The sequence below is a fragment of the Ochotona princeps genome, chromosome 8 (assembly GCF_030435755.1).
Source record: "Ochotona princeps isolate mOchPri1 chromosome 8, mOchPri1.hap1, whole genome shotgun sequence".
Classification (NCBI taxonomy): Eukaryota; Metazoa; Chordata; class Mammalia; order Lagomorpha; family Ochotonidae; genus Ochotona; species Ochotona princeps.
In genome coordinates this window covers 48,991,011-50,022,496 of record NC_080839.1, presented here as the reverse complement: position 1 = coordinate 50,022,496, position 1,031,486 = coordinate 48,991,011, and the positions used below count along the sequence as shown (strand labels likewise).

The window sequence follows — 1,031,486 nt, the reverse complement described above, 5'->3', positions numbered from 1 at the left end:
AACTGAGGTACAAGTTTATTTGCTAATAAATAAAAAAAAATTAGGGGCTAGTGTCATAGATCAGTGGATTAAGCCATTATCTGCAATGCCGCCATCCCATGTGAGCACATGTTTGAGCTCCAACTGCTCCATGTCCAATCTAGCTTCCTGACGATGTGCCAAGGAAAGTGGCAGACAATGTTCCAAGTCCTTGAGCCCTTGCCAGCCCTGTGGGACTCTCAGGGTGTTCCAGTCTCCTGCCTTTGGCCTGGCCCAGCCCTAGCTGTTGTGGTTTTTGGGGAGTGGACCAGTAGATGGAAGCTCTCTCTCCTTCTCTCCCTATAGAGAGATAATAAGCAGACAAATCGTAAAAAACAAAAACAAACTTCCTTTGCTAAGGTCAGCCTACCTCTCTACCAACCCTAACCCTATCTACACAGCTGTTAGCAATTGGGAGCAGAAGGGAAGCCTGGAGGCACTGTCAGGCCTTGCAAGCCCAGGAAGATTCCAGAAGATGAACGCGTTGACAGAGGCTGTGTCATTTCCGCTGACCTCAGGGTTGCCTCTTACTGGGCTGACTGGGTTCCCAGACATGGCCTGGGAATTCAACAATGTCCAGGGGCCAGAATGGTGCAGGCCTAAGGCTCATGCATCCTGTCTGGGTGTCAACAACAAACAATTGGAATCAAAGGCAGCAAGCAGCCTGGGGTTCTCCTCACCAGCCTTCCCCTCCCCCACCAGGGCCTGCACTGTGGGCAGACAGGTGGAACTCCAGGCCACACCCAGGCCCAGATACTAATCACACCCCTCATGGCAAGCTCTGCTCTTGGTGGAGCCCAGAAGCACGTGTGGTCTCCCCTCTGTTGGGAACAAGCCCTCAGGTGTCAATGCCCTAGACCTTGGCACTTGACAAGGCTTTGGCAGGGTTGCTGCTGATTCAGGATCATCTGGCACCATTATGTGACTAAACGGCCATCCTGCAGCTTGGACAGGGATGACACAGAGGTGACCGATGAGGGCATCCTATGGGCTTCAGTTTGCCTCACATCAAGGAGATTCATTGCCTGGCTCATTTCTCTTGCCCTAAGTGCCAGTGTCTTGTCGATGGGTACTCTGCAGAAGCTGTCTGGAGCCCCTCAGTCTCTCCATCTAGGCCTTTCCTATTGCTATCGATATCAGACATGTGGTTTCTTACCTGATCCAGGAGGGTCTCAGTCTTACCATCATGATGACTTCTGAGGCTCTGGCTGACCCGGACTTGGCCAGCAGGAACTCCTGTTGCTTAGCTTCTGCATGCCTTGGACATGGGGCACCATCATCCTCTGAGGACAAGCTGATACCACTAAGCCTGTAGGGCTTATCTAGTACTTCGACACGTCAGCCCTGGAACCTGATGTTTGTCTAAAGAACCCTGGCTCCTTGGAGTGGAGGGTGGTGTTTAGAAGCCAGCAGCCGCGGTGTGGGTGGGTGTAATGCATGCCTTTGTATGTTTCCATGTAAATGAAGATGCATGCAAGCGTGTACACACAAACACAATACCAGTGTCATCTGGAAGCAATGCCCTGGCACACAGCTGTGTTCTCCCCTTTTTGTACATGCACTGACTTCCTCTCATGGTAGGAAGCTGGCCTCCAGCTAACCATTTGATTCTTCCCAAGAGCCTGTCCATGCCGCCACGCCTCGCCCTATGACATCTTCCTTAAGCTCAGAGGAGTCTCCCCATGTTCCTGGCATCCCTACACCTATGGCTCTCCTGCCCCATGCTGTGGTCATTGAATGGAGAAGTGGGAGGGAGGCTTTAACTGGCAGGCAATTCTGATGTGCAGAACCTGACAGTCCTCATCCCTCCCTAACCTTGAGTTCTGGCAGGGAGGAAGCCCTTCCAGAATGCAATGAGCCCTATTTGCCTGACTGCAGGGACGAGTTGGGGAGTTCAATGGCAGAGAAGAGGTAGAAACTCCCACAGTAGTTGTTTCCGGGTGCTTCCTGCAGCAGAGCTGCACCGTGGAGACCCACAGCAATGGGAAGCCCAGTGCGGATCCAACCCTGGGCATTTCTGAGTCCACAGGGCTGCCGACTTACACATACCCTCCCTGTGCATGGGAGGCTGGGGGAGAGAAACAGCGGGCTCTAGAGCAGCCGTGGCATTGCCGATGCCTGCCCTACTTTGCAACTGGGTGAGATGTGCTTAGGGAAAGCCCTGGCTGCTGGTAAGGAGCAGACGGCCATTGTTCAGGCTATTCACGCCAGTCTCTGAGCAGTGTGAAAGCAGCCACAGGCAGTTGTGAACCCTGGGAGGCACGGCTGTGTGCCAATGCAGCATTACTTACAGAAACGGCAGCCTGCTGGACTCGGCCTGGGCTTTAGTTTGCAGACCCTTGATCAAAAAGGCAGAGGTTTGGAAATATGTATTTTAAGCCCCCTCAATTTCAGGTTATGCTATTAAAGGCGGAGTTTTAATTAAGCCAAAAGATTCCTTGTATGCACTCCAGCACTTCCTGATGTGTTTTTTTTTTTTTTTAAGTGCTTTTTTTGTTCTTGGAAAGATGGTAGAAGACGGAATCTCACCTTGGGTTAAGCCTGTCCATGTCTCCCACTTTCCTTCAGTTCTTGTCTAGATCTTTGATCAAGGAAGCAGCAGCCAGCAGCAGATATTTTAAATCAACATCAAAGGCCCGTGCTCACACACATGGTTCTGCTGAGACCCTCCTGCAGCTTGCCTGTTAGGCTCCCAGAAAGTTTGCAAAGGGCAGGTGATAAAGCACTTAGCTCCTTGGCTCACACTTATTGAGAAAACAGAATCAGTGGTCATGCTGAAAGGCACCCGTCCTGATTTGCAAATGGTCAGAACTCAGCTCATTCTAGGCTCAACTCTGAGCTCTGTCATCAGGACTCAGTGAACAAGATGGAAAGTAGTAGCCTGAGTGAAGGGCACAGTTCTGTGTCCATCTCCCCTGGGCCCGAGGCAGCTCCAGCAGAGGCGGCGGCGGCAGTCCAATCCATTATCTGCTGGGGGATGTTATATCATGTCTAGGCATCAACATAGGTTTTTAGACACGAACCACCTCAGTAACACTTCTCCATCTTTGGGGAATAGCACTCACATTTGTGGGAGGCCTCCTCCTTGACAATGAACTTGAGAAGGTTTTTAGCTGGGCACTTAGGGATTTGTTTTTCTGCACTGTAAGTTTAATTTGATGGGCACACAGAGTGAGAGAGGTAGAGAAGGCAAATTCCAATCCACTGGGAACATTCCCATCAGGCAGCAAACATCCACAGCAGAGGTTGGGAACTGCCAACTCACTTTCTTTTTCTTTAAGACTTATTTTTATTGGAAAAGTAGATTTAGAGAGAAGGAGTGACAGAAAGATCTTTCATCCTCTGCTTCACTCCCCAGGTGGCTGCAACTGCTGAAGCTGAGCCATCTGAAGCCAGGGGCCAGGAGCTATGTTCTGGCTGCCCATGTATTTGCAGGGTCCCAAGGTCTTGAATCATCCTCTCCTGCTTTTGCATGCCACAAGCCAGGAGCTGAATGGGAAATGGAACAGTCAGAACACAAAGTAGCATTAATAAGGGATGCCGGTGCGTGTAGGTGGAGGGTTAGCCTCTCAATCAGGTCTTCCTGGGGGTGGCAGAGGCCCAGGCACGGGCCTGTCAACTGCACACTGACAGCAAGCAGGAACTGGAAGCATAACTGGAAGCCAGGCACCCTGAATGCCGCAACAAGTGTCTGCAGAAGCAGCTGGGTCTTGGAGATCTCTTTGGGCTTCCATCCCCAGCGTCCTAGGTCTGAGTTACACAATCGGTCACTAGAAAGTGACATCTTTGGCTGGACTCTATGTTTGGTATACGCTTGCAATGGGGGAATCTCAACTGAACTTGAGCTGTGGTTATGCAACAAGGTGGAGGAATCCACCATGGTGGGAGGGTTTGGGGAGGGGTGGGGAGAACCCAAGTATCTATGTAACCGTGTCACATAATACAATGTAATTACTGAAGTTAAATAATAAATAATTAAAAAAAAAAGAAAGTGACATCTTTGAATCTTGTAAGATGAGCATATGCACAAGGCTTACATAGACTTCTGGAAAAACATAAACAGAAAGGGGAAAGGCAGCAGCTATGTGCCTGCCCGTTGACTCATTCAGGGGTGCCTGCTGGGTGCCTGCTGGGTGCCTGCCCATGCCAGGCTCTGTGCTAACTGGGAGGGCTGGGAGGAGACACATAACCAATAATGGAAAGACTTGCACCAAGTGCACCCCCCACCCCAGGGAGCCAGGGTGGGGAAGACAACCCCCTGAGAACACATCTCGACAGCCAACTGTTGTCTAAACAAACGTGCAGGGCAGTGAATCCGCGGCTGATTAAATGCTTTGGCACTACCTGGACCTGATGATGTTTTTCTTCATGCAAAATAGGAAAAAAGGAAAAAAAAAGATAAGTGCCTATTTTGGATTTGCTAATGCCGGCATTTCCTTTATTTGCACGAAGTCTGCATAATGCATGCTTTGTAAAGTCCCCAAGTCTGAAAGCAGGATACATTTCTAATGGAAACATTCTCGCGCGTGATTGTACAACAGCAAAGCGATAAATTACCGCGATTTCGTACCCCCTGCAGCTGCTGTTAGTCCCACCATACTTCAGGAATGCTGCCTTCACTTGGAGGATTTCTACAAATATTGGTTTGCCAAAAAGGCAAATAGTCAATGAAAATTGTGTTTAAAGACATGAGGAAGTGTGCAGAGTACACATATTTCAGGTCTATGAAACAAATGGCCCCAGGAAGAGCAATTTGCAATCTAAAGCTTGCTCAGTAATTTACTGGAACTCATGAACTTGGTGATTATGCCAGACACTGGGGATTTGATTCAAGTGAAGAAAGTATCTTTGTGGTGTAATGTGTCCAGAAATGAGGGACACACATATAATGAAAAGGGATTTCAGGTTTTTTTGCAATAATATATTCTTAGATTATTTTATACTTGGAATTTTATCTGACATCAAAATGGAGTGCTTCAGTGAGCAAGTGATTGTGGCTGTGCAAATTCCCTTCTGAGAGTTTGCCTGCTCATGTCAGTGCTGGGCAGGACACCTGACACCTGGATAGAGGTGCCGTCAACCATGAGGCAGCCACAACACACACAGGAGTCGCTTCTCCCAGCTACCGAACTGGAGCCATCACCAGGCCAGGTCTGGGCAGACAACAGGAGCAACAGCCAGTCCCCATGGGAGTTCATTCTGCGGCGCATGCTCCGTTGGTCTGGTTGGGGAAGCCTCAAAGAGGCAGACAGATCAGATGGTGGCTTTGGGAAGTACTCAGAACAATGGGTGAATGGGCCAAAAATCCTCCACGCACAGGGAATGGGTCCCAGCAAACCATGGAGACACAAAACCACACACAATGGCTCTGACACCACATACAATGGAACTACATTCTCTTGGAAGTCAACTTCAACATGGTAATGTTACCGACTTTGTTCTTCAGGGACCGCAACACTTGCTCATCCTTCAGATTAAGCTGTGACTTCGCTGGTTCCCCACACAAACTATAAGCCACTGAACAAGGAAGTTTCGGCCACAACAGAGGTTACCACATACCACAAACTGGAGCATGCAAGGGCGGGTCTGGTGTTGCGGCCCTGAGGACTGATGCTGGGTATCGGGGTCCTTGTTGCTCTGCTTCTGATCCAGCTTCTTGCTAACGTTGGGAGATTTGTCACCTAAACAGGAAGCACTTGGTGCAGAAGGCTGACTGCCACGTGGAACGGTCACATCCCATATTGGAGTCCCAGTGCTGACGCCACATCTGATCAGACTCAGTTTCAAATAAAATAAAAGATGAAGTGATCAAGATGAAGTCTTTCTAGTGGCTTGAGGAAGGCACACAGATTTGCAGAAATAGAAATGAGGCAGGGACCACTGTTGTGGAGCAGCACGTTAAAGCTGCTACTGGCAACGCAGGCATCCCAGAAAGATATTGGTTTGTGTCCTGGCTGTTTCAGCTCTGATTCAGTTCCTGGGAGAAAATGTGGGAGGTGGCTCAAATGCTTGGGTCCCTGCCATCCACTCAGCCTAAGTTCCCGGCTCCATCATGCCTCAGGAAGCAGCCACTGCAGCCATAAGGAGTGAAGTGGATAAAAGATCTGTCTCTCCCTCTCAAAGCAAACAAATAAAACAAGCAGCCCACAGACAACTGAGGTATATTTTATTCAAAGCATTTCATAGGTAGGTCCAATTGCATTAACATACAATTACATATAAAATACTTTCAAAAGTTTACAATGGGAGATTCTTTTTTGAATTAGTGGTATGCTTATAATGAGCCTAGTAAATTGAACTGCATTATTTCATTCATATTTCTAATTATTTCAGTTTAGCTACTAGATATTAGATAGCACTGATAAGCCCACTTAGAATATACAGTTACACTTCAAACACATTCCCAATGTGAACCCATATAGTACTACAGATACTTGATAGACAGTCTCTTGTTAACAATCTGTTTAGAATATTAGGTGGGGGTTTTTAACCAATTTGTTATCTACTGTACTCAAGTTTTAGAGTTACGAGTGGTCTGCTTTTCCCAAAATGTCTGGCAAATTCAAGTTACAACCCAAGGTTGTGCCTCAGTTTACAGACCAAGTTTAAGAAAAGTCAGTAAAACTTAGCTGAACTACCTGGTGGTTAGCACGACTGCCAAACATAAGGCTGGCCTTAGTGAACTCATTAGCCAGAGGTGAACAAAAATGAAGCTCCCAGCCAATCAGATAGCAAAATCCCTACAGGTGCACCCAAGTTCCAGCATGCCCCCTAGGAAGGGCCTCAGCAGTGCCTCAGGACACCTGCCTCCACAAATCTATTTCCATACAACAGAGTGGAGGCAGAAGCTGAGCCACACCTATGATGACTTGAACATGTCATCTTGTCTTCCCTCCACTGACCCTTCACCTCATACCACCTGGGCAGGCACTGGGGACGATGGTTGGTTTACCTGCCAGGCAGTCTCCCCTGATGTGAACCGCACTGAAACCACAACAGAAGCTGGTCACTAGCTTGAAATGGACAAGAAACTCCCACAGCAGGAGTGATTCTCAAACAAAACATTTTCAGTATGTTTCATTATTATCTAATTCCAACTAGCTCAACATTCCTTATTAAGATATCTTTATAATACCTTTATAAATTGTGCTGATTAACCATCCTAAACCTTATTCATGTATTAAGATGCAGATATTAAAAGGCCTAAGAGCATACAGGAGGACAACTTTGCTAATACACCCAGGAAAGCAGAGGAAGGTGGCCAAGTGCATAGGTTCCTGCCACCCATGTTGGAAAACAGGATGAAGAGTTCCTGGATTTTAGCTTGTCTCAGCCCTGGACATTGCAACCATTTGGGGAGTGAGTCACTGGCTCTCACTCTGTTTATCTGCCTTTCAGGCAAATAAATATATAAATCCATAGTTTTAAAAAGCGAGGGTGGGCCTGACACAGCAGCCTAGGAACTAAAGTGCTTGTCTTGAGTGCGCTGGGATCCCATATGGGTGCCAGTTATAATCGTGGCAGCTCCACTTCCCACTTAGCTCCCTGCTTGTGACCTTGGAAAGCAGTCGAGGACAGCCCGAAGCCTTGGGACCCTGCACCTGCATGGCAGACCCAGAGGAGGCACTGGACTCCTGGCTTCCGATCAGCACAGCTCTGGCTGTTGTGGCCACTTGTGGGAGTGAATCAATGGATGGAAGATCTAGCTCTCTGTCTCTCCTCCTCTCTGTGTATCTGACTTTCCAATGAACAAAACAACAACAACAACAAAAAAGAAAGAAACAAAAGTGAGAGGGCCTGGAATGTTCTATTTTGAACTCACCAAGACTCAATTTGAAAGAATCTGTGGGTGCCCCTGGGGAGCGGGTGGAAGGCGCACATGCTGCATGTGCGCTTCTGGGAGATGATACACGGCACTCGGGCTGAGGGCAGGCCACATGCTCACTGGGAAACAGCACGCTGGGTTAAGCATCCCACATGCAAAGAACTGCTATCATTGGCTATCAAGCAGTGGAAGTTAAACATGGTGTGTCTAGTTCTAAAAATTTTCAGATAAGCATTAACAAGCAATTCTTAAAGGAATAATATTTTCATGAAAAAACAATAAATAGAGCAGGAAAACTGATGGTGACCACCAGAAGGACCCTGCAGAGTTATGGCTTCACACAGAGGAGCCTTGAAGAGAGCAACACAGGTTTACTACGAGCCAGTGCACACAGACTGGCAGTAAGACTCAGAATGTATCACAGTTCACAAAGTACTTAAAAAAAGTTATTTTTCACTTTATTTTTTTTTCAGGTATATTTTACAAATAACATTTAGATCATAATCACAGATACATGTACTGCACAGTGCCTCCTTGTCTCACGAGGGTTTTTCCCTTGATTCCTTTAGCTGGTTTGCATAGAATTTAAAAGTTTCCTGTTTATAAGGAGAAAAAGAAGGGGAAGTAGACAAAGAGGTCATGGCCAGAGGTAATGGCATAAAACTCAAATCATGAAGCAAAGCGGTCCCCGAGCTCAGTGCCACCCCTCCTGCTTCCTGAAATCGATAGTTCGGGGCCCCAGTGCGGAGTTCAGGTCAGGAGCACGAGCTTCTGCCGTGAACAGGCATGTATTTCAGTGGGTGTGCGAAGCCAAGATGACAGTCAATGCAGATGTGCCTTCTCTTACTGAACAGAGCAAACTCAGTTTCCTAGATGAAGAAATACTAAGCAAAAACCATTTCATTTGACATGAGTAAGTAATCAGCAGTGACATACACTTGGCTGCTGAAATCCAGGCCACTGAAGCCCGTTTCAAGCTGAAACAACAGGAGAACCGCCCCCAGGACATGGAATAATCTCCCACCTTGGGCGGCAGGTCTGCCACAGCCCAGTAAGGAATAACGTAAGTCACCCCAAGGGGCTCTGCCTCCCAAAGTCACGGACACGGTCTCCAAGCCCTGCCCCGAGGGTCCTGCACAAAGACCTAAACCTCAAGTAACTAAGTAGCCCACCTTTTTCTTATGTGTTACTATGGGGTACATATAAATCTATGGAGGCATTTCCTCCCCTTAACTAAGAAAAATACTCACAGGGGGCTCCGTGAAAGGGACAGGCTCTCCAGCATCCTTCAGCAAAACGGCATAACGCTTCAGAAACATATCATTCAATGGCACATTCTGCGCAGTCAAGTGCTCATATAGTGCTTTAGCAGATGCCACGTCTTTGTCCAGGGCTGGCCAAAGTTAAAAAGAAGAAGGTATTTAGCACAGGCAAACACAACCATTTCACCAAAGCTCTCAGCTGTTCAGGGACTCCTGCACCCATCTGTCCCGAGATACACGAAGAATTAACCTCCTTCAACAAGAAGTCACACTCAAGATCTACCCCACCCATTTGGCATCAGTCGCCAGAAACGTGAAGGGAAAGGACAGATGGCTACACTTAAGGGTCTTCGGAACAATACGAATGGCAGTGCCCACCTCACGGGCATCCGTGACTACACGGAGGCGCCCAGTTACACGGTAATAAGTACATACTCCAGCTTTCTGCTTAAAACCACTCTGAATCCAAGGAAATCTAGCCTGTAGTAGTGAGGGGCAGGGAAGCAATGTAAAAACCTGTGCATCTGCACGGATATCAAGAATAGCAGCACTCTTTCCTATTGTAAAATAAACAAATAAGAATTCACCACCATGACAAACAGAAGCTCTATGGGAAGACATTAACTAAGACTTACTCCATTTGAAGAGCACAGGGATCTAGTGGGTGAGATTAGCTGGCTCTTGCCTTGTGGCTACTTAGCTGTTTTAAAATATTTAGTCAAGAGGGAGAGAGAGGAAGGAAGAGAGAGAGAGACAGAGACAGAGAGAGACAGAGATAAGATCTTCCATCTGCTGGAAGATTTCCAAATGCCTACAACAATTGGGGCTGGGCCAGGCTGAAGCTCAGAACTCCATGTGAGTGGTAAGGACCCAAGCAAGCACTTGGGCCACCTTCTGCAGACTACATGGTGTAAATTAGCAGGAGGCTAGATCAGAAGCAGAGCAGCTGGAATATGAAGTGGTGCTCTAATATGGGCTGCTGTCACACGCTGCATGGTAAACCTGGCCCTACATCATTTAAAATTGTTAACATCCCAGGACCTACCAAACCCCTACAGGAAGGCAGGGTGAACCCGCAGGGTTGTGGTGAGCAGCTGAACAATCACTGCCTCTGTCCCCAAGTTAGATCACCCAGATAGTAGTCACATACGAGGATTTTGGGCCATTTGACATCATTTCATGCTATTAGTCACTGGAAATATGCTAAGGTTTTTGACTACAGTTCCATTTTGAGCAACAGTATGTTCCCCTCATAATGGAGACCCAATCTACCAGTATGATGGCTGAGCGTTTTATAGAGCCGAAACTAAAATCAGCCAAGCAACTCCTTCCATACACCAGGCCTCCAGTGAACCTGGCAAGTGGGACAATTAATTGCCCATCTGGCAGACTTCAGCCTGGCTCCCCTTTTGAATGCCACAGCCTGGCAATCAAGGAGCTGGCTTGTCAGGAGACTGGAAGTACAACTGTGACTTGAGGGTTTTATTATCTCAAAGGTGTAAACAGGAAGCAAAAAACTGAAGGAGCAGAAAGACAAATCATGTGAGTCTCTAACGTGAATCTATTTCAGGCTCCAGGCACAGGATCTTGGAGGACTGAATTGGTTTCTTTTTATTTTATTTTATTTAAAAGACAGAGTTACATAAAGAAAAAGAGAGACACAAAGGGAGATCTTCCATTCACATGTTCACTCTTCAAATGGTTCCAATGGCTGGGGCTGAGCCATCCCAAAGCCAGGAGCCTAGAACTCCATTCAGCTCCATGTGGTTTCCCAGGCTCATTAGCAGGGAGCTGGATGGGAAGCAGAGCAGCCAAGACTCAAACTGGTGCTAACATGAGATGCAAGTGTCCCAGACAGACAGACATACAGCATACCACCAAGGCGAATTGCCCAAATGGTTTCTAACATGTAAATCCAAGTGAAGTCCAGTTCATTCCTGGAGTCTGGGGTCCAACTCCACATATAATGTATATTTTGTAAATGTAGTTATAAAACATACATTCTAGGGGCTGGCACAATGGCACAATGGGTTAATCCTCCGTGTGAAAGTGCTAACATCCCATATCAGTGCCAGTTCATGTCCCAGCTGCTCCACTTCCCATCCAGCTCCCTGCTCGTGACCTGGGAAAGCAAGAGAATGGCTCAAACCCCTTATCAATCAGCTCTGGCCACTGCAGCCATTCTTTTTTATCTGTAAATCTGCCTTTCTAATAAAAATAAAAAAACCAAAAGTGTTTAAAACATATTTTCTAGAACTAAGTGAAGTGTTTATGTCAAAGTGGTTATCTGATATTTAGCACTACTCCTTTCAGCTGAAGAGTACCACTTAGTCAACCACACATTGACTTGAAATCACTTAAACAATAATACAGTCAGAATAAAATTATTACCATAGCTTTTCATGACAGAAGTGTATGCTTCTTCCTTGTCAATTAATTCAGGAATCAATTCTAACAAAGATTTCAGGACTGGTGCCTAGCAAGTTAAACAGAGATAATATTATCACTAATTCAAAACAGTGAAATAGAACTGGTGCACTAACATTATACAAGAAAATCTTGAAAATCATTGTAACAGAATTACATTTATTTAATTTAATGACCAACTTATTTTGCATATTTTAGTGCTGATTTCAACTACATTTATTGCCAAGACAAAAAAGTATTTTCCAAAGTTAATGCAATTTCACTTAAAATCCCATGAAGATCTTTCTGAAATACCTAAATTTGATAGGATTTATCTGGATACTATATTTTCCAATTAACAAAAGAAGCTTTTTTTACTCAGCTGGCAGCCTACTACAAAGAAATGACCAAATCCTGAGAGGATATGAGCTCAGGATTTTCAAGTGTCCGCATTTCTGATAAGATGAGAAGAATTCAAAAATTCTCAAAGTTCCCTTCCATGATATTTACAGAGCGTCTCCAGGATCTCACTTCTCACTGCCTCCACAGGTATGCAGATCTGCTCTGGTTTTCTTTCCTGTAGTCATGACGTTCAGAGCTGGCAAACCTAGCCCACAACTACTGAGTTGCCCCCTGGCCTGGCCCTCCTGCCTGGGAACCCACCAGCAGACTGTCAAACTACTTGTGGCCTGTTTCCATCTCCTCAGGAGATGCTTTATCTGACCTAACTGCTCTCTTGCAAAGAACAGGACACTTGTAACCGTCCTGGTAAAAACCATAAACCCCTTGTGAGTAGTCACTCAGTCGGGTCCTAGACCTGCATATTTCCTGGACATTTGGCATTTCCAAGTCTCCAAGCACATGGCTCCCTGTACATTCCTTGCCCCATTTCCTAAGACAAGTAGGCACAGCTCCACACCTGCTATGACAAACACCTTTAGATGGCCCACGACTTTTAATTATGGAAACTAAATAGTCTCTGAAAGCAAAACCAAAATAAACAGGTACTAAATATTTCCTAAAAGTTGTTTGTTGTGAGTTACCGATTTCTTTAAAAAAGCGCAAAATGAACTGATCAGGTTATTTTCAAAGATGTGGGGGGAAGAGGGAGGAGAATGTGGTATTAGGGGACATCAAATTCCCAGTACAGAAGCAACCTAAATGCTTCACAGCAAATAAACGTCATCATCAGAACTCAGCCAGGAACTTCAGAAAGTGTTCAAATAATGAATGTTGGGGTATCCAGGGTTCACTGCGTAAAACTATATCCCCTCAAAACGTTTTTAATATGCCTTTATCTTTGCTTTTTAAAAAAGATTTATTTATTTTTATTGCAAAGTCAGACATATATAGAGAGAAGGAGGGACAGAGAGGAAAATCCTCTGTCCATCGATTCACTCCTGAAGCTGCTGCAACAGCTGGAGCTGATCCAATCCGAAGCCAAGGAGCCCAGTCTCCCATGCATGTGCAGTGTCCCAAGGCTGGGAGCCATGCTCAACTCCTTTTCCAGGCCACAAGCAGGGAGCTGGATGGGAAGTGGGGCCGCTGGGATTAGAACCGGTGCCCATATGGGATCTTGTGTGTTAAAAGTGAGGACTTCAGCAGCAAGGCTATTGTGCTGGGCCCTGTGGTTTCTTTAAACATCAAAAACAGGACTTGGATTGTTACACTTACATGTGTTTCTTTTGCAGGAATAAATATTGCCACTGTATTAATGAGAACTGTAACGTGGGCCACCATACCCATTTTTCTTGACAGTACTACACCTGATAAATGGTCACAAGCCACCTGCCGGATGACACCTGCAGGGAAGGCACCCTCAGTAGCTCCCCCACACTAGCCAATGCACCGGAGTTACCTAAGCTAAAAGGTATTTAGTTTCCAGGGCCTTCTTTCAGGAATCTTAATGCACACCTATAGGAAGAGAGAATTCATGACAAGCATTTCTTTCTGTTTGTTTCTAGTCCAACTAAGGAGTTAGAACTCACTCCCTGCTACATTCTAAAAAAAAAAAAAAATCAGTATTGACAAGCAAAATCTTCAGTCTCAATAGTGTTTTCAGTAAGGTCCTAAACCAGCAAGCCCTCAAGTTAACCCCCAGCCTGAGAGTGGCTGACAACACCGCTCATTTGGTAACAAGTAAAGCGCGGTACCTTTCCTGGTTTCTGAGAGGTCCTGATACAGAACACCAACAGAACGGGGGTCTGCTCGGCAATCGCGCTGCATCTCTGAAAATGCAAACGTTGTTCAGTAAGTGAGCATTTCTGATAAACAAGCAGATTGAGGTGAATATTTTCAATTAGGAAGCTCATGACAATGCAGCAGTGGATCATTACCAACAAGAAGGCCTAACAGTCAACCTTTTTTTTTTTGAAGGGGCGGGAAAAAGGAAAACAAGTATAAGCTACGCCAAGCTCTGGTGAACGCTGACTCTGGCGCTACAAGAACAAAGTTTGTTTAAAAAGAAAAGGGAAAAAATTAAACTAATGCTTCTTCAACAATCACAGAATAAGGCTTAGGACTGCAAAGGAAGAGGAAAAAAAGAAACACGATTCCTCTCCAATTATACTGCCAAGCATTCACAAGTGAGTTGGGGATCATAAGGTTAATTATACATTTAATAAGGTGTCAGGGAGATAACTGCTCGTTTCTTTATAAAAATTAAAATGTACAAAGCAAGTTCTCTTTAAAGTATAATTACCTACACTTATGCATACAAAAGGACTGATTTCAATCTCTCTATTTTATAAAAGGCTTTCATTGCAACAGACAGCCAGTGCTTGAGAAAGAGACAAAAGTTAAACTAAAAAAAAAAAGTTTACATGACAGACCAGATAAATCAAGTGTCTACCCAACCTGCAATGCTATAGTAAAATCAAATATGGCAAGACAATATTTTAGTTTACACTCATCGCAGATGTCACTCTCTGAAGCTCCTTTAAGCACACTGCTCTTTCAAGGCCTTAAAACATTGTCAATTCTAAAACGAAGAGAACAAAAGCATTTTTGGGGACACACAGCACATTTACATTAGAAACTCATGTTCTTGACATCTGTGAAGAACGTATTCTTCACTCTGGCGAGAATCATCTTTACTGACGAGCAGGTGAAGCCCAGGCGTAGGGCCACTCATGGGCAAGAGAGACCGCTATATACACTTTGGCTTGGAGCTGCCATCAAGAGCCCTTGCACAGGGCAGCTATGGCCACTCCTCGCTGGCAGCCTGTGCTAGACAGTTCTGGAGACTGCAGAGGAGCACACACTAGTGGACGGACAAGTGCTGAGTTCATAGGAGTCGTGACCACTCCTCTGATGCACCGCCTCCCATTAGGCTGGACAGTGAGGGACCCACTCTCCTCATCGTAGCTGCTGAGAGATGCCAAGGGCCAGAGTTTCTTTTTCCCAATATATTCCTACAAGCCTTGCCCGCCATAAACTGCTTTCCTAAGAAAAAAAAATTTAAAAGGAGGGGGATGAAAAAAGCAGACAAAATCAAGCAGCCACAAACAAAAACCCACCAACCAACCAAACAGAAAAACTAATTAACTGCAGTCTCTCTGTTCAGAAACAAACGTAAAACCTCAGAAGCAGTGCCAATTTAGAGTTTTTATAAAACTCTGTCAAAACCAAAAAATTCTTCAGGAACTCCTTCTAAAAACGACATGGGATTCTTGTCCAACTTGATGGAACTTTAAGAATTAAAACAGGAGCTCCAATGAAAGGGTACAGTTTTACCTTCCCAATTGACTTAAGGTATTTCACAGCTGCTAGAAATGTGAGTGAATATAATACTATTTACCATCAGAAATTGGTCCCAAGCCTCAATTTGACAGAGGGAGTCTACACAAACACAGCCGCTGGAGGGATCAGGATGACTGTTTGACTGCCACCTGCTGGGAAGGGGCTCCCGGCAGTGCCTGTTTGTGTACACTGCCAGTGGCAGCTCAGATCACCCACCGTTCTGTCGCACTTGGCGCACGCAGCTTTATATTTAGCGCTGTTAAAATGGAATGAATGTGGTTGTCTCCCTCCCCGAAGATTGCTAATTTAACAGCGAGTAGGGCCACAAAGACCCGCATTTGTCATTTAATGTGTCTGTGACACACAAGTGAATAGAAAGCAAATTCAACTCTTAATAAATCTTGAATAAGGTGCTGAGAATGTTTGAGTATTCAAGTGAGAAGCTGCATTTGAAAAGCAAACATTTCCTACTTTTTGTTTGCAAACTGTGTTGCCATGGTGAGGCACAGTGTTTGGAACATTAGAGAAATTAAAGTAAGAAATCAAAGGAATTGGTATTTTGCATTACCTATCTGCACAGAAACATTTGTCTTGAAGTCACTTCAGTGCCACCCCTTCCTAATTAGGACATCTCTGGTCCTATCTGGGATCACGAAAACTGGCAGCCTACTAACTATAATCCAATCCTGGTCAGGCAACCTCAATTCACACTGAATTTAAATGTGCCAGCAGCAGCACCACGTTTTATTTCCAGTGTTCTGTCACACACTTTTGTCTAGAAATTTCTCAGGTTACTTTTCACAGGCTGCAAGCCCTCTTTGCTCCTTGAGGAGATGATCATACCTGTAGCAGGGCTCTGGCGTCCTCTGTCTTGCCTGTATTCACCAGCTGAAGGAAGAAATCGGTGACAGGTTTATAAACTGCAAACTGATTGGCCAATCTCTCTGCCATGATGCTCACTGGAACAAGAGGTAAGAAGACTCTTTGTTACAGCACAGATAATTACACACACGCCAAAGAAATTCGGTCTGGGCTCAGCTTTTTGTGTTCTTCAACTTACACTTTTCAGCTGCTGGATCCAGCTGCTCCTCTATTACTTTCCTGAACAAGTAAGACAAGCCAAAGAACTGGGGTTCCACGGTTGGAGTCCCTGAAGTAAGCATGTTTTCAATGTTTTCAACAGCAACATCTACTTTATTGCTATGACAGAAAGCAAAATATGTTATTAATGATGTTTGCTTTTACATTAATATTGCTGGCAATTTTACACTAAGAACTTACTCTTATATCTGTGGAAATATTTTAGCGGAAAAAAAAGTAACTGTGTTTACAATTAATTAAAAACATGATGCAACTTGAGTCCCACCACATTTAGGTAGCAGAGCCATCACTGGGTGGTTCATGCTGCAGTATCATCCATCACGCTCTCCTCTACTGCAGTAAAAACAGAGTGCTCTAGAGATGATATCAAACAACTGTTTGTAGAAGAATCAACAAAGGTAACCTAGAAATACTGTAACTTCAATACTTCACTTGATTTTGTGTTTCTCTGGCTATAAAGTAAATATTTCTTTGAATGTTGTAATTTTGACTTTATGGTTATTTCCCTATGAAGCAGACAATACTTATTAACCCTGAATATTCAGAGAGGCTGGTAATGTCTTCTCTTGTCAGGTACATTTAGAAAAAGTTCAAACCTAAAGTTTTCTGAAGCATTTTCATACTTTACGTTGTGAAAAGAAATCAGCTACAATGGCTTCATTTAACCAGTTATGCCAACAATTTATTCATGTATATGTCTACTTAAAGTAATCTGCAACTATTGATAGTATATATAGTATTCTAAATCTTAATAAATTTCATGTTGAAAATTATTACAGCAAACAAAATAATTCACTAACTAGTAAAGAATGCTCTATTACAACACATTTTACCTTTGTGCTTCATTTACACAATAAACAGTGAATAAAAACATATTCTCCAAATAATGTGAAACTGTGTTTAAGTGGTAACAGTTGAAATTCCATCTGTCTCTTATTTGGGTAATTTCGTTGATCAGGTAACTTAGAATAATCTCATCTTCTTAGGAAGGGAAAAGTTCTATTTGGGGAAATAGTTTAAAAGGTAAAACAGAACATAACCTCTGCTCAATGAAACAGGGACAGAATAAGCAAACAAAAATACTGCAACAGCAAACATATTTTAAAGTTACATGAGGTCATTAAATTTATATGTTAATTGTCAAAGAACATTTTTCCACAAAGACATCAAGAGTGTCAATTCCTGATTTTTTCCTATGAATGTTCAACTTGAACAAGGTGCTTTGCATGTGAGGTTACTAAATATCAAGGCTTTATTTACTCGTCCAGTGGTGTTAAGACAGTGTATTCCAAATACCTCCTCTTTTGTGGGTTAGCATCACGATGGGAACCAGGGGAAATGGAAATGCCTTTTTTTAAAAAAAAAAAAAAAAACTAAGCTTGCTCTGTCTCACCATATTCTACAAGGGTATCACTTTCAAGACCGTGGACAAACACAAGACATCGTAGCTTTTGTAATCAAATATTTAGTCAAGAAGTCTGGACAAGAAAAATCAGTAATTCTGGAGCACATTTTTAGCAATTTGACAAATGCTGTTTATTATACAATTTAAGAGATAGTGACTATAAAGAATTTCCTATGCACTTACCATGATTTCCAGATGCCTAAGAGTTCTTAAAGGTGTATTTGAGATACTGCTCATCCATGGAAACGAAGGAAAAGAAAACTAAAAAAATACTTACTTTTTTATTTGTGCCAAAGCAATGTTATTGATGAAAACCATATTTGAAAGTCCAATCGAGTCAAGCCCATGAACCATCTTCTGAATTGCTTCTATGCTTTGGACATCACCCTTCAAGGCCAGTGCCTGGATCAGGCGGGTCACTGCCAGCCTCGAGGGTACCTGCTCCTGATTCAAGGCAGTTTTCAGCACTGCCACAGCATCTGAGATAGAAAAGCACAAGACTGAGTTCTTGTAGGACTCATACTGACTAACACATTTTGAAAACCAGCTATTAAGAAAATACAAATGCTATCAACAGTGAGTTGAAAAGTTCAGAAAAATACACATAAAAATAATTTTAAAAATTAAAGTTTCAAAAAGGAACTTCATGCATTCCTATATTTGATTAACTCAGAGATTATGCATTTATACACATTTCCAATATCCCAAAGACTTGTTTCTTAAAAACAATGTCATTCACACAAAAGTGAAAGCAAACTGGAATACCCAATTTTTACACCCCTAGATTGAGACACCTCACAGGTATTTTATTGTGTTAAGGTTTCCAAGAAAATACAGCTTACTTGAATCCTCCAGCTAGAGCCAGTGGGCTTCTGTTCACACTTTTCAAATTGTTTGCTTACAGATGTTTGACACACCATTTCAACTTACAACTCACTGCAAATGCAACAAAACACTGAACTCATGGTAAACAAGGGACAGAGTATTACTGCATATGAGCTACAACCATGGATTTCTAACTATCAAGGCAATGCCAACGAGGCCAACCCAAGACTCTTAAAGCCACTTTCTAAGGAGGAACTACTTGTCTGACATACAAGATCAAGGTAAGGGTAGTAAATAAATAAGGGTAATGAGTCAATTAAAAACAATACAGTGAAAAACAGGATGAATTTACTATTCGTTATTGAATAAACAACTTACAGTTATTCCAAATCTACAAACAGTTGAAATCAGTGATTCCCAAGTGAGGATAAATAATTTGTGGAAAACAAAATAGGTGCTTAGATTTTGTTGCTAGCAGACCAAAGTAACAACAGCAAAATAGAACATGAGGTTAGCAACCAAAACTTGACTTTACTGAGCTTCAAGATAGGCATGGCACCTAGCCCCACAATCACAATTACCCTCTCAGAGCTCTCAGAGCTAAGAATCCATTTTACAAATAAGTCACAGGTACACAAGCATCGAGATCATATTGTGATCATCAACTGGAGTCTAACCAATCCAGAGCCTGCGTGGGAAGGTGGTATGTGTGCATGACACAGTGAGGGTGAAGAGAACGGATCATTTTATGTCTATCTAAAGGCAACACAAAAACCTGTAACCTACATCAAGTTCTCATACAAGACTAGCCTTCTGTACCGCTAGTATCTTCAACAGCGCCCTACCCCCACACCCGTGCCCTATCCCCTCCCCCATAAGTCTTTTTCAACCTTGTCACTCAATTCCAACACTGACTCAACCGCTCACTAGTGATACTGATGTAAAGGTGCCAGGTACCATATCAACTCTGCCACGGTATGGGGGATACAAAATTACATTAAGATTACACTTGCATTATTTTTTCTCCCTACTTTAAATGGGACTGAGAAAAAGAAACTTGAAAGAAATGACACACGAACCAAAGGGGATTTAAAAAATCCTGAGCTCTGGCTAGTTACGCAGCAATGTGAGGATGGGAATTGGGCCAACATTGTTCCCATCTTCACGAGAGATGGCTTTTCTCCATCGGCCTGTGAGCATGTGCTGAGCACAGGGAGGGGCAGCAGCGGGGGTCCCAGTTTCTGCTCTCGAACCACCTCACCCAAGATGAGCAGTAAGAAAAACTGGCAGCACACCACACCACACCACATGCCTCACATATACATAAGATAGCAGGTCAGAGTCGGCTCAAAAATGAACCCCTATTTCCGCATCGTCAGAAACATAAGCTCATTTACAAAAGGAACAGGCTGAACCTTTCAATGTCTTACACTGCTTTCTCATTTGTATGTAAAATTCAACCTGATGAACAACCTTTTCTATCGGAAGTAAAATGAAAGCTTTTAAAGTTTTAGCAGTAAGCTCTACACACCATTCAATGATGATTTACTACTGCCTAAAAGACTCTCTGGGTGGTTGTGCCTTGACTGTAGGATGCTGAAGTGCAAATGTTGCAAAGCAGAAATTACCACGCACACATGCAGTCCTGGTCACAGGAGGCAGGCCCATAGCTGCACACCAGACAGTAACTTTCTCTCCAGGAAGTAAATCTGTTTTATGCACAGGCAAGTGAGGATGAGGGCCATCATTACAGACCGAGAGAAAAAGCAGGCGATGTGTGCTTAGCTGATCAAGAACTTCAGCTGTTCTTACAGCTCTCCTTAAGTAAGCTCCGTTGTATTAGCAAATTCGTGGGGCTACGGCACTAAAATTCCAAGTAAAATGCAGCAGACCTACATTCAGGGAGTCACCATTGCTCCCCCCTCCTTGGCAGCTCATTCATCAGACTTCAGATCCAAGTCCACACCGTTGAGTACCCACAAATCAACAGCCTCTATCCCTATCCTCACCGAGGTCACTGCCACATCTTCCCATTTTGTTATCTTAATATACACTGTATTTTATTGCTTTTGGTACTATGAACTATTAAAAAAGTATTAGATTGTTTTAACAATCAATATTATAATCATTTGGTGCACAATCCCACACATTTAACACTCAATTTAACTCATTTGCTATCTCACACACAACCAACACAAAATGCAAGAAACAACTGCTGGCAATTGTTTCAGATGCTCTAAAGTATGTTAATTTCCAAAGCAAAATGACTTGTCCTGTGAATTTTAACGCACTTGAAAGCCTGTACTTTCTCTTGTTCTGGAACACAAATTTTGCATGTCTGAAGAGCTGTGATTCATCTTAAGAAAACCCATCTTGTGTTAAATGGAATGGAAACTGGACTAAGTGGTCAAATGACAAGTACATTCATATTCAAGCTGTATTATAAATGCATGTACAGTAATTTACGTCTCTCAGCTACCACAAAAGGCTCTTGATAAGCAGGTAATTTGCTAAATGGACTCCTTTATCCAAGTATTCGAAGGGCGTTACAAGAAAAATCTGCAGAGGCATTAATGTGACGTAAAGGTCAAGCATTGTGACATACCTTTCAAATAATCCCGCCTAACTTGCGCTGTGATGAGGAGGCTGTTGGCAGCATCGTTCAGTGTGAAGCCCTTGATGTGGGTCTCAGCGCTAAAAGAAGCAGACATTTAGAAAGGAATTACTGACATGCTTCTGATACGATAATAAATGGTTGAGCACCAAGGTGAAATTATAAAAACTACTGTTCGTATGTTAAAAATATTGCTGCAAAATATCGACCTGGAGACAGCTTTTGTGTTATCCTGTCAATGGTTATAGAAGGATAATTTTTTTTTGCATTCTGACAGATGACAAAGTTGGAAATGAGCAACAAAAGAAACAAAGTACAAGATTTTTTTTAAACAATCGGTTCAGATTCTTGAATGCTGACATATTAGATGACTAAAATAACTGCATGCCCTGCATTGTTCGGCTGCATCCTAAGCGGGATACTTTTCTCCTTTTTCTCCATTCACCATGATTATAAAATGCAAAACTATTCTTCCAGCAACAAAAACGAACATTTATTTTCAGTACTATATATTTAAAATATAAACCAAAGCATACTACCAACCAACACCATATCATTTGGTTGATTAATTTTCAAATTTCTGTCATGTAGATACATGCAGTTTTTAACACTTTTAAGCCTATCGTAGAACTAAAGCCGTTGTTATACAAAAATGAAATTTCAAACAATCTTGTCTCAGCCTTAAATCTGAAGCAAAACTCCTAGTTCTTAAAACTCAAAACCAAAAAAACTATTTTCTCTTACAACTAAAACCTAGAGGATTTTAAAATAGAGGAAGAAGAGAGAAAAAAAAAAAAAGAAAGAAAGAAAGCCCAAACAAAAAACTGAGCTGCAGCTGATTTCCGAGCGCTGTGCGGCTTGCACCCCTCGTGGGAGAAAATTTCAGCATCCCTGTTGTCCCTGGGGTCCACTTTCCCATTAACAAATCTACAAAGGTCAAAAAAAAAGCAAAAGCAAACATGAACATTTGTCTTATGGAGCTCAGGGATGCCCTTGGTCTGCCAAGGTCATCTACAAACTGAGCAGATTTCAGGGAAAGCAGAGTCAGTGCTAAATTATTCCCATCAATCCCAAGGAAATCCTCCAAAGACACCAGCCTGTGCCCGACCTCCCAGTCTCTTTCAGCCCTAGTTCACCCACACAGTCCCTGGTCATGGGATCTTCTTATTCTACCTACCAATCCTCTTAATCCCACAAAGTACCCCTTGCTCAGTTTGACTTTTTCCCCCCTTTGCCCCATCTGTCAAAGCTTTTAAGTCAACAATTCAGGCATGAGACTGTAAATTGTGTAAGGCAAAGGATTTACTTTTTCAGTCTCTAGCATGATTCAATAAAAATTAAACACTATTAAAAGCTTGTGTCTTCTTGCAGTACTACACAAAACGTCATATTTACTTAAAAATATTACCCAAAATCTTAAAACCATGAGATACCAACACTTGTTTTAAAAACAACATAAAGTATAATTTACAGAAGTTTCCAAAATTTCAAAACATATAACATTTTCTTTCAGTAACCTCTCCCCACTTCAAGAAGCAGCGTATGTATTACAAATACAGAAGTGAACACAAATATCAACAAGGGAAAAATCCACATTTATTGTACATCATTATTCATGTCATATATGTAAAACTTGACAACCAAGATACATTTCAAACTGGCTAAAGGTTGAAAACTAAAAACTCGCTGATAGAGGTCCCTGCACTAGAATCATTCATGTGCTACGGGGAAAGAAAATGCACCTAATTCTCATCTTTCCTGTTGGTAACAAGCTAGTCTAGAGCGGTCAAAGCAGACTTCCTGTGACGATCTGTGCTGTCCACTGGCCAGCACTAGCCACACATTCCACACGCGAAATGCAACAGGGGAACAGAAATGAACATAATCTTTATATGTAACTATAACCAATCCAAATTCAAATACTTTCCTGTCGCTACGGTACTGGACAGCACAGGAATTTAGACATTTTCTTTTTATCTGCATAACTCCCAAGATAAAAAGGGAAAAAAAATCACCCAGGAAAAGGATATTATCACTCTTCAAACATATCATCCATTGTAGAAAGCAATCTACTTCAATGAAGGAAAAACCATACTACAGGGAGCTTCACATTACATTAGCAATGAATGCTATGTATGGTTTGTATTTATGTAACACCCACAGGACACTGGTCAACGATTACAATTTGTATTAGTTTGGATGACAAAAACTGGCTAAAACAGCAAAAAACCATCAGCAATAGATTCCGCATTATTTCTAAAGGGAAGAAATACAGAGCTAATAGGGACAAGAGAAAACAGTGCTGGTTTCGGCAGCATATACAATAAAAGGCACAAGAGAAAATGAGGAAAGACAAAGCAAGGGCTGCTAGTATATGATTTTCAAAGCCCCTAAGAATCTAACTTCAGAAATTACAAGCAGTGTCTCTCCTTTGACAGAAGGAATTATAGGGACACTCTAACTTCAAAATTTGAAGCAGCTAAAGTCTCTAAATTTTTTCAAAGCCAGCTCTGTTATTTTTGAGGTTCTATTACTTATTGGAAAGGTAAAATGACCTTGACAAAGAAAACTAAATAAAACTCACTAGAGGTCAAGTACACCTGTAACACATTACAGACATGAATTGTATTACAAAAACAAAGCCGTTATTTATTTCAAAGGAAAACTACTGCTCCTGAGGCTGAATCAGTGACATCAAATATATAACTGTAACACTAGGTTGCTAGCTACAGGTTCAAAGTAAAGGTGCTAGAATAATACTAGGGGAACTCCCATTTGCTATAGGAACTCATTTGGTCACCATGTTACATAAAGTTATCCAAAGGCAAAAAACACTGCTGACTCTGATCACTGACCCAGAGAAGAAAAGGAAACAGACAACAAAGGAAGGAATGAAACTGCAGTAGTTATGTGACACAATCCCAGTATCATAATTGGTTGAGGAACTGGACTTGGAATTTCCTTTCAATAACTCCAAGGCTAATATATGTAACCAAAGACATAACCTGACATGGTTTGATACAACATTTTATATTTAGGACAAAGGGCATGCATCAAAACCCAGACTGACTGAAGGCTTCTGACTGGGTTTTGCTTAGGGCCAACGTAGCTACCCAGGAAGGTTGGTAAAGAACAATCTGTAGACAACAGAGCTCAGGTAACAGCGCCTCTGTCTGGGGCTGGATGGAGAAGGAAAGGGCGAGATGACACGTAAAGAGCATCACGTTTGGCATGCAGTAAGTTCCGCAGATCTCTATGTCATAATGTCTACAGCCAACAGCAGTGTATTATATGTTCAAAATCACTAAGTAAGACTTAAGTAGTACATGCAACAAAAAAAGAAAACAATAAAAATTAGTTAGACAGTAGTAGCAATAAAGGAAATGGGAAGAGATAAGAGAGATGATGCCACAGAAAGCATATACTCTGGGACAAGACAAGGGGAAACACTTAAGCCTGTATTTTAAAATCTCACCTTATGAACATTTTCTGTTGCTTTTTTAAAGTAACAGTTTTTATCTCCTCACTTAATCACATCAACTGTCAGCACAAAATGTTCCTATCTTCACTTCCCTTTCCTCCTAAGTTACAATCAAGACTGAAAAATCTCTATTATGAGCAGTGTTAGAACAAAGAGTTTCATAATGAGTTCCTGAAGAAACTTAAGCTTTAGAAGATCATCAACTCCCTGGACCACAGTGGCTACAGAACAGGACACTGTTCAATGGTACATTTTCCCAGTCATTTTTGAGGGCTGAGTATACATTAAATGGAAGAAACCCGGAGGGTCAGAGACAGCAATTAATTTTCCTAATGTTTAGAGATTTCAAGTAGGATTCAAACTCCAATCTAATCCAGTCTGGGGGAAGGTATTTGGCACAGCTGTTAAAACTGCCTGGCTTTGTAACATCCAAGTCCCATTCCACGGTGCCTGGTTGAATCCTGGCTCCTCTGCTCCAATCCAGCTTCTGGATAATGAACTCTAGCAGACAGCAATGATGACAAGTACTTGGGTCCTTTGCAGCCATGTCAGAAACCCAGATTGAATTACGAAACTCTGATTTTGGCCTGATCCAGCCTTGGCTGGTACAGGCATCTGAAGAAAGAGCCCATGGATAGTAGGTCTTTCTCCATCTGTCTCTCTGCCTTTCAAAAAAAAAAGAAAGCAAGCAAGCAAGCAAGCAAGAAACAAAAGGCGGCAAATTAAAATAATGAAGTTAAACTTCCTGGTATCATTATGTCAGGCTGTTCCCACCTATCACAAAAGGTACATGGATTCCATTTTACAAACAGAATAACAAAATTACTTTTCCATATGTGGATATGTTTGATGACTCTGGAGGGCATATAAAGGAAAGAGAATGGACTTTACCATACATGGCCAAAAAAGGGTAAAAAAAATTTTTATAGGTTAGAGTTCTCACAAAATTAGCTAACACTTTCATATGGTACTTACTAGCAGCTCAGACTCACCAAGCAACCATCACCAAGCAACATATCACAAAAATTTTAATAATAATAATCAATAGTGTTTTCAAATGAGGTTTAATATGTTAACAATACTTACAAATCTTTCACTTGCATTGCTTCCGTAAAACTGTCCTTTGACAACAGTAATTTTATAAGACTGATATAAGTTTCATTATTAAACACAATGTTTAGCCTTTGTGCTTTCAGGAAACTGTTATATGCATCTGCAAGAGAAAAAAAAAACAAAAAAGAGAGAGATGGTGTTATTCTACAATAGCTTACTACCCTGTACCAAGCACACTGAGGGATCTACTACCACTGTACCAAGCACATTGAGGGAACAAACATAGGAAGCCACTTGGAAATGTAACAAAGTTACAGTTTTCAAAATGATCACCGAATCCAACTGGGTAGTATTGAAAACAGTTCCTTAACATTATTCTGAATACTAGCTTTCTATAGTTGATTAATTATTTTCAGCTGAATAAAAATTTTTTTTGAATGTTTATCAGTCAAAATAAACTGCAAAAATGTGTCCATATAAACTAGCGCTATAACTTAAACTAAGGGGAGCAAAAGATTCACATTAAAGCCATCTTTAATCTATAAGTGGGTGGTTACAATGGTAACATTACAGCACAGCAGTATGAGTGAATATAGCCTATAATTCTAAAATTAGGAGATCAAATTATTTGGCTACGACAGGACTTATACAAAAACATACAATTTTCAAATATACAGATACCGAACAAGTAAACTAAGCAACATTTGTTTGACTGATTAACAGTTTTATTTCACTTGTTCACAATAACTGTCAGTGAATGAAAAGATGTTACTAAAGGAGAAGTAACTACACTTTTCAGTCACTTACTTTTCTGAAATAAAATTGCCAGGCTATAAACAGCCAACTGAAACTAGAATCCACTCTCGTGGGTATAAATAAATGATGATAAAGATGAGACATAAGTGAACATCTACCATATGTGGTCTATATATATAGTATACATAACTAGGAAAGGATGTGTCATAAAATAAGGTTTGGAAAGATAATCTGAGCTACATGAAAGGTCTCTAAAAACACAAAGATTGTTATGCTTTACATGGAAGTTAAGAATATTTGTACTAGCCCCTCCACTGAAGTGGCAATATCAAAAACTTATTTATTCCTTCAATTCTGAGAACATAAGAAAGTATGGCAACATTAATATTGTATCTTAGCTAAGGAAACTGGAGTAAATACGGCACAAGTAAATCCCACAGTGAATAAGCCTTCCTTGTTTTTTTTTTTTTTTTTAAAAGATTTATTTATTTTTATTGGAAAGTCAGATATACAGAGAGGAGGAGAGACAGAGAGGAAGATCTTCTGTCCAATGATTCACTCCCCAAGTGAGCCGCAATGGCTGGAGCTGAGCCGATCCGAAGCCAGGAGCCAGGAACTTCCTTCCAGGTCTCCCACACGAGTGCAGGGTCCCAAAGCTTTGGGCCGTCCTCGGCTGCTTTCCCAGGCCACAAGCAGGGAGCTGGATGGGAAGCAGGGCTGCCGGTATTAGAACCGGTGCCCATATGGGATCCTGGGTATGCAAGGCAAGGACCTTAACCACTATGCTATCATGCCAGGCCTTGAACAAGGCTTCCTAAGGACAACCCTGGTAGTCACTCAATTACCAGAAGTATTGCAGCAGAGCTTAAACATGTGAAGATCTGTACATTCCAGTGCACTGGTTACAATTACAGAATAAAAACACAAGCAAGCAAGAATCCCACTATTATAAATTGACTGCTCTAACAAGACTTCTAGTATAAACCTACTGTATTTATTTTCCGAAAAGGAGAGCATTTGTATCAACCCTTCAGAAATTTAAGAATAAAATTTCAATGACTAACTAAAGTCACAGAATAGCCTGGCAGATATTTTAAATCATGTCACACAATAACAGGATCACAACAGAACAAATGCATATATTTTCTTTCTAAGGAGGCTAAGTAGTAAATATCAACCAATGATTGTGTGTTTCGTAACAACCATGTGCAAACAGCACATTGGGTGGTTGGATGAGAATAAGTAATAAATACTATCTGAACACCTAAAATCAACAAAACAAACCTATACAGTTTTAACGTGATCTTCACATTAAATGTTGTTAAAAGTAATATGGTTAGTCCATTCTCAAAATGTGTTTCTGTGCGACAGTACACCTTTATGCAGACTGAATTATAAGTACTCATAGAAGCATTACATTTTAAAACATCCACATGTAGTAAACATTTGAACCCCAGACAAAAAGGGAGCAGATTCTCTGCAGAATCAGCAAGATAAGATCAACTAGATAAGTACATTAAAGTCATAATACAGACACAGTTTTACATTTATACTAAATACTACATTATGTTTAACAACAAATAAGTCAATTACAAAGGTCTGTAAATTTCTCCACTGATTTTTTTTTTCTTGAAGTGACCTCAAAGTTGTCAATACTAAAATGAAAAAAAGAAACCCCTGCTGTGGAAGGAATTAAAGCATTCGCTGAACACTGGAGAAAAAAAAAGTCTTCTCAGAAAAATAGACCTACAGAGAGGAGATAAGGAAAGAACTTTTGACCACAGGCTCATTCCTCAAGTAGCTGCAATGGCCAGAGCTAAGCCAGTCCGAAGCCAGGAGCCTCTTCTGGGTTTCCCACGTGGGTGCAGGATCCTAAGTTTGGGCCATCCTCTACTGCCTCCCCAGGCCTTAAGCAAGGAGCTGGATGGGAAGTGGAGCAGCCGGGACAAGAACTGGAACCCATATGGGATCCCAGCAGCTGCAAAGTGAGGACACAGTGACTGACACACAGTGGCTGGGCCTTTATTGAAAAATGGTGGGTAATTCCCTATTACTACCTACCAAACAATGATAAATACTCCTAAGTGTATAAAATGGTGTTGCTAATGTTACGTATGAAAGAAGTAAATACATAAAGCTCTGTCTCTCAAAGTTCTATCTCTTTTAAAAGCACTCTGAGCGTGTTGGTTTTAGTTCTCATGCTGCAATTAGAAAGTCGCACCCCTGGAGCCAGTGCAGTGGTATACCAAGTTAACTTGCCACCTATAGCATCAGCAAACCCATAAGGGTGCCTATTTGAGTTCCAGCAGCTCCACTTTCAACCAAGCTTCCTGTCAGTGCCCCTGGGAAACAGCACAAGAACGCTCCACTGCAGCCCCTGCTGCCCATGTGGGAGGAAACGATGAAACTTCTGGCTATGAGCTTCAGCCTCTTGGCCAGGACTATCATCCTGAGAAGACTGAAAACAGGAGAGGTCAACTCAGTAACAGGTAGTTACACAGACCAGTGGATGTTAAATCTCATTTTCTGTCTCACTACATTGTAAACATACCAATACATCATAAAAAGATGAAAGGAAGGAAAGAAAGGTGCCTCCATGGATATGCTTACCTTTGCTTTTCTTGATTTGGCAGGCTTTTAACACGTCTTTCTCAGTATTGGTTTCTGTAGGTGAGACTGGCATAGAACTCAGTGAATCTGCTGCTTCTTCATACCACAACTTTAAAACAAATTTGCTCAGTTAAAACAAGTGTTCTTTCTAGTGTAAAAATGGGCTAGTTAGGCCCCAATGAAATACTGCAAACAAAATCTGTTATGCATATGTGAAAAATACATTACCTCTGGGACATCAAATGGAACTTCCTGATTACTGTTCCTAAGGATTTGTGCTAGTAACTGCAATGTTTTCTCACGAGGAATAACATTTTCTTCTTGCATCTTATTCCAGACAGCATCAGCTTTCTGCCAGTCACCATTAATTTCTGTAGAATTCGATTAAAGCACAAGTTTATTAGTATGCTAAATAGAATTGGTGAGAATGTTTAGAAATTATTACTTAATGTTAAGAGAAGCATTATTTCAAATGCTGCTTTCAGGAAGATTTTTTTCTATTTAACTTTCTTTACTTTTAAAATTATAAACCATAGGGCCCAGTGTGATAGCGTAGTGGATAAAGTTCTCGCCTTGGAACGTGCCGGGACTCCATATGGGCACCCGTTCTAATTCAAGGAGCTCCCCTTCCCATCCAGGTCTCTGCTTGTAGCCTGGGAAAGCAGTTGAGAATGGTCCAAAGCCTTGGGACCCTGTACCCACATGGGAGACCTGGAAGAGGTTCTGGGTTCTGGTCATCACCATGTGAGCTATCTGAATTGAGTTCCTAGTTCCCCATTTCATTCATAGCCACGAACTGTTGCACGCATCTGGGGACAGAACCAATGGATGCAAACTTTCCCTCTCTAGTCTCTCAATTAAATCAACTTTCAAAAAGAATTTTCATTGCACTTATATAAAATTCAAGTACTTTGAGCAAATTAAGGCACAATAGTTACTTGAGTAAAGAAAGAATCCAAACTCCTAAATCTTTATTCTGTAGAGGAATAAAGTACAGCACTTTTCTGCTCACTACCAAAGTACGTGGGGACTACAGGGAAGGTTTCCAAGAACTGGCAACAGTCCTACACATGTACTTTTAAAAATGATCAATTTTAACGGAACAAAATTACTCTAAACAATGAAGGAAAAATGTGGGTGGACCCTCTACAAATCTTTGCCTTCAGAATGGAAGAACTCTAGAAGATATATATTTTTTGTCGTTAGAAGAAGCACAAAGTGACATAAAAGTTTCCACTTTGGGAGGACAAAGACTATAAAAAGATGCAACTAATAGAGGAGACTAGCACAATTTATGAAAATATTTCAAAATACAGAGGAAAATTCACACTATCTAGCATGAAACTGCTCAGTAGGTGTGTTTTCTTTAAAAGAAGAAAATTTCCTGGAAGTATATGTGCCTGGAAGCAAAACAAAAACCAAACAAATCTGAAGCACCTGACCCAGTGTGTCCAAATACATTCCTCACTACAATCTCTATGGACTTAAAAATCCATCCACAGGGACAATAGTGACTGGCCTTATCATGTAGCAGTCCCAACGCCCACAAAGCTAGGCTGGACGCTGGGACAGGACAGTTTCAGTCCATAACCACATCACTTTTCTTTTTTTTGTTTTGTTTTTAAAGATGTATTTTTATAATAAAGTCAGATATACAGAGAGGAGGAGACACAGAGAGGAAGATCTTCCATCTGTCACTACTTAAGTGACAGCAACGGCCGGTACTGTGCTAATTTGAAGTCAGGATCCAGGAACTTCTTCCAGGTCTCCCACACAGGTGCAGGGTCCCAAGGCTCTGGGCCGTCCTCGACTGCTTCCCCAGGCCACAAGCAGGGAGCTGGATGTGAAGCAGGGCTGCCGGGATTAGAACTGGAGCCCATATGGGATCCTGGCACTTTCAAGGCAGAACTTTAGCCTAGGCCACTGCTCTGGGCCCTTTTTTTTTTTTTTTAAAGATTTATATCACATCACTTCTCAGGAACTCACAGTTCCCTCACTAATGGACATGGTACAGAACTGTTTTAAATGATCTCCTGGGTCAGGAAAACAAGGGCTTTTGACACTGCTGATGTCAACAGGCCTAAGGGGATACTCCACAAAGCTCAAGGAAAATCAAATTATTAAGACATGTGAATTTTTCATGAACTTTTAAAAGCCCCAAATATAGTTGTGAGACTTTTATTTTCTAGCTATATGACCAGAGTATAAGAGGTAAATTTCTGTGGCTGACAGTTTCTATACTGCACTGTCTCATTATGTCTGAAAACTCAGAGCTGCAAATGACTATGTCAAACACCACTGGAGCCAATATGAATAGGTTTCCACTGCTCAAAGACTAGATAACTAGAACACCAGACAAAATAATGACTGAAAGAATAACACACTAACACACACAAAGTAGCCACCAATTCTGGAGGTTTCAAGTTCATCATCACATAAAACTGGTAATTAAGAGAAGACACGTATTTGCCTTTCCTCATGAACTTTTCACATTTTAAGTGAAAAAAAGCAAGTCTTAGAACACACTGTAGAACACATAATATGGAGAGAATGAAATAAACACAATACATTATAAAATGAGAGATGTTTAGGTTAAAAAAAAAGTATGGATGTGAGTGTTAGTGTTTGACTCAGTGGCTATCACTCTGCTTGGGATGCTGCTTCTCACAGCAGTCTGTGGGCTTGACAGCTCTGTGGCCAGTGCCAGCTTCTGACTAATGCACACACTGGAAATAGGGAAACAATGTCTGAAACACCTGGGTCCACATCATGTGTGGGAGACTGACTCTACTAGCTTTGTTGCTGGCCAGCCTTGGTAGTATATAGGCATCTGGGGAGTGAATCAACAGATGGAACATTTTTCTATTTCTTTCAAAGAATAAATTTTGAAATAAAATTAAAACTCATATTTTTACAAATATATAGAGAGAACTGGAAAAATGGCCAATTGATAAAGTTACCAGGCAGGGAGTCTGGGAAAGGGGGTGGATATGATGACATTTTCACATCTTGTTAGTGTCCTATTATACTGGTTGAGTTTTTAGTAATTATAATACATTCATTTTACTAGGGTAATAACAGAGGAAGGAAAAAACCATACCATACCAAAAAAAAATGATTACACAAACTTGTTTTTGTGTACTTTCCCAAGAATAAATTAATCTTTATTCCGTACATGTGAAGAACTGAGTCCTTAGAACATAAGAAAATGTTTCCTAAGATGAGAATATTGTCTTTTAAAAACAATAGGATATACTGTATGCAGACAAGCCAGTTATTTAATTAATGTAATGTTTGTTTAAGGTCCTAGAAGTGCATGGACTCCCAATGAAACTGTTTACTATATCCTGACAAAAGGATGCTGGATTCTCTGCCATTGTCCATGCCAGCATGATGGACATATGATTGTGTATAAAGATCTATACTATAGTAATGATATAGGGAAACTCAGTGAGTGGGAAGGGAATTGGGGAGAGCATAAGGGAAATCCCAGGCCCTATGCAATTGTATCATAAAATGATAATAATAAAAAGAAATTTTAAAAATATCATAAATGGGTATATGAGATACTCTTCTAAAATATACAACAAAAAAACTTTTCAGCAAATACTCTAAAACAAATAATCCAACACATTTCAAGGGCTAAAACCACATTATGAAAGAGAAGAACTTATAAAAAACTCCTTGGGTATGTGCTATGCCATAGAAAGTAAGACTACTATGATAAGAGCATTTCTTATAAGCACAATTTCAATTTCCAATCCAGCTCCCTATTAATGTGGCTGGCAAAGTAGCGGAAGATGGTCCAAGTACTCAGGTCCCTGTCACCAATGTCAGAGACGGTTTGGGCCTGGCCCTGTCCTGGTACCTTGGTGAGTCAATCAGAGAATGGAAGATCTCTTTCTCTCTGTCTGTACCTTCTCTCCATCATTCTTCTTTCAAATAAATGAAACAAAAATTTAAAAAAATCCTTGTATGTTAAATGATTCCCCCCCCCCCCCAAAATCGACAATATAAAATACAGAATTTTCAAGTATAAGATAAATTTCATACTCCATCCCATGTCACATTTTCCTTTTCAAATAAACCAGTACATAATATTATTTATGTGGTATCTCAAATTAGAGGCACAGGACAGCTTACAGATGGGATAGCTTACTTTTTCTGCAGTAAGGAAACAATCAGGACTACTGCAACCAGACCTCCCTGGACCACCACTGTGCCTTATATATTCTTTTACTTGTTTTCACACCCTGAATTTTAAGTTTCAGTTACAGATTTTTTCAGCAGAGTCCTACCACTCTATCTGCAGTGTCTAACATGATGTCTGCACTGTAGCACTCCACAGACTTTTTCACCTTTAATAAACGCTTACATAGGCTTCTGTAAGGACTGCTTTATTTGATCATTAGCTTTTTCTTTTCTTAATTCTAAATTTTTGTGGTGAGGAGTGCTTTAAATGCTAAGATATTTCTACAAAAAAAGTCCTGTGTTTTTGCAGTTTGCATAAAACTGTAACTTAAGCATGAAACAATTCTTTCAAAGTTATTTGAAAAACTAGATAGAGGTCTGAATGGATACTCAAATATGGCTTGTAATCCACAGTTTAGAAACCAAATGGCTAGAGCATCTGATTCTGTGCGTTCAGTAATCATCTTCAGGATGGTGCTCAAATGAAAGTTCTGACCATTACACTGTGAAGTGTTACGTTAATGCAACCAAAAATTGGGACATGTCACAAGATGTAAGATAAGGAATCTAACAATAATATTAAGTTCTAAAAGACAAATCCATCAACTTTACTTCCTTCTACATTTGGTGACGTAAATTTGCCGTGACAAAAAGATAACAGATTCAGAACAAGCATATATAAAGTACACAGGGAAAGCTTACTATTCTATGATTAGATGTTCTCTCCACCCAACAACCATAAAACAGACTAAAAGACCACAGCACTCCCAGAAGTGTGCACTGGTATAAATGGACTTCAGCACTACTTGTTAGCAGAGGTCAAGTTTCAGACACGTTAATCGCTTTTGACCTACACTACAAATATTATGAATTCAGGGTAAGGAAACAATTGAGAGTATAAGCAAAGATATTTACACATTCGCAACAGTCATTTGTGGGTAATAAAATAAAACGTAATTTGGTTAAAAATGGTAACATCCTCTTTAGAAAATATCTAATCATCAACCTGTATACATATATTCATAAAATCTACATACATGAATGTGTTGATGGCTATCAATTTGTATGTGATTGATCAATCTATTTGAGGGCTTAAATGCATAGAAGAAAGCACAGTCCTCCTCAAAGAAGCCCTACTGAACTCTGTGGCTCTGATAGATTTTCTTACCCTCTCTTTATTATAGTAAAATGTCAGAAATGATGAAGATTATACAGTATCTAATGACAAAAATGATCCTGTGATGAAGTTCAAGCTCACCTCTACCGTGCCTAGTTGAAGGCTCCAGATGTGACAATCTCTAACGTTTCCTAACAGTCTCATTTTCTCATTTCTTTCAAAAGACACAATACATGAAAACACCAGCAACAGCTCGATCACTTACTGTAGAGTTTTAGCAGACTGTAGTACATCTGGTCTCTGTCACATTCAAACAGCTTTTGTGTCAGCTCCACTAATTTTTCCAGAGTTTCAACCTGAACAAAACAAAACAAACAAAACCAAACCAGATGGATCTACACTTGACAAACAAAAAATGAATGATTCTTTACATTAGCTTCATGTGAAGGGCAGTTTAACTCCTCTTCAAAAGTTAAAGGGTAGAGCACAACAGTGTAAATGTGCTTACTGATGCAATGAAACTAATACTTCAAAATGACCAATTTTATGCTACATATAATTTTACACAATAAAAAAAATCATTTTGTAAATCTTAAGGACTAAGGCTTACAATGTGGCACAGGGCGTTAAACTGTTGTCAACTGCAGTGTCCTATCTCACATGGGTGCTGGTTCAAGAACCAATGCTTCATTTTCGATACAGCTTCCTGCTATTAAACAGTGGAGGATAGTTTAAATGTTTGGGACCCTGCATCCACATGAGAGACCCGGACGGAAGTTCTTGGCTCCTGCCTGGCCAAAGTCAGGACTTTTTCTGGGTTTCCAGTGCGGGTATAGGGATCCAAGCACTTGGGTCATGCTCCACTGCTTTCCCAGGTGCAACAGTGGGCAGCCTGATCAGGCAAGGCATTTGGGACTCAAACTGGTTGCCTATTATGGAATGTCAGCAATGCAGGCAGAGGCCCACCTGCTATTACCACAACAGTCCTGTACCTCTGCCTTACAAATAAATTTTTTTAAACAAAATAACAACAACAACAACAAAAATCACTTGCTACTCTGTTAGTGGCATAAAGCTACCAACTAGTGGCATAAAGGAAGTTCAAATCTCCAGCTCTCAGATGAGCATTTTCAGTTTCCGTTTTACCTCAGGAATAAGAACAAAGTAGAAACTGAAAATCTGAAGCCACTAAGATAACACTGCTTACACACTGTTTTGTGAGCTGCAATCTCCCAGGTTCCTAGAACATGTGGGACACCTGCACAACTGCTCACAGTTTCAGGAGCTGGAGGCATCACAAATGAAACACAAACCTGATTACTTGCAATACACCTCTCACAAAACCACTGAAGTCTTGTAGGCCGGGCTCTAATGCCAGGAGTCTGTAAGAGAGCCACAGAGCACACAAGGTAAGACACGAGATGAATAGTTCTTGTTCTAAAGTAACCTTGCAACTAACAAAGACCTTTAGGTATGGTTAGAACACAATATAAACTACAACCTATACTCAATTTGTTTCTGGAAGACTCAGATTATTTCAAATATTGTTGTGCAAATCAATAGCAACTCCATAATCTTTAATTAATAAAATGGTTGTATCTTCTTTAGATTTATGGATTAAATTCCAAATTACAAGAAATTAAAAATGAGTACACAGACGCATTCTCTCTCAAACACACACACACACAATTTCAGAGATGCAAACAGATTCGAGACAAAAATGTTCGATACAATAAGAATTACTGTAACAATAAGATGCTGGACTCTATGTTTGGTATATGCTTGCAATGGGGGAATCTCAACTGAACTTGAGCTGTGGTTATGCAACAAGGTGGAGGAATCCACCATGGTGGGAGGGTTTGGGGAGGGGTGGGAGAACCCAAGTATCTATGTAACTGTGTCACATAATACAATGTAATTAATGAAGTTAAATAATAAATAATTAAAAAAAAAGAATTACTGTAACATAAAAATAAACCAAGAGCTTTTATTTTGAAAGAAAATACTCATTGTATGATTTATATGGAGGGACAGTGCTGTGGACTAGCTCACTAAGCAACCACCTGTGATGATGCTAGTACAGCTGCGAAAGCCCAAGTGCTTTGGCCCTTCCACCCAAGTGGGAGACCCAGAAGCAGCTCTGGATTCCTAGCACTGGCCTGGCATAGCCCCGGCTACTGGTGACCATTTGTGGAGTAAATAAGTGGATAGATGATCTCTTCTGTAACCTTTCCACTCAAACAAAATAAATCTTTAAAAAAGATTGTGGCGATAATAATTATTCTAACAGTTACACAAATGTTCACTTGGCATGGAAAGCGAAATCTTTAAAGAGTAACACAAGTATTTAACACCTGTCCATCTTAGTCTCTCGCTGTTTTTTTCTTTTAGATTTTTATTTATTTATTTAAAGATTTATTTATTTTTATTCAAAAGACAGATTTACAGAGAGGAGAGACAGAGAGAAAGATCTTCCATCCCATCTGCTGGATTGCTCCCTAAGTAGCTGTAATGGTCAGAGCTGAGTTGATCCGAAGCCAGGAGCCTGGAGGTTCCTCCAGGTCTCCCACGCAAGCACAGGGTCCCACAGCTTTGGACTCTCTTTGACCACCCTCCCAGGCCACAGGCAGAGAGCTGGAAGGGCAGTGGAGGAGCCAGGACACGAACCAGTGCTAATATGGGATCCCAGCACATGCAAAATGAGGACTCTAGCAAATAGGTTGTTGTGCTGGGCCCTCTTTTTTTCTTTTTTGCTAAGATTTATAATTTTGGATCTGGCACAATGGCTCAATTGGCTGATCCTACTCTGTCAGCATATGGGTGCTGGTTTGTCTCCTGGCTGCTCTGCTTACCATCAAGCTGCATGTCTGAGATCTGGGAAAACAGCAGAGAAAGGCCTAAAGCCTTGGGACCCTCACTCATGGGAAAGACCTGCAAGAAGCGCGTGGCTTCAGACTGGCTCATAAAAACAAGTAAATCTTACAAAAAAAAAAAAAAGATTAAAGAAAAGTAAAATTTTAGAAATAACTTATTCATTCATTCATTCATTCATTTAGATTGGAAAGCCAGATCTACAGAGACAAAGATCTCCCATCCACTGGTTCACTGCCCAAATAAACGCAAAACGCAAAGGTGGGAGCTGAGGCCATTTGAGGTCAGGATCCAAGAGCTTCTGCCAGGTTTCCCATGTGAGTGTAGGGTCCCAAATCCTTGAGCCATCCTCTGCTGCTTTCTCGGGATATAAGTAGAGATTGATAAAAGGTAAAGCAGCCAGGATATGAACCAGTGCCCTATGGGATTCCGGAAACTGCAGGTGAAGATGAGCCTGTTGAGCCACCACACCAGCCCTTTATCTTAGTTTCTTTCAATAATTGAGAAACATGGTATATCCCTAATTAGAACTTGCTATGGTTTAGTCAATAACTGTGGCTTCAAGTGCTCATTTTACAATTTTTGAAACTGGAATAGAAGACAAACCATTTTCAATCTGATTCCGAGGAATTGTCATTCTAACTATAGTATTTTCATCATTTGTAAGAGGGCTTCACCATTAAATACCACATTTCAATCACAGCATTATGAAAAGAAAACTACACACTCATTAGCACTAGCTGCTCCAGGCTAGAGGAGGTACCTTTACTGCCTTCACCACTCAGCTCCTGACGAAACCAGCTATCCACTGAATTGGATCTCTTATTTATAAGCCCCCATGATTTTTAATTTTCAAAAATAACATTGCATACTGTTAAATTAAGAAACCAAGCAGAAACTAACATCTTGCAGCATTGGTAGAGTGACAGAAAAAAATAAGTAGAGCAGAAATTGTAGAGTGTTCTCATTCTCACCATGCCAGTACCCACATTTTGAGATATAAGAAGTCAAACGTTGAACAAATTGAAATGTTGACCATTGAAATTCACCATGGAAACATTAATATCTAACACGCATAACGCAATTTCTACTCGAAAGGATTTTCTCACATTATCTGCTTTGTCACACGCATCATGCTGTAAATGAAACCAACATCATCGTATGCAAAAAGCCCTTGAAAAACTAGCAAATAATCCTCTTTAGAACATGGTAAAATATAAAGGCTACATTCACTAACAACTTTCAATATTACTGCTGATCCAAATGCCACCAATCTAAATCACACAACTTTTAAGGCAAACTCTTCCCGTTTGTACCTGATTAATCTGTCTTTCCCTGGCAGGACAGCTTATTTATACAGCAGATCTTCCTAGGTTTCATTTTGAAATTGATAACTGTTTTCACATATAAATCTCAATCATCAAAAGAACATCTAGGTCAGATTAACTAAATCTCCTAGGCTGCTGTAGTAGCCAACATTGCTGGCTTATCTCCTAACATCTTATTGAATTTTAAACAATCCAAGTTGAAAGCAGAAACAGAAAATGTAATGAGAACATGCAGAAGAACAGAATTCTAATTGCGATGTTAAATGTAATATTAAAATGAGGTAATGTTAATTAAAACAACAAACTGATCTCTGGTTCTTTATGTTTGCTAAAATCCGTTTAATGAACAGTGAGGATAATATACTTACTTTAACAGCAAAACACATGCTTGTTTCTACCTGGGTCAAAGTGCTTCAAAACCACAAATTTCTAAAGTAACAATTCAATACTACAGTTACAAGCATGGAGGAGGGAGAGCACACAATATAATCCAAAACAAAGAATAAGTATCACTACCTGAATTGTACCACACTACTGCAATGTAGACTTGCTGGTATCAAAACAAGCTTCTATGCTGAATAGTAAAAACAGACATCAGGGGCCAGTGTTGTGATGCTAGGAGTCCCAGCTGCTCCAATTCTGAGCCAGCTCCCTTCTAATGGCCTGGGTGAGCAGAGGATGGCTCAAGCCTTTGGGTCGCCACACCCATATGGGAGACCCAGAATAAGCTCCTGACTCTGGACTTCATATTGGCCCAGTGCCTGCTGTTGGGGGTCATTTGGTGAGTGAATTAAAAGGATTACCTTTCTGTCTTTTCCCCCACACCCACCATAACTCTGCCTTTCAAATAAACACACACACACACTCACACAGGCAGATTCAGAGAGGAAAGACACAGAGAGAAAGAGCTTCCATTCACTGATTCACTCCCCAAATGACTGCAATGACTGGATCTGGATGGGAAGTGGAGCAGCCAGGACACAAACCACATGCCCATATGGGATTCAAGCGTTTGCACAAGAAGGACTAGCCTGTTGAGCCACGGTGCTATCCTAAATAAGTAAATCTTTAAAAAAAAGAAAAAAGACATAAAATAGTAGTATGTTTTAAGCGAAAGGAAAGATGTTTCCTGTTGTATTTTAAACTCTTTTTCAAAACAGATCATCTTAAATTTTACAGTGACAGAAATCTTTTACCTGTCTTTTGTTAACACTACTGCTGGTGGGTGTTGGGACTAAAACCTCCCACCAGAGCTTCATATCCTCTAATTATTACATGGTGTCACATTCACCAAGACATGAAGACTCACCAACAAAAGCAAGACCTCAATCCAACTGTTCATCTCCATTATTGGATATCAAGGGAGGAAAACAAAGAATCTGACAGCACTTCCTATACCTTTTAGCATTTGTTCCTTTCTCTAAAATTCTCAGATATGACTACTAGATCACAGCTAACAAAAGGAAGATACAGCTGAACCAATCAATCTAATAACCTAACCAGCACAAACTCACCATGGCTGCCCAACCAGGGATTACAAGATAGTTAGCTAACTCACAGAAGTGGGCAAGGGCTGGGGGTATCAGGCTGAACTGATGTGAGAATTGATATGTGCTGAAATTCTGAAGGCCAGAAAAACAAAAATCTAAACTCTATATTCTATATACATGTATAACATCTATCCTGGTTTTCAAGGTAGGAAAACTGGAATTAAAAAGCCTGAATTTGTTCTAACAAAAGGTAAGGGAAGAATAACAAAAACTGGGATTTTTGGAATGCAAGTTTTTGGTCCTAAGCCCAAAGGCACCAATTCTCCTTCTGTTAGAGCTTCAACAAGATGCCAGGGAAAAGATGACAGAAAAATAATACTTCAATTTCCACAGTGACTAATTAGTAGGTTCCACTGCCCACACTCTGACCTTAAACTCTTTGTCCCAGTTGATTTTTAAGGCTTCTTGGAAAGGTGTCTTTGAAGATGTGTATGAATGTATATGAAAACCATTTGAGTACGGAAGTTTGACCAGCAGGGCCTGGCGTGACTGCTCAATGGCTAAATCCTCACTTTGTACATGCCAGGATCCCATATGGGCACCAGTTCATGTCCCAGCTGCTCTACTTCCCATCCAGCTCCCTGCTTGTGTCCTAGGAAAGCAGTAGAGGATGTCCCAAAGGCATGGGACCCTTCATCCACCTGAGAGACCCAAAAGAAGCTCCTGTCTTCATACTGATTCAGCTCTGGCCATTGCAGACACTTGAGGCGTAAACCAGTCTTTTTCTCTGTACCTCTTTTCTCTGTATATCTACCTTTTCCAATAAGATAAATAAATCTTTGGGCAGGAAGGGAGGAAGGAAAAGTATGACCAGCACTGGTTGTACTTTGTAGCGGGAAATCTGGGTTTGATGCCCAGGGTAAGAGGTCAGAACAAGAGGTGCCAAGTTTGAAGCAGAACTACACTGTTTCCATGCTGGTGTTGAGAACATGATAATGCCTGGCACACAGCAAGCCCTCAGAGAGCACTGAACTGCTCAGATGCCTAAGGGCAAGACAGGCTATTTACTTACAGAAACCTTTAACAGGATTAACATTTCATACTACTATTTAACTTTTTTTGCTTCTATGCATCATCTCTTCCTAAATTAAACAATTAGTTTTGAAACACACAGTAAATCATTCAAAAGGTATTGGATCAGAACTCAGAAACTCCAATATCTACTACTATGACCTCTTAAGGAGGTCTCATATGGAAGGACATGACACTTCTGTTTTTATATATTAAGGACTTTATTAGAAATGGTAATGGTATTTGACCCACCTTTGAGAAATAACCCTAAGTAGTCTAAATACTAAACATGTCTATCGGTAAAGCAATGAAATATAGCACCTCAGTAACAGTGAAAATTCATTTCAAGGCTATGTAGATGCAATGATGACAGGTGAAGAGGATAAATAAGCCATGTAAGAGGCCTTCAAAATGCTGGCAGAAAATGGAAGTAAAAGATAATACACACTTTCCATCAACTTTTTGAAGCTCATTTGTATAAAAGAAATATACAATATATGATAGAGCAAAAAAAACTACAAAGGTAGCTAAAAGAGTAATGGTTTGACAGTGAATCATTGTATTTGACACATTTTAAACACAAAACTGTAAGGTTTATGTTGGGGGACATCAGATTGCTTGTCATTGCTGATAAGACACAGAATAGTATTTCTTTCACAAAGAGATTCTCCTTGATATAACAATGCAAGTTTGTTAAAATACTTTGTGAACATCTCCTTAGCTGTACCTTTCATTCCCAAATGTGTATCAAATTGAAGGAACCAGTGCTTGTTGGCCTGCAGAGAATGATACCTGTGCAAGAGTTAAGAAGGCTGGTCTTCAGCACAGGAAAGAATATCACTTAATGTTTAGTAATGGACCAGGTACTCCGTGTATCATCTTATTAGGGTTACCCATGATATTCCAAAGAGGAAGAACAAAATAGACTCAAAGTAGGCTCCAGCCTCACAGCCTTCCAGTTGGCCCATCCCTCTTTCTTTAATGCTTTTCTGTCTCCAATTCTTGGTGTAGCTGGCTGCCAATTTAACTTATGGTTCTCATCCCAAACATTGCTAGTCTGAAACAGGTCCTTCCCACAACACATTTTTATAGTAGGAATAACATTTTTCCAAGACACATTTTGTAAAGATTTATCTCTTTAACTAGACTATAAGATTTTATCAAAATTATTTGTTAAAAAGAGGAGAGAAAGGGAGAGGTAAAAAACAGATGAAAGGCAGCAGCAGAGAAAGTGATCAATCTTGGAAACCACTTAAATGCTATCAACAACCTTAGATAAATAGCTTCTTTATTCAGGAAGTGTCAAATGAAGACATCTGTCTGTCAGCTCTCAGGGTTCACACAGGGGAAGCAGTATTAGATCTATGTCAGGGCTTAGTTTATCTCATGCCTCTGTTAATTCGCTGTACATTCTATTAACCAAGGTTCCCTCCTTCAATTATTATGTATCATTCAAGATGAATGAATTGCAGCATCCTAAAATTTCCTATGATCACAGGCCTCATTCCCATTCATCTCATTGCCTCAGACCTGCTTTCATCTGCTGCCATCTCTCTGCCAAGATTAATTTCGTTTTAACACTGCTTGTAGTCCAGTCCTCTGAATTAACTCCAATTTCCCTATTCTGAGACTCAGGTTCTTAAAAATCTGGCAACAATCAACCATTCTGAATTTCTAAGAAATGTTCTGATTCAAGTTTCCCTTTTTCACTTCTCTTCTCTGACATTCCCTAACATGTTTCCCAACCTCATGAAGCTTGTGAACATGAAAGTGTTCTCACACCAATCACATCCCATCTCTTCCTAATTTCCTACAGTGGGAATAAATTCCACTGTGGAATGTGTCTCTTGCTTACAGCAGTCTTGAAGAGCAAATATTGTAACATACTCATTGCATGCTCAATGAGCTTCACATTAGCTCTTGAAAGTTAAGCTTGGTTTACTTGTTCTCTTATGTTCTGATTACAGAAAACTGTGAAAACATGGACAATATAAAAACTGTAGCCATAATCGAAGCCTCCTTCCTACAATAATCCTTCTATATAATTAATATATATTGAGAAAAATTAAAAGTATAAATGTATTATGAATAGCAAATGATATACATATCACACCAATTCATTTTTAAAACAAGTCATATTTATGAATATTTACTGAATTACATATTTACTGAATTCTGCCTGTTTTTTTTTCCATTTAATGTGACCATTTTCGGGCTGGTTTATCTTGTCTGCCACAGTGCTTCAGATACAGAGAAGCTTTGGAAATTTAACTGTAGTAACTACTAGTCACAAGGCACTACTGCTTTATGCGGAATGATAAAAATGCTACTCAACGCTTTCTTTTATATCCTGATAGAGTTAAGTTTATCAATTTTCAGTACTTCTTATATTTTCAATAAACCTTAGGAAACTAAAAGAGAGGAATTTATGTGAAAAAAAATAAAGTTACTACTTTATTTCATCCCCAATTAAGTATAAAAAAATTCTTGAAGCTAATGTGTTTCACTGTATTCTCACAAATTAGATATCTTGATATACTACACTAGGGCCCTACAGTGACTCTGCAAAGACAGTCTTTATGCTTTAAATAACTTTTAATATACCTACTATGACAAATTCAGTCATTAGCAGTCAATCCTTAAAGAGACTGTCACACATTGGCAAGGCTCTGAAGTAATTAAGAGGCAGTACTCTTGTGTCTGTTCAAGTGACAGCACACACCTTAGGAAAGCATCACACTGTGAAGTGTGTGGCATAAAAAAAAAGACAACACAGCCTTTATTTGTGAAGGGGAAAAAGAAAGTCACTGACTGTTTAGGAAATGTGCAAGCTGCTACACACACATTACATGATTGGGTCTTAAAGACAGACACTATATCTTCTTTTAAAGAGCAGGAAGCTCAGGAAGACTTAGTAACTTCTCTATTCTCGCCCAACTGGTGCCTTTGCTTCCATTATGTCCTGCTTAGTACAGAATTGAGACACACGCCTTTCTCCTGTGGGGCCCCTTTGCTTTTATTTGAAAGCCCAAGCTTCATATTGACTCTGATTAGCGACACCAGGTCCACAAAAGAAAAGAACTCAACAGGCAGCCAGCTCCCTTCATTCTGGGTGTCAGAAAATATAAAGCACATTCCAGAAAACACAAACGACACCTGAGTTACAGCAGCAACCACCCAGGATGTGTACATCCAGCCCTTCTTTCTCATACCTTACTTTTCTTTGAAAAATATGAGAAACAGTAACAGTTTTCTAGGTTGTGTGCCTACACTTTCAGTTTCCTAGCAAGCAGTCACTCATTCACAATACAGCCAAATAACAATTCTACGTCCATAGGCACTTTTTGGGGGGGGGGGGGAAACCCAGAGTACACATATGGTAAGATCCAACAGAATATGATTACTGAAATAAGACAGTGGTTTTAATTGCAAGAAATAAAATTTCCCAAGGTGTCTGGTCCATCTTTGATGAAATGTTTTGTTAGGGGACACAGAACTGTTTAACAGTGAAATTAATCATAATTTGGACAGACTTTGGGGTTGCCCTTTACCTTATCAATTCTAGTAAGGAAAATTTCAGTAAAGCCCTGATAAAAATATACTAATCCCAAATAGGCCAGGTTTGTCACCTACCATTTTCCATAAGCTGCTTACCATGGTTTAAAAAAAAAAAAGAAAGAAGAAGAAGAAGAAAATTTAAATTAAATGCCAAACAGTAGCAGACAGCACTTGTTTGGCTGATTAACTTGTAGACAAGCATTACAAATAAATCTGAGCATGGTTTGCAGCAAATTAAATTCCATTGCTTTTAAGAACAAAGAATTCTTTGGCAAAGAGGATTAGCAACTTTACACCCAGGAATGCCAGTTTAATTTAATTGTTCCACAATCCAAGATTTAATATGCAAATAGCATTTTGATATATAACAGTGAATTTAACAAAGTGAGGAAACAAATTGAATATACAACCAGACTGCCTTTTCTGAACTGTAATTATATACAATAAAGAAGCTGGCCGAGTTCTCCCCCAACCCCCATTATTGGGACAGAATTCTATTAACATGAAATCAGAACAAGTGTAATTAAAGGTTAAAAATTTAAATGTATTCTCATTAAGAGTATAAATAGCTGTAAAATTAGACGACAATACTTTAAAAAAAAAATCACACCTCAATGATCTTCTTGGCCTCTTTGTAATTTCCTGTTTGCAGGAAGGCAAAGAAGAGATCATACAGCATTGTCATTTCACCTTGTTCTTGGCTCACAAAGTCCATTGCTATGCAGAAAGAGAAAAAACATACATATTAGAAAAACAGAACCAGAAACATAGTATTATATATGTTCTAATCTAAGACAAGAAAACTTTATCTTACAGCTAAATACTAAGAATAATTCAAAGACTATAGTTACATCAACCAATTCTGTCAAATTCTTTATCTAATGGCATACATGCATGACATTAACAACCTAAGATGAGCTTCAGAGAGAGGGTAAAAAAAAAATTCACAAGCAAATCACAGAGAAGTCCAAAAAGACAGGCAACCTTTCAAAAGTAAACAGTCACTAAAAATCAATCAACACTGAAAAACTGCAGGATATTCTCTAATGCAGAAGTGTTTAACAAAGTTTCCCTTGATGGACTCATCTTCCATTGCACTTTCTCTTCTCCACAGCATATTGTCATTAAAATAAATAAGCAAAAAAAAAAAATTTTCCAGAGGCCAGCAATGGGGCCTAGTGTTACTTGCAATACAGGCGTCCCCCGTAAGAATACCAGTTTGATTCCTTGCTGCTCCATTTCCTAATCCAGCTTCCTGCTAAGGTGTACAGGAGAGCAACAGAAGATGGCTCCAAGTACTTGGGCTTCTGCCCCTACACGGGAGATCCGGAAGAAGCTCCTGGCTCCCAGCTTTGGTCTGGCCCATCCTTGGCTGTTGCAGTAAACCAGAAGATGGAAGAGCTCTGTCTGCCTTTGCAAGTCCTTCTCTGCCTTTCAAATAAGTAAACTTTAAAAACAAGTAAAGTCCAAGTACATTATAACTTTTTGGAAGGTTGACTAACCTTTCTGAATTAGGTCAGTCTCGCCTTTCTCTATTAGTTTACATAAGACATCATGAATCCTTGGGAGTATCTTGTACTTCACATAGCAGTCAATGGCAGCTTCCAGAGCAGCGGTCAGGTCACCCCTTGAAAACATAAAAAAACTCGCAATGATTACAATATACCTGGTTCAGGTTAGGCTCTCAATAACAGTTTAGGGATGCAAAATAACCAGCAAAAGTATAAACAACAGCCTTTACCTAAAGTTAAAACCCACAAAGACAAAATAGAAATAAAAAGAGAAAAAATCTTATAGAATCAATTGAGAATATGTACAGCATTAGCTATTCCTGTTATTTTTTTTCTGCTTCATCTTTCATTATTCTCATTGCTAAAAATGTTAATTGGAAAGAAATACTTGGAAAAAAAAGATTCTGATATGATTTTACAGTCAATCAGATTTTACGCCAGATATAAGTTACTATAAGAACACCAGATTATTTCTCAGCAAAAACAACTGTGAAATATTTTTCCAACTACTTAAGTCCCTTTAGGTCTCTCAACAACTTCAGCTTTAGGAATCTTCCTTAAACATCCACTGACATCTGTTCAAGTTCTTTACAACTTTATTTTATAACATTTTTCTTCCTGCCATCTTACTACATAAACAAGGAAATAAACTCAGCTTTTATATCAACAGGAACTCACTAGTGCTAAATGAAGATATTGTGCATCAGACGAATTCTGGGAAAACTAAACATTTTTCCCTAGAAGGCAAGATACTAAAAATTAGTTCCAGTTCTAAAATCAAGGTTTATTTTATATGATGATAAATGCAAATAAAGCATAAGTTAGTTTCTTTAAAAAAAAAAAAGTGAGAATATACTGTCATGGATATTCAAAAAGTACTTTTATTCCCTCCTGAGAGGTAAATGACAATACAGAAACAGTTAAGACCCTGAAAGAGTTATAGAGATTATGTGATCCAATTCTACTTTGGATCTCTAATTCTGAAGACATGAGGAAACTGAGGTGTCCAGAGAAGGACTGATTTGCCTAAAGCTACGAGGTGAGCTGAGGAAGGCCCTGACCTTCCCACTCTCTGAAGGGTACACCTAATTAAATGCTATGCTCTGGAAAGCACTGTTGTTTGAATAACTTAGTCAGATGGTAGAAGACTTTTCAAAGGCCAGTGTGAGACACATTTAAAAAGAAGCATGATCAGAGATGCAGGCCAAGGTACAACTAATGACAACCCTTGTAGAAAACAGATTTCTCGGGTATGTGGAACAGCTTCAAATCGAAGAAAGTCTTTCAAAATCTTCTCTTATGAACCTCAGCATTTTTGTCCATTATATAAATGTTATGTTGTTCCAGACGGAATTACTGTTTTATCTAGATTACAATTTTAAGCTGTACTAAAAAAGTAAAATACCAGGAAGAAGCGCTAATTTCACTGCAATAATACTGACACTGTGAAAACGAGCCTACCCTGAGGGAGCGCTACCTTATCCCCTGACTAAGCCCTGTTTACAGTGCATCTTCTGGCACCCCACCGAGTCATTTGAATTTTTGTCATTTGGGGTGAAGACTAAATTACAGGTTAATTTCAAAACGGCAAGTAGAAGTTGCAGGCTAGATTACTGTCATACAAGAGAAATGCTACAGTAGCTACCACATATGATATAAGACTTCATATAATCAGTATTTTCACTTAAACAGAAAAGTACTACAAAATTCTCAACAGCAAAAGCAAAACATAGATTTTTTTTAAAGCAGCTGATGAGTTTTTTCAAATCAATTCATAAACTAGAACTGTATTGTCTCATTTGTATTTCCCCTTCATTAAGTCAAAGTTATCAATAAATGAATATTTGTTCTGTCAATCAAAGCTACATGTTAACAGTCTTTGGCCTCTAAATACATGTTTCTAAAGAGTATACATGCTTAGAACAACAGGAAAGGCAAAAACAAAAACATAAGTAATTCACACTTAATAATTTGTTAGTAATTTTAGGTACCAATGCTACTGCTCTTAGGGTGCAACAACAGGAATTAAAATCCTGTAATGAAACACTTCATATAATGTGAACTCTTAAGATAGAAATGAACTAAATGATGATTGGGTTCTTTTTAATTTCCTGTTATTTCCATGGTGACTGATTTTTATAACCAGGGAGAAGGTGTTCTGGCACCACAGTTGAAGCTACTGTCTACAACACAAGCATTGCATAACGGCAACAGTTCAATTCCCACGTGTGCTCCATTGTGATTCTGCTCCCTGCTAATTAGCCTGGGAAAGCAGCAAAATATTGGCCAAGTACTTGGGAGACTTGGACGAAGCTCCTGGCTCTGACTTGCCCACTGTGCCCATCTGCATAGTGAACTAGAAGAATCTCTGTCTCTCTCTGTCATTCTTTCAACTGAGGTATGGCTTTTCAAAAAAAAAAAAAAAAAAAGATATTTACACTCTCATGTAATTTATGTCATCATTACTCCTTCCTATTAAAGTCTGATGACCAAGGTGACAGAAGTGAAAGACACGAGAAAAGTATCTGGAAATCACAACGCTATGAAGAGTTGCTTACTTACAATACTATGGAATTCAATCTCAACTGATATGTAGCATACACAGTTCAGCTGTAGCAATGTGATACATTTCCACAAAAGGTGATGAACAGCAGATTATCACACTGACTAAACTCAAGGACATTTGGGTTCTTTTCTACTTCTAATACTATACTTTCAGGTATCTGCTTACTGGATTCATCTACTACACGTTTTGCATCACCAAAAAAAAACAAAGCCATTTCCATTAGGTAAGATGAAGGAACCCACAAGAGCAACAAAATATCAAAAGGAAAAGGGTAGAAGACAAGAGAAATGTGAGACAACGCCTGACCCATCCCCTATGCGAATGCTCTGTGACGTCCTTTGTTCACTAGAAATGATTTAAAATACTACTTGGAAATAACAATAATCCTTTGAAGAAATCTTGTTGTTAATTCTGCATTCAAAACTTTGATTCCATACTGATTTCAGTAGACAGGACTGATTCCTATAACTTTGTACACATTTTTAAAGTCCTTTCCTGATAAAAAAAAAAATGCAGTTACTCATTTCCATAAATCTCAAATAAAAGTCAACTGGGTATCATCTTCAACATACGATGATATCTAAAATAACCCCTAACAGACGTGATGTTTTCAAAGACCAGATGTCCTCCTCGAAATAACAACACACCAGAAGGGCATTTTCATTGATAAAACTATGCTGACAAGAACATATTAAAAGAACATATTAAAACATATTAAAACGGTTGCATCTTAATTGGTAAAAAGTAGCGGCTCAAGCTTTACCAAAATCCTAACAGCTTACAAAATAGAGGAAGAACTGAGGAAGATTCTAAAATGTTACAAGCACACGTACCAATAGGGTGGATCTAGTAAGTAATTTGAAAACATAAACACAAATTTGAAGCGTACATGGTCAGTCTAAGGTTACCTCTTAGTGTGGTCCTTAGCATGCAATTAAACAATGTCATATCAACGACAGAAAACAAGCCCTGGGGAGAGGTGAGCTTGCTGGACTTTCATTCACATAAAGCAACCAGATCATAGAAACAACTATTTCAAGGCACCAGCAAACAAAGCAGTTTTAACAAATTTTCTAAACTTGTAACTGTAAAAAAATTATGGCATGTTTCAAACAATTTTGAATTAAGAAAACAGGAACAACTAGCGACAATTATCTGGCCACCTGGCCAGTGACAACTATTTGGCCACCTATCAGTGGCTTTAAACTTAGTCTCTCTTTTTTTTTTTTTTAGATTTATTCATTTTATTACAGCCAGATATACACAGAGGAGGAGAGACAGAGAGGAAGATCTTCCATCCGATGTTTCACTCCCCAAGTGAGCCGCAACGGGCCGGTGCGCGCCGATCTGATGCCGGGAACCAGGAACCTCTTAACCTCTTCAAGGTCTCCCACACAGGTGCAGGGTCCCAATGCATTGGGCCGTCCTCAACTGCTTTCCCAGGCCATAAGTAGGGAGCTGGATGGGAAGTGGAGCTGCCGGGATTAGAACCGGCGCCCAAATGGGATCCCGGGGCTTTCAAGGTGAGGACTTTAGCCGCTAGGCCACGCCGCCAGGCCCTAAACTTAGTCTCTTTACAGTAAATAACTTTTCAATGCAGGGAGTATAGTTAAGCAGTAATGAAATCACAAATATTGATTTTTAATTGGAAAGTGTTTCAACTTTAAGCATCAACTGCTAGTGAAGTGGTAATTTACCTAAAAGATTTCTGATTGAAAAGCTCTCAAATCTGAAATCACTAGGGAAAAAAGAAGAAAGTGGAGGGTGAAAGGAGCTTTAAAAAGGGAACACAAAAACCAAAAAACAAAGCCAACATTAAAAAAAAAGAAAAAGATCCGTAAATGTATGTTTGGTACGGTAAGAAATCATTTCAGGAGAAATCACAATCTTCACAAGAACTACTCTGCTAAGAGCATCAGGCTTGAAAAGAATTTTTTTTTTCTGTTCATCATCTATAAATGAAGAATCTTCAAGGAGACTGGTGTTGCAATTACAACTAATCCTCCCCAAAAAATTAACTGTGTTGAAGGCTTTGTAATTTCCCTAGGTACAATTTAGCTGTCACTTACTTTAAAATTTACTCAAACATGCGTTCCGAACAGCACTAACTTCACATGTCAAGTGCTTTCCAGCCAATTGAGTCTAAACTGGAAGTCGGTGTTAAACAACTGAATGATTAGACAAGATAGCTCATTTCCCTGCTCTTTTGTTCAGAATAAAATGCCACATTTACATTATCAGGCTCAACAGGATTTTCTGACAGAGGGAGAAAAACCCTACTGCACACTGTCCGTACTAAGCACATGAAGCCTGTCATTTACCAATCATCCTTCAAAAAGCAATAGCCATGAATGTAACTTAATTACGACCCAATGATCCTTGACGAAAAATCATCTTATCACTGTCCTGTCCCCCTAGGGCAAATGAACCACATTTTGTCCTTTGGCACTGATGATGGTAAATTCTTAATTGCAATAATGGAGTAAAAGAGCCAAACCTCCTTAATTTCCTTTCAGCATATAAAGAGTTTCACTCTAGAAGGCAAGCATTCCCATAAATAATAAAAGTATCCAGTACAAATGAAGATGCTAAAATTGAAGGGGACTGTGTATGACAGCATAACTATCATTTAAAAAACATTTATGTACCATATTATAGTAATACAGTGAGTTTCAAAACTTATACTGCCACAGGCTCATTTTTCAGAAAACTCTGACCTTGATGAAAAACCCAAGATTAATTTAACTAGAATTCGGGCAGGATTATACATATACAAAGTCCATGATGTCACTTAAGTGAAATGCATATGTGCATGCACAGATTTTAGCACAAATTAGTGCACACACACATATATCCTTAAAGGAAAACAGAAATTAAAGCTGCTTTGATCATTTTCACTAATATAATCCAGTTAAACAGCTTCAGTTATTTTTCACATTCAATAAGACCAAACTGGATTAGCTATATAATGAGCAAATTTGAAATGGCATATTTTTTTCTGCTTTTAAATGTAATGCCCTAGATCATGTTAATTTCATTTTATTTTCCATACATGAAGACTAATCAAAAGGTCTCTTAACTTATTCTAAAACATTTCTTTCTTCTCTAATATGAAGGAACCCTGTCATCTTTACAGGTTGAGCATGTTTTCAATACGAAACCTCACAGTTGCAAAAGAAAACGTTGAAAATAACATTCATTCAGAGTATCTGTAGACATTAGGCTACAGTGTCACAATGTATCACAAGTTACACATGAAACTGTCTCACTCCACCTATTTCCTTTCTGTTCAGGGCAAAAATTAGCTCTTTGAAAAAAAGAGACACAGGTTTGCTTACCAACTTCTTTAAAAATCTAACCTTTAAATATGTCCCTGTTTTAATTTTCCTTGGCAAATGAATCAGAAAAAAAAAAAAACGGAAATATTTCCACATTCCACAAAGCTCTTCTATAGTCTTTACTATGAACTGACATAGTAACACTCCTGTGTTTCACCCAATGGGTGCAAAGTTGATTCAAAATTAAAATCTGGAAGTCAATCTCACAGATCTGCTTAAGTACATTATGAAAGGGAGACCCTCTTTGCAGTTTTCAACAATGACATGACAACCCTTTGAATAAAAGAATGAAGACTTATGATGTTCCTCAGTATTTTTAAGTTACCCTAAATCTGAATAAATAGCTCAATCACCAGATGAGCTCAGACCTGCTGAGGACAATTATATGATATTACCAGAGCTTAAACGTACTTAATCAAATCAAATACATGTGGACTTTTCGGCAGGCTAGAATAGTTAATCCCCATACTTGTCCTAAGCCTGCATTAATTAGCTCTCTTCCATCAACAGAAGAACCACAACCTTAAAAAGTTTCAAAGCCAATGTTTTACTCTAGCAATTCCCCTGGCTAGAAGTAGTACTACTGCTGCTCCCAGCAATTTTATAAATATGAAACTTCCTTAATGTCCTTTATGCTAGATGTAACTGAGAAACCTTAAAGAGGCTGCATCTGTAACATGAAGATAGCAAACAGAAAAACCAAAACCCCACAGAAACAAAAATAACCAAATAAAATAGAAAGAAGTAATTCTTTCAAGTACGTGAAAACAGTGAGAAAACAATTCCAGAAAAGATAGCAAATGAAATTAAGGACAGCGTGAGCTGAGGTCTACCAACACCTGACTGCACACTGCACACACAGAAGCGCAGGGCTGCCTCCAGGTTAACCACTGAGGCCCAGGCTGTTTCCATTTCCCTGTGGCTAAGCTCTCCTGCTTCCTGAGCCCTATCTGCAGACCCTTTTCGAAAACTTGATGTCTCTCTGCCTTCAAAGTATTTCTATTTGTGTGATACTCCTCTACCAGACCTCATTTTCATTGTCAGTTATCTTACTTTTGCCCAATAGTGCAGGAGGGCCTAATTCTTCTGGGCACTGGGCCCACTTCTTTCAAATCCCTTTGCAGAGTTCCACATGCAATTTGCAAAGAAAGATGGTCCTTTAAACAATCAAAAAATTCTAGTAGAAAGCATATTAATTATAGGATTTCTATATAAAGTTGGCTGTGAATATGAGAACCCAGTAACTCAGTAATTGTTTGAATCACCAGTTCTTTAAAAGGATTGTGATGTCGAGATTGTGGAGGTTAACATTTGCCCAATTACCTAAGTTGGTAACTGTTCTTGACTGGAGGGCAAAGAATGTCCTCATGTGTACATGTTTATGTTCTTTGTATACACATATTTCTATGTAAAAGAGATGTGTTTTATTTTATTTTTAAATCTTAAATTATTCATTATATTCAATATAACCACTAGTAAATAAAGGAAAAGTACATAGTTTGGGGAAAAACATGAGAACTGTTAAAACATAAGTAGACTACAAACTGCATTTTACCATGGAAAAGATGACAAAGTGGTAAGATCTTAGAAACCAGAAAGCAAGCAAACAAACATACAAGGAAAATATAACAGTATTTAACCATCTTACTGAAATGTCTCATTCATTACAAAAGATTAAGTTGCGAGATTGTGTTATAAATAATAAACTGGGCATGTCAATGGAAAAACTTTCAAGCTAAACAAATCTGGCCAGATCAACAAATTTTATCTTTGCATAAAAAACATAATTTCTGCAGTATTTACTAAAATTAAAATAATTATATTTATAGATGTAATTAAAATACCACATAGAAAGAGGAACAGCAAGATGTTTCTATATTTAACACTTGCACAGGAGTCAAGCTATACCATCAAAAGACCTACAGGATTCTTCTTTCTTACATTAATAATCAGGTTGAAAACTAGGGGAAAAAATTTGATTCATTTGTATTAATATTATCACATTCTCCTACCAAAACTCAACAGAGACCATTTCTTTGAGAAGCTGGCCACAGAGCAGGTAACCTACTCCACATGATCCTCCTATACTGGGGCAAATAAATTCAAGGTTTTTGCTGTCAGACTAGTAACAAAATAAAATACACAAATATTTACATTCACTCATTCAACGCCAATATTTGAATTTACACATTAAATTAACTTACTTTTCCAAGTATACAGTGACCAATGGGGCGCTGATATTGGTGGATGGCTTTGCTAACCCTAGCGTTACGATGGCTTCATGCAACTGTTTTACTGTTTCAATTTCACCTCTTAGAGCTGCGCCATTAAGGATGTGGAAAAATGACAAGACTGTTGCATCTTTGATAAGAACATCCTTCTCTTTCATCTCCTTTAGAACGTTAATAGCATCTACAATGAAGTAACACAAAAGACCCTTAGGTAATTTCATGTAGGGAAAACAAACTGCTATTAAAACAGCATTTCAAGCCCAGCAGGAATGTAAATTCTAGTGTATAATGCCGATTTCAAGTTAATTACTACTTGCATTTCTAAACGAGACTACAATTATAAATCCACAATAGCATGGTTTTATCATTTCCCTGCAACTTTGACTACAAATTATAGATAGGGACTGTGTGCCCACTCTGCACCACATAACCCTGTACGGTCTGCCCTATAGCTGTAAGATCCTCCTAAATGGATGCTTTTATCGTTCAGAGCTAACATCTGCTAAATCACACCATTGTTTCTTCAGCAGATGGCTTGTCAGGAGGCCAGATAATAAAGATGTGTTTACACTGTATATACAGCCAGACTAATGGTCTGATACCGATAGGGTCTGTTTGCTATGTCGATACTAATTAGCCAAGCAGAGCCAATGAAAGCTTTCCAAAAGACTGCATGCTAATACATTACATTCATTAAGCTTCATTAGAAGGCAGAAACAAATATTTTAGGATTTGGAAGAAGTGCATTTTTATAATGATGTTCTTCATTATTACACAGACAAAATGTTTTGACCATTTTAGAAAAAGCAATTTTTAAAAAGCACATTAATCCTTAAAAATGATTTTTGTGTTAGAAAAGGGTTCCTAGGAAAATTTCAACGTTCACATACAATGTTTCCTCCTTATAACAAAATTAGCACAGTCTTTTCAAAATACAAATGAAGGCTTAAATTTTAAAAATGAAGCCAAATCAGAAAGTCGTGAAGTAACAAGCAGTAAGAATATATATTATCAAGTATAATTAGTTATGTCAAATTTAACAGTCTCAAAATTGAGACTATAGCATATGCAACTCAGCTATATAACTAATTTTTATATGATGCGTATACCAAATCCCTTTAAAAATCTAACAAAGGTGTTTATTTTGTCAATGTTACTAAAATGTGACAGAAACACTTCTGCAAAATTCAGATTCTTATAAATGAGATTATGTTTATAGATTTTATGTTCAGCATTCAGATCTTCAGCAAAAACGAAGCCATTAGTAAGGCATAAGCAAACCGTGCCATAAGTCATGATTTTCAAACTCAATCCAAACAGCAATGCTAATAAAAACTAGCTGTAGAAATGCAAAAAGCACTGAGCTGTGCAAATGTAAATGACAAGCTTGCCAATCCATTAAAACTAATGGCCTACACTGTCCATGCAGCTTTGGTTGGATTCACATGCAAATTTGTATGCAAAGCGTTCAAGCACTTTGCAGGACATGATACACCATTCATACCAATTCCCGAGTTAGTCCAGTGCCAAGATACCTGCATCAACAACCTCCTTATGTGCTCACCTTGCAGCTTGCCATGCTTTGCCAACACTTTCACAAGTCCTACATACTTGCTGGTATCAAGGACAGCAGAGGAATCCAAGCGGTCACTAAAAATTAAAACTTATGTTGAAAACCAAATCACACACAAACACAAAAAACCCTAAAAGTTTACCTTCTATTCATTTTAACATATCACAAAAGTTCATCAGAAGATCTGAAGTGTATTTAACATTGGCCTCTATACCTACACTTTATTTTTGAAGCCAAATAAATTTATATGAAAGTAATGTGATTAACAGAGGTAAAATCTAATACTACATAAGAACTACATCATCCCACTCACAATGAAGAACTCTTTGGCTTTACAGAAGTGATTCTAACTTCCATCAGTAACACTCAAACAGCTGAAAACACATATTTTTATGCTAAAACACCAGGATGGAAAGCCAAATACATCTGAGAAATGGACAGAACTTTGTTTACAGTATTGAAAGGAAAATGGTAGGAAAAAGTTATCACCACCACTCTTGTAACAATCGAACTGCCAAAAATCCTTGGCTGTATGAATCAGGGTGAGTCTTCTCATACTTAAAGATACCTTTGCTGAAAATAAGCCACAACTGGTCAAGAGCCTTTCATTATAATATCTCAGGAACACTAACAACAAAAGCATTCTATTAAAAATGCATTATGAAAGATTGGTACAAATGAGTGGAGGTGAACACCAAGGACTCCACATCTGCATAAATGCTGACGACCTGTTTCAGTGTCAGAGTACTCACAACTCCTGCTTCAAGTTCAAGGACTCCTCTGCATTATCATGTCGACAGCACAAATTTATTAAAGCAGCATAGCCACCAATAACCATGTCTGATTCGTATTTTTCCTTTAATTCAAGGGCTTTTTGCATATTCTGAAGTAAAGGACAGAAGAAATTAACAAAGGTAAATACGTCATATCTGTGGCTTTTAACATTCACAGTCTAGAAGAAGTTGATACTTCAAAAATGTTAAAAAAATAAAAATGGTTCCTTGCTATCAACCTGATCCTGCATCTCAGTAGTTTTATTCACCCTTCCAAATGCAAGCAAGTTATACTTTTGTGTGGTTTAAAAGACTTATTATTAATGATATAAAATTTCTAGATTAGAAGCAGATACTACTAAAAAGTTCTCTAGTCCAGCTTCACATCAAAGTAATGTGAAAAAATGTTTTAAAATTCTATAGTACTATTTTACAATCCTAAAATCAGTTATGATTTTTTTTCCTAAAACCATAGGCTTATGACCAAATCCTACTGAACAGAAATTGAAAGTCTTGTGATAGCCCACAAATTGCAAACATACTCTAAAATGCAGACAAAGTACAGCTGGATGCCTGCTGAAAAAAGGCAAGAGACCCTTTATCTCAGAAAGAGCTCTTTTCCAGCAGGAAAATGGAATTTCAATCCCTGCATTAACAACCTAATAATATTTGACTTGCAAATGACTACGGCATGTATCAGTTGCTTGACAATCTAGATATGAGAGACCGGAGCCATGGCTTGAAAGGACATTTGGCATGTATGATAAACCCATCACGGCTGCTACTATCATTCACTTTGCAGAGTATTGTAAACAAACTACAGAAACCCGAAAACATGCCATTCAAGGTGTAGCTGAAATTAGTTAACCTTTCATTTAATTGCATTCCTCACAAGCGTGATATATAATAAAAAATGCTAAGAATTATAAATATTATATTCTGCTTTGCTTTTAGCTATCTATAAAGATTCTTTTTTTTCTTTTTTTAACCTCCATAGCCTATTTGAAATATTTAAACATGTTTTACCTCTTCTGAGCAAAGCACCAATATGAGCTGCTTTAGGATGTCTCCTGCAGGCTGATTCTGGGCTTTCAGTCGTTCAAGTGTAGACTCCAAATCAGCTGATGTAGATTGCACAGTCTAAGGAATGCACAAGGAAGAAGAAAAACTTACTATGAAAATAAAATGCACACATCGTCACAGTTCCCTTTGAATTTACCATTCTAAATGTCCTAAATACTATCGGAGATATTAACCTGGATATTGATGGATGGACTCCAGGAATTAATGAACCTCTTAAGTGTAATTTCTCAGATGTGTTTCATGCAGAAGAATTGAAGATGATAAATGATAGAAATCATTGGGTTTATAAAGACATAATCTAAAACTTTCCCTGTGGTTGTTACAGACTGTGAATTCATTCAAAAACCTACTCACTTTTCGAGGGTCTATCTTCTCTCTTTCAACCAACAAATTAACATCCTAAAATTGAGATTTAAATTAGTACAGAATTATAAAAGAATCATGAAAAATATATTAGCAAATGTCAAAAGCTATTTGGAGGTTTCACCTCATTTTACGGCTTCTTTGCATCAGTCTACAGAAACTGTTCTTTAATAACCATACTATAATTAATGCTTTAAGAGTATACTTCAATATATAAACAGTATGTACTAACAATCAATGTTTTAACGATTGTCACTGTAATAAAGCTTTGTAGGCCTGAAGAATCATATTTAAATTTAACTTTAACATGTAACAGGCTTTTATTTGTACATCACTCACTACATAAAACTGCTTACTGTACCACACAAACAAACCTTAATCAATTCAGGAACATGGTAGCTATCCAGTAGATTACGGACGCCTTTGTAGATATTTTCAGGAATTTTTACATTCTGTGAGAAGATAAAGAAGAGGGGGTGAAAACAACCCTGGGTTTTAGACAACTAAACTGAGATTTGTCTAACAGAAATTATTTCAGAGATAATTTAAATCTCTAACACTTGCATGTCATTGAGAAGTGGTCTGGTTGTACTTAAAAGCAGCAATTTCAAATCTAATAGATACATGTCAGGCAGGACAGGCATTATATAGCAAAAAATGAAATGGTACCATCTCCTTCAGCTGATGGAAGTATTGTCTCAAACGCTCCTCCTTGGCCTGTACCTCTGAGTCACTCATGCTGTCAATCAAGTTATAAAGAAAATAGCCAACAGCTTCTGTGGAAAAAAAAAAAACAAGAGAAAGCATTCCACTAAAATTACCGAGACTGTCATGTTATCAAGATTAATTTATAAGAAATCATTTTGGTGTGAGATGTCACCCTGATGAGAGGCTCTGAAATGGCAACAATGATCACTGAGGCATAGAGATTATGTGGTTTGGAAGCACATATCTAACTGGTGAGTGAAAGGAATATTAATTATTTTCAGACCAAGTGACAGCTTTTCAGGACTGAATCTTACTTCAATCTATTTTTTTCCACCACTCTGTGACAGAAGTGGTCCTGCCAAAGGCCTGACTCTTTTCACCATCAAAATCACAAACAGTGAGAATACACAGATGCCGTCACACACTTCTACACTAATTCTGGGGGGATACTATTTAGGAAAACATGTAAAACTAGAAAAGATCATTGCGTTGAGTATAGAAAGTTATATAATTTTAACAGGCAGATACAGTGATCCTGTGGAGAGCTACCTATTAGCCAATGAAAAACGAGGATTAACAAAGATGTTTTCTAACAACAGTAATTTTCCTATGCATTCAAGCATAAAATGTATAGGGCCACAGGTTAATATCTAGGATAGGAAATTTGAACTTTCAAAATGGGTACCTACTTCTAGAAAACTATATATTCCAAGCTTCATTATGTGAAAAATGAAACTCATTAAGTGCCAAAATAATGAATACTGGGCCATGAATTCTATTTATGTGGGAAAAATCCACATGACCTTTATCTTGTTTCATATGTTTAAAAGCAAATGCCTCACAGATCTCAAAACACTGTGATTCTCAGCATAAAGATTTATAACCAAATGTTTTCAAAAATAAAATGTTTGCTGCTATAAATCCTCCTAACCCATCATTACCCAGAAGAATGGATTTGTGGATAAGTTACAATCATCGAAATGGAAACGCTACCCGTCGGTCCTGGAGGCTCCTGGCAATAACGTCCATCCTTGTACAGCAATTCTGTTATCTGGGAAGACAGGAAAGTCGCGCATTGCAACAAGAGACAGAAACAAGAACAAACACAACCTGAAATTGAAGGCTTGAAATGATAAAGCCTCTCCCCAGTAACGTATCAGTCTATATCACAAGAATTCAACTCCTCCACCCGCCAAGGAGAGTGTTTTAGTTTTTAAATAATAGGTCTGTCAGCTAAAAAAAATAACAATAAAAATAAACCCACGACGAAGGAAAACATGCATGTTCTCATGAAGCGTCACAAAGGAAGCCTCTAAACCAACTCACTTACATATGATTCGGAATAGGAATCACCAAACAGTATTATTTCTCATCAGTTTTTGGTCTTGTGGAAACTGGACCAGTTTCCTACAGCTATAAAGTTATTTTATTTATTTATTTATTTGAGAGGGAAATAATGCAATTTAGGGTTCGTTCCTTCCTTTTACATAAAGTTTTACAGAAATAATACAGTAAAATACACTGGACCAACAGCCTTTTTTTTTTTAAAGTTATTCAATGACATTTTTCTACTCATTCTATCGGTGTTGACACAAAACTAGACAAACTTTCCAACATGCATTCATGTGTGTTATAATGAAATTCACACACACTAAGGGAGAATTTTTATCTTTCAAGACTAGTTTTATAACCTTTTAAGAAAATGCAATATATACTTCATGGTTAAAATGATTACCCTAACCTATAATCCAAACACAGTATGTGACTATATATCCTCAGGCTGATGAGAACAAGAACAGAAACAGCAGTTGTCCAATGTGCTATTTGTTAGGAATTCTGAACTACTTTATGTACACACTACAATTCAGTTTCTGTTACTCTCACTGCTTGTCACATAATTTACTATAAGTGCCAATTCAAACTTGCAGGTGTTTCTATTACTTTCTTCCAGACTGGAAAATTAGGCAACGATGATCATATGCCACAATAAAAATCATCCTGTTATCATGGCAATTCAAAGGAAGGTTAAGGTCAAAAAAAGATCTATTGAAAAGAAAAGCAAAACAAATGAGTTCTTTAAAAAGTATAAAAAATGGCATTATGAAAAAACAAATTCAAGGATTTCAAAATTTTTTGTGCCAAAACCAGCTCACCTTTCAATTCCACTTCCTACAAACCTTTTGAAATACTCTAATAATCCTTACTACAAATGTTTTTAACAATACATATATAGTAAATTATTTAGTAAATTGTACACATGAATTAGATTTAAGAGTTTAATACTAAATTTTAGATAATATATTTAATGAATTAATCAGTGATAATCTCTACAAGCAAAGAATTATTTCTAAATATACACACATATACATATGCCAGCAATGTGTTATACTGACCACACAGTCTGATGACAGTTTGAGCAACACAAGCAGACCTGGGTGAAGTTTCGATTTTAAAACATGCTTAAATTGGAGATCCCAGCCAATAATGTACACTCTCAGGGTGGGTGTGGCAGGTTAAGCTGCCGTGTAGAATACCCACTTCCCAGTGACTGGTTTGTGTGCCTGCCACTCCACCTGCCCATCTAGCTTCCCTCCTGCTGACGCCTCTAGGAGGCAGCAGACAATGTCCAAGCAACTAGGCTCCTGACCTCCACCTGACAACCCAGATTCCTGAGCTTTTGGGAAGTGAATCAATGGATGAATTTCTCTGTGTCCCACCCTCTCTGTAACTCTGCCTCTCAAATACATACATGACTTTTAGAAACATATACTCTATAATTTAACCAAACATCTTTTGTGGGGCTTTCTGTAATCATAATTCTGACATAAAATCAGTTTACTTCTTTAAAGGGTAGCAGTGAAAAATTTCATTTATATGCATTTATATGAAGTACACACAAATATATACACAAATATTAAGAAAATTACTCAGACTATAAGGTCACACCTCATTATACTATCAGCAATACTCATTTGGAAAAGTTGAAAACCTTAAGAATGTAGGACTACATCAAAGAACACTTCCATAGTAAATTTCATGGTGTTTTAAAACTTCCATGTTTTACAACTCTGAATCTACTTAACTTATGATTATATATTATAAAAGTACAAAGCTATTAAAAATTTAGCTCTTAATGGCTTTGATACATCATCAAATGGTGATATTAAGAGTACTCACCTTGCTCCAAAGATTTATATCCATGGACCTGCAGAGGGCAGCAAAGGATTGAAAATAAATTCAAGGGCTTAAATATTTCATAGTAAAATGCACTAGCAGTTACTTCATGAAATATGTACAATAAGTAAGTATTGGCAAAAGCAAGCTGAACTACAAGGACAAGGTAACTTTGAAAGCGTGACTCACCATCATTTTGAATATCTAAAATAAACACAGATTTACACAATAAGATCAAAGTAACAGCCTTACGTCTTATGGACCATGTTCAATGGAGGATATTTGTACCATCTCAAAGTGTCTGCCACAGACTGCCCCTTCCTTGCAATGGGAAAAACAGTAACAACATAACAGAGAAATGAACACTTGACTGAGTGAGCAAGGTGCAACATCACAAAGGAGAAGCTGAGGACAGTGGAGTGCCATTCACTAAGTCCTTCTGAGAAGACAGTCGCTCCCGTGGTATTCCTGCTACAGATGAATACAGCATAAATCCCATCAGGAAGAGCCATCACTAGGAACAGCTAACTTGCAGTCTCAAACAAATGCTGGTGAACTGTTCCAGATTAGAGAGAATTAAAGAAAAAAAAATTTACGTCTATCCTTGGATTCTATACAGAAAGCAGGGGAAAAGAGGGATGTTGAAAAGCACAAAACTGACACAAATGGAACATGACAACATTGGACAATGAACTGACAAAAACGTAGTATTAAATTTCCCAAACATGCTAAACATTCTGTGTTGAAAAAAAAAACTAATTGTTTTGCGGAATTACTGACACACAAAAGGATAAGAGGGTACAACATATACAACCTAAGCTCGAATAATACAGAAAAATACATTTCTGTAGGTGTAAATTGACAGATATATGGAGGGAAAGAATCATGGTCAAGCAAGGAAAAAAATGTTAAAATTTGGTGAATGTGTTATACATGACTTCTATATACTATTCTTATAATCTGCAAATTTGTATTTCAAAGAAATTAAAAAAAAACAGCTGGTTCAAATGTTGCTTACTTAAATGAAAAACCATTTACACAACAGGACAACAAATGGATACTGGCCTTAAATTATTTCTAAGCTTTGTTCACTTGATGTCTATATATTGTACATGCTTAATTCAAACTTCACTATGAGAAGACCAATTTACGTGCTCTAACAACACACCCCACAGAAATTCCTAAGCCTTTTTAGAGTTACGATGAGGCAGTTTGGGATACACCAAGTTAATGTATAGTAAGCACATTCAGAATAAATCACTAATATTCTGTAACACCTTAGAAGGATTTCAGGGACATCAGGAATGAAGAGTCAGAAGATGACATCCAGGCCGGCGCGATAGTGTAGTGGTTAAAGTCCTCGCCTTGTATGCACTGGGATCCCATATGGGCACTGGTTTGTATCCCGGCAGCCCCACTTCCCATCCAGCTCCCTGCTTGTGGCATAGGAAAGCAGTCAAGGATGGCCTAAAGCCTTAGGACCCTGCACCCGTGTGGGAGACCTGGAAGAGCTCCTGGCTCCTGGCTTTTGATTGGCTCAGCTCCAGCCACTGCAGTCACTTGGAGAGTGAACCATCGAATGGAAGATCTTCCTCTCTGTCTCTCCTCCTCTCTGTATATCCGCCTTTCCAATAAAAATAAATAAAATCTTAAAAAAAAAATGACATTTCCTTTAAGGTCATTTGCAAAGTAACAAAGTTACAGAAACTTCTAACAAAGCACCGGTTAACCAGCACTTTGGGTTGCCACAGGTGTGGACTCCGTTATAGGGGCTGCAGCAACACCATGCGGCCTCTGTGGGGTGGCATAATTCAGTACCTTCACACAAATACATACAGGTGATAAAACAACAGAGCTACACATACATATTGTATCAGTGTTAAATTCCTTATTTTGATAATATACTACAGTTATATAAAGAAGTAACCAAGGGTGAGGGGAAATGAAGGAGGACACACAAACCCTCTATGCTATGTTTGGAGCTTCCTGTGATCTGTAATTACTTCAAACTCAAACACAATACAGGACAGGACAGGACAGGACAGGAAATAAGCAAAGCAAACCAAAAGATAGGAACAGGCAAAAGAGGAAACAAAATGGTCAAAATCTTTACCAAAAAAGCTGGGTGATGGGGCCATGAGAGCACTACTTTTGTGGATGCTTAAAAACTCCATTAAGAAACGGCAAGAAGATAAATTTTCAAAATTATGCCTGTATCCAAAATAGAAAACGACCAAAAGCCCTACTTCAAATCAATGGCAGAGGTCTGAAACAAAAACTCAGAGAATTTCAAACCCAAGCTTTCATAAAGGATGAATAACACTTCTCCAATACTCTCCCACCACTTAAATGACTGATGCTAAAATTACCAATTATCTTGATCCAAAATTCAGCTAGCCCTTTTTGGTCCTCTGTGACTAAACTTTGGGGTCTATGTGGCAGATCATTATATGCTAGGTGCTGCTCTTTCCCATGGGAACAGTTCAAACTTAAAAACTGACCCTTCCATCTGTGTCCAAAAACTGATCTTGTGCCCTAGCCTTAACACGTTTCCTTTTTAAAACAATTCTGCATGTATTACAAATTCTGTTATACACAGGAAAGAGACTTGGAAAAAATTAAACTTAAACTGCAACTCTGCAATGGAGCCCATAAAACATTAATTATCTCTTAATATTGTCTCACCTATATCCTTCACTCCCTACCCCCTGTTCTTTATCACGTAAACATTTCAATGGATCAAAGCCTTGACTCAAGGTTTAAACTTATGAATTGGGAATGAGATCATTCCTGAGAAATCCAGGCTTCTATCTGGGCCTTATTTCTTGCCATCATTTCATGGTTTCCTGAGCCACTCTTGGACCTACCCCGGGTCCTAGGATGCACTGTTAGCACAGCCTCAGTGCCCTGGCCTGAAACACCCTCCCTGCCTTTGGATTCTTATCCATTCCTCACGACTCATATCAGCATTTTTCCTGCACATCCTCCAGATCCAGCCCTTCTCCAATCTTGGCAGAAACAGAGAATACCTTTCCTCAAAGCACTTGTAATGTTAAACATAAGTTTGCGCTTGTACTCTTACTTTCTTGTCACTAACTGTGAACAACTTGGGGGGGGGCAAGAGATTTCCTATTGATCCATGAATTTACTATACAGTATTCCTAACCCATGGCACACACTTAATATTTTCTGAGCACTCACAAATGCATTTAGCATTCTTCTGAAGCATTTTATTTCACTTTTTGATGTTCACAATATTTCTACTTTAAGTACAATTATCAAAGCCATTATAAAGATGAAGAAACTGAGGTGCAAAGTATTTAAGCTTTAAAAGTTACCCAGGGGTTTTCTAAGTTAACTGTAGATGCTCTACTAACAATTTGCATCTAAATTTGCTCCTTTCCAGTAGTATTCCACTGCAATAAAAGCATTGTTGTTTTCAATGACACATAAAACGAATGGGTACTACAGATGACTGGGAATAAATATTACAAGTTAAAAGCAGGCAGACAAATGTTAATCGATTTAGCAGGAAAGAGAATATCAAATCCCAAGACACCAGTAAGGAAACCTGGGACCAAATCACAGTATACACAGGAATTGTCAAAGGACATAGGAGCTACGTTACCAGGATAGAGGGAGGGAGCTGGCATAAGCAGGCCCTGAGATGCCCTCCCCACAGCCGGGACACTGCCTCTCTCTGACTGCAGAGGAAGTCTGAAGGCCTCCTCTCAGTATGATGGAGAACCCAGGAACCTGTAACCTGATGCCCATTCCCCCAGCAATTACCCTGAGGATTCCTCCCTAGGGAAAGCCTAGCCCAGCCAGGAAGGAGTCACAAAGACAAAGCCACAGATCCTCTCAGGTGACACAGAGGAACACTCCAAAGACGCAAGGCCCACCAACAACCTAGAGCAGCTTTCAGTGGTTACACCACACTCAATCATATATTACCAGACACCTTGGAGACAAAAAGGCTGAAAGTTTGCAGGAAGTAGACAGTGAACAGGGGCAAAAGCATTCCAAAAAATTACTACTATCTTCTGAGGGAGAAATATTTGATACTTGTGAGATACTATCGTGCTATTTTATAAAAGAAATACCTAGAGAATCAAGTGATTCTAGAAATAAAAACAAGGAAGCAGGGAAGTGCAGCTGTACAGTAGGGCAAGCAGTAACGGGATATTTGCATTCATACTGGGGTGCCAGTTGAGTTCTGCCTACTCTACTTTTCATCTAGCCTCACTAGATCACAACAAGGAGGATATGAAAAATGGGCATTAAGTTTGTTAACTTCAGCAGGACTAATGTTTTGGTCCTACAAGCTTTACAATAGAAAACTTTTTACTTCCCCAACATACGGCAGGCTGGAATTGTGGTGCGGTGAATTAACTCACTGCCTGTGTGACCAAGATATCCCAATTAGGCGTGCCAACTCAAGTTCCAGCTACTGTGTTTTCCATGCAATTTCCTGCTTAACATGTCTTCTGGGAAGCAGAACATGGCCCAGTTACTTGGCCACTGACACCTATGTAACAATGCACAAAATACACCCAGGGTTTAGAGTAACTCACATTCTCAAAAGCCTCCAACTACACACGACAACAGGTACAATAGGTACTGGCCAATCGTGTCCACTCAGAAGCACACTGCCTTCAGGGTGGAGCTCTACCATGAAGTGGGAATAATTCTGGACTAAAGGTTGCTCTAGACCTCCCAAACAGTATGCAAAAGCAAGCAACAAAAGAAATGGCCCCAACAAACTGTAAGCGCTCAGAGAAATGTTCCCAACAAACTTAATTCCACCTCACCTCAGAACAAAGATCAACTAAAGAAATACAAGAAAATCCAGCATTCATCAGTGCAAAATTCACAGTATCTGGAAGCTTCCAAAAAACTCAGAAAAGTATGACCTATGACCCAGGAGGAAAATTAATCTGGAAACAGAAATGGTACAAGTGGCTAAAGACATCAAAGCATCTTCACAGGTTCTACAGGAAGAAAAACGCATTTAAAAAACCAAAGACAAATGGATTTCTAGATACAAAAAGAATAGTCCTGAAACTAAAATACATTTTTAAAACACTGCTACCTCAGCCAAGCATCCACACTTACATGTCAACCAACACTCTTCAGAAAAAAGGACAGTCAAAATACAGGACACATGATCAGCCACAGAATACAGCAAGGAGACATTCAGGTCCATTTTCACATCGTTTTTTTTATTCCACATTAAGATGATTTAGCATACTAAATTTCTCAGCCCATAAGGAGAAGCAGGAAACTACAATTGTGCACAGGCTGCTAATACTTACCAACAGTGACAGCAAAAAGATGACATGAACCATTAAAAAGCAGAAACAAGGAAAAGCAACCAAATACATTTATTGAGGAGCAAGTGGCTTTACCTGTTTTAATCAGTAGTCATTACAAATACAGACACAATAAAAAACCTAAAACTCCATTCTTCGTGATCCCTAATGTTCAACAAACTGATTCAAAAAGTTTTACCAATGACTACTAAATTCAAGATGGGAAAGAGTTTCAAAATAACTTATTGTGCATTTTTTAATTAATTCCAAAAGGGATAAGGTTGCTTTTTGCAAGGGAGAAGTATAAGCTTTACTTAATGAAGTATATATCAAGCTTGGTTTCTGACATCGATATTGGACACCTGACATTACGTCCCTTGATATGTCATCTATGCTGTATTCATGGTAAAAGGCGAAAGATTTATATGATCTGAAGAGAAACCAGAGTTTATGTTGTATTCATGGTACAATTTTAAGTCTCAGTGGAGGAAAAAAAATTAAATAGAAAATGTAGGAGGGAGACTGGCGCAATGGCTCAATAGTTAAATCCTTGCCTTTCAAGTGCTGGGACCCCAGGTGGGCATTGGTTCGTATCCTGTAGGCTCTACTTCCCATCCAGCTCCCTGCTTGTGGCCTGGGAGAGCAGTGGGGGACAGCCCAAATCCTTGGGACCTAGCACCTGCTTGGGAGACCCAGAAGAGACTCCTGTTCCTGGCTTTGGACTTGGCTTGGTTTTGGCTGTTGTGACCACTTGGGGAGCAAAAGAGCAGACAGATCTTTGTGTCTCTCTCTCTCTCTGAAATCTGCCTTTCCAACAAAAATCTCAGAAAAAAAAAAAGTAGGAGGAACAGTTTTAGTAAATAGCAGGGAACCAAGACTGCATTCTTTCCAAAAAAAAAAGTCAGTGTTATTTAAAAGCATAAACAAAAAATAGGGAGCTGGCATGGAGGTACATTGGCTTAAGTTACTGAGTGCAATACAAGCATCCCAACTGGGCACTGGCTGGAATCTCAGCTACTCCCATTCTGTTCCAGCTCCCTGGAAAAGCAGCAACAGAAGACCCAAGTACTTGAGCTCCTGTAACCCTCATGGTAGAGTCAGATGGGTTTCTGAGCTTCTGGATTCAGTCTCACCCAGCTCCAGCTGTTGAGGCCATTCAAGACGTACACAAATGAACGACTTCTCTGTCTCTCCCTTTCTCTTTGTGTAACTCTTTCCGTTTTTTTTTTTTTTTTTTTTTTTACTTTTATTTGAAAAGCAGATTATGCAGAGATACAAGGAGAAAGGAGAGGGATCTTGCTGGTTCACTCCCCAAACGGCAGTAACAGCTGGAGTTAAGCTGATTCAAAGCTGGAAGCCAGGATTGTCTCAAGTACTTGGGCCATCCTCCTTTGCTTTCTCAGGCCATAAACAGGAAGCTGGACTGGAAGTGGAAAAGACAGGAAACAAACCTGTGCCCATATGGGAGGCTGACACTGCAGGCTGGTGATTAGCATGTTGAGCCACTGTGTCAGCCTCATGATTTTTGAAATAAATAAAAATTTTAACAATTATCCAAGGCTGGGTCCGGCAGCGTGGCCTAGCGGCTAAAGTCCTCGCCTTGAACGCCCCGGGATCCCATATGGGCGCCGGTTCTAATCCTGGAAGCTCCACTTCCCATCCAGCTCCCTGCTTGTGGCCTGGGAAAGCAGTCGAGGATGGCCCAGAGCACTGGGACCCTGCACCCACGTGGGAGACCTAGAAGAGGTTCCTGATTCCCGGCTTCAGATCGGCGCAGCACCGGCCGTTGGGGAGTGAATCATCGGACAGAAGATCTTCCTCTCTGTCTCTCCTCCTCTCTGTATATCTGACTTTGTAATAAAAGTAAAATAAATCTTTAAAAAAAAAAAGAATTATCCAAGGTTAAGATAAAAGACACAAAATCAAATACAAGAATGTGACTGAATCCTGTCAAAAAGTAAGTTATACAAAAAATTTTCAAAACTGAAAAAAGATGAACACGATTTTTACACATTTGATGATATAACACTGCTTATTTTGAAAGAGTGATATTGTAATTGTTGTAATTTCTTAAAGTATATTAAGGAGACAATGCTGTGGCATGGTAGCTTAAGTCACTACTTGTAGTGCTAGCATCCTAATACGGTTACCAGTTCCAGTCCCAGCTGCTCTACTTCCAATCCAGCTCACTGCTAAAGTGCCTGGGAAAGCAGCAGAAGATGGCCCAATAACTTTGGCCCCTACACCAGGTGGAAGACCCAGAAGAAGCTCCTGGTTTCAGTCTGGCCTAACCTTAGCCACCGAGGTCACTTGGAAGAGTAAATCAGAGGAAAACATACTCTCTGTGTAACTCTGCCTTTCCAATAAATAATACATCTTCTTAAAAATGAACAGTAGTGCAGGCAGTGAAGAATCCAAATCAGGGTGCCAATTTCAGTGCTTTCTAAAGCACCTGGGAAACTCAGCAGAAAAGGGCCCAAATTCTGGGTCCCTGTGCCCCACGAGGGAGACCTGGCTGCAGTTCAAAGCTCCTGGCTTTGGCCTGGCCCAGGTCTGTACGTCCCTGCCATGTGGAGAGCAAGTTCGTGGATAAAAGACTTCTTTCTTTCTGTCTCTTCCTCTTTTTCACTGTTCTTTCCATAAAATAAAACAAACCTTATAACTAATTCCATCCAAAACTTCTAGTAAAAGCAAACCAGAAGAAAAAATGTATATGTGTGTGTACAAGCACAAAGGGATCTTCAAAAACTACTTGTGGAAAATGCATATTTTGGAAAAATGACGTGGATTTACTAAAATAAACTCTCATTTTATTTCTCCATGAATGTTTTTTGAAAGGCAGGGTAAAGAGGGGTGAGGGAGGAAAAGAGGGAAAAACAGACGAGATCCCTTCTGTCTGTTGGTTCATTCCACAAATGTCCATAACAGCTAAAGTGAAGAGCCATCTCCCATAGGGAAGGCAGGATGACTTGGGTGCCACCACCATCTGCTGCCTCCCTGGTTGGATCACCAGGAAGCAAGTCAGGAACTGAAGACAGGTAACAAAGGTAAACACTCTAACAGTAAGACACAGGCCTCTGAACTGACAGTCAACATCTACTTCTCCATGAAATGTTTAAAGTACTCTTAGACAAACTTTATTTACAGAAAGAGTGTACTAGAAAAATCATACAGCAAAATGCTGACAGTCGACAAATATAGACAGGGTGCACTACAGCAGCACTGCACTGGATAAAATATCCTGTGATGAGATGCTCAAAGAAGAAAGCAAATCTGCACCCCAAATTTGTCTACAACTTCAACTAGCTATTTCCAGTGCAAATTTCCTTGTGTTTTAAAAAATATGTTTAAGCTCAATTCAACCAGTTGCAAGAATAATACTGACTAGGTTACTTTGAGTAACTTGCATACGTGAGTGAAGAGCAGCTGTATCTTTCATCATGTTAAAGTCAAATGGAAAGCAGCTATCAGTCCAGATGCACATTTCATGTCTAGTATCTTACCTCTTAAAGCCCAAAATCAGACTGCCCCTCAAAGAACTCAATGGGAAAGGTGATTTATTAGATTCCACTGCAAAGGAAAATAAGTATCAATAAATGCTACATCAAGAGGCCCCACCACATCAACTTACTTGAATATACATTTATATCAATACCTTTTGCATTTCGAAAATTTTATTGTAAAATGTCTTCAAACAAAATTAGATGTTATATATATATTTATATATATGCTATATATATATATATATTTGCAACATAAAAATCTCTTAAAAATCTTTTCACTTCATTTTCCTGTATCTATACAACTAAATAACACATACTCTAAGTATTCTTTTATATAAATGGCAATTACTAAGATGCCAGCGTACGCCAGGGAGTCTGGCACACACCTCAGGCTGGGCGCTGTGGAGCTAGGGAGACACAGGACCTATGCTCCTTAACAACAGCAGACGGGCGAGAGGTTCCTTTGTGGGGATGGTGCTGGACTCTGTGGAACCATTTACACTTTCTCATCCCATTTTCCACCGGCATCAATGACCAGCATTCTCCTAAGAACGACACCCTAAAATCTTAACAAAAATCTTAATAAAATCTCTGTGATTTGATCAACTTATATTGACCTTTCATTTTCCTGAGCATTTCTTTGTTCTTCTACTTGCTTTGGCATTTAATCGCCCACATATTGTATATTTCAAAGCTGACATTGTAAGCCTGATCTGCCTAAGTGTTAATCCTAGGTCTTACAGAGGCTCCTCACCCTCACTAGAAAGGGCACTTCTCCAATATACTTTTCCACAATTGTATTAAAATGGCACCACATTGGGGCCAGCGCAGTAGCTTAGCCACTAATCCTCTGCCCGCTGGGCCAGCATCCCATGTGAGCACCAGATGATTACTCTCTGCTCCACTTCCAATTCAGTTCCCTGTCTATGGCCTGGGAAACCAGTGGAGGATGACTCAAGTCCCTGGACCCATGCTCCCATGTAGCAGACACAGTACTGTACGGGTACAAGGGGAGTACATAGAACAGGCAAATTCAGAAAACAATTAATTTAAGATATTTGATTTAATTTAAAAAGATAAACAAGAAAAAACCTCAGAGGATGAGTCATAGTCACTAAGACTTGCTCAACTCCCATAAAACCATCCCCAACAAACCAAAATCAAGATACTCCTTGAGATCAACACACCATCACACATCCTGAACAAGCGGCATCTCATTTAGTGCTTTTATCACATTTGAAGATCTAAAATCATTTTTAACCTGTTAAATGTTAAGTTTTCACTTCTTCAATAATGTATTGATGTCAAAGTTACCTAGGCTCATTTTCTTTAGCGCTCTGCTATAGACTGGACCACAGGCCACAGTGGGATAAAATGCTCTGCACTTAGTCACTCAAGGAATTTTAAAGTAGATATAAACGCAGGCCTCATTCAGTTACCTTTAATCTTGCTGTTTTTTTTTTTTTTTCAAAATGAATTTTCCATGCCTGGAAATGAAAGTGGGAAAATGTCTCCCACTGGCCCACCAACTTCATCTAAGTAATCCATCCCCCTTCTCTCCTTCCGGGTATTCTGTGTGATGTGGGGGCCAACAGTGCACACCTGAGGCAAATGTATCTATTATACAACTAACTGCTCTTCAAACATCTTTGCAGCAAAGTGGGCGGGCAGTAATTGACAGGAGTTAAGTTCAAATATTCTTTAGCCTTAAAGTTACTGGTATTTTTCCTTTTGCAAATACATAACATCTTAAACATTTATTTTTATTCTATTCAAAAACAGTATTCAGAGTACTGTCAGGTTGTTATTTATCTTAAAAAAAAAAAAGTGACCAGAAACATATCAGCATGCTGCTGACAAAAAGCATTCAGTTTCCTTAGCAACAACCACATCTTAAAAATGAAGAGCTTGAGCTGAAGTGGAATAGATGGTCTGATAAAAGCAAAAGGCAGCTCTTTCGTATGCACCTTACAAGCTCTCTACTAATGCTTCAGTTTCTCTCCTATCAGTATGGAAAATCTATATTTTATACACGGGAGAAGGCAAGAATCAATACACTCAGACAGCAGCCAGCATTAATATTCAACCCTTGACTCAAAGAGGATTAGTAACAATTTTTCTTACTGGACATTCTGTCTTTCTCTAACTTTACTTCAACTATTTCAAATGATAATACATACTCAAAGGAAATATATACCAATAATGAAGATTATGAAACTTCTACCTATGTAATTTTAATGTACAGTAATGAGACCTTAATTTTCAAAATTCTAGGAAGCCAAAACCTGCTGTTTGTATGTTTTTTCAATGACATGTATAACACTTAGACATGTTACAATATTAAAATTTTAAAATATTTAAAATTTTAAGAAATACTTCGCTTACTTCTTAGAAGTAAAATGTGGCCAGGTGAAAGGGGCAAAGTTAAGAGTAAGGAGATCTTGCCTCTGGTTCAAACCATCCTTAGGCAAATAGAAAAAAATCTCTCTGACTTTCTTCATCTATCTGTGGATGATTATCAAAATACCTCGGCACTGGTAAATGTTTAGTAAAGATATGGGCCCTTGCACAATGGCTCAGTGGCTAAATCCTCGCCTTGCATCCACCAGGATCCCATATGTGTGCTGATTTGTGTCCTGGCTGCTCCCATCCAGCTTCCTGCTTGTAGTCTGACAAACCAGTAGAGGATGGCCCAAAGCCTTGGGACCCTGCCCTGGCATGGAGGGACTCGGAAGAAGCTCATGGCTTGCCTCAGATCAGTTCAGCTCTGGCCACTGCAGCCACTGGGGAACGAAGCAGAGGATGGAAGATCTTTATCTCTTCTTCTCTCTGTAAACCTGACTTATCCAATAAAATAAATCAATCTTTGAAAAAAACAGTGGCTAGCTTTCTAAAAAAAAAATGCTTTACTTGTGTTAAGCAAAAAGATAACTTCATATAGCTTAGTTGTACTTAAAAAATCATTGTAAATTTTTGCTGATGGTATGTTGGAGCTTTCAATTGACTGGGATGATACTCTGCTAGCTCCGTCTTCAGACCAGAGAGGGTATACCTAAGAAGCCGTTGAACTTGACTGGACAATAAGATGCTGGACTCTATGTTTGGTATATGCTTGCAATGGGGGAATCTCAACTGAACTTGAGCTGTGGTTATGCAACAAGGTGGAGGAATCCACCATGGTGGGAGGGTTTGGGGAGGGGTGGGAGAACCCAAGTATCTATGTAACTGTGTCACATAATACAATGTAATTAATGAAGTTAAATAATAAATAATTTAAAAAAAAATCATTTTCAGTAACAGTTTCTTATTTGATATTTACATCGACCCCACAAGATCTGGACAATAGTGCTAGCCTTATTTAATGAACCTAAAGGAGACATAAAAGACAGGTTTCCAGGGCACACAACCAGTAACTAAATTAGAAACAGGATCCATGTCTGGTGTGTGTTTGGTAGGAAGTGGCAAGCATAGATCCACTTTAACACTATGTCTAAAAGATCACTTGTCAATTACCCACAAATTCAATTTACAAACTGTCTTATCCATTCAGGCTTTAACAAAACAAAGATTTCCTTGCATCACTATTCCATATGCCCAAGAGTTACTGAAATCAATACCTGGCAAGATTGTTGCTAAACCTGAATACTTACAAAATGACAAAATATAGTCTAGGTTCCCATTTACTGCTTCACTTCTCAATTCAGCTTCAGAAAATGTGTTACTTTCCGGTAGATATCCATTCTCCTGAGGATAAAGCACATATCAGTGATAATATGCTTAACCTGCCATGCCATAGCATCAACCCTATTCTATAAATGCTGTGCCTTTTAATAATTTTAAAACTGAGTCACTAAAAATATCAATATTTTTACAGAGGTTTAAAAACTATACAGGAACAGGGAGCTAGCATGGCAGTTAAGATGCCACCTGTAAGCCCATATTGTATCTGAAGGTTTGGGTTCCAGCCTCAGCTCTGTGCCTGATTCCCCCTTCCACTGAAGTGCACCCTGAGAGGCAGCAGGCGATGGTTCAGCTACGAGAGCTCCTGGCACCCCATGGGAGGCCTGGATTCAGTTTTGGGCTCCTGGTTATGGCCTGGCCCAGGTATATAAGGAGAGAACCATTAGGTGAAAAATGTTTTTCTCTGCTACACTTAATTAACTAATCAATTAATTAACAATTGGAGGAGAGAACTGCAGACTTTTTTGTGTGTGTGACCAGTGAACACTAGGGAGGAATGACACTCTCTTGAGTTATGAAGTCAAGCCACACCTGAACTCACCTGCAAAACAGCACGTACTGACTTCACACTATCAAAGGACGGAAACACGTAATTTATGTAAGTCTCCTGATCAGGATCTACTCCCAATTCTTGCATCCCTTTCAGGACTTTAACTATGCCTGTAAGATAAAATTCAGAAGTAGAGAAAGATCAAAAGTTCAATTTAATTACTTTCCAAATCACAATGCAGAAAATTTACTCAATATGTTTTCTGTCTAAAAGAGACTACAAAGGGGCCAGGGTTTTCGAACAGAAGGTTAAGCCATGGCTTACAAAACCTGCATACCATTATGACTGATAAAGTTGGGAGTCCCAGCTGGGCTACTTCTGATCTAGCTTCCCGATAATGTGACTGGAAAAGAAAAGGAAAATGGTCCAAGTACTTGGGCCTCTGTCATTCATGCAGTGGACCCAGATGCAGTTCCCGGCTCCTGTCTTCAGGCTGTTACAGTCATTTGGGAAGTGAAACAGTGAATGGAAGATCTGTCTCTCTCTCTCTCTGTCACTATCCTTTTCAGATAAATAAATCTTTTTAAGTAAGTCATTTCAGGGCTGGTATGGTAGCATTGCACGCTGGTTTCTGCCTGCACTGCTGTCATCTCATATGGGTGCTGGTTCGTGTGCTGACCACTCCACTTCTGATCTCCCTGTTAATGGCCTGAGAAAGTAGCAAAGCATGTCTCAAGTCCTTGGGTCCCTGCAGACCCGCAGAGGACCCGGAAGAAGCCCCTGGCTCCAGACTTCAAATGAGTCATTTCAGCCATTTGGGGAGTGAACCAGTGGACAGGTCTCTCTTCCCTGTAATCCTGCCTTTTAACAAAACAAGAAAAAAGTAATTGTATGTTTTCCAAAGCCACAGCTAGTTCCAAACAATACAAATTGAATTCTGAGAACCAATTAATTCTAAGAAACTGTCAAACGGTTCAAGCATAACCTCATTTGACAGAAGCTAAGGACATATGCCTTTCCCTTTCATTTTGTTAAATGTACTTATCTGAAGTTACAGTAACAAGAAAAGGAGAGACAAAACCAGAAAGAGAGACTCCACCCACTGCTTTACTCTCCACATGACAACAACGGTCAGGACTAAGCTGAGAGCCAGGAGCTCTCTTAGGTCTCTCATGTAGGTAGCAGGGTCCCAAACATTTCAGCCACCCTCCACCACTTTCCCAGGCCACAAACAGAAAGCTGGACAGAAAGTGGAGCAGCTGGGATGACAACCTGAGCCATATGGGATGCCAATGTTAATCACCTGTGTTGATTAGGATACTTTCAGCTATAAAAAACAAAAAAACTCTACTGAGAATGACATAACAATAAGGAACACATATCTTTTGAATATTTGAATGCTCAAAAATTCTTATTATTTTTATTATTTGAAAGGCAGAGTCACAGAGGAGACAGAGCAAGAAGCCTCCCATCTGCTGGTTCACTCCCCACGTGGCTAAAAATGCTCAGAGTTGGGCTGCTTTGTGGTTAAGAGTCAGGAACTTTTTCCAGGTCTCCCAAGCGGCAAGAGAGACCCAAGGAGTTGGGACGACCTCTGCTGCTTTCCGAGGTCATAAGCAGGGAACAGGACCAGAAGTGAAACAATCAAGACTCGAATCTCTACCCATATGAGACGCCAGCTCTGCAGGCAAAGATCAGGCTGCAACACCACTGCACTGGCCCCCTGACCATGTAGTCTTTTAAAAAGGCAAAAAGAGATGTATTTTTTTCAATAAGGAGCAAATCTTTGCATCTTTCTGGGTAAACCCTTCATTTATTAGAAAATTGTGCTTTTTTTAAAAATATACTTAATGCAAATTTCTAACAAGCAGCTAAGAATCTTTTTAGAAAGTATAGAGTAATATTTTAAAATCCTAATATGGAAGTATTATGGTATAAAAACAGTGCTTAAATAGGAAGATGAAAATCTGTTCAAATCCCAGCACTTTTGTCAGCTACATAGAGAACCTACGGTCAGTTACTGAATCTAAGGCTCTCAATTACTCCCTTAATGTAATAAGAGCTATCAACATGACACCCCTGAAATTTGAATTCTGAGATTCTAGAAGAGGTCATTTTAAACAAAGTCCACGTTGTTGTTCAATAGTGACCACTATGAAAGAAATCGTCTAAACTATTTTATCTTTACTATGTAGCAAAAATCTGGCAACCACTTCAAGTCGAGATACAGTAATATGATTGGAAAGGAAATTCACATAATAAACAACCATTACAACAGAGCGCCAAAACTATTTGTGGACCTGTATAAAGACAGACAAAGCAAACAAATCCCAAGATTTTGATGCAACAACAAACTTTTAGTGGCTCAAAAATATTGAGTTAACAGGTTATTTCTTGGAGCTTTCAGAAATGAAAGATATACAAAGAGTTAATCAACTAGCATATTGTTTTCACAAAGATTTTTCTAAAAAGGATTTAGAGACTTTTATAGCCAGAAACAATTAGGGAATACTTGTTTCACTATTACTTTTAAACCAGAAGACGACCATATATTTAAAATAAAATTGCAATATGAAAGTCTGCTAAAAGCACTTTTTTTTGTTGTTTGTGCATTTTGTTTGTCACCAACGTCACTCTAACAACTCTGCATCTCAATCCAAAGTACATTATACTGTGAGATAAAATGAAAAAGACCCTTTTTTGTTTCCCCCAGGGGGAAGTACTTCTGTTAAAAGCATCTTTTTTTATGAGAATACTCCTTCTGAATTACCAGTAATGCAAACCAAAGAATCAGATACTGTACTCTAAAATTTAATATTTGTTCAATTCTTATTCATATCGTATAGACATCCCATGTGTACAGGGAAAAGTAGGCTAAATGCTTAGCCGTCCTTAAGAACCTGAAAGCTGGGACATTTCTGTCCTTCAATCAGCAGGCTGTCAGGCCGTGAGCACTCACTTTGCAATCAAAGTTTTTTCTGCCTTTTCCATTATTGTAACTAAACTGTTGAGAATTAGACTGGTACACAAAGGAGATGGACATACTGCTTGCTGTGTTCATGAACCTGATCATACATTAACTTTATTAAAGATTGGCAAACTAATTTCAAACACTACTTGTAAAATGAAGTACTAAAGACAAGCTTTCTCAAGAACTTAAAAAGAGCAAACTGTTTAAAAACTACTATTGATAGTTCAAAGAAGATCACAGGTGAATTAAGAAATGAAATTAAGAAAAAAGATCCACTGTGTTTTGGTTTTTAAAGGCGTAATACTTTACAATTTCATTTTCTCACAAGATAGAATACTCACAACTAAGGACATTTCCCACCAAACCTAGGTAGACGTGTACACCAACTATTCGCCAGCATTCTAAACCATGAAAGATAAAATCTAACCTTGAATGTTTTTCTTCTGATGTCCGACTAGTAGTGGCCAAAAATAGTGAGTTCGAACAGGAAAACCTTCTTCTTTCAAAGCCTTCATGAGAGCCATGGCCAAATCTGAAAGAGACACCGTGACTTCTCACCAAGCCCCCTCACCCTTTTGCTTCTGTTGGTTTAAACCGAAAGGAGACAGTACCGGCTTTCTTGGCTGATAAAGCACAATGGAGCGTGAACTGCAGAGGTGACGTGTGCATCTGTGCTTCCTTCAACTTCTTACAATAGTCTATCAGCTTTTCCACCGGCTAGGAGCAGAGAATCACATTACACAGACTGGCAAACATCCTCCCTACAAATATGCTAGCACATTAGGGATGAAAAACAATTGAACTTCTCATCCCCTTTTTATCCCCAAAATAAAGAGTTTTACACTTTTACATATTTTTTTTAAAGAATCCTGCCATTTGTGTAATTGCAAAATAAAAACAGAAATAATACCATATCCATAGTCACACAGTGTTTAAGGAAGAAACTGCCAAAATTCGTCAGGTTGTCTTCCTTTGATATAGGACATGCTAATAAAATCTGCAATGCTGTATCTTCTAATTTTTCCGTGACTAAAAGCAAAATGAGGTTCATTGCATCTGTAAAAAAATAGACAATTTTTGTTGCTAAGCTGAATAATATTCTTAAACTGTGATCATGCTAAAGATACAATAAGGAACTACAAACACCAAACAGGTTTGTCTGCCTAAAGAAGACTAAAGCATTACCAATACCAAAACATCCTTATGTATTCATTTAAAACATTTCCTACCATGACTTTTAAGAAAAATTCTGTATGTTTATAGACCACAATTTCCTTTTGCTAGAGTATGATCTATTGTGTAAGATGACACTTAGAATTTTTGTAAAAATCGTGTGTAAAACTCAGAAAACTACCTGGAATATATCTTCTTTCATAAGTAATCTTTTCCAAAATTTCTGAAACATATTGAGGATATCCAGCTTTACTGAAGCTGAAGATAACTTGCAGTAAATCACGGTCCATAAGGTATAGGTCAGACTTTTCAACCTTCTCCAGAGTCTACAGACAGTTCCAGAAATCAGAAAAACAAGTTAGGAATCTGCATTTTTACTTAAACATTAAATTTTAAAAAGCTAAAAAAACATAGAGTCAAAAAATCAGGAACAGATATTATTGAAGGGCTTAGTTTCTAAAACATTCTAAAGATTTTGTTTCTAAAACACCACTTTCTTTTTCTTGGAGAGTGAATCAGCAGATGGAAGATCTTCCTCTCTGTCTCTTTTCTCTGTATATCTGACTTTCCAATAAAAAATAAGTCTTTTAAAAAATTAAAAAAACCACTAAAACATAAAACAAGTTTAAATACGTAACTTTAAAGTTCATTTACCTAGCCTACAAAGATCATACCTGCTTAACATGGTCAATGTCACCCTTTTCGGCATACGCATTCAATAACGCTAGGTATGTGTCTGGCCCAGGTTCAATGCCAGCCTCTTTCATCACTGTCAGAATATTTTCTGCATTCTCCATATCACTGTAAGTTAATTTACAAGAGTAAAACAGATTACTATACTACTGCCATTAGTAATATGAAGTTTGATTATGGTTACTAAATCAGTAACTTTCGGTTACCATTTGCAATTATGATGTCTAAAAAGGATAAACACATATGAAACTGATTATATGTTTGGGAAATAATAAAGATCAAAAACAACTGTAATTTTACAGTAACTTTCCCCAAAGCCCAAATTATATAATGCCATAGAGAATAAAGATGGCACCCTTTTCTACTATGTTAAGTACATTATAATTCAGAAAGCAAGAAAAATACTTAGTGAGTTACATTTGAAAAATAAACAGATTGACAAATTTGGCTACTTTGGATCGAACCCAGTTTTTAAATTTATTTCTAATAAAAGTTTTGTGGAACAAGCGTAAGAGGAAGTTACACAAATACTAACACATCATCTATACACTCCAGATCTATTTCTGAAGGTGCAGATACACATGCTTTCAGGATTTTCTGCAATAATTCCTGTAACATTTAAACCTTGCTTTTAAGAAGCAAAAGCCTAGGTTGGCCATTACCCAGCTCTTGCATGTCCTGTAACCAGAGCACTGAAAACAGCTTCCGTAACAGGAAGATCTTTGGTTTTCATAAATCCAAGAATCTTGCTGCAAAGAAAGAGAAATGAAGTATATATCAGACACTTTCTACAATATGCATAGAATTAGACCCCGAGTTATTTATTTTTAAAATATAAAATGCTTGTTATAAAAACAACAAAGTGAAAACTGATCTGCTTCCTCCAAGAAACCCACTCCCTGAAGTAACAACAGATTTTAAATACGCTTGTTAAAAACACAAAGTCACTTTTACAAATCTAGTGATTCAACTCACTAATTAATCGTTAAAAAACATGGAGTTCAGTAAGATTCATGAAGTGAAAAGCAAGAAAGATTGTACATTTCAATTTATCCCTTTTCTCCCAAATCTTTCATGTAAAAGTGGTAGTAAGGTTTATCTTGGCCCAGAATTGTTAAAATTGATTTTATATGAATCTGTGATTCCAAGGGAATACTCTCAGCTTTGTAAATGATCCAATTACATCATTAAAAAATTCCTGATGAAAATGTTTTGCTTTTTAAAAAGACCAAGTTTATACCTCAACGACATAATACCTCTGTTGTAGTAAATCAAGCTTTTAATTAAATTTTTATTTATCGTCCCCTCATATACAATTTATATTTTATCTGAGTCACATAACCCAAATTGCTACATTAAAATATTTGTGAATTTCCCTAAGAAGAATCTTTCAAATCAAGGCCTGAAAATATTCTAGATATACAACATTTATTAATGTTTGTTAAAGCATAGATTTCTATATCCATACCTGGCACCTTCAATATCTCCTACATTACAGTAAGCAGAAATCAATCTCTGGTATGTTACCTGTCAATGAAATGCAGTGATTAATATCTTTTCCATATTTTTGTGAGTTGAAAAGATATACAGAAAGTGGATGTGACCAATAAACATTTGTAATAGCGGACGACCTACTCGATTTGGTTGAACATTGGCTTCCTCCATTTTTGCCAGGAAGTCAGTCGGTGAGAATTTGTGTTCATTTTGAAGATAGACTTTGAGTAAAGCATTGTAGTGACTTACATCATACACAGTACCTACAAACAGAATTTAAACCAAAGTTTTAGAAATTTGTTTAACATCACAGCCTTCTCAAAACTGAAATCATGTACAACTAAATTCAGCGGTTATCTATCACCTTAGCATTTCACCCACCTACAATAACTCAGATCCACCTTTCAGACACACTGTCAGAACAGAGCAAGTGAAGTACACAAGACAGCAATTACTGAATTACTACACCGATACAAGTCACTGTCTAGTCAGACACTAAAAGGTCTCTTACTTATGAAGCATAATATTTTCTCCCTACGAGAAGATGCTGACAATACTACTGCATCTGAAAGCGGCTAAAAGACTTTTCTATACAAAACAGTCCCCGGCCCCATTACTGACACTCTGTGACAGACGGATTGCACCTGAAGCTCTTTTATGCAGGTGGAACAGTGTTGGCACTTTGCTTATTTACTTACCAAGCCACTCAAAGCCCTCTTTGAAGGACTCACTGTTTTCAGTTCTTAAACATCGTTTCTAATCTGTTACCCTCAGTTATCTGTGTTCCCAAGCCCTGAGCTTCCTTTCTGCATCCACACTGCCAAGGACCACTCCAAGAAAGCAACCATTCAGTCTCACCCATTCACGACATCATGGTCTGCCAACCGATCTTCATGCCGTGTGCTATGAAGTTCTCACAAATTTAATTTCAGATATTCATTTAATTTCCTGCGGCCACAGTCTGATGTCAGGTTACAACATCTCAGACAGCAAAGACTTCGTCTATTAACACTTGTTTTAGCTAAACAGACATGTTGAACACCGAAACCTGTGCTAATTATACCAGGAAAAGCAGAAGATGGCACAAGTCCTGGGGCCTCTGAATCTACTTGGAGACCCAGAAGAAGTTCCCAGTTTCAATCAGGTCCAGCCCCAGCCACTGCAGCCATCTGGGGAATGAATCAGCAGATGGAATAACTGTCTATCCTTCTCTCTAACTCTGCCTTTCAAATAAATTAATTTTAAAAAAAAGACTTCTGTTACAAGCAATAATGAAAAGAATCTATCTTCACAGCTTTATCAGTTTGTAAACAGGAGTTACACTGACAGTCTAATAAAAATCAACAGGTATGTTTCAAGGTTTTTTTTTATTTTTTGCTTCTTTATTTTTTCTTTTTTTTTACTTTGTTTGGTAGCAAGTGTTATTATAAACAAAGCATCACACTACTGGCAGAGGAAAAACAAGTTACCGATTCTGCTCTCATCAAGGATACAGCATGGAGGAAGACATATTGGTGGATAATTATAACTAAGTAATATGCTATCTTCCCATGGAGGTATTCATGTTGCTACTGCTGTGTAAAAGCTTTTCTTTTTTTAAAGATTTATTTTTATTACAAAGTTACATATACAGAGAGGAGGAGAGACAGAGAGGAAGATCTTCCATCCGATGATTCACTCCCCAAGTGAGCCCAACGGCCGGTGTGCACCGATCCGAAGCCGGGAACCTGGAACCTCTTCCAGGTCTCCCACGCGGGTGCAGGGTCCCAAAGGTTTGGGCCGTACTCGACTGCTTTCCCAGGCCACAAGCAGGGAGCTGGATGGGAAGTGGAGCTGCCGGGATTAGAACCGGCGCCCACATGGGATCCCGGCGCGTTGAAGGCGAGGACCTCAGCCGCTAGGCCACCGTGCCGGGCCCATGTGTAAAAGCTTTTTACTATTTTAGAATAAAATCTCTGGCTCTCAGGTCTTTACTGAGAGTCTACCTGGTCTGTCAGGTGTATTCTTTTCATTAATTAGGCTAGAATGTTTAATGTCACTGTTTCATGTCTGAAATTCTTGCACATGAGTAAGAACCTCTGATGCAACTGTCTCCTGTAACATATTTGGCAGGGCCATCCAGAAAAGTGAATGAACAGAAGCCATCCAGCTGGTCCAAATGCACCATGAGGCAGGGCTTCCAGCCTAACCACTGGACTAATGACAAACCTCCTGGACCAGGCAGGACACTTTCTCCAGGCCACCGCCAAGCATCATAGGACAGACAGCAAAGGAATGTCCACAATTACTCCTATGCCCATATGCCAGCTCCAAGAATACAAAAGTCAGATCTGCAGTCAATTTTACCCCCATAAGATTAGAATCACTTCTCTTGACACCAGAATATCAGGCAAGCAAAGTCAGACAACAACCTATGTGTATAATAGGGACTGTAGAACAAAAAATGAAAATTTTTCTAAGGACGAGTAAGGGAAGAAATGTGGGAGCAAGCCTACATTTACATAGCATTTACATTGCAAAAATCTTACACTTGTTTGAAAACTGTTAAGTTGGTCTCAACCTCACCATACCCATATAAGGAGGCTATCAGTTCTAATACTTGCTGATCAAGTCCTCGGAGGAAATCCAAAAAAGTCTTCAAGCCAACAATATCTCACAAACAAGGGAAGAAGAGAACTGACTATACCCATTCATAACTATGAAAATACCTGAGAGTACAATGGTTCCTCAATTCTGCACTGCAATACTTGTCTTGTCTGTTAGGTATATTCTTTTCATTAAATTTGGTTAGCTAATGTTTCAAATATTTTTTCCATAGTTGTGCATAATTACATGATTTACTAAACCTTGGAAAATTCTAATTTTGCATCCATGCTCTATCTTCACTTTATTGGTGCATTTAAATATATCTACAGTTTAAAAATTATTTAATGGGCCTGGCAGTGTGGCCTAGTGGCTAGTCATCGCCTTGAACGCCCCAGGATCCCATATGGGCGCCGGTTCTAATCCCGGCAGCTCCATTTCCCATCCAGCTCCTTGCTTGTGGCCTAGGAAAGCAGTCGAGGATGGCCCAGAGCATTGGGACCCTGCTCCCGCATGGGAGACCCAGAAGAGGTTCCCTGCACCCGCGTGGGAGACCCGGAAGAGGTTCCTGGTTCCCGGCTTCAGATCGGCGTAGCACCAGCCGTTGTGGTCACTTGGGGAGTGAATCATCGGACGGAAGATCTTCCTCTCTGTCTCTCCTCTCTGTATATCTGACTTTGTAATAAAAATAATAAATCTTTAAAAAAAATTATTTAAAACAGTGAATTTATTATCCAAAAAATTATAAATGGATTAAAAACGATCAGTTAAGGGTCAACTCTATAGCTTTTCTCATTATAGGTGATATACACTTTTCAAAGATATCCCTAAATATTTTTATATATTTAATTGTACCCTATTTTATTTTTTAACTCAGACATTTAATATTTCCAGCTAATTTTTATGAATACATTTTCCTGGAACTTTTCAGATAAGCAATCACACAAAATATAATAATTTCTAATACTGTTTGTTATCTTAGCTAACTGTATCTATGTGACAGTTGGCCTTGGACTTTAACAAGCTAAAGAAATATCCTTCAGTTAAGACTGTTCAAAAGACAGGAATAAACATTAAATTCTATCAATGGTCTTCTAAATATCTATTTTTTGTCTATACTACATTCATGTGACTCAAAATTGAAAAGCTATAAAAATTATATTCAATGTTTTTCGTTCAAGAAATATTTTACTAGAATATGCACATTCACAATTTTTTGCTTCAAAATGCTAGCATATTATACCCATCGTCCAGTAGTTTTATTTTTATTGATACTTAGACAACATCTTCCCCATGAGTATTTTTAAACTACTACCATACTCTACTCAAATTGTTCATTTATAACTTCAACAGCTCAAACATTTTTCTGTTCTGCTTTTTCTTTTTTAAATTACTACACTGGTAATATTTTTTATTTAGAAAAATATCCTTAATGCCCCTAGATGTCACTGTAACCCACTAAATAAATCATATTACCAAACATGAAACAAGTAGCCATAAAACAAAATGAACAGTATTTATGTAAGGAAACAGTCATTTACAAAGAGAAAACAAACCTCTCACACACACATTTTATATTCAAACAATCATACCCAATTTCTGAAGCTTTTCCCATATCCTATGAGCAAATTCTGTTCTCTCTGTGAGGTTCAGTTCAGGCAGGAGAGAACCACAGCTACGCAGTAGAAGCAAGGCTTGATTACTCCCTGGGCTTCCTGTGGAGAAGGGGTTACAGGACAATTGGAACACAGAACATATGACCACTTTGATGAATGTCTGTAAATATTCAAATATATTCAAAAATCTTGGCTCACCAAAGACAACACTGACAGTATCTGTCAATTAGAAAAAACTCCATCCTAATGTTCAAGGCTAAATTTTTAATATCACTCTGCTTGTTTAAGTAATCTAAGGCTATGAAATTCATGTAATCCGCCTAGCTTCACCCAATACAAAATACAAAGAACCCAATTTATAAGTGGTGCTTGCAGCAAGTTAGACTGTTTCTCAGTATCTCATGAAAATACAAAGATGTATAATTAAAACTCAGAAACATCAAACTTATATTTATAGCTAATTACAAAATGACATAAACTTCCTTCTCCCTATATCCATAACCATTATCTAATCTCCCTGGAAGGTGGCTTTAAAACAAAATACAGTAACTGTATAATTCAATTTATATGAAAAGTTGAAAACAGAGACTAACCTACAGGGGCAGAAAATAAACTACTAACTGCCCAGGTCTGGAGAGGACTTGGGAAGTTTGGGAGCAGATGCTGGATGTACAGGGTTTCCTTTTAGGATGAAAATAATTCTAAAAATGATCACAGTGAACACTGAAAAACTAAATTAGAGAAGCGATTTTAAAAAATCCTTAAATGCACATAATTAAGGGTGGACATTTGGTCTAGTGGTTAAAATGGTGTGGAGACCCATGTCCCATGATGTGTGAACTGGGCAGTACAGGCCCCCTGAGCTCAGCTTTCTGCTAATACAGTCCCAGAGCACAATGGAAACTGCAAATAACCGATTCCTACCCCCTCAGGGGACACCTGGGCTGCAGTCCTGATTCCTGATTCCAGTCATGACCCAGCCATAGCCACTATGGGAATTTGCAAAGTGAAACCCAAGATGAGAGATCTCTGTATTGTTTGTCTCTCAATAATAAAAGGAAAAAATTCAATGCACACAACTGTACTGATTTTTTGGTTTGTATTCCTTATCATCAGAGTTTATAACTACAGTTCTTAAAGTAACTAGAGTCTAGGTCTGATGCAGTGGCTCAGTGGTTAAATCCTCGCATTGTAAGCACTGGGATCCCATATGGGTGCCGGTTTCTGTCCTGACTGCTCTACTTCCCATTCAGCTTCCTGCCTGGGAAAACAGCAACAGAAGGCCCAAATGGAAATCCAGGAACAGGCTTTAGGGAGCTGGTGAATTCTCTATGACATGTGTGTTTGTAGGCTGGCTTTCTGCTTGGTGGGGAGGTGAAGGTGGCAGTGAGGATCTATTGCTTCCATCAAGCTAACAAAGGCATAAATGATCTGAACGGATTTTAGCAGCTCCGTGAAAACAAAAAGAGAAATGAAAATCAGTGTTTCTGGAAATCTGACATAGGTGATCGATCATCTTAGGAACAGCTGACAGTATACACTGGAAGTAAGAAAACTAGAGTCTTCCAAGACAATTTACCATTGAAACATAACTTTGAAATAAACATCAAGGAGCCATCATTACGGCACAGCACATGAAGCCACTGCCTTGGACACGATGGCATCTAATCTGGGTGCCAGTCGTGTCCTGCAATGGCACAGGAAAAGCATCTGAGGATGGCCCAAGGGCTAGGGCCCTGTCACCCACATGGGAAACTCAGGGGCAGCTCCTGGCTCCTGCCTTCAGACCAGTCCAACTCCAGGCATTAAGGCCATGTGGGAAGTGAACCAGCAGGTACAAGACCTCTCTATCTCTTCCTCGTTCTCTGTAACTGCAACTTTGAAATAAATACATCCTTAAAGAAATAGAGGGTGGGGGAGGGAAGAAGGCAGAAAGGAAAAAAAAAATGAAATGAATATCTAAAACAAAACATGTTAGTTACTCCAAAGGAAAAAAAAAGGGAGGGAGTAGGGAGAGGAGGAGGCAAGGAGCCAGGAAGGAAAAAAAGTATCTAAAACAAAACATGTTACTCCAAATTTTGTCTTAATGATTCAAAGATCGTTATAACTATAGCACAGAATCATGATATTCAATAGAATACAACAAAATTTAAAAGATCAAGCAACATCTGCTGCAGTAAGCTCCCCCAAACAAGTACTTATTTAATGTGAACTTTCTGAACAAAGAACGGTGGGATACCTGTGCGGCATGTGCTCTCAAAGACTTTCTGTAGCAGTGTCTTTGGAATGCGGCCAGTTCTTCTGACAGAATTATCTAGTCTCATTAGAGCCCAATCAAATTGACTGGCATTCCTCCTGGAAGCAAAAGGGGGCTCCTCTTGAAGCACATTCTTTTTTTCAGCAGCAATGGCATATAACCTGGTTTGGCTCAGTAGGACCCTAGAAAATGAAACGTAATTATACATAAACTAAGTCAAACATAACATAAGTCATCATTCTGAGCAGAATTTATAAAAAACTTTTATAAGCTACTATATATCTTAAAAATTACAGTACAATATGAAAAATGTTCAGAAAAATAGCGATAGCTTTCATTTCTGCCTTAGACAAAATCATACACTAACTCCTGAATAACTGAGAACACCTTGGCAAATTTCAACACTGAAATCATTTCAAACTAAAATGATAATAGGGTGTGTCTGTCATGTATTTTTTTTAATATCCCCTAATCAAAACCAGGCTAATAAAGGAAAATGAAGCTGTTTATGCTATAAAGCTCTTCCTGCCTCTATAAATAACAGCTCTAAAATACATCCAAAACTCTGAAACTACCTCCAAGTGTTCTTTGGGTATAAGCTTCCTTTTAATTAAAATAACATAGTAGTATAAAAAAACTAAACCAAAAAGACCAATGTCCAAGTTAAAGCTAAACATTTTTTCAGGATAATTTAGTTCATTTTTAAATCTGTTTAAATAAATCTGAAACACTTTCTAATAGTAATGTTTCACCTCTCAACTCTTACCTGCTTTCCATCTATTTAAGATAACTATCACCATCAAAAATAAAATTTAGGGGCCAGCTCCATGGTGTGGCAAGTTAATCCTTTGCCTGTGATGCAGGTAATCCCAAAGAACCCTGGTTTAGTCCCAACTTCCCCACATGCAGTTCACTGGCCTGCGAAGGCAGCAGACGATGGTCTAAGTGCCTGGGCTCTGTGCCCACAGGAGAGACCTAAGAAAAGCTCCTGGCTCCTGGTTCCTGCCTTCACACCGACCTGGCTCCAGCTGTTGTAGCCACTTGGGGAATGAATCATTACATGGAAGATCTCTCTCTAGTTCCCTTTGTTCCTCTGTTGTAATTCTGCTTTCCAAATAGATAAATAAATCTTAAAAATTAATAAAATTAGATTTCTGGTATTAAGCATCAGCTTGAGGTCAGATGGAAAACAAAAAATGTTCTTAAAAGTTCAGAGCAAGTATGTGTGTTTATAGAAACAATTGTTTACAAAGGACATCTTCAAACCACTTAATACTTTAATGATACAAAATTTAATATATAAGCCAACTGCTCAAAAACATGAATTCAGAGGTATTCCTCAGTGTAGAAATAAAGGGTATGCCTAAATTACTAGAAATACGAAGCTTAAGAAGTAATCTTTGTGGGGCCAGTGTTTAAAGCGCAGCAACTTTAAGCTACTGTCTACAAAACTGACACCTCATGAGCACCAAGTTCAGTCTGCAGCTACTCCACTTCTGGTCCAACAGTCTGGAAAAAAGCAGCAAATGGCACAAATACTTGGGCCCTGGCTGCCCCTGTGGGAGACAGATGCAGTTCCAGACGACCAGCCCAGGCCACTGTAACCATTTAGGGACTGGGCCAACAGATAAAAGATCTGTCTGCAACTCTACCTTTCAAATAAATACATCAATCTTTTAAAAAATAAATAAATAAATCTCTATGTGTGAAGAAATCTTTGAATGTTACATAAATCTTTGAAACTTAAGACATGCCCTCTTACTCAATTATCTTTTTAAACATAATATTTCTGAGATTTGCACTTTCACTCCAATTATCTTGATTGCAGCAGTCACTAAGCATAAATACCACATGTGAAGTATGCTAGTAAGTAAGCCATATGTAAAAGCACTTATCAGTCAAGACAATGATGCCAGGATGACCACATTCTTCTGACGTGTGAGTTTGAGCATAACACTAATGCTGAGTTTTTTTACGACTGGACAACCATCACAAACTAAATGATAACCTGTGTGATACTGCATAAAAGGGGCCCTATACTACATGTTTCACCATGAGGTTCCATAAAACACAGAGGCAGATATGGGTATTAGACTAGAAATTCTATCTCTGTAGGCCAAAGTCACAGCCACAGAGATCCTCAATGATCCCATCTGCGCAAACAGATCAGAAGTCATTAGCAACAATGACTTATCTCGGTAAACCTAACAATCAGATACGGTAGATTTACTTATAGAAAGTTTGTGAATGAGGTTACCTAAATGCTAGATTATCACCTACAAAAGATACACCTTTATAGGTATTCATTTAACTCTCATTCTGAAGGCTCCTACAACCATGTATCTGGCTACTGTACCAGTTACTACTACCACGAAGTGTCATTTTTTTAAACAACTCAGAATAATGTGTCAAAATCAGGTTAACAGATGTATAATAATTCTGCTCAATAACGAAAGTTGATTAACACAGAAATTTCAGAACTGTAGTGAAATCTGCTTATTTGCCACGTTTTTCATCTAACCCAAATCTGGCAAGTTGTTGGCCAAAAAATATATATATATATATTTTTTTCTAATATATAATTTAAAAATAAAAGATCAGACAAACATAAAGTTCAGGAATTTTATGTTCATAAAATAGTACATCATTCTGAGGCTGATTATTCTTACAAATAAGTCCTTAACGCAGCCACGTCTCCTTCACCTGAGGATGCTTGACTTTAATTAAGTAGAACTTTAAACTGAGAGAGGGCCCGGTTCAGTAGCCTAGTGGCTAAAGTCCTCGCCTTGAACGCGCCAGGATTCCTTATGAGTGCAAGTTCATACCCCGGCAGCTCCACTTCCCATCCAGCTCCCTGCTTGTGGCCTGGGAAAGCAAAGACAGCCCAAAGCCTTGGGACCCTGCACCTGGGATCCAGTTGTTGCGCCCACCTGGGGAGTAAACCAGCAGAAGATCTTCCTCTCTCTCTCTCTCTCTCCTTTCTGTTAAAAATCTGCCTTTCCAATAAAAAAGAAATAAATCTTTAAATAAATAAAGCTGAGACTGGAGATTTACCTTAAAATAAAGGATCCTCCAATGCCTTCTACACTACTAATATGGCCCAGAATTCATTATTGTTAAATTCACTTTCAGATACAAGCATTTGACACCTCTTCAGCTACCTGTATCTCACACAGGAGTTCCTGACTTGAGCCCCAGATCCCCTTGATTCTAGTTTGCTGTTAGTGCCGACACTGGGTGGCAGCAGATGACGGCTCCTGTACATGGGTCCCGGTCTCCAGGATGGAAACCTGGATTGAGATGCTGGCCCAGCCACACCTACTGGAGCCATCTGTGTGAACATGCAGATGGGAGGTTAATGGTCTATCTCTCTGCCTTTCAAACCAAATTGTGAAAAAACTATTCTCATATATCCTGAGCAGAACAAGAACTTCACAGCCTGAAGCAGTGAATGAATATTCTATCACAGTAAGGAAAATATCTCCAGCTATAGGCAACAGCTTCATCTGCCTTGTACCTAGGCAAGTGCTACATTGCTGGGAGAAAAGCAGCTAGTAGCTGACTGGCATCCTGTGCCTGGTTCATGCCAATGCCATAACTACTCCAGTATGCTAGGCATAGCTGCTTACTCCTTAACGTTAATACTGCAAGAGAAGGGGCAGAACAAAGAGCCTGCTGTCACCTGCAAGAAGCTGCAGGTGCAGCACATGGGGGCTTAGCCTAAGAAAGGCCAGCCACCTCCACCACCCACCCACTAGAGCATCCTTGTACCAGGACGGGGTCCACTGAAGGCTTTTGATGTGAGCAGAGCTGTAGCCATGGGCCTCCCAGGCCAGACCACTGCACGTGCTGTTGGCAGAGGCCCACTAATGGTATCTGGCATCAGCAAGCAGCTAATCCTTTCATCTCATGCCAGTCTCAGACATGTCAGGATCTAAGATCTCGGGGACCAGGTTGTACAATTAGGCCAACTACATTGCTGACCACTGTGCAAGGAACCCAACATCTCAGAGTAATGATGAAGATGTAAGGAACACAGCCCCAGTGGTACTGAATTCAAGTTCTCTGGCTTCTGAGACGGATCTGGTAGGTGAGCTAGAAAAAGTTGTGAACGGAGGACAGCCAAGTTCTACACCCCCAATCAGCAAGAAGCAACTCCAGGAGATGGGATGAATCTGCACCCTTCAACAGCCCCTAGATTAAGAGCCAGCAATCTGTGAATGAAATGGGACAGTTAGGTGGCTAGTTTAGGATCAAAGATTCCCAAGATCATGTGAAGACTGGCAATGCAGCGGGATGACCTCTCTCTTCCCATGGACACAGAATGAAAGAAACATTTCCTCTCTTCAATTTTTTCCCTCTCACTCCACTCCTGAACAAGCCTCACGTGTATTTGTGGTTTCCTCACTATTCAAAGTTAAAAAAATGTACATCAAATTAGTCAGAAACATTCTTAAATCTCTCTTCCCCCCTGGTTTTCTCATCTTCACTGATGACACAGCTTTACACCGCCCAGGAACAATCTGTTTAGAGACAGGGACCTGGAAGAGTTAACTGATGTTTATTACATGGGTAATAGGACCTCAAATTTATCTCATCTTGTCAATCTCTAGTTTAACTATTCCATTTGAGTTTTTGTTAGCCTATTGATACAGTGGGTTACATCGATCAATTTTCAATGTTGAAACAACCTCACACACCTGAAATAAACTTCACCTGGTTGTGGTATATAACTAATTTTGTAAGTGGCTCAATCCACTTGAGTTTAGCATGTCAAAAAATCCAAAAAGAAAATGACTCCCTCTCAAAGTGGTTAGTATTCCTTCCTAACTTCTCCACTGCTACCTACTCTACCCCTTCTATACCATTCCCTCCAATTTAAAATTTTAGGGTAATTATTTTATTCTTCAATCTTCTGTTACCCTTCAAGTTCCATCTGTTGAATTTCCAGATGTCTTTTTGTTATTGCAGAGGGCCTTGCTGAACCCAGGACTTGAAGTCCTGCAACAATCCAATAATTAGTTTCTAAGACTCCAGCATTTTTTCATATAATGGGCACATTAATCTCCCAAAATTAGCCTTCCTCAGACCATTCTCGCTTCAGGATACTGTTACTATTCTTTACTTTTGATCACAACAATCCTGAGTTCTTTGGTCTATCAGTTTTAAGGTATCCGAGCACTTTTCTATCTATAAGGTAACATGCTAGGATCTTTATATTTACCTAGTGAGTAAACCTGACAAACTTTAATACATGTATCAATTGTAGCATTGTAAGAAAATAAGAGATTATGATAAAGGAGTAAGAGCAGTACGAGACAGAATGATCAAGACATTTCTATTTGCGGCCACTTGGGGAGCAAGCTAGCAGATGGAAGATCGTTCTCCTTGTAAATCTGCCTTTCCAACAAATAAATCTTAAGAAATATCGAGAACCAGGACTCAGCATGCCAAGACCAATGCCGCGAGGCAGTGAGGGAGTCCCTATCTGTGGGCGGCCAGTGCACCAAATGGTGCCAGGCTCTGCCTGCTGGCCGCCCGGCGGCGAGCTACGGGGTTTTTACCATCAGAAATAGCTGTTTCGCTAGCAGCCTTGGAGACCATCTCAGAACTGGACTAAAGTCCGATCTCCACCCTGCTCCTATGCGTTGGGAACGGGCAAGTTGGAGCAACTCCAGTCCGAAAACAAAATCAGCCCAGGAACTGCACCTACAAACTGATTGTGGCGATGACCAGCTGGACTCAGAACGCTAGCCAAGATAAGACAGAGGATGGAACGGGTCAATCAACCATCCCGGATATATGTTGGCAGCGAAAACTGGGCGAATGAAGACTATATGATGGACAGTGACAACCAGTGAACTCTACAACGACCTCATCGAGCTGGGAGAGGCGAGACTGGCAGTGATTCATAACTTGAGAAATATTAAAACCAATAGGGGTTGTTCGCAGCTAAATAGTCTCCTCAAGAAGCTGATCAATCCATCTGGACAATGAGCAGCTGGAGTATATGCTTGGCATCTGTTTGCAGGGGAAGAATCTTGATTAAATTTGAACTGTAACGATGCAACGGGGTGGGGGGGTTCACCGTGGGGGAGGGGCATGGGGAGGGGTGAGGGGGAACCTCAGAGCCTATGAAACTGTCACAGAATGCAAAAAAAAAAAAAAAAAAAGAAATAGATAGCTGAAAGTGAGAGACATTAACTTTTAGATCTTGACATGCACTTACTTCTGATACTCTTTAATATCTAAATTTACAACCTATCAACATCTTTATATGCACAGGTAGTCACTTCAGCATCTAAAACACAACCTAAGTCACACATTCCAGAACCAAGAAATTATAGTATCTAAGCCTGAATCCCAACTAGAGATTCTGGGTACACTGCCCTTTGAAATCTCTGCTTCCTAATTCATGGTGTCATTCACAGAAGAGAAGCATGTTTGATGTACGCAGAGGAACATTCTAAACAGAGCCCCATGCTGTGGGCTCTACTGTTCTGTCGCCCCACACGTGTGCTCCTCAGAGTCCAGCAGAAAAGGCAGTGTTTTCTGTTCTGTCCCCGCCAGCAAGGCCCCTCTCCCTGGCCTGATCCTCACAGTCCACTCCCAGTCTGTTGTCTAGGTCAACTTCGCTGGACCAATACTTCTCCAAATCCCCCAGTGACTTCCTACCACCAAACCAACCAGGGCAGTGTCAAGGAATTAAGTGGTCTTTGAAGCACCAACCTCCTCCACTGCCACGTGGCAGAGGGCCAGCCGCCCAGTCCTCTCTGGGCTTCTACAGCCTTCAACACTCTGGATCCCATTACCACATGTCCTCCCCACAGAGAAGCCAATGTGACTGCTCCCCTCAACCTTCACAGCATCATACAGCATGTGTACAGGGTCGTGTCAGAGTCCTCTCGTTACCAATGAACGCAAGCACATAAAGAGCAGAAGCAGAATCAAACTTCTCTTAACAGCTCCTGAGATGACTATCCTACAATGAGAGGTTGGCACTAGTGTTATGGCACAGCACATTAAACCTCAGCCTACAATGGGGGGGGGGGGCAATGAGGTGGCATAACAGGCACATGCTCTGCTTGCAAGGCCAGCATTTCACATGGGCATCTCTTCGAGTCCCGGCTGCTCCATTCCCAACCCAGCTCCCTGCTTCTGATCTGGGAAAGCAGAGGAGGAGGGCACAAAGCCTTGGGACCCTGCACCCACATGGGAGACCTGGAAGAAGCTCCTGGCTTCAGGTCAGCTCAGCTGCAGCCCTTACGGCTATTTGGGAAGTGAGCCATTGTATGGAAGATGTGTCTCTCCTCCCTGTAAATCTGCCTTTCAAATTAAAGATAAATAAATCTTTAAAAAGTATTAAGATATGAAAATGAAGAGGAAAGCCAAAGAAAACAAGAAAAAAGTGTGCATCTTTTTTTCCCATCAGACATGAATTCTAGCAGTTTCACTCACAGACATGCACCTGTCCTTCTCAGACAGGGAATCCCAGGCCCTCAAGGCCAGGGGGCTGTGGGGGGACAGTGCAAAGCATCATGGGCCCAGACCTCTCTAACAGTCTGCAACTCACTGCCTTCCTCCCTTAGTTAATAGCAGAGGCTTTTCCTGATTTACTCAACAAATACTACTTTGTCTCACAAAGTGAGACACCACAGGAGTCCAGAGAACAAGCAGGGATAGTTGCTGTGGCACAGCCAGTTGGGTCACTACATGGGACACCAACAGCCCACATTGAACACCCACTGAGTCCCACTGCCACTTTCTACACAGCTTCCTGCCAACATATTCCCTTATCAGGCAATGGATGATGGGCCAAGTACACAGAGCCCCGGCCACTCATGTGCAGGAACTGGATGGAGTTGCTGGCTCCTGGCTATGACCTGGCCCAGTCCCTGGTGTTGCAAGTGTTTGAGGAACAAATCAGCAGGCAGGAGATGTCTCTACCACTGTCTTCCAAATGAACGTAGAAAGCAACAAGTAAATAAATAAGACACAGTCCCTAACTTTTTTTTCCTTTTTTTATTATATTTTTGACAATCTTTACATAGTTAATTAGGGTAAAAAGGTTCAAGGGCTACAGGAAAATTGGTAAGACTATTATTTCCACATTGTTTCCTTCTTGTATCTGAGGTAAAGGTGGGTATTAAGGGAGAAGCCCCACCCAGTTTCCCACCTATCCCAGGTCCCTGATGTGGGGCATGCTCCTAGGGTCTTGCTCAAGTGGTTTTGACAGTCCCTAACTTCTAAGGGCACTGTCGCCAGCTCTGGAATATTGCTGGTCATACATGTGGTGAAGGGTGCAATGGTTCAAGCGGGACAGCAAAGGCATACACCCAAGCAGCAGTCAGGAGACAGCATGCTGAACCACAGCTGGAACACCGGCACTCCACACGGCAGCACCAGCTCAACTCTCAGCTATCCCTGCTAACAGTTTAGGCGCAATAAGGAAACAGGCAGGCTGCAAATTACAGGCAGGCCACCTTGCAAGCATTAGGAAATCACAAAACATTTCCTCCAGGGCAGAAAAATCAGACTGCCACGGAGGTAGAGACAGTCACCACTACTACAGTGGCAGTAACCAAAAAAAGCAGTTACAATGTATCAGGTCTCCCATTAAGTGCTCCATAACAGGCCTAACACTACTATCACTTTCGTTGTACAGTAAGGAAACTGAGGCTGGAGGATGTCAAACGACTTGTCCACTGACCAAAGAACCCATACCGGTCACAGCGGCTACCATCCAGACCCTCAGCTTTTAAGCCTTGCCCTAGCTCCTAAATTAACTCCTTGTAAAAACCAGACTTCCAAATTCATTTTTCTCAAATGCCAAAACCTCCGCAGCAGCAGCTTCAGGTGACGCTTTGCTGGGCATTCTGGACTCCCCTTCACCCCGACCTTCCCAGATCCCTCAATCCAGGAGGGATTTAACTGGACAAAACAACTTCAGATCTCAATTTCGTTCACAGAATAACCCTGACAGTTAACCCCGTTGAAAGAAAACTCAAAAATCAAAAAGCCCTCCAGGCAGAAGCCCAAGCTGATCACCGGCCTAGGTCCAATTGTGAATTTATCCCTAACTCACCCCAAACTCCCAACTCACCCCCCCCAAAAAAAAGCACTGAGGTTTTTGAAACCTGAATGCTGATGGTTACTAACCACCGAGACGAATCCCGCCAAGTTCAAGGAGGAGGACATCGCCCAGCAGCCTCCCAGGCCCCGGCCAGCCGCTCCGACACGCGGTGGCCAAGGCAGCAGTCGGGCCGGAAGCAAGCCATGCCCGCAGCCGTGACCTTCCCCAGGCGCTCCCACACCAACGCCTGAAACCCCCGGGCGAGAGGAGCGACCTGGAGCCCCGGGACGCCGAGCAGCGCGGAGCCCACACGGCTGAGCCCCGGTCCCCCCAACCCCGGCCAGGCAGCGCCCACCACCCCGCGGGGACCCGGCTGCAGGGCGGCCGGGCGGGAAGGGCTCTGCACACTCACCCGGCTCTCGGCACGGCGCGCGGCCGGCGCGAGCAGCCTGCGAGCAGGCGCAGGGACAGCGGGAGGCGCGGGGCGGCCCCGGCGCGGAGAAGCCAGCCAGCGGGTCTCAGCAGGGCTGCCATGCTCGGCCGTCCCCACTGCGGCATGCACGCTCCTCCAGAAGGACAGGAGGAGCACGTGACTGCGGGGTCACCCGGCGCGCGGGACGGACCAAAGGCCGGCGCGCCGAGCGTAGGGGGAGGCCAGGATTCTTTTACATTGCAAAATGAGAAAAACGATCTATGTGAAGAAACGGAGCGGGCCCAGGCAGCACGCAGATGAATCTGATTTCCTGTTTTATCATAGGCGGAGCTTCTTCTGACATCTAGGTTCCCGCTGTCTGCATGGTCAGTAACTCTGTCCCTTCACTTTTCAGTTGGTACACTCCCCCAGAGGTCGACTCCGCCCCGGCTGACGCAGAGGCTTGCGGGGGGCCGACCGGCAGCAGCACCTGGGACGCCGGCGAGGAGCCGACTGGGAAGTTCCCGGGGTGTGGGACGAGTCTGTCGGCCGAGGGCGGAGTCGCGCCTGACAGAACTGTCCCACCCCGCGCTCCCTGACAGGAACCAGCGCCAGTTGTCAGCTGAGCGAGCCAGGGAAAACGTTAAGCACCTTTGCCCTCTGTCCTAGGTTTAAACACAGGAGATTGTCCTGTCGGGGCCTGGGGACCATGTCACGGCACACACGGTGCTTCACTTTAGGAAAGGAATTTCTCACAGAGGAGTCGTGTAATTGAAAACTGGCTTTAGATGACCGCCCTTCTCCCACTCTCCCCTCAGGAAATGCATCTGGCCGCGGACGTCCTGAAGAGACTGGGGAGAGAAGGGCAGGCGGGACTAGCAAGCTCGCTGGCCACGAGGACGCGCAAAGCACGCGGGGATCGGACTCCCGCTCTGCCCATCCCGGGGCAGCCTGGGGTCCGTCTGTGACCTGGAAGCCTCCCCGGGGCTGTTTATCCCACTGGACAGGCACACAGTAAGTCGTACTAAGCATTCCGTGAGATATGGTGTATGTTGACCAAGACGCCAGCTCACCTGTTCCTTGAGAATTGGGGAGAACTGAGTACCCCTCCGCGGAAGCCTCCATTCCACTCCCCGCACTCCCAAAAAAAAAAGGTTTCACGCAGGCCTTGGGAATGTGGTGTGTTACTCATCCAGCACTTACTGAACACATAGCCGGTGCCGGGCCATTACTTGAGATTCTAGGAATATAGCAGAGAACAACCCTGGACGCTGGTGAAGCTCCCCAACGCCGTCTTGGGTAGACAGCTAAGAAATGTGACAAGAAAATACGTAGAGGAGTAAGACCAGAGGGTGTTGGGTGGGGGGAGAGTGGCAATGAGTCGCTAATTTAGATAAGATGGTCAGAAAAAGAAAAACCAATATTCTTAAAGAGTTGCCATTTGAGGCAGGTGTTTGTAGAGAGCTTGGCTTTGAGTGGGGGCCCTGTTTCAGATTCCAGCTTCCTCCTGACCTGCACTCTGGGAGGCAGTGTCATGGCTGAGTCCTTGGGTCCCTGACATGTTACACCCACGTGGGAGGAGGCCGCCTCCATTGAGTTCTGAGCTCCTGACTTGGCCTGGCCCAGGCTTTGCCTCTGCTCTCGCTGGCATCTGGGAAGTGAACCAGTAGTTGGGATTCCTTCTCTCTCTCTCCCTCCCTCCCTCTCTGGCTCGCTTTCTCTGTGGGTATGTGAGTTTTGAATAACATTTTTTAAAAATTATATATTAAGTGAGTATTTAAACAAAACTGGGGGACTATTTTTTGTAACTATATATCTATATATTGCCCTAGGATTGGCAGCCAGCCAATACCAAAACCCTGAGACAGAGAAGCAGGTGTAACCCACTTGAGGCACAAGGAGTAGGGTGCTGAGAGGGAGGCCTGGTTGGAGGTGGAGGTCAGAGAGATGCTGGGAGCCAGATCGTGCAGGGTGTACCAAGATACCTTAGGGACATGAACCATTATTTCAGAATGAGACAGGAAACCATCGGGAACTTGGCTGTATTGCTGTGGAATGAATTTCGCTGTATTTTTAAAGGGTCATTCTGGTTGTTGTTTGGAGAGGTTTTAGGGGAAGACAGAGAGGAGGGACAGTAACTAAAAGCAGGGAGACCAGAGAGGAGACTCCTGCAGTTACCTCAGGCTTGGAATAGAGGCTGACAGCTGAGATGATGAGAAAGGCCCAGGTTCTTGCACACATGGCAGAACCAGAGGATGAGTTGATGGACAGGCTGTCGGGTATGGGTGAGGGAGGACTGTGGGCCGTGACTGGAACAGCTAGAGATATCCCTAGTTGAAATGGGAAAGGCTGAGGGAGAAGCAGATTTCCAAAGCGAAATTATAAAGTGCTCTTCTGGATTGTTATGCTTGTGTCTGTCTGCTGGGCATCCAGGTATCAGGTTTGGTTATTTGGGCTCGTCTGGAGTTCAGGGGCTTCTCTTGAGCCTCTGCTGAAGGCCTCATGGCCAACAACACCATAATGCTGGGCACATGTCACAGGGACCACGTGGGGAGTCAGGAAACCAAAGAGATGCAGGCCCTGCTTGCTCTTCACTCTCCTCTCTTAAGATACATTTATTTATCTGAAAACCAGAGTTATACAAAGAGGGAGCAACAGAGAGAGAGAGAAAGATCTTCTATTTGCTGGCTCATTCCCCAAATAGCCACAATGTCCGGGTCTCCCACAAGAGTGGCAGGTAGCAAAGCAGTTGGGCCATCTTCCGCTGCTTTCCCAGGCACATTAGCAGACAACTGAGTTGGAAGTGGAGCAGCTGGGACTTCAACAGGCACTCATATGGAATACCACTGTCACAGGCGTTGGTTTAACCCACCAAGCTACAGTGCCAACCCCACTGTTTGTATAGCAACTCATGTTCTCAAGAATGAACTCACTGCACAGGACTGGCGGTCATTTCAGGTGAGGGTGATGCATTAGGCCTGCCTTTTACAGCTTTCACTGTCTCAACATCACCCTACTGTGTACCAAGCATTCAATTCATGAGCCTTTGGGGGACTCACACAAACCAGAGCACATCTTAAATGCCTAATTCATGATTTAATGAAATAACTAGTATATGTAAAGCACATGATAGAATCCATTTTGTGATAAAGAAATTATGCAACTACCCTCACTGGGCTCAGTTTACAGAGAAGGATAAGACTTAGTACACACAGATAACCATTACAAAAGGCAGTGTGATGAGACCAACAAGAGGCAAACCAGGTGACAAAATGGTGGGACGGCAAAAGAAGTCCTTTGGTAGGAATGACATTTACCCATCGGAAGCTGGAGACAGTGCAAAATAATAATACAGATGGCAGCCAGCATTGTGGCATAGTAGATCAAGTTACCATCTGTGATACCAGCATCCCATGTGGACACGTATTCCACTCCACATCACTCCACTTCAAATCCAGTTAATGGCCTGGGAAAACTGGACGATGGCTCAGGTCTCAGGTCCCTACCCATGTGGAAGACCTGGAAGAAGGTCCTGGCTCTTGGCTTTAGCCTGGCCTAACTCTGGCCATTGCAGATGGAAGATCTCTGTCTCTCTGTAGCTCTACCTTTCAAATACATAAATAAATATTATTAAAAGGAGGATCCAGATGGTGGAGATGGTAATTCCAGGAACAGGAACAGCAGGAACAAGGTTACACGGTTTTCCCCCTTGCACCATCTATCACTCCTTCCGTGGCATATAGTGCAGTTTGGAAACAGAATCCCCAGAGACCAGACCTTATCAAGTGAAGGAGAGGATCACTAACCCAAGGAGCTGCAAGATTTCCATGCCTGTGAGAACTAGTAAAAAATAATCATATAGATGATACCAATACACACATACAACTACCGCACAAACAATAATTGGCCTTACTACATGTGTTGCCCTTGGATACATGCTAGTCGATTTGATTCTTTTTAGATTTTTTTTTAAGATTTATTCTCAGGGCCTGCACTGTATATAGCTGGTAAAACTGCCACCTGTTTTCATCAGGACCCAATATGGGTGCTGAGTTGGGTCCCAGCTCTTCCACTTCTGCTCCAGCTCCCTACTGATGTGCCTGGAAAAGCTGTGAAAGATGGCCCAAGTCCTTGGGCCCCTGCTCCCACATAGGAAACCCTGAAGAAGCTGCTGAGTTCTAGCTTCAGATCAGCTCAGCTGCAGCTGATACAGAAAACTGAGGAGTGAACCAAAGACAGACCTCTGTAACTCTGCCTTTCAATAAATAAATCTTTTTTTAAAAGAGGGGAGAGGAGGTCTTCCATCTCCTTTCATCTTTTTTAAGGCAGAGATTTATTGATGGATTGATTGTCTGATTGATCGATTGAAAGGCAGAGTTACAGAGATCCTTGCTCATCTGCTGTTTCACTGCCCAAGATGACTAAAGTTGGACCAGACTAAAGCTAGAAACCTGAAACTCCATCTGGTCATGTCAGATGACCAGATGTCATGTGAGTGGCAGGGGTATCAGTAGTTGTGCCATCTTCCACTGCTTCCGCAGGTGGGGTGGGAGGTAGAACAGCCAGGACCAGAACCAGTAACAATACATGATGCTGCCATTGTAGGAAGCAGCTTAATGTGCTACTGCAACCAGCCCCATCTTCTCTTTGATTTTTAAACTTGAGAGACAGCTACTTACTACTGTGTTCTGATTTACTCCCCAAATGCTCACAGTGATCAAGGCAGAGTCATAGTCAAAGCTAAAATGTAGGAACTTAACCCAAATCTCCAGTGTGTGTGTGGCAGGCACTCAGTCTTCCAGCCATCACCTCTACCTCCAAGGGTTCATCTTAACAGCAAGTTGGTCAAAAGCCAAAGCCAGGTATAGAACCCACATACTCTGATGTGCGATGCAGGCATCTTGACTGGCTTCGTGGCCAGAAGGCTTGATGCCTGCCTCTATTTCAATTGTTAAGTGTCAATTGATGCTAAATGAATAAACCAACTCTTAAAGACCTTTTTGGAGATACTATCTCAAAATTGTTCAATCTTGGTGATGAAGACAAGGGAAGTCATTTTATTACACTTTCTACTTTGTATGTGTTCAAAGATGTTCATAAAGAAAAAGAACTTATAGGGTGAGTGTTTTGATCTTGTGATTAAGATTGACTAGGTTTAAGCTATGACTTCCTGCTAGTGCAGACCACCCTAGGAGGCAACAGTGGTGACTCAAGTAACTGGGTTCCTGACACCCGTGAGGGAGACTTGAATGGAGTCCTACCCACTTGTTCAGCCCCAGCTGAGTTGCTTTTGGGGACTGTACCAGCAGAGGTGAGAACTTTGTGTTTTATCATCTCTGACTCTCAAATAATTAGACAGGTAATTGCTAGAAAAAGATTTTAGGGGCCTGTAAGGTAGCCTGGTGGCTAAAGTCCTCACCTTGCCTTGTATGCGCTGGGATCCCATATGGGCGCCGGTTCATGTCCTGGTGGTTCTGCTACCCATCCAGCTCCCTGCTTGTGGTGGGGGAAAGCAGTCAAGGATGGCCAAAGGCCTTGGGACTCTGCACCCATATAGGATACCCAGAAGAAGCTGCTGGCTCCTGCTTCAGATCAGCTCAGCTCCGGCCATTGTGGCCATTTGGGGAGTGAACCAGCAGACTGACACTCTTTCTGTCTCTCCTTCTCTCCGTAAATCTGCCTTTCCAAACAAGAAATAAAATATTAATTTTTTAAAAAAGTATGCAATTGTAATTATTAAAATCTAAGATGCAAATTTTTATTTAAGAGCAAAATCTAAAAATAGAGGAATGAGTATTTAGTCTAAAGTGGCTAAAATGTCAGAACATTTACCCATGTACCCATCAATGTACCTGAGTTCAAAACCAGCTCCTAACTCCATCTTGCTGCTAATCCACAGCCTGAGAGGCAGCAGGTGATAACTTAGTTGAGTTCCTGGCACCTGACTTCAGCCTGACTCAGCTGTAGACAATTTAGGCACCTGCTAAATAAGTCAGAGGAAGGAAGTTCTTTGTTTTCCCTTCGTGTCATTCTGCGTTTCAAATAAGTTTTGAAATTAGAAAATAAAAAGAGAAATGTTAATCTTCAAAATTCTGAGCTGAAAATTTGCTACTCAGCATCCTAAATTGGAAATTTATTTATTTATTATTTTTTAACGACTTATTTATTTTTAGTGGAAAGGCAGATACACAGAGAGGAGGAGAGACAGAAAGATCACTCCCCAAGCGGCTGCAACGGTTGGTTCTGAGCCAGTCCAAAGCCAGGAGCCAGGAGCCTCTTCCAGGTCTCCCACACAGGTGCAGGGTCCCAAGGCCCTGGGCCATCCTTGACTGCTTTCCCAGGCCACAAGTAGGGAGCTGGATGGGAAGCAGGCCTGCCAGAATTAGAACCGGTGCCCATATGGGATCCCAGCGCGTTCAAGGTGAGGACTTTAGCCACTAGGCCACGGTGCTGGGCCCCTAAATTGGAAATTTATATAGGCAGTGAATATTAGTCTTGTTTTTGATTGGTCAATGGATTTTTTTCTTTTTTGCTTTGTAACAATTTATAAAGTAGTACAAAGAATCAGAAAACAGAACTGGCCACTCATAACTGTTTATTGAACTTTTTGGAGTCTACTCTACTTTTCACACAAAAATTCAAAATAGTGCAACCATGCGACCAAGTGATTGCTTTGAATTTAAAAGCCTGTTTCGCTTAAAGGCCTTAGCATATTTTAAACAACAGATTCAATGCTTAGCAGCGATTGTGTTTTTTTCTTAAGGCAACTTGTCTGATGAATCAAGGGCTTCTCCCATCTGTGACTTCATTTTTCAAATCCAAATTTATTCATGTATGTAATTCCCAATTATTCAAAAGACATTGTGCCCAGACCTTCGTTTGCATTCAGCCCCAAGATGCCCATTACAAGTGGAGGTCTGATTTGCCATCATACCCTTCAGCAACACTTGTGTCAAGTGATGAGTCTTTCATCAGCACACAAACCGAGAAGACAGATGCTGGATCGTGTAGTAGGAGAAAGTAACCAACTCTGGCAAATGCGGGCTTGTTGCTGATAGTTTCCCCGTGTTACCATGTGTGAAGGCGGCAGTGTTTGTGCATTTCCCACAGGGCAGTTGGTGTCTGGATAAATCAATATGGAAAAGTAGTCAAACATACTGGGCTTTGCTATGAACTACATGACTGAGTCCTTTCAAGACCCAACATAGTTACAATCCTTATAACAGCTGAAAATAGACTTTTCAAAGTATTTATTAAACAATCATTGTTAATTCCTAAAATGCCACATGGGTCTCTTATTTTCTATTTAGGTTTTCTTTGTATATTTTGATTTTAAGGAGCTAGGAAATGTATTTTTTTCCCAAGCAATATGTAATGTGGAATTTATTTTAGCTTGTATATAAGGATTGAAAAATGATTTACCTTGGATAGTTTCAAGCAACTTGCCTTCTGATAGTTAAAAATTAAATAACAGAAGGGAAACAAATAGATTTTACTTGGGTATGACAAAAACATGTGGATTCCCCAGTGCATGAAGTTGCAAGACAGTGATAAGGCTCTTTTTCTTAGCTGTTCATCTTACTTTATTTTTTTGTCTAGTAGATTCTGGCTGCTAAACTGATATAGGCAAATAACCAGATCTAACTACTAAATCACCCTGGATAGAATGATGATTGTGTAATAATTCAAAAGATAAGATCCAGTCTAGCCTAATCAAAGCTTTTTCCTAAAGCAGTTGATATGGCAAGTTCTTTTGCATTTTTAGGTTATGGAGCTTGAGGAATAGGAAGCCTGCCTACTGATAGTCTCTTCTCCACCCTATGAAGACAGCTCATTTGCAATGGGGCATAACAAAGACAGCACACAGGAGGATGCACATGACAGAAAACATTCTGAGAATCTCTGAATCCCTGGAGCCGGTAGGATCTAAGTTCCCATAGTAGGACTTAAATTCTATTCTTTTTTTAAGATTTATTTTTATTGGAAAGGCAGATATACAGAGAGGAGGAGAGACAGAGAGGAAGATCTTCTATCCGTTGACTCACTCCCCAAACATCCGCACCGGCTGGAGCTGAGCCAATCCAAAGCCAAGAGCCTCTTCCAGGTCTCCAAGGCCCTGGGCCGTCCTTGACTGCTTTCCCAGGCCACAGGCAGGGAGCTGAATGGGAGGTGGAGCTGGTGGGATTAGATTCCATATGGGAATCCAGCATGTTCAAGGCAAGGACTTTCACTGCTACACTATAGTCACCCATGAAAGGAGTTGGTAATTCTTGTTCATTTACTCAACCAATTTGAGTACTATTTCTGTTATTGACACCTGAAAGAGTCCTGACTATTATAGGAATGTGGGATGAAGAAGTAGACTAATACCATGTACTTTCAAAGGCTACAGTTATATTCCTCAGATATATTGCCAAGATATTAAAGTTTGTTTTTGTCCTTTGTTAGCAAGTTCCATTCCATGGGAGTCATCTGAAAGCAGAAACAGACCAGCATCCAGCTTTCTCAAGCTCTAGTTTCCTCAGTTGATTTAATTTCTAGTCAGAAGATACAGAATTATCTTGGGGCTATATGTAAACAAGGGTCTAACACAATGTTGTTTTCTTGTGGTTTTTTTTTTTAAAGATCTGTTTTATTTTTATTGCAAATGTAAATAAACAGAGAGGAGAGGAGACAGAGAGGAAGAGCTTCCATCCAATGATTCACTCCCCACGTGACCATAATGGCCAGAGCTGTGCCAATCCAAAGCCAGGAGCCAGGAGCTTCTTCCAAGTCTCCCACGTGGGTGCAGGGTCCTAAGGTTTTGGGTCATCCTCAATTGCTTTCCCAGGCCACAAGCAGGGAGCTGGATGGCAAGCAGGGCTACCAGGATTGGAACAGGCATCCATATGGGATCCTGGCACATGCAAGACAAAGCTGCTAGCCTACCGTGCAGGGAACACAATGTTTTTGAATCATCTGTATCATTAGAGAATTGCCAAGACTGAAATATCTGTCTTGGCTCAAAATTGATATGAAGAAAGAGATGGAGGTCACAAGAGGAGATAATCGAGACCCAAGAGGAGTTGTAAACAAGTAAAGGGAAGCCTTAAGATTTTGGTTGCTCCCAACCCCTCCTTTTTCTGCACCCCTTCCTTGATAAAACACAATAATTTCCTTCCCTGTAACATACTGTTCTCTAGAAATCATTTTGTCTTACATGGCCATCTTGTCTTACATAAAAAACAGATTCTGAGACTCTAGTGTGAGCCCAAGATCTCTACTAGAGAGGGCTCTATGGAATTTCTATGAAGAGTGAGGGCAGCAGGAGGGGGGAGACACCATTACAATGCAGTTGCAACCAGGACTTCAGATACTACAAGGACCTTTTGGTCTGAGAAGATCTACAAAGTCACCCTGCCTTCAGCTAAGGCAACAGGGCCTTTATTCCCTTGTTGACCAGTCATTGCTGTACATTGTCCTCAGGAAGAAGCATGGTCTTGGATCAAGAGATGAGGAGGTAACTTCCAAAGAACTTGAGCTATAGCCATCGACTCTACCAACACTACCAGCAACTGAGGAAATAAATAGTTCAGTCACAGAGGAGGAAATCTGGGTGGTAAAAACCTTATCACCTTCCTACACCAGTCTTTTATGTCATTTAATTCAGAAGGAAAAGTTCTGTCAAAGTTGTTGAGATGAAACCAAGTGATGGAAATGGCAAGGATTGTCTTCAGATTCAGGGACTATGACTTAACAACATTTGGCACTGGATGCTAACTAACAGATATGGAAAAGAAAATGATCCCATCAGTTAGAATTGTAACAGCCATATTACAAACTATCCTTTAGAAAGGAGTCTTTATAGCCACCAACTCAGTAGGAAATGGTGTGTGCTGTTGATTCACTATAAACACTATGGGTTATTTTCCCCTCTTTCCATTCCTAAATGTGAATTTATGTTATGTTTATCTGGCTTATGTATTAAACATTGTTGGTGAAAGTAAGTTTATAAGTTAACAATATTTTACTGGATTTTGAAAGTGACATATCCATGGCTGAATGGGGGAAAGGTAAATCACTTGGAAATATGGTATGCAAAGCAGGGTGTAAAGACCACATGCATTTCTGGGTCATCTCTCACTGGAGAGTGAGTCATGTAGTTCAACTGAATTATGTTAGATGTTGTCACTTGTCATGTTGATGTAGTCCAGTTGAATTATGTTAGATGAAGACACTTTTTAAATCCCTAGGAAAGAAAGATGGATGTTTATTGCTGCATGTTCAAAGCCAAGGAGTAGGCTGTATCAGTGTTGTGTTGTTATTCTTCACATGTTGTCCTGCAAATAGTGTTATTTCTGATGTCCATGATCACCTCCCACATTTCTGCTCATCGGGAGCAGCACATGACATGGCCTAGGCTATAAGAAAATCCTGGGTTTCCAGGTCAGTTTGTTCAGAGGTGTGGATGTCTGAATCCCCAGCCACATGGCTGTGGCTAGGAGAACTTGTGCCAAGCCAGGCTTTCTGCTGGGGATCCTAGCTCCTTGTCCACTAATGCCAAGCGGTGGGTGAATCCTGGGCTTGTGGCCAGGATTGGGCTAGGCTGGGCTGGGCTAGGCTGTAGCTCCCATGAGCATGAGTTTGGACTGGGTGTGAACCAGGCCCAGCCAGGCTACAGCACCCACTGGCAAATGTCAAGCAGAGGCAGGCCATTCCAGACTAGGTTGCAGCATCCAACCAGCACACATGAGACCCGGAGGAGAGGGGACAAAGCTGGTAGGGGGAATGTGGAGGTCTTCCCTGCTGAACCATGACTCCCACTGGAGAACATGAGTTGGGATGGGGGCAGTCCAGGCTGGGCAGGGCTACAACACCTGTTGGCCTCATGTGAGCTGGATCAGGGGAAAGCCAGGCTGAGTTGACTATTCCTACTGGTGCATGCATAACTCAGAGTAGGTGTGGTTGTTTGGGCTTTGCCACAGCATCAGCTGTCAAAAGCTGGCAAGGGGGGGAAATTCTGTCAAGTTAAACTGCAGAACCACCTGGAAAGTGCAAGATCAGGGAGTAGGAATAGGCCCAGTCGGGAAACAGTGGGCAACTCCCTCTTGGGTTGCCACTCCAACTGGTAAGCATGAGAACCAGGACTGGGGTAGGCATGGCTAGACAGAGAGTGGCACACGCTGACACATGTGTGGGCTAGATAGTGGGGCTGGTTGGGCTGCACTAGACTTCAGTGCCCATTGACATGTATGGGATGTGGGACAGGCTGGACCAGTTTGATGTACATACTGGCAAGCACACAAACCAGAGTAGAGGGTGGGCCTGGTGGGGATTATTGCAGGTCGCTCTGACTTGGCTGCAGCTCCCACTGGTTTGCATGATGGCTGAGTGTGTGGTGGACATGATTGGGCTGGGCTGCAACACCCTTTGGTTTGTGTAAAAGACAGGGCTGGAGACAGAACTGACCCAGTGATTACAACCACCAGCAAATGCACAAGCTGATTGCAGCAACAGACTATGCCAGACCCTGTATTGGCAAGCACGCACAAGTGTCAGTTCTGGGATCACCTCAGATGACGTTTCTTTGTAGATGCCCCCAACTGAATTGCTGGACTCAGAACCCCAATCAGGGAGACAAAATTGCAGGTTCCATTGTTTGACCGTGTAGTGCAAGTGTCAGAGCTGGCATAGATGGCCTCCTCAGTGGCATAGATGAGGCAGCAGACAGCATATCCAGGTGCACATGGAGGATATGGCAGTACACTGGAGTCTGCAAAGCACAACTGGTTCCACCACAGAGGATGGAGGACAGAACAAATTGCTCAACTACCCCAGCCAAGTGCTGGCAATGAATATTGGGCAGAGGCTCTAAGTTGGACTATGTCAACCAGTGGATTCTGGAGAAATTCCATTGTGCTTAGATTGATGAGACTGGCAGTAATTTAGAACTGCTGAATTATCGAAACCACATGAGCAGGACCCTCAGAGCATGCCCCACATCAGGGACCCTGGGATGGTGTCAGGTGACTGCCCTCCATCCCAGGGTACAGAGGTGTTTGGGAGACTGGGAGTGGTTTCTCTCCTTGTCTCCTCTCCTTTCCCCAAATACACAAAGAAAAAACAGAATGTAGAAATGGTGATCTCACCCACCTTCCTGTAGCTTCCTGTAGCCCTTGACCCTAATCACCCTAATCATGAATATAAGAAACTCCCATCTTTTTGGCAAGAGTGATTATTTGGGGATCCCCTACTAAGCTAATCAGAATAATTCATTTGATTTACTAACTACAGCTATTAAGAAAAATGTCTGTTTTTTTCCTGAAGTCATAAAACATGAAAATATACATTAATAATTGCTGGTGCTCATTCTCCTTGATCCCCCACCCCCAAGGCCTAAGAAGACTGTGTGTAGTAGGGGATGAGGATAATATGAAGAGAAGCAGAACTGAGGAAATGCAGGAGGCTTTATGACTTCACTGGAGTTTCTGTATCTAATTATTCTTGAAGTCACACTTCTCACTGGACCTCCCAGTGATTTGAGCCAGGGAAATCGCCTATGCCCTCAATTAGTTTGAATGTGATTTATTTTTGCTTGCAATAGAAAAAGCCTTGACTTTAGATTGGTGATTTTTGCACAGGATCATCTTTCCTTCTAGTTTTAGATTCAAGTCTTTGAAACCATACTTCCTGTAATCATGAAAAAGCATTTATTATTATATTTAAATTAATTTCTATGTGCCAATTATTTTTATCATTTGCACACTATAATTTTATTACATTTTCACTGAAATTAGTGAAAAATTGGCATATCACCCAACTACAGTGTTTCAACAAAAGAAAACAATTCAAAGATAGGTGAACTTTAAAGCAGGATATATTTTTTTAATTGAAACTAATACTTCAAAAAATATTCCACAGCAAAGCAGTACAAGAGTTTTGGGAGGAGATATTCTAGAGCAAAGTGACCTGATGACAAAATGGCCTTGAAATGAGACTCTCAGATTCTGCATTACCCATTACCTCTGGCTTCTTAATATAATCAGATGCCTTTGAGGGCTTAGTGTCTCCACAAGCCCAGGACATATGTATTTCACATAAATTCCCAGGTGATTCTGTTGCACAAGAAATTACAAGTTGATTCTGCATATTCATAAATTCACTCATAAAACTTTTAGAAAGTGGAGCCCATTAATTGCATCTTACAAACGAGGAAGTCAAGGCACAGAAAAGGTAAGTGGCTGATGATCACAAAGCTAGTAAGTGGATCAGCCACATTGGAATGACTTCATTGGGATTTCTGTATCAGGCTGTGCCTGAAGCCGGCTTTGCCACCAGACTTCCCAGTTACATAAGCCAGAAGTTACCTTTACACTTAAGATAACTTGAGTGTGGCAGATAGGTTCCAAATTCAGTATAGGTAACTTCTATCCTGTACTATTTGAAAGCAATAGCTTTAATGTAAGGGCATGGCTGTAATGGTGACAATTGCAGGTAGGCCAAGAAAGACATATTTGGGTTCATTTGAGGCCTTTTCTTACTCTTCCTCCCAGGAATCCTTTCACAACAACCCCAAGTTCTCTCATTTCTAAATTCCTTATACTCAAAATCAGTGTTGTACAATTGAGCATTCCATCATTCCATTCAGTATTAGTTCTGTCTTCTCTATCATATCAGAACTTGCCCAGAACTTGGGCCCAGGGTTATTTGCCTGAGCACCTGCTGTAGTAGTGCACTGTTCTTGTTGATCAGACTGGGGGCACTAAATTGACTTTAGAAACCTAGTAACTAAATCCTTCCCATACATCCACTGGGATCCCATATGGGCAAGTCCCATATGGCTGCTGTGCTACCTTCCAGTTCCCTGCATGTGGCCTGGGAAAGCAGTGAAAGATGGCCCAAAGCCTTGGGACCCTGCACCAGCGTGAGAGACCTGGAAGAAACTCCTGGCTTCTGGCTTCAGATCAGCTCAGCTCAGCTCCGGCTGTTGTGACCACTTAGAGAGAGAACCAGCTGATAGAAGATCTTTGTTTCTCCTCTCTGGAAATCTGCCCTTCAATAAAAATAAATAAATCTTTAAGAGAAAAGAGAGAGAGAGATAGAACCCTGTTGCTTGTAAACTTGAGATTCACTTAGAACTAAGATGTTGACATTTACATGACATTTGATCAGTTCCTACCCTGTTGAAGTGTTAGATGTTTAACTAGATACTTGTTTCCTTCACTCCCATCAGATATCTTTTTGTTGATCTGCAATACTTATAATCCACATTTATTTTGCTTAATTGAATTAATGTGGGAACATTCCCTTTCTTGCAGTCCTTGAAAGATGTTCCTTTTGGGCCTGGCAGAATAGCATAGTGGTTAAAGTCCTCACCTTGGATCCCATATGGGTGCCAGTTCTAATCCTGGTGGCCCCACTTCCCATTCAGCTCCCTACTTATGGCCTGGGAAAGCAGTCGAGAATGGCCCAAAGCCTTGGCACCCTGCATCCGTGTGGTAGACCTGGAGGAAGAGTTCCTGGCTCCTGGCTTCGGATTGACTCAGCACCAGCCGTTGCAGTCACTTGGGGAGTGAATCATCAGACAGAAGCTCTTCCTCTCTGTCTCTCCTCTCTGTATATCTGACTTTGCAATAAAAAGTAAATAAATATTTAAAAAACAAAGAAAGGAATACCTATGCTGGGACAAAATTACTTTATCCTGATGCCAATATTGAAAAGACACCCTAATTATCTGTCAATAGTAAATCATAGAATTTGTTTGGAAACCCATTTGTTAGGCTAGTGAATGTTCCCGGGGGGAAAGGGTGGTTTACCTAGTATGTTAAAATATGCTTCCTCTTTGGAAATGCTGTAGACTTGATTGCCTTGAATCATAAATTGAATCACTCCTAACTTCACCTCTGGGAGGTTTTCTGTGATAGTTTGATTCAGCTTTACTGGCTCTCCTGCCGTTGCAACTCTGGCATTGATTCCCCTTGTGGTGCAAAGGAGCTACCCAGCCTTGCTGCAGAAATTCATGTGTCTGCATTTGCCTGCAGAGTCTGGAAAGATCTAAAGTCTTTGGAGACTGGAAATGTGTTTTTCCCTTGTCTTAACTGGCAGTATGAGCCTCTGGCATTTCAAAGTGCAAGTCATTAGTGGCCACCAGGGTGATGTTAATCTGTCTGTGTTTCAGTCTCAGGGACATTTTCCAGTTGCTTCTGCCACAACAATCTCTGCCATCCCAGTGCCTCTAAAACCCCTGGTGAATTCAGGAAGCACAGCAAACACTGGCCATTGACCACCCCCCCCCCTTGTTCTTTCATCTTTCAAAGATTTCCTTAAAGAAGCCCCCAAGCTTGTTTAAAACATGAAGCTTTTGTTTGGCATTTTCAAATTCAAGCTGGGAGAAATCTGCCGTTGTTATTGCTGTTGTTTAATTCTCAATACCAAAAGGGAGTCTCTTTTATTTTTGAATTAGCCTGGAGAGTTTAAGCTGGTGTCAGTCGCATTCAGGAGAAATTTCATACTTAGGGAGACTTGAGCCTGCCAGGAAGCCAACAAAATAAGGCTTTCCCATGGTTGGAAGGCACTCAGAAGAGCCAGAGAGACCAGCTGACACTTAAAAATGGGTACAAGGAGTGGGGACTGTCAGGACACGATTTCCTTCTGCTTCTTGAAGTGACCGAGCTGACCCTCCCTGTGTTGGAGCTATGGTCTGGTGAGAGAGCATACCGCCTTGGGGGAGTGTTCGTCTCCTTTCATCAGATCTTTCCAGACTCCCCAGTGTGCTAATAGGACATGAAGCCAAACTAAACTGAAGAGCTCCTTAGTGATTGTTGAAAGCCTCGGCCTTTTTTTAGTCATCAGAAAAACCAAGGCTCGTCGGTACTGGTAAAATGCCAGATCAATTATTCAGAAACAAATGCCTGAGTTTGGACCAATTATTGTCTCGTTAGCATGCAGTGTCCATGCTGAAGTCTAGTTAGAAAAGTCACAGGAACTACGGGAGGGGGTGATGGAAAGGGAACCAAAAGAAAAAGAAACCTTGCTCTAAACAGCTGTGAAATTGTCACAGCCACAGGATGTCCTCCATCACAATGCAGAGTAATCCCTACTAGTGTAGCCTTGCCCAGGCCCTGTGTTGGAGTTTGCAAGACATTTATTCTGCTCAACTCTCTGCATCTAAGACCATAAACTTGGCTTTCTTTCTTCTAATATTCCCCTGGATCTAGGATCAGTTCTCCCACTTACATTCAGATTTTACCTTATCCCCCTGCCTGCTCAAGGACTCACTTTTCTTCTGAAATCCTTTTTTTTCTTTCTCCTATACTGGTAAATTTCCTCTTTCTGCTCACTGATCCCCTCAGCAGGCATTCTCATACAAAAAGAAAAAAAAGCAAAACATTTCTAGTCTGTATTTCATCTTCCAGCAACTCCTTCTTCCCTCCCTTACAATGAATTTCGTCACAGGAGTTTTCTATGTTGATGTTTCCTTTATTTCCATTTCTATTTCCATTATGAACTTCTAAAATCAGATTTTTATTCCAGCCATTCCACTTACTGATAACTTAGTATAGCCAAATCCTGGGGTGAATCTTCTTGTTAAGTCTGTTTTCCTGGAGTTCTTAATTTTTTCATCCTTTCAACATGGCAGTGCCCTAGATTTCAATCTGGGGATTTCTTCTCTCTTTCTACTGCCTCCTTTACCAAATCACCAGTGGTTCTTTGTCTCTCCATTCCACCTCTATGATGTTGATACCAGACTTCCTGTCTTCTTTTCTGAGGTCCAGTCTTCATTTCCCACTTGGATGTTTAACACATGTCCTAAGTCTCTCATGTGCAAAGCAGGACTCTTCCTTCATTCCTCACTTACTCTGAACCTGATTGTTTCTCCCATAGTCTTCCTTGTCTCACTCAGTCCTCTTTCACCTAAAAAAGCATCTTTACCCTCAACACATTTGATCCTTGAGTTGTTCAACTCCCTGATCAAGACATTTTTCACTTCAACTCCCTTCTCCAGCTGCAACATCATCACCTACCACTGTTCTCACCTGGGCATTGGAATAGCCCCCTTTCTAGACAAATACAGTCTATTTGCTACATGGTAAACAAAGTATTTTATAAAAAGTAAATTGGGGGCCCGGCACTGTGGCCTAGTGGCTAAAGTCCTCACCTTGAATGCCCCGGGATCCCATATGGTGGCCGGTTCTAATCCCAGCAGCTCCACTTTCCATCCAGCTCCCTGCTTGTAGTCTGGGAAAGCAGTCGAGGACGGCCCAAAACTTTGGGACTCTACATCTGCGTGGGAGGCCCAGAAGAGCTCCTGGCTCCCGGCTTTGGATCAGCGCAGTACTGGCCATTGCAGTCACTTGGGGAGTGAATCATCGGACAGAAGATCTTCCTCTCTGTCTCTCCTCCTCTCTGTATATCCGGCTTTCTAATAAAAATAAATGAATCTTAAAAAAAGAAAAGCAAATTGGGCCTGGCACATTAGCCTAGCAGCTAAAGTCCTTGCCTTGCATGTGCTGGGATCCTATATGGGTGCTAGTTCTAGTCCCTGTGTCTTTGATTCCCATTCAGCTCCCTGCTCGTGGCCTGGGAAAGCAGTTGAGGACAGCCCAAAGCTTTGGGACCCTACACCCATGTGGGAGACCTGGTAGAGGCTCCTGGCTCCTAGCTTTGGATTGGCTCAGATCCAGCCATTGCAGCTGCTTCAGGAGTGAACCAACAGATAGAAGTTCTTCCTCTCTGTCTCTCCTTCTCTCTATGTATCTGATTGTCCAATAAAAATAAATCTTTAAAAAAAATTGAATCACTATATTCCCATAGTCAAAACTCTCTGGTTTTCCTATCACAAAGCAAACTTAAAATGTCCTTTCCTGGGCCCGGTGTGGTAGCCTAGTTCCTAAATCTTCGCCTTGCATTAGCCAAGATCCCATGTGGGAGCTGGTTTGTGTCCCAGCTGCTCCACTTTCCTTCCAGCTTCCTGTTGGTGACCTGAGAAAGCAGTAGAGGATGGCCCAAGGAAGCTCCTGGCTCATGACTTTGAATCAGCTCAGATCTGGCCTTTGCAGCCACTTGGGGAGTGTCCAGCAAATGGAAGATCTTTGTCTCTCCTTGTCTCTGTAAATCTTCCATTTCCATGACAATAAATACAACTTCTTAAAAAAATCTTTTACTGGCTGTGGGGGATCATTCATGGTATGGCCCTTACGTATTTTTTCATCCTCACCAACTTGTTAGCTGTTGGTTCCTCTTTCCACACACTTTCATTTTCCATGGGGCCTCTGACACTAACACTTTGTCTCTCAATGCCCTAAGTCCCAGTTTTCACTTCTTATAACAACATACTACTTATTGAGCTCCAACAATCTGCAAGACAGTACCTTGGGCACTTATTGAACAAACATAATTTTTGTTATTTTATTTTTAAATAATTAATTAAGCTATTTATTTGAAAGAGTTAAGAAGAAGGAAATGCACACAAAGAAAAAGGTCTTCTATCTGCCAGTTTGCTCCCCAAATGGCCACAAGGGCTGGAACTGGGCAGCTCCAAAGCTAGGAGCTTCCTATGAGTCTCCCATGTACAGAAGCCCAAGTACTTGGCCTGTCCTCCACTGATTTCACAGGTGGATTTGCAGGGAGCTGAGTCATAAGTGTAACAGACAGAACTCAAGCCAGTGTCCATACTGAATGCCAGCACTACAGGCAGCAGTTTCACGCACTATCCATAGCACCTGTCTCATATAATTTCTAATCCTATTCATGACCCTTCTTCCTAGATACTACTATCTTACCTTTTTTTACAAAAAGGGTTATTTTATTGGAAAAGCAGATCAGATTCACAGAGAAGAGATAAAAAGGAAGATCTTCCCTCAGCTGGTTCACTTCCCCAAATGGCCACAACAGCCAGACCTGAACTGATCTGAAGCCATGAGCTAGGAGCCACCTGAGAAGATCTGAAGCCAGGAGCCTGAACCTTCTTCCAGGTCTCCCATGTGGGTTCAGGGTCCCAAGGCTTTTGGGCTATCCTCTACTGCTTTCCCAGGCCATAAGCAGGGAGCTGGATGGGAAGTAAAGCAGTCAGTACACGAACTACTGTCCATATGGGATCCCAGTGCTTTCAAGGTAAAGATTTAGCCACTAGGCTATTGTGCCAGGTCCTATCTTTTCTTTACAAATGAGAAAACTGAAGCTCAGAGAGGTTAGGTGATTTGTACAAATGGAATCCATGGGCCAGTGCCAGGGCTCAGCTTGCTGCTCATAAACCCATATTAGTGGCAAGTGATGACATCCCTTATGGGCGTTTATACTCTGGCTGTTCCATTTCCCTTCCAACTCCCTGCTTGTGGCCTGGGAAAGCAGTGGAGGATAGCCCAATGTCTTGGGACCCTACACCCGCATGAGAAACCTGGAAGAAGTTCTTGGCTCCTGGCTTCGGATCTTCTCAGCTCCAGCCATTGCAGCCACTTGGGGAGTGATCAAAAAATGAAATAAATTTGAAAAAAGAAGTGGGCCTTACCATGAGACGTCTGTGGTTTGAAAGTGTGAATTCTTTCTCTTGACTGTGTTACTTCTTTGTGACCATGATACTTAACTGTTTCTTTAATGCTCTATCTAGTCTTTTCAAAGATGTAGAGGAGGTTGGACTGATGTCCTGATGTTCAGTGTAAAGGTAACCTATGGCTTGGCATGATTACAACCCGTATAGGAATGCTAATGTGCACCCTGCAGGTAGCAGGTATGTATTGGCTCTAGTACTTGGATCCGTGTCACTCATCTAGAAGACCCAGATTGAGTTGCAGGCTTCTGATCTCTGCCTGGCCCAGCATTGGCCCTCATGAGCATTTGAAATAGTGAACCAACAGATGGAGGATCTCTCTGGCTGACTTCTGCCATCCTCTCTCTCTGCTTTTTAAATAAAATGAAAATAAATATGAAGATTTCTAAAAGGTGACCTAGAAGCTTTTAAAATCTCTGTGCTTGTAAATTCCTTAGCTCACCTGAGTGATGGATCCCATGGAAAAAGAGGGGTGGCAGGGGGAGGGGCAGGCAGTCCCTGGGAAGCACTGCAGTGAAGGCTTCCTTTTGTCTCTGAACATTAATAGTTCTGGATTCAAACTCTTTTCTCTCTTTGACTGGACCCAGATCAAATAAAACAAAAAAATTTACAGCATATAATTTGGCATTTTACTGGTATGGTAAGCTCACAAAAATTTTGTTCTCTCTGACAAGGCTCAGCTCATACTATCAAAATAAATCTCAAAAGAAAAAAATACATTCTTTTAAAGTCAATGAGAAGTCTTTTCAAGAACAAAAATAACACTTGAAACCGATATTTTGTGTATCTTCTTTTTCTTCTCTTTTTCAGAAGAAAGTGCCCTTTCTTGATCATAGGAAATTTTACAATGTCAAAGTCTGGCATGCTGCAAAGAGTGGAAATTTCCTCCAAGGCTGCAATTGGAGTTTAGAGGGTTTTGAACACAGGTGGTCTAGGAGTCATTTTTCCATACCCACAATCCTCTTCACCAGTGTCCATAGTCATGAATGGCTTCCGTGATGGACACTCATCCATCAGATCTTGACTGAGAATAAAATCATCATAGGCATCAGATACTTGAACTTTCTCCAACTAGTCTCATTTGTATTGGCTCCTTCAAGCTTTTTGGACACATTTCTGTCAAAATTGTGTCTAATTGGAGATCTTTTTCTTGCAAGTAGATCAAATAGTAAGGTTAAGTTAGACAAGCTGATTTTTGTATGCAATTTAGAAAATTCACTTCATATGTGCTGGCTGGTGTAAAGGATACACATTTATCATGAGACACTTGTATGCCAAATAATGTATACTGTTTATGTAAAGTCATGATTGTAAGGTGGACATTATTTCTTTATCATGATTAGAGAAGAAATGAGGCACTTAAAAGTTAACTAATTTATTGGCAAGCTAGGAGGCATCATAATTGATGATACCAAAATAATTGCCCCTTCTATTGAATTTTACTGGCATTAAAGTTGAGTTGTTTTTTCTTCCAAATATACTTTGGCCCAAGAAAATGCAAAATCTTACAAATGCCACTAGTAAATTCCGGTGAAATTTGGAGAAATAAGGAACTAAATGTATATAGATTACGAAGGAAGGATTCATGGATGAGGCAGAGTAAGAACCAGGTCTCAAAAACAAGAGTGAGGTTTCAATGAGCAAGAAGCAGAATGAGGGTAACTACAGATTGGGAACTGGATTGAGCTAAGAAGTACAAGAATGCCCGTGGTGTAGGATGGATCAGAAGGGACTGGCTGCTGCTGAGGGTGTGTGCTGAAAGCAGTGAGAGAGAAGACTGCAGGTACAAAGACCAGATTGTGAGAGAAGCACTGCATGTGACCCCACAAAATTCATGCCTTGATATTTAGCTCCCTGTGTGATGGCTTTTGTAGGTAGAGCCCTTGGAAAATAAGTAAGTTATGAGGATAGATCCCAAAAGAACAGGTTAGTGTAATCTGCAGCCCGGAAGAACGGACTCACCATAACCTGGCCAGTCTGGCACTCCAATCTCAGAGCTTCAACCTCCAGAGCTGTAGGGAAATATATGTTGTTTGGAAGGCACTTTGTTACTGAATCCTGATGGATAGACCATGTGCCTTTCAGAAGGACTGTTTTGTAATTAATTGAAGCACGAAATGATTTTCAGTGGGTATAAAGCCTCTACAAACCTTGAGATATATAAATCAAAATTTTATTTCTTTCTGAAAGGTAGCCAGAAGTTACAGGTGACTGTTCAAATAGAAAATAAAATTTGCACAACTATGGCCATTTTAATAGAAACACATAATGGGCTATTCAAGAGAGAAACTACCATCTTTACTTAGTAGAAAATTATGTATCAGCACCACGGACAGCAATACAGTGGCATGTACTCAGTCTCCACACAGAAAAATGAAAAACTGCTGAAATGAAATCTTTCAGTGAATTTTTAAGAAAGATTTATTTATTTTTCAAAGGCAGATTTACAGAGAAAAGTAGAGAATCAGAGGGAGATCTTTAATCTGCTGGTTCACTTCCCAATTGGCCGCAGCAGCTGGATCTGAGCCAATCTAAAGCCAGAAACCAGGAACTTCTTCTGCGTCTCACACTTGGGTACAGACTAAGAGAGAGGTCTTCCGTCCAGTGATTCACCTCCCAAATGGACTCAATTAACAAATCTGAGCCAATCCAAAGTCAGTAGCAAAGAGTCTCTTCCAGGTCTTCCATATGGTTCCAGGGGCCCAAGGTCTTGGGCCATTCTCCACTGTTTTCCCAGGCTAGAAGTAGGGAGTTGGATCAGAAAGTGGGGCAGCCAGGACATGAACCAGCACCTATATGGTTTCATTATCCTATTGATAATGGCACTGGCCCCTAATATTGAACTTTTAATGGATAATGCAGCCTTATTTTCTAAGTATTTATGTCATTCAAAGGATATTTTTATTTTTCTCTGTACTGACTCACTGCCAATGAAAAGGCTAGACTGCCCTCATTTAGTACTTAGAACTTCATAAAAGTCATGAGAAAGCAGACAGAACCTGATTGAATTGCCACCAGTCCTTACCTTTCCTCCACCTTTTTTGAATGTCATTGTGGCAAAGGCTGTTCAATGTTAGCTTCCTTATTTAATCATCACTTTGGTTTTTGAGACTCTTAAAAAAATAACTTTACCCCAATGCTTTCCTAAAATGACACTTGACAGCAGTGTACAAGTATTCTACATAACTACTGTACACGGGGAATTGTCTTCAGTACAATGTAGTGATCAAAATCCAGATCCTAATTCTGTCCCATCACTGTTTCTGTTACAAGCTCCTCTCCGAAGAGTTGTTACTCATATGTTTTATTTGTTTCAGGCTTCAGGCTGACATACAAGTTCTCAGTCCTTTTAAGAATGTAAGGGATTTTTTTTCCCTCAAAACACACATTTTAATAAGGAGAGTAATTTTGTATATAGGAAACCATATTTTACTGCTGAAACCAACTCACTGACCCACAGTGGGTTCTCAGATTGTATCTTTGACCGTCTGGGGACAATTTTGATTATCAAGATTTTCGCACTGCTCGGGATTCCGTTTGAGCTGTCCAATGGATTGGGTGTTATTCCCAAACACAGGTGTCTCAAGGATTCTCGGGAACTTGAGCCACCAAAAGTAGTTCTCATCCAGAAAGCTGTAGTTAAAGTAGTTAAAGTGCTAAATACAAGGGAAGCTCCTGGTGTTCCCTAGGCACGTTGGGTGGCTTCTCATGGTTGCTGCTAACCTGGGCTGGCAGTAGATGCTGAGGGAACCCCTCCAGGGGAGTCACACCTTTTCCTTCCTCTGGTTTTCACCTGGCCTTTAGAGGCACCAGTTTGCTGTCCTTTCACTCCTCCTAGCCCTGACACTCTCATCCCCGCAGAGCTAGTGAGGAAAGAAAGTGTTTGTTTCTCATAGGTCTTCTTTGGGGAAGAGGCAATTTCCCATACCTGGTTTTGTTTGGTTCCCCAGTCTCTACTTCCTTGTCATACTCAATTTGGTTTTAGGCATCTGGCAAATTTTGTTTTATTTGCCTTTATGTTGAGTTTTTCTAGGTTACTTCAGTGATACAAGAAAGCAGAGATAGATGGGGACTGAAAGAAGAAAGTGAGAGGAAATTTGTGGAAACGATTCCCAAAACAGTTTCTGTTTAGAAACTTCCTGCTGTGAAAATGGTAACTGGAAGACTTGCCATGGAACACAGCCCAGTTACTTGTTTGCTCTGTTTCCTCAAATGTCATGGAGAGAATCCATTATTTCACATAATCAACAGACACCGAGCCAGAAAGGTAGATGCAGGCCCTGTCCTTATCCTGCTTCTCCAAGGGTAGCAAGCAGTTAGACAAGCTTGGATGACACAAAAAGGAAGCTCAGATTCAAAGGGAAATACACCAAGAATTGAACTTGGGAAAGATTTGAAAGTGGTTTCTCAGAAGAAATATCATTTCAGTGAAGGTTACTTGGAAAGAAAAAGGGAAGAAAGCACCCCAGCCCTGGCCATTACAACCACCTGGGAAGGAGCCAGCAGATGGAAGAAGCTTATCTGTCTCTATCTCTCTGTAACTGCCTTTCAAATAAATAAAATAACTTCTTTAAAAACTATATTTTATAATACATTTCGATAACTAGATTACTTTCTACCCTCAAATTGAGTTCTAGAGACTTTCAAACATTCTCACTTAGAGTGTGTGTGTGTGTTGTTTGCTTATTTAACATTTATTTTATTTTACTTGAAAGAGTTGCAGAGGGAGAGAAGGAGAGACAGAGAGAGATCTTCTACCTGCTGGTTCTGGTTGCAATGGCCAGAGCTGAGCTAGTTCAAAGCTAGGATCCAGGAGTTTCTTCTGGGTCTTCTGGTTCCTATATGGGTATCCCACTTAGATGCAAGGGCCCAAGGATTTGAGCCATCCTCTACTTCTTTCCCAGGCCAGCAGCAGGGAGTTGGATCAAAAGTGGAGCAACCAGGGAACCCATGTTCATATGGAATGCCAACATACGCAGGCAGAGCTAGTGAGGGAAGAAAGTGCTTGATGATTAACTTATTATGCCACCACACCAGCCCCTGACAATTTTGTGTTTAAAAGTTTGTTTCTGGGGCTGGCTCCATGGTGTAGTAAATTAAACCTCCACCTATGGTGCCAGCATCCCATAAAGGCACTTGTCATGTCCTGGCTATTTCATTTCTGATACAGCTCCCTGTTAATGTACCTGGGGAAACAGCGGAAGATGACCTTGTGTTCCTTGTGTTCCTATACCTATATGGAAGACCTGGAAGAAGCACCTGGCTTGTGGCTTTGGACCAGCCCAGCTCTGGCTATTGTAGCTATTTGGAGAGTAAACTGGTAGCTAGAAGTTCTCTGTTTCTGTTTCTCCTTCTGTCTGTCATATAGAGTATGATACTCATTAACTGAGTTAATTTGAAAATTACATATGGGGGAGGTCTTTAAAAATGCATATTCTGGGGGCCTGGCACGGTAGTCTAGTGGCTAAACTCTTTGCCTTGCATGCGCCAGGATCCTATATGGGCACTGGTTCCTATCCTGGCTGCTCCACTTCCCTTCCAGCTCCCTGCTTGTGGCTTGGGAAAGCAGTCAAGGATGGCCCAAAGCCTTGGTTCCCTACTCCCCTGTGGGAGACGTGAAAGAAGTTTCTGGTTCCTGGCTTCAGATCAGCTTAGCTCTGGCCACTGCATCCATTAGGGGAATGAACCAACAGATGGAAGATATTTCTTGCCAATTCTCCTTCTCTCCATAAATCTGATCTATCTTTCCAATAAAAATTTTTAAAAAGATTCTTATAGTTTTAATCTCATATCTAATCCATTTTGCTTCAGAGAGATTTTTCTAAAATACAAATCCTCACTTAAAACTTTTTGAGGGCATCACATCATTTCCCCTTTTTAAAGATTTATTTATTTTTATTTGAAAGATAGAGTTACAGAGAAAAGCAAAGACACAGAGAGAGATGTCTTCCACCCACTGGTTCACTCCCGAAATCACCACAAAGGCCAACCCTGAGTCAATTCAAACCCAGGAGCCAGGAGCTTCTTCCAGGTCTCCCAAAAGGATGCAGGGTCCCAAGGCTTTGGAAATTGGGGACATCTCAGGAACTGCTTATGCTGTTAGCCATTTCCTTGTCAGGAGCTCAGGTAACTTGGCAAGAAATAGTTCCTGTAGGGTAGATCGTGGGAGTGAACTCAACAAGCTTAGTTTGGAGAATGACTTCTACTTGCAAAACCAAGAAAGAACCCTACTTTATTGTTAAAAATAATTATATTTCAGCATTGCTCAGTTAGCCCCTCAGTTCTTTTTACATTACTAGAAAGGATTGTCAGTTCTCCAGGGAAAAAGTGAGGTGCCCCAACCACTAGTGTAACTAACATGTAATGGCTACCTAGAAGTAGATAGTTGGTGCTGTGGTTAAATTCTTCACTTAGGATGCCAGCAACCCATATCTGAGTGCCTTGTTCAAGTCCTGCCTGCAAAGCTACTTCCCATCTACCTGCCAGCTCCTATGCACCTGGAGCAGCAGCTGGGGACAGCACATGCATTTGAGTAACCGTCACCCACATGGGAGGCTTAGGTTGAGCTCTGGTTTCCTAGCTTTGGCCTGCTGCAGCCCTGGCTGTTGAAAGCATTTGGGAGTAAACTACTAGAAGAAAAATCTCTTTATGTCTCTGGCTTTCTACCTTTCAAACAAAATGAACATAAATGATTTTTTAAAAAATTTAACTCATGGGCACTTAACTGTTGAGACAGTTACTTAGAGGAAACTGAATGGTCTGAGGCTGGGTACTGCACAGCTTCACATCCCCGAAGCCTGAATGGAATCCCCAGACTACCCTTAGGATGAATGGAAACAATTAGAATAAAAGAAATGCAATGATTTTATTGGCACCTGAAAAACAGGGTGAGGAGAATGGAGGCTGTAGAAAAGGGATACATTCTTTTTTTAAAAAAAATTATTTATTTATTTGAGTTATGAGAGAAAGGGAGAGATAGAAACCCTCCATTTGCTGGTTCATTCTCTGGCTCTCTTTCCCCCAGGTGGCTACAATGGCCATCGTTGGGTCTGGCTAAAACTAGGAGCTTTACCAGGTCACCCAGGTGATTGGCAGGGCCTAAGCATTCAGGCCATCTTCCATTGCTTTTCCCAGGCCATTAACAGAGAGCTTGATTGGAAGTGGAGCCAAGACATGAATTAGTGTCCACATGGGATGCTGGCAGTGCCTTTACTCACTGTACTATAATGCTGGCTCCCAGGATAACTTTTTTATAAAAGATTTATTTATTTCTATTGAAAGCCAGATTTACAGAGAGAAGGAAAGACAGAGAAAAAGATCTTTCTTCCATCTGCTGGCTCACTCCCCAAGTGCGAACCAGCACCTATATGGGATCTGGCTGATGCAAGGCAAGGGTTTAGCTGCTAGACCATTGCTCCAGGCCCTCAGGATAAATTCTTAAACACCTATTAAGGGCTGGGTTTGAGATCAGGTGATTGAGAGCCTGAAGCCTTATCTGACTTCAAAAGTCAAGGATGGAAGATAGGAAAAACTTCTTAAAGTTACCAGCCTTTATGATAGCACTTACTTTCCTTTTTCTCCTTAATAAGGAGAGAGGGGAGGGGACCAGGGGAAAGAGGGATTTATTTGTTTATTTGAAAGGCAGAGTTACAGAGAAAAGACAGAAAGATCTTCTATCCGTTGGTTTGCTATCTAAATGGCCACAATGGCCAGAGCCAATCCATAACCAGCCAGGATCCTGGAGCTCCATCCAGGTCTCCCCTGTGGTCAGCAGGGCCCTAGCACTTAGCCCATCTTCTGCTTCTTTTCCACGTGAAATAGCAGGGAGCTGGAACAGAAGTAGAGCAGCTAGGACTCAACATGGCAGTCATGTAGGATGCCAGTGTTGAGGGCATAGCTTAACCTACTGTATCAAAATGCTGGCTCCTCCTTTGCCTTTTAATTTTTCCTCTTTATTTGTTTATCTTAAGATATTTATTTATTTTACTTGAAAGAGCTACAGAGAGAGAGGCAGACAGTAAGAGAGAAGGAGAGAGAGAGAGAGAAAGAGAGGGAGACAATGAGAGAGATATCTTCCATTTCGTGGATTACTCCCCAAATGATCACAACATCCAGAACTGGATCAGTCTGATGCTGGGAGACAGGAGCTTCTGAATTTCCCATATGGATAAAGGTGCCCAAGACCTTGGGCAATCCTTCTTTTCTTTCCCAGGCCATAAGCAGGGATTAGAAGCGGAGTAGCTGGGACTCAAGCTGGCACTCACATGGAGTGCCAGCACTGTTGGTGGAGGATGAGCCTAAAGAGCCACCACACCTGCCCCTAATTTTTTCTTCTTCAGAGACTGAATGGGAGACAGACAAACTCCCAACCTCTAACTCACTTCTAAAATGCCTCCGATTGCTAGGCTGGGCTGAGGCCAAATCCAGGAGCCAGGAACTTAACTTATATCTCCCAGTTAGCTGGCAGGAGCTCAACTGCTTGAGCCATCATCATTTCCTACCATGGTCTACATTAACAGGAAACTGGAGCCAGGAATTAAACCTCATGTACTCTAAAGTGAGATGCCTTTAGACTGCTAGACCTCTTCTGCATCATCCACTACCGACCCACCCCAACTTTTTAAATGACCCTTGATATTTGTCTTAGTATCTGCTGGCAAGTATACTTGCCATGGAGTGAGGAGGCAGCAGATGGTTTGTTTCACAGGGTAAGTAGGGAGGTTTGCTGACCTGTCTCTGCTCCCTGCTCTTGTGGAACCAAGTCATTAGAGAGCTCTACTCAGAAGTGAGTCCTCTTATGTCATATGTTGCCATCAGCAAACAACAGACTCTGAGATGTAGTTGACTCTGAGATTTCTGTTGGTGCATTACAGAAAGGGCCAGTATCTACAGAAGGGAGGTGAAGTGAGGATTGTGGAGAGGAAAAGTTGATACGTGATGCCATCCCAGTGAAAGTTTCTGCTGACCCCATAGGGAGCCGTAGCACCAGGATGACCCCACAAAGATATTTCAAGCTGGGCTATCTTAAATATATACATATTTGAAAGTAGACAGAAGGAGATAGATCTTCTATGTGCTGGTTCATTCTACAAATTGCTGCAACAGGGCTGTGTTGAGCCAGTGCCAAGTGCCTGGGACTCCATCCATGTCTCCAAAATAGGTGTCAGGGGCCCAAGCAGTAGAGCAATTTTCTGCTGCTTTCTGAGTCACATTAGCAGGGAGCTGTATTGGAAGTAGAGCAGTCAGGGCTAGAGCCAGTGCTCATATGGGCTGCTGGCATTGCAGATAAAGGCTGAATCCACCAAGCCATAGCACTAGTTTGCAGGTGCCTGTTCCCATACTGATTAGTGTTCAGACACCAGTGACGTTTGGAAGGAAATGTGATCTCAGATGAAGCAATTTTCTTCACTCAAGACAATCCCCCTAGAGGTTAGGAGCTAAGGACCATATCCCAGAAGCTGGGGGAACAAATCTTCATTCCTGAGGGGGGTCTGGATAGTACACCCTGCAGAATTCATTACCACCTCCCTGAAGAGTTGGAGTTTGGAGGCCTGATTCAGTTTAGAACCTTAGCCTGAAAGACTGTTGTTCCTTTCTGTTCATTACTCATAATTTGCCAATTTATGTTTATCCATCTCATTTTATTTCAGAATACAGCAAATCTTCCACAGTAATTGGAAAAAGCAAAGAGGAGAGATGTTATCTGGAAGAATTAATCATCTGACTGTAGAGAAGGGTGAGAATGAGAGGGACTTATGCAAGACTGACCGCATTCTGCTGGTTGATTGGTTTGCAGTATAGAGGACAGCCACAAGATGGATCCTCACACAGTTGCTGACAATGGCTGGTAAGCATAGTAATTCTAGCTTGGATGTAATGGGCCCACCTGGTTCCTCTAACAGTCATTGCATGGCTCTCTCAGATGTACAGGTGTTCCTTGACTTATGATGGGGTTATATACTAGTAAACCCCTTCTAAATTAAGAATACCTTAAATGAAAAATGTATTTAATATATCTCAGATAATAAATACCATAGCTTAGCTCTCTCTTAAAAAAATGTGTTTCTTTTATTGATTTGAAAGGCAGAGCTACAGAGAGAGACAAAGATCTTTCATCTCTTGGTTTGTACCCCAGATGGCCACAATGGCCAGGGCTGGGCCAAGCTGAAGCCAATCTGTCACCTGCCTGGGTCTCCCACATAGATGATAGTGACTAAGCACTTGAGCCATTCTCCAGTGCTTTCCCAGGCATATTAGCAGGAAGTTGAATCAGAGGCAGAGCAACCAGGATTTGAACCAGTATTTGGCTATGGGTTGTGGGGGTATTTCAAGTGGCAGTTTAATGCCAGCCACAAGCTCGTCTACCTTAAGCATGCTCAGAACATTCACATTAGGCTATGGTTGGGGTAGGATCATCTCACACAAAACCTGCTTTATAATACAGTGCTGTATTTCTCATGTAATGTGTCAAATCGTGTACTAAGGACAACAAAATGATCATATGGATACAGGAAGCATGCTGGGTGTTTTGTAGACATGATGTGATGTGAAAACTTGACCCACAATATCCAAGAAACACTGCCACACAGGACACTGTCAAGTCTCCATTGTTTCCCTTGGTGACCGTGGGGCTGACCAGCTCTCAACACTGACCAGCGTAAGACAGTGCTCTCTCTACTGCATATTGTTAACCTGGGAAAAGATCGAAAATCAAAGTGGTTTCTGCTGAATGGGTATCGCTTTCATACTATTGTGAAGTTGAAAACTCAGAAGTCCAATTATTCTAAGTGTGGGAATCCCTATGGAAGGGGAGGTACAGAATGTACCTTTGTCCTGATGAAGTCTCCTGACTTGTCCCCAGGGTCTACCTGCTCCAACCACAGGGCCTCCAGTGTAGGCCCAGAGATGAGACAGAAGAACATTTCCTTTTAAAATGGTGACAATATTCCCAATTTCTGCTCACCCTGGAGGCCTATTTTAAAGATCACAGCGATTTAACTTGTTAGTGGTTTAATTCACTTTTTAAAAAAGAATAACCAGACTAATTACTCATCAGATTTCACCATCTTTTGTCAGCCTCAATAAAGATCTTTTGTTACAGTGATTAATGTGTTTTAATTGTAGCTTCTCTCAGAGCGATAATTCGATCTCACAGTATTTGCCGAATCTATGGAAATCTTGGAAATGCTTTGACATCTGAGCTATTCTTGGGAAACGAAAGTAAGAGAATATATGTAACTAACAAAAGTGCTTTCTGGTCTATTGGATTTTTCCCTCTCTGTCAGAGCTTGTTCTGTTTGCCCTCCAGGAGTATCAGAAGGTAGAGATCAATTAATGCAGGTGACTGGACCTTCTGTCCTTGGTACCCTCCAGCATGTGCTGGTCATTGCCATAATCAAAGCTCATCTGTATGCATGATAGGAAAGATCAATCAACTGGCCAGTGTCCATAAATCATCATCCAATGGAAAGGATGGTTTCTGTATTCTAACCATCCTCTTTTCTGCCCAGTGCACCATCTTCATGTGATAGGTAACTGGTCTCCAAGTTAAGAATTTTTCCAACATCAGGTAGGCATTTGGGGGCAGATGTTATAGCAGTTAAGATGCCCCTTGGGATGCCTACATATCAGAGTGTTGGGGCTTGAGTCCTAGATCTGTTTCCAGTTGCAACTAAGACCCTGCTTGTATACAAACATCCCGGATCAGAGTGTCCAGTTTAAGTCCTGGCTCTGCTTCCAATTCCAGCGTCCTACTAATGCACACCCTGGGATGCATCTGATGATGGATCAGGTGATCGGGTCCCTAAAACCCACATGGGAGACCTAGGTCTGTGAGCCCCTGGCTTCAGCCTGGTCCAGCCTCAGCTCTTGCAGACATCTGTGAAGTGGACCAGTGAATGAAAGATCTTTGTGTTCCTCTGCCTTGCTTTCTTTCAAATAAAATAAAATAAATAAACATTTGTTGAAATATTTATTTCTACCTGAGATCCATATTTACAGAGAGAAAAGAAGAGACACATAGAGATCTTCCATCTTCTGGCTCACTCCCTGAATGGCTGCAACAGCCGGAGCTGTGCTAACCTGAAACCAGGAACCAGGGGCTTCTTCCAGGTCTTGCATGTGGGTGTAGGGGCCCAAGGATCTGAGCCATCCTCTGCTGTTTTCCTAGGCTGTACACAGGGAGCTAGACCAAAAGTGAAATTGCCAGGTCTTGAACCAGCACCTGTTAGTTTTTAGGCACACCTAAAATTCTTACGCACAGCCAAGTCCTCTTTTCATGATAAGTTTACTGCAAGCCTAAAAGCCAGACACAGCGAGGTGCTTAGGAGGTTCTTTATTCCAATAGGATAGGAACGAAAGCGGGGTTAGAGGTGGAGAGAACAAGAAGGGAAACATCTCCTGCCATGGTGGCAGCTTGGGGGGCTGCCAGGGCAGGGAAAGGGGGTTAAGATGAGGAGGACGGGGGAGAGCCAAGAAAGGGAAAGGCGGCACACATGGAAGCTCATTTTATACAACCCAGGTGAGCCTGAAAGGTGTGAGGAATTGGTTGGGAGGGGCTGCAGGTGGGCCCCAGGGATTGGTGACTGAGATGATCACAAGTGATTGGTAGGTGGGCGAGGATTAGGGGAGAAGCCATGAGAGATGCAGGATGGGGCCATGAGAGATTGCGGGATGGAATTCTGAGGTAAGACACCATGAGGTTACATCTCATTCATGGACGACCCAGATGGTGCAAATATTGGCCGCTGTGGAGAAGGGGGAAGCAGATACAAAATGTCTGAGGCCTTCAGGGCCAAAGTTTGTGTCACTCCTCACAGCACCCATATGGAACACCAGCGCTGCAGAGCATTAAGCTACTAAGCCACCACGCTGGCCTCAACCATTTGTTTTAAGATTTATTTTTATTGCAAAGGCAAATATATAGAGAGAGGAGGAGAGACAGAGAGGAAGATCTTCCGTCTGATGATTCACTTCCCAAGTGGCTGAAATGGCCAGAACTGAGTCGATTCAAAGCCAGAAGCCAGGAGTCTCATTCTGGTCTCCCACGTGGGTGCAGGGTCCCAAGGCTTTGAGCATTCCTCGACTGCTTTCCTAGGCCACAAGCAGAGCTGGTTGGGAAGCAGGGCCGCTAGGACACAAACCTGCGCCCACATGGGATCCTAGTGTGTGCAAGGCAAGGACTTTAGTGCTAGGCTACCATGCCAAAAATTCTTTTTTTAATGAGGAAAGAATCAATTGATCATGATCACTCATTGAAACAGAAAAATGTAACATATGGCTTGTTAGAATTATAAGCCTGTTTGGACTTTCCTAAAATTCACAAAGTTCAGTAAAAATCACGCTTGAATTCTATAAGCTGCTAAATATAAAAATGAAAATAGACACAAGACAGCTGAATAGTACCCTAAAACCATTTTTAGGTTTATAACAGCCGGTTGTGTATATACTAAAATTGAGATGTCAAGGAAGTAGTTACAGGAAGTAGTTACAGGATGGATAAGAACTTGCATTTTCTAACATATTGGTCACTCAATACCATGTCAATTTCCATGTTTCTTCCTATTGTTGAAGTTGTGTAGTGGTGTCTCATTGGAGAGGATGATATCCTGCCAGCTCTACTTTCAGACTTAGGATGGTCTCCCAGTGAAACTATTGAATTTATCTAGACAATAAGATGCTGGACTCTGTGCACGGTCCATGCCCACAATGAAGGAATCATGACTGGTCATAATTGATTATGATTATGACTGGTTATGATTATGAAGCAATCATGACTGGTTATACCATAACAATATGGAGGAATTTAACATGGGGGAAAAGCTTGGGGAGGCTCTGGGGGAATCCCAGAGCCTATGAAACTGTGTCATCAAATGAAATTAGAAAGAAAAAAAGAAATAAGTGAGTTGAAAAGGTAAAGTTGATTGTCCAGACCTAGGCTCTGAGATGATTTTAGAACTTTGTAGATACTGAAAAGTCAAAGAAAAGATAAGTATTGTGTGCTTGTTGAGGGGTTGGAGGGAAGACTTTGCCTAATAAAAATAGCCCACAGTAAAATGCTAAAAAAAAAAAAAAAAAAAGAAACAGGAAAATGATTTTTCTCAGGTAGGGCAAAAGGGATAAGAATTTTCTTCTGTCTTTGTTGCTTTTCCTTTGCTTTATCCAGGATTAAGTGGAGCAGGGGCTGCTGTGATGACAAAGTTTGGGACTCCCTCATTTAATTAAAGATCTTTTTTACCTAAAAGGACCAGTAAAAATACAATAACCAAAGGAGAAAAGCCCAAGGAAGCTTTCAAGAACCATGTTGCCACCTTCTTCTTCTGATCCCCTCTCCCCCTAGAGTGCCTTTTTTTTTTTAATAGCATACTTTTCCAAGTTGTTACGTTAACAAATTTGCTCTGGTTTATCTATCCTTGTCCTCTGAAGACCCCCCTTGTCAAGGGACCGTGAACTCTTCCCTTCATGCCAGGCCTGCTGCACTGTGTAATGTCACAAGTGTCTGCTCGCATTAGCTCCTGGAGCCTGCAGAAGGTTCTGCACCAGGCCTCTCCAGCAAGTGGATTTGACAGAATGAGTCCCCATGCTAGCTCATGGCACTTATCAGTTAGTCAGCCTTCCTCAGGGATGAGAATTCAGAGTGCACCATATTCAGTTTCCAAATCAACGGCTGTCCCCTCAGGAAGCTGGGCGTTGCATTATTTAAAAAGATGCCTTCAACTGTAGTACCTACTTAAACATTCATTCACATTTAAAAAATAATAATAATGATGGAAGGGCCAGCGGGGAACCACACAAAAGTGCCCCAAACCCTTTCTTGTGTTAACTCTTTCACCCCTGCATTGCGTGTCTCCCTCAAAAAACAGACCTGGAACTTCTGTTGGTGAGAACAAATATTTTGTCAATCTTACCTCTGTTCAAAACCAGGTGCTTTCACCTAATTTTGGATGGCTATGAATCATTACCTTAAATGGCTAAAATCTTGGAATGGAAATCCCCAAACTTTCTAACCTTTCCTTTTCACGGAGTTTTTTTAAAATTTGCACTGACTGCTAAAACCGACAATTTAGCTGTAAAAAAAAAAAAAAGCAATGTCTTTGATTATTTACCTGTCACTTACCTTTCCCAGGGGTTTATATGAAATGAATTAGTAGTTCTTCAGTGAAAATCAACAGATCTGAATCTCACATTTTAAGATTTAAACAACTTCAGGTTTCTCCAAGTTTTGAAAAATAACAATAAAGTAAAATAAAATAAAATACTTCCATCTGCCCAAACAAGAAATTGCCAAGATAGCCAGAGAAAAGGAGAGATCCTTTTTTTAAGACTGCATGTTGATATAAATATGAAAATGGCTTTAACTCTGCTTCCAATTTCCAAACACGTGTACTTCAATGAATATTAAATGGCAGGCCCCTATCACCATCATGATTTATTTAAGCACCAGAGTTTTCATCAAAAAGGGGACTGGAGCTGCCCATGGAGCGTGAAAGTCTCCTGTAATTGAGTTTAGAGTGGTAAATCCACTAAACAGGCCACGGCCCCAGAGACACCCCTGAAACCCACCTGTCAGCTGGTATTAGATCACAGCTCAAACAAGGCAGAGCTGCAGCTCCTGTTAAACACTGCTGTGGCCCAAAACCAAAAAGAAGAAAAAAAAATGGAGAAGTTGTTCCTTAGGGGGGTGAAGGAGGACTGGGGGCAAATGGTGGGGGTTGGGAGGGTAGGCTGAAAGCTCTCATCTAACAGCTGCCTGGTGTCAGCTGCAATCATGATCTGAAACTCAGCCCCGGGGCAAGGTGGTGAGGGCCCCGGTCGGCAAGGTGTCATTTCTTGACTTCGACATTGCTTACGTAGGAGCGTAATGGAGTGGACAAGCTCTTCCATTACGGTTGAGCCACAAAAATCAAAGCCCAGAATATCAGCGGATTAGGATACAGCAAGGTGCACATCTGAGGGAGGCTTCTAATGGAGACAGGCTGGGCCAGACCAGCTAGGGACTGAGGAGTCAATATTTTAAACCCAATAGCCGGCATGCATCCAATGAGCATCTGTTCAGCGTTCACTAAGGCTGATTACTGTATCAGTTGCTCAGTGTATGAAACAAATATGACCTAGGCTTTGCCCTGAAGGAACATAAAAGACACTTGGGGAAATATTCAGATTGGTCCATTCATATTACAGTGTCCAAGGCTGGGGGAACCAAAATATGTGCTCAATCAGTTAAGGGAGTCTCTCAGAGGAAGTGCTATTTGAACTGAGCTTTTTCTGAATGAGTAGTGTTTCGCCAGGCATAGGAGCAGAGCAGGGGACAAGGGTGATGGATCGGCACTGGATGATGGGTGTGCATGAGAGCCTGCGAGAGATGGCGCTAGAGAACAAGAAAGAGAAGCCAGCCAGATGGTCAAAAACTGCCTAAGCAACCTGAGGTTTAGTCTCATAGCCATGGGGAGCAGTAAAAGAGTTTTCAACAGGGGAATGATGTGGCCTGAGTTGCTTTGTAGAAAGGCCAGTTTACCTACTTCGTGCAACATGAATTAAAAAAGGTAAAAGCAGAGAGGCCAGTTGGGAGGCAGATAGAAACAGGAGTCATTGAGCAAAATGTTGTTGGCCTGAACCCTAGGGATGCAGAGAGAAATAAAAAGGAAAAGGACATCAGGACTTGGACAGCAATTGAAGATGGGGGAAAAGGGAGGAATCCAGGTTGGCTCCAAGCCTTCTGGCTTGGATGTAGGGTTACCAGCTTTAGCCAATAAAACTACACAGAATGTCTGGAACATATGGATGATAAAACATTACTCATTGTTTTCCTAGTATTCCAATTGAGCTAGGAATACTGCATTTACTCTGCCAACTCTACTCGGGTGATTGGGTAAATACACAGTGGATCACTGGTCAAGGTGGGGATTGTGGCAGGCACCACTGTGGGAGAAGTAGCCAAGAAGATGATTTTATTTATATTGTGTTTGAGAAGTCTGATGGATACAACAGACTTCTGATTCTCCCCAATACTTTCTTTTTTAATTTTTGTTCTTGAAATTTATCATACAATTCTGTATAGTCTGGGATTCCCCTCCCCCCATTTTCCACCCCCCAATTGATTTTTCCCATAATGTCACACTCTTCATAAGGAGTTACAATTCCATCTGTCTGCTATTTAAGTGTGCCCTGACATTGCTGGGACAGACAATGTCAGACAGTCCATCATCCCATTGTCTAGATATATCCAACACTTTCATTGGGAGTCCACCTTTTGTTCCCCCAATACTTTTCTGACCTTCTTCTGTAAGGATGATTTCATGTGACACATGGCTAGTCAGCTATTTTACTTTCCAGGCTCTGTTAATGAAAGTGTAGCTGTGTGTCCAAACTCTGGCTAATGAGATATGAGAGGAAGTAGTGTGTATTTTGTTCTTAGAAAGACTGCGAATAAATGCTCCTGACTCTCTTCTCCTTTCCACTGAATCAAAGGTAAACCACACAAAGCAGTCCCCTTTGGACCAGAGGCAAACAGCACAAATTGAAAATGGCATTTGTCTGCATCATTTATTCAGAGTCTGAAAGAAAAATAAGCTTAGCCTGTATCCTAACTATAATAAAACACCCAAATGGAAATGGCCAGCAGTCAGTTGGATGTGCTAGCACAGCAGGGAGCACATTAGGAGGGAGCCGTGCCATGAAAAGGACTGGGGAGCCAGGGAGTGTGGGGGTGATTCTTGTGCCAGCATGAAATGAAAATGTACAGGTTTAAATTTAGACAAAATCTTTTAAAGAGAATGTGCAGCGTGAGAAGAATTAAGGACAATAAAGTCAAGTGCTATCTTCTTGTAACATCTTTTCGGAAGACTCAACCTTGAAGTTTATCTTCAAGTTAACAGAAGTGTTCCAGGACTGCTAGCATGGAGTTTCCAAACATTGCTTCCATTTCCCCAACCTTTTCTTTTCTGTAGTCATGCCTTATTACTCAGTGCTGCTGAATCCAGTGGATTCTGTTTAGGTTGTGTCAGTACTGTCAGGGATGTGGGATGTTCTCATGTTCTACGGGTACTTTTGGACATGTCATGGTGGCGGGGTCATTTTACCTGCATGTAATTGTTTTTGTAATGCTTCTGTGAGCAATGTAGCACATATTTCACTCCAGACCCCAGCCCTTAGGTATGTGACCTGAGGGTGCCTTTATGTGGGTGTCTATGGGAGTCTGTAGCCACTTTGGCTTTGGCAGTTGCTAGTCCCCAGCTTTGCAAAGCACAGCCTTTGAGATCCCTCATGCAAAGTCTTGCGGTTCATCTTGGAGACAGAGTATTTTGAAAAGATTACTGCAGTTGTCTTTGAGGAAAGAGTATCTCCCAAACTTGCCGAGGACCATTCCGTGGGTCTTCTGTGTGAATCAACCTGCTCCCTGCAGACACCAGACTGAAGATGGAATTTTCCATGATATGATGTGAGCTGTGATCTGCTTGAGGGTCAAGAGGACCACAGTGTGTGTATGTGTAAATTTCTGCACATGCTCACAATCAGAAGAAAGAGAATCTCCTAGTATCTATCAACAATCTTGCTCTCATCTGCCCATCCCTTTTCTTCCTGCATGTGCATTTTTAAAAATATATTTATTTTTATTGGGAAAGCAGATATACAGAGAGGAGAGACAGACAGGAAGATCTTGCATCTGATGGTTCACTCCCAAAGTGGCTGCAATGGCTGGAGCTGAGCCAATCTGAAGCCAGGAGCCCGGAGCCTCTCTTGGGTCTCCCACGCAGGTGCAGGGTCCAAGGCTTTGGGTTGACCTCAACTACTTTCCTAGGCTACAAGCAAAGAGCTGGATGGGAAGCAGGGCAGCCAGGATAGGAACCAGTGCCCATATGGGATCCTGGTGCTTGCAAGGTGACGACATTAGTGCTAGGCTACCGCACCGGGCCCCCTATATGTGTATTTTAAGGCAGAAATTAGATAGCTTGTCTTTTATGCAAATCCTTCATTAGTATCTCTAATTAATAAAACTTTCCCCTTGTTCCACATCGTCAATATTTACCTAACAAAATGAACAGTTCCTCCACATTGTGTAACTGAAGCCATATTCATACCTGACTATCTCTGATGCCTTTTGTTTCTCTTCACTCCCTCTTATTCTAAGGAAGTCTGCGCTCACCATTGATTTGAGGAGGAATTAGAAATGTGTTCTGCATGGCATCCTACATTCTATTGTGTCTCATTTTTCCCTTGAGAAGTTGTTCAACATGTTCTACTATCTCCATGCCTCTTGGTTAGAATCAAGGTCAATGATTTCAGAAACCAATGCTCCGTAAGATGGTGTTAGTATAAAGCACAGGATGCCTACTTGCTTCACTTTTAATAATGTTCAAGAGATCAATCAGTGAAATAGAGTCAGCCCATACATTCCCTGTTCACTTTCTTTTTTTTTTAAAGGGTTATTTACTTTTTTTTTTTTTTTTAAAAAGGCAGATTTACAGACAAAAGGAGATACACAGAGAAAGATCTTCCTTCCACTGGTTCCCTCCCCAAGTGGCCACAATAGCTATAACTGGGCTGAATAGAAACCAGGAGCCAGGAGCTTCATCAGCTCTCCCACGTGGGTACAGGGTTCCAATGCTTTGGGCCATCCTCTACTACTTTCCCAGATCACAAGCAGGGAGCTGGATAGAAAGTGGAATAAGCTGGGACACAAACTGGTGCCCATATGGGATACTGACCATTTGCAAGGCAATGATTTAGCCATTGAGCCATTGTGCTTGGCCCTGCCTGTTACCTTTCTTTGTTTTTCTTTCTTCTTTCTTGTTTAATTCTTTTATTTTGGTAATCTTTACATAGTTGATTAGTGCACAAAGGGTCAAGGGCTACAGGAAAGTGGGTAAAACCATTGTTTCCACATTAATATTATTATTATTATTTTCTGTATCTGGGGTAAGAAAGAGACAAAGAGAAAAGCCTCACCCAGACTCCCAACCATCCCAGGTCCCTGACGTGGGGCATGCTCCGAGGGTCCTGCTCATGTAGTTTGATAGTTCAACAGTTCTAAATTGCTGCCAATCTTGCCGTTCCAAGCACGATTAAATCTCTTCAGAATCCACTGACTGACATAGTCTCTTCATAGTTGGAGTTCTGAGATCAGCAATTCAGTTGGGGGGATCCCCAGAGAATCTTCGTTTGAGGTGATCCCAGACCTGATTCTTGTGTGTTTACCTGCACAGGATCCGGCACAGTCTATCACCCCAATCAGCTTATGCATATGCTGGTGGTTGCAATTGCTTGGTCAGTTCTGTTTCCAGCCCTGTCTTCCATGTGAACCAATGGGTGTTGCAGTCCAGCCTGATCCTGCCTACATCATACTCAGCCCTCACACAAACTAGGGGAGCTGCAGCCTAGTCGGGGCAACTCCCCATAACCCCACTGACCTGCCCCCTATCCTGGTTCCCATGCTTGCCAGTATGTACTGCAGACTTGTTCAGTCTGTCCCACATCCCTTTTAGCTCTCCAATGGGCATTGAAGCCTAGTGCAACCCAACCTGCCCTATTATCCAGCCCGCACACATACTGGTGGATGCTGGTCTGTCTAGCCACCCCTGCCCCACCCCTAGTCAGATTTACAGAGAGGAGAGACAGAGAGGAAGATCTTCCATCTGCTGATTCACTCCCCAAGTGACTGCAAAAGCCAAAGCTGAGTCAATCTGAACCCAGGAGCCAGGAGCTTCTTCTGGGGCTCCCATGTGGGTACAGTATCCCAAGGCTTTGGGTTGTCCTCAGCTGCTTTCCCAGGTCACAAGTAGGGAGCTGGATGGAAAGTGGAGCAGCTGGGATCTAAACTGGCGCCAATATGGGATCCTCCATGTAATGTGAGGCTACAGCACTGGCCCCAGTACTAGTGATTTTTAAAAATGCCTTCCCCCAACATTTTTCAACTATAATCCTTCCATCTTCAGAATTTTGCTGATACTAGGGGAATAGGGGACTTACCAGGTCCTCAGAGCCAAATATGGGTCATGTTACCCTGGCCTCATTGTACATTAAAACATAAATCCACTTCTCCAAAGGCTCATTTCCATATATGTGATCTGCTGTCCTTGGACGCTGTAGAAGTGAGCAGGTGTGCTGAGAGAGAGGTCTACTTTTTGCTCCTAAATCAAGGGGCTCTAAGGATTACAGGGAAGGCCTTGGCCCAGGACCCAGGTAACGCAAGGCTGCTCAGACATCACAATCTGACCTCCAGAGACTGTTTCTGCCGATTTCGGGAGGATGCTGTTTGGCCTCTCCCATCCCCACCCCTCCCGGGCCAGACACTGGTCCTGCAGCTTTTCTCCCATTTAGGGCCCCTCCCCAGGACTCCACATCACTGTGCCTGGTAACCTGATGGCTTCCTCTATGTCCTCACTTGGGCTTCTGCCCTGTGTCACTGCTGGCCTGAGTCCTGGGATGCTGTCACCTGCAGCTGCTTCTGGGAGGCACACACACAAAACGGATCCCCACTGAGTGTCCCTCCAGAAGCTCCCTTCCAGATCCGAAAAAGCAGCACGATAATCAGTCCCACTGGAAGGGCCCTATTTCTAGATTTTGATTCTCAGCTCCGAGAGAGCAAGACTTGGGGGGACACTGGGTTGTGTAGCCAACTCTCCCTTCAGCAGCTGACTCATCCAATAGCATAGTCTTCATCTCTTATAATAAAAGGCTGGCATGGAAAAGGTGACATCGACACTAACGCGTAAAAGGAAATGTTGCTTAATTGCTGGGTAAACATGTCCTGTATGGGTCTGTGTGTTTGGCCCAGCAGTTTAGATGTAGCTTGGGGTACCTATACAACACACAAAATGCCTGGTTCAAGTCCCTACTCCTCCTCTTTTGGTCCATCCTGCCACAGTGCACCCTGGGAGGCAGCAGGTGATGGCAGAAGTACCTGGATTCCTGCCAGTCACATAGGAAACCCAGATTGGGTTCCAGGCTCCTAGCTCAATCTGATCCAGTCCTGGCTGTCTGGAGGCATCTACAAGTGAACTAGCAGATGGCAAATCAATCTGTGTCTCTTTGACTTTCAAATAAAATGAAAATAAATAGAAAAAATTTAATGTTCTTTAGTAAAGTTCCCTGTTATGTATTATTGGCATTAAAATAATGAGACTCTTAATCCTTCCTGGGGTGCTAATTATATGTATTTGGTCTTCAAAACAGCCACCTGCCTTTTGGATGGTTACAAGCTGCAGGGGAAAATGTGTGATTATTTCTGGATTATTTCTTTGTATTCCTCTCCCCCACCCCCGCTCCAAGAACTATTTGGCCCAGAATGACATTTAGCTATTACTAAAAATCGAACCCACTTGGAAAGCAGGATGGTTTCCTCTCCTAGGGAGCACCCAAAGAATACACCACCACGGGCTGAGTGAGACCTGCAGTGGGAGGAAGGCTCATTTGTCCCAGCAAAACATGGACTTGGTCGCTAGATGGCAGGCTAACCTTCCAGATAGAAGCTTTTGGCCCCTCTCAGATTCAAGCGGTGCTGGCAGTCCTGTCTTCGCTTTCAGAGTTCAAGTGCCCCCAACAGACCCCAAGGGCATCCAGTGGGCTTCCCAAGGTTTAAGCCTTCCTGTTGGTGGTATTACACTTTGGCAGTCCTAGGAAACTAATGTAAATATGGGATGACATACATTATAATGGACATGACATGTGACAGAAGGGAAAAGGAAGTCCTCCCAAGAAAAGAGAGATGTTTGCAGCGTCAGTGATGGCATGGGCTGCCTTGCCAGATCTTTTTCCAGCCAAGCAGGCTCAAGTGCAGAAGAATAGGTTGCCATGGCCTCTGGAGAGGGAGTTACCATGCATTGTGAAGCCAAGCTCCCCAAATAGGTCAGCTCAGCCTCAGCAGCCCAAAGGTAGATACATCGAAATAAATCAAATTTGTCAGAGAGAAAGCAGCAGAATAGGCTGCTTGTCAGAGATGAGGTTGGACCAGAGAAGACTGTGTCAAGATCACACAAGGTGGAGACTGAGGACATGGGATGTAAGCAGGGAGCCACGAACAGAGGCTGCAACCCCCAAAGAAAATTCGGCCAAGGGAACAAGACACCTTGACATCTCAGGGAGGTAAGGGACTCCCTGAAAGTGGAGGCCAAGGGGCTGTCCTTCTCAGCTCTGCAGGGCACAAGCCCAGGATGCTTCTGCAGTGCAGTCAGGTCCTGCCCCTGCCCCCATCTGGCTGGAGACCATTTCTCGCTTGCCATCGATGTCCTCATGAGGAGAGGCCATGAAGAAAAAAGAACTTCCCTGACAGGATGTCTCTTTCTCTCTCCCTTTCCCTGTAATTTTTGCAAATCAATACAGCTTTAAAAATTAGAAAGCAAAATTAAAAAAATAAACACAGTTCCAGGTAGAGGGAACAGCAAGTACAAAGTGTAGTATATGTTTTCTTTTCTTTTTATTTTTTTAAGATTTATTTTATTTTTATTACACAGTCAGATATACAGAGAGGAGAAGAGACAGAGAGGAAGATCTTCTGTCCGATGATTTGATTCACTCCCCAAGTGAGCGCAACGGCTGGTGCTGTGCCGATCCAGAGCCAGGAGCCAGGAGCCAGGAACTTCTTCCAAGTCTCCCACATGCTTTCAGGGTCCTAAGGCTTTGGGCCATCCTCGACTACTTTCCCAGGCCACAAGCAGGGAGCTGGATGGGAAGTGGAGCCTCCAGGATTAGAACTGGCACCCGCATGGCATGTTCAAAGCGAGGACTTTAACCACTAGACCACCGTGCCGGGCCCCTAGTGTATGTTTTTAAAAAGTACTTCAGCACCCCCATAACTATTTTATGTCAGATAAAATTCTAACATGCACATGACAATAGACAGAATCTGCTCCATTCTAACCACATCAGGATAAATGGGCCCTGGTTTTTATCAGGGATGCGCACATAGCAGATGAGGGACATGCTAACGTTGGTGGTGAGCATCTTAGAAACCAGATGATTCAAGGGCACAGAGGAGGGGGTGTTACACTGCTACAGGTTAAGTCACTGCTGAGGATTCCCCATCCCATATCAGAGTGGTGGTTGGAGTCCCAGCTACTCTGCTTCTGATCCATTTCCTTGTTTTCTTGGGAAGCAGCAAATAGTGTCTTAAGCATTCAATTTCCTGCCCATGTGAGAGATATGGATGGAGTTCCTGGTTGCTGGTGTAGCCTGGCCCTGTCGCAGCTGTTACAGCCATTTGGAATGTAATCAAGCAGTTGGAAGCCTCTCTTTCTCTCTCTTTCCTTTTCTCTGTCACTTTGCTTTTAAAAATTCTTTTTAAAAAATACTTTCATTTTTGATGATGTTTACATAGTTGATTAGGGTGGAAAGGGTTGAGGGTTAGGTGGAAGTGGATGAGACTGTTGCTCCAAATGTTACTTGCATGGGCTGGTCTGAGCCAAGCTGGGGGCCTGTGGCACCAAATCCCCTACATATTCTTTAAAAAATAATAAGATAAAATTTGAAAGTCGAATAGGCAATATGCTGGCACACTGGTATGGTTCATGCAAATTTGGCATTAACTAGGCCCAGGCTATCCACCAACTAATGGCTGCTTTTCTCCCAGCTGTGTAACACTTGCCTAGGTACAGGGCAACCTAGGCCATTGCCTATAGCTGGGGTAAAATAATTCTCACAAAATAGATACAAAGGGATTTTATGGGACCAGCACAGTGGCATATCAGGCTAATCATCTACTTCTGGCAGTGGCATCCATTTGTGAACTAGTTCAAGTCCCAGCTACTCCACTTTCAATTCAACTCCCTGCTAATGACCTAGGAAAGCCGTGGAGGATGGCCCAGGTTGAGGTGTTGGACTCACACAAGAGATCCAGAAGAAGATCCTGGCTCTTGGATTTGGACTGCCTAATTCTGGCCGATGCAGCCATTTGTGGAGTGAACTATTAAATGAATATCTCTTTGCCTCTCCTTACTCCTCTATATCTCTGCCTTTCAAATAAATCTTGAAGAGAGACGAGGAAAGGAGAGTAGAAAGGAGGGGAGGGGAGGGAAGTGAAGAGGAGAGGCGAGGAGAAAAGAGAAGAGGAAAGAAGAGGAGAGAGAAGAAAAAAGAAACTGTCAATCAAGACAGCATCACTGTTAGGAAAGAATCACTAAGCCTTTACAACCTCTCCTTTCCCTTTATCCATATACTTATATACATTCCCTGAAGCAGAGCTGCAGCATGTAGTTGTGTATGTTGGGCACCTTTCATAATCCATGCAACTCTGTCAGCACTACACAAAGGTGGAGTCCGTGGGGACCCAGAAGTCAATGCCAAATCACCATTCAATCTCTTTGCCTTGAAAAAGGCAACTGACCTTTTCCCATGAGATTGACATGATTATATCAACACAGCTGATTTTAAAAAAAGAGTGGTCATTGCACTTATTTCCCCAACAGGAGAGACCTTCAGGAAAACTGCAAAGTTAGTTGTTCTCAAGTTCTCACATTTGACCATATATGTTTCCTTTATATTGCTCAGGAGCAACTTAACCAGTAAAATAAATGGATGGTAAATGTTGGGCATTTGCATCCCAAAGTATAAGTTATAGGCCTAATTTTAGCCTAATGTGATTTGCAATGGGAAACCATAGTTGCATGTAGTCTATAATGTGATTAAATGCCAATGGGGGTTGGGAATAATGGAGACATGACAGACCCCCTCACAATAGCTCACTCCACACAGTAGGCTAATGAAATTATGTACCCAGCTCACAGCATATTTTCTGGGAACTGAAAATGCACTTAACATCTCACCAGTTGACATGCCAGTTACTTTTTTTTTTTTTTTACCTATGGAGAAGAACATTAATTTCTTAAAAATTATTCCTTGTATCTTTTTTAACTTTCCAGGAATAGCTCTGGGATCTGCCAGTATTGCTTACTAAAGAATATGTGATTCTTCTGAAGAAAAACCCCTTTTTCTTTACAAATTAATAAGAAAAATGTAGAAGGAAGGCTATAGATTTGTCATGACATTTAGAAGTTAAAGCTGCTATGCTCAAACTTTTGTTTGTTTGTTTGTTTGTTTTTTAATGATTTATTTGAAAGGAAGATGAGAGAGAGAGAGGCAAATCTTCCATCCAGGGCTTCTCCCTTAAAACCCCCTTTAGTTCAAATACCGGAAGGAAACAATCAATATGGAAATAATAGTCTTTTTTTAAAAGATTTATTTTATTTTTTTATTTTTATTGGAAAGGCGGATATACAGAGAGGAAAGACAAAAAGGCAGATCTTCTGTCCGATGTTTCACTCCCCAAGAGGCCGCAGTGGCTAGAGCTGAGCCAATCTGAAGCCAGGAGCTTCTTCTGGATCTTCCACGCGGGTGCAGGGTCCCAAGGCTTTGGGCCGTCCTCAACTGCTTTCCCAGGCCACAAGCAGGAAGCTGGATGGGAAGCAGGGCCGTCAGGATTAGAACCAGCGCCCATATGGGATCCCAGTGCGTGCAAGGCGAGGACCTTAACCACTATGCCATTGTGCCGGGCCCGGAAATAATAGTCTTACCCACTTTCCTACAGCCCTTGAACCCTTTTACCCTAACTAACTATGTAAATATTGTCAAAAATACCATTAAAAAAAAGAAGAAAAAGCACAAATCTTTCATCCACTGGTTAACTCAACAACTCCCAGGGCTGGGCTGGTATTAAGCCAGGACCAAGGACTTCCATCTGGGTCTCCCACATAAGTGGCAGGGGTCCAAATATAAGATGGGCCATCTTCCATTGCTTCCCTAGGTGCATTAGTAGTATTTGGAGAAGAATCAGGGCAGTCAGGACTCGAGCTGGTGCTCTGATCTAGGATACAGGGACTGCAGGTGGCCATTTACCCTTCAGCAACCACAGCATGGGCCCCAAGATTAAGGTTTAACTAAGGAACAGTTGACTTGGTTTTCATTAAACCTTGTGATGGAGATTCCTTCAGCTGCTGCAAACTCGACAGTAAAGTTCATTTGTGTAGAACTGTGACGTGTTCCTTGTCTCTGGGTATGAAGAATGGGAAGGAGTAGAAGTAGGCAAGTGTTTTTTGAAGACACTTTAAAAAGACCTTTGAAAAATCTGTTTGACTCTACTATCCAATTTTATTTTGCCTGCTTAGCTTTACTTTTTTATTTATTTGAAAAACAGAGACAGAGAAACATAGATTTCCCATCCACTGGTTCATTCCCCAAATGTGCTTAAAGCTGGGCCAAACTGAAGCCAGGAGCTGGAAATTCAATCCAGATCTCCTATATAGGTGAGAGAACTCAACTATTGGACCCATCATTTTGTAACTCCTAGGATCTACATTATCGGAAACTGCAATCAGGAGCAAAGTTGGGATTTGAACGTAGGCAGTCAATATGGTGTATAGGCACCCCAAATAGTGAGTGTCCTAACTAGTATGCCAAAAACCTGCCTCAATCTGCTTCTCTTTATTGCAAAACTGCTCAATATTTTGAAACCATTTCCTTCCAGATTTTAACTTCACTGCTTCACAAAAACTAAGCATGCCCAACTCACCAGTCATTCATGTAATGACTTACAGTGGTTAGTCTTCATCTTACTAGATCCATTGGAGTATTTCAAAATGTTCTTGGGGAAATGACATGCTACCAAAAAAAGCTTGAAACCTACATAGTTTTTTGGTGAGCTTCTAGAAGACCTTATCTCAGTTGCACTGGGTATAGCAGTTCATGTGTTCCTCCTTGAAAGACTTTATTCCAGGTCTCTGCTCTCTCCTCATCTTCTTCCATCTCAATAGGCCTTCTCTGTGTTCACATCTTTACTTGGGTACCTTCAGAGGGTCTAAAATAGACTCTTCCAAAAACAAAGTTTATTTATTTATTTGCAATTCAGGATTACAGATTGAGGAGGAGACAGAGGGAGAAAAAGAGACACAGAAAGAGAAAGAGAGAGAGAGAGAGAGAGAGAGAGAGAATCTTTCAACCACTGGTCCATTCTGCAGATGGCTGGCAACAACCAGAGTTGAGCCATATTGAAGCCAGAAGCCAAGAGATTCATCTGGGTCTCTCAAATGCATGGCAGGGGCCCAAACACTTGGGCCATCTTTCACTGCTTTCACAGGTCATTAATAGGGAGCTGGATTAAGCATCTGGTTTGGGAACCAGTGTGCATATAGAATGCTGGCATCATAGGCAGCAGCTTTACCTGCTAACACTATGACACCTGCCCTCCCAAATAGACTAAAACGCTCTCAGAAAACTTCTTTCTTTCTTTCTATCAGTTAATGCTCCAGCCAAATATCTTTAAAGAGCACTGCAACCCTAATGACTGTGGCTGCCCCCAACCTGCATTCTGCTCCATCCCCCTTTCACCCACTCTCTCAACCCAGCAACTGTAGTGATCTTGTATGATTCCAGGATGATCCAGCCTTGAGGTGTTTCTCTGATATTCTCCTACTTCCCTCCTGCTAAGGAAAGCATGATCACCTGAAGCTAGGGGTACACAGAAAGGCTGGTATACTTAGAATTAGGGCCAAGCCTTGGATAACAGGTAGGATTCCAATGGGCATGGGAGAGCACTGCTCCCTGGGGAATGCCACAGATCAAGACTCCAAACCAACAAATCTGATCATGTAGTCAGAGACTGGTGAAACATTCAGTGGGGTAGAGATTTGGCTTTCATGTTGAGGAGTATCTGGAAAGCTAAATTTGGGTCAGATGATGGAGGTCTTTCAGTGCCACACTTAGGAGTTTGGCCTTTCTCCTGCATTTTCCGATCAGCTTTGGAAGAAGGGGAGTGGGAGCAACTATGAAATTCACTTAGCATAGTTATCTCAGCTGCCTGCCAAGTAGTCTATTTAGTGCAATTCACAGGCAGAGCTTTGTTGAGCGTTGAGAAGTCACTTGCTCCATGTGAATCCAATCACCACGGCAGGCAAACCTCAAAGAGGGAACACACAGCCGCTCTGAAAAGCCTGCCCCACACTCTAGCAACTCAATTCATGAATATGCCTTTCCAATGTCTGACGCTGCTGCTTAGCAAAGATATTATGGGACAAATCCTTGATTTGACCTTTTGTATCTCTATCCATCCCACTGTGCTAAAAGCAATTATGTGCATCTTGTGTGTGGCTGTTGGAATAGGGAGTCACTTAGCGACGGGTCCTTTTCACACTCCAACTGTCCTCTCGCTCATTCCTTTTCCTCTCTCACAACGGCCTGCACAGCAGGTCTCCTCTGCTGCTTGGCAGAATCTAAAATGGCATTAGGGGGAGGCGAACAGGGATGTAAACAGGTGGAAACAGCTCCTGTCACGGCGATTAGCATTCCCCTTGGCCAGGCACAGCTATGGATGAAAGAATGGGGCTGCAAGAGGACAGAGAGGAGAAAGGTGACTGGTGAGCAGCAGGCAGAAGAGGCATGAACTCCTTGTCAAAGGCACAGGCAACTTTCTACAAAAACTTCTTACAAGACAAAGCCATGCCAGCATCAGGGTGGGGGATAATAGTCTCTGCTGGGGATAGAAGAGCCTGTCAAGAAGAAGATAGAAGAGCCTGTAATAGATTTTTATGTGCTTAAGTATGTGCAAGAATGGAAGCCTGTATATGTGACTTCATGCGCTTATGGCCCTGGTGTCTGAGTGATGGCAAGAGCATTACAGTGTCTGCAGGTTGTACATATATATGCCTCAGAAGACCCATACTGTGTGTGTCTAATGTGTGTCCTAAGTCAAGTATATGGAGATATGTGTGTCATTTCTGGAGCGTTTCTCTTTCTGGGTACATGTGTGTATACTCATGCATGTGTGTACGTCTCAACACGAGGGAAGATTGCATAGCAGACAGCTCATGTCTCCTCCACTTTGATGGAACCACTCCACATATCTATGGAGGCTGCTTCAATCCTGGCCAGAGACAGCCTGAAGGTCTGATCTTCAGGAGTCGTAGTCTTCATTCAGTTCCCTGTGTCCCCCACGCTCCAGGCCCAAGAGTTGTGCAAGACCCCTGAGCTAGAGATGATATATAGGAAGACGGGAGGGAGAGAGGTAGCTTGCTGATGGCAGGAGTCCATTGGATTTGGAAGGAGAGTTTTTCCCTGAGCTTTTGAGTCTAAATAATTTACAGTGGAAAAGTGAGCTGGACTCTTGGCAGGACGTAAATGCAATTAATGAAATAACAGTGAGTAAAGCGATCTGCTCCGAGGTTTACCCCTGCCTGAGGTGAGACACCAGTAGAGAAGGGGAAGAGACACAGCTGGCAGATGGGGCAGGATCGTCAGAATGGGGCCGGCTCTGCCATCTAGAAGAGCTGAGGACACGGTAGTCAGTCCCAGGATAAGGTACCTGCTGGGAACAATAGTGACTCTAGATAACGGAGAAAAAGGAGAAAATGAGGAATACCCGAATCAGAACTAAATCTTGTTACCCAGAGAGCCTTCTTGATACAGCAGATGTTTGCTCAGTCCAAAGCTTCCTGCCACCCCAACTTCCAACCAACAGCCTGAGACCTAGCCTAGTCTCCTCAGCCTTTGCAGGCCCACTTTCAGCCTTTGAGATTATTCTCAAGGGAGGGAGGCGGTATTGAAACCCCAGGGTCAGGCTGCTCACTTGTAAAATCATCTGAGACTCACTCAGACAGACCTTTTGTGATTACTCACTGATTGTGCATTGTATGTAAATTAAGACTAGAAGCAAAAAATAAAAACTGTGAGGGGAGAGCCTGGAAATAGCCAATGTTTAACACTTTGATCTGTGTCTTTCCAAGCAGTTCTTCTTCCCTTTCTCTGTTTTCTGTGCATGTAGCTATCCACATATACATCCATATCTGTAAACTTTTTTAGAGTTATTTTTCACATGCTTCTATATCTTAGATATCTTTTCATGCCAATAAAAACCCATATGATCATGTTAAATGTCTGCTAAATATTTTTATTGTATGGGCACATTGGTTTATTTGCCTAATCGTTGTTAGTTAGGTATTAGTCTTTTCCTCTTTTTTAGTCTAGATGTTTTTTAAGATATATATATTTCAAAGAGTTACAGAATGAATCTTGTTTTTGCTGACTCACTCCCTAGATGGACACCTCAGCCAGTGCTGGGCACAGAGCCAGGAGCTTTCTGCAGGTCTCACACGTAGATGGCAGGAACCTAAGTATTCCAGCCATTATCTGCTTCCTCCCAGGGTGTGCATTAGCAGGAAGCTGGATCAAAGCTGGAACTTGAACCCTGGCACTCCATTATGGGATGCTGGCATCCCCAACAACATCTTAACCACCACACCAGATGTCCAACCCCTTTTGAAAGTTTTAAGTAAGTTTTATGAGAATGTATTTTGTAATTGATCTGTTATTCTTGGTCATTGTTTATTTCTTATTGTGCATGATTTGTGATTTGTGATTTAAACCTTATCATGGCAGGTACTTATCTGTATAGGTTTTTCAACCTAGCATGTAGGAGGTTCCATGTGTAGTTTCAGACATGTGCCAGAGATATTATAAGATATCCCCACAGATAAGCAAAATCACTATGTACCCCTTTTGCTTTAGTCATCTCTGTGGCTTTTACTTTCTCAGTATCCTCATGTGTCCCTTGCTTTCCATTCATGTGGCTACCACCCCAGTCTTGCTTCTACCACAACTGTTGCGTTAGCTTCATGCTTAATAATAGGAACATATTGTGTGTGTATGTGTATGTACATATGTATGTATGTATAAAAGTGCCTTTTTTCTGACTTTCTTTACATGTGTTCTTCCTGTGTTTATCAAGAGCAACCACAGAGTCGCTAAAACAATAAAGCCATGAAAAAAGAAAAATGTAGGGACAAGCCTTTGGGATGCCAGTATCCCATATCAGAGTGACTTACAAATTCCGGCTTCCTACTAATTGCAGTCTTACCTCCCTGCCACTCAGGTGGGAGATCCAGATTGAATTCCTGGCTCCTAGGTTCAGCTGGACCCAGCCCTGGTTGTTCTGGGCATTTGAGAAGGGAACCAGTAGAAAGAAGATCTCTTCTCTGTCTGTGTCTTTCAAGTAAATACAAATGAATTAATTCCAAAAGGATTTATGATCAGATTTGGGCTTCCCTAATGGAATTCTTTTAAAGTTTGTGATTGACATTGTCCAGAAACTCTGTCCAGAGATTCCTGTACCCAGCTTCCATTTGGGGGAGGGAAGGTGACAGGAAAGAAGACACAAATCTGGTGGAGGGTACCCGGGAGATCAACCAACTTGCATTTAAAAAGCTAAGATACTTCTCAACAGAATCTGAGTCAACCACCTCCTTCTCGCTTAAAACAGACAGGCCTGCTCTGTCACTGCACTTCGCAGTTTCTCCTTCAAAGATTTACCTTTTGATTGGAGAGACAGAGTTACAGAGAAGTAAGGAGGAAAAGGAAAGATACATTATAAGCAATGAAGAAGCTGAATTTTTTCCCTCCTGAATCGCAGTAATTTTGATCATCTTCCTTCTTAATGGTCAGTACAACCTAGAGTGGGCTCATGCAGCAGAATTGTCTGCCATGATTGAAATGTTCCATCTGTGCTGTCAAATATGGCAGCCACTAGCCACATGAGCCCATTGAACACATGAGCCCATTTGACCAGTCTGAATTGTGATGTGCCTTAAGTGTAAATTACACACTGGCTTTTTAAAGCTTTAGTATGAAAAGTAGCATGTGAAATATCTCATTAGGTTTTTTTATAGTGACTGAGTATTGAAATGAGAATTATGTTGACTTTATTGGCTCAAATGAGACATTATCGAAATAAATCTCTCTTTTTTTACTTCTATTATTAAAAAAAAACAAACTTTTGTTACTTTATTCATTTGAAAGGCAGAGTTACAGAGAGAAAGAAAGAAATCCTCCATTCACCATTCACTCCTCAAATGGCTCCAATTGCCAGGGTTGAGCCAGACCAAAGCCAGGATCTGGGAGTCTCTTCTGAGTCTCCCATGTGAGTACAGAAGCCAAAGTACATGGCTCACATTCCACTGCTTTCCCAGGCACACTAGCGGGGAGCTGGATTAGAAGTGGAGTGGCCAGGACTCTAACTGGCAACCTGTATGGGATGCCAAAATCCAGGTGGTTGGCTTACTTGCTGCATCACAGTGCTTAATCTTTTAACGTGGCCACCAGAAAATTCAAAGTCCTATATGTGTGTTTCTACTGAACAGCATTGGGCTGAGTTTAAAAGCATGAAATTGGATATCAGACAAGTGAGTTTAACTCCCAGTCTGCATTGTTCTGACTAGGTGACCTTGAGCAAATTATGTAACCTGTCTTTTTTCAGGTATAAGGCAGGGAAAATTGCTATAGCTAAATCAAATAGTTATTGGGAGGATTACCTAGATTAGTTAACGTAAAGTTCCTGCTGTAAACGGTGCCTGCAAGAAGCTCCTGGCTCCTGGCTTTGGATTGGCTTAGCTCTGGCCGTTGTGGCCACTTCAGAAGTGAACCAGTGGATGAAAGATCTTTCTGTCTCTTTCTCTCTGTATATCTGCCTTTCCAACTGTTCAATAAGAACAGATGTTATTCTGATTTCTAAACTTTCTAAGGTATATTTGCATTTCTTATGCAACAAAACTCTACAAAGAAAGTTAAATTTAAAAATGAAAGCAATTTATTTTTGAGCGTAGCCTGCAGCTGAATGTTTATTTTGCTTGAAAGCTCTGTAATAATATTTACTTTGTTATGGTATGTGTCTGTATGTGAGTGTCTACCGGCAAACCTTGGGCAAGAGTGGAACTGGAGATCATGACAAGTGACCATTTGTTAATTCCATGCTTCCGGCCGTGACTCTCCTCTTTGCAGCAAGGGGAGGGGAGAATGGCATCATGCTTCTCTCTGGCATTCACAACACACTGAGTGTTCGCCTATATTTAGCCAACATGAAGTCACTGAAACTATGCCCACTAAGGGCTCTGTTGTTTGTTGCTCACATGACTGATATCCTGATCACCCTGTGTGGTTTTGTCCTTAGATGAATTGGAAATGTCTTGTAAACCTTCCATTGCTGGAAGCTACACTTGGGGAATAAGAACTAAAATCGCACATCAAGGAGCGTCCCCTGGAAGGACTCCTGGGAGATTCTACAAGCCAGAGGGACTTCACTCATCCTCTGCTTTGATGGAGCCTGAGCAGATGCACAGGCTGGGCGTAAGGGATTGTCTATGCTGTACTAAACTGGGAAGCATCTTCAGTTAGTTGCTCCCAATAGTTACCTTGTTATTCTAGCACTCAGAATTGACATGTGGACGTGGAAACAGGCAGTCCAGCAGAGTTAATGGCACAAGTGCCCCTGCATGTGCATTCAGAGGCTCAGCTGTTGGCTACTGCCTGAATTTTACCCTGGGGGTCACCTTCCTCTAGCTTGTGTGGGTGTTCAGATGGGTTTGGGAACATTCAAACATTGGGAACATCTCAGTCCACACTTCTTTTTTCTCCCTTTGGATGACAATTGTAGGAAAGACTCCCTGCTATCAGAGAATCTAGTTTTGTTCTATTGAATGAGCAAATTAACTTTAGGAGAGTGGGCAAAGAGATAAGGTAAAGCTGTTTAAAATAGCTTTGAAGTAGTGAGGTATTCGAAAAATGTTTTGCATGACAAAATTTCTGAGGCCAAGAATTCTATGAAAAACTTAGAGGTCAGGGGCCACTTCTTCATCCTTCATACTAACCTCTTATTCCCTATGCTTCATTTTGTTTCTTTTTATTTTTTTATTTTTTTTTAAAGATTTATTCATTTTATTACAGCCAGATATACACAGAGGAGGAGAGACAGAGAGGAAGATCTTCCGTCCGATGATTCACTCCCCAAGTGAGCCGCAACGGGCCGATGCGCGCCGATCCGAAGCCGGGAACCAGGAACCTCTTCCAGGTCTCCCACGAGGGTGCAGTGTCCCAAAGGTTTGGGCTGTCCTCGACTGCTTTCCCAGGCCACAAGCAGGGAGCTGGATGGGAAGTGGAGCTGCCGAGATTAGAACCGGCGCCCATATGGGATCCCGGGGCTTTCAAGGCGAGGACTTTAGCCGCTAGACCACGCCGCCGGGCCCCATTTTGTTTCTTATAATTTATGCGTGTGTTCCCCCAAATAGATATTTTTATGATGAAAAGAAAGATTAACTTTAAAATATTGAACTTTATTTTGAAAAAACCTTTAAATTTGTTTTATATTACAGATTATTATCTGAAGTTGAGTAAATCTTTCAGAAAAGCATAAAAATCTTATTTCATTTATTAACTAAAAAAAAGCATTTTACTTTTTAAAAAGATTTATTAATTTGAAAGACAGAATTGTAAGGGTGGTGGGGGGAGAAACAGAAATTTTTCATCTGCTGATTCACTCGCTAAATGACCTCTGTGACCTGTGCGGTCCAAAACCAGGAGCCAGGAGCTTCTTTTGGGTCTCCCACGTAGGTGCAGGAGCCATCTTCCTCTTCTTTCATAGGTACTTTAGCAAAGAGCTGGATCAGAAGTGGAGCAGCCGGGACTTGAACTGGCATAGTCTGTCTGTCTGCCTGTCTCACTGTAGATCTGCCTTTTAAAATAAATAAGTGAAACTTTAGGGGAAAAAAAGCAAATTATTTTCAAACCTCAGCTCTCTATTAGTAACAAGTTAATTTCCACATACCTCGCACTTTAATGAGTATAGCTGTGCTAGACAGTAACCAGTCATCAACACCTCAGTGTGAACAAAGATTAGAGAGTGGATTTTGAAAGAAAAAGAGAAGTAGAGGGAAGGAGAACAGGAACATAGGGTAGACAATAAGAAACCTGTGGAGATGTTTCTAGCTTGCCAATTTTACACAAGAACTCTGGTCCCTGCAATAACCCCCAGGTCCTACTCCAATTTATTGTAAAACAGCCATGAGTCAGGCGCAGGAATTTGGCACAGCAGTGAAGACATTGCTTGAACTACCTGCTGAGAGCCTGGGTTGAAGTCTCAGCTCTGCTTTTGAGCCCAGCTTCATGTTGATGTGTCCTAGAACGCAGCACATCATGACTCCCTTGGGTCCCTGCCACCCATATGGGAGCCTCCAAGGAGTTCCCAGCTCCTGGTTTCTGCCTGGTCCAGCCACAGCTCTAAGGCATATAGACAACGAATCAGCAAATAGAAGATCCCTTTGTGTCTCTCTCTTTTAAATAGAAACATTTTAACAATTATGATTTGTATTTTACTTCTAGTATTTGGTATGGTTACCAATTATACCATCATAGTAAAGAGAAGTCTGTTCTTTGTCAAGCTTTTTTCTTTAAAATTTATGTTTTTTTACTTGGAAGGAATAGTTACAGAGACAGAAAGAGAGACAGAGAGATGGATCTTCCATCTGTTGGCATATTCCCCAAATGGCTACAAGAACCATAGCTGGGCTGATCTCAACCCAGGATCCAGGAGCTTCTCTCTGGTTTCCCAAATGTGTACAAGGGCCCAGGCCATTAGCAGGGAGCTGGGCCATAAGTGGAGCACCTGGGACTTGAACCAGTGCCCATATGGGAAGTCAGTTCAGTAAGTGGACACTTTCTCTGCTACATCATGACACTGGCCCCTCTTCTGAAGCTTTCATACATTGAGACTCATTATAATGATTCTCTGTGAATTAAAATGATGGTAGTGAGGTTGGGGGTAAACCTTGTTGCTGTGGTTTTCAAATATAAATGCATAAAGCATTAATAGTATTTAGTACAGCTGTTTAAATGTGCATGGTGTAATACTGCTTACTACCACTGGCATATAATACAGTGATTCTTGAAAAGTTTTATAAGGATGATACATTTCAAATCTGTTTGAAAAAAAAATAGCTCTCATCAAATGGTGTGCCAACTTGCAACTGAAAAATTAAGTGATTCTCTATCTCTTCCCTCACCTAAAATATGTTTCAATCTATGATTTAAATATAAAATAAATGAATCTATTAAGTGTTTTTATAATCTTGAAGTAAGGAAGTACTGTTGAGTCAGAAATCTTCAAGAACTAGATTGTCAGGAACTTTTTCTAGTGGAAAGTTCTCCACAGCAAAAGATATAAGGCTGTATTGGTCATATTTGTGAAAAGGGTTAGGATGCAGCACACACAGAGCCTTGATGTGTAGGGCTGTAACAACCTATACACATGACAGCGAACGATCCTGATTTTTAAAATGGGCAAGGAATGTGAAAAGGAGTTTGAAGAGGAGGGAGGTTGGAGGTCCCAGAACTGCTCAGCACAGCGAGAGTCTGCAGCCTGAGATGCCACCAGAGCCTGACACCCCGCTGTCTCACCCAGGAGCTCCCTCAGACATCTTGAGAGTTGTGCCTCAAGTCATCCCAGTTTGGTACTGCAGAGCCAGCTCAATCTCACCTGGAAAACAGGCTACTCGCATCTTGACTCAGTAAATGCAAACCAGAAAGAGTCGGGTGGTATCCCCTCTATGTCCAGACATGCTGGGGTTGGGAAGCCCCTGGGAGGGGTGCCAGGGAAAACACTGCAGAAGGAATGGACATCCCTGCTATGGCCTTACTGGCACCTTGGGCTGCAGAACGCAAGGAAAATGGGCTCACCTGGCTGGCGCTGCTCTTGGTCACAGTCTCATAGGCTGAGATGTAAGACACTGAGTTAAAAAGACAATCCAGGTCAGCCCTCATCCATTTGAACAACGACCTCCAACTCAGCTATGCTGAAGGTCACTACCTGCAGGGCAAAACTTGGCTGCTGCTGAACGCAAAGGTCTGGCCTGCCATCCAGCACTGAACACTGATGCAATCTGAATGGGGGCAAAGATCACAAAAGCTCCGTAGGCCTAGAGGCTTAAGCTGTCATCCTGCTCAGAGCTGCCTGGAGTCTGTCCTGCATGCAAACAAAGGTATGAGAAATAAGGATTTAGGTAGCACACAGGCAAATGCAAATTTTAATGACTTTGTATTTATTTCAATATGTATAAACATATAACTGGTACAATAAAGTCATGATTTCATATATATACAGTGTGTCTTCAAAAAGTTTATGGATGGCATTGGTTTGTGGTGCAGCAGCTTGAGCTGCCAGTTTGAGTTCCAGCTGCTCCACTGCCAATCCAGCTCCCTGCTAATGAGCCTGGGAAAGCATCAGAAGATGGCCCAAATGCTTGGGTCCCTACTACCCGCATGGCAGATCTGGATGAAGTTCCTGACTACTGGCTTTGGCCTGGCCCAACACTGGCCATCACAACCATTTAGGAGGGGAACTAGTAGATGGAAGAACTCTCTCTGTTTCTCCTTCTCTCTGCGTAACTCTGCATTTCAAATAAAATAACAAATCTTAGAAACAAAATTCACAGAGTGATGAACATCGAAGCACAGAGGGTAAAGCCACCATCTATTGACAGTCGCATCCCAGTGCAGGCCAGTCTGAGTCCTAGTTGCTCTCTTCCCATTCAGCTACCTGCTAATGCACCTGAAAATGTAGTAGTTGGTAAATCTCAAGAAATTCCCAAAATGGAAAAGCAAAGAGAAAAAAGACTGAGAAAAAAAAGCTCATTAGATATATGTGAATTTTTTGGTAAGTTTGTTTCTCATTTGGAAGAAAGACAGAACTCCTATCTGCTATTCACTACCCTATTGCCTGCAATAACTAGGTTCAGTCAGGCAAAAGTCAGGAACCCAGAGCTCAATTCATGTCTCTCGCATAGGTGGCAGGGACCAAGGTAGGGACTCAAGCTCTTTTTTTTTAAATATCTTTCACCCGATGATTCACTTCCCAAGTGACCGCAATGGCCAGTGCTGCACTGATCTGAAGCCAGGAGCCTAGAGCTCTTCCAGGTATCTCCACGTGGGTACAGGGTCCCAAGACTTTGGGTCATCCTGGACTGCTTTCCCAAGCCACAAGCATGAAGCTGGATGGGAAGTGGATCTGCCGGGATTAGAACCAGCACCCATATGAGATCCTGGGGCGTGTTCAAAGCAAGGACTGTAGCTGCTAGGCCACCATGCCGGGCCCAAGACTCAAGCTCTTGACCTCTACGTTCCAGCATGTGCATCAGCAAGAAGCTGGACAACTTGAGGATTGGATCAAGGATTTAAACTCAGGTAATCGGACCTGGTATGCAACATCCTCAAGGGGCTTGCCCTGGGCATATTCTGCATGTTCTTTTATTTGCACTTTCCTGCTAACTTTTTGAAGTACTCCTAAAGGTTTCTTGTTTTCATTAAAGATAAGCCTGCAGCAGGCAGGTTTAGAAAGTGATTTTGAGGGTCCAGCATGGTAGCCTAATGGTTGGAGTCCTCACCTTGCACATGCCAGGATCCCATGTGGGCACCAGTTTGTATCCCAGATGCTCTACTTCCCTTCCAGTTCTCTGTTTGTGGCCTGGGAGGGCAGTGGAGGACGGCACAAAGCCTTGGGACCCTGCACCCATGGGGGAGACCCCAAAGAAGCTCCTGGCTCCTGGCTTCAGATGGGCTCAGCTCCAGTTGTTGCGGTCACTTGGGGAATGAACTAGCATATAGAGGATCTTTCTGTCTTACCTTCTGTCTTTAAACATCTCACTTTCCAATTAAAAATAAATAAATCTTTAGGAAAAGGTGACTTGGAGAAACAGCACAAGGTAATCGACAGTAATCTGAATATGGCAGAAATGATAAATTCTGCTTTTTCAGTTATGCAGATAATTTGTTTGGAACACACCAGGATAGCCCATTTTGCATGATTGGCTTTCACTGTCCCTGGAAGTGGACACATCTGATCATGCCACCACCCTCCCTGTGCCTTTCTGCAGCTGTGGTAAGGAGGTTGTGAAGCAATGCTGGCTTCTTGTGTGAGACACTCTGGACCCTACACTTAACCTCAATTCCTTCTTTCCCCTTCTCGTATTTGTCTCCAAAACTTTCCTGTCTGCTCTGGCTCTGAAGATGCTTTTTAAAATTTTACTTACTTTTTATTATTATCATTTTATGAAACAGTTCCATAGACCATGGGATTTCCCTTATCCCTCCCCAATTCCCTTCCCTCTCACTGAGTTCCCTTATATCATTACTAAAGCATAGTTGTTTATACACAGTCATATGTCCATCATATGGACAATGACAGAGAGTCCAGCATCCTATTGTCAAGATACAGTAAACAGTTTCACTGGGAGTTCATCTTTGTCTGGAAGTAGAGATGCATACTGCATTGTATCCTCACATCTGGATATGATAGTCTTCATTGCACAGTTACTATACATCCCCTTCAGTGAAAAGCCACAAAACGAAATCAACAACAGGAAGAAAAAAAAGAAATTAACAACACCATGAAGTTAAATAACATGCTACTGAATGACTAATGTGTCGCTAAAGAAATGAAAAAGAAAATCAAGAACCTTCTTGAAGAAAATGATGCTTCTGTATGATCTATGAGCCATTAAAGAATTTAATCAGAAAAAAAGTGTTTTGAAGAAATGAAATTAACAAAAAAATCAAAATCCATGAAATACAGTTTCTGCTGATCTTTGTTGGTGAGATACGTCTCCTATAGGCAACAAATAGATGGGTTTTGTTTTTTTAATCCAGTGTACTAATCTATGACGTTTGATTGATAAGTTTAAGTCATTTAAATTCAAAGTTAATACAAATAGATGGTAATCTGGTTTTTTCATGTTAGTAATGGGTTGTTCATTGTTTTAGTCTTCTATTGTTATTTTACTGGGATGTTCTTCACATTTGCCTTTGGTTTTGGTGGGCGCTATTTCTTTTCTCTGTCAGGAGAACATCTTTAAGTATTCTTTGTAGGGCAGGTTTGGAAGAGGCATATTCTTTTAACTTAATTTACTGTGGAAGAATTTTATTTCATTTTCAAAGACAAAGGAAAGTTTTGCTGGGTACGTTATCCTAGGCTGGCATTTTTTTTCTTTCAGAATCTGGAATATGTCACTCCATTCTCTTCTTGCCTGTAGAGTTTCCTGTGAGAGGTCTCCTGTGAATTTAATTGGCATTCCTTTATATGTCAGTTGATGTTTTTCATGTGCACATTTAAGGATCTTTTTCTTATGTTCGATTGAAGAGAACTTGATGATCATGTGTCTTGGTGAAGATCATTTTTGTTCTACCCTGTTGGAAGTTCTGTGCCCCTCCTGGATCTTGTTTCCCAATTCTTTCTCCAGATTAGGGAAATTTTGCCTTATTATTTCATTAAATACATTTGTAAACCCAGCTGTTCTTTCTGCACCTTCTGAGACTCCCATAACTCTTATATTTGGCCTCTTAATAGTGTCTTTCAATTCTTGAATACATTTTTTAGCTTGACCCAGCTCTGCTTCCAGCTTTTTGTTTGTTTTCGCTGGTGACAGGAAATATCTTCCAATTCTGAGATTCTTTCTTTTGCTTGCTTCATTCTATTTTGGAGACTCTCCACTGTACTTTTAATTTGCTCCACTGTATTCTTCATTTCTGATATATCAGCTTTCATTTGATTTATTTCCAGTGTGGCATATTTCTCGAATTCCTTGAATGCCTGCTTTACATGCTTCTCATTGTTGATAAGAAGTTTTATAACAAGTGTTTTGAATTCTGTATCCCCCATTTTCTCGATGTCTTCCTTAGTGAACTCTGAGGTCAGCAAGCAGTTTTGCTCCTTTGCAGGGGAGTCTTCAGTAATATTCATTATGTCTCTGTCTCTTCTTTTGCTTTTGGCCATTGTACTTCTGGTTATCAGATTCTTCTCCTTGGAGGCATGTTTCTAAGCTGTGTCACCCATAGGTCTACAGTTCGATTTTACTTATTGCAGTTGGCACATGGGTCTTTGTTTGCAGTGGCTTGTGCACTCCCTCCAGCGAGTTCCAGGTCTGGGTTTTTATGTTAGATTTCCAACATGATCTCCATAGCCCCAGCTCCTGGCTCACCACTCTTCACCTCCTGTGATTCTGTGCTGAGGCTGCACCGTTGTCCATACAACCTTTCTCCCACTTCCGGTTGGAGCAGGTCCAGGATTAGGGAGACACCAGGTGTCCTATATAGCTAGGTTGTTGGTGGTTTGTTGGTGGTGTTGATCTTGCTGGAACCTGTTGGCCATTAGGTTTGAGAGCCACATGGACCTATTTTGACCCATATGATGCCATAGTCGGTATACTTTCCTGTGGAACCAGTGCAATGCACTGAACTGAGTTCTTGCCAAGCTCAGCGCATATGCAGCTCACTGTTGTCCCTGCAGTCTTAAATTCTTTGCCACACTGTAAGAAATGGTGCCTGATGTGTCACTATTAGAGTTCTTGATCTACTGGTCACCAGGTTGAGGGCTATCTGGACCTGTCTTGGGTGGAACCTGTAGGACAACACATTGTTGCAGTTTACTGAGTCAGAAATGAGTTTACTCCCAGCTCAGTGCATGTGCAGTTCTGTCCATAGCCCTTGCCTGCCTAAACAAAATGGCACCTAATTTGGCTCTAGGAGGTGGACTGGGTAGTGAAATTCAGCCTCCCTTTCCAATCAGGTGTGGTTTTCTTCTTAAAGAAAAGAGAATTTTTCATGTTTATTTGAAAGGCAGAAAGAGAGAATCTTTTATCCATTGGTTCACCCCTAGATAGCTCCAAAACCAGGAGCTGGGATTCTATGATTCTATCCCAGTGTCCCATATGGGTAACAGGGACTCAAGTTTGGATCGAACTACCCATTAGTAGATGGGAAACTTAAACTGGCATCCCAGTATGATATGCTGTTGTCCCAAACAGCTGCTTAACCCACTGTCACAACACCTGCTGCTCCCCCTTCTGGAAATCCTTGTCCTCCCTACTTTTCCCAATTTCTGTTTCTCCAGACCCTTATCTGAATTACTCCTTCTTCAGAACCTACTCTGTGAGCTGCAGCATGTTTAAATGAAAATGACAGGGACAGGCCCAGTGTGATAGACCAGTGGCTAAAGTCTTCACCTTGCCCCTGCTGGTATTCCTTAAGGGCGCCAATTTGTATCCGGGCTGCTCCACTTCGCATCCAGCTCCCTTCCTGTGGCCTGGGAAGGCAGTTGAGGATGGCCCAAGGAATTGGGACCCCATACCCATGTGAGAGACCTGGAAAAAGCTCCTGGCTCCTGGCTTTGGATCGGCTCAGTTCTGACCATTACGGCCACTTGGGGAAGTAAATCAATGGGCAGAAGATCTTTCTTTTCTGTCTCTCCTCTGTGTAAATCTGACTTTCCAACAAAAATAAATAACTCTTTTAAAGACAGGGACAGGGGCCCGGCAGCGTGGCCTAGCGGTTAAAGTCCTTGCCTTGAACACCCCAGGATCCCATATGGGCGCCGGTTCTAATCCCGGCAGCTCCACTTCCCATCCAGCTCCCTGCTTGTGGCCTGGGAAAGCAGTCGAGTACGGCCCAAACCTTTAGGACCCTGCACCCTCGTGGGAGACCTGGAAGAGGTTCCAGGTTCCCGGCTTCGGATCAGCACGCACCGGCCGTTGCGGCTCACTTGGGGAGTGAATCATCGGATGGAAGATCTTCCTCTCTGTCTCTCCTCCTCTGTGTATATCTGCCTTTCCAATAAAATGAATCAATCTTTTAAAAAAAATGATTTTAAAGACAGGGACAGGATGGGATGTTGCTGGGCACCTTGCTTGCAATTAGTGTAGACATGAGGTGAAATGCACAAGGGAGCCTGAGCTCTGGGAGCTGGCTCACAGTGACATGGGCTTGGCAGGCAATTAGCTAGGGTACCCGCAAGCAACCCTCCCACCCCCTGCCCCATTTGAAACCCTATCCTCCTACTTGTCAATCAAAACATCCCCTTTCCTAGGATGCATCTGCTTTATCCTGGATCTGGGAGAAGGGGTGGAGGAAGATGCCTTGAAAATGGGGACACTGAGCTCCACGAGGAACTCAGAGAAGTGCCAGATAATTCCTGGATGGCTTCACACCCGGAAAGGTGTTGCCCTGAGCTGATCCAGGAGCCCTGTAGCTGGGAGGGCTCTCTGCTCCCCTGCACACCAAGGCTGCCAGGTGCCCTCCCTCTCTCTCCCTGCTCCTTTAGGGCAAATCTTCTGCCCCACTGCACTGCCCACCATGACGGGTAATTTCTCTGTGTGCGGCAACCCATGTTCATACGTGTGTGTGTTGGCTTTCTCACCTTTTGAACACAATTTACCTTACATATGTCAGCACTCAGAACTCATGTCTGTGCACAAGAGCCTGAGGTAAAAACTCCATGCCCCTACTCATCCACATTGACAGAGGGGCAGATACGTTGCTGAGAGGCCCTAGAACCACCAAGACTGAGTTTCTGGAGTTGTCATGGAATTTGGATTCAGGTAGTTTTTTTTAAACTTAAGCACTATTTTTTGTTTTTTAATTTTTCTTTTTTCCATGATATAGTTCCTTAGGCTCAGGTATTTCCCCTACCACCCTACCCCACCTCCCATATTTTAACAATGTAACAGGTGCAATTAAAAAAAAATGTCTCATATGTAGGAAGACCCAGACTGAGTTTCCAGTTCCAGGCTATGGCCAGACCCAGCCTTGGTAGTCCAAGGCATTTGGAGAATGAACCAGGAGATCGGAGTGTTTCTCTCTTTTTCAAGGACGTAAAACAAATGAAAAATTCAAATGTGTACCTACTATATATACTTTTCTCCTTACTCAAAAACTTCTCTAATTAATCCCCGAGTCAGAATTCCTAAGCAGGTACCTTCTTGGGCCAGAGGCTGTTTCTGAGACCATTGTATGTTCAGTGCCTGGCACTGGGCATCTCTGCTGAAAGCTGGGTCAGAGAACAAAAGACTACACATTTAACCTGGTGCAGCTTAAGAGGAGCTGCACCTTGAGAGACAGGTGGGAGAGGTAGTCCTTGTTAAAGAGGTTCCACTGTCCCGAGGACAGTATAAGTCACCCAAGGCTCTTGAGGAGGAAAATGAGCTTTTCGAAATATATCACCCCCCTCCCTCTTGGAATTCTTGTGCTTTGCCAAGTGGGATCTGCCAGTCAGAACTGGTGCCTTGACCCACAGGTGACTAGTCGAGGCTCCAGCCTTCATCTGTGACCTCTAAACTTGGCGAGAAAGGAGAGCAAAAGGAAAGAAACCACCCAGTCTACGCCCCTGAGGAACACAGCAGGTGAGGGAACTTCTACAAAGAGTGGCATTGAGAGTCCTTCCACCCCCACCCCACTCTTCACCACCACCACCATGCCATCCACTCGCTGCCCTTGCTGGATTGAGCTATCCTCCTCCCCCACCAGGAGCGGTGGTTCCGGGATGGCTGCTTTCCAACCAGGGAACCGTTCAGAGAAATCAGGATCCAGCCCAGCCCTGGAGCCCAGCCTCAGGCCGCCAGCCCCGCTGAGGTCGGACCCATTAGCCAGAAAAACAATTTGTTGTCCCAAGACACTCGGTAACGCTGTGAAAACGGACTTGCCCACAAGTAGAAGGGGTTTCTTTCTGCTTTTCTTGCATCAAATTAAAAGTCGACCTGTTGCTTTCCGTTTATGGGACATGCAATCGGGAGTAACAACGCGCTGCTGTGGCAGTCCCACGGGCCCGTACTGCAGAGCAAGAGGTCGGCCTCCGTGGAGGGCCTGGCACTCCGGAGGCTGGGATCAGAAATCACCAAGGCGCCTAGCTATGGGGATCTTGGCACCGCGGGGCTTTCCTTAAGCCTGGGTGCATGGTGCTGGCTTCTTGTCCCAAGGGGCCGCAGGCAGGGCCGACGGCACAATCGCCTCCCACTAGCAGAGGCCTTCCAGAGAGCTTGGTCTCGCTCCGCCGTCTTCCGTTGGTGTTTTCTTCCGCGTCCGCGCCGCTGCTCCGCGTGGTCCAGGAGGTCCCGGGGTCGCCCGGCCGCCGCCGAGAGAGCCGCGCGCCATTGCGCACGCTTGTCCTCCAGGTGGCGGTGGAGAGCCGCACCCTGCCCAGCCGCGCTGACGTCACCTTGTTTACCCGGCTCCTGGTCATTTTTAGAGCTCGGATCACAGGATGTGAATAAGGCCAATGATTTCCCATTCGTTTTTGGCAAAAGGCCCTCCCAGTGGGCGTCCGGACAAGTATGATGTCCTTCTGGACAAAGAGGTTTTGCTGCACGGGGAGTATTTATTTGTGAACACTTGAAACTTCATCTTGAGAAGGAGATGGGAAACCCTCTCTCTCTGCAGGCTATACCTGGGCTTTTCTGGGAAAACAGGGAGGGATCTCTGTGGTTCTCGGGCTATGATGAGAGTCACTAGGGAGAGGCCTTGGCGTCTGGGAGGCGTCGCATAGCCTGGCCCCTTACCCTTTATTTTTAAAGGACCAAGTAGGATAGCATTTGGACTTAGAAATTGGTTGTGGTGACCTAAGGTGTAGCTGAGGGGAGACCCCCTGCCTGGGGGGTGGTTCACCCAGGAATTGCATCTGAAAGTCTCAGGGCCAGAGACCACAGGATTCCTGTGCTGGGACTTGTCATGGTAACAGTGTGGAGTACCCACTCCTTTTTTTAGGACACTCCCAGCCAGGCAGGACTAGTGAGGACAGATGGAAGTCCTAAGAGGCTACCTACAGGGCTCAGCTCTCTGGGTCATCTTCATGTCCTGCCTTATTGGAGTAAAAGTAAAAACAGAAAAGAAGCACCAGGGCTTCTATTCATGTGGGAGATACAGGAGCTGGGGAGTTTGTCCGTAGATGTTCAAGAGGCAAAATAAACAACAGTCCCAAGCATCTCGTGCTAAGCAGAAGAAAAGCTTTAGGTTCATGTTAAAAAATGCATGAGCCCCAAGTCAGAGTTGAGATGCAGTTGGTTAAGCTACTGCCTGCTGCTACATGTGCATCCTGTACAAACTGGTATTCAAGCCCCAACTGTGCCACTCCATCCAGCTCCCTGATATTGTGCCTGGTAAAGTGGTCCAAGATAGTCCAACTTTTTGGGTCCCTGCCACCTTCATTGGAGATGAGAGTAGAATTCTATTTGGGGAATTGAACCAGTGGATGAAAGATAGCTCTCCCTGTTGCTCTCCCCAAATAAACAAATAAATCTTTAAAATTAAAAAAAAAAATGAGCTTCCAACTGCACAAAGTGCGTGTTCCTACATCTTCACAACTCTCTCCCATTTTCAGCCTGCATCAAAACCACTTGCCACAGAAAACCAAGTCCTCACATGCACACACACACACACACACACACACACCCCATTTGCCCCCTAGCCCTTAGCAACCCCTGAGGGATCCCAATAGCCATGGAGAGATAGGTGGTTGTCATGCAGGCAGGAAGACAGAAAAACGGAATTCAGTTCAACCCAATGACCATTGCCCTGAGCTCCTGCATCGTGGCCACTCAAGACGAGCAGCACAGCTCATCAAGCATGAAAAGGCATGGTGCCCGCAACTGTGGAAGTTGTGCCTTGGGAGTGGAGTAGAGTTCCACAGTCATTGGGAGGGTTTTATTTCCTTTCTCAAGTCCAGAAGGAAAGGAGGGTGTGGAGGCTTTACAGTACAATGGCTCACTGGCTGGAACAAGTGTCTCTTCACTGGGCTCTGGCATTTGCTCACCGACCAGTGCTGAGGATGGCCTAGAAACAGTGGCAGGGCTGCTAAGGGGAGGACAGGAGGCTGTGCCACCGGCTGCAGGAGAGAGAGGAGGAGCTGCTTACCAGAGGTCAGCCAGTGCACAAAGGGCAGGGGATTAAAGTCCATCAGTGAGAATCACACAGCTCCATCAAGCAGGGCCGAGGCCACAGCTAAAACCTTGAGATGCAAAGTTGAGTTTCTTGTAAGTGTGAGAAAAAACAGATTCATGAACTGGAAGAAATATGTGGCCCTAGATCCACCCAACATGAGAAAAACACCTTTGCAGGTATCTTTTGTATTGAACCTGGCAATAATTCCCAGCGAGCCTAAGAGCTGACGGTGAGAAAACCAGGAAAAGTTTCAATTTTTCATGGCCACATGAAGTATTAACGATTTTTAAAAACCGTATTAATTGCTAAAACAAGTACAACATTGAGCCAAAGTATGCCTTCATAAAGCATAAGGCAAGCACTCCAGTGACCTCCCAGCCACCCGTGAAGGGAGGTGGAATCATGTGCCCAAGACTAGCAAGCACTTTTTAAACCTCAGCACCTGCCACAGGCACCCAGGGCATCCTGAGTGGGTCACTCAGCAGATTCTGAGGCTGCTGACAAAGCAAAAAAGCATCCCGGGCACTAACCAACCAATATTCAGTGGACTTTGTGATGCAGCTGTGGGGGACACCTTCCTGGCCGAGTTCCTAGCAGCTTCCTGTCTCCACACTGAGTTCATGGAGGAGATGCAGGTAGAGGGAGAAGGAGAATGAGATTTTGTCTTTAAAAATTGTAATTCTTTTTACTTTTGATGATGTTTACATAGTTGAGAGGCGGTTAGGGTGGGGAGGGTTGAGGAATGGGGGAAAGTGGGTGAAGCAAATACTTCCAATCTCCTTTTTTCTTCCTGGGGAAAGTAGGAAGAGAAGGAGAAGGGCCACTCCCAGCAGCCCAACCACATCAGTACCTGGGAATGGGGAAAGGCTGCCCACCCAGTGTCATCCCATGGTCCCAGATGTGGAGCGTGTTCTGAGGATATGGTTTAAGTGGTTTTGATAGTTCTGAGATGCTGTTGAATACGTTGCTCCAAGGTTGAGGAAATCCTTCCAAGGTCCATTGGCTGACATAGTCCACCTTAGAGTCACAATTCGCCCAGATACTCACTGTCAAAGCTTGACTGGGAGAGCTGTCCGATCTGTTCTGCCCTCCGTAGTACAAGACATCCTCTGCAAGCCTAAGTAAACTGGTTGTCATGTCTGCCAAGAGCGTCTGGACATGCTATCCACTGTGCAGGCATCAGCAACTATGGAGAACCAGTTCTGACTCATGCACTTCATGGTCAGACCACAGATCCTGCGATTTTCACTGTGGTTGGAATGCTAAGTCCAGTGATCCAGTTGAGGGGTGGGGGTTTTCAGAGAAACCCCACCAGAGGTGACCCCAACCTGACTTCTGTATATGCCAGCCAATACAGGGGCCAGCCTAGTCCATCAGCCACATCAGCCTGCACACACGGCAGTGACTGCAGTCACCTCGTCAGTTCTGTCCTCAGCCCCGTCTCACATGCAACCCAATGGATGATGCAACCCAGCCCAACACTGCCCACCACACACTCAGCCGCATATACCAGTGGGAACTACAGCCTAGTCAGAGTGACCCCCAATGACTCCCACCAGGCCCACCCCTAGACCTGATTTCTGCTCATACAAGTATATGCAGCAAACTTCTCCAGTCTGTCCTGCATCCCATTTGGCGCTTGTACACATTAATGAGGATTTGAGTCTAGCTCAACCAAACAGACCCTGCTAACCAGCCCACACTCATACTGGCAGGTGCTACTGCCTGCCCAGCCAGGCCTACCCCCAGACCTGGTTCTCATGCTCACCAGTGAGAGTTGCCATATCACGGTGGAGGGAGGAGTATCCACAAGTTTCATACTAGTTCCACTCCCAGCCCTGGATCTTGCATTTTCCAAGTGATTCTATGGTCTAGCCTGACAGGACTTGCCCCAAGTCTCATCACCTGCTAGCCAAAGCTGGAGCAAAGCCCAAACAGCCTGCACTTACTCTGGCTCGTGCATGCACAGTGGATATGGTTATTTACCCCAGCCTGGTTCTCCTCCTAACCTAGCTCACACGCAGGCCAATGGGCTTTGTAGCCCTGCCCAGTCTGGTCTGCTCCCAGTCCCAGCCCCAGCTCTCATGCTTGACAGTGGGAGCAGTGGCCAAACAAGGGAGTCCTCACAGCTCTCCTATTGGGTTTGTCCCCCATCCTGGGTCTAATGTGTGCTGGTGGGAGCCATGGCCCTGACTGGTGTGGTTTGCCTCACCTTGGCATTCACCAGAGGGTGCTGCAGCCTGACTTGGCCCAGCTTGCCCCCAGTTCTAGATCCTGCTGGTAGGTGCTAACTATTCTAGCCCAACCAACCCCCAGTCTCTGCTCTAATGTGAACTGGTTGGTGTTGTTGCCCTACCAGACCTATCCTGCACTCCATCCTGGTTCTCACATCTGCCAGAGGGTGTTGTGAACTGTCCCAGCCTGCCTTCCCTCCCCGCTGTCCCCCTCCCCCGGCCCAGGCATGACCCACACATATGCTGGTGGGTACTGTAACCTGGCCTGGTCTGGGCTGCTCCCAATCTTGGTTCTTGAACTCACCTGCAGGGACTGCATTCTGACAGAAGTTCTGTGAGCTCCTCTATCAGGTTATCTCCTAGTCACAGATCTAGCACACACCAGTGGGTTCTTGGCCTAACCTGACTTGCTCCACCTCCTATTCTGGCAGGCACAGCAGTCTTACCTGACTGACCCACACCCATTCCAGCTCTTACTGTTGGGTGTTATAGCCCAGCCATGCATAGTCCCCCACTAGACCCAGCTCTTGCATGGTTCAGCAGATGCTGAGATATAGCCCAGCCTCTTCTAAACTCACTCTGGCTCTCAAGAACATCGGCAGATGCTGGAGCCTAGCCTAGACTGGCACAATCCAGACCCAGTCCACACCTATGACAAGGTATACTATAGCCATGTCCAGCCCCGTTTGCTGCTCCATTCCAGTTCTTGCTTTCCCCAGTGGGAACCAAAACCCAGCCAGGGCATCCGCTTAGCTCCCCAACAAGGCTCACTCTCAGCCACAAATATTGTGCATGCCAGCGGATGTTCCAGCCTGGCACAAGCCATCACCTACCTTATCTTTGCCATCAGATGCTGCAGCCTGATCTGGCTTGGCCTGACCTCCCCTCACCCAACTCTCACTGGTGGGAGCTGAAGCCTAGCCCTACCCAGTCAGCCCCCATCCCTGATTTTTTTTTGAAGATTTATTCAGTTTATTACAAAGTCAGATATATAGTGAGGAGGAGAGACAGAGAGGAAGATCTTCCATCCGATGATTCACTCCCCAAGTGAGCCGCAATGGTCGGTGCGCGCCGATCCGAAGCCTGGAATCTGGAACCTCTTCCGGGTCTCTCACGCGGGTGCAGTGTCCCAAGGCCTTGGGCCGTCCTCGACTGCTTTCCCAGGCCACAAGCAGGGAGCTGGATGGGAAGTGGAGCTGGCGGGATTAGAACTGGTGCCCATACGGGATCCTGGGACGTTCAAGGCAAGGACTTTAGCCGCTAGGCCACGCCGCCGGGCCCCCCATCCCTGATTTTTATGCAAACTGGTAGGTGTGCCATTTTTCGACTTGACCCTGCCTGGTTTGTCCCCCGAAGCCAACCCACACACCTGCCAACAGATAAAGCAGCCCCTCCTGGCTTGACCAACACTCAGTACTGACTAACGTTCTCACCAGTGGGAGTGATGACCTACCAGGGGAGTTCCTCATGTGCCCCCATCAGGCCCACTCCCAGACCCAGATCTCACATGTTCTGGTGGGTGCTACCCAGCACTTTCTGCCCTCCAAGTCTCAGCCTTTGTGCTTGCTGGTGTTCTTAGGTATATGTACTGATGTTATAGCCTGGACCAGGCTGACTGGCTCCCAACCCCAGTACCCATGAGCATTGGTGAATTCCATGGTCATGCCTAACCTGGCCTATCACCACCCCCAGTCCTTGAACATATGGCAGTTCCACCGGGATGAGCCCATGATTCCCCATAGAATCTGCTTCCAGAGCCAGTTCTCTCGCATGCCAGTTAGTGTCATGACCCAGCCTAATGATACTCACTGGCAGGTAGTATGGTCAGGCTCTGCCAGGCAGGCCCCCAGCCATGACTTTGGTATGCGTTGATAGGCGGTGGTCAAAAGCAGCTACCCCAGCTCAGGTCTGCCACAGTGGATGGATTGGTTTGGCCTCAAAAGGTCCTCCTCCAAACCACCAACTCTCAGCCCCTTCATTTACCTGCAAGTGTAGTAGCCTGGTTGGTGGAAGTCCCCAGAAGCCACTCCTCACCTGTCATATTCTCCCTCAGCAGTCCTCCCTCCCATACATCTCCAGCTCCACTTCCCTTTTAATCCACAGCACCCCATGCCCACAAGTGCACTGATCTCCAAGCCCGGTCTTCTGGCAGTGGTGAGCTGTGCCACCCTGAGGCCCTGACTGCCTACCTAGGGTCCACACATGCTTGAACAGGTCCCCAGACGCTGTCTGTGGCATACTGGCATCTGCCCACAGCATATCTTTTTAAAAAATGGAATAGGCAACTATGCTGGCACACTGGTGTAGTTAATACAAATTTGGCATTAACCAGGCCCAGGATACCCTCAAGCTATTAGCTGTTTTTCTCCCAGCTGTGTAATACTTGCCTAGGTACAATACAAAATTTTAGAAAATATTTGTATATTTATTTATTTACTTTGATGATTTTTACATAGTTAATTAGGGTGATTAGGGTCAAGGGCTATAGGTAGGTGGGTAAGACCATTATTTCCACATTCTCTTTTTTTCCTTCCTGTATCAGGGGGAAGCGGGGAGACAAGGGGAGAAACCACTCCCAGTCTCCCAAACTCCTCTATACCCTAGGATGGAGGGCAGCCACCTGACACCACCCCAGGGTCCCTGATGCGGCATGCTCCAAGGGCCCTGCTCATGAGATTTCCATAGTTCAACATTTCTGAATTACCGCTAATCTTGCCACTCCAAGCATGATGTAATCTCTCCACATTCCATTAGTTGACATAGTCCAACTTAGAATCTCCATTTGCCCAGATATTCACTGCCAGCACTTGGCTGGGGTAGTTGAGCAATTTGTTCTGTCCTCCATCCTCTGTTATGGTACCAGGTATCCTCTGCAGATGCCAGTGTACTGCCATATCCTCCATGTGCACGTGGATATGCTGTCCACTGCTCTGTCTAAGCCACTGAGGAGGCCCAGCTCTGACACATACACTCCATGGTCCATGGCACTTAAAATTGTCTCTGTGTTTGGGGTTTTGAGTCCAACAATTCTGTTGGGGGTATTCATATAGAAACTTCATCTGAGGTAACCCCAAACCTGATTCTTGTGTGTGCTTGCCAATACAGGGTCTGGCATAGTCTGTTGCTGCAATCAGCTTGTGCATTTGCTGGTGGTTGTAATCACTGGGTCAGTTCTGTCTACAGATCTATCTTTTACACAAACCAATGGGTGTTGCAGCCCAGCCCAATCATGTCCACCACACACTCAGCCATCATGCAAACCAGTGGGAGCTGCAGCCAAGTCAGAGCGACCTGCAATAATCCCCACCAGGCCCACCCTCTACTCTGGTTTGTGTGCTTGTCAGTATGTACATCAAACTGGTCCAGCCTGTCCCACATCCCATTCAGCTCTCATACATGTCAATGGGGATTGAAGTCTAGTGCAGCCCAACCGGCCCCACTATCTAGCCCACACATGTGCCACACATGTGCTAGCGTGTGCCACTCTCTGTCTAGCCATGCCTGCCCCAGTCTTGGTTATCATGCTTACCAGTTGGAGTGGCAACCCAAGAGGGAGTTGCCCACTGTTTCCTGACTGGGCCTACTCCTACTCCCTTATCTTGCACTTTCCAGGTGGTTCTGCAGTTTAACTTGACAGAATTACCACCACCCCCCCCCCCCACTGCCAGCTTTTGACAGCTGATGCTGTGGCAAAGCCCAAACAACCACACCTACTTTGAGTTATGCATGCACCAGTAGGAATAGTCAACTCAGCCTGGCTTTCCCCTGATCCAGCTCACATGAGGCCAACAGGTGTTGTAGCCCTGCCCAGCCTGGTCTGCCGCCATTCCAATTCTCACACTTACCAGTGGGAGTGGTGGTTCAGCAGGGGAGCTCCATGCAGGCCCCCTACCAGCTTTGTCCCTTCCCCACCTGGGGCTTACATGTGCTGGTTGGGTCCTGCGACCTAGTCTGGAATGGCCTGCCATGCCTTGGCATTTGTCAGTGGGTGCTGTAGCTGTGCAGGGCCTGGCCCACTCCCAGTTCCAGCTCCTACTGTTGAGGGCTACAGCCTAGCCCAGCCCAGCCTAGCCCAGCCCTGGCTATCATGTGAACTGGCTTGTGTTGTGACCCAACCCGGCCTGACTCATACTCCGTTCTGGTACTCAGATTCACCAGCGGGTGATATGAACTGGCCCAGCCTGGTTTGCCCCAACCTGCACCAAATGTATGCCAGTGGGTACTGTTCTCTGGCCTGGTCTGGTTGGGCTACTCCCTATCATGGTTCTTGTGCTACCTGCAATGACTGTGTCCTGACAGAGGAGTTACCCAAGCTCCTCCATCAGAATTGCTCCCAATGCCAGATCTTGTGCCCACTGGTGGGTCCATGGGCCAACCCTACTTAGTCCTCCTCCTGTCCTAGTAGAACAGTGACCTTTGCTGACCGACTTTCATCCATTCTGGTTTTTACTATTGGGTGTTACAACCCAGTCAAACCTGATCCACACTCAGACACAGCTCACACATGGCTCAGCAGGGGCAGAGACCTAGCCCAGCCCAACTTACACTTACCCTGGTTCTCATGATTACCAGTGGGTGCTAGAGTCTAGTCCAGTCTGGCGAATCCTAGATCTAGTCCATACTTGTGCCAAGGGAAACTGCAGCCATGTCCAGATTAGACATCAGTCCCCACTCTGGCCCTCGCATTCACCACTGAGAACCACAACCCAGCCAGGACATCTCCTTTGCTCCCCAGCCAGGCCTGTTCTCAGCCACAGATTTCATGCATGCCAATGGTTGCTCTGACCCAGCTTGGCATAGTCCCTCACCTGTCTTGGCCTTTACCTTTGGATACTATAGCCTGGCCTGACTCAGCCTGCCCCTAGTTCCAAATCTCACTGGTGGCTGCTGGAATCTGGTCCTGCTCAGTCTGCTCCCATCCCTGGCTCATGCAAACCAGTAGGTGTGACAGCCTTGTCCGGCATGACCTGTGTTCCAGCCTGGTTTCTGTACTTGCCCATGAGCTAGGTTTGCTGAGTCCTGCCCCATCTGCCACCTTCCAAAACCCACCCACACATTTGCCAACAGTTGGAACTATCTTGCTCAGACTTCCCGACTCCCAGGCCTGGAGCAGGAGCTATGACCCACTAGGGAGCTTCCCAAGATCCCCCCCAACTCGGCCCACTCCCAGATCCAGATCTCACACATGCCATCAGGTACTAGGCCCTTGCCTAGCGTAGTCTGTTCCTCCATCTTGGCCTAGTATGAGCTGGTGACTATTGTTGCCCAGCCCGGCTCACACATCCTGAATGCACATCCTGGTGCTGCTGCTGCTGGGACCTGCACAGACTATTCTTGCTGCCTGTACCCATGAGTGTTGGCAGGTTCCATGGTCACACCTAGATCAGCCGATCACCACCTCAATTCTTGAGCTAACCAGTTGGAATTGCATTTCCACAGGGTTTGGGCCACATATCCCCACAGAATATACCCCCGGACCTGGTTCTCTTATGTGCTGGTTAGTGTTATGGCCCTGCCTAATGTGACCCACCATCTGATGTTCAGTCAGGTACTAGGATCTAGTCATGCTAGACAGGTCCCCAGCCTTAGCTTTCACATGGACTGGCATGTGCTGGTCAACAATGTTCCATGCTAACAAGCCCAACTCCGGATTCCTGTGTGGGCTGGTGCATCAGTCTGACCCATACAGATCTTCTAGTCTTTCCCCTCTAAACCACCAGGTCTCAATCCCCTCACTTACCTGCAAGTACAGTGGCCCTGTCATTGAGTGTACCTTAGGATTCATTCCTCACCTGCATGTACTATGGCCTTATCCTTGGATGTCCCTAGGCAGTAATTCCAGACCCCCAAAACCCCAGAGATTGCTGCCAGGCAGCCAGCAGGCCCATAAGCTCACGACTTGCCCACTGCTTGGCAGTGGTGGATGGGGAGTTAGGATCGCCAGCAGGAATCCTGGTCCAGCACAGATTCTTCTAGCTACAATCACATGGCTGGGAGATTTAGACATCCACACCTCTGAGCCTATACAAACTTTGGGGTTTTTGAGGTAAAGGGAGAACACACACTAGGGAGGGCAGGCAACCTCATGAGCGAGAACTGCTATGAACAAAACCCAAGGTCCTCCTTAAAAAAAAAAAAAAAAGGAGCGCGGAAGTGGTGACTGGGGTAGTGCCTAATTGCGTATTCAAATGATATGGATTTTGGGGCGGGGCTGCAGTATACTTGGTGAGCTCTGGGAAAGTATCTTGGTGTGCAGTGCATGATGGGAAGTGGGTATGCCAAGCCTCCAGACATGTTGGATTAGCATGGAAGGGGGATGAGGTATGGGTGGTGTGCATGTGTCCTCAGGTGCTAGTGGTACTCAGTTGCTGTCTCTTCACCAGTTACCTGCCTACATCAGTATCACTTATGATTCACAGGATCCCACCTTCACATGTTTACCTGAAGGACATCTAGAAGGAAGAACGGGCAGGAAATTTATTGAGTACCTACCGTATACTAAATGATTTGCTTTTGTTATCTCTGGATGAACCCAATTGCCCAGAACAACTCTGAGATTGATGTTATCCCCACTTTGCAGATGGGAAAGCTGATGCAGAGAGAGGCTAAATGATTTGTCCAAGGACACAGAGCAAGTCCGAGGCAGAGCTGATTCTTGAGCTCAGGCAGGGAGGATCCAGCATCTGTCTTCCCTAGCTCCCTGCAGTTGTGTTGGTTCACGTGATGGACCCTGTTTGGCCTCTAGGCCCACTCTCCAGCCTTCACCCTGCCTGTATGCCACAACTTGTGTCAATAGTCTCCATTACCCTTTGGCTTGCTTTTTTTTTTTTTTTAAGATTTAAATGAATGTTGTGCCTCTTTTATTTTTTTAAATTTCTGTTTATTTATTTTATCTTATTTGAAAAGCAGAGATAGAGACAGAGACCTTCCATTTGCTAATTCACTACCTAAATGCTTGCAACAGCCAGGACTGGCATAGGCCAAAGCCAGGAGCCTGGATCTCCACCCCCATCTCCCATGTGCGTGGTTAGCACCTGAGTACTGGAGCCACCATCTGCTGCCTCCCGGAGTGTACATCCGCAGGAGCTGCATTGGCAGCTGAGAAGCTGAGGCTCAAACCAGGCACTTGTATATTATGTGAGCATCCCAATCAGCAGTTTAAGCCACGTGTTTGCCCTTCTGATTGGATGTGGTAGGCAGGAGCCAGAAGGAAGGAGAAGTATGAAGGTGACCTGAACCACCTGCCTTCTTTGACTTGTGGCTGCAGCATTTGTCAGGTGGCCCTAAACACACCAAACAGACTCTACAGGTTCTGGGGACAGCACCTCCCCTTGTCCCTACAGTGACCAAAGAGCTGCTATTTACTGCACTAGCCTTGTGGTCTCCTTACATCCTGCCCACACCTTTGTCAATGACCTCTTTATTCAGCGCTCCTCAGATTACCCAATTTCAGTGTGACATCTGTTTCTTGCTTGGATTTGGCTTGATATAAGAAAGCAAGAAAGCAGCAGCTTAGAGGCCTCACTCAGTGTTCCTCCAGGGTACAGGACCAGTTGCAGGCGACACAGGCCAATCTCTCAAGGGCTTCAGGTTGGTGTGTGTGTGTGTGTGTGTGTGTGTGTGTGTGTGTGTGTGTGTATGAGAGAGAGAGAGAGAAAGAGAGAGAGAGAGAGACTGCACAGTGAGGTTAGGACCTCCTGGGTTAAGACAGTTGCAACTGCCTCGGCAAGGATAAACAACCTTTTATTTTTTTCTGCCAAAAAAGGGCCATTTGGGTATTTATAACAAAATGATCAACCTAAAAATGAGTCTGGTGTAGATTTATTCAAAATGTAATCACCTTGGCTGGGACAGAACCAGTGATTTTTGAGCCTTATACATCCCATGGACTAGAGGTTCTGCATCCCTCAACAGGCTCCCAGGTCATCTCTGAGAAGAGCTAAAGAGAAGCAGGTGGACACAGGGAAGTCAAAGAAGTGGGCTGTGGAGCAACATTGTCTGCATTCAGTTTTTCCACTTAGTGTGTGTGACCTCTGATAGATCATGTAATATTTTCATGCACTGGGTTTCCTCATCTCTGAGCTGGGAGGGTGGCAATAAATGTATAAAATACATGCCTCCCAACAGGAATGGATGGATGGATGGATGGATGGATGGATACAAATGAGGGAGCTCAGACAGAGTTTTTGACCTTTGGGAAATGAAGGTCAGATGGCTCTTGGGGTATCAGGAAGTGCAACCAGAACAGAGTGCTGCAGCCTGGATTTTGGAGGCTGGGACCCGCCAATACCTCTCGGCCCATTCTGACTGAGGTCAGCCCCAAGGGGCACACCAAACAAGTGTGTCAGAAGCCCGGGGCAAAAAAGGTTGTGGGAAAAAGAGCTCACGTTGGGAGAACTAAGTAGCTCTCTCCTCTTCCCCTCCTGAGGTTTCCTTTCTCTTGCATTGTCAGTTTCTCTTTTTCTAATGGAAAATTCTCTACAGCATAGCAAGGTGATCTCCTGCATCTTATGCTATACTCTCACTTTACTGCTCATCCTCTTTTATTTTGCTGACCCCCTTTACAGCTAAAATACTTTAGTTCATTCATTTTGAAAGGGAGAGAAAGAGATGGGGTAATCAGTGTTGTGGTGCTGTGGGGTAAAGCTGCTGCCTGTGACGCCAGGATTTCTTAGGAGTACCACTTAGAGTCCCAACTGCTCCACTTCTTCTAATTCAGCTCCTTGTTAGTGCACCAGGGAAAGCAACAACAGACAGCCCAGATACTGGGGCAGTTGCTGCCCATGCGGGAAATCCAGATGAAGTTCTGGCTGCTGGCTTGAGCCTGGCCTGACCCTGTCTTTTGTAGCCATTTGGTGGGTACATCAGTGGATGGAAGAGCTCTGTTTCTATTTCTCTCTCACACTCTTTCAATTTTTTTTTTTTTTTAAGATACTGTGCTCCCTGTCTGCTGGTGCATTCCCTCAATTCCTACAATAGTCAAGATTGGACCAAGCCAAAGCCAAGAGCTAGAAACTCAACCCAAATCTCCCGCGTGACTCGAGTACTTGAGCTATTACCTACTGCCTCTCAGGACACTCATTAGTGAAAAGCTGGAATTGGGTGTGCAGCCAGGACTTAAATCCAGGCACTCTAAGCAGTGTCTTTTAGCCACTGTGCAAACACCATCCCACAGCTGATCTTGAGAGAGGTGTCTGCAGATGCTTCTTCCCTCCTATTCTCTGAACAATTATCATTTCAATGCCTGCCACTCCCCCAGACTCCTCTTCTAACAGTCAGCCATGCATTCCATGTTTCTTCATCTAATGCTAATGGCTGCCTTTTTATACTTTTCTCTCAGCTGCATTTGGTTGAATAGGGCACTTGTCATGTTCACACATCCTCCTTCTTTGAGTGTCTGGATCTTTTGGACATGAAATATCATGGTTTCTCAAGGACCTCTCTCCCGGATCTCTTCCCATTGTACCAGGTTTATTTATCTGCTTGCTATGCCAGTGGATTCTTGGGGATGTACGGTAGGTAGAAATGCATTCATTTATAGGTTCATCAGGGCATCTCAGGAACTTTTAAGATGCTTCCACCATTGCATGATGCACAGGGTTGATGGGAGCTGCAGATGGGAAGTTGGTCTCTAATCTGCCCTCCCCAGCAGCCCTGGGAACTCACCGAAATCCAATGCTAAGAACAAAATAATGGTCAGCTACTGCCCCCTCCACCTTGCCCCTTACTATTCTGTTTACCCGGGAAGGAACTAGAAGCAGGAAGCCGAACATATATGGGATTTGCTGATTTCTTTGGTTGGGGTCACATAAAGTGAGAAAGTGCCCTGATAAAGATGGAAGAGCCCCACCCTTCCCCACCTGTCCTGGGCAGGGTCTTCAGGGAATAAAACTCCAGCTTGTACTAGAACCAGTCGAGGCTCAGAACCAAACGAGGATCAGAAGGGGACTGGAACTGAGGCCCCAGAACTTCACATCACTCCACTTCTCTCTTGTCACAGACACCATGCATTTTTGTATTTTTTATTTTGGGGGGAAGTGGTTGGGGGTAGGGAGGGAACCGTGAAGGGAGAGGCCAACACAGGAAGCAGAGTTCTCTCTGATCTTGCCCACAAGACCATGTTCTGAGGTGAGAGACAGTATTTCCCTCCGTGAGAAGCACCTGAGAGGAGTTAGTGTTGAGTCTCACAGACTGTTGATGCCAGGGCAAGGTGCACAGGATCTGTCTGGTACCCACCTAGGAGAGTGCCCAAGGATGTGTACTGTTCCTCACTGCATAACTGCAGTGTTCAGGATACTGGCTTGTAGCAGGCCGTGCTTGCTCTGGGCAAAGGAGAGTGATTTCATACTTCACCCTGGCAGTTCCTGTGGATAGGATTTCTGTTCCTTTATTTCCCCCAGCAGCAAACCAACCCATCTTCCTCTGCACACTTTTCCTCATGTCTCCCACGGCATCTTTGGAAGGTGAATGAGAATAGGAATGCAAAGGAAAATATGGGGTGAGATTAGATCTAAGTTTTAATACACGTTCCAGAGTCATCAGATGATGAATGTACATGTTCTCTTGCTGTCAGAGCCTCAATTTACTCATTTACATGATGCAGAGAATACAAATACTTTTGTGGAGTAACATGAGGACTCGTGACTCTGGGACAGTAGGCAGTAATAGTCACAGTACTGTACTCTCTAAGTTGACTTTTCACCTAAATCCTTGTGCAAAAAGATCTAGCTAATCACTTTTGCTGATTAGGATGGCTTCAGTTATAAGAAATAGAATATCCAACTGATGGGCCTGGCGGCGTGGCCTAGTGGCTAAAAGTCCTCGCCTTGAACGCGCCCTGGGATCCCGTATGGGCGCCGGTTCTAATCCCGGCAGCTCCACTTCCCATCCAGCTCCCTGCTTGTGGCCTGGGAAAGCAGTCGAGGACGGCCCAAAGATTTGGGACCCTGCACCCATGTGGGAGACCCGGCGGAGGTTCCTGGTTTCCAGCTTCAGATCAGCGCAGCACCGGCCGTTGCAGCTCACTTGGGGAGTGAATCATCAGATGGAAGCTCTTCCTCTCTGTCTCTCCTTCTCTCTGTATATCCGACTTTGTAATAAAAATAAACAAATCTTTAAAAAAAAAAAGAAATAAAATATCCAACTGAGAATAGCTTAATGATAAGGAATACATATCAGCTCTTTTTTATTATTATTTTTATTTGAAAGGCCAAGTCCAAAAGAAGAGAGACAGGGAGAGGGAGAGCTTCCATTTGAGGTTCACTTCCAAATGGCCACAATGACCAGAGAGAGCTTAGCTGATCCAAAGCCAGGAGCCAGGAGCCCCCCTGGGTTTCCAACATGGGGCCTAAGAACTTGAACAATCCTCTTTTGTTTTCCCAGGCCATCAGCAGGGAGCTGGATAGGGAATTGGAGCAGTCAGAACATAAACCAACGTTCAACATATCAGTCATTTTTTTTAAAGATTATTTTTTTAATTGGAAAGAGAGATTTACAGACAGAAGAAGAGACAGAGAGAAAGATCTTCTATCTGCTGTTTCACTCCCTAAATGGCCACAATGACCAGAGCTGAGATGATCTGAAGCCAGGAGCCAGGAGCCTCTTCCAAGTCACTCATGTAGGTGCAGGGTCTCAAGACTTTGGGCCATCTTCTACTGCTTCTCAGGCATAAGCAGGGAACTGAATTGGAAGTGGATTAGCTTGACCATGAACTGGCACCTATATGGGATGGCACCTATATGTAGATGTCTGCCGCTTGAGGCTGGGAGATTAGCCAGTTGAGCCCCCAGTGTATCAACTCTAAAGCAAAACATTTGGAGTAACCACAAGTATTAGCTGACCCATAGCTTTGCGATGTCATTCTTCTGTCGCTCTGTTCTGTCTTTCAACCCTGTCTGCCTAGTCCTCAGGTGGTGTCCTGGTGGGCACAGTTCTAGGTGTCATGGAGACAGATCAACACACATTAGCAGAGGAAGGCTGCATCTTCCTGTCTGCCTGTGTAAGCAAGATCTTTCTGGAATTGCCCCACTCCCATCCCCAGAAACTTCCCATGTTATCTCACCTGCTTATGTTGGACCAAGGGAATTAGTATTACTACAGAAGGTTGTTTGAGTCAGTTTTCATTCCAAAGGCAGGGAGGATGATTGCAACCAACCAATGGTGAGCTCCACTACTTCACAATAACTTCTCAAAATATTTCTTTTCTTTTTTTTTTTTTTTCAAAATATTTCTTGAGCACCTGTTATGTGCTCAGGCTTTGGGAGTGCTGACATCACAGTTTTCCATCAACCTCTGCCAATTCAGCATCTACCTAACTGGAAGCCTTAACTCAAAGACTGGAGTGAAGGGGCAAGCCCAAGGGGCTTGGGCCAGCTTCATCAGCGTTTAGGGCTGAGAAGCACCCCAGCCAAAGGGAAGGAGTTCCTCGTGTTTCAAGCTGTCACTCGGCTCTCGGTTATGATTGCTGCGTTATTAGCTTTGATTCTGTGAGAAAAGAACACATCAAAGCCAGAATCCTATGAATTAAAACATTGACTAATCGAGCTAATTATAGTCCAGTCATCTGAGTTTTCACACAATGAACCGAGTTCTCATGAAAGCCTTCTTTTGGGCAGGAGACTTTGATGATGAAGCAGCTATTTCAGCTCCAGACCCCAGCCCTCCTCGCTCTGGCCAAGGACTCCTCACAGCAGAGCCTTTTGCCCACCCAAACCCCATATGGATAATTCTGTGTTTCTTGAGAGCTTGTGCAGACTCGGTCGAGGTGCAGTTTAGGAAGATATTGCGGAACAAGATGTCTCTCTCCCTGCAGACATATCTAACCCATGTGTCAGGATGTCACGATGGGATTCTTCTAATTTTCAATTTTATTCCAGATTTTAAAATACTAGAGCAATTTACATAGCCTAATTATACTTTAGGGAAACTGTCTCACTTAACGTGGCTCAGTTATCAGATGTGCAGTGGTATAATAAATTTTAATCACTGTTTAGATGTTCTTGGCTGTGGAGTTAATAATACAGACTAAGCCTAAATCCTAGCTGAGTTAGAACAGGTGAACTCTAGACAGAAAGCAGCTCATTCATGAGAGAATTCATTCATTTTGAGCACTATTTGGACTTCGGCAAAGCTGATGTATTAAGGACTGGCTCTCTTGGATCTGCTGTTTTGGTGTAAAGGGCAAGCCACAGACTACGATGCCTGTGTCCCATACTGGAATGTGGAATTGAGACTCAGCTGCTTCGCTTCCAGTGCAGCTCCCTGCTAATACACCTGGAAAAGCAGCAGAAGATGGCCCAGGGTTTGGGGCTCTACCTACTCCTGGGTGACCTGGGAGGAGTCCTGGCCTCTGACCTGTCCCAGACCTGATCTTGATGTTGAGGCCATTTATTGAGAGTGGACCAGTGGGTGAGATATCAGTCTTTCTATCTCTCTTCCTGTCTCTCTCACACTCTGCCTTTCAAGTAAATAAATAAAATAATCCTTGGGTGTTGGGGTGGGCAAGACTGGCTCTCAACTGGGGGGATGTCTCCTTTTCCCTCCAGGGATATTTGTGAAGATTTGCAGGCATCTTTTGTTGCCACAGCTGGAGAGGGCAGGGACTACTGGTTCTCATGAATAGGGGACCTGATGCTGCTAAACTAATTCAGCACCACAAGAAAGACTTGTCTGGCCCCAAAACTTGATAATAGTGGAGTTGAGAAGCCAAGTGATCAACGAGGAAGGTCTTCCACTCAACACTTGTCATGCATTCAAAGTGAGAGTATTTTTACTGAAATGGTGTTAAATGTTTCCAAAAAAAAAAAAAAAAGCATATTTGGGCAGACTCCTTTACATTCAGCATTTCAGAAAGAAAGCTGGGAGTAAAGATGGGGATTGGATACCTGACAATCATACTCTCAGGTCATATGGAAGATAATTAGTACCTTCACTTCAATATGCATGTTGTCCAGGTAGATGGTGATGGAAGAGTAACACCGATACTTACTGGTACCAGCACTGTGGCAAGCCGCTGCTTGTGATGCCAGCCTCCTGTATCTGAGCACTGGTTCTAGTCTAGCTGCTCTGATTCCTACCTAACCAGCTCCTTACTAAGGAGCAGCAGAAGATAGCCTACACACTAAAGCCCTTTCCATTATGTGGGAGACTCAGATGGACTTCCTGGCTCCTGCTTTTGGCCTGTCCCAACCCCAGACCTGTACTCACTACAGTCTTTTGGGGGGGTGAACCAGTAGATGGATGATCTCTTTCTCTTGGTCTCTTTTCCTCTCTCTGGCATTCTGCTCTTAAAATAAAGCATGGACCCGGCACGGAGGCCTAGCGGCTAAAGTCCTCGCCTTAAACGCCCTGGGATCCCATATGGGCACCGGTTCTAATCCCGGCAGCTCCACTTCCCATCCAGCTCCCTGCTTGTGGCCTGGGAAAGCAGTCGAGGACGGCCCAAAGATTTGGGACACTGCACCCGCGAGGGAGACCCGGAAGAGGTTCCAGGTTCCCGGCTTCAGATCGGCGCGTACCGGCCCGTTGCAGCTCACTTGGGGAGTGAATCATCAGATGGAAGATCTTCCTCTCTGTCTCTCCTCCTCTCTGTATATCTGGCTTTCCAATAATAATAAAATCTTTAAAAAAAAATCAGGAAGCCTAGCGTAATTTAAAAAATAGCTTTATTTATTTATTTATTTATTTATTTATTTATTTATTAAGATTTATTCATTTTTATTGGAAAGCCGGATATACAGAGAGGAGGAGAGACAGAGAGGAAGATCTTCCATCTGATAATTCACTCCCCAAGTGAGCTGCAATGGCCGATGCTGCACCGATCCGAAGCCGGGAACCTGGAACTTCTTCCAGGTCTCCCACACGGGTGCAGGGTCCCAAAGCTTTGGGCCATCCTCGACTGCTTTCCCAGGCCACAAGCAGGGAGCTGCATGGGAAGTGGAGCTGCTGGGATTAGAACCGTCGCCTATATGGGATCCCAGGGCGTTCAAGCTGAGGACTTTAGCTGCTAGGCCACGCCACCAGTCCCCCTAGGCTTCCTGTTTTAAAAAAAAAATTAATTTTTATTGCAAGTCAGATTTACAGAGAGGAGGAGATACAAAGAAAAGATCTTCAATCTGCCGGTTCACTTTACAGATGGCCACAGTGGCCAGAGCTAAGCTGACCTGAAGCCAGGAGCTTCTTCCAGGTCTCCCATGCAGGTGCAGGTCCCAAAAATTTGGCCCATCCTCTACTGGTTTCCCAGGCCACAAGCAGGGAGCTGGATGGAAAGTGAGCAGCTGGGACTCTAATTGGCGCCCATATGGGATCCTACTGCATGTAAGGTGAGGAGTTTAGCCACTAGGCTACCACACCAGGCCTAGGGTTCCTTCTTAATAATAATAATAATAATAATAATTCCAATTTACTGAAAGTAATAAAAATCAGCTGTTTTCTTCAATGATTCCTTCCCAGCCCGTAAGTCTTATTTCTGAAATTTACACACTGACATATTTTAAATAATATGCATGTACTACTCCCTGTTTTTTTCTCAAAAATTTATTTGTTTACTTGAAAGGCAGAGTTAAAAGACAAAGAGGGAAAGTGACAAGGAAAGAAAGAGCTTGCATCTACTGGGTCAATCCCCAAATAGCCACAATGGCTGGAAGGAGAGCAGGCCAAAGCCAGGAGCCTAGAATTCTAATTCTTTCATGTGGATGCAACGACCCAAGCATCCAGGCCATCTTCTGCTGATTTCCCAGGCATATATGAATGAGCTGTGTGAGCAACAGAGCAGCTGGACTCAAATCAACACCAACATGGATTGCCAATGGCACGGGTGGCAGCTAACTTGCTTTATCACAATATTAGTTCTACTACTCTTTTGTTTCTGCATTTCAGATAATTTGCCTATTCTGCTCAATAAAAATTTCCCCTTCTTTTCAGCCATTTCCTCTATATACTTATACTATTCATTTTGGTTATATCAGTACTTTGTGTCCATTTCATCCTATACCTCCAAGCAAGGATGGACATTTTATCAATTTGTTACTTTCGGTTTTTTTCCCCCTGAAGTTAATAATTGCTCATTTTTTCTTTAATGGCTTCTCTAAGTTTCTAGACCTTTGGCCTAGAGTGTGCATATGACCTAATTTTTCTCTGCAGAGATCAAATTTAGCTGACGTGTTGAGTTTTCAACCCCTGAATGCCATCTACTTTGTGATTTACTAAAAGGAGACCAACCAAAAGGTACAGCCCTTTTCCCATGATCAGTTTTGTTTTCCCAGAATCAGTTCTTTTACACTTCGAGATTTTAATTCCCACTTACAAGCCTAGTTCCAGCTAATCCTCTGTGGCTTCTTATTAGTTAAAAGTACTTGTACCCTCAACACTGCAGTTCACCCAGTCACATATCCGGCATGAGATCTTACACTCTCCACACTAGCTTCAGAAGGTCTCAGGGGCGATACTGGTTCCATTCCAGATAATCACAATCCAAGCAACTTTAGAAACTGTTAGTGGGTGTCATTCACAATCATCCGGCTACCGTATCTCTGCTTTCTGCTCTTTGACTTTATATGTTAGAAAAATGTTTGTTTTTTTTTTAACACATCTCACCTTTTCACTAAGATCAACTATAGAAGATGCTCTTTGGTTCCAAGACCCAGATTATCCTGGAGTTTGAACAATCCTGAGGTTTGTTTAGAAAAACAACCCTTTTCTGGCCTCTACCTTTACTGAGCATGGTTTTTCACATACCCAAGATATATTGCTCTATTCCTGGTCTGCTCTACAAGGATCTGGAATAGTATTTAGAACACTAGGTCAGTATTCAGCCGTCTATCTTGAGTGGATCTACTGATAAGAACTCCAGTGTTGATGAGAGCAAATCTCAGTAAAAACAAGCATGAGTGGGGTATGAAATGTGGCACATTGGGTTAAAACACCAGTGTGTTTTACCTCATCCTATATTAAAGTGCCAGTTTGAGCTCTGGCTACCCTACCTCCAAAGCATCTTTCTGTTAATCCATCCTTGGAGGGAGGCAGCAAATGATGGTCCAGTGAGTGGATTACTGACGCTCATGTGGGAAACCTGAATGGAGTTATAGGATCCTGGCTTTGACCTGGCCCCTGCCTGGTGGGTGCAGGCATTTGGAAAGTAAAGCATAAAATGAAATATCTTTTTCTTTAGTCTCTATGCCTCTCTGTTTCCCTTCTTTGCCTTTCTAGTAGAGGAAAAGAAATAAATGAACATTTTTAAACAGACACATGATTTGGGGGTATTTGGTGTAGCAGTTTAGACACTGCTTGAGATGCTCATATCCCATATTAGAGTGTCTGGGTTTGAGTCTCAGCTCTTGTAATTCCAGTATGTACACCCCAGGCACAGCAGGTGAAGGTTCAAATAATTGAATTTCTGATACCCACATTGGAGACTTGAATTGAGTTCTCCATTCTTGATTTCCAATTGGCCTAAACCTCTGCTGTTGTAGGTATTTAGGAAGTGAACCAGCAAATCGATCTTTATACGGGTGGTATAGCTACTACCCTGTACCTTTCAAACAAATAAAAAATGTATGTATGGTTCCATTCATCCAGAGAAATGGCCTCACTTGGCAGAACATCTCTGTCTAAAGACACCCCCTTCTCACCTCCCCACCAAGTATGCAGGTCTCTCAGGGTGCTGCTGATGGCTGCCTTCTGCCCTAACTGATCTAGCTTGAATTATCACCAGGCAGCTGGCAAGTTCTTGGAGGTTGCTTGATCATGTCAGCTTCCTGGTGATAGTTGACCCGTGTCTATTCCTTTAGCCTTTCTAGTAGAATTTTTCCCCCTTCCAAAACCGAGCTGTTAAGGAAGTCATATAGTCTATCCTATAACACCTTGAGGTATCAGTTATGTCCTCCTACTCAATAATACACACACGGACACTAAAGCACTGCCCAGTGTCTCTTCATCAAGGACACCCTGACTTCCTATTTCTAGGTCCCTGCTCACGCCACACATGGAGCTCAGGTATTTTCATGAGGACACACACATCCCACGTTTCTAGTTTATCAGGCTTATTTTTAGCCAGAACTGCCTTTAGAAATCTATGAGCAACTACAGGAGTCATAAATAGGAAGAAGAAGAGAAGGCAGCTATTTGGATTCATCTTCCTGGAGACATGTGGCTCAGGTTAATATTTAAAAGGGTCCTGAATTCTCTGAGCACACATGGTCTAATGGAGGGAGAGGAGGTGGTGAGGAAAGGGACAGGTGGCACAGGGAAAGCTGACCTAGGATTACAAATTAATTGTGCTTGATCTTCAAATTAGCTCTTTTATCGGCAGATGGCTATGAGTTTTAATGTGGTTTTTGCATTTAACTTTTAGGGGGGCGGGGAGAGGATTTCAACTGTATTATTCACCAACTAGGCGATTTATGAACTCACATTTCAGCTTTAATTCTACCTTATCACAAGTAGAATTACAGGGCTGGAAAAACTCCTCCAATCATCTTCTGGTGCACAGAACCACACCCAGAGCTAACCAAAGCAACAGGAATCCTAGCACATTTTTGAAGATTTCTAATTTAAGATATTCCATGGCCAGTCTCCCTTGGGAGCAAATTCTGGTGTTCCACTTTTCCACTCTGTCAGTCTCTGCTGTGTCTGCTCCTTCCCTGCTCCATGCAACTGGATAGTCACAGAAGCTGCCACCTCCCACTCCAGCCTTAGGATCCTCAAGGGACCTGCCATCCTGTCTTGTGAGCTGTGAAGCTAGGCTTGCTGGATCAGGCCCTACGCACCTAAGAGATGGGATTTGAAATGGAAGGAACAAACCCAATTCCAGAGGCTAACGCTAGATTATCATGGTCTATTCAAGATACACTTCCCAAAGAGAAAAGAAAGTCTGGCAGAGAGTGTGACTCCAGGGTGACCTGTCAGGACAGTGGTAGTGCTGGACAGAATGAGATTATAGTCAGTTCAAAAAATGCAGGAACTGGGTGTAGCAGCATTGTGGTTTGGAGAACTGACTGCTCCTGGGGAACACGAGCAAGTGGAGGAGGACCCAGAGAAGAGTTTTTTGTTTGTTTTTGTTTTTTACTTCTTTTTATTATTATCGCTTATGATACAGTTCCACAGGCCCTGGGATTTCCCTTATCCTCTCCCTAATTCCCTCCCCCTCACTGAGTTCCCCTATATCATTACTATAACATAGTTCTTCATACATAAGCATATGTCCATCATTGCGGGCATGTACAATGGCAGAGAGTCCAGCATCTTGTTGTCAAGATATAGTAAACAGAGTCCAGCGCAGTGGCCTAGTGGCTTAAAGTCCTGGTTTTGAGCATGCCGGGATCCCATAGGGGTGCCGGTTCTAATCCCGGCAGCTCCACTTCCCATCCAGCTCCCTGCTTGTGGCCTGGGAAAGCAGTTGAGGACGGCCCAAAGCCTTGGGACCCTGCACCCACATGGGAGACCTGGAGGAAGTTCCTGGCTCCTGGCTTTGGATCGGTGCAGCACCGGCCGTTGCAGCTCACTTGGGGAGTGAATTATAGGACAGAAGCTCTTCCTCTCTGTCTCTCCTCCTCTCTGTATATCTAACTTTGCAATAAAAAACCATAAAATAAGCCTTACAATAAAAAAAGATATAATAAACAGTTTCATTGGGAGTCCATCTTTGTCTGGAAGTAGAGATGCATACTGCATTGTATGGATATGATATCATATGGATATGATAGTCTCCATTACATAGTTACTATACATCCCCTTCAATGAAAAGTCACAAAACAAAATCAACAACAGGAAGGAAAATAGAAATTTATAATGCCATGAAGCTAAATAGCATGCTACTGAATGACTAATGTGTTGCTCATGAAAAAGAAACTCAAGAACCTTCTTGAAGAAAATGATGCTTCTGTATGATCTATGAATCATTGAAGTATTTAATCAGAAGAAAGTGTTTTGAAGAGATGAAACTAACAAAAAAATCAAAATTCATGAGATACAGGTTCTGCTGATCTGTGTTGGTGAACTGTGTCTCCTTGTTGCTGGTGGAGTTCTGACTGCTGGTGGAGTTCAGATCACCGTTCGCTGAATATCCCTGGGATATCAGTCACTGCAATACCACACCGTTGTGTCCACTGCTGTCCTGTGTCTGTCAGCCTCTGGGTACCCCTCTGCTGTTGTTTTGTCCTCTCCTATTTCCTGGAATGTGCCCTCTCTGCTTCACACTGGTTAACATTTCTCTGTCTGTTTAAATGTGTCCTTACCCTATTCTGTCATCTTGATTCTCCCGAGAGTGATTTTTTTTTAAAAAAAGGAAAGAAACTGGCAAGAACAAGGCGGGCTGTCAGGAACCTGAGTAGGTAAATTGGATGGGTTTTGAGGGGAGTCATGATGGCCTTCAGACTCTGGAGGGAAAGTGGGGTCTCTTCTAATGGCCATAGCATGTGCAGCTCTCCTCACCCACTTGTTTCTGAACACCTTTCTACACCTTGGAAGTCATGACCATCTTCATGACTTCCAGTTTAGAATTCCGGTCTAAGTCCCTTTCCTGGACTCCAGGCTTCACTTTCAGCTGTCTACTGGAACTTTCCATTTATTTGAGGGTACTTCAAAAAAAGGGATGGTGATGATATTTGAATTGTTGGATACACATAATATGAATGGGTGTCTCTGACTACACAACCCCAGCGATAGGTGCTCAGTTATTATTTATTGAACAGGACTGGCTCCCCATCTCATGCAGATAGTTAAACCCTGAAGTCAGGTGTTAGCAGTTGATGGATTAAAGGTGGAGACCTGATCTGGTTATGGCATCTTTGTGCCTCTTCAGGTGCTGGTGTTGTGGGGTGCAAGTGAGATTACACCAGACAAGCCTAGGATGTATTAAGGAATCTTTACTAACCAAACTTGGTAATAACAGGGCCCACTAAAGATAGTAAATCACAAGTCCATGTAATTGAAATGCCAAAAGGAACAAATTGGTCATGACCCTGAAGTTCATCTATTAAACTGAAGAGCTGTGTCCCAGCTTCCCCAGCAATAGAAGTTATCTTAAGAGACATGCTGGACACACTTACAAACCTGCAAACATCCATCTTTCCCTGGCTTCTCTACCTATATTCTGTTATTGCTAAGCCTCACCTCTCCTGGAACACTTGATAGTACATAAATTAGAAATACAAAGCCATCTTAGCATTGCTATCTTTACTATTCTGCCCAAGCAGTGAATAGAGGGTGAGAAATACAGACATACAGGAGCCATGCTTAGGGGCTACAGGTCCTCAGAGTCTGTCCTTTGGACACGAGAGAGCAAGCAGGGACTGGGGAGGCCAAGAGTCAGAGTGCCAGGGGGACAGAAGTAAGCAACCAAGAGAGTGAGCCCCTCCCTATCTTGGACCTTTATGGGAGCTTGTGAGGGGAGTGGTTACACAACAATGTAATACTGCCCCCTCTCAGGTTCCAGGTGATGATAGGTGAGCATCATCAGGTGGGCAGGAGGGAACACCTAGATGGTGGTGAGGGGAGTGGCTTCCAAGCCTGTGATCCTGAGCTAGCTGCCTACCTCACAACACAGGGAGCTTGCCCTCTGAAGGTGATTGTGAGGAGAAGTCTGGCTGTGCAAGCTAAGCTTGGCCTAGCTTCTCTCTCTACTTTCTAGTTTGCCATGGGATGGCTCCTCCTCACATGCTTTGCCATTGCCAGCCTCTACCAGCAGCAGGTCCCACCTGATCCTGACTGTGAATCTCCAAATGCTAAGCCAGACAAGTCTCTTTTCTCCCCAAGAAGCTGCTCTCAGGTCTTACAGAATAACAAAAAGCTGAATGATGCTGAGGTATCACATCCCATCCTTACCATCAAAGGCTTTATCTTTACTCAGCCACATAAACTTGTTTTTTAATTAAAATTTTCATGATTTTGTATATTGAAGGAATCTAATTAGTTTTCCTTAACCTGCTGCTCTGCCTAGGTTTTTTATTTCAAAGACAGTAATTATTCTTAGCTCTTCCTCCCAACCACAAATGAGTTGGAGGCCGACTCTTGGAAGCTCAGGAGTCTTAATTCACTGATTGGTGCCAATCAATGGATTGTCCCATTCTACCACCTGTGGAAGAGGGGAGAAGCCCCAATCATCTGTTTGCAGTGGTTCTTAGACAATCATCCAATCAACCAAGAGAACACTGGCACATGTTACAAATCATTCAATTAACCAAATTTACATCAGTGAACCAAAAAAAAATGATCCACTCATCTGTAGTAGTATGGAGCTCAGATACCCGGTTTAAGCATCATGCAGTTTAAACTATCCAATCAGTAATAGTTGCATCTCACCTAGTAGCGATCTGCAGAACCAAGCAAATGGGACCTTCCAATTCTGTTTACAGAAACCAATTTGGGTCAATCAGCAGCTTACTGCCTGAGCTGTAAAAGAAAAACAAGATCTCATCCTGAAATGAGATAAGCACTCTTGCTTCTCTTTCAGGACTTCCCAAGAACCCAAGGTTATCGCAAAGGTCAGGGTATGGATATGTCCCAGAAGTGTTTCAGGAGATCTAGCCAAATTGTAGTTATTTTCTGTTGTCTGGGTTGTTGTCCTTTCTTCCAAACTGCTCTCCCTCTCTGTTAATAGCTTAATAGCGCCCCCCTTTTTAAAAAGTTTTTTTTTATTATCGTTATTTATTTTTATTGGAAAGGTAGGTTAACAGAAAAAAGGAGATACAGAAAGATCTTCCATCTCCTGGTTAACTCCCCAAGTGGCTGCAATGGCCGGAGCTGAGCCTAATGGAAGCTAAGAGCCAGAAGCCTCTTCCAGGACTCCCAAGAGGATGCAGGGTCCTAAGGCTTTGGGCCTTTCTCTACTGCTTTCCCAGGCCACAGGCAGGGAGCTGGATGGGAAGTGGAGCAGCCGGGACTTGAACTGCTACTCATATAGAATAACAGCATGTGCAAGGTGAGGATTTAACTGCTGAGTCATCGTATCAGGCCCCCAAGAATTATTTTACCTAACTCACTTGAAAGGCAAAATGTCAGAAAGGAAGAGACAAAGAGAGAGAGAGAGAGAGAGAGAGAGAGACTGATATCCCATCCACTGGTACACTCTCCAAATGGCTGCAACAACCAGATTTGGGCCCCCTGTTAACAACCTTTTAACTTTTCTCATAGTCCTTTGTAGTTCCTTTCTCCTCTTTTACTTAAATTCCTTCACAGGTGCCCACTGGTATCCTGATAAAGAACTCATTAGCATGGCTTAGAGACTCCCTGTGCTGTCTTCCAGTCCCTTTTCACCTTCCCTTCACTTTCCCTTTTCTGTCATCCTGACACTTGGAACTTCCAGTAGGTCCTCAAGGAAGGTTTGTTTTCTCTGCATGCCACAGCTGAATCTGGGATTTTCTATCGCTTCAGCTGGGGGAACTTTTACACAGCCTGTGGGAAGCTGGCACTGCAGGCAGCAGCTTTACCCTCTGCACTACAGTACTGGCCACTTTGAGATTTATGTGAAGTGGAGCAACCAGGACTTAAAATGGTACTCATATGGAATGCTGGCATCCATCGCTCCATTATGCTGCACCATAATGCGGGCCCCCACTGGTAGCTTTTGAATAAAACACTTGTTAGTTATTTAAAACTGTTAAAGTTCTAGTTCATACGATATTACAATATTATTACACACAGCTAATTCCCGCAACCTGGTTCTTTACTGTAAACTGAAAACACCAGACGCAATGAAGTATCTTAGGAGGTTTATTCCAGCGGGACAGGAACAGGACAGGGAGAGCAGCAGGAATAGGGAAGGAAAAGGGAAAGGGAGGCCAGAAGGAGAAGAGAGAGAGAGCCATACCTGGGGCCTTTTTGTCATTCAGGTGAGCCTGCAGGGTGTGGGGGCGGAGATTGGGAGGGATTGAAGGCAGGCCCCAGGGGATTGGTGCCTGAGACTGTCACAGGTAATGCCTAAGAATGATTGGTAAGCGGGCAGAGTTGGGAATGGGGCTGGGAGATTGGGGGTGGGATTCTCAGGCGAAATGCCCAATTGGTGGATGGCTGGACTGGTGCGAATTTTGTGAGCTGTGAGGAAGAGGAAATGGCGCTGGGTCCAGGGTGGGATATTCAAATAACTCCTTACATTCCTCCCTTTTGTTATATATAAAGGAAATGGAGCATTGTTCTCTATGGCTTCTTGAAGCAGAGTTTTCTCTTGGCAGTGGTTGCAGCCTGGTGGGAGGAATGAGAGATTGAGGGACACTCCTAGTCCTGCAAAAGAAACTGGGTAATGGTTTGATTAGAAAAAAAATTAAATTTGAGTGGATGACACAGGAATGGAGGGAGGGGTTATTAAGAGTCCTTTGAAAAGCTGGCTTGAGTACTCTTTTTCTCTTAGCCAGGCCTTCTTGTACTTTGGTCATTGATTCTTCATTACTCCTGAATGGTCAACATAGACAACGTAGCTTCATCAGGAACCAGAAACCCTGACTTCCTATCATTCTAACTCCTCACATTTCCAAGCAGAGGAATGAACCCCAACTGTTCTTAGGGATAAAGGGACTGCAACTAGTCTTGCTGCTTCAAGCTGAAATGGGGTGTTATTGAGCAACAGCAGCAATAGGGGGTTCTAGAGGTTCCTGGTAGAAGGTAGAAGTCATCAGATGTCTGAAGTACTGCCTGGCACTTGAAAGCTTCTCTTAGCTGAAGTCTAGATAACAAAACATAACATAGTTATAATCTTTCCCAACCTAGCAGGTTGCGAGTTCAGTTAGAAACCCAGTTGAAATACTTGGGCTTTCAAGCTTAGATATAAAACAATTGTCAGGTTTCAACCTTTGTCAGAGTAAACATTACTTTAGTTTAAAACTGTAGACTACATTTATATCAGTTTAACTTAACTACTTCAAGTCCCAAATTTTGAAACATACCCAATGAATGCAATGGAACACATGAAACCTTTTGAGTTGTATGAAATTGTTATCTGAAACGATGGGAGGATTAGTATGTGCCATCATAATATAAACCCATCACAGTACAGGTGAATGCAAGCTGACTTCTTGACTAACGTTAACAATTTTTGCATTTTATGTTTGAAAATGCTATAGTGGTTTTGCATCTAGGTAGGGAATGGGCAGGCATTAGATTTAACAATTATACTTTACCAATCATTTCAAGCCCTAAAAGTTTCGGGAAGACATAGCCTAGAACAGCACTGAAAACATTGTTACAAGACTTACTAGTCACATTGTAGATGGCAAAAGATTTAAGCTAGTTTTCACTTAACCCAGCAGTTAATAGTATTCTAACAAGATTTTTAGAGAACTTTATATTCTTCAAGGCAGAGGCAAGCAATCTGCTAATTTATAGGCTAACAAGCCATGTACTGGCAACTGAAGAACACACGAATCTTAAGTAGGTGAGCTGAGAAATCCCAAATAACTTGCCAAATGAGGAATACATGAAGTCTGCCTTATGGCAGTGAGGGTATCCTACCTCTGTGAAGTCTAGCAAAAACTGAAGAAGGAGATGGCAAACATCTCTATTGGGAGACTGGTCATTGCTGCAGGCTGAACAGTCATAGGCTAACTAACTTTTTCCTGGAAAAGCTTCTTTTCTGAGCTTCTAGATTTCTGTTACCTGAGCTAATGTGGGGCTCCTGAGAGACCCTGATGGTCATTGTAAGAGAGGGAAGAAGACAAAGCTAGCTAGGACAGAGAAGGCAGTGTCCAGATGGAAACTTACACTTTTCCCTTCCACTGTGAGAATCACTGGGGCTCTTGGTTGCTGTTCCGGGGTGTCACTGAAGTCTGTGGATGGCCCTGAGCCTGTGGAGGTTCCTGGGTTGCTTCCATCCCATGTGGGAGATCCAATGGAAATGACTGACCTGAAGTACTTGGCCTTCCGGGGAAGTCATATCTCCAATGACCTCCTTGGTAGTTGGGACATGGTCCTGGATGTCCTTTCTGATGATCCTTAGTGATGTGTCCATTGTTTCTGCAATGAAGAGCACTTGGGAGGCCTCCGGGGATCTCACTGGAACCAGGAGCACACCTGATCCTCCTTTGCCATGGGATACCCTCCTGGTCTCTGAGGTAAAAGACCATAATGACTCCTTTAAGAGGGAATCAGGGTACTTTCAGGTCCCATTTGTAAGTTTCTAAAGCTCTTTCCTAATGTCCAGGAAAGTTAAGAATATGTTATCCATGCATCACCTATTCTTCTCTACATAGAATCTAATGGAATATACTCAGTCATTCCTCAAGCATTTTTTTAGATTTATTTTATTTTTATCGGAAAGTCAGATATATAGAGAGGAGGAGAAAAAGAGAGGAAGAGCTTCTGTCCAAGAAGTCACTCCCCAAGTGACTGCAATGGCTGGTGCTACGCCGATACAAAGCCAGGAGCCAGGAGCCAGGAGCCAGGAGCCTCCTCCAGGTCTCCCATGCGGGTGCAGGATCACAAGGCTTTGGGCCGTCCTTGACTGCTTTCCCAGGCCACAAGCAGGGAGCTGGATGGGAAGTGGAGCTGCCGGGATTAGAACCAGCGCCCATATGGGATCCTGGCATGTTCAGGGAAAGGACTTTAGCTGCTAGGCCACGCCGCTGGGCCCTCCTCAAGCATTTTAAGAATGCTGGGGGATTTCTCTGTGGCCCTACACTCAAGGATTTGTTTCAATCAAAATCGAAAGATTTAGCTTAACAGTTCTCATCTATGAACATTTTCATCTAGAAGTCAATTAGAATAGGCTACATTGCTTGCCACATAAACATCTACATGTATACCAGGTAACGTACATTATAAAACAAAACAGCTTTTGTATCAGCCTTTTTGAAAAAATAATTGTAAGTTTTAAAAATGTTTTAAAATTACCAGTTTAAAGTTACCAGTTATTTAGAATTACATCTTGCCCTTAGTAACCAGAATTAAAGATGCTTTCAGTTAGAACCTGTAGCCTGTTGTTTAACTTTAGCTCTATCTGCAATGGATGCAACAGTATCTATTGGAACCTAGAAGATGAAGCATTCATTGTTAGAATTATAAAGCTATCAATCAACAAGTATAAACATCTATTTACTTTACACAGCACACTGTGGAACCACCTGTAGGACTTTACAAACACTTGTACTGTTTGGGCCTCTAGGTCTTGTTCATTAGAGTAACAATTGTGACTAATAATGCCACATACTAATCCTTTCATTGTTTCAGATAACAATTTCATACAACTCAAAAGGTTTCATGTGTTCCATTGCATTCATTGGGTATGTTTCAAAATTTGGGACTTGAAGAACTGGTATAAATCTAGTCCATAGAGAATCCCACCCCTAATCTCCCAACCTCGTCCACTCACTAATCATCCCTAGGCATTCACCTGCAGGCACCAATCCCCTGGGGCCTGCTCTCAATCCCTCCCAATCCCATCCCCCACACCTTGCCGGCACACCTGAACATAAGGGGCCCCAGATGCTTCTATCTTCCCTCTACCCCCCCAGCCCTCTCCACCTCCCCCCCCCCCCATCTCCACCACCCTGCTTCTGCCCTGCTGGAATAAACCTCCTAAGATACCTCTTTGCTTCTGGTGTTTTTGGCTCACGGTAAGGGACCACTTGCAGGAATTAGCTGCGCATAATAATATTGTAACATCATATAAACTAGAACTCTGTTTTAAATAACTAACAACACCCTTGCCTGGTTCCCATCTCCAGAGATTTGGGTTGAGGTGCTGTATGTCAGTCAAGAATGGACATTTTATAAGCTCTTCAGGAATTCTGATACAGTGAGACTGAGATTTTCCACTCCAGAGGGCAGCCTGGTGCTGGGGCATAGGGTGGGGAAAACACATCATACCTCACAGGCCACTTGGGCACCCAGGCTGTTCTGACTGAGTATAATTGATGTGGGGGCTAGGGGAGGGTGGCACTACTTGCTTATGTGCCCTGGTGGCGACTTGGCTTGGGGAGGAGGTGGTATGCTGACCTATCTACAGATCAAGTGGCAAAGAAAATAAGAAGAGAACAATGAGGCTGGGGTAGACACATACTTCCTGATCTCAAAATCTCCCAGCTCAGAACTGCCTTGAGCTCAAGGCCATGCTAGGAATTTAAGGAATTTTTGGTAAAGAAAAGAAATGGATCTCCAGCTAACAGCAATGAGCTTTTAATTTGAAGAATGTCAGGACCAGCGCGATAGCTAGCGTAGCAATTGAAGTCCTTGCCTTGAACATGCCCCGGGATCCCATATGGGCGCCGGTTCTAATCCCGGCAGCTCCACTTCCCATCCAGCTCCCTGCTTGTGGCCTGGGAAAGCAATCCAGGACGGCCCAAGGACTTGGGACCCTGCACCCGCGTGGGAGACCCAGAAGAGGCTCCTGGCTCCTGACTTCGGATTGGCACAGCTCCAGCCATTGCAGACAGTTGGGGAGTGAACCATCGAAGGAAGATCTTCCTCTCTGCCTCTCCTCCTCTCTGTATATCTGCCTTTCCAATAATAGTAAATAAATCTAAAAAAAAAAGAAAAAAAGAATGTCATAAAATAAGAATGAGGGGGATGAAAAGGAAGTCTTGAGAATTAGTATCAGCTGACAATTACTTGAAGTATGCCTCTTCTCTGGATCTCTACCATATTTATCTTTATTTTTTAATTGTTTGTTTACTTGAAAAGCAGAGTTACAGAGAGAGAAGAGACAGAGAGATAACTTGTGTCTGCTGATTCACCTGAATGATCTCATCCAGCCAAAGCTGGAGCAGGCTGAAGCCAGGAACTTCTTACAGGAGCCCAGTCATTTGCATTGTTTCGTTGCTTTCCCAGGCAATTTAGTAGGGAATTGGATGAGAAACAGAAAAGCTGGGGCTCAACCCTTTAGGTTCCACAGCATCTACCCCCGTACTTATTCTTTAAAAAGATAGTCAGGCAGCTGGTATTTGGCACACTGATTAGGATGCTGCTTGGGACACTTCACATTCTATGCAAGTCTGCTTCCAATCCAGCTTCCTGCTGATGCATGCCCTGGGAGGCAGCAGTGATGGCTCAGGTCTTGAATCCCTGCTGCCCAAGTGGGCAGCCCACAGGAAGTTCCAATTTTCCCTCTTGATCCTAACTCAGTTTCTGGTCATTGTGGGCCTTGGAGAATAAGCCAACAGTTGAAACATATTTTAAAAGTCAGGATGATGATATCTATATTGTTTGCAAGGAACAGGTCCATCGTGAAGTGAAATCATGAGATGAATTTCCATGTTGTCTCCTTTTGTTTGTCATCTTGGTCCTTACTGTGTCCTGCAAATGTTTGGCCACACAAATGTGACCAGAAGGCATTGATCCTGAGTCTAAGCAATGCAAGCAGCCCCATTCTCAGCCCTGGCCTGGAAGAGGATAAAAATCAGGTGGTCAGGAAGGAGTACAAATAACATCTCCTTCCCTCCACTGACTATGCAGGCGCCAAGCCTGGGGAAGGACAGCAGACAAAATGAAAAACAAAACAAAACAAAGGCAAGAGGTCCACCTATTCATGACCTGTATGTGTTTTCCATTGCTGCCCCCCATACATATATGTACTTCTTGCCATTTCACACCATTGAACATGCCCATAGAGCATATACGCGCTTAGCCTCCCAAACCAGGACATTGTATAAAGTGGTTCTTGTTCTTCCTGGAACTCACCTAATGGTAAAGAAGACCCAAGATCCCAAGGGACTTAGGTTCTGTATGAGCAGAGAACATTGTGGACCATTTCTCTTCCATTATCTCATCCCTTTTGGAAAGGAGCAGCTCCAGTCTATTGATTTAATGGTCTGGGCCTCTGATTCACAGAGAGTTTGACACAAGCAAGAAGGACCACAATGATTTCACCCTCTGGGCCTTTGTTTATACGATGTTCTCAAAACCATAACTTCAATACATGGAAGAAACTGCTGCTGGGAGGAAGACCCACATTTAGCCTAATACTTTACATATATTGAAATGTCCTATAGCAACAAGGGCACGCACCTTGGTCTTGGTTTGTATCCTGGCACCAGGCTTGGGAACCACTGTTAAAGAGAAGAGCAGGCTCCACCATGCATGTGAGACAAAAAGCAAGCAACTGGGCGAGGATTGGAGGTAGGAATGAATCTACTCCTTAATATATTGTCTTGGGTGGCTGGCTCTTTGTCTTAAAGAAGTCAAGGGCTGTGCTTGCTTGTGATGGTATCAGCTTGCTGTAGGTAGCAATGATGACGGTGCCTAAATTAGGAACCATGACTTCAGTGTCGGAATAAGGAGGAGGAGGGAAGCAAGGAGGCCAGAGTTGCTGTTTAAAGTACAGTAAATAAAGTCACTGTCAGCCCCCATCAGTTGCTTCATGGAAAGTTGAATTGTTAGGGAAGATTCTTCCCTTTGTTCTAAGGAAGGAAGAGGTGCAATCCTTTATTTTTCTGAAGATTAAGGAGAAGTCTTTCAAATTAGGAAAGGGGGAAAAAGTTGAAAAAAAAAAAAAAAAAAACGGTTGTAACCCTCAAGTTACCTAGCACACCTCCTAAGTGCGCAGAAGCAAGGGCTGACAAAGCACAGAAGTCTTGTCCCTGCTGTGGATTCGGGAGTTGCCTGGGTGAAGTCACCATGTGTTGTGGTTTGATTAGGGTTTGTCCCCACCCAAACTTTTGTTGAAACTTGGTGTCCACTACGGCAATATCATGTGGTATGGGCCTGTGAGAAATAATGTGAGTCATGAAGGTTTTACCCTTATGAAGGGATCAATATACTTCTCCAAGAGTTGGTCATCACCAGAGCAAGCTATTGTAAGGCATCTTCATTCTCTCCTCCTGTCTTTCACATGCATTTGTTTGCCCTTCCAGTTCCCATCAGGCATTGAAGCAACGTGAGGCCCTCAGCAGAGGCACCTGCCCAGTCTTAGATCTCCAGAACCAAGGAGCCAAAGTAAGCCTGTTTTCTTTGTAAAATGCCCAGGCTGCAGTATTCTGTTGCAGCAGCAGAAAACAGGTTTAAATGCACCATGGCATCCCAGCTCAGACCCTGTTCTGGTCTCATGCTCTTTAAGCTTAGTAGAACCCATCTCCAGCACTCTTCTTCCCACTGTGACTCCTGTGTGGTTTTCTTTTTTTTTTTTTTTTAAGGTTTTATTATTATTGGAAAGCCGGATATACAGAGAGGAGGAGAGACAGAGAGGAAGATCTTCCATCCGATGATTCACTCCCCAAGTGAGCTGCAACGGGCAGGTACGCGCGGATCCGATGCCGGGACCAGGAACCTCTTTCGGGTCTCCCACGTGGGTGCAGGGTCCCAATGCATTGGGCCGTCCTCGACTGCCCTCCCAGGCCACAAGCAGGGAGCTGGATGGGAAGTGGAGCCGCCGGGATCAGAACCGGCGCCCATATGGGATCCCGGGGCGTTCAAGGCAAGGACTTTAGCCACTAGGCCACGCCGCCGGGCCCGACTCCCTGTGTGGTTTTCAACTTACGCTCTGCTGCCTTGCATGCAGCCTAGATTCTTCTCTTTCATTTTCTCCTCCTCTCAAGTCTATGTTCTTGGCTCCTTCTCTCACTTTAACTCTGAATGTGGTAATAGAAAGAACGCCAATCTGTACTCACGGACTCATTTAGGGACATTCTTTTTCTTTTCCCCCATAAGCAACAATAGCAGCACTGACATCATGTAAGTTAAATGAAATGATTGGTGTGCAATTCATCATACTTCATGTTCATTAGGGAGTAACTCACACCATCATTGTGTGAGACCCTCTGTGTATAAGATCCCATGTTATCTTTCGGCAGCCATCCCTTTTTTTTCTCTTTGAGGATTTATTTTATTGATTTGAAAGGCAGAGTAACAGGGAAAGTGGGTGGTCTTCCGTTCACTAGTTCATTTCCCAAATGGCCAGTCAGGTTGAAGCCAGGAACCTAGAACTCCATCCAGTTTTCCCTCATGGGTGATGACATCTCAAGCATTTGAGCTGTCATCTACTACTTCATAGATGTGTTCGCAGGAAGCTGGATTTAAAGCCAAGTAGCCCAGTAGCCAAGTAGCCCTGTCACTCTGATGTGAGATGTGGGTGTCCCAAGCAACAGATTAATCCTCTGAACCACAGTGCCCTCCCCAGCCATCCTTATCCCTGTATACAGTGAGGAAACTTTCTCAACCACATATCTAGTTTGTGGAGGTATTGGAACCTGAATCTGCTTTTGTCTTATTCTAAAGTTGGTGCTGGTAATTAGTACATTTCACTGCCTCTTTGAAGGACCCTATTAAACACTGTGTCAACAGAAGAGAATTTTATTGGGACCTCAGTGGACATGCAGTATCATTGATTATTGCACAGATATGAATGTTTCAAGGATCAAGTCATTTATAAGATATATATATATATAGGAGATATATATATATATGCAGGACAATTAATTACCATGAAACTACAGCTATCCCAGGTAAAAGGATTTGTGAGATGGATCTGACTTGTAATTTGTACAGGGTGCTTTTTGAGGACCCACACCAAGTTATGCTTTAATCTGGTTTGACATTTACTGTTCTCTCCGGTGGCACCTTGTCTGAAGTGTTCTGCAGCTTTCTCTTCTCATTTACTCACGATTATTCACAGCATCCCTTCTGCAGGTCACTCTCAGAAGCCTACAGAGGTAGGGACTCAAGGTTTCCCAACTTCTATCCAGTCCTGTCTTTCAGCACAGATTATCCAAAGCCATAAAGGATAGAGAATATTAAAAATGAATGCTTGAGAGAGATTTTTTTGAAAACCTGTCAAACAGTCCAACTTGATAAAAGCAAAAGACAATGGATGGAAGTCTAACCAATAGAAAATAAAGCGGTCCAGTAATAAAAATAGGAACTGAACACTGAGAAGGCTTAGAAAGGATGGAAAAGTGATAATGATTACGGTAAAGTTGACTTCTATGAGAGTAAACAGAGAAATAGCCCTAGAGGACCTTCAATGCATTCATTCAACCAATCAACCAGCTCTCCTCTATGAGACAGCTCCTGTATGCCAAGCTTTCTGCTAGGCAGGAGGACCACCAAGTGAATATGATGGGGTGCCTGCATTCTGGGGGCTCACACAGCTAGTGTGGGAGGCTACCAGGAGGCAGAGGTCTGGTGTAGTGGGAACAATAATATTGGTTTACAGAAGGAACTTTCTTACCCACCCTTCCTTCCTTCCTTCCTTCCTTCCTTCCTTCCTTCCTTCCTTTCTTTCTTGTTTCTTCTCTTTCCCCCGCCTTTCTTCCTTTCTAGAAACAGATAAGTATTCCAAGTTATCACTTGGAGAATCACGGCCTCCAGCTTCTCCATCAGTTCTTCCACTTCCACAGGACCCTTGATGTCTCTCTCCATCTGTTAGAGGAAGAGGGGAAGAAGGTGTAGACACGTGCCCCAAGTGCTGCACTTGCGCTGATGCGCACCATTTCCCTGCACATTGTGTTGGCCAAAATTAGTCATGTGGTCATGCAGGGGTTGCTGGGAAGTTTCATTCCACATTCCAGGCTGGACAGCTGTTCCCAGTCCCAATTCTCTTGCTATGGGTGAGAAAGACTTTGATGTTAGCTACTGTCTTCTTTGTGCCAACCAATTGAAAGATAATCACAGAAAATCTAAATCAGAAAGTTAGTGATAATCGGGGTGAACATTGTGGTATAGTGGGTTACACTACCACTTGCATCACTGGTATCTTCTATCAGAGAACAAGTTCAAGATCCAGTGGCTCCATTTCAGATCCTGCTCCCTGCTAATGTGTCTTGGAAGGCAGCTCAAGTGCTTGGGCCCCTGCCACCCACATAGGAGATCCTGACAGAGTTCCTGGCTCCTGGCTTAACCTTGACCTAATCTTAGGTGTTGCAAACATTTGGGAACTGAATAAGTGGATAGGTCTCTCTCTCTCACACACATACCCTTCCCCTCTTTCTTCCTCTGTCATGGTGTCTTTCAAATAAATGAACCTTAACTTTAAAAAAAAAAGTTAATAATAAGAGTATCTTTCAGCTGCAGAATGTTTTATAATTGTTTGGTTTAACATCAGTACTTGGGGCCCTGTATGGTAGCTTAGTGGCTAAAGTCCTTGCTTTGCATGTGCCAGGATCCCATATGGACACTGGTTCCTATTCCAACTCTTCCCCTTCCCTTCAAACTCCCTGCTTGTAGCCTGGGAAAACAGTTGAGGATGATCCAAAGCCTTGGGACCCTGCACTCACTTGGGAAACATGGAAAAGGCTCCTGGCTCCTGGCTTCGGATTGGCTCAGTTCCAGCCATTGTGGCCACTTGGATAGTGAATCAGCAAATGGAAGATCTTCCTCTCTGTCTCTCCTTCTCTCTGTAAATCTGACTTTCCAAGAAAAATAAATAAATAAATCTTTGTGTGTATATATGTGTGTGTGTGTGTGTGTGTGTGTGTTTGTATCAGTACTTGACAATTGCCCTTAAAAACTTCAGCCAGCTGCCTATTCATGAAAGGGCCACAACCAGGTCACTACATAAGGTTTGTTGAGTAGTGGATGTTGTAGTACAATGGGTTAAGCCATCTCCTAGGATACCTACATCCCACATCAGATTTCAAGTCCGATTCAAGTCTGGGCTATTGTCTTTGAGATCCAGATGTTACTAATGTACCCTGTAGGCAGCAGATAGCCACCAAGATGTCCCTACCACTCACGTAGGAGACCTGGTTTGGGTTCCAGGTTCCTGTGTTTGGTCTGGTCCAAATCCAAACATTGTGAACATTCAGGGAGTGAACCAGCAGATTGGAGCTGTCTGTCTGTCTTTCAAATAAATAAATATAAATACATCTAAAAAAGAAAATGTCTTAAAAATTAAATATTCTTGAGAAGGCAGATGAGCAAAATAATCATAGAATAGGCAGAATATTAAAGCTAGCCATTTTTTTTTCAACTGAATACTAATCTAGCAATGTTGTGAGTGAAGAGCTTTTGCAAAAATAATTAGCAGTTCCAAGGGAGTTGGTCTTAAACTGCGGAAAGGCCTTTCAAAGGCAGGAGTTTTTTCTGGCTGGAAACAAAAGAGGACATCAGAGAGATTAGAAGTGTGAGAAGGATTCGGTGGGGGCACTGCTGGCTTTGAAAGTGGAAGATGCGCATAAACTGGGAGGTGGGTGGCTTCCAGAGACAGGGCATGGTCTCCAGATGACAGCTAGGGAATGGGACCTCAGTCACAAGACCCGAGGTCCCACCAAGAATCTGAATGAAGCTGGAAGCAGATTCTTTTTTTTTTTTTAAGATTTATTTATTTTTATTACAAAGTCAGATATACAGAGAGGAGGAGAGACAGAGGAAGATCTTCCGTCCAATGATTCACTCCCCAAGTGAGCTGCAACGGCCGGCACTGCGCCGATCCGAAGCCGGGAACCAGGAACTTCCTTCCGGGTCTCCCACGCGGGTGCAGTGTCCCAATGCATTGGGCCATCCTTGACTGCTTTCCCAGGCCACAAGCAGGGAGCTGGATGGGAAGTGGAGCTGCCGGGATTAGAACCAGCGTCTATATGGGATCCTGGCGCGTTCAAGGCGAGGACTTTAGCCGCTAGGCTATGGCACCGGGCCCTGGAAGCAGATTCTTACTGAGAATTTCCAACAGGAGTCTAGTTTCACCATCACTTTGATTTTTGACCTGAGAAGAGTCTTCGTAGGAAGCCCGGTTTGGCCTGCTCAGACATGTGATCCACACAGAGCTAGGAGCTGACAAATACATGTTCTGAGCTGCTAAGCATGTGGTAATTTGTACTGTGATCGCAAACTAATGTGGACGATTCACAAGTTCAATTGTGTAATTCAAGACCCAGTTCTAGCCCATCATGCAAAGTTCTCTGAGCAGTCCCAAGATGTTGTTGCTGTTCTCTCTACTCCAGGAGAGTTTGGTGTTGCCACTCAGGAGTCATAACCTACGTATTACCTGGCACATTGTATATATGCATTGTTATACCCACTTGGATGATAAGCTCCTTGATGAAAAAATCCTCTTCAGTTCTCAGTGTGAGAGCATAGGAGGAAGTGGCATACAACCCTAACGTTCATGAATTTTCTCCCAATAAATGCAAATGAAGTGGTCTTGAAAAAGAGTATTTGGCCATTTTCGTCTCTCTATAAGGATCTGGGGCAGCATTTAGTTGCTAAGCTCAGAGTTAAGTATCTGTGAGTGAGGACCTGATCAGCGTGCTATCCCTAAATAATGGGTAGACCAGAATGACTGGTTTGACTCATCAAGGTACGCTTGTGGCCCTTCCAGTTCCAAGTCTGTTTTATTATTAGTGCTAGTTATTCCTCCACAGCCAACCTCTCTCCCAGTCCTTGTTGGCTGCTGAGGCTGTGACCACAGCAAAACAGTGAAAGCCTAGCCTACAAACTCCAATGTTCTTCCTGTAGATACTCACTGGCTTCTAGGTACAATAGCCTTTATTTTGGAGACACTCCTTAATGTACATTGATTTATGATAGGAGTAGAGTTGCTAAGGCCAATAATATAGATTTCAGGGCCTGATTCTGTGGTGTGGTGGATAAGCTGCTCCCTGTAGTACCAGCATCCCACATGGGCACCATTTGAGTTCTGGCTGCCCCATTTCCCATTCATCTTCCTGCCAAAGTGCCTGGGAATATACTGGAGGATGGCTCACGTCCATGGGCCCCTGCAGCCATGTTGGAGACCTAGGAGATGCTCACTGCTTCAGATTGGCCCAGTTCCTGCTGTTTTGACTATTTGGGGAATGAATGAACAAATGGAAGACCTCTCTCTCTGGCTTTCTCTCTCTCTCGCTCTCTCTATAACTCTTTTAAATAAATACATACTTGAAAAATAATTTAGATTTCACAAATGGCCAGTACTTGTAATATACTTGTAGACTGAGCATCCTGTGTTGGCAATGTGCTCCTATAGATCTGGGAGTAGGGCCTGGTATGATAGCTGAGTGGCTAAATCCTTGCCTTGCATGCGCCAGGATCCCATATGGAAGCCAATTTGTGCCCCAGCTGCTCCACTTCCCTTCCAGCTCCCTGCTTGTGACCCGGTAAAGCAACTGAGGATGGCTCAAAGCCTTGGGACACTGTACCCATGTGGGAGACCTGGAAAAAGCTCCTGGCTCCTGGCTTCGGTTTGGCTCAATTCCAGCCATTGTGGCCACTTGGGGAGTGTGCCAGTGGACGAAAAATCTTTCTGTCTCGCCTTCTCTCTGTAAATCTGACTTTCCAATAAGAATAATAAATAAAAGTCTTTAAAACAAAATAGATCTGGAAGAAGTCTGAGAACTTGCTGCAGTATCCATTTTTCCTTCCTTTGCCCATGGATAAGAAATAAAGAACCTCTCCCTTTTGAAACAGCCCACAGTTCTAGAAGGAGTGATCTGAAAACCCCTACTACAGAAGAATTTTGCTTAGGATCAATGCTTATTCTGAGGGTAGAATGCCTGGTTTTAAGAAACTTGATATGACATTGGAAGGTGACTTGGCGTGGTCAGCTTTGCAACATAAATGTGGTTTTCTGGGGACAGATTTGATGCAAGGATTGAAATGTTTGGAAGGCCCACAAGTCTGTATCTGAGTCCTAGTGTGACTTTAATTCCAGTTTCCTGCTAATGGGAACTCTGGGAAGCAGCCGGTGATGCTGACTCAAGGGCTTGAGTCCCTGTCACCCACCTGGAAGATCCCTCTGGAATTCTGGGCACATGGCTTTGATCTGGCCCAGCTCCGACTGTTGTGAGCATTTGGAACATGAACCAGCAGGCAAGAGATCTCATTCTAGCTGCCTGTGTCTCTGCCTCTCTGCCTTTCACATAAATTGAGTGAGTAAAAGAATTGTGGAGTTTTTTTTTTTTTGTCAGTTTTGAAATTTACAAGCAATATTTTTTACTGGATTTTTGTCAGTCTTATGTCTTTTTTTTTTTTTTTTACTTATCTATCCATTTCTTCTCCAGTTTTATAGTAATTCAGAAAGTATCCTCAACTACTCAGCCACCCCTCCACCTCTACCACGTTCAAGTATTAAACAATCTCAGCGTATTGTTACTGCAAAGCGTCTTTCAAAACCTTTCTCATATCTCCATTTTTATCCTCATTGCCTGGGTTAAGGTCTTCAATTTTTCTTTCTTTTTTTTTCCTAAGATTGACTGAGCAATTGATTGATGAGAGGCAGAGGGAAAACCAGAAATCTTCCATCTGCTGGTTCACCCTCCAAATGGCCACAACAGCCAGGTTTGGGCCAGGCCAAAGCCGGGCACATGGAACGTGATCCAGGTCTCCCACAAGAACAGCAGGGTCCCAAGCATTTGAGTTATCATCTCCTGCTTTCTCAACTGCATTAACAGGGAGCTGGATCAGAAGCAGAGTCGATGGGAATCAAACTGCTGCTCTGATAAGAGACACTGTTGTCACGAGTAGTGACTGAGCCAGCTGCACCAAAGCACTGACCCCAAGGTCTCTGACCTATTACCCTCTTAACAAAACCTGACCTGATTTTACAAAAACATCAGCTTAGTCATGCCTTTCACTGTTTTGCTTAAAACTCTTTATGTCATTGCCACGTGGTAGGGAGCATCCTCCAAACTGCTGAACCAGACTGGCCATGCCTTTGAATACTTCAGTAGCCCTGACTCCTGTCTTTGTCTACTTCTTTCATGAACTGTTACCTCAAGGATAGCCACTTATTAAAGTGATCCTTTCTTGGGCCCTGTCTGGTATCTCTAGAATTGGAACCCATGGCGGTAAGAACCAGAAATCTGCATCACTCACATTTGGAGTGGTTCTCAGGCAGCATGAAACTCTGACAGCTGCCTGTGGCCTTTCCAGATGAGTCTAATGTCCCTCATTTCCTCCATTACTTCACTGGAGGTTGGGACACGTGTTGCCAGAACACAGTACCTTGGCATTTGAGGAAAGAGTAGAAGTAAGCCAAGGAGACTGGAAAGCATCCCTTCACTTCAAATCCCCTGAAACCACAAGATCTACCTGAGCCCCCTGAGATAGCTCATGAGATCACAAGCTGGAAGGAATCTCCAGTCCTCTGGAAGAAGAGAAGTTGACTATCTACAGAGTCATAGAGGTACCAGGGAAAATCTGAACAAACAGGCGTGCTTAGTTACCCCCAGCTTTGGGCCGGCCTCTACTGCTTTCCCAGGCCACAAGCAGGGATTTAGATAGGAAGCAGAGCTGCCGGAATTAGAACAGACACTCATATGAAGGCAGGAGGCAGGAGCTTCTTCTAGATTTCCCATGCCAGTGCAGGGTCCCAAGACCTTGGGCCATCTTTGACTGCTTTCCCAGGCCACAAGCAGGAAGCTGGATGGGAAGCGGGACTGCCGGGATTAGAACCAGCACTCATATGAGATCCTGGTGCATTATAGGCGTGGACATTAACTGCTACACTATCGTGCTGGGCCTGCTAATTTCTTTTGTTATGAGGGTTTCAACCATGAACTGTGCTATTGGTGAGAAAACATCTCTTCTATACTTCCTTTTGCCACATGTTCTGTACACATACACTGCTTTGCCTGGGTTATATTGTGCTTCTTGAAAAATCTTCCTTTAAGGGATCTGCCTTGTGACACAGCAGATTAAGTCACCATTTGTTTTGCTTCTACCATATATTGGGTCTCAGGTACTCTTTAATTTCTGTTCAGCTCCCTGCTAATGCACCTGGAAAAGCAGCAGAGGACAGCCAATACTTTTTAGCTCCTGTTGCTCATATGGAAACCCAAACGGAGTTTCAGGCTCCTAACTACTGCCTGGTCCAAGCTTCAGCTGTTGCAGTCAGTTGAGGAGTGGACCTGTGATGGAAGATCGATCGATCTATCTATCTATCTATCTATCTATCTATCTATCTTTCTATATATCTATCTCCATCCTTCCTTCTTCCTGTCTCTTCATTTCTTTCCTTTCAAATACATAAATTGTTTTTAAAATCCTCCTTTTGAGTCCCTTGTGGCAAGCCAACCCTGCTTCCCATGGGCTGGGTAAGAAACTAGACTTTGCCTTGTTCTTGTGTTATTGTACCTATTTTGTTATTGTGACTTCAGCTTTTATTCATCTGTTCCCCCACTAGGTCAGCTGCCCATAAATAAGGGCTAGTTCTTTCATCACTGTCCCTAGAGAAAACCCTGGCAGAGGGTGGGGCATGTAGCAATAACTAATAAATATTTGCAGATATGTTCATAAATAAGCACAATTGTCAAATCATAATTAAACACGCACACACATTAAGGGGCTAGCATTGTGTTGCAGTAGGTTAAGCCACTGTCTGTCTCCCCAGCATCCCATATGGACTCTGGTTCTTGTCCAACTGAGCTCCCTGCTAATGTGCCTGAGTAAACAGCTGATGATCCAAGTGCTTGTACGCCTATCATCCACCTGGGAGACCCGGATGGAGGTTTCTAGCACCTGGCTTCAGTCTGGACCATCCATGGGCATTATAGCTATCTGAGGAGTGAACCAATCTAGATGTACAGTCCTTCTGTCTCTCTTCTCTATCACTCTGATTTTCAACTAAATAGTTTTAAAAAGAAAATGGTGATTTAGGAGCCAAAAAGAAGCTCAGAGAATTTTGCTTTGGTCACAAGCCATCCTGGCTTGCAGCTTATATAGGATCAATGACTCTAGAGCAATGTTGGGTAGATTTCGGTGCTGGGGACTAACACACCAGCTCCTCTGGATGCTTGTCTTTGTAGTAATGTCTTGATCATTGAAACAGTATTCTGGAGGAAGGAAGCATGGATGGGTCTGGCAGTTGGACAGTCCTGGGATCAAACTTGGACTCTATCAGATACTAGCAACAGCACACTTGTGAATCACAATGCTAAGAAAGTCAAAGATGGGCCCAGCACAGTAGCCTAGTGGCTAAGGTCCTTGCCGTGCATGCTCAGGGATCCCATATGGGTGCCAGTTCATATACCAGCTTTTCCACTTCCCATCTAGCTCCCTGCCTGTGGCCTGGGAAAGCAGTTGAGGATGGCCCAAAGCCTTAGGACCCTGCACCCCTGTGGAAGACCAGAAGAAGCTCCAGGCTCCTGGCTTTAGATTGGTCGTTTGGGGAATGAATCATTGGATGTGCAATCTCCCTCTCTGTTTCTCCCCCTCTCTGTATATCTGACTTTCTAATAAAAATAAATAAAAATCTTTTTTTAAAAAAAAGTATAATGTGACTCACGTTTAAGCCAGAATTGGAGGTGCTATACTCCCACAGTAATGCCAAGCTGCCAGAACCCCATCTTATTGTGTGGTCCCACTGGCCTTGCATGCTCACAGCAAGGGAATAGGTCAGAGAACTTCAATACCCCCAGCTGGAGTCCTGGGCAGAATTTCAGAATCGGGCAGCTGCATCATTTGAGTAAGATTTTTAATTTCTCTGAGTTAGAACAGGCTTTTTACACATGCACAGAAAGAATATTATGTACCCGTGGCTGGGGGCAAGCCATGGGGGAAGCATGGGGGAAGCCATGGGGCAAGCATGGGGGAAGGAGGATACGATGCAATAGTACAGTGTATAAGATCCAGCAGATAGCAAATAAAAAAAAAGAAAGAAAAACAACTGCTGTTCCCTTTTCATTATAATCATAAAGGAACTATCTAAGTTACTGTGTTGTATTTCAAATGTTTTATTAAATAGTGAAGGTGGGGGGTCAGCACTGTGGTATAGTGAGTTAAGCCAGAGCCTACAGTGGTGCCATCCAATATGGGTGCTGGTTCAAGTCTTGGATGGTCCACTTCTTTTTTTTAAGACTTTTATTTATTTTATTGAAAAGTCAGGTATACAAAGAGGAGGCGGAACAGAAGGGCTGATCTTTCATCCAATGATTCATTCCCCAAGTGACTGCAACAGAAGGAGCTGAACCGATCTGAAGGTAGGAACTGCAAACTTGTTCCAGTCGCCCACATGGGTGCGAGGTCCCAAGGCTTTGGGCCATCCTTAACTGCTTTCCCAGGCCAGAAGCAGGGAGCTGGATGGGAAGCAGGGCTGCAGGATTAAAACCAGCGCCCTTATGGGATCCCAGGGTGTTTAAGGCGAGGACATTAGCAACTAGAGTACCGCACTGGGCCCTGATGTTCCGTTTCTGACCCAACCCCCTGCTGGTGTTCCTGGGAAAGAAATGGAGAATGGCTCAAGTACTTGGGCATTTGCACCCACACTGGGACCTTAAGACAAGCTCCTGACTTTGAATTAGCCCAGCTCTAGCTGTTGAGGCTATTTGGGAAGTGAACCTTCAGAAGGAGTCTCTCTCTGTCTCTCACTCCTTCCTTCCCTATTTATAACTCTGCCTTTCTCTCTTTCTTTTTTTTTTTTTTTTAAGGTTTATTTGTTTTCGGGCCTGGTGGCGTGGCCTAGTGGTTAAAGTCCTCGCCTTGAACACACTGGGATCCCACATGGGCACCGGTTCTAATCCCGGCAGCTCCACTTCCCATCCAGCTCCTTGCTTGTGGCCTGGGAAAGCAGTCGAGGACAGCCCAAACCTTTGGGACCCTGCGCCCACGTGGGAGACCTGGAGGCGGTTCCTGGTTCCTGGCTACGGATCAGCACAGCACCGGCCGCTGCGCTCACTTGGGGAGTGAATCATTGGACGGAAGATCTTTCTCTCTGTCTCTCCTCTCTGTATATCTGACTTTGTAGTAAAAATAAATAAATCTTTAAAAAAAAAGTTTATTTGTTTTCATTGCAAAGTCAGATATATAGAGAGGAAGATTGACAGAGAGGAAGATCTTCCGTCTGCTGATTCACTCCCCAATCTGCTGCAAAGGCCAGAGCTGAGCCAATCCAAAGCCAGGAGTCAGGAGCCTCTTTCAGGTCTCCCACGTGGGTGTAGAGTCCCAAATCTTTGGGCTGTCCTCTACTGCTCTCCCAGGCCACAAGCAGGGGTCTGGATGTGAAGCAGAGCCACCAGGATTAGACCTGGTGGCCACATGGTATCCCGGCGTGTTCAAGGCAAAGACTTTAGCCGCTAGGTTACCACGCCGACTCCTCTAACTCTGCCTTTCAAATAAATAAGTTAAATCTTTTGAAATATATTGTGGATAGAAGAGGAACGCTAAAGCTATGGATATATTTTCTATTTCAAGATATAGTATTTTGAAAGAGCTTAGAAGTGTTTGAGTATTATATACAATCAAATACATCAACGTCATGAATTTTTGTGGAAAAACAAGAACCCAGCTACAAGGAGGCCACTGTAGTCCCCCCACCTCACCAGCCTGAGTCTGTGCTGCCCTTATGTAGTAGGACCCCTCACTTGAAGCCATTTCCTTGGCCATGTGGGGTAAAGATTGCATTTCCCAGGCTCCCTCCCAACTGCATGTGCCACTACAGCTTAGTTCTGGCTAAAGACATACAAATATAATGTGAAGAAACAAGAAGCCCCTTTAAAGAGAAAGATGGTCTTTGTGCGTTCTCTATTTTTTGGCCATTGGCACCAGAGAAGTCTCTTGGGGTCAGAGGGTAACAGCTGTGTGTTGTGGCTGGAGAAGCAGCCACATTCAAAGAACCTGGTCCCAACGTGGTTCCATGATACCATCACCACATCAGCCCAAAATGGCCTGTGTTATTTGAGGCTTTCCCTCATTCACGGCTGAAGTTGACACATGTCAACGAATGAACTAAAAGCTTAGTATTTAAGAGGGTAGAGGTTCATGTCAGTCGTAATGAGATGGGTGAGATCATTGTTAAAGGTCTCAAGCAGTAGTCTGAAGGGTTGGATTAGATACAAAAGGTGTTCTGGAATACACATGAATTTATAAAGTTTCATTTCTAATGTTCCCCTCAGGGTGATCAAGAGTTTATTTTTATAGATAATTAGATTTTAACCGAATATGAGGTAATACATGCCCAATGGTGAAAGCAAAACCACCATGAGCTCTCAAGAAGGCTGAAAGATACCACAAGCAGAGAAATCAGCATGGATCTTTGTAAACCGTGGAAATAATTTCCATTGCTATTAGTTGAATATGAGGAAAGTCCTGTTTTGAGGATAAGTAGCTCACTGTAGTAAGCGACAATCCCAACTAGGGGGATATTCCCTTATCTGCTCTAACTAGATTGAAAAATGAGTTAGTCTTGTGACAGAGATATTCCCAACATCCCTGTCTGCTACCCTGCAATGTTGTTGCATGAGAACCCTGTGGTCCTTCCAGGCTGACCAATCCACCAGGCCTGTGTGTATGTGTGTATGTGTGCATGCACTCTGGCTGACTGAGATTGAGTGGATGCCATGATCATGTGTTAAGGTGGTGGTGCCACAAAAGACGGGGTCTCAATTCCTGAATCAGAAGTGGAGGAGAGCTTCACCAACCTTCTGTGGACTGTGAATAAGGAAGAAATGAACTGTCGTGTGTTAAATCTTGACAGCCTTATGCCAGGGCTTTTTAAAACAATTTTTTTAGATTTCTATTTATGTATATTGGAAAGTCAGATTTACAGAGAGGAAAGACAGAAAGATCTTGCATCTGATGGTTCACTCCCCAGATGGCTGCAATAGGCAGAGCTGTGCTGATCCAAAGCTAGGAGCCTCTTCTGGTCTCCCATATGGGTGCAGGATCCCAAGGCTTTGGGCCGCCCTTAATTGCTTTCTCAGGTCATAAGCAGGGAGCTGGATGGAAAGCGGGGCTGCCAGGATTAGAACTGGTGCCAATATGGGATCCTGGCACGTTCAAGGAGAGGACTTTAGCTGTTAGGCCACCGTGCTGGGCCCGCCCAATTTTTTTAATCTGTGAATTCTATGGTTGGATTTTGTGATTTGCATTTTAAATCTTATTTTTCACACAGAAAGGTTATACTCCACTTCCTCTTTGGTGCTTTTAGAGAATGACTGTCTTATTTTTGGAAACCAATTTAAAAATGGTGTATTCAAAAAATGTTGTATTCCAAAGCATAAATAAGCATGTTTGAGCCGAGAATCAGTACTATGGATTCCAACCAGTTCCAATCAACAGTGTTTTGATGAACTACTATGTGTCAGATCTGATGTGTGCTAGAAATGTAGTGGAGACCTTAGTCCTTTGTCTGAAAGGACCAACTTGGAATTACTGCAGAGTTTGTCCTATTGTCCTTAGGTGTCCTAAGGTAGTAAGGAGGAATTGTGAAATTCAAACCAAGTTTAAAACCATTTGTTTATTTGTTGAAAATAATGATAAATCCATTACATGTTAACAAAATAGTACATTTTTATGAAAAATAAGTTTCAAAAACATCTGGTGAGAAGAACGTTGTTGTCATCCCGGTTTTTGGCCTACTCTAATATGATGTTTAATAGAAGATATGTGGCTTCTCATATGCTTCTACATTTAAGCTTTGCAAAATATTAGCTTAGTTGAATATGAAGAAAATCTGGCCTCATATGGACAGCGGGAAAAGGTAGAGGATCTTAATAGTCTTTTAGACAATGGCAGATATTCTTCCTTGATATTACAAGACTTGACAATATCTGGTGTCTTTTTTTTTTTTTAAAGATTTATTATTTTTATTACAAAGTCAGATATACAGAGAGGAGGAGAGACAGAGAGGAAGATCCGTCCGACGATTCACTCCCCAAGTGAGCCGCAACGGGCCGGTGCGCGCCGATCTGAAGCTGGGAACCTGGAACCTCTTCCGGGTCTCCCACGCGGGTGCAGTGTCCCAATGCATTGGGCCATCCTGGACTGCTTTCCCAGGCCACAAGCAGGGAGCTGGATGGGAAGTGGAGCTGCCAGGATTAGAACCGGCACCCATATGGGATCCCGGGGCTTTCAAGGCGAGGACTTTAGCCGCTAGGCCACGCCGCCGGGCCCAATATCTGGTTTCTTAAAGGGTGGTTGCAATCTGAGATATTAGATACTCTTTCAAAATAATGAAACTTTTATCAAAAATTATTTTAAAGACTTTTTAATTGGAAAGTCAGATATACAGAGAGGAGGAAAGACAGAGAGAAAAATATGTTCGCTGATTCATTTCCCAAGTGGCCACAATGACAAGAGCTGAGCCAATCCAAAGCTAGGAACCTAGAGCCTCTTACAGGTCTCCCACATGGGTGCAGGGTCCCAAGGCTTTGGGCTGTCCTCCACTGCTTTTCCAGGCCACAAGCAGGGAGCTGGATGGGAAGCAGGACCACTGAGATTAGATTAGAACTGGCACCCATATAGGAATCTGACACTTGCAAGTTGAGGACTTTAGCTACTTTGCTACTGTGCTGGGCATCCTCAAAAAATTAGTTTTTTATTTGAAAAACAGAGTTATAAAGAGAAAGAAGGAGAGAGAAAAGAGAAGAGAAAAGGATAAGAGGGAAGACAGAAGAGGGAAGAGATGAGAGAACGACCTTCCACCCACTGGTTAATTCTGCCAGTGCCCACAACAGCCAAGGCTGTGCAAAGTAGAAGCCAAGATCCCAGAGCCTGGAGTTCTTCTGGGTGGCATACAGGTGCAGCAGCCCAAGAACCTGAGTCGTCCTCTGCTGCTTTCCCAGGCATAAACAAGGAGCTGGATTAGAAGTGGAACAGCTGGGATATGAATCAGTGCCCATATGGGATGCCAGCACTGTACGCTAAAACTTAGCCTACTATGCTTACAGTGCCAGCCCCAACAGGGGAAATTTTTAAGTGAAACCTACATTCTAGTTTAACCAATTAATTTTATTTATTTCCTACTTACACTAGCAGGGAACATTATTTTTTAAAGATTTTTAATTTATTTTTATTGGAAAGGCAGATATACAGAGAGGAGGAGAAACAGAGAGGAAGATCTCTGTCCATTGATTCACTGCCCAAGTGACTGCAATGGCCGGAGCTGAGCCTGGAGTGAACATTCTAATGACTAGTATCACCATTTTATGCTACTAGCTTTGATTGCATCAATGTGTCAGTAGTTCCACCCACCACAGCTTGGGTGTTCTCAGTGTTAATGTCAATATATGACAGATTTTTTGTTTTGTTTTGTTTAAGATAAATTTTACTTTTATTAGAAAATCAGATCTATAGAGAGGACAGACAAAAAGATCTTACTTCTGCTGATTGACCCCCCAAGTGGCCACAATGGCCAAAGCTGTGCGGATCCAAAACCAGGAGCTTCTTCCAGGTCTCTCACGCGGGTGCAGGGTCCCAAGAATTTGGTCCATCCTCTACTGCTTTCCCAGGCCACAAGCAGGGAGCTGGATGGGACGTAAAGCAGCTTGGACACGAACTGGCACCCATATGGAATCCTGGTGGTTGCAAGGCAAGGATCTAGCCACTAGGCTACTGCAGTTCTCAGACTTTCTAAAAGGGTTTTAATGTCCCCCACCTCTGGAATTGCAAGCCATACTTTAAGAAATAACACCATAGGGATTGTAGCAGGCAAAATTTCTGCTTGCAAAGTTAAAACCAGGATCCCAGAGCCTAGAATTCTTCCAAGTCTTCCATTTGTGTGCTAGTTCAAATCCTTGCTGCTCCACTTCTGATCCAGCTGTCTGCTAGTGTGCCTGGGAAAGCAGCATAAGATAGGACAAATTCTTGGGCCCCTGCAGCTACATGGAAGACTGGACAAAGCTCCTGGCTCCTTGCTTTAGCCTGACCCAATCCCAACCATTGCAGCCATGTGAGGAGTGAACAGAATGAAAGGTCTCTGCGTCTCTTCCTCTCTGTATGTAACTCTGACTTTCAAATACAGAAGTTTGAAAAAAAAAATAACTGCCATCATAAAAAAAAGCAGTTGTATTTTCTCAGAAAGACAGATGAGATCTGAAATATGAGACTTGGAAGATCACTCCTGATTGAAATATAACCTTTTAATTACCTACTACAAAATTGCAGGTTAAAGGAAACTAAACAAGTACTGATTTAGCTTTTAAGATGAATGTGCTTCAAAACAGGATCAAAAATACAAGATTTTAAAGTTAGATTACTTCAATTTTTTTTGGTTTTTCAAAAATTGATTTGTTTCTTTGAAAAGCTGAATTAGAGACAGAGGAAGAGAGAGAGAGATCTTCCATCTGCTGATTCACTCCTCAAATGACTATAACAGCTGGACCTGGGCCAGGTCAAAGCCAGGAGCTTCTTCTAGATCTCCCAGTTGGGTGTAGAGGGGAAAGGGGCACATATATCTTATTCTGCTTTCCCAGGTAGATTAATAGCAACTATGACTTGAACTGGCATATATATGATATGCTGACCCTGCTAGCAGTGGCTTAACCTACTATACCACAATGCTGGCCCCCTATTTTTATTTTTTAACATTGAAAGATCCATCAGTTATAAGCTTGTTAGCATGCTCTTGCTTGCTTTCTTGATTCATCTGTCTGTCTCTCATTACTTAGTCTCAGAAGAATAATTATATTAATGGAAAATATGTATAAAAATTTCTTCAAAGATTCCATATAAATGGCCAAGAAGCACACAAAAAGACAGCAACCTCACTAATTGTCAAGCAAATTCAAACCAAGACCACAAAGATGCTAAAGTCAGGATAGCTAAAAATCATAAATTGAAAAAGGAGTCTTCAAAGAGTTCAAGGAAAATGTACATTATGGAAAAATTATATGGATTTAAATTTATTCACCCTAAAATAAATTCAGCTTTTAAATCCATTTTTCAAGTATTTTTAAAAATACATATTGGTGAGCATGAAATAAAATTAGAACTCTCTTTTCTTTTAAAAAATTTATTTTTATTTGAAAGGTAAATTTACAGAGAGATGAAGAGACAGAAAGAAAGATCTTCCATCCACTGGTTCACTCTCCAAGTGGCCACAACGGCCAGAGCTGAACTGATTTGAAGCTAGGAGCCAGGAACTTCTTCTGGGTCTCCCACATGGGTACAAGGATCCAAGAACTTGGGCCATCCTTTGCTGCTTTCTCCAGCCACAAGCAGGAAGCTGGATCAGAAGTGGGTACACAAACCAGTGTCCATTGGGGTGCCAGCCTTACAGAGAGCCTGATATGCCACTGTGGCAGCCACAAATCAGAACTCAATTAATGCAGTTGTGAAAATTGGCTGTGCTGGAAAACAGTCCAACCAGTCCTTTAATTATTGCATGCAGAATTAACTAATCTAGCAATTCCACACCCAATAAACACATAAGAGAAATGCAACATGTGTTCACAGAAATTTGTTCAGTGTTTATAGTGACATTTTTATAATAGCCAAAATGTCAAAATAACCTAACTGTCCATACAAAATGAATGAGTAAAGAAATATGGTATGTCTTTTGAATGGACTATTACTTGACCACGAAAAGGAATGAAGTACGAATGTGGCTACAACATGGATGAATCCAGAAAACATGAAACTACCAGAAAAAAGGCAATCACAAAAGACCACATTCCACATGATTCAAGTCCAAAATAGGGAAACTTACAGAAACAGAAGAGAGATTTAGGGCTGGGCCAGTGAAGGACATATGGGATAGAAGGTGGTGGCTGAAGGTGAAGGAATTTCTTCTTGATATGATAGCATTATCAAAAATTGTCGTATGGGGCCCAGCACAATGGCTCACTTGGCTAATCTTACACCTCCAAGCATCAGTGTGGGCTTTGGTTCTTGTTCCAGCTGTTCCACTTCCCATCCAGCTCCCTGCTTGTGGCCTGGGAAAGCAGTCGAGGATGTACCAAAGCCTTGTGACCCTGCACCCACGTGAGAGACCCAGAAGAAGCTCGTGGCTCCTGGCTTTAGATCAACTCAGCTTTGGCTTTTGCAGCCACTTGGGAAATAAACCAGAGGCTAGAAGATCTTTCTGTCTTTTCTTCTCTGTGTAAATCTGATCTGCCTTTCCAATAAAAATAAATGTCTTTTTTTTCATCAATTGCACATAACTGAAATATATAAAGAAAAATCATTGAATTGTATACACTTTTGGTGAATTGTATGGTATATGAATTGAATCTCAGCCAAGCTATTAAAATTAATTACATTATAGAAAATTTTGATGAAAACGTTTTTAAAAATTGTTTTACATTTGGGAAGACAGAGAGTCCAGAGTTCAAGCTCTAGGTTTACCTGAGTAAGTTGAAGTCATGTAACAGTGGGGCAAGAACTCTGGCATCTGGTTCTTGCAGCTGCATGTTCTGCATCCTCTTTTGGTGGAGAAAATCCCAGTGCCCATACCAAATGCATTCAAACCTGAGTGACACTCATAGGTGAAAAGAATGTATTTTTTTAAGTGCAGAGTTTTTTAAAAGATTTATTCATTTTTATTGGAAAGTCAGATCTACAGAAAGAGAAAGGAGAGAGAGATCCTCCCTCTGCTGGTTCACTCCTCAAGTGGTTGCCACAGCTGGAGTTGAGCCGACCCGAAGCTAGGAACCAGCAGTCTTTTCCAGGTCTGCCACGCAGGTGCAGGGTCCAAAGGCTTTGGGCCGTCCTCGACTGCTTTCCCAGGCCACAAGCAGGGAGCTGAATGGGAAGTGGAGCTGCCGGGATTCAAACGGGCACCCATATGGGATCGACCCCAGTGCACACAAGGCAAGGACCTTAGCCACAAGAGGACTGTGCTGGGCCCAAGAATGTATCTTTTAAAAAGAGAAGAAAGAAAGTAGTGACAAGAGAAGTACTCCCTGCATTTCTGCTTTGAATAATATCATTCTTGGTGGAAAGAAATGGGAACTGCTGAAAAGCTAAATGCAGTGCAAGATGAGGATAGAACTCACCTTCTTACGTTAAAACTGAGCCATTTATAGGCAGCCTGTTAAATGTAGTCACATGGGTTGCAAAGGCTTTCGCCAACTCCTTTGAAAACAGCTGTTCATATGAAATAGTAAGCAAAGGCAGAGCTAGAATTTTGCTAAGTTTACTGGGCTGCTAAGTATCACTGCTGTGTATGGTCAGATATGGTAGCATGGACAGGGTGGTCGTTTTCTTCCAGATGCTTTGGCTCCACTGCTAAACACAATGATAGTATCACAACGACATACTAACACAATGATAAATACAAAAAAGTATTTGCATCATACTCCAAGTTTCAACCTGCTGTTACGTAGTATCACACTGCAGGCTTAAAACAGCCCTGTGAAATCAATAGGGCAGATAGGAAAGTATTTTTAGGTTAGGACAAGGTATTATTACCGTATTCATTTTATGAATGAGGAGATGTATCTTGCACAAGAAGTGTGATATAAATAGCTGCAGAAAAGAACCTAAGCCTCCCACTGAAATTGAGGGAACTATTGAAAACCAGAGAGCAAGGGAACAGTTGCCCAGTTAGGATACTCGCAAACCCCCTGGATTTATGGCTGCTCTTCATTTATTACATTTTTATAAACTGTTTTTTTCAGGCGAGACCCTGAGCTGCCAAGTCCTGAAATGCTAGAGAATGATTGACAGGGCTGCCTCTTGCATAAGCCCAGGAAACACCATTCACATGGAGGTGACACCATCCCCAAAGCATCCGTTATGAGTGGCAGGTGCTGCCTGGAGTTGACGGAGTCTTGAACTTGAATCAGAAGTGCTATGTGGCAATCGCAGGTATGAATCACACAAATCTCAAGATCCATCTTAAATTCCATCTTCTCTGTGTAATCTTCTCTAGTAGCTTCTTCTGTTCCTAGCAGCCCATTCTGCTCATCTTGTCCTTTTTTTCTTTTTCTTTTTTTTTTTAAGATTTATTTATTTTTATTACAAAGTCAGATATACAGAGAGGAGGAGAGACAGAGAGGAAGATCTTCCATCCGATGATTTACTCCCCAAGAGAGCGCAATGGTCGGTGCTGCGCTGATCCGAAGCTGGGAACCTGGAACCTCTTCCAGGTCTCCCACGTGGGTGCAGGGTCCCAAGTTTTGGGCCGTCCTCTACTGCTTTCCCAGGCCACAAGCAGGGAGCTGGATGGGAAGCAGGTCCGCCGGGATTAGAACCGGCGCCCATATGGGATCCCGGCACATTCAGGGCGAGGACTTTAGCCGTTAGGCCACTGCACCGGGCCCATGTCTTTTTTTTTTTCCCCTAAGATTTATTCTATTTTTATTGGAAGGGCAGATATACAGAGAGGAGGAGAGACTGAGAAGAACATCTTCTGTCCATCAATTCACTCCCCAAGCAGCGCAATGGCGGGAGCTGAGCCTATCTGAAGCCTGGAAATTCTTCTGGTCTCCCACGTGGGTGCAGTGTCCCAAGGCTTAACTGCTTTCCCAGACCACAGGCAGGAAGCTGGATGGGAAACGGGGTGGCCGGGATTAGAACCAGTGCCCATATGGGATCCCAGCATGTTCAAGACAAGGACTTTAGCCATTAGGCTACCACACTGGGCCCTCATCTTGTCCTTTGGTATTGATTTATGGACCACTTCAGCTATTTTATCCTTTTCTGTTATTCTTCTCTTTCACCTTCTAGTATTTGTGGGTTTTTTTTTTTTTTTAAGATTTATTTGTTTTTATTTGAAAGGTAGATTTGCCAAGAGAAGGGGAGAGAGAGAGAGAGAGAGAGTTTCCATCCACTGATTCATTCCCCAAATGTCGACAACAGCTAGGGCTGGACCAGGCCAAGCTAAAAGCCAAGGACCTCCCATTTGTGTCTCCCCTGTAAGTGGCAGAAACCCAAGTATTTGGGCCATTATCTGCCATCTCCCAGATGCACTAACAGGAAGCAGAAGCAGGGGGCTGGCGTGATGGAGGACGACCCAAAGCCTTGGGCCCCTGCACCTGCGTGGGAGACCAGGAATAGGCTTCTGGCTTGGAATTGGCTTAGCTTTGGCTGTTGTGGTCATTTTGGAAGTGAATCAGCAAATGAAAGATCTTTCTTTTTGTGTTTCCTTCTCTCTGTAAATCTGCATTTCCAATAAAAATTTTAAAATCTTAAAGAAAAAGCAAAAGGGCTCGGCAGCGTGGCCTAGTGGCTAAGGTCCTTGCCTTGATCCCATATGGCCGCTGGTTCTAATCCCGGCAGCTCTACTTCCTCTCTGTCTCTCCTCCTCTCAGTATATCTGACTTTGTAATGAAAATAAAATAAACCTTTAAAAAAAAAAAAAAGCAAAAGCAGAACTAGATTCCAGGTACTCTGTTACTAGATGCAGACTTCCTTAATGTACCACAGTGCTGGCTGTGCCACAGTCTGTGCCGCGTTTCACTGTTTTTATACTAATAGGTAATTGTTTATAAAATAAGAACAAACATTTGATGCTGAGTATTATAAAGATAATTTCTCAGGGACTGGTATTGCTCAACGCAGTGTTAGGCTGCAACACCAGCATTCCACATCTGTGTGTCAGGTGAAGTCTCAACTACTCTCCTTTTGATCCAGTTACTTGCTCATGTACCTAGGGAGGCAATAGGTGATAATCCAAGCACTTGGGCCCCTTTACCATGTGGGAGACCAGAACTGAGGTCCTGTCTCCTGACTTCAGCCTGGCCCAGTCCTGGCTGTTCCAGTCATTGGAGGTAGGCTAGTGGTGAAAGATCTCTCTCTTTGTTCTCTCTCTGTCACTCTGTCCTTGAAATCAATCAAATCTTTTTAAAAATATATATATATATATAAATTTTCAGAGAAAAGTAGAAATTTAGCTTTAGCAAGTTTTGTTTTGTTTTTACAGCTTGGCTTCCTGTGTCTTTATTATATTCAATTTATTTCTAGTTAAGATATTTATGTTCAACTGAATAAAAAAAATAATTATTTTGTCAGAGTAATGGAAATCAACATCTCCTCAGATTCTTTGAGTGGCATCATTTTTATAAGTTCCACAGAAGTTATCATTCAGATAAGGTCACACCAAATAGAAGTTTTGCTCATTGAATTAAAAATAGACCAGCTCAGTGACTCAGCAGGTAGCTTATTGCAGTTGCCTACTGAGAACATCCTAATTCTTCCTTGTGATACATCACAGTGGAGTACTCCTGTGGCTTTATGGGGATTAGCTTATTTAGCTATTAGAAAGAACATCACAGTATATCCAGGACATTCTGTGAGATAAGATGACACAGAGTATGACACGGCTTCAAATTCTGAGCATGTTATCATGTATTAATTTCTTTTTATTGTGAGCATTAAAGATCAAATTCAGGCTAAGTAATATATTCAAAATGATTTAAGCTACCTTGAATAATTTGCAGTGATGCTGCAACTGATTGAAAGCGATTGGTGGAGTCAGGTTCTAGGGGGAGTCCTTGACTGTGCCTTGATTTCTAGAGAAGATACCTGCTTAGACACCCCTCGAGTCCTCCCACCTGACTTCCCCTGCTGGGCAGGGAACCTCAGAGAGGAGATGGGAGACTTAAGCTCTTTCCTTTGTAAAAATGCAAATGAGGAGATCATGAAATGCCACTCCACAATATGCCACTTTGTCATAAGGAACGCTTTGAGGTTGACACAATGGAGAAACAACAGAAATCAGAGGAGCTCTTTGCTCTCCCTTTGTCTTCCCAAAAGTAAAGTAGAAATTTCCCTTTGTAAATGTGTCCCACTCCCACACACCAGAAAAGGAGAGTGACTCTAGAGACAACTGCACCACGCTTCTGTAACCATCTCTAATCAGCTTCCTGCAGTTCACCTCCCAACCTGAACCCCTTTTTCTTTCTCCAGCGACATCTCCATAATGTATTGCCCTTGGTGTAAGTGGTATATAAGCCCCTCAGGTCTAATCATCTTGTTGGGTTTTCACCTTTTTTTTTTTTTTTTCTGTGCAGCCCCTTGCATGTAAAATAAAATCTGTCTTCCATTTCTCCTGTTAGTCTCTTTGTCAGTTGGCTTTGAAAAATAAAAATTCCCAAAGTGTTGAACTATGGATGTTCTTGGGCAGTCAGCTACCAGGAAAAGTCATCTGCAGCTCCTGAATAATCTGTGATAATCTCACAAAAATGGAGCTGGCAGTTCTGATGCGAAACGTGAGAAGTCTGAATGTGTCCCCTGAAACTCATATGTTGGGTCCCCAAGAGAACAGTACTTGGAATTGGGGCCTAGTAAAAGGTGAATTGGTCATGAGGGCTGCCCCCCTCAACAATGGCTTATTGCCACTACCCCAGAACCGGGTCCTTTATAAAGAAAGAGCAGATTTGATATGGAAGTTGAACTGATTCCTGTTTTGTTCTCTTGCCTTCTCTTTTGCTTCCACCTTCACCCGGGAGGAGGCAGCATAAGGTCCTTGCCAGATACTACAGTGCCAGACTCTCGTACTTCTCAGCCTCTATGTCATGAACCAAACCAATTTCTTTCCTTTATGAAAGTATAGTGTGTGTGTGTTCTGTGTTAGCAACACGAAACAGAAGACAGATGTTCCATCTTCCCTCCCAAATATTGGCTATCAATTTGGAAACTCTTTAATGGATGATACTAACTTTTCATTAATATTTTAGTAAATCACTAACCCTTAAAAATCATCCCTGTTTGTGTCAGTGTAAAAAATACAGAGATTAATAAAATTAGGTCATGATCCTCTAAGAGCTTTATTTAGCCCCTGATTTATCTAATCCCTGAGCACACAGACTAGTATGGAAGAGTGGAAAGCTGGGAAGGTGGAAAAAGCAGATCTTTGGCAAGCTCATCACAGAGGGTCAGACAGGGAAGCCAACCCGGGAGAAACAGTAGCCTAAGGGTTCGACTGCCTTTGAAAGGAAGGGAAAAAATCAATGCAAGAGCTCTGAGAGGTGCAGGAAATGAGCATTATTTTCACTTGACCTAGATCTACCCTTGGAAACACTCTCCTGTCCAATCTATTAAACCATTAGAGATGTTAGCCAGAAATAGGGAGAGGTCCAGGAATGAGATTCTGCCCCTTCCAGCAGCAAGATTAGAAAACAGTTGGAGATGTGTCCACTAGCCCTAGGGCTAAGAGTATTTCTGTCATGATAATTTAAAGAACATAGTTTGTTTGTTTTAATTGGAAAGTCAGATATACAGAGAGGAGGAGAGACAGAGAGGAAAATCTTCGGTCTGCTGATTCACTCCCCAAGTGGCCACAACAGCCGGAACTCAGTCGATTCAGACCTAAGAGCCTGAAGCCTCTTTCAGGTTTCCCACCTGTGTGCAGAGTCCCAAGGCTTTGGGGCATTCTCGACTGCTTTCCCAGGCCATAAGCAGGGAGCTGGTTGGGTAACGGGGCCACCAGGATTAGAACCGGTACCCATATGGGATCCCGACACATGCAAGGCTAGGACTTTAGCTGCTAGGCTACTGTGCTGGGCCCGAACATAGCTTTTTTACATTGAGTCTACATTGGCCACAGATAGAAGGGATGGGATAATACCAAGCAGGGGATATATGGATAGTCTCTAGACTGAAGAGTTTGTTCCATCTGCATTGGTTAAGGTTAATAGTCAGTAAAGTGAGTAAACAGATACCATGGCCCTGGTGGTTGACTGTAACGAGATTTAAATTTTTTTTTCTTTCTTTTTTTTTAATTTTGAAGAGAGAAGATGATAGAGACTGAGACGGAGAGCTCCCCTACCCACTGATTGACTCCCTGAATACCTGCAACAGCCTAGCCTGAGCCAGTAAAGCCAGGAAGTGAGTCTGAGTGTCACACAATTAGCAGGGACTCTACTATTTGAGCCATCACCTGCTGCCTTCCAGGGTGTGCATAGCAGGAAACTGGATTTGGAAGTACATGCAGGACAGGAACTCGGGTACTTCTATATGGCATGTGTGTGTTCCTAGCAGTGTCCTAACTACTGCCCCAAGCACCAACCAGTGTGATGTGACTTAAGTCAAGGGTTTCATATACATAGAAGAATGCAAAAAATACTTCAGTTAGTACAGGCCAGTAACTGTTGACTGATTACCTTCCCGATTTCTCTTCCATCCTCCAGCATTTATAATTAAATTTAGGACATCTCAAATTTCTTATTTTCTGAAGTTCATTTCGTTTGTTGAGCCATCAAGAAAACAGGTAGCTGAAATTTGTCTTTGACAGATAGTCTGTTTTCCTTTATGGTAAATATTCTTTCAGAGAATTGCTGAATTTATAGTCTTCCACCACTCCCTGCTATGTAGTGAGTGCTATTTCAACCCTGTCATCCCTATTCATCAACAATGGGAAATTAAGGAATATTTTTTTTAAATATCATTAACATCAATCAGAATTTTTTTTTTTTTTTGAAGATTTATTTTATTTTATTGGAAAGGCAGATTTACAGAGAGAAAGACAGACAGATCTTACTGGTTCATTCCCTAAGTGAAGATGAGCTGATCCAAAGCCAGAAGCCAGGAGCTTCTTCTGGGTCTCCCACACAGGTACAGAGTCCCAAGGCTTTGGGGCATTCTTGACTGCTTTCCCAGGCCACAAGCATGGAGCTGGATGGGTTGTGGAGTAGCCTGGACATGAACCGGTGCCCATATCGGATGAAGGCACGTGCAAGGTGAGGACATAGCCACTGAGCCATTGAGCTGGGCCCATTAAAGAGAATTTAACTAATAAGGACTTAAAGTAAATTCCATACTGTATCAGCTCAGCTCTGTCTACTGCTGCCATTTGGGTTGTGAACCAGCAGATGGAAAGACCTCTCTCTCTCTCTCTCTTTATCCTTTTCTCCCCATAAAATCTGCCTTTCAAATAAAAATAAATCTCTTTTTTTAAATGCATAGAAAAACGGAGTCTGTTTTATGTTGTTATAACAGAATACCACAGACTGAGTAATTCATAATGAGCTCACGATGTTGGAGTCCAAGAACATAATGGCAGCATCTTGTAAAGGTATTTTGCTGTGTCTTCCCACGGTAGGAGGTAGCAGGACAAGAGAGGGAGAACAAAAGGTGCAAATGAGGATCACACTTTTTCTGTTAATTTTGGCTTAAAAGGGAGGCAGGGAAGGAAGCAGGGACAAAGAGAAAGCATGAGAGCATTCACATCCATCGGTTTCTTTCCCCAAAATGTGTGCAATAGACTTAGCTAGGTAGAGGCCAAAGCCAGGAGCTGCAAACTCCATTCAGGTCTCTATAGTACGTGACAGTGACTTAAGTACTTGACCTGTCTTTGCTGCCTTCCAGGACTCACATCAGCAAGTTGGAATCAACATCAGAGCAAGGTAATCAATCCAGGTACTCCAAGGGGGAGGCAGGTGTCCTAACCAGCCTCATAACCTTTAGGTCAAATGACTCCCACTCCTGAAGCTCACTTTTATAGGAAACCTACACTCTGATGACAAATCTGCTTCTGTAACATCCATCCACTCCTAAGGGCAGATTCATCATGGGGTCATCTCTTACTCAAGGTCACATTGCTTGACATTGTGCCATTGACATTACATTTTCCACACCTGACTTCCCATCCTGGCTGTGATTTACCAGCCAGGAGACCTCTTGGTAGGTCAACTGGAGATTACACTGCACTTTCCCCACACCAAGTTTCCTCATTGGCTTTTAAGCTTCATTTCCTCATCTTTCAAATGGCAAATTGGGGCAGAGGGTTGAACGCAGATTCCATATTTGAGTCCCAGTTTTTGCATATCCAGTCCAGCTATGAGAGGCAATGAATGATGGCCCAAGTATTTGGGGTCTAGTCAACCACATGTGAGATCTGCAAGGCTCCTAGCTTTGGTGTGGCCAAGCCCTGCAGGCATTTGGGAAAGAAGCAGCACAAATTGTTCTTTTTCTCTCTTTGTCTCTCTGTCGCTACATCATTCAATAAATCCTTCTAACAAAGGAAAATGGTATTATGAATAGTATCATTTGAACCTACAAAGCCAGAAGTTTGATCCAGGTTTCCATGTAGGTGGTAGGGACCTAAGCACTTGGGCTATCACCATCTTCCACTGCTTTTCTGAGCCATTATCAGAGAGCTGCATCAGAAATATAGTGGCCAAGGCTCCAACTGGCACCCATTTGAGATGCTAGTAATTCAGGCATCCCCTTAACCTGATATGTCACAATGCTAGCACCCAGTCACTACCTATTTTAAAACATTGTGTTACATGTGCTCCGGTTTGTGTCCTGGAAACCCCGCTTCCCATCCAGCTCCCTTCTTGTGGCCTGGAGAAGCAGTTGAGGATGGCTCAAAGCTTTGGGACCCTGCATCCACATGGGAAACCTGGAAGAAGCTCCTGGCTCTTGGCTTCAGATCGGCTCAGCTCCAGTTACTGTGCCTACTTGGGGAGAATCAGTGGATAGAAGATCTTTCTCTGTGTCTCTCCTTTCTATATACTTGACTTTTCAGTAAAAATAAATAAATCTTGGGGGGAAATGTGTTCTATGCCTTTGGAACAATTGTCTATTTTAGTTTCCAAGGAGAAGCTTTTGAGAATTTGAAAATGCCTACAAAATTTACACACCCCTAAACAGGGTCATTTCTCTTACAAGATTGCAAATATGCCAGCCCTACTCAGTTCACCTCCTGTCCTGCTAGGAACATTGGACTTTCCTGCTGGCCTTCAATCCACACTGGTTCTTACTGTTGGATGTTCTCATTGTTGGATGTTTCAGCCCAGCCAAGGCTTGTCCATACCCAGACACTGCTCACACATGGCTCAGTAGGGCCAGAGATCTAGCCTAGTCCACCCTCATCTACCCTGGTTCTCACGAGCATCAGATGGTGCTGGCGTATGGCGCAGGCTGATGCGTTCAGCCCCAGTTCACACGTGCGCTAAGGGAGACTGCAGCCATATCCAGACCAGAATGCAGCCCCCATACTCTCCCGTGGGAACTCCAACTCAGCAAGGGTGTACTCTCACAGTTCCCCAACTGAGCCTATTCCCAGCCCTGATAACATGCATGCCAATGGTTGCTCTGACCCAGTTGGCTTAGCCCCTCACCTGTCTCAGTCTTTGCCTTCAATGCTCTGGCCTAGTATCCCTGGCTCATGCAGACCAGTCGGTGTAAGAGCCTAGTTCAGCCTGACCTGTGCTCCAGTCTGATGTCTGTTCTTCCTTGTGAGTTGAGGATTGCTCAGCCCTAACTGGTCTGCCTCCTTCAATACCAACCCACACCTTAGACAACCATTGGAGCTACTTTGCCACCAACTCCAGAACCTCCATAATGATCTGGGGACTTTAGCTCAGGAAGTGAATATTCTCATAAATATACCACCTTGGCCAAGGTCTGGGGCATTATAAAGTTCCTCCAGATCCTTAATAGACTTGGTGGGGTAGGGTGGGGGGCATATTCCATGAATAAAGTAGATGAAGATATGGAACTCACATCCCAATAGGATGAGGTAGGATGGAAACAGATAGTAAACAAGTAAATATATAGCAGGTGGTGTAAATGGCTAATAATAAAACTAAGTAGGGAAAAGGGACAGCTGGTGACAGAGGAGGTGCTATTTTAGATAGGAAGGTCAGGGAAGGCCTCCATCAGAAGCTGTTGTTTGATCAGACACCTGGAAGGAAATGAGGGAAGAATTCTTCATTGAAAAAAAGGAATCAGGAAAAGCTTACTAGATAAAAAAAAAAAAGGGCAAGTGGAAACTCCTGAGTGTAGCCTTGGTCAGCTCAAGGAATCAGGAGGCAAGAGTTGTGGGGCAGAGGGAACAGGGGAAATGAGAAAGACCAGTTCTTGCGGATCCTTGTAGGCTGTGGTAGGCGCAGTTGATTGGAGGGCTCAACAGATGTTCCTCCTCCTCCTTCTGGTATACCATTCTATATGTCAAAATTTTAAAAAATTAAAAACCTGATTTCCCAACCTCTTGCAATTGGAGTTCTAGTACTGGCTTAGGTTTTGCCAGTCAGACCCTGTCACGCAACTTAGAATTGGAAACAGAGCTGAGTGGACAAAGAGGTGATAGGAGAGGCATTTGAGATTGATAAAGCTAGATGATGTACTGGATGTGGTAGTGAAGGAAGGACAAGTATTCAAGATAACGTCTCAGTTTCAACCCGGTTTGGTTCACATATCTACCTCTGATCCAATCATTGTAGACAGAGAAATGGCATGCTTGACTAATCAGTGCTGGATTATGTGTTCCATTCTTTCATGGTGGGGAGGTAGGAGTACAGGAAGGTGGTTCTACATGAACCAATGGAAAGGGTCCCCTAAAATAAAAAGCTCTTCTTTAATTACTACAATTACAAGGGAATGCTAGGCAAGCCAAAACAACTGGTTACCAGACCACTATTAATCATCCACCATTCATTCAGTGCTAATCTTAAAGAACAGGACTACGTCTTGATTTACAGATTTAATGACCACTACAGTATGTAATATGTGCGTGTTCTGTAAATATTTGTTGGATGAATAAAGAATGAAATAATAAATATCATATGCAAACTTCCAGAGGTCATAAAGCTAGAACATGGAGTAAAGATTTACAATAGGAAACATGACTGAGCTGCAGGTTAGGGCCAAATAAGAGGAAGACGTATGGACTCAGCTGAAGAATTTGTACATTACTCTGAAACAGTTCATGGGCAGGAAACAACATGACCCATGCAAAACCTTCCAGAAAGTAAGCCAGTAGAATGTCTGGAATGAATTTGGTGGTAGGATTCCTAATACAAGGAGACTTCAAAAAGTTTGTTGGTGGGAGGGGTGGGTGTTGTGGTACTGCCCCTTGAGATACCTGCATCCCATATCAGAGTGCTTAAAGTGGGTTCTGCCTCCATTTCAGATCTAGTTTCCTGCTAATGTGCATCCAGAAAGGCAGGTGAGGGCTCATGAAACTGGGAGGCTGACACCTATGTGGAGACTTGAACTGAGTCCGGGGCCCCTGGCTTTGGGCTGCCTCATCATTGGCTGTGGTAGGTATTTGGAGAGTGAACTAGGAAATGGAAGATCTCTGTCTCTGTGCTTTTCAAATATAAATAAATGAATAAGCAAAAAATGGAGTTCATTGAAAAATTGAATTAGAAGATCAGTTCGTTTTGGTGCAAACATTTTTGGAGCTCATGCATAGGTTTTATTTAAGGTACAATTTTCATAAGCTACGAAGACTCCTCCTAGATGGGAAGATAGTTTTTTTTTTAAGATTTCTTTTATTTATTTATTTATTTATAAAGGTTCATTTTATTTTCATTTGGAAGACAATATAGGGCCTGACACGATAGCGTAGTGGTTAAAGTCCTCGCCTTGTACGCGCCGGGATCCCATATGGTCGCTGGTACTAATCCCGGCAGCCCTGCTTTCCATCCAGCTCCCTGCTTGTGGCCTGGGACAACAGTTGAGGATGGCCCAAGCCATTGGGACCCTGTGCCCGTGTGGGAAACCTGGAAGAGCTCCTGGCTCCTAGCTTCGGATTGGCTCAGCTCCAGTCATTGCGGTCACTTGGAGAGTGAACCATCGGACAGAAGATCTTCCTGTTTCTCCTCCTCTATGTATATCTGCCTTTCCAATAAAAATAAATAAATCTTAAAAAAAAGGAAGACAATTTAGAGAGAGAAGGAAAGAAACAGAGAGGGCAAGAGCAGTTCGAAGTCAGGAACTTCCTCTAGGTCTTCTGCATGAGTGCAGGGTCCCAACTTCTGCTGCTTTGTTATGGGGTTTGAGTGAGAACACACCATACATGTCTAAGTTTTATTAAGGAGTCTATATGAACCAAACTTGGTGATAATAGAGCACACTAGAAATAGCAACTCACAAGTCTATATGGCAATCCAACCAAACATAATCCAACCAAACATAACCCCAAGAGGAACAAATGGTCATTACCCTTAAGTCCATTCGTTAAGCTGAAGACCTATGCCCCAGCTTCCCCAACGATGTAGGTTATCCTAAGAGACACGCAACAAATAACATGGACACGCAAACCTTCAGACATTCACCTTTCCCTGACTTCTCTACCCACATTCCATCACTGCTAGGCCTCACCTCTCCTGGAACTCCTGATAATACACAAACCAGAAATAACATTGCTATATCCGTTGTCCCATCTAAACAGTACACAGAGACCGTGCTCAGGGGATTACCTGTCCTGGGTCAGCAAAGAGTTGAGGTGCCAGAACAATGGAACCAGAAGGCGATTTCTTTTGTTTTTATCGGAGAGGCAGATATACAGAGAATAGGAGAGACAGAGAGGAAGATCTTCCGTCCAAAGATTCACTCCCCAAGTGACCGCTATGGCCGGTGCTGAGCCGATCCAAAGCCAGGAGCCAGGAATTTCTTCCAAGACTCTCCTTCTCCTTCTCTGTGTATCTCCCTCTTTCTCTCTGTGCCTTTCAAGTAAAACAAATTAATATAGGGGCTGTCCAATTAATAAATCAATACAGGGGAGGACAAGCCTCTGGCTGGAGTGCTGGCAGCCTATATGGGTGCCTGTTTCTGTCCCAGCTGCTCCACTCTCAGTTCAACTCTCTGCTTATGGCCTAGCAGAGGATAGCTCAAAAGCTTGGGCTCCTGCACCCATGAGGGAGACCTGGAAGAGACTCCTGGCTTCCAGCTTCAGCAGCCACTTGGGGAGTGAACGAGCAGATGGAAGATCTCTCTCTGTAACTCTGCCTTTCAAGTACAAATAATATATATATATTTTTACTTTTATTATTATTATCATTATTATTTACTTTTATTATTATTATCATTTATGATACAGTTCCATATTCCCTTATCCCCTCCCAATTCCCTCCCCCCACCTAGTTCCTCTATATCATTACTAACATACAGTTCTTCATACACAGTCATATGTCCATCATTGTGGGCATAGACACTGGCAGAGAGTCCAGAATCCTATTGTCAAGATATAGTGAATAGTTTCATTGTAAGTCCATCTTTGTCTGGAGGTAGAAATGCATACTACATTGTATCTTCACATCTAGATATGTTAGTCTCCATTTCACAGCTACTGTACATCCCCTTAAACAAAAAGTCATAATACAAAATCAACAATAGAAAGAAAAATAGAAATTTACAATGCCATGAAGTTAAATGACATTACTAGATATGACAGTCTCCATTACACAGCTACTACACATATAAATATTTTTAAAATAAAATAAATGAGTACATTGATATTACATTGTATCATATTAAGATTTTGAGGTTCAAAGATTACTAGGGAGGTGACAGTGTGAGGAACCCGAACAGAGAAATCAACAGGGGGAATGATGAATTTGGTATGACTTTGAGATGTCTGCTGGATAACTTAAAGTAGTTCCCAAAAGAGTTGAAAATGTGCTTTTGGAGGCTGGGATGTTAGGAAACATTTGTGTTGAGTTTTTGTGTGGTAGTCTGTGAGGTGGTGGCTGGTTGAGTTTATTCCGGTCCTTCCTTCCATACACAAAAGAATTCAAAATGGAGGCAAAAAAAGAATTTACAGGAAATCAGGATCCTAGAGCAAATGCAAACTTAAGAACTAAATCAGGGCCCAGCACAGTAGCCTAGTGGCTAAAATCCTCGCCTTGCATGTGCCAGGATTCCATATGGGTGCCAATTCTAGTCCTAACAGTACCACTTTCCCTCCAGCTTCCTGCTTATGGCCTGGGAAAGCAGTCCCGGATGGTCCAAAAGCCTTAGAACCCTGCACTCTCATGGGAGACCTGGAGAGGCTCCGAGCTCCTAGCTTCGGATTGGCTCAGTTTTGGCTGGCCACGTGGGGAGTGAATCAGCGGACAGAAGATCTTCCCCTCTGTCTCTCCTCCTCTCTGTTGTCTGACTTTCAAAAAAAAAAAAAAAAAAAGAATAAATAATAAATAAATAAAAGAACTAAATCAGAGAGAGAGAGAGAGAGAATGAATAGCCAAACATAAGAATAAGAAGACCCCCAAACAAGAAAACTTTCTTAAGAAGGAAATTAATCCTCTATGAGTTGGGCCTTCCCTTGATACCACACAGTGGTATAAAGGTTGTTGTGGGTAATGCCCAATGGAATATTTAAAAGGAGCAGAGTTTGGGATGCAGCTTGAGCACTGCCCATTTCCATGCCAATTTTGGAAATATCTGAACTGTCATGGTGTCAGGTGGTGATGGAAGTGGGCGTGTCCCCCATGGTCACTTTATTATGAATTATATATGACCTAAGGGTTCTGGTGGTGATGGATGAGGGGATGTGTTCTTAAACTATTTAGACATTTCTGATTAGCAGCATTGTGGAACTTTGGGTTTCCACTCCCTAGTAATGGAGGGGAGAAGAGGGGAAGCGTGTGGCAGGCAGGCCAGACAGTGCACAGCAAGGAAGGCTGGACACTGCACAGGGAACTGTCGTACTGCCCGGGCCTCGGCTTTCCCTCGGCAGGGGAGGCTGTGGCCTTGGCCCTGGAGCCTCTCATGGCCTGGAGCTGTTCAACAGTGGTCCTGCTGGGACACTCAGACCTCAGTTGCTCCCACGATCTACCTACCTTCCCATGACAACTAAAGAAAACAGGATGGAGATGAGAATGCTGCTGAAGAGCAACTAGAAAAGGCTGCAGAACAGAGTTTTGAAAGACTGAAGCACAAAGATCTGTAAGAACATGACTTAGGTAAAATCTTACCATGTGTAGAAGATTTCTCTACTTGAGCCATTAATTCATACCCACAAATTTGTCGTATTAATTAGGCCATCTGAAAGTGAGACTTGCTAACTGTTCCTGAACTCCTCTCAAATCCATTTCAAAAAGCCTCTTGTTCTCTTGTTTTTAAACCACTATTTTATTAAATCCTCAAATCCTCTTATAAATCCCAAACATATTCCTGAGTTTTCCTTAATAGAATAGTGCTTCCAAAGCATTCCTTTCCTTTCATTGTGCGGCTCTCTTTAGCACTTAAGAACTATTTAGACATTATATTCAAGGCCAACCCTCTTCAAGACTAGGAAGTGAGTTACTTGATTTCAGAGCATAGCATGCCTGTGGCATTTTTCCTCCTTCTTCACAGAGCAGTGAGTGTCACCATGAGAGCATCTATCTCCACTCTGCCATGATCTAATCTATTTGCTGATTTCCCTTTTTTCTCTCATGAAATCTTTTAAAAGTTATATTCGTTTTTATTTTATTTGAAAGAATGAGAGACAGATAGAGACCCTTATCTTCTGGCTCACTCCCCAAATGACTGCAACAGCCAAACCTGGATCAGGGGCCTGAAACTCCATCAGGGTCTTCCACATTGGTGGCAAGGATCCTGGCAGTATGATTTGGGTTGCAGGCATCTCTAGCGGTAGCTTATGCCAAATACCTGCTCCTGATTTTAAAATGTTTTGTGAACTATATCATGCCTACAAAAACGATTTGAGTTTAGAGAGAGGTTTATATAAACAAATGACCTGGAGGTTGCCCACAGATAAATTGGAGCATAATTTATTGCCTTTACCTTCAGTTTAAATTCCTAGGTATCATGCAAAAGCCTTACAGGGTGTTTTTAAAAATTCCAGGGCCTTGGCACCATGATGTATCATGTTAAGCCTCTCATGGTTGTGCCAGCACCCTTAAGGGATTCTAGTCCTGGTGGTTCCACTTCCCATCCAGCTCCCTGCTAGTGGCCTGGGAAAGCAGTCAAGGATGGGCCTCTGCACCCATGTGAGAGACCTGGAAGAAGCTCCTGGCTCCTGGTTTTGAACTAGTCCAGTTCCGGGCATCGTGGTCATTTAGGAAATAAACCAGTGGGTGGAGGATGTTAGTCTCTATTTTTTCTCTCTGTAACTCTATCTTTCAAATAAAAGCAGAAAAAAAATTTTTTTAAATAAAATATTCCAAGGCCTGATGCCATAGCCTAGTGGCTATAGTCCTCGCCTTGCACAAGCCAGGATGCCATATGGGCTCCAATTCATATCCTGGCAGCCCTGCTTCCCATCCACCTCCCTGCTTGTGGCCTGGGAAAGTAGTCAAGGATGGCCCAGAGCCTTGGGACACTGTATTCACATGGGAGACCCAAGAGAAGCTCCTGGCTCCTGGCTTTGGATTGTCTCAGCTCTGGCCGTTGTGGCCAGTTGGGGAATAAATCAACGGAAAGAAGATCTTCCTCTCTGTCTCTCCTCCTCTCTGTATACCTGACTTTTCAATTAAAAAACTTAAAAAAATTTAAAAACTTAAAAAAATTACAAAGCTTTTGTTTAAAAAAAAAAATGTTGAACCTCCAAGAAGTTGAAAAAAATAATACAAAGAATGTTAATATATATCCTTCTATGTAGACTTCCTTGTTAATTCTTATGGCCCCTGCAGTGTTATTTGAATATTAATACTGTAGTGCTTTCAAGTATATATTTAAATATTAATATTTTTCTTCAAATGCCATTTAAAAATCATGTGTTCCTTCCAACTAGGATTTAACTGACATCCACGTCTTTCTGATGTCATTTGATTTAGCAAAGTCCTTTGCATTTTTTTGGTTTGTTGTGATAATATTTCACAGTCTGGATTTGTTGGAGTGCTCCCCTCTGATTTGCTGCAGGTGAAAAATTTCCAAATACACTATGCAGATGATATTGTATCGTTCCACTGTGTTACTTTAGTTGGTGCATGAATCAGTTTGTGCGGTTAGGAGGAAATATGAAGTCTGACCACTATGTTAATGTGTTTACCATCTCCTTTTTCTTTTTAATACTTTTTCTTTTTTAAAGATTTATTTATTTGAAAAGCAGAAGTCACAAAGAGAGGGATCATAGAGAGATGCCCCATCCACTGGGGCATTCCCCAAACAGCTGCACAGACAGGGCTTGGTCAGATCAAAGCCAAGAGCTTCTTTCAGATCTCTGACAAAAGTGCAGGGTTCCAAGTACATATACCAACTTCCACTGCTCTCCCAAGAATGTTAGCAGGTGGCTGGTTAGGAAGTGGAGCAGCTGGGACTCCAAACATTGCTTTGCAGCCATGACTTAACCTGTTAGGCCACAATACTGGTCCCTATGTTTTCTTTTTCTTTGAAAGATGTATGTATGTATGTATTGAAAAGAGTTGCAGAAGGGGAGGGGGAAGAGATCTTCCATCTGCTGGTTCACTCCTCCAAACAGCTGGGCCTGAGCCAGGCTGAAGCCAGGAGCCAGAAATTCCATTTGGGTCTCCCCTGTGGGTGGCTGCATTAGGCCATCTTTGACTGCTTGCCCCGGAGCGATAGCAAGGAACTGGATTAGAAGCAGAGTAGCTGGAACTCAAACCAGCATGGAATCACAGGCCTTGGCTTAACCTGCTATGCCGTAATGCTATCCATCCCCTTTCCTTATTTTGTAAAAGTAGTTTTCCCTTTTTTTTTTTAAAGCTTGTTATTTTTAATTGAAAGGGAGAGAGACACAGATCTTTCAGCTACTCCCAAAATGACCACAGCAGCCAGAGCTGGACCAGACTGAAGCCTGGAACCAGAAACTCCATTTTAACTTTTTAAAGTTATTTTTTTGTTACTTTCCATGATAAATTTTTGTAGGGATTGGGATTCCCCCTTTGTCCTCCCCCTTCTCTCTCCTCACTTCCCTTCCTCCTATTTCTCCCCATATTATTACAATAGTATAGTACTTTAGTAGCAGAAGTTTAACATTCTGTCATTTAAGTGCATCATGGAATTGAAGTATAAACAGAGAAAATCCAGTATCATATTGTAAAGGCATATTTAACTGACTCGGAAATCTTTTATTAGGGAGTAGAGATGCCTACTGTGACATATCTTATGCCCAGTATGCTAGTCTTAATTAAACAGTTCATCTATGAGAATATATTTTAATTTTATTTGAAGGGCTGAGAGATATTAGTCTCCCATGTGGTTGACAGGAAACCATGTCCTTGGGCCATCATCTGCTGCCTTCCGGGTGCATTAACATGAGGCTGGATGGAGCTGGACGGGAAGAGGAGTGAAGGGACTAGTTCGGATTCCAATGGGACACTTGGATATGGGACAGCAGCTTAATGTGCCGTGTTACAACACTCAGTTTGAAGACACAAGCTGCGTTCTGTGTGCCACTGTGTTCGTTTGTTCTATAGTTCTCTTGACTGACTTGGCTATGCCAAGTCTCTTAGAGGAAGGAAGAGGTGGCACACGCTGCCACTGCCGGACGGAAGCACGGCCAAGGACACCTGGCCATCAGCAGTAGCTCAGCAGTTTGGCAGGAGGTTTTCGTGGGTTCCGCCCACGTTGCGTTAGCCAAAACCACACTTGGCGTGCGAGAGAGTCTAGGAAATAGGCTTGGGAAGCCAAGTGACTCAGCTTTAAGTTAGCCGTCAGTCATCGTGGCCCACCGAGCCTGTCGGGGGGTTTGGTAACCCTCTGCTCAGAGCTGCCTGCAGCACCCGAGAGACTGGGGAACCTGCAGCAGTCACCCCTGACTTCAAGTTCTCTGCTGTCTTTGGCTGCCTTGTTCCCACTTTGACTTGAGTTAAATCTGCGCGGCTGCTGGGTGCTGTGTTTCACTCTGGCCTCACTCTCATTCCCGCAGTGTTTCTGCGATAACAGAGTGGTGTTCCCACTGGGAAAGGCAGCTCCAGCTAGTTCCTAAACATGCAAAGCCCAGAGTTCTTGTTTGAAGAAGCCGGGTTCAGTCATGTGCACATGGGAAAGGAGCCCTATTTGTCATCACCGGTGTCAGTTAACTGTCCCTGCACATGTTATTTTCAGATAACAGAAAGTTTTCTGCTATCTCTTAAACAAGTAGGGGTCTTGTCCAGATCCCAAGAGTTATCTGTACCCAGGAGGAAAGTGACAACAAAAGTCTGCTAGAGGTTTGGTAAACAGGCCCCTTGGAGTTGTACCTAGAATGCATCATGTATTGTTAAATATTTTACTTAATTAATATTAACGTCATAAAAAGAAATGTTAAAAAATTAATATATTAAACATTGCTATTTAAATGTATATTTAAAACCATATATGTATATATGCTGACTGGCATATTATTAGGAAATTACTGAAAATGAAAGGAAAAGTCCTTTTTTTTTTTAAAGATTTATTTATTTTGGGCCCGGCGCAGTGACCAAGTGGTTGAAGTTCTCACCTTGAACGTGCCAGGGTCCCACATGGGCGCTGTTTCTAATCCCAGCAGCTCCGCTTCCCATCCAGCTCCCTGCCTGTGGCCTGGGAAAGCAGTCGAGGACGGCTCAAAAAACCTTGGGACCCAGCACCCACGTGGGAGACCTAGAAAGAGCTCCTGGCTCCTGGCTTCAGATTGGCTCAGCTCCGGCCATTGTGGTCTGTTTGGGGAATGAGTCAATGGACAAAAGATCTTCCTCTGTCTCTCCTCCTCTCCATATATATCTGACTTTGCAATAAAAATAAATCTTTTTCAAAAAAATACCTATTTATTTTTATTAGAAAAGTAGATTTACGGAGAGAAACAGAGACAGAAAGATCTTCCATTTGCTGATTGAAAGGGAGGAAAGAAAAAAAAACAAGAAGAAAATGAGTGAATGCCAAAGGTGGTTTAGTCTTCAGGTTTCTGAAGAACTCTGTTGACCTTGAGCCTACCTAGTAGATTGTACTAAAAGACACCCCCACCATGAAAAGATCCCAAACAGAAATAAAGTCATTACTTAATGTGGACAACAAAAAATCTTGTCTATCTTGGCATGAGTGTGCTAAGTCCCTGCCTGGGATGCCTCATCCTGAAGCAGAGTACCTGGGATTGAGTCCTGCCTCCACTTTCGATTCAGCTTTCTAGTAATGTAGGCCCTGGGGTGGAGGGTGAGCAGAGAATGACAACTCCTGGGTCCCTGCTCCCCCTTTAGACACAGAGTTCCTGACTCCTGGCTCTGACTTGGCCCAGCCTGGGTGGCTGCAGACATTTGCATGTAAACCAAATCTGTTTCTCTCTGGCTCTTGCTGTGCTTTTCAAATACCTTTTTTAAAAAGAGAGGGAGAGAAATACTGCCTTTGTTTATTTTGACCCTGAGTAAGGAGAACAACACAGAACAAGTTCTCTGAGATTTGTTACCAAAAGCAGGCTTCCCATAACCAGTGTTGTGGTAGGGTAAGCCACTGCCTGTGATGTCACCAGCATCCCATATGGGCATTGGTTGAATCCTGGCTATTCCACTTCCTATCCAAGTCCCTGTTAGTGGCCTGGGAAAATAGCAGAAGATGGCTCCAGTGCTTGAGTCCCTGGCTCCTGGCTTCAGTCTGGTCCAGCCCCAGACACTGCAGCCATTTGGGGAATATACCAGCAAATGGAAGATCTCTGTCCTCTACTACCGACTTGCTGTAGCTCTTTCAAACAAATATATAATTACTACAAAGAAAAAGAAAAAATTGGCCTCCCCATGAGTGTTGAAAGCTTCACGTGATAGTATAACTTGATATGTTCCAGTTTGGTTGTTCCCTTAGGCAAAAAAATCTGCAGTCACTACTTAGACCTCAAGGAAACAGTCATAAAATGGTAGGGCTAATGATCCAGGCCCCAGTAAAACAACTAACAACACAAAGCAGGAAGGCACTCAAAATAAGAATTAGGAGGAACAAGACAGCCCAATCAGATTTGCAAAGATTTCAGAAATTACAGTTGTCAGTCCTAACACAGAATTACTGTGTTTAATATATTAAAGGGAATAAAAGACTGGTTTGAAAATATGAGCAAGGAAACAAAAGACTAAAAATGGTCACGGATGGTATACATGGCCAAATAAAATTTCTGGAGATGAAAATATTAATCACTGAACTTGAAAACTCAGGAGCAAGCATTTAGCCTAATGGTTAAGACAGTGGTACCCGCGTCTGAGTACCTGGGTTGGATGCCTGTCTCTGACTCCCGACTCCAGCTTCCTGCCAATACAGTCCTAGGTCAACCGTGTTGGTGGTTCAAGCATTATTGGGTTCCTGCCACCCACCTGTGGGACCTTGGTTAATATCCTGCTTTGGCTCCTGGCCATTGTGGGCATTTGGGGAGTGAACCAAGGGTTAGAAGCTCTGTTTTATTCTCTTTCCGTCTCAAGTTAATTAATTAAAAAAGTAAAACCAGTGAAATCAAACTCTTTATTTTTGAAAAAAATGTAATTGGGGGCTGGTGATACGCTGCCGCCCATAAAACCTTCTCAGCATCCCACGTCAGAACACTGGTTCACATCCTAATTGTGTTGCTTCTCATCCAGCTTTCTGACAATGTCCCTGGGAGTGGCAGAAGGTAGCCCAGGTACAAGGACCCTAGCCACCCACGTGGCCTGTAGACATTTGAAAGGTGAACCAGCAAACAGAAGATCTCTCTGTCTCTTCTGTTTGTCACTCTGCCTTTCAAACAAATATGTTAAAAATAAATGTTTAAAAATAAAGAAGCATTTGAAAAGTTAATGGGGCAGATTAAGCATCAGAATAGATACAACTGAGGAGAGAATTTACAGAACAGCCCAGTCCAGTCTTATCATTACATTCTTGCAGTTTCAAAATCCCACTGGCGTTCAAAGTTAGCGCTTTCTCCTCTGCCCTGACTCAGGCCTGCCTGGGGCATCAGAGCTGAAGGCTCCAGAGGAAGCCCTGTTGGCTACTCCTCTCCTCACATGTGGCCTCTTGCACTTGTTAAACAAGGTTTCTGACACCTGCTCAAACCACTGAGGACCAGGGAGAAAGGGAACCAGTCCCATGTCTCTGGTATTGGGTCACCTGGTGTCAGTTCCTGCTGGGTAAGGGATGTCCTAAACTGGCCATTGTAGACAGGTGGCCCATCTCCCTACCCCCACCCTGCTAGCTACTCTGAGTCATCTAGATTTCTCCCTCAGCTTCAGAGGACTGCACTGGGGTGCTGGTTTCTGCTGGTTCTTTCACCTGTGTGGGACCAGGAGGCAAATTCCTTTTCAAATGGTATCAGGGCACACTGTCCTCTGCCAGCTCTAAGCCCAGGAGAGATTCGACCGGACCGCTTGTGCAGATGAAGCCCTGGTCACTCTCCAGCTTTTGCTCTTGGAAAAGATCAGCCCCACGCTCTTCTGCCTGATGTTCTGTGGGCCAAACACTCCTTGAGTGATCTCCTTGATGTACCTCTGCTTGGCTTGAGGTAAGTGTTCCCAGCAAAGCTCAGTGGGTTTACCTCAGCTTAGTACAGAAATTAAAAAAAAAAAAAAAAAAAAAAAAAACAGAAATTGGTTGGAGACAGAGAGGTTTTATTTGTGAAATGATCAGGTGAATGTAAAAACACAGGGAAGGGAAAAGCACCTCCCAGGAGAGGACCTGGTAATGGGGTACCTGTTAAAAGCAGAGAGGGAGGAACATCAACGGTTTTTGGAAGGGTTTTGGGATTTTAAGCATTCTGATCCTCTCCTTGTCTTGGCAGGGACCTGCAGGGAAGATATTCCCCATTGGTGGTCTCTCAACCAGTTAGGAAATAACTAGGAAATTCTTGTACCACCCACCTGAAGCTGTGGTCAAGATTTTAGCGGGCTTGGATGCTCTCAGTAAGGAGAAGGGGCATCCTCTTCCCTGCCCCCCAGGTGGAGGTGAGAGGATGAGAACATACTTCCCAAGAGGATTCTCACTCAGCCTTTCCTTTACCCCCTCCTTACACTTTCAAGGTCAGTGCTGGGGCTCCTGAAAGCCAAAAGAGCTCTTCGCCGGGAGCAGGTCCAGGGTGACTTGGCTCAATCACTGGGCTAGTTTCAGAGTTAGGGGCCTGATCAAAACAGAAGTATCACTTGCACATGGCATCACACTGGATATTGTCCCAAAGAACTTAAATGATCATTTTTTTAAAAGAAAAAGAAAATTATAAGATGTTACAGTTTCTTTGGTGTCAAAACTTCAAGGCTGAAAAAGCAGGTCACAGAGTAGAAGATATGTACAATGTACATTAGGATGGGATTGTGTTCGGAGCACATGAAGAATTCCTGCAGACCAACAGAAAAAAAACATGGGCAAAATCTTGAGCAAGTGCTTCCTGAAAGAGGATTTCTAAATAACCAGTGCAAATGTGCTCCAGTTCCTCAGCTTGTAAAGAGAATCACATTGCCTTCACAGTTAAGGGTTGGGCATGTGGCCTCTGGTTAAGATGTCGGTTGAGAAGCCCACATCCCGCTTTTGAAAGGCCAGACTGGAGTCCCAGCCTTACCCCTGATTCCAACTTCCTGCCAATACAGACCTTAAGTAGTTGGGTTTCTATCATGTTTGTAGGAGACCTAGGTTCAACTCCAAACTCTCCGTTTTGGACTGGCTCAACCTAAACTATTGTGAGTGTTTGGGAGTGACCAGTAAATAGATGAGAAGCTTATTTGCAAATAAATGAATAAAACCAAGTAATATTTATCTCAGCAGAATGGCTAAAATAAAACAAAGAAAACACCAAGAGCTAATGAAACAGTAGAACAGTTAAAATTTCTCTAGGTCAGGGGTTGGAGTATAAATTGATACAATCACACTGGTAAACTGCTTAGCAACAATTTCATTCCTAGGAATTTACTCAATAGAGTATATAGGAGATGCACTAAAAGATATACTACTCATGGGTGCGCCAAGCATTATAATTTAATTTAGTATGGTCTCAAATTGAAAGAAATCCTAATATTGGTAGGAATGGGCACTTGCCATGGTGGTTAAGATGCCATGTGAGATGCTTGTGTCCCATATCAGAATGCCTGGGTTTGAAGCCTGACTTTACTCTAGCTTCCTGCTAGCATACACCCTGGAGGCAGCAACAGCAGCTCAGAAAAGTAGGAAACCCAGATTGAATTGTTGTTTGTTGGATTTGGCCTGTCTCCACCCTGACTAGTGAGCATTTGGAGAACAAACCAATAGATAAGAGATCTCTCTGTGTCTCTGTCTTTCTGCCTTACAATTTAAAAAAAAATTAAGATTTATTTATTTAATGTAAAGTCAGATATACACAGAGCAGGAGAAACAGAGAAGAAGAGCTTCCGTTTGATGATTCACTCCCCAAGAGTGAAATTTGGAAATTTGGAAATCGAATGTATTGGCTGGGAGAGTTAACTATAAATGTCCTAGACTTGAAACATAAAAGTTTGATGTGGCGAAGTCATGCTAATAATACACATGCAGGAAAGGGAAACTGGCCCACGTCTACACAGTGAGATAGAAGAGTTGGATAAAGAAATGGGGGGGGGGGAGATCATGTTAGATTTAGAAAAGAGAATGACTGCTTTTTTGACCTTCCAATTCCCAGTTTCAGTCCCATGTGGTCTTAATCACCAACTTGCAATTGGGTTCCATGAAATCCTCCTTTCTGCTTATTATAGATGCCTATCTAGCTAAACCGACTTAAGTAGATTTATGTCCACTGTAACTGGAGGCTCTGAACGAATTTAAAAACATCAGTGCCCAGTGAGAGTCCTTTCTATTCCACAAAGACATGAAGCCGTTTGCTCCAAGTTCTGGCCACAGTTGTACAGAACAATAGCTCTTTTTAGATTTTGCTATAAATAATTAAGAGATTTTATGTCTGACCCTTTGAGATGACTATTATCAAAAAGACAAAAGATAACAAATATTGGCAAGAGTGTGGGAAAAATGGAATTTTAATATGCTGTTAATAGAAATGTAGATTGGGATAGACATTGTGGGAAAGTTAAGAGATTTTTTTTTTTTGAAAAGTTAAAAATTCCTTAATTTTTTTTATTCCTGGTACCACTACCACAATTTACAGGGCAATACCTGATGTAATGAAAAGAAAAAGAAAAGACAAAGCTACAACAGGTAAAAGATCTCAGGAATGTACAACCAATTGACATAACATTGCGTTCACCAACAGCTGCACTTTTTGCAAACTGTGGCTGTTACAGTCCTGAACAAGAAGGGTTTCCTGTATAAGCTGCAGTAACTTTTCTGACTAAGGATCATCATTTCTCCTGTGGCAGAGTTTTACAGTTCCTCTAATGCATTTGGGACAACTGTCTCAAAGTAAACTGCAGCTCTCCTGACAACTCTTCATTCTCTCTCCTGCTGTCAGCTCCAGCTCTTTTCTGCTGCTTGTAGAACCTTCTGCTACCATATCCACTTCCACTACCACATCCATAACCACCACCATAGGGACTGCCCGAGTTTCTCCCACTAAAACTGCCCCCTTGCACGGGGCCGTAATTTGATTGCTGTTGTCCCTTCTAACTTCTGTAATCATTGTAGTTTCCACCACCACCACAGTTGCCTCCAAAATTCCCGCCTTCATTGTAACCATCATGTCCTCCTCCTTCATCATATCCACAGCTTGGTTTCCATATCCTGTTCCACCACCACCATAGCCTCCCCTGCTACTGTGACCAGGGCCACTACCATAGTTGCCACCATCACCTCCAAAACCATTAAATCCACTATATCCACCATCACATCCTCCGTAACTTCCTCTGATGCCACCACCTCCACCACCATCACCTCCTCTTCCACTAAAGTTTCCATCACGGCCAAAATTACCTCCGCCACCTCCAAAATAACCTTCACAACCCATAAAGTTGCCAGATCCACCTCCACGGCCTCTCGGTGATCTAGCAGCAGACTGCATCTCTTGGTTAGAAAGGGTTTTTTGTTTTTTTTTTTTCACTTCATAGCTATGCCCATTAATAGTGTGGTATTTCTGAACAACAATTTTATCAACTGTATCATGATCATCAAAAGTTACAAAAGCAAATCCTCTTTTTTTGCCACTCTTCCTGTCTTCCGTAACTTCTATGGTTTCATTCTTGCCATAGGTCTCAAAGTAGTCTCTCAAATTACAGTCCTCTGTATCTTCTTTAAAACCACCAACAAAATTTTTCTCCACTTTTAAATGGGCACCAGGCTTTAGAGAATCCTATCTGGAAACAGCTCTCTTTGATTCCACAACATGCCCATTAACCTTGTACACACTGCTGCAGCCACCTCTTCAACACAAGAGTAAGTCACAAAACCAAGCCCCCTGGAATTTGTTTTGTTTGGGGCTCTGTCATTAGCATACAATCTGTCAGTGTGCCCATTTCTCAAAATGTTCTCTCAAACTATCAACTGTAGTTTCAAAGGTCAGACCATCAATAAACAGTTTCCTCAACTGCTCTGGTTGCTTTGGATCATGACCCTCCATTTTGAGACCAGACTTGTCTCTTCCAATTCGAGTTCAATATGAAACCAGTTAAGAGATTTTTTTTTTAATTGGAAAGTCAGATACACAGAGAGGAAGAGAGACAGAGAGGAAGATCTTCCCATCCTTGACTGCTTTCTCAGGCCACAAGCAGGGAGCTGGATGGGAATCGGGACTGCTGGGATTAGAACCAGTGGCCATATGGGATCTCAGCGTGTGCAAGGTGAGGACTTTAGCCACTAGACTACCAGGCTGGGCCTCAGTTAAGAGGTTCTTAATGAGATTAAAACTATAATGTAACCTAGTAATTCATTTTCTGGGTGTATACCAGAAAAAAAATGAAATCATTACTTCATAAAGATATCTGCATTCCTACCTTCACAATGGCCATCCTCTACTGCCTTCCCAGGTATATTAGCAATGAGGTGGATTGATGGTTGAATAGCTGGAACATGAGCCGGGCTGATATGGAAAGCCAGCATTGCAGGCTGCAGTTTAACACACTGTGCCATAGCACTTGCCCCAACAAATAAAAATAAAAACAAAAATGATGCTGTTGTTATCAGTATTTGTCAGTACTGTCTTATGTTGATTGTGGTTTCTTGAAATTCCTACTTGTACTTTTCATGCTCAGTTAAGCTTTACCATTATTAATTTGCTCTGAGGTTTCAGTTAACTTAGTATGTATGCTAGTATATATTTACTTAAACAGTGTTTTTACATGGAGCTGTCTAATATTTAGATTTGAGGATATGTATACATTGCTTCAATACAAATAAGCGATGCTATAATTGCAAAAGTCGGTACATATGTCATCTCCCTTGATTTGCCATAGAGTGATACTTTCTTCTGGTCATTAGCTCTTGTTCCACTGGAAAATGAGCATAAGTAGATAGGAAAGCACATATGGACTGTAGGCTGGTCTAGTGTTTGTCCACCTACAGCCTTCATTAGAAAAATTGTTTCAGACCAACTACTTTATTCAAATTACCTGCTATGAATAAATGCCTGAGTATTTCCTCTTTTTGTCAGAAAAGAGTGGTGTAAATTGTGCAAGGTAAATTTGACTTGAGCTTCTAAAATATCCAACTATTTGCATTTCTTTGGTATCATGGAAAATTGTTTAGTTTTTGAAATTGTTTATTTAAGACACTGGTGACACTGGTGGGACCTAGATAACAGAATTTTTCTAACAGGATTATTTTGATGATTAACCATTAAGAAAACCCAATGCATTATAGTCATGTGAGAATTATTGCCATGGTAGTTGTTATAAGAAAACAGTATGATTTACTCAGGATTCAAATGTTGACTTAATATTTTCAGGTGACAGCTATGTAGTATGTTACATGTGGATTGGAAGGTTAATCTAACAAGAGTGAACAGAGTTCTACCCTTGAATATGTGGGTTTGATTCCCAGCTCCAGCTCCTGACTCTGCCTTCACACAGATGTAGCAGTGCTGTTTCAACTAATCGGGTTCCTTCCAACTGCAGTAGCCACTCCTGTTTGCATTTCCAACTCCAGGTTTTGATCCCTGCCCACTATAGTGGAAATTTAAGGAATAAATTACAAAATGGAAGCATGCTGTCTCTCATTGAAATAAATAAAACATCTTAAGAAGGATTACATTATAATTTTATATCTGGATGTGTATTTTTCATAAATCTATAAACTCTTCATACTATTAACTATTACACGCTTATTGGAAAATTTTTGTCTTTCTTTCATTGTGTATTTTAGGATACCTAAGCTCCAGAAAATTCTTTACTCTGGAATGGATTAGTCCACAAAAATTCTGAATGAGTAACTTCTTATGTGTGTATGTAATCTGTGTTTATAACTGATAATAACATTAAAAGGAAAGACCTTAAACGGCATTCTTGATAAACCAATTGGTTTGAAACTGGCAGTCCAAGGATGTATAATGCAGACAATGGTTTTTGAAAGTCTGAATAAGTTCCTAACATTGAAGAGCTATGAAATTCACATAAAAATCCAGATTTGAGACACCTCAAAAAAACAAAGAAAGAAACAAAAATCTGAAGAGGAATGTTGTTACTACAATGGACCTATATTTACCGTTCAGCTGAGCTCTGGTCCAGCTGCCTCTCATTCCCAGAAGGGTCTCCATTATTCCCTGACCATGAAGCTGAGCAGTAGCTGCCCTTGAGCATCGTTCTAGCATTGCATGCTTTTTATACTCATCTACCTCCTCACCTATGTAGGCAGATGACAGTGCGATTTCTGAGTTAACCTACAGGGGCATGGGACACTGATGGGATTTCACTGATCGCATTATCCAGCAATGTCATTGCCATGTTCAGTTCTAACTCAAGAGAATGGGGTTCCTATTTCAGAATATTGTCCCTAGCCTCATGAGAAAATTCACTTAACATTGATTTCTTTTTTTTTTTAAAGATGTATTTTATTTTCATTACAAAGTCAGACATACTGAGAGGAGAAGAGATAGAGAGGAAGTGGAGCTGCCGAGATTAGAATCAGCGGCCATATGGGATCAAGGCGAGGACCTTAGCCACCAGGCCACGCTGCCAAGCCCAACATTGATTTCTCTTCAAGTATCATTTCACTTGTTAGCCAATGCTGTCCTCTTCATTTAAATGACATACTTTTTGCGCTTCCCCAGCTATGCTGTGGAAATGGAGAACAGAGTCTCCTTTTAATTCTTAATTCAGACAAACATATTAAGGGTTCTAAGAAGTCCTGAAGCAACTTAGGTTGATGGCTAACTGGATATACAAACTTAAGTGCCAGAAGAAAATGCTATTTTTTAAAAGATTTATTTATTTTTATTAATTAGAAAGTCAAATTTACAGAGAGGAGGAGAGAAAGATCTTCCATTTGCTGGTTCACTCCCCAAGTGGCCGCAATGGCTGGAGCTGAGCTAGTCCAAAGTCAGGAGCCAGGAGGCTCCTGGGTCTCCCATGTGGGTGCTGAATCCCAAGGGTATGGGCATCTTCTGCTGCTTTCCCAGGCCACAAGCAGGGAGCTGGAAGGGAAGTGGAGCAGCCAGGATACAAACCTGCCCACATGGTATCCCAGCGCCTGCCAGATGAGGACTTTAGCCACTAGCTACCGCACCAGGACCAAGAAGATATCTTTGATTAATCAGTTACTTCCAGTGGCAAGTGTTACTGACATAGAACTTTACGTCTTTTCAGGTTTGACTCCAAGCTATTCCTCTCCTGATCCATCTCCCGGTTTGTGGCCTGGGAAAGCAGGGGAAGATGACCCAAGTTCTTGGGCCCCTGACACTCAAATAGGAGACCAAGATTGAGTTACAGGCTTCTGCTTCTGCCTGGCACAGGCCGAGCTGTTGCAGCCTTTTGGGGAGTGAACCAGCAGATGAAAGATGTCTCTGTCTTGTTGTCTATGCATAAGACAGTTGACCATGGCCACAACCAATACTTGCACATTCTGTGAGCCCTCAATCACAAGGGCTATCCAGAGCACTAGGTGCTCTATTTTTGTTTTGTTTTGTCACCAATAGAAATTTTGACCAATGGAAAGAATGAAGAAAATGAAAGGAAAACACAGACAAAACAGCAGATATGGGGAGTTATAGAGAAGATTTGGGATGTTGTGGTGCTTTAACAGAGTTCACTTGAGTGAACTTTGGAAAGAAAAAAGTCAGGCTGCTTTTGATTGCAAGCAAGAGAAAATTCAAGCCCTAAAGACACATATGTAAAGAAAGTTGTATCACTGAATGAGAAATTTAGGGAGGGGGTATAGGATTGTTTATCAGCTTAATAACATCATTGATGATTAAGTTCCTTTCCTCATGTCCACTCTTAAATACGCAGTCACTTGGTGTTTGTCTTCAAGCTTGTCCTTTCAAGGTCATAAGATGCCTGCCACAACTCCAAGCATCATAAGTATATTACACATATTCTTACAAAATAATAACAATCACTGTAGCTTACTTTATATAACTTTATCTCCATTTTCTAGATGAGAAAACATGAGGCCCTGGGAAAGTAAACAACTTACATAGTCAATCACTTGCTAGTCAATGTCATAAAGAAGACTACAGGAATCTGGATCTAAGAAAGGAAGAGAATAGGTAAGAGAACCTTTAGGGACTCTCTCAGTCTCCAGCCCATTTCCTGTCATGTGCTAGTGGCCTAGCTTGCATCACCTGCACAATGGAACTCACTCCTGCGAAAGGGGGAATCAAAGCATCAGGGGATGGTTCCAACTAACTGGAACGAATTTTCAGGGTTAGGAGTTGCTCAGCTTCCCTCAGATACCCATCCACCTTCCCATTCCTCAGTTTCCGTGTGGTTGGGGAACAGAATGTGATACTGCTGGGAAGACGCACCAGTGTGTGCCTTGGACTGAAGCACATGGGAAACTGAAAAGCACAAATCCTTTAGGCAGGGAACACCTCAAGGGAACAGAACTATTGATTCACATGTGGGTCTCAGGTACCCTGTTGCAGTAGCTGAAGTTGTGAGAATGGACACCTCTTCAGGGAAGATGGTAGAAAAATAACAGGGTTAAAACAACAGAACCTTAAAAAAATTTGTGGTGGTGGTCGAGGGAAATCACTGAAGCAATATTGCAAAATGTTGAGAATTTTTAAGCTATGTGACAGTTACAGGGGTTTTTTATTTTTATTTTTATGTTTATTTTTATTTTTATTTTTATTGGAAAGGCAGTAGGCCCTCCTTGGGGAGTGGCTTGCCTGTGAGATGATTATGATTACAGCACAGCAGGTGGTATCAGAAAAGTTTTCTCATCGAGGGCAGCTCTATGTGCTGCAGAACAACAAAATACTTCAATATGCTTGACCACCGAAAGCTCAAAGTAGCAGGTTAATGTTTATGTCCAAGTTTATTCACATGACCCATTCACTCTGTGTTGTCATGTTTTCTTTTTATCATACCTTGCCAGCTTTTCGTCCATTGTTCCTTAGCAGCCTTGCCATTTGCTCAGTTTGGTGGTTAGTAGGATCTAAAACCTAAAGGGAACATTCTTTTACTCCTCACTTTCTAAACCTCTGCAAAGACGCTTCCTTCTTGCTGGTCACAGAGCCCTGCTGTTGAGGCTGAGCTGGAGGGCTGGTTTTAAGAATGTAAGCCAACTTTGAGACTGGAAATAAGCATAGAATAAAGTTACAGGTCGATTATGCTAAGAACAAGCAAACAGGCACATGGCTGTACAAAAATTTACAAATGAAAAATTCATAGTGAAATTAACATACAGGACTTGAGCTCCATTAGCTTAAAAGGCTTCATAGTAAGGTCCAGAGTTAATGCCCTTCAGATAAAGGACTAATGTTTTTGCCAAATAGCAGAGACACCACCAGATAACTGGTTTGGAAGTGCGTTTCTTATCAGAGCCTGGTCCCAAGAAGAGTGGAGATCACAATGGAGAAAATTAGATTTTTAGGTACAAGGAGTGCTCACTTTAGCAGGACATATATTAAAATCAGATGCAAAGGGGTAATGACAGAAACTCCTCTCAGAAGTGAGAAGCCAAACTGAAGTTTCTTATTTTCTTGCTGTGTGGGACCAGAACTTGTCCCAAAGCATAGGGGTAGATGACAACTTGGATACTAGAGTTAAAATTACGAGACTGTAGAGTGGTAGGGACCTAAGGACAGGGAGCTATATCATAGACATCATAAGGGTTCCATGGTTGGTGAGTTTTAAGAGAAAATCTTAAGACACATAAAAACAGAGATAGTAGCAGTATATAATAAAATATTAGTTCATAAAAACAATAAACTCACTTTTACTCCACAAAATAGCTTTTTCAAAAAGTGAAACATAGGTTTTACAAAATAAAAAAAATTAGTGAGGTGTGAATATTTCTTTACTCTCTGGCTTACCAACATAGCAGGATTGTTGTACCTGCTTCTGTTACACTAACACAGGCTGTGTAGACTCTGGAAGCTCCACCGATGCTGGAGCAAGAGTTAGAATGACATAAACAAATACTATTTTAATGTTGTTGTGAAAATAGTTCTGACCTATGGACCCTCAGTCATCCACAAGCCATATTCTGAGAACTGCTGATTCCTTCCACATAGTTCTCTTCTTTCCTTGTGTGTGTGTGTGTAATTTATATATTTATAATCTTACTTAATTGATTAGGGTACAAAGGGTCAAGGGTTACAGGAAAGTGGGTAAGACCATTGTTTCCACACTAATATCATGATTTTTTTCCCCCTGTATCTGGGGTCAGGGGAGAAACAAAGGGAGAATCCCCACCCAACCTCCCACCTATCCCAGGTCTCCGATGTGGGACATGCTCCGTGGGTACTGCTCAAACAGTTTTGATAGTTCAACAGTTCTGAATTGCTGCCAATCTCACTGTTCCAAGCGACTCCCCAGAATTCCCACCAGGCCTGCCCCCTACCCTGGTTCCCATGCTTGTCAGTATGTACTGCAGACTTGTTCAGTCTGTCCTACATCCCATTTAGTTCTAGTACATGTTAATGGGCATTGAAGCCTAGTGCAACCCAACCAACCCTACTATCCAGCCCACACACATAATGGCGGGTGCCTTTCTGTCTAGCCACACCTACCCCAATCCTGGTTTTCATGCTCTCCAGTGGGAGTGGTAACCCAAAAGGGAAGTGCCCACTATTTCACTACCAGGCCACTCCCACTCCCGGATTATGCACTCTCCAGGTGCTTCTGCAGGTTAACTTGGCAGAATTAGCCCCCTGTGCCAGCCTCTGCCAACTGATGCTGCAACAAAGCCCAACCAACCCTCACCCACTCTAATTTATGCTTACACCAGTAGAAACAATCAGCCCAACCTGGCTTTTCCCTGATCTAGCTCACATGAGGCCCACAGGTGTTGTAGCCCTGCCTGGTCTGGTCTGCCCCATCCCAACTCATTCTCTCCAGTGGGAGTGGCTGTCCAGCAGGGGAACCCACATTCCCCCTACCGGCTTTGCCCCCCTCACTCCCTGGTTCTCATGTGTGCTGTTTGTGCACTGTGGCCACATCTGGTACGGCTCACTTCACCTTGGCATTCCATAACGTATACTGGTTTGTGTCACGACCAAACCTGGCCCAACCCACACTCTATTCGGGTGCACGGATTCGCCAGTGCATGATGTGAACTGGTTCACACTGGTCTGCCCTGGACCTATGCCAAATGTATGCCAGTGGGTATCTTTCTCTGGCCTGGTCTGGATTGCTCTCTAGCATGGTTCTTGCACTCACCTGCAATGACTGTGTTCTGCCAGAGGAGTTTCCCAAACTCATCCATCAGAACCTCTCCCTATGCCAGATCTTGAGCATATCGTTAGTCAATGGGCCAGCCCTACTCAGTTCACCTCCTGTCCTGCTAGGAACATTGGACTTTCCTGCTGGCCTTCAATCCACACTGGTTCTTACTGTTGGATGTTCTCATTGTTGGATGTTTCAGCCCAGCCAAGGCTTGTCCATACCCAGACACTGCTCACACATGGCTCAGTAGGGCCAGAGATCTAGCCTAGTCCACCCTCATCTACCCTGGTTCTCACGAGCATCAGATGGTGCTGGCGTATGGCGCAGGCTGATGCGTTCAGTCCCAGTTCACACGTGCGCTAAGGGAGACTGCAGCCATATCCAGACCAGAATGCAGCCCCCATACTCTCCCGTGGGAACCCCAACTCAGCAAGGGTGTACTCTCACAGTTCCCCAACTGAGCCTATTCCCAGCCCTGATAACATGCATGCCAATGGTTGCTCTGACCCAGTTGGCTTAGCCCCTCACCTGTCTCAGTCTTTGCCTTCAATGCTCTGGCCTAGTATCCCTGGCTCATGCAGACCAGTCGGTGTAAGAGCCTAGTTCAGCCTGACCTGTGCTCCAGTCTGATGTCTGTTCTTCCTTGTGAGTTGAGGTTTGCTCAGCCCTGTCTGGTCTGCCCCCTTCCAGTTGCAACTTGGCCCACCCCACATCCTGTGTTAGGATGCACATTTGAGTGCTACTGCCTTGACATGCCCAGACTGTTGTCGGTTCCTTTCCCCCTAAGTGACGGCCAGTTCCATGGTCACTCCTAGCTCAGCCCGTTACTACCACAATTCGCGAGCTAACCAGCAGGACTTGTATTTCCACAGAGTTGGTCCCACACTTCCCCCACAGAATCTACCCCCGGACCTGATTCTCTTGCGTGCTGATTAGTGTCTTGGCCCTGCCAAGTGTGACCCATCCTCTGTTCCACCACGCAGTCAGGTACTTGTATCCAGCCCTGGTAGACAAGCTCCTATCCATAGCTTTCTTTTTTTTTTTTTTTTAAATTATTGTTTAATATTCTTACTTAGTTGATTAGGGTATCCATAGCTTTCATGTGGACTGGTGTGTGGCAGTCAATGATGTTCTACGCTAACAGCCCATCTCAGGATTCCCATTTGGGCTGGTGAATCAGTCTGGCCCAAATAGATCTTATCTACCTTCCCCTCCAAACCATAAGGTCTCAGTCCCCACGCTTGCCAGAAAGTTCTGTGACCCCATTGCTGGGAATCACCCAGAATTCATCCCTCAGCTACACTCACACTGGCCTTATCCATGAATGTCCCTAGACAGCAATTACATATCCTATAAACCCCAGAGCTCACTGCTGGGCCACCAGCAGGCAGAGCCTCGTGCCAAATAGCCGCACTGGATGTGGAAAGCCTAGGACTGGGTCACTACCTTTCAGCAGTGGCTTTGGCCTGAGTCCCCAGCATTGCGTCCAGCCTGGCTGGGGCTCCCCCCACAGCTGCCGCACTGCAGGGAGCTGATTTTGCCCACACCCCACAGCCAAACACTGCCCAAACTCTTCCTGCCTCAAGATGTTAATGGTAGGGCGGGGCCAGGGCCTAAATCCAGTTTCCAAGTTTCCCTCATGGTGTACTTATCCTGAGGGAAGAGATCTCTTGGGCCTGGAGAAAGCCTAGGACTTGGTCACCGTCTTTGGGCAGTGACTTTAACCCGAATCCCCAGCATCGTGTCCAGCCTGGCTGGGGCACCTCCCACAGCCGCCACCTGCAGGGAGCAGTTTTTGCCCAACCCCACGGCCGAACATTGCCCAAATTCTTCCTGCCGCAAGAAGATCTCATCTTTCCTTTTACAACTGAAATGTAGCTACACAAAAAGATGAATTTGGTGTCTCCTGTACTCCACATCCGTGTCCCAGGTTCAAGTCTTGACTCCGTGGAGACTAGCTCCCAGCTGATGCACATCCTGGGAGGCAGCAGGTGATGGCAAGCGCATGGGAGACCTGGATGAGTCTCTTGGCTTCTTAGATCCCTGGCTTTGGCCTGCCTATTGTGGGCTTTTGGAGGAATGAACCAACAAATAATAAATAATTTGCCTTTCCAATAGATAAATAAATAAAACCAATTTTCTTTGAGATCCTTCTGTAATTGGTTAGAGTCGTAAGAGAGGGATGCTTTGGATTTCACTGTTTTGACATTTATCATGGTTCCTATTTTAGAAGTTGAAGTAATACTCTTCCCCTTTTAATAAAATGTGTCAGGCAAAGAGGTAGGATTTTAACAAAAAGATTTATTTTTTTATTGGAAAGTAGATTTATAGAGAGAAGGAGAAATAGAAAGATCTTTCATCTGTTGTTTCATGCCCCAAGTGGCCACAGTGGCTGGAACTGAGCCGATCCGAAGCCAGGAACCAGGAACCTGCTCCAGGTCTCCATGCGGGTGCAGGGTCCCAAGGCTTTGGGCCGTCCTCAACTGCTTTCCCAGGCCATAAGACTCGGACTGTGCCGAGTCCAAGGGGTAGGATTTAAGGAAGTATTTCTTAACAATTGAATGTCATCTCATTTTTCCTCCGACAATCTAAAAGGGCAGAAGTGGAATTTTCATTTATGATTGCCTCCACTTTCCTATGCAAGTGGGTCTCAGACATTAGTGTGATAAAAACCCCTTGGGCAACTACTTAAACATTTTCCTTTCTGAGTGTTTTCCCCAAGAGTTCCTGACTTGGTCTGCAAATGTGGACCTGAGAATTTGCACGCCAGGTGAAGGTAATGTTGGGTCCTGTTAAGAAACACCATTCTTCCTAATGCAAATTTGAGTAGGCTGAAAAAAGAGCCCAAATAAAATGAAGTCTGTTTTGTTTTCTGCCAACCTTACCATGCCCTGGGCAACTATCTATCCCCAAATTTGTCCCTTTTCCCAAAAATGCTGACAACCCCTACATGAAATAACCCTCTGCTGAATCTCAGCTTAAATTGTCTGCCAAGACCAATTTACAATAGGAATGAGGATTAAATTCTTTCTGAGGGTATTCATTTACATAATAGTAATAATAGTAAAAATCTAAGGTTAAGTATTACAATGCTTCTTTTGGGAAATAAATTGGCTACACATGCTAGGCTAAATCAGTTGCAGTAAAATCTCATCACCATTTCATCCTTGCTCCTACCATTTGTTCTCCTATCATTTGTTCTGGAATTATCCTGTGCCTTTGGTGAAGCCTTCTCCAGCAAAGCTTTCCACAGGCAAGAAGAGCCTTTATGTCGTCACCATCCTTGCCCGGGTTTCAGTTATTGCACCTCCATGGCCTAATTTACTTTCCTAAGTTGAGCCCCACATACAGGGCCGGGCAACTAGCAGGCATTTTTAATTAACTGCAACCTGAATTAGTCGAAATGTCAGAGCCAAGCTCGGCATTTCTGTTTAAATCAATGTTGACTGAAAAACTAAACAAGGCAATGTCACGGGCTGGATGCCAGTCTTGGGGTGGGAGGGGAAGGGGAGCTCTAAGGAATGAACAGAACCCCTAGCAGTGCCAGACTGATACAGATGGGAATCACCTGTTCCATTTTCTCCACTGGCTTTTCCAGTCTCTCAATTTCCCGCCCACTCCCTTCCCTTCAGGAGACAGGTCCGGCAGGTATCCCGGCTCGGCGGCTCTGATTGGCCGGCGATGATTTCATTGTTAGGAAACATCCGGGTCTCTGTCCTCCCCGCAACACCTCCCCGAGAGCCGGCCCGGCCTTTCCTCCCGTTCCCTCCCCCAACTTTGCGTCCGCGGCTGAGGCCAAACAACTGCCTCTCCCCGACCCGCGTCTGGGCTTCGTCCGGGCCGTCGCCTCCTGTGTCTGTGCCCAAGAGAGGCGTTTGTATCCTCCAATGAGGGCCTAGGAAGGACTTTATTCACCAATCAGTGGGCAGCCCCCTGCGATTCCGGGCGGGCCCAGGCCCCTTGATGGTGGTGGTTTAACTCAAGGCCTCAGAGGTCAGAGACGAGGGACGGGAAGGGTCCGCAGGCTTTCTGGGTCTGACCGTTTCTGGAGACTAGCCAATTGCTTTGCGGATCCTAACCCGCCTTTTTGCGTGTTCAATGAAAAAAAAAAGTCCCTGTGACGGACTTGGAAATTGGTTCCGTGACGGACACGCAAAGCAAGCCAATGACTGAGAGTTCGGACCACCTTTTGGACCAATAAGAGAAGGAAGTCGCCAGGCTTGGCCTGTGAGGGGCGGGGCGCTGGGGGCGACGTAGTTTGATTGACGGAGAGTCTCACTAATGGCTGGGCGGGTGGGCTGTTCCACGCCGTGTGGGAGGTGGTACACTGCGGGGGGCGGGTCTGAATGAAGGCAAGGGACGCGAAAGGGTTGGACTGGCCTCGATGGGCGGGTGTTTGATGGATAGCTGGTCTTGCCAATTGAAGGTGGTCACTGATGTCCAATGGGAAATGAGGGACTGAGAGGCGGGGCCGCGTAGGCGGGGAAAACTTCAGTGTGGAGGTACCAGGTGAGCCGCGCGGGGAGGGGAGCGCTGACGGACAGGCCTCTCCGCCAACCGGGTGCCCGCGGGAGGCCGCGAGGAGGCGGGGCCCCGCGAGGGGCGGGCGCGACCGGCTGCGCGGAGGTGGGGGGTTGCAGAAGGAGCCGAGCGGCTGCTGCTCAATGGCGGAGAAGCCGCCGGTTCTCTGACCGCCTCGCCCCCCCCACCCCCAGCAGCTGCGGGGGAGTTTCCTGCCGGCGCGGCTGGAGTCTGTGTTTCTCAGTGTCCGCTGGCTGGAAGATGCTCCAGAGAGACGAGGCTGAGGCGGAGGAGGTGGCGGCGGCCGAATCGGCAGCGGCGCTAGGGTGGAGAGAAGGCGGCAGCGGCAGCGGCGGCGGCGGCTTGAGGAGCCGGGCGGTGTAAACAGCCCCGGCCGAGGCGGTGGCCGAGACCCCGAGGACGAAGCGACGGCCGAGGCAGGGTCGCCCCTCGGTCGGAAACCTGGGCTGAGTGGCCCCGGTTGGGGGTGGGAGGGCTCCGCGGCGGGCGCCGAGCGAGAAGCCCTTAGACTTGGCCTCCGTCCCTCGCCCCAGGTAAGGCCGCTGGGCGCCTCGCCGGAGGGGAAACGACTGGCGGCGGCGTCGAGGCCCCGGTCCGCTTCCCGGGTGCTGCCGGGCGGTGGGGCAGGGGTGGGCTCGGGGCTCGGTCGGCCGCCGGCTCTGGGCAGCGGCACGCCGGGCCCTGGCTCCTGGGTAGGCCCCTTGTAGCCCGGGCTGCCTCCTCCGCGCCCTCTCGCTTTAGGTTAGGGCTGGGAGAGGCGCGGGGTGGGGATCGGAGTTGTGTTCGACGCCTGGAACTCAACTGCACTCTGGCGGACTTGGGTGCCCCGCGAAAGCCCTGGGCTTGGGCAGACCTGGCCCGTCCGCCCTGCCTGGTGCACGCCTGCTCTCAGGACGCTCCCATTGCCCATTTGTTCCCCGTCTGCCGGTGTCTGCGCCCCGCTCCACTTCCTTGTTGGTGGAAGCTTCTCTCCGGCTGTCCGGCTCTGGGCGTCTCTCCGTACCCGTCCCTGCTCGGCTGCGTTTTCTCGGAGTCCTTTTCTCTTTCTCGTCCTCGGACCCCAAGCTTGTCTTGCCCCATCTTCCCCACACCGTCTCCTCTCCTCCTCCCAACCCCCCCCACCCCGCCATGTGGCTGTTAACACTTAAGTTCTTAATTGAAACGGCTGTGGTCAGGACCCTGGTCTACCAGGGTGCCCGTCAGAGGAGACTGATAGCTTTGTATGGTAGATCCGCGGTTTTGGTCGGTATACTTTAAAAATGTATATGTATATATGTGTATATATATGGTATTGTTGAGTTACAGATGACACTGAAATGGTTTTATTAAGAGGGGACTCAATGGGTGTTGCAAATGGCTGTTTGTTCCTGTTTTAAAGTCTAACTCCTGTCAAGAGTTAGCAGATCTAGGACGCTTGTCCATCTTGTTTGGCATTTGATGGCAGCCCAAAGTCAAGTTCTTCTAGAACTTAAAAAAAAAAAAAAAAAAAAGACGACACTGTATGAACAGGTGAGAAGCTGTTTGGCTAAAGCTGCAGTTAAAGAGCCTTGGAAATAGTCTCCACATGTTTCACGTATCAAAATAAAGTTGGCGGTAGCCTTGTCAAAGGATTATTTGGGAATTCTAGTCGTCTCAGTGTAGCAAGTAGCTATTTTGGGAGAAACATTCTTTTTCTGTCCACAAACGTTTACAACTTCGGTGATGTGAGAATGTCTGAGGTTTATTGTGGGATTAACGCAGGGACTCTGTTTTCTTTGAGCCTCCTGCGTGGCCGGAGAAAGTGGTGGCTTGTTCGGGAAGGACAACAGTCCGAGCTGGGAGATGGAGAGACATGTCGTGGACGCTGCATGTTAATAGACGTTATTTCATTTACTTTCTCTGTTGTGCAATAGCAGAGTCCTTTTGTTGGCCTACTTTTAAATGGACGATTTCTTAATAGTGAGGCAAGTAGTTCTAATTATTTGGATGGACTTTTCCAAGAGTACAAGCTTCTAAAAGATAAAAAAACAGTTGAAGTTATATTAAAATGGTGATTGTTAAGATGTCTTTTTGTAGGTCTTGCACATTTTTAGGCTGTTGTGGATGTCCTGGAACTTTTACAATTTAATGGTTGGAAAGCATTCTTATTCTTAAGGCAGCAGATTTTTTTAATTTCAGGATTAACTTGTCTTTTACACTGTCCTGCTTTCTCTCAAAGCCACCTTTGTCTCTTTTTTCCCCCTTTTAAGGATTGTTTGTGTTTTCTCCTCTCCATTTGCTTTTGGTCTCATAAAGTCTTATCATGGCTTCTACAGTGGTTTTAATGGATGTGTTATTAGAGTAGATTAGTTTTATTTGAATATTTATACTCACTGTTTTAATATTTTTCCCCCAGTTTTTGTAGCTTATCCTTTTGATTTGTAGTTGTAATTTTTTCTTAGATGTGATCAGAACAAAGTCCAACACCTGCTTTTTTTCCCCCCCCCCTCCGAGTGACTTCTGTGAAGACTCCAGGAATTAGGTGAGAAAGCCTTTTCAATTTGCTGGTCATGCCAGTAACATTTTATGTTAGTAGTTCACATAATTATTAAATCCCTTAAGATGACGTCATCTGAAGGAGTGGTGTGGTGTCTAAGTGGCTGTGCTTCCAAGAACAGCTGAATCACGGGTTGAAAGGTAGAAAAAGTGGCTCTTGTCGAAGGTTACTCCTGTAATTCTTGTGTTTTATTGCATCTTTTGACTGCATATGTGATGCTGATTCTTTGTTGACACTCAGTAGAATGTGCCACAGTGTAAGTTGGTAATTGAATATTCATTAAAACTGGCTGAACCAAGGCAGAGATTGCAAACATGCCCATGTAAATAGATTGGTAAACATTTTAAAGATTGGTTTATTTGGAAGGAGAGAGAGAGAGGGAGATCTTCCATCCATAGGTTTACTCCGCAAGTGGCTGAAATGAGCAGGGTGGAGCCTGGATGCAGGAGCTTCCTCTGGGTGGCTTGGGCTGTCTTCTGCTTCTTTCCCAAGTGCATGGGAAGGGAAGCAGTTTGGGACTCCAACACGTGCCTTTGTGATTCTGTGCAGGCTGTGGCTTTTTCCCAGTACACCAGACTTGGTGATCATTTATTGTACATGATACAGGGATATTTTTTCTATCACACATTGATGTTTTATATATATATAACTATTTTATGAATTGTCTTAAAGCATGTGTTATTACCTAGCATAGAAAAAAAAGAAGGTTTTTTTTTTTTAAAGATTTATTTTTATTGGAAAGTCAGATTTACAGAGAGAAGGGTGGACAAAGATCTTCCATCCGCTGGTTCACTCCTGAAGTGGCCACAGTGGCCAGAGCTGAGCTGATCGAAGCCAGGAACCAGGAGCTGCTTCTGGGTCTCACGTGGTTGCAGGTCCCAAGGCTTTGGGCTGTCCTCAGCTGCTTTCCCAGGCCACAAGCAGGGAGTTGGAAAAGAAGTGGAGCAGCCAGCTTATGGACCGCCACCCCAGTGGGATCCCAGCACGTGCCAGGAGATGACTTTAGCCACATTTTTTTTTCTAAGGTTTATTTAAAAGGCGGACCTGCAGGGGAAGACAAAGGTAATGGAGGAAGAGAGGTCAGTTTCCCATCTCCTATCCTCTTGTTAACTTCACAAGTGCCTACCGCCAGCCAGTTCTGGGCCAGGTGAAAGTTAGAGACTCCAGCAGGAAGATGGAGTCGAAGCTAAGCAGTGGAGACTGTGACCAATACGCTGATCAGGGCACAGTTTAACATGCTGACCCCTGAAAGAAGTGGCCCCATCATAAGCTATTGATAAAGTGAACTCAATTAACTTCTTACAACACCAGATATTTTAATTTCTTATAACGTAAATCTTTCTCAGTGTACTGAATTTTAAGAAAAGTTAATATCCCAACAAGCAGCGGTATTGAGGGTATTAGAAGCTTTTAATGCCAAAATTTTGACATCAGCACTTTTCAAGTAACAACTTGTAAAATCACCTGTTAGCAGTAGGTAAGTTTTGGGTCATACATGATATTTTTGGATTTTCAGTGATTATTCACATTGTATTTCATTTTCTCCCCTTAGCTAATTGCAGAATTTGAATGAAATTGAATACTGTTATTTGTGTTGGCATCCTAGAGTTTAATTTAATTGTAGAATATATCTTACATCCATGGCAGCAAATTTAGTGAATAGGAAAATTGATTAATTAGGGACATGGAATTAGATTCCTGGAAACTGGGTTGACCCCAGATACGTAATTTTGATGAAAGTTTCACTACCTTATACTGTAACAGTGAAAATAAAATAGATTTTGTGAATATTTGGGTTTTGTGGTTTATACTAAAGTGATTGTCATTAGCTACTAGTACAAGTAAAGAAAGCTTTATAATCTGTGTTTTAAACTATTTTCATTCTATTCGAAAGACAGAGAGGTAGATTTATTGTCATCCATCGGTTCAGTTGTGCCCAGTGCCCATAATAGTTGGGGCAGGGCAAGGCTGTAGATAGCCTGAAACTCAGACCTGGGTCTCCCATGTGAGTGGCAGAAACTCAAGGGCTTGAGGCATTATCTGCTGCCGCCCGGGTGCACAGTAGGGAGAAGCTGGGTGGGTGGAGGGAGGGGGGAGCTGTGACTCAGTCAGGCACTCAGCATGGGATATAGACATCCCAAAGTGGCAACTTTGCTGCTGTGCCAAATGCTTGTCACCCCTCCCGTCTCTATGGTGTGTGTGCATGTATTGCTTACATCAGTATGTTATTTTAAAATAGCAGAATAACTTTTGGTTCTTTTGACTCAGAATGCTAATATCTGGCTAGTTAGCTTGGAATTTTTTTGCAAACATGCAATTTAGTCTCTGTATGTAGATTTCAGAAGATTGATACTTTACATCATTCCATCTATAATCTTTGTGTGAAAGAACACTATTTGTGATTTGTGTGGTTAGTTCAACCAGTGTTTAGATATAAAGAGCTCTCTACTACATCTTGGTAATCTATTGCAGTTTTTCGAAAATGTAATGTATATATTGTATAAGGCTTTTATTTCTTAATAGACAATTTAAACATTCTGAGATTTAGTTGAGTTACGTCTAGCATTCTAGGAAATGTATATACCATGATAGCTTATGATCTTTTTGATTCTAGTTCTCAAATTTTAGGAGGTGTTATTTTTCCTAGTAATTTAACTAGAATAGAAGACACAGAAAACACTTTCTGAATAATGGTAAATTGTGATCCCTGGGAGTTCACAACTAAACTTTTTTCTTTGTGTATTACTATAGTTAGCTTGTGACCACATCTGCATTGTCATAACCTAACATGGACAGTCTCTAATGATACCTTCTGTATTTTGTTTAACCTTGAGAACCTAGGAGCTTAAATCAGCTCTAGTTCAGCCTTCTGTTGCCTAATGGCAGGGACAGGTTCTGAGGTGCGCATTGTTAGGTGATTTTGTCATTGGGAAAATCATGGAGTGTACTTAACAGGCCTAGGTAATGTAGCCTACTGTATACCTACACCACAGGGGGATCACCTGTTGCTCCTCAGCTGGAAGCCTGAATAGCATGTTAGTGAGGTGAACAGTGTGGGCAGTTACAGCGCAAGTTAAGTATTTGTGCATCTAGATAGAAAAGATACAGTAAACACAGACAACAAAATTTTCAGTTTTATTGTAATCTTAGAAGACCTGGATATGTAGCTCCTTATTGAAACTTCGTTATGTTACAGCTGACTTTAATTTGTTGGTACATGTATATATTTAACATGCTTTTTTTTTTTTAAGATTTATTTTATTGGCAAGGCAGATATACAGAGAGGTGGAAAGAGAGAGGAAGATCTTCCGTCAGGTGGTTCACTCCCCAAGTGGCCGCAACGGCGGGAGCTGAGCCAATCTGGAGCCAGGAGCTTCTTCTGAGTCTCCCACGTGGGTGCAGGGCCCCAAGGGTTTGGGCCATCCTCGACTGCTTTCCCAGGTCACAAACAGGGAGCTAGATGGGAAGCAGGGCTGCTGGGATTAGAACTGGTGCCCATATGGGATCCCGGCATGTTCAAGGCGAGGACTTTAGCTGCTAAGCTAATGTGCTGGACCCTTAACATGCTTTTAAAAAATACTTATTTTGGGGGCAGGAGCGACATCCTACTGGCAATAATCCTCATCTTGCACTTGTCAGGATCCCATATGGGCACTGATTCGCGTCCCAACCACCCCGCTTCCCATCCAGCTCCCTGATTGTGGCCTGGGAAAGCAGTCGAGTGTGACATAAATAAAGCCTTGCATCCTGCACCCGTGTAAAAGACCCAGAAGAACCTCGTGAAGCATTTTTTAAAAATACTTATTTTGAAAGCCAGAGATGGAAGTGGAAAGAGATAGTGGTCTTCCATCTACTAGCTCACTCTTGAAATGGCTGCAACTGCCGGGGCTGCGCCAGGGCTGCACCAGGAGCCTCCAGCTTCATCCAGGCGATCCCCGCCTACAGGTGGTAGGGACCCTAAACATGCGGGCTACTACTTCCAGAGCATTAGTAGGGGGTTGGTTCTGAAGTGGAGAAACCAGAGCATGAACTGGTGGTGCCCATATGGGACGCCTTTGTTGCAGCAGCTTTTCCCACTGTGCTACAATGCTGGCTCTTAATACGCTTTGTAACACAGAAAGCACAGTTTACCAATATAAAGCTCATTATGGCTAACTAAATATTTTAATAATAACTTAGCTAAAAATGTTTTCAAAGTTGACTTGTGTAATATGTTGAAGTATCAAGATTATACTTAGTGGCATTACATTGATTTTTGTTTTAAAATTTTTTGAATTTAAAAATATAGCATTACTTGCAAACTTGTTTTGTATTCTTGTTAAGAACTACCTAAAGGAGAAACACATAGGAATATGTCTATTGTTAGGAAACTTGTCTTATAGTCATAGCAGGAGGGTGTATTTGTATGACAGTAATAGGAAAGGCTTTTTATTTTATGGAAAACTTTTTGCTTTTGTTTTTTAAAAATTTATTTGATAAAGTAGAGAGACAGATTTATTGCCCTTCTGTGTCCTTTGGTTCACGTCCCAAAGGCCTGCACCTGACAGCACTGGGCAGTGCCCAAGCCAGAAGCCAGAAACTCCGTCAGGGTCTCGTCTGTGGATCCAGGCACCCAGGCCCCGCAGTCTGATGTGCTCCCTCTCGGGCACGTCAGCTACGCTGCTGAGAAGATAGAGCTGAAATGGTGTGAGACCCTGCTGGCACTCGGATTTGGGATGTGGGCGTCCTGATGAGTAGTTTAGCTCTCTGCTACAACACTCAAAGTATTCATGCAAAACTTCTAAGATGTATTATCTGGTAGAATCAGATTTTGTAATATAAAAGAAAATCAAACAAGTAAATACGTTTTGTTTGATATGTGGTACATGCCTAAGGAACCTAAGCCCTGGAATCATCTTCCATTGCCTTCTCTGATGGGTTAGGAAGCTGGATCAGAAGCAGGGCAGCTGAGACTTGAACTGCAGCTCCCTAATGTAGGTTGTGGGCGTTAGTAATGGCAGAGTAGCCTGCTGCGCTGCAGTACCAGCCTCCAGATGTGTTCTTTAGTAGGCGAATGTAGCAGCGTCTGTATTCATGGAAGCTTCATCTACTTGGACAAGCTCTTTTTTTCTCTTCTGCAGGAGTGAGCAGTATCTGGTTTATGGGCCTACGAGGCCCCATGAAGTCAACTGGTCTTGGTTTTACCAATATGTAGCATGCTAATTTTTAAGTTCAGAATTTTGTGTGGCTTGACGGTGACCAAAGAGAAAAATGGTCCCACATTAGACAGATGTGAGGGAAGTACAGGAGTTTGAGGCATTTTCATTTATTCTCCAACCTTAGGTAGATGAGCTCCCAGAAGGGAAGATGGGAGAGAGATGGTGGGGTTCTAGGAGGAGGGTGAGTAGGACTTTAGCAAGTCTGTTTTGTTTTGTTTTTCTTTTAAGGTTTATTTTTGTTGTGAAGTCAGATATTTAGAGATCTTCTGCCTGATATTTTGCTCCCCAAGTAACTGCAAAGGCCGGAGCTACACCAATCCAAAGCCGGGAGCCCAGAGCTCTTCCGGGTCTTTAGCTGCTAGGCTATGGCACTGGGCCCAGCTAATCTGTTTTAAATTTTTTTTTCTTGGTTTTATTCATTCACCTTTAGGCAGAGAGACAGGAGATCTCCCATTCACAGACTTCCTCCTCAGAAGGTTGTGGTGGTGCCTGCCAGGTGTGCATTGTCAGGAAACGGGCCTCAGAAGCAGAGCCTGGGCGTTCACCCAACTTCCTGCCATGTGTGTGGGCAACACAAGGAGCACTGCAGCCACTATCCCAAATGCCTGCCCCATTGAAGGAACCTCACATGTACCCAAGAGGTGGCCTGCTGCCATTTGTGTTGGAAAAATACCTTCTTGTTGCTTTTGTTCTAACACACGTCATTGACCAGTGAGACTGTCACTGCGTTTAGACTGCCTTCCTTCAGTCATTGGATGATTCTGCTAAGTGAAGCCAGTTTGTCTTTGGCTTATTGTAGTCGGCTTGGTCTGTTGATTATTGTTTCCCTTTATCATTGCTCCTCTATTCAGATTGAGCCTTTGTTGTTCCTACATTGTACCTTTCTGCATGAAGTTGTCATATTTCACATGGATTTGAAGTAGGTGCTTAGTTTCTGCTTTGCATTCTGTAGCTTTCCTAGTGGTCCGGTTTGATGGAGATGTTTTAATTTTAAAGCATCATCAAATATAGCATAAGAGATTTTTAATCATTTGCTTTTATTTTACTACTTGATCTTCTGTTTCTATGTGTAACTTTTGAGTGCTCTTGACTGCTGCAGTGAATTAATTCTTTTTTAAATTTTCAAGCAAATTGAGTATTTCAGTGCCTTAATATAAAAACATGAATTAAATGCATCAATGATCTGGAAGATCCGTACACTGCACCCAGTCTAAAGGTGGCTAATTTTATTTATTTTAAAGATTTATTTACCTATTTGAGAGGTGGGCATTCAAAGGTCTTCCATCTGCTGGTTCATGCTCTGAATGCCTGCTGCAGCTAGGAACCACATTCAGGAGCCACGTGTTGGCTCCAACCATTGGGGCCATCTGGCCACTGGCTTCGCAGGTGCCTTGTTAGGAAGCTGTGTTGCAAGTGTAGTAGCTAGGACTTGAACTTGCACTTTGATTTGGGTGCTGGTGTCACAAGCAGCAGTATTAACCTGATATGCCACAATACCCAGACCACTAGTTTTATGTTAAGACTTTTTTCTTTTTAGAAAAATTGATTTTTATTTGAAAGATCCACAGTGAGGAGGAGAGACAGAGATCTTAGTCTGCTGGTTCACTCCCCAAATGGTCACATCAGCCAGAGCTGACTCGATTGTAAAACCAGAAGCCAGAAGCCTCTTCTGGATCTCCCAGATTGGTGCAGCAGCCCAGGGACTAAAGCCATCCTCCCCTGCTTTCCCAGGCCACAAGCAGGGAGCTGAATTGGAAGAGAGCAGCTTAAACATTAATCATTGTCTGTATGAGAGGCTGGTGATCAAGTGGAGCATTAGCTTGCTGTACCACCACATTGGCCTGAAGACATTTTTGCTTTATTTTATTTATTTATTTATTTATTTATTTTTAAAGATTTTATTATCATTGGAAAGCCGGATATACAGAGAGGAGCAGAGACAGAGAGGAAGATCTTCCATCCGATGATTCACTCCCCAAGTGAGCCGCAACGGGTCGGTGCGCGCCGATCCGATGCCGGGAACCAGGAACCTCTTCCGGGCCTCCCACGCGGGTGCAGGGTCCCAAAGCTTTGGGCCATCCTCGACTGCTTTCCCAGGCCACAAGCAGGGAGCTGGATGGGAAGTGGAGCTGCCGGGATTAGAACCGGCGCCCATATGGGATCCCGGGGCGTTCAAGGCGAGGACTTTAGCCGCTAGGCCACGCCGCCGGGCCCGAGACATTTTTGCTTTATAAATCGTAACTCCAGTTGGAAGGGTAGCAAAGGCTTGGAAGGATTTGTGATTGGCCTAGCCCATTGCTCATACTCTACATTTTTATTCTCTTAGTGGTGTTGTTTTAGTTCATGTTATTCTGCTGTGTTTTTTGTTTGTTTTGCTTCTGTTTAGTTGATTTTTATTAAAATACAAGGTGATGGACTCGGCGCAGCAGTCTACTGGCTGTAGTCCTCGCCTTGCACATGCCGGGATCCCATATGGGTGCTGGTTCTAATCCCGGCAGCCCTGCTTCCCATCCAGCTCCCTGCTTGTGGCCTGGGAAAGCAGTCGAGAGCAGCCCAAAGTCTTGGGACCCTACACCCGTGTGGGAGACCTGGAAGAGCATCCGGGCTCCAGATTGGCTTGGCTCAGCTCCAGTCGTTGCCACTGCTTGGGGAGTAGTGAATCATCGGATGGAAGATCTTCCTCTCTGTTTTTCCTCTCTGTATATCTGCCTTTCCAATAAAAATAAAATAAATTTTAAAAAATTAAAGTAAAATACAAGATGGCCACCAAACTTAGAAACACAGATGGCTATAGTATGAATTGTTTCTAGAAGTTACATACTACAGAATAGGTTAATGTAGTATCTGTTTTCAGGTTTTATGACTACCCTGTAGAGGGAAGTTCATGTAAGTAGGTCTGTTTTGTTCAGATTTATATTACATGGCCAGATTATGGAGCCAAGTGTAAGGCATATTTTGAATATAAAGGAGTAGAAATAAAAACTGTAGAAATGTGATTGGTATTACAGTGGTTTAGTATTCAAGATTGCAGTTGATCTGACAAGGTAAAAATTAGTTAATACTTAATTGGTTATGAGCTTGACAAAGTTTGGCAGATGCTAGATAATAGTAATTTCAGAAGTATACTTGGAAGACAGCTGGAGAGGTTGGCTAGCTGCTAATGACATTGGTATTGTTTACAAATGTGTGTAAGGTATCTTTGCAGTGGATTTAGATATGTATTTCTAACATTGCTACTTTTGGGTGTTGCTGGAAGATGGTTAGCACTGTTTCATGTTCTGCTTATAAGCACACAGAAGTGTGAGGTGCTTTATGCCTGAATTGAATTATGCTGCTGGAAAAGCTCCAGGGGAGTGATGATTGAAGTCCTGACTCGAAAAGTCAGATACTTGGATCTGAATCCCTGCTCCAACACTCCATAAAACTAACTTTCAAAAAAGTTGTATTTGTTTCTTTGGGAGGCAGAGAGACAGAAAACCAACACCCATCTTCCATTCACTGGCCTACTCCCAAAATGGTCACAATTGCAGGAGGAGTGACTAGAATGGAGCCAGGAGCTGCGTCCAGGTCTCATGTTGGAGACAGGGCTCCAGACACTTCCACTGTTTTTGTAGGGACATTAGCAGGGAGTTGGATTGAAAGTAAAGCAACTGAAACTAGAACCCTTGCCCATATGGGGTACTGACATCCCCGGCAGTGTATGAACCACACTAGCCCCAGATGGGTAAATCAAGTTATTTTTTATAAACCTTATTTTTCTTAGTTACAAAGTGAAGGTAATGGTTATTTCCAGATTATTGGGTTGAGATAATTTAGCTGTAAAGCACCTGGCCCTTTGTAACCTTTACTAATTGCTGATCTTGCTTTACTATTAGCACTGCTAGTACTACATGCTCTATGGTAGATTGCACCACTACTAAACTCAGGACCAGCTTCTTAATGATTCTGTGATGTGTCAGATACTTGTTTTAAGATTTAGTACCCTTGAACTGTATCCTGATGTTTTAGCTGAGTTAAGGCTCTGGGCTGCTGGACTGTATGGTATCTTGTGTCCTAAGGTCCTTTTGACTTTCAATTCAAAAGTTCTGTTCTACCAGAGCAGAGTAGAAGCTAAGTAAAGGCAGTAACTGTGTTAGTTTTGTGTGCTGATTTACCCTAGCAGTGTACTAAATCTATGTAACAGCCACTTAAGTTTAGCAGTATTTTGTATCTGTCTGTGTCAGTTCATTCAGGCTGCTATAACAGCCCGGATAGTGGTTATACATAGAACAGCCTGGAGTGGGTGGTGTTTAAGGGTAGAAACTTACCTTTTAAACAGTTCTGAAGGCTGGAAAGTTCGAGATTCAAGGTGCTGTCAGACCTGTGAGTGTGAGTCTTCTTCCTGGTTTGCAGATGCCCATGTTCTTGTTGTGTCTTTCTATGGCAGAAAGCTGGAAAGCTCCCTGCATTTACTTTTATAAGGGTGCTAATCAGATTCAAGGGAGCTGCATGACTTAATTACCTCCCGAAGGCCCCACCTTCTAATGCCATCTTGGTGAGCTAGAATTTAAGTATACAAATTTTGGGCCTGGCATGATAGCGTAGCGGTTAAGGTCCTCCCTTTGAATGCACCAGGATCCCATATGGACGCTGGTTCTAGTCCCGGCAGCCCTGCTCCCCATCCAGCTCCCCTGCCTGTGGCAGGGAAAGCAGTCGAGGATGGCCCAAAGCTTTGGGACCCTGCACCCGCGTGGGAGACCCAGAGGAGGCTCCTGGCTTCAAATTGGCGCAGCTCCAGCCGTTATGGCCACTTGGGGAGTGAACCATCGGGCGGAAGATATTCCTCCCTGTATATCCGCCTTTCCAATAAAAAAATAAACCTTTAAAAAAAAAGAATTTATATAAATTTTGTCTGGGGTGTAAACATTCACTCAGTGGCATTGACCTATTAGCTTCATTTGAATAAGCATTTGCTGGACCATTTAAAAATTAATTGTAGGGGTTGGTGTAGTGGCATAGCAAGCTAATCCTCTACCTGCAGCACCAGCATCCCTTATGGGTGCCAGTTCAAGTCCTGCTGCTCTGCTTCTGATCCAGCTCCCTGCTTATGACCTGGGTAGGCAATAGAGCATGGCTCAAGTGCTTGGGTTCCTGTACCCACCCTTCTCTCTCCCCCCTTTCCTCCCTCCCTCCCTTTTTCTCCCCCCATCTCTCTCTCTCTCTCTTCTGTAACTCTTCCAATAAAAAATAAATAAGTCTTTATAGACATCATGTAACTTTACCTATAAATATTAGGTATGAACCTCCACTAAATGGCGTTTTCTTCTTACCTAACAGTTAATTCTTCTGAATAACCCATCCTTTTTCAGATTTCCTACTTTGGGTGAAAAATATATAGCTTCTCTCCAGCCAAACCAAAGGTCATGCATTATATTTGTTGTTGTGTCTCAGTTTTATAAATTACCATTTTTAAAAGGCTTTTTAAAGATATCATTTATCTTGTAAATTGTCCTAGATTCAGAATTTGTTATTTCTTCGATTTCTTGTTTAAAACTTAAGCTTTGACTTCTGAAAGTTACTGAGTTAGATGTAATGACTGTTAGATCCTGTTAAGGGTTTTGGTCAGGTCCCCCTGTTCTCACATTGGGAGGCACAAATGCATAACAGTTGCAGTGTTGGTGAGGCCAACTTTGATTACTGGATATGGTGGTGATAACTACTGCCTTTAAGGAGAAAAAAGAAAGTGTCTCTTTCCTGAATACCAACTAACTTTCAGGCCTTTTTAAAAGATTTTGTGTTTATTTGAAGAGTCAGAGAAGGAAAGAGACAAACATCTTCAATTCTGTAATTCACTTCCCAAATACCTGCAGCGGCCAGAGCTAAGCCGATCTGAGGCCAGGAGCCCGGGTCTTGCTTGGGTGCGGGGCCCAAGCACTTGAGCCATTCTCTACTACTATCCCAGATCACAATCAGGGAGTTGGATTGGAAGTGGAGCAGTTAGGACTTGAACTGACATTTACATAGGATGCTGCTGCCACCGACAGAAGCTTAGCCTGTGCCATAGTGCTAGCTTCCACAGGCATGTTTTGTTACTGTGCAGATTGATTTCCTCTTCAGTCTTTTACCTAATAGATTTATTGACTTTTTTTTTTTTTTAAAGATAGACAAAGGTCTTCCAGCTAAAGTCCATTGGTAAAATTTGGCTTGTTGAATGTTTCTAAAATGAAGTTTTACTGGAGATAGTCAAGTTCATTTGTTTATATATTGTTTATGATTGTTTTCCGGCAACAAGGTGCCTGGGTTTGATGCCTCGCTGTGGCTCTTGACTCCAGTTTGCTGCTGGTGCAGACCTTGGGAGTCAGCATTTGCTGCCCCAAGTATTTGGGTTCCTGCCACCGATGTAGAAGACCCACGTTAGGTTCTCAGCTACTACCTATATATTTCCAAAGTTTCCCCAGGGTAGTTGTATTAATGTATACTACTAGCAAGTGGCATAGAAGTGTTCTGTTGCTGTCAGTGCTATGCTATATACGTTCAGGGCAATTTAAAATCTTTCGGTACACTCATTAAAAATACAGATGAAGTGAAAATTTTAATAATGTGTTTTGTTGGGGTGGCATTTCACTGGTGATTAAGTTGCCATTTGGGATGCCAGCTGCCCATATCTAAGTGTCTAGCTTGAGTCCCAGTTACTCAGCTTTTTCTTTTCTTTTTTTTTTTTTTTTTGAACCATTTACTTATTTATTGGAAAAGCAAAGTTACACACACATCTCTTTTCATTGGTCACTCCCCACCCCCCAGGTGGTTACAACAAGCCAGAAGCTGGGAGCTTCTTCTTGGTCTCCCACATGGGTGCAGGGACCCAAGCACTTGGGCCGTCTTCTGCTGCTTCCCCTGGACATACTAGCAGGGAATTGAATCAGAAGTGGGACAGCAGGTACATGAACCAATGCCCATAAGGGATACTGATGCCTCAGGCACAGGCTTAGCCTACTTACCACTGTGCTGGCCTCCTTGAGTGTGTGTGTGTTTTTATTTTTTTCTTTAAAAAAAATCTTTTTTAAAGATTTATTGTTGTAAAGGCAGATATACAGAGAGGAGGAGAGACAGAGAGGAAGATTCTTCTGTCCGATGATTTACTCCCCTAGTGACCGCAACGACCGGTACTCGCCGATCTGGAGCCCGGAGCCAGGAGCTCTTCTGGGTCTCCCTTGCGGGTGCAGGGTCCCAAGGCTTTGGGCCGTCCTCGACTGCTTTCCCAGGCCACAAGCAGGGAGCTGGATGGGAAGCGGGGCTGCCGGGACTAGAAGCGGCACCCATATGGGATCCCGGGGCGTGCAAGGCAAGGACTTTAACCACTACGCTATCGCGCCGGGCCTGTGTGTGCGTTTTAAACAAAATCTTACGAATACCCAACAACTCTGCCATTAAGGTGCATTGTTTTTAACATTTAGTTTTTTATTTGAATGGCAGAATTATGGGAAAGGAGATCTTCTCTCCACTGGTTCATTCCTAAATGACTGCGATGGCTTCAAAGCCAGGAGTTTTTTTAGTCTCCTACATAGGTGGCAGGGACCCAGCTGTTTGGGTTGTGTTCTGCTCTCCCAAGAACTATTTGGGCTGCGTTGCTCTCCCAAGAACATTAGCAGGAGCTAGATGGAAAATAGAGCAGTCAGGACACAAACTGTTATCAGTGTGGAATGCCAGCCCCCCAATATTTCTTAATCAAATTTAAAGTTCTTATAAATTTATGTGTGAGTGTAAAATTATAATGCCAATTAAATGCTTTAATCTGAAGATAATTTTAGAATAATTCCCAAAATATTTGGATTTAAGGAAATGCTTAAAAGAGTGCTTGAATCGTAATTTGGAGGTGGGAGTATTGTAATTGCTTTATGTTTCAAGTAAATAATCTTGTGTCTATTGTTCTTTTCCTCCATACAGTCCTCTTTCTATTCCATTTATGTTGTTTTATCTTTTAGCAAAGTGTGAGTATCCTAGAGTGAGGAAGGTTGAAGGAATTCTAGTTTAAAGCCAAAGATGTTCTGAAAAAGGGCTGTAGGGCTGGACTGACATGGGGCCTTAGAAATATTTTGTGTACATCATCAGGAAACAAAGCAAATGATATAAATTAATTAGTGCGCCCTCTGACTTGCAGCAGGTGTGTGTAGTTGACTGGGAGTTCCTAATGTGAGTCACCAAAAGTGAAATTGCTGGGAATCAACGACCGTTTGTACTTAGTGTTATAATAGAGGTTAATCAGTGCTCCAACAGACTGTTATGTTCTGTCAACTTAATGTTTCTGGGATAACTGGAATAACAGACTAAGATGCTTCTTCACGTATCTTTCAAGACAACATGAATTTTATTCGATGTTTGCTATGTGGTAAGGTCACAAGATTGGAGGGCAAAACAGGTTGCAAGAGGTGTGAATGGTTATCTAGTTGTGATGGAGGTAGAATGAAGGTTTGTAGATGTGATGAAGGAGGAATGAGGTGGATGTGAGTATAATGCTCTTGAGCCATGTGGGCCTCAGCTTAATGTATTTGAGCAAAAGGTTCCTGATAAGTAAATTCAGACTGTGTATTTTATGCTTTTTTGAATTTGGGCAAGTGAGAAGCCATTACATCTTCTAGGCAGTTAGGGTTATGTTTTAGGGAAATTGAGCTGACAGTAATCTCCCACATGGGTGCAGTGCAGGGTTCCAAGGCTTTGGGCCATCCTAGACTGCTTTCCCAGGCCACAAGCAGGGAACTGGATGGGAAGCGGGGCTGACAGGATTAGAACTGGCGCCCATATGGGATCCCAGTGTGTTTAAGGCAAGGACTTTAGCCACTAGACTGCAGCACCAGGCCCTTTTTTCTTATTTGTTATGTGAATGTAATAGTTCCTTCATAATAGGGCTGTTAGTAAAGACTAAATGAGTTAATGTTTGTAAATATGGGGGAGGGAACAAAAAATTTATAACAATGCAGTTACCTTTTAATTCCATTTTCCTGTGAACTCTTTGGAATCTCCTTAGATGTTAGAAGAGTTCCTCACACAGGGTAAACATGCATTACCCCTAAATTTATGTTGCTGTAAGTTACCTCGTGGTTTTTCTGACAGGCTGCAGATTTCTTAAAATTTGGCACAGTATGTCACTTTTTAGTGAACACTGCAGTTTTTCCCCCACGACTGGTAACTTAGTTCTTACTAACCTTTAGTTTGTCCTTTTCATTTCTGACCTTTAGAGTTGGAGTGCCTATAGAACTTAGTTCTTACATCTCTCATCTTTTTAAATTATACTCTTTGCTGAGGGACTTAATTACCATCTAAATAAATGCTCCCAGTATTCTGGCTTTAGGCTTGATCCCACTCCTGCACATCACCTTATTTCTTATATCTGCATTATCTCCCCTTTTACTTGAGATGTAGCCTCTGAGTGTGTTCAAAACTGACCACCTGATGTATTATCATTCTTCTCTTCTCTCCTTGATTGTCTTAGGCTGAATTGAGTTACTAAGCTGTGTCCAACTGGACCTTACCATTATCTTCAGTTACTAAATCGCAATAGTATAACAGTACTTTCAGACTTGTTTTTCTTTGAAATCAGATTTTTTTGTACTAGACTTGTTGCAGGAATCTCAGAACATTGTTAAACTTATCACTGTAAGAGTTGTGATGCTTAGATTGCCACTAGACATTGTACTTGTTGAGAAGACATATATTACTTTGTCAAAATTTTAAAGGTATTTTGATAAGTGTTTTGACATTGGGTTTAGTAACAATCCTAATTATTGTATGCTCTTTATTAAATTTCTTTTAAATGGAATCAAACATTGTATAGTCTTTGTCTAGTTTCTTTGTGTTAATTAAATTAATCCATGTTATTGCTTATGGTTGTATCCTTGTAATTTCAAAATTACATGTATATACTTTAAAAAGGTAGGGATATACTGTAATCTTAGAGAATTTGAAAAGGCACCACAAATAATCAGGAATGGATTCATGTCTGTAGGATACCCTGTCCTGTTTTGAGAACTACTGATTGAAAGCTTACCCAACCAGGGGAGGACATTGGGCTCACTGATCAAGGCATCACTGCAGTTCATTTTGGAGTGCTGAGTTTTAGTCTCACTACTGTGCACTCTAGAAGACAGCAAACGAGGGCTTGGATTCCTTCCACCTTACGTGGGAGACCTGCATTGAGTCCTGGCTCCTAGCTTGGCCTGACCTGGTTCCTGTCGCAGGCATCTTTGGAATGAACTACAGGGTGGATCATCTCTTTCTGTTTCTGTCTTAAATCAATAAAACGATATAATTTTTAAAAATGCATCCCTTTAAAAAAAGGTTTATTGAATGGTAATGTTAATTTAGCCTGAACACACAATCTTCACAGTTCAGACCTATAGTGTCTTTGTTAGAACATACTGTACATCTGCAGATGACGATAGGGTTTTTCTTGCCTCATATTTGTGGTGAAAGCAAATACTACTATCAACAAAGGTATTTCCATTTTACACATTAGTCTTCCTTTTTGAAGGCTTGGATTCAAAATCATACTATTGTGCTGAAATTTGAAATTTCTAGTTCTGCTTTTGAACTAGGGCAAGAAATAAATTCTCATCTACAGTCTCTTGCTTATGAATAAATTTCATAAAATATGTGATTGAATAAAGGTGTTTTCATTATCTCATTGTAATCTAGAGCTTTTGTTTCCTACTTTAGATTTTTAAGCTGCCCAGACTCTTACACCTTTAGTAGCATCTCCTAGCACCAAAAGGTGCGCATAGTTGAAGCCTGATGGTTATATAATAATAAAACTAGAAGTGTTATTTCAGCAACTTCTTAAACTCTTGAACTTTGCATGTGAATTATTGCTTCAGAAGTCGTACGCTGGTGCTGACAATGATCAATTATTGATTTGGAAGAGGAGAGGACTTTTGGTTGAACTGAAAACATTAAAAATGAGAAGAAAAGGTTAGAACCAAATGTTGTATTTCTGTGAGTTTGCTGATGTGAGGGATAATGTTCTTTTTTCACTTCTCATTCAAGTAGCTAGCATCAGTGTTTACAATTTGATGCTAGGCTTAGTGAATGAATATGTTCTTTCTTTATTTGAAAGACAGAATAACAGAGATTGAGATGGAGAAAGAGTAAAAGAGATCATTCCTGCAAAGTGGTTACAATAACCAGAGCTGGGACATGTCCAAGTCAGGAGCCAGAACTCTCTGGGTTAACCACATGGATGCCAGGGACTGGAACACCTAAGCCATTGTCTGCCGCCTCCAGGGAGCATTAACAGGAAACTGGAATGTAAGTAGAGGTAGCAGGAGTCCATCCAGGCATCTGTGAGAGAATACAGGCATCCCAAGTTAAGGTTTAACTCTGTCACAATGCCTGCTCTGATTATTTTTATTAGAACAGATTAGCCACTGGATAGCATCTCTGTACAGATTGATAATGTATAGGGAAATTGGAATGTATTTTGAGAAAATGTTGTAACTTAGTCTCAAGTCTTACTTCCTGTATCACTTTTGACGCTTTTCTCCCCTTTGCTTGCTTCTCTTTTTAAAGCACTTTTCTCATTTCTTTTGAAGGTGGTTTTTAAAAACTCAGAAATTTTAGTAGACAGATAAATTTAAAAGAGTTGGTCTTTTATTTGTAAGTGTTAGACCAGGCATCTGTTAAAACAGAAGTGACATTTATTTTGGTTAAACAGCTTCTGTTCTACATATGTGTTTATATAGTATGTTCACACTTCATAAATTGAATAGAGCAAGTACCAATAATTGATGGTTAAGTTTTACTGTGTTTACCAAGGAAATAGGTATTAATTGCCACTTAATAGTAAAAGGAACAGGCACAGAATTACATGTTGAAATGAAATTTTTGTGACACATGAATTTTTACATAAGTATGCTACTTTTGAGTAGTATTAGAACATGAATGTTCTTAGCAAAGATTGTGTTCCCCTCACAAAGTTTAGCAGACACTAGCATTTTGCTTCAAACTGCTCTCAAAAGAAAAAAGTGCTACTAACTTTATTCAGATATTGTTGTCTACCACTTTTCTTTATTTCTCAGATGTAACTACCAGCAAATAGGTCTTAACAGTGTTTTCCATTTTTGTGCTATTCAGCCATGTTTTAAAATATTTCTGCTAATCAAAACTATGTATTGTTTTACATGACTTTACATAATGACATCACATTGTTTTCTTTTCCTGCTAGCTTTGTTTTTATTATGTAGTCACAGTGATGGAAATATAAAATGTGCTTTTTAACTTTTGTAGGGCATTACATTATGTTTTCTGTCTGCTTCTCCTTTTGCATGTTGGAGAGCCTATCCATGATGTCAGCATCTTTGACACTGCTCTGGAGATTTCTGGTGCTGTTCTGGTTCCTGATTCTCTGTGTGTGACCTATTTTTTTTCTTCTGGAAAATTTTAGTGCTTTACCTTTATCACCAATGTTTTGAAGTTTGTTTAATATTTTGTTGTGGTTCTTCTTTCAAGATTGGTACTCACGTTGTTTAGTTCTGGGAAACTTTTCTAAATCTTTTCTGAAATTTCCTTCCTTTGCTTTCTTTGCCTTGCTTACAATATGTTTATAGTGTAGAATGAACGAAATTGGTTATGTTTATCGTATTATGCACTGAAATGTTTGTTCTTGGATTTTTTTTTTTTAGAAGATTTACTTATTTGAAGGCCCAGTGCAATGGCCTGGTGACTGAGTCCTTGCCTTGCATATGCTCGGATTCAGTATGGACACCAGTTGGAGTCCTGGCTGCTTCACTTGCGGTCTAGCTCCCTGCTTGTGGCTTGGGTAAAGCAGTGTAGAGGATGCTAGGTGCGGTCTAGGAATCTGATACTGGACATATGGTCAAAACTGTTGAGGCCAGGTAGGCCTATATGTGGTGCTTGTTGGGACAGTTCCGTCTGATACCCTAGCCAGCAGCCTGTCAGCTGCCAATCATGTGAGTTTTACAGATGACTGTCTCTGCAGCCAATATCTGTATGCAGTAATAGTAAAAACCCAAGTGAGTACTGCCTAGTTGAGTCTTTATGATTAATGGGCAAATATTATACATTGTTATTAACTGAAGCCTATAATTCATCCATATAGAATAAGCTTTGACTCAGTTTTCTTTTTCTGTTCTAGGATCCATTGTATTTGTTATATAAATGAAATATATCACATTTACATAATATTTACGTGCTGTAATACACATGTAAATGGACCATATTATTTTTAGTTATCATGACTTTTAGACCTCCCTTGCCTGTGGCAATTTTTAGGTGATTCCTTGGAGGGTGTGTGTATTTAAATGATGAATTTTTTATTTGAACAGAGTTATGAGATCTTGAACTTGCTGATTCATTCGCTAAATGGCTGCAGTGACAGGACCTGCACTGTCCAAACCCAGGAGCTTCTTCCAAATTTCTCACTTTGGTGCAGGAGCCCAAAGCCCTTTGGTCATTCTCTACTTTCCCAGGCCTTTGTTAGCAGGGAGTTGGATTCTGAGTGGAGCAGCTGGGATTCATTCTTACTGCCCTCCGTATGGAATGCCAGTACCACAGGAGGCTTAACTTGCTAAACCATAGTACTGGCCCCTTTTCCTTTTTTTTTTTTAATTTTCTTAGCGATATTCATGAAAACTGGTGAGGTATTTTGTAGCATATCCCTTAAAAAAATAAGATTGATATATTTGAAAGAATGAGAGATGGGCCTGGCGGCGTAGCCTAGCGGCTAAAGTCCCCGCCTTGAGCGCCCTGGGATCCCATATGGGCTCTGGTTCTAATCCCGGCAGCTCCACTTCCCATCCAGCTCCCTGCTTGTGGCCTGGGAAAGCAGTTGAGGACGGCCCAAAGCATTGGGACCCTGCACCCACGTGGGAGACCTGGAAGAGGTTCCTGGTTCCTGGCTTTGGATCGGCGCAGTGCCAGCCCGTTGCAGCTCACTTGGGGAGTGAATCATCGGACGGAAGATCTTCCTCTCTGTCTCTCCTGTCTGTATATCTGACTTTGCAATAAAAATAAATAAATAAATCTTTTTTAAAAAAAAAAGAATGAGTTCCACAGAGATCTTTCTTCTGCTGGTTCATTCTTTCAGATGGTCCCAATGAAGTCAGGAGCCAAGAATTCCCTTCTAGTATGCCACATGGGTGGCAGGGCCCCAACTTCTTAGGGTATCCTTAACTGCTTTCCCAGGCACATTAGCAAGGAGATGGATCAGAAACAAAGCAGCTGGGCGGGCACAATGGCTTAGTTGACTAATCCTCTGGTTATAAGCTCTGGCACCCCATATGGGTGCTGTTTCATGTCCTGGCTTCTCCATTTCCCGCACAGCTCCCTATTTGTGGCCTGGGAAAGCAGTGGAGAATGACCAAAGAAAGCCTTGGGACCCTGCATCGCTTGGAAGAGGCTCCTGCTCCCAGCTTTGGAGCAGCTCAACTCCAGCCTTTGCACCTTTTGGGGGAGTGAGCCAGCAGATGAAGATCATTCTGTCTCTCCTTTTCTCTGTAAATCTGCCTTTCCAATAAAAATAAATGAATATTAAGGAAAAAAAAAGTAAAGTGGCCAGTACTTGAACATGTGCTCTAACAGGATGTCAATGTCACAGGCCATGGTTTAACCCACTGTGCCACCGTGCCAGCCCTGAGGGGTTCTTTATGCTTTGAATTCTGGTCCAGTGCTGCTTTATTTTGTCACTCAGATTGTCCATTAGAAGAACTGGATATGTGTAATACCTAACATAGCCCTAGAGTGATGAAAAGCTCTCAGAAATGAAATATCTGGGTCAGAGTTTGCAGTTATTATATAAGCCATTCTAACACGTTTTATAAGTTTACAGGTAGAGTGATTTTCCATAACCATCCTAACCCTCGCTTAAGCCAACCCTACTTGGAATAGCTCACTAGAAGCTTACCTTTTCCTTTTAATTTTAAAATAAAACTTCTGATGTTGAAATAGTTATAGATTTATAAAGAAGTCATAGAGGTGGTATGGAGTATTTCTGCATGCTATAGCTTTTTTCTTGTTTTTAGATTGTTTGAAAGGCTGAGGGACAGAGAGAGACTAGACAGTTCTTCCATCTGCTGGTTTACTCCTCAAAAAGGTACAGCAGTTAAAACCAAGAGCCAGGAACTCCTGCTGCCTTTTGAGATACATTAGTAGGGAGCTGCAGCCAAGAGAAGCTAGAATGTGATGTCAGGCCTGCAATAATGGACTTAATAACCCTTTGTGCCACAGTGCTGGCACATCTGTTTCCTCTAATGTTAGTGAGTTTTTATATTATTGTGGTACATTTATCAAAGCTACAAAGTCTGTGATGCTAGTCTGTTAGCTAAACTCCAAACTTGGCATTTTACTTGTTTTTGTGGTATTTCTCCTTATCTGTGTCAATGTCAAATCCAGAATACCACATGCTGTTTGACAGCAGTTTAGCCCCCTGAATATTTATGTACTATGTGATTTTTTTTTAAAGAACAGAAACCAATGTCATATATTAATTATTTAAATATAGAGTTTCAGAATGAAAGCTCTAGACTATAGAGAATCAAAGCTCTCAGCTTTGCTTTGAATTTTGATTTGCCAGTTAAGTTGTGTTGTCTGGATATACTAGCTCTCTTAGTAGTCTCAGTTATGAAAATGAAAGTGTTGATAGTGTTGCTCTTACTAGGTTGTTATGTAGAATTATGTGATACAGTGTGTATCAGCATGGTATAGTACCTGACATATAGAGTACATGAAAAGTGAGGCCTTATTGCTACTTATATTTTTTTTAGTCAGAAGTATAACATAACATTCCTGATACCACCTGCTTTTGAGTAGAAACAGTTGGGATTAACAAATTTTGCTGTTTTTAAATCTTGCCAGTGTCCAAGTACCTGTAGCAAAAAGCATGACAGGTGCGGTAGAGAGGAGAATTTACAGAATCTGAATGTCCTTTTTATCTAAAGATTTTTGGTTCAAGATCTTTAAAAATTGCTTTCTTGGTGGTTTTGGTGCTTGTTCTCTTTGTTGTTGTTGTTATTTTCATTTTAGTTTGAAAGAGAAACAGCAGAAGAATGCTCATGCCAAACAAGACTGGGCCAGGGCAAACCAGGAGCTGAGACCTCCATTAGCTGTCCCATGTGGCGAGCAGGGACCGAGTACTTCAGCCAAGTCCTGAGCTGCCTCTTAACCGCATTATCAGGAAGTAGAGTAGCCAGGACCCCAGCTGGTTTCCCTGATACAGGATGCAGGTCTCAGGATAACAGACTTAATGGCTACACGAAGCACTTGCCCGCTTACTGGTTTTTAAAAGATAGAATTTGAGTTAATGTTTGTGAAGCGTTTCAAGCCATGCATGCCAGGGTGTGTGTGTTATAGAAATTTTTGATTATTCCTTCATTCCTCAAATCACATTATGTTGCAACAATTAAATGAGACAATAGGAGATAGGAGGACCATTATTGTCCCCAGAGTGACTTAGGGTTAGACCAAACCTCTGCAATCCCTGACAAACAAGGCGGGCACCTGTGTTCTGTCTTGGTTATGGGTATTGACCTTCCTTCTTCCTTCCCCCACTGACCCCCCACTCCAGTCTCTGTCTCTGGGAAAAAGTTAAATGGAGACCTTCCTGGGTGTAGAATTCCTGAAATTCCTTATCCATCCCACTGTGCTTGGACCTGATAGCCTCCTTGGTGCAGGCTGCAGTATCTGAAAGAGAGCCAGCAAGGTTATCCAAGAGCAGTCACTTAGACATGCAGTACTTGTCTTCTCTAAAGATCACCCCACCTCTGCAAGTGCCAGCATCCCGTACGGGTGCCAGTTCATGTCGCAGCTGCTCCATTTCCCACCTAGCTCCCTATTTGTGGCCTGGGGGACACAGTGGAGGGGCCATCCTCAAATACCCCAAGCCCTTGGGACCCTGCACATGTGTGGAACACCTGGAAGAAGCTCCTGACTCCAGATTGGCTCAGCTTTGGCTGTTGGCAACCATTTGGAGAGTGAACCAGTGGATGGAAAATCTTTCTCTCTGCCTCTCCTTCTCACTGCAGATTTGCCTTTCCAATAAAAAGAAATAAATATATATATTTAAAAAAAAATTCCCTCCCCCATTTTTTGTCCCTTCTGCACACATAATCTAATCCCTATATTGCTACCTAATGTAGAGTTCTGGTAAACATCAAATAGTACATGGTATTTGTAGTTATTAGTTGGGGCTGATATTGTGACATAACAAGTTCAACTTCCACCTGCAATGCCAGCGTCTCACATGGGAGCCAGTTTGAATTCTGCCTGCTGCAATTCTGATCCAGTCTCCCTACCTGGGAAAGCGGCAGAGGATGGTCCAAGTCTGTACCCATATGGGAGACCCAGATGAAGCGCATGGCATCGACTTGGCTCAGCTCTGGCTGTTGGGGCTAGTTGTGGAATGAAACAGCAGGTGGGAGTCCCCTTTTTCTGTAACTACCTTTCAAGTAAATCTTTCAAGTAAAATACATGTTGTATTTCACGCTACATTGCATTCAAAAGTATCAGAGTGGTTACTCAGGAAGAATTGTACCTAATTTTCATAGAATCAAGAGGGACAGCATATATATTAGTTTTTTAAACAAATTCTTGAAGTCAGTGTTGCGGAGTAGTGTTTAAAGGCCATAACCTGCAGTGTCAGCATCCCTATGGGCATCAGTTTGAGTCCCAGCTGCTCCACTTCTGATCCAGCTTCTTTGCCTGGAAAAGCAGCTGATAATGGTTCAGATGTTTGGGATCCTGCATCCATGTGGGAGACCTGGATGAAGCTCCTTGCTTTGGCCTGACCCATCCTAGTCATTTTGGCCACTTAACCTGCATCAGCCAGCACAGGGCTGTCATCCCCTGCCTCTCCCAATTGTTACAGGAATCTGGATGGAAAAAGCGGACTGCCAGCGTTTGAACTCCATGGGATGTGGGATGTTTATGTCCCAAGTTGGTAGCTTAACATGCTGTTCTCTCTCTCTCGCTCTCTTTTAGAGGTATATTTATTTGAAAGGCAGATTTACAGAGAAAAGAAATAAAGATAACCCATCTGCAGACTTACTCCCCAAATGGCCACAACGGCTAGGGCTGAGCTGATCCAACGCTGGGAGCAAGGTTCTTACTCTTGCCTGCTATGTGGTCACACGGGTCCAGGGACTTGGGCCATCCTCTGCCACTTTTCCAGGCTACAAACAACTGGGCTGGAAATGGAGCATTCAGGACATGTACTGTTGCCCGTGTGGGATGCCTTCATTTGCAGGGAGAGGATTAGCCTGCTACTGTGCCAACTCCTAACCTTCTATAATGCTGCCTCAAATGTGTTTTGTTTGGTTTGTTTTGTTTGTTTCATAGAAAGCTGCTTACTTGATGTTCATTTAATCATATATTTATACCACACACAAATGTTTGTGATATACCTGTTGGGAACCAATGCCTGGTTTTATCAGTTTTAGCAGTGAATAAGGCAGATGTAATTTCTCAGGAGTTTACATTCTGAATTTGGGTAAATGTGGAATTTTAGTAAACTTTGAGCAAATTAAAGCTGGAAAATGAGACATGATCATGTCAGGAAAATTAATTGGGAGGTTTCGCAGTGTTGTAATTGAGGCTGATATCTAAATGATAGGAAGAGAAAAAGCTTGGCATATTGGGAAAGCTGCTGTAGCTAGAGAATACTAAATGATAATGTAAAAGTTAACAAGGTTTAAAAAGTGAGCAGGATTAAGATCAGAGAGAGCTGTAGTAAGTTCTGATTTTCCTTAGTTCAGTAGGAGGTTGAGAGGCATGATTGTATTTAAGAATCATCCTAGAGAAAGAACTGTAAGGAAGCAAAAAGAAGCAGGGCCTCCAGTGTAGAATCGAGTGCAGTGGATGGTGATGACTGGAGCAGGCAGCTACTGACAGACATGAACTTGGTTTGAGCTGGATTTGGAGGCAGAATTGGTTAGAATATACTGAAATGGTATCTTAAGAAGAAAGCATTGCTAAAGCACTGACAGCTTTTTATTCAAGTGAAGAAACAAACTGGCAAGGGGAAAACAAAACAAAACAGGTATAGGTGTACTACTTACTGTGACACATTTGGATGAAACCTCTGGAGAACAATACTTGTATGCGTTTAATATTTAATATAGCATGTAGGGAGTGAAAGTAGCAATTCTGGGACCTGACTGGTGTGTGACTCTCTCCCGCCTGCTTGGACAACTGCTCAGCCTTACAGTGGTGCAGTGTCTGCATCTAGGAAACGAAGGCAATGATAGCTGCCTTGTAAGACTTGCAGAATTAAAGAAGTTAATATGGACGATTAAGTTAGTGAGGGCTCTAATATCTGGCCATTTTTTAAAAGGCTGCATGTTAGTTTTTACAATTTTTTTTAGAGTTTTGCATGGGTGATTATGTTTTCCTCTAGCTACATGTTGCTAAGTTGGGTCCACCTTAATACTGTGTTTAAGTTAAGCCTCTTTGAGAGTGTGCTTACATTGCAGTGTCTTCAAACAGTTCTTAGGCATGTTGGATTTTTGCCATATGTTTAATAATATAGTATTTATATTGGTGTCTAAGAAAGTATCTGTTAGTTTTGTTCACTTTATCTCTTACAGAATTTCAATCTAATTAGGTAAATTTTGATATAGTAAAGTAGCGCTAAATATTTTCTTATTCTAAATTGTTCCTAACGAGTTATTCTGTTACTGATATGAATTGCTTCACAAACATAATGTACTTTAGTTTGCTCCTTACTTACACAGTTTTGTCCCATTTCTCATAAGTTGGGTGTAGACTTCATGTGTTTATTTATTTGAAAGTCAAAGTTGGGAGGAGAACGGAGGGAGAGAGAATCAAAGAAAAGAAAAGGAGGAAAGAAGAATGAGAGAGCACTTAACCTAAATGGCTGTAGTGTCCTGGCAGTGGATCCTTTATCAGCTTTCTCACTTCTGAGCTGGGACTCAGATTGGCACCTGTATGGAATGATGGTGTTGTAGACTGTGGCTTAAGGGACTAGATTGATAGTGGAGCAGCTGTTCAAGTGGGATGCATGACACCTGTTGTGAAATTTTCATAATGTACCTTGTATGTCTGTTTTCAACCACTGTGTTTAGCCTGGGCTGGATCCTTTTTTTTTTTTTTTTTAAGATTTATTATTATTATTGGAAAGCCGGATATACAGAGAGGAGGAGAGACAGAGAGGAAGATCTTCCATCCGATGATTCACTCCCCAAGTGAGCCGCAACGGGCTGGCACTGCGCCGATCCAAAGCCAGGATCCAGGAACCTCTTCCAGGTCTCCCACGCGGGTGCAGTGTCCCAATGCATTGGGCTGTCCTCGACTGCTTTCCCAGGCCACAAGCAGGGAGCTGGATGGGAAGTGGAGCTGCCGGGATTAGAACCGGCGCCCATATGGGTTCCCGGGGCGCTCAAGGCGAGGACTTTAGCCGCTAGGCCACGCCGCCGGGCCCACTGGATCCTTTTAGTCTTGAAATTCATGCTCTTCAGTTTAGAAATTTTCTTAGATTATTTGAAAAGTGAATTTCTTGCCTTGCACGTTTTATCTTATTCCTGTAATTTGGCTCATGAGCCACTTGGACTGATTATCTCTGTCTCTTGTTTTTAACTTGTTTTTGTTTTCTCAACTCTTTTATGGTTATAGTTTCGCTTTACAGCAGCTCTTCTGTTCTGTTTCTTTTTTTAAATACCTTGTCGCTTTGTGAATTAAAAGTATTTTCTTATCTGACAGGTGTTTGTTTCCTTTCTCACTTCATAATTTCCATCCTCCCACCCCCAACCCCAGTAGCTCTTTTTCTCTTCCAGTATGTTCTTTCCTGCTTGGTTTGATCTTTGAGTCTTAGTAAAATTTGAGACTAATTGACCATGAACTGCTTCTGTGTGTGTATAATTTTAAATATTTATTTTTATTGGAAAGGCAGGTTTACAGATAGAAGGTGTGACAGAAAGAAACACCTTCCATTTGCTGGTTCACTGCCCAATGGCCGTAACAGCCAGAGCTGAGCTGATCCAAAGCCAGAAGCTTGTTCGGGGTCTCTCATGCGGGAGCCAGCATCCCAGGACTTTGGGGCCATCCTCTACTGCTCTCCCAGACCACAGAAAGGGAATGGGATGGGAAGTAGAGCAGCCAGGACACAAACCAGTGCCCATATGGGATCCCAGCAGTTGTAAGGCAAGGATTTAGCCAGTAGGCTATCGTGCTGGGCCCCTGCTGATATTTTTAAAAGGGATATTGATTAGCTCTGTGCCTTTCTGTGGGATTTACTGGCTGTAGTATTTGCTGCAGGATAATTGAGTGACTTCTAATGTCAGTTTTTCCTTTTTTAAATGTTCATTTTTTTTTTATCAACTAAAAAAGCAGAGATAGACCAATATCTCCAGCTTCCATTTACTGGTTGACTTCCCAAATACCTATAAAAACCAGGTTGGACCAAACCAAAGCCAGGATCCAGGAATTCCAAAGAGGTTTCACCTATGGGTGGCAGTGGCACAGCATTTTCTCCGTTATCTGCTACCTCCCGGGATTCATTATAAGCGAAGTGGTAATTTTCTGGGTTGCAGAGAGCTTCCTTTGTGTTTCTTGCTCCTGGATTGCTTTCATGCAGCAGGTACCCCAGATCCTTTTCACTGTGTTTTGCTGGCCAATCTCAGCTGCTTGTTCCCTGATTTTCCAAGCTGTGCGATTCCCCTTTGACTTTGAGGGTCCATGGAATTTTCTGCTGAAGCCCCTGCCTTTTCCCTCCTTCCATTATTCCTCTGTTAAAAGAGGGAAAATTGTATATTTTCATTGGAAAAGCAGATTTACAGAGAAAAGGAGAGACAGAAAGATCTTCCATCTGTTAGTTCACTTTCCAAGTGGTTGCAACTACTACAGAATGAGCCCATTCTAAACCAGAAACAGGAGCTTCATCTGGGTTTTCCATGTGGATGGGAAGTGGAGCAGACAGGATAGGAACCGGTGGCCATATGGAATCCTGGCACATACACTTTTTTTTTCATCTGACTCCAATAAAAATAAATAAATCCTAAAAATTTATATATGAGGAGTTTGTGTGTAGAACTTAAACCTATCTGTTAAATGTAGAACAGTATACCTGATTTTTAAGTGCTTCAGCAAGCATGGAAACCACAACAGAGTTTTTTCTGTAATTGATAAATAGAATTGAAAAGTGGTTTAATAAAGTCAACAGATCAGTTTTGTTTATTTAGATACTGTCTTTTTACAAAGATTTATTTTTATTGGAAATGCAGATCTATAGATAGAAGGAGAGACAGAATGATCTTCCATCTACTGACTCACTCATTCCAGATGGTTGCAACAGCTGGAGCTGAGCTGATCCAGAGCCAGTAGCTTTCTCTGGGTCTCCCATGTGGGTGTAGGGTCCCAAGGTTTTGGCCCATCCGCTTCTGTCTTCCCAGGGTACAGAGAGCAGCCAGATGGGAAGTAGAGCAGCCAAGACATAATGTGACACCCATATGAGATCCTGGCACTTAGAGAATGAGAATTAGCCTGTTGAGCCATTGCACGGGGTCCTAGATGTTATGGCTTTGCCTCAAGTGAAATAATGACTAAAAATTTAAGTTAATGTCTCCAGCACTAGGATTTCAAATCATCGTATCAAGGTATAGCCCCATGTGTTCAGAAATAGGCATATTTTATTACATTGCTAAGTATGGAATATGCTACTATACTGATTGAATGAAAAATAACTTTCCTTTATTTTTAGCCTTATCTTTTCAAAATCCTTTCTTTGTAAAGAGCTAATTGGTCATAATAAAAACAACACTATACAAAGAAACCTATACCTGGACTGAAGTCAATTAGCCTGTCAAAAAAATGATTCTTACATGCTTTTTCACAATTTCCATCCGTGACCTGAAAAATTCTGGAGATAAGGGATAGGGTCTCAATATGTATAGAGGGCATATGATAATAGCAAATATGTTTACAGTTTCAAGTAATGTTTTGAGAACTAGATATTAATTATAGCCAACAACCCTGTGAAATATGTAGGCACAAATATCTAAGATATTTTCTCAAGGACCAGCATTGTGGCATAGCTACCTACAGTGCCAGCATCACAAATGGGTGCCAGTTTGGGTCCCATCTGCTCCATTTCTGATCCAGCTCCCTGCTAATGTGTCTGGGAAAGCAGCAGAAGATGGCTCCATTTTTTGAGCCCTGCCTAAATGGGATACAGTGATGAAGCTCTTGACTTCTATCTTTGATCTTGCCAAGTCTTGGTCATTGAAAACATTTAGAAGATGCACCTACAGATGGAATCTCTTTGTATCTACTAATTCTTTTCTGGTTATTCCAAATAAATGCATAGGTAGTTAAACAAATTTACACAGTATAGTGCAAGGCTAATGGGTAGGAAATACACCAAGAAACTCAAATGCTTGCTTTTGAGAAGTACTATTCTGGCCTGTTACTTCAAGCTGAGAGCGCTTTATTTTATAATAATGAAGATTGGTGGGATTAAGGGAGGAAATGTTATGTGGTAGTATTTTATATGGAGATTTTAAGTCTTTGTTGCAACATTGGATAGCTATTTCTTGAGTTACAAAACTCAGCAACATGAAGTAATTCTCTCTTTCAACATTTATTTGAAAGGCAATGTTACAAAGAGAGGAGGAAAGACACAGAGATCTTCATCTGCAGATTTACTCCCCCAGTGGCCATGACATCTGGCACTGGGCCAGGGTAGAGACTCTTACATGGGTGCAAAGGCCCAAGAATTTGTACTGTATGCTGCTTTCCCAGGCATGTTAGCAGGGAGCTAGGTCACCTCCAACTGCATCCGGGTCCATCTGAAATACTGCACTACTAGGCAGCAGTTTAACAATGCTGTACCTCAATTACCTATTGGTTTTTGTAACACCATGTTGAAATTGCATTTGTTGTAACAGAACATAAGTACTGAGCATATAGTTTTCTATTTCATGTACACTAAAATTTTGATAAAGTTTGTATAATGGAGATTTATGGTTTAGTTGAATTATGGAATTGTCTAAGATCACTTAAGGAAAAAATCTCAGTACTTAAGTTTTGAAAGTCTAAAATGTTAGCAGCTTTCAACCTCAGTTTATTGAACAAAATTATTCATCATTCCTGAATGTTATTATCCATTTTCATACTGAACGTTAGACCGCCAAATTGAAATTTTTAAAGAGTTTTTTTCCTTTTTCCTATACAACAGTGGTTCTCAGTTTGGCTGCACAAGCCAATCACCAGGGAAAGTTTTTAAAGACAGTGATATCTGGGTCCCACTCCCAGAGATCCTGGTTATCAATTTATTTATTGGCTGGCTGGCTGGCTGGCTGATTTGATCAAAGATTCTAGAGTGCTAGGAAATGTTACAAAGGAAAGATGGAAGTGGATTTTTGTTGTTCTTGAAAGACATACTCTGGATATGAGTTACTAGAGAACAGATAGAATGTGGTAAATAAATTTGCCAGACGTTTACTATTTCTAATCTTTTTCTTTCAGATTCAATATTAAACATGGGTGCATTTTTGGATAAACCCAAAACTGAAAAACATAATGCTCACGGTGCTGGAAATGGTTTACGCTATGGCCTGAGCAGCATGCAAGGATGGAGAGTGGAGATGGAAGATGCACACACAGCTGTTGTGGGGATTCCTCACGGCTTAGAAGACTGGTCATTTTTTGCAGTGTATGATGGTCATGCTGGATCCCGAGTGGCAAACTACTGCTCCACACATTTGTTAGAACACATAACTACCAACGAAGACTTTAGGGCAGCTGGAAAATCAGGATCTGCTCTTGAGCCTTCAGTGGAAAATGTCAAGAATGGTATCCGAACTGGCTTTTTGAAAATTGATGAATATATGCGTAACTTTTCAGACCTCAGAAACGGGATGGACAGGAGCGGTTCTACTGCAGTGGGAGTTATGATTTCACCTAAGCATATCTACTTTATCAACTGTGGCGATTCACGTGCTGTTCTCTATAGGAATGGACAAGTCTGCTTTTCTACCCAGGATCACAAACCATGTAATCCAAGGGAAAAGGAGCGGATTCAAAATGCAGGAGGCAGTGTAATGATACAGCGTGTTAATGGTTCATTAGCAGTGTCTCGCGCTCTGGGGGACTATGATTACAAGTGTGTTGACGGCAAGGGCCCAACAGAACAGCTTGTTTCTCCAGAGCCTGAGGTTTATGAAATGTTAAGAGCAGAAGAGGATGAATTTATCATCTTGGCTTGTGATGGGATCTGGGATGTTATGAGTAATGAGGAACTCTGTGAATTTGTTAAATCTAGGCTTGAGGTATCTGATGACCTGGAAAATGTGTGCAATTGGGTAGTGGACACTTGTTTACATAAGGTATGTAAGTTTTTAAGTTTTAATTAAAATACCATACTAATTGTGAAAAGGCACAGTAAGTAAACTTAAGCCAGCTTTATTAATATTTTCTGTAAGGAAGACATATTTGTAAACACTGCCTCAACAAAATGAAAATGAAACCTTTTTTTTTTTTCCATCACTCCCAAACTTCTAGGTTGATGATTTTAAGTTTGGTAATTTGAGACATTTGTTGTAATTTAAACACTTGATGACTTGCTGTGGCAAAGGCATCTATACAGAATTATGACTTTAGGTTCAGCATTGATAGTAGCTGTCTTGTGACTGATTATGAGCAATTTGGTAAAATGTATAAATAGTTGAATTCTGCACTTTATATACATAAAATACTGGAGGATGTACTAGAAGCCTACCTAAATGTTGCTTCTAAGCACCAAAGTAAGGACCTAAAAGATAAGTGTGAGCAGTGTAGTTTTCATGGTCTAGTAAAGGAAACTTTTTTTAATATTTATTTATTTTTATTGGAAAGTCAGATATACAGAGAAAAGGAAAGACAAAGATTTTCCATCTGCTGATTCACTCCCCAAGTGGCTGCAATGGCCAGAGCTTAGCCAATTCAAAGGCAGGAGCAGTCCCAAAGCTTTGGGCTGTTCTGGACTGCTTTCCCAGGTCACAAGTAGGTAGCTGGATGGGAAGTGGAGCAGCCAGGAGGTGAGCCAGTGCCCATATGGGATCCCAGGCGTGCAAGGCAAGAACTAAAATTTAGTCACTAGGCTGTCGTGCTGGGCCAAAGAAACTTTTTCTTAGCAATAAAATACGAGGGTATTTTCATGTAATTGTCTGTGTAAATAACATAGGACTTGATGGATAGTATCTTTTAGAAGACATTAAGATTTTTTTCATATAAAATATAATCCTATGAAGGATTCCTGTTTTCCACCCACTGAAATTTGATTTATACCTTTCTGTGAATTTTAATTTTATGCAGCAATAGAAATAGTCTAGAGTAACAAAGAATATGCAATTTTGTTGAATGTCTCTGAAATGTTCAGTTGTTTCAAGTATGTTTTTAAAATAGCACCTACATAGAAATTTATTAAAATTTGAGTTATCTGGCTAGTGCCAGATACTATTTTTTCTTGTCTCTTAATTTTTCTGTTTTTAGGAAATTATTGTTTTCTGTGAGACACCTGCTATTTCAAGCACTCTACCCATATTTAATTCAACAACTATGTGAGTTGTGAATTATATTGTTAATGATGACAATTTTTCTGGAGTACCATTTGATGATATTTCGCTATAACTGTTAGATGACTCTGATCAGGTACTACCCATTTTAAAAAATTAGATATTTATAGAAAAAATGATCCTAGGAAAGCAGCTTCCCCACTTGATTGCCAGTGCTGCATTCATGTTTACTGCCAGCAAGCTTCAGGGTATATGGACTATGTAACTGTTACCACAATTTACCATAACCTAAAAATTATACATATTCTGAGTGACTCCTGAGGTAGACAAACTTTTAATTGCTGAATAAGGAAATAGAAGTTGCTTGATATTTAAATGATAATTGTATGTCTATTTGAGGAGTGTTGAAGCTGCAACTATAAATTTTTCTAAGATTAGTGATTTTGTTAGTAGCATTTTCCAGAATGGTCTGATGAAGCATTGTTTGTATTTTTTCTTTGCCTCTGAAAAATTGTTCTTCAAGGAAAACACTCAAATTCCTTTTTTCCCCCCAATTGTTACAAATTCATACGTGTTTTAGTAGTAACTGCAGCGATGCTCAAAATAAGGTCATTCATATTTGTGTTCAACCACTGTTCATCATTTGCTGGAGCATTCAGGTAGTTCTCTGCATGCTTAAACATAGGCGTTACAACAGGGTGTCAACTTATAGAAATGGATTGTGTTATTCTTTGCTACCTGGTTGGATTTTCTTTAAAAAGCCAGTATTTCTTTAAAATTGTTCTTTTAAAGTATTATTGGACTTTTGAAGTTTGAATGCCACCTGTCAGAAACTTGTTTTTTGTTTGCTTTTTTTTTCTTTTAAGATTTCTTTCTTCTATTCATTGGTTCACTTCCCCCTAAGGCTAGGCTAGGCCAAAGGCATAACTGCATCCAGAATTCCCACATGGGTTGTAAGGGCCAAAATACTTGGGTCATCTTCTGTTGCTTTCCCAGACAATTAACAGAGTTGAATTGAATGTGGAGCAACTGAATGGGAGGTAGAACACCAAGGACAGTAAGCAGAGCCCATATGGGATCCTGACATTCCCAGTGGTGGAAAAACTTGGTACAGTGTAATGCCTACCCCAAGTCTGCTCACATTAAAATGTGAGATTGTACCTACGTGGTAGATGAAATTGAGGGAAATAGTTTTCAAAAGCATTGTCATTTAGATTTTTTTTTATGACATGGAAAAGGTGTTTGTATTATCCTACCCACCAAGGAATTTAATTTTTTTTCAGATTTAATTTTATTGGAAAGTCATGTATACACAAAGGAGGAGAGGAGAGGAAGATCTTCCGCCTAACGAGTTACTCCCGAAGTGGCCACACCTCCCAGAGCTAAACCAATCTGAAGCCAGGAGCCAGGAGCTTTTTCTAGGTCTCCCACGCAGATGTAGAGTCCCAAGGCTTTGGGCCGTCTTTGACTGCTTTCCCAGGCCACAGGCAGGGAGCTGGATGAAAAGCGGGGCTGCTGGGATTACAGCCGGTGCTGATATGGGATCCCCAGGCGCGTGCAAGGCGAGGACGTTAGTCACTAGACTATTGCACTAGGCCCCTTAATTCTAAATTAAGGGCCTTTCCTGTATTTTTTTTAAAATATGGTTATAGTTATGAAAGATAGTAATAAATAATGCGAAAGACATACAGAATTAAGAGTAGTTGGATATTTTGGGATTTGGAGGAGGATTGTTTACAAAATTACAGTATATGTGAACAGCGTAATGAAGGAATTTGTATTTTCTTGGTTCATATTATAGGGTTTCAAGATTTTTTTTTGTAGTACTGCTAGTCAAAATTATTAGTAGTTCCAAGTATTAAGTTGGTAGATCCAAATTTAGTGGGTCTGTATGTCCGAGCAAAAATAGGAATATCTGTCCATGTAAAAAATTGTCATTCTCATCTTGGCACAATGACTCAATTGGCTAATCCTCCTCCAAGCACCAGGACCACTTATGGGCACCGGTTTGTGTCCTGGCTGCTCCACGTCTCATCCAGCTTCCTACCTGTGGCCTGGGAAAGCAGTTGAGGATGGCCCAAAGCCTTGGGATCCTGCACCCACATGGGAGACCTGGAAGAAGCTCCTGGCTCCTGGCTTCAGATCAGCCATTGCCTGCACTTGGGATGTGAACCAGTAGGTGGAAGTTTGTGGCTCCTGGTTTTTTGACCCAGTGTTGCCCTTGGTTGTTGCAGGCATTTGGATAGTAAAATGAAAGAAAAATCTCTTTCCTCACATATAAATTTTAAATTTTCACTTTTATTTCAAAAGGCAGATATGAATGTCTTCATCTGTTTACTTACCAAATATCCACAACAGCCAGTATGAGACCAGTCCAAACCCAGGAGCTTAGAACTCCATACAGATCTTTATTGTGTGTGAATCAGACCCAGATGTTTGAGCAGTCACTTGCTACCTCATGGGGATGCACAGTAACAGAAAGCTGGCTCTGAAGCAGAATAGCCAGGACACTCACACCATGGACTCCCACTTGAGTTACAGATATCCCAAGCAATGATCCCCTCCCCTACCTCACAAAGAAACTAATCAGTTATTTGCTAATTTACTGTTTTCAAATGCTGGAATCAGTGAATACTGCTACCCTCATTTACTGTATCATGCTGATTTTTATGGGAGTTGCTTTTTGTTTTGATCAGAGTAACAGCAAAAGTCCTAGTTTCACAAAACCTTCGGAGGAACATGGCACCTGGTGTTAACTCTTTACTCCCTCATGCTAGGTTATGGCATGTTTACACAAGTTGAATGTAGTCTTTGTAACATAGTCTTTGGAGTCTTTAGTTGGATTTCACATTACCCTATGCTATTTCACTATATACTAGAAAGACAATAGTAACTTCTTTCTAGAGTTTTTGAGAGCAAACTTCTCGGTATGTTCCTGAACAAATCTGGTTTATCGACCTCAATAAATTTTACTTGGAGGTAGACATGATTGTATAGCAAGTTAAGCTGCTTGGGCCTTCTACATCCCATATGTGAGTGCCAGTTCATGTCTGAACTATTTTGCTTCCTGTTGCATCCTAAGATGGAATAGTGATATCTCAAGTACTAGGGCCCTTGCCACATAGGAGACCCAAGAGGAATGCTGAAAAAAGGCTTTGGCCTTGTCCAGTCCTGGTGATTACAGGTATTTGGAATGTGATTTAGAAAGTGGAATGTCTTGCTTTCTCTTGTGCTCTCTGCCTTTCTGGTAGAGGAAAATAAGCATTTATAAAATAAATGTTACGTTGAGGGCTGTGACACAAAGGTGTACATTTATATAAAGTAAAAATAGTTTAAAGGAATGAGAAAATGGTGGGAGCAGAAATGATTCTTGTAAGGAAATAGGCTTTGACTTTTCATGGGAAGGTGAAAATGTTCTATTTGAGCTTAGCTGGTTTCTGAAGTATACGTAAATTATTTCTACAGTGAGTGCCAAGATGAACAGATTGTTTTTTAAATGAATATCAATGATATATCCATCAGCTATTAATTCACCAACCTTGGCAATAGTAGATTCTGTTCACAAGCTCCCCCATATATTGTATTGAGACTTGTTCTTGGACACTTTGTAATCATGCAACACTCACTTTAAAATTATTTTCAAAGTATTGTCAAATTATTTTCTGTTTCAGCTTAGATGTCCTTATGTCAGGACCAGTAAATTCTTTGATCTATTACTATCAGTTATTTTTGCTATAATTACTTATAGTATTTACTGTGCTACTTGTAAAAAGTAAAAAAAATAGACTGTAATAATCAAATTTTAAGTAATTAGTGGCTTTAGTCGTCCAAGCTGGAATCTTTTTTTTAAGTTTGATTTCTGGACGTCATGAAAAACATGCAAATTACACAAGAATGTTTTGTCTCTAGGAAACTGAAGAGGCACAAAGGGAAGGACCTTTTCCATTTGCTGTATACAGACAGCTATAATGCATTGTGCTTCATATTTAGGGAAGAGTCATCTTTGTATGGAAAGAGAAACAACATTGAAATCACACATGCATGGAATATAAATTTAAGTTATTTTCTAAGTGTTTTTGGAGGCACGTAAACATCTTGAATCTGTCTTATAATTGATTTTCCAAGCGATAGGATCTGTCTTTTTAACTAATAAAATGTAGTACAAAATTCCATATAAATGATGGACTATGAAATGTTGAATACTGCTCATGCTGTGAAGTAGAAAATGGTTAGAAGAAGTTATTTCTAAAAATACAGGGTGTTAAGACTGTTTTTAAAAATTTAAGCTGCATATATTTGGTATAGCCATTAAGGTGGCACTTAGGACTACCACATCCCATATTGGGATGCTGGGTTGGTTCCAGCTCTAAGCTGGAAGGCAGCAAGTGATGGTTCAAGTGGTTGAATCCTTGCCACCCATGTGGGTGACTTCGATGTAAGTTCCTAACTCCTGGCTTTGGCTTGGCCCAGCCTCAGATGTTGTGAGCTTTTGAGAAGTAAGCTACTGAGTGAGAAATCTTTGTCTTTAAAATGAGTAAGATGAACTAATCTTAAAAATCATTAATGTAAAACTGGTGCTTGATTTTTTTATTTGTAGAATGTCCATGATATATTCCAAATTTTTATTGTGTTTTTGCTTGACCTGTACAGTTGTAGCAACTGTCCAGTTATATTCCATTGTTTGAAGCTGTATCTCTTCCCTGCATGCTGTTGTTCAGTAGTTTCTTGCATATCCTGCTGATCAGTAATTTTTTAGCTATGTTAAATTCAGTAGAATTGTGGCATTTCACTAATGAAAGTTAATTAACTGGAAAATATTTGCACATGTTTGAAAGGCTGCGTTTTGGATCTAAGCCACTGTGGGAATACATAATCCTGAGTGAAACACAGAGCATGGAAGACTTAATATGTATGAAGATATCTTTATTTCTCAGGCTGTGGAATGGTGATAGATAAGAGTGGTTATGCTCAATTAAAACCCCCAAATAGCTACACACCTACCCATCCCTAGACACCTTGTTTGTTCAGGTTGTGCTTTTTAAATAGCTCTTTGGGATAAAACTAAATGTGTTGAATATATACATTCTGAAACGCTAAACTTCTAATTGTTTAATTAGCTCTGTTTTGAACAAATAAAATCTTGAGTTATTAAAAAGATTTTTCTTCCTTTTTCTTAATATACAGGGAAGTCGAGATAACATGAGTATTGTACTAGTTTGCTTTTCAAATGCCCCCAAGGTCTCGGATGAAGCAGTGAAGAAAGATTCAGAATTGGATAAACACTTGGAATCACGGGTTGTAGGTAAGAAATCTACTTTTTTTTTTTTTTTTTTTTTTTAAAGAAGTGAAGGAAAGACATTCTTCATTCATCAAGTGATTCTTCCAAGCATTCCCTTAGTAGAACAATTAAAAAATACAAAGGCCTTTTCGGGCACTTGAACCCATGATCTGAGATGCTTCAAAAGCAGGACTGTCTGAGCACCAACGCCTTGTTTTTAGATTAGGGACGCTCAACCTATGCACAGTTAACTTCTGTGAAATTGTCAGTTCTGTTCTTGACTCTGTTCTATGTGTCAAAATTGTTTGCCCAACTCAAGATTATTAGTCTTTTGAAATCTAGAATAAGTTTATGTGAAATGTATTATTAAAATCTATACATTGATATATCAATTTTGTTGCCTAAGTAAACTTTTAATTCTATTTTGTGCAAGTTTTTGAAATGCCCTTATATATTCTAATACTTATAGCTTTATATTTTTTGTAGTTAAATGCATCTTAGTGGGAAAATCTGATTATAATATGCTTGATGAATTTGGCTGATTATGAGTCATTTTTATATAAAGTAGCTTTAGTAACTGCAAAAATTAAAATGTGAAGATTTGTGATTTTGAGTGTGTGATTACCACAGGAAAAGTGTCACTATTGTTACAACTTGCACAAGACCCTTGTTAAATATGGTAAAGCAAAATTTATTCAAGGGAGCCTTAGGGACTGTAGTAGAATCTTGCAGTTGTGGAATGAAATGGAAGTAAATGTCAGTAAGTATAGGTAGGGATTTATTAGCAAGGAGAAGGATTAGTGGATGGAAAATTACTATGAGGAAACATTAAGGATAAGGGAGTTGTGGCTAAATTGACTTGATAGGATTGAGAAAGGTTATTCAGAGGCATATCATGTAGGATTCTATACACCAGACTTGGGGTTTTGGACATCATTCACATTTTGATGGTAATCGATAGCAAGATTTAAGCACAAGGCTAACTTGATCCTACTTCACTTCAAAGGATCTCTGTAAAATACAAAGAGAACAAGACAGGAAGCCAAGATACCAAATAAAAGCCTTGCATTGATGAAGGTGGCTGGTGATAGTTTATGGGACTGCAGTGACACTAGTGGTAGGATGTAAAAATTGATGGATGGATCCGGTGTGGTAGCCTACTGATTAAAGTCCTCACCAGTGGGATCCCATATGGGTACTGGTTTGAATCCCAGCTGCTCTACTTCCCATCCAGCTACCTGGGTGTGGCCTGGGAAAGTGGTAGAGGATCCCAAGGCCTTGAGACCCTGCACCCATGTGGGAGACCTAGAAGAAGCTCCTGACTCCTGGCTTCAGGTTGGCTCAGCCTTGACCAGTTGCAGCTACTTGTGGAGTGTCTCTTCCTCTCTGTACATCTGACTTTCCAATAAAAATAAATAAATCTTTTTAAAATAAACAGTTTTTTTTAATTGATGGATAATGTGCTAGACTGCAGTAATTCTCAGTTGGGAGAGATTTGGTCCCCAGGAGGATTTGGAGACATTTTTAGCATTTGAATTAGTGAGCTGCCATTAGCGTCTGGTTATTAGTACCCAAGGATGCTACTTAACATTCTGTTCTGGAAAGCTCACACAACAAACGTTTGTGTAGTTTAAAGTTTTTGTTAGTAGTGCACAAGATGAAAAACCATGTGCTGTGGAGATGCACATCTAAGGTAGGAAAATTTAGTCCTGTTTTCATGAAGCTTGAAGTCTGGAATATAGTAAAATTGATGGGGCGGCGTGGCTTAGCACCTAAAAGTCCTTGCCTTGAAAGTGCCGGGATCCCAGATGGGCGCCGGTTCTAATCCCGGCAGCTCCACTTCCCATCCAGCTCCCTGCTTGTGGCCTGGGAAAGCAGTTGAGGACGGCCCAATGCTTTGGGACCCTGCACCCGTGTGGGAGTCCTGGAAGAGGTTCCAGGTTCCTGGCATCGGATCGGCGGGCACCGGCCCGTTGCGGCTCACTTGGGGAGTGAAACATCGGATGGAAGATCTTCCTCTCTGTCTCTCCTCTTCTCTGTATACCTGACTGTAATAAAATAAATAAATCTCTAAAAAAAAAAATTGATGGATGTGTGTAGGAATATGGTATTACACATAGTACTGCGCTTACTCTAGGCTTGGATCAAAGACGGACTGGAGAAAGTAACAAAGTTGAAGCCTAAAGGTGACTTAGGAGTTAAACATACGTTCCATACCCAAAAGTATCTAGGAGCAGAAGGCTGCTTTACTGATTGGGGCACAAAGAGATGAGCAGACTTAAAAGGGAGTTGTGATCTTAACTGGAGGCCCATGTGGGTTTGTAATCCCCTCACCTTTGAAATAAATATGTTTTTTAAATTTTTTAAAAAAGATTTATTTGTTTTTATTGCAAAGTCAGAGAGGAGAGACAGAGATAGATATCTTCCATCCGATGATTCACTCCCAAGTGATTGCAACATCAAGTGCTGCGCCAATCTGGAGCCAGGAGCTCTTCCGGGTTTCCCACGTGGGTGCAAGGTCCCAAGGCTTTGGGCCATCCTCGACTGCTTTCCCAGGCCACAAACAGGGAGCTGCATGGAAAGTGGGGCCTCCGGGATTAGCACCGGTGCCCATATGGGATACCAGTGCATTCAAAGCGAGGAGTTTAGCTGCTAGGCCACAGTGTTGAGCCCGAAATAAATATATTCAAAAAATTTTTTTTGCTTTTTCTGGAAAGGCAGATGTGAAAAGGAAAGACAGAAAGATGTTCCATCCGCTTGTGGACTCCCCAAATGGTCGAAACAGCCAGAAATCAGCTGATCGGGAGCTTCTTCCAAGTCTCCCATGTGGGTACAGGGTTCCAACACTTTGAGCCATCCTTGGCTGCTTTCCCAAGCCACACGGCTTGCTGGAAGAAAAGGGAAATGAGGCAGCCAGGATATGAACCTATGCCTACATGGGGTACAAGAAGAGGACTTTAGCCATTAGGCTACTGCTCCAGGCCCCACGGATTGATTTTTGAGAATGATTTTTTTCCATATTTTTATTTTATTTTTGACAACCTTACATAATTAGGGCTCAAAGGTTCAAGGGCCACAGGAAAGTGGGTAAGACTATCATTTCCACATTTTTTTTCTCTATCTGGGGTAAAGGGGGAGGTAAAGAGAGTAGCCTCACCCAGTTTTCAACCCATCCCAGGTCCCCGATGTGGGGCATGCTCTGAGGGTCTTGCTCAAGTGGTTTTAATAGTTCAACAGTTATGAATCGCTGCCAGTCTCGCTATTCCAAGCACGATGAGGTTGCCGAGGAATCCTCTGATTGACATAGTCCATCTTAGAGTCTCCATTTGCCCTGTTTTTCACTGCCAACATATGGCTGGGGTAGTAGATTGATTTGTTCTGTCCTCTGTCTTTTCATGTTTAGGGATCTGAGTCCAGCAGTTTGATTGAGGGGATCCCTAAAGAAACTTTGAGGTGAACCCAGACCAAGTTCTTGTGTGTACTTGCAAGTACAGGTCCCGGCACAGTCCATCATCCCAGTCAGCTTGTGGTTGCAATTGATGGGTCGGTTCTGTTTCCCGCCCTGTCTTCCACTGGAACCAATGGGTGTTGCATTCCAGCCTGGTTCTGCCCAGCACACACTCAGCCCTCACATAAACCAGTGGAAGCTGCAGCTTAGTTGGAGCAACCCACAATAACCCTCACCAGGCCCGCCCCCTATCCTGGTTCCCGTGCTTGCCATTATGTGCAGCAGACTAGTACAGTCTGTCCCACATCCCATTCAGCTCTCATACATGTCATTGAGCATTGAAGCCTAGTTCAACCCAACCAGCTCTACTATCCAGCCCTCACAGATGCTGTTGGGTGCCTTTCTGTCTAGCCACCCTGCCCTTGTCCTGGTTTTCATGCCCTCCAGTGGGAGTGGTAATCCAAAAGGGAAGTGCCCACTATTTCACCAGCAGACCACTCCCACTCCCAGATTATGCACTCTCCAGGTGGTTCTGCAGGTTAACTTGACAGAATTCGCCCCCAGTGCCAGCTTCTGCCAGCTGATGCTGCAGCTAAGCCCAACCAGCCCTCACCCACTCTGATTTTTGTTTGCACCAGTAGGAACAATTAGCCCAGCCTGACTTTTCCCTGATCTCGTTCACATGAAGCCTACAGGTGCTGTAGCCCCAACCCAGCTCATGCTTTTCAGTGGGAGTAGCTGTCCAGCAGGGGTACCCCTGACATTCCCCCTGCTGGCTCCGCCCCCTCCCTCCTGGTTCTCATGTGTGCTTTTGGGTGCTGCAGCCAGATCTGGTACAGGTCACCTCACCTTGGCATTCCATAACGTGCACTGGTTTTTGTTGCAAACAAATCTGGCTCTACTCACACTCTGTTTTGGTGCTCAGATTCACCAGCGACTGATGTGAACTGGTTCAGCCTGGTCTGCCCCGACCCATTCCAAATGTATGCCAGTGGGATACTTTCCATGGCCTATTCTGGGCTGTTTCCTATCATGCTTCTTGGGCTTACCTGCCAAGTCTATGTCCTGCCAGAGGAGTTGCCCAGGCTCCTCCAACAGATCCTCTCCCAGTGCCAGATTTTGCGCATACGAGTGGGTCCATGAGCCAGCACTACTTAGTCCACCTCCTGTCCTAGCAGCAACAGTGGCCTTTCCTGACTGGCCTTCAATCCAATCTGGTTTTTACTGTTGGATGTTTCAGCCCAGCCACGGCTCATCCATACCCACATATAGTTCACATATGGCTCAGTAGGGGCAGAGACCTATCCTAGTCCATCCCACATCTACCCTGGTCCTCCAGGACACCAGATGGTGTTAGAGTCTAGCCCAGCTTGGTGCGTTCAGTCCCAGTCCACACTTGTGCCAAGGGAGACTACAACCGTATGCTGATCAGAACACAGCCCCCATTCCAGCCCATGCGCTCCTTGGTGGGTACCTCAACCCAGCTAGGGTGTCCCCTTAGCTTCCCAACCGGTCCTGTTCCAAGCCATAGATCATGTGCATGCCAGTGGTTGCTCTGACTAAGCTTGGCACAGCCCCTCACCTATCCCAGTCCCTGCCTTAGATGCTGTGGCTCACGCAGACGAGTAGGTGCAAGAGCCTACCTTGGCATGACCTGCGCTCCATCCTGGTTTCTAATTTTGCTTGTGGGCCAAGGTTTGCTCTGTCCTGCTCAGTTCACCCCATTCCATTACAAAACCGCCCATTAGCCAGCCATTGGAGCTACTTTGCCCAGCTTGTCCGACCCCCAGGTCTGGATCATGTGTTCACCAGCAGAAGCTATGACCTGCCAGGGGAGTTTCCCAAGTTCCTCCACTTGACCCACTCCCAGACCCAGTTCTCATTCATGCCTGTGGGTTTTAGGCCAGTGCCCGGCATAGTCTGAACTTCCATTTGGCCTTGTATGAGCTGGTGAACGTTGCAGCCCGGCCCACCCCACACCCGATTCAGGTTGCACATTTGGGTGCTGCTGCCTTGACCAGTCCAGACTGTTGTGGGTTCCTTTACCTGTGAGTGTTGACAGGCTCTTGGTCACACCTAGCTTAGTCCATCACCACCCCAACTTTTGAGCTAACTAGTGGGGCTAGTATTTCCATAGGGTTTGCCCCACACATCCCCCACAGAATGTACCCCTGGATGTGGTTCTCTCGTGTGCTAGTTAATATCATGGCCCTGCCTAATGTGACCTGTCTCCTGATCCATCATCATGTCAGGTAACGGGATATGATTCTGCTGGACAAGCCCCGAGCCTTAGCTTTTGCATGGGCTGGTGTTTGGTGGTCAGCATGGTTCAGTGATTACACGTTCTACACAGGATTTAATGGAGTTTGGTATATGAGTGTTATCCATAAAGATCATCTGGTCCCTCTCCTCCGGCCTACCAAGTCACATTACCCTCGCTTACCTTCAAAGGAAAAGTTACTCTGTCTTTGCAAATCTTTAGGATTGATTCATATCCCAGAAGCACAGTGGGCTCAATGTGGAGCTACCTAAGCGGAAATTCAAAGAACTAAAACCCCAAAGCTCAGCCCTAGGGTTAAGCGGTGGTTGGAATCAGGGCTGTGAGTATGAAGATGGCCCGGCCTGGTACCCACCAGCAGCCAATAGGCTGCTGGAAGTTTTAACTCCCAGACCCCAAGGTCGCCCCTGCCCAATCCCATCCACCGCACAATGATGACAGTGGGTGGGGCCCAGGCCTGCCCAATTCTCCAGACCTTCCCCCCTCGGTGTACTCACCATGAAGGGAGCAGCCTCTGGAGCTCGGGCAGTCCAGGTGGCAGCTCACTGCGTGTAGGTGTAGGCGGTGGCTGGAATCAGAGCTCCAAGCATGAAGACGGCCCCAACCAGGGACTCACCGAGAATGATTTTGTTTCAAGCATTAGTGAAAGCTATGATTATTTTCCTGTATTTTAAATATGAAAAAAAAGAAAAAAATCAATTTAAGTAATCACAAAACCTAAAAATTGATTTTTAGTTTCCCTCTTTTTGTTTATTATCTGTCCAGTAGTTTTGTTTTCTGGGAATTTCCATATTATGTTTATTTTCACTCAAGTAAAAATGTTTTCCCACTTACCTATTACTGTGTTTAGAAAAATTTCTTTGTTAATGATTATCATGTCTTTTATTCTCTGAGCTATACTGAAATTTTCTTAACTCTCCTCTTACTGTTGGACATCCAGCTTGCTCTGTTTTTTTTATGAATAATAGTGAAATGAATGTCTTTATGAAAAGAACTATTACTTTTTCACTCCTTGTTGCAGTAATTTTTATTGATTTAGTCTAAAATAGCTACTACCAAATAGTACTTGTTGTTTACTTTGTGAAGACTGAGTTATCCCATTGATTTAGGGAAAAATTTTTTTAACCTGCAGAAATTATGGAAAAATCTGGTGAGGAAGGAACGCCTGATCTTGCCCATGTCATGCGCATCTTGTCTGCAGAAAATATCCCAAATTTGCCTCCTGGAGGAGGTCTCGCTGGCAAGTAAGTAGAGCTCATTTTGAGTTCATTTATAAATAGTAATTAAATAATTTGGGGTAAGAAGTTAGAAGTATGTCGGGTATCCTTAGATGAAATGGGTTGATGTTTATAATACTGGAGAAGAATTCCAAAACTTCATCCAAGATTTTTTTAAAAATTATTTACCATATATTTTGAGGATGAACGTGCCTTGTTAATTGATAATAAATAGATTGTGCAAGATCAAATTATGAGTGAAATGTGGAAACAGTATCCTTTGCAGAATTTGTATGACTTAATTTTGTAGTGTAATCAAAGTATTTAAAATACCATGAGTTAAAATTATGTAATAAAACAAAAACATAATGTTTTTTAGACGCAATGTTATTGAAGCTGTTTATAGTAGACTGAATCCGCATAGAGAAAGTGATGGGGTAAGTTTTATTTTACTTCCTAATCATTTGAAGTAATTTTACAATAAAAATACTTGATTTTGAATCTGTTCACCCTATGAAGTTGCTCAAGTTATTACTGCTTTTCATTTTAAAGAGTTCATTAAAAGTTGAAGGAAATTTATTGAGATGTAGATAGAGATAAACATCCGTGTCATAGTCCACTATTTTGGTATCCAGTAGCTTTCATTTGGGCTGTCCTTGCTTTTTCCCAGTATGTCTGCCCTTCCTTCCGCTTCTTCCTTTAGCCTTAACTTTGAAGCAAGATTGTGTTGATCTGTTTCTCTGCTGGCCTGATACCAGTGACAGTGATTATTCTAATAATCGTTCCTTGCAGTTCATCTGTGTGCCTCATTCAAACATCTAATATTGTATTGAACTGAAATGACCAGTTTTGTTTTACCCTGTGGTACTTAGAACAAAGCTCTTATCCCCATACCTCCTTCTCTGTTCTCCATAGAGATACTAATGAGCTATCAACTGTTCCTTTATGTGTTGTTCTGTTTTTGTATTAGTACAAGGAAACAAAACAAATGAAAAAAATGACTTTTCTAATTATATTCAGTTTAACGGTAATTCAAATATAAGCATTTTCTCATAAGGTTTGCAAGTTTCTGGACATCTAAAAATGAATGGCCTAATTTTTATTATGCATGCCCCAAATCTTCTAGGGACTTCCAAACTTAGTAATGAAGCTCACTGGGGGAAAAAAAATAGGTTCACGCTGCAAATCTCTAAACTCCTTTTCACATACCTTGAGGGGGAGAAACCTCCCAGTACAAATGAAATGCATTATCTCATTTGTGATTTTTTTTTTTAGGATTTATTAGTGCTCAGTAATTTCTTTTCCTTAACAATGAAAATATCCTGGCAAAAAGTAGAATTTCACAGTCAGTACAATTTAAAGTGAGTCAAACAAGAATAGTTAATTTTTAAGTAGATTTGTCATGTTATCATTTAGAGAAACCTAATCAAGCAGATGTGAATAGGTTATTGACATAACTAAAATAATATGGATAATTTGAGAGGCAGAATTGCTCCTCAGCTAAATCATAGATTCTAAGCAATAGCTGCTACTTTGATTACTACGCTGGATGTTTTTAATTCATGATTAGCCATAGAATCATCACAGTTTCTTAATGTTTCAAAGTACGTCACCAGGATATAATTTGATTTCTTGCCGAATTTTTCAACTCGTTAACATGGTCTGTTTTTACTTAAAGCAAGGTGTGAAAAAATATTGAATAACCCTAAATTTATTTGATTGCTTCTCGGCCATTTGGCAAGATCAATTAAAAAGTGTTTGGGGGCTTTTGTTTTGTTTTGTTTTCAAAGAGAAGGCTGTTGTACATAGTGGCTATGAATAGTGGAGACGGCCTGGCGTAGTAGCCCAGTGGCTAAAATCCTCACTTTGCATGAGCTGGGATCCCATATGGGTGCTCCACTTCCCTTCCAACTCTTTGCTTGTGGCCTGGGAAAGTAGCAGAGGATGGCCCAAAGCCTTGGGATCCTGCAACCATGTGGGAGACTGAAGGAGGCTGCTGGCTTCAGATTGGCTCAGTTACAGCCATTACATGCATTTGGGGAGTGCACCAGTGGGCAGAAAATCTTTCTCTGTCTCTCCTCCTCTCTATAAATCTGACTTTCCTATACAAATAACAAAGTAATTCTTCCTAACAGCAAATGAATAAATTAAAAAACTAAACAACAGTAAAGTAACAAAAAGAATTATGAAGACAAAAACCTGAAGGATTTCCATAGCCTCTTTTTAAAAAATTTTTATTTATTTTATTTTTTCCATAGCCTCTTCACATTAAATTTCATATGCAGTCTTTTCTGTTTTACTGTAAACATATCAATGCACATCAATGCTGCTTTATGTTTTTATATTTTAGTTTTTAGGACTGTGAGTACCCTTTTTCTAACTTGTCTATATATACAAATAATGTTAAATTTCTGAACCTTAGTTACGTAGCTTGTAAAAATGATGGCTTGAGTATCTATTTTAGAATACCTGTAAGGCTTAAATGAGATTGTGTATGTACAATTCTTAGTGCAAATTAAAAAAAAAAAAAGAGTATTACTTAGTTATAGGAGGATATGGAAAATAACATGAAATTGTCCATACTCTCAAAGAATTTACAGTCTAATTGAAGGGGCCTGTGATTAGTTGCAAGTGGAGTTAATTGTTATAATAGCTGTGTAATAATAGGTTGCAGATATTATCTTTATGAGTTCAGGTAAAGAAAGTGCAAGAACCCAAACAATAGGTTGCTTTGCTGATGTTTATAGTATTTGTTTTAATAGCTTATTATTATTTGAAAGGCAGAGTTAGAGGTCTGCACTCCGTTATTTCATTCTCTAAATGACTACACATAGCAGATTTGGCCAGGCTGGAAGCAACAACTGCATCCTAGTGTCCCGTATGTAATGGTTCAGTGTAATGGTTCAGCACAGGATTTTAGTCGTCCATTATCTATGCAGTACACAATCAGGAAAATATATTTTGCTGTAATATTGTTTTGGGAAAATATGATTTGCCTTTAGATAAAGTGACTTTTAAATGATATCATTAGCTGAAGTTCAATTCAGTGATTGTGATGCCAACCATTAGAAAGGTTTGATTGTATTGTGTGTTTAAAGAAACATGTAGTCTTCCTCAGACCATCACTACAAGAGGAAATTTGTTAAATACGAATGATTGTTGTAATAATAAAGGTGTCAGTTGAAGGAGGAGCTGCTTTTTTCCTGTTGAAACCACCAAAACATACTCAAATGCAAGTTTTTTGATCCAACATTATCAATAATATACCTCCAAATAGACTAATAGTATTAAGTCTGTGTTGTCAACCCTGGCTGAATTACCTATCGGGCTTTTTAAAAAGAAAAAAAGTCCAGATTTTCTTAACCTGTTTTTCTTGAAGTAGAATTCTGGTACCTATGTATAATGTAGAAAGCTCCGTGGGTGATTCTGATGTTGCATTAAGATTGATAATCACTTCTTTGCACAAGACAGCTGTGTATTAGAAGCAGATTCGTTTGCCATCCTATGGACACTATTTTAATTGAAAGGACCCTATGTTTGTCTTGGGTTTTCACTTTGAGGAGTTTCTTTTTTTTTTTTTTTAAAGATTTATTCATTTTATTACAGCCAGATATACAGAGAGGAGGAGAGACAGAGAGGAAGATCTTCCGTCCGATGATTCACTCCCCAAGTGAGCCGCAACGGGCCGATGCGCGCCGATCCGAAGCTGGGAACCTGGAACCTCTTCCGGGTCTCCCACGCGGGTGCAGGGTCCCAATGCATTGGGCCGTCCTCAACTGCTTTCCCAGGCCACAAGCAGGGAGCTGGATGGGAAGTGGAGCTGCCGGGATTAGAACCGGCGCCCATACGGGATCCCGGGGCGTTCAAGGTGAGGACTTTAGCCGCTAGGCCACGCCGCCGGGCCCGAGGAGTTTCTTGAGCTGCCCAACATCAGGTCTTTGTAATATACCACAAGGTAGAATATTTCCTTATGGAAGATCCAATTAAAGACTGAGTAAGTTTTTTTTTTTATTAGAATGCACTCATCTCCCTATTCCATTTTAATATTTCATGGCTACATTTTATTCAGGGAGACATTTTATTTTTAAAATAGGAAGACATAAGGAGGGGAAATAGGAAAAATCGTAACAGCACACTTGTGTTCCTAAAACATAGCAAACTTCACAAAAAGGGATAATTTGATTTTTTTTTTTTTTGGAAAGTTTAAAGGAAACAATTATTACTTCACTACCTATTATTTTATATAAACATATTTCGTTTCACTTCAGGCATTTTACATATCCCAAAGCACACGGGACAAGCTTTGCTTATATAATTTCCTGCTTTTGGCATGTGTTCTCATTTTTCTAATAAATATTGCTTTTATTTGTGTTACCTTTGCTTCATGTCTTCTTACATGAAGCACAAATTTATCCAGTTATTCCTGAAAGTTCTGTTAAAATTGTTCTTTTGAATCATGGTTTAATGAGGCTGAATCATCAGTCAAGCACATTAAACAAGTCTTTAATCAAATTCCATTCCCCATCTTTTTTTTTCTTTTCCTTGACACCGATTTTGAAGGGTCTGAACTGAATTTTTTTACTGATGTCCTACATTCTGCATTCATACGATTGCTTTTTCTCATGGTATCCATGAAGTTGATCCTGTGTTTCCATTTTCATATAAACTCAAAATTGGCATGAATGGTTTTAGCTAGAATTTGAAAAATGATGACTCTGTTCTTCATAATATAGCATATCAGGAAGTATTTATAGTTGTCATTTTATCAGTCTATGGTCAGCTTGAGTGATTAGTGGTTACAACTTGTGCTGCTAAGATAATTTTTTTAGATTTAAACTAAGACGCTATGTTTAAGGGCTTAAATAAAATTTTATCCCCAAAATCTTTAAAATATTGCCAAAATATATATTCTGTGTTTATGTAGGTTACATTTTCTGTCTTCTGTCTTACTACTTAGCAGAAAGTAATCAGAATCTAATGTTCTGTGGCTTGCTCTTCCATCCTTTTCCTGTCACTTTCAGCATTTAACTTCTGTTTTTAACTCATTGTAGCCAATTGCTGTTTTGACTAGTTAGTCACTTTTAGGAAATGCTTGTGGTGCTGTTACATTCTAAAGCATAGAAAGTTGGAGATTAAACTTTGAATAACCTTGAACAACATAATGGTAATTTGCTAACGATAACTTTTGAGATGCTATAATTAGCAGTTTTGTTAATTGACACAGGTAAGATTTGATACTTTATTCATAGATTAATGTTTTCATGCTTAGACTATATTACTTATAAGAGAAATTAGTGTTTTGCTGTAAATTATTGACATACATGTGATATCCTAGTTTGTCTACTGACACTGGGGTCTTGAATCTTAAAAAAGGCCTCCGATGAAGCAAAGGAAGGTGGATCACAGGGAAAATTGGTGGAAGCGCTCAGGCAAATGAGAATTAATCATAGGGGAAACTACCGACAACTTCTGGAGGAGATGCTGACTAGTTACAGGCTAGCTAAAGTAGAGGGAGAAGAAGGCCCGGCTGACCCAGCTGCTGCTGCTGCTGCTTCCAACAGTGATGCTGGAGACCCAGTGACAATGCAGGAGAGTCATTCTGACCCTGAAAGGGGCGGTGCTGACTTAGACAGCTCTAACGAAGATGCAGGGACACACAGGAGTGCTGAAAAAATATGACTTTTTGATGTTATTTTTGTGATCTTTGGTTTGATGGTTTTTCCTTAGAAAATATAATGTATGCATTTATATATAACTGTTTTGTTATTTGAATCTTGGAAAACTAGTTTTCTTAGGTTTATATAGCCTTGATTTTAAAAAGGCCTTTGCATACACCTTTATGAGAGTTTTAAGTTAACTATAGTATCTTTGAATTTGATAAAATTTTATCATTTCACACTGTGTGCCTGAAATTAGGCTACCAATTATTAAAGCCAGTTAAATTCATACTCTATAGGATTAGAGAGTACTGATTATAGAGATTGCAGTATTTTATAAAAAACTTGTTACTGTAGAATTATATTGCTTCATATTATTTTACACAACAGTACGTTCATAATTAGCTTTATGATTTGTTTTCTTTCATAATTTTAGTTCTTCAATGAATGATGCTGATTTGTAATTTTTTCAAGAATGATACTTTGTTGTTTGATTTGTTTATATTTCATATCTCTAGTTTTAGAAATTGTGAGATAATTGAAGTGTGATTACTTTTCCTTTCTCTGTATTCTTTATGAAATAGTTTTTGAAAACCTATGTATTATTCATACTTCTTTGGTTTGTGTATTCTGTATAGTCTAACCATACACATCAAAATGTATGTGAATCAAGTGTTTAGAATGAAATTCTAAGTGTTTACGTCCAAATAAAGCATGTGATGTGGAATAATCTATGCATGTTGTACTTATTTTTAAACTTTTTTTTAAAAAATAACTAGGCTTGGGATATTGGAAATACACACCTTTCAAATTTGTATTTATTTAAAATTTCGCACACTTTGGCATAGGTTTTTTCATGAACAAAAGAGATGAAATTAAGTTTTGTTACTCAAAGTAGGACTAGTCTTTTTCCTATGTCATTTTGTGGTATAAAATTTGGGTTTTTGGACATTATGAGCACATGTAGACATGAAAAATTGCCATATGAGCATTATAAAGCTTAATACATCAATTTTAAGTGTTCATTATTAATACATGTAGGAATTATGAGCTTTTTAAAAACAGGTGAGAGTTATTAAAACAGATCATAGAATTATAGATGGAAATTAATAAGAATATTTTAAGTTATTTTTAGTAATGTAGAACACTTACCTTCTTTTGCGTTAATATTTTATATAACATGTCTGAAATTAAGATGCCATAATTTGAAATTTGGAATCTTCGAATGTTGTAGCTGATGTTTTGACCTATTTTTTCAATGCCAGAATATTTTTGAATGTTTTGAGAAATACAAAGGCATTTGGTGCAGAGGGAAGGGGGAAAAATCCAACCATTTTTGTCTATCTGTATTAAATAGATGCATATGTAAACACACAGTATACAATGACACACATCTCTGTAAAAGTGCCTTTTCAGACAAAGAAAAGGAAGGTAATTTGATCACTTAATTTTGATTTCTTTTGAAAATCAATCCGTCCTAGAAGTAGTACAGGTAAATAATAATATTCTTCCTTTTCTCTTCCTGTAGGGTGCTGGAGATCTAGAAGACCCATGGTAGCCTTATAAACCTTCTAAAAATGCTTTTGATTCTGAAAATTGGGGGAAAAACTTTTAATCACAAATTTCTTCAATACAAGGGAAAAATACTCTTGTGGATTCCCAACGTTTTGTGATACATGAGCAGAAAATCATTAGCAGTTCCCATCATTTGTTCATATTTGTGTTTTCTGATAATTGCCATTTGTAGCATTGCCTGTGATACAGTATTTTTTGCCAGCCTCAGGCATACCTATTACATCTGTATTGAACTTCTGGCCCTAGAAACCAATGGAGTTATTTTACACAGATCAACAAATGTGCTTGAGGTGCATGGGAATATAGTTAGCTATACTCTGAAGAAACATTGTTTGTTTGTTTTTTTAACAAAACACACAAACATATAAGCATGTAACAGTATAGAATTGTATGACCTGTTCTTTCTTTCCATTCACCAAGTTGAAAGTCTTTTGCAGCTCTGTGGCCTGGAATTTTGTTTGAGCTATCTACTATAGGATATGTATTTATTATTAATTGTTATTTAATTTTTTCCAATTTTACCTGTTGTATTACCAAACTGGGTTCTCCCGATAATGTCCAAATTGTAATGTTGCCTTGCTTCGAGATAGTGTATTTGGCAATAATAATATAAACCCTATGGATTTTGTGCATGTTATCTACTACATCCTTCAACTCTCACAAGAAATTTTTGAAACCAGATGGATTAATTTATGGCTACTTATAATTTGCTTTAACATCTCACTGCTGCCAATTCCTTTAAATGATGAGATTTGCGTTTATACTGTACATTGTGATTTTTACTTTACATGTGGGTTTCTATAGTTTTAATTTTTCAGCTTTTAAGATAAAAGTTTTGTGTAATTTGGTATAAATTTTGATTGTTATTTTAAAAGCTCAATATCACATTGAAAATGATTATAAATACATTTAAAATTATCTATTTTAGATCTAAGGAAATATTACAGAGATATTTTCATGGGTTCAGTAAACCTTTCATTTTCTAACATTGGGCACGGTACAGAGTGGTTGTCACATAAGGTACTTGAAGATTATTAGTTCTATTTTTACAGTAACCTTGGGTTCTTGAAGTTTTTTGATTTTTGCATGTATTAAATCCAGTTAATGCTGAATATGAAGAGTGTAAAATATTTATCTACAAGAAGTTAACTGGGCTAGGAGAAATAATGAATGTATCCATTTGTACATGATTTACATGTTGAGGATGCTTTGTAAACTTTTTCCTGTATGTTTCAGTTGTGTTTCAGCAGGATGTAATTGCCCTTCTGTGTAGTTAAAATGAGTCATCGCCTGGTCCTGTGTGAAATGGAATTCACAGTATTTTCTGTAACATTGGCCCGAAGCTGTTTCTGGAGAGCCACACGATAGAACACAAGCAGCTTTCCTGATCATTTGATTTTTTTTTTTTTTTTTGTGCACCTGATTTTTGGTCTAAAAAGAATTATTGCCACAATATATTTTATTTATTCTTAGATTTTAGCCTTGTAAGTTAAAGTGCTTTACATAATGATGTTAAAAGCTGTTTGTCTTTTACTGGGTTTTGGTGGGTGTTAAAAGATAAGGATTGAAGAATGCAAAATGGTTTATTGTTCCAACTGTCCACTCTGATCCAAACCTGTACTGCTAGTATCTTTTCAGTAAGATATTGTGATGTTTCATACAATGCAGTGAGCATAACCAACCTGTTACCTAAATAAAGAATTGATTTTAAAAACAGTGTGACATATTACTATTTGACACAGTTTTTGAAAATAGCACAGATTTGAATGTTAGTTTAAAACATCTTGTGTAATTAGCATACTTGAGAAAACTTCTCTTACAAAAACCATTTACCATTTAATTGAATTATAACTCCAAGGAGGAATTGATCAAACTGTATGAGGTAATATAAATGAACCCTTTCTGTATTCCAGATTTTTTTACTCTACAATTCTATCATTTGGGGGAAAAATCGATCTTTTTCTGGGGAGTTAGTGATCTTGAAGTACAAATAATACATGAGGTGGCAAATGACAGACCCATGTTTAGTATTCATTCACTCATCTGAATTCCTCAGTCTTACTGTTCTCAACCATTTTGATCTTAGGTCCCATTTATATATATTAAAATTAAAATTAAATTTTAAAATTAATTAAATTTTAAAATTAATTAACATTTAAATTAATTTAATTAAAATTAAAATTATATTAGAATTTTATCATACTGTTCTAATTCATTAGCAAGTTAACTGTTATATGTTAACATGAATAACTGATTTTATGAAAAGCAGTTGTCTAGATCTAAAAGTCGTGTAAGTGGCACTGCTTTTCATTTATTAAATGTGTTTGTGTTGGAATGGGTCTTCCTGTGAGTTTCTACATTCAGTCTGTCGCAGTGGCCATGTTGGTTAAATGTGGAGAAATCTGGTCTCGTGCAAATACGTGGTTGGAAAAGTAAGGAGTATTTTAATATCTTCAGGTAATTATGAATATCAGCTTGACAACTCTTTGCTCTTCAAAGTTCATTGCAATGTGAAATCTGAAGCTTTTAATAAAGTTTAATAAAGAACTATTTTTACTGTTAAAATCCATTGGGGCTACCTTGCATTTTAAATGGGTTTTCTACCAGTGCGTGATTTTGTAAAACCACAAATTGGTCGTCTGGAGAATACTGGTGTCCTGAGTTGTGTAGTTCTTCTGAATATTGATATGTTACTATGCTACAATTAAAGACTTTCTGTTAATATAACTCATCTTGCAAAAAAATCTTTCAATATTGGAAAGCTGTCAAGATCATGATGATGGATACAGATTTTTCAAAAATTCTGATTTTTTTTTTTCCCTCGAAAGCTAAAGTTTTATCATTGGCAACGAATATTATCAATTATTTTGCTTAAACGAGAAGCTCATTTTGTTTATTTTAGAGAAAGTGTCTAATGAGTACCTGTAGTACGTCAATCATTTCTTCAAATAATAGCTTCCATGGAAAGTGGTTTCTGGTGACAGCTCAAACCATAGCACTGCAGAGGTCTAGGACATGATAACTGAAGCTGACTGTGGCAGTAAGGATGATCAGTGCTGAGTAATTACAGTTACGTCACTCTCCTTGGTTCTTGCTAAGGTTTCTTCCATGGGGCAAATGACAGCAGGTTAAGACTCAGCATTATTATGGAAATAGCTTTGACTTCATGAACCTAAAAGGTTCTTTGGAGCTCCTCTTAACCTTTGTCTTCCTTTCGGACAGATCTATAGTTTGTTCATTTTTCCCAAGTACAACAGTGTAATAATAGTAAATGAATTTTAAGGTAGAGGTTTAATTTTTGGTGGGGGGGTTCCTCATCTTCCAGTAGGATTATTATCATTGATACATTATTGCAAAGAGAAATATTTCTGACAGACATTTGAAAATGTTAGGTCATACAGAGAGCAATGTGGCAGGACAACTGTTGAATATTTTTTAAGAACTAATCTAACAAATGATTTTCTTCTAAAAAATTGTTATGGGTGTGTGTTTGGGGAAAGGAATGGGTCATTGTAACATCTGAACTTTGAAAACCAAGTAAACAGTTTTGTGATGTGTTTTAAGTATGGTAAAACCATGAGATTTAAGGTTAAGTTTAATAGGGTTTAATTTTCATATGCATACATGAGATTGCATGAAAATATGCATGGAGAATGTTTTCTTGCCAAAAGAAAAAAAACATGAAATAAATACATGTGGTTTCATAAAATTCATGGGAATGCGTATTGTACGTGATTTTCTGACTTACATCAAGTTTATCTTATTCCATAATTTTTAACTAATCATATTCAGGTTGCTTGACCTTTTAGTTATGGCTCCATAATTGTGTTTTTTTGAAAGGGTTTGTTAAAAGTTGAGTTTTTAAAGTCATATCTTAAATATGATTTTTTTTTTTACTACTAAAATCCAAGGTGGCCAGTTAGGGACAGAACTTTCAACTATTACAAAAATGATAATAAAGAGCAGTGTGCTGATTTTGTTAGCTTTCTCTATTTTTTGAACAGTAAGGACTGAGGTTTCATGGAGGTGTAGATTTCCAGTGCAGAATTTACAGCTTGACACACAGTCTTTGTTTCTTGGCCAGTGGAAGTCTCAAGTCATTGTATTGTGTTTACTCAAGAATTTACATTTAAATGTTTTTGGCTAGTTACCTGCAACTCTGATTTCTCCTGTTAGCTTCAGCTTCACATCTGTGAAATTCATTTGGGGTATGGTTAGCCTCAGTCCAGTTGCCTAGGCAGTTGGTTCTAAATGTTTTTGAGATGAGAAAGAGATCTCATTTATTGTTTGGTTTGACTGCAGGTGTCTGCAGTGGTATGGGCCATGCCAGAGCAAGGAGTTACATCCAGGTCTTCCCTATAGGGTTTAGGAACCCAGTAAATGGAGCCACTATTGCTGGCTCAGGAGATGCTGACATCCTAACCACAAGGCTGTACCTGCTCCGTTGATCTCATTTGTTAAAATGAGATCATTCTCACATTCATCTAAATTGGCTCCATGTGTATCTTGAAATTAGTTTGATCTTGAGTATTACAGAAAATCATTTGAGAGTTAAGGGGAGAGCACTTTATGTTGAGCAGCTAAATTTTGTTTATTGAATCATACTATTTTACCTACATTTTCTGCAGGAAAATTCATAATCAAATGCTAATGTCATTAAGACTGGTGATTTTCTGAAGTTAACTTTTGCTAATGAATAAGTTCTTGACGTTACAAGTTAGGCTAAAATTTTTAAAGATTTTTATCTGTTCAACTTTAGAATTACGATTAATCTTAAATGCCAAGCAGAAATGGTTTTTTGCTTTTTACTCATTGGTTCTGGTGATTTTGTATGTGCAGTAAAGTCTGTAACTCTGAATTCTTCGTAAAATTTTGAATTAAAAATAAATACAGAAACAAATTCACTTAGTCTTGAATTGTCTTCCAAGATAAGAGTACTTGCTTAGAATGTCAACGTTACTAAAAAATGCTTTATTCTCTCCCTATACCCCCACCCCTTTTTTTTCAAACCAGTCTTAAACATTGCCTGTCTGGTAGATAAAATGTTTTATACTTTCTTGATTTGATTTCCAATTATGTAATGATTGTTAGTGGATTTTTAAAAAATGTTTGACTAGTTCTTGTCATAAAAACCTGTTTATCCATGTTGCCTGTTTTTGTTACTATATTTATAACTTTTGCTGACATGTAAGAATACTTTCTAGAAAATTGAGCATTACACTGTATGTATCATGAATGACATTTCCCAGTTCACTATCTTGCCTTTCAGTACTGTAAGACTAATAATGGTTTGTTGTTACTTTTAAATGTAGTATATTGTGGACTGAACAAAAGGCATTTAACCTTACTGAGGTTTCCACATCGTTAAGAAAACCACAATCTCAACATCATAGGTTCCCCCTCAATTTACATTGTGCTTCTTGTACTTTATTCTTACTAATACCTTTCTTCAAGTGCCAGCTTTTCCTTCATGCAGAATAGGAACCTCCTATTCACTTAGTTGAAATATTCTGCATAAATTTCAGGTAGCTCTCCTTTGGCCAAAAATACTGCCTTTCTTCCCTACAACCTTTCAAATTTGGAGTTGGGGAGCTGGTGTTGTGTTGCAGCAGTTAGGCTGTTACTTTCGATGCCAGCATCACATGTCCGAGTGCCATTTGAACCTTGGCTGCTCCACTTGACAATCGAGCTCCCTGCTAATGCGCCGAAGGTGGTGCACGATGACTCAAGTACCTAAGGCCCTGTCATAGGAGGCCCAGGGGAGTTGTTTCCTGTCTGACTTGATGAGCTGGCTGTTGATGCCTTTTGGATAATAAACTAGCAGATGGAAGGGTGTCTGTATCCAAATAAATATGGTAGAATTTGTATAGTTTTGTGTAAAAAATTATAACCTGCAAAGATTTTTAAGTGTTAAGATGAATTTCTAGAAGTGTTTTAAATCAGAAGTTTTAGAATTTTATCATTTTCTTTAACAGTTTCATCAACCTTCAGTTGCATATACAGACAATTTTTTCACATTATGAGTAAGTACATGTATTTTTTATAACTTTGGCCTTTTATATAAGCATTTACAAATTTTTGATGTAACTAGAACTTACTGGTATCTTCCAGAAATCTTGTACAACCCATCCTCGTAACTTTTTCCATTATGCCTTATACCTGCTGCCATGTAAACTTGTATTTTCTTTGTTTAGGATTGCTGAACTAAATGCCCCCAGTATAGTTAGTTTTCTTTGTATGATCCATACTTTTCTTAAATATTTCTTACTGCTGTTTTGAATGAGCCACCTGTTCAGCCCCCTCCTATATATTTTTAGTTTATAACTTATTAGACAACTGACTTTTTCATCCTATTCCACTATCCCATCACTTCCATTTTTATCATTTCCACTAGATGGCAGTCTTGGGCACATCCTTTTGTAAACCTGCTGAATGCTCTGGTGAGGAGGCAGTGACTGGCAGACCTATCAAGAACCCAGAACTACAAGGGAAAAAAGGTTTTTTTTTGTGGGGTTTTGTCTTGTTTTTATTTTTTATAAGCCTGAGAAACCTAACATTATATAAATATAGTGTTTATAATGCTGTTAACCTTTACTCTTAACAGTCCATTAGTGGAGGCAGAGAACAACTGTCAGTGTGCCTTCAGTATGTGTTTTCCTCAGTTTGTGTGATAAACACCTGTGGCTTCCTGGCAGCATTTCTGGTTTTATTCCAGGGTCTCCCATGGTAAAAGGCGGCTTTAATCTGCCATCATTGTGTACTCTAAAAGCACCATTTATCATAAGTTACTGGATGTCTAAACGTTTGTAAGACTGTTGGAACTCCAATTTTTATGATTCCCGGATCTCTTCTGAAATGAAGGAGTGTTATGATTAATACGAAAGAAAGCAAATTGGAAACTGGGATGTTCTTCATGAATATAACTCTTAATACCTTTTAAATTAGAACCTTTTGGACTTAACTTATGTGACTTCCCAGGCCTCTATTTAAGAATATAGAAAATAATGAATTATTGGTCAGGCAAGAAAGTGGTACTAATATTTTCTCATAGATATTCTAGTGGAGATAAATTATCACTTTCAGACAACAGTGCTTCCTTTAGGCAAACTAACCTCATAGTTTCTTACTATTTTTAAATCGGTTTGTTTTCTGATTAGAGAGTAGCAAAAAGCTCACTGTACAGTAGGCACAATAATTATTTTGAGATCATCTGTTCCACTCAAAGTGTAAGGATTGTTAAGAAAAAAAGGAACATGTTTTTGGTCTTTCATTCCAAGGGTGTATATGAAGGATCATTTTTGTTGTTTCAGGGAAAACTGCTGTAAATGTTTAGCCGATGATACAACAAAAACCTTTGAAGGCCAGTAAATACTGCTTTTAAGGAAACCATGCTGCCTCTTGTTTTGGAGTTTTGTATAATTCTCTTACACTGTTAGAAGATATAGCAAGTTTCTTAAAGGTGATGGTTTAACCTGAGAGTGAATGTTGAAATAGGCCTACTGGAATCAAAATTGTGGCAATTACACCTGGAACTGCTTTATAGTGTATTATGTTTTAGTACAGTATACCTGTAAGACATAATTGGAGTTGGCCAGAATTGGGTTTTTCCTGCACATTATAGAACATGTGCCTATGCTTATTTTCATGGCTTTTGGTTTTTTCATGAGCTGGAAGTTAAGGTGGAGTATTCCCTGTAATCGTGTGAAGGTGCACTACTCAATACTTGTGAAATATCTTTACTGTCAGAAGAAAAAAAATGCTAAAGTAAATTACATGTTTTAGCATTGGCTCACATTAAAGGCCAGCATGCAGCTGCTGTACATCTGAAAGGGGGAAAGACTAGCCAGGGACGCTACTGTGCATGATTAGTAGTTTTGACATAAGCTACAAAGGTTTGTCATTTTCATGTCCTTCAAAGGTAGAGCAATAAATTTGACAGCTGGATAGATTTGTATATATGGGATTTCAGAATTGAAAAAAAAAGCTTGAATGGCAGGTGGGCTTTGAGAAACCCACTGTGTTTGGCAGGCTTTGCCTGTCCCATCTGTGTCTTCTGCCCGTGAGATTAGCTCTTCAGCCAAAGCTGTGATGGTCACAGCCACTGTTCTCTTCCAGGCTTCGGTCTGTTTCGTGACTCAGCTTCCTTCCAGGACACTTCTCCAAATGTGCACTCGTTTTTTTGTTTTTTCTTAAAGTCTGTAATCCCAAATGAGCACTTATTAGTAGTGGAACTGTGTTATTTTTTATTCTATCTAATACTGTCCTGTTCTTTACCACTCAGATACTGGATTGGCTTTTCTAATGCAGTTTAAATTCCCTGGGGTGTAATTTTTTTTTTTTTTTTTTTTTTTTTGCTGTTTTTAAGTTGGTGTTTTGCAGGACCTTTACTCCTAGTGAAGTAAGTTTCTATTAAATTAACCTTTTGAGTTGACTTTGGGTTCATATAAAATGTATAAGTTATTCCAGTCATACCCAGATTACCTAGATTAGCCTCCTCTGTTTCATGAATTAGGTCTGATGACTGAGGTTCTTGAAACTCCCCTTTGTAGTATGATGGCAGGTTAGCCCATTAATCAATACTTTGTAAGAACTCCAGCAATAAATTGATCTGTCAGCTCTCCCCTCCAGGCTTTCTGTAAGGATTGCATAGGGTTTTACATTGTCTGCTGAAATCTTGTGTATGACCCAGCTTACTTGGAGTTTTCACTTTTACCCTGTTCCTACAGGTCCGTACAAATTTTGGGTTTTGTTGTTGTTTTTGTTGTTTTTCTTTATGGTGTCTCTTGCAGTATTTATGTGATTTTGAAATGGTAAACTGTCAGATTTTTCCTCCAACTGGTGGTTTTTTAAAAATTTCAGATACATCTTCCTTTTTAATCATATGTGTATTTTATACTTCGGGTTTTTTTTTTTTTTTTAAGAACTTCAGATTTTTAAAAATCACCACTGTAACTTGATCTGCAATCTAAGGTTCAAATGCGGACATGCAGGTTACCCAGGATAGAACAGCGCCACTCACCTGGGACACCTCTCCTGCAAGTGGCACAGGGAAGTGTTCTTTTTCTAACTAAACTGGATAGTCATACTGCTATACATATCAGGTGGAAGTAAAGCAACTTGGGAAAGGGATGATTTTAGAGGAGTAGGAAGGAATGTAGGCTAGTAACTGACAGCAACCCTGGAGTCTCAATTGCCCTGGGTTTTGTAGGTTTTGCTTTTTTTTTTTTTTCACATTGTTTCCTACCTGTTTTATATCCTGCTTTATCTTAAAAATTTTAAAAAAAAGCTTTTAAAAGGAAAAACAACAAAAGCCTCAGGGGGCACCTTAGGATTGAGTCCTGGTTGATCTAGCTTTGGTTCACACCACTTGTGAGGACCTATCAGAACTCAGGGTTCCCTTGACTTCCTTAGTCCCCTGGGCAAGAAACTGGAAAGGAAGGGAATGTCCCAGATATTAACAGCTTTGTACATTTCTTCAGATGTATGTATTATATACACAAAGTGTATGTGTACCTGTATATGTGTGCATATGGTATATTTCAATAAAATTTTACGAAAAACTTTGATGCAAATCCTTTGTGTGTACATTATTCATGTGAAATTTCTGTCAATTGAACATGTGAAAATAGTTGGATAGACGTATGCTTTGGGGAATATGAGCTAAATTACAGGGTACATGGTTTGTGAAAAGGTTACTTTGAGGGAAGGGGAGACCTTCAAGAGATGGGTAGCAGCTGAAGATAAGCTCAACTGTAGCAAGTAGAACCAAACTAATGTGACAGTCACCGTATGTGTCAGCGATCCTGCTTATTTGCTCCAACCTGGGTGATCAGGTCAGTGGGCTTTGTTCATGATTTGACAGGTATGAGACTGTGTTAAGGCTCCCTCTCAGGGCCCTCATGTCTGCATCCAACCACAAAAGGGAAAGAAAAGGCCATGCACCCTACTTTTCAAAGCTTCTATTTGAAGGTAATAGCCTTAGCTTCTGCTCACAAGTAAATGGAGTCACATGGACTCACCTAGCAGAAAGTGCAAGGTGTGGAGCTGAGAAATTGTTACTCCTCCCTGGTTGCGTAGCCCAGCTACAAGTAGGTTACTCTGGAGCATGGGTTGAGGACAACTAGCTACTTTGGTCATAGATGGCCATTTCCCAGACCAAGTAAGGTAACTTCCCCTAGGAGAGGTGTGCCATGCCCAGATACCAGGGACACAGAAAACTGATCATGATGCAAATGTAAGCTTCAAAATTGTGACCCCCACAAGCTGTTTGCAGAGATGTTGGCAACTGGAATTGTCAGCATCATTGGTGTAGGTGTAGATAATGAAGCCATTTTGAGAAGTTTTGAGGTTTCTTAATTGTATGCCTACATATGTCCCCATTAGACCAGGTAGCAGGCGGGTAGAATGGTGTCAAAGACAAAACTCCAGCAGGTTGAGTTTTGGATAGACCTTAGCTGACTTTGACTTGAATTCTAGAATTGAGCAACATTTTCGTAACAGAAGTGCTAATGAGCTGAACAGAGAAGATTGACTTCACAGAGAAGAGCTGAATAAAACGAAAAAGCAGTTTGGTCATTTAAAAACTTTTAAGGATTAGAGCTGAGGGAGTTTTATCATTATGCCAACGAAAACTGACGTGTTTGGGAGTTTGGTTAATAATCCTCTTTGTTCTCCTAAGGAGTGGGAACTTATGTTCATTATGGTGACATGGAATTTAGTGTAACTGCATTATCAGCTTTTCTCTTGGGCCTAACACAGAAGCTCGGTCCAAACCAGTGGCCTCCTGTCAGTGTTACTTAATGCACAAAGTATGGTACAGACATAAAATGGGATGCCACTCACCGTTAAAGAAAGAACCTTCTCAAAACATGCTGAGTAAAAGAAACCACAAGCAGTACATACATGATTTCACAAAGTTTCAGAAAAGTGAAAATTTGAGAGGGGAAGAAAAACTTCTCTGGCTATCTATTGGAAATTGGAGATTGCCACAGAAAGGACGTGAGGGGAATTTGTGTTTTAGGACAAGAGGTTTAAGCCGCATGGATCTTTGATTTTGTCAAAATGCAGCACGTGTTCACTAGGATTATGTGTTATGTGTAACTTTTACCTGAAAGTTAAAAATTTATGAGCAAATATTGAACTTTAGTTAATGACATGCTAGTTATTTCAGAAGAAATGTGGCAGCATCTTGTATTATCAGTCCATTTATCTGAAATCCTAGAAAATGCAAAATTGTAATGTTTTAAAGCAGATCTATTGTTGCTAGGAGTTTGGTTGGAAGGGACTTTTTGGAGTTGATTGCTGTTGCAATTTTGGTTATATAACTACGTTTGTCAAAACTCATTGGATTATACACCTATAATGGTGAGTATGTATTTCATACTTCATTAAGCTTATTTTAAACAGGCAAAAGAATGTATTGATGTACGGGCTAAATTTATGGACACATTATTTTTTTCAGATCTGCTTATGTTTGATAGTTTTCATTTTAAGCATGCACAAGTATATACTTCAGACGAAAGTCATGAGAATAGAAAATATTTAAAATGTATGATCTGAGTTCCTTCTATTGTGAGTGCCTCTGTGTGACCCGTTTAGGGTAAGTGGTATAAGGGATTTACTATTTATATTTTTCTTTATAGCTATATGTGAATAAGTGCATTCATTATTTGAGTGATTTAATTTCATGACTTACTTTTTCTTGAGCAGTTGCTAGGATGATGGTAGAGTTGGAATGAGGACCAAAACTTGCAGTAAAATGCTTTGTCAGATAATGGTATGGATGGGCTGAGTTATATGAAATTGATCAAGATGTTTTATGGTCTCTGCTGCCTTCACCCAAAAATCAAACCTATTCAAAAAGACTAAGTTGAATATGTAGAAGTGATTAAACTGTTATTGAAATCTAATGGTAGGTGATCCGTATGGTTGATTTCTTTTGATCGCTTGCGTGGCATCCTCACTAATATAACATTGCCAATGATAAATACACTTCATTGTTGTATGCCTTTAGAGCATATTAATGCCTTTGAGGCTTTTGGAGTGAAAAGGTTTATTTTGTTTGTTTTTTTTAGTGATCCATTAACACATGTTCATTGCTTGTTACTCTATAGATCAGAGAGAGATCAGTAAACTTTGTGAAAAGCTAGAGAGTACATATTTTAGATTTTGGTGTTCTGCTTTTTTCTTTTTTTTCAGGTCTTGAGGACCGTATAGTCCCCCTCAATTCTGTTGTCACAGAAATGAATGAAAGTAATTGTGTTCCAATACAACTTTATATACCAAAAATATGTTTGGTGGCCTGGATTTGACCTGTGCTGAAGTTTGCTAAGCTAAATGTAGATCATAGACACCTCCCAAGACAAATGCATGACTTACGACAAAGTGTTTAGTCAGATAAGATAGGATTTTCCATGAATTGAACTAATGCTGAATGATGAAAGTACTCATCAGAAAAACTTCCTATAGAAAATAGGGTATGCCAATTCCAGAGTGTGTGGTTAACTGATATGCAGAAATCTTGAGTGTATAGATATTATGAAAACATTTACAAATATTTTAAGATAGCTTAGGGATATTTTGGTTGATATTAAAGTATACGTTAGGCAGTCCCAGTGCAGTACTGACCTTTAAAAAATACATGCTTTAGTTATAAAATTCAGAGTAGGTCTTTGTTTTTTTATAGGACTATTTTTTGTTAAATGTTTCAAGATAATAAATCTATTCTTATTGAAGATAAAGTTCTGCCTTTTTTTATTGGTAAGCAAAGCAAGGTTTGTTAAAGATATTAAAGATAGAAAGCCCCTGCCACAGCATGCGGTTGTTTTAAAGAGAGAGAGGCCTCAGGTCTGTAGTTTTCTGTTCTTGGTCATAAGGAGTAGATAAGGACAGTGATTAACATCTGACTAGAATTTATTAAATTTATGATGATATTCCCCATGCTTAGAAAGTTACTTGGCTTCAAAGAATTACTAAGGACTTCCAAATGTTGAGTAGTCATGATTTAAGTAATGCGCTGTCATTAGATAGAACTTTAAGAGCTAATGCTTCTTTTAGTTATGGTTTATAACGAACAATGTTTTTCACCTCTTTTAGATATTTATTTATTGTTTGTTTGAAAGGCAAAATTACAGAGAGAAAGGGAGAGAGCAGTCTTTGAGCTGTTGGTTCACTCCACAAACGACCACAGTCGTCAGAGCTGAGCCAGTATGAAGCCAGAAACCAAGAGCTTCCTGGTCTCCCGTGTGGGTTCAGGAGCTCGAGGACTTCACCCATCCACTGCTGTCCCAGACCATATACAGGAAGTCAGATGGGAAGTGGAGTGGCCAGGACCGGACCAATAGCACCTAGGTGGAGGATTGACCTGCTATACCACCATGCCAACCTTGCAAGTCTATTCTAAAAAGAAACATGTAAAAAGATGATATGGTACATTTCTGTTTTAGTGTTTATACTCAGCGATTACTATTATGTAATACTCTCAGGATTAATGGGAATATAAAATTTACTTCAAAGCAAACTGTTCTTATTTTGTGAAGAATAATTTAAAAAGTTCGTTAAGTTCAATAAATAGTGACAAAATTCTATTGCTATGAGAAATGGGCCTTAATGCTAATTGTAATTTTTATTGTAGTAATCATATTAATAACAACCTTTATCAATGACATAGGCTTTGCAATGCAAACCTCTTTGCTGAAGAAGAAGCTGGCCATTTTCCTGAGAGGAGCCAATTAGTACTGGTAGGTAGTTTTCTATGCTAATATATTTAATCCTCAAAACAACCTTTTGCAAAACAGACATACACAGTGGTTTTAGGTACAAGCCTAGTAGGTAAAGCAAATTCCTTAAAATGATATACATTTTGTATCTTCTAGCTATGTTGGCATTTGTTCCTCTGATACTTGTTTTCAGAAACCCTGACCCTGATTTTGTGTTAAGCCTTGCCATGAGAATGTTCATTAAAAGTCAGGGGTTGAGCCCGGCGTGGTAGCTTAGTGGCTAAAGTCCTTGCCTTGCACATCCCAGGATCCCATGCGGTCATCGGTTTGTGGTCTGGCGGCCCCACTTCCCACCCAGCTCCCTGCTTGTGGCCTGGGAAAGCAGTTGAACACAGCCCGAAGCCTTGGGACCCCCACCAACATAGGAAACCTGAAGGAAGCTCGTGGCTCCTGGCTTTGGGTCGGCTCAGCTCCAGCCAGTTGTGGCCACTTGGGGAGCGAATCAGCAGATGGAAGATCTCTTCTCTTTATATCTGCATTTCCAATAAGGAAGAAAGGGGGGGGGGCTCAGTGAAGCCTCTCAGGAATTCTAGGTCTGACTATAGAACCAAGGAATTTATTCAGCATTCAAAAATCACATAGTCCTGACTATAGAAGACAGAATTTAATTTTTGTGTCTCAGACTAGCTTATCAGCACCATCTGGAAAGTGTGTTTAAGAGGTGATTGGACTAGATTGCTGTGGTGAAGCCTCATGGGTGCTCATGATGACGTTACATGAGGCTATGGGAGGATAGCTGCTTCTTGCTTGTGTCTGCTTCCTTGCTCACCTTGTGATCGTTCTCACACCCACCTTGATTACCAGCTCCACCAAACACCAGGCTAGCAGGTCACCTGACCTTGAGATATTGAATTGCAAGTTGTCAGCCAACTAAGTTGCCTCCTTCAGGAACCTTGGAGTAAAGAAAAACTGAGTCACACAGCATGAGTAGAGATTTCTCCAAAGATGACTCCAGATGGTCACGAGACATGTGAAAACATGTTCAACATTCCTTATCATTAGAGAAAAGTCAGTTGCCAAGAGCTGCCATTTCCCACCCATCAAGCTGCTATCAAGAACAAGTGACAAGCATTAATAGGATGTGGAGAAAACAAAACCCTTGTACATGATTTGGAGCGTAAAATGATGCAGCAACCATGGGCAGCATCATGAAAGCTTCCCCCAAAATTAACAAAATGAGCAGATGTTAGAGTAGCCCCACTTCTGGGAATATATTCGAAGAAGTGAAATCAAGATATTTGAATATATACCTACATTCATAACAATATTCACAATAGCCAAAAGCAAGCCAATGTCCGCAGATAATATATAAAATGTAATGAATACATACACTGGGAAATTATTCAGCCTTAAAGGAAAGAAAGCTTGTTATACGCCATAATATGTCATAAAGACATCAAGTGAAACAGCCAAGCACAGAGAAACAAATCTGTTATAGTTCCACTCTTATGGGGTACCTACAGTTATTACAGTCTTGCAAAGAAACAGAAACAGGAACTGGGATAAGAGGGAAATGGCATTGTTCATGAGCATCCAATTTCAAAATTGCCTTGCAAATCAAAAATATCCTTAATCCTACTGAGCTGTATAGTTTAAAATGTATGTGTTTTTGTTTTTTTAATCATAATATAGTTGGGGCCAGAAAGTAGAACATAGGATTAAGCCCCTTCCTGCAACTGTGGCTTCCTATATTAGAGTGCCAGTTTTGGGTCCTTGCTATTGAGGATGGGAAGGAAGTGGAATATGGCCTAAGTATTTGGTTCCCTGGAACCCATGTAGGAGACCAGAAGTCAGCTCTAAGCTCCTGGCTTTGGCCTGGCCCAACCTTGGCTATTGAAGATATTTAGGAATTGAACCAATAGATGGAAGATCTCTGTTCCCGTCTCTCCATACCCTCTACCTCCCTCCAACTGTAACTCTGCCTTTAAAACGAAACCGTTTTTTTTTTTTTCAAAAGAGAATGAAAGACAGCTTTTCCATATGCTGCTGTACTCCTCAAAGGCCACAACAGCCAAAACTAAGCTGATCTGAAGGAGCCAGGAGCTGCTGCTTTGTCTACCATGTGGGTGCAGGGATTCAAGGACTTGAGCCATGCTCTGCTGCTTTTGCAAAAGCAGGGAGGTGGATCAGAAGTGGAGCAGCTAGGACATGAATAGGTACCCATATGGGATGCTTTTGCTGCAAGTAGAGGCTTAGCCTGCTATTCTATAGCACCAGCCCTACCAAAAAAAAATCTTAAAAGAAAAAAAAAATAGTACACTAAAGATTGACTTCATTATAGTTGGATTAACAATTTCTGGCATCCATATCTTACATTTTGTAATTTCCTAGTCTCTTCACATGTTGACACTATGCTTGGGCCGGCGAGATGGCTTGGTGGCTAAATCCTCATACTAGAATCCTCATACTAGAATCCAGTATGGACACTGGTTGGTATCCCATCCAGCTCCCTGCTTGTGGCCTGGAGAAGCAGTCGAGACAGCCCAAAGCCTTGGAGCCCTGCACCCAAAAGAAGCTCCTGGCTTTGAAGTGGCTTAGCTCCAGTCTTGGCAGCCACTTCAAGAGTGAACCATTAGACAGAGATCTTTCTCTCTGTATCTCCTCTTTGTATATCTGCCTTTCCAATGGAAAAAGATTTCAGACGCTATTCTTGATACATACTGTCAAAAGCTTTTTATGTGACTCATGAGCTAAGTCTCAGGCTGCTGTTTCTGTCTTGCTTTCCATCTCAGTTGGGACCAAGCTAGCGTACTATGGAGAAGCCCCTGGTAGGTAAGATGGAGATGCTACAGTCTTGGTAGACCAGGAACCTCCAAACTCTGTGCTAGTGTCAATGTACAATGGAAGGTACACAAATAGCAAATAAGCACAGGAAATATACTCAACCTGGTTAAACACTGGAGAAGTACAGGTTAAACCCAGATGAGCTAACCACTACCCATGCACCTTCTGGAGTCCTAAAACAGACTTGACACAGCAGATGTGACCTAGGAACATCCAGCACTCTCATGCACTCTGAAAGTGATACAAAATGGCACTGCCATTTACCAGGATAGTGTGACAGTGTCTTAAAAGACTCAACATATACTTAATCATATGATTAGCCATCCCACTGCTAGGTGTTTACCTGAGTGAAAAGGAATTTATAGCCGTATAAAGGCTTGTACTTCATCCTTAGTATATAATGGAAAACTAGATTAAAATTGCACAAATATCTACTTCTATGCTGTAATATATCCCTAAAATGAGTACCAGTCAGGAATAAGAAAGGAATAAACTAGATAAGAGCAAGAGCTACTGCTATGCTCCTGTCAGTATAGCCAATGTCCAAAATATTGGCCACACTGAATGCCAGCAAGGATATGGAATAAATCACTTCAAGGGATGGCCTGGTGGCTTCCTACATGTTCACATACAATCTTGCATTTAATCCATGAATGAGGCTCTTTGATGCTTACCTAATTGAGCTGAAAACTCATGTGTATAACAGCTTCCTTCTTCATTGCCAAAATGTGGAATCAGACAACTAGCATGCCCTTAGGTTAGTGAATTGGCGAGCTTGTCTAACTACACTGAGAGATCAGCAGGAGGAATGCTGCACGAAGTTACAGACATGACAGAAGCTTAAATGCACATGGCTGAGTGATGAAGCCAGCCTGAGAATGCTAATACTATAATTGCGACTAAATAGCATTCTGGGAAAGATGGACAATGAAGACATTAACTAGAGGCCAGCAGTTTGAGATGAAGAAAGGATTGACAGATGAAACGTGGAAGAGTGCTCAGACACTGAAACTATATGATACTGTGATGGTGGAATACATATTGTCATATTCTGTCTATCAATGACCATAAAAGGTACAACACAGTGAACTTCATTGTAAAATTGAGCTTTAGTTAATTAACATACCAATATTCATTTACACAACATCGATCCTGAAATGTGCCACGCAAATGCAAGATGCTAATGGGAAGGTAAACTGGTAGTTGGAAGAAAGTCTTTATATGGAAATTATGCATTTTCTAGAAACCTAAAACTGCCCTATAAAAGGTTAATTAGCTAGTAAAAATAATTATTGATGGAACCCATAAAATGAGTAAGCCTTAGGGTAGTCCAGCTGAATAAAAGAAACTAGTACAAAAAGAATATATCCCACATCAGTTCTTTTATATGAAACTCTAGGAAGTGCAGGTTACGTTGATAAAGTAGTGGTTGCCTGGTGATAGACAGGGTGTAGTGCAGGAAGGGCAAGAAGGAGAGATGATAAAAGGGCATGAGGGGCAGGCATTGTGATACGATGTGTTAGCATCTTTGGTCTGCCAGCATTTTGGAAGCTGGCTGGTTCAGGAAGACTCGGCAACGAAACAGGCAATGTTGCTTCCCACATCCTTCAGCAGGCTGGCCAGGGCGTGTTCTCACAGCAATGACAGGACTCCCAGAGAGGGGCAGAGAGGCACAAGCACTTTCTGAGCTTTTTTGTGAGTCATTGTCCCATTGGCCAAAGCAAGCAAATCCCATGGCCACACTCAGACTCAGTGTACGAAGCAACTAGGAAGTTGTGAGTAAATAACTTGGATACAGAGATACCATTGGGCTAACAATGCAGTTATGAGTAATGTAACCTCACAGTTCTTTAATTAATGTTGAAGTCCATCAAAAAGTCACTTTTATTTAATTTGTTACATGGGTATGTAAACATTAAACATTCCACGATTTTTGCACCAAAATAAACCTAATCTTTTAATTAAACTTTTTTTTAAAGATTTATTTATTTTATTACAAAGTCAGATATACAGAAAGGAGGAGAGACAGAGAGGAAGATCTGTCCAATGATTCACTCCCCAAGTGAGCCGCAACGGTCGGTGCGCGCTGACCCGAAGCCGGGAACCAGGGACCTCTTCCAGGTCTCCCACGTGGGTGCAGTGTCCCAAATCCTTGGGCCGTCCTCGACTGCTTTCCCAGGCCACATGCAGGGAGCTGGATGGGAAGTGTTCCAGATGGACATCCCTGACCCTGTCAGCTGGGGGGCCAACCTGAGTTCTTCAATAGAGCTGTCGCCTAACTTGGGGTCTGAGGGCTTGCAAAGGAAGAAGATGAGCTTAGAGTGGTCCTCCTCGAGGTGCTGTCCGTTGGCCTGCAGGGACTTGGTGGACTTGTTCTGTCACCTTGGGATCATGGATAGGCCAATGGTTCATACCACCTTCTTCTGGATTTCCCCACCTGTGCCGCAACAAACGCATAGAGCCTTACATGGGCCTGGCTCAGCAGTGAGGTGGAAAAGGGTTCAAATGTGCTTTCATCAACATGGTACAATGATTCCCAAGACAGTCATCACACCTGGCTGTTGATTTTCTATTTGCATTAATTCACATTAATTAATATGATGGATAGGAAGATTTCTAGTGAGATTACATTTTCACATTCTGTTTCCATTTCTTGGGAAAAATATGTTTCTTTTGATTACCAAAATATTTCAGGATAGCTTAAGCAAAACCAAGTTTAAATAATCTCCTTCGGCTTCACTAATTGTATAAATTTTTCTTTTCTAGTTATATCTCATTTTGTGCTTCAAATGATTTTTTATTAAAGATTTATTTATTTTTATTGGAAAGTCAGGGTTCTTTTTATAGAGAGGAGAGGCAGATTTTCCATCTGTTGTTTTACTCCCCAAGTGGCCACAATGGCTGAAACTAAGCCAGTATGAAACCAGGAGCTTCTTCCAGGTCTCCCACACAGGTGCAGGTCCCAAGACTTTGGGCCATCCTCAGCTGCCTTCCCAGGCTACCAGCAGAGGGCTGGATGGGAAGGGAAGTTGAGCAGCCGGGACATGAACCAGCTCCCATATGAAATCCCAGCGCATGCAAGATGAGGACTTTAGCCACTAGGCCACCACGCTGGGCCGACAAATTTTTAAAAGCACTGTGTCATCAACTCTATAACATTAACTCTGAAATCACAGCCTAAATTTTACAGATGAGCTAATGGAGTCTTCAAGCACTGGTAGATTCATCTAAGATCACTCAGCAAATCATGAAGGCAGAGCTTGAATCTTACTTTCTTTGCAACCTCTGAAACAGTTGGGCACATGCACAAAATTGTTAACAGTGTTACGTAAAATTAGCTGCAAGCTATGTTTAAATGGTGAATATGAAACAAATGAATTTCATGTTTAGATTTGGGACCTATCCCCAAGATAGCTCATTGTATGAGTATTATACAAGGTCCCAGAATCCAAAAGCTCTGAAGCTTATCAGGTAAGGAATCTCAATTATATTCCATCCACTTTTGTCTTTTTTTAAATAAGAATTACCACATTTTAAAGAGTTTTTTGTATTTGAAAAGGCAAAGTTAACACAAATGGCTGCAGGGGCCTGTCCCTGGCCAAACCCATGAACCCAATCTCTCATCTAGGTCTCTCACACTTGGGCCTTCTTCCCCTGCTTTCACAGGCTCATTAGCAGGCAGCTGGATCAGAAGTAGAGCAGCTAGGACACAGGCTGCTGCTTGGCCTGCTGTGCCACAGTGCTGGCCTCCTTTGTCTCCTTTGGTTAGGATTGTGTAACTCCCTTGGGATTTAAGCGCACCGAACTGCTTCATCAAGGATTCTTTGTTCTGACGATGGAAATCAGCTCTTAGAACTTTGCTAGTGCTTTTGTTTCTTTTAACAGTACAGAGTTCAGGTTTCTGTAATCAGTATTTCCTTTATTACCTCTTGGAAGGTGATATTTGCTAATTTGTTTTCTTTCTTTTCATCAGGTTATTTAGTAATGTGAAGGGTTATGAATTTGAAGTTGTCTGTTCATACGAAGGGTCACCTTACTCCAAAACATGGCATCTTCGGACATGGAGGTAAAGCTACACACTTCCATACCTGCATCCCAAACGGGCCCTGGTTTGATTCCTGGCTGTTCCACTTTGATTCAGCACCCTACTGTTGGCCTGGGAAAAGCAGCAGAAACTGACCAAAATGCCTTAGCTTCTGCCACATACGTGGGAGATCTGGTCTTGACCAGGCCCAGCACTGACATTGCTGCTCTCTGGGGAATGAACCAAAGGATGGAAAAGTTCTTCCTCCCTCTCTGTCCTCCTCTTTCTGTAACTTTCAGATAAATACATAATACATATGCATATGTGTAAGAAGTATACAAGTTGCCCAGGAAGTGCTAGACAGATTCTCGACGTAGGATCCTAACATAGTGCTTCTCCAGTGATAGAGCAATACATGTTTATTATAGAAAATTAAACAGTATGAGTATTATAATCTCAAAAACTGGAGATAAACACTTTAAACATACTTTCTAATAGAACTTTTTTTAATATTTCTTTTTACTATTTTTTTGTCATTATAATCTTACGATACATCTCCACAGACCTTGGGATTTCCCTTATCCCATCCCCTAGTTACTTAAGGAGTGAGCCAGTGGATGGAAGATCTTTCTCTTCGCCTCTTCTCTTTGTAAATCTGACTTTCGGATGAAAGTAAATCTTTAAAAAAAAAATGATTTAAAACAAATATGGATTCATGGGGGCATGGCGCAATAGCCTAGTGGCTAAATCGTTATGCATCTGCCAGGATCCTTTTTAGGTTTGCTTTCAAGTCCCCGCTGCTCCACTTTCCATCCAGCCCCCTGTTTGTGCCCTGGGAAAGAAGTAGAGGATGGCCTAAAACCTTGGGATCCTGCACCCAAAAGGGAGAGCCAAGGAAACTCCTGGAGATTTGAGTCGGCTCAGCTTCACCTATTGCAGGCACCTGAGGAGTGAACCAGTGGACAGATCTTTGTAAATCTGCCTTTCCAATACAAATAAATAATTCTTTCAAAAAAAAAAAAGAAGATACATGAAATTTTTTCATATTCAGGACAGTATCTTTGTATTTTGCATTTTCTCATTCTGCAATCAAGTTTTGTCTGCATTGTTACAAAAAGAATTTCTGAAAGTGGCTAGTGTGGTGATTCAGTTGGATAATCCATGTCCTGAAAGCGCCAGCTTCCTGTTAATGTTCTAAGAAAGCAATAGAGTATGACTCATTTGGGAGACCTGGAAGAAGCTCCTGGCTGTGGATTAGCTCACCTCCAGGTGTTGTGGCCATTTGGAGGGGTAAATCAGCCATTTGGTCTTGGGGATTTTACTGCCATGAAGCCCCCGAAATCACTGGGGGGGGTGAGGCGAAGTGTGGTGTGCGGCCTCAGGAACTGCCAGAGACAGTCTGATTGATCCTGTCTATTTATTGTGATGCAAGCATAACTTACATAAACTTAAGAGAGGGGAAGGCAGAAGGGTGTTTCCTGACAGTCCTCCCACCCAACAATGACATATAATTGGCTAGTATGCCTGTCAATTTCTCTGGACCACTCCAGTCATGTATTAGGTCACATACAACACACATGGCTGGCAGGTATGGCTCAGGTCATGTTCACCATGTGTGGCTGGTAGGTAGGCTGTGGTTGCATTTGGCTTCTCAGAGTTGCTTATCAAGGAAGTCCCAGCACAGCTTGTCCAAGGACAGAGAAGAGAGACTGGGATGCAGTTCATTGCCCTTGCCTACATGACCAAGAACAGGTCAGGTTGAGGTCTCTGTTAGCTGAAACTTTTTCAGGGGCTTCCAGCAGGTACACAGTGTCCCATGTACCTATGACCTTCTGTATAGGCTGAGCAGGCAAAGATCCAGGGGTGATCTCCCACAATTTGAGAGGAGGAATAAATCTTTTTCTCTGCTTCTCTCTGTAAATCTGCGTTTCTATTAACAAACGAACAGATCGTTTAACAACAATGTCTGAAAATATGTCCAAGAGCTAGCATTCTGTTATGTGGATATACATTTATTTAGTTAGTCCAGCATTAATATAAATATCACTGTAGTGTCTTTAGACCACATTTTTGTCCCATTCTTTTTTTAAAAAAAAATTTATTTATATTTCAAAGGCATGTCACACAGACAAGAGACAGAGAAAGCAAGAAATACTCCATCCGCTGGCTGACTCCCCAAGTGTATGTATCAGCTGGAACTGAGCTGTTCTGAAGCCAGAAACCAGGAGCTTTTTCCGAATCTCCCACAGGGATGCAAGATCCCAAGAACTTGAGCTGTTCCTCCATAAACCCAAGATGCCAGACGCAAGTCAACCATACAGGAGGTCCTTTACTGTGTGTGCGGGGCAGCCGCAGGTAGAGGGAAAGGAGAGGCAGAAGCAGAGCAGAGAGAGAACAAAGGGAAGAGGCGCCTTTGCAGCCCCGAGGGTGGGTGTGGGGAGTTCAGGGGCAGGAACTGGCAGATGATTTAAGGTAGTGCTGGGTACAAAGGTATTCAAGACAACACAGGGTCTGGGATGGTGGGGGTCATTCTTCGGGGTCCTTGTTCAAGTTGCTCCTTACAGCCATAACCAGAGAGCTGGATTGGAAGTGGAGCAGCCAGAACTCAAACTGACACCCCTATGGAGTGCTGGTGCCAGAGGTGGAGGCTTAGCCTACTATATCAGAGCCCTTTCTTACATAATTCCCTTAAGATTTTGGAAATGAAATTACCTTGTTAAAATATGTACGGTTTCCCCCTCCTTTTTATTACACCAGACACAGAGGCTTGATAGACTGAGGATAACACAAATCAGAGCCTGTTCTTTTTCTTTTTCTTTTTTTCTTACTCTGCAGTTAATCATTAGTTGAAAATTTAACACATGTACACTAATGTGTGCATCAGTATGTCACATGGTTGTAGTTATGCTTTATACACTGTTGAAATTTCTTTATCGTGTGTGTGTGAAAAGATTTATTTGTTGGGCCTGGCATGGTGGCGTAGCAGCTAAAGTCCTCACCTTGAACACACCAGTATCCCAAATCAGCACCGGTTCTAATCCCGGCAGCCCCGCTTCCCATCCAGGTTCCCTGCTTGTGACCTGGGAAAGCAGTCAAGGACGGCCCAAAGCTGGACCAGGCATGCACGTGGGAGACTTGGAGGAAGCTCCTGGCTTCAAATTGGCCATTGCAATCACTTGGAGAGTGAATCATCGGACAGAAGATCTTCCTCTGTATTTCTCCTCTCTGTGTATCTGACTTTGCAATAAAAATAGATAAATCTTTTTTAAAAGATTGATTTGTAAGGCAGAGTTAGAGGGACAGAGAGATCTTCTATTCAGTGGTTTACTCCCCAAATAGCTGCAATGGCCAGGGCTGGGCTGATTGGAAGCCATGAGTGAGGACTTTGTTCTGAGTCTTTTTTTTTTAATTGACAAGGGAAAAATAAAGTTCTTTGTTGGCCGATGACAGTATTGTCTACATTAAAATGATAAAGAATAGAGAAAAGAGTTGCTGGAACTAATATGTGAGTTGATTACATTTCTTTGCCAGACACAGGACAGTACAAAAATGCATTTCCATATACTATGATAACAGTTGGAAAATAACTTTTTGAAATTATTGTAATATTTATTGCAAAGGTTAGGGGGTTGCATACCCATATAGGCCTCCAATTAGGATGGATAGCATTGGGTCTGGGGGAAGTTGGGTGAGATAAATGTTTCAGTTTTCCCTCCTGTGTCTGTGCAGAGTGGGGAGGCAGGGTGAAAGTGTGCCACTCACTGCATCAGTATCCATGGATGGAGACGGTTGTTTGACATCACCTGTGAGGCCCCAGTTGCGAGGAAGAATGTTCCAAGGGTGCTAATTGAGTGGTCTTGATTTTTCTGATAATTGTTGACTAAATTACGCCAGAGATGAGGAATTCTTTCTAAGGCCTGCTTGTGCTCCATGTCTACCTAGTGCCCACAGACCCATGTGGTTGTTGTAGAGCCTGGCCTGTCCTTCTTGCCATCTTTTAATGAGGTACTTGAAATCTGTTGGGTTGGATGAACTGGCTGTCTTATATTCATCTGAGTATGTTCTCCATTCTTGCACAGAGGGTCAACAACTGAGGTGGCCCAGTCCTGCAGCATGTGCTCTGGGATTGAACCATATGTCTTAATTTTATCTGAGGTTAGTGGTCTAGTGGTCTAGTTGGGGAACACACTAAGATACCTCACTTGCATCTACAGCCATTTCATCCTGTACGCACGATCTCATCTGATCTTGGAAGATACTTCACTTGGGAAGTTCTCAAACCTTGCTGTCGTTAAAACTGTGTAATATAGTTTTGGGTTCAGTCTATACCCTGCACCAGCCCACACACATGTCAGTAGTTGCAGCTGCCTGGTCAATCCTGCTCTCAGACCTGACTTTCGTGCAAACCAACAGGTGTCACAATCTACCCAGTCTACCCCAACCTGCTCCCAGGTTCAGCTCTTGCACGCAAGCTGGTGCTGAGGCTTAGTTGGGACAATGCTGAAGAACCCCTATCTGGCCCACTGCAGTTTGCGTAATGGGAGTGGATGTTGCAGCCTATTTGGCTCCTCTTCTGTTTTCTCAGGCATTTTAGCAGGAAGCTGAATTGCAAGTGCAGTAGTGAGGACTCTAGCCAAAACCCACGTTGGACGCCAGCATTGCAGGCAGAGGTTTACTTGGTAAGCCACAGAATCATCCCCAGTCACACTAAATTTTGGACATTCATGTTTTTGGATCTATAGTTAAACTCATTCTTCTAGGAGCTCTGTGTTATTCTATTGTGTGAATGCCATAATTTATTTAAATGACTAAGTAGTGATGAGTAACATTTAATTTCTAATTTTGTTGTAGTGGACATTGTTGTACATATGAGGGTCTTCAAGATGTTCGTGGAAAATGCATATATTATGAAACTATGGATTTCATTTTTTATATCAAATAGACATCTTTTAATTCTATTTTTCCAGAACTTTTTGAACCATCCTTGTTTATCTTGCTAGTTACATCTCAAGATAAATTTTTAACAGTGTAATTTTGGTTCAAAAGTTATATGCTTTATAATTTTGTTGTTGGCTGAACTCCCAATTTTTTAATGAAGTGTGCTAGTTACATTCCTGCCTTTGCAAGTGTGACAGTGGGGTTCTTTTATTTATTTATTTATCTATTTATTAAAGATTTATTTATTTTTATTACAAAGTCAGATATACAGAGAGAAGGAGAAACAGAGAGGAAGATCTTCCATCCAATGACTCACTCCCCAAGTGACCTCAACGGCCGGTTCTGTGCCGATCCGGAGCCGGGAACCTGGAACCTCTTCCAGGCCTCCCACGCGGGTGCAGGATCCCAAAGCATTGGGCCGTACTCGACTGCTTTCCTGGGCCACAAGCAGGGAACTGGATGGGAAGTAGAGCTGCCGGGATTAGAACCGGCACCCATATGGAATCCTGGCGTGTTCAAGGCGAGGACTTTAGCTGCTAGGCCACGGTGCTGGGCCCAGTGGGATTCTGTTCTATTTTTTGAGGTTGAATGTTATCAAACTCATTTTTTACAGTATTTTAATTTTGATGTCTATTTCTTCAATTTTAATGATATTTGCATTTTATTTTTGTGTTCTTTTTTCTGTCATATGTATTTTACATATATATAGATAAGGATTATAGATAGATAGATACAGATATATCTTCTTTCTTAAAAAAAAAATTGTTAGACCCAGCACAATGGCTCAATGGCTAAATCCTCACCTTGCAAGGGCCAGGATCCCATATGGGCACCAGTTCATATCCTGGCTGCTCCATTTCCCTTCCAGCTCACTGCTTGTGGCCTGGGAAAGCAGTAGAGGATGACCCAGTGCCTTGAAACCCTGCACCTGCATGCGAGACCCGAAAGAAGCTCCTGGCTCCTGATCGGCTCAGCTCTGACTGTTGTAGACATTTGGGGAGAAAACCAGAACATAATAGATCTTTCTTTCTCGCCTTCTTTCCATAAATCTGATCTGCCTTTCCATAAAAATCAATCTTTTAGAAATATTTATTTGTTGATTTGAAAGGCAGAGTTACTGGGAGATGTAGAGACGGCACAAGCTTTCCCATTTGCTCTCTCATACGGCTGCAGTGGCTGGGGATGGACCAGGCAGAAGCTAAGGACCGGGAGCTTTATCTCTGTTTCTCATGTGGGTGCATGGCCCTGAGCTCTTGGGCCATGCTCTCCTTCTTTCCCATGTGCATTGGCTGCAAGCACAATTGGAAGCGGAGCAACTAGGACTCAAACTGGTACTTATGAGATACCAGCACTGCAGACAATGGCTTTAATCATCTGCACCATAATGTTGACTCTTATTTTTTGAAATGTTCATTTGTGATATTAATTTCTTTATTATAGAAGTTACGTTGCTATATGTAGTATAAAAATATCCCTTTAGTTGATCATTTGCATTTTATCTTTGTGGGCTCATCTGTTTTTGTTTCTTGGAATGAAATCGAGGTATTATATTTTTGTATTTAGGGAAACTTTCCAGGACAATTTTTTGTTACTGGGTTTTTTTTTTTTTTTTAAGATTTCTTTCAAATGATTCACTCCCCAAGTGACCACAACAGCTGAAGCTGAGCCAATCCAAAGCCAGGAACCAGGAGCTTCCAGGTCTCCCATGTGGGTCCAGGGTCCCAAGGTTTTGGGCTGTCCTTGACTGCTCTCCCAGGCCACAAGCAGGGTTCTGGATGGGAAGCATGCCGCAGGGATTAGAATTGGCACGCATGTGGGATTATGGGATCCCAGCATTCAAGACGAGGACTTCAGCCAGTAGGTCACTGCCCTGGGCCTTCCAGGATGATTTTTTTTTTTTATTACAAAGTCAGATATACAGAGAGGAGGAGAGACAGAGAGGAAGATCTTCGGTCCGATGATTCACTCCCCAAATGACCACAATGGCTGGTTCTGTGCCGATCCAAAGCCAGGAGCCAGGAACTTCTTCCAGGTCTCCTGTACTGGTGCAAGGTCCCAAAGCTTTGGGCTGTTCTCAATTGCTTTCCCAGGCCACAAGCAGGGAGCTGGATGGGAAGTGGAGCTGCCGGGGATCAGAACCGGCGCCCATATGGTATCCTGGCGTGTTCAAGGCGAGGACTTCAGGCGCTAGGCCACGGTGCTGGGCCCCCCAGGACAATTTTTTAAGTCTTTTTTTTTTCTTTTGCTCACATTTGTCTTTTCAAAATATCAAAATTTCTTTTGTTTTTACAGTTTTCTACTTTTAATTTTGATTCACATGCAGTTTAGTGTAAGAAATGATGTAAGCCATTTGGCTTTCTTTTCTAAATAAGCAACCAGTTGTCCTACAGCACTTACTAAAATATCTTTTACTGATTTGAAATGTTATTTTCCCATGTTTTAAATCCTCTTACATGTTTCTCTTATTTTGGAATCTATTTTTGATCACTTAATTGATCTTTTTTATCTTCTTTAATATCAACTCTTTTGGGAATTTCTGCCTTATAATATGGTAGGGCCTATAGCGTCACTATGTTACCATGAAACATGTTAATATATAAAAATTCATTTATTTTAATTAGAAAAGCAGACTTACAGAGAGGAGAGACAGAAAAATCTTCACTCCCCAAATGACTGCAATGGAGCTGAACCAATCTGAAGCCAGGAGCCAGAAGTTGTTTTTGGTCTTCCACACAGATACAGGATCCCAAAGCTTTGGGCCATCTTCCACTTCTGTCCCAGGCTACAACCATGGATTCAGATTGGAAGTAGAGCAGCCAGTACACAAACCAACGCCCATATTGGATACCATGCTTGGAGGTGGAACGTTAGCTGGTTGAGCCATTGTTCTGTCCCTGATATGTTAACATTTATAAAATACATTGTTGAATTACTTGACCTGGCTCCTGTTGTGTAGGTGTTTGGGGACTGGACCAGAATATGGAAGTGTGATATTTGTATCTGTCATTCTGTCTTTCAAATAAATTAGTTTAAAAAACACCTCCAGTAGCAATGGTTCCCTATCTCTAGATCTGTAGGAAGTCGAGAGGCCTTAGAAATTGAAAAAGGCTTTTTCTTCTTGCAGAATTCAGGATCTGTTTCTTTTCATGGTACTTAGCTAAAAAAGAAAATTTTAAAGATTTGTTTAAAAAGTTTGGCAAAATATTCATAACATTTCCCACTTTGGTCATTTCTGTTTTTACGGTTCAGCAATATTATGTCCACATACAGTATTGTACACCCATCTCCTACTTTGCAGAAATCTCCCATCATCCCAAACTGAAATTTTTAGCCATCTACCCAGGCCAGGAACCAGGAACTACGAACTGTGCAAGTTCCCCACATGGGTGGCAAGAACCCAAGCCTTTGTTCTCAATCCTCTGCTTCCCAACTGCGTTAGTAGGGAGCTGAGTCAGAAGCAGAGAACCTGGGACTCAGTGTTGCCCCATTAGCCTCCCCCTTCCCAACCCATCTTCACCTCTCTACTTTTTGTGTCTAGGAATTTGGTCACTCTAGGTGCCTCATAAATGAAATCAGGCAGTGTTTGTCATTTAAAAAAAAATTATTTTTATTGGAAAGGCAGATATACAGAAAGGAGGAGAGTCAGAGAGGAAGATCTTCCATGTGATGATTCACTCCCTAAGTGGCCTAAATGGCCAGAGCTGAGCTGATCTGAAGCCAGGAGCCAAGAGCTTCTTCCAGGTCTCCCACACAAGTGCTTTGGGCCGTACTTGACTGCCTTCCCAGGCCACAAGCACGGAGCTGGATGGGAAGTGGAGCTGCCGGGCACACAAATCTGCGCCCATATGGGATCATCCTGGCTCGTGCAAGGCGAGGACTTTAGTCACTAGGCTACTGTGCCAGGCCCAGTGTTTGTCATTTTTTAAAAAATAAATTAATTTCTTTTTAATTGGAAAGGCAGATTTACAGAAAGGAGATACAGACTGAAAGATCTTCGTCTGCTGGTTCACTCCACAAACAGCTACAATGGCCAGAGCCGAATCAATCAGAAATCAGGAGATTCTTCTGGGTCTCCAACATGAGTGCAGGGTCCCTAGGCCTTGGGCCGTCCTTGACTTCTTTCCCAGGCCACAGGCAAGGAGCTGGATGGGAAGTGCAGCCAGGACACAAACCGGCACCGGTATGGGATGCCACCCTTGGAGGTGGAGGACTGGTTAGTTGAGACAGTGCGCCTGCCTCTGCAGTGTTTATCATTTTGTGCAGCTGATTTCCTTTAGCATAATGCTCTCAAGGTTTATCTGTGTTGTATTACTTATCAAAATTGAATTCCTGGGGCTGCTGTTGTAGTGTGTCAGATTGCTGCCACTGGCACCCAGCAGAGTGCTGTTTTGAGTTGTAGTTGTACCTGCTTCTGCTCCAGCTCCCTGCTAAAGCACCTGAGAAGGCAGCAGCAGATGACCTCATCCTTGAGCCCCTAACGCTCACATGTGAGACCAGGAAGGAGATTCTGGTACTTAGTTTTGGCTGGGCCCAAATCTGGCTGTTGCAATCATGTATAGTGAAGAAAATGAGTGGATTATTTCCCTCTCTCCTCTCCCTGTTTTTTTTTTTTTTTTTCTTCTCTCTCTTGTTCATTCTACTTTTCAAAATTTTTTAAAAATTAATTTTGTTCCTTTTTAAGGCCAGATATTGTTTGTATGCTCCATGGTTTATATGTTCACGCATCAGTCTTGGTCACTTGAATTGTTTTCACATTTGATTAGTGTGGATAATATAACCGAGAACATTGGGGTATTCATCTTAGTATCATCTGAAATTTCAATGGAACCCTACTTCCTCTTCCACTTCCCTCCTCTTCCCTCCTTTCTTCTGCCCCTCTCTGGGACAAAATCCTGTCCTGTCAGCTCCTCTGTCTTCTCCCAAGGCGCAAACCCCCTGTACCTTAACCCTCTCTTAGTTGGCTGGACTTTGTCCAGCCAGGTTTATTTATAAACCTTGCAGTGCTCATTAACAAGACAAAGCGCTCAGCAAGCCACTTTTCTTTCCTCCTGGCACAAAGGCAGAAGGCTGTAGCAGGTGAGACATGGCTGAAGAAGCAAACAAGAGAGACTCCATCAGGATGAATGTGAAAGGATGCCAGACAAACAATGGCTTCGTCCAAAATGAGGACATTCCAGAACTGGACCTGGATCCAGGCAGCACAGTGAACATCCTTGGCCCCGAGGAACTGGACACCAAGAAGATCCAGCCCTATGCAGGGATGCCCAAGGAGGTGCTATTCCAGTTCTCAGGCCAGGCCCGCTACCGGGTGCCCCGGGAGATCCTCTTCTGGCTTGTCGTGGCTTCTGTACTTGTGCTTGTTGGGGCCACCATCGCCATCATCGCCATCTCCCCGAAGTGTCTTGATTGGTGGCAGGCGGGGCCCATATATCAGATCTACCCGAGATCGTTCAAGGACAGTGACCAAGACGGGAACGGAGACCTGAAAGGTGCGTGCGGGAGGGAGTTCCTGCAGACAGCATGGATGAGGGTGGTTTATGGTTCTCTCATGCCTTGAAACCAGATTATGCCTGGGTTGTGTGGTAAGCACATTCCAGACTGAGTGATGAGCCAAGTTTCTCCATGTTTATGATATTAGCATAAACATCAGCTCAGCAGCATCCAGCAGTTCTCTTACTTGATGAAAAGATATTTGCTGAAGGACTCTGAGCTAGAATAGTTGTTTAATTTATTGCCCACCAAACACATCTGCTTGTTTGGTCAGAAGTTCCAAATGCTTAACCTGGAGTGGCTTTCCTCCTAACACCACATTCCTGCCTCTCTGTGCTTTGTGGTTGTGTATCTCCAGGTGGCGGCTGAGGATTCCTCTCACAGTATTGGAGGTGGCTTATTTGACAGTTTGACCAAGAGTTTCTTAATGAAAAAGGTAGAAAATAATATGGTAGTAAACATTAAGTAGTACCTTTAAATGGTATTGACTGAGTCTTAAAGTTTGTTTATGTATTTTTTTTTTTAAAGATTGATTTATTTTATTGGAAAGTCAGATATATAGAGAGGAGAGGCAGAGAGGAAGATCTTCCGTCCGATGATTCACTCCCCAAGTGAGCCGCAACGGGCCGGTGAGTGCCGATCCGAAGCCAGGAACCAGGAACTTCTTCCAGGTCTCCCACGCGGGTGCAGGGTCCTAAGGTATTGGGCCGTCCTCGACTGCTTTCCCAGGCCACAATCAGGGAACTGGATGGGAAGTGGAGCTGCCGGGATTAGAACCGGCGCCCATATGGGGTCCTGGGGCGTTCAAGGCGAGGACTTTTAGGTGCTAGGCCACGCTGCTGGGCCCTTTTGTATTATTTTTTTTTTTTTTTAAGATTTATGTATTTTTATTGGAAAGGCAGATATACAGAGAGGAGGAGAGACAGAGAGGAAGATCTTCAGTCCAATGGCTTACTCCCCAGGCAGCCGCAACGGCTGAAGCTGAGCTGATCCGAAGCCAGGAGCCAGGATCTCTTCTGGGTCTCCTGTACTGATGCAGGGTCCCAATGCATTGGGCCGTCCTCAACTGCTTTCCCAGGCCACAAGCCACTGGATGAGAAATGGAGTTGCCGGGATTAAAAGCGACGCCCATATGGGATCCTGCCGCTTTAAAGGTGAGGGCCTTAACCTCTACGCTATTGCGCCAGGCCCGAGTATTAAAGTTTAAAACCTGAGAAATGAAGGGAAGAAGCCATAAAGCAGATCACTGTGTTGATCTCCACATGAAAGAAGACTTTAAACAAGGAGCCTTTGCCCCTGCCTGCAGCATTGTCAGCCTTTGTGCATGCCAATTCTGAGTCCTGGCTGCCCAGTTTCCCATCCAGCTCCCTGTTAATGCATCTGGGAGAGGAGCAGAGGAAGACCCAGTGGCTTGGGTTCCAGTCACCCACCTGGGAAACCTGGAGAAAGATCCTAGATTCCTGGCCTGGCCAAGCCTTGGGTGTTAGGGCCATTTGGCAAATGAATCAAGGAATGGAAGATCTATCTCCCTGTTCCCCACCGAGGGATTTGCCTTCACATAAACAAACAAACAAATAAAAGTTTTTAAAGGAGTGTTTAAAATAATGCCTATGTTAGTAGAAAAATAGAAGTGAAAAATTATTTTTTAAAAGTTAAGCTACGGCCCAGCACCGTGGCCTAGTGACTAAAGTCCTTGCCTTGAATGCGCTGGGATCCCATTTGGGTGCCGGTTCTAATACTGGCACCCCCACTTCCCATCTAGCTGCCTGCTTGTGGCCTGGGAAAGCAGTTGAGGATGGCCCAGGGCTTTGGGGCCCTGCACCCACGTGGGAGACCCGGAGGAGGTTCCTGGTTCCTGGCTTTGGATCGGAGTAGCACCAGCCATTGTGGTCACTTGGGGAGTGAATCATCGGACAGAAGATCTTCTCTCTGTCTCTCCTCCTCTCTATATATCTGACTTTGTAATAAAAATAAAATCTTTAAAAAGTCAAGCTAATTATTTCTTGAGGTATTGTAGACCACCCTTATAATTTGTTACTGCAACAGAGAAGACAGAGAAAGGCGTCATGTGCTGACTCACTCCCCGGATGTTCACCAAGACCAAGGCTTGGTAGGGCTCAATCTTGGACCCAAGATACTGTGCAGACCTCCCACATGGGTGGCTGGAACCCAGGTCTTTGGGTCATCACGGCTGCCTACCAGGTTCTGTGCTGAGAGGAAGCTGGTGTCAGAAGCCTTGGTTCAACCCCCTGGGAGCTGTGCCCTAGGCTGTAGGTGTCTCAGCTTCAGCCTACTGGCCTGTCCCCAGGCGCCTCTCAAGAGTCGGTGTAAGCCAGGCAGTAGAGTAGATATCGCTGGATCTATGCTGGGCAGGATGGTTGGTGTGGTCATCCTAACAGGCAGAAATAAGAAACAAATAAAAACTTTTTAAGTTTACAGTGATAATTGAAGAAAATAAGCCAGGATGATATCATGTGGGAAGTAGGATGTGTTACAGGAGGAATCTCCAATTTTCCTAACAAAAGACTTTCTCTTTCACATTCCTGTTGTTGACCCCTTTAGCAAGCTCTGCATCCTCACTGGTTGAAGCCCTTTTGGCTGTCCTTCAAGGTGCAGCTGGAGCACTGACTCCATTAATCTTTAATCTCCCTCATCACAGCAGGGATGCCCCTGGCCCCAGGTTCTGGCCTGTGTTTGCTGTGCTCTCTGAAGCTGCCTAGTCCCGTCTGAGGCACTTCCCTGTTTCCCCCAGCATGTGTCCCCAGCATCTACTGTCTGTACACAGAAACTGATTAGTAAAGGTGAATGTTGACTGAATAAAGACAGAGATACGTGTGTCACTTCTTGGTTTTGCCTTCCTTATCTCCCTCTAGATAGAACCAAAGACTGACTGTTTCCGGTTATGAGCAGCAGGTGGTTGTCAGAGAAAAGCTACCCCAGATTTTAGTAATTGCCCCTGTTCCCTAAATTATGACGCTCGGGCCCTTGTTTACGTTTTGTCTGCCTGGTCCTTTTGTTTTGTTAGCTTCTGTATCTGTTCTTTTTATTTTAGAATTATTTTTGAAGATTTTTTTTCCCCTGGAATTAGGAGTTATAGAGGAGAAATAGAGTGGTCTGGCATCCACTGGTTCACTCCCCAAATGGTCAATGTCCAGTCAATCAAAGCCAGGAGCCAGGAGCTACCTCTGTGTGCAGGGTGCCAAGGCTTTGGGCCATCCTTCACTGGTTTCCTAGGCAAAGCAGGGAGATGGATGGGAAGTGGAACAACTAGGATACAAACTGGCACCCATATGGGTTGCTGGCACCTCAGGCAGAAGTTTATCCTACTGTACTATGCGTGATGCTGGCCCCTGTGTCTGTTCTTAAAAGCTACCTCTTGCTGTACTAGCTTACACCAAACCCTTTTGTGGGCCTGCTGTTGCTGTGAGATCTCATGGCACCCCTATGGGGGAAGAGAGTAAAAGTCCAAGGTGACAGCTGGAGCTCATTGTCAAAGGACTTGGTGGCCTGCTCTCAGTGGCCACTCACCTGTTGGGTGGCTTCTGCCAGGGTCCACAAAGCCACATTTGGATCACACAGAAAGTTACCAGAGCTTAATAGTCTTTGAGTTGCATTTAGGACTCTGAACTGGAAGCACAACATGCAGTGGGTTTGCCAGTTATCCTACAAGGTCCCTAGTACAAAGGGTTTGACTACCATGATCTATTCTTAGACAATCTCAGATTCTTTTATCAGTTCCTGTCTTCCGCTGTGTGAAAGCAAAAGAGAAAAGGTTTACAGGCCATCTGGAAATGAGAGAGAGTGTCAAGGCTAACATGCCGTCAGGTCATTGCTGTCCTCCCTCCCTGGCCCCTGTGCCCTGTGCAGCCTGTTGTGCTCTTATCTCAGCAGGTGTTGTCTGTCAGGCTCCTCTGCCTTGCTTGGCCTACACACCCTTCACCTTGACCTCCACTTACCCACAACTTCCTGTGACTTTGTCCTTCTCCATTCTCAGCTCCCTCTGCTCCAGGGAGTCAAGGGCTAACATACTGGTCCTTCAAATACTTTGTGCTGTTCTTCCAAAGCTTTTAACCTTCTCTGGACAGCGTCCCACTGCTGCTCTTTGACATGTGCTAGACTGGCGTCATCCAAAGGAAATACGATGTGAGCTATATGTACAGTTATGAGTTTTCTAACAGCCACATTTTAAAGAAGTGAAATGGAAATGAGGAAAATTCATTTTAAAGAATGCATGTTTAATTCGAACTATTCAATGTATCATTTTAAGATTGTAATCAATATAAGCATCTAAATGATATGATTTATAGTTCATCTTTTTGTGCTAGATCTTCAGAGGCTGGCGTGTGACTTACCCTAACAGACTGGTCACATTGCAAGTGTTCAGTCAGCACACATGACAGTCTCATTGCCACTAGAATGCTAGCTGGTGCAGCTTAGACCTTGTGACCGTTTAGGGTCCTGGGCTATGCTTCTTTGTTTTTTGGCACTTAGCATAACACCTTGCCTAGATCAGGTGCTCAAAACCAATGTGTAGAATAAAATAACGTGATCTTGGTCTTAATGCAAAATATAAATTACAAGTTTGAAAAATTGTTTGTCTGATGGAGCTCCCATCTGCTGGCTCATCCCCCAAATGTCTGCAACAGCCAGGCCAAAGCTGAGAGGTGAGAACTCAGTTCAAGGCTCACAGGCTGTGAGGATGCACTACTGAGCTGTCACTCCCGGTGTGCACATTAGCAGGACTATGATACGATGCAGAGACATCTTAACCAGTCTCTTAACTGCCAGTCCAAAAGCCCATGAGATCATGTGGCTATGTTGAAGATCAAAGGCTATTGCTGGAAGAGTTTATTTGATGTCATTTGTAGAGCTAGACCTTGCTATTTCAATTTTACACAATTAAGAAAATTCTAGGCCCAGAGCAATGGCCTGGTGGCTAAATCCTGGCCTTACAGGTGCCAGGATCCCAGCTGGGCACCAGTTTAAGTCCCAGCTGCTCCACTTCCCATCCAGCTCCCTCCCTGTGGCCTGGGGAAGCAGTGGAGGATGGCCTAAAGCCTTGGAACCCTGCACCCTTGTGGGAGATCCAGGGGAAACTCCTAATTCCTGGCTGCTAGCTTTGGATGGCTCAGCTCTGGCCGTTGCGGATGTTTGGGGAGTGAACCAGTAGAAAGAAGATCTTTGTCTCTCCTCTCTGTAAATATGCGTTTACAATAAAAATAAATAAATATTTAAAAATTCCAAATATTTATGCCTTGAATACACATATTTTGATTTTTAAAAAGATTTATTTGGAAGGCAGAGTGACATGAAGAGAGGTGGAGGGTCAGAAACTGTGAGAGATGGAGAGAATAAGCAGGAGAGAATCTTCTATATTCTGGCTCATTGCTCAGAAGGGCACAGCACTAGTGCTGCATCAGGTGAAAGCCAGGAGCCAGGAACTCTGTCCTGGTCTCCCACATGGGTAAGGGGGCCCGAGTACTAGTGCAACTTCTGTCTTCATGGTGTGATCCAGGGAGTTGGATCCAAAGAGGAGCAGCCAGCATTCTGACTCAGGATGCTGGTGTGGCAATCAGTAGCTGAACAGACTGTGCCACAACACCAGCCTCTAGTTTTTTGTTGCTGCTGTTGTTTTAATTTTTATTTTAGATGATGTTTACATAGTTTAACAGGGTGGGAAGGATCCAGGGTCAGTGAAAAGTAAGTGTGACCATTGTTTCTAAGTTTTCTGTTTCTTTTTCCTCTATCTGGAGAGAGGCAGGGAAGACAAGGGGAAAAGCCACACTTAGCCTCTCAACCGCCCCAGTATCCAGGGATTGGGAGTGGTCACTCAACATTGACCCAGGGTCCTGATGTGGTGTACACTCCAAGTTTTCCACCCAGGTGGTTTCAATAGTTATGAAGTATTATTAATCTCATTGATCCAAGGATGAAGGAACACTTTCTTTTTTTTTCAAGATTTATTTTATTTTTATTGGAAAGCCAGATATACAGAGAGGAGGAGAGACAGAGAGGAAGATCTTCTATCCAATGATTCACTCCCCAAGTGGTCGCAATGGCCAGAGCTGAACTGATTCGAAGCCAGGAGCCTCTTCCAGGTCTCCCACATGGATGCAGGGTCCAAGGCTTTGGGCCATACTTGACTGCTTTCGCAGGTACATGCAGGGAGTGGGCTATGAAGTGGGGGCACCGGGATTAGAACCAGTATCCATATGGGATCATCCTGGCACGTGCAAGGCAAGGACTTTAGCCACTAGGCTACCTTGTCAGGCCACATTGGCTGACACAGTCCACATTAGAGTCTCCATTCACCAAGATATTTGCTGTCAACGTTGGGCTGGGGTAGTTGTTCAATCTGTTCTGTCCTCCTTCCTCTGCTGTGGTAACAGATGTCTTCTGAAGGCCCCATTGGGCTGCCAAATCCTCTGTGTGGATCTGGGCCAGCTGTCCACTACTCCGTCTTTTCTTCTGAGGAGGAACAGTTCTTGCAGGTGGGCCCACTGGCCTGGGGCAGCTGTCCTAGGCACCCCTGGACCCCCATCCCAGGGTTCACAGACCTAGCACCTACCAAACACCCAAGGACCCGTGGCTCCTAGTTTTGATCATTTTTAATCCTTTCAACTAACAAAAGCAAACATAGTTAGATATATTTATAGCCTTGAATTTTTCTTTAGGTATTCAAAATAAACTGGACTATATCACAGCTTTAAACATAAAAACCATTTGGATTACTTCATTTTATAAATCAGCCCTTAAAGATTTTAGATACGGTGTTGAAGATTTCCGAGAAATTGATCCTATGTTTGGAACAATGGAAGATTTTGAGAATCTACTTGCAGCCATCCATGATAAAGGTAAGCCCACTCCCGGTGCTCGTTTGAAGTGTTCTTCCCACTCGCTGTCATGGATGACTCAAATCTAATCTTTTCCTATTATTTGGAATGTTCTTTCACACCTTAGGTTTAAAACTAATCATTGACTTCATACCAAATCACACCAGCGATCAACATACTTGGTTCCAGCTGAGTCGGACACGAACTGGGAAGTACACTGATTATTACATCTGGCACGACTGTGTCCGTGAAAACGGGCAAACCATTCCACCCAACAACTGGGTGAGTACCGAGCTGCCTCATTTACAAAGAAGAAGTAAGGAGGTCCGCAGTGGTTTAACTCGTTATTTATAAAAATCCCCTTTGGGGAAAATTGTCGATGGATTTGGTTTATGGGAAAGGAAAAATGTCTCCTAGGGACATTGAAAAAGCTTCCTGAGTGACGTTGAGGCTTCTGATTTTATCGTTGGACAAACTAAAACCCATGCACTCACTGCCCCCTCTTCTCTTACTTCCTGCCCCATCCCTCTTTGGTTCCCCACCCCGTGAGTTTAGTAACTGATTTGCTAGGATTCTGAGAGCTTTGCCTTTCTCATGAATCCATCCAAACCTAAGCTGAATGTTGGTTAGACAGGATGTTAGTATCTTTTACTTAATGTCTATTTTAATGTTGGTACTTTTTAGGATAAACTACTACGTAAGTCACACTTCTGAGAACTATGCATCATGTGCCTGAACTTAGATTGGATCAGGCGTTGTGCATTTCATCTGTGTCTATACTTGTCTCCCAGGCCAGATCTTCCGTTGGTTCTGCTTTGCTGCTTCTCAGATCACTGTGCAACCATTCTCTCTGCGCTCTCTCCTCCCATATCTGTCCCTCCTTTCGTCTTGGCTTTCTCCATAAACGCTTCAACATGCTCGCCTGGGCATCAACTACAAGATGACTGACTTAAGACATTTAGAAACGACCAGGCTGGTGACATGAGCTTCTCCCCAGGCATCCTGGGGTTTAGGTTCCATGAGAGGGATCACCGAGCAGCCCACACACAGGAAGCAGCAAGTCGTTGTGCTTTTACCTGCTTCATTTTTTGATCTCCAATCTAATCACCGATTACAATAATAATGCTAAGTAAGAGTAAATGTTTACTCAGTGACTCCTGTGTGCCTGGCGGTGCTATTTCTTGTTCATTAGTTCACACTTTGTTCCTCTAAAGTTAGGTTTTAATCCCAGTTTCACAGATTGGTGGACTAAATTCACACATGTAGCAAATTAAAGTGTTAAAGATTAAATGTAGGGCCTGGCGTGATAGCCTAGTGGCTAAAGTACTCGACTTGCATCTGCTGCTGGGATCACATATGGGCACCAGTTCTAATCCTGGCAGCCCTGCTTCCCATCCAGCTGCCTACTTGTGGCCTGCGAAAGCAGTCGAGGACGGCCCAAAGCCGTGGGACCCTGCATCCACGTGGGAGACCCTGGAGAGTCTCTGGGCTTCTGGGTTTGGATGGGCTCATTATCAGCCATTGTGGCCACTTGGGCAGTGAACCATCAGACGGAATATCTTCTTCTCTGTCTCTCCTCCTCTTTGTATATCTGGCTTTGCAATAACAATGAATAAATCTTTTTTTTTTTTTCAAAGATTTATTTATTTTATTACAAAGTCAAATATACAGAAAGGAGGAGAGAGAGAGAGGAAGATCTTCCGTCCGATGATTCACTCCCTAAGTGAGCCGCAACGGCCGGTGCTGCACTGATCCGAAGCCGGGAACCAGGAACCTCTTCCGGGTCTTCCACAGGGGTGCAGGGTCCCAAAGCATTGGGCCGTTCTCCATTGCTTTCCCAGGCCACAAACAGAGCTGGATGGGAAGTGGAGCTACTGGGATTAGAACCGATGCCCATATGGGATCATCCCGGCGCGTTCAAGGCGAGGACTTTAGCCGCTAGGCCATACCGCCGGGCCCAAAAATAAATCTTTAAAAAGAAAAGATTAAATGTAGTATGTCTAACTCCCAAGTCTGCCCTATCCCAATCTACACTATCTTCTGCCCATAGGACAATAACAGTTCCTCTTTTGGCATGTAGTTTTCCATCCCTCATCAGCTCATGAGGTTGTGTTTTCTAGTATAATAGTGAACTCATACAAACATACATGCAATACATGCTAGATGAATAAATATGTGGTGATATAACCATAGCATGAAATACTACTTAGATGGAAAAAGGACTACACTATTGGCATGCATGACAGCAGGAGACAATCTCAATGCTTCTTTGGCAACACATACGCTAAAATACGCATAGAAAGAGGATATCAGAAAAAGAATGTATACTTTATGATCTCACTTTTGTGATTTTTCAAAAAATGCAAAATAATCCATTGTGTCAGGTGGCAAGTATGTGGTTGTGAAGCGATAGAATGGGTGTAGGCCGAGCTGAGGGATGGGGGATAGTCCCAGGGGTGGCTGTGTCCTCTACGTGATTCAGAATGGTGCTGTGAGTGTGCGTGTATGAAACAGACCAAACGTCTCTGCCCGTTCTGTGGGTCCTCTTAGAGGCAGGCACCAGCTTGAATCCTAATTTTTTTTTCCAAGACCTTTGCGTTGTTTTGTCTGTTTATCATGTTTTAAGAAATTGCTTTTAGTTTCCCTGCTTTGAACTTTCTGAATATCTTTATGCTACATGTTGTCTTTTGTAACTACCTTTTAAAAATTTCATTCATGTAGTTTCCAGTCTCTGTGGTTCATACATTTTGATTGTTATATGCTGTTTTATTGTGTATATATTCTGCAATTTAACTTCTCACTTTTTATTTGATTGGCATTTGGACAGTTCCCATGTTTTGTTTTGTTTTGTTTTTTTTACTGTTTTTTTTTTGTTAACAATGTAATATGAACATGATTATGGCACCTGAAGGTAAATAACAGGAGTGAGTTACTGTACAGGATGCTGGATGCCCATCCCTCAAGTCACCTGAATTGGCTGTACCTCTTTACCTCCCCTCTGATAAGAGACAAATAGTATTCTCGCTGGTTTGTGGCATTGTTCGATTTTATATTTTATCATTCAAATAAACATAAAATGGTTCTTAAATGAAGTCTTAAATTTACATTTCTTTCTTACCAGTGGTGGTGATTTATGTAATCACTAATGAGGTAATTGCCTAATTATTCATGATGTTGAGCATCTATTTGTACTTACTTGAAGTTCCATTTCTGTGCAATGCCTGTTTGTGGTTTCTTTCCCCAATTTTCCTTTAGAGCGTTTGTCCCTTCGAAATTATTTTCTGGAGTCTTCTTGTATGCTGGTTGCTGGCTGATTATATAAATTGTGACTATCTTATCCAGGCCTGTGTCCAGGTGGACACACGGCGAGGATGGATTTCCTTGAAAGGCAACAGATACTACTCTACTTCCCCCAGTGGTTGCTGGGGATATGGTCTTGGTGTGACTAGACCTTTCATCTAGTAAGATTTGTGCAAAACACGCCAGCTTGTAAATGTTTTCCAGATATTGTCTTTTGTGTGAAGACCAAAGCCCCTTATTTTATTGGAAAGGTAGATTTACAGAGAATCTAAAAGACAGAGAGAAAGAACTTCGATTCACTGGTTTGCTTCCCAAGTGGCTGCAATGGCTGGAGCTGAGCTGATCTGTAGCCAGGGTCCTGGAGCTTCTTCCACGTCTCCCATGTGGGAGCAGGGTCCCAAGGCTTTGGCCCATCCACGAATGTTTTTTCCAGGCCACAAGCACAGAGTTGGGTGGGAAGTGGAGCAGTTGGAACTTGAACCAGCACTCATGGAATTTCAGTGGTTGCAAGGTGAGGATTTAGCCACTGAGCTATTCCACCAGGCCTAGGAGTGAGGATTTTTAAAAATACTTTGCTGGGAGCCACCTCATGAAATTGCTGAATGTCTTATTTGTGAGAGCCAGTAGTTTTTAAGTAAATGATCTTACTTTTCTGGAGCCATGTTTGTTTTTTTTTAAGATTTATTTATTTTTATTACAAAGTCAAATATACAGAAAGGAGGAGAGACAGAGAGGAAGATCTTCCGTCCGATGATTCACTCCCCAAGTGAGCCGCAACGGGCCGATGCGCGCCGATCCGATGCCAGGAACCTGGAACCTCTTCCAGGTCTCCCACGCGGGTGCAGGGTCCCAGTGCATCGGGCCGTCCTCAACTGCTTTCCCAGGCCACAAGCAGGGAGCTGGATGGGAAGTGGAGCTGCTGGGATTAGAACCGGCGCCCATATGGGATCCCGGCATGTTCAAGGCGAGGACTTTTAGGTGCTAGGCCACGCTGCTGGGCCCACCATGTTAAATATTCAGTATATCTGGCTTCAGCCCTTAAGACCAGTGGAGTGTATGTTTCCCCCAAACTGACCGCCATTTGCTTTTCTTTGCAAACAGGAGTCGAGAGCCTGGACAGGGGATTGAAGAAAATCTGTTAATAATGTCTATCTGAGAACATGGCCTTGTCTTGAGTTTGAGCAATGGTTTGCTGTTAAGATTGCTGTGAATAGTTTCTGTTGTTGAAATGTCGGAGTCGTGTTTGTGTGGCACTGTTCTTCCTAGGAGGAAGATTCCCAGGATTGGCACACTCTGCCTGCAAGGGGCCTGGGAGGATACTGGTAATTCCCTTGTGGGCACGACCACCCAATGAATAATTGTAAATAACTGCTCTGCTGTTTTGTTTGCTAGTTAAGTGTTTACGGCAACTCCAGTTGGCATTTTGATGAAGTGCGAAACCAGTGCTATTTTCACCAGTTTCTGAAGGAGCAGCCTGATTTAAACTTACGCAACCTAGACGTTCAAGAAGAAATAAAGGTGAGTGTCACACCACACAGACCTCTCCATTAGTGGAAACTTAAGTGGTTGTATTGAATGGTGACTATGTAGGCAGAATCAAGCAGTGTAATTAAATTCTAAGGTTAAGATGGCTTGAGAGCAGTGTACTTAGATGTGTCGGTGTCTTCTTCCTTCATCTAACCCAAAATAATCTTAGTGGAAAGAGGGACAGAAACTTCTGTTCTACACTCTGCATTTCCTCTTGGCATGTAACACGGAGCTGGTGCTGGGAGGGAGTCAGTCTGGGCTTTGGGATTTGGCTCCTGCGTTTCATCTTTGGGTGAATTCTCTGGCTGTTCTGTGTGTCTGATCTCTTACCTAGGAACCAAGTTGATGGCAGTATTTGTCTCCGAAGTCATTTGGGAAGGTTAGCTAGAGAATTCAGACACAGCACTTCAATAAAGATTAAAACGTATTGCTTACTGGATTCCAGACCCCATTCTGAGTGCTAACCAGGCAGTAGGGAATAAAGGCAGCACTGCCCTCAAAGACTCACAGATGTACTGACGGGGCAGCAGACGACTAACCAATAGATTACATGTGGGTGGTGGTGAATGCCAAGGAGAAGGGCACAGGAGTGCCAGTAAAAGGTGCTTACCCTTAACTTGGCAGGTAATCATTGAATTTTGCAATATTTTGGGACATCCTTGTACTCTTAAATGCATTTGTTGCTTGCCTAAAATTAAAACTTAACTGGGTATCCTTCGCTGTACTTGGCAGTCCCGCCAGTAGCATGGTTGGAGTGAGTGAGGAGAAGCAGCATAGAGCTGAGGCCCAGGAAGTAGGAGGAGGCAGCTGAGCTGTAATGCTATGAGTGTTCTTGCAAGGGGCCCATGCTGAGCTGCTGCCCAGTCCTCTGCTGCCAGCCCTCATGGGCTCACATCTATGCGGTGGGGACAGCTCCAGCATAACCTGGTGCATAGTTCACAATAAAGACTGGTTGTAGTGGTGCTATTGTTGTTCTTGCCTTTGTAGAGACCACGAAGGGTGGGAATTCAGGGGAGCTGGGCTAGGGCTCTGACGTGGGCATGCGGGGAGCAGACACCAGCAGAGAACAGAGCCAAGGAGAGAGGATGCAGGCGGCCACAGCGGAGTCAGCAGGGTTGCTAGAATTCCTAGTTGATTTTTTTGTTCCATTTTTGAGTGATTTTTTATTAAGATCTCATTCACATGCCACAAAATTCACTCTTTCCAAGTGTGTAATTCCAAGTGTATAATTAGTACAGCCACAGAGTCGCACAACCATTACCACTAATTTGAGTACATTTTTATCATCCTCCAGAGAAGCCGCACACTGATTAGCAGTCCCTCCCCACGGCCCCTTTGTTCTCTCCCCACTGGCCCTAGCAACCACCAATCTGCTGATTTGCCTATGTATAGGACATTTCATATAAACTGACACATATACTATATGTATATTTATATAATTTTGTCTGTATATCTGGGTAACTGCCCAAGCAGCTCAGCCATCTTGCACTCCCAGCAGTGTGCGGGCGGTCCACCCAGTTTCTCTCTTTCTGCTCACCAGTACTGCTTGCTGTCTTCATCAGAGTCTCCCAGTTGGATGGAAAGCGGTGCCTTATGGTGTGTGATATCTGCACTTCCCTGATGGAATTGATTTTGGAACGTGTTTTCTTGTGCTTACAGCTCTTTTTTTTTTTTTTTTTTTGTCTTTACTGCAGAAGAATCTATAGACAGAATCATTTGCCTTTTTCTTGTTGGGTTCTAAGAGTTCTTCATAGAGCTTGAATATATTCTTTGCAAATGATTTGTGATTTTCATAGTTTTAGCTTGGTCATTTTAGATGGTCTGTGATCTTTGTTAATTTATGTATAGTTTGAGAGCAAAGGGTGCATCTATATGTATTCTTTCTCATGTGCCTGTCCATTATCTCAGCAACATATTTCAATAAAAAGATCATTCCCTCTGCTCCCATTAAATCATCTTTCAACTCTTGTTGGAAATAAGTTGAGCATAAACATATGAGTTTGTTTTTGGCTTCTTATTCTTCTCCATGTATTCGTATGTCTTGGATTATTCTAGATTTGTTGTAACTTTCGGAATTGGAAAGTGTAAATTCTACAACTGTGTCTTTTAATATTGCTTGACTTTTGAGTCCTTTGCATTTCTTTTTTTAAGATTTTTTTTTTTATTGGAAAGTCAGATATTCCGAGAGAAGGGAGACAGAGAGGTAGATCTTCCCTCCAGTGATTCACTCTCCAAGTGGCCACAATGGCTGGAACTGCGCCAATCTGAAGCCAGGAGTCTAGAGTATCTTTCAGGTCTCCCACACAAGTGCAGGGTCCCAAGGCTTTGGGCCGTCCTCGACTGCTTTTCCAGGCCATAGGCAGGGAGCTGGATGGGAAGTTGGATGGGAGGCGTGAGGCATGGCCAGCTGATTAAGGGGTTTAGTTTAAACTCCTCTGGTGGAATATAGTCTTTCTTTTTCTCTGTCACAAGGGCTCTTGTATGTACCCATGGCTTCCCTTCCTCTCCCCCCATGCTCCTGTTGGGCTGCTGTGTACCTTATCTAGATCACATCATGTTTAGAGCAAGTCTGTTTTTTTTTTTTCAATTGTGTTTGTATGCTGGAAATCCACACACACTTTTTTTTTTTTTTAAAGATTTATTCATTTTTTTTATTACAGCCAGATATACAGAGAGGAGGAGAGACAGAGAGGAAGATCTTCCGTCCGATGATTCACTCCCCAAGTGAGCCGCAACGGGCCAGTGCTGCACCAATCCGAAGCTGGGAACCTGGAACCTCTTCCGGGTCTCCCACGTGGGTGCAGGGTCCCAAAGCATTGGGCCGTCCTCAACTGCTTTCCCAGGCCACAAGCAGGGAGCTGGATGGGAAGTGGAGCTGCCGGGATTAGAACCGGCGCCCATATGGGATCCCGAGGCTTTCAAGGCGAGGACTTTAGCCGCTAGACCACGCCGCCAGGCCCCACACATACTTTTTTATAATACACTTTTAAAATTAGTGATTTTATTTTTGATGATTTTTACATAGCTGATTAGGGTGATAAGGATCAAGGGCTATAGGAAGGTGGGTGAGATCACCATTTTCACATTCTCTCTTTTTTTTAAGATTTATTTATTGTATTACAAAGTCAGATATACAGAGAGGAGGAGAGACAGAGAGGAAGATCTTCCATCCGATGATTCAGGTGCTGCGCCGATCTGAAGCCAGGAACCAGGAACCTCCTCCAGGTCTCCCACACGGGTGCAGGGTCCCAAAGCCTTGGGCAGTCCTTGACTGCTTTCCCAGGCCACAAGCAGGGAGCTGGATGGGAAGTAGGGCTGCCGGGATTAGAACCGGTGTCCATATGGGATCCCTGGGGTGTTCAAGGCGAGGACTTTAGCTGCTAGGCCACGCCACCAGGCCCTCCACATTCTCTTTTTTTCCCTTCCTGTATCTGGGGTGAGAAGGGGATAAGGGCAGAAGCCACACCCAGCCTCCCAAAGGCCTCTGCACCCTGGGAGGGAGGACAGCCTCCTGACGCCACCCCATTAGAGCAAGTGTTGCTGATGAGATTGTGTGACTGCTTTATGGAGAAGGAAGTCGAGGTGTAGAGCAAGAGACTGGCCCTCATTGAACAATGCAACAGGAATCAGACTCAGGCTTTGGAACTTGAATCCGCACTCTTGACCACACCTCCACTCCTGCTCCAGGGCAAAGGATTTCTTTGTGCTTCCCTTTTCTGGGTTAGTTTGATCAACGATGTTTTCAGTTGATAATTCACAAATGCGCGTGTAAACCTGTTGGTTTTTCAGATAGCCAGCTTCCCCATACTCCTTGAGACAACAGTGATGGATTGTCTAGAGGCGTTTAAGCAAATGTGATAAATTCTGCAAAATGCTGTCAGCCAGCACATTCCTTGCTCTCTGGATTCATGCAGCTGTCCTCTTGCCGGCATCCCTAGGCTTCCTGGATGAATGCCCTCCTGGAGATGACTCATTAGCTCCCCTGGTCCCATGGTTAGACACTGTCAGGCGGGTTTGGAGGGTTTACCGTGAGAGCAAGGGACCCCCACACAGGGGAGGACCCCACACCTTCCCCCAGCACCATTTATCTCTGCAACAGAGTTAAGTGGGTTAGTAATTGCAGCCCAGAGCTTGTGGTGAGGAGGTATTTGGAATAACCCCTGCCCACACATCAACTTGGCTGGAGGGAGCCCAAGCCTTCTTCTTGTACATTTCCAGCAGATTCTACTCTTTGTCCGGTGGGAAGCTGGCAAGCAGGAGCCCTCCAGCACCTCCTCCTTCTTTTTCCTTCCTTTCCCAGTAGCTATCAGGAGGCTGTACCTGGACCTCTCTGGCCTTGAATGCCTTTTCCGGAGGTAGTTAGGGTACCTTCTCAGAGGAACCAAGGGGTCATATTTGTACATGGAGTTTGTACTTTCCTAATCATGTTGGCTTTCTCTTGCTTGACAGATCCCTTATTTGATAAATGAGGGTTGGAGTGGTTCTGTGAGTTAGCAGCAGAGCAAGGAAGGGAGTCCAGCCTCAAGTCTGTGTCTCAGAGTGATCCTGGATCGGCCATGTGGGATGCTAGGTCCTGGGGTAGGTGGGTCACAGGGGTGAGGGTGTAAAGACATGAATGTACATGTGGCTCTGCTCTTACCAAGACTGGCACTACTAGCGATAAGCTCAAGGTACAACAGAAGTCGTTCAGCACCTGCTTTTTACATCAACTCTGCACTTGAAAAAATGACACCATTTAGTGTGCCTCCACTGTGTGAGGCCCTTTATTAGAATCCTTCATTCTTGATAACACAAGGTAACCTGTTGACCTTGTCCTTAGGGTAAGGTCATCGGTAAGATAAACACATGTGTATGTCAAGAGGTTTTCTATTCAAGAGGGACAGAGAGACAGACAGCTCCAGTAGGGTGTGTCAAGTGCTCTGTCAGTAGCTGCCTAGCCTGGGCACAGAGAACACTTAGAGAAGGGTTTGCAAAGAAGGCAGTGCTACCTGATGGATGAATAGGAATGAGGCAGTGGAAGGGGCATGGGCTGTATACAAGTGGAGTGCAAGAAAAAATATGGGATATTAAAGGTGCTAGGAGTATTCCAGCATGTCTGGGACATGGTATTTTGTGTGTGTGTGTGTGTGTAGGCACATACACATGCAAATTTTGTGGGTGATCCAGTGGGACTAGAAGATCAGCAGTACTGAAGGTCCCAATAAAGGCTGGAGTTTAAAAGGTCTTAGGCAAGAGAACATTTTTAAATGCATTTTGAAAAATCGGTCCAGTTTTGAAGGGATTTGCAGAAGGTTCAGAAAGGAGTGTGGTGCAGCCATCTGGCTAGAAATACAATGACAATGCACAGAAGATGTGGTGTAGGGGTGGAGAGAAGCCGTTAGGCCCCAGGGAGTTTTGTGTTGCAGCACTAGATGAAGGGCAGTGCCATGTACTGCACTGGGAGCTGCAGGAAGCAGGAGGATGTCTTTGTTGCATCATGTTTGAGTTCTGAGATGCCGGTGCTATAAGGAATGTGGAACTCGGGAAGAGGTCTGGCTCACAGACCAAGTTTGGAATTTGTTGGCACATGGACAATGCCCGGGGCAGGCTGAGTGGAACAAGGGGCCAAGCTGCAACTTAAGCCAGTTGTTGTCCTGTAGGAATGAGGGCTAGGGGGCGGTATATCACTCAATGGGGAGAGAAAATAGACAAACCAAAACCAAACCAAACTGAACAACAACAAAAAAAAAAATCAGGAGGACACAGTGTCAACAGCACGTTGCAAAGGGGTGCTTTCTTCCTGTCCGAGCTCTAGTGCCTCCTCCTAACTTTGTGTAGGTGAGCTACTCCGCCCCGCACCTCAGCTTGAAAAGCAAGCAGCTTAACCTTTGTAAACCCCTTAGGGTGGATTGCTTCTTATTGTCTAAGTTCTGTTAAATAGTTCACATGTGAATAAATTAGTACTGTTACGGAGTGAAATAAGCAGATGTAAGATGAGGTCTGTGGGAGCGTGGACATGTATAGGAGGAGTGCAACCATGGGGTGGGGGCTGGGGTTACGTTCCTGGAAGATGAATGAATCAGCTGGGTCCCAGGCTGGTGTCGTGGAGTGACGCGGTACTGTAGAGCCTGGCACAGCCTCTGACCACAGCAATGCCTCTTTCCCTCCTCGCAGAACCTCCTGATGAGCAAACCGAGTGTCCTAAGGACTGAGGGGCCCTGGCAGCCGAGCAGGGGAGGGCTGGGATGGATCCCAGTTGAGGCCCTCATCTTGCCCGAGGCACATTACCCAGCTCTCTGAGTAACATTGGGGCAGCTTTCTTCCCGTAGCCAGTCAGCAGATGGCACACATAGCTCTCTTCTCTGCACCTCTGAAGTTTTCATGTCCTCCTGAGGTGGACAGCCCTAGACTTTCCCTAGGATGTCTTACACAGTGTCGCATCTTACACAATTTCAAGAATGCGGCTTTTTAGATCCCTTGTTCTAAAATGAATTATTTCTAGACAGTGTAACCATGGGCAGTGCGTTAAGCCAAGCTCAGGCCTGATGTGACTTCCTGGGCTGCATGCCAATGCAGCCAGCTCTACACTTAGGCTACTAAGCAGGACTGAAAGCCCCATTCTAACACTACTTTTCCTCTCTCCCACTCATCCCTTCAAAGCAGCTGCCTTGTCCATTCTTACTAATGTTTCATTTCTACTTCCCTCTATATATTCAATTTTATTTGAAAGGCAGAGTTAGAGAGAGTCTCCCATCCACTGATTACTTTTCAAACAGCCACAACAGCAGGATAGGGGCTAGTCTGAAGCCAGGAGCCAGGAACAACTTCTGGGTCTCCCAAGTGGGTACAAGGGCCTAAGCATAAGGGCCGTTTTTCACTGCTTTCTCAGGTGCATTATCAGAGAGCTAGATTGAAAGTGAAACATCCAGGATTTGAACCAGCAGCTATATGGACGCTTACCTACTAAACCACAGCACCAAGCCCAACTTCCCTATAACTGAGCTCTTCCCTGGGGGCCACTTATTTTCTGGTTCACTGTCTATCCAGACCAATCTTCATCTCCCCAGCTCCCCAGTCTCTGGATTCAGTATCAAAATGCCTAGCAGGGGCTGGCATCGTACGGTAAGCCTTAGCCCGAGGCACTGGCATCCCATGAAGACACTGGTTCATGTCCTGGCTGCTCTACTTCCCATCCAGCTTTCTGCTTTTGGCCTGGGGAGGCAGCTTACGGAGCTGGAGGAATGACTCAAGCCCTTGCCTGCTGCACCTATGTGGAAGCTCTGGAAGGAAGATCCTGACTTCAGACAAGCTTACCTCTGGTCTGGCTGTTGTCACTATTTGCGAAGTGAACCAGTGGATGAAGATCTCTCCTTCTCTAACTCTGCCTTTCAAATAAAAATCTTTAAAATGCAGCTAGGCAGACTCAGACCATGTTCTCGCCTTAGCAAGTGCTAAATGACTTCCTTTTGTCTAGCAAGGACTATCAAAGAGAGTGGGGCAGCAACTCCCCATCACACAACTGTGGGAGAAATTCTACCAAAGGTGACAGAAGAATGAATGAGAATCTAGGAACTTGGCTATTTGGGGATCAGTTTCATTGTGAAATTAAAGATAGCAGGCTAGTAGCTTCTTTGAATAACACAGTTAATCTTATACTGTCTGTATTTGACACAGTTCTTGCCTGTTTTACCACCATACCTTCACTGTTCCCCTTATTTCTTGGCTGATAGTTGATTCTATTTTCATATTCTAGTAGAAAATCCTTTAACACCCAAGCACTTCACCTCTTACTTGCCCCCCTGCTAAGGCGTGAATTATTTAACAGCTGAACTGGGTGTGAAGATGAGATACTTTCCAGGTTTCTCTTGAGCCTTATCATTCGATGTGGTTTCATTATTTAATTTTGAGTGGACTCTGAATTTTGGAGACAAATTCAGGAGAGGGGTGGGAGTCCCTAATTACAGTCATCTAAACATTTAGAGTTCATCTAAACTAAATAGATAAAAATAGGCTATGTGGGTGCTGTGCTTTCTGTGTGGAGCCATTTGATGCTGGAAGCCATTTGACACTGTTAAACATGACAGTAAGGTGTAGGTATTGTAACCAAGCACTTTGCGTCTTCCTTTTTAGGAAATAATACAGTTCTGGCTCACCAAAGGTGTCGATGGCTTTAGTTTCAGTGCTGTTCAGTTTCTTCTAGAAGCAGAGCATCTGAGAGATGAGACTCAAGTAAACACATCACAAATCCCGGTAACAGTTTTAAAAATTGTCTTGCTTTTTCTGAGAATGTCAGAAATGTGTTTTGTAGCCTGAGATAGCATTGACAAAGATGAATTATGCTCTGTCCAAAGGAGGTACTTTGAATGATATCCTAAGAGATGTTTCATGGTCTTCATTTAGCAAATCGCTGTTTAAGAAAGTTCCAAGGGAAGGCAGTCTCACAACTGACTGAGCTCCTGTACCTGCACCTCAGGGCTTCTCAACATTCCCTCGTGTTGCTGGCTGGTCACCTTTCTCCAGTCACTCTATTGCCAGTGGGCAAGTAGCCAGTAGTCCTAAAGTGCATCCCGAAATGATGGCGTTGTATGCTTAGCCGCGGAATGCTACCTTTTAGTCATAGATGTATTACAGTGGCCCACAGCAATATGAGTAAATCTTAGCAATTTTAATGGTAAATAAAATTTTAAATTATTATACATGGTGTGTAATCCTTTTAACCAAAGTTAAGGCAAAGCTTCTAGGTTTTTTCTGGAGTATATTTATTAGTACTCATAACCTCATTAAAATGAAGCAATCAGCTAAAGAAGCTGGTGTATAAAATTACTAGAGCCTGTTATGAACCAAAGGTTTTTGCACATGATTTCCAATAAAAAGGAAAAATAGAGAGATGTATTAGTCTGTTCTGAAGAGATTTTTTTCTTGGAGAAACGTGAAATAACCTTGCTGCTACACGTTGCCTTGAGGTAGGCATGTTTGCAGTCATGACAGACAAGTGGAGTGATGGGTTCTGTGTGCCACCCAAGAACTTAGAGAACACAGTTTGAGGAGGCCTGCGGTTCTGACAAAAACAGTTGAGTCTGTCTAGCAAGAGCAGCTCATTTAGTGCAGGGTGCCTCCTGAACAGACGACCTCTCGGGTCTGACTGCCCAGCCTGTCCAGGTCCCAGCCAGGAGCTCTGTACTTGGTTTCTGTGCTGGTTACCTTTCACTTGGCTATGGGAGACCACTGTGATCTCAGAAGGGCACGAAAATGGGGATCAGGAAGAGGACTGGAACCCGAGCGTGTAACAATGAGGTGAAAGGATAGGGATTGGTCAAGAGACTCACTTAAATGGATGACAAGATACGAATGAGCTTTAGAATAATTTAGATAATTTGTTTTGCTTTCCTTGAATTTTTTTTTTAAAGATTTATTTATTTTATTACAAAGTCAGATATACAGAGAGGAGGAGAGACAGAGAGGAAGATCTTCCGTCCGATGATTCACTCCCCAAGTGAGCCGCAACGGCCCGGTGCTGTGCCGATCCGAAGCCGGGAACCTGGAACCTCTTCAGAGTCTCCCATTTGGGTGCAGGGTCCCAAAGCATTGGGCCGTCCTCGACTGCTTTCCCAGGCCACAATCAGGGAGCTGGATGGGAAGTGGAGCTGCTGGGATTAGAACCGGCGCCCATATGGGATCCCGGGGCGTTCAAGGCGAGGACTTTAGCTGCTAGGCCACGCCGCCAGGCCCCTCCTTGAATTGTTTAAAACATTTAGACAAGTGTTTTGGAAGACTGTGTTAAAATACTTTTGTAATCACTGTACTGCTGTTAGTAAAATTTAGCTAAATAGATATGTGATTGTTAGAGATGTATGTTTAGAAACAGACTTACAATGCTAGTAATTTCAGCATAATTTGAAGTACTCACAGTTGTATTCCCTCTCTCCACAAGCCCCGGGGACACTGGGGTCCGAGGTCTACCCCTGGACATGTATGTGGCTCAGCTGAAGCCCTCAGGAGACTGTCCCCATGCACACAGAGCCAAAGCGGGGGCAGGGGACACGGGAGATATGCTAACACTGCTGTCCTGGTGTTTAAAGGCCACAGTGACACACTACTCAGAGCTGTACCACGACTTCACCACTACCCAGGAGGGAATGCACGACGTCGTCCGCGGCTTCCGGCAGACCATGGACCAGCACAGCAGGGAGCCCGGCAGATACAGGTGACCCCTGCCATACTTGTCTTGACGGGCACAGAGACTCATCTGCATGACCAGTCATACTCAGGGGCTCAAGGGGGTGATTTAACAAAACTGCATTGTTACAGTTTAAGTTTATTCCAATTTATTTATGCCAGAGCCTGATATGTCCTCATGTTGCTTAACTGTATTTTTAGTTTCTTCTTTTGTATAAAATTGCTAATCATAGTACTGTTACACAGAGGTTTTGTGTAAATTGTGTGATTTAATTTTGAAAGGAAAGAAGGGAAGAAAGACCTTGCATCTGTTGCTTCATATCACAAATGCCCAGAACAATCCGAGTTGGCCAGACCAAAGCCAGGATCCTGAAATTCAATCTGTCTCCCTTGTGGATGGCAGGGATTCAAGTACTTAAGCCATCAGCTGCTGTTTCTTAGGATGTGCATTAGCAAGGAGTTGGATTGGAAGCAGGGGGAATGGGACTTGAACCAGGCACTGTGATATGGGATGCCGCTATCTGAAGTGGTATGTCAACCCCAAATTCCTGCCCCAGGAAATGTGTTTCTTATCTGTTAGGCACACCTTGTATTACATGAGTCTCTGGCTTTATGAGAATGAGTTATTGTTCAGGTGACACAGCAAGACATTCTTTGGCCATCTGGTTTTTTTTAGCAAGCCCTAGCCCTGTGTGGTAAACGGCATGCGTGTAACTCCCACATCCTGTAAGCTGGATGTAAGGAGCTGGAGTGGATTCCCAGTGTCCTGACAGGTCCTGTGGGTGCTGAACGCTGCCAACTCTTACAGGTTCCTGGGGACGGAAGCCTTTGAGGAGAGCGTTGACAGGACCATGAAATACTACGGACTGTCATTTGTCCAAGAAGCCGATTTTCCTTTCAACAATTACTTCACCACTCAAGACACTCTTTCTGGAAACACTGTGTATGAGGTTATCACAACCTGGATGGAAAACATGCCGGAAGGAAAATGGCCTAATTGGATGGTGAGTCCCTACGCTCTGCACTTGTTGGCTAGTTATCTCTAAAACATCTACGTGATCTTGAACTCTACTTCACTTGGTGATTGGTTAGTGTTCAGGCCTGACCAGGTTCTTGACATCAAGGAGACTGTGGCTATCCAGCTGAATATTTAACGAGTGTTTGGCTATGCTTAGAAATGTACAAGCCCATGGGTGGTGGTGAAGGGAATGGACATCAAGCCACTCTTTGCACACACCTGAGTTTATGATCTTAGTTGGATTAAAAAGGATTTTGGAATGGAGAAGGGATAACTTCATTTTGTGAACACAAAACAGTGACAGATCTCCATTTTGTTGGGAAGAACGCAGTGAAAAAGGCCTATCAGAGATGCTGTGGAGAAGACTTTCCCTTCAGTGCTGCAGCCTTTAAACAGGCTGTGCCTGCCTTGTTGAGTGAGAAGGTCTAACATGCCTGTAGAATGGCCACCTTTCTCTTCAGTGCAGAGTAATGGAAGTAACTGCCTGTGGTGCGGGCATCAGCCTGTTGGAGAGATGGCTGTGCAGTTCCTGGCCCTGGCTCCTGATTCCAGCTTCCTGCCAGTGCAACCTGAGGGATTCTAGTCACACACATCTGGGGTGTATTCCTGGCTACTGTGGGCTTGTATGGAGCTTCAAGTTTAGCCAGAGATTCGTTTCCAGTCTTGAGTATCTGCACAATTCTAATTATGTGCACTTGAGTTCCACCTCCTCTCAATTCCAACTCTGCCAATGTGTACCCTGGGAGCAGCAAGTGACTGTGCAAGTAAAAGTCCTTGCTGCCCACCTGGGTGGCGATCTGCACGGGGTGCCCAGCTGTCAGCCTTGGCCCTGCTGGGGGCATCTGAAGAGTGGATCCCAGTGGATGGGAGAACTCTCAACTAAATTAACTGAAAAGGAATGAAGGAGGGAAGCAATTATGAAAGGAAAGAATAAGGTAAAATTTGACAAAAACTTCTGCCTGTAATAACAGAAAAACATTTTACAGTGATCTGTAAAAAAGATCATTTTTAATATGTATAATGGATAAAATACAATCTCCATTGTCCTAAACTGTAGCAATGTTCCTTTTTAAAAAAATATTTGATAGGTGGAGAGACAAGAATATCTCCTCTTTGTTGGTTCTCTTCCAAATGTTTGCAATAGCTAGGGCTAAGCCAGGAATTCTATTTGGGCCCCAGTGTCATCATCTTATGCCTTTCAGGCCTATTGTCAGGAAAGCGGATCAGAAGCACAGAGCAGCTGGCACTGCAGTGTTGGAGGCGGGTGTCTCTAGCGGCCACCTAACCTGCTGAGGCAGGATGCTAGCTCCAAGGTCTATTTCTAAGACAAATTCAAAGGCAGGTTCTCTCTCATATGGTGACAAATGATAAAATTTTCACAACTTTCATCATTTAGAATTGCAGATATTACCTGACAACCTAGTTATGAAGGAAGGAAGATAAAAAATACAGGTGTGAAGGTACTTTTTAAACTACCAAGCTCAGCATATGCACATGGCATTGAGTTGTTACATAGGATTGGATGTTGAATGTGTAACCACAGTATTTAACATAGAAATGTTTAACAAAAATAGAAAATACTTTACAGTTCCCTACAGCACTATGTACATTTTTCAAATAAAAGTTGATTTTAATTATTCCCAGCAAATTCTAAAAGGTGAAAGTCACAAGAGTGAATAGAAGAATCAGCCCTCTGCCATTCATCCCTTTCACCATACTTCTTCGTCCTTTCTTTGGAGGAAGCTCAATTCTCTTACCCAAACGTGAGAGTACATGTGTACGCACTTCTAAATTAATTGCATTATTATTGGGAAGTAAATGGTCATGACCGTTTTGCTGGTTATCAATAAATCAGTTACATATCAAATAAGGTTAGCGAGCAAAGCTAGGCTTGTTGATACCAAAGTCCTAAGTCCCCTCAGCTATCTCGTGTCTGGTGAACTCTGTGACATAGGGTAAAGTTTCCAGAGAAGCATGGACAGAGCTGTGTTCTCAGCAGTATTTGCCTTTCAGATTGGCGGACCAGACATTACGCGGCTGACTTCTCGTCTGGGGAACCAGTACGTCAACATCATGAACATGCTGCTTTTCACACTGCCTGGAACTCCCATAACTTACTATGGAGAAGAGATAGGAATGGGAAATATTTTAGCCACAAATCTCAGTGAAAGCTATGATACTGTAAGTTTAATGCAACACCTATAAAACTAAGAATTTGTGGCTGTGCCAAATCAGAGAACTTATATTTCTATTGTTTAACCATGGTTTTTTTTTTTTTTATGGTTTTACTTTTCTCACAGTCAGATAAGAACTCCCAGTTTTCTCGGTGGTTGGGGGAATTTAAATTGCTGGTTTTCCCATATGCTGTATTTTAAAGATGTTTTTCAGCCGATTCTTAGGCATACTAAAATTTGAGAGCCAGTAGTTTCATTTGGAATATTAGTCCCTGCCTTCTACCTGAAACGAGGAGGAGGAGAAGGTCTTCTTTGGTTCTTATTAGGTCTCCTAAACCTTGGGTGACACTAGTACAAATGCTTGTTTTATTCTGTCAAATGCAACCATAACTTCTGAGTTGTGTGGTTTTTTCAGTTTTTCTTTGGTTTGAGGCTGCAGTTCTCGACACTGTGATGCTGGGCAGATGACAGATTGGACCTCTGATTTGTATGATTAGCTCTCTAGTCCCACCTACCTGGTTAAGGCGAAGCTTTTCCATCAGTTTACGTTTGTGTGTATAACTCTATATGGAACAATCAGTCTGGATAAATGAGTAGGAAAGAATCCAGGTTCACTTGGAAATAGCACTGTTCTTGAAGTAACATGAGTTGTTCACAGCACATTTTGGATGAAAATGCAGATTCCAAGCATGCATTGTAAGGTCGGTTGGTTTAGCTTATTCCCCAAGACAATGTGAGCCATTTCCCAATTTAAAAAGTGTGCAGGTGATTTATGTATCGAACATAAAAGCCTTCCAATCACAAAAGCTGTAGTTCAAGCACCATCTAAAAAAGCAATTCAGACATAAATCAGGATCAAAGACCATTTCTGTTGATAAGCATTTTGCTCCCTCTTCCTTGACAGAACACGCTTCTCTCCAAGTCACCAATGCAGTGGGACAACAGCTCCAATGCTGGGTTTTCTGAAGGCAATCACACCTGGCTACCCACTGGTCCAGATTACCACACTGTGAATGTTGCTGTAAGTATCAAGGACGATTTCATGTTCTCTAGTCAGAGAAAAATCTCCCATCTGCTCACTCACCAAATGCCCCCAATAGGTGGGGCTGAACCTGGCATGAAACCAGGAGCAGGGAACTCCATCTGGGTCTCCCATTGTGGGTGGCAGAAACCCAGCTATCTGAGCTACCACTGCCTCTCAGGTGCACATTAGTAGGAAGCTGCAGTCAAGAACACAATCACAAGTGTCAAACAATACCATTTTAATTCAATATATTCATAATAGCCTCAGAAATGAATGATGCCACTAACAGATGAATAGTCACCTAATTTCTAGTAGACTGTAAAATCAGCATTGCAAGAAATGAGAGCATAGGAACTGGAAGTTAACACACAAGAGAAAATAAATCTAATAGGTTCAGGTAAGAGTACTGTAGAAACTTTGCAAGTTACTGCAATTGGCTGTATAATTTAGGAAAAAACAATCTGGGGCCAATTTGGTGATTATATGTATTGGAATCAATTTTCAAAGCCTGAAAAGTGTCAAACTTGTGCCATGTGCAGAAAAAACAGCAAAAACCAACAAAGACTTAGTTCTGATGCATCCTAATTCCCTTGAAATGCTCTCAGGAATCACTTCCCACCTAGCAGACACTGGAGGCCAGGGGAGTTGGTGGGACGTGCGCTAACTCAACACTATAGCTAGGAAAAGAGCCCCGAATCCCCAAATACAAACCAGGTGAGCTGCTCACAACTGTGAACAGCAGGCCACTGAAGGGGAGCAAACAAGGAAGAGGAAAACACAAGAGCAAGCAGACGGTGCTACCTTTGAGGAATGTCAAGACCACAGAGACAGACAGCATTCCTCACAGAACACTGTAGAAAGCAAAGAAAACCCAACTGTAATGTAATAAACATTCCCAGTGGGGCCAGCATTGTGGTAGAGCAGGTAAAGCCGCGGCCTGTGGTGCCATCATCCTGTATGGGCGCCAGCTCCAGCGGCTCCACTTCCAATCCAGCTCCCTGCAAGTTGTCTGGGAAAAGCAGTGGAAGTCCTTGCTACCCATGTGGAAGACCCGGAGGAAGATTTAGATTTCCGCTTGACCCAGCCCTGGCCATTGCAGCCATTTGGGGAGTGAACCAACAGATGGGAGATCTGTTTCTTTTTTTTTTTTTTAAGATTTATTTTATTTATATTGGAAAGCCAGATATACAGAGAGGAGGAGAGACAGAGAGGAAGATCTTCTATCCGATGATCCACTTCCCAGGTGACCGTAACGGCTAGTGCTGTGGAGATCCGAAGCCGGGAGCTTCCTCCGGGTCTCCCATGCGGGTGCAGGGTCCAAGGATCTGGACCATCTTCAACAGGCCACAAGCAGGGAGCTGGATGGAACGTGGAGTTGCCAGCATTAGAACCGGTGCCCACATGGGATACTGGCGCGTTCAAGGTGAGGACTTCAGCCTCTAGGCCATAGCACCGGGCCCAGATCTGTTTCTTTAGCTTTCAATAAAAAAAAAGTGACAAGGCATCCTAGAAGTGGTGAGACAGTGAAAACTGATCCTGGGGTTTGCTCCAAAATGCACTGAAAAAACAAATGGTAAGACATTAGCAATGCAATAGATGCACTGAAGGAAGATTTAGGAATTCCAGTGCAACAGAAAGGGATTTCTAAAAGACAGCAGAGACTGGAAGAGACATTGCAGACAAAAGTAGGCTTAATTTTCATATTCAGAAAGATGTATGATGAGAGGAATACATGGAAGGAAACCAAACCTGAAAATAAATTGCCTGAGAAAGCAACAGAAAATCAGGCTGGTTTGACATAAAAAATGGATACCAGAAAACATCAGAACTATTTCAAAGTTGTAACATTATATATCCAAACTGATTTGTAAGAGCAAATGAGAGGGAAAAAAGAGGACCCAAATTTTACTGTGTTTAGTCAGTTTCTGAAAGGATAACCTGGGGACTCCAGCAATACCAAAAATTAATCTAAGAGGGATAGTCAGTGCATATGAATTAAAAGAACAAAACTGAAAATTTTCTGCATAATGTAAAATACAGTATTCTGAGTAGAAAGCTTGCTGATTAAAAAAAAGGATTTATTTTTATTGTAAAGGCAGATTTACTGAGAAAAGCAGACTGAGATAGAGATCTTCCATCCACTGTTTTACTCCCCAAATGGCTGCACCGGCCAGAGCTGAGCTGATCCGGAGCCAGGAGCTTCTTCCAAGTCTCCCATGCAGGTGTAGGTCCCAAGGCTTTGGGGAATCTTCTGCTGCTTTCCCAGGCCACAAGCAGGGAGCTGGATGGGAAGTGGAGTAGCTAGGATATGAACCAGCACCCATATGGGATCCTGCCATGTGCAAGGTGAGGACTTTAGCCACTACGCTATTGCGCCAGGCTAAGTGATTAATTTCTAAATAGGAAGTTGTGATCGATTCGACAGACAGTGTGAGTGCCTGAGAGGAAGATGAAGAATTCTAACTTTGTTTTATATAAGGACAAAGTAATTCTATGGGGGCAGGTGATATGGTGTAGAGGGGTTAAGCTCCCAGTTGGGACCCTGGCATTCATACTGGACTGTCTGGGATCAAGACCTGTTTCCACTTCTGATCCAGCTTCCCTCTGATGCTTTTGGATGATGGCTCAAGTACTGGGATATGTGCCTTCTATGTGGGAAACCTGGGTGGAATTCCTGGCTCCTGGTTTTGGCCTGGCCTAGCATTTATATCTCTCCCCACTCCCTCAACCTAGGTGTCAGCTACTGAGAGGCCAATGTGACTATTAAATCCAGTTCCTGGGTCACACAGCAAGTGCCTGCCATAGAGGACAACACCTAATACGCTATTTCTAGTAATGCAATTTAGACAGAAAAAACTTAAGAGCGGTCATTGTAATTTTAGACAGTAGTCATTATATAGACATGTTATAGTTTCCAAAACACAAAGAAAATGTTAAAAGTCACCCAGTAAAAAGTGGTTTTTGCAGGAGAAAAGCCCCAAACAAAGGATTAACTGCAAATGAAAGATATGGGGCTGGTGGTATGGCTCAGTGGATTTAGCCTGGCAACACCAGTATATCATATGGATGCTGGCTCGAGTGATCCGACTTCTAACAGGCCTGAGTAAGCAGCAGAGGAAGGCCACAGTGCTTGGGCCCAGCTGAGTGCCAGCTATTGAGGCCATGTAGGGAATGAACCCAGCAGGTGGAACAGCATGCTTGCTCCCTCTCTCTCAAATAATCTTTAAAGGATACATAAGATAAAATGCTTCAGGTAGTCACAAATATGAATGGGATAAATTCATTTCTTGAGAGAAATTCATTTCTCAGATAACAAGGCAAAATCTAAAAGACGAGACATAGCTAAAGCAAAAGACATGGAAAGAATTAACATAAAAATCTAGCATGCAAATAGCATGGAAAGGGAAGCCCATAATCCAGCTCTGGTTATTTAAATAAAAAAGTATCTACACGTTGTGGCCTAGCCGTTCTCTTCCTGGGTGGTTGGAGCCAGGACATGTGCACATGCGCAGTATCATGTGCAAGGACTTTCCTGCAGTGGTTGGCTTTGCACAGCAGACCCTGGAAATGAGGGCGTTGTTTTATCAACAGAAACCAGCTTCATCAATTCTGGAACCAGTATGCAGCTTTTAAAAAGAATGAGATTAAGAGAATTGCCCATACTGCCATGAGAACATTTCTAAATGTATTAAATAATAAAAAAAAAGTATAGAATGATAATATGCCACCATCTGAAGGAAAGAAAAATTGTTTACATAAGCTTACATAGGCCAAAAGGTGATTATTTAATATTATATATAAAAGTGAAAACACAAATACAGTAATGCTATCTTTGGGAAGGGAAATGGGAAGATATGAACTGATTGAAGAAAATCTTTATTGTATATATTCTTGGAATTCACTTTTATACAGTATACATGCAACTCCCAGTCAAAAAATAAAGTTACAAAATGCAGGCTTGGAAATATTTAATAGCAGACAAAATAGAATTCAATATGAAAAGCATTTATGAGACAAAGGCAATTTCCAAAAATTGAAAAAAGAACATTCCACTAAAAATCAATCTTTTATGCACTTAACAATAGCTTCAAAATGTATAAAACAACAACTCTGAGAAATGCAAAATTAACAAATTCACAATTATAGGGAGAGACGTCAACGTACTTTCTAGAGAGTGACAAATTAAGTAGACAAATATACTAACCAACACATCCCGGACTCTTCTGAGTGGCACTGAACTATGTGCCTGTCATGCATTACCTAAGGCTACAGACATTGTGAGATAAATACTTGAGTACCTAATAAACAGAACAAACACGTACTAGATAATCACTGAAGACCACATAGTAGGACTCATCTCTAAAGAACAAGAACCACCACCACTACCACCCCTCCCAACCCCAGAAAACACGGCTGGCAACAGTACAATGCAATGAACATTACCTTTGATTTGGCAACAGCTTTTATGAAGAATAATTTGGCATTATTTATCATGTATCCATACTCTTTGACATGATAATTGTCTTTCTGACAATCTGCCTTAAATAAATAATACAAAATATGGGGAGAGAATAAAAAAATGTGAGAACATTAGAAATGCAAATGTTAAAATCAAAAGGCATGGTGAAGTGTGGTGTAAGCATTCAGAGGCGTATATCCTGCTATCAAAGTGACATGTACGGAGACTATATAATGGGAAATCACTTGATGTTTAATGAACAAAACATTAAATTATGTATGGTTTATATAAACTCAAAGCTCCTTTCATGAAAAAAAGAAAATCTATAATTCAGGCAGCTTTTTCCAACTTCCCATTCCATCATCAGGGTATGCAAGAAATAGATGTCTGTGGAAGTTACATGGTCTTTGCATAATAGCAACCTACATTAACAAAACAACGTCCAGATTCAAATTCACTGCTATGGCGGCTGCTTTTCTTTTTGGCATTTGGCAGTTAACAACACAGTATAGAGCGACTTGAAGGCAAGACAGATATCCATGTTTTGGGATTCCTAAAGTGGAGTCACACTTGGTCTCTACAGCAGCCTTAATAGGGTTAATGATTCCCAGACAGTTGAAAACCTGAAAATTTGCCAATTCTATCAGTTTTTCGTTCAAACTATCAGCTGATCAATGCATACAGTCTGATATTTTAAGGGACAAAATGGAGCAAATTTTGGGAAATTTTTATTATATAATAAAAATGTTTTTTAAAAAGTCCTAAAATCAAAATTTATGTAAATACTCTTGTTTTAAAAAACAGGCCCAAGAGACCCAGCCCAGGTCAACTCTGAAGTTGTATCAGGATTTAAGTCTACTTCATGCCAACGAACTGCTGCTCAGCAGGGGCTGGTTCTGTCATCTGAGGAATGACAGCCGTGTTTTCGTGTACACGAGAGAGTTGGATGGCATAGACAGAGTCTTTATTGTGGTTCTAAATTTTGGAGAATCAACACTGCTCAACCTGCAGGAAATGATTTCAGGACTCCCTGCAAGACTGAGGATCCGGCTGAGCACCGACTCTGCCTCCAACGGCAGTGAGGTCGATACGAGCGGCATTTACCTGGAGGAGGGAAGAGGAGTCATCCTGGAACACAAAACAAAGAACCTCCTTCATCGCCAGTCAGCTTTCAGGGACAGATGTTTTATTTCCAATCGCGCATGCTACTCCAGTGTTTTCAACATCCTGTACAGCTCCTGTTAGGCCCCTCTACGAGACAGGGAGACGACCTGCCACCCTGCAGTGCTGTGTGCATCGGCAGGAGGAATGGCCATGAGGTACTTCCGTAGATTACATTTCACTGCTTTAGGAAAAACTTCCCAAATCTTTTGAACAGTAAAATGTCTCAAAGAAAATCAGTGAATTTTCATGTGAATCTTTTTTCTTAAAATGCACTCACAGACACTGGAGGGTGACTCACTGCCACAGAATCTCTAAATGTACACGGGCACAAAGGCAGGACGCGAATCTGTAAACTGTTCAGAGTAAACAGGCACAAAGCTGTTCTGATCTGAAGGGAGCCCCCAGTGGGCTGTCCCCGCTTCCTCCCTATGTCCTTCCAGGGAGCGTGGCTTGAACTTGTCCAGATTAAGCAACATGTGCATCAGTGTCTTCGCTGGTGAGACTATAGTACGCAAAATCTGAATGGAGTAGCAAATTAAAAAAAATATTTAATAATTAAAAAAAATCACACTTTTGCTAACCTAACTGGAAATAAGACTATAAAACACTTTACTGTATTTTCGATTCCCAGTTGAATGTGGCAATTCAGAACTTCAGGTATTTCTTAAGATTCTCGAAAACACTCGTGCTGTCAAGTCCAAGTTCCTCATATAGGAATTTAATTTGGGCTGTAATCTAAAAGAAAGAAATTTTATAAATTAGAATGACTTTGTGGTAGAACTCCAGTGTTCAAGTTTTTCTACTGCTCCCCTTCGCGTAACACCAACCAAAGGTAACAGCTGATGTTAAGAGTTTTTTCACTTAGGCCAGAGGAAGGAGGTGTCCAACAATTAGCACTCAGTTACACACTTAGCAGAGCCCATGGTCAAGTACAGAAGAGGGTTTCTCCTCTTGGTGATCAGCGTCCCTCCTTCCTCCTGGGTCTCGGTTACAGACCTGGCAGCCCGGAGTTCTTCCCGGAGCCTTGTGGAAAGCTAATAGCACACATCTTGGCAGACACTTGGGCCATCTGTCAGTTTGAGGGAACTCAGAACGTACCTTTTTGTGAGAATCTTCAATCACGTGATTGCCTCCAGGCTGAATATCTAAAATAATATTGGGGGCCTGATAGCCTGAAAGAATCAACAATTGAAACAATTAGAATGTCTTGGGAAGATAATCCCTCTCCTTTTGGATACGCTGTTCAAATCCTCTCCCTAGCAATGGTAAGAAGGGAGGCGTGGGGGGGCAGGGAGAAGAGCAGCTTCTGACCCAGGGAAAGGAGGAGGCAGCAGCCAGCTGGCTGAGGAAGCGGGATGGAAGAAGAGTGCAGCCGGGCAAGGCTGCGACCTGGGAGGGCGACCCTCGGCTTCTGGAGCCAGGAACACCAACCACAGAAATGGGCCAAGTGAGACGGCGGCTGAGTACAGGGAGACTCACTTCTAGGTGGGTTCCTCCCACAGCGGATCCCAGAATGTCCTTCGAGTTTCAGGGCAAAAAGGAAGAGCTGTTATCTAATGAAAGATCTAGAAAAAACTGCTGCAGCTAGCTGGGGCACTGCTGCTCTAAAGCAAAAGCGTTGTGATCTGTCTTTGAGAGAGTACTAGGAAAAACAACGACAGTGTATTAAGCATATATTGCAAGTAAATTTCCGGGTCAGTATTTTAGTACTGTCCCTTGAAAGACAGGTGAGGTAGTTCCCACTGAAGAGTCAACACAGGAACAGCATCACTTGCCCTGAATCAGGGCCCAGGAGTTGGTCTGTGGCCTGAATCAGATCACGGTGGGCTGTGTGCAGAGGGCACTAGTCCACTTAGCCACGACCCTGGCATTTAGGTGGCTTCCTACCTTCCCCGGCTTCCTTGGCGTGCTCTGCGACAGCTTCCTGGAGCTTCTCTGTGTAGTTCATGATTCCTTTCAGAGGTACACGCTCATCATTTTCATATGCTGTGATGTGAATTGAAGGATAATGCTAAAAACAAAGAAAATAATAATAATGCTAAAACAAAGAAAACAGATGTGGAGTTAACTCATTATTTCTTCAGGATCAGGCAAAATATTTGTCTAGTTTGTGCTAGACGTTTTCTTCTCATTTAATATTTCTGAGAACCTCTGCATTGTAGTTCTAGAATATTTGTAACCTGAAATAGCCTTTTTTGATTAAAGAGAAGCATGACCTTACATATTTACTAATTAAGACATGACTAATTCTATTCCCAAGGCATTACATTGAAACAAACATGGAACATGAGCAAAGGTGGGAGAGTCTAAGAAGTACTGGATATTGTTAAAAAAAAAAAAAAAAAAAATCATTCTGTAGCCCCAGTGATTCCCACATCTCAGCTCCGGTTAAGTCCCCTTCTGAATGCATTTATTTCCTATGACTTCAGGATAACACAGTATAACCATCTTTTACTACCTGAGGCTTAATATTTTGATAGGGACAGTAAAGTTTTATGTAGTTCCTGTATTTTTCATCAGATGAAGGATTCCCCCATTCTTCTAATTCTTCTAACGTCAGAGGAAGGGTCGTGTCCATCATGGTGTTGAGAACATCCAAGAAAGGTGCCTGAAAACGCCAAAGAAACTTACACTTTAATTAAGAAGTTGGTAAAATGAGTTTCAGAAATATATTTCACTCACACACATACAGACACAACAGAACAACAGTAATCCCCAGTACAGTCTCAGGAGCCATACTAGCCAGTGTTAACTTGGGCCTGTGGTTTCTAGCTGCCTTTAAGTACTAACGTAACAAGAAATGGTTTACCTTCTACTTTTACACCTTTTTCAATTTGATCATATTTTTACCTTTTGATCATATACATGTAAGTTAAACTTATTTTATTTCTTTGAAAGGCAAAGTTAACAGAGAAAGATCTTCCATCTGCTGGCTGGTTGCCCAAAGAGCTGTCAATGGCTACGGTGGGGCCAGGCCAAAGCCAGGAGCTTCATCTGGGTCTTCTAGGTGGGTACAGGGGCCCAAGCATTTTCCCAGACACATCTGCAGTGAGATTTATCAGATGTGGGGTAGCTGGGACTTAAACGGGACTCCCGTATGTGCTGCTCGTGTTGCAGGCTGCAATTTTACCAAATATACTATACCACCAGCTCCCACATGTATTTTTCTTTTATAAAACACACCACTGTTTCGCACTCATAGTAGGCTGCTGTATTTTTTTAAAAAGTCTGGGTGATGAGGTGGAGAACATGGAGGACTTGGGCATTTTTGGTCAGATTGCGAAAAGGTACAGCACCTATACATCCGGCGAATATTAAAAAAACTAAAATTACAATCTAGGAATTATTCTAGCAGGGATGTTCCTTCATGAATAGAAAGCAAAGCATGATCAGAGAGGAAAATAACTGGATTAAAATAGTTCTGTGGGTGGGGGGGCAGTGAGTGTTCAGCATAGTGTTCAGATGCTGCTTGGGAGGCCCACACCCCATGTTAGAGCGACCTGATTACAATCTGCTTCCTGTAACCCGCATCCTGAGGGCCAGCAATGATGGCTCCAGGGCTTGGGGCCCTGCCATACATGTCAGAGCCCAGAAATTCTGGATTCTTGGTTTGGGCCAGGTTAATATTGCTCTCGCAGACTTTCCAATAAAAGTAAATAAAATAATTTTTAAAATTCTAGAGCTACCTAATTTTTTTTTTAAACTTCAAAGCTTTGTTATACTCCTATGCCATGGCAAAACTGTGAAGGATCGTTGTCTTAGATTAGCCCATTGCTTCACACTTCTCTACTGCTTTCAGAATGAGAGAAGAGTGAACTCACCTCCAACGTTACGGCTTTCAGCAGCTCAGGATTAGAATTGCACAATGCTCCCGCAAGCACCCCTCCAGCACTGAAAGCGGTCAGTGTAGTTAGGCTTGGCTGTGAAAAGCCTTGGCTATGAAGCGTCTTAATGCAAGCCTCTAAGTCAGCAAGGCCATTGAGTTTTTTAGTTAGGCGGCCATCAGCATGCCACTGCAGGCCTAATTCGCCACCACCCCTGAAATGAAAGAGCAAAAAAGTTTCAGTGGAAATAAAATGTTAATCATGAAGTTAAACAGTGGCAAATATACCTGGATGTCCATTTTTATATGGCCATTGAATTCAGAATTATTTTGAAGAATGAGAGAAAACAAAGAATATGCAATAGAAACTATATGTGGCCTTCAAGTCCTAAAATGTTTACAGTGTAGTTTTTTTAATTAAGATTTATTTTTATTGTAAAGTCAGATATACAGATAGGAGGAGCAACAGAGAGGAAGATCTGCCTAAAAATTAACTCCCCAAGTGGCTGCAATGGCTAGAGCTGAGCCGATCTGAAGCCAGGAGCCAGGAACCAGGAACCTGGAGCTTCTTCCTGGTCTCCCATGCAGGTAGAGGGTCACAAGGCCTTGGGTCATCCTTGACTGCTTTCCCAGACCATAAGCAGGGAGCTGGATGGGACGCTGGGGTGCCAGGACACGAACTGGCACCCACATGGGTCCTGGCGTGTGCAAGGTGAGGACTTTAGCCACTAGACTACGTGCTGGGCCCTACAGTGTAGTTCTGTAAGAGAAAAATTTGCCAACTCCTGATATAGACAATCAAAATTTGATTAAAGTGCCTATTTACTGTTTATTAGGGATTATGCTAAGGGTGAACCTTAGCTAATATTCCCTACCTTGGACATCATAACTCTGGCAAAAGAATATAAGGTAGATTCTTCAGGTATTATAGAAGAAAAGGGGGAGAATCAAGTTGGCGGAATAGGATAAGGACATGTTTAAACAGGAGAAATATTAGTCAGTGCGAAGAGAGGGCACATTCCAGGAAATAGGAGAGGATAGAATAACAGCAGAGGGGTACCTGGAGACTGACAGACACAGGAAAGCAGTGAAAACAGAGGTGTGGTGTTGTAGTGACTGATATTCCAGCAGCATTCAGCGAACAGTGATCTGAACTCCAGTAGCAGGCGGAACTCCACCAACAACAAGGTGGTAAGGGGTGTTCACTGGGAGCTCAGGAGGTGAACCCAGACAAAGAACTGCCCATCATGCTGGTCTGTTTGATTTGACCAGGAGTAGAGACAGAGCAGCAGGTCCTAGATGGGCGGTGCGGAAACAGAGTGGATTTCACAGCCCAGTCCACCTCCTACAGCCAAATCAGCCACCATTTTTTATATGGAGGTAAAGGCTATGAGGGAGGACTGCACATGCACTGAGCTGGGAGTGAACTTATCTCTGGCTCAGTGAAGTGTAACAACGTGGAATCACACAGGTTCCACCCAAGACAGGGCTGGGTAGCCCTCAGACCTGAAGGCCAGTAGATCAAGAACTCTAACAGTGGCACATCAGGGGCTATTTCTTACAGTGTGGCAAAGAATTTAAGATTGCAGGGGACAACAGTGAGCTGTATATGCGCTGAGTTTGGCAAGAACTCAGCTCAGTGCATTGTACTGGTTTCACAGGAAAATCATACCAACTATGGCATCATATGGGTCAAAATGGGTCCATGTGGCTCTCAGACCTAATGGCCACCAGATTCTGGCAAGATCAACACCACCAACCTAGCTATATAGGACACCTGGTATCTCCCTAATCTTAGGACCTACTCCAACCGGAAGTGGGAGAAAGGCTGTATGGACAACGGTGCAGCCTCAGCACAGAATCACAGGAGGTGAGAGTGGTGAGCCAGGAGCTGGGGCTATGGGGACCATGGTGGAAATCTACCGTAAGAACCCAGACTTGGAACTCGCTGGAGGGAGTGGCATAAGTGACTGCAAAGAGCCGTGTACCAATTGCAATAAGTAAAATCGAATTGTAGACCTTTGGGTGACACAGCTTAGAAACCTGCCCCAAAGAGGAGAATCAGATAACTAGAAGTACAGTGCCCAAGAGCAAAAGAAGAGACAGAGACATAATGAATATTACTGAAGACTCCACTGCAAAGGAGCAAAACTGCTTGCTGATCTCAGAGTTCACTGAAGAAGACATCAAGAAAATGGGGGATACAGAATTCAAAACACTTGTTATAAAACTTCTTATCAACAACGAGAAACACATAAAGCAGGCATTCAAGAAATGCAAAAAGTATGTCACACCTGAAATGAATCAAATGAAAGCTGATATATCAGAAATGAAGAATACAGTGGAGCAAATTAAAAGTACAGTGGAGAGTCTCCAAAATAGAATGAAGCAAGCAAAAGAAAGAATCTCAGAATTGGAAGATATTTCCTGTCACCAGGGAAAACAAACAAAAAGCTGGAAGCAGAGCTGGATCAGGCTAAAAAAAGTATTCAAGAAGATGAGACACTATTAAAAGGCCAAATGTAAGAGTTATGGGAGTTCCAGAAGGTGCAGAAAAAGAAGCTGAGTTTACAAATGTATTTAATGAAATAATAAAGGAAAATTTCCCTAATCTGGAGAAAGAATTGGGAAACAAGATCCAGGAGAGACACAGAACTCCCAACTGGCTTGACCAAAAGCGATCTTCACCAGGACACATGATAATCAAGCTCTCTTCAATCGAACATAAGGAAAACATCCTTAGATGTGCATGTGAAAAAAAATCAACTGACATATAAAGGAATGCCAATTAAATTCACAGGAGACCTGTCACAGGAAACTCTACAGGCAAGAAGAGAATGGAGCGACATATTCCGGATTCTGAAAGAAAAAAATTGTTGGCCCAGGATAATGTACCCAGCAAAACTTTCCTGTCTTTGAAAATGAAATAAAATTCTTCCACAGTAAAGAAAGTTAAAAGAATATGCCTCTTCCAAACCTGCCCTACAAAGGATACATAAAAATGTTTTCTTCACAGAGAAAAGGAATAGCACCCTCCAAAACCAAAGGCAAATGAGAACATCCCAGTAAAATAACAATAGAAGACTAAATCAATGAACAACCCATTACTAACATGAAAAAACCAGATTACCATCTATTTGTATTAACCTTGAATGTAAATGGCTTAAACTCATCAATCAAACATCACATATTAGTAAACTGGATTAAAAACAAAACCCATCTATTTGTTGCCTACAGGAGACACATTTCACCAACAAGGATCAGCAGAAACTGTATCTCACGGATTTTGATTTTATTTGTCAGTTTCATCACCGCAAAAACTTTCTTCTGATCAAATTCTTCAATGATTCATAGATCATACAGCAGCATGATTTTCTTCAAGAAGATTTTTAATTTTCTTTTTCATTTCTTCAGTGCCACAACAGTCATTTAGTAGCATATTATTTAACTTCTTGGTGGTGTTAATTTCTTTTTTTTTTCTTCCTGTTGATTGTTTTATGGCTTTTCATTTAAGGGGATGTATAGTAACTGTGTAATGGAGACTATCATACCTAGCTGTATGATATTTAACTTCATGGCATTGTAAATTTCTATTTGTCTTTCTATTGTTGATTTTGTATCATGACTTTTCATTTAAGGGGATATACAGTAGTTGTGTAATGGAGACTATCATATCCAGATGTGAGGATACAATGCAGTATGCATCTCTACTTCCAGACAAAGATGGACTCCCAATGAAACTGTTTACTATATATTGACAATAGGATTCTGGACTCTCTGCCATTCTCCATGCCCACAATGATGGACACATGACTGTATAAAGAACTATACTATAGTAATGATATAGGGGAACTCGGGGGTGGGGGAGGAAATTGAGGAGCTGATAAGGGAACTCCCAGGGCCTATGGAACTGTATCATAAAATGATAATAATAAAAAGAAGTCAACAAAAAAGAAGAAGAAAAAAAGGAAAGGAAGCTCCTCCACTTTAGGTTAAGGATACACACACAAATCAGAAGCAGAAATGCACCAGTGATGGTACCTTAACTAAACTGTGAAGGAAGAACGTGGGAGTTTCCAGAAGGGCAACAATAAGGATGACTTTAATACAGGTAAGGCATAGCACGTGCATGAAGGTGTGTCATTTAAAAGGACACATGACAGAGTTCACTACAGAGATAAGCCAGGTCTTAGAGTACTTGTTTTTAAGAAAGTCAGACTTTGTTCTGGAGACAGAGAGGTGCAGAAATAAAATCATATGTGTGTCTTGAAAGTAACTAAAATAAATGGAAGTTAGAGTGGAGAAAAGCAATCTGGTGTAGTACACTATTTAAGGAAAAAACAAACTCAGGAATAGGAAATGGAAATAACATGATGATAGTATGTATGTACAGAGACCTGGCACAGCTATTCAACAATACAAGCAACGACAAACCTTTGTTCCCCGCCACCCTGTGTTTGAGATACCTGTTATATCATAGCAATCAAATACCAGATAAAACGCGATGACTCACCGAACATGGCAATAGGCTAATATCCACCCATCATCCACCAAAACCCGCCGCTCAGGTCTGAAATTCATTTTCAAATCTATTCCGTAAGCTCCATATACATGAACCAAGAGAGGTTTCTGCTGCAAATCTTCAGAGTCCGTTTTGTGGAAAACAGTCATTGGCACTAATTTCCCATCCTGGAAGTAAATTACGACGCATGTGAAGAGATGTCATTGAAAACAGTCCCACTTGCTGTTTAAAACAGTGAGGTTCACCTCCCTCACCCCATACTCTGACACTGAATGAGAACTTCAAGTAGTCATGGGGGCCCGGCGGTATGGCCTAGCAGCTAAAGTCCTCGCCTTGAACGCACTGGGATCCCATATGGGCACTTGTTCTAATCCCGGCGGCCCCACTTCCCATCCAGCTCCCTGCTTGTGGCCTGGGAAAGCAGTCGAGGACGGCCCAAGGACTTGGGACCCTGCACCTGTGTGGGAGACCTGGAAAGCTCCTGGCTTTGGATGGGCACAGCACCGGCTGTTGCAGTCACTAGGGCAGTGAAACATCAGACAGAAGATCTTCCTCTCTGTCTCTCCTCCTCTCTGTATCTGACTTTCCAATAAAAATAAATAAATCTTTAAAAAAAAAGTAGTCATGGTATCGAAGAATGATTCAGTCTTTTGATTTTTAGTTGCCTTGCTAACCTACAGTATTAATCAGAAAAGAGCAGCAAGATTGATGTAAACATTTTAATAAAATGCAGTTTTTCATGACAGTAAAGTGACTGTCATGAGTTCTTCACAACCCATTATTATAATTTTTTTTCTCTCATACTAAAATGCCCATCAAGGTTAGAAATCTGAATACAGAATTCTTCCTGGGGCCAGTGCCTTGGTACTGGCATCCCACATGGGCACCAGTTTTAGCCATCAGCACTTCACTTTATTTATATTTAGTTTTAAAGATTAATTTATTTTTATTGGAAAGGCAGATCAGATTTACAGAGAGAAGTAGAGACAGAAAGATCCTTCGCCCACTGATTCACTCCACAAATGGCCACAATGGACTGAGCTGAGCTGATTGAAAGCCAGGAGTCAGGAGCTGCTTCTGGGTCTCCCAAGTGGGTGCAGGGTCCCAAGGCTTTGGTCTATCTACCGCTTTTCCAGGCCACAAGCAGAAAGCTGGATGGGAAGTGGAGTAGCTGGTACATGGCTTAGCACACACATGGGATCCCAGTGCTTGCAAGGCGAGGATTTAGCCACTAGGCTATCGGGCTGGGCACTCCACTTCTGACTCACCTCTTCCCTGCTCGAAGCCTGGAAGCAGCAGAGCATGGCCTTGGCCCAGGCACACATGGGAGACCAGAAACATGTTTTTGGCTCTTGGCTTTGGATCAGCTCAGGTTTGGCAGTTGCAACCATTTGCAGGAGTGAACCAGTGGATGGAAAACCTCTCTATCTCTTCTCTCTCTCTTTATAAAATCTCTTAAATAAAAACAAATTCCTAAAAAAAAAAACCAAACAAAAAATACAGAGAATTCTTTCCATGCCAAGGGCTGGATATTGTCCTTTCTCATCTTGGAATAGATAATGATGACTAACTCAGTTTTGTGTCCAGTATAGTCATGATTGTTATGCATTAGGTTATGAAATCGCTAATCTTCCTTACTGACATTCATCTGTATTCTCTTTAATAACATAGTTAATTTAAGATTTACTGAAGATTTACCCAGCGTGGTAGCCTAGTGGCTAAGTCCTTGCCTTGCAACTGCTGGGATCCCATATGGGTACCAGTTTGTATCTTGGCTGCTCCACTTCCCTTCCAGCTCCCTGCGTGGGGCCGGAGATGGCCCAAGGCCTTGGGACCCTGTACTTGCGTGGGAGACCTGGAAGAAGCTCCTGGCTACAGATCAGCTCAGCTCCAGCCATTGCAGTCACTTGGGGAGTGAACCAGTGAACTAAAAGATCTTTCTGTCTTTCCTTCTCTATAAATCTGTTTTCCCAATAAAAATAAATAAATCTTTTAAAAAAAAAGATTTACTGAAAAGCAGTTTGATAAGTTCTAAGGGTTAAATTATTTTCAGGTCCTGTAATTATCCCCACTATTTCCTAGGTGCATTCATCTCAGCTGAGTGTAATCAGGTACCTCTGGATACATTTCAATTAATCTGTACTGTGATCTTCCTTTCATAACAAAATGGATAGATATCAGTTCTCAGATTAAAGGAAAAACATGAAACAGCATGAGTTTACATGCGGAAAATAATACAACCAAATTTTTTTTTTACATTGTCATATTTTGTTGACAATCCCCTGCTCCAAACTGGGCCAGGTCAAACTCAAGAGCCTGGAACTCAATGCACTTCTGCATGAGTTACAGAGGCCTAACCACCTGAATCATCTGCTGCTTCCCACAATGCTCAACAGGAAGCTGGACTGAAAACAGAGCAGTTGGTGCTTGAACGTGTACTCCACTACGGATGCAGGTGTTGCAACGCGAAACTTAACCCACAGTGCCACAATGCTTGCCTCAAGAATAGTTATTTCTAAAAAATACAATGAAGGTCTAACAAGTCACAAAAACTATTTTTTCATTTGTTCTAACAAGCATATACTGCTCATATGTAATAAAAGCAAAAAAGCCCTATGATTCATTCTTTATTAGAATGATCTGAGATATATAACCTACCGAGGTCTGAAAATTGTTTAAATTCAAGGTGACAGTTTATGCATTTATTTGTCCCATATTCACAAAAATTTACAATTCCTTCTTACTGGGTAAATCTGGAATATGGCATATTACTTCCTTTACTACTTATCTCTCTTTGCTCCTTCCCCTACCAATCACTACCACATTTTGGCCATACTCCCTTGTACTTTTTGATCTTTTGTCCTCCAAATTCAAGCCCTCTGCTTGAAATGAATTCCTTTGCTTGCTTTCTGGCATTTCATCATCCTGGAGGTTTTCCATGAGTCACCACTTCCTCAGAGAAGCATTCCTGTCCTCTCCACGCCCACGGAGTCCTTGGCTTGTTTCCACTGTGCTCGGCGCGTCTTCCCGTGCAGCAGGCAGTGCCTCGGCCAGCACCTCAACCCGTGTCATCTTCTCTGCGTGGTTAATGCTCCATGAGGGCAGTGACTCACTGGCCCACCCACGTCACAAGTGCAGCTCAACTGCATACCAACTTTTCCTTAAACTGATGTTTAACACTCAAAGATAAGCAACTTGTGAAATCAAGGACTTTATGTGTTAATATAAATTTTTTAAGTCAAATAAAAATAACATACATGGCAGCAGGCATTTGGCACAGTGGATGAGACGCTGCTTAGGTGGCCTGAAGTCCCTGTCAGACTGCCTAGGCTCCAGCCTTGGTACTGTGTCTTGACTCCAGCACCTTGCTAATGCGTACCCTGGGAAGCGGCAGGTGCTGCCTTGCACACTCAAGTTCCCGGCACCCCTGGGGTAGTTGTGGATGGAGCCCAGGGTTCCAATTCCTGGATTAAGCCTGACTGACCCTCAGCTGTTGTGGGTATTTAAGAAGCGAACCAGTGGATAGACAATCTTTGTCTATGTTTCTAAACTTTCAAATAAGCTGAAAAAAAATTTTTTAGATTTTTTGCCTCTCTGTAACAAATCTATAAGTACATACATACATACGTTAGCATCAAAGTAACAAAAAGATACCCATGTATTTCCTAAAAACATCAGGGTCTTGCTGTGGTAGCAGGGTTCTTCTTTGGGCAGCTGTGCTAAGCAATCCCAGCCAATGGCTCAGGATCTGGCCATCAGCACGCTGTCAGAAAGGACGGCTGCAGTGGGCGATCACGTGGGAGATCACCAGGATGTGGGAGATCACCGGGACGTACCTTACTCTTGGCCTCTAGACGTAAAACACGACTAGTCTTAGTGATGGGGTCTTCATGTCCAGTTTCCTCAAACAGTTTGCCTTCTGCAAACTTATACGTGTAGTATTTTGGGGGACGTATTGGAGAGCAAAGCTGAAAAGGGCAGTTCTTTGGATCAGAATTTGTATCTATGATGAATCCACAGGCCCAAGGAGGGAGCTGAAGAAATAAAAGAATTATTTTTAATCTTTAGCCATTAAGTACCATTCATCAATTTCTGAGTCTGTTCCAAACAGGCTCATGGGCATGCGTAGTTTACTTTCTGTTACCAAATGATGCCTCATTTAAGAATTCACAAGAAAATAATTTCAAGTAAAAACAAAACTCATTTTTGACCAACACAATAAGCAACAATGATAGGAAATGGCTTTTCATGGTTCTAGGCCTACAAGGACCACTTGAACATAAAAGCCTACTGTGGGGGTGTCTACCAGGACAATGAAATAGAAAGGTGATTAAGAGGAAGGGCACAAACGCAGTAGCCCTTAAAGTCAGACCTGAGAGTCCCCGTACCGCATGTCAGAATGCCTGGTTCAAATCCTGGCTATTACACTATTTTAAGATTTATTTATTTTTATTGTAAAGACAGATTCATAGAAAGGAGACACAAAGATCTCGGTCTGTTGATTCACTCCCCCAGGGGCCAAGGACTGGAGCTGAACCGATTCAAGGCCAGAAGCAGCTTCTTCCAGGTCTCCGATGGGGACGCAGGGCCCCAAAGCTTTGAGCCATCCTTTGCTGCTTCCCCAGGCCACAAGCAGGGAGCCGAATGGGAAGTGGAGCAGCAGGACATGATCTCGAGCCTATGTGATGATGGCCCTTGCAGGCAAAGAATTAGCCAACTGAGCCACAGTGCCAGCCCCGCTATTCCACTTGTGCGCCAGCTTTGTGCTAACGTCTTTCCTGGAAGGCAGCAGAGCACGGCTGACGTGCTTGTATCCCTGGCACCCTTGTGAGAGACCCAGCTAGAGTTCTGGGCCCCTGGTTTTGGCCTGACCTAGCCCTGGCAGTTGCAGCATGGATGTTTTTTCCTAATTGATTCACCAGTCCCTGCCTTGTTGCCTGGACAGCCTTGGTGATGACAGTTATTATCCCAGGTCAGATGGACCCTAGCAGCACTGAGGCATTTACAATTTGTTTCTAACTTTAGCAGTCAGGTTAAGCATGGTGCAGAACAAAAACCTTTCCTGGCACACCTGCTCTGAGAGACTGTTAAAAAAAAGGACAGGAATCAAAATTTATTCTCTTAGAGCAGCAGGGTCCAACTTCAAGCCTTCCACTAACATCTCTTAGACATTTTAAAGACGTCAGTTGACAAAGTGTTAGAAATGGTACTGAGAGAACATTTAGAGAAAATTGCCGTTCTTCTGAATAACTGTAGAAAGAGAAAATTCCTAAGAAAATCAGAGTTCTTGGCACAGCAATGCCAATGGTGGGCACTGTGAGAGGAGGGAGAGGGGGAGGTGTACATAAACCATCCAACCTGCAAAAAATTACAGCCCAGAATTTACGTTCGCTGAACAGATTTCCTCTAATTAATAAAAGGCTCTGTATGAACACACATGTGGAAAGTGTATCCTGATTTAGTCTCAGGTTGAGGATTTAAGACTTATTTGATTTTTATTGGAAAATCAGATATACAGAGAGGAGGAGAGACAGAGAGGAAGATCTTCCGTCCGATGATTCACTCCCTAAGCAGCCGCAACAGCTAGAGCTGCGCCAATCCAAAGCCAGGAGCCTGGAGCCTCTTCCAGGTCTCTCATATAGGTGCAGGGTCCCAAGGCTTTGGGCCGTCCTCAACTGCTTTCCCAGGCCACAAGCAGGGAGCTGGAGGGGAAGCGGGGCCACCGGGATTAGAACCCCCACCCATATGTGATCCCAGCGCATGCAAGGTGAGGACTTTAGCTGCTAGGCTACCACGTTGGGTCCAAGAATTGTTTTTAAGGACAGTTTGTTGCAACATGAGCTGTAACAGGAGAGGAAAACATAAACAAAGGTAAAGAAATCTAGGGGTCAATGCTGTGGGTTAACAGTGGGTTAGCTGCATCTGCAGTGCTGGCACTGTATATGGGAGCTGGCCTGAACATCAAGTTCTAGATGCTCCATTTTTGATCCAGCTCTCTGCTCCTGGCTTTGGCCTGGCTGTCCATTTGGGGAGTGAACAGAGGCTGGAAGATCTCTATCTTCCTTTTCTGTCTCTCTGTAAATGTTTCAATTGAATAAATATTTTTGAAAAACACAGAGAAATCTGGCAGCCTGAATGTAAGTGAGCAAACTCAGACTGGAGATGGGAGAAGACAGCATTGCTCCAGCCTTGGGACCAGGCACTGCACGGATGGCACAAAGTACCGAGTCCCTTAGTCCACAGGACTTGAAGACCCTTGGGACCAGGCACTGCACGGATGGCACAAAGTACCGAGTCCCTTAGTCCACAGGACTTGAAGACCCTTGGGACCAGGCACTGCACGGATGACACAAAGTACCGAGTCCCTTAGTCCACAGGACTTGAAGACCCTGTCCACGTGACCCATGACAGTAGCAGACTGTCATAGCTTTAGACGAAGTGGTTCCAAACTATCAAAAAGCCTTGGATGCTTTGTGAAAACTAAGGAGACCAAGGTTAAAAGTTTTATTCATAACAAAATCTGTTACAAGAGACCCTCAAATAGCTAAAGCAATGTTAAACAACAACTACAAAAAAGCTGGAAGCACCACAGTATGAAATTTCAAAATATATCACAGGGCAGTTATAATCAAAAACAGCTTGGTCCTGGCACAAAAATAAACATGTAGGTCAATGGAACAGAACAGAAACCACAGAAAATAGTCCATGCAGCTACAACTAACTAACCTTTCACAAACAAGCTAAAATCAATCCACTTAGAATGTAGTCTCTTCAACAAATGGTGTTGTGAAGACAGAATTTACTCAGGCAAACGCGTGAACTCAGCACACCTTGTACAAACTCAGTACACTTTATACAAAAGTCAACTTGCAACAGATCAAGGATCTAAATGTATGATCTGACCCAATCAAATTACTAGAGGGAAACGTTTCAAGCAACAGAACCCATATGGGTGCCAGTCTGCATGCTTACTACCCCACTTCCAATCCAATTCCATGTTCATGTGCTTGGGAAAATGGCGGCGGAAGGCCACAGGGGCCCTGCCACCTTGTGGGAGACCTGCACGGACCTCATGGCTTTAGCAAGACTATTAGCTCCCTAAGAGGAGTGAACTAGAGATGGAAGATCTTTCTCTCTCTCTCTCTCTCTCTCTCCTCTTTCAAATAAAGAAATTTAAAACCAGACAGCTTGGTGGTAGGTTGCATTCACCTATCTTAACCTGTTCACCGTGAGGGCAGGTTATCATTCCTGGCGATCAGTCATTACCAAGTATCCAGCCTGCAGAGAGCCAAGAGTGCAGCTGGGGATTTCCCTGACTCCTCTCAGTGCCCACCCTGGCAAGAAAGTTGCAGAGAGAAGATGATGCAGACACAAATTCACAGTAACAGAAACACACTGGGTGTGGCAATTACACTGCTTGGGGACAGGAAAAGGGGGAAGAGCAACCAGTGGTTAGGAACCAGCGCCAAATGCCCAGAGTTATTATTGTATCCAAAGTTTTAGAAATATGTGATAAAGAGACAAAATGAGAAATATAGTAACACTTCATTTTACTTTTGAAAACAAGGCCATAGGATAGTACTTCCAGTGAAACAGCACTTAAAGCAAGGGCCTTCCAGTATAAGTAATGCTATAACAAGCCTCCTAAACATGATAAAGAGCCAGTATGCTAAACTGCACTGAAATTAAATTCCTTGGGGGCCAGTGTTGTGTAGTGGATAGGGTCACAACCTGCAACACTGCCACCCCATATGTGCACAACTTCGTGTTCTACTTGCTCTACTTTCAATGCAGCTCCCTGCGAACGGCCTGGGACAAGCAGTGGAATGTGACCCCCAGTGCTTGGGCCCCTGCACTCACGTGGGAAACCTGGAAAAAGTTACCTGGATCTGGTCTGGCCCAGTCCTGGCTGTTGTGGCCATATGGCCAGTAGATAAAGGATACCTCCCTCTCACTCTCTCTGAAATTCTGACTTCCAAACAGATAAACACATTTTTTTTTTCTTTTTAAGATTTATTTTTTTTTATTGGAAAGTGAGATTAACAGCGAGAAGGTGAGACAGAAAGGGCCAGCACTGCGGCATAGTAGGCCAAGTTTCTACCTACAGAACTGGCATCCCATATGGGCACTAGTTCTAGTCCTGGTTGCCCCACTTCTGATCCAGTTCCCTGCTCGATGGCCTGAGAAAGCAGCAAAAGATGGCTCACGTCCTTGGGCCCCTGCGCCTACATGAGTGACCTGGAAGAGGCTTCTGGCTCTTGGTTTTGCATTGGCTCAGCTCTGGCCATTGGTCACATAGAGGATAAACTAGCACATGAAAGATCTCTGCCTGTCTCTTGTCTTTCCTTCTCTCTGTAACTTCCCCTTTCACATTAAGTAAATCTTAAAAAAAAAGAAAAAGTATATTGCAAGGATGGGTGTTTGGGACAGCAGTTAAGAAAAAGTATGCTGCTATCACAATTTAATGTCCTTTTCAACTAAACGGAATACATGTTTCGAGAATGAAGTGTACCTTTAGAGACCGAACAGAATCATCCGCCAGACCAATCACGTTCACATAAAGCAGATTGCTGTGCTTCAGGAACAGAACACAGTGATCTTTGAACATGTCCAAGTCTACAACTTTGGTATTCCTCTTCATTGTGAAAAACAAATCCCAATTCATGATAGCAGGAGTGTCAGCTGCTGTTCTCATTAGCTGTGTGAAACAAAGAAGATATTTAGGCAACAAATCACGAAGGCTACAGCACTAAGATGAAACCAATGAAAATGAGACTATACTAACCATCACAACTTTGTCAAGTGCTGAAGAGGTAACACTGCATCAGGGACGAAGCCAAAGCTAAGGGCAGGGAACTCAGGGAACTCAGTGTGAGCACTGCCGTGTGGATGGGCCTATGCTAGCCTGCCGGGTGCTGAGCTGGCAGGGCTCAGTTCTTAGCTGAAAGCCAAGGGCACGGACAAGCCAGCCGACTCTGATGACATCAGGATGCCCAGCTCAATCAAAACTGACTACTCATCAGTTTATAAATCTGCTCTGTTTAGCCGCTAGATTTGGATAACATATAATGGAATATTTCATTTAAAGTTTAGTAATGATTAAAATATGTAGGGATATTAGCTCTAAGGGAAAGGAAATGGAATTGGTTACACTCAGGAAGGGAGCAGTAATTTCTACACTTGAACAAAAGTGTAAACAACTGACTCTTGGAGCAAGAAATGCTGGTGCAAACATGTTGACACTGACTGAGCAGCCCAAACAGGGACGAGGACAATCCAGGATTACCTTGAATTCTGTTGGCTCTCCTACATTAGTGAGGATGTATAATTCATCATCTCTGTGTTCAACATAGTAAAGGACGCCATGAATTCGCTTCTGGATTAGTACTGGTGGGTCCCAAGGGCTCAGGCCATCTATCAACCACACTTCAGAAGTGGTCTTGTTCATAATATTTATGGTGAGAAAACGACTATCTTTTGTAAGATAGAGGAAAACAAAATAGCTGGAGAGAAAGAGATACAAGATCCTAGTGAATTTAACAGGCATGTCAACTTGTTAAAGGCAATTATTTCAGACAGTCCATGTGCATATTAATTTGCAATGCAGGTAGGAAACAAAATTTTAAAAATTATTGGACACACACTGATCTCCTGTTTATTGTTTTACTTTCCAAATGTCTACAGTAATCAAAGCTGTGCCAAAGCTAGGAGCAGGGAACTCAATCCGAGCCTCCCACGGGAGTGGCAGGGCCTCACCTGAGGCTTCCCAGGATATATTAGCAGGAAGCTGGACAGAAGCAGGGTACCCAGGACTCAAGCTGGCATTTTGGTATGGAACGTGGGTGTTACAAGTGGCAGCTTAACTTGCTGCACCACAGTACCTGCTCCTAATGATTCTTATTAATTGTACTGGTTGCAGATTCTACACTTACATGAGCAGCAAACTTCAATTTCTCATTCTGCAATATACTTTGGCTATGTTAAGTGATAAGTCTTATATTATTTGCATGGATTTTGAAGTTGCATAGAGAGGTAGGCCCAAAGGAATGAGACCTAGCACCAATAAATGTATGTTCTTGAAGACATGTAGAAGCAATACATGAATGCCATTATCCAATCTTCAAGCATAAAGTATTAAAATAGACAGGAACTGAACAAGACATGACTTGTTCAAGATCAACCAATCTATTAAAGAAATAAGACTAAAACCACTTGCCAGAGAAAGAAGGTGTCTCAGGCTTTTCTTTATACTAGGATTACAAAGGAATAGCAAAAGGTATATTAGGAGTGCCTATTTTGCTATAATAACAGCTGTACAATTCAGGAACATGCTTAACTCTAGGCTTCAACAGACTAAATTCAAAGAAAAGTTAAATACATATCTCCAAAACTCCTCTTGAACTTTCCAAGATGTAAGGTGTTTGGTGTAGGTTTCTTGGAGCCTGCCTTAGCATAATCCTTAGGGTTTGGATTACTAGAGCCTTCCACTGCTAACCCATCTCCTGGATTCTTCCAGTTGAGCCCTGCTCCTGGTCCTTGGTGACAGTCCCTAACTGCCAGTGGTGCAATGAGTAGCAGTCGTACCAGAAAAAAAAGGATGATGTCGTTGTGTGGTGTCGCCGCCCAGCAGTGGTGGCACTAAAACGCCGAGTCATACTCTTGAGGGTCTGGGAAAAGCCGGAACTGCAACTGGACCCCTTACTGCTAAAGGCGGCTGTGTTTAAAACCTTCTCTCCGCTGCTCCTGTCCCCATTGGTCTAAGCTTTCCTCCCCGCTTCTTCTCTCTGGCACCCTCCCTCCTGCCCGTCCTCCTTCTCCCTGGTCCCTTCTTTCTCCATCCGTCTGTCGTCCGTCGTCCCAGTCTGCTCGTCTGTCCCTGCCTAGCTTTTACCAGCTACTTTTATATCGTTCTCCACCAATCATTTCTCCCCGTGGGTCCACTTGGCGCTACGTGATAGACCAGTATCAACGACATAATCGCAGTGACGGTATTAGCCTATCCCTGTGACTTCCTGTTTACCTGCTGTTCACCAACTTCACCTCCTGGCCCTGGGCCAGCTGCCATCTTGCAACGGCCCCTCCTATTCCGGCTTTCCTATTCTGGGGAGCGGCTTCAGCACCCCACTTCCCACAGTGTGGGGGTGTGGTTTGTTCTGCAGCAACTCAAAAATCTGTTTAGATTTTTCTCTTCATAGTCCTGATTATACCACCCTTAGAATGTATAAGTTAAATGCTCTGGAAAATAAAAGATTTAATATTCAAAACAGGCACTATCCATGCACAACTCTTGGAAGAACTCGATTGAAACATAAAATTAGCTTTGAATAAGCAGCTCTCCTGATGTAATAGAAATACAGTTAAATGATCTGGCTGGGATGACACAGCCTCTTCTGCACATTTGTAAGCAGTTCCATTTTCAAAATGAGTTTCCTAAAGCTAGGCTACTAGGAGTAGATAATGTAAAATTAAAAAATGAGTTTGTCAAAAAAAAAAAAAAAACTTTTCCTGGAGATCAGTCCTATGGACCACAATAATGAAAAAAATGTGATTTCTGCAGATTTTCATTATTTTTTTTGGTCTTGAAAATTCCAGAGTACCTGCAACATAACGTTACTTTTGAGTATGCTAGTCTCCATTATACCACTCATGTGTGAGAGTATACATATATGCTTGGTTACCTATATCTATTTACAGACATTTCATTTCTTAATATAATCTGGGGATTTTGTCAAATTTTCTTAAAGATCCTTTATCAGCCCTGAGATTTTAATGAAATGAAGGGCTGGTTTTCTTGTTCTGAGTAGTAGGTATGTGTCACTGATTCAGGAATAAATTCCATTTTTCTCTTGCAAAACTTGTTCAGATATTGTACAAATCATACTGTTTAAACGGTTTATGAGATGACAAGATCTTGGGGAAAAAAAAGGCAGGCTCATGTTTCCAGGGGGAAATGACAGACCAGAGTAGATTCCATGGGCAGTGAAGGACAGACATACTGCTGTGGCTGGCCAAGCGTCACGGCCAGCTGCCATTTGGGAGTCACTATCTTCCCAAGGTTGGAAGAAGCTGCTGCACTCCTGGTTAATGGAGCTCTAGTGGAGGAAAAATTCCACAATTCCCCACTGACTTGACCTCCAGTCTGGAGTCTGAGCAACTGCTTGGCTCTGGGAAGGGGAACCATGCCCCTTCCCTACCCTCCTCCACTAAGTGGCGGCGACAGTTGTGTGCAGTCACACTGCTGCTGATCTGTTCTGATGCCACCAGAAGCAACCAGAGGCACAGTCAGGGCAACCTGTGGGTGGAGAGTGGAGCCTCTGCATCCTGCTACTCCGGGAGTTTTGGGCGTAAGCTATGGAGCTGAGCTCACTCCAAAGGGATTCCCCTAAACTTCCTAGGGCTAACAGCATCCGCCCACACAGAATCCAGACTCAACCTACGGAGGTTCCCTCTGCATCTCCCAGCTCACCCGCGCTGAGGCACAGGCTCCAGCAACACCTTTGCAGGCCTTGGGAGAGCTTGGGACACTTTCATCCATGCCTTGCGGAACCAGGACTGTTACTGTTGCTGTTAATAATCTTTATATTCATCTGTAATCATATGCAGTCCCTGGAGCATTCTACCTGCACTGTTGTGCTCCAGACAGGTAGCTACCCCTGTGTCCAACACCTGGCTCCTACCCTGGGAGATCTGGGTAGTGACCCCACTGTACCCTGCATCACCACTAATTTCCTCAAATCCACTGGAATCTTCTCATGGGTCCTGTATTCCACCTCTCCAGACCCATAGCAGCTAGCATAGGACTGCCTGTACACCTCAGTCACCCCGAAGGGCTGAAGCAGGGTTTTCACATCCCCTGGTCCTGGTACGGCAGATGTTGATATTCTCAACCCACACACCAGACACAATCCTCCAGCAGTAACTGACAAATGGTCCATCGAGAGCCACAAATATTGGTATCATGGCCGCAGCATCACTAAGTTGTGCCAATGCAGCAAAGGGATAGCCCCACTCGTATAGTTCTCCACGCTACCACAATTCCCAGTATAACTACTCTCTGGGTCCTAAGACATACACCCTGGTAGGCCAACACTGACCTTAAAGTTACATTTCTACACATATGAACTGCATCTGCCTACAGCTGTCATTTAAAAAATAGCTGACACTGATTAAGGCAAATCCCTTAGAGGTTATACTTCCGGCCTCACCTGCAACCAAACCCAAAGCAAAACACCAAGTGGCACCTTGCATTCTAACTAAATGATGAACTCTTCGTAATAAAACCTACTGCATAAAGAAGGGTCTATTTCACCAGATTCACATGTATCAATGCAGGGACATGGGAAACAAGAAGCATGACATTTCCAAAAGAAAGTAATAGTTCTCCAGAATAAAAGACTGATCCAAAGGAAATCTATAATATGACAGAAAAAGAATTAAAAATCATAATTTTAAGGCAAGTCAACACAATGCTTATACAATTCAATACAGAAAGCTTAAAGAAATGGGAAAATCCACGAGCAAAAAGCATGAAACATTCACAAAGAAAATAGAAATAATGAAGAGTGAACCTAACAGAACTTCTGGAGATAAAAACCTGTATCAGTGAAATGAAAAACTATGATTGATGGTCTCAAGAGCATAATAGGCCAAGTGGAGGAAATTTTACACTAAACCATTCGAACATAAAGAATGAAGAAATGGGCTCAGCGCATTAGCCTAGTGGTTAAAGTCCTTGCAATGCATACACCAGGATTCCACATGGGTGCTGATTCGTGTCCCGGCTGCTCCACTTCCCACCCAGCTCCCTGCCTGTGGCCTGGAAAAGCAGTCGAGATTGGCCCAAAGCCTTGAGACCCTGCACCCAGGAGGGAGACCTGGAAAAAGCTCCTGGCTTCAGATTGGCTCAGCTCTGGTTGTTGGTGGCCACCTGGAAAATGAACCAGCAGAGGGAAGATCTTTCTTTTTCTTTCCTTCTTCTCTGTAAATGTCTGCTTTTCCAATAAAAATAAATCAATCTTAAAAAAATGAAGAAAATTAAGAAAGACTACGCGAAATACAGAATACTATTAAATGACTTAATGTTCATATCACAGGAATTCCTGATGGAAAGGAAGACGGCGCTGAGAACCTACTAAATAATAGCTTAAAAATTTCTCAAGTCTTAAGAGAAACCTGAACATCCAGATAATGGAAGCTCAAAGGACCCCATGCAGAAACAACGAAAAAGAATCTTCTCCAAGGCATACTGTTGTCAAACTGTTAAAAGTTAAAGGAGAGAGAAAAGTGTCAAGTCACATAAAACAGAAAGCAATTAGACTAACAGCAGATTTGCCAGCAGGAATTTCACAGGTCACAACAAATGCGTACTATATTCAAGGTTTTAAAAGAAAAACAGCAGCTAAAGTCCTCGCCTTGCACATGCTGGGATTCCAAATGGGCGCTGGTTCTAATCTCGGCAGCCCTGCTTCCCTTCCAGCTCCCTGCTTGTGGCTTGGGAAAGCAGTCGGAGATGGCCCAAAGCCTTGGGACCCTGCATCCACGTGGGAGACCCAGAAGGAGCTCCTGACTTCTGGCTTCGGATTGGCACTGTTTCGGCCTCTCGGGGAGTGAATCAATGGACGGAAGATCTTTCTGTCTCTTCTCCTCTCTGTATATCTGACTTTCCAATGAAATATATAAAAACAACCCCTTCCAATATCATATACAGGAAAGCTATCATTTTTAAGTGAAAGAGAAATAAAATATTTTCCAGTCAAGCCAAAACTAAGAGAATTCACCACCACCAGAGCAGCAATACGAGAAATACTGAGGAGTCCTATATTACATGTAAATATCAGTGGAGCTCCACTATGGCATAGTGAGTAAAGCCACTGGCCACAATACAGACACCTCTCTGCTGCTCCACTTTTTTTTTTTTAAAGATTTATTTATTTTTACTACAAAGTCAGATATACAGAGAGGAGGAGAGACAGAGAGGAAGATCTTCCATCCGATGATTCACTCCCCAAGTGAGCGCAATGGCTGGTGCTGCGCCAATCCGATGCCGGGAACCTGGAACCTCTTCCAGGTCTTCCACGTGGGTGCAGGGTCCCAAGGCCTTGGGCCGTCCTCGACTGCTTTCCCAGGCCACAAGCAGGGAGCTGGATGGGAAGTGGGCTGCCGGGATTAGAAACAGCCCATATGGGATCCCAGAATGTTCAAGGCGAGGACTTTAGCAGCTAGGCCACGCCGCTGGGCGCGTGCTGCTCCACTTCCAATCCAACCCCTTGGGAATAGATTAGGAAAAGCAGTGGAAGATAGCCCAAGTGTTTGGGCTACTTCTCACCTACGGGGGAGACCTCAAAGAAATTTCCTCGTTTTGAGTTTGATCAGCCTAGGTTGTTATGGCCATCTGAGGAATGAACCAGCTGATTAAAGATCTATAAGTGTGACTTTCAAACGAGTAAGTAAATCTTAAAAAAAAAATAAAAGTTTACTTTTGAAAATACCAAATTCACTAATGGACCAGGTAGTCAGGAACCAATCAACAAAACAACAGGTGTTAGTTCTTATCTATTAATCCAATCTTGAATGAAAATAGAACAAATTCCACATCAAACAGATTTAGGTTGGTTGAACAGACAATAAATAAATAAATGAAAATCAAAATGCCACTATGTGGCATTTATAAGATTCACTTCACAAAAAAGATACATAGAGATTGAAAATGAATGGCTAGAGAAAGATTTAACCTGGCAAATGGAAACAAAAACCAAGCAGGTATAGATATCCTTGTATTAGATAAAACAGACTTTAAATCAGAAATTGTCAAAATAGATAAAGTAGTACATTATATTGTGACAAAGGATCGATTCAGCAAGAAGATACAACAACCAAAAACATACATTCCTAACACAAGGGTACCCAGACACAGAAGGCAAATACTACCAGACCTAACGGGACAGAGCTCAAACATAACAGTGTGTTGGGGTGGGGCAACTTTTTTAACACTCCATCTCATCAGTGGACAGATCACCTAGACAGAAAAAACCGAGACCATCAGAGCTGAAACACAATTGAGCAACTGGGGCTAACAGGCATTTACAAGACATTTCATCCAATAGCTGTATGATAAACATTCTTATTAGCAATGTGGAGCATTTGTTAGGATTGATCATGTATCAGGCCACAAATCAAGTCTCAGTAAATTTGAAACAATTTAAATTATATCTTCTCGGACCATAAAGGAATAAAACTACAAATCAACACCAAGAAGAACAATAACACTCATAAATACACAGGCATTAAACATCATGCTAATGAATGACCAATGAATCACTGGTAAAATAAAAAAGAATTAATCAAATTAACAGGAAAGTTGATAATATTGGGTATCTCCATTAAAAAAAGAAAAATGTCTCAAAAAATGAACTAATGATGCATTTTGAACACGAAAATACAAACCACACCACATTAGCAGAAGGCAAGAAATAATAAGGATCACAGCAGAATAAAACTGAAACTAAAAAAGCTCCCCAAAACTGATTTTTTTACAAGATAAAAAAATTGACTAACCTTTAACCAGACTAACAAGAATGCTCAAAAAAAAAAAAAAAAAAAAAAAATCAGAAATGAAAAAGGAGACATTGGGCCCAGCACAGTAGCCTAGTGGCTAAATCCTCACCTTGCAACTGCCAGGATCCCATATGGACGCTGGTTTGTGTCCTGGCTACTCCACTTCCCATCCAGCTCCCTGCTTGTGGCCTGGGAAAGCAGCAGAGAATGGCCCAAAGCACTGAGACCCTTTCTCTGCATGGGAGAGCTGAAGGAAGCTCTTAGCTCCTGGTTTCATATTGGCTCAGCTCCAGCCTACTGAGGCCACTTGGGAAGTGAACTAGCGAACTAAAGATCTGTCTGTCTCTCCTTCTCTCTGTAAATCTGCCTTTCCAATAAAAAAAAAATAATAAAAAATCTTTAAAAAAAAGAAAAAAGGAGACATTACAGTCAACATCATCAAAATACAATAGACTATAAGAATACCATGGGGGTCAGAGTTGTGGTGCAGTGGGTTAAGCAGCTGCCCTGACAAAACATCCTGTGAAAGCAGCAGAAGATAGTCCAAGTGCTTGGGCTCTTGCACCCATTTGGGAGACTCAGAAAAACCCCAGCCTCTTTGCTTCTGCTTGGAAGAGCTCTCGCAACTGCAGCCATTTGGGGAATTAACCAACAGATGCAAGATTTCTAACTTAGCTTTTCAAAAACAAAAACCTAAAAAAAAAAAAAAAAAAAGAAGCAAAGGAAAAACCATGAAAAATTTGTGCTAGCAAAGTGGAAATCATATGGGTAAAATTCTGGATAATAACCTGCTAAAATTAAGTCAAGAAGATGCAGAAATCTAAACAGATCCTTAACAAGCAAAGAGATTAAAGCAGTAATTAAGTTTTCCATCAAAGACATTTCTAGTACATGATTGCTTTCCTGCTGAATTTGACATTAGAAAAATTTTAAAGATGAACTAACTCCATACTTATTCAAACTGTTCCAAAATGCTCCACAGGATGGGCAGTGTCACTTGAACAACAAACCAAAGGCAGCATAAAAAGAAAACTGTAGACCCACATTGATGAGCAGATGCAAAAGCGCAACAAAATATTAACAAAATGAATCCGAAACCACATTAAAAAGATCATACATCAAGTGGGATTTCAGATTCAAGAATGGTTTGATACCTGCAGATCAACAAATATCAATTACACCAACAGAATGAAGAACCAAAACTATATGGTAACCCCAACAGAGATAGAGAAAACATTTAGTAAAAATCTGCATCCATTTATGATTGGAAAAGAAACCCTCCACAATTACGTACAGAAGAGATGTGCCTCAAAATTATAATGGCTATGTATGACAAAGCAATAGCCATTCTCACACTGAATAGAGAAAGAATTTTCACTCCGACGTGGAATAGGACAAGTATGTTCCCTTTTTAAAAAATGTATTTGGATGATTTTTTTATTAGAAAGTCAGATTTACAGGGAGGAGAGACAGAGAGAAAGATCTTCCATGGCTGGTTCACTCCCCAAGTAGCTGCAACAACCAGAGCTAAGCCAATTCAAAGCCAGGAGCCTGGAGCTTCTTCTGGGTCTCCCACGTGGGTGCAGGGTCCCAAGGCTTTGGGCCTTTCTCTACTGCTTTCCCAAGCTACAAGCAGGGAAGGGAAATGGAGAAGTCAGGATATGAACTAGCGCCCATATGGGATCCTGGCGTGTGTAAGGCAAGCATTTAGCCATTAGGTTAACCACACCGGGCCCCCCCCCTGGCTTTTTTTTTTTTTAATTTTTCACTTGAAAGAACGAGAGCGAGCGAGCGAGAGAGAGAGAGAGAGAGAGAGAGAGAGAAAGAAAGACACAGAGACAGATATCTTCCACTTGCTGGTTCATTCCCCAAATGGCCGCAATGACCAGAGCGGTGCTGAATCAAAAGGGGGAGCCAGAAGCTTCTTCCAGGTTTTCCACATGGGTGCACAGGGCCTTGGACCATCCTCCAGTGCTTTCTCAGACATTAGCAGGGAGCTGGACTGAAAGTAGAGATGCCTGGAGTAGAACCAGCAACCATGTAGGATGCCAGTACTGCAGGCAGAGGACTAGATTAGCCTGCTATGTCACTGTACCAAGCCTAAAGGTGTTAACTTTTCACCACTCTTATTCAATATATTACTGAAAGGATTAGCAAGAATATTAGGAATGGTAACGAAATAAGTGGCATCAAAATCAAAAAGCTTAGAGTTTAAAAAAAAAAAAGTTTGTAGATGACATGATGCTGTACTTGGAAGAACTTAAAAGCACTGTACCAGAAAGCTGTTAGAACTGGTTAATCCATTCATTTAAGCTACAGGTACAAAACAAAAGCAAAAAACCTCACTTTAAAAAATATGCTAACGATGAACTCACCAAAAAATTAGGAACGACATTCCATTCACGAAAGCCATACAAATACACAAAATGAAATACTTAGGAATAAATTTAACCAAAAAAGTTAAAGATCTCCTTGATGAAATTCTAAAACATTGATAAAGGAAATCATCAAGGTCACAGAAAAAAAAGGAAAAATCTTTCTTGCTCATGGAATGGAAGGCCAACATGAAAATGTCTCTAAAGCAATTTACACACTCAATGCAATCTGTGTCTAAGGCAAAATTTATTTTTCCATAAATCATTTCAAAAAGTGTATCTGGGCAAGAGTCAAGATGTCGTCCAGATAAAAAAATCTACCATTACTTCTTCCCACCCCTGGTTATGTAGTAAAGTATAAGTCCTGGAAATCAGAGCAAACGTCAGCATTTAAGGAAGAACCACCAAAGTATTAGATTATTTAAAATAAATTTTAAGAGGGCCCAGCGGCGTGGCCTAGCGCCTAAAAGTCCTCGCCTTGAACACCCCGGGATCCCATATGGGCGCCGGTTCTAATCCCGGCAGCCCCACTTCCCATCCAGCTCCCTGCTTGTGGCCTGGGAAAGCAGTCCAGGACGGCCCAAAGCTTTGGGACCCTGCACCCACGTGGGAGACCCGGAAGAGGTTCCTGGTCCCGGCATCGGATTGGCGCGTACTGGCCCGTTGAGGCTCACTTGGGGAGTGAAACATCGGATGGAAGATCTTCCTCTCTGTCTCTCCTCCTCTCTGTATATCCGGCTTTCCAATAATAAAATCTTAAAAAAAAAAAAATTTTTAAGATTAATATTGCTCAAGGCAAAACAATTTAGAAGTCAGAAAATCTACCTAAAATGAGTAGTTAAAGCTGCATAACTGACACAATGGTGTGTTAGTTACGACTCACAGCAGGCCTATAATTACTACATATGGCAAACCCACTGAATACTTAATTAACAACCCTTCTGCAATTTTTAGAGGCCTGACAGATAAATATGTGCAACTTGGCATTACAATCTAGTATGTGTTAATGTTAACTCTGGACTTGGATTCTAAACAGACTCCAACTTGAACAAATACAAAAAGAATGATCACCCCATTATTATACCTATTACAATCAAAATCAATGTTTTTACATCAATGAAGAACAACACTTCAAAAAAATCGGAGAACAAGTTTCAGTTGCATTATTCTATTACCTTGGGTCTTTTTCTGTGTAAAAACGCTCATTACGCTTGTTATCACCGAAAGTGGCCCGATAAACATCCTGACAGCGAAGATTCCTCTGGAAAGTGTAAAACAGAACATCTTCATCTTCTTCATCCTTGACCCATTCTGAAAGAAAATCAAACATAGACGAATACATACAGATGAAAAGAAAAAAACAGTATATGCTAATTTAAGTGCTCAAGAGAAGAAATGTGTGCAAGTTTATCACTGAATACCCAAACACAAGTATCACACACATTTGATTTAGATGTGAACGAATGGGCTTCATAATATGTTTGTGTTCCAGAGAATAAAATACTAATGCCCCAGTTTGCAAGCAGTTATCAGTCTCAGGGTACTCAGTTTTCTAACCAAGAGTGAGACGCTCAGAATTTAGGAAAGATGTTGGTAAAGTTCCATGTGCTTTCAGATGAACTCTTTTTATATCTGCAAATTGTGACTGAGGAACTACCGGGTGACTTTGTTCCATTCCGGTATCTTTTCTGGGTGTGCTTCAAAGCCACATGATGGTATCTCAAACAACTAAATATATTTGAATTATTTATTTAATTATTTTGAGAGACACAGGGAGTGGGAGACAGAAGCGGGAACTCCCATATACAGCTTCACTGCCTGTGATGGTCAGGGCTGCAAACAAAGCAGCCAGAAACTTGATTCAGGCTCTTTTGCAGGTGGCAGAAGTCAGCTTCTTGAGCTGCTGTCTCCCACGGTTTGCACTGGAGGCAAGCTATAATCAGGAGTAGAATGAGACTCAAACTAGGTACTTCGGAAAGGCATGTAAGCATTCCAATCAGTGGCTAAACTGCTACATGAAACCCCTGCCCCTACCAAACACTTTCTAATGCTTGTTCCTGATTTCATGAAAAACATCAATGAAAGTTTTCCCACCGTTGCAGCATGACTGCCACCTGGCTGACAGTGACTGTAAGCCATCACTGTGGAGTACAACATGCATCCTGATTTCATAGGCTCGAGTGTACAAAATACAGGTGCTAGGAACCATGCAATAAGGTGTAACCTGAATTCATCCCCAGAACACTTCAACAATGGGGGAAGAATGGCACAAAACAGAAAGGGAGAATAATGGATATGGGTATATTACTCAATCACAAATGCTAAAAGTTAAAGCTTGTTTTATTCTTAAAAATGTTATGGCTTCTACTGATGAGTTACTTTAGCATGTTCCAAGTGCCTTGATTTGGGGCAATTTCCAGTGTTCATACTATAAGATAACATGGAATTTTAAAAAAATATATATTCAATTCTAAAGTTGCATAAATACTAAGATACAGATGTGAAAAATCTATTCTAAACAAAAATGACTATTATCTCAAAATACAACATACAACTGCGCTCTGAGTGCAACTCTTCTAAAAACATGTATACTATTTGAAAATCACTCATTTAAGTATATAATTAAAGCAGAGATCTTCTGAATAAGAGGCAAACAGAAAAATAAGGAGTTCATTTGTATAAATAAATCAGCTACTCATTATCTCCTACCTCATTCATTCATTCATATGAGCATAAACAGGTTCAGAAGTTTGGGCAGTTCTCCCAGTGCTATCTTGCAAACATACACACTATTTTTGTTGGTGGCTTACCAAAACTGGACACATTTGGGAAAGAAGCTTCCATTACAGGCTGATCAGTGAGCTTCACAACCACACAGGTAGATGCTTCAGAACCCTCAGTTCTTATCTTGGCAGCCACATATTTCTCATCTGGAGCAACCCTGATACAATCAATGAAGGGCTGGTCTAGTTTAAGTTCCTCCAAATTGAATAAAACTTCGTAATTCTCATTGTCTGCTGTATAAAGAAAAGAACCAAAAAAATAACTTCATAAGTTAACAGCTTTAAAAGTTCTAAGAACAGCATTTTTTAAAAAAGATTTACTTATTTTTATCGGAAAGTCAGATTTACAGAGAGAGACAGAAAGAAAGATTCTCCATCTGCCGGTTCATTCCCCAAATGGAGCTGAGCCAATCTGAAGTCAGGAGTTTTTTCTGGGTCTCCAAAATGGGTCAGGGTCCCAATGCCTTGGGCCATCCTTGACGGCTTTCCCAGGCCACAAGCAGGGAGCCAGAAGGGAAGTGGAGCAGCTGGGATACGAACCTGCACCCATAAGAGATCCCAGAGCATGCAAGGCGAGGACTTTAGCTAGTAGGGCCACTGCACCGGGCCCAACAGCAATGTTTTAAATCAACAGTTCTCCTGAATATGCCATTTTCTGGTTTCCTTCATTTCTGATGGCAACTTGCACATGAACTGAACTGATTATTTAATATTACCCTATGTTATTCATTATTCTATGCACCAACATGAGCTATTATTCATTATTGTTACAGTCTAGTGTTTATAGATCTTACGCAACCTAGAGAGAATAAACATCAGATGATGTATATGAAGTACCTGATACATAGCAGATGGTCATCAAATGCCCAGTTCTATTTCCATTTTCCCTCCCAAAGCTTATGATTATAGTTGTTGTTAAATCTATCTTAGCAAACTCAGATGTTAAAGAAAGTGATTTAATAAAAAGGTAGTTGAGAAACCACTTACAGAACCTTATTTATACCGGAAGAATGTGAAACTTCCTGGTAAAAAAAATGTGAAACTTGAAAAATTAGAGCATGCTAACAGCAACAGTGTGTTGTACCTTCTTCATCTTTGGAACGAACCAAGCAGCAGCCTTCTTGATAATACACAAAACCGCCATGTTTAATCTGAAAATGAGAAGAAAAGGTGTATTTAGTATTTTAACCTTTTAGTGGGATTTGTTATAACAGGTAGATTTGTTGATGTCTATGAACATGTATGCACCATAAAATAGATCTCCTTTTACAACATCACTGCTAAATCATTCCCATATGCTCACAATCCTTGCCTCTCCTAGATGCAAGAGGCAGTAAAAAAGTGTTATGAAGCATGTTAGTTCTCATGTCTTCAGACACAGGTTTGGAATTCCTGGTATCTATATAGTAGGAATCAACTGTCAGAGACCAACTGGCATCCTTAAGAAAATCCCAAATGAGGCAGATGAGAAAACTGGCTTACACATCCTGAAAACTTTTCTTTTAAAATCTCTTGTCGCCACCACATGTGCATAGTCTAGACTTGATGTTACACACAAGCTCTTATTCTTGGGGATAACAAATATAGCAGTTTGAAATGGAGAGAATGAATTACCAACAAGTACTACTCTTTTCCAACACCTCAATATTACCTGAATTATTAATTCAGGTGGTTGAAAACACATTATTTACTGTTAGTGGCATTGATTTGAATCTAGAATTCCTGATTTTTAACCCACTACTATTTCCACTCTGGTGTATCTATTGTTTTCATTTATAATCTATGGTTCTATTTTTCAATCTTACTGAAAAATTTGATGTGCACTTAATCTATGATAACCACTAAATGCAGTTTTCATGTTATTACTCCAAAATACACTTCCTTTTACTAAAAAAAAGTAGATGAGCACATTTTAAAAATGAAAATGTAAATTTCATTTAAACTTTTTGGAATAAACTGTACAGTTTTTAATCAGAAATAACTGATGTTTTGAAAGCTTGAACTTTAACAGTGCTTGGAAGTTCACCTTAGTTTTTACCATTAAATTTGAGTATCACATTATGCTTATTAAGTTTTGTAGCTTTACCTGAAAGGTCAAAAGAGGTATTGTTTTGCAGGTGGGCTTATGTGTATGAATCACAAGATACCTGATTTGCCTCTTAACTGATAATGTGAATTAAAAAAAAAAAAAAGAAGAAGAAGACACGGTATATCCTACCTCTGGATTGACAATCTCGTATTCTTCCTGTGGCTGTGTTTCTAATTTTGTTCTCACTTTCTCAAAAGCATCCATGTTTTCTGACAGGGATTTTTTGTTTTCTTCTTTAATAGGCAGATGATCCTAGAAGAAGTTTTACTGGTATGATTACAATATTTCAAACTGGGACAAGTGACACCTTTGCTTTTAAAAATTAATTTACCTTTCTTTCATGCAAAGATTACAATGTTAGGCCTATACCTGCATACTAACATGCATTTTGCAGGTCTTAAATATTCTTTCCTATCAATAAAATGACTTTTTTCAATAAAAAAAGAGATTTGACACTAATATTATTCTCCTATATTTTATATTAAGCCATTTATATTAAAATAATTCTTAAAATGTATAAGCATTAAGAATGTTCAGAAGAAATACTGTGAGAAAGATTTATATTCACTTATAAAAAAGAGGAAAGCCCACGCACTTTCAAATATTTAATAGTCAGAAATGAAAGGCAGGGGAAAAATCCACTTGGTTTTATAAATAATGGATTACCTCTTAAGAGAAGTACCAAAGGGACAAGACGACATAATCTTTACTAACAAATGTAAAGTTATTCAGTCAGAATACAGGAAATTAGTATGTGTTAATTAATCATAATTTCTCTTCCGATGGCAATAACTCCTCAAACAGAACTGATAAACATGAATTTCACCTTGAGCGAAAATTCACTTTATGAAAACAGGGGAAAATAATGAACAGTGAACATGAACACAGATACAGAGTGTGAAATAAGCACTAATTGTGCCTTATTTGGAGTATCTAAAAGTTGAGTGCTGTCATTGGTCTATAATAAGCAAATATCCTGTGAACGATTAAATTTAGACAAGCCAAATCCTCAACCGTCAAATAGAAAAAGATGTTCAATAATTCACATTGTAAGCAAACAAATTCTGGCCAGGATTTTTTAACTTCAGCTCTCTGCCAGAGATGACAACTGCACAGTGATCTGTGCCAGAAGGGGAACCAAGTCTTTGGTGAGAACCTCCAACAGCTGCTAAATATTTATTACACAAGGACATGCACAATACTGTATTTGTGCTGTTATGAATGAAAGCTACAAGTACAGTTTATAATAATAGAGTTTATGGCCTAAAATCAAATGCAAGATAAACAAAATCACAACAAACAAGATGGAAAATCATTTTCATGAGTGTTTCCTTTTTTGTTTTTGATTATATAATTTGTGTTAGGCTCATATCAGTAATAATGGTCCACCATGATAGTCTCAATGATTTAACCAATACTTATAACAACATGCATGGGTACTTCGAAAAGTTCATGGAAAAGTGATATTAGGTAAATTTATCTTGGTATTAACAGCTCCGAAACTGGAGGCTTAAATGTTTACTTTTTATTTCTTAATTTTTTTTAAGATTTATTTTTATTACAAAGTCAGATATACAGAGAGGAGGAGAGATAGAGAGAAGAACTTCAGTCCGATGATTCACTCCCCAAGTGAGTGCAACAGCCAGTGCCATGCCGATCCAAAGCTGGGAACCAGGAATCTCTTCCAGGTCTCCCATGCGGGTGCAGTGTCCCAAAGCTTTGGGCCGTCCTCGACTGCTTTCCCAGGCCACAAGCAGGGAGCTGGATGAGAAGTGGAGCTGCCGGGATTAGAACCGGCGCCCATATGGGATCCCGGGGTGTTCAAGGCGAGGACTTTTAGGCGCTAGGCCACGCTGCAGGGACCTACTTTTTAGTTTTATTTATTTATTATTATTATTTTTAGTATTTCTATAAAATCCATGGTTGATATTTAGGGCAGTAAATTAAAATATCTGTCTCAATATTACAAAAATTACCTATCCCTAAAATCACCTAAAACAAACCGTGCATTTTAAATAAGGTAACTAAAAATCAATCCTGCAATTATCATCCAGTAATAAGAGATGTATTTTATTTTTGGCTAAGTTGTCTGTGCCCTACAATCCCCACTAAATCTTTGAGGGAGAGCCAGCAGAGCTAAGAAAAGTACCTCACTCTATTCGCTGCAGCTTCTATGACATTTTGCTAGATCACGGAACAGGGGTCTGTCCCCATTCTTATTGGGAACTATGACCAACAAAAAACTAAAAACAACAGATTTGGGACTCAGGCTTCTCTTAATCTGTCTTCTTAACTTTTCTGTGTAATATATTCTGGTCAACTGAATTTCTGTGAACCAAAATAATTCATAAACCAGCAGATTTTTGAGTGTCTCAGTAAAATAATAGTGGTAATTCACACATTTATAAATAATTCCTGCAAAGTAATTACTCCCGTAGACACTGAGATTTTATGGTATCCATAAGCTATTCCAAGCTGGTTTTTGATTTTGTTCTTTTCCAACATTTTTGTTGTTGTTATTTTATGATACAGTTCCACAGGTTCTGAGATTTCCCTAACTCTCTCCCTAAGTCCCTCCCCTACTGTCCCAACATCTTGTGACACTTAATGTTTTTTCACTTTCAGCTAGCATCATCATGAAGGTGCACATCTAAAGATAGCTATTTCAGCTATGAATCTTAATACTTCAAAGGTTGAGCTGTTTTAAGGGCACTTCTGTGGGGCCAGTGCTATGGCACAGTAGGGTCAGTATCCTCCTATCATGTTGGCATCCCATATGGACATGTTTTGAGTCCTGGCTGCTCCACTTCCACGTTAGCTCCTAACTAATATACCTGGTAAAGTAGCTAAAAATTGCCTAAGTTCTTGGTTCCCTGCACCCATGTTGGAGACCCAAAGCAGCTCCCTGCTCCTAGTTTAGGACTGGTTCAACCCTGGCCATTGTGGCCAACTGGGGAGCCAACAAGATCTCTATGTCTTTCTTCTTTCCTCAAATCTGTCTTTGAGATGAAATGAATATTTTTTTAAAGCAAAAATATACATATTTTGAAAGGGCACATATGTACCAAGTGGAGGTAGAACTAAGAAAGGCTCCAGCTTTAAATATTGAGACTACACGTGCTTTCACTCCATAAGTAAAAAAAAAGGAGCACGTCTTCTCACCTTCCAATTGGTTCATTACAAAGCTATTCTAACAAAAATACTTGTATAAAATAGGATAATGAAATGTGTAACTTAATTATGATAAAAATGCTGAAATTTGCAGACAGAAAACAAAAGTAAATTAGATCTTTGAGCCTTAAAATGATGGTATCATTGCTAATTCTACAGTAGAGTACGACAGTATAACCTTGTGCCAGAAAGCAAAGATGTTCTTCAAGGCTAAGCAGATGTGGTAAAATGATACAAAGCTAAATCCTGGATAATCTGAGAATTATACAGAACAATGACTAACTAGTTATAACATATGAGGGAGAAGATTCACAAGTAGAAAAACTAAACAATTGAAGGGGAGGCAATCCTTCCAAACTCTTTCTATGAAGCAAACATCACCTTAATACCAAAGCCAGACAGAGACACAACAGAGAAAGAAAGCTATAGACCGATATCTATGATGAACTTTGATGTTGAAATCCTCAACAAAATACCAGCCAACAGAATACAAAAGTACATCAGACAGATCACTGGACCAGATGGGGTTTATTTCTAGCATTCAGGGATGGTTTAATATATGCGCATTTGTAAACGTGATACACATCAAAAAACTGAAGAACAAAAATTATATGATAGTCTCAATCAATGCAGAAAAAGCATGTGCTAAAATCCAACATTCCTTCATGCCAAAAACTCTAAGCAAGGTAGGCATAGAAGGAACACACCATGACACAATCAAAGGAACTTACGAAAAATCCAATGCCAGCATCATACTGAACGGGGAAAGACTGGAAACGTTCCAACTAAGATGTGGAATTAGACAGGGATGCCCACTATCACCACTGTTATTTAACATAGTACTGGAAATACTTGCAACTGCTATTAGGCAAGAAAAAGAAATTAAGGGAATTTAAATTGGATAAGAGGGAGTCAAGCTATTTCTGTTTGCAGATGGTATGATCTTCTATAAGGAGAACCAACAAGACTCAATAAAAAAACTGCTAGAACTTAAAACAGAGTTTGGCAAGGTGGCAGGGTAGAAAATAAATGAGCAGAAATCAACGGCCCTAGTGTATGCAAACAACCCCAAGGCTGGAAAAGAACTAGTCTGTACAGTACTCTTCAAACTAACAGAAAAGATACTGAAATAGCTAGGAATAAACCTAACTAAAGACATGGAAGATCTCTATGAGGAAAATTACAAAAGATTACAAAAAATTACAAAATTCTACAAAAAAAATTACAAAACAGAAGACCTCAAAAAGTAGCGAAACATACCCATGTTCCTGGATGGGTAGAGTCAATATCATCAAAATGGCCAAATTACTGAAAGCGATATACAAATTCAATGCGATTCCAATCAAAATACCTAGATCATTCTTCACAGAGCTGGAAAAAAGGATACAAAAGTTCATCTGGAAACACAAAAGACCGCGAATAGCCAGAACTATCCTGAAGAATAAGAACTTAGCTGAAGTGATCACAATTCCAGACTTTAGGACATATTATAGGGCGGTGGTAATCAAGATAGCCTCGTACTGGTACAGAAATAGAGAGGGAGACCAATGGGGAGTAGAAACATCCTAAGGGAGCCCATGCATGTATAGCCATCTAATCTTTGACAAAAGAACAGAAAACAACCCAGGGAAGATAGAAGGTCTCTTCAATAAATGCTGTTGGGACCAATGGATAGCGGCCTGCAGAATTAAGAAGCAAAATCTCCACCTCTCACCATACACAAAGATCAAATCTAAATGAATAAAGGATCTAAAACTACACACAGAAACCACCAAACTTTTAGAAGAAAATACTCTACAAGATATACGCACAAAGACGTCTTAGAACTCCAGCATAGCCATAACAACAAAAGAAAAAAAAAACAGTTAAGAAATGGGCAATGGAAATCAGCACTTTTCAAAGGAACAAATCCAAATGGCTAACGGATATATGAAAAATGCTCAAACTCTCTAGCAACAAGGGGAAATTCAAATAAAAACAACACTGAGATTTCACCTAACTCCAGTCAGGATGGCTCACATAGAGAAAACTACAAACAATACCTGCTGGAGAGGACGTGGAGGAAAAGGAATCCTACTCCACTGCTGATGGGAACGTAGGCTGGCACAGCCACTGCGGAACTCAGTTTGAAGAATCCTCAGGCAACTGAAAGTTCACCTACCATATGACCCAGCAATTGCACTCCTGGAATACATCCAAAGGAACTGATACATGAGAAAACAACACACACTGGATTCACTGCAGCACAATCAACTATTGCAAAAATTTGGAAACAACCTAGATGCCCATTAACAGAGGACTGAATAAAGAAACCGTGGTCCATCTATTTTTTTTAAAAAGACTTACTTATTTTTATTGGAAAATCAGATATACAGAGAGGAGGAGAGACACAGAGGAAGATCTTCCATCAGATGATTCACTCCCCAAGCAGTCGCAACGGCTGGAGCTGAACCAATCTGAAGCCATGAGCTTGAGCTTCTTCTGGGTCTCCCGCGCGTGGGTGCACGGTCCCAAGGCTTTGGGCTGTCCTCTACTGTTTTTCCAGGCCACAAGCAGGGAGCTGGATTGGAAGCGGGTCTGCCAGGATTAAAACCGGTGCCCTTATGGGATCCCGGTGTGTTCAAGTGAGGACTTTTAGGCGCTATGTTATTGCACTGGGCCAATTCATCTATTCTATGGAGTACTACCCAGCTATTAAAGAGAATGAAATACAATCATTTACAGCCAAATGGGCCGAATTGGAGACCATTATGCTAAGGGAAATGAGCTAATCCCAAAAGGTCAGATACATGTTTGCTCTAATATGAGATAACTTCAATCAAAAATCTCAATGCTCGGGCCCGGCAGCGTGGCCTAGCAGCTAAAGTCCTCGCCTTGAACACCCCGGGATCCCATATGGGCGCCGGTTCTAATCCCGGCAGCTCCACTTCCATCCAGCTCCCTGCTTGTGGCCTGGGAAAGCAGTCAAGGACGGCCCAATGCATTGGTACCCTGCACCCGTGTGGGAGACCCAGAAGAGGTTCCTGGTTCCTGGCTTCGGATCAGTGCGCATTGGCCCGTTGCGGCTCACTTGGGGAGTGAATCATCGGACGGAAGCGCTTCCTCTCTGTCTCTCCTCCTCTGTATATCTGACTTTGTAATAAAATAAATAAATCTTTTTAAAAAACCTCAATGCTAATATGGCTAGGGGTTGTTTTGCTCTTCTTTTCATGGAATGGCCTTTTTTTTTTTTTTTTTGCTTCAATTTGCAGTTCTGTAGTTTCAAATCTTAAGTGTTTTTTGCTGTAAATCTTAGATGTTTGCACTTCCTAGTTGTTTGTATCTCTCCCAATAAGTTCTTTGATTCACTAATTGATTATCCATAAAAGATGGATTGCTTGTAAACATGAGATTGTAAATGTCCATTTCAACACTGTTTGCTACCTATCATGAGTAATGAAGGTCTAGTGTTTAATTGTAATTCCTTCAGCGTCACAAGAGTCAAACACTAGCATTTATTCCTAAAAGGTTTTTGATTCTTGTTTTCATCACTGTTGTGATACATTTTTATTTTTATGACATGTTTGTTAACTTCAGGTTGATGAAAAATTATTTTCGCACTATTGTGGACTGTGCTCACTGGTTCTGCATTTTAGGGGATATATAATGGAAGTGTAGTGGGAACTGATATGTTCAGATATGGAGCCTAAGTGCTCCATATACAGACCAAAGATGGGCTCCCAGTGAAATAACTGAATCTATCCTAATAGTAAGACAATGGACTCTAGACAATGCGCATGACTACACTGTTGGGAAACACTTCAACAACAGCATGATGGACTAATCATGAAGGACGTCCATTGTAAAGCTAGAGGATAAATCAATGGGGGGGGGGGGGGGATGGAGGGACCTTAGAGAAGGGCAACCCAGAGCCTATAGAACTATATCATACAAGAAAAAGTTTAAAAAAAGAAAATAATAATATCCACAGACTTAAGGTGGATAACGCTATATAGGATTTTATTTGATTTTCTAAAAATACTACTTTATAGCTAAAGTTTTACACTATTTCATTTTAGCATTTTTATTTTACACTAAATAAAAATGCTAAAATGGTGTGAAAACCACACTAAAAATTCCAAATAATGGTTACGAAATGGCAAGGAGTTACTGGGACCAGCATTGTGGTACAACAGGTTAAACCTCTGTTTGGCTCACAGGCATCCCTTATGAGCCCCCAGTTCAAATCTTGGCTGCTTCATTTCCAATTCAGCTTCCTGCTCATGTACCTGGGAAGGCAGAAGAAGCTCCAAGTACGTCTGTCCTTGTCACCCATAGGGGAGAAGAGAATGGAGTTCCAAGCTTCTGTCTTTTGGCTTGGTTCAGCCTTGCTGCCCCCGTTTGAGGAGTGAACCAGCAGATCAAAGACTCCTACTCTCTTTCAAATAAACAACTCTTAGGGGGCAGGGAGAGGAGGAAGTAGCAATTCTCATTTACTAGCACCAGTTAACAGTAGAGTACCTCAACGGGATGTGTTTTCTGATATTAGGCCATAAGTGCTTAAATTTAAGAAAGAAAGAAAGTAAAATCTGAAGTGGAGGAAGCCTAGATCCTCTTCCAAGTCTCCCACATGGGTGCAAGGTCCCAAGGCTTTGGGCCATCCTCGACTGCTTTCCCAGGCCACAAGCCGGGAGCAGGATGGGAAGCAGGGCTGCTGGGATTAGAACCAGTGCCCATATGGGATCCCATCATGTTCAAGGTGAGGACTTTAGCACTAGGCTACTGTGCCGGATCTCCTGGATGCTCTACTTTTATCCAGTTCACTGCTAATGGCCTGGGAAAGCAGGGGAAGTTAACCCAAGTGTTTGGGCCCCTGTGACTCATGAGGGAGACCTGTTTGGAGCTTCTGGCTCAGGCCTGGTCCTGGCACTGGCTATTGCAGCCATCTGGGATTTAACCAGCAGATGGAATATCTGTGTCCCTCCCTCTCTAAATAACCAATCTTAAAAAAAAAAAAAAAGAAAAAAGAAAAGAAAATCAGGAAGAGAGAAAAACTACTCCAAGGGTTTTTTTTTAAAGGCTAATATTACCACCGACACCAAAAAAGAAAATATGACAATTAAAAAGTCAATATCACTCTAAAACAAAATGTGGTAAGCCAACCATTTTTTGAAAGCACACAACAAAGACAGTATTAATATAACCCCATGTAGACAAGCAGGAATTTTGCAAAGACTGAAAGGATGGTTCACCATTAGAAAAATCTGACAATGTAATCTCACACAAGTGAAGACAAAAACCTTAGGAAGAACATCAGTGTTTTAAAATGATCATATAACTAGGAATAAAGGAATTCCTTGACTTGATAGGACCTATAATTACTACAACTGAAATTTATTCATGTCAGTGTGTGTGTATGTGTGTGTGTGTATTTAGTATTCGTGAAACACTAACAGGCTCTTAAAAAGTTTTAATTATATATATCATTTACAATTTCCGAGTATATTTGTTGACTTTATTTAATAGTTATTAAAAAAAGTAACTGTTCCCTTTATTTTCTGCATGCCATTCCTGCCCCCCTTCCTGAGCCCAATCTTGTCCTCCTTACCCCAGGGAATGGTCACCATAGCACAAAGCACAAAAGTTAACGTTCAGTATTCACATTACTTGACCTATGGAATCACACAGTTGGCCACAGCTTTCTTCACTTGGCTTCCAGGACAGCCCTATCTTTTTTTCATTAGTCCTTCCTTCAGTCTCCTTGGCTAGTTCCTATTCCACTCTCTGGCTTCCTAACATTGGCATGTCCATAGCTCAGATTTAGGACCACTTCTTTTCATCACCTACACAGATTTCTCTGGTGATCTCATCTAGTCATGATCTTAAGTGCTATTTATATGCTTAGGATTCCCAAACTTATAACCAGCCTGGACCTCTTCCCAGAACAAGCTGAACTTGTACATCCAGTCAACTACTTAACATAGTTATTTGGATTTCAAGTAAACATATAAAACTCCCACGTGGGTGCAGGGTCCTCAGGCTTTGGGCCGTCCTAGACCACTTTCCTAGGCCACAAGCAGAGAGCTAGATGGGAAGTGGAGCAGTTCGGATTAGAACTGGCACTTGTATGGGATCCCAGTGGATGCAAGGTAAGAACCTGAGCCAACTGCGCCAGGCCCAGAAGTTTCTATTTTACTGACTGCTGTATCATCAATGTCTAGAGGGGTGCACATGTAATATTCAACGAAAGTTTGCTGAGCTGAATATATAGAACATAAAACATACAATTTGAAAAGCCCATTTAATAACAAAAGACATTTAAAGTTGAGTCACAGAATAGAGAAAATACAGCAATTAAAGAGAAAAAAAATGTAAAAAAAAAACCTCATGAATCATTAAGCAGAAGACCAACTTAACAGAAAAAAAATGGTTAAAAGACATGGACATGCAATTCAATGGGACAAAATCTGTGCAATTAATGTTAAGAAAAGACGCTAATCTCTTTACTCATCAGGCCAATGAAAAGGACGTAACATTGACATACTATTCATCTGTCTGAAGGTTAAAAAGGTCTGGCATGATATGCGTGTGGCTAAAGTCCTCGCCTTGCATGTGCCCGGATTCCATATGGGAACCAGTTTGTGTCTAGGTTGCTCTACTGCCCATCCAGCTCCTTGCTTGCTGCCTGGGAAAGCAGTCAAGGATGTCCCCAAGCCTTGTGCCCAATTGGAAGACCTGGAGAAGGTTCCTGGCTCCTGGCTTTAGATTGGCTCAGTTCTAGCCTTCATGGTCACTTTGGGAGTGAATTAGTGGACAGATTTTTCTTTCTGTATCTCCTTCTCTCTGTACAGCTGTCTTTTTTTTTTAGATTTATTTATTTTTATTACAAAGTCAGATATACAGAGAGGAGCAGAGACAGAGAGGAAGATCTTCCGTCCGATGATTCACTCCCCAAGTGAGCGCAACGGCCGGTGCTGTGCCAATCTGAAGCCAGGAGCCAGGAACCTCTTCCAGGTCTCCCACACAGGTGCAGTGTCCCAAAGCTTTGGGCTGTCCTCGACTGCTTTCCCAGGCCACAAGCAGGGAGCTGGATGGAAGTGGAGCTGCCAGGATTAGAACCGGCGCCCATATGGGATCCCGGGGTGTTCAAGGCGAGGACTTTAGCTGCTAGGCCACGCTGCCAGGCCCCTGTACAGCTGTCTTAATAATAAAATAAACAAATCTAAAAAAAAAAAGGCCTGAAATCCAGTTATTCAGGATAGAGATACAACATCTGATCACTCCTAATTTGAATAATTAAAGCTATCAATTGAGAAATTAATGACAAAAAATCAGCATGTGTATACAAGAATTTCAGTTCTAGCTATACACTTTAACACATGCGAAATAAGATATATACAAAAATGCGCATTGCAGTTCTTACATTTTTTGTCCAGAGAAAATGAATCAACTCTGCTACACAATACAAAGGAATACTGTGTAACAGCTGCAAAAAAGGAACTAGATTCATGCATTATGGGATGCTTAAAATAATGTTCAGCACAAAAGCCAAACAGCTGGATAAATAATATCTATATAATAGTGTTTCAAAATATAAGTAATAGGCTGGCACTATGACCCAGGGGGTTACACTGCTGCTGTAACGCCAGCACCTCTTCTCAGAGCACCAGTTAGAATCCTGGATGCTCTCCTGCCAGTCCCGAGCTCTGCACCTGGGAAAAGCAGATGTCTCACGTGAATGAGTCTCTACCACCCATGCAGTGGCTGCTGGTGGAGTTTCAGATTTTCGGTTTTGGCCTGGACCAATTGTGGCCACTGCAGTCACTTAGGGAGGAAACGAGGAATAGAACATCTCCTTCCTGTCTTGCGTGCTTTGTAACTTTGCCTTTCAAATAAATTGATCTTTTTAAAAAACCCAAACATAAAACTCAGTATTATCTGTGGGTACAACTACATGTGTAATTTATGTACAAACATGTACAGAAGTAGACAGGAGTCTTCAAATGCATGTTATTTACTCAGGTTAGAAAAAAGCCACTTTGACTAATGGATACATGGCTTTTTATTCTTTATATATTTGTACTGATCTATATTAAAGGTACTGAAAAGCAAAGACACTGTGAATTAGGTTACTACAGTCTAAGTCTAACCCTAGTAATTTTCTTACTCTACCTGAGGCACTGTAATAAATACACAGCTCATACATACACTGACTTTTACTAAAAAGCTACAATAATTGAAAATGTGATACTGTCATAAAGAAAGACATAGATCAACTAGATAGAACTTAGTCTTTGCATTTATGGTAAACTATCAACAAGGCTGCAAAAAAAAAAAAGCCAATTCAACAAGAATAAGCTTTTCAACAAATGGTGCTGAGGGAACTGGATATTTATAAGCAAAATAATAATTTACTTACCATTCCCACACCATGTGCAAAAATAAAAACAAAATCAGGTTACAGGCAGTTAGTGTCTGGCTCAGGGTTACGGCACCGGGTCCTATACTGGGGCTAAGACTCTATCTCCCAATTCCAGGGTTCCTATCAATGCAAACCCTGCGAGGCAGCAATGGTAACTCAAGTAATTGAGTCCCTTCTCCCCTTGTGGGACAACCTGGGTTGAGTTTTAGGCTCCAGGCGCTGGCCCGCCCCAGATGTTGTAGACATTCGGGAAGTGGATCTCTTTTTCTACCCCTCAAAATACAAGACACACACACATGGTTATGCAACAAGGTGGAGGAATCCATCATGGTGGGAGGGTTTGGGGAGGGGTGGGGAGAACCCAAGTACCTCTGAAACTGTGTCACATAATACAATGTAATTAATGAATTAAAAATAATAAATAATAAAAAAAAAAGATACACACACAAAAAGGATGAGCTCAGAGTAGATGATTTCTGGTGTCTTTTCCAGTAAAACTTCATTACATAAGAAAAAATTCATTAACTATTTAATAAATATTTATTACTTATCTTTTATGTGAGTTAAGTTATACCCTGTATAAGATACATAAAATGCTGTCATTAAAGGGTTTTCAATTTAGGGACCCAGCGTGGTGGCCTACGGGGTAAAAGTCTTCGCCTTGAACTCACCGCTGGGATCCCATATGGGTGCTGGTTCTAATCCCGGCAGCTCCACTTCCCATCCAGCTCTCTGCTTGTGGCCTGGGAAAGCAGTTGAAGACGGCCCAACACCTTGGGATCCTGCACCCGTGTGGGAGACCTAGAGGAGATTCCTGACTTCTGGCTTTGGATCGGCACAGCACCAGCCATTGCGCTCACTTGGGGAGTGAATCATCAGATGGAAAATCTTCCTCTTTGTCTCTCCTCCTCTCTGTATATCCGACTTTGTAATAAAAATAAATAAATCTTTAAAAAAAGGGTTCTCAATTTAATGAGGCAGGAAAATTTAAAATGATGTAAATTAGAATAGAGTTAAATACAGGGTTATGGCTTCTGTTTTCAACTACTACCTGTTATAACAACTTCCAAATTTTAGACTCAGCCGACTGCTGCTATAATCTCAGCTTCAACAGTAAGTTATATTTATTTCTTCCCCTCTCTTACTCTTAAATTATGACAGCCAAGGCTATATTTGAATAATTTTAAAAAGCCCATTTGAGAATTTGAAGATGATTCAGACTTAGTTTAGAATTTTGTGGCCTGGGAAAGTTAACAAGATGCCTAATTTGGACTGTTGGGCATGTCTACAGCCATTCACTAAGGAAAACAAAACCTCCCAATTTAGTTTTCTAAGACAACTTTGAATTGTAGAACCCAGACAGATAAAGGATTTATCTTCCTATCCATTCTAATCTCCCATTAAATGTATTAAATTAAAAGTTTATTCTCTAGGGCCCAGCGTGGTAGCCTAATGACTGAAAGTCCTCGTCTTGCACGTGCCGGGATCCCATATGGGCGCTGGTTCTAAGCCCGGTGGCCTTACTTCCCTTCCAGCTCCCTGGCTTGTGGCCTGGGAAAGCAATCAAGGACAGCCCCAAGCCTTGGGACCCTGCACCCTGCTCCAGGCTCGTGGCTTCAGACAGGCTCAGCTCTGGCTGTTGTGGCCACTTGTGGAGTGAATCATCAGACAGAAGATTCCTGTCTCTCCTTTTTATCTAACTGTTCAATAATAATAAAAAATCTTAACAACAAAAAGTTCATCCTCTAATGATGAACTTTAGTTTACTTCTTCTCTGCTTCCTTCCACTCCTGTGGTCTCGCTTAGGCTCTCAGCTTCATTCACACGAATTACTGCAAGATCTACTTTGAATCTATTTTCTGCAACTGTCAGAATAATTTTTCTAAAATGCAATTCTGGTGATACCTATATTTTTCAGTGGCATTCAACTGATTGTAGAGGCAGTTCAGATTTCCTCCAAGATTTTACAGGACTTCCTCTGAATGATCTGGCCCTGCTTACTTCCTGGCTCATCTGGATCATTCTGGTTACAACATTTGCAGGGACACACTCAACTGAACCTCCTGTATCTAGATCCTTCTATTTTAGCTCTTGACTGTAGCCTCCTAAGAAAGGATACTTCTGTTTTTAAACTTATTTATTCAAAAGGGCAGAATAAAAGAGATAGTGTGATCTTTCATTAGCTGGTACATTCCCCAAATGCCTGCAATAACCAGCCTGGGCCAGGCTGAAGTCAGGAACTACACGAAGGTCTCCTATGTAGGTGGTGGTAGTTCAGGTATTTAGGCCACCTGCTCTTTTCCCAGATGCACTAGCAGAAATCAGATGGGAAGCCGAGCAGCCAGGCTCAAGTGCATGTCCTAAGCACTGCAGGGTGTTTCTAAACATGGTAACCACAATAACCTCTGACTGTTACATCTAACTGAAGCAGGATAAAGTAGTAGCCACCTAGTAGTGAGTAGGGTTAGGGAATAGTACATGAAAGTCATGAACGGGAAATGGTTCTGTTTCTGAGAAATAATCACTGTGACTTAGCCAAAGCAAATGGGGCAAAGTGGTTCGAAATGAGAGAGAGGCCAGGCCTTGCTGATTGTGAAGGACGTGATTAGGAAAACAGATTTTCTAGTAAGTTATGAAAGGAATTTAAGTTGGAGAGTCATATTATTTATAGCTTAAGATCATCCTTCTCATTGCAAAATGGACCAGAAGGAACAAGAGGGCAGGCAAGTAATCAGCCTTGTTAGGAGCCCACCAGCAGTACAGCTAAGAGATAACTGCTGGCTAACCCAAAATACAGCAGAAATACAAAGCTGGTTTGGTTCTCCTAAAGACTGGAGCGTCGAGTCTGCCACTGCGGACTGGTCTGCAGCTCCCACAGCTCAGGCCACCAGATGGCTGGGAAAAACCACTGAGTTCTCAAAGTTGATCCTCATTCAGTCTCTGATATAGACTTGGAAATTTACTTGATGGAAAATAAAGAGAAAAAAAGAAAAAAACCATGGCAGTGTAAAGGAACGGGAGAAATGAACCATGTTTATTTCAGCGCTCCAGCTTGAACAATAGAGTACACAGCAATGAGATAAAAAAGAGCTGACTTGCAACTGGGAGTAGAATTTCAACTGTGGACAGCTTGTTCTTGAAGCCAGGGAGTTGTCTAGTAAGAGAATGCTGGTTAGGGGGGCCAAACATTACGCACCTCAGAAGAAAGGCTGGGATGAAGACAGTAATTGTTAATGGTACTTTTGAGAAGAAAAAGAGGGCTAGGACCTAGCCCTGAGAAGTCTCCAAAGTTTGGAGGTAAAGTAAGAGAAGGAGAGTGAAGAGGACAGATTTGATGTAAAAGGGAAATGTGGAGTCATGCGGCCCAGAGGGAAGAGTGTACCAAGAGTACAGAGTCAAGGGTGTCAGACCTGCTGAGGCGGCCTATCAGAGGATGAGAGAGAAGTACCTACTAGATAGAAACACGCAGCACCCTTGTGGCACCAACAGAGATGTTTAGTGAAGCAGATTAAACACTACACTAGAAAGCGGAAGGAGCAACAACAAAGTACCTATAAGGCACTCCCACTCATGAGTTCTTAAGAAAAAGCACATTACATTATTTTCTTTTCTCACTTTTCCCTTAAAACTTCTCTCCTTTCCCAATGATGTTTAGAATGTCTAAGAATTCGAAGAAATTCAAGATTTGTTAGACTGAATCTTACAAACTGCTGCAGGAACTACTTATCATGTATGGTAGAAATAGGCAAACGATTAGACTAACCAAAGGATTCGGTCCTTTGGTTGAGTCTCTGATTCTCCTTTTTCATCTTGTTCAAATTTTAACATGATCAAATATTTTAGAAATTATTTTTTTCAGGGACAGCAGGAGTATATGGAAGACAAAGAAATGTGGTGGCTGGTTTAATGCTAGTCTTTGAATACCACTTAGCTGGCACCTGAATGTGATAGTTAAGTACATCTTGCATTTGGCTACATAAAATGGGAAGTTAAGGTTTGTGCCAATATGACCTTCACAACTAAATCAATCCAGTTAGAAATCAACATTTCATCACTAAGTATCTACAGTTTCTAAATACAGTCGACTGTTAATAGCTAGAACTTTCAAAATTACTTGAGGAACTTGACCAAAACAGATTCCTAGGCTCCAACCACAAAGACTCTCACCTAGTGGGGAGATTCATGAGCTGGCATTTCCAAAAAGCTCTCCAGAATTTCTGAAATATATCTGAACTACAAAGGTCACTACTGAGGAGTTAAAAATGTACAGGTAAATGCCTACTGCTCAGATAACAAGGTAGAGAATCATGAAATCTTAGCATCTGGAAGACTAACAAAATACTAAGGTACAGGCACACCAGTTTTTTTTTGGGGGGGGTGTGCATGTAAAATCTTTTGCTATCGAGTATTCCTATTATACATGCTGCTTTTTTTTTTTGCCAACTTGGTGAATTAGTACTTAGGCAGTCATATTTTACTTTACCTAAAGATATTATCTGTTTCCTACTCTGTTGTCACCTGTGAGAATAACAAAACTGAAACTCAATGGATGTTGGCTAACAGAAGGCAGATGCAGTCCCGTTTGGAGGTCTTCCCACAGCAGCCAGGGGAATCTCTACAAAGCTTCCCAGGGTCTCAGTGATCCTAGGGAATGAAAACCACAGCTCTGAGAGCAGATCACTCTCACACAAGGAATGCTGCCTGACATTTCAGAGCAGGACACTGTATCAGGTCAAGGAATTACTGACAGAGGTTCTTCTCTTCAGGTCACTGAGTCAGGTAAAAAACTACTGGGAATCTGAGAGAGACCTGTAAAACTGTTTCAGGAACAAATGGGAAGAAAAAACAGTCAACCTCCTTTAGAACGTGAGCTCATCTCACAGCTGTTATCCTAATGATGGTAACTCCCATCTACTATTTATAAACTAAGAGTTCAAAGTACAAGATGACAAAATGTTCTACACAAAATAAAACCAACTAAATGCCCAGAATTTGGTCCAGTAGGTGCAATTTACACATTTTTATTGTTCTAACAAAATAAGGATGTTGGAGAGAAAAAAAAAACCCACACAAATTTTAACAAAAATGAAATAAAAAGATGTAAGGATTTTTAAGTGAATAAAGACAGTTTCAATTAAGGTAAGATCCATAAAAAGGAAAATAATATGAAAGACCTAAACATGAAAGGTGAAAGCCTAGGTGGGTGAGAAGACTGACAGACAAAAAGATACAAGCAAAGAAGTATGTCTATACACATACCGTAAGAGGTATGAGCTAAGAGAAAAGCCACACTTGGGTAAAAACCAGAAAAATGGTAAGGCTAAAAGAGGAGCAGCTGGCCATCATTCAAACAACAGATGAAGTGATTACAATGTGGCCTATGCTTAGCAGGACACATCATTCAGAAGTAACAAGGACTGGGGGAAAATATTAGAGTGGAAACAATGGTAATACTCACTTTCCTGTAGCCCTTGATCCTCTGTACCCTAAACAGCTAAGTAAGATTCTTAAAAAAAAAAAAAAGTAACAAGGACTGAAGTTCTGCAAGACACTGTAACATGAACAGATCTTAAAACCATCATGCTTAGTGAATCAAACACAAACGATAAACATCTCATGATTTGACTGATGTGAAATACCTAGCTAGAACAGGCAAATTTGTATAGAAAGAAAGTAGACAGGGCTGGTGCAACGGTTCTATTGGCCATTCCTCCACTTACAAGTGACGGTATCTCATATGGGAGCCAGTTCGTATCCCAGTTGCTCCACTTCCCATTCAGCTCCCTGTTTGTGGCCTGGGAAAGCAGCAGCGGATGGCCTAAGGCCTTGGGACTCTACACCCGCATGGGAGACTCCGAAGAAGCTCCTAGCTCCTGGCTTCGGATTGGCTCAGCTCAAGCCGTTCTGTAGCCATATGGGGAGTGAACCAGCAGATGCAAAATCTTTCTCTTGGTGTCTCTCCTTCTTTCTATACAAATTTGCCTTTCCAAAAATCAATCAATCAATCATGGGAAAAAAAAAAGTAGATGACAGGTACTAGGGGGTGAAGGAAAGGGAAAATCGGAAATTAAGCTTAAGACATTTGGTGGGGGGGGTCTGGAAACAGTGGTGATGGCTGCAGTGTGGATGTTAAGTAACGTCACAAGATTGTACACTTAAAACAGCAAATTGTACATGACGCGTTACAATTAAGAGAGTCAAAATAGAGTAAAAGCAAAACCAGCAATGAAACAAAATAAAAGTTAAACTAAGAATTAAAAGTATAATATAACAAAGCTTATGTTTTAAACAAATTAAAATTATAAACTGTGCTAAAATACTGCAGGAATACCACCATCAAACCTAATTAAAGAATTTAAGACATACAAGTAAAAGGTGAAGGGAGGTATGCTAAAGAGGCAGCAGAATAAACAGCTTCACTTCAAATAAGCAGGATGTCCATCTAATGTATGATTGTAAGCAGGATGCTTTTCAGAGGAAAAGGAACACTGTTAATTGCAAAAAGTGACAAGTGCAGGCTGACCGGCCCAGGCAACCATGGACATGTGACTGTATTAGGGCAACCAGGGAGCCCTTCCTCTTCAAGAAAGATCTCCGTGTTTTTTATTTCACTTTCTAAAAACAGAAACAGCACACAATTATATAGCTTTTAGTGAAGTTTACTAATTTGGGCTTCATAAGACACTAAGAATATTATTAGGTTTTATTAGGAGCTATAATTTGGCATTCCAGTACTTTCAGAAGGCTGTATTTTAAAACCCACTGGCAAGCACACTAAGGAAGGCCTGAAGAGAATCATTTTTGATAAGTCTACATTTTTATATTTTACACTAGAACCGTATAAATATGTATGAGGGATCTTTTCAACGCTCTTGGAAAACATGCACGATGAAACAGCTTTGTAGGGATTTCACAATTTTTTTGAACTAAAACAATGTTTTCATCTATTTTTCCACGAACTTTCTGAAGTACCCTCATACATATTCTTCCATACTTACATTTTGTACAATTAGGCTTGAAAAGCCTAAAAGGACCAAATTAAAATTGGGAAAATCAGTCACTCTGACAGTCTATCCAGTCTGCATTCTTACACTGGAATTAGTCTTAATGTCCTACAAACAGGTTACCTTAAACAGTCCATACCTTCCACGAGAAGCTCCTCCTCAGGCCGCTTCCTGCTAACTCTGTTATCTTGGGTTTACGCTGCAGACACTTGGTGGGCTGAGAGTGATTCAGCTTTATGCTACTGTAACAGTGATCAGCGAAGGTACTTTGATTCACACTCCGTTTCTGCGTGCATTTCCCCAGCTGAGGAATACTATACTTCAGAACTCGGAGAAATAATCTGGTCTTCTGCTGCATGACACCAAAGTCCTGGGGCCTTGCTCCCTCAGGGGCGGCCAGCACATGAATGATTTCAGGGACACACTGGCAGTTCTTATCCCTCCCCTCAGGGGCCTGCACCCCTGTTCAGTCATCAATAACTGCCAACAGCTGACGCATCAGGGAAGTCTAAAAACCTGTGTAAAAAACACTTCACTCAAATCATGACTTCGCAGTGGTCGTGACTTGAGTGTCTCACTGGTCAAGTCAGTTCTATCAGGGTCACACTACGCCAGTACTGATTGTCGAACACAAGAGGGCACAAACTAAAACAAAACAAAACAAAAAAACAACAGAAAACAAGAAGCAAAATAAAAATGTGTAGAGAAGTTAATGGGCTTTGCGGGGCAAGGAGTGAAGGAAAAGCTTTGGGCTTACAAAGACAAAATGGCCTTGAACAAACTTCTGGATCTATCTTTGGTACCTACAGGATGATAAACCGAAAAACCCAATTACTGAAGGGTGATGGGGAAGGGGTGACATATCTGCTGAGGGTTGGTTCTAGAACAGATAACTTTCACCTGCTTTAACTAAAGTATCGCGTCATTTGATAAAGTAGCTCATCTGACTCCCTTTACAGATGAGCAAACTGGCTCTCTGTGGACAATAAACAGGACAGTGAAAAGTCCAATGTGGTTCGATTCCAAATCTTCAAAAGAAATAATCAGACTCGAAGGTGAAGAAGGTAATTCAGCTCTTAAAAACCAAACAACAGCAACAAAAACCAAAGACCAAAAGCAAACCACTGCACAGATAAGGCAGGAACGCGCCTCAATTCCGCTGGGGGTGGGTGGGTTTTCAATTACTAAAAGAGACCCAGGTGCACTGAACTCTATCTCTGGATCTCCGTTTCTGCCAACCTTAAATAATGATATCATTGACCTTCTGGGTTGCTGCTCTAAGAATTAAATGAGGCAACTTGGGTAACTCCAGGACAGCGTCTTGTAGGTAGGAACCGCTAAGATCAGGAGAGGAATAATGCAGGTTTATTGAATGTCGTAGCCTAACTCTTCCACAAAATGTCCCCTGTTGTCAAAAGCGGACGTCTGTGTCGCTACGACGCCCCCGCCCCCTTCGTCGTCTATGTCGCAGCAAAATAACGGGAGAGCCGGGATGGGGAGCTAGAATGGATGCCAGCTAAGAGGAAGGGGGTTGGGGGAAACACCCCTAACAAGGGGCCTAAACTCCCGCAGCTGCGCCCAGCGCCTCGGTCACGCACCTGCACCTGGAGGGAGAAGGCCTCCCGGCAAGGCTCGGCTCGCGGGTGGGGCAGACACAGCCGGCGCCCCCAGGAGACCCTCCTCGCGTTCCTGCGCAACTCTCCACCCCAGGGATGAGAAGGCCTGACTGCGAGCCGGAGTGGCACCAGCTGCCCCGCAGTCGCCGGACAAACATCCCAAAGCGGGGACCCACGGGTTGAGGGGTGGCTGGTGGGGGAAGAATGAGTGAGGAGACGGGATGAGACCCCCCACCCCACCAGCACGGCCCCCGCATACGTACGTAGATTCAAAGGTCAGCCTGGCTCTGTATACAAACGAGTGCGAGCAGGCCGGAGGCCCTGAAGCGCTCGGGAAGCCACGGGAGTGACCGCAGCGGCGTCCAGCCGAGGTCTGCTTCCTGCAGCCCACAGAGAGACAACCTGGCCACGGCCGCCCAGCGCGGGTTTGCAGCACGCCGCCTGACGTAACCCCGCTCCAGCACGAGCGCCACGCCGATTTCGCCATCTTTGTGGTGGTCATGGAGGGACTTTCCCTTCCTAATGTCACGGAGTCTCGAAAGATGGAAGGCTCAGGTGTCTGTGCTGATTTTCTGAGCTCTAGCCGAAACAAGAGGGCAGACAACTACGAGAGAAAGTGTCCTCTTAGCTCTGCCAAACTCCCTCACCCTCTGGCGTGCCCTCACTCAAGATGGCCGCGAGCAAAATGGTGCAGTGACGTAGCGGCGCTTTCTTGGTTGTCAAGGAGACGCAAATACCGGAAATGCAGAATTCGGGGAGGGCGCGCTTGCCGGAGCCTCTGAGGAGAGAGGCCGTCCGTCCCAGGTCCTGACAGGGAAGAAGTAGGCAGGTCCTGACAGAAAAGAGCTGTGGCCGCCGCACGTTTCGCGTATAGGCTGGTCCAGTGGGATGGAGTCCAGAGTCGCGGACGTCGGGGAAGGCGAGACTGAGCGAGCCGTGGGTGAGGCCTCGGCAGCTGACGGCGCCGCTCGGGGGCCAGCAGCCTCGGCGTCCCTGGGAGCTGCCCGATGGAAGCTCCTGCGGCAGGTAAGGCAGAGTCCGACGTGCCTCACTTGTGCTGCTGGCCACTCCCCCTCGCAGGTGTGGCGCTCGCCTCGGGTCCCGGCTGACGCTCCGGTGGAGCTCCGCGAGTCCGCCTTCAGTTTGTGTGGGACAAGGACCTCCTTGCTTCCCCGTAGGGTGTTACTAAAAAAGGAGGGATCCGGCGAGGTTGGGCTGGTTGGGGAGCGGTCATGGTAGCAGGGCTCCTGGGACACACTCAGTGCAAGTGGAAGATCTCCGTGCAGGACTTTTGCCGGCGCCCGCAGAGCTTTCCCTCGCTGCTGCTCGCCAGCCCCTTCCGTGGGCTCTCTGTCCCGCTGCCGAACTGCCTAATTCCCCGAGTTTTTCCTTGCTTCCTAACTCGCAGCCTGGTCCGCGACCCCACGTCTCTTGACGTCTCTTGGCGGCGGTGACGTTCTTGGCGTTGCCTGGGTTTCCTCCGAAGGTGAAGAGCTGCCTGACTAGAAAACTCTTTCCGTCTCTCGAATGCTCGGGGTGCCTGCTCACCTTGGCATCTGGAGGGATCAGAGTGTGCTGACATGTGTTATCAATGACCAGAGCGTCTCTCAACTCCCACTTGCTGCTTTTCCTGATAACTTTACTCCCTCTACACATCTGACGGAAAATCTGTTTCGTACACGTGCTGCTTCCAAACTGTGTGTGGGTTTCACACACCGGGGTTGTCCCTCTACCTGAGGGTTCCTGCAGAAAACTCTTTCTTGCCATTTCTAACTGGTTGCCGAGGCATTGCCTGGCTACCGCCGCCTTGCTGGAGATTGTACTTTTGGTGTTTAAGGAATGATTTTTTTTGACGTCGTGTTTGCATATTTTGGCTTTTTTAGCGTTGATAAAATGTAATTCATTAAGCTTAAGATCATTTCTCTGCTTAAACCATTATCTGCTGCCTTCCCAAAGTGTGGCACATTAGGAAGCTGAATTGGAAGTACAGTTGGGAGTTGAACCAGATACTCTTAACATGGGATTAAAACATCTGAAGCTTGTCTCTCACACATTTTAAGTTCCTTTTGTATCCTGTTTGCTAACATCTTGTTGGTCAAGGTAAGATTCTTAACCAAGTTTAAAGTGAAAGGGCAGAGAAGTATACTGTTTTCTTAGGTATAGCAAAAGAGGCGAAGAAGAAGTGAATATCTATAATAATGTAATCTACCACACATATGAAACATCTTCAGAATATTAGTAAATGTCTCAAATGAATCTTCCAGTCTCATATGTACTCAGAACAGTGAGGAATCTAAGCAGTGCCAGAGGTATGTGGCTCCCTTTCTTATGTCAGATATTTTTATAACATTTGCTTCTTTTTTCACCTGCATAATTTTTTTCATGACCCCATAGAACTCCAGTGCTGTCCATGGCGCCTCGTGTTAACTGTCTGGCATGAGGACACCTACCTGTCTTGCTGGTTCATTTCTCAAATGCCTGCAGTGGCCTGCGGTGCACCAGGCTGAAGGCAGTAGCTAAGAACTCAGAGCAGGTTTCCCATGGGAGTGGCATGGACCCAACTACTTGAGCCATTAGCTGCTAGCTTGTGGACTCTGTGTCAGCAGGAAACAAATTGGAAGCCAGGGCTCAGGTGCTCAGCTATGGGATGTAGACATCCCAAGTGGCATAACAGCTCAGACACCTACCCTCGTGATTCACATTTCTGAGAGAAAAATCTGGCTGGTCTAGATCATCATTGGTAATGGGTCATGAGCTAAGTCTAGCATTTGAGTCTAGTGCCAACTTTAATTGGATGAAGCCTGGAAGTCTTTGGATCCATATCCATAAAGGCTAGAGATGTTGTTCAGATACAAATGAGATTATCATGGCACTGTTTACAACACTGAAAAGTTGAGGGTTAACCTAAAAGATAGGATAGAAACAACGTAAGTAAACAAGATATGAATTCTCTAATTTGAGTGGTGAATTTTTATGCAATTTGATTAAAAAAAGATTTATGTATTTTTTATTGGAAAGGCAGATATACAGAGAGGAGAAGCTATAGGGAGAGTGTTCTTCCATCCACTAGTTCCCTCTCCCAAATGGCCGCAGCATCTGAAGCTGAGCCAATTTGGAGCCAGGAGCCTCTTCTGGATTTCCTCTGTCAGTACAGAGTCCCAAAGACTTAGACCATTCTCTTTTGCTTTCCCAGTCCATGAGCAGGAAGCTGGATGGGAAGTGGAGCAGCCGGGATACTAACCCTTACCCGTTTAGAATACTGGCACTTGCAGTGGAGGATTAGGCTGTTGAACCACTGTACTGACCTCTACCCATTTGAATTTAAAGTTCTTTTACAGTGTTTGTTTTCAAACCATTGTTCATTGATTCCAAGATGCATGTTTTAGATTATAGCATGTTTACAGTTGGGATTTATGTTTTAGTTGATGGTATGCTGTGGTCAAATGGCAGTCTGCTTTCTGTAACTTCTAATGGAAGAAAACCAAGTTGTTTATAAGCAGCAGTGTTTTGAAAAAGTCATAGGATGGGGAGACTGCTCTTTTTCTTTCGTGGAAAAACGCTAAGGACAGTTGACTGCCAAGAAGAGCTTTTCCTATGAGTGACTAAAAAGGTTTCCAGCACAAACAGCTGTACAAGAACTGTTACCTGGATTGGTTAATTGAATAAATTGCCTAAAGAGACAAGTTATAAAAATGACATGTATTCTAAAGTGAAGGTACAGGGACCTGTGTTGTAGTGCAGTACCCCATATTGACATGCTGGTTTGAGTCCTAGCTTGCTTCACTCCCCATCTAGCTTCCTGGTCATGCACCTGGCAAGGCAAGTACTCAGGCCTCTGCAGCTCAGTTGGGAGACATGATGAATCCTGGCTCTTGGCCTTGGCCTGGCACAGCCTGCCTTTGGATGCACTGGGAGTTAATCATGGAATGGAAAATCTCTGTTTGCCTATCCTTCTATCTATTAACTTGTCTTTCAATTAAGAATACAAATAAATCCTGGGACCAGTGTGATAGCTCAACTGGCTAATCATCCTCCTCCAGGTGCCAGCATTTAATGGGGCACCAGTTCATGTCCCAGCTGCTCCACTTCCCATTTAGCTCCCTGCCTGAGGCCTAGGAAAGCAGTTAGGTTGGACCAAGTCTTTGGAACCCTGCACCCGTGTGGGAGACTCAGAAAAAGCTCTAGATCTGCTCAGCTCTGGCCATTGTGGCCATTTAGTGAGTGAACCAGGGAATGAAAGGTCTGTCTCTCCTCTCTGTAAATCTGCCTTTCCAATGAAAATAAATAAATAAATCTTGAAAACAGAATCTTTAAAAGTTAAAGTGAAATTACAATCTTACTGCTAAATCATTATATATATGTATATACATATATTTTAAAGATTTGCTTATTTTTATTGTAAAGTCAAATTTACAGAAAGAAAGACTTTTTATCCGCTGGGTCACTCCCCAAGTGGCTGCAAAGGCAGGAGTTGAGCTGATCTGAAGCCAGGAGCCAGGAGCTTTCTTACAGGCCTTCCATGCGGGGGCAGAGTCCCAAGACTTTGGGCATCGTCTGCTGATTTCCCAGGTCACAAGCAGGGAAGCTGGGAAGGATATTGGAGCAGCCGGGACACGAACCAGCACCCATAGGATCCCAGTCGATGCAAGGCAAGAACTTTAGCTACTAGGCTACTGTGCCAGGCCCATACCCCACATTTATTAAGCAAGCTATCTTTTATATTTTCAAAATATTGAGCTGAACTTTTCTTTGTTAAGATTTATTTATTTTTTATTACAAAGTCAGATAAACAGAGAGGAGGAGAGACAGAGGAAGATCTTCCGTCCGATGATTCACTCCCCAAGTGAGCGCAAAGGCTGGTGCTATGCCGATCCAAAGCCAGGAACCAGGAACCTCTTCCCGGTCTCATATGTGGGTGCAGGGTCCCAAGGATCTGGGCCGTCCTCGACTGCTTTCCCAGGCCACAAGCAGGGAGCTGGATGGGAAGTGGAGCTGCCGGGATTAGAACCGACACCCATACAGGAGCCCGGCACGTTCAAGGCGAGGACTTTAGCTGCTAGGCCATGGTGCCGGGCCCAAGCTGAACTTTTTGTTGAAACAGCAACTCTACTTTGGTATTATTTCAATAACTTCAAAAATATTTATTTTTGCTGCAAAGACAGATATACAGAGAGGAGGAGAGACAGAGATGAAGAGCTTCTGCCCACTGATTCACTCCCTAAGCGGCCGCATCGGCAGGAGCTGAGCTGATTTAAAGCAAGGAGCCCGGATGCTCTTCTGGGTCTCCCACATGGGTGCAGGGCCCCAAGGCTTTAGGCCATGATCGACTGCTTTCCCAGGCCACAAGCAGGGAGCTGGTTGGGAAGCGGGGTCGCCAGGACACGTACCAGCACCCATATGGGATCCCGGCACATGCAAAATGAGGACTCTAGCTGCTAGGATCCGGCGCTGGGCCTCTTAAGTTATTTCTTGATCTCATGATCCTGGCTCAGACCCCAAAATTTATTTGTAAACTATTTGTCCTGTGGGGTAGAGTCGTAATGCAGCCAGTACAACTGCTACTTGGGATACTGGTTTCCCGTATGGACAGCAAATTGTGTCCTGACTGTCCTATTTTTGGTCTGGCTCCCTTCAAGTGACCTATGAAAAGCACCAGAAGATGAGTTAGTGCTTATTTCCTTACTACCCACTTCTAGGACCAGAGAATGCTCCGGCTTCAGCTGGGCCCAGTATTTGCCGACAGATAGAAGATCTCACGCTCTGTCTTTGTCTCTCCATTTTTCTCTAACTCTGCCTTTCAAGTAAACAAAACAATGTCTTAAAGAAAAGCTTACATCTCATTCTGCGATGCTTTTTAACTCCTTACCTTTTCTTTTCTACCTTGATATTACTTTTTCCCAAGTTATTTATTATTGGATCAGGTAAAGAAGTAAGCAGAATCTCTTAGTGTTTTGAATTCACTTTAGGCATTATTGCCGAATTATAAAATGTACATCTTAGTAGTGTTCTGTGGCAGGAGCATCACTGACATCAGCCACATCTGGGTCTAGATATGATTATGGCTCCAAATAGATGCTCTATATCAAGGGCTCAGATCTGTATGGAATGTACCTTTGTTTTTATTCTTTTTTTTAAGATTTATTTTTATCAGAAAGATTTACAGAGAGAAGGAGAGACAAAGAGCTTTCTCTTCCATCCGCTGGTTTACTTCCCAAGTAGCCATAACGGTTGGTGCTGAGCCGCTCCGAAGCTAGGAGCCAGGACCTACTTCTGGGCCTCCCATGTGGGTGTAGGGTCCAAATGCCATGGGCCATCTTTGACTGCTTTCCCAGGCCACAAGCAGGGACCTGGAAGGGAACTGGAGCAGCTGGAATACGACCATCGCCGTTATGGGATCCTGGGCATGCAAGGCAAGGAATTTAGTCACCAGATTACTGCGCCAGGCCCTGTTTTCAGTCTTGATACTAAAGCTTTGTATTTTCTTCCCCCCTTTTTTCCTAATGTTTTTAAATGAGTGTTATTTTCTTTTTTTTCGTTAATTTGTTTTTATTGTGTTACTTTCATTAATTAAAATGTATATCTTATGTATTTATTTACTTGAAAGAGTTAGGGAGAGACACACAGGTTCCACCTGCTATTTCATTTCCCAAGTAGCCACAGCAGCCGGGCTCCCTGCTAATGCACCTGGGAGAGAAAGCAGTCGATATCCCAAGTCCTTGGGTCCCTGAATCTGCGTGAGAAACCCGGAAGAAGCTTCTGGCTCCTCGCTTTGGACCGGAGAGTGAGCTAGTGGTCAGAAGATCTTTTTATCTCTTCTCCTCTCTGTAAATCTGACTTTCCAATAAAAAAAAAGTACTGCTGCATCACTTCTCAGCTTTTTAGCTAAGATCAGATGAGAAAAAGAATACTGCTTATAATCTCACTTTTTTTTTTTTTTTAACCTAACACATCTCCAGGAGAAAGTACTTTCAAATGTCTGGATTACCTCTATAGTTTTATTCCCTTTTTCAGACTTTAAATATAAATCTTCGCTATCTTCATTACTCTCTGAAGCTTCAAGTAATGTTTTATCCTTTTTTTTTTTTTCGAATTATGTTCAGTAGATTGGGCTAAATGACTTAGTCCGTTGTTGTTGGAAATGAGAATCCTCTTGCCACTTAAATTTTGAACCAGTTTGGCTTGTGTTTGTATAATATCACAGTATTTGGTTTTGTTTCAAAGGTTCTGAAACAGAAACACCTGGATGGTTGTCTACGACACGTATCTGTAAGAAGATTTGAATCATTTAATCTATTTTCGAAAACTGAAACTAGTGGAACTGCAGAGGAGGCGGGTGCGTGGGTCCAATACACAAGTGTCTTCCATCCCGAACACAGTGTCTTCTTAAGGTAACCGTAATTCTGGCTATAAGCTTTAAAAGCTCATTTTCTTTTGTGGAAGAGCAACAGTCTGCTAAGACTCATTCTTCATTCTATTGAGTTTACAAGCAATTTTTAGCACAACTTAGGTTTTTTATGTCTGTGATGGGAAATCCTGCTGTTTTCACTAGGTATTGTCAGATAAAAGATTAGAAACACCCCCCGTGAGTATACTAACATTAGGGTAAACTGGGCTGCAAATCAAAGGGTTCATTTGACTACCTTCCCATACCATTTGATTAGGGGGAAAAAAAGCCAAATCTTTCTGAGACAAAAGCAGCTAAAAGTGAAGAAATTTTCTTAACTATTCATCAAGTATTAGTTATCCAAAAAAAACTAGGCTTCGATATTTTTTCTCGTTCATGTTTTGTCTCTTTTAGAATTAAATCTGAAGAACAGGAGAAAAAGTCAATGAGAATACTGGTATTGTGAGAAGCCTACTAACTGTTTTGATTTTAAAAATCCTTAGAAAAATATGAGAGTTGCAAACTGAAGTAACAAGATACCACTTTTACAGAATTAATTTTCTCTCACAGCTATGTTCTGGTGTGTTGCAATAATACTACAGTTTCATTTTATAAAAAATTGTTTTCCTGACAGGATTTCACATTTTGAAAGGAAAGGAGGAACACATTTACAGTACCTGTAAGAAGAGCAAAAATCATGTGTTAAGTGGAAATGTGACTGAATAAGGTTTAGGTGAAGGCAGGAGCAATTTTAACAAAGGAAAGTTTTCACAAAAGGTGTCTATTTATAGTGTATATTTTTTGAAGAATTATAAGTTTAACATATCTAAAGTGTAAAAGACTGTAATCATTAAAACTTTGGAATTTGGATAAAAATTGACTAAGAAGAGCAGGGAGGAAGAGTTAGAATCTAATTTTTAATAATAATAATATTATTATTATTTTGGAGGGATTTATTTATTTTTATTGGAAAGGCAGAGATAGAAAAATAGGTCTTCCATCTGCTGGTTCACTCCCCAAGTGGCTGCAAGAGCAGGAGCTGAGTCAGTCCAAAGCCAGGAAACTTCCTCTGAGTTTCCTGCTCATGTGCAGGGTCCCAAGACTCTGGACGATCCTGGACTGCTTTCCCAGGCCACAGCAGGAAGCTGGAAGGGAAGTAGAGCAGCTGGGACACAAACTGGTACCCATATGGGATCCCAGCACATGAAAGGCAAGGACTTCAGCTACTCGGCTACCATGCTGGGCCCTGGAAACAATTTTTTGTTTTTCTTTTCTTTTTTTAATGCAAAATAAGAGTAAAATGTAGGGATTTGTGAACTTGATAGTACCTTCATTACGAGATTCTAATGGCTCAATTGGTTTTCTCTTTGATGGTAGTAGTTGGTTTAGTTCTTGGTAATGAAGGGAGAAATACATGAAATAGTTCTTATATGTTACATCGGTTTCAAGATCAATGCTATTTGTAATGCCAGCATCCCATTTAAGTACTGGTTTGATTCCTGGCTGCTCCACTTCCACTCCAGCTCTCTGCCAGTGCACCTAAGAAAACAGCAAATGATGACCCAATGTCTGAGGCCCCTGCCACCCATGTGGGAGACTCAGATGAAGCTCCTGGCTCCTGGCTTTGGTCTGGTCCAGTCCAGTCTTTGTGACCCTTTGAGGGAGAGAATCAGCAGGTGGGAGAGCTCTTTATCTCTGCCTCTCTCTCTGTCAACCTTGGCTTTGAAATAAATAATAAACCTTGGGGGGGGGGAAGCAGAGTGAGCCTGCTGGAGTCTAAAGGTGTAAAGTTCTGAAAGTTAACTCTATATCTGCTGGTGGCAAGAGGTGAAGAATCAACTGTATGCAGAATTATTTCTGCCATTTTCACAGCCCTGGTAAGATTAACTAGGTGGCGTGTGTAATCTTCTATCTTTAATATCCTTCCAGATGAAGCATGGTTATCCACTTAGAGATGATTATGATGTAGCGTTATCTGGAACCCAGGCTAGAATAAACAGATGTTCTCCATCAGTATGAGTGTCTGAGTAAAAACAAAATACAAAGTAAATGAGTATATCAATGTAAATATGACATTGATTCCTAAATTAATGGAGAGAAGATGAGTGAGCTAAAATTTGGCCTCAGGTGCTGCAAGATTTTTTCCTCGAGTTTCAAATTTCTTAGTATCCCTCTATGTTAGTGCAGGAATAGTAATAGTGTTAACACACGACTTGAGAGCAGTGTGTTCTTGGATTAAATTTCATGAAATCTTACTAACAACAGCTGACCACTGAATGCCTGCTCTGTGACAAGCACTGTTGTGATTTCCATGGCTTAATTTATTTGACCCATACAGTAGCTTGCGAAATAAACACTGTTGTTATATTTATTTGGCAGATGAGGAATAGAAACACAGAGAGATAACGTAACCCTGTTGAAGTCCCACAGCCAGTCAGCAGCTGAGCCTTCAGTTAAACCCAGGTGGTCTGGTTCCACAGCCTGTTCTCTATGAAGCCTGTTTATTTTGAATTTCTTATGAACTCATGGGAGGTTTGAAAAAATAAGGTATTTGCTTCCATGTGGCCATCACCCTGCCAACCCTTTTGATTACATCTTGTGCATTTATAGTCACAGCCTTTATTCTGTGCTTTTTTCTAATGAGGTGATCATATAGCTGTTCATTTCAGTGATGGAGAAATTGAGGCATAAACTAATTTCTTCATTGATTATTCTTAGCATTTTACTTTTTCTATACTTGGGTTACAGTAAAGGAAATTGCTGATATTATTGCAATTGCTCAGGTAGGAGAGGATTTCTGCCAAGAGTAGTTCATCTGTTTCATTGCCAAGTTCACACTGATTTCTTACCTGTTTACTATTTTTTCTTATTTTCTGTTCTCTGCCCAGTGTGACTGTCCACTGTTGTTCCTTTAATATAATTTCTTCTCCACACATTCGCATGACATTTGTCTAGTTGGCTTTATTTTCTTCAGTGTTGCTTGAGTTATGAGAACTAAAAAGTTTTTGTTAATTACTTGCAGTAGCCACAAGTAATGATTTAGAATGATTTGAAATGAAATGGAATAATATTGTCATCTATATATATTTTTGAAAGATTTATTTATTTTTATTTTAAAGAGAGAGGATTGACAGAAATAGAGATTTCATTATTTGGTTCACTCCCCCTACCCCCAAGTGGGCACAGCATTTGGAGCTGAGCTGCTCTTCGAAGCCATGGGCTTCTTCTGGGTCTCCCACATTGGTGCAGGGTCCCAAGGCTTTGGACCACCGTCCCCTGCTTTCCTAGGCCACAAACAAGGAGCTGGATGGGAAGTGGAGCAGCAAGGACATGAACCGATGCCCATATGGAATATTAAATCCGTAGGATGGAGAATTAGCTTGCTGTGGCACTGTGCTAGCCTGTCATCTATATTTTTAACTTTGCTAAAGTTAACACTACAAGATGACTGGGAAAAGTTATAGTCTTAAATTCTAACACAATAAATATTTAATAACACTTACTATTTCAGTATACCTGATGCAATATAGGAGCTTAAATATATGAAAAGTTAGCGAGTACAGCTTGTGGCCAGCACTGTGATGGAGTAAATTAAGCCTCTGTCATTGGTGCCAGTTCAAGTCCTGGCTTCTCTGGTTCTGATTCAGCTCCCTGCTAATGCACCTGGAAAGGCAGTGAAAGAGGCTTAAGTCTTTGGGCCCCTGCATCCATGTGAAAGACCCGGAAGAAGTAGCAGGCTCCTGGTTTTGGTCCAGCGCAGCTCTGGCTATTGTGGCCATTTGGGGAGTGACCCAGCAGATGGAAGATCTCTTTCTCTCTGTCTATAGATCTGCCTTTCAAATAATAGTAAATAAATCTTTAACCCCCTCTTTTTAAATTTTTTTAGAATAGTACAGCTGAGTAAATAGACAGGTTACTCCTTCAGCCCAAGAACTTCAGCATCAAAATGAGTGCAATACCTTACATTTGCTAGGAACTGAAAAACAGGCTTTAAGGAGCAGGGGCTTAAAACTGGATATAATATGGGCTTGGCAGTGTGGCCCAGTGGCTAAGGTCCTCGCCTTGATCCCATATGGCTGCTGGTTCTAATCCCGGCAGCTCCACTTCTTCTCTGTCTCTCCTCCTCTCAGTATATCTGACTTTGTAATAAAAATAAAATAAATCTTTAAAAAAAAAAAACTGGATATAGTAGAAATATTTGAAAGTTCCCAGGGGGCAAGAGCGAAAGCATTCTAGAGAAGAGCAAAGTCCTGAAAAGCAGAGAGCTGAGAGGTGCTGCTGCTGAGAAGCCGCCTGCACTGCTGAGGGGAGGAGTGCTCATCCCTGTGTGTAAGCGTAGCTCTGCTTGTGGGTTCTAACAGAGGACTCACAGATCACAAATGTAAACTCCACACTCACTTTCTCAAGTTACCACTTAAGGCCCCCTGCCACAACTCCACTGAGATGACAGAGATTAATAATTATAATTACTTTTTATTAGTTTTGCCGACCTTAAATTTTTTTTTAATGTTGATTTCTATCCCTTTATTAAGTTTTTTTAGATGTGAAATGAACTCTAAAATAGCAAGTATTTGGGTATGTGTGAATTCAAGGCATTTAACTTTATCTTGTTTCTATTATTAAAAGATATATGACTTCCATATTTTATTATTTTCTCTTATGATATTTAAAATGAAGATTTCAGGAATTTTCCTTAGTAACATTGGATCAGAAGCACAAGTCTCAATAATGTAAAAGCTAGATTAGAGAATTCCAAACTTCTGTGTGTGTGTGCGTTTGATTTTCCTCCCTGTATATCTAAGGGTGGTTGTTTGAAAAGTAAGCATTGCGAGCTAGGAAATTAAAATCCAGGATATGACTCCTACTGTATTCATTAGCAACATCTTCCCTATTTTTTCAATGCTTTGTAATTTTAGAACTTTAAGTAAGTTCTCATGATTAGGTAGACACATGTATAGAAAACTAAAATATACCCAGAGATGTTTATATTGTACTGTACTAAAAGTGTTTTATTGAAAATGTCTTCTCCCTGTCTTATAAGCTGCAATTTGTTGTATAAGGTTTGCTGCATAGATAACACAGATATGGTCTCCGTATTTCAACTTAATTTCCATGTAGCAAGAATTTGCCTATTCTGGAAGGTTTAAAATGCTTCCATTATATTTGGAACGATAGACGTGCCCGAGTTATTCATTTATGCCTGTATACATGCCTTAAGTATAGAAAAAGCTGAGAGGATAGAGCTGTCTTTCCTTTGAATGAGATTACTGTTGCTATGGTAATCAATGAATTAGAAGGCTCACACTCTTGACTTTTGGCTTGTCCTGATATAATGGGCAAGAAGTCAAGACTGAATTTGTCTTTGACTTTGTTTCTTTCTAATACCACAAGTACACACTGCAGAGAGATGATTTGTTGCTTTTCCAAGGAAAGGAAAAGACAAATCAGACAATCTCTCTGCTGAATTTTGTACACGTTTTGTGAGTACTTAGTAAATAAAAACCAGTCATGTGTGAGAGACCCACATGCAATTCCAGACTTCTGGTTTTATTGTACCCCGGCCCCAGTAATTAAAGTATTTAGGAAATGAACCAGCAAAAGTGAGATCTCTTTTTTCTCTCTCTTTTCCTCCCTTTCTCTGTAACTCTGCTTTTCAGATAAACTTGAAGAAAAAAAAAATGGAAATGGTGTACTTATGAAATTATATATATGGTAGATTATCTTTTAAGATGTGTGTTATTTTATTGGTGCCTTTTGAGAGCTTAACAAGGCTCAGATCAGAAGCAAATATGTATATGGAATTTATATTTAAAGCATTACCTTTGCAAGTTGGCATTGTGATATAGTGAGTTATGCCATTACTTGTACACTCACATCCCATATTGAAGTGCCAGTTCAAGTTCCAGTTAGCCTGCCCCTAACCCAGCTTTCTGCCCCTGTATCCTGGGCAGGAGAAGATAATGGCTCAAGTGCTTGAGGCTCTGCCACTCATGTGGGAGATCCAAGTGGCATAGAGAGCTCCTGGCTTTGACCTGGCCCAGCCCTGTCTGTTGCATTTAGGGAGTCAGCAGGTGGAAGACCTCTTTCTATTTTTTTTTTTTTTGTTTACTTTGCCTTTCAAATAAATTAATTACTTGTACCTTTCATAGTAAGGCCTTGTGATGTAATCCATTAATCAGTCATCCATAAGAGACTGATTGCTTGTAATCACCTGGGATTGTCACTGTTATTGCTACTCTTACCACTGTTATTGCTACTGCCCATTAACAACAGTGATATAGTCCTCATTGTATCTTCCTTAGTGCCTTGGGACATGCTGGCATTTATTTCTATGTGAAGATGCTGGACACTCTTTTTCACCATCCTAGCATGACATTGATACCTTTGTTATATGTTCGTTAACTTCATGTGGATGAAGGTTCACTATTTTTTTTCTTTTTTTCCCCCTGTGGTGTACTGTATTCAAGAGGATGCATAATGGAAGTGTAGCGGAAATTAGTATGTTCATAGAATGAAATAGAAATATCTCCTCATGCGTGCAGTAAAAGGATGGACTGACTCACAGCGAAATAGCTGATAATCTCCTATGTAGTTGGGAGACACCTCTGGCAGCATAATGGACTTGTGAAAATTCACAAAAGACACCCATTGTAAGACAGGAGGGGAGAACAGAAGAGAAGGGAAAGGGAGACCCCCAGTGCCTATTAAACGGTGTCAGAAAGCAAAAAAAAGTTGATAGAAAATTCATATTATCAGAAGACTATGAATTTCAAAAAATTTACACCTAAATATACTCATCCTTTAATTCTGCTTCTATGAGCTTTTAAAAATGCCTATTGCTTTTATATTTAGGAAAAGTTTAAGTTCTATGCTATATTGCTAATCATCTTAGCACTTGTTTTTTTTTTTAAAGATTTATTTATTTGAAAGGCAGAGTCTTAGAGAGAATGAGAGAGAGAGAGAAGATAGAGAGCGTGCACACTTCTGTCCTCTAGTTCACTACCCCAGTGACCACAACAGCTGGTATTGAACAGTGGAAGATGTTGCAGTTCCCTTGGCCCTTGCACTCACGTAGAAGATCCAGAAGAAACAGCTGGCTCCCGGTTTTGGATCTGCTCTGAGTCCAGGCCATAGGCAGGAAGCTGCATTGGAAGTGCAGCAGCCAGTATGTGACCTGGTACCAATATGGGATTCTGGCATCACAGGTGGAGGAATAGTTTGTCATGCCACCATGCCAAGCCCTGATCTTAGTACTATAACCTTCATTTTATTTATGAATTTCTTTTAAAAATTTATTTACCTGTTACTTAAAAGGAAGGGAAGAGAGAGAGAGGGGAGACATAGATACGAAGGATTTTCATCTGTGGATTCATTCTCTGACATGCTCACAGCAGCTGGAGCTAGGCCCTGCAGATGCCAGGATCTTGGAATTCAGTTTGGGTCTCCCATATGGGTGAGAGGGACCGAAGTACTTGAGCCATCACTTATTGTTTCCTAGGGTGCACCTTAGCAGAAAGCTGGATCAAAAGCAGAGGAGCTAAGACTAGGGTTCTGCACAGTCATTATGGAATATGGGAGTTTTGTTAAGCTGCATTTAACCAACTTTTCAACTTCTGTGTTAAATGCCAATCCCTCATCTTGCAATTTAGATGTTAGATATTTTCTTCCCCTTTTTCTTATCTCAGTATATAGTTTTCTATTATAATAGCATAACTAACCTAGATTCCTTATATCTTAAATGCGCTGAGAAGTTGCAGAATCAGTGTGTCATAATAATAAAGGTTTAATGTGTGGGTTGTGACTTTGTGTCCTTAGATTATGATATTTTTGATTCAGTGCTTATTTGGCCTATTTTGATTGCAGATAACTGACAGCTTCACTTAGTTGCTCTGTCAAAGATCTGGGTCTCTATATATTAGTGACAAAAAGCTCATAGTCTCTGAAAAGGATAATACAATTTACATATATTTTCTTCATGGATGTGTCAGTTTTCCAGGGCTGCAATGTCTCAGACATGTGTTTTGTCCTAGTTCTGATGGTTAGAAGTTGGAGATCAAATTATTGGCAGGAAGGTTGGGCTTGATCTGAAGATTGTTGACTTTCACTTTACAACCCTCTTGCCGCCCTTCTCCTTTGGTCATCTCTCTGGACCATCCATTGTGAGTTAAGGACCACTCCAATGACACCATTTTAACTTTTTTTTAATTTTAATTATGAAGTCGGATATACAGACAGGAGGAGAGACAAAGAGGAAGATCTTCTGTCCGATGATTCACTCCCCAAGTGACTGCAACAGCCAGAGCTGCACCAATCTGGAGCCAGGAGTCAGGAACTTTCTCCAGGTCTCTCATGCGGGTGCAGGGTCCCAAGGCTTTGGACCATCCTTGACTGCTTTCCCAGGCCACAATCAGGGAGCTGGATGGGAAGTGCAGCTGCCGGGATTAGAACCGGTGCTCATATGGGATCCCGGCACATTCAAGGCGAGGACTTTAGCCACTAGGCCACTGTGCTGGGCCCTATATTTTAACTTAATCACATCATTAAAGACCTGTCTGCAACAATAGCCACATTCTAAAGAACTGAAGGATTTTGCTTCAACATATGGTTTTTTGGCGGAGGTACAGTTGATTCTATAACATTATATATCATTTGTGGTAAGCTTTAAGGATATGATTAGTATTGAAATTTTTTATGTGTTATTAAATACAAAATGTTCCAGCATCCTAAAAGTGTTCTAGAATTACAGCAGTAAGTAGTATTGAGGGACAATGTAGAAGACTGAAGATGAATTAGCAACAATTTTTATTTTGTTTTTGTTGGAAAGTCAGATTTACAGAGAGGAGAAGAGACAGAAAGATATTACATACACTGGTTTACTCCCCAGGTGGCTGCCATGGCTGGAGCTGAGCTGATCTGAAGCCAGGAGCTTCTTCCAGGTCTCCCACATAGATGCAGGGTCCTAAGTCTTTGGGCCATTCTCAGCTGCTTTCCTAGGTCATAACAAGGAGGCTGGATATGAATTGACTCTCATATGGGGGAATTCAGTTAGGGTGGAGGGATTTGGAAGGAGGGTAGGGGAAATTTCAGTTCCTGTGGAACTGTATCATAAAATGATAATGATAAGAAAATGAAAAAGCATACTACAAAGTTAATAAATAGTAACTAAAACAGTATGGGGGCTGGCACCATGGCCCAAAAGGCCAATCCTCTTTGCCAGCATCCCATTTGAGCACAGGTTTGAGTCCCGGCTGTTCTACTTCCAATCCAGCCCTATGCTTGAGACCTGAGAAAGCAACCGAGGATGGCCTAAGTTCTTGGGACTCTAGACCCACAGGAGAGATCTAGAAGAAGCTCCTGGTTCCCAGCTTTGGAACAACTCAGCTTTTGCCATTGTCTCCAAGTAAGGAGCCAACCGGCAGATGGAAGACCTCTCTTTGAATCTCTCCTCTCTCTTAAATCTGCCTTTCAAATAAAAAAAAAATCTTTAAAATAAATCCATCATGGTACTGGCATAAAAACTGACACCTACATTCATGGAACAGGTAAGAGAGCTATGAAATTAATGTAGGTACACGCAGCTAACTGATTTTTGAGAAAAACCATACATTGGAGTAAGGATAATCTTGTCAACAGATGATGCTGTCAAGACTGGATGTATAGATGTGGAGGAATGAAATTAAGCCCACACCTGTCACCATAAGCAAAATGAGCTTGAGATTAAGCAAAGACTATAAAGTTGCTGGAAGAAAATGTAGAGAAAATACTCCATGACACTGGTGTAGCTGACAGTTCCTGGGCAAGATCCTATAGCACAGGCAACGAAAGGAATAATATCAGACTTAGCAGCTTGTGTACAGTAAAGGAAACAATCAAAGGATTAGAGAGACATCTAACAGAAGGATGAAATATTTGTGAGCTGCTTATCTGACATAGGTTATTATCCAGAAAGTGTCAACCAACCAATCCAGTGAAGAAATGGGCGGAGTTCTCAAGAAGTATAGATGGCTAACAAATATATAGAAAAATGCTCAGCATCTCTAACCATCAGGAAAATGCAAATGAAGGCCATAACGAGGTGTCACCCTCAGCCCTAGCCAAATGGCTAAAACCCAAAAGACGAAGAGTAAGAAATGCTGGCAAGAATTGTGGAGAAGAAAGCACTTAGACACTGTGAGTGGGATTGTAAGTTAATGCATTTACTGTAAAAAGCAATATGGAGATTTCTTTAAAAAATTAGAAATATGCTTAGCAGATGACCCAGCAATCCCAACCAAGTATATACCCAAAAGACATGAACACATTGGATCAAAGAGATGCCTGTAGTACCATGGTTATAGCAGCACTGTTCTCAGTAGCCAAAATACGGAATCAACCCAAGTGTCCATTATCAGATAAATGGAAAAAGAAAATGTGGTATATGTACAAAATGGAATATTAACCCAGTAAAAAAAATGGGTGACATTTTATCATTTGCATCAAAATGGATGAAACTGGAGGACATGTAAAATGAAATAAGCTGGACACAGAAAGACAGATGCTGCCTATTCTTCTACCAATGTGTGAGAGCTAAAATGAAAGAAAAAAACCAAAAGGATGAAGTTAATGCTATAGCTCTTGCCTCTATTCCATGTAAGCTAGCATTGTTTTGCTTTTTAATTATTAAACTGCTTGTTGAAGGATTTTTATTATACTGTAAATCTTAAATATCTAAACTAAAAAAAAAAAGCAAAGAGAATGTGAGGGAGGTTATCAGGGAAGAAGATAATTTCATAGACTTAAAATTAGGTCTGTGAAATATATTGGGCCTGTAAGAAACTAACTTAAAAATAAGCATTCTAAGCACTGCATTTTGTGTTTTGTTTTCCTTCTCCCTCTAGTGGGCAGAAGATATTTTAAAATCCCAGACTATACAGAATTGTATGATAAATATCAAAAATTAAAAAAATTAAAAGATTGAAAGAAAAAATACTACCATGTAGAGTTTATCAGTACTGAGTGTATCATAACACACTATTCCAGCTTTTGAAAAAAAGTGAAGAAATGTCAGTGTTTCCAAATTAATGAAAACGCTTTATTTCTTTGTAGGCATAATAGTGGATCCTTGAATGTGGGAGATGTTCTTACCAGCTTTGACAATACAGGAAATGTTTGTAAGTTATATACTAATTCTTATAGAAATCTATTTAATGTTTTAAAAAGTGAATTTATATGTGGTGTGTTTTTATCACTAATGTTTATTATACTCACAAGTGTGTGTATATATATGGCACACATATATACACACTATATATATATATATAATATATATGTATGTAAAAGTTTGTGTGTGAATGTGTACACACCTTGCAAAAGTTCATCATCTTTGGTTGGGAAATCAGTCTGATATAAGGTGCATGCTCAATAAGTGACAGTGGTGTTTACATATTTTCAGGGGTGTGTGTGATACAATGTAGGTCAGAAATAATTCCAGAGCCTCCAGGTGTGTCCCTTTTGTGTCCCATTTTGGCTTTAATTAATCCAACAGAGGAACAGTTTTGTGCTTTGCTGTGTTTTGAGTGGTTTCTTACGTTTTCTGTGATGCTACTATCCTTTAATATCAGAGCATTTTTGTTTTATGTCATATCAGAATATTTTAGAGTATACTCACTTCTCTTCTGATTAAGTGGGAAAAATTTGTCTACTGGGAGAGCACCTTCAGCAATTCTAAAATAACGACATATGATGAAAATCAGCTAAGAATATCTTTATGTCCCTGACTTGTATCAAGATAGGGATCTGTGTATTTCTTCACATTTGTTGCATAGGATATTTCTAATAAGACAGTAAATTGGTAGTGAGATGCAAGTATTTTAAACGTAGAAACAGTACTTTTTCTCAAAGGGTTTTTCAGAACCACTTCAATAACATTTTGTGGGTACTATTGTTTTATCAAGTGCATATCTATGTAGAATAATGTCCAGCAAAAGCCAGGTGGTGATTTTCTTATCCCTAATTATGAAAAGCTTTTGGTAGTGTAGAAACATCTTTATCCATTTGGTCACTCTGGGATCTGTGAAAGCCCTGGAATGACCACAGAATAACACAACGCGAATTTCCTTTTCATGGCCAGTGGCTAGTAGGCCTTTTGCCTGTTGGTATTGGCACTGAATTCTTTCCCACTTAGATGCATCTCCTACCTCTAGTGGATGAGATGAGGACTGGGCAGGAGATGCTGATGATGGTGGAGGAGAACTTTAATTCCAGGTTATAGGAAAGTTCATCAAGTTTGGTTTACACATACATAATTTCAGCACGTGGTCCTTCCATACAAGAAGAATTTAGGAAGTATTATAAAAATGAAGTGTTGTTCCCATGACTCAGTGTGAAGCCAAAATAATATCCTAAAGGTCTAACTTACTATTTCACACACGAATAGCTGTTGGACCCTTCTCTCATAATTTTACCCCATCAACCTACTCCCCCGTGCCCTCACATTGTTGTGTTGACAGCAGAATTGCTTGTTAGGATTTTTTTTTCTACCGTTCTGTTGATTGCTGGGAAAGTTTGAGACTCTAGAGTGAGGCTCACCTATATTTTGATACTGGCTCTGAAATTTGCCTTAAACAATTTTTATCACTTTTGTGAGTCTCTTTTTATCATTTCTTAGGACTGTTAATGTATAGATTCTCTGACCTGCTATATTCCTCAGAATTGACAGTTAGAAGCTGTTTGTTAATTATCACTGGTGATGAACACCTTCAGCTTCCTTCAGTTTTTTTTCTAATAAAGAGATAATATTATTAAGGGTTAATATGTGTGTGTGTGTGTGTGTGTGTGTTTTAAGGACAGGAAAATGTTTATTTGAAAAAAATTGCTATATATTGAAAATATACATTATAAATTCTTATATACCTCCATAGCATTCCCCTCCACCAACATTGTTGCTTTAAAAATTATACTTATTTTGATTGAATTCATAAAACAAAGTTTACATAAAATAATAAAAATAGTAATTTATTAAAATATCTTATTGCACACTTAGTCTTAATTATGAGTGTGTTGAAGAATGACAGAAGTGGTGACTAAAATAATACTTAAATTGTTTAATGTAGATTTTATATTTACCCAGTTTTATTTTAAAATAAATAAAATCTCTACTGATATCACTTGGTCATAAATTAATAAAATACCATCCCAGTAAGTACTGACTACATAAAGTACATTTATTTTAAGTTTATCATGGATTTAAGAGTTATTTTTTTTAACTAAGTACCTGAGAAACAGGATTTCACTATGCTAATAAATCGTATGAGGTTGGGATGTGATTTGAACGCCCAGCAGAGGGCACCACAATCACAGTTCTTACTCAACCCTGACACAATTAAAATAAATTGAATGACAACTGTAAGCTTTCACTATGTAAACATATAAAGATATTTACATAAACTTATTAAAATACAAAATAGACTTTTTCCAGGCTGTGTTTAAAGTTTCAATTTGACTATTGCTTTTGTTTTAAACATCAATTTAATTTTTGTATTTCTCACATTATAAAAATGTTTTAGTCTTATTTAGTTAATCCTGATAGAGGGTGAAAACTGTAAATAAAAGTAGTAATACTCCCCAAATCATTACTATGCTAGTACACTGAGGATGTTTAGAAGGAGGAGAAAAATTTCTATTACGAGTGAACCAAAAGATGTCATTATCCAGTTATTTCAGTAACTTGTTACCAGTTAATGGAGATTATTAGATGGGAAACTTTCTTTTCTGATATAAAAAATTCAAGTGCTTTATAGTTACAGAAACCTGATTTGAATGTTCTATAGTATATCCAGTGTATTCATGTTTCAGTAAAATCATTATTCTCAAATTTATGTGAATTTTAAAAATCAGATAATGTTTGTATTCACTGTAAGTTTTCAGCAATGAAGTGGTCAGTCCATGGTCTAGCCAAAATTATATGAAATAATTTATTTAATTTTGGAAAATAAGTGAATCCTCTAGATTGTTTCTTATCCCCGATCTATCAGAAAATAATCTTTGTATTTACTTTTATTATTCAGAAATGTTGTAGGTTTATTTATTTTTATTTTTTTAATTACATTGCATTATGTGGTACATTTTGATATGCACTGGGATTCCCGTCACCCCTTCCTAAACCCTCCTCCCATGGTGGATTGCTCCACCTTATTGCATTTCCATAGTTCAAATTCAAATACTGTATTTTTAAATGTGTGATCCACAAGGAGCTTTTCATTTTTTTTTAAAAGATTGATTTATTTTATTGGAAAGTCAGATATACAGAGAGGAGAGACAGAGAGGAAGATCTTCCGTCCGATGATTCACTTCCCAAGTGAGCCACAACGGGCTGGTGCGCGCCGATCTGAAGCCGGGAACCTGGAACCTCTTCCGGGTCTCCCACGCGGGTGCAGGGTCCCAAGGTATTGGGCCGTCCTCGACTGCTTTCCCAGGCCACAATCAGGGAGCTGGACGGGAAGTGGAGCTGCCGGGATTAGAACCGGCGCCCATATGGGATCCCGGAACGTTCAAGGCGAGGACTTTAGCCACTAGGTCACGCCGCCGAGGCCCAGGTTTTCATTTTTGAAATATCCGTTCACTGCTTAAGTTGCTTCGACTATTATGGGGAGAAATTAAAATGAATCTCAAGGAGAGTTACTCATTTTTGCATAGTAATTTGGTGCTATATATTCTAGATCTGTAAGCCTCTTTTAAAATATATAGTCTTGCAATTCTGGAAAGTCATTTTGAGAGTTGAACTCTGTTTCTGACCTCTAACTCTGGTCAAACGTGCCCATTTCAGTCTGTGGTTTCTGCTGCTTGAGAACCTACATCTAACAGTTCAGAGCTGCTTCGCGGAAAGGCTGGGCTTGTCATAGACTCACCGTGTCGAGAGAGGGATACCATCAGGCCATCTGGGGAGAGGTAGAGAATGACGTCCTTCACCTCAGACAAGGTGTTGGCTGCCCCTGGACCTCCGTGACATGGCGCTCAGATGTCCCTGGGCACTGCAGCCCGTTTCCTAGCTTGGTTCTCTGTGGGCAGATCTTCCTGTGCAGACAGTCCCTGACCTCTGTTCACAGGAGCCTGGGCACGCGAGGTCTCTTCCAAAGTCATTTTCTCTGTCTGAAGGCGTCTCTTTCCTCTGCTAAAATGAATTTTTAGAAATATGATTCTTCTCAGGGATTTGTTTGGACATCATGGTACCTGATGCAATTATTTGGTATGTGTAAAATCTCATATGTGGTTGCTATGTGTAAAATCTCATCTCTTGCTTGAGAGTGTAATAGGTTCATCTATACTTTTTTTAGCCTGTCGTTTTGATCACATGAACAGATGGTTAGTACTTCTCATATACCTTTAGATTCATGTATATATAGGAATGTTTTTGGACATTCCTTGAAATTGCGTTATTCCTGCCTTAGCTTCATAACAAGACACTGTGGTAGGTGGTATCTCATGATCTCCTAGAAGAATTTGTGGACCCTTGGCCTTATATACTGTTATATGTTAAAGTGGTGATTCTTCCCCTCACATAATCCCTCTCCTTTGCCCCTGTTCTGTGTTAACATTGTCCTAGACTTTGTGATCTTGTGATACACATAGGTGCAAAAATTTTTTCCTCTTCTGAATCCTTCACAATGTTCTTAATTGCAGGATCTGTTTTATGTATTCCAAACTCTTCATTTGTAAGCTGGTAGTCAAATATTGAAGGAAAAATTCTTGCTGTGAAAAAAATTTTTTTCCTTTCTACCTTCATTCGGAAAACCAAAGGTTATGCTAAGGAGAGTTAGTGAAGATTTTTAGTTTTTCTGTTTCATTGTTATTCTGTTATATAATTAGGATCTCTAGAATAGTAGAATTATCAGTTTTAGGAATGTCAGCTTAGGTTTAGAAATGTTTTGCTCATTCAGATAAAGGTACCAGCACACACAAATACATGTGTATATACATATATAGATATATCAAGCACATCACATATATGCTTTATATGCCTATATATATATATACATATGACATAAAATTTACATATCTGTGTATATACTCTCAAACTATATTTATAACCAATAGATAGTTTATATATCTATACATACATGCCTGAAGTATCAGCATCCTATATGGGCACCAGTTCTACTCCTGAATGCTCCACTCCATGAAATCAGCAGAGTGGGACCCCTGCACCTATGTGGGATGCCCAGAAGTTCCTGGCTCCTGCCTTTAGATGACCCAGTTCTGCCTGTTGTGGCCAGAAGATAGAAGAGCTCTCTGTCTCTTACAAACTCTGACTTTCAAGTAAATAAATACATTTTTGAAAAAGAAAAGCAGAACAGTAACTATGATCATTTCTGTAAAAATACTTGCTAGGTGTGTGTGTTGTGTATAACTGTCTCAGTGCTTAGTATTTTGTTGGGGTATTGTGGTTATGAGTAATTTTTTTCTTTCAGTATTGCTTGCATTTTTATGGCCTGTATTACTTTTATAACTGGAGAGAACAGTGTTTTTTATATTCGAGAAACACTGTAACTTATAACTTTTCTGCCTGAAAATTGTGATAAGAACTCAAATTGTTTAGGCCAGCATTATGAAAACAAGAAACAGTTCATGTTACCTGTGGGAAAAAATATGAAATATGAAATATTTTATTTTTAAAATAGTACCTTTTTTCCAAGGGGCTCCAGCATATTAGATGTTGGTGGAATTGTCTCCAATTCACTTGTGAGATAAGAAATTAGGAATCAGATCACTCTAAGCCTTTATTAGATTAAGGGGATAGAATGAGGTTAGAATGGCATAATGTTGAGCTTTGGGGAAGAGTTACAAGTTCTGACATTCATATAATGTCAGTGTGTCATGTGGCTAGGAGGCACGGATAATGATTAGTAGTCTTGAGAATATGGAGTGTAGGCCAAAGCTGTTGGGGAGCTGGTGGTATGCCACATTGGCACTGGAATTAGCTGCTAAGCCCTTACTATTGGAGGTAAGGTTAATTTACTTAGATGGTAGTTTCCCTATCCATGCATGTTCTGCTGTCTGACTTCCTACTTCCACATTTGCCAGGGCAGTTTTTTTTCTTCTGCCCGTAATACTCACATTTCAGGGCATGTCCGTGATGCAAACACAGCACCTTCAACATTTGCTGACCAGGGAACGGATGTTTAGAAGATTGGATTCTTTCCAATGCTTTAAATACATTTTTTTTCTGAAATAAGAAAATAGGAATTGGAATGGTTCTATTTGTTAATAGAAAATGGTGCTGTTGTGACAAAAGGCTGAGTTAACCTGCATAATCCTCTCTGGGTTCGTAATGTGGCAGTCACTGTGGCAGCACTGAAGGGTAGCTTGTAACTTTTTCGTTCACCTGCTGGTTTTTTTCCTCCTTGCAATATATAAACACAGGTTCCTAACTTAGGTATCTCCAAGTTCTAGCAGGATATATGCCAAGCAAATCTTTTCTTCTTCTTTTGCCCTCTACTGAGCAAATACTCAGTGGTACACCTTTCTCTCTCAGAAATGTTAGAAACATTATCCCATTTAATTATGTTAACGTTGCCAAGGGTGAGAAAAACTGATTCTTAGAACAGTAAGCTGTTTGAATGTTTAGTGGTTTTTTTTTTTTTTGGTTGTTGTTTTCAAATAAAATTTAGTAAATGGTGGTGCAGGAATTTTTAAGTATTCTACTGTAGCTCTTGAATGTTACATTTCCCCAAAATGATGAAGAATGAATTTTAAAAGTTCATGATGGGAGTAGAGACTCAAAGTGGTAACTTGGAGGGCTAGAAAATGACTTGGGCAAATGGAAAAGGATTCTGTGCAGCGGATTGTGTCTCAGAGGAGACTGATTAAAGGTCACTGGAAAATGGGCTCTCCAGGGTTTCTGAATGGTAGTTGACAATCTAATGGAGTGGGGAGCTAGGGAGTGAGGATGGGGAAGAAAGAATGCATTTTCTTTTTAATAGTCTTAAACCAAAGGTGGGTTTTGTTTTTGATGTTTCTTTTTTGGAGAAATGCTGCTTTTTGCAGCCATAATATAGCAGTATTAACGATTTGTGTTTTTTACGTGGTGTTTTCCTCTCAGGTATGTCCCAAGCTTGTGGCTATGGTGCTATTTTAAAATGGCTTACATAAACATAAATCATATAAAAATATCCGCTAAAAGGGTATGCTTGTCTTTTGCTTTGATTGTGGATATTCTTTCCACAGAGGATCGTTGTGGATATTTGGGCATTTGTATGACCTATGTGTATTGCGCTACTCTTATGAATGTTTGATGGGAACGAGATACTTGGTGATTCACGGAATTTAGTGTTTGTGTATATATCTACTTGTCTTTTTTATATGCGCCCCTCTCACTTTTTACTCTACACTCCAAGCCCTGAATCTGAATGCTTGCATTATATCCTGGGGAGGTGGGAAGGAATGAGGAAAAGTTTCAAATCATTCTGTCTGTATTTGTAAGTCTGAAAATGTGGATGAATTATGTATATCGCAGATGCTCCGTATGCTCGCAGTCTGCTTGTTCTGCTATGCTGGATCAGGCGGAGTCGGCTGCAGTGATCAGTTGGTAGTTGGAAGCCCGTGCCTTTGCAGGTTGTTGAAGGCCAGACATGTGTGTCATTGCCATTCACGTAACAGTTCTTGACAAATTGGCCTCTCCTGATTTCTCACTGTGAGGTGTAGGGTGGAACCCAGACTTAAAACAATAGCCAAAACAAAAGTAAGTCATTTTTAATTCTTAAATAGTCTAAGACAGACAGATTGTAATTTGATTAATTCTGGACTTTGTTTTTTTGTGTATGTCTTAATCAGAATTTTGTAGAGACTGATTGGTCAGCCATTGTGTATGATTCAGAAATGGGATATATTTATGAAAACCACCAGTTTTCTGCTTATGCGTATCCTCTGGATTCCTTTAAAAGGGAAATTAGAATAACAAGCTTGTGGACAGGCCAGAGGAACTAATTCATGTAGCCCTCTTTGACCTTGCTATCTTAAGTCCTGCAGATTTGTAGTTTGTATGATGCAAGTTAGCGCTCAATTATGTTTCATTTGTATTAACTATTTGTTAAGAAATTTTCTCCCAAAGTAAAATTAACCTCCCTGATTTCAGGGCCATGTCTATAATTTTACGTTATTTATAAAGCCTGTGGTTCAGTCTTGGAGGGTGGTTAAAAAGTCCCTACAATAGAAAATATTTTCAAGTAATTTGTTACTTCACCTCTCTAGATTAAATGACAGGAAGGCAATTTTTCTTATCCCTGTTTTCTCCTCTTTCATCATCCACTGCTATCTCACAATGCTGCTTGTTCTATACTTCTTAAATGTATGTATCACACACACATACATATATAATCACAAAATCTCAGAAAATAATTCTAATTCTTGTGTTTATCATGCCAGCTCCCTCCTTCATTTTTTGCCCTCTTTCCTTCTGATTGTCCACCCATAGCACTGAGGAGCAAACCTGTCCTGAGGCAGGATCTGAGGGTGTGAGCTTGGCAAACCAGAGGGAGGGTGAGACAGGAAGGAAGGCTGAAGCAATCAGTTCTTAGTTAGGGTGACTGTATGGTATTGTTTGCTTGGCACGGTCTTGGTTTTGCTAGCTTAATTACTAACGGTTCCTCCTTTCTGTCTTAAACATGTCTTGGTTTGGTTGACCTATTATAAACGTTTGAAAGAAAGATAGCCATGTTATAGTGTCTCATACAAGGGTTATGTGGTGTGCAACAAGTATGCATTTATTCCTTCAAGTGCTAGTGGATCTGTTCCACACTAGCATATTTGTAGTTGACATATTATTATTCTTTAGAGGTTTCAGTTTTAGGAAACATATAACCACAGGCCCCATAAACCAATAAAACTGAACTCAGAACACAAGTATGTATTTTATAGTAAATGCAATAAGTGAAAACAAATTATTACAAATAGTTTAATAAGGAAAATTCACACAAAAACCTAGATTTTTAATCTCTCTTTAGAGGAAAAAAAAGATCTTGTGGCCTGAGTCTGAGTTCATAAATAGTGCTCATTGCCTGGAGTCAGCAGGTTCTCAGGTTCTTTGTTTTGTCTTCACTGTTAGCAGCAAGGGCCATTTGGATTTGCAACCTCTAATACATATGATATATTTGGGAGCCCGGCTTGTGTCTGTATATTTCTCAGATTGTTTAATTATGTACCTGTGAAGAATCAATTATTGTTACTCCTTTTATCCGAACTAACTAAATGAAATATCCTTGCATTTTTAGTGTTGTGTTTAACAGTTTATGAGGAAGTATTTTTGCATGTTATTTATCGATGACAAGAGTATTACTAAATATTTTTAATATTTGACTTAAACTAACATTTTTTTCCTAATACTTTCAACAGCTATTATCTCTAAAGAAACATATTTTTAAAAAGATTTGTTTATTTATTTGGAAGTCTGAGTTACAGAGGGAAAGGGTGAGACAGAGAGATCATGTGCTTATTCACTTTCCATATAGCGCAATGCCAGCCCATCTGAGAAGACATGTTTTTGAAACTTAGTCATTTGAATTAGAATTGTGAAATGTGCTTTGGAAATGAAATAGAAAGTTAACATAGGGTTACCAAAGATATTTTCATTTTAAATATTTGGTGAGTATCTCTACGTGTGTGGGTGCATGTGTATGTATGTGTGTGGATACCGAAATACAGAGTTAACTTGATCTTCATTTGCTCCTTCTTGTTTATTTATAGATTGGAAAAGAAAGAACACTCTCAACAAGTGTTTATTAAGTACCTATTCTGTGCTGTCCTGCATTTCCAATTCTCAAATGATTTCTCAACTTTGACTCCAGTACCACAAAGGAATAAAGCATTCTTTCTGCACATGTTGGAGAAACTACTATGTGTTAAAATTTGAATAAATATCTATGTTTGGTGCATCCAGGTACTTGGATGATTTCTGTAAGCTATGTCTTAAATCTTACCATTGACCCTCTTTACTCTGATAATCATTTATACAATGTTGACAAGAAAGGGGCTGGATTTAACTACGTTAAATGTAAATGTAATGGCATACACCTGTTGTCCTAGGATGTCATTTTATTTATATATATTTTCTTTTTTTATTATTTTTGACAATCTTTACATAGTTAATTAGGGTAAAAGGGTTCAAGGGCTATAGGAAAGTGGGTAAGACTATTATTCCCATATTGTTTCCTTCCTGTTTAAAGGGGGATATTAAGGGAGAAGGCCCACCCAATTTCCCACCCTCCTCAGGTTCCGGATGTAGGGCATGCTCCGAGGTTCTTGCTCAAGGCTGAGCTGATCCGGAGCCAAGAGCTTCTTCCAGGTCTGCCATGCAGGTGCAGGGTCCCAAGGCTTAGGGCAATTCTCTACTGCTTTCCCAGGCCACAAGCAGGGAGGTGGATGGGAAGTGGAACAGTGGAGACATGAACTGATGCCCATCTGGGATCCCTGCAGATGCAAGGTGAGGATTTAATCACTAAGCTATCATGTTGGGTCTTAAAAATATGGTTTTTTTTCCTTTCAAAATTTGTAGCAATACATTGTAGTTTCTGGTGTTAGATTTTAAAGGTCCAATGTCACTATATTTATATTTTTTATTAAACTTGTTTATTCTCTCTGGGATTTCATATGATCCTCTCTTATTCTCCATATCTTGAAGTTCTATAATTGTAATATATTTTTGTGGCCATATTTTGAATATTGTGTGAGGCATTTTAGTTTCTAGTATAGTTGAAATTCATTACAATTTGGAAGACCTATTTTTCTGTTCAGTGAAGTTTTTCTTGATTTATTCCTTTGAAGAACTCCCTGCTTCTGCTTTTCTGTTATCTCTGGAGCTTGAATTTTTAAGGATGTTGTATATTCTGGACAAGTTTCTTAATTACTTTTCATTCTTTTGTTTTCTGTCTTCTTGATAATTCCATAACTGTATCTTTGAGCCTTTCTGTTGAATTGTTTCATTTCTAGTTTTAGTTTTTTATGTTGAAAAGCTGCTGTATTTTTATTGTTTTTTCCTCTATACTTTTCCTACCTAGTTGAAGATATTGCCAAAAGTTTTTTTCTTCTTATAGTTTCTATTTTCTCGAGTTACTTTATTTGTTTTCTTTGATGTCATTTTTAAAAAGGTTTATTTTTGTTGTAAAGTCAGATTTACAGAAAGAATGAAAGACCGAAAGATCTTCCATCTGCTGGTTCACTCTCCAAGTGGCTGCAACGGCCAGAGCTGAGTCAATCTGAAGCCAGGAGCCAAGAGCTTCTTATGGATTTCCCATGTGGGTGCAGGGTGCTAAGGCTTAGCATTGCTTTCCCAGGCCACAAACAGAGAGCTGGATAGGAAGTGGATCAGCTGGGATATGAACCAATATGGAATCCCAGAGCATGTAAGATGAGGACTTTAGCCATTAAGCTACTGCGCCAGGCCTGATATCTGTCTTTTATGTTTTATCAAGCATCTGATAATACACACACACACACACACACACACACATGTACACAGAACAGACAGTGATATTCCAACTTGATGATGACAGTGTCTCTGGCATTTTCTGGCCAAGCTGTTTCTTAATGAACCTGGGTGTCCATTTAGTTAGGTGTTTCTGTTGAGTGGTGGATTTCTGAGAGAGCTGATAAGGGGATTCACTCTTTAATGAACATTTTTAACATATATGCCTAGATACACAAACATGTATATAAATCCCATATAAGTGCTGTAACAATTCAAATAATTTAGCAAAAAGTTTGATACTTCAAGTTGACTATGTATAATCCCTGTCTGATTTATACTAGGGAAGAAATGCTTCCGGTTTAAATACACTGGGGGAAGTCAGCAAGGCATATTACAGGTTTAAGCACTTCTTTATCTCCTCTGTCCTGAATTCTTCAGCCTTTAAGAGTCAATTCAACTATCACCTCCCCTGTAAAGCTGTTTCTGAATCACTTTATCTATATAGTTCTTTGGTCCTTTCTGTAGACTTTATTTTTTAATTTTTTAGTTTTTTAAAGTATAGCTTTTTTAAAGATTTATTTATTTTTTACTTGGAAGTCGGAGAGGAGGAGAGACAGAGAGGATGATCTCTCATCTGCTGATTCACTCCCCAAGTGTTCGCAATGACTGGATCTGAGCTTTTCTGGAGCCAGGAGCCAGGAACCTCTTATGGGTCTCCCATGTGGTAGAAGGATCTCAAGGCCTTGGGCTGTTCTCAGCTGCCTTCCCAGGCCACAAGCAGGGAGCTACCAGGGTTAGAACTGGCACGCATATTGGAATCTGGCACATTCAAGGTTAGGACCTTGGCCACTAGGCTATGACTCTGAGCCTCTTCTGTAGATTTTAAATCTGCTGCATCATTAATATCACAATATACCTGAATCACTCAAAAAATTATAAGCTCCTCCAGGGCAAGAGTGGTATTTTGTGTATGGACAATGCCTATTAAACTGTGATTATTCAACAAATACTTTGTGGTGAATGAATTATTTTAAAAGGGAAACTATATTTCAAAATAAATTCAGACATGATTCTTTGTTTTAGAAAATGTGTATTATACAAGATAATGCACACCATATCTAGTGCATTTTACTTCAAGACTTCCTTCAAGAACATACTTGTATTAGTCTCATTCTGCACATGTGTGAACACATATATATTCAATATTATTCTTTAGTAAGAATAATGCTTGTGCTTTAAAAGAATTAAATGTTATTTTGTTGTACACATTAGTGATGTTTTCTCCTCTGAATATCTTTTTCTGGGAGAGCACCAAGTGGCTATTCATGTTGGGTTTTTTTTTTTTTATCAGTGCAATCAATATATTTTAAGCAACTAGGTCCAAAATACATTCAAATAGCATGCCCCATTCCTTGTGAATTGCTTTCTTTGCTTAAATTTCCCACTCAAGCCACTGGCAATCTCTTAAGTACTTTTCCTACCTGCTAATGCTAGCTTTTAAAAATCTACTTAATGTTACTCTTTTTTCTTTCTCTTTGTTGCCTGTGTCATTTAACATACCTCTGTGCCTGCCTGATGCTGTTCTGTCTCAAGGCCTTTTTATGCTTTTAGGATGATCTTTCCTGTTCTCTTTTTTCTTCTCTCTTCGATGCTTTGATTTTACTGTGTCTTCATTGCAAAGAGCTTAGTGGAGGGAAGAAGAGAATATTGTATAGCATGACTTTTTAGAAGTCACATATCATATTAACGAGAATATACATGTTGGTGGATACTTTATGGCTAATGTCTCAGGTAAAATTTTTAAAAATAACTTTTAGAGCTATTTATATACACAAAACTACTGAAATGGGATTTGTTTTAATTTCATAGTCATGAATGCACAGGAGACATTGAAACTTGATAGTATTTAAATTGACAGATAAATGGGAGTTGATTGTTTTCTATTCTCTTTGTGCAACTAAGATTTTTTTTTTTTTTTTTTTTTTGCCAAATACAGGGCTGAAAAACTTGTTAGTGACAGTTTTCATGCCTTTTGATGCAACAATCCCACTTTTGGGTATTTTTGTTCCCTAGTATACTAGGGCATATAGGCATAGATATTATTAACACCATTACTTAGATTGAAAAGGAGAGAAACTAGAAGCATGTGGAGGATGTAGTCCCATACAGTGGAATTATTGAATAAATTATTTTGTTTCCATACAGTGGATTATAATGGAGTAGTTAAAAAGAATGGCTTGAGTTTTGCATGCTATATAAAAAGGGCATTAATTACCAATGGCTGACTTGAGACAATTTGACCATCAAAATAAGTAAGGATAAGAAACTGATTGTAATCCAGTGGGTAGAATGGTTCGCCATGAATTCATGCTAATATGTACACACACACTTATATGAAGAACAGAGAATTCTGTATATATCAGATTACATTAATCTAGATCAGGTGCTAGATAATTCTAGAACATTAGCAGTAAAGCTATTCTGGGCAATATAATTCTTTGGTCTTGTGTATTATAATGGTATCCTGGCGTCTACCTGCTTGATGCTAGTGCTGTCCCTCCCTAACCCCACTCTCTGGGTGTGAAAACGTACTTTGTCAAATGTCCTCTGCTAAGAGGGTGAAATTTCCTCCAATCCTATGCAAGAATCCCTCATCTAGAAGGACTGATGAAATTAGGAAATTAGTATTTGTCAACTATCATAGTAATAACAAAAGGGTGAATAGATTATCAACAGATGATAAGACAAGTAAAAAGTGGGGTATCAGCTTAAAGTATCCACATTAGTAAATACAGCATGCTTATAACTTCATAAACCCAGCAGATACCACCATAACCAAGTAATAAAAATTAATAAGCTTACACAAGGTAACATCATGTACTCTGGTTTGATACACTAAGAGAACATAACATCACTTCTCTGGTATTTTTGCCCCCCAAATCATAAATCGTTAGGAGAATCAGATGAACTGAAACTATGGAAACTTCCACAAGGTATCTGGCCTGTATTCTTGTGTTTTTCAAAACTGTCAAGTTTCTGCAAGCTAGAACAAAACTGTTCCAGGTGTAAGAGTCTGAGGAAATGTGACCACTAAATGTTCCAGATGTAAGACTCCGAAGAGATGTGACTGCTAAATGTAACTTGTCTTCATGTTTTCATGTCTTCATGGATTGGATCTGGACCTCTGATGGGCATTATTGGGATAATCAGAGACATTTGAAAGGGGTTTATGGGCTAGATAGTAATATTGTATCAGTGTTTATTTCCTGATTTAAATGGTTAAACGCTGGTTGTGTAGGACAATGTGGTTTTTTAAGCTACTTTTCAAACACACTGCAGGTATTTGGCTGTTAGAATGTTTCAGTGCCTGATCTGTGTCTTAGTTTCTACTATGTGTGTGGCTGCATTTAGAATTCAGAATTCATTTTTTTTGAGAGGCTAGCTATCCCTCTATGCCTATTCTATTTAAAAGCCTTTCTAAATCTTTTGTCCGTTTGTTGTTTAATTTTATTCATAGCATTTATTATCTGTGATTATCTTCATTTTTCTTTAGCGGCAGCATCCCTCTACTGAAAGAAACCTGAGAGTAGAGAGGTCCTCTCTGTGCCGCAGCCTTAATCTAAAACAATTCCTAGTGGCCTCGCGGCATGAAATCTGACCATCTGTATTAACACGTTGTGTCACGTAACCAGTCTCTGGATGTTAAGATGGGCTGGAGGGCACTTGCTACATTTGGCAGAAGTTACTAGTTAATAAGAAAAAGAGATAAGTGGTATAGGTTGGGAAATGGGAGTGGAAAGGCAAAAAGAGGAGAGAAATGCAATTGTGTAATATAACATTAAAAAAAGGGAGATTGCTTGTATGTGCTTAAAGGCTTGGACTGAATACAGCTTCTGTAGGGTGTGTTTAGCCCCATCCATTGAATTAAAATTCAATGGGTTGTTGGGACCTAGCTCAATATACTTTTAGTGCCAGCTTGTCTTATTTTAAGGCTGTAAATAATCTTAAATGCTTTTAAGAACCAGAGGCTAAACATTATCCAACACAAAACAAAAGAATGGGACTAAATGATGCTGATTAATTCTGATCTCTAGCTCACATACCTTATCGTCTCAATGCATACATGTATATCTTTGTTTTTTTTTTTTTGTAAGTCAATTTTTACTCAAAATTACTTTTTGGAATGCTAGAAATCTCTGTATCACTGTGTTAAGACTTCAAGAATAAAGACAGATAATCAACAAAATTAAAACATTTTATCTGACCAAGAACATGTAATTTTGTTTTTAATTTTCTATAAGCATATTTCATTTTTTTTAAAAAAGATTTATTTCTGTTTATTGGAAAGTCAGATTTACAGAGGAGAGACAGAGGGACCTTTTGTTTGCTGGTTAACTCCCCAAGTGACCTCAACGGCTGGAGCTGAACCAATCTGAAACCAGAAACCAGGAGCTTTCTCTGGGTCCCAAGGTTTTGAGCCATTCTCCACTGCCCTATCAGGCCACAAGCAGGGAGATGGACACGAAGTGGAACAGCTGGGACACTAAACTGTGCCCACATGATATCTCGGTGTGTACCATGCAAAATTAGCCATTAGGCCATCATGCTGGGTCCAGTGTATTGCATTTTAAGGTGGAGTCAGAGCAAGGTAACGCTATCTATTAAAATTAAAAGAAAAAGAAATAAAACCTCAACAGTTTAGCTAGTTGAAAATACACTTTTTAAAAATCTCATTGCCGTTTTAATATGCTCTCTTCTGAACCAATATTCCCTGTATGTGTATTTCTAACTTGAGAGTTTGTCCAAAACAATTTCAGGCATTCAGATGAGAGGATCAATGTGGAAAGTGATATAAGAAGATAGAAAAGTAGAATCTTCAGTGGTGTATAATGAGTTGCTTTGTGAAGTAGTGAATGGAGATAGAAGCCAGTTTCCTTTCTGCATCATTAATTGCAGTTTTGCATTATCTACTGCTTCCTCTTTGGTACTTTTTGAAAAGGATTTATTTAATTGAAAGAGTTAGAGAGTAGGAGAGAAGGAGAGCAAGAGTGAGTGAGAAACAGAATGAGAATATCTTCCATTCATCAGATCTCCCCCAACATGGCCAACGGTAGGCCACACTGAAGCCAGGAGCCAGGAGCTTTATTCAGTTCTCCCATCTTCTGGGTAACCTGGGCATAAACTGGTACTCACACAAGATACTAACATCGCAAGTAGTGACTTAATCCACTAAACCACATCTCTGGCCCCTTCTCAATTTAGTATTAAGAATATAGAATATGCATAATAAAATATTTCTTAAGCAATAATAAAAGGTTTTAGTAAGCAAATACCTGATTGTATTATTTAGGAAAGGACATTAAGACACAGTCTATTCTGAGCATGTATAATTAATTGCTTTTACACTGTGAGTTGTTGATTTACATAGTAGAATTTGTGATGTTTTGTGTGTGATGGTTTGCAGTACATGCATCATTTCCTGTTTATCCTTTTATATCCACCATTGAAGGAACTGAATTTTGGAAGGGTTAAATGAGATGCCCAGGGCCCAATGCGATAGCCTAGCGGCTAAAGTCCTAGACTTGCATGTGCCACTGGGATCCCATATGGGCACCGGTTCTAATCCTGGCAGTCCTGCTTCCCATCTAGCTCTCTGCTTGTGGCCTGGGAAAGCAGTCGAGGACAGCCCAAAGCTTTGTGACCCTGCACCTGCATGGCAGACCAGTAAGAGCTCTTGGCTCCTGACTTAGGATTGGCTCAACTCCAGCCAATGCGGCCACTTGAGGAGTGAACCGTTGGATGGAAGACCTTCCTCTCTGTCTCTCATCTCTGTATATCTGCCTTTTCAATAAAAATAAATAAATCTTTAAAAATAAATAAAAATAATAAAAAGAAAATTAAAAAATGAGTTGTCTAGGGACACCCAACTAGTTTAAACTACGACCTGACTTTGACCAAGCTTAGTCTTATTTCATCATGTGAAATCATTCTGGTAAATAACTACCTCCTCAGGGTGGTACTATGGCTCAGCAGGCTAATCCTCCACCTTCAAGCACAGTGTTCTATGTGGTTTTCAGTTCATGTCCCAACTGCTCCACTTCCCATCCAGCTCCTTGTTTATAGCCTAGGAAAGTAGGGGAAGATGGCTCAAGGACTTGGAACCCTGCACCTATGTGTGAGACCCAGAAAGGACTCCTGGCTCCTGGCTTCAGATCAGTTCATCTCTGGCCTTTGTGGACATTTGAGGAATGAATCAGCAGACGGAAGATCTTTCTCTGTCTTTCTCTCCTTCTCCCTGTAAATCTGTGTTTTGAATAAAAATAAATGAATCTTTTAAAAAGTAAATCGATATCTGCCTCCCTAAACTCAAGAGGCCTAACAAAGATAAGCTACTTAGAAAGCTCTAATCCCGAAGCTCCTGTATATTCATTGTCTGGATGAGAATTGTTTTTCTAAGTGAGAACAAGTAGCTAACACTTCAGTGATGTATCGCTCCATTGCTGTATTGTGCAACCAGCAGTGCTGTTAAGTACACACTGCCTTACTAGTCAACATATGACCCCCACATGGGTAACACTAACCTGTTGGTTATGTATGCTATGACATTTCTTATGTTTTTTGAAATTTGGAAAATTTAGAGTTTCATATCATGTGGGCTAACAAGATTTACAGATTAAATATTGACCTATTTTTTATCTCAAGACTTCACTCATTTGAAACTTGGTTTGCTTTAAAAAGCACATATTTAATATGTTAATACAAATAAGTAAATTTGAAGTTTTGTCCCATATGTATGTGTGTGTGTACATGTATATACACAGATATACATACAAATATGTATATATATACACAAATATATTGTCACAGATCATTATCCCAAGTATGTGCATTTTTGAGACAAAGATTTATAGCTGGAAGACTGTGGCATATAAAACTAATGTTAAAAGTGAAACTTTAAAAAATATGGTTAGCATTATATACTCTCTAAATCAAATAATTGATGCCACAAAGATTATCTATTTATTCTTCATATCTCCTATATTGCCCGCTTTGTCCCATCTATTTGTTGAGTTGGAAGCCAAATATTTGGTCTTTGCATTACTTACATAATTTCTAGTGTAAACAGAACAAATTGTGTGCGTGTATGTGACTACATGCATGTGAAATATATAATGAAATCACAGTTTAGAGAAGGAATTATACGTTTAAAGTCTTCAATTTTCTGAAAACAATGATTCCACATTTCCTCAAGTGGCTGCCATAGAATAGAAATTGAAGTCCCTGGGTGGGAAGTGTGCTAGAAATCATAGTATTCCTTTTCAAAGTATTTAGCATCCCCTTATATGTATATTCAGTACTTCATTTCTAACCCCTACACACTGAATCATGCTGTGATTCATAATACTGTGTTATGTTTTAAATTCAAATATTGTTTTTAAAGGGAAATTGCTGCTAATGTTGGCTAAGCTGCACATAATAGTTTAGTAAATGGTTGTAGATTTGATTCTTATGTCAATCTAAATGTGAAGTAATATTTGAAATCCTTTCATGATGTTGAATAATTATTTCAGTTAACTAAATGCTTTAACAAATATCAATTTATGAACTATAGTTGAGCATAAGTGAATATATACATAATTAAATGTTAATAGATATCTTTTTGAATGCCTGTGTATTTGGAAAAAGAAGACATTTAATATCTTCACAGAATGTTATAGATCCTTGAAAATTTTTAGAAGCAGCGTGTAAGACTTAGTTCTTTTAAAGATTAGCATTATTAAGATGTAATGTTCATAAAGCACATGTATTTTGATGAGTTTTAAAAATCTTATATCCTCAAGTAGCCACTATCACGTCACTCTAGTAAGTTCTCCTGTGTGCTTTACCAGTCAACCCCTGCTTCTGCTGGGAAGCTATCAATTTACTTGTCACTATGTACTATATTAGGATATTCTAGTTTTTTATATACATATAATCTTGCAGGCACACTCTAAAGTCTTTCACTTAATATGTTTGAGATTCATCAATTCATCAATGTTATACGTATCTTTCATATCTTTTAAAATTCCTGATAAGTACTGTAGGTATAGAGCCTTAAATTATTTATCCAATAATTTAGTGATGAAATTTCGGTTACTTACAGTTTTTGTCTTTTTTTTTTTTTTTTTTAAAGACTTGCTTATTTTTTTAAGGTAGAGTGATAGAGAGGGAGAGATAGAGAACAATCTTCCATCCACCCTTCACTCCCCAAATATCTGCTGAAACAAGGACTGGTCCAGGCCCAAGCCAAAGAACCAGGAATCCTACCTGCGTCTCCCATGTGGGTGTCAGGAGCTCATGTACTTGGTTCATCATTTGCTGCTTGCCAGGTGCGTCAGTGGGAAGCTGGCTCAGAAGTAGTTTAGTCAGAACTCCAACTGGTACCTAATGTGGGATGTAGGCATCCCCAGCCAGTGATTACTCCATTGCACCACAATGCCAATCCCTTTTTGTTTAAGTGAAACCACTATGAATGTTCAGTGCAAATGTTCAATGCAAACGCTTGATATTCTCATCAACCTTTTTAGCCATTCTATTTATATATGTTCTATTTATATATGTTGAACATCTGTTCATGTGAGTATTGGGCATTAATCACTCATTTTTCAAATGGGATTGTTTAACGTATTATTGAGTTATAAGGCTTCATTATGTGTTCTGAAAAGTCCTTCTTCAGGTATGTATTGAAAAAATTTGCTCCCATTTCCCATTCCCTCCCCGACTAATCTTTTCATTTTCTTCATGATGTCTTGCAAAAAAAACAAGTTGTAAGTTTTGATAAAGCCTAATTTTTTTGCTTTTATATGGTTTATGCTTTTTGTGTCTTACTGAGGAAATCTTTGCCTACCCTGTGATCATAAAAATTCCCTCCTTTGCTTCCTTCTAGTATTATAATTTTGGCTATTAAATTTTTTGTTTATGGTCCTTTATTTGTTTATTCATTTATTTGTGTATGTTTTTATTTAGTGATAGAGAGTAAGACAGGCAGCCACATCTATTACTTGACTACCTAAATACTCACATGGCCAGGACTTGGTCCTCCCAGTGCAGGGAATAGTAAACTCAGTCCAGGTTTCCCACATGGGTGACATCACCTGCTGCTTCCCTGGATGCATGTTCACAGGAAACTGGAACTAGGAGTGGGGTCGAGACTTGGACCTGGATACTCTGATATAACATCCAGGCCAAATTACAAGACTCAACAGTCATGCCTGTTGTCTGTTTAGAGTTAATGTTTATATACCACATTACAGTAGGGTTCAGGATTCTTAAAAAAAATTTTTTTTTTGCATTCATTGATTCAATTATTTATTTATCATTCCAAGAGGCAGAGAGACAGAGAGGTTTTATATCAATTGGTTCACTTCCCAAATGCCGCTAACAGCTTAGGCTAGGTCAGGCTGAAGCCAGGATCTTAGACCTCAGCCTGGGTTGCCTTTGTGGGTGATATGGACTCAACTACTTGAAACATCACCTACTGCCTCACAAGGTGTGGATTAGCAGAAAGCTGGAAATTCAGAGCAGAGTGGAGATTCAAACTCAGCCATTTCTTTATGGGATACAGTTGTCCCAATTAGTGTGTTAACCACTAGGCCAAAAGCCCACCTCTAATAATATTTTGAGTTAATATTTACATATGATTTGAGGGTAGGAGTTAAGATTCTTTTTTGGTGTTTTCACATATTCATTTGTTATGGTACCATTTATTTAAAAAAAAACAAACACTTGTTTTCTCTCCCTGTGTGTTGTGTTCTTTTTTGAAGATTCTGTGTATCTCCATTTCTAGAAATTTGTGTTGTGTTTCACTGATTCATCTTTTACGCAACTATCACCCTGTTGTCAAGATCATTGTAGCCTCACAATGTGTTTGGAAATGAACTAATGTAAGATCTCTCTTTGGTTTTGTTTTTTAGAAGTCTTTTGGCTGTTCCTGTTTTTTGTATTTTATATAAATTTTAGAATTAGCTTATGAGTTTCTACTGTGAAGCCCACTGGAATTCCGATGGGAATAGCCTTAAAGTTATTGATGAATTTGGGGAATATTAATATATTAACAATATTAAGTTACTTAACTCATAGCCATATGTCTGTCGGTTTATATAGGTAATCCTTGATTTTTAACCTTCGGTAATTTTCATTTGCAAAACTCTGCATTTATTTTGATATATTTATTCCTAAATAATATGTTTTATTATATATTTTGAATAATAAATTTAAAATCCTATCTTTGTTATATATTCTTATACTTCCATTTTTAGATGTTTTAGATTTTAATCAGCTTATCATAACGAAGAAGTATACTTTATAAAAGAAAGCTAACTTGTTAGAATAAGCCTTCTTATTCTACTATTATCTATGAGCTTTGTATTTTGATGAAGTCAAGCATATTTTGTGGATTTATATGATGAAAGGATATAGATACTTTTGGACAGAGTAGCTTAACACCATTCAATGATATATACTTTTCAGTAGACACATTATTATTTGGACTTGTGTATATTGAATGTGTTATCAGCTAAAAATTAAGCTAAGGGTGTCCTTTACTCTTGTGGCTTCTGTAATATTAAAACTGACATGGTACTTATTGGTTTTAGCACTTGTAATTTAAATTCCTGATTATATCTCCCATCTTGTCTATTGTATTACAAACTAAAACGTTTACTCGATCCTCTCTCATAAATCCTGAAATAATTATACCCTAATAAGTCACTTTTGGAATATACCAGTTTCTTCAGTAATAACGTTACATCTGCACATTTGAATGTAATATTAAAAAAAATCTGGTGGTTTTATAGTAAAGATTAATAGCAAAATTAGATAATTGCAAAAGTTATTAACATACTATCTTGTAATGATAACTGCTAGCTGCTTTTGTTTTTCCCTGGGTACTCAATTTCACCTCTAAAGCAATAAGGCTCAACTGGATCTTTGCTTTTGAGTGAATGTGTCTGTGTAACCAAGAACATGGTTTTACGGGACATTCCGCTGTGTTTTAGATTCTTTGCTCTTTGACATCTTCCTGAAATATGAGTTGATATAAATATCTGCAGATTGTTGTTTCAGTCATTGCAGTCCTGTATTAGAGCAATAGTCCTTGAGGGCCCGTTGACACCTGTGTTGAAGTACAACCTGTCTGGACTAATTTTCAATTTAGCATATACTCCTCAGTGTAAGTCAACTGGTTACAAATGTTCCTCTTTCATTTTAACTGACAATTTTATTACTGTGGCTCTTTATCAACTTAGTATGAACACAGTCTCACAGAATTGTTATTTATTTATTTACTTACTTATTTAGCTTTAGTAAGAAATCATTTAGATAAAAACTGCATTTAAATAACAGGATTTGGCCCTGTGCATTGGTAGAGAATATGAATCACTAACATCAAAATTAAAGTGTTACTGTATTTGAGTAATATTTTGAAATGGTATTATATAAATGGTATTATAATAGTAAATATTCTAAAAGTATTATAAGGAACAACTGATTACATTTAGTTATGTATTTAAAATGGAAATATAGTTATTGCTTTCCTGGATACTACATTCTTTTTTTTTAAATTTTATTTATTTATTTATTTTTGGAAAGTCAGATGTATAGAGAGGAGGAGAGACAGAGAGGAAAATCTTCCATCCGTTGATTTACTTCCCAAGTAGCTGGAATGGTTGGAGTGATCCAGTCTGAAGCCAGGAGCCTGGAGTCTCTTCCAGGTCTCCCATGCAGGTGCAGGGTCCCAAAGCTTTGGGCCATCCTTGACTGCTTTTTCAGGCTACAAGCAGGGAGCTGGATGGGAAGCGGGGCTGCTGGGATTAGAACTGGCACCCGTATGGGATCCCTGCATGTTCAAGGCGAGGACTTTAGCCGCTAGGTTGCCACGCCAGGCCCAGATACTACATTCTTATTGAAAAATTATGTAGCGATATAAAACTGTGAAGGCACCCTTGAAACTCTGTTTCTTACAGATAACTATTGTTAACATTTGATAGATTTTAAGAAACAATTTAAGAAACATAGCAGATTATACTACATATCTATTTATCTGTGCTGAGTATTTCTTTTTTTAACTTAACAAAAGATGTTAAACATCTTATTTATCAACACATTGAATTTATAGGTCACCTTAATTCTTTTCATGTGAGAGACAGAGCTCCCATTTGCTGATTCACCCCCTAAATGCCCACAATATCAGAGCTGGGCTGGAGCTAAAGATGGGAGCTGGGAAAACAATTCAAATCTCCATATGGAAGACAAAGACCCAGCTATTGGAGCCATAACCTGTGCATTAGGGCCTGCACCAGCAGGACACTGGAGTCAGGATCCAGAGCTGGACGTGGAACACAGGCATATGTGTGGGGGATGTGAGCTTCTCAATCTGTCCTAACTGCGAAGCAACCTGCCTGCCCTGAGTTCATCATTTTAGTGGTTGTACACTACTGAGTTGTGACCTCTTCCACACATAGTCTAATAGATTCCCTGTTGATAGACATACAGTTTTTCTTTTTTGATATTTTAAACCATACTGCCAAGGATATATCTTGTATTCATTTTCTAATGCTTTCATAAGAGTTACCACAAATTTAATTTCTGAGAACAATATAAATTTATCTTTATTATCCTGCAGCTTCTAGGGTCAGAAGCCTGGCGGTGGTCACAGTAGGCTTAAGTCAAAACCTGTGCAAGTTTGTATGCATTCTGGAGGACTAGAAGAAATTACATTTTTTGGCATTGTCGTTTCCAGGCACCGCCCACATTCCTTGGCTCATTGCTTGGTTCCTCCATCTTCAAGATGGGAAATCAGGAGGTCATCCATGGAACTGATGAATTACAGAACAGGTGGCTGGACTGTAGTGCCTTCTTCTCTTCCTCATGAAACGAACAGCTGAACCCTCAGGGTGTGCACTGTGCTTTCCTGTGGAAGCAACCAGCCATACCATTGTCTGAGCATCCAGTGTTCCCCAATTCCTGTGTAGAACTCTTAACTGCTATAGAATCTGGGAAAGTAGTTTCAGTTTTCTGGCTTCAGTAGTACAAGAAGTAAGTTCAGAAGGAAGTTGGAATATATACTATTTGCATTTTGCCTTATCCAACACTGTAGATAGCCTCTCTGTTGTGGCAAAAGTTGGATTATAAATCTGTGTTTACTGCATAGAGAGCAACCATGCAAACCAAGAGTCCTTTTATTTGAGTTCAAAGTTGTGTTCAAGGTTGCAAACAATAGAATCCACTGTAGTTAAATTAACCAAGCAGAAATTTTTTTTTTAAAGATTTTATTGTTATTGGAAAGCCAGATATACAGAGAGGAGGAGAGACAGAGAGGAAGATCTTCCATCCGATGGTTCACTCCCCAAGTGAGCCGCAGCGGGCTGGTACGCGCCAATCCGATGCCGGGACCAGGAACCTCTTCTGGGTCTCCCACATGGGTGCAGGGTCCCAAAGCTTTGGGCCGTCCTCGACTGCCTTCCCAGGCCACAAGCAGGGAGCTGGATGGGAAGTGGAGCTGCTGGGATTAGAACCAGTGCCCATATGGGACCCCGGGGCTTTCAAGGCGAGGACTTTAGCCACACCCTTATGGGTTTTCAGCACATGCAAGGTGAGGACTTTAGCCTCTAGGTCACCACCTTTGGCCCCATTTACTTATTTTAAAGGCAGAGCAACAGAGACAGAAGGAGAGAGAGAGATACTTTCCATCTGTTCGTTCACTTCTGAAATGCTCGCAGTGACTGGAAGTAGGTCAGGTTAGATTCAAGGGTCAGAGTCTCATTTGGGTCTCCCACATGGTGGCAGGAACCCAAGCATTTGTTGTCCCTCATGGTGCATATAAGCAGGACGTTAAAATTGGAAGCCGATCCAGAACTTGAATCCAGGTCCTGTGATAGGGGATGTGAGCATTTGCAGCAGTGGCTTAGCATGCTACTCCATAACAGCCACCTGAACAGGAAATGTATTCTGAAGTTTTTAAGTGCCGTAGTCATCAGAAGAGGGGACGTTATTTCCTTCTGTTAGTATTTAGAGCTTTTTAACTTACGAAACAATATGAAGTCACTAATCAGCAAATTGAGCTGAATACTCAGAAGAAGAAATTACAACATTATTTGTCGTTTTAAAGTATTACTTATTTTTATTTGAGAGAGCAGGAGTGGGTGGCAAGCGCTCAGGTTCTTGAGGCACGATCTGCTGTCTTCCAGGGTACACAGTAACAGGAAGCTGAGAGCGGACTTGAGCTCAGACATACTGAAATGGAAGGCATCCCAAGCAGAATTTTAATCACTGTGTCAAACACCTGCCCTTGGATTTATTAATATAGCTCTGACATGAATTTAAATAATAGATACAGCCTTCATTTCTATCTTCTATTTTCAAAAAAAATTTCCTGGGGCCACTGGCATGGTGTAGGGAATTAAACCTCTGTATATGACACCAACACAGAGATGGGGCCATTGGTTTGTGTTCCAGCTGCTCCACTTCCACTGCTTCTCCCTGCTTATGGCCTGGGAAAGCATCGGAGAATGGCCAAGTTCATGGGCCCTTCTGTCCTTGTAGGAGACCTGGAGCGAGTTCCGGGATCAGTTCAGCTGGAAGTTGCAGCCATTTGTGGAGTAAAGGAGCAGAAGGAAGATCTCACCTTTTCTCTTTAACTCTTTCAAATAAAAAATTTTAAAAAATCTTTAAAAAATTTCAGGGGTCACATTAGGTATGAAATTTATTTACTGTTTATCTGTTAATATTACTTAACTTAATAAATAATTTCTTCAAGTCTCAGATTGTTGCGGGTTATGAGCAAGATCATGCCAAACATATTTAAACTTGGTAATAACAGGGCCCACTAAAGTAGCAAAGCACAAGTCCATGTAGCAGTCCAGTCAATCATGACCCCAAGAAGAAATGGTCATTATCTTGAAGTCCATCCATTAAGCTGAAGACCTATTTCCTAGCTTCCCCAACAATATAAATTATCCTAAGAGACATGCAATGAATAACCTGGGTGCACTTACAAAGGTGCAGACATTCACCTTTCCCTGGTTTTTCTGCCCACATTCCATGATTGCTACGCCTCACCTCCTGGAATTCTCAAAAGTACACACATTAGAAATACAAAGCATCTTAGCATTAACAGCTTCACTGACTCACCCAAGCAGTGAACAGAGGGTGAGGAATACAGACATACAGGGGCCATGCTCAGAGGCTACCTGTCTTCAGAGTCTGTCCACGGGAAGCCAGAGAGCAAGCAGGTACTGGGGAGGCCCAGAATCAGAGTACCAGAGTGATGGAGGCACAAGACCAAGAGAGTGAGACCCTCCTTAACATGAGCCTTTAAAGCAGCTTGTGAGGGGAGTGGTTACACAGTATAATACTGCCCCCTCTGTGATCACCTATCATCCAAGTGATGATAGGTGAGCATCTCAGGTGGGCAGGAGGGAACACCTAGGTGGTGGTGGGGGAGTGGCTTCCAAGCTTGTGACCCTGAACTAGCTGCCTACCTCACCACAAGATGGTTGTCTAATTAGTGTTTGTTTGCTGACTTGTTTATATAGGAAAGGCAAATTTATAGAGAGAAGGAAATACTGAGAAAGATCCTCCATCTGTTGGTTCATTCCCCAAATGGCCACTGTTGCTGAAGCTGAGCTGATCCAAAGGCAGGAGCCAGGAGCTTCTTTTGGGTCTCCTGTGTGAGTGCAGGGTCCCAAGCTTTGGGCCATCCTCAACTGGCTTATCAGGCTAGGTGCAGGGATCTGGATGGGAAGCAGGAACATCCGGGATTAGAACCAGTGTCCATATGGAATGGTGGTGGAGGTGGAGGAGTAGCCAACCAGTAGAACCATTGTACCAGTCCCCTTAGTGTATATTCTTGGTCTCATGATTTTCTTTCTTTAGTTTTAGAACCCAACCAATGCTTTCCCAATGCTTTTTCCACAGTTGTGGGAGAGGAAATATATTCAAGAAGTCTTTAAAAATTACATGGAAAATACATGTTATGATAAAAGTGTGCAGGGGATTTTAAAACTTTTTTGTACCAAAATAAGCTTATCTTTTAATTCTGCTTGTCATGTAATTTTTCAAGATTCGTCATGTGTCCAGAGGAAGCATTTACAAGATATGGGTATTTTTGAGACATTACCTGGAGTATTACTAGGCATTTTGAAGTATTGTGGGTAATTTGGCACTAAAAACATTTAGAAAACTTCAGAAAAAAATTAGTTTGAGTTAAATCCAAGCCTGTTATTCAGGATGAAGTATCATTTATTCACTGCTTACATTCTGCTAGTAGAAGCTTATCTTTCCTCTATTTTGTGGGTTTTTTTTTTTAAATTTTCTAAAGGATTAACTGTCACTTCATTTTCTTTGTTAATCACTTCCAGAGCTTTTTGCCATTATCCCTCACAGTGGTCAAGAGATCACAATGAAAGAAAGTGTTAAATCTTCATTCACAGGGAAAGTTGACTGTCAGCTGTTGCCTGTATAGGTGGGCCCAGTGGTTCCTTTCAGCCTTTGTAGGGATGTAGAGCTTAGATTTAAATTCTGTTTCTCAGGTACTGATTCTTAATGTTTTAGTTTTGGGAGAAGATCTGATGTCAGAGCAATATTGAATATCAAAAATATAAAACCATAGAAAGCAGAACACACATCATTAAGACACAAGAATGCTTTCTAGACTGGTTTAAAATATTTTTGTATGCATACCATTTTAAAAAACACCTTTCTTGAAAGTTTTGAAAGAAGGAATACTATGCTTGTTTAAAATGTTTGAAATTTTGGCAATGTGAAGAGATTTTATGTACACATTTAATGAAACACTCTGATAAAGAAGAAACTTGAATATGAATATGGATATTACAAAATGAAATGGTCTCTAAGAATTCCTATCTAGAAATGCATCAGTATAGTTAATCTTTATTTTTTTTTAAAGATTTATTTATTTTATTACAAAGTCAGATATACAGAGAGGAGAAGAGACAGAGAGGAAGATCTTCCATCCTATGATTCACTCCCCAAGTGAGCCACAACGGGCTGGTGCGCGCCGATCCAAAGCCAGGAACCTGGAACCTCTTCCAGATCTCCCACATGGGTGCAGGGTCCCAAAGCTTTGGGCCGTCCTCGACTGCCTTCCCAGGCCACAGCCAGGGAGCTGGATGGGAAGTGGAGCTGCTGGGATTAGAACCAGCGCCCATATGGGATCCTGGGGCGTTCAAGACGAGGACTTTAGCCGCTAGGCCACACCGCCAGGCCCTAGTATAGTTATTCTTCAAGAAATAAATGTGTCTTCAAATTTTCTCCATAATATGTCACTGAAAAAAAATGAAAACATTATTCATAAAAGCCATACAAAGTGAGAAAACAAGTGAAACATAGATCAAGGATATTAGAGGTGGGTAAAAAATGGTCTTTGTACTTTGCTAGCTTAATATTTGTAACAAACCTATTGACTTTTTGATTGTCTCAGATGAAATATATAATGTTATTTGCTTTGAAAGGATCTCTTTTTATGTCTTAGTTAAAAACAGAGAAAACTGAAAATATATGACTGTTTTCAGAACAATAGGTAAGAGTGTTTTAAAGACTAAGAAATCTTTTCATCTCTCTGATTTTTTTTTTATAATTTCCATTCTGTGTCAAGTTCTTGTGTCAGGTTCTAAGGTTGATTTTAATAGAAACTGATTTGACAAACTTGAATAGAAATAAAATTTATTTGTTCCCAGAATCTGCTGGGAAGGCAGGAAAATGGAGCTTCAGCAATGAATAGAAACCAAAGTAGTCTGGGACCTGGACCAATGTCTTGGTTAACCTCCAGGATCGTCTGGTTAGGTGGTTGTTGTTGGATTCACATCACTGCTATCATCACGAGGTGCTTGATGTTGCTTCTACTATTGCTGCAAATACTTTGCCTTTATCTCTCAAGGATTGTAATATCCAGTTGATGAGAGTGCTAAAGTACGTGGATGAGTTCGTAGTCTTCAGAGTTTTTGAGGTCATGAAGTATATTGCTGGAAGCCTTTTTCTGTCCGTTGGTGCCCAGCCTTGTGCATATTGGCTCTGGGAAAAAAAACAAGTTCTATGTATTGATCATTGATTTGGAGCATACATTTTATCTTACAGCATATTGTCTCCCAGATGACTTTGTAGTGTAGTCTTCAATTCATCCTAGAGGTTATCTGCTTTTTGATGTAAGCATTCATTGGAGCAGGGAATTCTTGGCTTATCAGCCTATGGCTCTATTTTTTTTTTCCCCACTGTAAAAATGAGCCCTTTTTCAGAAAGCGACGTATTATGGTGTACCAAATGTCCATGCACCAACCAACTCAGCTTTGCTTTCCTTCTCTACTCAACCTACAGGAAGAAGTCATAAACAGTTCTATTTTAGCACTTCTTAAGAAGAATAGGATTTCTGCTACTGGTTATTCTGGTTTTAATGGAATTATCCCAGGAGTGCACCTAGAAGTGAGGACAGGTCATCTTTTTTCTTCTGTTTAAGATTTATTTATTTTTATTGGAAAGGCAGTTTTACAGAGAGAGGGAGAGACACAGAGAATGATCTTCCATCTGCTGGTTTCACTCCCCAGATGTCCGCAAGGGCTGGATCTGAGATGATCTGAAGCCTTGAGACAGAAGCTTCCTCTGGGTCTTCCTCATGGGTACAAGGCTCAAGCACACAGGCCATCCATTGCTTTCCCAGACCGAAAGTAGGGAGCTGGATGGCAAGTGGAGCAGCCACATGAAATGCTTATGCTTGAAGGTGGAGGGCTAGCCTGTCGAGCCACAGTGCTGGCTCCTAAGGACAAGTTATTTTACACACAGGTTCAGACGTCAAGACTCATTTTTTAATAGCATTTTAAACATCGGTTCCCTATTCCCTCTGTATCCCGTGCTATAGAAGTACCATCTTGTAAATAATTCTGTGAGCACTGTTATCACTGAGAATTGAAATTTTATTTTACTTGTTTATCTTCCCCATGATCCTCCAAAGGAGAAAACCATTTTTAATTAATCTTGTGTTTTTTTCACATAAAACTATGATTGGGACAGAGTAGTGTGGATCAATTTTTAAAATCAAAAGAACATTCAGACATGTTTAAAATAGAATAAGTTGAAGGGATTATAGTGAAAGTAAATAATCAGTGTACCTATCCTGTATTTTGGAGGCCAACTTTTGAATTCTCTAAGTCTTTGTTAGTTATTTCCATATTTCGTAAAATTATGCTTATTTTGGTAAACTCAATCTTACATGTGATTAGATAAATGAAACTCAACAAGCAGAATGGTGGTTAAGGAGAAAATTCTGGATCAGAATCTCTGGAGTTTGAAAATAAAGCAATATTTTATCACTCTATTTTAGGCCATGATAGTGAATTTTCTAATTTTGTTCTAATTATGTTCTAATTTTGAATATTGTTAAAGGCATATGTGAGATTTTACTACATATTTATGAAAGGGTACTTTTAAAAATTTTTAATGGAGAGTTGCTCCCATCTGCTGCTTCACACTGCAGATAGCCACGTGGTGGGAAGAGGGGGAAGTCAGGAATTTATGTCTGCTCTGTGGGGTGCAGAACCAGCCAGTTGAATCACTGTTGTGATCTTCCAGGGTTTGTATGAATTGGCAGGAAGCTGGAATCAGGTGCCAGAGCCTGGGATTGACATGCTGCTAAGGAGCATTGCCTAACTACTATATTAATCATTATGTCAAACACCTGCCCCCCCAAACATTAGGGATTTATTTATCATTCTTAACCATCTATTTTGAAAAACAAATCCTTCAGAGTATACCATATACTTATACCTAAATACACACAGTCACCTTCTCAATTAAACTGGCATTTGTGCTAAATAGTCGGAGGAAAACTTTTTGCCTTGCATGGATCTTTGGATCTTTGTCTACCTTAACAAATAGTGCTTGTTAGAAGTTTCTTTTTTAATTATTTGGGAGGCAAACATTTTAACTGTCTTCTAGAAACAGAAATGGACATTGGAAATAATTTGTTGCAAGATTTCTTTATGAAGTCATTATTCTACAGTTTTTAAATTTAACCTGTTTTCCCCTTACCTTTTTGGTCCCTTTATAAAATATAATAATAATTATAATCATATTAATACTAATATTAATAGGCATTGCCAGCATTGTGGTGGCTAGTGTACCTGGTCTCACAGAAACAGATTCAACCTCAAGCTGATAATGAAAATAATACTTACATTTTTGTAATGTCTTTATTCATATTAGGTATAAATAAAAAATAATTAAAAATGAAGACAGCTATCTAATTGTAGATAATGACTAGGTTTCTAAATGAACACAATTTTATCTTACCAAAAGAAAACAATATTTCAATGCTACCTATGAAGTCCATAATTATCTGCTTATTTCTTATCTACTAACCATTGTTATAATATTCATTTTGGTGGAGAATATTTACTTAAATTATGTGAAGAAGAATATCATGACTGAAAGAAGAGAACAGCAATTGCAAATTATCATGGAAATATAAAGATGAGGTCATTATAGACTCTCTGATGGTTAATAGAGCAATCAAAAAACAATGACATTTGATATGAACTATTTTGATTACTGAAAAGGCTTTGATTCGTTTTTACATTGATGTAACTATACAAAATTTTCAGATTTATAAGATTAACCTTCAATTATTTTTTTTCTCTCTCTTCAATAATATACAATGAGTGAATGATGTTACCTTTTTTCCAAAGGGCAAAATAATTGCTAAATCAAAAGCTAGATGTATAAAATAGAGACTATTTCAAGGAAACTGATTTAATTCTATGTTTTTTTTTTTAATAGAATTGAATCCATTAAGCAGAAAACCTAATAGCTTTGCCCATGGTTTTAAGAGAAAAAATGAGTATCGTTTACCAAGTGATTTATTTTATAAGAATAATTGAAAATTATGCCAATTCCAAAACATATTTTAAACTTCTTTGAAAATAATTTCAGTGTTGATATTAAAAAGAATTGGGTAAACAGCATAATTGGCCAAAAGAAATTGTACTTAGTGAAGGAGTTGCCTGACTTTAAGTAAAATGATTTTTGAAAATATTTGAATTTGTAGTTTAACCACTGACATTGGTTACCTAGCAATTAGGAAAATGTAAATACCTAGCAATTAAGATTACCTGGAAAATTCTTGATGTAGTATAAAATGCTAAGAATTTGTGTTACTACAGATTATAATCACATACAATCATTTGCTGAGGCTGAGGAGTATCTGCCATCCTGGATAGTAAGGCTAGCACCAAGCATCACTGAATTGAGATACTTATAGGAAAATTGTGGTGGATAAAGCCTATCTAAGTAGAAAACCAATAAATAATATCCTGGCATAAAAATGTTGCCCAAAGAATATTGTTAGCCCTCAACTCTGAGGCAAAATGGAGCCCAAGGTGCCTACAAAAATCAGTGCTTAAATAATATACAAATGTGCTGGATTATTTATTATTATGGATATATGGCCAACTCCAGACCTATGTTTTCCTTCTTGTCACATAAAAATGTGAGTGTTTGTAATTTTAGTTATTGTTTTGTAAGTACAGTCCAAGATCTTTTTCCAGAATTCTCATGTGTGTGGTGTATACACACATATGTATGTATATACCTCTCTCCAGTTTTCTATACCACAGCTTAGAGGTGTGAGTTATATTAACCTTGACTGTAATAATCAAATTCCACTCTGGATGGAAGTTCGTGATAGGCTCTGAGTTCATAAAACTGTGAGAGTTTCAGAAATGTCCTAGCATGGGCAGCAGGCCTTGTTCCTTTTGCTTTATACTGTTCCACATAGGAGCAGGAAAAGGGTCACTCCTTATTAACAAAACGGTTGGCACCCCTATTATCAAAAAAGAGGTGAAGGAGAGAAACACATAACTAATGTGATTGTAGCTTGACATGGCTCAGGAGCCTTCAGAATAAAGGGTGAATTGTCTGCTTTCACGCTTTAGGGTTAGTGAAGCATGGACAGCCATGCAGAAATATGATTGGACAGAAATGTGATGTAATGCTAGTAGACTGAATGAGGAAAGCCAGAAAGGCCTGTCTGTTCAGATTCTTCTTGGCTTTTCCATGCAGCAGTCATTCCTCCCCAGCATGTGGCTGAGTGAGCCCTTTCTGAAATGGGCTGCTGGACAGGTATCAGAATTTCTTTATGGCCAGCTCCAAGATAAAAGATTGCAGTTACATTTCTAGGCTTTATGGCTTGCTTTGGGGAAAAAGGGAATCTAACTTATATGAGCCACTTTGGGAAAGAGAAAATATAGTTCCTTTTTCTTTATTTTTATTGGAAAGGCAGATTTATGGAGAGGAGAGACAGATCTTCCATCCGCTGGTTCACTTCTCAAACTGCCGTTACAGCTGGAACTGAGCCAATCCAGAGCTAGGAGCCAGGAGCATATTCCACATGGGTACAGGATTCCAAGGCTTTGGGTTATCCTCTACTCTTTTCCCAGGCCACAAGCAGGGAGCTGGATGGAAAGTAGGACAGCTGAGATGCGAACTAGTGCACATATGGGATTCCGGCACTTGCAAGGGGAGGATTAGCCAGTTGAGCCACTGCACCAGGCCCAAGGAATTGTAGTTTCTATGGCTTGCCTTAATGAACAGGGCAGGGGGCAACAGGGGACAGAAGCACAGAAGCACAGAAGCAGGTAAGAGAAACTGTTTCTGCGACCTTCACTCTGGGCATTGTCAAAACAAGAGGTTATTCTGTTCTCCCCTATCCATTCGGGAACCTTAACAGAGTTGTAACTTTGAGGTATAAGGACTAGGTTTGAAATATTGAACTTCAAGTCAAGCAGCTTAATTCTTTAAAGGGTTCATGGAGCCCTGTTACCAAGATCGATCTTACATGACTGGAGCAGAAATGACTGTATCACATTTGGATTCAACCTATTGACCCTACCCTGTAAAGCCATGCATATCACTTTGAAGCATGTAGACTGTTCATAAGAAGACTTTCAATATCTTATGGATAGAGAATTATCCTATATTGTTAATTCAAGCTTGTATTTCTTGATATGTCTTATATTCCTGCTTCAGTTTTTGTTTCTTTTTCAATGTGAAAGAGCCTTAGCCTGCCCTGGATTTCTGCCCCTTTCTTAGTCTTTATCAAACTGATTTCCCCATCATTTACCAAAACAGAGCTAGTAAGAATTTAATAGGTTGGTCTTCCAAAGCTTTCTTTGTTTTGTTTTGAGGGTGATAATTTAAAGAGACCAAAAGAATGTATAAGCAAAGAATTAAACTGCTCAAAGCTAAATTGGTAATTTACCATAATTAGATATTCTCATTATGATGATCTTGTTAAATAGGGTTTGTGATTATCATGTATTATATGTGTAAATATGTATATATATATTTAAAGACTTATTTATTCATTTGAAAGACAAAGTGAACAGAGAACCAAGAGAACTGCCATGTGGTAATTCGCTCTCCACATGGCCACAGACTGGGATCTAAAAGCTTCATCTGGGTCAACACTGTGACACAGTGGGTTAAGCCACCTCCCATAATGCTGGCATCTCTATATGATCACTAGTTCCTGTCCCAGTTGCTTCATTTCCAATCCAGCTTTCTGTTAAGGTTTGAGAAAAGCAATGGTAAGTGACCCAAGTGTTTGAGCAACTGTCTTCCGTGAGGCTGTTGCAGCAGTGCAGGGAGTGAGCCAACAAATGAAGATCCTCTCTTTCCATTTTTCCCTCTCTCTGTAACTTCCAAAATAATAATAAATCTTAAAAAGACAGTATTCTCGGGCCTGGCGGCATGGCCTAGTGGCTAAAGTCCTCTCTGGGATCCCATATGGGCGCAGGTTCAAATCCTGGCAGCTCCACTTCCCATCCAGCTCCCTGCTTGTGGCCTGGGAAAGCAGTTGAGGATAGCCCAAAGCCTTGGGACTCTGCACCCACATGGGAGACCTGGAAGAGGTTCCTGGCTCCTGGCATGGCACTGGCTGTTGCGCTCACTAGGGGAGTGAATCATCGGATGGAAGAGCTTCCTCTCTGTCTCTCCTCCTCTCTGTATATCTGTATATATTTATTTTATAAAAATAAAATAAATCTTAAAGACAGTATTCTCCAAATATTAAAAATGGTCATCAAGGAAATCTATTAAGTGAGAACATTTGACTTGCTTGAATATTTGAGTGAGCTTTCAGCTATGAATGTTTGAGACCCTTCCTTATATTGTAGGACCATGTAAAAGTATCCCATCTAGACTAAGGAACTCCTAGTGGAGCCTAAGGAATAACTACATTGAGGTCTCTGATGTAACAAAAGAAACTGTTCAAACCTGTGATCTCCATCAAATGTAAAGTTAGGACCTGGAATCACACCCTTCATTTTCTTTTTGTCTCCTTTAGCAGCCCTGAAGAGTTTTCAACAAATTGCAAACTGGAGTCGGGTAATAATGTTTGTTTCTGAGCCTTCAGAGGAAGCTGTTTATTTTAGTAGGCAATTTTCATGTGTGATAGAGTGAAATGTTGGGAAGGGAGCCTCTCATCAGTGGACAAACAATGCCTAAGAATTTAGCTAATGGCCCCCCTTCAGTGCAGAGAATAGATGGCGACAATTGTACTTGCAGACTAGACCCACAGCTACTCGTTTGGCTGCTAGGTGTTAATGCAAATTTGTTCTTCAGCTCATTCAACCCTGGGGCTCCCATCCTTTGATTTAATTAAATGTAATTGGTTACATTGCTCCTCCCAGGCCCCTGAGGTGTTTTTGTTTATTGCTTACTCTCTGCAATAAAGCTTCAATTCATGGCACAAAATGCTGGATAAATAAAAGTCTTTCCCCCCACCCCATGTTGAATTTGCTGGGAGATTATTTCCTTCAAATAGTTTGGCTTTACTGTTAAAAATAAATGACCAGTGAAATAAACTCATTGGGTGGCAAATGTGGCATATCCAGAAGCAAGGAATTAAGTAGGGCAAATTACATGAGATTAGGAAAGATATGAGCTAGAAATGTTAGATTAGTAAAGATTTCAGAGTATTATGAGATGCATCAACATTCAAAAATAAAGCTTTAAGAAGTGAAATTGTTGTGGCACATTATTAAAAAGTTACTTTAAAATGTCAGTTATGAAAGAATCTGTAAATTCAGTTTTTAATCATGCAGAATTCTTTTATAAATATTCAAGTGGCATTACTGGGGGCAAAAGTGGAAATGATACTTCCTTACATTAGATCAGCACAATTATTCTTTTTCAATGAAAGCTTTTTTCCCCTTCTGCCTTAAACATGTGTGTATTTATCCTGCCTGAAGATATTATAAATAACATTTTTTTGGTAATGTGATACTTTTTTTTCTCTCAAAATTTCCTCCTATTTAGAAAAGTGAAATAAATCATCTTTGTATTAATTCCTGAGGAAGAGTTTGGGAATTTAGAAAAATGAAGAAACCATTCATGAACACTTCTGACTTTAGTTCTGACCTGAGAACCTTCCCCTGTTTGTCCCCTTCAGTGGAATGAAATCATTTGCCAGAAACTGGTATTTATTATAATGTTGCCTGGTTAGTTCCTTTATTGCCTCTCTTCTTTTTTCTGCTCTTTATCTCCCCGACCCTTTTCACTAAAGAGGGATAAGATGCAGCATCAATGACATTTTCATTAACACAGTAGACTTTCTAAATCTTGTTTGATGGAAAAAAACTGCAAAATCCATATAACAACACAGGCATGCTCAGTGCAATATAAAGCTTCACTTCTTCTCACAAGGATTGTTTTGTGGAGATTTTTTTTCTAGCCCCCCTCACACTCTGTTGCTGGAGTGCTGGCTTATTCTGTTGTTTTGTCAGGTTAGGCATTTCTTCTGGAGGATGTCCCTGATGAAACCTAGTGGGTAATGATGGTGGAAAACACTCTCCCTGGGATGTGAGGAACAGTCTCAGAAGTCAGCTAGAGGGTGGTGTTCAGAGAGGTTTCAAGCACCATAATCACATTGTGGAAACATTAGTGAAGAGGCCTCACTTCACCTTTGGTGTGAACTTTGTTTCAGCCCTTGTCATCTCAGGTGTGAACACAGAAAGCCCGACTGTGGTCATAGGTCCCAAAACCTTGGGTGGAAATTCCAACTTTCTTTGTCAGCTGGGTACAGGATGACTTTAATCCTTGCCTGGATTTCACCAGGGAAAGTCACTGTTTAAAATACCTCTTGCCCACAGGCAGGCAAGTAGGAAGGTTGAATAGATCATAATGTGGTAGAGACTGAGGGCTTCTTTTGCAAATGGAAAAGTAATGTTTTAGAAGGAAAGCAAATGTGGCAGGGTCTTTTAGATAAAACCAGATACTCTTGTCTTGTACTTGAGTAATTTTCCTCCCTGTGCACTGGTAATAATAAGCCTATTGCCTGTCCCCTAACTGTGACTCTGCTGAAGCCACAGCTTTGATTGGAAACTCTCAAGCCCTGACTGGCCTCAGGAGCACTGATTACCAAGGCACCCCACACACTTCTCTCATAAACATTTGGCAGATCAGGAAATGCTGAAAAGCGACGCCCCTGGCTCTCAGAAGAGGGTACTGGTGGGAGAAGAAATGGAACATTTTCTCTCTTGCAGCTGTCAAAGAGTGATTATGTCAAATGGGTTTTCAAGGAGCCACAAAGTAATTACAGGGTAACTTCTTGACGTTATTTTCCAATGTTTGACTCAGCAGATGATGATGATTAATTGATGTGTATTATTTTATGGCTCTCTGAAACTTTGATACTTAGATAGAGGTCAGGCTAAGTCTTCATTTAGCAAATAATAGAAAATTTGCCATAAATTGTAACATGTTGGCTCCCCATTTGTCGTAGATGATTCCCTATGCTGAAGAGGTTTCTGGTGGTTCACAAAGGCTGTGTTTGGGTCACCCTTTTTGTGCAGATTTTTTAAAAAGTATGTGCTTTTCTATAAATATTTTACTAATATGCTGCTGTTAATTTCTGCGGCTACTGTGAGAACTAAATGAATCAGTTTGTTAAAAGTATATCATATTTGGTACATGGTTAATATACAGTAAAATGTCACCATTATTAAAACATGGCACAGTGATCATTACACATCGGAAAGGTATTTCCTGTTGTGCTCTTTCACTGACGTCATAGGGCAGCTGGCAGGAGGACTCGGACTCCTGATCCTTTTCTTCTGTAGTTGTGTTGCATTAGAGTTGGTCTATCTATTGGGTTTACATCTTTTTGTTAATTTAGTTTGAATTAAAAATGGTTGGGAATATTTAAACATAATGGGCTTGAGATATATATATTTGCATATCCTTCTCCAGGGCATGCCTTATATAATAAGAATCTAAAAATAATAAAGTAAAAAAAAATGATAATCTGTAGTAATTGATTCCAAGCAAATAATTGGGCACTTATGACTCATCAGTAATAGAAGTTAGGAAAGATTTATTCAAATAGTAGTAATTCTTATTGGAAATAAATATCATGTATAAGAAAAATTGAAGTGTTTGATATTCTGAGAATTGACACCATTTTATATTTAGCCTATATATAAAAAAGCCTTGCTTATTTTTTGCCTTTAATCTGTATTAAAGAATTTCTATTGCTGACTCCAAACTGTTCACTAAAAATTATTCTACTTAGCATGTTAGTGTTGTACAAAGAACTTGATATGGCTTAAAACTAAGTTTTGAAAACATGCATAAATACAGCTTATATTTGTCTATGCTTTTTATTTTTGTATTTTAATTTTTGGTTTGTTTTTAACACTCAAAGTGATTTATAGATATAATTCCAAGAACATAATGATTCTTCCTCTTTGCCTACTACTCTGATTCCTTCTCCCTTTCTCGCTTTTTTTCTAGTTTTTCAGATAACATTTTAAATTAACATTGCAGTAAAAAGACTCAGTACTTTACCAACTAAGAAATTTAATGAGTCAAAAGCTAAAAGACCCTAGTTTAGTGGGAATATGTTTTCTGTATACTTTGGAGTGGAAGTGTCTTTTAAAAGTTTTCAGGTGTCGCTATTTCATTTAAAACTATTATTTCTTTGTACATTTAAGGGAGAACTTCTTAGAATCAAACATATTGCTGTTATGGTACCCTGACATGTCCTTTCATGTGTTGACTGCGCTTGTTCTATGTGGGTGTTTGTGTGCCATGGATTTGTGAATAAATGAAGTAGGTGAGCTATTCATTGGCCATGCTGCTTCTGCTTGCTAACTGAATGTATCATCAACATTCCAGTTATAAAAGATGTTTAGCCAGTTCAACTGAATAGTCCTCCTTTATCTCCACATGTGATTCACAAAGAAAAGATGTTGCTCTCATAGTAACAGAAAGATGGTAGTCTAGGGTTTGCAGTACCATCTTTATTATGTCTATGTGAATGAAAAGAAACTAAATGTTCAGCTCTAGGCTGTGTGGTTGTAAGGGATTTTTTTTTTTTTTTTTGTAATGTGGTTTTGGTTAAGGTTTCCATTGATAGGGTATTTGAGACTTTTAAAAACCATCTGTTTGTAGGAAGCACAGGGGGTGTACCCGTCTGTTGAATTTATTATGTGTACTGCAAATAACAGATGGCTTAGCAAATGGGTTTACTCTTCTGTAGGAATTTGTTGCTTCTAAACGTAACAAATCTTTGTCTTTCAGTATCAACACATCTTAGGATATTTTGGCTGAGGTTGAATTTTGTTCTAAAATGATGCTCTCAATGGCAGTCTAATGTACAGATCTCTCACCAGCTGTCTGACATTCCCAGGTTGCTCTACGTCATCAGCTACCTTGCTCTAGTCAAACTCTACCTTTCATGTGTTTGATATTTTCTATTTTCTGCCAGAATTTGAGATTACTCAGGCAGCTCTATATCCTTAGCTTTTATTACAATGTTTTCCTTTATTTAAATTTTTTACAGCTTTTGTGTTTTCTTGATTTTTTTTCTCATATAAGTCTGCCTGTTTACATTTCATTCTGTAAACTCATTGAAGTATCTTATTTTTATTTAAGATGATGACTAGGAACAAAATCATAATTATAGACCAAGTGAAAGATAAAGGTGAACAGAGTAACATACCTGCATGAAACCTTTACATCGAATGAATGCATTTCCCAAGAAGGTTAAGAAGTGGGCATCTGTATGGATAGTTGAGTGGTTAATGCATAATGTGTCCAAGTCAGTTGGAAACAGAAAACTTTCTGGGAGTATCTACTTGCTCCAAGGCCAACAAGGTCAAGCTTTTTGCAACAGCAGGTGGGCAGCATGCTCGTAGGTATGAAGGATGGTTATGAGCTGGTTTTTGTCCAATATTTTAAATATTGAATATGATGCAAGTTCATTCCACTGTCAGAAGAGTGTTTAGTTGATACTGCGTATTAGTAAGATAATTATATGTGATCATCTTGACCTTTGCTTCTTAGCTATCGTTTAAATATTCTGATTCCCTTAGATCTTTTGTTTCTCTCATTGTATCTATCTTAGCGTTCCACTCTTCTCCGTACTACCTTTTTTATTTGAAAGTCATAAAGACAGAAAGGCTGAAAGACAGAGAACTTCTATCTGTTGGTTCATTTCCTCAAATGCCTGCAGTGGTCAGGGCTGGGCTAGGATGAGAGTTAGAAACCAGGAATGCAATCCAGTCTTCCACATGGTGGCAGGAACTCAATTACTTGAACTGTAACTGCTGACTTCTAAGGTCTGCATTAGTAGGAATTTGGAGTTAAGGGCATTTCCAATCCAAATATTCCAGTGTAGTACTCCACAAGAAGTCGTGTCTTAACTGGCATCTTAACCATTAAATTAAATTAAATTAAATTAAATTAAATTAAATTAAATTAAATTAAATTAAATGCTTGCTTAACCCTCAATTTTTAAACCAAAACATATCATAGTTTGATTTTTTTGTTTGACTTGTCTACACTTCATCCAGACTTGTTGAGAAGTATTCAAAATTTTCTTTCATATATCTTTCTTTAAAAAAATTTTTTTGTTTATCTGAAAGGCAGACAAAGAGTTCCTATCTGTTGAATCACTCCCTAATGCTTACAAGACTGAGTTGGAGACTGAACCTGGGAGCCAGAAACTCAGTCCAGTTCTGCCATATGGCTAGTCAGGGACCCAATTACTACTGTATCTATTTCTTAGGACCATATAAATTCATATTTAAATTTAATTAGTTTTCAATTTAAAATTTCATGTTTACCAAAGTAAAGTTTTCATTCATGTTTTATATTTCATTTTTTAAAAAATCCCTCCAGGGCCTGGTGCAGTAGACTAGTGGCTAAAGTCCTCGCCTTGCATGTGCCTGGATCCCATATGGGCACTGGTTTTTTTTTTTTTTTTTTTTTTTTTTAAAGATTTTATTATTATTGGAAAGCCGGATATACAGAGAGGAGGAGAGACAGAGAGGAAGATCTTCCATCCGATGTTTCACTCCCCAAGTGAGCCGCAACGGGCCGGTGCGCGCCGATCCTAAGCCGGGAACCAGGAACCTCTTCCAGATCTCCCACGTGGGTGCAGTGTCCCAATGCATTGGGCCGTCCTCAACTGCTTTCCCAGGCCACAAGCAGGGAGCTGGATGGGAAGTGGAGCTGCCGGGATTAGAACCAGCGCCCATATGGGATCCCAGGGCGTTCAAGGCGAGGACTTTAGCCGCTAGGCCACGCCGCTGGGCCCTGGGCACTGGTTTTGTCCTGGTTGCTCCATTTCCCTTCTAGCTCCCTGCTTGTGGCCTGGAAAAGCAGTTGAGCATGGTCCAAAGCCTTGGAACCCTGCACCCATGTGGGAGATCTGGAAGAAGCTCCTGACTCCTGGTTTTGGATTAGCTAAACTTTGGCCATTGTGGCCACTTGAGGATTGAACCAGCAGATGAAAGATCTTTCTTCTCTCCTCTCTGTAAATCTGGCTTTCCAATAAAAATAAGTATTTTTTTAAAAAATAAAAATCCCTCCAACCCTACTTGTCTCCTCCTATCTAGAATTTACTGAATAAAGCCAGCTGCTGAGGGTGAGTATATGGCCAGCATTGACAGTGCTGGTTAGAATGACCACAGTCCATCTTTCAATGCTGGAGCTTGAATGGTGACTGTTTCTCTTGATTGTAGCTTCCTGCTAATGTGCACTTGTAGGCAGCAACATTGGCTCCATTGGTTGGCCCCACCTCTTAGCTAAGGAGACCTGAACTGAGTTCTGATCCTGTGGTCCAGCTCTGCCTATTGCGGGCGTTTGGGAAGCTATCTTTCTCCCTTGTCTTTACCTATTTCTTTCTCTCTGTCTCTCTCATAAAATCAAATAAATAAATAAATGTAAGCTTTTGTTTAAAAAAATGCTTATCCTGATTCACAATAATCTCAATTTTTATATCACTAGATTTAAATAAAAACTGAATCCCTTTTTTTAAATCAGGAATATATTTATGTGCATATATATGTATATATATATATACTGGCTACAGATCCTTAGGTTTCACCATCCTTTCTTTGTTCTCTGTTCTTATTCTTTATTGCACCTCAGTCCATCTTCTCATGGAACTGTATCCCCCAGCAGAGTTGGTAGCATTTCTATTCATATACTGATGGTATCATTCCAATTTTAGTAAATGTGCTGCCAAAGGGAGCACTATACACCTGATTGTAACTCTGTGCTGTATTGTTATAACTGTTTACTTACCTGTGTTTTTATCAGACCAGGTAATGACTTTGATTTCTTTGCTGTTGAGTCCCAAAGATTAATAAACACAGGTTTGTAGAATGAATGAAGTAGTCTTATGCACATGTGTGAAGATTCAGAGAAAGACATCAGAAGTGGTATTAATGCTCATCTTTTAAGGATTTGGTTAAAACAGCTATTTTGTGAAAAATCTCCTTCCCATTTTAGACAAAGCTTGCTAATAGGTTTCCTACCCAAATGGAAAAATGGACTGCTAATTTACCGTTTATGTTTGCATGTATTAAACTAAGATGCCAAATGAAAATATCAGAGTGGAATGTAAATCATGATTTGAGGTTCAATCAGCTAGAAAACATTCTAAGTAAGTTTCCTGATATTTTTAACCTTACATAATGGCATCACACTGTCCCTGGGGCACAAATGTTGTGGAATATGAGCATCGTTAGGTTCTTTTGAGCAACTGTACACCATCCAATGAATTTACATACATAAATACTACTGATTAACATTTGTTTATTATTTTGCATTTCACTGCTATTTACTAACAGATTTCAAGACAATAGACAATTTTACAACCTCTGCTTTATAAAACCAGCAGTATTTTTGGTCCTTAGCAACCATTTAATATGTAAATTAGGTATTCTCAGGCTTAATGTACTTCATTTTTATAAAACAAATACATCATTAATCTGATTAAGTTCTTGGATGGGAGTGCTATCCTCAGATCATTGTGGATCATTTATTGTTGGGCATGCATCCAAAAAAATTCAGGGATGGCACAGACTAGGTTGAGGAGAATTGTAGAAACATCCTAAATGACATATTCCAGAAGAATAGAAAGACAGTGCTTACTTACAATTGGAAGCATTACCTGAAACTTAATGATGTTCTTATCCTTAATTGCAACTCAGTTTGATGATTCAGTGCCAGAAATTATGCCATGTTTTGCTTTGATGTTATAAAATGTATAATGAAATAAAGGTGATCCAAGTGAATCAAAAATAGATTCTGGCTCTGCAGTAGTAGCTTAATCACTATGTTTCTGAATTCAGAAGTTGCTTGACTGTCATGGCTATTATTTGGAATGTCTCTAGCTTTTAGACAAATTTACTACTTAATAATTGAGAATGTTTTAATATTAAGGTTAAAGAAAGTTCATGGTGTTCTCATTCATATAGCATATAGACCTTATTTTGAGAAAACTCAAGACAGGGGCAGGTTTTTGGTGTAGAGGTTGAGATACTGGTTAAGATATCTGCATATGGGCCCAGCATGGTAGCCTAGTGGCTAAAGTCCTTGGCTTGCAAGCACTGGGATCCCATATACGCACCAATTCATGACCCGGCTGCTCCACCTCCCTTCCAGTTCTCTGCTTGTGGCCTGGGAAAGTAGTAGAGCATGGCCCAAAGCTCAGCTCAGCTCCGGCCATTGCGGCCAATTGAGGAGTGAACCAGCAGATGGAAGATCTTTCTCTCTGTCTCTCCTTCTCTCTGTGAATCTACCATTCAAATGAAAATAAAACATATAAATGTCTAAAAAAATGAAAAGATATCTGCATCTGATATTGGAGTGTTTGGATTTGAATCTTGTCTGACTCCCAGACTTCTGCCAGGGCAGGTCCTTGGAAGCTGCAGTGATGGCTCATGTAACTCCTGCCACCCACAGGAGAGCCCTGGATTGCATTCTTGTTCCTGGTTTTGGCCCACCTCAGACCTGGCAGCTGTGAGCATTTGTGGAGTGATTCAGTAGTTGTGAACTATCTCCATCTATATGTGTCTGTCTCTTAATAAATAAAACCACACACACGTGCACACACACAAAGGATTATTTGAATTTTGCTGTCATAGTTTAGAGTCAAATATCCTAATTTTTGAGGTAGCCTTTGTTTATTCTTACATGTGATAGAACAATTTTGTTTTCTGTCTGCCATACTACTTCATTTGCCTAGAAATCCGGTGAAGTTACTATGTTTATTTCTGTGTGACAGGTGATTAAGCAAAGGCTCAGAGAGGTGCAGTAGGCATCCAAAGACACACAGACAGCACATGGTTAATCTGGGCCTCAGACATCTCTCCCTGCAAAGCCTCTGCCGCCTGAGCTGGAGGAGCGAAAGCAAGCAAGCACACCAACTTACAGGCCCGCCAGACCAGGCTGGTTTCTGATAGGGGTAGATAAGCTTTCTGTAAAGGTCACACAGTAAATATTTTAGGCCTGAAGAGCCTTCCTCTCAAATTGTTTATTTACAGGCTTTTGACAAATACAAAACCTATTCTTGGCTAGAAGTCCACACAAAACTAGTGTGAAGTCTGGATTGGGCCAGAAGTGTTTATTTTGAGAGGCTTCCATTATAGGACTCATGTCAGTCAGCCGTGTACATCTCTCAGAATTGTATAATCACAGACAGCAACAAAATCATTTATATTTGAAATCACAACATCAAACTATCAAAAAAGGGGGATAAATGATGCTAGCTCTTTAAGAAGGCATGAAAGCATCACATTACATCATCAAAGAAATAAAATTTTGTTATTCATAGCAATGTTTTAGATATTTGGAAGGTTCAAACTTTTGAAACACTTCATCTCACATAAAATGAAAGGTTATATTGTAATAGATGTTGACACTAATAGAATCTGTAACACGCTATTTTAATCTGATACCAGAGTTTTTATTTGTATTTTTAAAAATTTTACTTCTTTTCTGTTTGAGTGCCTACCCTTCAGTCTGTATATTTTTCGTATTGTAGACTACTGATTCTTTTTTTTACCCACAGTGTATGGTTCATTGAAGAATATAAAAATTAGCTGAGAAAATGGTCCTTTAGCCTTCTTTTTTCTTAAAGATTTATTTATTTTTATTGCAAAGTCAGATATACAGAGAAGAGGAGAGAGAGAGGAAGATCTTCTGTCTGATGATTCACTCCCCAAGTGACTGCAGTGGTCAGAGCTGAGCTGATCCGAAGCCAGGAGCCAGGAGCTCTTCTGGGTCTCCCACACAATTGCAGAATCCCAAGGCTTTGGACTGTCCTTGACTGCTTTCCCAGGCCACAAGCAGGAAGCTTGATAGGTAGCAGGGCTGCTGGGATTAGAACTGGCACCCATATGGGATCCTGGTGCATTTAAGGCGAGGACTTTAGCTGCTAAGCCACCACAGTGGGCCCAAGCCTTCTTCTTTTTTTTTTTCTAAGATTTATTTAATTTTTATTGGAAACTCAGATATACACAGAGGAGGAGTGACACAGAGGAAGATTTTCTGTCCATTGATTCACTCCCCAAGTGGCTGCAATGGCCATAGCTGAACTGAACTGAAGCCCCTTCTGGGTCTCGCACGCGGGTGCAGGGTCCCAAGGCTTTGGGCCGTCCTTGACAGCTTTCCCAGGCCACAGGCAGGAAACTGGATGGGAAGCGGGGTCGTCAGGATTATAACTGGTGCCCATATGAGATCCTGGTGCGTGCAAGGCGAGGACTTTAACTACTACACTATCGCGCTGGGCCCTTCTCGTATTTCTTGACAGTGTTTCCAATCTGGAAATTGAATGCCTTATCCTGCAGATTAGAGTAGGAATAGGTAGTGATGAGGGGGGAAAGTGTGCTACATTGGAAGGGAAAGGAAAGGATTTTTTCCTAAGTCTACACAAGCCTACCGAAGCCAGATTGTGCTCATTGGTCTGGGTTTAGAAGCTGTGTCCTCTGGCATCTTAATTCAGGACAAGCTCCCGATTTCCTAATGTGTTTTGTGTTTCTGAAAGCCAGACAAGGCTCTTCTTGAAGTTATCTCAGGGAAACAGTATGAGATGTGAGTCTTGTTAGCTTTGTTAGAAAATATGGTGCCAGTCTAATTTTCTCCAGGAGTCTGAAATTAAATTTCCCCCACAGTGCCATGCCAGTACATGCTAATAGTGTCAGAGCTAGAATTTGAAACCCAGATCTGACTTCATAGCACATGCTTACACCATTGCATTGTTTCATCCATAAAAGACATACACACTCTATACATTTTAAGATGTACTGCAATGGTAGTTTCCAATCCTACGGCCTTTTTACTTTTAATTACTTAAGTTAAATTTAAATAAAATTGGGCCAGGCAGCGTGGCCTAGCGGCTAGAGTCCTCGCCTTGAGGGCCCCGGGATCCCATATGGGCGCTGGTTCTAATCCCGGCAGCTCCACTTCCCATCCAGCTCCCTGCTTGTGGCCTGGGAAAGCAGTCGAGGACGGCCCAAAGCTTTGGGACACTGCACCCACGTGGGAGACCCGGAAGAGGTTCCTGGTCCGGCATCGGATTGGCGCACCGGCCCGTTGAGGCTCACTTGGGGAGTGAAACATTGGATGGAGGATCTTCCTCTCTGTCTCTCCTCCTCTCTGTATATCCGGCTTTCCAATAATAATAAAATCTTAAAAAAAATTAAATAAAATTAGATTTAAATGAAAATTTTAGTTCCTCAGACCACTAGGCCCATTTCAAGGGTGCCATGACATGTGGCTCATGGTTACCATATTGGACAGGAAGGACACAGAACATTTCTTTCAGAAAGATATTTTAAGGCGGTGCTACTTCCAAGACATCATTTCCACAGATATCCTCCACTCTTAAAATCTGTGCCATCAGAGCTGATCCTGATTTTTTTTTCCCTTCCCTCTAGAGAGAGGGAGAGAGGTATGGTTCTCATATGCTGACCCGTCTCCTCAAATGACCCCAAGAGCTGGAGTTGGGACAGGATCAAACCATGAGCTCAGAACTCACTCACATTCTGCCACCTGGGTCATCATGTGCTACCTGCAAGGGTGCATATTACCAGGATGCCATCCAGGCACTCTGATGTGGGTTAGAGGTATCCCAAGAGGTATCTTAGTGCCAAATGCCCAGCACTCAATATCCATTTTGGGTATCTTGGCATTCTATTTTGCAGAATCCCTCTTTTACTTGGAGGTAATAATAAACACACACACACACACACACACACACACACACACACATTTAAACTTTTTCTTTATTCTCAAAATGACCTCTTCTTCATTAGTTTTACTACTTCCTTTAATTGGAATTCCACATCATGAGGTGAATGTTAATATTAAACATTGTGCTTGCCTAGATAGTACACCAAGGATTCACCAGATCATATCCTCCCTCTTGAAATATTCCTTTGATTCTACTTCTTTAAAATTCCAACCACCACACACTTATTTGCTCTGTTAAATGTCAGAGCACTTTTCTTGTGACTCAGTGTGTGTTTGTATCCAAGTCTCTCTTTTTCAGTTGAAAGTATCTACATAATTGAGTTCATGCCTTTTGATTTGACTTGCTAAAAAGTAATTATTCTTGAGCCCACTGTGATAGCCTAGTGGCTAGAGTCGCCACCTTGCATGAGCCGGGATCTCATATGAGCACTGGTTTGTGTCTCAGCTACTCCACTTCCCTTCCAGCTCCCTGCTTGTGGCCTGGGAAAGCAGTACCGGGTGGTCCAAAGCCTTGGGACCCTGAGCCACTTGGGATAGCCAGAAGAAGCTCTTGGCTCCTAGCTTTGAATCAGCTCATCTCAGGCTGTTGCGGTCACTTGGGGGAGTGAACCAGTGAATTGAAAATCTTTTATCACTCTATCTCTCCTCTCTGTAAATCTGACTTTCCAATGAAAATAAACAGATCTTATAAAAAGAAATTATTCTTTTAGTACATCATGAGTTTTTAGGATTAGAAAATCTTATGACTTTTAAATTATGACATAAGTCAGTGTTGGTGGATGTTAAGACCCAGGATAAATCATAAATAAGTTATGGGATCAGAATGATGACTGTAGGGAAGGTCAGTTAGCCTAGCAGTAAGATACCTATGACCTCTATTCTAGTGTCTGGGTTAGACTTCAGCTTCCTGCTAACGCAGAGTCTGAGAGGAAGTAGTGATGGCTCAAGTAGTTGAGAGATCTAGACTGAGTTTTTGGCTTTAGGCTCCTGTCCCTGCCCTCGCCCTTAGCCATCCCAACCACACCTCCCCTGACATACACATACTTGTCACACTGTGGGAATTTGAGGAGTGAATTAGCAGATAGGAGATTGTGGTCTGCCTCAAATGAATTCATTAATGATTTTTAAAGAAGAACCATTTTACACCTGAGCTTGTGCCATGAAGTTTGCAAATAGTGAGTGGTTTCTTGAGAACTGAAGCTTTACCTTTGCTTTCTGTCATGCTACATGCGTAGTATCCAGTAAGTTTTCTTGTGTATTCAACATATGTGAGAGATTATCTGTGTATAATGCACATTTAATAGAATGTGCTTAGTTTTTCTAAATGATATCTCTGTAGGTATATATTTTCTGTCATCAAGTTTCACTGCAGAATATCATTTGGAGACATAGGTACCAATGGTTCTTGATTTTTTGTATCTGTTCTATATTGAACCACAGTTTTCTATATCTTAAGGTGGTACTTTTATACCAGAAATATTATAAGAGCAAAGAAAATGTCCTCTTTTATGTGGAATTCTAAGTTTTGAGCTATATATTTTTCCTTGTTCTTTTGGCACCTGCTATATCCAACTCTGTACAGGATTGATGGAGAGCAAGAGAGACTGTGGGCTGGAAAAAGTCACTGGGCTGACTTTCTGCTTCTGAGCAGCAGGTGTGCCTTGCTGCTGATAGAAGCTTGGGGATAGTAGCGGAACCTTATCCCAAAATGCATCTTTATTCAAGAGGGACTCCAGTTTCTTCCCCAGATGGTTGAGGGAAACAATGTGTGCAACTCAACTCTCCCAACTGCCTTGTTAAAGCATCCACAGGGGGAACGTTAAAAAGTGTGTATGTATATGTGTGTCAAAGTAGATAAGCATTTTAATTCTCTATTTACACTATAATAAACATTTTAATTCCATCTTTCATGAACTTTAAAAAAATGGTTTGCTTATTATTTGAAAGGCAGTTATAGAGAGGGTGAGATATAGATATAGAGGGTGAGATACAGATATTTCTTTTGTTGGTTCACTCCCCAGGTGGCTGCAGCTATAGGGGCTGGGCCAAACCAAAGCTGGAGACAGGAGCTTTTTCCATGTTTGCGTATGGATGCAGGGGCCCATTTTGTTGCTTTTCCAGGAGGTAGTAGGGAGCTTCTTTGGAAGTGAAATGGCCTGGGGCTCAAATGCACCTGTATGGGATCTCAGCATTGCAGGTTGTAGCTTCAAGTGCTACATTGTAGCATCAGCCCCTCCTTGGCCTTGTTGAAGCACCCTGGGGTATGTGTGTGTGGGGGGGTGTGTGTGTGTGTTTATCTGCTCATTTTGCTTTGATTAATCCAGTGATCTGGTTTTAATGATCACAGTACCTTGCTGTCTTTTTACAAAATAGATTTGAAATCTGTGATTTCTAGGTACTAAATGCTGGCACTACGCCATGCTATATTTCTTACACTCCCAGAAGGGTCAACTCTGAGCAGTTGCTTGACTTTCAGGGTATTTTTGTGTCTGCCTCAAGGCTCTCCTTTTTAATTCTTTCTGGCAGACTTGTGTTTCTAGATGTGATGGAGAGATGTCCTGTCTTCCTGCTGAATCGTTTCCAAACTCCTTCAGGGGCTGCTTTTCCTGTCTTTCTCCCATAGCTCTTAGGATGTGTTAAACACATTACTCCACTCTGTTTGGAGAGCTGCAGGAACAGAGATTGCCTTTTTATATCCTTAACATCCAGCACAAACCTAGGTTTATAATAGGTGCTCAGTAAATGTTAGGTCAATCTAAAGAAATGAAAGAATGTATAAAAGATACCACCTTGAGTTGGAAACGTGCTTGAGTTATTCCAACCAGCCTTTTCTTTTGTGTGCTTCTCTTTTTCCTACAGCCACGTGGTCTTCTTTCCTACCTGCTGGATTTGAGAGCTTAGAAAATATGTGTTTGAAGATTTAAAACATAGTGCCTTGAACTCCAAGGAGAGAAAGTCTATGAATAAATAATTAGACTCATTTCACATTAAAATCTGAAGTGTGAAAAAAATCTTCATATCATTTGGTGCTTTATTCACTTGTATGATAATCTAATGGCATATCCATTGTTACCACTAAACTATACTGAAATATTTTACTCCCAGGCTTTTTATCTGACAAAAGAAGGCTTTTTGAAAATGAAAAACTCCTTTCCCTCAGATGCAAAGCACAGCTCCTATCCCTGATATGTCAAAGGAGCATTGATTAGTTTTGTAATGCATGGGTTAATATTGCCGTGTTTTATATTGAGCATTACTTGAAAAAACGCTATTAATATCACTGTGGCATGTATATATATAAGTCCTTGTCATCTTAGGGGTATGTAAATTAGGAATATTGCCAAAGAACTACTTAGCATTTTCTTGGAGGTGAAGTGCTTAGTTTTGGAATTTAATTGTAGGTTTTACATTTAAGCTGTTCAGTGTTACTCTTATAAAGGTTCTATAAATTTCTTGCTTTGTAGTTTAACAGGTTTAGTCACCACAGTTGAAAGGCATCATCCTCATAATGAAGCAAGAAAAGAATAAAGGTTGATCACGCAGGGCTGGCTGGCTGTGACATTGAACAATAGAGCTTGACTTCTTCATGTCTGTTAAATTAGTCTATGGGGTGTGCTTATCTTGCCGCAATGATACTGAATTGTAACAAGAAAATGCTATGTTGTGCAGCTCTGCGAAAGGGGTGTGCATCTATTCTTGCATAATATGTATGACAAAAGCTTAAAAATACTATAGAAGCTGCCTTGTGGGCCTAAAGTCTGATGGCAGAGAACTGGGTAAATACTGAAAACAAATAAATAAGTATTGCAAGAGCTCTGTAACAATTTATCTGTTGCAGTCTTTCTTTAAAGGGCCTGAGGCAGTTCAGGAAGGATATGCTGGAAAAATTCTATTTTTGTAGAGGTCTTGGAAAGGAAATCACACGGCCTAAAGGAAAAGTAAAATGATATTATAGGTAAACTTACTTCTAAGCTTTTCTACACTTGTAGGTGATACAGTTCAAAACAATTTCCTGGATATTATTGAACTACCTACTATGTTCACAGCACTGTGTGGAATTACCATAGGAGACTTTGAAAGAATCTGATGCAGGCTTCCCTTGGGAAATTTAGTTTTCTTTCTTTTTTCCTTTTTTTTTTTTTTTTGGAGGAGATAGTAATTAAATACATGAAATAATTTCTTAGAATTGTTAGATGTATGAATGACAGTATTGTAAGCTGTCAAGATCATTTAAAATTTTGATTCTGTTATTATATGTATCATTCCTGGATTTGTCACATGTGCATTTGATAGGCATGCCTTTTATGTCTAACTTGCTACTAAGAATTTTAGAAAGTCATAGCCAAGGTCAGAAGCAAGAAGTCTTTTGACACTTACACTGTTTATCTGACATGTGCTTTTTGGCAACTTGTGAGCACAGTATTATTTTCTAAACATACATAAACTACCTAATTAAAAACCTGAAAATAATGATTTTGTCATAGATGTTAAGTTACTCTTCAGTTTTTAAAAATTATTTATTTTTATTTGAAAGGCAGGTTCACAGAGAAAAAGAGAGTGGGAGGAGGGAGGGAGAGGAGAGGAGAGAGAGAGAGAGAGAGAGAGAGATCTCTTCCATTTGCTGGTTCACTCGCAGATGGCTACAACAGACAGAACTGAGCTGATCTGAAGCCAGGAGCCAGAAGCCTACTCCAGGTCTTCCACACAAGGTACAGGGGCTTAAGGACCTGAGGTATTCTCTGCTGCTTTTCTAGGCCACAAGTGGGGAAATAGCTGGATTGGAAGGGATACAGCCAGTATGCAAACCTGCACTCACATTGTTCATCAGCACTGCGGGCAGAGGATTAACTTGCCTTGCCACCACACCAGCCCTTGTTCAAACTTTTAATGTAAATACTTATATCCCTTTTCCATAAAATCAAGAGTGTTTGGATCAATAAATTCCTGGTTCCATTATCTTTCCTATTCTTTTATGCTTCCTCATGGTGGCTACTGAGAGGATTATAGATACAAGTTTAAATTTAGTTACTATGTTTAGCATGCAAATTACCCTGATTGGAGATTCAAGCCCTCGTTATTCTGGATCTTCTGTTACTGCCTGTCTCAGTACAGGCTGCATTTTGGTCTTTGTTATCTTTCTCATCCTTGCCGGAGGCTATTTCTCTTCCTGAAAGAGCTGGGACTGAGATGACTGAATAGTTGCAGTCCTGATGTGCATTTCCACTCATTCTTGGTTTTGTTCCTGGTATGAATATACCCACTGGCAATACTATTTAGAACCTTTTGATGCAGTGGCATATTCTGGCCAACAAGATGTAGGAGGGGGTGTTGTTAGGTGGAGCTTATTCATTATCTGATGCCGTGGTACAAAGTAACCACCAAGTTAGTGGGTCAAACCAATGATAAATATTCATCATTACATGTAATTTTTCAGGCGAGTAATTCAAGAGAAGTGAGCCGTGTGATTTTGGCTTAGGCTTTCATGTGAGATCACACTCAAGATGTCAGGTGGGCCTGCAGTCACCTGGAAGATTGGTGAGGAGAGTGCTTTGACCACTGTGATTTGTAGCTTCTAATAATAACAGTATTTCTCCAGGGTAAAGGTAAAAATGAGCCAAGCACCATTATGGGCTGAATGGTGCTGTGAATTTCAGGATGTTGGCTAGAATCAGGTCTGAAACAGTAGTCCTATTTACTTGTTTCTTTAATTTTGAAATGTGAAGTTGCTCTGGATCTCCTTTAATTTGTTTTCCTTTATAAGACATTTGTTGTCTGTCTTAGAAAATAATCTTAACCCCAATTTGACCTAAGAACCCTTGTTTCGCCACACACTGTGACCTAAAACAACATAAGATAGTGGAGAATAATATAGAAGTAAATGCTAAGTGGATTATCATCAAATGTAAAGCCGTGCAAACAAAGGCTGTATATCAGTAGGAGAAGTCAGTGTTGGTAAGGGGCTGGGAGGGACACATGATTTTGTAAAGAGGAGACTGATCAAAGCATGACTAACCCCAAAGCAAGACACCTACATGATGATAAAGAGGACAAAGTGAGGACAACAGTGTGTCCATTATTATGTGTCAATTGTAGACAAGAACTTGTGTTGCTGAATAGTGAATAAACATTTACACATGAATCTCTCCTCTCCAGCTAGTATTTCTCTGTTACACTTAAATATCTTAACAATTGAAAGTATCAAAGAGGGTGTTAAGGGGCCGAGCATGATGATTCAATGGCTAAAATCTTTATCCTGCAAGCACTGGGATCCCACGTTAGTGCCAGTTCATGTCCTGGCTGCTCTACTTCCTTTCCAGCTCCCTGCTTGTGGCCTGGGAAAGCAGTTAAGGATGGCCCAAAGCCTTGGGACCCTGCACCTGTAAGGGAGATTCAGAAGAAACTCCTGGCTCATGGCTTTGATCTGGCTCAGATCTGGCCCTTGCGACCATTTGGGGAGTGGATTGAAGATCTTTCTCTGTTTCTCCTTCCCTTGATAAATCTGCCTTTCATATAAAATAATACTAATAGATCTTTTTTAAAAAAAAGATGCTAAGCATCACATGTAACTGGCATTATAGTTATGGGCCAGGATTGGCAATGGTGTGTGCCATTGGCAAGGTACACGATGAAGCATATGTGGCCTTAACTGGCATTACATAACCCGATCCCAAGCATGGCGTGTTCTTTGTTTGGCAGCAGGAAATACTGAAAAACAGCTTTTTGAGTCTCTTATTCTTTTGAGAAGTGAGGTTTACTTGAAGACAGAATGTCTTGGCAATACAACTTTTCAATAAATTGATTTGTGCGTATTTGGGAAAGTAAAATGTCTTTAGTTGAAAAGCTGTAGGATGTATATTAGAATCAACAGATATTTATTGAATGCCAATTATGTGGCAAGTTCTTTCATATTGATTATTCATTCTCAGGGCTTCCTACATTTTATTCTTTCCTTACATGAGTATTCTCATTCCTTTCAAAAATCTCAGTTCAGACCTTTCTACCATGCTGTATTTACCTGATTTAGTAGCCAAAGGCTTATGTCCTAACCTTCATTTATCTTCATTCGAGTGTTCTTTGAAAAGTTCACTGAAGGGTCAATGTTTGACAGAGGTTTAGATGCCATTTCAGATACCTGTATTCCACATTTAAGCATCTGGGTTTTGGGTCCATGTTGTACCCACAATTCCTGCTTACTGCTAAAGTGCACCATGGGAGACAGTAGGTGATGGTTCAAGTACTTGGGTCACTGCCTCCCACGTGGGAGACCCAGATTAGCTTTCTGGCTCCTGGCTTTGGCCTGGACCAGACCTGGTTGTTACTGACATTTGGGGATTAAACCAGTGAGTGGAGGTATCTGTCTCTGTTGTTCACATAAATTGAACTCAATAAATATAAAATTAAGGAAAAATTTATGGAAGAATGACATTTAAAAAGTTTATTTTGGTATAAAAAATTGAAATCTGTGTGTATTTTTTTCATAGCACATATTCTCCATGAATTTTTTTAAAAAAAGATTTATTTACTTGTAATTGGAAAAGCAGACTTTACAGAAACGGAGTGAGAAAGCTCCTCCATCCACTAATTCACTCCCCAGATGGTCACAACAGATGGAGCTGAGCTGGACTGATCTGAAGCCAAGATCAGGAGCTTTCACCAGGTCTCCTACATGGATGCAGGGTCCCAAGGCCTTGGGTCATTTCCTGCTACTTTCCTAGGCTATAGGCAGGGAGCTGGATGGGAAGTGGAGCACCCTGGACATGAACCAGTGCCCATATGTGATGCTGGCATTTGTAGGCAGAAAATTAGCTACTTGAGCCATCACACTGGCCTCTTCTATGAATTTCTGAAGAATCCTTATAGGGTTTGATGATTTCTCCATTGGGCCTTGGTTTATTCCTTTTCCACTTTAACATTTATGAAATAAGAGCAGTTTATCCTTAAATATTATTTTAAAGCTTTAGATTCAATATTTTTTAAAAATGTTTATTTATTTTTATTACAAAGTCAGATGTACAGAGAGGAGGAGAGACAGAGAGGAAGATTTTCCGTTCATGATTCACTTCCCAAGTGACCGCAACAGCTGGTGCTGCGCCGATCCAAAGCCGGGAATCAGGAACCTCTTCTGGGTCTCCCACATGGGTACAGGGTCCCAAAGCTTTGGGCCATGCTCAACTGCATTCCCAGGCCACAAGCAGGGAGCTGGATGGGAAGTGGAGCTGCCGGGATTAGAACTGGCGCCCATATGGGATCCTGGCGTGTTCAAGGCGAGGACTTTAGCTGCTAAGAAATGGTACCGGGCCCTAGATTTAATATTTTTAATAAACAAAATGTTTATTTTATTTTTACTTGAAAGTCAGAGTTACAGGAGAAGAGAGAAAGAGAGAGATCTCCCATCCTCTGCTTGTTTATTTCCCAAATGGCTACAAAAGTCAGAGCTGGGTAGTTCCAAAGTCAGGCGTCTGGAGCAGGAGCTTCTTAACGGTTTTCCATGTGGTTGCAGGGGCCCAAGACTTTGACCATCATCTGCTTTTCTAGAGCATTGGCAGAGAGCTGGATGGGAGTGAATCAGCTGGGTCTCTAACTAGCCCAGTTATGGGATGCAGGCAGGACAGGTGGAGGCTTAATGTAGTAGGCAGTTGCCCCAGGCAGGGCCCTAGGGTGAATGAGGGGATGGAGTTTTCTTTTTCAGTGATAATAGTTTTCAAAAATTGTGACAATGATTATGCAACTCTGAAAATATATTAAAAACCATTGAGCTGTAGAGTTTAAATGCCATGTAGATTATATATTAATAAAGCGATTCAAAACCAAACAAAACCTTAGATCATTTTCCTGGAAACTAATTGGCCTGATGCTTTAGTTTGGGGCAAGATTTTCTCACTTATGGAAATCCAAAGGGGAAAAATCAGGACAGCTTTGTCTGCAAGTTGTATCCCCTACTTTTTTGAAGATAAAACCCAGGATACTATTTCAACTGTGGTAATATACTCGTAGAACTGATCTTTTGTTAAGTTGTTCAAAATTAGCTTCAGAGCATTTTTACTTGTGTAACCTACTTCAGTTTTCTTATGAAGCTAACTTCTGCTGCACCTTCGAGTTTTCTGTCTCCATGATTAGAAATCTGGGAGGTCTTTTTCCTTGTTTCCAGAGCCAACCTTGTATATAAGTCATCATATTATCTTAAAGTTGCTTTTCCACTATGCTTGCTTTTTTTCACTATGCTTCTGAAGGATAAAATGATTCCTTACATAAGCATTTTAGAAATAATAGGATGAACAATTTTTTTCCTAATTAGCAATTCCTTAAATACAGCACAGAAATTTCTTCTTCCAACATTGTTGGCAAGTGTCTGACGTAAAAGTATATTTTGTGAGGAAAAATGATTCTGAGAGTATATGATTCTTAATATATTTTAGGATGTACTTACTCCTGCTAGTTTTTCTCCTTTGGAAGACTGGAAAATTCAATTATGGCTATTGCTTTGTTTTTTTTTTTTATTAATTATTTTGCATTATGTTACAGTTTCATAGGCTCTGGGAATCCCCCCCCACGTCCCTCCCCCTATTGCTTTGTTTTATGGATGTCCTTGTGTGGCCACCATAACATTTTTGTTTGTCCAACAGCCAATGGTAGTTATTTACTAAAGTATCAAAATACATGATAACCAAGGGCATGCAAAATGACTTGAATGCCTCAGCTTGCAATAGGTCAGCTTCAGAGTTGATGTTGTGAAGAGAAAGCCATCACATACACTTCATCAACACTGTGGAATGAGAGACCAGTGCATTTACTGAGCAGTGGATTTCCAGTGAGCATATAAACTAATTGGTGGAGGAACATACCCCAGGAGCAATGATTTTAAGGTCATAGCAGGCTCAGTGAATAATGCTGACTTACACTGGGTCTCCCTGATAGCTGATCTTACCAATGAGCAGTTCAGAGGCATTCAAGCTTGGACGCTCTTCCATGTGCCTTGAATGGCATGTCAGTGGTCACTGTTTCTGACATCCTTTATGTTTGTCCAGTCAGCTCTAAATCTTTAGGTTGGGCTTCAGAGTACTCAGGAAAGAAAAGAGAGAAGCAATTATTTTCAGTCATTGGGTTTTGAAGATCTTCGTGTTAATTATGCCAAACATTGTTGGTTCATCAACAAATAAAAAAACATCTAAAAGAGGGTATGAAGCATTCCAGTCTTGCTTAAACATAGTTTGCGATGATTAAGGATCTCTTGTATACAGTAGCGTGTTTTATGTATATTTTTGTTTCTGAGGTTTTATGTAGAGCTTCAAGAACAAATATTCAAAATATGACTAATTTCAATTTTGGGAAAAATTATTGAGAAGCCTATTCATTTCTAACTGTCGCAAACTTTCTTTTCATTTGCAAAAGAGGAATCAATAGCACAAATCTTTCTTTCTGTATGTAGCCAAGAATAATTTGGGATGTGAAAGATATTTTTTAGTACAACAGCTCTCCATGCTAGAGTAATACCTTCAGAATTATTTGAGAAATAGTGGGCTTTGAGATTTGGCAATTTTCTTCCACTTAAATCTTTAATATCACATGGATTATTTGAGCATTAAAAATGTGCTTCACTTATTGTTTCCCAAGCCTCTCTGCTCTCTGACCTGTTGAAGTTTTGTAGGAAATACCCAATCAAAGGATTTGAGGAAGCAGTACTGAACATTCTTGCCAAGTATTCATCTGAGAAATTGAAAGTTAGAACTAAGCTAGAATTCTTGTTTGTGACTCTTAGTTTAAAATGTATTCTTCATATAAAGTTAGTGAAAGCAGAAAGGAGGTAAGCTCCCTAAATCTTAGTGTTATGTGTGTTAATTTAAAATAATTTTATTGTTGCAAAAGAAACATTTTAGTTCCCCGAAAGCATACCATAGGTGGTATTCTTTTGTTGTAGCAAATTTGAAGTAAAAGAGTAATTTTTCATCATGTACACATATTAGAGGAGATACGGTATTAAATCAGGATAGTTTTAGTTTCTGAAACTTTAATGAATAGAAAAAAAAATTCCATCATTTCCTTAATTCTTATAACTCAAAAGCAAACTCAAAGGGTTTTTTTGTGTGTCTTGGAAATCCAAGTGACTCATCTGTTACATTGTCCACCTTGCCTTTCAGATTTAGATCTACAGATCAGTTAGAAACAAAGACAATTAATTTACATTCAGTTGTCACTGTTAATTCACAGTGATATCATGGGTCCTGGAAATGGAGAGGATCTGTTTTTGAGAGTTTGGCTGCAGTCAGAAGCAGTAACTCTGTGCCTTGTGAGTTCATTATTCAATAAAGCATGCTCTTTCTACTGCTGTTTTTTTCATTTATGCTTATAAATGATTCAACGTTTATTAAAACAATAACTTAGATTTGTAAAGTGTTAATGATAGAATCTCGGTTTTGGGTACGTGTCTTCCCTGTAAAAGTCACATGTGCTCTGTGTTTCATGTTTATAGTGTAGTTTTAGAGAAGAAGCGTGTCAGTATCTCAGTTGATTTATACCATTTTTGGAAAACAACATAATCAATATTTTAAATTTTTGCTCAGTTGAGACTAAAATGAAAATACATTATAATTTGTGTGTTTATAAAATCACATGCTTAACAAGTTAGCAAAGTACAAAGTTGATTTTTAATTGTAGACATGCATCCTGTACTCTGTCCATATTTGAGTTAAAAGCTAATTTAGACATTTTTAAATTGGCTTAGGTCCGTTACATTAAAAGCAGTTTTTTTGTTTTTGTTTTTGTTTTTTAGCTAGAATAATTCCCATTTTATCAGAGGGCAAATGGAATATTTGGAGAGTTTTAGGAACAAAATGGATGTGTATGAGCATTACATATTTGAATTAATTTTCACAGGGGAAATTTTCTTGCTAGTTATTCCCAGCTTATGTGGATTGTGGAAAAAAATCAATGAATAATACTTATTAAGCGTCTAACTAGAGATATTGCTGATTATGTCAGAATGTATAGAGAACTTTTTCTCTCTCTAAATAAACAAATAACTCTACACACACACACAACACACACACACACAACACACACACACACGTTTATATATACTTAAGTAAAGATAACAGCTGTATCTTTAGGATGTTTTTCTGTTTTTTATTCAGCCATTTGCTGCATGTGTCCCTAATATGTTGCTGACTCTACACACCGTTGAAATATATGTATGCCCACCTACTTACACCTATTTCTTTTTAAAATGTAAATAAACAAATAAAAAAATCAGTATCACTTTTTTCCTGTCCTAAAATCTTCCTTCGCTGGCTTGACTTTTGAAATTTTAATGTTGATTAAAGTTTTACCTTTGATATTCAAAGGAAGTAGTCTAGGGATTTTTTTAAAATTATTTTTGCATTAGTATTATAATCTCTTCTTATGTTCTACTAGTAGCATTTGTTTATTACTGAAAATAAAGACTAGTAGAACCGTTTTTGAAATATGAATCTGGTCCTTGCATTCATTAGGTATATTTACAAGTCATCTGTGGTCAATCAGTAACCATCTTTTGGATACCCTGTGACTATTACTACATGCCTTCGGTGTTAGGATATCATGCTGGGGATGAATAGATGAGCTGTAACTTTTATGTGCCTTTTTAGAGTTGTTCACAGTATCTCATGCCAAATTATATAGTGAATTATTACAGTAAATGAGCTAGTTTAAAAGATATCTAATTGATGCCCTATAATGAAATATCAAAAACTATCTGCTATAGCAGTGATGCCTACAGTTAACAACCTATCATGTATTCATGGAGCGAATACTTGCTCACATATTGGCAGTTTAATCTGATGTGCCTTGTGTTGTAATTCAATCATCTATCATTTAAAATATATATGGCTGTAGGGTGCAAAACCACAATGAACCCGTATACTTACATATGTACTTGTGTACTTACACTTGCGTAAATCCTCAATGAGTTTTTTGTTTTACCTGCCATTAGTGCTTGAAATAGTGAGTTATAGATGGAAAATCTCTGTTAGCTTCAAGGTAAAATAAAATAGATTTTGATTTAGTTCAAGTGAACCATCTCATTTAAAATTAGCCCAGGGGTCTTGTAAAGAATGCAAGTAATCTAAACATAATGATGCACATTGCCCAATTGCTTCTGTGAGTGATACAGGTTCAGCGCTGTAGTGCTTTGACAGCCCATTACCAAATGTAATGAACAGCTATTTTTAAACAGAAGAAATTCAAGTTGACAGCTTGGCGCTGAAATCCAGCTAGTGGGATCATTTTTTGTCATCTTTAGTGTAGAGAATGAATTCAGTCTAGTTTAAGGAAATTTGTGTCATGTAGTTTAGAGGACAAACATTTTTATTAAAAGATAATCTTGTTACCCATTTAAGGCAAAAATGCAGATGTTAGAATATGGAATCAATTTTCAAGGCAAATTTTAATGAACTATTGAAATACCATCGCTAGAACATAAGTTTCAAGTTAAATTTCTCATTTTTCTTTACTGCCTTAGGTAAAAGAGACTAACAAATGACAGTAACTGTAAGAGATGTTTTTTAATTTTCCTTTTTAGTTGAAAAGAAGTAGCTTTTAAAAAATAAGACAATCTTTGGAAATGGACATAGAGCTTGAGGCAGTGTTGTCTTAATGGAACTAAAATTAGAATAGTATGGAGAGGGAAAAGGATAATATGTTTCTGATTTTATTTTAGAGAAATTATTTTTTCAAGGATAGTATTTGATTTTGACAACTCTTGGAAAAATAAGTTAGAAAAGCTTATTCTTTAATTCTTAAATAGATATGTACCTTTAAACTAACACCGACAAAAAACAATAGGGTAAGTCAGAGTGAATTATTTTTTTTTCTTGTGTATGGCAGGAACTGAAAAATTTTTTTTTTCTTCATCTAAGCTAATGACTGGTTTTTAAGAAAGATTTTAAGTTTCTCACTGAGGATTGTATTCAATATGGTTTGGGAAAAAAACCAAGCAATAGTAAACTAGCCAGTGAAATTTGTAAGTAAATTGAGTACTTTACTTCTTATCTAACCACTGATGTGACTAATAAAAGAAAATAAATCCACAGCAGTGGTAGAAATGTAGAAATTGCTGGTGTCATCCTTTCGACATGCATTGCCATAAACCTCCATTTGTGGTTCTTCCACACCTTTCTCAAGCTTCCAAGTACTACCTCTCTGTTCCCAAAAGGCTGTCAAGCTAAGTAAAAGCTTTGCTTAGGAACTGAATCCTACAATACGATAACAAAGCAAACCCTGCCTTAATAGTTGGTAGGCTTTTCCATCTGATTTACTAGTACAGCTCTATTATTCTTATCTCTTGGAAGACATGATGGGCCCACACAATGTTATTAATGGAGTCTGTGTATGTCAAGCATTTTTGGAGAGATTATCATATTAACTCATTGCTGTGTCCTTTAGAATTGCACTGTTATCAGTAAATCAAAGGAATTTCTTGACATAAAAACTTTAGTGTACCCATGTAAATATCTAAACCCAGAGAGGATATTATTCATATAACAGGTTCTACCTTATTTCTAACTCTATTGCCATGAGTTTGTAGGCTGAACTTAGCGCTCTTGGTTTTTATTGTGAAAGGACTTTCTTGGAATCTTGGGTTTACCTTTGGGTAGAAGTCCTTGTATGAGGCAAAGGGGATTATCATATTACCCCTACCTATCTATGGCATTTTGAAATGCTAGTCCAAGTACCAGAAGTACCTCTTTCCTTGTTTTGATCTCGGAATAATCTCTAGGGTACCCAGAGAGTTGTTTAGTCAAATATTTTACTATATTTGGCAATATTATTCACTGGGAGTAAGCTGTTTGTAAAGTAAGAGCAGAATTGGTGATGCAAAAACCAAGCTTACACATAATTTTTTGGAAGGAGGCTAACCTCTAAAGATGAGCAAAATGTTAAAAGTCACCATTGGTTTCATAAGACAATTTTTCTGTTATGTAGTTACATATTTCTTTCTACTTGCCTTTGGAACTGTACTTTCATTGCTGAGCAGTGCAGGAAAAGGAAGAGATTGTGTTGCTGTGATACACTGTAGAGGTCTTGAGGAGAACATGGTACAACAGTGGTTTTTGTAAGATACTTAGGTTTCCAGTCCAGTTATCACCCATTGCAGCTGGAAGAATTGAGTTGGATATGAGCCAATGGAATACACCTATTGAAAAGTTCTTAAAAGAGAGTTAATACTGTGTGATAGTTAAGACATACTGTGTCCAAAGTCTGACCACCAGGCTTGGACCTCATAACTCACTAGTGGTGTGACATTGGTCAAGTTATGTGACCATTCTGAGGCACAGTTTCTTTATTTGTAGAATGACAAAAGCCACAAATAACTGTTAGTGTTACCATACTGACCAAATTAGTTAGGCATTTAAAATTCTTAGACCACAAATGGGCATTTGGCCTAGTAGTTAAGAGGCTAGATGAAATTCCTGCATCCTTGTACCTGTGTCAGAATGATTGGGTTTAATACCCAGCCTCCTGTTGCTGAATTCAGCGTGGGAGACAGCTGGAGATAGCTCGAATTGTTGGGTCCTGCCACCCAGTTGTGAGATCTGGGTTCAATTCCTGGTTCCTGGCTTAAGTTTCGCCTACCCCTGGCCATTACAGGCATTTGGGGTCAAATCAGCAGGTGGGAACTCTTCTATCTGTCTCTATCCGTCTCAGATAAATAAGTAAAATAAAATGAACTTGAAAAAAAGTCTTAACCCCTCACACTTAAAAAAATAAAATTCTTTGAGTAATATTTGACTTCAAAAAATATCTTAATGTGTGTAATTTATTATGATTGTTGTTTCCTTTTTTAAAAAAGATTTATTTTTATTGGAAAGGCAGATTTAAAGAGAGAAGAAGAGACAGAGAGGGAGAGATCTTCCATCTGCTGATCAATCGTCAAATGGCTTGTATAGCTGAACCTGTGTCTGTTTGAAGCCAGGAGCCAGTGCAGGATCATAAGGCTTTGGGCTATCCTTTTCCTCTGCTTTCCAAGCCACAGGCAGGAAGCTGGATGTGAAGTGAAGTAGCTGGGACACAAACCTGCGCCCATATAGTATACTGACATTCATAGGGAATTCCGGCGCTTATAAGACTGAGGATTAGCCATTTGAGCCATTTTGCTGGACTCATGATTGTTGTTTCAATATGCATGTTCTACTTATACTTAAGATTTACAGCCATAGTTGCAGGTTAAAGTTACTAGAAACCCCAACTTTGAAAAAAAAAATTTGAAGTGAGAATTTGGGTCAGTTTTATTAATGTTTAGTAGTAATAAATATAAAACAATATGGGATGAGATTTGTAAGATAATAAAATCACAGCTGTTACCCTTTTGGTAAACTCTTTGATAGTAGGGTATGTCAGGTATCATCTGTCTTTGTGACATAAATTGTTGACACCTTATATTTTATTCAAGTATTCAATGAAAATTAAGTTCTAATATATTGATAGTACATATTAGATTTTTGATAAGTGTTTTGTGAGTGAAGGAATATTTGTGTGTGTGTGAGAAAATGTTTGCTATTTTTTACAAGTGTTTTGAAACTTCATTTGTAATAGAAGAGTTTTATGTTAGATGCAATTAGAACTATCGTTAATAAAGAATGGGAAAACATTCTAATTCTTTACTGAGAGAAGTCACAAGATCTACATAATTGTAAAGAACAGATGGTCAGTTGATATTTAACTTTGCTTTCTATAGAAAATTGTTTAGCTCTTCCTTATCTCTTACCCCTCATACTCTATAATTCTCAAATTTATTATGCAAATATGTATATTCTTATTAATAAACAAAAACTTACCTTGGAATAAGAATGTTCTAGAGTCAAGGGTACCTTTTTATTTATTAGCCCTGTTTGTCATTTCTGTCTGTGTCTGTCTCTCTCTAGATGTATTTATTTATTTGAAAGGAATGAGAGAGAGAAAGAGAGGGAGAGGTACCTTCCATCTGTTAGTTCACTTCCTAAGGACTACAACTGCCAGAGTTGGACCACACCAAAACCAGGAACCTGGAACTCCACGTGTTCTCCCACGTGTGTGGCAAGGGCCTAGGTTGGACTGTCTCCTGCTCTTTAACAGGGGCTGAATCAGAAGTGGAATAGCCAGCACTCAAACTGGTGCCTACTGGAAATATCATGTAAGTGGTGGCTTAAACCGCAGTACCACAATATCAACCCCTCAGATTGGATTTTAAGTTCTTGGTATAAAAACAAGGCAAATAATGAGGCAAAAAAATTATATCCTGAATTTATTAGAGAAAGAGAGAGAGAGAGAGAGAGAATGAGAATGGGTACGGTGAGGAGAAGCATCACATTCTCATCCTCTGGTGCATTCCTCAATTCCTGCAATGGCCAGGGCTGCTGCTGGGAACCAGTGAGTCAACCCAGGTCTCCCATGTAGACAGGAAGGGCACAACCACCGTAGTCATGACCTCCTGTCCCCCCAATGTCTGCATTACCCAGGAGCTGGCTGGAATCCATACACTCCTGTCAGGAATATAGGAATCTCAATCAGTAGAATTAACTGCTAGGCCACAGCCCACCCTACAACAGGATCTTGAAGTGGACAGACAAGCAAATTGAAAATTCATTGTGGAATGTGGGCTAGTGGTTACACATTTGTAGTGCTTGGAGTCCTTCTGAATGCAAAAATAAAAAGGTGTAAAAGTAGTACCCTTTTCAGATTCGTTCAGAATTACATAGTGTAGACACTGTGTAAATTTATAAAAAATAATTTTGAAGACCAGCTTTAGAGCTTCAGTCCTTGCTGTATATTCAGAATAGCTGCAGAAGCACTTCCTTTTCATTTTAAAGATTTACAATTGGGCCCGGCGGCGTGGCCTAGCGGCTAAAGTCCTCGCCTTGAAAGCCCCGGGATCCCATATGGGCGCCGGTTCTAATCCTGGCAGCTCCACTTCCCATCCAGCTCCCTGCTTGTGGCCTGGGAGAGCAGTCGAGGACGGCCCAAAGCTTTGGGGCTCTGCACCCACGTGGGAGACCCGGAAGAGGTTCCTGTTTCCCAGCTTCAGATTGGCGCAGCACCGGCCCGTTGCGGCTCACTTGGGGAGTGAATCATCGGACGGAAGATCTTCCTCTCTGTCTCTCCTCCTCTGTGTATATCTGACTTTGTAATGGAATAAATAAATCTTTAAAAAAAAAAGATTTACAATTAAAGTTATTTTATGTATACCTCAAATGCCTGATTATATACAAACCCATTACAGGGTTTATGCACACATTAAATCCCTTCTTATTATGGGGTTTTGTGCACATTAAATGCCTAGTTGTTATAGATTGTTGTTTTTCTTGTTACCATTAAATGTAACATTTCCCTAGGTGATGAAATGTATTATTATTGGGAACATTTATTTTAGTGTGTGTGCTGTATTTTAAAAGAGAAAGGTATTTAAGCAGAAAGACATAGCTGTTATGAAATTTATTTTTATAAATAGCTTGCAGTAGAAATCAGAGCAGTGCTTTAAAATTACAGTTAAAAAAATCATTTAATCATCACACTCCTTGTCAGCTAATAGGGTAGTAAGTGACTTCCCCCCGCCCCTTGCAATAGGCTATTCTTGATTTGTTCACTAAGTGGACCTAAGAGTACTAGTATATTTCATGTTAGCAAGCCTTGATAGCAAAGTGCTGAAAGTTCAGGGGGCATTGGTCTCTTTTCTCGCAAATTCGTTTAAGTACCAGTCTTGCTGGAGCTGTAACTGGGGCAGACAGCCACACAAATGACTTGAGATAAAATGAAAATAATGGACTGAGCTGGGTGCCGGAGATGGTAGTTATGCTGAACTCACATCAGTAAGCTTCGGGTGTGATTCTATGCTAATGCAAGCCTGATGGATCAGCTTTCTCTTTTAGCCCAGAGGACCATTAAGCTCTGGAAGCTGGGTCAAACTGAGAGTCGCAAATATAGCCCATCAGTTAGCCGCAGTAGTTAACTGACTGTGATTCCTAATGTGTGAAACTTACATTGCTTAAAAACCCTCTATGATCAGGACTTAGATCGGGAAGAAGATAATAGATTCTGCTGTAATTTGCATAATCAAAGCTTCTCATTTTCCACCTATAGATACCATAAGAGGGGGAAGAAAGCCACTGTGACTACTTCCATTATGTTGTTAATCTTGAGTCACAGCAAATATTTCCATAAATATGTAAATAACTTATTTTAAAGAATGCACATAATTGAAATATTTTCTGTGTTATTTCTTTGGAATTAAACTGTAGGTGCAGTTTTGCAGGTGAGGTAATAAGGATCTTAGGGGTATGCAAAATAGCAGTTTTTAAAAAATTGTTAAGTTTTCAGTAATTTCATTCCAACACAAAACTTTTCAGCTCGTGTAAAGGCAAATTTCTTTCAAGATGTGGATTTTGGAATGGGTTTGGATAATACTGTAGCCAGAGAACTTGATGATTTATCTTTAAAGTGGAAAAAATTTCACAGAAGCAATCAGAATGAAAAACACTGGAATGGAAAGACCCCAGAGACCGTGTTGACTTTCATCGAGTACGTAAGAGGCTTCTGGCATTACAAATAAGAGGACCCTGAGCCCACTTATGCCACTTTTTATTTCTTCCTTTTTGTAGCTAAATATATTCAAGCAGGATGAGCAACTCTGGTTTTTAACTGATGATTATTTCTATATACAATTTTAAAAGTTCTAAAACTCTGACTTCAGGATGTTGGCTTTGCCAGCTTTTCAAAAAACATGTGTTCATATTCCACAGAGGTCTTTTTCTGTTGGTGTGGGAAATGTCTTAGATCAATTAAGAAATAATCCTAGGCAGTGAAGTTGTAGTAGTTCTCTTGGTGCTTTCTTATTTTTCTTTTTAAAGAGAGACAATAAACAAGTAAACAAAGACACAGTGTCATTCCTTAGACATAGGTCCTCTAGGAGAGCCTTCTCCAACTGAGAGTCTATTCTGACCATGTTTTTTCTAGACAGATTTCTGTTCAAAAACATTGTTTTTCAACCACAGGTGTTCAGACTATCTCAAAAACCCCTAAATAAAAAAATGACAATCATTTTTTTTAAGAACAATTTTTTTTTTGTGCCTTGTAGTAAGTAATCCAACCTGATGTTCAGATTTTCTATGTGTGGCCCTGAGTATTTACTCTCTTGCAAGCCCTTTGCTCATTTAATAGCTTATTTGAAAAACTGAAACAAAGGAAATGCTGCTGTTCTCAGTGAGGCAGACTATTAAATGACTCCTTCAGAGTTATAGAGTTGATAAATGGGTGAGGTGGATTTAGCATCTAGGCAGCTTGCCTCTACTGTCAGTATTCTGCTTTTGTTTGTATTATTCATTTGAGAAACGGAGAGGGTGAGGAAAGAGAGAGGGCACGAGTGAGGGCATCCATTTGTTGGTTCAGTCTTCAAATGTCCAGGAGTATTAGAACTGGGCCAAGCAGAAGCTGAGACCTGAGATTCAGTGCAGGTCTCCCACATAGGTGGCTGGAACCCCATCTTTGAATCATCACCACCACCTGCTAGGGTCCGCAGGAGCTGGAGCCTGGCATCATGGCCCTGGTACTCAAATACAGAATGTGGGCATCTTAACGGTCATATTTATCACTAAGGTAAATCACCCACCTCCTAGTGTCAGCATTGTTATTGAGTAGTCTGAAGAAATTTGTTTAGCTGCAAATGTAATGCTATTTAAAAATCCAAGTTCCAAGAGGGCAGGGATTGGATCTGCCTTGACCACCCCTATCCTGTGCTTAGTAACTGAAGCTAGGCAGTAAACATTGAATGAATGAGTGTAAGTGATGGTGTGTAAATTCATAGTGACACTTTGTATCAAATCCTTTTTAAATTCATTTTATGTAATCTAGTACTCATTGAAATGTCTGTAGGTTATTAGTTACTAAGAATGAGACAGGGGTAGGGCCAGAATTCTAGCTCAGTTCCTTTCTCTTACTGTCATAGGTATATGTGACTTCTTGGTAGATCACATCAGAATGAACTTATTTTGTTTCTATGGGGAACAGTTGCTGTCTCTGAATTCCCAGAGTTAATTCATTTACATAAAGGGAGCTGTTTTCTTCTCAAAGTGAATTTAGTAATGAATACAATGTAATCTGGAACTCAAAATGTTTGGAGTATGGTGGAGTAACAAAAGCTGGCATATTCTAATTTCAATTATGTTTCCTTTACTCTCTGTCTTTGGAGAAGACAATAACATTGTTTTATAAATGTAAAATTAGTTTTAAATGATTGAATGAGGGTTTTTAATATTCTGTGGTTTATTTTTAGGAGATAAAAATAAAACAAAAAGCATTTTAAATAAAATACATATGCAAAGTGTGGCAGAAAATTTGAACAGTAAAGGAAAAGGAAAAATGTATAACATTTCTGATCAGCTAAAATAATTCATATTATCAGTATTTAAAGATATTAATGCTCTGTTAACATTTTGTTAATTATCCTTCCTTTTATCTCTGTGTGTAAACATAGACACATACATGATTTTAAATCAGTGATTTATAATACAGACATCTTTGAGTAACCTGCATTCTTCATGTATCAGTATGATTTGGCCACGCTGCCGGGCCCGTGAAGGAGCTTTTGTATGCAAAGTTAAACTGTTACCAGTTTAAAATTGATTATTAGAACTAGAATATCTTTAGAAGATTCACAAGAAAATGAGAAAAGAACCAAAGCATGTCACTACAAAAAAAAAAGAATCAATTAACCGCAAAGCAAAAAGAGGAAAGGAGAGACAACACAACTAGGAGACAACAGAAAACAAGAAATTGGCATAGTGAGTCGCATCAGTAATTACTCCAAAAGTAAATGTTTAGTGCCTGGCAGTGTGGCCCAGCAGCTAAAGTCCTCGCTGTGAACGCCCCGGGATCCCATATGGGCGCCGGTTCTAATCCCGGCAGCTCCACTTCCCATCCAGCTCCCTGCTTGTGGCCTGGGAAAGCAGTTGAGGATGGCCCAATGCTTTGGGACCCTGCACCTGTGTGGGAGACCCAGAAGAGGTTCCAGGTTCCTGGCTTTGGATCGGTGCAGCACCGGCCCATTGCAGCTCACTTGGGGAGTGAATCATCAGATGGAAGATCTTCCTCTCTATCTCTCCTGCTCTCTGTATAGCCGGCTTTCCAATAATAATAAATCTTTAAAAAAAAAAAGTAAATGTTTAAACTCCCCAGTCAGAAGATTAAGTTGCTGAATGGATTGGAGAGAGAAACACTCAAAAATAAATGCACCCAAGATAATAAATAGGAAACTTAACTTTGAATATGAGACCATATATAGGCAGACAGTGAAAGGATGGGAAAAGATAATGTGTGAACATGTACAAGATAGCAGGGTGGCTGTGTTTGTATTAGATAGGAGACTTTAAATAAAAAAATAATTGCGGGACCCGGCACAGTAGCTTAGTGGCTAAAGTCTTTGCATTGCACGCACCACGATCCCATATGGGCGCCGGTTCGTATTCCAGCTGCTCCACTTCGTTTCCAGCTCCCTGCTTGTGGCCTGGGAGAGCAGTTGAGGATGGCCCAAAGCCTTGGGACCCTGCACCTATGTGGAACACCCCAAAGAAGTTCCTGGTTCCTGGCTCCAGGTTGACTCAGCCCAAGCTATTGCTGCCCCTTGGGGAATGAACCAGCAGATGGAGGATCTTTCTGGTTCTCCTTGTCTCTGTAAATCTAACTTTCCAATAAAAATAAATAAATATTTTTTAAAAATCACAAGAGGGAAAAACATACATTATGCAATGGTGAAAGTGTCAATTCACCAGGACAGGAAGATAAAAAAACTGTGAATCCTAAGAGCAGACACCCAGTATCTCAAGCAAACATTGTCAGAACTGAGGGGAGAAATAGGAATAGACTAACGGGAAATTTCATTGCCCCACTTTTTCTGTAAGGGGTGTACCAATCAGATAGAAAATCAGTTAAGAAGTAAGCAGGGAGGGGGAGGAAGGAAGAGAAGAAGACTTGGAACAACATTGTGGTTCAATTGATCTAATGGATACATGTAGAATACCACAGCAAAACACACATCCTTCTCAACCACACACAGAATGATTCTTCAGAGAAAATCACATGTTAGAGCATCACAAACAATGAATTCAAGGTGGCTGAAATCATATAAAATATTTTCTGACTACAAGGGAGTGAAACTAAGTACCAAGAGCCAAAGGGAAACTGAAAATTTCTAAATAAGTGGAACCTGGTCAACATACTCTTGAGCAACACATGGGCAAAGATTAGATCAAAGCAAATTTAATATTCTAGATGAAATGGGTGGATTTCTGGAAACATGTAACTTACCAAGACCAAATCACAAAGAAGTAAGTCTGGGCCCGGCGGCGTGGCCTAGCAGCTAAAGTCCTCGCCTTGAACGCCCCGGGATCCCATATGGGTGCTGGTTCTAATCCCGGCAGCTCCACTTCCCATCCAGCTCCCTGCTTGTGGCCTGGGAAGGCAGTTGAGGACGTCCCAAAGCTTTGGGACCCTGCACCTGCGTGGGAGACCTGGAAGAGGTTCCAGGTTTCCGGCTTCGGATCGGCACGCACCAGCTGTTGCGGCTCACTTGGGGAGTGAATCATCGGATGGAAGCGCTTCCTCTCTGTCTCTCCTCCTCTCTGTATATCTGACTTTGTAATAAAATAAATAAATCTTTAAAAAAAAAAAAGAAGTAAGTCTGAATAGGTCTATAACTAACAACGAGATTAAATCAGTAATAAGAAACCACTCAGCAAAGAAAAACTCAGGAAATGAGAACTGTACTGGAAAATCTTGCCAGATATTTAGAAAATAATGAACACTAAAGCTTCTAAAATTCTTCTAGAACATTGACAAGGGAACTGATGAGGCCCACATTAGCCTTTCAGTAAAAAAAATTGCAGACCTAAGTCTCTTATAAAACTGATGGAAAAGACTTCCACAAAATATTAGAAAAGCTGAATTCAACGACACATTAGTAATACATCATGGTTAAGTAGACTTATTCCTGAAGGGCCAGTCATTGTCAGCTTACCAGAATCAAATCAAACAAAGGACAAATACACAAGCTCATATCACCAAATGCAGAAAAACCATTTCAGGAAATTCAACGCTCCTTCGTGATCTGACCAAAAACTCAATAACCTGGAAATAGAAGGAAATTCAACATGATGAAGACTGTGTCTGAACAACCAATGGTGAAAAAATTGATGACTCTCTAAAATCAAAACATGGCAAGTGTCACAATTTCAATTCAACGAAGTACTGGGTATTCACGTGTGAGATAAAGAAGTTGGACACAAACCAACTCAAGATGTATTAAAGACCTAAATGTGAGACCTAATACTGTAAAACTCCCCAACACTGGATTTGAGAACACCATTTTTTATTATGATAGCAAGAGTAATTGACAAGAAAAGCAAAAATAGCAAAGGAAACAGTTAATAGAGTGAAAAGGCAACCCGTGAAATGGGGGAAAGCACTTACAAACTATATCTGATAAAGAAATAATATTCAAAATATATAGACAACTCCAGAAGCTGAATAGCAATATCAAATATTCCAAATTTTTAATGAGCTGAAGGGCCCAGCATGATGGCTCAATTGGCTAATTCTCCCCTGACAAGTCACGTGGTCCCATACAGGTGCCAGTTTGTGTCCCAACCAATCCCTTCCAATCCAGCTTTCTGCCTATGGCCTGGGAAAGCATTAGAAGATGGCCCAAAGTCTTGGGATCCTGCACCTGTATGGGAGACCAGAATGAGACTCCTGGCTCATGACTTTGGATTGGTTCAGCTTTGGTCATTGTAGCCATCTAGTGAGTGAACTGCAGATAGAAACTCTTTCTGTCTCTTCTTTGTAAATCTGTCTTTCTTATAAAAATAAATAAATCTTTAAAATGAGCTGAAGAATTGAATCGAAAGATTCCAAAGAGGATATACACATGGCCACAAATGAATGAAAAGGTGCTCAGCATTGCTAATCGTTAGGGAAATGTTAATGAACCCACAATGAGATATACATCACACCTATTTGATAACCAGTATCACAAAGCCACAAAATAGCAAATGTTAGTCAAGATGTGAAGAAATTGAAATCCCTGGTTACGATGAGTGATAATGTAAAATGGTGCACCTGTTATAGAAAATAGTGTAGCTTTCCAGCCAGCCATGTATAAAATCTGGACTGAGTGCCAGGCTTTTGACTAGCTTGCCTGAGCCATGGCCATTGTGGGAATTTGGGGAAGTGAGCCAGCTGATGCGAGAATTTTTTTTAAAATGAATGATTTATCTATTTATTTATATTTTAAGTTTATTTGAAAATTTATTTCGTGAACCAGCAGATGGGAGAATTTTATTTTTATTTTTATTCTAAGTTTATTTGAAAAATCACAGATACACATGGGGGAAAGTTTAGGTGTGGCGTTGGCCAGGTGGGGAAAGGCTGCAGAGGGGGAAATGATTCTGCCTTCCATTTTGTGTCCGTGGAAAGAGAGAGGCCACTCCTTTGTGTTGCTAATTTTCATATGACCTTGGGAATGGGAGTGGGTTCATGGTACTGCTCCAGGTCCCTGATAAGGAGAAGCACATCCTGGGGGAGAGGTAATGTTATTTATAGATATTGGGATGGGTTCACAATAGGCAGAATAAAACGTTTAATGGATAGCTCTTCCATGATATTTCTTTCATTTTTTTCCTGAATTTGAAGGTGGAGGTCAGAAAAAATGTTTAATTGGTGAATGATTGAACAACTACATGCACTACCTACTACTAATGCTTAAAAAAAAAGACCAGAGACAATGATTGTAATTGATAATTTGTGGTCTTTTTGTGAGCATTTCTTCTCTGTTTCATTTTATGAAAAAGTATAAACATTATAATAAGAAATTTTACAGTTTGTAGTAGTTGGAATTACATAGATAGCTTTAAGGTTTTACGTTTTATTTACTGCCATGTTAATCTGTGTTTTAAAAATTAAGCATTGAATCACCAACAGATCCTGTCTAATTAGAGAATTCTATTGTTAACGATGGATTATAGTGGTTGATTAAAAACCAGATCTGTTGTAGAAGAGCATTAGGTTTTAGAACATTTTAGAAGTAATTGCATGAATTAGTCTTAATTTTTAAGATGTGCACTTAAAGAGTGAATTATCTAGAGAAAATGTAATTTAAAACAAATTCCATTTAATATAGAATAGAATAACCACATTCTGGACAGTGGAGTATCTTCACTGTGGTGTTACTTTTGGTGGAATTTTTTTACTAGGCATCTCAATTTCTGAAATATGGAAACAATTCTTTGGAGAAGACCCTGGGGAATGTGGCAGAAACTTACATAATGAAAGCTGAAACAGTTTATGAAGAGAAAGTCCAAATACCCAAGGAGGCAGTAGATTTGCTAACACTGTCATCTGTTCCTCATCTTTGATTAATTTTGGAGCACACGTCTCTGCCTTTCTTTTACAATTACGTTTCAATCAGCAAACTGGAATCAATTGTTCTACTTAGAGATTATCCATGGGGCACCATCCAAATTTCATACTTATAAGTAGAAATTACAGAATTTGTAGAAGAGGTTTCTGGCTACTTGTATCACAAATAGGAAAAAAAACTGATCTGTTTAGGAGCTGCATTCTCATTCATACACAGGTATGCATGTGCATGGTGTTTGAGCATCATAAACATCACAGTTCTTTGGGATTGTGAACTCTCGCTTGGACTGAATAGAAATGTAAAGTATAAAAATAAATACTTGGGTGAGAGGGAAGCAAAATTAATCATGTGCCAGAGTAATTATTTTCAAAGAAAATAGAACCAGAGCAGCATAGAAGTCACTCTTACTATATGGTTCTTATAGGTCTGTGAACCCAACTAGCTATTCAATCTCTAATGCAATGACTGCTTCCTTCCAGGTTCAAATTCAGCAAACTACTGTGCTGGACATCTTTCCTGACCTTCCTCACCACCCAGATCAAGTGCTCCTCCTCTGTATTCCAAATAACCTGTACAATTTCTCTATTCATTACACTAGCATCACTGTACATGTCTTGAAACCCTCTGTGTTGAAATGCTCTATTGCTGTGTTTACTCTTTACTGTGCCTACATATAAGCTCATCATTGCCTTATTCAGTGCAATAGAAATCTCAGTACACTCAGGGAACTGAGTTATGTTTATGACTCTCAGTGTGAAGGACTGGCCAGGAATCAAAGTGATTAAAAAAATACCTGAGACATAATAATAGACACAATTTAGGAATGTATCCTTTTATTTCTACAAACTGGATTCTGTTGTTTTACCAAACTAGCATAGTTGAAAAGAACCAACATGCAAACAAGAGGTATTAGCTTAATATCTTCTGTTTTCTATTTCTTTTGTACATCTCTGAGCATTTAATAAATTTATTAATCTCTGATTTAAAATTTACAGTAGGCAAATGAGGACTAAACAAAAAGGAATGTCTTCGTAAATGATAGGACTTGTCTTGAATAAAAAGATACAGAATAGACCTCATGTGAAAGGCAGGAATTTTCACACATACATAAGAATAAGTAGAAATTTTTGAAAGGAGCAACTGATACACCCTAAGGTAAAGTCCACAGCATTGTGTAAATTATAAAAATTGTTTCCATAGCAAGAGAAAAGGGGAAATCCATTCTCAAAACCTCATGTACATCATATAGTTTGATTTACTAGAAGCATATGGTGGGCATATAAGCTGTACTCTTCCACAATGCATCATTGTTTAGGAATATTCTGAAGGGGACATGGTGTCTGATAGGACTCTCTGAAAGCCATCTGCTCACCTATCTTTGTCTCTTACACGGAGGCTTTAGGATATCCTTTCAAGTCTTTTTTAAAAATAATTATTATATACATTATGGTACTACAATGTCATTGTATTTGAGTTTTGTGTGAAACAGGACTAAATCACTATATAAGAGATAAGAATGGGGTTTCCTTATTTGATGACTTAAAGAAAAGGCTTCTTCCTAATATATTTAAGACATCTAAAATACCTTTTGTCCTTAGGGTAGCACTATAGTTCTTTGGTGCTTGAGTCGATATTGCAATTTAATTCTGCACCTACAAAGAAATTAGTTTTAAAACTGTTTATTCTAAGTGCTTTCAAAATGAAGACACTGCAAAAATGGCAAAAGTATGTTGTTGAAAAAATCAAGTGGAAGATTATTAATTCCTTAAAGATAAAGAATATTTCAAATGCAAATGATCACACTCATTACTGCTATAGGGTCCTACTTTGGGTTTGCATATTATAATATATTCTAAAAATAGGATGCATAATTACTTTGTAGCAGCAACTATTTAAACTTTATAGCTACTAAGTTCTATTTTGCTGTGAATTTTTCATTTTATTGTGTGATAATTTTAATCTCTATCAAGGATGCAGGTGAAATGTTAAATGTCACATTCAGATTTTTATAATACTTTATTAATTTCTAAGAATTTTGAATGGCACAATTTTACAAAATGTGATTTCATGAATACAAATGCCTAGCATCATGAATGTTGTATATTACCGGCTAAATGCTTTTAAAAATATGTCCACAGTTTCTTTTGGGAGGTAGAGATTTATTTATTTATTTATTTATTTATTTATTTATTTATATATTTGAAAAGCAGAGTTATGAAGGGAAAGAGGGGGAGATAAAAAATCTATCTGCTGGTTCACTCCCCAAATGGCCATAATGGCTGGAGCTGGAGCTGGACCAGTCCAAAGCCAAAGGCCAGGAGCTTCTTCTGGTCTCCCACATGGATGCAAAGACCCAAGCAGTTGGACAATCCTCCACTGCATTTCCATGTACATTAATATGGAGCTGGTTCGGAAGTGGAGCAGCCAGGAGTTGAGCTGGTGCCTATATGGAATACTGGCGCTATAGGCAATGGCCTTCCTCTCTGTGCTACAGTGCTAGTTCCATCTATGGTTCTTTAATGGAAGGGGTACTTAATTTATGGTCCACAGAGCTGAAAGTCTTAGGAGTCACATAGTTTCCTTATTTTTCATTTTTCTCATCTGTAAAATTAGTACAAGTGGTTTATTAAGGATCAAAACTTATGAATAGAAAGTCCTGGCCCAGGAGACATGGTGGGTACTAATAATAACATAGTTACTAGTGTCATCCAGATGAAATATTGCAGAAGTAATGATAGTTCTTACACAGTTGTGTCAAAGATAGTTCTGGGCCAGAAACTCTGAGAATTGTCATAGTGAGGATATGGAAATTTTAAGAAAGTAATAAATATGTAAAGAAACCTTGAAAAATTGTGGAGATGTATTATCTCAATGTATCTAATCACTTTTTTTAAAGCAATAAGAAAAGTCTGATTTTCTACAGTGCAGTCTATCATTGCCTTGATAGGAACTTGGAGAGCTGATCTCATGAGGCACATGTAAATCACAGGAGAGCAAGGTTCAGCATGAAAGCCTAGTTCTGGCACAAAACCTTAGTGGTTAAATCCTTGCCTTGCTGCCACCAGGATCCCTTTTGGCACTGGTTTGTGTCCCAACTCTTCCACCTTCCTTCCAGCTTCCTGCTATGGCCTTGGAAAGCAGTCAAGGATGTCCCAAAGCATTGGGGCCCTACACCTGCGTGGGAGACCTAGAAGAATGTCCTGGCTCGTTGCTTCAAATTGGCTCAACTCTGGCCATTGTGGCCACTCGGAGAGTGAAACAGCAGATGGAAAATCTGTCTCTCTATCTCTCCTTCTCTCTATAAATCTGACTTTCCAGTAAAAAATAAATAAATCTTAAAAAAAAACATCAAAGTAGAGCAAACTTGTTATACCATTCTAAAGTTTGGAGAAGCTTAGTGTTAGGGTATACACTTGAGTCTATTCTCAGAACTAGGGAATCTTTCATATTCTTGGTAAATTAGTTTCAATACAGTGATATCTATTTTCAAGTGTATATTAAAAATTTGCTTAGCTCTGTGTCAATTAACAACTATTTTTTTCAAAGATTATTTATTTATTTGGAAAGAGAAGGAAGGGGGGAGCAAGAGGGGAGAGCAAGAGACAGATAAAAATGAAAGCAAAGCATCTGCTGATTCATTCCCCAAATGACCATAGCAGCTGGACCTGGGCCAGTCTTAACTGATGCATCAGAAGCTTTTCCTGGATATCCCACATGAATGAAACAGCCTAGCCACCTAGGCCAACTTCTGGTCTGCTGTCAGATGCATTGGCAGACAGGTAGATCAGAGGTGGAGGACTTGAACTGGTCCCCTTCTGGGATCCTGGCACCACAGGTAGTGGCTTTACCTACTATACTACAGTTCCAGCCTCATAAAAACTATCTTTAAATGACATTTCCCCACATTGGTTTGGAAAATGATGCAGCAGTTTGAAGCTGGATGCTAAAACTAATGATTCATTTATCAATTTAAAAATAATTTGTATATGTAGCTGGAGAAAAATAGGAACATGGAAGTCTACGTTTAAGATAAAACTCAGTTATCTAGAACTCTGAAGTGTTAGTATGTGTTTGTTGGGTGCATTTAGCTGCTTCCATTCTTCTAGTTCATTTTCTAGATCCAGTTGCCATTTCCTCTGAAGTTTGTTGAGCGTCCATCAGAGCCTTTGTACTTAGCACTGAATCAATATTTGAAGATAGTGCCAAACCAGGCTTATAAAGTTATATACAGAAGACAACAAATGTGATAGGCCTAAATTTAGGACTGTTAGCATATTCGCGATGGTGAAGGTATGGGTTAGGCCTGATCACAGGGACAGGTAGAACTCATTGAATTAACAAAATAGAACAGACATCAGGTTTTACATCCTCCAAGTACTGTCTGCAGTGGCAAACACTGGCTGTGTAAGACTGCATTTCATGACTGTAACAAATTCCTCTCTGTGTCACACTTAGAGTTAGCACGTAAAATCGCAGGTAGTGCATATTGAATATATCCCAGGAATCGATGATTTAGCCACCCAAAAGTTGAAGAATTTTTAAAAACTAATCCTAAATATTTTCCCATTGAAATGTGATGAACACCAGGGTGCTTGGCTAAGTTTTTAGTGTTTATATAGTATCTCAGGATTAGTCAATATTTCAAAAACAATTTTATATGCTTTTTCGCAGTTGTTTGTTTCCTTGTTTTTTATTTTTGTCTGGAATCTGTGCTTCTTTCTTGCCATTGGCTGTGATTACAGATAGGTGTTTAGAGTTTACCACCTATAACATCATCAGTTGATGTACGCAAATAGTAGTATAGTGGATTGTATTTATTTTCGTACTGTAAGTGCTGCTTGACCCTTGACTGGACATTTTTTTCTGTTAGGTTTTTTTTTTTTTTTTTTTGGGGGGGGGGTTTGTAAGTCTACTTTGGCTTCTTGGTGTGTGGAAATTTTTTACTTCTGCCCTTTTATTTGTTGGTGTTTTAGATGCTGTCAAGACTTTAACAGTAATAAAGGCATTGGCTATTTTAGTTAATTCATAGGGACAGAATAAAATCAAATGGAAACTGGCATTGAATGCTTTACACGGTACAGAAAAAAAAAAAAAAACTAGAAAACACAAACTATTTTTCTTTTCCAGGAAAACTATGCATGCATCTTTGGTATATGTTACTACTATTAAATGTTTGAATTGAGGAGTGTTAAGTAGTAAACAACTTTCAATATGTGTAACTTTATTTAGTATTATTTAAGGATGGTTCAAGAAACTTTTGGCTTTATAGTGATTTCATTACAGAATAAAATGAGTTCTAGGAAGATCCGGTTAATTGTGGTAACTAGCATTCTAATCCAATAAATTCTCTAATTTTATCCCTTTGTAGAGAGCCTATACCTCTGTCTTCTGTGACCTTTTGAATACATCATGACCCTATGTGACATAATTAGAAACTGGAGAACAATTTTGTGAAATTGTTTATGGAAGTGAATTTGCAGAGTTCAAGGCCTTGGATTTGTTTTTTCTTCTTTTTTTTTCTGTCTCAAATCACTTAGCAACTTAGATTTGGGCAGAAGTTAGAGTTTATTTTACAAAACATGAAAAAGCTTTTAAACCATCTCTGAGGTAAATCTGTAGCAAAAGTGAGGCCACCTGCTGTTAAGAAAAGTGCTTACACATTCATCACTTTTCAGTCCCCAGTAGAGGGTATTGCCAAGTAAAACGGTGCCATGATTGTTCAAATCCTATAGGTGGCAGCAGCTCCTGCAGTTTCAGAAAATAACAATGGTTTGGTTTGTGGGTTTAAGAATAAAGCTGTGGTGAACTCACAGGATCTTTGTACTGTAAAGGCTCTTCTTTGAAATGTGATACATGAGAAAATTGTCATTAGTTTTTCGTTTCCCTTTTAGGATTTAAGTAGCTTATCTTTTAAGTTCCATTTTGGGTTTGAAATCATGTTCCCAAACAGACGCTGACAGCCATTATTTTATGCTGTTACATACATTATGAAGTAGCAATCTGTAGGTAGTCTAAGGGAAAGATATGGTGAAAACATTTTTTTGTTTGTTTGTTTCTTTTCCACTCCCCCTCCTCTTCCGCCCCAATTACAAGAATAATCCATTGTTAATTTTGACTGCTACTGCAGTCTTGACAGCAATTCTAGTTGCTATACAAGTATAATTTTCTTCATGTTCAGGAGCTGAGTGGTTAATGGTTTAACGTTGCCATTCAGCTCTGGGAGCCTTAGACCCAGACTGTAGCACCAGTAAAAGTGCTTGTGTAACTGTCTTTGATAAAAGGAAATTCTGAGTAATACTGTGGTTTCTGTTATTCCACTCAGCACTGAGGAAATAAGAGCTTTCAGGGCAACTCACACTTTACCTCAGAGAAGCAGATTCATGCTTAGCTTGGCTGGCCACCTGCACACGCGCACACACACACACACACACACACACACACACAGAGCCATCCACCAGCTACACCCATCCAAAGTAGCCTTTTGATATAACGATTGTCACTCATTACATTTAAATGGTCAAAATGATTATTTGGAATATTTCCCTGGCAATTATTGTGTGTAAATCAAAGGGATGCAAAATCTTAAATGACATTTTTTTTGAGTTCTAATCAAAATAGAGTTAAGCCTACCTCTTGAGGAATTCATTCAGAAATTCGATAACCTTTATTTTATTATTTGAATTATCCGAAAACCCTAATTTGCGAATGTATTCAAGTTAATATGAAAATCCTTTTTTTTTTTAAATTTGGGAAATACTAGATTCTTTTTATTTATCATTTAAGATAACAGTTTGGCAAATTCACTGTAATATCCAAGTATTATACAGTATTTGGTAGGAAATAGATTAAATTTTCTTTTGGAGCCAATCTTTTTTTCCCCCATTTAGATACATTGTTCTATTGTATCTTCGTTTTTGCAACTAATCTTCTATTGAGTAAATACATGATTGAATCTGTGTTTTAATATCAAACCTATATTCTCTGAATCGTGGAGCATCTGAGTAACGTAAGTTCAAGATACATGCCTAAAACTGCTCTCTCATCCATGTATCATAACATTTATTCAACTTGCAAAGATTTTTTTATGGGGATTGCTAAGTGTCACCTATACTACTATATTCTATTTGGTAAGCCTAAAAGGAAACAACACCGTAAAAGCAAAACATCTTACCTGCTCTTCACTACTTTATTATGCATTGTGAGCTGCTTAACAAATGATGTTTTTAAAACAGTTGCAAGCAGTAAAAACATAAATTATTTTATTTTTGAATAAATGTTGTATTATATGTTTAAATGTTAAATTTAATGTTATATGTTCATATAAAATCTATTTATGATGGCATAATTATAACTTATGTATAATTCCTTGCAATTGCTGTTGTTTTGTCATATTTAGAATAGCTAGCTGAATAACAAAAAAAATCAATAAAACAAACTCTGGAGGTATTATTTTATGTATTTTGAAACAATATATCAGACAGTGAAACATTGTAAGGCCACAAAATAAGTTTCTTTTTTTTTCTAATTCTCTTTCAATACCTCAAATTAAATTAATTTTAGTTTATATTTATTTCTGATATAAATGAATAAAGGGTGATCAGTTTGCTCAGTTTCATGAATTTTATGAAATAATGGCAATGATCTATGTCTTTTCTTGAATTTATATTGATTTTTAATAAGATAGTCACTATTTAACAAGTTAAAGTAGATATAGACATTTTGTATGGAAAATCATTTTGGTGAATGGAAGGTCTTTGGTAAATCACAGAGTATGAAAGCTTGAAGCTGTTTTCCAATAGCAGAAATGTACATGCATTTTAAAAATGAAGTAAAAAGATTCTAGGCATCGTAAATGTGGGGTAAGAAAGTGGAGCATTTGGTTAAGCGGGAACAGTTTAGAGTCATTTAAGCCCAACTTCTGTTAATTTCAGTTTCTTACCATTGAAAATCCTGTTGGGTATATATTTCTTTTCAACATGTATAACAATAGTAAATTTTAATAGTAAAATACTTTATAGAGGATATTCACAGAAGCTGTTGGCATGTTGTAAGGTTAACCTTTTTTTTTTTTTTTTTTTTTTGAGGGAGTATTTTAGGGCTTAGAGAATACCATAACGGAGTGATAAGGAAAAATGTTTTAGCAGAGGCAGCACAATGGCCTAAATTTGAGAAAGCAGGTAAAATAAATCCGGATTATATGTAATGGGTGATGAATGGAATTTTCTAATTTAATTTTATATTTAAGCTATTTACCCATACAAACCTATGATATGCCTGAGGATCAAATTATAATAAAATTAACTTAATTTTAAATATACTCCCCATCAGTCACTTATAAAAGAGGGTCTATTGTGATGTTTAGCTTGGATGGTTCTCATCATGATCAGCTCTTACTGTTTTGGAATCCTCCTGATTTTAGCCTGGCCCAGCCCTGGTTGTTGCTGGTAGTCAGGTTTGAGCAAGCAGATGGAAGATCTCTGTCTCTCTCTCTGTCTCTCTGTGATTAAAACAAAAAATGAAAAAGAATTTGATAATGATTAAGTTTTTTGGTTGCCTTTGATCTAGATAAATGAAAGTCTGTGAATATTAATTCTGTACATTTAAGTAGGGATTTTATTTATAAACATCCAGCAAAAATATTAATTGTATAAGCATAGTTCTAATGTTAGTAGTATAATCATCAAGCAGATTTTTCTTGGATCCTGAAAATGGTTTTATTCTTCATCCTAGGACAGCTCTCTTTTCAGAGGCCTAAAACTCTGTAGAATCCATGTTGTATAATATTAATCAGCATATTGATTTTTGTGGAGGAAAAAATGATTTTTGGAAAGACAGATCAGGATCGTTAATGTGCCATGATTTTCAGCATTGGCGGGAAAGGACATTATTCTCTCCCTTCATGGAGTCTACTTTGTCTTAATGGTCTTTCAGCCTCATGACTCATATGCATTGGGTCTCCTGTGTAATGGGTACATAAACTGAAGATCTGCTTAAAATCAGTGTTTCCTACAAAGGCATTAATTGTATCAAAGAACTATGATGGCAGCGCTACAGCTTTAGATTCTCTTAAGTCATCAAGTATATGTTAGCATGTGTGCTGAAAGCATGACATGTATGAGAATATGAACAAGGTTTTTGCAATTGACCAGCTCCATCTAGTCTCTTGCCTAAGTGGAGACATCATGGGGAGAACAAAACTTATGTGAAATTTTGGTTCCTTGCTTAACAAATGAGCCAACTCCCCTTTCAACTAAAGTACAGTTTTTCAGTGTCATATTCTTCCAGAAAACCAATGATGAGATCAAAATTAATTACTCATATATTCAACTATAAGTGTTGAACTTTGTGATTTTTTAAAGTTGTAGGATGTAACAGTCTCTCTCCCGAAGATATGATAGTCTAACCAACTGCATTAGCCATAAAATTGAAGTGAGATGCTGAGAATTCAGAGTACAGAACATTTGAAAGGCATCATGTGACTAAAAGTCCCACAGAAAGTAATGCTGTGACAGTTCTCATAATGGTGTCAAGCGAAAAAATAATTATATGAGAAGTTATTCATTTTAAACATCAGTGTTCAAGTAAAAGTGGGTGCTGTGTTTTAAATATGTCCCCCAAAGCTCACATGTTGGAAATTTAATCCCCAAAGCAACCTAATAGTATGTGTTATGGATCCTAAGGACTCCAACTCCATGAATGAATTTAAGCTGATTACAAAAGGGCCTGAGATTGTGAATTCCATGTTTTTCTCTCTCTCACCCATGTGATACTCCTGCTATGATATGACTCAGGAAGAAGACCCTCAGCTGATACAGCCCCTCAACTTTGGAGTTCCCAGCTTCCGCATCTGTGAGCCAAATATATTTCTGTTCATTACAAATTACCCAATGTTTGGTATTTTTGTGACAGCAGCATAGAACAGACTGTATTACTGGGCTTAGTAAGAAAAGGAGTAACCCCTGAAGACCCTTTGCATTATACAATTTTAACAACGTTATGATTCTCATTGATTTTCAAGGATGATATGAATGGAACTTCTGAATATCCTCTGAGACTTTCAAAGTATATTATACTGGCAATTATCATAAAAATATATTTCAAGAGAAGCCTGAATAGTTGTCTCTTTTAAAAAATATATGTTTCTAGGGCCCGGCGGCGTGGCCTAGCGGCTAAAGTACTCGCCTTGAACGCCCCGGGATCCCATATGGGCGCCGGTTCTAATCCCGGCAGCTCCACTTCCCGTCCAGCTCCCTGCTTGTGGCCTGGGAGAGCAGTCGAGGACGGCCCAAGCTTTGGGACCCTGCACCCATGTGGGAGACCTGGAAGAGGTTCCTGGTTCCCAGCATCGGATCAGCGTGCACCGGCCCGTTGCGGCTCACTGGTGAGTGAATCATCAGACGGAAGATCTTCCTCTCTGTCTCTCCTCCTCTCTGTATATATGACTTTGTAATAAAAATAAATCTTTAAAAAATATATATGTTTCCATGAAAAATCTCTCAGGGACTGAAGCAAGTTGTCAAAAAAACAAAGCAAAACAAAACAAAAACAAAAAAACGAAGGCCTGTTCTTTCAGTAGAGCCATGAGCTTTCACTGTGAACACTTCTCATGGATACCCCAACATTTGCTATGCAGAAATGAGTACCTAAGTTCTAATAGGAGAAACATATTCCAATAGAGGACATTGGAAGGGAGACAAATGCAGTACTCTGAACACAGCAGAAACAAAAGGAGATGGATAGAAGCACACGCGTTTTTTGGTACGCGTGGAGATTGGAAAGTGAATAACATTTAAATGCAAATACTCAGGACCAAGAGAGTTATCAAGATAATCCTGAGGAAAAAAAGGAGTTGGAAGATTTACACCACCAGATGTCAAGACTTCTTACCAAACTGCAATAATTAAGACACTGTGGTAATAGTGTAAAAGTTAATGAGAGTCTGATGAAATAGTATAGAGTCCAAAAACAGATTGACACATTCATAGAAATTTGATGTTATAAAATAGCTAGCACTGCAGAACAATAGAGTGTGTTTTTCATAGAACATTATGATCCAACTTAATAGTATTGTGGAGAAAAGTAAGATGCTCTAGCTTATAACCATATGCAGATATCATTTCCACAGATTATCGGACAAATAATCAGCCCAGTGCTGCTCACTGACTGGATAGCCAGTTCACCAGAGACAAGTGTTGGTAAGAAGAAAAGAGTTTATTTCAACATGCTGACATTTTGGTGAAAGAAAAATGTGCTCTTGCTGCCTAACAATCCAGTAAGAGGGATTTTTAAAGGGATAGGGATAGTTACAGGGGGAAGGTTAGAAATAAAACAGAGCCTATTCAACTGACAATAATGCAGATCTTCAGGCTTTGTTCTGATGAGGGCCCATATAGTTCCTATGGGGAAGTTCAAGGCAAGTCAAAGGCATCAACCTGGGAAGGCTCAGCAGCGGTTGGGTGGAGGCTCCTTGGATAGCTGAGTCAGAATCTGCTGTTCCAAACTGTCTCCCCCAGGAGTCTCTCAAAATTCTGAGGCAAATGCTGCTATTCACCAGGCTAGGCGCAAACAGCTACTTTGCATTATCAGTAAGTATTTGTGTAAAATATGAGGAAAGGAAGATGCCATATTACTGTTACACAGGTGGATTGTAGTTCTAAATGTAAAGGGCAAAACAGAAAGGGAGCGTGGTTTCAGGACTAATACTGAATAGAACAAATAGGACAAAAGCCCATGACCTTACAGAAAAGGTTAGTACATTAGTGTGCATTGTAATCGGGAACTACACAGATCCTGAAGGATATATATAGACTGCAGCTGGCGCTCATATAGATGCTGGTGTTACATGTATTGCCCTAACCAACTGTGCCACAGTGCCAGTCCCTGTAAATTCCTTTCAAAATCTAAAATTATTTCTTGTTTAAATTTGTTTATAGCATATTTACATTTGTTTTGTTTCACATTTGTATATAGCATATATGCATAGCTACAGCCAGTAATCTTTGGTTCATAGTAACATTACAGTTTGTCATACAAACCTCTGAAATTTTTCTGTTTACAAATAAATATAAATTAAAAAAAAAGAAAATGAAAAGGCAAGTTACAAAGTAGAAAGGAGATTTGGAATGCATACAGCTAAATTAGACTTGTGTCAGAGATATGTAATGAATTTTTACAAATCAATAAGAAAAGGAACTAAATTTCAAAAGCTGAAGATGTGAGCATATACTGTGTAAACAGGGTTTCTAAATGGCTGATAAAGGCAGAAAAGATACTAAACCTAAGTAATTGTCAAGGAAATACAAATTGAAACCACAGCAAAATACCTGCACAACTCCAACAGAATGACTGAAATGAAGAAGACAAAACCAAGTGTAATCAGGATGTTGAGCAACTGAAACTCCATGCCCTACTCTTAGAAGTGGTGAAACCATTTTGGAAAACTGCTTGACAGTGGCCAATAAAGCTGAACAAACATGTACCCAGATATCTGATAATTCTACTCATAGGTATAGTACACCCTACTGAACTATATATATGAATGTTCATAGTGTAATTCATGATAGCAATGGAAGTAACTCAAAAGTATAATCAACATTAGAATAGACAAGTTGTGGTATATTCATGTAACAATGCATACTCTAAAAGTAAAGAAAGGAATAAATGGCTTCTCCATACAACATTCTGGATAAATCTCATAAACAGTGATCAAAAGATGACCAGCTTGGAACAGTGCATCCTGTATGATTCCACTTATGCCAAATTCAAAGGACGGCAGAAGGACTCTGGTGGGAGACATCAGGATAGTGGTTCCATCTGGGGTCAAGCAAAAGGGCACATTGGAGCCTGCAGTGCTGCTGGAGATATTCTACTTATTAGGTTGGGTGATGTTCACTCTGTGTTAATTCTTTCAGCTTTGATTTAATTTCTTCACTTTTCTGTAGGTCACACTGCACTAAAGCAAAGAAAAAACCCTTAAAATATAGAGTCTCCAAGCTTTTCAAATTGAGAGCAGAGGAGAGGGGGGTTCTGGGAGCTTCTTCTAACCTGGAGGAGGTGGTTCTCAGACTTCAAGAGCCACAAACTCCAAACTCTGTACTGACCTCCCATGGCTCAGGCTGCTGACCTCTGCGGGCTGTGGTTGGGATAGTGATTGTGAACCTGAATGCTGATAAAGCCAGGAGCTTAAAGCTCTTGAGATTTGAGCTGATACTGCTCAGCACAGATACCACTTCTTCCAGAAAGCGTTCCTTGTTGCTTCCCTTTGCATCCATGCACCCATGCTACAAATCCTTGGTTTACCACTCTGGACACTGTAAGCTCCTTGAGAGAGTGTCACTGTCTGTCTTATCCCAGGGCCTTAGCACAGTGCCTGGGATTGAATGAAACAAGCACATAAGTGAACGTTTTAAGTCAGATGTTCATAATACAAGAAGTGCCTGGCTTTATTTCATACGTTTTATCATTTTGAAATCCTTTATTCTTATATATACTAAAAATTGGGATGAGGGGTTTGGGAATTTCTGTAGGTGCTTGCCTTTCTGATTGTTTTGCTTAAGTTTTACAATAAAGAAAAAAAAAGTTGAAAAGGCTTGATATTCCTGATTCTAGAACAAGTAACGTTTTTCATGATAAGAGTGTGCTTACCTTGAAGATGCTCTTATAGAAATATGGAATAATTTCTTTTTCTTAATAAGCCAGATTCTAGTGATATTTTGAAAATACTTTTGAATAACATAACTGAAAAACTTAAAAGCAAAGTCATTATACATCAGTTTCTTAAATTTTTTAAGTTTTTGCTATTTCCTTTATTACACACAGTTGAAATAGAGACTATAATAATTATAATCAAATATAGAAGCTGACTTGCTTTCTCTCAAACTGCATTTTTTAAAACTGAAGCTTTGATATTGGAGTCATAGGAACAGAGGTCCATATCAAACCTCAAGTATAACCTGGTTAGTGGCAAAGCCAAAAACCAGACAAGTAAAATGAGAACAAATATAATTCTGCATTATTTTGTTTGTCGTGCTTGAAGGCAGAGATAAAATAAATCTGCCCTGGGATGAGATATGTGAAATGGAAGTAAGTCCTCAAAATTCATCATTTTGTGCATCAAATGGATGGACAAAAGACGGTTTGGACATTTCTACAGTTCCCAGTTCAGGGACTCCTTGGTGGTTCTAGCTGTCGCCTTTTCTAGAGGCTTTGACACTACATCTTCTGCTTTATTAGCTGATTTTCATACCTAAGGACCTCAAGCCAAAGTCCAAACACTCCTCAGTATTTTCTTTTCATGATATCTTATATTCATGTTAATTTTGCAAAAGGTTCTGTAGTAAGAACTCTAAGAGAGTCTTTTCATATTGACATATTTTTGGCATATGGAACAATGGCATGAGACATGAGGGGTTTTTAAACAGTCCATGAAAATGCATATTATGGGGCCCGGCGGCGTGGCCTAGCGGCTTAAGTCCTCGCCTTGAATGCCCCGGGATCCCATATGGGTGCTGGTTCTAATCCCGGCAGCTCCACTTTCCATCCAGCTCCCTGCTTGTGGCCTGGGAAAGCAGTTGAGGATGGCCCAATGCATTGGGACCCTGCACCCGCGTGGGAGACCCAGAAGAGGTTCCAGGTTCCCAGCTTTGGATCGGCATGCACCGGCCCGTTGCGGCTCACTTGGGGAGTGAATCATCGGACAGAAGATCTTCCTCTCTGTCTCTCCTCCTCTCTGTATATCTGACTTTGTAATAAAAATAAATCTTAAAAAAAAAAAAGAAAAAAGAAAATGCCTATTATGTGAAATGAGGTGGGGCTGATGCAATGGCTCAACTGGCTCGTCTTCCCCTTGCAACCTCCAGGAGCCCGTATGGGAAATGGTTTGTGTCCTAGCTGCTGCACTTTCCATCCAACTTCCTTCCTGCTTGTGGCCTAAGAAAGCAGAGGAGGACGTGGGACCCTGCACCCATGTGGGAGACCTAGAAAAGGCTCCTGGCTTTAGATCTGGCCTTTGTGAGCATCTGGGGAACAAACTAGCAGATGGAAGATCTTTTTCACTGTCTCTCTTTCTCTGTGAATCTGCCTTTCCAATAAAAATAAAATCTTAAAAGAAAAGAAGGAAAAGAAAAACAGCATGAATTTCAAGGTCTTTGTGCAACAAAACAGACTTGTATTTTATTTTCTGTTTATCCACAGATATACTTTTATTTATTTATTTGAGACTCAGAGAGATAACAGATACTCTTGCAAAGATAGGGAGCGTGAACAATATTTAATTCCTCAAACACCTACAACAGCCAGGCCCTGCTGAATCTGGGGACTGGGTCTCTCATGTGAGTGGCAGAGACCCAGTGACTTGGGCTGCTTCTAACAGGGAGTTGGTATCAGGAGCCAGGCCCAAGTACCAAACCCATGGGATTCTGATGTGGGACATAGGCAGCGTAATTGGTGCTTTAACCTCGAGGATAAAAAATTGATGCTGTCCATGAATTATTTGAAGTCCCTTGGTATAAGTTTCATGCCAATAGTTAGGACACTTCGTTTCCATTTTCTCATATTTATCAAATATCTATCTTTAGGGCTTAAGAAGTATATAAATATATATAAAAGGTCGAACATTTGACTTTTTTTTTTAAAGCTTTATTATTATTGGAAAGCCGGATATACAGAGAGGAGGAGAGACAGAGAGGAAGATCTTCCATCTGATGTTTCACTCCCCAAGTGAGCCGCAACGGCTGGTGTGCGCCAATCTGATGCCAGGAACCAGGAACCTCTTCCAGATCTCCCACGCGGGTGCAGGGTCCCAAAGCTTGGGCCGTCCTCGACTGCTTTCCCAGGCCACAAGCAGGGAGCTGGATGGAAAGCGGAGCTGCCAGGATTAGAACCGGCGTCCATATGGGATCCTGGGGCATTCAAGGCGAGGACTTAAGCCGCTAGGCCACGCCGCCGGCCCCGAACATTTGACTTTTAATAGCTATATATAAACTGATATTGATGGAAGATGGAGACAGGCCACTTTTTAAAATGAGTAATTTTTTTTCTAATTACAAAAACTTAGTTTTGTTATTTGTTTGAGACCTAGAGAAACAGTGACAGCTCTCACCTGCTGCCCAAGTACCCACAAGTGGGTGCGACTGGGCTGACGCCAGGAACTCAATCACAATCTCCCATGTGGACAGCAGGGACCCAGTTGCTCCGGCAGCTGCACCCCAGAGTTTGCATTGGCATGAAGCTGGTTATCAGGAGCCAGAGTACTGGGGATTGAATATAGACTCCTCAATCTGGAGCACAGGAATCTTAAACACTAGGTTAAGTGCTTCCCCCTTTTAGGTGTATTTTAAATATTTCTTAATGTCTCATTATTTTAAACATTTATTTTTATTTGAAAGGCAGATTTTGCAGACAAAGAGGAGACAGAGAGAGAAGGTCTTCCATCACTGGTTCAATCCCCAAATGGCTGCAATGGCCACAGCAAAGCTGAAGCCAGGAGCCAGGGGCTTCTTCCAAGTCTCCTGCTTGGGCGCGGGGTCCCAAAGACTTGGGCCATCCTCTGTTGCTTTCCTAGTCACAAGCAGAGAGCTGGACTGGAAGTGGAGCAGCTGAAACATGAACTGGCACCCGTATGGGATGCTGTGCCACAGGGCAGTGGGTTCAGCTGCTGTGCCGCTGTGCCAGCCCCGTGTCTCATGTTTCTATAAAATTATCCTAATTTTACTAGGCAGCATTTTCTTGCTTTGAATTATGATTTAATTTGGGAAGTATTTTGCTCTTCCTTTAATCCAATGTTTTTAGGTTTAGTTGTCCATGGAATACTTTTGTTGTGAAGTTGTCATGGTAGAACTCTGGGATGAATTAGTGAGATACAAATATAATTGTATATTATAATAATCAGATCAAAACTGACAGAGAAACAAACCAAACTTTTCAAATGATTTGCTGTGAAAAGTATCAGTTGTGATTCCTATGTTTTGTAAACTATAATGTAATGGAAAAAAACATGGTAACTTTTAGGAAAATTGGGTTTTTGTAAAAAGAACAAGGATATAAAGTGAAGCTAAAAAGACTTACAGAGAGTGTGGATATATCTTGTCACACATCCATTTAATTTAAAGACAATGTTTACTTTAAAATCTATACCAGATGCAATGTCTAGTTACTATATTTGGTTTTTTTAAAAAGATTTATTTATTTTATTACAGTCAGATATACAGAGAGGAGGAGAGACAGACAGGAAGAAGATCTTCCGTCCGATGATTCACTCCCCAAGTGACCACAATGGCCAGTGCTACGCCAATCCGAAGCTGGGAATCAGGAACCTCTTCCAGGTCTCCCACACGGGTGCAGGGTCCCAAAGCCCTGGGCTGTCCTCAACTGCTTTCCCAGGCCACAAGCAGGGAGCTGGATGGGAAGTGGAACTGCCAGGATTAGAACCGATGCCCATATGGGATCCCGGTGCATTCAAGGCGAGGACTCTAGCCGCTAGGCCGTTGGGCGCCATTATATTTGTTTTGAATGCAGAGAAATATGAAAACCTATTTCCACACCAGTTCATTGAATGAAAAGGAAAAGCATACAGCCTATATTTGCAGTAGCTAGGTGCTCTCGAATCAGACTCTTCCAAGTGTTCAGTTATTTAATTTTCTTTTTTTTTTTTTTAAAGATTTATTTATTTTATTACATTCAGATATACAGAGAGGAGGAGAAACAAAGATCTTCTGTCCGATGATTCACTCCCCAAGTGAGCCGCAACGGCCAGTACACACCGATCCGAAGCTGGGAACCAGGAGCCTCTTCCGGGTCTCCCACACGGGTGCAGGGTCCCAAAGCATTGGGCTGTCCTCGACTGCTTTCCCAGGCCACAAGCAGGGAGCTGGATGGGAAGTGGAGCTGCCGGGATTAGAACCTGGCGCCCATATGGGATCCTGGTGTGTTCAAGGCGAGGACTTTAGCCGCTAGGCCACGCCGCCGGGCCCCAGTTATTTAATTTTCAATAGTTACTTACCACTTTCCTAAAAACTGAAAGCTGTGAATGTTTGCATTTTAAAATAGTTTGTATTTTGAGGCGTACAACTAATTTATGAGAGCGGTATCTTACTAAGTGAGTCATAGTTTTATATCTCCCTGTCTCAGATCTAAATTTCAATAGATCTAAATTTGGCTTTACCATTTCTTTGATAAAATGCGTACAGTTGAACCATCAAGAGGAAAAGGAAGAGAAGCTAGCAGTGAGGAAGTTGCGTACAAGTGAGAAGCTGGTTGGAATTCAACAGAGCTGTTTCTGTGTTTTAAGATTTCCAGCAGGGAACACTAGCAGCTGAAAGGAACTACAGAAGAAATCCAGTTTAGGGCATCTATATATGTTAGAGATTAGAAATAAATAAAGCCTAAACTGATAAGCTCATAATTATTATCGTGTGCCAGCATATTAAAAAAAAAGATTTATTAATTTTTTAATGGGGAAGACAGATTTACAGAGAGAAGGAGAAACAGAGAAAGGTCTGCCATCCGCTGGTTCACTCCCCAAGTGGCCACACCAGCCAGAGCTGAGCTGATCCAAAGCCAGGAGCCAGAAGCCTCTTCTGGACCTCTCATGTGGGCGCAGGGTTCCAAGACTTTGGGCCATCCTCTACTGCTTTCCGCTTTCCTAGGCCGCAAGCAGGAAACTGAAAGTGAAATGAAGCAGCCAGGATATAAACTGGTGCCCATGTGGGGATCCCAGGGAATGTAAGGTGAGGACTTTAGCCACTAGGCTATCACACTGGGCCCTGCCAGCATTTTTTAAAAATGCCAATATCAAAAATACTTTACTTACCATGGCACACCACTTCTACCATACCTTGCCCCTTAGTACACCACGATAATAAAAAAAGAAAATACCATAAACAGGGCTACACAATTTTTAAATGTTTTAATTTGATATGTTAACTTTTGTTAGGTAAAAATAATAAATTAATTGAGCTGTGCAGGGAATAACTATATTATTTATAAAAATGTTTATTTCAGTGCACTATGGGAAATGACTATCCTTCAACTTTGTGGATATATTGTAACTGTACATATAACTTATTATGTTTCTTGTCACAGTTAGTCCTGGAATATACAATTTTCTTACTACTCATGTTTTTTCATTGCGTCCCCTAAAGTTAGAATCGACCCTGTTTAATTGGTAACCAACAGACTTAAAAAGGTACTGTGAGAATCAGACATTCTTTGAACCTATCAACAAATTCATAATAAAGACTTGTGCAGCATGAAATTCAGCAAATTTTTTGCCTTTTTTTTTTCATTTTGTTGCCATACTTATTTTAACTGACTTTCATTCATGTTAAGTCTAGGTTCTAATTGGCAACTTTCTGAAGTGTGATCTACTAGTTAATACTTAGCATCTAGGTCTTTCCAATGAATTTTGCTGCTCACTTAATTTTGTTTCAAAAAGAGTTTTGTTTTATTTTTCTTGGAGAGGCAGATATACAGAGAGGAGGAGAGACAGAGAGGAATATCCTCCATCTGATGATTCACTCCTCAAGGGACCACAACGGCCAGAGCTGCACCAATCCAAAGCCACGAGCCAGGAAACTCTTCCAGGTCTCCCACACAGGTGCAAGGTCCCAAGGCTCTGGGCCATCCTCAACTGCTCTCCCAGGCCACAAGCAGGGAGCTGGATGGGAAGCGGGGCTGCCAGGATTAGAACCTGGCACCCATATGGGATCCTGGCATGTTTAAGGCGAGGACTTTAGCTGCTAGGCTACTGCGCCAGGCCTGCTCACTTAAGTTTGAAGGACAGGGCAAGAAGGCAATCTTCAACATTGCACATTGCACATTGTAGAGAGACTCATAAGGATTGATGCAATATTTTTTAGAAAGCACTTTAATTCCCTTTTGTCTATAATCAGGGATAGTGAATCTTTTTTCTGTAAAGGGTCATTAGCAGGCCATGCAAATTTACCAGCTTAAAAATTAGCCTCCTAGAGGGTGTCTCTCTCTCCCTCCCCTTTCGAGAGGCACCCCACCTCTGGCTCTTGGGAGGTGCTTTCTCCTTCTTCCTTCCCTGCTCACCTGGTCCCTTCACAAATAAACTTATCTGTTTGCAACAACAACAACAAAAAAATTAGCCTCCTAGAAATGTATTGAATCCCAAGTTTGCCAAATGATTTCATGGGCGTCAGTGGCCAGTGGACAGAATGGTCCCTCCCTTGGTCAGTGCAGAATGCTGACATGCAAGAATGAAGAATTATGTTCACCAATCTACTGGAACATGTATATGAAATTCTAACAGAGGTGGATCATTTGAAGTCGAATTTTAGTCAACGATTTTTTGTCTCCTTTTAGAATTCATTATCTTCTATCAAATTATTTTTAAACACTTTTCTATGTTTTCATGGTTAGCATTGGTTTCCAAAATGGGCAACACTGAACTAAAGTTTCAGAAGTACGCCAAGTTTTTCACCTGCTTTTGTTCCCAGATAAGAATAGAAATGTTAACAAATGCTCTAACCCCTCCCCATTCTTCTTCATTCTAATTAGTAACCCACATGGGTCTGCAAATCCCGTCATCTCTGTAATAAACACTAAAAAATAAATAAAATTAACATTGAGAAAAAAAAATGAATGTTCTAGAAATTTAAAAAAATCAAAGTAAACACTGCAGCAAAGGTATTCTGCATCTGAAACTGTTTTGTGCCATTGTAACTGAAGGACAAAGCCCCACTGTGACATCTCTTGGGGCCCACACTGTGGCACAGTGAGTTAAACCACTGCCTACAGCACTTGTATCCCACATGGGCACCAGTACGTCCAGGCTGCCCCACTTCTGAAGCTGTTCTCTGCAGTAGAAGATGGCCCAAGTCACTGGTCCACTGCTATGTATACATGGGAAACCCAGAAAAACTCCTGGCTCTTGCCTTTGACCTGGCTCAGCCCAAGCCTCCCCTGCTTATTGCAGCCATGTGGGGAGTGAGCCAGTAGATGAAGATCTTTCTCTCTCTGTAACTTTGTCTTTCAAATAAATATATATAAATTTTTAATTATGACATTCATGATGATTTTCCTTGTAGCCGGTGTCACTGGTGATGGTTTAAGGTTTGGCTTTTTTTTTTAACCACTTTTTTTTTCCCATCTTCAGTATCAGTTAGCGATGGTAATTCAGTTCACAAGAAAATATTTTTATTTAACATTCCCAAACACTGAGATTAGAATGCATTTCTTTACAGAATACATAAATACATACGTATATCCTTAAAGTTTTTGGATCTACTTTTTCAATGATTTGTTGTTAACAAATATACTATTTAAACTTTGATTATTCAGACTGAGTTTACTGACACTTTGAAAACATTAATTTCCTTGCTATATTAAGCAATAGCCAACAGGAAAAAAAAAATGACTTAGTTTGAGTCCTAAAAAGCTTATAAAGACCTTTAGTAGAAAGTAAGCTGCAGTAAGTATCATTACCCTAAGAAGCAAATACCTCTGTATGTATTGTACAAAACTTTTGAAGTTTTAGTTACAAACTTCTACTCTCCCAACCTGTTCCAAAAAAAATCTATTCTCTTTCTTTTGTGTGTAAACAATGTTGTATTTTGTTTTTGTTTTACAGCGTACTAATCAAATTTGATGGTAGAAGCAAATTGTTTGATAACAGTGGCATTTGCTTTGTTGTTGTTTTTCATGAGATTTTTTTTTTTTGCCCAGGGCAAGTTGATTAGGACATTTTTGACCATCTGATATTTACATGCTTCCATTGACTTTTCTTCTTTGAAGTGTGACTAAGCTTTTGATAGCTCTTTCTTTGGTAATTCATAGAAGAAAAAGCCTTCAGAAAAAAATATCTGTACTTGACTTTAAGGGGGTAACTAAATTTCTTTGTTGTTTATTTTTTGGATTTGTGTTAAAGAAAATTGTGAAGTTGTAATGACTAAGTGCATAATTTTGAAGGTTTTTTACTTTGTTTATTTCCTTCATGGAAAAACAAGCAAACCAGTAACTGTTAACCCTAATTTATTTTTACTCTTCGAGTGACATTACTTTTAACTGGCTACATTTGGATAATAAAAGCCACGGATTTTAAACCACTTAGTAATTTGGTTTCATTTTTAACACAAATAACACCTTTTCATCCATTTTTATATAAACTTCAAACAACATATGTTTTAACTTACTGCCAAATAAGAAGAAATGTGTTACATTAAAGTGCATGTTGTTTGCTTGCGCATTTGGAAATACCATTCATTTTATAGCAATTTTGAGTTATTTTTCTGTCACTTTGTATTCCTATTCAAAGAGACATACAGAAACCCTCACTCAAAACAACTCCCTTAGGGTTTACTCCTGGATGTCAGTAGACATAAGTGAGAGGTACAGTATATAAGCTTAGGTCACGGAAATGTCAACCCTTGGTGACTTGCATTTATTATTATCCTTTGAATTGTGTCTTCTTGAAGTTCTCTGAGGGATGATGATAATATATTTCTTACCTGTTTAACAGGTGAACGAGAGAGGTATAACAACATCATTGTTTTGTTTCTGTTGCTATCTGAAACACTGAGATAGTCTTATTCTCTGGGATTTGATCTGAGTTTCAGAAGCCATATATTGCTAAGCGGTTCTGGTTAGAAGTCAAGATGTAAATGACAATAAAATTTAGGAGATAAGAATGGAAAGTTTTTGAAGGTTAAGATGCGGTTGTGGTCGATGCTGTGGCATTAAGGTGAGGCTGCCATCTGTGACTCTGATAACCTGTATGGATGCTGGTTTGAGTCTTGGCTGTCCTACTTCTGATCCGGCTCTCTGTTAGTGTGCCTGAGGGCAGCGGGAGGATTGCCCAAGTGCGTGGGTCCCTGCACCCTCATGGGAGGCCTAGAGGCAGCTCCTGGTTCCGGGCTTCTGGGTTGAGACTGGCCGTTGTGGCTAATTGGAGGAAATAGTTTTCCAGTGTGGTGGTTTAAGCCACTGCATATGATTCCAGCACCTTGAATCAGAGCAGCAGTTTGAGTCCTGGCTGCTCTGCTTCTAATACAGATGCCTGGGAAAGCGGTAGAAAGTGACTTGAATAGGTGGGTCTCTGTCAGCCATGTGTTAGATATGGGTGAAGTTCCAGAATTCGACTTCTGCATGGCCCAACACCAGCTGTTGTAGCCGTTATGGGAGTGAACCAGCAGCTGAAAGATCTCTGTTCTCTCTCTCTCTCTCTCTTTGTGTGTGTGTGTGTGTGTGTGACTCTGCTTTTCAAAGAAACAGATAAATATTTTTTAAAAATCTGGGGAGGGGTTTATCAAGAATATTTGATAAAATGGACAATTGTCTTCTCCTATATTTATATCCCTTAAAAATTACAAGTTCAATTTAATAGTATCAACAAAAGGTGGTTAATAGTTTTCTCAGATAAAAGGAAGCAGGATAACCACTATATTGGTGGTATATAAAACTCTTTTTTGTGTATATAAAACTCTCTTTTTTGAAATTGTGATTTATTTATTTTCCTACAATTTGAAAAGTGTGTTAGAGAATGATTTGAATTTTTGATGTTCTACAGCAGATTAAATGGTAGGCTCTTTGTCCTGAAAAGGTGTGAGATGTTCTGAAAATCGAAGTGGCGAGCGTGCCCTTTTTCTGTCCACACTGCCCACTTCTCTTTCTTCTGTATAGCAATGATTGAAGAATATCAAAGGGTCGTGTCTGGCAAACAAACAAACAAAAACCCCGATAGAAAAACCTTAATTTTTTTTCCCTTTAGTATCTTAAATTTTACTTAGTGTGTGTGTGCATGTGTGTGTGTGTGTCTGTTTAAGGGGTACAGAGTTACTTAAACAGTTAATTTTTATAGGAACGATAGGCCCCATTGCAGAATATAAGGTTTAGATAAAATTTGTAATTAGTGAATTGAAACATTGCAGGAAGCCTTCTCTGTTTTGTCTCCCTTCCTGCTCCTGCCAGGTTAGGTGCTTCTCTGTGGAGCTTTTGTAGTCATAACCCTGTGTGTTACTCTCACCATGCTTAGTAGTCAGAACCTTGTGTATTGCTCTCACCGTGTTCAGCAAATCAGCCACAGCTCACTCCCATGAAGCAGGCACTATGTTCTGTTCGGGTGAGATTTTTCATCCTTTCCCCATAGCAGTTACTCAGGACAAACCTGTTCAATGAATATTATATATTCATTGACTGTGTATGTCCTAACTATGCACACATTCATCCAAAATCAGAATGCTTAGTATGATTAGGGTTGCAACTATCTCACTACTTTTATTATTGTTAATAATTGGATACTAGTGTTGGTGTTTAGGAAGTTAGGATGGCAGTTCAGATGCCTGTGTCCCACATCAGCAAAACACCTGTTTCAGTAACTGGCTCTGGTTGCTGACTCCAGCTTCTTGCTAGTACAGTCTATAGGAAGCAGCAGTGACAGCTCAAGAAAGTGTGTTCCTGGATTGAAATCCTGGTTGCTGCTGTTGACCTTGGCCTAGTGCCAGCCATCGCAGGCACTGGGGAGAGTGAGTTGGTAGATGAAAGCTAGCTCTTTATTTGTTTTTCTGCCTGTTTCTTCTGTGGTCTTCCATAAGAGTTGATTTTAGGGGTGAGCCTTGTGTTACGTTGCCTACTTGATATTCCTGCATTCCATATCAGAGTGCTTGAGTTCATGTTGTTTCTGTACTTCTTGTATAGTTTTTTTGCTAATGCACTCTGAGGGGGGCAGAAGATGACAACTCTGGCACTAGGATCCCTCCCACATACCCAGCAGATCTAGATGGAAAAATTGTTTAAGAAATTGCTTCAGGACAACAACCCAGATGCCCATCCAAAGAGGAGTGGATAAAGAAACTGTGGTACATCTACTCCGTGGAATACTGTTCAGCCGTTAAAAAGAATGAAATTCTACCATTTGCAACCAGATGGTCCCAACTAGAGACCATTATGCTGAGTGAAGCAAGTTAATACCAAAAGGACAAATATATATTCTCTCTGATATGAGGCAACCTTCATGTAAATTATAAGATCAGTAGCCCTTTCAATACTGTTTTTGCTGCAACTCATGGGTTTTGATATTTGTTTTAATTTTCATTTCTTTAAAATTGTTTCTTTTTTCTTATTAAATTCTTCACTGACTCATAGATCACACAGTAGCATAGTTTTTCTCCAAGGAAGTTTTTTGTTTTCTTTTTCATTTCTTCATCAACATATTGGTTATTCAGTAGCATGTTATTTAACTCCATGGCATTGTATGTTTTTTTAAACTTTATTCCTGCTGTCAATTTTGTTTTATGGCTTTTCATTTAATGGAATGTATAGTAACTGTATAATAGAGACTATGGAATCCAGATGTGAAGATACAATACAGTATTCTTTTCTACTTCCAAATCAAAGATGGACTCCCAATGAAACTGTTGGCTATATCTTGGCAATAGGATGCTGGACCGTGTGCCATTGTCTGAAACCGCAGTGTTGAGATACACTTAAATAGGTGAATGATAGACTTACAACTGCGTATGAAGGACTATACTATTATAATAATATAGAGGACATCAGTTGGGGAGCGGGAATTTGGGGAGGATATAGGAAAATCCCAGAGCCTATGGAATTGTATCTTAAAGTTAAAAATAAAATAGAAGGAAAAATTTAAGAAAGAAAAATTGTTTCAGGGCCCTGTGTGGTAACCTAGTGACCTGTCTGCCTTGCATGCGCTGTGATCCCATATAGGCACTGGGTTTTGTCTCTGCTGCTCTACTTTCCTTCCAACTCCCTGCTTCTGGCCTGGGAAAGCCAGAAAGTAGAGGATGCCCCAAAGCCTTGGAACCCTGCATCTGTGTGGGAGACCTGGAAGAAACTCCTGGTTTCTGGCTTTGGATTGGCTCAGCTGCGGCTGCTGTAGCCAGTTGGGAAGTGAATCAGCAGATGGAAGATCTTCCTATCTGTCTCTCTTTCTCTCTCTAAATCTGATTTTCCAATAAAAAGGAATAAATCTAAAAAAAAAAAGACATTGTTTCAAATGTTGTTACTTAACTCTAACTACTTGGCTTTGCTTTGGATTTTTAAAAAATGCTCCTAATGCTAATTGCAATACAGCCTTTTTTGGTGAAAAATATTTTAGGTAGAAGCAAGACTTATTTTACTAAGTCTTGTTTGTTATGACACAGGTTGGCAATCTAGTCAGACTAAATTTTTAAGTAATTCTTACAATGAAATTCAAACCATGATATGTACCATTCTCATTTCTCTCTTTTTTTTAAAAAAAATAAAGATTTATTTTTTTTTTTTACAAAGTCAGATACAGAGAGGAGGAGAGACAGAGAGGAAGATTTTCCGTCCGATGATTCACTCCCCAAGTGGCCACAACGGCCGGAGCCATGCCGATCCAAAGCCAGGAATCAGGAACTTCCTCCAGGTCTCCCACACGGTTCCAGGATCCCAAAGCCTTGGGCCGTCCTGGACTTCTTTCCCAGGCCACAAGCAGGGAGTTGGATGGGAAGTGGAGCTGCCGGGATTACGACTGGTGCCCATATGGGACCCTGGTGTGTTCAAGGCGAGGACATTAGCCACTAGGCCACGACGCCGGGCCCCATTCTCATTTCTCATCAAGTCTGAGCCCATAAGAAAATCAGCAATGGACAGGACCAGCCCAAAGTTTTACTAGACATCTATTGAGTTACTGCTTGGTATATCAAGGTTGCTTTCTTTTTTTTTTTTTTTTAATCAGTGGGTATAAGAGGTTTATTTGGCAAATCGCTCACTTCCTTATGAGGTCTAGCCTAGCATCTCAAGACAAAGAACAATAAATACTCGTACACCTTAAATTGAGCAAATTTTGCTTCTGTTCTGTATTCAGTGTAAGATCATGGTTACATGAGGTCATAACCATGTTTATAATTCTTAAAATGCCAAAGCAGTTGGAGTTTTTCAGATTTCTGCTGTATAAATCTTTGGTACAGTTTTACACTATCCTTTATATTGACTGTTTTAAAGATTTAACTGTTAATTTAAACAGCATTATTATGCTTTTCCTCTAGAATAAATCGAGGCCTTTTAAATGAATTGATCCCTTACTGTCCTATGACAATAAAGCGTTTTCAGCAATCATATTTTCCAGATACTATTGCGCAGTATTGTCAATACTGAAGAGAAGAGCAGCTGTTGCCTAGTGAGTGAGGGTTGAAGGTAAACACTCCCTACTGATTCATAGAAATGCAGGCACCCTACTTGATTATGTATGTGTCAGTAGAGCTGGGAAGAAAATAGGGTCAGATTTCATGTATTATTCATCCATTCAGCTGTTGTCATTTTCATTTAAAGGCAGGAGACAGACAGACAGAGATCTTTCATCCACTGCAGGCATTGCTTGCAGTAACACAGTAGGGCCAGGTTGAAATGAGGAGCCCAGAACTCCATTCAGGTCTCCCTCATGGGTGGCAGGCGGCCAAGACTTATTGCCTCCTAGGGTGTACAAAAGCAGGAAGCTGGATTGAAGGCAAAGTAGCTGACACAGGTGAACCAGGTGCTCCAAATGGGATGTTAGACATCCTAGGTGGCAGTTTAACTTTGTGGTCACAGTCCTGTCCCTTTCATGTATATTTTAGAATAACAGTAGCATTTTCTGCCTTAGACCAGTACAGCCTTTGGAGCTCATCCTTATAAACAACTTATAACCATATGCCTTGTAGGCACTCAACAGATAGTAGGTAATGATGAGAGATGAAATCCTTGCTTTTAAGCTGTGTCTCTAAAATTAATCTCAGATGGTTTTCTATGTTTCCAAGGAAAGAGGATTTTGAATGGTCTCACTCTGTCAATGGTGTCCCAGTTAGGGCTTGGAAAATTATGTCTTAAATGAATAATAATAAACTGAGCTAATGTATGTGTGCTTACCTCTAGGCATGCAGAGGCTCTGGTACAGTGATGTAAGTGAGAACCTTTGGTGCTCCTGGAAGTGTGATTTGTTGGTATTATTAGTGCAGCAGTGAATTTACAAATTTAGTTTCAGTATCTGGCAGAAAGGGTTAAATCTACATTTACTAATCACAGTCCCAGAGTATTTGTTCTGATTCCTTTGTTTAAAATGAGACAAATATATTGGTAAAAGGCAAATAATATTTTTTCTTTTTTATTAATTTTACTTCTTTTTATTATTATCATTTTATGATAAAGTTCCATAGGCCCTGGAATTTCCCTTATCCACTCCCCAATTCCCTTCCCTCTTCCTGGGTTCCCCTATATCATTACTCTAGTATAGTTCTTCATACATAGTCATATGTCCATCATTGTGGGCATGGACAATGGCAGAGAGCCCAGCATCCTACTGTCAAGATACAGTAAACAGTTTCATTGGGAGTCCATCTTGGATCTAGTAGTAGATATGCATATCACATTATATCCTCATATCTGGATATGATAGTCTCCATTACACAGTTACTATACATTCCCCTTGAATGAAAAGCCACAGTACAACATCAACAACTGTAATCTTAAAAGCAATGAAGTGCGTTAGAAATCTGACTTCATACATCACCTAACATTATAGTTTTAAATCCTGTTGGTTGATGGGATATCTTACCTCCATGAATATTGGGAGTGTAGACAGATAAATAAATGTCTCTGTTTTGCTGGAAATACTTTCTTTTTCATTCTAAAAATAAATAGTATGGTTTGGGATGGAACCCATTTAGCAAAATGGAAAAGGAAATGATGTGGTACAATGCAAGGATGGGGACAAAGTATTTGGGAAAGAAAATTAAAAAGTGGTTGTGTATCGTTTCATGTGTGGTGGGTTGAATTCGGGAATTCATCTTTCATATTTAATTGTTTGGCTGCATTTTTTTTTCATATAGACCGGACAATGGGTATGATATAGTATAATATATACTGGGGAGTATAGTATATATTTAGTATAATATAGTATAGTTCCATTTTTGTGAATTAAAAAGAGACATGTGTTTTCCTTTGGAAAAATTATCTGGGGGCCAGCACTGTGGCATAGTGGGCTAAGCAGTTCTCCTGTGACACTAGCATCCCATATGGGCGCTAGTTTCAGTTCTGGCTGCTCCACTTCTCATCTGGCAACCTGCTCATGTACCTGGGAAGGCAATGAAAGATGAGCCAAGTTCTTTGGGCCCCTTGCACCCACATGGGAGACCTGGAAGAAGCTCCTGGTTTTAGCCTAGCCCAGCTGCAACCATTGAGGCATTTGAGGAGTGACAGTGGAAGGAGGACTCCCTCCCACCTCTCCACTTCCCCCACCATTCTTTTGCTCTGTAATTTTGCCTTTCAAACAAATAAAATAAATCTTTAAAAAGTTAGTGGTACAATAGGCATCTATATGCGGAAAAGAGTAGGATTAAGTTGAATGTTACAGTGGAATAATATTGGGAATATAAAGTCATTCTTATGCAGACAGCCTGAAATATAGACATGAGGGATTGTGGAGTGTTGTGAGGGTGTAGCATAAGACTATTATGCTTAGAAACTGAAGTAAAAGAAACTGTTTATTAGGAGCCTGGTACAAAGGCTCAGTTGGCTAATCTTCCCCTTACAAGCACCAGGATCCCATATGAGCACCTGTCCATGTCCTAGCTGCTCCAGTGCTCATCCAGCTCCTTGCCACCTGGGGAAGCAGAGGAGGGTGGCCCAAAGTCTTGGGACCCTGCACCCATGTAGGAAACTCGGAAGAAACTCTTGGCTGCTTGCTTTAGATCGGCTCAGCTCTGGTGGTTGTGGTCATTTGGTGAGTGAACCTGCAGGTGAAAGATCTTTGTGTATGTGCTTCTCTATGTAAATGTGCCTTTCCAAAAAATATAAGTAAATCTTAAAAAAAAAAAAAAAGAAGCCATTTCTTAGTTAACAGAGTAGCCTGATTAGTCCTCTGCTAAATCACACATCTGAAACTGTCTCCATACACATGGACAGAAACGTACAAATACACATATTGTATATAAGGTTAAGATCTGTGTAGCTAAACATATTCATTCTCATAACTTAAGAGATGCTTTCTATTTTGTTACGTTTCTTTGGCAGAAGCTAGCAGTTCTGCAAGCAGTGCTTCTGAAGATAAAATCCTATAATTCAAGAAATTGGCTTTTTCAACTAAAAAACTGCTACCTTGGGCAAAGCTAGACCAACTGTGAGGGGTCTGTTTTCTTGAGACCTGGAAAGCTGTTCTGTTTGCTAAACAAAAGAATTGTTGATTTCAGTGATTTAATTCCCCTTTTGGCTAAAGACTGCTGAATGAAAACAGTGCTTATTTGGGAAGGAATCTGTTGCTAAGGCAACTGATATCTCCTTAATTATTGGCCAATATTCCCATATGAGATTGGTCTCTTTTGATTGTTGGAAATAACTAAATTATCCTGAGCAGTTTAAAATCTTGCATTTGGCGGTGGTGATGGGGGATGGGGAAGGTTTTTCTCTTCAAGTGTATAATCAGGTGTCTCTTTGGGACAGCAGAGTGAAGATACTGTGTTTGTGGGAATAAAAATATAGGTAACCACATAATATTTGCAAAATCTTCCCTCATTGTTAGAGATCTTGTTACTTAAGATCAGTTGCAGTTCTGGGATTAATGACTCATGTTCAGTCTTTTTTTAAATTGAATTCTCTGATACCTCTAAAACTTATGTTTAATCTGTCTTTTATGCTTCGGAATAGACAGATGTAAGGAAAAACTATAAATACTATTTGAGTAATTATGCTAATGAGGACTGTGTGCAGTCCTATGTTCCTATGAAGTTCTTTTCTTGAATATTTCCAGTGGCGCATATGCTGACCTTGGAAAGTGACCTGTTCCTGCCTATTACTTTGTAGGATCGTGTTGGAGATCTATGGTTTCTTGTCTTTTGGCAGAGTAGATGAAAATTAATTGATGCTTTGAATACAGTTAGGCTCAAGTTCTAACTATTCCTATCATGCTTATGTCATAATTGCTCTCTAGCTTGAAGAACTTACTGTGAAATTAATGTAATTTGTACAGATGGGAGTTTGTAATTTTATTGTATGTCTTTTAAATATTTCTTGCGGATTATGGAGATCATGCATTATCATATATCCTTACAACAAAGTGGGAATTTTTGTTCTCTGGTACTTATCTTCTGACAAGTCTAGTAAGCATTGATGGAATTCTTCTGATACTTGGGGTGTCTCAGGTCTTGTAGTTGAGTGAGCATGAGGTTCTACAATATGACTTTTTGTGATTTCCATGCTGAGGAACCAAGTGGTTTTTTCAGGAGTATCACATGAAAGTATACTAAGTAAAATCTGTTTTGTGATACTTTTTGATGGTTATAGTTCTTACTGAGGATTACTCTTTTCTTTTATCATTCATAGGGAGGACATTTACTTTATACTTAAGATTGAATTGAATATTAAAAAAAAACTTTGTCCTATGTACTGGAACAATACTTGAGTTGGATTTCATGTACATGTTTATCAGATAATCTAGCCTCATGGAATTTCACTCCTCAGTTTAAATAGCTTCAAGAAGTAAATACAAGTAAGATTCATCTGATGAAGATATTAAAATACATGAACAGGGACAATAACCTGAAACTGTTGACTAAAACATAAGCAGAGTGCCAAGGAATATAGGTTGAAAGTGGTTACTAGCCCTCCATGTCTTTTCAAAATCACTAGTCTAGTTCTGAGGTGTGGGATTTATGCTATCGGCTGAAGTCCTTCTGTCTTAGATACATCTATTTAAATCCATAACACATTTGAATCGGCTTCTTTTTTTTTTTTTTAAGGAATTGAACTATCACATGTTGTTCTGAAAAATGTTGTGCTTTATTTTTCAATCCTATGCTATGTATAAAATTTTCAGAGATTTTAGTTTGAGCTATCCAGTTTATGAGATTACTTTTCCTGGATTACTGTTGGAAAAAAATAAAAAGATTGTACAGGTCTGTGAGCCCTGGGTATGGGGGATCCAGCAGGGCCTGACTCACCTCACCCAGTTCTTTGGGCCCACCTGTGAGAACTGGGCCCCCTCAGTGGAAAAGACAGAGTAGTAGATGGCAGGCTCCGAAGCACATAGAGGATCTGACAGCCCATTGGGGCCTGCAGAGGACATCTGATACCATAGCAGAAGGAGATTGGAACAAATTGGACAACTCTCCCAACCAAATGATGACAGCAAGCATCTGGGTGAATGGAGACTCTAAGGTAGATTGTGTCACCAAATGGACTTTGAAAGGGTTGCCTCATCCTTGGATTGGCAAGGTCGACATTTCAGAACTATTGAAACCACCTGGTCAGAACCCTTGGAGCGTGCTCCACATCGGGACCCTGGGTTGATATCAGGTGGCCATTCTTCATCCTCGGTACTGGGGCAGTGGGAGGCTGCATATGGCTTTTCCCCTTATCTCCACCCTCTCCCCAGATGCAGGAAGAAGAAATAGAAAACTTGGAAACAATGATCACACCCACTTTTCCCTAAGCCTCGCTCCTTCCTACCCTGATCAACTATGCTGACATCATCTAAAAAATTTTTTTTAGCATCTGAGAAATTTATTTTTGACATATTTTATTCAGATAACAATTTCAACACACATGATCCAAAACCATGTGAATAATACATCCGTTGTTAAAGGTTGGCCTTTAAACGTTATAGCAACAATGCCACACCTCCGTGGCCGCCAAGCCATTCAGCACAGCTTCCTTTATTGTGAGCTGTTTGAAGCTACCAGTCTGGGCACTGTGGATTATTTTTTCAGGCTTTGAATCACTGTAGGGATCACAGCAGGGGTTGAAGGAACCAGCTCAACCTTGGCATAGTGCAAAATGTGGCCAATCAAGGCTTTGAGTAAGTGACAGTAGTTGTCACTAGCACCAGGGCCTTCTCTGCGAGGTTTCGGATGAACTGGGCCATGGTGGTAGGCTGCAGAGTGTGTCACCCCCAAGGCCGGCTCATCATCTAAGATTTAAAAAAAAATGTTGAACAAAGAGAATTATTTTCTGGTGATTAACTCATAAAAATTTGATGTATAGTTACATACATTAAATTCTGTACAATATCACTCAATGTGTTTCTAACCAAAACACAGCATTTCAGAATCAAGATGGCAGAATAGGGTCAGGACATGTTTAAACAGATGGAGAATCATTAGCCAGGGTGAAGCAGAGAGGGCACATTCCAGGAAATAGGAGAGGACACGCCAATGGCAGAGGGGAACCTTGTGACTGACGAACACAGGAAAGCAGTGAAGACAATGGTGTGTTGTTGCAGTGCTCAGATACCCCAGTGTCATTCAGTGAGCAATGATCTGAGCTCCACCAGCACCCTGAACTCCACCAGCAACCAGGTGGAAAACAGAGTTCATTGGGAGCTCAACAGGTAAACTCAGGCAAAGAACTGCCCATCCTGCTGATTTGTTTGATTCAACCAGGAGCAGAGAGAGAGCAGCAGATCCCAAATAGACAGTGTGGGAACAGGGTGGATTTCAGACCCCAGACCCCCAGCAGAGCTGAATCAGGCACCATTTTACGTAGGGTGGCAAAGGCTTTGGGACAGGACTGTGCATGCACTATGCTGGGAACAAACTAATTTCTGGCTCAGTGCAGTGCACCGACATAACATCCTACAGGTTCTACCCAAAATATGTTGGTTAGCCCTCAGACCTAATGGCTAACAGATCCCAAACTCCACCAGTGGCATATCAGGTGCCATTTTGTACAATGTGACAAAAAGTGAAATGGGAGGTAATAACAGTGAGCTGTGCATGTGCTGAGCTGGGAGCAAACTCACTTCCAGCTTAGGGGAAGCATTGCGCTTGTCCTACATCGAAAATAATACCAACTTTGGAATCCTACAGGTCAAAATGGGTCCATGTGGCCCTCAAACTGAATGGCTAGCAGGTTCTGCCAAGATCAGCACCACCAACAACTTAGCTGTATAGGGTACCTGGTGTCTCCCTAATTCTGAGAACTGCTTGAACTGGAAGTGGGAGAAAGGTTGTTATAGACAGCAGTGTAGCCACAGCACGGTATTACAGGAGGTGGAGACTGGTGAGCCAGGAGCTGGGGCTACAAAGATCATGGTGGAAATCTAACAAGAACCCAGACTTGGAACTCACTGGAGGGAGTGGCACAAGTGACTGTAAATGAAGAACCATGTACCAACCACACTAAGTAAAATTGAATTGTAGACCTGTGGATGATATAGCTTAGAAATCTGCCCTAAGGAGAAGAATCTGCTAAGCAGAAATACAATGACCACGAGCAAAAGAAGAGACAGAAGCACAGTGAATATTACTGAAGACTCCCCTGCAAAGAGCAAAAACCTTTGCTAACATCAGAGTTAACTGAGGAATACATTGAGAAAATGGGGGGTACAGAATTTAAGCATATTTCATACAGGAAATAGCAAAACTGAATCAAAATCAAGCCGAATTATTGGGAATGAAGGATGCAATAGAGCTAATTAAAAATTCCATGCAATGTTTCCATAATAGAATGAAGGAGGCAGAAGAAAGAATCTCAGAATTGGAAGATAATTCTTGTCACCATGGGGAAGCAATCAAAAAGCTGGAAGCCTAGCTGCATCAAGCTAAAAAAAAATATATTGAAGAATTAATAGACACTGTTAAAAGACCAAATTAAGAGTTCTGGGAGTTCTAGAAGGTGCAGAAAGAGAAGCTGTGTTTAAATATGATTTAATGAAATAATAAATGAAATATTCCCTGATCCTGGAGAAAGAGTTGGGAAACAAAATATAGGAAAGGCAGAGACCTCCCAACAGGGTTGACCAAAAGCAGTCTTAGTCATGACACATGATAATCAAGTTGTCTTCAGTTGAACATAAGGAAAAAATTCTTAAATGTGCACAAGAAAAAAAATCAATTAACATACAAAGAAATGCCAATTATTTTCACAGGAGACCTCTCACAGGAAACTCTACAGGCCAAAAGAGAATGCAGTGACATATTCCAGATTCTAAGAGGAAGAAAATTGACGGCCCAGAATACTGTACCCAGCAAAGCTTTCCTTTGTCTTTGAAAATGAAATAAAATTCTTTCACAGTAAAGAAAAGTTAAAAGAATATTCTACTTCCAAACCTGCTCTACAAATGATGCTTAAAGATGTTCTCTTGACAGAAAATGAATAACACACACCAAAACCAAAGGGAAATGTGAGGAACACCCAAGTGAAATAACAACAAAAGACTAAATCAATGAACAACCCATTGCTAAAATGACAGGATCAAGTTACCGCTTATTTATATTAACCTGAATGTAGTAGACTTAAACCCATCAATCTAAAATCATAGACTAGTAGACTGGATTAAAAAAATGAAACCCTTCTATTTGTTGCTTACAGAAGATACATCTTACCTGCAAAGATCAGCAGAACTACATTTCATGCATTTTGATGTTTCTGTTTTTACTTTCATTTCTTCAAAACGGTTTTTTCCCCTCATATTAAATTCTTCAGTGACTCATAGGTGATACAGTAGCATCATCATTTTTCTCAGTGAAGTTCTTGATTTCTTTTTCATTTGTTCAGAGACACATTGGTTGTTCAGTAGCATGTTATATAACTTCATGGTGTTGTAAATTTCTGTTTTTCTTCCTGTTAATTTTGTTTTATGGCTTTTCATTTAAGGGAATGTATAATAACTGTGTAGTGGAGAATGTCATATCCAGATGTAAGGATTCGATGCAGTGTGCATCTCTACTTCCAGATCAAAGATGGACTCCCAGTGAAACTGTTAAATATATCTTGACAGTAGGATGCTGGGCTCTCTGTTATTGTTCCTGCCCACAATGACAGACTTATGACTGCTTATGAAGAACTATACTATTAATATAGGTGAAATAGGGCCCGGTGTGATAGCATAATGGTTAAGGTCCTCGCCTTGAATGCGCCGGGATCCCATATGGGCGCCAGTCCTAACCCCAGCAGCTCCACTTCCCATCCAGTTCCTTGCTTGTGGCCTGGGAAAGCAGTTGAGGACGACCCAAAACCTTGGGACCCTGCACCCACGTGGGAGACCTGGAAAGAAGTTTCTGGCTCCTGGCTTCAGATTGGCGCAGCACCGGCTGTTGTGGTCACTTGGGGAATGAACCATCGGATGGAAGATCTTCCTCTCTGTCTCTCCTCCTCTCTGTACATCTGCCTTTCAAATAAAATAAATAAATCTTTCAATAATAATAATAATATAGGTGAAATCAGGCATTGGAGAGGGGATATGGGGAATAGGTATGGAAAATTCCAGAGCTTATGGAACTGTATTATAAAATAATAATAAATAAATAATGGTAAAAATATAGCATTTCTGTTTTTCTGATTTTTTTGAAGATCAAGGATGCAGAAGAAATATTTTGTTAGTTCTTTATTAACCCTTATTGTTAAAATTATATATACATATATGCTTACATAAGAGACTTATGCTTAATGCTAGCATTCAATTTTTATGTTAAATATTTACGTATTTAATGTGAATATTTTATGTGCAAATCTATGATCAACCTTTGCTTCCTATGATAGTACGTTTTTTCTTCAAGCAAAGCCTGGTTGATCCTTTGCTTAGGATCTTACTTATCTTTCTTTATAACATGTGGCATCCTTCTCTTGAGAAAACATAGACACTTTATTGTTGTCATACAGTTTCATTGTGTGGGATAGAATTATTGACTTGTGTGTGTATTCTTTAGAGAATATAAAAGAACAAAGGAAATATGGTCCATCACAGTTTTGAAAGTGCTACATATTTCTAGCAGAACTTAGAGCTGTAATTCGGAGAAGTGAGAAAATCAACTTCTAGCATGTAGGTTGCGTGTTTTCTGTTCCATATGGCCCTATAATACATCTTTTTTGATCCTTTCTACCAGCTGGTAGAGTAACCTCTATTTGAGCTTTAGTTCAGTTAAGAGCTTGGGAAAGTGAAACACTAGATCTGCTCGGGGATTTTTATCATACAGTTCAAATATCTGAATTAGGTTATACATTGGAAAATGTAGAGGCTACATATGACTTGCTCATCAAAAATCCGAGCACATACTCACATGCTGATCTTTGATGCTTCCCAACTTATCAACATACCTCATTGTTTGAATTCTTTCTAGCAAACACTGCCCTGTGCTTTTGCTCACCCTCTGGCTGATGATCCTCTTATCTGTCTTTCCCATGACATATTCTCCCTCTCCTGTTTCTTACCACCTCCCCCTAAATTTATTGGAAAGGCAGAAAATCAGAGAGAAGGAGAGACAGAGAGAAATATCTTCTATCTGCTGGCTCACTCCCCAAGTGGCCGCCATGGTCAGAGCTGAGCCCATCTGAAGCCAGGATGGTTCTCCAGGTCTCCCATGCATGTGTAGGGTCTCAAGGCTTTGGGACATCCTCTAGTTCTTTCCCAGATCACAAAAGGGAAATGGACAAGAAGTGGAACTGCTGGGTCATGAACCAATATCGATATGATATCCAGGCAGATGCAAGGTGAGGATTTTACCACTAGGCTTTCTCACCTGGCCCAAGGTATTTATTTTAAAAGGAGGGAGGGGGGCAGAGAAGGGTATAAAAACCCTGAAAGCAAAGCATGTGCACCTACTTTTGAGATCTAATAATTTAATCCTAGGATTTTTAACTATACTTTAAGAAACCTGGTTTTAGAGGACAGAGGGCAAAATATTCAGGAATTGTGAACCATATTAAAGTATACTCCAGTTGTATATTCTTTGTCAATTAAATGAGAATGCTTAAATGAAAGCATGATGTAATCTTAGAATATGCTATTTGGGGTATAGAAGACTTTTTTTTTTGTTTGTAATTTATTTATTTGAAAAAGTTAAGAGGAGGGACAAGAGGGAGAAGGAAGGAAGCACTATCCAGTGGTGCCCGCAGCAATCCTTGCCTGGCACTGAAGCCAGTAACTAGGAATTCAGCCTAGGTTCCAGGTGAGTAACAGGAGCCCAGCTTCTTGACTCATCAACCACTGCCTGCTAGGGTTTGCACTAAAGTGGAACCTCAGTTCAGGAATGGGGGCCGGGTAGCAAACCCAGATACAAGCCCAGTATGTGGGCATAATAAGCCTTGACTCAACTGCGAGGACCAATGTTCACAATTTTTTTTTCTGTCTCTCTAATTATTTTTAGTATTTAGTGATGACTGCTCTTTAGTCCTGAACTTTACTTAAATCACTGTTGTGGTTTTTAGGCATATATTATAAGTAAACTCTAATTAAGAAGGGAGAATTTCGATTCTGCTGATTTTTTTCCTTCTAAAAAAATGCAACAAAGGAAAACCTAGTCTGCTCACAAAGTATTATTTTGTATTTAATAAATCCTTTTCCATGTCCTGTATTTATTTTGCTAGTATAATGATAAAAAAAAAATCACGTTTCAGATATGTAATTTGCACATTACTTGAACCACTTAGGTTTGGTCCAGAGCAAGCAGTGAAAGTATTTCAGGCCAACCTCCATTCAAAACTCTGTGTATAAATGTTAGCAGTTGTAGGGAGATTGAGGGAAAGGAAAAAATAAAGAGGATACAATAGGTAAGATAGAATGTGTTTTCCCAAGATATTTGTAGCTTATTGAAAAATCAGATAATTGCATATGAAGCAACCTGTTAGCAAATCAAGCTAATGTTAAGTTCCAAGAAATGTTAAAAAGTAGTAGTATCAGTCTTCAAAAAGAAAAGGGAAATTACAACCTCCTTAAGAAATCAGAGAAGTTTTAGGCTGAGCTTTGATGGACAGATAATCAGAAAGAGGATTTGTGAGAAGGAAATGTAAAAATGCTGCTATTAGAATGCTTAGATAATGCAAGCAACAAACTGACAAGAAGAGGGGAAAAAAGATTAGCTCCTAGATTTCCTCACTGATCATTGTGCAGCAACCCCCTTAGATAGGCCTCTTCTATTTCCACATGCCAGTTCTAAATCAGCTTGAGTTACCATAACAAAATACCTCAGACAGGCTGATAACAAATCAATTTCTCATAATTCTGGGGGCAGGGGAGTCCAAGATCAAGGTTCAGTTCATTTAGTTCCTGGTAAGAGTCATCTTCCTGGCTCATCTTAGAAGGCTGGATCCCCACGTGGACTTTTCTTTGCTGCTTGGTGAGAGACCATGAGAGGGAGAGAGAGAGAGAGGAAGAGAGAGAGAGAGAGGAACAGAGGAAGAGAGGAAGAATTCTGTTGCCATTATGAAGGCTCTTTTCTCAACACCTCATCTAAACCTTATTACTTCTCAAAGATATTTCCCAAATGTCATCACATTTGAGGTGATGATTTCAATATATAAAATTGGTGAAGGGAGAACAGAAGCATTCAGTTCCTAACCCCGTGGAGATCACATGTATTATGATCACTGCTGCTCTTGCGTTGGTTCCCTGCCACCTATTCCACAGTATCCTGGGAGGTGAGAGATGCTGCTCACATGACCATAGCACAGAGTTCAGACCTCATGTAAGGTCTCCCCTTAGGATCGTATTGGTTGAGATTTTAGGTATTTATAAATTTTTATGATTTATGTTTAATTCGTCTCAAAATCAGCTCTTTTTGAAGAAACTGGCTTATCTTATGATTCCATAAAAGTGAATCTTTAGTTTTAGATGAGCATAGTTTGCTCATTTGCTTTTAAATTTATTAAAAAAATTTTTAGCAGACATAAGATTTTTTTTACATATTTATGGAATATACAGATTTATGGAATGTACATATTTATGGAATATAATGTGATGTTCTTATGAATACATTATATAATGTTCAATCAAGGTAAATATATTTTTCTTTTCAAGAATGTAACATTTCTTTATAAAGAAAGCATCCCAAACCCCATATTCTATTTTTTTCTATTTTTTTCAAGTATAATAACACACAGTACTTTAACATTGCCTAGAGTCACTCTACTGTGTAACAGAACCCTTGAATTCTCAGTCCTATCTAGTTGTAACCCAGTAGCTATCAATCTACCTTTTCCTGTACATGGCTACCTATTATATAGGGTTTTTTTTGTTTTTTTGTTTGTTTGTCTTTTGGCTCAGTAGTTTGTTCATTTTCCTGTCCAAACATCGCACAGGGGCAGAATTGAAGTGGCTCAAAAAAAAAGCACTTGAAAGTTATTACTAAGTGAACATTTTATTTTATTCTGCCCCCTTAGATTTTTATTTTCAGCTACATTATTTTATTTGCAAAACATTATACTAGGTTCAGGATTTGCAGACTCTTCCTTAAAGAAGCAGATTGTAAATATTTAAGGCTTTGTCGTTGTAGAGACTCCATTGCAACTCTGTGGGCATGGTGTGAGGGAGCCATGGACAGAACGTCAGTGGATGGCCATGGCTGTGTTCTAGTAAAGATTTTTCTTTACAAAGCCAGTCTATGGGCCTGAGTTTTCCATTCTCTGTGCTAGGTGGTGAGGACTTCAAAGATAAATGGGGTAAGATCTCTTTCTTTGAGGCATTTAAAGTACAGTAGGGAGACAGATGAGAGATCATCTTGATGTGTTGATAAATGTCTTGATCAAAGTATGCCTGGGGTACTCTGAGGCACAAAGAAGGACACTTAGCCTGTTTTGTAGACGCAATGAAGACTTTTTGGAGAACATGAAGAAAGAATAGGAAATGACCAGTTAAGAGAAGCACAAAGTGAAAAGGGACAGCGTGAGCCTTGACACTAGCTGGAGCTTAACTGGGTAGTACTGCTAAAGTGTTGAGTAGAAATAGAATGGAAGAATTAGAAGGAATCTTTTTTAAAATTAATTAATTTATTTATTTTTTATTGATTACATTGCATTATGTGATACAGTTTTATAGGCACTGGATTTCGCCTCCGGCCCCCACCCCCATGGTGGATTCCTCCACCTTGTTGCATTACCACAGTTCAGATCAGTTGAGATTCTTTCACTGCAAGCATCTACCAAGCATAAAGTCCAGCATCTTATTGTCCAGATAAGTTCAACGGTTTCTTGGGGAGACCATCTCTGGTCTGAAGGTAGAGCCAGCAGAGTATCATCCCAATCAATTAAAAGCCCCGACATTACATCAGTAACAATTTATAACGTTATGGAATTAGTTGACATGGTATTGGGTAACCAATATGTTATAAGAGAAAAAAAAAAAAGAATGCAAGTTCTGAACCACATCCTGTGATTTCTACATTGACATTTCAATTATTAGTTCATATACAACCGGGTTCTATACACCTTAAAATGGCTATAGATTACTATTCAGCTGTCTCAGCTGTCTATTTTGATTTTAGTATTTAGCAGTTCATAGCATTGAAGCATGATTTTGCTGAGCCTGGCTGTTTTTCGGGTAGTCTAACTCTATAACTCTAACAAGACATATGTCAACAGTTTAGGTGAACAGTTTTAGGAGGGATGTGCAGAGAAATCTTCAATACCCCAGTGAGGAGTAACTAATCTTTGTGTACCACCCCGTGAGTTATAAGTGCATCCCCGCTGACCATTTCCTGTCTGTTTCTAAGCTTTCCTTGTTGTTCTCTATCTATTCTAGTTTGTTTGTTTGCTTGTTTGTTTGTTTGTTTGTTTGTTTTGAGGGGTTTCTGGAGCGATCCTGATGGTCATTACAAGAGAGAGGGTGGGGACGCAAAGTCGGAACCAGGCAAGGACCAGAGAAAGCTCCTCTCCCTAGGCCCGAAGGAAGTTTACTGTTCTGTTTCTGCGGACTGCTCAGTGCTCCTGGTTGTTGTTCCAATGACCTTGGATCCTGCAAGGCAGGGTTTGGGCTTCTTCCATCCCATGTGGTAGATCCAAATGGGGGTATGTGACCTCAGAGTTCTTGGCCTCTGAAGGCACTCCATTTCCCCGTGGTCTCCTTGGCAGTTGGGATGTAGTCCTCGGTGCTCGTACTGACAGTCCTTGGTGAGGATCTGGGAGTCTTCAGGGTTGGGATACAAGCCTCCCCTTGTCTAGAAGGAATCTTAGAAGAGCCTTGAGCTATGCTCAGGAGCTCTGGATGTTAGGTGAGAAAATGTTCATTGAAGGGTCTCCTGGGGCATCCCAAGGGACATGTTTTGATAGGTGTTTGACTTAGATTGGGACTCAATCTTACATCTGTGGTGGTTAAAATCATGGACCTAGAGGTAATTACATTAAGATTGACCAGAAAGTAGAAAGCAGCCAAAGTAGGAAACAACTAGGGACATTGCCTTTTCAAACAAACAATTTTAGGGAGTAGGAAGCGGGAGAAGCCCAACAAAGAAATGGGTGACAAATTACTGCACAGCATCATTACAGTTGTCGCAAAGTGTACTCCAAACAAGTTGTGATGTTTCCTTCTATCTGAAAAGCCTTTCTGTAAAATATTATCTCCCAAGATTATTTTTTTTTTTGGCATGCAACTCTGTTTTTCCTATGACTATTTAAAATGATTTGTTTATTTTTAATTGAAAGGCAGATGTTTTAGAGAGAGAAGGGGAAACAGAGATCTCCATTCGCTTGTTCACCCACCAGATGGCCACAGTGACCAGAACTGAGCCAACCCCCTATTGGTTTTCAACATGGTTGCAGGAGCCCAAGGACCATTCCCTATTGCTTTCCCTGTTCACAGGCAGAGAACTGAATTGAAAATGGAGCATCCAGGTGTGGAGTGATAGCCTAGCAGCTGAAGTCCTCGCCTCACACAGCTGGGATCCCATATGGGCGCCGGTTCTAATCCACTCGACTCTGGAACTGCTCCTGGCTGCGAATCAGCTCAGCTCCAGTTGTTGCGGCCACTTGGGGAGTGAATCAATGGATGGAAGATCTTCCTCTCTGTCTCTCCTCCTCTCTGCATATCTGACTTTCCAATAAAAATAAAATATATCTTTAAAAAAAAAAGAAAGAAGACATATGAGTAACAGCATAGAAGGTTATCTTAGTCATCTTAAACCCAGCCTACTTGGAGGAGCTGATCTAGGCAAAGTGTGGATGATAGCTATTTTGGATACTTTGTACTTATGTGGAAAACTGTTCCAAGCCTTAGTAAGTTAAAGAAATTATTTTGGTTATGATTTTGTGTATTGTTATATGTTCGTATATTTTGCTTATTTTCCAATTGAATTCTTTGGTTTTCTTACCATTGAGTTTGAGAATTTTTAAATATGTTTTACATAGAGTCCTTCATGGAATATGCTATTTAGAAATATTTTTTCTAATTTTTTCCTTTTCTTAATAGGGTTCTTTTTAAAAAATTTATTTTTATTGCAAAGTCATAGATAGATAGATACAGATATAGACATAGATATAAGAGAGAGGGAGGAGGAGAGACAGAGAGGAAGATGTTCTGTCCGGTGATTCACTCCCCAAGTGACCACAACGGCTGGAGCTATGCCAATCTGAAGCCAGGTCTCCCACGTGGGTGCAGGGTCCCAAGGTTTTGGGTCGTCCTCAACTGCTTTCCCAGGCCACAAGCAATGAGAATGGTCTTCAGCATGGTTGCAGGAGCCCAAAGACCATTCCCTATTGCTTTCCCTGTTCACAAGCAGAAAACTGAATTGAAAATGAAGCATCCAGGTGTGGAGTGATAGCCTAGCAGCTAAAGTCCTCGCCTCACACACCTGGGATCCCACATGGGCGCCAGTTCTAATCCACTTGGGTGGGAAGCAGGGCCGCCAGGATTAGCCCAAGAGCATTAAAGGCGAGGACTTTAGCTGCTAGGCCACTGCACCAGGCCCAGTCATTTTTTTTTTTTTTTTTAATTGAACAAAGTCTTTTTAAGTTTTGATGAAATCCGTTTTATCTCTTTTTGTTTGGAAATTATGTTTTTGGTATTAAGTCTGATATTTCTTCATTTAGTCCTAAATCTTGAAATTTTTCCTATTGCTTTTCTCTAAAAATTTTGTGTTTTACATTGTCTGTGATCCAGTGTGAGTTCATTTTTTTATAAGGTATGAGGTTTTGCTTGATATTCTTTTTTTTTTTTTTTTTTTTGCTGATGGATATCCAATTGCTCCATTCTTTAAGTTTTAAATATAGTTACTTTTAAATGTCAGCCTATCTCCATTAAATTAAGAGACACAAGGAATTTTAATCTGTGCTCTTCCAAGGAACGAGGGAGTCAAAATGACTAATAGCTAAGTGATAGGGATATGAACGTGAAAAGAAAATGAAAAGTTGAAAATGAAGGAGAAAGAATTTAAAACTATGATCTTGTATATACCTCATAGCTTGTGCAGATTATACATGTTTTATTAAATGATTCTTATTCCTTCTGGACTTTGTGATGTAAAGAAGATGATCTCTTGTATGAGACAATAATCAGTATTTTCATTTTTTTATTTAAGTATTTATTTTTCTCATTTGCTCCTAATTATACTTGATTTTGAACATTTGAAGATACTGATCATTGATGTTTAAAGCCAATATTTGTATGTTTTTATCTTTGTTATCTGTGGGGATTAGTATGTTAAAATCCTAATTTGGAGGGGTAAACTTTTGCCACAGTGGCTTAGGTTACTCACATTAAAGTACTTGATGTGAGTTTCAGCTGCTCCATTTCCTGTCTAGCCTGCTGTTAATGTGTATTCTGTGGGCCAGTAGAGGATGGCCCAAGTACTTGGGTCCCTGTCACTTTCATGGAAAACCCAGATGGAATTAAGGATTCCTGAGTTTGGCCCAGTTCAGCAGGCATGTGGGGAGTGAACCAGATGATGAAAGACCTCTCTCGGTTTCTCTATCCACTGCCATTCACATTAAGTGATAATAAGCAAATACTTCTTAAAAATCCTGGTTATGAACTTGTGAGAAATAAACTCCATTCCTCACTGTAGGGGAACTCTATAAATATATATACACAAACATAGAATTTTCACACTGATAATGAATGGTTAGATATTTCTCATAGTATAAACATAGTTTGTGAAATATATCTCCTTATGCCAAATTGTATTTTTGTAATAGATCTGCTGTACTGACTAATTTTCTTCCAAAATTATCTCTGTTTAAACCATTTTTGCTTTTTGTCATATTTCAAAATGTGTTAGCTAGTATTACTTTAAATAATCAAGGTATCATTTTTATCTTGCAAATTTATGCTGATCAAAAAATCTTCAAATTTGAAATGTTTATAAAAATGACTGTGTGACAGAATGGCATGCATACTCTTTATAATGTTTTAATTTTAAAAGCTCACAAGGCATTTAAAAAGGGGGCACATCCAAAAAAAAAGGATTATGTCCAATATTATTTACCTGTTCATTTGGAATTTGCAAAATTTGTTCACTCTCTCCTTCTCTTTCCTTCTTTAAAATTTGAATATGTGGGTCCTTATCATCAGAAAGGAAAGTACAATTTGAAGGCAGTTTGGAGATGAATAGAAGTTATTAATGAGCTTAGCTTTGACTGAAATGACAGATTAATGACTAAATTTTCTTCTACTGCAAGTCTGTTAAAACTTCTAGCTTGCTCCAGTAAATTCTTTTTGTCATTACAAATTGAAGGCAAAAGGCAAGGTAGTTTTAATTTCAATTTTGAAACTTAGAACTTAAATCTTTAGTGACCTTCTGTCAGAACCAGAACTGGTTGTACTGTTTTGGACCACTTTTAATGTTTTTGCTAATTTTATGAATCATGTAACAAATCACATGTACTTTTATTTATTGGCTGCAAAAGCACACAAGCAACAGCAAAAATCAAGAACCAAAAATTTTTTAAAGATTGATTTATTTATTTTATGGTGAGAAAGAGATCTTCCAGTCACTGACTGAATTATTAAATGTTCCCAACAGCCAGGCCTGAGCCACACTGAAACCAGGATGCTAGAATTCAATCCAAATCCCCCTTGTGGGTTTCAGGGTCTCAAGTAACTGAGCCATCAGCCACTGTCTCTGAGGACATACCTCAAAGCTGGAAACCAGGGCAGAGCCAAGCTTGGAACCTCAGCTCACTGATATGAGATGCAGACATTCGAGTGTTCATTACTGTGTGCAGCACTCAACCCTGTGGCCTACATTCTTTTTTTTTTTAAAAAAGATTTATTAATTTTTTTTATTGGGAAGCCGGATATACAGAGAGGAGGAGAGACAGAGAGGAAGATCTTCCGTCCGATGATTCACTCCCCGAGTGACCACAATGGCCGGTGCTGTGTCGATCCGAAGTCCGGAACCAGGAACCTCTTCCAGGTCTCCCACGCGGGTGCAGGGTTCCAAGGCTTTGAGCTGTCCTTGACTGCTTTCCCAGGCCACAAGCAGGGAGCTGGATGGGAAGTGGAGCTGCCGGGATTAGCACCTGCACCCGTATGGGATCCCAGGGTGTTCAAGGTGAGGACTTTAGCCACTAGGCTATTGTGCTGGGCCCTATGTGGCCTACATTCTTAATCAGCACATTGTACTTTTGTAATTGTCTGAAAGGGACTACACACTCCACCTGTGGGCCAAGCAATTCATCTGCTAAAACTACCTGGGGTTCCTGCTCTAGCTGTTTCCTCTTCCTGGAGTGTTCTACTAGATTTTTAGCTCTTGACTGAGTCCCTCACATTAAATCTATACCAACTTGTTCTTTTTAATGAGACCTCCTTGGCCAGTCTATTTAATAATATTGCAAACCATCCTCTCCAGCCTCCTCATCTGCCCACCCCAACCCCTTTGCTGCTCATTAAATTAAAAAAAAAAGTTTAGCATTGTAAAATTGTAGGTATTCAATGGAGTACCATGTGATGTTTTGATGCATGTTTGTATCATGTAATACTAATCAGGATGAATATGTCTTTCTCTTCAAATATTCCATAATAGTGAAAACTTTGAGGATTTCAAGAAAATTTTTAGTACCTTTTTTTTTGTCTTAGAGAAATATACAGTGCATTATCTATAGTCATTCTACTGTACAATAGAATGCCAGAAGTTATTCTTCTTATCTAGTTGTAATTTAATACCTGTTAATCACCCCTTTCCACATGAATCTCTCCAGCTTCTGGTAACCAAATTTCTTAATGTTTTAAAAATTTTTATTCAAGAGCCTGGCACAATAGCCTAGCGGCTAAAGTACTCACCTTGAACATGCCCCGGGATCCCATATGGGCGCCAGTCGTAATCCTGGCAGCTCCACTTCCCATCCAGCTCCCTGCTTGTGGCCTGGGAAAGCAGTCGAGGACAGCCCAAAGCTTTGGGACCCTGCACCCGCGTGAGAGACCCGGAAGAGGTTCCTGGTTCCCGGCTTCAGATTGGCTCAGCACTGGCCCGTTGCGGCTCACTTGGGGAGTGAATCATCGGACAGAAGATCTTCCTCTCTGTCTCTCCTCCTCTCTGTATATCTGACTTTGTAATAAAAAATAAATAAATCTTAAAAAATATTTTTATTCAAAAGCAGATTTACAAAAAAAAGAAGAAGAAGAAGAGACAATGAAAAAGGGCCTTCTATCTGCTGCTTCACTCTCTCCAAATAGCTGCAACACCCAGAGCTGCTCTGATTTGAAGTCAGGAGCCAGGAGATTCTTCCGAATCTCCCACCTGGATACAGAGTCTGGGCCATATTCCATTGCTTTCTCAGGCTATAAGCAGGGAGCTGGATCAAAAGTAGAGCAGCTGAGACACAGACTGGTGCCCATATAGGATGCAGATTGTGGGTTAGCCAGTTGAGCTATTATGCTAGCACCTGCACCATGATACTTTAAATTTTATGAAATGAACAATTTTGAGATTCCAGGCGTAAGTGAAATCTTGCAGTAGTTGTATTTCTGTGTGTTTTTTTTTTTAACATATTGACCCTCACTTTTGTGCGAGTATTATTGCTTTGTATAAAGACTTGCTCTTCTTTATTTTAGTTTATTTTTATAGCTAATATTACTGCACAGTTTGGTTACCTAGGCTGCACCTCTTGAAGCTGCTTGTAATCTCATGCTTTGGAAGAATAAGATGTGATTAGCAATAATCTGAGAAGCTCCTCTGCTTGGGGCAGTGGAAGGAGAGCCTTGTGAGTGCCCAGGGTTGTTCCTACTGGGTCTTCCTCAGCCATGGAGCTTGTGGTGATTGCCGCTAGCACTTGCCAAGTTGCTGGTCTCCAGGCTGATACTGCTTTGTAGGATAAAAATCATCTCATGCTTGACCATTGACCATTGACCATTGCTATGTGATTTTGAACATAAACAAAATTTCTTCCTGTTACCTTTTTTTTTTTTGGTTGGCTTGTTTTTCTTTTTCCTCTTTGGGGAAGCATTAGTTTTGTGGTTAAAAACAGGGGTATAAAGCTGCTGGCTCCTCCATTTGCCAATATTTTGACTTTGGACAAATAGCTTCAGCTTTCTGTGTCTCATTTGCTTTTTTAAACTAAGGTTAATAAATCAGAGGCTGGCTGTGGGGATGAAATAAGGAAACACACGTAGAGCACTTAGCACGGCACCTGCATATGGTGAACACTCAATGAATGGCAGCTGTTATTATTATTATTATTGAGCTTTCATGGATGCATTTTAAACATGGCACAGAATTGTGCTTTCATTTATCTCTTTTTGACAGTATTCCTCTTCCTCTGACCTACATGTACCTAAATTTTAAAGAACGGTTTTCCTACCCTTTCATTACTGCTAGTATTTTAAGAGTTTCCTACCTTTTTGTGCTGTCTCTGTTCCTGGGATGTGATGTGTCAGAACAACAATGAGAGAAAGCCAACAGTTTCTCTGTATCTCAATACCAATTAATAAAAAGACAACAGAAAAATACCTGCATCTAAAGCTGTATCTGTGTAAGATTTTGAAAGATGTGATGTATAAGCTGACTTAAAACGGGTTTCTTTGTACTTGGGTAAAATTACATTTCTATTTGTTCTATGCTTTTCGTTTTTTTTTTTTTTATAAGATAAATGCGAAAAAAAAGTCCCTGCATTTTCCAAAACTAAGTAAATTACAATATTCCTGGGCTCTCATGAAATACTTGAATGATGTAATATGATACTTTAAAAATTTGTGGAAAATGCAGAATTAGATATTAAATTTATTTTGGCAGCAAAAATAAAAATTAATTCATACTGTGTGCATAGTATACATTTTCAGTTAATTATTGAGGATCCCTTATATACAGGATTTCCAAGTTTTTGCACCAAATGATCTTTTAATTCATTTCTGTAAATGTGCTGAAGTACTCTCATAGATTATATATTCTATCACACACCTACATATAGGGAGCCAGTTTAGAGGAAGGGAAAAATCTGTTTAATTATAATTACATTTGGTGTTATTATCCACAAGAAGTAAAAAAACATTCATAGAATTAAAAATTTTTTCATGAGAGCTTGGTAATTTGCCATATGTGTTTTCTTTTCATGGCTGATACTGGCCTATGATCATAATTTCCAGGCCAAGGAGTGGAAGAAACGCCCTTCCATGTGGCCCACCACAGATAGCTCTTCCCATGTGGCCCACAGCTCTTCCATGTGGCCCACCACAGATAGCTAGCTCACTCCACCGCCGAGTACCCGCTTGCCTCCAGTGCCATTGCTCCTCACACAGAATTAGATGGAGGATGCAGGAGAGGGGGGTCAAAGTGTATATTATGACCATTAATCATGATATTTGTGATTTAGGATTAATGTCTACACAGATTATACCTAGAAATACAGAAAGTCTCCTTTGTCTCAGGAGAATACAAGACCCCAGTGGAGAGCCAAAACCAGATAGTGCCAAACTTTACTTTTTTCTGGGGATGGTATTGTGATTTTTTCCTACACTCTTATGATAAAGTTTAATTGATAAATTAGGCACAGGAAAGTATTAACCATCATCACTGATAATAAAATGCGGCAATTATAAGAACATACTGTAAATGTGATCTCTCTCACAGTGTTGTTTTGGGCTCTTCCTTCTGGTGGTGACCGGAGATGGTACAGTGCCTGTCTGATGCAATAAAGTGAGGTGAACGCTGTAGGCCTCAGCACACAGTTAGCCTGCTACACAAGCCTTGCACTGGAGTGACACTGATAACTGACAGGGCTGTTATGTGATCAGGAAGCAGACAGCATGTACAGTGTGGTTATTCTGGGAAAAGGAATGATTCATGTCCCAGGTGAGTCAGAGTACGATGGCGCAAGGTTTCATCATACTCCTCAGAACAATGCATGATCTAAAGCTTGTGAGTTTATGTAGAAACTAAAATCACAAAAAGCAAATCCATGAATGGTGGTGGTGGTGGGAGAGCAGAGACTATGGTAAACAGGGTCCCATTTGTGGCTCACATTTCCATAGGGGTGGGTAGATCTGTTGCCAAATCATTTTTTTCAAACACTGGCTTTGGTGTCTGAGAAGCAACTGGGGATGGGTTCTGACTACTGAGTGGAGGCTTTTGGAGAGCTGGAAGGAGTTAGGAGGAATTGGAATTTAGGTAAACATGCTTATGAAGTGGTGCCCAAAAGCTCTGAGCCTGACAAAAGCAGCCCTTTGGGGTCTAGTGGAGTGGATCTACAGCTCCTAAGGAACAGTGTTGAACACCAGGAATTGTGTGCAGCTGTCAACCACAGAAATCTCTCGGGCCTGGCACCATGGCCTAGCGGCTAAGTTCCTCACCTTGAACATGCCCCGGGATCCCATATGGGCGCCAGGTTCTAATCCCGGCAGCTCCACTTCCCATCCAGCTCCCTGCTTGTGGCCTGGGAAAGCAGTCGAGGACGGTCCAATGCATTGGGACCCTGCACCCGCGTGGGAGACCCGGAAGAGGTTCCTGTTTCCCGGCTTCAGATTGGTGCAGCACCGGCCGTTGCGGCTCACTTGGGGAGTGAATCATCGGATGGAAGATCTTCCTCTCTGTCTCTCCTCCTCTGTGTATATCTGGCTGTAATAAAATGAATAAATCTTTAAAAAAAAAAAAAAAGAGGGCCCGGCGGCGTGGCCTAGGGCCTAAAAGTCCTCGCCTTGAAAGCCCCGGGATCCCATATGGGCGCCGGTTCTAATCCCGGCAGCTCCACTTCCCATCCAGCTCCCTGCTTGTGGTCTGGGAAAGCAGTCAAGGACGGCCCAAAGATTTGGGACACTGCACCCGCGTGGGAGACCTGGAAGAGGTTTCTGTTTCCCGGCATGGGATTGGCGCGTACCAGCCCGTTGCGGCTCATTTGGGGAGTGAAACATCAGATGGAAGATCTTCCTCTCTGTCTCTCCTCCTCTCTGTATATCCAGCTTTCCAATAATAGTAATAAAATCTTTAAAAAAAAAGAAAAAAGAAAGAAAGAAATCTCTCTCTCTTTGTAAAGATTTACTTTATTTTTACTGGAAAATCAGATATGCAGGGAGGAGAGACAGACAGGAAGCTCTTCTGTCTGGCGGTTTACTCCTCAAGTGGCCACAACGGCCCGAGCTGCGCCAATCCAAAGCCAGGATCCAGGAACTTCTGGGTCTCCCATGCAGGTGCACGGTCCCAAGGCCTCAGGCTGTCCTCGACTGCCTTCCCAGGCCACAGAGAGCTGGATGGAACTGGCACCCATATGGGATCCCAGCGCAGGCAAGGCGAGAAATTTAGCTGCTAGGCTACTGTGCTGGTCCAATCCACAGAGATCTTACTCCCTCCTAGGAAAAACTTGAAATCCAGAGACCTAGTCCATTCAGTAGATCACAGATATGATTGAAAACTTGAGGAAATAACAGCACTAATGGGTGACCCAGTATTGGTGAGAGGCAGTTGGTTTGGGATAAAGGACAGTTATTTTGGTTTTAGAAATTCTGACCAGAACAGGAAGGCCCATGCTAAAATGTGTAATAGAGAACTGGGAGTAACTGATGGAAATTTAGGTGAGAATTCAAGTCACGGGTCCTTCCTTCTCCGACTCTTCGTGCAGGAAAAGTAATGAATTAGAAATACCAGATTTAACCTGTGGCTCCTTGGGTTTGAGGGTCTTTTACCTGTTTTTTGTCCCAGAACAGTTAGAACATTGCGGCATCAAGTGACATGGTGAAAGCACAAAGCTCCGACTTCTTTATTTCAAAGAACAAGAGTCACAAATAAGCAATTTTCCTAGATTTTTTTTGTCCTTGGGAACTTTTTGTTATTACCATGGTTTTATAAGGAAAGACATACTTGAATCCAAACAAAAATGTTTTATTGCTTCTGATGAAATGTGTTTAGTAGCTGATGGGTGAAAAAGAGAGCCTCATGTGAAATACCAAATGTTCCAGTAATTCTGGTCTAAGCCATGCCAGTTTACTTAAAATTTCTTTTACAGTTCTTGTTAGACTCGTGCAGTAAATAAATTAAGTATTTTTCCCACTGGGAATTTTTTAGAAGCAGTTAATGAAGTAAATGCCACAGTTGTTAGGCTAGAGGGGAGCCATGCTATTGAATTATTTTTTGCGTGCATTTCTAGTTTAATTTTGGTTAGTTTCTTTTGATCTTGGCTTGAGTCTTAGCCAGTGAGTGCGGTTCAGGTGACAGAGGATGTGAGTGAGAGCTTTCGCTAGTGTGTGTAACCAGGGGGATCTCTTTCCCTGAAGGTTAAAATATGTAGCTCAATAGGATTGTGTGTCTAAACAACAAAATTGTTTTATTTGGGAAAGCTAAAGAAATGGACATTTCACTCATTACCTTTGAATTTTTGGAAAAATATTGCATGCTTAATAATATTGCTTTTGAAAAAATATTACATACTGTTGAAAATATATTTAATAACATGAAATTATTTTACATATAATTTAATTTTTACAATTAAGAAAGCTTCTTGATATCTTAAAGGATCCTGAATGATTATTTTTGGAATTAAATGACTATTATTCCATAAACATACATACTTTGTCCACAGAATTTTGATTAATAAATTCCTTTTAAAATCTATAACAACATTCATTAATTCACTAAATGCAGTTGCAAAAGATACCAAAATAAATTTCTTGAAGCTTTTTTTTTTGAGGGAAGACAATGCAAAAATGCCTCAGAGAAGATACATTGTGTTTGGAACAATCTGTGTCTGTGTGGAAGTCTCTTATTTTTATCACTATACTTTTGTAGTAACTTAAGAATTCATGAGAAGTGAAATTTACCAGCACTGAGTTGCCCAACAAACTCTTGTAATTTTGTGAGATGCACTTTCAGCACTATAAAGGGGAGGAAAAACCGGAAAGATGGTTTTCCTTTGTGCAGAACTCCCTGATGCCTCTGTCAGAATCTCAACAGGGGATGGTGTGCCTCATTTTAACTTGCAGCCCAGAGTGAGGACTGTCCAGCTTTTTGCAATCTCCAGGCAATCAGAAAGTATTGAAAGATATAATGGGAATAAAGTAGAAAACGGCAGTATCCTAAGTTACAGACCAAATGGGTAACACCAAGGAAAAGACTGACAGCCATAAATATTTCATCGCGCAGGGCCCTGCTGCCATTGTGTGAGAAGGACTTGGTTAGAAAGATCAACAATTAGGTGACATCTCCATCACACTTATTACTGAATTGAAATTTCACTGACATGAATAATAGGAGATATTATTTGACATTTATAATTTAATTATTTTGCCTAAAATGAATGATGTTTTACACTATGATTTTCAATATGCTGTCCGTATACCATTGAATTTTTTTCTTTCGCTTTCCAGAGTGTATAATCACTCCCTCTCTCTCTCTCCCTCTCCCCCTCCCTCTGTCTCTTTTTCTGTCTATCTTTCTCTCTTCTTTTTGGTGATTTTGCATCATAGAGCAGGATACAAGGGTACAGGATTAGGGAAAAGTGAGTGAGACCATTGTTTCCAAATTTTCCTTTTCTTCTTCCTATATCCAGGAGAAAGGGGATGATAAGGAAAGAAGCCACACCCAGCCTCCCAACCACCTCAACCGCAGGCCTGGGGAACGGCCACGTGATGTCATCCCAGGGTCCCTGATGTGGAGCATGCTCTGAGGGTTCTGCTTAAGTGGTTTGGATAGTTCTGAAATGCTGTCCATCTCACCGATCCAAAACTGAGGGAATCCACTGGCTGACATAGTTTACCTTAGTGTCTCCATTCACCCAGATATTTGCTGTCAACACCTGGCTGGGGTAGTTGACCAATTTGTTCTGCCCTGTTCCTCTGCTATGTTACCGGCTGTCCTCTGCAGGCTCCAATGGCCTGCCATATCCTCCATGTGCATTTGGGCATGACATCCACTGCTCTGTCTTATCCGCTGAGGAGGCCCAGTTCTGACACATGCACTTCATGGTCAGACCACAGATCCTATGATTCTGCCTGTGGTCGTGGTTACCAGTCAAGTGGTTCATTTGGGGGAATCCCCAAAGGAACCTCATCTGAAGTGATCCCAGACGTGACTCTTGTGTTTTGCTGAGTCAGTTCTGTCTCTATTCCCATCTCTTAAGTAAACCAATGGATGCCGCAGCCTAGCCTAACGCTGCCCACCACACACTCGGCCCTCATGTACACCAGTGGGAGCTGCAGTCTAGTTGGAGTGACCCCCATTAGTTCCCAGCAGGTCTGCTCCCATCCCTGGTTCCTGTGCTTGCCCATAATGCAGGACGTTGGTCTAGTGTGTCCCACATCCCATTCAGCTCACTTACACATCAATGGGCATTGGAACCTAGTCAGTGCAATTGACCCCACGATCCAGCCCACACTCATGCTGGCCAGTGCTATTGCCTATCTAGACAGGCCCTCACCCAGCCCTGGTTCTCATGTTCACCATTGGGAGGGGTAGCAGATCAGAGAGGTGCCCACTATTTCCCTACTGGGTCTACTCCTAGTCCTGGAGCTTGCACTTTCAGGTGGTTCTACTGTCTAGCTTGACAGGGCTTGCCCCCATCCCAGCACTTGGCAGCTGATGCTGGGGCAAAGCCTGCCAGCCTGTTCTTATTCTGTACCCACCACTGCGTTAAGTCAGTTAGCCCAGCCTGGCTCTCCCCTTAGTACAGTTCACATGCAGAACAGTAGGTGTTGTAGCCCTGTTCGTCCTGGTCTACCCCTGAATCCTGGTCCCACTCAATGAGAGCAGTGTTCCTGCATTTGAGACACCGCAGCCTCCCTGTCAGACTCACATCTTTTCTGCAATTCTCCAGGTCTCACTTGTGCTGGTATGTGCTTCACCTCAGCAATTGCAATTGGATGCTGTAACCTATCTCGGCACCCCAGTTCCAGCTAATGCTGGTTGGTGCTGTAGCCTCCCCCAACCCATCCAACCCCCCAGTCCCAGCCCTAATGTGAACTGCCTGGTGTTTCAGCTGACCCAGATTGTCTTGCACCCCATCCTGGTTCTTACATCTGCCAGTGGGTGTTATGAACTGGCTCAACTTGCCCTCTCCCAGTCCTGACATCCATGTATTCTGGCAGTTACCATTATCTGGCCTGGTCTGGGCTGCTCCCAGAATTCGTTCCTGCGCTCACTTGGTTTCTACAGGGACTGCATCCTAATGGAGGAATTTCCCCAAGACCCTGTATCAGGTTTCCTCCCAGTGGCAAATCTCACACTCCCTGGTGCGTACTTAGTTCAGACTGACTTGAACTACCTCCTTTCCTGACAGGAGCAGTGGTCTTGCCCAACCAGATCACACCCTTTCCAATTCTTACTGTTGTATTTTACAGCCCAGTCACAACTGGTACACATACAGACACAACTCTCATGTGGTTAAGTGGGTACCAAGACCAAGCCCAACCGGTCTTACACCCTCCCTAGCTCTTAAAAGTACAGGCACGTCCTATAGTTAAGCCCAGTTTGGCACACCCAGACCTACCCCACACCCATGCCAAGGGACACTACAGCCATGTCCAACCCAGGATGTGGCCTTATTCTGGCTCTCATGGTTGCCAGTTGGAACCACAGCTGAGGTGGGGTGTCTCCTTCACTCCCCAGTCAGGCCTATTCCCAGCTGGAGATCTTGCACGTGCCAGTGTTTGCTCTGATCCACTCAACATAGTCCATCTCTGGTCTTAGCCTTTGCCATCAGACGCTGCAGCCTGACCTGTCCCTGTGGTCTCTTGCTGGTGGATACTCTTGCAACTCTTGCTGATGGGTACTTCAGCTTAGAACTGCAGTGTCTGCACCCATCTCTGACTCATGTAAACCGGTAGGTGTGATAGCCTAGACCAGGGTGACCCATACTGTAGCCTGTCTCCTGCACATTCCAGAGAATTAAGGTTGGCTCTGCCCTGCCTGGTCTACCCCACCACTAGGAACTACTCACACTTGCTGTCGGGTGGAACCACCTTGCCCAGCTTGACCAATACCTAAGCCTGAATCACTTGCTCACCAATAGGAACTATAGCCCACTGGAGGAGTTTCCCCAGTTTCCCCACCAGGCCTGTTCTCAGACCCAGATCTCACATGTGCCAGTGGGTGCTAGACCCTTACCCGGCATAGTCTGCCTCTTTTGTCCTGGGCTTTTTATAAACTGGTGAATGCTGCAGCTCAGGTCACCGCCTCACACCCTATTCTTGGGTGTGTCTGCAGCTTGGATCAGCCCAGCTTGTTCATAGCCCCAGTACCATAAGGGTTCCTTGTTCATACCTAGCTCAGCCTGTCACCATCTCCTGCTTTAAAGCTAAGTATCTGAAATATCAGTCCCATAGGGTGGGCCCACATATTCCTCACAGAATCTGCCCCCTAGAAATAATTCTCTGATTTGCTGGTTAATGTCATGGTCCATCCAAACCTTGCCAGTCCCCTGTTTGTTCTGACACTCATTATCGGGTACCGTGATCTAACCAAGCCAGGTAGGCCCCAGACCTTGCTTTTGTGTATAGCAGTGAGTAGTGGTTGATGATTGTTCATGCTAACTTGTCCAACTCAGGTCTCCAACTTGGGCTGGTCCAGAGAGTTAAGGTTGGTCCATATGTCTGACTCTTAAAATTCCTCAAGTACCCCCCTCCAAACTGCTGGGCCTCAGCCCCTTTGCTTACCTGCAAGTACAATGGTTTTATCAGCGATAATCTCCCAGTGGTCATTCCTCCCTTCAGTGATCATCCTTCCCTCACATCGCCATACCACCTTCCCTGACCAATCCATAGTCTGTTCCAGGTCTTCCTGAGTCAAGGCCTCTGGTAGGATCTATGCTGGTCTCAAGCTCTCTCTGCCCACCAGAGACCCAAGATCATAGACGGGTTCCCAGACCTGGTTTCTGGCATGCATGTCAGTCAGGGACCTTATGTCTGCACTTGCTTGGACACAAGCAAGTACATGCATGAGACCACATGCATTGCCCATGGGCATACCACGCTAGCCTTGTGACTTTCCCACCCCCCTCCCCACCAACCTTAAAACCAAAACACGGGCATGATCTCAGGCCCGCTCCCATGGCCCCAAGTGCAAGTCCCTCGGCCCCAGAGCTCATGAAAGAGAGTGAAGCCACCAGCATTGCCTAAGTGGAAAGACATCTTTTTGTTTGTTTTTGTTAACTCAGATAACTTGTCTCAGATATACTAACAAATTCCATCGTAACTGAAGATGTCAGTGTAAACTTTCTAAGATTCTTCTGCCAGATATTCTCATTATCACTCATGGTATTTCTTCATCTCACGATTGTACAGCATTTTGGGAGACATTGTGCATTCCTCTTGCAGATTCTTAGCTCCACAAGGTCATTAGGCCCATCCTGTTTGTGTCCATGTCTTCAAGAACTGTACCCTATTTGTTGAATAAATGCCCTGAGCACCAGGGCTTAAGAATACCTTCCTTTATGGAATCAGTGACACCCAGTGGTACTGAAAGTTCTTTAATTTTGTTTTAGGCTTGTCTTACCTGGTGCTTCAGGTACATTTTATGTATCTTCTATTGTGTATCTTACTTGAAAGTAGCAATAGTTGGGGATTCCTGATGGCATTCCCTAAACTTCCAGCATCTACTGGGCTTGGCAAAATGTTTGGAATCCAGCAAATGCTAAATGAATAAATGATTTTGTCTCTGATTTTCTTTGAAATAATAGATGTCATGCTTTAATATCTAGTCTTCTCATTTGAAGTAGTTCAAGATATTCTGGATGAGTGCAAAGTATCGTAATAACATCATCAGTTTGTATTATGATAGTTTTTATTAAGTACTCATTTAAAGGCTTTTATAAGAAAATGGGTAAGACTAAGGTATTTAGTATATATTAGAGGGTATGGTGGTAGTACTAGAAATATTAGACATACAAATGTGTCATCTGATGTAAAATATGTTAAATTAGATGATTTTAAAATGGTCTTTTCTTAGCTTTTTTTTCCCCCTAAGATTTATTTATTTTATTTGAAAGGCAGATGCACAGAGAGGAGGAGAGACAGGGAGGAAGATCTTCTGTCCAATGATTCACTCCCCACACGGCCGCAACAGCCGGTGCTATGCTAATCCTAAGCCAGGAGCCAGGAACATCTTTCCGGGTCTCCCACATGGGTGAGGGGTCCCAAGGCTTTGGGCCATCCTCGACTGCTTTCCCAGGCCACAAGCAGGGAGTTGGATGGGAAGTGGGGGTGCCGGGATTAGAACTGGCACCCATATGGGATCCCGGAGCATTCAAGGTGAGGACCTTAACCATTACGCTATCATGCTGGACCCTTTTCTTAGCTTTTTGATTATTGAAATATAACTGCAATCATTAAATTGTCCTAATACATATTAAAATATATTACCATCATATTTTAAAGATTTATTTATTTTTATTGGGAAGTCAGATATACAGAGCGTAAGATCTTTTGTGTGATGACTCACTCCCCAAGTGACCACAGTGGCTGGAGCTGTGCTAATTTGAACCCAGGAGCTTATTCTGGGTCTCCCACATAGTTGCACGATCCCAAGGCTTTTCGGCTTTCCTCAACTGCTTTCCCAGGCCACAGGCAGGGAGCTGGATGGGAAATTGAGCTGCCGAGCTTAGAACCGGCACCCACATGGGATCCCAGCATGTACAAGGTGAGGACTTCAGCCACTAGACTACCACACCAGGTATTACCATCTTTTGAAAATATGACTACACATGCACAGATGAAATTAGTATTTCCATTTTGAGCATGGGGAGCTTTATGACAATGTAGTGCAATTTTTATCATAAAATATTAGGTGGGTATTACTGTGCTTATTTTACAGATGTGTAACCAAGGCTGAGTGAGAATAATTCAGTTGTCTGCAATCAGTAGCTAAAAAGTCATGGTGTTAGAGTTCAAATGTGGATTTATCAGACTGTAAAGCATGTTACTTCTTTCCTGAGATCTCAAAGAATTTTTTTTCACATATTATTTTATTTCAGTGGTAGAAAGACAGAGAAAGGGAGGGAGGGCAAAAGAGAAGGAGAGAAAGAGAGAGAGGTTGCCTCTTTGCTGCTTCATTTCCCAAGTTCCTATAAAACCTGTGCATGGGCTAGGTCAAAGCCAAGTCAGGAACTCAGCCTGGGTATCCTATGTGGATGACAGGGACCCAACTACTTGAGCTATCCTAAGCAGGCACATTAGCAGGAAGCTGGGTTCTGGAGCAGAGGTGGGACTTGTACTCAGGCACTCTGCAATGGGATATGTCTGAGGGCAGGTGACGATGGACGCCACAGATCAAACAGAGAGAGTGAATTCGTCCTTTCTCCACCTTCTATTTTTTTTAAAGATTTATGTATTTTTACTACAAAGTCAGATATACAGAGCGGAGAGACAGGGAGGAAGATCTTCCGTCTGATGATTCACTCCCAAAGTGAGTGCAACGGCCGGTGCTATGCTAATCCGAAGCCAGGAGCCAGGAACCTCTTCCAGGTCTCCCACGCGGGTGCAGGGTCCCAAAGCTTTGGGCTGTCCTCGACTGCTTTCCCAGGCCACAAGCAGGGAGTTGGATGGGAAGTGGGGGTGCCGGGATTAGAAATGGCACCCATATGGGATCCCGGGGCGTTCAAGGTGAGGACTTTAGCCGCTAGGCCATGGCGCCGCTGCCAAGCCCCACCTTCTGTTCTATTCAAGCCCTTACTAGATTGGTGAGGGCAGTGATGCCCACCCACAGTGGTGAGGGCAATGTTCTCCACCTATTGGTTCATGTGCTTATCTCATCTGGAAACATCCTCCCAAATACACCCAGAAATATTGTCTTACCACATGTCTGGGCATCTCTTAACCAGATCAAGCTGACATATAAAATTAGCCATCTTGAAAGCCCCCAAAATTTTTGTTTAAAAAAAAAAGAGCTTTATTAAGGTGTAAGTCTCACCCCATGCAATTCACTTCTTTAAAGTGTACAATGCAGGGGTTTTCAGCATGTTCATAGGGTTATGCAACCATTTGTAGAACAATTTTACAATCAATTTTATAGCATTTTCCTCAGCCACAAAGAAACCTCACACCCATTTGCAGTCACATTTCATCCCAATCCCTTATCCCTAGGCAACCACCCCAAGTCTTTATTAGCATTCTAAAATATTTTAAGATTATTTACACTCAGTGACAGTGATAGAACTTTAAGAAGCAGCAATGTTCTGCTTTTTTGTTCCATACTCGTGTTTTGTAGTTTTCTTTTTTTTTTGCTTTTCAAAAGATGATTTTGCAAAGCAGTTTTAGGTCCACAGCACAAATAAGCACCATGTACAGGACTTTCTCAGTACTCCCATTCCCCACACGTACACAGCCTCCACTCCATCAACATACCTCACTGTTTGTTGCATTTGTTATGACCGATGACTTTCGATTTTTTAATCCCCCAAATCCAGAGTCTATGTGAGGGCTCGCTTTGTCTTGTGTTGTCCCATCTGTGAGTTTTGCTAAATGTGTAAATGGCACGTACTTGCTATGACAGAATCCTCAAAGTCTTCTGTGTTTTACATATTCACCAATTATTGTTCTTTTAAAAATAAAGAATTATAGAAATTCAGGATACAAAGAAGTTTAGAGATTGTGTGGCCAACCAGTTGGGAAAGCTCTTATAAAAATTCTCAAGTTGAGTATTTGAGATAGAAGCCAAGCAACCAATTAGGATCATCTGCACCCAGTTTTGGAGTGTGTGAGTTCAAGCCCCAGTTCCCTCTCCTGAGTCTAGCTTCCTGTTAATGCATACCCTTTGAAGCAGTAGATGATGGTTCAAGTACTTGGGTTTTCTGTTCAAATTTGGAAGACCTGGATTCCAGCTTCAATCCCTACCCAGCAGTCACTGTGGCACTTGCAAAGTGAACCAGCATATAGGGTTGGCTAGAGTCCATTTGAGCCACAACCGAGTAACAGCCAGACATTGCATTTGTTTCTTTTAATCTGCAGTTTCCCTGGTGTTACTTTTTTTCTGCTTATTTTGTCTTTGGTGTTGTTTCTCATACAACTCTGTGCTGTTGTCTAGTGCAGTTTCTCTGGTGCAGTGGTAGTTGTTTCAGGAAGCTTGGTCGGATTCAGGTTCTTATTTTTGGAGTAACAAGGTTTCATTGGTAATATCCTGCATTTTTTCCCCCAGCAAGTAACTGATTGTCACTGTGCTGTGATTTAGAGGCCATTATTTCATTAGGAGTTTGCAAGATGACGCTATCATAATGCTATTTTCTTCATGTGTTAACTGGATTACTTCTGTTAGGAAAAACTTTTCTAACCAAATAACCATAGTTCCTATGCAGAAGACTTGCTTCATTTCCTTCTGCCTACTAGTTTTTAGGCTAATAATTGGGTTTCCTAGCATGCTAAAAGGGGACCAACCAGATTTTTGTTTGTTCTTGTTTGTTTGTAACATTACAAACACTGATTTTTCACCTATTTGATGCCTTTATCTATTATAGTTATTTTGTTAACACTTTAACTTGAAATGAACATAAAATTTAAAAATCCAGTCAATTAAGTGTTTACAAATGGTTTCCTGATCAAATGGATTTACATAAAAAGTTTCCCTGTGTAGTTAGCTCAGAATATTTCAGGAGCATCACTTCTGCATCGAGTGATTGTTCATGCATGTAGTTGTATACCAAAGTGAATGTGTTCCATGTGTATTTCTCAGACTGTTTATAATATCCCAAGGAATGGTTGTAAATTCAACATTAGGGGGAAAAATGTATATAAATCTTTAAAAAGGAAACAAAACCAAAAACAAAACCATTTAAAGGGGCTGGCATGATGACTCAGTGGGTTAAAATGCTATCTACTATGCCAGCATTCTATAAGGGCTTTGATTGGTGTCCTGGCTGCTAATATAACTGGGAAAGAATTGGAAGATGGGCCAAGAACTTGGACTTCCGCCACCCACAAGGGAGATTCAGAAGGAGTTACAGGTTCCTGGCGTCTGACCTAGCTGCAGTCAATGGAGCATTTTGGGCAGTAAACTAGCAGATGCCAGATTCTCTCTCTGTTTAACTCTGCCTTTCAAATAAATAAATAACTCATATATAAATGTATCTTGAGTCATATAGTTTGGGCTAGGGTTGTTTGTCAGCCATTTGCCTTTGAGGCCTTGTTGGCATGAATTCTTCAGCTCTGACCACAGGAGGGGAGCCAGGCTACTGTGTAGTGTTTTGTCAGGTTTACCTGCATTTTTTACCATATTCTTATCAAAGAAATTTGTTCTAAGTGTCAAATTGCTGATTTTTCCAGTGACTGAAAGGTTTCATGGGGATGTCTGTTGTTATTTACATGTAGATGGAGGAAATTGCAATCTCTGAGTAATTTGAGAAATTTCAACAGTTTCAGCAGTAGTGATCTAGAAATTGAATGGGTTTCAAATACAATATTCCAGTGCAGTGCTGCATATATAATGTATGTACAGCATATGCTGAGGTCTTTTTCAAAACATTTACATTAAACCTGTCAGGTATTTATGAATAGCAAAAATTAATTTCCCCTAGTTCTGTCATCAGTTAGAGAAATGGATTTCAGCATAGAAGACTGTCAGTATTTCCTGCATACCAGAACAGCTCACTTCAATGTCATAGTATTACACCAGGTGGCCTTCTAAGAGTCAGCTTAATGTGATTTCAAATGATAGGGTAGAGAATGTGAGGGAAATTAAAATAGTATCATACTTATGATTTAAAAGCAAGTTAATTACAAGGGCTTGTTAATAAACAAAGAAAAATTCAGAATGTATTATCTGTTATACAGCATATCAATAACAAGTGTGATGCTTTGAAAACAAAAGCTGTACCACTATGTGACTTTGAGATGACTTAAAAAATTTAATTAAATTGTTGACAAATGTGTTAGTCTACTAATGGTCTTATGGCATTTGAGAGAGTTTTTAGATATTCATTTTAGCTTGTAAGGCCCTTCTAAAAGCATTGTTTAACCAAAAGATTAGCTATATTGTTGGCATTTTATTTAGAAAAATCACTGATGGTATGCTTGATGTGAATGATTCTAACAGCACTGCATTTTGTCAACATTAAGCCAATGCATTTTACCCCCAACTGGATGCTTTGAAGGTTCTTAAAGGGACAAAGCACATGTATTATCACTATTCCTAGGACAAGATAATTCACTTGATGAACAATATAATATTTGTTTGATAGTCATGTGTGGGGAGTGGTGCGCCGAAAGCTGACCCCACGCTTATGATAGGCTGTCGCAAGATGGCGGCTGGCTGAGGGCCAGGAGGCGGGGTTGGTCCCTCCAGTAGGCAAACAGGAAGTCACGGGGACAGGCTGATGCCCTCTCTGTGATTATGTCATTGCTACCGGCCTATCAGATAGCACCAAGTGGACCCACGAGGAGAAGTGATTGACGGAGAACTATATATAAGCAGCCCGCTTTCGGCAATAAAGGGTTTTTGGTTGTTGGTTCATTCGTTTTGTTCCTCGGTTGATTTGTTTGTGTTCGTGTCGTTCGTTCATGTTCTGGTTGTGGTGGCAGTTCATGTTTTCCCAGATCCTCAAGAGTGTGTGTGGTCATTATTTAGCGTCGCTGTGGAACGTTGACAACTGGTGGCCTGTACAGGGAACTTTCAGGCCAAAGGCAAACAAGAGGGAGCACTACAGTCATGGTTGACATGCTTTCCCAATACTCCTGTGCAATACATTAGAAAAATGGAAATAGAGAATATTTGATGTATTTAAGAAATTAAATTCTTATTTTTTGAAAAAAAATCAAGTAAAATTTTGATGTGTAGGAAGCATTGCAAATGTCTTTTACTAGTCCCTGACAACTTCATAAGACCTTGAAGTCTAGGTTCTTTGTAAAAATTATTAATAACCCAATAATATGGTAGCTTTATATAGCTTAGGAAAGTCTCATTTCAGGGGCTGGTATGGTGGTGTATCAGGCTAATCCTCTGCCTAAAAGAACTTGTATCCCATATGAGTGCTGGTTTGTGTCCCAGCTGCTCCATTTCCGATCCAGCTGTCTATGATCTGGGAAAGCATCAAAGGATGACCCGATGCCTTGGACCCCTGTAGCCATATGGAGACCTGGAAGAAGCTCCTGGCTTTCAGCTTCATCTCAGCTCAGGTCTGACCATTATGATCATTTGGAGAGTGATCCAGCAGATGAACGGTCTCTCTGTCTCTCCTTCTCTGTCTGTAAAAATCTACTTTTTAAATAAAAATAAGAAAATCTTAATAAAAAGAAAATCTCATTTTTTAATCGCAAGATAAACGGGATCATTTGTCCCTGTTTGGATTGTATTATTATAAGGTAGCTAATAATCTACCCTTTTTCAAGATTATTCCAAAGACTTTTAATATATTTTGTTCTACTTGGTTTTAAATGTAAGAATTAAGTCTAATTCTTCCACAGGTCTCTGTGGACTTTTTTTTTTTTGAGCATCAAATATCTACAAAAATAGGTGGGTAGATAGATAATAGAGATGAATAGATACACAGACATACACATATAGAGCTCCCATAATTTACTCATTCTCCAGATGCCTTCAAAGTCAAGGAACTGGAAACTCAATCCAGATCTCCTATGTGCCCCTGCCTCCCATGGTCTATAGTAAGAAGAAACTGGTGTCAGGAGTGGAATCCAGCTATTAAACCCAGTTAACTCCTATGTGGGGAGTGGGCATCTTAACTAGTATCTTAACTGCTAGAATTACTGCCAGCCTCCCTCCATTTAACTAATGGGTCCAATGCAATAGGGTCATATCCTAGAACTATATCACTTTTCCTACCCAATTTTTATATGGTTTTCTTTTAAAAAGTTGCTCTCTTTAATATGCCATGGAATGATTTGAAATGCCATAATCCCATTATAAAGGTTTCTTTGTGAGATCCAGATGTTTTAGAGTTTTGTAAATGTCCTGGCTGACAGCTCACAATTAACACCAGTGTTTCAATCTGGATACAAGAAATTTCATTTGAATGAGAAAGATAGCTAACAGTTTTATCAATGGTCATAGTACTATTTATCACAGAAGCTAGTACTTTAGTTCTAATCATATATCCTTTTTCCATAGAGCTTCCCACTTTATGTATTAACATAATATATATACCTGTTTTGTATAAAATAGTGATATTGTAAATGTATTTGTTACAAATCAAAATCTATGTCACACAGCTGTTTTGGTAAACTTTGGAATTTTTTATTTTTTAATTTTCTTTTATAATATTGTTTGCTTAATTGAGAGAGATGCATGCTCATGCAGGCCTCGGAAAAGATGGGGTGAGTCAGGCATGGATGGAGGAAGGTAGGTGGCGCAAATGTTTCAATTTAATTTTTTTCTCCTGTGTCCAAAGAGAGAGCCACTCCTTGCTATTAAACTACATCAACACCTAGGGATAGGGGATGATCCTTTGATGAAGCCTTAGGGTCCCTGAAGTGGGTAAGAGTATTCTGTGGGTGTTACTTGGGTAATTTTGATCTGAGAAGTTGTTGGTTTTATTGCTTCAGGGTTGAGAAAAAATTTTTTAATTATTTTTTATTTTTATTGGAAAGGTAGATATACAGAGGGGAGGAGAGACAGCGAAGAAGATCTTTCATCCTCTGGTTCACTCCCCAAGTGGCTACAATGGCCGGAGCTGGGCCAATCCCAAGCCAGGATCCAGAGCTCTTTCCAGGTCTCCCACATGGGTGCAGGGTCCCAAGGCCTTGGGCCATCCTTGAGTGCTTTCCCAGGCCACAAGCAGGAAGCTGGATGGAAAGCAGGACAGCCAGGATTAGAACTGACAAACATATTGGATCCCAGCACGTGCAAGACGAGGATTTTAGCCAAGGCATGTTGATCAACAAAGTCCACCTTAGAACATTCAAAGACCCAGGAACATGCTATAAAAACTGGCTAGAAGAGTTGTCCAACTTGTTCTGCTTTCTGTCCTCTGAAAAGGCAGACAGACATCCCCTTTCTGACCCAGATGAGCTGGCCTTCAACCCAGCCTGGTATGCCTTGCCCATAGACTCAATTGGTGGTGGTGGGTATTGCAGCCTAACCCAGCTTGGCATGGCCCCCACCCTGTCCTGGCTCCTGTGCATGTCAGTGGGTACTGTGATCTGGCCCAGCCTTGTCTGTCCCCACACCCAACCCACACAAATGCTGGTGAGTGTTGCAGCCATGCCTGGCTAGACCCACCTCTAGCCCTGGCTCTTGTGTTCTCCAGCAGGAGCTGTGACCTAGCATGGGAATTTTCTAAGTTATCCTTCCAGGCCTGCTCCCAGTCCTGGATCTCACCTATGCCTGTGGGTGCTGTGGCCCCGTTTGGCATGGTATGTGCTGGTGGATGCTACAACTTGGCCCTGTCTTGCCTTCACCAAGTCCCAACTCTTGTGTCAGATGGTTTCCTCTCAGGTGAGTTCTGTGGTCCACCCTGGCTCAGCCCATTACCACTTCCACCCTGTGTAAACTGTTGGGTGTTACAGTTCCACAGAAATGAGCCACAGTTCCCCTATAGAATCTTCCTATATCCAGTTGTTTTTTCTTCTTTCACATTGTGGTGGTTGCTGGGTCCCAGCCTGATGTGGCCTACTCCCTGCTCTCACATGCACAGGCAGGTGCAGCAGCCTAGCCCATCCAGGCTTGCCCAACATCCCAGCTTTTGCATGCTGTAGCAGATGGTGGGCAATACTGTTTTGCCCAGCCCAGGTCTCCCGTTTGGGCCTGGGCTTTGGTTTGACCCAGACATGCTCTCCAGTTTCTACCCTTTAAACTGTTCATCTCAGCTCCCATGCCTACCTGCAAGTGCAGTAGCCTGTTCCATGCAAGACCCCTGTCAACTATGCCCTCAACTGTTCCTATTCCAGTACATCCCCAGACCGCCAACCCCAGGAAATCTGCAGTCCCCCTGCCTGGTCTGGGGTGACAAATTCTGGCTCTGTGTTCTCCACCTTCCCCACTTACCTTTAAAAAATAATAATAAGGAACTATGCTGGCATACTGGCAGAGTTAACACAAATTTGGCATTACCAGGCCCCGAATGCCTGCCAGCTGCTAGCTGATTTTCTCCCAGCAATGTAACACTTGCCTAGGTACAAGACAACCAAAGCTGTTGTCTGCAGACTTTTGAATTTCATGGTATTATATTTGTATTTCCTCAATTACCTATAGGTTGCCTTTGGGAAAAAAACAAGCAAAATGTTGGAGTAATATTTTGGAGTAAAAGGCATATGATTTCTGCATTTTTTGGGTCTTATCACAATGTTAAAGTGTCATGTCATAGTTTTAAACCATTTTCTTGACGAGTCTGAGTATTAGAAAAGAGAAGGTATGTTTTGATTATTGTGCATAGCCCTTGGCTAGATTCCTGTGGAACAGTTGTTTGTCTGCTTGTTACTTGTTGAACTCTACATTTAGTGGACTATATAATCATAAAGTCCATTGAAACTGCATTATTGAAAAAAGGTAAAAAGAAAGGAGGGAGGAAGGAAACAGGGTATCCTTATGTTCTTCGAGTTAAATTTTTGAAATCCATAAATTCTCTTTATTTTAATGAAAGTATTTTTAAAAAGAAAATATGACCAAAAGGACAGATGAATTTAGGGACAATTCATCCAGATGAAAACAAACGTGTTATGATCATTGAGGACCAAGAGTCTTAGCCCCATGCTGGTTGTGCTGGCCTCCAGTCCTGTGTGCAGTATGTATGGCTGTCTATCAATGCGTTTTCTGATGGTGGTTCCTCACTGATCTCATGTCATTGTTATCAACAGCTTGATCAAGCAGTCATTTGAAAATGCTACTTACAGTGTAGAGACAGGCTGTTTGCTTTTGAAGTGTCAACATGCTGGAACAATAAGACATTTTGTTGATCAAAGTCAGAAGACACAAATGTCTACAGATCACAATGATTACTTTTACCACATAGAGCTTGTGTTGACAAAATATATGAACATGTGAATTCAAAAGGGAGTAAGCCTGATGATCTGTTTATATATAAATAGAAAATAGTTACCAAAATAGGAACTGTGGGTTGGAAGAAATCCAAAAATTCAGGAATTTGAGCATCTGCTTGTATGCTGTAGCACTTAGAATGCAGCTAGACCTACACCACAGCATCTGCTGAGTTCATACTACATGTCCAGTCCAGTCCAGTCCAGTATTTGATGCATGAAATGAATATGGCTCTGATGGAGCTTCAGATATACTGGTGAAAACTGATATGCAAATAAGTATGATGATACGTAATAAAATGGAAAGCATGTTTTGCAGTGGGAACACAAAAGGGAGAAGGCATCACTCTTATGGCCTACTGGTAAATAGGCAGAAATGGAGATAATAAAGCTGAATATATTTATGAGGGCTTTGTAAAATCATATTGGGATCCTGCACCCACATGGGAGATCCCGAAGAGGCTCCGGGCTCCTAACTTGCTAAATCATTCCTTATATAGTCATCAATTGGCATTCTTCTAAATTTTTTGAATATTTTGTATTTAATTTTTTTTTAAAGTTTCTTTCATTGAGAGGCAGGGAGACTCGAAATCAATTCAAACAGGCATGGATAATCTATCCACTGGTTCACTCCCTGAATGTCCATGGTGACTGGCAGAAGTCAGAACCTAGGAACTCAGTTTGAATCTTCCACATGGAAGGCAGAGACCCAACTACTTGAGTCATTGCCTGCTGCCCCTCAGTGGACACACTAATGGGAAACTGGAAGCAGTAGTGGAGCTGGGATCCAGGCAGTCTCATATGGGATGTAGAGATCCCAAGGGGCATCTTAAATGCCATGCCAAACACCCACTCGTTTTAATTTATAATTTTTAAGTGACAGGTATACATTGGATATGTTTATAGAATACCACATCATGTTTAAATTCATGTGTACATTATATAATATCTAATCAGGACAAAGGTATCTACTCAAATAATTTGACATTTCCTATGATGAAACACTTAAAACCCTTTTTTAAAAAAAAAAAAAGATTTATTTCACTTTTATTGGAAAGTCAGATATATAGAGAGGAGAAGAGACAGAGAGGAAGGTCTTATGTTTGTCGTTCACTCCCCAAGTGGCTGAAATGGCAGGAGCTGAGCAGATCTGAACCCAGGAGCCCCGAGCTTCTATTGGATCTCCCATGTGGGTGCAGGATCCCAAGTCTTTGGGTTGTCCTTGATTGCTTTTCCAGGCCACAAGCAGGGAGCTGACTGGGAAGCGGGGTAGCCGGGACATGCACCTGCACACCTGTGGCGATCCCAGTGTGTGCAAGGCAAGGACTTTAGCCACTAGACTATTGCACCAGACCCATAAAACCTTTCTTCTAAGTACTGTATTTTAAAGTAAAGGTTTCCATTTCTCTCATCTTGCATGTTTAAGAATGTGTTTTATGGATCCTTGAGGCTTTTTTTTTTTTTAAGAAAGAAAGGTTTATTTTACTTATTTGAAAGGCAGAGCTATGGAGAGAGGGAGAAACAGAGAGTTTTTTTCATCCACTGGCTGACTCCCCAAATGGCTGCCACAGTCAGGTCTAGGCCATACTGAAGCCAGGAACAAGGAGGTTTCTCCTTGTCTCCCATGGGAATGCAAGAAGCCCTAGCAGTTTACCATTTTCTTCTGCTGTCTTGGTGCATCAGTAAGTTAAACAGTGTACAACAAAGCATAGGGCCAGAGTAAGGAACTGATCAAAAAGTGGAGCAGCCAGGACTTGAACTGATGTTCTCATAGGTTACCAGTGCTACAGCACTACACCCCTGGATTCTTGTTTTAATCAGTAGATTATGTCAAATGTTTCTGGATTTTGTTTATGGGGACCCTTTCAATCTGGTTCTTTTGTACTTTTCACATGACTCTATGCTTTGTTGTACACTTTTTAACTTTCTGATGCAGGAAAATTTTCCAGGCTCATCTTATACTTTGCTGCCTCAGCCACGGAACCTGTCAATTCACCAAGGAACACTGGTTCTTTTAAATGTAAAATGTTATTTGGAAACACAAATATGCTTTCTCGGTATGCTTGTTGTTACTGGATGTAACTAGTTTTAGGCTCCCAGAGAGGACAAATGTTAAGTAATTTATATGTATTTATGTATGTTTGCGTATAATAAACTCATATCTTCAATTCCATTCCAACACCACAGTGTTTATTCTTGCTTTTCCCACTTTTCATATTTGTAATTCTCTCCTTTACCAGGAAGAAACGGGTTCCTATTACACTAATATATTTGTTCATTTGTTGAATACTAGAATACACAGAAAATAGTTTTGGAATTGGCAACATTGCCAAAACCAAGCCACTATACTAGAGTTAAGTATTTGTTTTGGGTATTTTTGTCTGTAAACTGAAATATACTGTCAAAATAATTGTGTTCAAAACTTCTCTGAGTTAATCCCCTTTACCCAAAATTTATTACATCTGGATTTTTGAGCCATAGTCTTTTCCTACACACAGCTTATAGAGGAATTCATCCATTTTGTATAGCATGTGTGTGGCTAAATTTCTAACATTTAAATCCGATTCATTTGAAATTTATTCTAATGTGTAAGATATGTATCAAGATGTGTTTTTTTTTTTTTTCCCAAATGGCTCTGAATTGTTCTAGGACCATTTAGAGCGTCCATTTTTGTCTCGGTGACTTGTCATGTCCTCTTCATTGTATAACCAATTTACATACATACTTGGGTCTGTTTCAGGACCTTTTTTCACTTTACTTGTCTATTCCAGTGCCATTTCACGAAGTCGAAGTTGCAGAGGTTTTATCTTTAAAAAAAAAAAAAAGTTTTATTTGTAAGGCAGAATTACAGAAAGAAAGAGATCTTTCATTCATTGGTTCACTCCTCAGATGGTCACAGTGGCCAGGGCAGGTCCAGATCAAAGCCCCAAGGTTCCTCCAGTTCTGGCATGTGGCCCAAGCACCTAGGTCATCTTCTGCTGGTTTCCCAGGTGCATCGCAGACAGCTAGACTAGAAGTGGAACAACCTTTCCTGATAGTATTCTACAATGCCCTTACAGGCTTCATCCAGAATCTAATGCCTGGTATGGTCAATATCATAACTTTCCTTTCTTAATGTTTTCTTAGCTAATCTAGCATGTTATTCTTCCACATGAACCTTAGTAACAATGTGGCTAGTTCCATAAAAAATCTGTTGCTATTTTTAGTGCAAGTGCATTCACTGTCTAGATTAATTTGGGGAGAGTAGACGTATTTATGACATAGAATCATTTTGTCCTTGAGGATGGGGTTGGCTTTCAGTTGTGGAATTAATCAGGAATATTTTAAAGCTGTCATCTGGTGGACTTTGGATGTTTTAGGTCAAATTTATCTGTATTTTATCTTCTTTGTTATTATTACAAAAGACATTTTCTTCCCTATTTTTTTTTTTTTTTGTAATCTTACATAGTTGATTAGGGTACAAAGGGTCAAGGGCTACAGAAAAGTGGGTAAGACCATTGTTTCCACACTAATATCATCATTCCTCCCCCCCCCCCCGGTTTTTTTCTATTGTTTTTGAGCTTGTTCTTATAGATGTGTTTAACGACTACCAATTTCTGTGTGTAATTTATGTCCTGCCATCTTACTGAATTTTCAGTGATTAAGCATATATATATATCTTGACTGGCAGTCAAAGGCATTACATAGCAAGAACTAATTTAGTTCATTACAAGACAAGTCAGGGGAAGGAGGAGTCCCTTGGAAGATATAGGGCCACTTTCAGGGTTAGAAGCAGGGATCAGATTCAGAGAGAGCACAAAAATCGAAGCAGGGACTAAGTAAAAGTTCACCCTTTCTGGCTCCATCTGCTGAGCTGTGTTCGGGAAATAAAACTGGAAACCTAGACTAATTATCAGATGATGGGAGACATATAGTGCCAGATTCAACATTATTTTCTGTCATATCCATTCCTTACCCTCATTAAGTTTTTAAAAAGTGTACTTTATTATAATAGAAAACATGATTTATGCATCATATAACTTCTGCTGTGAAAATTATCTTTTCCTAGTTGGTAAAAAGAAATGGCGTGAAATAGGAGGAATGTGCAAATTACATTGGTTTTTATATGATTTTCCAATTTTTCAATTAATGCTTTGAAGTGATTAGAGACACACTTTCTCTCAAAGAAAAAACCCCAGTACTTTATGAAAACTTTAGAGAGAAAACTGAAAATCAACAGAAATGCCTTCTTTCCATGAAAATAGTACTTGAGTTAGTGGCTTGGAGAACCTCTCTCCCTTTGTGCGACAAGCCAGTTGACGTGGCTGTGAGCTGGAAGATGCTTCCCTGTGTTAAAAGGAATTCACCAAGAAGGCTACTCTCTGGGGTAGCTATACTTTTCTATAGAGTTTAAGCGATGGTCCCTTTAGAGGAAAAGGCTCTGCTGTATCCAGAAGGTCAGATGTACCCTCAGATTTAAAAAAAAAAAAAATTGTAAAGCACCCACTGTGGTGCTCAGTATCAATTCCAGCCAAAGTCAACGAGGAGGGAATTTCTGCTAGGATCACTGTAGGTTTGTTCATGTTCTGATTAAAAAGTTTCTGATGATCTGACCCAACACTCTTTCTCATAAGCTGTATTATGTGTTGGTGCAAAGTTTTTCGAGAAAGACTGCTTTCGAAGACAGCCCATATGGGCCCGGCGGCATAGCCTAGCGGGATCCCATATGGGCGCCGGTTCTAATCCCGGCAACTCCACTTCCCATTCAGCTCCCTGCATGTGGCCTGGGAAAGCAGTCAAGGACGGCCCAAAGCTTTGGGACCCTGCACCCGCGTGGGAGACCTGGAAGAGGTTCCAGGTTCCCGGCTTCGGATTGGTGCAGCACTGGCCCGTTGCGGCTCACTTGGGGAGTGAATCATCGGACGGAAGATCTTCCTCTCTGTCTCTCCTCCTCTCTGTATATCTGACTTTGTAATAAAAATAAATAAATCTTTAAAAAAAAAAAAAAAGAAGACAGCCCATTTGAGTGTTTGTAAAAAATTGTACAACATAGTAAAATGCAAGAATTATGTACTTTCCCCCTCAACATTGTATTCTCACTTTTGAGAGTTCAGAGTATGATTGTAGCCGTGCATCTTGTCTAATTAGCTATCATTATTGGCTGACTGATGGGTTTTAAATTGGAACTCTGTGGGAGATACATCTGGTTGTATTAGCACTTAAAGTATTTTAGTTTTTCATATATTGGTCACACTAAATCTGAGCAGCCAAGATGGACCAAATGAAACTTGTGAGATCTCAAAACTTGTTAGACAAAATTTACAAAGCTACTGTTGGAAATAATTGAAATAGATATGTTACGGGACAAGGTTTAACATTTTAAATTTAGTGACCCCTCCCCCCAAGGGTGGTAGGAGCAAATAATTCCAAATTTAGTATTTCATTAGATTCATTCTATGCCTATTCCTAAGATATCAATGAAAATTTCTTCTCAGGTGAAAGACAGTCTTAATGATTGCCTGGACCTTTTGGAAACTTGGCAATTAATGTCAAGGTTTATTTATTCTATTGTTGGTTCAGAATGTCTGTTTATACAAATCAGGAGGGATTTCCAGTAGCATGATCTTTTCACTTTTAAGTACTCAATGTTAAAACAAAACAAAACAAAAAAGCCCTAAATTGATTGAGCTACAAATGAATACAGTGTTAATTAAGCCTAGTCATTGTCTTTAAAGTGGATTCAGTACATTGGAAGTCAAATTTCTCTTGCTGTTTAGTCAAACTGCCTAAGGCTGCAACTGCTTCCTTATTAGGTTACTGGCTATGGGGAGATGTCATTGTTTGCTGCTGTAGCTAGGCTTTCTGTTAAAAATCACAGCATGAGGCTTAAACTGCTGCAACCATTATCCAGTGCTAACATGTCACTAAAGGTCTGCTAATAGAACAAGAGGGAAAATATCAATCTTTAATTTTAGAACAGCTGAGTAACCTGTAGCACCTGTTCATTTTCTCTCATCAGCCTATTTAAAACAAGTCTAGAGTGATCCTTTGATGGGCAAGCTATAAGATCCTAATACCATTCTTCCCCTTCTCTTTTCACAGAGGAAAATTTAGAATCTAAGTAAAACAGGAAAAGAGACAATAAACAAAAAAGAATTTTCTCTTTAAAAATTTATTTACTATTTGTTGTCATCCGATTATTGGGTTATTCTAATTTTTAAGAAAAAAACTTTTTTATTGCTTTTCAGCCTTCTGGCTAAGATTAAGTGTAGAATAGTTTTAATTTCCTGAAATTTGCTTTGTAGGTAAAAGCTAATCAATGAGGTCATGGTGCAGTGATCAAAAGAACAAATTTTCTTTAAGCGAGCAAAAATGTTTTCATGCTTTAGATAACAACCGACTTACATTTGCCTATTCAAATAGGTAAACAAAATTAGAATTTAGCAGCTGTTAGCTTTCCCTTATGTACAGCTCAAGACTCCATCACAGTATGGGGCAAATTAAAGACGGCATTGTGGCCTGCTCTTAGGAGAGGCAAGAGGAGAAGATTGCAAACCTCCATTAGCCTTGTGAGTTCCAGTGATGCTAGACTAAGAACTACACACTTAGCGAGTTAACACATAATCATAAGAGCAACATGCAATTTAGTCAGCCTTCACAGTCTGAAAGGATACTCATCTCTTATTTAAATTAACAAATATGTCAGAACTCTGAACCTGTTGGTTTACTGTAAGTATTGAGACTCTCAAAATGAGTCATAATATGCCCACTTTGCCCTCCTGCGTGAAACTTGCACTCTATTGTTGATTCTTGCCATAAAGTCTTTTGGCAGAGCTAGGACACAATTTCATTTTTGATTTTGGTTTTTTACTGATGAGGAACTTAAAACATAGGGAGTTTCAGAAGAACCCAATGTTGTGACTTTTGATGTAGAGCTTTCAAAGTGAACAACCCTATTGAGCTGAATACAGCAGAGTGGGGAATGGGAGTATGAGGACACCGATTTGTATGTTTTGTTGGTGGATTTATTTGTTTGAGATGTGAGGGTTCACAGGGTGTGACGCGGAGATAGAAAGACCCGTAGAGAGTGAGCTCACTTCTGCTACTTCACCTTAGAAATACCTACAACAACTGAGGCCAGACTCTGACTAGAGTGAGGAACAGGTCTCCCATGTGAGTGTCAAAGATCCAACTAGTTGTTGGGAAACTGGAGTCAGGAGCTGGAGTCTGGAATTGAACCTGGGCATTCTTTCTGTGGGAACACAGGCGCCTGAATGACCTAGCTAATGTCTGCTCCCAAAGGCATGTCTTCAATGGATATCACGTAGAATAATGTAAGAATGGAGTTCTTCTGGAAATACTTCTCAAAATACTTATGCTGATGGAAATGCATAACCACATATAATATAATGCAATCTTCAAAAGGAAGTATCACAGTAAAGTATCAAATTATGCCATTAAAGAAAGAGTTGTCTTTTGTCTGCAGCAGCATCTGGTCACATTCTTTTGTGTTTGCCTATCTCAAGTACTTTACACTGCTGGAATACAGACATACACACACACACACCCTGTACCTGTGACCAACCTCACATCTCAGGTCTGACATTTCACCTTAAAAATCTCCTACTTCGTCCAAAGCTGCTGTTGTCCTTGTCCTGAGCCGTCCAACTGTTAGCATTTCCTTCAGTGGTCACTTGTATGATGCCTCTCTCCTGAGGTCTACATCAGAACAGGCTCAGCCTCATTCTGCCACGACCATTTCCATCATCACAAGGACTTGATCTGTTTCACGTTTTATGGAATCGATAAATCTCATCCCTAAAGAGTCCAGCAGGCCTTTGATTCCTGACCTGACATTTGCTAATGCTATTCCTGATGACCTGCCACTACGGATCTGCAGCACTGCACTCTGTGTTTGACAACACTCATAATATGAATCAATATTCAGCATTCAGTAAGTGAGCTGGGGAGTCATTTCACTGCTGCAAAAGGCTGCATTGCCCCTGGGCAGCTGTCAGAAATGGGTAGTTATTAATAGCCCTCTCTTTTCACTTAGCATAGTCAGTAGGGGTCAGGCATGAAATGATTTAATCAGTTTATGATATCTGTGACAGAGAGCACTTAAAATGCAATCACAAAATTTAGGTAGAAGTGTCCCTGGGCTGTTGTAATGTTTTTCTCACTTAATTTTCCCTAATGCTGATACACTGTAGTACACATTGAGAGAGACTGATCATATGACAAAATGACACATGACTTGGTGCTGCTTTCATTTCTCACTTGGTAAACTTGTCTTTTTTTTTTTTAAGTGGGCTTTTTTCACTTGAAAGTATAGACTAAAATTCCCTCAGGGCAAATGAGGATAAATCCATTGGGTTGGGTTGTTTGCTGTGCAATGAGTGTCTGGTGTGAGAGGTCTGGACGGTGGCCAAGAGAACCTGACAGGCAGAAGAGGCTCAAGTTCATCGATCTGGGCACCTAAAAAAGAGGTGAATGCACTAGAACTCAGGGAACTTTGTCAGGTTCAACATCCTCCTCTCAACCCGGATTGACCCTTATTAGATCCTTGGGCTGCCACTTGGGAGATAGCTCTGCAAAAGCTAGAAGAAAAAGCTGTTCTAGGTTGGTAGTTGGAAAGGCAGGGTCTTGGCAGGGACTGGCCAAGTAAGAAATCCAGGGTTCAAGGAGAATGGCAGATGAAAAATGAGCTTGAAGCTTTAAAGACCATAGATGAAATCATCATGGGGTAATGTTTAGCAATGATTGGAATAAGATCAGTACCACGTTTAGGGCTTGAAATCAGAAACACTCTCTTCAAATCTTTGTACCACATTTTCTTCATTTGAAATAGTGAACATTTTGTAGGGTTATTGTAATATACAGTTTGTTTGATGTATTTGGCACATAGATCCTCAGACAATATTCTCCCTCTCTCATTCCTCATCTTAAAAAGCCTAGATTTGGTTTGTTACAGTGGAGCGAAAGACCAGGTTTGAACTGAAGCTTGGGTGGATCACTAGCTGTCCTTAGCTTTCCCTCTGGCAACGTTGTCCCCTGCCTCTGGCTGCTTGCCTAGCAGAGGCACACTGATCTCCCTGAATATCCTGACGGAGGCAGTGGAGAAAAACTGTAGTTCAGGACATCTTCCTGCTAAATTAGGGGAGTGGGAGAAAGTCAAAGTGCAGAATATGCAGAGCTTATAGCTGACTGTAATGTTAATTGTCACTAGTACGCCACTTTGTATTTTGTGTGTTAGCAGTTGATGGGAGTCCCTGGCTCTAGGTCCCCTTCTGCCTGATTTTTGACTCACTTGGACATCATAAAATGACTGTTAGACAAAGAACGGTGCCACTTCAATATTTTTCTGTGAATCCAGAGTCTTAAAGACTCTGCCATTTCCCAAGACCAGTGTCTCTCTAAGTGTTTTGGTTTTCACTGGTGCTTTGTGCTAGGAAGCTTGTGTTCTCCCATGAAACCACAAGTCCCAATAACAGGTGTCTCCTATGGGAGGTGAAATGCTAAATTGCCTCATAACAATTCCTCACCTTACTATAAACATGCCTTTTGCCAGGTATTCAGCAAAACACCATTGGGAAAGGATGTTGCAGATGTGGTTAACATCTCAATCAGTGGACTTAAAGCAGGAAGATTATCTGGGTGCACCTGATCTAATGATGTGAGCCCAAGTCTGAAAGTCAGACACAGTCAGAGGCAGTGAGAGTGAGGAGCAGAAGACTTTGTTGACTTGAAGGCAGAGCCTGTGATGAGGAACACTGGTTGCCTCCAGGAGCTGATAGTGGTTCCTAGTTGGGAGCCAGCAAGGAAAAGGGGACTTCCATGTTTCATACTAGCTCAATCCTGTCAATAACTAGATTGAATGTGGAAACAGATTTTCCTGCAGAGCCTCCAGGTGAGAACTCAGTCTGGTCATGCATTGATTTCAGCCTCCTATACCCAGTTCAGGGAACTTAGCAATGCTGTACCAGGCTTCAGCCTAGAGAACTGTGTACTGATAAACAGGTGCTGGTTTAAGCTGTAGGAATTGTGGGAAATGAATATATTTTCTTTCTTTGAATGTTGCTTTTTCACATTGGCTTACTTCCAAATCTAGTTTTTTTTTTTTTCTAGTTTCAAATCTCATGTCTCCTTCTGGGTTATCACCACTGTCTTCTCTCTGGGGACAAAAATATTCTTAGTTCATCTACAAAAATGATTGTCAGCTTTTGAATCCAGTAAATGCCTAGGGTTGTCTCTTTAGTTTACCTTCTTAAGACTCAGTCTGGAGACTAATCATTTGGGCATCCCTCTCTCCTACTGAATTCTCTACCGGAGTATTATGATTAAGATTTTATTATCCTGAAAACACTGACAGTGTGCATTGAGTAGCATAATTCACTCTGAGGGAAAGGAATAATCTCTCAGCAGGAAGACTCAGTTTTTCTTGATCAGCCACCTGCCATTACTTCTTTAACTACAAATATTTTAAAAACAATTGTTGTGGCTCTTGTTGTGGTACGTTGGGTTAAACTGCCTGCCTGTAATGCTGGCATCCCATATCACAGCTCTGGTCCAAGTGTGAGCTGCTCCACTTCAGATGCTGCTCCCTGCTAATGCACCTGGGAAGGTAGTAGAAGATATTTGGGCCCTACTATCCATGTGGGAGACGACTATGGAGGTCCTGACTCCTGGCTTCAGCCTGCCCCAGCCTTGACTGTTGTGGCCATTTGGGGAGTGAGCCAGTGGATAGAAAACCTTGATCTTTCTCTCTCTTCCCCATTCCTTGCCTTTCTATTGCTCTACTTTTCAAATAAATAAAATAAATCTTCAAAAACACTACTTGTCAAAAGAGTGTTTCATTTTCTTGTGTATTAGTTTATCTTAAGGATGCCAAAAACTTCAATTTCAAACATCCAAAATTTGATGTCATGTATATAAACTTCCCTCCCTCCTGGACTTTCAGCCCAGAAAAACAAATTGATCTTCTAAATCTCTACTCATATGTGTTTGTCCCACATCTAACACTATCATAATGTTTCTTGGGAAGGACCTTTGTCTCATTGAGTGTATATCTTTGATTAGCTTTACAAAGATTTTTAATATATGGGGGATTCATTCTGATCTTTCTGAATTAGAACTAACATTGGAAATAAGGAAGGGGCTTGTAGAGAACAGGATTTTGGGTAAGGGGGTCATCATCACAGAATTACTTAACTGAAGAGCCAATACTCTCCCCAGGAACACGAGGATCTATGTGTTTTAGGACTGACAATCGACAAAGAGTCTATTTACATGAAAATATGTATATGGAAAATTTGATATGAAAATAGTAAGGGAGCTAAATAAATTATAGAATGTCACTATAAGGCTAATTCTAAGCTGAGTTCTTGGGAGGACACAGAACTTACATAGTCCTCATATCTTATTTTCTATCTCCTTGTGATATGGGAAAAGGCAGTTAGCAAATAATACATCTTGGCATGTATCCACTGTCTTCTGAACCAAAGGAACTTACTATGAACTTGCAGTGTCTGTATGAACTGAATTCTGTCATTCCATCTTCTGCATTCTTTTATAATTTGGGGTTCAGCTAATAATGTATTAATCACATCATAAATTGAAAAGACATTCAGTAATATTTGGTTAGAGTGTTGCAACGTATGAAAGGAACTTGGGGGTTCTCTAAATTTGTTGTATTTCTTCATAGAACACACTAAGAGTGGAGCTTGAAGCTAACGTTTTAAATTAACCAGCTACTAATGTCCTTTTACATAAATTTATATATACAATCCATGAGACCTGATAAGACCCTAAAAACCAATTTCAAAATATATTCAATTGAAAAGAAGAAAGAAAGGAGAGAGAGAGGACATAAAAGAGAGTTCCCAGCTACTGGTTCACTCTCCAGATGCCTGCAACAGCTGGAATTGGGCCAGGCCCAAGCCAGAATCTTAGGTCCGCTATCAGGCAGGGACCACAGCAAGTGAACCATCACCTGGGCCTCTCAGGGCATGCATTATTTGGAAGCTGGAACCAGGAATAAAGCCACGCTTCAAAACAAGTACTCTGATAGGGGGTACTGGCGTCTTAACAGTCCTGAAAGTTTCTTAAGGGTTGTTTGTTTGTTTTTGTTTTTGGTGAGAAGTCCTGTCTGCTCCACTTAGCCACACTATCCCAGGTAGTGTTCCAGAGTTCTGGATAGAGTACATAGCAGTAATCGAGTTCCAAGATTAGGTAGAATTATTTCAGTGCTGAGAGATTTTTATTCTTTCTGTTAGATCTTTGAGATAAAGAGCTAAATGTAGGGCTTTTACATTTTCATGTAATCGGTGAGCATGTCTTATATGTCACATTCAGTTGGCTCATGAATTTACTCCAGAAACCTAAGCTGGAGAAACTTGAATTCTCACTGTCCAGGTGAGTCTTTGTAAATAGCTTATACATCATATTGGAAGGGTTGGAAGTTCTAGAGGGATTTGTGCCTGTCCCCTTTTGTGTTCCATTAGCCATTACAGACAGGCCTTGAAACTCCCTGGAGTTTTATGCATAGGAAAGAAAGATGTCAAATTTGCTTTCTTGAGTAGTTTTAGCAGGGTCACCTGTGATCTGTACTTAACATTCAGTTACAAGGGAAAGTACCCAACAAAAGATACTGGAACACAGCTAGTCCATTAGCATCAAGCCCATGCTTTCTTTAAAAACAGCCTAGCTGGGCTCTAAACCAAAGAATGCTTTTCTATAAATAACAGAAATGGAAAAGATTTGTTGAAAACTCATGTCACTATAGATGAATTTGCATGGACGAATGGAGATCATTATCAGCCCAGTAAACTTTAGGACATCACAGTGAGGCACTATGCTAAGTGCTTTTGTTCCTGTTATTTTGTTTACTCTTGATAACAGCTCTGTGAATCACATTAGGGCCTTCCCATCTTATACAAGAGAGAACTGAGATCTCTGTATATCTGTTTACAGTGTATCTGTGATGAACTTTCCTTAACGATTTACTGGTATTGTATCAGAACTAGGAGTGGAGAGGCGGTTCACTCATGTGGGTTTTCACCATGCAGTTCAGACTGTCTTTACAGTAATAAGCAATGATATTTTTTGTCTGTAGTTATTATTCTGAATGTTTTCAAATAAAATTCAGGATAAGAAAATTTTAGAACTTTTGTTTTTTCATTTATTAGCCTTCCAAGCTGAGCTGCATCACTTATCTAAGGCTTGACATCATTTCTAGATGGGAAGGATTTCACTTGGTGATCTTTACTGCCCATAATAGTTCAAAAATTTTGGAACTGTCTAAGACTAGGGTCCTTTCATGCAGAATACAGTTGTCACTCAGTAGATAAAGAAGGTTGATTCCAGGATCTCTTTTAGATATTCAAATCTTTGGATGTCCGAGTCACTTGTATAAAATGTTGTAGTATTTTCATATAACCTATGAACACCCTCTCAAATACACTTGTATAAAATGTTGTAGTATTTTCATATAACCCATGAACACCCTCTCAAATACTTGAAATTAAATGCAAATGACTTACAACTAATGCAATGTATTGTTTTGGAAATATTGAAAAAAGAAAAAGTACATTTTTTATAGTACAGATGTAATTTTTCTGACTATTTTTGTTTTGTGGTTGGTTGTATCTGTGGATGCACATCCTGTGGTTGTACTGCACAGCACCTGCTGTGATGTCTGAGTGACTACTCCCCTATTGTCCATTTACTGAGCACTGATTATGTTTCAAGAACCACACTAAGGAGTTTACATAGACCATCTCATTTAACTATCACATTGTCCTACTATAACATCATTTCCATTTTATAGTTAAGGCACATGAAACACCAAAGGACGAGTATTTTACTCCAAATTATATTGTGTAGGATGGTAGAGCAAAGATATGAAAACTTGTCTGTTTGATCACATAGCTAACCTCCTACCATTAAATTACCTTTTCTTTTTTAACCTATGGACAGAAAAAAATTGTGTCATTTAGGCAGGATATTTTTCTCTGATAATCATCACATAGATCATCAACAATTTTTAAAGAGATACATACTTTGAGGAAGGGAATAAATGTGGAAAGAAAATAAGTGGTTGTTCTTACTAATGTGCTAAGCCAACCAATGTAAACCAGTATTGTCTCAGTCACACGCTAAAGAGTCACCCTGGAATTTTGAGAAAGTGTTTGCAATTCTTATTTGATTTGCAAGACAGAAGTTTGCAGACATGTAGTTTAACAATTGAAGTTCTCTTTAGGATTAATTAAAATTCAATAAATCTTCAGGATTTACATTTTTTGAGCAGTATGCTGATGCCAGACTCTGTTTGACATGAATTGTACATAAAGTTAAATGATACTTAGCCAAAGAGTTCAACATCAGAATACTCCCTTGTCACAGAGATTAAGCATCAGAAAGCTACTATGATTTAAGTTTCATGGCTCATAGGAAGTCTTTTGTTGAAAAAATCTGTAACATCTTCTGCAAGCAACAGACACCATTCAAGAACCTGTGATTGACCAGGACAATACTGTATCACTGACACGCTATTGACCACTGACCCAGAGATCATATGTATAGGTGGCATGTGAACTGTCTTCATTTTACACTCTGTTCTCACAAATGCTGTGATTTCTTGGTAACTGCCTATAAGTACTCTAAGAAAAAGACAAATTGACTTTTAACCTCTGTTATATGTAGTTTTACCTGTAAGAGGACCTTGTATCCTTTTGTTCAGAGTGTGACATGATTTCTTTTAGAGTTAGAAATGCGCTTTAGGGAATGGTGTTTTCTCTGTCTTATCAAAGTCAAAGGGTAAGATATTCTGCAGTTTAATTGTTTTGCTCTCTAGTCTAATAAATGATGCAGTTATTCTTACGGCTCTGACAAAAATTTTGGTCTTTTACATGGACATACAAAGAATAATTCACAAAAGAGAAGATATTATAATAAATTTACAATGTTCCCCTCAGAAAATACCTTTGATTTAATAGCATATTACTCACTTTTATTATTTGGTTGAGGATTCTGGCTCTGTAAAAAAAAATTTAGGGTTTTAAGCAAATATTATATTACATGGCTTGCAAATATGAAGAATCATCTCTTGTAACAACAAAATTTCAGGAATTTTTTTCTTATCAAGATCTTTTTGCTACCTCACTAATGTAGGTGTGCTTAGTAATGTCTGTATGCTTAGTAACTGTTCTGGGATGTGCATTCCATATGCACAGACCAATCACTATGATTCCAGCATTCAAGATGTTGAATTTTTTTCTTGGACCAAAGATGGGGGAAATAAGAAAGTAGGACAACCTAGTAGTTATTTCAGCATCTTGATAGTAGTATGAATGGGATGATGTTAGAGCACAAAGTATGCTTTTTTCTTTAAGACTTATTTATCTTTATTGCAAAGGCAGATTTATAGCGAGAAGGAGAGACAGAGAAAGATCCTCCTTCCGCTGACTCACTCTCCAGGTAGCCGCAACAGCCAGATCTGAGCCAATCCGACACCATGAGCCAGGAGCTTCTTCCAGGTCTCCCACATAGTGCAGGGTCCTAAAGCTTTAGGCCATCTGCTGCCGGAACGGAAGTGGAGCAGCTGGCACATGAACCAGAGCCAAATGGGATCCTGACATTTACAAGGAGAGGATTAGCCAATTGAGCTATTGTGCCTGGCCCAAAAGTGTGCTGTCTTCAGCCAGACCCAGGTCACCTAAGGTTTGAATCCTTGCTTTGCCACTCACTTAACGATTAAGTGGCTTTGGACAAGTGACTTGACTTTTTTGTGCCTCATTTTTTTCTTCTGCAAAATAAAGGTAATCATTGTATCTGCTTCATGGGTTATGTGAACCAAATGAGTTCACGTTTATTAAACCCTAAGAACAGAGCCAGTACATAAAAAAGTGCTGCATTTGGGGTTGTGAAATAAGGTAATTAAAAGCAGATGGAAAAGTAGGAATTAACCAGATGAAGGGAGTTTCAGTTAGGACAGGTATGAGGAAGATAAGAAATTACAGATGTGGAAGAACTAGGAGGCAGCGGGCTTAGAATGGCCAGAAAGAGGGCCCGGCGGCGTGGCCTAGCGGCTGAAGTCCTCGCCTTAAACGCGCCGGGATCCCATATGGGCGCCGGTTCTAATCCCGGCAGCTCCACTTCCCATCCAGCTCCCTGCTTGTTGCCTGGGAAAGCAGTCGAGGACTGCCCAAGGATTTGGGACACTGCACCCGCGTGGGAGACCTGGAAGACCTGGAAGAGGTTCCAGGCTCCTGGCTTCGGATCGGTGCTGCATCGGGCCGTTGCGGCTCACTTGGGGAGTGAATCATCGGGTGGAAGATCTTCCTCTCTGTCTCTTCTCCTCTCTGTATATCTGACTTTGTAATAAAAAATAATTCTTTAAAAAAAAAAAAAAAAAAAAGAATGGCCAGAAAGAGTAGAAAAGGGGCAGCCTTCCAAGGAGAAATGGGAGAGGTAAGTAGGAAAGTATGGCAGTGATCTGCATGTACACATAGTTTTACAATCTTTGCATTGCATGACAGATGAGAAGCGAGAATAAACCAGAGGCGGGGAGACTGATGAGAAGCCTGTTGTAGTTCAGGTTAAAAATGATAAAGATCTTTGTAGTGGGGATGGAGAGGAGAACTGATTACAGAGTTGTCAAGGAAGTGAAGTTGTCAAGATTCGGTGACTAAAAGCAAGGGATAAGGGACAAGTTGGAATCAGATGAAATTCTGGCTTGTTTGAAATATAATGCCAAAACAGGGACTTTAAGAAAAAATAGGCTATGGGAGGAGGAAGGGAGGCAGGGTGAGTTCATTTTAAATGGTTTGTGTTTTCAGAGTCTGTGGGATGTTTACAAGAGGTACCCCCAATAAGCCTTTAGCTATTTGAGAAGGTCTGGGGTTAGCAGAGGGGTCTCAGTGAGGTTCCTCTGCAAATGAATATGAACAGAAGATAAGAGAGTGGGTGAGATCTTTGTAAGAAGAAGGATAAGGAAAGAACAGAATACAATTTGGGATGGATTCCGAGTAGTTGCTAATTTGGAGGGTTGATAGTGGCAGAAAACACTTGGGAAACAGACTGAAAATTAATGCCCAGAGAGGAGGAAAGCCAGGAGAAAGTGTTGTCATAGAAACAAGGGAGGAGAAACTTTCAAGAGCGAGAGAGTGGTCAACCATGTCAAATCCTGCAGAGCTGTTGGGTAGGATGAGGACAGAGAAGTATCCATTGAATTTAGCAACAAAGAGGTCATTATTGATTTGGGCCAGAGAGGCTTCCAGGGGGGAGTAAGGACTGGCAGCCAGATTGCAGTGGGTTGTGGAGTGCACGAGTGGGAGGCAGGCAAGTATGTGGCTTGTCTGCAAAGGAAAATCGAAACATGGGGCAGTGCAAAGGGGATTGTAGGATTCTACTGCGGCCGCCTCTTAGGCGGGATCTTCATTGCAAAGGGAAGGCCTGTTAAAGCATAGATACTAGTGAGGAGGCTCTAAATTTATTTCAGGAGGCAAAGTACAGCAAATACCGTCCCCAGCCATGACTACAACAAGAGAAGTTCATCATTTTCACTCTCCTTTATGTGATTTGCCTCAACCCTCTTCACTGAGAAAGTGCCTTATTTATTAATTTTCCTAGATGTAAGAGTCATTTATAATTAATAAAAATGTGTCTTGCAAGTACCATTTGTCACATAAATGTCCAACGGAAACGATCATGGTAATACTGTGTCCTCTTTCTGGCATCTCTTATTCATAGTTATTTAAGAGCGTTGAAAGGTAAGCATTTAGAACATTTTTTGGTTTTGTTTTTGGCTATGTTTAAATTCTGGTTTGTTTTATTTGAGAAATAATATAACATGAAAAATAGGAAGCAATATTAGACATCTCAGTAAGATCCTTTTTTGGTCACTTTATGAGGGTAGTCTTTTGTTTATCCTCTCCCCATCCCTTTCCTTTCTTCTGTATGTGTAAGACACAAACAGTAACAACAGATGCACTCACTTAAGTAAAAGGATGGTTACTAATATTCTCAAGTCATTGTCCATTTGTGTGTTACTACCAGGTGATCACTTTAGGTGGGGAGGCAGTTTTTAAAGGCTCTTGCTCTCCATTTCATGATGCAGTTTCTTTAAAAATAAAGGATAGATAGTGGAGAAAGTTCAAGAACTTGATGGGCCATTGCTGGCAAGCAGTAACCTACAGCTGGGAAACTCTGGTCCAGCATAGTTTGTCCAAGCCCTGGCACCCTGCACATCAGTCAATTTGAGATATCTGTTAGCAGGGCACCAGCTGGCATTAAAGGAGAACTTACCTGGTGAGTTTGCCCTTGGGATGCTCAACTGCAGAAGTATTGTCAGGTTTTTTTTTTTTTAAGATTTATTTTCTTTTTACTTGGAAATCAGAGACAGAAAGGGAAAGACAGAGAGTGATCTTCCATCTACTGGTTCACATCCCAAATGTTTGGCTGCCATGGTTGGAGCTGAGCCTATCTAAAGCTGGGAACAAAGAGCTTCCTTTGGACTTCCAACATGGATGTTGGAGGGACCAAGGATGTGGGCCATCCTCTAGTGCCTTGCCAGGACACTAGCAAGGAGTTCGATTGGGAGTAGAACAACCAGAACTATACTGGTGCCCATGTGGATGTTGTATCACCACACTAGCCCCTTGGTGTTTTGGTTTTTTTTTAAGAACTCTGTTGCTCTGTCCTGATAACTGCTAAATTTAGAACTAGGGATGGGCAAATTTACAAATATGGGAAGATACACAGAATGCTTGTATCTTCTGTTGTAGCTTCTACCTCCTGTTGTAGCCCCAAATATAGTTTCTAAGTTCACCTTCAGTTAAACAAGGTTCTGAGAGACTCAGTTAATTTCCATTACCTATAGCAGATGACTCTTGAAAAGCTTAAAACCACTCAAGTCATCTACCTTGAGCACAGCTTGGTTATAAACACTACCTGGAGATGGCATTGTTTTGGATGAAGGCATACCATTCGCTGACTTGTGGAATGATGCTATTGGAATCAGATGTGTGGTCATCCATTCCAGTATCCCTCTCCCAACGGATAGCCCTGTTTCTGGCATCTCTACAGATCTGGGAGCATCTTCACTAATAGCAAGTGCATTCATTTTGAAGTAGTGCGCAGTGAAACTGTTGCAGCTAATGAGCCCAAGTGGACCTTCCTGCTATCTGCTCTCATTCTGCTCTCCAGAGCATCATCTTATTTTCACGGGAGTCCTTTGAGTGTTTGCTTTTATTTCTTCAGACTAGGAGCTTTTATGCATCCAAGTTCTGAGAAACATGGTTTGGGACTTAGGCTGTTCTCTATCAAATCTGTCACTTCTTTGAAAGATCTGTTTTGCTCAGGGTCTAGGATAGTATACTGTTCTGTACTCTCCTAATCAAGGGGTGGGTGAATGAGAGTAGCACAGTGCCTGAAACAATTGCTTTTCTTAGATTTACAGGAATGGTTTATGATGAAACACATGATGGCTGCTGCAAATAGCCTTCCTCTGTCATTTGAACTCCTGGGAAACTTCTTCTCATTTTTTATTTGTTTTTTGATACTCTTATTTGTACTTGTTAAATTTCATTTGTTTCAGATTCATCAAGATCAAGCCATTTTTTGCCAGTTAATATCAATTAAAATTTTGGTTAGTTATCAAGATCATTAACTAGTTCTCTTTCATTGCCTACTAGAAAATGGGATACTTGCCTTTGAAGAGGATAAGGGAGGGGAAGATGTGAGATGAGTCTGGCATATTATGTCCGAATATCTGTAGTGTGGTGGATGCTACAGTTAGGCACTTTGGGCTATAACTATATCAAATCTACTTTTAAAAATCTGAACAAAGGCTGTACACATCCCCATTCCCCTGGCACCTTCCCCGTTCTTTGGAATGTCGCAGAGTTACTAATATTGATTCTATTCACTTGCCCTCAAGTTCTTTCAGTACCCTGGGATGTAATTTGTCTAGGCTTGCAAACTCAAATTCACTTGAAGCAGTTTCATGCTGTTTTCTTACTGTCTTACATCTTAGTTAGTGCCTTGAGTCCTGTTTTTTGATTCTTTTCTTACCCTGTCCAGAGAAGAAATTAAATCAGAACAACAAAATAAAAGGATTTGATAGATATTTCTATCTTCCTTTATTATTGCAGCACATGCTTGAATACCAGTTCAATAACATTCTGACTGTAAACAACCTTCTTGTGATTATAAGCATTGTTTTTCTTTCTTCTTATAAGCCTCAGCAGTCTAGAGTTTAGTGTTTTTGAAACTGTTTTATAGGTTCTTACAAACTTCACAGCCTGAGTGAAACCTGGCAACATTACTACACCTTATCACAAATGTCAATTGCATATGTAGATTTTAAAATTATTATTAGAAGTAAATCATCTAAATTCTTACCTAAATTTTTAATTTTATGTATATCTAAATATATATATCTAAATATATATAACAGCTAAATGAAGAATTTATATATATATATACATATCTGTATATGTGCACACATATATGTGTATATTTGTGTGTGTGTGTGTATATATATATATATATATATATATCTCCCACAGGCTAATATTGCTGTTTCCCTCTTAATAGCTACTGTATTCTTTCTTCCTTTGTGATTAATTTTCATGAAGTTGAATTTGTAACACACAATTTAGTTGCTATTCATCCTTTTGAATTGCTATATAAACATTACATTTTAATTTCCCTTGTTGTTTTCTCCTAAGGTTAACTTGCGACCTCTCCCAATACAATCCTTTTGTCTACATCATACCAATAGGCCTTTTTATTCCTTTTTTTTTAACAGATACTGCCATTTTTTGTCAATAAGTTCAACCTTTTGGATTTTCTTGTTTGTTTTTTGGTTAAATATCTTATGGTCCATTTTTTAGAAGGTGAATTATATCTCTCCTGAGGAGTTTTTCGAACTGCTAGCTTTAGGTCAACAGAGAGCAAGGTTTGAGGTTTAGAGCAAGTGACAACCGAGACATCGATGACGTATCTAAAGATCTGTCCACATTGAATCCGATCCTCACTGGTCTGTAGCAGATCAAATGATGCCACCAATACATGAGCAAGGATGTGGGGTTAGTTTTGAGAACATGAATGAGTTTGGTGAAGTTTGGGAAATGGCCAAGTGTGGAAGGGAGCCCTGGACAGAGTCTGAGAGTATAAGAGGAAGAGAAAACCAAGCATCCATTCAGAATGGTAGTGGGGATGAAATTACAGGGGGAGTGGAGTTTTTATTGTAAGTGGTAAGCTTCTGTAGATGGGAATACAAGATCAGGAAAAAGCCTAGAACCTGGGAAGATTTGTTGGTGTATTCTGCTGAGGGCTGCGTAGCTTGGCACCTCGCTGCTATCATCTGGTATTGACCTCTGTGACATGCTGAGCTAGCCCCTCCTCCTTTCCATCCCTCCCCTGCCCTGCCCTGCCCTGTATTTTACATAAAAACCTCAGATAGAGAGCACTTCTTATAGAAAATTGTTTTTCTTGATATTGTCCACAATCTGTTTATCCTGTTTATTTTCTGATCCATGTGTTTAATAATATTATTATTACTAATATATATAATAATATGATAATTATTGCAACAATAGTGTCGTCTTTGGAAACAACAACAGGTAACACTTGGGGCCAGCATGGCGGCGTAGGCAGTGCCAGCCTCCCATATGTGTACCAGATCTAGTCTAGGCTGTTCCCCTTCAGGCTCCTACTTGTCAGCTGGCTAAGCAGAGGAGCATAGCTCAAGTCCTTGGGTCTCTACACCCATGTGGGAGACCTGGAAGAAGTTTTGGCTCCTTGCTTCAGATTGGATCACATCCAGCTGTTACTGCCATATAGGGAGTGAATCAGTAGTTAGAAGAGCTCTTTCTCTGCAAAAATCTTCTATTAAAATAAAAGTAAATAATTTTAAAATATGCATAAATAATGCACTCTTTGGTTTATTTATTTTTATTGGAAAGGTAAATTAGATTTACAGAGAGAAAGACAGAAAGAGCTCCATTTGCCAGTTCACTCCCCAAATGGCCACAACACCTGGAGCTGAGCTGATCTGAAGCCCGGAGCTTCTTTCGTGTCCTACACAGATGTAGCGTCCCAAGGCTTTGGTCCATCCTTCACTGCTTTCCCAGCCCATAAGTAGAGAACTAGATGAGAAGTGGAGCAGCCAGGACAAGAACCAGTACCCATATGGGATCCCGGTGCTTACAAGGTGAGCATTTAGCCACTGAGCCATAGTGCCAGGCCCAAACTAAATAAATCTTTAAAAAATAATAACTAATACTTTATGAACATTCATGCAAGTATCGACTCATTTAATCCTCATAGTGGCCTTGTGAGGTAGGTATTAGTATTACCATTTCATAAATAAGAACTGAGGCTAAGAATTTGGATACATCGCCCGAAGTGACATAATTAGTAAGCCAAAGGCTTACATCTGCCTCCAAATCGTGCTCTCACCTTGCTATTCTCATTGATCTACACTGCTTATGAGGATCTATATCTGTCAGTACTTGTAGTGGTGGTATTTGCAGCAGGATAAGTGTAAAACAATAGCTAAAGTGTGGGTTTCCTGGTACACAAACTTTTTTCTTTTTTTTTTAACAGACTCTATGTTATTAAATCTAAGCAACATTCTTGTGCTGTAACATTATTCCAAATGACAGAAAAGAAAAATAAGACTGAGGGATTAAGTTAACCCTCAGCAAAGTTTACTTTTATTAAATTAAATGTAGTTTTTCATTATTGTAAATATCATCCTTCTGGTATTCAGTTGCATAGTAGGGTAACAACAGTTAACAATAATATATTGTGTGTTTCTAAATAGCTAGAAGCAAGACTTTTGAATGTTCTTACTACTAAGAAATCTTAAATATATGAGGTGATGGATGATAATTACCCTGATTTGATCATTACAATATATACATGTATCAAAATATTACATTGTATCCTATAAATATGTAAAATTGTTTTGTATCAATAAAAACAAATAATCTTATAATCCCACAGTTTAGAAGTGCATATTATTAATTATTTGGGATGTATTTCCCACCAATACAAATATAAACACATTTTTCTTTTTTGTAAAAATAGATGACACTACATGTATTGTTTTGTAATCTGACTTTAAAAAACAATTTGTTCATTTTATTTATTTTTTAAAAATATGTATTTATTTTATTGGAAAGCAGAGCAAATTTAAAAAGAGAAGGAGAGACAGAGAGAGATCTTCTATCTGCTGGTTCATTCCCCAAATGGCTCCAATGATTGGAGCTGAGCCAATCAATGCCAGGAGTCAGGAGCTTCTTCCGGGTCTCCCATGTGGGTGCATGGTGCCATGGCTTTAGGCCATCCTTCGCTGTTCTCACAGGTCATAAGCAGAGAGAACAGGATAGGAAGTGGAGCAGCTTGGACACATATTGGTGCCCGTATGGGATTCTGGTGCTTGCAAGGTGAAGATTTAGCCAAAAGAGCTATCTTGCTGAGCCCAATTTGATCATTTTAAAAGCAGTGTTAGAGACAAAGAGAAAATCTTCCATCTGCTGGCTCACTCTCCAAATGATTGCAGTGGCTGCATCTGCGCTAATCCAAAGCAAGGAGTCAGGAGCTTCTCCTGGGTCTACCACGTGAGTACAAGGACCCAAAGATGTGGGCCATTTCCATTACTTTTTCAGATATATTAGCATAGAGCTGGATTGGAAAAAGAGCAGTTGAGACTTGAACTGGTTCTAATATGAAATGCCAGCACTATAGGCAGCAGCTTTGTCCCCTTCACCATAGCACTGGCCCCAATCCTTTTTTTTTTTTAATTAGAGAATATACTGTGCACATTTTCGCATTTTAAATATTGCTCTGCAATATTATTTTAATGCTTATACTATTCTTCATTGTATGAATATTGAACTTTGTGCTTCTTACATGTCTCATAAGGGCAGATAGTAATGATAATAATATAAAGGGAAACTATAGAATCACTTGTTTCACATTATTCATTCGTTTGAGACTCAATTCAAAGTGAATAAAGATCTGTGTTTCTGTTATTTATTAAGAAGATAGCACTGCCATTTTGATTTGAATTTTATAATATCGTTACCAATGGGTGTGCATCCACCATTCTCCATAACTAGATCTCATAAATCCACATTGTGGATTACTATTGGGGTGTACAGGAGCAGATTATGGTTCTCCATTTCCTCCCACCATCTTCTGGGCATGAAGGCCATGTGTGTTTTTGTGCCACTGTTTTCTACTAGATTATTGAGGATTCTTTGGAGACAGCATCTTCATCATCTCATCTTTGTGTCTTGCATTCTAGCATTGTGCTGATCAGGAGGACCCCCGCCACGTGGTTTAAGTGTAATTTTTATCTGCATAAAATGAGAGAGGTAGCTTAATGGCAATGTCTTCGAACACACACACACACACACACACACACACACAAATGACTTATTTATTTATTTTCCTTGAAAGTGTTAGAGACAAAGAGAGAGAGAGAGAGAGAGAGAGAGAGAGAGAGAGAGAGAGGAGAGATCTTCTGTCTGCTGGCTTACTCGCCAAATAGGTTGCAACAGCCAGAGTTGGGGGGCCCAGCGGCGTGGCCTAGCAGCTAAAAGTCCTCGCCTTGAAAGCCCTGGGATCCCATATGGGCGCCGGTTCTAATCCCGGCAGCTCCACTTCCCATCCAGCTCCCTGCTTGTGGCCTGGGAAAGCAGTTGAGGACTGCCCAATGCATTGGGACCCTGCACCCGCGTGGGAGACCCGGAAGAGATTCCAGGTTCCCGGCTTCGGATCGGCGCGCACCAGCCCGTTGCAGCTCACTTGGGGAGTGAATCATCGGATGGAAGATCTTCCTCTCTGTCTCTCCTCCTCTGTGTATATCCAGCTTTCCAATAATAATAAAATCTTAAAAAAAAAAAAAACAAAAACAGCCAGAGTTGGTCCATCCAAAGCTGGCAACCAAGAGCTTCTACCAGAGCTCCCATTGGGGCCAAATGCTCCAGAACTTGAGCCACATTCTGCTACTTTCCTAGAACATATGCAGGGAGCTTGATCAGAAGTGGAGTGTAGAGACTTGAACCAGTGGCTGTGTGGAATGCTGGTGTCACAGGTAGAGGATTAACCTACTATGTCACTGTGTCTGTCCCTTCAAACATTTTTATCTGTAAAAATCTTACACATAAATTGGACCATGAATACTAGCAAAGCAAAGCAAAATTAAGAAAATAAATAAAAGCAAGCCGTCAAGTGTTGAGGATTCTTGCAAGGAATTCTGGATTGAGCCAATATGTAGCTATAGCTTGCTGAGAGAACTTGGCCAGGCCTCTTTTTTCCTGTGAGATTCTGCCTCCCCTTTTGGAAAATGAAAGTATAATGTGACATTATTTTTTTATATCGTTTCCAGAAGTGATGTGTGAGGATTCTGCAATTTAATATTTTTTGACCTTGTAAATACTTTGCAAGAAGAAGAAGAAAAAAGAAAAAATACAAAAGCAAAGACTTCAATAATAAACAGATCAATGTAGCAGTTCTTCTGAATGTGGCTGTACATTGGAGTCACCTGGGAAGCTTTATAAAAAGCAAAACTGATGCTGTAATCCTGACATAGTGACTGTGATCTAAGTAAACTGCAGTGGAATTTTTTAAAAGCTTCGCACAGAATTCTCTGTGTAGCCTAATCCACTGTTTGAAAAGGTGACTGTTCTATCCTAAGAATAAGTAATTAGTTACTGATCAGATGCTGGATGTTACTACCTGGAACCTAAAAATTAGGAGAGTGAATTCTCTAAAGTTAGTGATTCTATTTCAGCTCTTTTCACCCAGAAGTTTTGTGGTATATAATGTAATTTTGTCATGGCACAAAGCATGTTTGTGTGTGACTGCATGTGTGTGTGTTTGTGTGTGTTTGACCCATAAATCTGTTGGTTAAATTAGATGGGGCTGTAAAGGAATTGTGGATTGCACATTCTCTTCACCAGCTGTTGAATATTTTATGTCAATTAAGCATTTGTCAAAACCAAGTATAGTATTATGATCCACTCATAACTATTATGAGACTGGCACGTCTCCATGTAGCAATAGCCATTGCTGAGGCTACTCTACTATTCTGGCATGAATCATAATAAATTGGGATCCCCCTGGACATAATGAACAGTAATATAATTTTGTAGTTATTCTCCTAGCATGATGAAGCAGCAAGCCAAATTGAGTTTCTAGATAAATTTTGACATATGGGTCTTATTCCTAAAAAAAAAAAAAAGAGCTATTGTTGCTTTGGCTTTGTTCTAGAATTCTGCAGAAATTCACATGGTAGCTTATTGTTGTATTACAAAAAGGTACTGCAAGTATTTTTTTATGAAAAAGAATAAATTGCCAAGTTCAATTAGTCCTTTGGGGCAGAATTTGGAATTTCTTTTTAGTCTGGCTGCTAGATTCTATGTGAGGTATTGTTTGATTCACACAGGGGCAGTTTTAAAGGCCTATGAACCACAAGGCCACCATAGGGGTCTCTAGTTGATAGTGGAAGGCTCAGTCATCCCTCTTCGCCATAGCAGCAAAATGGGATCTGAACATCATTTAAAAAAAAAAATCAGCCATAGGAAAGAAGGTTAAGAAGTTGTGGAAGAATAAAAAAAAAAAAAAAAAAACAAAACAACTAGACCTTACTCTTTTTTTTAGTTTAAATTTATTTATTTTTAAATTTTTTTACATAGAAGAGGGGAAATCTAGACCTTTAAACTGCCAATCTGAGAACTCTACTTGTTTATAAGTAGATGCAGTTTGAAGAATTATACAAGATCAGTTTAAGTGGGTTTTAGTTAAAAATTAAGATAAACTGAAAATGTACATGTAAGATCATATCAGGTGATGTCTCTTACGCTAATAGCAAAGATGAATGCACATGTGCATTTAAAAGTTGGATTCTAAGCTATAAATATTTCTTAAGAAGAGGCGATTCCAAACTTGAACACCTAATGGTAGCAGAAAACAGTATCAGGGTGTCAGTATATGGCCAGATTCAGAAGCTGGAGACATAAAGATAGCTACCAGGGATACTATTAGTCCAGAAGCAAATTCTGCTTAAGAGGTCTGTAAGTTAACCAAAAGATTCCCATGTGGGATATAAAATGTCTAATCTAGCATTCTAAAAATAGAATTGCTAGGGTGATATCATGAAGAAACAGAAAATTTCCCACATCTCTTCTAATAGTTTTGGTTTGGCCTTGGGTTGTCCAGAGAATTCTCAGATTGACCTAATGAATGTTCATTCAGCCCCTCTGTCATGCTTATGTGACATAAGCAATCCACCCTTCAGTCAGTAGCAGATTAAAATGCTGCTGTTCACAGGACCACAGAGCTATGGGTGATCTCTGCATGGATATGATGCTTGCCAAACAAGAAAACTCTTTTTTGCACTCTAAGCATAGAACATCATCAACTGTGATGAGAATATTTTGTTCATTCATGATAGTATGGAAGCATCTTGCTTTTCTCCCATGTAAATTTTTGTTTTTAAAGATTTATTTATTTTTGTTGGAAAGGTGGATATACAGAGAGGAGGAGAGACAGGGGGAAAGATCTTCCGTCCACTGAGTCACTCCTTAAACGGCCACAATGGCCGGAGCTGAGTTGATCTGAAGCCAGGAGCCAGGAGCTGCTTCTGAGTCTCCCACACAGATGCAGCGTCCCAAGGGTTTGGGTCATGCCTGGCTGCTTTCCCCAGCCACTACCAGCAAGCTAGAACAGAAATGGAACATCTGGGATACATACCAGTGCCCATATGGGATCTCAGCACATGCAAGGCAAGACATTTAGCCACTAGGTTATCGCGCCGAGCTCTGCAGTACACTTTTGAGTAGAAGTTTCTAAGAAAATGCACATATGGATTCATACCTGTTGTTGACCTTATTTCATGGCTTTTCATTTATGGGAATGTATAGTGGTGGAGTATTGGGATCTACCATAACCATACATGGGGATACAATGCAGTATGCATCCCTGCTTCCAAATCAAAGATGGACTCCCAATGAAACCGTTAGAAATGTGTAGACTATGGGATGTTGGACTGTTTGACATTGTCTGTACCAGCAATGTCAGGGCACACTTAAATAACAGACAGATGGAATTATGACTCCTTCTGAAGGATTATACTATTGTAGCAACATGGGGAAAATCTGTCGAGGGGTGGGAGTTTGGAGGAGAATCCCAGTCTTTATGAAATTGTACCATAAAATTCAAAAAATCTAAATAAAATTTAACAAAAAATGCACAAGTGGAAGTAGGGTCTCATTTGGAGAAAGTTTCAGTTTAGGACTTAAGGTGTTAGATAGCTCAAGGATAAGAACTGAAAGAGACAAAAAGAGACTTTTGATACAATCCAAAATTTGTGAGCCAAACTAGATGTTAGCAGTGTTTGTTCAACAACATAGTTATACAGACTGAATTTGAAGTTGACAGGTACTGTGGATCTAGAGTCAAGCATTCATGTTCTTGCTGAGTGCTCACTGTCAGAATGGATAAAGAGGAAGTATCATTCCTGCCATTACAGAGTTCACAAACCAGTCTAGGAGACTGAGGCTAATGGTTTACCTACAACTGTGATAAGGGTTCCTACTAGAGTTTCTAATAAGGAAATCTAACTTTACTAGGATGGAGGCGGCTTGATTAAGGCATGCATCACTGAGGAAGTAACAGTTAAGCTTTACCACTGGAGCGTGGTAAAGGGATAGGGCAAAGTGCTCTAGACAGCAGACAAAGCATGTGTCCCTAAGTTAACAAGAAGTTTTGAAGAAACTAGAGATTTAAAAAAGACCACTCTGGCTGGAGCCAGCAAACAGGAAAGGAAGATGGGACCAGACTTCAGACCTTCATGGATCACAGTAGAGTAGGTTGCCTTTATCCTAAAGCCAGTGGGAAGGCATTGAAATTGCAAAGCTGGGCTAGTGAAATGTGCAGCCTGGTACTTTAAAGAACTCTATAGTTACAGAGTATGCAAAAGGCTGGGGTTGAGATGGGACATGGATTCCGAGACCCAGTCGAAGTTACTGCACAAGCCCAGATCAGAGAACTAGAATGAGGGAGATGGTAGCAGAGTCAAGAAGTGAAACTTTCAAGATGTATTTATAAGGTAGAATGTCAGGTCTTGATATTAATGTAATGAAGATGGGTAACATACCAGTCTCTAATCCACTCCCAGGATTTTACCTGACTACTGTGGCCGTCTTAGTTTCTGGATTGATTCGGTTAATGCTAAACCAGCAGAGCCCCTACGTATGTGTTCCAAGAGACTCTGCCTCATGAATAAAAATCATGCTGTCCTGTGATTTTTATTCATGGAACAATTGTTCCTAGAGACAACTCAATAGGAAAACTATTAATAACTGGTGATAATATCATCTCAGTGCTTCAAAATAAATGTTTTTCATTTTCTAAAGTTCTAAGTTCAGTTACTTGTGATATTTCTGCTTGCATGGTACAGGTTTATAAATCAAGATGCAAATATCATGGGCTTCTTATAGCTTATTATTGGAATGGCTATTTTCTCAGAGTTATTTCGCTGAATTTGCATGTGTAATCCAATGGAATAGATTCATTTCAAATGGCCCTAGAGAGTCATTTCAGTTTTTCCCTAGCTTAAAAAGGTTTTGTTTAGTAGCTTTACACTCTCAGTATATGCACCCCTAGTATTGTTACTCTCTTGATATTTGTATAATATTTCTTCCAACTTTCAAATTCCTGTTTTCCTTTATTTTTCCTAACTCTGTTATTATTTTTCATCCCATTTCTTCTCCAGTTTCCAACTGTCTTTTTGGAGATAGTGGCCAGCATGATAGATGTGAGTTAAAATGTTCAGGGAGTATAGTTATCAGGGGGTGCCTACACCCTAGACATTGCCATGCCTCTTTCCTCAATTTCCTCTGTGCATTAAGTACAATCATGACTCACTTAGTCCTCCAATAAAATGCTCTTGGTTGCAATGACAATTTTTCTCTAGTGTAACTCTGTCAATCTGATGATGTGGATTTCTATAACAATTGGCAGATTTTTATTGTGAAGGGAGTTTTTATTGTCATTGGTTGCCATTTTTTGAAAGTCATCATTTGGATAAAGAAGGATTTTATTTCTCACTCAGATTATTCCTTTATCAGATGTTAACTTAGGAACATTTTTTTCTCCAAATATCAAATTCATAGAGACGCTACATAGTTAATTTTTGCTTTTTAACTAGATTATCCCCATATCAGGCATTTCAGAAATCCAGGATAAATGTATTTCAGAGCAAATATCCATCTTACAAGTAATAGTTCTCCTAAATACAATGAGGTCCATTTAAATGAATACCTGGAATAAAAAAATAATCCTGATGATAGGTCTAATGCACTTTGTATCAGAACCATTGGGTTTCTTTAAACCCTTTTCAGTAAATGCGTGATTAATAAATAATCCTGTTAAGTGAAGAAAACCCCAGTGCACCAAATGGAGCTATACAAAGCAATCATGATCAGACTTGTTATGGGAGAATGGTAGATGAATAAATCTACTATGCAATTAATTTATGATTGAACTATGAGGAAATCCCTGTGCAATATTAAATCTGTTGGAAGAATAGATTTGTCATCTTCTTTCAAACCATTGCTTTCCAGGAACTTAACAAAAATGCTGGCATCTGAATCTTATCATAACTGAAATATTTATTCATTTATGGGGGTAAGGGGGAAAATTCCTCTGTACAGTCAGGGTTAGATAAATATTTATTGTTATTGATATTACCACAATAGGAGCAATGTATAATGGAATCTACTAATGTTGATGGTTATTTGTGTGTGCTTCTCTTTCTTTGAGCTATATCTACTTTGTCTAAATTTTAGATTTTTTTGATGAATAATACTTTTTTAAAGAGGTAAAGCAAGCTTGTAAAACATCCGATAGGCTATTTTGTAAATGATCTATACTGCTGAATAATGTAGTTCCACTTGGGTCATGAAAGCACAATTTTGAGGAACCGGTTTTAAGAAGATCATTGGGCATATCAGAGTATACACATCTAAGCTTTAGAATACAGCTCACCTTATTTTAGTGCTCATTAGACCAGTACTTGCCAGTAACAACAATGGAACAAACAAACCGCAAAAGGCAAAGCCCCAAACAATAAAAATTGTTTTGAACTAAAGGTTAGATCATCTGAATTCTTAAGTGCATGGATTTGGTGTGGCAAGGTTGAAAAGGATTTTAGAATCAAGAAACAAATCATGTTTAATGCAATCCCGCTTTTGTTTGGGGGAACTAGAGCTGATGTTTTAAATCAAATCCTTTTCAACCACTGTGTGGTAATTCAAGGGATAAGATCTAAATAAATAGATCTGTATAGTGATTAGGAAGATAAGATTTTGCGTTTATTTGCTCAAGACAGAAGAACAAAGGATTTGGGGGGTGAGGTAGAATGGGAGGAAGCTCCCTAAAACTTGAGAAAAGAATTTTTCCTATTGGACACAGAGAGAGAGAGAGAGAGAGAGAGAGAAATTGCTGTTCACGGATTTACTCCCCAAATGGCCCTATCAGTCAAGACTGGGCCAAACCAAAGCCAGAAGTTTAATTTGGGTCTCCCGTGTGGGTAATAGGAATCCAAGGACTCAGGCCATCTTTAACAGATTTCCCAGGGACATAGCAGGGAGCTGAGTTGAAGTGGGGCAGCCAGGACTTAAACTGGTACCCGTATGAGATGTTAGTATCACAGATGGCAGTTCTTTGGAGGTTTAACTCATTGTATCGAACACTAGTCCCTGAAGTTTTTTTTTTAAAGATCTATTTCTATTTTTTTAGTTGAAAGCTGAGTCACAGAGAGAGGGAGACAAAGAGAAAGAAAGAAATTCTCTATCTGCTGGTTCACTCTCCAAACGGTTGTAAGGGTTGGAACTTAGATATGGTCCGCAGCCAGGAACCAGGAGCTTCTTCTGAGACTCCCATGCTGGTGCAGGGGCCCAAGGACCTGAGGACTCCATTGCTTTTCCAGGCCAGAAACAGCGAGCTAGATTATAAGTAAAGTGGCTGGCACATGGACCGGCACTGATATGGGATGTGACACCACAGTGCTGGCCCCACTCCTAAAGTTTTTATGACCCGTGCAAATGTAAGTGAAAAACATTACCTTAATGTAAACTAGTATGCTTTGTTGATTTTTATTAGTTAGTCACAGTTTTTTAATAATATTTCTGTATATAACAATCCCATAAATTCTCTCAATTTTAAGACTTAAGAGCAAATATACACATTATGAATCTGTATGAAGAACCTTCAGTAATGTTCACTGAAAATGGGTTATTAAAAAATATGTTTATTATGATAGAAAAGTCTTGAAATTCATGCACTTCTTTTCATAATTTGTATTTCCATGAATTTTTAAAAGCTTCCTTGTCTGTGTAGTGGGTTTTATTCATTTTCTCAATTGTCCATGATCAATATTAAATATTTGTCTTTGTCCAGTGACATTCTTTCATACGTCCTGGTGTATAAAATAAAAGTACAAGTTATGACCTGCAGAGTTTATACTTGAGATGATGTGAACATTAAAATAATTCATTAGAATACATATCTGACACATGACTCATTTATGAACTACTTTTATGGTTATTGACAGATCCTCTGCTATTTAAAAATGTTTTTCACTTTAAAATACTTATTTATGTAAGAGGCAAAGAGAAAAGGAGAAAGAAATCTCTTATCTGCTGATAATGCCTGAAACAACTAGAATTGGACCAGGTCTCCCATGTGAGTGTCAGGGTTTCCCTTATTTCAGCCATCACCGGCTGGCTATGTGGGTGTGCATTAAGAGGACGCTGGAATGCTAGTGCAGCCAGGAGTCAAAGCCAGGCATTCTGACATGAAATGCAGTCACCACAGTGGTACCTTAACTATTAGGGTAAACATATGGCTTGTATTTTCCTTTTTGTGTATGTGTGTGATAAAATATAGATAGCATAAAGTTTACCATTTTAACTATTTTTAAGTGTGCAGGGCAGTAGCACTAAGTATGGCCACAGTATTTGTTTTTATTGGAAAGGCAGATCTACAGAGAGGAGAAACAGAGAGAAAGATTGTCCATTCGCTAATTCATTCCCCAAGTGCCCACAATGGCTGGAGCTGAGCTGATCAGAAGCCAGGAGCCTCTTCATGTCTCCCACGTGGATACAGGATCCAAAGGCTTTGGGCCATCCTCAAGTGCTTTCCCGGCCACAAACAGGGAGCTAGATGGAAAATGGAACAACCAGGTAACAAACCGTTATATGGGATCCTGGCACATATAAAGCTAGGATTTAGCTGCTGAACCATTGCACCAGGCAAACCACATTAGTGTATAACCAACTATTAATACCATTTAACTGCAGAATTTTCTCATCTTCCTAAACTCTACCTTACTCTTTCCAAGGTACAGGGAATGTCTACCCTTCAGGCAAGGCAGTATAAGTCCCTTGAAATCATTTGGTCTGACCTTGCCAGCAAGCCCATGCAGGACTTCAAGTTCAACAAATCTATCGCAGGCTAATTTTTAAGTTGAAACATTGTTATGGCCTGCAAGTGATGTTACACATTTCTAAAGAGTCCTTGGCAGATAAAAGGTTTCCCAGCCCAAAACAGTAACTATTATCCTCTCCTTGGTTCACTTGTAACCACCATTTTGCTTTTGTCTCTGTGAATTCTATGTAGATGGAATCTCACAAAACTTTGCCTGTACTGACAGATTTATCTCACTTAGCGTAATGCCATCAAGGTTCATTTATGTTGTAACATGTAAGAATTTTATTCCTTTTGCAGACTGAATGCCATTCCCTTGCATATTATATTTTGTCAATCCATTCGCCCATTGAGGGACATGGGTTATTTCCATCTTTTGCTTGTTGTGAATAATGCTATTTTGAATATGATTATACAAATATCTGTTGGAGTCCATGCCTTCAATCCTTTTGGGGATATGCCTGAAGGTAGAATTGCTGGGTCACATGATAATTTTATGCTTGAGGACCCACTGCACTGTTTTCCACAGCAAGTACATCAGTGTACATTCCTACCAGCAATGTACATGGCTTCCAGTTTGTCTACATCCTCACCAAGAGATTTGACTTGTTTTTCTAATAGCCATGCTGACAGAAGTGAAGTGGTATCTCAGTGTGCTTTTGAATTCCATTTCTCCAGTAATTGATGATATTGTGTATCTTTTCATATGCTGCATGGCTATTTAATTTCTCTGAAGAAATGTATATTCAAGTATTTTGTCCAATTTTTTTTTTATAATTTTGTTTCGCATTCATTGTTTTGAGTTGTAAGAGTTCTTTTTATATTATGGATATTCATTTCTCATCAGATATGTGACTTGCTTATCTTCCTTCCATCCTGTATTGCATTTTTGTTCTGTGGACAATGTCTTCTGAAGGACAAAAATTTTTAATTTTGATGAAGTTCAATGCGAATTATTCATATATTTTTTCTTCTTGATTTATATTTTAAAAATTAGTTTCAAAACAAAATATTAATATCTCTGCTCAAATAGAACATTACTATCACTTCCTAAATATAGACCGTAATCATCAAGTAAAATATTAAAATAAAAATGCTGTGTATACACTGAACGGTATGTATTTTGGGAAATACTGCTATAGAAGAAGTGGGAAACATAAAAGGAAATAAGATCCAGTTTAGGCATTTGCAAGCCATAAGCCTAATAGATGCAGTAGGTGAGTGTAAAACATCATGTTGTGATAGCGCTCCTGAGAAGAACTAAGCTCCCTCAGGAATTCAGAGGTAGAGATTGTTTTCTGTCTCAAGAGAGGTAAGAGGGAACTTGAAGTAGGATGTCAGAGGGAAGGTACATTCCAGATAAGCTTTAAAGGCTCACAAAGGTCTTAGCGTGTAGATAAAGAGAAATGTGAGCAAGTGTGAGGCGTTAGGAAGGTGAAAAAAGGATGTAGAAGAGGGTCAGCGTAAGCTGTCCTAACTAAAGTGGAGGAACAGTGGGGAATCAGGTTTGCTGCACCATGTGCTTCATTTATATTCCCTCAGCTGCCTCATCTTCTGCAGTCTTCTGCAGTCTTCCTTTGGGCTTTTGGCTCTTGTAACTTAGAAAGAACGTCTATGTTATTCGCTGGACTTATTTTCAAGGAGTTTATTTAAGAAAGTTGTACTTTATTGGACCATATATTGACACCATTTCTTCACAGGCATGTGCTAATCAAGTCTACAATCATTCTAGCTGCATAATATCCTGGAGTGGGCAAAGCACTTTGATTCCAGTTTTACCAGGGAGATGCCATGAATTCCCAGATGCTTTTAAAATACAGATGAATTATAATGACAAAAGTAAAGAGACTTGTTGGATGTCTCATTTTTTTATTACAGCTTCAAATAAATTCAGCATGTGAATAATGTTGCAAGGTAAATTACCATTGTTAAGAAGGATATACCATAGTGCAAAGTACTTAACATTTATAATATGAGACCATTTATTAAAGAAAATATCATTATGTAATAAAGAGGCTGGTAATTTCATATGGAAGTAATACTGTATTAATTTGATGTATTCATACTAACAGTGAACATGATATTTTAGATTTTGCTGTCACATAATTATGCTGCTACTTTATGAAATGTTATACTGTCACCTAGAAAAACCCTTCTTTGGATGTAGATCTGTGATCGTCAGCTGTGGATGGCAGGTTGTAATGTGCTACTGAGATACTTTTTAAGTGAAGAGGTGGGAAAAACTCCTAGCTGTGTCATGAAGTTAAGAATTCTTTCTTGTCTAATCTTGTGCACGAGTCAGGCTCTCTAAGATAGCACTGGCCCTTACCAAAGAATTGAGGTCCCTACCTAGTTCTGTTAGATAAATGGAATGTCTGGGTGTGGTGACAGGTCTGGAACAAGGAATCATCCTAACCTGATATGGTCTCTGTAGTTGTTGCTGGAGAACAACAGGACTGAGGTCTTGAGTGAAGACCTCGCTTGGGTTTGGTGTGCTCATCAGGTTGCCTTGGCTCAAGTCCCAGCTGGCCTCCCTGATTCCAGCTTCCTGCTAATATAAGCCCTGGGTCACAGCAGGTGATGGTTGAAGAAGTTTAATCCCTGCCACTCATGTGGGAGACCTGGATTAAGTTCCTGGCTTTGCTTTGACCTAGCCCCTGTTTTTTGGACATTTGGGGGATGTGAACTGACAGGAGAGCTTTGTTTTTCTATCTCTGTGTGTCTCTTTGCTTATTGGATAAATTTTAAAATATGTGTTTTAAAAAACCATTCAAGGCCTAGCACAGTAACCTAGTGGCTAAAGTCCTCGTCTTGCATGCACCAAGATCCCATGTGGGCACCGGTTTGTATCCCGCCTGCTCCATTTCACTTGCAGCTCCCTGCTTGTGGCCTGAGAAAGCAGTAGAGCATGGTCCAAAGCCTTGGAAACCTGCACCCATGTGGGAGACCCAGAAGAAGCTCCTGGCTCCTGGCTTCAGATCAGCTCAGCTCCAACAATTGCTGTTATTTGAGGAGTGAATCAGTGGATGGAAGATCTTTCTTTCCATCTCTCCTTCTCTCTGTAATTCTGACTTTCCAATAAAAAATAAATAAATCTATTTTTTTTCCAAAAAACATTCAAAGGAAAGTGAGAGCTAAAGGCTTTGAAGACTAAATAATACTGTATTAATCCACAAACAGCAGTATTGTGATTATGAAAGACTATTTTATACAGACTTGTTACTTCCTCCACACTTACATTTGCTGCTTTAAGAAGTCTATTTCTGTTTTAAAAAGAGAGAGAACATACAAGGCAGTTGCTCAAAATTGTAGAAGTTGACTGTGGATTGCAATAAATAATTCCTCAAAGCTTACTTGGTGGTGGACATACAAGTAAAAGACAAAGCTACATCTTTGATGAAGTTTGCTGACATTTCAGCAAGTAGGTTGAAGTGATAGTTTTATGAAGAGGCAGACATATTTTTTGCCATGATATTTTACTGCTGTCACTGGCAGTGTGTTTTCTTAAACTGATATCAGCTACTATTTATACACTTACAATTTCTGGTCAGATTAGGGTGGAAGGTTGTGGTACCTACATATATAAAATAGTATAATAATGTTCTATTCTTTTTGGAACAAATTTGTTACATGAAATGTCAGATGAGTCATTCTGTTCATGTCAGATGTTTGAAAGTAATGGAAAGATGCCAACGTGGAAGCCCCGTAATTCATGCACTGGTGTAATGGAGCAAATGAAATGCAAAGCTCTTGTACAGGTCCAATTTCAGCACCAAACGCTTACCTGTCAGTCAGCAAAATTGTCCCTGAATAAAAATGAACCCCATCTGAGAGGCAAGGCATTTTAATATACATCACATTCTTTGACTGTATTGCGAGGTAGAAGCTGCATGGAAAGAAAGAAAATGCTGTTGAAAAAGACATTTAACAGCAGCCCCTGAGCATGCTGAAAATCGTGCCCGTACTGCTGCCCACAAAAGGTGTTTGGTTTGTCCTTTCTCTTCTGGGCTATTGACAAACTCTTTAGCATTGTGCTCCTCCTCCCCCTTTGTGTATCTTATCTGCAGGGAAAGGCAGCTGATTTACCCCAGACAAGGAGAGATTTGGCCACTCGGGGATGAGGAGACCAAGTTTTAGGCAGGTAACTTTATTGCTGTCTGGATGCAACTGGGGGATGTATTTATGGAAGCAACAATTAAAAAACATGTGTCACACAAACCAAAAGTCAGACATACCCTCTTGGAGATGATGATTATGGGCCAAAGTGACTGCCATTCTTTTGACAAGCCTTTCATTTGGAATCAGTTCACTATGAGCAAGCATCTTACAGAAATGAGGTGTCCTCGTTTATTTTTTTTTCCAAGACCCAATTCCTTCTGGTTTTTAAAACCAAATGGGAAAGTTAAGAAATTGTGTGCTTCAGTGCCCACGCACCCGGGGCTTCTTGTACCCTACTTCTAAGAGTCATGATTTGTTCTACCTTTGAAATGTCTGTTTTTCATTTCTGTGTTTTAAGACTCTAAGTGCTTGTAGGAACCCAAGCAGCTATTGAAAACCAGTAATGACTAGTTCTTCTAAATGCTAATGATTGAGAATGAACTAGCAATCAGGGCTCAAAAATAAAATAAAATAAAATAAAGTGTGCTGTATTAGCGACGATAATAATTAAATCAAGCCAAGGTGCCCTATACTTACAACCACAGTAATGCTTGAAAAATTATGACTAGAGAGAAAATTTACATAAATCCTCTTTAAATGATGTATGTGGAGAAAAAAAAGAAAGAAAAACCGTGGTCACGGGACTGAATTTATTTTAATCCCCTGGTTCAAGTGGTCCTAGAAATAATCATACTTGTATCAATCTATATTGCATGACTTTTCCAAGATGTGAAAATAGTGTTTTTCACTAAATTGTCACTTATTATTGTTCATTTAGGGCCACTAACATAGAAAAATTTCTCAGCTACAGTGTCAAAAGAATAGGGACAATTTGATGTTTTCTTTTGATGCTGTTTGTTGATATCTAGACCACTGTAGCTTGATTGCCTAACATTAAACCTATAATAACAGTGCAATCATAGCAGTATCATCATGAATGTTGTTACAATAGAAACAACATTTACACGGCTTCAGAATTGTAATTATCAAACTTTTTGTCATGAAGCACTTATTTGCTAGCATTGATCTGCCCCGGTCAGTTGTTAGCTCTTCTCATCTGAGGTGTATTGATTGTATAATCAGTAGATAGAGGCTGTGGGCAGATGAAATTCAGTGTTGTTGGGCAAATTATCGGCTGCTTGCCTGTTGACCTGGACCCTGCTGGTTGTACCTTAGATGCTGGTGGGATTATTACTCATTTCGGTGACCCTACTTTATAACAGAGCACTCTGTATTATTATAAAAGATAAATGCCATCCTGCTTGCTGTGGCTTGTGGTTGACTACACAAATGTCAGAACAGAGCCAGGCAACAGTGCAAGGGTGTTTCAGATTAGATCAAAAAATGAACATTGTAAGAATTTTGGCTTTTCTAGATTTGTCTCTCCATTGGAGTACAATGTACTTAGCTGTTGATATTATCAATAGTGAGACCTATTATATATGTAGTAGTTTCTCATGTACTAAGGGTTGTGACAACACGTCAGTTAATATGCTTGTTTTGCCAGTACGAGCACTGAGATCTAGATTAAGCTAAGGAAATGGGCTGAGAGCAGGTGCTCAATAAGTGATAAGTGGCAGAGCCAGGAATGAAATCTGTTTCCTTTGGACATAAATGGGGTTTATTACTCTGTTGCTGTGTTAAGTTATCCAGTTTGATTATCAAATATGTGTATACTGGAAGTTCCAATAGTTCAATGAGAGAGAGATGCCAGTGTTGTTTAAATAAATTACTATGTTGGATAGTCTTTGAGAATGTTTGAGCTATTAAATAATTACAGTGTTCCAAAGGCTAATTTCTAACATGGGGAAATTTTCCAGATAAGTGATTTTATATGGAGAACCACATCTATTTTCTAACTGGCAACTGCGGTTTAAAACGGATTTCTAGTAGAATATGTCACTTATATTCTTATAATCTTCAAGACTCCTTTGCTGCCCTGTTGTCTAAAGTCTAAGTCTACCTTCTCTTGGCATTTTAGTGTCACTCATCCACCATTGGAGGGTGCAGGATGACATCATATCTTGATACCTAGAGATGGTCTTGCTGATATTATCCAGACACACACAGAGAATGTTGTTAGCTTGTTTTGGAATTCAAATCAGCCTACAAATATATTTCTTCAACCTGACTGTATCCATAATGGTATTTCACCCTTTCTCTCTGAACGAGACATGAAAAGATCATACCTCACAATGTCATACCATAAAAATAATGGAGTTGACAATTCAAATCTGCAAATAGTAACATATAGAAAGGGACTTGTACACATAGCTCTGAATTTCTAAATGTATTTGGTTGTGCCTAGCAAACTGTGGCATTCTTTCTGCCAACTCCTTGACCATTGTTTTATAAAGGTCAGTGGTTACCTGCTCATTTTATTTTAAAGGCATACTCACAGCAAGTAGTCTTGTAAGCAAGTCTGGCAGTACCACATTCTTCTTTGATCTCAAATCCTGTAGCCGTTGAATCATGAGATGGCAATCATTTTATTCTCCTTGCAAACTTTTATATCCTTAATTTTGAAAGACCCTGATCTCTAAATATTACAGGATTTAACAGATAAAGTACATGAAAGAGACTTAGATTTGAGATATTTAATTGTTTATGTCTCTATGAGCAGTAGTGAAAGGAGCTGTTTGGGTGCTTACCTAAACTGGACAAATAATTATAAAAGAACCCCTAATCTTTAAAGTTACTAAGAAAGAATTATGGGGGACTGTTGTTTTCAACTGAGCTCTTACACTAATTCCCAGTTGTGCACACCAAACCAAAATGGAGCCATTCACACTAAGCATCATATAATCAAACAAACTTTAAGGAAGCAGATGGATCCTCCAAACGGACTAGTTTCTCATGAAAACAAGAGACTGCAGCTTTCCCGAGTTACCCTCTTCTTTAACCCTAAAAGTAACCTGAAATAAACTGTTGTTAATCAATCTATTTTTCCCCTATTGTTCTGTTTCCTTGTTTCCACCTTACAAACCCACTGATCTGTCATTGCTCTGTGGGAGCTCTCATTCTATTTTGTGGAATGGAAACTTAACTTGATTCATGAATCATTTTAAAAGAGGGGGCAGGGGAGTTAGGGCAGAGGAGAAAGAGTCTCTTAGGTCTGTATCAAATTTGTTATAATTTTGTGTCTTGAAAAAGCCTTTCAAGAGAACTCTAAATGTGTTTGCACAGTCCTCCCCTTTATCCATGGTGGCTGTAATAGTGCTAAACAGAGAAGCATTAAAAAAAATGCTTAGAGTTCTCATATCCTGCTAATCCCCAGAAAACAAAATTATGTCTAATACTTATGTATTATTATTGTGCACTGGTACAATTGTACTATTAGATCTTCATGTCTGACCTTTTAAAATGCTCCTTGTATTGTGTAATATTATACTTCGTGTATATGATGAACTTCAGTATTGACTAAAATAGCCTGACGTTCAGTTAGGATTTTTTTTAAAGATTTATTATTTTTTTATTGGAAAGGCAGAGATACAGAGAGAAGGAGATACAGATAGAAAAATCTTCCATTTACTGGTTCACTTTTCAAGTGCCCATCACAGCCTGAGCTGTACTGATCCAAAGCCAGGAGCCAGGAGCTTCTTCTGGGTCTCCCAGATGGGTGCAGGGTCCCAGGACTTTGGGCCATCCTCGACTGCTTTCCCAGGTCACAAGCAGGAGCTGGAAAGGAAGTGGAGCAGCTGGGGTATGAACCAGCACCCAAATAGGATCCCAGCAAATACAAGGCAAGAATTTAGCCACTAGGCTATATCGCCCTGGGCCCCAGTTAAGAATTTAATGGATGTTAAATGAAGTGCAGTGGGACACATCAGATTCTGCAGACAATAAGCAAGGCATACATAGTCCCTGCTTGCTGAATTGCTGATGATCAGAAAGTGATCAAAAAATGTGTAAATAGTTATGTAATTGATGTTGAAGTAATTTTCCATTAATATTATGAGCCTAAACCAAATTCAAGATATTAGAGACTTTTCCCATAAGAACTCTATATATTCCTGTAGGACAAAGGTATTTAAAGATCAACTTCTTTGAAATAAAAGATTTATTTATTTTACTTAAGTGGTGGGGGGTTGGAAGACATAGAGATCTTCCACCGTCTGGTTCACTCCCCAAATGATTTCAATAGCACGATCTGGGCTTGTCTAAAGCTGGGAAGCACGAGCTTCCTCTAGATCTCCCACATGGGAGGAGGGGCCCAAGGTCTTGCACTATCTTCTGCTACTTTACCAGGCCACTTTCAGAGAGCAGGATCAGAAGCAGAGAAGCTGGAACATGAACTGGTGCCCATAAGCAAAGCAGGCGCTGTTAAGTGGAAGATTAGCCTACCACTGTGCCGGCCCTAAACATCAGCCTAAATTTAAAACTTGGTGTATGTCACTTTAAAAATGTTTTTAAGTATATATAAATGTATTTCCGTGAATTTGGACAGATATATATATGTATACATTATCAAAATGTGAGCATCAATATAAGCAGGAGTGCATACATGTATGTATATACATATATGAATGCATGTCTAAGTGTGTGCATACCCCTCCAGCACCTCAATCGTAATACAGGATAATTAGAGCCTCCAAAAATGGCTCCTTTGTGTTCTTTTCCAGAGTGTAACCCACACTTTTGCTAGGTTCCTAGATTCATCTTTCCTAGAATTTAAGATAAGTGAATCCATGCAATATGCGTTCTTTGTGTCTGACTTTTTTTTTTTTTTGCTCAGCCTGGTTTTTCTAAGATTCATCTGTGTTTTTGTGTATATCACCAACATTTCTCATGTAATTACTGATTTAACATTTTGGTTTATGGGCATACCATAATGATGTTTTTTATGCTTTGCAAAACTACCCCCTAATCTATTGCCTGTTAGATAATTTGGAAGTAGTGATACTTTTTTGTCAGCTGTGGCAATGTGCCAAAGTACCTGTGATATTACTTTATATTCATTATATATTAATATGACAGTATTGATTTGAATTAATTTTTGTCCTTAACTAAAATTCTATTACAAAGTCCTAACTGTATAAACTGTTTCACTGAGAATTCATGAATAATACTCTATGTTCTCCAAATTTTTAAGAAAAGTACTAAACTCACACTGAAAATGCCTGCTGCTGTCTATTTTGGTCTACTCATGGAATGCAGCAATAAATCTTAGTGTTCAGTTTCAAGTCAACAGATATTTATGTGCCTGTCTTATCTGCAAAACAGTCTGTAAGGCAACAAAAATAAACCACATGGAATTCCTTCCGTGGAGGGCCTGTGTTCTTAAGTGGGGAATTGGGTATCTTCATGAAAGGATAAAAAGCTTTTTAATCAGAGTAATCTTAATATCTGGCTTTTCAAAAGAGGAGCACATTATACCTGCTGTAAGCCAGTCAGGTTAATTTTGATATCTTTAAAGATTCCATGCTAGATGAAATCACTGAACAATCAATTAGTCACCACATAGGAGAGCATGAAGCACTGCGTAGTCACTCTCTTGGCTTTGCAAAGAGCAAATTGTACCAGATCGATTTAATTTCCTTCTACAAGAGATTGGCAGTTTCTACAGACATTTAAGAAACTAGATATGTAATTTATCTGAACTTCAGAGAGGATTTTGATTCAGCCACATTTGACATTTTGCACTAACTCAAAGGACATGGTACAGTTCCGACTGTTGTCAGGGCCCTGCTTCCTGTAAGGTCACATATGAAAAGCATTGTCAAGGGTTCAGCTTCAACAATGCATCTGTCTATAAATGCATATCCTTAAGCTGGAGTTAACTCTGGGTTTCTCTGTGTCTCGTAAGTTGGCATAGGAAAGTCTTGATACTTTGGGAAGAACCTTATAAGTTAAATGAAAAGATCATAACCCATAAAAATGAACCATCATATACATTCTGAAGGGCAATCAGACCAAGTTCACCAAAATAAAAATGAATGAGTAACACCTAAGATAGGTGCAAGATGGGGACAGTGTGGCCACAAATGTGACTAAGACAGACAGGTAGGAGTCATAGTAGAACTCAATCCATGCACCACCAGACAAGTCTGCCTTATTAATTGTTAAGAAATGCCAATCTTAAGATGAATAAAGAGGGACTGGGGAGAATCAAGGTGGCAGAATAGGATAAGGACATGTTTAAATGGATGGAGGAACATTTCATCAGGATGAAGCAGAGAGGACACATTCCAGGAAACAGGAGAGGACAGAACAACAGCAGAGGGGTACCTGGAGACCAACAAACACAGGAAAGCAGCAGACACAATGGTGTGGTGTGGCAGTGACTGATACTCCAGTGGCATTCAGCAGCATTCAGCAATCTGAACTCCACCAGCAGCTGGAACTCTACCAGCTACCAGGTGGGAAGGGACTTTCACTGGGAGCTTGGGAGGTGAACCCAGACAAAAAACTGTCCGTCCTGCTGGTCCATTTGATTTGACCAGGAGCAGAGATGGAGCAGCAGATCCCAGATGGACAGTGCAAGAACAGGATGGATTTCACAGCCCAGTCAGCCCTCTAGAGCCGAATTGGGCACCATTTTGCATAAGGAGGCAAAGGCAAGGGAAAGGACTGAGCATATGCTGAGCTGGGAGTGAACTCATTTCTGACTCAGTGAACTGCATCAATGTGGCATTCTACAGGTTCCACCCAAGACAGGTCTGGGTAGCCCTCAGACCTGACGGCCAGCAGATCAAGAACTCTAGTAGTGGCACATCAGGTGCCATTTTATACACTGTGGCAAAAGCTTTAGGACTACAGGGAACAACAGTGAACTGTGCATGTGCTGAGCTCGCGAGAACTCACCGAGTTCTGTGGATTGCACTGGTCCCGCAGGAAAATAATATTGACTGTGGCATCGTATGGGTCAAAATAGGTCCGTGTGGCACCCAGACCTAACATTCAACAGGTTCCAGCAAGATCAGCGCCACCAACAACCTAACTATATAGGACACCTGGTGTCTCCCTAATCCTGGAACGTGCTCCAACTAGAGGTGGGAGAAAGGTTGTATAGACAACAATGCAGCCTCAGCACAGCATCACAGGAGGTGGAGAGTGCTGAGCCAGGAGCTGGGGCTGTGGAGACCACGGTGAAAATCTAACATAAGAACCCAGACCTGGAACTTGCTGGAGGGAGTGGCATAATTGGCTGCAAGCAAAGAGTTGTGTACCAACTGCAATAAGTAAGATCGAACTATAGACCTGTTGGCGACACAGCTTAGAAACCTGCCCCAAGGAGAAGACTCTGCTAACCAGAAGTATGATGACCAAGAGCAAAAGAAGAGACAAAGGCACAATGAATATTACTGAAAACTCCCATGCAAACGAGCAAAACCCTATGCCAAACTCAGAGTTCACTGAGGAAGACATCGAGAAAATGGGGGACACAGAATTCAGAAAACTCATTTTAAAGATTCTGGTCAACAATGAGAAGCACATACAAGAGTTCAAAGAGTTTAAGGAATATTTTACACAAGCAACAGTAGCAATAAAACAAATCAAGGCCAATATATCAGAAATTAAGAACACAGTAGAGCAAATTAAATTACAGTGGAGAGTCTCCAAAATAGAATGAAGCAAGCAAAAGAATTAATCTCAGAATTAAAAGCTATTTCCTGTCATCAGGGGAAAGCAAACAAAAAGCTGGAAGCAGAGCTGGATCAATCCAAAAAAAGTATTCAAGAATTGAAAGACACTATTAAGAGGCCAAATATAAGAGTTATGGGAGTCCCAGAAGGTGCAGAAAGAGAAGCTGAGTTTGCAAATGTATTTAATGAAATAATAAAGGAAAATTTCCCTAATCTGGAGAAAGAATTGGAAACAACATCCAGGAGGGGCACAGAACTCTCAACAGGCCTGATCAAAAGCGATCTTCACCAAGACACATGATCATCAAGTTCTCTTCAATTGAACATAAGGAAAAGATCCTTAAATGTGCACGTGAAAAAATCAATTGACAAATAAAGGAATGCCAATTAGGCTCACAGGAAACTACAGTGAAGAAGAGAATGGAGTGACATATTCCAGATTCTAAAAGAAAAAAAATGTCAGCCTAGGATAATATATTCAACAAAGCTTCATTTTGTCTTTGAAAATGAAATAAAATTCTTCCACAGTAAAGAAAAGTTAAAAGAATTTGCCTCTTCCAAACCTGCCCTACAAATAATACTTCAAGGTGTTCTCTTGAGAGAAAAGAGGAATAGCACCAAACAAAACCAAAAGCAGATGGGAAGAACATCCAGAAAAATGACAACAGAAGACTAAACCAATGAACAACCCATTCCTAAAATGACAGGACCAAAGTAACACCCATACATATTTTTTTTTTTGGTGAACTTGGATTTATTTTAATTGGAATTTCTCATTAGTGAAGAATTTTAATGCTGATAATCATAGAACTGAATGATAAACACCAAACAAGAATTGAAATATGACAATGCTTTTCACATGCTCTCATTTTTGAAGGCGAGGATCACACAGGAATGAAATAAAATAACCCATTCTTAGTAAGGATAACTTTTTGAAATGTGTTCTAACATTTTAAAACAGAGGTGGTGGAGATTGAAATGTCAAATACAGGCTTGGATCTAGGAACACAATATTTTGAATCATAATTCAAACACCCATACATATTAACCCTAAATGTAAATGGCTTAAGCTCAATCAAATGTCATAGATTAGTACACTAGATTAAAAACAAAACCCATCTATTTGTTGTCTACAAGAGACACACTTCACCAACAAAATCAACGGAAACTATATCACATGGTTTTTGATGTTTTCTAATAGTTTCATCTCTTCAAAACACGTTCTGATTAAATTCTTCAATGACTCGTAGATCATGCAGTGGCATCATTTTTTGCAAGAAGGTTCTTGATTTTCATTTCTTCAGCTACACGTTAGTCATTTAGTAGCATGTTATTTAACTTCATGGTGTTGTTAATTTCTTTTTTCTTCCTGATGTTGATTTTTTTGTGGCTCTTCATTTAAGGGGATGTATAGTAGCTGTGTAATGGAGACTGTCATATCTAGCAACATGTCATTTAACTTCATGGCATTGTAAGTTTCTATTTTTCTTTCTATTATTGATTTTGTGTTATGACTTTTCATTTGAGGGGATGTACAGTAGCTATGAAACGGAGACTAACATATTCAGATGTGAGGATACAACATAGTATGCATCTCTACTTCCAGACAAAGATGGACTTAAAATGAAACTGTTTGCTATATCTTGACAGTAGGATGCTGGACTCTGCCATTGTCCATGCCTGCAATGATGAACATGACTTTGTATAAAGAACTATATTTTAGTAATGAGGAACTAGGTGTGGGCGGGGAGGGAATTGGGGCTGGGATAAGGGAAATACCAGGAGCCTATGGAACTGTATCATTTAATAATAATAATAATAATAATAAAATGCAAAAAAATAGAAAAAAAAGATGTATAAAGAGGGTTTGGGCCCAGCACAATAGCCTATCAGTTACAGTCCTCATCTTGAACACACTGGGATCTCATATGGGCACCAGTTCTAATCCCGGCAGCTCCACTTCCCATCCAGCTCCCTGCTTGTGGCCTGGAAAAGCCGTCAAGGATGGCCCAGAGCTCTGGGACCCTGCATCCACGTGGGAGACCTGGAAGAAGCTCCTGGCTCCTGGCTTCGGATTGGCTCAGTTCCAGCCCTGGCGGCCGCTTGAGGGAGTGAACCATCGGATGGAAGATCTTCCTCTCTGTCTCTCCTCCTTTCTATATATGCCTTTCCAATAAAAATGCATAAATCTTTTAAAAAAGAGGGATGGGATTCATAGCACAATGAGGCCTAAAGTCATTACTCTACAGTAGCCAGTTTTAATCACAACTCTGACTATTCTAGTTTCACACTGCAGGAGCGCCAAGAGATCCAGAGAAAAGCATTCTAAATGTGCAAGAAGGTGAATAGATGTTTCTTTAAAGTTCAGATTAGAGAAGAGAGACGCTCTTCAAACCGCACAGAGGCAGTTTCACAGTCATTGGTTGAGCAGCCTGTCAGCTTGTCATGATCCCTTATGGAGCAATTGCTTTTTGCTTTGTTTTAACTTTCACAGGGAAGACTGTAAACGAGCTTGAGTGTAGCAAGACTTTTCCTTAGGTTGAGAAATAACTCATTTACCTTTGAGTTTATTAAGCACTAAAACATGTCATCAAGGAGTTTCTGAAATCATTTCTTCTTCAAAGCTGTTTGAAAACAGAGTGGACAGCCTTCTGCCCGTGGTGGTGTAGGTACTGAAGGATTTGGTTGACTCTGGTGGTTCCAAAATCTGACCGTGTCAGATTCACTGGAATAGAACTTTTTTGAAAAAAAAGAAAAAGAAGCAACATTACTGAACTACAATGGACTGTTACGAATTGCAAAGTGGCTACTTGATAACTTTTGTTATAGATACTCAGTTATTGCCACAACCAAGGTAATAAACACATGTGGTACCCCTAAAAGTTTTCTCATACCCATTTATTGTCCTTCTCACACCCCTCTGTAGGCAAATATTAGTTGCTTTCTTCTGCTCAATTTTGTATTTTCTAGAATTTTGATACAAACAGACTTCAGCATTGTATGAGCCTTTCCATCTGGCTTATTTCACTGGCATGATTGCTTTGAAGTTTTTCCACATTTCAGTGTTGTAATAGCCATTCCTTTTTAAGTTTTTGAGTAATAGTCCACTTTTTTGATATATACCATGTATTTATCCATTTATTCATTGATGGGCCTTTGAGTTGTTTCCAGGTTCCATTTACTAAAAAGAATGCTGTTATATGTGTATACAAACTTCTGTGTAAGACACCTGCTATCATTGATCTAGGTGAATAATTAGGAATAGAATGCTTGGATAATATGGCTGCCACTTAACTTTTACAGGAAGTGTAAGATTATGTTATGCAGCTATATATTTTCATTTTTCTAACATTTTAATTTTAGTAGTTTGTTGCTGATAATGATTTTTCTTTTTTAAAAAGTTGTTAATTTTTATTGGAAAGGCACAGGTACAGAGAGAGAAGGAAAGACATCTTCCATCTGCTGGTTCACCTTCCAAATGGCCACAATTGTCGAAGGGAGCTGTTCCAAAGTGTGGGTCTCCCACATGAGTGCAGAGGCCCAAGGACTTGGGCTAGCCTCCACTTCTTTCCCAGACCATAAGCAGGGAGCTGGATGGGAAATGGAGCAACCAGGACTCTAAGTGGAGCAGCTAGTACTCAAACCGGTGTCCACATGGGATGCCAGCACCACAAGCATGCCAACCCCCATAGCTGATTTTTTTCTGTTTTGACCTTGAATCTTGTGAACTATAAAACTTACTTGGTGGTTCTAATAGGGCTTTTTTGGGGTACATTCCATAGGAAGTTTTTACACAGATGACTATGCTGTCTTCTAATAATGACAGAATGGGTGACTTAGTCCTTTCTTGTCTGAATGGCTTTTTTTCTCTACCCATACTTTACCAGCTAGAATCCCTGATATGGTTTTTAATAGAGGTTGTGCAGAGGATATCAGTATCTGTGAGAGATGTTGACCTGCAAATTTCTTATGCTGGATTTGTCAGGTTTTTATATTCAAATATTGCTGTTCCCATAAAGTGTGCTGGGCAATAGCCTTCTGTTCCAATGTTCTAAATGAATTTAAGAATTGGTGTTATTATTCCTCCAGTGTTTCATATAACTCACCAATGTAGAGAATTGAGCCTCATTTTGTTTGTGCGAAAGTTTTTAACTACAAATTTATTTTCTTTTTCAAGATGTACTTATTTTGAAATTTGGAGTTAGAGAGATGGAGAGATCTTTCATCTGCTGGTTCACCACCTCTCTCCCTTCCCCCCCACTCCAACCCCAAGACTACCTTCACAAATACTGCCTTTTCAGTTATTTTTCACCTCTTGAGTTAGCTTTGACAATTTGTATGTTTTGAGAAATTTGTCTATTTTACCTGAATTGTCAAGTTTCTTTATATAGAACTATTTATAATTTTATCATATTTAAGGATTTATCTCTTCATCCATTTGAAAGACAGAGTTACAGAAAAAGGGAGAAGAGATAGAGACAGAATGAGATTTTTTTATCTGCTGTTTCATCTTTCTAAATGGTCACAACAGCTAAGGCTAGACTAGGCCTGGCCAAAGCCAGAAACCAAGAACACCATCCATGGTGACAGGGGCCCAGACACATGGACCATCACACGCTGTTTTCCCAGGTTTTTTGGAAGACAGCTGAACTGGAAGCAGAGCAGGAACGCTGAGACTCAAACTGGCACTTTAAGAAGGCCAGTGTTACAACAGTACCAACTGCCAGGCCCTACTGTCATTTTATTATCTACGAATTCCACAGAGTTGCTGCCTTTCTCATTCCTGCTTTTGATAATTTTTGTCTTATCGCTTTTATTTCTGATCAGTCTAGCTAGGTCTTATCAATTTTACTTATCTTAAAGAAGCAACTTCAGTTTCACATTTTAGATTGTTCTTCTTTTAATCCGTTTGTACTCTAATCTTTGAATTTCATTTACTACCTATTTCTGCTTTATTTAATATAAAGCTGTTGTCATTTATTTGAGGCCTACCTTCTTTTCTAATGTAAAAATGTAATGCCTTAAATTTCCTTCTAAATGCTGGTTTAGTGCCATCCCATAAATCTTACATGTTGCATTTTAATTTATAATCAATTCAAAAATCTTCAAACTTTGCTTGATATTTTTTTCTTTGACCCAAGGGATATTTGGAAAAGTATAATTTAGTCTGTAAATTTTTGGCAGCTATTGTAGATTGCTTATTGTTATTGATTTCTAATTTAATTACATTGTAGTTAGAGAACATATTTCCCACTGCTTACATAGTTTAAAATTATCTAATCTTGTTTCATGGCCTATAATATATTCTAGCTTGGTAAGGCTTCATTTGGCAGTTCCAAAGATTGCTTTCCACTCTGATTGGGTATTGTGTTTTAATAATTGTCATTTAAAGTTGGTTGGCAACTGTTTTCAAGACTGTGGCCTTACTGGCTTCAAGCAATTGTTATATCAATTAAAAACCTGGTGAAATCCATGACTATAATTTTAATTGTCAGAACTATTCTTGAGTTTCATTTTGAGAAGGAGATAAGTTCCTCAGAAACAGCTTTCTCTTCTCAGATCTTGCTTGTGGGATCTAATAGTGGAACCGCCAAAGAGTTTTGTATGGGGCTAACGGCTTCCTGAGACTGTGGCAGTTCTGTACACCTAACTGGAGCTTCTCCTGCCACAATGAGTATAGAAACAGGCACAGTTCCTTTGTCTGGATGAGAGCTGAGGACTGTCTCCCTCGTTTCTTCAGGGGATTCTTGTCTTTGCCTCAAATCGTCATCTCGCACATACATGTTCTGATCTGTCCTTAGATTCTCATCTCAAAGTGGGCGGAGTCTCTCTTCATAGCCTTCTGTGCAAACTCTCACCACTTTGACTTTCCCAAACTCTCAGGTCTTTCTTCTCAATTCAGGTGCCGTGAGTACTCAGTTGGGTTCTTTGGCCCCCTGCCATAGCCTTGAAAATCCTGTTACATGGGACAGTTGTTGGGCTCATCCCATCTGTTTTCCATCTCTCTGTTCATCCTCATGCCTGATGTCCAGTGTCTTGAACACCATCGTTTCACTATTATGCATGGCTTGTATTTTTCCAGGTCAGAGGGGAGACCAGTCCCTATTCCTTCATTTTGATGAAAGCTGAGTCTTCCTGAGGAACATTTTAGAAAAAAAAAAATGACAAATTTCTGAGCCCAGCACAGAAGACTAAATCTCCGTCTGCTAGTCGTGAATCTGGAAATTTGTCAAAAGCCACACATTTGATTCTGTGATATACCCACACTTTCAAACTACTGATTCTATAAGATATGATTCTCTCTCTCTTCTCTCTCTCTCTCTCTCTCTCTCTCTCTCTCTCTCTCTCTCTCTCTCTCATTCAGGAAAGTTCCTGGTACCAGCATCAGCCCATACATAATATCAGAGGACCAAACCTAGGGGACTCCAGTATCTTTTAGCGTAGGATGCGGAGTAGCCAGGACATGAGCTCCAGCATCACTCTTGCGGGCCCAGTGGGAACTGAGGGCAGTCCCTTCCAAGTCTTGCGGCTGTAGCACTAAGATGCTGGTTCTGTAATCCCTAGAATAACTTGCACTCATCTGTGAGACCTAGAGGGCCCTGTCTACATGTTTAGGCTGGCACTTACCCTGTGAGATCTGGGCAAGGACTCCACTGCACTCTGCAGCTCCAGGACTATGGCTGTTGGTATAGTAACTCCCAGGGACACCTGTGCCCTTCCATGGGGCCTGAGGAGGGCCCTGTATGCATTCTTTTGCTCTAGGCCTGCACTTGCTTTTGCATAGTCTCCAACAGAATATATGATCACTATGTGGAACCTGAGTAAAGTGCCCTGAGTCCTGCAACCCTGGCACTATGACTGTGGGAGCAATGCCGCACAAAGTCCTTGAGTTCACCCACAGGGGACCTCAGGAAGTACCCACTGCATCCTCCAGCTCTGTAAGTCCTAGGGAATTGTTTACTCACCTATTGGGGCCTGGAGAAAGTCCTCTCTGTTCCTCACTAGTCCAGGCCTGCACAGGCTAGTGCACAATCCTAGGATCCACCAGTGGGATACACGTGAATTATCATTCAAGATCTTCAGCTCAGAGACATGCTGCTGGAGCTATGTTCCCTGAGCCCCCTGACTTTTCTTGGTATGTTCTAGGGATAATGCATCTGTATTCCACTGTTCCAAATTAATGCCTGCCAGCATACAAGGTCCAGCATAATCTGTGTGTGAAGTGTGAGACTGCATTCTACAGCTGTGGGACTGGGAACACTTGTGCTTGTCCTCTGGGACCTGGGGAAAGCTCTGTCTCCATTCCATTGCTGCATTCACAGGGTTACCATTACACAGTCTCTAGTACAACCCACTCTTTCCCCATGGAAATTGGACAAGCGTACCTGCACTCCCTGTAGCTCCGGGATCCACCCTTTTTTTAAGATTTATTTATTTTTATTACAAAGTCAGATACACAGAGAGGAGAGACAGAGAGGAAGATCTTCTGTCCAATGATTCACTCCCCAAGTGAGCCGCAACGGCCGGTGCTGCGCCGATCCGAAGCCAAGAACCAGGAACCTCTTCCGGGTCTCCCACGCGGGTGCAGGGTCCCAAAGCTTTGGGCCGTCCTCAACTGCCTTCCCAGGCCACAAGCAGGGAGCTGGATGGGAAGTGGAGCTGCCGGGATTAGAACCGGCACCCATATGGGATCCCGGGGCGTGTTCAAGGAGAGGACCTTAACCATTACGCTATCATGCCGGGCCCAGGATCCACTATTAATACTATATTCTTCAGTGTCACCAGAACCCTCCCACCTAGGCCTATGGAATATTCTATCTGCAGTCCATTGTGTTGAGCCCATATCTGCCAGTGTTGGTGCAGAATCCTCTTTATTCACCCCAGGGGACTGGAAAAAATTATCCTTGATGCCTACCAGTGTTGGGACTAGGATTTTTGGTATTACATACCTCAGCATCACTTATGCCCACCTAACAGAATTTGAGATAATTCCATCCACATCATACAGTTCCAGAGTCACATGTATTAGTGCCACAAGTGCAGCATCATTCAGGCTTACCTGGTGGGTAAAATGGAATATTATAAAGTCTAATTCAGTCTTAGGGCAGCCGGGGAAGTGACATTTCTTGAGAGGCAGCGAGGTCATGAGCAGTCCATAACTTTTGACTTCAAACTGTGCTCGCACCCATCACAGACTCACACTGCTGAACTGTGGAGCTCTGACCCACAGAAAATACCATGCTGAAAGTTCTGTCGAGAGGCTCCCAGGTGTAAGAACTCTAAAGCTACATATAGATTTCATTCTGTTTTCATAACCAGCTGAACATTTGCTTCAACCTGTCATGAAATCAAAGATTTTAGAGAAAAAATTTTATTTTTTAAAGAAAATGCTGCAAGTTAGATCTGGAATGATTAAAACCCTTGTTTAATGATTGTGAAGTGTTCCTTATAAAGGTAACATGGCTGTTATTTTGTCATGCAATAGTCTTGAGATAGAGATAGTCATTTTCTCTTCCTGAGAACAGCTTTCTGCTTGGGGTTGTCAGTAGTAGCAGTCTGCTAGGAGCATGCTGCCTGGTTGGTTGTACTGTCTCTAGCACATTTGATGGACTGTTTCCACAAAGGTCCAGCTTTCACACAGACTAGTTGACTGTGTATGTAACCAACTTCCAGTCTTAACGAGGTGATCCCCATCTGTGAATAATGAATTTTCCTTAGCTACCTACACACCTCTGGTTTACTAACTATATGTCTTCTTTTAAATAACTCATGTTTATAATTATTCTCAATAAATCCATAAATCAATATCACCAGCCAGTCATATCACCACTTTATATAAGAAACATGTTATGTTCTGGACTCTGTTGAACCTAATTTACATTCTAGTAAAAATCAGAGACATAAGCCATAGAATGCATAAATACCCTCTAGGCGTAGACATTCCTAACCTCTGGTGTGCATGATCCATTTTGGGATTGGGTAGGTGCTGCTTATTGACCCTTTCCTTTTTTTTTAAGATTTATTTATTTTTATTACAAAGTCAGATAGACAGAGAGGAGGAGAGACAGAGAGGAAGATCTTCCGTCCGATGATTCACTCCCCAATTGAGCCGCAACGGCCGGTGCTGCGCCGATCCGAAGCCAAGAACCAGGAACCTCTTCCGGGTCTCCCACGCGGGTGCAGGGTCCCAAAGCTTTGGGCCATTCTCAACTGCCTTCCCAGGCCACAAGCAGGGAGCTGGATGGGAAGTGGAGCTGCTGGGATTAGAACCAACACCCATATGGGATCCCGGGCGTGTTCAAGGAGAGGACTTTAGCTGCTAGGCCACGCCGCCGGGCCCTTATTGACCCTTTCTTAAAACAATGTTTCAAATTGGAGTAAAAACATAGGAATGCAAACAAACCAGTCACATTGAAATGCTGTTACCAAAATAGTTTAAAGCACAATTGTGATATAGTAATATATGTGCTTTATTTTCCATACAATAAAATGATAAGGTCTAGTTGTAACTCTTATTATTCTTATATTTTTCATTAAGAATAAGGTCTTGCAACAACTGCAACAACTGTTTGACGAAAATATTGTTTGCACCCCACATTGATAACAGAATTTACTGCTAAATTTCGATTAGTTTAATAAAAATAATGATTTCTGCTTCTTCCAAGTTCCATGGGCCTCTTGAGTTCTCTCTATGAATTCTAAAAGCCCCTGCCTATTTCCTGTTCATTTCTAATGAAAACTTAGTGTTGAAATACAAAAATCAAGTTATACCAAAAATAAATTATGGAAGAATACAGGAGGAAGAAATGAAGTTCCAGTTTCCTTGTGGAATGGCTGAAAGACTTTATTTCACATTATGATACTCATTTTTTCCTTTTCTTACATTCCATTACTTCCTGCTGAAATTAGCATTGTCCTCTTCAATGGGTCACTAATGAACAGTCTGACAAGTATGACTTAATCGTATAGCACTTTTAATCTGTGAAACCTATTTAGAATGTTAGCATAAAATAGGAATATAATAATATAAGGAGAGAATTATATACCGTAATGAAATTTCAACTGAGTAGACCCTAATTGGCAGCAAGCTTGGGACCCTTAAAATCAGAAGTCCTTGGGGTCTTGCCTTAGTACTTGGTTAAGAGTCTTAGAAATGAGATGGTGGTGAGAAGATATAAAGAAAATGGAAAGAAATACATAAAGTCATAGTCTTGAAATATGAGGTTAAAAGAGCTTCAATCCATCACAGGTGTTCAGTACATAACCAGAGCTCAAATCTGCAAGTTACTAACTGGAAATGCATGATTAGTTTGGGTAATTGCACATGTTGGTAAAAAGCCATAATTTCCCAAGAAAAATGTATGCATTTTGTCCGTGTGGGGCTCACCCACTTAGTATGTTTTTAACATTTTGGTCAGTTACAAATCTGTTAGCAATGTAAAAAGTAAAATCCTATATTTTCTTTGAATCCTAACACATGTGAGTTTTTTTTTAAAACATTGTTTACTAAAAAATTAGCTTTAGCATTGAAAATGTATTGGAAAAAATTCTTAAGTCCTGCAAGAATTGCCTATGTATGAGAAGTATAAGGACTTTATTAGGCAGTTTTCTTTTTTCCATCTTTCAAATACTATGATAATAACTCCTAGTTTGTTTACAAATGGAAAGTAACACTTCATAATACCCAGCAGCTTTAAAACAAGATTATATCTGTCCTTGCCTGAAGGGCTCCAGCAACCCTATTGTAAGATATTTTCCTCTGGCCATCTGGCAGTACCAAGAAACCAGTCTCGCCCAACGTTTCATAGTTACTGTGCAGGTTACAGCTAATCCTTTCAATGAATGAGCTGGAAAATGTAGATACATCAATATCACATTCTCTGAGAGCCCATTTAATCCATGCCCTATTATTATTTCGTTTAATAGGACCATTATCTTCCATGAAAATGGAAAGTAATTTGTCAGAGTCATCTCTTAAAATTTGAAGCTCAATCTGTGTAAATTTTTTTAAATAAAAGAAACCATAGATTTTTTAAAGTAAACTTAAACGTACTTTTTTAAAAAAGATTTAATTTTTTTATTGGAAAGTCAGATATACAGAGAGAAGGAGAGAAAGAGAAGAAAATCTTCCGTCTGATAGTTCACTTCCCAAGTGACCTCAACAGCTGGTGCTGCGCCAGTCTGAAGCCAGGAGCCCAGATTCTCTTCCGGGTCTCCCACGTGGGTGCAGGGTCCCAAGGCTTTGGGCCATCCTCAACTGCTCTCCCAGACCACAAGCAGGGGGCTGGATGGGAAGTAGAGCAGCTGGGATCAGAACCGGCGCGCATAGGGGATCCTGGTGCATGCGAGGCTAGACTTTAGCCACTAGGCTATCGTGCTGGGTCCTAAACATACTTTTAAAAACTCAAAACCAGGTATTTAAATCTTAGACATCACACATCTTATTTCCCAATTTTGATTTTAAAATGTTCAGTAACCACCAAGTGTGAGCTGGACTGACAGTAGTCCAGAGTCATCCTAGGAGTTGACCCACCAAAAAAGTCATTAAAAGTTGTGTGACGCTTGCATTGTTTGCTTTAGGAAGGTAGATATTCAAAATGACTTGTTAGATGTTGGTTGGATTAAATATAATGAATATATCAAATATCTGTTGGTGAGACAATGAAGCTAGAAATACAAATATTGCTTTTATTTGTCAGGAATTTAATCTTGTTGATAGTATAATGCCAACATTTATCAAATAGTCAGATTGAATTATGAGACCCATTACAGTTGTCAAATTACTTACTTCTTTCTTCTTTCCAGAGGAGAGACTGCATTAATTACTTGGGATCTATTAAGTGTTCAGTAGATTTTCTTTTAGCAATTTTTATTGACTTTCAGAGAAGGAATGAATCAAAAGTCATCCAGATCTTATCCAGAGAGGTTTCTGTTAAGGAAGTCAGACTTGATATGGGTCTTGAATTAGAGGTGTAAATGAAATAGGCTGAAAACAGGCATCTAGACACAGGAATCATTCACGTGAAATCTATTTTATATTATACACTTCATTTATTGTAAATGTAGTATTATATACTAAAGTACTTGCCAATGTAATCTGAAATTTTGCACTTTTTTTTTGCGATTTATCTATTTTTATTAGAAAGTCAGATACACACAGAAAAGTAGAGACAGGAAGATCTTCCGGGGATGGGAAGTGGAACAGCTAGGATACGAGCCAGTGCCCATATGGGATCCCAGTGGATGCAAGGCAAGGACTTCAGCCACTAAACTATCGTGCTGGGTTCTATGTAGAGTTTTTTATTAAAGGATTGTGCAAATGATGGAAAACCCCACTTTTATATTTAGAACTTCTTAAAAATGTATTTTAGTAGTTCCAAATTGTATTGATGAAATGCTAAAACTTTGTAAGTTGGATTTCATGTTAGAAAAATGTCAGAGGGTGTTGGACTTCTATATAGCTCATGAACCATTTAAAGAACATAAGACTACACTCAGTTTAATTGGTGATGCATATTGTTCAGAATGAACCACTCTGCAAACATTAGTTCAATGGTTTTGTTTGTTTCATGAGTACTTGCAAGGATCTGCCTTTTGGAACACATTTCTTTTAAACGTAAACTTTACTATTGTACTGCGTATGTACTTTTTTTGAGGTTTGTTTTAAAGATGTTTAATTTTTTATTTGAAAGGCAGTGTTACAGAGGAAGAAAAAAAGGTCTTCCACCTGCTGTTTCACTCCCCAAATGGCCACAATAACCAAGCTGGATCAGGCCAAAAGTGCTACTTGGACTTCCTGGTCTCTCATGTGGACCAGAGAAAACCAAGTGCTTGAGCCATCATCCACTACCTTCCCAGACACATTATCAGGAGATTGGATTGGACGCAGAACTGGTAGGATTCTAGCAATTCTACATGAGAATTGATCATTACAAGCAGCAGGTTATGTTGCTGTACTGCAGCACCCACCATACATGTGACTTTTCAAGTTGCCACTAAAATGTTAGCCAAAATGGATCCCATTTCATCATATACCATATATGTAAAATGCTTATTTTGTAAAGTAATTTGTGTGAGGGGAGGAAATGGCTGGTGAGAAAATTAAATGGCATATTATCATGACAAATATTTTCCCATTTAAATAATAAATAACTTAGATTTAAGAAGCCAAAAGGCCTTCTACTATCTTACTTGTCACTTAACAATAGAAGAAACTGCCGTGATGGCATCTGGACACCAGTGTTTGAACTGGTGCCAGTCCACAACACTAAGTAGGAATATTTCAGTATGCCAGTAGAGAAGAAATAGGAAAAAGTAAGCTGAGGTGGTTGTTTGTTATAAAAACTAGCTAAATAGCTTTTTATTTTTGAAATGTCATTGTTGAAAAGGTTATGAGACTAGATCTTTGTTTTATCTGTTTGCTTGTTTTTACATTGTTCTTAGCCAAGCATAGTTGGCTTCTCCAACTTTAAAAGTCATCCAGGTCAGTAGCCTACCCTTTCAGAACATACATAAAGGGCCTGTTATAGAATTTGAATTATTTCAGAAAAGTAGTAAAATGACTTAGAATTTTCGTAATGTGACCTCCTAAGATTACTCCATCAATCTGATCTTGTATAGTTTTTCTTTAATCATTTATAACTGTTTCTAAGGAATGATTATTTTTCTTTTCCATTTTTCTTGCCATCTGAACCTTTCCCTGAAGCTCTGCTTATATAGATTATGAATTAAGTAACTCGGAACTGGAGTTGTGACTTGTCACATAGCGCTTCTTACTGTACATCTCTGAGGTCTCAAACAATTATTTCAGTAGTCATTCCATTAGGATCAAAAGGAAGATATTGCCTCATCAGGAAATTTATGTTTCACAAACAGGCTACAAATTCCATTGGCATGGCAGACTATTACCTCTTTGATTGCATTCAGGAGGCCCCAGGAATTCTGATGACAATAAGAACATTTTCCTCATGTTTTTTCATTTCCACTGACATGAAAGTACTTAACTCACAGTGAAAATGATAAGCAAATCTCTATTTTTCTATTTGGGAAGTGATTTGGAAAAGAAATATTTATATGTTGGAAAAGAATTTCTAATCAGCAATACTGATTTTTAAATTTTTCTTTAGGGGAATTCCTTGGCTTGGACTTCCCAATTTTTAAGATAATAATCTTTAAATTATAATCGGTTTAATTATAACCAACTAAAGGCTTAGTGTGCCATTAAATAAAGATTTAGTAAAAGACCATGGTTCAGCAAGAACATAGAAAAGGGTTATTAATAATAACCAATCAAAATATTTTTCAATTTCACTTATATACAGTAACATTTAAAATAATCATAGATAATTAAAACCATTATATATTTCTTAACAATTTGTTTGAAGACAAAATTTGACAAAACTAAGTTTGCTGCAATACTGGTACACCCAGGCATTTTTTTCTTTATAAAGACTTTGTATGATAAATCAAAGCCAAAATGATAGTAAATGGGGAAAAACTGGAAGAGGATAAGATTGTCTACTTTCACCACTGTTATTTCATATAGTATTGAAAATATTAGGGAGCCTGGTGTGTTAGTCTAGTGGCTAAAGTCCTTACCTTGCATGCCTGGGATCCCATATAGGTGCTGGTTTGTATCCCGGCTGCTCCACTTGTGGCCTGGGAAAGCAGTAGAGGATGGTCCTAAGCCTTGGGACGCTATTCCCACATGGAAGGCCCAGAAGAAGCTCCTGGCTTCTGGCTTTGTATTGGCTCAGCACCAACCGTTGTGACTACTTGGGGAGTGAACCAGCGGATGGAAGATCTTTCTGTCTCTTCTTCTCTCTGTATATCTGACTTTCCAATAAAAATAAATAAATTTTTTTAAAGAAAATATTAGCAAGAGCAGTAAGGGAGGAGAAAAAATAAAGGCACCAAAATTGTAAAGGAGGAAGTCAAAATATGTATTTTTACAGATGACTTATTGTTGTGTATGGAGAAATCTAAGCATTACACCAAAAGCCTGTTAGACCTGATAAACCAATTAAGTAAATTTGTAGGTCACACAATAAAAATACAAAAAATTGTAGCAATTTTAAATACTAATGATGAGCTAACAAAAAGATAAATAAAAAAAGAAATCCCAGTTATAATGGCCACACAAAAAGATCAAATATTCAGAAATAAATTTAAGCAGAGAAGTGAAGGATCTCTACAATGAAAATCAGAAACTGTTGATGAAAGGAATTATCAAGGACACACCAAAAATGGAAAGATGTTCCTTGCTCATGAATTGGGAGAATCAATGTCATTGAAATGGCTATATTACCTAAAGCCATCTACAAATTCATTGTAATCCTTACTAAAATACCAATGACATTCTTAATAGTCTTAGGAAAAACAACCCTGAACTTCATACGGAATGACGAAAGACTGAGAATAATCAATGAACAGAATAGAGAGCCAAGAAATTGGTGCACATGCATACAGCCAAATGATTATTGATAAAAGTGTCCAGACCATACATTTGAGAAAGGATCATCTCTTCAGTAAATGGTGCTGACAAAGCACTGTATGTTTGTAGAAGAATGAAATCACATCCCTACCTGTTACCATATTAAAAAATCTACTCAAGATTGTCAGAGACCTAACTCTAAGTCCTGAGACTATGCAGCTTTTGGAAGAATAAAGTAAGGGAAACACCTCAGGACATTGCTGTAGGTGGTAGCTTCTTGGATAAGACACCCAGAGCACAGGCAATAAATGAAAAATGTGATAAATGGGATCATATCAAATTGAGAAGCTTCTGCATGTTGAATTACAAAACAGAATGTCAAGAAAGCTCCAAGAATGAAAAAAAAATTATTTGCAAGCTATTTGTCCAACAAGGAATTAATATATAAAATATATTGACAACTCAAAAAAACCTCAGGAATGGTAAACTAATGCAGTTAACAAATGGGCAAAGGACTTCAATTGCTTGTTCTCAAAAGAAGAAATATAAATATCCAGTTATCTCCCACTACCAGCCTAAAAACATGTAACAGACATTTCAACCTTCAATGCACTCATCCATAAATTATATATAAACAGTACATCTGAAATATTTTTAATAGGATCAACTGTAGAAACCATTCAAATTTCCCTTCTCTTGATCATTTCATAGTTTTTTCCAGGTTGAATCTGGATACAGAGCTCACACATTTATATTTGATTAATATTTTTTTGAATCTCTTAAACTTAGGCTTCCACTTTTTTTATTTTGTTGTCAATTTTTAAAGGAAACTGAGTCATTTATCCTGTAAAATTCTCATGTTCTGGGTTTTACCAATTTATACTTTCCAGGTGTACTGCAAATGAGTGCCTCTAAAATTTGAGTTTAATGTATTATTTTGTGATAAATTTTCATCTTTCACTCTGATGATAAATCTTAACATGTTATTCATTCTCTATTCAAGCCAAGTTCAAGGTAAACTGTTTGTTGCCATACCAGTCACAAAGTATTTTAGAAGAGAAAAATCAGATAAAAGAGAGTATTTTCCTGCTCAAAAAGAGTACTTCATGGGGATTAATCAATTAAAGAGAACTTATTAAAAAAGATTAATCAACTTAAACAGAGGGATTAATCAACCAAAAAGTATATAAGTGACTGGCTCACCTTATGACAGAATCTCAATCTCCATACTGCTTAACACATCCTATATTGGAGTGTCTGGATTTGAGTCCATACTCCACTTTTGATTTCAGCTTCCTGCTAATACACACCCTGGGAAGCAATAGGTGATTCTCACGTAGTTTTGTCTTTGCTACCCGCCTCATGGAAAACCTGGCTGAAGTTACAGGCTCCCAACCTCAGCCTGGCCCAGCACCAGCTGTTGCAGGCATCTGGGGAGTGACCTAAGATCCTCGCTGTGTTGCACCCCCTTTCAAATAAAAATGAAAAATACATAAATTTTTAAAAGTAATGAAGAATCCAAAGATGAATAGAGGCCATTATAAAGCCTGTCAATGAAAGTCTTCAAAAGTGATGTTGAATATGGCCATAAATTCTTTATTGCTATGACTTTATTACTACTATTCCTTATTACAATGGCTTATTGACCATTATAATTTTTGCAGAATCTATTTTCTGAAATTACAAAATCTGGCCTGGTGGACCAATTCTGTTCACATTTCTTCTAATTTACTATTTCCCTGTTTTCTGGATAAAGCCAAGGGAGGAGGGGTTCCTGTTCAGAAGGATGGATCAGAGTCCCTCATATGGCTCTGGAAGACACCTGCTCTTCACCTCTGCTTGCTCGATTGAGAATCACTATTGTAGTGACTGTTAGATGCTGATGGAATCTCAAAGCATCCTTCAGCAGTGCTGGGGTAGAAGAAAGGTTCAAAACAACTGTCAAAAGTATGTTTACGTAAGCCCTCCAAGGGCAAGTCATTATGTGAATCCACAGTTCACCTAGCTGAGGCTTAGCCTAAGAGGCTGTCACAAAAACAAAAACAAATCAAAAAAGCTCCCTGAAAATAATGGCCTCCATTTCCTCACCAAGGTAAGCAGTCATATTTTTTTTATAAATGTATTAGATTAGGGATGAGGACACTCTTCTGACCAAGGGATTATGCTTAGTCATTCAATGGGGATTTAGTGAGCACCTGCTTGCTATTGCATTGTGCAAAGTCCCTGAGGAAGAAAGGATATAAAAGTATAAAGTTTATGCCTGTCACTTGGAAGTTTATCATCTGTTCCTTAAGCATCCATTGTCCAGTGGAAGATAAAGGCATATAGACATGAGGCAGTTAAGTAAAAATGATAGATAATATTTGATGATTAAATATTGGAATTTAAATGAGAAAGTCTATAGAAAACAGGCATGAATCTTCCTCAGAAATCTTTCTTTTTTTTTTTTAAAGATTTATTTATTTTATTACAAAGACAGATATATAGAGAGAAGGAGAGACAGAGAGGAAGATCTTCCATCCGATGATTCACTCCCCAAGTGAGCTGCAACGGGCCGGTGCACGCCGATCCGAAGCCAGGAACCAGGAACCTCTTCCAGGTCCCTACATGGGTGCAGGGTCCCAAATCCTTGGGCTGTCCTCAACTGCTTTCCCAGGCCACAAACAGGGAGCTGGATGGGAAGTGGAGTGGCCGGGATTAGAACCGGCGTCCACATGGGATCCCGGGGCTTTCAAGGCGAGGACTTTAGCCGCTAGGCCACACCGCCGGGCCCCTCAGAAATCTTTCTGAGGAAGTTTGAGGCCTCTCCTGTTTGGGAGGTGGTAATTTTTACCATTTAAAGTGAAATTGATGACCCTCTCCCAGAATTCTTTCATTTCCTTTGTACCTGTGACTCATACTAGAAAATTACCCAAATTACAAAAATCTGTAGATCAAATGAACAAAAACTGTCAGTACAACCAAAATAATATAACCATTTCAATTAAACTGACAAGCTACATTTGCAACCTATTTGCTAAAAATAATTGAACTATCTCAAAAAAAATATGCAAATATTAAGCTCCAGTTGTGTTCTAATGTAAGTGAGGGTGGGGAAAATGGCTATTTTTTTTTTCAGGTTTATTCATTTAAATGTCAGTTACAGAGAGAGAGAGAAAAGAGAGAATCTTTTATCCACTGGTTCACTCCATAAATGCCTGTAATTGACTAGGGCTGGCCCAGGCTGAAGTCAGAAAGCAATAGCATCATCTGGGACTCTCACATGGATGAAAAACTTGAGCTATTCTCTGCTGCTTTTCCCAGGCACATTATAACAAGGAGCAGCTTTGAAAGTGGAGAAGCTGGGACTTGAACTGGTTCCCACATGGAATGACAGCATTGCAGGCAGTAGCTCAACCCATTATGCCACAATGCTGGCCCTGAAAAACTACTAATTCTTACCTTTCTTCTGTTGGACATTCTGTGAAGAAGTAATGAACACTGTAGAGCCTTTCCCCTGGAAACTACTGTGTTTGCAAACAGCATGTCGTACACGTTTCAGGGTTTCAAACTTCTTTTTAGAGATGATCCATTGACTATTTTTTTTTAGAGTTGTGACAAATAAGAATAAATCAGAACTTAAGTTTGCAATTTGCCTCAAATGGTGAGAAGGGTGAAGCAGGCTAGAGAGCCAAGAGAAGTCATGCAGAAAGGCTTGTAAGGTAAAAGGGGAGGGGGTGATCCAGAGAGGTTGATGACCCAGCAGTGATTTAGTGGTTAAGCTGAATTCATTTAAAGAGTGTGTACCCAGATACCTTAAGGAGAATTCTAACAGTAATAGTGAATAATGAAGAAATCTTCAAAGTAAATCTCAGTATTCTCAGCAATTTTATGGCAAAGCTGTATTCTGAAGGGCCTGCAAGGTATGAAGTAATTCTTTCTGGGCCTGGCACAGTGGCTCAATTTGCTAATCATCTCTTTGCAAGCACCAGGATCCCATATGGATGCTGCTCCACTTCCCATCCAACTCCCTGCATGTGGCCTGGGAAAGCAGTGGAAGATAGCCCAAAGCCTTGGGACCCTGTACTCACATAGGATATTAGAAAGAAGCTCTTGGTTCCCAGTTTCTCACGGGGCCAGCTCTGGCCATTGAAGCCATTTGGGGATTGAGTCAGCAGAAGGAAGATCTTTCTCTCAGTCTTTCCTTCTCTCCATAAATCCGATCTGCCTTCCTAATAAAAATAAATAAATCTTAACATTGAAAGTTGAGAAGCACTCTTAAATAAAAAGGGTAATTCTATTCTTCAGCTCTTTAAACCTAGATAACCTTCAGATAAACTCCATGGTGCCTCATGTAGCTTTTAAAACATGATATCTTAACTTTTATGTGCCAGAATTTTATTTAAACCCAACAGTAAGCTGTTGTAATTAGAATGGTCAAAACTGGATACTATTAGACAAAACAAAAATTTAAATAATGAAAAGTAATCATTCGGAAAATAGACTACGCGGTATATGCTACCCCAGAGGAGAGTAGCTGTCTACGTGTTTCAGTGATGATTCATGATTACCAGAAAACTTCTACCTCTCTAGCATCCTATAAAGACAGCATCACATTCATCATTGTAACTTTAGTAATCAGATAATGTATTTATTGACTAAAAGCAGTACTTTGAAAAAAAAAAGGACAATTTAAGGAAGTACTGTTTAAGGAATTTTAGTAGTAGCAACTTCCTCTTACTCTGAAAAATATTACAGTTATAACCCTAATTGAAGAACTTCATACTGATAGTTACACAGTTGTATAGGCACAGCAAAAATACTTCATTAGTTTCTGTCATAATAAGATCAGTGATTAGGAAATGACTTATTTGCAGTTGAACCAGTCCACCAAGAAAACGATAATAATGATGACCAAGTGCAGATGAAGAGTTGATTCCAGTGTTTAAATGCAAAGTTTACTAAGGACTGTTTATTGAAGTATAATAGGCACTCAAAACTGATATTAAAACTCACTGAATTGATAACTGGGAAGACCTTTAGTTCTTGCTAAGCTAAAATTGCTGTCTTCCCTAATCTCACTTCACCTGTCCTTCCCCATCTCTCACTCTAACAACATTGAAATATATTTAAACCCAAATCAAGAATTTCTCCATGTGTTAGTGGGTATTTGCCAATCTTCTGCCTCTGTTTTCTGCATATAAATTTCTTCCAGATATTGTATGGGAATGGGGTAATGGTGAAAGGAAAAAAGTAGATGCATATGAAAATGTAAAGACCCATTGTTCTTTCATATTTACGTGAGATTTAACTAGTCTTCTGAAGAATAACATAAGATTTATGAATTTGACATTATTTTAATATCATGGATGTGTCATTTCCATGAAATAATGACTCTGACGCCTTTGTCATTTATGTAATTAGCAGTTGAACCTTTTCTGTTTGCTGTGCAGTCCCCTGATAGATGGTACAACAAACACAATGGTTGTTAAAATATTGCAGTGTTTCAATAATGGTTAGGAAACAGCACTGCCCTAGATTTCATGATCACCCTCCATGCTCTAGAAAACTCAGAGCCTCCTCCAGAAACATCAAGATCTTTCTGTGATGTAGTCAATAAAAAGGTGAATGGCGTAGCAGAGAATTTTCAGGATCCTATCTAGTGCCAGGAGTCAGGACTGTATGCTGTACCAATGTCGAAATATATAATATTTGATATCACCTTTAACTACACTCAAAGCACTGCACTTCGCTCTTTAGAGAACAGAAGGGTGAGCAACTCATATCCCCTGTTCTCACGGAACTCAGGAGTGAACAGCGGTAAAGACTATTATAAGGGCTGATATGTCCTGAGCACTTCCTGGAAGCTGGCATGGTCCTAAAGATTTCTCATACATCCTCTCACGAGCCTTCTTGAGATCCTTAGGAGTTTCTTTTCTCTTTCATGGATGAGAAGGGTAGAGTTAGAAAGCTTAGTCATTTTTCCAGAATCGTACAAATGGTTCATGATGAGGCACAATACCTTGTAAAGCAGCTTGAACCCTTTAATGACCTTAGAGATTGCTTTTGGAGGTCTAATTTGTCACAAGTATTGTAATTCCTCTGATTTTCATGTCCATCATTTGTTTGGTGGCATGAAAATGATGGATTACTAGATAAATAACCATCAGAAAAAAATCTGACTCTGGAGGAGGAATAAATATAAGTAGTAACAGAATATGGGAAGCCCTAGGAAGGGAATAAATGCAGAGTACAGTAGAGGCTCAGGGGACCTAAATGCTCTTCTTTTTCCTAATTCTTAGAAGCTATCATGCACTTTTTAAAAAGATATTTGCACACCCCCCCAAAAAAAATGTTCTGCACCTTAATTGTTGACAAATGTCTTGTTAGAGTTACAAGCCAGTCTAGATTATCCTAAAATCTGCCAAGATCAGTAAAATTATACTTCAACACAACAAATGGCTAAATACTAAAATGAAATAGACATGAGACAGCTGAATGGTACCTTATAGCTATTTTAAGGTATATAGCAGCCGGTCCTGTATACAAACTAAAATTGAAATGTCAATGAGCAAATCATAGGTTGTGGTTAAGAACTTGTTTTTTGTTTTTTTTTTTAACATACTGGTTACGCAAAACCATGTCAATTCCATAATGTTACAAATTGCTGTTAATGTTATATTGGGACTCTTAATTGACTGGGATGATATTCTACCAGCTCTAACTTTGGACCAGAAATGGTCTCCCCAAGAAACTGTTCAACCCATCTGGACAATAAGTAGCTGGACTCTATGTTTGGTATATGTTTGCAAGGAAAGAATCTTGATTGAATTTGAACTGTAATACTGCACCAAGGTGGAGGAATCCACCAGGGGGGAGGGGTGGGGGATTCCCAGAGCCTATGAAACTGTCACATAATGCATAATAATTAATAAAAAAAAGTAAAAAAAAAAGATATTTGAATGAAATCTTGAAGATGTAAAAAATGAGAGAGATGGTATTTGGGGCAAAAAAGACAGCATGAACCAGTAAATCTCGCACTGGGGAAGTGTGACATGAGTTTATGGAAACTGGAGTTAAGTATCAGGAACACAGAATTGACTAAACTATATTTACTGAACAGTGAGAGAAGGAGAGATGTTAATCAATAGTAGCAATATTGTAGATGGGGAAAAGATAGGTTGCATTATTAATATTTAATATTTTTAAGATTTAGATATTGATTTGAAAGACAGAAGAACCAACAGAGAAGGAGAAACAGATACTCCACCTACTGGTCCATGTTCCAGTTGCTCAAATTAGCCAGAACTGGGTTAGGCTGAAGTCAGGAGCCCAGAATTCCATCTGGGTCTCCCATGTGGGTATCAGGGAGGACCAAGTGCTCATGTCCTTATCTGCTGCCTTCCAAGGTATCTTAGCAGAGCACTGGATTGGAAGTGACATATCTGGGACTCAGATCAGCAGCCTGATAAGGGATGCAGACATCTTGAGTGGTGGCTTAACTCACTGCACCACAACACCCATTCCATTGCAGGCGAATGTTTATTGAATGTACCTAGTTTCTAGGTACACCGAAGATGCTGAATATATACTAGGGATCAAAACAGACCTCAATGTCTTCCTTCATGAAACCTATATTTTTATGATCCAGATAAAACATGAATTTTAAAACAATCATAGAGGTTATGACATATAGTGGTGAATACAATGGATAAAAACAAACCAGGGAAAGAGATAAAGTCTGCTGGACATGGGAGGGATGGATAACAATTTAAAATATAGAAGCCAAGAAATTCCTAATAGAGGAAAACTTTGAATAAAATGTAGAAAACTATGAAGGGAACAAATTCTATCATCTTCTAGAGTGCAAGATAATTTTCCGCAGGAAAAAAGTCAAACGTAGAAGCCCAGGAGGTAAAAGTCACCTGGCAAGTTTGTAGAATAGCAAGAAGAATAAATGCCTGGTTGGAGTTAGGAGAGGACAGTATCAGATTGAGCACACACACTATGTCTTGAAGGCTTTTAAAATCATTTTTGGAAGTTTGATTATATTTTGGTGGCAGTAGGGTAATACAGCAGGGGCAGGTTGGCTGCCATATGGAAAATGAATAGGAAATGGACCTGAGAGATTTACAGAAAAACCCCTCCAATAGGAACTATTAAGGCAAGAACAAACCTTATTCAAAATTGATAGAAGGAAAGACATAACAAAGATCAGAGCAAAATAAAATGAGATGAAACAACAATACAAAAATTCAACTACATGATAAGCTTGGTGTTTTGAAAAGATAAATAAAATCGACAAATCGTAGGCTAATCAAGAAAAAGAAGCAATCACAAGATAAATAATATCAGAGATGAAAAAAGAAATATCCTGACCGATACTACAAACTAAGGCATCTGGGGCTGGCACAGTGGCATAGTGGGTAAAGCCATCTTCCATGATGCTTGAATCTCGTAGGGGTACCAGTTTGAGTCCCAGCCACTGTACTGATCCAGCTCCCTGCTAATGTGCTTGGGAAAGCAGCAGAAGATGGCCCAAGTACCTGGGCCCTTGCAACCTGTGTGGGAAACGTGGATGAAGCTCTTGACTCCTGGCTTAGGCCTGGCCGTTGAGGTCATTTTGGGAGTGAATCAACAGGTGCAAATCACTCTCATGTCTCCCTTTCTCTTGCTCTCATTAACTCTGCCTTTCAAATAGATAAGTAAATCTTAAAATAAAAAGGAATATTAGGGACTGTGATGAGCCAATCTTCATCAAATTGGAAAAGTGAAAAGAAATGAATAAACTTCTGGATGTATGTAAACTACACAAATTGAACTACGAGAACACAAACAACTGAAACAGACTAGTGACAAGTAATGAAACAGAGTGAGTAGTAAAAAGTTTCCCACAAAAAAAAGCCAAGAACTATACGGTTTCACTGCTGAGTTTTGAAGAACCAATTCCAATTCTTCTCATGCTATCCCAAGCATTGAAAGCAGAGAATTCTTCCCAGATCATTCTACAAGGCAAGCATAGCACTAATGCCAAAACCAAACAAGAGGGCCTGGCATCTTGGCTCAGTGGCTAAACCCTCACCTTGCAAGTGTGGGGATCCCATATAGGTGATGGTTTGTACCCCACTTGCTGCACTTCCATCCAGCTCCCTGCCTGTGACCTGGGAAAGTAGTGGAGGACAGCCCAAAGCCTTGGGACCTGGACACATGTGGGAGATCTGGAAGAAGCTCCTGGCTCCTGGCTTCAGATCGGCTCAGCTCCAGTCATTGTGGCCATTTGGGGAGTGAATCAGCAGATGGAAAGTCTGCTGATCTGAATAAACATTCCTGAAAAGAAGATAAAGAGATCAACAAGTATATGAAAATGTGCTCAATATCACTAATCATCACGGAGGAGAAAATCAAAACCACAATGACACAAAACTTCATCATATAAAAGTTAAATAGGAAATGCCAGCAAGGATACAGAGGAAGGGGGAGCTCTCATATCCTGTTAATAGAGTGTAAATAATGGATTGTAAATTAGTACAGCCATTATGGAAAACAGCATGGAGGTTCCTAAAAAGCTAGAAATATAATCCACTACTAGGTGCACATGTGAAGGAAATGAGTTTAGTATTAAACATCGTACTCATGTATTTATCGTAACGTTATTCATTAGCCAAATTGTATTACGCCTTATGTGTACAAATCAATATTGCTTATGTATACACGTTTATATCTATTGTATATATATGTAAATATGCATCTGTGCATGTATATATGCAGATTTATATACACACAGAGCGATTATATACATATGTATCTAGAATGTGATATGTATAGACACACAAACATGAATATTATTTATCCATAAAATGGTAAAATCCTATCATTTGCACTAGAATGGGGTGTCCCGACCTGCAGGACACAACGCTCAAACCCTGAGGGTGGACTGGCAATGCCGGGCTGCTAGCCCCCGGGCTGCTGGCCCTAGAAACACACGGACACACATACTTGGTGGAAAAGAGTACCCAATGCTCTTTATTTTACTCCTCATATATATATACCTTCTTCTCTAGGGGAGGAGGAAAAGGGGAGGGGTTTGCTGGAACTATCTTCATTGAAGCAGGGAAGGAACTAATCATCTGTATTGAAAGAGGGGAGGAACTAATCATCTATATTGAAACAGGGGAGGAACTAATTATTTGAACAGGAACAAGGGTGGAGGTTCTGTTTCACTTGCTTTGCACGGGATGGACTGGCTGCAATATCCTGCTTGCTGTGGTCCTGCTTGCCCAAGGTAGGTTTTGCAATGCAACAGGTTGTCAGGCATGCCAAGTCTGAGGCCCCTAAGTCTGTGGCTCCTAACAGTGGGGGGATCTAGAGGACTTTATGTAAAATAAGTCAGTCAAGGAAAAACAAATACTGCATGTCTCAGTTGGATGTGGAATTTAAAAAGAAGATCTCAAAGAAGTAGAGGATAGGGCCTGGCACAGTAGCCTGGTGGCTAAAGTCCTTGCCTTGCACACGCTGGGATCCCATATGGGTGCTGGTTTGTGTCCCAACTGCTCCACTTCCCATCCAGCTCTCTGCTTGTGGCCTGAGAAAGCAGTCAAGGACAGCCCAAAGCCCTGGGACCCTGCACCCACGTGGGAGACCCAGAAGAGGCTCCAGACTCCTGGCTTCAGGTCGGCTCAGCTCCGGCTGTTGCAGTTACTTGGGGAGTAAATCAGCAGGTGGAAGATCTTCTTCTCTGTATATATCTATATATGTGACTTTACAATAAAAATTAAAAAAAAAAAGAAGTAGAGGGTAGTATAGTAATTTCCAGAGCCTGGTTAAGGTGTGAGGGAAGGAGGGTGAAAAGAGAATAGTTAACAAGTAATGGGATATAGTTGAGTCAAAGGAATGACTTCTAATCTTCAATGGCACAATAGTACAACTGTGGTTGATAATAACTACTCAGAGTTTTCAAAATAGTTAATAGTATTTTGAGTCCTCTTACAAAGAAGTATACCTATCTAAAGTGATACACATGCACTCACTTGATCCAATCATTACACACTGTAAAATTATTGTGTACAAATTTAAAATAAAAAATCATTCTTAAAGAACAAATTAGAAAGGTGTAAGCTCAGTATCGGAGAGAATTTTGGGGTGGGAAAAGCTCCATAATCAAAGTAAGAAATGGTCAGCACCTGAGTGACACCTATGATGGAGTGAATGGGAAAACATGGACAAATGAGAGAGATTTAGAAAGAAAAAAATAGCTAAAACTTGGTGATTTTTTGAATATGATAGCTAAAGGGGAGTGAAGACTCAAGGCAATTCCCACATCTCTGCCTTGGGTAGCTAGTTGGATGATGATGCTGTTCCTGGAGAAAGATAGTTTTAGAGATAGTTTTAGAGGCATTTAAGTGAAATGACACATGTGGTTTGGGACACATGACATTTGAGGGGCAATGAGCTTGGTCTGGGAAGGCATAGATCGAAGAGGATAATATCTGCCTCATTCCGTGAGGCTGTTCAAAAGTGCTGTCCTGTATTTTTTAAACCACACCTTGCAGTTTCACATGTGTAATAACTAAGCCCTGAGAGAAAAAGGCTAAGGGGGAAACACTGTGAGGAGTCCTGGCAAAGGCAGTGCGTCAGGACAGAAGCCAGCGGTGCATTTAAAGGAAGAACACTCCAGGCAGGACAGCTGACACACAGGCACACGTCCCACTACTGCACCCAGTGCAGATGCTCAAACTGGAATTTACAATCTGTGCTCTGCCCCTGGCCTTCCCATGGTTTCCCCTGATGGTAGAGAAACCTACTCATTCAGATAATCATGTACTTTTAAGAGCCCAGAAGTCAACTCACCCCTTCTTCGCCAAGTTTCCAATCACAAGTCCAGAGGATTGTCCGCGGACTCAGACTCCTCTTTTCTTGTTCCTGTGCGCTTCCAACCCTGTCTCCATGTTCAGCTGCAAGATCTTTGAAAAACTCATATTAGTTCTTACACACCCACCAATTTATCATTGCAAACATTCCTTGAGCTACTCATTCACACACCAACTTGAAAAGTTTTTGCATTTATCTGCCAGGAAGTTGTTTCCCATGGAAGAAGTGTTCTAATGAACTACTTTCTTTGTTGCCTCTAATTCTAATATTCTGATATTTCTCCAATTCTGATAACCCATATACATGTGTTTTACTATCATCACTTGATTTAGAGAACTTAAAAGGTTTTTATAGTAAGCCATATACATACTAATAGATCATCAATTTTTTTTTATTCTTGGGAAAAGGGAATCACTTCTTGATCACAGGCGATAGTTGTTTCTTGTCTTCTCAGTTCAACCTCATTTATAGCTATACATTTGAGTAAACTAAGATAGCCTCTGAAATGAGTCACCTTGTCCCAAGGTTCAACCAAAAGAAAGATTTGCCTTATGTTAGTAAGAAAACCTTAATTAGATTAGGTTGGCCTGTCTGATCTTTCTGTGTTGCTACATACAGGAGTGAGAAGCCTTGATCTATGCATATCACACAAATCAGCGGCAAACACATGAAAGCAGAGATGAACTCGTGTTTCTGGGTGCCGCTGCTTTGATGAAGACATTTCCAATAGAAACCAGGAAGCCAGAAGCACAAAACTAAGGAGATAATAGCCAATGAAGGGGAGAAGTGATTAATTCAGATCAGGAAAATGCTGCAGAGTTCAAAGAGACTGTGATGAAATTATTAGGGGCTGTTGAAGATGTAATCCATATCTCCTTGTCACATGTGCTCTGTGTGATAGTGCCATGAATGTCATGGGAGAAAATTAATGCCTTACAAAATAAACATGTTTAAACTTTATGAAAAATAACCACACAAGAGCCTGACATACATGCATTTGGAAGCAGACACATTTGCTTCCTTGGGGAAATTCATTGGCTACATGGTGAGAGCAGCTGACAATCAGGAAATTGGAAGTCACATGCTAGTAGAAGCTTTTATTAACACTGACCCATAACTGTGGCTTTATGGGAGATTTTATCTTGTGTTTCTATAATGCCCTTAATAATGGAATCATATTTCACAATTATTATTATTATTATTATTATTGAATTGTAAACGAAATGCAGCCTATGCATGCATTTCCTAGGTAAGGGAAGAGGAAGGTTTTTATTTATTTTCTATTTATATACAGTGAACAAATTTTGTCTCTTTCATGATACAGATTTATGGGCACAGTGATATTCCCATCCCACCCTCCCTCGTGCTCTTATTCCCCACCAAGGAAAATTGTATGCGATCTTCTGCTCTTGCAAAAGAGCAAAGAGTTATCCAGTGTTCTTTGCCTTTAAAAAAAATATCTTGATAGTATTAAGTTTAAATTATTTTTTAATTTTTTGCTACTGCAAGGCTTTTAACCGGCAAACTGGATGGCTTAAATGTGAAAGTATAAACATAAGCATTTCTCTCATTTTGTCTAATGAATATGTTGCTTTCTGGGCTGATGCAGCTGTTTCTTAACTTTGACGTTACCTGGAATTCCTCCTGGTTTCTGCATGGCCTTTTGATGAGTGTGAGTGAGGAAAGCAATTTAAATCAAAAGACTTCATGAGCTTTCAAGAAAACAGTGAAATTTTCCTGAATGAGCTTTCATAATTTTCTACAGAAAGGTGGATACATAGGACAGCAGATTACTTCATTTTGGTTGAGAATTGAATTAATGTTACAATAGTAATGCTTTGTGCACAGGCAACAAATGAGTGTGTGTGTGTGGTACTGAAACACAAAAGTGGAATAAGATGGGTTATGTAAGATCCAAATCTAATGGAAGCATGCATCTATCAAATTTTTTTCTTTATTCAGACATCAAGAAAGCATCATATCTAAGCCATTCTTTTACCCCATCCTTGCATCTCCTGTGCAATGCTTTATGTATACTTCTATTAGTTAAACTGGTTTTCATGGATGAATTTTCATTTAAAAGTGAAAGAGGCTGTTCTCTGCTTCAAGCAGCAGGTGTGTTTTTAATCTTTAATAGGTCACCTTCCCAAGTGCAAGTAGGCAAGCTGTTATTGATCAAAGAGGTTTTGTTGGGTAGCTCTCGGATTATTGAGTGACAAACTTTATTGAATTTGACTTAACAGAAGTCAGAAGACAGCTGAAGCATAAGAGCTTGCACTGCCATCAGAGTCATTTTACGACAGCCAGGGAGCAAAGCTCAGAGATGGATACTGAGCTCTTTGCTGGCCCTTGGAGATTAACTGAACAGCCTTCCTACCAATTCCCAAGCCTGTCAGCAGAACCAATTAGATTTTCAACCAGTAGACAAGAAGGGTGGCACTTGGGGACCTTTTTGCTTTAGGTCGAAGGCTTTTCAGACTGCGATGAGATGACATTGATGATGACACGTTGAGCATTGGTTGGTTTTAAGACAAGTTAAATTAGCAGTCTTGAAATGATTCCAACTGTCTCCTGACTTCTCACTGTTGCCATATTCAGTGGATCCTGTCAGGAGCAACTTGATGACTTAATAGTCTTTCTTGAGTGGATTTGAGCACTTTGGCTGTGTGTTTATGTGTAGTTGTCATGCTTAAAATATTCATATGAAGGTTTGAAATATTTATTTGAAGGCGCCTTTTGCAGAGTTCAGCAGTTAGGTTCTCAGGGCTGCTACCTACTTTTTATTTTTAATTTTTTGCTTCTCTAAGCAGTTATTGTATACAGCCACTTTTTATTCTATTTCATGTATAATTGATCATACTGTTTCATGTAACTATTGATAACTTAATTTATGATCAAAGTAAAGAGTCTTTTGACATGCTTTTGCCCAAGACACTTGTAAATTAAGATCTACTTCTCATAACACATTGAAAGCCATTGGGAATGGCACTGTTGCTTTCACTTTGTGAACTTTGTTATTATTGTTATTATTGTTATTTTCCATGATATGGTTTTATAGGTATAGTTATTCCTCCCTCCAGCTCCCCTCCTGCTTCCCCATCCTCTTCCCTACTATTTCCCCCCATATTATTACAGTAGTATATAGTCCATCAGCAATGGTCACAAGTCCAACATTCTACCATTTAAGTGTATCATGGCATTGTAGGTATAAGCAATTGTAGAAAATCTAGTATCATATTGTCAAGGCATATTTAACAACTTCATTGGTAGTTTTCCTTTTATTTGAGAGTAGAGATGCATACTGCAATGTATCAAGAAGATTGAGACAACTTTTAATGGAAGGAATATACACAGAGGGATGGAACCATGATGTAACTGTAATGCCATTAAAATTTCCTTAAGTAATAGAGGAAGGTTATCTTTGAGAAGCTTCATCTCTGACCTTGAAAAATGTTATGAAGGGTACTTATTTGAGGTATAGAAAATAGCCTTACTGAAGTCTGCTTTTGCACTTAAAGGTTAATATTCCTCAGAAAATTGTTGAGTTCACTTATACCTTATATGGATAACTGAGATTTTTAAATGATCCACTTTAAAGCTTTTGGCATTTTGCAGCTATTTGGTATATCTCATTTAAAGTAATTTGTCATTTGTTGTAACTTTTATATTTTTATACCTGATTATGGTTTTAGCTGATGTTATTTGTATTTCTGTGCACTGTAAACGCATATGTATACATACAATAATAATATGTATAATTCATGTTTTATAATAGAGTTCTATTCTTTCTACAACTAAACTCTGCTTGTTATCACTCAGCAACTGATGACCCCTCTAAAGGAGTGAAAATGAAAAATACTTTAATATGTAAATTATTTCAAGTTATCAACAGAGAGACTTTTCGTTGAATTATACTTGAAATTGTATAGCTAAGTCCTTGGCAACATGAAGTGGTTAAGTATTAAGCAACAAGCAGGGGCACTTTTGGTTTATGTACTTGACTTTGAAATTGGAAATCTGGGGGCCAGCAGCCATTAGCTCAACTGGGCTAATCCTCAGCATACAAGTGCCAACATTCCATAAGGATGCTGCTTCGTGTCCCGGCTGCTCTACTTCCAATCCAGCTCCCTGCTTGTGGCCTGGCAAAGTGGGGGAGGGTGGCTCAGTGCCTTGGGACCCTATATCCATATGGGAGATCTGGAAGAATCTACTGGCTTTGGATTGGCTCAGCGATGGGCGTTGCGGTCATTTGGGGAGTGAACGAGTGGATGAAAGATCTTTCTGACTCTCCTCGCTGTAAATTTGATTTTCTAATCAAAATAAGTCTTTAAAAAAATGAGATTGGAAATCTGACCCAGTGTGATGGCAGGGACTACATCTTTCAAACTCATAATCATTTTCAGATAGATTATTCCATATGATTTTTAAGGTAACCACATTTGGGGCCCGGCGCAATAGCATTCAGTTAAGGTCCTCGCCTTGAATGCACCAGGATGCCACATGGGCACCGGTTTTAATCCTATTAGCCCTGCTTCCCATCCAGCTCCCTGCTTGTGGGACTGGGAAAGCAGCTGAGGATGGCCCAAAGCCTTGGGACCCTGCACCCACGTGGGAGACCTGGAAGAGCTCCCAGCTCCTGGCTTCAGATTGGCTCAGTTCCAGTCATTGCAGTCAGTTGGGGAGTGAACCATTGGATGGAAGATCTTCCTCTTTATCTCTCCTCCTCTCTGTGTATCTGCCTTCCAATAAAAATAAATAAATCTTTAAAAGTAAAAAAAAAAAAAAAAGTAACCACATTTGGTCAGAATCTCCCATGTAGTCTTCACTGAATCCCAGAAAACAACATTTCATGAAAAGTTCTGTGCATTAAAAACCTCATTGCCTTCTCATCTGATTTCGAAGCAAACCCCAAATAAATGTTTTTGCATGTGTCTGTTAAAGATAATCACAGTGGGGCCCGGCGGCGTGGCCTAGCAGCTAAAGTCCTTGCCTTGAACACACCAGGATCCCATACGGATACCGGTTCTAATCCCTGCTGCCCCACTTCCCATCCAGCTCCCTGCATGTGCCTGGGAGAGCAGTCAAGAATGGCCCAATGCCTTGGGACCCTGCACTCGCGTGGGAGACTCGGAAGACCTCCTGGCTCCTGCCTTCGGATTAGCGCAGCACCAGCCATTGCAGTCATTTGGGAAGTGAACCATCAAACAGAAGATCTTTCTCTCTGTCTCTCCTCTGTATATTTGAATTTGCAATAAAAATAAATAAATCTTAAAAAGAAGTTTAAAAAAAAAGATAACCACAGCACCATTAATACATCTGAAGATTTTAAATAGAGATCCGAGGACCTCACCCCAGGCAGCCATGCTGCTCGGGGCTCGGTCGCCCCATCTCCAGCACGGCACACCCAGGTACATGGGCTGAGCTACTCCCGGGCGTCTTCCAGATTGGCCGGGATCCTTAGTTGGCTGCCCTCCTTCGGGCTGGGAGGGGGGTCCTAGGGTCCTGAGAAGGGGGTCTGGATGTCCCCAGCCAGCCATGCGGCGGCAGCGGGAGGAGGAGCCGGGGGGGTGGGGCTGAGATCCGAGCACCTCACCCCGGGCAGCCATGCTGCTCGGGGCTCGGTCGCCCCATCTCCAGCAAGGCACACCCATGTACATGGGCTGAGCGACTCCCGGGCGGCCAGTGCGCCATTTGGCGCCAGGCTGTGCCTGCTGGCCGCTTGGCCGGGGAGTTCTGGAATTTGGGTTCTTTGATATACTGCAGGAATGGTTCCAGGCTGAACCCACAGTGCTCTGGGGACGTGTATCAATCCTATAGATTCTCAATGGCAGTAAATCTTCCTCTGACGATCCTGTACTCACTTTATAGTGCAGATTGCCAATCACCAGTTCAATTAAAGGCAAAATTACGGGCTTGTCCAGCAGGATGTTCCCATTGCCTAATAGGACGATGAATTAGCAGAGGGGTCACAGTAGGCAAGACCATGACACTGACTGGCATTCGAGTCCATACCCTGGGTTAGAATGTGTCGGGCTGTGTGGGCCAATCCCTGTGGAAATTCTGACCCCACTGGATGGTTTAGGAGGGCCTGTGGAGACAATGCAGGAGGTATAACAGTCTATGGGGCGCGCTGAGCTGATGCAGAGCAACTACTGGTATACTTAATACTGGCTGGGAACACGCCTGGTTGTGGAGCTTGGGGGAGGCCTTGGCTGGGTGGAGTCTATCACTAAGGAATGCAGGAACTGGATGGGGGCTGAATTCTGGTCGGGTCACAGTTGTAGTCCTTTGGCATAAATATGGATTGGGACTTGACGCACCGTGCCAGTTTAGACCGCAGCACAGTTTGGTGCTCTGGAGGACCAAGGCAGACGTGTGACGGACTCGGCTAGGTTTCAACCTCAACTGAGCCATGTAAGAGCTATATGTGGGTATGAACGAGCTGTGGCTGGGCTCCAACTTCCAACAGCAGGAACCAGAATGGGTTGAAGAGCGGAGATAGCCCAAGGAACTGCTGATATGCGTGAAGCCTGACACCAGGAACGGGTCTGGTGGAGGAACCTGAAAAGTTTCTCTGACAGGACACTGACCCTACAAATAAACGCAGGAAGCAAGGAGGTTAACAACCCAGAAGAGGCATTGGAAAGTAACCCACTTGCATATACTGGCTCAGGGTGGGGGCGAACCGGGCTGAGTTAGCTTGCGTTATCCACTGGCAAGTCTGTGTGCTGGAGCTGTGCGGGGGTCTGGCCAGGTTCGGTTGCGATTAAAAAAAAAAAAAAGGTATACAATACAAAATGCCAAGGCAAGGCTGCCTGTGCCGGTCAGGAATGCAGCACCCAACCAGCACACCTCCCATTGGTTTAAGTGAAGCATGAGTGTGTGATGGTCAGAACCAGGATGGGCTGCAGTACTCATTGGTTCCAGTGGAGGTTGGGGCTGAGAATAGAACTAACCCAGCAGTTGCAACCACCAGCCGATCAGGGTGATGGACTGTGGTGGGCACTGTGCTTACTAGTAGTGCATGTAGGAGCCTGGACTGGGAACACCTCAGAGTTTCTTTGGGGATTCCCCTGAACAAAATGGAGGAATCAAAACATTAACCAAGAAAAGATGGAAGATGGAGTAGATCAATCAACCACCTCAGCTACATGTTTGCAGCGGAAAACTGGACAAGGGGAAACTCTAAGATGGACTATGTCAATCAGTGGACTCCGCACCAGTCTCATCGTACCTGGATTGTTGCTGATGATATGTTGGAGCTTCTAATTGATCGAGGTGACGCTCTGCTGGCTCTGCCCTCGGACCTGAGAGGGCCTCCCTAAGAGGTCGTTGAATTTGGTCAATGGAACGCTGGACTCTATGTATGGTGTATGCTTGCAATGAGGGAATCCCAGAACAACTTGAGCTATGGCTATGCAACAGGATGGAGGAATCCACCCGGGGGGGGGGGAGGGTTTTGGGTGAAGGGGGGAGAATCCCAGTACCTATGAATTGTGTCATGTAATACAATGTAATTAATGGAGAAAAAGAAAAGAATAAAAAAAAGATTTTAAATAAATACTTAGTATCATCAAAGACAGTATTCACGTTATTTTTTTTTGTTATTCAAAATTACCAACACTTAAAAACCCCATATATCCCCCCAACTATCTTCATGTTGTCTTCCTATGCTTATTTTTAAGTATGCCATTGTTGGACATTTCAGCTGCAATTGTATCAACACCTTTCATTCATTTTGATCATCAACCCCACAGCTGAAGCTGGGTCTTTGTATCTTCTGCTGGGCTGTCATGATCTGCTGAAGAAAAGTGTGTCACTGCTGTTGGCACCAATACCCATTTGTGACTGCCAGCCTCAAGTGGCCCCTGGATACCTCCTGACATTCTTTTAACCATTTCTCCCATGAACTATTTTAAACTCAAACGTCTTTCCTCAATTCTATTTCACTTTAGCAAAATTACTGTCAGGCACAATAATGGCTTGAATTTGCCTTTCTCTGACAAAGGACAGTAGTCATTAATTCTTTCAAATAACCCTCCTTTTTCCATTTTTATTGTATCTCTATGCAACTTCACATCCTACTATCTGTTTCAATAGAAAAAAGATCCCGTCTTTCAATAAGGACAGTGTTTATGACTGCAGGAAGATTGTCTAGAAATCAGCCTCAGCCCCCACTTAGCTAGATGTCCTTTAGCAAGACAGCTGACCCATCTGTGCTTCAGTTTTCTCATCCGCTCAATAACAATTATGTTAGTTCTTGCCTTTGGAACTTCTAAAAGGACTGAGCAACTTAAGAAATGATACTTACCACAATCAGGAATACAGGTAAGACCTTGGGAAGTCCTCAAGAAAGGAACATGAGTGGAGTCTGGGTAAGAAATCAGTCACAGCTGCTGCCTTTTTTTTTCCTTAAAGATCTTCTGTCCGGTGTTTCACTCCCCAAGTGGCCACAACGCCAGAGCGAAGCTGATCCAAAGTCAGGAGCCAGGAGCTTCCTCTGGGTCTCCCATGTGGGTGCAGGGTCCCAAGATTTTGGGCCAACCTCAACTGCTTTCCAAGACACAAGCAGGGAGCTGGAAGGGAAGTGGAACAGCCATTACTATACGAACCTGTCTCCATATGGGATCCTGGTGTGTTCAAGGCAAGGACTTTAGCCACTAGACTGTGGTGCTGAGTCCTTATGTTAGACTGTTTTATGTGCCAGGTTCTGATAGAACAAGAGCTTTCCATGTTGATGAAGTCTAGTTGTCTTTCTTCATCTTTGGCTTCTCCTTTTTATGTCCTATCGAAGGTCTGCTTACAACAACATCATAAAGATTTTTCCCTTGTGTATTTCATATGGAAGTTTTCAAGTCTGATTTTTCTATTTGTTAATGACGTTGTTGAATTCTATAGTTGAAAACACTCGAGTGATCTTTTAAAAACTGTTTGTTTTTAACTATTTGAAAGACAGAGTGACAAAGAGAATCGGAAATGAATACACACACAAACACACACCATTTGTCTGGCTCACTCTCCAAATGCCAACAAATATCAGGGCTGAGCCAAACCAAATCCAGGGTCATGGAATTTTGTCTGGATCTCCCACTGAGTAGTGACCCAAGCACCTAAGCTGTTGTTACGTGCTTTCCCAGGCATATTAACAGGGAACTGGATCAGAAATGGAGCAGCTGGCAGTCTCTGAAAAAAAAAATCTCTTTAAAAAAAGCAAATTTTTTTAAAATTGGGATTACATTGAATCCCACAGATAAATTTGGAGACAGTGGCTTCATATTTAATCTTTCAATACATAATTGTTATATATCATTACCATTATTTTGGGTCTTCTTTAATGTCAATTGGTAGTATTTTCTAGTTTTAGTGAGCAGGTCTACCATATGTGTATCTAATGTGTATGCTTATTTCTTTTCTACTTAAAATGCTACCATTAATGGTGTTGTATTTTACTTTGTCTTCCAAATATTTGTTGCTAGTACATAGTAATGCAGTTGGCCTTTATATATTGGCATTGAATGCTGTGACATTGCTACATTCACCTGATTCTAATAGCCTTTTTGAGGATTTCTTAGGAAATTTTTTAGCATGCAAGATCTTCTGTTTCAAAATACCAGAGATTGTGTGACTTAAAACAATAAAAATTTATCTCTCGGTTCTGGATCCTCAGCGTATAAGACCAAGGTGCCAGTAGATCCAGTGTTTGGCCCAGGCCAAGTTGTCTTCTTAAGGCAAACTATTGAGGAAGCACTCATCAAAGAGGCCTCCACCTCAAGACTTAGTCACCCCAAATGGCACTTCATCTTTTTTTTTTTAAAGATTTATTCATTTTATTACAGCCAGATATACACAGAGGAGGAGAGACAGAGAGGAAGATCTTCCGTCTGATGATTCACTCCCCAAGTGAGCCGCAATGGGCTGGTGCTGCGCCGATCCAAAGCCGGGAACCAGGAACCTCTTCCGGGTCTCCCGTGCGGGTGCAGGGTCCCAATGCATTGGGCCATCCTCGACTGCTTTCCCAGGCCACAAGCAGGGAGCTGGATGGGAAGTGGAGCTGCCGGGATTAGAACCGGCGCCCATGTGGGATCCCGGTGCGTTCAAGGAGAGGACTTTAGCTGCTAGGCCACCACGCCGGGCCCAAAAATATTATTATTTTCAAAATACATTAAGGAATATATGTTTCTTCACTTTGATCAACGGCATATATAGAAAAACCTGTACATTGACTATACTCAACTATAGGTTAACTATTAATGGTGAAACACTAAATGCTTTACCCTAAGCTCAGAAACATGACAATTCATTCAACATTTTTTTTTTCAGTATTGTACAAGAAGTCCTAGCCATTGCAATAAAGCAAGAAAAAGAAATTATGGAATAGATACTACCAAACACTGAAAGTACACTAACCCATTAGAAGACATAACCTTAAGTTGTGATTCTGAGTGTTTATGTACCCAAAATTTATTTGTTAAAGTCTTAGCATACAAGGTACGGTATTAAGATGAAGTGCCATGGGCCCGGTGTGGTGGCCTAGCAGCTAAAGTCCTCGCCTTGAAAGCCCCGGGATCCCATATGGGCACCGGTTCTAATCCCGGCAGCTCCACTTCCCATCAGCTCCCTGCTTGTGGCCTGGGAAAGCAGTTGAGGACGGCCCAATGCATTGGAACACTGCACCCGCGTGGGAGACCCAGAAGAGGTTCCAGGTTCCTGGCTTCGGATCGACGCAGCACCAGCCGTTGCAGCTCACTTGGGGAGTAAATCATCGGACAGAAGATCTTCCTCTCTGTCTCTCCTCCTCTCTGTATATCTGACTTTGTAATAAAATAAATAAATCTTTAAAACAAAAAGAAAATAATAATATTTTTAAAGAAAATCATAATTGCATACATTTATGGTATATAATGTGATGTTTTGATATGCATCCATTTGAAAATTGGGTCTGTTAAATCAAACTAATAAATATAGCACTTATTTTTTGTGGTAAGATATTTAAAATTTAATCTCTTATGAAATACTTAATATGTTATAATTGACTGTCTGCTTAGTGATGTGCAATACATCAGAGTTATTTTTCCTGCCTCTCTGAAACTTTGTATCCTTTAGCCAACAGCTTATCATTTCCTTCCCTTTGCTTCTTCTATCATTTGGCTGTTCTATTAATTCAACATTGTTAGAATGCTCATACATGTGAGTTCATGTGTTATTTGTCTTTCTGTGACTGACTGACTTAACATAATATCCTCCAGCTCCATTCACATTGCAAATAATATCTTCTTCTTTAAGGCTGGATAGTATTCTTTGATGTGTGAGTTGATATCACTTTATCAGTTCAGTCATTGATACACAGGTGGGTTTATTTCATATGTTGACTTTTGCAAACACTGCAGTGAACATGGAAGTGTGTACATCACTTTGATACCTTGCTTTCAATTCCTTTGGATATTACACAGATGTTGAATTGTTGGATAACTGAGGAGTTTTCTCACAAATCTTTACTGAGTGTTGCCAGATTATTTTTCTCCACCCTTATGAACAACTGTGTATTTTTCTTCATTTTATTAAAGTGATAATTTTCATTAATATTCCAGTGTAATCCAACCTTGCAAAATAAGGATATGCTCAGTTTTATCATGAGAGTAGTATGTTTAAATATTGGTAGGCTTGATTTGCTATTATTGTGTTTAGAATTCTACCATTTATGTTTAATCAAAATGGTTTGTATTTTTCTTAAATTTTTGTTATAGCTTCTTTGGTTGTGCTATCAAGATATTTTTGGACTCATAAAATAAATTGGTAGATTTTCTTCACTCCTCTTTCCTGACAGAATTTGTGTAAGATTGGTAATAGTTCCTCTGTGAGTGGTTAATAAATTAACCAGTGACACATCTGAATTTTGGTGTGTACTTCCTGAACAATTTTTATTGACTGATTGAATTTGATTTACATGGAACTTTAGATTTTTTATAGCTATTTTCAGTTTTGGCATTTTATATCTTTCAAGGTGCTTTTCTATTTCTGTAATTTTAAAACTTGTTATCATAGGTTAACTCATAATATTCTCTTACTATCTTTTTAATATCTGTAGACTCTATAGCAATGTTCAGATTTTATTACAATACTGAATTTGTATTTTTATCTTTCTTTTCCCCTGAGTAGTCCAGCTAGAGGTTTATTGATTTTATTGATAAAAATCACATAATGAATAACAAAATTTTCCTCTTTTCACAGAATTGACTTGATTGTGTTGATTTCCTCTACTTGCTGTGCTTAATTTTGTTGCTATCTTTTTATTTCTAATTATTTTGGGTTTAAATGTGTTCCTCTTCTTTGTCTGGAAGCTCTTATTTTATAGAATGTAAGAGCATAGGTTATTTTGTTGAAATCTCTCTGTTTTTCTAATGGCTTCAAATTTTCCTCAAACACTACACAACAACAACAACAACAACAACAACAACATGTTTTTAAAGATTTTCTATTTATTTGAAAGGGGAAGGGAAACAGAGAGAATGAGAGTCAGATCTTCCATCCCCTGATTCACTGTCACAATGGCCTGGTTTGGGATAAGTTAAAGCCAGCAGCCAGGAGCTCCAGTCAGGTCCCCTACATGAGTGGCAGAGGCCTAGGTCCATGGGCTATCCTCTGCTCCTTTCTCAACTACATTAGCTGGGAGCTGGATTGGAAACAGAGAAGTCAGGTCTCAAGCCAGTGTCCTACTATGAGACAATGGCATTGAAAGCAGCAGCTTAACCTGCACTTACCACAATGCCAGCTCCTCAACAGATTTTGTATGCTATATTTTAACTATTATACATTTCAAAATAATTAAAATTTTTCTTGTGATTTATTCTTTGAGCTAGGGTTTATTTTTCAGTATGCTGTTTAATTTCTAAATATTTTAGAATATTTCAACATATTTCTTTTATTATTGATTTCTTTTTTTTTTTTAAGATTTATTTACCTTAATTGGGAAGGGAGATTTACAGAGAGAAGAAGAGCAAGAGAAAGGTCTTCCATCTGCTGGTTCACTCTCCAAGTGGCCATAATAGCCAGAGCTGAGCCAATCTGAAGCCAGGAGCCAGGAGCTTCTTCCAGGTCTCCCACATGGGTGCAGGGGGCCAAGGCTTTGGGTCATCCTCTGCTGCTTTCCTAGACCATTAATAGGGAGCTGGATGGGAAGTGAGGCTTCCAGGACTCACACTGGCGCCCTTACGGGATGAAAGCACTATAGGCAGAGGATTAGCTTGGCCCCAATATACCATTTCGCATTCAGTGTTAGAACCTCCAAGTATGTCCCTCTTATACCTTTCCCTTTTTAAGTTTTTGTTATCATACATTTTACTTCTACAGAGGTCATAAACCTCACAGTACAGTATTATCATTTTTCCTTTAAACATTTGATTACCTTTTAAAGCAATTTTTTTAAAAAAAAAGATATCTTTTAATCCATGTATATGTAATTTCCAGTAGTCTTAATTCATTTTGTGCATGAGTTTCACTTAAAGACTTTCTTTAATACTTCCTGGTGATTTGCATTTGTGGGAGGGGCAGGAAAAGACTTTCTTTTTCCTTTATTTCTGAAGTATCTTTTTGGTGAGTATATAATTTCAGCTTGATGGCTTTTAAAGGTTGTAAATTGAGATTTTATTGGTGTTGAGGATCAGTACACAAACTAATTTATACAATTCTTTATATACCAGAAATCTAAAAAGGCTGTGTGCTGTGTAATTAAGTTACTCAGGTGACTTTCCAACTTAAAACCTGGAAGCAAATTTTGCCTCAGAGACTTCCAAGAACCAGTATCTTCAGATGCTGATAAACTGTTACATAAATCCCACCAATTCACAATTTATACTACATTTTCTAAGTTTTAATGTTTTCACAGCCTGTTAGCAAACTTCATGGCCAAACTGGACCACTCACAAGATGTTACAGAATACATATTGTACACTGGGCAACCAAGAGTGAAATTGCTATAGGAAACCGTTCCACTAAACAGCAGCATGAGAGTAGAAGTCACTAAACATGTTCAAGACAATTTAAATACTTGACTGTTGCTCCAAATTGCCATTCAATAGGCTTCTGATTGTAAGACATAAAGCCACCCCTCCCTGCAGAGTGCCAAGCTGACAGCCTTCCATAATTCAATATCCCCCTATTTTCTGGTTACATTAAAACAAACAACTAGCAAGTCATTTTACCTCTTTAAAAAATCATGTACACTTTAAAAAAATTGAATAAGGTGGGATTTTTCCCCTAAATATGTTTCCAGAGCTGCTTAAAAACTTGGCAGAATAATTGAACAAAAAAATTATCTGGACTTACAACAAGAAGGTAGATGGAGTGCTCTGAGAAGACATGTTGTCTGCTCCTAATCAGATGTGGCTTCCTCTGCTTTGTCAGAGCCTGGGATCTCCTCATAGTTTCTCTGTGCTGCCCGCAACTCCTCTCCAGTTTCTAGGTGAGCCGCTGCCACCTGTTTTCTCTCTGGTCCACTTTCCCCTTTTGGAGTGCACTATTATATGTGCTGACATGTCCTTCTGTGCTACCTGTTCTTGGCTTTGTTTCCACTTTAGCCAAAGCAAACCTAAGCCAACAACCTCACAAATTCCTTCACTGCCTCTTGGGTGGTGCTGACCTTCCTTTTAGGCATCTTGGCAGTGGAGGTGGGGAGGAGGAATTGTGCTTGGTGTCTGCTGGCCATGGCCTTCTGAGAACCTTTCCAAAGCCGAGAGCCTGACCTCACGTTCCTCCTGCCTGATGGCATTTTTAAAATAAATGTATTTAATTATTTGGTTATTTACTTATAGAAAAGGAGACGTGGTGAGGAGAGAGAGAGAAAGATGCAGTGAGGGTCGGGGATTGAATGGTTGATCTTCCATCTGCTGGTTTACTTCACAATAGCAACAATGGCTTAGGTGGTCTTCAGGAGCCTGAAATTCCATCCAAATCTCCCACGTAGGCAGCCAAACATGTAGGCCATTTTTCACAGCTTTCCCAGGCTCATCAGCAAGGCGCTGGATTGGAAGTGGAGCATCCAGGACCGAAATGGGAGCCCATATGTGATGCCAGTGTCAAAGGTGGCAGCTTAACCTCTGTGCCACAATGCCAATCCCATGCTTTGTTTTCTTCAGCATGTGAAAAATGTCATTCCATTGTCTCTTGGATTCTATTGTTTCTGATGAAAAGTCAAAGTTTAGTCTTACCTTTGTTATTCTGAGCATATTATGTCTTTTGTGAAGGCTCACCTTTGAAGATTTTCCTGCTTATCACAGATTTTCAGCAATTTGATTATATAATACACATTAATATGTTTTCTTTCTTTTTATTCTGCTTACAATTTGGTGGCCTCGTGGGTCTGTGGACTTGTAATTCTTACTAAGTTCTGAATTTATTTCTTTTAACATATGTTTTATTTATTTTTCCTCCTCACTGTTTTTGGAGCTTAAATTACGTATGGCTTTGTCTGTCTGACATTGTCCCACAGGTCTCTGGGACCCTACTCTTTTTTCCTCCTCTTTTTCTTTCTCTCATCTCATTGGTTTCTATCTTTACCAGTCTTTTCATCTACACTAGCTTATTTTATGTTAAATCAATTTTACAAATTTCAGCTACTGTATATTTTTGGCTCTAAGAATTGATCTTCTTCCTTTTTTATTGCTTCTATTTTTCTCCTCCCTCTTTTTATGTTTCCCTTTAATCTTCATGTATGTATGTGATATATTTTTATAAGTTATTTTATAATAGCTTATTATTTTTGCCATTTCTTGATCTATTTCTACTAATCAAAATATCTTCTGTCTTTGGTAACACCATTTTGTCTTGGAAAGTCCAGTAAGTTTATAAAATGCATTTTTGTTGTAATATTGTAAATATGACATTGCTAAAGTTTTAAATTTTGTTAAACCTCTTATAAATCTGCTTGATTCTTTTGAGTTTTTAAGTTATTTATTTACTTATGTATCTGCATAAGCATCTCAGATGATATTCATGGAGCTGGTACCTCCTGACTTTGTTCTGCCAGCTGATAGTTTGTATTTTTCATCCTAATGTGATATGAATACAAAGAGAACAAATTCAATATAGTTCATAGATGCAAGGCTTGTTTTGTTTGGGGCCTTATGGGAGCATATCTAAAGTAGCCTTTACTTTCTGACTCTTTTAATCCTACTACTAAGACTTTTCCTTTTGGAGTTTTTGCTGAATGTCTCCATTACTCAATGATGTCATTTGCCTGTGGGTAGGTAAAGCTATAGTATCTTTTAGATGTTTGTCCAGCCTGATGAAGTCTCACTCTATGGAAGAACAACTTATTCTCCCGCAATCTCCTGAGGCTTCACTTAGACAGCCATTCAAATTTCTCTCCTCTCTGGTACTTGCAAATTCTCCCTCCCCAGACTGTCCTGATTCCAGCTCTGTTTCCTCAGCTCAATGAGTCACCCATCTTTGATTGGACTGACATTAAGCCTCACTTTATTTGTTTCCATTTTCTTAGAGATCGCAGTCCATACTTAAAAAACTTTTTCATATTTGAGTATTTTGTGTGGTTCTGTAGTTGTTCAGAGTCTGACACCAGTTTTAACTCATTACTAGAAGTGGAAGCATTCTAAGCCTTTAAAGATTAGCAGTTTCTTATTATTAAATTCACTTATGTATCACCTCATAATGATTTATTGATACAAAGGAATAAATTTGTTTCTTATCTTCAAGTAACTCACAAGTCTGTAAAGAAGGCAAGTATTTAATAGAAATAGTTATCAAAGTATGTGTCAACCCAAAAGAAGACCTGTGTAACTAGGACTGTGTCGGGGTAAAGGTATGAAAAGCATTAGTTTAGTTTGACCTGGTGTTTACTGGGCAGAAGGTTGGCACAATGGATAGCCCAGGGAGAAAGAATAATAAATGGAAAAACAACACAGGTATGAGATGGCACAATGTGTTTATAGAACTGTGTTCATTAATAATCATTTAGTAAACTATTTTTAGTAACCATTAGATGGTATACAATATGCTAAGTGTTAGATGTTTAGAAGATAAATATGATGGTCATGATTCTTGCCCTCATAAAACATACAGTCTAACAGTTCAGGGTGAATAGAGCATAGGGTGCCTATGAATGAATAATATTTATGAGAAAGGTGGCAGGAATGGCAACCAGGCAGATTGCGAGCTACTATCAGTGCTATAATAAGGGGTTTAAAATTGTCCTGAAAACCATGGGTTCCTAAGCATCTTTGATTGCAAAAAAGGGGGGGAGGGGATTCATTTTAACTCTAACATTTTTATTCATGTATTAATAAATTATATCAATGTGTACTATTATTTTGATATTTGTATAAGATATACCAAAAAACAAAATGTAAATAGGATATTATAAACATAAATGGACATTCTAATATTCTTTTCTTGTATTCCATGTTTCATCTTGCACATCCTAGGTTCACAGGCTTACTTGATAGTGCATAAGACAATGAGAAACTGTCAGAATCTTCTGTATGAAAATAAATTGTTCAAACTTGCGTTTTGTAAAGGTTCTGAACATGATGTCAATTGTGATCAGGCCAAATATTTTTCAAATAAGAGGAGACGCTGATTTAGCATGATGCGTTCATGTTCCAGGTTATGTAGCTGGGACTGATGCTTAGAAAATGCTAGAAATCTAGCCTAGTTTTATCATTTGTACATTATTAATAAGCTCTATATTAGAATGACTAAGTCACTTAAACAGTAGACCATCCAGTATAGAGTTAGCATTTCTTGGAATGAAACTGACTTTTTAAATGCAAAACCATCACTTTATAACCAAGAGTTTTCACGCAAACAACCCTGAGGTTCCTATACAGACATTTTGGTGAGATAAGTCTATTTTCAGTACATATACCATGTTCTTTTTAAAATCTTTCAATAAAAAGAGAATAGATTTTATGTGTCTCCTTGGTATAGTTCTGAGGTAACACTATTTTATTTGTTGTTGACATTCAATTTTTGCTGCAATGACACTTTTGTTCAGTTACAGCAAGAAACAAAAACCCAAATAACATAGTATCAATACCTTGCAGGAAAAAGGTTGGAGGGATTCTATACAAATCTATATATTGGGAATGTTCATGGGTTTTTGATTATATATCTTCACCCTCCCCCCATTCTCTCTAGCCTGATCAGATAGACACACAGGAGGGATAGAAAATAGAGACATTTGGACAGTTGGATTCTTTTCTAGTCAGCAAGCTGCCCTTCAGCACCATTCCTGGTCACGCAACACAGAGCTCAGCTGGGAGTAAGGACAGGGGGACATGAACACCATACAAGAATCTTTGCTGAATTATTTCATGTGTACATGGATATATATGTACATATATATATGTATGCTCATGAATGATAGATTATATGTATATTATAGTTCTGATATATATATCAGATATATATATAAAAATTACTGCTAACTACTATAAAAAAAGATAACATATGCTCTTACCTTAACAACAATAATAAGCAGTTGATTTATACACATCAATTCTTTCCCAACTGAAAGTGATCTTGACACTACTTTTTTCCCTAAAGGAACTTTGGCAAATTACTTTTTGACTCACTCCTGTTATGCCTACAAGTAGAGTATCAAAGGCTGAGCCTACTAAACAAAAGCTGAACCATGGATTGCAGCTCTAAGCAGGAGTCAGGAATACTGATTAAATGGCCAACCCAGAGTGGGGAACTGGACACCCCTGGCAAGGAGGAAACCAGTTGTTTTAGAAGGTGAGTAAATAGGGAGACAGATTTGCCAAAGTTAGGATCCAGATGTGCAAGAGTTTGGAGAATGGATAGGAGTAAAACTCAGTGACTGAAGAGGCTGCTTCCTGCAGCTCAGCAGTCTGAGAGTGAATGCTGAGCGGTTACCAGGGTAACAAATGAAGCCAAGAACTTACCAGGGTAACTCAGGTGCGGCTGAGAACCTGACTGGAGTGGGGGCACAAAAAAGGCTGAAGGAAAGATGGATTGCAAAGGAACTGTGTACTGAATTTGTCATCTTCATGAGATATTTCTATCACTTCCTAACTCCCCACAATTCCAGTTTTTTTATTTTCTCATAGAATAAAGGGGGAAATTCTTCCTAAATTATATGAACGAAGATATTACAGATTGAAAAAACATGCCCAGAAGGCTTGTCAATGTCGGGAGGAAAGAGTGCAATTTTCTTTTTTCCCAGTTTTTCTCCAGCTTTGATTCTGGTCCCTGCGTAAGTAATCGTTACATAGCAAATGCACTTTTCTCTTGTTCCATATTATCTAACCTACCTCAAACAACTGAGGTAACATCACATCACAAACCAAGCAAATTTCCTATTCTGAGTTCACCTGGCATGAGACAGAACAGTGCTCCACATTGACAGGCATTGTAACAGGTGAGAGGCAAAATGTGAGCTACCAGAGAGCCCTTGACACATTGCTGTTGAAAGCTGTCCGAAGGCTGGTGGGTGTTCACTAAACCGAAATGGTCCATGGCCAGGGGCACCTGTGGAACAGTTAATGGCTGTCATTTAGCTGTCATTCATTGTTCAGTTCAAATTATTTTAAAATACTTTGTTAGCTCAGAATATGTTTGCTTAAGTCATTTCAGTAGTAATACTTTTCTCCAGGAGGCAATTAGGTATTCTTCATTTTATAGCTCTTGAATAATAGCTGAGAAAGCTGCAATTGTACAAGCAAAGCACAGATAAACACCAGATTATCATATTAAAGTCCTTATTAGTCTGTCAGAAGAATTTTTTGTGTATTTGAATGCTTTTTTAATCTTTTTATGATCTAGGTTTTTCTAAGTCAGAATTTTTCCCAGTGTTCATTTAGTTTTAAGGAAATCACTCAAGTGTATTTATGTTAGAAACTAGTCTTTATGTATTTCAGTCCAAAATTGCAAATTTTCCTTTCAAATTTCTAAAATATATATAACTTCTCATTTTTCTTCTGAGCTGTGCAATGGCATCTACTTTAGGCTTGCCTGAAGTGTTAAGAAGCCTGTTTGTTGTCCTAAACCCAGGACAACAGTTTTGGTCTCAAATAATACTAACTATCCCATTCTCTACAGAGTTTTTATATATGAAAATCCACTATATTAAAGAATTCTTAAATTTGCATGTATTCCCACAAAGTTGTAGATACGAAATGAAGCTACACAAACAGAGGTCTTTAAAAACTCATGGGGAATACATACTATGAAAAACAGCTATGCATTGAGTTCAAGATTGTTGTGTGCCAAAATCAGCATCTCTTAATCCCCTTTTCCCATGAATGTTTTGAAGTTCCCTTAGAATTTGTTTTCAACTATGTTTTCATACCCTGGGACAGAAACATTACCTCTTTGACAGTTATTTCTCTTCTGTGCCTCTCTGTCTTCAGGGCAGTTAGCTTATCACTCAATATTGCGTGATTTCTATTTGAAATGGAGTGTTCTTCCCTCAAGATTTCCAGAGAATACACACAACTTCCCTCTGTGAAACCTAAAAGCTACCAGTCCTCTCTTCAATTCATTAGTGCAGATTAGAACTAGGAAAGAAAAATGTCAGGAGAAATTGCTGAGAAGTCTAAACTCCTTCCATCTGCTTTGTATAGTTAGTACCAAAGCAACACACTGTGGTTTCTTCTGATTCCCCACAGAAAGGGTGTCTGTTATCTTCCCCATGGAGGAGCTGAGCTTGCACAAAGAGAAGGAAGCAGTCCCCTAAAATCAAATGGTAGGCTGCAGGACAATTTGTGGTTTGTTTTCTTCGGCAAACAAAATTGCATGGCATCTTGATGCTCCGCTTCTATCATGTGCGTACTCCCGTGAGTAATGTTGTTGCAGCCAGAGAAAAACAGGCCTGCTCTACTTTTTCGGACCCTGTTTGATTAATTATCTCTGACAGTCCCTGACCTGTGTCTGTCCCAGCACATGTGGTCAGTGACAGAGGCCTTGTAAAGACAGCTTGACTTTATCGATTGGTAGAGGGTGGAACCCATACATTGGTAGCCACTGGCGAAGCCAACGCTCTCAAGTGATGGAGACGATCTCTGGGTTGTCTCAACTGCTAAGTTAGCTTCCTGAATTGCCCCACAGCCAGTCTGATTATTCATTACATCCTGAAGTACCTTGGTTTTCTTTGGCTTTTTAGCAGGGAGCAAGCAAGACTTAAGACAACAAAGCTAAGATTGATTCTTTAATATTTAAAAAATATTCCTATCAAAATTAGATAGGCTGGGTATATTAACAACCTAACTCAGAGTATCACCAAAGCTAATTCAGGTTAAAATATCTAACTAAAATGACTACTTGGCACCTGAAATTCTGGTGGTAGATAGATCTGGATTATGATTTGCCTATTGCACAAACAGTATGTATCATCTCTTAGGCTTGCCATAGAGATTATATTCAGTGCATGGACAGTTTAGCATGATCATGAAGTATGTAAATGACTGGGACCAGACAGCATGCAGTTAAATTGCAATTCTTCCATTTTCTGGTAAACCTAGGCAATGACTTAATCTTTGTGCTTCAGTTTCTTCATGTATGAAATGGGTATAATTATGGTGCCTATTCAGTACGGTTGTAATGGGCTCTAAATGACTTCATACTTGTAAAAGTGCTTAGAAAATAGTACCTGCTAGACCAAGAGCCCTATAAAAGTGTGACTGGTGCTGTGATATGCTTTATACTTTGCACACGTATCAAGTGAACAGCTGAAAGCACCAGTTCTTTTCTTCTATGGCTGGATATTTTCTTCTATGGCTTAGATATTAAATATTTTTACATCTTGGGAGTATTTCAATCCTGGGGTATTTTGTTCTAGTCAACTCATTTCTTGAAGTGTTTCATTCAATGAAATTTTATTGAGTATTTTGAAAATGTAAGCTAGTTTTATTAACTACATAGGCACCAGAAGGACTATATATCCTATATTGTTATAATATAGGGGAAAACAGTGGGGGTAAAAAAGGGGAAGAAGGAGAGGGGATAGTGGAAAGGAAAATCCCTGACCCTAAGGAGCTATCATAAAAATAAAATTAAAATTAAAATAATTTTAGAAGCATACAATGCACTTGTAATTATGTGGAATCGGTTCAAGTTTGAGATTATCTGGATAACTGACTCATTCCAACTGTGTTGACCCAGAGAACTCATAAGAATTGATTTTGCTCTTTTTTTTTATTAATTTCATTACATTATGTGACACATTTTTTTATGCACTGGGATTCCCCCTTCCCTCCCCGATTTTACTCTTTTTTAAATTATCAATTTTTTTATTTTTTACGGTTTTTACATAGTTGATTAGGGTGATTAGTGTCAAGGACTATAGGAATGTGGGTGAGATCACCATTTCCACATTCTCTTCCCCCCCCCCCCCGCTGTATCTGGGGGAAGAGCGAGATAAGGAAAGAAGCCACATCTAGCCTCCCAAACACCTCTAAACCTGGGATGGAGGACAGCCACCTGACACCACACAAGGGTCCCTGATGTGGGGCATGATCTGAGGGTCCTGCTCATGAGGTTTTGATATTTCAACAGTTCCAAATTCTGCTGATCTCGCCACTCCAAGCATGATGAAATCTCTCCAGAATCCACTGGCTGACATAGTCAACCTTAAAATCTCCACTTGCCCAGTTATTTATTGCCAACACTTGGCTGGGGTAGTTGATTGATTTGTTCTGTCATCTGTCCTCTGTTGTGATACCGGGTGTCCTCTGTAGACTTCAATGTACTGCCATATTCTCCATGTGCATCTGGATATGCTGTCCACTGCTTCATCTATGCCACTGAGGAGGCCTAGCATTGACACATGCACTCCACAGTCAGACCATGGAACCTGTAATTCTCTTCATGGTTGGGATTCTGAGTCCAGCAATTCAGCTGGGGGGTTCCCCAAAGAAACTTCATCTGAGGTGATCCCAGACCTGATTTGTGTATGTGCTTGCCAATACACGGTCTGGCACAGCCTGTCACCCCAATCAGCAAAGTTTCAGAGAGAAGGAAAGATAGAGAGAGAGAAATTCTCCATCTACCATTTACTCCCCAAATGGGCAAAATCCCAGCACTGATCCAATTAGGAACCAGGAGTCTTCCCTGAGTCTGCCACATGGATGTAGGGGCCCAAGTCACAGGACCATCTTCTGCTGCTTTCCCACACCACTAGCAGAAAGCTGGATTAGAAGTGGAGCGTCATGGACATGAATTGATGACCATATGGGGTGCTGGTACCACAGGCTGAGACTTAGCCTAATATTTCATGGTGCCAACCCCAGGCAGTGATTTTTAAAATAAGTCTCTGTTGCAGTCTAAATCTTGTGTTATCTTCTAAACTTAAACAATCTTTGAATGATAATATGCAAATTCAAATATCTGCAGAAATAGTGGCTTCTTCCCTTCTTCTTTCAAGAGTAAGGCAGCAGGGCCCGGCGGCGTGGCCTAGCAGCTAAAGTCCTCGCCTTGAAAGCCCCGGGATCCCATATGGGTGCTGGTTCTAGTCCTGGCAGCTCCACTTCCCATCCAGCTCCCTGCTTGTGGCCTGGGAAAGCAGTTGAGGACGGCCCAATGCATTGGGACCCTGTACCCAGGTGGGAGACCCGGAAGAAGTTCCTGGTCCCGGCTTCGGATGGGCGCACACCGGCCGTTGCAGCTCACTTGGGGAGTGAATCATCGGATGGAAGCTCTTCCTCTCTGTCTCTCCTCCTCTGTGTATATCTGACTGTAATAAAATAAATAAATCTTAAAAAAAAAGAGTAAGGCAGCAGTTACTCTGTTATCATAATTTCCTATAGTTGCATATTTTTCTAATAGTCATCCTTTTTAACTCTTTTCAAGAAAGTTTATGAGAAGATGGTGTCATGAACTGATGCAACCTGCTCTGTCAGTTGGCCAAACATGTATTAGGAACATCATTTTCTGGGCTAAGATTAAAACATATCCTTAATCTTCCAAAAACAGCCCCAGATGTGAGTAGAGTCCATGACATATATCTGATACTCATTGATTGTTCCTGGTATAAGGTCAAGTTCTATTGTAAAGAATGTTGGTAATATTTTTCCTGATTCCAGGTATAAAGTAAGACTTTGGGAGAATAAGGCTATCTTTGCTATCAATATTAACCATCTGTTTCTCATATCCTACCTAGGTATCTTCACCCATCTTGCTAGTGGACAGCCCAAAATTGGGATTACTCTTAAAGGCCTGTGTTGTTTCTAACCTTTTTACTTTAATAGCTTGTGCTTGGACATGAAGACACAGTAAAATGATAATGATATGCTATTTGTACTTTTTTTTTTTTTTGCCCTTCCATATAAAAATGTTATGGGAACTATTTGTGAGAGAAGAGACGAGGGTTCTGCCAAGGGTTCATGGAACATGCACATTATCTTTGAATTTTATTTCTCCATGAACTTTTTGAAGTGCCCTCTTCCTTTTACCTTTGTTGACTAAAAATCATTTGGAGTGCCAGTTTGAATAATGGCACACATGATGCAGGCAGACCACAGGAATAGACGGGGGACAAGCTTAAAGGATGTGCACAGAGTGGGCTGAGAGTAAATAGGCATATAAAGGAGCCAGAGGCTCATCTGGTGGAAAGAATTCAAGTGCCCTCTGAAAGTGTCTTAAGTGCTTGCTGGTTGCACTGGTGCCATAAGGCAGCTGTGTTGAGTCTTAGTTGAGTGTCTTCCTGATCACTAGTTTTCCAGGGCTGAAAAGCATCTAGGTCTTCCTACACGTTTACTGTTACATGGGGAGGAGGAAGGACAGGCTGCGTGTGATTCATGTATTCAGCCAGGAGGCTGCTCGGCAGAAAGTGTTCCTTCTGCTTCCTTGCATTGTGTCTGTGGTCTACAAGGTTGACTTGCTGAGAAGTCTCATATTCTCTCACTGCAAGACCCTTGCTGATGGTGAGGCAAGGCATTGCTCCATCCAGGTGTTGCAAGCCTGGTGACTGTGTCTGGACCATGGTGGGGAGGGACTTGGAGAGAAACGTGAGGATGGGGAGGGCATGCCCTGGGGTCCAGTCTTCACAGAACATGAAAGGAGATGACATTCTGGGACCCAGCTGCTTTGAGGCTCAGGAAGGACCTGTAAGAACTTGATCCAGTGCCTAGAATCAGTCTTTTTGAATAAACATAGTCCATACAATTACTGGTGGATGACTCTCAAGAGAGAGGCTGTTTGAGCATGTACAATGTCCAAGGCATGGTTACAAGCCTGCCAGATCCCAAAGGGTAAGACACCTAAGCCTTGCTCTGACTACCAACAGTAGAAGGCTGGAGGAGACAAACTGGTAGAAACACATACATTATTTTAGCACCTGCTGTACTTTTCAAGGAACAATTATATATATAAAATTATCCCCTGTGAAAATACTGAAGTGGCTCATCCATTTCATTTGTAAAATATAGGCTATTAGTAGTCCTTACAAGGCACAAGTAAAAATAATATCTTTCAATTAGTCAAGTATATTTGGAGGCACTATGTAAGAAGTAGAGAGACAGAGATGTGGGAATGTCAAAAACACATTATGAAGGCTCACATTGTGGAGTAAGGAGTTAAACTAAATGTGTAATGTTAGCATTCTCTATGGACACCAATTTGAGACCCAACTGGTCCACTTCTGAACCTGCTAATATGCCTGTGAAAGCATCAGAAGATGACCCAAGTACTTGCCCCCCTCTGCTCACGTGGGAGACACAGAAGAAGCTCTTGGATCCTGGTTTTGGCTTGGCCCAGCCCTGCCTGTTGCAGCCATTTGGAGAGTGAACCAGTAGATGGAAGATCTCTAGCTGTCTCTCCTTTTCTCTTTGTAATTCTACTTTTCAAATAAATAAAATGTATCTTTTTTAAAAGACACCTTATAAAACAGTTACTAATAAGAGATGTAAAACTATTATTTATGTATTTGAAAGGCAGAATTGGGGGAGTGGTGGGAAGGACACAGACAAAGAGCTGTTTCATCTCCTGTTTCATTTCCCCAAATGGCTGCAACCATCAGAACTGGGCCAGGCCAAAGTCAGGAACCAATAGCTTCATCCCAGTCTCTCCGGTGAGTACAGGAGCCCCAGCATTTGGGGGCATCTTTCACTGCTCTCCCAGGTGCATAAGCAGGGAGTTGGATCAGAAGTGGTACAGCTGAAACTTCAACTAACTAGCATCCTATCTAGCTGGGATCCCTGCGTTACAGGCAGCAGCTTTAACCACAATGCCTGCTCCAGTTTGAGCTATTTTGTGGGGAAGGATACTATGATGTGTTAGTGAGTAAACAGGAAGGACTAAATTGAGGACAACTGAGCAAGAGCCAGTTCTTAAAAGCTAGGTAGGAGCTAGATTGGTAAAGATGAGGGGCTTTTCCAGTTAAAAGAAATCAGAACTAACTTGTAAAAAAAATTTTAAGGGCGTAAAACATACTTATTAATTACCTGGTGAGGAGGATTTAAGTATTTGCAAGGGAATTCAGGTATTTTTTAAATTATAAAAATTTTCTCAGAAAATATAAAGAAATAGCCTGTAACATAAAAGTAACCCTTAGGGACAGGTGTGGTACAGCAAGTTAAGCCACTGAGAGGGACATTTATATTCCATTTTGGAGTGCTTGTGATTAAGTCCTACCTCTGCTCCTGATCCAGCACCTTGTTAATGCTCACCTAGGGAAGTAGCCTGTGGTGGCTCAAATCCTTGGGTCTCTGCCACTTCTGTGGGAGATCCAGGTAAAATTTCTGGCTCCTAGCTCTGCCCTGGCCTGTGTCTATCTTTTGTGAGCATTTGTGAAGTGAACCAGGGAATGGAAGCTCCCTTTCTCTGTGGCTAGTCTCTCTACCTCACTTATGCTCTGTTTCAAGTAAGTAAAAGTAAATGCACCAACTTAAAAGAATCAGCTGTTTAAAAATAAGTGTCCTTTATCTCTTCAGCTAGGATTCAGAGGTGTTTCTGTATTTGAACATCCTTGAGATCCCCTAGTTAAACCTTTTCTCTGGAAGCCAGAAGAGATAAGATGCCAGAATCATACCTAAGATCAGCTAGCATTTTTATAGTGTGTAGATATGCTTGATGCTAATACATTATGATAAAATAGACTAAGTAGAGATGGTGACAGAGTGTTGACGTGGTGGTATTGATGAAATACTATCTGTGTCCCTTGCAGAGTTGCCGTAATCCTCTCCATCGCGTGATTGCCCCTTGTGACAAAAGACTGACTTCAACGTTCCTCACTGTTAAGCCAAAGCAGAAGTGTAGGCAGAGATGTTTTTAAGTAACATGACTATGATCGTCTCTGTGCCACGATTTAATTGTTCACTGGGATCAAACTGTTCTTGAGCAGAGGAATCTGAATCCTGTCTTTCCTGTCTCTAGCTGTCAGTGAGGCATGTCAGTCATTGACTCAAATCGCCCCCTTTGTGTCATGTATAATTCCTTAATTTCAGGGCTGGGAAGCTATGAACGAAATATTGTGTAAAATATCCCAGAAAAAGGGCTATCATTTTATCTCATGCCTGGAGATAAAAATGGACCCTACAACACATAAGGGGTTGATTTCATCAAGACACTCAGATGGAGTGGTAACCATTAACTAGGTTTGTGTCGTCTTTAGAATCATCATGTTTTCAAATTATGTGTTTAATTTAACCTGTTTTAGCCCATGGAAGTTTTGATGTAGTTTCCTTTCTCAGTCAATTCCAGAGTCAAAAGTGATTATCAGAGCTGAAAAGGCTTTTGTATTTTTTTCAAATGGTAAAGCTGTGCATGTGAACGCCGAGGCTGATGAATTTGCTGTTTTATTTAGTTGACATTTTAATTCAAAATGTAAACTGAAGTTTCTTTTCATTTCTTTACTCTATTAATATTGTTCTGGTTCTGGTTAGCTTGGGTAAAACTGTTCACTGGTGTCATTTTTTATAATTAGCCTTTTACATCTTGGGGGTTTTTGGTAAGCAAATAAATATTTTAAACATAATTGGTGCAATTACTGTATGTGCATTGAACAACTATATATTGAACTTCATGTCATGTCACATTTTGATGCTAGTGGGTTTTTCACGATTTGTTTTAATTGTATGTGGTATTCTTCTGAAATATATAATTACCAGCTCAGCCCTGAGTTGGAGAAGCAAGAGTTCTGTCGTTCTCACAAACAGACTTGTATTGAAAGATACAGAAAAGCTTGCTTTTCTCCGGCATTCTTACCCTATCGATAGAAGCAGTTCCTATTTGAATGTTAATGCTATTTTTACACTGAGTGCAATCTCAGAATTGCATTGTTCCCCTGGGAGTCCAAGCAAATCCAGATTGTTTATGGGAGAGACCGGAGGTTGGGACTGAAAGACGATGGATGAACAGGGCACCAGGGAGGAAAAGCAGAATGACAAAGCAATGTAACCATTACATAAACATGAACTTCTCCCTCAGCCCCTCTGACCCCCGGTCCTGCTTCCGTGGCGTCACATAACACAGACAAGTTTTAAGATGGCAGAAATACTTTCACTCCTCCATATCTTAAAATACCACTTGGCATCATGTTCGGGACAGCTGAGAAACCACATTCAAGTGGCATGGAGCAGGGCTTAGTATGAAGAAGAGCCCAGGAGAGGGAGAGGTAGCATGGCCCAAGTTCAAGGAAATTTGGCAAAGGTTTTTTTTATGATCTGATAGAAAAGAAGTACTAAACAAATCGAAAGTATGTGGGGAAAGCTCCTTATTAACAAAACCCATTTAGCTAAGCATGCATTTGGAGCAGTGGTAAAGATGCTGCTTGGAATGTCTGTAGCCCATTGTGAGTGCGTGAGTTCAGGTCTCAGCTCCCCTCCTGAGTCAAATTTCTGCTAATGTCCATTCTAGGAAGTAACATGTGATAGCTCAAATAGTTGGGTTCTTGCCATCCACATGAGAGACACAGATGAAGTCCATGGAGTTCTAGCTCTTGCCTTTGGTCTGGTCCAGGCCCAGTTGTTGCAAACATCTGAGGAGTAAACCAGCAAGTGGGGGATTGGTAATGTTCTCTCTGTCTTTTTTTCTTCTGTCTTTCAAATAAATGAATACATATTTTAAAATCTACCAGCAAATGAAAAACTAAGGAAAACAAAGGGAAAAAAAGGATTTTAGAAAAGTTGATAAAATCTTGCATTTCTACTAATACTCAGAGAAGATAGAAGACTAAGATAGAAGAGAAGGATAGAAGACTAAATACAATGAGGGCCAATGTCTTACTGAAGGACCAAAAAGGGAATTATCTTTGCTCAGAGACAGACTATCCCACTAATTAGCTTTGTAAATATTATAGCAACACTTAGGCCTACTTTAACCCTACATTATACTCCCATTGCACAGTTTAAGAATCTTTTTGATTTTTAAAAATGGTTATTTTTTTATTTATATGACGGGCAGAGTCACAGTCAAAGACAAAGATCCTACATCTGCCAGTTCTCTTCCCAAATGCCTTCAATGCCAGATTTGAACCAGACTAAACCACGGAAGCAGGAACTCCCACATGTCTGGCAGGGACTGAAGTGCCCGAGTCCTTACCTGATGCCTCCCAGAGGATACATTAACTGCAAGCAGGATCAGAAGTGCAGTTGATACTCAAACCCAATATGAAGGGTGGGCAGCGCATGCAGTAGTTTAAATTCTGTGCCACAGTACCTGCCCCAGAATTTTTTTTAAGATATTGATTGAAAACTAGCCTAAGAAAGAAGTTGACTGTGGAATAGAGAGCCTCATACTGGTGAATATCAGATGTGTTTGGCTTTGTCTGAACCAGAAGAAAGTCTCTGGAGGCATGAGAGCTAAGTCATGGGCACTGTTTACAGGTTAGCATTCTCGGTGTTGGAAGCAAGATTCTGTCTACCAAAGAGAATGGTTCATTTTAGATTGACAAGGAATGTCAATCCATGAATTTTAGTTTTTTCTCCTGCAGCCCTACTGCAGTATGTGTGTGTGTGTGTGTGTGTGTGTGTGTGTGTGTGTGTGTGTGTTGTGTTAATGTGTCAAAAACAATGTCAAGGCCTATGATGGTTCTGAAACTATCCTTAATAGAATAGCTAAGTAGCTAGTTTCATAACCTTACAGAAAAATTACACACTGAGGGGAAAAGAAACATGAGCTAGTTTCTTACCATTCCATCCAGTAATTCTGAAGATAAATTAGTACTGACTGTAGTAAAACCCAGTAGATAATTTTGAATCTTCACTACCTGGATGTCCTGTCAGACTCCCTTCGCCCATACCTGGGCACTTCATCCTAAAGTGAACACTTGTCTAGTCTGCTCTGTAACGTGGCTCAGAAAAATCTTCCAGCAAGAAGCTTTCTGAAATTCTCCCCTAAAACTAGGGGTAGAATTTCAGCAGATTTACATTTATTATAATTTGGAGATATTTATTTAAATTATCTTGAAGAAAACATCAAGTGCCAAATTTCCTTAATGAGAAAGCCAAAGACTTTAAAGATACTAAATTTCCTGGGAAGATATACATATGCATTTTAAGATCTGAATCATCAGGTAGGTGTCGTGTCATAGCAAGATAAACCACTGCTTGGAAGCTCTGCATTCCAAATGAAAGAGCTTTTTCTGCAGACCCAGATTACACACTGGGAGGCTGTGGGTTATAGCTTAGGTACTTACATCCCTACCATACAATACAAGACCCAGCGGGAGTTCTGGGCTCCAAGCTTCCATCAGACCAGCCCTGGCTTCTGCAGACATTTGCAGGAACTCCATTTGGGTCTCCCTGTGCCAGCGGCCCAAGCACTTGAGCCATATTCTTCTGTTTTCCCAAGTGAGTTAGCAGGGTGCTGGATCAGAAGTAGAACAGCCTGGAATCAAACAGATGTTTTCATGCGATGCCAGCATTGTAGCTTAAATGTAGCTTAAAGGAGCAGCTTAATCCACTAAGCCACAACTCCAACACCAATACACTTAAAAATTACATTAAGAACCACCTTGTCTCTAATTGGGACACTATTAGATCAGTCAATATTTTACTTGATAAAAGGATGAGGACCAGTGGGTCTTTGCTATTTTTTTACATGAAAAACCATTAAGGAAAATATCTTTGCTGGTTCCTTTTTTTTATTACTGCAGTATGATTTTACAGTATAAATTCTCTTATATTTAATTGCAGTGAAAAGCACATCTACACCTATCACATTACCACTTCACACCTCTTGCTGTAGAAGGAAATTATGTCAGCCATTGGATTTGGGGTCAGGAGACTTGTCACTAAAGCTTTCACCTTCATTTAAAAAGAGAGAGAGAGAGAGCCTGAGCTTTGAAGTTAAGTAAATTTGAGTTTGAGCCTCAGAATTGCATTTCATAAGCAAAGTCTAACCTTGAGCTAACACTTAACCCCTCCATGTTTTACATTTCCTCCTCTACCAAAGGAGGAAATAATACTGGGAGCATGCCATTTCCTTTTGTCTAGGAAAACTGGGGGAATGCCTATACTAGGATGCTCTCCTGTCTGATGGGGTGAATAGGTGAACAGGGGGAGGAAAGCCACCATGGGCCATAGACTTCTGACAGGAGGATTGAGTAGGAGCTGAACTGCTCAGCTTGAGTAGGGGGTCAACATAAGACGAGCCTGGGCAATGGTGTGTGACTTTGGACTTGTGCAAAGTGAAGACACCTGGTCGGATCTTCACTTGGAAATCTTACAGCAATGTGGAGGATGGGTAATGAGGAAGGCCACCAGGAGGAGAACATGATTAGGAAGCTCCCACACAACTCCAGAGCAGAGGCAGTGGCCAAAGCTAAGACAGAGGTGATGGGAACAAGAGGAGGTAAGGAATAGACAGTCTTAGAAGAGAGTGAGAATGATTGCAGAACCAAAGGAAGAGAATTTTCCGCTATGCAGTGTGCAGAGCAGGACAGGGCGTGGTAAGTCATTCAGGTAGAAAGAGGACTGGAAAGGAGTCATTGAACAGTAGGTCGGTGATGATCACAGGAAGAGGCCTTCAACGCAGAAGCAAAGGTAGAAAATATTTCTGTGAGTACAGGCAACAAAGTGATGCTACTGACGCAATGTGAGTCATCTTTGGGAAAAAAAAATCTTGAGGAAATCACCAAGAGTAGAAAAAACAAAAATGCCCCAACACTGAAATGAGCCACTGAGCTTCTTCATGTATGAGCAAACACACTTCATGGCCTCTCCCAGGACCGCAGAAAGGGGCTCATGAAGAGCCACGAGGCTGAAGCTGTACGAACTTCATGCAAAGCCCCGTCTCTGAGATAATTAGATTCCCAACTGCTTAGTACTGTGGTTCAGAGGCACTGTTCCAAAGGTAGCTCTGGGTGCAAATCTGGACTCAGTCTCTATCTTCAGGATATTAATTAAGCTTATTTAGTCTCTTTGAGAGTTAGTATTCCCATCTTCAAAACAGAAAATATGACAGAATTGTGAACATGAAATCTATCATAACCTAAAAAACATTGGTGCATGTTGAAAAATAGTACCCATCACGATAACTGTATTATTCGTTGTTTTTATAATATCAACAAATTATTATACGTGGAGGTGCTGAGGAGAGGATTCTAGCACTGTGTTTTGCAATATTTCCATCCTTATTCTAATTACAACATTTATTAATGGAGATAAAAGCATATAGGCATTCTCATCTAATGTACAGATAATGAAAAAATGCACTGATAGGCAGAATCTGAACCTTGGACTAAGCAGTGAAGCAAAAGATTAAACGTAGAATTAAATTTAAGAGCTATAAATGCTGGGTTGGAACTTAGGTCCTCTAGAATGGACTGTTCTAATACCAGATGAATATGATGTGATTTTACAACAGTATGGGTTAAAAAAAACCATTGAGGAGTTCTGGGTAATAATACAATGATAGTACGAGCTGAAAGATAGTGCAATTCTGGCTGTGTTAATCAACATATTGTATTTCAAAACCCTTTTTGCTACCCTGTGCTGGTTAACTCATATGTGGAATATTGACTGCAATCCTGAGGAACATGCTTTAAGAAAAAGATGGAGGCCCACTTTCAAGTTTGTTTGATTACAACAGTAAAAGGACTCAACTCCATATCATGGCAAAAATTAACCTTCTTGAGCTACCATTTTGAAGGATGTGGGGGGAAAAAGAAGACTTTGCCACCTTCAAGGTGAGAAAATGACGTTTTTGGGACCATCTGAGAATATCCATAAAAATTTAAATATATGGGCCCAGCGCAATAGCCTAGTGTCTAAGTTCTCACATTGCAATTGCGGGGATCCCATGTAGGCACCAGTTCATGTCCTGGCTGCCTCACTTCCTGTCAGGCTTCTTGCTTATGGCCTGGGAGGGCAATGGAGGATAACCCAGGGCCTTGGGACATTGTACTTGCATGGGAGATGCAGAAGAGGCTCCTGGCTCCTGGCTTCAGATCAGCTCAGCTAGTCCATTGCATCCACTTGGTGAGTGAACCAGTAGGTGGAAGATCTTTCTGTGTCTCCTTCTCTCTGTATATCTGCCTTTTCAATAAAAAATTAATAAATCTTTAAAAATTGTTATTTTAATGCACATGTCCTTCAACCTAATATGCCGCTTCTTGGAATGTCTGCATGGAAATTCATTACGTGTATGTGAATGTAGGCTCAGGAAGTTGTCATTTTTTTTGGTGTGAGACTGGAGTACTGCTGCAAATTGAAGCACAGCACAGATCAAAACTTTGCAATCTTACACATCAACTAAAAATTATAGTTGTTTTTGATCTTTAAAAAATGTGTTAAAAACATTAAAAACTCACATTTTAATTATAACAAATAGAAAAGTGAAGACAGTGATAAAACTAATGTTTACTTGAGACACTGTAATTTAAAGCATTAATAAGCATTGAAAATAACGTTTTGTTTCTTTGCCAAAAAGTCAAAAAACAATATCAACAATAACAAAAATCTATGAAGAGTAGTTTGGTGGGCCTGGTGGCATGGCCTGGCAGCTAAAGTCCTCTCCTTGAACGCACCGGGATCCCATATGGGCGCCGGTTCTAATCCCGGCAGCTCCACTTCCCATCCAGCTCCCTGCTTGTGGCCTGGGAAAGCAGTCGAGGATGGTCCAAGGATTTGGGACCCTGCACCCACGTGGGAGACCCGGGAGAGGTTCCTGGTTCCCGGCTTTGGATCAGCGCAGCACCGGCCGTTGCGGCTCACTTGGGGAGTGAATCATCGGATGGAAGATCTTCCTCTCTGTCTCTCCTCCTCTGTGTATAACTGGCTTTTTAATAAAATAAGTAAAACTTAAAAAAAAAAAAAAGAGTAGTTTGGTGACCAGCATTGTGGAATCTCAGGTTCAGCCAGCCACCACCTGCAGCTTGGCATCCCATATGGGCTCACTCTTTTTCATGTCTCCACTGCTCCATTTCCAATCAAGTTCCCTTGTAATGGCTGGAAAAACAGTGAAATATGCCTCAAGTGGTTGGGTCCCTACCATGGCATGTGGGAATCCTGGAAGAAGCTCCTGACTTCAGCCTAACCTATACCTGACCATTTTGTCCATCTAAGAAGTAAATCAGTGAATGAAAATCTCTCCATCTCCCTATCTCTGTCTGTCTCTGTTTCTCTCTGTGTTACTCTGTCACTCTCTCACTCCTCCCCCTCTTTCTTCCTTTTTTCTCTCTGTAACTCTGGCTTTCAAACAAATCTTTAAAAAGAAAGAGTAATTTCAACCGTACTTAAGTTCATATTCTCATATAACTTACTGTATGACTTAAGCATCATGTTAAATATTTATTTTTGTATTGGAAAGGTAGATTTCCAGAAAGAGAGAGAAACAGAGATAAACATCATTCACCTTCTGGTTCACTCCCCAAGTGGCCGCAATGGCCAGAGCTGAGCTGATCCAAAACCAGGAGCCAGGAGCCTCTTCTGGGCCTCCCATGCAGGTGCAGGGTCTCAAGGTTTTGCATCATCCTTAGTGCTTTCCCAGGTTATTGGCAGCAGCTGACACAAACTGATGCCCAGATGGGAAGCCAGTGTTGGTAGACGGATGATTATCTTGCTGTGCCACTGGGTGGGCCCCAGTACGGACTACTTTGAAAGAATGTGGTCTCTGATCACCACATGTAGGTATTGTATATATAGTGCTCTGTAGGTTTGAGGAAAAACAGAGAAGTTTATCCTTGATGTGATTATTCATAGTTAAAATAACATGGTAACTTAAATTTGAACTATGTTGCCAAGGACGACTGTGATAACTGAAATCCACGCATACCAGTTCATGCAGAACAAGAACTGCCTGTGTAAGATTTTTCACTGAGTAATAGAAAGCAATGGAAACAAATGACTTGAAGGAACAGTAAAACCAAAGTTAGCACACCCTCTGCGATACAGTGAGGTCGGAGCAGGTAGTCAGCCTAGTTGTTCAACAAGATCCCTGAGTCTCCGGTCAGAGGACTCAAGTTCAGTGCCTGACTCTGACTCCTGGCTCCAGCTTTCTGCAAATACAGGGGTGGTGGCTCCAATCCTTGGGTTCCTACCACCCCCATAGGCAGCCTGGATGAAATTCCTAACCCTGCCTCTGCTGAGACTCAGTCCTAGCTGTTACTGGCACTTGAAAAGCAGGCCCATAGATGGAAGCTCCCTCTATCTCACTGTCTACGTATCCATTTACTTCTCAAGTAAATAAATAAGTTTTCAAAAAATTGAGGTAAAACTTGTACTTTTTTCATAAAGCGTGTCCATGATATGTTGTTTGGTGAATTAATCTTGTTCTAGAGCTTAATGTATAGTGTAACACCTTGTATATGAAAAACAAATGTGTGTGTTTGCTTTCCTATATTTGTTTGTTTCTTTATATTGGACTTTAATAGATGAAGCTCTGGAAAGCTTACCTAATCGTTCTCAACTGTTACTCCTGAAGGGACTGGAGTTTGGTAACAAGGTGATTTTCATATGGGACTCTCATTCTTATTCATAATTACAATTTTTTCAATAAACATGATTTTAATGTTAATTATAACACTATTAAGATTTCAAGGGAAATAATTTTGAGATTTTTTATCTTATATAAATCCTAACCCTAATAAAATATGGTGGTACTCCTTAAATATTGAAAGATCTGTCATAGAGAGACTTTATTTTCTCTGAAAGATACTGAGTTATAGAAGTATGGCAAATAGGTCTAATAAAAAGGTATATTCTTGAAACTATAAAATATTAAAAATGTTTGTGAAGAACCAACACAGCGAGTCTGGATCGTTTTGGGTAACAACAGGCTCAAAAGGCTGTTCAGTCCTGTTGGACTTCATGTGTGACACCCTGCTGACCTGGCTCAATCCCTTGGTAGGAATAGAGCTCTCTATCTCACTTGAGAGGTTTTGGAGTCATTTCCTCCAGGCAGCATGTGTAGGAGTCCAAAACAAGATTCTAGGGGTGGGCATCTGGCTTAGTGGTTAAGACACCACTTTAGCCAGCCACCTCCCATCCTGGAGGGCCTAGGTTCAACCTCTGGAACCAGCTCTGGATCCCAGTTCCAACATACTTCCAATGCAGAACCTGGGTGGCAGCACATGGTGACTCAAGTAGTTGGAGCGTTGACACCCACATGGGAGACCAATATTGAGTTATCAAAATGTTCATATAATTAATATTTCTATAAACTTAGACTACATAAATAAGCTTAAAAAAAGGAAAAAGGCTGAGTTCCTGAAGGTAGGAATGGCAGAGTCATTTGTAAAAGTGGCAGCTTGGGAGCAACGTCTGATGGAGAAATAGTTGACTAAATAACGATGCACCCTTGTGTTGTAATATGCAGCCATCAAGAAGAGCTGTGGCAACATGAAGGAGTATGAGTGTACTTCAAAAAAGCTTGTGGAAAAGTAGAATCAAAAGAAAAGCCTATTTTGTTGCAAGAACTTGTTAAATCCATGGGTAGTATGTCTTCCACAACATGCATTTTCCATGAATTTTTTTAACCTTGTATTTATATTTCAAAGTTACCTGTTTTCTTATGAGTGTTATTTGTAATTGCAACTGTGTAAAAGTGGGAAGTATGAATATGGATAAAGTAAGCAACAGTGTAGAAGGCAATAAGAAGCATGGAGTTGCTTTAAGGTGATATGATTATGAGTCATTTTCCCCTCATTTCCCAAACTTTCCTATAATTTAAAAAAAAGCATTTTAACATATTCAACTTACTGAGTGTTTGAAATCCTCCTGTATTTCTTGCATGTTAATGAAGCCATTAGCTGGAAAGGAGAATTTAATGAGCTTTCTGGGAGAAAATAATTTTTCTCACAGTAGTATTGTAAATCACACCAGATGTTTTTCTTTCACAAATAAGTCTTGTACTAAGTGGTGGGATTATGCTGATGTAAAATAGTGACATCTGAAGAAAGCCTTTTAATATACTGTATGTGCATTATATGATTAATGGTGGTGTTTTTTGACTGGGAAAGTAATTATTTTTAATCTCGTCTCATCATTCACTTTAGTTTTGGTTTTCATGGCTCAGATTTAAAAGATGTGTTTTCAAAGAAAATAACTCACCCACAGGCTAGAGAGAATTAGTTTTACTTAAACCATGACAAATGATCTCCTCTGACATTGCAGTTATGACTTAGTAGGATAGGTTTAATACCAGATAATCAGTACAGTTGCTACTATTCCAGCAGTCCCTTTACTTAACATTCTTACAAACAAAACTTGCTCCTCCCTTCTCAGAGGCAGCGTTTTCAAGAACTGTAAAAATGTGATCGTTGGCTCTGTACCTTGTTCCTGGTGAGGCACCCCTAGCATGTTCCTAGGCTTGCTGGATTGCTCGTGTCCCTGAGGGCACACAGGCGCCAAGTCACTTTCCGGGTGTGACAAGTAACCAACGATGACAACCCCTCTGGGCCCTTTGCTGCTAAAACTTGATTAGATTATGCCTCTATGGTTGACTGGGCTTTGAATCCACCAGTCTGAATTTCCTACCTGGAGATTAAAGCTGAGTGGTGGCACAACTCTCTAACCCTATCACTCCCAAAATAAAACACACATACTCACACATAGCCAGGTGTGCTTAATTTGAAACAACTAAGTTCTGTCTTTTAAGAGAAAAGAAGGGGTGTAAGGAGGTGAAAGTGAGGGTGATGATGGAAAGGAGCTAATCCGTGTCTGCAAAGTAAAGACTGGACAATGGGAATCCTTGCAAAGCAGTGTTGGACAATTGACATCCGGGACTCCCTAGTGAAATGCAGCCCGCCCTCGCTTATTCAGAGGCCGATCATCCAAAGTGTGGATTATCCAGGCCATATGCGTCTCCTGCATTTGCCATCTGGCTGGTCGCCTGCTTCTCTTCTTATTAACATGGAAAATACTCAAAATACCTCAGTCCCATTTCTGCCAAACCACTTCTATTACCTCTATCAAGCCTCCTTATAAGCTTATTCAGTACACATTCTGGTCAAATCTGGTCACTTGGCATTTTCTGATTCCCTGGTTTGCTTCTTATGTACAGTCCTGGCTTGTTGATCTTTCTGTGATGAGTGTCCTTTAGTATCTCTTGTATTTTTTATTTATCACTTCAATGAGCTAGGGAGCTCCTTCAAAGAAGGGACATCTCTTGTTTAACATCCTCTTCAGCAGACCCAGAGAGAGAGAGCTCTTCTTCACAAGGTGGGCGGCAGACAAGTACTATTCATCAACGTTTCCAGCAGATAAGGCAAGAGATTATCACAGCATTAAGGAGCTGAAATTCTATTTGGTATAAAAATCTACCAAAAGAATATCCTAGCTTTTTAGAATTGGAAAGAGATCTTTTTTTTTTTTCTTATTGATACGGAAACTTAGACACAGAGGAGTAAACTAACTTGTCTTTGGGTCACTCAGAGCATTTGTAGCATAGGCAAGACTATAATTCACAGCTCTTGACCTCTTCTTAACTTTCCAACTTCCAAGGATTATAGAGATCTGGAGTTATACAGAGGGAATGCAAAGGAAAGAGTGGCTCAGCTTGCCGGGAGGAGGCATCCCTACTAGGGACAGACGCCAATATGAAAGAAAAATTTTATCCTTGGTGACAGATCTCATAGCAATTATATGTGTTATTTTTAGTCATTTTTTAAAAATATTTATTTGTTTTTTGTGTGCTTATGTGAAAGTCAGAGTCACAGAGAAGGAAGAAAAGACAAAGAGAAGGGCATCTTCCATCTACCTGTCCACCCCTAAGATAGCTGCACTGATTTAGTGCTGGGCCAGGCCAAATGGGTCCAAACTAGAAACTTTGTCTGGGTCACCTGTATGGGTGCAGGGGCCCAAACACTTGGACCGTCCTTTGCTGTTTTCCCAGGCTATCAGCAGGGAGCTGGATCTGACATATGACGTGGAGCAGCTAGGATACAAACCAGTGCCCGTATGGGGTGTCAGCATGGCTAGTGTCCACTTTACTTGCTGTGCTGTAATACCAACACCAACCTTTACCCATTTTAGAGGCTAATCTAAAACAAGAATTGAAAATTTCATCCAAGTGCCTACAATAAAACTATCACATCATAAGCATGAATCAGCACTTAAAAAAAAATTCATGGAGGAGTGTACATTTAGTTTCATAGCTAAACTACTCATGTGCCACATAAGAGTGACTAGGGTTTGATTCTTTGGTTCCTAACTCCTACTTACTGCCAGTGTAGACCCTGGCAGGCATGGTGACAGTTCAAGTAATTGAATTTCTGCTACCCTTGTGGGAGATCCATCTAGCATTCCCAGCTCCTGGTTCTGCCGTAGCCCATCACCCGCCACCACAGGCATTTGAGGAATAAATCCGCAGTCTGTGTTTGGTACCGTTATTCCTGGTGCTAACCTCCAGCTGCTTTGTAGCTGCAAGTACTAAAAGAATATTAGGAGCTCACTCTGTTTCCCTCCTTTCCCCTCCTTATATCTCTCACATAATTTTTAATTGTTTAATGTTTGTGGAAAATGAACCTAAAAGATTAGTTTATTTGGTGGAGGAGAAAAAAGATAAAATTATTAGATTTTTTTTCATAATAATTTCCGATGAACTTTCAGGTGTGCACCTATGTTTGTCAAGTGGAAGAGTGGAATCAATACTTTCCATTTTCTGAAGACTAGGAGTATTCTGTAGTTCCGAGATAATTAAAATAATTTCTGAAAAATATAAGAGCATCTTTTTGAAACAAAAGATTCCTGGTTATGAAATGTAGTTTAATTAATTCTGGACACAGGTCAACCACAACTTACAACGAACTTATTAAGTAGCTGTTCCTGGATGTCATTAATTACCAGAGAAAGTTAGTGCCCTTTCACAAATGAAATATACATTGGACATTTTATGATATTGGCCTGAACATCTGAGATATGATTAATGTAAGTGTCTGGAAACCATTCATAATGGTTGCAGAGTATCCCATAATTTGTTTGATTAACATCTTGCTTTGTGTGTTTAGATTATTTCACATTATTTGGTCTATTTAGATTATTTCCCATCTTTTCGGCTCTCATAGACAATGCTATGATGAATTTCCTTAGTTATACATCTTTACTAATATTTTCAATGATATTTTTAGTGAATTCTGAGGAATACAGTTGCTGAATTTAAAATAAATGTAGTAATGGGCGGGGGGAACATGAATTTTTAAATGCCCAAGACATTACTTTCCTAGCGACTTTGAAATGCTAGCATTTAGAGACTAAGTACTTCATTTTGGTTCTTCATGGTAATAATAAACACTTAACATTTTTTGTTTCGCATTCCCAATTTGATTTGACAAATGGTAAACTCCCAAATCCTTTGTTTTAGGTGTTGTTCAGACAATTAAATGCTTCATACTATTCTCTCAGTAATGATAATAATAAATATGCTGATTGGTTTTTTCCTCTGTTTTCAAAGCCTTACTGCTTTGTTAGGCTGCTTGACAAGAGGCAGTTTTTTGCTGCAGGCAAAAACATCATTGGACTGTGCACTAATCAGCCCACTCCACCCCCAACATTTTGCCCATTCCTGGCTGATTGTATAAACAATACGGTATTGTCTTTTTGATTAAGTGAAAGTGATTCCTTACAGGTGCTTTTCAGCCATCTCAACCATTTCCTAAATAGGATTTACTTTGTCCAGGCCCAAAGGAGACTGCTCAGGCAAGACCACCCTAAAAGAGTGTTTAAAGGTAAGAAATGGAGTCTTCTGCAGTTTGGCAAGCAAGAAGAGTTGCACTATCCAATTAGGCCAAGAGGAGACTCAGGGGGAGGCAAGGAGAGAGGCCGTGCTTGCTGAGCTTGTTCAACTTGATGACATTATACTTCCCATGATAAAGTCGGAGTAATAACCTTTATCTTTTTATATTTAATTTAATGCCCTTGGAATCTGGAGAAGCCAGCAGGGCCTCATTTATCGTATTGCAAACATCAGCTCTTCGGGTACCATTTTTTTGTACTAACTAAAAGAGAGACATGAAATTAAAAATAGGTCAAAATTAGCTTCATTGCAGTTTTGTTGATTTAAGTGGGGCAGTGGGGAGGCAGGCAAAACATTACTTTCTTTTAAGTGATATTATGGAGAAAATAATCTTTTAATGACCAAAAAGAGATTAGAGCACCATGAGACCAATAAAGATTCTGTTTTATGCAATGAGTTCTTTCTAAAGAGAAATGTAATTATGAAAACTATTTTAAGTTATCTACAAGTGCTTTTTGCTGGAAGAAAGTAAGGAAACGCTGCTTGAAATATTTTTCATCTATCTCTGTGCAAGAACAAGATAAAAGAAGTGAATGTGTGTTTACCAAACCATTCATTCAGAAGATGATGAATTTAAGTCCTAGGAGAAATTTTTCTAAAAAAGAAAAATTTTTTTTCTCTAAAGCACAACTGAACAGGACCTTGTGTCATGGCACAGCAGGTTAGGTCACCATTTTAACATTGCATTTCAGAATGCTAGTTTGAGTTCCAGCTTCTCTCTTCCAATCCAGCTCCCTGCTGATGTGCCTGAGAGGGCAGCAGAAGATGGCCCTGAACACTTGGGCTCCTACGCACACCTGGGAGACCCAAGTGGAGTCCCAGCTCCCTGGCTTTAGCCTAGTTCAACACCAGCCATTTAGGGAGTGAATATACAGATGAAAGAGCGCCCCCCCCCACCACCACCACCACCGTGTGATTGCCTTTCAAATTACTAAGGGCCTGGTGTGATTGCTCAGTGGCTAAATCCTAAGCTTGTATACACTGGGATCCCAAATGGGTGCTGGTTCATGTCCCAGCTTTACTTCCCATCCAGTTTCCTGTTTGTGACCCGGGCAAGCAGTGGAGGATGGCCCAAAGCCTTGGGGCCCTGCACCCGCATGCGAGACCCAAAAGAATCCACTGGCTCCTGGCTTCAGATTGGCTCATTTCTGACCATTATGGTCAGTTGGGGAGTTACTCAGTAAATAGAAGATATCTCTCTTTCTCTCTCTCTCTCTCTCTCTCTCTCTCTATATATATATATATATGTATATATATATATATATATATATCTTTGTAAATCTACCTTTCAAATAAAAACAACTAATCCAATAGACTAACTAAATCTTAAAACAAAGGCAGTGAAGAAAAATGATAGTACTTTTAAAAGTATGCTTGGAGGGCCATGGCTTATGGATGAGATTTGATAATGAATATAGACTCCAAGACTTTACAACTCTTCCCAGGAATATTTTTTTTTCTGGGAAAAAAACATACTAGCCAAAAACAATGCCTTCTCTTTAGATGTCTCTAGAAGGCCTATGTTGTAATTATGAATTGATTAATGAATGTAAATTCTAGGATTTTGGTGCCTCTGTGGTGTGATTTGGATGTGGTTGGAGTGAGTTCCCTGAAGGTTTGTGTGCTTGATGCTTGGTCCTCAAATGGCAATGTTGAGGAGGTGGCCACGCCTTCCACAGGTGGCACCTAGTGGAAGGGGATGAACCATGGATGCCCAGCCCACCAATGGGATGAATGCTGGTCTTTCTGAAGTCATCACTTCTGAGAGATTCTGTTATCCTACAAAGAACAAGCCTGGTCCCTCCCTGGCAGCGTTATTGTGTGAACTGTCTCCATCACCAGCACTGGCTCCATTGATGCTGGTTGCCATGCTGTGGTATCTACAGCCAACTAGCCAGAAGACCCTCACTAGAGCCAAGCAGATGCTGGCTCTGTGGTATCAGACCTGCTGGACTGTGAGCTAAATAGCCCACTTTTTTGTATGAAATTCCCAGCATGGGATATTTTGTTACAGTGACCCAGAATGGACTGAGATACCATGGCTGTGCGACTGCAGTGAAACAAGTTATAGAAACACAGGTTGAAGTTCTAGGGGCAGCTTTTCTCCCTCCTCTGTCTTGCTAGAGCTGCTGTTGAATTTTACCCAACAATTGAAACCCATCATGTTCTCCCATTAAACCATAACAGAGGGCCTCCAGAAAATACTTTCTCTTTGTTTTTGCCACAAGCCTCTCACCATTGCCCTCCAGAAAATAAATAAATAAATAAATAAAATAAGAATTTCAGATAAGAATCAGAGTGAGCAGAAATAACCTCCTGATGGGAAAGGTTCCCATTGGAGATTATACAGCACACTTAAACTTACATGCATACACATTTAAGATGATCTGATGGCTTTGCTGTGCACTTGCTATCACAATGGTTGTTGAACCATTTGGAGAGTGACCCAGCAGATGGAAGAGCGCGCTCTCTCTCTCTCTTTTACTCTGTGACTCTGCCTTTCAATAAACAAATAAATATTATTCTAAATAAATATTTAGAAAAGGAAAATGTCAACAAAGCCACTTGTGGTAACTGAACCTCTAGCATACAGCACCTGTATCATTCTGCAATTATCATTACTGTGTCCAGGGTGGCTCCACACAAAGGAGTCCTCGTGATTGCCTCCATCTGTCTACTAGAGTCGTCCCACTTGAGTGTTCACATATCAGTTATACATATTCCTTACTATTAATTACTTTCCTAATCCAGTGTCCTTCTTCAGACATTAAAAACAACTTTGTATGTAAGTGATAGTATTTATAAATATGATTTGTGGAGACCAAAGGAAAATGTAGGAGAATTCTTAGAGAAAAGGGGGAGAGGGGATGTCAGGGTTGCTATTGTGGACCACTGTTACCCCATGGCCTATGTGCTGTAGAGATGCCTCTTTATGCATTTCCATGCTGACCCTCTGAAGAAGTTACACACACACAACATGTGACTTAACAGACTTCAAAGTCAGACAGGCTAGAAATTCTGTCTTGGCTTTGGGTGCTTGGCTTTTGGACTGCCTATTTATTGTCTGGTAGATTGCCTTCCCTCAATTACAAACAAAAAGGTCATTTGTGACACTCCTCCCATCAGGTTACAAATGCTTTCTTTCTCCTCATCACCCTTAATGTAGCAAATCTCATGACAGATCACTTGCCTTGTCTCCAGAGTTCAGATCTCCAAGAAAGATTATACCTTCTGAACTATCCTGGCTGCTTCATTTCCCATCCAGCTATTTACTAATGTGCTTAGGAAAGCCATAGAAGACGGCCCAAGTGCTTGGGTATGTTATGTTGTAAAGTGACATAAGAGAACGAAAATGGAAAATGGAAAAACAAACATGGGACCCAGCATTGTGATGCCATGGGTTGAGCTGCCTTCTGTATTTTTTGAAGATTTATTTGTTCCTTTTATTTGAAAGGCAGATTTACAGAGAGATAGAGAGAGAGGTCTTCCATCTACTAAGTCACTTCTCAAATGGCCAGAATGGCCGAATATGAGCCAAATCCAAAGCCAAGAGTCAGGAGCTTCTTCCAACTCTCTCACATGGCTACAGGATCCCAAGGCTTTGGGCCAATCTCCATTGCTTTCCCAGGACACAAACATGGAGCTGGAGGGAAAGTGCAGCAGCCAGAACTTGAAGTGGCATCCATATGGGATGCTAGGCCACAGGATTAGCCTGTTTAACCACCATGCCAGCACCTTAAATTGTCATTTGTGGTGCCAGAATCCCATATTAGAGTGTCAGTTCAAGTCCCAGTTAGTGGAGTTTCAATCTAGCTCTCTGATAATGTGCCTGAGGGGGAAGCAGATGAAAATCCAAGTACCTGGACCCTTGTTACCCTTCATGTAGAAAATCTGCATGGAGCTCTTAGCTTCTGGTTTTAGCCTGGCCAGTCCTGGCTCTTAGAGCCATTTGGGGAGTGAACAGTGGATGGAAGACCTCTTTATCTTCTCTCTCTCCTTTGTCTGGCTGCCACTCTTTCAGATAGATAAATCTTTAAAAAAAAAAAGAGCAAATATGTATTATTATTGAAATAGCTAGGATCTGAATTGCTTATGGTCTCTGGCCCACACTTTGAGAACTGCTGCTACAGAACACAATCAATGAAATAGTAACATAAGAAACAACCAAGATTTGCTTGCGTTAAATTTTTATTGGTTTCAATGAGCCTTTATTTGTTTTTTTTTTTAAATGTACCTTTTAAACATTTCCCCAAAATTTATAGGAGCATGAAAGTTATGCTTGACAGAAATGTTTAGATCTGTCCAGTGTCTACGATTAGCTATTAGTGGACATAAATCAGTATTACGTTTTTGGTGATAGAATTTTTTAATGTATTATTGAACACATGATCTTTTTAGTTGGGGCATATAGGAAGACTTGGATTTTTTTTTTTTTTTTACTTTTCCAATCTGTAATAGTAAAGCTCGTTTTATTAAATCATTATTTTTATTTGTATGTATTGCTTGTTATATCATCTTCACACTGTTCAATAATGAGAATAGAACAGATTGATTTTTCTTTTTCTTGCCATGATGTGGTTTATAATGAAAGGTGGATGGCTTGCCTAATTTACAGAGTGGCATTGGATTCAGAATGAGTTAGTTCAAAAGAATGGCGTTTTTATTTCTATTTTATTTTTCTTTATTTGGGTAATAGCAACAACGCTTGTGAACTGCTTTTAAAGCCTTACCATTTCTGTAAGGATACTCTAAGGATATCAGCTCTGCTTTCAGTGTGATGGAATCTTCATTACAGTGTGATTTTGCTCATTTGTGTAATTACTTCAGTTTTCTATTTCTATTTCCATGAAGAACAATCTGAAACTTTCAAGCATTTCAATAGGAAAGAATGGAAGCTGCCAATATCTATCTTGCCCAAGTGTGGCAGCAGTGTTAGGTTTAAGATATTTTGAAATGGCAGAGTAATATGCAAAGTGTGTTTTTTTTTTGTTTTTGCTTCCGAGACACATCCCCAATCTCTTAAATTTTCCACACGCTGGTGGTAAAATATGTAAAGTCAAAAATGTCAACTGCGACCTCCAGTCAGCATATGCCTTTCTGGGCCCTATGACTCCCTTTCCCAGCATATCATCATACTTTGCACAGAAGATCATGTTATGTTTTTACCAATAAATAAATTAATAACTTGTCTACATATTTCTCTGCCACTGCTATTGGCCCTTACATCTTCACCCTCCAAATTTTTTTTTAAAGATTTATTTATTTCTATTGTAAAGTCAGATATACAGAGAGGAGGAGAGACAGAGAGGAAGAGCTTCCGTCCGATGATTCAGTCTCCAAGTGAGCCGCAACGGCCAGTGCTGCGCCGATCCGAAGCTGGGGACCAGGTCCTCTCCCAGGTCTCCCACGGGGGTGCAGGGTCCCAAAGGTTTGGGCCGTCCTCGACTGCTTTCCCAGGCCACAAGCAGGGAGCTAGATGGGAAATGGAGCTGCCGGGATTAGAACCAGCACCCATATGGGATCCCGGGGCATTCAAGGCGAGGACTTTAGCTGCTAGGCCACGCCGCCGGGCCCCACCCTCCAAATTTTTAGACATTAACTATTGTAGGCTTTCAAGATGGGAGAGGAATTTTAAAGATAATCTACTCCACCTCCACCTCCAGCTCTTGTAGAAACTACTTACAGTATCTCGATGAGCAGTTGTTGCAAATACTTCCAATGATAGAAGCCTGAAGGAAACCCTTGTGATCTTAGACAGTTCCAATTACTGGAAAGTTTATGCTCAGTTGGAGTTGAGACATGGTGGCCCTTCAGATGGTGGAAGATATCTCCCTCCTGCATCTGCACCAGGTTTCCCTTCTCCAGACTCAACTCTGTTTTTCATCTAAACGAGTTTTCAGCCCCTAGACTATCCTAGTTCCCACTCCCGCTGCCCTGTGTCTGTTTCAGGGCCCATTGTATAAGTGTAATGTCCCGAATGACACTTAGTCTTTCTGGTGACCTGTATTATGGGTGGGGCCATCATTACCCTGGTTGCCATATTCTGCTGTGCAGCTGAAGATCTTCTGCCTTGCCAGGCAATTCCACCACGTGAAGCTACAGTGTGTTTACTATTAATAAAATCTGTAGCTCAGTCATCTCAACTGCTGTTACACTGTATCTTCATCATGCATTCGTGCATATATGCATCTTGAAAACTCAGTTCATTAAAACTTGAAGGGTGGTTTTTGTTTGTTTGTTTTGAGATTTATTTAGTTAGTTGAAAGGTAGAATTACAGAGTAAGAGAGGGTGAGAGACAGAACTCTTCCCTCTGCTACTTCATTCCCCTAAATGGCCACAGTGGTTAGGGGTGGTCCAGGCCAAAGCAAGGAGCCCAGAATCTCATTTGGTCTTCATTGTAGTTGTTAGGGACCCAAACATTTGAATCATCTGCTGCTACCTTCCCAGGCATATTGACAGAGACCTGGATTGGAAGTAGAGTAGCCAGTACTTGAACTGCATGCCAGCATGGCAGGTGGCAGCTTAACGTACTGCCCACAACACCAGCACTGGGAAGGTGTATTTTCCTGTAGTTTTGGGCATGGAATGTAACTTTTCAATTTGATATACATTTAAATCTATAGAAATGCGGCTGGTGCTAAGGCACAGTTGGTAAAATTTCTGTGTCAACGTCCCATGTAGGTGCTCATATTAGTCCCAACTGCTCTGCTTCTCATTCAGCTCCCTATTAATGTACCTGGGAAAGCAGTGGAGGATGGCCGAAGTGCTTGGATCCCTGCACCCACATGGGAGACCGAGAGGAAGCTTTGGGCTTCTGGCTTAGCTCCAGCCATTGTGGTCATTTGGAGAGTGAACTAATGGATGGAAGTTCTCTCTCTTTCTTTCTCACTCTCCCTTGCTGTAGCTGACTTTCAAATAAGTAAAATAAATCTTAAAAAAAAATAATCTACAGAGATATTCTAATAATAGTTCAAAGCATTCCCACATATTATTTACTTTGTATCTCCGGGTATAAATTTAGATTGTTATAGATTATATACAGATCTTTATATTTATAGATTAGTTTTTCTGGACAATTTGACAGCAAATCACAATCATCAAACATCTTTAAATATTTAAAGCTGGGACCCAGCGCGGTAGCCTGGCAGCTAAAGTCCTCACCTTGAACGCACCAGGATCCCATATGGGTGCCGGTTCTATTCCTGGCAGCCCTGCTTCCCATCCAGCTCCCCACTTGTGGCTTGAAAAAGCAGTTGAGGATGGCCCAAAGCCTTGGGACTCTGCACCCATGTGGGAGACCTGAAAGAGGCTCCGGGCTCCTGGCTTCGGATCAACTCAGCTCCAGCCATTACAGCCACTAGGAAAGGATCTTCTCTGTCTCTCCTCCTCTCTTCATACATGCCTTTCCAATAAAAATAAGTAAATCTTTAAAAAATAGATTTAAGTCTGGATTTACTGTGTTTTGTTATCGTTTTCTGGGTGAGGAGAGGTCCTGGATGCATGATTCATGATCATGCATTCCAATCAGATGTCTGCTGAATGTCTGCAGAGAAGCAATGTTCTTGACATGCAGACGTTGGGTTGTAGCTCTGGACATCCCCAAGCCTATGTTCATAGCCTCCACATGTTTGATCCACACACATTCAACTACCATCTTCAAGCAAAAATGAGAATAAATCAATAAATCAATTCATGTTTGAGTTTTTCTGCTTCTGTATAATCATGTCCAGCATTTTAACTCTGGACATTTCAGCATTGACACTAATCAGAGGGAAATCACTTTCTTAAAGTTTTTTTTATATGCTTCCACTCAGTTTAAATAGATTTAAATTTAAATCTATTCAATTTAAATAGATTTATTTATTTTTATTGGAAAGGCAGATTTTACAGAGAGGAGAGACAGAAAGATTTTCCATCTACTGAATCGCTGTCCAAATGGCCACAACACCTGAAGCTAAGCCATCCCAAACCAGCAGCGAGGAGCTTCTGAGTTTCCCATATGGGTGCAGGGTCCCAAGGCTTTGGGCCACCCTCTACTGCTTTCCCAGGCCATAAGCAGGGAGCTGGATGGGAAGTGGAGCAGCTGGGACATGCACCAGTGCCCACGTGGGATACTGTCACTTGCAGGCAGGGGATTAGCCGATTGAGCCATCATGCAGGCTGCTCAGGTTCGTTTTCATAAGGTCTGTATTTAGCAAGTCATTCTTCTTCTTCCTGTAACTGTAGCAGAACCATTAAATTGATCTAAGCCTGACCATGTCATGTCACTTAGGACCCATGCGTCTGCACCCATGAGGTTCTGCTTGCCGACACCATCTTACTGTTTATCTTTAAACATTCTGCAGCGTACCTTCTTAGTCACAAAGATTTTCATTTGTTTGCCTTCTGCATAGCTAACAAATAGGTGGTGGGGGTACAACAGGGAGCCAGACAAAGTTACATCCCAGTTGGAGAAAACAACAGATAGAGAGTTCAAACTGTTGGTAAGTAAAACGGTAGTAACTCAGAGGAGAGAAACAAATAGGTAACGGATGAGGTGTGATGGGGAGGTGTCCTGTAAGCAGAGTGGCCAGGGAGTGCATGGAGGACAGCACGGCACCAAAGCCTCAACTTTGCCTTCTGTGAATCCTTCAGTCCAAAAAGTAGTTTATCACACTTAAACAATTAAATAATAATTGTTCATGGTAATCTGATTATTATAAGCAGCACAGTAGAAAGTACTTGGACTCTGCAATCAAATACAAGTTTGGATACAGATATAGTTGCCCCACGAGCTTAGATAAATTACATAACCTAGTAAGATTACAGTTTTGGGATCTACAATATGAGGCCTATGATACGTTACAGACTTGTTAAGAGGATTAAATGAAATAGCCAGCAAGAAGCACCTATTGCTCGGTATGTAGTAGATCTTGAGCAAATGTGAATGATCCTGCTATTACCTCTTCTCCGTGGAGTGCTGCTTTGGCCTCATCCCAGGGGTAGTTCAGTGCTGGGCATAGGATAACTGTGGAGTAGTCGATATTCCATTACTGGCTCAAGTTTTGTTTCATGAATGTCCAGTCACATAATGTTGCTTTTGATGTAACATTTACCAAACATTTATTGCACCAAAGGTACCATGGCTATTCATATAGCCATTAAAGATTGATAATTTAATAGAGGAAACTATATATACACACACACACACACACACACACACACTATAGGACAATAGAATGATATAGGTAAAAGCAAGTATGATGATATGTTGGGAGAGGGAAGCACCAATTAATATTGGTACAGAATTTCAGACGAGAGGACGCCTTCGGAGGAAGAAATGTTCCAAGAGACACAACCTGGAGCCACGTCCTGAAGCCCTACTAAGATGTTAAAGGACATGGCAGAAGGGAGAGCAAACGGAAAAGGAGCAGTGACTGCCAGTGGCGCATGCCCTTCAGAACTCAGGGCTGGCAGGTGGCTCCCTTTAGTTCACAGTGTATCTTAGCCCTGGCTGTGGACTAGGAGAAGCCCTCTAGAAAAGGCTGGTATGAAGGCCTACCCTCTGGGAATCCTGTGCTCGTTGATCGGGGATGGGACCTAAACAATATTGATTTTTTTTTCTAAAGCTCTCTAATGTACTATGCGATCATAGCTAAGAACTGCTAACCCAGAGCACAACATAGCAGAGAGGTCTGACAAGCTAAAAATATGTTGAGGCCATAGCCTGAGACCTTATTTCAGGCAAAGGAGTTTGATTTTAATGTAGTGAGTTAATGGATTTCGAACCAGGCAATGACATCCAACCACTTCTAAATTTCCCCCTCAGACTGTGAAAGGATTTGTCCCTGAATGTCCCTGCCTTCATTTTTTTTTCATCCTAAATATTTTATATTTTAATGCATATCCACTTGAAAGCAAATCCTAATTTTAGCATCTTTTTTTAATCTCCAACATTTTGTATTTGTAATGAACAGCCTACCTTCCTAGTATTGCTAGGATTTTGTTCCCTTTCCCATTGAGGGATCTTCAAAAAAGCTCATGGAAAATCCAAATTATGAAAAAAATGGTCATGGATTTCAACTTTTTTGCACCAAGAAAAAAGCCCTCTTTCAATTCTTCCCACCACCAACACCCCGAACTCTCTGGAGTTCTTCAAATGCCATGTGCGCATGTTGGAGATGAAAAAGGAGATTGTTGGTGTTGTCCTACATTTGTGTACACAAGAAAAGCTTGGGTACTGAGGGGAAGAGTTTATCAAGGATCAGTGCTCGACAAACTATTGGATATGGGATTCACAGGTCAAATCTAGAAATTGTAGAACTATGAGGACCTGAGGGAACAAAGCTGCAAGAATGAACAGGCAAACTCAGAGTCAAAGAGACTAGCAGAAATGTAGAGATAACAAGGCGTACACAGTTAAGAAAAGAGAAGCTTAAATATTTTGCCTTGAAACCTTGTAGATAGATACATCCAGGTTGAGCTGTTTCTCAGGCAGGTGGAAATACACGTTTGATCTTTGGAAGAAGGTTAAGAGATTTAAATGTATAGTTTAAGCATAAAGAAGGGAAGTGGGAACTAGGAGAGGGAAAATTATTTAGCCTGATGTAAGGAGATGGGAGGCAGTGGTTCTGAACAGAATTTTAGACAGTTTGACTAAGTCACTGATAATGCAGGAACTACTGTAATAATTTGCAAAGTTTCTAGTGTTCTTTATCCTAAATATGTCTGAGCTTCACCACTTTTTTTTTTTATTAGCATTTTCCCAATGTAACATCTACTCACTTCCAAGATTTTCCACCACCCAGAATGTGATAAGCAGGCCAAACCAGGTTTGGGCTCCTCAAGCATTTCTTCTTTCCAGCAGGGTGGACAGACAGATCCCATGGTGGAGAAAGACCCACCCTGCTTTCCAGTTTGGCTTCACTAGTGGCTAAACTGACTTTGATATTCTTTTGATTTCTGGTATCTTATCTCAATTCATTAAGAACCCACAGAAAAGGAGAAGTACTTTGTTTACCATCCCTCCAACCTTCTGCACTCAGCTACTCATGATCAGTTTGGATAGCTGTCTGGTCATTGATGCAATCCCAGAGGAACACCCATACTCATCTTGGCATTTCATTAAATGTTCTGAAGTGTACATTTTAGCTGAAGGGAAGGCAAAACCTTAGAAATCTTTGTCTCAGCCTGTGTTCCTAAGAAGGGAACCTCCAATTCAGACCACCCATCACTAAAGGTTTTGGGATCCAACAGTTCCCAAATGGCCATTACCTTCTAGCCAAAGCCTCCTTATTCTAATTTCAATAGATTCCCCATGTTGCTGTCAGGAATTGTGTTGACCAGTTCCATCCAGATTTATACCCCCCTGTTTATCTTGATAAACCAGCAAATGGCATTCCCCCCCACCCCAGCTCTTTGCCAAAGACCTTCCTCCAGAGCAATCAAAGGTTCTGTCTTCTTACTAGCTTCCCACATGGCCCCTTTTACACATTTCTCTCAAGAACTGTAGCACCTTGGAAGTATAATTTGCTGTTATCTCTTGAACCCTAAGACTGCTGTTTATCTCTTGAGGATTTTAGAACTTCATGTACCATCTTCCTCTTTGTCACTATTCTGAAAATCTTCAACATCCGTCTAGATAGATCATTTATCTCTGCTTTCTCAATTCTCCAATCTCTCTCCTCTGAAGTTCTTTTCCTCCATACCCTGTTACTACTAACTGCTAAAGCCATACCCAAGACCTTGTTACTATCAATAATGACGCTATCCCCAAAAGGCTCACATCAGGTGAATGATCACTTTAGCCGATCCTCACCTTACCTTTCTCCAGCTTAGTTACTGGGGTAACTCTACTCCAATAATGCATAGCTTTAGACCTCTGTTGCATTTGCCTTATGTTTTTTGTTGCCCATCACAACTTCCTTCCTGCCTACCTCAGGTTCTCATTTCTCTCATCACTATATAAATTAGCTTCAGTATGTTTCTTCCTCTCTCCCTTCAACAAAATCACCCAGGCCTCATTCAATTCTTCATCCACACCTTTGCAGGTCAGAGCCATCAAATCAACTTGTCAGAAATCCAGCTACATTGCCCGATTAAATTTGGTCTTTGTAAGCCTGAAGTATCTTCTGTCCTGTCATGCTCAGCTCAGGCCTGGGTCTGTGAATCTTGTCAGAAGCACTGAACCTACTGAATCTTGTCCTTGTCAACCATACCTGCCTGTCAGTGTCTGCCCTGGTGTCTTGGCCTTCCCTTTGGTCATAGTGGATGAAGGAGATGCCCTTGCTCCTTAGTGAAGCTATTCTCTGGAACCAGCGCTCCCCAACAGCTTGAGTGTCTTGCTCCCATAATCATTCCCTTTCCCTCATTACTAAATTCCTCTCTATTAATCTACTCCCAACACTGTAAAAGCTTGCAGAAACATCAATCTTAAGCAAAAACAAGCCCTCTCTTGGCTCCACAGCGCCCTCTAGCTATCATGTTTCTCTGCTCCGCCTCACAGCGGAAAAACCCATAGTTGTCAATACTGCTCTATGCCCTCCCCTCCAGGTCACATACAAGAGAGCATCTACAGTACGATGGTTAACTTGAAGAGAAATGGAGTTACTAGCCATCTGGGTTAGAATCACCGGTTTCTCTCATACCTGTTGTGCATCCTTTCCCAAGTATATGCCCCTCCTTCCGTAACCATGGTCTTGAATCTTGAATTTTTTCCAACCATCTCTTGTTTTTATTTATAGTTATATGATATTGTGTATATCCCTAAATGGTGTTTTTTATTTTTCTTGGTTTTTTTTTACTTTATATAGATGAGATCTTATTAAATAATCTTTCTGTGATTTATCAGTCATCTTCAGATTTTAATATCTATGTTGTATAGGCAGTTCATTCATTTTTTTCTTATTTTTAAATTTTTTAAATGTATTTTATTCTTCCATGTTACATTTCCATAGGATCAGGTATTTCCCTTCTCCCATCCAGTTCATTCATTTTACAAAACCACAGTGGCTTATTTTATGATTGTATCACTATTTATTTTTCCATGTTGCTGTGGATGAAAACTTGGGTCATTTTGGAGTTTTGCTGTTACTAAAACACTCCTGTGGCAATTCTTATACTTGGCTCCTGGTGTATGTGTGCAAGGATTTCTATAGGGCATATACAAGGAATAGAGTTACTTGCAGTATTAATAATGCTGCGTGTTCATTCAAAGTTAACGAGTAGTTAAGGCGAGGACTTTAACTGCTACGCCATTGCGCCGAGCCCAACAAGTAGTTTTTAAAATGTCCCAGTATTATTGATTATCTGACCATTGTCTCCTTTAGGAGTATACTCTGTGACAAAATTTTTCTGATGTGATATTAAATCCTGGATTTTCTGTGTCATGCTCCGGTACTAAGTCTGCTTCCCCAAAGCTTTTTTTCTTCTTCTTGCTTCAAAATTTCCCTTAAAATCTCCAGCCAACAACAAGTGTCTCCCAGCCCTGTTTGTGTTCTGTTGTGCATAATCTCAACCCTTTTAATAATGAAGATTGGCACGGGCCATGGGAATACAGTGTATAAATTAAATCAGAATATTGAAACCCATCTCCTGTTTTTTTGAGAGCCAGATTTCCTAGCAGTGACACGGTTGGCCTTTGTGGGGGGGAGTGACTCTGCTGTGTTGCTGCCCGATGCCTAAAGGGTGCCTTCAGCAACAGCAGTGTTGTTCATGTACCATGCCTGTACCACTCATCCCCACGGTGGCAACCCACATTGTCCCCAGACATTGCCAGACAGCCCCCAAGGACAAAACTCTTCTGGCTGATTTTAGAGATAGATCATGGTTTTGAGTTTTCTGAAATTTGTGTTGTATATGAAATAGCATCAGCTGGTTAGGCCTTTCAAAATTCCAGCCCTCCTCCTCCTCCTCCTCCTCCTCCTCCTTCTTCTTCAACTTTCACTATTTCTTTCCTATCTTGTTTTTCTCTTTTGTTTCCAGCTCAAGTTAGTTTTTTTTTTTTTTAACTGGTTCTTAACCACATTTCTCCAAGACAAAAGGCAGCTCTTAACCAAACACACAGAGGCACACTCCAGGGCAGACTTCAGATTTCTTTTCCTGGCTTTCCTGCAAGTATTACTCTCACCATAGGATGGTGGTAGTTACTGTGATTAATATACTTTTAACTGTAATGCAATTATAGAAAATCATGCCAAAATTGCTAGAGCTAAAATTTGACCTGCCCTGACAGGATGATGAAAACTCAATACCGTTCTCCCTGACCCTCCCCACCCCCACGCTCCCCAAATAGTCTTGCTTCTTAATGAGGAAGAGTAGTTTAAGCTGCAATTATTTCCTCTTACACTGACTGTCCTTTTCACCCTGATTACTCTTTGGATGTATAATGGGGAGATAGCTGCTTGCAGGCTAGCAAGGAGGTCTGGTGAATGGCAGCAATACATACTTACTGGGAAGAGTGCATTCCACCCTCAGAACAACCTGCACAAGCTGAATACAGCTCACAAGTGGACTGGGGAGAGCTTTAGACAATTTGGGTTTGAAATGCCACTTTTCTAGTTTCCCTGCCTAGACCAGTAAGCAGTTTTGAGGGTCCCCCACCCCCTGCTGTTGCTCTTAGTCTGACATTGGCTGAGCCCCCACACAGATTTACATTTGCAGTATAGGAAAACCGTTTGTTGCCTGTAGGGACCTGCGACTTAACCCTCTGGATATGAGCAGAGCACCTTCTCCTTAGAAAGGAACACTGTGACATGGTGGGATCCAATCTCAGAAACTCAGAGGGGCCTTATTTGCTGGCCTAGCCAGCAAGCTCTGGGTTACCAGACACTTTTGTTCATTTATGTTTTTATCATGGTTGAAATAAATACCAATCCTGGAGCAACTTTAAGATCTACAGGTACCTGAACAGCTACAAAATCTATAAGGACCTTGTGAATCATCATCATTAGGAAAAAAAAAAAAACAAGTAAATATCATAACAGAAAATGTCTTGAGTAACAAAAAAAAAAGTTCATGGAAAATGAAATGAAAATTTAACTTTGAACAATTTAGAAATCCACATGCAGTTTTCTCATGATACGCATTTTCCATAAACTTTCTGAAGACTTTGTGTAGTTTGAAAGTCAAAACAATTCTCTGTGTAGCCTTTTTGTTTTAAAAGCAGCAGTTCTTACATAGAGCTACTTCACAGCCATTAATCAAATTATCTAATTTTCCCCTTACAGTTGCTTTAACAATGAAATCACACTGAAACAAGGAGTAATGATCTTAATAAATTGTGCAGAAAAGGCCTTCAAAAAGTTCATGGAAAATGTGTATCATAAAAAAAAAACAATTATACATCAATTTCAAAGAAAACATTTTTTGCAGCAAAATAGACTTACCTGTTCATTCTATTTTTCTTCACACATTTTTTGAAATACCCTTGTATTTTCTGGCAAATGACAGAGTACCTACATGTGTGTGATCTTGATTTTTAAAATTGGCACTGTGGGTAAACAAAGAGTCCTTGGGGCAGTAGATTTTCAGTTTATAAATAATAGCCAATGATCTAAAGATTATCCCTGTCTACTGTGATTGGTTGCTTTACTCATCAAGGCGGAAAGAAGGGTTCTGATTTGGTGGTAGTAGCTGCAGAAACCAAGGCACTTGCCATGAAATCTAAAACATGGGAGAATGGGCGGTAAAGGACAGTGAAGGAGAGGGAGAAGAATGTGGAGACTGGAGGACTAAGGAAAGAAGTCATTAGAAAAGAAAGCAAAGATTCGGACACTGGTGTGAGAAAGTGAGAGAGGTTCAGGGTGAGAACCAACAGCCTGGCCTAACGGTGCTCCTCTTAGGGCCTCCAGTCCAGCTGCCCTTGAGCTTCCCAACACATCTCCTTCACAACCAATGAGAGGAAGTTGGAATACATGCTTGCTACTTTGCATGTGCCAAAATCTGCAGAGCTATGCAAAGAATAAGGATGGCAGCTGAATTTCCCCTGTGGTGGAAGTCTGTGCACTCACTCAATGTCTGACAATGCTCACTACATCTACATTGTTATCCCAAGTTCCTCAGGAGACCTCATTACTCCACTGTTCTGTATGTCAGCATCCACCTGAATGTCATCAACTCATCGTCATTTGAACTATTTGTAAGAAGGGACTGTGAGGGGTGACCCCACAGTCCTGGACTCAGTGCTGCCTTAAATCCCCTAGGTCTCTGACCCCTTGAATGCCTGGTTGCCCAGCACTACCGTAAACCTCCTAGATCTCAACCCCCTTAAGGCCCACTTGCCTAATTAAGCTTAGTGACCTTCAGGTGGTAACTATGTGCTCCGCCAATCCCCTGAGGCATTTACCTGGTGTCCACTTACAGCTGCAGCTGCCAGTCCCTGACCCTGCACTCCCCATGCCCACCTCAAGGCTATACAGATGCTTCTTCCCTTTGTTTTCTCTCTCTTCTCTTCTCTCTCCTTGTGCTGTCTGTATCTGTTTTCTCTCTGTCCTTCTCATCCTCTTCTCTGCTGTTTATCTGTCTGCTCTACTCTCACTTTCTCACTACCCAATACTACCTCCCTTGCTGAAATAAAAGCCTCTTGTGTGACTTGCTTGCTGTGCCTGGCGTCTTGGGTTTGTGGGGGAAAAGCTAACAAAATTTACAAAGGCTATGGAGGAGTGAACATTTAATGCAACAGAATTTCCCTGAGATACCTACATCACATATAGGAAGACTTGGGTTCAAGTCTCAGAGAGAGAGAGAGAGACATAAATAAATAAAAATTGAAGGTACAGGCATTTGGTGCATCATTAAGATGCAACGTGGACACCTGCATCCCAAACTGGAATGCCTGGTTTCCGGTGCTGGCTTCCTGCGAAATGCACACCCTAGTAAGGGGCAGGTGATGGCTCAACCACATGGGTTCCTGCCAGCTCTGCCAGAGTTTTTGGCTCCTTGCTTTGGCCAGTCCCAGCCCCTGGCCGTTAGGAGCACTGGGGAAGTAAATCTCTTGTGTTTCTCCTCCTTTCAAATAAAATTTAAATAAGTAAATCTATTTTTTTTTGCAAACAAACAAAAAAAAAAGATTCAGTATTATGAAGGGGGATGGGAGAAAATAAAGGCTGTCAATCCAAGATGACATGCAGCTCTTTGTATTCAGACTGGTGTTTTGATGTCATTCACACTTGTATTTTGATGTTACTCACTTGCTCTTCATTATTTATGACATTTATCTGTCTATCTCACTAGCAGGGACCATCTTAGTATCCCAAACCTGGAGCACAGTCTGTGGTACATAAATGTTAGTTGAATAAATGATTGAGGAAAGGGAGACAGGATAGAGAAATCCCTGTGAAGGAAGTAACGGCTCTGCACAACAAGAAGGCAGGCGCTAACACCTGGGAGGCTTAACTACTTGTCTTTCAGACTGCTGTGAAGCCCCCAGTCTCCACCTAAGTACCCCCACTGCAAATCTTTCCTGGAACAACAACGGAAGTGGTTAAGTGTTCAGGTGTCAAAATGCTACCCTGCTGGGCTGCAGGCCACATACAAAGTTATATTACACTGAGTTTGAAATGCTAACAAAGCAAGTAATTAAGCTGAGTAAGTGCTAACTTGCTTGAAAGCAAGATTTGAGGCTGATAAACCAAAATGCTGATAATTAAGAGTTGATTATACAGCTTTGTTGTTTCTCTACCCTGCTAATAACCTCTCATTCTTGGCTCATAATGATTTCTTCCCCACAAGGAAAAAAAAAAAAAAACAGGTATCAAATCTTCACTTTTCTCCAATCCTAAAATGTGACTCCCTCCTTTCCAGAATGAAATCTTACACCTGTGCTCTTGATCTGTTCTTGCCTTTCTCTTTGATCTGTTGCATCATTTACTTCTCTTCTCCATAGTTTATTTTGTTTTGTTTACAAACATGCTGAGGATTTACCATTCTTAAAAAAAAAAAAAAGCAAGTCACCAAGAGATAATGACAGAATCTTTCCTTACCTAATATTCCCAACATTCCCTCAATCCCCTTTATCTTTCTCCTCTGTATTCCTGAACCCCTTGGGAAAGGAATCTGCTCTGCTTACCTCTTCATTTTAATGGTTGACTTCCCATCTTCTCAAAACATTTTGGCTGATGTCAATACTCTAATGAAGCTCTCTCAGAAGTTACCCATAATTCTTTAAAGTCTGTTTTGAGGAAGCCCAGTGCGGTAGCCTGACAGCTAAAGTCCTTGCCTTGCACGTGCCAGGATCCCATATGGGCTCCAGTTCTAATCTCAGCAGCCCTGCTTCCCATCCAGCTATCTGCTTGTGGCCTGGGAAAGCAGTTAAGGACAGCCCAAAGCCTTGGGACCCTGCACTCATGTGGGAGACCCAGAAGAGGCTCCTGGCTCCTGGCTTCAGAGCGGCTCAGCTCCAGCTATTGCGGCCGCTTGGAGAGTGAATCATCGAATGGAAGATCTCTGTCTCTTCTCCTCTCTGTATATCTGACTTTGCAATAAAAAATAAATAAATCCTTAAATTTTTTTTTAAAAAATCTGGTTTGATTGGTTGATTCCTAATTGTAGTAAAATCAACATAAAATGTGCCTTCTTAGCCATTTTCAAGTGCATAGTTTAATTGTATTAAGTACATTCATATCATCGGTTCAACCATCCCTACGCTCCACCTCCAGAACTTTTCCATCTTCCCAAACTGAAACTCTATACTGAACTCTGACTCCCTCTTCCCTCTCCCCCCTCCATTGCGCTTTCTGTCTCTGTGAATCGGACTCTTGAAGGAAGCTCACCCAAGTAGAGTCGCCCAGTATTTGTCTTGTTATCCCTGACTGATTCCAGTCAGCATTGTGACTTCAAGGTTCATTCACATTGTAGCAGCAGTCAGAATTCTTTACCTTTTTAAGGCTGAATACTATTCTATGGTGTACAAATGCTGCATCTTGCTTATCTGTCCATTATCTCTGTTTTGTAAAACTGTGGCTCAAACAAGTGAAGTAACTCATCAAGGTCACAGTTTCCCTCCGTGGAAACTATTCTTGGTTCTCTCTCTTTTGCCCTCCCTGTGTCTCTCCACTTTGCTGATCTTCTGGTTTTATTATTATCTCGCAATAGGTGTTTCTTAAATATATCGACTAAATTTAATCTTGGAATTGAATCTAGCTTCATATTTCCAGTAGTTCTAACAAGAATATTTCCCTAAGATGTTTAACTCACCATGCACAAATCAAGCCCATCATCATTTGATCCCTCAAACAGGCTTGTCATTCTGGTACCCCTATTGTTGTTAAGGACACCACAGATTCCCTCACTCACCTGAACCCTTCTCTTCTCAGTCATCCACAAGTCTCTCTTTCCATATCCCCCCAAGTCAATAAATCATGGAGTCCCGACAATTGTGTCTTCCTAACCCTCTGCCTACCCATTCCAGGTGTGCTGTCCCTGGCAGGAATCCTACAGGCAGGTGCATCTAAGACCTTGCCAGTCCATCCATTCACCCACCTCACTTAGTCTCAGTTTCTTCCTAGCCATTTTCAAAAGAGCTGAGTATGCAAAGAATTTAGAACAACAACAAAAAATAATATTCATAAATACTCTAGCACAGTACCCAACATTCAATATACACTAAGTAAATGTGGCTACTCTCTCTCTCTCTCTCTCTCTCTCTGAATTCCATCTTCTTGCTCCCAATTCATTGGGTTTCCGCCCGTATAAGGATTTTTTTTTTCTCTCAAAATTCAGTTACCTTCAAGAAACACAGCACTGTCTTTTAGTGTGACGTTTTATTATACAATGACCTTGATTCTACATACCAATCAGAGAACAGCAATAATGTTGATCCTTCACATTTTGTGTTTGAGATAGGAATTCACATTTAGAATTTCTGAAAGAAACTGTGGAAGAAATTTGCATCTCCTAAATTGCTTGATTGAGATGGTCTCATACAAAACAATTGTAACCTGCAAAATTTAATGAGTCCAACTTCATTTTTAAAAGGACTGCCATGAAGTCAGTGAATTGACATTCCTAGGTTTAAGAGCAGTTGCAGGGATTGATGGAGAGGCAGCTTGAGCTTATTCATAAGTGAATGTGCCACGAGTTTTAACTAGGAGAAGCAGAGTCAGCAAATACACCCCATTCCTTCCCTCAGCCCCTAGTTCTACTCAGCAAGAAAGCAGGTGAACTTGTGTATTTTCAGCAGGAGGGACACCTGGGTAGAAGATTGTCCTTAGTTCATGGAGTAAGGGCGTGCAAGCAAATTAAATCCCAACTTCCTCATCAGCAATCTGCACTGCAGGGAGCTGTCCAGAGTAGCCAAGTCACGTCCAGCTTCATTGAAGATAGAAATTCCATGTATGGATCCTGAGCTAACTGTGTTCTTTACCGAACTGGGTTGCTGGGTCTCAGAAAACCCATTAACAATAACAACAACAACTCAGACAATCTGTGAGTAGCTTGGAGAAATAATAACAATGGGCATGGAAAAAGTAGACTCCTTCTACTGTAGACTGAGTCTTTCCTTTAACGTTTGTGTTCTTCAGTGAACAGATGGTGAACATGGAAACAAATGTTCATTCCCTGTCTTGTATCAGACATCCAGGGATTGCCACATAAGGTAGATAAGGCTCTAGCCTTCTTGAAGACTCCCTGGGACTGCTGCAGGGCCCACCTGAGCTCATGTGGCTCCTCACTCATCAGTGAACAGCATGCCCACCCCTGGTACCCCACTTCAGCCTCCAGCTAATGGTTCAGTCATGTTTAAAATGGACCATCTAGCCAAACACTTGGGTTAGATTCATTACTCCTGTCTCGTTCCTGAAGTGTGTAATCAAATTCTAAACACTGATCACTTGGGTGTTCTTATTTTTCTTCCCACAGCAGGATTTACTCAGCAAAAACAGTCAGTAACTGCTCAATGGCTAACCTTGCCTTCACAGGCTACCTTTTGAGGCTTTGTGCTTGGGTTTTTTTCGTCCGAGGAGTGAATCTGTGTCATTTTGTTCATATCATCTTTTAAGCTTGTTCTTCTCCTGATAGCCTTCCTACCCAGCTCTTCCTAGACTGTCTCTTAGGAGCTCTGAAAAGGGAAGACTCTGCTACCTAAGTGCACATTTTGAGAAAATGGCAAACCACTGTTCACTTTTCTTTATTCATAAATAATTATCTTGCCCCAAATTCTATTTTCTTCTTACCCTGCTTGACCAGTTTGGTTCTTTGATCTCTACTTGGAGTTGGAACACCCCTGGAGTCCACTAGCAGACTGGTGGGTCTTAAGTTGGTTTGGTTCCAATACATTCTTAGAGGAGTGCCTTATGAATCAGGCACCTCAGACTCTTTTCAGTAGAGAATACTAGCTCCCTGTAAGTTGAGTATAGGGTGGAGCTCAGGATGAAATCCAGAGAGTTAAATCAAAATTATGGTCACTGTTGGACTATTTTCTTTTGCCCTTATACCAGAACCATAATAGAAAAATAAAATTCTGTAAATGTGACTCAACCTTGGACTGCTGCCACTACCGTGAGCTGCTGCCAACCTCTCTGCCATGCCTGCCCTCACTTGCCTTTCCCACTTTTCTTAGAGCCGAGGGCTTGAGAATAAATGCCTTACCAGAATAAAGGGACACCACCTTCGAACTTCTGAGTGAAGAACTGTGAAGTGACCACAGCTCTGATTATTGGTCAGAGAGAGAGAAAAAAAAAAAAAGAAAGCTGGTGTATTAATGAAGCATTGCATTATCCACAAGGGGGGAAGAAATGCCATTCGTGTTGTACTCTAGGCATGGAAGTTCCTATTTAAGGAAAAGCAAATGCATAGTATGTGCCATGTCAGAAAACTAATTTTAATGTTCACAATGAGTGGAGTATTCTCGTAGTTATGAGAAAATAGTCCAGCCCCTTCGGTGCCTTCCACAAATAAGTTGCTAGAAGTAAATGAGGTGTGCTATTTCAGGACCAATTTAGCAATACCTCTGCTCTTTTATCAGCAACTTGCACAGTTGGCTCATGGCAGAATGCAAGCCACTCTTGTCTGTGAATAAACATAAGGCTGACTGTGCAGGACGGTAATTGCTCTGCCTGCACTTCCTTTGGCACCTGCTGATCTCCGCTACGTGGTGAGTAAAACATATTTTTGAAGGAATGTCAAGCACTTCTGAAAAATTTGAAGGACTTCATTCCTGATTGTTCTTTCCCTTATGTTTGAGTTTGGGGAAAGTTCACGCAAAGCCGTTCCACTGCTGCTGCCGTTCCTCCTTAACAAGAGCCTTCAATCGCAGGGTGCCAGCATGTCTGTGTCTGGCATCGTTTAATCACCGGTGCTTGCTTCTGCGAGACGCTGTGACACTGGCTGGATGTGCTAGGATATCAAGTGACTGACTTCCAATGGCTGGCAAATTCACTAAAGTGAAAATGGTTGTGATAGTTTCCTCAATTTCCTCTCCCCCCTGCCCACTGTATATGTAAAACTGACTTTTAAAGTGTTTAGTGGATAATGGATCATGTAAGGCCAGTACTAGCCATGGCGGCTGTGCCTTTATTTTCTCTTTTCATGGGAGGGTGCTCAGCAAAATGAGATTGTCACACTCTTTTTTTGAGAGGACAGCGACAGACAGTTAAAAGCCTCTTCATGTAAGGATGTTATTTCATAAAGACACCAGCACTGGATTATCCCCTTCACTTTAAACTTCTGCCAGCTTGTACAAAGAGATAAAACAAAATAGCCCCGGTCCCAGGGGTGGGGAAGTGCTGGCCAGCTCAGCCTGGGTCCTCAAGCTTTCATTCTGATTAGTCACATGTGAGGAAAATTCACTTAGGCTGCGAGGTAAATTTAATACCCGTTATGCCCATGCTGTTCATATCACAACCATTTTCACATGATGCCACTTAATTCCCTAAGAAGCAGAAAGGTAAATCGGTAGCTGGCCAGCAAGGGTGTCACAATGCATTAAGACCAAGACTCGCTGCAGGGGATAATGGTTCTGATTGCTGTTGACTCATGTCTCCACCAACTGCCTCATGTAAAATAAGTGACATTTAAAAGACATCAAGATGTGAGAAGAGGTAAGGGAGAGAGGAAGAAAGAGAGAGGAGGGTAGACAGTATGCACTGTGAAACCTGCCACCCGAACCTGCCGCTCAGCTTCTACCCTAAGTGGCAGGAAATGATAACTCGACATGCCACGGGTGACCTGCACTCAGCTTTTAACTTCCTGTCTTGTGTTTTTAGAGAAGAAGAAAAAAAATCTGTAAAATTGCTTCTGGGAACTGCTCCAACATGTTATCATTTATTTCCAATTTAATTTTTTTAAACTTTTATTCTTTTGCCCTCGCATATCAGTCTATTCATCTCTTTAAAAGCTGGAGGCTGAATCAAGTTCGGCAGCGGTAGACAACAAGAGGCAGTCTACTTTCTGAAGGCCCATTTATGTCTATTTTTATAAAGAGAATCAAATTCCAGTTTACAGTAAGCATATGCTTCAGTTGACATCTGTTTCTAAGACTTGGACGCTTTGTTTGCATAACAGTCACCAACAAATGGCCTTGTTTTAAGTCCGCTCACTGAGTTGTGTGTGAGTCGTTCAGCTGGGGATTTCAGTCGCAGCTGATCCCCTACCGCTCCTAGCTGATAGGAAAGAGGAAAATCCGAGAAGCCCAGTCCTATTTATTAATGCAGATTTTAACATTCTCAATGAACCACTTATCCAGTGTGATGCGGCAACCAAATCCTTATTTGCTCAGGCCGAGGAGGGAGTGTTCTTCAAAGTGCTGAATTAAAGCTTACCAGCATTCTTTTTTTTTTTTTTTTTTTTTTTTGAGGGGGAAGGGAATGCGGAGGAAGGAAGGAGAGAGAGAGCAAGGTCCTTTCATTAACCAGGCTGATATTTCAGAGCAGAGCACAATGAGATTGAATCTACATGGGGGCATTGTAAACCAAGCTGGGTTTAAATGAATTTACTGTTAACCAAGACCATCAGATGTTTGCAGAGCCCTAAAATGTTAGCCTTTTGTACCAAGTCTTGATGATTTTCAGTTGATACCACTTCACGGTCAGTTTAGAGTTGGATAGAGCAGGATTGTATTTCCTTCATTTGGCTGGTCTTGTTTCGTTTTCAAGCATATCTGATTCACACATGCGTGGGAAACAGGCAGGATGTTAAAATATTGCAAGAAGCGCATGTGACTGTCTTTAGGCTGGCTACTGCTAATTAAAGAAGTTACTACTCATGTGAAGCTGCTGCAAATACAAAACTAATCCGCAGACTCCGTAAGGCTGCCCTTTCTTCCCCCTGCCCCCAGAAAGGCGTGCCAGCAGTTAAACATATGAGAAATCCAAGGATGGGTTCTGGGAGCCTCAGAGAGAAAACCTGATTAAGAGGGGGCTTTCCTTTAATTCTCATTTTTCCACAGAAGAGATCTAGCTTTAATGAGTTTGAAACTGTAACACTCACTGATTTATACATACTGAGCTTCCCCCACCCCCCGCCACCTGCGAATTATTGTATAATATTCAGTCATCGTTTACGGAACGTGTAACTTTTCTTCAAGGGGATTTACATATCAACTTTTCCTAGTGGAATCAACAATAGTAGCATGAAATGTATCTACTCCATTTACTCTTACCCACCGCTCCTACTTTCTTTTTCCCTTTAATTTTTATATATGGTAAAAATTTCATTGAAGAGAGATTTTTAGATGACAGGACTGTAATTTTAAACCCAATAGAAGAGGTGTAAGCAATTTGAGCTTAGCTGAAGCGTAATCTTAGGTTGTCAAGAAGAACCCCATTCTCCCTATGCTAATCAATCAGTGTATCAACCAACCAATCATCTCTTCAGCTTAGCATATATCCTAAGGTTTGATATATCTATTAACTGCCCATCATGCAGCTGGTCTCTGGATGATGAGATTTCCCCCTATCTTGGCATTTGGCGGCCGACGACTGAGCTATCACAGACTCAGATAAATACCAAAGTGGAGATTTCAATCCTGTTCCTGAGTGCAGAGACAATCCAGAAATATTGAAAATATTCCAAGAAGAGAATACACAGAAAATTACATTTCTCAACACCGTGCTATGGATGAAAATTGTATACATTACATGATTCTCCCTCTTTGGACACAATAACAATGTAAAACAGAATTGCTCGTGTATTACAATCGGAATGTTGGCAATCAAAAGAATCGTTGGAACCTGCTTCCAACTCTTAATTGCAAGACAAATGACCTGTAGACATTCTGAATAAGTAAGGCTAATGACCACTTAGAAGATAAATTTCCTGAAAACAAACAGAAGCCCAATTATATAAAGCAAAAACAACCAAACACAAAATCACTGTAATTCTGTGGAAGCGGATCACTATTTCTGAAGATTATATATTGCTTCCTGGCTCAATTCAGAGTTCCTGATATGTGGTGAGCTGCAGCTGAATATATCTGTAACCTCTTCCTACAACCCGTGTGCTGAGGCATACCACACTGCACAGAGGCTGTGTTTCTATATAACTATTTATTGAAAAATAGCAACCAAAATGCCTGAAGCTTAATTGAGGAGCACCTGTAAATATGTTGAAATTGCAGTGAATATGACACCTTTGTTCAAATACTGAATCTCGTCAGGAAAATAAAAATTTCCCCATTAGATGCAAATTCTCATTATGCTGTTTTCCTTGCTCAGTATGTTGTCCATGTCTCTTTCTCTGGAAAGAAAACCAAGGATCACATTAGGGACCTGACATCCTAGCCCAGAGTCAGTCATGAGCTGGCTGCTGTGTGATAAGAAAGTTTCTTACTTATTTATGCTTTCTCATAAGTTGAGATTTCTTCCGACAGACCCATGGAAAGCTGTAATGAGGGATGGGTTTTTGATAATGGTTAAGACACCACAGTACCTGGTTCAAGTCCTGGCTCCACTACCAATTCCAGCTTTCTGCTGGTGCATACCCTGGGGGGCAGGTGACTGAGTCCCTGCCATCCACATGGGATACCTGGAGTGACTCCTGGCCCAGCACTGGCTATGGTAGGCATATAAAGTAAACCAATAGCTAGAAAATCTCCCTTCCTTTGTCTCTCTACCTTTCAAAAATAAGACAAAAATTTTTTAAATTGTAAAGTAGCAACTATTTCTCTCATCATATGGAAACACATGTTCTTCCAAAAATGTTGTTTTATGGTGATAATATTGTGAATTTAAACTTGGACTGTAATATTTGCTGAGCCGAAATCTCTCCAGTTCAGTTGGGCAACTTAAGAGTGGAGAAATATATTCTAGCCCACATACAGCGCTCAGGGTCTGAAGCCATTGTTTCAATCATTTGCTGGGGGTGGAGCCAAGGAGGAGGAATGATGGAGTTCACCATAACATGAACTCTCTGCTGCTGGAGAGAGGAGAAAATCTCTTTTCTGTCCTGAGAAGTCCAGCGTGAATCCACGGAGACCATGATGACTTCTCTGCTCTCAACAACTCAGCCCGTGCACTTTGATCTCAACTGAAGAACACTCATGTGTCCTGGTGGGAAGGGACCGGTGACAATATCATAGCTCTAGAATTTTTGTATTTTTCCCAACAGAAAGATAATTGCCATGTCAAGTTCAGAGCAATGGCTTGGTTTAAATGGTATATTTGAAGGCCCCTCTCAAGGAGTTGGTGATTCTCAGAGAAAAACACTGTGCTGTGTGGGGTTACAAATTTTATCATAGCCAAGAGAAGAGGACAAAGAAAAAAGAAAAAGCTTACGGACAATAATTTTCTCTCTCCTCTCGCTCTCTCAGTCACTTAAAGGACCCATTCTAGAACTTGCAAGGCTTCTTTGATTAAACACCTGCCTGTTTATAGATATTCACAGGTGTGTCCCAGATACGAGCACCTATGATATAAAGAAAGCCTAAAGACTGATGGAAAGAAAGATGGCCTTACTGAGTGTAGGTTGTATGTAGCTGGCCAGGAAACTTGTAAGCAGGCAGCTTTCAGGCCCGGGACAGCCTAAGTCCTGCAAACATCCGTCCTGTCCTCTGGTGATAATTGTCCCACTAGGTCTGCAGATTGCAGATATAGATTTTGAAAAGCCTCCTGAAAGTGGATTTAGTGCCATTAGAAACTCATGCACACAAGAATTGACCTGGGATTGTATTTACAGGTAGAATCAGGTCCTGAGTAGATAAAGCATGTGAAGCTCAGTAATTAGATTTGGCAAAAGAAGAGGGATTCAAGGCCTGGCGCAAGAACCTAGCGGCTAAATCCTCACCTTGCCTCCGCCCAGATCCCATATGAGCACCAGTTCATATCCTGGCTGCTTCACTTCCCTTCCAGCTCCCTGCTTGTGGCCTGGAAAAGTAGTAGAGAATGGCCCAAGCCTTTGGGACCCTGCACCAGTGTGGGAGACCTGGAAGAAGCTCTTGGCTTTAGGTCAGCTCAGCTCTGGCTGTAGTGGCCAGCTGGGGAATGAACCAGCGGACGGAAGATCTTTTTGTATCTCCTCTCTGTGTATCTACCTTTCCAATAAATGAAATAAAATCAAAAGAAAGAAGAGGGCTTCATGTTCTGTGGTAGTGGTGGTGGTGAGTTCCAGGTGAAACCAGTTTGCTACTATACCTTCAACATGAACACAACACACCTTCACATGCATCGTAGACACATGCCCCCAAGAGGTAACCGGCCCCTCAAGGAGTATAGGCTCAAAGAAACAGATCCAAGGATGTTTGTGAACCCTTGAAAGCGATATCAGCAAGATGTCCTTATCAGATGTTTTTGCTTTTATAAAAGAAAAGTTTGCTTTTCTATTGTGGAGTCATAAAAATAGAAAAAGGGTGAAAATGAAAGTGGAGGGGAAAAGGAGATAGAGACTGGGGAGATTGAAGAAATCAAAGGAGGGGACTAAGGCACGGACAGTGCGAGTGGCTCTGTGGTCCACGTTTTCATTTTAGTGGGGTGGGGGTTCTTTCCACTTAGAATACATTGGGGCTAGAGAGGGAGATTCATCCAAACTCCAGTCACTGAAGGGAGTCAGAGAGGATCTCTCCAGAGTCCTCTTTTCCAGCTGGCTGTTGGAGAGATCCCCATTAGCCGGTACATAGCGCATGGAACGCTGCAGGATTCTGGAAGCATTGTGCTCAGCCATTCAGCAGTAGAGTACAGAAGGGAAGGGAGCGGGCACCGAGAGCAGAGGGCACATAGTGAATGCTTTATAAACACTCTAAATGGGTGAAAAATAATGACCCCTGCCTTCTTTGTGGTTCTTAACTCATGCTGCCACGAGATTGGTTATAAGGTCCATATCACACTGTGATATGAAAGTATTAATTGAATAGGGGCAATCAGAGTTTCTAGGTGAATAATGACTTAGAAATAATATTCTGCCCAGTTCAACAATGGACTGGGGGAACCAAGGCTTTCCTTGGCTATACAGTTCTCTTGATGAGGTCAGACTTTTTTTTTTAACTCAGAGGTATGTGCATTTTGTGTCCTATTTTAACTCTTAAATCTGATATGAATTTCTTTATGATAACTTAAGAAGGAAGAAAAATTAAAGAAGGCTGTGGTAGATGCTAGTACTGTCCTTTCTGTTTAATTTGTGACTTTTAGGTAGATACCATCAGGGGCGCTCATCTGAATGAAAACCCTTCCATTAAAAACAAACAAAACAAAACAACAATAAAAAATAGCGCTTGGTGGGGGTTGGAGGAAAGTGTTGTGACACATTAGGTTAAGCCATGGCCTGGCTTGCCTGCATCCCAGAGTGGAATGTCTGATTAGAGGCCCATCTCTTCTTCCAACACAGCTTCCTGCTAATGTATGCACTGGGAGACAGCTCAAGTAACTTGTGTCCCTACACCACATGGAGACCTGGGTGGAGTTGCTGGCTCCTGGCTTCAGCCCTGGCTCCTTCCCTGTTGCTGCCGCCATTTGGGGAATTAAATAGTAGATGAGGGATCTCTTTCCCACTCTCCCTTTGCCTTTCAAAATAAATAAATAAACTGAAAAAAAGAAACCACAAATCTACCACGTAGAGTTTAATTAATAATATTGAACCAACGGCAGCTTCTTAGTTTTAAGGAGTGCTAAAATGTTAGCAATGGGAGAGATAAAGTGAATCCTAGGAACTTTCTGAATTTTCTTTGCAATTTTTCTCTGAATCTGAAATTATTCCAAAAGGAAAAAGTTTAGTTAAAGTAAAAGCTCCAATACTGTGGGTAAGCTTTACCATGACTGCATTTGAACAAGAGCATGCTTAGCCCTACACTGATGGGAGCATATTCTTAATATTTCTGCAAATGCATTTCCACTCAAACCTGATGATTCTGGCTTAAGACTAACGCTGTTTTCATGGAAATCACCAGATAGGTCCCCGGTTGATCATGCTGAGATGACTCACTTATTCAATATTGCATCAACGGAAGGGGGGGGCGGGGATTTAGAATTATCTGACTTCTTGGAATGCCACCCAGGATTTATTTCAAATAAAATAATCTCATGACACATTTACTACCCATTGCATACTGTGTCACATTGCCAGTTGCTCTAAAGTTTGTATTTTCTGTGAGACTTGCTGTGTAGTACATTCGTTATCATGTGAAAGTATCTGTCAAATTAGAGGCTGTCCAAACAAAAACTTAAAATCCTAAAACTTTCTTCACAAAGTGTGATAATTCTTGGCTACGCTAGTAAACAGTTTGACATGTGTTTAAACATAATTCAGTATTTTTTTTATCAGATCGTCTTTTCTTAAAGGTGTATCTAATGAAGTGTGTGACTGTATAATAGAGGAGACAGTATTTGATTTTTAATTTTTATCTTAAATAGTTTCCACCGTGTTATATGCCCATTTGGATTTTTAAAATAAAAAGCAATTGTAGAAACACATGTACATGTTGCTCTGCTTGCCCCATTGTTCTCGCTCCTGTTCTTGTGGCCATCTCTTGCCCTGAAGAGTGAACTCTTTGAGATCAGGCACTGTGACCTCCACATCTAGCCCAATGCAAATAAACAGCAAGAATCCAGTCAACATTGATTTGAAGAATAAACAAGTGAAATCCCATTTGAATGCATGTCTTCCATTTTAAAGGGAACCAGATAACTGTCTTGAATTTGCTCTCTTCCCTACTCCCGCTTTAGGGCGGCCTCACAGTTTGGACTGGTTGTTATCATTGCTATCATTCTACCATGTATACTGACCTTTCAAATCAGTAGAAAGTATTTAAAAAGAGAGAGAGAGAAATTGTTCGTGTTGCAAAACCTATTATAATGCATTTTCAAATATGTCAGACACATCTTTGTTAAAATTAAACCAGGGATTGGTTTTGAGCGACTAGCCCCTATATCCTTACAGAGGCCGTGGATGGATGCATCTAAGCTGCTTATTATATTGATGGGTTTTGCTGCTCTGCAGCAAATGAAAACAGGCAGCTGCTTCCTCCATCAAAGCAAAAAGCAGCCTGAGTTTTTATTAACCGAGTGTTCATTTCTTCTATTGCCAAAATTCTTACACAAAACAAAAGAGCAGTTTTTAGCACATTATTGCTTAACTAGACATGAACAACTGACAGCAAGTGATAAGCCTGGCTGCTTTTCACAACTGGTAATCATTTTTGGAATAGATGTTTTAATATAGTTGAATATAAATTTTGTAATTTACATCTACAATGGTACGTAAATTTATAGATCCAGTTTGTTGCCGGAGAATGAAGGCTATGATTACAAAAGGCTTTTCCCAGTGTTGTTTAATTTTTAATGACTATTTGAAAACTGGGGGGAAGGAAAATGAAATCAAATTCATTTCTTTAAAAAATAAAAAAAAAAAGACGTGTTAAAGACAATCATACGAGTTGGTTGGAGACATTGTAGAGGGCCTGACAGAGCAAGGCTGAGGTGTTCTCAGTCAGGGCCCAGCACCACATTTCCATGGTAGCCACAGCGCACTGCCCAAGTTTGTGCAGCAGCAGAAATTCCTCGGGAAAACAGACCATTCCCTTCCCTTCCCATCAGTGGATCATGATGAGTGGAGAGACAGAATGGACAGAACCATTGGACATTTGGCATAGTTGAGAGCTTCAGCAGCATCTGTTCCTTTTTTTTTTTTTTTTTTTTTTTAAAGCAACCTGACTCTGGTGTGTTGATTTCAGGTGAAATGACAGAGAAGGATTTGTTTAAAGTGAGCTTAGACCCAGCCTCAAGGAGCTGTCACTTTATTTACCAAGCCAATTTGCTAAGTGGTGTCTTGTGGAACTTGCTAATTGCACTTCCTGCTGTTAAAGATGGGGAAAAGTTAGCTTAGCAGTGCTGAGGAATTGTCCGGCAGCAGACCTCCTGGGTTTGATTTGAAGTTCAGCATCCTCTATCTGGCTGCCTGTTGTCCAGGTCCGCAGCAGCAAGGACCCTGGAGACTATTCCTGCCACCCACTGGGAAGCCTGGGTTGGGTTCCTAGCACCTGGCTTCATTCATGGTCACTAACAGTGTTTGTGGCGTGAGTGGGTGAGTCTGTTTCTCTTCCTTCCTTCCTATCATATTAATTATATACATATAAATTATATATATATATATATATATAGAAAAGAAAGAAAGACAGAAGGAAAGGCAGCTCTCCTCTTTTACCCTTCACCACACAGAAATAACTCTTTCCTCAAGACCTGAGAGGTTGGGCCAGCGTTTGGTGGAGCAACTAAGAAGCTCCTTGGGGTGCCTGCATCACGTATGGGAAATGCTGGTGGGAGTCCCAGCTCTGCTCCCAGTACCGCTTTTCTCCTAAAACACACCTTGGGAGGTAGCTGATAGGTTATGTGGTTGGATTCCTGACACTCACTGGGGACACCTGGAGTGAATTCCTGGTGTCTGGACAGTTGAGGAATGAACCAAAAGATGGAAGCATGCTGTCTGTCTCTCTGAAATAAAAGAAAAAATTAATAATAATAATAATAATAATAATAAAAGACCTGAGAGGGCAAACTTGGGACAAAGGCAGATGTTCTTCGACGTTCGGACGTTCTTCTTCTACGTTCTTCCCAAGAAGTCCTCTTTTGCTTAGAAGGTAATTTTGCTCCCCTGAGCAGGAGGCAATTCATCTGAGGAAAGCATACAGCACAGAACTATAGGCAGTATTGGAGAGGGACAAAATTGTTACTTGAAAAGATTTTCTGTTACTACCCTCCTTGATTAAACAAATCAAAATCCTACACTGTAATCCATAAATAAATATTACTATGTTTTGCCAATTAAAACAGAAAAAAATGAATGTCCTGCAACTGGGTTGTATGGATGTCGAGCAGTTCTTGTTTCTGAACTTGGGAGATCTCCTTAACAATAGCAGCTCTAATGCAGGTATTTGTAAAGTTCTGACTTCTAGGACCATTCTGAATCCTAGTGGAGGTTTAAATTTGAGGTTATGGTACAATGTTTGTCACAGCTGCACAGCTTTTGTTTGAACATATGCAAATATAATGGCTCACATCCATTGGATCCAGAGTTGGAGGCCTTAGCAATCAATTTGACCTTCTATTTCCTTCTTGAAACTAGAGCCCAAAGTCCTCAAGTTAGTTATTAATAAAACCATGAGAACTAGCAGATATTTCTCTTGATTTCAGGAGCAGTCTCCAGCTGTGGTGACAGTACATATTCTTACAGGAAGAGGCAGCACAGTGGCTCAGCAGCCTGATCTTGTACCTTACAGCACCAACATTCCGTATGGGCTCCGATTCTAGTCTTGGCTACTCCACTTCTGATTCCAGCTCCCTGCTTATGGCCTGATAAAGCAGCAGAGGATGGCTCAAGTTCCTTGGATCCCTGATCCATGTGAGAGACTGGGAAAAGATTGTGCCTTCTGGCTTCTGATCGGTCAGCTCCAGCCCTTGTAGCCATCTGAGGAGTGAACCAGCAGATGGAAGATTCTCTTTGTAACTTTGCCTTTCAAATAAAAATCAATCGATTGGTCAATAAAAAAGAAAAAGATGTGGCCATAGGAGACTGGCCTGTGGAAGTCAGATGTGTGGGCTCAATCCCTGGCTTTGCTGTTCTGGTTTGCTATTCTTCAGTTTGCTTCCTTATGCCCATTAACTGCCCATTGTGATACAACATTCTTTACAGGGCTATTTCTAGGATTGAATGAAATCATCCATATGAAGTACACAGGCTGGTGCTCATTGCCAATTATAACAACAGCAAACACTAATTGTGCACTTAGTAGGCACTCTTCCAGCTCACTCCATCTGTAGTCTGTTGATTGGCTTAGATAGTGTATGGCTTTTGGGCAGTGTGATTGACTTGGAGAGAGGGAGTCAGGCAAGGAGAGGTGAAGTTACTTGCCAGGTTTACAGGGCTGAAGGTATCAGAGCTGTCTTCCCAGCTGCTGTCTCCATCCCATTAGCTGCCACAGCTGTGGTGTGTTCCTTTTGCTCAGGGGTGCTCCAGCATCTTCCCTGTCCTGCCTCTGAGAAATTACCCTTCATCGCTGGGTGTTAAACCAACCCTCAGGTGAAGGCTGGGGCCTCTGAGGACAAGCCTCCCCTTCCTGCCTCAGTATCAAGATGTCTTCCGTCTTTCCCTTAGACATCTGAATTGAGATTTATGTTTTCAGTTTTCTTTGCATTGCTGATTAGATCACTTCCATAAACGGACCCTCTTACAGTTCCAGAAGAATTCATTGTTGTGTCACTAGGCAGTTGCTTGCGCCTTTTTACTTCCCCTTCCTTTCACAGGCTCATTATTTCTAAACACTAGAAGAAATAAACTCAGAAAGCAATTCTTGGGATCCTTGATGTAGTAACCCAATGGAGGCAAAATCTAGCTGTGTGACAAAGTATCTACTTGATTTGAGAGATTTCTCAACGTTCTTGTGTCTTCGTCTCTTTATCTGTCTGGGTAGCACCAGCATTCACAGCGGTTTGCTTTGTTTATTTACCCTGGTTTATATGAAAGACAGAGAGACAAACAGAAATTTTCTGTTCCCTGGTTCACTCTCTAGTGCCTGCAGCAGGTGGGGCCTGGCAAACCAAAAGCCCAGAAGTCAATCCAGGTCTCCCACATGAATGGCAGGGACCCAAGTATTTGAGTCATTGCCTGCTGCTCCTCAAAGTGTGCCTTATCAGGAAGCTGTAAGCAAAACAAAGACTTGAACCCAGGCTCTCCAATGTGGTACAGCATCCCAAGTGCTGGGCCAGAGCCCTGCCCCCTGCATTCAATAAATGAGCATCATGGACAAGCTTCCACCTGCTCCCTCTTCTGAGCTGTGCAGACATTTCCCTCTAACCAGATGTACCTGTATTCTCTGTGACGTGGCTCCAGAAACACAGGGAGGCCTGCTTTCAATGTGCTGTGCAAGTGAGTCTGTCAATAGATCAGAGCCAAGGAACAAATATAGAGCAAGCATTTTCCATGGACATGGAATTCTTATTTCAGATTGATTTTCAAAAGTTCCCAGAGCTTTTGCATGTATTATCCCAAAATTCAGTTTGGGTTTGACCTTATAGGTGATCAATTAGGAATACAAATGTCAAAGAAAGTATTATAAAAATGCAATCAAGGTTAAAAAAATTCCTTGTATAGCAATGTGTGAAGGTAGCAGCAATAGTAGCTAACACTATGAACAGAAAATTTACTATAAGCCAGGCAAAGCTCTAATTGCCTGCATGCATTGTCTTATTTAGTCCTTACGTAATCCCGGGGGTGTGCTTCTGTTGCTTGCACTTAACAAATCAGAGAACTGAGGCATTATCTGACAACACTGACTTACATAGCAACATCCCCCTCCAAACCCGCACAGTCATTTTCTATCTCCTCAACATGTTGTATTATCTTCACAATATCAGTCAGTATCTGAAATCATCTTATTTATTGTCTAATACCTCTATTAAAGTTAGTGAGGCAAGCGCTTTGTTTTAGTCACCGTTGCACACCTCCTTGTCCAGCTTCTGGAATAGGCATGGCTGCCTATTGCATGGCTGAATAAAATGGCTTAAAAATTTACCCAAGGTCACACAACTCTAAGAGCCAGTATTCAAGCTGAACTCTAACTCCACAATGTGAGATCTGGGTTTTTGGTTGTAGCTTTTTATAGCTCGAAAGCTCCAGAGACATAATCTAACCCAAGACTATCATCTTGCAAGATGAGGATCCTACAGCTCAAAAGGCGCTATGACTCCCAGGATCTTCCTGTTTGTTAGCCACGAAGTCAGGATCAGATCCCTGACCCCTGGGTAGTGTCTTTATGCCATGAATTCAGCCGCTTCAGTTCAGATAGAACCGAAGAGAAATCCTCTATGTGTCTGCTGTACATCATGCGTTCACTGATTTGTGCACCTGGGGCATAGCTGCATAGCTGAACATTGCTCTCTCCTTCCCCACCCCCTTCATCTAACTAGGGCGGCTTGTCAGTGCACCTTCTAAATATATCTCTAATGTTGCTACCTTCCCTCACCCCAAGAACCATGCGGCAAGCCATGATCAGTTCCCACCTGGCTAACTGTAGCCTCTGATTTAGTTTTTCCAGCCTCTCTTCATTCCGTTTCAATCTGTTCTCTTTGGAACTGTATTCTAAAATCTAAAGCTATCTGTACTACTCCGGTCCTAAAACACCATTTGTTTTAGGGTATGACTTAAAAGTCTTAACAGGAGTCCTCAAACCCACGGCGTCTGGCCCTTATGTACCACTTCCATCTCAAATTGTGCAGCTCTCTTCCTTTCCTACCAACCTCCAACATTTTTTATACTCCTGGAACATCAAGTCTTCAGAACTTTATTTCTTGGGGCTCCCCTTGAAGAACCACTCCTTTAACTCATGTCACCCTCCTTCTCTCCTTGGTACTTCATCCTCTGGGTCTCAACTTACCTGGCTACTTAGAAGCAAAATGTCCCTGATGGACTCCTCCAGAGCATTTACCAGAAATGATCCAAGTTAATTTTCATTTATGTTTGCAAAGCAAGCAAGGTTGGACCTATTTTTTCTTTTTTCCTTTATGTATATAAAGTGAACTGATTCCACATATTTCATGATACAAAGTTAGAAGCATAGCAATACTTCCTACCTTTCCTCCTGCCTACATCCTCCACTTAGTTCCTCTTTCCTTTTTTCTTTTTTCCCCTAATTTTTACAATGGCATATTGTAATTTCCCTTCACAAGAACAGGCTTAACACTCCATTAAGTAAATATATCAACACATAGCAAATAAACAAAAAGCAAACAAACAAGATGCTACTATTCCCTAGGAGTTTAGACAAAAGCTGTAAGCAATGATCAAATCTCATGATGTCAGTCTACTCACACAGATTAGATTTTTTGGACTCTGTATATTAGTTATCACAGATTAGGAAAAACATGGTATTTTTTTTGGAGGATACTAGCGTATTTCACTAAGCATAGTGGTTTTTCATTGGATACATTTAGTTACAAAAGATAATATTTTAGAGGTTTATGACTGAGTAGTATTCCATCTTTTTTTAATTCAGTCATTGGTTGATGTACATCTAGATTGATTGTATATCTTATCTATCATGAATTGAGCTGCTATAAGCATTGCGGTACAGATGACTCTCTTATATGCTGATGTGTTTCATTTGGATAAATTGCCGTGAGTGAGATGTCAGACTCAGATGGTAGACGTATTTTCAGATATCTGAGGAATCTCCATGCTGTCTTCCATTATGGTTGCACTAATTTACATTCCCCCAACAGTGGATTAGAGTACTTCTGTGGCTGGGGCTTTTTTAAGGTCTAGTTGATATTATTTGCTCAGGAAATTCCCAAGCCTGAACTTCCTTTTTTAAACTTAATTAAAAGACAGAGAGAAGGAGACAGACCGGAGACATTTACTGGCTTACTCCCCAAATGCCTGCAATGGCCAGGTCTGGTCTAAGTCAGAGTCAGGAGCTGGAAGCTCTGTCTAATCCTCCCGTATGGGTGGCAGGAATCTAATCACTTGAGCCACTTCTGCTACTTCCCAGAGTGCACAGAGTCAGGCCTTCAACCTAGGATATAAGCATACAGGATATAAGCAACCCAAACAACATCTTAACTGCTATTCCAAATGCCTAGATCAGTAACATCAATGCATTTATTTTCCCCAAAAGGTTCAATGGCCCCTCCCTTTGAGTCTCATATTTGAGAGAGGTTTTTTTTTTCCTTCTTTTGCACGATGTACACAATTATGTAGTTCAAGGAAGGTAGAGAGCATTGCTCCCTTGGTGGACATCGGCTGCTCACGGGAAGCTGCTTCTCTGCCTTGAGTGCTGGGCATGGTGTCACCACTCAGCAAGTGCAAGCCATTAGGCAGAGAGGAGGGAGCCCACAGTGCGCTCCTTGGTGGACGCTGTCTGTCATCCTTTGAAGATGAGCTGTGGGAAAGCACAAAGCTCGCAAATGGAAGTGATCTAGAAGGCCCCATGCCTAGCTGGATACTCATGTCACTTAATGTTAGGGTTTACTCAGTGTTTAGGTTAATAATGGATGTGTTGTTTGTTTCTAGATTTACTGGGAAACTTGAACATTTAAAATAAATCTAAACTAGCTGCTTCAGTAATAAGAACAAGAGCACCATTGGTTGCATGCACTCAATAGATCACATTGCCAACTTTCCTCCTCACTGTGGCTCCATGGAGAGCTAGGTTTTCATATTTTAGTGTTGGCTGGCCACTAGCTTTCTGAAGCAATAGAAATATCTGTGCAGAGAACCAAGCCTTTGTTGGAAGCAAAATGCAATGAAACCAAATGACCACAGAAATTCAAGCATAATATAGTATTCTTGTTCCAAACAGAGTTCTTGTGTAGCTAATGCCTTTATGGAAGCCCAATGGATGAAGAGGACCTTTTCTCCTCTGAAATAAATGTGGTTGTTCTATACAGAAAGCAACAAAGAAAGGAAACTGCATGCCACTGAGTAACTTAAGGAAGGTCCTAATTCATGACATGTGTTTTTGAGAACAAATGACCTAGAATCAGCTATTAGGTAAAATGTACTGTGGTGCTCTTTCTTTAGATCAGTGCTTTAGCTACTGTAAATACCACTGTGTCCATCCTCTTCTGCCTCATCAGGTGATGTCAAGAAGGTAGCATTAGTATCCATAACTGAATAATAAAACTGCAGTAGTATTAATGCAGCAAAAATCTTGAGACCTCAATATTCTTGGCTTGAATGTTCTACTAGAAATTATTCTTATCACTTTCTAATACATTTCTGTGTTTCAGAAAACCCTCTTGTCAAGATTCTTTCTGCATGTGTACCAAACCCCCAACACTCAGCTTAGAGTACATAAAGTAGAAATGTACTCTTGGCAAGAGAAGATGAACTGTTGTGTGTCCTGGGTTCCAGAACCATCCCACAGAGCTATATTCAAAAAGAGTATACACTTCTGGAAATTAAGTGATGCATTACAGTGAATTTCTTTGAGACACTTCACTAAACCATTAAAAATAAGATGATTCTAAGATTTAAATCTGTATAGATAGGGAGGTAGCATATAGTAATACAGGTTTGGAAGCCAAAAGACCAGTGGGTAAGAAGTCTAATCTGGCAGATGTGAGAAAGCCAAAAGCTGGGAAAGCTGAGAATCAACTCAGTTTATACTTTTGAGATCTTGAAAGGCTAAGGAACTGATGTGCTAGGTACTTCTTAAAATATACGTTGGAGGGGACTAAATAGGGAAAATTGATTAGAAGGTATTTAAGAAGCCATTATGTCCCATTCCAGGTTACTCAATAATTACCCCTCCTCTCATCCATCTGAAGACTGGAGATTAATGCCTCAGAGAGGGTTAAATGGGGTCTTATGGATTTTATGGGTTACCAAGCATCACTGAAAGCAGAGAGAGCATTTAAAAGGCTGATGTGATGGTGCAAGAAATTTTGTAAAAAGTGAAGAATATGGAGTTTCTGGGTTAGAATTACCCATAGAATCATATGCTAGTTCTTAAACACCTAGTCTCACCCACCTTTTTCAAGAAACCATTGTACGATGTGTTGGGTGAAAGAGAGGAAATGAGACAAGAGGAGGAGGAAAAAGGGGAGAGGAAACAAGAGAAGGGCAAAGTGGAGCCCAGTGGGGCAGAGAAGAGGGTTCTAGTACATCTGCCATACCCTAGGCAAATACGAGACATTCAGTCTGACTAAGCAGGTTGTAAGATACCACAAACAAGTCACTAACAACATGGGTGGCATTCCCAAAGTGAATGATTGTATAGAGAGGTGAAATGAACACTTAAGACTGAAAATGATAGCCCGGTGCTGTGGCCTAGTGGCTAAAGTTCTCAACTTCACGCTCCAGGATCCCCTATGGGCGCCGGTTCTAATCCCAGCAGCCCTGCTTCCCATCCAGCTCCCTGCTTGTGTCCTGGGAAGGCAGTTGAGGATGGCCCAAAGCCTTGGGAACCCTGCACCCGCATGGGAGACCTGGAGGAAGTTCCTGGCTCCTGGCTTCTGATCAGTGCAGCACTGGCCATTGTGGTCACTTGGGGAGTGAATCAGTGGATGGAAGATCTTCCTCTCTGTCTCTCCTCAACTTTATATATCTGACTTTGTAATAAAAATTTAAAAAAAAAAGACTGAAAATGATTAAACACATGGTCGGGGGTGTGGTGGCACAGTGGGTCATTGGTATGACCACATCCTGTATAAAAGTACTGATTCAAGTCTGGGTTGCTCCACCTCCAATCCAGTTTCCTGCCAATATCCCTGAGAAGGTAGTGGGTGATGGCCTGAGTGCATGTGGGCCCTTATCCCTGGAGAATCCAGATGGAGTTCCTGGCTCCTACATTCAGCCTTGCCCCGACCTGACTGCTGCAGAAATTTGATTGTACCAGGAAGATCTCTCTTTCTCACTCTCTGTCACCCTGGCTTTCAAATTAAGTAATTAATTTAAAAAACCAAGTGAGAAAAACAGACATTATATTCCAGACAAAGCAAAAATTTACACAAGAGAAGATGCAATCATGGTTTTCTGCATAATTCAGCGTTATTATGTGGTCATAATAAAATCAGTGGTGAGGATTGATCTTATCAAAATTGTAATATTATACAAAGTACTTCAAAATGTACATGGAGGGAACAGCACAGTGGCATGTAGACTACGCCTCTGCCTATGGTGTAGGCATTTCATAAGGGCAATGATTCATGTCCCAACTGCTCCACCTCCCATCCAACTCCCTACTTATGGCCTAGGAAAGCAGCAAAGAATGATCCAAGTGCTTGAGCCCCTGGACCCACCTGGGAGACTTGAAAGAAGTTTCTGGCTCCCAGCTTCCAAAGGCCCAATTCTGAGCATTGCTACCTCTCTCTCTTCTTCTCTCTGACTATCCAAATAAAATAAATATTTTTTAAAAGACTCATAGGAAATGGAATAAAAGGATGTTTTGGACAAATTTTTTTGAAATCCATGCAAATAAGGAGCCTTCTTAAAACTCATGAAAAATTCATGTTTAAAAAAAAATCCATGCCTGGATTTCAAAATTTTTATAGCAAAATAAATTTATCTTTCCATTCCATTTTTCTATGAGTTTTAAAACATAAATGAGGGTAAAGAGACAGACAGAGCTCCCATGTGCCTACACTGGCACATGGACGGGCAGAAGCTGGGAGCTGGAAACACAGTCTAGTCACCTCCATCTGCAGCAGGAACTCAGTTACTTGGGCCCTTACTACCCCCAGGTTACTGGATAGCTACCCCTCCTCTCATCTAGCTGCTGTCAAGAACTGAAGCCAGGACTCAAACCAAGCACTCTGAGATGTAAGGTGAGCACCTTAACAACGAGGCTACATGTCTGCTCCTCTCTGAACTTGGTAAAGCACCCTCATGTGTGTTACAAGTATCAGTGTAATATTAAAATATGTGTTAAGCGGATGGTGGAGAGCAGATAAGGAGCATGATATGTATGATATGGGGGAGAGAAGTAGAGATGAAAGTTTAAGATGCTTATTTTTGATAGTGACAGTCAATGGTCTTTTGCATAGTACTAAAAAATCAGGAAAGAGCGATACAGACATATTATGTAGACACGGAAGTAACTCAGTTTCTGTGGTTGGACTAAAAGGAGCTGGGTACTACAGTATTTGGACAATGCTAATAGAACTCACTGGCTTTTTGTATGGTGTATATGTGTAATTCCTTTGTAAATAAAATATTTTTTAAAAACATATTTCCACAAATAATAGATAAAATGTAAAAAACCAATAGCTTTATTGAGGCATAATTCACATACTATGCAGTATGTGAACTCCGAATTTTTGGTATAATCAGGGTTGTGCACACATCAGCACAATCCATTTTAGAACATTCCATCACCTGTAGAACAAATCTCATACCCACTGGTGGTTATGTGCCGTTCACACCTCACCTCCTAGCTCTCACAGCCACCGTGGCACACTCTGTGTTCATGGATATCCATGTCTGTACATTTTGCATAGATGGAAACGTATGTCACGTGGTCATTTGTAATTGACTTCTTTCACTTAGTATAATGTTTTCAAATTTCACTAGGTTGTAACCTGTCTCAGAGTTTTATTTATTTCTTTTTTTTCATTATCAAATGAAAGTCTACTATGCAGGCATATAGCATTTTACTCATCCATTGTAGAGTTAATGAACATTTGGGTTATTTCTACCTTTTGATTATTTTTGAATACACTATTATGAACAATTATGTATATGTTTTTGTACTGATTTCTCTCAGGAGTGAAATTGGGTGGGTCGTTTAGTAATCTCCATTTAATTTTTTTAGGAACTACTAGTTTTTCAAAGTGGCTGAATCAGTTTACATTCCCACTAGCAGTGTAGGAGAGCTCCAACACCTACACACCCCCATCAATATTTGTTATGGTGTGATTTTTTAATTACACCAGTAGATATAACACAGTTTCTTATTTCAGTTTTGGTTTACCCTGAGATAACTTTAAAACTTAACAGATCAGCAAAAATAAAATAGGTTGGCAAAACCCTGTCTTGCCAAGATTTTGAGAAACTGCACACTCTTATTGGGGGTATAACTTGGTATAAATTTTATAAGAGGCAATTCAGTACATCGAAATATAAAGTATACTTGTAAACAAAGATATTCGAATTAAGGAGAAAATTATATGCTAGGAAAAAGATATGCCTTGATTATAAAATTATGATTTAGAAAAACTTTGAAACTCATTTAAATGTCTATCAAGTGGAACCTGATTTTATGAAATCTGATGCATGCATGGAATATCTAGGTCATCCATGCAGACAATGGTGCATATAGAACAGATTTTTATTGTCTTGGGAAACTGTGTACCATGCATTGAGGGGGCCAAATCAGATTTTTGAATGCATGATAAGATCTCATTTTTGTAAAATATTTTTAAGCCTAGGAAGATTTTTTTTGAACAATGTCCAAAATGTAACTAGTGATTATATCGTAATGACAGAATTTTAGATGATTTTTTTCACTTTGTTCTTTGTAATTTTTTTTGTATATAATTTAGTTAAAAATCAGCCTCTATAATTTTTTAAGAAAAATTATAAAGCTATTTCAAAAGACCATGCCTTTTAGAAGTCACATTTCTGTACTTAATCAAGGCTTAAATTTTAATTCTTTCCCCTATCATTACTTTTTTTTCCCCAAAATACCTCAAAACCATCTACTAAAGGTATAAAGAAGTTCATTCTTATATAGATTATATCCACTTGGTCTCTTCCTTCAGAGAATCCTATTATGAATCCTTTATGGGGCTTTCTTACATGGAAATCTGCCAGGTATTATTAGGACTTGGGTGTCTTGCCAAATCCTGGGAGAAGGAGCAGGTCAAATGGTTCTCCCTCTATTGACTAGGATCATTGTTTGGGATTCAGATATTCTCCCTTTCACTCTTCTTTCCTCCTTTGTAGCAGAATAACTCAAACAGCAGTCAATAACTTTCTTTGTCTTTAAGCGTGTCTATTGTGTGTTAGGAACTGTTCTCAATACATGTGTGTATTCTATTCATTGAACTCTCACAACTGTTCTGTGAGGATGACACTGTTATTGCTAAAATTCTACAGATGAGGAGTTTGAAACACAGAGAGGAGAGATAACCCAGCCACAGTCACTCAGCTAGGAAATGAATGGCAGAGCTGAGTCTAGAGCCCACTGGGTCTCCTTTGATAATACCTGTGGTCTCAACTGCTCCACTCTGCTACCTCTGTGACTTTCCTCCTAATTGGATTGCAAACACTTCTTCCTGGTTTTTGTTGCTTCTCACCTGAGCTGCAACTTCTGGAAATTTCTGCCAGCCAAGCTGAGGGAGTGAGTTCACCTGAAGGGACATTCCCTGTTTATTCTCTTAGGACTTTACTGATCATTTCTTTCATCAGTTTTTCCTATGAAATGGGTAGATTTCTTACTCCTCACAGTTGGAGATTTATCTAGGGGTTGGGATGGAATGAGGACTTTTTAAGATAGTTCCATTTTGCAGAGTGCCTATGCCTTCATGGCATGTTAACCGCTCAATCTGCCCTCTAGAGCCAAATCAGTCGCCATTTTTTATATGGAGGTAAAGGCTATGGGACAGGACTGCACATGCACTGAGCTGGGAGTGAACTCAATTCTGACTCAGTGAACTGTAACACCGTGGCATCCTACTGGTTCCACCCAAGATAGGTCCGGGTAGCCCTCAGACCTGATGACCAGTAGATCAACAACTCTAGTAGTGATACATTAGGTGCCATTTTGTATGGTGTGGTAAAGGCTTTAAGACTGTGGGGACAACAGTGAGCTGTACATGTGCTGAGCTGGGAGTGATCTCACTTCCAGCTTAGTGCATTGCACTAGACCAACAGGAAAATAATACCAACTTTGGCATCGTATGGATAAAAATAGGTTCGTGTGACCCTTAGACCTAACAGCCAACAGGTTCTGCCAAGATCAGCACCACCAACAATCTAGTTATAAAGGACACCTGGTGTCTCCCTAAACTTGGAAGCTGCTCTAACAGGAATTGGGAGAAAGGTTGTACAGACAATGGTGTAGCCTCAGCATGGGATCACAGGAGGTGAAGAGTGGTGAGCCATGAGCTGGGGCTACAGAGATCATGGTAGAATCTTAAATAAGAACCCAGACCTAGAACTTACTTGAGGGAGTGGCGCAAGTGAGTACAAAGAGCTGTGTAACAACCACAATAAGTAAAATCAAATTTTAGACCTGTTGGTGACACAGCTTAGAAACCTACCCCAAGAAGAATCTAATAAATAGAAGTATAATGACCAAGAGCAAAAGAGGAGACAAAGGCACAATCAATATTACTGAAGACTCCCATGCAAAGGAGCAAAAACCTTTGCCAACCTCAGTTAACTGAGGAAGACGTCAAGAAAATGGGAAATGCAAAATTCAAAATGCTTGTTATAAAGCTTCTTCTCAACAACGAGAAGCATGTAATACAGGAGTTCAAGAAGTTTAAGCAATATGTCATACAGGAAGTGAATCAAATGAAATCTGATGTATCAGAAATGAAGAATTCAGTGGAATAAGCTGTAAGTACAGTGGAGAGTCTCCAAAATAGAATAAAGGAAGCAGAAGAATCTCAAAATTAGAAGATATTTCCTGTCACCAGGGGGAAACAAACAAAAAGCTGGAAGCAGACCTGATCAAGCTAAAAAAAAGTATTCAAGAATTAAGAAACACTATTGGGCCTGGTGGCATGGCCTAACAGCTAAAGTCCTCGCCTTGAACGCGCCCGGGATCCCATGTAAGCGCCGATTCTATTCCTGGCAGCTCTACTTCCCATCCAGCTCCCTGCTTGTGGCCTGGGAAAGCAGTTGAGGACAGCCCAAAACCTTGGGACACTGCACCTGTGTGGGAGACCTGGAAGAAGTTCCTGGATCCTGGCTTCCGACTGGCATAGCACCAGTCATTGCGATCACTTGGAGAGTGAATCAGTGAATGGAAGATCTTTCTCTCTGTCTCTCCTCCTCTCTGTATATCTGACTTTCCAATAAAAATAAATCTTTAAAAAATAAAAAAACACTATTAAATGGCCAAATAAAAGAGTTATGGGAGTCCTAGAAGGTGCAGAAAGAGAAACTGGGTTTAAAAATGTATTTAATGAAATAATAAGGGAAAATTTCCCTAATCTGGAGAAAGAATTGGGAAACAACAACCAGGAGGGGCACAGAACTCCCAACAGGCTTGACCAAAAGTGATCTTCACCACAACGCATGATAATCCAGCTCTCTTCGATTGAACATAAGAAAAATAGCCTTAAATGTGCACGTGAAAAAAAAAAATAAACTGACATATAAAGGAATGCCAATTAAACTCACAGGAGACTTCTCACAGGAAACTCTACAGGCCAGAAGAGAATGGAGTGACATATTCCAGATTCTAAATGTAAAGAATTATTAGCCCAAAATAGCGTACCCAGCAAAGTTTTTATTTGTCTTTGAAAATGAAATAAAATTCCTCCACAGTAAAGAAAAGTTAAAAGAATATGCCTCTTCCAAACTTGCCCTGCAAATTACACTTAAAGATGTTCTCTTGACAGAGAGGAGGAATAGCATCTACCAAAACCAAAGGCAAATGGGAAGAACATCTCAGTAAAATAGCAACAGAAGACTAAATCAATGCCCAACCCATTGCTAAAATGACAGGACCAAATTACCACCCACTCATATTAACCCTGAATGTAAATGGCTTGAACTCATCAATCAAACATCATAATTTAGTAGAATGGATTAAAAAACAAAACCCATCTGTTTGTTGCCTACAGGAGACATATCTCACCTACAAAGATCAGCAGAATCTTTATCTCATGGATTTTGATTTTTTTTTTGTTAGTTTCATTTCTTCAAAACATGTTCTTCTGATTAAATTCTTAACTGACTCATAGATCATACAATAACATCATTTTCTTCAAGAAGGTTCTTGATTTTCTTTTTCATTTCTTCAACAACACGTTAGTCATTCAGTAGCATTTTTTTTAACTTCATGGTGTTATTAATTTCTTTTTTTTTTCTTTCCTGTTGATTTTGCTTTGTGACTTTTCATTTAAAGGGATATACAATAGTTTTGTAATGGAGAATGTCATATCCAATAGCATATTATTTAACTCCATGGCATTGTAAATTTCTGTTTTTCTTCCTGTTGTTGATTTTGTATTGTGGCTTTTCAGTTAAGGGGATGTATAGTAACTGTGTAATGGAGACTGTCATATCCAGATATGAGGATATAATGCAGTATGCATCTCTACTTCCAGATCGAAGATGGACTCCCAATGAAACTGTTAGCTATATCTTGACAATAGAAGGTTGGACTCTCTGCCATTGTCCATGCCCACAATGATGGACATATGACAGTTTATGAAGAGCTGTACTATAGTAATATGACAGGGGAACTCATTGGGGGAGAGGGAACTTAGGAAGGGAGTAAGGAAAACCCCAGGGCCTATGGAACTGTATCATAAAATGATAATAATAATAAAAAAAGGAGAAAAGGAAAGGAATAATAAACATCATCATTATTATTTTCATTTATACAGTTTTGTAGGTATAAGCATTGCTCCTTCCTCTTTCTCTTCTTCCCTCCCCATTTTCTCTTCCTGCCAGACCTCCTCACCTTATCACAAAGGTATATTCTACCAGCAACAATTGTAAATTACTTTTCTGCTATTCAAGTGTCCCATGGCATTGTAGGTATAGGTAAAGGCAGACACAAATATAGATAATGAAGAATATACATATATTCTCACAGTTGAACTCTATAATAGAGACTAGCTTACCGTGAAGATACATTGCAGTACGCATCTCTACTGCCAAAAAAAAGAGGTCCCCCAATAAAGCAGTTAAATATGCCTTAATGTTACCATGGTTCAGCCTTTGCCTGAACTACTGTCAAATTTCAACTTTTAATATGTGTGATTTTAGTTTGATATTTGTTTGTCATTGAAGTTTAATAAAATTTGTATGGAATACTTTACAATTGTCCTGGAGAAAAAGGTTGTAAGTTATACTACTGTAAAACAACAATATCCCAAATACCCATGTGGTGTAATATAAGTAGTAATAACTGTGTTAAATTTGGTTTAAATTGAACTGGATGTATTGAGCGGTATTTTTAAAAGCCATTTGTTGGGAGAATAACAGCTGTAGTCACTGTGTCTCTCCTTGTGTTTCTAGGCATCTGGCCATCCGAAGAGGTTTTGGCTTACTACTGCCTGAAGCACAGTGACACATTCAGGTACTGAAAAGAGATTTTCATTGTTGTTGTTTTTAGGCATCATGGATATTTAATCTGCATATTAATAGTAGCCAAGTAGCCAAGATTACATTCTTCAAATTAAAATTTGTGGAAGAAAAAAAGGAAGGAAGAAAATGAAGTAGAAAGAAAGGAAAAAAGACAAGACAGAAGGGAGAAAGTTGACAGGGAACACATGTTGCTCCTGAGAAGAAATCGGAATTGCCTTTGGGTACTAATATTGCACAGCAAGCTGTATGCCACATGTCAAAGGCTTTTGATTTCCACTCAGGGCATTTTATTTCGCTTTGATTTAGGGGAAACAAAAGTGAAGTTTCCAATCAATTCTTACTGATTGTAAAGGTCAAAAAAAAAAAAAGGCGGTGGGGGTGGAGAACACCACAAAAACCATAAAGACATTCTTTAAACTTCTCTGGAAGGCACTATAGAATACTTGATAATACCTTCTAGCTATTATTTAAAGATGTCATCCCAGCCCTGACTTTAAAGGTATTTTATGTACCTAACAAAGCCCATTTGTGAAATATGAATTACTGTTGCAGATTCATGCTAAGTAAATGAGGCTTTCCAACTAGCCAGTGTACATTGTAGATCAAATCCGTGGATGGGATTTAGGAAAGAGGAAAAAAATCCACACCTTTTATTTAGAAGCTCTTAAGATGTTTGATAGTCCCAGGAAATATAGGGTTTTCTTCTTTTATTTCTCATTTTACAAGTTATGCAGTGTATGCTTGCTGAATAGCCTGTTATGAACCCAGACAGGCATTAGTGATCATGGTGTGTGTTTTTAACAGTATGTACTTATAGAATTGGGTCAGTAATGTGTGTGTGTGTGTGTGTGTGTGTGTGTGTGTGTTTTAAACTCTGTGGACTGACATTAACTAACTGTTATGCAATTGCTTTGAACAACTAAATACTCCTTGAGTGGATTTTAAAATTAGAATGTCCTTGCTTGGCTTCTCCTCCTCCCCTTCCCTCTCCTCTCATCCCTTTTTCTGTTTTAATTATTTTTTTCCTTTTCTGTTTTTCCCCTCCCCTTTTGAGCTAATCAACTTCCCGAAGTGGTAAGAAGCAGCAACCTGGAGGGTCTAAGCGTATACAGCCACCTCAGGGCAGCTCTGAATTTGGGTGGCGGAGCTGCAAGTCTGGCATTTGCTCATCTCACCGTGCCTAAGCTGCACTGGCGCTCCAATCAGCGAGCAGGGGGGCCAGAGCGAGAATGTCGCACGTTGAGGGGCTGATATTTAGGCACAAAGGGGAGGGTAAGTGCAGAATGCCACCCCAGACTGTCAAGCTTCAGCTCTGAGCCGCTTTACTTCTGGGCGGAGAAGCCAGAACCCAGTCATTAGTGTAGCATGGGTTTGCTGGCTTAACCGTACCATGTGCCTGCATTGTTTGTCCTCTGTGTTGTGTTGGGGTCAGTTGTGATTTAAGTGTTAATTGCTAAATGCTCTTTGTGTAATTGTCCTTTATGGGGGTGGTTCAGTTTTCCAAAATGTTTCCATTTGTTTTAGTTTTTTTCTATATATATATATACATATATATATAGAAAAAAACTACAGGCTTGCATTTATTTGTGTGTGTGTTCTATGGCTGTGACTATAGGCATATCCACACTAATATATATTCTTCATTTACTTGTCTAACTGTTTTTGAAGGCATGAATGTGGATTAGCAGTGTTATCCTTTCCTAACAATTATCTTTCGCTACTCTAGCTAGTTTAGTTCTAAAAGACAGCACCATTGACAAGAGGAAAAAAAAGGGAACCTTCTCAGGTTTTTCAGCTCAGCGGTGGTAATGCTGCAGTGAACGCTAATGAGGGAACCCCCACTGACTTGCCTGCTTTGTGACTTTTCTATTTCATAATTATTTTTAAAACGCAAAACGACATGCGGTAGCCTCATCCTGTCTCCACAACTTCCTGGTAGCGCCGTCCTCCCGCAGATGGCAATTTGTTCTTGTAACATATATATCTCCCGGACCATTTTCATCTCATTTGTATGGGTTCTACCATTTCTTTTCTCTCTTTCAGGGACCTTGCTGTGTGTGAGCTAGGGGGTGGCATGACATGCTTGGCTGGGCTCATGGTAGGTCTTTTCTCAATTCCAATCCCATTCAGAGGGAGAAACAAAAGGAAAAATGTTCCAGGGCCTCCAACTGCTGGGTCAGAGAACCGCCAGCAGCATCAGCTGCGGTCACGCTGCCAGGTCTTGAGAGACCTTCTAGATTGACTTACTTTCGGATCATATTGATTTTATGGTTGCCTCGATGAGCAGAAACATTTTACCTCCGTGTAGTCAATATCGCTTGTTGTGACATTCCAGGCCTTGCACAGTCTTTCTTCGCCATTACGAAAGCAATTTTTTTTTCTTTTTTTTTTTTTTTTTTTGATTCTAGTCCCATTTGCTAAGATACAAGACTAGCCTGGCAAATCACAGTTGGAGCACCATGATATAGCTGCTAATGTTTTGCCTGCATTATTACACCAACAAACATGATCCAGAGCGTTCAGTAATTAGATTCTTTTGAATGAGATTGGCCATTCAGGAACGTCGTTCCCATTCTCTGGGTTCTGACTCATGTATTCAGGAGATATTATGTAGCAGCACAGTGCATTAGACAAGTTTTTATGTCTCTACAAATAAAAGCATATTGTTACCCTGATTGGCATTTGACAAACCTGTCGCTCTCATACAATGTGTCGAGGTTACAGCCCAATGTGCGAGCATGTCAAAGCTCACAAAAAAATTACCCTCACAAAGCCATCTGCCTGCAATGCAAAGTTATATGAAGGGCATCAGGCAGTCAGACAGACGCAAGCTGAAAGGCAGAGTGACAGCCTTGTATGATGGCTCTACTAGATAAACAGAAGCCCGCAAATGAAAGGCTCTCAGAATACCATCATCCGCTGTCACAATGCAATTACCGAACAGAATGATAGCAAGATAGAGGCTCCCGCAAATGGAATGATAAAAGTATTGACTGATTTGATTGAATGATTAAAATAATGCAGACATAAAATGAAAAAAGATTGGAGATTGTTACAGAGAAATAGGTGAGGAAGCATGATACTGAAGGCTTGTCACTCCTGTCTTCACTTCGACACAGACAAGCATATTTGCTCATTGTTTGCTGTGCTCCTTTTTTTTTCCTTCCAGGTTGCTATTTCTGCAGATGTCAAAGAAGTTCTGTTAACTGATGGGAATGAAAAGGCCATCCAAAGTATCCTTATTCAGATAGAAAACGGGTTTGTTGTGCTCATTCCTTTTTCCCGGCTGAGTAACAATTGATATAAAGAAAGACAGCATGGGGTATTAAAAGAGAGTTTCCCCCCACACACAGACAATAAGTAATTAAGGAAAAGTAGAAATATATGAATTCGTGGAGTATGGCTACGTGGCTTTGCTGCCACCCCCCTCCACCTCCACTTTCGATGGATTTTTTTTTAGACACTTCTCCTTAGGAGCTTGTATATTTAGGGAACCTCTCAAGGCAATGAGGAAATTTATTTCCTAATCATTCTCAACCAGCTTGTTCTTTTCCCCCAATGAAAATTTGCCAGTATACCTTTTTTTTTTTTGCCATTTTATTGTCTCGGATGTTGCTTGCAAATATTAATATCCAGGTTCATGTCCGATATAACCTTTCAGACATTTGATACTAGGCCGGGCCATGGACCTGTAACTGATGAGGCGTTACCTGTTTCCCTCCCTGGAAACAGCTCCCCTTTTTAATCATTTCTTCTCATTTAGAATTTAAAAAATGTCTCTCTCACTGCTATGCTATTACAGTTCAAACCCCATTCTATTAGATTATGCTTTACTCATGTGTACACAGAGTTCATGAAAATTGAACTGTACTTTAACTAAGAAAGCAAGCATAATTTGTGGCTACTTTAGCAGCTGAGTTGATTTGTTCAGGGGCAGTTAACAGCCGTTAGAAATTGAGAGGAAAAGTGGAAGATATGTTTGCTCTGGATTTTTTTTTTTTATGTGCCTCTCAATTACTTTGTGAGGGAGAGAGTCTTCTTATTTGAATTTTAGACCCTCCAGGTGACCAAAGCAGTTTTGATTTTTGTGGCCTCTTACATAAAAATGTGTTTCAGGTTTTTCTTCTTCTGTCTCTGCTCTGTAATTCCTTATTTTAAACGAGGACTTTGCTGCAGCAGCTCACTCAGGGCTGCCTGCACTGGGAGCGGAAGGTATGGGAAGCAGAGCAGCTAATACCGTCAGCAGCACTTGTGTGCTCTGCAGAGCCCCACCCAGCTAATTGCCTGACAGACTTCAAAAAAAAAAAAAATCAGGAAGGAAAAACAGCCAATCACAATCTTGGCCTTTCACACAAGGGAAAGAGATCACAAAAGGTGCTTCCTTTTTTAAAAATGCAGGATTTTAATCATGTTCTTGAGACTGTCGCAAGTTTTTCAAAATATGCCTGAAGATGAGCGGATGTTATTTCATTCAGTCTGCTTTATTCACATTGGATTCTGTGCAGGTATCATGTCACTGTGCCCCTCCTCCTTGTGTCAGGGAACACACAAAACAAGAGGAAGCTACCATGTGCCAGCTCAGCCCCCGTAGATGTGTTCTGGGTGGGAATGGGAGAGAGGAGAGAAAACAGGAGTATGAGACCAGAGAAGGCGATTGTAGACACAGGCATGTGGAGATGGGGCCCAGTAACCCATGGTTGCTTACAAGTCAGCAGGTGTTTCCTCCAACAGCCTCAGAAAGCCTCTGGAACTTTTCTGGAACTCTGGGAAGCATCTGTAGTCAGTATGTACATGTCATTGTATGAAAATGATTACTGAGCTAGAGCACAGAACTCACCGGGAAGGGAGGGCTTGCTGATGTCACTAATTAACACACCTTTGCTTGGAACAGCGAAGATGCCATGCCAGCCCTTAGAAACCGGAGAGAAAATCCCAGTTTCTGTATTCACTGTGACGGCCTTTCAAAGCAATGATTGGTACAAGCCCCCCTCCCAAGAAAATGGATTTTTAACATGTGGTCCTCAGAGCCTCGGCTCTGAGAGTGCTTTATTGTGCTGGGTTTTACAATGGGTTTAATATAGCAGGGTGCCCACGGGCAGGAGGGGAAGAAGTTTATAACGTGGATAAAGGAGGTCCTTTCAGAATGCAGATCCAAATGGGCCGGGTGTTTTATTTCAGCTCTTAGGACTTTACCCACAGAGCTCAGTTTTTTAATCATGCGGTTGTTCTATGTTTGTATGCCTTTTTCTGTTGTAACTAGATCTAATTTTTTGTTAATTAAGGGGAAAAAGCATGCAGAAAGCCTTAAAATTGGCGATGTGGTTTTTTTCCTGCTTTTAATACTAATGCTGCTCTTGATTTGCTAACAGAGCTTACAATAGGCATCTGTTGTAATCTGTTGGACTAAGTGAGCTTAATATGAATGCATTTTTTTTCTCATTTGTATGCCCACCTTCTGTAAGAATAACTCACTGACTCACATACCATAGATGCATATAGATAGAAACAAACTTATTTCAAAATGACTGTTTTCATCTTTCCCTTAAAATTTTAGGAAGCCTAAATTATATAGCAGTTGCAGGATATGATCCAAAAATTATTTTCTAAAACGTAAAAGCAGATGTCAACAAAAAAAAGGGGGGGGGGAGAGACATTCCCAGAAGCCAGAAAATCTCTAAGCAAAGCTGCTAATTATTCTTAATGGGCAAGATGAGCACATTAAGAAACAAATGAATACATCAGTGAAATGTAATTGAAAATCGACCTGGCAATTGCACATCACATCTGAGTATAGGCCTGTAGATTATTTTAATCATCAAAAAAAAAATAATTTTGTTGTTCTTGGCTTCTAAATTTAGTGAACCCAGCTAAGTCTTACTTCCTAAGTCTCAAGCTTCTAAGATTCTGAATTTTACTTTTTTTTAAAGCATTAACTGACATTTCCTTTTAATCTTCATTTATTCTTTTTAATAGGCAAGGCAACAGGTAGATGAGTTCTGAATCTATGGCACACCACTTGTGAGGTTATTTATTACTTCTCTAAAATGTATCAAATGGACTGGCTCTGTCTCCTAGAGCCCTCTGTCTTGACCCTGGAAAGCTAGATGTTGACCTGAGATTTATTAAACAGAGGTATCTGAAAAGAGATTAAGACTCAAGACAAAAATGAGTTTTGCAAGTCCTGAGTATTTTATCCGATTCCTGGATAGGTTCTCTGAGCTGCACTCCTGGGGTGAGTCTGACACACAGCCTCACCACCCCACCCCCACCGACCTGAGAGCTAGCCCACCCTCCTTATGTCATTTTATCTGCACCCTAGAGAACAAAGGAAAAATTGCAAATGGGTCCACCTGATGCAGCCAGTTCTAAAGTCTAGTCTAAAAATAGTATGAAATGCATTCCTTTCTAGTCCACCCCACCAGCACTGCATTTTAGTGTAGTAAAGAAAGTGATAAGGTTTGTAGCTAGAGATGGCAATGACCAAAGAAGGAGGGAGAGAGATGGTATGCTGAGTTGTTGATGATGCATGCCTTCCGCATCACAATGAATAGAACACGCCAAGGTGGGCAACCCTCTGTGGCTTCACTCTCTCATCCTGTCCAGTATGAGCACCCTGCCTGGAACCATCCTCTTAAAGGCATAGCATGTTATCCACAGCATATACCAATGCTTGGTGAGCCATTTCTCTTTCTGTGCTGCTGATTGAAGATCTTGTCCCTTTGGTACATACATGACCTCATCATGATCTTGAGCCTGGGATTTTTCCAAAAACTGGTAAATCTTCTATCCTAGTTATATAGTAATTGATTTAACAGAATTCCTGACTTGAATACCTGACAAATGGAGCTGCCTGTGGCCCATTCAGCCTATGCTGACTATAGAAGGGTTTGGGAGTCCAGGTCCCTTCCTCTGCTAGCCATGAGCTATGACTCTACTAAATGAGTCACAAGTCTGTGATCCTCATTGGGTAAGACCCCCAACAAATACCTTTGTGAACCAAGTTTAAGCCAATCTAACCAACATTGACTGTATGGCACTTCAGGCAAATAAAAATCCAGCAACGAACCACACAGACCTAGGATCTTTCTTTATGAGACATGGATTATGCCTAGATGAGAGGGAATGTATATACGAGAAAGAAACTGAGAAACTCTCAAGCAATCCTTGTAGTTGTTTTGGTTCTATGGTGTAAATGTTCACAATTAGGTCAAGGAGCTGGGAAAGAAAATTTATTTTAGTTACTGTCACAAGTCTCATTTTACCAGAGCATATCCCAGGATTATTCCCAAAAGATAATGAATTGACATGAATTAGTCTCCAGTATGGTTTGGGCTAGCATACATTATGCTCCGTTAAACCTGGACTAATGAATATGTACCTTTAAGAAGGTTTGTAGGCACTGACGTTACAGTGTATTGGGTAAAGCTGATGCCTATAATGTCAGCATCCCATATAGGCACCAATTCATGTCCTGGCTGCTCTACTTCTAACTCAGCTGCCTGCTAAAGGCCTGGGAAAAGCAGAAGATGAACCGAGTGTTTGGGCCCTTGCCACCCACATGGAAGACTTGATGTAGCTGCTGGCTCCTGGCTCCCACTTGGCTCAGCCTTATCTGTTGCAGCCATTCGGGTAGTGAATTATCGGATGAAAGATCCTCTCTCTGTCTCTCCCTGTCTCTCTCTAATGGTGACTTGTAAAATAGTATTTTAAAAAATAATTTTTTAGCTTTAATATAGCAAATAGCAAAGACCACATTAAACATTTTACAAAAGCCTTCAGATCAAAAATGAAAATAATTTATGTTGTAACTTCAGTTTCCTATCCTCAGTTAATAAAATTAGCATAATATAAACCAAGAAAAGCAATGCTTTGTGAATCACACATGTTATTTTTCCTAGAAATATTTCCTTGTTATAAGAACCATGCCAACTCTCAAAATGTGTAGATAACTATTAATAAACATGATCTCTGATAGGGGGCTGATATTTTGATAATCTTATATGAGGGTTTCAAAAAGTTCATGGAAATGAAATTAAAAGACTTTCCACCAATTTTTTGAGCCCTCACATATATATGTATGTATCTATGTATCTTTATATGTATCTATAGTATATATGCTGAAACACTGTCATTGCTATGACGTAATAACACATCTTTTAAAAATAAAAGCCAATGGAAACAAAATTAAAATGGTGCCCCACTCCTAATCTATACCTTGCTTGAGAAGGAAATCTAGATAGAAGTGGGATTTCCTTTTAGCCACAAGCATACTATCTGGAGTTCTGGATGTCTAGTTTTCAGACAAGAGGGTTGGAGGTGATTGTCCTGGATCCATTTAATCAGAAATCACATTAAAGTGTTCCCTGTGCTCAGCCCCTCCCACTGAAGTCTTCCAGAAGGTGGGTACAGGTCAGAGAACACAATTTGGCTTGTGGTGTTGAACACTATCCTGGACATATTGAATCGATTTGATTGGATTTCCTTTATTACCCTGAGGTGACACAGAAGAATGATAAGATCTGTTATTGGACACAGTGCCATCCAGAAGAGCCATCAGCATCTGACCTTAAGTAAAAGGAGAGGGTAGAGCAGAGTATCAGAATGTACCTCTTATAGGAATAGCTTAAAATTGCTATTGTCATTTTTTTTCCTCTTTGAACTGATTTTAATACTAAGAAAAAATATAAAAAGCCCACAAATATATTTCCTTCCCAGTTTTAAAAATAAAGCAACCCAAAGGCAGCTGGATTTTTTTTTTATTTGAAAAATTGCTTCTAGGATATAAATGCATGTGCACGCTTCAGCCTGGCTACCTGTAGTCACAGGTTTATAAATTGTATAAAAGTATATAGTGTTAAGATGTTTACTAAAAATTATTAATAGGTTTTCTGCGTTATATAATTTAACTTCCCTGTGACTGTTTTATAAAAAAGTATTACCTCCACTAACAAAATCATATGTTTTGCTTGACAGATTAGTCATGTACTCATACGACGCTACAGGTGTACCAGGCGCTTTCTGAAGTGTAGTTGGATGCCATAGCAACGCCGAGTAGGGTGTGTCCAGAGTGCGGGGGAGCTTCCTCCAAAACAGTTGTCAGTTGACTCTTTGCTCATTCTGTTCTTCTCAGAATAAAGATGTCAGCTGTCCTCTTCAAGACATCTCATTTAGAAGACTTTTCCTGAAATACTTTCTTCCTGAAATAGACAGAGCTGTAGGCCGATGTGTCATTTTAGTTAATCAAAACAAGCAGGCAAATTAGTCTCTTTTATTTTTTTAATGAATGTAATTTCACGGTATTTAATTTGCATACAGGAAAGTTCACTCAGGAAAAAAAAAGTCTGCATTATAGCACTTTTGTAAACCTTCACAAAGCACTTCGTTAGGGGACCTAATTGATTTGGCCTACCCACTCCCAGGGGAGGAAAGCTATCGCAGTACCTGCTTATTCACTCTAAGAAGAAAAGGGTGTGCCTGGTGATTGAAGCAGAGATTTGGGTTAAAAAGTCCTGTGGCTGTGCTCTTGCAGGGAGATCACGGCCAACGCTTGCTTGGAGCATTCAGAAAATCTGTTTTTCCAAGCCATAGGGGAGCATCGCATGTCTGCTTGGTGTCCTCCGCATGGGCCCAATTTAGTCCAGCTTGCAACCTTCTCTGGCATTATTTCATTTCTTGTTTATTCAAACCTGCCTTCTTCCAAAAGAGGGGCTTTGAGGCTTCGTATGGTGACACAGAGTATTCCATATGAAAGAAATGAGAAGGGAGAGGGCAGCAATTGGAAATTAAAAAGCCAAAAGAATATTGATGAAGCCAGTTCAGGAAATATATGCCAATGGGATGTGGCGTATGGTTGTTAGAGTGAGGTCATACATTTGGCTCTGAGTTACACAAGGGCCAGAGCAACGAGAGGAAAGAGAACAGTTACAAGATGCATAGTATCTAGAAGTTGAAGAAACCAGCTGCTCTGAAACCCATCCTTCCTGAAACCTGACGTAGCTCTCCCTAGGGCACTCGCTTAGCTCGGGTGCAGGGTGATGTAATGAACTCATGTCTCCAAACCTCACTTCCCTAAACTTGTCTCCTTTGGACAAGACCAGCAGATGGCTTAAGGCCACAACCTAAGTCTATAAAGACAGTTTTTTTAAAGAAACTTAAACTGGATTCACTTTCTTCTTCAGTAATTCATTTTCTCTCCCAGCTTGTGCATACTTTTTCTCCACATTTGTCTTTTCACATCCCTCAAAGTCTTTCACTGCTGCACATCCCCAACCCTCCTCCCTAATAGCATTTAGGGAAGTCTCAGAAGATTGACATGGCGCACCTTTGGGCTCTGAGCTCTTCTGCGCAAGTGGAGCATGGCACCCATGGGGTACCCATACCTCAGGACCTTGCCAAGGTGCTCTCCAGATGTCCATTTCCCAGGTGGTAGAACTACAGCCCAGGGGATTAAAAGAGCTTGCTTGGGGGAAGTTGGCATTTGGTGGTTTGAGCTGAGACCGTACGCTTGACCTGCGTCACACCCTACGGCTCAGGCCTCCTCATTACAACCATCACATATACAATAAGAAGATCACTGTGATAGTGGGCTGTTTTTCTTGCCTTTTTTTCTTTAGTCAGTTAACAATCACTGGTGGAGCTTTCTTAACTGTGTCCTATAGATGTAAGAGACATCATCACAAGAAATCAGAAGGCTGGTGTGTTTAAAACCCAGAAGATATCAAGCTGGTAAGATGCATATGCTCCAGGTGAAATGGTTTTTCTTGATACTGTGGGTTATTGAAAGTTACAATCACTAACATTCGCTGAGTACATTCAATGTCAGGTGCTGTTCCATGCATTTGACGAGACTGTCTTGCAATGTTCATTTATCACATTTAATGCGCATGAGATAAACAGATACTCTCCTTATTTCCAATTAATAGGTGAAAAAAATTGAAGGTAAGTATGCTCAACAGATTTGGGGATCACTTCAGAGTTGAGATTGTACAATATGAATGTGGGAGAACCTGGCACCTTCCTAATAGGCTCTAATTCCAGCTCCAGCTGGGACAACTTCTGCCCCTCATCCCCAGAGGACTTTGGACAGTCTCTGGATATGTTTTCTGTTGTCTTGATTTGGTGGAGGAGGAGAGGGGGAGATGGGAAGGGGTGCTGCCGCTAGCCTCTGATAGGTATAGAACAGGGATGCTGCTCCACATGGTACCAGGAGGAAGCATCTGACCCCCAATGTCATAATGCTGAGAGCTGAGATTGGGAAACCCTGCTGTATTCCATGATTGCAAGAGAGTCAGGTGTCCATTCCCCTTTAGATCCCATTCACTCTTACCAAAACTAGGAGAGATGCCTGGCCTCCACCATAACAATAGTGTGTTTTGTGACATTACTGTTTGGTTTTGCCCTGTTGGTAATGAATGTTCAGGAAGAAGTGTTCATTTAGCTATTTTCCTGTGAAATGTCTATATGTGTGCATTTTTCCTATGTGCATTCTACCCTGGACTTGATTAGAAGACTTCTATTGCTGAATTATTTTATTTATTACCATTAATCAGTCATCCTATAGTATTTGTACTCTTTCTTATGCTGAAGATACATGCTTTTCCGTCCCATCTGCTCTATTTTTGGAGGGAAAAAGTGGGTTAAACAGCTGTAGTGTTTAGAACTCAAAATGATTGTCCTATTGGGATTATGAGTAGCTGTAATTTTTTCTCTCTTCTATTATTTGGTATAGCCAAGTGTCTGTGTATGTGTTTGTAAATCCCGTATTAGCATGTTCAAAGCAGGCAGAAGGCAAAAGGAGCAGGATACTCTGCACTGCTTGCATAAATGAACAAACCTGTTTGCCAGAAAACCTCAGTCAGGTCCAGGGAAAGGGAGCGCTTGTCTGCCACTACCTGTGCACCTTGCACTGGTGAGGTGGCTTTTCCTCCTCAGCACAGACGCCCCACCTCTCCAGAGAGTGCCGCATTTTGGGGCAGGATTTCCAGGCCGGTCTTTTAGTTATCAATCAAAAGCACATTTGCTATGTTGTCCTCATTTACATTTATTTAATGCTTAAGGTCATTTGTGACCATTTGAGTGTATTTCAGCATATGGAATCAGGGAATAATAGATTTCAGCTTCACGCTGTGAAGAGAGATTGTGTTTCTACAAGACATAATGTTGTTTACTGGGTGTTAATAATCACTAATTAATAAACATATCTAGACTTCTAAAATGTTGCATTTGGAGGAATAAAAATGTCAAGTGTTTAACTGATGGAGTGCAATAGTATTTTCTAGCATCTCTTCATAAAATAATTAAGCTACATCAAGAAGCAAAATGGCATTGTTCAGCACAGGTATAGCCCAAATGCTAAACACATAGCTTTTGTTTTCATTTCTCTTTTCTCAAAAATGCTATTTCTGAATATGTTGTTTTGGTATGTACCTTCCCATCAAGTCTGTCTCAGCAGTCATGCAGGAACCTCCAAGATGACGGATTTTGTGGGTTTTTTTTTTTCCCATTTTTATCTCATACTAATCATGGTCAGCTTCTTCTCTTTCAACCACGGCAGGCATTCTGTCCAAAGTCTGCTAAAGCACTTGCCAGATAACAGGTGGATGTGTCAGTCCTTGAGATGTCTTGATCTTCTATTAGGGTGCTACTTGACCACTTAACCTGCAAGCAGCTGAAAGAACCTGCCAACCGAGGATGTCATAATCAGCACTGCCTTCTAGCCACTTCTTCCCCACCCACAGCCAGCACAATATGAAGAAAGTATTAGTTCCATGAGAGAAGAAATAAAAAGAACCCATTCACAAAGGAGCTAAGATATAGTTCAATATTCCCTTTTAGTGCCTCAATGCCTATGCAGAATTTCTCCTCCAAATTGGAGGTGTGGAATAACAGTAGCGACAGATAACTAAGAGGTATTTACCATAGCTACAAAGCCTACACGTGAGCCAAATATTTCTGCTATTAAAAAGCACTTCAAAGCTTGACATGAAGTTTCTCACAGCTGAATGTCTCTTGTGACTTCATTTGCGAAGAAGATGTAAAAGCTGAAAGGAAAGTCGTGATATGAGAACCGTAAGCCAAAAAAAAAAAAAAAATTTTTTTTTAAAGGAACAAGAAACTGTCCTGAGATTTGACTGGCACCCCGAGCTCCTGCCTCCCTTGGCTGGACAGTGTTCTCAGTGACTCTGGCATTGCGCCTGCAACAACCTCTCCCACGCCTGAAACTTGTTTTGAGGGCCCTCCATAGGAGATGAGTTCAATTAGATCGTACTCTGATTAGGTTTCAGAGAAAGATGTGGCTGTATGAACCTGCTACTAATGTTCCTTAGGAGAGGGCCAGCCAGGTGATGGGCTCTGACACTCGAGCTTCCATAGCTTGCTGGTAAATCCACCTCACTCTCTTCAACACTGCCATCCCTACCAGAGCAACTTCTTTTACACACCACCTTTTCTTGTCACCTGAGCCATCCTCATCCCAGTCTCATGTTGGCTAAACATGCAAGATGTGCTTGTGTGACAGTCTGAAAGCCTGAGACCTGGCCAGGTTTAGGGGCCCTAGCAGAAGCAAGATCTCACTCCAGTCATTTAATGGTTCATTCATTATACCATCTGGGCAGCCATCCATTCATTTAGCAAACAAGTCCCAAGTAATTGCCTTTGAGAACACAGTTACTGAAAGTCATTCTTGAACGAAGGAAACCATGCTACTAAATATAGCTAGAAATTAATGAAATAGCAAAGATATTTACAGCATCTCAATTGTTAGGTTTATATGAAGCTGTCTTCCTAATTGTGACTGTCTCACAAAGAACCAATTGGAGCTTTTGACGTCTTACATATTTCTTCTAGGTCTACCAGAATTAGTGAATAGCATCATTCTCTGGTTAACAGTGGTTGAAAGTTATTATTTTTCAAAAAAAATCTGTTAAATTTACCCTTCTGTAATATTAAAAATGAGTTTCACTTAGGAAAAGACTATTTTTATGTAATAGTTGCTTCTGATTTTTGGGTTGTGAATTTTATTACTCTCTGGTAAACCATGAATTTTAGTAAACTACAGAACTTGTTTTAAAAGGACTTTTCCTGTATCCTAGATTATATTTTTGTGTGGGTCCCCAAGATGGGCTATTGGTTCTCTTGCCATATTGTCCTTTAAAATTTATGCCTTTGCTGAAGGTCACTTTCCTTTAGAGTTTAAGTTAGGTATGCAGAGAAAATGTTTAAATGTTCGTTCCAACAGACAGGGGTCCAATTGCCAGTTTTTCCAGGCCTTCTGCCTTCTGCCCTCTGGTCATCCCATCTCACCTCTAGAGTTCTCCAGCCTCCCTTTCTGCTCCTGTCGTCCAAACCATGCCCCTCCAACCCATTTGTCTTTCTCACCTGTAGTTTTGGCCAGTCTTGCTCTCTTCCTTTTTGTCCTTCTAAATCTGATAACTCAACTACCATTTCCCTGCCTTCTCAGATTGTTCCATTCTACCCTAATCTTTTCTTGCTTTCAACTTGTGTTGCACTTAGAATAGTACCATAGTTTAATATGGTACATTCTCTTAGTATACAAAGCAGATTGGCTTTGTTTCCATGTCTGTTGGTTCACTCACCAGATGGTTGTATTGACCAGAGCTGAGCCATTCTGAAGCCAGGAGCTGCCTATATGAATACATAAGTTCCGGGGTCCAAGGACTTCAGCCATCCTCCCCTGCTTTCCCAAGGCATAAGTAGAGAGCTGGATCATACGTGGAACATCCAGGACATAAATAGTTGTCCATACAGGTTGCTGGCACTTGTAGGTGGAGAATTAGCCTATTGAGTCACCACTCCAGCCCTGTTGATCAGTACTTTTTTAGACTATTAAATTCCTATATTGACAGGTGCTTGCAGTTTATTGAATTTCTTGAAAAAAATCAAGTTGTAGGGCCCGGCGGCGTGGCCTAGCGGCTAAAGTCCTCGCCTTGAAAGCCCCGGGATCCCATATGGGCGCCGGTTCTAATCCCGGCAGCTCCACTTCCCATCCAGCTCCCTGCTTGTGGCCTGGGAAAGCAGTCGAGGACGGCCCAATGCTTTGGGACACTGCACCCGCGTGGGAGACCCGGAAGAGGTTCCAGGTTCCCGGCATCGGATCGGCGCGCATCGGCCCGTTGCGGCTCACTTGGGGAGTGAATCATCGGACGGAAGATCTTCCTCTCTGTCTCTCCTCCTCTGTGTATATCTGGCTGTAATAAAATGAATAAAATCTTTAAAAAAAAAAAAAAAAAGAAAAAAATCAAGTTGTAAACTTTTATTACAAATTAAAAATGAAGTTCTTTAAAAACTTCAGCTTGACCAGATATGAAACAATTTAAAAATCTTTAAAGAAAAAAACAGGCTTTAAAAAAAAAGTTTGTCATTACTAAATGAGACATCTTTGGGTAAAAATAATAAAAACCTCATGCTGCATAGACAATGCAGATAGCTCTAGTAATGTGGTCAATAGGCAAAAGGCAAGCACTTCAGCTCCGATCTTTTGTTTATTTGTTACTGCTGGAGTTTCATATTCATTTCTTCTTGTTGGATGGCTAACTCAGATGATGGTAGAGATGTTAAGCCAGCATTTTTCCCTCAGCCCCGCCCTGCTCTGCCTTGGGAGCCGCTGAATTCTCAGCTGGTAGATCGGCAGTCTTTGTCTCTGCCATCTTGTGGTTTAGGGTTATCTGGGCGTCGGTAATTGAACTTGGGTGGTACCGACATTGAGGTGGCTGCAGACCCTGGGTCTCACCTCCTTGATTCTCCTTATCCTCTTCTTTGCAGTCCTCTCTAGGCTGTCTTTGGCGTGGAGGACCTCTGCGGAATCGTGGTCTATAACCTCAACACCTGTTCGGTCTCACAGGTCTGCCTTGATCTCCTGCACCCTGGTTGGCGAGCACCTTCCATCACTTCTCCCTGCATAGCAGAGTTGGAATACTGTAGTCGACACCAATAGGGTCTCTGCATGCAGTCAGGTGGGAACCTTGGCTTGCGGTATGGCCTTCATTGTTGGGCCTGGCCTTCGGGAGCACTCTCTGATCCCTCATTCTTTCCCCCGCTTTCACTATTCTGGTAATTCTACTGGTAATTGCGTGAAGGATTCCTACAATGTGCATGTTTACTGCCTTGCACTGGAACTCCTCCAGGGCCTGTAACATGTGCTGCCTCTGCGCCCCTTTCTCCTTCAACAACATCAAACTCCACAGTCTCTCCGTGTCCTACACTGCAAAGATGCTTCCTGGGGTTATTCTTCTTTATGGCAGTCTGGTGTACAAATACATCTTCCTTCGTGTCATTCCTGTTGATGAAGCCGTAACCGTACCTTACACTGAACCATTTTACTGTTCCCCAAACCTTCATTCATTATGATGACTTTCTTGTCCCCACCCGCAGGCGTGGACATGTGGATACCGCCCAGTCCACCGCTCCTGCACCACTGCCGGTGGTGCCGAGCTTGGTGTCGGTGGCACCAAGAGCAAGACTGTGGGCAAATGCTGAGCCTTGACCTCGCTGCTCATAGCGGTGGTGGTGCCTGGGGGCGGCTGCTGCAGCTACGGCTCCTCCCAGGGTGTGATGGTAACCAGGCCGGCAGCGTGGTGCTCTTCAGGGCTCTCTGGGGTCCACTCTCCACTCCCGCTCTACTGATCCAGTTCTGCTGACCACCACTATTTTGAACCCTATTGTGTTGACCACATACTGTTCAGCTGACATGTTAGGGAGGAAAATAGATCATTTTCTCTAAAGCAAGGATTTTTGCTTCATTTTTTTTTTCACTTCCTGACACAATTAGCACACGTTATCCTTGGTAGATGAAAGCTCTTACCGTTTGTACTTGGAGTACATTTCAGAAAACATGAATCCCTGAGACCTATGCAGTCAGTTTTCCATAGGAGCAAATCAAGCTCTAGACATTGAGTCTAGAGACGTGAGTTTCTCAGCCTGAGACCCGCTTTCCTTTGGGTCCTGGCTTCTTTGCTAGCATGCACTTGCAGTGTCCGTAGACTGACAATGTGAGTACACACTGTCTGTTCTTTGTCAGGTTGAACAGGAAAGTAAGGAGAAGGTAACAGAGATAAGGAAGCTGAGGGCTGTTTTTCAGAAATTTTCTAATAAAATACACCGTTAGTGAGTTTTGCTAGAATTATGGTGAAACACCCTCGAGAACTGCTGAGAATTTAGAGTGGCCACATCACAATGTACCACTCATATAGTTTAATTTTTAACCTATTCATGGATTTTATTTTCTCAGTATTTTTGCTATACCAGTGTCAGTGAAACACATGTATATGTAAGTTGTGCATTTTCAAGTTTATCTACAAAATGCATTTCCAGAAGTGAATTTTGGCTATTTATATAGTATTAGTTTCTGCAACTTGCAATATATTTTCATAATTGTTAAGATTAATGCCTTGCCATCATGATTTTTTTCAGAATCTGCTAATATTTTGCTGGTATTTTTATTATACTGGCATTTTCATTGTGATTGAAATAAAATTGCAAATTAAGTTGCTAATATTACTAAGATGACATTTTTTAGGAGTTGAAATCTTTCTGTTCAAAAACAAGTTGTCTTCTTGTGTTTTTAGATGTCTCACTAACATTTTCATTTCTTTTGTTAAGTTTATTTTTGGAAGTAATCTTTTTGTTGGTCTTAAATAGGAACTTTTCATAAGTTACATTTTCTAACTGGCTGCATTTGCATAGGTAGCACATTTTAAAAGCTATCATATTTGTGCAGTAAATGTTGAGTTTATATCTCAAGGCATTCTTATTATTTCTAGTACTTGGTCAGTTTATTCTGTTGAGTTTTTCAAATAAACAATCTCATCACCTCGAAGCGATACCAATTCTCACTTTCTGATTCTTTCTTAAAAAATATTTATGATTTATTTGAAAGTCAGAGTAAGAGAGAAAAGAAAAGAGATCTTCCATGTTCTGATTTATTCCCCGCATGGTCACAATGGCTACAGCTGAGCCAAACTGAAGCCAGGATCCAGGAGCCTAACCAATCTCCATGTGGGTGGCAGGACCCCAAATACTTGGACTGTCCTCTGCTACTTTTCCCAGGTCCTTTACTGGGAGTTGGATTGGAAGCAGAGCAGCTGGGACACAAACCAGTGTCCACATGGAATGCTGTTATCACAGGCAGTGTCCTCACCCACACCACCAAACCTTGGGCCCCATCAGACAATGTTTTACTCTATTATTTTGTATATGATAGTTTGAAATACGTTGACAAGAATAATGAAACTCCTATATTTAAAGATGTGCTATATTCAAAAGCACAAAAAACTTTAGAAAATAAAAATGGGAAAAAATACAAAAATGCATAGTTTGGGGCCAGGCACAGTGGCCTAGTGGCTAAAGTCCTTGCCTTGAATGCCACGGGATCCCATATGGTCACTAGTTCAAATCCCAGCAGCACTGCTTCCCATCCAGCTCCCTGCTTGTGGCCTGGGAAAGCAGTTGAGGATGGCCTGCCAATGTGGTCACTTGGGGAGTGAATCATCAGACGGAAGATCTTCCTCTCTGTCTATATCTGACTTTGCAATAAAAATAAATAAATCTTTAAAAAAGTACATCGTTTTGTTACTTCATTTTAAGTGGCACATATTTATCATTTCCAATCCATTAGTTCTAATATTTTGTTGTCACTTTGTTTTGCTACCATGTAAATTCTCATCAGCTGTCATAATCATGGAATCAGAGGTATTTGAGAAGGAAAATACAAGTAAATAAAATCATACCTTTTATCCCAAGGTCCCAAAATCCTTATCAGTTACCTTTAGCCAGTGCCAAATACAGCTTTTACCACATCCAGTTCTGTAGTATTTCATTACTTTTAAATTTTGTCCAGACTTCTGTTCATTAAAGTCAGCCCCTTCATTGTTTTCTCTTACTTAATAAATGTCATACACTTGGGAAGAAAGGAAAGGACCTGGCTTGCAGTCGCCTCGCAATTGTCTGTGATTAAATCATTTTTCAGATCTTGTAGAGTAGAAGTTTTTCAATTTCACTGAGATCTCTAATTTTGCTTCCTCTTCATTTTTTTCCTCAAGCTTCGTCACATAATGTATGTCAAGGCATTTATCTACATGAAAGCCTATTTTTGAACTAGCTGTGATATTGCTTCCTTCCGTTATTGAAGGAAAAGAAAGTGTTGTTGTCTTTTCTCCAGAGGAGTGGTTTTTAAAGAGGCCCAGAGAAGTGAACCAACTCTCACCTACTGATTCAACTCCCGTAATGCCCCCATTGCCTGCGCAGGATGAAGTTTGAAAAGAGGAGCTGGGATCTCAACTCAGGTCTCCCACATGGATGGCAGAACCCAATTGCTTAAGTTATCATCACTGCCTCTCAGGGTCTGCATTAACAGGAAGGCAGAGTCAGGAGCCAGAACCAAGTATCAACTCAAAGTCCTGATGGGAAGTGCGGGCATCTGAGCTGCTAGGCCAAAAACCCACCCCAAGAGAAATTCTTAATAAAGCCTTGGGCATCTTTTTCCAGAGTGGTATCCTCTTTAGAAAGAAATATTATGCTTGAGACCAACGTCTAAACCTGTGACTACAGAATATTCTAAATCTAAATCCAAGTAAGTTAGTAACTTTTCTCAAAGTGGCTCGTGACACAACCTCATGGAAATTACCTGTAGGGCTTACTTTGAAAATGCAGTTTCCTGGGCCTCAGACCTGTCTTACTAAATCAACCTCCATGGAGTTGAGACTTAGGGATCTAACAAGTTTATACCTCCTCAGATGATTCTAGCATCTCTGAGACACAGACCACAGGCCCTATTTTATGGCCCTAGGTGCTGCTCAGATGAGTACAGCAACTGAAAGGACAGAGGGAAGAGTCTGAATTTCATCAGCTTGTCATTGGGAAGATATAGAAATACACACACACACACACACACACACACACACACATATATATATATATAAAACCTTTTTTATTTGGCTATTTTTTTACCTTCCATAGGAGGGCTTCATTCACCACATTATGTTCTGAATTTCTAGGGTATTAATGGAGATGTGACTGACAATGGAAACAGAAAAGTTAAAATAGCAATTCTTTGTTTTTTAAGATTTTTTTTTATTATTATTGGAAAGTCAGATTTACAGAGAGAAGGAGAGACGAAAGATTTTCCTTCCACTGGTTCTCCCCAAGTGGCCGCAAAGGTCAAAGCAGAGCCCGTCCAATACTAGGAGCCAGGAGCTTCCTCTACTGTGAAATTTCCTAGGCCACAAGCAGGGAGCTGGGAAGGCAATGGGGCAGCGAGGATATGAACCAGTGCCCATATGGGATCCCAGAATGTGCAATGTGAGGACTTAACCACTAGGCTACCACCCTGAGCCCAACACCAGCAGTTTCCAACCTCTTCATTCTATAATGTAATCCTTAAAACATTTTTACATGTTTGTCACAATGACTAAGTGTCCTTACTATTGCTGAAGGGAGTAGAGATTTCAAATATCCTTCAGTGCAAAGGGACAGTGAAGGTTTATTCTTTCCTAGCTGCCAATACTGCCAAGATTAAGAAACACTGGTTTGGTCCCGGCATGGGAGCCTCGTGACTGAAGTTCTTTCCTTGCACATGCCAGGATCCCATATGGGCGCCGGTTTTAATTCCGGCAGCCCCGCTTCCCATCCAGCTCCCTGCTTGTGGCCTGGGAAAGCAGTAGAGGACGGCCCAACGTCTTGGGAGTCTGCACCCATGTGGGAGACCCGTACAAAGCTCCTGGCTCCTGGCTTTGGCTCGGCACAGCTCCAGTTGTTGTGGTCACTTGGGGAGTGAACCATCGGACGGAAGATTTTTCTCTCTCTTTCTTACTCTCTGTAGATCTGACTTTGCAGTAAAAATAAATACATTTTAAAATAAAAAGAAAATAAGCTGGTGCTGTGCTGTAACACTAAAGTGCCAGCATCCCATACAGGCACTGGTTCGTGACCCAGCTGCTCCAATTCTGATCCAGCTCTCTGCTAATGTGCCTGGAAAAACAACAAAATATGACCCAAATACTTGGATTCCTATACCTACGGGGAAACCTGGAAGAAACTCCAGACTCCTGGGTAAGCCTGGCTCAGCCCTGGCGATTGCAGCTTTTTTGTTAGTGCACCAGCATATGGAAAGGTGGAACACTCTGTAACTCTTTCAAATAAGTAAATAATTCTTAAAACAAACAAAACCAGTAGCAGCGTTGGTTCCAGAGTAGGTAAGAAAATGATGATCCAGAAATATTTCTTGTGTCTCTTCTATCGCTTTGCTTTATTCTCCTCTCTCATTCTGCCTTCCCTACTGCTGCTAAGATCGCTTGTTTTTGAAGCAGAATCAAGGATTGCATCAGTACACACCTTTCACAAACACGCAAGGAACTGCCTTTTTAGAAACAAGGTTTAAAACCATGACTGATTCCCCTGCATTCAAGGATGTGCAAATATTAAGTTAAATGGAGAAATACTCACCGTGGAAGTATGAGAAAAAGAAATACTTTAAATATTTTGGGGGAGTGTTGTCTGTGGTTGCCACAATGAGATGCACATTATATTTGACACTGAAATTTATTGCAAATTTGAAACACAGGTATTTTGTTTAAAAAAAATTTTTGTGTCAGTTTTACATCTTAAGATAGGAATCCTATCAGAAGTTTACTTACTTTTAGTTTTTGATTAATTTTTTTTATTGTTATTGGAAAGCCGGATATACAGAGAGGAGGAGAGACAGAGAGGAAGATCTTCCATCCGATGTTTCACTCACCAAGTGAGCCGCAACGGGCCGGTACGCGCCGATCCGATGCCGGGAACCAGGAACCTCTTCCAGGTCTCCCACACGGGTGCAGGGTCCCAAAGCCTTGGGCCGTCCTCGACTGCTTTCCCAAGCCACAAGCAGGGAGCTGGATGGGAAGTGGAGCTGCCGGGATTAGAACCGGCGCCCATATGGGATCCCGGGGCATGTTCAAGGCAAGGACTTTAGCCACTAGGCCACTGTGCCAGGCCTAGTTTTTGATTAATTTTAAATAACATTTTAAAACTATTTCTTCATTTGAATGTTATAGATAGATCTGCTGGTTTACTCTCCAAATGCCTGCAGTAGCCAGGACTAGATTGAGTCAAAGCTAGGAAGTGGGAACTCCATTTGGGTTTCCCACATAGGTGGCAGGGCCCAAATATTGCATTACCTGCTTCCTCCCAGAGTGCACACTAGCAGGAAGCTGAAATTGAAAGTGGAGCCAAAGGGTCAGAGCTGTGGTAAGTCTCTGCTTAGCATCCCATAAGGGCACCAGTTCAGGTCCCAGCTGCTCTACTTCCAATCCAGCTCCCTCTTTATGTTTTGGGATGTTGGATAGAATTATCCTTTATATTTGAAAAAGGAATTATTTCTTACATGTTTTTGCAAGTGAATGTCATGCCCTTGCAGTATAAAACTTCCTCATGGATAGGTCAAGGACTTGTTCAATGTATGTGTATATTCTGTTTTTTTTTTTTTCAGAAAGCAGGCTTTTTTTTCTTAGCGTTTATGTTTTGTTGTGGTGAAATTGACATTTAATAAACTATCTGTCTGCCTTTGTAAGCAGCCCCCATGTGTACATGCCCTTGAAGCCATCAGTACAATTGAGATCATGTACACATCCATCAATCCCAAAAGTTTCCTCTCACTCTGTTGTAACCTCTCCTTTCTACTGCCTGGATGTTCTTCCTTCCTCAGCATACTAATGGTTTTCTCATTAGTACATAGCTTATATTTTCTAGCATTTTAAATAAAAACTACTTAATACGAGATATTTTACTACCAGTATTCTTTTAGACAGTAAAATTATTGTGCAGTTCATCTACGCTGTTGCATATACTACATCAATGTTTCTTTTCATTCCTGAGCAGTATATCATTAAATGAAGTACTGTGATTTATTTATTGTTTCAGTCATTGATGAGTTTTTATGTTGTTGCAAGTTTTGGGCTATTAGCAGTAAGGCTTCATGAATATTTTTAATAAAGCTTTATGTTATATATGTTACGGTTTGTTTTATATATAAATATATACTTATGTGTAAAACACACATATATAGCATACAGATATGTCATATGTTTTATATAGATATGTTTTATGCAGACATATCTATGTTTTCTATCGATCAGAAAGTTCATGGAGGGGCAGGTGTTTGGTGCAACAGTTAAGCTGCGGCAAGGGATGTTTGCATTGCGTATCAGAATGCCTGGTTCAAGTCCTGGCTGCTCTACTTCTGATCTGTTTCCTGTTAATGTATATCCTGGCAGGCAGCAAATGATGATTCAGGTACTTGAATCCCTGCCACTCACATGAAATATCCAGATTGGGTTCTAGGCTCCTGTCTTCGGCATAGCCTTGCCCAGTGTTAGCCATTGTTGGAATGTGGGTAGTGAGCCAGCAAAGGAAAGAGTTTTTTTTCTCTCTCTCTCTTTTCTTATTATTGATATACTCAGATTTCTGCATATGTTCTGGATGTAACATTTTATCAGATATGTGACTTGCAAATGCCTTCTAGCCTGTGGCTTGCATTTCCATTCCCCTCAAATGTCTTTCAAGATCCAAGGGGTGGGGTACATTTTAATCAGGTCTAAGCTACCATTTTTTTCTTATATGGATCATGTATCTTATGTGTACCTAAGAAATTTTCCTGAGGAAGCACTGATTCGATTCCTGGCTGCTGTTCCACTTCTAATCCAGCTCCTTACAAATGGACTGGGAAAACAGCAGAAGATGGCTTAAGTGCTTGAGCCCTTGCATCCACATGAGAGACTCAGATGAAGCTCCTGGCTCCTGGTTTCAGCCTGGCCTAGCCCTAGCAGAAGATCTCTCTCTTTTTCTTTCTTTAACTCTGCCTCTCAAATAAATAAATAGATCTTTTTAAAAATGAAAAAAATTGTGTAACCCAAAGCCTGAAGCATTTTCTACTAAATTTCTATTCATTTAAGTTACAGTTTCAGGTTTTGTATTTGGGTTTATGATCCAATTTGTAGTACAAGATAGGAATTTGAAATTGTGCACACACTATTTTGTCATTTGTTGACTGAATTGCCCCTCTTTATTTGGATCTTATTTAATTTCTTGTATCTTTTATCCAAATCATCTCTGTGCACATAGTATTTTATGCTATTAACAATGTGATTTTTAAGTGCTGTTATTAATAAGATAGGGTTGCAAATGTAGCTCCTAATTATTTGTTGCTTGTATAAAAAACATAACTGATACTTGTACCAATTTTATATCGTACAAACTACCAAACTCGCTTATTCATTTAGGTAGCTGTTTGTACTCACATGTTTCATTGAAATATTCTGTATAGAGATGGTGCCTTTTTTTCTTGCCCTATAGGACTGGCTAGAACTTCAAATGTAGTGTTGAAAACTGAGAGCAAGCATCCTTTTATTGTTTGTGGTGTTATAGAAAGAGCATTGTCTTTTAGCATTAACTACAATGTTAACCATCAAAGGTGCTTCATAGATCACCTTTTTCAGGACGTTATTATCAGGAATAAATGTTTTACTTTGTCAAATTCATTTTCTGTTTCCTTTTTGACTTTGTCAAATTCATTTTCTGTGTTTCCTTTTTTTTTTTTTTTAGCTTGTTGTTATGGTAGATTACATTGATTTCAAATGTTAAGCCAACTTTCTTATCTATTGGTAGGATAAACCCTCACCTTTCTCATTCATTTTACTGGTCATTTATGTCATCTCTGTTCTCCTGATCAATGTGGTAAAAGACTTACCAATTTTGTTGATCTTAAAGAGCCGGTGTTTGGTTTCACTGGATTTTCTCTACTATTTTTCTATTTTCCATTTTGTGCATTTCTATAATCTTTATTGCTTCCTTTTTTTTTAAGATTTATTTTATTTTTATTACAAAGTCAGATATACCGAGAGAAGGAGAGAGAGAGAGGAAGTGGAGCTGCCGGGATTAGAACCAGCGGCCATATGGGATCAAGGCGAGGACCTTAGCCACCAGGCCATGCTGCCGAGCCCTATTGCTTCTTTTTTGCTGTTCATGTTGGGTTTATATGTAACACTTCATACTTATTTAGCTATAAACTAAATTTCAGACTTTTCTAATACAGATAGGCTTTTAGTGCTATTAATTTCCTTCTAAGTACTACTTCAGTAGCCACTCATTTTGATATGTTGTGCTTGCATTTTTATCTTAAAGTACTTTTCAATTTGTTTTGATTTCTTCATACTCTAGATTACTTAGAACTATATTTTAATTGTTCAAATATTTAAAGATGTTTGGAGAACATTTATTTTAAAAAAATTTTTGTTTTCATCTACTCAAAAGATAAAGAAAGAGAGCGAAATTTCCCATTCGTTGATTTACTCTGCGAATGCCCACAATAGCCAGGGCTGGGCCAGGCAAACCCAGAAACCCTAAAATCCAGCTGGTTCTTTCATGTGGGTGGAAGGGTCCTGAGCACCTGAACTAACAATTATTGCCTTCCAAGACACATTAGTAAGAAGCTCAATTAGAAGTGGAGGTGCCAGGCATTTAAATATGAGATATAGGCATCTTAACCCAATGTACCACATTGCACACCCCAAGAACATTGATTTTTTAAAAAAACATTTATTTTACTTTCATTGGAAATTCAGATATTCAGACAGGAGGAGAGACAGAGAGGAAGATTTTCCGTCCGATGATTCACTCCTCAAGTGGCTGTAATGGCTGGAGCTGTACTGATCTGAAGCCAGGAGCCAGAAGCCTCTTCCCAGTCTCCCACACAGGTGCAGGGTCCCAAGGCTTTGGGCAGTCCTCAGCTGCTTTCTCAGGCCACAAACAGGGAGCTGGATGGAAAATGGTGCTTCCTGGATTAGAATTGGTGCTCCTGTGGGAACCCAGCACATGCAAGGCGAGGACCTTAACCACTAGGCCATCATGCCAGGCCCAAGAACATTGATTTTAAAATTGACTACTGGCTTCTAATCTAATTCCATTGTGGACAATACAACTGAAATTATTCAGAATTTGAGATTTAGGTTTTGTCAGGGAATATGTATACTCTATTTGAAAAAGCATGTATGTTCTACTCTTATTAGACAGACTAGTTTATAAATAGTTTACATATCTTGGCAGATTTTTATTCTACATGAAAAGCATACGTATCCTGCTTTTGTTTAGTGGAATATTTTGTCAGTATCAATTAAGTCAAGTTGACAGTAATGTTATTAAAGGCATCTATAGGGGCTGGTATCGAAGTATAATAGGTAGCACCTCTGCCTGTGACATAATCATTCTGTACAGGCACCAGTTCAAATCCTGCCGCTCCACTTTTGATCCAGCTCTCTACCAACAGGCTAGGAAAGCAGTAGAGAATGGCAAGTGTTTGGGTTGCTGCTGTTTGTGTGCAACACCCTGAGGAGAATCCTGGCTCCTGGCTTTAGCCTGGTTCAGCCCTGGTTGTTGGGGCCATCCAGGGAGTGAACCTGTAGATTGAAGACCTCTTTTGTTTCTCCATGTCTCTCTGTAAAATTCTGACTTTCAAATAAATACTTCATTTTAAAAATAAAGGCATCTGTGGCTTTGCATATATTATGCCTGCTTGTTCAATTACTGAAGGAAGAATATTGAAATCTCTGACTATAATTATGGTCTTGTCTATATTTCCTTTTAGTTCTGTCTGTGCTTCATGTAGTCTAAGCTCTGTTATTCAGCACTTAAACATTTAGAATTATTATGTCTGCTACTTGACTTGACCTTTGGACATTATAAAGTGATCTTCTTTATCCCTAGTAATAGTGTTTGCTCTGAAACCTACTATTTCTGGTGTTAATATAGCTACTCCAGCTTTCTTCTGATTCATGTGTTTGGCATGTCTTTTTCCATCTTTTTATTTTTAACCCATTTGTGTCCTCATGTTTGAAATGCATTTACTTCAAGCCATATATACTTGGGTATAGCTTTTATTATTATTATTATTCACACTAGCCTTCTCTGTTTTTTATTGGTGGTGTTGGGTGTTTAGACTACTTTAATTTGGTATAACAGCTGGTGTGGCCAGAGTAGATCTGTTAAATTACTATTGGCTCCCTGTTCTGTCTATTCATTGATTTTTTTTCTGCCATCTCTTAGGTAGTGTATTTTATCATTCTGTTTTATAGTGTTTGCCTAAGATTTTATCACAGTCTATCTTCAATTCATGCTATAAAAACTTCATGCATATTGTAAAGATGTTGTGGTAACATACTGTAATTTCTCCCCTCTCGGCCTGTATTCTAGTATCCCATTTTATTTATGCATGTGTTATAAGCCCTGCAGTATCTGCTCAACCAACTATGAAGACGTTAGAGTAATACAATACATCCTAAAAGTTTATCTTTGATATACTGTTCTTGCTTCTCATAATTCCTTTGTGTAGTTCTATATTTCTGTCAGATATGTTTATTTTGACTAAATGACTTCCCTTAACATCCATGTAATGCAGATAGGTCTCCTGGTGATAAGTTCTGTTAACCTTGTTTATGTCTTAAAACATCTATTTCATCTTTGTTTGAGAAATATATCTTCACTGATTATGTAATTCTAGATTGGGTTTGCAGTAATTTGTGTCATTCCACTGTCTTCTGACTTTCATTTTCCTCACAAGGAATATGCTGTCATCTTCGTACATTATGTGTCTTTTAGATTCTCTCTTTGATATTTATTTTGAGCAATTAGATTATTATATGCTCTGTCATTTTCTATATGATTTTTATGCTTGGGATTTGTTGAAATTTCTTGATCTGTGAGTTAGTAGTTTTCATTAAATCATGACAGGTTTTGGCCATTGTTTCCTCAAAAATATTTTCTGCCTTCCCCTTTTTTCTTTCTTTTTTTTTAAGATTTGTTTATTTTTATTGGAAAGTCAGATATTCTAAGAGGAGGAAAGACAGAGAGGAAGATCTTCCATCCAATGATTCATTCCCCAAATGGCTAAATGACTGGAGCTGTGCCAATCTGAAACCAGAAGCCAGGGCTTCATCTGGGTCTCCCACATGAGTGCAGGGTCCCAAGGCAGGGAGCTTGATGGGAAACAAGACGGCCAGGATTAGAACTGGTACCCATGTGGGATCCTGGCATTTGAAAAGTCAGGATTTTAGCCACTAAGCTACTGCAACAGGCCCTTCTCTTCTGTCTTTTGAGGCTCCAATTACATGAATATAACTTAAATTTGTCCCATTGATCATTCATTTATGCTCTTTTTAGCTACTTTTATCCCTGTCTTCTCTATGTATTACAGAGGATAATATCTATTGCTATGGTTCAAGTTTCCTATTTTTTCCTTCTGCAATATGTTATCTGCTGTTAGTCTAATCCAGTGTGCTTTTCCTCTAAGACTGTAATTTTCATCTCCCAAAGTTAGTTTGTGTTCTTTAAAAAGCATCTTGCATGTGTTTATCTGACTTTTGGAATATATTAAATACCAATGTAACTCTTTAAATATCTTTGTTGCGTAATAACAACATCTGAATAAGATTTATATATGGTTTAGATATTTGATTTGTCTCCTAATTTGGGGCTTTATGATTTAAATTCTTTGCTTGTTTGACAATCTTTGGTTATATTTCAGGTGTTTTGAATTTTATCCCATTGGTATCTGAATATTTTTGCATTCCTGTAAATACTTTCTAGTTATGTTCTGGATGTGATGAAGTTGCTTTGAAATTTTTTAAGATTTACTTTTTTTACAAAGTCAGATATACAGAGGAGGAGAGACAGAGAGGAAGATCTTCTGTCCAATGATTCACTCACCAAGTGAGCCGCAATGGGCCGGTGCTGCGCCGCTCCGATGCCAGGAACCAGGAACCTCTTCCGGGTCTCCCATGCGGGTGCAGGGTCCCAATGCATTGGGCCATCCTCAACTGCTTTCCCAGGCCACAAGCAGGGAGCTGGATGGGAAGTGGAGCTGCCGGGATTAGAACCGGCGCTCATATGGGATCCTGGGGCGTTCAAGGCAAGGACTTTAGCCGCTAGGCCACTGTGCCGGGCCCGCTTTGAAATATTTTGATCTCATGTGAAAGACCCAAATGAACCTTCTAGCTCCTGATTTCTGAGTGATCCAGCTGTGGCCATTGTGGCCATTCAGAGAGGGACTCAGCAAATGGAGACTTCTCCCTCTGTCACTCCTGGTCTCTCTGTAATTCTGTCTTTAAAATAAAACTTCCTTTAAAAAAGACATAGTTTGATACTTTGGTGGCTTGCTATTAAGATTTGTTTGAAAGAACCAAAGCAGCATCTTCTCTATGGCTAACTACTCCCGGCTACTGACAATTCTACCCAAGACTTATAAACAGTGAGGTGTTCTAGTAAAGCTGATGGGATGGAGTGCTATTCCTGCCCTCTGTCCTCTAGTCTTCACAAATGAGTCTTTTTCTTCATGCACATTGTGTAAATCTGCGCCCTGCAGAATACCCCAGGGGAACATCTGCAGTTTCCAGAGTTCTCTCTTTCTCTGTGCATCTCTGTCACAATCGTTATTTTGTCTTGGTTTCTTCAGACTCTCAGGTCCATCTGCTGAATTCAGGGGACCACCTGGTTCTACTTCGTTTCCTCTTTCTGTGCCGTGACCTGGGAGCTCTCTGATAATGGGATAATGGCAGGACTCACTTCATTTGTTTCTCCGCTTCCCAAGGATTGTTGCCTTTGCTGCTGATATTCAGGCTCTTTAAAACTATTGCTTTATGGATTTTGTCTGGTTTGTTTCAAGCAAAAGGGTAAATGAGGCCGTTACTGCTCTGTCTTTGCTGAGGAAGCAGATATCCTCACAATTTAAGGGTTTTCCTGAGCAGCTAACCTAGTCAGAGAACAAGAACCTTTGTTTCCTGGGAGTCTTAAATATACCTAGCACTGTGCTAGGTACATTCACACATGATTCAGTCATGTAAATATGTACTGGGTGCCTACTAAGTACCAGGGACATTTCCAAGATTTGGAAACATGTCACTATACAAAACAGGTTTTTAAAATATCTATCCTGGAACCTGGCACAATGGCTCAGTTGGCTAATCCTCCTCCTTTAAGTGCCAGGATCCCATATGGGCACTGATTCATGTCCCAGTTGCTATACTTCCCATCCAGCTTCCTGCTAGTGGCCTAAGAAAGTAGTAGAAGATGGCCCAAAACCTTGGGACCCTTACCCATGTAAGAGTTGAGGTAAATGATGAATGAGCAACTAATCCTCAGCCTGTATAGTGTAGTGATATTGTCCATCTTCTCAACTTCTAGGAAATCATGAGCACTGATGTATGTTTATGTAGGCAAAAAAAGGACTTTTGGACTGATTGGGTGAAAACTTCTCTTTATATTCAAGCATGTGACTTTTTGCCCAGGAAAAGTGTAAAGAAATAAAGCACTCACCAAAGTAAGCAAGTAGAGCCGGACAGAGTAGGATATGCTCACCTTTTTTAGCTATAAAGAATCAAAATGAAAACTAGGAGCTTTTTTTTTTATTAATTATTTTGCATTATGTGACAGTTTCATAGGCTCTGGGGTTCCCCCCTACCCTTCCCCATACCCCTCCCCCACGGTGGACCCCCCCACCCCGTTGCAGCATTACAGTTCAAATTCAATCAAGATTCTTCCCTTGCAAACAGATGCTAAGCACATAGTCCAGCTGCTCATTGTCCAGATGGAATGTACAGCTTCTTGGGGAAACTATTTAGCTGCGATCAACCCCTAGTGGTTTTAATATTTCTCTAGTTATGAATCACTGCCAGTCTCGCCACTCCCAGTTCAATGAGGTCGTTGTAGAGTTCACTGGTTGACACTGTCCAACATAAAGTCTTCATTCGCCCGGTTTTCGGTGCCAACATATATCTGAGATGGTTGATTGACCCGTTCTGTCCTCTGTCTTTTCTTGGCTAGGGTTCTGAGTCCAGCTGGTCATCGCCACAGTCAGTTTGCAGGTGCAATTCCTGGGCTGGTTTGTTTTCGGACTGAAGCCAGTGGGTGTTGCAGACTAGGTTGGTTCTGCCTAGCACGTACTCGGCACTTGCGTCAGCCAGTGGGGGCTGCGGCCTAGTTGGGGCGACCCACAATAACCCCCACCAGACCCGAAAACTAGGAGCTTTTACTCTAGAAAGTTGTATTCCAAATCCTAGCTTAAATACAGGGCAGAGAAAACAGTACAGTAAAATGCTAATAGCACAGTTATTAATGGAGAGTAATTTAAAACCTCTGGTTGGTTTGAAAAGCTTAGCTAGAGTTTTTAAATGCATGTTATTAATTAATGTTATTAATGTGAGGTTTATAACCTGATCCTCTTTTGGAAACTAGTTATCAGTAAGGGTTAATTTTTAAATATGCCTGAAAAGCTGAGAATAGCGCTCCCATGAAACTTAGCTATCCGTTCCTCCCATCTTGCCAGAATGCTCCTTTTATCAACAAGCGAAGGACCTGGCAGGATAGACATGTGTTAAGTTTCACCTCACTAATTTATAAAGATATGTATGTTCCAGTTGGATGAGGAATCCTCTGCTCTCAGTGTTTCTTCATTGCTGTCAAGGGAGAGGTCTGTGGCATTTTAATGACCACACACAAAAAAATGACATTTATTCTCTCTCTGTTTGTCTACAAATACCTGAAAAAACCAGCAGACACTTACCTGTAATATTTAAACAGAGGATTGTAGGCTTGAAGACTAAATAAAATAGAAAAGACAGTCATGTCCTACTTTCTTATTATGCCTTTTGAAATAATTTGTATATACCTTTTAAATAATTTCAAGTGCCACAAAAATAATGTTAATAGCTTAAAATCAAAAGTTAAAAAAAAAGCCCTAAGTATAATTTTTGAAATCTTTTTCTCTTCAAGCGTTTTACGATGGGATAATGAGACAGATGTCTCTCAACTGGAAGGACATTTTGACATTGTTATGTGTTCTGACTGGTAAGTACATAAAAATCATCAAACTCCCGTTAGGAAAAAAAATAGCTTTGCTGGAGTAATTGGGTTGTGCTGATTTGCTGACGGCTAAGCAAAGTCAACAAATGAAGCACAAAGCCACCCTAACCTCAACAAATTAATATTCATCTCCATGTGACAGTTATAAGGTAGTCTTCTATCACACAGTAACTTCTACCACATTATTTCCCAAAGATTGATTTTGAGAAGCATTTCCATTTTCTGGAATTGCCTCTGTTTCATGCTTGACGTATCAGTAAATGGACGACTTAGGCAAATTGCAAATAATTATGGCTCGAAGAGGAGTAGTGTGGAGAAAAAGGAGTTTATCAGCACAAACAGCTCAATTAGCTTACTTCTTAGGAGAGATCTGACTATTGATATAAGGGAATACACGTATGTGTACACACACATGTATCTCCAGCAAATAAACATTACCTGTGAAATACCTTGGGAGAATTAACTTTTCTTAAAATGTGGATTTGCTGTCTGATATTTTCAGCATTTTCAATTGTGATATTTTATTATGTGTAAAACAAAAATTATAAGCTTGCATTTTATTCTATGAAAATAAGAACATAAGAAAATATGAAAACAAGAATCTCTGTCTGGTACCTGCTTTTAAAAATCATTTACATTAGATATTTTGTCTTCTCTTATGGCCCAGTCTACTGATTTGTTAATGAAAGTCTGATCCTAAGTTATATGAAAATATGCATCAAATCTTCATAATTATTTCAATTATGTATGTCTCAATGCAATTTGAATAATAATTATTTCAGTGAATTGAAAACACTGACAACTCATGAGTATTTTTCCTAAGAGTAAAATCTTACTGGTAGTTTTATCATGATTCTGATTATGAAACTTTAGATTTGAAAGCCCAAGAAATTCAGATTTGGAAGTTCTATAATGTTGCTAAGCCCATCAGAACACCACAAACCCAGAGATGACTTTCCTGAGAATACAATGAAACTTTTAGGAGATCTTTTCATTATTATTGTTGTTGTTGTTATTATTTTAATAAGATTTCCAACTTCAATAAGGAAATCTATGGTATCAGGTTTGCAATTTCTGTTCTACTGGAAAAAATCCTTCTCAATGAAAAAAAAAAAGTATTTTGTTCTGCTTTTGGCCAAAACTTTCTGGTTTTTTGTGACTCTTTTCATCTTTTTGCACCCAGTTTCAGAAACCTCCTTCCTAAACGGAGGGGGGGAACCTAGATTTCTGACTAATCATTGGTAATGTGCCTCGGTGCTGCTTCCCCCATCTAATCCACAATAAGGAGCTAAACCTCACCGTATGATTTCAGAGAGTAATTTAGTAAATGCCTTTCCTCACCAAATATGAGAAAGGATCCTCCAGGTTTCATTGCACAGATGAAGATAATGCTGGCAGGATTAGATCAGATTAAACAGCAAAGTCAGATCAGAGAGCGGCGGCAAGAGGGAAGGGGCAGCCTCTTCTTGATGCTGTCACTGAGGGTCGCGGGCAGATGGCTCTGATGATGTGTGGAGAGGCAGAGCTGGCCAAGAGCTTTGGAGTTAAATTTGTCCTTCACACAAATATCAAAACTGCTGGCCTGTGTCAGACCTTGTGTTAGGGACACTCACACCATGTCATCCTATTTGTACCAGACAAGTAGAGGAAGTAAGATTTAAGCTCTTTGCTGATTAATGTTCTGAGTTAGGTTAAAAATAGCTGTACAACATGTAGGGAAAATGGTCTTTTTTTTTCCACCTACCAACAACAAGGTCACATAAACCGATCCACTCACACCGCCTATTGCATTTAAAGCATTCGTGACAAATAAGGAACACATCATCTGGTGGCTGTGTGAAAATTTATAGACTCAAATGAGCTAAATATGCTGAGTTTCTTTTTATAAATGGCTTTTCTATGCATGAATTGTTATGTTCCTTCCCTCCCCGTGTTGTAAGTGCCAGAATGTCAGCCTGTTTATAATTTCCCATTTGTAAATGTGGAACATTAAGCTATTCCCCCTCCAATGCTGATATTAGTTCCGAAAGAAATGCTTTGGTAATGGTCTCTCTTCTCATGCACTGGGCTGGGGGAGCTGCTTAAAACCTGAAGTAACATTTATAACGTACACACTGTGCATATAGCAGGGACACCTGGGAGCCGATGACTTCTTTATGTCCTGTGCGTCTCTGAAGGAGTCACTGCCTGGATACCACGTCAAGGGCCAGGCAGGCGGGCAAGCAGCCCACGCTGCATTTGTTCAGACTATCACAGAAGAGGAGAGGAAAGCACTTCTGACACGACCTCCAAGAGGAAAGCTGAAATGCTCAGTGGCAGAAATAGGTGTCACACGTAAATAGATCATGTTATGTCTCACGCCAGTCAATGAGATCTGGATTCAGCCACAGGCGTAGGAAGCCAGAGTCGGAGTTCAAAAATTAGGTACATGGATTCAAGCAAGGGTGGCATTGTCTGATTGCCTGAATGGCCAACCAGTGGTACAGCTTGATCCCATTTACATGAAAACAAGCTCTATTTACAGATGTGTTCTGAACCCACATTGTGGTTCACATAAAATGCACACAATTAAAATAAGCCATGATGTATTAATGTTCTTACATCATTCATATATTCATATGTTTACTTTCAAACATTCATAAGTCTATAGACACTGGGATAAATAACTGATTTCCCAGTAGAGACAGCCTGTTAGTTCACATTGAAATTTAATAACTCAACTAGATTATGAAATAAAGAGGCAAACTCTGAAAGCTAGTCATTACTTCACAGTCCAGCATATTTGAGAATGAAAAATAGTTTCATGGTTCAATAGTTCCTGACTAACTTGTAAAATTTTAAAATAAACAGAAGGGGAAAAAATTTGAGGTACAGCCACACCTTCTATTGACAAACATCAAACTCTGAGACTATTTAACCATAGAGGTAGGGAAAAATGGCCCTATCAAGTTCCTCATTTGACTTGTTTGACGCTGAATGTAACATAAGGATTCCTTTCTCTGACCATGCATTCCAGTCTGGTCCTTGCTAAGTTTACAATGGCAGGTGACTGAATTTTAAACTAGCCTTTCCAGACTCCTGTTCAATCATAATACAACCTATGGGTTTCAAAATATGATGTTTGTTATCCAACAAATGCTTCCATTCAGTGCTTGATAACTCTCCAGCATATCATAGCTGTGCAAAAACAGAAGCTCCTGTGCATCCTTGAATTCTCAAAAGGCTGAGAAAGCTGGTCTAACATGCTACCTGTAGCCCAACCACTGAGCCAACTCAGTGAGCTGGGGACACATGTCAGTTGGTACACCTGTGTGTCTACAACCTGAGATCTGGGAAAGGAGTGGGGACGAAGAGCACAGGGTCCCGGGGCACTCACTTTGCTTGCTTTCGGTGCACACTTGCATGCGTGATGGGTGTGGTGAATTTCTCTCTCCAACCATTTCTTATTTCCTCTGAATGATGAAAAAGTTTGTTTTTTTAAAGCTGTTTACATGAACATGTTGTGGTTTTTTTCTGTGCAACTATAAAGACTCGGGGCTCTAGATTTTTCTTTCAAATGCTATCATCATAGGTAGCTCTAAAGCACAATGAACAGGTTGTTACACCTGAAAGATTTTCAGCTCAAACATGTTCAGCCCTTTTCACTTCAGCCTTTGGAGACAGACTCAGCCCCAGAAAAAAATACACAAATCTCCTGAGATCTCAAGCTAAAAGGGTAAAGGCATATGACACCAGTCTGTGGCATCACTGGGCGCTCCCACAAAAGTCAGTTGATAAAATACTGAAAGCCTCCATGAAAATCAAATCTGAAAGAGTGGATTCAGCTTAGCACATCTCACCTTGAAAATCACACAGGGCTGTTTCTTTCTATGGATATAGACAGAAAGAAGACATATCCTTGTCCACAGTACTAATAAATGCCCTGTGAGAGCAATTACAGATGCTGTGTGCTTCTGCTTAGAAGTCTGACTCCAAGGGAGGAAACGAAATAGTCCAGCACCTTTCCTTTGTGGGAAAAATCTGTGACACAGATCAATAGAACAAAGCAATTGTTTATGTCACTATGAAGTATACAAAGGTGTGTGTGTGTGTGTGTGTGTGTGTGTGCGCTTAATAGCCAAACTAGACTGTCAATGTATTTTGATCAGTAACTGAAGGGAGAATTGAAATGATATCTCCATCCTCATCATTGACCTACTTGGCCTTTTAAAATAGATCCACTTAAGCTGCTGCTGTTCCCTGAGCCCATTAGGACTTTATTTAAGGGGTGACTTTTCAGGAGATTACAAATCATTCCCTCTAAAGCATATAGAAATGGTTTATATGACATACTCTACAAAGTGTTATAAATTCTGCATTGCAGCAAAGTAAAGAGAAAAGTGAATTTGTGCTTTCAATACCACCCTATTCCAAGAATTACTTTCAGGAGGTTTGATTTGGAATGAGGGAGGAGATACTGTTGCCTTTGAAATCATTGTTTAGACACTGTGTATTCAGCTGCATTCTCCAGCAAACTGTGATGTGTCACCATTACTAACATTAAGCAGAAAGGGCACTGTTTAAGGGTACATTTCAAGCACCACTGCTAAGGTGTTGCTCATCTTTTTTCATGAAAATTCCCCCAGCTGTCGGAATGCATGGGTCAAAACTGGAAGTGCTCCTTTATTTAAGCATTGCATATCCTAACCAACCAGATTTGCTACAGGCCTGAGTCACTGACAGAGATATTTTCTCACAGTGATTGTCTGCACAAATAAAATTTTAATTTATGTGAAAGACAGGTAAACAGCTGTCATTCACTGATTCATTCCCCAAAGGACTGCAGCAGTCAAGACTAGACCAGGTGGAAGTCAAGAGTCAAGAATTCATTCTGAATCTCCCCCGTGGGTGGCAGGGACCCAAATATTTGAGCCATCACCTGCTGCTTCTTAGAGTATGCATTATTAAGACGATGGGACTGGGAACAGAACCAGAACTTGGACCCAGGCACTCCAAAAATGGGATATAGGCATCCCAACTAGCATCTTCACAATTATACCAAACATTCACCCCCAAAATCTTTAATGATTAAAGTTTAAGACATATAGGCTCACTTAACAAGGTATAGCATCCTAAAGAACAAAAAGACTCAGTCACAATTTGATTTCCTTTGCCTCAACCTTTAATGCTAGTTAATCATGGCTTAATTTGACTTAATGACAAACTTGTGTAACATTTGAATGAGCCATATTCTGTACTCCAAGATTTAAGGCTGTAGTTTTAGAGGAAGGATAAGGACATTTTCCCATGGCTAATTAGCAGGTTATCCTGACTGACAGATGGAATGAGGAGAGGTTCCCATTGCTAGATCTGACCCCTGACTCATCTTCCAAGGATTATCTTTCTCTTGCTCAAAGCAAGCTTCTATAGAAGAACCTTTCACAGAACATAGGGTGACCGAAGAAACCCCAAGTGCAGACTTCCTGGAAAATCTCATTCACTTCTCTCTACACCCTTCTTTCTCAAATGAGAGAACTGCCACATCAAAGAGCACTTGTTTTACAAAACATCCTCAACATATCTAGTAAGACAATGTACACAACCTACTTTAGGATCACTGGAACCAGCACCATAGGTCAGTTCCTCCACTTTGAGAACTGTGATGGGCTGTGATGAGCCAGCAAACAGCTATTGAAAGCACCCATGATGTGTACCCCGGGTGAAACTGGGGAAGCACAACCGGACACAGAATGGAAGTTCCTTGTGGGAGGGAATGTCATCTTACATGTAACTTCTCCCCAATTCCCAAAGTAGTCCCTACTGTGTGTCCTAAGTATTCAGAAATATGATGAATAGCAGTTATATAGGTGGATCTTTACTGACAAGAACGCCAAGATGTCTCTTGCCCAGGGTCACATGGCAGAATGATAAAAGAGCTCCATCACATCCTGAGCCATGCTCCTCACTTGTCTGAAGTACAGACCCCAGACAGCAGCCCTTGTGCTGACAGATGTCACTCATCCATGGTCCAGCGAAGAATGCGGCAGCACACTAGGGCAGAAAGTGCCTATTCCTGCTGTATAGGCTATGGAGAGGCCAAGTCAGAAGGGACTGACCTGCAGCATCTGAAATCCTAATGACCACCTTCACAGTGCTGCTGTTCTTTTCTGGGATCAGCCAACCTCTGACTCCCTATGTCCTCAACCTTTTTTTTCCAAATGCTATGGACAAGGCAAAGAAATACAAGCAATGCCACCTGCTTTCAAGAAATCCAGAGAGGATAACTCTGGGGTGCAGGAACCTGGGAGATATTCCAAGTGCTCTCCTCATGGTACTGAGTTCAGAAAATCAAGAGATTGCTATGGGTGCACGGAAATAGGGCTGCCTTGTTAGACAAACCTTGTCTAATGTGTCGTTCAGCAGCCTACTTCTCCCTGCTAAACCTATCACTGTTCCTTTTCCATGCATTATTTCATGTTCAAGTGTAATCTGGATTGGATATGAGAGGCTGTCCAGAGCAATGGCTCAGGCACAAGCCTCATGTGAAGCTCAGTAAAGGTACCTGGTACTTAATACTCAGCTCAGGAGGTGTGGGAGGGAACTTTTTCTTACATGTAACTTCTCCCCAGTTCCCAAAATAGTCCCTAGTGTGTTTTGTTGCTAATGTATGTGTGTGTGTGTGTGTGTGTGTGTGTGTGTGTGGCATTTGTATTTGATTTGCATGTAGTTGTGCCTAATTCACGTCCCTCTTACACTGCAACCTGCATAAGAACAGGTACTGTCTTATCTCTTTACTGCTTGTTGATGTTGCATGTTCAATGGACTCCCATGACTTTAGCAGCCAGAATCCTGGCAATTCCAGGACTGTCCAATAGCAGAGATTTGGCTCCATTTTCAGAGCTTCGAAGTTAACATTTATCAGATTATAAGTCACCATATAGGTTTCAGGAAAAAAATGGTTCCCACAAATATTGATTATTGGTAAGCTCTGAGAGCATCCTGCTTCCTTGACAGGGCAGCCTGACAGGGTCCAGAGGCTCTTCTTCAGTGGCTATGAGACACAGTTGGTGTTTGGCAATCAGCTCCTCTTTGTAAGCCTTCATCACTGGACACTTTCACCCTTTCTCCAACAAGAAACCTCCCATTGCTCTTAAGAACCATCCCAGATGTCACTGGCCATATTTTGATGCTATCACAGAATGTGCAGACTAAGTAAGTTAAAAGAGAAAGTATTGCTGATAGTTCTAGAGACTTGGCAGTCTAGGATCAAGATGCTAACAGATTCAGCAACTGTTGGGACTCTGGTCTGTTCTTCCAAGATGACACTTTGAATGCTGAGTCTTCAGGAGGGGAAAATATTTAAAAATGGGACAGACTCCCCAGCTCCCAACACCATTGTATTGGTGATTAGGTTTCCAACACATAAATTTGGGCCATAGTGTCAGGTATGGTTGACTAACCTGCCAAATGTTGTCAAGTAACCCACTCTTAAGAATTTGGGACCTGCAAGTCAGATAAGGAAAGTGCATCCCAAACTCCCAAGATAAGAGTCAAACTAACACAGTCAAAAGTGGTGGAGCCATAGCAGAAATTCTCAGAAGATAGGAGAAAAAAAAAAAGGACACAGTGAACTGAAGCAAAATCACCATGGAGGTCAAGTGGGGAAACCCAGAGACAAGTTGCCTAAGCCTTTTCTGTGTTTTTGGACATGTTCACTGCTAGGCTTCTGGTTGAGTCCAACCTTAGCACTATTCCTGGTCAATAGAAAACTTTCCCCCTTGAGATGTGTCCCATGGTTTGAGTACAATACAACTGAAGGCTTGTTTTAGGTGGGCAGCTTCACAATATCCATGCTGTGACATAAGTCCCCAGGAGGCAAATCTCCAGTGACCAAAAGTGCCCAAAATGCCTCATTTCAACCTTTAACACATAAACCAGTCAAGATGAATCCTGGCCCAATGCATGCTGTTGGCTTGGTTTTAGACCAATAACACCATGGTATGTTCTCTGGAAGGAAGGAAGGAAGGAAGGAAGGGAGGAAGGAAGAAAGGAAAGAAGGAAGAGACGTGTGTTTCTCTCCGTTAGAATCATTAGATTGAAAACCCAGTTTAATCTGAATGCTGTTTTCTTCTCACTGTCAGCCTGTTTCTGGACCAGTACAGAGCCAGCCTTGTTGATGCCATAAAGAGATTACTCCAGCCCAGGGTGAGTATGCTTCTATTTTCTCTTCAACACTGGCTATAGAATAATTAGTATTTGCACAAAGATGGAGAGAGCAATGGAATGGTAGGATTAATGTCATGTAAGATTCTAATACTTATTATGTCCAACTTCAATTGGGTCTTCTGATCTATCAGATTCTTTCCTAATCGTAACTAGGAAACTTCTTACCCTTGGCCTTCTGATAAGGAACACAGTGGGTAGCAAAATAAATGAAACTGCTTCAAAGATGGTGTGAGATTATTTTTATCAAAGACTTTCTTGAGTCGTTTCCTTTGATAACAATGTCTTCATATTAAAGGGAGGAGTATGATATTGAAAGTTTCTGTTGACTTCTGTCATTTTAAGTCTCTTCCGTGGTAACCTTTTTCATTGGGCATTTATTTGCTGTGGAAGAATACTTTTCCCCCTTTTTTATTTCAGTGTATGTGAAAGGCAAAGGACTTCAGATGAATCTGTATATTAAAAGTTCTTTGCTTTAAAAGGAAGCCATTATTTACATATTATAAACATTAGGTCACAATGAAGCCAAGCATGCCATAAAATATTGTGCACATTTTTACATTTATATATCCATTTATGCCTGTGAGTAAATTACAGAGTTTGTATCCACTCTTATTTTGTTGGGCTGTTATATTAAGCTAGGAGGTCCTGCAGCCTAAACGGAGAGTTAATATACATCTATTTAAAGTAAGAAAACAGGTTTAAAGCGTGTGCATTAAAAAAAAAGCTTAAAAGTATATAAGGCTCTTGCTGTGCCATAGGAATTTAAAATAGGTTAACAATATTAGTGTAATTTAAGATAGGCAGTCACATTAGTCTTGGGACTACAGTGTGTGTGTGTGTGTGCGTGTGTGTGTGTGTATACACTCTAAGTTTTGTTTCTAAAGTTTTTCTAAAGGAAGATTTGCTTCTGATCTCAGACTTACAGACTAATACATCTCAATGTTTCTTTCATATCTTTTTCACAAGGAAGGTCCCCAAAGCAATTTGATAATCATCCTTTGCTTACACCATTGCTTTTTATTTTGTTATCTCTGCATAGTTCAGGAACTTTAAATAGGCCTCTCTGAGGAGTAACCGCAGCTTTGTAAGTGGCAATCAATTAAATTAAATTGGCATTTTCACCTCTCCCAGTGAAGTAGGGAGTAGGTCTCCTGGCAAGAAAGCGGCCCATTGCAGGCTGTTCATGGCCATTGCCATGGCTGGGGAGGCAGCCCTCACTGAGGGTGGAGGAGAAACTTGGGACCTCTTCATCATCACCCACATGCCCAACCCACTGGTATCCTCGAGTGATTCCCATGAATATTTGCAAGACCAGGATTTTTCAGAGAGGTAGGGTGCTATGAAAACACATCACACACACACACACACACACACACACGCACAACACTGTCAAAGCCTTGTGGGTCACACACTGCACACACTTCAACTCACCACCAGCATGCCTTCCAAGTCAATTGTAGAGAATACTCCATTTTGCGGCAGATTTGCATGATTCACCTTGAATCTGTGTGACTTACTTACATAATTTACAGTAGAAAATTACCAAGGTATGAATAGATGAACATACAGACTGTCCTGGAATCTCTAGCAACTCCCATCTTGCCTCTGTTAAACCCTGAGCCACACTTCGCCTCTATGTGAAGTATAGCTCCACACAGCAGCCCTCCTGTGGATGGCTGTGGCTCACCCTCAGCCCAGAGGACAAGGCATGACCCTAACATAGGTGGTACTTGCTCATTCTTTGCCACCTGATCAACATGAAGGTGGAAGCAGAGGGGCCTGCACCAAGCTACAGGATTGCAAATGGGACTGGGGTGAGGGTGGGGTTGTGGAGACCTTTTTTTAGACTCCTCTTGGAATGACTGATGCCCAAGGTTTCCAGATGTTCTAGGGTAATGCACAAAGAGCCCATGGCCATAGGGGGAAACCCAGGTTGTAGGTGGACACACCAGTGTACCAAAAATACCAGCCAAGAATTTCACCTGCCTTGGAGGTTTGGGCCACCACCCAGATAGTCCACAGGAGGGGGAGTATGTGGACCTGGAGGGCACAGCAGCTATTCCACATCCTCTGCTGGTGGGGCTGGCAGGGTTCTCACTACATGAGGGTTGCCAAAGGGAAAACTGGCCTTGTCTCCTTAATTCATGGAACTGGCTGTCCTGCTTCCAGAGACCCACTCCTGCTGAGTGTCCAGGTGAAAGCTATGATCCCAGAGCATGGTAACCCTCAAGAGTTTGCTACCTCACAATTCGAGCTGGCTTTAATGTTCTCTGGAGCCCAGACAACACCACTGTGGTTCTGCAGAGAACCACAGGCTGATAGTGCCTGTGGGGAAACCCTGGGGGCCTGCAATGGTACACCCTGAACTCTTAGTGATTTATCATGACATAGTATGAGTTCCTAAAGTACTTGGCAGACAGGTTCTTTGGCCAGTTGCTTTAGTGTCTCAAGGTAAAGTGCAATGAGTGGACAAAGAAAAATCTACTACCAATCCTAAGTGTGCGCTTACCAACTACCACCTCGCTCAAAGCTTGAGTTTCCTCACTTGTAAAAAGACAGGATGAATTACACCTGCCTGTGGACCGCTAGAAAGTATTCATCTGTCTCAAATATCCACATGCGTGCATGCCGATCACGTGCCTTGCACACAGGAGGTGTCCCACAATGACAGCTGTTTTCTTTTATTGAAAGAGAGAGGTTGGGGAGAGGAGGAGAGAGATCTTCCATCTGCAGGTTCACTCTCTGAATAGCCGTAACAACCAGAGCAAGGTCAAGACAAGGCCAAGAGCTGAGAACTCCATCCAGACCTCCAATGTGCGTAGCAGGGATCCATCTCCTTGAGCCGTCACCTGTTGCATCTCATGTTGCACATTTGCAGGAAACTGGAGTTGGGAGCAGAGGAGCCAAGATTTTAGCCCAGACACTGATAGGACATTTAGGCATCCTAACCACTGTGCCAAACACCTGCCCTCCCCAGCACCACTAACCCTGCTTTTCCATTTTTATAATGAAATCATAAACAAAAGGAAACAGCCACAGAGAAAGCTTATAGTCACCAGAGTGAGTTCCCAGCTTGGCTAAATCCCAGAGTGACTCTAGGTTCTCAGCCAAGTGCCTAGAGAGTTGATACAAAGAACCCCCAATTTCAGCAAGAATATTTGTCACCTGTCCCAGATGGAAGCCTGTCTGCCAGTGGGTCTAGAGGCACTGTGAATGCAGTTGGCTCCTGCCAGATGCTGCAAGGAATTCTCAAGCAAACTTACAAGATAAAAAGCAAAGAATAGATATTGATGAGGAATGAAGTCAGCAGGTTTTACTCTTCCCAACTATTTCCCCTTTGCAGAGCGGCCATTTGGAGAGTGAATCAGCAGATGGAAGATCTCTGTATGTGTGTCTCTCCTTCTCTCAGTTACTCTGCATTTCAAATAAAAATAAAGCTTTAAAAAAAATTCACAGGTGAAGAAATTGGATTGAAGTAAGGGAGAACCTGAAAGGCACATGGTTCATCAGCAGGGCCCGGAGGACTAACTTCCATCTTGGGAGATTTGCCCTGCCAGAATGAGGCTCTCACCAGGCTGCACAGGCTCATTGACCACCAGGTGGACAATAGACAAGAGTGGACAATGGACAACGGACAAGAAGGGCTGGGGCCCTTCTCCACTACAACTGCTGCTTTCCGCAGTAAGCTAGGCATAGTGGGACACAGCAGTTCACCAATAACCAGAGGAGGATTCTGTGGGCTTCTGACCCTACCAGCAGGTGGGAGCTCAAGAGTACTTCAGCACCATCTCAGTGTGCCGACTGTGCCAACCTCACAAGGTAGACTGAGAAGAGGGAGGAGAGTGGATTTTCAGCGGTATTCATTTGGCAAGCATGTGTTGAGTGTCTCTCAGACACCAGACACTGTGCTTGGGTCTGGGGTAAGACATGACCTGCCTGCGAAGGATCATAGGTTAGTGAGCAGTGACCTAACAGTGTGCTAAGGCACGACAGAGGTGCAGGCAACCCATAGAGACAGGGAAGGGAAGTGGCTCACTGAAGGACAAAGCACAGTGTGGATTCAGAGGCAGGCACAGGGTATGTAATTGCGGTGCTGAGGGATGAGTAAGAGCTCACCGGGCGGACAAAGCATGGGAGGTGAGAGAGGCATTCCACTCTAAAGCAGTGTTCATATGTTTGAACACACAGGGATACAAGACAGAACAGCCTGGGAGCTCGAATTGGTTTGGTTTCAATAGAGCCAAAGGAAGCACCACAGAACAGCCAGAGAGGGCTGCATATGGGGGTTTGGGTCAGGCCCCACATGGCTTTGCCAGCCATCCCTAGAAGATGAGACCTGTCAGTGGCTTTCAAATGTTGTGTAAACGGTAGAGCCCTTTAGTCAAAAACATGGTCATCCAGCACCGCCATCATAAAACTGATCAAAGAGAATTAAATTAGAATTAAATTTGTTGTGAGGAGACAACCAATGCTTCCTGGGTCTTGGTTTCTCTTGTGTGGGCAATTTAGACCACCGTGCAAAAAAGCATCTGCAGTAGATGAGAGTGATGCAGTGGAGGAGGTGGGTGAGGCATTGAAAGGTTTTCCAAGATGATGCTGTGCTTCCCAGGTCTCCGGTTTCATTTTGAAATTGATGGATACGAAACTGTTTGACACGCAGCGAGTTCTCGGTGTGTGTATGTGTGTGTTGTGCCCCAGGAAAGGTGGTGTATTGAGTGCCATTGGAAAGAAGATGAATGAAGATATTTTCACAATATCCATGTGCAGAGCCTAGTAGGCACTTGCATATATGTGTGGGGCCCCAAAAGTCATAGACCTGTTTGTCATGGGTATAGCTGATGCCATGGACTTCAGTGTGTGCCTGGAATTATCTAGATCGTGAAGAAAAAAACAAATAGGCAGAGCCCTAGGGGACCCCTTACAATGAAGGAGCAGGAGGGGGAAGAGAGGCCAAGGAAAGAAAGAGAGCATGAGAGACCAGAGAAGGCTGCATCTTAGAAACCAGGTGATTTTTTTAACAAATAAATAAAACCAGAAAATAAGCATAAACTTAAACATGCAATCGATATTTAATAGTTGGTTGCCTGGAAATGAAAAAGAGATGAAGGCATTTCAGTGGCATAACATATTCCTTTTAAAATAAATCAGCAGCATGCTTGTTTTTCTTGCAGAAGTACACACCCCTTAATATAGGAAAATAGTCTCACAAAATAACAGCCACAAGTTCCCCACGTAAACAGTGTCGCTGCTTGGTGGAACTTTTCTCTCCTGTCTTGTGTGGGGGTGGGGGACTGAAGGAAAGGAGAGAAAGAATTTTCTCAAATTTCTGCTCATGCATCAACATTTTACATTCAATTGAGTGTTCATTTTGAGTTTAAAATGATTCTGTGATTGAATGCTTAGAAAGTTGTGCTTTGGTTAATTTGAAAATAATGGTTTTTTTCGAAAGTGATGGGATAATTTGAAATCCATATTCCTTTTCCTGTTTTGATTTTTGCAGCCTAAATTCTAAGACTGCTCCTCTGAGTGCCCTGCTGCACCCAGGAAGTGTCCTGCGACCCAGGCCACACTGAGGGCTTCTAGATCTGACCCCCCTCCCCCGCCAAACAGAGAGGGCCAGACACTGGTGTTCAGGGGGACTCAGTGGATGTTTGTAGACGGAATGGACAATAGACTGTTGTTCCTTCTAAATATCAACCCATTTCTCCAAGGTGTGCCTGTATTCGACCAATAAAAAAAACTCACTACAGAGTAATTAAAAATGAAATCTAATGCCCCCTCTTTCACTATCTCATGGGCATAGGGTTGTGCAGAGTGCTGCCCTCTGCAATGTCTTCTCCCACCTCATCTCCAGAAGCAAAACTCTATAAAAGCTTTCTGGAAAAATATCTTTTCATAAGAATAAGCAGGACAACATGGCCTTCAACTTCGCAAAGACTTTTCAGATCATTCAATGCCTGGATTTAGTTGACTCTCTCAACAAATATTGACCGAGTGCCTACTACATGCTAGGCACGGAGAAAATGCAGTGAACACAACGTTAGAGGATGCGGTTGTCATGGAGAGAACAGGCAATAAGAAACAGGGATATACAGTGTGTCAGCATTGATGAGTGCTAAGAACAAAATAAAGCAGGGAAGGGGGTAGGGACCTTAAGGGAGGGGGGCTGCTGTGCTAGATGAGGTAGTAAGGCACAGGGGAAGTGAGACCTGAAGGAGGAAGGAGGGCTCTGGGCAGGGGGCACTGCCAGAGGCTTTAGTCATAGTCCCCTTGTAGCTCATCCCAACCCTCCCATGGGTGGGATGTGGGGAGCTCATGTCTTAACAAATGTAAACGCTGAAACTGCCAGGAGACTTGCAGCCCCACCAATGTCACAATCATAGCCTAGGTACAGACTGTAAAACCGGCTCTTCCCTTACAACTGTATAACAATCCTTGTAGGGGACTTGAAAACAACTCCCGTTATTCAAACATCCAGAATAGCAACGACCAGCTCTTACAAGTGATGGAAGTGACCTGCTAGTCTATCTCTCTTTCTCTTTTTTTTTTTTTCTCTTAATGGAAACTCTTGCTGTCCTGCTGAGATCACATATTATATCTAGTTTCACATAAAAATGAATTTTTGCTGCTAAGTTTGAAAGCTGCCTGAAAATAGCAATTAATAATGGAGGTCCTGACGGAATCTTTAAGTATAGTGGCATGATTGGTGCTGCTATAATTATGTGCCTGAGAGTGTACGTGTCTATGTAAACACAGTGTGAGAACACCCTGATGGCCAGGACAGTGTATCCATGTATGTTCTTATAGGTGAGAGAGGGAGAGAGGCTTAATAGAATTTTTATAGCATTGTGAATTTGCGTGGGTTTTTTCTAATCTTACTTCTGCATGACATTGTTTTTCAAATTATTTTCACTTTCATCATCTAATTAGATCCTCACAACCTCCTAGAGAGGAAAAAAAAGGCAGGGAGGGCTTTGTTCTTCCCATTTGGCAGATGAGAACACTGAATCAGTGAGGCTGAGCTCAAAGGTTCTGTCGACAGAAATGTAAAGATGAGACTGTCACCTCCAAGGCCCATTGAGTCCTGGAGTTCTCTGTTTTCTTCTGGTTGTCCTGTGGGGACACACAGCTGTTTAATTGAAGATTCCTTTTAAGTGCAGAATCCTTTCCATCACATAGTTCCTCCTTCCCTGCAGCTGTAGTCATTCAGAACATGCAAAACCTACATCATGAGGTTGCTGGGAAGGAAGTTGAGGGGACTGAAAAGAGAATTAATTGTACACCTAGCACTGGGATAGTGATCGTCATTATCATCAGCACCAATGGAGAAGACGGTGTGACCCAGTGGAAAGAGCATCGGTGTGGGAGTCAGGTGGATGAGCGTCTGATGACTGACCAATTGCGTCATCTTTGCCAATTATTTGGATCCCTTGAACATCCTGTAATATGGAGCAGATAGTACCTACCATAGAGGGTGGTGTGAAGACTAAAGGAGCTGGAGTAGACATGAATGCCTAGCTGTGTGGAAATGGGTGGCAGGTGTGAATGATAAACCACCTTTTGTAAGAAAGCAGGCTGTTTTCACGATTCTCTCAAGATCTATGGTGGCATTTCAAAAAGGGAAAGTATAAACTTGAACTTAACAGACGTATACAGCCATCTCAAAAAGAAAACAGGAAGAAAAGAAGGTTCTGAAGTTTGCCCACTGTGTACACACCAGGGAGGGAGAGTCCACAGGCACCCTGCAGATGACAAATATTTGTTGTGGAGTTTCTATCGAAAGGTCTTCTGCAATCTGCCATATGGTTTCTTCAAGCCCTCCAAGTCTCCCCACCACAACAATCTCATACAACTGTGTGGTTCATTTAGAAAAACCTGTTTACACTCATTCTACCACTTTCTCTGAAAAGCAATCATTTGAGTATTGTAAGGAGCTGCTTTGCTATAGTGCTGACAATTATGAAGCACTGAATGAAGTCGGGTACCAAAATCCCATAACCTTGCCTGTGACCGCAGGGTCATGGATAAGGCTGGTGGAGGGACTGAGATGTAAAAGCTCTCCACCAAGGATTGTGACTCCTTGTCTCAAGGGAGGATTCCTTGATAGTGCATATTCAGGACACAATAAACACTTAGAAGTGCATCTGTTGCCACCTGCTCTGGAGCTGTGTTGTAGATGTGTGGGTAGGTGCTAAGGAAACACAAAGTGAGTGGCATTACTCTGAGCCAGTGCTCTAAAATCTAGCCCATGGTTATCACCACTGAACCCAAGTATTTTTCAGAACACCCAACGTCCCATCACACTTTGTTTCTTATATGTGTTGTTTGAAAAGGAGTAAACACAGTATCTGGCAATTTGAATGTGAAATTTTTTTTTTCTGATTGGCTGGATCTCTAGCCTTGAAATCGTTCTTCCTGTGAATGCCCATCCTGTGTGGATGTCTCAAGAACAATTGAGTTTTTCTACCTGAGAACGGAAAATTCAGTGCTTTGACCAGTTGCTGTTATGTTTGGTTGCCTTCCAGTGTTAAAATGTGTGAATTTCCTTTTTTATGTTCCAGGGGAAAGCAATGGTATTCGCCCCGCGCCGTGGGAATACTTTAAACCAGTTTTGCAATCTAGCTGAAAAAGCTGGTTTCTCTCTCCAAAGACATGAAAATTATGATGAACACATTTCAAACTTGCACTCCAAGGTTAGTTTTCTGCTTGTGTTAGATAACACTTTAATCCACATTGCATTTTGAAGAGATCATGGTCTTTTTGGCAGGTAACCTAAATATTTGATTAAAGTCCTGCTTAGGTGTGTGGCTTGTGAACAGCTATTTGTATCTGATTGTTTTGTGTGGTAAAGCCATCTTTTATCTTTGTATGTCTAGCAGGATTTCTACAGAAGCCATTTCTGTTTACTCCTTTCTGCAAAACAAACTAATCTTTTCATTCATAATAGACCAATTTGTAGGGAGCAAGGGGAGGTGGCATAGAATGAATGATCAGCACGCATTTATGTTTTAATGAAAAACATTGGGTTGTTAAGTAGGTTAAATGCTTAGCAGCAAGGAAATAAATAGAAAATGAATGTCCAATTGTATCATGTTGGACTGTAAATCTTTATCTCTGTTTGGTTTACGACTGGGTCAGTTGACAGTTTGAGACTGTCAAATCTCATACAGAATTTTCCCAGTTGTGGGTTATACATTAGATCAAGGCACTACAAGATTTAGGTCAAAAGCACTTATCGGAGAGTGATTTCTAAGCCTGCTTACATAAAGCAATGTTATCAGCCTCTTATTATTTACAGGTATGGGACAATATAGGGCAGTGAGAGGCAAGTTTTCCGTAGAAACTTTTCAGGGTTTTCACACTTGCTAATACGTGTCATAGAGACAAGCATTGCTTCCATAACTGTGTGCTTGAAGGAAATCTTCCCTTTGCTGAGCTAGTCTGACCTTGGTAAGAAGACTTCGACCAGCCAAGATTTCTCAAGTTGTGATGGCAGAAAAAGGGATAATGTGAATAGCATTCTTTGTTACCCCGGGCTCTAATATAATGTAGAAGTGCACTGACTTCAAAAATCAGGTGCAAAGTAGATCTGATCTTCCAAGCAAGAGAAAGAAAGCTGTCACTTTCTGGAAATGGGTTCACTGCTGCTGTGGGTCTCACGGATTGTAGCCTCTGGTGGGGTTGAGGGGTGGGGCTGTAGAGGATTGGAAAGAGTTGAACAATTCTCTCCCTGGAGAGACGTGCTCCCCATCTGGTGATAGAGACCCTGACCTCAGTCACCCTGTCCACTGCCCCACCTTGAACCAAAGCAATGGTGCTGCGGGCTTCACTTGGAGTGGGAAGGGGTTCTCCTATCCCCCTGGGCTTCTTGGCCTGGGGGGCTAAGGTGGCCTTCACCCCAGAGTCGGGCTAGAGCTACGGGGATCCATCAATGGCTGCTCCAATGTCACAGTACACACTGTTGCCCCTAGAACAGCAAATGCTTTTAGTTTCCCAGGGACAGCTTAGAAGAGCCAAGGCAGGAGTTTTCCCTCCTGCAGAGAAGTTCAGTGCTGAGCCTCTGTTTCCTACACCAAGATCTGGGGTGTCCCAGGTCATGCAAGGCAGTCAAGGGGTCCATGCCAACCTGCCCTTTGTCTAGAACTTTAGAGGGTCCACGCGTAGGGTGTGTGTTTGGAGGGTGGAGGGAGGAGCAGCTACTTCTCTCCAACCCTGTTAGCACAGCACATCCCATATACCCTCTAACACATGCCCCCATGTATTTCTATTTACAGGGCACCATACCCAGTTAGTATTCCATTAACAACCACTGTCTGGCTGATAGGTCTCATAAAAATAAATATCAAGTGGCCTTAGTGTTTCTCTCTGCAAAATCACTTAAAGGGCAAATGCCACAAGTTGCTGACATAGTCTAAAAAACCCATCCCCTGCTCCCTTGTTACCAGGGGTGAGTTTCATTTCATTCTCAGGAAGTAGAGCTCTCCAGGGATATTCCACAAACTTGGAATGCCTTGGGTAACATGCATGCATGGCTGCCTGTGACATATACAATGAGAGGTATGTCTGCTGCTAGGAAGGGGGAAAAAAAAGCCTCTGGCCCCATCCGTGCTTGCTCCAATGCAGGGAAAACCGGGAACAGACTGGTCAGGGCCACGTGCCATGACCTAGCTGCAGCATGCACTGGGGTTGTTGCTCTTTGCAAGAGGAGGATCGCTTCCCAGAGGCAAGGCAGGGAGCCGGGACTGGGCTGGTGAGGAGCGATTCGCCTAAAAGGTGTGGGAACACGGACCAAGGCAGTAGCTGCGTCTTCTCTGTCCCTCCTGCCTGCCCTTACTGTCCCAGCATCCGGGACTAGAGCTGCCAGGCGGCGCTGACCGGGAACTTCCACCCTCGGCGCCTTTTGTTGGCCGCATACTAACTAGCAAGAGCTTAAAAGTTTTCCATCTTGAGCGGCAATCAGCTTTCTTTCCCCCTCCATCTCTGGCCAAAGCCCCGTGGTCCCTGGGACGCGCCTGCTCCCCCACGCAGGAGCAGCGATTTCCTTGGGGCTGCGTGTTATCCTCTTAGCCCTACTGTGTTGGAATAGAGTGTAACCAGCTGGAGGACTGTAAGACGCCTGATAATGCCGCTCTTTTCCGCAGTCCTGTCTTAATCTTGTTACACAAATGGTTGTGAAGAGATTCATGAATTTTAATTTTGCCCTCTGCATTAGTGCCTCCCGTCACTCATACACAGCTGCCTTCTGTGCCGAGTTTTCACCCTCCTCTTACAACAGGGGGAAAAAATTAGTTACGATCTTGGCAGTAGTGCAAGGTAAAAAAAAAAAAAAAAAAAAAAACTACAGATTTAGGCAACCACCCATGAAGCTGATTAACAGTCACTGATCAGGAGGAACGGCTTTGCCTCTTAAACTTTTCACCTCTCATTGTTAACTGTGAAATTTTATTTCCGTTAAAAAGCAAGCCTGTAATCAAAACGGTGCCATTCTGCACTTTTCTGCCAGTGCTTTTGTGCGAACGGTGCCCATCACCAACACCACTACGGTTCCCAGGAGCCGGGCGGCCAGAGGTGCAGGGTGTTTTTCAAGCGTCGCCTTTCTGTTCACCCAGGCAAGGCGCAGAAAAAATAATAACACAGCCCCTCTGCTCCCCCTCCCGGCCCCCTCGGTCCACCGATCAGGCTGCGACTCCAACGACTTGGCCCCACCACCGTACTGTTGGAAACCTTCCGGATGTTAAGATAGCAATTGTTGGAGCAAAGGAGTGAATGTGACTTTGCGATTTTACAGCCGACTTGAAATGAGAGTGGATAAAACCACTCCCGTTTGGCCAAATATTCTTTGAAAATGTAATTTTTATTTGCCATGGATAGTTGTTGCTTTCCTCTTACCGCCCCCCAGCCCCTCTAACTTTCGCAAAATCACCCCAGTGTTTATTTTCTTTTTCTTTTTTTTTTTTTTTTTAGTACTTAGCCAAGAAAATAGGCTAGGGCTCGCTTGTGGAAGGCGGTACATTGTGTTAAAGCCACGGCCATATAGCACTTCTGCTTATCTATTCAAAATGCCACATTACAAGTGGCTGGTGCTTATAATCTGTGTGGTGTGCTGTTGATAATTGTGGATACTGTAAAGGGTAAACAGTCTGAACTCCACTCCCGCTGGTGCTGCTCGAACCGTAGCGGGGCTGAGTGAGTGTGTTACATCCAATTATGAAGTAAAGCATAATGCTACTAATAACAGCTATATAATTTAGCGCGGTCCTCAAAGACCCTGTTTTAACCCATGAAATTGAAAAATTGTTTTAGTCACAATTTGCTTTTTGTTCTTTTTTTTCAAGGTGCCTTTTTTTATTCCTTGAAATTATAATTATTAATTGAGCAAACAAGTACAGCCTGGGTAAATGGACTTTATTCTGAAACCTCATAACATCCCCCCTCATTGAAGCAAGCTTTGTGTGTGTTTAAGTACTCTCACAGAACAGACTCGCTGGATTCACAAACCCCTGTCAGCTCCTCCCAAGTCGTAGTGCTTTAGTTTTTGTTTTGTTTTTGCTTTTGTTTGGGGGCTTGGCGTTTCTGCTCCATTGCAGGAAGGGCTCACAGTCAAGTTGGGGCTGCCTCCCCCACCCCACCACCAACCCCCACCTTACCGCACCCCTTCCTGCAATCCAGCCCCTGCTTTGGCCTCCAGAGGTCAGCACAGAATTCAAGTCAAAAGTGATTTCTAACCCATATTTTGCAGAAGAATTATTTATCCCACATATAACCTCAGGGACTTTTTAAGGAGCTCTTTTGAGTCTCTGTATATTAGTGCATTGCGAGTGAGGAGGTCAGCTGATTCACGCTGAGTAATCAACTTTCCCTGATCCCCAAGTCTCCAAGGAAAGAATTTAGCCAGCTTAGGCCCTCTTCGCCCACCCATCCCCCCGGAAAAATTTCTGGGAGCTCCCTCTATCACTAGGGCAACTGACAACAAAGGCGTTTACAGTTGGCAGGTTCTGGTTGGTAGGTGCAGATTGGGAAATTTGTGATTTTTCTAGGCACTGAAAAAAAATTCTTATTAAAAAGTGACATTGAGGGACCATGTGTTTAAAGTTGGGTGGCAACAAAAATCCCATGCAGATCTTTCTAAATAGACAAGTCATCATCTGTGAACAGAACAAACTTGATGGAAGAAAACGCAAGTCTCTGCTGTGATTGTCTCACGCTCAGGGAAGCACATTAGAAAGCAAAGTCTGGATTGGTTGTGTGTTCTCTGGCAGACAAGAAAACACAGGCTTATGACTCCTGTCCTTAATAGTGAAGGCATGTCAGACTTTGGGAACAGGATTTAGAAAAAACATGTAATTTGTGAAGACTCAGGTTAACATGCCCCAGACACACCAATCCAGCCAAGTGTGATGTTGGAGCCATTTGTGTGGCTTCAGGGTAGGATGAGCATGAAGGAATGTTGGACTGATCTGAAACAATAAAGGGACTGGTTCCATGTCTAATTAAAATAAATATTTATCTATGGTTCTTACAAATTAAAAAAAGTGAATTAGTCGTTGGCTCAGAAACACCTTTGTCGAGAACATTACTTTTTATCTTGATAAGTGGCAAGATGACTGGCAGAATAAACATAAAGATATGACTGTCAGAATTATGACTGGCTAAGCAAGGAAGAAAAAGTGTGCTTTTTATCAAGGAAGACTAACAGGATTTTAAAATCTTAGAAAGGTCCTCAGAATTTCACACGGGCAGTATCAAATGTTGCTGCTGCAGTTGTTAGAATATGTCCTCTTCCTCGGGGGAAAGAATTGGTGAATTCTTTGTCACTGATATTAAAACCCTCAAAGAACACCCAGAGAGCCTCAGAAATGTCCTAGGCCCCCTAAGCCTGTCCCTGAGCCCAGGGGTTGTGTCCAGATGCCAGCCCATAGTGCTTAGGGGACAGGACGTGGGCAGGGAAGATCCAAGAGGAGGGAGCAACAGAAACTCTTACGCCGAATGGCTGACCTAAGGACCAGAAGCAAGCCCCAGCTCTCCCTTTAGTCCAGAAGCTCACAGTTCCTAGAGGTTGCAAACACAGTTTTGGGAATTACAGACACCCTCGCCTCACCTAACACAATCCTACTGTACACTTCTTATGACAATGCCACTGAAGAAGACTTTGACTTGCATTTGTGTGTGTGGTTATTTTCCCCAAATGATACAGGTAGGTAAAAAGTCATCTTCATATTCAGCAGTAATATCAACTGGTAAAAATCACTAGTTTGAGTTCCCTTTACCTTGTTCTCCTATTATTGTTTTCAGCTGAAAAAGGAAAACCCAGACCTATACGAAGAAAACCTTCATTACCCTCTGCTGCTCAGCCTAATCAAATGCGGATAGAAGATCCAGCTTCTCAGAAGAGCAAGGAAACCACGAGTAACTGGGGCAAATTCTCACAAAAACCCAAATGTGCACCAGGTCCCACGTGCAGCAACCCCCCAATGACCGGAGATCACCAGGGTCCCAGGGCCAGGCCCACACTGCCTCCCAGACATTCCATGGTGGGTTAGGGGCTCCCCTGTCCTCACCGGCCACCTTCCCTGGCCCTGCCTGCATCCCCAGCTCCCTGCCTTCTCTTTCTACATTTTGCTGGCTGCCCTTCCTGTACCACACCCCTTTTGGTATCCAAGTCTGAAGACACAGCCTGCGATCTGAATTTGACTCATGAGCAGACTAAATGTTGTCCTGAGAGACAGAGTTTCTTTTGGTGACTCCTAGTTCCACTTTAAAAAAAGGGGGTGGGGGGACAGGAGAGTGAGAGAGGAGTCTTTGTTCTCTTCTGATGGTGGTAATTTTTAATCAGTAAACACATAAACACCATGATTTCTTCCTGGTTAAAAAAATAATAATAAAGTACATCTCTCCAATCTTCCTCCTAATTGTTAATAATTAATTATATTAAAACTGCCATCTCTTTCTCCCTTTCTCTTGTTGGTTTTTTTCTCCTGCTTTTAAACAACATGCTTTTTTTCCCTATAGATGTATAAGAAACGACTACATCAGCCCAAAGCCTCATAAACTGACCGTTTGTCCTCTGGACACAATAGCGTGGCCAGCCCTCTGCTCCTCCTCTCCAATTATGTGTGATTAGTCTCAGTGTGCTGTGTCAAGGAGGGGGAGTGTGCTGAGTGCTTATTATCTGTTTAGGTACAAGAAGAGCACATTGAGGCTCTGACTATGAATGAAAAGTGAGCCTTTATCAGGGTTTAAATCTAACTGCTGCTGTTCTGCCAGCCTCTTGCAAAATAGGTCCTTTCCAGAGAAATTTTGGATAAATGGTTGATCCACTGGATCTCAACCAGGGGGAGTTTTAGAAAAACAACAACAACTCAATCACTCAATTATCTTATTTAAAATAAGTATATACTGTTAGATGTCATGATTCAAGTGTGTAGTATATATTTCAGAGGTGCTACCTGGGATGAAGAGGGAGCCATTTTTCTGCAGGAAACCCAAGACCATCCTTGCCTGGTACACCCAATGAGAGGCTGTAATGCCTTTTGTGGAAATGCAGCTGTTTATCTGGGAGGAATCATCCGTGCCCACTTTAGTAGTATTGTCGTCAGCAGGTTAGCCATGTATCCTCATAGCCTTAGTCATGCAAAGCACCCACTTGGCATGATGCAATTAAAGTGATAGGTGGAGCAGGCGCATCCTTTGCATGTTAAACAAACTTAGCTGCCACACAAACAGTGACTCTGAAATGTCTTCTCTGCTCACTTCTATCATCAAACAAATTTTTCACCATCAGTTTGCATGTCCTTGTATTCACTACTTTTTCTGCTCCATTAGAGCACCTAGATGGATCTGGGAAGGCATAGGTCAAGTCGCAGTTAGATCATACATTTCTTTCTCACAAAAACTTGAATTGCAATGCCAAGTGATGGGCTAACATCACAATAACAGCAATTTATTCCTCTTTGGATAAAACAGCAGTCTATTCTCAGTGCTAGATAAAGACCAGGGCAATGCAAACCAGCCATTTAGCTGAGTAGTTCAGCTAGTGGCAGCTCTCCTTTGGCGACTGTATAGGTTGCACACTGGCTTCATATTTTCTTGTTTAAAAAAAATTAGAATTTGGAATGTTTTGAAAGGCTATACAAGTAGTTCTATTTATACTGGTGGAAACACAGAAAAAAAAATCTTCTGTAAAACGACTTGCAACTAAATCTGCCAAAGGAAAACTCGTCCCTCTAGTAGCACCTAGGATATAGTCTATTTTTCGTTTTGAAATATAGAACAGCAGGATCATGACAATATTTTCTTGCTTCTCTCATGAAAATACATGACTTGGCAAGAATTCAATTTGCATTTGTGTGTTGTCAGTGTAGAAATTCAGAGTTTATTTCTCTGGGAGAAATTGTATTTTGAGCAATGAACTAGTGATATATTTTAATATATATATATTTATTTCTAAATATCTGAGAACAGTGTGTCAGAATTGAATTATCCCTACCAAAAGACACCTAGGAAAGAAATATACGTATCATGTGATTAATATCTAGAAAATCTCCAACAAAATGTTAAGAGTTTGTTACTTAGGTCTGCTCTTTATGGAATCCCCACCCAGAAATACCTAGTCCAGGGCCTTTGACAGCTTGCAAGAAGCAAATGTTGTATATTATTAAATAATTTGGACGTGTTCCATCTTCTCAAATTTTAGTCAAATCTCAATATTGAGAGGGAAAAATATGGCAGCTCTAAAAAGCCTTATCCACATACATTTCTTTCAAAGTTGATGATTATTTCTATGCATCAGTATTGGCTTGAACAATTATGATTGAAATGGCCCCTTCCGTAATTGTGTACATAATTATGCATGTGTTTGTTTCAAAAGGAAGCCTGTCTACTTAAGAAATCATAGGAATGATTATGATATTGTTCCAGTAGTGAACCTTTATCTTCTGACAGAAATCAGGGATTTTCCTTTGTTAGACTAAGTAGATTTGATTGGATGTGAGAAGGTTGGCTAATATCCCCCATGGTCAGTTCTAAGGCGGTGATATGAACAGCCACATACAAGTTGGTTCTAAGGAATATATTTTATTTTATCGCAAGACACATATGCGGTGAATTGGGATAAAAGTGCTAGAAAAGACTACCTAAGAGGTTGATGCTATTTTGTATAAATTGTGGATTTTGTTGGCTTTTTGACTGAGCATGAAAATGTAACTTCCATTAGGGAAGGGTAATTTAGGTGCTCAGTATTCAGCAAAAAACTTGTCGGGACCATAAAAGCTTTTCTGGCTGGTTCCTCGGGTGTTTTCAGAGAAGAGCTGCCCGCCCCTTGCTGATTTTCCCTTTGGCTCCAATATGGGCTGAATTTACCACTGCATACCTGTTGAATCAATTTGGGGATCCAGCAGTTAACTGAGTGAATGGAAGGATTAGTGGCCCTCTGGAGCCCTATTTCAACAGCCAGGTGTCTGTCCCAAGCTAGTTAACTGCTTTTGACAGTTGAGGGACCTGGTTTTAGTACGTAGGCTGGAGGTAGTGGTGGTTTTTCCTTCTCCCCATTACTTAAGAGGGGCATCTCTTTACCTGAGGGTGAGGTGTCTTGTTTTTACTTGTAAAGTAGGCGTGGACTGTCGCCCCAGCTTCCGAGGAGCTTTGTCTTTGTGCTTAGTCAGCATTTGACTTGTTTCCAGTCTGAGTCAGTCTGATAGGATTCTCCAGAGACCCCTTCCACAGACCACCGAGGAGGGCAAGGGGCAGTGTGTGTCCTCCACCACTTGTGCCCGCTCACCCCCACTGGGAAGATGAAGCTGTTTAGACCAGAGGTTCTGAGCTTCCAGTCTCCTGGGTCGAAGCTGTATGAAGCGTCTCCGTGACGCTGAGTATATCCCAGAGTGAAAAGGTGGCTCTGAAAGTCAGACAGATTTTAGCCAGAGCAAATATGTTCTCCTGAGTGGGCTATTTCCACATTAGCAATGAGCCCATTGGTGTTTAACAAGCCATTTAAGCCTGAAATGCCACTTTTCATTCTCAGATTTCATTTTACCCGGAGAGCTTACTGCCCAGGCTGGGGCTAAATCCTCCCTGTGTTCTCTGCCCTGACAGTGTGTGCATCTGGAGTCTGCATTTTGCCTTTTTTTTTGTCCCCCTGACTTTTAAATTAATACATTTTTTAATAGATAAAACAGATCATACTGTGACTTTTAAAATGTCAACAAGCCTGTAAACAGAAATGTAATAAAATGGCTAATGGGAGATTCAATAGTTAATGGAGGGCCTGAAGTGTGAGCAAATACAGTAGCTGTATATTGGAAACTGTGCAAGTGAAGATGGCTTTAGTATTGCAAACTGAGGAAGAAAATTGTTTTTAATTAGCACCTTCATAAGAACTGCTGATTAATACTGTTTTGTTTGGTGAAAAGCTTTCAGCTGAGTAATTTGTACAGCCATTACAACAGTTTTGTTAGAGCGGGACTCCCGTTGTTAAACACAAACAGCAGATGATAATGGTGGAAGATGAGTTTGTCATGTAACAATTTACCTTATTGAAAAAAGCTTTATATAAAACCCAATACAGTAGGTACCAGCAGAAATCACATATTTTAAATCCTTCCAAAATTGCAGCGTGCCAGGCTTGTGGTATTTTTTTTCCCCCCTTGGGGACTAGAAGCAGATTTTATATCATTTATAAAATTATATACACAATTTAAAGGTGGTGTGGCGTGGACAGACCACTTTCTCGGCGGCAGTTTACGTTGGAACGGTAAAGTGGCTCTGTATTCAAACACTGTCTGACTATACAAAGCAGGTTGAAAAGTGGTAGCCTAATTAAATAATGTTACATGTAAATTTGCATTGGGACTGTAGGTGGGGAAATAAGAAATGGTATTTCTGCCTTAGGTGGGTTTATTACACACAAGATCTTTAAGGGAAAAAAAAATCTCAACGGAAGTTTTAATTAACCTTTTCCCCCCCGTGATGTTTTAACCGACCACAGGAAATAATGCCCATTCAATGAGACCTGGCCAGGGAATAAGAAGCTGATTTCAGCGAACTCTCCCCATCCATTAACCGGGTATTTCAGTAGCCAGAAGCATGAGAACGTAAAAAATAAATAAATAAATAAAATGCAATAGTAAAACATATTTGCATTAAAATATTACACTAACCAAGGCTGGTAAGAACTGTAAATTATTGGAGTGGCGTAATAGAGCATGAGAGTTTTTTTTTTTTTTCAGACAGGCCTTCGGGGTAATAACAAGGGTTGAGGCTCACGACAGTGCCAAATAAGCTTTAGACAGCATAATAGTCTGCAAAGAAAGCCACAGAGCACTAATGTGAAGGAAGAGCTGTCCACCACATGCAGCAAAAATCACCAAAGGTCATTTTATGGTAGCAATTGTGACATAAAATTGGTGGTCATGCTACATGTCTAATACTCAGCACAGCTTTATAAATGATGGGCCCCTAGCGATGGCTGTCATTAAGTGCTTTCATCATAATAAACTTTAAACTGTTGGCTTTATGAATCGCCAGCTAGCTTCAGCTGTTCGTCGGATGGAGCTTGCAGTGCCTTAAGTGTGACAAGACCTATTAGGAATTGCAACCATGTTTCAAGCGTACTTGGCTTCGCCACTCCTGGGGTGATTGCTGCCTATTAAACGGCGTCTGGGAAGATTTTCCTCCAGCAATCTCTGATCAAGAGCTTTTTTTGGGCTTTGACCTGCATTTCTTTCAAGACTTTCTCTCCGAGGAGTTTTTTTTTTTATATATATAACAGCAAAACTCCAGAGGATTTATAGCCACTTCTGATTAATACCTTTCCAGTTGTTGTGGGTTTTTTTTTCCCTTTTTCCTCCCCTCTCTTCCTCGCAACGCTCCCACTGCTGCATGGAGAAAAAGCTTTCATTGTTCCCGAGGTGCTTATTTTTGACCTTTTCTCTGCTCCCCGAGTCCCCCTAAGGCGCTCTCTCGGTGAAATCCTCGGGGTGGAACCTCGACCGTCGGCGGAGCTCTCAGCGCCCGGCGAGGCAGCGGGGCGGGCGGCGGGCGCTGACATTTTGGAAGCCTTCCGAGCCCGGCCTCGCCCCGCCCGCCGCCCGTCGTGACGTCACCGCCGCCCGCCGCACTGAGCTCGCGGGGCGGACCGAGATCTCCTCACGCAGGCCCACTCCTCAGGAGCCCGAGGCCCGCGAAGCCTTTTTAGATTCTGTCACTCGGACAGGAGCTGCTTCTGTGAATAATACATGGCGGGTGGGGGTGGGTGAGCGGAGAGAATCTTTCTTTAGGGGAGGAAAAAAAAAAAAACAGTATTTACTCAGAGCTCCAGGCGCACCTCCGACTCGCTCGGGCCGAACTTGAGTTCCCACTCCTGGCTTGTCCGGGACTCGGGGTCGCCTGCGGGCCGGCTTGCTTCGGCCCGACTACTGTCAAGGCCTTTGCCGCCAAGGCCTGTCTTCAAGTTCTTTTCACTTCAAGACCGGGGCGGGAATGTCTCAGGTGTGGATGGAGACACAATTACCTTAGCGAACTTCGGCGGGGTCTCGGGTTAGAACTCGGCGGGGAACTCCTGGGAATTATTCTCTCTCCCGCCTCCGTCCCCAACCGCCCTTCCCAACCCCAAACGCTTTATTCCGTCTCGGGGCGGGGTTGGGGTACTGTCTTAGGGAACGGGAAAGCCACGAGCCTCTGGGTCCGTCCACCCAAAGGGAATGGCAGGGCCTGGACGGCTGGCACGGCGTTTAGAGGCGTCGGCCCGCACCAGCTTGCCGGCCTTTGGGATGGAGCTCAGTGCGCAGGGGCTGTGGCTGTGGGTCTCTCAGGGTTAGGAGAACCGTTTTGGAAGGGGAGGGGAGGAGGTCCGCCTAGCCATCGCAGACACCTCCCGTTTCTCAAGCCTCCAGGCACTTTCATAAGGAGTTTCCCTGTGCAACTGTAACTCCCCCCACCCCTCACTTAGATTCTTACCCCTACTCCCCACCCCCAGTGACCTGGGCTGCACTTTGCACCCTCTGCCTGCCTGCCATTCTCTTCGGGGTTAGGGTCTCTCTCCTCTCAATCTGCCCCCCAGCCGCAGGAGACTTTGCCTCCCCTGTCTGACCTTCCTACCTAGCAGCCCCCTCCCCTACCCCGTGGAGCAATTAAGAGGCCTCCTCCTAATGAATGGCCAATAAGGAGGTTTTTATTGTGTCCTGGAGCCACAAGAAAAAAGCCTGGGAGTGGTATCTGTCCCCTCCTTCTCTTCCTCATCTTCCCTGGCAGCCCTCACTACCCAGGGGATTGGGGTGGGTGGCTGCCCAGAGCCCCTCTGTTTTCCCACAGTTTTAGGCCAGGTTTGCAGTGAAAGGTGGGCAGAGGGATAGGAGAATATGGGGGTGTATCACAGGCAAGTACTGGGGAGGAGAACCCTGCTCTCTCCAGAGTAGCAGGCCACATGAGAAACCTGGATGTGGCACATGAGGTTGCTGTCCGGGGCAGAGAATGAGCGAATGCTGTTGCACCACCTCAGACCTTGTTAAGGTTGCAGCACTGTCCAGACAGGCACTTGAAGGCTGTGCCCACAAGACCTGTGGTTCCACTCCAGGTGCATTAGCCTTCATTTGCCTAAACAGCTTTTATTTTTAGGTACAGAGGCCAAGACCCTGACCCTGCCTGTGTTTTGAGTGTTTCTCTTCCTTCTCTGCCTTCCCTGATGCTAAGAGAGATGGCATGAAACAGCTTACAACGCCAGCCCTTGAGGTCAGCCCACAGGAGGTGCTATGGGACTGGAGAGCCAATAGACAGGAATTGGGCCTGAGGTGGAGGGGGAGTCTCCATGTTCGTGTTCTCTATCCTTGACAGCCCCACCCCAGCCCCACATGAGCAGATAAACCACAGGGTGGTTATGATTTTCTTTCTCACCCTGAGACTCAAGAGGCTGGTCTGGCCCTACCCTCCAGGTAGAATGGGGAGAGGCAGTATGTACAGAAATGGCCATGATCTTTTACAGCTTGGCTCACCCTGAAATGGTGTTTTCTGCCCACAGTGTGACTGACTTCTGTTCACAGGGCCTCAGTTAAGGTGAGGACAGCATAGATTTGCACATGGCTGGCATGTGTACTCTGCCCACATCTGATGCTTTGGAAAAATGCCCAGTAGTTCAGCTAGATGCCGGGGAACGCAGGACTCGGTCCTGCAGGACTCAGTCCCGTCCCCATTATCCAGCCCTGTGTGAAGGCACCCAGGGCCAGCCGAACCTAGGGAATCTGTCTGCAGCTCCAGGGCTAAGCCTACTAAACCAATAAAACACCTGTCCAGCTGGGGTCAGCCCAAACTGCCCTCTCACAGGATGGTGCGCTGAAATGGTTGCTTTTAGGCATCTGGCTTTTGGGGCTACTTGTTACACAGCAGCAGGCAACTGATGCATGCAATCTTGAATCTTTCCTGTCTGGTGGGGTACTTTTCGGCACCTTCCAGTGTTTTTTGAAGTACTCAGCTTTCAGGTAGAAGGGGCTTGAGATAACCAGGACTGAAATTTCGGGAACACAAGCCCACAGCCTTTACCTGCCCTTCAGAGATCCCACCGCTGTCATCAGGCTGCTGGCAGAACACAGCAGAGAAATTGGCCCCAGGCCAAAGTGCAGCCTGGGCTGTGTCAGCAACCAACCTGCAATTCTCTGGACACGAGGTCCCTCCTCTGTCACCTAAGTGAGGTGAGTGAGATCCTGTGGTTTCCCAATGTGTGCTAACTTCTCAAGTATACAGGATGAAAACATCCCCCAACACCGCCGGGCCCCCCATTAACAGGACAGAGATGTGGGTTACCTCAGAGAATAGGGATTCTCTGCTACTTCCAGGACAAAGCAGTCAGACATTGCTTGGCCTTTGAGAATACTTTAGGATTCTTTAGTATTCTCTAGTATTCTCAGGGTACTTTCTGGGGTGAGCCCCCATTTCACGTTGCTCTGCCCTAAATTGAAGGTCTAGGAGCTGCCTCAGGTACCTCAGGGGAGAAGAGGTCAATGGGGGTCTGGGTTTGTTTCTTCTTTTTAATAGTCAGGTGTTACTCTACATTATTGTCATTTATTTGAAAGGCAGAGAGAGGCTTTCCATCTACCAGTTCACTGCCCAAAGGTCTACAACAGCACAAGGGCTAAACCAGGTGGAAGCCAGGAGTCTGGAACTTAATATGGATATCCTACAAGGCTGGCAGAAACCCCAAGTATTTTGAGGCATCACCATTGCCCCCAGGGTATGCCCCAGTAGGAGGAAGGTGGATGTGGAAGCTGAGTAGGCACTCAAACACAGATATTGCAATATGGGAAGCAAGTGTCCCAAGTAGCATCTCTACCACTGCCCCAAATGTCCACCCCAAGTTCCTCCACTCCATTCACATATTTGATCAACATGTGGTGTGTACTGGACACCCTATTAAATGCCAAGAACTCTGAGTCTCCCATGAATCCCAGGGATTCGTGTAATTGGGCAATTCCCAATTACATTACTAGGGAACTGGATCAGAATCAGAGCAGCTAGAACTTGAACCCACACTCTGATATAGAATAGTGTTCTGAAGCCTAGCTTAGCCAGCTAGCCATAGTGCCCACCCCAAGATGTGCATTTATCAAAGGTGACTCTGAATGCTGGCTGGAGAGTAGAATAAAAGAAATGGAGAGGCCACTTACGAGATTCCTGTGACATAAAAATCCTAGTGAGAGGGAGGGCAACTCAGATTGGTAACCCAAGTGACCAGGGACAAAGGGCTGGTGACTTCCTCATGCAATCTCAGATGAAAATGTGATCAGTCAGCTTCAAGTCTGAGCCCTCTGCTGTAGGAAGTCAGGTGCTTTTGTCCCAGTGATCTGCCTCTTCTGACCCTACCTGCTCTAGAATGGTCAGAGGTAATGGACAAGCCATGAAGAAGATGGAACCTCTGCTTGCTCTCACAGCTACACGATCTGCGAGTTTCTGGGGGGAGGAATCCCCATGGGAGTCTTCATCTTTTGATGCCTCTTGGCTCCCCAGACTGGCCCTACCCCTGCCTAATAGCCCCTTATACTGTGAAAGAGGGAGGTGGCAGAGGCTTCCTAGGCTCACTTGGGTGAGACATCCTCTTCTGTTTTTGTCACACCATTCATTTCCAAGTAGTCAGCACTGTAGTAGACTTGTTCACTGTAGGGGTCCTGAGGGAAAGACCCCAGGGAGGCATGTCAGAGACTGGCCTCTGTCCAGGTCAACACACCCTCCAGAGCTGGACAGATGCAGAGCACCTGAAAGCTCTTAGTTGGGAAAAAGTGCAACCTTTTTTTTAATGATTTACTTTATGTTTATTGGAAATTCAGACATTCAGAGAGGAAGAGAGATAGAGAGGAAGATCTTCTGTTCGATGATTCACTCCCCAAGTGACCACAATGGCTGGAGCTGAGCCAATCCAAAGCCAGGAGCCTCTTATAGGTCTCCCACTCAGGTGCAGGGTTCCAAGGCTTTGGGCTGTCCTCGACTGCTTTCCCGGGCCACAAGCAGGGAGCTGGATGGGAAGCGGGGCTGTCAGGATTAGAACCGACGTCCATATGGGATCCTGGTGTGTGCAAGGTGAGGACTTTAGTCGTTAGTTTACCACACCGGGGCCCAAAAATGCAACATGTTTTGTGCAACAATAAATTCCACATCTTCCCTTTGGCACTAGACAGGGTGGCTGCTGAAAAGACTCCCCTTAGGAAAGGTAGTGTTCTCATGGTCCTTGGGGAAAAAGACAAGAGAGCTCTTAATGGGGGGGTGGGAAGCAGCACAGGGAACCTCAGCATAGGGGAGGTGTTCCAAGGACTAGGAAGAAGGGCTTGAGAATCCAAGTGTCAAAAGCCACTCCTCTGTCACACAGTGCTAACGGTTGCAAGGGTTGTCCTCAGTCCCTAGTCAACCGCACACACCTGCATGCCCTACCATGCACAGGAGCATTAGGATGAGTGTGGGAGGGGGCTCTGCCTACAGGGTGCTTTTCCTCCTGCCAGGGAGACAACCTGTCCCCTGGAAAGGGCCTGGCAACGTGTTACCATAACTAAAAAGGAGTGATTCACATGATGGGAGAGAAGGCAGTGTTTGTGTTAGGCCTGTTAGGCTGTAGGACTGCAGCAGTGGGAAGAAAGGGGCTGCCGCAGGCACAGAGCTGAACCAGGGTAAGATTGCAGGAAGTGTTTGACTTGGCAGGAATGTGGGGTGAAGTGAGGTGAGGACTAACTCATTCATTCATCCCACAGATGTTCACACAGTTCCTAATAGGTTCCAGACACTCAGAGAAGTGTCATGAGTGAGATGGGCACAGTTCCTGGCCTGAAGGTGCCAACATTCTGGGAGGAAGAGAAAGTCAGTCAACCTGCAAACAGATGAGGCTATTTCAGCTTGTGGTAGGTGCAGTGAGGGCACTAAAGCAAGTTGGCATTTTAGAACGGGGTCAGGTCTCCTTCAAAAGGAGTTTTCCCAGAGGAGGCAGCACCTTACTAGGAAACTAAAGGACCAAAAAGTGCCAGTCTTTCAAGATTGAAGGGAACAGCTTTCCCAGTGGAGGCAACAGCGAGTGCAAAGGTGCTGGGGAGCCTGGCAAGTGGTCTGCAGCAAGCAAGCAGGGTGTGGCACCAACTGAGGTGTGTGCAGGCCAGTCATGCAGGACCCTGAAGGCCACTGTGGGGAGCTAGAGTTTATTTCAGCAGGTAGCCACTGGTAGATCTTAACAAGAGGTGTGACTGCTTAACAAGAAGGGGAAGGGGGAGTGCAAGAGAGGAAGTGGGAGGCCCTGCAAGAGGCAGCCTCCTTGGTTCTGGCAGGAGGGAGCCCTCTGAGGTCTGGAAAGTGAGAGAGCCCTACTCCGTCTGCAAGCAATGGGGTCTGTTGTGGTATCTGACCCAACGCCACCTTTCCAAGGGGCTAAAATGTCCCTGCTGCCACAGAGGTGGATATGACTTGAGGAAGCAGTAGCAGGTGAACTTAGGACTCTTTCCAGGGCTCTCTTTTGGAGCCCTGGGAGAGCCCGGCACTTGGGTCCTGATCCCTGAGGGAAGGAGCAGTGCTTAGCATGGAGACAGCCTGGCACCTGGTGCTCAGTGGGCACTCTGTGCCATGGTTGATGGATGGACAGGCAAGGAGGAGAAGGCTGGATAAAGGCTGCATTCCATAAGTGATGGAAATGTCACATAACTCCCAGTGGCAACCTGAGGTGCTATCTCCAGACACACTTCCTTCATTCAGGAGCCTGTTCAAAAGACAGAAAGCCCCAAGCAAGGCCCACAAAAGGGAGCACCAGGCAAGGCCAACCAAGCACAGCCCCACATGCATGCCTTGAGTAGGGGAAGAAGGCTGTGAGAGTGATGGCAGAGAACTATTGTTGGGTGCTTCTGATCTCCCTGTAATGGAGCCCACACTCGTAGCTCCTTTCATAGGTGCCTATTGCCTAGCTGCCAGGTTGCCAAAAGACTAGAAAGATAAAGAAAATTCTGTTCCCTTACAGTGCATTTAACATAACTATGTCCATTTTCCCCTTTAAAATCAAGCATTTCTTCCTCTTGAGAGATTATCTTGGAAGTGAATAAAGAGCAAACATGGGTACTTTTTTTTTTTTGTAAGATTTGAAAGTTAGGGTTAGAGAAAGGGTGAGACAGAGATCTTCCAATCATTTGTTCCCCAAATGGCCGCAACAGCCGGGGCTGGGTCAGGCAAAGCCAAGAGCCAGGGACTGTATTCAGGTCTCCCACACAAGTGGGCAGAGGCCCAAGCATTTGGGCCATCCTCTGCTGCTTTCCTAGCTGCTTTAACAGGGATTTGGATCAGCAGTGGAGCAGCTGTGACACAAGCCATTGGCCACAAGAGCATTCATAGTTGGTATTGCAAGTGGCAGCTTAATGTGCTGGGACACACAACACCAGCCCCATTTGACTGTGACGAAGTTTGAGATCATGATGGTCTCCAAGCTGAGGGGCTGAACCAGGGAGAGCTCTCTTAAAAGCCACAGAGTTTGTAAGACTCAGAACAAAGATTGAGTTGTGGGGTGGCTTCTCTGATTCCTATTCACAGCTGAAAACTTTAAGTCTGGGGATCAACAACCGTGCTTAGTTTCCACTGGATACTAAACACGCGGATCTTTGCACATTTGACCCTGGTAGCTGCATCTGCTAACCTACTAGCAGCAGCTCAGGGCCATTCTTGGGTTTGCTGCAACAGAACCCCAGAAAGGGGCCTCCAAGGAGAGAGGTGTTTACTTAGCTCCTTCCATCCCAAATTCAATATTCAAATTGGGTTTGTTCTGTGGCATTGTTAAGGCTTGAGCTGCAATTTAATGGAAATGGTATTGTCTCCTGGAATAAAGGTTTCATTAGGCCAGCCCACAAACTTTCCCCATTATCCCCAGGAGGAAACAATTGGGTGACAGCCTTCCCGTCATAATCCCCCGCTTCAGATTTATGGTGACAAAAGGGTCTTAATACTGAAAATGTTCTGGGGGAGGAGAAACACTTCCCAAACAAGAAGTCTCTCCCTTCCAGGCCAGGTAACAAAGAGTCAGTAGGAATTTGGTGGGGGCCTCCTGGCCACCTGCTGGCTAAGCCCAGGGTCAGTAGATTAACTGCAGCTCTGGCTGAGTGTTTAGAAAGGCAAGTTACATGGCAGAGCAAACAAAATGCAGACCGTGCTTTACACATGGTAATCCCAAATTTAATAAGAGTCTCTCCACTGGGAAGCCAGAGCCCAAAGGTAGCTGAGGTGTAGGGCCCCATTGTTCCCAGCCCAGCCATGCCCCATTGGTCAGTGCTTCTGCGCCCACCCCCCTGGGGGATCTGCAGCCTTAACTAAGAAAATTTCTCTTGAGCCTTTGAGTGAGGTTGCTGTTCTCTCCCCTCCCAGGCCTCAAGTGCCTTGTCCAGAGACCAGCCCTATCTTGGGCTGTTCCAGTCCCTGCAGAAAGTTTGGGTGATTAGAGGCCATATAAGCTTTAACTCCTGTGGGCCCCTGCAATAGCATCCACTTCCCTTACCACTTGGATACTCATTCGGGGCACTCAGGCTTCAGGCAATAGCCCTGAGAAGTGTGGAACATAGGCCTTGACCAAAGCCAAGGAGGTCCAGGATATCTGTGCTCAATTGGCTATTAAACTGCTAAGGTGGGCCATGTGTGGGTTATTTCTCAAACTAGAATTAGCTTCAGATTCATGATCATGCATTCATTCAGCAGATAACTTGTCCAGCACATACTGTGTACCTGGCCATGTGCTTAGGATGTCAAAGTGAAGGGAAAGTCACTGTAGTCCTCTTTTACAAGTGTTGCAAATGGAACAAGTGCAGCTGTCTCCTGAGTGCATGCAGTAGAGGAAGCAGACTGAGTGAGGAGAATTTGGAAGGTTTTTCTGATGAGATGCTGCTACTGCAGAGCACTGAAGGGTACCTGAGCCAGGCTGAGGATGGAGCACAGGAGACTGCAGGATACTGGGGTGAGGATGGAGAATGCCAGGAAGAAGGCCCTCCTCATTCTAGTTCCTACGGGCTGCAGACTTGCAACGAAAGAAATTTGGAGAAACTAGGCCTACTTTGTAGACCGTTAAAACCCATAATACTAAAGAGAAGAGGAAGAGATCAACAATATTTGAGAAATGCAAGCACACGAAGTTTACCTCCTACATGCTTTTTATTGAGAAGTCAGTATATACAGCACTAGGATGTAAGAAGGGAGAAAGAAGGCAGCACATCTGGAGGCAGCCCAGGAGAGTGGCAAAGGAGTCTCTCGAGATGCGGAGTCTGTTGAGATGCAGATCCTGCAGCAACTGGAAAGCACCCAGCCCTGGATGGAGCAGGACCGAAGAGGACTTTGAGGGGGAAGCAATTAACAGGCTAAATAAGAGGAGTCTTCACAAAGGTCATGAAGAAGTCACATTGTGAAATATTACATGGGGATGTCAAACATTTTTGTAACAACAAAAACCATTCTACTTCCATTTTTCATTGATTTTTAAGTACCTTCATATAATTCATGGATTTTTAAAAGGATTCATTCATTCATTCATTCATAGAGTTAAAGGGAGAGTTAGAAACAGATATTGTTCATCTGCTGGTTCACTCCTAAAATGGCCATAGCAGCTGGAAATGGATCAGGCTGAAGTCAGAAGCCTGAAACTCTATCCAGGTCTCTCATATGGATGACAAGGACTCAAGCAGTTTGGCCATCTTCCACTGCTTTCCCATGTACACCACCAGAGAGCAGGATCAGAAGCAAAGCAGCTGGGACTTGAACTGGCTCTCATATGGGATGCCATCAGTGTAGGCAAACACATTCCTTCCCCACCATTTTTTTTAAGTGAGAGAAAAATATCGTTCAAAAAAGAATAAATACAACTGGAAATTTTAAGAGAAAAATTTGGTCAGGAAAGACACCAAAATCTCAAATATGAAGAAAAAAAAAAAAAAGAATGATATGGTACCAAGCAAATGATAGAGGACTCATCTAAGAAATGAGAATCCATTTCACTTAGAGCTGGAAACATTCTTTTTTCAGATGCCCATGCGGACAAGATACTGGACTTGAAGAGTAGGAAGTATAACCCTATAACATTATCACTATTAAAATTACATAGCCATAGGGCCCGGCACCGTGGCCTAGCGGCTAAAGTCCTCGCCATGAACGCCCCGGGATCCCATATGGGTGCTGGTTCTAATCCCGGCTGCTCCACTTCCCATCCAGCTCCCTGCTTGTAGCCTGGGAAAGCAGTCCAGGACAGCCCAAAGATTTGGGACCCTGCACCCCCGTGGGAGACCCGGAAGAGGTTCCTGGTTCCCGGCTTCGGATCGGCGCAGCACCGGCCGTTGCAGCTCACTTGGGGAGTGAATCATCAGACGGAAGATCTTCCTCTCTGTCTCTCCTCTCTGTATGTCTGACTTTGTAATAAAATAAATAAATCTTTAAAAAAAATTACATAGCCATAGACATGATCCATTTTCAATTTTATGAGTCGACCTTTGGTTGTATGGCAAACGGTGTAAAGTCTGGCAACCTTAATAATACAAAAAGTACAAACACAGCATGAGATGGATGTGAAACAGGAAAGAGAAGTTGGAAGATGGGAGAGGCTGTAATATTCTCGAGTTACTAAGACAATCAAGAGGAATTGCTAAAAGTTGATGGATCAGTAAATGCAGGTTTAAACGTTGTGTTAAAGTTATAAAGGCAAACCATGTAAGAATGGAATATGTAAATATTGAACTTTGAAATTCTGTCCTCTATATTCCAAAGATAACTTGTAAAATTAAATGAAGAAGCAGAGATGTAAATATGAGAGGTCCTTAAAACTTCATGGGATGCACATTATGGAAAATCTGAGTATGGATTTCCAGTGATTTTTTTCACCAAAATAAACATCTTCTAACTTACATTTTTCATGAGCTTTTTAAAGTACCATCATACATTAGAGGTTGCCACATAAAACGCAATATTATATAACATTTGAGACAATGTAATCATTGTTTATCTGATATTCTAATTTTCCAGGCCATCCTGTGTACGTCTGGCAACCCAAGAAGCATCAGAAACAAAATCAAGTAGATGCAGCATTTCCCCAGAGCAGTGGACTGAAGGTGGGAGAAAGTGTTGTATTTTATAGTGACTGCATGTGTTCTTTCTGGGCTGTAGATATATGTGTATGTTATTTTGATGAGTAGTGTTAGAGTGTCAGTATAATGTTAGAGTGTTAGAATAGTAGAATGCTAGACCAGGCTGTCAGGCCCCTTGGTGCCAAGAAGCTGCTGCTTTGCTTAGTTAGGATAAGCCAGGGCCATTGGGAGATGCCACCCTAGTCAGGATGAGTCAGGGCTACTGACCAGTGTCACAAGTCCTATCTACAGTGACCAGTGCCGCGAGCCCTATCTGTAGAATACACCCAGGTGGCAGGGCATTTGTCTGGTTCCAGGAAACAGGATGAGCTATTGATACCCAGAACCCATGGCCATGATATGTTTGAAGGCTGTTACTTTGATTGGATAATGTGTTACTCTCTAAATTGACTTGCTGTGTTTGGATTTGCGTGGGCTATGATGTATGCAGTGCCCAAGAGAGGCCTATATAATCAGTGGCTTTTCTCTGGTTCAGCGTCCGACCCCTCCTTGGCTGGCCTGCGTGCCCCAAGAACGGTCTGACCCCAGCATGCTGGCAGAATAAACTCTGCTTGCTTTTGCATTACTAGCAAGACTCTGTCGTTTCTGGGGTGGGAGGCAGACAAAACCAGACCTTAACAGTAGAAAATATGGTCAGTGGGTATCTGGTGTAGTAATTAACGTGCTGTTAGGGATGCCCACATCCCATGTCAGAGTCCTTAGCTTTGAATCCTGGCTCTACTTCCAACTCAGCTGCCTGCAATGCACACCTTGGGACACAACAGATGGTTCACATGGTTGGATACTTGTCATCTATGTGGGAGACCTAGGTGGAGTTTCTGGCTCCCAGCACTGGCCAGGCTTAGTCTCAACTGTTCAAGTACTTGGGGGAGTACTCCAATGGATGGAAGGATTCCCTCCCCTTTCTCCTCTCTGTGTGCAGGGAGATGAAAAATAAACACTTCTTAAAAGTCATATGTACATATCATATTAGATCCTCATAATTGAGCAATCAGCAATAAGTGCACATTTCAATAGCTCCCCATAGCGATCAATGCATTTGAACTCATTTCAGCTCCTTTGGGTCCCACTCCTCACTGTGAGGCAGGTGAGCTAGGTAATGTGCCCAGTCAGACCTGAGGAAACCTGCACACACAGCAGGTGACTTGCTCTCAAGGTCACACAATGGTGGGTAATGGAACCAGCAATAAAATGGATTTATTAGCCTTCTACATAATCCTTCCAGAAAGGACTCCATATTCTGGAAAGTACTCTGTACTTACATGTGTGTTGGGTCCCCACAGTCCTGAACCAGAAAAGGACGTAACTAATCTTTATGTAGAGCGAAATCCCCTCCTTCATATGACTGTAGATACCTGGAATCCACTGCTACCTCACAGAGAGTGGGAACAGGGAGAGGGCCCTGGGCCAGACAGTGCAGATTCTGTCTCCAGCTGTGGCATTTGCTGAGCTTTGTGATTTTTGGACAAATCACTAAAACTCTAAACCTCTCTCAAACATGCAGCTAGCCACAACCACCTTGTACTGGTAAGCTGCAGCCATCAAGCAGGCAAGCCAACAAATGGTAGTTCAACCACAGGCTCCCTTCTACCAGAGAGACTGAGGCTCACACATCCAGGCTCTGGTTTCTGGAAGGTCTTGGCAAAGCATACTGGTGACTCTGGGTCAGGAAACAGCCCTTCTCACGTTGAGCACCTGCTGTTTCTAATGACTAAACCACACCCCCACCCAGCCATCATCTAGCAAATACCACCACTGCTTATTAATTTTAAAAAATGTGCTCAGCCTGGGATTACAGAAACTGCCATCCCCCACCTCCCTTGGGAATGAGTTTTTAGTTATGTTTTTAAAATTAGCTGGCGTTTGAATTTCATTTTCCATCCAAGCTTCCCTGTTATCTGTAAGGTCACAGAAACGCGTAGGCCGGGGACAGCCCAATCCCAGATATTAGGCTGTCGGAATTAAAAACCCTAAATAAGTAAATAAAGAGAGAGCAGAAAGCTGGCCCCCAGCGCGAGGGCCAGGTTTCCCCTCCCTAAGTGGCTCTTCCTTCCCAAGTGGAGGTGAAGGCTGAGGAGGGGAAGGAAAGAGGCCCGTGACCTAGATCGCCAAGGTCTGCTGCTTCTCCGCTCGCTCGGCGACAGCAAAGAATCAGAAAGCATTCTGGAAGAAGAAGAAAAAACTCAAGTGCTGATTGTCCCCCTAAGCCATTCCAATCACAGGCTTGCCGTTAAAATAATGCTCACCTACTGCGCTTCCAGCCGGGCCATCTACCTTTTTCGCTGGCAGGGTCGTGCCCAGTCAAGCCTGATGAGGCTGCCACAGGCCCCGGGCGCCGCGCTGGAGGCCGGGCTACACCTGTTTATCACCAAGTCACTTCCTCTGCCTTCCCTCCTCCCAGCTTGGAAAGGAGCATTAATTAAACCGGTAAACAAGTCGGTTCCCATTCTAAATCAGAGCTGCAGGCCAAGGATAACTTGGGCTCCCGAGAAGGAGGATTTTCAGCTAATTTATGGAACCCACCGTCACTCCTCTCTCCTCTAGCAGCCAGCTCCCCGTTTAGCAGGGAAAATTGAAGCAGACAGCTTTTGTCTAAACACTTCTTTTGCCCAGAATATCTTAATTTTGCTATTTGAATGTTTAATCAGGTTTGGGGTGCTGTTACTGCTTTATAATTGTAATGGGGCCGCCCTTTGGGTCCTTGGAGGCAAGGACCCTGCTGCTTTTTCACGTCCCGGGCTGCGCTAGCGGTTGGCGCTAGACCGAGGCTGAGCTTCCGGGACCCTCCTGGCCCGCAGGCACCCACCTTTGCTTTTATTTACCCCCACCCCATCGCCGCCGTTGTGTCGCGTCCATGTTCCCCCTGGTCGCCGCTTTCGCTCCCCTCTAACTCGGGGCGCAGCGGGTCGCGGCCCTGGGGCTGCGCCCTGGCTCATTTCCGGCCACCGCTGCGAGAACGCGGGGCCGGCTAATTAATTTCTCCTGGAAGGGGGCTCTGTGTGTGGTTCTCACTGCCAAGCGGCGCCTGGAAGTCCTCAGCGTTGGTGGGAATCACACCGAAATGGTAATTCTCATAAGATTAAGGGCAGTCCAAGAAAAACCCAAGGAGGGTCTGCAGCATGTCCTACCTAAACCTTTTTGGCGAACCCCAGGGGCGTCTTCCTCCTCTTTTCATGCCAACTTGCTTTTCTGGGCGGCCTAGCCGCTAATAATGTTAAATTAATGGTGAATTAGTTGTACCGTAAAAGATCTAAATTATATTATGCAGCACGTTGTCACAAAGTGATATAAAACAATAAGAAAATAAATGTAAATGAATTCAAGGTGCTGACACGCACAACGCCAAGCTGAGATCCGTACACGCAGCCCGAGACGCGCGGGGAAGGGGCCGTGGGCAGGGGCCGCGCTCGCTGCAGACGCGGTGCGCCAAGGGTTAAGCGGCGCCCGCTCGCCTCTAGGCCCGGCTCCCCTCCCCTGTGTGCTGATTTTCAGGCCCACTGAGGCGCCCGCCCCGAGAAAGTTTTCTATTCGACGAGGCTCGAGCGTCTGAGGGGCTGAGCTCCTTAGAAAGCTTCGGGGCCCCTGAGGGCCGCCTTGCGGGGAGGGGGGCGGCCTGCCCGGTCGGTCCTGGCCACGCTAATTACAAGGATTCGGTTTCCCTGCTCTGAAGGAATGCATTACCTGCAGCAAAGGAGGCACGGCCTCTCAGGAAGGCCCCGAGAGGCAGCTGAAAGCCCCAGAAAATTCCAGCCCCATCCCAAGGTTTATACCCACAAGCCCAGCCCATGCTGAGAGACTAATCGCTTGGCCATTGTCAGAGCTGTTGTCCAATCAGCCCCTGAATGGCCAAACTTCACAATGCCGAGTATGAATTAGTGGGGAACAAATGTGGGTGCAGACTTTTTTTTTGCAACAATACCTAACTGAGCCTTTCAGACAGGACAACGGATGTACAAAAGCTCGACGGAAATTGGAGTAACTTTTGGAAGCCCTCGTAGCTCCTGTCAATAAGCGTTAGCTCCATAATGGCTCCCCAGCCGCCGCTGCCTCCCACCCACCTTTGCTGGGCGATGGATCAATTGTTTGTGGGGTGCATTGGGTGGGAGTCATAAAAATTGGGCATTTTTGTTGTCCTCGTCTTGGAAACGGTGGCCCTCTCTTGAACGCAGCCAAATGGATTCATCCGTGTCTTTCTCTCAATCTAGTTCTCTTTCTAAAATGTGAATTGTACATTTGGTCGTTATTTAGCCCACCATAAAGTACTGCGAACGTCCCCTGTCTTTGTCTGCCCACCCCCCAGAAGAACAGAATAGCTTCTTGAGCTATACAAATGTCAGGTCTCTGTTTTAAAATTTAGCTTTGTTTACCCAACAGAATGGAATTCATTACCGTGTAAAAGTGGTTCCATTTTCTGATCTTTTTATTCAAAATGTTGAGAGTATCAAAAAGCTCATTTGAAGGTCACAGGTTTATGTATCTATTCTCTTAAGTGTTTTAGAAATTCATATAGAGGACACAAAAGGTGGAAAATGTGAAAACACACTGTTCATTGTTTATCCTAACCTTGCCATGGTTATTAGATAAATGAGTGTAGGGGAAAAATGGCATTAAAAGCCATTGTGAACTGGGGAATTTTTTTCCCCTGAAGACTGTTAATTTTAGCCCTTGATCTATAAAGGTCAATTTCTAATTCTTTTTACTGTGCAGTTTATATAACTTCTGCATTTCAAGTCTATAAAAAGCTTTTGCAGACTTTTCATAATGTAAGTAGCAATTTATTTCATTACGGTTTGAATTTTTTATATAATTCCTATGGACATTTTGATGAAATTGTCAGGCTTAAAAGCTGTAGTGCTTTTCCGTGGGGGGGTTGGGGGGGTGGACTTTTTTTTTTTTGCTCCGATCCATTCTTGCTGGATAATTTAAAATTAGTAAGATTAATCAGTTCAGTGATTTAAAAGACCACACTTTGGTTGGCATAAGGTCTGAGACAAAATCATTTTTTTTATATTAGGAAATGATTTAAAAGGTCTTTTCAACTAGTTATCTGAAGCCGATATTTAACTGTTACTTATTCCACTAATTTCTATCTTTTGTTAAAAGAACTTTGCAGCCTAAAGCTCCTCGCTCTGTCCCATGCTAATTGCAGCTTACATTATATAAATGGCTTTGTAAAGAAAACTATAACTCCGAGCCTTGGAAGTTGCGTGTTTCTATTTGCTCAAACTTGATGCACTTGTTTGAAGAGGGTCATTGCAGGGAGAGCTGTGTAGCCTGTAAGAATGTCCTGGATAACAAGCTTAAACAGAACCTTTTGTTGTGGCTAGTATTCTCAGGACTCCAAAATGAGGCCTCCTTTTTCAAACTGCGGGCTGAAGTGGTTCATTACTGCTGTTTCCTCCGCCCGGCCAGGGCTCAGCCATTCCCACTACTGAAGGTCTGTAACTTCCTTAAAAAGGAAGAAGGAAAACATGGCCCAGAAAGGTCTTGTTAGCACTTCCTATGTGAAATTAGCAGCTTTCTAAAAGGTACAACTCCAATTACCTCACATTGTGGCAGCGAGCACAAACTCAACAATATGCACAGCCTAGCAAGTGACATTCTGTCTTTCTAGAGTTACTTCCCTAATTAGGAATGAAGAAGCTCTATTCTGCTGAGTGCATCTATTTACAGTGGCCACAATGCTTTAACTTGAGCATCCTTCTCAAAGACCAGTGTTAAAAAACACAAGTGCTCTTTTCGCTGAACAGGCAATGGTGAGGCAACACATTCCTAACGGTTACGCCCTGGTTTGAGGTGGGGGGGTATGGGGGGGGCGGCGGTGTGGAGAGAAAAAAGTGTCTCGGCTTTAGCAGGATTGTTAACACTTCAGCGTTCGTTCTCCACAATGACGCCCCTGCCCAGAGAGCTCTGGGAATGACAGTGGACAATGGGGAGGCCTTCTTAGGAGGGTCTAATGATGGAATCAAAAGAAAAATATTTATTGCTTTTGACAGTCCCACAAGGGGCACAAATCCTTGTCGTGGCTAAAGTTCCCTTAACTGTTGGAGGAAGGCGACTCGCGGGGACTCAAACAGTCTCACTTCCTTTGTTAGGAGGCTGAGTACCAGGGCCAAGCTGGGAAATTAAAGATTAAGTTCATTAAAGGTAAGGTAATTGTGCTGAGGCATTGTTGTTGATACAGGTGGAGCGGTGGGGGCTGGGATAGGGCGCATTTACATGTAGGACGGCCCATTAAACAGGCTTAGCAGACGGCCCCGCAAACATGTTGATTATTTGCCTGATGGCTGACCTATGCCTTCGCTGTTTCATTAGTCAACAAGCCCCCCAAAGGAGGGCTAGGGCTCCCTGCCGGGAGCCAGGTGGAAGAGAAGGCAAGGCTCTTCCTGGTAGGGGAGAAACCAATCCCGGTCTTCCCCCACCTCCCCGAGAGGAGGGGTGCTATTGGCCTGCCCTCTGCCTCCCACGCCGTCCCCAGCCCCACCGAGGGCACTGGCCCCCTACTGCTGGGGGAACTGGGAGTGTTCTCCCCCCGTGTGAGGTTTATCTTTGCGTTTTCTGGGATGGCCCCATTCTTCAAGAAGATGTGGAGCTCCCAGCTGTCTGCAGACTTAGCAATGAGTTTTTCCGGAAACTTCTCCAGCACTGCCTTTCCTTCCCCACCCCGGGGACTGACCTCCGCAGGAACCGACAGCCCTGGAAATTTGGGCGGCTTGGTTCTCAGTGTGTTCTCACGCAGATGCTTTCTGCCCTGCCATGCGCCGGGCATACCCTCTCTTTTCTGTTACAGCAAACTGCCTTTTGTCTTACTGGGGAAAGAGTTCCTCCTTGCTCCTTCCCGTGGGAAGATGGAGAACTTGAAGAAGGAATTCCCGGACTTCTTGGGGGCTTGGGATCCCTAATATCTCACAAAAGAGGAGGGTTGGGGAAGGATCCCATTTTGCTTTCTGCAGTCATAGTTCATCATGTCTGGTGTATTCACTTAGTTTTTCCATTTCTGGTAAGGAACTGAGGCATGGAGTTAAGACCGGGCATGGCTTGGGTAACAGCTATGCTGCAAGAAAAAGCACTCGTGTATTTGCAAGATTGGATTGCTTATTACCGACACAAAACCTCACCTGCTTTTCTTTCTCCACCCTGTCCCCCCACTCCTGACCCTATCTGAGGAAAATAAGCAGTGTCATAATGATTTTGGTCAATAGATTTCTTTTAAATATCACCTGAGCATGGGGAAACATTTTGAGAAGATCCTGTGGAGTTAGTGTTGGTGTGTGAAAAAAGGACTCTAATCTTAGAGAGGTTTAAAAAGTACGCAACGACACTCACAAGGTGAGTGTTCCAAGAGGGAAGTATGGACATGTCTGGATCCATTCCGATGGTGTCATGTCTTCAAACTTGCTGGTGTTTTGTTTTAAAAGGAAAGCTTGCACAGGTTGTTGATTTTCTTTAGCTGGTCAGGGTTCTATAATGAGGAATGAAAGAGAAAGACCATTTAGATATTTTTGTAGATTCTAACAGAGAAGTTTTTCAGGAAAGTATTTTCAATAGAGTGTGTCTGTTGATTTGGGCAGAACTTGAAATCATTCACCAGCAAGCAACATTTAGCAAGCATCTTGGTGTTTTATGCCTCCCATGCTTATGTTAGAGCTTCTTTTTATTTATTCCTGTAAAGTGTTCTTTGTCCTTGAGAATGTTGAATAGACTTCTTTCAGAAGTTATCAGAGACTGGTCTGATAAATCGGACGAGAAATTAGGAACATCTGAGTTATTTTCTAAGATGGGTTAATGAAGAGATGAGGATTTGCATTTTCTTTTAAAAACCTAATGAGCAAGTAAAACAGGTGGGAGGCAGGGAGCTTGGCTGTCATATTGTGATTTATCAGAGAGCAGAAAGGAAAATTTGATACAGACAAGATGCCAGGCTGCAGCTTACTGGGAATATGTTAAAGAACAAGAGTGTGATCATTGGCCTTTTACAATTGAGAATAGAGTTTGAAAACTGCACACAATATCCTCAGAACGTTTGTGTGTACTGCCACAGTTATCTCTGTAAACAGCCTTTTAACAGAGGAGAAAAACAGTCTTGTCAATAATCAGAGATGAGAACGCTGCTCCCTCAACTGGGAGAGGCTGCATGTGTATGTGCAGCCCCACTGAATTAAGAGGCTTTTCCTTTAATGTCCAAAAAATAAGTAAGTAAGTAAGTAAACAACCTGTCATCACATTGTCACAAAGGAAGGAAAGCCTCATTTTAGAAATTACTCATTGAATTTGAAATTCTTAGACATGCCATTTTGAACTGGGGGTTGTGATTAAAGTTGGCAAAAAGAGGGAGGTGGAGGGAAAGTCTGTCTTCTGGAACTTGGGATACTTTTTTAGGTTTTCTTTTCCTTTATTTCTGCAAGGTAGGACACATCCTTCCATTTATAGGAAGGTGGATTCTGAAAAACCCTTTAAAACTTCTCACTGAGCCAGGAGTGCATGAAATATTTTGGGCTATTTGCATCACAATTTCTGGAAATTCTGTTGCAGCTTTTGCATTATAACTGTTTAATAAGGACTTATTTTTTTCTTATAGAAAAAAACTCATAAAACAGTGTTTATGAACTTGCTTGTTCACTACAGTTGCTATGTTGAATTTTAGTGAAAGCTTGCTATTCCCTAATCTCTGTAGTTTTTTTGGAGGCAAAATTTATATGGCTTAAGATGAACCAATTTAAAGTGAGCAAGTCAGCGGCATTTAATACAGTCACAATGTTGTGACTATAGTTTATTTTTTAGTTATAATTTCTTTCAGCTGCAGAATCACAAGAAGTGGATAATAGTTGCTAAATGGGAATATTCATTCAGCAAGAATTGATGGAGCAAATTGTTACAAGAATAGCAAAAGACTGGGCCCCTTAAGGATTTAAAAATGCCAAAGGACTGTCATGCCCTAAAGACATTGTTTTTTGTTTTATTTGTTTGTTTTTAATTTAGGAGAGGTTAAGCTTGTGCGAAAGGTATCGGTAACTTCAGTGTGGATTGTTAATTGACTTACTGTTAAACATTACTCCACCCAATAGTTTCATCATCCTAAAATATGATATTGCTAAATATTTCTCAGCCACAATGACTGAATATTTACTGAGCTATTTTTCTCATAGTGGTCTCATTTTCCATGGCATATTCCCAAGTGTTCCAAACCTGTACTCTATAAACCAAAGTTTGATCAGCATGTTTGCTTTCATGGGCATATACTTTATTTGGGTAGGTCTAGTATTCTAATATGAAATGATCTGTGTAGCTTTGGCAGGGGGAAATTACTATAAAAGGATAAGTGGAGGTGCCAAAGAAACAGAGTGCTTAATTTTGCTGATAAGTGATGTTTCTCAGGGAAATTTTAGACAAAAGCTTCAAGTTCCCTAGATAGGTATAATGAAAGTGATGAAACCAAGAACATGTTCTCCCTAAACTAGATTCTGAAGATTAAAGTTGTTTAATGTAAAAGAAGGGAAAGAATGGTGTGTTAAAATATTTATCATTCCTTGAATAATGTTTATCCTTCAAGTGAAGTTTATTTTGAAGATGAGAGTGATGGTGATGATGGTGATGATGATGATGGTTAGAGGGAGGGATTTGGGGTGCAAATTGTTGCAGAGGAACTGTGACAAAGAACTTATGACTTATATGAGGGAGTTCCAAAGAGTTTGTGGAAAATGAAATTAAAAGATAAATTTATTTTGGTGCAAAAAAGGTTTGAAATCCTTGTATAGTTTTTTTTTCTCCCACAATATATATTTTTCTAGAAACTCTTTTGAATACGCTCTCCCTATTTGGCAGCATGTGATCGGTCCTGGAGGGTCTTTCTTGGCCCAAAATAAAAGAAAAGAGCAAACTACCTAGTGTTCACTACGTCCTCTCTCAGCAAATGGTGCATGTAATTTTCTTTGTGGAGGGAAGCTGGTTGTCCTTTTCCAATCCTAGATCTGTTGCCTTCCAGTTCTTGACTTTTGGAAGACGATGTGCCCACTCTCGGCCTCTTTGTCCCCACCTGAAGTAACAACTGTCTGATGTGGTGTCTTGAGGGTCACATCTTCAACACTCGTTAGACTTGTAGTTGCTCAAATACATGGATCCCACGCAAAGTGTGACATTATACAGGGATGGGTGGTGGGGGATAGGGAGTAAAGTACTTTTGGGTGGGAGTTTTACAAGTTATAAAACCTCAAGTTAATTTATCATAGTGTGTTTGACTTCTGTGGAGATCATTTTAAAAGCTGCCCATGGAGAAAGGGAGATGTCAGAATTAGTCGGAATTAGTCCTTTGAATGGAAATGTCTAGAGCTCTAGATTTAGTTGAATACCATCTCTTGCTGCCACTGACAAATTACAAATATCACCTGAGAAATTATTTCAATTTGCCATCAGACTGAAACCATCCATTTCTCTCTGAAATGTGTCACAATGTTGAGTACTTCCATAATGATAAAAATGATTGGAATTGCCATGTTTAATTAGAATATTAATCTACTGTCATCTTACATGATCTTGATTTATAGAAAATTTCCTATTTGCTGTTAAGGTGTTTCACTCTTAAATGAAAATCCTGCTGCTTTCCAAAGCCTGATACTAACCCTAAGAGGGGACAGTCTGCTGGAGGAGGGAGAGGTGACCCCTGTCTCTTACAAGTTGAAGAGGGAGTTTTTTCCAAGGGAACCAGAACGACCATCACCCTAGGAAGGGTGTCCTCCCTCCTAATGTTTAAAATCTCCCAACAGTAGGTCTGGCTGAAATGCCAGTGCTTTTGGAGAAAGGAATTCAGCAAAAGGTGTGAGATATCTTTATGTCTTTTACCAATCCCTTTTCTGGGGTAGAAACTTGAGATTATAGATGGGAAGGAGGGAGTCCATTTTTTCAGAATTTATAATTCTGCTGAACCCGATGCTGAATCCAAGAAAAATTGGATTTCCTGTAGGGCGAGAGCCTGAGACTTTGTCCTTTAGGAGTTGATTTCTCACCTGTGGGACACCTGGCTGCCAGAGCTATAAGAGCACATCCTAAGGTCTGTGGGCTGGGTCCATGGAGAGCACTTGGAGTAACCCCATGGGTCCTTGCTGGGTGCACTTGCCAGTCAAGGTTTGATTCAGCCTCTCCTGCCTGGTTCCTTTGCCCAGCCAGCCTCTCCACGTGACTCCTGCAGTGTTCAAGGGCTGCCTCAGTCCTGCTGCCCTCTTTCCTCCATCTCCAGTCCTCCCCTGACTTTGGCTGCCCTGGCATTGCTGAGTTACCCCTGTGACTCTCCCAGTGTGGTTCAGGTCCTGGGGTGACTGACATCCTCATTGCTATCTCAGTGATCCTGGGCTCCCTAAACTTCCCACCCAAGCCTTTGTCACACACCTCTCAGTGCATTGTTAACACTATCTTGGCTGGCCTGGAGGGCAGCTTCATAGACACAGGTGTGGAAGCACCTCATCTTCAGGCCTGTGGGTCTTGACAGGAGCTGCCTGCCCTATGAAGCTAATGGAGCATTATCCGTCCTGCTCTTGGTCTGTCCTGCTGAGAGCCATGTCCCCCATCCCCTCTGTTATGCCTTCCTTGCATTATAGAGTATTTTACTTCTAAGACAGAGTGACAGAAAGAGATGGGGAGAGACAGATAGCTTCCATTTACTGTTTTATTCTCCAGATGACTGCAAAGGCCTTGGTCAAGCCAAAGCCAGGAGTCTACAATTCAGTTTGGGTTTTCCATGTGTACCTAAACCATCACCAGCTACTTCCCAGGCACACTTTATCAGGAAGCTGAAATCAGGAGCAGGGCTAGAATACTGACACAGGCACTCAGATATGGGATGCTGGCATCCTAAGCAGTGTCTTCAATGCCGGGCCAGAAGCCCTCCCCCTGCACCCCTCCTGCCTCCTTATTCATCATCCCAAACAGGGAGTCACTAAGTACTAACGCCCTCTCCTTCAAACTTCTGATAACCCCTATTCTCCAGGAATTTACCTATTCTAGATATGTAAAATATGTGGAATCTCAAAAGAGTGGTCCATCTTGTATCTGATATTCTTAGCCCGTGACTTCATGACTCATCTGGCTTGTTACCTCGGTTAGCTGGGTTAGAACTTTCCTTGCTCAGTGCTGAATCATCTTATTACTGTCCCCTTGCATGTGTGTACCACCTGCTTACACACTTGTCTCTGGAAGACACATGAGCTATTTCTACCTTTTCGCTGTTGTGAATTATGCCGCTCTGAACATGGTTATACATGTATCTGTGTGAAAAGCTGTTGTCAGTGCTTTGGATGTATATAATAGGACAGGGATTGCACTATCCAATAGCAGTTCTATGTTTAACTTTTTAGGGGACTTCCACACAATAATCACTTTGAAAAAAGATTATTTGAAAGAGTGTCAGAGAGAGGAGAGTGAAAGAGAGAATGAAATACATCTCTCTATTGGTTCACTTCCTAATTGGTTGCAAAGGCCAGTGCTGGACCAGGCTGAAGCCAGGAATCATGAACTCCATCCACATCTTCCATGTGAGTGGCAGGGGCTTAAGTCCGTGGAACACTTGCTACCTTCCCAAATGCATTAGTAGGGAATTGGGTCACAAGTGGGGCCCAGAGCTGAGGCCTGATCTGATGGTTCAATTGCTAAATCCTTGCCTTGAAAGCTCCAGGATCCGTATAGGCACTGGTTCATGTCCCGACTGCTCTACTCCTTACCCAGCTCCTTGCTTATGACCTCCCTTGGGAAGCAGTAGAGAATAGCTCAAGTCTCTGCACCCACGTGGGAGACCCGGAAGAAGCTCCTGGCTTTGGATCAGCTTAGATCCAGCCATTGTGGCCATTTGGGGAGTGAACCAGTAGATGGAAGATCATTCTGTCTCTCATTCTCTCCATAAATCTGATCTTTTTAATAAAGACAAATCTTTAGGAAAAAAAGTGGTGCAGATGGGACTTGAGTCAGTGCTCACATGGAATGCTGGTATCGTAGGTGGCAGCTTTACTCACTGTGTCACAATGTCATCCTCACAATAATCACTTTTATAATGAGTGATAATTCACATTTATGTGATGATATGGCTTACAAAGCACTTGTTGTTATATTAGCTCTTCAGTTACAAGCCTGTGAGACAAGTACTGTTATGAGTGCCACCTTTATTCAGGTGAAGGGAATGAGGCTTCATGAGATTCAGCAACTTGGCTGGGGTCAATCAGCCCATCCATAGGGACACAGTTGTGGGACTATTGTGCATGTGAGCTTTCTGATGCAGTGTGACAGCCCTTCAGCATCCCCCATTGATTTAACTAGAGTAATCCTGTATCACCTTGATTATGAACATGTCTAGACTCCCTTGCCAGACTGTCAACCTCAAGGATAGGGCTGTGTCTTTGTCTTCCTCGTGCCTGCGCAGCACCTGGTCCATAATAAACATTAGCTGAGTGAATAACTGAATGAATGGGCTCTTGGTTGAGAAGGAGGTGATAAGGGAAGAGGCCCAGAGGCTCTCATGGTTCTCACTCTGTGCCAGAGCATAGGGGGAGCAGGTGTCTTTACATCACTGGCAACCTCTGCTATGTTGTGTGAAACATCATTTCCTGTTCAACTTCCCTGCACATTCCTGCGCACATCCCATTTTAAAAATATTTATTTGTAAGAGTTGCAGAATGGGGGTGGGCAGAGACAGAAAAAGAAACAGAGAGAGAGAGACAAAAAGAGAGAGTGCTTCCATTTGCTGATTCACTTGCCAGATGGCTGCAATGTGTAGGACTGGGCCAAGCTCAAGGCAGGAGCCAGGTGCTTCATTTGGGTCTCCCATACGGGTGGCAGGGTTGCGGACATGTAGGCCATCTTCTGGTGATTTTTCTAGGCCATTAACAAGGATCTGGATTGGAAGTGGAGCTGCTAGGGCACAAACCAGCACCTGTATGACATGTTGGCATTGAGGCAGGTAGCTTTATCCGCTACCCCATAGTGCTAGACTGTAACATGCCATTTTGATGATCATTTGGCACCTCTGCCTCTGCAGAGGGACTGTGGATTTCCCAAGTCCAGCATTAGAGGCCCACACAGAGCCAGGGCAGAGGTAGTAACTGGATGAATCATGGAAGGAACGTGCCTCTGGAAGTCACACCTTTTCACTGACCCTTGTCTGTGGGAAAGCCATCAGAACATGAGGTGGCCAGTCTAGTTAGTATTTCTAACAAGTGATGGATTGTTATCTTTAGTGTGCTCATACTAAGATGTATTTGCCATTTGTCTGAAATTCAGGTTTGACTGGGTATCTTATATTTTTATTTGCTAAGCTGGCAACTCTTATCCCTAGATACTTACGTGCATCAACTTGCTAAGGAAAGAATAGAAAATGGCTTTACCAGGGCAGAAGTGTTTACTACTTTTTAATTTGAAAAATACAAATAGGGTAATGTTTCCTCCTAAGTGGGAAATTGTCCTACAACCTGTGGCAGTTCAGCTCTGTAGTTCCTTCCTGCCTCCCAGTGTTGCTGTGACATCACAACATTTCTGGTGTCGACTCTGGTTTTGGCTGATCCCTGACAACTAATCCACTACCTCTAGGGACATGCCTGCTTGTGGCTACTGAAACATTCCCTGAAGGCTGACACACTAGGATCCTGCTCGTTCATAGTCCAACCACCTACGTGTATGCAATTGATTACACTTCTGTTTCTGAAGCCCTTTAGGGGATGGATGGTTCCAGAATCCAGAACTTCCTGCCCAAGATGTAAAGAGGAGCTGCCTCAGGTTTTCCATAAGCCTGCTTTTTCCTGTGGCACCAGCAAGACACTCTGCCTGATCTCCTTGCTGGCTTGCCTGAAAGCCTGGGATCAGCCTTCATCCCGGAAGTGCTACAGACTTCCAGGAACAAGGAGGGGAGGGTACCTCAGGGAGAGCAGGTCATTGTGTCACACACCAGGTGGGAGTGCTGGTCAAAAGTTAAAGGTGGTGAGCACTGCCTCTTGGGTGTTCCACATATGATTTTCCTTCTAAATCTAGAATTGTAATATCCTCTGTTGCTTTTCTAACTCACCTGAGTTAGTCTTACCAGGATGCAATTACTCATGTGTCTGCCATTTTGGCAATTTAAAGAAAATATCTGTTAAGGGTGTTTTTTGTTTTGTTTTGTTTTTGTTTTTTGTTTTTTTTGCCTTATGAAAACCCACAATTTGGGATGAGGGAGTTGTGGATGTGAGTGATGGACAGGAAGTGGCAGGAGATCACCCAAGGCTTTGTAAGGAGCAGCTGTGTGAGTGGAGAAAATAAGAGCATTGATCCTGTGGAGCTAGGCTCTTTCAAATCTGGAGCTGGCTTCCATCCAGACAGAGAGGGTCCGGGAGGCAGTACAGGAGAGAGAAGTCCCACAGTCCAGAATGTCCAAATTACCTGATCCAAACTTGACTTCTTGAACTTGAAAAGTTCTTAGCTGAAGGGATTAGCATCTGTGTCCTTCCAGAGCCTCAACCCCCTCTTCCTGCAAGCATGGACAGCCACTTGGCCAGGATGCAGGAAGACTGTAGGAACTTGTGTGAGGGTCTAGCACTTTGCATGGTTAGCAAGAAAAGTGTTATCTTAGGTTAGGTTGCAGTAAGTCCAGAGCAGGCAGGATAGAAGATACCTTCCCAGAGACCCTTGGTGATGGGGCAGCTGGAATGTCTGGTGGTTTGCCATGCAGGTTGAATTATTCTTTGGAAACTGTGCTTCCCTCTGAGAAAAGAGATGGGATCTCTCCCAGAACCTGAAATCCCAGTTCTGGGGCTGTTGCTCATTTGATGGGTGCTGATGGACACTGGCTGGCATAGGGACCAAGCAGTCCAGAGGAAATGAGCCTGCCCTGGAGACTTATCTTAAAAATTCACAAACTTCTCATACAGAGAACCCCATGCATATCCTGTTACTTGGTTCCTCATCCAGTCAACTCTGAAGAGCAAGTTATAGGGGGCAGAGAAACCCTAGGCTGAGTTCTAGAATTTATGATTGAAAAAATCTATATATATAAGCAAAAAGTTATCTTGGGAGATATCTAAGAGGAGGTCCATGGAGATTTCCTCCTCTGATGATAGCCTCTATGTGATCATACAAAAGGCTTGACATGTGAGTTGACTGCTGGCCACCCAATCAACAAGGACGGAGCCACAAGAAGGGTGTAGAGGGGAGATGGCAGGTTTGGATCAAGTGGAGATGACAAGCCCAAGCAGATGGGGTTCCATTGTGCCAGTCATCCAGAAGTCTGAGTCCATGAGACTTTACCTGTATTCTTGCTAGTTCTTGGGGTCTCCACCCAGGCAGGACCCTTTCTGCAAGTCAGCAATACTTTTTTAGTTGACACCTATCTAAAAGCAGATACTGAATTTGGATTGTCCCTACTTCTCCACCTTCTTATGGTCTGTGGAAAGTTATATTCATTCCCAGTTGGCACCATGGATGTGTCGGCTAGAAATGGTGCTTTTCTGGTGACATAAGGGACAGAAGGAGCTGGGCTGGCATTGAGTGTGAAAGCAGGCCAGGTCTGTGGTTGGAGAGCCAGCTGAGGTGGAGAGAATGAGGTGTGGACCATGTGAGCTGAATTGGGGGTGGGGCCAGGATGATGAGGCTGAGGCATGGGGGGATTGGCCTCTTCCTCCTGGAACCTTCCCCTCCTCAACGTCTTGGACCTGGCTTCTCTCCTAGGTCCGTTATTCCTTTCCACATGTGTGTTGATACGGTGGGGATGGCTGGGGGCTGGGAGCAGGGCAGGCTGCATGCTGGTCTCTTGTATAATCTGATAATTGGCTATAATCCATGTATGAAATATTTGGAGATCTGCCTCCCCATTAACTCCTACTTCAAGCATAATTGTTTCCCCACATAAAGGCCCTGGGGCCAAGTTTTCCCTTGACATCGCTAAAGCAGTCATCGAGGCTTCAACTCTACTGAGAACTTGTAATTGCCCGCTCCTGTTTGCTGCATTTTTAACTTTCTACTCATCTTTTTAAAAAATTCCTATTTAACGAGAGGGGACTTCTCTGAGGACTCTGGGTAAGTCTAGGTGTTAAGTGCTCAGATAGCAAGGGGGTCTGTTTGGCAGAGCATGGAAGTGCTTGGTATGACCAGAAAAGGATCTTGCTGAGAATCCTGGGCATGGAAGTGAAATGTTGGGGGATGGCAGGGGAGCTATGTTACAGTTGTGAAACTCCAGCCGTGCCTCTGGTTGTCATGGAAATAGCACTTGGAGGTGGTTTATATGAGGGAGGGTTGGGGTGGAAAGGCTGTATCTCATTTTGGGAGAGAGGGACCATGAGCCAAGGACAGGAATGTGTGTGAAGAGTCTGGTTTGGAGCTCCCTTCTCTGGAAGGTGGCCTCTGCTGGGAACTGCATGTTCTCAGGTCGGAGACCATACAAGGAGAGGCCAATGGAAAAGAAAGGAAATGAGAGGGCCTAGGACTGACACTGTCTGCACAATGAAAGTTTCTCAGTCCCTCAAGGACATTCTTCTCTACAGTACTTGCTCCATTGCTCCCTAGCTGTGTGACCCTGAACAAGTGACTTTACATCTCTGAGCTCAAAGTGATACAGGGATGCTTTACAGACCTCATGAGGCCTCTGTAAGAATGAAATGAGGTCACATGCAAGAAGGCTCCAGTTGTGGTGCCTCATGCCATGAAACCTGCAAATAACTCTCACTGCACCTCAGGTGTGCAGGTACACAGGCACTGTTCTCTTTTAGTGCTAATAGAATCCTCATGGCAACATCTGTGTGTTGATGAGGGCTTCACACTCACAGGAATGGCTATGCCACACACTCTATAACTCACCTAAAAACCTAGAAACTTTTCTGTCAACTCTTTTATGTCTCGCTCTTGCTTTTTAAAAAATCCTCCTTGTCCATGGGAGGTGGGCAGCCTCTCTTTCTCCATCTCGCTCAGTGATGATAGAAACAAACACTGTGTGCTTTGCAGCCATCTTCTGCCCCTAAGTACCCCTTTCCCACCCCACCTTCATTTCTGTATTGTTCAGCACATAATTTGCTGCAAGCAGGCACATGGTCTCCTGAAAGGAGTTTTAGGGAAAACAGGGTTCTCTTTCTCCTTCCTTTGTGGGGTAGGGCCAAGGACTTTCCACACGTGGCAGGTGCCTGCACTCATCCCTTTTTTTTTAAGATTTATTTATTTTTTATTGCAAAGCCATATATATATAGATATAGATATAGATATAGATATAGATATAGATATAGATATAGATATAGATATATAGAGAGAGAGGAAGAGAGAGAGGAAGAGAGACAGAGAAGAAGATCTTCTGTCCAATGATTCACTCACCAAGTGACCACAGCGGCTGAAGCCAATCCAAAGTCAGGAGCCAGGAGCTTCTTCCAGGTCTCCCACGTGGATACAGAGTCCCAAGGCTTTGGGTCATCCTTGACTGCTTTCCCAGGCCACAGGCAGGGAGCTGGATTGGAAGTGGGGCTGCTGGGATTAGAACCGGCACCGAAATGGGATTCTGGCATGTTCAAGGTGAGGACCTTAGCCACTATGCTAGGCCACTGTCCTGGATGCACTCATCCTTATGGGGGTTCTATTAGAATTGCCATTCACAGATAAGAAAAGTGGGTTCTGCAGGATGCATTTGGCTGGTTTGGTTGCTCTAACAAAGCACCTCAGGTTGAGTAACTTACAAAGACAAAGGGCTTATTGGCTCATGGTTCTGGTGGCAGGAAAATCTAAATTAACATGGTACCAGCATTCTGGCCAGGACCCCTTTGACTGCATCTCAACAGGTGAAGAAGCAAAGGGAGAACTTGCCCATGCAGAAGGCAGATTTGTGGGCAGGGAGGCAAGAGGCTGGGAAGGACCAGGCTCACTCTTCCAACAACCTGCTCTCTGAGAACAAATCCACTCCTACCAGATCATACTTGCTCACGAAAGATAACAGTAATGCATCCCTGGGACTTTAGCCCCTGTGACTTATTCATCTGTCCTTGGTCCCACGTCCGAAAGGTCCACAGCTTCAGCCCTGCCGCACTGAGGACCAAGCTTCCAGCACATGAATCTCTGTGGATCAAGCCATCTCTATCCTGTAGTAGAAAAGTTTATATAAGGAACTCCAACCAATCAATAAAGAAATGATAGAATAGAAAAATGGGCAAAAGATATCAAATTGGCAACTTATTATAGAAGAAAACCTGAATAAACATTTGGAAAAGCTTTTCACTGCCCAGGAAATTACAAATTAAAACAAGAAATGAAATATCACTCATTATATGTTGCTATTTAGCCAAACATTGACTAAGTCTGACCATTCCAGTGGGCCTGGAGGAATGTACATGGGTAGAAAACTCTGGGCAAGCAATTAAAAAGTACCTAGTGAAATAGAAGGCATATCCTAGGATGCCACAGTCTGACCTCTGGTGGAGCAGTGCTTATCTAGTGCTCACAGAAGTGCAGGATCCCCACTGCAACTCTGTTCGTGGCAAGAGCAAAGTGGAAACAGCCCACCAGGCTCCCCAGGGCAGGAGTGGCAAACTGCAGCCTGCAGGCCAAAGCTGGCCCACCTCCTCTCACACAGCATGTGAGCTGAGGATGGTCGGAACAAAATCATCAAAGGAATATTTTCAGCACATGGAATTATATAAAATAAATTTCTCTGTTGGAATACTGCCACACTCATTAGTTTCCAGGCTGTTTATTGCTGCTTTTCCTTCATAACAATAGAGTGAAGTCATTGTAAAACACTAAGTAACCTAACATATTTGACACCCAATCCTCCACAGAAAATGGTTGCTGACCCTTTCTCTGGGAGTTGGATCAGTAGACAATGGCCTGCTCCCAGAGCAGAGCATCATACAACAGGTACACCAGAATCCAAGGGGGCAGATCCTTCAAATACACAATTAGGAGAAGTAGGGACAAAAGAAATTTTCATGAGGATCTACAAGATATGGTACCCTTCATATCAAATTTTAAGCCACAAAAACTGTACAGATTGTAATGTGTGTGTATGTGTTTGTGTGTGTACACATAGTAAATTTCCTAAAAATGTACTAGTTTACTAAACACTAATTAGAAAAAGCTGGTAACCTTTGGGGACAATGGTGACGGAAGAGGGGTGAGCGGGGAAGGTAGCAGGAGAATTTTAACTTTTTTCTTTTTAGAAAAAGAAAACAGTGTTCATGTATTAGGTACTGGTGATGAATACTCGAGTGACTGTTCTGTGTGATTATGTGAGATGCCTGCAGACAGCCTTGGTATCTCACCAGGCCTGGAGTGGAGACAGTAATGATGGCCGGGCGTCCTGAGGAGGGTTTGGGATCCATATGAATTCTTATAGATGTTGTGAGAACTATCCAAGAACCTTCCAGGAATTTTGTTTTCTAAGACTCTACTACTTCTTTCTGTCCTTCCTCATTAGCTGTCATAATTCCCTTCCCAGAAGAGTGAGGACAAATGGGCAAGGGCCTTCTGCAGTTGTCAGCAGACTCTGGCTGTGGTATCCACAGCAAATCACTGCCCCAATACCCCCTGGCTCCCAGGGCACACAGGAGTCAGAGAACCCACTCCTCCTATGGCTTTACTCTCCCTAGTACCCATATTCCTCTTAACTTCTGAAACACCTTCTGTTTTGTCTACATTGTCTGCCCTTGAAGGTCTACTTGAAAATCCAACCCCTTCTAGGAAGTCTGCCCAAATCCCCTTCCCCCACTGTGACCTCTTGCCTCAGAGCTCTCCCAGTTTGAGGGGTCTTAAAAAAATTCATGGAAGGGCCAGCATGGTGACGGAGGGAGCTAATCTATCACCTGTGGTGCTGGCATCCCATCTGGACCTCAGTTCTATGAGGCACAAGGCTTGGCTGCTCCACTTCTGATTCAGTTCTCTGCTAGTGGCCTGGGAAGGCAGCAAAGAATAACTCAAGTCCTTAGGCCCCATATCTAGATATGAGACCTAGAAGAAGCTCCTGGCTTTGTGCCAGCCAAACTCTGGCCATTGTGGCCATTTGGGGAATTAACCAGTGAATGGAAAGCCTCTCTCTCTCTCTTTTCCTCCCTCCCTCTCTGTCTTTCCTTCTTTCTCTTGTGGTTGTGACTCTGGAGTTTTAAATAAAATAAATCTTTAAAAAAAAATTATGAAAGAGGGCCTGGCGCGATAGCATAGCGGCTAAGGTCCTCGCCTCGAACATGCCAGAATCCCATTTCGGTGCCGGTTCTAATCCCAGCAGCCCCACTTCCAATCCAGCTCCCTGCCTGTGGCCTGGGAAAGCAGTCAAGGATGGCCCAAAGCCTTGGGACTCTGTACCCACGTGGGAGACCTGGAAGAAGCTCCTGGCTCCTGACTTTGGATTGGCTTCATATTGGCTCAACACAAGCCGTTGTGGTCACTTGGTGAGTGAATCATTGGACAGAAGATCTTCTCTGTCTCTTCTCCTCTCTGTATATCTGCCTTCCCAATAAAAATCAAAATAAATCTTTAAATATATATATAAATTATGGAAGAAGTTGACTATGAAACAACTACAGATGGATTTAAAATTCATTTTGCACCAAAATAAATTCATAATTATTTGTTACAACCTGTGAGAACAGGATCTAGTTTGAGGTACTAAGAATAATAAGATATCAGTTTAAAAATATCCCCTATCTGAGCAAACATGAACTCTGCTAAAGTTGAAGCAAGAACAAACAGCAAGTTGATGAAGAGGCTTGGGAGGAAGATAGGGGGGACTTTCCTTCATCGCTTATGGAGCATTTGTGGGAATAATGCTCCAAAGAAATCAACAGTTTACACATGGGCAACTCAATTTAAGAAGGGCCTGAATGATGTTGAAGACCAAGTCTGCAACAGCTTGTCTACATCAAACTGTAGCAGGAGGAGGGGTAAATTCACCTTGTGTGTGCCATAGTTGAAGAGGCCTGGTGATTACCAGCAGAAACAATAACCAGTATTGTAGATCTCTCAACTGGCTCCAACTGGAGAATTAAGGTGAAACATGCTTTTCGTTTTGATTGTTTCTCAAACTATGGTGCCCAGATCCATTGCAGGCAAGAGCAGAGCTTTCAATGTGGAATTTCCCACAAGTGGGAAAGAGATCAAAGCCTTTCTTGCCAGAATTGTAACAGGGAGTGAAATATGGCTCTACCACTGTGATTCTGAAGGCAAAATGCAACCAAAGGCAAGGCTGCCAAGAAGTGGAAGCCATCCAGTGCAAGCCAAAAGGGACTGGGCAACAGCCAAGGTCTCAGTTGCTGTGCTTTGGAGGTATTCAAGGCAGTTTCCTTGTTGACTCTTAGAAGTACCAAAGTGAGGTGGCCTTGATGGTGAGGAGGTTGTCTCTAGAAAGTTAGCTAAAGCTTCAGCAGAAAGTCTTCCTGAAGAGGGCTCACTGACAATCCTCCTCCACCACAACAAAGGCTGCTGCTCATGCCTCTCATCCAACAGGGCAGTTTTGTTGTTTTTCTGAGGAATCATTAACTATCATCTGGCCTGACTTGGCTTAATCTTGAAAAAAAGAAGTCTCTAAAGTGCATTCTTTTTTTTTTTTCAACGAATAATGTAAAAGAAGACTGTACTGATGTGTTTCGATTCCCAGGACCCTTAATTCTTTAAGCATGGTATAAATAACTGGTATCTTCACTTAACAAAACTGGCTTTTGATGGAGCTTGTGTTGACAAGTAAAGTGTATATATTTATTCCCATCTTTGAATCACACTTTCAAGTGGCGTGGTAAAGTCCTCTCGCGTTTGTTATCCAACACTGTAACAGATTCCTGATGCAGGCCTTTTCACCTCAGTTAGTTTGATCTGTGAGTGATTGCACCTCAAGGCCTGTGGCTCATTTGTAGTTTCCCACAATTCCTAGCACAGTAAGTATTCAATAGGTGTGTGAGAATAAATCAATGCATGAAAGAAAAGAGGAATCTGATTTGAGGATACTCCAAGAATTCTTCTCCCCAGGGGCGAGAGAGCCCCAAATTGGGTCAGAAGAAGGTCAGACCCCCACCCTCAACCTGGCTTTTTAGGAAGACATGATATACCCTCAGTGCAGGCAAGGGCAGCTTGCTTGCCTGCTGACCTTGGAGGTGTGAGAAGGAGAGAGGGCGATACAGTGCCCCGACTGGATGTGGATGGAGTAGGGGCAGGGTTCACTCAAGAATGGCAGGCAAAGACCTTGGCATCGACATCCTCTCATTATATTTTAACTTTGTTTTTGTTTTCTCCCCCAATTACCTGAGATAATGCCTTCACACTGGCCATGAAAGTAAAAACAGCTGAGGAAGAAATAAAGCAAAAGAGAAAAAAAAACAAGGAAAATAGTGTAAACAAAGATAGAATTCACCTTTCATTAGCCTGCAAAGTCCTCAGTTGGAGAATGAAGTTAAGACACAAAAGCTTCACCACAACAACATAGTGGGGGAAGGCAGAGAGGGAGGCTGAACAGCCATTAAAGCAATTAAGGAAAGATTAAGGTCGCTGGTGGTGGAGAGAGAGAGAGACCCATTAATCAATAGACCAGAAATCGCAGCAGGCTACAAAATTATAAAACTAGGCAAACTGGAGAACTACACAGGCTCGCCTCAACCAAGATGCCCAAGGAACTCAAAAACAAACATTATATTCATTTCTCAGGCTGGGGGAGCAAACAGTTCTTAGAGGAACTCTTTCCCTTGTAATCAGCTAATGGAGACATCCTGAGGTGGGGGTGAGATCCACATTGATTTTGAGGAAATTGTAAAGCATTGTGGTCTATAGAAGATTTACAATAGTTTGTGGCAGGCAGTATTAGTATTTACAATAGTTTGTGGCAGGGAACACAGTTGCTGGAAGCTGTGTGGTCATGGTCTTAGGGTCCTAAAATTCTCCAGCATGTTATATAATTGTTCCAAAGTATCTTCTGCCTGTTCCTGCAGACAGCCACACACCCCTGCCCCATCCACAGCAGGTACTGCTGTAGCACTTACTACAGCCAGTGCCCCACATGTCCTTTCTCAGCAGAGGCCTTGGGCGCTGCAGCGCTTGACCTGTTGTGGGCGTGGTTTTCTGTTTGCAGCACCAGCACAGCAGTGTTCAAGACCTATTTCCCCAGAATGAACCAAGATGAACCAAGAGCTTCATGTACAGGCAGGAGACCTGGACCTTGAGCAAGAAATTAACTTAGTTGTTTCATTCTGCTGAGAACTGAGGAGTGCTGGCTACACAACTTATCCAGATTGATGGATTTCCTTACAACATACCACTGCTGTGTATTAGCCTTTGTTGGCTCCCTAATTCTTTACATTTTACACTTGGGTTTACTTACACATTTTTTTTTTTAAGTTGAGAAACAAAGCAAGAAAGAGGTAGAGAACTTCCATCCTCTGCTTCACTCCCCAAGTATCTGTGATGGTCAGGGCTGGACAAGGCCAAAGTCAGGAGCTGAGAATCCAGCCTAGGTCTACCACATGAGTGGACAGCATTTAATTCCTTAAACCATAATCTCCCAGGGTCTGCTGGAATTGGGAGCAGAACTAGAACTCCAATACTGCAAGGTACAACATGTGGATTTTCTTTTTTTTTTTTTTAAAGATTTATTTTATTTTTATTACAAAGTCAGATATACTGAGAGGAGGAGAGATAGAGAGCAAGTGGAGCTGCCGGGATTAGAACCAGCAGCCATATGGGATCAAGGCGAGGACCTTAGCCACTAGGCCACGCCGCCAAGCCCAACATGTGGATTTTCAACTGGTGCCTTAGCACTATTTCGAATACCCGTTTCAGCTCCCTATTTCTCATGAGATAGATCCTGAACTTCTGGTTCTGCCATCAAGACTTGCCAGTTGTGCCCATTCATCTTAGATTCCACTATTGCTTTTTTTATCTGGTATGTTTCCTCCCTGTGCCTTACATTTCTTCCTTTATTGGCTACATTTGAGTCAAGCTCTCTGACATCTATGTCAGAAATCATTTCTCATCACCTCCAGTTCAGAGCCATCTCAGGACCACTCTACTTCATGACCTGCACCAGCTGAGTAGCACTTAACTATTGCCTAAGTACATCATGTAATGCTTACCAAGTGCCAGGCTCTGTGTTCACAACTTACGTTCATGCATTTAGTTCCTGCACAACCTTGGTTCCTATGGCATGGTCCCTGATTTACGATGATTTAACCCATGATGTCTTTACCTTTTGATGGTATGCCACTGATATGCATTCTGTAGAAACTGCACTCAAAATTCTGACGTCTGCACTTTGCTCAGGCAGGTACCATGTGGGATGTGTGATGGGATGCTCTTTTGTAATGCTGGGCGGCAGCAACCAGCACAATTCCCAGTGAGGGATGCAATCTAGGGCACCAACCAGTGCTCTGCAGTGTGCTGTGTTACCAGCATTGTTTGGATGCAGGCATTCAATAAGTGAGATGAGATAATGTTATAAAATAAGTTTTGTGTGAGATGACATTGCCTAATGAAAATGTTCTGAGCGTAGTCAAGGTCAGCCAGGCTAAACTCTGGTTTTCTACCAGCCAGTATGAAAAAAGGGGACTGGCCAGTCGCATAACACACAGTTTCTTCAAGGTGAAAAGATCCTGGCCTTGGAGGAACCTGGCTGTCCTGAAAACCTCAGAAGCAGTGGCCACTTCAGAAGGGCAGCTGAGAAGGGGATGAGACAAAAGGTCTAGGAATTGGAGAGCATGCTGGTGAAGGGGCTGTTTGTCTTGAAACTGCATTTGTGTAACTCTCCTCATAGGCTTGCTTGGAAGAAAGATTCACGTGGGGACAACCCTTGGTCCTATTGCCATGTGATGTCACTAACAGCTCCCCCAACCAACACCAAGCGGGGCAGACTTGCCGCAGGTCAAAGAATACATTATTTGAGCAGCATCACAGCAAGGTCCAGTTCCTAAAACTGTTCTAGGTAGGGGAGCACCACATCCGCAGGGCAGGCTTGTGGCTCTCTGCTTACCTGGCCTGGCCCCAGGATGAGTGCTCCAGCTCCTGGAGGAGTAAAGAGGCTGTGTGTCCATAAAGCAAATGAGTATTGTCTATGCCCTCCTTTGGTCAAACCTATGACAATTGCAGAGGGTTATCTGGGGACCATGCTGCCTGCCAGGCCCCTGCAAGGGTCACCAATACTTCTTCCCTTCTTGAGAGCAAAATCAGGAGCAGGCAGGGCTACACCCTGTGGAAGCTGAGAAAATTGGGGGTTCAGCCTCCACACTGCCTGTCCTCGTTCTGGAGGGGAGTCTGGGACACTAGCTGCTCCTCCCAAAGCATTGTGAGTGGACCTTAGTACATGGACACATGGTGATGCAGGTGCCTGGGGTCTGTACCAAGTGGTGTGCCCAACGGTCTAGTCTGATAGATTTAAGTCAGGTGTAAACAGATATCCACACTCCAACCCTGCCAAGAAAGAATTTGAGAATGTTTGCCCAGACTGCACTTCCTGATGTGTCCCCTGGATGTACTCCTTGCGAAGTGAACTCCACTATAACCCCTTGGAAGCTGATTGTTTCCAATCTCTGAACCAATTGCCTGTTCAGATCCCTCATCCCCAGAAGAGTTATTTCCTAAAAAGCCGACTGCAGAGCAAGGGTTCCAGAGTCAAAATCCAGCACCACCACTTCCTATGTGGATACTCACTTGAGTTTGCTAAGTTTAAGTTGTGTGTTAAGGGCAAACCATCATATCTTTGCTGAGCTAGGCTGCTGTAGAAAATTGCATTGGTATACTTGTGTTAATCACAGACAGTTGCTAGCTACTGTTTTATTACTGATGTGGACAAGGTAGCCCTTTCTACCATGAAGTTCTTCCTCTCAGCTTCCATCCTCCCTATGAACATTCATTCCTTTGTGATTTGACCCTCCAGCCCTGGAAATGCTGCAATTAATCTGACACTGAGCCACAGTATAGGATTATTACCTTTCTAGGCAGATTTCTACCTTTTTGGCAGCACCAGCTTGCAGACATTTTGCGTTAGTCTGGGCATTCTGGGGTGGGTGTCATAGAGCAGAAGTTGGATGAGACAGTAGCAGCAGCTGCCTTCTGGGACATGTGTCTCTTTCTTCCTTGCTCTTTCCTCACTTTAGGGTTGTGCACAAGGCAGGATGAGATAGGGATTTCAGATACACCACTAGTATCTTTTCTCAACTCTTGCTTTATGAAAAGGGTCTGTGAGCTGAGAAGGAAGGGCTGGCTAGTTGCTGGAGTGATCTGGTTGTATGACAAGAGACAAGTAATTTCTGAGCCATAAGGCTCTTCATGGGTCTCTACAGACAACAGGAAAAGGCCTGCTTGTCATTGCTGAGAGGCAGTTCAGACACCCTGACTCTGCTCCCTTCTACACACAGCTGTTTGCCTTCATTGGCATGCCATTTCTGAGGGCTACTGGGAGCTACTTTTTTTTTTTTAATTTTTAGATGATGTTTATATAGTTGATCAGGGTGGGAAGGATCTAGGGTTAGGAAAAAGTGGGTGTTATCATTGTTTCCTACCTTTCTATTTCTTCTTTCCATTTCTGGGGGAGGGGGGGAGGAGCAGGATAAAGGCATAGGCCATACTCAGCCTCCCTACCATCCCACTATCCAAGGATGTGGAAAAGCCACCAGATATCAACCCAGGGACACAATGGCACGTGTTCTGAAGGTTCTGCCCAGGTGGATGTGATAGTTTCGAAATGCTGTTGATCTCACTGATCTATGGTTGATGAATCCCTTCCAATGTCCATTGGCTGACAGCATCTACCTTATAGTCACCAATCACCCAGATATTTGCTGTCATCATTTGGCTGAGGTCCATATGTTCTGTCCTTCATTCTCTACTATGGTTCCAGATATCCTCTGTAGGCCCAAATGAGCTACCCTGTCCTCCATGTGCACCATGATCTGCTGTCCAGCATTCCATCTTCTATATTGTGGAAAACCAGTTCTCCTAGGTGGGCTCATGGACCTAAGTCAGGTGGCCTGGGCCATGCCAGACACCCCCGCCCCTGGTGCTCAAAAATCCAGCAACCACCTTGTGGGTGGGCCAATGGCCATGGGCCATGCAACCCAGGACTCATTGGACCCCCCCACCCCTAGACCTCATGGACCTGACACCCACTATGTAGGTGGGCCCTAGGACCTGGCCAAAAGACCATGCAGGTAGGCCCAAGGACTCAGATCGTGCAACCCGGGACCTGCCAGACCCCCTGGGGCTCATGGACCTAGTCCCCACCACACAGGTGGGCTCAGTAACCTGGACCCAGACCCCTCTGGGTCCCCCACCACTGGGGCTCATGGATCCAGCACCCACTGTACAGGTGGGCCCAAGCCACATTTTATGAATTATCTGGAGCTGAGTGTGATCTCAAAATTCATGATGAGCACAAGCTCCAGGAAGAAAAGGGACATGGAAATTGGGAGCATAGCAAGACAGCAAGTCATCATTCTATTTCCACTTCCTTTCTTATGGAATGTACTTTTCAGTTTCAAGGTACCATCAAGTCTTCCTTTATTTTAAAATGTTATTTATTCATTTAAAAAGCAGAGAGACAGAGATATATATGGATAGATCTTTCAAATGTTGGGTCACTCCCCAGATGTCTACAACAGCCAGGTCACAACTCTGGCCCAAAGGAGCTGACAGCTCAAGAGAGGATGGCTATACAGCCTCCTAGGTTATGAGAGAAGCTATATTCCTCACCCCCCAATGGTTAGAGGACCCTGGGCTTGACTATATCAGGTTCTGGGGAGATGAGTGAAGGAAAGGCAAGGGCTGGGCCCGGCGGCATGGCCTAGCGGTTAAAATCCTCACCTTGAACGCCCCGGGATCCCATATGGGTGCCGGTTCTAATTCTGGCGGCTCCACTTTCCATCCAGCTCCCTGCTTGTGGCCTGGGAAAGTAGTCGAGGACAGCCCAAAGCTTTGGGACCCTGCACCCGTGTGGGAGACCTGGAAGAGGTTCCTGGTTCCCGGCTTCGGATTGACACAGCACCGGCCATTGTACTCACTTGGTGAGTGAATCATCGGAGGGAAGATCTTCCTTTCTGTCTCTCATCCTCTCTGTATATCCGGCTTTGTAATAAAAATAAAATAAATCTTTTTTTAAAAAAAGGCAAGGGCTGTCTAAGGAGGACCCAAGAGAAATTCAGAATGTGTTGCAGAACCACGGGGCTGTCCTGTGAAGGGATGGATAAGCTGGGGTCTCTGGGTTGGAATAATCATGGAGGTGGGGGGCTGGGAAAGGGGCTCACAATGTAGGATTCCTGCACAGGTCTGGTGTGTCTCCACAGCAAGAACTCTAGGCTGTTGTGGATTGGTAGAGTCCAGTTGGCACCTTCTTTTTTTTTTTTTTTTTTTTCTTTTTTTTTATCCATTTTATTGTATTGTTGTTCACAATCTTTACATAGTTAACTATAGTTGAAGGAAAAACAAGAAAAAGAAAAAAAAAGGTTCAGGGGGATAGGGAGGTGGGCAATGCTATTATGTCAATATTGTTTCCATCATGTATCTGAGGTAGAGTGGGACACTGAGGGAGAAGCCCCACCTGGTTTCCCGCCCACCCCAAGTCCCGGATGTGGGGCATGCTCTGAGATATGTGCTCAAGTGGTGTTAATAGTTCTCCAGTTGTGAGTCACTGCCAGTTTCGCTCGATGAGGTGGTCCACTGATTGATATGGTCCATCATGAAGTCTCCATTTGTCCCATATTTCGCTGCCAACATGTAGCTGAGATGAATGATTGTCCTATTCTGTCTTCTTTCTTTTCTTGGTTAGACTTCTGAGTTCAGCAGTTCAAGTGGGGAGATCTCCAAAGATACTTTGAGGTATTCCCAGATTAGTTTCTTGTATGTTCTAGCAAGCACAGGGCCCGGCACAGTCCATCACCCTGATCAGCTGGTGGTTGCAATTGCTGTGTTGGTTCTGTTTTCATTCCCGAGTTGCACTGGAACCAATGGGTGTTGCAGTCCAGTCTGGTTCGGCCCTTACATCAACCAGTGGGAGCTGCAGCCTAGTTGGGGCGACCCACAATAACCCCCACCAGACCGCCCCCTACCCTGGTTTGCCAGTATGTGTAGCAGAAGACCAATCTGTCCCCCATCCCATTTGGCTCTGGTACTTGTCAATGGGTATTAAAGCTTAGTTTTATCTAACCAACTCAACCATCCAGCCCTCACAGATATTGTTGAGTACCTCTCTATCTAGCCATCCCAGCCCCCGTCCTAGTTTTCATGCCCTCCCACGGGAATAGTGACCCAAGAAGGGGGAACCCACTTTTTCCCTCCCAGGTCTCTCTGTCCCGGTTTATGCACTCTTTAGGTGGTCCTGTGATTTGACTCGACAGAATTAGTCCCCAGTGCCAGCTTCTGCCAGCTGATGCTGTGGCCCTGATCTAGTCCACATGCAGCGCACAGGTGTTGTAGCCTTGCTTAGTCGTGTCTGTCTCTATCCCAGCCCACGCTCTCCAGTGGGAGTGGCTGTCCAGCGAGGGGACCAGCCCCTTAACCCCCCCGCCAGCTCTGCCCCTCCCTTCCTGGATCTCACGTGTGCTGGATGGGTGCTGCATTCATATCCAGTACAGCAACCACGCCCTGGCGTTCCATAATGTGTACTGGTTTTGTCGCAACCAAACCCGGCCCATTCCACACTCTGTTCTGGTGATCGGATTTGCCAGAGGATGACATGAACTGATTCAGCCTGGTCTGCTCCTGACCCATGCCGAATGCATGCCAGTGGGAAACTTTCCATGGCCTATTCTGGGCTGTTTCCAATCATGCTTCTTGCGCTTACCTGCAGGGACTGTGTCCTGCCAGAGGAGTTGCCCAGGCTCCTCCATCAGAACCCCTCCCAATGCTAGATTTTGCGCTTGCCAGGGGGTTCTTGAGCCAACCCTACTCAGTTCACCTCCTGTCCTAGCAGGAACAGTGGCTTTTCCTGGCTGGCTTTCACCCCATTCTGACTCTTCTTGTTGGATGTTTCAGCCCAGCCATGGCTCGTCCATACCCACATACAGCTCACACATGGCTCAGAAGGGGATTGAGACCCAGCCTAGTCAGTCCCACATCTACCCTGGTTCTCCATAACATCAGATGGTGCTGGGATCTGAACCGGCCTGGTGCATCCAATCCCAGCCCACACTAGTGCCTCGGGTGACTACAACTGTTTCCTAGATAGAACGCAGCCCCCATTCCAGCACATACACCCCTTGGTGGGAACCTCATCCCAGCTGTGGCATCCCAGATTGGGACCGTTCCTAGCCGTAAATCAAGCACCTGCACGTGGTTGCTCCGAGGACCATTAGGTGCCAGCCTGCTAGACAAGCCGGAGCTTATCTTTTACTTGATAGGTGTTCAAAGCTCGGCCTTATTAAGGGATTGGAAGTTCTTCAAAGGAAGAGTTACTGGCATTGGGAATCTTTAGGATTGACTCAGATCCCAGAAACAGTGGGGTCACTCTAGAGCTATCTCAGCAGCGATTCAGACGTCCAATACCCCAGAGCTCCCCGGCCGGGCGGCCAGCAGGCACAGCCTGGCGCCAAATGGCGTACTGGCCGGGCCCAGCCCGCCATGAGCCATGGGCACATGGCGGACTGGGTTCGGGATCCGAGCTAGACGTCCTCTCCCGCAGCCCTCCCAGTTGGCACCTTCTTGACAGAGAGCTCCCCAGACCCACCCTGCCAGGAAAACCTGGATCAGGAGGAGACCTCTGAGGACCAGAGACCTGAGCCTGAGATTGGACTCCTCGCTGCTGGCTTCAGGGAGCCGTGTGTCCTTGGTATAGCCCTTGGGAGTGTTCTGATTTTCTTTTCTGATGTAATCAGCATGTAGTGCTAGCAGCACACAAGGATGTGGAGAGGTTATCATGGAGTCAGCAGGCACGAGTTGCTATATTCCAGCATATAATGAAGATTTTGGTAATGAAGTCCTGTGCCCCAACAGTCTCCACATATAAGCAATGAGCCCCTTCTGGCTATTGAGCTGCAGGCAGCAGCTGAGCCTTCTTCTTCTCAACCTGTTTGCAAGGGAGCTTGACTTTGTGAATCACCTGGAGAGGGAACAAAGATGGCCTAGTGCCCAGCCCAGTGGAATAAGTTCTTTATAAAGATTCCTGGTGCTCACCCTTAGAGATTCTGGCTCCAGAGTCTTGGATAGGCCCTGGGAAACTGTGCTAAACATGGGCCTCAAGAAGGTTCTTCTCAGTTTTAGAGACTATGGAACAAGATGGTGTCCAGTACTGTATAATAGGGCTTGAAGGGAATAAAGCAGCCCTTAAAATGTGTCAACAAAGAGTGCAAAAGAGCCTTTTGGGAAGTAAAAAAAAATCTTTTTATTTCAAAGTTTATTTATTGAAGCTGAGAGAGAGAGACAGACAGATATGCACAGAGAGAGAATCTTTAATCAATTGATTCACTTCCCAAAGTTCCACAACAGACAGGGCTGGACAAAGCCAAAGCCAGGAGTTGGGGCAGGAACCCAAGCACAAGTATCCACTGCATCTATCCATAGCAGGAAACTAGATCAGAAGCACAAAGTAGCCCGGACTCAAACCAGGCACTCTGACATGGGATGTGCATGTTTCAAGCTGTAGCTTAACGTGCTGTGCTATAACACCTGCCCCCACCAAAGAATATTTTTGCTAATATGCTTTAGAGAGCTTATTTATTTATTTAAATGGCAGAGTTAGAGAGAGGGTAAGACGGGGATCTTCCATCCAGATTCATTTCCAATTGCTGCATTGGCCAGGGTTGGGCCAGAACAAAGCTGAGAACCTGGAACTCCACTAGGGGCTCCAATATGGGTGCAGGGGCCCGAGAACTTGGACAATCTTCTACTCTTTTCTCAGCAGCATTAGCAGGGAGCTGAATCAGAAAGCTGTGCAGCCAAGCTCATATGGCATGCCAATGGTGTCACAGATGTCACAGGTGGCTGCTTAACTGGCTGTGCCACAATGCCAATCCCTCTTTTGTTTATTTATCATCAGTTTCTAGCATACTTTTTTGGTAAATTCAGGTTCTTGGGATTTGATTTTTTTTACTTCAGTTTTTCTAACTGTGTTTATCAGGAAGAGTTTAATTTTGCTTTTCTGAGGAAATGTTAGTATAACGATGGTTGATGTGGTGATGTAACCTTATGAACCTTGAATTCTAAGTTTGGAGTGAATTCCTGAGCAAAGAACATAGACCTTCTGCCATCGACAGCTGAGAGAGGGACCTGTGACAGGCTGGGCTAGCTCATTGGGAAGAGGGCTCTGCAGCAGTGGGGAGTGTGGGGTGATGGTTGTGAATGGGACATATGTAACGGGAAGCATGGAGAGCTGATTCCTGGGCAAGGTCCCCTGGAGCATCTCCTTTAGGGATGAGCTCCTGGCTAAGGAGCAAGAGCCTCTGAGTCATTGTTCAGGGGCCAAGTCCATGAAGCCCAGAATGACAACATAGATGGAACCTTGTGGCACCTCCCAGGATGTGCAGAGATGGCCCTGGTTTTACTCTCCCCACATCCCACACTGTGAGAACTGTGCTAGAGCCAGAGTCGGGATGATTTCTGTGGCTAATCAGCAGCAAGACCTAAATGAAAACCTAGACAAACTGACTCCTTGTACTTCAGTTTCCCTACCTGTAAAATGGAAACAATTGTGGGATCCATTTCCAGGATTCCAGACCTTCCTGTTCTCAGTTAGCAAACATTGTCTTTGCACTATTACTTTACAGGTGATGAAGCTGAACCCAAAGATACCAAGTGACTTGTCTAAGATCACATGGCTAGAACTCAAGTTCTTTATACTCACTTCTCTGAACAACCATGAGAAAGAGATAGGGAAGGAGCAAGGGAGACAGGGATATGAAATAGTATAGGTGAATAGGAACTGTCTCTGCGGCTCTGGAGCTGACCAAATCTCTTCAAAGGTTCACTGACAGCCAGCCAGTGCTCTGGACCAGTTCCCAGACCTGTCTCAGGTCGAGTGCTGTTGCCTGTTCTGAGGATGAGGCAGCTGCTCCCCTGGAACAGGCATTCCATTACCCTGCTGACAAGAGATCCAGTACTCCAAGGGTTCCAGCTAAGAAGTGGCTGGGAGAAACTTCTCTCTAATGAAAAAGGACTGGAAAGAGTCACTTCCTCCCCTGCTGAAACTGCACCCCTGTCACTTACCTGTCTGCTGTTTTATCTCTGCAATTTTAACACTGAGGCAAAAAACCTGGCTGCAGAGGAGTCTTCCCTCCAGATTGGCCCCTTCAAATCTCCTGGTGCAAGGTACAGCAGTACCTTATTGTCAAGTGAGTAGTCAGCAGTACACAAAGAGCAAAATCACACATTACATCCAAGACCAATCGGCTCAGGCAAGTGCCAGCCGAGCAGGAGTGGATGGAGAGCCCCAGAAGGCTGCAAGGAGACTGATTGAAATCTGTTCTCCAGAAATCAACTGCCTTCTGTGTGGAGGCTCGCGTCTGGGCAGAAATAATATGCAGATTGGTGGGAAAGCTGTCCTTCTCACAAACTAGAGATGCTGTTTTCTTGTGGCACCAGATAAGAAACAGCAGCATAAAGGAAGAAATAGATCAATGGAACAGTGGGAGCCCTTTGCTTTTGTACCCTGTTCTATTTCCTCCACATTCTGTGGTCCCTGATTAGCTCTGTGGCTTGCTGGGATATTTTACAGATTTTTTTCCTAAACTTACTAACAAGAAAGGGGCCAAACTTGGAGTAAGTCTGCTGTAGGAAGCTGGGACTCAAGGAGGCAGTCACAAGCATGTTTATAAACATTCAAAGCTGCTATGATCTTGGAGCTATTCTGGCTTTTTGAAAGCTTCCTACTAGAACCAGGCCAACCTGAGGGCGATGGGGCCATGACCAGAGGTGTCAGGAATAGAGGCAGCAGTGCAACCTGGGAAAGGCATGGGAGCAATGGCTTTGATAACTTTTGGGAGCCTGATTCCTTGGAATAGAGTCAGGCGGCATATGGGCACTCCCATGGGCATGGACCAAGTTGCTGGAGCACTCACCTGTTATTGGGCCCATTCAGTTATTTCCCAAAGGAGACGGGCTCAGAGGAGAGCCATGACTTGCTAGGAATAGACAATTCCGTTGCCCACCTCCTCTCATATATGTGATTCTCCAAACACTGCCACATGGAAACAGAGATAAGTCAAACAGTGCCAAACAGATGGGAAAACGTACCTCTGACACTACTGCATAAGTGTGAATTGATAGGGTCTGGTAGGAATTCATTTAGAAAAATACAATAAAAGTTTTAAACATGTATGCATGCTCTGTCCCAATAATGGCACTTCTAGGAACATATTCACAGGAAATAAATACTGTTCAAAAGTAAGTGTAGGAGGATACTAATTGTACTATTGCTTATAACAGCACCATACTGGAAAATCCTTAGTAGCCACTGATGGGATTGATTAATAAATGAGTGAGTGTGTCTCTGAGTAATGTCCAACCATCCAGACTAATGCTGCAGACCCCTGTATTTCAACATTGACATATATTCACAATCTATTGTTAGAGCTTAAGTGACAGGTCTCAAAAGAGCAATGCATAATATGGTTCTTTTTTTGGATAAACCACATTACACAGATAAACATGAAAACAGCTTGGAAGGATAGATATCAATACATAGCTCTGCAGGAAGAGGTTTCAAATGACTGCTTCCTGCCTGATTCCTTTCCCCTGTTCTGTTGGATTATCACAGACGTATTTGTGTGAAGTTTTTCAGGGGCAAGGTGGGCTGTACCAACAGGTGAGGGTCAGCAATGATTGGGCTGACTGGTCATTCGGGCCCAGCTTGGCTATTTCTCATGGGGGAGCACAGCAATGCAGAGATGGTTCTGTCTGAAAGCCCCCAGGGAAATACAATCTTCAGGGAGGGTCCTCTCCAAGTCTACAAAACTCTCAGATTCCCAGAGCCTTCCTCCTCTTTCCCCCTAGAAAAATAAATCCACGGGCAGGCCCTGAAACCACTTGTTTCGATGCCTTGGGAAAAACCCAGCTTCCTGTCCTGCTGCCCGGGTAATGTGAGAATAGCAGGTGGAAGAAGAGGATAAATTACATAACCTCAGTTCTTCTGATGTTACAGTAGAGAAAAATCTCAAGATGACACTGACAAGCATTAGAAGAAAACGTTTTGCATATAAGAACAAAACATTTCAGTCCCATTGCCTTTTAACGCTTTCATCTCTCCACCAAGGAAAATCCAAGACAGAAGTCCCAGAAGCATCATACTTTTTCACCTAAGATCATTTAGAGAACATGCAGGCCAAAGGAGTGAGAGCAGCAAATCTGTAAGTCCCTTGCATGTTGCGAGGGCCATTAGATCCTGGGTCCTCCCTAGTCTTGCTGGAGTCAAGGCCTCTACCCTCTGCAAGGTTCTGATGGATTATTCAATCTATCAGCAGCTGTAATAGCTATAACTGCCAATTATGAAACAAAGTGCAGTGTTAAGATTCTCAGAGACCCCTGAAGCAGGGCTGTCACAAATATGAGAGAACCCCAAAACAGGGTTGGAGGACATGGCATAGGCTTTGGGTCCAGGTGGAACCTGCTCAGTGCCTTTTTCCAAAATCCCTGCTTTCTGTATCCCCAGCATGTAACAGTGGTGTGCCAGGCAAGACCAACCTGAAGTGGATTTGCTTGAGAAAAAAACAAGGCAGCACAGTAGGTGTATCCCCTTTCCTGGCAATAGGAGTCCACTATCCTCTGGAGGAGCAGGTTTAGATGCTGTGACCTGGGCAATTCTCCCCTCCCCTCCAGCTGCAGCTGACTAGGGGAACCAGGGCACCTGGCCTAAGGAGAGCTTTCATAAGCCACTGAGCTCAGCCAATAAGATTCTTTCTTGCAAAGACAAACTTAGGGTGTTTGGTAATGAGCGCTTAAGATTAAGGTGCTATAAAATGGGAGTTGGCATGAATGCCAGAGCAAACCCAAATGACACAGAAGTTAGCACTGGTGGGGAGAGAGTGGGCAGAAGAAGCAGAACCAAATGGCCTGCAAAGAGAATAAGGCAGAGTGGAGAGAAATGCTAAGGGTGGGAAAAGAAGGGAGAAGGAGGATAGAGGGGAACAAGAGAAGTAATGAGACCAAGAAGAAGCCTTGGAGGGCAGGGCTGTGGGAAGGAAATTTCTTCTGGCTTCCCGTGGCTTCACCATTACTAGCTCCGGAGAAAAGGGTCTTTATTTCTATTTCCATGAAAAGCTTCCATCCCTTTGCTTTAAGCTGCTGTCTCTTATGACCACAGAGCTCTGACTCACACTATGGCGATTCTAGCCATTGGGGCAGAGAAGGGCAGCTTGAGAGGATTGGACTCTGCCATTGACTGTGCTTCCTAGACTGGAACTTCAGGACCAGGGCCAGCTGCAGGGCTAAACAGAATTAGGGCAGGTGATAAGTAGAAGAGGAGCAGTTGGCATCAGGAACTCAAGGTCCCCAGGTCAAGAGACAAGAAAGGGCAAGAAGAGAAAGAGGAACTGGCCAAGTACAGCAGGCATCTAGGTTTGGTCCTTTTTCTTTTCTTTTTTTAAGATTTATTTATTTTTATTGGAAAGGCAAATTTACAGAGAAGCAGAGACAGAGAGTGGACCATCCGCTGGTCCACTCCCTAACTGACTACAATAGCCAGAACTGAGCTGATCCAAAACCAGGAGCCAGGAACTTCTTTTGGGTTTCCCACACAGTTGCAGGGTCCCAAGGCTTTGGGCCATCATCTTACTGCTTTCCCAGGCCACAAGCAGGGAGCTGGATGGGAAAAGTGGATCAGGCAGGACACAAATTGGCACCCATATAGAATTCTGCTGTTTGCAAGGTGACAATTTGGCCACTGAGCCATCACATTGGGCCCAGGCTTCTAGGTCTGGAAAGACTGACAGGCCTTCCTCCAGTGAATCCAATAACCAGGACAGGGACCAAGATGTGGGACTTTGTCTTTTAAAGATTCCTATAAAAAAAAAAGACCATCTGAAAATAAAGAACATTTTTGTATCTCAGAAGGTCCCACAGAATCTGAGTATTTATTTATTTAAAAGATATGTTTATTGTATTTGAATGTCAGAGTTACAGAGATAGAAGGAGACAGAGCCCTTCCCTTGGTTAGCTCACTCCCAAGATGGCTACAATGGCTGGAACTAGGCCAGTATGAATCCAGGGGCCTGGAACTTCTTCCAGTGCTTCTACATCAGTGGGGGGGCTCAAGCACACAGGCCATCTTCTGCTTTCTTAGGCCAGTATCAGGGGACTGGATCTTAAATAAAGCAGCCAGAACATGAACCAGTGTACATATGGAATGCCAGCTTCTTTACCTGCGACACTACAATGCTGAGTTTTTATTATTTATTTATTTGAAAATCAGAGTTCCAAGGAAGAAGAAAGGAATGAAGGAAGGAAGGAAGGAAGGAAGGAAGGAAGGAAGGAAGGAAGGAAGGGAAGACAGTTACAGAGAAAGAGGAAGAGAGGTGTCCACAAATATCTTACCCTGTTTACAGTTGGTTCTCATCATTTATAGCAGCTATGTCCCATTGTTGCCAGGGAAGTACAGGGTTAGGTTCCTAGGAGCCTCTAGTCATGTTTTCATTGAGCAGTACACTCATAACCTTGTTTTGTGTGTGCTTCTATTTAGGCACACCTTATTTCATATGGATGATTGATGCGTGACAATCATCCAACAGCACTAGAACTCATGCCTGAACAATGTTTGTTTAATTCACGTCATTTTCTCAATAAGCCACTACTGCACAGCCTGATGAAATGGTGAGAACTCCTATACATTTTTCATGCTCACCCATGCATCTGGGCCTTGCTACACATCATTTTTGCTCTTTTGAGCTTGATCTCTGGCCTCTCCCTCTATGTCCCTTATATAGTTTGCCCTATCCCTAAGTGCCAAACACCCAGTTAATGTTCTCTGGTTCTCTGGGCTTGACTTCTGAACTCTTTGTTGCTGAACACCTAGAGAGGTATAGATCCTCCCATACCAGCTCTTTTTTGCACAAGCCTTAGAACCCTTCCACAATTGGAGGGGCATCCTTCTTTACATCTGTTCCGGAGCAATGGGAGCACTTATTGGGGAGGAGGGTGCTTATCCAGTAGTAGCTCTTGTAGCCATAGCAACTAGTGCAGTGTCTGGTGGCTGATACTTGCTCAATAAATAGTTGATAGAAGAGCCATCAGACCAAGAGGCAGCAGAGTGACAGGAGTCTCTGCTGGAGCCATTGGAATTTTATCTGATTTTTGACCAAGTTAACACCATAATGAGTTGGTTCTATTGGAAGCCAAGCTTGCGGGAAGGGATCCTGTCATTGTGGACAGGTGAGCATGGATCATTGTTATCTTTTTATGGAGCCACCTCCATGTCTACTTGTAACACACTAAGCCCAATTTCAGGCTTCCCCTGGTCTGGCTGAGCTGGGAAGGCTCAGGGAAGTGTCCCAGCTGGACACGGAGACAGATACTATATGTAGTCACACTTACTTACATAAAACTACCGAGAGATAGTGTATTACAACTCTATTAAGTTAATTCTGCTAGTTCTAATGTTGGCTCAAATCAATAGTGTATACAAAAAGCCATACTTACAGATGGTGCTTTCCTAATGTTTCATCTTCCTCCTTTTATTATGTCTCAGCCCCTGTATCTGAAAAAATGCCATCTGCCCCCAAAATAATGGCATTGTGACTAACTACTTACCCGTTATGACTGGAGACACAGAGATGCCAGTTGGCTTTCTGACCACCAAGAAATTTTATGTGGCCAAAAGGGAAGCTGCCTGATGTTTAACCTGCTGATGGTGGTCGATCTGACTTAACAAATGTTGAAATAACTTCATCATGCCCATTAGTAAGAATCTCACCAGCCTCTTTAGCAGCCTCGGGTTGAACACAACAGAAACTGACGTGTATAAATCCACCAGTGACTCACACAGCAGTATCCTTTTGGGATCTTGACCATGACCACCTCTTCTAGGTTGAGCGATTTTCAGTGACCTCAACACACCTGGGAAATCCTGATTATTCCTGCCCCTGTGCTTCCAGCAGCCCGCTCCTGATGCCCAGTAGGGTTAGCTAGTTACTGTGTCCTTCCTCTATGTGGTTATGTGGCTCCCCTGTGGTAATGTATAAAATGCTTGGATGCCTGTACAGATCTCTGAGCTTTTTCCTCTGAGAAGAGACACACAGCATTGCCAGGCCTGCACCGGAAGGTTCACAGAAAGGGTTTCAGGAGAGTTGATGCTTAGGCAGCAGGGTTGGGAGGGGGAGGTCACCATCTCCCTGTCTCTGGGCTGCTTGATGGGTGAGGTGGTGTCACTGCATGTCCAGTGCTCTTGTGGGCTCATCAGGGTAGGTGTTGGGCAGACTACTGAGCAACCCTGCCTGTGGTCCATGTTTGCATCCCAGACCCCTTTCCTGCCACCTGCCAGCCCTGTTCTACCTATCAACTCTCCCAGGTTCCTGGTGGACTGAGAGCACTGAATTAGGAAACAAGTCTGCTAGCTCTGCTTCTGCATGAGCTATCTGTGCACTTCTGCAAGTCCCTTACTGCAAGGCCTGAGTCTCCACTCCCAGGTGGATGCATTTCCCTTACAAGTGGTCCCTTGAAGCTGGCAGAGGGAAACACCCAGTGTCACTGGCAGTCCTCACCCACATTTCAAGTGGTCATACAGCTCTGTCCAGAAGTTCTGACCCATTTCCATTCCCACAGGTTCTTTTCTCTTACTGTTCCAGACAAGGGCTTTTCACCACCCCTGTTCTCAAACTGTCAACGCTCTCCTTTCTTGTTCCTCTCCCAGAATATGATACTCTTTAGTTCACTGGAAAAATAGAAGCATCACAAGGGAGCCACCTTTTCATCCTGTCACTGATCATGGAACCCACGCGTACTGGCATCCTCTGCTCTGCCTCCCCCGCCCCTGCACACCCTGTCTCCAAGACTCGCCCTCGCCGAGGGTAACCAACCACTCAATGTGCCTCCTTCTGAGGGCATCAGGACAGCAGTGGGAGACTATCAGTGCTAAACATAGGCACCTCCTGGACAAACCTGATTATGCTGGCCGCTGTCCCTTCCAGGGGACACGGATTCTGCCTTGCCATGTCGTCAGGGGGTTAGTCTCTCTCTTTTTTTTTTTTTAACAATTAATTCATTTTATTAATTCATTCATTTCATTACTTTTCTTTTTTTAAATATATATTTTTTATTATATTATTTATGTATCTGAGGTGAAGGGGGATATTGAGGGAGAATCCCCACCCAGTCTCCCACCCGCCCAAGGTCCCAGATGTGGGGCATGCTGAGATACTTGCTCAAGTGGTCTTAATAGTCTTCCAGTTATGGATCGCTGCCAGTCACATCCCTCCCAGCTCGATTAGGTCATGGAAGAAGCCACTGATTGTCACAGTCCATCATGGAGTCTTCGTTTGCCCAGTATTTCGCTGCCCAACGTTTAGCTGAGGTGGTTGATTGACCTGTTCCGTCCTCCGTCCTCTCTTAGCCAGGGCTCTGAGTCCAGCAGTTCGATTGGGGAGATCACCAAAGAGACTTAGAGGTATTCCCAGATCAGATTCCCGCATTTTCCAGCTAGTACCGGTTCCGGCACAGTCCATCGCCACAATCAGTTGGTGGTTGCAATCGCTGGGCTGGCTCCGTTCTCAGTCCCGACTTGCACTGAAACCAAGGGTGTTGCAGTCCAGCCTGGTTCTGACCAGCATGCACTCGACTCTTTCTTCAACCAGTGGGGTCTGCAGCCCAGTTGGGGCGACCCACAATAACCGCCACCAGACCCGCCCCTCACCCTGGCCTGCCAGTATACACAGCAGACTAGTCCAGTCTGCCCCGCTTCCCATATGGCTCCAGTACCTGTCAATGGGCATTGAAGCTTAGTTCCCTCCAACCAACTCAACTCTCTAGCCCTCACGGATATTGCTGAGTGCCTCTCCTTCTAGCCACCCCAGCCCCCCTCCTAGTTTTCATGCCCTCTCGCGGGAGTAGTGACCCAAGAGGGGGAACCCCACCACTTCCCTCTTGGGTCTCTCTCAGCCCCGGTTTATGATCTCTTTGGGTGGTTCTGTGGTTTGACTTGACAGAATTAGCTCCCAGTGCCAGCTTCTGCCAGCTGTCTGCGGTTAAGCCCAAACAACGTTCACCCACTCCAATTTATGCTAGAACCGGCAGGAATAGTCAGCCCAACCTGGCTTTTCCCTGTTCTAGTCCATGTGCGGCGCTCAGGTGTTGCAGCCCTGCCCAGTCTGGTCTGTCCCCATCCCATCCCACTCTATCCAGTGAGAGTAGCTGTCCGGCGAGGGGACCAGCCCCTCCATCCCCCCCACTGCTCTGCCCTCTCCCTTCCTGGTTCTCACGCGTGTTGGTTGGGTGCTGCATTCTAATCCAGTACAGGTAATCTCACCCTGGAATTCCATATCATGCACTAGTTTTAGTCGCGACCGAACCTGGCCAGACCCACACTCTCCTCCGATGCCTGGGTTTGCCAGTGGATGACATGAACTGATTCAGCCTGGTCCACCCCTGACCCATGCCAAATGTATGCCAGTGGGAAACTTTCCATGGCCCATTCGGGGCTGTTTCCTATCATACTTCTTGCGCTTATTTTGCGCATGCCAGGGGGTCCATGAGCCAGCCCTTCTCAGTTCACCTTCTGTCCTAGCAGGAACAGTGGCTTTTCATGGCTGGCTTTCACCCCACTCTGGTTCCTGTTGCTGGATGACTCAGCCCATCCATGGCTCGTCCATACCCATGTATAGCTCACACATGGCTCAGTAGGGGATTGAGACCTAGCCAAGTCAGTCCCACATCCACCCTGGTTCCCCAGGACACCAGATGGTGCTGGGGTCTGGCCCAGCCTGGTGCATCCAATCCCAGCCATACTAGTGTCATGGGAGACCACGACTGTTTCCTAGCTAGAACGCAGCCCCCATTCCAGCACTCGTGTCCCTTGGTGGAACCTCAACCCAGCTAGGGTGTCCCCCCCGCTGACCAACTTGGCCTGCTCCTAGCTGCAGATCACGCACCCGACAGTGGCTGTTCTGACTCAGCTTGTCTCAGGACCTCTCCTGTCTTGGCCTCTACCAGAGACACCGTGGCCCAGCAACCCCGATTAAAGTAGACCTGCAGGTGCAAGCGCAAAGAGTAACATGTCCCTATCACTGGCAGTCGCCAGGAATTCATGTTTCACATATACTAAAGTTGGCCTAATTCATGAGTGTCCCTGAGCAGCTATTACAAATAAAAGCCCCAGAGCTCGCCGCTGGGTGGCCAGCAGGCAGAGCCTGGCACCAATTGGTGCACTGGCAGCCCGAAGTCATGGTGGCAGGACGGAGCTAGATTAGTCCAGCTCCCAAATTGCCCTCATGGTTTGCGAACGTACGGGGGTCCGCTTACCAGAAGGATCGTTGTTCCATGGGCGTGGAGAAGACTAAAGGCTTCAGGGGTTTAGCTTCTTACTTGCCTGCTATTACTTCCTCCTCTGAATGTGCCTCATTACTATACAAACATGCTGCAAAATCACCTATCTTTAAACAACAATGAAACCTCTTCTCAGGCTTTACTTTCTCCTCAGGGACTGCTCTATCCTTCTGTCCACCTTTCTAGCTAAGCTTGCACTTGGCCAGCCCCATCATCAGCAAAGTCTTCCCTCATTCTCCAGCAGTGTCACCCTCCAACAGCACCCATTCTCAGCAGGAGGGGCTGCAGATCCTGGGCCACCATTGACTCCCACAGCTTCATGTGTGTGACTGCAGGTGCTGAGGGACTGCATTGTCAGGGTCACCTGGTTATGTATGGGCTATCTACACTACCCTCTGCTGTGGACTCTGGGATAGCAGAGGCCTGTCAGTAGTCACCATTGTGTCCCCAGCATCCCGAATGCTGCAAACATCCTGTAAAGTGAATAAATGACTAAATGCATGGGAGAATGACAGGCCCCATTGAGGTGCCCTAATCATTTGGGCCACAGTGTAGGCCCTGGCCTTCTCTGAATTCAGAGACACTTCTTGTCTTGGCTAAGCAGTTTATATTTGGCTGTACCCCATGTCATATTTCCCTTTTTATTGTGTGGTCATTTATCCCTGTAGTGCACTCAGGAGCTCTTGACTGTGACCATTTTTTTTTTTAAAGAGAAGATTTGTTTATTTGAATGGCAGAGTTGCAGAGAGGGAAGGAGGGAGGGAGAGAGAGATAGTGCACACTATCTGCTGATTCATTACCCAAATGACTACAAAGCTAGGTCAGAAGTAGAACAACCAGAACTCCAACTAGTGTCCATATGGAATAATGGCACGCCAGACAACTGCTTTACCTACCATGCCATGGTGCAGGCCTCTTGGCTGTAACTCTTAGCCTTCCCCCACAAAACTTGTGGGAAGCCTTCCAGCATCCATGGCATTCAGTAAATACATATTGGACTCATTCATTTGTTGGAGGAAATAGCTCATTAGAAGCTCTCAGGTACTGTAGGACATTCAGACCAAAGTTCTTTACACATGAAAGAACACAGAACTGAAAGAAAGGGTGACAGAGCCAGGTAGGGGCCCCAACATTTCCACTACCCCAGGGCTTGGGCAAGACAAGTGCTCTGGGATCCAAGGGTAGGTTGCCAGTGAAGACCCGCTGGACAAAGCTTGGGAGATGGGTTCATGCAGGCTGCCTCATCCATCGGAGAGCTGGCAAAATCCAGTCTCAGAAGGCATCACTGCTCTGGGTGTGTCCCTCCTAGAACATCTTCTCCTATGCTGTGGGGTCACAGCAGAATTCCCTTATAGAAGCCTTGCAATTCCTGCCAGAGCAGCTTGGGGGTCACAGACTCAGACACACACGTACACACACACACACACACACACACACACACACACACACACACACAAAGAGAAAGGAACCATCCACAGGTTTATTCTCCATATGCCTGTAGTGACCCTCGTTGGGCCATGCCAAAGCTGAGAGGAAGGAACTCGATTGAGGTTTTCCACATGGCTGGCAGAGACCTCTCACAAGGTATGTGTTAGCTGGAAACTAGAACTGAAACAGAGCCAGGATTCAAACTCAGGCACTCCAACCTGTGATGCAGGTGTCTTAACCAGTATTTTAATTGTACACCTAGCACTCAAGCTGGTTGTCATTAATTTTGCTCTCTAAAAGCACCTCTCTGTCAGACCTGCACCTGCTGTCTTGCCCTCCAGTCTCCAAAGGATATCCACCAGCTCCCTTGATGGGGCTGGGGGTTGGGGGAACGTGCTGCTTTCTTTGCTGCTCTGGAGAGGTCCCCACAGCCTTTGTAGAAATCCAAGAGTCAGTTTGTTTGGCTAACACAGGCATTTTGGCATATTGAGTGGTAGGTAGATATTTGTGATACACAGGGAGTGTGGAGGACACTAAAAACCATTTTCTGCTTGCCATCTGCATGAGAAGAAATAGACACAGTCCCTGCTCTCCTGCACAGTTGCAAAACTGCTGTCCTAATCAAATTGGCTGTGTAAAGTACCTTCACGGTCTCCTCTGGTCTGGCTTTGGGTGGCATTTACTATAAACAAAGATGTATTTTCAGGATTGGGGGGCATTTGGATTGAGTTTATTGTTTATGTAAATCTCTCAGAATGTGACATAGCAAGATAGCTTCCTATGTTGTGTTGATCCACATTTTAGGCCAACAGCCAAAGTATTTTATCTTTTCCTTCATTATAGTGATCTTCCAATTAGCCGTGGTCTGTAATACCCTGATTTTGGTGGCAGTGGTTTGGACAGGATTGTTTGATAGTTCTGCTCGAGAGGCAAAATAAGGGGCCTTATTATAAAAGTGCAGGGGTTGTGTGGGAGCTGAGTTCTGTTGCAAAGTTTGCCGATAAGGGGAAAACCGGCCCTTAAGCATCCATTCTGTTCTGTATATTAACACTTCTAATCTGCACTGCTGATAAAACTGCAAGCCATTTGCCTTTGGAGGAATTAGTTCTGCCTCACTTGTGTAACCAGGCGATGGTGATTAACCTTTAAACTGTCCAATATTCCCAGCAGCCTCCTGCTCCAGATTAGAAACTATTTAGTTATGACCAACTAAATTAACAACACTCCCCCCTCTGAAGAATGAGATTTGGAAGGTGGATGCATTTTAAGGTGGAATTGTGTTTGGGATTGGTGGACCATCCTTCTAAGGTGTTTATTTCCTTGTCGTTAGAGTCCAGGCTGCCACACAGGAGCTGAGTGGCTGACTGGGGGGTGGGGAGCTGTGGGGGAGAGACCAGTTGTCTTGCTTGGGTTCGCAGATGCAGGGTTTCATAGACACAAAAGAAACCTGGCCTGGGTTTAGATTTCCTTCCTTGTTATACTCCCAGGTTAAAGCAGGATGTTAGAGCTTCTTCTAGATCCAAGCCATGCTCACAGCGGGATAGAGCAGTGGTTCCTAATGGGAAGATTAAGGAATCAATAAAGTAGCTCCCTTACTCCTGATTTCTTCCTGGAGTTGAATGTCAGAAAAAGATGCTAACCAACTTTCATGTTCCAGACACAGGGATCTGCCCACCGCAGGTGGGTCTGCCCAGCTGAACTGCAGCCGTGCAAGCAAGCCCAGTGCAGCCCTCTCCTATCTGCCCATTTCAAATGTGTAATTTATCAGTTGAAACATACCCTCGGTGGTGAGGGCCAGGCAATTATGTAATCGTGTCATGCCTTAAATCCCCAAATTGTTGGTCCTCCCTGGATAACAAATAAGATGGAATAGCAATCATCACTTACCACCACCCCCTACCCCCACCATCACCACCACCCAGAGCTAGTAGCAACCTTCTCTGTTTTACCAGTTTAGTGTTAGCTACCTCCTTAAGAACTGCTAATCTAGATATTGCATTAGCAGAATGTCAGTCAAGCCACAGTCCACGGTGAAGCCTTCTTCATATACCAATTTAAATCATTCATGGTCTTTTCTTTGGCATTATTCAAAAGATCATAATAATTTTCTTGTGCCCACAGCACAAAAAAATCAATTATTTCCCCACAAAGACTTGAAAGTACTTAGCGAGTGCGGCAAGAAAAGCTGAGGGTGATATCAAATTGAAATTGCACTCATTACATACAACACAATTAGTTGCCACTAGCCTGGCCGGGCTTTAATTCTGAATGGCATATCTTTATTATTACAGAAACAAGCATGCAAATGGCATTGTTCAGGATTTGCCGAAATCAATAGGATATAGTGCTGTGTGTTTGGTGGCCACTGTCACTCACGCTGCTGTGGATGCGAGATAATGTGTGTGTTTGAATTAATGAAGGGAGCAGGCAACATCATAAGTGACACCCAAATAAAAGAAATGGGTACATGATATTTGTAATTATTCTACTTGTGTTTTTGTTGTAAATACTTGTGCTTTTTGTTTTTTAATCAAAGGATTAATTGCATTTTAATAAGGCATTATGATTTGCAGAGCTTTAGTTAATTAAAACTTGTAGTATATAATTATGAAACGATGCTGAGATTTTCTAAAGATCACCCATATGTTTAGAATATGTATAATTTTTCTGTTATGCAGTGACAACCTCCTTCTATCTAATTCCCCCGCTTTTTTTCTCATTTCCTCCCCTACCAATAGAAGATGAGGATGACTTGTGTGACATGGTGGTAAATTGGTAATTCCAGTTGCATTTCTCCAAGTGGCACCTAGGACCCAATTTAGGTTACTACACAAATTAGAATGACTCTGAAGCAGCACTTGTGTGATAAATGGTGACAGAAAACTTTCTTATTGACTCTTGCCTTCTAGTTAATCCCCCAGAGATGCAGCTCTGTAGAGGCAGGGGAGTTAATGGGAGCTTTAGGGAGCATTTAGATGGTAAGCCTGGGTGTGTAGGGGGGGGAGGGCGGAGGGCGGCTGCCACTTAGAGTTAGACCCTTGATTCTTTGATTCTTTGGTGGCAAGGACTAAAGTTCCAATGGAGTCACTAAGCTTAAAACTTGTCCTCTGTGACACTCAAGGACTTGAACTCGTTTGGGAGGCATGGAATGGGGAGAGAGGGTGCTAAAAGTCAAGGGAGCCTGGAATTCCCTACTGTTAACACATTAGTAATTCACCGTGGAATCCAGCCCAGAGATGTGTAATTGCATTTCCTGTAGGTGTGTATTATGTGAAGGTTGATGGATTAATTGCTAGATAGATGGAATAGAGCTAAGGTAAAACATTATTAAAAAGTTTTAAAATCTTAATGTAACATTTTGGAGTTTGCTTTGGGAATTTTTTTTTCTCATTTCAGTTTCCTACTTATTCCATTCTCTCTGAGATTAGGATGGTTCAATGTCTTGGCAGAAGGAAGGATCTGTTTGCTGAGAGCTTGAATGTCCTATGTTAGGCTGGGTAGCCCTGTGAGGGCAGATGGGTGAGTGAAGTGCTGGTTGCCCAGGGATCTGAGGGCATGAGCTGTCTGCAAAAAGGCCAGGCCCCGGTTACCTATATAGGGTATTGTCTGGGCGCTCAAGAGCCAATTCTGTTGTTCCCTCTGAATGTTTACCCCTCCCAAGGCCAAGTGAATGAAGTTTAGATGAAGAAGATCCTGCCATGCCCATGTCCCAAGCCTGATTTTCCAGAATGCCCATGGTAGCATTTTAGGTAGGGTGGCCCAAAGCTGATTTAAAACCTCATATTATTAGGATGGTCATGGCTTCCTATTTTAACTCTGAAAATCTAGAGCTTGAAAAGGTGGTTCATTCAAAGCCTGCTGAAATATTTGCTCAGCCACACAATGGAGTGTGATGGAAAATAAACTCTTGTGGCTGGCTTCATCCTATCAGTCGCGGCCTGCAGCAGGGAAAGAATGAGGGAAGGTCAGTCAATTATGTGTGGTAATCACCGTAAGCATATTATCTGAGACACGGATGTCTTCCATGACCCCACACGACATGGCTATTAACCTCGGAGCAATATAAAAATGGAGTGGGCTTGTTGGGGGAGGAGTACTGGTAAACCGGACTTTCAATCTAGCCTTGTCCACAGGCTCAAACAAAAAGTTCTTGACCTGAAGCCTATTTTCAGAAACCCGTCCAACCATCTGACCCCTGCTCACGATGGCCCTGTCCTCTTGCCCCTCCTGCCCAGAGACTTTTCTGGAGACCTACTTGTGTGCCTTATGTGAAAACAAGACTGACAAATTGACGTGGGAGATAACTCAGGCACACAATGGCCCTAGGGTGTTCCTTTTTGTTCACCAGGGGGAGCAGGAAAAGCAATTGGGGTGTTTGTGGATAAACATATCCCCTGCACTCTTGGACGTGAGTAGCGAAGGAGGACAATGAGGCCATCTAGAGGGATCCAGCTAGGTTACCCAGAGGACACAACAGCTGGAAGTCAGGGTCACTATCCCACCTGGTCCATATTCTGGGGCCTCTCTGAAGAGGTTCATGGCAAAGCCGTTTGCAGGCTGGGTGCAAGAATGATAGTGCATGAAAGCTGTTGATGCACTATTAACTGATACAGGCTACACCTTTAGGCAAAGGTTTGCCCTATGAAACATATTGGACCAGGCATCATTTATTTTGAGGATGCAAATATCCATAAAATTCACTGCTACTCTTTAGGGTCTCACATTGTCTGGGAGTGAAAATGGGAGGGCGAGTCTGGGAAGAGGACCTTAAACATGAATGAATATAAAAAAAACATATTGTAAGTGGTGGGGTAGGACTTTATTTCCTCATAGGAATAACGAAGGAGCCACTCTATCCAAGGGACTTGAAAGATTTCTCTCAAGGAAATGGTATTTGAATTGGGACATAGGAACTGACAAGAGCAGTAATTTCTTTGGAAAACTTGTTGGGAGCAGGGTATTACTTTTTTTTTATTGCAAAATCAGATATAATTACAGAGAGGAGGAGAGACAGAGAGGAAGATCTTCTATCCAATTATTTACCCCCCAAGTGACTGCAACAGCTGGAGCTGAGCCGATCCGAAGCCAGGAGCTTCTGGGTCTCTCATGCGGTGCGGGGTCCCAAGGCTTTGGGCCGTCCTCGACTGCTTTCCCAGGCCACAGCAAGGAGCTGGATGGGAAGCAGGCCTTCTGGAATTAGCTGACACCCATATGGGATCCCGGCACGTTCAAGGTGAGGACTTAAACCACTAGGCTACCACACAGGGCCCAGGGCACTACTTAAAGTCACTTTCATTGAATGCTGATTCTTACAACAACCCTGCAAGCATGGTTCTGATCAGGACCTTGAAACTCAAAAGAGTAAAGGATCTTGCCCAAGGTCTCTCAGAAGTTAGCAAAAGAGCCAAGATCAAAATCCAGACCCAGTGGACTCTAAACTCTACTGCAGAGAAGGATGCATTTGCCCATGAGGCAAGAATGACAGTGTCTGAGGGGAAAGGAGGAGAGTGAGCAGAGTACAAAGCACCTCCCCTAAAACACAGGGACAGCTGTGGCAGGAATAGGCACGAGGTCTGTGACAAATGAGACAGGCTGACAGACCCACCACCGTGGCCTCTGGCTTCATCCTGTGAGCAGCAGAGGGACAGCATGGTCAGATCTGTTTCTGAAAAGTTCCTTTCAGAGTTGAGGGTCCAGCGATTTGGGAATGTTTGAAGATTAAAGACAGAGCCAGTTGAGGAGCCAGCACAGCAAGCTCCTTTTGCTTCTCTTCCTTTCACACAGAAATTAGTGTTCAAAGACATTACATCACTTGGCCAAAGTCAAAAGGCTCCTCTTCTCTCTGAGCCAGGTCTGGAACTGGGTCTCTGGCTTTATAGCAAAAGCTCTAAGGCTCTTGCCATGGTGCTTGTGTGTGTGTGTGTGTGTGTGTGTGTGTGTGTGTGTGTGTGGTGGGAAGGGAGGGGTGTCGCAACAAATTATTCCTGTGCACCTGCCTGTCTTCCGTTTCCACAATTCTCTTCACTGAGAAAGAAACTCACTGGTGTGTTATCAAACTTACAGAGGCAACTCAGCTGCTTTTGTATTTTTAAACTCTTATGAGATGGTTGTGCCAAATAAAGTACAGAAGAAATTGTTTTGTAATCTATTAAAAAAGAAACCTGAAAGTGCAATCTGATAGGTTGCCATGACACGTGCTTTGGGGAGTGTGCCATGTTCATAGTGAACCTTACAAATGACCTCATAAGTATTATGTTATAGAGCCCTAGCAGTTACAATTGGCATCTTTGTGCCCACCTTACCTCCTACTGGGTAACTTTGTCCAGGTGTCTTCTCTACTCCATGTGACCTTCTGCTTCTAGGTCTCAGCCCCAGAGGACAAATCCTGATTGTGCAGACCATGGGTGGAGGGATGTACTGGCCAGTGAAATGGGGACAGAATACCAGCAGCCTTCTGGGGAAGACTTTCTCTCCCACAGAAATCCCTGCTGTAAGGCTAACAGAGTTACTGGGTAACTTATAAAGCAGAGAAATGTGCTGCTCACTGAGCGTCCATAATTAGGGACCAGTGTGTTCAGTGTCTGGGGAGGGCCTTGTCCTCATTCCTATCTGTGTTCTCAGCTATAGGGGTGTCTCAAGCCTCTTTTACAAGGTCCCAGTAACCATTCCTGAGAGCTCCACCTGCATAATCTAACCTCCTCCCCAAGGACCCCACCCTTACTCTCAACTTGGGTTTCAACCTATAAATTTGAGAATTTACAAAATTCTGCCCATAACAGCAGAAAGCAATGGTCTCTTTTCTGTCTATAATTGGTCATGGGTGGATGTGATGTTTCCAGTTATGACAACCTGTTGTGACCACAAGTACAGTAGGTTCACATCCCTCAGTGGCTGAACAAAAAAACCCAAGGCATCATTGACACAGCCTCCCAACACCAGACATGGAGTGTTCCCACTCTGGACCTTGTAGGCTGTGTGATAACTTTAATTTTCCTTAGTAAGTTACTTTTAAAACAAGTTGTAGAGAGAGGAAGGAACAGTGCTGTGGTGCAGTAGGTTATGCCACTGCCTGAGATGCCCACATCCCATATGAACACTGGTTTGAGTTCTGGCTGCTCCACTTCTGGTCCAGCTCCCTGCTAATGGCTTTGGAAAGCAGCAGCAGATGATCCAAGTCCTTGGTTCCTACATGGGAACCCCAGACAGAGTTGCAGGCTCACACCAGGCTGATAGCCATATGGAAAATGAACCAGCCAGTAGAAGATTTGTCTGTGTCTTTTTTGTCACTGTACTTTTGAAGTAAATACTTATAAAAAGAAACCCTCTATAAAAACTTGCAGTAAAATCCTACTTAAGTGTTCATGTCACTAAGTGCATTCATATTGCCACACAGTCATCTTTAGTGCTTTTATCTTCTACTGTACCAAGTTGACCCTAACATCCCATATTCCACTCCCGAGCCCAAGGCAATGGCCACTCTGCTTTCTGACTGATTGGTTTGACTGTTCTAGGTGCCTCAGATGAGAGGAACTGGAACAGCACTTGTCTTCTGCTATAGCCCATTTCATTTGGCCCATGTCCATGTTGCATGTAGAAGTCTCTTTGAGATGAGAGTTTTGCTGTTTGTTATGGGAAGCATTGCCACACGTCAGCCTGAAGTTGCAATTTTCTCTTCCCGTCTTGTTCTTAATCAGAAAGGTTAGGGAGTGTGGAGTTTGAAGCCCAAGTTCCCAGGCCTGAATCAACTCAATCACTTTATAGCTGTGAGAACTTTGACAACTTGTTGACTTCTCTGTGCTTCAGCTTTCCATGCTGTAAACCACTGAAAACAGTTCTCCTGCTGTGGGTTTCTGGAGAGTCACGAGTTATTGCATTTGAGTTGGAAGCATGAAGAGCATGTTTGCACATAGTACTTTCTGTGATCCTAGCTAGCATTGTTATCACTGGTTATGAGTAGGCAGCAGCCTGGACAACACTCTCTGATGCCATGCTTGAGTTCACCTGACACCCAGCCAGTGTTTGAGGGACTAAGGATCTCAGGACAATTTGCCTTTCCCCACCCTCCACCCCCTACTATTGGTTAGTCTAGAAGATTCTGGCCATGCTCTTGGCCTTCATAGTCATTCTCTTGCTTGAGTCTTTCTCCTCCCAATGTAAACAGTGTGTCCAGCTTCCACCTATTCAGTTCCACAAGGACCACCACAGGGCTCCAGAGGCCCAGAGTCAGCTGGTGCTGTACCCAGAAGATTAAGGACAGTCACTGAGCCAGACCAGCATGCCCTCCCCCCCCAGGAGTCACAAGCTCACAGAAAGAGAGGCACCTGACATGTGGCGTGCCACCTTTGGTGGCATGAGTGGGGAAGAAGAAAGTAAGTTTGGACCCTTGGTTCTCTGTCTGGGAAGCTGAGGAACTGAAATGCAGAGAGGACCTGGGAGTGTCCTGGGGGAGGGACCAGCAAGCATGGAGAGCTCCAGAGACTACCTGGACACCCAGACCCACTTGCTGAGCCATTACCAGTCCTGGGAGAAGAGTTCAGCATCCCCTGCTGTGAAGCCTGCCTCTGTGGCTGCAGAGGGATTTCAGATGTGACCAAGCAAGGAGAAGAAGGGAAAACTGCCTGAAAAGGTAGTGGGTGGAAGTCAAGGATAACAGTTGTGGGGACTGAGAGGAGGTGTCAGAACTGTCTTACTTTCCCCACATGTAGCAAAGGGCAAGGAAAAAAATGGCCAAATGAAAGAATGTATTGAAAAGTGCTCTGAAAAAAATGGAGACTGCAAAGTCAGCTCTTGCTAATGTACCTTTCATGGTCATCTTTGGGCCCAGCCTCACACTGACAGAATGTGATTTGCTTTTAGTGTGGTAAGAACACTCCTTTGCTGAATGACCTAGGAGGCACACATGAACACATATTTCCATAATCGACTGCGCTGTGAGACACCCTGAGAATGCCATAGGCCAGAAGCTTGTTGTCTGTGAGGCTGAGGTTGGGACAAACCTTGAACATAAGTGAGACTCAATATCACGGTGCAGATGTTGGAACAAATCCCCAAAGGGTCTGCATTGAAATGAAGAAGGCATGTGCCACATCTGACTGCCAGGGGATGGAGGCTCACAAAGGCACCTAAGATTGTTTAAGAGGCAGAGAAGATAGACACAGAGAAAGAGACAGACAGAACCCTCATCCACTGGTTCACTCTCTAAATGTCCCAACAGTCAGGAATGATAAGCCAAGACAAGCCAAATCTGAGAGCCAGGGACTCAATCCAGGTCTCTTATGTGTGGCAAGGACATAAGCTGTTGCCTCCTGGGATGCTTATTACCAAGAAGCTAGAATGAAAAGTAGGTCTAGGACTCTAGCAAGGCACCCTAATTTAGGGTGCTGGCATCCCCAGGCAGTAAGTTGGCTGCCAAACACCCACCCAACAAAGGCATTTTAGGAGATCAAGCTGCTGCTCTACTACCATGTTCTGAGAAATACTCATGTCTGCAGGGTAGGCCCTGGAGGCCTGGACTAACTGTAACACTCAAGAAAGCCATCTGGTCAGAAAGGAAAACAGGCTGAGATTTGTATGAGTAGCAGGGGGGCTGAGAAGGTTTGAGTGCCACCAGAAGCAAGGCAGCTGCCTGATAAACTGTGTGTTTGGTGGAGGGACAAGGAGGAGATGAAAGATTAAAAAATGTAATAGAAGATTTGCTTACACTTCTTGGAATCATAATTAAATTTATTTATAGTTATGAAAAATTTGGGGAAGGGAGGAAAAGCAATTTAAATGCAGAGTTTTCACAGGGCTGCTGCAAATGGCTTGCTTTAGTAGAGCTCTGGAAGGTTAACAGAATGACAGGGAGGTCGGACCGAAGTGCGTATGATAAGTGACAAGTGTGAACATGGCAAATCATGTATTTAAAATTACTCTGAGCTTTATCAAATATTTCCTCTCAAAAATAAACTATCCTGGAAGGAAAGGTTAACAGTGAAAAGAGTATTACTCCAATGTCTCGCTGGTGACTGGGGGAAGGAGGAGGCCCCGAAATGTGGGAGAAGTAGTAATAACCCTAAATAGGTGGGTTTATTCCTAACAGTTAAGAGACACATATTCCAGATTCACACTGCACTCTGACTGCTCCCCATCCTCCTGGCCTTCCCTTTCTCCATTAGCTAGGTGGCTTCCGGGTACAGCTGCAGGTTGGATAGGAGGTACACAGTGACAGAGCAGTGGTCACTGTCTGTAGACCTGTGCCTGTCCAAGGGCCTCTTAGGTCTTACAGAGGAATTCAGAGGATTCTTTAAGACCCCCATGCACAGCTCCCCTCTCTAGTGTCTTCGTCTACTTTCTGCTGCTATCATAGGTTATCACTGACTGCATCAACAGAAGTGTATCCCACTCACCCGTCTATGGGCTAGGAAGCCCAAGACCAAGTGTTGCACCTGCCGGTGATGTTCTCACTGCATGTTAACATAGCAGAAAGCATCACAGGGGGAGAGAGCACCTAAGACAGCCTGAGACAGGGGCTTTCCTTTTGAATAAGCCCTTTCCTGGGATCAGTGAGACATGCCTCCAACAAAGCCACTCAACCAGCCCTGAGGACTGACCTCCCATGACCTCGTCACCTTGAAGACCCCATCTGCTGATATAACCCATAATAGCCATCCAATTGCAATACCAGTTGTGGAAAGAACATTCAAACCCACACCCTTGCTCTCACAGGGTTCCCCACAGCCCTGCCCAAGGGGAATGGGCATGATGGGTAACTGAGCCAAGTGAAGCCAGCCTAACCATTTGGGCAGAGTCTTAGACTTTTATGCAGGTTATAATAGTCTTTCCTGCCATCTTTTCCCTGAAGATTCAGCCTTCTTCAATTTATTGGAGCAAAATCTCTAGCAAAGGAAAGAAGTGTTGTGCTGCTGCAGGTTAGGCTGCCATACCCCATATTGGCATACCTGGTTCAAGTCCCAGTTTCTCTGTTTCCAATACAGCTCCCTGCTAATACACCCAGGAAGCAGTGAATAGTGACGCAAGACCTGGAGTTCCTGCCTTCCATGTGGGAGACCTAGATGGAGCTCCTGGCTCCTGGTTTCAACCTAGACCAGCCCTGGTTGTTGCAGTCATTTGAGAATAAATCAACAGGTGGAAGATTATCTCTCCCTCTCTGTCTCTCTCACTGTCACACTGCCTTTAAAACAAACAAATAAATCTTGAAAAACAATGAAAATGGCTCTCAAGTGGTTGGAAGCAGTCTCACTGAAGTCAGGAATAAGTCAGGGTTGGTTGGTTGGTTATTTTTGGTCACTGTGTTGTTTTAAAGATTTGTTTTGGGCCCACCACAGTAGCCTAGTGGCTTAAGTCCTCTCCTTGAGTGCACCTGGATCTCATATGGGTGCTGATTCTAATCGCAGCAGCCCTGCCTCCCATCCTGCTCCCTGCCTGTAGCCTAGGAAAGCAGTAGAGGACAACCCAGAAGAAGCACCAGGCTCCTATCTTCAGATTGGCTCAGCTCTGGCCATTGTGACCATTTGGGGAGTGAATCAACAGATGGAAGATCTTCCTCTCTGTCCCTCCTCCTACCTGTATATCTGACTTTCCAATAAAAAATAAATAAATCTTTAAAAAGGTTTGTTTTATTCTATTTGAAAGGCAAAGTTACAATAGAGAGAATGAGTAAGGGAGAGATACAGAGATCTTCCATCTGCTGATCCACTCCTTAGATAGTTGCAATGGCCAGGTCTGGGCTAGGCTAAATCTAGAAGCCAGGGGCTTCATCCTATGTGGATGCAGGGGTCCGAGGACTTTGGCCATCTTCTGCTGCTTTTCTAGTGCATTATCATGGAGCTCGATCAGAAGTGAAGCAGCCAGGACTCGAATGGGTGTCCATATGGAATGCCAGTGCTGTAGGCAGCAGCTTAACCTGTTATGCCACAATGCTGGCCCAAGTCACTGTTGTTTGATATGGTCCTTTCTGGAAGTATTAACATAGTACAACAACAAATTATGAAGTTATCATTTTTGTATGTGGTGTGATTATGTTACTAGTGGTGGAGAGGGGAGAGAATAAGAAAACGAATTTAAGACTACCACATTTCAGTAGCATGATGAGGGTATAAAATTGGTATAAATAAATGTATCATACTTCTACATAGAAGCCAGAGATCAGGGAAGAAATGATAATTGGGAATAAAACAAGGGAGGAAGTTCAAGAGCTGGATCACTTAACATAATAATAAATGACAACATAATCCAAAAAAGACTTAAATGAAAAAAAGTTAGGCTCTTAAAAATTCAACATCATAAAAATGTTAGTACTTACAATAAGAGTCTTTTAATAAAGAAAGGAAGAGGAAGTTTTAGATGGTGGAAACAAAAACCAGCAAGAATACCCAGAAAATTTAAGGAACTAGTGAGGAAAATTGTCCCATCTAGATATTAATGCATAATTAAGTCAGTCTAGTACTATCACATGAACAGACAGATCAATGGAACTCTGTATAAATTTTAACTGTGTTCCTGTAACGTCTTATGGATTTTATAGCTAGACATTCCAGACAGAATCAAAGTTGTAAACATTACAAAAGAGCTTGAAAAACTTGAAAGGAAAAAGGGAAATATTTTTAATTATCACAGAGTGGAATCTGTAAGTATGCCATGAAAAACCCAGAAATCACAAAAAGGAAAATGATCAATTAAAAAGTTGATTTCCCTAGCTATAGGCAATGGCCTAGGTTACATTGTACCTAGGTAAGTGTTACACTGCTGGAAGAAAAGCAGCTAATAACTGTCAAGCATTCTGGACCTGGTTAATAACAAATTTGTGTTAACTACACCAGTGTGCCAACTTAGTCACCTATTCTTTTTTTTTAATATGTGGGGTGCAGGCACCAGCATGCCAACAGACAGGGTCTGGGGACCTGCATGCAAGTGTGCATGGGTCCTGGGTAAGCAGACAGGGCCCTAGACTGTCGTGGCATACAACCAGAGGACTGGGCATGAGGGACTGTGGATTGCTCAGGGAAGTGGATCTCGAGATGTGTGGGAGGGAAGACTGCTAAAGGAGTACATGACAGCTGAGGAGTGACTTGTGAGGAACTTCCACTAACGTGGCTACTGCACTTGTAGGTAAATGAAGGGTCTGAAACTGGGTGGTTTAGAGAAGAGAAACTAGAGAATCTTTGGAACCAAACTAGTACACTGACCCACGTGGGAGACCTGAGCTGGGATTGTTGATATCAACCACCACCTACTGGCACCACAAAAGCCATGGCTAGGGAGCCTGCCTGGCAGGTCTTAACCACAATACCCACCAGTAAGTGTTGGGGCAAGGGCTGGACCATGTTAGGCTGTGCCATGTCACTAACCAGCTCATGAGAGAACTGGAGCTGGGAGCAGTTTCTGTGGGAGAACTTGGGCTCATCTCTGATTGTGGGTTCATTTGTGGGGGATTGTTAAGGTTGCCATACCAACTGGTTTGCTTCAGGGCTGGGGTGGTGACGGGCCGACCTAGACATGACCGTGGAACTCAACAAAACTCATAGGTATTGGGGTTGAGAACAAGCCTGGCTGGTCCAGGCACACCCCCAGGCACATCCAACAATTGGATGTGAGGCAGGCTAGACCTCAACATCCACTAGCACACACAAAGGTTGACACTGGGGGGCCAGACTGCTGGGTAAGGACCTAGCACCTGAGTGGACCTGAAAGGAGAACTTGGGGAACTTCCCTGGTGGGCCATCACCCCGTTGGTGAGCATGTGAATCAGGGCTGGGTGTTATCAGGCCAGGCAGGTCTGTTTTCATTTGTTGGCAGGTGTACAAGTTGTCTCTGTGTGGGAAGGACCAGGCAGGACAGGCCAGACCAAAGCACACTGGTATGTGTGCGAGCCAGAATGTGGTGCAGGCCATGCTAGGCTAGGCTAGGCTATTACATATAAGGTTTGCATGAAAGCCAGGGATGGGGATAGGCTGGGCAGGGCTAGTTTGCAGCACCCACCAGTGAGAGTTGGGACTGGGAGTATTACAGGTCAGGCCAAGGATCTGATGGCAAAGGGCAAGCTGGGTGATGGGTTATGCCTTACTGGGTCAGAGCAATTACTGGCATGCACAAGATCTGTGGATGGGAGTGAACTTGATTGGGAGCTAAGGGGATACCCCTACTGAAATACAGTTCCCTTCAGTGATTGCAAGACTTGGAATGAGGGCAGTGAACTGGGCTGGACATGGATGCAGCATCCCTAGACATGGGTGTAGACTAAGTCTGGTTGTATCAGACTGGGCTAGGCTCCAGCACACACTGGTGCTCACCAGAGCCAGGGTAGGACCGGCTAGGCATGCTGAACCATGTGAAAGCTGAGTCTAGGGGTGGACCAGGCAGGGCTGGGTTATAGCACCCAACAGTAAGAGCCAGAATAGGTGTGAGCTGGTCAGGCAAAGCCACTGTTCCTGCCAGGGAAGGAGGTAGGCTAAGTCAGGCTGGACCAAGGACCCACTAGTGTATGTGAAATCTGCCACTAAAGCTGACCTGATAGAGGAACTTAGGAAACTCCTCTGCCAGGATGAAGTCCCTCCAGGTGGGCACAGAAACCAAGAGGGGAGCAGCCCAGACCAGGCCAGGTTACAGTACCCAACATCATATGTGTGGGTCAGGTCTGGGAGCAGGCCAGGCTGTGCTAATTCATAGTGCTTTCTGGCAGAGATGATGTACGGGGTACAAGACAGGTTAGGTTGGGCCACAATACCAGCCAGTTCACATTAGGGCCGAGACTGTATGCTGGCTCAGTTGAGCTAGGCTATAGCACCCACCAACTTGTGCTGGAACTGGTGGCAGGTTGGGCTGAGCTAGGCTGCAGCTCCCACTGGTGGATGCCAAGGTGAGGCAAGCCATGCCAGTCTGGACCACAGTTCCCACCAGCACATGTAAGACCAGGAATGGGGTTGAACCCACTCGAGTAACATCCTCAAAATACTCTTCCCCACATGGGGATCTCTAAGGCATCACCAAATGACCCTTCCCCTGTCCCTGGGTGCTAATGTAGTTTGACAGCAGGGAGCAGGCCTCTCCCCCTCTTCTGCTGCAGTACAGGGGGAAAAAAATGAAACATTTACCCCACCCACTTTCCTCTGTACCTGACCCTTCCTAATCAGAGGCCCACCCGAGTGTGCCTCCCCCAGTAATGTAAACAATATTTTTAAATGTTAAATTAAAAAGTAAATAAATAAATAAATAAATAAATAAATAAAAATTAAATGGATGTCCACAGAAAGGAAACTGAAGAAATAATGCATCCTGGTTGTAGGGAAAATAAACACAAAATCAATGTATTTTCTGATTAAGGCATCACAAGAAACAATTCACTCTAGTTGGCATAGTAGAAAGGAGTAGGTAGGAGATTAAATAGCTCATAGAATCTTTGTAGCAAAGGAGCACAATCTAAGGTGAGCTTTCAGAGACAGCTGTCAGAGCCACAGGAAGGGCCACCATGTTAGCTGCTGCCTCTTCAGTGATTCGAACCCAGCAGTGTCTGGAAGCTGCTGCCCTGGTGATCTGTACCAACGAAGAGGAGGTTTGAAATTGGAGACTAAGATTTGGCTCCCTGCTAATGAGGCCCATAGGAGACAAAACTTCCAAACTTCACTGACCAGCAGCCTCAGCTGAAGCTTAGCCTGTACCTTATCCCTTTAAATTTCACATGGGCACACCTAATTGGTAAAATCAGATTACTCCCTAGCTGCAAGAGAGTCTGAAAAATTATACCTGAGTGATGTCATTTTCACCCTCACCGTGCAGAACCATTCTACCACATGAAATAAAATTGAAAATGCACCTGCTCTACAACAAAGACAAAGTAAATATTCTAAAATAAGTCACACACATTTACACTACCAGTTGTGCACAAGAAGAGTTATTACAGCAGCCCTGGTGACCATGAAAAATGGGGGGAAAGGGCCCAGTGTGATAGACTAGTGGCTAAAGTCCTCACCTTGCATGCACTGGGATCCCATATGGGTGCCGATTTGTATTCTGGCTGCCCCACTTCTCATCCAGCTTGTGACCTGGGAAAGCAGTAGAGGATGGCCCAAAGCCTTGGGACCTGCACCCACGTAGGAGACCCAGAAGAAGCTCCTGGCCTGGTTTGGCTTGGCTCCGGCCGTTGTGGCCACTTGGGGAGTGAATCAGTGGATGGAAGATCTTCCTCTCTGTCTTTCCTTCTCTCTGTACATCTGCCTTTGTAATACAAATATATAACTGTTTTAAAAATGGAACAAAAATCAAATATCCATCAGCAGAGGAGCAGTGTGTGAGCTGTTCATTCAATATTTATATAGCAATTAAAGATAAGACTTGGAGCTATAGCTCCTTGTTAGTTTGCCTAGGAAGTAGCAAAAGATGATTAAGATATTTGAGTTTCTACTACCCTTATGGGAGACCCAGATGGAGTTCTTGGCTCCTAGCCCTAGCTATTACAAGAATTTGAGGAGTGAACCAGCAGATGGAACATCTCTCTGTGTATCTCTTTTTGCAATTCTGACTTTCAAATAAATACTTTAAAAAATTTAAAAGCCTGAGATCTCCATGTTGTATTATTTTAAAAACACAGATGTGAAAGAGTAAATCCAGTCAAAATCAGAATTGTTTAAAACCAATAATAACATACTGATCAAGTAGGAGTTTTCCTAGGAATCTAAATGTCACTGAATAGCAGACGTATCAGTGCAATTGATCATGTATCAGATTAAAGAAGAAAAAGATGATTATCTCAGAAGAGGCAGAAAATATTCAATCAAATGCAGTACTCAGGGGGAGAGTTGTGCAGTGAGTTAAGCCACTACTTATGATTCATGCATCCTGTAGTACGGAGTGTCTATTCCAAGTGCTGGCTGTTTTGCTTCTGACCCAGCTTCTTGCTAATGGGCCTGGGAAAGTAGCTGAAGATGGCGCATGTACCTGGAGCCCTGGACCCACATGAGAGACCCATGTGGAGTTCCAGGTTCTCTGTCTCTCCATGTCTGTCTGTATAATTCTGCCTTTCAAAAAATAAATAACATTGCTGTTGGGATTTTGACTGGGATTGCATGATCATCTCATACTGAAAAGAAAAGGAAGTACATATCTCACTAGAATTAGAAGGGGATTCGTTTAATCTGATAGAATGTCATATAAAAATCTATAGTACATCTTACTTCATGGTTAAATTTTATCAGAATTTACTTGAAAACCAAGAACAAGACATGAGTGTACATTTCTGCTTCTCCCATTTAACATTATATTGGTGGTCCTAGGGATGCACAACACAAGAAAAAAAGTAGGTAAAAGGAAGGAAAGGAAAGAATTATTATTTGGAGATAGCATATTTACCTATATAGAAAATAAAAAATCCAAAGTTCTGGAGCATCTGGCAAGTCTGCTGGTATGACATGAGCAAATTTATTAGTACATGAAAACATTCATAATAATCTATTTATCAGAATATTCAATGTGATTCCAACAAAGTAGGATTTCTCACCAGATTTAATATGATTCTGCGATTCATACAAAAAGTATAAATGCACAAGTAGCAACCAAGAGGATATGAAAAAAGAGACTGATAAAGGATTTGCTTCACAAGCTATAGAGACGTATCATGGAATTAGCCAACTCAACAAACACAGTTTGTTAAATGGCCAATTCAAAAAATGACCAGTTTGCCTGAAGCCAATTTCCGAAGTCAGTTTGCTGGAGGATTAATTCCACAAATGACTGATTTGCAGAATTTGAAAGGTAAATTGAAGAGCCACAGAATGTATTTTCAAGAAATATTCTTGTCCTCAGTTATTCTTTAGTTAGAATTCCAAGCAAGTATTTATTCAAGACTGTGTACTTCAGAGAAATATTCCTCATGAGTGTAACCAATAACTTAAGATAGTCCTCATTAGTATATTATAAGCAATATAGACAGGAAAATATCAAATATAAACATGAATATACTCAATATTATATTAAATGTATTTAGGAATATAGTCTTCCTAACAATATGTGAATAATTACATGTTTGTTGCTAAGAAAAAGGTGATTTAGGATATGCACAAGTATATAAATGAAGTTCTTTAAAAAGTTCATGGAAATATGTATTTAGAAAAAACCATGCATAGATTTCAAAAATTTTCCACATCCAAATAAACTTATCTTATAGTTTCATTTTTCATGAACTTTTAAAGATGCCCTCTTATAATCTCCCTTTGAATATATTCCCAATAGCAACATTACCATATTTTAACATAATTGAGAAGTCTGTCTTTCTCTTTCTTTTCTTTCTTTTTTTCTTTTTCTTGAAGGGCAGTCATGAGAGGGCAGGGGAGACAAAGAGGGAGAGAGATCTTACATCCACTCCCCAAATTGTTACAGTAGCTGAGCTGAGTCAGGAGCTTCTTCTGGATCTCCAGATGGGAACAGGGGTCCATAGTCTTGGGCCATCTTATGCTGCTTTCCCAGGCATATTAGCAGGATCAGAAGTGAGTCAACTGGGACTCGAACCAGCACACATGTGGGATGCCTATGCTGCAGAAGCCAGCTTTACTCACTATGCTACAATGCTGGCCCAGAGAGGTCTATTTTATAAAGCATAGTAAATTAGCTAATGTAATACGTTTAGCAAATTGGATATTAGGCACATTGGCTTTTTGAGATGCAGACAGCTATACATAGTTAATCTGGAAGAGTCTCACATATTGAAACAGCTTATCTGGGACTGGGCATGAGGTGGATTTAGCAGCAGGAGAGCAGGAGGAACTTTCTGTGGTGATGGAAATGTTCACCTGAATTGTAGCAATTGTACAACTCGGCAAATTTACTAAAGACCTTGAATTGTACACCTGCAATGGGCGAATTTTATAGTATGTAAATTATAACTCAATAAAGCTGTTAAAATGGGGAAAATTGGCTTTCAGTAAACTGATTGCCAGCAAATTAACCTAGAACCATTATTACAACAGTGCGGTGTTGATACAGAAGTAGATGAAAAGAACAATGGAGCAGAACAGAAAGCTAAGAAGCAGATTCAGATATGCGGGTACTTCAAAAAGTTGGTGGAAAATGGAATTAAGAGGAAAGTTTAGGGATCGGTGTTGTGGTGTAGCACACTAACCCACCATTTGCAGTACTGGTTCAACTCCTTCTAATCCAGCTTCCTGCTAATTCACCTGGGAAATAGCACAAGATGGTCCAAGTGCTTGGGCCAATGAGTCTCATGCAAGAAACCCACATGGAGTTCCAGTCTCCTGGCTTCACCTGGCCCGGCCCTGACTGCTTAGGACATTTGGGGACCAAATGAGAAGATGAAGATTTCTCTCTGTTTATTACTCTGCCTTTCAGGTGAATGCAAATAGTAAATAAATAAACATTTTTAAAACACCAATTTGGGGTCTGGTGGCATGGCCTAGTGGCTAAGGTCCTTGCCTTGAACGTGCCAGGATCCCATATGGGTGCCGGTTCTAATCCCGGCAGCTCCACTTCCCATCCAGCTCCCTGCTTGTAGCCTGGGAAAGCAGTCTAGGACAGCCCAAAGCTTTGGGATCCTGCACCTGTGTGGGAGACCTGGAGGAAGTTCCTGGCTCCTGGTTCCGGATTGGCACAGCACTGGCCGTTGCGCTCACTTGGGGAGTAAATCATTGGACGGAAGATCTTCCTTTCTATCTCGCCTCCTCTTTGTATATCTGACTTTGTAATAAAAATAAAATAAATCTTTAAAAAAAGAGAGACCAATTTGTTTTGAAAGAATATAAACTTCAAATTGTATGGGCTTTTTCATAATTTGCATTTCCATGAAAATTTTTTATATCTCTTGTCTGTTGGGATCTGGATGTATCACAGAGGTAGTACTGAAGATTAAATGAAGAATAATGAACAATCCAGTCATGGCATTGAGCTCAGGTACCCTTCTGAAAATAAAACTTGCTATCTAAACTATATTATAAGCAAAATAAAACTCTAGATTTATTTTAAAAATAAATATAAAAAAATGAAACATCAGACTCTGGTTTCCAGTCCAGCTTATTAATTAACAACTTACAAATATTCGCTATATCCTAAAATTTAAAAACAGAGAGAGAGAGAAAAAAAAAAAGGCTAACACAACCAAAAAAAGTAACAACTCCTCTTAGGGCCATCAAAAAAATGAAGTTACAGGGCCCAGCGGTGTGGCCTAGCAGCTAAAGTCCTCGCCTTGAACGCGCCAGGATCCCATATGGGTGCCGGTTCTAGTCCCGGCAGCTCCAGTTCCCATCCGGCTCCCTGCTTGTGGCCTGGGAAAGCAGTCGAGGACAGCCCAAAGCTTTGGGACCCTGCACCCGCGTGGGAGACCCGGAAGAGGTTCCCGGTTCCTGGCTTCGGATTGGCACAGCGCCGGAAGTTGCGGCTCACTTGGGGAGTGAATCAGTGGATGGAAGATCTTCCTCTCTGTCTCTCCTCCTCTCTGTATATCCGGCTTTCCAATAATAATAATAATAATAATAATAATAATAATAATAATAAATGAAGTTACAGGGCAATCCCTGCCTGTAACATTGGCGAGGCACACAGACAGGTCGCAGAGAATTGAACCATGGGTTCAGTATTCAACTGGGAACCCATGACCTGCAGCATACAAACTGCTGGGGCTCAGTGTGGGCAAAAGCTCAGCAAGAAAAGCTCTGGGGCTCCCACTGTTGTTTATTCAAAATGCCTCTCTCAATAAAGAAACTGAGACTGGGAGAATGCAAAAAAATTATCTTCCATCTGCTGGTTTTACTCCCCTGAGTCTCTCACTAACCCAGGGCTGAGCCAGGCTAAAGTCAGACCCTAGGATGAGGGGATTGCAATGGGACTCAGTTCACTATCTCCCACGTGTGGGAGAAACCCAAGGAAAATAAATGACAGCAATGCTCTAAGGGAAAAAGGGGAAGAAGCAGGATTATTTTACCATTATAATATCCCCCCTTGTAGTACCTGTAAAGTAGGATAGTATTATTTGAAGGTGAACTTCAATTAGTTCTAAATGTAGATTGCAACCTAGGGCAACTACTAAAAAGTTTAAGAAAAAGTAAAATTGATATTCTAAATAAGGATAGAAAATCACATGAAATGTACGATTAAATCCATACAAAGCAGGAAAAGTGTGGAAGCCAACCAAATTAGGAATGAAGAATAAGGGCCACCAATACAAACCCCTAACAGGGCGTAGTGCAGTAGCCTAGTGGCTAAAGTCCTTGCCTTGCATGCGCTGGAATCCTAAAACGGCACCAGTTCTGAGCCAGCTCCCTGCTTGTGGCCAGGGAAAGCAGTTGAGGATGACCCAAAGCCTTGGGACCCTGCACCCATGTGAGAGACCCAAGAGAAGCTCCTGGCTTCAGATTGACTCAGCTCCGGCCAATGCGGTCACTTGGGGAGTGAATCATCCAATGGAAGATCTTCCTCGCTGTCTTTCCTCCTCTCTGTATATCTTACTTTCCAATATAAATAAATAAATAAATAAATAAATAAACCCTAACATATATAGTGTATATTTTTTAGATCAATAACTGCTTTAAATGTTGATAATCTGAGTATACCAATTAGGAGACTCTGTGGATCGAAAATCAAAACACAGCTGACTGTGGTCTATAAGAAACCCACTTTAATACTAAAGATAGATGGATAGAGAAAGGTACACCAGGCAGGATGAACTTCTGAACAAGGAATACTGTCAGGCACAAAGGGCATAAATGTGTCAATACTCCAATTACATCTACATCTGTGGTTAGCGTCACAATGGTGAGAAACTCAGAGGTTTCTCACAAAGAGCAGGAACAAGGCAAGGATGCCCTTTTGCTTAGATGTTTTTCAACATTGTCCCGGAAGTTCTAGCTAATACAATATGACACAAAAAGGACACAAAATGTAAACACACGTGACTAACAAATAAAACTGTCTTTGTTCACAGATGATATAATTGTCTACGCAGATGATCCAAACAAATGTATGTATTTTTAAAAAAATGGAACAGGAATGAATGTGATTATTAATAAGATTGCAAGCTGTAAGACTGATTCAGAAAAATCAGTTGCATTCCTATGTAGCAGCAATGAACAAGAGAAATTTGAAATTAAAATGACTATCATTTCTGTTAGCAGCAGCAAAAGTGAAATATGAAATAGGCATAAATCTAATAAAATATGTAAAGCAGCTAAATAAATAAAACTACAAAATTTTGGTTAAAGATACCAAAGGAAAATAAATAATAAATAAATAGGGACACATTCAATATTTGTGGTTAGGAAGACTCAAGACTATCAAAATATCAATTCTTATCAATTTAGTTTGTAAATATCAGCAAATGATTTCTAAAGTTCAAGTGGAAAGGCAAAGTACCTAGAAGAACCAACTCAGCATTAAAGAACAAGATGAGGGAGCTATCTAATTTCAAGATTTACTATAAAGCTAAAGTAATCAAGACCTAGTAGTCCTGCTGGGGAGGCCAAAAATAGCCAGACGTATAGGTAGAACATGAAAGAGAACCCAAATATAGATCCACACAAATGTAATCAACCAAAGGTGATAGAAAAAAAAAGTGGCCTTTCTACTGATGGTATTGGAATAACTGGACATTCCCATGAAAAAAAAATCAGTACAGATTTTATACCCTTTGCAAAAATTAAGCCAAAATGAATCATAGCTACAAACGTAACTTGAGAGAAAGCCTAGATGACCCTGACTGTGGCTGTGACTTTTTAGATGTAACCTCAAAAGTATAATACATGAAAGAAATAACTGATACACAGGGTTTCATTAAAATTAAAAACTACTGTTCCTTGCAAGGCTCTATCAGAGAGTGAGAAGACAAGCTACAGACTCGGAGAAAATACTTGCAAGAAACCACATCTAATAATTGTTTTCCAAACACATACAAGGAACTCTTAACACTCAACAGTAAGAAAAATAAACAATCTAATTTAAAAAGTAACAAAAGTCTTAAGCAAACACCTCAACCAATAAGATATGTTGATGGCAAGTAAGCATGTTAAAAGATATTAAACATCATGTGTTATTAGGAAATTACAAATTAAAATAATTAGATACCACTACACAACTATCAGAATGACCCAAATCCTAGCTCCTAAAAGCACCAAATGCAAGAGGATATCTTGTTGCTTGCTGGTGGGAATGCAAAAGTGTCCAGTCACAGTGTGACACAGTTTTGTGGTTTTTTACAGAGCAACACATTTTCTTACTGCAGGATTCAGGAATGACACTCTTTGATACTTACCTAGATTAACTGAAAAATTCACACAAACCTGCACATGAATGTTTGTAATAGCTTTCCTCATAATTTAAAAAACTTAGAAACACAAAGATGTTTTTAGTATGTGAGTAGATAAATTGTGATACATCCAGACAATGGAATATCACTCAATACTTAGAAGAAATGATCTACTAAGCCATGAAAAGACATGCAAGAAGCTTTAATGTATACTGCTAGACAAAAGAAGCCTGTATAACAAGTCCGCATAGTATATGATTCCAGCTATGAAACAGTCTATAAAAAACAAAATTATGGAGACAGGGGAAAACATCAGTGGTTTCCAGGGTTTAGGAAGGAGGTGGGGTGAATAGACAGGGCACAGGAAATTTTAGAGCAGTGAGACTGTTGGATGTGATACTACAAGTCTTTTTTAACGATTTATTTATTTGAAAGGCAGAGTTACAAAAAGGGAGCAACAGAAGAGGAAAGAGATCTTCCATCTTCTGGTTCACTCCCCCAAATGGCCACAACATCTGGAGTTGGGTCTATCTGAAGCCAGAGTCAGGAGCTTCTTCTGGGTCTCCCATGTGGGTGCAGGGCACAAGCACTTGAGTCATCCTCCACTGCTTTCCCAGGCACATTAGCAGGGACCTGGATCAGAAGCGGAACAGCTGGGACATGAATACTGGTGCACATATGGGATGCCAGTATACTGCAGGCCATGGCTTTACCTGTTATGTCACAATGCTGGCTCCTATTATTCTTTTTATATTTGCAAAACCCACAGAATGTACAATACCAAGAATGAGCCTAGTATAAACTATGGACTTTGGATAACACTGTAGATTTGATTTGTAACTGAGCTACCACTCTGGCTCGCATATGCTTGATGGTAGTTGTTGAGGACATAGAAGACAGAGGAAGTCCGTACTTTTTCCCCAATTTGCCATGAACCTAAAACTGATCTAAAAAATAATTTTAAAATAAAAACACAAAACACTTTGAAGAATATATGGGAAATATATTTACAACCCTGAGGTAAGGAGTGATTTTTTTTTAAAGAAATACACCCACAAATGGAAAACCAGAAAAGGGAAGGCTAAAAAAAAGGACTTCAGAATGGAAAACTCTGTAGAACAATAACTATAAACAAAATAACAGCCAAGCAGTAGAATGGGAGCAGGTATTTGCATCTTATGGCACAATTAAAAGCTGAGCATTCACAATGAAGAGCTAAAAAACAAAAAGTAGAAAATAAAATAGAAAATAAATAACAATAAAAAAGGGCCTGGCACAACAGCCTAGTGGCTAAAGTCCTTACTTTGCATATGCCAGGATCTCATATGGGCACCAGGTCATATCCTGGCTGCTCCACCTCCCATCCAGCTCCCTGCTGGTGTCCTGGGAAAGCAGTAGAGGATGGCCCAAAGCCGTGGGACCCTACATCCATGTGGGAAACCCGTAAGAAGCTCCTGGCTCCTGGCTTCATATTGGCTCAGCACAAGCCGTTGTGGCCACTTGGGTGGGTGAACTAGCAGGTAGAAGATCCTTCTGTCTTTCCTTCTCACTATAACATCTGACCAAAAAAAAGAAAAGAAAAAAATTTGTAATTAATGTAAGATAAAATGTGAGTAGCCTAGAAATGCAATTTTAAAAGTTTGATCTAGTATAATGATAGCAGCACAAACTAAAATCACAATGAACAATCATCTCATGCACATAAGTTCAGTAGAAAATAAGTTTTGATGTTGAAGAAGAACTCAACCTAAGGCTGGTGGGCATGGTGATCAGCGTGACCACTTTGGAAATCAACTTGGCAATAGCTAGCAAAATGTGAGTGCTCAGCAGTTTCTTCCCCCCATTAAATGCCCTAGAAAAGCAGCATATATGTGTTCACAGAGACACTGAGGAGGTTCAATCCAGCATTGTCCATAATGGCAAAAGATGCGGAACAATCCAATGTCCACTAATAATAATAGGAAAGGGAATAAGTAAATAGTGCCAAATTCATTCAACAAACTGCTATAAAGGAGCAAAATGAATGGACCATATTACAGATATCAACCTAGATAGAAAAAAATGACAAAAATGACAATATTTGCAAAATATTGCAAATCACTTGTTTTCATTTAAGAATAAAAATGTATTTGTTTGAGAGACACTGGAAGAGAGAGCTTCCATCCACTGGGTTACCTCCCAAATGCACACAATGAGCAGGACAAAGCCAGGGCCAAAGCCAGCTGCTGAAACTCAGCCTAGGCCAGCCCTCCTCATGGCTGGTAGTGACTCAGTCACCTGAGCTATCATAGCTTCTTCCCAGGGTGAACATAAGTGGGAAACTGGGTCAGGAGCCAGAGCAGAGGAACTGAACTCAGGCACATGGGCATCTTGCCCCCCCCCAAGCCAAATGTCTGCTGCCATTTAATTAATTTTTTAAAAGATTTATTTATTTTTATTGAGATTTATAGAGAAAGATCTTCCATCCACTGGTTCACTCCCAAGTGGCCGCAAATGCCAGAGCTGAGCCAATCCAAGCCAGGAGCTTCTTCTGGATCTCCTATGCAGTGCAGGTTCCCAAATCGTTGGACCATCCTCTGCTGCTTTCTCAAGCCATCAGCAGGGAGCTGTATGGGAAGTGGAGCAACAGGATTGAACCAGTGCCCATATGGGATCCTGGCATATGCAAAGTGAGGACTTTAGCTACTAGGCTTTCGTGCCGGGCTGGTCACTTTAAGGTGGAGGTAACAGTGGCCCAACAGGTGTGCCCAGGGATGCTCTCCCAGAACAGTCTCTCTAAAGAAGGGAACCAGGCCCCAAAGCCAGGAGAGCCACAAACAGCAGAGGTCAGTGTGCGATGATCCTTGGATATGATCCCTCCCGAGATCAAGTGTCCAAGTGTGCTAATTGCCTGAGAGTTAGTGAAGGTCAGAACAGCACATATGTCCATGCAGGTGGTTAAACCAGGGCCCACAAAATGTCAAGGTGAAAGCTGTTAGCCATGTGCAAGCATATGCCTATTGCAGAGCCAGGCAAGATAAGTAGCTAATACTCTCCTTTGGCCATTTTCTGAGTTGTCTTTGGTTCACCATGTAGTTACTGGATTTAGAAACAATTCTAAGAGGTGTTGAAATCTCACGGCCCAAGGATGGCCCAAGGGGCTCAGTGATGACAAATCAAGAAATATCTGAGTTAGACTTCCCATTAGGTAGGTGGCTGTGAGAAATGCTGGTGCTTTGCTATTGGGAAATGAAGGAACAGCAGATGTGAGTGTGTGTGAGAGAGATTGCTGTGTGCCTGCCATTATAGGAAACATGCCACTACAGGAAAACCAGGCAAGAAAATGGTTAAAATCATGTAAAAAAAATCATTTAGCAAAGGCAATAGTAAAATAATTGGGAATAAAAATTCCCATTTTTTTTTTCATGGAAAAATAAAAAAAGGTGGACACACAAGTATACCTACACGATAACCCCAGATCCACTGACCACTGATAGGTCATGGTCTGCTGGAATCCACATACTGAAATGCCTGGACAAAGTACAAGAGCAAGAGGAGAAGGAGAAGTCCTGAACCCAAACAGAATCTCCCACATAAGCTTCTGGGATCCCACAACTTCAACCATCACAACTGCCTTCCAGGAACTCCCCCAGGTTGTCTGATATGAAACACAGCTGTCTTACCTAGTGTCCGCGGCTACACAAACAACTGTCCCTAGACACAATCTTTGAGAAGCCTTGCCTCCTAGCCATGGACAGTCTTTGTTCTTTGCTCTTGGCCCCTGTTTAATACCGTTCTGAACAGTCTTGAGTACAAAGACTCAAGTTTGTCAGGAGAGGACCTGGAAGATGTGTGGTGCTCACTCAACTTCCTCACTCTTTGCTTAAGCAAGGTTTTAACTCTTATTTCCTATAGGACTTAACCAAAAGCAGCAAGAAATAGACAGTGTGTGCACCAAGGTTTTGAATGTCTCCCTCGGCCTACAGCCTTAATAGCCAAGTAGCTGATATCCACAGAAACAATAAGACTCACTTGTTGTGAATCATGGTCGCCAAGTTACCAGCATCCTGCCTTCTACCACCTTCACTAGGCCAGTGTGCACAGTAGAACCTGATATTTGCAATACTCATTTCCAAATACAAAATAGGAATTCATTATCTTTGAATGGACCAATACATGTGCAAACTTAAAAATAAAAGTTTAATCGGTACAAGCCAAAATCATTATAGTGGTTGCTTATGAGGAAGACAGAATTAGGATAGAAAGTGTGTTTTCGGGCCCGGCATGATAGCATAGTGGTTAAAGTCCTCGCCTCGAATGCGCTGGGATCCCACATGGGTGCCGGTTCTAATCCCGGCAGCTCCACTTCCCATCCATTTCCCTGCTTGTGGCCTGGGAAAGCAGTTGAGGATGGCCCAAAGCTTTGGGACCCTGCACCTGTGTGGGAGACCTGGAAGAGGCTCCTGGCTTTGGATTGGCTCAGCTCCAGTTGTTTGGCCACTTGGGGAGTGAACCATTGGATGGAGGATCTTCCTCTCTGTCTCTCCTCCTCTAAATATATATACATAGTAAAATAATTGTGTGTGTATATATATATATATATACACACACATATGCCTTTCCAATAAAAATAAATAAATCTTTTAAAAATGCATTTTCTATAACATTGATTTTATTATAAAAAAGACATAAATAGATATGTTAGAATATTTTCCTATTTGGAACAATAGAACATGTACGTGGGCATTTAGTGTGTTATTTTCCTCGAATTTTTACATATATTTTTAAAAATTTGAGACTATATATGTGTATATGGCAGAGTGCATGAGCCATGAATAGAAGCAAGGAGCAAGGAGCTGATAGCTGGGCAGTTATAGTTATAGGAAGTTATGGTCCCATAGCCTATAGCCTAGTGAAGAAATTCATGGTCCTGTTCAAATGGGAACACTGGGGAGACAGATTATTTGGGAACACTGCACAGAGTGACTTTTTGACAGGCCCTCATCAGTGTGTATATCCAGCTTCCCCTACCAATCCCCAAACCACAAGCCCACTAATGAATGATGGCCCCACTGGCCACCTGGCTGAGAGTGTGCAGCTGGCAGAAATAGGCCCGTTTGCCACAATTCATCAGGTCCAGCTCTCGTCGCGGAGGAGCCCTAGGCCCTCGGGACACATTTTCCTTTTGTGTGGTGTATGTAAAGCACTCCTAATGCGAGGATCCTCAGAGAGAGCTCACACTGCACATCTAAGTGTTTTAAAAGAATTGAGCTCTTACCTTTTAAAATTACTCCGGCATGGTATTGTTCAAATATGTAAGACTGACTACTCCAGAAAGCAGCAACAACAGGATACAATGCACTAATTTTACCCCACTTTGACTTAGAAAATATAATCGGTACTTAGAAAAATTGTAAATACTAAAGAATCAAGGGAATAGGATTATTCTAAAATAGGGCGCTAATACATCAAGCAAAATAGCTTTTGCCAGTCTTAACTGAGGCCATTATCTATCAGAGAAGATACACCTCTGGCCTTGATAATGTAAAGAAACACAAATGACTGAAGAAGCTTGCCAGTGTTTCTGGGAGGAGGGAGACAGGCAAGAGTCTGAACTTGGAAAAACTGAGTGATTCAACAGGACAAAGAAATAGCATCAAGCATGACAGTGAGAGCTGACCCTATCTGGTGCAGATGCCATAATGTCGATGGAGCGCCTACCCTCTCCTTGCTCTCACACACTCCAGGCCCTCCTTACTTTCAGGGATGTGTCTAATCATGGCAGGTGTCTTCCCAATCAAAAGACAGTTCCTTTGGGGTGGAAACTGAGTCTTTAGTTTCTCTCATATCAGCTCATGTCATCTCACTTCCCATCCCACAAAGCCAGTGCATACTGAATCCCACAGAGACTTGAATTTTAGGGCATCACTTACTCTCCCTGACATGAAGGCCAAGGTTTTTAAACATCTGCCATGTAGCCCTGATGGAGAGCAGCCATATTGTCTTCCCAAAGACATGTGGTAGGAGACATCCACTTTGAACAAGATTCCAAAATAGAACACTGGGATATTTTAAATTTGAAACATTTCAACTGGTAAGCATCTGCCAAGGTGAATCTATGATTTAATGTTCAGATAATACAGTGTGGTTGTAATAAGGACCAACACTGTTGGGGAGATGAGCAGCAAGTGTGGGGAGAGGAGTCCCCAATCACCTTGGGAAAAATCATGGGCTAATGGGCAACCACCAACCAATACCCATGATGGCCTTCTTCACTGATATGATCAATTTTATGAGGATCAAATCATTGAGCCCCTGTCACCTGTGAGTTCTTGGTTCTTGGCTTCCCCTCAGCCCAGCCCCAACAATTGCAGGCATATGAGGAATAAACTAGAGGATGGGCATTTCTCTATCTTTCTCTCTCTCTCCACTCAAATAAATACACAAGATATTTTAAAGCAAATGGAAATGCACTTAGTAAATCTGACCCCCTGAGAATCCTTGCTCAGCATCATAGCATCCTAAAGATGCTCGGCTGTTCATCATTGTGACTGCAGGGTCGCTGCCCAGCAACAAGAGTTAGTGGGGTACTGCATACCCCCTAACCCAGGGAAAAATCAAAATGTGCAGTATTTGAAGTAGAGCTTCTCCTGGAGGCATGTTGCTTTCATGTCATTGTAAAATTGAAAAAAAAAACTAATTGGAGCCATTGTCAGTAGTGAATCATTTTAACCATTCTATTGACTTATAAAATATTTCTGTTAGCCTGTATCTTTTTTCTGGAAAAACTTGATCATTTCTTCTGTAGGTGATTCTGTAACTGACATGGATGTGTCTGGCCTTGTGTTTAAAGTCGTAGAAAGAAACCAAGTGAGATTACCCACCTCCTGGTTCACTCCCCAAATGCTCACCATGGATAGGGCTGGACAGATTAAAGCTAAGAACTAGAAGCAACATCTGGATCTCCCATGTGGGTGATAGAGACCCAAGTACCTGAGCCATTGCCTGCTGCCTCCCAGAGTATCATTTGCAGAAAGCTACAAGTAGCAAAGCCAGAACTTGAACCCAGGCACTCTTAATATGGGATACAGATATCATAAGCAGTAATTAACCAGTGTGGCAAACACTTTTCTCCATTAATGGATATCGTGTCTCCCTGAACTTCTCTGGTTCTCAATACCTCTGTATTCTGCAACCTATATTAGTACAAGGGCTGTGGGTCTCAAAATTCTTTGACTTTATTCGTGCCTTTACAAAATGTGGTTGATAATATATATCTCACAAGGATTGGGATAAACAAAATAATGAGATAACATTCTTGAAAGCACGTACCACGTACCAGTAGATGCTGGATCAGAGCTGTATGCCACATTGCAACTTCCTTCTGTTGCTGCTTCCAGTTTTTCTGCTTTTCTGCTGTCACCTCTGGACTCCCTCCACCCCACAATTGTTGCTGGGCCCACTGTTACTCAGTGGGCACCCCATGTCCCACTACTGGCAGTGCTGAAGCATTTATTTATGTATTTGATCACAGGCTTTCTGACTCCTTACAGACAGAATTTGAGGCAGCATTTACATTGAGGCCATTTTCCAAAGACCTCCCTGTGAACACGCTGCAAGATTAACCTGTCTGCCTTGGAAATGTGTTGTCTTTGCCTTGTCAGTTGCTCTCAGTGGAGTCCTCCCTTTCTTCTCTCTTTCAGATGTGACACAAGGACAGATATGCGTGAGTTCTGGGGGAAACAATGAGGGACTTCACTGAGCTCTGTTTGGCAGAACACACAAGTCTTATTATACAGAGATATTCCCGTGACACTTGCAAGAGGGCAATGAACTGGACACCAGATAAAATAAGGGAAGTTGAAGAGCAGATAAATTTGCTTCCCAAATGAACAAAACAAAAGTGCCTGCACCTGGGCAGAATTGATTAGATGGGGTATGCAAGGTTAGGTAACTTCCTTATTTGGAAAACAGTGACAGGGAGAGAGGGAGAGACAGAGAGCTCTTCCATCCACTGGTTCACTCCCCACATGGTCACAACAGCTTGATCTGGGCCATGCTAAAGCCACATTGTACTCCATCCTGATCTCCCATGTGGGTGCAGGGGCCCAAGCACTGTGGCCATTTTCTGCTGCTTCCCAGGTGCATCAGCAGGGAGCTGAACTGGAAGTGGAGGAGCTGGGACTTGAACCTGTGCTCCCACTGGGATGCCTCATCATCAAGTTAACCACTTAGCCTGCCAAACCAAATACATGCCTCTTGCCATCTACTCTTTAGCCACACTGTAGTTGATCACTGTGAACTGCCCAAGTCAAGCCCAGCTTATTGACATGATCTTTTTCTTTTTCCTCTTCCTTTTTTACTTCATTTCCTTCTTATTTTACTTGGGGATGGGATTTAGAGTAAAGCTTTCTGATGAAGACAAATTCTTCAGCAAATACATGCTGAGTGACTAATGTATGAAGCAGGCAGTTCTGATTCTCTCAAGTAACCAGCCCCTAGAGTGACAAACTGATTTCTTGAACACTTGGAGTGAAACTTTTCTTACACTTTTGACCTCACTAATTTCCTTCTTCTTCACCTGCTACAGTGAATAACTCAGTTCCTAGCTCCAAATCAATTCAATCTCCAGTCTGGGTGAGCAAATATAGTTAGGCAACATATAATTTCTATCCAAAGCCCTGGTTACAAGAATATTTCAGAAATGCAGTTTTCAGCGTTCTAATCTCTCCAATTACAAGGAGGCTGGAAGGAAGGCTGTGAGTCAATTCAGAATATATGGTGCATTCATATGCCCATATCTCATGGAGAAAATGGGTTTTGAAATAGGCCTCATGGGTTGGTGCTGTGGCATACAGGTCAAGTCTCCAGCTGCAGCCCCAGTATCCCATACGGTCAGAGGTTTGAGTACTGGCTGCTCCATTTCCCATCCAGCTCCCTGCTTATGGCTTAGGAAAGCAGTGGATGGTGGTCCAAGTGCCTGGGTCCCTGCACCAACATGGAAAGCCCAGAAGAAGCTCTAACCTCTAACCTTCTAACTTCAAATTGGCCCAACTCTGGCTGTTGTGACCATTTAGCAAATAAACCAGCAGATAGAAGGTCTCTCTCTCTGTCTAAATAGTAGTATTTGTTTTCAGAGAGAATCTTTCAGGGAAGAGAATTCCTGGATGGTGAAGAGGAAAACTGAGCTGGGGGTGATTAGGAAAATAGCTTGTCTGACCTGAACTGGAGTAAGCTTGCTAGGATGGTATTAGGTGAGTGGGGACTCTGAGGGTTGTTTGGACAAAGTGAAACTGGGCGGAGAGTAGGGAAGATATTGAAGGTCATTAAGCAGGGGAGTTTGAAGAAGGCAAATTATTGCTACCATTCGTAGTATCTTGATCAGTATATCCCTGCTCTATGGCTAGCTTCTAACCCTCAGTTTTTTTCTAGCTGTTAGAATCTCCTAGTAAGTTACCACTGTGATAATCACATATATTATTTTACTGGTTTAAAATGTTTAAAATTAGTAAATAGTCTTGGCAAATACTTGGAAAAGTTGGAGGACAATTAGTTCCACCTTAGATTCTGTACCTAGATAAACTACCAATTGTAAATATTAAATTTTCATTTTATATAGGGGCTTAAAAATTCACTTTCCCTTTATCTTATGTATCTTTCTGCCACAAACTTTGAAATGAGCAAACCAATAAAGAGGGCCACAAATGGCTGCCAGAGTGGAGCATCTAATACAAGAAAAAAAATGGATAATCACGGAAAAAAAGATACAATAATTCTTTTTTTTTAATTTTGATAAACTTTAATAGTTGGTTAGGGAACAAGGGTCAAGGGTTACAGGAAAGTGGGTAAGACCACTTTGTGTGTGTGTGTCTCTGTGTGTGTGTGTGTTTAGCTGGGGTAAGGAGGGAGACAAAGGGAGAAACCCCATCCAACCTCCCACCCCATCCCAGGGTCCCTAACATGGGGCATGCTACGAGGGCACAGCTCAAGGGGTTTCAATAGTTCCACAGTTCTGAATTGCTGCCAATCTCGTCATTCTACAATAATTCTACAATAGACCACGGAATGACTAGCTGACTATGACATGAAAATTTTCAGGAAAAACATAAAATGAATAAAATTCTTACTATTTTGAGAAAATATTCATATTCATTTAGGAATGAATTAGTGGTAAGTGCATAGAAAGGAGACCAAAAGACAGATAATTATTAACTTTACTGAAAATAAAGTAAGTAAATACAAGCACAGGATTATCACCAAAGAACATATAGCTTTGTAGTAAATGGTATGCTCATAATCATACTAATATAAGCACTAAATAGTACAGTTATAGAAAGTTAGAAACATTTGTGCTGTAAGCATGGGGGCACAGAAAATTTTGGCTAAAAAAGCAACAGGCATAATTGAAGAAGTGTAAGGGGAGCTATAAGAAAGCTAAACCCATGGAGGTGTTTGGTACAGCAGTTAAGATGTAGTTGGGACAGCTGAATGTCAGGTTGAAATGCTTGGGGTCAAGTCCTATTGCCTCCCAATCTCAGCTTCTTTCTAATGTACACCATGGGAGGCAACAGTTGATGGCCCATGTCCTTGGGATCCTGCCTCTCATGTTTATTTCCAGCTCCCAGCACCAGCCTGGCCCAGCCATTCTGGGCATTTTAAGTGAAACAGTGGGTAGAGGTCTCTGTCTTCCATAAAACTAAAATGATTTTTAATGCAGCCATGCTGAAGGGAAGGAAGAAAATTATATCTTGTGAATAAAGAGGGGAAAAAAAGAAAGTCAACTCCTCCTAGAAGTCAGCAGACAATGTCTAAAACGGGAAAATCTGGAAACTATAGCACAAGCAGTTTAATGAGAAACACCAAGGGTAGTAATAGAAGGCTGCCAAACCCCTGGGCTCTGGGGAATGTGAAAAGAGAGCTTGGTGTAAGCCTTCTAGAAGGACAGCTTCTACTTTTAATCCATATGTGACTTTTTTTTAACAATCTGTGTAATTTTGATAAAAATATTTCGCTAGGATGTGCAGTAAACACTCAAACTCAGTGCTCCAATCACAGTTGCCCTGTCCACCAAATCCCACAACACCTTTCTCATACAGTACCAGCACCTTGCAGGTCACACATCAAACCGCAGTCACCTGCTGACAAATGGGTCACTCAGACTCTGCAGAATTCTGTGGGTTGCAAAATCAGAAGCTTCGGGAAACCCTTATCTTATTGTCATTATATGTGGCCTTGGCTTGTGGTGTGTATCCTGGAGGAAGTCCACGGGGGCAGCAGATCCGATGCTTCTGAGGAGTTGCATTGGCCCCATGTGTGCTCCAGCCAGGGACAAAGCAATTTAGGAACATTGCAAACATGGGAGGAACGGAAGCTGCCACACAACCCAAAATCTGGTTTTGACCATGGCTTTACACAACACATTCTGTCCCTTCAAAATGGGTTTCAGAGGGAGAATTACTTAAGGAAACAGAGAAAAAAGAGCTGTTCTGGAAGGAAAATCAGGAAAACATTGTTAAAGGCTCAGCCCTTTTCTGGTTGTGTTCTGTCCTCACACACTCCTCTTGGGCTCCGTGGCTTTTGTTGTGGTCATTGTTGAGAGAGAGAGAACACTATTTGTTAATATCAGAATTTAGAATATATTTCATTTTCTGAATCCCCAGTTACTAATGTATTAAGTTCTCTGGAAAAAAAATTGCCTTTATGGTTTTCTGTGATTTTTTTTTTCACTTTAGAAAAGCAGCATAAAGCTCCAGTAGAAGGCAAAGACATTTCCTCATCTGAATTACTGTCACCATGAAGTAGATTGAAAAAAAATATATCATTTTATATCAAGCAGTAGCATCCCCATTCACGGAGGGGTGTCCCCCAAAGCCTTCCAGATAGGATCAGGGTATTAATCATTTCTGGAACAGTCAGAGCCCCCAGCACCAGCCAGCACCCACAAAGGCCGCATCTCCCAGGCCAGCTGCAGCCGCCCATGATAATCTCTATGCTCTGTGGCCCAGAGCATGTGCTGGCTGACTCCTGCTATTTGGCTAAAGGGCTACTGCTAGGAACGGCGGCTGAGTGGACCCTGATTCACCCCCTAAAGCTGAAGCATCACAAAGAAGTAGTTATTGCTAGCTCTTGGTGGGTTGGAACTGGCCAGAATGGGACAGACAAGGGACACTGCTGCAAACACAAGCCCTGCCCTCCCAACACACACACATGTGCACACACATACACACATGTGCACACATGCCCTCACACACACAGGCACACATGCATACATACATGCACACACACACACAAGTACACATAATCAGATATCCATTTGGTGGACATGCACTTGGATCTTGCAAGCTGGTCCCATGGGAAACTGAAGGACATACAGTAACAAAACTTAAAATGAGACTACTTTTAGTGTTTTGATGCCAGTCCTATATTCCCCCAGGTAGTGCCCGCCTCAGAGGGTCTTATAGGCACTGAATAAGATCCCAAAGCCCTGAATAGGAAAGTATCCATGAAGGGAATATCTGGGGTATTTCATTCCCCTAGGAAAGCCCACAGCTTTTCCTTCTCCCAGCTTCATACCAGCCCCGAACCAAGATGCGGTGGGACACTTCCCAGTTCTCCCAGGGCCTGGCCATCACTCCCTGGAGTCCTTCTCCCTGGCATCTCTGCAGCTCAGTGAGCAACCTGGTTCAGGGGCCAGTGGCATAGGGTGGGATTTTCTTTTTTGGTGCCAACAATCAAACCAGAGCTCAGAACGTAGTGGGCACTGAAAGGAGACAGTTATTTTCCAGCCCCGCTGAAGCCGTCCTCGTCTCTTATATAATCACTGAATCCCTGCACCTCCTCACTCGGCAGGTGCACATCACTGGCCACGTTTTACACAGGAGGCCATTAGGGTTATGTGATGTGAGCTGACACAAACTAGTTAGGGCTACACTGTCTTTCAGAGGTTTTTTTTTTTTCTGCCACATTAGGATACTCTAGAAGATACAAAGCTATTTCCAAAAGCTCATGGGAAGGGGGACTAAAAGATAAACTTATTTTGGAGCAAAAAAAAATTGTTTTTTTCAAATCCATGTACACAGGTAAGTCTTCAAAAAGGTCTATGAAAATGCATATAATACAAACATTACACAGGGATTTTAGAACCTGACAGGTGAGCTGGAAGACACTTTGAGTTGTTACTCAGCACATAAGCCAAAGTCCCCACCTGAATGAACAGGGTGGCACTGGGGATACAACAGGGAGCCACAGCAAGTGTAGTCCTGTACTGATTGCCTTACTGTGTAAACCTATCTCCCATCCCTACAGGCCATTTACATGGGAAAGCGCTCCTGAGGGACTGGTGACAGTGCCTGGCATGTGCAAGCAGTGCTGCCAGTACCATGTCCACTGCTATTGTCATTTTTCTCTCTCATGTAGGGAGGCGGAGGAGTTAATGGTCCAAGACCGAGTTTAGAGGCCTGTGGACAGGATGCAGGTTGGTGACCATGGTCAGAACCTCTGTGTGCCCTTGTGGGTTAATGGGGTTACATGGACCACTGGCCAGAGCCTTTGCGATGTCTTGGAAGAGGAGCATCGCCTCCCTGGTCCTTGAGCTCTCCTTGCCCCACCTAGAAGTCAGGGACCTTCCCAGCAGGGTGTACCCCCTGGGTAGGGAGGATCTAATTCCACCTGGAGATACCTCACCCCTTCTTTTGCCTCCTCCCCACACAAGGCTAGGGGGGATGGTGGTGAGGGAGGACCCCAGAAGGGGTCTTGCAAACTCAGGACCCAGGCTGCCCCACACTGGGCAGCATTGCCACGGGAGGCAGTTGGAGCACAGGACTGAGAGCTTTCCCTGTGAGAATCAGTTTCAAATATGAGGTTTATTTTATTTTCCCCCGTTGCAATTAACTGCGAAAAATATTTCAAAGCTGTATAATTAAAGGCCGGCGTTTTATTAGGGTTTAAAACAGTCTCTATGAAATGTGCTCCTGCCACCGGTAATTACAACGTACATCTTAATATCCCCTGCTTGCCTGCCCCGAGATAAGGGCGCTGTGTGTGCTGCATTTGGCTCTGCAGAGAAGGTAAAATCCTTATCTTATCTCCATCTGCACACAACAACCAGCCTCTCTTCCAATTCAACCCTAATCTTCTTAGTAAATAATACTGATATTTTTCACCATCACAAAGTAGAACGGGTGCCAGATTCTCTCTGATAACACCTCTCGGTTACACACCATTCTCTGTCAAAATTGGCCCGGTTTTCCTTAATCTCTTTAACTTATCAAAAAAAAAAAATACTTTTTACATTCGGCCATAGTAAGTTCTTTTCTACCAAATAATAATATTATAAATGAATCCCTTTGCCTACAGCTGACTCATTGAAAAGATACTTGGTCTCCTCCTCATTCTCTTCATGAATGGAAATTGTCTTGCTCTCCAATTTCTTTCCAACTTTGGGATCTGTACCCGGGGGCTTGTCCCCAGGCAGGTCCTGAGCTATCTTTGCATCCCATGGAGGGTTGCCAGCTTGGTCCAGAATGTACTCACAGGCAGTTTATTTTCTCTGGTAATGCTAGACTTCCTGCAACCCCAACCCCTCACCCCTCAGAGAAAATATAGAGATTTCAAGCAAATTCTGTAAGACTCTTCCCCAACCTGCAGACTTTGCCCCCACACTGGGGCAGGCTGATGAAGAGCACCATCTTAGTGGAAACCTGGACTCACATTGCCTTCTCCTGCTGTCTTTCCTCCCGCATCACAGAAATTATCATCTGACCAGGAAGGAGACAACTGAGAAGTGCTCATCACCTCATGGATGTTTGCAGAGCACTTACAGGTTGCCCATTCCAGGCTTGGCCTGGCAGGGGGTCCCAGAGATGGAAAGCACAGTGGTGGCCAGCCAGGAGTGCATGGCATATGGAGCAACCCCATACGTGAGAGAATCGAGTTGTCAGGAATTGAAGATGTTGGGGGGGGAGCGCGAATGGGATGGGGGCAAGGAAGCTGAGAGTGAACCATTGGAAGCCTCTTTGATATTTGTATCATCACTAAAATAAAGCAGACAGAAGCAGACAGTAACAAGACCCTATCAATAACATGTTATATGGTTCAAATTAATAATAATCGGCCCTGGAATGGGAGATTCCAATTTCCATTTCCAATTTCCTTGTTCACTAGAAACTTTCTATGATTTCCCTCTCCTGCAGTTTCCATAATATGCTTGTAAATTTGCTTTGCTTTGTTGTAGATAATGCTCACCCAGGAGTGGTTTTATTTTCTGTATCTGGCCTTGCAAGCATCCTGTGCTTTCCCATTCTATGACTCCCCAGTTAGTGGCAGCTACCTACTGTCTCCCAGGAGTTAATTCCCCTGACATAGGGTTCTTCTGCCCCCTCCCCCGAGACCCCAATGAATCCAGATACTTGAGACAGCCAAGACTGGAATGGGAGAAACCTGCGCAGAGGCATTGCTTACCCCCACGTGGCTCCTGAATACACAGAATGGGCGGATGTGGGCTCTTGCCAAAGCCCATGGTGCCAGGACTGACACTGTACCTCCTGTCCTGTCCGTGCAAGCCAGGGGGTTACACTTGGGAAGCTATGCTGGTTTCCTTTACCTCTCTCAAAACTCCATTAAAAATTCTGCCCTTATGGGCTGGCTAATCCTCTATCTTCAAGTGTCCCAACTGCTCTCATCCAGCTCCCTGCCTATGACATGGGAAAGCAGTAGAGGGTGATCCAAAACCTTGGGACCCTGTACCCACATGGGGGATCCAGAATAAACTCCTGGCCCCTGGTTTCGGATTGGCTCAGCTCTGGCCATTGTGGCCCTTTGAGAAGTGAGCCATATGATGGAGAATCCTTCTCTGTCTCTCCTTCTTGCTGTAAAATCTATCTTTCCAATTAAAATAAATAAATCTAAAGCAGAAAGAGAGAGAACTCTGCCATTTGCTTCTCATCCATCTTCATTGCATGTCTGCACTTTTAATTCCCTACACCTAGTCACCTCATTGGCTTGGAGGTAAGAGTGTAGTTATTATGCCTCAGAATCGGGTGGCTTGCACTTCACCTCCAGCTCTACTACTGTCCCTGGCCATGACTGTGGGCGTAATTTTGGGAAAGTCGCTTAAGCTCTCTGCTTCTCAATCTTCTTATCTGTAAAATGCACATCACAGAGGCCCATATCTCTCAGGATCAACATAAAGTGTTTGATGAGAAGACTAACACACACACCTGGATGATAGCAAAGGCTGCATAAATGACACTCACCATGAATCATATTATTGATGGTCAAGTAGCCACCCTTCGTGGGGAATCTATCAAAGCACATCTGTGCGAGCGGATCCCTGAAAACCAGGCGAGAGCTCCGGAGAGGCCCCTGGGCACTTGGTTTTGGAGGCTCTCCCGACACTCGGCATTTTCTGGACCTGCTAAGCTCTTAGAGTGGCAGGAAGGGTGCATGGTTTGTGCCATGGTCAGCAATAAGAAAGATAAAAAAGGCAAAGGTTGTGTCTTTCAAATGACATTCTTCCTAAACCAGCCCAAAGGGCTGACAGAGCCTTAAACTCATCTACAAAGCCTTCTGGAATCCCAGGGCTGCTGGGCTATGGTCTTGAGCAATTCTATACAAAAATAACGAACTAGAGAGAGGTTTGTGAGCCAGTCCCACCCCTTTCTCTGGCTCCTTGGGAGGCTCAGCCTCTACTCTGGAGCTTCCCCCTTTTCCTTTTCCAATATTCAGAAGGTTTTCTTTTTATATATAATTTGTTTTTATTTCTTTGAAAGGATGACACAGAATGACTTTTCCATCTGCTGGTTCACTCCCCAAATGCCCACACGAAGCAGGGCTGGGCCAGGCCAATGCCAGGAGCCCAGAACTCAATCCAAGTCTCTCACAGAATGCCACAGACTCAACTACTCAAGCCATCACCTGCCATCTCCCAGAGTGTGCATTAGCAGGAAGCTGGAATTGAGAGTAGGGATAGGAGTTGAGCCCAGACACGTCTGATATGGGATGTAAGTATCCAGGCAATGTCTTTAAAAAAGAAAAGAAGAAAAATTTATCTTTATTGATAAGACATATCTAGAGAAAGAACGAGAGACAGAGAGAAAGATATTCCATCTGCTGGTTCACTCTCCCAGGTAGCCACAACGACCAGAGTTAAGCTGATTTGAAGCCGGGAGCCAGGCAGTTCTTCCAAGTCTCTCAAGAGTGCAGGGTCCCAAGGCTTTGGGCCATTCTTTACTGTTTTCTCGGGCCACAAGCAGAGAGTCGGATAGGATATGAAGCAGCCAAGACACAAACCTATGACCATAGGGGTTCCTGGTACCTGCAAGGTGAGGATTTAGCCACTAAGCCATCACGCAGGACTCCAGACAATGTCTTAACTGGTGGATCAAACACCACCACTGATTTCACTTCTGAATCTCTCTCCTACTTATCTGAGACTTCCTCTTTCTTGTCCCCACATGATTTAAGCAGGAGCTAAGCCAGTGTATCAGTCCAAGCAGCTGTGCTTGGAGGTGTGACAGATGTTCACTCTACCCAAGTACTGGACTAGGCTCTTCACATGTCATTACCACTATTAATCAGCCAGCAGCTTTGCTAGGCAAGGACTATTATCCCATTTTACAGATAAGAAAACAGACTCCATGGTAAGTATTTTCCCTGGAGGGCCAGTATTTGGTGGAGTTTAATAGATAAGAGTGTTCAAATCCAGGCTCTTGTAGCTAAGCCAGAGACTCACATGGAAGGTCAACTCGAGCCTGGGGCAGAAATCAGCCTAAGAAACCTCTAAACAAGCCAGCATCCTCAGAGTTCTGAAACTCAGAGAAGTTCTTATGTGAAACTCTCCTCTTCCAGACAGCCTTCCCTGCTTAGCTACTCTTGCCAACTGCCAATCTCCTCCCACTGTGAACTTTGGAACACCTCAAGTTCAGTTCACCCCAGGGCTCACTTACAAATGCCACTAACCAGAGGCCACATTGTTCCATGTTTCAACAATGTCCAAATGTGTCTTCTTGGGACCAGTGCCATCACAGCATCGTAGGCTAAACCTCCACCTTTGGAACCCCCATCCCATATGGGTACCAGTTTGAGTCCCAGCTGAAACAGCTGTTCCACTTCTGATCCAGCTCCCTGTTAATGTACCTGGGAAGGCAGTGAAGAATGGGCCATCCATGTGGGAGACCCGGAAGAAGATTCTGGCTTCTTGCTTCATACCAGCCCAGCTCTGACCATTGCAGCTGTTTGGGAAGTGAATCAGTAGATGAAAGATCTCTCTCTTTCTCTGTCTCTCCTTCTCTCTATATATCTCTGCCTTTCAAATAAAAAATAATACTCAAGATCTTTCTGCTCTCTTCCTCCTTGCCCACTCACCCACTGAGTTCCCGAGAAGTTGGGGTGCTGGGGTGAAGGTTGGGAAGCCCAGACACTCCTGGGAAGTCATGTCTGCTTCCGCCAAAGAACTTTCCACAAACAGGAGGCTGCAAATGGCTGGGGTTGTTGTTGCTTAGCCAGTGGCAGGTGCAGCAGCCCCAGTCTGGGAATGCCAGTTAGGGTTCTGGGGCTGTTCTGGAAGTCGAGGGCAAAACCTCTGGAACACCAGCTTTCCCTGCCAAGTACAGCCCCGCCCTGCATGTGGCAGCCTTAATTGGACTCTCGTTTATTATTGTAATGAGGATCCCTTTTCTAATGTGCTTTCCCTAGCCCTCATGTGGCTGAACTGTTATTTTTCTCACTTGACTTTTTTTTTGCCTCTGAAATGTTTTGGATAAATATGCAGCTGAAATGGCTTGTTACTGACTGTGTACATTTTCAGTTGAATGAAAAGTAAAGAAATACAGCATTTCGCATATAAAATATTCTATTAATATTATATAATTTGGCTGTGGAGTATCATTTTGCTTTTATGAAAGGGTTTGGTGAAACCCTTGGGACCAGCAGATGGCTAACACATAGTAATTATTGGTTACTGAATCTCACTTGCATCATACTGATCTATTCATGCAAGTATCCCCGTATTAGACGTATAGGTTTTACCATAAAGATGACTTGCCCTGGGTACACACTTTAAGCCCTGGCTGGCCTCGTTTGTTGGAGGCCTAGATCTGCAGTATGAACCCTGGGAGGGGGCTGCTGCATGGCCCTTGTCCCCTCCCTGCACAGTCCTCATCCTATCTCCTGCCATCCACTGTCTTGGGTTTGTATGGGAAGCTGGGCTCTGCCTGCCCACTAGCAGCTGGCCAGGGTGGACTGCCAAGCTGAGGTCAGGCCGGGAGTAGTTGTGCAGAGGGCCCTGCCTACACGCTACTGCTTGGGAACAGCTGTGACCGCTGAGCTTGGGGTGATTTCTCTTTGCCTCATGAATCAGTGACACCTGCTGTCTGCACGATGCGTGGTCCACAGTTGGCTTTCCCCAAGCAACCCCACTCATCCAAGTTCATCTGTCTTCTGGTGCCCCCTGCCCTTCCCTGTCACTCTGTTTCCAGAAAATGAAGACCTTCAGGCTACCAGAGGGTGGCTTTAGGTGACCTGTCAGGGCAGGATTAACAACCTTCAGTAGGGCAAATAGGTTTTAACTCTTGGGCCAATCCTCACCAATCAGTAGGGAGCTTCTCCAAGGACCATTCCTGAGGTCTTGAAAGTTGAGTAGGAGCAGGCATTGACCAAAGACACCACAAGTAGGTAACTACGACTGGATCAGTGTAATTAAAGAGAAAGGATCCTGTTGGGAGGAGCATCGCTATACTCCGCTGATCTGTGAGCATAGCAAGTAGGTGAATCTTCAGACAACCTAACTTCTGTGTCACCCTGTAGGGCACAAAGACAAGACACCTGTGCAGTGGGGCCATGCTTGGTCCCATTTTACAGAGGAATAAACTGTAGCACAAGGTCATGAAGCAGCAGGGTCAGAGTTTACACACTGACCCCAGGGGATGTGGAGAGTGTGGTTGTTTCTGCTGGCCATTGTGTGCTCTCCTGGCTCTACATGGAGTGGATGGATGACCTCTGGGACTGAGAGCATCCCAGTACTCCTCTGGGTGATCTTCCACTCTGAGGGCTAGGGTCTCTGAAGACAAAGCAAGAAATGAGGGGGTGCAGGGGGCTGGGGGGCATAGGTGGGAATAAGAGAAAAAAAGGTAGTGGGGAAGAAACCATTTGGAGAGGTGAGAGAAAAAAAAAATGAAAGGAGGAAAAGGGCAAAAGGGAGAGAGGACCGTTTAGAATGCAGGAAATTAGAAGCAGTAAGAACATTGAATAGAAGAGGAAGGACAGTGGAAAGCAAGGAGCATTAACCAGTGCCAAAGGTAGCTGGGCCTGGGAATGGAGATGCCCCATAGGCCCAGGGAACAGGCAGCCCTGGGCGGCGGGGGAGGAGTCTCAAACTGCTGAGGGTCCCCAGCCTTGGGGCAGGTTCTCTGTGGAAGGACCTGCTTAGAGGCTGCCAGTGTATGGCCTCTGGGCTTAGGATGCCTGGGTTTGAATCCTGACTCCTGCATACTGCCTAGGTAATCCTGACAAGTCATTTCTTTGAGCCTTGCTTTCCTCGTCTGTAAAATACTGGCTTAAAAAATATTTATTTTTATTTGAAAGGCAGAGTTACAGAGAGAGAGGGGGAGACAGAGGTCTTCCATCCGCTGGTTCACTCCTCAAGTGACCACAGTGGCCAGAGCTGAACTAATTTGGAGCCAGGAGCTTCTTCCAGATCTACCACGTGGGTGCAGGGACCCAAGGCTTTGGGCTACCCTCTGCTGCTTTCCCAGGCACATTAGCAGGAAGCTGGATGAGAAGTGGAACAGCTGGGTCTTAAAACTGGTGCCACAGGCCAAGTGGTGAGCTTGGTGGTGACGTGTGACCTTTCTCCCAGGACAAGTCTGCATTTCCAAAATCTGGGCTGGCAGCTGACCACCAGACAGAAAGAAAAGGGGGAGCCACATTCCCAATGAAGATGGTCCTGTTGCAGTGGTGAGTACTTCAGAGAAGCCCTGAACTTCTCCACACCCTTGTCCTGTGTTGGTTTTAAGTACAGAAAATATTCCTGCTGTAACCTATTACATAAGATCACAAGAAAGGTTTTGGAAATGGCAGAGGCCATCCAAACATCCAAGGTTTTTTATGATAATGATGATTATTTGGTCTCAAATGGTGAAAAAAATATAATCAGGATAGAAAATGTTTTTGGAGAGCCTTTTGTTATTTTAACCAGTTCTGGCTGGTTTAGATGAACAATGAGAAGAAGGCTCAGGAGGTAAAATCAGCTCTCCGGGGAGTCATGCTGGGGGCCAGGCCAGTGGCCAGACAGTCTGCAGATGGTGAGACACGGCTGAACCTTTGCCCCTCGCTGAACTTCCTCCTTCGGGGCTGGACAGGAAGGTAGGATCCTGAAATACCGTAAGAATGGTGTTTCACATTCCTTTCCGGTCAAAACAAGGAAGCCAAAACTGGGAAACCATATGAGGGCACGATTTAGTTCAAAGGCTTCAGGTCCAAAGAACGGAGCAAGTTCAGCTGGAGTCAAGAGCCAAGGCCATGAATGCACAAACGGTCAAGCCCTGGGCCTCTGCACCTTCCTGGATGCCTTGGTTTCTGATCCAGATGAACTGGAGTCTGGACCACTAGCTAGCATTGTGTTTGGCTCAGGAGTCAATCAGAAAGGAGTAGCTACCAGCAAATGACTTGTTTCAATATAAAGGGTTTTGTTTGTTTTGTATATATAAAGAGAGAGAAAAATCTTCCATCCTCTGATTCACTTCCCAAATGGCCACAAAAACCAGGTCTATACCAGGCAGCAGCCAGAAACCAGGAACTCCATTCTAGTCTCCTACATAGGTAATAGGGTCTAAGCAAGTAGAGCATCTTTTGCTGCCTTCCCAGGAGCACTAGCAGAGAGCTGAACCAAAAGCTAAATAGCCAGGACTCAAAACTGACCCTCTGATAGGAGATACTGGAGTTGTAAGCAGTGGCTTAACCTGCTATGCCACAGAACCAACTCCTCCACATAAAGCTCTCTGAAGATTTGACAATAACTCATTTATTCAATTGTTCATTCAACATCAATTCATTAACCAGTGTTTTGTGTGGAATGCTAGAGACCAATAACTGAAGGAATATTAATGAAAATTTAGGGCTTCTCTTAGATCCTATCTTCATGTGACCACAGTTAACTCTCTTCTGAAATGTGAGATTATAGAATTAGAACTGCTTAGCTACTTTCAATTCATTGCAAGGACAGGGATTTAGCCTAATGATGAAGACATTACATGCATGAGATGCTTGTATCCTCTACTGGAATGCCTGGTCCCAGCTCCACTTCCAGGTTCAAATTCCTGCCGATGCGCACTCTAGAAGCAGGGGGTGATGGCAAAGGTAGTTGAATCCCTGCCACCTATGGGAGTACCTGGATTGAGTTCCCTGCTCCCTGGCCTAACCTCAACTATTATGGTCATTTAGGAAATAAGCAAATAAGAAGATAAGAGGGTTGTGTGTTTATGTGTGTCTGTGTGTGCTTCTCTGCCTTTCAAAGATAAATAAATAAAATAAAATTTTAACAAGAAAACAGGGGCAGGCATGATGATACAGTAGGTTATGCTGCACCTTGTAACACCAAATCCCCAATCGGAGCACAAGTTTGAGCCATGACTTATTTGTGTCCAATATAGATTCGTTCCTACTAATGCATTCTTGGAGTTAGCAGGTGATGACACAAATACTTAAATTCCTCCCACTCACACAGGGGCCCTAATTGAGTTCCCAACTCCTGGCCCAGGCTGTTGAAAGCATTTGGGCATTTTGGGGAATGAGCCAGCAGATGGAAAACACATTCCCTACCCCATCATTCTTTCATAGATAAAAACAAAATAGATAAAGGTTTTTTTATATTTATTTTATTGTTAAGTTAGATATATAGAGAGGAGGAGAAACAGAGAGGGAGATCTTATGTCCAGTGATTCACTTCCTAAGCAGCCACAACAACCAAAGCTGAGCCAATCCGAAGCCAGGAGCCAGGAGTTCTTCCAGGTCTCCCACGCAGGCACAGGGTCCCAAGGCTTTGGGCTGTTCTCTGCTGCTTTCCCAGGCTGCAAACAGGGAGCTGGATGGGAAGTGGGGCTGCCGGGGCTAGAACCTGTGCCCATATGGGCTCCCATTGTGTGAAGGCAAGGACTTTAGCTGCTAGACTACCATGCCGGGCCCTGAAATAGATATTTTAAAAAATAGAACAAGAGTGTAGAAGCTCTGCTACAGCTTTCACCTTTGCCCCTTGGTGCTCCGCCTGATTAAATTAGAAAAAAACTTGTTCAGCATTGACCTTATTGTATCTACACAGAATTTGGGGGTTCATGGTCTAAAGTTTTTTTTTACTAGGCTAGTTGAATCTAAAAGATGAATTTTACCCCTATTTGAAAATTGCTCTGAATATATGAATATGTGAGAATTCACTCCTACAGTTTGAACGTGATGGTATAATATAGTGTACATTTATCGTCAGTAGATGCTGGACACAATAACCTCTGAGAAAACCAGCTCTTAATTTCAGACATATAGAATAGAATAAAAGGCATCGTGGGGAGTCTTTGAGTAGAATGACTGCTTACACACCAGGTTGTAAAACCAGCAGTTGGGAATACAGGCATTGCTTGGATCAAATGATCACAAAAACCCACTTTAGTTTGGTAAACTTCAGTGAGTGTGCACCTGACATAAAAGGGTGTATTAACAAGAAGATGCATGCAAGAATACTCATAGTAGATGTATTTGTAGCAATCTAACATTGAAAACATCTCAACTGTTCATCAGCAACCAAATGGAGTGATAAAATGTGACCTAGTCACCCAATAGAATATTACTTGGCAATTAAAAGGAGCAAACTACTGATACACCCAACAACACAGTGCTTGGTAGAGGAAATCACTGAAGAGTGCAAATTGTCTGTTATTGAAATTATGGTCAATAACAAGCAAAAGAAATCTTTGATAGTGGAAATTACCTTTTGGTAGACAGGGGCAGTATTGATTAGGAGGGAAATTTTCTGATGCTGAATTGTAAATATTGCTCTGACAAGTGTTTTGAAAATGGAGTAAATTTATCTTAATTTTAATTTGTTTTGGAGAGACAGAGAGAGAAAAGCAGACAGAATAAAAATATGTGGACGAGTGGTCCAATTACTTGAGCCATCCCTGCTGCCTCTCAGGGTTTGTATTAGCAGGAAGCTGGAATCTGGAGTGGAGTTAGTTGCCAAAGCCAGACTCTTTGATATGCGACTTGAGCCTCTCAAACTAGCTTGAATGCCTATTTTGCTTCTGTCCTCTTGAAGCAAGGCTCTCACTTGCAATTCTGTCCTTATCTTCAGTATCTCATCATTATTAGATGTACTCATTGGCCGCTGTCCTAAACACTTACCCAAGAACAGAGACCTCATGGACAACTGAATGAACCTGCTCTGGGCTGGAGTAGCTAGCACAACTTTATATTAAAAATCAAGTAACCTTTGTTAATTGCAGACATGTAATTGTGTTCTCCCTCTACTATTGAGAAGGAGGACTGCAGACCACAATTCAAGGCACCAGCAAGAGCAGAAGTGGAAGTGGTTACTACACTTGGATAATTAAGCCGAACAGCTAACACTGGGGATCTCCAGTTTCCTTCTCCATTATATAATCATCATCAAAACTAAAATTTTAAAAAACAGAGCAGCTGGAAAGTCAAAAACTATGAATTTCTTTGCAGACAGGGTTCTGGGTGCCAGTTACAATCTGACAGGTATGTGCGCCCTGGTGAGCTGTGGAGACTGAAATGGTCACTTGAGGCAAGCACAGTCACAGGAATCCTAGCCTTTCCAGCAAAGATCCCTACTCATGGCCTTGTGCTGTTGTGGGCTGTGGGAGGCATGTGCATTGATGGGGCTTCCTGCTTCCTGGGCCACACCTGTGCTTTTGCAGTGCTTCTGGCAGTGGTCCCTGGTCCCCTGGTCTCCGATGGTGGCAGTGGCAGCAGCTCTCTGCTGGGAGTCTCACCTAGAGCTGCCACCTCTGCCCTTTTAATGGCTTTGTTAACACCCTTCTGCTTAAAATCCACCATGTGGTTCATAGCTGCTGCCATTCACAAAGGTTTTGTTGTCATTGAGAACAGCATTGAAGGGCAGAAGCCCTTCTTGGGGCCTTCACAGCATTTTGGTGGGATGGCATTTGTGTTTTGAGAGAGGCTGGCTGAGTCTCCTTCCTGAATTGAATCCCAGGAAAATGTAAACTTGGTCTAATCAGCAAAACTGCAATGTGCTGCAGAAAAGGATATACCTGTTCCACTAGTGGGGGGGGGAGGGATGGGCAGTGGCACCACCACACCTGCATGCCCCCAGTTGGTTTTCACATGCTGTGATTCTGCCAGAAGTAAGACCTAAGCCTGACACCATAATCCCCATTTTACCAGCTGAGACACCATGTTCAGAGCATAGACTCCAAGGGATCTAGAGAAACATCTTGCAGGGGTTCCAGAATACCAAATGTTTGCAACAGTCACAATTTCCCCAGTAAGAGATTCTGGGGTTGAGCATGAATCTCCATGGGTTCTCTAGTCTCAAGGGACATATGCCGAGTTGTTAACAGGCCATTATAAACAAGGCAATGACCTCATGCTTAATGGAAGGGCTGTGGCATTACCAGGGCTCTGGTTTTAATAGGGTGAGTTTTAGGAGAGGGCATGTGCCAGCCAATGCCAAGCTCACATTTCCTAGACATCAAGACTTCTGATGGCCAGTAACATGATGATCTGCCAGTCTTTTGCTCTTGCAGCCAGCAGAAGGCTGCAGATGGTACCTCGTGGCTGGCCTTTGCAGCTACAGGATTGCAGAGGGTGGTACTGGCACAGAAGCCAACCTCCTCTCCTCTGCCAGGAAGCTTGGCAGGATCAGTCCCCTATAAAACCCTGTGTGGTCCAGGCCCTGCCAGGGATCCTGGAGCCTGGACACAGAGCCATCAACCTGACAGGTGACAACCTGTCTTTCTGCAGATTATGGGGCAATGTCCTGCCCTCAGACCATATCAAGAGGAGCAGAGCAGAGTTATGCTTCCTGAAAACTGCCAGGACACTCTCCAACATCGGCCTTCCCACCCTGCCCTCCACACCTTCACCCTCCTGGGTCAGAGCTGGGAGAACAGAGTGGCAAAAGGCCAGGCTGTCTAGAAGCAGCTGAGATTTCACCTTCCCGGTTATTAACGCTTGCCAAAGGAGGCGCCCGACAACGCAGGGACGGCTCGCTGGTAGGGAACCTTTCGGGAAGATGTGACACCTTTTGGCGCCTTCTGGCACTACGTTACTGATGTTGATGGCAGCGTTGGGGAATGAGGCCGATCAAGTGTGCTGTCCCCTCCATGCAGACTAATGAGACATGAAGTCTTGGCGAGAAAGAACCAGGTTGTAGGAGAGCCAAAATGACATCACATCAACTCCGTTTCAGATCCTGTACACCCCCGTGCCCATCATGGCTCCAGGTGGCCAGCACCTCCGCACAACAAAGGGATTTTTCAGACCAAGACACCCGCCCCCCAACCTCCCGTCTTCAACCCCAGAGCTGTCACTCTGAGGTACAGTGGGGATACATTTGTCAGTACAGATCAAGTCACACATGTTAGGGAGCAGTCCCTCTGGCGGTGAAGGCTGCTCTGGGCTGCTCTCCTCCACTGCCCTGCACCTGCCTGACCCCAAACCCTACTCCCTGGTAACAGACAGGGGCTGTCCAGGAGGAACACTGGCTCCAGCCAGCACTGACTATGAAACAATACATTCACTTCAGGAGTAAGAGGCTGGCGTGCTGTCCTCACCACTGGTTTGTAGAGATAACTGATTTGCTGTAGTTTAAAGATGGAGGGACTGAGGGAGAAACCCAACAAGCGGAGTAGGTTTGGAGGCAATTGGGATTGCCCTATTGGCTTAATTATAACTGCACCTCTCGCTGACATGGGCTCTTTCCTCTTCGAATTAAAACACCCAAGCAACTTGAAATGTAACAGTGATGAATTTTTCATGTTCTGCTCCCGACTCGCCTCCTGGCTCAGGGCACCGTTACCAGCCCTCTCGGAGCTTGCTTCAATAGATAGTTAACGTGACATGCAAGCGTCGTCTGCGTGACACAGATAACTCAGGGGAACAGCACCAAGTAAATGAGATGCATTAGTGTCTGGATGGGAACTGAAGATACAAGTTCTCAGAACTTCTTGTTTAATTTATAGAAACGGATTTCCCTCCTGTGCTTAAGATTTCAAAATGGTAATCACAGTCTGAAGAGGAGCCGTTCCCACTCCAGGTACTAATATCAATATGTAAAAGAAAATCATTAGCTAGAGGTGGCTCTCAGCAGCACCTATTATATGTCAACAAGCTAGCTGAGGTGATAAAACAAACTGTTAGTGGAAATTTAATTACTAGCCATTGAGATTTGGGCAAAGGCTGGGGATTCGAGATGCCTGACTCTGGCACGCTAGCCTGCTGGAAGCAGCCATCCGCCTGGAACGAACATTTTTAATAGGTGTTTTCCTTCTCTCTAAAAACTCACAGCACAGCACCCAAGGCCAACTAGAAAGTTGTTTTTCTTTCTTTTTTTTTTTTTTCCCCCAAAGGCAGCTTGAAAAAAAGAGAGAAAATGAAACTGTCTATCTCCAACCTCTAGCCCAGTTGACTTTGAGGCAGATTGCGGGCCTTGCAAGGTCATTTCTTAAGTGATTTCTGCACATTTAATTGTGGCAGGTTGCTGGCCGATGACTGCTTTTTCAGCTGGCATGACTCAAATTTTATCATATGATATAAAGCAGGGTCATGCCCCCTGTGAAGCTAGCTAAGCCACTTCTCTTCTCCGGCTGCCCCATCTATGCCCGCCGAGCCCGCTGCTGCCCCAGGTGAAGCCTTCCCAGAGTATTCTCTCTTTGTTCTCACATCTACCACCTTCATTCTCCCTGGCTATGGGTGAGTCACAGTGTCTGGACCCATGTGCCCAGTGAAAGGTTGTGTGTACAATGAATGCTGCTGTGATTCCATGTCCCCTGAGAAAGGCCTTGCTCCAAGGACCAGATAAAATGGCATCAAACCATGACAGTTTCTAGGAGTCTACTTCCTTCACCTCTTCCAGAATCTCTGTAGTTCTTGGGTTGTGCATCAACTCAAGGTCACTTCAGCCTTGGGGGACTTGCGGGTACCCTGCACTGTTTCAACTCTGCAATGAAGAATGGCTACCTTTTCAATCCTCCAAAAGAAAAAAAGTGATTCCTACCAAGTATTTTTTTTTGGACAGTTGTCCTTCATGACATTAAGGGAAGACCACTGTGTTGTAGCTTGGGGAGATAGACAGCAGGCTGTAACCCTGGACTGGCTCTTCTCTTCACTCCCTTTGATGCTTCGTCCCCCTCTGCCTGATTGTGGGGAGCTCCACACCATCCACCATCCAGAAGAACTGAAGCCCATCTGAGTTAGGTTAGAGATAGAAGAGTGACCCACCCTCTCTGTTTGGATGGGATAGTTTGTGCTCAAACTGGGACAGCAAACTAGAAGGCAGATCTCCTGAGAGGTGGCCATCACAGGACAGATATGAGAAGAAATCTTCTCTTTCTTGTTGCTTTGCTGTCTTTCTCCTTTGCTCAGTTGGAATAGCCTCTTATGAATCATTGTTCTCAATCTTAGCTATACTTTTAGAACTGCCAGCTAAGATGTGAAACGTCTTGGGGTCCAGGCTTCATTCCTTTAGCTGTGCCTGTTTAGCAACCTGAGCTATCGTAGAAGCTGCCCATGGGGCTAGTGACATGGTGTATCAGACTGAGCCTCTGCCTGTGGCACAGCATCCCATAAGGGCACCTATTTGAGTCCTGGGTACTTTACTTCCAGTCTAAGTTCCTGCTGATGGCCTGGGATAACAGCAAAAGAAGACCCAATGCTTTGGAACACTCTACCTATAAAGAAGACTTGAAAGAAGCTCCTGGCTCCCAATTTCAAACTATCCCAGCCTCGGTTGTTGAAGCCATCTGGGGAGCAAACCAGTGGATAGAAAAATTCTATCTCTTCTTTACCCTGCCTTTTCCTGACATCCAGGTAACTCCTCAATATTCAATTCTCAGCTCAGACATCATCTGCTCAGAGTCCCTTCCAGGCTGCAGGAGCCTCCCCAGTGACCTTCTGTGAAATCCTTCTGTTTCTTTGCATCTGTGATACCTGCTGCCACCTGCAGTTACCTTGTTCATTTGTTCATGCGCTATCCTCTTCCCCCATTGAAATGTAGTCTCCATGAAACTCAGACCTGGCCTCTTTACTGGTGTGTGCCCTATGCCTGGAACCACAACAGGCATCTAGTAGGTGCTCAATAAGCACATGCTGGGTCCGTGAAAGCACATGCATTCAGGCTGAGCAAGCCAGCTGCTGCCGTGGACCTCAACTTTCTCGGCTGCAGAATCGGACACCCATGTCAGCCAGAGGTACCGAGGACCAAATGAGAAAATGGTGGTGAAAGTACTCCGGCAAGTGAAAATGCGAGTTAAGTGGAAGAGGTTATTATCTTCTGCCATCTGCTTGACTTTAATCTTTTCTTTTTTTTCTCTCTCGGCAAGCAGACCTATTGATTGTAGCTTGCTGGAGGAAGCTCTCACTGTCTAATTACTGCCCTGGCTCAGCCTGTCACTGTGTCCTCTGCAGTCAGCACGTCCTGACACTGACCCCTCAGGCCGCAGCCATGTGCGCAGCAGCCAGCCTGGGCACCGTGTGCCCAGCACCAGGGGAGCAGGGGCTCCTGGGCTGTGTTCCTGGCGAGGGCACTGCTGGGGAGAAGCCAAGGCACAGGCACAGTGGGAGCTGACAATAACCAGGATGCACTTGGCCCCTGCACTCCATCCTGTGTAGTCACACAGTCACACAGGGCTGTATCCCACCAGGGGACACCATTTTGAGTTTGGCAAGCTGTGGTTTCCATGAGAGTAATCCTTGCAGAGTTGTTGTTTGTTGTTGTTGCTGTTGTTGTAGTGTTCCTGGCCTGGGATATGATGGGAGAGATGAGAGGAGGTGGAAAAGAAGTAATTTCTAAGCACTCGCTAGGCAATAGCAATTCCTTTCCTCTCCGTAGTGTGGAAAGTTCCCAAGTGTCCAGGGTATTTGTATCTGCATTGCTTCATGAGACCTTATTACCTTCCTGTGATAGATAACTGTCCATTTAAGCACAGTCTTTAAAACTGAAAGATATGACTTACCCAAGTTCAGGCACTGCTGTGTTGGAGAAGGAAATTAAAACCTGAGGCCCCCAGCTCTCAGTCTACACTGGCAGCCCCACTCCTGGCAGGCTTGGTCCTAGGTTAATTTTAAAACAGTCTTTGACACACACACACACACAAAAAATCCCAGAAGGGATCAGACCTTTGAAAGTATCTTAAAGGAACACGTGTGGGTCAGGTGTTTGCCACAGAAGTTACAACACCTCTTGGGACACCTAAAACCCACATTGAAGCAGTTGGTTCAAGTCCAGCTGCTTCACTTCCTATTCATGTCCCTGCTTATGCACACCGTGGGAGGCAAGACGTGATGGCTCAGGTGGTTGAGCTTCTGATGCTCATACAGAGACCTGGCTCCTGACTTCAACTTGGCTCAGCTCTGGCTATTCACTCTCAATTGGATATGACCTCTCTCTTTTCAAATGAAGGTAAATGAGTAAGTAAGTAATATTTTTAACAAAAAGAAATGCTTTTTTTGGCCAGCAAAGGAAGTGAGAATGTGCTTGAAAATGCCTTTGCATTTTATACCTGCCATTTAGGAGAAAGAAAAATGAGGAATATGGAACAGTGCATAGGCATAGAGGGTAAAGCTGTTGTCTGCAACACCAGCATCCCATATGGACACAAGTTCGAGCCCCAGTTGCTCCACTTCCAACCCAATTCCTTGCTGATGTGCCTGGGCAAGCAGCAGAGCATAGTCCAAGTGTTTGTGTGCCTAGATCCACATGGGAGACCTGGAAGAAGCTTCCTGGCTCCTGGCTTTGGTCTAGCCTCGCTCCAGCCCAGTCTGGTCATTGAGACCATTTGGAAAATGAATCAGTGGATGGAAGATCATTCTCTCTCTCTTTCTATCTTGCCCTCTCTGTGTAGTTGTGCCTTTTAGATAAATAAATAAATCTTTATTTTAAAAAAAAAAGTAAGAGGAAAGAGATTTAAAAAAGGACCATAAGCAAACCATACAAAAATTCTGAAAGTAATACCAGCACTGTGGCTCAATAGGCAAATTCTCCACCTACTAGCACCGGCATCCTATATGAGCACTGGTTCATGTCCTGGCTGCTATGCTTCCAATCCAGCTCCCTGCTTATGACCTGGGAAAGCAGTGGAAACGGAAAACCTGGAGGAAGCTCCTGACTTCCAGCCCAGGCCCAGTCATTGCAGCCATTTGGGGAATGAACCCACGGATAGAAGAGCTCTCTCTTTCTCTCTCTGTCTCCTGCTCTCTGTTAAACTGTCTGATATAAAAATAAATAAATCTTTTTTAGAAAATCTTATTAAATAAATTATAAGTTTATCATGGCTACAACATGTCAAGAAGTAACTGAACTGGGGAACCCCTAGGCTACAAAACTGCCACAGAGAAGTTGGCTGGCAAATGCTTGTTGAATGAATAGATGAATATTCTCCTAGACTTCACATGCCTTGTTATTTCTTTCATCACTCATCTTAATGAAAATTGCTGAATATAGATTCACAGAATTCTCTAATATTGGTTTACTGCATGGGGTTTTAGCTTGAAAAATCTTTCTTGTCAGAATCTCAATTGATCCTCAAATAGCCCTCAGAAATAAGCAATTGCATAGGTGAGGAGACTGGGGGATCAATTGATTGCCCAGGTTCAGAAAAACAGTAGATGAAGTCATGGTCTTCAACATTCTGATGAATTAGAAAGAAATCAAGGAATATTAAGATTCCAAAAATCAGATGAATATGAAAATCCCAAGAAAGAACAGGAGCTCTAAAGTTGGACTTGGCCTTGAGATATTTCCCAAGTCAAGAAAACTTTGGTTTTAGTTTTTACAGGTTCAATACACCATAGCAAAAGGGAAAAAAACTCTAGAGCTTACTCAAGAATGGGAAAATATAGTAGAAATCCTTATACATAAACCTGGCACCCCAAAATAAACCAAATGCCACTCTTACTATAGGGGTTCTAAGGAAAACCACATACATCCAACTTAGACACTGAAGGAAGGTGGAAATTATGCTGAGAACTAGTAGTCATAAACTGGCCCTTCCATGGGTTTGCACCTTATTCTTGTACTAAAAGGGTTGGGGGTGTTGGAGATTGTCCAAAAGCCATCAAATTAAGAATTTAAGACAGTGAATCCAAGCTAACACACAGGGACTTAGGGCATAAGAAGATGTCTTTCTGAAGCCAAATGTCAAAGCCAAATATCACACAATTCCCATTGATAAATCTGAAAATATGTAAACTCAAAGTCAAAAATCATAAAGCTTCCAAGGAGGTAAAAAACCATGAGCAAGAACCAGCAGATTGCAGAACTGGACCCACAATAATATCATATTATGAAATTATCAAATGTAAATCTATGATAATGTATTTAAAAGACATCTGAAGAAATAAAAATATTGAAAGTATGACTAAGAAGTAAGAAATTAGAGAAATGCTAAGCAGGTTAGAAAATAATTTAAGCAGAACTTTTCATTAATTAAAAATGTAATCATTGAAGTAAAAACTCAACACATGGCTTTAACAGATTAAACATAACTGAAAGGAAAATGAACCAGAATATGAATCTGAAAAATATATCCATTAGGCATCTCAGAAAGACAAAAAGGATAAAAAAGAAAAGAAATGCTAAGGGAGATAAACACCACTTGGATAACTCAGAGGAGACTTGTATATCTTAATAACACAATCAGCAGATGACAAGACGGAGCTAAGCTTCTGGAACCAAGTTTTCACAAAGGAATCCAAATGCTGAACATACAGTGGGGTCAGATTTGATAAGCTGTCGTAAGCTGAAAATAGTATAAGTAAAAAAAAAAAATGCAGTTCTACATCTAACCTATAAAGCAGGTAGGTGAGGCCACAGAGTCCCTGAGGAGTACTGGCTGCATCACAGACAGGTTTCTGTGCCTTGCTGTTGCTGTCCAGCATCACACAAAAATATTCTATTGCATGTTGCTAGCCTGGGCTAGTATCAAAATTCAAAAGTTAAAGGATGGTTCCGGGCCCGGAGCGATAGTGTATTGGTGAAAGTTCTCGCCTTGCACACCCAGGATCCCATATGGTCTCCGGTTCTAATCCTGGCGGCCCTGCTTCCCTTCCAGCTCTCTGTTTGTGGCCTGGGAAAGCAGTTGAGGATGGCCCAAAACTTTGGGACCCTGCACCCGCGTGGGAGACCTGGAAGAGCTCCTGGCTCCTGGTTTCGGATTGGCTCAGCTCCAGCCATTGCGGTCACTTGGGGAGTGAACCATTGGACGGAAGCATTTCCTCTCTGTCTCTCCTCCTCTCTGTATATCCGCCTTTCAATAAAAATAAATAAATCTTAAAAAAAAAGATGGTTCCTATTGAATGGATATCACTTGGCACACGTGTGAAAAGTCAAAAAAAAAAAAGTGTAAGTTGAACCATCCCAAATCAGGAATTGTCTGTATTAAGTTGCAGATGGCAAGTTTTTTCTTAAAAAAAAGATTTGTTTTTATTTTTATTGCCAAGTCAGATATACAGAGAGGAGGAGAGACAGAGAGGAGGATCTTCCGTCCGATGATTCACTCCCCAAGTGAGCGCAACGGCCAGTGCTGTGCTGATCCAAAGCCAGGAGCCAGGAACTTCCTCTAAGTCTCCCATATGGGTGCAGGATCCCAAGGCTTTGGGGCCATCCTCAACTGCTTTCCCTGGCCACAAGCAGGGAGCTGGATAGGAAGCCACCGGGATTAGAACCAACGCCCATATGGGATCCCGGAGCATCCAAGGCAAGGACTTTAACCGCTAGGCCACCACAATGGGTCCTCAGACAGCAAGTTCTAAGTGAACAAAGATCACATCTGATTTTCTAGAAACAAAAAAATAACTTTTCCTTTCTAAGTTCTGTTGTAGATACTGACTTTAATACAGTGTATAGTGTGGCTGCCAAGTCCCGTACAGAATAACAGTAGTATTCTTGGGCCTAAACATGGTCCTGATTGGACATGCCTAATGGTGTCTTAAACTTGTATACAAAATTAGAACAAACTTGTGATACTGAATTAGAACAAAGATGGATACTCTGTGGTCTCACTTACCTCCTTGGTAGATTAAGTGTTGCCACTTTATTATTAAGATAAACAAATCTCTGAGTTACCCAGGTGGTGTTCATCTCCAGATTTTCTACCAGTCTAAACCTACTACTAACATTTACCAGTGTGGCAGCCTGCACACATCCAAAGCATCACCCTACAGAACACAAAAGACAAAGAAAATATCTTGGAAAAAGCCAGGAAAAAATTACTACTTTCAAAGGAATTAGAGTTAGCAACTTTCTTCCCAAATAGCAACCACAGAACGTAGGGAACATATATCTTCAATGTTCTGTTTTTAGCAAAGATACTTCTCAATGCACTTTTGGACAAACCAATTTTTCTATCAACAGACTTTCACAAAGGACAATTAGAAGATTCTGAAGAACAGGGCCAAGCATTTTAACCTAGTGGTTAAGGTGCAGGTTACTCTGCCCACATCCCACTTCAGAGGGTCTGGGTTCAACAGCTGGTTCCAGCTCCTACTTGCATCCTGATTTCATGTAGACTCTGGGAGGTGATGCTGTTGATTCAAACAGTTGGATTCCTGTCACCCAGATGAGAGAACTGGATGGGCTTCCCAGGTCCTAGATGCTTTGGGGAGTAAATCAACAGACAGGGGCATCTATCTATCTATCTATCTATCTATCTATCTATCTATCTATCTATCTCTATCTCTCTCTTTGCCTTTTAAATAAATAAGTAAATTTAAAAATAAGAGTGTGCACAGCTAACATGAGAAGTTCTGGTAGCCACAGTAAAGTGATAGTCGGCCTCCGGTTCACCCCGCATATTATAAATGCTTTAGAAAGAACCGGAGGCTGCAAATATTGGGGAAGGGTGGAGTGGGGGGAAGAGGCTGACAGTATAGAGCATGTTCCTTTGTGTGCATCTGTGCAAACTGTGTGCCAGTCCCCACAAAGTTGTGCAGTATGACATGCTAATCTAAAACCATACGAAAAAAATACTAAGTATGGGACTCTGCTGTCTGCCCTCAGATGAATCCACCAGCTGGTGGGAAGCACCCTGACATGATTTTCAGGTCGGGTGGCCGCAGATGCCAAGGACTCACTATTCATCTTATACCTGGGCCCTCCATACCTTGGGTTCATGTCTGACCCTGATTGGTTTCAGGACCTAGTAACATATTGCAGCACTTCCCAGACATGGCCCATTTTAGTCTGGCTGGTGCTATGACTGCAACTGGGCTGGGCAGGTGTTACCAAATGTGTGAACTGAGGGTCATTGGAGGCCAGCCTGGTAGAAAGCCCTGGTTCTTACCTGACTCCATGCAGACATTCCTCCTTCCAAGCAGTAGTCTTCTCCCAACAGTTGGGATAAGGAGCAGACTATATGGCTTGATGTCATGTCTCTCTGAGTTTCTAGTTATTGTTGTTGATTTGCTTGTTGGTTTGCTTTTCATATATATTTTAAAGATTTATTTTTATTGCAAAGTCAGATATACAGAGAGGAGGAGAGACAGAGAGGAAGATCTTCCATTGGATGATTCACTCCCCAAGTGACCGCAATGGCCGGAGCTAAGTCAATCTGAAGCCAGGAGCTTCTCCTGGGTCTCTCACGTGGGTGCAGGGTCCCCAGGCTTTGGGGCCATCCTCAACTGCTTTCCCAGGCCACAAGCAGGGAGCTGGATGGGAAGCAGGGCTGCCAGAACTAGAATTGGTGCCCATATGGGATCCCGGCATGTTTAAGGCAAGGACTTTAGCCCCAAGGCCACTGCACCAGGCCCTTGGTTTGCTTTTCAGTTTTTTGTTTCGTTTTTTGTTAAGTGTTTGCTTCTTTTTCTTCACTTAGAAAAAGGGGAAAAAAGAGTTTGGATTGGAGAAATGATTTTCTTTCTCTTTCATTTTTATTTATTCATTTTCATTTTATTTGAAAACCAAGGAGACAGAGATTTTCCATCAGCTGGTTCACTCTTCTGAATGGCTGTATTTGGGGGCTTGGCCAGACCAAAGCCAGGAGCCAGGAACTCTATCCTGGTCTCCAATGTGAGTGACAGGGACCCAGTAGTTGAAGCAGCACCTGCTACTTCCCAGAATATGCACATTAGCAGGAAACTGCATCTGGAGTGGAGCCAGGACACAGAATGAGGCTGTCCGAAACCACTGCTCCAAATACCTGTCCCAAGAGCAATATTCTTACCTTTGACTACATTTAGAAATATACTGTCATCTGGTTGCTACTAGGAGTAGCCTCTGGGAGTGGAGTCCTGGCACCAGCATGTTTTTCTAAGCTCACTAGGAAACTCCGATGCTTGAGCCCCATTCCAATGTTATCTGAAGTCCTTTCCAGCTCTTTGACACATGGGCATCCCAAGTGATGGCTTAGTCTTCCTGCACTGACTCCCATTTTTTCGAAGGAGATAAGGAGCATGCAATTAAGCCACAGCTTGGAACACTTATGTGCCCATATTGAAGTGCCTGATTCAAGCCCCAGTTCTTTCCATTCTGGCCTCTGGCTAATGCAGATCCTGGGATAGTCCTAGCAGTCAAGTCCCTGCCACCCACAGGGGAGACCCGGGTTGAATTCCAGTTTCCCAACTTCAATTAGGCCCACCATCTGGCTATTGCAGGCATCTGGGGATGAACCAGCAGCAGATGGAAGATCTCTGTCCTTGTCTCTCTTTCTCTTGCTCTCTCTGCCTTTAAAATAAATAAGTTTAAGTATTTAGTAAGATTGTTTTAAATGAAAAGGAACCAGGAGGAGGCTTGGGGAGGCTAAGAAACTGAAGTGGTAGCTGGTAAGTTGGTGAGGTTGAGATTCAAGGTTGGATTGTGGATCCAAACCCTTAATTCTCTCCATTGTATCTACCTGGCCAAAGCTGGGGTTGTGCCAGGGGCCAGGAGAAAATGGGGTTACCTAAGACGGAAACCCTGGAGCTTAGCTAGCCCACTGGCTCAGAGGCTCCAAGGGAAGACACTGCTTTCTGGCGGAGCTGAGTGCGAGACTCTGCTCAGCCTCCATTCCACGTGGGAGACAGAGCTCCTGACGAACACGCATCAGGCTGCCAGCCTCAGTTTGTATTTTTACAGTCCACTAATTAGGCCATTTTAACTAATTTGTTTGCATTTTGTATGAGCAAGTTGGGCTTTTGGATTGACTAATGTAATTGCAGCTGGGTTCTGCCAAATACAAATTACTCAGTCTAGTGTGGGCTAGAGAGAAAAGCAAATATTTAATAGACATCAATACCCTGGTAGCTTTTTAGTGGAGCCTTTCCCCCCCCCTATGGAAAGTTGAAATAATTTCTCTAGCATTTGATTGAACTTTCATGTTAGGGAATTATTTTTTAATCATTTTTAAAAAATAATGAGGCAAACGCTTCAGTGCCTCTGTTGGAGTTTATCTTTGATCCATTTACCTCGAAGCTCAGGAAATTCACAGGACTTTTCCATTTCCAGACTCCCCACAATTCCTTTCTGTCCAGGCTATTCCAGTGACCACCACCAGCCCATAGCACAGGTTATCACAGCAAGCAAGGTGCCTGAGAGGTCATCTTGCCCAGGGGTCTGCAAAGGGCACCCCTGGACCAGGAGCAGAGGTGACACCTGAGAACTTGTAAACAAGATGATTTCTCAATGATCCTAATGCTTGCTATACTTTAAGAGCTTTTGTTCTGGGGCCTGGTGTGATGGCTCAGTTGATTAATCCTCCCCTTGCAAGTGCCAGGATCCTATGTGAGTGCCAGTTTGTGTCCCTGCTGCTCTGCTTCTGATCCAGCTCCCTGTTTATGTCCTGTAAAAGCAGAGGATGGCCCAAAGTCTTGGGACCCTGCACCCAGGTGCGAGACTTGGAAGAAGCTACTAGTTCCTGGATTAGGATTGACTCGCTATGGCCATTGAGGCCATTTGGGGAGTGACCAATAGATAGAAGGTCTTTCTCTCTGTCTCTCCTTCTCTCTGTAAATCTACCTTTCCAATAAAAATAAATAGATCTTTAATTTTTTTTTAAATAAGAGATGTTGGTCTGGTCCAGGGATCTCATTTTACTGATGGGGAAACTGAGCCAAAATGAGCCCCAGCTTCCAGTCAGGGAGGTGCTGTGCCTCTCCACTACCCACTGTGCATTGCCCACATTTAGCACCATGCCTGGTTGGTGGCGAGCCCTCAGTGAGCCCTTGCTGAATGAGTAAAAGGTGCAATAAAGGAGCTAGAACTAGACACAAAGTCTTTTGATTCTGTTTTGCTCCTCCATGGCTCTCTTTGGGTCTGGGAAGAGGGACTCCAGGGCAGAACTGCTTCTGGGTTGTTAGCCTTCAGGTGAGGGGAGTTAATCCAAGCTTAAAGCAGAGTATCCTGAGGGCCATGCTGTAGGGTGGGGGCAGCCCTCCCTACAGCCTGATACCCAAACTGTGTAGAGTCCAGTGGATTGGCCAGGCCCGAACCACACCAGGAACCATTTCCTTCATTTTCATAAACTCCATCAACTAGAGAGAGTGAAAGAAAGAGAGAGAGATAAAGACTGATCCCCATAGCTTCCAGCTGCAGACCTGTGGAGCCAGTTGCCTAGATCTGAACTACAAGCTCAGGCTCGTTAGCTCCCTTGGTCCTCCAGGCCCAACCTCCTGCCTCCCCAGGAAATGAGAGAGAGAAGGTGAAAGTTTCCATGAGTTTTTATAAGAACAGGTACTCTGGCCAGGGCGTGAGGAACAAGTTCTCCTGTCCTGTTACCTATTTATGTGAGTAAATCAAACATCTAAAAGTGCTGTCCCACATGGATTCATCTCTCATTCCTCTAGCTGAAATGGCTCTCATGGCACAGGTTGCCCAGTGCCCTGCCTCTGCCTGTCTGCATGCTGCTGGACCAGCACTCCTGGCATGCTCACTGCCCTCATGTAATCACACAGTGCCTTCAGAGTTACTGTGGCACTTCCCTAGCATCTATCCTCAGGAAAAAGCAGTCCAACTCATTCATTTACAGATAGCAGCAGCCAGCAAGAGCTGCCATTTCCAGCCCTAAAAGATTAAAAAAAAAAATGCTGGAGCTCCAGCATAATGGCACAGCAAATTAAGCTGCCACCAGCTGTTCCAGCATCCCATATGAACACTGGTTCGAGTCCTGGCTGCTCTGCTTCTGGTTCAGCTCCCTGCTAATGTGCCTGAGAAAGCAACAAAAAAAGGTCATTTGAGGAGTGAACCAGTGAATGCAAGATGTGTGTGTGTGTGTCCTCTCTCTGTAACTCTCCCTTTCAAATAAACAAATAATGTTTGAAATCTTTTTGTTTTAGAGTTTTAGTGTATTTGGGAGAGAGAGAGAGAGACAAGAAGAACTTCCATCGTCTAGTTCAGTCTCCATACACCTACAATGGCTTGAGACTGAGCCACAGATCAAAACTAGGAACTCAGAACTCAATCCAGGTCTCCCATGTGGGTGGCAGGGACCCAAGTACTAAAACTGTCACCCATTGCCTCCAAGGATGCATGTTAGCAGAAAGCTATAATCAAGTGTAGAAGTGGGACTGAAGTCCAGGCTCTGTGATGTGGATGCATCCCAAGTGGCATCTGTACCAAATGCCTGCCCCACCCCCTGGAAGATGGAAACTAAAGCTTCCCTACCCTAGAGCTCACTGTTAAGCCAACTGTGAGGCCGACTGACCTACAGCCTTCTCTAAAAAGGGATCAATCAGACTTTCCCCACAGGGGTCTGGAATTTGGCTACAAGAGTAGTAAGTGGGCATCTGCTGGCCACGTGAGGTTAGGAAGTACAAGTCCTGATCTGAGGGGTCACCCATGCACCCAAAGACACAGAGAAAGTCCATCAGCAGAGAGGCATGAGGTAAGCAGAAACAGGAGCAGGAGAGAGAGAATGGCTACCCTGGCTCCTGGTTCCAGAGCCTTCTAAGACAGCTGAGCCTCCTGCAGTTTGACTCACTGGAGTATTCTTGTATTTTCACCTGCCCTCCAGGTACCCACTGTTACCATCGATGCAAACTCTCCCAGGCTCACTTAGAAGAGACTGTCTCACATACCTGTACCTGTCCCCGCAACCCCTACCTGCCCATATAACATCTTGAGCTGCCTAGTGGACTTGGAGGTCTTGATGAAGAACAAGCAGTTTTGGAGATTCCAAAAACCTGCCAGGATCCAAGGGTAGTAGGTGCATACCTCCCAGGAAGTGTGGTCATTCCCAGAAGCTCAAGCTTCCTGGTCCATTTTCCAGAATTTTCTCAATACAGCTCTGGACTTCCTAATCTGATCTGAACTCCTCCCCAACCCTTCTATGGGGGCCCTTCCATTTTGGCACGTTGGAAGCCAGAGCAGCCCCCACATCTGCAAGAACTTCCCTGTTGTCACCTCATTCTCCCATGAGGACCAGCCTTGCAGCCCCCAGAAGTGGTGGTTGGCTTATCTCCTTGATGCCCCAAACCAGTGAGTCTGGAGCCAGGAGGCAGCATTTGGCCCTGTGGGTTACTTTTGTGCCTTCTGCTCAGAAACTCCAGCTGCATTCTCAGTCTTAGGACTCATCTCTCCTCCCTGCCACTGCCTTCTTAGTCACTGCCTCCTCCCACTCATTGACGACTCAAACCCTGATTCACTCCCTTCTTCTCCCCACTGTGGCCTGTCACTCCACAGGTGGCCTCCCTGCCTTCCCCACTTATCTCAGCCTCTCCCATCCCCTCCCCTCCTCCAATCTGACCCCAGACCCTCCTTTACCAGGAGCTGCATTTGCTCTGGAGACTGGCTGCCAGGCATATCACCCACCAGCCTCTCATCCTTTGAGCTGAGTCTCTGCCTTCCTTACTGATTCAGATGTTGTGGCCCACCAGTACCCTTAGTTGTGCCCATTGCCCACCCTGCTCCAGCCAACACTCTCACCTGGCAAGAGCCCAGCTCTCATGAAACTCACCCACTCACCTTCTCTGCATTCTGGAGCCAGTGGGCTAGAGAGGTGGCTCCCACCCTGCACTCCCTGCCTTCACTGTCATTTATGAGCGGTACTGTCCAGGCAGCCTAGGGAAATGTCCTCACGCTCACTTCCTGTGGTCTGTAAGTTCTCCTTTGTCCTTGGGCCTCTGTCACCTGCTAGACTCTCTGCCCATTACCTTGTGTCATGTTTCATTAGGAGAGAGCAAATACAAGCAGTAGCAAGCATACGCTGGCTTTCCCACCTGCCTGCATCTGGCCTGGTGCCCCCTTGCTACCTGTTACAAAAGGTGAAGTATCCCCACTCCTCTCGAAGCCAATCCTTTTTAATGGCCTAATTCCTTCTGGGCTTTGCTTCTATGGCCTTGGCCCTGCTCCTTCTAGCCTTATTACCTTCAGTTCCTCTTCTTCATGCAGTCGTTCTCATCACTATACAAATTTCCTGTATAACCTAAAGCAGGAGCAGTTGCCTCTTTTAGTGAAGAGCCAAATGGTGTCTACTGTCGGTTCCCTGGGTCTCAGGGTCTCTGATTCCACCACTAACTTTTACTGTTGTCACTGAAAAGCAGCCACCAACAATGTGTCCATGAATGTGTGTGGTCATATTCCAATAAAACTTGATTTACACAAACAAGTGGCATAGCGGTTTGGCCCATAGCTACCTGATCAAGAAGAGTATGTGGCCTCTCACAGGACTGAGTAGCAACCTGTTCAATCGATAAAATGATAGTGGACATCAGGGATAAGGCAGGCAGCAGAACAGAGAAGGTAGAACATGGACCAGATGGAGTCATGAGTCAAGAGCCACAGAGAGAGAGAGGCAGCTGAAATGTGTGGGAGATGCTGTTTGAGGGTCGAGAGTGATAGCTCAATGACTAAATCTTCACCTTACAAGCACTGGGATCCCATATGGGCACCAGTTCGTGTCCTAGCAGCTGCAGTTCCCATCCAGCTCCCTGCTTTTGGCCTGGGAAAGCAGTAGAGGATGGCCCAAAGTCTTGAGAACCTGCACCTGCATTGGGAGACCCAAAAGAAGTTCCTGGCTGCTGGCTTCAGATCAGCTCATCTTCAGCCATTATGAGCATTTGGGGAGTAAACCAGCAGATGGAAGATCTTTCTTCATCTTCTTCTCTCCATCAATCTGATCTGCCTCTGCAATAAAAATAAATAAACCTTAAAAAAATGCTGTTTGACCTGAATGAAACTTGGGCCCTGAGTTGGTAGCTGGAATAACTATGTTAGGGGAGAAGGTGATAAAAGGGAAATGCTCTGGGGATGCTCAGAAGAGAAGAACCTGAGCAGGAAGGGCATGGTATTAGGACAAAAGGTTTTTTTTTTTTTATCTTTTTCATAGTTTTTCATTTAGGTTTTGATTTTGTTTTTCATTTTTAAAAAAATGTTTGTTAAAGAGAACAGAGTTCATGTATTTCATAGGAACAATTCTAAGATAACCATCTTTCCCTCCCTCCCTCCACCTCTTGGTGTTAAGCTGCCTCCTTTGATGCCAGCATTCCATATTGGAGTACTAATTCAAGTCCTGGCTGTTCTGCTTTCTGATCCAGATCCCTGTCAATGTGCTTGGGAAGGCAGCAGGTGATGGTCCAAGTCCCTGAGCCACTGTAACCTACATGGGAGATCTGTATAGGGTTCCAGGTTCCTGGTTTTAACCTGATCCATCCCCAGTCATTGAGACAATTTGGAGAGTAGCTGATGGAAGATTTTTCTTTTTATCCTTTCCTGTCTCTGCCTTTCAAATAAATAAAGGAGCAACTAAATGGTAAAAGTGGTGCCCCTGCTATACAACCACGGCAGAGGTATGGCCCCTGAGCTCAAGGAACTTTCCATCTGCTTGCAAAGAGGGAGCCCAGCATTGACTGGGTAGCAGGATGTGGTGGTAAGGAAGGGATGCCTGAGGGAGGCTGAAGGATGCAGGTGCAAATGGAGGGTCACAGGGAAAAGCGTGGGAAGGGTCTGCGGCGACCGGCACATGTGAAGAACAGGGGACGTGCAGAGGTCTCCAGAAGGAGGTTCACAGCTTCTCTCACCCACAGGGCTTTGGCCCTGGACAGACCGTCAGAGGGGGACAAGAGGCAGCCAACAAGGCAAACCATGGTTTCACCAGACAACATGCCCATCCAAAACTCATCAGCGGAGCTCTTCCTGACCTGTGTTCAGAAATGATTGACTAGAAAGAAAACTATTCAGGAGAATATCGAGGAAAGCAACCTGGCACTCATCCCATGCAGACTGTGGTTAGAGACCAAAATGAAGGCTGTTTTATTTGTCAAGTGAAGAAAACTGCCTGCCAGGCATCCTTCTGGTTTCTTAAGCTCTGTAAAGGTTTCCCTCAGCTCTGCTCCCCACCCTTCCACAGCAACCCCTGTACATGTGCACATATTCATATACACACACATATATACTCACACACACTCACATACTCACACATACTCAGATGCCCTCACGTATACCCACATATACTCACACACATTCACCCATAAACATTCATACACACACACCCACATATACTCACATACACTCATGTACAGTCATACATACTGCAACATGCTCACAGCCATACACACTCATCCACACACCACACCTGATGTCAGAGATGGCCACAGATCTCTTGTAGGGGTCCCAACCCTAGCTCAGGTATTGCAGTGATGCTCAAGTTAGACACAGTGGAATCACTGTTGATTTTTCCAAGTGTTCCAATATTTGATTTTTATTCTTTTTCCTTCTTTTCTTTCTATTTATTTATTTATAAATCATGAACATTGCTATCTCCTATCTTTTGCAACAGCTATTAGCCATGCACAAAGATCACTTCCAACCCTGGACTTTGCTTTTCTAGTGATTTCCAAAACTAGGACACATCTCTCCCTCTCCTCAGCTCTCTGGTCTGATTATATGCCCTGCCCATATGACAGACTTTGATACAGCAATTTTTCATGGCTTCAAGGCACCACTTTTCCAACTCCCTTGACCTTCTAACAAGGACTGTAGAATTCATGGGAACTGACTGTGGTATTGTTGTTAGGACACGTCAAACACAGGCAAAGCAACCAGCTCTGCATGATGAGAGTCAGATGCCAATGTGTGCAGTTGCTGTAGCAAAACATAACGTGGTGGCTTAGCCACAATGCACATTCATTTCACACTGTTCAAAAGGCTGGTAAGGGGTCTGACATGGTGTAGGAGGACATTGTGACCCGAAAAGGTCAGTGAGCACAGGACTACAGTTGGTTGGATAATATTTGGAGGAGAATAACCAAATGGCTACTTTTTGTATACCTTATTGGATATCATCTGCATATGTATATGAGAACACCTGGTGGAATATACAAGACAAAAGGAGTTCCAAACAAGCATTAATGGTTTTGTTGATAAGCTCAGCACTTCCTCCCTTATCCTATATGACCCTCAGAGTATAAAGTCTGATGCTACTAATAAACCTCGGCTTTTGACCATCAGTCAGGGGTCCACGCGTGTTATTATCGGCTCCGTGCACCAAGTCCATCGCTGCGGGACAGCGACAACTGGCGCCTGAACGGGGACTTGAAAGAAGAAGAGAAAGTGCAGCGGAGACCCCCACAGAAAGTGGTGAGTGGGACAATGGGCCAGAACCAGTGTAGGGCACAGTCTTTTATCTCTCTTATGCAGAATTTTTTAGTGAAAAGTGGAACGAAGATAACTAGGCAGCAATTGCATTCTTATTTAGAGCTTGTTAGTGAATATAATCCTTGGTCTCCAGATGAATGGACACTAGAAACTGGACTTAAGAATTTTACTCAGAAAAATGGTGAAAAGGTCGGAAGGATAGAAGATATTCAAGTTAGTTTTTGGATTATATCGGCTTTAATTAGAGCTATTATTATAATTTTAGAAGGGGAATCTGCAAGAAATTCCTCTAAGGGGAGACACCCCCAGAATGTAGCTAAAAAAGAAGTGTTTCATAGTACGGACAAGGAAGAAAGAGAAAGGGAATCCTTAAGAGGCCCACCTAACAGGAAAGGACGCTGTAATATGGCTAAAAAAGAAACGCCTCATAGTACAGATGAGGAGGACAGCAAAGAGGAGCCCGTGAGAGATTTCCCTAACGGGAGACGCCACCGTAATGTGGCTAGGAAAGAAATGGCTTCTACTACAGATGAAGATGAGAAAGAATGTGTGAGAGACCCTCCCACGAGGAGATGCCACTGTAATGCAGCTAAAAGAGAAAGGCCTTATACTACAGATGTGGAAATTAGGAAAAGAAAGCTTGGAAGATGTTACCACAATGTGACTGAAGATGAAATCAGAACTAAGAAAAAGAAAATTTTCAGTGTTAAACCACAGGATTTCTCTAGTGAGGTAAATGAGGCTGGGATAAAGCAACAGTTAAATATCAGCCCATGCCGTCTTGCTCTTAAATCTGATCAAAAATGTTTCCAAATGACTGATGTTCCCCGGAGACCTCATGAATTCCGATTGCTTTTTCCAATCATTCTTAGTCAAGAAAATAACCAACCTACCTATGAAAGCCTAGATGTTAATGCCATCATAGCTTTTAAAAAGGCTTGTGTGTCCTACGGACCTACTTCTTCTTATGTGTGGGAATATTTAAATGGCTGGAGCCAGGGAGCAAACTGGATTCCTTATGATTTTGAAGTAATAGCAAAAATAGGGTTTTCTCCTTCTCAATATTTACAATGGAAAATGTGGAGAAGCGATATGGCTAAAGAAAAACTGCGAACCTTAGGAGCATCAGGTCGGCAACTCCCTGGTGGAGGACAACTGACTTATGATATGTTGGTTGGAGATGGACAGTGGGTTACTACAGAGCAACAGATACAGCTACCTCAAGCTGCGCTCATGCATATACGAGACGTAGCATTGTGGGCATGGGAGAAAATTGAGACTGGGTCTGAATTTGCAGGCAGTTATACAAAAGTCATTCAAGGAGCCAGAGAATCTTATGCTGATTTTGTAAGACGTTTGACAGACTCTATAGAAAAACAAGTTAGGGGAGAAGGCACTAGGAAATTGTTGTTAAAGCAACTGGCCTTTGATAATGCGAATGAGGACTGCCAGGCTGTTATTCGTCCTATAAAAGAAAGAGAGGATCTTCTGGGTTACCTGAAAGCCTGTCGCAACATAGGGACATTTAAGCACCGTGCCCGCCTAGCAGCACTTGAAACTTTTGCTATTCAAAAACAAATGAAGGCTAAATGTTTTAATTGTGGCAAGCCAGGACACCTTAGAAAAGATTGCCGAATGCTTCCTTCAACTCAAAAATACCCTGCGGATACTTTTAACAGTCACTCCCCTGGAATATGTCCTAAGTGCCGAAGAGGCCAACACTGGAAAAAAGAATGTAAATCCAAATTTGACCATGATGGCAGATGCCTGTGGCCAGAAGACTCTGGGAGGGGCCAGCCCCAGGTCCCAAACATTCACAGGTTTACAAAATGGGAATCTGCAGAGAAGCTACAAACTTAAAACTGCCACTGTCTCATTGCCCCACCTGTGCTCCTCACCCTGCAAGTATAAATCCTGGAGGCTGAAATTCCAATCAGTTGTGGTGTATGCATGTTATTCATATAGTGCTTTTTCCTATACAGCATTGCTTAATCATGTATACTAATTTTTAAGTACAAGTCTTTATATTAAGTTAATTTTTATGTTCACTGCCTCATTGCGTTCTCATTGTTTAAAATTAACAAAAGCGATGTTCTTGCTTTAAGGAGTGTTTGGGTGATGTCATTATATCATTATAAAGTGAATGTTTGCTGTTTTGTTTCTTAATGTACCCGAGTTGTAACCGCATGTCTTTTGGAATATTTTATAATGCTGAGGAAGCTGGCCTTCAGTTTAGTGGCTAGCTTTCACAATAATCACCAATTTCAAGGTCTTTTGTTGTGGTAGATGTTTAGCAAACTGACTTCATCTGTATATCCATTGCAACTTTTGGGAGCTTGGAATTCAAAGAAGATACTAGGCTTTTGTAAATCCTGAGGGTTTTTTGGGGGGACATTTAATAAAAATGTGAAATTTTATCATAAATAATTTGGTATAAAATTGAACTCGAACACTATTTGATTATTTCAAGGTATAAGTTAATGTGATATTCATTGTCTACAAAGTGTTTGCATGTATTAATTGCATGTATTAATGTAATTCTTGTGTTTTTGGCTGGTTATCAAATCTCTCACTGCCTTTAATGTGTCAAGGTTTTGTATTTGTTTTAAAGATATTTGAGTGATGATCTCGCATCAATAACCAATTGTAATCTATCATATGTTATGCTAATGTCAACAACAAATCTTGTTTCAGATATTTTTAGCTATCCTTAAAAAAGCATTTAAGAATTCAAAGGTTTCAAATCCTAGGGATTCCCTTGGTATTCTTACGAGGCCTCAAGAATGCCAACGGATCTATCTCCCGTTTTGTGGAGACAGTTGACCAGGCTATTGGATTATACTAAGATTATTGCCAAATAACAAATGGAGTAAAATTTTATTGTGTCAAAACGTTGTATACATCCATGGAGTTGTGAAGGTTTAATTTTAGTTTGCGTTGCTAATTATGTATTCTTAGCATGGCTGTATTGCTGGGAAGACTGAAATTTGCAATTTTAGATTGATGGAGGGATTTCATAGCATGATCAATGTTTTTGTCTGAGTTTCTCAGTTCAAAACTATTGACTTAATGGTTTCACTTACTGGTTTTTGGTGAACACTACTACTAAGCTTGGTTGAGAATAATATTTTCAAGTCTCCAAAAGTGTGTGTGTGTGTCTGTGTGTGTGCGCGCATACATGTGTGTCTTAACATTTTGTCCTTTGTAAAAAGTTGTTTCAAATTGTTATCATGTGTTGCTGTTTGTTTATCAAGAGCAGGTTGCCTTGGGGCTGTGGCAACCTGCAGCCATGCCCAGAGCTTTCTGATAGGATTGTAAAATCACAAAGATGTTAAAGTTATGCTTTAAAAGCAGAGGGGGGAATATGCTACCCCTGTAAATGCATTAATTTGGTCTTACCTTAAATTTTGTTCAGATTTTGTCTCCTGGTGAGCACCAGCTCTGCGTCACTAGAGGCTGCTTGCAGGCCCAACACAGATGCCTTTGGTTTGATGGAGGAACCCAGCCACTCACAAGTGGAGAGGTCCTGACCCCTTGCTAACTGTGGGAAGAGGGTTTGTTTGTGTTTTTCCAGAAACTGAGCTGCAGCCTGTGTGGGTGCCAGCTGGTAATGTAAAGCCCTGGACTCCATTCACCGGAGGAAGCGCCTGCAGTAAGACAAATTCGCGACTTCATTCTGAAAGATCCATCTCCATCAAGGAGACATTGGAGGAGGAGGAGGAGGCCAGAACCCTTCCAACACCGGGTGACGTGAGGGATCCTAAGAGATTGGTGCATCAAGCGCAACTGTCCTTGACATTATGATGCATTTGATAAACACTAATAATCCGTGGGAAAGGTTATGCTCTTGTCCCTAGAATTTCCTGATGGATCCTCAAAACTGGCTCATCTGACCTCGAAAGTGCTGCAACTCCCTTGAACTCAACGCTGCCCCTGGAGAAGATGGAACCCCCAGTGGAGCTGCCTCTAAGAACTGAAAAGCTAAATTTGTTTAATATTCCTCTGGTTCTACTACAGGTCAGGAGTGCAGAGAAATTATCCACCTTCTTAGAATGTTTGAGGAAGACTTTAAGTGTAACTTGTTATTTATAGATTTTAATGACCTTAGACATTAGAAAAGCCATAGAAATTTGTGGTGGCATCCAAGGACTACTCTGACACCCTCTTAAAGGAGGTTGTGTGTATAGAGCAAGGGGGATCTCAGGGTGGAGCAGGAGGATAAGAGGAGCCCTCTATCCTAGTCCCGGAGACCCCCGGAGGCCTCCCATGTGCTTTCGCTGCAGAAGCAGTGGATATCTGCCTCATCAAGGACATCGAGAACCGTATCCCGACTGCCAAGGAGATCACAAGGAAGATGAGTGCCCTTGGAGGCCGAGAACTCTGAGGTCAGTCCTTTCCTATTGGATTTCTCACAAGGGATTGAAGCAGCCCAGTACCCTGCTCATAGGGTCTGGTGACCTGGGAACTTAAGCCAGGAGCCCCGGGAGGCACTCAGAGAGAAAAGGATTGTAGGAGGAGCTTCCTCTAGTTCTTAACTAGTTCCAGCCTTGGCTCTCAGCCCTCTCTTACACCAACCATCAGGGTTGCTTGTGAGTCCCATGTAGAGTTAAATTCTTCCTCACTCACTAAGTTGTTGGGGATTTCCCTGCTCACCTACCTAAAACTTTTCTATTCTTCAATTGTTAAATGCAAAACTGTGCTTAACCTCTATAAACTGCAAAATTTAAATTGGGTTAAGAATCTCCCTGAAAAGCTTTTATTAATTTAAAACTGTTAATGCTAAACAAGATGTAACTGTAAAGAACTTTGATGTTATGTTTGAACTCAGCTGCTATGTATGTCAATGTTGGTCTTTACACTGTTCCTGTGCCACTCTGCTTTCGGTTAAATAATATTGTTTCTCCCCATTTTTCTGCTCTCCCAAGAGCATGTTTCCCCTACATACATCATTCAGGCCTAATTTTACAAAACACAGAAGGGGGATTTGTAGGAGGACATTGTGACCCGAAAAGGTCAGTGAGCACAGGACTACAGTTGGTTGGATAATATTTGGAGGAGAATAACCAAATGGCTACTTTTTGTATACCTTATTGGATATCATCTGCATATGTATATGAGAACACCTGGTGGAATATACAAGACAAAAGGAGTTCCAAACAAGCATTAATGGTTTTGTTGATAAGCTCAGCACTTCCTCCCTTATCCTATATGACCCTCAGAGTATAAAGTCTGATGCTACTAATAAACCTCGGCTTTTGACCATCAGTCAGGGGTCCACGCGTGTTATTATCGGCTCCGTGCACCAAGTCCATCGCTGCGGGACAGCGACAACATGGTAGCCTAGTGGCTAACATGGCTAATCCTTGCACGTGCCAGGATTCCATATGGGCACCAGTTCATGTCCTGGCTGCTCCACTTCTCAACCAACTCCCTGCCTGTGGCCTGAGAAAGCAGTAGAGGATGGCCCAAATCCTTGGGACACTGCATCTGCATGGGAGACCCAGAAGAAACTCCTGGATCCTGGCTCTGGATCAGCTCAGCTTGGGCTGTGGTGGCCACTTAGAGAGTGAACCAGTGAATGGAAGATCTTTCTCTACCTTTCCAATAATAAACAAACAAACAAACAAACAAACAAACAGAAGGCTAGGAAGGCCACAATCAAGGAGCCAGTAGGTTGGCTCCCTGGTGAGCACCTGTTTCCTGGGTTACACAGAAGGTGCCTTACATGGTTAAAGGGGTGATTTAGCTCTCAGGGGCCTCTTTCATGAGCTCTCCCTCATGATCTTCACCCCTGCAGAGGCCCCACTTCCTACCACTGGGGGACTGATTTCTACAGATGAATTTGGAGGGTGGGGGGCACAAACATTCAGGCACACTAGGTAGGCAAGAGCTAATCCCCCCTTAGGCCACCTGCTAAGAAAAGTGAGCCAACAAAGGTTACTGAGTAGCAGCAGGCCACCCCAGAGAATGACATGGTGGTAGTGGTGGATGGGGAGGAGCATGGCAGGCCTGCAGGGGGCACCACGGAGTGCGGCCCTCCAGACTGTTGGCCATCCGTGCTACGGAAGGGTAGCCAGGAGGACTCTTCCTGCCAATTAGTGCAAGTTGGCCAATGCTTTCATAGTCAAGAGTCATGATTCAGAATTGGTTTCTTGTTTGTTTTGATTTGATTTGGTTTGGGTTTTTTTGAGAAGTCCTGATGACTTTGAATCTTGGGATAAAAGAGGAAAGCTATTTTGGATAAGGCTGAGTGGATGAGTGGATGCCAAGCCTGCATGGGGTAGGGGTGAGGGGGTTGGTGGGGGTGTCACTCACTTCATTAGAGTAACAGATTGCTCATACCTGGCATGTTCTGAGTGGGAAAGGAAGCGCAAAAATGGGATGAGAATAATAATAATAATAATAGTAATAATCAAGAATTAGCTACTATCAGATGTTCTCTCCTTGGTTTCTGCTTGCCTGGGTCTGACTGGTGTAGCTTGTAATTAGTCAGTCTCTCCCTGCAGATGCGTGGTTCCAGAGACTTGTGGATTAAGGAGAAACTCTAGAATTCCTCGGGACCTGACAAGTTGTAACGTGAAAAGCTACACTTAGTCCATTAAAGATTTTTCACAGTGACATTTGAGTGCAGCCTGAGAAATATGCCACCTTGCCATTTATCATTTTCAGGGCATGGGTGTCAGCAAGGAGGTTGCTATGAAGAACAAAACAAAATGGATTGCATGTGTAGAGGTGAGCTGGCGAATACTGATAAATGTACTTCACTGAATGTCAGCAAATGTCACTTGAGAAGCCATTTGCAGCTACCATAACAGCTCCCCAACCCAACAAAGAGTCGCAAAAGCAAGCAAAATGAACTGGGCGTCTTGCTTCCGCATGAATAAGCAATCAGCCCTCGCAGAAGTTACACCAGAAAGTTGTTAGACTTGATAGAAGAAGCTTTTCCAACCATGCTCTAGGTTGTTGCAGTGCCCTGGAGACCCTCTGAGGAAGTATGCACTGTGGTTCATGGATGGTCTTAATAATCCCTTCTGTTCCAGGCTGACTGGCTATCTCTAAGAATGCTCCCCAACCAAGGGAGATCATCCTCACTGGCTCCTCTCACTGATTCTGTGGTCCACTCTCCCTGAATCACCTCCTCATTTGTGTCCCTTTTAGGGAGATCTAGGAGTGAGTGAGCAAATGATCTGTGTACCCAGGCTCTGGGAGTTGGCCCTGACATCCCATATCAAATACAGACCCAAAATAACCACCCTGGAGCCTGACTTTCAGGCTCTCCCTCAGGAAAAGGATGCTCAGTGTGTGTCCCTGGCTAGTTTGGAAATTGATGTAATGGACTCAACCTCTTGGTGACCCAGCCAAACTTCTGTCACAAGGGATTTGGGGTTCCTGGGAGCTGGAGTCAAGTTCTCTGCAGGGATCAGCTCAGCTGGAGAAGTTTCTCTCTTCCTTCTCAGCTTGGTGAATCCTCACACTTTGCTGCAGAAAAGTACCTGGTGAGGAAGGGGAATACATTACTCTCAGGAAAGCTGTCCCCAGAAATGTGAAACTGAATAAAATTGAATTTCATGGGGCCAGTGTTGTGCCACAGTAGGCTAAGCCTCCACCTGCAGCACCAGCATCCCATGTGGGCGCCATGCTCTGCTTACAGTTGAGCTCTCTGCTAGTGGACTGAGAAAACAGTAGAAGATGACCCAAGTCTTTGAGCCCCTGCACCCATGTGGAAGACCTAGACGAAGCTCCTAGCTCCTAGCTGCAGAACAGCCTAGCTGTAGCCATGCAGCCATTTGGGGAGTGAACCAATGGGTGGAAGATCTCTCTCTCTCTCTCTCTCTCTCTCTCTCACTCTCTGAACTATGCATTTTAAACAAAACAAAAACAAAAAAACAGGTGGGGGTAGGTGGTAGCACTATGGCTCAATTCGCTAATTCTCCCCCTTTAAGCGCCAGGATCCGATATGGGCACCAGCTTGTGTCCCAGCTCCTCTGTTTCCCATCCAGCTCCCTGCTTTTGGCCTGGGAAAGCAGTAGAGGATGGCCCAAAGCCTTGGGACCCTGTTCCTGTGTGGGAGACCTAGAAGAAACTCCTGGCTGCTGGCTTCAGATCAGCTCAGCTCTGGTTGTTGCAGCCAGGCCACTTGGTGAATGAACCAGCGGATGGAAAATCTTTCTCTCTCTCTCTCTCTCTCTCTCTCTCTCTCTCTCTCTCTCTCTCTTTCTCTCTCTCTCCTTCTCTCTGTAAATTTGCTTTTCCAATAAAAATAAATAAATCTTTACGATAAAATAATTTTAATAGAATTCCAGGCCCTAATCCCCCAGGGCTCCTCCTCTTCCCCAATACTTCCACACACAAGGTTATGCACTACTTTCTTCCTCTTTTAATGCCAGGAATTTTACAGAGAGACCAGAATCTGTTTTGCCTTATAAACACACACACACACACACACCACTGCAGCAGGCTCAGCTCTCATTGAAGGACAGCTGGGGTACGGGGCTCCCACACAAGGAGCGCTTTGATGAGCATTCATGCCAGGCTCTGCCCCGAGTGTGTGTATGGGCAGACTTGCCTCTTCACTCTGCTAAGAAATATAGTTAGCCTGCTTGCAGTGAATGCGAGCACATTTTGCCACCAGGAAAAGCGAGCTTCCCTTGGATGAACTTGGGAGAAGGGCTCCTGGAGCTCCTGGTGGCTGGCTCCACTCCCACCAGCCACACTCACTACAGAGACCTTTCATGATCCTTGGTGTTTCCTGCCTTTGAATTAGGTGTTTCCCAAGGAAGGACCCTTCCTTGGAACTCAAGACGTCTGTTTATTATTGAAATTGAATTGCCCTCCACTTGTTGACTTTCATGCTTAATTTAGGAAGAAACAGGGGTTTGTGGAGGAGAACAGCAACAAGAAGAAAGCCAGCTTTCTGGATCAGAAGTGGAAGGGAGGGCAAAATGAAAGCCACCCTCCTGCTTGGGACCGGATCCTCCCCACCCCATCCTCGCTTTCTGAAGGAAGCACAGCTCCCCTGGGTCTCTTAGTGTGGATAGCAGGTCCCGCACCTGGAGGACCCTTCACATTCTTAAGAGGAGACCCGTAGAGACTCTCATCTTGCCAGTGTAATGGATGTTTGTTTTTTTTTTTTTTTTGATTGTCACAGATTCTAAATGTGGATGTTAAAGTTCAAGTTAATAAACATCTGTTCCCAGAATGATTGGGGATCGGGGAGAACTGTTTGTTATTGATTAGCTTACCTGAATCTTCTCAGTGCAGGGAAGGGATAGGTGTGTGTGTGTGTGTGTGTGTGTGTGTGTGTGTGTGTTGAGCTGGGGTGGAGGGGGGTTGTTCTGCCAGAACCACATTAAAAAAATATACCTTCCTCTTCTCTCCCTGCCGGTGTTCGTCATCCGCCAGGGGCTTTCCTTACAGTACAGCCTCCAGCAAACACCAGCCTGTCCCCACCTCCAGATAACAAAATTGTTTACCTTTGCACTAAGAAGGAAGGTACCAAAATCTACAAGTTTCGCATGCCCAGGTAGACTCTGAGAAGTTTGAGCTGCAAGACCTAAAGCTCTCATGAGGTTGCCCAAGATGAGAAAGCCATGTTGGCGGAGCCGGTGGCGGTTCCATATATGCAAAATGTGTGGTTTCCTTATCTAAGAGCGGAAATCGTCTTGAAAATGTTTTAAGTACAAGCACAGTTAAATTTTAAAATAAATAAATAAAGCTCTCAATTTAAAAAGCAACTTTCCTATTGGGTCGTCCTGCAGACAAGGTAGCCAGTGTTGTCCCTGTCTCCAAGATGACACTGCGCCAGGCTGGTCTGGGTGAGCTACTTTACTGACTTCTGATTAGTGGCTAAACCAGGTTCCCTTGTTTCTAATCCAGAGGCTGTCTTGAGTGGACTCTGTTCTGTGTGCATCAAAGCCTAACAACCCCCCCCCCACACACACACACACATACACACATACTTAACAATTGTGCATTCTAGCATGTTCCAAAGTGCTAAATTGGTACCAGAAATACAAAACGCCTTACAATTGCAGTAATCCCTTCATTTTGGCAAGAATGTAAACAGGACATTAATACAGGCTGCTTCTGTCTACAGGTCTCCTCTGAGCTAGCAGCCACACCCACAGGGTGCACCACTGGACATCATGGACCCCAGGACAAGCCTCAGACTGGCCTTGGCCTTGAGGGAAGGATGGAAACAAGATGAAAACGGGAGAGAAATGGGCACATTTCAGGCCATGCTACAGAGAAATATTCAGAGGAGCATGTTATCAGATTTCTAAATAATTTCAGCTAACCCATTTGTTTAAACATATTTATGTGCCTCCTTTAGGTCAGAACTGACGCTAAACTGAGTGTTCATTTTGCTTCTAAGTTTCACACTCATAACATCTAGAATCGTACTCAACCTGTATGGCTCAGCTCAAACACCATCTCTTCCAGAAAGCCTTTTGATGTTTCTTATGAGTCTTTTTCTGTTCCCCCAGTCAGGACAACCAAGGGTTTGCTCTGTGCTGCCCTGAGCTATGTACTTCCTCTCCCCCGGAAAAAAAAAGGGGGTCTCTTATCTCGGCATCATGGAGACTCTTTGAAAATTGGATTTAAAGCAACTGAAAATTGGGTTATTGCTCACCCATATTGAGATTGAAACCATTTAGGTTTAAATAGGTAGGAAACAGCCTTCTCCTTGGCTACTGGTCATGCCTGGATTTGGTATTTAATGAGGGGAAAGACGCAGGTCAGGCAGAGGCAAGTGAGTGACCTACCTGCAGTATTTGAGCATCCATGGTATAGGAAGCAAAATCAGACTGGTTAACTCAGGGTAAGAAGAGCTGAAGGATTTTAATATGTAATTTTTATCTTTGCTAGCAACTATTGCTAGTGATCTACTTGGGTATTTAAAGCCATTTCACCTGCCTCTGGATGGAATTTTTGTTACAGACTGGGGAGTTGACATCTCATCCGGTTATGGCAGGACAGAAATGGAGAGCGTTGGCTTCCCACGCTGGAGCCACCAGCGCTGAGCCATGGTCACTGCTGTCTTCACACAGTGACTTCCGTGGTCCTGCAGAAGCAATTGGCTTGGCTATACCTTCCGCCTTTTATTTCTGTCCTGGCAGTTGCAGGGGGGAAAAGGCCTCTTTGCCAAAAGCACAGGCTCTTTTTACTGTTGAAAACCAAGATTTTATGGGAGGTTTGCAAATGTTAATGACATTTGTTGGAAATCCTTTCTTTCCTTCTCCCTGTTTTTTTTTAAGCCAGGATCCAGGAATTCCCTTCCTGCCTTTGGATGCCAGTGAGTCTTACCTGGGTCTTCTAAGGAGACACCTTTCTTAGAAAGTTCCAGGCTTTGAAATGCAGAGAATCCCCCGTGGAAGCAGCGTACAACTAGACGTGGGGAGACTACTGGCCAAAGAACCTGTGCTTCCGGCCAAGGGACCCGCTTGTTCTATGGAAAACCTCACCTGGTGGGACTGAAAATAACCTTCCCTTACCATGTTAAATGTTGCATTTCATTTCGTGTAAAATGTGTTTACTTCCTCAATTTGGGAATGGGTGGACCCGCCTGGAGTTAAGGGAGAAAAAGATCTTTAAAGTTCCTTAAAGTAGGGAGGGTTGGAAAGTTTGCCCCTCTCCAACAGGCTTTCAGGAAGATGTATCTATGTACTCTGACTTCTGCTGGTGAGAGCAGGATTGCCGCTTCTGCTTCAAGGAAAAGGTTCAGTGAAGCTGATCTTGTGGTGTCGTATTTTAGGAGTGAGTGTATTGGCCCCTGCTGCAGTGAAATTTCCTGCTAAGGGGAATCCACCTTGGGAGAAGCAACCCCCATCTGGGGAGCATTTAAGGAAATTTTAACATCCACACAAAAGCCATATTACCGTTGTTATCCATGTTTGGGTCCAGAGGAAAAACAATAATTTGCATATGCTTATGACACAAATGAAAGACAAAGGGTCCCTCGCAGGCCGTGGTTACTGCGCAGTCTGCAGCACTTGCAGTCCCAGTCCTGTACTGTTCCAGCTTGCAAATGAATAGCATGAAGCTCCCTAACTTAAAAAAAAAAAAAAAAAAAAGGCCCTCTGGGGCATTCTCCCAGCAGAAAGTGTGTTTCCCCAGTTAGAAACATCTCCCAATCTCTTCAGGAGCTTCAAGGCAAAAATAAATAAGGAAAAAAAGAAAGGACATACAGTTCCAAGGTGGGAGGGGAGGAGGATACGTATATACGGTGCCCCTTTTATTTTAATGACCAAACATTGTAATGCTAGCTAAACAGAAATTCTTGTCTGTTAATAGGTTCCTTTAGTTTGTAATAAATAGGAATGCTAATGACTAAAATTTGGTATTTGGTATGCATTAGCTTTTGTGAGCCTTTCTTTACAGTCCTCATTGACATGCAATATGGCAAGCTTCCTTTGAAATATATTTATAAAATAACTACAGTATAATTAAACCAACAAAGCCATCTCTTAAGTAAGCTTAATAGCTCAGATTTTTTATTTCAGTTAAAAATTTATTTTAAAAAGAAATAATAGTAATGCTTCAGTCCCACCATATATTTATTGTGTACATCTAATATTTCCTTCGCATCTGCAATCTGCACATCTAATTCTTTTTGACAACTATGATTATTAATAAAGCGCTCGTGAAAGATATGCTTCATAGCTTCTTCAAAAAGAATAATGTTTTTTGTTAATGGAAATTGTAACACATCTTGACAGATACAATATATAAGATGTGCTTTCTTCTTAACTGTTAATATTGCTATGCCGAGTACACAAGGCGCAGATCAACAGATATGGCAGGCGATAATCAGAGTGGATGCTATTTTATATAATGTAACTAAAAATATTTTAATAATATAAAAGCAATAGATAAATAAAAGCATTTATGCTTAATTTTGCTTTCGGCATGCCGGCAATTGGGGCTGCTGTCGCTGCTGCTGTTTGGTAGAGTAGGTAGCTCTGGCGTAGATGGGCGGCTCTGCCTGCCCGCAGCCGAAGGTCCTACGAGCCACACTCGCTCCGCTGTCCGCGGCCTCCGCATCCCCGGCGCGCGCGCGCGCGGCCCGGCCGCAGGCACAGTCGGGACTCGAGATAGCTGAAGTTCCACCGCCAAATGTCTGCAGTTTAGCCAACCGCTCACCTCGCCCCGCACTCCTCGCTTTCCCAAAAGGAAGAACTCAGACTGACACGGAGCGCAGGGCCGGAGCCACTTGGAGCGGGCTCCCCCAGCCCCGGCTCCGGGAGCCCCGGCCGCCGAGCGCTGCCCCGCACTCCTCGCTGCCTCCTCCGAAGCGCGGTCCTCGCCGCCGAGGGGCTGCCGTGCCCCCAGCTCGCCCCCTGCGCCGAGAACACACACACAGTTGACATCACTGTTATAATCTTTATTTAAAACTGTTTCCAAGGTTACAAATTACCGTGCCTCGTATGCAACAGGTTCCTCCGAAGCGGTATCATTGCAGATTAACTGAAATGTGTGGGATTAGAATAGAAGCAGAAGGGATTGGGTTAAAAAAAAAAAAGCGGGGTGGGGGGCGGAACGACGCTCAAGAAATAACGCCCTAGCGCGCATCTCGCCCGCGCCTAAGCCAGGGGCGCCGCCGCCTAGACGCGGAGCTGACCTTGTAGCAGTCAGGGCCGCCGGCCGCCGCCACCAGAGCCCTCGGCCCGAGGCTTCTAGTCGATGCTTTCCTCCCACCGCCCTCGCCCGGGCGTCCTGCGACTACAGACGGAGACGCGACCCCGGCCGCCGGGCGGCGAGGCCGAGCGCAGGCGGAGGGGCCCGGGCAGCCCGGCGGCTGGACTAGGGCTGCAGGGAGCGCGGCGCCCGGGACACGCTTCCGGCTCCTTGCGAAGCGCCCGAAATGCGGCCCGGGAATGGCACGGCGGCGCTGGGGTCCCGACCTCCTCACTCAAGACCTACACCTGAGAGGACCCCCTCGCGGCTCCCTTGCCGAGCCCCCACTCCGCTGCCCCTCCGCTGGGGCTGGGATTGGGACCTGGACAGCGCCTTTGGCGGGAGAGTGGGCCGCGGCCCAGGCCTCCTGCGCCCACCGGAGCCCAGGGCTGGGGCCTTCGCAGCCCGCCAAGGCCATTAGCCTCCCCCTCGCCCCGGTTGGCCCACCTGCCCAGCTGTCCCTCCAAGAGCACCCTAATCGCCTCACCCCGCTTCCTGTGGGGGCCTGAACTGACCCCGGCGGGACTCGGGCGTGGGTCCCCAGCCGCTGACGCAGTCCCCGAGGGCTGTTTGCGTGCCGGGGTGGAGGGCGAGGGGCTGGAAAAACAAACAGGACCAGGGCGCCGAGGCTCGGGGTGGGGGCTGGAAGGAAGTGAGCAGAGTGGCGAGAGCGCCAAACAAAGCCCTCACGGGAGCCCGTCACCCCACCGTGACCCCAGGCCCGCCCCGCGGAGGCACCGGACTCCCGGGCCTCGCCCTGGAGCAGCAGGCCGCGCCGCTCCTGGAGCGCACGCCCTGCGCATCCCGGGGCTCGGGGCCTTCGCCGCCAGCCGGACTCGGGCTCCTCTCCCCGGTGCAAGCGGCCCGAGCCTGCGGCCCATCCCAAAGGCATGAGGGGAGGCGCGGCCGGCGACGAAGCTTCACTGGGCCAGGGGCGTACCAGCAGAGCAAGGCCGAGCGGAGACCCCCGCGCTGCCGGCCACTCTGGGCGCACCCGGAGGCGCCTAGCGTACCCTGCAGTGGCCGAAGCCGGATGACCCGCAACGCCTTGCCTCCCGCCTCCAAAAGGGCCTGGTTGAGGCAGAGGCGGCGGCGGGGACTGTCGCAAACAGCTGTTCCTCATACATATTTCATTACACAATCAGATAATGCGTCCCCCCACCTTCTCAATTATTCACAGATAAACATTTTCAAGACGTTTTGACATCTGTCTTAGTGCCTGCTATTAATTTAGTAATCACTGTAGTTAAAAATGTATGGGATTTTTGCCGTCGGAGCACCTCGTCTCCGGCGCACGGGTCCTCGGTTGGGAGCCAGGCCCTCCGGGAACGCAGCCACCTTGGGAGGGGAGCCGGCCTCTTGAACGCGTGGAAACTGTTAGGGAAGGGATTAAAGGGGTATCTGGTTATTTTGATTGCTTGTGGAAGATGATGGCCGTCCCCCTCCCCCGCAACACGCGTGTCCGCCTCACTTGGTCCACCCAGCGCTCTGCCTCACACAGAAAAGTGTGCAGCCCTTGGCGCTCCCTGGCACAGGAAATAGTTGGGTCAGCCTCAGGTAGACTGCTGATTTCTGCAGAGGGGTGGGCAACTGTGGTTGCCTTATTTTGGGGTGAGAGAGGAAGAGATAGATAGATAGATAGATAGATAGATAGATAGATAGATAGATAGATGATTGATTGATAGATAGATTGATAGATAGATGGAGAAAGCCCACACAGTCACTAAGAAATTCTCAGTACGACCCCCGCCCCAACAATAGGCGAGGCAGCTCCACTCAAACCGGTGACACGACTATTTAGCCCTGAGCCCTGTGGCCCAGGCAGAGTTGACAAGGGGAATGGGGAAAGATGGAGGAAGGAAGAAATGAATTTGCACCCGGGATTGTGCACCAGGATATCTGAGGCCGTGAGAAAACGAGTTGTTTTTCCACTTGTGTGATGAATGTTGCAAGGACCATGGCTGGGCTCAGGCAATTTTGCAAAGCAGTGCAGCTCAATTTGAAGAACCTTGTGGAATTAGAAAGTAGCAGTAAACTCAGCCAGGTCTCAAATGCTATGATTTGTGTTCAGGACCACTCTTGAGAGAACTATCCAAGGAGGTCGCATGTTTGCATCCCAGACATGATTCTGGGGAATAAAAGTTACAGTTCGGGTGTGACAGCGTCCTTCTTTTCCCCAAGGTGAGTTGGTGAAGAGACCCTCCTTTGGAAACTAGGACAAAAGCTAATGTGGGGACAGGAAAACATGTTTCCCATGAAGACTGCATGACTCCAAAGTGATTTTCACGCTTTATTGTTCAGAACATCCACCAGAGCAAACTCTTAATAAAAATTGCTGTGGAATTATATTTATCCCGAGAGAAAAAAAAAAGGGACTCAGTGTTGGCCCCCAAAGAGAGAAGGCATTTTTCCCTACTCCCACCCTCCACACCCTCCGTTTCTAGGGCAACTCCATGGGCAGAGCCAGTCCTCCCGCAGAGTTTTTGGGGTGGTTCATTTCTTCTTCACAAAATGAACCCCCTTTACCACTTAGAGGGTGGCTGTCCGACTTGCTGGCCCAGAAAGTCGCTTTTCTTCTTCTTTTTTGTTTAAAGGAAATCTTCCTGAAGTTACCCTCTTCTTTCAGACGAACGAGGGAGGAGAGGCTCAGAAAAATGAGCTCCAAAGAGAAAAAGTAGGGAAAGGAAGTGAAGTGGAAAAAGGGCCATTGCCCTCAGAGTGCCCGCCTCTCCTGCCTGAAATGCCCCCACGTAGTTCTGTTTGGGAATGTTCTTAGCCACCTGACAGGAAAACAAGCCAACAGCCGGGAACTAGCCGGTGCCCCTGACCAAGCCTTAGGCACCAGCACTGCTAGGAGTCCCTCTTTGCAGCCCCCAGCTTGGCCAGGCAAGAACAGTCAGTTCTGTTTGGAAGTGGAGCGGCAGAACCACTATTTCACAAAGATGATCATGTCATAAGCTCACTCATTTCATTTGCTTTAGGGAGTTGTTTAGCAAATTCATCTGATATGCAGGCTGGGAGGGGGGAACTGGGATAGAATCAGAAGTGGCCAACTGGTCCTTTGTGATAACTACATTGGGAAGACCAGGGAAAGAGCTAAAATCGGGGCACTCCCACTTCTTGAACTTTGGTTAGAGTCGAGTGCCTCCATTACCTAATAATCAGGACGGTTCTCATGAGGAATGCTCTCCACCCGAGTTCTCCCACAGAATGTAAGATCAAAACCAAAAGGGTGCCAGTGGTGCAATGAATCTTCAGGACAGAGAGGAAGCAAAATCCAAACCAATTTAAAAAACAAAGCAAAACAAACTTTGACTTTGGGTGGATGAGGCTATTGATGGTTTCTGGTTGCCAGGACTAGACTTAAAGTATATCTAGTGGACACAGGGCAAAGTTTCTCAGCCATGTGCATGAAGAAGGAACCCCATGGTCCTGAGGCCAGAGTCCCTGAAGGGGGCTCTCTTCCTATACACCTGTGTGGCTGGAGTCCTTCAGTGATCTGGTCATCAACACAACTGGGTGTGCCCCATGCATAAGGATACTTATCCCTATGAACATTTTATTCCTGCCACACTGCTGTTAGTGCCCCCCTTTAACTCTCCCACGTGTCACCAGGTACAATTGCATGTGCATTTTGGGCAGACAGGTGGACTCAGCTTGAGCCTGGCCTGGAATGTGCAGGAAGCCCTAGTTTGCATGGAGTGAGGGAGGTGCCCAAGTGCAAACAGCGTAAGGGGCAAGGTTTCCCAGATTTCTAGGCCTTCTTATACACTTTCATCTGCTCCGTCACTTCACCTTTGCAGGGCAGATAAGGATATCTCCGGAGGAACACTGGGTCCTAGCACAACTCTTTCAGGAATTTGGAACCACGACCCCTCTAGGGTGGACTGATGCTGAACTGGGCTGAATGAGAGGCAGAGCGACTGAGGTTGGGAGACCACCTCTAGACTCACCACTGCACCCACCCGCCACAGTAAAGTATCCTCCTGGGGCTCTGGAGGGGGTGGGGGAACCCAGCTGTGGAAGCCAGGCTGCCTCCCGGCTAATAATAACTCTTGCAGGGGGTGCACAATTTGCTCTGGAAGTGGAACTGGGAGGGCCCGATAAGTGGGAACTGGCCAGGATCCGCCCCATCGGCCCCTCTACCAGCCCCGTCTACAGCCACAGCGCTCCACTGGCTAGCTCCTGGTGCCCCCCAGGCGCCACCACCCCACCCCAGGACCGCACTATCCTTTAGGACGCCCCCCCCCCCGTGATCCAGGGAGGAAGGTGACCCAGCAGAGTGGCCCGCGGCTCTCAGGGTGGTCAGATGGAGTGTTTCTTTGCTGGGAGCCTGCAGATCTCCTGGCCGGAGGGAAAACTGGCCTAGGGCATGTGCGGGGGAGGGGGCGAGTGGTGGCATGTGTGCGCCCGCGCCTGCGAGGGAACCAGGTGCGCAAGCCTTCCTGAAATCTTGTAGATGTGTGTTCTTGCAGATGGTAAAGAGAAAGATGCGGGCTCACAGCTAACTTGAGGTCAGTTTGTTCGTAGAGGGCACGTCCCAGCCAGACTGTAGGTCGCCGCGCCTCTCCTGCGCACTCGCTCCAAGTGAGGTCACCTCTCCTCCGCCCCCAAGCAGCCTCACAGGCCGAATCGAAGGACCTAGACCCCTGCTGCTGGGAGGGCTGAGGCCCTCAAAGTGCACCCTGGCAGTCTAAGAGCCAAGCTGCCTGGGTACCTCTCAGGATCCCGTTAGAAAGCCAATGTGGGAAAGGAAAACCCGGAAAACTACCCCCCCAGGTCCACTCACTCCCCGACCCCAGAGTATTGGACCTACCGACTTGGCATCTCCCTGCCGACCCGTCTGGGATCCGGATTGGCCGCGATGGGAGGGAGGGATGGTGAGTTGGGTTAGTACTGGATGGATGCAGAGATGCAGAAAAGGAAGAAAAAACCAGACTGGATGGGAATGAGGGGACGGGTGAGGGAGGATGGAGTAGAGATGAAGTAGGGGGGTTGTTTCGAGAGTGCTGGCTTTTCATGCAGCTCTGGGGAGGTGGGTCGGGCGGCATTGTTTGCCCCCCACCACAGGGAAAATAAAACTAATGATGTAGTAATTTAGGAGGGGGTGAGGGGCTGGGCCCAAGGAGGGAGGGGAGAGAAGGGGGGAATGCGCGCCCCAAGAGCGAAAGCAGCTAGCTGTGAAGGCGCTGCCTGCGGCAGAGGCTTCCCAACAGGTTAGCCAGACGGGGATCCACCCGGCATTTCGCAGGAAGGGGGGCGGGGGGAGGAGGAGAGCTGAGCGAGAGGGAGAGAAAGCCTCGCTAGAGGACAGAGGGCGGGAGGGACTGAGAGAGGAGCGAGAGAGCGCACCGCGCCGATTCTGAGGAGAGAGACTTACTCTTCCTAATGAATATTTATCCGCCGCTGCTGCACGCTCCCGGCTTCCCTTACCTTTCCGCAGGTAAGATCCTCCCTGTACCCCAGTCCCAGGAGGCCTCCCGGCTCGCTAGTTGGGGCGCAGGTGGTGGGGCGGGAGGGCTCTTGGCAGGCGGGATAAGGGGTGCGGGGGAGGCAGTCAACTCCGCGCTTGGAGTGGGTGGCAGGGCCTGCGACCCCACACTGCCAGGAGCCGCGTGCGTGGGCTCACCGAGTGGAATGGGTGTGAGTGCGCGTGGAAAGCGAGACAGCGAGAGGATGAGGGGGGAGGGCCGCGGGAGGCTGTGCGCCCGCGAGCGCGCGCCGGTTTGTGGCGCGCTCAGGGGACATTTTCCGACTTTTCACTCGGACGCCTCGGATTCCTCGCCTTTGCCTTCCTCGGCTTCCCCTCCCCCTCTTCATGCCCCCTCCACCTCTCGCCACCCCCTCCCCCGCCCAGCCATCTCACCCCTACCCCTAGCTACTGAGATGCTCTTCTGTGGGCTATTGTACCGCTGGCGTGGGCTCCCTCGGACCGGATCCTTGGGCTCATAAAAGAGGATGAATAGTTCGGTTTCCGCCGTCAACCTCTACACAAAGACCGGCCGCCTACCGGGTCCCCGTGCCCCTACCTGCCGGCTTCGCTTTGGGGGTTCTGCGGCGGTCCCCTCCCCACTCCCTTCTCAGGGCGCCAAGGCCCACATCAAGGGGCTTAAGAGAGAGTGCTCGGACCGAGGCGGCAGGTGGGGGTACTGGATGGGACTTGGTGGACGCCGCCTGCCAGCTTCCCTGGGCTGGAACCCGGAGGCCGAAGACCCTCAGGGGCAGGGTGCCTTCCCCCAACCCTACCATCACCACCTTAACCAGCCCGCAGAGGGAGGAGGGTGGGAAAGGGGTTGGGGAGGGGCTGGCAGAACAACCGGAATTCTCTGAACCGACTTACCCAGCCACCTGTTGAGAATCCATTTGAGGTTGCTGGCTCCAGAGCTGCGCAAGGTGGACACACAAAACAAAAACCAAAGTTGGGACAAGAGGGAATTGTTTTCTCTGACCCTCGTCCCACGGGATGGGTCAGGCTCCCGGCTCTGTGCTAAGGTCCACACGACTTAAATGGCCACTTCTTGCACCACCCTGTACCCCCCTCACCCCACGCCTCCTCTCTCGGTGGCCCTGGCTTCAGAGACCACAGACTCGGTGCTCAGGGCCCAGCCTGGCAGCTCTGTAACCCGGATAGGCTTTCTAAGCCCTGCTCAGAAGTCAAGAGCAGCAGTGCCGTAGTTCCGCCTGGTCTTTCATGCCGCAGCAGCTCCGTATTCTTGTGCCGCGGCCTCTCCGGGTGTCCCAGGACAAAGCCTCCCAGAGCTGGATTGCTCCCTTCCCACTAAATCCCCTTGGGGGGGGGGGTCATTGCACTACCAGCACCTGGCCCCACGTCTCTCCAGCCAGCCATCCGGTGGCTCTTAAAAAGCTGCAAACACCTCCCCACCCCATACACAACCTTCTCAGACCCCCCACCCCAGCCTCCCCGCCCCTCTCCTCTGGATCTAGCCCCCCATGCCTGAAATCCCTGCTGTCCCACCAGCACCCGCAGACCGCCAGCCTCCTCCCTCCCCTGCTCTCTCTTGAGCAGCCGGTGGGCCTGGCCTCGGCAGCAGGGTGAGTTCAGCTTCCAGCCCCAGGTGCCCCTTTCTCTCCAGCAGCGGCCACCTTCATTTCCCCACCTCTGTCATTGTCCTTTCCCTGGACATGGCCTTGGGCGCCAGATCAGAAGTGATCCCTGGGGATGGCTAGTGGGGCAGGCAAGATGTCTGCTAGAAGAAGGGGAAGCAAGCAGGCCAGATGGGCACAGAGGGCTCCCCATCAAGGTGGACCTGGCCCTTTGGTAGATGTCCATGGGCTGGCCCGTTCCACTCCTTCCCAGATCTGGGCACCCTAAGATGTGGTTCTGAGGTTACTAGATGACCTGGCCAACTGTGTGTCCCAGGGCTTGTGAGCATGGGTAAGGGAAGATGGCCCAGAAGAACTTGAGTGTGTCTCTGGGAGTAGCTTCCCACCTTCCCAACTCCAGTGCATTTATCCCTCCCAGTCTAACTCTGGGGGAGACCCATAGCTGCAGGTGCACAGAGGCAGTGGGAGGGGACATTGAATTCCAGCTGCCCAGGGAAAGGAGTAGCAGGGGACAGAGAGGGAAGTCTGTTCTTTCTGAAGGCTGAAGCACAACTTCCACTGTTGGTTCTCCTGTTTACTGGTAAGCTGCCCTCCCAAGAAGAATGGAAGTGGAGAGAGCATTGCTTTGGCTTGGGGTCTGTATTAGGTCAGACTCAGGGAGCCACTTGCTGTAGGCACAGGGCCAGGCTGCCCAGTGCACTTTCTTGAGGCCTCCCCAGGACTGGCAGGATGGTTGAAGTGCGAGCCAGAGCAATGCTGACCACCGTGAGACACACTGCACTCCTTGCTACTCCCCACTGTCACTTTTGACCCTTTGGGCTCTGTGGAGAGTGGGGGCCACGGTGGTTTGCGCAGCTGAGCCTGCTCCTTCCTTCTTAGATCGCAGCACCCCCGTTTTGGTTATCAAAGATGGGTTGTTGGGGGAAAGTAAGTGGTCTCTAGGTCAGGAGACCAGAGGAACTTGGGGAGGGAAATGGCTGACACACCGACCTTCCTTGGGCAAGGACCCTAAGCCATTTCAACAGCAGCCCAGACGCACCTTTGGAGGAACTGGGGTTACTAATTGATTTACAATTGGTCCTCCTGGGAGAGGCTGGCCTAGGCTCCCCGGGTGAGATCCTGAATCCGCAAGCCACTCCTCCCCAGCCAGCAGCAAGCGCACAGCTCGCACCCTCCCAGGTCTCCAGATTGCCTGAGCTTTCTTGGGACTGGATCGCTATAGCCAAGTACTCTGGGGTTTGTGCCTAACCTCCTGGGCCTGGCAGTAGGAAGTGCCGTAGTCCCAGCTAGAGCCAAACTTTTTCTCTTACTTGAAGACGTAGGGGGCGGTGGGGCTCATTAGGCAGAGCGGGGTGCCGAGAGGTGCGCGCTCTCGGCCCCCGAGGTCGCCTTTGAGCCGTCGGGGCGGCTTCATTAAGCGGCGCTAACAAGGCGTACAAATGCCGGGCACAGCAGCTTTCTTGGAACGCCGGGGCCCTAGCAGGGCGCCAGGCTAATGAGGGTCACTCAAAGGAGCTGATCAAATATTCAAATTTCCCCGCACGCCAGGAACTTTTATGCCCGGAGAAAGTTGAGGCAACTGAGCTATGTTTACTGTCCGAAGCGACAATTGCTTGGAGCGCGGGTCCCCGGAGGCGAAGGCAGGGGGCGGGGGCGCAGAGAGGGAGCAGTTGTTTTTCAAAGGAAAGTAATCGGGGTCCTTGAAGGGCTTCGTAGCCTCCCGGCCTGCAAGCTGCGCTCCCCGGCGCCCTCCCTGGCCGTCCGCGCCAAGCGCCGCAGTCTGCAGCTTGCGGGGAGGCCGGGACTGCGGGCCACCGGGCCAGCCCACGCCTCCGCACGTCCCGAGAGCCGGAAGGGGCGTTGCCCCAGGATGAACCTTCCTGGGTCGGCCAGGCTCGTGGCGTCTGGAGCGAAGCAAGGCCGTATCCTTGCCTCCGGAGGCCTGCAGGCCCCTTCGCTTTCCCTTGAAGCCCGAAGAGTACAATTGCCTCCGGCACCTCTGGTGTTGGAGTTGGGGCCGGCATCCATCAGTAAACGCCCCGGAGGTCCTGGTCCTCGGGGCTCGTCTCGCAGTCCAAACGCACGCGCGTCTGGCCCCTATTTGAAGCTGAGACAATGGCGGCAATTTTGTTTTACACAGGTGACCTCGGCCTGAACGGGCGCCAAGTCTCAGATGCCTGGAGTCTTGAGCGGCCAGAGGGCACTGAAGGCACCTAGAGGCCCTGCAGGTTGACCTGTTCCCCGCTGGCCTAGCCGGAGTACGGGCGCCTTCCGTGCGCCACCCTCCCGTCTGGAGTCCTGCAGGCTTCATTTTTGGTTCTGGCGCTGCCCACGGCTTAGGCCCAAACGAGCCAGCAAGGCGACTTGGGCTTTGGATCCCGAGGTCCCGCTCTGCTCCTCCTTGACATTTGACGGAGAACTGCAGTTTCCCTGGCTACTCGAAACACACTCACCACCCCTAGAATGAGAGCCAGAGCGATACAGGATGCTCAGCCTGCGCTCCCAGCCTCTCCAGCAGCCGGTGCGGCCAGCCTCGCCGTGGACAGGCCGCCCCGCCTCCCAGCCCAGCCCTGGGGACTCAACTTACGGGCTCCTAAGCTGCGGGCGTGAGACTTCGGGCCAAAGCCCAGAGGCGCTGGCGGCGGCAGGGCCAAGCGGCAGCGACTGGGTGGGCGGCGCGGTGCTCGGCTCCGCGGGGAGGCGCGGACAGCCGCCCCCCGAAGCGCCCGGCCGGCGCCCGGCGCACAAAGCTGCGCGTCTTGCCGCCCCTCCGCCTGGCTTGGCACTCGGGAGCCGCAGCCGCCGCCGGAGCAGGAGGGATGCGGCCGGTCCGCGGGCGCCCAGGCAGAAGCTGGAGCGCAGCGATGCCGCCGAGCAGAATGTTAATCTCGCCGGCCTCAATTCTCGGTTGAGGGCGGTTTTCGATTTCAGCGCTACGGGCCGAGCCCGCGGCACCTGCCCAGCCTCCCTCCGGCAGCGGCAGCGGTGGGGAGAGACCAGGTCTCCCCCTCCCGGAGGCGGGGGTTGCGGGGATGGGGAGGGGACTGTTTGGGTTCACCCGCCCGTCCGGCGCCTGGGTCCCCGGCTCCGGGGGGTGGGGATGCAGTTTCGGGGTCACGAGCTGCTTTCAAAAAGTTGAACACAATATTCGGAAACCCACCCGTAGGAATTCTCCCCCCACACGCGACACAATACCCACTCCCCTCCCCTTTTTCATTCCTTCCTCCCCCCCCCGCTTCCTCCTGCTGCCCCTCCCCCTCTCAGCCTCCCCCTACGAGAGAAAGGGATGGGGAAGAAAAGATGAAGTGTCTGTTTTTGTGTCCCAACCTTGGGACTCTTCCTGGGCCCGCAGGCAGCGGCTGCCCAGAGCTTCCCGGCTGAGTGCAAAAGAACTCGGGCTCTGGAGGAAAATGTAGGCAAGGGGAGAGACCCTTGGGATGGGAGCTGGAAGGGCTCCCCTCTAGGGAAGCCTGAGTTGCTCCTGGCCCGCTCTCCGACACCACCCGCCTCCATTGCAGCTAGGCGGAGTGAGCGAGCCTGGGCCGCTCGCCAGGCCCGCGGCGCCTTGCACCTCTCGGCCTGGGCCACTGGAGGCCTGGCACCCCGGGAGTCGAGGCCCAAGCAGGGCCTCAGCTGTGGTTTTAGGAGATGGGACACTCTCAGTCTCAACTTCCCTAGTTTTCCCATTTTAATTCTCATTCTCTTTCCCTGCTCTCTCTTTGAGATCGCCAAAAGTGGCTGGACCCGGCGCCGCTTCCCCAGATCTGCATCGGAATGCAGAAAAGATCTTAAAAAAAAAAGTTTTGAATTCCTCAATGATTTTTCTTCTGGAAAGGCAGCTTAGGATAATTATTTCAGCTTTATTGAGGGCAGATTAGTTGAAGTCTGGGGGCTGCGTTTCAATACGCGTGGTACACGGGCCGACAATGTGGGCATTGTTGGCTAGGGTGTGTGAATCCATTCAACATATACACTTTTTAACACCAAACCAAGTCCTGTCTAAATATACAGAGTGCGCCGGGAAAGACGGCTCTGACCCGACAAATCTGCGTAAATCACACTTCCATAGTTACAGCAGCTTCACAAAGGGAGGCCGGCTCAAGATACTGATTACCTCTTCTTAAAAAGCAGCCTACCTAAGAACAAATACTCACACCCGGCCAGAGGGAGGGAGGCCCTCAGTGGGCCTGTCCCGAGGGCCAGGAGGTTGCTGGCCCTAGCACAATCAGACACTATTATTATCATTTACAATTCGAATGCAAGAGATTTGTTTGCTTCCTGGGGTGTTCTCCAAAGTTTGAGCTTTCTTCTGGGCCCGGGAGGCAGGCCCAGAGCTGTGGGTGGAGGGCACACACTGGGCATCTCTGCACGATTCCACAGGGGGTCCAGTGGGGCTCTCCCCTGGATCCTGCCCAACTCTTCTGGGTGGCGGCTAGAGTCTGGGGTGGGGGAAGGTGATGGGGGAGGGAGGACAAAGACAGCCTCTGGTGTCTGAGATGGGAAGAAGTGGCCGGTTGTTTCCTATTTTAAAATTAAGCCCTGTGGGGGAGTGGTCCTGAGGCAGAGCAGAGCAGAGCAGCGTCACTGGCATTACCGTCTGCCCAGGCCCATGCAGCCTCCTGCACCCCCCATGTCCCCTGGAATCCTGAAGCCTTGGCCGGTGCTGAGGCTCAAGAGGTTGGTTCACAGTGGGTCCCATGACCTCATCTCTTTCTTCCTGGCTACTATTAGTGTTCACATAAGCAGAAAGGGTCAGCCCAACGTGTGCATCACATCCAAGCCCTTCTGGCTCCCTGGGCTCCCGGCCTCTCCCTGCCCAGCAGCCCGCAGGCTTTGGGGAGGCCTGGGGGATGGGGGGGACTGGCCTGGGAAGAAAGTCTTCCACCTAACTTCCCATCCCATTTAAGTATTCTGTGCCCAAGGCTTTTGGAATTTCTGGGTCAGCTTCTTTGGGGAAAGGGGGAGAGGAAAGAGAGAGGGAAGAAGAGGAGCCAGAGAGAGAAATGGGGGAAAATTCAGAGTTGCAGATTTTTTTTTTAAATTCTCTTTCCTCCTTTTTCCCTCCTTCCTTCTTTCCCTCCTCTCCCCCTCCCCCTCACTCTGGCTAAGTGGTAAAACCGTCCTTACGTTCTCGGTATTGATTGGCAGGGCTGACAGTGATTGGCAGTGGTTGCCGTGGCAACGCCACAACGACACTCCGCAGACCAATAGAAAAGCGAAACAAAATGTTTCAATGCTGCACTCACTGTGGATTTAGGGGAGATATTATGAGGCTGTTGTCATTAGGGCGATTGCTGTGGAATCGCTGAATCTTGACTCGGCGGTGGTTGGCTCTCTCTCTCCCTCTCTCCCCCTCTGCCTCTCCCTCTCCCTGTCTCGGGTGCTCTGCGCGCGCGCACCGGGCCGCTCTCCTTCCTCCCTCTCTATGTGGCTGTGCGGGTGTGTGTGTGTGTGGATGTGTGTGGGGTGTGGGTGTCCCTTACGTCCTTCCTCCTCCCCCTCCTCCTCCTCCTCCTGCTCCCCCCTCCTTCCCTTCTCCTCCTCCCCCCTCTCCTCTCCCTCCTCCTGGTCCTCTTCGCCCCTCTCCTCCTCTTCCTCCCCTCTCTCTTCCTCTCCCTGAATTTTCTCCTCTCCTCTCAGGTCAGTCCATGGTATTTCGCTCCCCCCTAGACCTCTATTCCTCCCACTTCTTGTTGCCAAACTTCGCCGATTCTCACCACTGCTCCCTACTTCTGGCGAGGAGCGGCGGCGGGAACGGTGCGGGCGGCGGCGGCGGTGCGGGCGGCGGCGGCAGCGGCAGCGGCGGCGGGAACCGTGCGGGAGGCGGCGGTGCTGGCGGAGCAGGCGGCAGCGGCGGCGGCTCCAGGGCCCCCCCGGAAGAGTTGTCCATGTTCCAGCTGCCTACCCTCAACTTTTCGCCGGAGCAGGTGGCCAGCGTCTGCGAGACGCTGGAGGAGACGGGCGACATCGAGCGGCTGGGCCGCTTCCTCTGGTCGCTGCCCGTGGCCCCCGGGGCGTGCGAGGCCATCAACAAACACGAGTCGATCCTGCGCGCGCGCGCCGTGGTCGCCTTCCACACGGGCAACTTCCGCGACCTCTACCACATCCTGGAGAACCACAAGTTCACCAAGGAGTCGCACGGCAAGCTGCAGGCCATGTGGCTCGAGGCGCACTACCAGGAGGCCGAGAAGCTGCGCGGCCGCCCACTCGGCCCCGTGGACAAGTACCGCGTGCGCAAGAAGTTCCCGCTGCCGCGCACCATCTGGGATGGCGAGCAGAAGACGCACTGCTTCAAGGAGCGGACTCGGAGCCTGCTGCGTGAGTGGTACCTGCAGGACCCCTACCCCAACCCCAGCAAGAAACGCGAACTGGCGCAGGCCACCGGCCTCACTCCCACACAAGTAGGAAACTGGTTTAAGAACCGGAGGCAGCGCGACCGCGCCGCGGCGGCCAAGAACAGGTCAGTTGGCGGGGTCCGTGGCCTGGCTACAGCCTCCGCGGGTGGGCGGGGGGGGGGTTGGGGTGTGTGTGTGAAGGGATAGACGTGGGGAAAGAAGCGAGGGTTAAAACAGGGGTGGGATGGGGCGAGCGGGACCTTTTAGGGAGAGCCTTCGGGCGCCAGAGAAGCCACTGCTGCCCGGACACTTGCAGAAAGTTTCTGTATACCCTGGGCTCCTGAATGTGGAGGCGGGCTGTGGGGATGCTCGTGGCTGTGGGAGTGGGAGGCTGTTATCTGGGCGCAGACGGTGTGCAGGCGGTCCCCAGTGGCCTCAGGCCCCGCCCTCCAGGGGTCCCGGGTGTCTGGGATCCTCCACTGCACCCTGGCCCTCCTCAATCCCGGACCCAACTGGCACTCTCCAGGCCAGGACTTCTTGCCATCCGATTCTTATTTCCCTGTATTGGAAAAAAAAAAAAAAGAGGACTCCACAAACCTCAGGGACAGCAAAGTGAAACTGGGGCCTTGTCACAAAGGGAAAGGTCCGAGGAGACCACCGCAGCAGGCCTCAACCCGCAACACTGTGCGTGGCCTGACCCCCCCCCCCCAGCAGGAGAGTCAGGTGGCAATGGAGAAGCCCACTGTACGTGTGTGTGCGCACACACATGTGAACGCACTTGCTCCACACCATCCAAGAAACACCCTTGGGCAGAATTGGGAGGTGGTCAGGAGCCACTTGCTGTGGGTGAGTTTACCACAAAGTTGTATTGGCTTGGTCATCATTGGATAGGGCTTGAGGACAACAGGGAGAAAAGGAACTGGGGAGGAGAGGGACAAGGCAGGGAGGAAGTCGGGTCGTCCACTTCGGTGTTTTGAACTTGTGTCTTCCCCAGCCAGGACTTCTCCCCTGCTGCTCTGCCCCAGCAGGTTGGCCACTGACAGCTGTGGGTAGCTGGGTGTATGTATTTCTGGAGTGGGTGGGGTTTTAGTGTCTTAGGCCTGGACAGGTGACACTCTGGGCCCTGCCTGTGGAGTTCACTTTTCGCCCAAGGAGGGGAGCGAACAGAGCCGGGCAAAGCCTGCCAGAGTCAGAACCACAGACACTGGGTTTAGTTGGCCGGTGTGGATCCTAAAGGAGCAGACGGTGCCTGCTTGGTGCCCCTCTCCCTCCAGCCATCTCCAGCACCCTTTTCTCTCTCCCTCCTCTTTCCCCTTGGTGCCCTGGCCTGGCTCTAGGTCTGGGTCTTCCCCTGCTTCCTCCCAGCAGGGATCCAGGAAGCAGAGCCTGTGTGGGAGAAAGTGGTGGGGCAAGAAACCCGCAGCTCTCCGGGTTTGCGGGAGCTGGGGCAGGAGGCCCTGTGGGAATCCGACTACCCTGCAGGCAGCGACCTTAACCAGGAGACCCCCAGAGCCAGCGAAGAAAGGCCGCCAGGTCCGTCCCCAGCCCACCTCCAACTTCGGCCTCTCTGGGGCTCTGCGCCTTTTCGCTGCGCGCCCAGGCCTCACCGGGCGGCCGGGTTCCGGTGCTGCCTTTCCGCAGAGGCCCACCACGCATCCCGGAAGCCGCGGGAAGCCCACGGGAAGCAGCCGAACACCGGGACACGCGTTGGGGAGGCTGAGCGACGGGAGCTCTGGGAGCGAGTGGCCGAGATGAATGGCGAGAGGAGAGTCGGGGAAGGCGGCGAGGCGCGCGGGCTGGGGGTGGTCGGGGAGCGCGGCGGCGGGGCCGCAGCGTCAGGCCGGGCGCGGCTGTCTCTCTCTGCAGGCTGCAGCACCAGGCCATAGGACCAAGCGGCATGCGCTCGCTGGCCGAGCCCGGCTGTCCCACGCACGGCTCGGCAGAGTCGCCGTCCACGGCGGCCAGCCCGACCACAAGCGTGTCCAGCCTGACGGAGCGAGCGGACACCGGCACCTCGATCCTCTCGGTAACCTCCAGCGACTCGGAATGCGATGTATGATACCAAGGCCGCCCTCCCCCTCCCTCCCCTCCTCCCCCTTCTCCTCCCCTCTTCCTCCTCCTCCTCCATCCCTAGAATGATCCGAAATCAGGATACACAACCATACACGTACATACGTCCACACGCTCCCGCCCCGGCCAAAAAATACACACACAAACCGAGGAAAATAAGTAATTAACTACAAACTGTCGAGCGACCCCGGCCACGATCTACACGATCTACCGCGACTCCCACAGACGGTCACCGAGGCTGATGTTGCGGGCAGAAAACATTAAAAAAAAAAAAATGAGGTGACAATTGTATACTTCCTAGGACAAGCACGGCCTCTCCTTTCGGTTCCCACGGACCTGGCACCCCACTTGCATGACGATTTATTTGTATCTGGGAAAATATTCTCTCTAGTTTAAAACGATTTAAAAAGAGTCGACTATACAAAAACCAACCACCACCGCCACACTGAAAAGGCGACAAAACGACAAAGTAACACAGACAAAAAAAAAAAGACAAAACCTGCCTACTCCGTTGGTTCTGAATTTGTTTTTAAAAGAAAGAAAAAAAAAAAGAACTCTGAGAGGGAAATAGCAAATGTTTCGCGCCTTTTGTTGTTCTCTCTCTTTTCCTTTCTTTCTTCTTTCCTGTTCTTAAGTCCAAGTATCGGTCCAACACGATGCACTCTGTTTTTTGTTCAGCAGACAATCATTTTCTTCCTAAGCACCTTTTTCTCTCCACTCTGTCACTGCCTGTGTGGGTACTGGTTATAAATGTGGAAAAAGAATAGTTATGACTGTAACAGATTTTTATTTTTATTTCAAAATTTTATATGAATTATGTATATCTTACTGATCGGTCATTTTCCCAGTTTGTAATATATGTGTAGAAATTGCCTGTATATGATATTGCTTTTTCTCCTCTCCCTTTTCTCTTGCTTTCTCTTTTCTCCCTTCTTCATCCTCCCTCCCAGGCTCACCTGCCCCTTTCCTGTCGGGCATCCCCCCCTCCCACTGGGGTCCTGGGCTCAGTTTGGCAGTCTGGGCGAGGCCCAGGACACACTGGGTAGGGAAGGGAGACCCTGTGGCTGGCGAAAATGGAGAGTGAGAACGTAGTATTCTTATGCAAAAGCTCTTTCAAGTATTTCTTAGCTGCCCTGGAGGTATCTCTCGCTCCCCCGTAGGGCGCTTTTAACTGTTATCTTAACTGCGTGTTTATCTATATGTAAAAACTTTCTAAAGCAAATACAGTATTCTCCATTTTCTTATCACTCCCACTGACTGGTGTTTTTTGTTCCTCTCTGGACCTCAGCCTTGGAGGTGCAGCAAGCCTGGCCTGGGTTTCCAGGCTGGCTTAGCAGCGGCGTGGGTGCCTCAGACAGCCTTCCCTGGGCTGGGGCTTGGGTGGGAAGCTGAACAGAGGCCCTTCAGGGAAGAGCAGAGGCACTGTGGGGAGGGGACTACCGGCAGGGCCGCTGCATGCCCTGGGTCTGGGATCCATAGCCTGCCACAGCCCTGGTGGGTGTTTGGCCAAGTATTGGACATCTCTCCATTGTTGTTGTGGTTGTTGTTGTTGTTGTGTGTGTGTGTGTGTATTTAAGAGGAGGGGGAGACCAACAAGGTATCACAGGGGCTGTCTTCTTCCTTCTGAGGGGAGAGAGAGTATAGCGGAGGGAGCGGTAATGTGGCTGGGGCAGAGGCTGGGCAGAGCAAGGGAGGGGGAAAGCAGGTGGTTTGCAGAGTGGAGGGTCTGCACTCCGGTGGATGGTGGCCTGTCCTCCTGGCTGCTCCTGGGTGTGCCTCTCACTGGCTGTTGGCTTCTTCTTCACCTCCCTGATATTGTTTCCCAGCTTTGGGGATCAGCCGGAGTCCCTTGAGCCCCCTAATATTTCACAGTTGTTCTGCACTTTTAAATGAAAGCTGGGAGGAAAAGAGAGAGAGAGAGAGCGAGAGAGCCACCTCTTACTCTCTAAATTTCCCCTGGCCCCAGGCCTTCGGACGGGGTAGGCCTGCTGGAGGCAGTTTCATCGCTGTGGACCAGGGCTGGCCCGTGCCCATGAAAGAGCCAAAGAAGTAATTTCAGAAAACTTGCATTCACTTGAAAGTCCAATTTCCAGAGTTGGGAGGATTAGGGAGAAAGGTGCCTGAAATTTTGCACTGGTTTCCAAACTAATTTTGACCTCTGAGATTTCCTTTTGTCCCCAACCCAGCAGCACCAGGGAGTTCATTTGGGCCAGGACTGGGCAGGGTGGTGGTCTGGACATACCTGGACCCTGGGATGGCATGGTGGAATCTCCCTGTGCTCATGGCCCTGGGTGAGCATCCCTGGAGCTGGCTCATTCCTGGCAGAATTAGAGTTTAGGAGAGGTGCTGTGTGCGCTGTGCCCGGCTGGAGCCTCTGATCTGGGGGGAGAGGCTCTGTTGAATATTCCCAGTCATCTCCACTTGCTTAGAGCTTTGGCCTTTAAATCCAAAGTGGCTACCTCCATGGAATCTGGATGGATCCATTTTGGCCCATTCATGGGAGATGAAGGATGGCAGGAGAGGGACCTGGGCAAGGGACACCTGGGAACAGGTGCCTTTTTGTTGTTGTTTGGGGGACAGGAGAGAAATGTCTGGGGTGCCTGGTGTTCACTCCTCCACTGCAGAAGATGGGACCAGAGTGAACAGCAGCCTTCAGCCAGGGCACTACTGGATAATGTCTCTCTATGTTGCTATCCATCACTTAGGTCTAGGTGATGTCTCCACCCAGCTCTGCACAAATACCAACGCTGAATTCTCTGCCCCTTCTGGCCTCACTTGCATGGTCCCTGTGGGAGAGATACGTGTGCTTCCTGTGGGTGGGTGTATATGTGTGTAACTTTGAATGCTGAGGCTTCAGTCAGTCCATCCAGCTCTGTGTACAAATGGGTGTGTGTGGGGGGGAGGTGAAAGGGGGGGAGATTAATTTGGTACTAGCGAGTGCCATGTATGTTTTCGGTATATTGCCTGGTATAGGTAATGTATGTGGCCTGGGCAGTGTACCCATGACCAGTTCTGCAAGGTGCATTAGGGTACCACAGGACTCTGTGGGTTCAGTATCTTTCTGTGCAGTAGATGTGTGTCTTGGGGCCTCAGTCTGGTGTGGGCCTGGGTGGGTTCCCTTTCTGTCAGATCACAGGGCTGGTCTTCAAGCTGCTCATCCCTTAGCAAGCCTTCCTGGCCTTGCAGGACCCAGAGGATTCATTGACTAGAAGGCAGAGGAAAACTGGGCTCTCTGGTTTTCCTTGTTCAACCCTGGGCATGGGAGGGAGGATTTGGCCTCTGCCCCTTTAAACAGTAGAGTGAGGGAAAAGTCCCTTTCCAGGCCAGATCTGGCCATTTACCACCCCCTGCCCACTCTTCTTCCTTTAGAGCCGCGGTCAAAGCAGTGGACTCCCCTCTCCCCCGCCCCAGGAGTCCCAGAGGGCAGAGTGCCAGGACCTGCCCAGGCGCAGCCCAGCATCTTAGGAGCGGTGCGGTGATGTCAGGGCCTGGGGAAGGTGTGCTCCCTGGTGTACCTGGCTCAGGCCGCAGCCACCCCCGCAGCAGCCGGTGTTTGACTCCTTCCTCTCCTGCGGACCAGGCAAAGCTGCCCTGCGCGCACCACACTTAAATACCCGGGGCGCAGCCTGCGCGCTCTGACGCCCAACTTCCCAGCGAGTTGAAACCTCTGTGAACCTGGATCTGAGGGGTTTGGAGAGTACCAGCCAATTTGGCTCTGTTCCCTTCGGGCCTGCCTTCCTCCCAGGAAAACTGCGGCAACCCATGATTTGCATCAGAAACCTGAATGGGCAGAATGGGATGTGCAACCGAGAAAACGTGTGTCCGAGTGGGCAAGCCTTGCAACCCTCCAGCTTCAGGAAAGAGGCCGCTCTACTCCATTCCGGCTTGCCCACCCAGCCCTGCCCTCCTCCTCCGAAAACCCTTCTTCCCTGCCTCGGGCCGGGCCGGACGGAGCCCCCCCCACCCCAGCCCCTGCGCACCACCTCTCTGTTTGTCCTCGTGGTAAACTGCAGAACCGCCTGCCCAGTGCCAGCACAGTTGATTATCCCCGGCGAGACGTACAATTGATTAAAATGAAATGACCCGGAAGCTGCCACGGCGCAGGGCGGGGACGCCGATCAATGGTGGGGCTAGAGGCCCCCGGAGCCCGGCCAGTCCGGCCTCCAAGCAGTGAAACTAGCTGGGCTGGCCTAATGTTAGGCATGGGGCGGAGGGGGGACGGCTGCAGGGAGGGGGGAGGATAAGCCCAGCCTGGCCTGCCTTTGCGTACCTGCATCCCTCCACCATCCAAGCTTCCTCTGAAAGCAGCAGGGGACAGCCTGGCACTTTGCGGACTCAGTACCCCGCCCAGGTCAGCAGAGCGCACAGTCTGATCCTAGGCCCCAGGTCCCAGCCTCTTCTCCAGCTCCCCAGTCTCCTCTTCCTCCGTGGCCTCTAGGTCCCTGCCGAGGCCTTTGTGTGGCCGTCACCTGGAGCACCGGCTGCCGCCTCCCGGGCTTTCCCTCACCCCCTCCCTCTCCGCTCCTCCTTCCCTGACCCCAGACCCAGACCCCAGAGTAGGCCGAATTGCCCGAGCCGGTGTCAGACGGCCCCCGGGTTCTCATTCTCAGCACACCGCCCCCTCCCCGCCCCCGTCCCTGCTTCCCACCTTCCTGGCCTTTCCGGCCCCAGCTGAGCGGAGCTCCCCGCCCCAGTGTGCTGTCTGGGCGGGCGTCGGGCCGGAGGGAGGGCGGGGGCGGGAGAGCCTGGAGGAGGGGAGCGGGACTAGCCCGGCTCCGATTTCTCCGGTCAGCTGAGCGCAACTTTCCATTCGAGTGTATTCATGCAGTGACTGATTGAGCTCTGCCTGGCCGGGTGGGGCTCGTCTGGGAGGGGACAGGCACAGTCAGGCAAACAGAGGCTATGCCACACACACACACACACACACACACACACACACACACACACACACACGGGACTTCTCATCCTGCTTCACCAAACACACTCTCCAAGACGCACATGAACCTGTCCAAAGCATGCCCAAAACACAGCCCCTGACCCCCACAGAATTAGTTACCCAAGCTCAAGTAGCCCTGAACACACATCTGTATGAAAAACAGCTGCCCCAGGGAAGCTTGAGTGCCTGGCAGGGGCTCCTCTCAAAGTTCCCACACCAGGAAGGCAGGACATGGCAGAGAAGCAAGTGGGGGGGGGGGGACATAGCCACTGTATCTTCACCAAGACAGGTACACATACACACCATGAACTCACCCAAGAACATTACAGAAAATGTCACCCAGACCACACATCCTGGCTGTAGGCACTCTGAAGCCACCCATTTCCAGGACACGCGTGTGCGTGCCTGCATACACACACAGAGATCCCCAAGCAAGAGCGTGAACTACATTGAGAGACCCTTGGGAGTAGGCAGGAGGGCAGAGGCCTTCAAGCCACAGTGGGCACCTGAACACCCCAAGATGTGTTGTCCTGCAAGGGAGGGATGCGGGGGAGGGAGAGAGATGATCCAGCAGGGAGAAAGCCTGAGCAGAGAGGGGAGGTGCTATGAACTGGAAAGGAGAGGGGAAGAAGATATGGGAGCAGGAAGGATGAGAGATCAAATGGGGGGGGGGTAGTAGTTGTTTGCCAGTTGTGTGTGTGTGTGTGTGCGTGCACAAGCAGCCTGCCTGGGAGAGGGTGCCTGTAGCAACTGGGTCTCCCAGAAGGCACCCAGGGAAGCACTGGACCTTGGAAGTGAAGCGAGTATTGCACGTGTGCCAGGCAGCTGGAGGCCTCCAAGGTGCCCAACTCCCTCGGGGAGGGAAGGGAAGGCCCAGGGTGTAGGGAGGAAACACCCACCTTCTCAGGCCACCAACCCTTCCGTGCACTTAAAGCCCCCTCTCCCCTAGTACTTACACTCTCAGAGATGCGTGCGCGCGCGCGCGCGCACACACACACACACACACACACCTTTTTCTCCCCTGCCATAAAATGCCAGGCCATAAGCTCAAGGGCAAGCTCCAGAACCGCACTACAACTACGAAGACCACAACCTCACTTTTTACAAGTAAGGGCTGGCTTTTTCATCCAGTCTTTCTGCAAAGCCAGAGGGCCTTTCCCGGCACTCAACACTTGGCTAAGCCCACCGACAGCAGGGGGCTGCATGGAGTGTGCATAACGGGGACACAGCAGGCAGTTCACGTCCACGTGCGCATCTCCTCCCAGGGTCCCCACTCTGCAATATCACGCGCAGTTCTCGGCCAGCCCAGCCATGAGACGCTCTGGGTGGCCAGGCACCGAGAAGCCGCAGGCCCGGAGGCAAGCATGCAGGCTGTGCTCGTCCCAGTGGGGGGAAACGGGGTCTAGGACAAGGGGCGCGTTGAGGGCTTCTTAGCGGAGGGGAGAAAGGCAAGAAAAGTGTGTGCTGTCCAGGAACTTAAATGGAGGGCTCTGAAGGGCCTTGGCAAGGTGCAGAGATGTGGGGAGCCCGTCCTGGCTTGTGGGAGGGCTGGCGGACGCGATCCGCAGGTGTGTAAGCCTAGGTCCCCGCTCGGCAGTCCGTCCTGCGCTGCGCGCCCACGCGCCTTTGTCCCACCGCCTCCGGCTTGTACTCTTTTTTCTAGCCGCTAGGCAGCGCAGTGGTTGCAGCCCCTGCCTCCCAGGCCCTTGGTGGCCTGTAGCTCGGGTCCTTCCGCTGGGAGGTCTTCCCCCCACCGGCGCACCCCGTGCCGCATCTCTGTAGTGCTGGGCGGGGCCCAAGGCGGTGGTCGGGCCTGTGGCTGGGGGCATCCTGGAGCCCTTCCAGGCTGGCACTGGTTTTGGCTTGCTGCATTTTGAGATGGGTATTTACCATCATAATTAATTTGCCACCGTTATTAAACAGAAATTCTTACCAAGGCCCCATTAACGGCTGAACACGATGCTAATTACGGGCGGGCGCGCCTCTGGCTCTGCAACCCAGGACCGGCACTGCTGCCTCCTTGTCTACCCCCCTCCCCCTTTGCCCATGACTCCCCGACTTGCGGGAATGGTCTCCTCGGGGCCTTCCAACCGGAGCTAACTATGCCAGGCTGGCCTGGGAGGACGAACGGAGGACGGACAGCCATTTGGACGGATGCGGGCGTAGATGTCACGGCCTGCGCTCTATCCCGCGTATCTGAGCTGAAGGGAAACAGGCTCAATGAAGCCTACGACGCGATCACCGCCTTCCAGCCAGCCTCGGCCTTCAGGAGAGCAGCGCGTTCTAGGAGCTGGGTGCGCAGTTGCGGTGGCGGCCAGAAAAGGCAGCGAGGGCGGGCGAGACCTCTGCACTTGACCCAGCTGGCAACGCGACTAGAGACCCCCGCCCGGCCCAGTGTGTGCTCTCCTGTGTCTCCGTCCAGCGGGTTGAACCGGGGCTGCGATCCGTCCCCCATCCCCGGTCCCGGGGCGGCCCGACCTCCACTCGAGGCACCGGCGCGGCCCAGTGGGCGCGTCTCGGGCGGACTTTGTCGAATGCGCAGGTTGTGCGGGTATTGCCACAAGATGCCTGCTCCGGGTAGCCGTGGCTACAGCGGAGCCTGTGGGCACGTGGAAGGAAAGGTTTGTCCACCCTAATCCCAGCGGTACTAAGCTGGATGAAAACTGAGGGGGTGGAGTCAGCAACAAACGGGGCGTAGTTCCCCAAGTTCCGCGCACACCAGAAGGAAGGGCGATGAAGCCATCCCTTAGGAGCAAAAACATTCCCTCTGGGCGCACAGGGCTCCCCGAGGTTGGCAGCGTCGCCGTTCATCCATCGTGACTGGGGCTATAGGGGACAGGAAAAGGTTGGGAGGGATGAGGTGGCCTTGGGCCTCGGGGTGGTGTGGGTGCTGAGGAGCTGAGCTAGGCGCTGTGGGGCGTCAGCGGACGTATCCAGCGCTCTCTTCGGGCGCTGTGGTCGGAGAAGGCCAGGGAAACCCGACGGAAGCCATCCCGGTGGGCAGGCCGGAAGTGACCACTGAGCCCAGCGTTGGGACCTAGCGAAGAGGAACAGTAGGTCTGCCCCCAGCTGGGGGCTTCTGGACTCCCAAGCGAGCTGATTTCTGTGTCCATCCACTGCCCCTTTCCGACCCCTTCTCCGCAGTTGTGGGGACGCTCCTAGTACTCCTAGGAGGGATTGGGGGGGGTGGAGAAATACCACGAGTTTGAGTCAAACTTGTGCATTTAGTGTGAAAGTCGCCTCTATCAGGAATGGTAGCCTCGCTCGGGTTGCCCAGGGCTCAGTGGCCCTTTCTGCCTTAGCTCCATTGCGCAGACTGTCCTGCTCCCCGAGGGGCGCCAGGGAGAGCACGCAGAGGAGCTTTAGGCGTAGTGGGGCGACCAGAGAAGGGCAGAACCTTGGGGTCGGAGCTGCACTCGGGACCCAGGACGGGCGCGCAGAGTCTTAGTTCGAACGCTTGGTCGAAGCCTTGCCTGACTTGGACCACGCAGCCTCGGTTTGCGCGCTGGCTCCCTGGGACACCCCGACGGCGTCGCGTGGGAATCCGTTTGAACCTTGAGTGCTTGGGGATAGGGAGATGAGGAGGGGGTGCGCAGGGGCGTGCCCGGTGGTGGCAGCGTTTCCTTGCTGGGGAGCGGGCTTCGGAATCTCCAGGCAGCTGGGAGATCTCGGTGGACGGATGTATTGACCCAGAGGAGAGCAGTGAGTGGTCAAACTCAAGCTTCTCAATCCTTATCCAGCGATGCTTCCACCCCCACGTCGCATCCCCACTCCTGGCAGGTATGGAGTGCTCGTGGGTCTCAGCACGCGTGGTGCGCCTGTCCGTCCTGGGAGCGTTGGGCGCGTAGGACACCCATTGGGCAATCTCCAGAACCCCAGTTAGGAGACTTTAAGAGCTGGAGACCCAAGGAAGACTCTTCTTCCGTGTCCAGGGACCCCGTGAGCATAGCCAGGGGCCTCAGCCCCGTGGCCTGCCGCCCGCCACCCCCGGGCTACTGCTGTGTGGTCCCAAGCAGGTAGCCAAAGTGAACGGACGACCGCACGCACTCTGAGCCATTGGCGGGTTTTTGCTGCCACCTCGCGGCGGTGGCTCGCAACATCCAAGCCTTGGGCGCCGCCGGATTTGGTCTTGCTTCGCTGGCATGGGCTGGAGCTGGGCTGATCTGAAGCCAGGAACCAGGAGCTTCCTCCAAGCCTTCCACATGGAGGCAGGATACCAAGGACTTGGACCATCTTCTGCTGCCTATTCAGGCCATTAGCAAGGAGCTGAATCCAAAGTGGAGCAGCCAGGACACAAACCAGCACCTATATGGGAGGCTGAGATTGCTATATTCGCAAGAGGCGTGTGACCAGCCCACCCTGGTAGCAGACGGAAGTCTGTATTTTCAGATCTGTAGGATCCTGGTGTATGGGCTCGGGTCCTTGCTTTGGCTCTTCTTTGATCAGGTAACTGCCCACCTGGTCAGGCAGAGGCTTCCTTGGGCCTGCAATAATTAACTTTGTTTCCTTCTAGGTCTCCCGCCTTGCACAGCCAGGTGGGGCACCCAGCTCCCTTGCACGGCCACATTCACACCCGGTGAGATGCTGGGCCCTGTGGGTGTGGTATTTTAGGTGAACCTGTACGCGATCCTCAAATCCTGTGAGCAGGACGTCCATCCTGGCTGCCCTCCTGGGGCCGGGAGCCACAGTATCCGCAGACATCTCCTCTATTGTGGTACTGTGCCACGGAGGGCTGGGCAGGGAGGCCAATGGCCTGGAGCCTGCGAAGAGGCGGGGTCTTTCTTCTCCTCTGGGGACCCCAGGTCTAAAATTCACAATGTCTGCCTCGGGCGAGGCACTTGGGCCATCTCAGGTGAGCTGTGGCCAGCAGGCATGACCTTTTCAACAGATGCAACTTTTCTTTTTTTATTTTTTGCTCAAGTGGAATCTAGAACTCTCCTTCTTAATGGGACAGAAGGCTGGAAGTGGGGAGGGAGATAACGTGCATACAGTAACATTGGTCACATTTACCATTTTGATGCGAATCATTCTGTAACATGTAGGATAGTGACAGTGACAGTGTAGATGTCACCGGTGTTCAGAGCGCTCTCACGATCCCCAAAGACAGCTGCATTGCCCCCAGTGACTCCTGCCCCCGTGGTGCCTGCCCCCCTCAGCCCCTGACAACCACTAGTCCACCCTTTGTCTCTGAATTTGCCTGTCTGTAATTGGGACTATACCAGACATTTGTCTGGCCTCTTTCCCCGACTGCAATGTGTTCATACTGCATCCATTTGTAGCATGAATCATATTCCACTCCTGTTTGTGGCTGAAGAGTTTCCCATTGCATGGATAGGCCATCCTCAGTTGAAGAAAAGGAGTATTTAGCCTTTCTCAGGGGAAGGTTGAGGTGAAGGGGGTGCTGCTGGACCCCGAGCCTTGGCAGTCCCTCAACCCTGCTGCCGGGCAAGCTTTAGTTGCAGAGGGACACTGTTGGCTATTGGCGTTTTCAGATGCCTGGTTATTTCTCAACAGGTTCATTAGGACAACTCCATTCTAATTCTGGGAGAGCGCTTCTGGCAGTTCTTGAAGCCCAGGACATGGTGACAGCGGTAAAGTTCTGCATAGAGGTACAGGAAGCCTCCTGGGGCAACAGAAGGGGAGGACTTGGTGCACAACTGGCTGAGACAGCTGTGTCTTCTCCTCCCCTGTGGGCCACCCTTTCTCTGCTCTGTAGGGGGGCTGCCAAGTCCAGGGAATAAGGTGACCTTTACCTTTATTGAATAGAAGGAGCTTGGTTCAGGGAGCTCCAAAGCTGATAAAGCAACAAGAGTCCCTTTCCAGAAAGTCTTTGAGCAGCAGAGGTTGGGGCCCTATCCCATTATACCTGCTGTATTCATTGTAGAGTGAACCCTGTGTCCTGGCTGGGGTCAGCCCTGTTTGGTCTGGCCAGGGCAGCCCTGTTTGCTGTGGTTGTCCTCTCCATGCTTTGGTACCAACATTCCTCCTCTATCCCACTCGAGGGAAGCACCTGGCTCTGCCCCTCCAGGTCTGCCAGATGAGAATAGCTAGAAAACTTCGCGTCTCCCCTTTGGATGCCCCTGGGGGAAAAAAATCCATGCTTACAATAAAGCCACAGGTAAGTGCCTAAAACCTTAAAAACCTTTATGTGAGAGACACAGCTTCAAAGGGATGAGGAAAATGCACATTTAGTTTGTTTTCAAAAACTTATTTATTTAAAAGCAGAAAAGACTGAAAGAGAGAGGAAGAAAGGGAGGGAGGGAGGGAAGGAGAGAGTATGTTCTTTCATCTTACTTGTCCCACAAATGGTCTTAAGTGCCAAGGCTATGCCAGGCCAAAGTCAGGAGCTAGGAACTCCATTCTAGTCTTTCACAAGGATATCAGGGACCCAAGGACTTGGGAGGCATCTTTGGCTGCCTTTCCAAGTGCATTAGCTGGAAGCTGGGTTGTAAGTGCAGCAACCAGAACCCAAACCGATGCTGCACTAAGGGATGCTGGCACTGCAGTTGAAGCCTCACCCACCGCACCAAAACACCAGCCTGAACATTTGCTGACTACTTCCTACAGCCCCACTGATTTCCATCCTCATAGCATCTTGGGAGACCAGCGTTTGGTTCCCATTTTGCAATATTGAGAAAGCAGAGGGTATGGTAGAATGTAGGGTGACTGCTAATCCTCTCCATCAACCCTATCTCACCCTGTAGTAGGGCTGAAGGGTCATTCACAAGCTCTGCTCTCATCTTTCATCTGGGAAGGTGGGGAGACTAGAGCCCGGGCAGTGTGTTTCTTTCTTGGGAGGGCTCTGAGCTCTGGGGGTGACCCAGGTGGACCCAGAAGCTCCTGTCCCCAGTGCTCTGAGACAAAACGAAGAATGACAGTTCCCCTTGTCCCTGCCCAATAGGACTCATCTCCTTCTGTGGCTACTCAGCTCTTCCCTCTGGGCCCCTCCTTAAGAACTGGGCTGTACTGTTTTCCAAGTCAGCTGAATGTATTATAACATCAAACATTTGTAGCAAAAGGAGCCTGGAGTTACTCTTCCCTGGGACACCTGGACATCCCGGGTCACTGGGGAAGGGCTTCTGCCCGAGGTGGGGACAGCAACCTAAGCTGGGAAGGGTGACTCAGTGATACCTGAGTCAGTGACCTGTCCAGGCACAGAGGAGACAGAGGAGACTCGGCTCAGACTGTGGGGGAAGTCAGTGCCAAGTGCCAGGCACACACGCAGTGCCTCCTCTGTGCTAGTCCGGCCCCTGCAGAGCCAACACCGTGTTCTGATCTGCCTCCCAGGCTTTTTTATGTGTGACTTATTTCTCCTCCCAGACTGGAGGCAGGGCTGTGGCGAGTGCACTTTTGTAATTCCTGCAGCACCCAACACAAAGCCTGACTCATAGTTGTTAAATTGATGAGTGAGTAAACGAGTAAGTGTGGGCTCAGAGCTCTGGGCCAAGAAACCAAGCATTACCAGCCTGAGTATGCTCAGGAAACCTCACCGGTGTCCCTGATGGGACGTGTGGGGGCTTGAGCCACAGGGGCTTCCTGGTAGGAGTACCGAGTGCAGCGGGGGAGCCTAGACAGCAGGAGGACTCCTGGGGATGAGATGGAAGGGAAGAGCCTAGGGAGCTTCCATGGAATGAACAAAGAATTGGAACAGGTCATTTTTGTAGCTCACCACCTCTCTGTACAAGATCCCCACTGATGTGCCCCAAGGCCAAGTCCCCAGCCCTGTGCATTTTGCTTGATCTTACAAGGGTATTTTCTGGCTCCTTTGAGTTTGTAGCCCACATGTCAGCACCCTCTCCAGAGGGAGCCGAGCTTTGGCAGTCAGAGAGATGTCAGCATGGAATTCCAGTCTTATTTAATAGTTCTGTCCTCTGGAGCCATGAAAGGCTGTTTTCGTTTCCTGCAACGTGGCTATAGTGCCATAGGTCCCACCAGCACTGAGGGAATATCCCGAGAAAACAGATACATCCAGCGTAGTGTGTGCTATCCATGGAGAAGACCCAGTATGGTGGTGGCAGCTTTGGAGTGGACTGACAATGGCTAGAACTGGAGTAGGGGAGAAAGTGAGATGCCAAAGGCAGGGGTGGGAGGTGGAGGGAGATCTGGCTCCTGTCCACAGGCTCTTCCTGCCCAATCGTGTGGTAGCTGCTGGGCCTGAGTCCCTGACCTTAGGCTGCTTCTGCTCTCCTCTCCTTCATATTCTTTCAGAGCCACCAGCCTTGCACTTGAGCTGCAGCCGTGTATCCAGCACATTCTGGGCAGGTGTGCCTGCTCCATGCCTCTGTGATGTGGTGCACCTGAGTGACAGGCTCTGCAGACCTGTAGGGACACGGTCCATGTCCCTGACGTATGGTCCTCTCTCTTTCCTCTCCTTTTAGGTTCTCCCTTGGTGGTTTGGTTGCATTTTTTCTTGTTGCCACATGGTACGGGCAGGGTAAGCTGCCTGCCTTCTGCCTGCTGCACCTCCTTTGTCCTGGTGTAGCCCAGGGCACTCTTCCTCCCCTTGCCTGTTGTCTTTCCTCTTACACAGTTGTCTCTGCCTTATCTACAGCAGGTTCTCTATTCCAAATGCCCTGCTCCATCATATCCGTCCTGTGCCCCAGCCTCCAGCCCCTGGTGTCCATGTTGCAGAAGGAAAGGTGGACGTGGAGATGGGAAGAAGGCCTGCCCATGGCTGAAACCAAGGCCAAGAGGAAGGAGCACCTGGTAGGCCTAGGAGGCCAGTGAAGAAGGGCCAATTGCTGGACCCTGTTGGAGCTGTCCAGGGGTGGCCACATCTCTCCCACGCTCCCAGGGAAGGCTCCAGGGGCATCTGAGGCTCACAATCCTTAGACTTCTAACATGGACTCTCCTGATGCTGCAGGTGATTGCTACGAAGCTGCACAATGGGAACCCACAGCTCAAGGGGCTTGCCACTCAGAGTGTGTACATGTGTTACTAGAGGGAGGGGGCTTGAGGGATACCACCGTCTCTTGGAATCTTGTCAGGAAAGCGGAGTCTTAGGCCCAGCTTCTGCATGCATTTGGCCAAGCCTGCGGGTGATTTGCACAAGTGTGTTTCTGGATCAGCAATTCTTCAAGCTGACATCGAGTAGGAGGAAACAGTCCTTCTCATCTCAACCATGGCTTCTCACTAACCCATGTTCTTGGTAGTGATAAATATCTGCCATGTTGTGGTGACCAGACTGGATTCAGAGTTGGAAATCATGACCATGGCCTTGGCTCTTGCCCATTGTTCCCTTCACTGTGACCCCTCCATGACCGCCCCAACCCATGCTCTTGTCTCACAGATGCCAGCCTGCTCACCTTGCTGCAGTGTCCAGGCTCAGCGTGTGAAGGTGAGGTTCCTCGGTTACTGTAGATAAACTGCACAGGTGGATCCTCACCTTGACCTTGTCCATGGCTCCGCTTTCCCACCCCCTGCCTCGGGCCATGAAAAACAAGACAGCAACATCCCTCAATGGGACAAGCACTGCAGGAAACTGGGGAGGACAATCCCAAGTGATGAGAGCTTCCTCACCAAGAGGACAGACCTTGGCTGGAACCTCACAGAGGGTGAGGGAAGGAACCCAGAGTGGATTGAGTGAGTATGATTGTGCTATCAGCAGGATCGTCCTCAGTCAGCTGACCTGATTAGGAATGAGGAATAAGGTCAAGTTCTTGCCAACCTACCCAGAACTATGGCATTTCTTGACCACAGGCAAATCGTTTGTCAAGACTGTCCAGCTGGGTCCCTAGAGCTGCTGCGTCTGCCCCAGTCTTTCTGAATTAGCCAGTTCACCATCTTCAACTTTATGCTCCATCCTGCTTGTACCCACAAGTGTGTCCTCCTGTGCAGGAGGTCACAAGTTCCCTGTGTATGTGTGTATGACAGAGAGAGAGAGAGAGAGAGAGAGAGAGAGAGAGAAGAGAGAAAATAGGATCACTGTATTTATGTGACTCAAAGTTTATTTTGTGGAAGACAGAGATACAACAAAATCAGTGAGTTTGTTGTACCCTGCTGTCCAGTTCATTGTGTGACTTTCCTATACAAGTTCCTCAAATGCAAATATTCCATCTGCAGTCTTTTACAATAACAATTCATGCATTTTCTGTCTGTGGCTCTGAACTGTATGTACTTAAGCATCATACAACCACCAGCCCAGATTTATTTCCAGTGGGGTGATCCCACAGTTTTTTAAAATTAATTTATTTAAATCCAGGGCTACAAAGAGAAGGAGAGAGAGAGAAAGAGAGAGAGAAAGAGAGAGAGAGAGAGAAGAGAGAAATTTTTCATCCACTGGCTCACTTCCCGAATGGCCACAATGGCTAGAACCGGGTCAGACCAAAGCCAGGCATTTCTCCCAGGTCTCTCACATGGGTGCAGGAGCCCAAGCACTTGGGACATTTTTCACTGCTTTCCCAGGTTATTAACAGAGAGCTAGACTGGCAGTGACACCCCTGTGGGATGCCAGCATTGCAGGCGGTGATTTTACCTGCTACACAATAATGCCAGCCCTGACCCCACGGTCTTTTTGGGAGCACAGTCACATGGGTGTTTTGTTCCCGCAGATGAGGGGCATCATCTCTGTGCAATGTGGGCCAAGAAAGCCTCTAGGGAAACACTGCTCTCAGCAATCCTGCAGAGATGGGTGAGGTTTTCAAAAGCTGTGACCCGAAGACACAGAAGAGCTTAAGGTGTATGAGGAGCGGAGCCTGGCAGGGACCTCTGCAGCAGGAGCTCCTGTGGGGATTCTGACGTCCTGGACATCCTCCCACTGGCAGCCTGGGGGCTTCTCCACCCTGGAGGTGACATCCTCCCAGGAGCAGCTCTCCTTTTTCTTTTCCTCTTCTCCATTTTCTTGTTTTTCCCTCATCTGCTTTTCTTGAGAGCCCTGACCACTGCTTCTCCCGGCTGTGTTCTGAAGGACGGGGCCCCTGCAGGTGGAGGCACCAGCACCCCAGCACCCCATGTCCTGGCCCCTCAACCTCTCCCAGAGCTGCCACCTCCCTGCCTGTGCCCTCCCTTGTCCCCTCCCTAGGGGCACCTGCATTGTTTCCTGTCCTGAAGATGAGCAGCTGCTGCACTAATTGCCACCAATAGGAGGCCCAGGGTGTGCTCACAGTCTTCCCAGGCTGGCCGAGTTGGGGAGGGCTTTGTTCTGGAGCTGAATGAGCTGAGCCAGGGCTGAACATTATTCCAGGAATTTTAAACACTCGTGAAAGGCTTTGCTGTGTCTCACTTCAGTACACATCATGCTCCAGTTACTGCTCGGAACCGCGGGGGCATCAGCCTGAGCAGCACTTATCAATATTTTAACACGAGAAAGGCAGATGATGTTGAAACATTGGACTATATTTCCATCTGTTCAAACTGCAAGGGGACGAGCCCAGCTCAGGAATAAGGCCCCTCCTCCACCTCCCCAGCTGCCTTGGGGACAGCAATACCCACAGGCTGGCCTCCATCCCTGCCTCGGTTTCACCTCAGCTTCTCTTCTTACTTGGTCCTCAGTGATCAGACCTCACGTGCTTCATAGGGACAAGGCGCTGGGTTTGTTGGTACAGAAGCGGAGGTGGTGGCACCCCCAGAGAATCTGAATGTGAGCATCACTTGTTAAAGTGTACTCTCTCTATCAGTGCACAAAAAGGGGCCAAATGGGATCTGTCCCTCCTTTTCAAGAGTTATTTGTTTGAGTTACAGAGAGAGGAGGACACGTACATGCATATGCACACATGTGCGCGCACATACACAGGGATCTCCCATCCCCAAATGACTGTAACAGTTGAAGCTGTGCCGAGTTGAAGCTGGGAGTCTGGAACTCCATCCAGGTCTCTCACGGGAGTGGTAAGGGCCTCAGTACTTGGGACATCTTCCTCTGCTTTTCCAGGAGCATCAGCAGGAAGCTGGATTAGAAGTAGAGCAGCCAGGACTTGAGCCAGTGCTCATGTGGGATTGCAGCGTAGCAGGTGGAAGCTTAAACGTTTGTACCACAATACTGAGTCTAAACTATCCCCTTTGAAGCCAAGAGACACCATTCCCAGCTTCCACAGTGACTTGGTCCAGTGCCTACAGATTGTCCCTCCTGTGGGAGTTCTAGGTGAGAGGAGTAAGAAACCCTTTGGTCCCAAACCATAAAGCAGAATGGGACATTACTTCTTCCTGTTTCCCACGAAATTGACTTTTTGTAACTTCTTACTGCAAAGCTGTTTAAAACATAGGGATTGTGTGGAAGAGCCTGAGGGGACGGAGGGATAAGACTAGAATCTGCAGGCCCTGGCCTCACCCTGTCAAGCAGGATTACTGTGGCTGTTCCCCAATCTTGGGGCCTGGGGTGGAGACTTGTTGGTCTCTTACAAGTCAGGTTGATGGTTGCCTCACTTCCAGATTTGCCCTGTGGCAGCCACAGCAGCAGCAGGGAGTAGAGGCTCCTGTCTCTTGCAAGAGACCTGGGCTGCAGCCAAGGCCTCCCACCTGCCAAGCAACTGGAGGAGGAGTGGGATCCCCTTCCTCAGTCAGCCTCTGCTGTCAAGAGAGGGGACAGGACAGTGCAGAGGAAATACAATTAGCACCAAATACACCAGCACTAAGTGCATCCCAGAGTCCTGAGAAGAAATGGGACATTCCCTGAAAGAGAGGTTGGTTCCGTCGCTGACATTCCCAGAGAAGAAAGTTCTTGATAGGCTTTTATGTCTGGATGAGGCTGTATGGAGGCAGGCAAGTATCCATGTGTCTCTGTGACATCAACAGACACATGGGATGGTTCGTTTTTATCAGACAGGAGAGTTCCTTAAAACTCCCCTGTGCCTGGGAGACTCAGGATTAGCAACAGACTGTAGGGGGACACCTAGTCTCACATTTGCCTTGCTTGACCATACGAGGCAAACCTAGTAAGCCCAGGGAGTGTCCTAGTCAGTCCTGGTCTAGACAGAATTCTGAGATGTCACAGGAATCAGTCTGCAGATTGACTGTGGCTGATGTGTGTGAGCCTCCATTGGAGATGGACCTGTGTGAACACGCCAGAGTCCCCCCCTCAAAAACAGCTCTTGCATTAACTAGAGGAAGGATGGTAAGGTCAGGGTGAAGCCTAAGCTTAAGTGAACATATATTCAGGTCCAGCACTGCAACCTTAGTAACTAAATCCTCACTTGGCATCTGCCAAGATCCCCTATGGGGCGCTGGTTCATGTCCCGGCTGCTCCACTTCCTATCCAGCTCCTTGCTTGTGGCCTGGGAAACCAGTGGAGTTTGGCCCAAAGCCTTGAGACTCTGTACCCACCTGGGGGACCTGGAAGAAGTTCCTGGCTTCTAGCTTTGGATTGGCTCGGCTCCAGCCATTGCAGCCCTTTGGGGGAGTTAACCAGCTAGCAGAAGATCTTTCTCTCTGTATCTCTTTCTCTCTGCACATCTGCCTTTCAAATAAACAGATCTTTAAGTGAGCAAGTACTCTGCACAAGCGCTGTCCAAGGTGCTTAACATGTGTTACTGCTCATGGACCCTCCAAGATATGTTATGATTAAAGTCATTCAGTTTGCAAAAAGCTGAGAAGCTAGATGACTTGCTCAAGGTCCATGAGATTGTGTCTTGTTCAGACCTAAATTGGTTCACCTCCAAGGTTCATGTTTCTTTAACATCAGGTGCAGCATGAAGTTCCATGTCAAGGGCTAGACGGGGAAAGGGAGCTATCAAAGCTAGGCAGGGTCGTGCCAGTTGGAGGGGAAAGGCAGGAGGAGACTTCCTGGATGCCAAAGGGATGCCATACCATGGGGTAGAAATATCCTGTCTGCAAGGTTTGTGAGATTTGACTGGTCCATAGCCTGGGAATTTGGAAGTGCAGAATAAATGGCTTCTTTTTCTGTCTTTCTCTCTCTCTTTTTATTTCTTCCTTTTTTTTTTTTTTTAAAGAAAAAGAGTAGCCAGAACCAGAATTCTGAAGAGGGTAAACATAATTGAGTGCAGATTATTCTAGAATTTTTCATTTTTCTTTTAAAAATTTTATGTATTTTTTGTTGGAAGACAGATTTATAGAGAAGAGGAGACAGAGAGAAAGATTTTCCATCTGCTGGTTCACTTTCCAAATGGCTAAAATGGCCAGAGCTGGGCAGATCCAAAGCCAGGAAGCAGGAGCTTCTTCCACGTCTTCCATGCAGGTGCAGAACTCAAGGCTTTGGGCTATGCTCTGCTGCTTTCCCAGGCCGTAAATAGAGAGTTGGATGGGAAGTGGAAAAGCTAGGACATAAGCCGGTGCCCAGATGGGACCCCGACACGTATTAAGTGAGGATTGGCTAGTGGAGCCATCGTGCTAGGTGCTATCCTGGAATTTGAAGTGCAAGCTCAGAGCCTAAGCCAAAAGACCATCCTAAAGATGGGAGATCTGGGAAGCGTTCCTGGGCCTTAGCATGAGTGCTTGCAGGGAAGGAGAGCATGTGGTGAGGATGGGGAGGAAGCCGGTTTCCTTTGTTCGTGAGACAAGCTGGTACTGTGAGAATGTCAAGCTAGTTAGGAGACTGACTGTAGCAAAACCCATTTCTTTCTTTCTTCCTTTCTTTCTTTCTTTCTTTCTTTCTTTCTTTCTTTCTTTCTTTCTTTCTTTCTTCTTTCAAGATTTATTTTTTTTTCTAATTGGGAATTCAGATAGAGGAGGAGAGACAGAGAGGGAGATCTTCCATCCACTGATTTACTTCCCAAGTGGCCCCAAAGGCTGGAGCTGAGCCAATCCAAAGTCAGGAGCTCGGAGACTCTTCAGGGTCTCTGACGTGGGTGCAGGGTCCCAAGGCTTTGGTTCGTCCTCGACTGCTTTCCAGGCCGCAAGCAGGGAGCTGGATGGGAAGCTGCGATGCCAGGATTAGAGCTGGCATATGGGATTCCAGTGAGCGCTAGGCTAATGCGCTGGGCCCATAACCCATTTCTGCGCACTCTCACCACTGTGTGAGTATTCCATGCCTGAAGGGAGCCCCAGAGGGAAAGTAACCGGGGAAATTATGATCTATCCAACAGTCCTGGCTTCAGAAGTGACTGAGGAGCAGGACCTGGAAGGCAGAGCGAGCATGGTGAACTCCTGATGTGGTAGAACTGAGACTCTTGTGGTCTCCTCAGCAGAATTCAGGGCAGGTGCAGGTGGAAGTACCCCCATCATGAGGCAGGGTGTCTGAGGGCCTGAGAGAAGCTGCTCAGGCAGGCCTCAAGCAACTGCAGGCTGAGCTGTCCAGAAACAGGACAGGTGCTTGGGGCTGAGGGCATCTTCATCCAGGTGATATAGCTGTTGCCTGGGCAGGTGGGTTGGATCCACTGTCCTGCTCCATTGTTCTTCAGGTCATTCTTTTGTTGTTATCAGTGCTTGCAAGGCCTGAGATCTTTAGCAATATTTCACATTTTGAAAATATATCCTGGGCCTGGAGCGATAGCGTAGTGGTTAAAGTCTTCGCCTTGCACGTGCTGGGATACTATATGGTCGCCGGTTCTAATCCCGGTAGTTCTGCTTCCCATCCAGTTCCCTGCTTGTGGCCTGGGAAAGCAGTTGAGGACGGCCCAAAGCCTTGGGACCCTGCACCTGTGTGGGAGACCCGGAAGAGCTCCTGGCTCCTGGTTTCGGATTGGCTCAGCTCCAGCTGCTGTGGTCACTTGGGGAGTGAACCATCAGGATGGAAGATCTTCCTCTCTGTCTCTCATCTCTGATTCGGCATTTTATTAGCATATCCAAAGCTCACTAATTTCTTATTTATCAGATTTGAACTTTACTTATAATCTGGGGTCTCACACTTCTGAAGACACTCTAATCATTTGTATGCCTGGTGATTGAGATGTTGAAGCCAACCATATATGCAGTGTGTCCACATTCTATAAGGGCATTTTAGGAAACACATTTTGTGTGAATATGACGGCACCTCAGGTCATTGAGGATAGAGTGTTTGAAATTCTTCAGATCATCCCAAAGGAGGCTTGGCCTGTGACTGTCAATTCACCAGGGTTTTCTGAGGTACAACTAAATACTAGGTGTGTTCTAGAAAACTGAGCAATATCCATGGGTAACAGAATCCAAGATCTATGTCTTCACATTGGGGCAATGGAAAATGAAAACGCAACAGGAGAAACCAAGGAAAACACATTGTATGTGGGAGGCCACAAGAAAGAAGAAAAACAATGGGCCAATGTGATGGCTCAATTGGCTAATCCTCTGCCTTTCCAAGCATCCCATGTGGGTTCTTGTTTGTGTCCTGGCTGCTCCACTTACCCATCTAGCTCCCTATTTATGGCCTGGAAAAGCAGTCAAGGATGGCCAAAGCCTTGGGACCCTGCACCCACATGGGACATCTGGAAGAGGCTATTGGCTCTTGACTTCAGATTGGCTCAGCTGCAGCCATTGCAACCATTTGGGGAGTGAACCAGTGGATGGAAGATCTTTCTCTGTCTCTCCTTCTCTTTGTAAACCTTCCTTTCCAATAAAAAAAAAAACAAATAAATCTTAAATAAAAAGAAGAAACAAGGGAAGGGGAGTAAGAGGAGTATGGTAGGTTGGAAGCAGGTTATAGCAAAGACCCAAGGCTGTAAGCTTAGCCCCTAGTGAGATGTGAGCAGACTTAAAGGAGTGAGCCAAGAACTCTTTGCAGGAAACATGGTTCATCAAGACCCAAAGGCACATCTTCTGTATTTGAGGGAAAACAAGGAACACAGTGTGACTTGAGGTGGGAGACAGTCACAACAGTGAGACTGGGCCAGAGTGTCGGGCCAACTTGACCTCCTGAGCTCCTGGAGAGAGAGCTGGTTTGTACTTGAGGGAGCTGAAATCCCTGTCTGCCATTTACAGGGCTGGGTTGCCTCTGATTGAGGCTCAATTGCTGCAGGGGTGAGTGGCACTCAGCAGTAAAGAATGAACATACTGGTCTGAGCAGCTACAAACATCTATGGGCAGCTGGACACACTGGTAGCAGTTCAGGAGAGGGCTGGGTGGGTTGGAGTTGCTAGCATATTAAATACAGACAGCATTTCAAGCCTGAAGTTGGGATGACCTCACCGTGGAAGCAGATAGGTGCAGAAAAGGGCAGAACAAGACTGGAGTTCTGAACCCATTGTTACAGGCCAGGGAGAAGAGGAAGAATCAAAGAAGCTTTGAGCTGATCAGTTGACAAAAGGAAGACCAAGAGGGTGTCATCTCCAAAGACGTCTCTAGTGATGAACACAAATTAGCACATAGACACATAGAGTTGAATGGAGCTTGGGCACATGACAGGGACTCTGCAAATCATACATCCTTGAATTAGCATCTAAGTTGTGTTTTGAGTACTGAGAGAAGAGGAGCAAGGTGGCAGACAGGGAGAACAAGGAGCTCTTTGTTGATCAGATCATAGAAACGTATAATCATATAAATCAGATCTTATACTGAGCTATAATCAACCAATAACCAATAATCTATAATCAGTCACAACTGACTGGGCTGGGCTTCTCAAGTTGACTCTCTGGACCCCTTTTTATCTGGAGACTGGGTCCCCTTGCCAGGCTTCTGCAGACACAGGGACAAGAGGCAGCCCATGCATCCTCTGATGTGACAGCTCCCTGCGATTTCCGCCTGTTGCCAGGAGAAAACAGCTCCTGCTAGGTTTTCTGGAAACTCATCAGCTTGTGGGAGGTGACCCAACCAAGATGCTTGGCTTGGTGTAGGTGTTGAGCAGTGGCTGAGATGAGGCAGAGTGAAGGTTCCAGCAGCGCCTGTGGGGAGGCCCCCAGAGTGGGCGGCTGGTCCTCCCCGAAGACATCTCAGGAGCTGGGTTGGTGTGTGGCTGTCTGTTGGACACTGCAGAGGTCAGAATGGAATCAGACAACTGGACGAATCATCTGTTCCTTTGCTGTCTCATGAAGATACAGGCTGCGTCTCTCCCATCCATGTGTGCTCAACAGCAAAAACTCGGTGCTTGTTTCCTTCCAGATGCTCACAAGCCCAGGTTACATGCTGGGCTCCTCACCTGATTGCCAACCCTGAAAACAATGGCAGAAACAGCAATTTCCCAGCCCAGGTTTTGTTCTTGAGCTTATCCATGTGTTGTGGAATTCTGTGATTTTACAGAGATGATAGTTAGGGGCAAGGGATCCTGACAGGTAGGACTCTGAATAGGTATTTTTAAAGATGTGTTCATTTATTTGATAGGAAGAATGTGTGTGTGTGTGTGTGTGTGTGTGTGTGTGAGAGAGAGAGAGAGAGAGAGAGCGAGAGCGCGAGAGCGCAAATCTTCTGGTCTTCTCCCTAAATACCTTCAACAGCTGCAAGGCTGAAAACCAGGAATGCCACCTGGGACTCTCAAGTGGTTGCAGAGACTCCAAGTTCTCAGACCATTTTTGGCTGCCTCCCAGGTGTATTAGTAGGAAGCTGGACCAGAAGTGAAGGTAGGATTCAAACCAGGCACTCCAGTATGGAATGTGAACATCAAAACAAAACAAAACAAAACAAAAAGGCAGCTTAACTAGTTGCACCTCACTATCAGCCCCAGGAATCTGAATTGTTAATCTGCCTATCGGTGGTTCTCCTGAGGCCTTGGACCCTGTATCACACACAGTCCCTACCCAGGCAAACACTGGAAGGAAGGTGGAATGCCAGAAATTTCACTCTGCCCCAAAAGGCACCCTCCTCCAGCCTACCAGCTTCACCTTAAATCCCATTCTGGAGCTCATTCCAGTCTCTGGACTCTGGATTTTCTCCTGTGGAACCTCTTCCAATTGTAACATTCCCCCTTCCTGCTCCCCAAGGCCCTGCCTGACTGCGTGGGACCACACTCGTGTCCCTGCTGTGTTCCTGGATCCAGGGTTCACGTCTTCCTTCCACAGGTCAGCCCCATGGTTCAGAAGCCATCCTTGGAGTCGGGGAGGGTGACACCCCATGCCAACCCTGAGGGCAAAGGCGCAGGGAGCCAGTCTGTCTGTCCCCACCCAGCGCTGATGCCAGGACATGTTGAGGAACCACTTGCTGCCCTGCCCCTTGCAGCAGGCACCAGCATGAAAGGGCACTCCAGGAGGGCAGCTGGGGATTATCCCATGTTCTGGGCCATGCAGCGCCCTGCGTGGATTAGTGACTTCTGGAAAAGTCACAGCTGCTCCTTTAGGCAATTCCTTCTCTTTCGGATATCTCCTGACTGTCCTCCTAACCAAGCAGCTCAGCAGAGAGGGAAGGCATTCACATGGAACACAGCTTACCACGGAGCATGCTGGGATGGGACGCAGATCAGCCTTAGTGGTGTCTGTCCATCCATCCCTTGTTGTACTGGGAAGTTCTTCCTTGGATTGATGCAGAAGCTAGCTCTCCTCTGCTTCACTCTGGGGTCACAGAGCAAGGTCTCTGATCCCTTTCAGGGGCAGTGGAGGCACCCAGTGTTCCACCTTCGGGGTGCCCCCAAACTACCTGAGCTCAGCTCCTCCTCTCTCAGCATGCTGGAGCTGCCACTCTGCATGAGAGCCCTTCCTAAAGGGAGGACACTTCCCAAGTGGCTGACCCCCCAACTTTGCTCACTCTCAGTCGCCCATGAAGTGTCCTCAGGCACATCACATTCCACGCCATGTACAGCCCACACTCCAGCAGGGTTCTCAGACACCAGGGCTCCTGTCAGTGCTCAGCAGGGGTTCGGACCCCACCATTCAGCAAGCACTTGTGCTGGAACCACTTCCTGTGAGGGGGTACCTCTTGCTCTCAAGAACATGGGGCTGGTGCAATGGCTCACCTGGCTAATCCTCCACTTACAAGGCGCCAGAATTCCATGTGGGTGCCAGTCCGTGTTCCTGGCTGCCCAGCTGCTCAGGTATCCAAGATAAAGGGAATTTAGTCTCTGTATGCCAAACTCCACAGTGTGCAGGTTTTTGTTTGTTTTTATCATGGTGAAACCCACATAATAAAAGCTGAACATCTTCATCTCGTTTTGGGCAGTCAGGTGGCACCCAGGAATTCCTGCCACAGTGCAACTGTCACTACTCTCTCTCTCCAGAAGTTTCTTCTTTTCCACAGCTGCCTCTCCCCCACCCTCACAGCCCCCTTTGTGTATCAATATGATAGTGCTTGGGCTCCCATGGAAGCGTATTCTATTTTTTATTCACTTCCAGCTGCTGTAACAAAATAGCCTAAACTGGATAGTGAATAGAAGTATATTGTTCACAGTTTTGCAAATAAGACCTTGTGTCCAGCAAGGGCCTTTTTCTCCAGATGGTGACTTCTAGATGTCTTCACAAGGAACAGGACAGAAAGGATCTGCCATCTCCCCCATGACGTAGCCACCCCCCAAGACCCTGCCCCTTAATGCCATTCCATGGATGGCCAGGTTACCATCACATTTTGGCTGTGTCCACCTCTTCAAAAACATTATTTATTTGTTTGGAAGGCAGAGTTACTGGGGAGGGGGGGAAGGAAAGAAGGGAGGTGGGGAGACAGATTGATAGGTAGATAGATACATAAATGAATAGATACATAGCGAATCTTCTATTCATTGATTCATTCCCCAAATGGAATGCAATGGCCTGGGCAGGGTAGGAGAGAAGCTGGGAACCAGGAATCCACCCAGGTTTCCCATTTGGATAGCAGGGTCCCAAGCGCTTGGGCCACCTTCCTCTGATTTCCTAAGTGGATTAGCAGGGAGATAGACCAGAGGTGGAGTCTCTAGCATTTGAATTGATGCCAACATTATGGAATGCAGATCAACCTGCTGTGCCACAACACTGGGCACAGTGAATGATTTGCTGCAAACATGGGAATGTAAGTGTCTGTGAGAGTCTACCATGTGTGTTTTCTATGCTGCGCAAAGAACTTCTTCTTGCCCCATCACCTACCCTATATTCCTATCCAGTGGAGAATCCTCCCAGGGCAGTGTGGGAGCCTGGATCTGCTCCTACCCTGCCTCAGCAATGGGCACTTTGGGGCATGTGCTGGAAACCCACGGGATGGGTGAAGGAAGAGTGGAGGAGGCTCCTGGTACCCGTGGGTCTGTGGCTGTGTGGTGTGGGAGCTGGCACTTGTGGTGAGTGCCAGGAGCCTACCTTGGCACCTTCAGTGGGCTTGGCACTGTTAACCTGTGTTCAAATCCAGGCTTTGCCACCTCTCAAATGAGGCCAGTACCTGCTTTTCCAAAGGTGGTGGCCTGTGAGCATGACGTCCTACACTCAGGGCCTGGGTCCAGTGACATGGGTCTGGGCCTATGGTCTGAGCCTATTGGCTGGGGGCTGTGACTTCTTCTCACTACTTGGGCTTTTTGCAGCCCAGGGAGCTGCTGCAGCTCTGAGATCATTGGCTAGCAGATAGCCCAGGAGCTGTTCAAGGGAGCCTTTTGAAACTGCCCCTCCCCACAGCAGTGCTACAGTGGGGACACATGTGCTGGACACACGGGGGTGCACTGGGAGCTCAAGCACTCCACCTGCACAGGGAGGGCTCCCAGGACAAGTACAAGCCCATGATGTCCTAGCAAGCTCCTGGTGCTTAGCAGGTGCCCTGTAATGGCTGGGCACTGCTGCTGCGAGCCCCCTGCTGATTCTAGGCATAGTTTGTCCATGTCCTTTGGGTATACTCTGCCCCAGAAAATGTCTCAAAAAGCCCTGGGTTTCATATGTTCTTGGGGTGCAGCCTTCTAGCTCCAACTCCCTACTTCTGCACCTGGAACCTGTCTTCCCACAGGGGCCAGCGTCGCCCTCATATTTGTGCCAAACCTCTTCCCCAGCCCAGAACACCTAGGTCTGGTTAGCAGCACATGACTCAATCCGGCATGGTGCTGCCTCCCTCCTCTTGCCGCACCGTGTTCAGCCAGGGCACAATCCTTGTGTGAGCTGGGTGATCACACTCCGCCTCTGCCAGTGGTTGGTGCCTCACTCACCTGCACCTGCTGTGCCTGCACGCTGTCATCGCTAAATCTTGCTCTGCTGTATAAAGGCCTACAAGGAACATGCCTGACAGCCTTCATGAGGCAGGTATTTGGATTGGATGAATGGGAAAGGGGCTGTGAACCAGCGCTGGGAAGCTTGTGTCCAGCCCATCGCCACTTCTGGACTCTCAGGGAAATGGTGTAACTCGCTCTTCTGTCTACCAGATAGGCTGGCTCTAAGCACAGAACAGTCAGGCGACCTGCCTGAAGGCGTACAGCAAACAAAGGGATGGATGTCTCTGAATGCAGGACACTAAAGTGTGCACAGTGCCAGTTTGCTCCAGACCCTTCCCCAAAACGTCAGTGTGCTTCCCGGGCACCATTCCAAAAGTGTGGGTGGGCTGAGGGAGAAAACAGGATGCACATACAGGGAGGCTGCTCCCAAAGCTGCAGATTTGGCAACCTGGCCTCCACACACACACACGCACACGGAAAGAAGGGACAGAATGAGCCAGTCTAGACAGTCACTGGCTATGAAATCTGCCTGCAACACAGTCACTGGAAGGAACCAAGTGTCCTGGCTGCTGATCTTGGAACTTGAAGATACTGGGGAGGGATAAGCGAGGTTAGGATGAGTAAAGAGGAAGGAGAAGTGAGACCAGGCAGAGGTGACAGGGCCTGGCAGAGCAGCAGAGGAGGGACAAATGAGTGACAGTGACTGGCACAGAATGAGCCCTCAGCCAGGCAAGGTGGCTCTTATTCCCATTGCACAGATGCAGAGACTGAGGCTCAGGGTTTGAGTGGATCTCCCATACTTGTGCTGTGATGATCAGCATCAGAACCCACATCTCTGGCTCCAGATCCCAGATTCTTTCCTGAGACCTCTGGGATGGAGGCTGGTTACCATGGTGACAGGACCTGTTTGCTGGGAGAAGAGACACAGCAGGCTGTGTCTCCCAGCTGTCATGCATGGCCCTTTGCTGCGGTGGGCTGGAGGATGTAGGGTGTGAAAATCAAAACACCGCATTCAGGGCGGGCTTTGTGGTGCCAGGGCTGGAGCTGCTGCTTTCCACACGAGCGCCTGGGATGGCGTGTCCGCGTAGCTTCTGCCTCCCGCTCAGCTCCCTGCTGATGCACCTGGGAGGCACAAGGTGGTGGCTCAGGCGCTGAGTTCCTGCCACCTGCTTGGGAGATGCAGCTGGGACTTTGCTTGGCCTAAATGTCTGGCTGTTGCAGACATGTGGAGGATAAACGGGGGGTGGTGAGCGCTCTCTTTCCTTCTCTCTCTCTTTTCATTGCTCCATCTTTCAAATAAGTACAAATGCATAAATAAACATTAAAAGTGCAGAAGACTAAGTTCCTCTCCCCGTCATTGAAAAGATGATCTCTACATCTAAGTACTTCACAAAACGATGACTCTCTGAGCCAGCATCGTGGTACTAAAGGTAAAATCTGGGGCTGGTGCCATGGTGTAGTAGGCTAAGCCTCAGTCTGTGGCACCGACACCCCGCACGCGCAATGGCTTGTGTCCTGACTGCTCCACTTCTGATACAGCTCCCTGCTTGTGGCCTGGCAGAGGACGAGCTAAGATGTCAGTGTACACTAAAATACAGCCATGGGACAGTGGGGAAGGTTCACCTCTTTCTGTCCGTTACAAAATTACCAGCCTTGTAAGTATCATCATAGAAGTGAGATAACTTAGCCTGGCTTATTAGCGCCTCATTAACACTAGGAAATCATTAGTGTGCCTTAATAGCTTTCTGCTGATCCCTAGAGAGGAAGCCTTTTGCAAGACTTGTGCCTGCAGTTCCCAGGTCACTAGGGAGACCCCGGGACTCTGTCCACACACCAGTGGGGCACTTGCAAGTTCACCTGTAGGAGTGGGTGCAGGCTTTGGATCTGGCAGCTCCAAGGCTGGTCACTGCGTTCCATCGCCCATCAGCTATGCCCTGTTTCGAGAACCACAGCCAACCCTGCCCAGAAGTCTCCAAGCAGAGGCGTACACTACACTACAGCTATGGGGGCTGCCTCCACACAGACAGGGGACTAGCTGACTCCAGCCCTCCTCTGACCCTGTCTTTAAAAACTTATTTAAGAAGTAGATACACACTTATAGACTGGAAGAAAGAAAGAGTGCAAGAACACTCCCATCCACTAATTTGCTTCCCAAATACCCACTACAGCCACAGCTGGGCCAATGCAGAAGCCTGGAATTTGAGCTAGGTGGGCCATGTTGCGCGGCAGGAACCCAGTCACGTGTGTCATCTCCACCATTTCCAGGGTCTGCGCCGGGCAGGAAGCCTGGATCAGGAGCAGGAAGCAATTGTCCAGTACAGGCTCTGTGATCAGAGACAGGCATCCCAGCTGAGGTCCCGACCATGAGGCTGAATGCTCACCAAAGCCCCTCCTGTCCGCTGAATGGAGTCTGTCCATTCTGTCTCCTCTGACAGAAATGAAGAGGTTTGAAACATTGCAGTCTGAGGCCCAGCAAAGTCCTCGCAGGGCTGAAGGCATGTTAGTCAGCAACGCACTGATCTGTTGGCTGGTTGGAACACTGATCCCCTGTAGGTTTTGTACCTACGAAAGATTGAATTTTAAGGGAGGAATCGAATCTGCAAGTAGACGGACGCCTAGCCTACATTTCACCAGAAGGTGGCGCCATTACTTTATCTTCTGCACCTGCACCGCCAGCCAAGGGAGCTCTGCAGCTTGTGAGTGCCAGGCGCCTACCTGGGACTCGCTCCTCAGTGTTCACTTCCGGTGGAGAACCGCATCTTGTCCCCTCCGAACTTCTCCTCCAGAGACTCTCACTATGTCTGATTCCTTATCTGAGCGACGCAGGAGAGGCTTTACACTCGGGCCTGCACCTGAGGAAGTCTGCAGCCAGGCTGGGTGCAGTCACTCCCTCGCTCACCCTCACCTTGTGGGCTGCCTGAGATCTGCACCTGGCGCTTCCCAAATCTGCTCCTGAGGTCGCTTGCCTGCAGCTCCTCTCACCTCCCTAGAGGCCCGGGAAAGCCACAAAGGGAAAGCGCTGGACTTCAGGCTGATTGGCCTTTGGGAAGAACAGGTCCTGACCAGAGGGGTTGAGAATAAGCAGTTGTACGCATGCCCATTATGTCTCACTACACGGAGGTGCTCAGAGCTAAAACTGACCTGCTTCAGTTGCTTGCCCCCTCTTCTCTCATCTGTCCGCAGATGATTCAGGCTCTCTTTCTCTCCACACCTCCTGTGACCCTAAGCTGCGCCCCAAGATTCTGCAGGGCTCAACCTGACTCAGCATGGCGCAGGTGCCTCCCCATCCCACTAGCGATGGGTCCCTCCAGCTCTTACCAAACACCACAGGGTGACCACAATTGCTCCTTGCCCAGCCAGTTTGCTGTTCCTTGACGTCTCTGGTTTTGTTGCATTTTTAAGCAATTATTTATTTTTATTTGAAAGGCAGAGTTACAGAGATCAGGAGAGACAGCTGGTTCACTCCTTAAATGGCCACAATGGCCAGAGCTGAGCTGATCCCAAGCCAAGAGCCGGGGCAAGGAGTCTCTTCCGGATCTCCTACGCGAGTGCAGGGGCCCAAGGATTTGAGGCATTCTCTGCTGCTTCCCCGGGTCATAAGCAGGAAGTTAAATCGAAAGTGGTGCAGCATATGGGATATAGACACTGAAGGCTGAAGCCTAATCCACTATGCTATGGTGTCAGCCCTTCATCTTATTTTTAAAGATTTCTTCTTGGAAAGACAGAATGACAGAAAGGGAGAATGAGAGTGAGAACCCTTACAATTACTGGTTCATCCCCCAAATGCCTGCAATAGTCAGGGCTGAACCAAGCCTAAGCCAGGAACCCAGAATTCCAGTCTGATCTCTCAAGAACTTGGGTGTATGAGCAAGGAGCTGGATCCAAAGCAGGGCAACTGTGACACAGATCAGCACTTTAAGATGGAACACCCACATCCCAAGTGGTGGCTTAGCATGCTGTGCCGAAACTCCAGCCCCATGCTCCCTGGTTCTGAGAAACGTTTTCCTTCTTGGCTGGTGTCCTCTGTCACACAACTAGCTACCCCCAAATTCAGAAATTTAGAACAATGCTTGTTTGTCTTATATTTCTCGTTTTGTGCATCAGGAATGCAGGGGCACCTGTTTGGCTGGTTCTTGCTGCATCTTCTGGCATGGACAGCACCCAGTGGCGCTCAGCTGGCCTTGGGGCTGGTCTGGAGGGTCCAAGCCAGCTCCTCTGTCTGTCGTGTGGTGGGGTGAACAGCCCGCAGCCCACAAGGGCCTGGGATAGCTGAGCTTTTTCCCAGGGACCAAGTGTAGGCTGACCTGGCCTTGGAAGCCACCTGCCACTGCTTGTCCAGGTGGGCCTGTGCAGAGCTGGGGGAAAGGAGAGGTACCCTTCCTCCTGGTAGCAGGAATGTGAAAGCTGGCCACCATGCATGCTTTGAAGCCACCATATTTCCCACATTTCACTGACTTAAAATGGGCTCTTCTCCATCTACCCCTGGCAGCACACACACTCCGTCTGGTCTTTTTCTGTCTTCAGAGCCTCGAGGTCAGGTTCAAGGCGGCTCTGGGAGAAGACATGGAGATGGCAGTAGTTTCGTTCATATATACATATATGTAGATTTATTTATGAGAAAAACAGAGTTACAGAGAAGGAGGAGGAGGAGGACAGAGAGATCTGCTGGTTTGCTCTGCAAACAGTTGTATTCTCTGGGTCTGGGCCAGGCTGGAGTCAGGAGCCAGGAGCCAAGGACACCATCCCAGTAACCCATATGGGTGGCAAGAACTTAAGCCATCTTCCATTGCTTTCCCAGGCACATTAGCCAAGAGCTGAATTGGAAGCTGAGTAGCTGTTACTCAAACATGTGCTCACATGAGGTGTTGGAGTTGCTACAATACCGGTCTCTTTGCAAGTGGAGGCTTAACTCACTATGCTACAATACCGGTCTCTGTATTTTTAATTTTAGCCATAAAATTCAAAGCAAGGCTTTGTTAACATTTTATCTGTGGACTGATGCTGGAGCCCACCTCCAGGCCGTGTCTTGGGATTATCCTGTGCACAGGCATGCCAGCAGAAGAACAAAGGATACCTACAGCATGTTCAGCAGGGTCTTGAACCACCTGGAAGCCTCAAGTTATCCAAGCACATAGTTTATGGGTGTGAGGATGGTCAAACCTAGTTTGTTCGTTTGAAGATATATTTGTTTTTATTTAAAAGGCAGCATTACAGAGAGAGGAGAGAGAGATTATCTTCCACTTGCTGCTGCCCCCAGATATTCGCAATGGCCAGAACTAAACAAATTCAAAACCAGGAGTTAGGAGATTCTTCCAGGGGTCCCACGTGGGTGCAGGGGCCCAAGGACTTGGGCCGTTCTTTGCTGCTTCCCCAGGCACATTAGCATGGAATTGGATCAGCAGTGAAGCAGCCGGACTCGAATCAGTGCCTGTATGGGTTGTTGGCACACAGGAAGCGGGTTAACCTGTTTACACCATGGCACTGGCCCTGATCAGATTTAATTTTAATGAAATCTAAAAGTTACTCCTAAACTGGTTAAGACATTTGCAAGCATTTTTGCAAACAAGTGTTAGACTGGAATATAAAACAATAAATGTGAGCAAAATACTGAAAAAATAAAATCTGAAACATTACTTCTTTTGGCTTGGCTGTTTCATTTGACACACAGTGAGGTAAGAATAGTGCTGTCCCAATCCTCTCAGACAGGATCACACACATACACACACACACACACACAACCTGTTAAAGTTATCAAGATGTTTGCATCTGCCATTATTATAGATGTCTTATTTTAATAAAATATTTAAAAATACATTGAAGTATGCATCTGCAGCATGCTGAAAATTTTTTTTAATTTCTAAAAAAATTTTATTTTTGATGCTTTTACATTAGTTGATGGGGGAGAAGGGTTGAGGATTAGGAGAAAGTGGGTGAGACCATTGTTTCTATATTTTCTTTTTTCTTCTTCCTTTATCTGGGGGAAGTGGGGAGAGAAGAAGAGAAGGCACATTCAGGCTCCCAACCGCCTCAGTACCTGGGAGTGGGGAACAGCCACCCGACATCATCCCAGAGTCCCCATTGTGGAGCTTGCTCCGAGGGTCCTGCTTAGATTATTTCAGTAGTTCTGAAATACTGCTTATCAAAGGATGAGGAAATCCTTCCAAGATCCATTGGCTGACATAGTCCACCTTAGAGTCTCCATTAGCCCTAATATTGGCTGTCAACATTTGGCTGAGGTAGTTGATCAATTTGTTCTATCCTCCTTCCGTTATGGTATCAGATGTTCTCTGCAGGCTCCGATGGACTGCCATATCCTCCATGTGCATCTGGGCATGCCGTCTACTGCTCCATCTAAGCCACTGAAGAGGCCCAGCTCTGACACATGCACTCCACGGTCAGACCACAGATCCTGCAATTCTCCCTGTGGTTGGAGTTCTGAGCCCAGCGGATCAACTGGGGGAATCCCCCAAGAATCCTCATCTGAAGTGATCCCAGACCTGACTCGTGTGTGTGCTTGACAGTATAGAGTTCAAATCTGTCCATTACCCACATCAGCCTTCACACACAGTGATAGCTGCAATTGCTTGGTCAGTTTTGTCTCCAGCCCTGGCTCCTATGCAAACCAATGGGTGCTGCAGCCCAGTCCAAATCTGCCCACCACACACTGGGTCCTCACATATACCAATGGAAATTGCACCCTAATTGGAGAGATCCCCAATTACTCCCACTAAGCTGGTCCCTAGCCCTGGTTCCTGTGAATGCTGGTATGTGCTGCAGACTGGTTCAGTCTGTCCCACATCCCATTCAGTTCAACCCAGCTAACCCCATTATCCAGTCCACACTTGTGTGGTGGGTGCCACTGCCTGTCTAGCCAGACCCACCCCATCCCTGGTTCTCATGCCCACTAGTGAGCATTGCAACACATTAGAGAGTTGCCCACAGTTTCCCTACTGGGCCCATTCCCATTCCCGGATCTTGCACTCTCCAGGTGGTTCTTCAGTCTAGCTTGACAGGATTTGTCCCCAGTCCCAGCATTTGCCAGTTGATGCCATGGCAAAGCCCAACCAGCCAGTACTCACTTTGGCTTATGCATGCACCAGTGGTATAGATGGTTACCTCAGACTGAATCTCCCCATAATCCAGCTCACACGCAGGTCAACAGGTGTTGTGTCATGCTCAGCCTGGTGTGCACCCAGTCCCAGCTGTCATGCTCACCAGTGGGAGCAGTGGCCCAGCAAGAGAGTTCCCTGCAGCTCCCCTACTGGGCTTGCAACATCCCCACCCTTGGGTCTTATTTGTGCTGGTGGATGCTATGACCCAGTCTGGCATGGCCCGCTTCACCTTGGCATTTGTTGGTGAGTGCTATAGCCTGGCCTCCCTTGGCATAACCCCCGTCCCAGCTCATGCTGGTGGGTGCTGTAGCTTATCCCAGCCCAGCCAACTCCAAGTCCCAGCCCTAATGTGAACTGGCATGTGGTGCAGTCCAACTTGGCCTGATCTACACCCCATCCTGGTTCTCAGATCTGCCAGTGGGTGCTATGGATTGGCCCAACCTGGCCTGCCCCCCAGACCTGACCCACAAGCATGTCAGCAGGTATCATAACCTGGTCTGGTCTGGGCTGCTCCCAGCCTTGGTTCTTGCACTCACCTTTAAGGACTGTGTTCTGACAGAGGAGTTCCCCAATCAGTGGGTGCTGGAGTCTATCAGGTCCTCCATTAGGTCTCCTCCTAGTAGCAAATCACACACACTGGTGGGTGCTTGGCCCAGCCTGACTTGGCCCACCTCCTGTCCTGGCAGGAACAGTGGCCTTGCCCAACTGGGCCACACCAAATCCAGCTCTTACTGTTGGGTGATATAGCCCAGCCACACCTGGTCCATGCCCAGACACAGCTCTTGTGTGGTTCAGCAGGGGCAGGGCCATAGCCCAGCCTGTCCTACATCCATTCTGGCTCTCACGGGCATCAGTGGGTGCTGGAGTCTAGCCCAGTCTGGCACACCCCAGACCCAGTCCACACCATGCTGAGGGACATTGAAGTCATGTCCAGCCCAGATTGCTGCCCCCAATATGGTTCTCATGCTCACCAATGGGAGCCACAACTCAGCTGACGCATCCCCTTTGCTTCCCAACCAGGCCTGTTAGCCATGGATCATGCATATGCCAGTGGTTACTCTGACCTAGTTTGGCATAACCCATCACCCATCTTGGCCTTTGCCATTGGATGATGCGGCCTAACCTTTCACAGCCCATCCCCAGTTCCAACTCTCACTGGTGGGTGCTGCAACCTGGCCCTGCTCAATCTGCTCCCATCCCTGGCTCATACAAACTGGTAGATGTGATAGCCAACCTGGCATGACCCACACTCCAGCCTGGTTCCTGCACCTGCTGGAGGGATAAAGTTGGCCCAACCCTGCCCAGTCTGTCCCTAATCCCCAGAACCAACCTCACACTTGTCAGTGGATGTAGCTAACTTTCCTGGCCTGACCAACACCCAGTTCTAAACCACATGCTCCACAAGGGGAGTTTCTTAAGTTCCCCCACCAGGCCCACTTCAGACCCATATCTCACAAGTACCAACTGGTTCTTGGCCCTTACCCAGTATATCCTGTCCCCTCCGTTCCGGAATTTGTATGAGTTGGTGGGTGTCGCAGCCCAGCCTGCCCCACACCTTATTCTTGGGTGTGCCTGCAGGTGCTGCAGTTGGGATCAGCCCAGCCTGTTCCCAACCCCAGTACCCATGAGTAGCAGTGGGTTCTGTAGTCATGCCTACCTTAGCCCATCACTACCCCAGCTCTTAAGCTAATCAGCAGAAATTGCAGTTCCACAGGGGTGGGCCCACATATCTCCCACAGAATCTGCTCCTGAACCTGGTTCTCTGATGTGCTGGTTAGTGTCATGATCCAGTCTAACATTACCTGTTCCCTGTTCTGACTCTCCCTGGCTGGTATTATGATCTAGCCCTGCTAGGTAGCCCCCAAGCCCTAGCTCTAATGTGCACCACTGGGTAGTGGTCAGCTGTGAACCATGTTAACTAGCCTAGCTGAGATCTCCTACGTGGGCTGGTGTATCTGTCTGACCCATAAAATCCCGCAGCCTCCACCCTCTGACCCACTCCATCTCAGCCTCCTTGCTTACCTGTAGGTACAGTGGCTTTGATGTGATGGGAGTCCCTTAGAAGTTAGTCCTTGCCTGCAACAGATTCCCTCAGTGGTCTTCCCTCCCCAACATCTCCTTACCCCCTCCCTGATCAATCCACAGATCACACACATGGGGAGATCCCCAGGCTTACTCTACCTGCCCGGATGCAAAGCCCCAGGTCTCCCCAGGCTCCCACCAGCACCATACTCCAAGCTCCCCACAAGCCTTTCCCCCAGGTTCCCAGGAATGTGGCAATAGGCTTCTTGTGCTCCGTGGGCAGCCAGCTACATGGCAGCTGCTGGCAGCAGAGTGCAGGTCTTGGGGAGTGAAGGGCTCCCAAAATTTCTTTCTGATTTAATATGTGAACAGAATTGGGAGACCATTGCACTCTAATGAATTCTGGCTCTGTTAACTGAGCATATCCTGCATGTTTTATATGCCAACGATGCAAAGACAGAGTCCTGTATTTTGAAAGGGAAAAATATGTTAAAGAGAAAAAGTGAAAGTATCCTATCAGAATTATTACAAAGTATCACAGGCCACTCAAGTGAGGGCAAGAAAATTGATTCTGGGGAACCAGTCAGGCAGGGCTTCCGGTAGAGGTGACACTGGAGCTGGGTTAGTGTGAACCTGTTAGCTGTATAAATAGGGCGCTGCAGCAAACACCTGCCCAGAGGCTCCACCCCTCTCTGGGCCATTTCCAGCTATGTTGGGGCCCCCTTAGAGCACAGAGATCCATTCTGCACATCTTAGCTTAGAGAGGAAGAGAAGGGAACATTTCCAAGCTCCTTCCTGGTGACCCTTGGAACTAGGTGATGCACTGTAGGTGCATGTCACGTGCCAGGTTGCAAACTGGAACTAGATGTGATGCTTAGCACATAGATTCCTGATGGAAGGGCAGTGGAACAGCTGTGAACTTCTTGATTACTCCAGCTCACTAGTTAGTGTGGGGAATCACTAGCAGAAATCCCCATGCCTTCATCTTCAGGTCAGGCTATCATTCATCCTCAGTTTGTTGATCACCTGCTTCCGTGTCCTTGACCCTGGCCGATCCACTGAGGTCGTGTTTGTGAGATCTTTCTAAATCATGTCATCCTGTTGGCCCTCACTCCCCAGAGCAGAGCTTCACCAGGCTCTTCCAGGTCCTGAAAGTGAAATAAACACAGTTATGTTACTGACACCAAAGGCTGCAAAGGTGGGGAAAGCCAATTCTCTCTGTTTCCCAACGGCTCAGAGAGCTTGAGAAGAGGCAGAACCACATCCCTGGCATATCCCTGGAAGTCTCCTGAGTTCGGACTCTGTATGGCTGGGAATGTTGTTGGACCTGGTGCCCAGGCTACGGTTCATGCTATCTTTCACAATGCCCTTCCATGTGACAGCACATGCTTTGTGACTAGGAGTTGCAACCTCTCAGCTCTCCCTGCTTCCTCGACTCAGGCAGCACTTGGCATTGCGAGCTAATTATTCTGTGCCCTGTGAGATAGCAATGGTCAGACTTACTACTATACCCCAGGGAAGTAGTGGAAGGATATGTGCAGGTAATGAGGTTACACTCATAAAAGGGCAGTGGTGGGCAGAGACAGCAGGTGTTTGGTGCTGTGGTTAAAATGCTGTGTGGGATATCGACAAGCTCATCAGAGTACATGGGCTGGTGTTCTGCTCTGCTTCTACTCGTAGGTCTCTGCCTGCATATACCCCAAGAAGCAGCAGATCGTGGGTCAAGTTGAGTCCCTGCTACCCATATGGGAATTCCAGGCTCCTGGCTTCACTTGCTTCAACCATGGATGTTGCAGGCATGCGCAGGGTGGGCCTGTGATGGCAGCCCTTTTTCTCTCCCCTTCCAGCAAAATTCACATAATTTTTGGAAGAAGAGATAACAGGAAAGAAGATTTTACTCTTTGAACATAGAAAGGTAGTTGATTGTTGTTTCATGCTACTTCTAACACACCTGAGCAGTGTGTTAGAAACTTTCTTCTTTGTGCCCTTTTTTTCTCTTTCTTTCCTACAACCCTGGGCTCTTCAGGCAGGTTGCTCAACCCCACCCCCTTTCCCAGCAAGGCCCGATTCTTCCTCGCGGCCACTGGCTCCAGCTGTCAGTCATCACGCTGGCACAGGAGATGAGGGGAGACAGCCCTTCCCAGCTCAGCCTCAGAGAACATAGCAACCAAACAAACAGACCCATCTGTTGCTAATACTGCTTGCTTCTTAGAGCGCACTGTGATAGCTGAGTTTCTGTCCGTTTCTTCCAGCTCATCAAAGACTTCCTTACATTTCCCCAATTTGGAAAATCACCCTCTCCAGTCAATTAAGGAAAAGCTAAACATCCACGTGTGGCTTCTCCGGCTCTTTGCTGGAAAGCAAGCATCCACTTTCCCTTCGTAGGTTTATGCATCATCCGGTATGTCACCACAGCACATTCCAGAACTGGAGACAATATTTACAAGCAACGTGCCAACACCAAACACAACAACAACAACAGATCAAATAGATAATGGCTATAGCTTTACTGATGCTCTCCAAGGGAACTCCAAGTTTGAGCAATCAGCTGACAGACCTAAGAAGCCACACGCTTGTTCTGAGACAAGAGCTGCTGCTGGCCACTGGTGTCCGGATGGGGAGGTAGCCCAACACTGCAGAGGATCAGCCTGGGAGGCTGAGCAGCTTTCCTAGGACAAAGGTTCATGGGATATAATAGGGCTGAAGCTGGTGGAATGCATTATCAGTAGGATGAAGTCAGCCTGGAGCAGTGGAATATTTAGTGACTATAGAACACTTTCGTTCCAATACATGAACATGTGCAGAGATAGACCAACCTTCAATGTCAGCTAGATCAGGGCTCTGCCTTAGTTTCTCTGCAGATCTCCAAAGTCCACCCTCTCTGCATGGATTGGCTTTACACCCTCTTGGAAACCAAGTAGCTGCAGCAGTTTCCCATCACAATTTTATATCACTCATTCCAAATGGAGAGAGAAAGCAACATTTTCTTCCTTTAATGGACTTAGGCATCTACCTCCTGCACTTCTCTGTGATTCAACAAGTCTAAACCAATCATGACTGTTTACAGAAAGCCTTGCTGACCTAAGCTTGGGTTACATGACCATATTTTTAACCAATAAGTGGCAAGAGGGGTGGAGTTATGCTGATGGTGATGGTGCTCAGAGAATCAAGACTCTTCTGTGAAGCTGGAACTGAAGTCGATACCACCCAAACCATGAGGTTGCTGTGTAAGGGCAGGGAGCAGGGTTCTCCAAGGCAAATCTGGGGTGCTGTTAGGAAGAGTTGAGGAAGCAAGGAATTTTGTCTGGTGGAAGCATCCCTGCATTCTGCTGGAAACAAGAAACCATCAAGGGGGAAGACAAGAAATCCAGATGGCAACAACTAAACCAAGACCACGCTCTGAGGGATTACGCTCTAGATTACAGGATGGAGGAAGGCAGGCACAGAACCAAGGAGAAGGGAGTTGGAGATAGTAGAAGGAGCTGCTTTAAGCAACACTGTTTTTCAAGTTCCAGCAAAGCTTTAGCTGTGCAATGAGAGCAGGGATATGGTTTATTGTTGGGCCAGGGCCAAGACCCACACTGGTCCTTGGAGTTGCCTGGTGAGTGCTCATCTGCAGGGCAAAGGAAAAGGAGGATAGAATCAGGTTCTGTGGGGGGAAAGACTCCACTCCAAGAAAGAGGTTTTATTGGGTGTGCCAACTTCTGTATTTCATAGTGCAAAGAAGATGACAATGCTTTGCAACTCCCTAAACTGTAGGACTTGGAGAAGTTGAGAGATATTACAGATAAATACAGGCCTTTTGAGGACTCCTGATCCCCAGTCCTTCCCACACTTCTTCCAATTGTTCCCTTCTTTTTCCTTTTATTCTATTTTTATTTCCCCAAAGGCTTTCCCTTTCCTACTTTTCCTCTTCTGTTGATCTGGTACCTTTATTCCTTGTTTTCCTCCTCTGTCTTCATGTTCTTCCCCTTCCACATTCTCCCTTCATTTTTTTCTTCCTTCTATTTCATGGGTGTGTGACTTTTTAAAACCAGCTTCTGTGTGAATTTAGAAAGTCATGTCATCTCTCAGAACTGTAGCTTCCTAAACTGAAAAAGGAAGAGAGGGGTCATATGGATATTTCAGAGTCCTTGCAAGTCCTTTTATTAAATGTTTCTTTTCTTTTTGTTTGAAAGGAAGAATTACAGAGAGAAGGAGAGATAGAAAGATCTCTCTTGGCTGGTTCACTCCTCTAATGGCTGCAATGGCAGGAGCTGAGCCAATCCGAAGCCAGGAGCCAGGAGCTTCCTCTGGGTCTCCCACATAAGTGTAAGGGCCCAAGGACTTGGGCCATCCTCCGCTGCTTTCCCAGGCCATCAGCGGGAAGCTGGATCAAAAGTGGAGCAGCCAGGCCTAGATGCTGGCATTGCAAACAGAGGCTTACCTACTACACCACACTGCTGGTCTTCCTGCAGGTTCTTTTAAGACATCAGAGTTACATTTAGAAAGCAGTAGCATCTTACACGGGAGACGGGTATCAGTGAGTGAGAACTTCTAGCTCAGAGCAATGAACAACTGATGCCCATGGCCATTTCACATCTTGGTAGGAGAATCAGTTTTGTTATCCAGGGTTCACACTCATCCAATGACTCTTTAGCTTCACTTGAGGGTAATGTCAGAAAGTAAAAATAGCTCTGAGAATGTCTTGACAGTAGGTTTGTCAGTTACAGAAGTTTTGCCAAATATAGCTTCTTAGTTGAGAGCTCCATTTTTTCTTTCTTTGAACTCCTTGAATATGTCACCCTACTGTCTTTTTTGCTTCTGTGGTTTCTGATGAGACATCAGCTGTTCATTTTAGGGAGGCTCCTTGTATACATTGTGTTGCTCAATGTGTGACGCTTTCAAGATTGTTTCATTTTCTTTTATAGCTTTCATTATAAGGGCCCACTGAGGTTTTCCAACTTGGAGTTCATTGATCTAGGATATGTAAATTTGTGGCTTTTCTCAAATTTGGGGATTATTTAATTAAATCTCCTTTCTGTTCCTTCCTTTCGCTTTTCTTCCAGGACTCAGATGATGCTTAACTTAGTGCGCATGATGGTGTCCCGTTGGTCTCACAGGGTTTGTTCTATTCGTCTGTTCCTTGGACTGGATAATTAATTTATCTTCTATTTTGCTGATTATTTTGTCATCACAAATCTATTGATCCTTTCTAGTTTTTTATTTCGGTTATTATTTTTATGGTTATGCCTGAGCTAATGAGAAAGGAATGGGACTAACAAATTTTGTTGTTTTTATTGAGATTCAATCGTGGGTTTTTTTTTTTTAAATGAATACATATTCATTGAGTTATTGCAAGTGGCTAGTTTTCAGGGTTCTGGAAAAGCCACTTATGATAGTTTTGCTAATTTTCCACTGTTCTTATGGGTTGGGGTGGACTTTGGAGCTCATTATTCAGTCATTTTCACTGTTACAAGTGCTTCCCCCAGAAATTTATTTGAGAATTCCAGCAGAGCAGCTCAAAGATAGCAAGTTCTAATAGTTGTCCCATAACCCAGTATGTCATGCAATAGTAGGAATATTGACAAGCTTTGTTTAAAGAACCCTGCTTTTATCCATGCCACCATCTATGGAACTATTTTGAAAGGATTTCTGCTGCTTTCCACAGGGACTCATTCTCTGTCACATCTGTAGACTGAGGGCACATAGGCTGTCCTCTTGCCCTTTATTTTCAGGGAAACTGAAGTCCTCGACTGCCTTCCTCCATGGCAAGGCACATGTTAGATAGAATGGCTTCTCTCTTTACAAATGAGGACACACGTCAGGCCATTTGTCTACACATCAGGACTTCTGGGCCTAGCAAGAGTGTCACATAGATCTAGTTGATTAATTAGGCTGTTGTGCTTCAAGGTCACATAGAGTGGATGGTGCTTACTGGGGGTGGTGACGCTCTGGAGAGAAATTGGTCATCACAAATTGCTCCCAAAGTCTTCTGATGGGAATGCAAGAGATATTTATTACTCTTAATCTAGGGCAGCTGGTCCAAGTTGGGAAGGGGCACCGGTGCTCTAGGTAATGCAGTTACTTATGGTTTCAGGCTCATGGTAGCTCTGCCATCTCTATGTGTGACTTCCAAGGTGACTTTGGTCACTGCCATTCTTGCATATGGGAAGTCCCCATGGAAGATTCTGAGGGCCAGATCTTGAAGTGATATTCTTTTGGAGAAAATATAGCCACAGGGACACACTTAACAGCCAGAGAGCCTGGAAAGACTCAGGTATTTGGACAGCCCTATGCCAAACTACATTTTTTTCTGTTACTAATAAAGACGGGTCAAGCCAATACTTATGTCTTCATATCTGGCACCAGCAGGCAGGTACAAGATATGTACTGAATGTTCGCATAGATGAATGAGTGAATGGAGGTCTGAGGGAAGGAATGAAGTAATAGGCTGATTTGCTAGTGATCTCTCTGCTGGTAAGTGAAATTTTCAGTGTTTTTCACTTTTCTATTAGCAACAAAATATTCCATAATATTTCTCTGTTTGCAGAAAACATCTCTTCATGAAAGCACAGGAAACTAATGAACAACTGTCCACTTTAAGGAAATTCAGCAGAGGTAATTATAGAAATATATTGTATGTATTTGGGGTAAGGAAGGACACTATTTTTTCTTTTTTTTTTTAAGATTAATTTATTTTAATTGGAGAGTCAGATTTACAGAGAGAAGAAGAGATAGAAAGATCATCCATCTGCCGGCTCACTCCCCAAGTAGCCGCAGTGGCAGGAACTCAGCTGATCTGAAGCCAGGAGCCTGGAGCTTCTTCCAGGTTTCCCATGAGGGTGCAGGGTCCCAAGGCCTTGGGCCATCCTCAACTGCTTTCCCAGGCCACAAGCAGGGAGCTGGATGGAAAGCAGAGCAGCCGGGACATGAACCAGCGCCCATATGGGATCCCAGCACTTGCAAGGCGAGGACTTTATCACTAGGCTACTGTGCCAGGCCTCTTTGTTTTTCTTTTCAAAATATTTATTTTTGCTGGAAAGTCAGATTTACAGAGAGAAGGAGAGATGGAGAGAAAAGTCTTCCAACCACTAGTTCATTCCCCAACTGGTCGCAACAACCAGAGTCAAGCCAATCCAGGAGCTTCTTCCAGGTCTTCCATGTAGGTACAGGGCCCCAAGGCTTAAGGCCACCCTTCTTTGCTTTTCCAGGCCACAAGCAGGGAGCTAGAAAGGAAGTGGAACAGCTGGGACACGAACAGGCGCTCATATGGGATCCCAGTGCATGCAAGGTGAGGACTTTATCCATTAGGCTATCACACTGGGCCCAAGATATTCTTATAATGTAATTTTTTAAAATTTTACAAATGAATTAGCTGTAGACGTGGTAAACAAGTTATTTTTATCTACCTGTTTTGCTTACACTTTGACTGCTTTTGTTGCTCTTGTAGGAATACAGAATGTAGATAAAGGTCCTTGGAGATCATCAAGTCCAACTCTTATGAGTTCAGATACAATGTTTCCAAATACCCATTCTCCCCTTCTTCATAAAGAGAATTCCTAGGGTTTAGCTGTCCTACAATAAACCTTCATTTCACATTCTTTCTGCCAGTACAGTGGGATCTTGTGATTAGGTTCCACTCAAAGAGATGTTGTATGTTCTAGAATGCTTAAAAAAAAAACTCTTTAAGAAGGGAGTGGAGAGAGTAAGAGAATGCTAGCTCACTCCCCAGATGACCTCAATGAAGTCACAAAGCCTTGAAGATGACAGGGACACAATCACTGGAACCACCACTGCAGCTTCCATGGCTCTGCATTAGGAAAAGCTGGAATCGCGAGCTGGGAATGCAACCCAGGCATGTGCAACTGTGTGGTAACCTGTGGAGGCAAGTACTTGTCTCTCTAAGACTCTTTCCTAACAGCTGGTTGTATGCACATCTTAATCTCGTCATTTTTTCCTGTATCTTGCTGCCTTGAGCTTGTGATCATGTACAATGGAGCCACAAAGTAGGAACAGCTTGACTTTATACCAAATTTAAGTTGTCTACATAGGCATACACAGAAAGACATATCTTCTATCCACTGGTTCATTCCCTAAATGCTACAACAGTCAGTGTTGGGCCCGGCCAAATCCAGGAGCCAGGAATTCCACCCAGTTCTCCCATGTGGGTGGCAGGGACAAAGGTACTTGAGTCATCACCGGCTGCCATCTTCCCAGACACGTTAACAGGGAGTCGGATCAGAGGCAGAGTAGTTGGAACTTGAACTGACAGTCCAATGTGGGATGTGGGTATCCCAAACAGTGCTTAACTTGCTGCACCACAGTGCCTATCCCTGCCTACCTCATATGAGAGAACAGGTGAAAGTTGTGATGCGGCATCTGTCACTTGGGATGCTCACACTCCACATTACAGTGTTGGTTCAAGCTTTCTGCTAATGCATCTGAGAGGCAGCAGGTGATGGCTTAAGTACCCGGCTCCTGGTACCAACATGAATGAGTCAGATGGAGTTCCCTACTCCTGTCTATGACCCGGCTTGCCCTGGGTGTTGCAGGCATTTGGGGGCACAAACTAGCAGACAGACGATTCTCTCTCTCTTTTTCTCTCTCCTTTCTTTCTTTCTCCATCCTTTCCTCTGTCTTTTTAAAAAAGATTTATTTATTTTTATTGGAAAGGCAGATATACAGAGAGGAGGAGAGACAGAGAGGAAGAGCTTCCATCCATTGATTCACTCCCCAGGTGGCTGCAATGGCTGGAGCTGAGCCATTCCAAAGCCAGGAACCTCTTCTGGGCCTCCCACGCTGGTGCAGGGTCCCAAGGCTTTGGGCCATCCTGCTTTCTCAGGCCACAAGCAGGGAGCTGGATGGGAAGTTCAGCAGATGGGATTAGAACCTTCGCCCATATGGGAGCCTGGCACTCAAGGCAAGGGCTTTAACCTCTATGCTATCATGCCCGGCCCCATCCTCTGTCTTTCAAATAAATAAAAATAAACATAAAAGTCAAATACATTTTAAAGGCATGAAAGAAGCACTTTTCTCTTGTGCTTAAACCACTTTCGTTTGTTTTCATCATTTTCAGCCAAATCTTTCCCAAGTTAACACATTGTGCAACAGTGAAGAAAGGGAGACCCAGAGAAATGAATGACTCATGGGTTATGGTGTCAGGGTGGTATCTCCAGATATTTTCTTCACTGCGAAAAAAAAAGATGAATAAGCAAAACAAAATATACTACACAAGTACAAGAGTAGCAAAAACAATGACAAATGAAGATGTTTAGAAAAAGGAAAGTGTACAGGGCATAGATTCCTTTGTTGTGAAACTCACTAAGAACTGACAAACTCTTCTTACAGAGACTTTCAGTAAATCTCTTTCCTGGGATTTTATCTTGGTCACTCAGGCAGCTCCATTTCTCCACCAGTCTTGCAGTCGGGTTGGCCAGGTGGCTAAGCTCCATCCAGTCAGATGCGAGCACCAGTGATGTGCACCATGTCCAAACTCACCCAGCACTCCACACCTCCCAGCTTACCTTCCATGCTCCTTACTCGGCAGCTAAATGCAAGGGATGCCAGGTCCCAGCTGAGGTGGAGCCACAGGATGAAGGTCCTTGAATCACCTGCAAGAAACCACCTGCTCACCAGAAACCTGGCTACCGTACTTGCCACCTGAGAAGCCAGCTTGTGCTTGGGATGTATTTGTTGCCAAAATCCTAACAGTCTGTTTCTGTGCTCTTGACCCCAGCTTCATTTGGCTAGGAAATGTGCCTCTGCTGAATAGAATTTGAACCTAAATTTTTATTGGCAAGGCTATGAGATGCAGTGAATTTTTGGTCTTGCAGGATTTCTGGTTCTTCCGGATGCATCCCAGTTGCCTCTGTGGGACTCCTGGTGGTGTCTTCCATGGCTCCCATGTCCTGATCTCCAGGATGCTGTCCACAACACCTGCCTAACTCTGGAGATGGTGTCTGCCCACCATCATCCTGGAGTCTCCCCTCCCAACCACCCCTCTTTTTACTGAAGCCTGCTCTTCTCATTCACTTTGTCCCGAAGTCTCCTCTGCATTTCTTCCTATGAAATAGTGTTTGCTTTCACGGTGATTGCTTCACAATAAATAGCAAAATAATAGTGACTCCCTCGGGGTCTGACCGTGAGACTTCCCCCCTCCTCACTGCAACTTTTATTTTCCTTTTCAAATACCCATAGTCCCTTTAGGCACCACCCAGAACACTGGTCTTCATTTTCTAAAGAAAACTTTTTGCTCCGATGCTCATTGGCTGACAACTAGTGTTGAGTCTAATGAGAGAAAAAGGAACTCTCATTTTCACCTCGATGGGTTTCCACAAGTTTCTCTTGCAGAAGTGGTCACTGCTTATGTGATTTCTGAGGCAGACTGGCTTGATTTTGAGGTATACTTAAGCCTTCGTGGCATCACTAAGACCTCAAAAAGACTGCTGTTTTCTGATCCCACGGAGAACAGCCTGCATTCTCTGGGATAGTTTGGTATCTCCTACCTCTATTGCTTCCCAAAAGCTCAGCAGTCACTGCCAGAGGAGGAAGCCTCTCATAGTCCTAGGTCCTTAGGAAGCTGCACCCAGCAAATCCAGAGCCCCCTTCTCACCTGTCAGACCGGGATAGGAAATTACCTGTCTGCCCTAAGTAATTGCAAACAGTCAATGGGAAATGTGTGGCACCACTGATGATCTGCAACGAACTACAAACATGCCAGGACATATTTAACTACTCCTTTGCTTCTCTGGATTCTTCACCTCCCACTTCTCCACTTTCTAATTTCCCCCTGCTCCCTCTGCCACCCCCTCTTACTCCTGCCTGCAGCCACTGTGCTCCCAGCTCACCTCCTTGACTTTGGACTCCACAACTCCTTCATCAGCTCAGCCAGCTTAGCCAGCTCAGGGCATGACTTCCCAAGCTGACCTGTGGCTCTTGCTCCGGAAGCAGGGCACTGCATAGATCCCCACCTTGAAACCGGCAGAACCATCCAGCTGGGGCAGACTCAGCGCTTGGGCCACGCAGGGAAAAAAGGCGCTGGGGGCTCCCAGTGGATTGCGTGGGGAGAGTGGGAGTGGGCCAGCTCCTTTCTGATCTTCAGAGAGCAGGGGCTGGTCTTCTCTCTTTCGGTAAACCGCCCACAGAGTCCCAGAACAGTCTCCCTTTTCCTTGGGGAAGAGAGGCCAGGCAAGTCTGGAATTCGCATCAGGAGAGCGAAATGGGAGATGGCTGCATTAGCACCTAGACGTCCAAAGCTCGTCTTAGCTCTGCAGTAACAGGCACGGGTTAAACCTTCCTTCGCGCTACTTGACCACGAGTCGAGTCTACACGGTAGAAATCAAGTGAGGAAATGGGTTAATTATCCAAAATGTTGCGGAATAAACTCATCGGATGGCAGCGCATCAAGTGAGGCTGTGAACTCAACTCCCCTCCCTCTCTCTCCGAGCTGGCCGGCTGGCTCACGCGCGGCTCACTGGGGTCCCCAACCCCAATCGGAGTCACGCCCACTTGCCTACCTCTGCCACTCGGAGCTGCGAGACTGGGCGCACACTGTTGGCGCTAGAGACCGGCCACTGTGGGTGCTCTGTCAGCCTTGCCGCGGCCGCGAGCCTGAACCCGGGATTTCCTAAGCCGGAAGCCTCTGTGTTTCCACCAGTGACGACCACGCATGGATTCGGCGGCTATGCGGCCAGATGGCAGGTGCACGGGTGTCTGCGGACTTCTGATCCCGGCCACCAACCGAAAAGTCACTGCCGAGTTGCATCTGCACCGCCTCAGTGCCGGCAAACGCTTTTGGGGGAGTGAGCTCCCCTGACCTGGGCTGACAGACTGGGACGCGTTCCCTTGGAAGCCCTTGGAAGGCCCTGAAAGGAAGGAGGGAAGAAGGCGTGCGCAACTCCTCACGGGCCGCCCTGCCGCAGCTCTTGCTCCGATCTCGCGGGCCAGGCGCTCCACGGGCCCTCAGCGGGGAGCCCCAAGGCCCCTAGACCGCTGGGACAACGCAACTACTGCAGGCAGGGATTGAAGGGTTGCTGACGCCTGTGTCGCCAGCATGGTGCTGCAAGCTTCGCGGCTCCTAGACCGCTGTGCTGAGCCAGCGACCCGGCTCCGCGGGAGGAGGGAATAGAGCTTTCCTGTCCTGAGGCCAGAGCCTCGATTTACCCCGGGAGAGCGGCTTGCCCCGGGGCAAGGCCAGGGTAGCTGCAGCTTTCAGTGCAAGTGGAGCTTTCGGGGCCTGGATCCCGGGGTCAAGCGGAGTCCTGCCTCCCTCCTCGTAACCGCAGACACTGTTGCACCTTTGTTACTCAGCGCTCGGCGTACACGAGGCTTCTTGTAGTACGCTATTTAGCCTGTTTAGCTGGGATAGGGTTGTAAGGGTCCTGAAGAAGACCTCGCTGTTTCCTTCAGCCGGCCTCGGACTCGTGGGTTCCCACAAGAAAGGAAGCCTCCGGGGGCACCCTGGTGGGGGCGGGGGGCTTCAACGCCATCCCCGATCTGTCCTCGTGAAGTAGGGTCTCTCCACGGCAGGGCGGCCCTAGGCAGGCGACTACCAGGCTGGGCAGCAGCCCGGATGTTCACAACCACACGGGAAACTCACGGGAGCGCACTCAGTCTTCCCCTGTGCAGCTCGCCACCAGCCGGGAGAAACCAATTCTGAGCACCAGTAGCATCGGCACAGGGGAAACTTGGAGAGAAGACCTTGGGGGAGACGGCTCTCTTCCGGTGCACGGCCATTTGCGACCCAGCAAACGAGGAGCACCTGTCGCCAAGGCCGGCTCAGGAACGCGCTGCTCCAGCCCTGCCCTGGCGCTCCCCGGCTCCCTGGCCTGGCGTGGCGCTCGCAGCCGCCCTCCCAGGCCCGCAGTCCGCGCCGGCTGCACCGCGCTTCCCAGCACGCGCTGGGTGGTGGTCGCCTTTAGCGTCCTTAGGGCAGCTACGAGAACCCACCTAACTGATGTCGCCACAGGGCGGGGTGAGGAAAAGGAAAAAGGCAAGAATCTTGCAGACGCGCCCTTCCACCACACCTGTTCCTCCAGAGGAGCCTTCCCCCCTCGCTCCATAGTCCCCCACCCCCACCCCGCCCCCGGCATCGCAGCAGGAGTAGATCGAGGACGGACTTCTCTGTTCCCTGAACCTGAAGCCTTCACACGGCTTGTCCCAAGAACCGAAATCGTGATTCCTACAACTGGCGCCAACCGACGGCTGAGCAAGAGGCCCCTTCTTCTCCCCCTCCACATCGGCATAACCTCTCTTGGTTGAGGCGCACTCCTCAGGAGAGCCTGTCACACCCTCAACACACATCCCGGGGCAGGTACACGAGTGTCCCCAGTCCCCGCGAGGGCCAAGGGCTGTGGGCGCGGGAGAGACTGAAGCGGCCGCACGCCGGGAGCTGGGATTCCCGCTCCGCGTTCTGCAGCCACTCGGACGATCCCTGCCCACCTCCCGAGTTCCGCCGACGGCTCCCGAGGGCCTGGCCCAGGACAAATGAAAAACTTCTCCAGTCGCAACGCTTTAAACCCGGGGTCAAAGCTGGCTGGCGCGGGGAGGCCTGCGCGGGGAGGGCGAGCCCCTGGGAACCCTGCTGCGCGGTGGGCAACGGTCAGCTCGAGCCAAGGCGTCGTCCCCTGGGCGCACGTCGGCCGGGGCAGCAGCTGGGTCTGGCCCAGTGTGGAGTGCGACGACTGGCTTGCACCGGTCTCTGCCTGGACTGAAACTTTCTCAGAACTTTTATGCAACTCCTCACCGCCCCCCACCCCAGGGACGTATTTTCAGGTACACCTTCCAAGGGAGAGCGGAAGAAATAAGTTGCAAGCCAGGGTGGCATACACTCCACGGGATACACAGAAGCAGGAAACTGGAACCCTGCCCCCTACCGGCGCCGGAGGACTCTGGGAAAACTCCCGTGACCCGGTCTCGGTGGGATTGGTCTCGGCAGAGGTGCCCCGACAGTACTTCGTGTCTTCCTCTGGGGTCCAGCAGCTGGGTACCCAGGCCTTCCCTACAGGTCGATGGCCAGGAGAGTTAGTTCTGCTAGCAGCCCCAGCGGTGTATGGCTGAGGAGTTTCCAGCTTCTGGGAGGAAGTGTAAGGGGTGTGTGTGTGCGCAACTGCACGAGGTAGAGGACCTGTGTGTGCAAGCGAGCTGAAAGTCTGTGTTAGTTCCTATGTTGGCGCGCTCAGGTGTGGACACGTTCCCGGCTCAGTCTCCTTCTCTTAGGCGGCTGCTGGGTGCCAGAGGGTGAGAAGGTTTGGTTGCCATCCGCCATGCTTCAACGGGTTCAATAAGTTTGTTCATGTCTTTGGGAAAGTTGGAACAGAGCCCGTTTTTATCTGGGTAAAACCCGAAAAAATGTACGGCGGGTTAGGAGTGATGCAGGACACAGCAGCTGCTGTCTTCGCCTCTTCCCACCCCGCTCGTCCCCAGAAGTGCCCAGGATGGGCTCCTGCGCCACGAGTAAGTCAGCAACAAGCGCTGGCTGGCTTGGTTGGTGCAGTGGGGGCGGTTTCTCGAGGCACCTGGGCCTCTGCGGACCCCCAGGCAGCAGTCGTTTCTACCAGTCTCCTCCACTTGGACGTTGGACCATTAAGCCCAGTTTCCCGGAGACCTTAGCTGTCCCCCTGCGAGCAGAGCACACGAGACCAAAGGAACTTGCCAAGACTGGAATTCCTCTTAGGATGCAGAGGTGAAAAGCGGCGCTTGTTGGGCGCAGCCGGCCGGAGGGCTCCAGCCTGGTGCAGCAGTAGCAGCTTCCTCGGTCAGCTCTTGAATTCCGGCTCTGCACAGAGCAAAAACAGAGCTCGCAGGTCTGCTGGTGCTAAGAAAGGACGAGCGCAAAGGTCTGATTTTACAGGGGACGATTCTAACAGAAAGGCCGAGTCCTTAGTATGCCAGGTTTGGAGGGTGTTGGAGCAAGGCAAGCGCCTAATGGATTTCTTCGCGGCCCTCGCGTCGGGGACCCGCGATGTCTTGGTAGCGGAGGAGGGATGCGTTCGGGTATCTCCACCCACCAACTCCGGGCCGAGGCGGGAGAGTCTCAGCTTGACCTCTCTAAGAGCCCTGTGTGCTTCTCAGAACTTCTGGAACTGGGTTAGGCGCGTAGGTTAAAGAGAGGAGGGGGCGCTGCAGGTTCATTTACAGCTGCAAAGGCACCGACAGCGCACGGCCCGAGAGGGCGCCCCCCGCTTTCAGACCCTGGGGACCTGGGCGCCTGCTCATCCCGGGTCTGAGTCTGGCTCACCGGCCGTGCCGCTCGGGCCTCTACTCTGAATCCCCTCCTGGAGCAGGCCTTCGTCCGCACTGCAAACCTACACAAGTCTCGGGCGCAGGTTTGTGCGCTCGGAGACGTCTGTCCGCCGCCAGTCGCACCACCCGGGCTGCGCGTCTGAAGCTGCGGGCTTAGCTGCCCTTGCGGCTGGTGGATAAGCCCAGCGCCTCGCAGTGGGCTCCGCCAAGGAGCCGCACGTCCATCTTCGCATCCCCGAACGTAGGTCCCCGAGCGCGGGACCCTCACTGCCTCACAAGTCCCACCCAGACCCCAGAGAGGAGTGAATCCTCCGCAAGAGGGCTGAGGTGGGGAGAAGAGCAGGCCCTCTCTCTCCACTACTGGTAGGAGCTCTACCCGCACAAAAAAGGGGATTGAAAAGAAAGTCCCTTTGCCTTGCCACTCGTGGGATGTATGTGTGTCGCTCGCGGAGACCCAGACAGTCCACCTGGGGAGTGGTATCCCCGTGGAGGAAATCAGGGGTCCCTATATTCGCGACCTGTGGGCCTCGGGACACACAACCATATATACATTTGTGATTTCTAATTTTATTATAAAATAAAAGCAGAAATATTTCCCGAGGAACATTCACATGAGGGTTGTTAACAGGGGGACGGCAAGTCCTCGGCTTGGGGGGGCACAATCTCCGGGGAGTTCTGGGGCCACGGCCCCGAGCCAGCGCAGCGCGGGGAGAGTGCGAGAAAGGCCGTTGGCCCTGGAGTTCAGGGGCGTCACTGGCGCCGCCCTTTCTCTCTCACCCAAGCAACTCGGAAAAGCTGACACCTGCAGTTCCCACCAACGGAATCCGAATCCGTGGCTGCGGGGCTGCGGAGGGCCGCTGCAGATCGCCTAAGTCCCGGGGCCCTGACTTTCCTGTCCTCTGCCTTCCTGGGGTGCGGTGGGGAGAGAGAGAGGGAAGGAGGGAGGGAGAGAGAGAGAGAGAGAGAGAGAGAGAGAGAGAGAGAGAGAGAGAGAGAGAGAGAGAGAGAGATGCAAGCACGTAGAGCGATAGATTGGCAGGAGAAAATACATAAGCACGCACATACCCCAAGCGGCAAGGCAGACAGAGAAAAAGAGAAAGGGAAAAAAAAGAAAGAAAAGGAAGAACTAAAGAAGAAAATAGAAGGAGAGAGAGAGAGAGAACCGGAATGGTGTCAATGGAATCCCTTTCCTGGCTCAAGACCGAGCCCGGGTCTGCAGCCCCCCAAAGATCTCAAAACGATTTGTGGAAAACAAATCCCAGACAAGGACCAAAGCAGACGGCCTCCGGCTCTGCCCTGCCTGCCGGCATTTCTGCTCGCTCAGCCTCAGCCTGCGGGTCTCTGGGTACCTGGTGGGACAGCCACGCCAAACGCGCGCAGAGGTGAGCGACGCTCTAGGAGCCCAGGTCCACAAGACTGGCCGCCATGGGGTTAAGGATGGAGTCCTGCAGGCCGTGGTGGTGCTGCAGTGAGTCCGCGCCGCCTCCGCCCGGCACGGGCACCGGCACCGCGCTGGGGCCCGGAGGGTGGCCCAGGCTGTGCAGGGACGGCAGCCCGGGGGGCGGCGGCGGGCTGAGCAGCAGCGCCGGACTGGACGAGGAGTGGTCCGGCGTCCCAGACGGCGTCTTCTCGTCCTCGGAGCTGCCTAGCACCGACTTGCCGCTGCCGTTCAGTGACGCCGCCAGCGGGTTGTGGCTGTTGGAGTTCTCGCTGTTCTCTCTGCAAGGCGGGGAGCAAAGCGGCCGAGTCAGCGCTAAAGTCAGGGTCGCTCTGCGCCACCTTGCCTGGGGAGCCGCCGCCGCGCAGCGCCCACTGCGTGCTGGCCCGGCTGTCTACCATTTTCTCCCCTTTGCCTCGGATTCTCCTTCTGCCTCTTCTGTCAACACCCCAGCTTTCTCCTGTCCCGCTCTCGGTATGGGCTCTCGACTGCTAGGCTCTCAATCTGGTGTCTTCCCTGCAGCCAGGGGAAAAGGGTAGCCGCCTGGATTCAGACATTCCTCTGGACTCCTACAGCAAGGTTTGCTGGGAAGAATGGGGACAGAGGAGGATGAGTAAGCCAGGGATTCTTAAGTTGAGGCGTTTCCCTGGCCTCTACAGTCCTCGGCTGTTCCCCCGTTCTGCAGGAGGGAACCTCCAGGCTTAGCAGTGGCCCTTCTCAAGGGTTGAAACCTTTCCCTCCAAGCCTAACCTAGGCAGGTTGGGTGACAGTACTCCTTGCTGGGCTTATGAACTCTAGGATGACACATTCCCTTTCTTTGGGGGCAAAACCACAGCCGGTGTCCCAAACCTGGTGGCCTACAGGGCAGCTATCTGCTGGGAGAAGGGAGAAACGAGAAGGAAGGGGGTGGTGGGTGCCTGTTGCTAATCCTGGCCTAGACTGTTCCACATTGCCAGAATCCCAGGTACCGGGTCTGTTACCTGGGGGCCTGCCCCAAGAACCACTTTCTGGACAAACCAGCGTCCATCTGGGTGGAGGGAGCCTCATCTGGCCGAAAGCGAGGGCACCTGCCCAGATGCTCCATGTAAGAAATTCTGGGTGGGATCTCCCACAAACCCCCCAACCCCAAGGGCTTTTCTTCTTGCTTTCCTGTAGCAGACTGTCTCATCGACAGAGGTGGCAGCTGGGAATCCACCATGGTGACTGCCCCAGTTCTTGACCTCAGAGGCCAGGAACTAGCACTCTCTGAGATGTCAGCGCTCTCACCTCTGACCCTAATGGGTCAAATTCGGTGCCACACGACCAGCCCCCCTGGGGGGCTGGGTTAGATGCTACCCTCAGCTTGTGAAGGACTACAGCGCTGGCAGACACAGGGCCTAACTGTTCAGGTTAGTTCCAGGGTTTCCCACTCCCAGTCCTCTGTAGCTCTCCGCAGCCTACTGCACAGCCGCTGAGCAGCCCAGCAAGCAAGGCAGGGCCCAAGTGACAGGACTCAAGGCCTGGTAGGGCTGGGCTTCTCCCCAGGAGCTGACACTCGCTCCCAGGAGACTGTCGCCCCTCACTGCTTTCCTTTCCAAGCGGGATGAGCCGAGTGCTCTCAAGTCTTATGTCCCCACAAGGAAATTTCCTGCAGGAGTTCTTTTCACACTTGTAGCTTCGGCAGAGGGAAAGTGTCGGCAGCACAGGTGGACAGAATGCCACCGGCTTCCACCTGCGCCCAACGCCCTCCTTCCCCCTGGAGACCCCCAGGCTCTGCCTCCAGTGCCTGCCTCGTGAGAGGCGGATTCATGTCAACAGTCCTATTGGAGGTGCCCCCAAGCCCACCACTACTCCGCTTTCCTCTGCAAGTCACAACGGAGTCATTTGATAACTCCCCGCGATGCTGCCGTGCCCGCTTTAGACAAAACCCTGCCCCGCGCGAGTCCTCCAACGCTGTCCCGACCAGGCCAGGCCAGGCCGGGCCAGTCTGGAGGCCCAGACAGGCCTCTGCCATGGCTGATGTGGGCACTGGCCCTGCGCAACTCTCTCTGGCCTGGGGCAGCAGGCGTGGAAGCTCTACTTACTCGTACCTTTCCTTGGCCTCGGCCGCCCGGTCGCGCTGCCGACGGTTCTTGAACCAGTTGCTGACCTGCGTGGTGGTGAGGCCGGTGGCCTCGGCCAGCTCGCGTTTCTCGCGCGGGGACGGGTAGGGGTTGTGTGCGTACCACTCGCGCAGCACGCTGCGGCTCTTCTCCTTGAAGCAGTAGCTGGTCTCCTCGCCGTCCCAGATGGAGCGCGGCAGTGGGAACTTGCGGCGCACGCGGTACTTGCCCACGGCGCCCAGGGGCCGGCCGCGCAGCTTCTCGGCCTCGATGTAGTGCGCCTTGAGCCACAGCTGCTGCAGCTTGGCGTGGTTGTGTGGCGAGAACTGGTGGCTCTCCAGGATCTTGTAGAGCTCGCGGAAGTTGCCGCGGTGAAAGGCCACCACGGCCTTGGCCTTGAGCACGCTTTCATTCTTGTGGAGGTGCTCACAGGCAGGCAGCGACCACAGGAAGCGGCCCAGCCGCTCGATGTTGCCGCCCTGCTGCAACACCTCGCACACGCACGCCACTTGCTCCTGCGTGAAGCCGAAGGTGGGCAGCATGGACATGTTGTCGGCTGCGCCCCCGCCCGCCCGCGCGCGCCCTCACCACGCAGCGCAGTCCTGCATGGGCGCCTCCCCGCAGGGCCGGCCGGGGCTGAGAGGCGGGCGGGGCGGCCCCCCTGGCCCGGGGCTGGCTCCCGGCAAGCCCTGAGTCACTGTCGGACGTCCCCGCGCCGGCCACGGGGCCCGCGCCGCGCCGCGTCCGGGCAGCCTGTGCGCCTCCCCAGCGCCCTCGCCGAAGCCCGGGTGCCGCCCGGGGCGCTGCTCTGCATGCTCCGCGCCCGCCCGCCGCTCCCTCGCTTGCCTCTCGCCTGCTCTCCCTCCCGTCTAGCTCGCTCGCAGCTTTTTTAATAATATTATTCTAAGCGGGCACGAGGCGCGGCGGCCCGCGCCCTGATTGGTCCGGTTATCTGACCTGGGGCCTGCCCGCGCCAGACAATAGTCGGAGTCAAATTATTCGCCATGGAGACGCTGTCAGTCACGGGTAACTCGAGCCCCGGCGGGCCGGGCGGCTCCCCCCACCCTCGCCCCGGCCCGCTCCGCTGACAGATCGCCCGGCTCCGCGCTGAGAGGAGGGCGGCCCGAGTCGGGAGCCGGAGGTGCTCTGAGGGCCTGGGAGGCGGAGAAGGGCCTGGCAGGGGCTGGCGGCTGCGGTGATTGACGGGGCGGACGCCCAAAGAACAAGGGAGCCCCAGGACCCGGGGAGGAGGCGCGGGGACGCGCGGGGCAGGGAGGGGGAAAAAAAGAGGAGGACCGAAGTGGGGAGGAAAGAGGAGCGAGGAGGAAGGCGGAGGACCGTTTAAGGGGGTGCCTGGCTGGAAGGAGAGGGAGAGGGGGTGGAGACAACCTCAATTGGGAAGAAACTTTGCGCAGCTTTTCAAAAGGGGAGGCGCTGCAGCCTCACCCCCGTGGTGCTCCGCCAGGTGTCCCAGCCGGGCCACCGCGTCCCTCCCGGGGCGGAAGTTTACAGGCAGACGCGTCCTAGGAGCCGGGCGGTGGGACAGGAGCGTCTGTACGAGCTCCGGCACCGCCGCTCGGAGACCTGGCTAGTCCTGCCGACTGCGCCCCACCCCCATCCTAGTGAGGTCGGACTCCGCTGTCCTCGGGGGAGAGGGGGAGGGAGGAAGCGAGAAAAGTAGGGAAGATTTGACCGTGGCCACGGGCGGACGCTTCCCGGAGCATTCCGCCTCTCCTCCCTTTCCTAGCCCGGTAGACTGCCCGGTTGACGGCACAGCCCGACTCGGCACGCTCTGCTACCGTCCCAGAGGGGACTCCAACTTAGTTGCGAGGGCCGCACGATTCGAGAAGCGCTTGGGAGTTCCCGTGTGGCCGCTGTGGAAACTGACTCTGGCTGGCATCGAAGACGCAGAGGCGGGGAGCGGCGTAGGCCGGCCTTTCTCCTGCCGGCTGGGAGCAGCGAGTTGAGTCTGGTTGTGGCGCTTCCCGGCGAGTGGCATCGGAGGCGGGATGCCCATCTGCTTGTCTCGATTCCCGGCTGCTTCCACCTGGAATCTGGGCTGCTGCGCTCCGGGCGTGGGGTGGGGTAGGAGTCTCGGTTTTGGTTTTTGTCGGGGTGCGGGAGGAAGCACGTGGTGTTGGTCCTTAGGGAAAGCGGCGGGTAGGGGATCAGGTGGGAGAGATGGGAGATGTAACGAGGCTGTGTTCTTGGAACTGCACAAAGGCCCAGGCTGCAGCTCCTGGGCCGCCCCCACCCGGGTGTCTTCCTCGTGAGGAGCTGGTTCCCAGCACCCTTCTCAGCAGGCACCCCCAAGTCGGCACAGATCTCTTGCTCTGCCTTCCTACTCGGACTGTGGAACCCAAGTATAGGCCCTTGAACTTTTGAGAGGGTTTGTGCCAGAAGCCTTGGAAAAGGAGTTCAGGACCCTGGGTCCAACTTTTGACCTTGCTTGGCCATCACCTACTGCTTCCCAGGGTCTCAGAAGCAGAGTCATTATGGGGTACCGGCTTCTCACATAGCATCTTAGCCTTTGTGCCAGTGCCATGTCCTTATCCGCAAGCCTAGCAAGTGTTTCTTCCTGTTCCAGAATTCTGAAAGTCCTTTTGGGGCATGTTGTAAGTATGAGGTGGGGGAACCTCAGAACTTTTCCCAAGACTTTCACCCCCACACGTCTACCCCAGTGTGTCAGGACTGTCAAAAGCAGGTCCCAACCAGCACCAGGATGTAGCCCCCTGCAGAAATCCAGGAAGCTCCTGTGGGGTCTGGGAATGGGGGCCCTGAAGCTCCAGGTACTCTGTCTTGTGTCCAGAGCTGGGTGCGAGAACTCTGGCAGACCTGGGGAGGAATTTACCCCAGGCTTGGGGGGAAGGAGTGTTTAGAACCCACTTTACTGACCTCCAACAAAGGACATCCTAACAGACCTTTCTAGCTGTGTGGTTGAAAGGATATAGATGCCCTTCTGCTTCCAGCTCTGGGTCTGGGCTGTCAGTCTCCTTCCTGCTGCACCCCATTTTCTCCCAGAGCTCTCCTTGCTGGTCTGCTGTGGGCTGGGGTTCATCTAGGCACACTAGTCTTGAAGAGCCATAGTCTCTGCCATCTCAGCCACGTGCCTCCTACTAGGACCCTTGGAGCGTCAAGGTTGGACTTGGCCCAGGACTGCATCCTACCCCGACCGATTGATGGATTGATGGATCCTACTGAGGTTGGTTTGATTTCATGGTCTCCCCCTCCTCTGTGCTCCTTGCAGTCCCTCTGCCCCGAGACCATGGTCAACCCTGGGCAGGAGAGACAGGACCTGTCACCTTGGACTCTGTCGCGTATGCCATATGCAAAGCCAGGACAGCCAGCAAAGAAAACCTGCAGCACCAGCACCTGACAGATGGGTGTGACTCCACCGCCTTCATTATCTCCCTCCCCAGGCTGAAGGGAAACTGGTTCTGGCAGTTCTGGCCCAGCAGAGGCAAAGAAGGTGAGCCAGGCTCTCTTCACACCCTCCAGCCCTCCACCCCCTTTGTGGTAACCACAGGACAGAACATTCTGGAAGATGTCTGGGTGAGGAGGCAACAGAATACAAGACAATCTCAGGCCCCAGTCTCTGCAGGCAGGAGTTGTAGAGAGGCCTGGGGGTACCAGTCTCCCCGAGTCTCCCCCACCCCCTTGCTGTTCTCCATCTTTCCCTAAGACCCATGCCCGGGAAGCATGCACTTGCCATCTCACGAAGCAAAAGCGGAAGCTGCACCGATAGGGAGGGGGATGCTTTAGTTAACCACCACCACCACCCTCCCCATCTGGACTTCATTGAAGCGTCTGCCTCCAGTTCACCTCCAAGCTGTGACCAGAGTCCCTTGGAAGGATCCTGCAGCAGCAGAGGCGAGTGGCTCAGTGGGAACTGGGGAGCGTTTGCTGTCTGGAACGGGGGCAATCTGAGGCCTTGATGTTCAGAGTTGGGCAGGAAGCTCCCAGGACCCCTGCAATTTGCAGTCCTGTACTGGTGAACAAACGGGGCTGCGAGGGGGGGGGAGGGAGGAAAGTGTTCAAAAAAAAAAAAAACAACCCACCCATCTCCTCTGGATCTTCTTTGGCTTTGGTTTGGGGCCATTTCAGAAAGATCGATGGTCCAGGGCGAAGGAGCCGTTGCTTCTCCATTGCCAGGTTCAGTGAATAGAAGGGCCTTCATCCAAAGAAAGGGAAGTAGAGAAGAAAGCAGGCTCTCGGGCAAAACAGGGGACCAACAGTCTTTACAGCTTTTTCAATCTTTGTTTTTCCAGCCTATAAAGGTTATAGGACTACCTCCGTTCCCCAGCAAATTTGGGTCCTGGTGCCCCGCGCCTCAGGCAGGCGCTCCGGGGCCGCACAGTCGCTGCTACTCTGTTGCCTGCTTGCGTTGCAGCGGTGCTTTTCGTAGAAAGCGGGGCGCTGGCGTCTGGCAGGGTGAGCCTCACCACCTGCGCACTCAAACCTGCCGGACTCCTGGCTTCCAGGCGCACGCAGCCGGTTCTCTGCAACTTTGCTCTGCCTGAGGTGTGCGGTGCTGCCCAACGTTTACTGTAGGTCCAGGCACAAATTCTCCCTAAACCCTCCTCCCCCACCACGTACATTCCAGATCCAGTCCCAGTCCCAGTGGGCACGCAGGGCGCGGGGTTCCAGGGTCCCCGCACTCCTAGGAGTGCCGGAACCGCGGCGTCGCCCCCGCCGCACGTGGCTGCAGCAGTCTCAGGTTCCAAGTACGGGAGCAGCAGGAACCTCCTCCTCCCTCCAGGCCTCTCCCGAGTGAACGGTTTGGAAGCCGCGGGCGCACGATGGACCTTGTACAAACGAAAGCAGCGAACCCTAGGGCTCGGCGTCCTAGTGGACGCGGGGAAGGCGGCGCCAAGGCCAGGCGAGATTTGAGGCGGGGACCCAGGCCCGGGGTGCCGCTCCGTCCGGCTGGCAGACACACCTCGAAACTGAAGTCTTTTCCTACTGCGCCGCGCTCCCTGCCGGGCGTCGGGGCAAAAGGGCGGGCCTTGCGGCTTTTGGTCCTGGGTTAGGTTTCCCCGGCTGCTTGGCCTGTGCGTGAGCACCCCCAGTGGTGGGCTTCAGAGTTCGGGGCGGGTGGGTGTGTGTGCTCGGTTGACCCTTGACCCTCAAGCCCAGGGCTGCTCTGCCCTCCCCTCCATCCTCACCCCTTACCACTGCGCTGGTGGAGAAGGCATGAGAAATGGGCGCGTGGTCCAGGAGTGCCACCTGATGACATCACCCTCCTTCTCCGGGAAAGTTCCCCTGAAGCGCCTGAACACCCAGGAAATGTTTGGATGCTGAGTGACCAATGGGTTTTGATCGACAGCAACAACTGGGGATGACCAGGCTAGTAGGAGCCAGCCCGTCTGCCTGCTCTTTTCTCTTGCTTTTCTCTCTTGGCGCTTTCTTACCCTCCTGTGCCTAGTGAATTGCTGGATGTTGCCCCTCAACTGGAGGCGCTGGGTGCCAGAGTCCTCCCCTGGGGCCTCAAAAGCTGCAGCCTGAACTCTTAGACGACTCAGGTCAAACAACCTGCATGTGGCATGACTGGGTTCCCATGGGGTCACAGGAAAGAAAGTCTTTCAAGTAGAGTTATCCGAATTTTGCTGGGGCTGCTGTCTGCAATTGCGTTTCCTTAGTTACTTTACAAAAATCCTCTGTAGGCAATGGTTGGTAGATCAGGTTTCCAGTAAGAACTGACTTCTCCCAACCCCCTTCTTTCCATTACCTGTGGGAAACTCTATCCGGGAGTAGGGATTCCTGACTTGGCACATCTCTCATGCAGCATCTATTTTTATTACCATTAATTACCATGCATCAACCGCATTTATCAGTGATGCCCCATCCTGCTGAATGGTGACTGCTTTTGGCTGTCCAGATTTGGATAGTGTCTGGGCCACAGGACCTTCGTGGCCACTGGGTGTAGCCAAGAAGGGGCAGTTACCAAGTTCAGCCTTTTACAAAGGAACATGCAGGGCCCGGCGGCCATGGCCTAGCAGCTAAAGTCCTCATCTAAAATAAATAAATCATTTATTTATTTATTAAATAAATATATTATTTTATATATATAAATATATTAAATATATTTTATATAAATATATTAAATATATGTAAATAAATTATATATATAATATATATATTTTATATTAATATATTATTAAATAAATAGAAATATTTATTAAATAAACCAGTCCTCGTTAAAAATAAATAAATCTTTAAAAAAAACCAAAGGAACATGCAAAAAGGTAGCATTGTTCTTCACTTAGAAACTCAATACTCTGTTGTCTCTGTAAATTTAGGCTAAAATCCAGAGGCTGTTTCTTATAGAAGAATGTATGCTGACTAACTTATATGCACAGTGTTGTAAGAACACTTTAACGAAGTAAGCAGAAACAAGATACAGCCTTGCAAGGAAGGGCAGGTGGCTCAGGGAAACCCATCTCTGCTGAGGCTGCTGGCAGAAGGACACGGTCAAAGTCAGCCTCAAGCAGATGTGCTGTACTGGCTTCTGGTCTGGGTTTGGCTGGCCCCTTAAAAGCCGTCTTTGTTCCCACCATTCTAATACGGTTTTGCTGTTAACATGCTCACACATGGAGAAGGCAGAGTAAGTAGAACAAGATGACATGGCTTTGGTATCAGGTCTGAGTCCTACTTTGCTCCCCTGTAAAACAATGATGAGCGCCCAGGGCTTGGTGCTCAGCAAGCATTCAATAGGTGGTTGTGGAGTTGAATACAATGGGCTTGATGGCTAGGGATGAACAGAGACAAACCAGAGAAGCCCCCTAGCTCACAGCACATGCTCAGAAGCTTAGGCTATCATCATGAGGCTTGGGATTGTGTTGGTGTGTTTAGAGTTGCATACAGATAGGGTTATTTCAGAAAGCACCTGGTTTCAGAATCAAAAAGCAGATTTCATTCCTAGGTGACAAATATTTTGTTCAGCCTCTGTGATTATGCCCAGATCTGGGAGACACTCCAGTATGTGACTAGAGGTCCTTGCGAGCAGCTGGAAGAAAGGATCCAGCAAGGATCACCTCGGGTCCTGAACTTCACCATACACAGCAGCCTTGGGACAAGAGTGGGATTTGTAGTCACACTATGTTGGTTCAGTCCTGCCTCTGCCACTTGGTAACCATGAACAGGGACCAGCCACTTAGCTTCACGAAGACAGTTTTCGGGTATGGGGGTGGAGGTGTAGGGGTGAAGGATGGGAAATAAAAGCAGGCCTAACAAGTACCTTTCTCCCAGCCTTTTAGGAAGAGGAAATGAGCTAACGTATGTGGAGAGACTGGGGACAAATGGGAGACCTCCAGCTGCCAAAATATTTTTGCATTACCTGTTGGTGTTTCCAGGGTTTTGATCTCATTAGAACACTTCTCAGAAAGTGCAAGGCAGTTGCACATGAGTGTGACATTATGTGTTCGTCTGGGCTTGAGGCGAAGTTCTCTCCCTCTAGTCACGTTGGGTCTTGGAGTCCAACCCCAGGCAGAAATCATGTGAAAAGCACTGCAGTGTGTGTAGATTATAAATGTGATGAAGGAATAGTGAAGTGAATGCCTTTCTGTTCCCTAACTCCATCCTCAGCAGTGCTCTGTGTCTGGGGTTCGTAGAGTAAGGTGCATCTGTTTAAATAACTAACAGCAGGGACCTGGAGCCACAGCTCAACAGATTAAATCCTCCACCTTCACATGCCAGCATCCATTATGGGTGCCGGTTCAAGTCCCAGCAGCTCCACTTCCCATCCAGTTCCCTGTTTATGACCTGGGAGAGCGATGAACGATGGGCCAGATCCTTCAGCCCCTGCACCCATGGAGGAGATGCTGAAGAAGCTTCTGGCTCCTGGCTTTGGATTGGCTCAGCTCTGGCCATTGTGGCCACTTCAGGAATGAACCAACAGATGGAAGATCTTTCTTTCCCTGTCTGTCCTTTCCTTTTGGAGACAAAATCTACCTTTTGGATAAAAACAAACATCTTAAAAAAAAACCCTAACAGTCATGAACAGTGTTTTCTGTGTACACATTGGCGTGTTAATGCATGGTGGACACAGTCCTTGTAATCCTATGAAGTAGGTATTATCAACTTTTACAGATGAAGAGATAGCTCTAGAGAGATTTAAAAACTTGACTGAGGTCATAGAATCAGCAAGATGCCTGGGGAATTCCAGTCTTTGATACTGAAACACATCCCGTAAGTCATAAGCCTGATTGCCCTCCCTTCCTCTGCAGTAGCAAAAGTAACGCTAAGAGGACTTGGCTGCGTATTTGTTGTCAATTGCTTCCATGAGCACAGTGAACAAGTGCATCCTACAGGGATGACACTGATATTCCGAGAGCAGTCCAGCGGCAATGCCAGGGGTGGGCTCCAAAGCCAGGTCACCTTGGCTGCAGCAGGCACTGTCTGACGGCCCTCTCTGGGACTAGCCATTGCACCAGGCTCTCCTCCTGCATCCCACACCTTTGTTCTCTCTGTGCTCAGGTTTCGGGCACTTCCAGCTCCCAGTGCCTGGGAGGTCCTTCCAGGTGTCAAGACAAAAGTGGGCTTAGGTGCCAGGAAAAGCTATTGCTTGCCAGTGTCAAGTCTTAGCCTGCAGGATTTCCTGGGATCCGTGGCGTTTAGGCTGTCCTCCTCTGTTGTACACGAGCCCATGATGACCACAGCAAGCTGTACAACCCACAGCTTGTGAATCGGGGACATTCTTGTGGCTCCATGGAGCTGGTGTCCATCATACCTGGAATAACTCTGGAAAACTCAGAATTAAAATGTCTTCATTAAGGAAAGTCACAGAAAGCCACCCAGCCTGACAGAAGAAATATTGAAGTACATTTAAGACAAGGATGCAAGAAACATTATTGTCCTTAGGAACCCAGAAAATAAAAGTCAGGTCAGCCACTTTTACCCCTGCTGGGTGGTAGAATGGTCTTCTGTTGCTGTTCACCTCTGTCCTTTTCTGCCCTTTTCTCTGGAGCAAACTATGTATTGGTCCTTAGATGAACCTCCAGTCCTCAGTATGTCTCCTGGGGTCAGGCACTCTGGAACACTCTGAGAGCTCAGTCTTTCTCCAAATTCTTGGAGGAGAAACAAACTATGAAAGGCAGGGCAAGATGGAAAAGGGGAGGTTTGCGGGTGGGGGGGGGATAGGTTCATCTTGGGTTCCTGGATTCTCACTCCAAATTGTGAGTGAATGGGAGGATCCAACCAGCAGGGACTGTGAGCCCTGACTTGGGAGGAATGAAGTAATAATGACTGTTCTACTCTGCTAGCCAATGTGTGGGTCTCTTGCCTGGTATGTAACAGATGTTGCATCATTTTTGGGGAGCTGTAAGACAGTGGAGAGCTGGGGCTGGGAGCAAGCCCAGGGAGAAGGTGTCCCACAGGAACAGGCAGTCAGAGAGCAACATTCATGAGCCTTGCTAAGATGAACTTTCTGGATGGGCAAAGCTTGACTATATGTTGTGTTCTGTTACCTTGGCTAGAGTTCATTTTGAGTCTTTGTTCAAAGGGTAAACGGAGGGAGTCACACACATATGTATGCACACATGTACACACAAATCAGACAAAGGAACATGGACACAATAAGTCAAAGTACACATAGGTCAACGCAGTCTCCACACATACATACAATGATTCATATACACTGCATGTACAGGAACAATGGCTCCATACTTCCCTTCTCATACTCAGAAACAATTCCTGAAGTCCTGGGGCCCAGTTCTCCTTCAAGGCCCTGTAGACTTCTGAGTTATCCTCAAGCCATCCTTTCTAAGGGATGTTACTCATGATGATATCATGCTGGTTTTGGGGCAGGGAGAGTTAAGTGGAATAAAGCATAGATGTTGAATCCGGAAAATGTAAATAAACTCAGAGTCTGAGCTTCCCCCTTCTGAATAGCAAGTGTTCCTAACTGGAAAATTTGTAAGTTCAATGCATTGTAATCTTTGTGGCTACTGTGGCGCATGAGGGGGGTTATGACTATTTGTAATGAATGTAGTTTTTACTAGCTTTCCCTCTTGTATTTCATATTTAATCTGAGAAATTTCTACAAGACTACATGTCATCTACATTAATAATGATAATGCTCACCAACAATACAATCTAATCTGATTTCAGTCAGTGAAACATGTTCTTTTTGCCCCAAAATGTCAATCAAAGGAGTATTCAAAATGCTTTTGTTTCATGTCCAACTCTGGGCAAGCTTTGACTTGGGAAGAAGACTAATTGGCCAACAAAACCAACAAAAGACTACGCCTCACTTGTATGGCTGTGAAGGGGCCTGGGGTGGGGAGGGAGAAAGTGCTGTGTGCCTGTGTGGGCAAAGAAGGCTGCTTGGAGGAGGTAGTCTTGCTATAGACTTTACGCAACAATGAACTTAGCATGGGGGTATGGGAGAGAGGCAAGACAAAGTCTGAGTGAGCCCTTGGTGGAGGTAGACCTTGGAGAGCAGGAGAAGTTTATCTAGAGTGCCTAGTGGGCTCTTACTTTGTGCAGACATTAAGTAAGCAGGTTTAGATCATGTCTGCCTCTTATCAAGAGTCAATCGAGGCAGGGTACTCCAAGCCCCATGTTTCAGATTGAGAGCCCTGTGAGCTCAGGCACCCTGTGGCTGCTGTGCCCTGGACCTGGCTCAGTGCCTTGGGTGTAGCTTCCCTGCTTTCACTGTCCCCCTAAATCTCCAAGGCAGTCCAGGAGACTTTCCCATTGCATTCTGCTACTTCTCTAGAGGTTCCCCCTCCTGCTTGCAACAGCAGGAATTTCTTATGGAGATCTCTAAGGACCAAGGTGATCCAACCCTGGCTTCCTTGCTGTTCTTCAAACATGAAAAACCTATTTCCACAGCTAGAGGTTGACAATTGCTCTCCCCTCCCTTGTCCACTGTCTAATTGCTTTATTTCTTCCTAGCACTTACCACCTGCTGAAGGCATCCTGCTTGATTGATGACCTGCTGACAGTCTCCCTCTTAGAATATAAACTGTGGAGTGGCATTTGGCCCAGAGGTCAAGATATCAGTTAAGACACCTAAGGTCCACATTGGAGTGTCTTGGTGAGAGTCCCAGCTCCACTCTCAATTCCAGTGGCATCTAATTCATGCCCTTGGAGGCAGCACATTGATGGCTCAAGTACTTGGATCTCTGCCTTCCACAAGAGAGACGTGGGTTGGGTTTTCAGTTCCAGTTTTCAACTTGACCAAGTCCCAGCTGTTGCAGGCATTTGGGGAGTGGACCCCTTTGTCTGTCTGTCTGTTTCGCTCTCTCTCTCTCTCAAAATTAAGTGTTAGCTGCATGGCAGCAGAGATGTGGTCTTTTTTCATGCCTGAGTTGCTCACATCTAGAATAGTGCATGACACACAGCAGGTGATCAATAAATGTGTATTGAAGGAGTGAACAGCAGTGCTGTGGTGTGCAATGACATGTCAATCACCATTTCCACTCTCTTAACTCTCTCATGTAAGGAGCCCTGCTATCTTCCTAACCTATCTATGTCTATGCAGACCCTTTGGGACCTGTGCTCACTGCCAACCTTCCTGCAGTTTGCCTGAAGGTAGAGAAGGAAGAGAGGGAGAGAGAAAGAAAAGAGAGGAGGAAGAGGAAAATGCCCACCCTTCATATGCTGGTTCACTTCCCAAATGGCCTCAACAGTGCTGAAGGTCCAACCAGGACTGGGACAGGCTGAAATCAGTAGCTAGGAACTCCTTCTGGATCTCCCACGTGGGTGGCAGGGGCCCAAGCACTTGGGGCACCTTCTGCTTTCCCTGGCACATTAGCCAAAAGCTGGGTTGGAAGCACAGCAGGTGGGCCTTTATCTGGAGCTGCTGACAAGTGCAAGTGGTGGCTTAGCCTGACCACCACACCAGGCCTAGAGCAGTGGTTCTTAACTTTTGCAAAGGTTAAGAAAGCTGTCTCCCCAACCAAAGGCCAATACTCACATGCACATGAAAGATGGGGTTCAGTTTTGGGGATTCACAGATCCTGTAGCCCAGCTGTGAGCACAGCTCTGCCTCTGTGGTGTGGGCAGATTGGAAGGGCCAGGGGCACAGCCAGACAGTGGGGACCTACTGGTGGGTAAGAGGGTAAGGGCAGGAACCCCAGGGCCTCAGGGTTTATATATATATATGTATGTGTATTTTATAGAGTTTAGAAAGATTTCTGCATTTAAAAGGGAGAATCTTCTCCCTGTTGTTTCAATTAGCTTCCAAATGCCAACAGCTGGGGCTGAGCCAGCCAAGGCCAGGAGCCAGGAACTGTATCTGGGTCTCTCACATGGGAGGCAGTAATCTAGAATGTTGAGTCATCACTGCTAGGCTCTGGGGTGTGCATTAGAGGGAACCTGAAATCAGAAGCCTAAGCCAGGACTTGAACCCCAAATACCAATATGATATGTAGAGTTTCAACCACTACACTAAATTGCTCATCTGCTCTTGATTGTCTTTAAGAACATTAAAATGGTCGTGAAGCTGGCATGATAACCTGTATGCAGTCAAACCTCAGTTTTTTCCTGATGTATAAGGAATATACCTTTCCTTATAACAAGGAACCACTGATTATACTTATAAGGTGAGTACTAGTTTATGTCCATTTGACAGATTGTAAAGTAGGTCTTTGTGGCTCAGGAATGCTATATCAGAGTCAAACCAAGTACTGCTTATGAATCTGGGCATGGAACCATTATCATATATGGCTTCTCTGAGCCAAGGTCTCTGGAATTAATGTTGACTATGGCCTTGATTAGGATTAACCAGGAGCCAGAGTTAGGAAGGCAGGCTCATTGATGCCTGCAGGACTGATCATTGTGACAAAGCCCAAGCCTTCAGTGACCCTTCCCATATGCACCTGTCCTTAGTGTGGTCCCAGGGACCAGGTGACCAGAGTTGGATTGCGAGGACCCTTGGTGCCCCCAATGACCTGCTGGCATTTAGTTAATAATGACCAGGGCAGGAAGGAAGCCACTGCATTGAGAGTTGGCTCCTTCTGGAATGGAGATTCATTTCCCTTGTGTCCTGAGCCAGCTGGTGTCAGAAGGCAAACAACATTTCCTACTATGAAAGAAGGTATCCCATGGTGGTCCCAGGTCCTGTCTTCCAGCACCACTCTTGGCCCACACACATGTGCTCTGGAAGCAAGCTGATCTGTAGATGATGGCATGGGAGCACTGGCAGGTGTGCATCCCACATCTCCTCCAGGGGCTGCCTGTGTTGTGGGGCGGAGAATGCCAGACTTCTGTTGTAGAACCCACTGTGAACAGTGGTCACCATATGAAAATGCTGACCAGGTTGTGAACTTGGCTGAGGAAAAAATGCATCTTTATTTTCTGTGATCTGTGGTAGCAGTCACAGTGGAAGCTGCACCACTCAGACCTCCCTCATCAGCTGATGAAATAGTTGTTTCTGGGGCCAGCACGGTGCAGTAGCCTGGAAAGCCTTGCTGCAGAGCCAGTATCCTACATGGGCATAACCTGAGCTTCGGCTCCTGCAAAAACTGCCCAGCTACTTAGCCTTGATGTGCTCACCTGCTAAGCACCTATGGGTGCATGTACCCACCTACTCCTGCCTTCACCCTCTGTCTAACCTGAGATCCTTCACCTGGGCAGAGACTTCGTGTCCTCTGCCATACTCCTGGTTTCTAACACAGCTCCTGGCACCTAGTAGGCCCTCAGAAATATTTTAAAGTGATTTATCTTTTTTTTTCCTTTAGAAGGCAGAGTAACAGTGAAAGACACACAGACACACACACACACACACACACACACACACACAGGGAGAGATGGGGAGTGAGGAAGTGATAGCTGGAGAGAGTGACGGAGAGAGAGGAAATGCTTTTATTTGCTCTCAATATGGCTACAACCACTAGGTATGGGCCAGGCAGAGGCAAAGAGCCAGAGGACCATCTGAGTCTCTCCTGCATGGAGCAGGTGCCTAAGCACATGGCTCACCTTCTGCTGCTATTCCAGGAACGGCAGTAGAAAAGCTGAGTCAGCAGCAACAGAGCAGCCAGGACTCACTGGCACCTGGTTGCATCACCACCACAATACTGGCACTGACTGCCAAGTAATTTTTTTTTTAAATTTTATGATACAATTCTATGGGCTCTGGGATTTCCCTCACCCTCCCAAAAAGTCATTTAAGATAAATTCTCTCACCTGTTTACATGGCACAGGCTGCCCTTCCTGGCATACTGAGCCCAATCAGCTTTGCTCATCATGGAGACCCGCCAGGCACCTGGAAGTCCAGAGTGCCCCTTTTCCCTCCAGCTTGGCCTGGAGCCTTCGAGAAAGGAGTTCAGGGTACTAGTCTCAGGTCTGCAGACACAAGGTGTGTGACCTTGGGGGCTGGCATTCTGTTTCCTAAGCCATGAGAAGGCAGCTTGGGTCAGGAGAGCCTGGGGATGCTTCAGACTCTGCCAGGCCCTCACCCTTCCCATAGCAGGGTGGTAAAGCCACCTTCAAAACTGGCCGGATGCAATCTAAGTTTTCCCCAGCGGCAGCAAGCGAAGGTGCACCTCTCAGGGAAGTGGCCTGCCTGGCTGAGCTGCTGAGCAGCTTGGCTGTGATGTAGCCCCGGGCCAGGGTTCTCGTCTGCTGGTCCTGTTATGAATGCATCACCCTGCTTGTAATTGGAAGGACCCAGGAGTGCCCAGAAAGGGATTTAATTGCTCTAAGACTGAGTTACTTTGCCTGATTAAGTCACTTAATAAATGACCACATCAAGCAGCCTGAAGCAAGGCATTTCCTCAGAGGATCTAAATCACTTTTAATTTTCAGGGCTCTGTTTCTTCAGCAGCCTGGAGCTGCTGTGGCCAGCTTGTCATCTGAGGAACATTTCTTCAAGGTGTCAAAGGGACGTGTCATGCATTTGGAATGAGGGCTGCATTCAAAGGCCACACCACGCAGAGTTATATAAATAGTGAGATATTCCAAGTCGTTTCCAGGATAAACTACTCGCTTGGCAGCCTTTCCTGGGGCAGAAATACAACGTGCAGAGGAGACTTCTGCACCTGACATTGGCACACACATGAGCAAGTATGCATATGCGTGCACATGCATGCATTTACACTCCCAGTCAGGAAGGCAAGCGTGGGGTGCCCTGGAACTAGGCATTCCAATCAAGCCACATGAGTTCTGTTGCTGCAAAAGAGGCACTGATTGGTGGTTGGTAGCGAGGCATCTTGAGTTTTCACATCTGCTTCTGTGACAATTGCACATGACATGATGCACTGGTGAATGGGAACTGTGTGACTTTCCCCAACTGCCTCAACTTGAAGATGAAAAACATCAGGGCCCCGAGTATGGACTCCTAGCCTGAGAAAGCCAGAGTCACAGCCACGTCTCCATCCCTTGGTCCTTCTACCACACACTTTCCCCACCAAGAAATAGAGGGCATCTCTGGCACAGGAGCCAGGAGGATATCATTTCCCCTTCAGCTTCTACCCCGTCCAGCAACTGGGCTACTGGGTGCCCTCTTGTACTCTGCCCTGGCCACACAGCCACGACAGCTGCTCTTCCCAAGTGCCCGGTCTCCACTCTTGAGTACTCCATCCTGCAGCGAGTCTGGGATGGCCTTTTAGTCTTAACATTGTGGCAGAGCTAAGTCACATCATGGGGCTTCTGGGGCTGGCGCCTAGGAAGCCTTGCACCTGCTGCCTTGGACTCTAGCACTGCACGTCCTGAGGGAGATGCTGCTGGGCCCAAAATCTACCGCTCACAACTTGGAGGCTGCCTGCGCTTTATTGTTTAGAAAATTTAGAAAGTTTATATTCATTTTTGTCTACTTGAAAGACAGAGAGAGAGACAGACACACACACACACAGAGAGAGAGAGAGAGAGAGAGAGAGAATGAAGGAAAGGAAGAGAGTGCACACCTGCTGATTCCCCACATGCCTGCAGCAGCCAAGGCTGGATCTCTCACATGAGCGCAGAGGCATCATCCGTTGTCTTATTGGAGGTAACAGCAGAAAGTTGGATGGGAGGTGGAAGTACTGGGACTCCAATTGGCATTCTAATATGGGATGCAGAGTGACTCACTCACTGTGCCACAACCCCTGCCTCCGTTTATTATTATTATTATTATTATTATTATTATTATTAATTTATTTTTATTGGAAAGGCAAATATACAAAGAGAAGGAGAGCTAGCAAGGAAGATCTTCTGTCTGCAGATTCACTCACCAAGTGGCCGTAATGACTGGAGCTGTGCCGACCCGAAGCCCGGAACCAGGAGCTTCTTTCAGGTCTCCCACACGGGTGCAGGGTCCCAAGGCTTTGGGCTGTCCTCAACTGCTTTCCCAGGCCACAAGCAGGGAGCTGGATGGGAAGTGGAGCTGCCGGGATTAGAACCAGCGCCCATATGGGATCCTGGTGTGTGCGAGGTGAGGACTTTAGCTGCTAGGTTACTGTTCTGGCGCCAGATCATATATATATATATATATATATATATATATATATATATATATATATATATATAAATCACATATATATATATTTAATTCGGGAGGTAGAGAGACAAAGAGCAAGAGAGTAACAGCAAGAGAAAGTGAGCACCCATCTGTCAGCATTGCCCAAATACTCTGTTTTTACCTGGCTTGATCAGAACCAAAGCCAGGAGGCAAGAATCCAGTCTATGTCTACCCTGTGAGTAGCAGGGATCCAATCAAGCCCCTAGAACTGCCTCCCAGGGTCTGCATCAGCAGGAAGCTGGAGTTAGAAGCAGATGGGAATCACAGCTTGGTACTCAGATAGGAGATACACGCCCGTTACTTCTGGCTTTAGGAGCCAACACTTGCCACATAATAAGAACATGTGGAGGCATGCCCCGTGCCCCTAGTGTCTCTGTGTGGGCCAGACACCTGCATGAAGAAGCCTCTTATGATGCCCAAACCAGCCAAGGGTTCAGATGACTTGGCTCCTGTTGCCATCTGGGGAAACCCCAAGGTGAGAAGTGGCCTGCTAAGCCCAGCCCAGCCACAGGACCAGGAAAAACTGATAAGTTGTAGCTTTAAGCCACTGTGCTGTGCAACATTGCTGGCGAGAAGGGTGCAGCCACATGATATGGTTTCCTCCAGCTCTGACCTGCCGTTCCTCCCTTTTTCCTGCTCTTTCCATGAAGATATCCTACTCAGAAAACCCATAGGACAGTCAGCTAGAGGCCGCCCTGTCTCCTGCTTTCCATCCCAGCAGGAATGTGAGGGCTGGCAGCCAGCTGAGGTGTCCCTGCCACTCACAACATGTAAGGCTGCTGAGGGTGCTGGGAGCTGATGCCTGCTCTGCTTCATGCCCAGGAGGGACTGCATATAAGGCCTGCTGGGAACTCTCAGAGGCTTTGTCCTCATTTTTGCTTATTTGCCAAACCTTGAGAGTGTTCTTTTCCTTTTCATTGAAATTTGTCACTTTTGGGTCTGGTGCTGTGGTATAAGTTAAGCCTGCAGTGCCAGCATCTCATATGGGCACTGGTCTGAGCCCTGGCTGTTCTACATCTTATTTAGTTCCCTGTAAATTCATCTGGGGAAACAGCTGAGCATGGTCCATGGTGTGGAGCTGCATCTCAGAGGTGGGGTCAGCGAGGGCAACCCTTAGGGTTTGGTCCTGCTGGGTGACAGCAGTTGCTTGAGTTGAATAGGAGAGAATGGGCAATCCCAGGAGGCCAGAATGGTAGGACCAGTGTGCGCCGGGAAAGCTCTTTCTGCACCAGTCAGAGCTGGCTTCATCCTGACCATGCTGCCTTCTACTGAGAGTATGGGGGCCGAAGAAGACCAGATGCTGACAGGCAGCCTAGGACCAGACATGCATACTCGGTTTTCGTCTACTTGGAAGGTCCCAGCCTTGCAGTGGGGAAATGAGGGAACCAATTAGGGGCCCCTGTGGTCAGGTCAGGCTTGCAGATTACTCTCATTGGGAAGGATTGTATCTAAAACTGACCTTTAAGTTGATTGGTGGTTACAGAGGTTGGGCAAACCAATCAGGCTACTGTTACTAATTCTCTGGGATTCCTGTTTATCACCATAAGCTTCACTATTAGAGGCAATAAACGGGTCGGGGTTGGATTGGTTGGTTGACTCCTGGTCATCTCGTTTCTGCGCTGGTCTTCTGCGGGGCCACAGTCACCGCAACTTGGGATGTTCCAGGAGGGCTGCGGAAAGCAGCCTCACCATAATACTCCATACTCATGTGTAGATACTGTTGGAGGACTCTGAAAATGGATCTTGAGCCACTGGGTGTGTTGTATTGGGAGCGCAATAGTTTCTGAGGGGCTCAGGGTCTACCAAGGTTTGTGTGAAGTCGCTAAGGTTTGTGTGAAGATTTTTCCAGGTAAGGAATGAAGCAGAGCTTGCTAAACAGGTGGCTGTGAGCTGCGGGATTCACTTGCTCTTTGGCTATGACCTTGTCAAATGGACCAGATTCTTCTCTTTTCAGGAGCATCCATCCCAAACCTGTAAAGCCCTTGGGTGAGCTCCCAGCACATGTAAGGTGAAACAGGAGTGGAAGAGCTGGCATCAGACTTTGGGATGAGAGGCCAGGGTGCCAGGGAGGCCTAGGGGGATTCAGAGACGGGAAAGGATTGGCCAGGGCACAGAACTGATGGCAACAAAGGACCAGATATTAGATTGACTGCATCTCAAAGCAGGTGGTTCCTATCTTCCCTTCCCCTCTCTCAGTCTCCTTTTCTGGACTCAATGAAATCTATAGCAGCATTCCCCTTGCCTTTTTGAAAAGGCTTATTTATTTGTTTGAAACACACACACACACACACACACACACAGAGAAATCTTCCATTTGTTGGTTCACTCACCAAATACCTTCAATAGCTGGAGCTAAGCCAATCTGAAATCAGGAGCCCAGAATTTGGTCTCGCACATGGATGACAGGAACCCATGTCATTGAGCCATCATCTACTGCCTTCCAAGATACATATCAGCAGGAAGATTGAATTGAAACCAGTCTATGGCCATACCACCCTGAACGTGCCCGATCTCGTCTGAATTGGAACCAGAGCAGGGGTTTGAATCCAAGTGCTCCAATATGGGCTGCTGATGTTTCCAGTGGCATCTCTTAACTGCCGTACCAAATATTCATCCAACACTTCACTCTTGTCAATGGGAAGGGCTTCAACTCAGAGACTGGATAATTCCAAGTTTTTCTTTTCTGCTGCTTAAAGACCCAGCTGTGCCTTTGTATAAACTTTCTGATGTTCTAGCTTCATTGACACTCAGCTTTGCAGTCAGGGGCCATAGCTTAGTTTCTTAACAATTCTACCTATCTACAGCCTCATGAACAT

General features: G+C 42.7%; 7 protein-coding genes, 1 long non-coding RNA gene, 1 other non-coding gene and 2 pseudogenes across 25 annotated transcripts; 5 read left to right on the top strand and 6 right to left on the bottom strand.

The window, feature by feature from the left end:
- Positions 1-8,231: 8,231 nt before the first annotated feature.
- Positions 8,232-97,529, bottom strand: LRPPRC (leucine rich pentatricopeptide repeat containing). Its single transcript, XM_012926245.2, has 38 exons — positions 97,362-97,529; positions 87,859-88,058; positions 85,596-85,718; positions 81,562-81,683; positions 81,395-81,453; positions 80,589-80,675; positions 79,908-80,034; positions 79,415-79,559; positions 78,971-79,116; positions 78,672-78,777; positions 78,488-78,592; positions 75,141-75,259; positions 74,509-74,602; positions 70,859-70,925; positions 62,047-62,074; positions 59,863-59,920; positions 58,831-58,937; positions 58,536-58,613; positions 58,153-58,197; positions 57,742-57,855; positions 56,695-56,825; positions 55,934-56,019; positions 54,343-54,550; positions 46,226-46,350; positions 45,334-45,440; positions 35,719-35,787; positions 34,671-34,761; positions 29,326-29,468; positions 29,098-29,206; positions 25,765-25,891; positions 21,189-21,277; positions 18,036-18,237; positions 16,313-16,452; positions 16,096-16,211; positions 13,665-13,739; positions 11,497-11,581; positions 9,094-9,236; positions 8,232-8,439 (listed from the first exon to the last, which is right to left on the bottom strand). The coding sequence occupies exons 1-38, from the start codon at positions 97,505-97,507 to the stop codon at positions 8,383-8,385; spliced, it is 4,179 nt and encodes a 1,392-aa protein (XP_012781699.2). The 5' UTR covers positions 97,508-97,529; the 3' UTR covers positions 8,232-8,382.
- A 144,395-nt stretch (positions 97,530-241,924) lies between these two features.
- LOC101534853 (heterogeneous nuclear ribonucleoprotein A3-like) lies at positions 241,925-243,134 on the bottom strand (annotated as a pseudogene).
- An 11,476-nt stretch (positions 243,135-254,610) lies between these two features.
- On the top strand, positions 254,611-320,079 carry PPM1B (protein phosphatase, Mg2+/Mn2+ dependent 1B). 11 transcript variants are annotated; one of them, XR_009245983.1, is made up of 8 exons: positions 254,945-255,384; positions 287,024-287,883; positions 294,235-294,352; positions 301,187-301,298; positions 301,651-301,708; positions 308,457-308,482; positions 309,740-309,987; positions 314,479-314,532. XR_009245983.1 is itself a non-coding variant. In XM_058668002.1 (8 exons), exons 2-8 carry the CDS (start codon positions 287,038-287,040, stop codon positions 319,978-319,980), a joined length of 1,224 nt encoding a protein of 407 aa, XP_058523985.1. In that variant the 5' UTR covers positions 254,945-255,384; positions 287,024-287,037; the 3' UTR covers positions 319,981-320,079. The 11 variants fall into 11 exon arrangements, 10 of the variants coding, with proteins under 10 accessions (XP_058523984.1, XP_058523985.1, XP_004582829.2 ...); XM_058668002.1 differs by lacking the exon at positions 309,740-309,987 and adding an exon at positions 319,965-320,079 and having other exon boundaries at positions 314,479-314,526; XM_004582772.4 differs by lacking the exon at positions 309,740-309,987 and adding an exon at positions 314,898-315,079 and having other exon boundaries at positions 314,479-314,526.
- A 2,052-nt stretch (positions 320,080-322,131) lies between these two features.
- Positions 322,132-371,360, top strand: SLC3A1 (solute carrier family 3 member 1). 4 transcript variants are annotated; one of them, XM_058667999.1, is made up of 13 exons: positions 322,132-322,242; positions 329,039-329,131; positions 332,519-332,594; positions 339,087-339,516; positions 346,192-346,371; positions 346,478-346,632; positions 351,043-351,168; positions 359,287-359,406; positions 361,236-361,360; positions 362,141-362,336; positions 364,364-364,531; positions 365,429-365,545; positions 370,812-371,360. In XM_058667999.1, exons 4-13 carry the CDS (start codon positions 339,111-339,113, stop codon positions 371,250-371,252), a joined length of 2,034 nt encoding a protein of 677 aa, XP_058523982.1. In that variant the 5' UTR covers positions 322,132-322,242; positions 329,039-329,131; positions 332,519-332,594; positions 339,087-339,110; the 3' UTR covers positions 371,253-371,360. The 4 variants fall into 4 exon arrangements, with proteins under 4 accessions (XP_058523982.1, XP_058523981.1, XP_058523980.1 ...); XM_058667998.1 differs by lacking the exon at positions 332,519-332,594 and having other exon boundaries at positions 322,184-322,242; XM_058667997.1 differs by lacking the exons at positions 322,132-322,242; positions 332,519-332,594 and having other exon boundaries at positions 329,063-329,131; positions 339,091-339,516.
- On the bottom strand, positions 327,533-327,616 carry LOC118760766 (small nucleolar RNA MBII-202). Its single transcript, XR_004996975.2, has one exon. It is a non-coding gene; the product is annotated as a small nucleolar RNA MBII-202 (small nucleolar RNA).
- A 198-nt stretch (positions 371,361-371,558) lies between the features above and the next one.
- PREPL (prolyl endopeptidase like) lies at positions 371,559-422,300 on the bottom strand. 2 transcript variants are annotated; one of them, XM_058667996.1, is made up of 15 exons: positions 422,033-422,274; positions 403,447-403,569; positions 402,313-402,379; positions 401,256-401,462; positions 399,621-399,756; positions 388,803-389,019; positions 388,029-388,214; positions 383,353-383,550; positions 379,508-379,683; positions 374,993-375,209; positions 373,630-373,779; positions 373,059-373,182; positions 372,270-372,343; positions 371,785-371,906; positions 371,559-371,689 (listed from the first exon to the last, which is right to left on the bottom strand). In XM_058667996.1, the coding sequence occupies exons 1-14, from the start codon at positions 422,249-422,251 to the stop codon at positions 371,817-371,819; spliced, it is 2,184 nt and encodes a 727-aa protein (XP_058523979.1). In that variant the 5' UTR covers positions 422,252-422,274; the 3' UTR covers positions 371,559-371,689; positions 371,785-371,816. The 2 variants fall into 2 exon arrangements, with proteins under 2 accessions (XP_058523979.1, XP_004582833.2); XM_004582776.3 differs by lacking the exon at positions 371,559-371,689 and having other exon boundaries at positions 371,743-371,906; positions 422,033-422,300.
- Positions 403,447-799,903, top strand: CAMKMT (calmodulin-lysine N-methyltransferase). Of its 2 annotated transcripts, XM_004582906.3 has the most exons (12): positions 403,447-403,578; positions 423,785-424,535; positions 430,731-430,897; positions 441,979-442,043; positions 744,971-745,031; positions 747,083-747,137; positions 748,209-748,272; positions 755,698-755,764; positions 776,846-776,920; positions 785,056-785,119; positions 793,702-793,833; positions 799,433-799,903. In XM_004582906.3, exons 2-12 carry the CDS (start codon positions 424,398-424,400, stop codon positions 799,508-799,510), a joined length of 966 nt encoding a protein of 321 aa, XP_004582963.2. In that variant the 5' UTR covers positions 403,447-403,578; positions 423,785-424,397; the 3' UTR covers positions 799,511-799,903. The 2 variants fall into 2 exon arrangements, with proteins under 2 accessions (XP_004582963.2, XP_058523992.1); XM_058668009.1 differs by lacking the exons at positions 403,447-403,578; positions 747,083-747,137; positions 748,209-748,272; positions 755,698-755,764 and having other exon boundaries at positions 424,380-424,535.
- On the bottom strand, positions 760,612-761,553 carry LOC105941677 (Y-box-binding protein 1-like; annotated as a pseudogene).
- A 7,685-nt stretch (positions 799,904-807,588) lies between the features above and the next one.
- Positions 807,589-904,667, top strand: LOC131480932 (uncharacterized). Its single transcript, XR_009245897.1, has 3 exons — positions 807,589-807,816; positions 815,621-815,706; positions 904,569-904,667. It is a non-coding gene; the product is annotated as an uncharacterized LOC131480932 (long non-coding RNA).
- Positions 904,668-954,643: 49,976 nt separating this feature from the next.
- On the top strand, positions 954,644-958,757 carry SIX3 (SIX homeobox 3). The gene is made up of 2 exons (XM_004582779.4): positions 954,644-955,662; positions 957,404-958,757. Exons 1-2 carry the CDS (start codon positions 954,851-954,853, stop codon positions 957,594-957,596), a joined length of 1,005 nt encoding a protein of 334 aa, XP_004582836.4. The 5' UTR covers positions 954,644-954,850; the 3' UTR covers positions 957,597-958,757.
- Positions 958,758-1,009,687: 50,930 nt separating this feature from the next.
- On the bottom strand, positions 1,009,688-1,013,436 carry SIX2 (SIX homeobox 2). 2 transcript variants are annotated; one of them, XM_004582780.3, is made up of 2 exons: positions 1,012,218-1,013,436; positions 1,009,688-1,010,429 (listed from the first exon to the last, which is right to left on the bottom strand). In XM_004582780.3, exons 1-2 carry the CDS (start codon positions 1,012,775-1,012,777, stop codon positions 1,010,105-1,010,107), a joined length of 885 nt encoding a protein of 294 aa, XP_004582837.2. In that variant the 5' UTR covers positions 1,012,778-1,013,436; the 3' UTR covers positions 1,009,688-1,010,104. The 2 variants fall into 2 exon arrangements, with proteins under 2 accessions (XP_004582837.2, XP_058523402.1); XM_058667419.1 differs by having other exon boundaries at positions 1,012,212-1,012,893.
- Between the last annotated feature and the right edge of the window lie 18,050 nt (positions 1,013,437-1,031,486).

Coding starts and splice junctions, on each gene's coding strand:
- LRPPRC (XM_012926245.2), bottom strand. CDS start 97,507: ATGCCGCAGTGGGGACGGCCGAGCATGGCAGCCCTGCTGAGACCCGCT. Junction 88,059..97,361: donor CGCGCCGTGCCGAGAGCCGG/GTGAGTGTGCAG, acceptor TTCATTTTCTAG/GGTCCTACTGAGCCAAACCA. Junction 34,762..35,718: donor GGTGTATTGCAAGTAATCAG/GTTTGTGTTTCA, acceptor TGTTTTGTTCAG/GTTGAAACTCTGGAAAAATT.
- PPM1B (XM_058668001.1), top strand. CDS start 287,038: ATGGGTGCATTTTTGGATAAACCCAAAACTGAAAAACATAATGCTCAC. Junction 294,353..301,186: donor CTTGGAATCACGGGTTGTAG/GTAAGAAATCTA, acceptor TTTAACCTGCAG/AAATTATGGAAAAATCTGGT. Junction 301,709..306,644: donor CGCATAGAGAAAGTGATGGG/GTAAGTTTTATT, acceptor ATCTTAAAAAAG/GCCTCCGATGAAGCAAAGGA.
- SLC3A1 (XM_058667999.1), top strand. CDS start 339,111: ATGGCTGAAGAAGCAAACAAGAGAGACTCCATCAGGATGAATGTGAAA. Junction 346,633..351,042: donor CCATTCCACCCAACAACTGG/GTGAGTACCGAG, acceptor TTTGTTTGCTAG/TTAAGTGTTTACGGCAACTC. Junction 365,546..370,811: donor ACCACACTGTGAATGTTGCT/GTAAGTATCAAG, acceptor TTTAAAAAACAG/GCCCAAGAGACCCAGCCCAG.
- PREPL (XM_004582776.3), bottom strand. CDS start 422,251: ATGCAGCAGAAGACCAGATTATTTCTCCGAGTTCTGAAGTATAGTATT. Junction 402,380..403,446: donor ACGAGATTGTCAATCCAGAG/GTAGGATATACC, acceptor TCTCATTTTCAG/ATTAAACATGGCGGTTTTGT. Junction 379,684..383,352: donor GTCTAGAGGCCAAGAGTAAG/GTACGTCCCGGT, acceptor ATTTACTTCCAG/GATGGGAAATTAGTGCCAAT.
- CAMKMT (XM_004582906.3), top strand. CDS start 424,398: ATGGAGTCCAGAGTCGCGGACGTCGGGGAAGGCGAGACTGAGCGAGCC. Junction 442,044..744,970: donor TGACAATACAGGAAATGTTT/GTAAGTTATATA, acceptor TTGTGTTTCTAG/GCATCTGGCCATCCGAAGAG. Junction 755,765..776,845: donor ACCCAGAAGATATCAAGCTG/GTAAGATGCATA, acceptor TTTCTCTTCAAG/CGTTTTACGATGGGATAATG.
- SIX3 (XM_004582779.4), top strand. CDS start 954,851: ATGGTATTTCGCTCCCCCCTAGACCTCTATTCCTCCCACTTCTTGTTG. Junction 955,663..957,403: donor GCCGCGGCGGCCAAGAACAG/GTCAGTTGGCGG, acceptor CTCTCTCTGCAG/GCTGCAGCACCAGGCCATAG.
- SIX2 (XM_058667419.1), bottom strand. CDS start 1,012,777: ATGTCCATGCTGCCCACCTTCGGCTTCACGCAGGAGCAAGTGGCGTGC. Junction 1,010,430..1,012,211: donor GAGGCCAAGGAAAGGTACGA/GTAAGTAGAGCT, acceptor CCCGCCTTGCAG/AGAGAACAGCGAGAACTCCA.